Genomic DNA, 952,154 nt, shown 5'->3' on the forward strand with positions numbered 1-952,154 from the left:
ATTCTGCCTATTATACGGGTACATCACGCTTCATTCATCTGGGTTCTTCAGGGGAACTCACATTAGCGAAAACCCCTAGCTGCATTTGCTTCCGGATATTAGCTCGCTACTGCTTTACAGTATACAGCACAGCTGCGCTACCTTGTTGTGGTTAGCTCTGACGAACACAGAGTTCTTCTAGCTGGTCGTTAGCCGTTTCAAGCTCAAAAAGAAAAGCAAAGCCAATCATAGTAGCGAATTGTACCGACAGACTCATCTCGATTGATAGCCGTCAACAATAAGCATGATCTTCGTTTTAGTACAGAGTACATATGATCTACGGATACCTACCTCCTATTGCCGTTAACAATACCGCTTCCATTGTTCCAATTGGCAATTGTTTAATGAGGCTCGATGATAAGCTCAAACATCTATGGTTCTGATTCGGATTCATATCCGTAATAGTCTCATGACGCGTACTCGCTCGCTCACGATCAACCGCATTTCTGGCTTCTGATCAGAAGCTTCTATTCTGCCTCCACTCCACACATAACATCAAGACCGGCTAACATTACTGTTTCTTGCCCATGATTCCTCCATAATTACATAAAATAAGCTCAGTCACGATAGTTGAACGCGAGGACGCTGACCTCGTCACTCATGTCTTGATTGTTGATCTCTTGCCGCCAGGTGGGTTGGTTCATATTTGTCTCCTAACTCTTCCAAAGCTGAAGCTCTAAAGATCATCTTCATTGTCGTCATGAGTTGTTGTTGCCGCCGTTTTTTTTTTTTTTTTTTTTTTTTTGCTTCTTTGTCCTTTACGCCAGTGGTACCATCTTTCGACAGTCACAGACCTCGGTCATGCGGCTACAACGCTATAGACAAGCACGATTCTTTGTTCAACAATTGTCTAGCAAACACGACAAGTTATTCATCTGCAGTTCTCCTTTCCCTTCTCTCCATTTTTCCTACATACTCCCTTACATTGACTGTATTCCGTTGTTATCATGCCACGACCCGTCGGATTGATATTTTCGACTCGGTAGCACTCGCCAGCTCTTTTGAGTAGGTTACATGTGGTTGATTTGACCGCCGCCACGTTGTTTCGTTTTGTCGCAGTAATTATCACTTAGTAGGAAGTTGATGCCATGCCGCGTGGACTAAGAATACAAGACCATAGCGTACGCGGAAATAGCCATACGATGCAATCAATCGCATCGTTTTCCGTGTTCAACATGAACAGCATCGCCGGACTATGCGCCTGTCAATATTCACATAGTAGGACCATCCATTGATAGGTTGGCCAGTATTGTTCAGCGGGCACAAGGTTGGCAATCTGGGGGCACAAAGCATATCTAATATTGTTTTCAATGTTGCAAGTTTACGTTTATCTAAAGGGGCCATTCCTGCTACGAGATATTACTCAAACGCAGAGTGATGATCAAGATCGAGGCATATTCTGGTCATGGGACGGGTCGATGTTTTTCAGCCGTTTCTTTTCCAATATGCCGGGACGGATAGGGGTGGTCTCGTCGATTTGCTTTCTCACACATTGTCAATTTCTTTGTTTGCCTGAGAGCAATGTGGACAGATCACTGTTTGCACATAACAGTCAGTCCTGCATGTTTTCTGGAGATTGAATTGACAGATAAATCATAATCGATCCAGGCCCTGCCTAGTTATGCGATAAGTTTGCAGTACGAGAACGAATGTATTGTTTAACTGTTGGACCGTCTGAGTTTACTTTCGGAATGACATCAAACATACATACCCTATACACCTACTTCCCGAAAATGGCGAAATGTTGACAACCCGATCCAGATATATTCAATTCCTTAGGTTTATACTCTGAAGCGAACACAAACAACTTGCATGTCTTAACTACTCTGCATGTTTCTTGTCACTCAATAACACATGTACAAGATGTCAGGAATCGCCAATGATATGGCTTACCAGCGCCAACCAAATGAAAGCACGAAACATTCAACGAATTATCTCAGTTAACTGACAACACAAGCTCTCATCTTAGTTGAAACACCATTGCGCCAACCAAAAACTGGCTAGAAGTATCACATTCTTCCATCTGATTCGTATCGACGTCTTTGTGGCTGCTTCCCCATTTGATTAGTTGTCTATCTAAGACAACCTGCAGTAACTGCCGGCCAGGACAACGGCTCTGCATAAAGAAGAAAGGGAGAAGGATAAGAACAATGTGAGCCATATAGACTAGGTGGTCCCATGCCTTGGAGTGGAAGGATTGGAATGGGTTTTGTTCCCAGATGTCACACATATGCGGCCCGAATGATTCAGATTCGTACTCAATGGAATGAACACCCAGGGCCAGACTCGTGTCCCAACAGCATTACGATGAAACCAGTCACTGAACTTGATCTAAGTGCCAAACTATCATGGATCGAGTCACAAACTGACTCGACGCGACCGACATGGACTAGACCACGCCGCGATGTGGATGTGATAGCATATGAATGATAGTTGTCACATGCTTCACACAATGGCCAATACCCATACTGTATTGCCTTAACCCCGAAAGAAAAGGCATCAACTAAAAATTTGAAGAAATAAATTAAGAGATTGAAGAGCACGGTGACAGTCATGACAGATGGCTGGCCTGCGTAAACAATATGGTTACTGAGTGGTAGTCGAGTTAGCGATACCGAAGAATCTACACGATGATTCACGATACACAAAGTCAAGACAACTCGGTGAAACAGGGGCGAATATAGATAATACATAAACTACTACATGTTCCTTGTTTATTGTAGTACATGATAGCTGTGAACGCTTTGGTTTATTACCCAGTAACTATTATAAAAAAACGCCACGGCAATTTGGAAAACTTGATAGGCTGATCTTCATATCTTTGACAGCTGAAGTGAAGTGGACAATCCAATAAATCGTTGCCTTGTTTACACAGGTGATGTGGTGCGTTCAACGTAAATGGTATCACAAGGCTGGCTGATGTGAGCATACATATTTTCCCCTCCTTGCACAACAAGAAGAAGAAGGTCTCAAAGGCAACAAGAAAAGCAAACTGGCGTGCAGATTCGATGTAGGCACGCAGATCAGTGGATGCCCAGACCAAAGTGCCGGGCCTGTATCCGTATACTACTGAACATAAATGTGGTCAACGAACTGTAGGGCACACATCCCTCGCTCCCGCTGGTAAGCGTTGGGCAAGACAAACAAACATTGACGAGATTACCGGCTAACAAGTTTGATATTCAAATTGCGAATTGTGGGAGAGAAGATGAGGAGGAAGCTCCAGGAGGTGTGACAAGCGCCGGGCGAATCCAGTCGTTTCCGGTGAACCGAACCTACCTAAGCCCAATGTCTCACAGCCACAGCAACAAGTGGGCGGGATTGTTGTGATCACTGTGACGTTGACGGTGAAAATGGCGCTAGAGCCTCGAGAATTGGGGAAATGCTGGTAAGATCAGCGCATAATTTGAAGCCTTCCCGAGGCATATTGGACTTGGCTATGGATACTGACTGACTTGCTGCTTGACATGAGGCGGCTTGTTACGAAATGATCGCGATGATGATGATGATGATGATGATGAGAGGAAGGGAATAGAATCTATGATTCGATCGAGAACCTGATACGTGAGCACTCTGTACAAGAGTGGCGCACAATGTGGCGTATCTCGATCCGACAAAAAGCCTTGATAGATAGAGACTTCCAAGTTTTGTCATTCATCAGCCTCTTGAACACGAGCTGTGAAGGTCGTCTGCAAGAACAGAAAAGGTATCAGTGACGACGGAAGTGGCGGAGCAGGGGGGCAGGGCCTAGGTAGCTGCTAGGATCAGCCACACCATTATTCAATAAACAATCCAACCAGTGATAGAAACTCCTAGTCTTTCACACACACCCTAGACACCAGAAGCCAAGCATCACCGGGGTGCCACAAAGCTAACGGGTCGTCCGTCAGGTTCATGGATCTGAGGCCCCATTTCTAATGCTGGAGTGCACCGCCACCTCTCGACTCACCTGAGGGAAGTTAAACCAGGATTGGTTCAGCTGTGTTGCCCCTGGTCTTGAACAGGTCTCAAAGAAGACCTGCGTGCCGTGGCTCAGGATACCAAGTAATTGCTACGTAGTTGTACGGATGTAGAGAATGTGGATGAGCCTCCAGCTGGGGCGCATCAATAGACTGGAATAGCCGTAATGGTTCGTCTGGCTCACTGGTGTTGGGTTCTGAAAGTCCGAGGAAATAGTTGAACTAATGGCTGTTGATATGAGAACCGAGTACTACCTTTGCTGTAATTTCGAGCCGTAGCACTCATGTCTTCCCGCTGGCGAACAATCGAATGTTATTATGGGTAGAATGGGTAATGGGTAAGCCTTTAACATCCTTCAGTAATACCTATTTCCTTTTCTGTTTCTACCGTTCAGGTTCACTCGATCCGCCTCTCAATCTACGATAGAGCAGTGACATGCTGCCTCGTCGTGGAACCTGTTTACCTTGTCATTCTACAGGACCCCAAGGTAGTCAGCGGGTCATCCGAGGGCTAGATATGTACTCTTCAACAAAGTACCGGCATGCCCATGCCGACCTGTGAGGAGGCTAGAACAGAAGCACCATCGTCATTTCCACTATGGCGGGAGAGGAGGAGCCTGTATTAACTTCTCGACCCTCCTCCCGTTTTCCGTCCATCCCTTGCGGAGACATGTTAATGATGCTCCCCCAGTCTGCCCTATGAGAATGACACTTCAAAACCCAGCTTCGACGAAGCCAGTCAGACAAGCAAGAGATATTGGTTGTGGGAGTGCGAAGGGCCCGCCGATTAAGACATCTCCGATGATGGACCTGTAGGATCGTGATGGCCCGTGGGATGCACAGCGAAATAGCCTGTTGATAGACCAAATACAAAGCTCCCTTGGCTGGCCCATTTCAATGTTTCCTCAAAGATCAGACCTGCAGGGAACAACGGTACCTGACGTCAAAGTATCGTGAAACAAAAATCAGTCATTTCCAGTTAGATCTCTCCCCAGCACGTTTCTAGCCCGTCACTTCAGACCAGAAACGTAATCGCATCTCCCCACTTCTGTCCGTTTTTGCCCTCGCTGCTTCTTTCTTTGGGCTGTGAACGTGTGGTCGTCTTCTCTTCCGTTCCCAACCAGGCATGCACTTTTACTGCCTCTTAATATCAGTGGCTGTCGCGCCACTAATGTTTTTTGCTAGTTTCTCGGAACGTAATCCTGGTCACAAATCCGTACCATGGATGCTGATATCTGTTTCGTCACCATACTGATATTATAAAGTTATATGTTTCAGGTTGTTGGTTTACTTTCGTAAAAAGCCTGCTGGTTATTAGCTGGTAACTTTTGTTCCAATTAATCTTGAGAGCTGGCAGCTCTGATAAACAAGTATCTACTACGTACCTGCTCTGTACATACCAACAGCTCCTTGATAGGTGGCAGGGTGTTACTTGCCTACCAGGTTTCTGGCACGATCCCACCTGAGAGACAGTGGAGGACAGGCCTTGTTGGAAGGAACCAGCCCGGCAGCTGTCAACAATCCACTGACACACGCCCACTCACACTTCCGCTACTGCTCTTTCCCTCTTACGTACCCCACTCGCTCATACTCTCTACGCAGCGAGCCAATCATGTAATGCCATCACCCACTTGCCCACTTTCAGAGGCCCTCACTATCGCCCATCGCTCATCTTCGCCTCGCATCTCTCTCATCGGTCGCCTTGTTCACTTACCTCCCTCTACGTCTACGTCTGTCTACCTTGCACCAACTCTCCTCCGGTACTACATCGTCATTACCGTCGACCATCCTCACGGTTCAATCTACTGTGTACTTTTCCCCTTTCAAATTAACTTAAACTGTTGCTTCTGCACGCTACAGCTGGTTGGTTTGTCGAGCCTCTATTCTGTCTCCTGCATTCCTCGCCTAAGCCACCCACTGCCCACTGCGTAAACCCGTCCAGCCCACCCAGTGCTTGCTTTGCTGCCTCTCTCGCCTCTCTGACCTTTCAACCCGGGGAAAAAAATATCAGCTCTCGCCACGTTCTCCAGCCACACATTAATCTATCACGCCCCGATATGTGCCTTTGACCCAAGGCTGTTGCGACGACGAAACCGCGAAATTGATCGCATGTTGGATCCGGTTCACTTTTGACTTTTCCAATTACCCGGCTCATAGTTGCCTCTATGGCATCGGACGCCTCCGCCTTTACCGCGATCGATCCCCCGCCCTCAACGCGCACAGAGGCGACCCCTCCTGCTATCATCCCTTCAGACGACGCAGCTATCAGGCTACTCAAGCGGCCTCGCTCACCGTCTCCTTCATCGCCGCGCTCGCTCGCCGCGCAGTCCCAGGGTCTGTTGGGTCTTGGGTCACCTGCCAAGTCCGCCCGCCTGGCTCTCGCGTCCAGCCTTTCCCCGACGCCTTTGACTGCAGCGGCTGCCTTTGAGGACGAGCGCCGACGACGCGAGGTCGACGAAAACGACGACGGGACACGAGGCCCAGCGCCCACAAGCGACAACCCTGGTCACAGGGTTTTAACTTCACTCATGTCTGGAGGTGTTCAGGCCATGAGCCGCCCTGTTGACGCGCCTCAGCTGGCGCCAACTGCAACTATGGACCCATCTCTAAAGGTATCAAATCCCGTGTCGCTGGCGCAAACCGCGACAAGTCAGGTTGAAGAGCATGGAGCGACGAGTCCACAAAGCACGAACAGCCTGGTCGGTGTGCCTGTCACAGAGAGCCCGACCCCAATGGACGTGGACGCGACCAAAGTTGATCCTCACCAACAACAGCATCAACAATCATCGCAACAAGTAGTCGGACAGGAAGAGAGACATCAGCCTGGATCACTGTCGTACCCCGGCTCTCTTCAGGCTACTGCCAATCTGGCAGAAACTCCAACTAGAGGCATGAGCTTCCCAATGCCCACACCCGGTCAGACGTCTCCTACCTCATCAGGTTCCAAGAAGCACAAGTGCCCCTACTGCAACACCGAGTTTACGCGCCATCACAATCTTAAGAGCCATTTGTTGACACACAGCCAAGAAAAACCTTATGTTTGCACCGAATGCCAAATGCGCTTCCGCCGTCTTCATGACTTAAAGCGGCATGGTAAATTACACACTGGCGAGAAGCCTCATGTCTGCCCTAAGTGCGATCGAAAGTTTGCTCGTGGCGATGCTCTTGCTCGTCATTCTAAAGGGGCTGGTGGCTGTGCTGGACGGCGATCCAGCATGGGTAGCTTTGTCGACGACAATGATTTGGAGAACAGTATCGCTGAAGCTGAGGACTCAGCTATGTCTGGACTCGCATATGATAATGCTGAAGAAGAAGAGCTGAGACGTCAAAGCCTGCCGAGCATCACGGCCCAGCATGTTGCCGGAGCGCAAGCTGATGGCTACGGCGCGCATGCTCGAACTTATCCACCTCCGGGCCCCCGACCTGGAACTGGGGGTCTGTATCCCCCTAATGTCAACCAAAATCAGACGAACTCCAACTCGTCGCAGCCTGTCGCCAACAATATTGCCGGGCACAACGCCAACGCTGGGATCTCATCAGTTGCGGCGGCAAATGCGAACATGTATTCCCAGACTGGTATAACAGAAAGTCCCAAACCTTTAAGCCCTGGAGTGCAGGGGCATGAAGTCAACAACTTGGCGCGTCAACGTTCACCCAGCCTAACTCAGCAGCTACAACAAGCACAGTTTGGACGCCGGGCATCGGATTTACAATCGCCACACAATTCTCAGTCTCGGCCGAAACTTCCTGGACTCTCGCATCCCGAATTCGCTGCCCCCAGCTCGACTGGATTCTCTCATACGCGGAGCGGGAGCGGTGCACAGTCTACCAACGACAGCGGAAACATGTTTGCTCAAAGTGATCCCAGTGTGTGGGCATATGTTCAGACGTTGGAAGAGAAGATCAAGGCGCTCACAGACAAGGTTTCGACTCTAGACCATGTGGTTGCAGACCTGAAACAACAGATTGAAACGCGCGACGCAGCGGCAGCGGCTGTCGCCAAGGTGTAGGGGGGCAAGCGCCATTGCATTTGTCGTTGCAAAGCAAAGTATACTGAGACGACCTTTACATTATTTTTTTTGCCTTGGGAAGTGTTTGGCACGGTGCTCAAGGAGGCGTTTATGGGACATGGGAGCATGCTTTCTTTCTTTATTCCTCCGTTATTGTCTGTCTTTGTGGATGGTAGGGACCTCCACGCCAAAAGAAAGGGTACGGGATTGTTACGACCGGCTTGTGGACTTTTTTCACCCTCTTCTTCCGTGTATCATATGTTATTGCCTGCCTGTTGAGATAGCGTGCCCCATGGCAGCTGGAACCGTTCGTCTACCAATATAGGTGGGAAGAGTTGTGCAAAGTGAAGACCTTTGTATATAGATAATCTATCTGGTTTAAGGCCACGGAACCGTGCGGAGTGCACACTGCAAGTTGTTGAATAGAATATGTAGATTGGGTTGATTACCTGTGCTGCTTTTTGACGCGTTCGATATTGGTTTTGAACAAGTGAGTCTGGTTTCCTATGCTACCAGGTACCTACCCGTCGATGCCGAGGCTCAACTGGAATTTGGAGTTTCAGTGAGTACTAGACTGGGTGAGGTAGTACTGTCAGTGATAAGAGTGGACATACACTGTGTAAGATACCAGTACGCAAGCGGAGCTCCCGTCTTGTCCGAGTGATGGAACGAACTGCCTACTGGGGCCCCCTGACCAGTACCTAATAATGGAAGATGGAAGCTTCTGATTTCACGTGTCAAATCGCTAAGATACTGTAATGACACTGCCTATGATACGACGTCATCATTAATAGCTTAGCTTTTGCATAACACAACGCGAAAGCGGTCCAGGTCCACCAAAGACGAGAACATGGCGTTTAAAGCCTGTGTCATTGTCGCCGATTCAAGACTCTTCTTCTGATTTTGCCCTTTCCTCGTCTCGTCATTCTCTTTCATTATATCAATCTGTGACGTGGCTGTGTGTATGGCCAACCACTCTTCACCTAACCCTCAATCTATACCTTCTCTGACTTCCTTTTCTTCTCGACCCCTCCATATCGGGATATTTCTTTTATCTTGACGCTGTGCTGTAACAGGGAAGCTAGCCACTCTGGTTACTGTACGTTGCGCATCATGTCGAACCCCCTAGTCGATGATGGTATTCCCACCCTGAATGGTAAGTCCGATTCATTGTCCTCCAGGCGAATTACACATCATGAGCCTGGCCATCGGTCGACAGTGGCGCGAACGCAGTGCCTGAAGATTTAACAATTGTTTGCATGAAAAATTGCTAATGATTTAAAGGCGTGCACCCGTCTGAGTTAAATAAAAAGGTGACGACAATTCCTAACCCGGAAAACGACCAACCGGCTACGTCGGAGCAATCGCAATTGCAGGATATGGTTAATGGGGACGTACGTATCAAGTATTGCTAGCTAGGTACCTATTGGATCATACAAACTGACAATTCGGTTGCAGAATAGCCAGGGACGACCTCAGATGCCAGACCGTGATTTTGATTCCAGCATATCTACCAGCAATGCCGACTTTGATGATCTGATGGTCTCAACTAATGGGACGTCTAATGGTAAACCTAATGGAGTCCATGACGGAAATGCCAATGGTTCGGCAAAAAGCTACGCTGCAGTCGCTGCCGAGGGAGATCAGAATGATGGCAAAAGCCAAGATACAGACGATCTTGATAAAAGTTACACCGATGTTGTTGCAAACCGAGACGCGAAAGACAACAGAGGAATCGATGGCTGGACTTATCCCAGGCTGCCCATTACCACCCAGTCCAAGAACCTCAAAACTGCGAGCTGGCGCGCTGGAGGAATCCGCTTCGCGCCTCTACGAGTGCCCATGAGGCGACGGTCACAGACAGCAGCGGTCTTGTTTCATTGCATGTCCATTGCCACATTTGTCTCGGCCTTTTGGTTGATTTGCGCCAACCCACTTGCCTGGCCTATTATTATCCCTTACCTAATTCATCTTGCTCTATCAACTACTGGTACTAATGGAAACTTGACGTACCGCTCAGAATGGGTTCGAAACATGAAGCTGTGGAAGCTTTTTGCTGGATACTTCCCCATGAAGCTGCACAAAACGCACGACCTGCCTACCGATAGGAAGTACATTTTCGGATACCACCCCCATGGTATCATTTCCCATGGTGCATTTGCCGCTTTCGGCACTAATGCCCTTGGGTTCCGTGAGCTCTTTCCTGGCATCACAAACACATTACTCACTCTCGACTCTAACTTCCGCCTCCCCTTCTATCGCGACTATATCATGCTTCTTGGTCTGCAGTCAGTCTCGAAGGAGTCGATCTGGAATCTCCTTTCCAAGGGTGGACCTAATAACGATGGCCAAGGCCGTGCGGTTACCATCGTTGTTGGAGGTGCCCGCGAGTCGCTCGAAGCTCAACCAGGTAGCCTTCGTTTGATCCTCAAAAGCCGTAAGGGGTTCGTCAAGATGGCCCTTCGAACTGGAGCCGACCTTGTTCCTGTTATCGGATTTGGCGAGAACGACCTTTACGACCAATTGAGCCCGAAGACGCACCCAATTGTTCACCGGATCCAAATGATACTTCTCAAGGTCTTCAAGTTTACTGTTCCGGCTCTCCATGGTCGTGGTGTGCTGAATTATGATGTTGGTCTTATGCCATACCGCCGGCCAGTCAACATCGTGATGGGTCGACCCATTCGGGTTGACAAGGCTCATGGACCCCAGCCATCTCAAAAGGATATCGACGAGCTGCATGAACGTTATGTCCAAGAGGTTGAGAAGTTGTGGGAAACATACAAGGATCAGTTTTCAGCTGAGCGTAAGACTGAAATGGAGATTATTGCCTAATTTTACTATGTATTTATTGGAAAAGTTCTGGATTGTTTTATTTATTTAAGTAGGTTATGGTTTCAGCTGTGGGCAACGAACAGCAAGAAACGGGACACTTACAGCTGAGCAGATTGGCTTTGTGCATCAGCTTTCTAATCTCATTTGTTTCTGGGCTTGATGGATGTTTATTTTCAGCCCAAGCTAATAGTAACCTTGCGACTTGAATTACTTGACATCCATGTTTTACAACCGGTATGCGCTACTTCTAAATTATATCCACCTAGACTAGGAGGTAGGTAATAGGTACGCACCATAATGAGGCACTTACTGACATGTCTACTCTAGCAGGCATGGATCTTGTTGTAGTCGTAGTAGGCAGGATATTAATTCAGTGCACGTGACCTCGCGCGGCAATTTCAGGGAGGAAGCGCGTCAATCGCGTTACACAGTACAAGATGATTCTACTCTCCTAAGCATATATCTCTTCCCAAGACAACCCTCGTACAGTTTTCTCGCCAGAAACATCGAGTTAACGATGCCACGTACTTCCCTGCGCAATAAGCAGGCAGTCAATTACAACGAAGACCACAACGACGACAAGATGCCCCAGACGAAAGTCGCAGCCCGGGCTATTGCGACTGCCAGCAAGATTGTTGAGAAAGCCAATGGAGTAGCCTCGAAAGCTGTCCCCGCAAAGACTATCACGAAGCGGAAGGCTGAGCCTGAAGCTGAGCTGGAGATTGCAGCTCCAGCTCCAGCAGTGAAGGCGGCCAAGAAACGCAAAACTAAGGCCAAAGATGAAGATGCGACACCCCTGGCAGACCGAACCGCTATCTCCACGCTCAAGCCTGCTATGCATATCGGTGCTCACGTTAGTGCTGCAGGAGGTACAGACACTTTGAGCTCTGCACTTCGTTCCCTTTACTAACATTTATTCTCTAGGAGTCCAGAATTCTGTCACGAATGCCATACACATTGGCGCAAATGCTTTCGCTCTTTTCCTAAAATCGCAGCGAAAATGGGCAAACCCACCTCTCGATCCCGAAGCAAAGAATCAGTTCATCTCGCTGTGTAAAGACCACAGCTACAGCGCAAATGAGCACGCTCTTCCCCACGGCTCATACCTAGTCAACTTGGCGCAAGCGGACCAAGAAAAAGCGAATCAAGCTTATACATCCTTTGTTGATGATCTTCAGCGCTGTGAACAGTTAGGCATTCGTCTGTACAACTTCCACCCAGGTTCGACAGGAGGCGATACAAGACCTGCAGCCATCGGACGAATCGCGGCACAGCTCAATAAATCTCACAAGGCAACCAAGACGGTAGTTACGGTTCTCGAGAATATGGCCGGTAGTGGCAACGTCATTGGTTCAACGTGGGAGGATCTCAGGGACATCATTGAGCTGATTGAAGATAAGTCAAGAGTGGGCGTCTGCATTGATACATGTCACGCATTCGCAGCAGGGCATGATCTTAGAACACCAGAAGCGTTCAAGAAAACCGTTGACTCCTTCAACGAGATCGTCGGCCACAAGTACCTCAAAGCTTTTCACCGTACGTCTTTATTCCCTTTGCTCTATTGAACTACAAACTGACAAATTCTAGTCAACGACAGCAAAGCCCCGTTCAACTCCAACAGAGATCTCCACGCTAATATTGGCACGGGTTTTCTTGGGCTCCGTGCTTTCCACAGTATCATGAACCACGCACCTTTCGCCGGCATGCCCATGGTTCTCGAAACGCCCATCGATCGTCCCGGCTCCGATGGAAAGTCCGTCGAGGACAAAAAAGTTTGGGCCGATGAGATCAAGCTTCTAGAACGTCTTGTTGGCATGGATGCTGAGAGCGACGAGTTCAAGGAGCTCGAGAAAGAGTTGCAATCTAAAGGTGAGTCAGAGCGCAACAAGATACAGGATCAGGTTGATCGAAAAATGGCAAAGAATTCCAAGGATTCTAAGAAGGGGACGAAGAAAGGTGGCAAGAAGAAGAAGGACGAGTCGGATGATGAGAGCGAGTAGAGGTCGAACTCAGGCATAGTGAGGATCATATTTCATATTATAATGGGATTAGTAGCGTAATAGTTGGTTTGTGGCCGTACAGTAAAATGTATTATAGTCGTGTCTTGGAACCACTCGGTATAGTGACCTGAACCAAATGTCTAGGTAAACTTCAAGATCATCACTGGACTCACCCAAGCTTCCCTTGTCTAGAATACGGCTAAATGTCACTTGCACCTGCGAGTTGTGATTGATATGTTACATGGTTCATATTGATATAAACTATGATTATAAGACTGATCCGGATCTAAAGTCCTCTTCACCAAAGGGGTATTGCTCATCATGCATCTCTCAAAACAAAGGAAGTTCAAAATACGCGGACAATGCGCCAAGACAACCAACGCCTCCCTCTACCGATATTTAACGCTAGATCACGAAACGACAGCAAACAACCAAGCCGCTACGCTCACTTGCGATTCTTGCCAAAGGCAGCCTCAAGCTTACCCATAGTGCTCTTGAGGCCAACGCCCTTCTCGCAGTTGGCTTCTAGCCACGTCTCCATCCTTTCTCTAACACTACCCATGGATTTCAGCACGGGCATCTTACCGCCCTCCTCCCCGCCGCTTGCTGCCGCCGCTACTGGATTGAGCAGAACCTCGAAGCAATCTGACCAAAGATCAGTCTGCCAGTAGCGTTTGAGACTCTCACGAATCTTGTAGCGTCGGGACTTGCCAAGTCCGCCTTGATCACAACGCATAGTTTCGATGTATTTGCCAAAGAGAAGTGTGTGGATCGTACCCGCGAGACCATGATAGTCAATCTGCCACGTCCAGGGTCGGCCTTCTCGCATTTCGGCGCAGTCTTGTGCGCTAGTCTTCCAGTCCGCGAAGAACTCAACCTCAGGTACAAAGGCACGCATGTCAATACCGCGGCCGAAATCAATGAGCACAACGCCACGAGACGACCACCCACCGCTTCCGTCGGCCTTCCACTGACTTGTCAGAGATCCATCGTCCTTCAGTGCATCCAAGCGGAGGAGACAATTGTCAGCCTTGAGATCTCCATGCAAAACACTCTTGGAGTGTAGAGATTCGACAGTCCGTAGAAGTTCGATGGTGAAGAACATGGCCAGCTGCTCGTCCATAACTGCAGATGGCTCAGCTCGGAAGAAGTTGACGACATCTAGGAGAGTGCCATGAGGATGATACGGTAGGAAAAGGAATGCTTCATCTTGGTAGAGGTGCATTTCGTGCGCATGAGATAAAGAAGCAGAAGCACGATGCTGAGGGCCCAAGCGAGTATGAGCCAGACGCATCATGTGGAACTCCCACGGTGTAGGGGGGTTCTCCATCTTGAGAGCCTCAATCTCACTTCGATGGTTGGTAGCGAAAGCGCCTTTGCCCATCATAGAGACAGCGTTCTCATCATGCTCATCGGTTTGCGGAGCGGAGTTCTCAATAAGGTAGACAGGGGCAAAAGCTCCAGCCCCCAGCTCCTTTTTGATCGTGTAAGTAGACTGGGTATCAGGGAACTCGATCACTACAGGGGCTGTCATAGGCCCCATTTTATCGCCAGTCTTGTTGGCCTTGGCCAGAGCCTTAGCGAATCTGCGGATCTCGCCTCCTCTTTCGTATTTCTCATTTCGATGATCATAAAACCCAGAGTATGAGCTCAGTGGGGGCAGCATTTTGGCAATGATCTCCGAGCGAACCGCCTCATCCATGGGGTTGCACTGCGGTTCCCTAATAATAGGTCCCTTAGGTGTGAGAAACTTGGAAGGGATTGACTTTCCTAGGGGACCAGCAGACTTTGGAGCCAAAGGTGCGGATATCTTCGGCGCCGCGATGGCACCGTTGATTATCTCTCGAATAGGACTGCTGAGAGGTTCCAAATCCGAGCTCTCCTCATCCTCTTCGTCAATAGTCATGGAACTTTCTCTCTTACAAGGAGTCTTGTACTGGTGGCGCTCTATTGTCACGTCGAGGGATACTTCGGTCCTTTCCGTGATAGGGGTCATAAAGGGTAGCCGATTATTAGCCACCTCAGCCGGATCCCTATATGGCCGCGTGGGAGGTTCATAATCTTCAGGGGGGATTGGGACGAATGTTGTTCGAGGCTGAGGAGGAAAGTCCTCCGACACAGGCGTTTCAACATCTCCTTCGTCTTCATCTTGTTCGTCTCCGCTCTGTGATTGGTCATACACGTTGTCAAGAGCTTCATTTACCTCCTGTTCATGTTCTGTCGCAGTGGTGTTGACCAGACCAGATGCCTGAGCATCTCCGCCCTCGTTTCCTTCTACATCAAGGCTGGGAATGTGTTTTTGGGTTGTAAAGTCCGACCATTCGCTGAGGCTTTTCACGTCTTCGTCATTATCGTCGTCACCAGCGTCACTGGGTTCAATCTGCCTCGTGGTTTCAGTGCTCTCTGCATCACTCGTGTAGTTATCATCACTCTCGTAGTCGTCTTCACATGCGCTCTCTTCTTCCTCCTGACCCGTAGGCTTTAGAGGTGCGTTGAAGATATCGTAGATATCGTCAGTGGCAGCTTTGGTATGAAGTGTCATTGTAGGCTCAGAGGTGTTCTTCTTCTTGAGCTTTGGCCTGGAGGGTGAATCAAGCTTTGCCTTGACTATTGAATTGTTAGGCTATATTATGGTGGTGATTGTCTGGGCCGACTTACTGATTTGAGTTTCGTTAACTTCCATCATCTTTTTCTTCTTAGTACCCCGTGGCGCTCGAGGTTGATCAATGGCCCTGCCGTTCTCGTCATATTGTACATTGTCTCTATGGATTGGTAGCTTGGTGGATGAGTCCTGATGGATAACGAGTTTATCCATAGGGTCCGGGTGAATCATCAACTTGTCACCAGAGTCTTTGTGAATAGGGTTCTTGTCAACAGCATCTTGATGAATCATCAGCTTTTCTCCCATGCCATTGCTAATTTCTTCAATTTCAAGAGGCACAGGAGATTGATGGACGATGTTCTGGTCAAATGTCTCGTCCTCCCAGGAATGATCGAGCCAGCCCCGGTTGGCAGCAATGATCTCCTCGAAGCTGAGTTCAGTGCCAATCTCTTCAGGGGTTGGATAAACAGCTGCAAGGTCAACAAAAACACGCTCTTTCTTCCCGGTTTGTGGATGAAGGGAGATTTGATGTTTTGACGGAACAACAACGATATTCTGTATTTGCGAAAGAGACTATTCAACCATGACCAACCATAACCATAATTAGTCCTATGACCATCAACATGTGGACAAGTTAGGGGAAAGAGGATCAACTTACCGCATCCCTGAACACCGACATCTTGGGGGCAGCACTCTTCTTTCCACCAGCGTGTAGCGTCTCTCCAGCCCAAGGTCTAGCCTCTATAGTGTTTTCTTTCTTTCGGTCCGCTAGTGAACCGATGCTATCCCAGCCCTTTGATCCAGCGCCCATTGATGACATGGCAGAGGGTTGAGCATCGGCGTCAGAGAATATCGCCATTTTAGCCTTTGTAGGTTTTGCTGCCCCACCACTGGATGTCCGTTGTGCTTGGGGGTCTGCCTCACGAGCAGCAGCAAAAGGGTCAACTTTGGAAGCAAGTGCTGGCCGCATGGCAGGCAGTGCTGGAGATGAAGGTTCGTTCATAAGATCTGGCTGCTGCGCAACACGTTGCTCGAATTCTTGGAATTTGCGCATGAGGCGTGGCACAGGCCGAGCTTCACGCTCGATGCCCAACTTGTAGACCTCTTCGGCTTGTGCCCATCGTCCGGCACCCTCGAGCCAGGCAGCATACTCCTCGTAGAAGAGGGCAAGCGACTCTCCTATTCCATGACGTGACAGGAACATATATGTCTCGCGTGGGGTTTCAGAGAAGAAGTGGATGTAGTGAACCCAGAGTTTGAGATATCGAGGATCGTTTTTGTATTGTGCTGAGCCGATGAAAGTCTTTGTTGCGCGCTCAAGCAGAGTGTGAAGTTGTGACTCTGGTGTTGCTTGTGCTGAGGGGTAGGCGTCTAATGTCCATCGCACATAACGTTCGAAGATGTCGAGGGGATCGTCTGACTCGGCAATATTTTCGACTTCCTGTTCGAATTCGGCGCGAATACAGTCGTTGACATTACGTGTATTCGAAGGGGTAGGTGTTGATTGCTTGTGAAGTGGTGATGGCGAGTAAAGCTGGGCGAGTTTCTTTGCTGAACGACCGCCAGGCAAAGACTGAATATTTTCTTTCTGACCTTCAATCAAGTCGAAGTCGACGAGGTCTCCTGAGCCTGACATCGTGGGTTAGTATATCCTCAAGAGAGGTGTTCGTTTGTGTCAAGCACTCTCGAAATCGGTGTGATTGTTGTTGAAGGGCTAACGATTTAAGTGGAATGGCCGCATAATGTTGATTAACAATGCGCCAATGAGCTTGTTGCTGCAGAAACAGCCACCTGTGGCAGCCACAACAGAGTATCCATTGAACGGTTCAAGAGCGTTTCAAAGCACTTTGGTTTCTAGGTACTTTTACAGTTAGGATCACATGGAGAACAAGGTCCATCATCATTGAAGTCGCAGTCACGAAGGAGAACAACACATTAAACTTCAATCAAAGTTTCATTAATTGATCAGTTGGCTTTTACTATTTTTGCCTCTATTACTTTCAATTTGCCATCCTGGTATATGGTCTCACGCGTCCTGGCTGAAGACCTAAAGGCATCATAATCATCACAAGGCTTTTGTTCCACACACCCGATAACCATCATTTACAGGTTAACAGACTTGCGGAAGTCCTTACCAGGGTAGATAGCCTGGTCACCGAGCTCCTCCTCAATGCGGAGGATCTGGTTGAGCTTGGCGAGACGTTCAGATCGGGCAGGAGCACCAGTCTTGATCTCACCAGCACGGAGACCGACAGCAATGTCGGCGATGGTGACATCCTCGGTCTCACCGGATCGGTGAGAGACCATGACACCCCAGCCGTCGGCGTAAGAGTCCTTGGCAGCCTGGATGGACTCGGTCAGAGTACCAATCTGGTTGACCTTGAGAAGGAGAGCGTTGCAAGACTTGAGCTCAATAGCCTTCTTGATGCGGAGGGGGTTGGTGACAGTCAGGTCATCACCGACGACCTGGATGTCCTGGGTCTTGGAGAAGTAGCTCCAAGCCTCCCAGTCGTCCTCAGCGAAGGGGTCCTCAATGGAGACGATGGGGTACTTCTTGCAGAGCTCAGAGTACATGTTGGCGAGCTCCTCGTAGGTGATCCACTTGGTAGGATCGGACTCGGGGTTCTTGAAATCAAGATCGTACTTCTTCTCGGACTCCTTGTAGAACTCGCTGGAGGCAACGTCCATGGCAATCTTCATCTGGCCGGTGTAACCAGCCTGCTCAATGGCATCGGTGATGAGCTCAAGAGCCTCCTCGGCAGTCTGGATATCAGGGGCAACACCACCCTCGTCACCGACGTTGCCGGCAGACTGGCCGTATCGCTTCTTGGCCAGACCCTTAAGAGCCTGGTAGACCTCAGCACCCTGGCGGAGAGCCTCAGTGAAGGTAGGAGCGTCACTGTACTCAAGTTAGTAATGTATTCTCGGGATTGGAGAGTCTAGACACGCACGTGGGGACAATCATGAACTCCTGGAAGGCAAGGCGGCCACCAGCGTGGGAACCACCATTGAGGACGTTCATGAAGGGAACGGGGAGGACATAGGGCTTCTTGGTTCCGGCGAGATCGGAGACGTGAGCGTACAGAGGGACGCCCTGTGACGATGTTAGCGTAATGGTACAGAATATAAACGGAACGGTTTATATCTGCAGCTTACCTTCTCAGCGGCACCGGCCTTGGCGACGGCCAGAGAAACACCAAGGATGGCGTTGGCACCAAGCTTGGTCTTGTTGGTGGTACCATCGAGCTCGTTGAGGAAAGCATCAACAGCAGACTGGTCCTTGACATCGAGGTTCTTCTCAATCAGAGCGGGAGCAATGACGGTGTTGACGTTCTCGACAGCCTTGGTGACACCCTTGCCGTTCCACTTGGACTTGTCGCCATCTCGGAGCTCGCAAGCCTCGTGCTGGCCTATATTATTATGAACTTAGCTAATGCGTACAGAGGGTGGGCAGGTAAGATCGTGACGAACCGGTAGAGGCGCCGGAGGGAACGATGGCACGGTGGAGGCCAGTCTCGGTGACGACGTCGACCTCGACGGTGGGGTTTCCACGGGAGTCGTAGACGGAGCGGGCGAAGACCTTCTTGATAGCCATGTTGACTTTATGTTATGTTTCTAAGTGAGTTGTTGGATCAGTGTTTGCCTTTAGGAATAAAAGGTGAAGGATGAAGGTGAAAAAGAAAGAAAAAGAGGAGAAGAAAAAGAGGAAGAAATTATATAGCAGTCAGGGCGTAGAAGGTTCTACCGATGGGACGGCCGGCGCTTCAACGGGCAGTCAAGGTAGGTACATGTACCTAAGACAGGTAGCAACCACGCCTGATGAGCTGAGCAGTGCGCGTCACCCAGTAATGGAGGTGGAATATGCCTCAACAGTGCCCAGCGGCTGGCTGGTTGTTGTTGCTCATCACAACCAAAACCAAAACCAACCCAAGCCAAATTGAACCAGCTCCTAGGAATTTTTGGTGGGGGTTTTCTTCCAATCGGTGAGGGAGGGGTGGTTTAAGGTGGAGGAGGGGTTGGAGGGGGAGGGGGGGAGCTCAACCTAAGCTGAGGGTAGGTAGGTGGTCTGCTTTGCTGTATTGTGCTATCGATTGCTAGGTAGACATGGATACTTGAAATAAAGATGAGGGGCATTGATAATAGCTGTGACTGATTTATCATGCATGATTGAAGCTCACCTTAGGTAAAGTGTTTATGTATTAGACACAATTGGAGCCAGCAGAAACCAGTCTGGTAGGCAAGTAAAGGATGTGATGAGAGAAGATGGCGATGGGTGGAATGAAGATGGAAGAGAAGAGGGAGAAAAAGACGAGCTATAGGAAGGGGAAAGCAGAGTGTTTATGAATGGTTCCTGGAAGCAAGAGGAAATCTGTCGATCAAGACTGACAAAAGCTGAAGCCAATCCTACCACTTCTTTCTGACCCAGTCAACGGCCGACACGAGAAAAACTGCCTCCTATACCTGTCGCCCTCACATTCCTCATGTCTCTCACCAAAATTTACCTACAAGGTGGGGCATTGATTGACGTTGGAGGGGTGAAAATGATCTCACAATATCTCACCCTTGGTCAATTCAACCAGAGACTAAAGGGAGGGTCCGATGCTCCCCTGGACTGGTCCCACCTTACGAGGCTTCACAATCGCTCAGATCCAACCCAATCCACGCCCACCTCGCTAGAAGCCATCTCAATGGCTCGCCGCTCACTCTAGAGATCCATAACTTATTGCATAACGGCCGACAAGAGGCAATGCCAGGGTCCTGATATAGCCCGCAGGACACCGAATAGTGAATATCCCATACGAGCATGGTTTGCTTGGATATCAAGCACCAGATCCATCCATGGGTCACAGAATGCATATTCATCACCTTTTGCCGTCTTAGCATATTTCACGCCCTCCGATGCAACGCCGCACAGAGACCGAGAAAGTCAGAACGGAAGACAGCACGCCGTAGGTCGTCTCAACACCACCACTGGCGTCTCCACGTAGGCACAAATATATCATGTTATGTCATGCTTTAAGCTGTTTCTCTGTGTCAATATGCACAGCATTGTCTCCACATACCAAACTCAACTATATACAACCATTATCAGATTCGTGCTTCGCTCCCGTTGATTCCCGGCGCTGCGGGCTCATCTTGCCCGTCGCCCGCCTCATCGCGACCCAGGCTCGCCGTGTCGGCTTGAGGGCGTCTTCCGGTTGGACAGCCCCGTCCCGATCGGGAGCCAAGTCAACAAGGTATGTATAATGAGAACAACACGATGCCTCGCGCTTCCGGAAGGCTGCATATCAACAAGGTGCATGGCGGCGAGGCCTACATTGGTGGTCTAGCCTAATTGAACTGCTAAAGGCTCGTTTTCTTGCCACTCATTCGGGTAGGTATGTGATGTTTAAAAAAAATAAAAAATAAAATAAAAAGACACCAATCTCCTGTGCTATGTTCAATTGTCGGTCAGCCTTCAATGTCGGTCGATCAAGATTGATGTGTTCTGATAAACATGGATGCTGATGGACTGATCTGAGTCCGTGCCTATCATCATCTCATGACAAGGTGCACTGCGGGCCAACAATAGACCCGAGATGTCCCCCCATCACCTCCAGGGGATAATGGATCTTTGATCGCTTATAACGCCGAGCATGTGGTTTGATATTTGAGGAGCGCGGCCTTACCGCGATGTATTAGACATGATCTGACTATAGAGGACAGTGTCTATGATTAGATATAATCACGCAGTAGACTATGGGTGTTGGTGGGTATCCACATAGCGACTAATCGATTCATCTCTATCTTTATCGTTATCAACATACTATGCCATCCATCCATTTGACTGAGTATCCCTGGTTCACAAATTCAAGATCATAATGCTGCCCACCCGAAACGCCGTTTGTAGCAACCCAAGTCCTTCGCCAGATTTTATTCTTTAGAAACGCTCCTTCATTCTCGCCGCGACCGTTCGAAGGTTACCGTATACCTTGCCGGGTGGTTTTCCGAGAATGAGACTCACGACTGACTCGCGAGCAAGGTGAATGTTTTTGAACCCACCCAAGATGTGAATCTTGCTATCGGCCAGAACAATACGTGTTCTGCTGGCGTTCTCGATGGCGAACTTTGTCTTTCCATCCTTTCCAGCAATTCGTCCGATAGCACGGGCTTGGCTGTCACCATGCATCGTTCGCACGTCCTTGATCTCGAAGCTCTGAATGTAAAGATCGTCTAGTCGTAGCAGGGCGATAGCGTCGTCCACATCAAAGCCCAAGGTGAAGGCTTTGACAAAATCCTCTCCCTTTTGAAGTGCTCCGGACTCAGTGGTGTGCTTTGATGACCTCAACTCGACCGTCTTTCGCTTAATGTTCATTCGGCATTGCAACTTGAGGTGCTCAACCAGAGGTGGGTAAATGGATGTCCATGACTGTTTTAGAGGTGTCATTCGGTGAGGAGGGATAGGAATCTTGCGTGTCTCGACCCTAGTGACGGGATCCTAGTGAGGTGGTTAGGAATATGAGTAGGATGTGGTGGCGCGAGTTCTCACTCACAATGTCTCTGGCGGGCGCAAATCGAGGTCGTCCTTCCTCGTCGATTTGCATATCATTGCTCTCCTCTACGGGCACGAGAACATTCGCATCGGCAGCCTCAGCGCCGGGCGCATCTAACAGGAACTCTTCATCGGCACCTGGATCCAAGTCAGACACATCCACCGTAATCAACAGTTCGTTCAGACTTTTTGTACTTACCTTCAACTGGGAGCGAGATATCGTTGGCGAGCGGGGCACTCTCGGCCTGCTTCAGTGCTGTTGGCGCAGGCATTTTCAAATTTATCTGATAGATATCCCAGAAAGATTTATGGGATTAAGATGCAAAAGACGTGCTTCAAGAATGATTGTTTGGGGTTTGTCACGAACGGGGTAAAAAAAAATCGTTAAGGTCAACCTGACTTTCCGAAGGTCTGTTCGGTGGGGTGCGTTTCTCGACTTTCGGCCACACTGAACAAAAATTTGTGTGGCTTATCAAAGCTTATCGATTGGCTCGCTGTTTGCAGTCGGCTAAGCGCGTCATGGAGTGACTTTTTCTGCAGGGCCTTGAAAAGGTGCCCGTATAGCTTGGTTAGCATGAATCGCCTGTGACGGAATCCGTTGCTCACTATCTCCGTCTGTCGTCCTGTTCCGATTCCAAACCTTCCAACCCAAAGTTTCCCTGGTTAAGGTTTTTCTTTTTTTTGCCATACCCCAGCTCTTGTTGTGTCTTTTTGTTCTTCAGTCAGACACCATGATGCTGGAATGATGGCCAAGGGTATCCCCTCTTCTGTGATCGGGCGCTGCTTGGGGACCTCCTCCAACTATTCTCCAGCAATATTCGCTTCGACACCCATACGAACTGTGACAGAACCCAGTCCGAGATGGCCAAAGACCCCCATTCTTTCCTCCGGCGTCCGGTTGAATCATACACAGCGACAAACCCAGATTTGGAAGCAAACCACCAGTAATGATGTGTCTGGAGCGCCGGTATTTCCATTATGTCATGTTATCAAGCCTCAAAAATTTATGCGCGAGCGCACAACTCCTCTTACAGCACGATCCTTAATTTCTCAACCATCCGCCTTGCTGGCTTGGTCGGCGATTACGTGGAAGCAACATCGATTCTACAGTGGCAGAGGTAACGGCAGTGGAAATGGACCGAAATGTTCTTGCGGCAAGGATATCGCAGATATCCCTCCCACACCAGCAAGAACCACGGAAGACTTGAAGAGGGTGAAGCCATCGACACTGAGTGAGGCGAGCAAAGATGCTTCAAACCAAACTACCAAGCCTGGGAACCAAGGGACCATAGAAACAGATTCTGAGCCGGTTTCCTACATGTCCTACCTACACTTGCCGAGGATGCCGCATCGACCAACCAAGGATGAACTGCTCGAGGCCGCCAATGGTTTCTGGCAGCGACTCAAGGTCCGTCTAAAATGGGTATCGATCAGGAGTATGAGGCCATGGAATATCGATGAATGGGGTGCTTTTGTGTCATGGTTCCTTTTCGGTCACCTCGCTTGGATTATTGTCGGAACAACAACGTTCTTCTCATTGATCATCTTGTCAATCAACACTGTTGTAGCTCAAGGTACGAATACGTTTGGCGTGAAATTTATATCTTACTAACGAAGAATAGAAACACTCGCTCAATGGGTAGGTGATTATCTGACTCAGTCCGCCGGTGTTACCGTTGTCTTCGAGTCGGCCATTGTTCCCAAGTGGCGGGATAACGTTATCTCTTTCCGCAATGTGTTTGTCTCGCGACGGCCTGGTCAGGGAAATGTCTCGTCCGTAAGCAAGGGCTCATCAGATGCTGCCGCCGAGGCCGCCGCTGGCCGCAAAGCCGAAGCGCCTGAAGTTGAGGACGATGGGAATTACACTCAGTTTGATGTTACGCTATCAACAGTCAACGTTACACTTTCATTTTTGAACTGGTGGAACGGAAAAGGCCTGCTCAAGGATGTCGAGATCAAAGGCGTTCGCGGTGTTCTTGACAGGACTTCGGTAACCTGGCCAGTCGAAGAGGTTGATCCATTATCGTACCGCCATAAGCATCAACCAGGAGACTTCGAAATCGAAAAGTTCAAGATGGAGGATCTTCTACTTACGGTCCATCAGCCGGGTGGATTTAGGCCATTTTCTATCAGCATATTCTCTTGCGAGTTGCCTCAACTAAGAAAACAGTGGCTTTTCTACGACTTCCTCTCCGCCAACCATATGTCAGGATCTTTCGATGGCTCTCTGTTTACGATCCATCCCCGACAGGTCCACGGCGTGGTGCCCAGCGGTAATGGCGACCCAGAAGCCTCTGTTGGCTTCGGCGACCCTAAGGCTTGGAAGAAATTTAGCCGGCTTCGTATCGATGGCTTGAGGATAGACCACCTCAATCGTGGCGTGGAGGGTCCGTTTGGCTGGATATATGAAGGAAATGTTGACATTGTAGCTGATGTCATGTTCCCGGCTGACACTGACGAGAGTATCACCAAGGTTATGGCCGACTTCTACGACCAGCTCGAAGAGATCGTCGACACAAACAGACATCGATTTATTCGCAACATACAAGAACAGGGGCCCGCACTTCTTACATCAGGGCACCTTTCAGACTTTACCAGAGATGTTCCCAGCGATAAGCCTGCCGAGGAGCCACAAACAAGCGAGGATGAGCGTCGATACCTGATCATGGACCTTCGGATTTCCATGAACGACGTTAAAGCCGCAGTGCCTCTTTTCACCAAGGATATGTCCTACGTCAACCAGGCGTTGGTCCGACCTATCGTGGCGTATATTAACGCCAAGAAGACGTACATCCCGATCAACTGCCGCATTGTGAAGCGAGCTGGCGATTTTGATGGCAGCTGGTCCATCTTTGACTGTGGCCTCATGAACGATATGTCAGCAGAGACATACGATGCGTTTGCAAACGATGTTGAAAACCAGCAGAGCCGTGTCCGGCGTTTTAAGAAGGTCGGTTTTTGGACCTTGTCGGTTGCTGTTCATGCCCTCTTCATGGGCATGGCTGGTAACGTGGTGTGAGCTGCTATAGACAGGCCACCGTTCCTCCTGCTTTAATTTTTCGGGGCATACGATTCGAAATGACGCATGCGCGACTTGTATTTTTTCTAGGGCGCTGTTTGAAGACAACCATGTTTGTAAAAGGCAACAGAGGCGTTTGGGGTTATTTACGACATGACAACCCGTTACCCGCGTTGACGGGCTCTGATATATCCACGAAAAGATTTCGCCCATGATTCTACTCAACTCCCTAATGTTTTCACGGAACAAAACGACGAGCGGGTGATTGAAATACCCTTGCGGTACTAGTAATGTTCACCAAAGATGAAATATCATATATAGGCTCTTGCATACGAATAAACATGATCTATGAGTTATCTTCAACGACTTGGCTTCCTCGTTCCTGCAGGCATGAGGCACAAGACTTCTTGAAACAAGGCATTCCACAGTCCGGACCTGATGTATCCATGTAGTATAATTTTGAAGCCAATCTTCGTCTACTAACATTAGGCCCTTCTGCGGAAATCTAGTATACGAAGAGCATAAAAAGATGCCTCCATGAGCGCGATTCGCCGCCATGTTACCCGTCTATGATCCCTGACGCTTTTCAATCTTTTGGATTGACCACTTTTACATGCATGCTGCCTTTCCCTCCCAGAGCACCGCCGCCAAACTCCTGCTTCTGTCCTGCTCGAGTAACCGAGATGGTTTCGAGGCGACGCCGCGGGGCTTGAATGTCATCTTTGCGTCGACGGCATGCCGAGTTGGCAAACAATTGGACGGGGGCAGGAGTGTATAAGTCGAGGCTGGAAGCGGCGGGTCGGAGCCCAGAGGCGATAGGTCTCCTTCGTGTGTTACTGAGAACCAGTTCACATAAAGTCATCACTGGAGGAAAAGTCAGTTTGCCGAGTTCATCTAGGTACAGAAACAAGTACTCACTCTCCAAAGTCATCGTTATCTTCGTAGGTGGTAGTATCCGCGACGTTAGCACGGCCGGTGACGAGGGAAGTCTTTGTCTTGGCAGCCTTTGACTTCTTGCCGCCCTTGTCAGCAGCCTTCTCCTCCCTCATCTTCTCATTACCCAGGGCAGTCATGCTACTGGCAAGTTTCTTGATCTGCTCGCTGTTCATCTCCTTGGCAAGGGCCTTGGTGAAGTCTTGGAGAAACAGAGAGTAGTGGGCGCTCTTTGCGTTGGCCACGATGAGAGGGGCAATGCTCGTACGGAGGGTCTCGAACTGGACCTTGGTCTTTGGCTGGAAGAGAGGCATCTTGGAGATGTCAACGGTCTTGGTAGGATCGTTGGGGTCGGTGACGACGGTAGCGGGACGAGCCTTGGCGCGGCCAGCACTAATTCCAATATCTCCAAACATGTCGGCAGCGTGTGCGAGGTCGGCCTCCTGTTCGGTACGTCGAAGTCGCTCACGTTTCTCGCTCTCGGTCTCCTCGTATCCATCAGATTCCTCAGCTTCAGCCCTCTGCTGAGCACGCTCAGCTTGGTGTTCGGCAATTCGCTGACCCTTGGGCTTCTTAGCAGCAGCGGCAGCAGCAGCAGCCTTCTGCTTGGCCTCGGTGGCCTTGAGCTCCTTCTCACGCTCGGCCTCGGAGTCATCGGCATCCCAAGAATCTAGGACCTGTAGAGAAATACAATGTTAGTTAGGCACGGAAGTGGACATCCCGATGTAACATGATTCGTAAGATAACAAGACAAAACTAGGTAAGATCAAAGACTTACATCTCCATCGTCCTCTTCATCGTCGAACTTGCGGCGAGCAGCAATGGCAGCGGCACCAACAGCAGGGGCGGAGGAGGAGGAGCTGTCGTCGCTCTCCTCGTCATCTATAGAAACGTCTGTTAACAAAGACGTCCTGCTCTTTTACAATGCTGTATGTAAGGGAAGGGATATAGAGTGACCCCGCAAAAGTCCATCCATCTTTGGATAAGACGTCACGATAATCCGGGCAAGAAGATTTACGTACCCCACTTCTTAGGAGGCATGATGTCGGTTGCTCTTTGACGGCAGGTTGTGTTTTGGTGGTTTTGCGGGAGATTGAAGTCGCAGTTGAGTTTTAGGGCGCGCGAATGTGGTAGAGGGAAATGAAGTTTTGTGTGGTGCGGTACCCAAGTTGTGCGCCTATGGTGGGTGGGTGTTGATGTTGGGCTGGCTACGGTACAAAACGGGTCGATGGATCTTCCAACAACCTGCCTACCATGTATTAATAGTAGTATTCTCTTGCATGCCTACCTACTATTGTACCAAGTTTGTTATTAACTTTACATTCAAAACCTATATATATGCGTGTTTGTGTCTGTGTGTATACTAAAGCAGTTGGTTTCATATTAGCCTAATTACTAAAGGTCTTCTAAAGATATTAGGTGTTTGCGTGAACATGAATACTAAAATGTTAAATAAAAGGCATTTACTACCTCCTACTCATCAGGCACAAAACTGATCAACCCAAGCACAATGAAAGATGGAGGGGTACTGAGTCTTTAATCAAGGAGGGGCAACTTTTTTTTGTGCTCTTGCAAAAAAAAATGGATACCAATACTAAAAGTCGACAGTTGACGTCAGACGAACTGGGAGTGGGAGCCCATACCTACACAGGTAACAGGATAAGAAATACATATCAAACAAACCATATTCACATGTCCAGCATTGATAACGCGGTACCATAGCTTACACATCTACTTTCTTGTCTTGGTAGTTTGGTACATGCTTTTTTATTCACCGAGTATCCAAGGTCTTGACCACGAAGGCGTTTTCAATACCGATCAAATAGTAAAGAATGGCAGAGGCTTATACCATCTTCTCTTCAGAGTACCTATCAGAAAAGATAACCACTCGAGACGTAAGAGACGAAATTAGTAAATCAGGTTTTAAAATCTACTAGGATATTACTCTTTTAGGTTATTTATTTTTAAAACTTAAATAAAGGGTATCTTTTCATTGCCCGCTGGATTGTCATATACCCTGTACCGCAAACTCGTCGGACAATTCCATGATATAAATACCTATGTACAGAACATATGACCATTGTATTCATTTCCTAAGTATTCCGAAAAAGACCCCTTTATTCAGAGTCACGAGGCAGTACACCATGGGCAAAACTCAAGCTTGGATGATATGGAGGAATCCCGATTCGTCGTCCTGTCTAAACCCGCATTAAATCGGAATTTAAAGAAGTACGATAGAGAAAATGAGAAGGTAAAAAATAGAATAGCGCAAGATTGCGGCAACTAAGAACAGGCCCGTTTGTAGCACGCACTACGAGTTTTTGTTCTGTATTGTTACAATCATTGATGTCAGACAGTAAGTGATTCCTAAGACATCCTGACCGTGCAAGTGTCAAGACCCGAGTCCTCCCGATCAACTTTACTCACGTGGCAGCCACAACTTTTGAGCCTCTAGCGCTTCCGATTGTCTGGGTCCTTGCGGATATCATGACAGGACCAAGATTTTGGCTCGTCTCTCAGGCTTGGTTTGGTTAGACTTGGAACAATTTGAGTCCGTTGGTGGGCGGCAGAAGGCATGCCGCATACGCCGCACTCTCTTACATGCTCAAGGTATCTCTACTCGCTCACCTTGTGGCGTCTTCTCCCGGCCTCTCTTCGTGGTCTTTGTAACGTTTCTCGTCAGCAATTGTTCAGCTCAATGCATATGAGTCAGTAATCTTACCCGTATGTGGTACAAACGCATAATCAACTTGCTTTAGCTTGGATAATATTTCTCCGAGGGCTTCCGTCTCAAGAATGTATAAAAGTCAGACTGTACCTCCTCAAGTAGAAGCTTTATATACCATGAACTCTTTTCATATCAAACAGTTACCTCTATCATCAATAGGAGTACGCTCCCACACGACTACCAATTAAGAGTCTCACAAATTCAAAATGTTGTCAATCCAACTTCAACACAGTCAGGCTTCGAGGCAGGCCGTAAAGGCTGCAACTCTTAGCCTTGTACGAACTCTATCCTCCCCAGATTCCCTCCCAAGAACGCCCGCCGTTATTCGAACCGGCTACTCTGCTTCCCAGCAACACCGACTCTTCTCATCGACACCAACCAACCATCTTCGTGACTTCTTCCCCGTTAAAGAGACACCGCATATTCACACAACGAGGCCGGCATGGCCACACGAAGGTTACACATACGAAGAGATGACGGCCGTTGAGCCTGCCCACCGAGTACCCAAGACTCTCGGTGACAAAACTGCCTGGAAGATTGTCCGCGTTGCCAGGTATTGTATGGATAAAGTAACAGGCATGGACCGAGACCAGAAGTCAGACAAGACGAAACCAACTACCGCCATCGTAGCCCAGAAGCCACTGACAGAGGCGCAATGGGTAAGTCATGCAGATGCCTTGCACTCTTTGCACTACTCAAGTTTTGGATCAAACCTAACATGAACCAGTTAATCCGATTTATTTTCTTGGAAAGTGTCGCTGGTGTCCCAGGAATGGTTGGCGGTATGCTACGACATCTCGGCAGCCTTCGACGGATGAAGCGCGACAACGGCTGGATCGAAACACTGCTCGAGGAGAGCTACAACGAGCGAATGCATCTCTTGACGTTCATGAAGATGTGCGAGCCTGGTTGGTTCATGAAGATGATGATCATTGGTGCTCAGGGTGTTTTCTTCAACAGCTTATTCGTCTCGTACCTCATCTCGCCCAAGATTGTCCACCGATTTGTTGGTTACCTCGAGGAGGAGGCCGTCCATACTTATACTCGCTGTATCAAGGAGATTGAGGACGGCAACTTGCCAAAGTGGAGTGATCCCAAGTTCAAGATCCCCGATATTGCTATTCAGGTATGATACTTATAACATACGCTGTTATGCGGCATGAATATCTAACAACACCACTCAGTACTGGAAGATGCCAAAGGAGCACCGCACGATGAAGGACTTGATCCTGTACATCCGGGCCGATGAGGCAACACATCGAGGAGTCAACCATACACTGGGCAACCTCAACCAGAACGACGACCCAAACCCATTCGTCAGTGAATTCAAGGATCGCGAACCACCAAGACCTGCTTTGAAGGCAGCCGGTTACGATCGAGCTGAAGTCATCTAAAGACGGTCAATGCCGAAATAAGAGCGACATGCCTCAAGGTCTGTTGCAGGTTATATTGAAATTTCCCGGGAAAAAAACATTTTGTTTGTGTAATAGAGGATGGAAAGACGGATCGAAAATCACGTGTACGAACGACATTTACATTCAACGACGGAGTTTGTTGGCATTTATTGGCGTTTTGGGCATAGAAACCCCACTCTTCATGCACTTCATGGAGTATCGGGCGAGATATGATAAAAGTTGAAAATCAACTTGGAGTTTTTATAATTTCAGATATTTTGGTAGTTGGCAATCGAATTCACATTTGTATATGAAGATGAGTACAAAGTAGAATTGTTTGATTCAAATTTGCTATTGACTCTTGGAAGTAGCAAAAAAAATCATACATCTTGAACGATATTAACACAAACAGTAACGGCAAGAACAGCTGGCAGCAGAAAAGTTGGCCTCCTAAGTCTTAGGGCGTAAAAATAAGCAGTCGAAGAACTATAGTCTAAGGAGCATAGGTTAACCCAGTAATTTCGTCCCTTATGTTTCTAGTGGCAAAAACAATATAAGAAAAGCCCAGTATTCATTGCTCCAGCTCCTCATCTTCATGGTCCTTCCACTTTGGGCGAGAGTTCAAGTGAAATCCATTTGCTACCGACTTCTTGTTAGTACCAGTTCTTGCCTACCATTATCGTATAAGCTTATTTTTCTTGGATACGGACCGCGTCATCAAAAAAAAAGAACTAACAAACCTCGAAGTTAATGCGAAAACTAAAATCTGCCTCGTGAGGATCTTCAAACACCAAAGGAAGAACTCGGTTGTCACCGACCGGGAGTAGAAAGCAGGGGCAGGGACAGGGGTATGTGACAAGGGTAGACATGTAAGCTGAAACTGATGTCACTGAATCAATGCTTACAACACTGATTCCTGTAGGTACAGATTATACGCAAATCACCATTAGTCAATCTTCCTTTAATGGGGAACAAAAAAGCACCGCCTCAGATTGTGGGATCAGATCGTGGGCCGCGTGTAAGGCTGGGGGCAGTGTAACTTAATACTGCAATGTAGTACGTATTAGACATCCATGGACACATTGTAAGTGGTGATCTAAAGCCGCACTAGAAGCATCACACTTTCCAGAGGCAGTGCAAAACGACGATCCAGGAACGTCCAGTTAGTCGGTTGGTCAACGGATGTCTATTATAAGCTCTGAAAATTGTGCTACGTAGGTTGTGGTTAGACTGATTGAAGTACTAGTCACTTGATGGAATGTGAGTTTATCTCAATATAACATAACACACATCATTGTAAGACTACCTAGATACGACTATCTGTCGAAAGAGTGATAGAAATGTAGGGTTTGATGTGATTCAACTCGTCCCCTGCATTCACTTGACATCCATAACTACCTATGAGCAGCCGTATCTGTACTGTGGACTGCAATGTGCACCAGAGAGATGAGAGTTGAACTTGGCTTACCCTTGTCTGAAACAGGCTGATTCGATAACAAGCGCGCTCCCGACCTAAATAACCTGGTAGCAACCAGACAGCGTTGACACTTCTCTCTGGTTTGACAGGTAATAAGATCCACTAAATCCGGCGGTTTTCTGTTAATCTTAGTGGGAAACTCTAACAACAATCCGGACAAACGTCTACCTTATTTCTCTACCGACATATGCCCAACGGGTACTCTGTACTGCACAGTGTAGGTGGATAAATATCGAGAAAATACAGACAGTCATGATATTTCCGTAGCTGCAAACACATACGTTGATACTTACGGGTAAGGATATCCTCAGCCTGCCCATTCTCATAGCTCACAAAACACAGCCAAGTAGCATTCATCAATGTCATTTGTGCAGGTAGGTATGCAAAAGTGCCGCTAATAAAATGGTAAATTCGGTATTTAAATAGTGCTGATGCTCATTTACCGAGGGCCACCAATCCAAAACAAGTGGGTGAGATACACCATTTAAGAAAGCGAGTGGATTAATTCAAGCAAGATTCAGTGATTTTCTTTCTGGTATCTCCCGAAAGATGGATAAGATACAGTTTAATGACAAGCATGTGATGTGATCTCCACATCATATTGACTCGGCAGAATTAGAGGTTTGTTCGCTAAAAAGTGATGTCTTTTCCACCATCCACCGTATTACTTTTCACTTCTCACTTAGTCACATACTAGGAGCAACTTTAGCGACATCACGATTGCTACAATCCCACGAAGCAAGTCTGCCTCGCTTACAACAGATCAAACCATCCCCAATATTGTTTTAAAATTAGCAAAACCTGGTCTGACCTAAGGTATGTATGTTGCTGATTTGATAGACTAGGTATCCGTATCTGGGGGTTATTATCATACAACACCTCGAGGACCCTCGACGTGTCTCTGCACAGCCTCCAGACTATCCTGGCCTCATGTAGGTAGTCAAATGTAAGCACTGTACTGTTAGTAATCCAATCCAATCACCAATTCATTTTTTGTCAGTTTATGTAGGCGTTGGAGATCTACCCGGCCCCATTTGCATAGGCTTCTATTGGAATTCTGGACGAAAAGGGACCAGCCACATGTAAGAGCAGAGAAACCCTTCCGTTCCAGCGGAAAAGTAACAGACGGGCTTGCATATGCTGCTAGTAATCTGTTAGTGGTATGGATATTGATTGTACCTACAGCTGCCCGTCATTCCCATTTCCATTTCCACTTTCATCTTTATTCTCCCCGCTTCCCTTTGTGCCCCATTCCGTCTTACTCCTCATCCTTATAGGTATTGACTAGGGAAAAGAAAAAGGCTCACAAAGTAGTGGTAATCAAATAAATTGCCATGGTATAGGTTGACTTTACTATTAGGTACCGTACCTTACCTACTCTACCTGCTATTACCAGACACACACCCCCCAAGAAGCATTGACTGACCTAATCCAATCACCTTAATCTTACCCGCCCTGGACTGGGCTTTTTACCTTCCATCGATTATTACCATGCCTTACCAGCCCTCCTAGCTCTACTACCTGCAGCGCGTACAAGTACAATACAAATCCATCCCACCGCCCACAACCTGACCCGACTCTCTCCACCATTCTGTGCTGTCGACCCAACCCAATACAATCTACAACACCCCGACATCACCAACAAACCATCTGCATATAAGCTGTTTCTTTGCGTCGCATTCATACCATTTTACTTTCAACACTACGCTACTTTATTGACATCTCGTCCTTTTACTGCGCGCTTCGCAACCCTTCCACGCGTCGGCTGTCGTGATAGGACGCTCCCCCGCCCATTGCATCACCCTGTGAGCGCACAGCCCCCCCGCGCGGCATCGCATCGCCACGGTGCCTGAAGGCTGACAGCCAAAGTCTGCCTCGTCTGCGTTGTTTCGCTCCGTCTTGGCTTCGTTTTGCTTGCGTTTTGCTTCTAAACTCGGAAACATCATGGATCAACAAGCTCAGGCTCATCGGGGTCGGTCGCTTTCGACTGGCCATCAACAGCCTCATATAAACCACTCTCACTCCCCGTCGCCGGCGCCCTATCAGCATAACGATCCATCCGTTGGTCTTGGTCTCACACTCGATCAGTCTGCGCAACAGTCCTACGAGTCCTTCAGCAACTCTGGTTTCCTGAGCCCTCAACAGTCGCCTTCGTTTCTTCCTCCTGTCCATCAGCAGCAGAACAACTCCTTCGGCCAGGCCAATTTATCTGACCCCGCTATTCTCGACCACAATAGCACCTCCCTGCCTTTCAACAGCCAGTCTCAGACGGCTTACTTGTCGCCCAACCTCAACGATAACGATTTCTCCCTCTTCCCGAATACCAGTGGCCAGGGCGACCAGTTTAACGCCCCCTTGTTTGACCAATCTACCTTGAACCCCAACGATATGAATACCATGGCGGCGCAAGGGCATCACTCGCCCACTCCTCCTCACTTATTCCAGCACGATGCTCAGCAGCCTGGTTCCGCTCACCAGTCACCTGCTTTTAACCAGCATCAATTCTCGTCCCCGCCCAGTCACTCGCGACACGCCTCTCTCGGCCCTGCAGATGCTCTGCTCCCAAATCAAATAGCGGACTGGAACCGACCTCAGTTCCAGGGCCACCGTCGTACACCATCTGAATACTCAGATGTCTCGTCCGTTGCTCCATCGCCCAATCTTGTTAGTACCGAGTCTTTCGAGACTGATATTGGCGGGCACTCGCCTGCTCATCGTCCTTCGGATGGCGGTTTATACCAGGAAGTGTTGAGTATTGGTAACTTTAGTCTTTCCGACCCCCAGATCGGTGGTAGTCCTGGGCACCAGGGCCGTAGTCCTTCTCATAGTCCCGCGATTAGTCCTCGCATCGTTCCTCAGCAGATGCCCGACTTGAACCAGTTGAATCAAAACAGCTTTGGCTTGGCAACTCCTCACAACCCATATGGAGTTCCTTCTACCTACCCCGATGTCAATGCGCCTGTCGAGGCTTTCCCGACCCTTCAGCCTTCAGGCGCTGATCTGTCGTCAATGGCTCCTCCTGCCATCAATATTGATTTCGCGCCCACTAATTCCAAGCAGGGTGCTTTTGATACACCCAAGTCGCGTATGGACCAAGACTCTTTGACCCCACCAGACAGAGGTATGTGAAGAATGAACATCTACTTGCTGGAGCCATCTAACACGTCTCAGGTCGTCCTAGATCCCGTCCTCGTGCCGTGACCGACCCGTTCCATCCTGGCGGCGGCTTGCTGGGTCGCCAGGGCAATGTCAACATGATGTCGTCTTCTCTAGGTGCCGACTTGTCAGCGCGTTCAGACTCCAGATCTTTGTCGCCTCTTGATAGACAAGCAGGCACTTCGCCTTCTAGGAGAAGACAGTCCACATCAGCAGTGCCCAACAACGTCATTGCTTTGAGACTGGCGGATCCCGAGTATCAGAACAACCCGGACAACGGCGCCACTAAGCGTGTTCAGAAGCACCCAGCCACTTTCCAGTGCACGCTGTGCCCCAAACGATTCACACGTGCTTATAACCTGCGCTCACACTTGAGAACCCACACCGATGAACGTCCTTTCGTATGCACAGTTTGTGGAAAGGCCTTTGCTAGACAACACGACCGCAAGCGGCACGAAAGTCTGCACTCTGGCGAGAAGAAGTTTGTGTGTAAGGGCGATCTCAAGGTCGGAGGTCAATGGGGCTGCGGTAGGAGGTTTGCTCGAGCCGATGCCCTGGGCCGTCACTTCAGATCGGAAGCGGGCCGTATCTGCATCAAGCCTTTGTTGGACGAAGAGATGATGGAGCGACAACGGCTCTGGCAAGAACAAAGAATGCAACACAACATGGCACAAAGTATGGCGGCTGCGTCTAGTATGCCCATGGATGGTCCTGTCTATCCCATGGACCCATCGGGTAACCCCATGCTCCCAGCAGCTCTTCTTGCACAGTACCCTGCGCTGGCTCAGTTGAATTGGTCAACCCCTGATGTAAATTCCGGCATGGATGATGAAGTCAGTGGCCGTTCCTCGTTTGATGCCAGTGACTACGACGAAAACGACGACGGCGGATACGTAAGTGGCCCTGGAACAGGATTTGGCGAGGGCGGCATGGGTCAAGGCTTCGGCGAGATGGGATATGCCAGTGATTTCGGTGGCCGGTAGTACGGTCTCGCTCATGAAGAGATGAATATTCCGTAACGCGATCAATGTCTTTCCTGCCCCAGCATCTACGACCTGTTTTGAGACCCTTTTCTCCCAGCAGCCTGCTTTTCTTTTTCTTCTTCCGTCTTGCCCTGTAAGCGGATTTGAACTTATTTTTTCTTGTTGTCTAGATATGACGGATATCCTAGGAGCGTTTCTAGATGGCATGTATACGGCTATTATATCATCGCAGCTGTATGTGTTGGGGTTATTATTCTTTGTTGTATACTTTGGGTTGTGGTGGTTCGGTATAGACGGTACGCATATAGATACCAATCTGAGTCTGTTTTTACACGTTTTGCTAGGGATACATAAGAGGGGGGGCATTTACTTCGAACGTGTGAACTTGTTTTGTTCGCCTTGATTATATCGAATAAACACAATGAACTGAACAGATGTAGTTATATTAGTAGTTTAACAAACACAAAGATATATGTGCTGGGATTGCGGACAAATGCAAATATATTCAAAAAAAAAAAAGATTATTTGTTGCCATTCATAGAAACAACACGTTTAACCAGTATTGACGTCTAGGTTCCGCCGTGATCAACTAACCAGCCCCTCCTGGTTAGATATGACATCGAAAGCCCTTTTCTTTGGATATCTTTATACTAAAATAGTAGTCAGGGAAATAATTGTGAATATGACTCCAAACCCAAAAGTGACCGTACCAACGCCATGTAGTAGCACCCATAACCATTTCCTTGATTCACGTCATTGAAAGCCCAGCCGTGCTTTTGTGATTTACAGTTTGTCATGAAACCATATCAGATTCGCTCCGGGATAGTCAATGCATTGGAAATGTTCCAAAGTATTCTTTGAACGTTGCGGCCATGAAATTCTCGCAAATCTCACGATGGACTGACACACATGATTCTGTGATGAAGGGCATCAGTAACGAATTGGCCTCAAGAAGAACTTGTTCATGAAGTTCAAACTCGTCTCCTTCTACCGTCGTCGTACTGCCCGACGCCGTGCTGTCCGAGCCTGCCGGTGATATTGGTCCAGTAGCTGATCGGTCGCGCTGCTGCTGGCGTACCTGCCATTGAGCTCGGACAATGACGCCTACAGGGGCTTTGGCCCTTGAACGCAGGCCATCAGGAATGACTTGGAAAATGGCTCTATATGTAATCGTTTTAGCCAGACCAGGAGCAAGGTTGACAAGCTCCTGCATCTCAAAGGCGCGAAAGGTGTCGTCAAAGGGCCCGAAGAAGGGGTCTTCCGCAGTGTCTGCCGGATTTGCTGGGACTTCTTCCAACTTTGTCACGGTTCGGTGATGAGCGACGAATGGATCAACGGCCTGCAAGGCAGCTAACACAGCGCCAGGGGGAAGAGTGCCCGGGACGGGGACTGAGATGGAGAGAAGTTGAGTTGTGCGCATTTTTGATAAGGTCGGCAGAGTGGTTTGGCGCTGTAGAGAGATTTCGAACTCCTTCCGGCTGGCGTGAGAAAAGAAGACGAGAGGGAAGTGCGATTGTGTATGGTTTCGTCAGACGATGTTAAGCAAAGGCTAACGATTAGAGGTTGTTGATATTGGTGATAGTAACAGCAATGTTGACAAGTTTATCCTGATGTAACATCCAAAGGCGTACATGATCATTGTCGATGACAGGACTGTTGATAGCTATTCCATCCGGAGTGGTGGGAGAGGGACCCAAATAGAGAGACCTCAAGAACAGCGTCGCCAGAGTTTGTTTTATCCTTCAAGATAGAGAATTGTATGGTTTGGTTGTGCAATGAGTTCTAGTATCGAAAGGAGGAAAAAGTCTAAACGGCCGAGAAGAGAAGGACCAAAGTCTGCGCCTCACAGATGCTGCTACTGCCGTTTCGATTCTTTTGGCCTTTCCTCTTGGCTTGGTTTGCTCTACGCCTCTGTTCCTTGGACCGGGAAAGCTTGTGAATCCGACGACAAGCGGAGCAGAGCGAGCGACCGGGCGAGCAAACAAGGAAGCGGATGTGCACTGCGCTTCTGATGCATGCACGAGATGAGAAGCGAATAGGCGCCCGCGCGTATCGGAAAAGGACCAGGTCAGCCAACGGGGTTATGAAGACTTAATCTTACAGCCCTCGCCTCTCTGCTTCTGGCTCTACCTGTTTGCTGTACTTGGATGAACGTCGAGGGTGTGTGAATGTGAGCGATAGGCAGAAGGATGAATAATGAAGGATTGTGTTGGATGAGTATGGTTGGGTTACGTTTTGGATTAGGTTGAGTTGAGGCTAAACTAAACGGTGGCTGATGGGATAAAAATACACTGGTATATACTGGGTATGGGCTGTACCTGCACCGTACAGTGCTACCTAACCTAGCCCTGTAGGTGGGGACGGAAGGACAGGTCCATAGTGGCTGATGGGGCACTGTTACAGTGAGTGTATGGAGACGGGAAAGGAGCCCGGTCTAGACCAACAGAACAGAAATGCTTCAAAGATCCAGACAATGGGATACCTAGCCAAGCTGAGTACTTTCAAATGTCATGGAATGGAAAAACTAGCGCCAACTTTCAGTTTAAAAATTTTCAATCACTTGTAATTGGACTCGATTTATCTTCAGTAAAGTAAAAGACAGGTGTAATGTTAAATAAAGCCTGCTAAACTACTAACCTGTGCGGGGGCAGTCTTTGTGTGATTCAATGTCTCCAGACAAGGTTAAAATACGAACGATGAACAGTTTAATTAACGTGGTCAATAAGTCGATAAGGTTAACCGTGCACTGAACCTTTATCACTCACTCATCCAGGTATTTGGAATACCTTGATACTCTTATTGTTCGCTTTTATCACTATAAGTGCCTACTGTTATGGATACGATTCCAGTTCGTGGCGACCACAGTTACATTCGCAGTCGCAGTCGCAGTTACAGTTCCCTCAGCTATGGAGGCCCGGAGGTTATCTATCGCCAGATCGAGTCGCTTGTCCGGCTCATCAGGGCTGTCTGGGAGATTCCGAGACCTGTGGAACCACCTGCCAGAACAAGAGAGCGTGCCCCGAAACGAGGAGGCCAAGACAAAGGAACTGGTTGCTGTTAAAGAAGTTATGAGCACGGCTGTTGCCATCAGCTTAAGCACTGACTCCATCCGATATACCTTAACAGCTGTGTTGTAGTGAGTTTATTAATTAATTCCCAAGACACTATGAGCTTGGACAGACTTTCTTTCTTTCTTTCTTTTTCTTCTTCTTCTTTGAAAAAATAACAAGAGTAGAATCCGTCTCGCCTCGGAAATCAAAATGTCGAGGCTAAAAAAGATCTGCTTCACTTGTGAACAAATAAAGCTAATGGCCGGCGTCAGTTTTCATATCCGAGACCAACCCCACGGCCCGATCCGGTAGGTGTCCGAGTGAGTGAAGTTACATCTGTCACTCAGTTTTCCTATGGTAAATTACATAGTGTTGACCCGCAAAGTCGTGTGAGGCTTCATCAAGCGATACAGAGACATGGAAATGCGGCCCGTCTTGCAGGTTGCAGGCTAGAACAGGTAAACTGGCGTTCTTTGCATTATACCGGCAGTCAAGGGCCAAGTCTAAGACAGTCTCCTAGGTTGCGGCAAGTTAAGTGCAGGGCTATTTCAGTCGATTTGCCTGCAGCTACCATAGTCAGGAACGAGTGATCTACGGACGAGGCTCGCATTAGATAGAATCGCATCAGTCGCCTATGCATGGCATAGCATGGCATTGCAGTGTCTCCGGTTATGACTGACTTGCTGCGGCTATTGAGGTAACAGGAACTAATTATCGACCCTCACAGTATGGGTCGTTCGCTGATCGCCGACTTCGCTGTTGCTCATCTTGGGTAGAAATCTTCAAGCAACTATCGTTGTACAATACTCAACCTTTTCTTGCTCTGTCTCTTAGGTCTGACCGCCATGGGGGCGTTGGGCTAGATGGACGAACGATTCTCTCTCTCTTTCTCTTTCTCTCGCTGCTTGTTGCGGATACATGGAATGTTTATTACTTACCAATTGCACATACAGACCTTTGGCGTATGTCCGGAATATGTGTGTGTACGCATGTATGTGCATAAAAGCGGCCCCATCAAGTGGTTCAACGGCCCACGTACGTACACGTTGCTGGTGTCGTCGTCAGTCCTGGTTCATACGAAGCAGGTGGCATCGACTGCATTGAATTTGCGGGCTTTTTTTGAACGAGGTTTCGGCGCATGGCAGTGTAGATGCGGGAAGATGGAGGCGGTGAGAGTTTTGGCGATGCCTATTCGAGTCAAGACCTGGGATGATGCACAGAGCTAAGGCGCAGGGTCTTGAAGGGTTGGAGGGGCATCGGCAGAGTTTGAAGTGAGTTGACAAGGTCCAGCGCTTTCTTTCGCCCATCAAGTCGTCCCAAGACTCACTTGGGAGTCGAGTTGTAGTTAATCCCCAGTAATCATCTGCCCTAATAGCCGGGAGCGTAATAAAAGAAGAGTTCGTATATGTACCGAGATACCTACCTACATAGTGGAAGGGTGTCCTCAGGGTGGTCAAACACCTCAGCACAAGGTGTGGTTACTGTTGATCCAAGTACAGAGTACGTTGTCTACTGCGAGTTTAAACCTCTCGATCTTTTTGTCCAACTCTAGCCTCCTTCGGGTCATTCCATACCCGCTCCCCCAATTGCCATTGTGTAGAACCTAGTGATCTCTATAATCATGTGGTTCTTAGTTTTAGTGGTCGTTGTGGGAACCAGATGCCATAACAAGTTCTTGGTAGGAAAGTTATGCAAGGCTGAGATATGGCATGGAAACCTGGAAGACGTGGGGGATGGGAACGGGAACGGATCGTTCGTTTTACCAGGGCATTCTCGAAAGCTGAGAGGAACTTGCCTTACCCTCCCGTATGAGCAGCAAAAAGAAAGATGCAGCAGAGTAGACAGACTACTCTTCCGCATATGCTCCATGGTCTCATCCTGCTTCACAGTGGCAGAGCATAGCATAACAGCATGTAGAGAAAGCCCGAGTTGTGCTAGTGAGACACATCGTGGTGCCCCTCGCCTTCACCCACGAGTCGAGGTAATGCACAGAAGAAGAAAATCTCACACCTTGTCTCAGAGTCGAGGTTGGCATTGGCCTGCCGTGGTACAGACAGACACCCCTTGTGATGTCACGGGGATCGCACCACCGGACCATCGTCTATTGCAGCCATGAGACGGAATTGATAGTGCAATACTTGACCACTCTCTGTATGAAAACTTATGAGTCGCATATCTCCTCCCCATTGCTTCACTGAAAAGAATTGGGCGCGCATAGCGGATGGCTTTAGGCATTGCGACCCTTCCTCTGCTTCAATTAGCGGAATGCGCATGTGAGATTCAGGGTGGCTGGGCTCGATACTCCATTGGGCTTCACCAACACGTACCTTGAAGGGATCTGATCCAGCCACGCGCTCACGCTGCGGCCTGACCTTGCAGACCTGTATCAATATCAACGGGCTTTTGTGTGGTTGGCTAGATTGAACTGGATCGGGTGGATCGTACGTGCATGTGCAACAACACGATAGATGATGGTGTTTATTATATACTTTACAGAGTACAGTATATACGAGGAAAATAGTTGTATTGAAAGATTCCAAACTAGAGATAGAGGTTGAGACTGAGAAAGTAAATGAGTGACCTGAAATAAGGTCGAGACTTGGAAGTATTTCCCTCTTCAAGTGATGTGGATTCTCAAGGGAGTTGTGAGAGGGTGTGGGGGACTCTACAGAGAGGGTGCACATTTGTTATGGATCGTGTGGTCTGGTGATATTGAGTGATAGTGATATGGGAACGACGACCAATATTGGCGTTTACAGTACAGACCAAATCGACTGTTATGCGTATCCGTGAATGTTCATCTCAACTCATCTAGGTACAAAATAAAATTTCTCTCAAATTCTTACAATAGTGCGTGCCCTTTCTAGACACTCCGGTTCTGGCTTGCATCTGGTGGCGGTGATATAGATTGGCACTTAGGTTGGCTTCAACGTGCAATGGACAACTGCCAACCTAAAGAGCACGTCCCCCTGCATCGATACATTATAGCGTACTCACTCCCGCTGTACGGCTATTACCTAGTACTGAGCTACCACCTATGGATATGGATCTTGTGTTGCTCCCGCGTTTGCCCGCCCGCCTTTTTGCCTGACTGGTAGACTGAATGCTTGTTAATGGGGCTGCTCCCTGTCAATTCCATCGACTCACTCTGCACATCAACCAGTCGCCTTGAAGCATTAACCAAGTACAACATCTGAGCAATTCGCCTGCCTGACGATCCAAAGGAGCAAACCTAGTGTCATTGGCCCCCCAGCTTGTTCATTCCAATTGTCTTGGCCTGAAGTGTCCAAACCGAAGGAAAGGTAGGTAGGTACCTAAGGAAGACACTGTACTTGTTATCCATGGGCGTGTGTCTCTTCCCTTCTCTCGTCCAATTGCCATTGCAAATCATTCACTTCCTCATCACCGTGAATTCTCTCCCTCCCCCTCCTTTCTTTTCATTTTACATTGACTCTTGTCTGAGTATTTGGCCTTGCCTAGTGCGGCTTCTGGTTGAGTATTTTGAGCTGAAGCTTATTTATTTTACGCAGCGCGCAGCTTAACGACAAGACCGACGACCATCCATCCAACGACTGGGGGTGGTTGGTGAAAAAGTGACAGGATAAGGACAGGACAGTCGGTCACCCAGGGTTTCGATCAATTACCCCAGGAGCTATCTTTCGACTACGCTCCTTTGAACCTACAACGTCTTGATCCTTCTTCGTCTTTCAACGAAACGACTTTTTTTCCCTCTTCACTTCTCTGCTAGCGCGTCATATCGTCACTTTCCCCAACAAGACCGACCATAACTTCCATCCTCATAACGACGTCGCATTTGATACCCTTGGAACAAACAAGACCCCTCACATTTCGCTTTCCATATTGCTCCTGTTGCGACTTACACGAAATATCTCACAATATCACCAATCCGTCTGCTACCGAACCTTAGCCACCTTCAACATTGCTCATCACTTTGGCGCCCAGGCTCACGAATCGGTACCTTGTCGCCTTTGGTCCTCGCTTGTTTTCTAGTCATAGCTTCCATGTGTGTGACGTCGCTCCGTCTTCGCACGAGCTTCGTCTTCCACAATGGCCGCAGCCCATATTCTGGCGTCCACAGACAGTTGGACAAGAAGCGCGATTGGTTTGCCAACCACGAGGTGCCAGTCAAATGCGCCGGTTGAATATTCTCTACGATGCCGATTGAGTCTTGTTGCTCGTGCTTGGGTCGTACAAACATTACAACAAGATGTATGTTATACTGTCATCCATTATATCATGAAGCTGCAATTTACATGTCGTTTTTTGTTTTTTTGTTTCCTTTCATCAATTTTCTTCCATGTTTCTCAGCAAAAAGCTTAGCAAGTTTAATGGGTGGCGTTCAACGGCCGGCCCCTCGATCGGCGCCGGCCCCAGCTTTGAGGGGGAACCCGCTGCCACCCATTCCTGTCAAGTGATCTTGCTCCGGAATCGTATCACATTTGAAAGTTTGTTCATCAATCTGTTTTATCTAACGTCATTTATTTTTCATAGGTTTCTTCAGTGCCACATCGCAAAGTGGCCGAGAGGCCGTTGATTATCCCAGATCATTCCCCACGATGGTATCGGCGCTTACCTAAATCCTGCGACGCCCCTATTTCGACAGACACCACAATGCCTATCAATGGCACCGGCCGTAACGCCAACAGGCGGCTTCCATCATGGCTCACTTCATCTCCTCTGCCGCCTTCGGATGCCCAGAAAGAGCGTCACCAACCAAACGACAAAATCATCAGCGATCCCGCTTCCGACATTCTCATCGACTTCAATTCGAGCAAAGGATTTTACGAAGCCGCGAAGAAGAGCAAGAAAGCAAAGCCTCCAACCGCTCCTCCTCCACCGCCGCCACCCCCTGCTGCTCCCCCGGCAGATGACGGCCAGAAGGATGATATGAATGGAAGTGGCGGAGGAGCGAGCGGAGGCAGTGCCGCGGGCGGCGCAGGTGATGGCGATGGCAGTAATGGTGGAAGCGCACCACCGAAGCCTCCTACGACTTTCGATAATATCAGCCTCGGAGCAAGCAAATTGGATCTCGGACTCAGCCCTCCAGAAAACAAGAGCATATCCAGCTGGGGCGCAAAATTGGGATTCGGTGGTGGTGGGTGGGGTTGGGGAGGGGGATCGAAGAATGAACCACAACCAGCACCAACGCCGCCGCCGCCAGAATCGAAGGCCGAAGATAATCCTTGGGACAAACCGAAAGGCAGCACAGGCGACTTGGGGATGAAAGATGACGATGATGCTTGGGGATTCGGAACCAAAAAGGACAAGAAACCATCAGCGCTATGGGGTGCCGAGCCCGAGGAGGAACCTAAGGAAGCTGGGGATCCTTGGGGCTGGGGTAACCAAAAGAAGAAGGGGAAGCCAGGTGGCATCTTGGAGGAACTTGCCCTCGACACTGAACCCGAAGGCCCGCCTGGTGGAAAGAAGGATATATGGGACACTTGGGGAATATCTAAAAAGGATCGGGCGAAGAAGAAAGGTATCATGGAGGAGGTTGCCTTGGCGGCTGCCCCGGATCCCCCCTCAATGGACGACCAATGGGGTGGTGGTTGGTCTGGCAAGAAGGACCAATCGCCACAGGATTCCCTTTGGGGACCCCAGGACCCAATACCTGCTGTTCCTGATCCTCCATCATTTGAGGATAAGGATGGTGATGACTTTTGGAGTACCTTCGGCTCAGGCAAAACAAAACCCGTGGAAGATAACCCAGGTGGATGGGGTTCGTGGGGAATCAGTAAGACAGGTGAGGATGAAACAAGTGAGTCAAATTTCTATAACGCTCATCGAATCCCAGAGCCGCCTAAGATAGAAGACGACGGTCGGGATCTGTGGGGAACAGGTAAGAAAAAGAAGAAAGCTGGCGACTTGATTCAATTAGAAGATGAGATTCCTCCTCCAGCCCCAGATCCCGTCGAGGCTGTTGACACCGGCGACTTCCTCGATTCTTGGGGATTTGGCAAAAAAACCAAGAAACCGGCCGCCGACCCGTTCGATTTTAAAACTTCCGACGCAAATGATCCTAACCATGCTTTTTGGGGTTCAATAGACACGAAGCCTGGCGCACACGATTTCCTTATCGATACCACCGGTAAGATAATCTATGATGATGTGGAAGTAGATGGGAAGTCAGGTTTCACGATTGAGATGACGACTGGGACTATGCCAACGTCTGATCGATGCTCTGACTGACCTTTTGTCTTCAATATCAACGCTCCCCTTTTGTTGAACTTTACTGAATAAATATACCAATTATTAGACCCGGAGCAAGCCGCCCGAGAAGCCGAGGAGCGAGCTGCTCGTGAAGCGGAGGACGCTGAAGCCGCACGCGAAGATGAGGAGATTGCGAGTCTTGTAGAAAAGAAGGCAAAAAGAGGAGGGAGACTTCTCAAGTCAGATCGCGAACGACTTGCGGTGCTCGAAGGCAACGCTGTTAGAAGATCCGAAGCTCGGGCAGCCCGGGAAGCCGAAGCCGCTGCCGCTGCTGAGGCTGCCCAAGCAGAAGCGCAAGCAGTGGTCGACGCCCAGGCAGCTGCAGAAGCCGAAGCAGCCGCTTTGCAAGCTGCGGAAGATGCTGAGGTAGCTAAGGAAAATGAAGAAATTGCGCTATTACTAGCGAAAAAGCAGAAGCGAGGAGGCAAGTTGCTTAAAAAGGACCAGGAGCGCCTGACTCTGCTTGAAGGTAATGTTTCTCGAAGAGCTGAAGCCCAGGCTGCGCGTGAGGCTGAAGCTGAAGCTGCTGCTGCTGCTGCCGATGCAGCGGCATTCGAGGTTATTAACGACATCCCTCTTGACGAGGCACCTCCTCCCGAGTCTTCTGAGCAAGACGCTGCAGCGCAAGCAGCTGCAGAAACAGAAGCAGCACTGGCCTCTGAAATAGCACATGAAGAGGCTGAAATGGAGAGTCTCAAGTTGAAGAAGGCCAAGAAAGGCAAGCTAATAAAGAAGGACCAAGAACGACTTAATATTCTCATAGATAACGCAGCAAAGCGAGTCGAACAAGCTGCAGCCAAAGAGGCAGAGGAACAGGCAGCCAAGGACGCTGAGGATGCCGCCGCGGCCGCCGCCATAGAGGCTGCTGAGGCCGAATCAGCAGCCCAAGCTGCAGCCGAGGTCGAGGCCGCAGCTCAGGCTGCATTGGATGCTGAGGCAGAAGAAGCAGCCAAGGAAGAGGAGGAAATGGCTGCTCTGAAAGCCAAAAAGGCTAAAAAGGCGAAGCTCACTAAAGTTGAAACAGCTCGCCTAATGGCTCTAGTCGGCAGCTCGGTCAAACGTGCCCAAGCAAAGTCCGCTAAAGAGGCTGAAGAAGCTGCTGCAGCGCAGGCTGTCCGTGAAGCTGAGGAGTCTGCAATCCGTGAGGCTGAGGAGAAGGCTGCTCGTGAAGCTGAAGAAGCAGCCGCTCGTGAGGCTGAGGCGGCAATCGCTGCCGAAGAAGAGAAGGAGCTTGCAGCCTTGGATGCCTTAAAAACCAAGCGAGGTGGTAATTTGATCAAAAAGAAGGACGTAGATCGTTACAACGTCCTTACCCAAAGAGTCGCCGAACGAGCAGCCAAGAACGCTGAAGCTGCTGCCGCCGAGGTTGTGCAGGCAGAAGCAACCCCTGAAATCTCAGATGAACCAACCGGACCAACCCCTGAGCCAGTACCCGAGGATCCACCAGCGGACGCTGATGCTGCACCTGTAGAACCAGAGCCTTTACCAGGACCAGATGCCACGGTTATCGCAGCGGAAGACGCAGAGCTGGCGAGTCTAGATGCGAAGAAAGCGAAGAAGGGCAAGCTTGGCAAGAAAGACACAGATCGGTATAACCTTCTCAACGAAAATGCCGTTCAGCGACAGGCCGCCAAAGAAGCCGAGGAGAATGCTGCACGAGAGGCTGCTGAAGCCGAAGCTGCAGCCGCTGACGAGGCAGCAGCACAAATCACCGAAGCTGAAGCTTTAACAGCAAGCGAAGCTGAGGCTATCCTTATTGCCGACGAAGAGGCAGAGCTGGCCACTCTTGTTGCCAAGAAGGCTAAGAAAGGGAAGCTAATCAAGAAGGATCTGGAACGATTTAACATTCTAACGGAGAATGCCGCACAACGACAAGCTTCGAGAGAGGCAGAAGAGGCAGCTGTTGCCGCCGCTGCGGAAGCTGAGGCACAGGCTGCTAAAGACGCAGAAGAAGCTGCTGCAGCAGAAGCCGCCGAAGCAGAAGTCTCAGCGGCTCGTGAAGCTGAGGCCATTGCCATTGCTGAAGAGGAAGCCGAGCTAGCTGCATTAACGACAAAGAAGGCCAAGAAGGGCAAGCTTATTAAGAGAGATGCCGAACGATTTGCAATCTTGACTGAAAATGCAGAAAGGCGAGCTCAGGAAGCAGCAATAGTCACTGAACAGCCTGAAGATTCAACGACTATACCCGAAGTAGAAGCCGAGGAAACCCCCCCAGAACCTCCAGTGGATGAGTTACCTGTTGAAGGTGATAATCCTGATGCAAATGCAACTGCTATCGCTGAAGAAGAGGCTGAGCTTGCTGCTTTGGTAGCTAAGAAAGAGAAGAAAGGTAAACTTGGGAAGAAGGATACTGACCGCTTTAATCTTCTTACTGCAAACGCAACCACTCGGGCAGAGAAAGCAGCCGAGGAGGAAGCCACTGCCGCTGCTGCCGCTGCCGAAGCTGAAGAGGCTGCCGCTGCCGAGGCCGCTGCTATAGAGGAAACCGCCGCTCGAGAGGCTGCCGAGGCGGAGGCTGCAGTTATTGCTGAGGAGGAAGCTGAACTGGCTGCCCTGGTCGCCAAGAAGAACAAGAAAGGGAAGCTTGGCAAGAAGGATAGCGATAGATTTGCTGTCCTTACTGAGAATGCTACCCAAAGAGCTGAGAAGGCTGCCGAAGCAGTCGAAGTTGAACCTGAAGCTGAACCCGAACCTGAACCCGAGCCTGAGCCTGAGCCTGAGCCTGAGGAAGAGGCTCTTCCTGAAGTTGAGGACCCTCTTGTGGATGAGTTCGATGACGCTGCTGCTTCTGAAGCTGATGATGAAGAGGCCGCCATTGCTGCTGAGGCTGCTGCTATCGCTGCTACCATCGCTGCTGAGGAGGAAGAAGAGATGCAAGCTCTTATTGCCAAGAAAAATAAGAAGGGCAAACTAGGCAAGAAGGATAGCGATCGGCTGGCCGTTCTTGCCGATAATGCTGCCCAGAGAGCTGAGAAGGCTGCTCAGGAAGAAGCTGCTGCTTTAGCTGAGTCTGAAGTCATTGAAGATCCCCCTGCATATATTGAAGAACCAGCCCCTGAAGATGCTCCAGAGGCACCGCCGGAAGAGGAAGCGCCCCCCGAAGAGCATGATGCCGCCGCCGCTGCCGAGGAACAAGAGTTGGCAGACTTAGATGCAAAGAAGGCAAGGAAAGGCAAGCTGGGTAGAAAGGATACCGATCGTTATAACGTCTTGACCGAGAATGCTACTAAACGAGCCGAGGAACAAGCTGCTAAAGAAGCCGATAAGGCTGCTGCTGCAGAGGCTGCTGCCGCCGCAGAAGCCGAAGAGATAGCTGCAAGAGAGGCCGCAGAAGCTGATGCAGCTATAGCAGCTGCAGAGGCTGAAAAGGAAGCTGCAAAAGTTGAAGCTGAAGCGGTGATTGCGCAAGAAGAAGAGGAACTAGCTGCACTCGAAGCTAAAATGGAAAGGAAGGGCAAACTAGGACGCAAGGATACTGACCGCCTGAATGTTCTTATGGACAGCAAGGCCGCTAGAGATGCCCAGGCTACCGAGGAGCAAGCTGCCCAAGAAGTTGAAGAAGCCGCTGCAAGAGAGGCTGCTGAAGCCGAGGCTGCTGCCGTTGCTGCCGAAGAAGAAGCTGAACTGGCTGCATTAACTGCTAAAAAGACAAGAAAGGGCAAGCTGGGACGTAAAGATACGGAGCGATTTGATCAGCTAGCATCAAATGCTGCCCAACGAGCCGAAGAACAAGCTGCTCGCCAAGCTGAGGCTGTTACCGAGGTGGACCCTGCCGAAGAAGAAATAGCCCCAGTAGAATTCGAAGAACCCGAAGAACCAACTCCTGACGTCGAGGAACTTGTCGAAGAGGTTCCTGAAGATCCGGCTCCCGACGTTGACGATGAAGCCGCTGCTATGGCTGCTGAAGAAGAGGCCGAGCTTGCGTCTCTTGAAGCAAAGAAGGCGCGCAAAGGAAGACTTGGGAACAAGGATACACAACGATTCAACTTTCTGACCGAGAATCTTGCGAAACGCGCCGAAGAGAAAGCCGCTAAGGAAGCTGAAGTCCAGGCAGCAGCAGCAGAAGCAGCAGCAGAAGCAGCAGCAGAAGCAGCAGCTGAGGCTGAAGCTGAGGCTGAAGAAGCTGTAGTTGAGGATGCACTAGAAGATGCTGCCGAAGACAATGATGAAGATACTGCCGCACGAGAGGCTGCCGAAGCTGAAGCCGCTGCCGAAGCCGAAGCCGCTGCTGTTGCAGCAGAAGAAGAAGCCGAATTAGCTGCGCTTGTCGCTAAGAAGACTAGAAAGGGCAAGCTCGGTAGAAAGGACACCGAGCGGTTTGATGTTCTGAACGAGAACGTAGCCAGGCGTGCGGAGGAGCAGGCTGCTAAGGAAGCCGAGGTCGAGCTCGAAGAACCAGCTTTTGAACAGACTGAAGATGCTGCCGAACCCGAGCCCGAGGAGAATCCCGGCGATGAAGACGCTGCTGCGAAAGAAGCCGCCGAGGCAGAGGCGCAAGCTATTGCTGCAGAGGCGCAAGCTATTGCTGCAGAGGCGCAAGCTATTGCTGCAGAGGAAGAGGCAGAGCTTGCTGCTTTGAACAAGAAAAAGGCAAAGAAGGGTAGGCTAGGTCGTTCAGATACAGAACGGTTCAATATCCTGATGGACAACGCAGCAAAACGTGCTGAGACGCAGGCAGCTAAGGAAGCAGCAGAGGCAGCAGAGGAGGCCCCTCCTGCTGAAGAGGAAGAGGATGACGAATTTGTCGATGCCGAAGATGAATTGGCTGAGGAGCATGAGCCTGAAGCTGAGGAAGCTGCTGAACCCGATGGAGAGGATGCCGCCGTCGCTGCCGCCGCCGCGGAGGCGGAGGCAGAGGCACAAGCTGCAGCTATTGCTGAAGAAGAGGCTGAGTTGGCATCGCTAACTAAGAAGAAGATTAAGAAGGGCAAATTGGGTCGCAAAGACACGGAAAGGTTCCAGGTTTTGACAGATAATGCCGCTAGGCGTAATGAGGAAGCCGCAGCCCGAGAAGCTGAAGAAGCCGCAGCAGCTGAGGTCGAACCAGAAGCTGAACCTGAGCCTGGACCGGAAGCTGAACTGGAAGCCGAGCCCGAAGTTGAACCCGAGCCTGAAGCCGACCAAGAGCCTGAAGATGATTCAAATGAGATCGATGAAGCCGAACAAGCCGCAATTGCTGAAGAAGAAGCAGCAGAGCTAGCAGCGTTGATTAAGAAAAAGGCCAAGAAGGGTAGACTGGGCAGGAAAGATACTGAAAGATTTGAGATCTTGACAGAAAACGCTGCTAGACGCGAAGATGAGCGAGCTGCCAAAGAAGCTGCGGCTGCTGCTGCCATTGCGGAAGCCGAATTCGAAGCTGCCGAAGAGGATCCTGAAGCCGAGGTCATTGAAGAGGCCGAAGAGCCTGCTAATGAGGAAGAGGGGGAGGATCTCGCTGAAGCTGAGGATGAAGAGGCCGCAGATCGAGAAGCTGAAGAGACCGCGATTGCCGATGCTGAAGAAGAGGAGTTAGAGTCCTTGAAAGCCAAGCGGGCAAGAAAAGGCAGGTTAGGCAGAAAGGATACAGAACGGTTCGCGGTCTTGGAAGAAAACGCGGCCCGTCGCGCTGAAGAACGTGCTGCCAAGGAAGCTGCCGCTGTGGAAGACGAACCCGACGAGCCTGTCGAAGACGATGAACCGAATGAAGATGAAGAGGAGGAAGAGGAGGAAGAGGAGGAAGAGGAGGAAGAGAAGGAGGAGGAGGAAGATGAAGACGATGCTGCCGTTGAGGAAGAAGCAGCTCGAGAGGCGGAGGAAACTGCAGCAAGAGAAGCAGAAGAAGCTGCCACTGCTGAGGCTGAAGAAGACGAGCTCGAGTCACTAAAAGCCAAAAGGGCCAGAAAAGGCAGATTAGGCAGAAAGGATACAGAACGGTTCGCGGTCTTGGAAGAAAACGCGGCTCGTCGCGTTGAGGAACGTGCTACTAGGGAGGCTGCCGCTGCTGCTGAAGCCGAGGTAGATGAAGTTGAAGAAGAAGAGGAAGAGGAAGAGGAAGAGGAGGAGGAGGAGGAGGAGGAGGAAGAAGAAGAGGACGACGACGATGACGGTGAAGAGGAAGATGATGAAGACGGTGCCGCTGATGATGATGAAGTAGCTGTTAGAGAAGCAGAGGAGGCAGCAGCTCGCGAGGCCATAGAAGCTGCAGCCAGAGATGCTGAGGCTGCCGCTATTGCTGAGGCCGAGGAAGCAGAGCTTGATTCTCTTCGGTTCAAGAAGTCAAGAAAGGGCAGGCTGGGCAGAAAGGATACAGATCGACTTAAATTTCTTGAAGACAGCGCTGCAAAGAGGGCTGAAGAGCTTGCTGCAAAGGAGGCTGCTGCTACTGCAGAAGCCGAGGTTGACAAGGCACCTGAAGAAGAGGAAGACGAAGAGGAAGACGAAGAGGAAGACGATGAAGATGCCGCTGAGGAGCCAACTGAAGTCGCAAATAACGACGTTGCTGAAGAGTCTGATCAAGAAGAGGTTGAGGCTGCCCCTGAAGAAGCCCCTGAAGAAGTTGAAGCTGAAGCGCCTATGGACGACGAGATTGTTGAAGTCATTGACTTGTCGCCAAAGAAGGACAGAAGGAGCAGAAAGAGCAGATCCCGACGCGATGCTCCTCCACCGCCAGCGGTTCCAGATCCTCCATTGACGCCTCCACCTGAGCCGAAGCAGTCTCGAAGACCAAAACTTACCCGCGAAGGGGCGCCATGGGGCAAATGGGGAGCGACTCCGCGTGAAGAACCAGACGAGTACTATCAGGAGAAGTCAAGCAGGCACAGAAGACGGGAGGAAAAGACATCATCGAAGGGGTCTTCGTCCGACAAAGTTGAGAAGAATTCTAGGACGGCTGCTCCATTCGGCAAACCATCTCTTTCACGCTCAGCTTCGACTCGCGAGAGAAGAGATGGCGTGAGCAGCAAGCGCCGTCATTCTGAAGCCGCTCGTGGAATTGTTTCACCGCCCCCTGAAGAGATGCTTGTGCACGAAGAGCCAGGCAGTCGCCGCAAATCTCGTAAACCACGATCCCGTGAGGATGATGATGCTATGATGTCTGGCGCTGCCCCTGTGCCAGAGAGATATGAGCGCCGTCACTCACAGAAGACTCGATCGCGCGAAGACGACGATGTCATCATGGTTGATCCTGACCTCGCAAATGATAGACGCGAGCGCCGCCGGTCCCATAAAACAAGATCCCGCGAAGACGAAGATATGGCCATGGCGGATGATATAATCACGCCTGGCTTGCGCGATCGTCGCCGCCGAGATAGAAAATCTCGGGACGAGGAACCTGTTATGGTGGAACCTGACGTTCCCACTGATCATGCTCTGCCACGAGGTTCAAAGAAGGGCTTTGCTGGCCTCTTCAGTGGCCTGAGAACACCCAAGAACGAGCGTCCCGACCCTCTCCGACGTCGCAGTACATACGCGACAACTGACGATGAAGCCCTGCGCACTGCGAGAATGGATGGTGACGCAGTAATCGTTGATGCCGACCGAGAAGCAAGACGGGCTGCACGCAAAGCTAAACGAGTCGATCCTGAAGAAGAAGCGCGTAGGGCCAAGGACGAGGCGCGCCGAGAGCGACGTCGACAACGTGAGAAGGGGGCGGATACTCAAAGGCAGGATCAAGACACACGCAGGGCCGAGCGTCGTGCTGCTCGACAACGTGGCGAAGAGGAAAGACGAGCTCAAGAGGAGCAGCAAGCAGAGGAGGAACTGCAGCGAGCACAAGAAGCGAAGGAAGCCCAAAGATCAGAGCGTAGGCGCTTACGTAGAGAACAAGAGGCTGCAGCTGCCGCGGAGCAAGAGGAACAAGAAGCCCGTCGAGCTGCGAGACGCGAGCGCCGGCGACCTCGACCGGTCGATCCATCCGAAGATGAGCATGAGCGTCGTCGTCGTCGAGAAGCCAAAAGAGCCGCTCGAGCTACTGATGAAGCTGAAGGTCATCAGCGAAGGCCACGACGACATGAGGAGATGCAGCAGCCAGCTTGGCCACATCTCGGAACCTCTTCGTGGGTTCAAGAGCACGTTGATGCACCGCCCCCGCCAGATCTTCCCCAAGCTGGTGATGCCAGCGGAGAACAAGACGAGGATGACGAGATGGCACGGCGTGAAGCTCGACGAGCTCAACACCGATCCAAGTATTCCGACGAGACGCCAGATGAGGCTGAAGAAAGGCGAAAGCGACGAGCAAGACGTGAAGAACGGGAACGAGGTGGTCGCCATCGCGACAGGCGATCTGAAGGTAGCGATGAACGACACCATACCCGCCGACCTTCAAACGTCGTGGATACGGCAGCGGCTCCTCGCACGAGTTGGTGGAAGAAGATCAAGAGATGATGGATGACGGGTGAACGAACGAATATTGCATGAGATTCATTTCGAGCGAGCGTGTTTCTATCTAGGTTTTTTTTTTTTTTTTTTTTTTGCTCTTTGCTTCAGTATCACAACCACGTTATATACGAAATATGACACCAACATGGTCGACCGGTGTTTGGATTTGGCGTGGCTTTACTAGCGACACATGGGAACGGAGTATCGAGGATGTCTAAGCATTGGATATTGGATATGTGGACGTATGATGTAGCTGTTGGTGTATGTATTCGGTTTTTGTATTCGGTTTTGTTATCCATCTATTTATATTTAGTAGCCCAGGAGGGCTGTTGTACGACATGTATACCCAAGAAGCAGAGTAAGAATTTGGAAAAAATAGTTTGTTTATCTAAAGCGAAAAGAGCGTACTGGTGTTATGCAACATCTTAGTGCTATTGTTTTCTGTTCAAAACGTAAGAGAGAGCACAATATCGCTGTAGGCATAGAGTGCAACAAGGCTTGTGTTAAGTTTCGAAACCCATCCAATTCCCGGTTGACATCTGCCAACGCTGCCGACTTACACCAGGTTTGGACGATAATGAGGTATTGGATCGGATCATTCACTCAACATCACTTTTTACTACATAGCGTGCTGCAACGCAGATACCATGCTGTACAGTATCTACCTAACTACCTAGGTAGGTAGATACTTAGTCGGTATTTGTTTGTCTCATCCAAATTATAATTACATCCTCCCTTGTCGTCTGTCTGTTTTACTCACTCCACTCACCACCCACTAACTACCTATCTAGGTACCCAGTACATGACGCTTTTGCTGACGACACCTCAACCTTGTACAAACGCTTCCCTGTGAACAACCACGCTCAGTGAAAGCTACAACTAAATACAGCCCGACTATCACAATTGCCTCCAAGTACTTGCGCTCGCCCCGCTCATAAGTACACGCCTCCGACCAATCGATGAGGTGACGATTAGCAGATACGCAGTCAGTTGACAAACGACAAGCTGTAGCCCGACGACTTGGCTATTCTCGTCATGACTGCGCCTGGCAAAGGGTCGCGCTGGGGTGCCTTTCTCTCCTCAGCCTTTGAAGGTGTCGAGAACCGTCTTGACAACTTACTCGACGAGGAACAACAGGCCGCACAGTCATCGCAGCAATATGAACAGCAACAGGGAATGAAGGTCGCACCGCCAGCCCCATCACCGAGTCCCAAACCTACCACCCCTGGTGCGTCAACTCCTTTTGAATACTCATTTTGAAAACACCAGAGCTATTGTCGCATGCTGACTTGGCCAATAACTCCAGCTGCAGTTCCAAAGACGAATCGAGCCAATGACCGACTACAGGCCAGGCTGGCCAAAGCAATCGCATCGCGAACTTCACAGTCTTCTCCACGTAGCTCCATTGACACTGCTCGTGGCTCCGTAGACAAGGAACGGCCTGCCAGCACCGAGCCCGTTGTGTCGACACAAAGTACAGATACGCCAGAGCCAAAGCCTACAGAATACCAAAACCCGGTCGCTGAGCCGACACCCGTCGTCGTCGAGCCATCCTCTACTCATGTAGAATCACAACCAACAAACTCCAAAGATACTCTGGATACGAATCAAGGCGGACAAGATGCTAAGCAAGAAATCACGACACCAACTATAATAGAACCACAGCCCGACACAGAACCTCAAACCGTTTCGGCGCAGCAAGGCGCAGACAACACTGAAGCGCAACCACAGTCTCTAGACTATGAACCTAATGTTTCTGAAGCTACGGAGACTGTACAGACTACGGCTGCGTCCGAGGAACCACCACAAAAAGAACCAGAGTCCGGCCAAACTGACAAAACCCGGTCGGAAGAGATTCAAGAATATATCGAGCAGATCGACTCCTTGCAGGCTAAGCTACAATATCTTTCCAAGAATGCTGCAGATGCAGCTAAGCAGGCTGCAAACTCGGCCACTGCGGGTAGCACGGAACGCAAGTTGGCGGAAAAGGACGAAAAGATCGCACTCTTAATGGACGAAGGGCAAAAGCTTTCTACCTCGGAGCAGAAATTCCGCACAACTGTCCGTAAGCTGCGGCTGCAAATAGCCGAAAACGAGAAGCAGGTCAGTGAGCTTAAAAAGGACAAGGAGAAAGCCGTGATTGAAGCAGAGACCCTACGCAGTCGAATCAACAGCAAGGAAGAACAAGAGAAGAGGAATGAGGAGGTTCGGAAGGCTAGTGCCGCACTTCAAAAAGAGATCGATGCACTCAAAAGGGACAAGAAGGCCGGAGAGGAAGCCTATCGACGTTTGGAACAGGAATCTAAAACAAATGCCGAACAAGCCCTGGCCGTTCATACTGAGACCCTGAACAAGGCCCTAGATGTTGAAAAGAAACGGCAGAAGGAACTCGAAAGTAGTATCGCTACATTGCGTTCAGAAAAGGAGGCATTGGTCGAGAAGCTGCGCCTTACAGAAGTTGAGTGGCAAGAGAAGCTAGACCGGGCAGTAGAGCGCGGCCGCAATGTCGAGGAAGAACTAAAGCTGGAACTTCGAGCGGCTGAGAGTAAGCTCGAGGCCATGCGAGTAGCGGCGGAGGAGGCTTCGGCAGGATCTGGAGGTGACATCAAGTTGATACGACATATTGAAACCCTTCAGTCGCAGTATGCCTCAGCTAGTGAGAACTGGCAAGGCATTGAAACATCACTCCTGACAAAGGCGGCCAATCTTGAAAAGGAGAGAGACGAGGCGCAACGGCGAGAGTCGGAAATGCGCAAGAAGGCTCGCGACTCGGTAAGTTGAAAGTTGGGCTCGAACAGCGAAGAGTGATGGTTCTAACAACCCGTAGGCCAGCCGCTGCAAGCGTCTTGAAGATGAATTACAAGATGTTAGTCCAGCTCTTGCAACCGCTAGACAAGAGCTCGAGGTATGCCGCGAGGAACTCGCTACCCTTAGAACCCAGCACAAGAGTGCCGAAACAGCACTCGAGCAGGCCCGCAGCGACCTCGAGAAGCTCCAGCGAGCTGCCAGTAGAGAAGTGTCCGCTGAGGCTGAGCGACGACAATGGGCAGATGATGTTGCCATAAGTACACCCAAGTCTCAAAGCAGACCTGACTCTCCATTACTTTCCGTAGCCCGAACGTTCAGCTCAGACCTTATTGGTCTCCCTGTGCCAGGCAGACAGCCACGTCGGGTACCTACCCCTGGGAGCCAAACCGATAGTGCAGGCGAAGGCTTCTTCTTTGGCCGAAGAATGTCCAGTCAGCCTCCTCGGCCAAGTGCCCTGTCCACAACTGGGCCCATGATGCCCCCACCACCTCCTTTTTCACCCTTTGAGCCACCTAGCGAGTCCCCTCGCGCGGCGTCACCACCGCCAGATCGTGACGATCTCGAGGATGGCGATCCTTCTTCTCCTCGAAATATGGCGCAGGACATGATTTCAGTGTCAACGGTTGGCGCTGGTCCTTCGGTACAGCTCGTCGAGAGAATGAGTGCAGCGATTCGACGACTAGAAGCCGAGAAGGTAGCTGCCAAGGAAGAGATGGCTCGTGTGTGCAGTCAACGAGACGAGGCACGGTCTGACATTGTGAACCTCATGACGGAGTTGGAAACACAGAAGGGCGCCACAGCACGAGTCACAGAATTAGAAACAGAGGTGGAGAACATCAATTCCCGATACCAAACAACGTTGGAGATGTTGGGTGAGAAGAGCGAGCTTGTAGAGGAGCTGAAAGCTGATGTTCAGGACGTTAAGGATATGTATCGCGAATTGGTAGAGCGGACAGTGATGAAATAAGAAAAAGGTGGACTCCTTTGTTTTTTTTCTTCTTCCTCTTTTGTCTTGTTGCTTCGGCACGCAATTTGGACTTGCGCTGGTTGTAGTGTCTGTCTTGTTCTTCATTTTCCAACACTAATTCCTGACTACCCTGACATCTCGATACCCTCACGTTCAGCACCTTGCAAGATATATCGGCGAACCTGTTGACAAGAGGTTAGACACAGATTTTGATATACTACAGGAAGAAAAAGCCTGGAATACTTTGTTTTTTACATACTTCTTTGTCAGGAGCAAGATCCAGGGCCAGCTCTTCTGCGCTATTCTTGAGGGTAAAGTCTGCACCTTCTTTAAGAAGGGCGACTGCAGTGTCTCCTGGAGGGTTTTGTGAGCAGTTGCTTTATGCCTTGGGGTAACAGTGAGGCTTCAACTTACCGTGACCTTCTGCAATGGCATGATGAAGAGGAGTGTAACCCTCGTTGTCAGTAGGATTCAGCGGGCTTCTGTTTTTAAGAAGGAGGGTCACCATTGGCACAGAGCCAACAGCGGCTGCACGATGAATAGGATACTGGCCCCTGCGATCGCGAACCCGAGTAGATGCGCCGTTCTCGATCAGAATACGAGCAATGTCGAGGTTCTTCTTGGAGGCGACGAAGTGAAGGGCGGTCTGTACAATTCAACATGCATTAGATCTTGGCCCAAATGGCTTAGACTAGAAAGGTTTGGAAGCTTTACCTGGCCAGTATAATCTGCGAGGTACAGTTAGTTGCAATATCAAATACGGAGCACAAATAGGGGTCCTACTCTTGAGGTTCACGTCGGCATCTTTAGAGATGATGAGCTTTAGAACAGCTTCACTTTCGGGAACACTAGCTGAAATCATAAGAGGAGACCATCCACTTCCGTCCTTTGATTGTCAACTCTGCCTTCTGCTGTACGACGAGTGTGCCGCAGTGTACAACTTACCTGGACGTCAGCATCGAAACTGCGTTGGTTGGCTAGCAATTGGACAATTTCGAAGTTGTTGGAAGAGGCCGCCCAGTGAATAGGATACCGACCATCATTGTCCTTGCGTTGCGATAGTTTAGGATCCGACTACCAATCAAATAAATATCATGTCTCGACTGTGAACGTTTGAGTGCTGACCTTGAGCAATCCTTCAACTACAGGGACTGTGCTTGTCAGTAAGTATTGGTCAATCTTGGCCTTAGACCTGAGCGGTAACTCACCTCGCCCCTCACGAGCAGCTGTATGGAGGGGGTATTTATCTTCACTTTCCATTTTGTTGTTTCTAACAGGTAGCCAAAGAAAAGAATATTTAATGATAAAAGTTATGTGGTGTGATAAAAATCTCACTTAAAAGCATCGATAGAAAGCTTGTTCGTAGGGTAGGTATGCGCAGTGCAATACCTTACGTACACCACAGGCTCAGGCAGTCGCTGTAAGAGCAAGAGTACAGAGCTAAAGCTGTTAGCCACAAACTGTGGCGTTTCGCTTTCTGCGCCACACGCGGCAATCCAGCATTTACACGCTCCAGTCGCAACTTTTGACATCTCTAGACTTTAACAACTTTTTCCAACGAACATTCACCTTTTCCCTCGGTCGCAAGAACCACCGCACATACGTAATGGAAACACCAGAAGTACCACAAGATGCGCTGCAGCTTGGCGCACTCGCTGCGCAAAATGCCACCGTTTCGAGAACACTATACTCACACGCTCAAGCGACCAACACCAAGCGCCAGAAACTAGACGACGCGTCTGAAGATCCCATCATGAAACGGCGCTTTCGCAACGAATATGCCGATATCGAGACCCTACCGCCTTCAATCACTGCGAAACTTCCGACTAAACAACCTGGAAAGAAGACTAAAGCTGGAGCGCTGGCTCGACCTGCCATGAAGCTTCTTGAGGGCGCGCCCGGCTCAGGCAAGGCGTCTGCATCCGCAGCTAGGAACGAGAGCACACCACAGAACATGTCCCTTACGACACGGGGAACTCAGAATATGATGCAACAAAAACCCGAATGGCACGCGCCATGGAAGCTGATGAGAGTCATATCAGGACATTTAGGTTGGGTACGCAGTCTAGCCGTCGAGCCTGGAAACAAGTGGTTTGCTAGCGGTGCTGGCGACCGAACCATCAAGATCTGGGATTTGGCGACCGGCTCGTTGAAATTGACACTCACTGGGCACATCAGCACAGTACGTGGCCTTGCTGTGTCTCCCCGTCACCCGTATCTCTTCTCTTGCGGTGAAGACAAAATGGTTAAATGTTGGGATCTTGAGACAAACAAGGTTATTCGCCACTATCACGGCCATCTAAGTGGTGTTTACACCCTGGCTCTGCATCCTACACTTGATGTTCTTGTCACTGGCGGTCGAGATGGTGTTGCTCGTGTTTGGGATATGCGGACCAGGAGCAACATTCATGTCCTCTCGGGACACACTCAGACTGTCTCCGATCTTGTCTGTCAAGAGGCGGATCCTCAAGTTATTACCGGATCGCTGGACTCAACAGTACGACTTTGGGACCTCGCGGCCGGAAAGACCATGGGTGTGCTCACCCACCACAAGAAGGGTGTTCGAGCCCTGGCCACACATCCCTCGGAGTTTACATTTGCCAGTGGCAGTACCGGCAGCGTGAAGCAATGGAAGTGCCCTGAAGGAGCTTTCATGCAAAACTTTGAGGGCCATAATGCCATCATCAACACCATGAGCGTCAATGAGCAGAATGTCTTTTTCACAGGAGGTTAGTGTTGTAATTCGGGAAATGTGACCCATGAGCTAACCTTGAAACTAGGAGATAATGGATCCATGAGCTTCTGGGACTGGAAGACTGGACACCGATTTCAGTCTCTCGATACCACAGCCCAACCTGGTTCTCTCGACGCCGAGGCAGGCATTATGAGTTCAACGTTCGACCGCTCCGGACTACGTCTGATTTGCGGTGAAGCTGACAAAACAAGTATGCTCCATATCCACCTCAAATGTTAATTGTTCGCTTGCTAATGCATAGATAGTCAAAATCTGGAAGCAGGATGAGACAGCGACAGAAGAGTCGCATCCTCTCGAATGGAAGCCAACTCTGGCTCGGAGGAAATTTTAAGGCGCATAAAGTGGCATTTCAATTAATGACGTATTGTCCCGAGACGCCGCTTTGTTGGCTCTATATTACAGTTTTTTATACACCGATACCCAAGGCCTTTAAGTCCCCGTCGTCGCGGAGGGCCAATTTTACTTCATCGTCTGCAATGGAAAGGCGGAGCTTGCTCGATCGCTCGGCACGTTGAGCTTCGAGGTTAATTAGACCGGCCGCTACTAACTCGAGGGCCGCAGTGTGAATGTGTCCAGGGCGGATCATCGGGCGCTGCCCACTCGTCATTGTGCCCTTTAGACCGCTATTGAGGACTGCCGCAACGCCAGGGAGCGCTGGGGGAGGTCGAAGACTGGCCTTGTGTATCTCGTCGAGGGTCTCACCAAATGTCGTCTCGGCCAACCCCGTTCTTCGGATACGCAGCAAGAGAGCTGCCATGACGAGTTTGGACATCAGGGGGAGACTGCGAAGGTGCTGTTGAATAGGATTAGTGGTGGCCTCGTTAATGGCCCTTTTAATTGTTGCAATGGTGACGCGGCCCGAACCCTTTGATTGTGTTTGGGGGTCTCGCTTGCTTGGAGTTGTGGGATCTATAGGGGCGTCCGCCTCGGCAAGCTCGACGGCTCGTCGACAAATGTCAAGGGCTCTTCTAGCGTCACCGCTGACTGCGGCTACCTTTCGGCTAGCAAATTGAATGGCATCTGGGTCTACGATGTTCCCAGGCACTCCTTCTAATCGTGACTGGATGATTTTCATGAGCTGCTCGTGGTTGTAACCAGGGAAAGTGATGCGTGTGAGACCTATGTATGTGAGTGATGACTATATCATATATGGTGGATTTGGAGACATACCTAGACGACTGCTGATTTTGTTACTCAGCGTTCGCTCCGGAAGGTCCATAGTGTTGGCGACTGCCAGGACGATAAGACGACTGTGCCGCAGGGTAGGCCAGTTAAAGAAGTTGTACATGACAGCCTGATTCTTCGTAACCAGCTGGTCAAGCTCATCCATGAGTACTACACAAGGAGTACGGCGAGGACTAGGATTACTGAACTCCCTCTCCAAGAGATCAAGAGCTTGAGCTGGACTAGCTCGTTCCCCCTTGAGGGCCTCCCAGAGGAGAGTGTATGATTGATGAGGATCCGTAATCTTCATACCGTTGATCTCGACGAAAATGAAGTCATCGAGCTCATCAGACCCCACAGATTCCTCGAGTCTTGAGACGACCTCGCGAACTGTTGCCGTTTTCCCTGTTCCAGGCGTACCTGAAATATAAATACAATTCCCAGTACCATCCGAGATAGCAGCCTCAAGATGAGAGTATACCAGAGAAAATTCCCCTTCTCGACACGGAAGGCTGGTAGGAACTGAGGAAACATGTAGGCGAGATCGTGCTATTTGGAATGGCGAAGATTCGACTTGACTTGGCGACAATTTACGCGTTGCCAATGGTGTAAACTCAAGTCTCTTGCTTGCACTCCTAAAGTGCGCTGTTAGCAATTTATTCCGACACATCTAGATATTCAACCTACCTTTTGGCACGGGAGCCCGGTGTCACTTGACTTCTCCGAGAAGTCGGCGTCGCTGCTACGGAACCCCTTCCGGTCTTGGTCGGAGTCTGTGGGACCTGGGGAGGAAGATATGTATCATCGGTAGGTGATGGACTTCGAGCTTTACGGCGACGTCGTGTAGCCTTTGTCCCGGCCTTAATTCTATCCATCAAAGCAAAGAGGTCATCCTCGCCGCTATATATTTCCTCCCATACGAATTCGTCCGTATAGGTTGCAGTACGAGTGTTGCAACCTCTTCGGCAGACAAAGGCCTTACCATAGTCTGGGTGGCTTTTAGAAATTCGACCCTGGGGGTATCTGGAAAGGAAGGCATCGTGAGACATGATCTTGGCTTTGCCATTGACTGACGCTAGGGGGTTGATGTCCCAAGACGGGGAGAGGTAGAGTTCGTTCTAGAGAGGTGGTTAAGTTGAGCCCAGCAGTCTTACAAAACTTATGTCTTACTGGGTAGAAGTCGGTTCGTTTCTTGTCCGTGTTTCGAATCTCCCTTTCACTTGAGAACCACATGAAGTTGGCTGCTTTCTCGCCCTCTCCGTCATCCTCGACGAAATCGCAAACCAGAGCGACCCATGCTTCATTAGATCCATCGGCCTTGAGCATGAGAACATCTCCGATTCGGCACTCGAATTGGCCAATTCTGGCTCCGACGATTCTATCCCCAACCACTTTTCTTCGTTTTCTGTCACCCTGAGGCTCATCGCTCCGTTCGGCCGTTGGAGTAGAGTTATAGATCCATTCCCAGCTCGGTTCGTCGCTTGCAAGTTCGTCGTCGGATAATTCTTGGGGGGGTTGAGGTAACTGGCGTTGTGCCTTTTCTGCTGAAGCGATACATGCCATTATCTAGCCGTCGTTGAGGATTAATGCTGTCGCAGCGATGCACGCGTCGTGGGAAACGCGACGAACCTACCTTTGAAAGTAAAGAATAAGGGTGGTTGCTAGGGTGTATGCACGTACCGGGTCGTGTCAGACACCTAACCTAAAGGCCTACCTAGTATGTATGCGACCCCTTTCCACTGACATAGGTACTCATCCCCCCTTTTCAACTTTCTACACGATGTTTTGGAAGAATTTGGCTTTACTTACTTTATAATAGGAGATCCATTTTTTTCTTCTCTTTCTCAGTTGTGGCGAAATCATTCACTTATTTTGTGATGAATTATATCTAGTATTAACCACACTCTCTATATCAGACCATTATCAATACCACAATATAACCAGAATTGTGTCACTTGGGTAGAGTTTGAAAGTGCATATTCTTCAGCTTCACTTACTACCACAATTTTCTGTTGTCGAGCTATGTCAGGTCACTCTGGACCTAGAATTGAAATCGTCTTCCACCCTAATGTGCGCAGGTAGTAGGTATTGAAGCAATGGACATCGATTTATTTGCCAACTGAAAATTTCATAATATGCATATGGATTGGTTTTACCAAACAACAACACTTTTGTTGACAAGCCCAACCAACCGAGTTTTTGTTTATTGATACGCATGCATCTCAAAGTCTCTGGGAAGGCAGTCTGGTGAGAATCTGAGCGGGTGAGAACTGTTGCCATTGCAAGCTACATGGTATTACTCTACATATCCCAAGTAAACTAGGTGTTTGTTCAGCCCATACGCCCAAAAGTGTGGTAGTTGGGCTCCTTTTTGTGTTTTTATTTCTGCAATACCTAGACGAAATAAGAAGTGAAGCGGTTGGGTTGGAGCGGGAACTCTTCAAATAGGAAAGCAAGTACCCGAAAGCAGTGCAAGTGCCATGCAGATGGCAGACGGAAAGATTTCCTACTAATGCACCTGCCCTCCAAGCACATTTTGAGGCAGAAACTGGCTGTGATTCACTGCCATATCATGCTCCTACCCATCCTCCCTTCTTGGTGCCTGTTCTTTCCATCTTCCCTTCGCAGCCTTTGGAGTCCGAACAATCGACAACGGTTTCATCAAGACTAATCTCAGAGGTAAACACAACGGGCCTCCTTTGACATGCACTTCTGACATACACAGAGTATCGTACCTAACTCTAGGTACTGCATCATGCATCGAGGAAGAGGGAGAGGAGGAGGCAAACATGGTAGAGGAAACATTCCTCTCCTAGCCGGACCTCCCAGAACTGCAAAGTTCGCGTCGACCAAAAATGACCATTTGCCGACGAGCAAATCCATGAGACAGGATAGGGAGGAGAAAATTCGACAGGCCGAGGATTCAGAGTATCTTGATCGTCCACCGGCCGACAAAGATCTGATCCAGGTAGAATTAGAGTACAGGCCTCACTTCAAGCAACCGACATTGACATGGTGCTTTAGGTAACGCACGTACTCACAAGCAAAGCACTCCCCAGTGGGCTTGAAGACTCACGGGTATTCAACGACATCCGAAGGCAGTACCAGGTCTATATCACCCGCGATGTACCCAACATACTCGACATTCGTTGCGAATCCATGGTCCGTCTCCAAAAAGCACTTGAAGCAATCAACTGGGCAATCCGTGATATGCGTTTATCTCAAGGCACTCCCGATGTTTGTTTCCTTTCTCAGAAACCCAACGATGCTCAAATTAACGACATGATACGGGTTGGACTTGGCATTCGCTTTTCCTTTCTCTCACCAAGTCCCAAACTTGTCAGTGATACAACTGCAATGGACCACCATTTGCCGCAGTTAGCTTCAGATGTTGCCTCTTTATCAGAAGGCCTCATGGCCCTCAACAAAACCATGGGGCTACGTGTCAACTTTGGACTCCTGGCCCCTATCAAGCGAAAGAAGGGTACCCAAGAGGAGTCCACTTATGCCGACTTCGTCAAACTCATGCAAGGCTATTCTCGACGTGGAGGCGCCATATTCTATTCTAGGTGAGGTGGCTTGAAAACTCAGACGTTATCCAATATACCTAACTTAAAACCAGAATTAAAGATGATGGAAAACCGGAGCAACTCATGCGTTTCCTTATGCAGCCCGAAGAGGCAATTTGCAGCGACGTAAACGACATGAAGCAAGGCTGCGAAGTGGTTGTCAAAGCTGACGGGCTGGACATCAAGGCCGAAGGAGACTACACCTCCGGGAAAGGTGTGCAGCTTGCCATGGTCCGAGCTACTAGGCAAGAGCAATCCCCCCTTTTAAACTGGATGGTCGCTGCCCCTGACATGTATGTTACCTGAGAAATGGCTGGGGGTGAATTACTGACATTTGTTTTACAGGCAGTACGATTGGAGCTTTCGAATCGATGCTTGGGACCAAGTTGAAGTGCCACCCGAGTTTGAGGGTTTGGCGAAGAAGGTATCAATCAGCCTCAATCCAGATGATGACAGCTTTCTCCCAATTCCAAACGTCAATACCGCCAAACTTGCGAGTTTGGGCGAGCAGATCACTGAGATTTATACAAGATCTTGGGCAACAGTCCCGTTCAAAGAGTCTAGCTATGCGATCAAAATCGATGTCACCAAGAAATTGAAGGGACTTCAAGATGATGAGCCTGAAGTCACTTGGGGTATCGAACTGTACGCTCCTCACTGGGAAGAAAGTGTGAATTACGCTAGGGGAGGACGAAAAGATTGGGGGAAAGAACTCGAGAATATTTGGACGAAGGGTAATGATCTCAAGTCGAGGCTCGGATGCTTCATGCGGACCATATTAGAGGTCCAAGCCCTTCTGAACAGAGCTGATGCCAGTGCTGGTGCCGTCTCACCGTAGTGAGCACGCAAAGGCGACGCTGTATCGACTGGGATGTTTCCGTGGGCCTGTCTATTTTGTTCTTCTGCAGAATCCAGGAGGATAGTATCATTGACTTATTTTCGCCTAGGCCTGTTGTTCATCCTGTCCTTGACTAGCCATAATCTTTTGTCTCAGGACTGAGTCAAGCCTGCGTTAGCTGTGTGTTGACTAAAAGAAAGAAGATATGCGTATCATAGACCTACCTTCTTCAATCGTTCGTGCATTTGTCTGCTTTCTTTGCACGATGACCTCGAGATCTTTCAGATTGACCCCAAGCTCCTCGACCTTGGACTCGTAAAACTTTTCAGCGGACTTGAGTTTCTATATTACGGTCGGTGAGTGAGCGCGCTATCAAAGTCGCGGATTGCGCACCTTTTCAATCAAGAAACCAGTACCTATGTCGACCAGCACAGTATCGGCATCTGATAACTCCCCACGGACATATAGTGAATTGGTCAGGGGAACAAGTACAGAGTTGGCTCCTGGAATGTGTTAGTGGTCGTTGTCGTGGGTGTCAAGCGCTAGACGAGGAAATCGATGGGATAGGAACATGTTGCACCTTCAGGAGCATCGGACCTGCTCTTAACGCATCGGAGGCAATCTTTGAACTTGTTCTGGGCGGCGTGAAGTTGCGCAAACGACGTGGTCAGATGTTCGAGCTCTTCATCGAGTTGCTTCTTTACTTGAGCGAGCTGCTGGGGCTCCAGGGTATCAAGATTGACTACGGTGCGGACAAGTCAGTGACCGAGTGTGTTGGATGGAGTCAAGTAATAGGAACTTACTTTGTTCTTGTTTTCCAGACATTTTGTTGTGTTATCGATCGATTTGGTACAGGTCGTTGTTGAAGTCGTAAATTGATTGCTCGTTTGGATGCCCCTCCATGGTCTCGCTTCGTAAATATTATGACGTGGGGTTGTTGAATTCTACTAACGGGGGTGCAATACACCACTGTTTATGGTACAATAGGCACTGAGGTAGTAACCAGGCATACAAAGGGATTTGCACAATTCGCAAATTCACGTTTGTCCGCATCAGTTTAACATTGAAATTCACCTGGCTTCGGCCTGTAAAACACTCTTTACTGTATTTAAATAACGCCTCTCGCATAGTATACATTTGCCTATAGCCTCAGTAATGATACAATAATCTACATCCAGCAGCTCATAGCTTGTCCAACAGACTCGAGATGAATTCGGGCAATGCATCAACCTTGACATTATCTCTAACTGACAGTCGTCGACACTGGACCTCGCAGATACCATTTTCCTTGAAAGATTTGCCCAGGATCACCAAAACGGGATATCCCACCATGTCGGCATCTTTCATCTTCCAACCAAATGATCGGTTGCGATCATCGAGGACAACGTCAAAGCCAGACTGTGACCCATTATTCTTGGAAAGAGTGTCGTAGATGACCAAAGGTTCGTCAGCCAATTTAGTTGACGGTATGATCGCAACCTCGAAAGGAGCGATAGCGCGAGGCCAGTTCAGTCCTCGCTCATCGGCAAGAATTTCAGCTACAGCGCCAAAGATCCTGGAAACGCCAACGCCGTGGCAGCCCATTTGAACGGGCACACGGCTCCCTGGTGTCAGGCCCTCTTTCAAAGCCGCCTCGGGCAGCCCTGATCGTGGAAGATCAACACAGGCGTCAAGAGGCACCGAATAACGAGTGCCTAGTTGAAAAGTATGGCCACATTCCAATGCCCTATGAATTTTCAGAGTACCATTGTCGCATCGGGGACAACCATCACCATCAGCAATAGGAACTAGGTTCAATCCCGCACCAGTGTCTGAGCCTACAATCGTCGAAGAGCTCACTCCGTGACACTTGAGAGGTTCGGTCAATAATGGCAACTCGTTTCGGACACTTTCGAAGCTTGAAACAAGGTTGCCATCGATGACATTGACCATCTGAACGTCGCCACTCTTCAATGATTCTCCCCATAATGATAGTGGATTCTCAATGGTAGTATCCAGTTCTGGGACTACTGATTTGATAGTATGAAGGCTTGGGCCGTTATCAGAAGAACCTTCAGACGGCTGAGGATACCATGCATTGACAAGGGTTTTTCGGTCTTTGGAAATGCCTCGCCAAACACGGAATTGGGATGCTGGAACACTCGCTGCACTGTCTGTGGGAAGAGGTATTCGTGCAGTAGCAACCTCATCGTTAGCAGTGTAATCACAAGAATCGCAGCTGACAACGGAATCTTCGCCAACAACACTAGGGAGGTGGTACTCGTGGCTGAGATCACCACCCATGTCACCAGAGCTTGCCTCAGCGATGAGGTATGGTAGTTTGAGTTCGGCAAAGAAGGCGCGGTAGGCCGCAGAAACTTGACAGTAGGTCTCAACAGCTTCGCTTGTAGTAAGATCAAACGTATAGAGATCTTTCATAAGGAATTCCCGAGAACGGAGTAAGCCATGGCGTGGACGGCGCTCATCGCGATATTTTCGAGCTACGACCAGTTAGCAGGCCAGCATTGGCGCTGATCACAGGCATACAGACTTATTTGATATAGCCTGATGGGCAAGTCTTTGTACGAGTTGACGATTCCAGCAACAAGTGTTGTGATTTCCTCCTCATGAGTGGGAGACAGGATTAATGGAGTGTCTTTACGATCTTTGAGTCGAAAGAGCTGAGCAGCCAAGTCAGTCTATGTCTCTTGGGGGATACCTCCAATTCTTACTTCGGGGGCAACAGAGTCCAGACGATTACTCCTTCGCCAAAGGTCCTCTGATGAAATAGTTGACAGTGACAAGCGAGATGCGCCTGTGTGAATAGTTTAGTAGTGTATGCCAAGTCGATAACAATGCACGAACCAACTGAGTGCATATGCTTGTCGATCAACTTTTCGATCTTGTCCTGGACTCGAAGACCTAGAGGAAGTAGTTGAAAGATGCCAGAGTGAGCCTGCCGGTAGACGTATCAGTGTCCGCTTGATATGACAGCATGGTTGAAAATACTTGACGAAGAAAACCACCCCGAATGAGCTTTCCATGACCGACTACAACTCAATTAGCTCATATGAAGTGTAAAAGCATGATCAAAAGCCTTCTAACACTCATTGTCGTTGGCAGCGAGGCCACCAGTTGGCACCCATGTTGTTGAGAGGGTGGAGCGAGTTGAGACGGCTTGAGCTATGCTTGAGATAGAGAAGGCTCGCAACTGCACACCTAGAGACCTCCTATAGACATCTTTGCCACTTGTCCGGGTGAGGCCTAAGAGTACCATGATTTCAAGATTTGACGGCCAATAATCGACCTAATTAAGCGATCATAATGGATTCAAGACCCTGTTTGATAGATTCCCATGTTCTGTTCGGGAGGGCTCCCGCTTGACTGACACCAGTTGAGCTTAGTCATCGCCCAAGAGCCTGTACTCTATACTATAAGTGGTTCTCAACTAGCGCCCGTGACGCGCTGTACGCCCGGAAGAGTGGAGGTGGGGCACTGAGAAAAATGCGCCGCCCAAAGGAAAAAAAAAAAGTTCGAGGTCCCTGAAGCGCGCATCTGCATTTCAGAATCAAGAATTGGGAATTTATATTCGAGGTTCTCGACCCCCAAAGGAAACTTGCACGATGGCGAAACCTATAAAGAAAGGAAAAGGGCCTCGCAGCTCATCAAAAGGCCCGAATCTCGACAAGAATGCCTTGGAGAACCTGACTTCCGCTCTTGACAAGAAGCTAGGAAAGCGAAAACAGCCTCCCACCAAGGCTGCTGGCGACCAGCACCAAAAGAGACAACGAAATACCGACAACGCAGCCGGCGACAAGAAGAGTGGGAAAATTGACGAGAAGACTCTCTTGGAAGAGATCAAGGCGCTCGGCGGCGACGAGAGTGATCTGGCGCTCATCCAGGGTATCGACTCTGACGATGAGGAAGATGCCAAAAACTCAAAGGATTCCAAGGCTGTCGACAAGGGCTTGAAGGATGAACTTGCTGCCTTCTCCAAGCAGCTTGGCTTTGCCGAAGTTGAGATGAGCGAGGCAAGCGACGAAGAAGAAGTTGACGAGGAAAGCGAGGGCGAGGGCGAAGAGGATGATCTCGAAGATGTCGACGACGAGGAGGACGAGGCTCCCAAGGAAACCGCGCAGAAGAAGGGCAATATGGTAGGTTCGGTTTGTCTCAGAGTGACTTTTCTGACCACTAACAGTAATATAGGCCTTCGAGCCCAGAGCAGACTGGCATTCTGCCGAGCTGCGCAAATTGCCTACCCCGACCACTGATGAGCCAAACCCTCCCCGATTCGCCTTTGATGCCTTGAAGGAGCATGCGCAGACACTTCTGACAAATGACGCTACCAATTACGAAACCAGTGTCTTTGCGAAGTCTTCTCACAAGTTCTTGTCCACAATCATGTCCAGTGGTACTCTCAGTGATAAGGTCTCGGCACTCACTCTTGCCGTTCAGGAATCTCCAGTCCACAACACCCGAGCTTTCGATGCTCTCATGAGCTTGGCCTCCAAGAAGAAGGGTCGAGGACAAGCACTAAGTGCTATTGGGGCTCTGGTCGATTTGCTCGGTCCCGGTTCATTACTGCCTTCCGATCGTCGCCTTCGAGCTTTCCACGACCAGCCAGGCCTCATTGGTACTTTGCAGCGAAGCCCTGGAAAGCCCTGGGCTCCTGGTAACGCACTACCTGGAAAGATTACACCCGCTCATCTGATTGTCTGGGCTTATGAAGATTGGCTGAAGGCGACTTACTTCAAGCTCATTCAGGTCCTCGAACAGCTATGCTTAGACGAGATTGAGTATTCGCGAACTCGAGCACTTGACTTTGTTTATGGACTTCTTAAAGATAAGCCAGAACAAGAATCCAATCTTCTCCGATTGTTGGTGAACAAACTAGGTGATCGAGACCGTAAAATCTCCTCGCGAGCATCATACCTGCTTCTTCAGCTGCAAAACTCGCACCCTGGTATGAAGCCAATTATTGTCCGAATGATAGAACAGCAGATTCTGCTGCACCCATCCCAGGACCACCGATCAAAGTACTACGCCATCAATACTCTTAACCAGACGATTCTTAGCAGCAAGGAGCCCGCCGTGGCTGAGGCTCTCATGCGAATCTACTTCGATCTCTTCACAATCATTCTGAAGACTGGATCTCTAGGTATCAGTGCACCTACCGACTCGAAGCCGGTCAAAGAGAAGGTTGAAGAGAAGGACCCGAATGATAATAGACATCCTAGTAGACGACCTCCAAGGCCCCGAAGTGGCAAGCCCGCAAAGCCCGCTGCTTCAGAGCCAGAAACCGAGGCTGCCGACAAGCTTGTGTCTGCTATTCTGACTGGTGTCAACCGTGCAGCTCCCTTCATGGTGGGCAATGATACTGTGTAAGTGATAATACTCCTTCAAAATTCTCTTCGGCATGATAATAACATTGTTCGATAGCATGGAATCTCATCTTGACACCCTCTTCAAGATTGCTCACTCTGGCAACTTCAACACAGGCATTCAGGCTCTTCTCCTGATCCAGCAAATATCCTCTTCGCGAAGTATCGCAAACGACAGGTTCTACAGAACGCTATACGAGTCTCTGTTAGACCCTCGGCTAGTCAACTCGTCCAAGCAGGCGCTCTACTTGAACCTCCTTTTACGTGCGCTGAAGAACGACGTAGACAGCCGCCGGGTCAAGGCATTTGCCAAGCGAATCCTTCAGATTACTGGTCTTCACCAGCCTTCATTCACATGTGGACTACTCTACGTTGTTGACCATTTGCGCGAGACTTTCCCCGATATGTCAACACTGATGGATGAGCCGGAGGAGGGCGATGATGCCATGGATGAGAAGCAAAAATACGATGGACGAAAGCGAGACCCCGAGTACAGCAACGCCAACCGAAGTTGCTTGTGGGAGGTGGTGAGTTCGGACAGTTGGAAACCGAGAATAGAGACGGAAATGCTAATGATTATCAGATTCCCCTTCAAGGCCACTATCATCCTTCAGTTACAGTTTACGCAGCGGCCATATTGGAGCGAAACAAGAAGTCACTGAAGCCGGATCTAGACAGCCACTCGCTCATTCGATTCTTGGACAAGTTTGTTTACCGAAACGCCAAGTCTACTGACTCATCCAAGGGTGTGTCTATCATGCAGCCTCTCCGAGTTGCCAAGGATGTTGGCGACATCTGGCTGGGCAGCCGCGCAGCCGGAGGAGCCACGACTGCTGTCAACTCTTCTGCTTTCTGGAAGAAGAAGGCTGATGAAGTTGCTGCTGAGGATGTCTTCTTCCACGAGTACTTCCAACAGATTGACAAGGAAGGCAAGGAGACCAAGAAGAAGGCCAAGGCTGGCATGGATGTTGGATCCGATGATGAGCAAGAGGATGAGGTTTGGAAGGCACTTGTATCAACCCAACCTGGTGTTGATCCTGATGATGATGGCTCTGATGTTGGCTTCGATCTGGATGATGAGGATATGGCCTCGGATGATGACGAGTCACCAGCGATGTCGCTGGATGGCGAGCTGGATGAGGATGATGACGACATGAGCGTAGATATCGAGGGATCTGATGAGGAGATGGGCGGCGCCCTGATCAGTGAGGATGAAGAAGGATTTGAAGTTAAGGAGGCACCGAGCGAGAAGCCCAAGTCCAAGCGCAGGAAGCTCAAGGATCTTCCTATGTTCGCCTCGGTCGACGATTATGCGGAGCTCTTGGCTGGAGAGGAGGACATGTAGGCAGGTTGGCCGAAGATGGTATGGGCAGAGCATTTGTTTTGATAAATATGACTGTACTAGACACACATTGGTTCAGGAGTCAAAAAGGCAAATTGGCAGATACGCTGTTTGGCAAAGTATTATGCCACTCGCAAACAAAATTCTCGTTATTATTCTAATTAGGTATCAAACCACTCCAGCTCATCGTTCTTGGTAAAGATGGCTCTGTACGTCTTTCCGCCGCTGGAATCATCGCGCTCTTCAGTGTGAATGGAATGAAGCTTTGGGGGCTCATCGCCGCCGCCAATAAAGACGCGGAAATGAATGTAAGCTGGACCTGAAGGGTCAGGCATGGCAGGGATTCGAAGCTTTCCAAAGAGATGGACTCCATAGGCTGAAGTAGCAACACGGACGGACTCGAAATCGTCGGCACTGAAACCAACCAGATCATGATCTGACAGATGTTCCTAGATATCTTGTCAATTGCTTGCAGTAGGAGAACAATAAATATGAATAGCTTACAACTGCAGCAAAGTATTCTGGTTCGTGTTCTAATGTAAATCGTTAGCTTGACTTGTACTGCACAATTATCAATCCTGAATACGTACTGTTGTAGTCGTGTCGGAGGTGAACCAGCTTCTTCTTCAGCTCTGGCAGGATTTCCTGAAAGGCAATAATGGCATCATCCTTGGGAGGGTGGGCAGAGCCCAGATCGACGGTTTCAGCGGTGGCCTGTACAGCATGTTAATACGGGCTCATGGTTGCTTTGTTTGCCGTACCATTGTGAGTTGTTTGTGATTATAGTTGATTAGTGAGTCAAAGTTATTGAAGCTACAAGAAGAGCAATCCAACCGTTTAAATACCATTCAGTATAAACCAACATGAGACAGGGCAATACGGGCATAAAGCACATATGTCGTCAGCGGCCTCTGATGGGCCTGTAGAGACACAGATCAAGTCTCACAGCCCTTGTTGAGCCATTCTGGTTGGACGACGTCCACGTCACAGGTACGGGGAATCCTAGCACTCAGTATATCCATGGCATCTTCAGTTGATTATCAAGGTCATCTGCACTTGGCGCATGTACAGTACTGACAGTTTAACAGTAAAACGGTTTGTGGCTGAAGCGCCGTTTAATTACATTAACACCGAGGTCGACCTCCTATCCGAGGCAAAGCGGGATCGCCGATAACTTTAGTTTACCTTTTAAATCTTATCAAAAGCCGGGGGCATCGCAACAACGACTTTTTTCTTCCTTTTCCTCTGATTCCCTTTCCGCTTTTTTTCTTCTTTGTTTGTACATTTCGATATTCACCACACCACACTTGATCATGTTTTCTCAACAAGCTGGTCGTAGCGGGCGTATTGCAGCGCAATCCTTCAAACGGTTTGCCCGCTCTACACCGTCCCGTGGTTATGCGACAGGAGGTATGTGCCCCTCTTCACTGCTCAAAAGCACTTACACTCGCAAGCAATGGTATGCTGACAAAACGGGGTTATAGCAGCTTCAGCAGCAGCTGGCAGTGCTTTCAGGAGAGCAGCTGGCATGCTGGTTGCCGGCGTGGGCGCAACCACAGCTGGCGGTGTCGGAACCTGGTATACAATGCACTCGAACGGCATGGGCTTTCACTCCGACGAAGAGAGCCTTCGACGCTTCGTCGCTAACCACGAGGAAGCAAAAATGGTGGAGGAGACCATCAACAACCACCCTCTGATCGCAGAGCTTCGCGCGAACCCCGAACTCACCGAATCACGACCACATATGAAGATGCCCGGATCGTACCGAAGTCGGAGTTTGACTGGCGGAGCGCTCATTGGCGAAGGAAAGATGCCAGTGCCACCTTATGCGTGGGTTGCGCCAGAGGGCAAACAGCTCGTGTCGGTGGCATACGTTGGAGAAGATTTGTGCGGCCATCCTGGTATCGTGCACGGCGGTTTCTTAGCGACGATGCTGGATGAGGGTCTTGGACGCTGCTCTTTTGGTGCCCTTCCTCATAACATTGCTGTGACAGCAAACCTGAACGTTGATTACCGCAAGCCGACACCAGCGGGAAGCTTCTTGGTTCTGCGGGCAGAGACCTACAAGGTGGAAGGTCGCAAGGCCTGGGTTAGAGGACATATCGAATTGCTGGCCAACCCTGGAGAGAAGCCAACGATAGTGGCCGAGGCGCAAGCGCTCTTTATCTCACCCAAATATGCTGCGGTAAGTGATATACGTCTTTTGATATCGTCTGAGAACCATATCCTAATCCAGTCTCATAGGTGATGCCTAAAATTGGTTAAGATGAGATTAGAATAGATGATTCCCAATGATGACCTTTTAGAGCAAGCGAGTGACGGATATAAGTTAGCGGGTTAGAGCTATGGTGTTTATTCATATAGAGCGCTTGGTGTTGATAGGCAGAGTGATAGATGATGTGGCTTCACAAGAACGATTTGTAATAACAGAGGGCATGGCTATGCTTTTACGGTTCGTTGATAGACAGTCTAAGTATAAATGCATGTCGATGAGCCTACATCTCACATTTCCTAGAAAAGTTGCCCGCTGGAACTGCAATAAATAAATTTAGTCAGTCTATGCTATTGAGACTGGACCTTTCGTTATTTATTTTTATCTAAAGTTCAAGGGTTACTACCAAAGAAACATAGGAAGAGGGAGAAAAAAGAAGTAAAAGTATTAATACCAAGACAATCACGTCTATCTTTTCTGTCTTGGGTGTAAATGGGGTAATGTTCTTGCAGATTCTACAGTAGGAGCAGGTCACTTTATTTAAGGCCGACTTCCGGTGCGTGGGACAGAGACCGTGGAGAAGCCGGGGCCTACACCAGGAACTAGCAGCTGCGCAACGAATCAGCTCGCATAGAAAGAAGGTCTCTGATGTCGCCATCTCGGGGCAGGATCATTCATAGGTTGATGGTGCCAAACTGGAGTACCTATCGGGGAGTCTGTCGCAAAATCTACTACCGACCGATGGTCCGATCACGACATCACACGGCGTTGTTACGGGACTGGAAAACTGCTGCAGGGAACCAAGGTATGAGTTTTTATCTCTCATGCCGTGGGGAAGTTGTAGTTTAGTTGGTCTTGGTAGATGCCCAATTATTTGCTACTTCCAGATACATCCTATCCTCTTATACAAGATTTTCCTCTTCTCTTTCTTCATCTTCTAACGATATTGTTTTTATTTATATACACAATGGCTACGTAAGTTTATCTCTCGTTCTTGTCTCTACAAGTTAAATTAATATGGAAGCATTCACTACCCCTCCAAGCCTTCAACACCCATTTGTCCCCTCCAAAGAATCATTATTACCCCGCCATCATTTAGACATCCCACCTGTGTAAACATCACCAAATTTACTAACAATGTATTGTACAGCAACATTACCTGGCACCCTTCTCTATCGCGCAAGGAGCGCAACGAGACCCGCGGTCAGCGCGGTCTCACCATCTGGCTGACCGGTCTCTCTGCCTCTGGCAAGTCCACCGTCGCCACTGCTCTCGAGCAGCACCTTCTTCACCTGGGCGTCGCCGCCTACCGTCTCGATGGCGACAACGTCCGCTTCGGCCTCAACAAGGATCTTGGCTTCTCCGAGGCCGACCGAAACGAAAACATTCGTCGCATCTCCGAGGTTGCTAAGCTGTTTGCCGATTCTTCCACCATCGCCATCACCTCCTTCATCTCTCCCTACCGAGCAGATCGCAAGGTCGCTCGTGAGCTACACGAGCAGGCTACTCAAGGTGGTGACGAGCCTATCCCCTTCGTCGAGGTCTACGTCGATGTGCCCCTCGAGGTTGCTGAGCAGCGCGACCCCAAGGGTCTCTACAAGAAGGCTCGTGCTGGTGAAATCAAGGATTTCACTGGCATCTCTGCTCCTTATGAGGAGCCTGAGAAGGCTGAGATTACCATCAAGACTCATGAAAACTCTGTCGAGGAGTGTGTAGCTCAGATCGTCGAGTGGCTCAACGAGAAGGGTTACCTCAACAAGAAATAAATATGTAAATGATGATTGTGTTTTGCGTTTCAACAAGATAGATAGGGTATTAATGTCATGTCGACTACGGACGTCGTCACATGCAGGCATGATCAAAGCGTCGAGTACAGGTGTCTCTTCATGCATGCGAATCGTTCTATCGTTCTGCCTCCCAGTTTGCTTTCCTCCTCGTCCCGGTTCTACCTGTGAAGGTCGCTAAGGAAACTCAATCTCGTAATATACGTATGCCGTGTATTCGTGGCCCTCTCCGGTCTGGAAACCAGCCGCCGCCATCTCTGAACTCAGCGCAGCGTCGTCCTTGGTAATCTTTCCGCGCTTATCTCTGCCGAAAGCGTTGCCGCCGAGGTACGAGTAGTTGGAGTCAAGGGCTGTCTTGACCTTGGGGGCCAGCTTGGATGTCGTCTGTAACTTTGATTAGTGATGATCTGGGCTCACTGGATTGGATCACTCACCTTGACCAGTGCTGTCACGTAATCCAAAGGCAGTCCGTATCGTAGGACTGCTTCGACAAAGACTCGCAGGGTCATAACATGGATCCAGATCATGACACTCTCGCTCCATCCTGTGCGTCCCATGCGCAATGCCTCTCCACAGACCTTGCGCTCCTCGTTGGTCACTCGATCGAGCTCCCTTTGCTCTTCTTGTCGACCACCTTCAACATACTTGAACTGACGAGGCGTCCACTTCTGCTCTCGGCACTTGGCAAGGAACTCGGCACTGTGTTTCTTAAACGTCGCAACTGCGTAGAGGACAAACTCGTCATCTTTGGCGACTTCAACAGCCGAACGAGGAACGACCATGGGGGCTAATGTCTCATAGCCCTTAAGGAAGTCCTTCTTCGCGTTTCCAGGGACAACGATAAGGTGCGTCTCTATATATTCAGAATCCTGAATAAGGAGGGCAGGATCAACAATTGGGGTCAGGGATTTCGTAGAAAGGTTACCACTATATTCGAGATGTCAACAATACAAGCCAGCGTAATGCTCTGGGGACAGCAAGTACTTACGTCTGGCGCCTCTGTAGCGCTGCAAGATTTGTCTTGACCGTGTTGTACTGATTGAATTTTGTTTTCACGTCGGTATCAACATTGGCAAGCTCCTAATAATGTGTGTTAGTCGAAGCGCGAGGGGTAGACAGTAGAATAGCATGCCTTTTGCAGGGTGCTGATGAGCTCTGCGAGAGACTTGTCGGCTCGGTATCGAATCTTGTTCCAGCTGAACGTGCTCACATACTGATCGGTCGGCTCTGTTGTGAGTTATTAGCAGCTAGCCCGTCTCATACAATGCGTGCGACTAACTATCATTGACCATTTTGTACTGGGCGATGCGGTCCTCGTCGCCTTCGAGCACGTTCTTTAGAGAGTCGGCGACCTTGGAAACAACAGCCTCGCATGAAGCCTCAAGCTTCGTGAGCTCGTCCGCCTGTTGTACGAGAGCGTCAAGGGTGCCGATCTTGAAATCGGGAATGTTGAACGGTAGGACGGAGCCATTGTCGTTGGAAATGGTGCCGCGCAGAGAGGAGACGGCATCATCGCGGTTGCTCGAGTCGAAGACGCCTTGCGGCAAAGATAAGAAAGCGTACTTTGTCGACATGGTTACGAGTTGACGCAAAGAAGCTGGATAGGATCGGCTATGTCGGGATTGTTGAGGTAGTCTATTGAAACGGGCTGCGGAGTAGATCGGGAGTAACGCCAACAGAGGACTTGGACAGCTCCAACTCGGTGAGAGCTTTGACGTTTGATGGCGGCTGAAATTCACAGGCTCATTCATCTACAAGCAGCGCTTGATGATATCTACGCTGTTGAAAGAAATTAAGATGATGTCGGCCCGTATTGTCTCGTGTGTGGTGTATAGGTAGATAGGTGTAGATAGATAGCGTAGCGTCGCTGAAGTTGCTAGCACTGGTAGTTAGAGCTTAGGTATTGCTGTTGGACAACAGTTGACCTTGGAACCACTCAAAGTGGCTTATGGGCTGTGGCTCCAGAGTATGACGAATGCTGTGGCTGTTCAGCTCGGTCGTTTCAAGCCAGGTTGGAAGACGGTCTGAGCCTGTATGAATCACGGGGGAGGGGCCATTTAATGGTTGTCGTCCACTAAGATTTAGTCACTAACACGGGAATTCGACTTGCGGCAACACCAAAAACCACAAACTACTGGCCATTGGTCCGCGCATCATCTACGTCGCAAAGCCTGGCGCATATGTTCTCGCGTTTTACGGACCAGTGGTAGCATAGTCCCGAGGCCCAGGGGCACGGCGCAGTATTAGTAGTTGTGGCCACGGGCTTGCACCGGCGCCATGCCCTTTGAGTCTCGTACGCATTTTCCGAAACAACTAGTACTTTACCCTTTCGAATCAATAAATCAACTAACAACCGTCTCAAAGCTTCTCATATCGCACTCGTGACCAATCCTGACAGAAATGCACCAAGAGTATCACGTTCTACAAGTGCCAACACCTTGTCTACAGCTATCTCAAGGGTCGCAGCGAAACTTACACCCTCACGCTTGGAAGGAGCAAGAACTTCATTTGATCTACAGATGAATTCACACGTCGGAGCTGGAGATAAACCAGAGAAATTACATCGATTTCCGGCACAGAAAGAGGCTCCCCTGTCCGGGACCCTGAACCCATATCATGATGGCCGCATACGAACTGCAGTTCCGAGCAAGCTTAAGGGCAAGACAATTGGGAACCAAGGCAACTTCAGTGTCCTGCAAATGCAAGTCCAGAAGCCAGAGATGACTGCGCGTGACCTTGCCGCCAAGCGTACAAGTGAAAGAACCGCTGCTGCTGCAAAGCTCGCGAGTTCTCAAGGATATCGTCACCCGAGGAGACTTCGGCTGCAACCTGCAACTACCTCTCTGGCCTCCGTTCCTGTTGCTATACCTCTCGCCCAGACCCTCTCGCCACCTCGTTCTCAACTCTCATATGTCGTTCCACCCGCCCCTAGACCAAATTCTCTACCGCACATCACTCCTTCACCTGCATATCAAGAACAACCCTTGGGGAAACAGGCGGTAGCGACAACGGACATTACATTGGATATTGATTCACACCAAGTGAGTGATCCGTGTGCAGAATCAAACGGTCTGCACCCGATAAGTCCAGAGTATTCTCGCGGGCAATTTGTTGTAGTCACTGCACGAGAGGGCAGTGTGGAACAAGCAGATGCCACAGTCACAGACCAAGATCCTATGCAAGACATCAATGTAGAAGTCACAGATGAACCATTCATGACAGTAGACTCACAAGAGATCGAAACGGAACATACGAGTGGAGTAACAAAAGTTACAGGAGAAGTCAACCAGGAACAAACAAGAGAAATAACAGTTGACTCACGATGGGCCGACGCGAGTCAAACAACTGAGCTAGAATCTATGCCCCAACCTCTATCACCTGATGTAGTCAAGTCAGAACAGGCCCGGATCCTCACGCTCTTTCGATATACCCAGCCAAGGTTCATTGTAGACCAGCTTGTGGAAGCGCTGGTTCACTTTGGAACAATACCTGATGGGCCTCCGACCGATACGACCTTGTTTACTAAGAGTACTTCTAACAATGGCCCTGGTAATCTCTTCGTTTCCTGGCTTTCTGAAATTTTCCCGGCCATCCCTCTCGAATCGCATAAAATGAAGAAGCCCCCAACAGGGAGGCCACGAGGCAGGCCAAAGGGAAGCATCGCCAGTTACAGCAGGCAGACGACTGCAGTGCATAGTACGAGTACTGCTTTCGTCCCTCGGACGTACGGAACAACGAGCACGCAAATCAGATTGATGGGAGACGGAACAAGCAAATCACAACAGGCCGTTGAAGGCGTCCAAGGGCCAGATGTAATACTGTCACCGGTTCCGGCTGCTCAAAGTCCTACAGCTACCATTGTACCGGCCTCGCGGGGACAGGAAGACGTGTCATTACAGCCCATAGCAGACGTTTCAAGCCGGACTGTTGCAATTCCACGAATGAGGTCAATTTTTCCATCAATGGCACCAATTGCAGAAGCATCTGCGCCAAACTCAACACCAGTACAGCGCAAGAAATCTACAGGTAGGCCTCGCGGCCGACCACCCGGATCGAAGAACAAGTCGAAGTCGATATCCAAAACACAAAGTGATAAGGCTGGCCAACAGGATTCGCGACCTGGCAGGTCAAATTACTTAGGGCCACAATCTGAAGCATTGTGGCCTCTCCAGCCAAACAGCGGCTCTCCGGATACTGTTGAGTCAAGAATGGCCCGGCCAGATGCATTAGACTCACTTGGTAGTATCAAAGAGAAGAGAAGGATGATTGATCCCAATTCACAAAGGACCTTGCAACAAGCTCCAAGAGAAGGCCCAACCACAATCTTGCCTCAAGCCTCTGATCCGACTGCACCGCCAGCTAGCAGTTCACAACAAGCGAAACGGCGACGTTTATCCCAGGAGACATTTCGAAGAGATCCTGTGTCATCTGTAGCAAGTATTTCTAGGTCACGGGCACTATCAGATGTGTTTGAGAGCAACTCAAGTATGGGATTCCAGTCAGCTCAGTCTCGTCCGTCACAATATACTTCACGGCATCAGAATCAGAATTGGTATATAGAACACCCCTACCAGGGGCAACAGCCTCAATCTCAGTTGCATCCTCCCCTGCAGCATCAGTTCCACCCACAGCAACTTTCACGAAATACGGGGTCTGGAACATGAGGTTAGTCTTACAAACATCTTCTCCTCTGGCTGATATGTGTTGAAGGCAAAAGGGATGGAAATCCTAGCAGCTGATGAAACACATAAACTTCAAGAATATGTCATGTAATCGGCTCGTCAGAGCTCCTGGTCGTAAGCCTCCAAACATGTCGATGGTGGCCACCTGTCAAAAGCAGGAATAACACAACAGCTGATGATGAACCAGCTGATCAGTCCGATTCAAAGGACTCACACGAATGAAGACAATGAGCTTTCCAGGACAATAGCGAGAACCGGATGATCAGCCGTTCTTTTCTTAACAAAAGCGACGTGCAATTACGCACAGCGCACTATGTGCAGACAACAATGAAAACAGACGAAGGACGGGTTACAGGCGCACGGGTTAGCTTCGTTAAGTTGTTCGTGTGGCCGGACAATTTAGTGTATTGGGTTTGATAAGATTTGAGATTGTGTATTTTGCGGCTCAGAACGGCGCGAGTGGAATGTTTGTACGGAAAGACGGGCGTAACGCGAGTATTGCTTTTGATGGCCTGCTACCTAATATTGATCATAAAATTCAACGGTTAAATCTTATCAGGCAAGGTAACACACTTCACGGAGCGCAGGTTATGGTTAGTGAGTATCTCCATGTACCTAGATGATTGTATCAGTTCTCTTTTGGTTTAAAGAAAAAGAAAGGCTTCGTGCCGACGGCTAGAATGTAGAAAAAAACCCAGCTAACTGGCTACAACAGCTGTGAGACAATGAAGATGCCTAAGCCATGTCTGTTGTCGGCCATGAGCTAATATTTGCTTAGATAGACACAAAACATAACGGCACAGGTATTAAAGGACAGCAATTGATCCACGAAACTTTTGATATTGAATTGTGCCAAATACCACAAGGTTAAAAGGTAAATAGTGAAGTGACATAAAAAAGAAATAGTCGTATAGACAGTCGGTATCAATATGTAATGGCCAGCCAATGCTCCATGCAGAACCATGCTCGACAACGCAGCAACCCTTTCCCCTGCAGTCGGATAGCAACAAAAATAAAAATAAAAACGCCGTGTAAATGCTCAAAAGCCCCGTCTTTGACACATGCATGTACCCAAGTAAATGTAGTATAATACCTTCCTAAAAGGACGCTCGCCAACAGCAAATATATAGAATGAAAAATGCCCATTGGGTGTGATCAATCCGCATCGTCATCAGTGACACTGACGGGAGGCCGCACGGAATCGGGGATGCTGCGGCCGTACCACCATTCGTCCTCTTCGTCAAGCCCATCCTCTCGGATCAAATCCAGCATGACCTGTTGATTGCGCTTGATGTCCTGCGGGCGCTCGACGATTCGCCGCTGAAGGACGAGAGCCTCAGCTGATGTGAGCCATATTTGTTGCAGTACAGGAAGGTCGTTGAGGAGAGCCTGGGCCTGTTGCGAACTCAGAGCGGACATGGGCGCGCCAGCAGATAAGCTCGTGTTAAAGACAAGGCCAGCATCCCAGTCCATGTTCCCATCTATAGAGCCTGAGCTCCGAACCTTATTTAATGCGGCACCAGTTGACCGGGTTTCGCTAGTAGACTTCTTGCGTCCAAATAGGCTTCGTTTAGGCTTTGATGTCGACGTGGCCAACTCGGTAGAAGGCGCGTCCTTGGTAAGAGCATTGAACCATGTGTCAACGGCGCCACGGCGACTGTTGTATCCTTTAATTTCCCAAAGCCTCTCCACTTGTCGGAGTCCACCAATGCATAAGATGGCGACATGCACGTCGTCCGACGGTTTCTCCCGGATATATCCACGAAGCGATCTCTCAACTCTGCCCACGTATGTTGGTGGACGTAGTCTTCGACAGAACGATGATATCACAAGCGGAAATACTTCGTGGACCCGTAATAAGGTTTGGTCGTCATACATGCTCATGATTTCGGCTTCGATGGGATTAATGGTGTAAGGTTCTCGTCTTAAACCTTTACCGTCATTCTGGGCCATGCGTTTTAGATAGAGGTTCCGATACGTCTCAAAAAAGTGGAAGATTGTGAATAAAAGAGGAATCAGTCGTCGTCGCATGCGTTCGTTCTGGGGTGCAAAAGCAATTCGTTGGGCTTCGGTCTGGCGAAGAAAAATATCTTTCGTAATCCATTCGCACATCAGGAAGGCAAGCTTCGCAGCGACATGCAATCGATGCCACAGACCACATAAATGCTGGAAGTTAATCTGGTTGGAATCGGTAATAGGATATAGGCGTGTGGCATAAGCGGGGATGTGGTGTTCAAGATGGTATCGAGCAATGGTATTTTCGTTTAACGTGACGAGGGTATGCCATGACTTGGAAGCAAGTCGGAGGTTGAGTATATCGGTTAGGGGTAAAGCAGAGATGACTTGAATCTGTAGCTCGTTGGGTAGTCCAAGAAAAAGTTGATCGAAACTGGCACTAGTGTTACAAGTCAGCTGGGTGAACAAGTATGGGTGTCAGTATATATTCAATTACCTTTTCCGTGTTAATTCAGCAGAAACACGAGGTGCACTGGTAGGGGAGTTGGACTTGGAATGAAGTATTGAAACCCTAGAACGTAGACCGAAGAAACGAGACTTGTCACGCTTTTCACCCGGCTTGATGGGTTCAGTATCGACGGTTTTAGATTCTCGTAATGGAAGAATGAACCTTGACGGCGATGGCGTGGTAGCGTCAAGACTTGTTTGAGTCGACGGAGTCTGATGTTGATGTTGCTGATGCGCGTTGAGCTGGTTCAGCTTTTCAAAATAACGTTCTGAGGCGAATTCGGTTATATGTGGCGGGTCCATAGCCATGGTACGCGGTGGATGGTTCGCCATGGTGATAAGTTATCGAAGAAATGAGCGACGTTGAACGCTACCGAGCGAGGTTGCGGCGCAAGACCTTCGAGATCAACGATAGGACGATAGTGCCTCGGTCAAGCGAGCCCAGGTGGCTGTAGACGTCCGTCTCTATTGCGCACTGAATGAGAATAAACTGGACATGGCGAGCGGGAGAGCAATTTGATGAGACGGAGGGATCGGTAATACCGAGATCCAATGCCGAAGATTTGAGACGCAAATAAATCGAGGTCAGAGGCACAATAAGACAAGGAAAGGTGTGCGTCTGAGTCTGAGTCTGAGTCGGTCGATATCGTGAATGCGAAGTCGTGGTGTTTCGAGTTGGCTTGGATAGGAAAGGATAGTAAGACGGGGTAGGATGGGATGAGTTCAGGCAAAGTGACAGGAAAGTGGGAATACAAAGAAAGAGCGAGCGAGCGTAGTGATGACTACCTAGGAAGGAAGGGGACTTTCAGGTACAAGGGTACCAAGTAGAGGAGGTACGAATCCGGGGGAAGAGGGAAAGGAAAGGCACGGAGGGGGCATGGGTGTAAGCGTTTCTTGAGTGGCGGGTAGGAGTGAAGAAGGGGCGTGTGTTTATGGCAACTCCACAGACGGGACGATAATGAATTTAATGAGAACAGAGACAGATGCAGTCAGTATATACAATAGGTAGAGTATGATACCGCATTCTCTTGATTGCAGTTATAGCCATTGATCACTGAACTTTGGATATGGATTTAGGCACAAAGTACACAATTAGGATCAAAGTACGAATGAAGCATTGCTCTGCGTACCCAGGGATGATGATATTACACCCGCTGGTTGGCGAGGATCTCCCAGTTATCTGGATACTTTCCGTTTCTGGAGATGGAGATTGCCTGCCTGCCTTAGCACCCGGTATTTGCCTTGAGAGGTAGATACTATTAGTGATTACTACTAGACTAAGGCAGATAGATTCCCTTAAAGATACCTAGGTAGGTACTGCCCATGCCCAGTACATACTGCACTGATGATAATAAACGTAGAAGGAAGGAAAGAAAAAAAAGAAAATTTAACGCCGAGCCGACCAAAAGGCCAGGCCACCATCATGGGGGGGACGGACCGACCGGTCGTGGGTGTGCAGTGGACAAGCTACCTAGTCTGGGCTAGGTTATTCTCGTAGACTAACGCTACAACACATCACAGTAAAGCAACAGTTTTGCAGTTTTTAGACACCTCATGGCCGCCCAATGTTAACGCTCGGTTTGGACCTACCACGCGGCGCTTGACCGGCCAAACTGTGGAGAGTTTCTGGCAGCTGTGGGGGTGACTTTGGGGCCCCTTTTGCTCTGGAGAAACCGCGTGAGGTACATACCTAAATGGAACCCTCCCCCAGCGCTTTGGGCTTCCCGTCCTGGAGAGAAAATCTGGGCAGCCATACTCCTCCCAGTCCCGTCAAGGAAGGACCCAGAATGACGATGGAAGCCCTCCACTGCTTTACGCAAATCTCCCCACAGTCTTGACAAACAGCAGTTTCTATTAGCATCAGTATTCCTCTTGACCCTGAAATGCCCGCGATCCTCCAGTACTTTTAGTGACCAGCTGACGTTGTTGATGCATCCGTCCTCCACTCCAACGCTCCAGAAAACCGCCGGTACGTTGAGTTGTTGTGTAGTAGTAGTGACCTAGATAATGTACAGAGAGAGTAGTGTACAGTTGCTGCAAGGCAAGTCACCACGCGACTGTGCTCACTTTCAAAGATCGTCAATGAAATCCCCGAGTCGGCCCAATTGGCCGGCCATATTCTACATACCATGCGGCGTCTACCGGTGGGCTTGCATCTATATCTTGGGTTGCCTGTAATATTCTGTGGCGTGCGCCGCGATGCCATCAAAGGCTCTCCCGAAGTTGTTCCCGAAAGTTTTATCGACAACGTTACAGCGCCTCTAATCAAGCTAGGTTACGTATATACCTTCAACAACGATCCCATCCTCCATGAAACTTTTGCAGCCGCTCACTAACAAGACACAGTAAGCCCGGGCGTAGCACTTAACGGTAAATACCTCTCTTCCTAGCTTTAACCGACTGGTCGGGAGAGAAAGAATGAGAATTGTTCGGCCCCTGCAGCCTCTTTTTCGTTCTTTCTTACGTTTCTATGGATAATGGCTCTCTTTTCTCCCTGAAGGCTTAGGGCTAGAGCGTTCTTGTTAGGTTGTCTTGGCTGACCCGGCTGAGACTTGGCTCTTCTCCAAGACCCGGGTCCGCCGCTCGTTCATATCTCGGTCTATTCAACCTGAATTGCATTTAGCCGGTCCAACAAGATGGGTCTACACAAGATTAGGTGGCAGACTTTTTGTGTGGACATGCTCATCAAGTTTGCCATTGTCGAGAACTGGTCAAACGATAGATATGAGATGACAAGGCCCGAGTCAGGAGCAAATTGCATGTCATCCGCATGTTCTATTCAACTGTCGGCCGAGTCTTTAACTCAACAGGTCGTCAGAGTTTGTTGGCTCTTGGAACCTCGGAGCAGTCGATTCGATTACCCTATCAGCGACAGCAGATGATAAGGTCTTAAAACCAACGCGATGTCGGCAAGTGTCCAAAGATTTCGTGATATCTTGGTCATCATTTGTTGAAGTATGTATCTACAACGTCTCTGTTTCACTAACGAATGACATCACATCAGGCTGCAATTAATAACAGATAGGCCGAAGAATGATAACATTGTTGTTTACATTGCAGGAGTACACGCAGTGCCCCTCGATCCCGAAATATCAACTAATATGACCTACCATAGATTTTCATGCAGAACTGTCGTGATGGCCAAACGAGAAGTCAATACCCCAAGACAAAGTGAGCAAGCCTTGGTAGTATTCACAGCTTGACGATAAAATGACACGGAGCTTTGGCCATGACTCCCCCAGGGTCGCGTGGATCCGATCCGTGTCTTGTCACAGAAAGAAGCCGAGGACCCTCTCCCCGGCCGAGAGCTAGATCAAGTGAGGTGTGATAGAGTCAGTCCGAGTGGGTGAGAGCTTTTGCCGTGCGAATCGCGTGGCTCGTGCAATAGGTTTGAGACGCAGATAACTCCATCAAACCTGATCTATGTCGCATGCAGTGTTGTTAATTGCCGTGGCCCTCGACAAATTGGAACCCCAAGATGTCACGGCATGTGTGTGCTGTGTGCCTATCCTATCCTGTATATCTCTAGAGGCTCGTAAATGCGATTTTGGAATGTTTCTCTTTCGAATGCAACAGGTTAGTCTATAGTACTTGATGACGATATAGTCTGTGAGTTGAGAATTCTTGTTCTCCACGTCAAGAAATCAGATTTGAGTATGGGTCTCGGGTGTATTTCTGGTCATTGTTGAGTTGTCATTTAGACTGGCTTTGAGTTGACGCCGGTTTCAGGCCATGACAATTTGATGTTCTCATTTATTGGTCCATGATGTTATGGATATCTCTGATACACTTGTACGACATCAAAAGAGTAGAGTTGAGGGTCGATAAGTTCGCGAGTAAGGCAGAGTCAAATAACTGGAGTTGTCTGAATATGGTTGTGGATGCGAGGACCAGCTGAATGGACCCGAGACAGACACCACCCTTCTTCTTCCTAGTCTTCCTAGTCTTCCTAGTCAGCAGGGGAGGGGGGGGCGTGTTCTTATTAGACGCGGCCTTACTGCGGTGATTCTGGGCAGAAGACCTGGCCCATCCGTGACAAGCTCAATATTCAGTGTCTCATCGACGCCGATCAAGAGAATTCATTTATCTCTGGTTGGCTGTTGAATTTAAGAAAACAAGACGAGCCTAAGAGTTCCGTATGGTAAGTCGAGTAGTAACATTACAGCACGGTACAGCACAGCTATAAGCAAAGCAGTAACAGTTGATGTTAGTAATAGTCGGGCTGTCTTGCTTCACTGATGGTGTACTCGACAGGTAGGATGGACAGCACTTATTGCATGTAGTTAGAGGCTGCGGTACTTCTTGGAAAAGATAGAAAGGCCGATTGGAGTGTTTCGTTTTGGGAACTCTGCCGCCTTGGCAGTAGAATCTGTAACGTTTCTTTGCTTTGTTTAAAGATTCTAAGAATCTTCTATTCTAATGGCGCCTCGTATTGGTCTGAGGCAATCTCAAATACATGCAGTATAGAGTAATGGTATAGGCCTGAACAGGTAAAGAAAGTGCGTGTATCGATCGATACCTTTGATGTGATGGCACATCATTTCTTATCCGTCAAAACGGCATTTATAAAGATCAGCAGCACATGTCAAACTCAGGTTGGCTCGAGCTTCAGCGGCCGAACGCTATAATGTGTGCTGGTGACATGACCAGTTTCAGTGACTGCATCAGCTCACTCACTTTTAATCGGCCGATAAGGACAACGGTGTGGCGTAAATGCTATCCATAGCTCGATCGAAGCCAAGCTTTGTTTGCCCACAGCTACTACTATGTACCAAGGTAGTAGGCGAGTAGGTAATTGTAGCACTGCCTCAATTTCAACAGTAGATAAAAAGATCAAACCATGGATGATGATTGGATGCTGAACTCTTTTCTCAATAACAAGTTCCTCATCTGTGTACTCCGATTGGAAAATCTCCTTGTATATTCGTTACATACCTAGTATCGGCCTTGTTACCAAGATATCTGAGCACTTCCCCAGGTTAATTCCGTTTCATCCCGCTTTCAGTCCACTTCTTTCCCCTCTGCTTCTCCTCGTTCCTTCCTTATGCCAGATGTAATTAACGGTCAAAAGAAATATCATGTCATCCGATGATCGACTTAATGTTCTTTTCTCTCTCAAATGTCCTGAAACTGGCAACTCCCCCGCCACCATCTACAGTCGCCACCGCTGCTGCGCTCTTTCCTTACTTGGCTGACTCGACGTTGTTACCTTTACGGCTTTCTCAGTCAAGTCAATCTTTAGAGACAGCTCTCAGTACTAGGTCCCGTCCCCCGCCGGTTGAATGCGGAATGTGCCCGGGTTTCCTTCTCGCGCAGCAATAACCTTGCCTGGACCTAGACTCATTAACTAACAGTAACTAAACTAATACTCTGACATTCGCCAAAATAACTGTCTCGGCCCGAGAAGCAGCGGGACCCTGAAAACGCAAGAGCCCAAGAAGGAGAACAAGGCAAAGGACCATCCGACTACTATTATTGTTGGACAGCACTGAGGAGAGGGAGAGAGGAAAAGGAGAACGAGCAAGGGAGACGAAGTCAAAACAAAGCTTTCGGGCTAATATCAAAAGTGCCCCAGCCTTTGGTCATCGCATCTCCGCCATCTTTGACCCCCATCCCCATACTCATCTCCATACCCATTCATACTGTTACCTCACGGTCCATACCCTACCTACTATTTCTTCAGCACTTTACCGCTTACATACGGAGCCACCACTGCAATTCCCACTTGCGATTATTCTGGAGCTTGTTGTTTTCTGTTCTGCCGTGTGACCCCCAGAAAAAGCACCATCCCAGACACCAGATAACGACGAGTCGCCCTAAATCATGACGACGGCCCCGTCTTCGGGCTCTTCTCGGCCGGCAACTCTATCTGCATCAGAGTCAACAGCACCAGCAGAAAACTCATTGTCATCAGCCGGGGAAGTCCCTATCGTTCCTACTGTGGAGATCCAGCACTTGGCCCGCTTCGAATTCAGTGATGCTGGCACAAAGGTTCTTATGGTGGAATGGTATCCTGATGCTGTCCAAGGCCCCGCTGCATCTGCCGATCCTTCCGCCGATTCCTCCGGTGAACGCTCCGCTCCCACTACCGATCAGGTCTCCGCAGCGGAGCCGGCTTCGGTCTCTGATCCGGGGGTCAAGATAGGCACTACCGACAACACCTCGTGGCAAGTGTCATGGCCTGGGAAGTCTACTAATCTTCCTGCAGCTGATCTCGAGACTGAGCCGGACGCGGGAACTGCCCCTGGCTCGTCGACTCGTCAACGTCGTCGCCGTGTCTTCTTTCTACTACCAGCCAATGCCACTGTTCCCTCTACCATTACTATCACTCCGCCCGGCGCACCCAGCTTGAACCTCAAGCCACTGCCGGCTATCTTCCCTCCCGGGCTCGCCGCTGATCCAGGAAATCGAGGGGTTCTGCATACATTGTGGGCCAGGCAACGGCTGGCAGTAATAGACCGTGAAGTAGAAGACGAGTTGCGCAGCAATGCTGAGGGTGTGGGTGTCGAAATGGCGCTCGAGGAGAGGAAATGGATCCTTGATACGTTCATCAACCCTCCGCAGTTGCCTGCTGATTCGCTATCTCGACCGGCAGCCACGCGTTCCCCAACGGGCCGTTTGGGAGATAAGCTCAAGGGCCTTAAGCTGGCTACATCACCTGCTGATTTAACGCCTAGCACGACAGGTACCCACAAGTCCCTTTATTTGTGTTTATTGCAGCAGTTTAACTAACAATCTCCTGTAGCCAACACCTTTATGAGCCCCATAAGCCAGTCTCACCCATTCCAACCCAGAGGACGTGATATCGCCGTATCTTCCCATGAGGCCATGGTCAGTAGTGCATCTGCAGGCCCTATCTCACTTAATGCTGTACTTCATGGCGACGTCACCACAGCTGCTTCAGCACCTGCTAGGCCCATGAGACGAGATGACGACGACGATCTATTTGCTCTACCCATGAGTCCTCGTAGCCCGGATATGAAGAAGAGTCCTTTCAGCGCCTTGTGATACCAGGCATATATATCGTTGCATCTACGATGGAAATTTTGGAGATTTCGAGCGGCTTTGAAGGCACAAGAGATCGATACCCGCGTTATGGAAGCGAGCGTTGATCACCAGTACCAGTAGGGCGTTGCCAGTATACATGATGCGCATATCATTTGATTCTGCAACCATAAAACCAACGAATAATATAAATTGTACACTGGTACATAGTACCTGTGTCTCTCAATACCAGGAAACTCAGTTCTAACTTCCTTGGGCGTGATAAGACTTGATTAGCAGACCAAGCTTATGATTTGTGTCAAAATCTTGTTTCTCATCTCCATCCTCCAACACGACCCTCATCCCATCTCTGTTTCCTCTCCTGCCTCAGGTAGTACTGGACCTTGGCCTCTCGGTATTTGCGAACCCAATCTGTAACCTCTCTTTCTGTTGCTGCCACACCCTCTCCCTCTCCCTCAAGAAAGCTTTCCTCCATAGCCTCGCATATCAATGCTTGCTCTTGCACACTTTGTCCTAACTGTTGGTACAGCGCAGAAGGTGAGAAAGGCGCCAACGCGTGGTCCATGTTGGATTGTTTTTGCCGCCATTGCCGTTCAAGCGTGTGTGTTGCGAGAAGTTGTGCCTGTGTTGATGCGCGTTGATGCGATAATCGTGTTTCCATATCGATAAGTTGGTTCGCGAACTCGATGTTCTCATTGAGCGCGGCGGATAGAGCCTGATGTGAGGCTTGAAGAGATGGGTGGATGGACTCGGGAGAGTGTGTTAGAGCGTTGAGAAGATCTGGGTTCGCGAGCAGCTCTGCCAGGTCTTGTTTTCTATTCCATGTAGTCAGTGCAAGGGCATCTGTTGGTTATATCGGTATAGCGTACGACTTGTCCTGCAGAATCTGGGGAAGCCATTGGTCGCCTGGGTCGGGTATAGATGTTGGCGCTGGATTCACATTACTAGAGGGAACGCGGCCTTCGGATGGTGGAGGAACGCCGGCTGATGTTGGGGTCGCAATGCGACTCGCCTCATGGCTGCCAGGTTTAGGAGGTAGAACAGGAGGCGTTACACCCTGTAGCTCTGACGCGAAGCTTGCCATTTATATTGTCGCGTGTCTTCGGTGCGTGTGACAGATTTTCTCAAGAAACAGTAACTACTGAGAGAGGGAGTATCTGATGGCGTTGCTGCTTCTTTGAGGTTGATGGGACGTCAAGGATGCAAGTCGAAGGTGGGGAGCTACTTGAGTGGCTTTAGATGTCTGCAGGTCTGGAACGTGGGGGGTCCGTATATGCTTTAACATCGGCAACACAATCATCAATACAAATTTATCAAATCATAGCAGTCTTGACACCAGATACCTATGTATCAAATATGTGAGTAGTTTTCTCATTAGGTCAATGCCGTCCGGCTCATATTCTATGGAAACCCCTCGCCCCGAATATTTTACAAGCCATGTCCCTCTCCACCTTTCAAAAAGACATATTCAATATACAACGCCCAACGAATAAAATGATCGACCATCACTCAGCCGAAGGACAATCAAAGAGAAGAAGCAACAGCTTCTTTTATGGCTTGACAGACCATAAGTCTCGGGACCAACCCAACTCTCGTACCTTCTTGCTACTGGTACCAGTCACTCTTCTCTCACCAGTAGTGCTAATAGCCAGTGCCTTGCTGCACGCCGCAAATACCTCCACCAATTCCTTCATTCGTCTAGCTTCCACGAATGCTGTGGAGAGATCCGAGTCACGCTCTGCAATAATGGAGGCGAGCTCCATGCATTCCAAAAGGTTGTCCCTAGACAAGCCAGTACCTGCGAAGTGCAGCGTACCGATGTATGCCAGAACTGTCTCGGAGAGATACGCCTGGCGAAGATCTCGTAGTTCTTGATCGCCTTCTACAATATTGTTAGATCTGAATGATGGCTTTATAAAATGGGTCGACTTGCCCTCAATGCCCACTAAGAGCCAGCCCTTGAGCAAGGGCTGCATGTTCTCTCTCGTGTTCTTGACTTCCTCTCCTATCGCAGGCCAGAAACCAGCATTCTTCTTTTGTTCCCTGCGTCTCGTTAGTATCAAATTCAAGTTTATCTTGAGGTGTCGACTTACTCGTTTGTGAGCTCGGCCAATGATGCAACTGTCTCGAGGCTATCCAGAGCTCGTACTAGATTCTCCAGTTCGCGGAACTTGCGGGCGTCTGAGAGGGCTTGCTGAGGTGACACGTCACGAATATCTCTCCGCTCAAGCTGCTTAGCCCAGAACTCGGGGATGTCTTCGTACATATCCATCTCATCACTGCTGTCTTCTGTGGCTGCCTGCAAAACATCCGCAAAGGACACCCGCTTCATCAGCTGGCGAGCAGCATTGAGATGCATGTTTCCTACCACACTGTTAGTGGTCATATTGTTATATACAATGCAAAAAAAAACTTACGCAAGAAGAACTTGTAAATTCTAGTTCCCATTGAGAAGACGCTTGGCCATGTTTCTTGCACCAGTAGGAGCCATTCTAGTGACCGGATTAGGTTTTCATGTGCTGTGTCAATGAACTTTTCGTCGTCGCCAAAGAAATCTGGTTTCACAGGTCGACCTTGTCTTGCCGTGGGTGGACCGGGTGCGATGATACTGAACGATCCCTTGGCTGGACATCCGTGCTGTGGTGGGCCCAGGTCATCATACATCAGCCACGCTTGAGTCTTGACAAACTGAAGCACGTCGATACCCGCCTTCTTGATAAGTTTCAGCTGCAGCAGGCGTTGTTGGTTATCGCTTTCAGGGATGAGGTTATAGCTCAGGACCTCGTATGACCGAGGGGGCTCTAGAATCGAGCAGTAAAGGGGTATTAACTCCTGAAGTTGAGCGAGGCGTAGGTAGTTGGCATAGCCAGCAAGGAGGTTCTGCTGAGCACGTCTCACTCCAGGCTGGGAGGACGCGGGAGCGAGTGAATCATCGTTAGAGTGCAACTTGTCCAGTAAGTTGATGAGAAGGTAAATATGTGCAACTATTCTCAGTCCGTAGTGTTGAGTAGATTGGAAAAACCTTTCCTTATTCAGCTCGATGTTTTCAGGCTCCCATCTGAACAGATTCGATTCGCTTTGGGTCGCACTTGAAGATATGATCACACCTTGCTCATAAAGATGCTGGCCAATCTCTTTGGAGACCAGCGATGCTTGCAAAGCTTTGTTGGGCTCATTGGCTTCAGCCCGGATCTGGGGATTGGACTCCAAGGCCCGAATCAGACGTTTATCGACTGTCTCTGGCTCTCCATGGAACTGAACTGCGTCGAAGGAGGGGAAGGACTGTGTCAGGTTCGAGGCCAGATCAGGTGGGCATTGTCCGAGGATGTAGTTGTCTAGTTGGGTACGCAGGAGAGCGTTGTAGTTGGCAAAAAGGAAATCGTCCCATGTCAGTGCAATCTTTTCGACAGTGGAGATATCTCCTGAAAGGACACCGTATACTGCACGTTCGTAGTCATCGCAACCACCTGATCGAGAGAGACTGAAACACATTCGCCTCCATAAGGCGAGCGATGCTGGGTTCGTGTTAGAAAATGTCTGAGTGTCGTCAGCCGAGATGAGCACAGCAGATGTGGAAATGGCTCGCCACATCTCCGTTCTCTCTTGGCACCATTCATGGATAGTCTCTAGACTAGACCCCCGTCGGAGATGCTCGAAGCAGCCGAGCCAGATGGCACGCTCGAAATACTCGTCTTGAGGCTCTAGCTTGCGTCCTTGGCGAGTCGCAGCATCAGGATCCAGTTGCGTCACTAGAGGTGAGCCATCGGAGTTGTGAAACGAGGTCGCAATGTCTGGTGATTGGCGGTCCAGAAGATGTGGCCAAGCAGTGACACTCTTTCGAAGCTTGATTTGCGAACGAGTATGAAGCCAACCATGGGCGATAATATCTCCCCGGTCGGCATTCTGTTGAAGCTCGCGCGCAAGTTCGTCGATATCCGGGCCAGAAGCAGCATTGTTCTGAAGCCATTGTATAACTGCTTGTCGTTCGCGCGCCGAAGAATCGCTTATGAGGAAATTTCCAAGCAGGTCTTCTGGGTCCTGGAGGCCATCTTTCATGCCAGGAGTCTTTCCATCGGCGTCAGAGCTTGCGTATCTTAGCGGAAGAAGCCGTCGTAGTAGATCCCATGTCTGTGCTTCCTTCTCAAGACGTTTGATAAGCTCTGCTGATGCAGGGTTGTTGTTAACAGGATCGATTTCATCCGCATCCATATCAACATCGTCTTGTCCATCGCGCACCATGCGCGGTCGCACTTGGGCTAGGCGTCTGAGAGAATTCTCATAGTACCTCCGTGGGAGGTCGAGAATTCGTTCTCGTCGCTCTTCGGTGGAAAGTGGGAGAGAGAGGCAGTCGTCAAGCGCGTTGGCGAACTCTTCAACTTCAGGGCCGGCCTCGTACGAGAGAAAGCTTTCGGGTTCTATAGGCGCCATATTGAAAGGGTTAAATTCTATTGTCGCGGGGTATCAAATCGAAGATGAGTGTTCGTAGACGTAAGGAGGACGAATGGCTTAGGTAGGCAATCGACCCTGCTCGGCTGGTTTGGCCGTCGGGTCAAAGATGTTAATCGTTCAAGGTCGCGTGCATACCCAATTTGGGTGCAAGTATAGAGATAGCGCGTGTATTGCAGTTGTCGAGATCGAAGATATAACGTTCTCGCGATGGTTGTTGAGGAAGCTCGCGCAACTTTGATGATCCAAGGCAAAGAATTGCTAGATTGTTTTGGTCGTTCCTTTCACTCGCGCGGTTGCTCAGAGCTAGCTTTTCGGCGGTACGTACCTCCTTAGTGCTAAGCTCATCTGCACTGCAGCCAACCTACTTCCATGGATCCATTCTGCGCTAAAAACAGCCGCGATTGGGCGCGTGTGTGTTCTACAGTATACCTTACACTATCCGCACGCGACACTGTTATGCTTCAAGTACGTCTCCACTCAGCAGCAAATTTTATTTCTTTTTCTCTTCTTCTCTATCATAATGTCATCGGCATTCCTATTAGAGTCTCGGAATAAGCACTCAATGCTTGTTCAGGTCCATGAGGCCTCTTGCGTGCTCAAGGATCGCCTAGAAGAATTTCGGCGCTTTTCATTTCAGTTGCCAGCGTTACCCAAACCGGCGGACACACCACAAGACGAGCGTTACATATCACTTCCCTTCCTCCCGGAGTTGCTTCATTTTGAGCTTCAGCAAATTGGGCTTTGGACAGCTCACAGTAGATGCTTCTTGACCATAGCGTTCGTAAAAGGTTTCGCAGCATTCGTAGAGCTTCTTGATTGCTGTTTGGCATTTAGCCTCGTTATATCCATTGCTAGTGAGACAGTCTGGCACAAGCGAGGTCAGCTACAAAGGTTTTCGTGCTTTTCTTCAAATGGATGTCATACTCTGAATAGCGCACTACCACAGTAGTAAATTAGTTCAGGTTGCGGTGCAATCCCCTATGATATTGCAACTTACTGCGCGAGGATGGCAGGCTGGCTTAGCCTCAACGTCGTCCTTCGGAGCCTTGTTTCATATTCATTAGCGATTTCTGGCCAAAATGACAAGTCAACGTTGAGACATGCTTACCATTGCTATGTTTGTATTGTATCAAAGATGATAGTGCAATGACTGGATAGTGGTAGGCGAATGCTGTTGACAGTAGGTGTCCAATGGCGGTTCTTGTTGGCGAGAATATAGTAGATGTGGTATGATATGCGTGTATGTACGTGACAAAAATACACAAGTCTAAAAAGAAAGTTGGTAGTGTACCCGATACTATGGAAGACTGATGTCATGCACTCTATCGTGCTTGTCGAAAAATTATCGACTGTTAGACCGACAGGGGCCAAAAGGAGACAAGTTCTATATTACGAACACATGTGCATACCTATTGCATTACACCGAGAAAAGGAAACAATCCAAAACATATACACGTAAAAATACATCACTAATTAAAAAAAGGTTATATTTTTTCAACCAGCAGCGACGGGTTAACGCTAAGATCTATTCTCAAATATCCTCTAGTATAGGGTAAGCAGAGGTCCAATTTTTAGCTCTCAACTGCTTAGAAGTGACAAAGACACATGCACCAATCAGACTTGCTGCTCCCCACCTCATCCAGGTATCTTTAGAGAAGAAGAACCTTCCACCCGCCGAATAGGCACCATCTATGGTTACAGTGCCGGGTTTACGTGAAGGGTGCTGAAAGAGCTGAGAAGAAAGAGTCCCGCGCTCAGGCTGCATTCACTTCGTCGAGACGCATCACTCACTCAAGTTAATTGTCTTTTTTTCTAGTTCCCACCAACACATCTTCTCTTCTATCTCTACTCTTACATCATCTCCCATTCAACTACACACACAATCTTTCGTCACTACCACTCACTACCCAACAGCGTGGCCTATTGCAATAGGCTTCCAGCACCTCAAACACTTAACGTGACGAAGTCGTCAACCCCACTTGCTTGGCCTCACCTACCACTGTCAACCACCATCGTGCAAAGGTACTGTCCCATTTTTGTGACGTCTTGCCACGCCGTTGATCTCCTACTCCATTCCGAGCCGCTGCTCACATTTTCGCCATAGAAGCAAACACAAGAACAGATCACCCATAATGTCTGACGAGAACGCGAACGGTACCCCCGGCGAGCAGGCTGCTCCCAACTCGGAACACCTCAACATCAAGGTGACGGACAACAACAACGAGGTCTTCTTTAAGATCAAGCGCACCACCAAGCTCGAGAAGCTGATGACCGCCTTTTGCGAACGCCAGGGCAAGACCACAAGCTCTGTCCGATTCCTCTTTGACGGGACGCGAGTTCAGCCTACGGACACACCGGATGCGGTTCGTTTTACCTTTGTCCACCACACGCCTATTTCTGCATACATATGGCGCAGGTCATTTGGAAGGTCCTGAGCGCGCTGACATGTTACTATTTCTAGCTCGAGATGCAAGACGGCGATACACTCGAGGTACACCAGGAACAGGTCGGAGGATCTTCACTTTAAAGCGGAAAGGAAGCCGGGCGAGGGATGTACCACAAGCGGAGTATATCAAATGGATGAATTAGCCAAACTGCCTGGTCTTGAAACTGGATTCCCACTGTTACAGGTTCGATTTATTGGCTTTTCGTACCTTTGATGATAGCGAGACTGAGGCCAGCTCGACAACTTATTTACGACTGGGATAATACAACCTGATTAACTTACGCATCTTTGGTTCTCGACGCGGTGGATTATCATGCTTGTGTGTGTGTTTCTGTTCAGTTCGAGCGACATGCACGTGCTAACGTCGATTATTGACTTGCCCTTCGTAAGACTTGGGGGTTATTACGTCCCCGCGATATTACGCCAAAAGAACAAAGACCAGTAGTATGAAACAGATTGAATTGGACTATGTATTTGATAGTATTCCGATTTAAAGTTCGCCTACGATACGCGCTTGGAATTCTATCCTATTATAACTGACTACACCAGACAATCGTTATAATACGACTTCACTCTGGTCAACACTCCTTTTCACCTTCAACATTGCAGACACCATTCGAAGTATAAACAAAACATCACAACCCGAACTGTTTGCTCTTGTGAAACTGAGAAGCGGAATGCCAAGTTCATTAAAGCACACTACTAAAGAATAATCAATGCTTGGTAAATATCAAAACACGCACGCCAAAAAAATTACACATCATCATCATTACGCTTTGAGTTCCATTGCTCGGCAGCCAGTGCAGAGCACAATCGTGCCCTCGGGCACATGCTTGGTGAAGATTTGACCGTCGTCGAAACTGCCCTGACACTCAGCGCATCGGAAGCAATGCTCATGCCATTCTCCGCCCAAGGCTTGAATGTACTGTCCAATAACAGCTATACGGCACTTTCTGCACTTTGGTGCTCGTCGCTCTGTACGCTTTGTCTGGCAGTTGATACACCATGCATACCCGTCCTTCTCAATGTGCGTCATGCCATGGTCAAACGGGTCACCACACTCGGCGCAGAAAAAATGGCCGTAGTGCCAGTGAGCACCGAGAGCGACGATGTGCTCACCGAGAATAGGGGTTTGGCAGTGCTTACAGCGCGGGGCGAACAGCTCATGCCAATCAAGATGACAAAAGAACCGGAGACGCTCATCCCCGTCTTCAGCCATGGTCTTGCCTGGTTCCTCATCAAGAGTCTCACCAGCCGCGCGGCGTTTGATACGATCAAGTCGCTCTTGACGGAGATGGTCGGGCTCATGGCTGATTTCCATCGCCTGTAGGTTAGTACCACAAGTATAACAGCTAAAGCACTGCGGATGGAATCGTTCGTTACCGCCCCCAAGAGCCACGAACCGCCCTTCGATAGGATAGCCACATTCGTGACAGATTGTCACAGCTCGCCTGGTGCTGCCGGGTGCTGGAGACCAATGCCCACGAGGCTTCTGTGCGGTTCGAGGGCCTGCTGCAGCAGTTCTTGGATCAGGGAGTGGGCGGGGCCGTGAGGTCGATTCGTTTTGAGGCGCAACGATGGCGGGAATGCCTCCGCCGTTGGTAGGAGAGCCGTCTACAGCGATGCTCGGGGTGTTGATTGAAGGCACCGAGGCTCGAGGATTACTCTGCGTCTCATCTACGCAAATAGACGGGATCTGCGCTGCCGTCGACGCTCGCGGCATCGGCGTACTTTCCGCCGCCACAACGATACTAGGTATCGCCATGGGTTTCTCAGGCTGGGCGAACGAGGACGAGGATCTGCTGGGGGCTGCCGGGAGCGCCCGGTCTGGGGTGGTATCAGTGGACTGGTCCGGGGCTTGCCAGTTGGCGTCAAAGCTTACAATGGGCCGTCCCGGACTGTCACTGACGGCGGTGGGTTCCGGTAGTTTGGGGCTGCGATCTTTCAAACGCATGCTTGTAGCCGCACGGATGTCATTGCTTCTGACTTCCATGCCGTTCTTCCTCTCCACTTTGTCTTCAACAGGGACAATGGCCTCACTCGAGTGGTTGCTGGTGTATAGCGGGTTACGCGACCGCGTCGGAGGGTTGCGGTATATTTCAACCCGCTCCAAAGGCTTGGGCTTTTCGGCCTCTTCTTGAGGTGCCTCGAACCGGACACGATTCGCCGAGGTCTGAATTCGGTTGAGCTTTTCTGGAGATGCCCGACCGGAGAAGCTTATGTCTTGAGACACCGTAGATTCAGGCTCTTCCCAGATCTGGTCCTCAGAAAAGGGTCGACCGACCTCTCCGCTAATGTTCCTCTTCAGGCTGTGACGACGCTGCTCAGGTGTTCTGCGGCCAATGTTGCCGTAAGTTTTGCTTTTGCTGGCCGACCGTTCCACTGGTTCTCTCTGTTCTAGATCGCAACGGCTGTCACGCACGCTGCCCCCAGTCTCGCCCTCTCCTTCCGAAAAATTGCTCTCGGATGGACCAATGCTAGCAGTACGAGCATGGGCGTAGCTATTCTTTCGAAGGTGTGGCTTATAGCGGTAGGGCCCATCGGGACGGGGAGGTGGTGTACCATGTTGGTGTTGCCAGACAAGCTCGGCAGCTTCATCGAGAGCAGCATTATATAGTCGAGTATCGTCATCTGGTGTCTCCTGAACAGGCGATTTCGAACCCTTTCTTATGTCCATTTCCTCCATAGCGTCACGCAATGAGCTTGCTTCCTCCTTCTCCATCCATCTTTGGCCTCGCTCCATGTAGGTGGCTGAAGGAACGACATCGGAGGGTCTCAAAGGGTTTGCTGGGGATGTTGAATAATAGTCGGGACTCTTTCTGCTGATCATAGATAACCGAGAGGCGACACTGCCACCGGCGGTGCTGGGGCTCATCGACTCTTTGCGATCAAGAGTATGCGGCATGTTATCTGGGAGAGAAGCGACATCAGGTGTGAATCGGCCCGTGCTATTGCGATTTAAACTTGAACGGCTGGGTACTGGACGTGCACCAGCTGGTTGAGGTCGTGCACCTCCAGGTCTTGCCACTCGATTTGACCGTAAACCCGCGAGGTAGGTAGCTATCCAGCAGAGGTTGAATTAGCAACAATGATTGCTTTTGTGGTCAAGTTCAAACACCATACCAAACTGATCATCTGTCATGTAGGAAGGCGACGGAGGAGTCACCTTACGCTGCTTGGGCTCGTTCGCCTGCGCCGTAGTTGGCATCTTTGCCGTGCCGCAAGGGATAATGATGTAGAATTAATGAATGTTGAAGAGAATATCCTGTCCGGCAGAGAAAAAAAAAAGGTCAAGAAGGAGGTTAGATGGGAGAGAATGAGGTATTCGACAAGGTATAGGGAACGATAGCAGGTCGTTTAGTAGATACGAGCGTGATACTTTTAACGGACGGTCGCAAATCGAGCTGGCTGGGGTTGACCTGGCAACGAAAGTTGGATGGTGGTTGGGTTGCGTCAGAGTATCACCAACAGCAACAAAATGCTTTTGTCTAAGAATATGAGACTAGGTGAGGATGAAGGCTGATGATCTCATTGACCCGGTATTTTCTCTTTCAGGTGAGTTCGTTGTAGTTGGTTGCGAGAGGTCATTGAATTGGTAGTCGTTATTTATTATACAGAATCTTCCACCGCCATGTGTCCACTATGACTATGAGGGACAGCTAGCACCCAGGTACATAGTTTTCGAGCGGGGAGCTTTGATGTGTATTACTCTCATTTGTTCAAACACCTTCTTAGTAATGAGAGGCAAGGTATTCGCGCTACAGTCAGCCTCTAACTCGCTGTTGTTGGTGTCTCACTTTTTAAATTCCAAGCATATGTTACATATTGGACAGGGAGAGAGCGCTTTGTTTCTCAGTCTCTTATTCCCTGACACCCTTTTCAGCTTCTGGCGCCGCCTTTTCAGTTGAAGGCGGTGGAGATTGTGCAAAGCCAAGGTTCTTGAAATCGTCCCTGGCCATCAGGTTTCTAAACCCGTCGTTGTTAGCGCCTTGCTCCGTCCGACACCGAGGGATTTGCGTCATGGGCCTTTTTTCCCGTCAAGATCGAAGAAGAGGCTCACCTGTCCATTCTGCATGAAAGGTATGCTTTTGCCAGGTTGCGGCATTCGTCGTCATTCATGCCTCGCACCTTTTTCATGCATGAAAGGTATTTTGCCATGACAGTTTTGCACTCGCCTGAAGTTGGTTAACTATCGAGTGAACCATATGCTGTTTCTTTTGGGTTCCTCACCATCATGATCGAGAGGAAAGCTTCCACGCTGCGGCCTGATGACAAGAACACACTTCAGTCAGATCCTACCAACGACGGACGGTATGGTATGCGAGGACTCACGGCGTAGGCTTAGTGGTCGGCAAAGGACCAGGACTACCAAAAGTACTCATATCTCCGTTGAAACTCTTGACTGATTCCTACAGCATATATCAACTTCACTTCATGTCCTTTAACATAGTAAGAAAAGTCAGGCGAATTGTGGCGAACCCCGATAGAGACGTGTCTGATGGATAACAACATGGATACTTTAAGGTGTGGCTAGTGACGTGGCACGGCCTCTCCCCGAACTTATTAGCCAATTACGACTTGTGTCAGTGGTCAGTGCACTAAAGGCCGCCTGGAACCAGGTATCGCAAAGGCCTACCCAAAAAAAAAAACGCTTGGGGGGGTCATTATGCACATACACGTGAATGTTGTAAAACCATGGGTTCTGCAGCACCGGCTGTCTGTTAGTTAGTGTCTCCCCTGCCCGCCCGCGCAAAAGCAAAGTAAAGCCACCTCAGACCAACCCGAGCCTGAACCAGTCCCAGTCCCAGACCGAACCGCATGAACTGTCGGAATTGACGTCGGATTTTTGAATTTTAGCGACGACGCGCGCATTATTCAAGACTTCCTCCGTCTCCTCGTCCTTGTCCTGGGTTTCGTGACGGACTCCTGAACAGATCTTGATTCTTAATCATTTGTTCTATTCTGTTGTTTTTGGCATCTCCCTATCTCGCTCGCTTCGACCGCCTGTCACAAATTCGGCCTCCCAACCACCATGGCTGCTCTCGGCGAGGATCTGCTCACCACGGTCAACAAGCTGCAGGATTTGGTGTTTAACACCATCGGCAGTGACTCTTTGGATCTCCCTCAGATTGTATGCTTTCTTCTTCTTCTTGCTAGACGAATTGATCGTTCTGGCCATGACTGACCGCATATTTAGGTTGTCGTCGGTTCCCAGTCCGCGGGCAAATCTTCCGTCCTCGAAAACATCGTCGGTCGAGACTTTTTACCGCGCGGAGCCGGTATCTGCACTCGTCGTCCTTTGATTCTCCAGCTCATTAACGTTACCGACGATGAAAATGCCCCCGACCCTTCAGCCGATCCTTATCGATCCCCTGGCGCTGCTCGCCGTTCTGAGTGGGCAGAGTTCCACCATATCCCCAACCGGAGATTCAACGATTTTGGCGACGTCAAGCGTGAGATTGAGAATGAGACATCCCGGGTTGCCGGTAACAACAAGGGTATTAACCGACAACCCATCAACCTCAAGATCTATTCTCCCCACGTCCTCAACTTGACCCTAGTGGATCTTCCTGGTCTAACTAAAGTGAGAATCCTTGTGTTGGCGATCTTGATGGCCTCTTGGCTTGTTTCTAATAATTCATACTGATCGTGGTTTACCTCAGGTCCCTATTGGCGATCAACCTACCGATATTGAGAAGCAGACCCGAAACCTCATCTCCGAATACATCGCCAAGCCTAACAGCATCGTCCTCGCGGTCTCTCCCGCCAACGTTGATATCGTCAACTCTGAAGCCCTCAAGCTCGCCCGTCATGTCGACCCTCTTGGCCGAAGGACCATTGGTGTTCTGACCAAGGTTGATCTTATGGACCACGGCACCAATGCTCTAGATATTCTCTCTGGTCGGGTTTACCCTCTAAAGCTTGGTTTCATCGGTGTGGTCAACCGATCGCAGCAGGATATCCAAGGTAACAAACCCATGGAGGATGCTCTCCAGGCCGAGACAGACTTCTTCAAGCACCACCCTGCCTATCGCAACATTTCTACCCGATGTGGCACTCACTACCTGGCCAAGACCCTTAACACCACTCTCATGGGCCACATCCGTGAGCGTTTGCCCGACATCAAGGCTCGGCTCAACACCCTCATGGGCCAGACGCAGCAGGAGTTGGCCAGCTATGGCGACATGCATTTCAGTGGAAAGGAGCATCGTGGCTCTCTCATCCTCCAGCAAATGACACGCTTCGCAAACTCCTTCATTTCTTCCATCGATGGTACCTCGACCGAGATATCCACAAAAGAGCTCTGTGGCGGCGCTCGTATCTACTATATCTTCAACTCCGTCTTTGGTAGCTCTCTTGACACGATCGACCCTACCTCCAATCTGTCCGCCCTCGACATCCGGACGGCGATCCGAAACTCGACTGGTCCTCGACCTAGTCTTTTTGTCCCTGAGATGGCTTTCGACCTTCTGGTTAAGCCTCAGATCAAGCTTCTTGAAATTCCCAGCCAACGTTGTGTTGAGCTTGTGTATGAGGAGCTGATCAAGATTTGCCACACCTGTGGCTCAACTGAGCTTTCACGATATCCCAGACTCCAGGCTAAGCTTATCGAGACAGTGTCAGATTTACTCCGAGAACGACTTGGCCCTGCTTCATCATATGTCGAATCACTCATCTCTATTCAGCGCGCCTACATCAATACTAACCACCCTAACTTCCTGGGCGCTGCCGCCGCCATGAGCAATGTAGTTAGTGCTAAGCAGGAACGAGAACGGAAAAGGCTGATCCAAGAGGAGCGTGAGCGTCGGGAGAAGAGGCGCCTCCAGGAGCTTGAGGTCGAGGGTGATGGCCCAGAAGGCGAGGACGGTGTCAACGGACCCTCCGAGAAGCCCGAGAAGACGAAATCGGGAAGGACCAGGCCTACAAAGCAGCCTCACCGCAGCATATCTCCTGCTGCCTCAGTTCGCGAGAATGGAACCTCAAGCCTTGCTGCCCATATGAATGCAACACACCTCAATGGTCTTCGATCAGCCTCACCTGCTCGACTTAACCAACAGGGACTCGGCGGCGCTCGAGATTCTTTCCTTAACTACTTCTTCGGCAAGGATGGCCAGACCATTGGCGGTCCTCTCCCTAGCCCTGGCGCACTCCCCAATGGACGACATATTAGCCAGAACTCGGAAACCAGTTTCCCCATTATACGCCGCGAGAGAGAATTTGGCCGGCCATCTACAGCAACGACAATGGCTCCCGAGGACGACATGTACGATAGGACAGGGAAGAACTACGGCTTGGCCTCCCAAATGGTAAGTTCCGAGGATCTACAGGTGCCTGGTCTCCTCTTTTCACACCAAACTAACCCCCACCACCAGGGTGAATCCGCGGAGCCGGCCATGACAGAGCGCGAGGCTATGGAGACAGAACTCATCCGAGCTCTTATCTCTTCTTACTTCAACATTGTTCGCGAGTCCATTGCCGACCAGGTCCCCAAGGCTGTCATGCATCTTCTCGTCAACCACTGCAAGGATGTCGTCCAGAACCGCCTTGTCAGCGAACTCTACAAGGAAACTCTGTTTGAGGAGCTACTCTATGAGGACGACGGTGTCAAGAAAGAGCGCGAGAAGTGTGAGAGGCTGCTCCAGACCTACCGAGAGGCTGCCAAGATTATTGGCGAGGTGCTGTAAAGCCAGCAATGATTTTCTCTTGGTTTATGGTACAGGTCACATCATTACGTGACCGTGCCGAGTTGAACTCGACAATAATGAAGAAAAGGAAGACCAATCGACAACAGTGACTCATACATGGATGGATGGATAGATTTAACGGCGAAACATAACTTGGAGAGACCGGCCAATGTCGAACATTTTTGGCAAAGGGCTTTGGGCTCTTGAATCACTTTTGACTGCTTAGCAAATAGGCAGAAGAAGGGGAGAGAGAAAAGAAAGATCAAAGAGAGAAGAAAGAAAAGAGCGTTGTACTTTTGTTCTTCTTATTTCATCATTTTTCTCTCATCTTGTACATCACCAGCCGGCATTGGAATTGCGGCCACACTCAGCTTTGTTTCTGATGATGGATGGCTCTCACGAGAAGAAGGAACACAAGAGGAGGGCTTGTACGTATGTATTGATGGATGTATGTAAAAAAAGTAAATCAAACTCGGCTCGTCTAGCAGAATGTGTACTATGTACTACTTCGTAATACTTATTAAAAACATTAAGTGCATGGATTGATCTAGTATAGTCAGAAATCTCTGTGTACCTACAACTCCCTTTCACCAGATTTTACTAGACTAGTATACATTTAAACATTCTTCTGTGTCCTCTCTTTGTCGAAATGCGGTAAAGCATCAGAATTGAGTGATAGTACTATCACTGATTTCCACGATAGACTGGTGGTTCTCTGGCAATAGATGAAGGATATCGCGGATCATAATCATCGTATGCGGGCCTCGATGCTGATGGAGGGATGGGACCGTTTCCTTGAGAACCAACCCTATAACCTGGAGGACCCTCGACATATCGCTGTGTGGGATAAACGCTTTGCTCTCTCTGAGGCGGCTGAGTCTCAGAGGCATAATAAGGTCTATCATCCCGTCGGACAGGACGTCTGACAAAGTAATCCCCGTTGGGGTGACGAACCTCGACAAGCTCGTATGCCTCTGCAGGGTACTCCGTAAGAGGGCGGGTGTCGCGATGGTCATAGTAAGCTCGGTGAGGGGCAGTAGGTGGCTCTGGTCGATAGTAATATCCTGGCTGTGCGTATCGTGACCGGGGACTGCTCTCCTGATAGCGGAGGCGATCACCATACCATGATGAAGGGTGATCATAGCCACCAAACCCTCGCTCGTCAGGAACACTGTATCTAGGTTCTCGGGGAAGAGTGTTTCGAGCTCTGCGGCCTCGACCAATCTCGCGCCCAGACTCATCCACATACACAACTTCCTCTTCCTCCTCCTCTGCTTGATGCTTTTGGACAGGTGGAAGTTCTTCAACCTCGACGTAACCGAGTGCTGCATTAGCCCTCGCACTGTCTGGAGGATGGTTTTCATGTGGCCGGTTTCCTACTGAGGCGCTCCTGTCGCGATGCTCGACCGGCTCTGTGCCCGAATAACGTTGCTCTCGTGCATCTCGGTGATCAGATGGCAGTTCGTCACGCCAATGTCGAGGTTTTGCACGATGGGAAGGACGATGAACCGCGAGCTCGTGTTCAATCTTGCCTCTGGCACCACGGTTTCCTCTTTCCTTCGCTGACTCGCGTAATTGTTCAAACTCTGACATGGGGTAGTCATCTGTTCTGGAAATATCAATTTTTGCGGGACCAGCAGGTCTGGGCTTGACTGCTGAAGCTTGGTGCGTCTTACGACCGTAAACTTCACTAGCTGGACGAAGAGGCGCTATATCTTGCCCAGACTCAACTTGTGATCGAGCAGGCAAAGACGCAGTGAATAGTGGTGATATTGCTGACTGGAGTTGAGTTGAGGAAAGGAGATGGTCAGGCTGTTGCGTGTTGTCTACCTGCGCAACAGCGTTCCGTAAACGCTGCTCCGGAGGTGGATCGTCTGTAACAAAAGCAGCAGCTTGAGCAGGAAGAATATTCTTGGACCTTGTCTGCGAAGGCCTTGAACCGTACTTGTCCATAAAAGCCTGTTCAAATACCCAGGGGATAGCCTCTTCCACCAAAGAGTATGCACCCATGTCCTCACGCAGCATACCCGCTAACCCAGCCAAGCGCTCTTCTTCTGGCAGTTTAATCATGTCTGTTAGCCAGTTCATTGACGCTAGCCCTTGACTTATGGGCAGGTCTTCGTGTACTGCCTTGAAATGGCTGGCCAGTTTGGGCAGATGAAAGACGTCACTGTCGCATGCTCTACATGCGACTCCGTTAAGCGATCGAAATGTGCGCAGCTTTCTACTTTTCGCTATGGCATCGATGAACATACCCAATGACAATGGCTCATGATGCGTATCTCTGAAAGTTTTGGCAGCATAGTGGATCACCGAAAGGGCCCTGACTGGGGGAGGTATCTTTTTGTTTTGGCCGACCGTAGACCATGCAGAATGAGTAGATCTGGTAATGGTATCAGGTTGGGTTTGCTGAGGCATGCTGGTGGATGTGACACCGTTGATGTCGTTGCGACTAGGATATGGCTCATAATCGATGTGACCAGAGACTGGAGGCACAGGCATAGCGTAGTCGTTCGGATAGTTATGGGAGCCGTGGGGCATTCCCAGAGGGAACCGCGGAGGATTTGAGCCATATGCCGCAGTGTCATTGTAAGGCTGACCTACGTATGGCCCACCGTACGCATGGGCTCCGGCTTGACCGTATGGAGTCACGGAGGGCATCGCCATTTGAGGTTCAGCATGATAAGGTGACATAGGTGGTGCTTCTGAACCATAGACAGGAGGTAGATATCCCATTGGAGGACCCGATTGGAAGTCCGGGTAGGCTTGTCGAAGCGGAACGTCTTTAGACTGCTGAGAGTTGGACGGACCTTTCTCATAGTAGGCCTTTTCCTTCATTCGAGGGTCAGGACAGAAGGGTGGCACCTCTGGCCATTCTGCTCTCCAATGCACTACGACATTGCCCAGACTAAGAGCAGTCGTATGCTTTGCTGCATAGTGTTGAAGTACGCCTTCGAACCCGAAGAACTTGAGCATTCCGGTCCCGCCAGGGCAGCCATTGCAAAGAAACAACTCCTTACGCAGCGGCTCGGTATGAGGCTTGACCTTGACGTCAAAAACCCACTTCATATTTTCCAAAGTTAATCTTTGAGTCCAAGGCCCTTCTGGAGGCTCATCGATTGGCCTTTTCCCAGCAGCGACTAATGCGGCCCTATCTTTTGCAACCTCGGCGTAAAATCGTTTCCGAACATGGAGCAAGGTGTCTGCAGCAAATTGAGGGCAAATCTTCTTCTTGATCTTAGCACCATTGTTCCAACTCTTGATGATCTCGTCCGCATATTCTGATATGCGAGCTCGAACAGGACCTTGTGTTTCATCCCATTCCTCATCGGTAACATCCCTTGGTTCCCTAGCAGGTTTCTTCTCGATTTCCTTCTTGCCGGGTCCCCCATGAGGGACCGGGGTGTTTGTGCTAGTCTGTTTTACCCACTGCTCAGCTTTTTCTCTCTGGGCAAGAAGGCGGGGTTTTAATAGTTCCCAAGCACCATCATCGAGTGGTGTGATGAGCTGGAGAGCTGCCTGAAAGGATGGAATATGGGCTAGGACATCTGCAGTCAGTGGAGGGTCAAGAAGCATGGCCCGACGTTCGATATCAGCTCGCCTTTGGGCCTTGAGCCGAGCGGCCTCTTCTTTGGTTCGCTTTTGTTGCGCTGGAGCCTGTGGTATTTGGACATTTGCTTCCAGTGGTAACAAAGAAGCATGCCGCTCGGTCTTGTTGGATGTTTGCGATTGTTGCTTGTCGGTCTTCTGGGTGGCACTTAACAAAGGCTTATCAGGAAGAGAAGTGGCAGGGAAAGATGTAGTAGGGGCTGAGATATTAGTCTTGGCTGCAACATGTTCTACTCGTAGATGAGCAATTCCACCGGCGCCAACCCACTTCTCCCAGCGAGAGGCGTCCACCAAAACCTGCTTCCCGCGAATTTCCAAACCCTTTATCCACTCTTCAGCGGTAGCAGAACCCAGTGCCTTGACGCTTGTGAACTCTGCCTTGACTTGCTCAACATGATCTGCCCAGAATAATTTAGTCACCTGGGTGTCAGGAGGGAGTGTTCCCATCTGCATGGCACGGGAAGGTATGACATGCATATCTGTGTCCACCAGAATAGGAGGAAGAGCAGGAAGAAGAAAGGAAGGGAAAGTTGGAGAAAGTAATAGATCAATTTCCTGTACCACACGTCAGATAAACACCTGACCGAAGAGAATCATAACACCTACTCTGGCCCCATTCTTCTTCAGACAATTGCCGCAAGTGAAGATAGAAAAAGGAAAAATGGGACAAACATCAGTTGGGCCAGGACCACTACGCCATGCTTCGTTCTTTAAAGATCGGGGGTTCTTCTGACCCTTGGTACCGCACAACTGACAAGATGTAGAGCAGACAAGACGCCACATTTGTAGCTCGGACTTCCCTTTTAGAGGAGCAGGCATGCGGGGCCAGAAAAGCCTCCTTGAAGCTTGCCATACGGCATCTGGCTTCAGGGGCGGAAGGGTTGATGGCATATCACTGGATCGCTGGGTAGAACCAGCAACAGAAGGGCTAAGAAAAACATGAAAAAGTTTGTTGACAATCAACAAACGACCCAGGTCCTTGGGCGGTACAAGAGTGAAGATATGCTGCCATATCTCTCCTGGAAGCTGCTTGGCTCGGTTCACCGCCAGCTCGTGGGACTCTTTGGAAACAGCAGGATCAGCTCCAGCTCCCCCAAGCCTCACTTTCTTGGGTTGCTGAGCATCCGTAGAATCCGGCGACTGGCGCCGTTTCTTTGAAGGTTGGGAGATGTTGTCGAGTAAAGCCGCTGCAGGATCATAGCTAGATGCTTCTGAGGGCTCATAATCGGGTTCATCGGTCATCTGCACGTCGTCCTTTTGTGAAATACTGGTTGTCGATGCTGCTTGAGTCTGTGTTAAGCCAGGGGGTCCTGCCCCTTGATCTTTGATGAAAGTCATTCTTCACCAAATGCGCTACAGAAAAGCGGCAGGACGTATGATAAGGGAAGACTTGGAGACGCAAGAAATATGACTTGATAAACATCAAGCCTGGGATATAGGAGAGTAAACACTTGTCTGCGCGTAGGGAGTACGGGGCAACGTAGAAATCCTGCGTTGCAGTGCAACAAAAAGCAGCAATGAATCAAATGCTCGTATATCTTTTCCTCTTGTATATACAAACCGGAGCTTGTTCGTATATCAGGAATCGCGAAATGTATTCGCGATGTGGTCTGATGTTTTAAAGACCAGGTGAATGAAGAAGGTAACTCGTCCGATGACAAGAATAATTGAATGAATGAATGGGTCATTATTATCTAGACTAGAGGTAACTAAAAAGTCGGGTGGGTTATCGATAACGCTTTCGGGACGGGTCCACCTTGTATCGGCATCACGTCAGGCTCCGGACTTAGTACTAGTTGTGTAGGTAAGAATGCAAATATCACTTTATTGGAGACAAACAATACAGAGTTTCGTGTCCAATATTTCGAAATAGAGTAGAGCTTCTTAGTCCTGCGTTTAGCATTTGTCCCACTTATCGTATTGTACTACAAGGTGCTGACACCTCCTTATCTTACAGGATTGGTCCCTCTCTTGATCATCATTGCATATTGGCATCTACTCCGTTTGTTCCTCCTCCTCCTCCTCCTCCTCCTCCTCCTCCTCCTCCTCCTCCCATTCCCTGTCCTTGTGAATTGCTCCCGCTACGCCCACCCATTGACGAGGTCTGTTCAGGCGACGATTGGTCCCCCCCAGAGCCATATATCTGGAAACTTTGATCTGCTCCCCAGTTGGCCATTTGCGTGTAATTCTCGAAGGCATTCTATCTTAACGTTAGAACATCCCTCTAGTTGTACAAAGAGGACAGCTTACCCAGTCAAAGTTGGCGGCCATGTCCATCCCAGCATTATTGCTGGCCCCCAGATTGCCAAACATGGATGAGAAAGGAGAAGCTGGGCCAGCCCCTGCGAAGCCATCTGTCTGAAAGTCTATACCTTCGGGACCAGGCATGCCGAAATCCATACCCATAAATGCCGCTGGATTAGGCGTCGAGAAGGGGTTGGCTGTCGCGTTGAACTCTGGGAGGCTGTTGGGTGAAACAAAACCGGGAGCCATAGGCGGCGATATGTCAGCTCCAAGACCTAGCATCAAGCCGGGCATTGGAGATGGCACGCCTGGCACATCTTCGTTGCTCGAGGTAGGATCTTTGATTTTGTCCAGCATAATATCGATAACTTTGGCTGCCTTGAACGCTTCCATAGACGTGTCGGCGAGCGTGTTCCAAATCTTTCTCGCGGTTTCCAGACTACCAATCATCTTTGATCGTTGGTCGTCGTTCCACATTGCAGCGCCCTCATCGTCTTGACGAACCGAGGACTGCGCGGCTATGTTGTCAAAGTGTAGATCAAGAATAACCAGCATGGCAGGCAGAGTGAAGTCCTTGGTAGCAATGGATTTGACGAACCAACCCACTGACCGCAACCTTCCATTAGACTGCGACTCCCGGTGCAGAACCGCGAGGTGGTCAAGGGCTGTCAACGACGCCTCGATTGCGGCCCTTCGAGAGTGCGCGTATCTCGGGCTTTGCCTTGCCCTAGGAAGATACTTACGGTGTAATAGACAGAGAATCTTTTGGTAGAGGATATCGACATTGAACCTGGCGATGATTAATGTCACTGGGTCATGAGACCCTTCCAGCGTTGTCAACTTTAAGTGTGGAGGCAACTCTTGCATGATTTGACGCAGTTTGGCATCAAAACGGATAACCTCGTCGTAAGGCACATGCTTGCCCACTTGACCCGTCGATTGGAGGATATTCCCAAGCTCGTTACACAGTCTCGACTTGGCAATCATATACGCGATTGGAGTGGCTACTGTGGATGGTCGGGAAGGCGGCAATTCCTTGATGTCGGGATAAAACTCGTCGTCAAAGATGTTGTTGGGTAGTTGAGTATCGCAATCATTCTCATAGATCATGCTGGGTAAAGACACTTGGTGGGAGAAGATGACATCGGACATTCTCACAAGAGCCCACGTTCGCCGTCTCATTTCCTACAATGGTCAGTGAGCAAATCATCCTATTGTATCTGCGTGCCTAAGTGGAGAAAACCTACAGCTTGAAATGGTGTAATTGTCGGGAACCACTTGGCGTCTCTATGATAGCCCATTCGAAAGGCGATTCGAACAATCAAGGAGACAATCAACCAGAGACCCAAGTCGGCATCCCATCTGGACGAATACTCCCCGAATACATAGAGAATCATGGTCTCAACTGTATACTCGTTGGGCTTTGTATAATCTGATTTGACGAGACACTGTACTGTTCGCAACCGATATTCGTTTGCCAGTTCCAGAGTTCGGCCTCGCCACTCAGGAGGTTCATCGCCTACCTTGTGATAACTCAACATTGCTAGGCAAAGAACTGAGTAAAGCATGCCAAGCCACATGATGGGCGTCTTGTTAGGATCTTGCCAGTGATCTTTCAACTGCTGTTGGAAGGTTGGTCCGTGGATGATGTTAACGGCGTTATCCATAGAGTTAAAATACCGACTGCAGAGCGTTAGGACAGCTGATTTGGGTGGGAGTTCTGCTCGTATTTCGATTTCAGAGGCTGGCGTGGCCCCTAGTAGCAGCGTAGGTCCTTCTCGCGCAGCCTGGGGCTTGGATGACTTGACTCGCTCGTAACTCGACTCCAACTCCTTTTTATGGGAAGTAAAGTAATTTTTTACTTCGGAGATGTCGGCAAGGATGGTGTGCCAATGCTCCTGGCCAACGTATAATGATTTCCCCTTGTCTGTATCGACCTTGAGGAAACCCAAAGAAGTGGCCAGCCCGTCCTCCTCGTCGCTGTTCTCCTCCTCGTCATACGTCATTGCATTTTCATCTTCTCTCTCGACCTTTGCGGAAGATCCGCTGTCCGTGGCGGAACGCGTTGCCGCTCCAGCAGCTGCGGCGGACGCAGCATCTATGTTAGCACCTCCGTGCATGAGGGATAAAACTAGGCCTTCTAAACGGTCAATACGATTCTGCATGTCATCAGGACTTGAGTCTCCTTGACTTTGATTCTTCTTGCGAGAGACTGGTGTAGCGTAAGAGCATGAGCTTGTGTTCATGCCCTCACGCTTCGTACAGTTGCTGCAAGGATGGCTTCTGTCACATTTTCTACTGTGTGTTAGTGATAAGAATCTCGTGGGAGGCTTGTTTAGCTCACAATCTGCCAACACGGTTAGTAGAGAATACCAGCATACGTAGGTATCGTAGGATCGAGATGAACGTACTTGCGTGTCCTACAAGGATAACAGCTAAGAGGGACACGGTTCCTCTTCCTCACAACGCGAAACTGCTCCTCGGGAGAGCGGCCTCCTTGAGATGAGTTGGTCGAAGGGGGTGTTGGGGTCATTCTGGACAAGGGGAAACGAGACGATATATCTCGATAGATGAGGTGGGGGATCTGGTCTCGTGTGTGAGAAACAAGAGATCTGAGGCAAGACTTGTTCAGGTCGAGGGAGCACCAGCACCAATATATCGAGGCTCAAGCGGTTGATTGCACGAGAGAGACTAGGCTATTATGAATGGCTGGATAACAGAACACTGCCGCAACTACGGCAACCCGGTCAGAGAAGACTGTCGTCGTCTGACCAGAACAGACCGGACCGGGACTTGCGGCTCCAAGATTCAGTCAAACACTGGGATGGGCCAATGTTGATGGCTGAACAGAAAGTCCAGTCCAATGCAACTGGAGCCGTTTCGCACCAATTAAGCTCCTATGGTAGGGACCTGGAGGTGGCGTCGGTCAAGTCAAGTCCGACACGTCCGCGCCGCCTTAGAGCTACAGAGTAAGGCAAAGAGTAGGTAGATACACGCAGGATGAAATAGCACGGTATGGAACAGCCTTCTTCCTCAGTGCAGTACAGTACAAGACAGTGATAGCCTAGATAGGACGGCGACAATCCGTGTAGAGTTTGGGGGCTAAGGGAACTCCAAAGTTGTGGTGCTGTCAGCTCTTTCTTTTTTTGTCGACGCTGAGCGAGACGGGAATCGCTGTATGCGACTGCGACTGCGGGTAGCGAAAAAAGCGCCGGTCTCTCAATTGGGGGGAAGAGCGAGAGGCGAAAAATACAGAGAGAAGCGAGAGGCTATAGTAAGGCAAAATGGCGGGTTGTTTTGGGGTCAGGGTTCTTCAGTCCATAGGTAGGTAATGGCCGTAAGCTCAGTCAGCAGAGAGCAGATGACGAGGGAAGGATGGCGATTCCCAACCACAGGAACTGGAGAAGCCAAAGTGTTGACAATAAAGGTGTAGTGCAGTAATGCAGAGGAGTTCGGGGTCTCCGAATGCCTTAATTCTATTATAGAGAAAAAGAAGATCTTTGAGTCAAAAGGTGAAAGAAAATGGGCTAGCTAGGTAGCAACTACTGAACGAACCCAAGTCTGAATTTATGGTCTGAATGTCAGCATCAGCCTTATTAACCCGTAGACAGGATCAGGGGAGCTACCTAGAGCACTGATGCCCCTACCTAAGTACCTGTTGCAATAATTAGGCACCGCAGTTGGTTCAAGGTTTGCGTACTCCTCACCAACATGCATTGGGATTAGACGATATACCTGCTAATCATGGTGGGGCTGGTGTATAGAGAGATGAGGAAACTTATGTTTTTCGCTCCTTTCCCTTTCGCCAACATGGATAGATCCAAGAGCTCAAAACTCGTCTCTACATATCCTACAGTAAGTGACTTGTTATTCAAAGAGCTTCTATTCTCAGTGCTCGAATGGGTATAGCAACTGATGGCGTCAGACATTTGCAGTCTCGTCATTCAACGGGCGTAAAACAACGAGTTCCTCTAAAAAAAGGAACCACAATGGGCTGCTACAAGAGCCGAAAATCCTCAGCAAGGTAGGTAATCTTTGGTGCTACCTCTACGGCTCTAACCTGTTGGCCTGTGACTCATTCTTTTTCTCGCTCATCCTATGGATATTTCGGACTTCGGAGCTGAAGCTTGATTATCACCGATATTTGTCATATTCAGTCACTCCACCCTTTTTTACTTTATGAATTGGGTCGCTCTAGAATAGCTGTCTGTCCAATAATATTCGTCTCTATATCTTCTCTGGTTTGTCGATCATTAGATTACCAACAATCCAGTCCTTAGATTTCATGACAATACTGGAGTGCACAAGCGTTAACTTACATGCGAGACTACAGCACATTGGAAACCAACGACGTGAGCAAGAAGGGTGCGATTGATATGCGGTAGACTCTATATTGCTCGCCTTCTCTGCATTTGTTACTTGTTTTGTCTTCCAATATCTCTGATACCTATTCCATGCAACCTGCTATTCGCAAACGCATATATTCGATGAGGTTTGAGGGCCATAATTCAGATCTCTCGCCGAGAGCCGATACTTCCTTAAGGGGGTATGTTCAAACCCCATCGCCTCCGTTCGAATAACCATGGTCTTGAACAATTCTCGTCCGCCAACACCCAACCCTCCCCAGAACTTCAAATCTTCCCATGGTTATACGCCCATAAACCGTCCTCCGGTCCATCGCCCTCAGAATTGGATGCTCGACGTCGCGCCGCTGAACGTCGCTACTTGAAGGGCCAAAGTCTACTAATAGCTAGGCAGTACGGCATTCAACAACAACCGACTGCAGGGCCACATTCACGCATGCAAACAAAACGTGCATCATCAATCTCATTGCAATGCATATATTCCGTTTCAAGGCGCTGCAGGAGCGTTCACGCTGTACTTGGTAAGAAATTCGGCATCGTTGCTCATCTCCTCTTTGACCTGTTGATTTGTCAGCATGAGGTTAAAGGCCTTACATCAGGCAAAACTTACAATATCCAAGCCGCCAACAAGCTCACCATCGATCCAAAGTTGGGGGTACGTTGGCCAATCCGCAAACTCCTTGAGTCCCTGTCGGACCTCGTCGTCGGCAAGAATGTTGAAGAATCCATACTTGACTGAGTTGTCTCGTAGCAAACCAACCAGCTGCCTAGAGAAACCACACTGAGGTGAGCTGGGTGTGCCCTTCATGAAGAGCATGACAGGTGCGGCCTTGACAAGGTCTCCTAGACGCTTGAAAAGCTCCTCTTTCTTCCTCTCAGGGTCCTGCTCCTCCTCGACGACAGCATTGTTCGCACCAACACCATTAGGGCCGCTTGCTGCGGCGTTTTCGCCCGACTGCTTTGCCTGTGTTTCGATCGCCGTGCGCACCTTGACAGCACTACTGCCACTGACTGTCTCTACAACCTGACCATTCCTCAAAAGAACGAGGAAGGGAACGGCAGTAACATCGTAGGTCTCGCTCAGGTCACTCAACTCCTCTGCGTTGATAGACACCCACTTAGTGGTAGGAGGCTGAGTGTCTGGGTATTCGGAAGCGAGTGTCGACAGGACGGTAGCCATTTGCGCGCATGGCGCAGCCCAAGGAGCGTGGAACGATACGACGACGAGGGTCGTGGGGGGAACAGAGCCGAGCAGCTGCTCCCACTCGGGGATGCTGGTGATTTCTGTGATGGTCGGCATTTCTGGTGATTATTGAATCGAGCTGCCAGGGTTTCGATCTGATAAGGAAGAAGAGGAGAAAAAAGAGACAGAAACAGTAGTTCTGAGGTTGGTATAGTCTAAGGTTGGTAGAAATTGGCGTAGATCCGCGCGCGACTGGGGGGCGAAGTTCGTCTCTCAAAGTTTGGCGGGGTATTGTAATATTGGCAGAAGAGGGAGGGGCAACAATTGGTGCAAATGGAAAATTGGCCAATGTTGCGTCATTTCGTTTGGCTTCCATTTAATTTTCTATCGCTCGCTGTCGGTCGGCTCGGCATGGACAGCGACGGCAGTACTCCGCTGCCGGAGGCTGGATAGATGCATCCGACTCAATAAGCGAATTCGCATCTGTCATGCTGACATCTAATCTTTCATTGGGAGTTCACATCGCTATAACCAGATTGGAAATTCTACCTACTACTACCTTAGTAGGTATTATCTGCTAAGGTACCTCCTAAACTCCAGCATTGGATCAGACATGTGGAGGGGAGGGGAACACGCAGTGCAGTACCTAACTAGAGATAGAGTACAGCTCATACCTACAGCATGAACAGCACAGCTCAACCCCGCTCAATCCACCATAGACCAGCTAGATCCTAGACCGCCCCAAAGTTGGGCATCTCCAAGCTTTCTAGACTACTAAGGTGCCTGGCCTGAGTGCACACGAAAGCTACCTGCGGGCATCAGCCACACACTCCAGGTAACCCACTCTGTTGTACCCAAACTTCCCACCGTCTTCTGGCTTGCTTTCAACTTCCAATTCCCTACCTTCTGCTTCTTCTGAACCCTGAAAGACGAGGCGAGACCACCCACCGTACAGCAATTCCTTTACCTAAATTAGGTGACGCTGGGCGATACCAAGTTATTTAGGCCCAAACCCATCTCCGGCTACGCCTCCGGAACTTATATCCTGTGGAGCTGCCACCGCAACAATAGCAACGGTGTCAACGTCACCCCCCAACCCCCGTCATCAAACTTGACCTTCGTCAGCTTCGTCTCTCCTTCTCCTTCTTTCCCCATTCCTTTCTTGACTTTGAATTGTCATCTCTCAAAGCTCCCTCAAGATGGCGTCCCTCAATCTCTCCATAAACGGCCCGTCCATCAAGAGCAGCTACAATGGCGTCGTCAACGGTCCCCCGCCATCCTCCGACTCTCCCACCTATGCTCATTGGGCACTCTTCTCAGTCCAGGCCCCTCTTATGAGTGCCTTCCAAGACAGCGGTGCCAAGGAAAGCATTCTTAAGGTCCAAAGCACAGGTGGTATGGAAAACATGACTGTATCTCTTGGAACGACCACATGCTAACAAGTACAACAGATGGCGAGCTTGCAGACCTAATCGAGGACTTCAGCGAAGGCCGAATCCAATTCGCTTTCGCCAGAGTCAAGGACCCTAACAGCGGCCTCCCCAAGAGCATATTGATCGCATGGTGCGGAGAGGGTGTTCCCGAACGAACCAAGGGCTACTTCACCAGCCATCTCGCCGCAGTTTCAAAGGTCCTCCACGGATACCATGTTCAGATTACCGCTCGTTCCGACAGAGATCTTGAAGTTGACTCCATCATGCAAAAGGTGGCCGATGCTTCAGGCGCTAAGTACTCGGCCGGTAGCTCTGACGGCCCTCGTTCCAGCGCTCCTCCTCCCGTCAAGACAAAGCCTGTTTTCACCCCCACCACATCCAGCCGAGCCAACCCTATTGTCGCTGCTCGATCCAAGAAGGACGAGAACGTGGACGAAGATGGTTGGGGCGCTGACGCTCCTCCCGTCACAAGGACTAAGATTGAAAAAGTCGAGTCCGCTTACAAGCCCACAAAGGTCAATATTGCCGATCTCAGCAAGCAACCGACCGCGACTACCAGTGGAGGTGCCCCTATCAACCGAGATGAGACACCTGGCGATGTGGTTAAGGGCGGTTACCAACCCGTTGGCAAGGTCGATATCGCCGCTCTTCGCGCTCAGGCTCAGAAGGACAAGGACGACAGACCGACTCCTGTGAAGGGTTCTTACGAGCCTGTTGGAAAGGTCGACATTGCGGCAATCCGCGCACAGGCAAAGAAGCCCGCCGCTTCCGAAGAGCCCGAGGAAGGCGAGCCACGAGCCGTTTCCCAGCGCATGGCTGCCTTCTCGCAGCCGTCCCAATCTGAGCGCATGACATCGCTCCCGAAACCCAAAGTTGCCAACAAATTTGGAGCTGCCGCAAGCTTTTCAGGTACCAAGGCTCCCGCACCCGGTGGCCTGGGCTTTGGAGCTCCTGCTCCCGAGAAATCTGCCCCTGTTGGTGCTGCGAGCCGCACGTTTGCGGACCAAGGTGGAAAGACTCCAGCCCAGCTCTGGGCTGAGCGAAAGGCTAGGGAAAGGGGAGAATCTGTCGGTAGCAATAACGCTCCCGCTCCGGCTGAAAGTGCTTCTCCCGTCCAGCCCCAGAAGAGCGGAAACGAGTGGAAGAGTGGATACGCTGGTAAGAGCTGGGCTCCCGTTCAGACTGGAGATTATGGAAGGGGTGTTCCTGGACAGATAAGTCAAGAGAACACGGGTGAACAGGCGGAGACACCAGCATCGCCATCGGGGGTGTCTGCTCTGCGAGACAGATTCAAGGACACTATGCCTATCAGTGCTGGAGCTCCTCCTCCTCCTTCAGCCCGTCCTGCACAGGACGACGATTCACCACCGCCACCAGTTCCTGGTGATTCCCGGCCTTCTGGGGGCTTTGCTCTCCCTGGTCTGCCCAATCGACCCATGCCCAAAGACGAGCAGTCAGATGACGAGCGGGAGGACCCCTCAGCTTATGAGACAGCAGCAGAACGGGGACGGTCTCCTTCACCCCCTCGCATTGCTGTACCTGTCAGCCGTGGACCCGAGCCTGACGTTGGCACCCCTCCTGAGCAGCGTGCTCCTCCTCCACTCCCCCCTAGCCAAATCGATGTGCCCAAGGAGTCAGAACTTGCTGATGACAAGGAGGTTTCCACGACCGCCCGCTTCGCTGGTGGTGCGGCTGCGGGTGTTGCTGTAGGAGCTGCTGCCGGCGTTGGAGTCGCTGCCGCCGCTGGTGCTTTCGATCGTGAGCCTAGCCCCGAACCCCAGCATGAGCCCGAGCCCGAGCCCGAACGCGCTCCTTCACCTGCTACTCAACCAACTCAAGAGACTCAGGGCGGTTACCGTGCTGTGATTCAATACGACTACGAGAAGGCCGAGGACAACGAGATCGAACTGGTCGAGGGCGACATTGTCACCAACATTGAGATGGTGGATGAGGATTGGTGGATGGGTACCAACTCCCGAGGTGAGAGCGGTCTCTTCCCTAGCAACTACGTCGAGTTGATCGGAGACGACGAGCCCGAGCAACCGGCTTCCGCTGCGGCACCACCTCCTCCCCCTGTCCCTGCGGCCGAGCCCGAGCCCGAGCCTCAGCCCGAGCCTCAGGCTCCCGCCGCCGCTCAGGCAGATGCTGGTCACACGGCCGTTGCCCTTTACGATTATGAGGCTGCGGAAGATAATGGTAAGAACAAATGCCCAACATGGGTCATGAAATATTGCTAACCATGACTTGTAGAACTAAGCTTCCCCGAAGACGCCACAATCACCAACCTTGAGTTCCCTGACGAGGATTGGTGGTTTGGTCAATATAACGGCCAGACTGGTCTCTTCCCGGCCAACTACGTCCAGCTTAACCAGTAAATCTGGGACTCTTTTTTTTATAGCAATAGTTGAGCGCATTGATTGGGTTCAACTTACAAAACTTAACAGTAGATACGACTTGACGCAATCAGCTCGCGTACAGATTCAAACAGATGATTCATTGTTCTATATCCATATAAATTGGATTTTCATCAAAATCTCGATTGCGTTTACAGTGTTTGTGATTTGTTTGCATGCATCAGTGAATCACACACAGCCGACAACCGAGCCTTATGGAGCATCGACCATTCGTCCGTCACAGCCATGGGCTCTCAACTCCATCCATTTTCATATCGAAGCATATTACAGAATCCAAAAGGCAGGGTATTCATGACGGTATTTCAAATTCAATAAATAAGAGTCGTTTGTTTTTGTTCTTTCTTGGTCTTAACTCTTTTAGAGTAGGACCTATCAAACGTATCGTAAAAATCGTATCCATGGTGATCGGTGTTGGACACTCAGCAGAGACAATCGCAACATTCCATGCTAAAAAGATAAAAAAAAACCGGCCTGTTAGTAACGTGTATAGAACTTCGAGGTGGACAACACGCGACGCTGAATTAGTGCTAGCAAGCAGCACTGATGACGCCAATGACTTTTGTCAATAACTTACCAGCATTCACATCCTTCTTCAGCAACACAGCAGCAGCACAGAGCTGCCAGACAACCTGCTAGACAACCGCCGCCGCCTCCCTTTCCACCACTCTGCTGAGGGGGTGCTTGTTGATATTGCATAGGAGCTTGGCCTTGCGGTGGGCCATAGTATTGTCCTTGTGGAGGACCGTATTGTCCCTGAGGAGGCCCATACTGGCCTTGAGGAGGACCGTATTGGCCTTGGGGAGGGCCGTAGGACTGTTGAATAGAACGGTTAGCAACTGCGACTGAGTTTGAGGGATTGCGCCTGGACAGCATACAGGTTGGGGTTGCTGGGGGTAGCCGCCGCCGCCGCCGCCGTAGTAATCTTGAGCAGACATGATTATCAAAAGATGGAGCTGTTGTCGATGCGATTGGGATGTGCTGAATGTTGCGGCCAATTGTTATATAGGGAGGAAGGTGAGATAACCGCCTGTAATGGAAAGAAAAAAAGGGGAAGACGATGGTAGAGATGAGAAAGTGTGTTGCGCCCGCGAAATGTTATGTAGGTCTGTAGAAGTGAGGTCACGGGCGATGGAGCTAGACTGCAACAACAGCCACACAAGTCCAAGTCACCCAATCAAGGGATTTCCAAGGATGTTGCAAAAAGCTATGTACATACAATGCTGCAAGCACCTACCTACCTGCGCTAAGGGTCTTTCTGCGGGGAGTCCGTCCTTGAAGATCGGTAAGACGGCAACTCAATGAGAGATATCGCTGTTCGCAGTACATGGATATTGTAGGCAGGTAGCTAGGTAGGTACATAACTGCACTCAGGATAGGCAATGTACTAGGGTACTGATAATCAATCAATTGATGTTATTTTCAATGAAGTGAAGTGTCACAATCTTCGGGGCCAGCCACAGCCTCAGTAGTGTTCCATGGTAACCATGTCTCGACAGCTGTATTCTCGACTAGCTGCAAGTCATGGCCGAGTTCTTGCCTTGACATACGCGTAAACTGCGCCCGGATCGTCCGTGCCGTTCTTACCGAGAAAAAGCCACTTCCTCGCCCGCCACGTTGACTTTCAAAGATGTTTGTTGACTGGCGTCAGGGTCGCAAAATGAGGGACTGTCAATGGTAGACACATGACTACCATGAGGAAATAATTTTCGGGTCAGTTATACGAGCTGAATTCAGCTTCTCTACTGTTTACCTCAATAACCCAACTTTCCCACCACCTGCTTGTTGGGAAGGATTGGTTAGCGGACATTTATGGGCCGAATACTGGATTAAAGTCACGTGTATCCCTGAGAGGCAGCACCAGGTGCTGAATTCTACCAGAAGTGAGATATGTCTTACCTTAACCTCTACTAAATAGCAACGATTACGTCTTTCCTGTATGAATATAAAGCTTAAGTCAAATCCAGGGCCGTCACGAAATTAACACCAGCGAATTGTCTGCTTTTGTAACGAGACTCAAAGGTAACACACAGTGACCAAATAAACCAAGTCTTCTTTTTATTCCAGACCGCAACTGCAACTAAGTACAGTACCCTTGAAAAAACAGGATCCGATAGAGATTGCATCCACTGCTTCAAATCATTAGAGCATGGGACTACCTGCAACTCTCGTTCCTCTTGTCCCGCAACCCCTGGTCTTGAAACTACCAAATATGCACAACGTGAAATGCTTGTCTTCGAGTCTATCTAATTTATTGCTCCTCCTCGCCCTGTGGCTCCTCAACCTCCTCCTCGTCATCATCATCGAAGCTGCCGGTGGGCACCTCGTACAACCGAAGAATGGACTTGTTGGGGTCCTTAACAAGGACGAACTTGGAGTCCTGGCTGCCGCTGCTGAGGATCATGTCGGCAATAGTGCGAACAATACCCCAACCGTTGTTAAGGGACAAGTTCATCTGGTTGGCGAAGTCACGGGGCTTCCAGCCGATAACGCCCAATACGACGTGCTTGTCGTTGGAACGAGGGGTCACACGAGAAACGAAACTGTGAAAATAGGTTAGCTAGAACAATTATACGTTGCCTGCAAAGGGACTCACCCAAGCTTCATGACGTCAGCGCTAGCGAGGATGCTCTGTACTGTCCATCGGGCGAGCTTGCAGCTGTTGTTCTTCATCTCGGTAGCAACAACGGCACCGCGCTGAGTGACGAGTTTGCTTCGCCAGTCAAGAGCGCCACCGCTTCCCTGAGCCTTGCTGTCGAACTCGTTGAGGGCGTGGATGCTGATGTGCTGGTCCTCGCCGCTGATAGCGTTCTTTTGGACAGCGTCAACTTCTGTGCGAACAATGAGGTGAACGGGCTCCTCCTCGTTGGTGGACAGATCGAAACGTCGGTACTTGTAGGCCTTGCTGGCAGGGGGGTCGGTGTCCTCAGAGGAGTTGTAGAAGGGGTTGCCGTGGGCCATGTTGACCTTTGAGGAGTCGTTCTCAACAACGACCTGGTTGGTGAAGTTGTGGTTGATGTATGTAGCCTCCTCGGCGAGGGCGTTGGGCTGGTTGATGGTGTCCTTGCTGCCATCTGCGGCATCGAGAGGGGCATCGGCGGCGTTCTCGTTGACTGTGACCATGTCAAGAGCGGCGTTATCACGCTTGTCGAGGAAGATCTTGTTGCCCTGTCGAGAGATGACAATATCCCAGGGGTAAACGGATCGAGGGGAGCACATGAGCATGGAGAGAATGCTGTCGGTAGCGAAGATGGTGGCCTCATCCTTCTCGGCAAGCTCCTGGATGACGGGATCGGATGAGGTGGTGACATTGTATGCAGCGCGGTCGATGGGGGTGAGCTTCTTCTCGGCACCCTTGACGGGCTGCTTGTCGTAAGAGCGGTCGTAGTGGTACAGGAAACCGTAGTCGTCGATATCCTCACCCTCGTCGGTGTCGAGGTTCAGCTTAGCCAGGCGGTTAAAGTCGATCTCCTCGAGCAACTTCCACTCAGCCTTGACGTTGATACTGGCATCACGGTTGCGAGCAGGCTTGTCATAATCCTTCCAGCCGAAACGACGACCTCCACGACCAGCGTTATTGCGGCCACCTCGGTCGTAGCCTTGTCGGCCAGCCGCGTTGGCACCGCCCCTCTGGAGTGTGGTTCGTCCGCCTCGGGCACCAGCCTGGCCTCCACGCTGGCCACGGCCACGAGTGAAGACGGCGCCGCGACCGTATCTTGACTTTGTCGAATCTCGTACGTTGCTAACGACGGAGAAGGTAGACTCGTCCTCGGCGGGAGGTGCGTTGAAGGTGACAGCGTGACTGGAGCCGTAGACTTGTTGGTCTGTGTAGGAAATTCAAGTAAGCCAAGAGTCCACCAAAGACATGACAAAAGGTCTTTCCTTCTTGGGAACAGAAGAAAAAGATAATATAGCGTAGCTTACCTCGGAAGTTTCTGTTGAACTGTGCCCGTCCACCACGATCTCTGTCTTTGCCCTCAGCGGTCCAGTCGGCCATGCGTCCCAGCTTGTCTCCCTTGGAGAAGGGCGCATAGGGCACGCCGTTGAGAGTAGTCTCTGAGGTGACTGAGGGACCCCAGCCGTCACCGGCGGGGCAGCTCTCGCAGATCTTGATATAGTCGAGGGAATCCGTCATTTTCAATGATCTATATGATTTCTATGCGCGTTCGATTGCGCTTGGGAAGAAATCAAAGGTATTCGGCGTCGGGATCGGAGGCGGGGGATGCGTCAATCAACCTCTCGCTTCACAGGCGATGCTAGAATTTGGACATACACGATGAATTTGTGGTGGGGGTGGAGTGGGCCGTGAAAAAAAACCAAGCCCCGCGTAGTTGATTGTGCGCTTTCAGCCACTCAGCCACAGATAAGATTGATGGCCTAGGGTAATCTACTTGGTACATACTCGGGCCGCTGAACCATCATGAACTTGTAGTATGTGAACATATCAAGTTAAATGACATTCTGTGTATATGTCGCAACACGATAACAGTGGAAAGTTCTAAGTATATTACCCAAGTAATCAAATAAAACTGAAATCAATACAACTCCAAACGTTCTACACGCATGCAACTTCATTCACTCATACATCATACCATCTTTACCACTGAATACATTATCAATGGCATCGCGCACCTCGAACTCCTCCATTACAGCACCGAAGCTTCTACACGTTAATACTGGTAACATGGTGCAGGCAGTATCACTTACCCATAGCATCTCACTTTGCGAACGAGGTCTTCGCTCAACTTTCGAAAGTCTGCCGCCTCAAGCTCATTCGCTCTTGGGTGCGACATGAGAATACCCCATGACATGATGGGAGTTACCTCGCCGTCAAGGTCGATGCTCTTACTGAGATCTAAGAGGGTGGCCAAATCTGCCTTGGGGACTTCCCATGTTTTCTGGCTGGGTTCGCCATCCAGAGGAATATGTGCTTTACCAAAGGGTAAGCCTGGCCGCGATTCAGGGGATGGATCAGGTGGGCAGGATGCCATGAGCGCGTGCCCACAAGGCTCGCCCTCGGGTTCAGAGGCTCTCTCGACCATAAACTGAATATGTGTCATGCAAGGCCGCTCAAGACTACACGCAGTTAAAGTCTGTTAGCCGGCTTGATCGATAAAGTGCCTTGCCAATGCTCACCATGGCACAGGCCATTCACAACATGTCGCACAGAAGCATCACTGGGTATTTTTCGAGTGGGAGTTATCGTACGTTAAAACGAAGTCAATGCCTGCTTGCTCCAGTTCGGGATTTCCACGGTAAAGAGGCTGAGGCACGCCATGCTGTTGCTGACCGGGCATGAAGCCTTGGTTTACGGCAGGAGGAAGGTGCATAGGTGAGCCAACCGACGGAGCGGTGGATTGTGAAGTTAAAGGAGAGGATCCCGTGTTGTTAGAGTCGAAGCCTCGACTGGTGGCACTGCCCGCCACATGTGGGCTGCTGTGTTGAAGCCCAGCTTGTGCCAAGGTGTCCCGCAAGCGTTTGTTCTCATCAGCCAGTCTCTCCCTATCCAAGGAAACATTGCTGAAAACCTCCTTGAGGCGGAGAACTTCATCTTCCAGGGCCTTGATGTAGAGCTCTTTTCTCTCTCGGTGTGTTCTGGTAGTCAAGATATCATGTCAGAAGTAAGGTCTTGCTTCATTCGAGACGACGTACCGCTGGGCCTGACGATTCAATTCTTGACGACGAGTCAAAGCAGGTTTGCTATTGGGTTTGGGACCTCGCTTCTTGGGTGGGTTTCCATCTGATACTGCGGGTTAGCATTTTGAACGGGGGATGTTCAAGTCCAGGTCTGGATCCATACCACGCGTTGTTCTCTTGTCGGTCAGACTCTTGTAGATTTCGGGGTCGAGGGCTGCTGTGTTATCATCCTCTGAGCTTGCGATGATTCGGTCCGGTGATAGCGATGACGAGAAAGAGCGCTCAGTTGCGCCCGCAAGGTGGTTGTTAAAGACAGACATGACTGACTGGGCGCCTGTCTGCCGTACACCTATCTGTATCAGTGTTACGATGACTGGGCACAAGATAGGCCGGCAGTTATGAGGCCTTCCTGACGGATGAAAGTGTAAAGATGCAGAACGATGATGAAAAAGTCAAGTCAAGAAGCTAATAGCGTGCCGCTCTTAGAAGCACTGCGAGTGTCGTCACTTTCCTCGTAGGTAATTCGGACCAGATAATTTGTGCAGGGCCCGATGATTAGGACGCGCCAAACTAGCGCAGCGCAGTGCACAGCCGCTGGTCTAGGTATGGGTAGGTAGGTAGTTAGTTTGCTGGAGGTGATGATTTGAGATAATTGTAGGGACAAGCCGGAGGCTGGTTGCTTCGTAAGACGGGAATGTCTGAAGGGCGCGATTCTAGAACCGGGGCAACTCAAATCATCAATGGATTAGTCAGGACTTGGGATGACTATGTATGAGTCGTTACGGCCGAATCGTGTCACTCGATCTACCTGCTAGGTATAAGGTACTTTCTTTACATATTGTGCTATTGTGACGGAAACTCCTAATGTGATAAGTAAGATACCACGATACCTAAGTGAGCTGAAGCTGCAGTGGTTCGGAATGATGAATCGTTGGGTCACAACCACTGAACACTTACAGTCCAAAGTACTTCGTATATCAGCTACCATGGATTTGACAAAGTCGGAAGGAAAAGAAAAAAGACAATAGGTCTCATAAATTAGACAATTAGAAGAGAGTCAATATGTATTTTCTCATGCTCTAAACAGGTACCCTAAGTGTTGAATTCAAATTCTTGACCTGTAGTGCTCATGTCCGTAAACTGAGAAATGAGAACCAACTTTGATGATTTGAGTGGACGGCCCCATATTCTCCGCCTAGACTCCCCTAACCGAATCCCGATGCGGTCGTTCGGGTCTCGAGTATATCCGCTGTCACTCGGGCATTGGCTTTTGAACAGTTACATCTATCACTGTCATATAGCATATACATACTAACTGAAGATAAAAGATAGATAAATTTACCTCTACATATAGATTCTCTACTAATTTGTCTTTTTATGTCCTGTCTTATCAACCGGCTCATACCCTCCATCCAACATGCTGGAAATAATATCTATAAGTAGTCGATTGGCAATGTTATTACATGACAAAGAATAGAGAATTTCTCGGCTATTTATGGAGACACCCATCTGTGTTTGAGCGTTGCTACAGCATGCGTGCTAACGAGAAGGCTTGAGACCATGACTAGAACAAATTGAAGCTGAGACACTCTTGACGATGGATGCTACTTGCGTTGTCATCAAATCCTCATATTCAAAAGACAAAAAGTGAAACACCTAGCATATTTAAATAAGTCAACGACAAACAAGGCCCCAGGATTCCGTCATCCATTTGCTTCAGATAACAGTGGTACTGGCGCGAATGACCGTCATGGCCAGAGACGTTTTCAAACATGAGCCTACTGTATAGTCATATTGGCTGAGGTCAACAGCCGATCAGTTTTAGCGAGGGCGATCGCACAATCACTCAAGCATGGAAAGTGGCTGTATGGAAGGTTTGTGTAGGACAGCAGAGCAGTGTAAGCCTGAACTTCCGAGATATATAGCGGTGGCCTAAAGGCTTCACTTTTGAAGTGGGCATCCTAAACGATGCCACCCCGTGTGTCGTGATATCTTTGTCCCTGATTATCTATTGCGGGCGTCCAAGTATATGGGTGGGTACCGGCTGTAAGGTGTGCCAAATGAAAACATGTGCTTAGAAGGAGAGAGCCAGATACCGGCAGTTGATGCGAATGCAAGAAACATATTTCTGCAGCCCCCAAAAGAGAAAAACATTCGTCAGTCATGGCGTCGAGTGAAGCGGTCGGTATGTACACCACCCCTGGCCAGGGCCTAATGAACGAGCTTATAGGGTCGCACTTCACTAACAAGCTACAGTACTACCTACCTAGGGAGCCAACTTAATTCGTGGTACAACCTGTACAAAGATCATGTCACTACTGCAGTGAATCGTATTGTTGGTCCCATGCACAAGGCAGAGTGAGATGAGGCTGTTGCCCTGGAGCTCAGGTTGAGGTCAAAACAGAGCGAATAGTAACATCAGCAACAACAACGTGACTCGTTTAGACACGGAAGCAAAGCAAAACAGCCAAGCCCTAGCGGATGCATAGAGTAAACATATTACTAATGTAGTAAGCGAATGTGATCTATGCTATTCATCATGCTGTTCCCCATGGACACAGACAGCCATGAACGGATGGATGGATGGGTAATTGTGACCAAGCGATAAATTTGACACCATAATTCATCGCGACACTAGACATGCAAATAGGGACCACACAATGCGAGAGACAGTGCACCAACTACCTACCCAGCAAGGTAGATACAGCCTGGTACAGGTTTGAGGAACGCTGTTGTCACTGAAGATCAATATACTAGTAGATAGGTAGGAATGATGATATTTCATTCATGTTTTGGCTATGATAGTGAAAATAAAGTCGTATCTACAATCGTAGACCAAGAGCCAAGGCTTGGCGAGCAATGCCAAAACAGCAGCATAAGTTATGTCTGTCTGTGTACTTTTAACCAAGTGCTTTGCTTTGCCCTTTCCCACTACAACCTGTCAATGCTTCATCGAACCCGGCCCGTTTCCGCGACGCCCGCTGTGTTGTAGCCTCCATGGTCTTTCCAATGGCAATCTGATCACCGAGGCACAGGATGCAAGTAACATTAATAATAAATTCGCCTTTCTACACCTGCATCCCCGTCTGCGCCCCCCCCCCCCCCCCCCCCCTCCCCTCCAGGCCGGGTGAGACAGTTGCGTCTCGTGTATCAAAATACATCGATTGGTTAAAGGAATTTGGGGATGCGACCACAGCAGGCTGAGATCATCAGTTCTACAGTACACTCTCTAGTCTAGTGTTTGTGCTGCAGCCCCAGAGAGGCACCTGACGAAGGGAGTTTTCCCTTTTCAACCCTTCCACTTTTAATAGTACACACTGTCAAAGGCATTCGGTTACCTCTACTAAAGGCAAAGGATGGGTCGGGAATAGAATCTCGATCTACCTCTAGATTCCAAGTCACTGTACAGACAGGACAATCAAGCAACTCAGTCTACCAGTTTTTACCCATGGCACGTGGGGGAGGGGATCAACACCTTTTCTCAGTCACACATGGGTCTCATCTACGTCGCCTTGTTCTCTAACATGGCATACAAGCTTGGATGAGAAAGTAATAAAAGTAAGAGTATGAGCGGGAAGGGGGGCCATTGATACATCTAGGGTGAGACGACAATCCATGGAAAACGAAACTAGAGAAGAGCCTATTCACAAAGACTGATAACAGCTCGGAAGCCAAACCAACCAATCCTCCACCCTTTCATCATCCTGGCTGCCGTTGTCACCTACCCACATACCTACCCACATACCTACCTACTACTAAGCTACTTACTTACCCATAAAGCAAGGTATCTATCTATATAGGTATCAGATCTAGTTTTGAGGACACCAGGAATTCAGAGCAGAAATGTCTCGTCTTTCTCAGAAACAACAAAAAGTCAACTTCCGTACAATGACTCATGTCTTTTCAAGAGAAATATATACAAGGGTATAGTTGATACCGAGTCGTTTCTTTTCACAAGAGCATTGCGCATTCTTTTCCTCCACCCCTCAGGTACGCTACTCAGGTAACATAGGTGCGCAGAGAGGGGCTCCGAGTGACGTGAACATGGTTCCATCCCATGGATCTTTGGCTGAAACATGGGACAATAGAAAATCACTCGCGTCGTGCATAATTCGAGTTTTGGCGAACATAGCGAACGATAATGGATCGATTCAGTATGGATAATAGAACGAAGGAGACGAAAAAGAAGAAGAAGAAGAAGAAGAAGAAGAAGAAGCAAAACACCTATTTACTCGGCCGATATCAACAGGGTTCAGGAACAACCAGGCGTATTGGATTAGGTAGAGTACCTTAGTAGAGACGGGCATGGGAAAGCGGGCACCAACTGTGCCCGCGCTCTAGGTAAGTTAGGTGGCTGCCCGCCCGCATGTAGCTTCCGTACCATGGGGACCCTCTAGGCTCTCCCTAGACGCAGAGCGCTGTAAGATGAAAGAAAAAAAAAGATATCCATACCCGCAATGCTGCAGCTTAGCAGGGCTAGGAGCTTGATTCCCGGAGATGGTGGGCGGTGATTGGTCAAGCAGTGCCTTCCCCCGCTTATTGTATCATGAGAAGAACGCGCCTTCACGATGGCCCCAAGGCGCCATGGCTCACCTGGGCCAAACGTTGTCTTTCTTCCCTTAACAGCGATTCCTGCGCCCTGTTCTACCAATTTCAAGGACAAGGGGAAGAACAAGATCCATCGACTGTACCATCAATTCGACTCTCCAACCCTCACCTTACCTCACCTCGCATCGTCTCGTCTCGCCTCGCATCGACTAGACCAAGCAGGTACCTACGGTCACGGTCAAGGCACGGTCCGGTACCATCACGGTTGGCTTGTTCTCTCGGCTGCACCTCAAATCTCGCTCGTACAAGTCGACTTTGGGCTTCGAGGCTTCAGGGCCGTCTGATCCCGACTCCTGTTCACAGCCTACACCCAAGACTTGCACAGCGTCAGCCAGAGATCCTCCTCGCTGTCGAACCCTCAGTCATGTCTCCGAGTCTCGCGGGTTTATAGTTCTGGCGCCCTTGCCAGACCCCGAGTCTCCCCACTTGTGCTTCTGCTAGAGTCCGCAACTACTCTAACCCCCGGCACCGGCCCATTATACCACGATTCGACGATATCTACGAAACATCGATTTACTTCACCCGTCTCTGGTCTGAGTGGTTTCTACCTTCGAGATACTCATGGACTCTCCGTCCGGCGCCACATTGGCGCCCCCAGCAGTTGCCTCTTTGAGGGCACAACAAACAACTGCCATGGAGAGGTCCTTGAGTCAGGACATTAGGGAAGAACGTGAGGAGCTTCGCGAAGCCGCGGAACAGACTCTCAATACAATCGTCGACCTCAATTTCGATGGAACTATTAAATGGGTCAGCCCTTCCTGGACCGACGTCGTGGGCACTCAGTTTGAGACTGTCAATGGCGCACATATCTCAGAATTGATAGTCAGCGACAACAAGAACGTCTTTTTCGAAGCTGTCGAATCTATGAAGAAGGATGACTCTCGAAGTCATCGAGTACGATTTACAGTCCAACTGGGACCCCTTTCGAAGCTATTACCTATTGACGACCTTGAACATGATCCCGAAGACCAGCCGTTCCATGTCGTGGACCTCGAAGCTCAGGGAATTATGGTCTATGATAGTGTTTCGGGTGGTGAGAGCCATGTAAGATTTTTGAACATTACCTTTATCTGCAGTGCTGATCTTCTTCGCAGACAATGTGGATGATCCGTCCCTGGGTTGCTCCACGAGAGATCAAGATCGACCTACCCAACGTTATTGTCGATTCGCTAGGCTCAGGTGCTGAAGTTTTGGCGAGTTATTTGACCCAACTCGCCGAGAGCGGGCTCGACGATCCTGAACAATTAGAACCTCCACCGCCTGTCCTCTGCCGGATTTGCGAACGCCAAATTCCTCGCTGGTGGTTTGAGAAACACACTGATTTATGTCTTCAAGAACATCGGGCTGAGATGGACGTCCAGATGGCCCAAGAAAACCTGACTGAACATCGACATTCGATCGTCAAGGTCCTCGATGCCCTGGAGGCCCGTAAGAGCCGGTCTCTAGCCGGTGATCAAACCCCTGTACCCGTTGCTGAGTACAAAGGCTTGCCAATTGGACCACCGCCGTCAACACAGTCATCTCCTGGTAGCTCACTACCCCGATCTCGGGAACGCTCTGGAGGATTTGGGCATACTAGGGCACGCTCGTTCGCTATTCGTCGACCGCAAGCTCGAATCGTAGAGTTACTGATGGATCTTTGTGACACTGCCATTGAGGTCAGCACACCTGCCATAAAGGAGTCCACAACACAACAAAACAATGGCGAATTTAGAACGCAATCGCCGCAGTCTGAATCACGCATATCACAGGTTCTACAATGGCAGTCGCCAAGCACAAACACACTTGAACAAGAACAAGGCTTGGCTCTACTGTGTGCTGATACAGAAAAGGTTGCCAGAACCAAAGTCGACGCCGTTTTTCGCCACAGGAAGATTATTGAATATGCTGAGCGTATCCGTATCGAGCTCGCATGCCTTGTTCAGGACTGCATTGACGAGGCGTTGAGGAAGGCAGCTCGCATAGCCAATGGCGAGCTGACCGACTCAACTGAAGAAGGAAGACTGAACTCTGAATACGAGCAGTGCGATTCATGCGACGAGGCTGTGGAAGCAGATGAAGATATTCCTGCAGAACCGTTGGCGCCCGAGCCTCAGCAATTCGAACAACGGGATAGCGAAAGCTTGGCGGGACCCCTCAACAGTCCATCCGTGTTGGCCACGGCTCTTCGTCAAATGAGTCTGTCCGAAAACCGGGATCGATCTCGACCAACCTCCTTTGTGGCTTCTACTAGATCTAGCAGTCCAAAGGAGTGCCCAACACCTCGATCGCATTTTGGTGGGCAGAGCAATCTGGGATTTCAAGCTCGTGATACCCGTAGAGACTCCATCTACATGGAAGGGGATTTCCTGGATAGCGAAGGCAGCTTTAGGTCGTCTTCAGTTACGTCTCGCAATGCCCCCAGGACTGAGTCGCCCATCTCAGAATTTGGCGATCTTCGGCGTGCTGCTAGTACAAGGAGACGTCACCGAAGAAGTCTCATCTTGCCCGGTACTTCGTCCCCTCACCGTCAGGAGTCGCCTTCCCGCCCTGGGCAACCATCTTCCCCTTTACGGATCAAAGCCAGAGGGTTCCCACTGTCCCAGGAGGGTCTGGTGTCCCCAGAAGCATCGCCCATGCTTCCTGGTAGTGATTTTAGCTCTCCTGCTACCCACAGCCACAGACACCATCGTAGACAGTCGTCGGCAGCCATATCTGACTTTGTCATGAAGCCGCCACCATCCCCTCGCCTGGGCGCCAACCAAGCTCCTCCACAACAACGGCCGACCCAGCCATCGATCAAAGATTTCGAGATCATTAAGCCTATCAGCAAGGGTGCTTTCGGTAGTGTATATTTATCAAAGAAAAAGTCCACAGGAGAATACTTTGCAATCAAAGTCCTTAAGAAAGCTGACATGGTGGCCAAGAACCAAGTTGGCAACGTCAAGGCGGAGCGTGCCATCATGATGTGGCAAGGAGAAAGTGATTTTGTCGCCAAGCTTTACTGGACGTTCTCAAGCAAAGACTACCTCTATCTTGTGATGGAGTATCTTAACGGCGGTGACTGCGCGTCTCTGATCAAGGTTCTTGGAGGGCTTCCCGAGGAATGGGTAAAGAAGTATCTTGGCGAGGTCGTCTTGGGTGTCGAGCACCTTCATAGTCGCGGCATTATCCATCGCGACTTGAAACCAGATAACCTTCTTATTGATCAAAAGGGTCACTTGAAGCTCACGGATTTTGGTCTCTCGCGACTGGGATTAGTTGGCCGACAGAAGCGCGCGTTGAACAGCGAGATCTCGGACGGAACACCAGACCTACTCAAACAAGGTCCTTTTGCTCGATCTGCATCTATTGCATCTTCAAGATCAGCATCTCTCGATTTGCATGGCCATACTCAGTCTCCCAGCCAGACACCTCAAATGACCCCAGAGGTTGGCAGCTTAGCCCAACCGTCTTATTTCAGCCTTGGTCAGGAACCTCGCCGAATATCAGGCACTCACCGAAGTGACAGCGGCGGTAGCGAGACGCTGGCCCGCATGGTCACCAACTTTTCCTTGAATGACGCTGAGACGGCATCTCAAGCCAACAGTATCAAGTCACCGCTAGATGAGGAAGTGATTGCACAGGGCTCACCAGATCTGCCCATGAGTGTTGGCTCAAGGATGAGTATGGATAGCCATGCCAGAAACTCTTTACCACTCTCCAATATGATGCCTCCACCAATGGCTCTGTTCAACCCTGAAGACACCAACCGGCGTTTTGTAGGGACACCCGACTATCTGGCTCCGGAAACTATCAAGGGCGACAAGCAAGATGAGACAAGCGATTGGTGGTCTGTTGGCTGCATCCTCTTCGAATTTCTCTACGGAATCCCTCCCTTTCACGCTGGTGAGGCCGAGCATGTTTTTGAGAATATTCTTGCACGGAAGATACAATGGCCAGATGAGAATGAATGCGAACCGATATCCGAGGAAGCTAAAGATTTGATCAACAAGCTACTGTGCATGGAGCCTCACCAGCGACTGGGCTCCAACCGGGAAGATAAGTTCCCATCTGGAGGCGACGAGATTCGCAGCCACCCTTGGTTTCAGGATGTCAATTGGGACACACTTTTGGAAGACGAGGCTCAATTTGTGCCACAACCCGAAAATCCTGAAGACACAGAATATTTCGATGCCAGAGGAGCCGTCCTGCAGTCGTTTGCTGAGGAAATGGAAGACCAAGCGTCTCCTCAATCTTCGGCAGCGGGTTCTGAATATGCCGAGCGACCACACGATGCTCTTTCTCGGGTTCGGTCACAGGTCAATTCCATCAATCGGAAACTCATGCCATTGCACATCCCACCTCACGTCCGTGATCTGAAATCGAGACGTCTGAGCGAGCCCGTCGCGATGGATGATTTTGGCTCCTTCTCGTTCAAAAACCTTCCTGTGCTGGAGAAGGCTAACAAGGACGTGATTCAAAAGTTAAGAGCTGAGGCGCTGGCTGCGCAGAGCAAAGGAACCTCCACCAGCCCTGGAGCGGTGAGCAGCGTTGTGTCACCGGGACCATCTCTCGAAGGCAGTCCTGTCTTATCCAACCCTGTTTCTCGAACTATTTCCAATGCTAAAGCGACGAACCGAGCACAGTCGCCCTCTGGTTTTGGTCATGTGAGCGCATCCCCTAACCGGGCCTCTCAGCCTTCGTCGCCACTACTTGTGTCATTTGTTGCGGGGCAAGGAGCCGAAGGCCGACGGAAGGCATCAAGTAACTCGTCCAGCCTGTCGCATCAATCAACCGCTGCGACTCTGCAGCCAAGTTCAGCATTTGAGATACCCAAGGTGCCGCCGAGCCTACAAAAGGCCGCCACCACAGTCGCGGCATCGTCTCCTGTGCAGACTCGCAGCGCAGCCCCACCTCCATTGTCTTTGTCGCCTCAGAAGACTATATCGACTCCAAGACAGTCGAGCAATTCATCCGCAGGACGTTCAAGGTCGCTCACTGTGGGTTCACAGTCTCAAGATGGCAGCCCTGTTGCTTCTGACATAATGCATCATCATCGGAACAGGAGAAGTCAAGTCTTTGATATGTCTCCATCTTCGTCAGATAATGAAGGCGAGAAGCATAACGCCCTTCTCCGAGTGCAGAGGCGCAGGCAGAGCTCAAGACGACTTTCACAGATTGCTTTTGATGAAGGACCTACTTTCCGACCATTGGACGTGCTGATATGTGAGGATCACCCAGTATCTCGTATGGTCATGGAAAAACTGCTCGAGAAGTTGAGATGTCGAACTATTTCTGTGCCGAATGGATCGGAAGCTGTTCGGTATTCAATGAGTGAAATCAAGTTTGATGTCATTTTCCTTGAATATCAGCTTCCTCAGATCAACGGCGCTGACGTAGCACGGATGATCCGCGAGACCAAGAATGCCAATTCTCACACGCCCATCGTGGCGATCACGGCTTACCTGAAGGAGCTCCAAGCACCACATTACTTCGACTCGCTGATCGAGAAGCCAATCAGTTCCTCCAAGCTCACTGAAGTCCTGCAAGGCCTGTGTCGATGGCGACCTGAATCACCAGGGCACCCATCGGGTATGCCACGGCCGGTTCCATTGGGAATTCGCAAGGCTAATTCTCGCCTTGAAGATAGCCCTACATCGGGCTCGTCCATTTTTGCTGGCCGCTTGGGAGCCGCGATGATGTCCAGCCGCGAAGATTCGATTACGTCGTCTTTGTTTGGTGATTCGGAGTCAGTGACGACCGAAGAGTTACCGGTCGTCGTAAGCCGCAAGGGCACAAACGAATGGGACGAAGGGGGCTTGAATATTACTGAAAATAACGATGCCCATGAGCCTACAAAAAAGACGATTCCTCAACTTGTGGCCCAGCAGTCCGCCCCAGCCCAGATGGAACACCGCCCCCGAGGCAATGACAAGGTGAAAGTGAAGCGTGAAGGCTCTGAACAAAGAATGTTGGAAGGCACTGAATCGGCTGATGACGAGGATGAAGAGCTGGGAGGTGGCAGAGAGAAACATCATGAACATCATGGCCGCAATAGCCAGCAGATGCTGAGTAAAGCCAGTCTACCCAGCTCCAAGCTCGGCATAGAGATGATGCGAGCGAACAGTCACGACAGCTTGACGGTGGGCTCAGAGAGCACGCCTGAAGCTGTAACCCAAGTTGTGACGACACCGTCGAAGGAGATGGAAACGGGAATCCTGGATGGTGAAATTGTCACCGAAACTACAGCACGTACACCTCCTGATTCAGAGACGAAAGTTGAGGATATTACACCCAAAACCGACAAGGATGGAACTGGCAGCGTAGATGCAACGCCCCGCCCCCCGGTCGTTGCGAGAGATGGTGATTGCGGTGAAGACGAGGAAGCAACACCAAGACCGATCGGGAAATAACATTAACCCGTAGTTGGGCGAACCCAGAAAACTACCTGGCCACTCTATGGAGGGAGCTGTTTTGAAGCATTCTTTTTTATTGATTTCTTCCCCGTCTCGATTTTTCTTTGTATCTATGAAATGCAGCGTGGCGTTTGAGCGGAGACTGAGTCAAGTTGCACTGAGGATGGCTGCGTCGCACACGAGCAGCATTCGGCGCAGATGTGCTAATGCGGAAGGGGAGATGCCATGCGGCGAACAGACTGAACGCGGGATGCTTCAAGTTTTCCGCCATAAAAGAAACTGGAGCCTCCTCGCATGACCCTATGTCCCGACACTCCTTGGACCCTGAGCCATATAAACACGAGTAGTGTATTATGGAATTGGAGACAGCAAAATGAAAAGAAGAAGAAAAAAAAACACCCCATTGACTCGACTTTGCAGTTGTGATGAAAGAGGAAGAAGAGGCGGGAACTGCGAGCGCTGAGATGCCCTTGACGGTCTTGGGGCAATGCAAACACATCTTTGTGGACTTGAAGCGAGGGTGTCTATTACCCGCAGTAATTTAGTCGCACTCGGTCAGCTTAGTAACTTAACATGATAGTAGTATTTATGCATTGAGAAAAGTTGAAGACAAGAATAGTGATTGATAACAACAAGAACCTGTATGCTGAAAGAGAAAGAGAGAGGGACGACAAGCACTGTTTTGGCGCCAGAGTATGTCTTGATTTCTCGGAAAGCAGAGGTGAAAGGAGGGGGCTTGCCCTGGACCAACAACGACACTGAGAAGAATGGAGGGGCTGGTAGTTAGGATTGAAGTTTCGGTCGAGATAACATGAAGCGCAAATCAGAGATGATTAACCCCAGCTGCAAGAGTGTCAGGAGGATAGAATGTGGAGGGGAGAGGGGATTGGGGGTGCTGGAGTATTATCCACCAACTTAGTTAGTATGCATATTTGTTATGGTTATTATGGGATGGGGAAGGCCAGGCAAGATGAAGAGGAAGAAGAGGGGTGTGAGTTTGGTGATATCCTTGAAACGGGCTGAGAATTGAGATGTTGGCTGTTTAAGATGATATGCAAAGCCTAGCACTAGGTAATCTTTCAGTGAGCATTGAGAGCGAGCACACGATCAATTGCTGGATGCGGACGAGTAAGCATTCAGCATCAAAACACGCCTCAGGTGTGGATGGCGGGCGTCTTGCATGCATGGCAAGCTAGTAGTAAGTTGACATGAGCTGAGTACACAGTAGTCTGTACGTAAGTGCCGCAGGGTCCAAGGGTAGGTGTTGAAAAGACAAGCGGGGTCGACAACGGGCTAGACTTTTAAGAACGCTGCTCGGAGGTAGGTAGTCACTGAGAAGCAATCATGGCCTGTTTATGCGAGGGGATCAAGATAGCGTAGGATTGATTGACATGATTAAAACAGCATAAAACATAAGCTTTTCTTTAGCGTTGACTTTATTAAGAAAAGAATAATTTAAGTTTGATAGGCATGACTTTAGCATGTGAAGCGAGTTCAGAAGCGAAGAGTCAATGAGTGAATTTGATTGAATTCTCTGTCAACATCAGCATCACACGACTTCTTTCCGCATTAGGTGGATGTCGTTGAGAAGGACTCCACAGAGTCGGTTCCACCTTTTATCTCGTGCATCGAATTTTTTCATAATTCTGCCCTGTTTAGGCTTAGAACGCCAGTGCCGAGCCACCCATCTGCGGCTCCCGACAGCGCCGAGCCGGGATGATGGGAATAGCAGATAATAAATAATAAAGCATCTTGGCAGCAGAAAAGAAACGACGATTAATAACGAAGCATAAAAGAAACCGGCCAGAACTCAAAATAATCTCCCGGTGTCTCAAATAGGACACCGAAGGTTAAAAAGAAGTGATAGAAGGTGATTTGATTGATATTAAAACCACCACAAACAGGAAAAGGGCCGCATTGTGGTGTGCGTGTTACAGTTGCATGGTAACAGAAACTCAATGGCCGAATTATCTCTCAACAAAAGGATCCAGATCCATTTTTAATCGAGGGTCAAGTCCCTCAGAATGATATTTTCTAAGCAGAGATCGGCCTTGTTCCTGCCAACGGCGTCGGCCGAAGCAAGGTCAGGCGGGTCTTGAAGATGCCGTTTTAGCCGGGTTGCACTTACTCGACTAATGTTGTTGTGTAATATACAGAGTTGACGTTTTTTTTCACTTTCCTTTTCTTTACTTTTTTTTTTTTTTTTTTTTTTTTTTTTTTGCTCGCGTGTACGACTACCATTACCAATAGATGAACCCCAGGTTTTTCCTTCTCCAAATAAGAAAGTACAGAGTCTATCCAGCCTCTGGCGGATCAGAATTGAAAAACGTGCCTCATATAAAGTCTGAATACGCCTTGAAGCATAAACTCTTTCAACGGGAACGGCGCAGAATGAATACGTCAGCCATTTTTGGACTTACATTTCGTCATTATTTTGATTATCTAATCTAGATCATGTTTCATAATTGGTTGCCATCAGCGTCTTTCTTCTGCCTCGTTCGTTCCAAACGTTGTCACGGTTTGACTGTTTGACTCTACTCCGTATATCTTGATAGCTACTGTCGTCGTCAGGATCTGGCCTGGATCTCTCGGCGTTTGATGGTCATGATACGATTATACGTACCTTGGTAGACGATCCAGACATTTGGAGGGCCCCACCCATCTGCATCTGCTTCTGCTTCTGCTTCTTCTGACGGATCAAAGCATGCAATGTCCCATTGACCATCCAATGCCATGTCACCCACCCCTGGCGTTTCCTACATAGTTCCAGAGCTAAACCCATAGCCCGCTTTGTTTCTCTGGTCCCTGATACAGAAAGATGTACACGGCAATGGCAATGCTAGAAACGAGGCGGCGGCGACATGCTCTTTCGGTCAAGCAACAGATCGCGCATGGGAGCTATACACACGCGCACACCCTTTCCTAATCGACCCCAGAGATCGACTTTTGTCCACACGTTCTCCCACGAGGTTAATTTGCGCCTTCTTACTGGTTGAACTTCTCTCACGATGCTCGTCACTGTCGTTTTGAATATCCGAGCTCTAGTTGCTGTACATATCGCTTCTCATGTAGTTCAAATACTGCCCTTCCTCGCCTTCTCAAATCGTTGGAATTGGCTTCTTGACTTTCCTCTCCCAGATCCAAAATAAGACAATATATTTCCCTGTCTTTGAATCTCTCGATTCATTTCCCGCCCCATCAAAATTGGGCCCCTCGGCTCTTCTTTGCCTCCAGTATAAAACTTTTTTTCCTCCTTTGCGCCTGGCTTGGGATACACATACTTCCTTCAACCTATAACTAACCGCCTTCCTGCAAAACTGCAGGCATATTCCAATTCCTACATCTTGATCAAACATCATCAGCAAAATAGTTTCTTAGCTAAAGGCTCACCACGTCTTTTGTCACAATGGTTCACAGGCATCACGAGTCTGCGGTGCCGGCAGTGATCCCTGTTCCGCACGGTCCTGTGGACAGCGACTCTGAGCAAATCTCAAACGAGCCCATTGCTTATGCTACTGCTGATGAGCGCCGCATCTTCAGCCATGTAACACGTCCAGATGATTCCTACACCGAGGATGGCGTTTACTGGGCCGACCTGCCTTTGTCACAGCGCTATCGCTTCGTCTCAAAGGTCGACAACGATGCTGCCAAGGAAGAGGCCGCAACTGCCTGGTCAATGTTCAAGGAAGACCCTCTATCGCCTTTGTCCTGGTACTTTCGCCATGCTGTCATTCCCGGTGCTGGTCTTGGTCTTGAGGGCTATGTCCTCTTCTCCATTGGTAACCTCGAACCTTTGTTCAAAGCTGTCTGGCCTGACTGCTGGGGCAAGGAGCCCACTACCTGCGCTCACAACTGGGTTGCCTCTGTGACGTACCTTGAGATTATCGGTATCATGGTTGGCCAGGCCGTCGTTGGTGTAAGTCTTCCCCCGCCATGTCACTGGCAACTTCAAATATTGCTCTTTATGAATTGATTTTGACTCTCTGCAGGTTATGGGTGATTGGGTTGGTCGACGATGGGGTCTTATTCAAGATGCCGCCATCATGTTTATCGGTCTCCTCATGCTCACTGCCTCTTGGGGACTCACTCTTCAGGGCTGGGTTATCTGCTACGCTTGGTCTCTCTTCTTCTACGGTTTCGGCGTTGGTGGCGAGTACCCCATTACAGCTACCTCATCTCTCGAGGGTGTTTCCTCGGGCGGCAGAATTTCCACTCGTGAGGATCGTCTACACCGTGGTCGCCGTGTCACCACAGCTTTCCTGATGCAAGGTTGGGGTCAGTTCGTCAACCAGGTCGTCCTCATTGCTCTCCTCGCCATCTTCAACAACGGAAAGACCTCGCCCCCCTACAGCGCCTCTGCCGCACAGTACACCTTCCGCCTGTCCTTTGCGTTCCCCGCCATTGGTACGCTCTGGCTTCTTTACTACCGTACCTACCGCATGCGCAGCGCTGGTAAGCAGCTCGCCGAGGCCAAGAAGCGCTCAAACGTCACTGGTTACGATCTGAACGCCCTTCGACACTGCTTCACCAACTTTGGCGGCCGCCTTTTGGCTACTTCTGGTACTTGGTTCTGTAACGATGTCTTTTTCTACGGCAATAAGCTCTTCCAAGGCCAGTTCATCAAGGTCATTTCTCCCGACAGCAACTCCATCTTCACCACCTGGACCTGGAACCTTGTCAACATCACCGTTTCTCTGGCTGGTTACTACCTCGCTTCCCTGCTTATTGACAACAAGATGTACGGCCGCAAGATGATGCAGCAGGTTGGCTTCTTCATGTGCTTCCTGATGTTCGTCATCCCCGCCTTCAAGTACGACTACTACACCAGCCCCGCCGGAATCCACTCCTTCCAGGCCATGTACTTCATCTCCTCTTTCTTCAACCAGTTTGGCCCCAACTCAGTTACCTTCCTCGTCGCCGGTGAGGTTTTCCCTACACCCGTTCGCGCCACAGCCCACGGTTTCTCCGCCTGTATTGGTAAATCTGGTGCCCTTCTTGCCTCCGTTCTCTACAACTACATCGACGACCAGACCAAGTTTTACGTCGTCCCTTGGTTCGGTCTCGTTGGCATGCTTCTCACTTGGGTTTTCCTCCCTGACACCACTGGCCTTGACCTCAAGGAGCAGGAGCGTCGCTGGCACTACATCCGTGATGGCAAGGAGAGCGAGTACCACGGTGTCGCTGTTAACCCTATCCATCTGTCTCTTTGGGAGCGTCTCCGCGGCCTTGGCAAGAACTACGACCCCGAGGCTGACTGGCGCGCCAAGGTCCAGGACATGCGCGCCGAGTGGGAGCTTGTCCAGGCCAACCGCGGCCCCAAGGAGACTGAGGGCGCCATGCCCGAAGATGGCGAGTTCTCTCCCGAGATTCACGAGTTCTTCAAGCGCTCTAGCCCCAAGCACATTGGTCGACGAGACGAGTCCCTCATGGTAGACTCGGTGAACGAGAAGACAGCCGCGCCTTCTGATGATTCCATTACGAAATAATTGCGTCTTTTCTGCTGGATGGCATTCGGACGAATCACTATCACATACATATGTCATCTTACTGGAGCGTGCGGCTGATAGCATGGGTTTGGCGTTAACGGTATTAAATGCATTGTTAGTTTTAATAGAGAATCCAAAAGTTTTATCTGTATCGCTTTGATACAAAACTCATGGGCACCCAGTTTGTGGTAGAATAACTACGCAGCCAAAATAGAACAGTATTCACTCATACCTATCTAATCTGTGCTGTATTATACATACATAATATCACTAACATCTTATCAAGAATTCATCCATTGTCCCATGGCTTCATTAAAGTAATGCTGTGTAATTGATTTTCGCTCAGCCTCGAAACTGCTTGTTGTATATCGATATACTATATATCCAATTCTGTGTGATCATAATACAAAAAAAGACAAAACCGCGGCGACTGCCGCCAAAACTCTGGTGGTATCTAGAATCGAAAGTCCGGTCTCCCCGTGCGCCAGGCACATGATCTCTATATGATGTTAAATTTGACAAAAGGAACAAGAAGTTATAAAAGAATAAGTGGTATCAAGGTTGCGTCCCGCCATATTCCCTCAGAATTATCAATACCGTCTCGTTCGTGCAACTGCTCTCATTGGACACCAGCGGTTTTCTCACGTTGAACGACCCGTGTGACGAATCAATGTGATTGTGGCGACCCTTGCAAACGGGTTTGTTGACTTGACGTACTCCCAGACGGCACAATGACGCCCAGTACACAGTCGTCAAGATGCTCGTAGAAATCTTGAGCAGTGCTGAACCCGTTTTTGCATATGGAACACCTTGCTTTTGTGCCTACCGGATCGTCGCCTCCAGGCAGTCTGTGACCACTACTATGACCTGTCTGGTCAACTTGATGAGCAGCAGTCAAGTGTCGTTTAAAGACATCCGCACGCGTAAACACCTTCTCAAAAGGACTTCCGACTCCAGGGCAGAATGGGCACACCATTGACCCACGATAATGTGTAAGGGCGTGGCGGTTCTTGTCGTACTTGCGCGCAAACCCTTTCGTATGGTATTCGCACGTTACAATCGGGCACTTTTCGGGCCTCTCCTCTTGGTGTGTGAGCATGTGAGAGGCCAAGTCACGGAATTCTCGACCACAGTCTGGATGGGGACACCTCGTTCGGTTTTCGGCGGGTCGTCGAGATGGGCTGGCTCGTTCAATCGGTATCGACTGGTCAACAGTACTTGAAGAGAGAAGTGGCCCCAGTACAGCGGCAGGCGGTTGGGCTTCAGGAATCATGGGAGCTTGATGCGACATCGAGTCCCTGTAGTTGGCTGGTGAAGGAAATTCGTCCATATCGTCTTCGCCGCTGGAAAAATGCTCATCGGGTACGTCAACTGATTGGCGTACTTCCCGCATCCAATCCTTCAAAACACTCATGGATGGCCAATCGCCACTGGCCTTGCCTACCCGATGCGGCCGGAAATGCGCTCGGCGAAGATGTGCGGCGGCATTGTAGTATGCCCCGTAGCGCTTCTGTGCTAGGCATGCTTTGCACCTCGATAATGGTATGACGGGCTGCGGCGAAGAAGGCAGCAGGGTTTTCGGCTCTTTACAAACCCATCGTTTCACTGTGGCCGAATGCTTAGCATCTATATGGCGCCGCAGCTCATGGTCACCCCGAAACCCGTCCGGATGCTCATTGCACTTGTCACAATACACACGCCGTAAGGAGGTTCGGCGGGACGATGATTTTAGTCTCGACGGTGAGATCGGCTCGCCACCTGAAGGTCGTCTCGATTCTGGATACGGCGACATGTCATCACTTATTGTGTGTCTGCGAGCACGTCCCGCTATGTCGTTCGGCAGCGTGAATTGACCTGGTAAAGAGAAGTCTGACCGTATTCCAGGGGGTATATACTGCGACGATGAACTTGCCAAGCCCATCGACAGTGGAGGTTTCGAAAAGGGTTGCCTAAGCATACTTTCTGACTGTGCGGAAGATAAGGCTCTTGAGCTTCTGAATCCGAGAGAAGGCCTGCTGGGCATAACAAAACCGTTAAATCCATAATTGGGTGTTTCGCCTGCACCAAGGTTCATAAGAAAGTCGATGCTTGAGAAAAGGTGCCTAGGAGGCCAGTATTCGCGCCTGATAATTCGAGCGATGTTGTGGACAATTGCGTCGTCGGATTCAGAGCTGTTCGCCAAGGGATCGTTCGAAGTACTGAATAGAGAAACTAGCACCTGGTACACGCTTCGGATAACTTGGTCAGGTCTTTCTGTCGGTGTTGTACCTGCTTGCGACGGGTCATTTCCCTGGAAGGACCAAGCAAGGTCTACCAAAATAGTGTCCACAGCACTAAAGATGCAAAGAGAGATAAAAACTCCTAGCCATTGCCTGACACTCATGCTTTGCGAGTTTGAGGCTGCGAAATCCAACGAGACTAGGTACCGTCGTGTGCATTCCCTTAAGAGCACGTTCCGTTCAGTCGAAGGACGACTATCAATGGGAGTCCGGGGAGGAAAACTGGCTTCGATTCGTAGGAGGGGTTTCGGCTGAGATGCATCGTAGTACACAATCTCTCGTAGTAGTTGTTTTGCACGGAAGAGAGCGGGATGTACTGTCTGTTCTTCTTCTCGTGACATAGAAAGTTGACCGCTCAGACTCAACATCTCAAGAATGTCAAAGGCAACGCCCCGAAAACTCGGGCTGGAGGCAATGAGCTGGAGAACAGGCGGCGGAGCTCCTTGATCGTGGTAACCTGATCCTAGTGGTTGGTTAACACTTTCACCAAGACCAGGCTCTCCGTCTTGCCACCAGAATGTATCCTGGAAATCAACTCTCCAGGCAGGTCTTGTAGCGGCTGAAAGAGTAGGGTTCTGTGCTAGTATTTTATCATTAATGCTTCCGCGACGGGGATTAGAGGGCGTCAGTGGCGTATGGGGCTGTGACCAAGCAAACGACCCTGCTCAGAAATTAGCTAGAGCAGCGAGTCTGGTGGAAATAACTCGTACCTTGGAGCAGAACATCGACAAGGGATGCGACAGACCCACGGTAGCATCCAAGGACACTCCAATGTATCTCCGAGTCAGACGAAGACATTCCCGAGCAGCGGGAACACGGGTTTTTTGCGTCACACTAGGATGGTAAGCACCCAGTTTTATCTGACAAACGGCCAGAAGAGAGGTACTTACTGGTCTGTTTGAGGCTCGACACCGTAGACAAGGATCGTTATTGCGGATGAGCTTGAGCTCACCTATAGACTTTAGGCGATCATGTCCCACACGAGCTCTTTTTAAAGGAGGCAACTGGGGGTCAGCAGTCGTTTCCTCGTTACTTCTCGGTAGGACAGGTTTGGGCTCCGAAAAAGAAAAATTCGAGCCGTGGTCCCTTCTCGTCGCTGTGGAGGCGGTTGATGGTGTCGGAAAGGGGAGAGGCGGCAGGTTAGCCGTTACAAGTGTGGCAGGCGGGTGAATAGGTGGTAATCGATCCCGAGGTAAGGGGCCACCGCCTTTCCCTGGGAGTTCGGAAGTGTTTGAAGAGCCCTCGGCTCGCATAGATAGTTCTGAATCACTCGTATTATTGGTCGAGTGTAACCGAAGGTGATTGTCTCGTTCTAACTGGGTCGAGAATCCATAAATATAGTGAACGCATTGTTCATACACACACTTAAAAGAGGCCCTCGCGGGGCTAGACAATGAAGTAGAATCTGTGAAGGGTAAAGAGCGAGTTACTCGATCATGATGCATGAGATGATGATCGAGCCATGATGAATATCCCTGTGGTGGCGGGAATGTAGGTGAGCTTTTTAGAGTGCGCGCAACGTCCATGTCTGTTTCGTTAGCTTTACTCTCTTCTAATCGCAGATTCGAGTCGCATGATGGATCAAGCAAGGCTGGGTCATTGGCTTACTCTGTTGCCTGCACGCGGACTCGAGGCATTCGCAACGATATTGAAGAGCCCGGGCTTCTTCAGCTTCAGAAAGAGAGGGAACATGTGGCGAAATTCCTACAATACAACGCAATCAGAAAACACCTCCGAACAGACACCCAAAGTGCAAGACAAAAGTAGTGTTGAAAGCGCTCGGAGAGGGAGGGCTAAATCAGACGTACCGTAACGTTCGACAAGATTCTCGAGGGTGCGGAGTTTATGCCGCAGCATATCGACCTCGAGAGCGGCATTGAGAGTGACATGTTGGCCTTGCTGGTTTGGTGATGGTGCAATTGGCTCCGACCCAGTGCCAACATCAAAGTGAGGTCGCTGACGTTGGCCGGCAATATCAAGATGGGACTCCAGGTCGGATAGGCCCCGTGGAGTGTAGTCATCCCGGCTCATATCTAGACCAGATCATCTCATCTCGTCCAGAGTCGATTTTTTAATGAGTTCCTGTTATATCGGCTTGAGATGTTGAGCATGACTGGTCGCTATCCCAAGAAGTTCGCTGGCCTGTTACTCACACATGCCAGTAGCCATTTGTCGGTGGTACACAACAGAAGGTGGACAACCGTTGCCCGATGTAGGAGGTGGACGAGAAGAGATGAAAAGAAGAATCAACAGGACGAGAGATGAGGCCCCCCCGGACAAGCAATATCAAAAATCGATCCGGAGGCTCTCGTGGAGATGTTAGAAATCAAGACGAATGAACGAGCCAAGATTTATCAGAGGGCACGAGCGCACGACATTACATTGTGCTGGGCCCTCACCCCCCATGGCCCCGGCCATGTGAGGCACAGCGAAGGAGTGAGGGCAAAGAGTGAGCCAGGTGGGGCAGAGCTCCCCCGTCGCGGCAGATTTGGAGATAGTGCCGACAACGATGCGGTGCGGTCTCTAGGCCTGGATCCGGCTGGAGCCCACAGTAGACCGGGTATGAACTGCGGGTTGCAAGGGCGCCTGGGTACAATACAGTACAGCACCTTGGATAGGTTGCTGGAACTTCATTTGGAGGTGTTTGTGTGTCCCAGGACGACAGAGTGAGATATGGCCGTGTTACTTGACTGGAATTGGCACAGTAACTTACAGGCTCTTGGTCCCGATGCAACACAGTACGTATGTAAGCGTATCATTCTTGTTCGAAGTACTCTTAGGACAAATTCAATGACAGACAGCGGGGAATCACCCACCAACCGGGTCCTGGCAAGAGCCACGAGCCCAGGCATGAGGGCGATTCCAACACCACAACCCTGCGTGAGCTGTTCGTCCCGTTCGCCCTGCTGGCCCAGCTCGCCCCTCGTCTATAAACTGTGCTCCATCACAGAGAGCGACCCTGTCATGGTAGCCTTGTCGAGATATTAGCACCGTCTCGGCCGTAACCTTGTCTCGGAAGGTGGTCAAGCTATGGCAACCATGCAAGAGCGTTTGCTGATGAGAGGGTCAAGAGCTGAGCTTGGTCTAGCCAGCTGTGGCTCTCTATTGCTCGATACCATTGTTTATTACGAATAGAGTAGAGAGGCTGCAGGAACTGAGACTAGCTAGGAGTAGCTCAAGCCGTTGCTGTGGCTGTGTACGTGCAGCAAGTGCTTTTGTCATGGCAGGTAAGGTGCATGCACACGCATGTTGGTCCCTAGCGCTGGTCCTGTCTTTGTTTGATATTGCTTCTTTTCATATTTGAGTCGCAGCGCCATGTCTCGTCGCAACGTGGACAGCTTCAGTACGCGCTTACTCAGTCCTCCATTTCGTCTCGTCTCTCATTGAAAACATCTGGTGGGGCCGACGTTGTCTGTCATTATGGCGGTAAGAATCAGAGAACTTTTGGCGAGGGAACAGGGCCAATTTGCCAGATAAAATAGAACTCTTGTCTGTCTTCTCTGTTCTGCTCTAGACTGGGCTTGGCCAGGTTTGAGATTGTCCAAGGGAGCAAGATTGCCAGGATGATGTGGCAAATGCGTCTAAAAGTTCCGGCCGAAACCTTCGGGGTTGGCTAGTCTACCTAGCACACTCAGCAAACACGTCTAATAAATGCAAGCAAGCAAGCAGGCAAAGTCAGAAATGAGACGAGTATAAGCAACGCGAGAGTTTCTTAATGACAAGAAAACCGCACAGCAGTAATGGCTGGTTCTGATGGTGTCACCCAGTTCGCCCCTACGATCAACGCTACTGCAGCTCTGGAGCTTGTGCTGTAGGTATGAATTGTGCTGGGCTGCGATACGCTGTGGTGTGCTATGCTGCAACTCGGTAGCGTGTTGGGTCTGTCATGTGTCTCCAAAGATACGGTCTTTCCCTGCCTATAAGTGATCGGCTACGACGTTGCGAGATCAACGGAAATTTGTGTCCTTGGGGGAGGAGTGATTGAGTATTTGGTTGCCGAGATGACAAAGTTGAAGCTGAGAGGCGAGGGCTGAGGCGACATGCCACATCCTGGGCCGAGTCCAGCACATAGCCGGGACAATTTACCCAGCTCCATGGCAATGAGCTGGGCCAATGTGCTGTAGAGAGCAGGTACAAAATTAGGTGAGTGAGTGATGGAGATAATATTGGATGCTACTAAGGAGGACCTGGGTAGCTTAGATACCCTGGCCCTGGCCCAAGCTCTTTTTAGAGGTTGTCATAAATCAATCGGAACGGGAGGGGCCTGGCTTAACCATCCCATTCATCCAGTGAGCCAGCATTCCCTCAAGCATCTGGTCTTACCATTATTTCTTAGCGTCCCTCGCCAAGTCCAGGTGAGAATACCTACCTAGACAAAGGTGCGTTGCGGTGTAGCACAGTGAGTGAGGTGATGAGATGATTTGTCTGACTCTGATTCTGCCTCCGGCTCCGATTCTGGCAACAGCAGCAGGGATAAAGTGAAGTGGGAATTGTGGATGTCAAAAAGTCGATGTCGATGTCGATGTCGATGTCGATATCGATGCTGAGTTGAGTTGAGTCGAGTTGAGTCAATGTGGATGTTCCAATTCCAGTCTTGAATTGTAGGAAATGGGCCGTACTCCTTCCCGACTGGAACTCAAAGTTTTGAAACTGGCGGGAGCAGCCAATGGGGGAGCAGCTTCTTGAACCCTGCACAGAGATGCCCACATCAACGGTTCTTAGGCGGTTACAAGGATGTCAGTATTTTAGCGGCCACGCGTGCATCGCAAGTGCAAGGGCAATCGAACGTGAGTGGAAAGTGCAGGACAGGGAAAGTGACAGCCAAGAAGATGAAGAACCCAAGTGAGAAGGGGGGAAAGCAAGCCACAACCCAGCTCAGGGTAATGTCTAAGCGCCCCCGCTTCTTCAACTGTCCGTCGTAAAGCCACGAGTTTTGGAAATAACCCCGGCTGACCCTTCATCTCGTTCATGTTCGAAGCTACTAGATACTTGCCCGTACCTAGCCTAGGTTAGTACCTAGAAAAGAAGTCAAGGTCTAGATTTGAGCGACATATTACCTACAAACAGCTGCATGCTTTCTACCTACATCTGGGACTGGGCATTCGACTACTCTGCGCAGGTAGATGGTTACAGTCCCTTCCTTATCTTATTACCGGACCTGTTCCCTGCCCCCCAACTGGCCTGGCCTGGCTCGAATGAACAAACATGGGTCATAATCAAGCTCTGCAAGCTCCTTCCTTGTCCTTTTCAGAGCAAATGAAAAGCTCCATGCGGTCTGAGTTAATCTCGATGACCTCAGAGGAACAACAAACCTACAATTGCACATGTACAATCTGCATATGCTGATCCAAAAACCAGCTCCTGCTGCATACCTATCTTAGTAGATACCTAAGTAGGTAGAAGATCAAGTCTGAGTATCAAGTGACTGTATTAGTTAATAGTCAGGTAGCTTGGAAAAGAGGTGACAAGTAAAGATAGACTTCACATCTCAGCAACATGCTGCCCGGTACCTACCTTCTAGGTACCAAGGTACCTTCATGCAGTAGGTATCTACTCTGTACATACGCACATGCACGTTGTCTACCTACCTAGGTAGACATTCAACGGCCCCAGCCTGCCCCAGGCTCGATGCGACACTACGTCGTACCTTACCTGGCTTGCTACACATCACGTAGGTAGGTACCTTTATCTCTCATCTCCTAAGCCAGCCACGTCTGCCTTCTCCCACAAGCCACACCATACAAGTACATACCTTGCTACTATACCTGACCAAGGCAAGGCAACGCACCGCAGACAACCGCCTGCTGTCTCTAGCCATCTTAGGATAACGCCCCGGTTGGTCAAGCGGATGTGATGGACGCAAGATGCTGCTTCTGGTGATGCACCTGTCCCTCGTGCTTTCTCCTGTAAGGGTGCTCCTACCGGTCAATTCCAATCATGCTCTTGCCAGTGGATTCAAGATACACACGTACAGTAAGTGGACTGGCACGGTCCGAAACGTCTCGGTAATGAGAAGAGGCAAGGCAGAGTCATGCGGTAGATACTACAGCTTCATTATCAACAACGACAAGGTGGGTAACTAGGTGAGGGGGGGGAAGGGCACAAGAGTACTTGAGTTATTAAAGAAACGCCAACTTGTGCGTCAAGATTTGTGTCTATATTAAAAGATGCAGTTAAAATAATGGCGTAATTATACTAGTCATGAACAGGACAGCTGGTTCATGAACTCCTGCCCGTTTGTTTAGTCGTCGTAGCTAGCTGCAGCTCATGTTGAATGGCTTTATCCTTCTATGCCATTCCATATCCCGCTGTTGAGCTTTCTTTGTCTATTGTCGTGACCCAATAAACAAGTACCAAAAAAGATGAGAGAATAATTTGAAAGAAGGGGTTTAGGCGTGACCAGCACCGGAAATGGACATCAGAATTTGGGAGCTGTCAAGGGGGATACCAATCAAACGATGGGAAGCTCAAATGGGAGATGCGGGCTTGGAACGGAGACGACAAGGCCACACTTACCAAGTAGAGAAACCAGAACTGGATCCGTGGGAAGAGCGAAGAGAAAATTTCACCTTCCCTATGGCCGTTCCCATTCTACCCATTTACTCGGCTCCCCGCCTGCATTGGCCGCTAAAGCCATTGTCGTCGCCTGCCGTTCAAGGGTGAGCATCTGTCACCGGCTTCAATCCCTGACTTCGATTTTCGCCATTCCATGTCGTGCCGTGCCTACGGGTCATGTGGGACTCATCTACTCGTTGCGCCACCACGTCTGCTCCCTCAATGGCATATCTTGGCCTGAGGCTTTTCGACTGCCATCCTCCTCAGCCTTGTATGCCCAGTACTCGCTCAGACGCAGTTCAGCATACTGAGCATAGTCAAAGTCAATCTTTGAGATGACGGCTTGGATTTGTGACCAGATACCCCAGTAGAAGCCTGGCACTCCTCGGTAGGCATCGACTTCAATCATAAGTTTGCGCACTTCCTCTTCCTCGTTGACACTCTCGCCTGTTAACGCAAAGTAGGACTTGATGTACTCTGTCACGAAAGCAAGCCGCTGGTCCTGTCTAGGGACGGCTGAGTAATCGCAGTCGTATCCCGCCCACTCTGCAAAATGGTTCGCCACATCAAACGCGGCAGGTGAAGGAGTAGCATACTCGTAGTCGATGAAGTCGACTGTAGGTGCTGCATCGTCATCTTCGTGGATGATAACGTTGGCACATAGCAGATCGCAATGTGCAAATACAAGCTACCAAAATTGTCAGCTATTTGATACTACACAAGGTGTGGAGCTCGTCAACATACCCCGTTCTTGCCAAGGCCAGGCCGTTGACTCAACTTCTGTACCATCTCCTTCAACTCAGCTTGTAGAAGGGCTTGCCTTTCTCGCTGAGCATCCGTATCAGTTGGCAAAGCAAAGATCCATTTTTGCATGGTTGTCCACATGTTAGGCGGAGGCTTGCCCGGAGCAGTACTATCAATTTGTTCTTGACGGGACTTGTTGGTGTCTCCATTCACACAGCCATTGGCATGACCGTCGGTAGAAGCATTGGTGTTGGCATTACCGTTTACGTGCTTAGCATCCCGGGTGTGATTTGGGTCTGGTAGGCAAGGGACAGTCGCATGCCAGTGTGCGAGACGTCGGGCAATGGCGGATAGGATAAGAGGTTCACTGAGATCCTGGGCGCGGGCAGGCTTACCCAGGATATAACGGTACATCATGCCATTTTTGAAACGAGCAAGCAACTGAGTAGCAAGGCCGTGCTTCATGAGTAGCTCGTGGTTCTCGGCCTCACGTTCACGGTCAATGAGAACGGCAGTTCCATGACCATAAGCACGCAGCAGAATGGCATCTCGGTCAACATCGAGCTTTGACATGCCAGGACGGCGGTTGATGGCTTTTAAAAGAGTGTTGGTGATGCCATCAGTGAAGCGCACAAAGTCAACGTTTGAGTCTTCGCTAGCCCAATCCGGCATGAGAGTTAAGATGAGTTTGAGGGCCGAGTCGTTTGATTCATTGTTGTCGTAGGCCAAGTCCAAGAAAGGAACATGGCCAAAATCAAGGCTGGCCGGTGAGGATGTCATGGTCACGCGAGCGCAGTGTGATGTGCGAAAAATAGGGTGGTGAGACTGTCAGAATTGCAAAAGGTAGGCAGGTACGGATCTAGGTATGTACCCTAGATAGATGGGCACTGAGGAGGAAGGGGCAAAATAAGTGATGAAAGAGGGGATAGGGATAAATGCAGAGGCGAGAGGTCGAGGCACAAACTATGGTGGGGTCCTGGACCAGCGGGTCTGAAAAGGAAGGAGAGAATAGAGAGGCGGATGAGGAAAGTCGGTCGGTCTTGTTACTCCAATTGACGATCAAGCGAGGCCAGATCTCAAGGCTGACGATAGTTTTTGAGGGTAGTCGTAGAGGGAAACCAGATGGAGGGGAAGGGGGAAAAAAAGGGTGCTTGCTTTCTTCCAGGGGTTCAAGGGCGGAATGGAAATCCGGGGACGCCCAAGATAGGGCGGCGCCGGCGACGGTGTAGTTGGACAGTCAGGTCGTACCGCAAGACGGTGGGGAAAGGGGGGTATCGGAGGCTCAAGGAGAGAGTTTCGGCCGGGAGCGAAACGGAGATGTCGGCGAGGACGGAATGATAGAAAAGAATATGCCTGGAGTGTATTCGTTGATATAAAGAATATTGCGGCAGCGACAGTGAAGGGTGATGGTGATGGTGGGCTTAAGAGAAAGAAAGCACACGACCTTTTGCCCTTCCCGTCAAACGTCGGCGGTACTACTACTAGGTACAGTGAGCACACCGCGCCTCAACTCGTGTAGGATAGTGTGGTGGCAGTAATAATTGAATAATTACCTACCTAGTGTAGAGCTAAAGCCAGGCGGGACGAAGCGGTGTTGATTTTGTGGGCAAGCAGAAATGGACGAACGAGTTTCGAGTGGGACGGCCTATATCATTGGTTCCATGTGAAGAATCTCAGTGCCGTTATCCGCCAGAGTTTTCAGACAGATAATACGAGGGTTCTTGTCTCGTGTCACGCGCAAAGCAATTCAACTGCTGAGAAGTTGGAAGCCCAATAGTAAGGTGGTGGACTACCTGAACACCACATGCACTAAACTGTCAAACTGAATATTCCCCAACAAAGAAATAATAATAATAGCAATACGCCTGCTACTAGGAACAGTGCAATAGTGCGTTTCCAACAGGTTACCCATCAAAGAGCTTCTGGGCCCAAAATCACATGTCCAATGATTGATTTACTTGCGTTTGTGTTTTTGGGTTTGATTTAATTCGTCCCTAGGGTGCTCAACTATCCACTAAAATGGTGTTTGTGACTGGGTGGAGAAAGCAGCCTTGTAAGTGTCGGTCGGTGAAAAGGGCAAACAGAGGGGAGAAAATAACATAGGTAATTTTGTTTGGAAAACCCGTCTGTTGCGTTTTAGGTCCAACAACTACGACTTCTCGCCACTGATATGCGAGTTCCATTCCCCCTTTTTACTGTATGCGTTGTTGTGTACCTTCTGACCGATCTGCACGTACAAGACTGTCGTACTATGTAGTAGAGTAGCTAATGCCTGAGGTAATTCATAAAACGGCCAATGCAATCATATACATCCACCCAAAGATCATGTTGGATAACAGCACATTGCTTGCTGTGAGGAATAGTTCCGTGTTTTTTGTTTTGTTTTCTGCTCTCATTTTATTGTCTGCTTCCTTCACCGACTTGTTGAGATTGACTACTCAACGCTATCGTGGATACGAATACCGCACCTTGGGGGGATTTGCGCATGACACCTTTTGACGAGAGAAGGAATCAACTATATACTAAATTAAAAATAGTAGTCGATAGAAACCAGCCTGCCCTTCTTGATCAATCATCCACTTGCACAAAGATCTGTCATCAAACAAACAACGCCACATTTAATGGCACATCACTGTAGGTAATTCTAGGTGTCTTCTTCTTAACTCGGCCCCTGCGAAGTTAGGTACAGTCTAGGCACTTTCCCGAGGTACCTTCCATGGAACCCCTCCATCGTTGAAAATGTGGCGCTCTTGAGGCTCATTTCCCCCACAACCACATGAGGCTCTGACTGTTAGATGCCAAACCCCATCGCGACCAACCTCAACTGACGGTTGAGACAACCAGAAACAATATACGGCATTGTACACATGTAATTACCGACCGCTGGGCTACAACATTCCATATTCCAGCACGTCATATCATGTAAAAAGCGCTATCATGGCTGTGCCCAGTGTTACCAGCGACAACTTCCTCGCCGTCGCCCTTGTAGTTAACCGTTCGCGTGATGGTCCAGCTTTCGTGTTCCATTATCCTGCGCAAGTTGAGCCTCACTCCAAGTCGAGCTCAGTTACTGGAAATGAGCTCGAGGACATCCTGCTCGAACGCCTATCGCAGCAGAGCTTCTCAGATGTCGCCGATGACGCACCTGTTTCTAAGCAGGGACGGAATCCAGATGAGCACTCCTTCACCGAGTCAGGCTCCCAGATCGTGCCTTGGGAGCGTGTGGCAGGCTTCCCAGCTCGCGATCTTGCCGGTATTCTCACGCCCGCCCGCTCATATCACAAACGGCTCTTTCAATTATCCTTAGATCCACTGTATTGTGTATCGTATCCCATTCATGTTCCTGAGAACGGCAGGTGGAAGAAGCCTAAGAAGGCTTCTCGCGCCGAAAAGCGCTCTAACTACAATGATGAACAGCTAGCTCCACACGAAGCTGGTCCTGCAACGACAGGAAAAGCAACTGAACAGCCTGCCGAAGAGAAAGAGGCCAAGAAGGATGAGAGCAAAGACAAGGACGACGAGAAACGCAGCTCAATGACCATGTTCAACCTTGTCTTTATCCTCAATCCCAACAGCAACGAGGTTAAAGACGTTATCGAGTCTTTATACGATCACATCATTAAGAAAGTTAGCAAGGCTTTCAAGTACAGCCAACAGCATAGCGAGTTTGTCTGGAAAGAATCGAAACGGATACTTGTTGCGAAAGACAAGGCGCGAGAGGAGCGTACGTTGCCATAAGGCTCCTACGATAAATGGAAATTAACCACAATACTAGGCAAACGGATGAGTGTCCTTTGGAAGGAGATATTACAAAGTTCGTCACTGGCCGCTGCCATGCACGATATATACGAGGCAGTCTCACAAAACAAGATTGCAGCTCTGCATCTTGATACTGCATCTGGTGCCCTGACCCCCTCCGTTCAGATTCCTGTGCCCTTCTACATCGATGATCTCCCACAAGGCGAAGAGGGTACTCAGCGTGGCCTTTGGCTGACAACAGCGAACACTTTCATCAGCCAAGATGCTCTTGAGGAGCCTGGTTTCCTCGATCGTAACTTTGCTCTGTTACTGACAGACGACGAGAAGAAGATCATTTCTGAGCTTCAAGCTGATCCGGATCCCACTACAGCCTCCATGGTCGAGTTTGTGCGTTTGTCAAAACCAACACAGTCGTAAGTCGCCCATCGTTAAATCTCGGGCCACCTCTGACAGACTTCTAGCTTCTATCAGGTTGGTCAGAGCAACATCCTAACTTTAGGACAAGTTCGAAAGTACGCCCAGCATTTTATCTTTTGGCGCCGTGCGATCGCAATCCCCCCTCTTCATGCCAAGGACCAGTACATCCTATCTCCTAATAGCGACCTCTCTCGCCTTCCCCTTGACACTCTTGAATGGCAGCGAGCATTCCCCCTAGCTCCACCACTCCCCAACTTCCTGGCCGAGCTATCTCAGGCGCCCCGGCCGTATAAGCAGTTCTCGCCTAGCAAAGCCCATCGTCCCACTTATCTGCTTATGCTTGCCTGGCTCATGCGCCGCGGCTGGGTTACCCAACTATGCACGTTTGCCTATGTTGTTGTCTGGCCTGAGATCCTGTATGAAGTCGAGTACGAGATAGAGGCCGAGGAGCTCCGGGCTGCCGCGGATTCAAGCAAAGACAAAGATTCAAAGGAAGATGACTCCTCCACGGCCACTTCGGTCCCCCGCACATCCGAGTCTTCCGAAGGACACTCCGGCACTGATGGCTCCCACATACCTACTGTTGCTGAGCAGGCTGCTGAAAAAGCCCGCCTTGAGCGTATCGCTTCTAAAGCCCAGCGTGACGCCGCCGAAAAGGCTACTGCGCATGCCCGAAAACCCGTCCCAGTGGCAACTGCGCATCCCTCCGTTAACGACCATCCACATCTTCAAGGGCTGGTACCATATATCATACTAGATGCCAAAAAAGCCACTGGGAAAGAGTCTCGCTACCTGTCAACTATCGCGCGTCGCTTCAACGACGAAAAGTTGGCAAACAGCTGGCAAGTTATGTGCAAGTATTTCGATGGACGTTGCGCGCTTGAACGCATCGCCCTACAAGAGGAAATGAAGCGGAAACTGGTATGGAACACACTAACAGCCATGAGCGAGTATCTTCTCTGCACTCGTCATTGGTGACCAGACTCTACTTCATATCTGGCTGTTGTTATATAGCACTTGTAGTATGTGGCACTGGATACATGTACAGCCACGGACAAAAAAATTGTAATGATAGGAATCTCGCTGGTGGTATCTAGGCAGTAAATAACGACGAAATAAAAGGCGCAAGATTGTGGCGAACACATCGAGCCAGGCACTCCGCCAGACAAACAAAATATCTACTTCCCATCCGCCTGGTGAACGAAACTTGGAAACGCGCCGCAGTGTGCGTATTAAATCGCAAGTACAGGTAATAACAGGAGTGGAGAGAGAAATGAAGTTTCCCAAAGCAAAGACAATCGGTATTTGGCCTTGCATCCATCTGTCATTCATTTCGAACTTGGTGACTCAATCACCTCGAGGTATCGCAACATGAAGAACAATAACGCCATTGGCCGACCTGACCCAAGAAAAATCAAACCGGATAGCAAACCCCTCAGCACAATGTGGAACGAAGTGACATGCCCCTGTAAGCCTATATGATATATCCCATACCTACGCGCACCAAGGGTGCACCCCAAAGAGAAAGAAAACAAAACGAAAATACACCCGGGCAATGCCCAAACACCATAATACTCACATCTCCGAGAGGCCTGCATTGGGAACTCCAGGCAGAAAAGGAGAGTGATATGCAATAATAAAAATAACAATACCAGTGATATTGCGAACGCCGACAAGTGAGGGCCGTCCATTGACGGGGGGTCCAGATATGCGTCTAAGGAAATATGCTCTCGAAGGCAGAAGATGGGCTAGACAGGACCACACTTTAGTGCGTGAGATCCATGTCGTACTCGTCTTCCTCCTTGAAATTGACGGAAGCATGGCCACTGTTGTTGTCATCGGGGTCATGCCAGAATTGATTTGTATCGTTCAGGTCGAGGTTGTCGTCTGGGCTGATGGCAACAGGGTCGAGGCTGCCACCCCCACCCGACAGGGACTCGCCGCGATAATCAGTATGGTGAGGCACTCGCAGGCCAGTCCCAGCTGTGCGAGAGTATGAGAAAGTGCCATTCTCACTCTTGTTGAAAGCGTCCATGAGCTCCGTCTGCATGCGTCGCTCATCCTCTGTCATCTCAAAGGGGAAGTGGCCGCCAAGGTCAGCAATAGTGTTCATCATCTCTTCTTGCTGTTGAAGCTTAAGATGGAGCATCCACATGAGATCCCGGGTCCAGCTGACAGCGCCGTTCAGGATATCGCCCTTGTTGGGTCCCTTGTCCTTATCTTCGATGGGAAGACCTGTTGTGATGTTACCTGCAGTGGCTCCGGTGGCTCTTCTAGCGCCTGGTCCAGCAAGCCCTGAGGTCGCCTGAGGGCTGGAGATTCCGGTCAATGAAGGTGACAGGGGCGTGCCGTTCTGGATCAGCTTTCGAATCTTCTCATCCTCGAGACGATGTGTGGGGACAAGCCTGCTAAGATCCTGGATCCGCTCGTTGATGTTGTCTCGTCGGCGACGCTCGACCAGATTATGAGACTCTCGACGGCGTTTCCTCTTCATCTCCTGGGACGAAACAGCGTTTGAAGCAACACCAAGCTTGGCAGGCATCGAGGTGCCGCCTTTCATCATGACCTCACTGATCTGGTTCATTCCTGGTTGCATGGGGGAGGAGAAGCCTGAGTTGTAAGAAGCAGGGATGCTTCCAGCAGGGGTGTTGAGCCACTGGCCATTAGTTGGCTTCATGGCTTGACCGCCGAAACCAGGCGACTCTTGCGATCCGATTGTCATCCCGTGGAGGGTTGCAGTCTTTGGGGTCATTGGAGACATGGGACTACGGCTATTGTTGGAAGTTTTTCGCTGCATTTGCTGGGACATTCGAGCTCTGGCCTTGGCGTTGAGGTAGTTAGGGTCGTTGCTGTCAGCATTCATGGCACCAGCTAGAGGAGACTCGGAATACGACAAGGGCGAATGTAGGGAGGTTCCAAGGGAGTGGCCTGGCATTTGTCGGTACTGAGTGTTGAAGCCAGTGTTAAAGGGGCTTTGCATGGGATCTCCATCGGGGGTACTTGAGTATCCGTTCATATGTGACTGGTCAATTTGCAAGCCGGAATTGCGGTGGGAGAATGCATTTTGAGAAAAGCCACCCATGTTTAATCCTGAGAAGTCCTGGCCGCCTGCCATGCCAGACTGGGTAACGGGAGGCCCGTTAAGACCATCAAGAAGTTCATCGTCGTCAAACATGGCGGAGCTATTTGTGAAGCCGTTGGTGCCGTTCCCGGAGTTGGAGTTGAAGTTGTTGTTGAAGGAAGGTGAATAGCCACCAGACATGGCGAGATCATTGGGGTCGATGCTCGCCCCGCTGTGACCGTTGCTAAACTGATTAAAACCGTGTTGGGCCATTGTGACGGAGATGGCGATTGCGAGTTTGTCGTGTCGAGGATGTAGAGTCAGATGTTGATACCCTAGCCGAAGGAGGGATGTGGGCGAAATATTGTGGGCGTCCACTAGTTCGGTTAAAGGTGATGGTACGTTCAGAATCTGGATATCAAGCTAGAACTGGCCTGTTGAGGGTTCGAGTCAGTATCTTGTCAGAACAATACGGAATACAGAGCGGGGGAGTAGTAAGGGTGACCGGCCCGGCGATGGGGAGCGGCATCCATATATGGATGGAGTGCCCACCGCCGCGGAGGTTACACTGATGAAGAAGAGTGGCAGGCGGAGAGCCGGGGGTTTAAGGCTTGCAGACCTGACTCACCAGATAGGCAGAGAGTGTTGGTTGTGGGGAGCAAACAGAGCAGAGGGAGATGGGACAAGCACTATTTGCAGTCCATGAACGGATCGCCGGTGCCGAGTAGGTAAGTGGGTGCTCAAACGCGACGACTGAGCGGCTGGTCGGATATGTGGAAGCCAAAAGAAGATTGAATTGTAGGGGAGATAGATAGCAGTTGTGAGTCGGAGGGAGAAGTTCGGAATCGGAGGGGGTTGAAATGGCGGGCACCGAGTGCGCAGCGCAGGGCTTCCAGGTAGATAGATACCTATGGTAGTAGGTAAGGTACCTTGAAGGGGTTAAGCGTTGAGGGTATTTCCTGGGCGTGTAGGTACTCCAGGTCAAAAGAGCAGAGTATGGTCTTGGGCGCTCGGGCTGGAGTACTTGGTAACGCACGGGCGAAAAGGTCCAGTTATCTTCAGGCGCGTACTAGCCCCAGTCCAGTACTATGAGCAGTAGTCTGGAGATGCTGTCCTTTACAACGTGCAGTGCGGGGGTCACGGCGGTCGGAGCAGCGGTCGAGGGGTTCTGATTCCTGTTCTTTGTCCTTGTCTGAGTCGTAACTTGAAACGTGTACTCGGTCGAGGTAGGCGGTGAATAGATCTTTTCAAGGTTGCAGTGGCTGTTCTTGGAATGGTGAAATGACCAGTCAGCAATGTAATTCTCAAACACGGTTGTCTGAGTCGTGGTATGAGAGATGATGATGATGGTGCTTTTGGTTCTGGGGCACGAGAGTGTAGAAGGCGATATGTGTGGGTGCCACCCGAATAAGAAAGAGGGGGGCCACTAGGCTAGTAGGCAGGCCACTGGGTGTCCCTTGTACCCTCACAGCTACTAAGCTTGCCAGGGAAAGGTTCCCAATAACGAAGCGCACCTCGATTTGGGGGCTTCGTAAAGCTCATGATAAAACAAAAGGAGGCAAATCGAAACGCTCGTTCGCAAAAATAAGATGAAAATTAACGAAAGAAATGAGAAGGGCAGGAAATGTGAGCGAACAAAACAATACAGCAAACATTTTGCGGGACAAAGAAGCAACCAAACAAGGGAGGGGCTTAGGCAATGATGGAAGGCTATGATGCGTCGTACATACTGCCATAAAAGGCCCAACGGTTGGTGGGAATTTCTCTGGGCAAAAGGAACTGGGTCCAGAGACAGATATGGTATATAATGCATGCCGATAAAAAGACAGGCAGGGCAAGAGAGGGGAAACTGAAGAGGGTTTGGTTTTTGTTTTGTTTTGACTCACCAGAAATACTAAAAGCACTGTGATGCGCAGAAGGCATGGAAACAGGCGCTTTGGCACTTGTATTGATGTGATATTATAGAGCTGGTGAAGGCTATTGTTGGTTTGAGAAGATTATCTGCCTTGCAAGAATGTCTACTAAGTTCTGTAGTAGTCGAGTAGAACGGACACGGCTGGATAAAGTACCCGGATTGTATTGTATTTGAAGAGCGTATGAGAGGCAGTTTAGCCAGGTCTCGTATCGTTCACGCTGAGCTGAACTGTACTGCTGTGGTTGAGGAGGGTGAGTCCTAATCAGGAAATAGGGTAATGGCGGGGCTCCAAAATGCAGGGTTCAGGTCCGCAAGGCACGGTGATGTCGTTCCTCGGAATGATGTGATCGAGGCTCCAAAAGAGAAGAAAGAGGCAGAGAGGACAGATCTTGTTGCGCCCACGGTGGTTTACTTGCGAGTATTGGAAGTAAAAAAAAAAGTCCGGGCAATAATGCTTCTCGATGGGGGCACGTCTCAATTTATCAAAACGATCTGATGTCCAGGGTTTGCTTTGTAGACCTCCACTGTGACAGGTATGGCGTAAGACTGGCGGCAGGATCGGATAGTTTGGAATGATGAGATAGGTCAGGCAAGACGGGCGTCCTCAATTTATCGGACCAAGGTTGGCGGTCTGAGGTTTTATTGTACTTCTGGCGCCGCCCAAGTGAACTGGAGGGGCCTAGAGCACAAGGACAGGTGATAGATGGTCTAGGGCAGAAATGAGAAGGGTGGTGGTGGAAGTAATTCAAACCACTTAATGGTGACGATAAGTCGGTCAAGGGTCTAACACAATAAACGCTCGGCCGTGGCTGAAGGGGGGTTGATTAAATCCGATACGAACAAGGCTCATACACCAATGTAAGGGTCTCCCGTCTTTCTCAGTGGTTACTCTCACGAACGTGGTAGGTATGAATGACGATCAAATGGTAAGAGGAGCTTCGGTTCGTAAGGTAGGTAGATTGATAATGTTTCTTCTTGTTCTGTTCTTAGCCTCGCTCTTTATATCACAATGACCTTTCTCGTCCCTTTCTTCGTCCCCTTTGGCTATGCTTACTCCTTCAAATGTCCGCTTCGATTGTGAGTGAATACAGGTCCAGTTGGTGATGACTATAAAGGCCAGGTCAAAGAATAAGGTCCTTTTCTATCACGGCTGCAAGATCTATCTTCGATCGTTTGACGCATGCTAACGGGCACAAAGATCCTCTAATTTATACTTCCAAGAACGAGCTAAAGAATACTAGCCATGGCCATCAAGTCAGATGTACAACTTCCATCGTCCTTGCCCCGCCTGACACCAAGTATTTCGGACAAAACATGGAGGCGGCGGTCACTGGTCCCCTTGAAGTTGTGTGGAAACTGGGCTTAGACTTGGACAGAAATCGAGGAAGTTGGCGGTAATGGTGGCCGCTGTGGTCTTTTGCTATCTCCGGTTTGTTTTGCAGTGCGTACAGTAGCCTCGATAACTGATAGTCAAGGGAGGAGGGTGTGGATGTTGCTGTGTGGGTGGGCGCCACGCTGAACGTGACTTGAGGTTTAAGACACCAAGTCCAAGTCTCCGTTTGGACTCGAAGGGCTGATCGGAAATTGCTACATGCAATCGACTATCTCGTCCTAGCTTCCTCCTCCTGCCCTCGGTCATGCGCTGAAAGTTTTCCCATCTTTCTTGCTCTTCCCTGTCCACGCGCCCAAGCTACAGACCACCACCTTGTTGCAGAATATCTCGACACGGCTGTGTCTCATAAAATCCTATATACGGAGTGTTTCGGCGTCAGTGAGAATCAACCTTCGTCAGCCTGACGAGACTCTGACTCTGATGCCAGTGTGCCGGTGTGAGGCTGGGCTGCTCCGTTGTGAGGATGCGGCATAATGTTGGATTCCACTGTGCTTTGCTTCTCATCTCATCATTGATGGAGGGTGTATGTCAGATTATCCTCGCGGTTTCCCGACTTACCTAGTTCCCTACGGATCGTGTCCGGCCCTCTACGGTCCGCTCCTCAAGTGGTTAACATCAGGTAGGATGGAACCCGCTCAAGGCCTCTCCCGCCTGTACCCCGTCCTTGGAGAAGGGACATGCCGGACACTGTTCCTGCGTGAAACCCCCAGTGGTACATAATGTCAATATGGTAACGCCGCATAATATGTGATATGGCTCCTTAGCACTTGGGTAGGTAGTGGTTGATCAGCCTCGAGGTCCTGAAACCTTCTTGTCCCACCTCAGGGTCTGGTCCTGCAAGGCTCTGAACTCAGCTCAGCTCCGAAACAGCCCTGAGCTATCTACCAAGGTACATAGGTCCTTTAAGCTAGGCACTGTACATACAAGCTATGACTCCCTGGCGATATGCCATGCTTCTCTGTCATGCATGATCCCTCCCGTCCCCGCTGAGGCTTCTTCCATCGATCAAGGACGGGCCGTGCTGGGAAAGGTGAGCCACAGACCAAAGGTGGCACCAGACCTACCCAACCTAGTGGCCCCTCTAAATAAGCCAATCATATAATCTCCTCATCTATCCAACTTCTAAGAGGACGACGACAACAGGCAAGGCTTGGAATTGATGTGATTCAATCCAAGGAAGGAACCACACACCCAACCCCAACCCATCAACTTCCTGGCTTAGTGCCGCCCTCCACTATCAACGACCAACTTCACTCCTCTCCAACGCCCCAGCTGCACCCGTTTTGTTCTCTTTCTCGCACGAAATACTCCGCTTGTTTCGTCGCATATTTGTCGTTGTTCTTATCGGCTAACTTACTGGCCGCCTTGCTCATACCTCGTACCGCCATTTTCCAGCGGCACGCGCGGTTGCCAGATTGCAACTACTAAGTTGCGACTGCAACTGAATCTGCACCCCCTTAGGTTGGCTCCAAGCCCCCGACGACTCGTAGCCCTTCGTTTCTACATCGCTGTTTTGCGCAAGACAGCGTCGTCAGCGCCCAGTTCACGTTCCGTAAGTAACAGATAGCGGTAGGCAACCGTTTTGCCTGCTCCGATTACTTTAGCTTTGCCTCTCTATATTATCAGCACCTGTCGACTGACCGTGATAACCACCATGCCAGACCTTCCAGGGAAGTGGAGGTCACTCTTCCAAGTTCTACACCTAGGTCGACACGAAGCCCCCATTGCTAGCTGCTCTGCGACCCTCCCACCCTTATCGTTACCACGAGCTCGAGCCCGAATCTGAATCTCAGCCCGAACCTGACCCTGCGCCGCACGATCGACGTATCCGCTCCGTCCCTGTCCTGTCGTTGTCCAACCCGTCCCTCACGTTCCCGCCCCTCTGGATCTACCACCATGGCTTCTTCTTCCTTCCGAGACTCTATAAACTCCCTTGGCTGGAGTCGTCGCGATGAGCCTGTCAACACTTCGCAACAAAGCGGCTTGCTCTCTTCCATACAGAGTTTGAACCCCTTCCAAGGAAGTAGTGGTTATGTTCGACTTCCCACTACCGAGAGTGCCGGCGCGCCTCTGCCTGCGCCCAGCCGACGCGAAGAGGAGGAGGGCTGGTTTGTTCGTAAGTCAACCTTGAAATACCATCTCACATTCACCTATGGCATTTCAGCACCCCTGCAGCGGGACATGTGCATTGCATCTGAGCCATGTCCTGAATATGCATGTGATACAAGGTGACATGCCTTGTGGTTAAGAGACACTAACCCGACTGGCAGTTAGCCGATGGGATCGATTGTTGATCTTTGGAGCTTGCAACCTCGCTGCTGTGGCATGTTTCGTCATCTGCTTCACTCTATTCCCTGTCCTCTCATTGAGACCACGCAAGTTTGCCATCTTGTAAGTTGAGGGCTTCTGCATCATCCCTTGTTCTCCCTGCCGATCGCTGTCACGCGGCCATACTACTGCCAGGCCGTTTTGATTGTGTGACTTGTTTTGCCCATGCTGTGATGTCGTAGATCCGACATGGTGAATTTTGAAATCGCATAGAAGCTGACGTGGGGCTACGCAGATGGTCCGTGGGATCTCTCATGTTTCTGGCGTCGTTTGCCGCTGTGATGGGCCCTATGAACTACGTCTATCATCTTCTTTCGACCCCTCGACTACCGTTCACAGCGGCCTATTTCGGTTCCATCATATTAACACTTGTGTTTGCTTTGAAAGTGAGTTCAGAATTGTCTCGTAGTCCCATGCATACTGACAGCCCGACAGCTTCATAGCACGCTTCTCACCTTGTTTTCTGCCCTCATCCAACTTGCATGCTTGATCTGGTACTTGATCAGTTACTTCCCTATGGGATCTACTGGTTTGCGTTTCGCTACATCATTTGGAGCGAGACAGGCAACAGCCTGGATGACCGGGTAGAGAGTGTCTTTGGCTTTGGAGAGTGTCTCAGACTACATTTTCTTTGAACTCACTTGTTCTCGTAATGCTTTCCTTTTCACTGTATGTCTGTTGCGTATCTTGTATAATACTAGCAATGAGTGGCATAAAAGTAGATTGCTTTTTGCAAGGAAACTTGTCGTCTTTGAATAATGGGAAGTATCATGTACACTATCAAGCGCTCCTCGCTCGAATTAAAGCTTAGGGACCTCATTTCTTGACTCCTCTAGCAGCATACTAAGTGTGGTATCTTATGTACATGGAGCAGAAATACTTGGCCACTATAATTGAGCCAAGATAGGTAGTTTGAATAGCAGTCAGATTGTTACTGAAGTCTGATACATGATTTATCTCCAGCCATCCTGCACTAAATAAGATAAGATAAGATAAGAACTACAGATTCTATCATCCCAAAGCGGTAGGCCAGCATGTGCCGTGCCCAATGAGCGAACGGTGGCTTCGGCTGATAACCTCGGAACGCCTAGGCAAGGTAAGGTATATTTGCGATGACAGGCTCATGATGGCGGCCAAATTGAAAGTATTCTTTTCAAAGCGTATGTTTGGCTCCCATTGACTCCACTGGTCAAAGATAGGTATTTCAGTTTGTTATGAAGCTTCAAGAGCCTTGCTGGGAACCGGCCAACGTAGTATGTATTAAAGCTTCTGTTTCAGTGGTAAAGGTATGAAGCAAAGCGCCTACAGAAACAATGCCACCGCAGATTTACGTTAGGCTGGAAAACAACTCATCAACGGACTTGACGCATTGCAGTTGCTTTCATACGGAACACAAAAAGACTGTTGAACCGAGAAACATATGGTGCTCTCCATTAGCCATAATCGTGGCATTGGTATCATTTGGGCTGTGGGTTGCTGTGCCCTCTTTTGGGGCACGTAATAGATCGATACATGCCTACCAACTAACCCGTATCACATTAATCAGTCCTGTCCCAAATTTTTTGGAACTGGAATTGCTGATCCACCTGACTATTTGCCTGACATATTTGACATACCTACCTAGGCAGATACAGTAGGTACCACCTAAGCAATGTTACAGTAATTATTACTACCTGCCTACTAAGGTAGTTAGCAAGGGAACCCAGATCTGATGATGGGTTCGATGCTTGTTGTTGCTGTTGTAAAGGGCGGAGCGCGTGTTTGGTTTTTTGGGGTTTTTTCTTCCTTTTAACACAACCAAGAACCCACTCGTGGTTGAATAGCTTGCCACAAGACAAAAAAAATCATTAAACTGAAAGAAAGCTTAAGAACGTAATGGACTGCCATTGATTGGGCATTTGTGCCCCAACAGGCATAGCCTTTCATATGTATGTACTATACTGGGCACCCCCATTTACTGACTTCCAGGTCAACTACATGGATCAGGCTTTATCGGGAGTATGAAGGAATTTTGTTGTCCAGAAATTCGTGCCTGAAATGTCTGGATTGCAGTGCACAAAATACGCAATAATTGACTACAAGTATCTATGTTGTGTATCCATGTCACCTCGACGTAGATGGAGTTTGCTGACTATGCCTGTATTTCTGGTTGTCAATTTAGGAGGAATATGATACTCCAAACTTATGTTGGCAAGGTCGCAGTAACCTCAGTAGGGTGCTTGGGAAAAGCCGATTTATATTCGCGCATCTCCACCCTATCACAGTCGTTCGGGTTCGGTTGACTGATGGATGGCCTTGCTCCAGGATTGTTGGATTCATGATGGCTCCTTACTGTGAGCAAGTGTATGTGGGGCTCGGTTAACTGTACCATAATAAAGTTGCTTATTATCTGCGAATTGCCCTGATGGAATCGCCCACTCAAGACCTTACCTGAATGCTTACTCTGTAAATTCATCCGTACTTGTACTTAACTACCTAGGTACATTTAGTAGTTGGCTTGTTACTTGCAACTTATTGGGATTTCCAGACTTTGAGTTAGAGGCAGGGTGGCGCTCTGCCTTTGGGAACTCTTACGAAATCGCACTTCATCTGTATTGTATGTAACTCGACACAAGGTTACAATGACTACAGCGATTGAGTACTAAGGTACTTACCTACTTGGTACCTAGGTAATTGCAGTCCAGCATGGACCTGCAGGCTCTGCTGTGCATCAATCATCTGCATCTGAGAAATGGATGAGGACTACGTAATTTGGTCTAGATTGTCATATCCAGCAAAATAAAAATTGCTAAAATTGTTAATAAAGCTTATCAGAAAGTAAGAAAGATCTCGACATGACTGTGCGAGGATATTTCAGAAAGGCAAAAAAAGAATGCCAGTATTAAATTGGAGTGGGAAGGAAGGCCATCTATCTGTCCTTCCTTCCTTCCTTCCTTCCTTCATTCATTCCATCATCTGGTTCTACATGGGCAGTGACCAAAGATCCCACTCGGCGCATCGGTACCTTCTCGATCAGTTAACCGCAGTACATTTGTGTGGTACCTTCCGCCTGCGGATCAGAACAAGAACCCACGTTAGAACTGAACTAGAGCCTACCCGCGCTGCAAGTGTGAGAGGGGGAAACCAACGCATGAGGAAAAAATTTATTGTTCACACAACGCAAAAAATAACCTCCGGCGTACTTTTTCTCTTTCTCTGCCTGGTCTCCGTACGCCCTCTTCCTAAACCACACCTTTCTCTCCAGCCCAATTTGTTTCAAGGGAATTGCAGCTGGGATTCCGTTACCTTGTTTTTACGGTTTACCTACCTCTACGCTTACCCGATTCCTCTCTTCCTCTTTGGTCATCAATACATTCATCATAACCACCCCGCCTCGCCTGCCTGGTATTTTTGGGCTTTCTCCTGGTACCCTCGTGACGGACGAGAAATCGCAACGTAACGAGCAAATACTCCCAGCTTCGATCGGGCTTTATTAGCCTTTGATAACTGGTGCCCGATTTGTCCCATCAAGCCTACTCTCACGAGTTTTGTATTCGACACAAGAAGCACGACAAGATCGGAATAGCAAAGCCTGTGCTTTCTCACTCTTCCTCCTTCGTCGAAACACCGCCGCCTACTTCTTCAGGCCTCCAATCCCAGTCAAGCAAACACTTTTCAATATTACAAAATTGTTTGCTTCTCCCATCTAGAGGATCTCAATCACCACACACCCAGCGTCCGCGCACAATCCGATTTAGCCGTTGTTCTGTTAGGTCTGACTCTCGACTTAACCGATCCTTCAATCCCAATCTTGAAAATCATTTCTTCGATTTGCATCTCTCGATATTTGACTTTTCTTGAGGTTTCGCGACGACCGACACCCTTATAAGTTGGGGGCATACGAACACGACTGCATTGCACACGGCTGCTTTGTGCCTCTCCCAGCATCTGGAGGGGGTTGAGACATTCTGAGATTTTTTATCTCTATAAATATTTCATTCTACTTCCCACCGATCCCAGGTGAACTCAGCACCTTCTATTTACTCTTACCATCTGGTTCACGACGACAAGCCTCTGCAACACGGCTCACCTTGAAATGAGTCCCTCAGCTATCGTTGAGACCAACGACATGGCCGCTCAATCAACCTTTTCCTACGCACAGGCTGCGAAGGGCAAGGGCACTGCCCCTGCTTCAAATGACGCTACTTCCACTGACGCAGTTGCTCCCATCCAAGATGATCAGGCTCCTGCAGCTGATACTGACACTGCCGCTCCCGTAGGGGACGCACAAACGGACGTACCGTTGGCTGAGCAGGTAAATTCCGAAGCTCCCGAAAACGTTGAGCCTCAGACTGCAGTGGCAGAAAAACATGATACCGAGAGTGTTCCTGGATCTGAGAGCGATGCCCGCTCCGAGTCTACACAAAGCAGACAAACCGAGTCAAGGCGTGAGGATGACACTGGGAGGTTGGATCGTCCCTGGCGACGCAACGAGAAAACACCAAGGTCACCAAGCAATACTACAAGGTCTGTCGACGAGCAGGACTCCCGAAAGGCCAGGCGAAGTAAGAAGGGCAAGGCCTCCGAGAAGCAAGCTGGCGAACAAGCGACAGACAAGGAACAGGAGACGGCACCCGAGCCACCAAAGGTTGAACTTGCTGAAGCGCCCATTCCTAGCGTCAACATTTGGCACAAGCGAAAGGAGGCCCGTCAGGCAAAGTCCACCAAGTCTGCCCCCACACCTGCGGAGGTTACAACGAACGGTACTTCAAGTCAGAAGGACGAGAAGAAGACGGAAGTGTCTCCTGCACCTCTCACAAACGGCATCAAGTCCCATCAAAGACAGGCCAGCAATGTCCGAGCAGAGCGAAATGGTCCTCGGGGCTCGCGAATGAATGAAAAGGATGGCAAGAGCGAAGTCCCCCCATCTGTCGATGACTCTACAGCATGGCCTACTCCCGAGACAGCTATATCTGCCATTAAGGAGGATAGCAAGAAGAAGGCCGCCGACAAGACGCCTGAGAGATCCGACCGCTCTGATAAGGACAGCCAAGAGGACGGTAGCTCGTCGAAAGCTCGTCGATGGGTCAGTATCAACTACGTTCCCACAGTCAACTTCGAGACTCAGCTTCCTCAAATTCGTAACTCTAAGCCTCGTGGTGGTGCTCGTGGTAGTCGCGATACTACCAGCCGAGCCGCAATCAACGGCGCTGCTGAGAAATTGGCATCTGCCTCCCCTGCGAACAGGGCCAGCGATAACAAGGCCCGCGACGCCTCTAACAATGCCACATCACAGTCAAGCACCAAGCGTGGATCTGTCGATATTGCCAATGGTCAGAAGAAGGCTTCGACCAACGTAGGCTTTGATAAGGCCAAGGATACTTCTGCTCAAACTTCGGTAAGTAACGTGCATCGAGAAATAAAATTCATATCTTTACTCTGTCTACAGTATACTAATGATTTTCTTACACAGGAAGCTCCCCAAACTTCCCGCGATCGTCCTGAAGGCCGTGGTGAACGAGGTCGGGGCGGCTACCGTGGACGTGCTCATCACGGCCATTCCCAGTCCCAGCATGCTATTTCTGGATCTGGGTATCACGGCCAAGGTGCTAGTGCTTCCCGAACCCAAGGCTACAGTCCTCCTATGCGACAAGGTGGCCATGGTGGCGCCTTCGCGTCTTCTTCTCAGCGAGGTCGCGGTCGCAATGGCGCTAACAACTTCCACCGTATGTCTGCGCCCAGCGGTGGTAACCGCATGCCTGTCGTACAGCCTCAGTTCACTCCCATCGAGTATTCGATGGGTATGCCTTTGGATGCAGCTCTCCTGCAAAACCAGTTCGGCCATCTTCTTTTGCACTCGCTAAAGACTCAAGTCGAATACTACTTCTCTATCGAGAACCTTATCAGGGATACCTTTCTCCGGCGGCATATGGACTCACATGGCTATGTCTCACTACACTTCGTCCTTTCATTCAGACGCTTACAAGAAATGGCTGAGGATATCAACCTCGTCCGGGCTGCTTGCGAGGATTCAACTGAGATTGACTACGCCGTTGCAGACGATGGTATTGAACTTCTTCGTCGTCGAGATGGCTGGGAAAAATTTGTTTTGCCAATCAACGATCGAGATGAAATGGCCCGTAGGGAAGGCCCTTCCCATGTTACTTTCAAGAACAGGCACTACAACTTTGCCAATGGCCAGTACAATGCTGCCGTTCACATGCCATACGGTACACCCATGTATCATCACGACCCTTCTCTCCAGCACTTCCTGCCTCGTGACGTCAACGGAGATGCCCCCGTCGGTGCCAGCCAGCTTTCAGCTGCAGTCCCAGATTTCTCACCTTCCGGAACAGTTCCTCTCGTTGGCCCCGATGGTCAAACCCAGGTTACCAGCGTTGAAGCTCTCACCAACGGCCATGCTGAGAATCCTACCCCACTTGCCAACGGTGTGCATGCTGAGGCATCTCAGGTCACTGAGTCTTGACCTTCTTTGCAAAATAGAGACGTCGCTTACGATGGGGATACGGGGCCTGCATTTCCCTGTGATGTAGTATGAGGCATATCCCAGAGAGTTTTCCCCACACCTTGATCTGGGTCGATACGAATTTACGCGTCCCAGATTTTAAAATGTTTTTTATGATTTCATTTTTTTTTCGCTTCCAACCCATCATTGGCCACGACGCTCTGTCGATTGCGTTTGGGTTTTTTTGTTTGTTCTTTTTTGGGAGGGGGTTCACGAGCCCAGAGCAGCCTGGTTGTATCTATTACTTGACGGGGTCTTCTACCAGGTGTGGCCCTCGACTACAATAAAACATGCAGCGATTGTGTTGATGGGTCTTGAGGTGGTTCATGATTTACCAAGCCATGGTCACAGGGGCACCGAAACACAGAAATGGCCACAATTGAGTTTTCCTATGCAACGAACGGAAAGAGAGGGAGGCGAGGATACGATCCAGATATTTGATACCCTGCTGAGCGATGCAAAAGTTGATTGCTAGCATGCCTGAGGAGGGTCTATATGGGCGACACATGGTTGTATCAAAAGCCTGTTTTATTGATTTCTAGTGGCGTACTCCAGGGAAGGTATTTTGTTGATTGCGAGGGCGTCGGCGACGTATTGGAAACGGCATGCCACGAGATGCCCACACCATCAAATTTGACCAAGCCTAGCGGGTTGCTGGACGGTTGCAAACACCGAGCAACAGGGATTGCAATCGATGGTTGAATCAGGGTATGTTGAAGGCGAGCAGATTCGAAGCTTCCGGAATCAGATGTGAGAGAAAAGCAGATGCACATGGTATGAACATCGGTACAGGGACGTGTTTGGTTCTCGTTTTTTTTTTCACTCTCTCCACTGCATTTGAAGGGGTTCTGGGATGGTTTTGCTACAATTTCGGTGTTGAATCTTTCTTTTCTTTTCTTTCTCACTGAGGATCTGATGCTAGAGGACCTTCTCAAATTTTGCTAAAAAAAAAAAACATACACGGAGTTTTGCTATCATTTTAAAAATGTACAATAGTTTCAATTTCACAAAAAAAAAAACTTGTTAAAAAAATACAAGCTACTCTCTCACGTTTAACTCTGTTCTATGATATTACACAAGGGTTAGGGGGGATGTAATTTGGTATTGATATCCTGTGTCTCAAATGTAAGTAATTATTGCTTGTTGGATATGCTATAGATGTTTTTCTGTTAGCTGAGTTTAATTGGACTCGAGGTAAATTGTAATATAACCCTAAGTATATTTATCTGTCATGACAATTATCCATCATGTTAGCGGGGTTAAATTGAGGGGTTTTGCACCTAGCTATAGGGTAATTTAGCTAATTATAATTATTTGTCCTTTTCTTCATAAGAGTTAATTAAATTTATAAGGTTTAATTAATATAAAGAGGAAGTTTTTAATTATTATTATATATAAATGTAAAGAGATATATAGGCCCCTTAAGACCTTGAATAAGGGCGACGGCTGTTATATCAAGAACGCCAAATATGGAGTCTTCAGCAATAACAATCGCAAGAAGGTGCGGCGGTGGCTTTTTTGGCAGACATACACTGATCTACTTCCTGCCATGGCCTATCAGGCTTGTCACAAAGAATAGGCAAAGCAGATTAGACAAGAATATCAGTTTATTAGGCTAAGAATCTACTAAAGCCAATCGAATACTATCCAGCTACCTTACTGACGAAATAAAGTCAGTCACTTTAGATGCTTGGGCTCCTTATCTTCTGTATCCTAAGCTTGGGTTTTCTCCCCCCCCACCCGCCATGAGCGACCTTTATACATATTCAGTCTCTTGTTGCGACTGTACAATTTGCGGCATCAAGCTCGATGAAGTCGACCCTTACGGCCTTGACGATGAAATATACGCTGAAGTATGACTTTTTCTTCATCTTAACCCACACAGATACTGCACATGTCTAACGTATCATGAGCAGTCACCGCCTCGCTGGTAGCCCGAGTTATGGAAACAGGACAATGTTGTCTTGTCGAGTTTGTGCTGCTTTAAGCGTCCAAATCCTTTCAGTACCATATCAGATGATTCCATTGGCTGCGGTCCCGTCTTTGAGGACACCAACGAGAAAGGGACACCCAGTCGAGTCGTGTTGAGGCTTGACACCGCACGTTTCGACTGGATCGAACCACAGCGCCCAAACTGGAATTCCACGTCTCGCGACATAAATCTCTACTTTATTGCACTGCATGCTCCTTGCTTGCGTATCGCTCAGCGCGCCATGCAGCTATCTCCCACTGCCCACGTTCACACACTTGGCGATCTATGGTTGACACTTGAACGACAGACTGAAAATGTCTTCCAACTTGAACAATGACAAATACCCATCCCCACGCCACTGATTCCTGCGATTCCTGAAGACCCTCCCACGCCCCGTCCGGCGACAGGACCTGTGAAGCTTGGTTTGAGCCGGTATTTTGTTGATCCAAAGCGTGTCCTCGGTGCAGTAGATGATGATGATTGGGGAGAAGACGTTCATGGCCCACCCCTTACAGACCGCTGGGTGAGTTAATACTGCCTATATACCAACGGTTGTAAATCTGATTGTTTTCTTAGTGGAACTCGGACCTAGAGCATATTCGCGACCTAACGCACAGTCTCCTTTCAAACCTCGACGAGTATGAAGCAACATCAAACCCCTTGCCTAGTTTCAAACATCATCTCGAGGCGCTGCCTCAAGAGATCAAGGAACACATACTGCAGTTTATGCCATATGATATTCCTCTGCAATGCACATACCTGTTAGATCAGTCCTACTGGTGCACTCTACTTTGGCAAATTCCGTTCCCGTGGGACCTTGACCTCGCCATGGTACACGCGAAACTCTCTGGCGATTCGTCGGATGGCCAGAAGGTTGCTAAGCAGTATGACTGGGAGAAGCCTACGCGATAAGTACTGACGCCGATGGATGTAGTCGATCCGGATGTGGTGCCACCGTTACCTAGCATATGCCGAGCTGGGTTAGTGGTTCCGTAAGGGTTGCAGAATCGGCGGCGTATCTGGCAAATCGTTGAAGAAATGCAAGTGAACGACGTCCGCATGGAAGATAAAGGACGTTAGAGGGGTAGGTGGTCATACATAATAAATTGAGATGAGATATCTCAGTTTGACCTCGAAGCACACAATCGTCAAGGATATAATTGCATGAAAGATCACTCCTGACCCAAGTTGTACGATGACACCAGCTAGGTGTAATAAGCCAAAGGCCTCCATTAATATCACGTTAGCATTCGTATTGGGCAGCTTCCGGAACAATACGAATGACTAGTTCTAATGGTCGGAATATATGCCGGCCTTTACCGAGAGAGTACAGAGCATTTCTTTTCACACTTCTTCGCCAAACCCGGGGATCGACTTGGCAAAACGCATTTATGGTGGAGAAGGAAGGTCTTTTACCTTGAATAATTGCTACACCCTTCCTACTATGTAGATTACTGTGGTTTCTACGGAGGTTCTGTCCCGGTGAGTCATGGTGAGCCCACGCTTCAAATGAAGCATCGCGATGGTGAATCGTGAGATATATTGTCTCATGCCATGGGTGTGAGGCCATCGTGAAGTACTGAACGAATCTCACATTTGTGGTTTCAAGACATTGTCAAGGCAAGTTAGAGAAGCTCTGCACACGATGTAATTCGGCTCAGTGGCTGAAATACAGGGGGGGGGGGGGGGTGTGCAAAGACGAAAGTGCTACCATTTTGGGGAGAAACAAGAAGAAAAAGAGAAGAATTGAAGCCATCGTGAGGACATGGCTATCCTGTGCTACCTACCTTCTAAAGGTAGGCTGATAGATCAGCAACTGGGCATTAACAAAAGACAAAGAACGGGTAGACGGTGCCTTGCAGGAGTGTTAAAGCCGGAGCAGGGGACCCCAGAAATTACCTAGAGAGGAAACACCAGAACAAGACCTGCAGAACGAACAGACGTCTGTGCTCTCGTTGGATGTTAGATATCGAATATGGCATTACGTCAAGCGCCGATCCGGAGAGTAAAAGTTAGAGATGGCAGGAAGAAAAATCCTTATGGAAGTAGTTAAAGTGAGTCAGGTATACTTCTTCCCGTGACTATGTTCAGTACAGCGCTGGACGTTTTTGCGGGGAACAAGCTGAGAAGGGACTAAGCCAGTGTCTGGGTACGGGGAGGGAGGCTAACAATAGAAGAAGAGATTCAGAAGAAAGAGTTAAGGAAATGCACGAATGTATTTCTTTTGATAGGGAATAAACCCTCCGATTGGGACATTCTCACAAGAAGAAGGGCACAAAGGATCGGCATGTGTTGTATTGACTCGGTATGATCAGATTGACTCCATTTCCGTGTAAGTGAGTAGAAGAATCTTCATCCGCGCCCTCCAACAGAAGGGCTTCCTGTATAGAATCTTCCATAAGAATTCTACTCTAAATCTCGATATAACACGTCTGATTCGTCATTGGCAGTAGCGCCATGTCATATCCGCGTGGGTCCGGCCTTGACACTGACTAGAGAGTGACTGATCTACATACAGGGGTTGAACTCGAATGCTTCATCATCCCCGGACTTCATAGACAGATTATCGGCCTCCCCAGCTCATGATATTCAATGAAACCGTACTTACTATCAACTGTGTTACTATGGGTGCGATTATGATTATCTCATAAACTTGCCCCGTCCTTCCAAGTACAGAACTCGTCGAGTTGGCAACGGTTATTCAGCTCGATATACTATTTTGTGGACCCAGACTTAGAAAGTTTGGGGGCGAGTTTCCATATAATACTCTCGGATAGACCAACACTTGTCTGTGGGGTAAGAAACTGACAAAGCTGAATCTGGTATCCAAAACACATTCCGGAGCTTACCTCCGGCCGGTCTGGGGAAAAGGGGCCCAATGCTCACGGTAGGTATACCCTCACCTGAAGAACTTGACGTCAACTTAACACAACCAAGGTCACTATGGTGGGGATACCTCACCTCTCCTCACCTCTCCCATACACAATGGCAAAGTCAACGATTTCATCATGATGCAAAGGGTGAAGAAGCGAGAAAAAATGCATCGATATAAATATAAGACGGACGGGCTCTCGGCATTCATTACTACAGACATATCCCATCCAACTGCACTACTCGTCTCCTTCGCCATCTTACTACCCTCCAAGATCTGCGTGAACAGAACAACTCACAAATATGGCTGCTCAAATTACGAGCAGGGCCATGTCCTATATGACATTCAAGCCTGATACCAGCCACGACAGGTACGATGGCCTTTACATCAACGACCAAGGTTATGTCGACTTTTCCCCAGAAGACAAGGAGAATCCACGAAATTGGTCCAAGAAACGAAGATGGGGCATAACTTGTATCGCTGTCTTCCTTGCCATGAACGGAAACTTCGCATCAAGCATTTTCTCAGGGAGTGTCGATTCTGTTGTGGAGGAGTTTGGTGTCTCAACTGTTGCTGCAAGCTTGACGACTTCCATGTTCCTACTTGGTTTCTGTGCTGGGCCCTTTGTCTTTGCACCCCTCTCTGAGTTTTATGGTCGTCGATGGATTTTCTACATCACTTTCATCGCTTACATGGCCTTCAACTTTCTCTGCGCTTTCCCCACAAACTTCGGATCACTCCTTGTTGGGAGATTTTTGGCTGGAGTCTTCATCTCTGCCCCACTAAGCACCACCCCAGGAGTTCTGGTCGATCTCTGGGACCCTATCGAGCGAGGAAATGCTACCGGAATATTCAGTCTTGCTTCCTGGGTGGGACCTTCTTTGGGTCCTGTTGTTTCGGGCTTCGTTCAGCTGAAAAAGGACTGGCGATGGGGCATGTACTCTGTTCTATGGCTTGGAGGCGCGACGGTTTTCTTAATGTTTCTCATTCCCGAGACACACACACCTACTATTCTGGCCCAGAAGTCCAAGCGAGCTCGACAGTCTGGTATCAACGGATACGAGCACGTCGTCATGGAGGGAGAAGAGGACGCGCCTGGCCTCGCCCACGTCTACAAGCTAGCTCTTACACGACCCTGGATCCTCATGTTTGACCTGATTTCCCTCCTCTGCTCTGTCTACACTTGCATCGTCTTCACACTTCAGTTCATGCTCTTTAGCATCTACCCCATTGTTTTCAGAGACATGAGAGGATGGAATGCTGGTGTTTCGCAGCTGCCTTTGCTTGGCCAGGTTGTTGGAGCTGTACTCGGAACCATCGTCATATTCGTCGATAGCGAACGAAGACGAAGCAAAGATGCAGCAGGAAAGATTCTATTGCCTGAAGATCGACTTCTCATGGCCATGTTTGGAGGCGTTGCCTTCCCTATCACCATGTTCTGGCTTGCATGGTCAGCCAATTACAAGTAGGTTTTTCTATTATTCCTTGCTATCCTGCCTTGGATATGTAAGCAAGCGATAGCTAACAATAAGAAGCGCCGTCCCCTGGATCGTCCCAACTCTTGCGGGAACATTCCTCTCTGCCGCCCTGATGCTTGTTTATGTCGCCATAATCAACTACCTTACCGACACATATGCCTCATATGCAGCGTCAGTTATCGCCGCCAACACTGTTGCTAGATCTGCTGGTAGCGCTGCTGCTCCCCTCTTTACAACCCAGATGTTTACCGCTCTTGGTGTTGGTGGTGGAGGTTCTCTTATTGGAGGAGTCGCGACTCTACTGGCTTTTATCCCCTTCATATTCTTTTGGTATGGCGCTCGCATCCGAAAGAAGAGCAAGTACGCTCTTGTCGAACCTGACCAGATAGAGAAGCTGGACGAGGAGGCTGATCCTACCGACTACGGTGTCGAAGGCGAAGAAACTCAGCACGTGGGTGACATGGATCAACCTCAGCACAAGCGCTCTGACAGCGCATGAAGGACCAAGAGTCACCGGAAATTCACTGGACTTGTACGAATCATGGTTATTCTGGAATTGGAAATTGTATGGATGTTGTTTTGTTTTCGAAGGAGTTGTGGGTTTATTCATGTAGCACTTGTAAAGCATCCATATGAGACTTTTAGACCAGAGTGCCTAGTATTGGCACATATTCCATCTTTATGGCTTTGGCATACTATAGTATAGTATTTTACTCTATCCAAGCAATCTGTATCCTTATAAGATCACAGACCAGTGGGCAGTATGTAGTACAATTGCGAATATTATTTGCCTCCAGCTGTTCGGTATCAGGGGCACCCACTAAAACAAATACAAACTACCCGACTATTGGGTAACTACCAAAGTCATAGTGACCATAAGGCTGAAGTGTAGAGTCGGTAGCCATAGCACGATCGCCTTGTGGCCCCACCGAAACACCCTCGCTTGTCTCGCAAAGGACGTCATTATTATCACATAGTCAGACTCTGATCCAAAGACGGCATTTTCATTTCATCCTATTCGATAGACTGGTGTGGCTGCTGCTGTAAAAACGTGGCTAAGCCGGTCATGAACTATCATCAGCAGGCACCGTTTCTTGCATCACATGTTGCGAATGTCATCATGTCGAAGCTCAAGTTGGTGGCACGAAGGAAAATAGATGATTGGACGGTCTAACTTTCCGCCCGGTTTGTCTTGAGTCCCTAGTTCTCTTCTAGAAACACTTGTCACTTTTATGAAACTCGGACTAACCAACAGACAACTCATCAAAAGTGGCAAACTCGATCCCAAAACCTAGGACAAGCACCTTATCGAGGATCGTCAATATGCAGATATCCTCCCTTGTACGATGTTGCACGAACCGTGGCCTATCACTTCGGGTAACGGCCTGTGAGCCTCGTTTCAAGATGATCTTCACTAATATTTGGGAAGAGATTCGGCAAGACAAAGCTAAACTCAAAACACTACACGGAATGTCCAGTGGCTCAGTCAATTGCCAAGGTCAACTACCGCAAGAGAGCGGAGACGAGACTCTATCAACCACATCATGTTCGGTGTTGCCGGTCGTTGTTGCGAGGTTGAAGTGGAATAAATGCACGGATAGCTGTGGCGCAGCCGCTGATAAAGAGAAACGATCAAAGGTTCAAAGAAACGAAACTGGGCTGTGCTGAGTGCCCAGCTGGCTGCTGAATGCCGCGCCCAGCACGCCCAAGAGTTTCTAATGGGGCCTTGCAGGGCCGTGATCCCTGTCAAATAGCGTCAGCGTTGTGCGTCCAACGTCCAACTTCCCACGAACCCCTCTCTATTACGTCGTTGGCCTCGCCCCGCTTATACGTAACTTACTACCTCATGGAACATAGACAGACAGATATTATTGAGATACTTAAGAATGGAAGGAAAAGAAAAGTCGGCAGATACCTAACAAAAATCAGCCTGATTATCACAATAGGTAAAAAATAAGAAGTAAAAAGCAAAAAAATAAAAATAATAAAATGATGCAACCTAACTAGAGCCGCTTCCAAGGCTCTTCTTAAAAGTCAGCAGGGAAGTAACTTGTTTCTATTGCTGCCTTCCGTATGCCATTGATGCCCATCCATCCACCAAACTAAGGTAAAGCAGGTGCGGCCTTGTCCACTAACAGCCCACTTTCTGCTGTTCCCGTTCCGTCCATCCAGTCCTAGATGCTTTCCGCCCCTTGTTGCAATACCAAAGGACCCTGTTTTGCTTGCCTGGGCTTGGGCCTGCCCTTGGATGTCTGTGGCTCGGTTTCTCCTGCGAGTTGCTTTTCTTGATCTGCTCCTCCCGCCACATCCATCCTCTTTCGTTTTCTTTCTTGCATCGTCATAATCATAATCATACAACTCTACATTAACGACGTCTTCGTCACAACTATCAAATATACAACAAACATTTATTTTGCATCATCGCCAGAACATACCGACGACAAAGAAAACTACACACACCGTCCTTATGGCCAACTACGACCCGTATGATCGGGATTACTCTCGTCGCTATGTGCGAGAGGAGCGCCGAGAAGATCCCCGTTATCTCGACCCTAGAGACTCTTTCACCTCAAAGACTCACCGCGAGATTGTCCCTCGTGGGCGCGAAGATAGCGATTTGTCTATAGAAGAGGTTCGCCGTGAATTCCCCCCACCCGGCACCCGCGATATCCGTCGTGCTCGATCCGCTGGACCAAACTACTACGAAGAAGAATACGAATATCGCCGGGGATACGACCCTCGCGATCGTGATTATGACCGTCGTTCTCACCGAGGAGGGCACTCCAGCCCCTACTACGAAGATGAGGATCGCAAGCCCAAGTCTAAGGGAATGTCCAAGAACGAGAAGATCATTGCAGCCGTCGCCGGTGCTGCCCTTCTTGCTGGTGGCAAGGAGTTGTACGATCGTCGTGAAGCCAAAGAGGAGCGTACTGACATCCAACGCAACCCCCTCTCGACCGCAGCCCTGGCTGGTGTTGGCGCTCTGGCCGCCTATCAGGGCGCTCAGTTCTACAACAAGCAGCAGGCCAAGAAGGACCAAAAGGCCAACATGATCCTCCAACGGGGCCGTGACGGTTACTACAGCGATTATTACTCAGACGAAGATGAAAGCCCCAGAGAGAAGAAGGGCCACAAAAACTTCCTTGAGAGTGCCATTGCAGCTACTGGTCTTGGTGCTGCCGTGAAAAGTCTTACTGGTGGTGGCTCAGAAGATAACAGGAGCCGCCGTGGAGGTAGTCCCTCAAGTGAGCGGTCTCGCTCTCATGCTGGTGGAAGCGGCGGCGCCAACAAGATCCAAAAAGCTGCCATGGCCTCTCTTCTTGCTGGTGCTACAGAGGCCTTCCGTGTCGCCAAGGAGCCTGGTGGTTGGAAGGGTGAGAAGACGAAGCGCATCCTTACCGCTGCTGCTGGTGCCGCTGCTGTCGACACAGCAACTGACGATAAGGGAGGAAAGAGAGGCCTAGCTGAAGCTGTCATCGGTGGCTTGGTCGGCAACCGCTTGATCAATGGTTCGAGGAACGATATAGAGGAGGATCGCAAGACTGGCCGTAGTCGCTCCCGCTCGCGCGCCCGATCCAGGTCTCAAGGAGGCGGAGGTGGCGGTGCCAGTGGTCTTGCTGCTCTTGCAACCGCTGGCCTAGGTGCTCTTGGCGCAAAGAAGGTTCTGGATCGCTCAAGATCACGATCCAGGAGCCGCAGCGTAAGGGGGAGGGGAAGGAGCGCCTCCTACAGCCCCTCTCCAGACCGTCGCCGCCAGCGCAGCCGAAGCCGAAGCGTTGTTGACAAGGCTCGCAATGGCTTGGCCAAGCTTGGTCTTGGGGCCGGCGCCGGCGCAGCTGCCACCGATGAGTACCAACGTCGCCGCGATCAGGATGACTTCAGCGAGCGTGGTGGCAGTCGCTCCCGTCGATACTCGGATGACATGTACGATGACAGACGAGCTGGCGGCAACCGAGACTATTACGATGAGGACCGGTCCTATCGGGAGAGGCCCAGAGAAAAGCGACGAGGAGGGCGCTCTGATTACTCGTCATCATCATCAGACATCGGAGATTCTGATGAAGACGAAAAGCGAGCAAAGAAAATGAGAGGTAAGCAAATCATTACTACAGGCTTAGCGGCCGTAGCCACTATCCACGCAGCGCACGGGGTCTATTCTAGTATGGAGAAGAGGAATGCCAGACATAAGGCTGTCAAAGAGGGACGACTGAGCGAGGTCGATGCCAAGAAGCTCAAGACCAAAGCGATTATGCAAGATGCCGCATCCGTGGGGATTGCTGCTATGGGTATCAAGGGAGCTATATCTGAGATGAAGGAAGCCAAGGACTTGACAAAAGAGTGCAAGGAATTCAACCAAGAGAAGGCCCGCCGTCACGAGAAACGAGTGCAACGGCGGGTGAGACATCAATCGATAGGCGACGGCAGGACAAGAGCCGACAGTTGGGCTCCTTCGTCTCGGAGAGTTGACGGGTACGACTCGGATCTCGAGTATGAATACTCTGACCCCCGAGATTATCAAGGCAAACCATACAGAGGCAATACCTTTCCTGCCGAGCCGTACGGGACGGACACCTACAGGAGAAATCCTAATGGGTTGCCGTCTCCCTATTGAGCATTGGTCGAATCTGCATTGCACCTTCCTCCCAAACAACAACCACAACACATAAATTCATGACTTATGACGAGACGACTATTTAGCTCATGATAAAATCTTGAGCCCAACCAGCAGAGGTGTTATTGGTAAATTGGCAATTGGATACGAAACAGGGAATATGGAAAGAGAAGGGGACTGTGTGAATGTGACCTACGGCGCTGTGTGGTGTGGTGTGGTGGCTGTTTACTGCTGAAATTCCCCTGATGCATCAGATAGATGAAGCACACTTGCTTTCTCCCCGCAACCTTGCCCACATTTGTTTCACATGTGTATTCAAAACAAAGACTAACGACGATGATTGTATTAGACCATCGCCGATATTGAGCCAGTGGCTCGATTCCTGCAGAATCAGGCGAAAGCTCATGCCCACTCATGGAGTGAGCAGCCTATCTTGAAGACGCAGAAGCAGGCCCATAGCCATATCCCGGCAGACCGGCACAAGCATGCATGCCTGTCCAACGATGAGGTGCATGGTCACGTTCCACCGCAGCCATGATGGAGTTGGGTCTAGAAGGATAGAAGGACTCTAGAACTGAGGAAATTATGGGAGGACGACGATGATCCAACGGGATGTGAGACCAAAGGGGTAATAAGAAACGGTAGGTAAGTGACGGAAAGGCACTGTATGCACGATGATGACAGGTGGGAACGCGGCTATCCGGCCCCGGGAAGAACGGCCTTTTTTTTTTTTTTTTGGGATGTTGCAGATCGATTCTCAACGATTGGACAAAGTGCGACGAGATCGGGAATACATATGAGAAAAAAGAGCTACTGTAAGCCATGTGTCCCTCGGAGGGATGCGGGCCTACAAAACGATATGACATGATGGATATTGACTTTTTTTTTGCTTCTTTCTTCTCTTGGTTATGGATTTGATATATGTTACTCTGGATATAAAACGAGCTGGGGAGTTGCATCTCACCCAGATCTTAAGACAACTTAACGAATCATGATCTATAATGAACAATCTTGGCTTATATAAAGGTCATTTTACCTCTTGGGGAAGAAGACAGAGTTATTACATGCCGTCCGATGATTCAGGTTTGAAACAAAGTGAGATAGCAAATAAGCTCATCTTTCCTCAACCGACGAGCTCTAAAACCATGGAGATCCTTGTCCTGTTCCTGTCGCTCGTTGGACATGCGTAGTCTACCATGTCCTTTCCCCCCACGAAATGCCCTGACTTGGTTGCTTGACCTTGGCTTTAGTTCCGGAGCTAATTTTTTTTTTGCCAAGACGTCATAGTATGATGACGTCAACTGATGTACCCACTAGCATTGCCAACTCATCCAGCAGTCGAATACTTTAATCCCGAGATATCTTGTTATGCAGCCTGGTTCAACAGAGGATTCTAGATAGATGCTGCGTCTGCTTTCGTTATGTAGAAGATCATTCGTTCTTGGGCTACAACACCGAACATTACGAACAAGCTTGGTTAGGCGTATAACAGCCAATTATGATAGGTTGAGTTGCGCACGATCTCAGTCGGATGGTGCTGCTATTATTATGTCGAGATGTAGCCATATGAGAGTAGTATTTGCGTACTGGTACCAATAGTTGCTTGCCTGCAACATGCTTATGCTTGTCCTCAAGCGCCGAGCCCTCCGCCTGACTGTTGTTTCCAGCTCTGCGCCATAGATAAGAGGTTGGAGAGATTGGCAGCTTGCTTGTCGTCGGCAGGGAATACATAGTCGATGTACTCCTCCCACGAGTCGTCTTCGAGCTTTCTCCGTCTCTTTGTCTTGCGCGGCATCTGTTTCTGGACCGCCTCCAAGTCCTCCGCAGAACCGTGCGTGCGCTCGAATGACAACCAGGCGTTGAGAAGTGATACGCATTCTTCCTTGAGATCGCGGTCTCGCATACTCTTGTGTGCTCGCTTGAAAACCTTGCGTGCCCTTGCCTTGGCCTCTTCGGTGACAGGCTGCTCCTCGTCCCCTTCTTCCTCGTCGTCTTCGGGAATGTTGATCTCGAAATGTGCGTAGCTGATCCAGACCTTGACGTGGCCCGTTTTCTCGAGCAAACGCTCGTAAAGGGCGCGTGTGCGTTCGTACTCGCCCTCCTCCTCCTCAAAGTCGATGTATGCTTTCCACAGTAGTTCCGGCATATCAAGCTGCTGTTGCTGAACGGCAAGCTCAAAGATGGCGCGTGTGCGATCCAGATCGTCCAAGCCACGTTCCAGTTCTGCGAATTTGATCCATGTCTGGCAATTAGCCGAGTTGAATTCAATGTGCTTCTCGTAGAGAGTACGGCATCGCACAAACTCAAACAGCCTGCGCTCCAAATCAATGTAGCCGTTGAAAATCTTGTCTTTTGGGCACATGCCTATAGCGCGTCCGAGAAGTTTTCGTGCCGCAGTAAGCTCACCTTGTCGGATCTCGAATTCTGCCGCCATAAGCCAGATTTTAGCAAATGTAAACCGCTTGTGCGGAATAAGACCCAGGCATGTGTTGTAAATCTGCCGTGTCCGCTCGACGTCCTGTCCTTCCATCTCTTCCCATATGGCGTAAAAGATCCACAGGTAGATATATCGTCGCCAATGTCGCTTCTCCTGTGTTGGTGGAACCTGAGCCACTGCTCTCTCGTATATGTCTCGGATTCGATCAGAGTCTTGAGAAGTTTCCTCGAGTTTTGCGTAGTCGAACCAAGCATCGTAGTTCTTGGGGTTTTCCTTGATAAGTTCTTCGTAATACACCCTTCTCTTGGATAATACAACATCCTCGACCCCATCCTTGTCACCAAATTGCTTCTCAAACGTTGTGTATGCCTTGTGGAGAATCATAGACTTTGATCGTGGCAAACGATCCAGAGCGTACTTGTATATCGCCCGAGCACGCTCATACTCTTTCAGCTTGGCCTCATAACGAGCATAGGCAATGAACAGTTTCTCATCGGCGAAGTCATCGCCCAGTGCTTCGACCGCGTCTCCAAATACTTCCCGTACCTGATCGCTTGTACCATATTCCTCCTCGAACTTGGCCCATTTGATCCAGTTCCGGGACTCGGGGTGAAGCTGAGTGAAGGTTCGAAAGATTTCTCGTGCGCGTTCGAATTCGCCGTATCGCTTCTCCAACTTGATATAGGAGCTCCATGCAGCCTCGTCAGGGTGCCATTGCATCCATCGATCAAAGACTTGACGAGTTCCGGGGATGTTGCCCAGCATCTCCTCCATGTACACATATTTGTACCAGAGCTTGTCAACTCGTGGCAATCTAGAGACGGCTCTGTCCAGCAAGTTTCGCGCATGATTGATATTCCTCGACTTCATCTCCGACTCGATATAGCGGATCCATAGCTGGACGTTGTTGGGATGGGCATCAAGAGCGCGCTCGAAAACGGACTCGGCGCGCTTGAACTCCTTCTGCTCAAGCTCCCATTGCGCATATCGCATCCAGTTGTTTAGGTTTAATCGGTTGCGTCGAACGTAATCCTCGAATTCCTTCCTCTTTCTCCCCTGAAACTCGTGAAGCTCTTCCAGATCAGCGAAGCGTTGGGTAGGCGCCTGAACTCCAACTTCTTGTCGGTCGACAGCTTCTCGGAGTAGCTGTTCGGCGCTGATTTGAACAGGCGCGGCGGCCTTGTTCTTGACCCTTGGGGGTCCCCTGGATGACTCCATCTTGTACTATGCGCGTTTTTCGATCAAGATTCTTGATGCAATCAACGCTGTCGATGCGAGGCGAAAGTAGGCGAAAGCGAAGGATGAATGAATGAATGAATAGCTACGATGGATAAAATTCCAGGACAACAGCGACGCGACGAGCCAGGTTCAAAAATTCAGGTGTGGCTATCCAATGAGACACTAGATGAAGCCACAATGATGTGGAGCAAGTAGGCCAGGATTGATTGTACATCTATCTACAATCAAGACTCGGGCATATTGGTTAGAAAGAAGAAGAACAAGAAGAAAATAGAATCGAAGAAATTAGCAAGTAATTAAGATGATATGTTGTTGCTTATAATCGCATCCTTCTTTATTCGCAGCTGGTCAGGCTGGGAGAAGGTCCGGAAATATAGACAGACAGACAAAGTTGTAGACCACTGAATTTTGGTGTAAGTTTAGAGGTCGTGTTTTTCCGGGTCCCGAGCTCATAAAAGGCAAATATTTAGCTTCGCTTTAATTTATCACTGTTTCATGACCCTCCTTCGCGACAATCACTCTCACTCATTCACACCATCATTTTGCAACGCGCCGCCATCATGTCGACCGACGCAGATGACCTACTTAACGATTTTGGAGACTCAGGAGATGAGGGCGAAGAGGAGAACAACGATGGCCTCATCCGGGATCAAGAGGCAAGTGGCGATCGCGATCGCGATGCCATGGAACTAGATGGGGAAGCCGAAGCAAAGAACGACGATGACCCCGATGCCGATTTGAACGACAGAGACGACTCCGAGGCGACAAAGGTCAAGGTCGAGAAGATGCAGCTTGGAGGAGTCAAAGACGTTCGAAGCGTGGCCAGTCTGATGCAAACGTTGGAACCAGTTCTTGAGGTTAGTACATATATCCCCATATCTTTTCTTGACGGTCGCATCATGATGAACGATTCGTTTACATCAGTTATTTTACGGAACAGTCCTGACGTATTGCCTCGAACGCTACAGAAAATCGCACATTTTCGATCGCAAGCCGCGACGCAAAACACCATCCAAGGAAATATCGAAGATCACCCCGAATATCATCTCCTGACACAGTCCAACAGCTTATCGACCCAGATCGATGGAGAAGTTGCCCTCGTCCATAAATTCATCCGTGATCATTACTCAACACGATTCCCCGAGCTCGAACGACTGGTCACGACACCACTAGAATATGCCAAGGTCGTCGCCATCATAGGAAATGGGCCTTTGGACTCGGAGAGCATCAAAGCACTGCAGACTTCGACCGACAATCCTCTGGGAATAACTCTCAAGTCTGTTCTCGATGGACCCTCGCTCATGATTGTGACGGTCGAAGCCACGACGTCTAAAGGTCATGAAATGACTTCAGAGGAGCTTCAGCGCGTCTACAGAGCGTGTGAGATGACTATATCTCTAAATAACGCCAAGCAAACGTTGGCAGAATACGTCCAGTCGCGCATGAACATCTTTGCGCCTAATTTGACCGCTCTCATCGGTTCCCTTACTGCTGCCCAGCTTCTCAACGCAGCAGGCGGACTCACGGGTCTCTCAAAGACGCCTGCCTGCAATATCGCCAGTTGGGGCTCCAAGAGGAAGCACTCAGGAATGGCTACAAATATCGGCGTTCGACAACAGGGTTACCTCTACAACTCAGAAATGATCCGAGCCATTCCTAGCGACCTGAGGAAGCAGGCCTTGAGAGTTGTGGCAGCTAAGCTAGTCTTGGCTGCCCGGGTCGATCGTATACATTCGAGCCCGGACGGGTCTACAGGAGAGGAGCTTAAGTCAGCGTGTCTCGAGCGCCTTGAGAAGTTGACAGAACCACCGCCCAACAAGGGTCAGCGTGCGCTTCCAGTCCCAGACGATAAGCCATCCCGCAAGCGAGGTGGACGACGTGCCCGCAAGGCAAAGGAGGCACTCGCTATGACCGACCTTCGTAAGCAACAGAACCGCTTGGCTTTTGGCAAGGAGGAGAAGGAAGTCGGTTATGGACTTGGCGAGGGGACTGTTGGTATGGGCATGATCGGACAGTCCAATGACGGTCGTATCCGAAGTACTCAGATCGACCAGCGTACCCGAGCAAAAGTCAGTGCCAAAAACAAGGGCTGGGGCGGAAACAGCACCGTTGGTGGTGCTGCCTCGTCTATCGGTGGTTTTGGCCAAGCATCCAACATTGATCTACGGGGTCGCGGACTGCGGGCAACCGGCGTCGGCAGCACGGTTGGATCAGGGACCGGTACATCGTCATCTCTGGCATTTACCGCTGTGCAGGGTCTGGAACTCGTTGATCCTAAGACGCAGGCCGAGCTTAGCAAGAAGCGCAAAGCTGAGGAGGACAGATGGTTCAAAGGCGGTACATTCACGCAAGTTGGGGGATCATCGAGCGGTAATGGCTTCAAGGTACCAGAGCTTCCGGCAGCCAAGCGAGTCGATACAGGTTCGACCAAAACAGGTTCCTCAGCATAGAAATAATCGAAGTATAGCATCATTATTATTAAGAGACGGCGGTGCGATACGGGGCAGTACTGTATACTACGGAATGGCGCGGCATGTGACAGTATTTTACTGTGAAAAGATGGAGGGTGGATCGCCATGGGAAAGTGCTTGAATAGCATGAGCAACATCACATTTGCATCATCACGATCATCGCCGATGATGTATGTATCGCATCAGCTTGCAATTCGCGGAGGTCCCGCATCCAGCTTGTACGTACCACAATACGACGCTATCCATAGCTAAAGCTACTCCAACCAAACAGCACCAACGAAAAAGAAAGAAAGAACCATTAATTTTCCCAAGGCGGGTGTCCGGCGAACAAGGCGTTTCAGGGAGAGGGACTACGAAAGACTAACAACAGCGGGGAAAGTTGGGAAAGTAAATTAGCTGTACTTGAGAGTAGCTCAAATTCGATGATAACTCTTGAAATGTGTTGATTGATCACATTGAGATCTGTACCCAAAGTGGTAATAATAATAAAAGGAAAGAAAATAAACATGCTTCGTCAAAGTTTCGCACACGAATCGTAGTTGCTGGGTTAATAGCTGGCTCTGTTCAGTAAGTGGACAGGCAAACGGGCTGAGGTAGCAGCAGAGGGCGGTTAGGTTAGCCCAAACCGGGGGCGACTGAGAGTGAATATAAATCAACAATCTCGATCGATCGACAGTGATCATCGAATTTACTACCAGCGTGACCTGTCAAACGAAAACATGGTTGCAGCATATTGGTCCCTTTTTAATTTTTTCAAAGGATGATTATGCCATGCCACATCACGAGAGGTCCTTTGTTTCCAGTCGCACTAGGGACGCATTCCTAGGTTCCGAGACGTTAAGATATCCGTGTTGCGGTTGCAATGTAAGCATATGGTTAGGCAGCCAGTCGCTTGCCTTGGCAGATTCGCTGTGTTGCAATTACAGGGTAACAGTCGTATTTACAACTTCAACCTGTTGTGTAGAGAACACATTCCTGGCTGGCTGGCTGACTGTCGTCAAGCCCGTACGGGAACCCTGCTGTTGTTTCGACAAGGGCAGAGACCTTTTACACCGCCAGAAACGCTTGTTTCAGGGTATCGAGATGTGAGAATGCCGTATTGTAACTACTATCATGCTCAACTTGTAAGCTTGCTGTATCTGAATGCACATACTACTAGATACAATGCGCCGTTACCTAGAACAAGCAAAGTTGGCAAGATCAACCATCAAATGACGACTCTAATCAACTCACCCCTTGTTGCACATTCACCCTCGCCAACTGACTATTGAAGATGTTGCGGTCTGACCAATAGGGCTCATTGTCCTGCGACAAGATTATCAACTTCGTGAGAGATGAACATGGTAGAGAAAAACCAGATAATCTCGTGCTTCACGAACAAGATAATGAAGCAGACTAGCACCGCGAAGCTATAGATTAGGTTTTGGCTAGCAATAAGATAGCCGTCCGTAGATATTGCACCGTGAAGAGGAGTTTCCCACTGCCAAACGAAGTTATCATGGCGTGGTATTGTGACCCCGCGTATCCAATACCGAGCAAGGGCTCTTGTGCGGCCGCGAGCTAGCCCCACGAAGTAAGCAAGGAACAAAACATAGTGAGTGGTACAGCAAGTAGTAGAAACAACAGACAAAACAACAGCTGGAACACTCCCTGATACATAATTGCGAACGTGATAAAGACGTAGCGCCTTTCGCGCAGTGCTTCCATCGATGAATGCATAATGGGCGAGAATACTATAGCAACCATCGCTTGCTAGTACCAATTTAATGTTGCAAATAGATATTGAGAATAACACTAGAGTGAAGGGGGGGAAAGGCAACATATCCACAGAATAACCCGACGTTAGATTCCATTGCGCCTGTGCCCCGGTAGTCCCTGGGCAGAATCAAAAAGAACGACGCGCGGCGAAGCGGATCGAAGATGGACGTTATCACAGAAAGGCGGTGATAACCAGCCCTGGTATACACTTGCATGACCCCGGAGAGCGCGAGAACATCAAAGAACAACAGGCCCCCAAGCAGTATCGGCAATGCTACAAGAATTGATGAAATTGCCAGCAACCAAGCAGACCCTTGTAGTGCCCGGACTGGCTCCCACTGGTTGATGGCTCGCCGCCTGGCTCCGGTCGACTGGTTTGGCTTACGGCTGGTAGCCGCTTGTACCTGACAATCTATCCTCAAGGAACCAAGAATACTCTCAGGCCAGTGCTGTTATTGGTCCAAGAATGCTGAACGTCCCGAATAGAGGGGCCCAAGCAAGCGAGAAAGGACAAGGCATCACATCATGGTTCAGCGGCGTCACAGGCGAGGTCCCCTAAATCCTCTTCTCTCCACCAGTTATCCTGTCCTAGGACCAGTCTGAGTTTGGTCCCTCCCCCTGCCTGCCATGTGTGCTTTGATGGACGCTGTGGACATGTTGAGTGGTGAGAGGATGATCGCCGGGGTCCTCTGAATTTAGACGAGCCCCTTGTTCTCTCCGGGCCCTCTTCTCCGGCGCAATACCTTCACGCCCCTAATACCCTTGAAATTCTGTCTCATAGCCCATCGGTCACTGAGGCGGCGGGACCCTTAGGAGCCACGCGGACGGGACCGATGAGGCTGCCCTGCCAGGGCATCCGACACCAAGCGTGCTCCACACAGGGCAGCACTGAGAACCCCAAAAGAGACCGATTCCCCTCCTGTCCCAAGATCCCAACTGAGCGTCGTTGACTCGATCCCCTTCGATGCTTCGATCGCGCTCAGTGAGAGCCGATGCGCTGCCACTGCCGCCATTCACCATGCCCCCGCTGCCCAGGGAAACAGAACCCTGGCCGACATTCATTCAGCAACTAAGCTTGGCTGATACATGTTGACTTTCGGTCATCTGCGCACAGCACTGTTCAGTCCTATCTCCCCCTGTGTTAACTGAACGAAGCCTGTACACACCTGCTTGGTTTTCTGGAAGCCCTTTCATCTCTATAAACCCGACTAGACTACAGCACAGGCGCCAACCATTGGACTGGATCTCAAAATCTTGTCGTGGCCGTGCAACAGGAACGCCTAATTAATCCTACATTTTAGAATGAAACAGCGCATCCAAGGCAATGCTCATTGATCAACGGAGTCAGCGGTTGTTTCGAACCCCCATCCGTATAGGAAGCCAGCAGGCTGTCTTCTCGATGCCTAATTTGGTTACTTAGACATCGATAAATTCCCTTACATGGCAGGAGGTCATGGGTCACAATCGGTGTCTATGCTCCCAGTATGGATACTGTATCAAGATATCCTGATTTGATCCGGGCAATTGCGTCATCGGAAGTAGATGGAAAGCCTGCCACCCTGGGAACTAGCATGCATAGCTTAATATTAACCGGGACATACATACTGGCAGAGGCTTGTAAATCTGGAGTGCTTGTTGCATACAGAGAGACAAGGTAGTTGACCTGGCACAAGGTACCAGATCGAATTAGACAGCGATCCTGTGAATAGAGTAGTGAAAATGGTTCGTGGCTGCGATGGGATTGCCAGTGCTCATCTGATACCCTCAAGCCTCGTCAACCGAGACAGTTTTGTGTCTGTCTGAGCACAGATAGTGGCGCTCAGCCGTGTTGAGGATTCGGTGACGTCAATGGTCAACGACGTAAGTGCCATAATATGCCTGCAGACCATTCTTCAAGGCAAAAAAGAGGCGTCTCCGAATGATATCTCATGATGGAGGGACCCTGATCGTTCCAAGTTCAGGGTTCCAAGAACTCCATACATCTTGGTTGACAATCCGGAGCAAAACCGCCGGAGGGCTGACCAGATTTTTCGTAGATCGAGGTTGATTGACGAGTTTGGACAAGGACTACGATTGTATTGGACAAAGATCTGTGAACATCATCTTTCGTCGTAAGCAACCCTGGTAAAGGTTGATGCAAAGTAAAAGTCAATTCTGCGACGTAAGAGGGGTGTAACGAAACAAGGCGAGGCAAGGTCTAGCCAGTATGCTTGTGCTAGACCAGGGTTGATCAGTCTGAATGGACCAGTCAACTTAAACGGAGGATATGCGAAACCTCCTCATTCATCAGGTTATCAGCAAGTGTCATTTTAGTGCGGTTGGACTGGTGCCCTTCAACATGGCCATTCTGCCGAGATGGAGAAAAACCAGTACCTAAACTGATGAAAATTCAACTCGTTAAGTCTTCAACGCTCCAGTTGAGACACCTTTTGAACCGGGGGTTAGACTCCATGCCCATGGAAAGCAAACAGGAAACCACAACAGGGCCCTGTAGAAAAATCAAAACGGTGCATAAGATAGAGTTGCCAGGTGGGTTATTCGGAGGGCATCCGCAAGCTCATGATTGGCCAAAGACCAACCTCAAAACAGTTTGTAATTCCAAAAACGCAACTCTGGTGGTGCCAAATCAGTATGTATGTATGGAACGAATATCACCAGCTCACAAATAATATCTGTAAGATAGAATGACTTTCCTCCTGCGATGAATAAATTTCCAAAGACGGCAAAACCGATCATGACGGTGAACCGACGGACTTGATTCTGATCGTATTGCGGCCGGTGCTGGTGATGGTCGTAAACAGCACAAATGTTGGCATTCACCCTGTCTCCATAGGAAAGCCATACACCAACTACTCCCTTGATCGCCATTTATCGATCTTTCCCGATTATTGGCTGTCAGAGTTTTCTCCCCCCCCCCCCCCCCCCCCCCCCCCAGTCTTGATGGGGACCCTTGGGGCGACCCTGGGAGCGTTAGCGTCAAGGGGATGATTGTCCGTTCCCCGCCCCTCCACATCTGCCCGCTTGCGATGCAGTTGTAAACAAAACCCAGCATTTTAGGGGTGCTTATGGGAAACCCACTGACGCTCTGCTCCATTTGCAGCCCGCAACCAGCGACAGTCCTTGAGGGTTAATATGGGGGCACGTTCCCCAGAGCTAGAGAGCGTGGCAGTGTGGCTAGTAAGGCAGAGGCACATTTGATTGATTGTATTGTTGTGTCCGTTGTGACCATGAAGCTTTATTGACTCAGAGGAGGGGTTGCACTTTAACCTCAATAGCTGGCCTTGTCACCATGACGGTGTTCTTTGCTCAATATATGGTCAGCCCCCTCTCGTATGTTGCATGGCCAGCCAGCAGATGCCAGAAGTTCATCAGTGGCTGTATCTGTCATTGGAAGTAAGCGAGCTTGAGCCGAGAGCGGGAATAAAATCTTAGCTGCAACAGCAAACAGGAGCTGCCATTATTATGTAACACCTCTCCTCTCTAAAGACGCTCGATGTACGTCCGGTAAATAACCAGGCAGCCAGGCCATTCCAATGCTCCTAGATGTTGGTGATGATTATCTTCCGGCGTTGAACTTGAGTATGGAGAAACCCTGGGGACACAAAAGGGATTTGCAGGGTCCGACCAATATCGCTGCAGACATTATCCTGGAAACAACAGGATTGGGCCCTGCATGAGCCATGAAATAGACCTTTTTTTCTGTCGTACTGTAATACGTACTTACCTACCTTTGGTGTAGCCGTTGTGGCTTCATTTACCTGCAAAGAGGGGTAGCATGTGCCTGAGTGCATGTGCAGTGCGGGCAGTTGTCCATGGCAGAAGATTATCTGGACAGTACTGTATCAACAAAAAATCTTCGACAGCCTGGACCTCTAACTAACGTCTTGTTGTTGCGGTGTTGACGTCACTATGGTGCGATAGAAAGGCACTGTAAAGCTGTCTGTACAGTGTTTCGGTTTCCAAGTAAGCTATAACGCAGCTGGACACAGAGGTAGGTACTTTGTTCCAGCCACTTCCCACCTGGCTCAACTGATCCGGTTATCCGTCATGGTGACGCCTCATAGCTTGGGATCGAGATCACAGTTTGGAAATCAGGGTCCAGAGGTCCGGAGCGCCGTTCCGCGGGATAGGTGCAGTAGTCTGAAGCACCTCATCAGCTGGGCAGCCAGGCAACATGTCCAATGTCAACGATGCTAATTGCAGGAAAGGTCGTGACGATAAAGTATTGCGCCGCGGCAGTCTCAGTGTAGTTGAGAGAGTTTCTTATCAATGCAAAAACTAGTTGGATTTCTGAAATGAGTTGCAAGACTGAGAAAGTTAGCTTGTTGCAGTGGAGATGGTAAGTACGTAGCGAGGCATTGTGTGATGGTCGCATCAGGAGGGTCCGATGCCCCCCAACGTAGCAAGGACGTTAGATACGGGCGGCCTGAAGTAAAACGGAGCAAAACAAAGCATGTAGAGCAAGGTAGGGTAGGTGAGGTTCAAGAATAGCTCCTGTATTATCTGTAGGACGTTAGCGAGTGATCGACATCGTAGGCCTAAAGGTTGAGTAGCCAGTCGCCCGTCCAATTTCCTCGAGCGAGTGCCATTTAGGGAAAAGCGTTCCCAGCATCAGCGGTGGCTTGCGCTAAGCAAAGGTCAAAATCAAGCCCTCGGGCTTATGCCCCAGTGGCTCCTCTGGGTGTTGACCCTGTTTTGTGGTTACTCCATAGATCCTCAACCCTGGCAGGAGCTCCAAAAGAGAAAGAACGAGAGAGAATGTCTAGAGTCAACCCTGTCCGTACAGCTGGAAAGAGAGCCCCCGTCCTTGACAAAATGACCCCACACCATGCCGTGTCAATGTCCTACCAAGCGTGCTGTTTTCTCGCTGGATGATTTAGAAACAAGAAAAAAGCAACAAGAAATGGAAAACGGGAACGAGATGATAGAGAGATAATTAAAAGGAATGTTTAGTTCAGAGGTCGAGCATATGTCTTCTGTTCTTTTCCTTAGTATCAGCAGCTTCAACTTTCTAGTTCATAGGTAGTCAGTATTTTAGGAACGATACCATACGGTATAACTTGATGCGGAACAAAGAGGTGAATTTTCTTTCTTTTTTCTCCTCCTTTCCTTGCTATGATGGCCCAACGTCCTCTACATACAGTACCTTACCCACTGCTGGAGGTAGTAGCTCCGACCAAAACCGTCTCAGCGGTCGCTCACGCCTGTCGGTCGAACCTTGCCTTGGCTACTTAGGACAGTGGACACTGGATAGGGACAGATGGTGAGGGGGAGCGGGAGCTTGCTGATGACTCTCAGGGCAGGTGCCTCTTTGGAGAGTTTCCCATGTAGCAATGCCATGCCAGGCCAGGGTTTTGTTGGAAGACAGGGTACACTAACCGCACCCCCTTATCTGTGTGTGTTGTAACAAACAGTAGAAGACGGAGACTAACAGTGGGAAAGAGGGAAAGAGGGAAAGAGGAGAAGTGTGAAAAAAGGTTTAATGGCACACCACTACCTGCCGTTAGCGGTGACGGACCCCATCCAGCCTGTGGCTCGTCCAAGCTCAGTTACGTCCATTCATCGTAACTTTCAACTCAGACTCGACTTTTTTCTCGATCTCATCGATCGATGGGGTTGCGCAGAAAATCCCATGCTTGGTTTCTCACTCCAATTCTATCCCTTCCTTTCCCTTCTTTTTACTATGCTCTGCTCTACTGTGCTGCAACCTGTACCCCCCTCCCCTACAGGCGTGTGTTTCGCTCCCCTTGATTTCAACGGGTTACTTATAAACTTAAGCTCCAGCCATCCATCAGTTCCAGCCTCGCTTCGTTTGATGTTCCTCGACTTCTCACTCCTCGTACATTTCACCATTATCCCCTTACGAAACTGCTTTCTCTCCAGAGTTGACCATATATCATTGGATACTTGATTCAAAATCAACACAGTCCATTCTTATACTACATTGTCTCCAGTTGCCCTTTCTGTCTTTTTCGGTTGTTGCTCCCTGGATTTGACTTGTCTCTTTCGACTCCTCAGCAACCTACACTATCCAAACAACAACAACAACGCTTCCTAGCCAAGACTACCGGAACTTGCCTGCTTTTCTACATCTCTGCAGTATATGAACTCTACACCAGACGCCTTGCTACCTATACATCTGTGGAAACATCCGCAAATTCGTCACCGCCAAAACTACGTCTCTCTCCCTTTGCAAACGCTGCTGAGTATCCCTGTCGCCTTTCAGGTACACACGCAACAGCCCACGAGAAACCCATTAGTCTCGTGTTCCTAAAAGCGGAGGCAATTCTGAGCTATCAATCCCTTCCTTCAGTCCCCCGAGTCTAGACAGGCTCCGCGACTAGCCATCCCGCTATTTAGTCCCGCTTCACTCCACTACGCCTGTGCTGCCACCACATCCAGTCACATAACATAGTATTAGAGTCCCCCTGGCCATACCAACAGTCGCTTTTCTACCAATTCTCCAACTTTACACTCAGCATATTCACAACAGGTTCGAAAATGACGATGCACGCAATTAACGCCGCTGGTCGAAGGATCTCGCTCTTAAACGACGAAAGCGCCTCCCAACAAACCCAACCGCAACAACAAAGACCTCCCCTCAGCTTCCACTCCAGCTATGCTTTCAACCAGTCTTACCCCACCCCCAGTAGCAGTTCTTCTTCACCCAACACCCCAGAGCTCTTGCGCTCCGACTCCTATGACTCTCAAATGAGCAATGACCCCGTCTCTCCCATGACTCCCAACGTGGATTACTACCCTCGACAACAAGTTATTTACACTATTCCTCAAGACTACAACATGGACGCCAAGCACGTAGCCTACGCCGACAGTGCCCGTTCGGCCTCATACGACGCTGAGATGGTCAGCCAACCCCGATCCTCGCCTATGCCCGAGCGCCCCGGAAAGCGATACCCCTGCCGCTATCGCGACACTCATGGCTGCGAAAAGACCTTTACAACTTCTGGCCACGCCTCGCGCCACTCCAAGATTCACACTGCAGAGAAGGCTGTTCAATGCACCTTTGCGGGATGCCAGAAAAAGTTCACTCGCGCCGATAATATGAAGCAGCACCTTGAGACGCATTTCAAGGACAAGAGCCGTTCTTCCGGTAGTCAGCGCAGTCACAGAACCTCGCTCGCTGATGCTCGCCGCAACTCTACATCTGGTCGTCCTTCTGCGAGCCGCACATCCTCGTCTCGAAGTCGACGCGATGCCGATCCCTACCCCCTTCCCACACCCCCGCTGGCCTCGCCCAGTATCAACAGCGGACCCTGGGATATGAGTGGCCGTAACCTCCCTATTCTTAACCGCCCTGTCTCTGGCAGGACCCCCAGCGGTTTAGATGCTCTCGCGATGGCTGTCGCATGCCAGGAGGGCGCAGGCGTTTGAGCGTCAGGTTCCTCACCCCTGACACTCAAAACTCACGGCATAATTCTATTGATAATCTTAATCCTCGACAAAAATCAATTTCTTTTTTTAAGGATCTTCTTTGGCAACTTCATCTTTGGCGCAAAAACTCGACTTTATGACTCGTCTCTCAAAAACATGATGCATTCCCTATCTACTGGATTGTTTCAATCACGGCGTTGTGAGAACACACGATATACAACCCGAATTATATGGCGTTCACGGTTATTTTTTTCGGACTTGAAAAAGGCTTCAATGTTTTTTTTTTCCTTCAAGGGGAAGGACAGTGTGCACGTATACGAATGGCTACACAAATGATTCTCTCATACAGTACACATGGTTAGATAAACGACAGGATACGTCCCTCGGAGCCACAGATTCGAAGGCGGAAAACGCATGGCGTTGGCGGGGTTTTATGATATGATGTTTCCAACTTTATGTTCAAATATAAGATGGGGGGAAGGACGGATTTGCTGGCTGTCTCTTGAAACCGCCTCACACAGACTTATTTGTAAGTCGGGGCAGAAGGTGATCTTGGCGGCAGAGCGATTTAGTACACACTTATCGCTGTTCCCATTTGCCGTTATTACGAGATGGCAATACTTTATTCATGTACAAGTTGCTTTGCTAGTTGAAGAAGCATCGTTACCGGTGCTTAAAGAGTTAGACGAGGCACTTGAATTGTGCACAATTGATACCACTTTGATTTTTATAAACCTTTTAACCTTCAATGACTATTGGAACATTATCAGCAGCCCAACGGTTAACAGTTCTATGTACTTACTTGCCTTGTATCCTGAATCCCCCCGAATTCCCGCAGATCCCGAGTGGAAGATTGTCATAATGCAAGTCACTTAAAGATTTGCGTCATTAACTGTGAATGACTTTTCACTGGTTTGTATACACACTCTCTATCTATTAAGTCATATATATCATCACTACCACAACCACCATCCCTGTGGTGTCGCATCATTCCCAAATGTCTTCCTTTTCGGCGCACAACCTGGCCATCTCTAGCTGCTCATCTGTCTGACAAACCAACACTCGTTTTGAAGCATCGCGTTCACCCAATTCCTGGACAACGTCCTTGATAGGCTCCTGGTTGCTGGCATCGTTAAGGGCAAACCCTAAACAGGCCACCTGGTTGACAACAGCGGAGCGGAGCTTAGCACTGTGTTCACCGATACCACCAGCAAAGACCAGAGCGTCGACGCGGCCCTCGAGGGACACAAAGTAAGAACCGACGAAGGCGGCAATGCGGTCAACAAAGATGTCGAAGGCCAGGCGATGGTTCGGTTCATCCGAATCGGCGACGACGCCAAAATTTGTCGTACCTGTCATGGACTTCCAACCACTCTCCTTGTTGAGGATCTCCTCAGCCCGTGAGATGTGAAGGTGCTTAGTGGATGCAGGAGAAAGCTTCCCCACATCGGAGGCATAATGGAAGACGAGACTGTAAGGGTGGCTGGGGTCAGCATGCAAGAACCTTAATCTAGAAAGAGACCCTTATTGAAAATCCCACCCTCTGTTTGCTTTTGGATCTCATCTCATGTATGATCTGATGAGAGTAGTATCCCGCCGCATCCGGTGGGGCCTCTGGGCTCTGTATGGGTATCATCATCTTAGGCACTGGGCGTCTTACCTTGGATCAACACTGCCACTTCGGGTGGCACCAGGAAGGCCCGCCAAAGGCGTCAGCCCCATGCTCGTATCCCAGCTTTTGCCGCCCTTAATGGCGCACGCACTGGCACCGCTACCAAGGTGCAGAGCGATCATGTTTAAGCTGCTGACATCTCTTTGAAGATAATTGGCGACAGATCGGGTAATGAAGGCGTAACTGATACCGTGAAACCCATACTTTCGCAGGCGGTTGCTCTTTGCAATTTGGGGGTCAATAGGATATGTATAAATATGTGGAGGTAGAGTTTGGTGGAATTGTGAGTCGAAGCAGGCGACGTTGACCGTGCTGGGCAGAGCGCTGATGCAAGTATCGACGATACTCAAGGCAACGCCATTGTGGAGCGGTGCCAAATCACTGAGTTCTTCAAGATGATGATAAGTATCTTGAGTGATGACTTGAGATCGGTCGTAGTCGCCGCCATGAACGATACGATGACTAGCGATGGCGATGTCTCCCTTTGAAGAGATCTCTTTCAACTCACTATCATCGATGAAGGTCTTTAGAATGAGGTCAAAAGCGTCACCCTGGGTCTTGACGCTTTCAGAAACCTCCTTCGCCTTGAGCACTTTTTCATTGCCACGGGAATACGCAAGAGTTGCTGGCGGTGCAGTTAGACCGCCAACTGATGCTTCGGCGATTTGGTGAGGCTCTGCATTCTTATCTGCAGTATATACCGATATCTTGACCGAACTGGAGCCGGCGTTGATTGCGAGAATAACCTTCATGACTGGCGTAGTGATGTTGGGAGAGGCTAATAAGTGAAGGTTGAGTTCGCAGTAGTTGTGTCAACTGAGTGAAGGGAGCTTGGGTTGAATTTATGACCCATCTATATCATTCATGGTAGGTTATATCTCCATGACGACACAAGCTCTGTGGTCTGATCCAGGCACCGCGGGGTGATGAGAGTTGATGTGGAGCCCCGAGCATTCCAGGGCCGTAATCTGCCCACAGACAGCAACGTTGTACATGCCTCTTTTGATACTCCAACCAATCCCACGTGGGCGGCTGCAGATTATCACTCAGTCGGTCGACGTTTTTTTACTTTGACAGATCAAGATGTGAGCTGTCAGTGTCGAACTTTGTTGCAGCTGTCACCCCACCAATCTCTGACCACGCACTGCACCGCAACATGAACATGTGGTCCGGCTCGGTGGTGCAACTGGTTACAGGTTATATATACCATCTGACTCAAACTCGGCTTTTCAAGGCGTAGTGTCGGTCGTGTCCGAGGGTTCTGGTACCGAGTCGAGCGCGTGGTGAGGCCAGCCAGATACTGGTAAATCGGGAGAATGTCCCGGCAAAATCTGCGGCGAGGGTAATTCGAAATGGTTCGGCGGGAATGGGATGCCGTTGAATTCGCGGTCCGAACTGTGGCAAAAAAGCCATGTTTCGATGAATCGACGATACTCTGATGACCGTTAGCTGATAAGTCGGAGGATCCTGGCAAAGTTTGTTTACCTTGGCGTTCAGTAAATTGGACCGCTAGATACCGTATGTCAAGAGCTGGCTGCTGTACTGATCTTGGCTCCGAAGATTCACTTGCTCTGGTTCGAGATCGCATACGACGTGGTAACGAGAAGCGCCGGTGTGAATTACGGTCATCGCCCGAACTGGGTCGTCGACCGGATGCACTCAGTCGAAGTTGCTTTGCACGGTCATCCCTCCCACGAAGCTCACCATCGAAACAGTGGATATCATATTCTCGATATTGACCATCCGTCTTATTCGCGAATACACTGAGCGAGTGGAACGTGGTATATCGATCCCTCCACAACTTGAGCCTCTGTATCGCACCTATGCCCTTCACCTTGCCAAAGCCGTCTGTGCGTCCATGAACATTGGTCCAGACGACGTCGGCATCGAAGAAATCGATCAGGTCCTTCCTGCGCAGATCCCCCTGGAATTGGATAGAGCTTTCAACTGTCGTAAACTCGTATCTGATCGTGACGTATTGGTCATGTATACAAACACCTTCATCAGTGGTGTATCGAACTCGGTGAGGTTCCTGAAACGTCAGGTATCGTTCCATGTCGGAGGCATCGTAGTATGGGCGATGGCGCGAGTGCAGCGTATGTGGGTGTATATCAGAGGGGACATCTGAGGGCACTGAGAGGAACCTGAGTTAGCTGAAATTTCATCCGAACAGCTCCTTTGGGTTTCGACGCACAATAGTGCTCGAGCAGTTCGTTCTGATAGCTGCCCTGCCAGAGAACACGACGCTGCTCAGAACCCACTACTTCCCAAGGCCCGAGGTAAACAACCCGTTCGTCAGGAGTATCTTGAAAGAGTATTCTGCGATACTGGTATCAGCAATGTGAGACATCAATTGGGTCAACAGCGTTCGCACATTGTTGCTTGGAACCCAGGAGGTCCAAGATCAAGTACTGAGGTTCTAGTTCCCGATCCCTCGGTGGTTGGAGCAGAAATAGTCGATATGCCGGAGGTTGGAGTCCAGGTTGAATCGACCGGACTGACGTACGTTCTTCCATAGGTAGGCGGGCGACCGAGAGACGACGAAGTAAAAGATGAGCCCGAGGACGACATGCTGTCGCTGGTAGCAGTCGAGGGCGATCTGACTGACCGAGCGGTGGGGACATGTCATGACACGGTTACAGCGGCATATGACGGGTGGTTCCAGCCGGTGCTATCTTGAAAATCCCAATTACCAGCCCTAAGACTGCTATCGCGCCTTGCCTTGACTTGAGCTTCTAGCAACGGTAAAACTGGCTGTGATAAAGCTTGTGAATATAGGAACAGGGATTGGCAGGCCCTTGGCTGCAGCAGCCTTGATATTACCAATGCCTAAGCCGGCGCAAAGGCAAACTCTTGATAATAGAGCAGCGATAGAACGTGGAGGCACCGCTCACACTCAGTCAGAATAAACTTGGGCACTAGATTGGGGAAGAGTGGTTCTGAAGGTCGCTTGCGTATTCACCCACCCCCTCTGAGACTGAAACAGAAAACTAGGTAGGCAGAATTCAACTTCCTGGACCGGTACTAGGCGAGTGAAGATGAAGCTCACGCACGTACAGAGACTGCGCATGAGCATCAATGTAGCCACGCCAGGCGATGACAGGACAGAATTAAAACCCAAGGATCCAAAGTTCCAGGAGGATTCCAAGAAGTCCAGATAACCAAGCCAAATTGTTTCTTGTTCGCCCATGGACATCTAGCTGTAAGCCAGCATCATACATGGCAAATTGATGGGGAGATAGATTCCGTAGAACGCGGTCGATTTCCACGGTCAATGAGAGGCACGTCGGCCTTGGTCTTCTCCGAATGCTAACGTTGAGACCCGCGTCAGTGGACGTCTAGCCACACATAGACAGGAACGCTGCACGCCGCCTGTTGCAAAGCTGAGGAAGGGTGAGTTATTACCAACAGAACCGAAGAACGTTGTGCAATTGACAGCCAAGGGTCGATGCCACATGGGCAGCTGCTTGTATTGGATTGGTGGTCCATTAACAGCGGGAGCATCGAGCACGGGGGCCAAGACGACATTCTGATGGGCCAAGAAAGCTTAGGTGTCGTGGGGCTCTTTTTCTTTAATTTTTGTCTTTGCTGGTTGTAGTTAGATCTTGGTACAGTATCAATCAGTTCCGAACATCTGGGCCGATATTGTTATTTGGGAATGCATGTTTCGAGTATTCGAAGGCTGCACAAATCTATTTTTGATTAGGAAATACCGTCATCATGTACTATTACAGTCCTTCTTGAAATATAGGTAGGTAAGAGCATTGCCAGAAAGACATCCATGTTTTTTCCAGGCAGAGCCGCGAAGCTAGCGTATTTTATTCCTTAGTAACAGGTAAGGAGGAGAAACATACAGTAGTACCCCACCTTCAAGGCACGAGCTTCCAGGAGTAAAGCCGGTTCAAAGACGCATATATCCGTGCTGGATCTTGAGATATGCATATCGGTAGTAATGTCCAACCGTCCGTGGTACATGTTCTCTTAGGCAGGACATTGATTTTATGTCATCATCGTGAACAGTCCTAACTTAAATTGGTATGTTTCTTAAACAGTACAGTTCCTTCATGGTCAACTCAAGGCTTAGGTACATTAGTAGTAGCACCTATCTGCCTTGTTGACCGCGTTCCTATCAACCAAGTTTCAATAACACGTGCCCCTTCCCATTAGCTGTCTTCCTCTCCTTCTAAGCCACAATGATTCCAGACTCAGGAGATGAGGCCTCGATAAGTCTATCCAAGATGGGGATCCGATTTGGGTAATTGTTAAATATGTACCCACACAAGCTAACGAATCTGGCTGGCAACTTGACCTACCTACCTACTTTAACCTACTATGCAAGGGACCCCTACGCAAACGTCTAGAGCGTCGTCCTTCCATTTTTCATTCTCTTTCCCTATCACTGTTTTTCCTATCTACCTGCCAGTCCGTCAGTAAATCAAGGATAATAGGTTCCTGTCACATTTAGTGCCCCATCAGGACCAGCTACTCGGAGACGGGCATAGTACGTGTAGTCAAATCCCACCCCATACTCAGTCCGCGTATATCGGCTCTCAAGCCCCGAGATACAAGGGTAGGCAGGTCATCATTAAAGGACGCTGCCAAGTGAAGCCAAGTGCGTCTTAGTAGACTGCCTAGGTAGTCAAGGGCCTCTTCAGCTCTAAAGGAAACCGTTATTCGCGGCGTGCACTTGGCGCACAGCACAGTCTTTGCTCAAGTGCCATACAGTTTTGTGATGGCATCCCACACCATCTATACTGCGCAGCTTGCTCCAACTTATCAACGACATTACCTTTCTGTTCTGCTCCATTCTGCTTCTAGTCCGTCGTACTATGGTCATGAGAATCACATCCGCCTCTCTTCTATCTTTGGGCATTGCCTATCCGCAATTCCAGTACCTGTCCTGACTTGAGCTTCTCTGAGCCTACTTCCTCCATTCCCTCTCAGGCCACCCGTGCTCATTGGAACTTTTGCGACGCGCTGTTTAACCCCCGCCACGAATCATGCCTCTTCTATCAAGATATTCATTGCGTCGGAACCGCGGTTTCCTGGGCTCTGATAGTTCGGCACTGCCATCACAAGATGCTCAAGTAAGTCTATGCGCTCAGCGTCATATCTCCATCTTACCAAGCAGCCCTGTGCCTGATTCTACAGAGCTAATGCATCTCACAGGATCGCCAACAACTACGTTACGAACTTGATTTGAATTCATGGAATTTTCGTATCTGGGGTGTTTGCGCCTCGGGCTTTCTGACAGACTCGTAAGTCGTCCTCAAAACTGATAATAGACATGCAACCGCCGTCACGTCGTATAACGATTGGCAAACTCCTGACTTTTCAAATCTAGATATAACCTCTTTTCAACCAATGTAATTATAGCTTCGATCGCATTTGTTTATTGGCCCAATGGTCCAGAGTGGTCAGGCCTACTTATCAACTTCTTTACGCTTCTCGGGTCTGTTGTAGGCCAGGTCTTGTTTGGATACCTCGCCGATCGCTATGGTCGGACTCGCCTCTACGGCGTTGAGCTTGTGCTGGTTATCGTTTCAACGATTGGCGTCGCCACTAGCAGTCGCGGCTACAATGATCTTTCATTTCTGGGCCTATTTACTTGGTGGCGTTTTGTCATGGGCATAGGTTCGTGAGCCCAGTCTACTCTCACAAATCTCAGACGCTGACAAGACTGTCCCAGGAATCGGAGCTGAATATCCCCTTAGCGCAGTAATAACTTCAGAATGGTCCAGTACACAGTCTCGAGCTACTATGCTGTCCTCAGTTTTCATGATGCAACCCATCGGCCAGGCGCTGGCGCAGCTGGTCGGCCTATTTGTGCTTCTTGGCTTCCAGCGAAGTCACGATCTACAAGGAATGCGATGTGGTCTTGACAAATTGCACGAGGAAGAATGCAAGAAGGCACTGGACGGCGTTTGGCGCATTGTGATCGGTTCAGGTGCTGTGCCTGCGCTTCTCGCCATTATATTTCGTTTCTTCCTTTTCGACTGTGGTATCTACAGCCTGGAGGTTCGAAACAAACCAGGAATGGCTCTTGTAAACACTCAAAGGATCTACGGTGCCCCTCAGGGGGCCGGCGTCGAAGCCTTCCCCAATCATGGTGCGGCTGGTCGCTCCATGAGCGGTTCGGGCGACGGAACGAATTCGTTCCCGATGGGTCAGTTCAACCAGAATCAAACGCCGGCACCATATCAGATCAATTCGCCTGGTGGGAACAATGTCGCACCTTCGTATCGGGCAACTGATCTTGGTGATGGCATGCATCACGCCAATTCTTCACAACATACCATGCCCGTCCAGTTTTCGAGAGAAGACCTACACAACTACTTTATCCGCGATGGCAACTGGGCATATCTTTTGGGCACAGCAGCGACGTGGTTCTTTTTGGACGTTTCGTTTTATGGGATGAGCCTTGATAACAGAGGCACCCTATCGACTATGTGGGCAACGACTACACCGACCAAGATTGATGACTCCCTTGAATGCTGGGTGTCGTCACTCCGGGGGGGCAATTCGACTGTGCCAGATTGGGCCACCGATGGGCTTCCAGTTTGGTCGACCGACGCAACTCACCCCTGCAACACGATTTACGACGTGTTGATTGAGCAAACAAAGCAATATCTCTTGACTGTCTCACTCGCATCGATTGCGGGCAGTGCTTGCTTCGTTGTCTTCGCAAACCGCATCCCACGGCGCCAATGGCTCACGGCCTCCTTCCTCGTGCTGGCCGGCTTCTTTGTTATCACCGGGTGCGTCTACTATGGCGTCCATCAAAAGCAAGGCGCTCCCGCTACAGTTGTATGTGTGGCCATTTGCCACTTCATGTTCAACTTTGGTAAGTTGACTCATCTCTATACTTTTCTTTCTATAATGGACTAACAAGAGCTGTTTTGTTAGGCGCCAACACCTTAACGTTTATAATACCAGCCGAAATTTTCCCAACCTGTTACCGATGCCTCTGTCACGGCATCTCGGCGGCTGCGGGAAAGCTTGGAAGCCTTGTTGCAGTTCTTGTGGTGTACGGCATCAACCAATCATATCAGGCTGAAAACAGGCAGGGGCTCATATTCCTACTCTTTGGTTCAGTTGCGGCTGTCGGCGCTATTTTCTCCTGGGCATACTTGCCAGACTCACAACGCCGAGTCGAGTATGACGGGAAAACTTACCTTGAGGCTAAAACACTTGAGGAGCTGGGTGAAGGCAGAATTAAAGCTCGACTCGGTGGAGAGTTAGTGACGATTGAAGAGAAGTGGGATGCTATCAAGAGGAGGAAAAGGGGTTCAATGAGAAGTGATCCATCCGTGCCAGATGGTGCTGCATAGTCAAGAGCTGTGTTATATATATGGCCATTCATTGTTAATAAAAGACTACTACCGACGTGACAAAGCATCCCTGGTTTTGCATAGTTTGACTCACTCTCGTCATGTCCCCGAGAGAGGCTGGTACAGAGCCAGATATGTATATCTGGAAGCTCTTATTATACTGTCAAGCATCATGGCTTGACAGCCGTTAATCTATTCGTGTCTCATTACGTCGAGTCTCATCAATACACCAACCGTCTCATGGTATAGAGCATGGTTACTGGTGGTGGCTCTCACACTCCTGTCTCCTTCAATGGCGTCCAACCACTTCGCCCAGCGCGATTCAGCCGGTGGAAAATACCACCCGCGTGTAGAGACCAGAACTCTTGAAAGACGAAGAGCAAATGGCGCCAGGTATATGTCGACGAGGGAGAGATTCTGCCCGAGAAAGAAAGGCCCCTGAGGTTTGATGAAGTTAGCAGAATTGACCAGAAGTCGACAAACAAGGAAATACTGAGCAGGCAATGATCCAAAATTGAGCTGACATTTACCTTTTTATCAGCAGCTCTAACTAGGATGTCTATGCTGCCTTGTAAACGATCCGCAGCTTCATGCTCAAACCCCAGGTTTTGATTCTGCACTAGTTTGTGGAAATTTGGGACAATGTGATGATTTATCTGCTTCAGTCAATTTCTCTGCCCGACTCGGAATAGCCAACTCTTACATGACCTATCCACAAGCGACATTTGGCCTTTGATCTAGGATCTGAAGGAAGAAGCGGCACTCCCTGTCCCATATCCTCAAGCTACACACGACCTGTCAGTTGCATAGTTTGGGGCTTGAGCATTAGGGCTCTAAACTCACATATTCCAGCATTGCCGTACTGTCTGAGCATGTCCAGTCGTCATGTTTTATCGTAGGTACACATGCGCGGGAGTCGGCCAAGAGGGGTTCTTCTGCATTGCGGAAAGGGTTCGTTTCGCAATATTGGTAGGACATGCCTTTTGCTTCTAGGGCGATCCAGACGCGTTGTGAGAATGGACTAGAGCATCAGTATATGTCGCAACTCAAACAGTTACAGGGAGGCCATACCAAAAACATGCGGCATAGAGTTTGAAGTTGTTGTCCTTTGCGTGCTTCCTGATCGTACCAAGTGCGGCGCCTGTTGCCCTCATGTCGGACTGCTATACGGACCCCAGAGTTAGCGGCATTTTCCAACATGGGGTTCAGACTGAGTATACGAACTCCCTTAGCCTTCTCCTTTGCCTTGCTCACGCAACCATCCTGCTTCGTCAAATGCCGTTGTACGCTACTCTTCTTAATCTCATCGCTCCTCTGCAGCGTATGCTTGTGCGGTCCAGCCACACCGTCACCTTTACCATTGCCTCCGTTTCCATTAACTCTTTGTATGGTCCAAAAGCGCTGTCCCGCCAGGTCAACGCCTGAGAGGCTGATATCGCCGAGCTCTGAATAAGCGCTGGGAAAATGCTCTGTGATCTTGATCTTCACGTCACACAGATCAAGCTGACGAGCGGAGCGCTTACGCTTCTTCTTGTTTGGGTCAACAGACTTTGGTGTTCCTGGAGGACGGCCTTTCATACGACAGTCCCAGTAGTGCGAGATGAAGGGTTTGTGTTTGTAACGCTGTGTTGAGCGGTGAGAATAGACGTTGTCTACATGAGGGAAATATGTCTCAAACCTGGGAGCATTAGAAGATCCTCCGGATAATAGAGAATGACGGCTTTACTCTTCATGCGTAAGGATGATCGCCTCATCAACGTTGAATAACTTATCTCTCCATTCCTCCAGATTCGGAGGATCAACCACGATCCTGGTGCTTAATTGACCATTGGATCTCTCGACTTCATTTCCGTCTCTTCTAATCTGTGCACTGAAATTTCCTGCGGTTTGTTGTGCTTCCACCACTGGTGCAGGTACTGTTGTCGGCGCAAGTATACCAAACTGACCTGGCGTCGCGCGTGTAGCGTTAACGATGCCATTATGTACTGCGTTCATACGATATGATTCTTCAATATCGCGTGCAACGTAACCCTCCATGTTGAGCTGTAGTGCAACGCCGTACCGTTGTGGTATGTCCGATGCCGAAAACGCTGCCGACAGCCCGGCCCCGGAGGTAGAGACGGGGACGGGGATGGGGACGGACCTCTGAGGCGGAGTGTGCGGGGCTCTTCCAGCCATTTGCCGGAACTGGCAGTCTGTCCTAGATAGATCCACTATGGGTTATCTCAAGTGTATCCACGGCCAAAGCTTCTTTATTACCCTCTCAACGTTTATGTTGCTACTTTAAGACGCCCGTCACCTTGGTCGCTGTTAAGGAAGGAGGGGTAGGTGTATTTGAGCCGCACCTATAACTGTTGCACGGGCCATGTTGTACTGTACAGGTTAGTAGGTAGGTACTCTTGCCAGCCATTGGTTCTCATTCAGTACCAAGTAATGAAGAGATCACAACAAACCAGCCACATTCAAAAATCAGCAAAAAGAAATGCCTCGCTTGTTTGCAATCGTATTTATAGGAACAGCCCGATGCGGGGGTCGAACCCGCAACCTTGAGATCGCGTACTCGTAAGAGTCTCACGCTCTACCGATTGAGCTAACCGGGCGTGGCTCTTAATTGATTGATGTCAGACTCTGCAGAATCGTGTTTTGGCCTTGCCTAACTGCCTTTGCATTGATCGGCCTTGAAGATCGACACACCATCTAGCCCCCATTATACACCCGTTGTGAACATGAGCAGTGCAAAAGGTATGTCCTTCATCGGATTCTCCAACTCATATTTTACAACATAGTCGACATGTTCGTCCCGTATAAACGCCCCAGATGTAAATTCCCGGTCCGTTGCAGCTGTTCGTATTCCTCCCCTCTTTCATTCTTGACAAGCATTGTTGGTTTTTTCGAGGCTGGTTTTCGCCACTTGATTCCGAAAAGATTCGTCTCCCATATGAACTCCGTGTTGCTCCACTTCAGCTGTCCCTCGATTCCCACGTTCCTAAATCCATCGCATCCATAGATCCCATATTCATCAATGCTCTCAAAACACCTTCGCCCACTTGGGGAACGCCTGTCTGTCCGTGCATGTCCGCCCACCCATCCGGCATGCTGAACCCTCCGCTCTGATCCAGGCCTGGCGGGATAGCGAAACCAGATGTGTCAGCAAAGAAGCCAGGCGTGCTTCCATCAAGTACACCTGGGTTCAATAAGGTCTGATTCGGCGACATAGGACTTGTGTTAAACGAGTTGGCCCCTGATCTATTCATCTGTCCAGGGGCCAGATGATTCCGCTGATCGGACCCTGTGCTTGAGTTCGGTGTCGGTCGGTTTGATTGCATCGCGTCTGGGGACCCTGAAGTCTCCTGGCTATCACCTGCCATGTCCCCAAAGCCTGAAACAGCTCGACTTCCAGACCCAGTCTTCTCAAAAGTGGCTGCCGAACTAGGTGTAAGAATTGCTGGTATTTGTTGCTCTGTTGACATCCACGTCTGTGTTCCAAAGTTCCCATCGCCTGTAGCAGGCATACCTGTCATGTCGTTGCTAGGCTCGAGCATATCGGGTGGTCCTGGCTGATTCATGTCGTTCTCGGAGGGATTCATGTAATTGCATTCGTTACGGTACGCCGCTATGCCCTGGAACCCTTCAGGGTTGTCACATTTAGCGCCTCTGGGTGCTCCTGTTGTGCCAGGCTGGGTCACGTTAGCATTAAAATAAGGGTAATTAAGTTCGTGTTTACATACGCTGTCGTGGTTGCGTGGGAAAGCAGTCTTGAGCTTAGGAATTCTTAATGCAAGGGCTTCCAGGTCGACATCTAGCTGGACAAGGAAGGACTCCGTCAGCGGATTTCGCCGCTTCAGCGCATTCATCGCTGAGAGTAGGAATCGTAATGAGTCAGCTGTTTGACTATCGTCTGGGCGGCTCTTAAGGTATTGCACAAATACTCGCGCAGATACATATAGACAGAATGATATGAACGGGTTGACCTTGTAGCATGTTAGCCTCCGCACCGACAAAAAAGAACCTGTTTTGTCCTTACTGTTGAAAGATCCATGTGAGAAATCATGCGCATGATGCTAGCGATCTCGTTGGCAGCTGTGATGCATCGTACTTTGCTCTCAGCACTGACTGAAGCTGGCAGTTTGTTTTTCTCGGCCTTGAAGATGGCTGCCTGGTGTAAGCAGATGGTTGACGTGTGTATGCTCATGTTCGTAAAAACGATATTAGGATTAGATAGACCAGTAGGAAGCTTGAGTTGTGGTGGGAGGCAGAGGGATGTGTTGAGCAATATATTGTCCATCTGTCTGTGTCGCTTCCAAAACGGACCATTAAGGTCATGATCAAGATCGTCAGTATCAGGACGGTGCAGATGTACCAGGTTTCTGCCAAACAGACATGCCATGAGTACGATGCCGCCAAACGAAGAGAGCTTACCCGCACCCATCGGGCTGGTGCACTCGGACAAAGACTGTGTCTGCTCAGGCCTACTCATGTTGTATGCATCTTCTGAGGCTGGCAAATTTGTCATAATATCGCGCTCATCAATCGTCATGGGCCACCCTGTGCCAATGCTGGCATAACGGTCTTGGCAGAAGGCCATCCAAAATGTTCGGCGTCGTTCCTCTCGTTCTGTCCAGTCTTTGGGAGGTGCGAGGCATTGCTTTACGTCGAGACCCGTCCCGTCTAATCTATGCAGTCCAGTCCTGCGATGGTCAGTATTGGAAAACGACGAATTTGTGAGAGGTACACACATTTGAGCAAGACGGATAGCAGAACCCGTGTTGATCCAAGCTCGAGGAAAGTACATCATCTTCATCTCATATGAGGCCAAGAGCGTGTGTGTTTGACAGTGAGCAATAGAGATCATGTGCTCTCCGTAGCCCTTGATGTAGTCCGCTTCAACATACTTTCGCGCTCTCCTATAAAAGAGGTCTTTCAAATCCGCATACTTGTCTGTAATGGTACACGCGAGAGTCCACATAGCATATCGCAGACAAACAGGCGGCCTCTGATTCGGGGCGCTATAGGAACGATATTAGCCATTTACGTCTCAGAGGTGAAGGGGCCAACATACAGGTTCATAGCGGCGAGATAACGATACTTGTGGATCATCGGGATAGACGGGTGAACCTTTTCAAAGTAGATCTGGTGAAGCTCATCGATTGTGTCTTGTGGTGGCAGAGGTTCCTCGAGGCCTAGGCCAATCATTTCCCATGTGAAGGTTCCCCCAACGTTATTCATGCCCATATCCATACTGGCATTGAAGTTGAAATCTTCCATAACACCTTGCTGTGGCGACTTATCAGTAAAGTTCCACTGTTGATCCATATTGTGGTCTCCCGTTAGATGTATCGGCGCATTCGAAATGTTAAGGTTTGCGGGAGATGCCGTTTGAGGAGGACCAGACATGGAAACATTGGCGGACTTGGGAATATTTTGGGGAGGTTCCTGGGTTTTCAACAGCGTTTCGACTTGTTCTGCGTAGCATGTCAGCGATCGAAGTAGCTGATAGCATTTCGGGCACAAGACTCACTCAGTCGCTCCTCGAGGGCCTTCACGTAGCCACGCTTAGGGCCGCTCTTTCTCCGCTGTTCATCGTAGGCGCAAGTATGACCGAGACGTGAACAGGTACTACAACTGGGTCGCACACCATCACACTTGAGCTTGCGTTTCCGACATATCATACAGGCCAGTCGCTTTGGCTTGGGAACGCTGGCATTGTCGGGAATGTCCTGTTGAGGTACGGCGTCGTCTCCATCGGCATCATCGCTTCGAGGACGTTTATGACCGCTGGTGGCAGGTCCGTTTTCTGGTGAATTCGACATGAATAATTATGAATGGCCGATACGACGTTGTTGGTATTGATGTCGAGTTTGGAGGAGTGGTGTCGCGAGATAGGCAGTTGATAAGACGGTGGGGATAAGAATGCTCAGCGGGCTTTCACAGTCGTGGGTCCGCATCTGCCGGAACAAGACCCGGGTGCTCGAAATGGTCGATAAAGAAAGTATAGTATGTCGTGGAGATGGGATTTGGACGAGGGCCAGAGGCTGTTGAGTCTGGGTTAGGCCGGGACAAGTGCGGCGATACGGAACGCAAGCATGAAGAGATGAGATTCAAGCTCACCCGGGAGGTGTTGGGGAGTTAAGACGGAGGAAGGTGGGACCCTCAAGCTTAACTCATCTTAGGGAGGCGCCTGGCTCGGCGGATGTTCATATGTTCTAGTATGTATTGGCAGGTGCAGGTGCCGGTGCAGGTGGGGATTTGTCAACAGCCAAAAATCCCACCCGGCCTGCTGCACCGTCCCTGCGTTCCACCTTCCACCTTCCAGAGCCTCCAAGGATCCTACCTACGGATCCACGGTTGTGCTTGCCGCGATACCTGGCTGCCTGGCCTGTAGGTAGTACACCAAGTTGGGGGACGTTTGTAGCGGGCTTGAGCAGCCCTACACAGCCAGTTACAACGTACGTAGTACATGCAAGGATAGGGGTTCACGGGTTCCTGTGGAGTATCAATAATGGGATACAGCATGTACGATGGCCGAAATGGTGAAAGGACATCTTGCTTGGTTGTATGCGTATATTATCCTTGATCTATTCTAGATTATTAGCAAATCTTCGGTAGTTCGCATTTGTGACCAAGTCGCATATATAACCTGGGCATTTTTCAACCTTCCACCAATATCCAGTATCTACTGATTGATTAGTAGATGATGCATCATGTTTCCGTTCCATTGGTAGTGAATCATAATTCCCTATCTAAACATTGGTTTGTCTCATCTCATGTGGCACAGCCACATGCTTCGCTTCGACCCGTGTTGCTAGCGGCAGCCATCATCAAATATTGAGCGGCCGACTTTGAATTGAACAGATGAATATTATCAAGACCCTTAGCCACTGGGCAACCTCTGGGCTTCAATATGTAAGCAAAAATGATACCGAATCTTCCAATTATCGTACTCGTATACAGCCTCGATAAAATTTGGATGTGTTGCTCAAGGCTCGCCTAACTCTACTAAGTCGTTTCCTATTTGATGTCTAGGTTAGGTGCCAACCAAGCCATCAGCACAATATGTATTAATGTTTATGCATGCAACGATGGACCAACGTTGACTAGAGTTGCTATCTTCACCGACATGTGTCTCAGTGGAAGACTAGATACTGTCAATTATACACCGGTATGCAATTGTCATGTTTACTGTCCGTCGTTGTCAAAGTGGCCTTGTTGCATGTATCAGTCAGTCTTATTATCGAGTCACTACTGGCATGGTCACAACAAATGATTCTAAATTTTAGTCTAGTTCACCTCTCATTTGGCAAACAAATGTCGGACTGTCTTTTATAGCGGCAATATAAGATGCCAAAACCTCTGGTATCGATCACGTTCATAGGGTTTTAATTGACTACTTATTTACCGTCGCATGGGTTGCTCTTCGCAGCTGATTCCTTGTTCTAAGCTGACGGCTAGGTCGGTGTCATTTACTCCGTCTGACACACAGTATCGAATGTCCACATACACATTCCGTTATTCAGTTAAGCTAGATCGCAAAGGGCTCGCGCAATCACTCCTGCACAAGTTAACTGGTCCAGTGTAGGATAGAATGGCTTTCGATGGACCGTTTTACACACTGGCGTGTTAACTAAGAGACTGCCCGCCTTATTTTCTGTCAACATCAACGCCCACAATCCTCAAGATTCCAAGATCACTGTACGCAAGGCAATACCGCGTTGGAGCCCAAGCAACCACGGGACAAGCACCGGCCGTCTTGAACGTGTGTACATGCTCTCCTGTTTCAACATGTGATATCTCCAGCCCAGATCCTAAACAAAACCATGTTAGAAAGACTAGTAACAGCTGGGAGTTCAAGAATTCTTACCCTCATCACTGCCACCAACGACAAAACTTCCGTCAAATGTAAAGCCTATTTAACAAACGATGAGTAATTGTATAAAATGAGTGAACTCAATGAACCTACTGAGACTCTTGACAGGGCCAACCATCCTAGTAATCGTCCTCTGACATACCCAATCCGTGGTATCCCACAACGCAATGATAGAATCCGAGCCACCAGTCGCCAGATATCGTCCAGTAGGTTGCAGATCCGCGGTCAGGCACGACGAGGTGTGCCCGTTAAGCTCATACTCGCTCGTTTCATCACCATGATTATTTTGAAGCACAGGCTCAAAACCCGGATACGACAGAACCCGAATGCGGCCTTCCGCCGTGGTCACAAATATCTTCTCGCCGCTCCAACAGAATGCGATCTGATTAGTCTGCACCGATTGTTGATGAGTGCTGATGGGCATAGATTGAGTTGGCGATAGAATGTAGATGGTATCTGCCTTGTTTCCGACAAGAAGCGAGTTGCCGTCTGGTGCCCACACGAGAGTGAAAGCATCTCCAAGACCTTTGACTTCGTTGAAGCAGGCTTTCGTTCGCACATCCCAGAATTTGACCACACCGTCACTGCTCACACTGCATAGCTCTGCATCCTTCGTTGGATTGAAAGCTACCTTTTCAACAGATGCTGAGTGACCCTTGAGCTCCGTCGAGAACTTCACATGAGGTTTCTCGGGGTTCCCTGTTTTACTTCGCCTCAGCATGGGGACTAATCAAGTTCGCGGCTTCATCAACTCACACACTCGTAAAGTCTTCTCTGACGAACCCGTTGCTACCAAGGTTCCGAGGGGATTCCACGCAATGCAGCGTAGGCTTGAAAACCCATTTTAGTAACTCCTAACACAACACAGCTTCATTCCAGATTGAAAGTGCATACCTATGGGGATTTGAACCCCGCGAATTGTTGGCATCATTGTAAGGTTGACTTCTTAGGTTCCCGAAGTAGCTAGAGAACTTGTCCTTGGACAAGCTCTGCCTTGCTCGGAGAACTGGCGCCATGTTGGTTGCGTGAGGGGCTGTTTCAACTAGAATCGTTGTCTAAAAGCTTGATGGTCTTGTAAACTCTTATGCTCAGTTGGCGGTCAGCGCAATACCACCATAAATATAAGTTTTATGGGTAAATGATGTGTTGGACAATGATCTTAATTCACGTGATCACTGTAAAAGCTTGAGATATGTATTTGGTGATATCAGGTCTTTCGCTAAAGCCTTAAGCAAGTGGGAGGAAGTTGAATGGCGATGAAGTGCCTGGAGAGGTAGGTATTGCACAGGCCAAGCCAGAGATCAAACGGAACCGTGAGGTGGCCTATCAAGTCATGGCTACTAAGCTACTAATATAAGGTACTGAGTAACAAAGGCAGTGCGGGTCGCACATGCCACACCCTCTTTTGGGTACGTCTGTTGGTGGGTTTGACGCGACAATAGGAACTTAGTGTAAAAATCTATGGGTGTCAACCCGTTTCCAAGGGCAACCATTTATGCATTAATCATCGTCTGTGTAAAAACAACTACAACATCTAATACCTGATAAAACAGGGAGGGAATGGGAACGGGAAGGACATTCTCCGTCAACAATGAAAGGTGTGACTTAAGTTACTTCGTGAAATGTAAACTTCATTCCTGCCCCCCTGGGCTCCTCCTCCATAACCCGGTCATGGTATATGTACAATTTTTCTATCACAGGCCCTTTTCACGATAGCAGCCGAGATACAAAAGTGCCTTTCGTTGGGGTCTCTACTCAAATCATCGAGGCCCTAGTTAGGCAACCAGATGTCAAGCTCAGCTTGCATCAACAAACAACCCCATGGCTGATGTCGTACATCTTTCCATTACTCCCCGTCCAGTGCCCCATAAATAGGCCGTCTGTACAGACAACTCCAACCAGCCGAACCAGGCCCTTGAATTCCTTCGCCAGTGACTCCATGCGCCATGTATGAAGACGAAAAGCATGCTTTGGAAAATGTGCAATAACCAGACAATCGCAAACAAAAAAAGTGCAGATGCTGTCCGCATGTCAGACAGAGATAATGTGAATCCAGACCAGTGAGGCAAGTGCTCCTGAAAGCATTTTCGCCCGAGTATCAACAGATGTGTGGTATCGTGATGGCCCTAACGGGTGACCAAAGAACGTCGGTGATCTATTAACGTCATGAAGCGGCGGTACATTTTATTCCAACCGCGTGCCGAATATCCTGTTGTTCAGGTTATCGAATAAGAGATGCAGTAAATGCCGCGAGTTGTCGATAGCATCTATGATATTTGGTCAAGACTCAGTTCAACATCGGTAATGCCGAAAAGAACAGCATTCTTCTTGGCCCATTGGCGAGCGAGGAGTGAGGCTTTATAGTAAATTAGTCAAAGAATGATGCGAAAAGATGATATAGACATACCCCTCAAAAACTTCTTGGCAGCATACTTCTTGTCAAATGCCTCATGCGCAACAGGGCGAGCAAGGTAGTCGACCATGAGGTGGACGACGGGCTCGACCTCATCTTCAGTGTAACCCGCATAGTAAGATAGGGTGGCATCCTGTGCATGGGTCAGCGAGTGTTATATCATATTGTATTGTTTGTTTACTTACCCATTCACCGCGGTCAAGCATTAGTCGCGCCAAGTACATGGCACCAGCAGCGACGTGACTCGGTCTGTAGGCCATAAATCGATGGTCCAAGAGGCTAATCTCCATCAAGTACTTTCCGATGGTACGAGACTGGATGTCATAATTGTCGGCCTTGGAGACTCGGCGGAGGAAGTTCATGGGGTTGGGGTAGCTTAGATCATAGTTGAGTGTGCTGAGGACAAATCGCTCAGCGCTGAGAATCTCAGCCTCACTGAAACCATCATCGGCAATACGCTTGAAGTTCTCGACATGAGGAGAGAGGACCTCTTCGTACTTGGACGCGATGAACATAGCAGTGATACCCACGAGCTGGAAACGGTCAAGCTGAACAACCTTCTCCGACAAGAATCGATCGATAATGTTAATGGCAAGGAAGAGAGTTTCGGGAAGCAGATGGAAACGCGTGTGCACTTCAATCAGCCAGTCAACCAGGATACCACGCGTCTTCCACTCGAGGTCGTCTTGGTGAGACATATATTGAGGGTTGGGAATCGACTTGCACTCAAGGTCGCGGAGGTATTCGAAGATATCGTTGGCGTATTCGGCAACCATGAGAGGATCCTCAAGATCCTCGTCGTCCAAGTTGTTGACACCGGGTGGGTACTTGAAAGGCGCGTCCTGGACTTCGGTCTTCTCAACAGAGACTTCAGGTTTTTCAACCTCAGTCTCTTCGGGCGTCTCTGACCGCTCATTCTCTTCAGTCAGTTCAGGCTCCTTGGATGATGGCTCATTTTTCTTGACAACGGCCTTTGGTTTGGTGTCTGCGAGGACCTTTCGCTTGTTGTTGATTGTGCCAGATCCGGACTGAGTAGGCTTGGAGTTCGTAGTCTGGGAACTGAGAGCAGGTCTTGTGGGTCGCGCGGTCTTCTTCTCTATACCGGTGGGCTGAGCAGCCTTTGAGACCAATCCCTTTGCCTTCTTTCCAGTAACACCATCAGCCTTTCCAACATTGCTGACATCGCCCAATGCAGCGCGTTTCCGCGTGTTCGCAGCGGTAGTACCGTTAACTGTGGACTTCTTCGTTTGCAGAGCAGCTTTAGTAGGCATTGATAGCTCGTCAACCTTGAGAGCAGCAGCCTGGGCTCTTGTGAGACGCGTCGTGCCGCTATTCTCGTCGTTCTCGTTGCGCGTGCGAGTAGCCCGAGCCTGCTGGTCACGTTAGAATCGCTGATTGGTAGAGACACTCGAGCTTCTCCATCGCGTCCGAGGGACTTACTGTAGGCATCTTGGCTATCTAATGGTTATTGATGGTTGGAAGTTTTACAATGTGATAGTGCTAGGATAGACCAGTTAGTTGACGCGTCAAACGGGAGTTCAGAAAGAGAGAAGGCTGAAATGCTGTCGGTGTGTAGGCAGATAGCGGCAATGTTGCTGAGACAGCGCTATATAAAGAGAGATCTAGTCACGAACCTTTGAATCAAGCTTGGTGAAGACACCGTGAAAGGAATGTTGTGAGTCGGGATGTTATGGCAAATCGTCTGATGCTGTATGTTAGTAAGGGTGACCCAGCCCGGAAGAGACGATTGTGGAATGAAGTAAACAAGGTGTGATGGGAAAAGACAAGAGTAAGGGGAGCATGGGGCGGAGACGATGTTTATGTTGAAGAACAGTTGCAGTTGTGAGGACGATGGATGTGTTTTGACGAGCGGGTAAGGAAGATGGGTTGTGGAGGTCCACTAAAGTGGGCACGTACCCCTACGCGGCTAGACAGGTCGCGTTGCTCTAGGTACGTCAGGTTTCCAAGCGTGATGTCCCACTACGAGACAAAGGATTGGATGTTGACAGGAGCAGGGGGATGCAAAAAGCTCGGGTTTTTCACCTTCGACTTGACGTATGGAAACGCGCCTTGAATTCAGAAACTGAACCGCGGTGTGCAGCAGTAGAGGGAAATGCACAAAATTGAATAGGGCTAGGGTGATATGGCAGAGAGGATGCTGATAGCGGTGGACGGGATAGGAGGAGACTGTACAAGGATGAAGAGATGAATAGTAGGCCTGTCCTGGAGGCAATGGTCGATCAAGTACGAACGGGTACAGCGACAGACGAGAAAAGAGAAATTCAAATTAAAGTCAAGTCGATAGATGGTGGTGGACGGGTCTTGACATTTAGTATGGAGGGGCGGGTAGGATGAGATCAGTTCCAAACGCGCCTGCATCCAGGTGAAGTCGCGAAAGCCCTGGAGCGTCGACAATCTTGGAAACGCTACGTACCACTTCCGGTCAGACCAGTTTGTTTGTGGGACATCCGCCCTAGCAACCGCCCATCAACAGAACTGCTATTGGTCCAACCTCGTCGCGCCGTACTGGTGGGACGGGGACTTACTCAACTGGAGCCCTGTAGCAGAGACGTGATGGCGTCTGTCAATGATGAATGGTGTGGCGGTGCGTGCCACTATGAGGGGAGTCTGTGGCTCAATCCTCTCCCGCCGGCACAAAGTTATTCAGTATCCGAAGAAATTTCAACGTCTCCAATAAGGCTGTCTAGCTACACCAACGGGCACAATTGGTGAGCGTCGGTGCGTTTGCGACGGTCCGGGACATTTCAATTCACATCTCAGTGCCAATCTGAGGAAAATTGGGTACCCCGTGGTTGATCTTGATCACCAACCCTGTGGGTTCATTCTCCAGCAAGCTTCTTCAGCAAAACTAGCTCACCATCCCCTCGAACCGACATCGAAATTACCTACACACGACGGATACCGGCCTCCATGAAGATTTGCTGCTAGTAACATTCAGTTACATATAGTTCGTGACCGAAAATGCTCCAAACCGGTCTCAGCTTCGCGGTAGCGAGGCAAAGCCTCCTTCGCTTTGCCCTAAACCGATCTTTGCCTCGAACATATGCGACCATCAGGCGTTCCAACGAAACCACAGCAAGTCCGAAAGAGCTGGCCGAGAACCCCGAGGCCCAAGCTGCCATTCTGCGAGTCTACAAGCCCCGATCACCTGGTGTAAGACATCTTAAGCGACCAATTAACGATCATCTTTGGAAAGGACGACCGTTCCTCCCATTGACATTTCCCAAGAAAGGTCAAGCTAAGGGTGGTCGTAACGTGTCAGGAAGAATTACTGTGCGACATCGTGGCGGTGGTGCGAAGAGGAGGATAAGAACTGTCGATTTCATCCGTAATCGACCGGGCCCTCATCTGGTGGAGCGCATCGAGTACGATCCCGGACGAAGTGCGCACATTGCTCTTGTTACTGAGAAGGCAACCGGACGCCACACCTATATTCTTGCCGCCGATGGACTAAGGTCTGGAGATATCGTCCACAGCTACCGTGCGGGTATTCCCCAGGATCTCCTCGACAGCATGGGTGGTATTATTGATCCGGGTATCTTGGCTGCCAAGACTGCCTTCCGTGGCAACTGTTTGCCTATGCACATGATTCCTGTCGGTACTACAGTGTTTGCTGTCGGGTCAGCTGCCAGACGAGGTGCAGTTTTCTGTCGCAGTGCCGGAACCTCAGCTGTAGTGGTCAACAAGAACGAAGAGACAAAGGACGACGGCACCAGAGTCATGACTGGCAAGTATGTCGAGGTACGACTACAGAGCGGTGAAGTCCGAAGAGTCAGCAAGGATGCTTGTGCTACCATTGGTGTTGCGAGTAACATTCATCACCACTACCGCCAGTTGGGTAAGGCTGGACGAAGCCGATGGCTTAACATCCGACCCACAGTTCGTGGTGTTGCTATGAACAAAGGTAAGAGAGAGATACAAAGATCCGCACGTTTCTCGAGAGACCATGTATTGATATAATGTACAGTTGACCATCCCCACGGTGGTGGTAGAGGTAAATCGAAGGGTAACCGCCACCCTGTGTCACCCTGGGGTGTTCCAGTAAGCCAACCAATCTGTCAAGAGTTATATGGAGTAGCTAACGCATTGTCCAGACCAAGAGTGGCTACAAGACCCGACGCAAGCACAACAGAAACAAGTGGGTGGTTGTGCCTCGACCCCGAAACAACGGAAAGCGCCGCGACAAGGCCAACTAAGAGAGTTTACGGAGCCACGTGATGAGTTGACGGATGGGATGAAAAGCACATGCCAAGTCAAGAAAGAGTTGGGCTTCAGTGCATTGTATATTATGACGCTGCATTGTACTATATGTGACATTATAGATAAGGACGTGATGTGCGTCTTAATCCAAATTTTAGGAAAACGACCCTTGTACTCTGGTCACTGTCGATAGATTTCATGTTGTACGTGTGAGGTGGTCAAACGTATCCGTCGTCTGTCAAATATTCCTTGTCGTCAAGGACCCAGGAGCCAGTGAACCTCGATTCGCTCTTTGGCGTTATACCGTTGATATCACTCCGCATCGTAGCCAGGCAGGTATGTAGCATAAAAGTCAGTACTGCTTTGGTGATTGATAGAAATATTACATCAGCTTTAGTGAGGGTGTCGTGAAGACCACGGGACCAAATCTTTCAAAACACAACGGCTCCCGTTATGGAGGCAACGAGGCAACAGGGTACATATCTGCTCTTTCAGAGTGTATAAGCAAACTACGGACCACCCCCTGACAGAACACAGGGGTTTCGAGTTTCACCTTGGTGAGAGCATTGCATTAACCACATGAACGAGCGACCAGGGATTATTTGTTCGCAGTAAAGGTATCCGTAAACACTTCCATTATCTGAAGCAATTGAGTTATTATTTATAATAGACGGACGAAGGCCAAGACAATATTTTCTTTGTGTTCCGATTACCGAGTTGATTGTATAGTGTCCGTTCGAGGTACGGAATAGCCAATAAGCATTTGATAGAAATCAGTGGATGATCAGAATTTCTTTGCACAGCCTCATCTAGCTGGTGACAGGCCCACAGCCTGCTGGGTAACAGTGTTCAACGAGGCACAATAAGCCGAAGGTCCAATATAGGAGTAGCTTTGGTGTCTTTTGGTAACAGTATCCTGGGGTCTAGAAATGAGAATTGAAAGGATGCCTTGTTTTCTTTTTCTGATGAAGGGCTATCCGTCATTGACGTAGACGAATGGGAGAGTGGACAGCCAATTTAAGGTTAATTCTCACTGGGGAATTATGATTGGCTATGAAGGCTCGGAGTTTCTAGACGGGAACAAATGACCGCAGATCATGGCAGGGCTTGGCCACGGGGGTCGTCCCTTTCAAGGAAGCGGTACGACGAGAACCTGGGTTTTGTGTTGGTGAGCACTTACCTACCTAGGTACTTTAGTGCTTTATACCTACTAATCTAATGGTACTCCGTACAGAGTATACATTGGACAATGAGCACCAAGTAAGGAGTGGGCATTATAATAGTCAACATCTGTGTCCTGCGTAGTCGAATGAAGCCCAAAACAGCGCAGTTTTAAGACCTCGAGCGTCCCAAGTGACCATTGACCAGCCAGGGTTGTAGAGATAGGACTGTGGTTTTTATTTCTACTGTTTTCTCTGGCAAAACCTACCTATGTAAATGTGTAAACGTCTAATACTTAATCAGTAGATTACTACAACGTGACATATGCTGGGAGAATTCAGTATGATTTCTTTCTATTCATCCTCTAATACAGGCAAGCAGATGCTGCAATACATGCGAGAAGATAGCCTCGAACTTTTGTGATCAACCAGTCACAAATCCATACCTAGGATCGGAATGAATCCATTATGAGCGGGTACCACGCGAGCATTTCCCCAATGAGGTTCCGTTTACGCCGCTGACGCTACAGACACTGGACTCGTCATAGCCTCGCCTAGGTAGTACTGTACTATAGGTGGTATCTATACTTTAGAGCACTAGACGCGCGCATGCTCAAACACTCACGAGAGAGAAACAGATACCATAAAAGGGGGAGAAATTCAAATGAAGGGAGGCTTTGAAAACGACACTTGAGTTGACAGGGCACATAAAAGGTTCCCCTAGGAAGTCAAGCATAATTCTTCTATTTCGAGATCTAACCCCTGCCCACTAGGTAACTTAGCACCAGGTGCCTAGAGCCTCCAGCTCGTACCTGTACCTGTGCCAGTACGGGTCATGTCCCGCACTGCCAACAGCGGCACTGATGTCCACGTAACCCCCAATTACCGACATCCTTAAGCCCCCCTGTGAGATGCCTCAGCCCCGTTTCTTACATCAGTTTCCAAAAGCCAACTTCTCTGGTAAAGGTAAAACCAGGCGCGCCCAGATCAAGCATAGAAACAAGCATCGTTAGTTACCGTTTGTAACTGATTTGAGAACACCAATTGATGAGGGGCTTCTCTTCTTCTCTTTATATATAAATGAGAAAAAGACGTGCGAGGACGAAGTGAGACATCAACTGTATCCAACATTGACCCCATATTCCACTGTCCTTATAGTCTATGCTCATCATCGCCGTATCCATTTTCAATCCCTACCTACTCAAAGACCCTAGACTCACATTGCACAAAGCTGTTACCGCTAACTACTACCCTTCGCTTGGCTTGGCTAGCTGCTTTCTTTTGGCCTCTTTCGCATACACACACCTCAACTCCCTCGCTCTATACACGCCCCAAGCCTCTCCCCCAGACACAGCAAACCTCCCGTCTCGAGTGTTCGTAGAAAACGGAACGGAAAACGGGGGCTTTTTTCCCAAACCCAGTCCGTGACGACAAGCCCCAAGTTCAAATAAACATCCTCCCCCCGATTCGGCGCTCGATCTTCTTCTCCCCTCTTTCTCGGTTAGACTATGCATTCCTATTACAAGATGGGCGACTCAGGTTTAGGAACGATATCTAATGGTTTGCGAGGCCGTCGCTTCCCCATCCGACTCATCCTATCCTACCTTTCCGACTGGATTATTTGCTTCGTCTTTGTTGGCATTGGAGGCTGGCTCGACAAAGTTGCGCCTGCCAAGCGACCATTTTCACTTGTCGATCCCAACATCTCGTACGTCCAAGTCTACCTGCCTAGTAGGCATGGATAGAGCTGCTATCCTCTCTGCTCATATTGCCCTTGAAGCTAACCATCATGATAGATATCCCTTTGCCGAACATGAACTCGTTCCCGCTTACCTCCTCTTCATCCTCGCCATTGGCGTCCCTTTCGTCATCGTCGCCGTCGTCTCTTTGATCTTCGTCCCCGGTCCGACCGTCCCCAAGGGCACCCCAAAGACTCTCATCTGGCAGCGCAAACTGTGGGAGCTTCATGTTGGTGTTCTAGGACTCGTCCTCTCCCTCACGCTGTCGTGGTTTTTCACCAGCTCGATGAAGAACTTGTTTGGAAAACCTCGACCCGATCTTCTCGCCCGCTGTGAACCCGACATAGAAAATGTTACGAAATACCTTGTCGGTGGTTTTGAATGGCGTAATATGACTGGCCAGCTCGTTTCCGCTGCCATCTGTCAACAGAAAGACAAGTATAAGATCGATGATGGTTTCCGTTCGTACCCTAGCGGCCACTCATCCTCTGCTGCTGGCGGCCTCATCTACGCTTCACTTTTCATGGCTAGCAAGTTTGCAGTCACAATCCCGTTTGTTATGCCCTCGGCTGCCTCTGTTGCGGGAGCTGCAAGCCATGCTGCTTTCCCTTCTCGTATCAGCACTGGTCCTATTGTTGATCCCTACGAACCTTCGCGCGCCCGCGGTCTCGACGGATCCTTCTCTTCGGCACCTATAAAGGGACAAGAAACCGCCAAGGTCCAGTCTCTACGTCGCCAAGCCGCTGCGCCCCCGATTTATCTCCTCGCTCTTGGCCTTTTGCCTTTTGGCGTCTCCATCTTCATTGCTGGTTCGCGCTGGCACGACCGTCGTCACCACGGTTTTGATATTCTGTTCGGTTATTTAATGGGTCTCATTGCCGCCATCTTTGCCTTCCGTTACTACCATTTGCCAATCCGTGCAGGCGCAGGCTGGGCATGGGGTCCCCGAAGTGACGAGCGCGCATTCTGGGCTGGTGTTGGACGACACGGTTATGCCGGTACAGACGAAGAGCTTGGCTCATATGCCCCAACACGACGTGACACTGGTGTGTCTGGAGACACGTCGTACCCACCCATGACATCTGCTCTGGCACAGCGAAATGTTCGCTCGTCATCTAATCAAGAGGAGCCTCGCCCTAGCCAGAACTTCCAGGACGTGGAACTACAGCGTATGGACGACTCCGATCGTCTGGAGAATAGGTTTCCTGACAACCGGTTCGCTGAGAGCCGGTATGGTGACGCACATTATGCCGAGAACCGTGTCTAAGAGCCATGGAGCAGCTGTGCATGAAGATGGCGAGTCTCGTAAGGGAAGTGATTCCATGTCATTATATATGTGTGTAATTTTTCAATTGCTGCGTGTACGGTATATCCAGGTTCAGGGGCAAAAGAAATGGATACCCGTAGAATGTCGGGAAGGGTTGGATTTCCTTGATTGTAACAGGTAGCGAAGGGCTTGCGGGCAGATAGATTACTTGATATTTGGCACGATATGACACGAACAATGAAATGACCGATTTATACCATCTGTAGCTTGATGTTGTTGATATGACCGCTCAATGTGCAACGACCATTAAACAGGCGATTTGAATCTCCCATTTTCAGAGTACGCATGTACCTGCCTGACAAATTTACTTGGAGATTTGATGTAGTAGAAAACAGACGCTTCTTATTGAACAACTATAATTCAAGAAAATACTATTTCACCCATTTGTGATTTGTACCTGCCCTGCCATGCCAGCCTTGCCCTACATTGACTTGCCGCCAAACGCCGATCCAGAACCGAACCAACAGGAACGAAAGCAACAGAATAGTCCCTCCTTGGGAGACGACGGATGTCCATCCAGTGGGAGGCCCATGTCCCGTAAATTGAACCGATTAGGCATCGAGAAAGTGAGGATGGTCTTCCTGGGGTGTCCGTATATGCCCTTTGCGCCAGCTCATGCGGCCTGTTTATGTGACCTCAGGGTTTATTGCCAGTGCCCTGGCATGCACTCTAATCTTTTGTGATGAATCGAGCAGCTTCCTAAAGGCCCTCAACAACAGCCATGCGGCCGTCTATTCCCTCAAACTCGAGTTCCTCGTCGTCGTCCTCTTCTTCATCCTCCATCTCGTCGCGGAAACCAGTGTCGATCTCGAGCTTGCGAAGTCGACGACGCATCTCGTCGCGCTTAGAGCTCTGCCAGCGAATCAGGGCCGCAGAGGCGTGAACCTTGAATCCGTAGACACGGGGGACGTATCGGTCTACGCTCTTAGTGGGGATGAGGGTAGGATACACTTGAAAGAGGATATTATGGAACGAGGTGCCAAAGTAAGCGCCGTCAATGGCGGCATGGCGCGATGATTTGGGATTGTAGATGTCCTCGCATTTGGCACAGTAGAGCTTGACTGGCTTCAGGTTGGGCACATCAGAAAGACCCATGGGAAGGAGAGGGTGGGAGTGGCACATGACACGAGGGCATTTTCCAAACTCGGCCTTTTTGTACTTGTCAAGCTATGGTGTTGTCAGTGAGTGATTAGACGAGGGACTGCGGTGAAAGTACGCACCATTTTTGATAGACCCCTAGTCGTAACAATATAGCGAGCATGCACAAGACCATAAAGGTGCCTCGCAGACTTCTCTATGGCTTCGCGCATCTCATCATCACACTCGAGATCAAAGACATCGGTGACGAGATCCAGCGCATATTGGTAGTACTGAACCTCGGTGTTTAGGCCTGTCAGGTTGAACCTATCTGTGAGATAGTCCTCATCGATTTCACAAAAGTACTCGTTGCCCCTAGACGAGATAAACTGTGAAAGAAGGTATTTGGTTAGCATGTGAAATGTCAAGTACAAAAAAAAATAGAGAAAGACCCTGGCGACCCCGCGATTTCACAGGCTTCCGAACATCACAATGCGGTGATAGCGGGCACCGATAGAAATCCAAGGCGCGTGGGCATATGGTCGATGTACTTACCCAATCCCTCCAGTAGCTCGTGTAGTCGCTGTCCGACTCGCTCACATAGTCATCCATCATGCTGGGCGCGGAGAAGAAAGAATAAGACTATTGACAAAGACGGCTCAGAGACAAGCTACCATGTCCTAGCTCAAGCTGAAGTCGCTGGATTATGGATGCGCAAGACTCAGTCGGAGTCTTGATATTATGGAGTTGAGATGTGCGTGAGAGGGTGTTGGAGTATTATCGTGGATATCGTCTCGTATGTATCGTTTCGTTTCGTGTCGTAGGTATCGTTGTCGTTAAACCCTGACCCAGTCGGCGGTCTTGCGTGGTCTGGGCTTGAGATTACTGGATGTCGGTAGGCTTGGGGCTGGACTTGATGGTGGGGTTGCAAAAGCCGTCTGCGTCCGTATCTGCTTCTCCTGCATTTGCGATGGGATGGCCAACGAGTAGTCAGGTAACGTGACTTGGTGGAGTACGTATCGCGAACTCGAACCTCCACGCCTGTCTACAAGGTACTACCTAAACGTCTTCTTCACCACCATGAATCATTACAACTGCTTTTTGCGGTGACTCAAAGATAGTAAGGGTTTGCTGTTTAAACCGTGCATCATCTACTAGATATTCGTTTGTTAAACGGTCCCTTGCAAGCTCAGTACCTAAATAAGCTAAATCTACTTTAAAGTCAATTGCGGCCATCAAACACGTTGTGATTAATCTATAAAGATAGCGTTTGATTGTAGCGCGTTTTCTCAAAAATGCAGCAAGGAGATACCCAAAGGATCTCGTTCATCTATTTACTCTATGTCTGCAATATCCTATCAGATGATTTTAGGCCGTACCCTCATTCCAAACAACACAACAAAGCCGGTCCCAATAATGCCACCTTAACCAACTCCCAGTATTGACTCCCGTGGCTACTAAAGTATATAAGTCCCTGTATCCAAATTAAGAAGAGAAAAAAACATCCCGTTATCATCTAAGTGGCGCTAATCGTCGAAGCGACACTGCCTCCTTCACTTCCAGAACGTCTATCTGACTCGGATGTTCCGTCCTCATCGCCGCCTGTTAACCCGTTCCCCCCATTTGTTGCTTGTGAAGACGGAATCTGAAGCCGACTCCCTATACCATCTTGCCCTGAATCTTGTTTGAGCGCCACCTCCACCATCCTCATGGCCTCTTGTAACGTCTCGCCCGTTTCATCCATGGCCGCCAGGAAACGTGCAAGTTCTTTACATAGTTCCCAATCGCCCTCTCGCATTGCACGAGACAACAACCGCACCGACTGTTCGGTCGACGAACCCAATTCGTCCAGCGTGTGCAATATAATAAGGTACCCTCCTGCGGTCTTTAGGGACCCTCTCTGGAGAGACTCCTCGAATAGTTCTTGGGCCTGTGGGAGATAGGCGAACAACGTCTTCCATTGCCGAACCTCGGTCTTACGTGTGCATTGTAGCACAATATCGAGATACTCCTTGAACGAGGATAGGAGCGACAGCACGCGAGGTAGCACGGCATCAACAGGCTTGGGGGACGTGTCGACCTCTTCGTCTAACACACGATGTAATAATATTTCGAGGCCATGCGCAAAATATTCCAGTTCTTTGTACTGATGAGCCAAGTTTGATGCCTCAACTGATCTGCTTTGCATTAGATAGAATCGTAACAGATCTGGAAGTATCAGGTGTGTCTGTTTGTGATCAGCTACTAAGTCATTGGTATGGTCTTTGAAACTTACTCTGATGGCGAAATGAAAATATGAAAAATTCACATCGCGACGTTGGACAAGATCAGACTCGACTCCCAATATGATTCCCTTTTCCAACAGAATGGAAAGGGGATAGAAGTCCACAGGGATAGACACCGGGCATGGCGACTCTTTACCATTTTCTCCAGTTGCATCGAGTACTTCACTGATGTCTGGCCAAGCCTTGAGCTCCATTCCATCAAACACCCACAAAGAATCCTTTAGGGCTGGTGGTCCGTTCCGCAGGGGGTTATCCTGTAGTTGCCTATTCGCGTTTCGTAATGGTTGATCTCTGACGCTGGCGTGATACTCCACGTTTTGTGCAATGACGCGCATATCGTATTTGAGTTGACCATCGTCGTTTAGCGACGGTCGCAGTAGGACAAGCTTTCCGTCGACAAGAAAGATTACCGAAGCAACAGCAACGTCCTGGGATGGGTCACCGTCTGTTAACTGCGTATCGGGTAATATCCAACTTAAACCCCGAACACGGGCCGGAGATCTGACGATACCGTGGAACGCGATCTGGCCCACTTGGATGAGCCGTATAGACCCCCCATGGGGTGTAAAGATAAAGTGGTATAGTAAGTTCTCATAAGTGTAAACAAGAAGCGAGTCCTCGCCAGAAGTAGTGACCAGCACCACGGGGGCTGGGACAGTCTGAGTATGCAGAATTTGGGCTGGATCAAGTGCTGTCTCGCGAGAGAAGAGCCGCAGCTCGAATTTCCTGTTTGCCTCTACCGCGGCGACAAGAATATGCTGGTGCCAGCACATACCCCCTCTTACCTGGAATTCGTTCTCCATGGACTCGCTGGCAAACGTCTTCCAACGACCACTATTGACGCTGTAATGGGCAAGTCCACGACGACCTGCTACGGCAACGTATCGACCATCCGGAGAGATGACTGTCTGTCGTATCGGCCACTGGTTTAAGAGGTAGGTCGGAGGTACCTTTGCTGTGTGCCACAAGAAAGGCTCCGCTGAAATACTGGTAAGGTCAGGAACGTCATACCCTCTGTAGACCATCACACTTGAAGGTGTCTGTAGCACTGTCCGGAAGACGTTTGCATCGTTGTAACATCCAGTAACAGCATTTTTGGCCATCTCGAGAGACCATATTGCTTCATGCTTGCGTGCGGTCATCAGGATTTCGGACCCGCCACCCACCCAGGTAGCCCCGGCTATCCCAGATAACCATTCCTCTCCATTGGCGCGCGACGTTGTTTCCTCCGATCCAAAACTATGGCTCCCAAGCTTGCCAAACATGCTCCAGGTGGACCAGCCCTTTTCGAAACCCGCGAAAAGGCAATAGCCATCAGGAGAATAACTTAGAGTTGTAAAGGCTCCTGAAGACGCTGTTGAAACAGGGACTTGGTGAGTGTGTGAATGAGGAATGTTGCCAGCGTAGTCACGAACGGAATAAACTTGCACAGTGCCGTCACAGCAACCTACAGCAATGAGCGAGAATCGTGCGTTTATGACAGCCGTAATAGCACGGTCATTTTCGCCTTGGGGTATATGGAAACAGTGACCTTTGAATAGGCGCTTCGCATCGGGGTCGTCAACCTGGCTTGTCTCTGCTCGGTGATTATATCGCTGGACCGCATACGCTCGCCCACTGCTCGTAATCCACGTCAAAAGATTCATAGGACGATCATGTGTCATCTCGACGATGGTCGCCTTCTTCTCGACCCATCCCATACGGCTGATTATCTCCGTTCTTGTCTGCGAGCCGGTACTGTCTGGAGTCCAACGAATGCACTGGACTGCAGCAGGCTTTCTTGTCGATACCATAAGCTCGTCGTCAAGGGCAAGGGCGCTTTCAATACCGGCATCGACCTTGATAACCATTCTGAAACGCACGCTCAGGTCACGAACCCCTGGTCCTTCGCCAGCGCCCCATAAGATTTGATCAGGGGGTAATCCGGTGAGGCTTCCAATAAGACTCTGCCTGCGTCGCTGCACATTGCTGTAGTTTGCGAAATGAGGTTTATACACACGCGAATCTGAATCGGTGGCTAGGGAGTAAGTGATGAGATAGCCTTGATCGGTGTGTATGACGAGAATGGCGGCGTCGGGTCTTAATAAAAGGTCTACATTCCTGCCATATGTTTGTAGGGAGTAGTCCGACCGAATGACTACGGCTAAGATGACGGCGGGCTATATCCGTCAGTACGAATCGAGGGCGTATCAAAACGACTCGATGGCCTCACCTTGGTCTGCCAGACTGTTATCGAAGTTGTGGTAATAACAGCGAATAAGTTGCCAGTGCGCGAAACTCGCAACGCCAGTATTGGATCTTTTATGGGAATACCTCCGGTCTCAGTGTTCTCTGACACTTGTGGAGGTTGGCTTGTTGGAAAATCATCATGCTCGACAGGCCGAATTCCTGGAGTTATCGGTGTCGGTAATGGTGGAGAGTCGAGGGCATCGAAGGGACCGCGGGGCTGGGAGGAACTTGAAGGACCAGGTGATGGGGTCAGGCTGGAATCGGAGGGACTCGTGAGTCCATCGTGAGAGACGAAAAGTTTGAAGGCTGGAGATCGACTGCTGCTGGTAGCATGGATTCGTGGTGTTCCAATGGGCCAATACATTGCGACAGCTTAGCTGAGAAGCTAAGGGTAGCTGTAGCTGTAGCTGGAGCTGTGGATGTGAATGCGCGATGCTTCTGAAGACCCAGCGCTTCAATGGGAAAGATGTCGCTGTAGCAGAGACCCAAACATGTCCCTGGGCGTTATCCAACTCGAGAACTGGCTCCTCAGCCCATTGGGTTCTGGCGATGTTTATAGGGCAAGGATATTGAAGGTGACGTGTGTTGTCGCTGTGTCGCAGGTGAGCTCCGAGGGATGTTGTCATGGTAGAGGCTCATTGGCGGTTCGTGAGCTTACATAAGGCTATTTGCTCCTTCTAGCATCCGGACATTCCAACTTACCACTAACATGGAAGGTAACCCTTGCTATCTTCGATCAAACTTCAGGTACCTTGCAGCATTGCAACTTTGATCTTTTATCTTGATACATACATCGATCGACAGAATCACAGTTCTTACAATTACCCATCTGACATTATTCTAGTCACGGACTTCCTTTCTCGTGTCTACCGTCTTCTGCATTACCCCAATAGATGCCGTCGTCTCCCTTTTGAACAAACAAACAAAGTAAAATGAATGAAAAAGGACGAAAAAATACAATATGCGCCAACCGATCATAGGCACATTCTTTGTGATCTAATCACCAGTTTATCTTGAAATCCATGGTCATGTGCTGTCGCAGTCCGTAGTACATCAAAACCAGCAAAATAACCAACTCCCACTTTACAAACCGTCGCGAACGTATATGGAAAACAAGCATCGAAGCTCAATGGCTGTGTCCTAGAGTGATCCTTGGTTCATCCTGATAAGGGCTGTCTCCTGTCCTTGAGGAATGTTTGTGCCCCATACGGCATGGCATAATGATTACGCTTCTCATCTGCGAAATTATCATCCGGGCATATTTCCACGGCTACACAGATCTCGGGTTCTAGCCACTAGGCTGAAATCTCATGCAGTACGGTTTCGGTTGATGTTGAGTCTCCTTTTCTTCCGAATGTGGGCGGAGCTGCAGCCGTGGCCCATTGAATGATTTCCATGATCTTACTCGGGTCGCGCCTGAGGCCGGAGGAGAGCGTGACTGCAGACTCTCCGCTACCTGAATGGTCCGAGTAGTGGGATTTGGGTCCTGACATGAATTTGAGGTCCAGCGAACCTAGGTTCGAGAGAAGATCCAAATGGCTTCTGGAAGAGGCTAGGTCCCATGATTGTTTTGTGCTTGGCTTGTACCGCGCATTCCGTGGCTCTGGTGGAAGAATCATCTCTTCACCAACGATGCTGTCAGACAGTTGTCTGGACTTATCTATGCCAGGTGCCATCATGGCGACCACAGACACTGCCACCGCCATCACAAAAATATATTCCCGGAGTACTATTGATAAGTCGTTCAATGATGGTGGGTTTTCAGTGAAAAAACGGGATCGAGAGATTGCGCAACCCAGAGCAACAAAGATCGCAACGCGACCAAGACGTGCTCTACAACACAGTTGTCAGCTTCTACTTTCAATCCGTAGCACGAAGCGCCTACTGTTGGAAGGCCGATGCATGTACCAAGACAGAGACCAGTCCAGACATAGCCAACAGAGAGAAAATCCTGGATTATGTTAGGCGAGTAGGTCATGATAATTTTGTGCTTGCTTACACAACATCACGATAAGGGTACTGCGGTAGCCTCATAGCGACAGTGGCGCCGAAGAGCGTCCCGGCGGGCAGAACGGCCAAGAAATGATATTTGATCTGCTGTGCAGCAGGCACTGCTGTTGAACGTGTGTTCTCCATGGCGATGAACAATTTGGACCAGGTGGCACAAACAAGAGAAAAGACTGAAAACCGTTGGCAAGAATTACTCGATAGCTCTTTACTGAAACCAACGACAGATCAGGCGTGATGGGCACTGTGGCCCTGGACAGACATATCGACCGTTCTCTAGGTTCTTATAATCATGGATACCCTATTTAATGCCCCAGACTAACGAGAGCTTTCGGATTCTCTTGTCGAGACGAATCAATCAACAGATGAGGCGAGCACATCAGTCAACCCAACGGAAAATCGCCCTGTCGCCTTAATTATGGTATGGATGAATGATTGGTTGTGCATTCGACAGAACAGAGCATGGGGTACGACATCGTTGTTGAAAACTACACAGTGGCATTCCCTTGCAGTTCAAGTCCAACACAATGAGAGCCTATCGAGATGATCCACGTACAAGGCGATGAAGTTGAGTTGAAATTAAGTGGTGAGCGGGCGAACCATATGAGGCTGAAATGATTGGCTCAGATCTTTATGACAACTAGCCGAGTATACCTTGAAACCATTTCGACCCAAGATATCGTCTGGTCTGTTCGTCAGGCAGAAACGCACTCATTGGAACCTGGTAAGCCTCACGATCACAAAAGTGTGGGTGCCAAGTCTCCAGCCTTGTTGGTTTTGCCGCATAGCAAGGATCTGAGCATGAACAACATTGCTCTTTTACAAAGGTGCAAGGCTATAGACTTCCAGCCACCGGTTATTGAGGCCCGCTTACGCTGCTGTCTTTCGCAACAGAGCATATCGCCTTGTTCACTTTGTGGTTGGAAATACTTATAAGCCTGTGCTGGTCCGACAGTTCTTTGCCGGGGAGAATGGAAGCAAGTTGTTTTGCTCAATGATACTATTCTCCTATACACGAAACGGAACAATTTGCAAAAGACCCTCGAACTCATGTCGATTTATCCAAGGGAATATTCTCAGTCGCCTGAACGTATTTCTAGTCACCATGTGTCTTTCGTACGACTCAGTGGCGACTTATTCGAACTGCTACCAGCAAGTGGAAGTGCTTGGGTTATGTCAGGATTTATGCATCAAATGCACTCAATCACCAATCTATCGAGCACGGTAAGTTGAGCCGAGTACGCAGCTACGCCCGGGGTCTCGTGCCAGACCGCGAGACTTTGAAAAGACCACCCAGACTACTTTCGATAGACAGGAACTGACGTTTTGGATGGTGCCAGACGTGGCCGCCAACAACACGCACCGAGCCTTTAGTCCAGATATCTCAGTGGCAAGTGCTCGCGGCCTGTATCATATATGGCTGTTCAGTTGCGTCGTTTCTCCGTCGACAACGTTTTCGAGACCAGAATTTATCTGTTACTGTTTCAATATGCGTGTCCCTGGGTATATTGGTAGGGAAGTGCACTGGGGCAAGTCTCGACTATATCATGCTGGTTCATGTATCGTGGTCAACATGCGTGTCGATGCTTGCAAGTGTGGTATGCCTTCATATCCAGCCTAGAATGGGTAAGCAGTATTGAATATGGAAGCCGTCATATGGGGGTATGTTAACTGCCCAGATCTTGAGGAGATACAGGGTCGAAGTCGCCTGTTGTACAGTTTCCTTTGTCTTTCTCATGTTCAACATAAGTCACTACTTGGTCGGCGAATATTACGGATCAATAAGTCTAGGGGCTTGCAACTTTCATGGGCTTTTTTAAGCTCGATGACTTTTATATTGAGCTGTGACGTTGCTCTGAGACATCAGGGTTTCTGAATGGTCAAATATCGATATACTGGTCTTATTCTATACCTTGTACATTTATTCCTCGGCCAGTTCTCTATGACCCAATCTTGTTCTTATCGCTCTCCTTGATGGGTCTTGAGAGCGGGAGATATGCACGCTAGGGATGACATGGGCTAGCTAAGTCAGACCTCTGGGGCGCAAGTGACAGAGGAAAGGGCGCGGTCAAGTGCCGGTATCGTAGCGATAGTTTGACATAGCATCTACCAACAATTGGTCACCGCTTCTTTTTCTAGTCACGCGTGATGTAGCACAAGTAGACAATCAAACCAATTGTACGTAATAGATACCTCAAGCGTTGAAAGAAATATGGCTTTGTGAGATGCTCATGACACGAACCCCGCTCAGAATCCGGGGCCCCGGTATAGGGTATCCGGGATACAGCCGGCTAAGAGCGGGCGGTTCACTATCTATCTGCCCGGCACCGGCGATGGTTTGGTGCATATCGCCCGGGTCCGAAGAGTCAAGGGATTATTAAGACAACCGCTCGTTGTTTATCTAGTGATACCGTATCTTTGATTCCTTTTGTAGTCCTCATAGTGTATTTCTTCGTTGTCATCACATCTACCAAAACTCCATATCCATCCTCCGAAATCATAATCGACCACTAAATTCCATACACGCGCACTGTACTCAACTGTTATCGCAGCATAATGATTTCAGCTGTAAGAGCAGCTAGGCTCAGATCACTGATCAAACACAACCGAACGCTTCATAGCAGCTCGAAATATCTATCAAGCACTGAAGCTGCCCCAGCTGCTCGCCCAGCGCATTATGATACCTCCCAGAAACTTTCAGCCATTGATGCAGTGAAGGAAAGACGACTTAAGGCGGGCAAATTGGTCGCCGGAGTTGCTGCCGCTTCCGATAGTGATATGTTCAAAGGCCCGGTGAGTTATGAAGGCTGAGCGAGTTTACAGCATGAAACTTACAAACATCACATAGACGACAGGGCTACCAAAGTCTAAGCGATGGGATAGTATGTAATACCCCAAAATTGGAAAATAAAAATGGTACTTATGACTTACATTATGTTGCAGACCATCTCAGTCATGAGAGCAGAGTGAGAGAACCATGCACACTCAAACAAGCAGCTCGCCATATGAAGAAGCCTGGCCTCATCTCCCTGGGCGGCGGTCTGCCATCCAGCGAAGTCTTCCCCTTCGCAGAGCTCGGCTTCAAGGTCCCAGTGGCTCCCAAATTCTCAGAAAAAGACACGGAAGAATCAGGCCAAACCGTTACAATCGGAAAATACGATGTAAGAGACCGCGGGGGTACTTACGATCTGTCCATCGCTTGCAATTACGGCCAGGCCACAGGGTCCCCTCAGATGATGAGATATCTGACAGAGCATACTGAAATTGTGTACAAACCCCCTTACGCAGACTGGAAGGTTTGCCAAACCATTGGAAGCACCGGGGCACTAGAAGAGGCACTACGGATGTTTTGTGACAAGGACCGTGGTGATTCTGTGCTCACCGAAGACTTTAGCTTCTCGACCGCTCTTGAAACAGTTGGACCACTCGGCGTCAAGGCCTTCGGTGTTTCTATTGATGAGCAGGGCCTGATTCCAGAGGCTATGGATGAGCTTTTGTCGAATTGGGACGCTAAAGAGCGAGGCTCCCGGAAACCTCATCTGCTATACACTGTTCCCTCAGGCCAAAATCCTACAGGCGCAACGCAGGGCACTGAAAGACGGAAGGCTATTTACACCGTGGCACAGAAGCACGACCTATACATCATTGAAGACGAGCCGTATTACTTCCTTCAGATGCAACCTTACACAGGTCGCAACCAACCCGACGTTCCGCCACCAAAGACGGTAGACGAGTTTGTCTCATCACTCATCCCTTCGCTTCTGAGTATAGATGTTGATGGTCGAGTTATGCGTATGGACTCATTCTCAAAAGTACTTGTACCAGGTTCCCGTCTAGGATGGATCACTGCATCGGAGCAGATCGTAGAGAGATATATTCGACACGCCGAAGTTGCGAGCCAAGGTCCGAGCGGTTTCTCACAGGTTATTCTGTACAAGTTGCTCGATGAGACATGGGGACATGAAGGATACCTGAGATGGCTGATGAACTTGCGGCTGGAGTATACCAAGAAGCGAAATGCCCTCCTGGCCGCGTGCGAAGATCATCTACCCAGTGACCTCGCCAGCTGGACGCCTCCTGTAGCCGGCATGTTTGTGAGTATTTCTCAAGCCATTCGCAATCAATCATCTATACGTTTTACTGACCAACCTTGTGCTAGATGTGGATCAATATTGATTATACAAAGCATCCCGAGGCAGGAAAGCGAAGTATCATGGATATAGAGGAGGAGGTTTTCAACTCATGCATTGAGAACGGCGTGCTCATCGCTAGAGGCTCATGGTTCTTGACTGAAAAGGACAAGGCACCACCAGGACTGTTCTTCCGGGCGACGTATGCATCCGCCACACCTGAGAACATGAACAAGGCCATCGAGAGGTTTGGAAAAGCTGTTAGGGATAGCTTTGGGCGAAAGTGAAGTACTTAGGTAGATCTATATCGCTTGAAATTATAAGCATGCACCGAGTTTGATATGGCGCAAATCGAGAGGGAGGGACAAGGCTTTGGTGTTATGTAATCCAAAGCTAACAATAAGATACGACGAAACCACAGCACCTGCTGTATACGATATTTCAAAAACTCATCGTCCTCATCATAAATCCATTTTTAGCCATTGCTTAATCACTTCTTAGCTTCCCAAAATGCAACATTGACCCCCTGACCAGGCGAAAGAACGATGTCTGCTTTCAGGAGAGGCTCCCCACCATCTATATCTTTCATTCTGCTCTCTACACGCTCGAATTTCTGGAACAGGCGGCAAAGAACATAACTCATCTCGGTCAATGCAAACTGCTGACCGATGCAAATTCTAGGACCGGCGTTAAAGGGGATGTAATCGTGTGGTTTGGGATGCCAATGCGCCCATCTTTCTGGGCTGAAGATCTGAGGGTCAGCGAACGTGTCGCTGATAGGAGGATATAGATCCGAACGTCGCTGCATAACCAGAGTCGAATAAGCGACGGGCGAGTCCTTTAGAACGGGGAGTGGCTCGGAGCCATCTGGACCACCTCCCCGGGGGAGAGTTGTATCCTTGAGAGCAAGGCGAACATTAAATGGCACAGCTGGGTATAGTCGGAGCGTCTCATTGAGAACAGCCTTGAGGTAGCTCATGCTCTTGAGATCCTCGTATGTAGGTGTCCTCTCAGTGCCAAGTGTTGAGAGAATCTCAGAACGTAACCTCTTGACAGCGTTAGGATGCCTTCCAAGCTCATAGAGAGTCCATGAGAGAGTCGCAGCAGTGGTGTCTCTTCCTGCAAGAAGCACGGCGATGATCTGATCGCGAAGGACCTTGCGATCACGTGTGAAGCCGGCGAGAGCATGGAGAAAGGTGTAGCTGTGGTCGTCCTTTGCCTTGGAGTTCAGCTCTTCAGGGCTTAGGCGCAATGCCCGCTCAATGTAGAAGTTGATGAAGTGGTTCACCGTCTTGAGTCCTCGCCAGAATTTATATTTTGGCATGATATGGCGAAGTTTTCCTGTGCGAGCGATGATGTTCTGAATGCGCTGGACGTCATTGAAGGCCTCTGCAAATTCTTGCCTTGGGGTACTGGGTCACAAGTGTCAGTTGTTCATGGTATGTTATAAGTGTGGTGGGATCTTGTACTCACGTCAGAGACTTGACATCCCATCCCAAGAGAAATTCAGTGGCTACATCGAGAGTATAGCGGAAGAACAAATCACTAATATCGAGAACTTTACCATCTAGACCCTCTGTAGGAACAGGTTGATCTTCTCCATGAAGAGGTCCTCTGTTGGCGATAGCTTTAAAAAGTGTCTGCATATGAGCCTCGAAACAGTGCAAGTCACTAACACGGTCTCGTGTGAACTGGGGCCTGATGAGCTGGCGACTAGCATGCCATGGAGCTCCATCAGTAGTAAAGATGCTATCACCAAGAAAGTCCTTCCATTCCGCATGGAATGGCTTTCCCTTTCCATAATCAACAAACTGCGTGGCCAAGATAGCCTTGAGATTGGTTGGGTCAGCGGTGAAGATGGTTCGAACTCCCAGGAGTCGATTCTCGACGGTCCATGAATTCAAAGCGCCAAACATGTCATCGCGCCAGGTTGCTAGGTTCTGGTGTTTGACTGTAGACGCGACGAACCTCGCAACAATGTCAAGTCCTTGAGAGTTGAATTAGTTCAAAGAAGCTTGAGACATAGGAGGATGAACTCACCCCAAGGAGCATATGTTTTCATATGTGGTCCATAGTGACCAAGACGTCTGATTCGTTGGTGCTCATCGACACGGCAGACGATGGAGTAGATGCAGTATGCGACAAAGAGGACGATGAGTGTGGTCTTGAGAGAGACCTGCTCAAATAGAGCTTCCACAACGCCCATATTGACGAGGCTTGTTAATGGGTTTGTAGGAGAGAGACCCTTGTAAATAGATTATTAGTTGGATTTAGTATGGTATGAACCAGAATCGGCGGGTTCTAGATAGTTGGTTGATCAAGTGGGTAACGCTATGAACCCACAGACTTCAAGGGCATACCTAGTCTGCTAGTTTAGACATAAGTAACAAGGAATCCGCCCGCCTCAAGCATTGCCTTTAGTCCCGGGAGACGAAAGCCTATAAATACCACAGTCAATCACTATATCATATGTCAACTATCCATCTACCTTCCCCTCTGTTAGGACATTCTAGGAACGGACCTGTCCTGGATAACAAGGTCTCCGTCTCCGCCCTCGAAGAAGGTCAAGAACAAGACGTCACTCATGAAACTCTTCCCCTAAACGGTATAGAGCAGTTCTCTGGGTTCCTTAACGAGGTGTGCCCAAAGACCAAGACAATGTGATGGAGCGTGATTGTGCCACTTGGCCATCCGTATATGCATGACTCTGTTGTACTTATTGTGGCTACCAGTAGGCGGGAAGGGAAGTTTTTTGTCCTTTGCATGATACGGCGGGGTACACCATAGTTGATGTTTCATGTATGGAGAGCCTTTGATTTCCCTTGTTCCCATTTCCATCTTTGTGCATCATATAATTTGATGGATTGGGGATCGTACGCGATGGAACAACCTTTAAGCTGTGAATAGTTTTATAAGCCACCACAGGTAGAGTTCAAACTGGTAAAGCCATTAACAACGTCTCTCGCAGATTTAAACTCTCATCGGCCTCTCGAGTTACTAAATGGCCTATCGGATCGGAAGGGAAAAGCCTCTTTGAGGTCAAAATACTGGCGGGGGTTGGTGAGGATTGACTCAGTTTAGTACTCAACGATTAGGATACCCGATTCGGAAACTCGACCTGGAAGCATGTCCACAGACCCTCGACAGTCAGAAAGGTGAGTCTTCTCAAGGTCGCTCCAACTATGTACCTTGTACGTCCCGTAGACTATCCTTGTCAGATGGTTGGTTGTATTTGTTGAACCAATCATTTATTCTCCTCTTCGTCCCCGGATTTCTTCACATGCCGAGGTCGTCGTGGCGTAGTATTGATCGACAACTTGACGAGACATCTCGAGAATTTAGATGCAGTGCGATAACACCCACCCGCGGTCCGCGGCACTCCGATAATTAACTAAGTATTGTTCAGATGAATGATTTATTCCACATGCTCGTCTTGACCTGGACCGGTTGGGAAGTCACATCGGAGCCGGCCTGACCCACGGAGCCGCTCCTGGCACCGAGAATCCGGCCCCGCATTCCATCACCGTCTCCATTTTCGATGAAGAAAAGTGAGCGGTGCTACGTAATATGAAAGAGGGGAAATAATTCTCTATTCAAAATGCTGAGAACAAACTATGTACAAAGTAATTCGTAATAAGTACAGATGCACCACGCGTCAAATTTATCATCCCTCGACTTGCGCACACTCGGTGGCATTGCCCTGTGTACAGAAGGGCATCTGAATTGGTGAAGCACTCACTCCTCGAGCCACCATACGCTCGCGCATCTCAGCCAGTCGCGGTGCAGCATCATACTGCGATCTGTTCTGGCCTGAGGCGTCAGTTCGGCCTGACCAGAGAACTTCTCCCATCACTGCAGCGCGGGGCCACACAATGGTATCGAGGTTAACACTGTCGATAGTCTCAGTCCATACGGCCGCCTCACCACCAAGCACGCGCTTGGCTGCTTCCTCGGATAGACCGGCCCGAGGATCGTGGGAGTAGATGAGCCGCCAGCTCTTGGTAGGACCGCACCAGTCGTTGAAGGGGTAGTATGTTTGAAAGGCATCGCCGTTGTCAAAGTTGAGCCACTGTCCACGCCCACAGTCAAGGTACTGTTTGTTACCAGTTAGTCAAGTCTTGCGCTTAGTTATTTTGTTGATAACGCACCCAGAAGTTGTAATCACTATCGATTACCTTGTGACCAGCCTCAGCCAGGGTCTTGATAGCACCGCCACCGAGCCAGGACTGAATCACAACGTCTTTACCCAGAGTCATGTTCCATTCGGTAATCATCTCCTCCCAGACGAACGGAGTCATGCCGGCATCTCGAACCTTGCCGTGAGTGTAATCGACGAACTTTTGCAAAAGAGGCGCCAGAACCTCGGTCTCGTTAGAGCGCACATCAGGGTCAAGTCTGGAATCGTTGTGGTTGAGCTCGTCTCCACCAAGGTGGAAGTAAGGACTGTACTTGGAAATGCGAGGGAAGAGGTCATCAAAAAGAGTGTCGAGAAAGTCATAAACATCAGAGCTGTTCATGCGGAACGCACCACAGGGTGGCTCCTTACACCACCATTGATAAGGCTTCTCATTGTACGCGACAATGAGATCCTTATAGGCAAGCTCAACGACACCGATATGGCCGGGCATGTCAATCTCCATGATGACCTCGACTCCGCGGTGGATACCATACTCATAAATACCGGCAAGATCCTCAGGAGAGTAGGTCAGGCCTTTGCGGTATGCACCCTTTTCGGCCAGTTTGGGTAGGGCTGGGATCTCGAGAGGCCAGGACTGCGAGTCAGTGATGTGAAGGTGAAGGCGATTCAGCTTGCTCCACGACATGGCGTCGATTGTGCGCTTGATGTGCTTGACTTCAAAAAAGCTACGGGCAACATCGAGAAGAATGCCTCGATGAGGGTACTCGGGCTCATCCTGGATCGAGACAGGCGCGTGCGGCGTGTACCAGGAAGTGCCAGAGCTGTGCTTGAAGAAAAGTTGGACAAAGGTCTCAAGTCCATGCAGGACGCCTGTAGAAGACTTGGCCTTGATGGAAGCCTCGCCCTTTTCAGAAAGTGAGAGAGAGTACGACTCGTCAACCTCACCATTGAGAGGCTTGAAGGTACTCTCGTCATCCTCCTCGGTCTGGACAATCTTTAGCGACTTCACCCACTGCTTCTTTTGCAGGTCAGGCTCGAAATCGGAATCGCGTTCGCGAAGCATCCATGGGACAAAGTTGTCCTGGAAGATGCCCTGGAGGGCACGAGAGACGCCGGCTTGGACGATTTGCTTACTGCTGAACTTGGAGCCAGCATCGGGCTGGTAGTTGTAAGTGTAAGGGATCTGTTTGTGAAGCAAAGTTTCAGTATTGAGCTGCGCGGTATGGTTACAAGCACCAGAATCGGAATCAGAACCGGGGAGAGTCCAGCATACAAAGCCTCCATTATAGGTGATATCAATTGTTTGATCGATGAAGAAGGCCTTGTCTCCAGTAGAGATCTTCTTTGGCACTGGCCATATGGCATTGGCGGGGGTAAAGGCGAAGGCGGCAACGGCCAGAAGAGCCTTGGACCACATTGCGCCGAGAGGTGAGATGAAATGAGATGATTGGTATGGCCTATAGAAGCTGAGTGAGGGAGGCCGATCTTTAAAGAAGAGACGAAAGTGTTCAGAGTGCCAGGCCCCGTTTAATAAGACCAGCGATTATCCTCCAGCTCCGCCTCGTGGTGTGGCTGATCCTTGAGGAGCTTGCGGATGCTGAGTGGGTGGGGAAGAGAGGAGGCCGATTTCAATGAGATCTTCGGCCTTTGTTTTTGATATACGAATACCAATATTATGATGCTGGCAACCGTTTCCCTCCAGGTACAGAGAGTGAGGTGCAGTGTAGACAACCTTGAACCGCGACGTTACGTTACACTGCAGTACGTACCACTGCAACTGCTGTAATTTGGAGATGGTTTCTTGTTTTTGAAATATGAACTTTTGTGCTGGTGCATTCAAGCAAAGAGATACCTGAAGACGGGAGTCAAGGATGACAGCTCACCTCCTAAACTATTCTAATTGAAGGATGTTCCAGACAAGGTTGGCCAAGTGAGATCGCCAAAAGAGGCGCCGCAGCCCCAGCCGAGCTCCCGTTAATATTCGGCAGCTACCTACTAACCCACCTACAGTACCTTGCAAGAAAGACGCACTTGTCTTGTGAAAATGGAGTCTTACTCTATCGGCGGGATCTGATATATAATCCAATTGCTACTATATTTGCAACAGTAGGGGCTGGAAAATGATTCTATAGGTCCATTTCTCGGGGAGACAGAGTACCGCTGAGATGCAAATAGGCGCCTTCAATAAGCGGTAACGGGCAGCTACCGCCTAACTTGGTGGTACAGCCCCAGCCCCAGCCCATCAGCACCAGTCGGGGAAACAGCTCCCATAATTTATTTACACTCCCGTTGTCGGCGAGGCTGGTTTCATGCAGCCCAAGCTCATTGTTACATTGTGTCCGCACTGCAGTAGCCAGGTGAGCAGTGGTTGGCTGGATGGTTGGTTTACATGGCATGGTCTATAGTTCATATCTTTAATACTAGGCAGGTCTAGTTGTACAGTAGATCCCGAGCTTTTTTACTGCAAGAGAGGTAGCAGTGAGTGGCGGGAATGTCTCAGCTAGCCGACTCCTTCTTCTAGACTATCGAATAAGTCCCATCCTGAAGGGCTCACCTGATATCAACAAGACAAGTTCAGAGTTGTAACAAAGCAGTTGATCAAGTTTGAAAGAGGAGAAATGTAACATTAAGCACCAAAGGGTGTCAACCCAAACCCCTCTTCCGTTATTTTACAAGATTAGTATCCATTAAGTACTTATGCGACGAAACAAGCTCGGATGCCCACTATTCTACAAAGAAACGTCATTCAGTTGATATTAATGGGAATATATGTTCCAAAGAACCTTTGTCAAAATAACGCAACTTCACTGGCTTGGTAACTAGGTGGGTGAGGATACCCGAATTTGCCCAACAGTACCGTACGAAGCTTTATTAGTTCGTGACAATTAACTTATTATCAAAACTCTCTTTTTAACTTACTCAAATTCGAATTCAAATTGTTGTCACCACTTTATTGTTAGTGATGTAAATGTTCATATATGACTAATCGCACCTGTATCCTTTTGTTGGCCATCGAAACTTCTGGTCCGTGTCAGTACGTACACCGGTATTTCTTTTTTGTAGGCACTAGATAGCGAACAAAAATATACAATGGAGTCTTTATTGGCTTTGAATAACACTTAATTTCATTGTCAGGCATATAAAGTTAGTAACACAGCTGCTAAATTTTATCAAAGAATAAACATGTCCCTTTTGTTTTGAAAGAACAAAAAAATTAAAATCACAGACTGTTATATCACGTGACCGCACTGACCCAGTTCTTGACGACCTCTGCTTCTATCAGGCAGACCTTTGCCAACTCCATCTCTATCTTCAACAACCTCAAAACCTTGCTCCATTGCTAATTCGTACGACGTCGCTACAGCATCAAATCACGACCCATTCGGCGACTAATCACACACGTCCTTTGCTCAATTGCGACAAGTCTCTTGCTCACGCGACGCGCATTACTCTCCATATATTTTATTACTTAACAACGCGTTTTTGACTGGAAGCTTTGCATTCAATCCCACTTCGCGGTGAATTCTTCCTCCACCCAAAGCTATCTCAACATATTCAAACCGCCCTCACGACTGCGCAGCGCTTCACTATGCCCGTCGAAGTCAGCCTTAACACGCCCCTGGCGGAGGCTCTCAATGCTGCCATTCAACCCAAGCTCGTCGAGGTTGGATGGGGAACTGGCGGTGCCGATGATTCCGCTCTAGCAGAGTATATTGTCCTCATGCTGGTTAATGGAAAGACCCAAGATCAGATTGCCGCAGAACTCTCGGGAGACCTACTTGGTCTTGGATCCGACGACCCCAGCACCCGCGATTTTTCTCAGTGGCTGTTCGAACAGATCGACGCTCTCAACACCCAAGTCAACGGCGGCAACAACGCAGGCCCCGGAGCAAACCAAGACCCTGCAACAGAAGGCGAGATGGATACCGACATGAATGCAGGCGATGTCTCAGAACTGAATGCGTAGGTCCCCTTGGTTATTTCCCCTTGCCCAATTGTGATTACTAACCTTTACAAGACCTACTGGCCCACGCTCAATGCGCAACGGTGCCCAACGAGGTGGGCGGGATAAGCGCATGTTTGGACAGATGAACAAAGCGATGGACCGACCTGGCGATTCCGCCCTTCACCGTGTTCGAGGCCAGACCGGAAGCGAACGCATCAATACCCACGGCCGAACACCGCCCACTGGTCCCAGAACAGGTCGAGGTGGAATGGGGCGAAACAACAATAACCGTAGCGCCAACATTCAGGCTGGTCTGGCCGGTATGGCCGCTGGTGGCCCACAGCCGTGGATGATGCAAGGCGGCCAACCAAACTCTGCCGAGCTTGTTGCCCTTTTCGAACAACAAAATCAAATGATGTACCAGCTATCACAACAACTCATGAACAATGGCGGACATCAGGGCGGATTCGGGCAGCAGCGCCGTGGCGGAAAGTCCCTATTCGACCGTACGCAACACCCTGGCAGAGGTAACTACCGCAAGGGCTTCAACGATCGACAGGGCGGTAACAACGCTACTGCTGGTGAGGGTGAGGGTGATGATGTCAGTATGTCTGGCGAGCCACGCGAGCCACCTAACCCTGAGGATACGGTATGCAAGTTCAACTTACGATGCACCAACAAGGATTGCAAGTTCGCTCATCAGTCACCTGCCGCCCCTCCTGGAGCATCGGTCGATGTCAACGACAACTGCAGTTTCGGAGCCGCCTGTAAGAACCGAAAATGTGTTGCGCGACACCCCTCACCGGCGGCTCGTCTTGCACACCAAAGCGAGCAGGACTGCAAGTTCTTCCCCAATTGCCAAAACCCTCAGTGCCCCTTCAAGCATCCATCGATGCCTCTCTGCCGTAACGGTGCTGGCTGCACAAACTCTGACTGCAAGTTTACACACGTCAAGACAAAGTGCAAGTTCAACCCGTGTCTCAACCCCAATTGTGCCTTTGCGCATGAGGATGGGCAGCAAGGAGGCTTCAAGGATAAGGTCTGGACTGCTGGCGAGGGCACTGAGCATGTCAGTGAGAGAAGATTTGTGGATGATGGTGTTCCCGAAGAGCTCATCAAGGGGGAGGATACTGACATTAATCAAGATGCTGATGTCATTGTTTAGAGGCAATTGAATATAGAGGAAAAGAAGAAAAAGCGAAGATGGCTTGATCGAAAAAAAAAAAAATGATCACGATACCCATGGTCACAAAATGTCCAGATGCCGGTGGATACTAGGATACGGATTGACGAGCCGAAGAAAGGGGCTGTAAATGAAGGGCATGTACTTTTACGTTAACTTTGTAATGTCTTTGGTCGAGGTGACAGAGCATGGAAGGGCGTTTGGGGGTTTGATATTATTTGGTTTCATTTTGACCGCTCAAGTCTTGTTTACTTGTATATAGATAGAGATCGAGAAGCAAAAAGGCCACAGACCCGTGCATCATGACGCTTCAAAGCAAGATGCGCGGAGGGAGAATGCAAACATCAGGCCCACGGCTATCCCACACTCAATACCTCTGGACCCTCATCGTCTGTGATATTGCATGTCTCCAGACCACATGTGCCCATTGTATCCATTAATCGTCTAATTGACATACTTGTATTACTTCCTCCGCGTCGTTGATGACGCACACGGAAGAATACCGGCTCATGCCGCATAGCACTTTACCACTCCACCAACAGTCTCCCCATCTTTCTTGTTCTCGCAACGTAACATAACCTCAACGTTTCGACCATGATCAATTAGTCTCTGACGATGAGTCACAGCCGAGCAGAATCAACGGCTGTAGCTCTCTTGAGCTCAGCAGCTCATTCAACAACGAAACCCCACCTCCGAGTCCCTCTCTGTCGACTGAATGGCTTCCGCAACCTTAGCACCTGCTCGGCTTCGGCCTTGACCCGGCGACGACCGATTATCGCATGCAAGCATACACAAAGCTCCAGAGATGGACGGAGATATGTGTCGCAGGCAAAAGATGCAAACATCGCGGTAATTGGAGGTGGATTAACTGGTCTTTCGGCGGCATACTACCTCGCAAAGAAGCTCCCCTCGACGACAAAGATCACCTTGTATGAAGCTAATGATCGGCTAGGAGGTTGGATCAAGACGGATAGAGTGCCGGTGGATATCGAGGGCAAGAAAGGAATTGTGTCTTTTGAGCGCGGTTCCCGGTCGTTGACGTCCCTGGTTGGCAATACCTTCCGCTTCGATGACCTTGTCCTCTACGATCTTGTGAGAAATCTCTTTGGCAATATGAGAGCTCAACTAATACAACGATATCTAGACTCTTGACCTTGGTCTTTCTCTCAACTTTCCTCCAGCCAGGCCGCGATATGTCTATTACCCCGACCACCTTGTTGCCACGCCCCCGAACATCAGCATCTTCGATATTCTCCGCGAGCCTCTCTATCTTGAGAGCTTCGGCGCAGGCCTCGGGCTTATGATCAACCAACTGCGCAAGAGACAGCTTCCTGCCGAAGACGAATCTGTCGCCGATTGGCTTTACAAAGTCACCAACAGTCGCAAGGGCATTGGCAACCTAGCCTCAGCCATGATGCACGGCATCTACGGCGGCGACATTAACAAGCTAAGCGCTCGAAGTGTCTTGGATCGCATCTACTGGGGCTGGTATATGCCGAACCCTGGTTTACATGCGCGTCCAATGCCTTTACCTGAGCAGCTGATTCTCGAGACGCTGGGGCAGGATCGACAAATTCAGAAGTTGGCTCTGGAGCCCAAGTCTACGCTAATAGATTTTGGCGACAAGGGCATGGAGTCGCTGCCGCAAGCGATAGGTGCCGCTCTGCGAGACCAACCTAATGTCACAATTATGACCGGCGAGGCTGTCAACGATATCCAGTATGATGAGGCCAAGAAACAAGTCCAGGTAGGCTTCCTATCTGACCCCCAAAACCCCTTATTAACAGTGCCCTATAGATCAACAGTTTCAACACCCAGAACGAGGAGAAAAGTAATTCACAGGCATATGACAAGATCGTTTCAACGCTATCCGCCCAGCATATCGCCCGACTCGCAGGCGATAAAGTGCAATCGCTCTCCGCCGCACACTCTGTTTCTGTCATGACGGTCAACATCTGGTTCCCTCAGGAAAACCTGAAGCCTCCTGGTTTCGGGTACCTCATCCCAGACTCCGTTGAACCAGAGCTCAATCCAGAACATGCTCTCGGTGTCTTCTTTGACTCAGACGTTGGAACTCGGTCCAAGGACGAACCTGCTGGCACCAAGCTCTTCGTGCTGATGGGCGGCCACTACTACGACCGTCCTGGCGTTACTCCCCCCACTGAGGATGAAGCCATTGTTCAAGCTCGAAACCTACTTGAGCGTCATCTCGGTATCCCTCGCGATGCCCCCGCCTATGCCACAGCAAACTTTGCAAAGGAATGTATCCCTCAGCACAATGTCGGCCACCAGGACCTCCTGCGCAACGCCCACGCTGAGCTGAAGCAGAACTTTGGCGGACGCCTCGCTGTTGCTGGAGGCTCATTCCATCGCATTGGCACTATTGCCAGTCTGCGTTCTGGCTACGATGCTGCCGTTGCGACGAAGAATGGCCTTGAAGCTACCGGTCTGGAGTATCTTGAGACCATTACGGAATTTGCGGTTGTGCCAACCGATATGATTCCTGTGCGTCTCTTCAAATAAATAAGGGGAGGGCATGTATGTATACCAAGATCGATGTTATCAAAAGCGGGCTTCGACTTTTAATCTGGGACTAGAACTGTGTTGTCACTTAGAGCGATAGAAGGAGATGAGGTTACAGTGCCAGTTCAATGCTAAGTATCAATTGAAATTCTAAGATGCTTTGATTCGTAATTGATGTCATGGTATTCCGTGTGCATATGGAGGTATCATTAAGCTATCACAAAAGTCACGTCCACCCGCTTCATATAACCCCCTTTTTCGCCGCCTGTCTAAAGTCTCCTACAAACTCCAAAATTATTAAAAGTCACTGCCGTAGTAAAGCCTCGAGGTTCTCCTATTCCAAGACGACCACCTCGGAGTTGTTCGGGAAAGACGATCCGGCTAGTGGTCGAATAGCTTCGTCAATAGCAAGAAGAAGACTAGCAATGCCGTCGTGTGGTCTTCCAGCCGCACCGGTAACGAGACCGGTCCATTTCTCCCCCGTTGCTTCCCATACGGGTTTAAGCGCTTTTGAAAACTCATCGTTTGACACGGAAGCACCGTTAAGAGGCTTGCGCATGATATGCCACCACGGCTCGCCTCGGCGATGCTTGATGTGGGCGAGAAACGTGATGTCGCAATGGATCGGATGGTTTCCGGGACCAGTTCCTGTAACAGAGTACTGAATTGACATCTCATCCACAGAATCCATCATGAACCTGAACCGTCCCTGATGGCGTGATTCAACATCCCTCCATGTTTCTCTTATTTTCTTGACCGCTTCTAGTGCTGGTAGGGACCCGGGAAGCCAGTTCATCAGAGCCCCGATGCCATTGGCACCATTAACAAGTTTTTGCATCAAATTGGTGACCGGAAGATGAGGGTTTGTCTCGCCCATGACAAGGTCAATATCGTTTTGGGATAGGTTGAGTGTGATCCTCCAAAGTCGAGAGGGCTGGTCCTTATTACTAACCTCCGATGCCAGAGGTCCGTAAGAGAAGGTAACTTCCTTCAGGCTCACTGACTCGGCTACGATCGATTCCTTCGCCTTGTCCATCGACTCGAAGAAACTGACAAATCTATCAACAGCCTTGACCCGAGCCTTCAGGCTCTCCAGCATAGACTGCCCAATACTTGAACGCATCCGTAAGCAGAACTCGCCTGTTCGGGCATTCCAGGAAACGTCGCGACCAACCATGTGGCTTTTGAGCATGGCAAACTTGGCCGGTCTTCGAACCTTGATAATGGCATCAGATACACATGCAAAGGGAATATCTGACTTATCATCCCCTGGCTTAGCGCTTTCGGGGCTAGTGGATTCCGTCTCTGCCGGTTGAACTCCCTTGAATCTGACCGAGACGATATCATTCGCCCAAGGTTGTTTGGTAGAGATACCTGATGCAGAGGCTGCTCGTACGGTAGAACCGAATTTGCCAGACTCAGTGGCGCCTGCGGTCTTGGGGTTGTCCTTTTCGGCATTGTCAAACACCATGGACGGGAAGATTCCTGAAAGGGCGATCTCAAGTGTTGGGAGTCGCACTTGTTGCGGAAGCGACCAGTTATTCGCGCCATGCGGTTTGAACTTGATATTCTGCTTATGAAGCTCTCGCTGATCCACTGCTTGCGCAATCATGCCACTTGCGAATAAGGTCAGGTTGTTCCAGAATTCGTCATCAAGACGAGGATAGCCCTTATTGAGAGGAAGCTTTGATGCCAGTCGAGGTGCTTGACCAGAAGCATTGCGATTCCTATTGATTTTGTCAGTAAATATGTCAAACTGCAGCACAGTGCCATCAACTTACACATCAACAAGCCACCAGACATCCCCGCTTGGACTCAGCAAGACCATGACAAACCAGTTGGCTTCCCACCCAGCTCTGTGTAGCCAAATGGTCTTTGTCCATTCGCGGGTATTGGTTAAAGACCTTAGCTCGTCTTTGTTCAGGGGACTTCTCTTGATACTCCAACCCGTCGTACTTCCTCGTCGGCTCAGCTCATCTTCCATTACTGCGCACCGCACATTCTCTAGACAAGCTGCGCCATCTTCCGCAGGATTCTTTCCATTATTAAGTTGGTTCTCTGGGGACCAGGTAAATTTAGAATGAGGCTTGACGGCAAAGACGCCAGTCGTCGGCTCGATAAGTAGGGTTGCGCTGTCCTTGAAACCGACCCGCATGGTTAGAGATGAAGCCGCGGGGTCGTCTTGGGAAGAGCGCAAAACCATAGCAGCCTGGCGATTCTGGAATCGAGGGAAGGACAGCAGTTTGCTATGTACACTGCCCAGAAGGAAGTCGATATGGCGGCCAATAACCGTTTTCATCAGTGCTTCTGCCGATAGGTTGTCGGCATCGAAAGTGATATTTTCGCCCTTTACTTCTTTATTATCGCGGTACCATTTTGCTGTCAAGTGACTCGATAATTTCGGGTCAAGTTGGCCATTTGCCTTCTTCCCACTGGTCACAGCAACCGAAACCCAACTCTTCGGGCTACCTGGCTGTGCTCGGGAAGTCCAGTATTGAATAGCCAGAGCTCTGTTCAGCGGCTCCACCTTGAGTGTGCCTGTCCACGAGCCCCTACTCATTTGATTCGCCTGTCGTTTGAGCTCGTTGAGTTTATGAGTAAGAACCAGTTCGTGAAGGAATTGATAACAGCCGAGCAGTCCATCTTTGCTGAGAATGTCGTTGACGTGACTCTCCAGGTAGTTCTTCAGTCCTTCGGGTATCGATGATGCTGCTGGTCTGAATGCGAACCGGAAGTCGATAAACCAAAACTGCTTCTCAAAATCCTCGTCTGCAATCGTGAGATCCACCTCAAATTCCCCAGGTACTGTAAAAGTGACTCGGCCCGAATCGATCTCGTAATTCCTAAAGGGGTATGGTATCTTGTCGAAATCCTCGAGATTTAACCGTAACGATAATTGAGTGTTCACGTCGCTCATCCACTGGATTTCTTCTTCTCGTGTTAAAGGAGGCGGCTCAATATAAGAGAGCTAGTCGAACGTTAGCTGAAGTCAACATACTTTGGCGATGCGCAACACTCACGTCGGGCATCCATGCAGCCTCTCCAGTTGACAAAACCTGGAGGGCTGTCTTTAAATCAGGACTTGGCATTCTGGCAAAAGTCAAATCCCTCTTGACATGACCCATAACATCGAGAGCTCCGGTAAACAAGACCTCTTGGCCTTGAAGGTGGAATCTCAGGTCAATCAGTTGGCTGACCATATCGGCCTTTCGGCTCCATTCTGTAATAACAAGCGCCTTGACCCATTTTCTGTGCTCCCTCATGGCAAAATTCAATATTGATGTCTTTTTGGCGATGTTTTCGCTCGAGGCGTCATCAGCTTCGCCGTTCGGTATCGTTGAGTTTCCGTTCATGGCGGCAGCAGGCAGAGGCATCTTCGCCAATGCGGCAATCTGGTCTTGGAGCGCATTGTGTGTTGATTGCGCAAGGCGCGTAAGGACCTTTGAGAGTGGTATGTAGCCCTGTGTGATGTGGACTATTTCGCCAGCAGGATCGCTCATGCTGGAAGGAATGCAGAGAGGGCGTGATGATGGTTGTTGTTGATGATGTGAGGGCGGAGCGTTTGGGCGAGAAGTCTTCGGGAGGCGCTGAGGTAACGACAGAAGACCGGCCAGGTCATATGAAAAGACGCGCGCAAATCATGCGTAAAGAGACAATGACGCCGCGATTATACTTTCGTGTAGAGGCGTCGTCTTCTAAAGTGGTGTTTATTCGGTCGGCGGAGCGGTTTGTATGGTCACTATTGAAGGAATCTCGATTGATGCGCTGGGTTTGGACGCTGGAGACGCCTGGTCATGTGATAAACCGTGCACAAGCCAGCACAAAGGGACTGCACAAAGGTTGCACAGGCTCGGGTTAACTTTCTTGGACAAGGAAGACTGATAAAATTCTATTTTTATTAAAACTGGTATCGAATACTTCTGTGAGGTGTGCAGTATAGGCAGTCATGACATTCTCAAGGTCTTTTAACACCGATGCGCCTCAAAACACATGATTGTGCCATGGCCTGATAATGGTTATGCTTACACATGTCATCTGGGCATATATCGGATGTGGCGCTCAGGGTCTTATTGGCAAGAACAAGCTAAAAATGGCTAAGAAACTACAATTTGCGCCTGATTGTTTATCCAAATTGCGAATTGAATTGATTCAAGTTGTTATTGAAATCCGCATCTACTTGAGCATATCATAAAGCCATGAGCAAAGCCTTCAACGTAGACACCTCTACGAAGTCCCCAGAAGCAAGTGGCCTCCATTATTTCGCCGAAGTCCCTGCCGTTCCCGTCGTCCTTTATATAGAAATCATTCAGTTGTTTTGTTGCCTTGTTAGGCTCGGGATATCATAGTCCGAAATCGGTCGCGGCTCCCATTGTGTGGGAGGCGTCATTAACTTGATTATTATCAGCAGCTTGCACTCGAAATCCTTTCGCACCCAGGTGAGCCATACAGGATGCAAGTCATCACACTTACAACTTGTTGGGGGCAGCAGCAGCGTTGGTGGTTGGCCATTGGTAACCAGCAGCGTCGCTGAACTTGTAGCCATAAGACGAGGTAAAGTCGTCAAGGACAGCAGGGCCACGAGAACCTAGAAACATCAGTTAGTCACGTCCAACGGAGCATATACTGATGCATACCATAAGGATACTCCATGGGGATAATCTCCTTGTTGTCGTCAAGGTAGTGGAGCAGTGGTGTGAAGATGCGCCAACTGGCATCAAGCTCATCATCACGAACAAAGTTGGACTGGTCGCCCTTGAGGCAGTCAAGAACAAGCGACTCGTAAGCCTCGGGAATCTTGAGGTCGGAGAATCGTCTTCGGTAGGTCAAATCAAGCTCGGTGACGACAGTTTGCATGCTGAGACCAGGCAGCTTGGAGTTCATCTTGATGTAAACACTCTCGTTGGGCTGGATACGCATAACAAGCTCGTTTCGGGGAATGTCCTTAAAGATACCCGATGTGACATCCTTGAACTGGATTCGGATCTCGGTCTTTTGCTCATTGAGAGCCTTTCCGGCCTTCATGATGAAAGGCACGCCGTCCCAACGCTCGTTCTTGATGTAGGCGACCAGAGCGCAGAAAGTTGGGCATCGCGAATCCTGGGGAACGGTGTCGTCCTCGCGATAGGCGGGCTTGCTACCGTCGAGAGACTTGCCGTACTGACCGATGATGACGTTCTTGGGCTCGATAGCTGGGATAGCGCGAAGGACGCGGACCTTCTCGTCACGGATGTCCTCGGCGTTGAAAGAAATAGGCCGCTCCATAGCCAAGAGAGTGAGGACCTGGAGGAGATGGTTCTGCATAACGTCACGGACGATACCGAACTCGTCGAAGTAGCCTCCACGTCCTTCAGTACCGAATGGCTCCTTGAAGGTGATCTGGACGTTGTCGATGTGGTGCCGGTTCCAAGTAGCGCCGAGGAAAGAGTTACCAAATCGAAGGATCAGGATGTTCTTGACCATCTCCTTACCAAGGTAATGGTCGATTCGGAACAGTTCCTGCTCGTTCCAGTCAGGCTCAAGGGACTTTTGAAGCTCGCGGGAGCTGGCAAGATCCTTGCCGAAAGGCTTCTCGACCTAGGGCGGTTGTTAGCCATGACATGACGACTGGGTGAGAGATAACGTACGATGACACGCGCGATGCCGTTCTTTGGGTAACAGATCTTCTTGAGGTGCTGAGAAACAATGGTGAAGACACTGGGGGGGAGCGCCATGTAGAACAGACGGTGGTTTTCGGGGCGATCCTGCTCAACCTCTTGGAGGTGCTGCTCGAGACCCTGGAAGGACTCGTCCTTGTCGTACTGACCAGAGACGTAGGTGCAAAGCCCAGCGAAGTCTTCAAGTTGTTGCTCAATCTCCTTTGTAGGGGTCTTTATGTATGACTTGATGCGTCGAATATATTCGTCGTGGTCCATCTTAGTACGGGCATATCCTACAATCTTGACATCCTTGGGGAGGAACTGGTTTCGGTACTAATTTATCATTAGCCTGTGAAGTCCTTAAGAACCATTAATTAACACTCACAAGACCGAAAAGTGCAGGATACTATCATGGAGCAAAGACAGAAATGTTAGTATGAAGCACAATCGAACATGAGGGGCTATGAGGGGAGCTCCCCACCGTCTTCTTTTTCGCCAGATCACCAGAAGCACCGAGCACGACAATTGTCGTGTTCTGCTTGAGCTCCATGCATCTATAAGGATACTTGCGTCAGTAATCAACTTTTATGCTCTTGGTATGGCAATCTCGGATTGTAAAGTGCAGACTCGCGATGCGATCGCAAACCGCTCAGCGCGAGCATGATAGCTTGGTCTAGCTAGAGCGCAGATACACTTCCATGGTGGGGTTGAGAATTGGCAAGAGGGAACACCTACGGATCCATTGTTGCGTTTTAAATTTGTGAGAGAATTGGAAAGTGAGAAGCAACACGGAATAGAAGGAGGAGCAAAGTGGAGGGAGGAAGATCTGAGAAATGGAATGGGAATGGGAATGAAGGAGGTGACGAGGTTTTGCGGCCTCGACGGTTTTATGACGACGGGAGCACTTATCCAACCTAATGCCCGCCCCAAGGTAGCGGGAGCCAGAGCAGTCACAGCTGGGGGAGCTAACAAATCGGCCATTCATTGGGTCCCTGCGTGAGCGACGGGGCTATGATGCAGTAGGTCCCTAGCAAAACAGAAGAGTGGGTGGGTAAAGGATCCATGGGATAAAAAAGTGCTGTTGTCGTTCTGGGTACTGTACCTTGCTTGATGGCCTCCACTTTATCTCATGGATACCTCTACCTGCTGAACATAAAGATCTGGTTTGTACCGCATACAGAAATCCAGGAGCCATGGTGGTGAGAATTCATTAATTAGAACACAGAAACGATGCCTAGGAGGTCCCCATGGAGGTATCACGGACAGCCATTGGTCGCTGAGGGTATGGAGGTAAGTAGCATTGAACCATGACCCCCCAATGCGTCAAGTTTTGGTTTTGGGGGCTTAAAGTCTTTACTGTTCGTTTCCTCCTCGGTGGTTCTATCCCCGGCGTGTCGCAGATTGTTCACTTTCTATTTTGCCTGAATTTGCACCAGAGCGCCTGGTGCACAAGCGCGGAGACCTGTTCGAAATTGATCTCTCTTGCGGGCCAATTACTAGACGCAAGCGGCCGAATCGTCTCCGTGCTTTTGGGGCCATCCAATGCTACACAGCGCAATGTCTGACTGGATCTGTCGTGGGCTTGACGTATGGTGTTTCCACATCATGCTAAAACACTTTTTTGTGTTATCAACCGCTTATTGTTTAACCAACTAATACTGCACCGTCATTAATAAGTATCAGCCCTTCCCACCTCTATATTCTGTGCGATATCCTCTTGCGATTCATTGTCTAGCTCGCATCGAGCTCAACGTTAAACGTTGATAGGACATTGTCAACCGGTATAGTAACTAACATTACACAAATTGGTCTGTGTCGTGAGCATTACGAAGCACGTTGCTTCTCCAACTAAACATCTTTGTCAGCTCCTCCGGCTCGCCCGGGACATCCATAACTACCAAGTCCTGCTACTTACATTGGCTTCAGCGGTGGTGGCGGTCTCTGGCTTCCATGTCTAACCAAGAGGGTTCCATGACTACAGCCTGAGCTTGAGCCCAAGCATTCTGCCGCACCGCACCCCAACGTAACAGGGACGGCATGGCATACTGTACACTTTAAGATCCACTTGGCCCAGGCGCGACTTGATTATCAAGACGTCAAGCAAGGCTTTCAAAAGTATCGGTCATCTCGCCGCTTGTACGCGGGATATAATCCGCTACAAGAAATGCAATGGCCGAATCAAACATCCATGCAATATTTACCTAGGCCTGTCGGCTTCTGGCTGTTAGGTATAGTCCACTGTTCTTGGTTTCAAACATCTTTGAGACGCATCTGAATCTTGTATCAGCAGCGGCCACCCAACGCAATAGCCATGACGCGCAGATCCTCTCCTACACATTTAATACTGACCCCCAAACCTGGAGCTCGTAACTCAGCGGCAAACACGCATACTAAAACCCGGCTTCGCGGCGTAACCGCGGTGTCTCGAGGCATTCTCCATAGTTAGTGATGGAAGGTCTGTGACTTGCGGCGCTTTAACTTGCCAACCTAGGTCTACCACAGGGAGACCCTAGTTAATATCACGTCAACTCAACAACTTCAAGATCAGCTCTGCCGAAGACTTTACTACCTAGTTATCGGATAAGTTAGTTGGGGCCAATCCGATCACCTCCCACTCACGTCTGCAAACTTAACCAACATCCAATTGTGCTGTGATCAGCCATATAGTCCAGGGTCTCAATTTGTCATCCAATATCATGATGCCTAAATGTTGAAAACATGAGGCGTATCCTTGAGAGAAAATAAAACCCATTAAGTATTCACAATATTACAGACGTTCTATTCAAACAATAATTCACAGTGGACATTTTCCTCTTTGCTTTCCATCGGGATTCGGTAGTTTTTCACGATTTTCAAAGTCGCTTTCCATGCTCGGACACCAAATTCCGAACTGCTTCTACACCAGGGTCCATCATGATATCCGCACCAACCCCTCCCCGGTGTCGGCTCTGGATCTGATACTTCACCAACAAGCTATAGGCGAAAAAGGTAAAAGACCTGCTGAGGTACTGCATGTAATTGTTGAAACTAGGGTCATTAATCAAGGATTGTTCAACTACTATTGAGGGAATTTCTCCTGTGGTATCCGTACACGGCAGCTCTTTCACCCAGACATAATATTCGTAGGTACTCAAGATATCGAACAGGTTTGTTGAGAAGTCATTACCAATCTTCTAATCACACAAGTTAAAGACAGCAGTGGCCAGAGCAGAACCTAGATAGTTCACAAAACGTATTGTAGTCAAATTGGAATACTAGAAATAGGACTGCCTATAATTTTCCAGCCCATGATGAGTTCAGGTTCTGGACTGATAACCAGCAATTCTGGATTCTTCAGACTTGAGTCAATACAACGGTCATGATCATGATAGCAAAAGCTTGGTAGCGGAACAGCAGCAGTCGCAGTGACAAACAGCGCGGGGAACTGAGGCTGAATTGGAATGAGGCTGGATAGATGTGGCGTTCAACCCTAACACGTGATTTTGGGGCTCAATCTCGAATCGGTCGCACCATCCGGGCTCTCCACTCCACTCAGACCTCACCAAACGACGCGCACCCACGGAACGGTCTTTTTGTTAAGACAATTCCTCAGCTCCCACTACTAACTTGCAGGTTGTTTGAGAGGACGGAAGTCATACCACAGTCAAGATGCCTTCAGAAGCCGGTCACCGACGTGAGTTTTCCCTACGTGCCAAAGACAAGACGAGACAGACGGCTTGCGAATTTGGAAATTTGAAATCTGGTTGAACTTGTTGCTAACTTTGCCAATAGTATACGTCAAGTGAGTAATAATTCCATATCCAGCAAGCCTGGCACGCACGCGATATCAGAAACAAGCGCTTGCTTCGACAAGCGCACACTCCCATCCCATTTTTTCCCGATATCGAATTTCCGCGAAGCCAAGCCACGGCACGACGACAACAATGCGATAGAATTTTGGACTGACGATGATGGTTTAGGGGACGTCACCTGAGCTACCAGCGCTCTCGTCACACCACCCGCCCTGCTACCAGCCTGATCAAGATCGAGGGTGTTGACGACACCAACGCCGCCAAGTACGTCTACACTGCGATGGGATTTTTTTTAGTCGGTCTGGATATTGACAATGCATGATAGCTTCTACCTCGGCAAGAAGGTCGCTTTCGTCTACCGTGGCCAGAAGGAGATCCGCGGTACCAAGATCCGTGTCATCTGGGGCAAGGTCACCCGTCCTCACGGTAATTACACTCGACTCGATTCACGGTGAAAAAAGGCACAAGCTAACCCGTCTCCCCAGGAAACTCTGGCGTCGTCCGCGCCAAGTTCACCTCTCCTCTCCCCACCAAGTCTTTCGGTGCTTCCGTTCGCGTCATGTTGTACCCTTCGTCGATATAAAAAAAGGGCTTCGGGCTGGAGTTGGTAGTGAGGGGCGGCTCTCATTTGGCTGCATTGGTCGAGGCAAGGATAAAACATACTGCCTTGCTTTGAGGCATTCAATTCAAAAAGACGTCAAATCCCAACCCCGAAAAAGGCTCTTTACACCTGAGCTACTCGTTTTGATGACATAACTTTATTCCCCTTTCATGCAACGGTTATCGGAAATCGATCCCGCCCAGAGCATTCCACTGGGAGGGGAGCTTCAGTGATGGAACACTTTCTGGCGGTTGGGATTGGGACCGGTGTTCGGAACAGGTCGTGAATAGGGTACAAGCGAATCATCGATGAAATGCCAGGTCCAGGGCCTCTATTACGGCAGTACACAACGTCCCTGAAAGCTGGATTGTGATTTGACTCGTATGGAGAAGTTTTGAGCCATGGTTGGCGTCTAATGATGAATCAGAAATGTCTTTTAAAACCACACAACCACACAACACATGACAATAACCACTTCCATGGCCTAAATCGTTCCCCATTTGGCAGTTGCACAGATCCAAATGTCTACGCCAGGTTGCCTCCATGTGCTCCATTCCGATGTTATACCTTGCTGTTTTTGTTTTGTAAAGTTGCACAGAACTTGTAGAAAGCGTGCTTCCATGATACACAGCTACCATTGCCAGTGCCGTTGTTTCCAGAATTGTGCTCGACATCAAGTGCACGTGCTAAGCGCCATGACTGTCAGACTCAGGCTGAAGTCAGCAGACTGTTGCTGTCAGTAGTTAATGCTTTATGTTAGTTTGTCGTGGTTGTGTGGTAGCGGGTTAAAGGCCAATGTCGTTCTGATAGAAGAATTATACATCGGATATAGTTGCATTCATGCTATACACCAATAGTTAGATGGCGGTGCTTCCAGGGTGGCCTCTTAACGTTGCTTCTCTCAAATACGTAACGCAATGCTGGGTGTACATAGAAGCTACCTAGATAGACACTCAACCTGGCAAATTGTGATAACTGAATCTCGTAAATAACAGTTGGTACATTACACAGCATGGCGCCTTAAGCACGCCGTCCCTGATCTTCACACATCAATCAGGATTACGGAGTATCCATAGGCTACTTAGTACTGTCGGTTTGATACCTACCTAGGCACTCAGTCTTGTAGGTCACGGCTTCTAGGCGTGCAACATTTCAAATTCTCACTTTTTTGAATTTTTCTTTTTTGTCATTGCGCATGTAGTTTTGTTTGAACAAATATCTCTTGATGGCAAATATTGTTGCCTTGGTGATGCATCATTAAGCCAGGGTCCTTCACCCGTCAATCTCGGTGTACTATTATCAATCAACCTATCTCGACTTCAATGATTCCAAAAAGCGGCTCGTGTCCAAGCAGCATGTTTTATCCCCTGTTTCAATGCAAACGGCATCCTATAATATACGGTACAAGAATGTAATGATATCAAAGTCGCCAACGGTTCACAACGAAAAGGCAACCTGTTCAAAAACAATATGGGCTACAGGCCCTAGAATACACAGACAGATCAAAATATCTTGCCGCCATTAAGAATAAATACAGACTTCGTGTCTTCTAAATTACACTGTTTTGCCTTGTAATGAGAAAGAGAAAAAAAACACAATGAGCGAAATGACTCTTATCAAGGATAGAACGAAATCCGTCGTTGAAGCAATTTGTCAAGGCCCAAGCAGACAATGTGCCATACCATAACAGATAGAACATGTAGGCACAAATATCAAGAGGTCATAGATCACTTAGTTACCTCCAGTCCCGGCATATATTGGCCGTTTCTATCTGCAAATGCCTTGGCTAGTAAGCAATAATTTGTTCCGTAATATGCAGCCAGGGCCAACACTCGAGTGTTACAATAGTCGTAGACCAAAGAGTTAATCCTAGGAGTGATATTGCATGGGTAGCGGTGCAGCCTGCATATTTGTTGCAGCCCAGCCGGAAGAGCCGGTTGTGAGAGGATTATGCGTATGGCTGGTAAGGACATTTTGAGTTTATGCTGCTGAGTTGAAGCCTATCAACCCAAAGGACTCACTTTTTGAGGTTCAGCTCCCATCCATCCTTTTTAGTAAGTGCGTTTCAGGAAGAGACATTGGAAAGAAACAAGGCAGAGCAGCAGCTTATTATGTATGGTTATTTATTAGCTCTATTCTGTCCTGGCCATCAACAAACTGATGTCTTTATCATCCTTGAACGGTTACTGCCGTGGCTTGAGAAAGGCTTAAACCTAACTCAACACGGTTCAAAATTCAACATGGCAGTGATCGACCCAGCCTATTAGCTTTTGTCCTAGTGCCGACCAGGGTTCTTGATTGTCTCATCGGGAAGATATCCCAATTGCATGTTTTCGGATGGGGAATTTAGAAGCTAAGAAAGCCGCATTACAAGGTTGAGTACTCCGTATCAGCCTGTTAATTGGGAGTTTCATTCGTCCTAGAAGTCAGAGGATTGACGTTGGAAATGTCTATACACTCTATCATGGTGGTTGGCGAGTAAAGTCTAATATGATGAGCCGACCACAGAAATGGCAAGTCCAAAATTAGGTACGTATGTAGAGATAGCAGGTCAAGTTTAATGCCTCCTGCGTAAATAGCCAAGAGACTAAGCAATGCCATTCGTTGGGAATCAAGTACCAGCAGGTTTTTCATTAAAAAAAAATGCAGTTAAATGGCGTTTGTGAAAGCAGCCAGGTCAAGTCAAAGGCCCGGTGGCAGGGAGCATCGAGATTTAGAACGGCAACCCTAATTGTGGCTGAGTCGGTTTTCGCCTTGTATCTGCAGTCTCTTTTCTTCTTCTTTTTTGTATGTGTGTACATACTCTTCTAGTGTTACTTTCTACCACTGCGAAAGCGAAGATGGTGTGTGGGGGGGCACCTAACACGAGATAAAACAGGGGCGGAGCGATGGACAACGTCAAGATGACCAGCCGCCAGCTTCATCAGGAATTGTTGGGGTTATCCCTAGCGCTGTATTTGGTAGGTTCTCTCATGGCAAGAGCACAGAACAGCACAACACGCACGGAGAGAGTAAGACAAGAAAGACTATTTATTCCGTTGTTGCTACACAGGCATGAAGACTTCTCAAGGATGGAGGACACGGCTTGGCATGGCATGACATGACATGGCATTAAGAGCACCACTTCAGATACCCATGAGGGTTCTTGGCTTTTAGTCGGATGGTCGAGACCGGTTTGTTATGCGGGTACGATGAGTACAGTACAGCATCCATGCGAACAAAGTGAATGAGAGTTTTGTCTAACCTATTGACTTTCCAAATGGGTGTAGCTTTAGGCTTACGACGGTAATGGAGAACCCATTAAGCTAATTGCTTTAGCATCAAACTTAGCTACACAAGGTGCCTTTCAAAAACTAGCCTCGAATAAGAATTCAAGGTACCGAACTTTGGTGCAGACGGTTGCATGCAACACTGTAACTATGTTCTTCCCACCATTGGATCACAAAGCTTCCGTATCCTCGTGAATGGTAAGCAGAGGACACAGAAGACGTGGCTGTCACCGCATACATGGCGAAGCTGTTCCAGTGGCCGGGGGAAGAGAGAGAACGACGCGTCATGGCCTGACGATCTGGCATGTCTCGATTCTGCCCGAGCACTAAGCCAGTCATCAGACGGCTGTGTGGCCTTAGGGCTACCTCTCATCCAGGTACTGTACAAATGCATCAACCAGATCTAATGCAGAACAATACCGCCGTAGCCAGTAAAGCAAGAACAAGATAGCCAAAGCTAGTACAAACAGTACCATTTGTAGAGTCGTTGCCGTAGCTCTGGGGCAGTACGCGTATGCAATTGCCTCCCAATTGGTTCCAATCCACGTACCAATTGTACATCCATTACCAGGATTGGTGTGGTGTTGAGCCTCAGACTGATCTAAAAACTCAGTTAACGATGGGGAGCGTTTGTAAACGGAAGTCACAAGGAAGCCGATGAATGGATAAACACGAGTTTGATGCGATGGAAGGTGCGGCAACCTGATGGAAGCGGATCACCTCACTTAAATACGACTTGGTCGCCAGCTTTCCTTTATCTTCCTATATAAAAAAAGGCCTCCGTTTCTTCTCTTTCTCACTCTTATATTCCCTTGAGAATAACTTTCTCTCGCTTTCGTCTCCTTCGTTTGTCTTTCGTTACCGGTATTGCGCCCGTTTCAACTCAGCCCATCTCTTCGACGGATAACCGACAACTTAGCTGCCACCAGCCAACCAGCCATCCATCCATACCCGCCTATTTACTAATATATCCCCAGTCGAGCAATCCCGAATCCTCGATCCATGGTCAAGACCCTATTAAACAAACGATTCCCTCTACAGCAATTAGACTATCTGCCCGCCATCCCCAGGTTTTCATCTCATTGCCCTCGGCTTGGCTGCACCAGTTCCACAGACAACCGAAATACAGGGCAGGCAGGGTATTTCGAGAGAGAAAAAACCACTTCCATTGATCCCGGCCTTCAAGGAACCTTCAACTCCATTCCATCGTTTCTTAGTGACTCGACAACACGCGAGACTCCACCACGAGCTTCGTACCCCTTGTACGTCAGAGCCAGCGCTATTTGAGTCTGAGTCTGAACAGCAGCCACTCCGGACGATTCTTCCGAGCACGATTCAACGTGGCACGGCTCAAAACCCTCCCTAGATTTTGCGCACCAGTCGACACTAGAAATTTGCAATCGATAGTGACGTCAAGGAACAGAAGCAGACAAAAAAGACTCACACGCCAACGCAAGGACTATTGTGTACAACTGTTTGGCAGAATTGCAGAATCTTCTTCGTTTGTTGGTACTCCATCCAAAAGAAGATAAAAAAAGATCAGTCAAACCGAAACGGGATAAGACCGATCACCACAAAAAACAAGGACGGATCGCAAAGGTGGAAGTCAATTCACGAGGATCAGTCGTCCCAGCCTGCACATCCCACATCATTATCACGCAGCCACAGGCACTAGCAGCAAAACGTACTCCGCGCCACCCTAGCTTACTTTGAAGCGCGACCCGACCTTGATAGAGCAAGCACCGATTTGGACCGCCCACATCCCAGTCATTTTACCGGACTGTTTCACGGCTCAAGACATCAGTGCATTGCTCGCTTGCAACTTTTGTCTGACGGTTGCTCAGAGTTAGAGAGCTGACCCCAGTTAAAGAACACAGGCCACGGTGCCAACGAATGATTCCATTGTTTCGTCCTGCGTAAGGTCAGAAACAGAGACACCGGCCGCCACCAGCCATACATCTCACCTCACTTAGGCGCGCAAAATACGGTATCATCGTCCAGTCTTCCTAGCCACTCGTCCCTTAATAAGTCCAGCTGTACCTTGCTATTCTTGCACAGCAGACTGCAGGCGCCAGTTTACGAGCCAACCCCACCCACTTCCCGGTATCCGGTCTAAAAACGCAACGACACGTACCTTCAAAACTTTAGCACAGGCAGACCACATATTATTGTTTGAGCAAGCCCCAGCCTCTTTTTCTTATCAGAACCTTTTACGCCAAACAACTCCACCCAATATATCCGTCTCGCTGGTCCCACGACAATTTCTGAACTTCCTTGCTAGTAGCCGTTTCGTCTGGTTTCGGTGACTTCTCCCCGACACAGCCTACTCCTTGCACTCTCCAGCTCTTATCCACCGTCTCCATCGCATCGGTCGATCGTCTGCAACTCTCCACTCTCTTATCACCCTGAGACTCTAATCCTCAAGGGTAAGGGCCATTCGGAGATCCATCTGCCAAGCAATACGTCTAATAAAACAGTCGTGCCCCCAAGCGCCGCAACCATGGCGACCTCCACCGAGCAGTATCGTCAATACCCACCAGCGCCGGCGAATTATCCGGCGCAAGAACATTATCAGCAGCAGCAATATCAAGCAACGGCCCCGTCCTCGCCGCGCAAAACTACACAGAACCCGCCCGCTCATAGCAGAACCTTCAGCTTTCATTCTCAAAAATCGCATAAGAGCTCTGGCAGCAAAGATTTACACGAAACTCACGCCGAGAAGGAAGCGAAGCGTTTACATAGCACAGCGGATCCCACTTTTGCATTGAACGAAGCAGAGCCTTGTATGTCATCACTTTCCCTATCTTGATAGTTCAAGGCAGTGACTATTCACTAACACAATGGTAATAGCTGCGGAAGCCGCCATGATGACCGAATCGAATTTCGCTCCGTTGCGATCTATGCAACACAAAGACCCATATGGCAATTCCATCGGTCCGTGATCTATTCCTATTGTCCCAAGACGGCACCACTGACAGTACAAACAGAGGATCCCGACAAATCGAATCCGACACGAAACAGATGGGAGCGTCCACTCGACACTATTCGAAGTTTCGAGGCTGCCATTGACGGAGGATACTCTCGCAAGTCTCTTTATCGAGCTGGTATGTATGAAACCAATGAACGAAGCAACACGATTTATTGACTCCGGTGCAGAAACAGATTCGCAAGCCAACTGGAATAGACGCAACAGCTCGTTTAGTAACCAGCCACGATTCCCTCGCGATAGTTACTATGGCAGCCGCCCTATGTCTCTGAAGCCAGAAGGCAACCAGTATGACACAGGGTCCCGAAGCAACTATTTTGATGGCCAGGCTTACAGCAACGGTTATGGCACAGGTCCATCGCGGCAACGGATGTCTAGAATGCAATCAGAGCCGCAGTACCAGAACGGTCACGACCAAACCATATATCCCCTACCCAACAAGGATCGATCTTACGAGACCGTAGCTTCTGCTGCGGGAAGCGGCCATTCAGACCACGCAGGCTATCAGACAGATCCCACGAGCAGTGACAACAGTTCGATTGATCGGACTATGCCGGCTAAGCGCCGCGAGCCTTTCAATGAGTATGCGTCAAGTTCTTCCCAATACCAGCCAGCAAATCAGTCACGCCCCTGGCCTACTCCTAGCATGAATGGCAATGCCAGCTATCCTCAGATGCCACCACCTTCCCATGCGCAATCAGCTCCGAGTCAGGACCAGGCTCCGGTTCCTTCTCAGAAGCAGAAGAACACTCTTTTGAGGAGAACATCTACACAGCAATCAGCACAACAGCCCCAACAAACAGCTGGCGGGGATAAGCGCAAGAGTTGGTTTTCTCGTAGGTTCAGCAAAAACTCTTGAAAACCCAGCGATCCGGCAACAATTATACACGTTTGAGATGTAGACGTGTGAAACTTACGCAACAGCCACCCACTCTCCTTTGTCGATACCCGTTTCTTTGATGTTCAGCGTCGGAATGCCATGATCAGATAGCGCTTAACAGTTCATGTTACTATTCAACGAATTTTTACGATGGACGCTGGAGTATACTGTTACTACTTGCGATTTGCCCTTGCAATGGGACCGGATGAGCGAGCTTTGTTTTTTACTTTGGTCAAATTGGTTTGAGGTTGGGATGACTAGGGGTATTGCCACTAAGACAAGGCGGCACATTCCAATTTATCACGATGGTACATTAGCACACGAAACTGTACGAGGCGATGGCAGGCTGAACTTTGTGCAACTGGTTCCTTGGAGGATGTCCTTGAGATGCAAAGCAAAGGCTAGATCTACCGCCACGATCACCATTAATTACACCCACTCCCTGAGACGCACATAGCACATACACGTGGCTGTAGAAATCATCCAGACATGGCGGTCTACCAAAAGGCAGGCTCATAAAGATAACATGAGAAAATAATTGACATTAATGACTCAAAGAATAGTTGTGTGTGCAAGGTTCACAGTTGTTTGAAGTGAATTTTGGCGGCAGTAAGAAGCCACTGTTTTGTGTCTACTTGTCCTTCTTGTTTTCAGCCTGTAGTTGGTCCGACTGGTCCTCCTTCATAGCAACAACAATGTAGCCTATGAGGACGACGTTGGCCAATACAGCAGCCAAACCGCCGGCGAAAGAAGAGTTGCCTAGGCACCGTTAGTTTGAATTCTGACACGCAGGAATGTGCGAAGAGACTTGCCATTGAAAACATTGTTGACGGTAAGGAAATATGAACCAATTGGCAGAAATACCATAGCAAAAGTGAAGGCCAGAAGCTTGTAAATTACTTGGCTGTTATATCTGGTCAGTTTTGGTCGGGTGAGATTGTTGAAGGTATTTAAGGCTTACCTGGGTACAGCAGGAGCAGTGCTTGAGGTTTCGTCGATAGGATCATCCTTATCGAGGAATGTCTTTTCAGTAGCAACAATACGACGGGTGGCCATTTTGAGAAAATATTACAAGAGTTCAACCTCTTGTTGGGACGGATTGATGACGCTGTCTGTGTCGGGGTTGAGTTGAGGCTACCTAATTCAGACCTATGATTGAGAGGGTTGAAAGTTGACGTCCCGCTTGCACGTGCAAGCAACTGGAAAAGCACCTGCCATGTAATGATCAACGCGCAAGAGAAAAGTAAATTCTTTGTTTACACAATAGTAAGGCGCAACTACAAAGAATTATATCAGATTCAATTATTCCTATATATGTTTTCTCTTTATATTCATAATTGTTCTTAATATTAGAATTCGTTAATGGCCATCTCTACCTAACTACAGTACCCATATAAGCTATTCCATTCCATTTGAGTCTCACGTGATTTCGCGATTCATTTTATGCGGGTCGCGTCTCGAAGCGAGTTTAGACGGTTGGGTCACTTCAAAAAATCTCCACCCTCCAAAACGCCCCTCTGAGATTTGAATTAGAACCTCCTGTAGCACTGGCAAGCACTGTCTGCCTCTTTACTCAATTAAAAGTCCTTTCTGTTTCTTTTTCTCTAATTTAAACAGTCTTTTAAATCCCTGCCAACGACCCCCTTCCTCTTTCATCCGGTGGTGCGGTCTATTGTCCGTTGATTGCAACTGAACAGAACCAACAAACGGTCGATCCGCTCAATTGCAATCACGGTCTCCGCCCTCAAACGCTGCTAGCTTCTAACGTCTCCCTATTGTTGCGGATGCCCATATTTCATAACACTACAATATGGCACGAAGCTCTTCACCCTTACCAATGCGGCACTCAAACGCTTTACCACGCACCCCATCGCTCGCTCGCAACACGAGTACCATCGACGACGCCGACGAGCTAGCAGATACCATTCCCTGCTCTCCGTCTGCCTTTTTACGAGATCCACAAACAACACAGCCGACACAAGTCCTTCAGAAACCTACACTTGCGCCTATGCGGTCATCCTCACCTGCTAGCAGCATAATCGAAGTTCCTGCATCCTCGCCTTTTCAACAGGCCAAGCCTACACCCCTAGGCAATCGGCTTGCCCCTGCTGGCACGGTCTTTCGTCCACCACAACGGACTTTTCCCTCAATGAACAACAAGCGGCCGGCTCAAGAGCCTATCAGTCTCATCTCAGACGACGAAGATGACCTCACACCTCCCCGCGGTGATATCCGACCGACAATGTTTAAGGCACATGTGGCGGCATTCGCCTACAGACCCGAATCCGATGCGATCGAGCAGAAGTCAGTTATAACAAAGCTCCGGCAGATATACGATGTCTTCGGAGACAAGGTTCCATCACACAAGGCCAAGGAAGCTTTGAGTGCATGCAATAACGATCTTGACGAAACAATTTCATTCCTAGAGCGTGAGGCATCTCAGCCCAGACCGGCTGTGAAGTCCAAGACTGGTAGACGACTGATCAGCAAGGGAGATTTACAAACATCAGCAACATCCAGCCGGGACAATTCTGTTCCCCACGCGGCATCCCCTAGCCCCGAGAAGAAGCCCCGGCGACGACTGGTTCAAGGTATTCGACAGCAGTCCATTCCATCGTCACCACCAGTCCCCTCTTCTCCTGCGGCGCCTGCACATGCCTCGAGTGACGATCCATTGGTTATCAACCTAATCGACGATGACAAGGAAGATACCTATCAGGCCGAGGCCTCACCAGATCCTTCCGACGATGATGATGATAGGGTGCTGACCTCCCTTAACACATGCACTGTCCAAGAACTAGCGGCTATGACAGGCATGAGGGAGGATCAGCTTGCATGCATGATTGAGAAGCGACCTTTTGAAGATATCTCAAAAGCCAGGCGTGTCACTATTGGCAAGAAACTGGGCGCGAAAAAGGCTTCCAAGATCAGCATTGGAGAGAATGTGGTCGATGCTGTCGAAGTTTTCCTTAATGCAGTTGAAGCAATTGACAAGGTCGTTGACAAGTGCGAGCGCGACGCCAAAGCCATCAAGCAGCAGGTTGACACCTGGGACATTGACACTTTTGGTCATGACAAACTACGAGGACAACGGCAGGACTCTGAGGACCTTCCGCCTACTCCCACAAGCATAAGCGCGACCAAATACGTACGCCCACCCATTGCTAAGCAGCCCAAGTATATGGATGGACACTGCAAAATGAAGCCCTTCCAACTTGTCGGTCTCAATTGGATGTCCTTGCTCTACAAGTTCAACATTGGTTGCATCCTCGCCGATGAAATGGGCTTGGGCAAAACTTGCCAGGTCATCTCACTCATCAGTCACTTTGTTCAAGATTATGAAGAGAGTAACAGCAACAACAAGGGAAGACGGCCCTGGCCTAATCTGGTCGTCGTTCCACCCAGTACATACAACAACTGGCTCGTTGAGTTTGAAAGGTTTGCTCCCGACCTAACGGTAATTGGATATCGAGGCTCTCAGGCAGTGCGAGCTGAGATTGCGTATGAGATTGAACAAGAGCCTGAGGCATTCCATGTCGTTCTTGCGACGTACTCTCAAATCAATAATGAAGCAGACATTGAGGCTATGCAGTCCATCGAACTTAATGCTGCTATCTTTGACGAAGGTCACAAGATGAAAAACCCTCAGACCAAGATTTACAGAGACCTTCGTCGCATTCCGGCTTCGTGGAAGATGCTCCTTACAGGTATGCTACTATTATTTCCCTCCAATGGGGCCAGTGCTAACAATATATCATAGGAACTCCTGTACAGAACAACTTGTTAGAGATGACATCACTTCTCAATTTTATCAATCCTGAGATATTTAAGGGCTGTATGGAGCAGATTCAGTACATCTTCAGTCAAAAAGTCACCATTCGAGACGTGTCAAACGGTGCTTTTTTGTACAGCGAACGTGTCAAGCGAGCTCGCACTATTCTGGAGCCTTTTATCCTTCAGCGTCGCAAAGACCAGGTCCTATCAGACATGCCTCCCAAGGTTTGCACTGTCGTTCGTTGTGACCTGGATGAGAAGCAAAAGCAAGTATACGCCGAGTACGAAGAGATGTTCAAGCTAGAGCCATCCAAGCGGGTAACCAAGGTTCTTGGCCGTGGAAACGATCAAAACAATTGCTGGATGCAGCTTCGCAAGGCAGCTCTACATCCGCTCCTATTTAGGCGTCACTTTAACGATAAAAGGGTCGAACAGATGGCTACGATCCTCATGAATAGTGTTTCACAGGACGACCTGCGTCAACCAGACATCAAGCACCTCATTCAGGAACTCAAGGATTCCTCTGATTTTGGGCTCCATCTCTGGTGCCGTGACTACCCAGGACTTCTCGGGAAGTTTGACATTCCTCCAGAGGCAGAAATGGACAGTGGCAAGGTCAAGAAGCTATTGGAGCTGATCAACCACTATCAGAAGAACGGTGATCGAGTTCTGGTTTTCAGCAAGTTCTCTCGTGTCATTGAACTGCTGCAAGAGGTTCTTGCTCAACAACACATCCAGCATCGAGTTCTGATGGGCAGCACCAGTGTTGAAGAGCGGCAAACACTAATCGACGAATTCAATGAGCACCCTGAGATCCCCGTCTTCTTGCTCACTACTGGAGCAGGTGGCACAGGTATCAACCTCACAACTGCCAACAAGGTCGTCATTTTTGACCAATCGGACAATCCTCAGGACGATATTCAAGCCGAGAATCGCGCTCATCGTCTCGGCCAGAAACGAGATGTTGAAATTATCCGACTCATCGCAACCAACACCATCGAGGAGCTCATCTACAAGGCATGTCAGAAGAAGATCGAGCTCGCCAACAAGGTTACAGGAGCTGTTGAGGATGAAGACCCCGCTCTGACAGAACATACACTTGAGACGGAGGTCCGCAAGATGCTCATGGAGGAGCAGATGACACCTCCTTAGGACGGATAAGTGTCGCAAGCGCTTCTTTAGACTCTTTTTTTCGTGTTTTATTTCCCATTCGGCCTATCACCATTGTCAAGGTTTTCTTTTTCTGCACAGCATAGCAGGGCGGCTCGGTTGTATAAGACTCACATTCATACGCACATCGACTTTGCATTTTAATTGTTGGCTGGCACAGACGATTTTGCTATTATTTTCCCATGAGTACCGTAACCTCCACTGGTGGTTCCGAGTCTCGGGGATTGGTGAAAGGCATGACCGGCGAAATAGAAGTTTATGTACGAAGTCAGTATTCCACATTAATGATATACATGGCGCGAGGCGAAGCAAGGGGGGTGCGTCAACGGTTTGCTACAGGATTTTAGAAGCACATGACATGCCATTGCATGGTCTCATAGATAGGTCACAATCAAGGCATTAGGGCATAATGGTTGCTCTGTGAAATTAAATTAAATATTACATTTTTATGAAACTGCACTATCTTTGCATTGAGGGTTGATCGAGCCCGGTTTCATATCACACACCTTCAGAACAAGATGGTGTTCTAATTTCATGTTGCAGTCAACAACAAATAAACCTTGGGCGTCACCCAGCAACGGTTCCGTCCCCCATCTCGGCCCGCCGCCGCGCCCGTCCCTTTCCTCGGTACGGGCTCACGCTAGGTCAAGTCCAGAGATCGAACAGAGGCAGAAGGTCAGTGGAAGGACCCTGACTCGGACTGGCAACACAAGCGCAAAGTTTATCAACTGAGCTTTTCTTAGTATGAAACGTGCAGAGGCCAGAAGACGTCTACGATAATAATGAAAACTGGAACAGACAGCATTTTTGCACATGCGATTTTGTTTTGTGTGCTCAATGCCCGTGCTTTGATGTGATAGACTAGCATCGTTGCTACGCAGATAGATGCTTTCTTCGCGTATCGTACGGTATCGCTCGGACTGGCCGTGCGCTTGGTTGATATCAGACTGGGCTAAAATGCGGGATGGGCGATGGGGGGTGATGGAGGGGATCATAGAAGATGGATGCGGGATCATAGTACACGATTTATTATCGGATGAGACGAAGAGGCTAGATAGGGCCTCAGTCTCATGATAAGATGGCGTATGATATTCAATGGTGCTTAGGCTTTGGCACGCAACTATGTCTTGGATTGCAATTGACTGCAAGTTGACAATGCTACCCTAACCGGGTTCCACGAACAAAATATCTTTTGTAGGAACTCTACATGGTTACAGATACTACGCATTGATTGTCCAGCCACTTCGATAACCGTTGAGACAAAATAAGGTGGTTGGAGTGAACCCTGACAGTTTTCCACAACGGTTGACCAGAAAGACGAATACCAAATTGTACCAGTGGCTGGTTACTGGCATGAACCGAATAGATACAGACTCGAATAAGAAGATAATCGTAGACCCAGTTGAAGGTGAAGCAATGATGTTTACTGTCTGTAAATTGTTGACATCTATGGTAGCCAATTACAGTTCTTGGTTCTAGAAAGACAGAAAAAGCAACATAAAATTTAATACGCACGTTTTTTGCGCGTGTGGATATCATTACAAAAATGGGAATCAATACCCAAACGCCAATGGCAACCCATTGCCCCCTGTTCTGTAGTGCCGCCAGTTTATATATGCTCGCTACCGATGACGGTCGGCTGAGGCTTTCGCTAAATATCAAATTTATAAATCATGTACGTGAGAAGATGCTTGCAAGGTTGGTGGAGTTTGCCTAGCGACCTGGTCGTGACTTGAGACCAACGTCGCCATTGAGCAATAGTGTCTTCCAGCGACGATCAACAGCATGACGATCGCGGCCAAGATTCCGGGCGCAATCTTGCCATTCTGCCTTTGAGAGCCTGAGCTTCTCCAATACGATTTCAATGAGGACGCGATCGTCCTCGGCGTTCCAGTCCTCGTCGTCAGAGTCCTCTTCGTTGAGGAGGTGACCACCTTGTCGAAGATGCATGTTATGGAAGTCAGAACGCTCAAGGCCAAGAGGCATCTGCTCGGGAGCGATGCGCGTACGCTTGGGTGTTGAAGGTTCGCTTTGCTCCATAGAGCAACGCGACGGTGATTCGCTGCCGGAGTCGCTCGCTGATGAGCAGCGGTCCATATCATCGTCGGCAACGCGGCGTTTTTTGTTGGCAGCGCGTGGTGCGGCGCGCTTTGTAACTTTCTTGGGTCCGACAGGCTCACGGCGTTGGGGGCGCGGTCGCAGGCGCAACTTCAGAGGAGGAGCTGCGTGAGCGAGCGGTGGGGTTGGTAGTTGAGCGTTATTGTAAGGAGCAGGACGAGAGTCGATAACAATGGGCGCGGGCATTGATAAGAGCGATTGGAGAGAGCGACAAGTAGTCATGAGGTTGGCGAAAGAACTGTGCGAAGGAGCCGGGGGACTGGCAGGAGGAGAGAAGAGAGATTGTTGAAGTCGGGAATGAGACGAGTGCGACGCATCGCAAGGTAGCGCAGACGGAAGAAGCATGTTTGCGGTTTGAGGTTGTATAATGTCCAAGTTTGATGCGAAATTTGACAGCAGCAGCAACAGTTGTTGTTTTGTTAAAAGAGTATGAGCAGGTGGTTGGAGTGTAGTGCGACTGCGACTAGGATAAGACGCGGCCTGGCGCAAAAGTCCGTCAGGTAGGTAGGTAGGTTAGGGTCTTGACGAGGTTTGTAAACGGTGAGTTTGAGAACGGGTTGATAAGGTTTGAAGAAGTTGCGATGCGACTGTCAGATTCAAGAATGTAAATAATTCGGTGTTTGGATGTTTGTGTTTGTGTTGATGTTTGTTGTAAGTAGGAAGCTGAGTCTGTTGTCGGAGTGAAGAGTAGGAAATGCGGTGGTTGTGGTGGGAATTGGAATGAACGGGGGGTTGGTCAGGCAAGTGGCATTGGAATGGCATGGGAAGGGGCAGGGGACTCAGTGGCCTAATATGGATGTGGAAGTGGACGAGAAGAACCTTGTACAGTACCAGGATGGAAGGACGGTCCTAGTGAAAGCTCCACAGTTCACAGTCCACATTTTACAGTGCACATGCACTCGCACTTGCATCTGCAGCTGCAGCTGCAGGCAGTCGTAGTTGGGGTCTGGTCGGACAGTTTTGCTCCACTTCTTCAGTGAACATCCACTAAGGGAGTGTGGGTGCAGATTCAGTACAGACGCCCACCTCAACGACGTGGACCCTTGGTTTCCTGTGCTGGGTTTTATGTCGTGGCCGTTGAAGTGGCAGCGGTAGCATCAACTGTTGTAGGAGCGGTAAAGGTACAGTACACACAGTGCAGCAACCGTATGTAAAGCCACGAGAGTAAAGATGGCCCCGTGCCGCTTGATCATCGTAGCCTAGTAATATTATTTGACCAAAAAGTATTTTGGGAAGCCTCCAGATGTTGTTGTTGATGCACATACCGAGATTTGCAGTACAAAGAAAGATGCCCGCCCTGACTTGTACCTGCTTGGTTGCAACTTGCAAGTGCAGGTGAAGAAGCACTTGCTTGACATTAATACTTTGTTCGTAAATCCCTACTCTTATTACACTGTATGAAAGAAGTTGTCGACTTTTTGCCAGATATATCTGAGACATCTTAAGCAGCCTCAGCCTCAACCTTCATACACCCTCATGCCAGGTCACAGGCCGTCTGTCGGTAGCCTCATTATCAACCAAGGCATGATATAATTCGATATCTTTATCTTTTCCCTTTTTTTCTAATCGTTTGTTTATTTCGTATCTCCTCTCACCACATGTGTCACGAGAAAACCCACTATTAACATTTCCACCCACATTTTTACAACCCTTCGGATTCTGATTATTGTCCAGGGTAGATATATCTATGCCTGCTCCCTCTCGCTCGACATCCCTTCATTTTGTCCATCTATTGGAAGAAGTATTATCTTTTCTGATGTCTTTGGAAACGGCTTGACTCCACATACCCTATTTCTTCTTATCCGTGTCTCTCCCTCTGATCATTTAAAGGCAATAAACCTTCATCTCTATCCCTTCGATCATCATGCACGAAATGACCAGGCCATGTCCGAGACAACCATATCACCATCGATATACCCTAAAGCCTTGGGTAGTATGAATAAAGCAGCAACCATGTTCAAATCAACCAAACATAGTCAGAAATTTAACACGTTCTCGCTTGTTCGACGTTGACCCTCTTGAAAGACCACGCTCAAGTTAAGAGAATCAACTGACTACCTATCTAGTCTTCGTTCGAGGTGCAGTTTCCACCGCCACCCTTGTTGTCCACACTGGGTTTGATGCCCTAGGGGGCCTGACTCAAGACATGAGTCTACATACTATTGTGTGCATCACACATAGACAAGGGTTCAATGCAAAGCCGGGCATACCAGTTACAGACTTTTGTGTACTACTGCGTACTAGACTAGTCTTTGGCTTGAACTGCCTGCATCGAATTGGGTAAACCTCTCTGAATCCTACGGAGTGGATAAAAACTTTGTCTTGTCTTGTCTTGGTTCAAGGTGTACTGGAGGTCTTTCGCTTGTTGTGTAGACATGGACGACCTCAAAAGTTCGCGCTTATTCGTCCATGCAAAAACAAGTATGTGCCGGTATTGTTGCACTTTGTCAGTCGGCAAGCCCGAGTCAAAAGGCAGTTCCTAATGCAGAGTAGCAAGTTCATTACCAAGTTGCACTCAGAAACTCTCCGTTGGCGCACGAGCCGTGACGGGATACACTACGCTCGCTTGCTACGCTACCTTGGCTGGTAGGAGCGAGCCGTCGCGGAACGGGCTAGGACCATCACCCAAGTTCTCCTCCATGGCTACATACGTTGATGTGCTGCAGGGACCTGAACATTGGACTTACGAATGACGATGGATGATTTACACGGTGCTGACTGCTTCATGGATCCAGCACCAAATCAGTTATCGATCCGAATCACTTTACGTACACCTTTCTTTGTTGCCATACACCATCGTCCACCCCTTCTTCCTGACTTTTTCATGGATAATATCACCATAATTTATCAAAAAGGTGGGAGTGTGTCGACGTGACCTTGCTTGTGACATCCTTTACAACCAGGTCGGTGAGGTCATGCCTGATTCTAGTTCTACCGCTCTTTGTTATTCCATGCTGCCCGCTTTGGCAGTGTAGTGTTGGCATGCACGATTTGCTGGCTGAATGGACCCATCTTGAAAGCTGCGACGGCCAGCAACTATGAATACCTAATCGATGAACCAGACTGTGGTATGCGATGGTGAGGTTACCCCTCAATCTCCAACGAATATTTGACCACTCTGTTGACCACTCTGTTGAGGTACTGATTTCCTTCTTCAAATCGCGTTTTGGTTCTTGTGTTCGTTCGCCTGCCCGTCATTTGTATGCCTTCTTAGAAATAGTCTTCCACATGACTTGCACTATTTGATGCAGAAACTTGGCAGCTAGGTCAATTCCTCGTTTCGAAAATCATTCACCGCCCGTTTTATCACGCATGCTGCGTATACTCTCAGCCATTGGCCCCATAATGCAGTCGTGTTCTTCTCTCGCTGCGTGATTACTGCACAAAGTCGCGAGAAATACGCGCTTGAGGTTCGAAAATCACGACTTAGACGCGAAAACGCGTTAATTGAGACATGTGCGATCTTTGAGTCTGACCAATGGAAGAATACGCAAATATGGGTATAAGTGGAGAGACACGCAACCACTTCCGATGGTGGTCTAAGCGTACATCAAGTACCTGACGCTCTTGACATGGGTATGCGCGCAGGGTTTGGGGTTGAACAGGGATGCATCTACAGTGTGTTGATGCTCTTTCTCACGGCCTGTTCTGCCCTGTCCTACTCTTTGTTTCTGGTTTCTATAATTGTTGAAACCATGACATATCGGTGTCAGGTCCTGTGCTGATCAAGGCTAACTTCACAGAACATTGCGTCACATTCACAAGAGTACCTCGTATCTCAGTTGCTTCCATGTCCAGTTACCGAAACTTGGACAGAATCCAGTTGTAAGGTATTACATCGTCCTGCATCTGTATCTACATCCCTGTGCAGGGAACCAGAGCACATAAGACGAGACAAACCAATATATCGCTCACGCATGTTCCCCTCGCTTACTTCTTATGGATGGTCCAGCCAGTCTATGACAGTTGCCGAACTTTATCCAGGCGTAGTAGTTTCACGACCTCTCTTAAACGTCAAGACTCGACCACTCCTTTCATCCCTACTTTTCAAGTTATGATAGCTCCAAGGCTATCTATTGAACTAAGGTTCTTCCACAAGATAGAGAGACATCTAAACACACAAAACGCGCTTTGGAGTAATGTAGTAAACCCACCAGGGACCCCTCAGTTCAGCTCATTGTCTCAGTATCAAGACCCTCGCTTCCTGCTCTCAGTCGACCGAGTGGGGGATTCAAGTTGAAACTTCTCCCTTGTAATCAATATTTACTTTTCTTTGTCGATTGCTGCATCTAGATCCACCATGCCCTGACTAGCAACGCCCTTCCCGAGTTCTGGGGATGAATGAAAGCGAAATGGTCCGGCTCCCTATCGAGACCTTTGTCGGGTCCTTTGTTCAGTGGATTCATAGTGTCAAAGCCCCTCACGACGAAAATAAACCTTGAATTGTGATAAATTTTGTCGACAACAAAGAGGGGAGTGTTGTTTTGCTAGTTAGAGCTAATCTATTTCTGGATCTTGTGGAATTCTCTTTGGTTGGTTATTCTCCTGGGAGCCAACGAGCAATAATTAGCCAACAGGACATATAGGCTATTCCACAAACAAGCTCGCATATCACATGCGTTTATTCTCCTAAATTCAAATCGATTAGGAAGCCTCTTGGCCAATATATACAATGCCCTTCATTCGTGCCAAGACGAACCATCACTATGTTTTAGTTTAGTCCAAGTTCGTCACTCGTCCCTTGCATGATGGTGTGCTGCAATCGATGTACCACAAAGGAGTACACAAATGTGTTGGGTTTTGAAGTAATCGAGCCACTTCTGATACATGCTGTGAATAAATAACAGACACAGTAATATAGGAAGTAGAATATGCTGTATCATCGAGAAATAACCATATCATTATGCGGTTGTAAAATCTATCGAGTCCGATATACCCTATAGTCTCATGAATATTCGCTGACAGAACCCCTGACATTTCAACTGTCCTCGATCATATAACCTCAAGGGGTAGTAGTAGTCAACCAACGAGATGGGGATTGTATGGCCATTCAGAGTGCGCGGTTTGTGTCAAGCTCGTACGCCCTTCATTATTATGTCATGACTATATTCAAGCTGTATCTCCTATAGACGCCGAAATCCAGACAATATACCACCACAATAAGGCAATCAACTCCACTTTGCTCGCCATACTGACAAATGCTCGTCATAACCACAGCTTAAATACCGTTCCTCGCAATGGCATCAGGAAACTCATGCTCAACAGGATATCAGCTGAGAGGGTGAGCTGCCACCCCCCTCATATTAAATATCATTGTCCCAAGTCTGGTATTATTCTAAAGATTTCGCTGTCAGGATAAAAAATATATGCCAAAAAAGAGCCCCACAGGGAGCAAAGAAACGACTCTATGGATCGTAGTCCAATGTGACACAATGCAGCGTATGCCAAGATGAACAAGAAATCGATGCTCAACCAGTATGTTGTTGATGACACCGGCAGTGACATGGCAGAAGCCGATGGTCGGCTCGGCCGCCATTTCATTAAGAAGCGTAGTTGTCGTTGATTATGTGTTTCCTTCGTGTTAAACCCACGACGGGCCAGCGCGTGCCTACTTTGATCACATCACGATGCAATCTTTGTCGTCTTTGCCGTTCTTTTGTATCTTTCCGTTGCGCGGAGGAGCAACCTCCATCGGAGTGCCCTGTCCGCTGACGGCTGCTTGAATAATAGCCAAACGCTGCTTGGCTCGCTCCTCACCAGCATCCGCAGCCTTGACATACCAGACATTGGCTTCCAGGACATCGCGACGACATCCAATACCCATCTCTGTGAAGTAACCGACGGCATATTGTGCTTTGACAAAACCTGTATCTTTTTTAGCCAGTTTATCTCTCGTATTCATGTTAAAACAAGACTCACCCAAGTCAGCAGATCGACGCGCCCACTCATAGGCCTCCTCTTCGTCCTTTTCTAAGATTGGGGGAGCGCCGACCATATACCACGCACACAAACCCATCATGGCGCCAGCATGCCCCCGCTCAGCTGCGCCGGTATAAAAATGTACGCTGAGAGCTGGATCTCGAGGGCAATTGAGCAAGCCATGCTCGTAAGCATCGCCAAGCCGATAGCTGGCCTCAGGGTGTCCCAGTTCAGCAGCTTGAGTAAAAAGCTCGGCAGCATGGTTGTCGTCCTTGAAGATATCTGCACCATATCCATTCTCGTACAAGCAACCAAGTTGATATGGCGCCGAGTTGTATTGAACATCAGCAGCTTCAGCAGCAAGCTTCATCCACTTGATTCCTTCTCGATAGCGCTTTTCTCCAAGGTCTCCAGACAGACAGGCCTTACCCAGACGCGTCATGGCACCAGGATGTCGCTTCGAGGCAGCTGTGCGCAAGAACTGTACCGCCTTGGCAGGGTCCTTTCGGCAGCCCCAGCCAAACTCGTAACATAGCGCAGTTCGATACCCAGATTCGGCATGTCCATGTTTCGCAGCCAAAACAAACAGGGGGAAGGCTGAGTTATAGTCCTCCTTACCCTTGTTGAAAAGTCCAGAGGCGAAACCGTCTGCGAGATAGTATTGAGCAAAAGGATAGCCAGCACTAGCGAGACGTTGCAGAATTTGTCGGGCTTCGCGAACCAACTCCTGTGGACTTGAGACAGAACCTTCAGCAGCTGGACTGTCACGTCCTTTTTGAGGTTTTGGACTGTTCTTGCGAGTCTTGGGTTCCGAAAAGTCCAAACCTTGTTCTTGAGCTGTTGAAATCAGAAAGATGGCAAATGAGTACTGGATCGAAGAGTCATTCGTCTTTTTGACGTTTGCACGATACATATCCAAAGTCTTTTGAGTACTGAGAAGAGACGCATTGTTGCCTATAACAGTTCGGAGATTTGAATTATCAGGAGTCAGAGGCGCAGGAGCTTGTTGAGGATAAGGGGCATTAAGCAACTCTGCATAAGTTGACAGTCTAACATCAGGAGATTTACGTGACTGAGGGCCACCTGGGATCAGGCCTGGAGAACGGCCACGAGAATCAGAATAGACGGAATATGAGGACGGTGGCCGAGGCAGAGAAGTCCTCATCTGATTACCCGGGTTTGGAGTAAGGTGACGGCCAACACTTGAAGCACTCTCAGCCAACTCAGGGGTTGAAGAACCGCCGGCTTCCACGTTGGGAGCACTTAGTGGGTAGTTTTTCTGATGGTGGTACTGAAAGAGCGGCACTTCAGGCACGTTGCCTTCAATAATGGAGCTTTCAGCGGAGTCACCCGATGCACGGCCATCGATGTTATCGTTCACACCCGAAAGAGAGCTTGCACTTGTCGTTGCCGAAGACTCAATCGAGACCTGTTGTGGGTTTGAACTCGCAGTTTCATCTGATTCACGACTGTTGCGGTATTGATCCTGACCACGAACTCTTTCCGTCGGGGTCGTCTTAGTGGATTCGGCCATAAAGGCTCCGTCATGTAATTCTCGAGGGCTCGTCGGCTGCGACCTACGACCGTGTTGCGGTGGTGGAGGAGGAGGAGCAGTTTCTGGGGGTGAGGGAAGAGGATGAAGAGTCCGGTCGACCAACTCTCCCCTCAAGGGTTGCTTCGGAGTGTATTCCACATCAGCATTCGAAGGCTGCACCCAGTCTCCCTGCTGGAAATTCACGCGAACAGGAGAGACTGGCCCATCGCGCAGTCTTGGACCCTCGACGTGGTCAAGATCGGGAATGCGAACCGGGCTATGGCGAGATGCACTGGTCGGTCTTGAAGAGGGTCTTGAGGGCGACTCGTAGTAGTTTGGGGAAGTCGCAGCAGCAGACGATGGGGGGTTAACTGCTGCCATGGTAAAGCGAATGTGAGGGTTGGCAGTATCGAAGCAGCCAAACACAACTTTGGGTATATTTTAGAACGAATGTCGAGGTGAAGCTGTAACTAGTTCGACAGCGATGACGGTGGAACGCAACTCGATAATGGTTGTATATTCAAAAATCGCGATGAAATCAGCCCAGCAAGACTGAGGCTTGCGACATGCAAAGACGTGGAAAGAAAGACGAGACGACCGAATATAGCGACTGTGGAGGAGGGGGAGAAGCGATCGTATTCTGTAGTCAGTGACTGACGGTTTAGCGCAGGTAGCGTACGGAGCGGTTATGGAGCCCGAAGATGCTGCACGAAGGATATTTGGGTGGGATCCGAAACGCGGCGATACAGCGGGTACAAGGGACAGTAGGGCAAAGAGAGAATGGATCAGCGAACGACTGGCTATGCTGTGACAAGGGGTGGTTGCAGTGAACGATAGTTGGGGAAAGATGGACGACACTGAGAAGAATCGACAATACAAGAGTTTGTGGCTCTTTCACACTTTTTTTTTGACCCCTTCTCTGATGGAAAGAATGGAAGGGAGAGAGAAGACTGGGAAAGGCCAAGACTTAACTAGTTCCAGATTTGGACGCAAGAGAGGGAAATTCCAAGCAACAAGATGAGTGGACTTGGGCTGAGATCCAATAAGGTCCTTTACGACCTGGGCGCTGCGCCGCCCGACGGAAGGATGGATATTGGTGGTTATGGTAGTGAAGGGTAGGGTCCAGGTCCAAGTGCCAACTGGAGTTTAGCTTAACTTACTGTGGATTCGTAGGGAGCAGTGGAAGCGGAGGCCCATATATGTTTTGTTTGTCTGGGGTTTATACTGTAACTAATGAATGTTTGAACAATTGACGCCCGAATTTTGGTTCAACGGAAACAGTGAATAATGTGACATGAATTAGAGTACTAATGAGTTTCTAATGAAGTGGCTCAGAGTTACTTAATCTTGGCATCTGATCCATGCTCGGATAACGACCAAGAGTCATTTGTGATTGTCAGAGAATGGAAGCCAACACTTTGGCGTGGGCAGCTGAACTGGTAATAATTAGAAAGGAACAGGGATATTTCAATCGAGTGTCACTTTGGAAGGACTACTGTCGATTCTCAGGTACCTTGCTCTTCAGCCTTCAGGGCTCTCTTGTTATACTCAAGTATTTACATCCTCATCTCCAAAAGAATATACAATCTTTCGCTTTTAAAAATTACAAAACAATTACATCACAGCAATTACGCGTTTCTAGAATAACAGATGTCGTGCAAACCCCCTTTTCCAATTCTAATACGCGGCCCCAAGGGATAGGATGGCGGCAACTAGCTACAAGAAGGCTCGGCATGACGAACTGACGGACTTGTTTTATCAGAGGAGAAATGAACGCGTCTCCAAGTGATAACTAAGCATTGAGATTTCGATTCGATTTCGTGAAACAGCCACTCAGGTAGAACTAAACAGCCTCTGTCGTGCAGCACGTCGCACACGTTTTAGCGCCATTGTGGTTTATAAGACTGTAAATAACTCAATCCAAGGGTCCAGGCCAAGCCTTGAGGTACTAGGTCAGGCCGGTGGGCTATTGCCCGCGCCAAACATTTTGATCCTATTTCCTGACCGCCAGGAGGCAGAGACTACTTGGTAGATACGTATATGTTGGCGTTTGGTTTTAAATCACTTTAGCATAAAACAACACGTTACCAACTAACTGCACAAAAACAGTCCCGATCATTTCAAGTATGCAAGCGTTGTATAAAACAGGATGGCCTCAACAATGGGCATGCAAAGCAGGATCGAATCCTTACAGCAATCGTTTAGCAGGGCTGAGCAGCCACCATGGCGTAGGTCGGCATCGTCACACAAACTACAGACAGTACTGTACCACCCCAAGTCAATGACTTGCTTGCACAAAGCAAAGCAGATCGGAGATTTCCTCCGCTGTCACCACCGAATTGGACGGGTAATCCCTCGTTGCTTTTCCTTTGTCCACAGGCTCGGGTATCCTACGTATTGCAAATAGGCACACGAGAAATGTTTTCCCAAGACTATCGCGGAAGGACGAAGGTCAATCCAAACCAAAAAAAAGTCACCGTTTGTTTGTCCTAACCTCAGACAACCCCTGCGCTTTCTAGCGGCGCAGGCTCGTCTTCCTGTTTGCTACGCGCCAAGCGCCTTGTTAAATTAGCCATCATTTCGAGATGGCCATTTCTGTATCCGGATGTACGTTGGCGTTCGGCTCTGGCGCCAAAGAGGCATCCTACAATAGTTTCCTGTCCTATGAACGATTGAAGCTTCCCTTGGTATCCCTGTCATAGCCATTATCAACTGCACTACATTTCTCGAGATGAGTATGTTGTGTACCTTTCTATACACACCAAAGCCTCTATGTGTTGGCTTTTATAATCCTGCTACGTAGTAGTTGGTTGACTAGTAGAACATCACGTTTTGATTCCTCATCTCACAAAGGCTTTCGGGGCGACGAGATTCACCGAAAGCTTTATAGGTTCGTTGAGCACCTATATAATATTCAGAGTGTTTCAACAGACGGGGCCGTTCAGATCGACTGCCGGACGGCCCCACCCTCCCGAGCCAGCCACGTCTCCAATCCGGATAACCACACTCGAAAGCATCATTTGCGATGGTAATGGTGACAGAGTTTCCAATTTGGTATGCCATACTTAACTAGGTTTCAATCTCGATATATAAGTTCTCACTTCCTTAACATCTGCCAATAATCCATCCAGTGGCAGGCAGCTCTTACATCCGCTATAAACTTGTAAGTTTCGGCCCTGGGATCATGCCTCTTTTGAATCCCGGGAACCCCACGACAATCAATGGTACTGCAACAATGCTGAAAATCTTACACATTGGTATTGACCCTTTCCATGTGAGCGATCATGACTTCCCATGGGATCCAGCCTCGGTGTGTCTGGCTGCATCATCACTGTCTTGATTCCAAACATTCTGCGAAACTTCTCGTATAAATAAATAGCAAGCTAGTGGTGTGAACGCCCACATGATGCAGTTGATCTTGCTCGTATCTCGGACTCCACGACTACCGGAGATCCACGAACTCACCTGGCTGTATGTATATCGAATAAGATACAGATGGCTAACTGAGCTCTGGTTTGATTGATATGCTACTCCGGTAGTACAAATAGGCTGAGTTATCACACAGTGGTATGTATGTTCACGTACGTACCGCACAAGGCATATCTTGCATTCTTATTTGACCAGTAAACTTGATCGTCTTCAATTAACTTTTGAGTTCACAGCCCAGCGAAGTGGAACCGCAGCCGATTCAACGGTACAAGACTCATGTTGCGGGTAACACGTGGTAACGCCATGTGTATATTGAGAAAATGCATAGTATTTGACGAAACCGAACGAGATCGTTCAAAGTCAGATACTATTTCTTCTGATGATCACAGGTTGATAATAATCAAGCCTTTGGTCAATCAGATCTGAAATTAGGAAGAATAAGATACATAACATCGTTGCAGATCATAAGCTAAAATACGTAAAACGTTCTTAATCCATACTATGCAATATGCAAAGTTGATGAGCAATGATTCATCAATCATACATACTATTGATCTGTACAGATATTTAGGTTGTTCTAACCACTGGACATTCTATTGCTTATTTGCATAATGCATAAATGCGGCGTGAGACTCTTTACACGACATGAAGAGGAAGGGAAGCTGGAATGGAAAAGGATGAGACGCTCCTATCTACTCGTCGTGGCTTATCAGCAAGGGAAAAATACATGCGGAGCAATTAGACTGAAAGGTCAGATCGGCTCGACAAGCGAGATGGCAATCAATAACTGGTCACTGACCCCTGACCTTTGCATCTTTAGAAGCTTGTTCCTGCGGATGCGGATGGAGCAGCCTGACCGCAGACAGAGCGCCCATACAGAATGACGTTGATGCATGCCATTCTTTTAGTGTGTATGTGCGTGCAATGCATGCAAGAGTTAGGTTGAGTATCGTGAAGGATTTACAGGCGTAGTTAGTCGAGTGTTGGTCTTGAATTAGCCAAGCCCTGGACTCGGAAGTGACCCTGCTCAACCAATTTATTATATATATCTCCTTTTGCTATCATGTGGCCTGACGTGAATAAATAGTAGGCAATAATAATAAGGGGCTGTCATACTTTATCAAAGCAACCCCAGAATACCTTAGTACTTAGGTACTGTTGTATCCAAACAATAGACTCGAAGCCTAAACTTGGACAAAATCGCCTGGGTTCTTGCCTTGGAACAGAAGACTCTTTCAGTATTGTGATTGAGCTGCCGGGGCAACCGCCAGGCCATTAACCCACAGAAAGAAAGCCCCTGCAAATCTCCAAGCCCAAGGGGCCACATGCCCGGACTATTTCAACTTAGCGCCATCAACTGTTGCAACCATCAGTTGAATGACTATTCTCTAATTGGCCATCGTCCGCCCCCTTCCCATGCTTCCTCTTGCTCAGATTAGCCAGACTAACGGCAAGGGAAGGAGCAACAGACCGTTGGCCGTTCAATCGCCTTCTCTCGTTCGCTCACTTTCTCTCTTCCCATCTCAACTCAACTAAACCCGTGCAGACACAACCGTTCGTTGTCGTTGTCTTCACTCGAGGGACGTTGACTCGGTCGCTTCTCATTGTATTTTGCATTCACTTTCGCTCTAACTCTCGCTCTCGTCATTGATCACGACATTTATCGCTCAGTGTCGTCCCCTGCAGTCACTGCAACAGTACTCTTTTCTACCGAGACCGAAAAACCCTGGTCGCCCCATCACGCTCGCTCGCTCGCTCTGCTCTGCTCCACGCCAGTGTTCAGACATCAACTTTCATCTATTTCAAACAGCGCCGTCTTTGTTTCATTCGATTTGACTGGATGAAAAGTATATCCAGCTGTAATCCCATTCGACTCCATGATTTTCTCTCCACACTGAACATTGACAACTCGACTCTTACGACATCCGGCCGGGCACTGCGTGCCCTGTGCTTCTTCACCTTGCTCGTTTCCTAAGAGACCTTCCCAGTTTTACAGGGATACTCCCAACTCAAACCTAATCCTCAAGAGAGGTTGTTGTAACAACCACAACACTCCCGTGAGTAACAGATCTTCTCATCGAACTTGGTTCATCACAACTCGGCTCTACATTTTTTGGTCTGCTTTGAACACACAACAGATTTTGATGTTGACCTGCCCTGACGTTGAACTTCTTATCGTCGCGTTTCCCCTTTTTTGTTGTTGATGGACAGCAACCTCACCGATAATTGCTCATTTCCTCCCTCGAATTCAAGGCGCTCGGCCTCATAACGCCTCCCACGTTTGACTTCGCGATTCAATCTATTCTAACATCATTCTGTCAGTGTAATGTCTCTTCCTGAACGGCCGGGCGCAAACCCGACCTACAACCAGCGCAATGTTTACCGCAACTCACCATCGCGACGCTCGAGACCAGTCGATATCGAGACTGGTGGTTATCATGCAGTAGACAGTCTGGCTTCACACCAACGTGGGAAATCCGGCTCCTCCTTCGCTGAGTCTATCGGTGTTAATTCGAATACAGAGAGCATGCCTCTGTCGCCCACATCCCCCGATGGTCAGCCGCGCCGCGACGGTCCAGAACAGCCTATTTCTCGGAAACGAAGTTTGATTCGCCCTGAGAGAAACCGAATTGACAGAGACCACCGGAACTACCATTACCACAAACACGCTGCTCATATGAATGTCTTACCATCATCAACAGGAAACGACCCTATCTATGAGGACTTTGAGGCATCAACAGAGCATTCCAACTCGAATTACAACGAGGGCGGCTCAGACAGTTCTCCTCGACAAAGGCGAAATGTTAGTGGGGAGCAGGAGAAGAGCGCTGCTGTTGCATCCACTGTTCCCACACCAGATCGCACAAAGTCAGGTAAGATCAAGAGAAAGTCGAGGCGCCATTCGAAGCCGCCCAAGCGAATCGAAGAGCAGCTTCGGCCACCTACTTTCTGGAATGTTTACTGCGCAATCGTTACCTTTTGGGCGCCTGGCTTCATCATGAAGTGCTGTGGTATGCCAACAAGGGCGCAGCAACGGGCTTGGCGTGAAAAGATGGGTCTCATCAGTATCATTCTCATCATTATGGCCATTGTCGGTTTCCTCACTTTTGGATTCACTGCCACCGTTTGTGGTGCTCCTCAGGAGCGATTGCGGGTCAACAAGGTTGATGGCGGCAACATGATCTTTCATGGTGTGGCCTACGACTTGTCCAAATCTCATCATCCTCCAGCACAGGGCATGCCCCTCCGGGGTGACGGGCTGGGCCCCAACGTTCTTTACGATCTTCCAGAGAAGAACGCGGGCAAAGACGGTAGCTTTTTGTTCCAGAACGTCAACGGCCGGTGCAAGGGTCTGATTACACTTGCTAAAGACTCGGATGTGCCTACAAATGACGATGGCGATCTGGCGTGGTACTTTCCTTGCAAAACCTTTAACCAGGACGGCTCAAGCAAAGTCAACACAACCACACCCTATTATTCTGGCTATGGTTGCCACACCACCCTCGACTCCCGAAACGCATTCTATCTCGACTTGAGCGGTGCTGCAGATGTCTACTTCACCTGGGATGACATAAAGAACAACTCTCGCAACCTCATCGTTTACTCTGGCAACGTCCTTGATCTCAATCTCCTCAATTGGTTCAACTCGAGTCAGGTTGATATCCCCAAGCGTTTCAAAGACCTCCGAGACAAGAACTCGGCGGTCAACAAGGCTATTCGGGGCCGTGATGTTACTCGCATGTTCCAGTCTTCCTCGGACAAAAAGTATGCGGAGTGCTTCGAAGAGATCATCAAGGTTGGCTCTGTTGACACCGAGACAATCGGTTGTATAGCCTCCAAGATTGTTCTTTACTGCGCGCTAGCTCTTATTCTATCGGTTGTTGGTGTTCGGTTTTTCTTGGCCATCATCTTCCAATGGTTCATTTGCCGGAAGTATGCGCCAACCAAGACATCCCAGAGCTCCGACCGTAGAAAGCGCAACAAGCAGATTGAGGATTGGTCAGAGGATATTTACCGCGCTCCTATCAGATTGCCAGGTGATATCGGAAGCACTGTCTACGGATCCTCTGACCGAAGCAGCAAGCGCGCATCGTTCCTCCCTACTACCTCTCGATTCTCATCTGTTGGTGGCCCCGAGATCAGAGCGCAAGGCGGGCGACGCATGCCAACAACCATGGCTAGCCAAAGTACCTCGAACCAACTACTCACACCAAACTCCATGTTCAAGCAGGGCAATGACAGCCGCGCCAGCTTCCTTCGTACCGACCCCTACTCAAGCACATCTACTGACGGCCCCGGCCCTGCTGGCTTTATTCATGATGCAGTGGTTCCTCAGCCTCCTTCTGACTGGATGCCTTTTGGTTTCCCATTGGCTCATACGATGTGCTTGGTCACGGCGTACTCTGAAGGAGAAGAGGGCATCCGAACTACTCTGGACTCGATTGCAACCACTGATTACCCCAACAGTCACAAGGTCATCGTTGTTATTTGCGATGGTATCATCAAGGGTCAAGGCGAGACCGTATCGACGCCGGACGTTTGCTTGGGTATGCTGAAGGATCACTCTATTCCTCCTGACATGGTTGAGCCGTTTTCATACGTGGCTGTTGCCAGTGGTTCCAAGCGACACAACATGGCTAAGATCTATTGTGGTTTCTATGACTATGGCAATAACTCTCGCATCCCTGCTGATCGTCAACAACGCGTGCCTATGATGGTCGTTGTCAAGTGTGGAACTCCCGACGAAGCCACCAAGTCCAAGCCTGGTAACCGTGGAAAGAGAGACAGTCAGATCATTCTCATGTCGTTCCTTCAAAAGGTCATGTTTGATGAGCGAATGACAGAACTCGAGTACGAAATGTTTAACGGCTTATGGAAGGTGACTGGCATTTCGCCAGACTACTACGAAATTATCCTCATGGTTGATGCCGACACCAAGGTATTCCCGGACAGTTTGACTCACATGATCTCTGCTATGGTCAAGGATCCTGAGATCATGGGTCTTTGCGGCGAAACCAAAATCGCCAACAAACGAGACAGCTGGGTCACAGCCATCCAAGTGTTTGAGTACTTTGTCTCCCATCATCTTGCCAAGTCTTTCGAATCTGTCTTTGGTGGTGTCACTTGCTTGCCCGGTTGTTTCTGTATGTATCGCATCAAGGCTCCCAAGGGTGGCCACAACTACTGGGTTCCCATCCTAGCCAACCCCGACATTGTTGAGCATTACTCTGAGAACGTGGTCGAGACCTTGCACGAGAAGAATCTGTATCTCCTGGGTGAGGATCGCTTCCTAACAACTCTGATGCTCCGAACGTTCCCCAAGCGGAAGCAGGTGTTCATTCCACAGGCCGTATGCAAAACAACTGTCCCCGATGAGTTCATGGTTCTCCTTTCTCAAAGACGTCGATGGATCAACTCGACTATTCACAACCTCATGGAGCTGGTTCTAGTCCGTGACCTTTGCGGTACCTTTTGTTTCTCCATGCAATTTATCATTTTCGTCGAACTGGTCGGTACTCTGGTCCTGCCCGCTGCCATCGCGTTCACCTTCTATGTTGGTAAGTAATAAGCCTTTGTTTATTCCCTCGCGTTACTAACAGGTTCTAGTTATTACCTCGATTATCCACTCACCGCCCCAAATCATCCCTCTCGTACTTTTGGGTCTGATTCTTGGTCTCCCTGGTCTTCTCGTTATCATCACAGCACACTCATGGTCCTACATTGTATGGATGCTGATCTACCTACTTGCACTGCCAATCTGGAACTTTGTCCTGCCCACCTATGCGTTCTGGAAGTTCGATGACTTTTCTTGGGGTGAAACTCGAAAAACAGCTGGCGAAAAGACCAAGAAGGCTGGTCTTGAATACGAGGGTGAGTTTGACAGCAGCAAAATTACTATGAAGCGATGGGCCGAGTTTGAGCGCGACAAGCGTTCAAGAAGTGGCTACTGGGGCTCGCGTGAGAACGTGATCGGGGGTGGTGGACAAACCTGGACAAGCCCGCCAGGTCACCAATATAATGAGGAGTATTATTCTGATGCTTAATTCTGGACGCCTTTGGCTACGGATTTAGGTATTTTGAAAACGAAGGGTATTTTTGATGATGGTATGCACGCACATATTTGTAATAAGGGGTAACATTCTTCAGGCGAAGTGTTTATGTTTTGATGCCCTAAGCGTCGGTGACAGAATCTGTTTTTGTATAGACTCAGTTGGAGATGGCGTTATGACAGCGGCTATCTGTGAATAGGAGAATCTGATTTTTTTTTAAAAAATAAAAAAACAATAACTCTATGTGTGATATACCTATGTTTGAGTCAACCACCGATAATTTTGTAGAACAAGCCAGCCTTGGGATAATTGCAATGCCCTTGTCGTGCGTATTCTGTGGCTTGACTGTTGCATTCGGATCTCATAAGGAACAACTTGAGTTAGCGACGCCGATGAGCATCTCTTACCGACGTTGTTTGGTCGGGTGTTTTCCCCTATCTCCTTAATGGCAATATGACGGGCACATCCTCGTTCACCTGGAAAGCTGCTTACAAGATGAATGTTGTCATCGTAGGCACTAGTGATATATAGAGACCAGAGTCGACGGAGGATTGGTAGTGATGAATGGCAAGATGGTAGACTAGTTACCATATTCAGGTCCTGCGCGAAACAAGGTGAATAACTGTTATACAATAGATAGATAAATGCTTAAACTCCCTATTTTCATATGCCAAAGTACTTCCGGAACAGTTGCCATTAAAGGTGGTTGGGCCCAAAGCAAAAGAAAACTCGGCCAAACCCAAACTCCAATCCGCCATGCATGTTGCGCAACGCCTACAGGTCGTGAAAACCAAAACGACTCTGTGCAATAACCCTACATGAAATGCATCATTTGTTCATGATGGTCATCAACAAGAAATTAACAAACGCCTCGCTCTGCTCATGCCGTTTCATGACTCCTTCACTTCTTGGATGGGTCTACATCTTCACCAAGTTCCCAAGGCTTGCGAGGATCGACATAGGTCGAAATTCGCTGATCACCCCATCGAGCTCCAACAGTCACCCAAACATGCTTCTGTGGTGCGTGGCTGCTGATAGTTTCTCTGTGCCCGCCCCAGCGGAGACGAGACTCTCGACTCATTTGACTGTTTCCTAGGCCCTCGTTCATGACCCATTCCCTCACTACATCCCTTATGAATGAAATCTTCCTGCGAAAGTCATTTGCAGCGGGAATGCCCTGCAACTCAGGGGCAATTTCAAGACGCGTGCGCGCTGGCGCCTTGGCCGAACGAACACTAGCAGTACGAGTAGCTGAAGGCTTATGGAAATTCAATAGTGTTTGCAAAGGATAAGACAGCATCGCACGGTCATCAAGAGCAGCGGCACCAATAGTACCGGTTGCAGCAAGTCTCTCTGCAGCATCCTGAGGGAGATGCCAGAAGTGACACCAGTGTCCCTGAGCATCGAGAACGATCTTTGTGTGGTCGGGAAAGTTGAACTACGCTGGTTAGTACATTGTGGATTTCTCTTATACAGCATCACTTACTTGGAGGTGCCCATCACAGAAGACCCAGCATCCAACATCTCCAAAGCGCTGGTAGAATGTGACCAACTCAGCCACTGTGCCCTTTTGTCCTGGTGATATGGCACCAGCTGGGTCTGTCTCTTCAACGGGCGCAACGTCGTCCCGTCCATATGCAATCATATAGTTGGCAAACTTCTTCCAAAGGATAATTCTTTCGCGCTTTCGATGTTGGAAGATGTCTTTACCCGGCTGCATCTTGCCAGCAGTCCCATCCTCATTCACCGACACGCGGAATTGCTCAGGAGAAACAACCACTTCTGAAAGTCCACCTTCACCGTTGTTCTCAAAGAACTTGATAGGCTCAGTCATGGGCAGAGGTTGGCTTCTATCCTCGTAAGTCTCATCCTCACGTCGAACAATGTGCCTCTCTGCACCACGGATGAACACTCCGGCGGGAGGGAGCAAGGCTGCCTTGCCGTTTTCCGTAGTAGGGATATCACGAAGAATGCATCCAACGCTACCATCATTCAGGATATATCCCAGACCAAACTTGTTGGTGTAGTCAACCCACTTCACGACTACATGAGGATGAGGCGGTGTGACAGACGTCGACTTGACAATAGCAGTCGACCTCGAGTTAAGAGCTCGTTCCAGTTCTTTGTCCAGGGCTCGTAAACGATCCAATATCATATCAGGTTTGGTACCCGAAATTCTAGATTGTCGTTCGGATACACCAAATAATGTTGCAGGGCGCATCCCACTGGCCTCTTTCTTGGGTGGTGCGGCTGGCGCAGGAGGAGCGGTAGTCGCTGGAGCAGATGCCTGACGGTCGAGCGTGGGTCTCTCAGATAGTTGTCGTTCTGGGGGTTGTTGAGAGGCTGCTCTGACCGGAGGTGCCGATCGAGTAGAAGTTCGCAGACTTTTGCCAGCAGATTCGCTGGTTGCCCTCGGGGGGGCTTCGTGGGGTAGCTCTCTCCTTGTCCTCGTTCGTACGCTCTGAGAGGCCGAAAGCGCAGGTTCCGGAGCTGGACGCGGCTTCACAGGAGGCGCAGGCCCGGCAGGTCTGTGTTGCAATCTTTGTTGCGCAGCGAAGCTCTGTGGTGGTTGGCGCAGTAGGCCTACTGGCGCTCTTTGGCTGGTAGACAAAGGATCCTCAGTCGCAATGCTTGCCTGGGCCGCTATCGATGCTGTATACCTGGCCTTGATCTGCTGTTGTTCCTTGAGCCATTCTTCAAAGGGTCTGTACACAATGCCTTCCTCAAGTGGAATCAAGGGAGTCAAGCCAGCCTTCTCTTCGGCAGCCATTTCTTTCCAGGTCTGCGTGTGAACAACCTGTACAGGGGCGAAAGGACCAATACCACAGTCCCGACACATATCCTTGAAATTTCTGTAAGATTGTGCTTGAAGTGAGCTGTTCATGCGTGTGGCGTAGAACTCTTCACGCTCTGGTGGAACTTCCCTCAACCGAGAAGTCATCTCTGCTTCGGTAGGCATATAGCCACATGTGAAGAAAGGGTGCTGAATGATCTCTTCCGGTTCCGGTCGACTTTCAGCATCCTGAAGCATATTGGCAACTAGCTCCTTAGCTTCTTGGCTAATATATCTTCGAGATGTCTCTGCAGACGGCCAATCGTAATCCCTCTCTCGAGCTCGGCGGTAAATTTCATCCGTAGTCGAAGATTGAAAGGGCGGTTTCGAGGTGAACATGGCAAACCTTGCAGTGTTAGCTTTGTACGTGACTAGAAACCCTTTAGTCTTACATGATGATGCCCAAACTCCAGATATCAACCATGTGGTCGTGGCCCTTCTTTCCCTTCTCGAGAATTTCAGGAGCGATGTAGTTTGGTGTTCCGCAGAGAGTTGTTCGACGAATGGTGTGCATATCTCTACCGGTCACTAGAAGAGCGGCAAGTCCAAAATCGCCAATCTTTGCGTTCATATGGGAGTCAAGGAAGATGTTTCCCATCTTGAGATCACGGTGAATGATGCCTTTGTTGTGCATATACTTGATCGCGCCAGCGATTTGGACCGAGTAGAAGCGGACCTCAGGCTCGGTGAGTCCTTTCCTTCGCTTCACCATATCCATCAAGGAACCATTGGGGCACAATTCGAGAATCAGGTAGGTGCACTTTTCGTATGAGAAGGCCCGCAGAAACTGGACAACATTCTTATGCTTCATCTTGGAATGGATTTGAAGCTCGGTTTGAAACTGGACGCGTTAGATTAAGCTGCTTGCCTTCCACTTCCCACCCTATTTCACGTACCTTCTGCTCCATCTTGGGAGGCATGTGGCTTTTGACAATCTTGAGGGCAAATCGCTGCTTTGTGGGGAGCAGCTGGCCGCTGTAGCAAACAGCAAATCCACCCTTTCCAAGTATCTTGCCAACCTGGTAGGTTGCTCCATCAGGTCGATCGGCACTTGGTGGTTCTGGAACTTCTGTCGGGGGAGGAGGAGGGTGTTCCTTCTCCTTGACAGCCTTGAGCTGTGCAGCGGTTTTCGTTTTGATGTCGGCCATTTTCGGTACGCGTTGGACGTTGGCGTCCCTTGGAGACAAAGCGTCTAGATCTACGCCGCCTCGGGGCACTAGCCTATGGGCCATTACTATGAAGACACTCTCTGATGCTGGTTGCCGGATGCTGAAAGGGTCGTCGATAAATCGTGGTCAGGGTGACGAGCAAGTTGTGAGGTTAGCAACCGCGTTGAGGAATCGCGAGCGTCAGACTACAGGAGACAATTAGCGACGGGCGCAAAGCGAGTCTAGATTTGATAATTGTGTGTATGGGTCTGAAGGATACGTGACAGTAAGCCTGAACAAGGGGATGAAACTCACAAGACTCGCGACGACAACATGCAAGGTAAGGAACGATCTTGGCCTGCTCGCAAAACAGAACAAAGGACATTAAGCAATAATGAATCTGAGGCGACGCCTTTTATAAGCCTGCGGGTTAGTATCTGCGAGAAGCAACCGAAGAATGAAGCTGGACGAAGAAAAGTCAAAGGTCCTGAAGCCACAATCGGTTGAGTTGGTTTGTGTACTTTCTCGGAGGACTGTTGCCGTTGACAACCAAATTTGCCCAGTGGAGCATGACCAGCCAATGAAATAACATCACACTTTCTACTACCCAATCAGAGAAATATCATCTCTCAAGGATGTGACTGTCTTGTGTCCGTATTTGTTTGGCCTTAGTTTATGGTAATAGGGCGGTCAATTGACTTCGAAGTGCTCTAATGTCTCTTCAAAAAGACAAAACAAGTTAGTCATTCTACAACATCTTTAACCGGCTCTTTGCTTGTTTGTTTGTTTGTTTTTGTATCTTAAGCTTACATCTTAAGGTTTCTGCTGTCCCCTAGCCAGCCAATATTGACTTGATTGAATCAATTTTCGTATTGTTGTGCATGTCTATCGTAAGTCTAGTAAGTCGTGGCTGTCTAATTCATCGGAGAAGAGGTGGTATATAAAAATAAGGGTATCCATAAGGTCATAAATACCCGAGTAAACCAGACATGATTTATCGATTTGCTTCAATTTTGATGGCGAGTCTCTCCCGGGTATTCGAATTCCAAGGTCGTTGCATTTTCTTATCAACAAGTTTCCTATCGAATCTGATCTTTCTCGTCTGCAGGGAGCTCCGTTGAGTTGCAACCTATCTGGTTATAGATCACGGTTGTACTCTACCCAGAGGCTTCTGCTCGATTTTAGTTTCGATGCATCATAAGGCTTGCAACGTTGGGAGCAAGGGTTGCTTCGTCTTGGGATCTTTGAGCCCACGCAGGGCTTCTTCGAGACTCTCATATCGTTCCTTCTGCTTCTTTTCCGCCTCTTCAAGCTCCTCCTCCCTCTTCCTGAGCTCTTCTAACTTTTGGTCCAGCTCTTCTATCCGTATTTTATTGATATCAGGCTTCTTCGATGTCCTCCAGGTTTCGTAGACAATAAGAGCGATGGCCACCGAAAGAATGAAGGCATCGCCAATAACGTCGGCGAACAAATCCACTGCCTTGTTTTCTGGCAGCGATCTAAATTTTCGTCGCCAGATGTTTTGAAAGGTTAAACCGCTCTTGATAATTTCTGGCTTCTGCTTAAGTTGATCTTCGCGTTTCTGCTGCTCTTCCGTTTTGACTGTCGGTGCTGCGGCTAATTCCTTTGCTCTTCGCTCCGCTTCTGGGTCTCGCAATAACGCAACCGACATCCGCATGTTCAATTGATGCATGTATTGTCCATAACGGGCAGCGAATGCTCGGAATCGAGGGTGATCGTGAGCTTGAGCCTTTATGTGGTTCTGTTGCGTTGTCAGTCTGTCATCTCCATACGGGAAACCAAAGTTCGTACCGCGCCATACTTGGAGACATGCCTCACTAGCAGTGATGCAAGCTTGAAGAGGGGAAGAGGAACCATGGTTGATGGTGGTTTGGGAAGTCTTGGCTCCAGGATGAATAGCTGCTTGTGCCAAGTTGGTTTAACTAGATGTTGAATATTTGGTGGTGGTGGTGGGGCTTTCACGATAGAGGGTCGTCGATCATTAATTGATCAATTGGCGCTTCAAAGCATGTGAAACGTCCAACGCTAAACAAGGTCAAAGATATTATTAGTAATGTTAAAAACCAGCGGAATTGCATATCAACAGTGAGGGCATTGCAACATTAAGTACTACACCTCAGTAGATATTTAAGCTTAATGGACTGCCGTCCCCGGAACCGTGATGTTCCGCGCTGACGTTGAAGAAACTACTAGTCTAGAATAGTTACCAGCAAGCTCCCAAACCTTTAACTGGTTCATGGGATATCTTAGCGTTTTGGCCTACTAATCTGTGCAGTCACTTCCTAACTAGCAGGAACTGTTCAAGGTGGAGAAACTGCCGCATCTTATTGCACTTCCAGAAATAGTAAATTTGAGTCGCTAATTACCATTAGAGATATCAGAAAACTTGGCTAGCAGATGTACAAAATACTCAATTGATGAGTTAGTCTATATCACCTTATTAGAGCCGGTATTTGAGTCGCCTGTTTTCAGTATCCCGAGCTTAGAGCCTATTTTTATTATCAGCAGCTACCGGGTAGCAGAAAAGTTAGCATCCCAAGTCTTAGTATATAAAAATAAGTAGCATGCATCTGACCCCGAAGTGCAGTTTTGTGCTGTCTAGGAGCCATAGTCTAAAGGGCATAAACTGACCTACTAATTTTGTCTTTATGTTTCCAGCGGCTAATTTTTCTGATACCCTGAGGCCCAGTTACCCTGCCACTATCTATAAAAGCAGGTAGGAGCACTTTCACTTACATACTATCTAAACCACAGTTTTGAACTTCTTAGCCATGTACTTTGCTTTCTGTAAGGTATTTATGCCGTGGGGTATTCCTTAGTTAGGTTCGTACGTGGTAATATGTAGGAGACGCTCCGAGCCTGTGTTGTGTGTCTGATTAGGTCGTTCCTTCCGCATCACCTTCCATAATGCAATATCTTCATGTCATTCGATGTCCGCATCAACACTCATTGTCACCCATTTTCTCCACTCCATGCGAAGCTGTCACCTCTTCACTTCGCGTCAAAGGTTCGGCCAATAATGTTTTCATCATCCTTGCGAAGTCGAAAAGAATGGGCTGCGGTGGTTCCCTCCCTCAAGGCGAGCTCATCTATTTGGAGAGGTCTGTAAGCGATGTGATCAATCTACAAGTTACGCAAAATGCTCACATATCTTGAAGAAACTACGCTGGAAGCATGTGATATCACATTTCCCATCACTGCATCCAACACCACTACTTCTGATTTCAAGGTGATACTCTCGTCCCCGTCTGAGCTCCAGTCTCAAGAGGGAAAGGCGCGTGTCGAAAGGCTGTTCTTGATGCAAGGGGGAGAGCATGTCGCTGTGATATTGCTCTTGGATGGTGAGGATTCAATGTTGGGCTTTTCCAACGTCCAAGCTGAGTATGTGATACACTCATGTGTTGGTGTTGATATTCATACTGACTGGTTGCTCTCAAGATGGCTATGTTGGGACTATGCTATGCCGATGATCCCTATCACTACAATCAAGACCTTGCCAGTCTGTCTCGAATCACTTCAACAAGACTATAGCAAAGAAAGTTCCCAGCCTGATACCGATGCAAACATCGCCAGTCGAGACCTGCTGCGTTGGTGTGTCTGTGGGAAACCGCTATCAAGAGATCAAGTCAATATCTTGACGGAAATCACATCTGGGTTTGGGGATCTTGGCGGCCGTTCTTCTCTTCTAAATGGTCGGGCTGTTATCCGTGAATACCTGGGTAATGAAGATGGTGGACGACTTCTATCATTTCTTACCAATGACTTTTCCAAGACTCAAGGTTAAGCCTGACCATAAAATGCATACGATTTGCAATAGAGAAAAGAATATGCAGGGCAACTGTTGGCTGATACCCATACCAAGGCACCGGGCAGTAACGCTGTACCGGACGATTGGGATGCATCGATGGATATAGCATGATCATCGTCTAATGCAGAATAGAATCTTCCCAACAATTGTTTAAGTTGATCATCCACCCAAGGGCTCGGGTCATGAATCCCTGAAACCAGTGGTGCTGTAAAGTCATCCGAGGCAAAAGCGCCAGGAACAAGCCACAGCGACTACAAGCTTGATAGATTGCATGGCTAACCACTCACAATGGTTCGACAGAAAGAGTCGGTGGAAGGAAACAGTCACAATTTCAAAGTCTTCGATTCGCCAACCGTTCTTGGGACAAGGTAACAATGGATCAACATCTATCCACCTGGTAACGCGGAGTGATACGTATGGGGCTGGCTTACTGGTTAGTGGGTCGATGAGCCAACCAGAGCGACTTTGCAACCGCCGGGCGAGTTCAACCACATTGCGAATTGGGCTTGTATGCTGGTGGCAGGCCTCAGGATTGAATAATCACGCACTATCGGACGAGCCGATACTTTCGCTTGCACGTTTGGGGGCAAATCACACAAGCTGTCGTATTGACTGGTACGGTGACTGAGTAAAAACCAAGCCGCTATTATCTGAAGTGGCATGAGCTGAGTGATAAGTGTCACTAGTTCGACGTTGCGGTCAGGAAGTAAGAACGACGTTATCTATTTCAAGCGATGTAAAATGGTGTTGGAGTTGTGGTTAACAACAAGCGCTCGATCCAAACATTCAAGATCTCTACCAGCGAACAAAGAAAGTTTGTTTCGAGAAGCGCTTTCAGCTGGGGGCGGAGTGTCTCATATATCCATACATTGTTGGACTGCCGACCAACGTGTAATCTGAAGTCGACCAACACCAGATCTCCCCCGGATCCCCATCGGTCGGAGTTTGTTGGACAGGCGTGCTTCTGTGATGTATATCATCACTGGCACAAGCAGCAATGGTATAAAAAAAGAATCCATCCTGCAAGCAGCGGTTACATGAACAGGGATCAGAAAGAAATGGTGGGCGGGTGGAGGGAAAACCGGGGTCAGGGGTCTTCATCGTCCAGCAGCAAGCCAAAACATTACAAGCATCAGTTGTCCCAGCAGATGCTTCATGTGCTATAATCTACTGTCTCATGAGCTGCAATTGGTATTAGCCAAACATCAGAGGTTCATCCCATCCCGGAAAAAGACAGGCTGAAAACTCTGTCAAGTGAAATGAAGCTCATCAAAGGAAATAATAGAGCAATAAGCTCATCGTCCCTCTCAGATCGAGTTATTCCCTCGTCTATCCAGGGCATGCTTTAGCTTGCTGCACCAACCCTCGACCCCTGCTCCATCTCTCTCTACCCGCCCATGCTTCTTGATCGCACATGGCTGCTAAGCACGCCCATTGGCTTTGGCTCTGACATCTAACCGCCCAGGTCAACACCAATTACCAGCCTCCCCTCCACTACGACCGGCGAGGTTATCGATATTCGGCCACGCCTACTACCCAAATGTCCAATCACCAAGCTTCAGAGCTGTTAGCACCCGCTTTAGCTCCAAGCTGATGGGATGTCGGACTGTGACGAGCCGCTGTATCGCATAACTTAAACATCCTAGTCTAGCTCTTTTCTCCGCCTCTACAACGCACCGCCTGTCTTCAACCAGGGCGCTTGCTTGCCTGTGAGGCGAATGCCTCAAAAGATGGACCCAAGAAATGGCGTGGCTCGTGGCCCTACGGTCCATGTTGACCCTGGCTCATATGTAGATGACTGCGTTGCATTGGCCTAGAATTTCGATGCTAAGAGAGAGGCGCATTTTCGCTGTCGTCGTCGATTTTCTTGGCCTTTTCTTAAAAGTCTCAGGCTGCCCTCCCCTTCCCACTCCCTGGTCCATCTTGAAAACGTCGTAACGTCTCAGAAAACTCCTGAGTATCATCGCCTCAACTACTCATACAATCTTGCAACTACAATACCCGGGACAAGACGAAGCCGTGACTTGATGAGACAGATACGGCCTTGAAACTATCGCCACCATCCTTCCCAGAGACAACCAAACCGAAACTATTATACAATGTTGTGTGCATGCTAGAAAGTCGAGAGCGTGGATCTGCCAACCAACTTCCGCGACACCATCGGCTTCACAACCATCCGTTAACATATCGTCTCACGCCAGCGTCTCAAAGCTCAAGTATCCGCTTGATCCACATTATCTTGGCCAACCTCAACCTCAACCTTAACGCATCGTTATATCCATCAAGGGCCCTTCTCTCAGTTGATATTACCTGCCCTTCGCCCTTTTATCGTCTTTGTCCGATCATTCGCTTCTTTCTGTCTGCTGGTCTGACAGTTACCTTTCGTTTAATACTTTTCTTTTATTCTTTCGTTTGTTAATTCTTTTCGCCGCTGGCCGGTCTGTAATACCATATCAATACCAAGCCCGGACAGCAGTGTTGGAGCAGCAATACGAATAGACGACAATTCAACGAAAGACGCAAGGAAACAGGCAATCGGCAAAGAAAGAGCAAGGCAACTTAATTTGGACTCAACAATCATCCATCATCCATCATGGGAAAACTCATCAAGAACCACTGGGCCCGCCTCATCATTTTGAGTGCTGCAGCCTGTAAGTTTATTCTTTTATGAAAAGATGACTCCCAACGTTTACTAACTCTGTTCCTCCAGACCAAGTCTTGGCTGCCATCGAGTGCTTCTTCTGGCCCAAGATCTTCTGGGACTTCCTCACACGCTCTCTAGACGGCGCAGTAAAACCTGTTCCGGCTTTGCAGATAATAAATCTGATCATGGGACTGGCCATGCTATGTCTTGAATGGCCTCTTAATTTCGTCGCTGGTTCTGCCCTTCATCGCTCATTGGAGTTCCGCCTGGCCATCATTCCGCTCACGGCACTCAGTGCTGCTCTCATTTACCAAGGCACAAACTCTGCTATCTACTACCTCATTGGCATGGTCGTATATTTCTGGGGTTACAGTGAAGGAGAGGTGAGTTTTGACTACTATAGCAAGAAGCTCAACTCGAACTAACGTACTTTGTCTAGATGATATGTGCAAAGCCTTGGACACTACCCACTCGTGGACGCAGCGGCGGAGCATCTCGTGCATAGTCGCGACTTCCCACCATGAATGTATTATACATATACATACTACAATATACAGGCGAGGTACAGAAAGAATTCTTGACTGAACATCTTCTGGGCTTCGATTTTCTCAGGAACGATGCACTACACATATACCCTTTGCGGCGTTTGGCGATCTTATGATATATACGACTACCAGTACTACACGCTGTGCGAGTCATCTTGCATCGATGAGGTGGACTGGGTCTTGATTTGATTTTTGGTATTATATTGGCATAACCAGCGTGGTGACGTTGGTGGAGGATATTGGGATAGCAAAGACATTATTCGCCGTCGATTCTTGAGGAACGTCGTGTGGTCGGGAGGCGAGGCACTGGGAAGGACACCACATTCACTGGCTCTAGAGATTTCGATAGAGCCTTTCATAACTCCTGGGCTAATCAGCCTACCGAAAAAAAAAAATAGAACCTAATACTATCAAAATATTTTCAAAGTTCTCACGTGTACCTGACCGTTGTTTGGCTGTTTTACGGCTGTTTCCCGAGAAGCCAAGCCGGAAAGACGCCAGCCGTGATGTTTAAAACGCAGTGAAACGGCCAGGGCCCTCATAAGTGAATCGAAACTGGATCTGTTTACACATACTTTGCCAAGATGCTGTGTTGGGCGCAATTTCCGAAACACCCCTTGTCGGATCTATTAACATCGTTATAGCAGCTGCTATATAGCGCTGTTATTTCAATAAGAGCAAGATAGGTAGTTTATAACCAGGAACGTGCATGGATCATGTTCACCTGCGAAAAGTGCAACCTGCGTGACCAGTGTAGAATATAGAAATGAATAAATAGAAAATAAAAAACGTTTTATTAACAAAGCAATCAGCTGACAGATAATAAATATCACGGCATATGCATGACTGTGAGATGCATCCGCGCAGAACGGCTGTACACTATGAATTAGAATCACCCATGATAAAGCTAGACTAGATGATATTCGGCCCATGGCCTATTGAAGGCAAAGGGACGTGCAGTTAATTATACTACGAAAGCACTGCGTGACAAGCTTTCTTGTGAACAGACTCTGTTTCAATTGATGTTCAATTGTGTGACAGACGAAAAGCATTACAACACCATATCACTTCACGTAAAAATATAAATAAATCATAGGACACTACTTCGTGATAGTCAAATATGAAAGGCTTGTTGTAATCTATGAGGCGCTATCATCAATCATGCCCGTCTCTCAGAGCATCAAATCGTGTGTTGCTTGTTAGTGATCCCGATCACCTATCACTATGATCGTGGACCAAGCTACCTGCCCAACAACAATTGCCAACCATTTCGGACGAGACTAACGTTGTTGTTCAAAACAACCGCCCAGTTCGTCGTACTTGACTTCGCGCTAAACCTGAGAAAAACCCTAACGCCCGCTGCATGGTACATCGTCTGGCACCCTGCTTACTTCTAGTGGGAGATGAGAGGACCCTTGTTGTCGTTCTTGTTGCCTTGACGCTCGGGGAACTGTATATAATGTCAATACGAAATTTGTTGTCATGTATGGAAGCAGTGCCTTACCTCAGTGGTCTGAGTATCGCCCTTCTCGAGGATCTGCTTAATGACATCGTCATCGACAGAGGTACCAAACTCGTTCTCGAGAGCGGCCTTGGAAGCTGCGTCGAGTGTTCCCTGGACTCCTTGTCTGATAAGATGTTAGCTTCGATATCAGGCATTTGGGCTGTGCCCTTTCTGGTAAGGAAACTACTCACCCGTGTGTGCAGAAGATCTTGAAAGAGGAGATGAAGTGAGCCAGAGGGATGCTCTTGTCGGTCTTCCACTTCTGGTAGGTCTCGATATCGTCAATGAAGATGACAAAGTCATCACTGCCCTTGAAGTGGACCTTGGTCTGCTGAGTCTCGCCGCGAGCCATTGTGAATGATTGTGTGGAAGGGAGTTGTGTTGGTGGTGTTGTGATCGACGTGAAAGAGTCGTTAGATTTGGGTATCGAAGTGATGTTACTTTGAAAGGTGAGGATGAGAATGAAGAGGGGAAGGAAGTGAGGGGGAGAGGCACGTTCGGAGGTTTAAAAGGTAGCTCAACGAGGGGAGCAGTGACGAATGTAGCTTGCTGGAAAGAGCTACCTACGTCATAGCCGTACTCTACAAGGTGTACAAGGTGGGCAAGTGGGTACCTAGGTACCTTACGTGCTTGGTGCTTCCACCGCGGGGCTAAAAGCCAGCCAGGACCATTAATCTGACCAACCGCAAGAGAGGATTCAGCCTCCAAATGCTTTGCCAGGTCAGAAGTTGCTCGTCTTATTCCTTCACGTTCCTGCATGTTTTGCACCCACCACGTACGTCACCGTATTTCGAGTAGAACCAAAGCAAAAAGAAGACACCTAGTCTACTTGCTACATGGCAATGGTAATGGAAGCTTTTGGATCTACCGGTCGCGTGCCCAAGCAAGCAACTCCTCGTGTAAGCATTGGCTGTATGTAGTGGAACCTAGACCATGTTGTGTTCTTCTTCCACCTTCCACGCCAGGTACAAATCACTTGATCCTGTGGAATATCTCATTGCCTTGGCATGCATACATACACGGCCTTCATCGTGGCCTCATTTGTCTGGCGTACCAAGATAATCCAGGTTACTTGGTGCCTGATGCCCAGTTTCTAATTCCGTAGTACGAGATACCCGAACATCATGATTTTCCACATTCAGCAGAATGTGTGATTGTGTTCCAATGTCAGCAAACTTTATGCAAAGTGCGTATCCTCGACATCAAACTCGAGTTCTTGTACAATCAACAAACAAACATCACCTTGAAGCTCTGGTCTCATTTGCGGTATGAGTTGCATGAATATTTGAATTTGGCTACGTTGTTCTACACAGTCCCTCTCTCATAACATACGCATCTACCCTGAAGGTATATTCAACACCGCCATTGGCCATGGAACAACCTCTTAATGGAAGAACCTACGAATACCAGTATGCTTTTTTCCACTGCCTGGACTTTGTGTTCCCACCCATGGAGTATCACTGGTTTGTACTCCCCTACTCACCCAAAAGGCAGAGCTTTCTTTTTTGGCAGGACTATTCTCTTTCACCTGCGTTCGCGGTGAGTGTGTTGGGAGTTTGTTAATCACGGGTACCCCTCTAACCTTAGCCCCCCCTGATTCATCCTGGAGCTGCTTCTTTGACATAATTGCTATCAGGTCAAGAGGTTCAAGTTCGGATATTTGTGTAAGCTCGAGTCTTGGAGATTGAGTATCAGGAGTGTGACACTCCTCCCTAACTTCTTGGGTCTCTGGGGAAAGAGAGCTTCTTGTCGTGTAAGAATGCAAGCTTCCTTCATGGAAATTATTATCGAACACATTATTGCCACTGTCGCTTGAGATGCTGGTGTGCTGAGCTTGTTCGTCGCTTGATAGGTCTTCGATAATTTTGCGCTTCACACTTCCTGATCGTTTAGCCATGCTTGACACGCTCAACTTCCTCATTACTGTCGATGCCGACCTTCTGATCGCCTGCTCATTCCGGGCGACATTTTTCATTCCAGGAAGTGGGAGGACACCATGACTCCAAACGTCTGCCACAAGTATCTCAAGCCGAGCCCTTTCACTCCGAGATGGCACCAAAACTGGAGTTCTCGCTTTCCTTGTGGCCAACGAAGATTGTGAACGATTGAGTCTAGTCCCTGCGCTAGTAGAATTACTAGATCTCATAGCACACGTGTTTTTGAGGATGAAGTGAAAAGTAGACGACTCAGACTCTCTAGCTGAGGTACGATGAGTCGACAAGCTTCGTGCAATCGTCCCTACACCTATTAGTAACGGAGATAATGCCCATGGAGAGGAACAAATATACCGGGCCTCCCAAAGATAGCACCCAAACTCATAATATCGACTGAAAGAAATGAATTGAAACCCGGAGCTCTTGTACTCGAATCTGAGCTAAAGGGTTGGCATAGCCGGCTTCGCCATTCGCTTTCCTCTGTGTGTGTACAAGCCGTCATGACAATTTCATACAGCTGATGATCAATTTTAAAGATCAATTTCCATGAGAAAGGCGCTAGGTGACATTGTAAGCCTAGAGAAAACCCGTGTCAGTGCTGGAATTCAGTCACAGAGGGTATGACCTACCACGCCTATTATCGACATCCTCAATAGTTGTGCTATGTATATCGATGCAGGCCAATACGGTGTAGATCGGATCATACCTCCCACCACCGGCAAGACAAAGAACATCATTGTAGAGCAAGCAGATCATGTACTGGCCATCAACACCTGTTGATGTCTGCCAACAGATATGTAGGACCCCACACAACTGTATGTGTCCAAATGAGCGCACCTGATTTTTCGAGTTCGCATCTAGTCTCTGATCGAGCGTTAGCTGCATGAGATGATACGGCGCCTGTAGAACACACCCTGTTGGGAAAGACAATACGATCCTGCAGTAGCCAAGTTTTCTCAAGTGTCTCCTTCATCAAATTGTCATCAGTCGAGCGATTGATTACGGATGTAGCTTCGCGGAGCCTCATCAACGCAGTTTCAACTTCCATGTGAGAATTCGGACAATCGATGACGGGAGTACATCTCAACAACTCTGCGAACAGAAGGGGGTATCTGCAAACTCTCTGGATGGGCTGATGACAGAATGTCAGTTGTTGAAGAAGAAATAGCTGGAGGGCATACCTTGACAAGAAGATCCCCTATAGTAAGTGACTTCCTATTATTGCACGACGGCGAGGTGCCAATAGTGAACGCAAACGCTTCAAGGCCTTTCTGATGCGTTTCCCATTCGGGAAGACTTTCAAGGGCCGAGGTAACATCCTTGATCATTATCTCATACTTTGCGCCATATTCCCTATACACAAAGAATTGATGCATCTTGCGACAATGAATTAGCCGTGTGTCGAATTTTTGAGAAGGGTAGCTTACCCTCTTGCTGAAAATCTTCGCTGTTTCCGCTGCTATCTGTGGTTCGGAAAACATGCCAGGCTCCTTTTCGAGCCTCTGGAGGCTGACCTGATCTTCTGGAAGTACATCCAAACTGCCCCACCGACGATGCCCGGTTTTGGGGCCGATTATCTTGAAGGGCGCAATAAGGTGATGAGCTTGGCTGTATTCGGAGTCAGGAACTACTCTGTGCAGTTTGCCTAGTATTTCTTCATGTAATTGTAGGATACGGTCCAGGTTGTGGTTGATGGACGACCGTAGTCGCTCGGGCAAAGTAGGAAGAGCGGCAAGCATGTTGATGTAAGTCTAGGCCTTGTCAGTAATCGTAGAAGTAAGGAACGGAGAACCGACCTACATGGATGAGAAAGCGAACATCGCCGATATAGCCTTCCTCTGTACTTATAAGCTCCTCTAGGATTTGTCGGCGTCGTTGTGAACGGTGCATCTGGGCAACGTCTACATTCACCTTTTCTAATTGAATACTGTCCTCAGAGAATCGGGGGACAGACAAGGAAGCTCGACTGCTTTGCTCAGCCCGTGAACGACAACGCGAACGACCATGGTGTCGGCGCGAGCGCGAGACAGCACTGCCGCTAGCAAGACTGATACTGGCACTTTGGACTGCAGCAATCAAACCAAGAGAGGACCCAGAAGATGAGAGCCGACGGCTTAGCTTGCGATGGAGTGACTGTTGATAAGTTCGGTTGGACTCGAGGTATTGCCATCCTGCATCAGGAGACCATATTGCCTCTTCGTGGTCTCTATGGCCCACTCGCCGTTGCAGAGATCTCATCCATTTGTGAAACGGTTGCCGAGAGTTTCTATCACCGGAACATGAAGTCTTATAGGAGGATTCTTCGGAGAGGTCGATGCGTGTTTGTGAGCCAGAAGACACGGCCTCTGGATTTGATACTCTCTCAGGAACTTTGCTCTCGGTACTGATCCTGTTTGAGGAAGTGAAAGCATTTATACCGTTGAGAGGTGGACACTCCAAACTTGGAGATGAATTGATGTCGTATAAACTGGGCGGACCAGCATGAGCATCGAGGCGTGATAGATATGGAGAACCCGCGGTCCAACTGAAATACCGTGTACTATGAATATTGTGAGAGACGTCAGGCCAGGTCGGAAGGTTCACGAGAGCCATGACGGAAAGAGAGTCACTAGGTAAAGTACAAGAAAGTAAAAAGTGCTTGTTCCAAGAAAGCCAAACAACACTCGAAAGATCCAGCCTCAGACGTATGGCTGACACATGGCCGTGATGATGAATGATAAAGAAGAGTTGATAAGACGTGTTCAAACTTCAAGCAGGGATCAAAGGAGGAGTTGCTCAATGGCGACAGGATCTTGTTAGGAAGTCACGATACTGAGGCAACTGCTTCCCTATAGATACCTACCTACCTACCTGTCACCCCGGAACAAATGTTCGGGGACCCTTCTTCCCGAATAGAGTATCAAATCGGGCAGGAAGGAGCTGACCGGCCGCAAAAATGATTTCGACCGAACATGTCGCCCGAAAGCGACAAATGCTTAAACTCTACAGTGAGGCTGTCTCACAGGACCATGTCGACTCGGACGCAAGTGAGTTCCCACGAACCCAGGTCGAGTCACTGTATTCGGTACAGCCGGTGATGATCAGCTCAAGTATCACAGCTGAGATGTAGTGATGCAGAGAGGCGCCTGCAGGATCTCATTGGTCTATAAAGAGGCTGGAAGTACTCGGGATGCCAATATTGATGCCCAGCACAACTGCACTGATAAAGCGATGCAGTAAGACTGAAGTCAGGACTTGTTATATCTATTGAAAGGCCTCGACCGTGCCAAGTCTGGCTGGAATCGTCGAATCCATGGCATGAATACAGAAGCTTTGGACCCTTCAGCTGGCATCGTCTTGATGTTGGCTTCGTGGCTTGCAGGAGTTTTGCAGCCTTAGCGACCTAACGATGGTAGAGTAACTAATGTAGTATTGTCGTCCATGCCGGAAGTGTGGTATGTAGTCCGCAGAACTACCCGACTGAGGCGACGAGAAGCTTCCCGGTCTAGAGAGCTGTGCATATAAAAAGGCTGGGAGGCTGAATTTGAAACGCGGAGCACGATATGTATAACCACCATGCTTATGGGATGATGATTGGACAGTGATCATATATGCTCAAGTGATAATAAGGTTGAGGATCAGGACTTTTGTCGCGGAGCTAATCAAGTGATGAATTCGCATGCGCTTAGGCTATTCTGTGAATATATGGTCATGAACCTTAATGGATTGCATAACATGCCTTTGATCAGTGATGATTGCAAACTTCATCCTCTGGGGAGAACAAGGGGAAAAATGCAATCAAGTATGATTGGTACTGCAAGACAATAGAACTAGCATGGAGCTCCTAAAAAGTTTGCGACGATTGGATACAAAGACTCACAAGATTCGTGGAGACTCCTCTTGGTGCTAACCTTGGTGAATTATTGTGAGGACTGTGGGCATGATGATATATGAGCATACCATCCCTGCTGGCCATCGACGAACCCTGTGATCCGAATTGAATTTAGGTTTAGATCTATGTAAGAGCCTTACCATGTAGAGATCTCACCTGAGAATGAGTCGTATCATGTACATATGCTTTCATCCGAGTCGGGTTCGAGGCCAACATGGCTATAGCCAAGCCAGATTCCGAGTCAGTCGGCCACACCGGGCCGAGATCACGAATTTTTAGAGAAAGAAGCTTACGAATCCTCTGGATAATTGTGCTGTAGTTATTCTCCACACTATCTCAGTTACCTATTGTCATTTACAACTTCGATTGGAGAGAACGGCATGCCGGCAATCGTCGACTTGGCATATATGCTCGGCAAGTCAAAAGCCAGGTTCTCTCCTTGTGTTGATGTAATGTGCAAGCCAGGTACTATAACTGGCCTGGCAAGTCTGGCTCGGCATCGTGGCGGTGCAAACACAGGCTAATCTCAAAAGAGGAAAAGTCAAGCCGGGGTTGAGGGTGGAAGAACAGTCTTGAATCGGGTTTCAGGGGACTTCGTACCTGGCTGAACTTGTTTCCAGGGGGTTACAGTCCTCCATGTCCCCTAGGCTGTCCGCCCGGATTGTGGGGATGCGCTACTGTAACGCTAGAAGACAGGAGAGACAATGCCGACTGCCCGAGATGGAAACGAACACGTTGAACTTTTTTGGTGACGAAGCTGTTTGACTCTACTCAACTCGAGGTTTCAAACTGACGATGGAAACGGAAAGGGATGGTTTTACGACCTAAGTGATGCCTGTCTAGTGTCAACTTTCTTCGTTTTAGATTTATTTATACAGATATTCAAGTTTTTGCGTGTATATAGAGAGAGATGCAGATAATTTCAGTTTATAATCAATGTCCGGTCCTGAACAAGGTTAAAGGTTGCCACGTGCGGGCCCTTCCATTCTAATCGCCTTGCCTTTCCTGTCTTGACAAATCTACTGTTCCATCCGGCGGACTACTACCACGACAGGAAGTCGGTGATTATTGCCTCCGTGTCTTTTCTTTCTCTCACGCACCTTCTTTCTTTTCATCGTTCTTTTCAACTTTGCATAACCTTCTCTTACCTTGCTTGCTTCAAGGTACTTCTTCCGTATCCCATCGGTACCTGCTTTAGCGCAAGATACATTCGACTCTTCAGTACACGAGACCGGTTTAGCCTTATCTCGAGCGCCCCCTCGCGCATTGTCTTCGTGATGGAGACCGCCTTCGCGAAGCCGGCTGGCGATGTCCTCGCCAGCTTCAACGTGAACGAGAATACTGGCCTTAGTGACGCGCAGGTCACCGAATTGCGCAACAAACATGGGCGTAATTGTACGTCAACCTCTGCTATCTGCCAGCAAGCCCCGCCATCAACCCGAACAGTGTTCTAACCTTTGATAGCCATCCCCGAGGAGCCTCCCACTCCCCTCTGGGAACTCATTCTCGAGCAATTCAAGGATCAACTTGTCATCATCCTTCTCGGTTCCGCCGCTGTATCTTTCGTTTTAGCCTTGTTCGACGAGGAAGAAGGATGGAGCGCCTTTGTCGACCCTATTGTTGTATGTACATTGCTTCTGGAAACGATATGTTTCAACCTTCCTGAGCAAGCCGCTGACCTATTAGATCCTTACCATCCTCATCCTCAACGGTGTTGTCGGAGTCTCCCAGGAAAGCAGCGCCGAAAAGGCCATTGCCGCTTTGCAAGAATATTCGGCCAACGAAGCCAATGTGGTACGAAACGGTGGTCAGGTCTCACGAGTAAAGGCTGAAGAGCTGGTGCCCGGTGATATTGTTACTGTACACATTGGTGACCGTATCCCCGCCGATTGCCGACTTGTCTCTATCGAAAGCAACAGTTTCTCTGTCGACCAAGCAGTTCTTACTGGAGAGAGTGAGAGTGTTGGAAAGCGCGCTTCTATAGTTATCGAAGATGACAAGGCCGTTCTACAGGATCAGACCAACATGCTGTTCTCCGGAACAACAGTGGTTACTGGTCGCGCTCGAGCCGTCGTTGTCCTCACTGGTTCCAACACCGCCATTGGAGATATTCACGAGAGCATCACTGCTCAGATTTCGGAACCCACCCCCTTGAAGCAGAAGCTCAACGATTTTGGTGACAAGCTAGCCAAGGTCATTACTGTCATCTGCATCCTGGTCTGGCTCATCAACATCCCCAACTTCAACGACCCTAGCCACGGTAACTGGACCAAGGGTGCCATCTACTATCTGAAGATCGCTGTATCTCTTGGTGTCGCCGCCATCCCCGAGGGTTTGGCTGTTGTTATCACCACCTGCTTGGCCCTTGGAACGAGAAAGATGGCTGCGAAGAACGCTGTGGTCCGAAGCCTTCCCTCTGTTGAGACTCTTGGAAGCTGCAGTGTCATCTGCTCTGACAAGACTGGTACCTTGACCACCAACCAAATGAGTGTGAGCAAGGTTGTGCACCTTAACGAAGACGGTAGCGATCTTAGCGAGCTTGATGTTGAGGGCACTACTTTCGCTCCCCGAGGATCCATCAAGGCCAACGGTGTCGTTGTTCGGGACCTTCACGTCACATCCAACACAATCCGTCAAATGACCCAGGTCGCGGCCATCTGCAACGACGCTCAGCTTGCCTACGATTCTCAATCTGCTACCTTTTCCAGCGTCGGTGAACCCACTGAGGGTGCTCTTCGAGTTCTGGTCGAGAAGATTGGACCTTGTGCTCCCACCGATAGCCGCCCCGAAGATTGTGTCCACTATGCCAGCGCTACCTACCAGAAAGAACTTCCCCGTCTCGCCACATACGAATTCTCCCGTGATCGCAAGAGCATGTCCGTCTTGGTTGGCAGTGGCAGCAACAAGAAGCTTCTGGTAAAGGGTGCCCCTGAATCTGTCATCGATCGCTGCACTGAGACCCTCGTTGGCTCAAATGGCAAGAAGGTCCCCCTCACCAAGAAGATTTCAGACCGTTTGATGACTGAGATTGTACGATACGGCAACAATGGTCTCCGAGTTATCGCCCTCGCCAGCATTGACAACGTGCCTGAGAACCCTCTCCTCCAGACCGCCGATTCTACCGCGCAATACGCCCAGCTTGAGCAAAACATGACTTTCCTTGGACTTGTTTGCATGCTTGACCCTCCTCGCGAGGAGGTCCCCCACGCTGTTAAGCAGTGCAGGGACGCCGGTATCCGTGTTATTGTTATCACTGGTGACAACCGCAACACTGCTGAGAGCATTTGCCGACAGATCGGTGTCTTTGGCCAGCACGAGGATCTTACTGGAAAGAGCTATACTGGTCGCGAGTTTGATCAACTGTCTCCCAACGAGCAACTCGAGGCAGCCAAGCGTGCATCTCTGTTCTCTCGTGTTGAGCCCAGCCATAAGTCCCGACTGGTTGATCTCCTTCAGTCTCTTGGCGAAGTTGTTGCCATGACTGGTGATGGTGTCAACGACGCTCCTGCCCTGAAGAAGGCTGATATCGGTGTTGCCATGGGTTCTGGAACCGATGTCTCCAAGCTGGCTGCCGACATGGTCCTTGCTGACAGCAACTTTGCCACTATCGAGGTTGCCATTGAGGAAGGGCGCTCCATTTACAACAACACCCAACAATTCATCCGTTATCTCATCTCTTCCAATATTGGCGAAGTTGTTTCCATCTTCCTCACGGCCGCTCTTGGCATGCCCGAGGCTCTGGTTCCTGTTCAGCTTCTCTGGGTAAACCTAGTCACTGATGGCCTTCCTGCCACCGCTCTGTCCTTCAACCCTCCTGACCACGACATCATGAAGCGTCGCCCCCGCAAGCGAGATGAGGCGCTCATTGGCGGCTGGCTCTTCTTCCGTTATCTTGTCATTGGTACATATGTTGGTCTTGCTACTGTTGCTGGATACGCCTGGTGGTTCATGTACAACCCTGAGGGCCCTCAAATCACCTTCCGCCAGCTTACTCGTTTCCACCACTGCTCAACTGAGTATCCTGAGATTGGCTGCGCTATGTTCTCCAATGACATGGCCAAATCGGCTTCGACTGTCTCGTTGTCTATCCTAGTCGTCATTGAGATGTTCAACGCCATCAACGCCCTGTCATCCAGTGAATCCCTCCTCACTCTGCCTCTGTGGAAGAACATGATGCTTGTCTACGCCATCGCTCTGTCCATGGCTCTTCACTTCGCCCTCCTTTACATTCCCTTTCTCCAGGGTCTGTTTTCCATTCTTCCCCTCAACACTTTGGAGTGGAAGGCCGTTGTTCTCATCAGTGCCCCTGTTGTGTAAGTCTCCATTCCTGTCTTCTTTGTTCATAAAGTACATCCAACTAACTCTACGCAGACTTCTCGACGAGATACTCAAGGCAATTGAGCGACAGTTTTTCATGCAGACAACAACCGACGTTTCCCTCAAGACAAAGAAAGAGCAATAGAGAAAAGCAAGCATAGAGAGATGAGGGTGGTGATGCGGTTAAAGCTAGTATTGACTAGAATGTACCATATGGCGATCAGCTCAGAGAGCTGTGATTAGAGCTAGACGGCCACATTGGCCTCCGATACAACAGAATCCCAAGTTTCGTTTTTATGCCATCAGACGTTGACCCAGAACAATAGAGAGCGAGAAGCAATCGATTTAATGTGAAGCAAAGATTGCAGACGAATTTGTTGATATCATGTTAAAGCCAAATCTATGTACAGCCAGTTGGTCTTCCGCTTCCAAAATACTATCATATTTCTTCGTGTAGCAACTCGCCTAAAGTCTTGCTCTCTTCCATAATTTCTCGAGCCTCGCGGGCATTCACATTCATGTCCTCCATTATCAGCTGTACGGCAAGTTCGGCAACCAATACGGATTGAATGAAAGCTGCCGAACCACGCCCGGCAATGACACGATCCTTTGTAGCATTATCTTTCAGTGACTCGCCAAACTCCTCTACGAGGTAGTCGCACATGACTTTGCAACCCCGTGGACCATAATAACCAGGGTTCAAGTCTCCTTCTTTCTTGAGGGACCTGGCCTGTCCTGTCTGGATCTTTTCAGCAAGCATATTGCGGTAATGGGACTCTTTGCCGTCAACAATCTTGGCCAAGTATTGCTGATGGTCTTCGAGTCGTTTCTCAAACCGGTCCCAGTCGATGTGAGGATAGCATCTTTCGCGCCATGTATCCATGGCCGTTTCCTTCTTGTGCTTTGCACAGAACCTTGTCTGCATTCGCACATTCAATCTCTTGCCTTTAGAGTAGTCCTTGAGAGACTGCTCCGAAACAGCATCGCCACACCATGGACATTTAGCCATTCTTTCTTCAAGGCTTTTCTCATCTTCAGGTGGTATCTCATTGGATTCTGTATCGCTGAGTTGATCCAGATCCGATAAGATGGGCGATGAGACACTATCGGCATTGTCACCTTCCAAATCGAAATCCGAATCAATGTCAACCGGATTGATGAATGTCGCAGGTTTATACTCAGGCGTAGGAGACCGCTCCTTCTTTTTTGGTTTTTTATTTTTGATCATCTCAGGCACTCGGAAGACGCCCCTTTCACGGGAACTTGACTCTTGTGAAGCGCTAGTAGGACCTCCTTTCTTGTCCTGGCTAGAACAAGCATTTTCACGGCTTGGTGAAATCATGGTCGATCCGACTTGCTTCTTAGGAGACCCTAGGTCATCCAGAGGTACATTCAATTTGCGCTTTTTTGATTCTAGCTTTGGGGGAGTAAGAGATCCTCTTGGAACAAGCTTGAACGTCGCTTTATCCTTGTTTGGGGGACTGTTAAGAAGGTCGTCATTCCCATCTTGTTCTGTCAAGGTCTTACGTTCTTTTCCATTCCCTTTGCCTGCCAATAAGTTAACGCGAGGACAAGAACATGGCAACGCGACAAACCTTTTTTCGTTTGTGAATCCTGTGAGCCACGGAATGCTTGCGATCCTCTTGAAGCCTGTGGCCCCTTGCCGGATTTGAAATAGCCATATTTCACTTTAGAATTCGAAGACTTGGTAAATCCTCGCGTATCCTTGAAGTGATTTGCTGGGTCGTCTCTAGACTCGGAAGCCACCCTCCGTCGTTTGGAGCTTGAAGAGGATGTTTCTTCGGTATCCTCGGCCGTCGATTGCTCACTCGCTCGCTTTTCTGTCCCTCGTCCTGTCTTCTCTCGAGACTTGCCAGCACTTGAAGTAGGGAAGTTCGTGCGTTTAATATTCCCTCGATTTGATCTTTCTGGCCCAGAATCATCTGAGTCAGAAATTGTATGATTCTTAGCACGGCTTGATCTCAACTTCAAATCTGCGACTGGTGGCGTTTCTTCCTTGTCCTCGCCCTCATCCTCGTCCCCGGAGGACACTGGGGGAGCAGTGAAATCTTCAGGCTCCTGCTGGAGCTTTTGCTTTTGCTTTTTATTGACATTGGCATTGAATGTGCTGAGAAGTGTCGCGGGTTTTGAGTGTTTACTCATCCCTACTATCCTAGGATTCATGGTTTGTTGTAAGATTTCCCCTCCTTATCTCGTGATGCGAAAACAAGATAGATCGATGGGGATGCTATGCTCCAAGTTTTGAGTCGCAATCTGTTCGTAAAGGGAGAGGCGTCAAAATAGCTCCATGCAGTAGATTTGTTATAGATAAGAAACAGAAGTAGTAAAAGAAGATGATTGATGAAGCGATCACTCGAACAATGCCCTCATCAGTGTTTGATTGTTGATTTCGTAGGCTATTTGGTGAGAAAGGCTGTTAGTAAGAGGTTGGCTCACTTGCAAGCAAGGGTTGTAGCGAGTTTACGCGTAGGTAAGGAGGCAGGCAGGCGCACCTGCTTTCCATGACAAACGCGCTCCTGCCAAAATTGACCCCGCCCTGTAACAGCCTATCTCCTATCACTGGAACAGAAAGTTTAGCGCCCACAGGGGCAAACGTCCAACATTAGCGCTGCAGGTAGCCCATTCATGGTCAGTGCTTCAGTGCTCGGAAGCCGAAAAGGGACACCTACCGACCACTGGAGTTGTTGTCTGAATCAAGTCGCTTTCCAACCTTGAGCGTCACGACGAACTTCGGAGCTTTGGGTTAGCTTTGGAAAAGAGTCCGTTTGCTCGCGAATTCGAAAAACAATAACTTTTGGCGACAGTAACGATGGCCCTCAACCGGAAGTACGCAGCTTTGCCAGATCTGGTGAGTTTGCTGTGGCTACAACAAAGCCAAACATCCAATGTTAACTATCTATCTAGGATTCCGCTCCAGACATTTACGAAACTCCTGAGCTCACAGACGATAACTCAACGGTTCCCGTAAGCTTCATCCGAATTGGATACGACACAACTTTACTCATTCAGCCTACAGACGACCGCTGCTCGAACACACTCGGACGATGAGTTCTACGATGTAGAGGACGAGACACCTGGCATCTCTAGGTCTCGTTTGCGAATAGACGAAGCTCGCTCTCGTTTTCTTCCCACGAACGTCGATGCGAACGGAGTGGACTTCTCAGACCGAGTTGATGGGAAACGCAAATCGTACAAGGCCTCCAGTCGTAGACAGCGCATACTGCATGACGGGACTCAGGAGCTTGGCGACCTCTCGGACGATGACGATGACGAAAGCTTGGAACGACGTATTGCTCGCTTGAAGCGAGAAGTAGAAGAAGCCAAGAATGAATATGCGAGGCGAAAGGCCGAATCTCAGGCGCAGGAAGACACCAATGAGACAGCTGGCGATGATAGGTTGACTTCCCTTAGCCAAGTGTTGGACGAGATCTCGAAGCCTACGGGCCGTCCAACCTCAGTCCGAATGCCAAAACCGATCACACCCTCAAGTCCGGAAGAGAAAAACGAAATGGCATCAGGAGATGATGCAACTTACACGGTGACATACGCACCAACATATGAACAAAGCCATGCTTTGGCCAAGGCTGCTGATTTTGACCGCCGATTGTTGATGCTGGAGAAAGGCTTGGGAATCAACGCTTCATTGATGCCAGAGGCTGATGCCAATGGCCTTCCTCGTGCTATTCTACCGACTTTGGATTCTATGAACAAGCAAATCTCAACGCTATCAGAGGCTTCTACCGCAAACTTGGATGCCATCAGCCGGCGAGTACGGACTCTGGCGCAAGAACAAGACAAACTCAATGACTCCAGGGAAAAAGCAAAATCTCTGAGAGAAGAGCTCGGCCGTAACGGCTCTGCGGCGCAAACCGAAGAGTCTGAACAAGAAGCAAAGATCAATGCTCTCTACGGAATTCTTCCTACAATTGAGAACCTTACCCCTATACTCCCGCCTCTCTTGGACCGATTGCGATCACTCAGGGCTATACATGCAGACGCTGCGACTGCGAGTGACACATTGACCCGCATCGAGAAACAGCAGGCAGAGATGGCCGCAGAATTGAAGCAATGGAATGAAGGTCTTGTGAAGATCGAGACTGCTATAAAGGAAGGAAACGTTTCCATCGAGAATAACAAGCAGGTCATGGAGGAATGGGTCAAGGACCTTGAGGAGAGAATGGAGGATTTATGATTGATGATACGTTGGTCAGATACCCTAGCAAATAAACCGAGTCGTTATGAAAATTTGTTATTCTAGCCTGATGTATAAAGCCCTCCTTAACACATATTCGACACAGACTGTGAGTTTATGGAGCATCAAGTCCACTTCTGTTTAGAGTTTAGGTTCTGTTTGAACTCATGATGAGCCATGACGCCACGATGCACTGCCACATGGCTGAGTCATACGGCTCACATAATAGTCCGACGCCGAGCCCAACCATATGCGCCTTCGGTTGCTATAGTGGGTCAAGGGCTTTGGCACGAAAACCCTGACGTTCTCACAAAAAAGTTGTCCCAAACAAGCGTCAATCTACAGCTCACGCCCGCGACCACCGCCCAATCCACCAATTTCCCTACAGTACGGCGATACTCCCGATCCAACGCGCATTTTCCCATCCAGCTTACCATCCTTCAGGTCGCAACAATGGACGCCTCCAAGCAGCCCGTCAAGCTCGTCAAGGTCACCCGAGTCCTCGGCCGAACCGGTGCGTTTTTACACTCCCCACGAATTTTGATATGGACGGAGCGAAATATCAAAAATATCGCCATCAAGCGACGGAGTAATTGAATAAATTTCTGACTCAGTTGGATAGGTTCCCGTGGTGGTGTCACCCAGGTCCGCGTTGAATTCATGGACGACCAGACCCGATCCATCATCCGAAACGTCAAGGGCCCAGGTACGATTAATTCTCGAAAAACCCCCTCGTTATGGAGCCCCATAGGAGGGGACAAAAGTAGGAATAATCAAGAATTGCGAATGCTGACTTGTGACCGATACAGTCCGTGAGGACGACATCCTTTGCCTCCTCGAGTCCGAGCGTGAGGCCCGACGACTACGATAAATGTGCATCTGGGGAGCATGGGGTTCTTGGAAGACGGTCAACGACGGATGGTCTATGCATGCTGAGGCGTGCGCGCCTTGTATTGGGACATTGACCTGGAGCTGCACATTACCCTTTTGGCACTCCAGTTTCATTTGTTAGAGGAGTCACACGGACGGGTCTGGGATAACGAAAAATTCCAGAACAGTTCTTCTTCTGCATGCAGCATTGGAATCCGACGAAAAGTGAAATTCATTCTTGTTTCTCTCGCGCACGGCTTCCTCTTTCTCCTCATCAAACGCACGCCTCGCGCCCTCTCGAAGCTCAGACAAGGAAATGGATTGGGGGGAGGATATGCAGTCAACACGTGCTACGATAATTCAATGACCTCGGTTTTGACATTGACCTAGCAACAGGAGAATTCATGCCTCTTTTAATGACAGATTGTTCTCCATAACTAACCTCGCTTCGCATCGTGAGTTCCTGGTCACGTGCAGTTTTTGAACCTCAAATTAGGCGGGGCGGCCAGAGGAAATCTTCACTTCTTCAACCTTCCAACATCTCACAAGATTCTTCAAAGCTTCAACACCTCTATTGGTAAGTCAATACTACTATTTGCTTTACACACACCCATTGGGAATGATGCTTTTTAGCATGTATTACCTGAAACATACATTGATGTACATTTTTATCACCAAGATCTCTGACCCAAAATACCCACTCACACTTGTTGTCGCACCTTTTCTTCAGGCCGGCTGGCTAACATACAAAAAAGAATCTCTTAGGTCTATCACTCGTAATGTCAGTACCCAAGCCTCCGGCCGGACATTTCAACGTCCTTTTCTTTGCCAGTGCGAGTTCCTTCACTGGCAAAGACCATGAAGCTCTGCCAGCCACTATGACGCTCAGCAAGCTCTTCGCCGAGCTCGAGAACAGATATCCTGGCATCAAGGCAAAAATCCTTGATTCGTGCCTTGTTACTGTCAACCTCGATTATGTAGACTTGCCCAATGAGGAGGGGGCAGAAGACACGATGATCCGCGAAGCAGACGAAGTGGCAATCATCCCTCCCGTCAGCTCTGGTTAACGGATATCGAGTGCTAGTCGAAAAATCGCTCAGCGTCCCAATTGTGACCTTTGTACCTCGTAGCCGCATTGTAAAGGTCTTCTCCTAGGGACCTCCGTTGTCTGGTCGATCTTCTGGTAGCAACGGTTCACGCTCTCCATGTTGTGCCAATGCCCTGTTCCGGTGATGGTTCTGTAACCTCCACCAGCCAGGATTCTTTTCGTGATAATGCCGGAACCAACGAGCGGCTAACGCAAGTAAGACCATGAGCAGAACGAAGGTCAAAGTTGATGCGATTGTAATAATGGCTGTGAGGCTCGTTATTGATGAAACTTGACACCCTAGAGGCCGTGACCGAAGTTCCCATCGCTCGGCCCAGTGCGGACAGACGTGCTCATCATATGCTGGAGCGAGCAATGGAATCCTGCTCATATTGGGCACACAGGACCATGTCTGTTACTTGGTTAGATTGAGTATGTTACATTTAGACTCTCTTATAAAGCATTGGGAGCCGTACAAAAGGACACCAGCTGCATTGCGAGGTCGCCAGGCAACCTTTGCAAGTTTGATGTTTCCAGCATCGTTGGAAATGTTGGTGATCATAGTTTCCGTGCAAAGTAAAGTTGGCTCGGAATGTCTGGATGTCACTGTGAGAAAGCCACGAAGAGTCCATCATTGCTTATCAGAATGAGAATTATTATGGGAAATTTCAATATGAATACAATGGCAGACGGATTGGCCGTCATCATATCGGAGACCAGAATGAAGCTGAGCGGGGAATACCATTCCATCATACATCGACCCCCTGCAGCCACACACCTTGAAACAATACCTCATACAACACTCGTTTTTGGCTATTATGGCATTTGAAGCTCTCCTGTTCATACAAATCCCAGAATTCTATCATTCGAGCGACAATTCAGTAATGCATGTGATGCATCCAAGTAAACAAATAGTGGCCAAGTTAATCATATATCACCATGTATTTATTGTATGCTGTATCCATCAGAGCATGGCTGGTCCTCGTGCCTGTCGAGACCTCCTTACTCGCCGCTTCACCTCTCTAATTTCTGCTTTCCTTCTTTTGGCTCTTCTCTCTTTTACATCTCGAGCCGGATTATTGCCCAGATTCTCAAGTGGCATGAGGTCAGATAAGAACCGCCGGATGTGCAGACCAGTCTTCTCGCGTATGAAGGCATCGATTTGCTCATTGCAAGCTGCTGAAGCTGCGATATGTAACCCTCTTAGTACATCTCGGTCTAGGATTTCTCCTTGGTCATATTCTCGAGTTTTCGTTTGAAGGCTTCGAATCGATGACATTCTTTTTGGGACGTTCGGCCGGCCGATCTTGTGTCCGGAAAACCCCCTTGAACAAACGGTGACGTGATTAGGTGAAATCGAAGAACCGTAATGATTGTCCTCTTTATCTTGTGGCGTGTTTCCCTTGCCTTTGTCGCGGGAAGCCTTCTCTGGCGTGAATGGCAAGGTATCAGCCTCAGTAGACAGCCTGCAATCTTCTCCCATGGAGCTTGTTGTCGATCCAGGGTGAGGTGGCTCTGGTAAAGGCTTTTCGTATCGGTTGGCCGACTGTACACGTTGAGGGACAACTATGTCGGCGCTCAGGCTATGGGAGCGTCCCAGAATGTTGTGTGCTAAAACGGGCTGGTTAAGGCTTTTTGACGGTCTGACTGATCTGGTGCCTGGGCTCTGGCCCTGGCTGACTTTTGTTAAACCTGATACGTGTGTACGAGTGCCGCTTTCTACACGAGATCGACGATTATTCAAGGATGGACCAGCGCCATGCGGAGCAGTTGATCTTTTCGACATGCTTGAGCGACCAGCAAGCGTCTTTGGGCTTGAAAAGAAGGCTGCTGTGGTTTGTGTCTGTTTCCTTCTGCTTTGAGGATACTGTGAATAAGATTTTTCTGTCTGTTTCTTGTGATCCCCTCGCTGACACGACTTTCCTTTCTCCGGGGATACCGTGTTAGGCCACTCGGGAAAAGAATGCATATGGGTTCTGGGAACTTTTGATGTAGGCCCAGTCAGCAACTTCTTCTTGGGGGTGTTAGAGTACAGTGGCCTTGGTTTCTGTGCAAGTTGAAGGCAATTCTAGCCACTACAATGGCACAAATTCCCAGACTGGCATGAATTGCAGTGAGTCCTAGGTGCTTGGTCTGCAGCTGTAGTTCTCTTTCGTGAGCGCTCGTCATTATCGACCAATGCATATCGCCATTCGTCCATGTCCTCAGCAGCGGGAAAAGGAATCTCTGTACTCGAGCTTGGACATCGGATGGCACTATCCACTTGGCCAAGATGCGGTTGCTTGGAGAGTAATTTTAAGTCCGGGGTTGTCGTAGTTCGATACTTAAGAAAACCAGGGTAGAATTGCTGGTTTGATTGATCTTTTGAAGTAATAGCTAGCCCAGCAGCCTTGAATTCGGAACGGAAGGGGAGAAGTGCAGCTATCGTCCGGAGACTTGCACCAGACCTAGGCGGTGTTGGGGTTAAGACTGGCAGCTTTCCTTTGGCGCCTGACTGCTCAGCGTACTGCTGAAGCTCTTGGGTGAAATGATCGAGTGCTTCTCTTTGACTTGTAGTCCTTGACTCATTTTCAAGGCTATCTGATATTGGTGGTGCCGCTTCCTTCTGGTTGTGCTTTGCCCGTGAGGATTCATCCTTGATCGTTAGCAAGTGTAGTTGTTGTGCGATATTTCTCGAAATAGCTTCCACAAGTTCATTGTCCAGGCTGGGGTCGTTTTTTGTTGTGGAAGTACCCGCAACGACATCTGCGTCAGGGACTCGCGATGGTGTCACATATCTATGCGTCTCTGTCGTTTTAGGATGGCCTCTGAAGGATGAGGACGAGACTCTTCTTGGGGGTGTTAAAACATCCGTCTCAGACATGTGCAGCGAACTAACAGGCTTGTGTCTGTTCTTCGTGATCATCGGACTAACCTCCGAGGTATGGCCAGGACTGGAAAATATTCCAGGTCTAGACTGCGTATCTTTACCCAACCGAACTTGGTTGTCGGTCACTGGATCGCCTGTTGAATTTCTCTCAGTGGCTCCAGGTGGCTCAATGGCGTTCTCGGGTGATCCATCAGACGAGCTTGAATACGATGTGATATGAACTGGGAAAGAAAATCGCTGTCGGCCGTGGCGTTGACTTGTGGATGTTCGATGGCGTACGCGTACATGCCGTCGTGGTAGAAAGATGATTCGCCCGCGACTTCCTGAGCTATCACTGATAGGGTGAGATGGACGTGTGTTGGTAAAGGGGGGAGGATTAGAAGAAGCAAGATTAGACGATGATGTGGCCATTCTGCAATATACAAGTTGTGCGGTTCCCAAATAACTTGAGTGATATGAAGAAGAAGAAGAAGAAGAAGAAGAAGAAGAAGAAGAAGAAGAAGAAAAGTTGATTATGGAGTCATAATACAATGGAATGGAATGGTGATGATGAAGATGAAAATGAGAGAGTTTGCTGAGTCCGTGATATTCCGAGAACTTGCTTTGCGAAAGGTCCCTTCCTTTGGGAGATGTTGCAGACATAATTCTTGTCGAGTTGGAAGAACTGTAGAAGGAAAGGGATGATGTCGTTTATTTAATGTCCTTGATACCGGGTGATCCATAGACTTCCAGTTGGCGTCGTCCCTTCCGCAAGAGGAACTCGATGGCAGCAAAATCTCTTTTGTCTATGCTCAAGTTTCGAGCAAACTCATTTCTATACCAACATTAGAAAGGACTAATATACGTTTAGAGCAACGAACCTCGCAAAGCTCTCAAAGTGTGGTCGAGTAGCCTTGACAGTTTCAGTGTCAGTCACCAACAATAAAAGTGAACAACCTCGGCATTCATTCATACCTGTGGCTTCTTTCGCGTCTCTCTGAGACAATTGCGGTAGAGGGCAAGAACCTCTTTTTGAAGTCCCGATAGGCGAGCCATTATGACTTGACGGGATCAAGGTAGTAAAAGTGAGTGAGTAATTGAAGGTTGAAGAATTGAAGTGAGTGTTGATGTAATTGATCAAGTTCAGTAGAATAGAAAAATATGGAGCCCCGGGAGCCTCTATTCATGTTGTGGGGACAAGTCACCTCGAGAGCATTCAACAACACCTGGGCTGACTCTCTAGCTCTCCCATCCAAAACCGCGGAAATGTAGGGAGCGTTACATTGTAGATAACTTACTATAGTATTTGTTTCTTAGTCTATCATCTTTACAACGTGGTTCCAACAATATAGTGCCCATCTCCAGAACCATCCGACTCTGGCGCGAATATACTGTCAGCATCGCCTTCAATCTCCTCATACTCCCACTCACTGAGGAGCTTCTCCCTCTCCAATACAACAGCTTCGAGCCATTTGTTCTCGGCTGCCATACGCCTCACCATCTCTCTCTCCTTCTCCTTGCAAGAATCGTCCAGTCTGTGCTTGGCGCTGTACATGAGCTCTTCTCTGTAGCAACTGTTATCTTGAAGTTTGAGCTCAAAGTCCTTGAGCTGCTCAGCCTTCCACTTCTGCCAGCCATACTGTTTCTGATCCATGCGCTTTCTCAAATCGAGCATCGCATTTTCTATCTCTTGATCCCCGTCTTTTCTATTCCTCCAATACGCTTTGAGTCGCTCATGGTAGGCTTGTTCGAGATCATTCTCTTGAGCTGCCCGAATTTGGAAATCTTTGTTCAAAGCGTCTTCCTTCTCGGCCATCTTCTCCAAGATGATGGTATTTAACTCTGACCGTTCTGATTCGTGCTTCTTTTCCAAAGATTCTTTCGCGGATTCAATGCTGATGACCATATTCCTACCCTCCTTTTCCTGGTCGACTTCGAGCAATACTTGCTGCAACTCATGTAATTGGTCGAGTAGAATCCGTAACTCTTGATACTTGGTTTCAATATCCCTGCGACGAATGCTTTCCTGTCGAACTCTCTCCTCGAGCTCGCGCTGTCGGCGTTCTTCTTCTAACCGTTCCTGTTCCTGTCGTAGCAGTTCAGCCTTGAGAGCTTCTTCGCGCTCAAACTCTTCTATCTGCAGGAGAGCCTGTCGTATCTCCTCAGCTTCCACTAGTTCGTTGGCTCGTCTTTCTTCTCGTCGGGCGGCAGCTCCGTCTTTGACTGCTTGAAGGTGCTCCATTGTGCATTCGCAAGTGCGCCAGCGCCTCTCACAGACGTAACAGAATTGGTTCCCGCATCGACAAGTTATGTGCTGACAGGCCTCTCGATGTTCGACCAAAGCATGGCATTTTGAACACCTTTTCCACCCTTCGTCTTCGGCTAGCTGGTTCGTAAGGTTCATATCAACATCTTGAGGGCACTCTTCTTCCCCATGAGCTGGCCCTCGGCACAATGTACACGTTAGGTGAGATCGATCGCAAATACCTCTACGCCTGCTTTGGTTGATTCGTTTGGGCTTTATCCAGAGACTGCAGTTAGGTTCACTGCAATAGACTCGTTCGCTGACTGGGAGTTCCCACTCCTTGGACCGGTCCTCAAACGTCTTCTTCAAGTTAGACGGAATGAATCGAAGGACAGTTTTGACGGGGATCTCATTCAAACAACATCTAGGTGGCCACTGCTGCTCATTCTGGCATGCAGCGGAAACTAGACGGACAAAGCAATCGCGGCAGTAACTATGGCAAGGCACCTTTATGACATCCTTGGGGTGAAAGTCGTCAAGACACGACACACATTCACTGCCGCTCATTAGTAAGGGAAAGCAATGGTAAAAGGCAAGACCTACACTTCCTCGGCGGTATCGGCCTTGGTCAAACAACTGAGGCTCTCCTTGCCAGTTTCGGCCTCTCCATCTTCTTTTTGTAGAGCCCTTAAGACCGCGCCTGTCGCACTACTTTCGTCCTTTTCGTTACTGCGCTGGAAAAACCGCCGAAGCGCAACAAGACGCTTCTTGTTTGCCTTGGCCTCGGTCTTTGTAGCAGCGACGCTGGGGCCAAAGGTTGTCATGAGTATAACAGGTTTAATCTTGGGGACATCTCTTCCTGTGTCATCTTGGGCAGGTTTCTCAACAGGAATGATGATGGGCAGATACGGTTCTTTGTTCTTGCCTTTTTCGATCTCTTGAAGGTGTCGTTGAGCCTCGGCTTCTTTTCTCTGACGATCCTCTTCGATATTCCTTGCTTTGACGTTCTCAACTGATGACTGCAGTATATCAAGGAGAACCTGGGACGTTATGTTGGGTGTCTTTCGCAATGCACCAGGCGGATCGTATGTGCGCCAGTCAAAGTCAACATCGTCAAAGGTTGGCAAGTTGTTAGTGGACCAGGTAGTTCGCGGTTCCCTATTATTCCAAGTAGACTCTGGGTTGTCAAGAACTTCGAGAGGGTTCTCATAAAAGTCAATGTAATCCTCAGGTCCGAAAGCGCCAGGCATGAGGGGCTGATCTCGGCTCAAGCCAGTCATGCCTCTCGCTATATGTTCCGAGACGGCGATTCCTCTCTTGAGTGATCAATGAGTGTAGCGGGCAGTTTATCGCCAACAAGGAAACAAAATAAAGATATGGTTAAAGATTTGAACGACTCGGTTATATATACGATAAAGCGCTCTGGTACATAACAAACAAGACGGACGGAAGAGTGTCTCAGCCCCGCCAGGTATGGCAGCTCGTTGGTTAAAGCCTGAAGGTGCAATGAGTCGACAGGCCAATCCTCCTTTGACTGGTTGAGACGGACTACCTATGTAAGAGGCATATGGGAGCCAACATGGGTGTAGTATCCCCAGATTTGAGTGCAAGCCTGCTGACTCTGGGAAATGATATGACCAAGCTGCCGCCTTTACTAGCTCAACTAGGCATTCTCCAAAAGCTAAGTCAGCCCTGAGGCGATGCTGAAGCGAAGCTATCGCGCCCTGGAATGCCTTGGGATAGTGCATGGTCTTGTTGAATACCTGTGGCCCACCAATAAAACGTCCTATGCTGTAGCACGCACACATATCCCTTGTCACTTATAGAGTGTTGCTGCAAAGGTGGGCGAAGTGGCACCGGTACAGATTGCTAGTAAAGTGACCATTAGGAACAGGACCGAGGTTCAGCTGAAGCTTCTAGCGTGTCCTCGGGAGTGCGCGTGGTCCAAAAGGGATCATTGTAGCCTAAGAAGGATGAAGCAACATGAATAGAGTAACAAGGGGAATAATCATATTGCATTAGGTATACGACCTACCAAGACTATAAATATCGATACTATCTAAGTAGCTGGGCGTTGAACCAATCCACTCACCAGTACATCCAATGAAGAAATGGATTGTAAGCCCAAATAACCTAACAATTTAACTTGGTAATATAGAAATAGCCGTACATCCTTCGCTGATGAGTTAAACACTTTGTATTATGGGAAAACTGTATAGGCTCTATGTTTTTCTAGGTAGGTTAGTAGATACTAACTTGATAGATCAAGACATGGAAAACATGTATTCACTTTCGTCTTGTTCTAAGAGACAATCTGATCACGTGCTCGCGACTTGCACAAAAAACCTCTTTCCTAGGCAAATCTACCTAACCAAGCTATTCGATTGATTGTTGGACCCAAAAGTTGTTTGCAGTTCATAAAGCCATAAAACTGATTTATTGAAACTTGTCTTGCAATATGTCCATCGGCGAAAAGGGTGAGTCGGCCCAGTAAGTTCATCTTGCAGAGTCCAGGGTATGCCCTTTTCTAACATAACGAATTAGTCCACTCAAGATCTTTGATGTCACTAGGAAGCAAGATCGTTTCTTATATGTTCTCGCGCCCATGGTCCGGTATGGAAAGGTTTGTCAAGGCTTGTCATACCCAAAGCACAAATTTCTGATTTATGACAGCTTGCCTTTCGACAAACGGTTCACAAATATGGAGTTGATCTTTGCTGGTCCCCCATGATTCTCGCAAAGGAGTTCAACCGTAGCAGTTTTGCTAGAGACAGTGGTGAGTGAATCCGTAAACAAGTTCAAGTAGAATCTAACGTATACACATAGACTGGACCTTCTCTACTCAACCCAACCAACCGCCCACTATTGTGCAGTTCGGTGCAAATGTACCCCTGGAACTCGCTCGTGCATCAGCACTCGTTGCTCCTTCTAGCCAGGGTGTTGATCTCAACTGTGGATGTCCCCAATCTTGGGCCTGTGCTGAGACGCTGGGCGCTGCTTTGATGAATCACCGTGAGCTGGTTCGGGATATGGTTGTCGAGACCAGACAACGCCTGGCAAGTGACGGATGGGGTGTCGGCCTTGAGAAGGATATCGACAACCCCAAAGGTCGAAGTGTAAGCGTGAAAATCAGGATTCACAACGACCTCAGGTATGACTTCCCTCCACTCGAAACAAATTCGTCACTAACTTCCCAAGACAAACTATGGATTTTATAGATACTGTCATAGGGCATCCCCAGAATCGCTACATTGACTGGCTCACGATTCACCCACGAACAAGATCGACACCATCAACCACCCCAATCAGGGCCGAGGCTCTCGAAATTTTAACAGAGAAATACTCAAAGACGCTCCCTATTCTCCTCTCAGGAGACGTCTTCGACCTGTCGGCCCTCCCCTTCCAGCCCACCATTACCACCAACAATGATGCCCCCCTTCCATCTATCGACAAACTGGTTCTCAATGACACAGACTCTGCTGTCAACATGGCACGTCCCAGCAACACTCATCTTTCAGGCTTCATGTCTGCTCGTGGCCTTCTTGCTAATCCCGCCATCTGCGCCGGCTACTCGGCTTGCCCCTGGGAAGCTGTCGAGACATTCATGTGCAAAGTGGCGCGGGCTCCTGTGCCTTTCAAGCTGGTCCAGCATCACATCATGGAGATGACAGCGCCTGGAATGGGGCCCGACAAGACCTCGCTTCTGGAAAAGAAGGAGCGTGCCGAGATTATGAAGTTGGCCAATACATGCGAGATTGTCGACTTTCTCGACGAAAAGATCGAAGAGAAGACTGGGAGAGTTGGTGGCATGAGACGGGACCTGTGATTGTGTCCCGGTTACGTCTTACAACAAGCACTGGCTACGGAGCGACAAGAACATGGTATCTCATTCAATGCATTCATAACTATAAAACCCATTCTCTGATATCCTTGCTACAGAGTTTCCTACGATCCGTCTCTTACACCAACGCTCAAAGGCCACTCAGCACGCTCTGAATCCCTGTCGTTCCCGAGTCATCACGCCTCTGTACAAATGCTCTGAAATCCGCTCTGGACAACTTGCCCCTTACGCCTGTGGCCGCCAGTGTTCGTGTCTTTTCTCGGAGCGCTTCGGGTCCGACAATAAATAGTGAGCCAATCTCGGTGAGCATTTCGACGGCAGAGCCAACCTCTTTGGTCATAGGCCACTCCCGCATGGTGGATACATACTTTGCGATATCCTGCGTCACCATAAGACCGCCGGTTGCATTGACCTGGAACTTCTTGAAGTGCTCAAAGAGGAGCTTGAGAAGCACCAGTGCTAGCTCGGTGAAGAACTTCTCAGAGTTTTGTCCGTCAATGGCTTCCCGAGCGAGACGGTGGACGCGGGCCAGGAATGTGCAGATACTCAAACACGTCTGTGTCTGAAGTGAGTCAAGATCGACCTCTTTCGGCCTGAAATCCTGCTTCTTTTGGCCAGCAAGCGACTTGGTCACCCAATTGGACACAACGTCAATGGTGCCCTTCATGACGTTGTTTGTCTTCTTTTCAATGTTACTAATGGCTACCCTTTTCTGCGCCTCCATACTCCGCCTAACTGTTGTGTTTGATTCCGCAAGACGTATGAGGACGACTGTGATGAATCGATCCATGAGACTTGTAATTGTGATGGCTGGATGAATCGTTGGCAAGTACGATAGGTCAGGTTCGGTTTTTGTGTTTTCTTGCACAGAAATCTGATCAATGGCAGCGTCAAGGGTTGTCTCGATATAAACCTGACCCAGACTTGTCAGGAGTAGGTTGAGGAGGGTGTTCACATCCTTGGGAGTATCAGTCTGGGAGCCGAGCTCAAGTGTACGCTGAACGCTCTCAGCCAACCACTTGAGCATGCGCTTGGCATTTGCTACGCTCAAAGCACCGTCTTCTTCTGAAACCTCGATTTCGTTCTTGTTGTCCTTGTCCTTATCTTGGACGCCGGCAACGCGCAACATCATGCGCTTTTGTGTAGGTGTGAGTTCTGAAGAGTCAAGACGCTCGATGTAGGCGTCCTTTGCTGACGCGATTAGCTGCGTACCCTGCTGGGCTAGCGATGCCATAAATCCAGTAGGCGCCTTCTTCTTCCTCGAATGGTATATGCTGTACTTGAACAGCAGAGAGCTGTACATTTCTTCCAAACTCTTTCTTTCTCGGTCAATGTACGAGTTGCCGATCATGTATGGTACAAAAAGCTCTTCCATTTGCTGGTCGAGGGTGTGGGCTATTGAAGCTGAGCAAGGCTCTGGGTTTTCCGTCAACCCATGGGATTTCAAGTCTTCGACTAGTGTTCCGAGATATGTTCTTGACGAGTGCAGAGCTCTGAGGAAAGCCAGTGATGAGATTTTGAGAGTTTCGTCCAATACCATTTCGAGCCTCTGTTGGATTGACTGCTGAAATATTCGTTGAATGAACTTGATGAGCACTGTTTCGTAGTATGGGAATATGAGCTTGATCTGGTTGGACTCATCCTGCATCACAATCTTGATCTCGTCGAGCAGGTTTTGCAAGCTTGGCTCTACCGTCGGTGGCTCTGAGTCGGGATCCGCCAACTGTTCCCAAGTGTCGCTATCCACTTGAACCTCATCAGCGAGGAGTTGGTCGCGGTCCAAGAAGAATGCATGCTGGTTGACAAAGGTCGCAATCACACTGGCACCCCCATTGAAGTCGTAGAGAACCTTTGCACATTCCATCATGTCGCCGTAGTTGCCCTTCTTGTTGCTGTTTTCAAATTGCTGTAGAAGATCCTGTTCGAGTGTTTCGCAGAACTTTTCCAATACCTCTCTGGTGTTATGTAGTCTCACGTTGCCCACAATGCCATTTGTGATCCCGCCGTTTCTCTGGCCGTTTGTCTGCCCCCATGATGTCGGGTCCAGTCGTTGACTTATGCGCATGAGTTGACGAACAATCATGGCGCATCGCACCTTGTGTTCAGAACCGGCCTGGCGCTGGACGTCTTGTAACATTGACAGCTTACCCGTTTCGCTGACCTCTGTCCAACACTGGATTAGGAATATGGCGTCGTTAGCTCGCCTTCGCTTCTTGTCCAAATCCTCGAGCTTCTCTCCGATCTGCAGTGCCACGTTGCCGTGTGCGTGGGACTTGATGCCGATTCCATTCTTGTATGAATGTTCTTGGTTGAGAGAGAGGTCTAGCTGTTCGAACGCCCGCATAGACTCGTCGAGCTTTTCCCCTAGTGTTTCGAGAGTCGAATCGTGAGCTACCTCTGCGCGGCGCACATGCGACATGAGCTCCGATTCCTTCTCCTGGAGCTCTGCTCCCAGGGAACTGAGCTGATCGAGGGCATCTAAGACTTTGAGTCAGCATGATTGGCTCTATATCAACTTCCCAAAGAGTGTCCGCCGTACTCTCAAATGTTCGAATCAGGGGTTTGGGATCGAAGGGCGCTTGCGCATTGCCAGATCGGCGGTTCGAGGGTACGGCGCTCTCGGCGAGACTGTCGACGAAGTCACGCACTATAAAGTCCTTGTTTGAGAAGTCGTCGAGAGTAAAGTTCGGTCCTCTTGGGAAGAGACTCGTCTGGCCAGAAGCAGCGCGCTCCATGTTGTTGATGCTGATGAGGGTAGAGGCGCTACATGTGAAGAGAGATCATCGACAGTTGGTACGAATGGAGGAGGGAGGAGATACGTAGTTCAGATTCGAGGCGAGGCGAGGCGAAGCTGCAACGTAGACTATTTGCCAAGTCACGTCGATCTAGTCTGGGTGTCGCTCATGGAGAAACCATGATATTGTAACGACGGGTAGGTAGGTTGGTTAAAGTTAGGTTGGGATACCTTACCTTAACCGTGGATATGTATTGGCTGCCCACCCACTGTTATTGCAGCTTCAGAGGCTCACCTACAGCGCCCAGCCCCGCTATCAGCTGCTGAGTTTCAGTGGAAGAGCTGAGCCACAAGCACGTACGTGAGGTCACCCAACTAATTCAAAAGCCAAGAGCTTTGGTGGAGAAGCGACGTAACTCGAATCGCACCGCCACAACTTTTTACTGGAGATAAGGTAGACACGTCTGCCCACGTTCCCTGTTCATGTTCCATCAACTTATAAGACTGCCCATCCCCGATTATTGCGCGACCCCAACTCCTGATTCCGAGTGTTTGTTCAAGTTGAAACTTCGTCGCATACACCTAGACAAGCCGAATATCCATTTGCAACTTCAGAAAGCTTGTTAGACAGCCTCGAGGCTGCACATTTACTACCATGCCCGTCATGACAACTCGTGATCGTCAGGCCTACAGGGCCGACGAATCTGGGGACCACAAACTCTTGCCCGAGAAAGAGAGGGAAAGGATGCTTGAAGTATGATAACAATGCGCGCACGACTGTACCATACAATCAGTGAACTCTGACAATTCGTAGTCCTATCTTCCCAAGCCCAACGATCCTCCATCGACTATCAACTCGAGCTCTCGACCTCAGCGAAGATCGCGCTTGGGACTCCGTCGCTTCCTCCTCAACCAGGTTCATATCTTCATCTTTGCCGTTATGCACGGAATCTTCTCTCTATACATCAAGCTGCGCCAAACGTGGAACGTCGTGGGCTATCAGGTCTCGTCTGTCGTCAAATACCACCATGGCACGCCGCAATACATCAAGAAGGATTTGCTGGGTCTGTCAAAAAAGCCCAAGCATCTGAGCGTCATCCTCAAGCTCGAGGAAAACCATCGCACAAAAGCCGACGTTGAACGACTCCTTGATGAAGTAGCCGAGATTGCGACATGGTGCGCCTGTGCCGAAATTCCAATGCTCTCTGTTTACGAAAAGACAGGTACGTCTTTGGCATGTGATTTCCTTCTATTTATACTAACATGCGACAGGGATCCTCAAGAAGCATATGCCTCGAGTCTGTGATACTGTTAACCAAAAATTCGCTTTCTACTTTGGCTCTGAGCATCCTGGTCTTACTGTCACATCACCCCACAAGGATGACTTCTCGTCACCCTTTGGCGAGAATACCAAGGAGCATCTGCGCCTACACCTTATTTCCGAGCAAGATGGCCGTGACTCTATGGTTGATCTCACCCGTACCCTGGCCGAGATGTCTCAGAGGGGCAAGCTTTCTCCTCGTGACATCTCCACGGAGCTGATTGATGCTGAGCTTTCAGAAGGTATCATGGCTGAGCCTGATCTGTTGCTCACTTTTGGTCCTTATCTCGAGCTTTCAGGATATCCTCCTTGGCAGATTAGGTTGACCGAGATCTTCTGCCTGCAGGACAACGAGAGGGTCGGATACGAGGTCTTCCTCAAGGCCCTACAACACTATGGCAGGGCTCAGATGCGTCACGGTAAATAACTGCTTCGTCTCCATTTTTTTGTGGCCAATTTCTTTTTGTATCTAGAATAATTATATCCCATCACACGATTTCCAGACCAACATCTCTCTGGCTTCCCTATTCCATCTATACACCGGTCCTGCCCCAACATTGTAGTTGTAGTAATTTTCTGTTCCCCCTTTAACCATTGCTCTTCGAAACGTTATGTTGATCCTTCCACCGTCTTCTTGGTTCTTTCCTGTTCGTTTCGGTATAGAGTGTAGCCAATTCGACTGCGTTCTGCCTCTCATCAGAACCATGTCGCCACTTCCCAGTGGCAATTTCAGCGGCTTCGCGTTCACAACAGGGGAGTCTGCAGCATCTGGAGGGGACGGCTTGTGCTTCATGAGAAAGTCGCGTCGTGCCCCGAGTGAGAAGGAAGCAATAGCCGGATCTCGACCCAGGAACTGCTCATCGTCGCTATGAAAGCTAATGCTGTCGGACCCAGAGGCGTAGTAATTTACGAGACAGAAGTTGTACTCGCATCCTGTGGCCAATTCTGTCCGACGACGAAGCTCTTCAAGGCATTTAGGAATAGGTCTAGGAGGGTACTTGACGTATCTCTTGTCCAAAGCTCTGGATCCAGTGTTCGTGTCTACTGGGAGGCCTTTGTCGTCGAACTTGGACGTCTCATCGAGACCGAACACAGTCGTCCATCTGTTGTATGTGTAAGCTGTAAAGTTCCAAAAGTCGTATTGTTGTTACCTTGGGGTTCGTATTTGAGTCTCTATTCCGCCACGTTTGATCTTGTACTCGACTCTGTAGAAGGGGAGTTCTGCACGGAGAAACTCAAAGAGCCTTCGGGATACAGAGGTTGGTATGAAGGGTTCGAAATATAAAAGATCTAGATCAGGCTGGTCATTGATTTCCCTACCAGGCTGATCTGGTAAAATGGTCAACTCCTTGCTAAAAGATGCTGGCAAGTCCTTGATAGGATGAGGATAGAACTGATGCTTTGAATACGTAGACTGGAATCATTGTTAATATAGTGAATTTGTAATTGGTATCAAATTTCTTACTTCCTCTGCAATCAGGTCACTGGGAGTTAATGCACCGGATTCTGTTTTGGGTTTCTTCACTGTAGGGCTGAAGAAGGCATCAAGGGTGCGTTTCTTGGACATGGCGGTAGCGTGTGTAGATCAGGATTTTGGGATAGTTTTGAGCCAAAAGACTATCAAGGAAGAAACTGAGCAATATTTTTTTGAGCTGCTATGTACAAAACATCAATTATCTACCGTGAATATGTATCTCGAGAGTCGTGACATCACCTTGAAAACCCCAGCCTTGCGTCTAGGTAAAAACTGTGGCGCTCATATGTGGCTGTGCTCAAGAAGCTTTCCAAATTCTGCAAAGTGGAAAGCCCTAACTTAACCAAACAAGCTCAAATCAGCCTCACTTTAGGGACCCTTGTTTGACTCATGTCAGTCAAGTCCGTACAGATACATTTTTGCCAAAATCTTAACGATATCTGAGAGAAGCAAGGCTTCACGATGGATGTTAGTCCCCCAATCCCTGCCACTATAAATCTATAGAAATATGATCAAGAAACATCAAGGAAATAATAACAAACTAATGAGTCTTTGAAAATATTCAGAAAAACTCTCAACTTCGAGAAATGAACCTATTCCGAGCACCAGCCGCTCGTGCGGCAAAGACTCTCGATAGGTCACTATTCGCAAAGACACTCAACTCTGCAGCGGCATCTATCAAAGAGAACAAGCTTCTTTCCAAGTATCGCAAAGAGCTTGAAAAGACAAATGAGGTTCTCTTCATGGAGAGGTTCAACCCAATCCTGCCCGACCCTGACCCGTCACTTGCTTCAGAGGGCAAGAAGTGTATAGTCTTGGCTCCTCAGATCAAGTCTACATGTGAGTAACGTCTGGTTTGTAGGAAGAAAAGTGAGAGAAACTAATAAAAGAGACAATAGCTCCGGAGACATGGAGTCCCATCCTGCGAGAAGCAGCCCAAGTTGGCGATATCACGGTGGTTCCTTATGATGTTGAGATTGGTTATGAGTTCTGGTCATACTGTAAGTCAGAAAATCTGTAATATAACGTACGAGTGACTAACAAGACCAAGTTGATGTTATGAAGTCGATTCTCCCAGAGGAACTCCATGAGGAGATCCCAAGTGGCTTCAACACAGTAGGACACGTCGGTATGTTTTTGAGCTCTTGTTAAACTGACAGTGCCCATGCTAACAAGGCAGCACATCTCAACATTCGTGACCAGTACCTGCCTTACAAGAACATTATTGCCCAAGTCCTTTTAGACAAGAACCCCCACATCAAGACCGTTATCAACAAGATCGATAATGTCGGTTCAGAGAACGAGTTCAGGACCTTTGCCTACGAAGTTCTCGGAGGTCCTGATGACCTGAATGTTGAAGTCAGCGAGGCTGGCTGCGTTTTCAAGTTTGATTACTCCAAGGTATACTGGAACAGCAAGCTCGACACTGAGCACAAGAGAATCACAGGCTTGTTCAAGCCAGGAGAGGTTGTAGCAGATGTCATGGCTGGCATTGGGCCTTTCGCTGTCCCAGCTGGTAAGAAGGGCGTCTTTGTCTGGGCCAATGACAAGAACCCAGAGAGTTATCGCTACCTTGAAGACGCGGTCCGTAGGAATAAGGTGAGCCAAGCCATCTTTTCTCGTTTCATCATGATCCGATACTAACTTTTCATCGCAGGTCTCGGAGTTTGTCAAGCCTTTCAATCACGATGGCCACGACTTTATCCGAACATCTGCAGACCTCGTTCTCGAAGCATCTAAGCGCGGTGACTGTGCAGTTATTAAACCTCCCAGACCATCAAGAAAGTCCACAGCGCCGCCTCCGGAGCCCGTCCGGGTGCCTGTGCCACCAACCATCTCACACTTTGTTATGAACCTTCCGGCATCCGCAATCGAGTTTACTCATAATTACCGTGGCTTATACCACGGGCATGAGGAGCTCTTTGAGCCTCACACCGATGCCAAACTACCAATGATCCATGTCCACTGTTTCTCGTTCAAGGCTGATGACGAGACACCGCTGAACGATATTTGCGAGCGCATCCGCAAGGAGATTGGTATTTTACTCAAACCGGGAGATCCCGAGAATGAAGGCGAAGTCCTCATATACGACGTGCGAGACGTTGCGCCAGCAAAGAGAATGTTCTGCGCTTCGTTCCGCCTACCGCGCGAAGTTGCCTTTGCCAGTAGGGCTTAGGCGAGTCTGACGATGCCGATGTCTTCGGCATATGTCAAACCCCAGGATGGAACGGACAACCGGACGGACGGCCGGAGGGCTATAGCCTATTCCCTTGGGTGCACTACTATGCTGTGCTGTAACGTATCCGTACTGCAGTATGATATTAATTGACCAACCTGGTGCAGTGCGAGCTCGGAAACTCAAAAAAGGCACACAGCAAGACGCTTAAGCTCGCGAAGAATGCAATTTTCTCTGCAATCAAGGACAGCGTCGTATTGGATTTCCTGTCTGGACATGGCCGTTGATAGTGAAGCGCTTACTTATCACCCAACACTGTATCTCGCCCGGATGATTTATCCCGCGGCCCGTCCAGGCACGATGACGCTTTCATGATAACTCAAACTGAGTATAGTTAGCCGCGATAACGGGTCGCGGGGTTTATTTGGTTTGACTGCAACCGGTCAGCGTAAGCTTCGGGATACCCTGAGAGATCGACGATACATAAGTTGCTCTCCTTTGTTGTGGTCTTGTTTACTTAATAAAAACAAGCCTACAGGCTGACCAGGCCAAGGCGTGACACACCCATCATGAGCTTGAACCCATGCAATGGAACCCTTGCTCACTCTCATCCTCACACTCGTGGGAACGGGTAACCCGTCATCGATTGCACCTTATCTTTGAGGACACCCTTATTATGAGCAACACCTGACTCCTCCTTGAACAATGCAGACGCATCCCTTTCAGATCACTCTAGTGCACATTTGCATGGTTTCACGGCAGCACCGTTGCACTGTCGACGTTTTGTATGCCCTGCACCGCATTTGCAGTGCGTTGCGCATACATTGGAGTTGGAGCGAGCTGACGCACGCCCTGTTGTGTAACCAAGCAGCCAGGCCAAGACAAGACAAAACTTGACGAGACAAAACTCTTGGCTCGTTAGTCTACAGATGGCAGGGACGAACCGATTGACTGAGACATCAAGGCAGATAGAGAGTCTGTAAATCACTAACATGTACACAAATTCGATTTGACCCTCGAGGCAGCGCTGTATGATGCCAAAATCGATCATGTCGTAATGTTTCTCTCCGTCAATTATCACATCCGCAAACCTGCTGGGTATCTCCTCCCTCAGGTCCTTTTTTCAAGGAGCCATATTCGTTCTTCCTCTTTTGGTGTCGTGCTTCATGACCTCTTCAAGTCCCTGGCCCTGGCCCTGGCCCTGGCTTTGGCATACCCGCCATGCCGAGTCCAGGGTTACCTCGAAATCTAGGTGACCTCGGTGTGGTATTCCGTAACCCTACGCGCAGCCAAGGGTGCTGCCATCCCACGCAAATTCCCCTGACCGATCTACGCCGTGTACCTCAAGCAGAAATAAGGCCTGTAAGCCATGTCTGCGCTGCATTATCAGTGAGATGAGGCACAACACCATCGAAAATAGTGGCATATGAGTTTCGCAGCATCATTTTGGGGAGTTAATGGTGACATGTAGTGGATTCTTGAACCTTAGCAATTGCTGTAGGAACGTCGGTTGTCGTTACAAGGGATGCTCGACAAGTTTCGAGAACCCACAAAGAAACCGAGGGGCAAGGCAACACGAGTGTTAATGAGAGATATTTGGAGAGATTCGAACCAACGTAACATCTGCAACATGAAAATGAGAGTGGCGAGAAGTTGTTCACTTGCAAAGTGACTTCTTAGTCGTTCGTTCTAGGCTCTCGGTGCGGGTGCGGGGTTTCTTCATCAACTACAAGAGAAGCCATTTGGAAAGGCAACCAGCCCATCAATCATGAACAGCCATCTGGTTATAAAACGCGATACTATTAATCATTTTGAGGCCGTCCCTCGTTGGTTCTTTATCGCCTGAGCGAGTCTGCAAGATGAAGCAGCTGGGTATCTTTGATTTTCTTCCAATAGCTTCAGGGCTGTGCTGCAAGTCCAGGAAACGGGTCGTAGGAATAGCAGCTCAGAGAGGCTAAAGAGGGGATCGTCTGGCGCCTAGGGGTTAGATGCAACGTATATCGCACATCTTGCTCAAGGGGACTGCAGCGCTTCAGACGATGGGGTGTGGAGTTTCGAGACGAGGAGACAAGTGGATAGTTAGTATGAGGCTGAGGACGTGAGTTAATAACAAGCGCCCTTGTCAAGATAGGGTCGCGATTGAGCTTTCATTGGTGTTGGAGTAACAAACTCATGAGGCAATATTACAAAAGTAAAAAGGGAAAACTGCGAAAAGACTCATAGATCCTGTGCCAAGACTAACGAAGTAGATTTTGTTACTGTCGCAATTCTCTGGTGGTCCTATTGCACATCGGAAATGTCCATAGGTAGGTAAGCTCTCATATCATTTCACTCTAGAGGATGCGTATCGTATAGCCAGCCAGCCTTCACATGCTAGAGCGTGGCTTCCAGTGCTAAAGTTGGATCCTGCTGGTCGATCCCAGTGACTAGAGCCACATTGCTAGGGTGAATCGAGAGTAGAATGCAGAAACTTCAGCAGGCATCCATGTAGTCTAGGTGTTCATCAGGAACCACAAATTATCCATCTCAATTCCTTGTTCTCTCTTGTCGTTTCGTTAGGATGGAAGTCAGCAAGTTCCACCTGCTCGGACCGAGATGACTTGCGTTCACTATTTAAGTCTCGGTCGATCCGATATGCGAGAAACGAGGGCCAATTGTGAATCATGATTGGCTGACTCTTCCAGACAGTGCCTCCATTCTGGCACAGTGCCTCCATACTGGCTGTTCAAGACATGGAATCTTCGCTCGAGAACATGAGAAAGGTTGCGACAATATGAGAGTCTGGTAGCGTCTGTAGGTGATATCCGTAACGTATATTGATATTCCAGTGACGTAACAATATGTGATAAAGGAAGCAGCACTGATGCCAAAATGGGACAACGACATGTTATTATCGACATACCATTGACTGTCCAATAGCAACCGTGTTTGGTGATGCATCATGGAGTGTAGTCAAAATCATGCATGATCTTATCACGACACTCATGGTATATATTCCCAATGCTGTGAACGAATGGTATTTGTGTCTTGCTGAAAGCAACCCCAAATCCAACACTCCCCAAGTATGCTCCACAAATGGTGAAAACGACGGGCAACTACCCAGAGCGGCATCCCGAGAACTTTGGTATAGAGTGCCATTTCGGTTACTGCTCTTAGTGAAATTCGAAATAGAATATGACAGAACAAGCAATATGTCACTGTGGGAGAGGCCGAACATTGAGGGACCATCAAGAAATTCACAAGTCCCTCAAGGTATTACGTATCAGTACTGGTCGAGGATCATTTCTCTTTGTAAATAGTGCTCCTGTCTCCGTCGGCGCCAGTGATGCTAGCCAAAGCTTGTGTCCTCACCAGTGCGGAGACCCCCAAACAATCACGGCCCACCAGGATATCACCAAGACTCTAGTGATGGATGAATAGAGGCTCATCCCGCGTGGGAAGGTGTTTGTAAGTGAGAATAGAAAGCTGAGCGTATGACCGACTTTGTAGATTCCTCGGAAGAATAGTATTATTCGTCAGAAGCATGGCTGAACAAGTCGTCAGAAAAAAATTAACGTGTGCTTTGAAGGTTTGTTAGACCCATTGGCAATCCTGGTAATACCAGGAAGAAAAGAACGATCCCCATGTCGATCAGGGTCCTTGTAGAGTTGCTCAGTAGTCCAGCAGCTAGGCCCCGAGATGGGTATCTTCAACTACCTACCTAGAGAAAGTATGATGATGCTTGCCTGGAAATCTTAAAAATTGCGTAACTGTGGTACTAATTAGTGAGGTAAGACTGAGAAAACATCGGTGCCGTAGTTGAGTGGTTCCGTCAGACGGATCCATGAATATATCAATCAATCCGCATTTTAATAACCGGGCGGGTTCGGTTACGAGCCAATACTAGAGATCCCAATCTTAACGATATTTATAGACCGGGAACTCTCAAGTAACCATAGCCGAGTCATCGATTCTCATTACACTCAAAGTGAGTCGCCAATGGTTTCATTCAGTACATATGCCAAGGGGGAAGAGGTTTGTTTGTGGCTACATGATGTTGTATAACAACAAACCTTGTGATGTAGTTTCTCAGCCTATATGAGAGCAAATTACCTCAATGCGGGTTAATGCAAGTTGGCAAGTTAATTGTCTTTTGGGAACCACTATCGGAAAGTCAACAGCATATAATCAATATTGTGCTCGTAGACTTGGGTTATCAAATTGCCAGATCGGGTTGACTGGCAAGAGAACTCACGGCAGACAAAACCGCGTCCGCTGTCTCTGTTGCCAAGATCCCCTTACTTGACCTTGGGTCAAAGTAGGTAATACAGTAAGAGTAATACTGCAGCAGCCCTACTATAGCCACAATGTACCCGCATCCGCATTTGCGCCCACATACTTGATACATACTGCAAACCAGATAGTGCAAGCCATATGCAGTGGCCACTAGGTTAAAGCGAAGACAACATCGTGGAGCTGATAGTGCAGTGACTATCAAAATCGTCTGCACACAGCATCTCGCAGCAACATGTCCTCTCAAGACCCACTCATAGGAGCAACCCGCAACGGATCTTGTTGTCAGGAAAATACATGGCTGTGACAGTCGCCAGTTAACGAGAATGGCGGCATAAATGGGTCATGGCGCAAGGGTCCAAGAAAAAAAAGGCTTGGAGTGTTTGTTGATTCTCGGGTTTTCACGGATTGCTTGAAAGTTGCTGAGCTGAATACGTGTGTGGCGAGGGAAGTCATATCGGAAACCGCCCGAGATACGAATGGAACGAAACAACTGGCATCAGAGAGCCGAGCCGAGAGAACAATAATGGCATCGAGCACAGCAGATGATAATGATAAGCATGATTGTGTTAGTCGGCGAGGGAGTCAAAGACATGGTAAGGAACTCGGACAGGGAGATATGAAACTCAGATAAGGAAGATGAAGATAAGCAGTCGTTGAGAGGCTGTCGCGGTCGCTCTCTATAATACCATTGGATATGTAGCAAGAAGATATCGAGGAGGGGTGCATCGTTAGTGATTGTTGTACTCTAGGACGCTTGGCCTCTGTTTGGCCTGCGAGAGATGATGGATCTGTGTATCTGGGGGATATTCTGGGGTGGTGAGGGGTAGAGGGGGTGGATTGGATTGGGCTTAGTTTCATGAATCTGGCTGCCCGGGGCTTGCAAGTGCAGTGGAGAAGAGTCCAAGAGCATTACCTAGCATTAGCTTCAGCATTAGCAAGTGCGAATGCGGGCAGTGGCTTCCAACCAAGAGCTCCAAGAGTCTGAAGCAGAAGGAAAGAACGAGCCCGACACCTGTCAACGCTTGCTGGGCTAGGATGATTGGTATTGGTTTCTCTACCATCATGATGGGACGTATACCAAAGGGCTACTATCTTGAATCAGGTGCTTGAAGCAACCATCAATCATCAGACACAGCATCAGCCCTATGATTTCACAACATCTTGAACAATTGAGGAAGCAGCATAGCAGCCGGTCAAGCCAGGCATACCTGGTCAAGCGAGAACGTTGGAGAATGACAGGTTTGACCAATCAAAGGGGTCAATTGATAGCAGTGGGCGGCATCCAGGCACAGACTGCAGTGCGGTACGATACATCAGACATGGCATACATGCTTGCAACGGTTGGGAGAAACCACATGGTTGTTGTGCGAGGGGGCATTGGAGTGTCGGACAGGCAGATTCAGATTGTTGGTTGGTCGGTCAAATCTTAGACTGTCTTACTAGCACTCCCTTTGTTTGTTGGAAACACAGGACAAACATGCCATGCGTGTATGAGTCTTAGACGGCTAACAGACTATCCGGATTGTGGCACAAGGTGTTCGGCAATGTACTTCCATTTTTAATCACGACACTCCACGTCTTAGAGATAAGGCCTCCCCCACGGCAACTTTCATGGCATACACAAGTGTTGTGTTCTGATGTAGCTTCCAATCGACTGGCTACCCTGAAGCCGTCTAACCGGCTTAAACACCCTCAACGGCAGAGCCTCAGTTGCTAAAAAAAAACATTGATTGTGGCAGCCATTATCAATCCTGCCCCTGGCTTTCCTACACCTATCTAGGTATTTCTTCATTTCCTCATCTTCCAGACGCTGATGATAGGGTTACGTTGGTCAAGGCCGGATTGCCGATGTTGGGATGTAGCCAAGACGATCGGAATGTCATAATGACAATATACATGTGGAATTCAAGACCAACGTTACGCGGCCTGGGGGAATGAACCCTGAAAGTGAGATGCATTTCGCACAGCTGCTTGTCCAGTAGTCAAGAAAGGGACGAACGCACAGGTTGTGAGGTAACTGGGCATTCGTATTACATACAGTATCCGCAGGCTGCAGTCCATTCCCCTTCTGATTTCTGTCATAGGGAGAGAAACGTCGATCATTGAGGCAACTAAACGTCGATCCCAGAGACCGCACGGACCATACCATATGTGGAATTACATCAATAATATAAAAACAGTCTGACGCTCAGGAATGCCGTGACTTTATCACGATAGCCGTAGGAGTGCATTCCTTTCCTGTGATGTAACGAAGACCCAAGCGCGACCGAGGAAGCGACGAAGCCACACACGGTATCGGTGAGTATCTCGACTGGTACGGTTGAGACCGTCTGCATGTATGATAGTTGGTCTTAGAATTGGCTTGGCACAGGCATGTAAACGAATTAACAAGACCAAGTCCAGAAGCTGGACGTGTAATTGATGACAGAAATAACAAGGACAACGGCCTGAGATTCCAATTGGCTTCTGACGAAGCGTATCCTCTCAAAAGTTTGCAAGTATCATGTAACGTTATCCAAGACCAAATTAGAGCATTAGAGCAAAGAGGCTGAGGATATAAGGCGGCAACCAACACCGCATATTCTAAAGACTTTTACAGCGCCCGAAACATGGGCTGAATGCCACAGTGGGTGGTATTACGTTTTGACCCCTAAGGAATTGAGTTTATTGGCGTCAGTAGAGTTCCAGGTTGGTGCCCGCACAGCCACTAATAACATTTATCTCTCCGAAGACAATCGAATCGATGGTGGAGGCTATCTCCAGTTCTCTTCAGCCTCAAACCAGCCAGCACTCGCTGCCGCGCCGGCTGATGTGATGTGATCGAGACCTAGGACTATGGAGCACTTGGATGAGCTGATGTGGATTTGAGGGGAAATAATCCATCACGGATGGTAGCGGGCGCTTAAACATCATCTTGCTCCAGAAGTTTAGGTTCGTATCCAACCAAGTCGAGGATGATGATGGCTATAGGCGTACGTACAACTACAGCTGCTACGATCTATTGCAGTAACTCCGAGTTTGTTTACTGGAGCTCACAGCAATTCTCTCATCCCTGTTTATAATCAGGAAGGATGTGGAGGACCCATACAGCTAGCTACCAAGTCAGCTTAGCAATCGAGAGAGACCAAGGTTGTATATGCAAGAGTCCTGAATAAGATGTTTCTGCAAATATAATTGGGATTGCAGAATTTTGTGTACGGGTTTCATCAAGGGCAGGGCACAACGCCACGAGATGTGAATTGGCAAAAATGACAAGCAATGACGTTAGGTACCTAAGTCAGTCATTCAACCATGGTTAAGACAGAGCCCTGCATGAGAGTGAGACATACATGGTGGGAAGAGGAGGGGAAAACGTTTGCCAAAGCAACGCAGAGATGTTGTTGTGGAGTGGATCTCCTTGGAAAGAGGCTTAAAAATTTCCTTCCTTTTCAATGTATCACATTTGTTTGGGTTTGGAGGTTTCTTGACGATGATATCCGATCCAATGGAACCACTAATTGCAAAAATAAAATAAAATAAAATGAATTAAAACCAAATTAAATAAACTAGCTGCTTTGAATAATTAAAGCAAGGGGGCAATAAGCTGTGGTAAAAAAAAAAAAAATACAACCAAGTAAGAGGCTTCTGGAACTTATTCGGCCCTTGATAATCCCCGCTATGTATTGTCGGGCAGTTGCGAAGGTGTCCAAGCGAAGCCAAGCGATTGACTAAAAAAGAATTAGAAAAAATTAGAGAGAAAAAAAAAATTCATAAAAAAATCCCACGATGTGCCCCTGCTGTGGATGTGGACCCTTGTCGAGTGTCTTTCATGGTCCTTGGCCATCTTTCCCCCTTGTTCAGGCCCCAAAAGTCAAAGAGTTGCCCGTCCAATCCCCTGGATTCGGTTTCGACGGGGGAACTAATCGTGGACCCCCGGAGGACAAGACAGGGTCGGCTGTCTAGGTTGGACCGTTCCGCTGGGCCCCTTTCAGTGAAGCACCCCCTTACCCTGGTTCACTTTGTCAAGAGACTGACTCTCTGTTCTGCTTGCACTCGGCTGTCTCAAATGAACATTCCAGTGAAGGATCAGGTTTAGTTGGGCTATCACGGGAGAGTAAAAGTAGATGGCTTCAAACTTTAGACATGATCTATAACCCATAATCCATATCACCCTTTTGTCCACGAGTTGAGCACAACAGAGTTGCAGTGCCATATTGACTCGGACATCTCCCGTACAAGGCGTTGTATTAGACAGCACCTCCTCCTCCACCTGCAAAAAAGCCATGTTGTTTCGCTGACCAGAACTAACCTCCATTCTAGACCACTTTTTAATTGTTTATTTCATTTTCTTTCTCATCACGAGACTGAGACTCATCATGGTCTCGTCTGTCTCGGTTTCTGGCACAGAAACGGGCCCGGACTCTCGATTCAGCCGAAAGTAGAACCAGGCAAAAATCTTAAAGCCCGGGCCATCTGAAAGCGCCTGTTATGTATCCGTACATACGAATGGATGTCGTGCTTGTCAACTGTCCAGGGTGAGGCTTTACCTACCTGACCCAAGATGGTTCGTCTCAGCCGGTTCCCCAATCATCACGCGCGTCGGTTGCCCTGCAATGCCTCTACTGTCAGTGTAAATCCAAGTTACAATATATTCAAACCTTCCCTTGTCGGTCAGGAGAAGATCTCCTGATCACATTCTTACCGTGATGGCAACACTTGCATCATATCATATCGTGCAGTATCGTTCGCTACCACAGAGTAGGATTCTCGTCATTCCTGCCCTGCAACGGTCAATTCCGTGGAGTGGGTTTGGAAGCAAATTGCTCTCAGAGTTTGGGTTTTATAACCCCGCAAACAACCTTGTAACTTCGTCTTGAAGGCTTATTATTGCCATTGCGTACATACGATTCGAGGTCATAGCATTTCAATTTACAACATGGTCATGGGGTTGCACATACGGACTGTTCGGTTGATTACCTTTTTGGCTGTGGAACCTGACCTGACCTACCCCTCGGAAGAGCTGGAGTTTCTGAGGGCAACGAGCGCCAGCATCAAACGCCAAAGTTAAAATGCGAACGGACTCTGCTGGAATCGAACACCTCTCTACATACTCTACGGGTTTTTAGAAACACTTGTCTAGACGTTAATTAACTGGTTCATTGTTTCGTTGGTTATCTATCCCATAGGTTGAGCTTGTAGGCGTCCAAAAGCTTCAAGGGCTGAATCAGTGGTAAGATGTCGCGTAAGTCAAGGGATGAGTCGTATTCCGTATTAGGTCGTCGTGGTGTTGAAGAAATGCAACAGGATTATATCAAGAACTGAGGCTTGTCGATTGGCTCAGAATGATTATCTAAAACAGAAGCTTGGCTGCACATTCCTGATGAGAACTCATCTTTGACAGACTTCAAATGGGAGTATCGCATAGCATCGTATCGCCTTCTTAGAACTTGGACTGAAGAAGAACCTGGCCGACACACAGACATGTGTGCACGGTTATTCCATACACGAGATGCCTTTGTAGAGAAAACTCGCTACGTTACCTACCTATCTCGAGATCCCTAGTATGGTAAAACCACAATACTGAGGCTCGCTTGTGCCCCCATGTTAGACCTCCACGCTTTTGAGAGACACTCCCCCCACGCCCCCCTTCTCTGCTGCTTCTCATCTTGTTCTACAGATTCCCGATCAAGAGGCAATTATAAAGCGACCTTTTGCAATGGAAATGGCGTGAGTTTGCGTGCTACCTAACAGGATGACCTTTATTGGTGTACTACGAGGGTGGTATGCTTTGATATTGAACTGACGCTCTGTAACATTGGCTTGAACCCCACGTCCGGGACAAAGCCATATCTGGTTGTCTTTCTTATAGTACCCTGTACCTCGACCATGCCTTTGACGTTGACGTTGCCCTTGTCGACAAATTGCAGCCGATACATTTGAAACTCTAGAATCGGGGTTGACGTCGAAATCGCCTGAGACAAAGCCATCCTCAGTATCCCAAAACGACACTATCGCTAGTTACCTCAGTGGCTCATAGCTGCAGGCCGATCTGTCACTATTCGCAACAGTATGTAGACACCTTTTTGGATAGCTGTTGTGCAAGACATGAGCCAAGGACAGAGCCCGCAGGCTAGATTCGATTCGACACAAGCAGCTGTTCTCCCTTGGCTTCGTCCAAGTTGAATGTATATCAACGAACCTCTTTGCTGGACTTTTGTCGCCATAATCAACATGACATAACACGCGTGCAGTATGCATATACGGCATATGGGTACGTACATCTTATCAGCGAAGGAAAGGTACAGTCAGTACCGAAGCGGACTAAACACCAAAGGAGGTCGATGTGCTGCTCGCCGAAGCTTAGAAACTTGACCGGCCATGCAAGCTCGCTCTTGTGCATTAACCCCATAGCATAGCATCTTAGCTACCTCTGTGCGCACATAAGGATGATGCTGGACGGACTGGGGAAGTTGCAGGGCCCCAAAGATGGAAGATGGGATCGGAGACCAGGACACTGTACCTATTGGACATGAACAAAAATCCCGTCTTCACCCGCCAGTCACAATGTAGATAGATGGACACACCTCTGGCCTCTTTTAGCTGCTCTTGTTTTAGCGGAGGTCAAGAGTTGAGTTTATCAGGAGAGTTACAGTGCAGTTTGTGTTTATCCCCATCGACTCAGAATTACGACACTACTCTTCACCGTTTGGATTCCTTTTATCAACTACCGATGATTTTGTGATGGCAGGCTCACTCTCATTGCTCCTCAACCTTGACATGGATGAATCAATGAATAGATGGCTTTCTAGTCGTACGCCCTCAAGTGTCACTTCATCGGTCCCTCGTTTGATAGACTTTCTGATGGGTATTTTCTGGTCTTGGTTCTTGGTCTTCCATGGTACCACCGTACTCTAAGTTTGCGTGTAGTTGACTTATTTGGATCGTAGGTCTCAAGGATAAGACAACAGCGTTTTTGTGGCTTCTTATCTCCCCCGCTCTCCCTTCTGATGTTCCCTTTCCTCAAGTCCCAAACCTAAATTATATTTTAGGTGCCTGCCTTCTTACCCTTTTCTCGTCTCTCCTCGTCTCCGCTCTTTCTATTTAGATGTTCATCATCCATCAACTTGACCCTAGATTTGTATATGCTTCATTCACCTTTTAATTCTCTTATTAAACCCTGCTCCTTCTTCTGAATCAGAACAAACATAAGGGACAGCAGCACCTACTAAGGTACCTACTAGACACCCACTCCGCTAGACACCCACTGTACGATCTACCCAATACCATTGTAACGGGCGCAAGCCTCCGCTATCCGGCCGGTGACCGAAGTGCCAGTGCAGTGCACTGCAGTGCAGAAGCAAACCACCAAGAACGGAACCAAGATCAAAGAGACCCATCGCCAGGCCAGACCAGACTTGCTTGGCCAGTCCCCACGATTTTCGTCACCGCAACTGGGTCTGGGGAGGTCTCCGTTGCTCCAACGCCACCACGCCTCGACCAGGCTTAGATCATCCCTGGCCTGCCATTGTACCGTGCTGTACACACCCAACCAGAACCAGATTCCGAAAGCCCACACCCACAACACACACCAACAAGCACCGGGTTACGCTACGTACTCCTCCGGTACGCTAGAACTAGCCCCAAACAGAACCTGTCCACCTGCCCCAAGCCTAAGCCCAAGGGGCCCCCCGGCTATCACCTACTCTGCTTTACATACATGCCCGTCGGCTGTTAACTTTAGTGAGGTCGACTCTGCGCCTGCTATAAGCCTGGCCCCTCACCCGCATTGCCAAACCCATTCTCTCTATACTTCGTACCCACGCCGCATCTACACCTTGACTTTACCATCAACATATCCCTTCTCCACAGCATACCTTTGGCATCTCGCTTGGTCTTGTCTTGTTTGTACTCATGAGTCTCTAACTTAGACTCCCTCAATCCCACCTCTTCTTGGTGCTGCGGCATTGCAACAACATCACAACGGTTCTCCTCTAATCTCCATCATGGCTGTCGTTCTTCCATCCGACGATAACGGTTACTTTGCCGGGTCCGGCCTACGACGCTCGCATTCACAATCCAACTTCGCCTCTTCGACCTCACCATTTTCTACCTCTTCTCATTTGAGCGACCATCATTACAGCCCAGCTACCAAATCATACGCCGAATCAAACTCATCATCTGCTCCCTCATCTCCCCGTACGGTCCACGCCGACTCTGTGGATCTCTCCTACGCCTCAACCCCCGCCACTAACCTCTCCATTGCTTCTGACTACGACGACCACATCAGCCTCGCTGAATCACCCGAAGATCACTTCATGTTCCCATCTTTTGCACAGGAGAAGTTCTTCGTTCACCAAGATATTCACCCTCACATACACCATGACGATAACCTAGAACCACCCCCAAGTCCACGAACAGGCGATTCTTACACTGTCTCTCCTGCCGAACACGAGAACTCCGAGGAGGCTTCCGAGGACACATCAAGACCTGAAACACCCGAGCACGAAAAGTCTGAGCATGCAGAGGACGATACTGCAGTCTCCAGCAGGCCTTCGCGACAGGTTGATTACTTGTCTCATGAATGGAGAGAAGAGGACATCTGGTCATCATGGCGATATGTCGTGACTCGAAGGGGAGAATTTCCCAACAGCGCGCGGTTAGAAAACGCTTCTTGGAGGACATGGATGAAGGCCAAGAACAACCTCAAGACTATCTCTCCCGAATCGCTCAACTGGTTTGTACCCCGTGGCGTGTCTCTGGTTATATCAAAATACTTACATCTAGAAGGCTTAAGGATTGTGATGTCACCTGGCTTTATGGTCCTCTGCAGTCAGGACCCAAAAACACCCACTCTACCCACACGGAGCCCTCTAGCGTTTCGCTTTCCAAGACTGACTCACTTGTCAACCTCAACAAGAAGCCCATCTTGAAGAAGAGAAGTATGTCTGAGGTTATGCTTCAGCGATCGTTATCCACGGCCTCATTATTGAAGCAAGCCACCGCAGCTGTCAAGGCCCAAGAGACACGAGGAATTCTCCGACCCCACCTTGGCCGTTCTAACACAGATTACTTTGCTTACCCTTTCGCATCACGTCGATTGAGTGGAGACAGCAGCAGCATCGCTCCTTCGGTTGAGTCGTCTGGTGTTATTTCTCCCAGTGCGGAACGGAAACACATTCATTTCAACGAGCAAGTCGAACAGTGCATAGCTGTTGAAATTAAGGGCGACGAGGAAGAAGAAGCAATCGATGATCATTATGGTTCTGACAGTGATTCAGACGACGGAGTCATGATGAAGCAGGTCCAGACAAAGAAGAGGCCCATCTCCCGACGCAAGATTTTGAAGTCAAAGCCAGCTGTTGAAGGGAAGACAATAGCCAAACTTCCGTCTACTACCCTCAAGTATCGTGAAGACACTCCCGAACCGCGAGAGACTGCTATGAAGCACTCTAGAAGCCCGCTCATGTCCCCTTCTTCTTCGCAGGAGACTCTGCGACCTGCTAAGCAGTCCGGAAAGTTCTTTTTCGGGGAAGAGGATCATGATGATAGCCTTGATGATGCGCTGTTGAGCCCCCGCTCAGGGTGGGCTTCACCACCTAGTGAAGGCATCAATGGCGGTCTAAACAGATCCATCTCTTCAGGCAGCCTTTGCGAGGAACCTGCGGGTATGCGACGCACGCCGTCGGGTATGTTTATGCCTTATGAGGAAGGCGAAATACAATCAGGGGATGGGATTTTTGGCCGCGTTATCGACACGGTCAATACTGCCCGCGACATCGCCCACGTTATCTGGAACGTCGGATGGAGGAAATAATGGATATACTGGCGTTCGACTTTCATTTAGCGACGCAGTGGAATTTGAACAAGCACAAATGCTTGTGGCTCACAATTTGTGAGTTGAAACGACGCCATGACAAAAATCGACAAAAGTGTTTCTATATAAAGGGATTTCCGAAGGGATTGGCATTGACCTGGCATTATACTGCAACCATCATATGCCGTGGCCTTGCTAATCAACAACCGGGCCTGGTGATAACAACATCCTGGAAAGCGGAATAGGATTCTATCTCATACACGGCCTGACGAGGGGGCGGACAGACATCAAAAGGCTAAAGAAAAGCAATGTGCGTGTTGCAGATGGGATCTGGGTGGCTAAGACCGGATCCTCACGACAAGGGAGTCATTTACAAGGTCTGCCTAGTCGAAGCCTCAACCATTGGTTTCTAGGCCTACCATAAAAGGATCAGCCGGCCCCATGACACCCCGGCCCTCAAACTCCAGCTACAAACCCAGGGGAATGGAAATTGACCATTATGAAGGTCACAGGCCCGGTGGATATTCGGCGTTATAATTTTTTTTTCGCTCCTGTCTTTCCTTTGTGGCAAGGGCTTTTTTTCTTCATGATATCCCATAAGCAAGTGGGTACTACGGATCACAAGGCGGCACCGGGCGGCTACGGACGGATCAGGAATGGCAAAGGCAAAGGTATATGGGGTCAATTGATTTTTCAGCGACTACGGCGACTCTACGGTATTGGCAAAGCCATGGAAAGAACGGATCAAAGAAGAAAGGAACAAGGGCACAAACGGCAAATGGCGACAGGACCGGATCTTCAGTGCGTTATTGTATTCGTTGTACATAAAGGCAGCGGTCGGATCACGACGTACACATGCGGACCGGACTGAATCGAGACATGTTGCAAAAACCAACACAAAAGCATGCTAAGATACAATAATACTACGTTTACATCATGTCAATCATGCATGGCATTTGGCCAAAGTAGATCATCTGCATCATATTCAGTCATGGACCTGAGATCCTTGGAGCCGGTTCATTTAAACTAGGGACGAATTTACTGAGGTTGGTTTGTACCTTGCTGATCATCTGTGCCCTTAGTTTCTCTAAGGCACCTAGCTCATATTTTACAGGCCGCCGTTGGATTGAATTTGCCACATCTCAAGCGTAGGCGAAAGCTCTTCGCGGGCGAATGAGCGCTTCGTTTGCAACGATCGCCAATTGACATGCAAATGCACGTCTCAAAAAATTGTTGGGGAAACAGGACACGGCCTGGTCTGTTCTCTTCAGCCCGCGTGACCTCATTACGCGTGCCCTAGCAAATTTGCCGCATATTACAAATGTCAGTGTCGCGGGTAAAGACAATTACTGTTACCGATTAATCGATGATATCAACCTTTTGCAAGCAGGGGGTATGGCTGGTTGAAGGTATGTCTTGTGAGTGAGGTTATCAGCCGAGAATGTCGCGTTGCTTACTGTCTTGTGGTAGTGAGGAAACGTTTGACGATGGTCACTCGCGACATGCAACATTGGCATCGAAAGGGTACTTGGGATTTGGTCTCTATAATTGGATGATCTACTGTACATCTAATGCTTGTATACCAGAACTTTTCCAAATCTGAGTTGGTATGTGTAAGAAAATATGGTACAGTATGGTACAGGTAGGTGGGTGACGTACATCGGGCAAGGGGTCATCTATCATCAAGTTCCAGTGCCCGGGGGGCAACGGAAAAGTTGACCCCTGAGCTCGAGGGTGCAAAAACAAGTGACCTAATGATCTGCTCCAAAACAGCATGGACTGGCTCATTGATTTCGTCTCTCATACTCGCAGCAGTCGAGTTTTCTGATCCCTGGCGAAGTGCCCCCTGAGAATAAGTGATTGTACAGTGCATTTACGGCCACATGACTTCGATTGACTAACTTCAGGGTTCTGTCAATCAATCCTCTAGAAGGAAACCCCATGTTTCTGACGCAGGGGGTGGGGTGACATGATGGGATGTGCGAAAATGCGGGGGAGAAATGAGCGACTCCACGTCAGTCAACGACAAAGTGCTGCGATGCATTATGCCGTGAGCTATTGAAAATAGAATCCGAGAGTGGATGTGATAAAGCGCAACAGGTGAGACAAAATCACCGCCAATCTTGCTCACAATCCTGCAAGACATGCTGTTGCCGTCAAGGCGGTGACGGTGAAGCCTGGAACCTTCTACCCCAACAAAGCCACTGTTCGAGAAAGACCCTGCGGCGTAGCTCACGAGGCCGGGGTTGGGTCCGGGGAATCCGGGGATAGTGCCGGCTGGCTATTGGGATTGGGATTGGGATAGTGCTTGAGCGCTTTGACGAAGATCTGCCGAGAGTGAACATTGACATCGGCCAGCTCAACGTCGAACTTATCCCCCACTTTGATGTTCTTGACGAGCACGAGACCATCAATGCCATCAATGGTGAGGTTGGCCGATAGGTCGAACAGATCAATCCTGCCAGACACACCTTGTTTCCAGCGGGCATCGACTGTGAAACCTAGCTGCTTCGGTGCTGTCTTCTCAAACTTCCAAGCACGCACAAGAGCCATCAGCATCCACTCCTTGGTACCGCGAGATACGGTCCGGGCCATCTTCTCCCTCATACGTAGCAGAGACAGTGTGTTGGGGAGTGTCTCGTTAGTGAAGGGCAGAATGTCGTTCAGATCATGATCAGCTTCAGCGTCCATGCTGCGCTTCAACTCGCGCTCATGTGCTAATGCCGCGTGAATTTGCCAATGAACAATGAGATCAGAGAAGCGGCGAAGAGGGGAAGTGGCTTTGGTGTACATGTCCAAGCCGAGCATGAAGTATGGGCCTGGCTCTGTAGACAGTTCAACACCGCCAGTCATGCGTGATAGTTCCTGACGCTGCCCGGCCGATGGCGAGATGCCCTTGTACACAAGAGGATACAGCTCCTTAGTGGCATAGTCGAGTAGTCTGGGCATGTTTTTCTCCGAATGCGCATCTCGTCGGTAAGGAACTGGAATTTTGCGATCGTTGCACCATCGAGCAGCAATCTCACCGGCGAGTACCATGGTGTTTCCTACCACAGACGCACCGTTGAACGTGTCGTGGCTAACCTTGATGTAAGGGTCAGCTGGCAAGACTGTGGTGTCTTCCTCTTGCTCCAGTGGCACATTTCCCATTTTGACGGTGACGGAAGTGCCTCCTATAAAGACTGGCCATGCTCCTTTCCGGAGACGCTTCTCTCTGATGGCTCCTGCAAGACGATGCAATAAGAGGAGATCTTCCTTGCTCTTATCGTCCAAATCCTTGGCCGATACCATGGGACGGTTTGGTGGATCGTCTGCTTTGTCGGGGAGCTGACCAACAACAAGAGTCTGATCAGACGTGACAGGCGGTGGAGGATCGTTGCAAAATTGGCTAACATCCTCTGGATCCAAGTATTTGACGTTGTGGACGGTGCCTGGCTCGATCTTGTAATCAAGCAAATCTCCGTTCTCGTTTACCTTGGCGCTGAATGTGAGAGCAGGCCTGCCTTTGGCAAGAGAGTACTGATCGACCAAACTCTCAGACTTGTAGTCTCCCGAATTATCGATGCCAATTTCCTGGGGAAGCATAGCTTGGAAATGACCAGGAAGATAAATGTTCTCGGGAATCAGCTCCAAGAACCGGCCCAATTCGGAATTTGGTTTGATTCCTGACGCTGGGTCGGCTGTATGAATGTGAAGCCAGTATTCGTCAGGCTTCTTGGTGCGTTCCAAAGAGATACCATCGTCGATAAGAATTGTCGACGGAGCATCAATGCAGAAAATCGTATCGCTAGTCCACTCTCTTCTTGCGCCCTCTGCAATGTCCGACCGAATCGAATCTTCGAGATTGGTTGGTGTTTCTCGGATGAGGCCACCTCCGCCCTGGATCTTGACTTCTGGGAAACGGACCTTGTATCGAGAAGGAATCTCCCATGGGGAGATTATACCCAATTCCTGTAGAAATGTCCAGGCGCAACTCTGATCGAGCCTGGCACCTTCGTACAGGTCTAGGGCCCGAAGCAGAAGAGAGCCATCCGCATGGAAGTGCGAAGAGTCCTCAAACAGATGATAGCTAGCCCACCATTCTAGAAAGCGAATAAACTCAACGTGCTTCCTTGACCAGTCTGTAGTTTGGATAGTAACCCCTGATGTGGGAGCAAGAATTCCGTGCGTCGTCCAAGCACGCTTTTCTCGATTGGCAAGGACAATTTCTCGTGCTCTCAGAATAAACGTGCCAAAAGCCGTTCCGGCCAGCTCTACCTTGGACATTTTGCCCCCTGATCTTCCCATTAGGTGAATGTATTCCCGGACCATGAGAGCCACACGGTTGATCATCATGAAGTCCTGGTACGGAAAGATCTCGAAAAGGTGGTCTTTCCTATGGCAGTCAGGCGATGGACTTACTGGCCGGAAGATAAAATCGTTACGCAATAGAGCGGTATGAACAGCGTACAACGCAGGAGGGGGGAACTGTTTGCCCTGCTTGAGACCTTGGGGGAGCAGCAAGTCTGCCATCTCAAATAAGCTGAGATACTTGGTTTTCTTCCCATCCGAGACTAGAGATCTGGCCCTGTCCAGACTGTTGAGACTTGCTTGGTAGGCCCGGTCTGCTTCCAAGATGAACCTTTTCATTTTTGCGATCAGATGAGCGCCAACGTCTCGGCCAGGACCTTTTTCTTGATTGCGCAATTCTTCGTACTGGTCCGCAGTAGCATTCACGGGGATCAAGTCAAGAACCGGTTTTAGATGGCTGGCGGGGACGAAATTGGAAACAGAAAATATGGCAGCGAAGCCCAAGCTAATGACCCATCGGCCAGAATTCGTGTAGAAATGGTGCCTGTTGCCGAAGTACCCCAAGTATATACCGAACAGAGGTGTTCGAGAGCCGGGTTGTTTCATCTCAACAAGATCACCAGGTGTTTGGCTCTTGTGTCCAACAATGGAAACTTCAGCTTCATCCGCGGCGATAGCCTCGACGCCATCGACCATGCCTACTGATTCAGCCTTGAAGTTGTCCAACTCGGAGGAGCCAGTAGATTGAGGGCGAGTGACGCTGTTGGTTACGTGTGACCAAAATGAGATATCTGGAATGATATGAGTTACCTCTCTCTCAGGATCATTCGTGGCAGTCCATTCTCGTAGTCTTTCTCGCATCGGCCTCTTATCTATGGAGGCCGAAGGTTGAGACAGAGAAGTGGGAATGTACGATTGTCCATATGCATTTTGACGATGTCTCTCGTTAGGAGAAACAGTAGAGTACTGGGATCATAGTTAGAGAATGTCACTTTTGGAGTGGTATTCAGGGTAACAAACTTGATGTATTCTGTTCAGAGATTGCACAGACGATGGAAGCGAGGATCGCAAGCCGTTGCGGCTGTGCGAAACACACTTCCAGCAAACATAAGACCGACTTGACGATCTTAACATTTTCCCCCTCTTTGGTGTATTTTATCAAGGCCTTCAAAGAAAGGCACTTTCTTCAATTTCTTGACGCCGGCGCGAGGCTGAAAAATTTGCCTTTCCGTGTTGGCGATTTCCATAGTCGCAGTGTCACATGACATGACTCTTTCCACTTTAATTGAAGTCAATCAATCATACATTGATTCTCATTTAAAGCAACCGATGCATCTCGCCATATTGGATGAAATTCAAGATAATTACATTCAATACAATCATCGTGACTAATTCACGCAACCTTTGTGGCCCATCTGTCGATGCACTTGTCAACAACAACAAAAGGGGGTTTACCTTGATCAAGCGTGCTGGTTATTAGCCATCTTGATCAAGTCGGCAAATGATTTTAGCCTTGGGTTAGCTATCGGCGAGTAGTCCCCTTTTGAGGAGAGACCTTCTCCAATTGGAAAGGTACTCTGACCGCTCAGAGCCAAGAGACGCGTGAGATTCTCTTCATTTGCCAACAAGATGATTCCGTTAGGATCGACACAACAATCCCCCTCCCCAGGCTGCTTGCTTATTGGCTTACAGTTTCAACAAAGGGCAGGGTAGCATAGGAGTTAGGAGGCCAGGGCATGAAAACATCTTTCGGTTAACGCGATGGTCTCGGCCTTTTGGTTACAGCGGTTGTGAGAGAAGCTGGCAAAATTCCATGGCTTCTGTTCTGGCAAGTCGAAAATGCTACGCGACGACGATAAATACGAAACGCAATCTGAGCTTGGGATCCAAGGATCATGTTATCAATCCGCGCGATATTAGGTCTGGGCTTAGCAGCCTTAGCTGTTTCGACCAGCACAAAAGACTAGACCGGACCAACAAGCTTTGGTCCCCAGCTTTACCGGTTCAATCATTGAGTTATTTCCCCGCAAATGACAGAAGATATGCTGCAGATTGTGTCTTGTGCTTCTCGGGGGTGGCTTGCGAACCCAACTGACCTGACATGATATTATGGATGATATAGCCCGCTAATTTGGCCAAAACTGGTGGGCAAAAGTTGCTGCACGTCACTAAGAACCCCTGGATGGAGTGTCCCAATCGCGAAGCCACCCCCGCTAAGGTAAATTGAGGGGACCATGAGGACACTGGCAGATGCAGGAACAATATCAGAGCCCCACTCGCCCGACGAGCCGACTGATTCCTAGGGAATATGAAACCCCAAAGAGACGATTTATATGAGGATCATTATATAAATGGAACTTTACATCCAGCCTGCAAGGTCAAAACGGCACTCGACAGACCGAACAAGACAGCAAAAGGAGAGGCCAGGCGGGAAAAGATATTTTAGGATACCCATATGTGTTCATCTCCAGTTTATTTATCGAGGTTTGTTCATCCCGAATCCCCTGGTTGCAAATCAAGTGACCAACCAGCGGGCAAAGGAGCCTCGTTCTTGAGATAATGTCGCTTCGTGACAAGTCCCTTCAGCAAAGGTAACCTCAACCATCGGCTGATTGGTCTAGGCCCATCCAGCTATCATCAAGACAACGGCCTTATTTGACAGAACAGACATGGCATCGAGAAACCCCGGAGCCGGTCGAAACCACGAGATTACATCGTGCCCCGTGCTCCACACCGTTCTCCTTTTCGTCCAGAAACCCTGGTCAGATACTGGGGATTCTTGAACTGTCATGGCAATGATGTTCGGCATTGCACCAACGGTTGTCCAGTTTCGGGACTGGACAACTCATGACCCCAGCTAATTTCATGAGGCACAGGGCATCACAGTCCACAGGGCACCTGGCCAGGGGTGGACGGGTACCTGAATTTTTGGCGTTTGGCGCCGATATCTTGCATCGTCTCAGGTACCATCAAACCACTTTTCTCGGTTAGGTCATCTTGTGTTAATGCGATGGCCCTCTGGGCACTGCAGCCAAGGCCCAGCAGACCAGGTCGCAGGTAGAGGGAATATTGACGTGCCCATGAATGATCTTCATTTAATACGCCGCTCTTTTCCTGCTCTTTTCTTCTGGTCTTCCTTCTCCTCACGGTTCTATCCTTCGCGAATCTAGAGAGCACCTTGTTAATCTTCGCTTTCGTCCTTTCGTTTCCGTATACCCTCATTACCGCTTCACTCTTTCAGCGGGCATTCGTTTCCTTTACCAACTACAAACCAACTTGTTTTAAGTTTTTTGAATATCCATCCTCGTCTTCACAATGAAGGGAGGACTTGCTGCTGCTGCCGTTGCGGCCATGGCCACTGGTGCCCAAGCTGCTTACCCTCACCACCGACGTGCCCATGAGATGTTCCGTCGTGGTGGAGAGGTCTGCGTTCCCAGCTGCACCACCATCTGGACCACTTACTATGGCGAGCCTACTCGTAAGTTCTTCTTCACGGGCTGCTGTTCTCTTGCACAACTAGATACTGACTGATACAGTTGTTCCCAACCCCCCTTCGCCCCCCAAGCCCACCGTGCAAGCCGTTACTACTCATGAGGCTGCTAAGCCTAAGCCCACCACTGCTTATGAGGCCCCAACCTACGAGGCTCCCGAGCCTGTTGCTCCCACCACCACCAAGGTCGTTGTCCCTATCCCGACCCCTCAGGAGTACAAATGCCCTACTCCCGGCACTTACACCTTCCCTGCCACCACCATGACTGTGACCGAGTCTACCACCGTTTGTGTTGGTGAGACCACCAAGGTTCCTGCTGGAACCCACACCATGGGAGGTGTCACCACCATTGTCGAGACTGCTACCACCGTCACCTGCCCCTACGCTAAGGAGACCGAGCACGACGGCGTCGTTACCAGCGTTATCGAGACTACCACCTACGTCTGCCCCTCTGCTGGTACCTACACCATTGCTCCCATCACCAAGACTTGCGAGGAGGAGACCGTTATCGTCTACCCTGTCCCCACCAGCTACGTCCCTGGAACCTACACTGCTCCCGAGCAGGTCGTCACCGTCACCGAGACCGACTTCGTCTACGTCTGCCCTTACTCTCAGTCCGGTGTTCCTGCCACCACCCAGGTTCCTGAGGCTCCTAAGCCTCAGCCTCCCAAAGAGACCAAGCCCGTCTACGAGGCCCCTAAGCCTCAACCCGAGACCACCAAGGAGGAGAAGCCTACTGCTCCCGTGTACGATCTTCCCAGCATTGTCCCTGAGGTCCCCAAGCCCGAGAAGCCTGTTTACTCTGCCCCCGAGACCCCTACCTACACCGAGCCCGCTGTCGAGAAGCCCTCCGAGGCCCCTAAGCCCAAGCCTAAGCCCGAGACCCCTAAGAAGCCTTCCAACCCCGGTAACCTGAAGGGTGGAAACGATCACTACGGTATCACCTACACTCCTTACGAGTCCTCCACTGGCAAGTGCAAGTCTGGCGATCAAGTTGATAAGGATATTGCTGCCCTCAAGGATGCTGGTTTCCAGATCATCCGCTCCTACTCTACCGACTGTGACACCCTCGAGACTGTTGCTCCTGCTTGCAAGAAGTACGGTATTGAGATGATCGTTGGTGTCTTTGTCAAGGCCTCTGGCTGCACTTACGAGACCCCCGAGATCAAGGAGCAGGTCGACGCTCTCGCCAAGTGGGCTCAGTGGGATCAGGTCAAGCTTTTCACCGTTGGTAACGAGGCTATCATGAACAACTTCTGCTCTCCCGATGAGCTCGCCGAGCTGATCTCTGTCGTCAAGGAGAAGTGTTCCGGTTACAACGGTCCCTACACCATCGCAGAGACCCTCAACATCTGGCAGCGAGAGGACGTCAAGGGCGCCATTTGCGGTGTTGTCGATGTCACCGGTGCTAACATCCACCCCTACTTCAACTCCGAGGTTACTCCCCAGAGCGCTGGTGAGTTTGTCCAGGGTCAGCTTGACCTCCTCAGCGAAATCTGCAAGGGTAACGATGTCATCAACCTGGAGTGCGGCTGGCCTTCTGCTGGCGAGTGCAACGGCTCTGCTTGCCCCGGTAAGAAGGAGCAGGCCGAGGCTATTAAGTCCATCCGCAAGACCTGTGGTGACAAGACTGTATTCTTCTCCTACGAGGACGATCTCTGGAAGGAGCCCGGTGACTGCAACTGTGAGCGAAGCTGGGGTTGCAAGTCTTCTTTCATCGGCGGTTACTAAGCCCTTTTGGAGGATCTCCAGTTTTGAATATGGCATACTCAAGCGTCCTGTACGATTCAACTTTTGGAACATGTTGGAATGTTGTATATAATTAATTCATGACCGACGCTGCTAGGCCATTTACTTCTCAACCTACTCTTGTTCCGCTCCTCTTCATCATCTAGTGACACGTTTTATCCCAAACATCTGAGGATGTTTATTTCTTGATGAAACCTGCATCTGATATATTCTTCACTTGAATTTATGAGTTTTTGTTTCTTTGCCACTATTTTGCGTGTAATTTTCGCCAACCTTTGACGATATACGCGTCCCTACGGCTTTTGGGCGAAGCAGAAAGCGCATACTGTTTTCTTAAGGAGAGCTGTTCTTTACTTGTAATGCACACTATAGCTGGGTTGTCGTTAGTATTTACCTTATAATTCTTCAATATATCACAGCCATTGCATTTATCTACTTATCGTGCCTGCTCGTTATGTTTATATATATACTTTCATGCAGATATTATATATATGCTGAGCCCAATAAACTCCTGCAATACCAGCTGGGATTTATAAACTCCAACTGACGGCAATCTGGAGGGAAGAAAGGCCAAGAGTGTTTCGTTTCTTATGATGTAAGATGCATGGTGTACGTATCAAGGCGCTGGGGCATCAGCTGTGTGTACCTAACGTCAACCCACTCAGAACTCTCAATGAAGACGAGATTCGGCTTTTGCAATTGAGCGTCTCAGCGGTAAAACCAGACCATTTGAACAGAATCTAGGTCACGCGAGGTAGACGCTGCTCGTAATCTATGAAGAAGAGGATGGCTTGTTAATAACATATCGCCAGTTCGTTAGATGTGAATGAGGCCTGAATGGAGAGCTAGTCGACATGGCACCGAGTACAAGTAGAGGGAGTGGCGTAAGTTTCATGTCACCAGATATAAATAGCTCATAGCGGATATGTGACGCTTTGTCTCTGATATCTTGATCAATGACTCAAGAGGAAAAGAGAAAAGAGGAAGGAACAAAAGCCACGTTATATCGGTCAGGGAGTGAACGAACGGGCAATAGCAGATTCGGAATGGCGATGAAACCCTCGTGTCTCGGAGCCTGTGATCAGTTTCCAGCCATAGCCCGGGTCTCTCCCCGAATTCGTGTTTGTCTCAGAGCTAGACGTGTGAGGCTTGACCGATCTACCAACGTATCAGCACGTATGTATTGACAGGCCAAATAATGCTTGTCATAGGGTGCTTGACTTTGAACGGCGAGCCTATGTAACTGATGGTATTGTTGATCTGTATTCAACACTTCTACTTAAATCCCCAAACTGCAGCATATTGGGCTGCAATCTGTTCGTACATGACATTTCCGAATTCGTTCGCAAGTCCTGAATTTTTCATAATACGTCCAGTCTATAAAATACATGTCTCCCAAGAGAAAGGGCAGATGCCCGATGCCATCGTACTTGTGTCTAACGCCTTCAAGGATAATCGGCCTGCATGCTACAGGATGGAAATCATGACAAGAAAAATCTGCAATAGTAGCATGATAAGCAGCTTTATAGCTAAGGGGCTATGTTGCTTTTCCCCTTAAGTGAATCATCGTTACCTATATATAATCGGCACGCCAGATGGATGAAGTCATAACAAAAGGGGTATAGTGCTAGTAGAAAAAGAACGCTCCAGATAAATGGGAGCGACCACCAAGGTCGAGTGGATATAATAGGAAAGCTGAGCCAAAGACGTACGTTCCGAGGCGTTAGGTTCAAGAAAAAAGGTAGAGATATAGTGCTTTAGAAGATAGGCAAAGCATCTGTTGATATTTGTCTGCGTTGGCAGGGCTCACCAAGATGTGAATATTCGTCACTTCGATAACGCCATTGATCTGTTGCATGATCGTGATAGCGGCGCCAGGAATTGCGGAAGTAAGGCTCGGGTCCAAGGCCAGATCGTTCGAGCTGGAGGAGACCACCACGATCTCTGTCGCTCACTAGCACATTGAGGTCTTGTCCATCATTTGTGAAAGCAATGCCGCCAATCTCGCCAAAAATGTCGACAGTTTGCTTCTTGCCAAATGTTTGAGCGTTGATGATGTTGACGTAGTCGGCCTCTTCTGCAGCGACGAGCACCCTTTCGCCGCTTCCAACTGGGGAGAAGCGCAAATTTCGTACTCCTGCCATCTCAGACCGGATAGTGCATAACGGGGTGCTTACTCCCCTCGAATCACACCAGCGGCGAGCATCCCAAATCTTGACACCCTTGTCTTGAAAACCGGTAGCTACTGTCCAGCCATCATCAGACCAGTCGCAAGAAAAGCCATAATCACGATGCCCGGATAATTCTTGCTGAATCTCACCAGTGATGGCATCAGTGATGAGAGCTTTGAAGTCGTCCCCAACCATGACTCTCAGTCGACCATCGGGAGAGATGCGTGAGCAGTTGAGTGGAAATCGATACCTACTCTGCATCACGAATTGCTGTGTATTGAGATCCAGAAGACGAAACCCATGGTCGTTGCTAGAGATGGCAGCGACAGGTGCGGAGGACTGCCGAGGCTTGTGAATTTGAACATGATTGGTGATACCTCCTAGGTGTTCAGTGATAGTGCCTTCAGAGTAATCCTTTTTATCATTGGAATCCAAGCTTTTGAGATAGTACTCCCCGTTAAAGGTTCCTGCGAACATGGCGCCGTGGTTTGCGTCAAGGGTAGAAATAAGAGTCCCAAGACCAGTCATATAATTGTTGTGAAGTGCAACCTCAGTTTGCCCTGAAGTGAGGTTGATACGGGTGACTCCTTCGTTACGGGGGTAGTAGACTTGTGAGGTCGATGGACAAGCTAAGACACTGCGAAGCTGAAAATGAGCAAGGTAGACATCTCGGCGAACGATGTATCTCTTGAATCTCATAAAACTCTCCGAAGATGGGATGTCAACGTCAACCATGTGAGGCTGGAATTTAGGTCAGTAGTTGAAACCTCAAAAGAAGCAAACGCAGAGCAGTAGTTACTCACACTCCATCTATCCGAGCCGTCCTTGTTGACGTAATTCTTGAAAGTGTCATTGCGTCTCTGACGCGCATACCTCCGAGTGGTATTCATGGAATTCCAGTCCAAGCCCTGCATATCATATCGATCACCAAGAAGGTCATCGTACCGGATCTCACGAGGGGTTTCCTGTGCTTGACGGCGGATATCTTCCGGGCAGGGTGCGTTCAACCGTGGCGCAAGGGACGATGAAGCAAATCGGGCCTGATATGCCCAGTGTCTTAGAAAATCAACCAGGCCCAAGTTTTCGGACCCAAACATAGCCGGATTAGGGTTGCTGATAAAGGGAAGCCCAATTGGACTTGCTGGCTCGGGGGCTTGAGCCTGAGGCGGCTCGGTCATGTTATCGCCAGGCATGGTGTCCCATGGTGCTGGTGGTGGAACGGCGTCCATAATTAGATCGATATCAGCTACGGTGGAGGGTTGTAGGATATGATTGAATGGGGTTGTGACGGAGACCGTCTCTTCATTGTTCTCCTGTGGAAGAGAATGTTGATTGTCTGTTTGATGTTGAGGTTCGCTGAAAGTGTCGTCGTTCAAGGGGGCTCCTCCTTCACTATCGCTCATTTCAGGGTCATAGTCAAGGTTATGGTAATGTGTATTATAGTCGGGGAGCAAGTCAAGATGTGTAGGAGAGGTCCAAGGATCTTCTGGTTGGGGGGCATGGATAGAAACGTCCAAGTCAATATCGTCTCCCTCCTCCTGGTTTTGATCTTGATCTAAGTCGGACTCTGAATTAGAATCGGGCTCGAGGGGTTCTGATTCAGAGTTGTAGACATGGGCATATGTATTCGAGGTGTATTGACTGTAGTTGCTTTGATGGACGAACCCAGATGTGGTGAAACCTGTAGAATCGGCGGTTCCTACAGCGAAACAAGCCGTAGTGGCGGCGGCGATAGCGGAGACGGCGTCGACTTCGGCGGGGAGCGCATCTGTCATGGGCGAATCGATCACGGGTTCCTGAACGGCATAGGACTGATCGGGAGTGTAGTAGGTGATGTGATTATACTGAGACTGGTTGCCGTGAGGCTGTGAATATGTCTCGATGTCGTGGGCGTCGTCGTCAATAGCTACGGTATTGACAAATTGGTGCTGATCAGTCTGGAAGGCCTCATCCCACCGGAGAGCCTCGACAACATTCACAGACGAATCAGCGATCGCTGGTGTCGAATTCGCGACTGGTGGAGGTATGTCGAGTGATCGGTTCTTGGACTTGTTGGGAGCGGCTCGGCGCATCGTGAGACCAAGGATCAGCTCGGGGCCAAAGTGTAGGGGAAAGCCGGAGTTTTTCTACAACAGTATGGCCCTTGAACGAGTGGTAGAAGGCTTCTGCATATAGTATAGTCAAGATCCAAAAGGGGGGGCTGAAAAGGCCAGAGAGGCTTGGATTCGCTCGCGTGCTAGAAGCGTGTTGGCGGTCTAGGCAGATTGGCAGTTGTTACTTTTTAATAGCGAGACAATTGTCTCTGATCCGAAGATGATGGAGGATGGAGGGAGGGGGTGCTCCAAGCTAGAGCGGCGACGGTGCTGTACGGTAGAAACAGTCAAGGTGGGCTGCAGATCGTGGTGGACTACAGTGAATTAGACTAGACAAGATAGCGCGTCAAGCTGCCTGTCGTTGGCGTCAACAGTTGGTGGATGAGGCCAAGGAGCGGGTATCGTGTCAAAGGATGCGCATGTATTGTACAATGCTGGGGTGTTTGGACGTTATGTACTTTGTTTGTTGGTTGTGGTCTACTGATATGCCGAGTATCCATACGACACGGTATATCCAGACGCAATGCCAACAAGGGTGCGCGGGATAGGGCACATGTGGTATTATAGTAATGACAAGAAGGTCTGAGGCAAGGGTCGGTTTAGAGTGCGGCGAAGCAGAGTCGAGAGTTGAGCTGAGAGTGTCAAAATCATGCGATGCGATGTTTTGGGCGTGATGGGCGAACGAGGGGAACCAGAGGGAACGTGGTATAGTTTGTCGAATATGAGAAACTCAAGGTCGACATGATAGATGATGAAATTCGAAAGCGCGTGGGCCTACTAAAGTCAGAGGGTGAACTAATAAGTTGAGCTAGCCCACGGTAGCCACAACAAAGAAACACCTAAAAAGGCTGCCCGCATCTAGGTACGGAGGGATCAACTCCGGGAATCGCCGCGGCTACCTGAACTGAGCCAGCTACAGTCAGACAGTGCCTACCTAATAACCTAGTACTGAGAAGTAGTGTACTTGAAATGCCTACATACCTAAGCAAGTTGTTTCAGCCTTTTGACCCTGCTTAGGTACTCGACGGATTAAGCTGACAGCGCCACCTCTTTCTTTGCTGTGATGACGGAAATGAAGGCTACCAAGGTGGGCATGGAAGGTGTGAAGTGGAAAGGAAGGAACCATGGGCGTGGGCTGGGTTCGAAAAAGAAGACCAGGATGAATGAATGAAAATGACCTAGGAAGGTGCAAAGTAGCGGAGGTAGCGTACCTAGCTTTGGATTTCGGCAACCGGTACTAAGTGTTTCTGTATATAGATAATTCCTTTTTATTCCGCTTTGAGTTTCAATGCAATACTTGAACAATGTACATATAAGTAAGATATACAATGCATCTGTACACTATATCTATAACAATGACTGACTCGACTCTGTTGGCAGTTATCCTTTGTCACGAAGATAGACACGAACCAAGGCTGTGCCTTCCATTTTCCATCCCCTAGACGGGCGCTAGTGACGGGCTCGATCTGAACGGCGGGAGCGGGTGAGCGGGTTGGCGCGCAGCACCAGATCAGAGGAGAGGTACCTGGCTCAGGTACCTACTACCACCTCACTCTCTCATAAATCTACCTCGTACAAAAATATAGAAATAGGTACCTGTCACCAAGGCAAGATCATGTTGATTTTCAATAACGCCCGAGGCTAACTTCCTCAACTCCGAAGCCCCTGTCTTTGCTAGAAGTATAGCCTATCCGCCTACTACTAAACTAATCAATGGATGGATACTACTATCCCTATGTATGCAATTATATGGATACCAAGGATAGCCATAAGTATGTGAAATGCCCTACCAAATAGCGGCATGCCATGGATGCATCATGCATGGAATACCCGTATCCATTCTTTACATGGTGGACAGCTTTGCCCTAGTCATGTACTCCCCGCCTGTCCGCCCATTGCCATCCCTGAACACTTCTGCCCGAGATCCTAGCAATGAGATTCCCGATTGAGATATGCATGCAGACAGACCTACTACATACAGGGACCTCGGTCAGTATGAAGCAGGACATAACACTCTCTTGATCCTCAGATAAGCATTTGTCAACCAATCTTGACTTTCAATATCTTGTTTGGTATTACTATTCACATGTCTCTCAAACAATACCTCGTCTAAATATAGTCGTCAGGTATAACAGGAGGAGCAAAAGGTCATCTCCTCAGTGATAGTAATAAGCGACAACGCATCTGCAACAGCTGTCCACACTGAGTGACCTGCAGACCCAACCAAGTGCTCCATTATCCCCATCACGAGAGTCTTTCTTACGTTACCTTCCCAGCTGATCATTGGTAATTACAATGGATGGCACGGTTCTGTCGTGTCACAGCACTATACAGGTATGTATAAACCACAGCCTGCTTCTTGTGTTACCCCAGCCCGATATATTACCTTCGCAAACCTGGATCATTTTGAGATATCTGTCGTTACACAGCATTTGTGAAACAGTGGGTGGCTATGATTGATCCCATACGATGTTCTGCGTAACCAGCCAGGAGCATCGGGCAAAAAAGAAGAAAAAGATATCTCGGGAAATCTTGGTCTATTGCCATGTAGGATAATATGCATGTGTATACATTAGGTACTGCGCAACAGGTAGACCGAAAATCACTTGCAAGGTAACGAATGGCGGGTGTCGGGGCCACCTTCCAAGTTTGAGACAATGTGCAGCAATTATTTCTTGACCGGTCTTGACTTTAGACACTCATCATGGGGAAAATATGAGGCCTTCTACTTTATACCAACCTGACTGTGCTTGTCTCAAACCAGAAAGAAACTACACCCTCCTTCTCATAACATTTGCTTTGATTCTACTTGTCATCTGTTGGCTTGGCTTGACCTTGCTCGTTTATTTGCCTTGTCTAGCAGTGTCAAGTTGTCACCAGACCTGACGAGATGCAATATGCTTTACTAGACTGCCTGCAGGTTACCTTACAGCCCCAGTAGGTATTACAGGAAGTAATGAGAAACTCTCCTCCCACAGTCTGACCGGTCGACAAGCTCATTTTATTGGTCTTGTGTCATCTCTTGTCCTACCCACCAAACTACAGAAGCCTGTACCCCCACAGGATGCACCACTGCAATCCCACGAACCTGGAACGCAATAGAAAGTGGAAAAGAAAAGCTTGACGTAGCACCAAGTCGACGTGATTCCTCTGGGGCCGGGCAAAAACAGAGCAGACTACTGTGCTGTACAGTTGCAAGCGGGATCTGATCTGGCCTGAGCTGACCAACAAGGCGATTCATTGTCTCTGTGGGTGGGCAGCCTATAACCTCTCGTGATTTTGAATGCAGCTCAAGTGTCGTTGAGAATGGACACCTGCAGTCGTTTTTTCTCAACTTCAATCATTACTAGAATCAAAAGAAAGACTGACTCGTGTTGATCGCTGCAACTTGCATATAATCGGAGCAAGGGACTCCGCACATATATTATATTATAGAAATGTCTCTTGACCCCCACTATCAATGATCTATCACCAACAAACCCACACTCATCAACTCGGCCAGTCAAGTCAGTTCACGCTTTGAGCTTCATCTGTTGTCATAATAAAAAACAATAGCCTACTTCTCTTGATTCCTCTTTCCCCCCTCCAGTTTCATCCATCCTCCGGCTATACTTCGCTCAATTGCGTGCTGATGCCTTCAAATCACTGGACGGCTGGCTGGCGTGTAAAGTTGATACATCATAAACCTATCCCGTGGTTCGGTTTAGACGCGCGCCGCCTCTCTCATCTCCTCCCTTGATTCAACAGTGAACGGGCCTCTTTTCTGCTTCTGCGTATTTTAGTCCACACGACCTTTCTTTTTTTTTTTTTTTTTTTTTTCACTGGCTCCGCGGATGTCCTCTTTGCTTTTTCCATCATAAATGATACATCATCTCGAGCGTCATTCCCCCCCAGCGAATAAGACGGAGGCTGGCCTCCACTTGACAACAGAAACCTTCTGTCACTTTTCTCAAGGTTCGGTCTAGGTCTCTAGTACAGGTAAGCAAACACATTCCATGATTTTTATTTGCTGTGACAAGAACGAGCAAACTTGACGTTGGGAGAACAGATGTATCACAATCCAATTACCCAATGATTCCTTGACTGCAAGTTACTGTATCATAAAATCATGCCTTTGAGTAAGCAAGTTTATCCCCTACAACATGAAACTTGGGTATATTATCCGGATGCTTCTATTTGTCAAATCGCGAAAGAAAAAAAAAGCAACGTCTGGCAGTTCATTTTGTCTCATCCCGTGCCCATCCATAGCCAAGGAATTCCATACTGAATCTGCACACCGAGAACCAGCTTCTTAGGGTCTCGTGTCTGTATCTGGTTATCTTTCTCATCAACTCTCAGCTCTCACGTTACACAACAAGACAATGAAGCGCCGTGACTTGAACCAGGGGGGATGCTCAACCTTCAAACCTCGGTCTTTGATTGATCGTTCTTCACTTCTCTCGCCTTGTTTTCCCTTGTTGTCTCGAGGCTGGAATTGTTGTCACCGTGGATCTTCGGCTCGCATAGCCTAATGTTGATCTGACATTTGTGATCTGTCTCGGCTTTGATACGGTATTGACACAATCACGATGCGGCAAAATAGCCTATATCCTGTTGTCTTCAAACCCCCGATTGACCGAGTCGAGTCTTTTGCCGGCCCGGCATTATCTATGCATACTGCCGCTCTTGATACCTTCCATCTGGCTTGTCACGTTCAGCCCCATCCTCTAGCTTGAGCCAATCTCACAACTCAGACGCCCGTCGTTGACGGTCATCTATATGTCTTTCATGAGCTTTTCTTTCATGTATTGACCGCTACTTCTTCCGCCTGGATTCTACACGACGATGCCGGTTCCCGCGCACGTCACTTGTCCTGACATGTCTCATTTCATTGTAAATTCATATCACCTCTGCTTTTATCCTCACCCTCCTTACACGCCATCCCTGTATTTTCAAACCTGTCACACTTGTTTACAGCTTGTTCACAAGACCCCGAGTGTCCTTGAGCTGCACCAACTTCTCAAGAGCCTCATCAATGGCAACTAATTCGCCCTTGGCTTGAGTGCTTTGATCGTCTCGGTTGCGGATGTTGAGGGTGCGTGACGCCTTCTCTTCAGCACCAACGACTGTGTAATTTGATTAGCATCTTGTTAGCAAAATGAGTGATCTTGTAGACGTACCGAAAATGAAGTTGTACTGTTCCAATTGTCCTGTACGGATCTTCTTCTGGAATGTGTTGCTGCTCAAGTCGACGTCACTGTACAATCCCTTGGCCTTGAAGATCTTCTGAACCTCCTGAGCGTAATCGTTGGCAGCAGGCATAACAGGCACAACCAAGACCTGTCGGGGGCTGAGCCAGAATGGCCACTTTCCACCAAAGTGCTCAGTGAGAATACCAAACATACGCTCGAAACTGCCCAGCACGGCTCGGTGAATCATAACAGGGCGTGCGTATCCAGCAGGCAGCTCTTCCTCCGGGTTGCTTCCATCGGAAACACCAGTCTCCCCCTTGTTGGCGACATATCTCAACTTGAATCTTCGAGGTAGGTTGAAGTCAAGTTGCATGGTACCGCACTGGTGCTCACGCTTCAAGGCATCGAACAAAGCGATGTCAATCTTAGGGCCATAGAAAGCACCATCACCGGGGTTGAATTCCCACTTAGCGCCGGTCTTTTCAGCAAAAGACTCAAGTGCCTCCTCGAGTTTCTTCTCAGCCGCATCCCAGGTGGCAATATCACCAACGTACTTTTCGGGTCGGGTGGAAAGCTTGAGCTTGAATGTGAAGCCGAAAATTCCGTAAACGCTGCTCAAGAAGTCGAAAGCAGACTCGATTTCCTCTCGGATCTATAATGTGTCAGTAGAACTCGGACACAGCCGGTTTCGAACAGTCTTACCTGGTCTACAGTACAGAAAATATGAGCATCGTCCTGTTGGAAACGACGGACTCGAGTCAGACCAGACAGAGCACCAGAGAACTCGTTTCGGTGCAAAGTACCGAAATCAGCCATCCTCCAGGGTAGGTCCTTGTATGTGACATCTGAGTGGGCGAAGATCTTGCAGTGTCCAGGACAGTTCATGGGTTTTAAACCAAACTTTTCTTTCTCAACCTCGAAGGTAAACATGTTGTCTTCATAATGGTTCCAGTGCCCTGATGTCTTCCAGAGGTCGGCCTTGTACATATTTGGGGATATCACTTCTTCGAAATCTCGCTTTTGGTACTCGCCCTTGATCAAGTCCATCAAGGCATTGTATATGCGAACACCATGGGGAAGGAAGAATGCGGATCCAGGAGATGCCTCATCGAAAAAGAAAAGCTTCTGGTCCTGGCCAATCTTTCGGTGGTTGCGCTTGGCGGCCTCCGCCAGGAAGTGCTTGTACTCCTCGAGGGCCTTTTTGTCGGGGAATGAGACACCAGCAATACGCTGCACAGACTCGTTCTTGCTGTCACCAAGCCAGTATGCTGCCGAGTTCTATATTATGTAAGTTGTAGTCCAACTTAAAATGTTTCTAGTTGCTTACCTTGAGAACGGAAAAGGCCTTGATGTTGCCGGTGGTGGGGACGTGGGGACCTCTGCACAGATCGATGAGGGGACCACATCGGTAGACGGTACTCTTGGTGCCATCGGGAACTCGCTGCTGGATGAAGTACTTCTTGTACTCGCTGTACTCGAACATCTCAAGAAGCTCCTCCTTGGTCATCTCGAGACGCTCAAAGGGCTGCTTCTGCTTGACGATGCTGTTGGATAGTTGCTCGAGAGCCTTCTTGTCCTCCTCAGTAACAGATTGCCTGAGAATTTATTAGCACATGCACATATATCGATTAGGTTTTCTGTTTAAAACATACTCTCCCATGTTGGCCATGTCATAGTAGAATCCAGGGGGATCCTCAGTAGGGGGACCGTTGCAGAGGTAGCATCCGAAGCGTCGTTCAGCGGCCTCTCCAAGAATATGGGCAGAAGAGTGCCAGAACACCTTCTTTCCTTCGGTGTGATCGAAATCGAGGAACTCAACCTTGCAGCTCTTCTCGAGAGGTCGAGTCAGGTCCCACAGCTCCCCGTCAACTCGGGAGATGACAGTGCGCTCGAAAAGCGACTTGGAGATGTTCCTTGCGATGGCGCCGGGTGTGGTCTCCCATGAAGTACCCTTCTCCTCCTTTCCATTGGGGAGTGAGATGACGATATCTTCGCGGGGCTTTGCTGTTTGTCTTGTTAGCCGATTCGATGCGGGTCAAGAGTTGCCGGTACGGGGAGAACTGCATCACGCACCAGCGATTTCGGCGTCCTGGCGGGCCTTGATCTTGTCGAAAATATCAAGGCGGTGCTGAATGAATTGCGGAGGCTCGGCCATCTACAAGAAGCGTTAGGAATTCCGGGATTGACATGATACAGTGGAATTGCATCGCGACCAAGGGAGGGGCACAAACCTCGAGGCCCGAAGACTTTCCACCCTTGGCAGACTTGTCCTTGGATTGCTTCTCCTTAGGCTGCTTAGCAGAGCGAGAAGGAAGGCTCTGCTCAGTAGCACCTTCGGCCGCCTTGGCAGCATCAGCTTGATCGGACGACATGTTGAGATCCTCGCACTAATGTTGAAGATTTGGTGGAAGAGTTGCAGTCTTGAAAGTGGTCTTGTACTATCGAATGGCGGGGCACAAGGGGGGGGGGGGGGGGGGGGCATAAACGCGAAGGTGGGGTTAAACTTGAGTCACTGATCGGTTTCGGCAGGGACTAAATTCTGCCACAAGGCTACCAAGATTTTTGGCTTAAGGGCAACCTGACTCTAACAAGCTTTACAATCTGAACTTACCATTCATGATATTGATCACGTCAAACTTGGAATCTCTCTGCTCTCATCAGATAAATTTCTGTATTCTCGTTGCTTCAGCAACATGTACTCTATGATGTACAACCAATTCTGTCGTAGCATTTATCAACATTAGTGACACATGAGGGACGAGTCGAGCTGACAGCTCGACCACCACGATCAATAGTGTCGTAGAGTGTTTGTACTTCACTGAATTGGAATCTTCTCCTACATGCAGGGGTATCAGACCAATTTCCAATCCATAACGCCTTGTCGTAACAACTGTAAACGCCACAAACCCAAAGAAAACGAAGAAGAGAAACAAGAGAACGCCCAGTGTACAGACTGTTCAGACTGTTCAGACTGTTCATAGTCCGTATCTTGTGACACATTCTTCCTTATGCGCCTCTAAACAATCCAGTGCGCAGACCCTGGTTCCGCACTTCATACAGCGCACTCGTCCCCAGTATCCGCAAACCTCGCAGAACGATCTGGCAGGATATTTCGTGTCTCTAGTACCCGTTGCTTCACCATAGTTGAGAGGAGGGTGTGCGAGAAGCTTGCGCAGTTCTTCATCTGACGGCATCTCAGGTACGCGCGACACAAGCAATGGGTTATTATCGCCTGGATGACTCGCTGGCGGAGATCTCGACGGTTCAGGAAGCACAGGCAGGAGTTTTGCGTCGGACATCGTCGTATCCTCATCTGGTTGTGGTTTAGAGGATGAAGGGGTGTCTTTTCGACTGACAGAAGGACGCTTGTTGTTTGCGCCGGATACGCGAGAGGTTGCAGGGTTGGATTCGGCAAGAGCTTGCATCGCGAGAAAATCGTCAAGATGATTTCCAAAAGTTTTCTGCGATTGTAGAATCTTTCGAACATTTGGTGTATGTTTCCCTTGGGCTGTTGGACATTAGTCTTGGACCAGGGCAATCGTAAGTCAGCCGTCAGTCATTGAACATACCCCTTCCACTTTTCACGGGCAACGGTATTGTGTTATCCTTTCCACCATCCTTGTCCAAGGCCTCGACCTCCTTTCGAATCTTATTATCTTGTCGAGCTGTCAAATCGCTATATGTAAGTCCAGGAACATTTCTGGCGCGTTTCTTGTTAGTCGGTGCTGTTGAACGACTGATGGTATTATCGGGGACATAAGCCCATCCTGGCGCCGAAGTTGTCTTTGCGCTGGCGAGCTCGACGACCCCGAAGTTGTTCATTGTCGCGTGATTTCTGGTAGCATGAGAAACAATGAAACGTAGAGAACGCAACAGCAGGGTAAGAGTTTCGTTAGTACTTTGGTTCGTCGACATCGTTATGGAGGAAATCCACACCCTACCTCTAGGTAGGCCCGTAGATGCCGTGACGTAGCCAATCATGAGCCCGAAAGCTCAGTACAGCAAACACAGGGCACCAAGCTCAGAATATTCCGAGCACCGGGCTCCGACAAGCACTTACGGATACCTGTAACGCTGTAGCTCTCCCGCCCGTCCATACCTCGACGCCTATTACTGCTGTTCGCTATCGCCATCACCCAACGTTCCTAGCTAAACACCGCAACCTCAATTCTCTCCCACCACGCGCACCCTCCGAAATCGACAGCAGCATCGAAATCGCAACAATGTCTCTGGCCACAAGAATCTTCTCTTCCAGCAGCAGCGCGCTCGCTAGCCGAACCTTTAGCACCTCTGCCCGACGAATGGCCGATGCCTCGCCTCTTCCTGCTCGGAAACCCTTGGGAGCCTTCCGTGGAGGGTATGTAATGGCTTAGAAGTTGCTTCGGAATGGATTGAGATCACTGACTTTGCGACTAGACTTTTTGGTTTCCTCCTCGGTAGCTTCCTCTCCGGCAGTGCCGCTTACAGCTATCTTCTCAAGGAATACAAGACTGCCAACGACCTGTTGACTGAGGACATCTACGTACGTATCCAGATGGATGAAGCAATTGACAGGTTCGACTCTGTCCGAATGCTCTTCCACTCAAGAAAAAGTTTGGGTGCTAATAATGTCTCTTATCGCAGACTCTCCAGGCTTCCATCACTCGCCTTAGCAACCACGTCCAGGCTCTCGAGACCAGGACACAGGGAAAGAAATAAATGGACAGGAAAGCACAAGCGATGGAAAGTGTATAAAATATTTTGAGTTGGGAGACAGAGTACGCTCTCGCTCGTCAGTGGAAGCGATGGTATCATGACGCCTCTCATTATGCCTTGTTTCAGGGCTACGAGGAAACATTATCACGGAAAACATCGGGGAAGTTCTGTATGATTCTGTACTACGGTATTAGCATATCTGCAAAAGTTATTTATCAAGCATTTTGCAGCCTGCATGAGCATACATGTAGCAAATCAGTCTAATGTATAGAAAAATGTCAGGTCAAACGTAGTAAGTAGTCAAGTCATGAAACAGTCCCATTGCCACGAGAACTAAATACCTAAGAGGTGCGATAAAATCTTAGCACCATAAAAACCCGCGCCCATGAAATCAGTTATACCCCATTTTGTATACTAACAATGCGACATGAATTCTTTACAGCTCATCATGGACATCCTCGTCGGCCTTCTCGTCCTTCTTCTCCTCACTGGCGGCGGGGGCAGCCTCCTCGGTACCCTCCTCCTTGATGGAGAGCTCGGCGTTGTACTTGCCGTTCTCCTTGACGAAGTTGGCGAGGTCCTCGATGGTACGAGAGCCCTGGTAAGTAACAGGAGCGTCCTTGGCACCAGCGGGGTAGAGCTTGATGGTAGGGAAACCCTGGATCTCATCGGGGACGTCGTTCAGGGTGGCGTCAACCTTGGCGATGACAACCTTGTCCTTGAACTCAGAAGCGGCGTACTGAGAAGCAAGGTCGTCGTACTTGGGAGCAAGAGCCTTGCAGTGACCGCACCAAGGAGCGTAAAACTCAATAAGGACATCCTTGGTGTCGTCAAGGACAATGTCGTTGTAGCTCTTGGCGACAACAACTGTGACGGGACCCTCCTGGGTCTCGGGGATGGGCTCAGACTTGATGCTGGGCTCAATCTTGCCAGCGTCGAACTCCTCAACGAACTTGGCGATGCTGTCGTGGGTGATCTCCTTCTCCTGGTCGAAGGGGAACTTCTGGTTCTTGACAACCTCCTGGATGGCGAAAGAGGGGAACTTGTCAGTCTTGAGGTTCAGGTTACCGGCGTGGGCACCGAAAGCCTTGGCGTCAATAGTGGCGAAGTTGATCTTGCCCTTGTACTTCTCAGCGATGGGCTTGAGGGCCTCGCCGAGCTCCTTGCGCTCCTCCTCGGTCTCAGAGAAGATGTAGGCAAGGGGAATACCAGCGGACATGTAGCCAGCGTAGGTCTCAGGACCGACCTCACCAATGAGGGGAGTAGCGGAAGTGGAGATGAAAGAAGAGATAGCCGCCTCCTCGAACTTCTCGGTGAAGGTGTTCTTGCGCTCATCAAAAGCCTTGTAGACAACCAGGGCGGGGGCCTTAACACCCTCGGCCTCGGCAACAGCGGCGTCGTTGACACCACCGAAGAGGTAGGTATCACGGAGACCCTCAGCAAGCTTGGAGAAGGTTTCGTTGGAGCTCTTGTCGTCAGCGTTGAGGTAGGCAACGACAACGACCTTGTCGGCGGTCTTGAACTCCTCGAGGGTGTCCTTTGTGAGGATGGAGACAGCGGGGAGGGACTGCTTAATCATGTATGAGGTGATACTGGAGGATTCATGTTAGTTGGAATCTTGACAGATCGCAAGAAAGGTCAACTTACCCAGCAGCCTTGCGCTGACCAGAGTAAGGAGTGACGTTCTCAAGGCCACGGAAGACCTTGAGAGTGGGGTAACCCTCGACGCCGTGCTCCTTGCAGAGGTCGGACTCCTCAGTGCAGTCGATCTTGGCGAGTCTGATGTTCTTCTCCTTGAGGGTAGTGGCAGCCTCCTCGTACTCGGGGGCGAGAGCCTTGCAGTGACCGCACCAGGGAGCAAAGACTATGGAGGGGTATGTCAGTAGCCGGTCTGCGGGAGAAAGTTGCTGCCAATCATGACTTACACTCAGCGAGGACAAGGTCGTTGGACTTGACGAACTCGTCAAATGTGTCCTGGGTAAGCTGGCTAACGTCCGAGTCGGCAGCAGAGGCATAGGCAGCCAAAGCAGCCATGAAGCTGCAAGCGATCTTCTTGTGGTGCATGATGAGCTGTCTGGTTGGGGGTATCCTAGAAAACACAAAGAAAGAGCTTCGCTGTGACAGACAAGCAAGCAGACAAGATAAGGAAGAGGAGGAAGAATGGTGGATTGGAGTGGAGGGAAGATGGACGAGAGTTTTGTAGTTGGAGCTTGAGGACAGGTAACGTACATCCAACCCACAGTGCTGTGCTGCACAGTACCGTACCTGCTGTTAAAGTGTGGTTCCCGCTTGGCCTCAGTGGGCGGCGAGACGTTCCAGTGGATTGTCTTACAAGCTCACCGGGCCCGGAGCCAACTCCCGCTAAGAAAAGGTGGAGGAAACGTCTGGGGGTCCATCTTTCAAGTGAACAAGTGTCCCTTTTGCTTGGTGGCACTTTCAAGTCTTTTCCGTTCCATCATCTGGCTCCATGCCGCTGGAGCTGCAGCTGCAGCCCAGCACGGCCCCTCCAAAGCGGCGGCGGAGGACACTCGCGGCTAGTCTTGTTTTAGACTTAGTGGTGATCTGAAGCCAGTTATTATTGGTCGAAGCTGCTATATAGGATGCGCCAAAGCCTCCATCTAGGCGGCTGTAGGGGACCTTGAAGCCAGGGGCATTGATGGGATTGTCACCCGCCTGGCCATGGACCTCATTGATAGGAAACGAACGATGGATAATACATGTTCGACCAACAATCTATGTAATAATACAAGTCGAGCAAATCCATCCAGAGGATCAAGTTCAAAACACACGATGCAACCTTGCATCAATATCAATGCTTCTAGCTCCAAATCATTGATTGTCTTTGCACTGTCGAGACCTACTACCGTCGTATATGGGTTCACTTGACTAGAATCTAATCCTATCAAAGGACAAATTAGGGAAGTGCAAAGACAATTGCCCAATTGAGTCGCAACAAAACGGGATTTGATGCTCCGAAAGACTCGAGGGGTTATCTCACTTTCCCCTGGAAAACTAACATGACCTGACTCTAAAGTATCTGTTTAGAATGTGGCAATAAACTCATCGCAGGCATAGGAAAAAGGCCACGTCTCTAAGAGCCCGCACAGCACAGCCCAGCCTCGTCTTACTCGAGACAAACTATCCGAGGCGCAGAACTTAGCTGGGGTCACATCCGTCACCTGCTTATTGATGATGCATGCTTTTGAATTATTAATCCTTGTGTAGGTACTTTCTCCACGCAGATTTCCCCTACAATAGGTAAGTTTCGGCAATGTTCATTGCAAGATTCTGCAAGTAACTTTGCGCCATCATATCTATCGGGCGCCTACTACGGCCAACTATATAACTGCATACCAATTAGATCAATAAAGACTTCTCATTGTCTCATATCTCAGCCCAATTGATCCCTTCAAGGTATATGGACTACCATCGAAGGAATTGAGGCGAAATGTGATTCCGTTATTCAATATATCGGCCCCACGTCCACCTCGTTACGGCCCCACCATCGCAGTAGAATACAACCTCACACTCTTTGCTGACACAGTCTACGTAGACAGTACGTGAGCATGCCCACAATCAAAGGCGAAGGTCTTGTCAATATTGGTAATCTTTAAAACTTTTCTAATTCAAAGTGCTCTGGGTGCTCACGAGCATCTCGTATCTGTATCTAACGCCCGTTGCCTTGAGAAAAAGAAGCTCCGCCAAGCCAAGTCGTCACTCAAGAGGGTATATCAAACAAATAGGATTTATATCAATGCTATCTATCATATAACATAATTCTCATCCCTTATTTGCTGTGCGGCTTACGGTTCTTTGGGGTTGCCCGATGATACTGAATTGGCCACTTGACATCAACATCCAGTTGGTCTGCGGCGCTGAGCACAAAGTCTGGCTCTCTAAGGAACTGTCTTGCAGCAAGCACGAGATCAGCCTTTGGATCCTCGCTCTCTTCGACTAGTGAACGAGCAAAAGGGCCATCAGTGATATAGCCGACTGTTCCAATCAGAAGCACCTTGCCATCAGCACGCAATGCTTCGCGGATCTTGCCTGCGAGGTCTGTTTGGAGCGTCTGGTGAACCTTGATCTTTTGCGCCTTCAAGTTGCCACCACTGCTGATATCGAGAACGTCGACTCCCAATGATGGGAGTTGCTTGGCGAGACGAATACTGCTCTCGAGGTCCCAAGATGGTTCATTGTTCCACTCCATCCACTCGGTGGCAGAGATGCGCACCCAGAGAGGTAACTCCTCTGGAACAACGGCACGAATAGCTTCAGTGATCTCAAATAGCAGGCGGGTACGGTTCTCAAAGCTTCCACCATACTGGTCCGTTCGTTTCTGCAAATCGCGTTAGTTTTCAGCCTTCTCATCATTGATATTGTAAGTGACTTACATTGGTGAGAGGTGAAAGAAACTGGTGCAGAAGATAACCATGAGCTGCGTGGATCTCAATTACATCAAAGCCAGCCTTGACAGCTCGTATAGCAGACTCTTGCCATTGCTTCACAAGGGTCCTGATCTCTTCAATCGTCAATTCATGTGGCGTTCCAAAATCATCAGCAAATCTAATAGCACTAGGCCCGACTATATCATTGGGCCAGCCTCCGACTTCTTTAGTAGCAAGTGCTTTGTTCAAAGAGCCACCGATCCAGGGTGCAACTGTGCTCGCCTTTCTGCCAGCCTGTGATGTATGTCAGTTCAAGCACCAACCTTGGCTACCTCTTTACCAGGTTGAGCTTACATGTGCGAGCTGAATTGCAGCTTTGGTATTCTGGCTGTGAATGAAGTCTGTGATGCGCTTGAGAGGTATAATCTGGCTATCTTCCCAGAGGCCCGAGTCTTCGGGACTGATACGACCACGAGGCTCAACAGCAGTAGCCTCAACGAAAACAAGACCGGCGCCTTGGAGAGCGAATTGTCCGAGATGGACAAGGTGGAAATCAGTCAGGTGTCCATCCTGAGCTGAGTAGGTGCACATGGGAGAAACGACAAAGCGATTCTGAAGTTCAACACCTCGCGTACGGAGTGGTTTGAAGAGAGTCGGCACCAAATCGGTCTTGAGCGGGGTACCAGCCGGCGGTTCCTGGGTTGGAGTGAAGTAAGGAACTCCGGCAGCTGCCTTGTTTTGAATTTGACTGCTCATAGTTCCCTGATAATAGTGTTGAGTGTTGTTCAGTTTGTTTTGTTGCAAAGGTTGAGACCTGCGTACTTATGTAGTATGCGAAGACAGGGTTGGTAAGAACAACTCAGTCAGGCCTCGATATCTGTTGGACTAGGTATGAATTTAATGTCAGAAGCACCCACCAATCAAGTTGTGAATAGTATCGAGATGAAAGCTGGTTATTCGGTTCCTTCCTGAGATTTTGAGGGTAGGGATGATATTCATATAGACTGCCTGACACTACTAAAACAGTCTGGAGATTCTATTGATAACTCTTAGGTACCACTTGGCTAACAAGCACTGGATTTGATCAAATGTAACAACAATGACGTGATAGGAAAGATGGTTGTTTACTAAGATCATTATCATTATTATTCATCCTCCACTTGCCTTTGCCATTCTAACAATATTCGTGCCATGTTCTAGAATAGGTAGGTACGTAGATTTCTTTAGAAGGCAAATGCTGAATAATGTAACCACTACTAGTACGCTAAACCGCTGTCAAACAACTGTAGACGATAACGTTATCAATCTTTCATGATTGTCTACATGGGCACACCCATGTAAACGCTGTAATTACACATTTGGTTTAAACAAAAGATAGCGGAGACCTGTACTTGTAAGAACCAGAGCTAGCATTAAGCTTGGCACCGCTTACTTCGTTGATATAGCTTTCTCTGCTTGTCAAAGCTTCGAGATTGCTTCATAGCAATCGGATCGGCAACGCTAGCTTCGTTCAATGTATGCGTTTTAGCCGAAGTCAAATGTTGGTGGCGGACGCAGGAACAAGTTCAATGATCACTGGCCCCTGGACAAGGTGCCGTCATGGCCATGTCCAACGTTTCAAGTGCAGCAATTAGAACAAAAGTTAAAAGAAAAATCTTTTGGTCCCTACCATACAAGATCAACGTCGCATATAGCAACATGCTCCCACAGTTGAACCCCGACCCGTAATCTATAAACAACCTAGCATTCTAAGCCAGCATCTAATGATCGCAACCAAAACTCCGAATATCGCTCTTCCGGTTCATCGATTAACATGATGACCAAATTCAATTCTCACGTAAATTCAACGAGGTGTTAACCGACATTCATCAGTAACTTATTCCTGGTGTGTAGGCTTGAAGGTCCATCGTTGGTTCTCGGTGCCCTGGGCAAAAGGAACGCCGAGCTCGAATAGTCGGAGGACGACGTTAGAAAAGTCCTTGAAGAAAGCGTCATTGTCCTTGGCATACTTCTCGACCCAATGCTTAAACTTCTTGTCCTCAATAAGAGCAATGTCGCTGGGAAGCATCATGAGGGACTTGGTGGACTTGTCCTCGTACTGAGCAGGGCCGTTCCACTTCTTCCACTGCCACTTCTCCTCAACAAGGAGACGGAAGAAGTCATTTGTCATGACAGTAGGAGAGAAAGTCCAAGGACCACTGTAGCCGGATCGGTCGGCGTGGCATCGGCCAAGAGCGTGGGCACCAGACAGTGCAACGATTTCTTGATCGTTGAAGCCCATGCGGCCGAAGATACCTCGGAGATGATCTTGGCGCTTGGAAGCGTCAGGAAGACGGCCATCAGGGGTGCAACCAGAAACATCGCGGTCGGAACGGCCAGGTCGGTAAGGGATAACGGGACCTTGCATCTCCTGGATTGCACAAACGCCGGCAAGGATCCAGAGATCAGAGTAGGTGATCCAAGGGAACTTTTCCTTGACAGGATCAAGGAATTTGCGGGCAGCAGCCAGACCGGCGTTGGCACCATGGTCAGATTCAGGAGCGAATCGCATGGTCGCTCCATTACTGCCACCAGTACCAGTCTCCTTGTCGTAAGTGCCACTAGCGTGCCAGGCAAGACGGACTAGAACGGGACCGTAACTGCCATCGTCGTAGTCGTCCTTCTCCTCCAAGCGAGCGGCAATCTCGTTGTAAACCTTCTGGTAGTCCTCCTTGGTGGGGTTGAAGACCTTGGCGGTGGCGGAAGAAGCACTGTTGCCGTAGAAGTAGTAGCCAGCACCTCCAGCGACGGCAGCACCAGTCAGCCAGATCCAGGCCGAAGAGGACTTCTGTGCGGGCTCAGAAGAGTAGTAGCGGCGGCCCTGTTGGCGGATGACCTGTCGGGGAGCAATAGCGAAGCCATTGCGAGTGGCGCGAGTGGCCGCGCGGGCAAACTGTCGGGTAGCAGAGGCCATCTATAATATAGAAACATCAATATCAGTTCGAGGAATGGGCGAGCAAGACAACGAGGCCGGCTATTGCAGGTGTGCCTGTGTGTTGTTGGGTGCTGAAAGGGTGTGTAGGTAGGTAGCTTGTGGTGCAAGACCTCAACGTACCTTGAATGTAAAGATATCGCAAAGTCCTGATGCGCTTCAGAGAAGTAGCTTCACGAGAAGAAAAAGAGAAATAATGGGAGGGAAGGAAAGAAGATCTGAGACGAACGGTACTGTACCTTCATATAAGAGGGGATGGCATCGGTTGAGTTTGGTGGGAAGCCGAGGAGACGGGGGACCTGCCGTGTCAGTTACCGTTAGGCAACTCCGACCCTGACTGATAAGTTCACCTGCCGTCAGAACGCGATTCATGAAGGCTGCGGAACATGAATGGCAAGGCTTCCGTTCTTCCAATCACTGCTAGGTCCGTCTAGACCCCCATAGACTCATTCTACACCGAAAACAGCGGCTCTGTATTCTTCGATCTCGCCTCAATGTGCTATCTAAAGGGCCCCTTCTTTCGCGTGAGCCTTCATACTCTTCATGCTCGATAACTGTCTGCCCAAAGACCTGTGGGTCATGGATTCCAATGATTCCTCACATCATTTCCCCAGAACCTCTTCGAAGCGGTACCGGCTTCATGAGCCGGTGCCACGTCTCGAAATCGGTCTCTGGTCATTGGTCAATTCTGTATCAGAGTCCCGATGTTTTCCATTTTTGGTGGGGGATGACGCCGGGATGGACCCGGTGGAGTCAGTGGGGATTCTTGGTAATGGAGATTCTCTTGCCTCTGAGAGGACACTAATGCTGAGGCCTGAGTGAAGCAACGTCAGGGGTTAATGTTGCGTGGAACGTCGAACTGTTACAGTTATTAACTTATGTTATGAGGAAGTCGTCAAAACGGCTGCCATGTGTCAAACCAGAATGCGAGGCCCTTTTCGGCTGTGAGCTACAGGGCGACCAACCATAAGGGCTCCGCTAGTCAAAATTGGAGTTTGACTGTCCAACAGATGGGGAAATTCCGATGCACCAGGACCCTGAAGGTGACCCTCCATTCCAGGCTACGTATCTCTGCTCCAACGTCTCTCATCCGGGATATAAGTCATCAGCCCGTAACTTCGAAGTGATATTAGCCACAAGTGGATACAGGAGCACAAAGAGATGGAATCTTTTTTACACGACAGGGGTCCACTTGCGACCAGGCTCAAAGATTCCAAATCGCCTGCCTCTCACATGTGATCTATCGTCATATCAGCAAATTGCAACCTATTTTGCCTTTGTACATTTCCAGCTGGACTCTAATTGGGCTGAGCGATCTTCATAAATCTCACGCAATACCTAACAAGTTAGTTCGAAGTTTCCAATTATGATCCATGAAAGTCATAGACGGCGAGCAGCCTGGCTTCCCCAGATTTCAGACGGCGAGCATATGCCGAACCCCGTTGGTCAACGTTCACCGATAATTCTCCGGTGGAAACAGATTGGCTCCAGCAGCACTAATGTAAGTGTTCGATTATACTCCACAAGATCTGTAATAATTCCACTCATCAACAACTCCTTTTTCAATGTGGGATATATATATACTGTCTATTATCTTCTGTAGGCTGTAAGCTCTGCTACTTATTCGTTCATAACAAAAATTCCTTATCGAACTCTGGAAGCCCAGCATCATGTCTGTGAGAAATTCCATTAATTTTCCAGCGTCATCCAATACTTGTTCCACTTGCAGGAACGCTGTTTCCTTCATATGTTAACCCTTGCCAGTTTCATCATTTATAGCAGCCTCACACGTCGTCTATTGCGTTTCCGTTCTCAGTTAAAGTCTGCGTTGCCTTGTGCATCAGCCTCTGGCTCCCCATGAACTTCATAGAAATGAACGTATTGTGCCTCGGCTCTCTGCCTACTAGCTTCATCCAGTTCGCCCTTTGCAGCACCGTTTTCCTTGCCAGTTCCTGTGGACAGTTTCGCTACTGACGATGGCCTGTAATGGGTTAGCGGATGATTCCTAATACGATGACAAAAAGGCAACTTACCCGAAGATTTCCCTGTCAATTTGCAGGAATACCTTCATGGCATCCTTGTCGCCCCGTTCAACCAAGTAGTTGAGATAGATCTGGGCCAAGTCCTTCTTTACTGGTGCAGAAAGTCGGCTTCGTTCTCGAAGCTCGTTAAACACCTTCTTCATACACTCGCCATGCTGAGCTTCAGTCTCGGCGCTTGATGGCTGCTCCAGCTCAAACTGGAACCACCGATCCCAGAACAGTCTGCTGTCACCACACCATGTTACGTTCTTGGCAAAAACCTCACGAGCTTCTTCAGTAGATCCTTTGACCTTCCAGAGCAACATGGCCCACTCTGCAACCAATGCGGCCTTGGTGTAGAGGTCGACCGTAGGGGCGTCGATTTGATTCTTGTACACCTGGATGGCGGCATCGATTCCATTTTGTCGTCGCTCAACGTTGGCCCATGAGACAATGACCTCGACAGAGTCTGGCAATCTCAGAAGAATAGCCTCATGAATGTCAAGAGCAACATCAACACGACCTGTACTCTCTTCAAAGTAAGCCCATTGCAGTCTAATGCCTGGCCGGCTGATAGGCACAAACATTGTTGAGGCCCGCACGTAAATATTACGAACTTCTTCTGCCTTTCCATCCTGGCCAGACATCCACCTGGCGTATCGAAACCAGAGATCGTCGTAGAATGCGCATGTCACAAGGCATCGCTCGTACAAGGCAACGATTCGTGCATAATCTCCTTCAGATTCTTCAAAATCCAGGTATTTGCGCCAGTTTGCCAGGTCCTTGTGTTCTAGGGCGGTGACATGAAAGTAAGGTCTCTTGATCTCGGACTCATAAGTCCAGCGCTTCGATACCTCGGTTTGTGTGGTTGTAAAAATTTCATAGAACATGGCGTCAATCTTTGCACGAACATCGCGCTCAATCTCCAACTCAGGCTTGGGAGCACCGCCGAAGGCAACGTTTTCGGCTTCAACTTCTGCTCTGAATCGCGCAAGATCCTCGGCGGGAACAACTTCGGTGATCGGTTGACTGTGCGATAATGATCGAAATCTCTCGTAGTATCGGGCATACTGATGCATGGGTATGCGAATGATGCGTGCGTGGATGGCGTAAATCTTGTCCTGGGCCTCCTGGCGCTCTTCGTACTCTATGTACTTGTCCCAGAAAGGGTGCGCCAGAAAATCAAGACCGACAAAGATTGATCCTCGCTCAAAAAGCCTAGAGTGGAAGGTCAGCATGGGAACCATCTGCGGGAGGGATAACTCAGGGAAAGGGTGGAGAGGATTAATACAGAGGGGAAAATGGTTATGCATGCGAGTGAGTAGCAAAACCGAGATCATGTTCTATCGAGCGGGTGACGTGTAACGCAGGGACGATTCTCGAGTTAAGAACGAGCACGGATGGAATATCAAAATCGCCTGGTAGAGAGCGTGAGAGAGCATCCCAGCTTAAGGGGCTATCGCAGGCATATCTCACCATCAGACACCTTGATAGTGAAGTGTACAGCCCTCACGGATATGTCGGCCGAGACCACCCTGGTCAAGCGAAATACTGCTCCGGAAGGCATGTTAAGGGAAGGGGAAGGAAATCATCCAAATGGAACTTACTCTCTGACGAGGTGTGGGTCATGGGTTGTCTCCATCTTGAAGGAGCAGTAATCCGTCCACAAATCGACAGAATTGGTGATGCTTGCACATCCTCTCTCGTAGACCTATTCGTGGTTAGCCGTGTCGCAGAGAGTATAGAGGGAACACTGACCATCTCAGCAGACTCGGGGCCGGCGATGTTGAACTCCATATCAGCATACTTCTTCCAGTAGCCGAAGAAGAGGGGGAATTTCGTCAAGAGCCGATCGTACGCATCGCGGAAAGTTGCTAGTGCTTGGGGACTTGAGTTGCGGTTCAAGCCACCCTCCAATGTCTCACAAGCTTTGATGAGATTCTCCCAGTGATCGAAGTTATCGGGGTCGGATTCCTATTATTTCACCAAACGTCAGATGGTGCTTCAAAGGTATAAATGAGTTTTTTTAAGATATAAACATACCACCTCCGCATTGTGCTTGCGCACAGTCGCGTACTCCTCCTCGGAGCCAAAGTGGCCGAAGTCGCTCATATCTTTGATAGCCGGCTCTTCTTTTTTCTTGGTCGCAAAGCGGAAGGGATAAGGATGGAAAAGCGACTGTGTTTTAGCTTTGTGTTGTAATTATGAAGCTGAGAAGTTTGCAGATAGGAGATGACGCTTGAGGCTCAGGTCCGTCGCGAAAGGCAGGGGCTGGTAGTTCGCGCTACAGTCAAGCTCTTTTTTTGGGGGGAAAGGTACTTAACGGCCTAGTCACTAGATAGAGAGTCTGTGCCGCACGCGCCTGAGGAAGCACGCGGGAAACTGTGTTAGATTGGTGCTATCAGGGGTGTGATGCAAGCAGGACTGTACTTGTCTAGCAAGTCTCCGCAGTTGACATGGGTGTTGGTCGATATATCCGGGCCAACGATTCGCCGTCTCGGAGCAGCTGACTAAGCCAAACTCTGAGCATGCAGATATTTTCTCGAAAGCGGGTGCAGTTTAGAGACTCCTTTTTCTTTTTTCTGTATCCTAAAATGGGCTTATGATGATTCTCACATAAACATATGATAGGAAGAGAATGAACGCTCTCTTTTAGAGAGCATGATCTCAAATTCGAATCTGAAGCTCCATTCTTCTATTTTGTTTCCTATATCTTCAACATCGTCATCGACAACTTATTCACGATATTTAAGTAGGTATTCGGAAAGTTACGGGGGGGGTTTTTTTTGTTTTGTTTTTTAGAACAGTTTTTCATCTTGCGATCGAGCCACGGTTGACACGGCTAAGAAACGTTTACCGTGACATGCTCTGATTACCTATACTAGACTATATGTTGGCAGTGATTCTATGCATGTTGCCAGCCAACAAACCTTTGGATCCCCAGGGCAAGTCCCACATCGGCTTTAAACCTATGTACCTCATTACTTTAGAAGCACCTGGTTCAGAAAGCTTGGCCAATTTGTGAAGTGTACTGGATCTTTAACTTCTTGTGTCAAGGAGAGATTGTACCTCAGGTGTTTGCTGATACCTGCGTACGTCTAACCATCACCGGGGTTAGAGGTTCATATCATAGCAAATCACACCCTAAACCGTCAGCTCAGCAGGCCTGTCAAGAGTCTCGCAAAGCAATGGGCTCAAACAGTATTACGCTCTTCATGCTAATAATAATATTATCGAGCTCCTATTTATATGTATGCCTGTAGTTTGTAGACAGGGTGTAAGAAACCTTGGCAATTGGGAAAACAAGAGACGATATTAAGAACTCAGCTCATGCTATTTTTTATCATACCTTTTGGTCTTTTATTATTGCACCTTGAAGCTTAGCGGTAAACTTTTCTATTAACCCCTTGACTGGTTTATTCCATTAGTACCTAGCAGCCAGGGGTGCTTCGCAGTGCCCCCAGCTGAGAAACGTCATTTGCAGAGCGTCCAATCCAATCCAGTACCTCTGACATTTGTCTATAATGCCCAAACCTCGTCTTCATCCAAACACCAGCTGAACCCTACGGAGCCCAACTGCTATCACTCAAAAGTCCTTTATATTTGCATCTCTTCCTGGCCTGCATTCAATTGATTATGGTTCAAGTACAAATTTGAACCCATTCCGCAATCGCTGTCTCGGACGCGCTGAACCCTGAATTCATCTGCCCCATCCCATACTATCATTCTGTCCAAAATGGAACATTCCTCACCAGCCTGGTCTTCTCAGTCTCCCTCGCCCGAAAAGTCATGCGAGCTATATATACGCGACTACCCTCATCGATCCATCGCTATCGTATCGTCCTCCCATACCTTGATATTTCGATATACCACGTCCACCAGTGAAGCCATCGCGAACGGCTCGCTTACATCCTTAGCTGCGATTACAAGACCCCGCGGGAACGTCGGCGAAACTGTGGTATCGAAATGCATGGTTGAATTTGCACCCGTTTCCAAAAACCTACTACAAGACTATCGTCGTCTAACTCATCGACCGATTTATGGAACATTGGGCTTGATCACAGTCAACGGCGAGGTCTTTCTATCCATCATTACACATGCGACACGCGCTGCCACCCTACGGCCTGGTGAGACGGTAGAACGTATAGGCGGTGTTGCATTCTACTGCCTAAGCAGCGCCGACTATGACGATGTCGTTCCTCTCGAATCACTCGATCCCGAGTTTTCGGATACTGCATCAGTACAGTCCGGTCCTTACGGCCAAGGCCTTGGTCGAAGGGAGGTGGCCATGGAGCATCCTTGCCATGAGTTGCGCAATCTGCTCAGCAATGGAACATTTTACTACAGTACAGATTTCGATCTGACAAACCGACTCCAAGATAGGTTCGTTGCTACCATGCTTCCAATAGAAGCCTACTGACAAACAGCAGGCCGATCAATTCTAACTCCTTTGAGATTGACAATTTCGATGATGGGTTCCTCTGGAACTCATTCATGATTAGCCCCCTTGTGCAATTTCGTTCTCGACTTATGCCACACGAACGAGCGTCTCTCGATTCGTCACGGATACTCACTTCAGCAATCCGTGGATTTTGTAAGACAATGACTATCCCGTTGAACTCTTCACCCCTGAAGAACGTCAAATCGGGCATGCCCTCTTTCATGACTCTCATATCCCGACTATCTTGTCGCAGAGCTGGAACTCGCTTCAATTCCCGAGGTATCGACGACGATGGGCACGTAGCAAACTTCGTCGAAACTGAAACCACTTTCTGGAGTCCAGCAGGGACAATGTTTTCGTATGCTCAAGTGCGTGGGTCGGTCCCAGTGTTTTGGGAACAGGCGGCCGACCTTATCCCAGGTCGCCAGAAGATCACAGTTACGAGATCTCCAGATGGGACTCAGCCTGCTTTCAACAAACATTTTGAGGAGCTTGAGCAATCCTATGGAGCAGTTCATGTCATCAACCTTCTTAGTGAGACCAAGCCGGGTGAGGTAGAGCTCAGTAACCTTTACCATAATGGCATCAGACATTGCCCTTTAAGCCGCGCAGGACAGGATGGATCTTCTGACCATGCGCTCCTGCGAGAGACAAATTACGATTTTCACGCTGAGACAAAAGGACCTGCCGGATACGAGGCCGCTCGGGATATTCGCCGCTACATTGAGAATTCCACTGATGGATTTGCATACTTCCTTGCAGAGGAAACAAATGAGCCAAGCTATGATCAAGACGGCTCTGGACATGCGCGTATGGTGGTTGTGCTTCAACAGGAGGGTGTTTTCCGAACCAACTGTCTTGACTGTCTTGATCGAACCAATCTCATACAGACAATGATTTCACAAATGGCGGTTGAGGCTTTCCTAGGACACCGGGGTGAATACGCTGCGTCCGACTTCTGGATGAGACACTCCAGTCTCTGGGCAGACAATGGAGATTCCTTGTCCAAAACATACGCCGGCACAGGCGCTCTCAAGTCATCCTTTACCCGCCATGGCAAAATGTCACTCGCCGGAGCTGTCGCTGACGTGCGCAAATCTGTGCAGCGTATATACCACAACAACTTTCTAGACCCCTCCCGCCAGATCACTATTGACATGCTTTTGGGTCGTCTTGTTGGCCAAGCCCCGGTTCTTCTGTTTGATCCTATCAACGACTTCGTATCATCGGAGCTGGCCAAGAGGAGTGGTGAATTTACTTCTTACAACAGTATCACCATATGGGTTGGCACTTTCAATCTCAATGGGCGTACTGAAGGCGTTGATGATGATCTTGGCCCTTGGCTGTTCCCAGAAACCCTAGGTAACGCCCAGCCAGATATTTTTGTGGTCGGATTCCAGGAAATCGTCGAGCTCAGTCCTCAGCAGATCATGAACAGCGATCCATCACGGAAAAACCTATGGGAACAGGCTGTAAAACATAACCTCAACGAGCGTCAGAAGCGATTAGGGGGTGAGAGATATGTGTTGCTGCGGAGTGGGCAGCTTGTCGGAGCGGCACTATGCATCTTTGTCAAGACGCCTAGTCTAGCCAGCATTAAGAACGTCGAGGGCAGCGTAAAGAAGACGGGCATGTCGGGCATGGCTGGAAACAAGGGTGCAGTGGCAATTCGGTTTGACTATGCCAACACTCATATCTGTTTTGTTACGGCACATTTGGCCGCTGGATTTTCCAACTACGATGAACGCAACCGTGATTACGCCACGATTCACCACGGTTTGCGTTTCCAGAGGAATCGTGGAATTGATGACCATGGTGAGCGCGCTTCGCTGCCCCTTCCACTGCATCGTGCGGTTGTGCTAACATGAACAGACGCTGTGATATGGTTAGGTGACTTCAACTATCGTATTGGTCTCAATTCAGAGACTGCGCGAGCTCTCGTTAAAAAACGTGACTTTGAGGCACTTTATGAAAACGACCAGCTCAATCTTCAGATGGTAGCTGGGCTGTCGTTCCCGTTTTACTCTGAAGCTCGAATTACGTTCCCACCCACGTACAAGTTCGATATTGGAACCGACGACTATGATACCTCGTATGTGTCTCGCGTGATCCCTATATCGTTGCATGAACATATACTGACTGAGATACAGTGAGAAGGCTCGCATTCCTGCCTGGACAGATCGTATTCTCCGGAAGGGGTCTAACCTAAGACAATTGCTGTACAACTCGGCACCTCTTAAATTCTCTGATCATCGACCCGTCCATGCTGCGTTTGAGTGTAGAGTGAGCATTGTTGACGAACAATTACGGGAAACGATCAGTAAGGAGCTGTACCAACGTCGAAAGGCTGACGTTGGGGACGCAACGGCTCATCTCGGCACTGGTGATGACAGCGACGATGAAGATCTCATTGGCTATGATTCTATCGAACCTGGGCTGCCTCCTGCGAGTTCAGATCGTCAAAAATGGTGGCTCGATAATAAACAGCCTGCTCGAGCCGCGGTGCCTGTGCCCAAGCCTAGGAATGGACAGGCCGTCGGGCTCAATCCCAATCGTCCCTCGAATCCATTTGGTCTCACGGATGAACCAGACTGGATCTCCATCCCAAGATCATCCTCAAAGGCATCGTTGTCCAGTATGTCAAGCTCGCCATTCGAGAAGGTCAGCTTGCCCAACTCCATGGCATCAGCCTCGAGCATCCAGCCTCGGAAACTACCTCCACCATATGATCCATCAGCATTACCAGCCAAGGTGGGACGTATCAACCTTATGGATGACCAAACTCCCATGGGCCATGTAGAGACGCCGCCTCCACCCCCACCCCCTCGACGAGGAACATCATGCGTGGCACCGAGCACCGGTTTTGGTCTTAATAGAGTGCAGACGCAGCCGCAGCCACTACCACCACCTATGAGGTCAGCATCAGCAGCTTCGCACGCTTCTCAATACTCGCAGAACAGTAAGGGTGGTAAACCGGCACCTCCAGTAGCAAAGAAACCGGCCCATTTAACAACGTCACCCAGCTCGACCCCAGGGATAAGCCACAGCATCATGGACGAAGATTTTAGACCACCTTTGCCATCGAGGGCTCAAACTGGGGGTCCCATGGCAGGTTCTCAACCACAGGGTCTCGGAGTTGCTGCAAGGAAACCTGTAGGTCTGCCGAATCAAGGGATGAATGGAACGAGCCTAAACTCATCGACCCCGATCAGTGGAATGATGGGTGGGGTGCCATCGCGCCGACCCGCACCGCCGGTGCAGCCCAAACCGCAGTTGTCACAGTCAAGTCAACACCGAGGACAAGGGTCGGTTGATTTGTTAGGTTCATTGGACGAAAGTCAGGACGTAGGATGGGAGACGTTGAAGCCAAGCACAAGAGCTTAAGAATATGAATAGCATTACCAACAGTTGGCATTTGGATGCGTAGGCGTTTGGGGCTGGTTTGACTGTTTTGATGGGCTTAAATGTTAGGAATAGGCCTCTCTGTCTGTCTTGCATTGGAACATGGCTATTGGTACGGCATAAAAGTTTGAGTAAATTCTAGCTGTTATCTTAACGTTTCCTTCACCGGTTAATGATGTTCATGTTGGATTTGTTTCAGGACATGTGAGCCAACAACTGAATCAGTGTGACCAATGTTTGTGAAGCCACTTATGAGTCGGTCACGCAAAGTTCTGAGCGACTAGCCAGCATTTCCTTGGCGGTATGTCAACTTATTAGAGTCATTTTGATCGCCAAGATGTAACCAATTTATTCGATCCCGTTTAAGAGAACTACATGTCGGGTGACACGCCGCCATTAGGATAAAAAGGTTGAGAGATGTGAGACTACTGTTACCCTGTAGAGACGAGATGGAGGGGATTTTGGATTGGCTCAGGCCATATGACTTGTTTGCCCCGCAAATAAACAAACAATCAATTGATCATGACTTAAACCTCCAAACAATTTGCGTGCAAAAGCCTGGGGTTTTGGCCGCCGCTATATTCGAGTATTCGGTCGGGTTCGATTCAAGATACTCACTCTGCTGACTCTTGAATGGCGGTCTCGTTACTGCTAGTCCAGATTCTTGTCCGATACAGTTCAGACTAAGCCTGGGCTGAACCGAAAAAGACAGCGCTAGGTTTGTACAGCAACAAGCTTCAACGTTTTGATCATATGGATGTTGCCGATATCCACACATTAGGTTTCAATGGGGGCGAAATGCCTTTTTTGTGTTATGCATGTGCTGAGAGTACGCATTGCATGCATTGTCTGCTGAAATACGGATACTTGAGAAGAAGCAGGCCATCCAGTTCTTCTTTCTATAGGTAGGTACTAAGGTACCGTACCCCGTCGTTGAGCACGAGACCTTGACCCTGAGGGATCTAGACCAATGCTGATCACTTTATCAATCACATCACACCCTTGCTTGTCGTCCTTTTTCATTCACTTCTTCCCCCTCGCCTTCCCTCCTACTCCTCCTCTCTCCACATCGAATAAAACTCTCCTTAGCCTGTTGGAATAAACAATTGTTACTAGGAAAACATCACAAATCAATACTTTGCCCCCATCTTCTACATAACTATACCAAAACTCCACTCCTCATCGTATCGTTCGTTCGCTTCTGGTCCGCGCTCAAGAACCCGCCTTCCAGGAGAGATCGTCCCCGGTCCGTGGTCCCATTAGCTTCCCAATCCAACCACTCTCGAACCGAGAAAACCGTTCCTACCTCCTACCTGACCTGAGTTTACCTACCTTGTTTCTGTCGTAAACCTTGATCGCAATTTCTCCCTTTCAAGTCCTTTTCTTCAACAAAAAACCATTATCCACTTAACTCCTCTTTTCTTCTCTCTTCTCCCTCTTGTCTGTTTCTGGCATCTTGCCCCCCAGGCTCTCCAGTATCAGTCAACACTTTCTCCTTGGCTTCGTTTCTTCAAGATATAAATCAGCGAGAAACAAAACGCTTGGGCCTAATCATCTTAGTGTGATTCCCTCGCAGGTTACACGAGTCATTGGCGTACACAGATGAATTTGCTCGACGACGGCAAACAAAACACTGCCATGCCCATGTGAAAACCGGAATTGAGATTTTGGTCGCCAATTCTACATCTTCGCGAGAAGTAAACAAGAAGCAAAGAAAGCAAAACCATCGAATATCAACATCAAAGCTCCATCCAGCTGGTCTCGGACTCATAATACACGATACCACATACAGCGTGATAATCCGGCTTCTTCTGACCAGCCGCTTATTTTTACACACGACAAAGGCAAAAAAGAAGTTTGCGCCCTACTGAGCAACATCGACATTTAATTAAAAATTTGAACAAACTCATAATCAACCATGGGTGGTATCACAGATCCCCGGATCAAGGTCAACCCCCTTATGCCTCCGGCAAAGCAAGAGCGCATCCATATCTGGCGAACTGAAGTCGCTTCTGCTCTCCACCTCCCCACGGCCCCGTCTCTATCGTCGTCTCTATCATCATCTTCCGCCGCGACACCAGATCCCGACCCGGATACTTCTTTCGCCACACCCCCATCGCCAGCTGGATCTAGACCACGAAGCCTGTGGAAGCGCCTCAGCTGGCGATTTGGACCCAAGAGACGCGCTGCTGTTAACATGGCCGCCGCTGCCGCCGAGCTACCCCCTGATGGCCGCACGGCTATGTACCGTGGGATGGAGACCAGGGAGCCTAGAGGTGGCGACCTGGATGAGGAGGGCGGTATATTGGAGAGGGATAGTGAGCGAGGAAATGGCTTGAGAGAGAAGCAAGAAAGGCTGGCACGGGCAGCAAGATTGCTCAACCGCGACACTGAGGAACGGTGACGCACTGGTTGATTGCTACATCACTCGCTATGACGAATATGTCCTTCTTTAATTACGAAAGCCCCAGCACCAGTAATGTTTCTTAATAGGGAAGCCGGGGTTATGTCGACATGTGTCATGATATAGTATTTATTCTTCATTAATTGATGTCTTTAACAGGCAGTTTCGTGCGCATACGCAAGCACACATATGCAACTGATCTTTCTAATGTTGGGTACGAGTGACATGCGACGATTGTGCCATGAGACATGTCGATTCCATAAGCGCCAGCCAGTCGGATCCAGACACATCAGAGGACGGAATCGGATAATGTTGGCTAATGTATCAAGAAAACGCCTTTTGGGCAAACGACACCAGGACAGAATCTTGAGAAAGGATTCAGGAGGAAAGAAGCGAAATGAGATAGAGCAACAGTCTCTCTTCTCGGTACCTGTGAGCAAAAAATGTAAGGGGTAACTTTAGGGGAAAGTGGTCTTTTTTTTTAAAGAAAAATAACAGAAAACAATTCATCTCCATCCGTCTTCTTTCACTAGGGTATGGTCTGATAAGGGACCGATAGACAGGAACGAAAAGACATAAACGACATGGGACAAGGGAGAAAAAGGCGTAACATGAGAAAGCCTTCTTCGTGGCGATCCATCGGGATGGGCTATGCCCTGTCCACTTTCTTAATGAACAACAAGACGGAAGTGAGAGAGATACACAAATGCTAGGTGCCAGAGATAGACCAAGGACAAAAGGTGAAAGGGGGGAAACTTTGCGATTTATCTGCCAGGTAAAAAAGAAAAAAACAAGAGCCGTCATCATCAGAGGTTGGCGGTCGATTTTTTTCAAGAGTCCGACGAACGAGACGAGACGAAAGATTCCGCGCCGCAACACTTTCCCTTTACCAGAACCAGAGTCAGACCCTTATTGATCCATTCCTCCCTCTCCATCGTCGTGAAAAAAAGCAACGCACCGCGCAAAAAGAAGAAGCCTCGTACTATCATCCAGCCCGCCCAAGACAGTCCCAGCTATCCGTGTGTCCAGGGGCAGACGAGTGTAACCGGGGCGAGAATACTTCTCGGTTCCTATATGCCGAGACGTATGTGGTATCGAGGGGGATTATTGATAGATTTAGGAAGCAGGAGCAGGAGCAGCCTCCTCAGCAGGCTCCTCGGCGGGCTTGGCAGCCTCGCCCTCCTCCTTCTTAGGAGCATCAGCAGCACCGGCGGCCTCGCCCTCAGCGCTGTCAGAAGAAGTCCAGAGGGTAAGGTTGTCGCGGAGAAGCTGCATGATGAGGGTACTGTCACGGTAAGACTCCTCAGACAGGGAGTCGAGCTCGGCAATAGCATCGTCGAAGGCCTGCTTCGCGAGGTGGCAAGCACGGTCGGGGGAGTTCAAGATCTCGTAGTAGAAGACGGAGAAGTTGAGAGCAAGACCCAGACGGATGGGGTGAGTAGGAGTGAGCTCAGTCTGAGCAACATCGGTGGCGCTCTGTGGTTGGGCACAACTGTCAGCGAGGGGCACCAGGGGCCCGGATCTTGCGGCATGTGACTGTGGTGGGGGGATTTAGCCTTACCTTGTAAGCATCGTGGGCAGCGGTGGCAGCACCCTTGCGTTTCTCACCAGAGGCGAACTCAGCAAGGTAACGGTGGTAGTCACCCTTCCTATAGATTGAAAATGAACCCGGTCAGCCTTGATACCAAATGATTAAAGGGACATTGCAATTTTTTTTTTCCTTTTGGGAAAAAACACGCAAATGTCGAAATGGGTGTAGTGGTTGGTGCATGAGCACAAAAAGGGCGGAAGACGAGGGGCCTCAGGCCAGAGGCGGGGAAGATAAAAACGCACATCTTGTGGTAGAAGACCTTGGACTCGCCAGTGGCAGCGTTAGGAATGAGGAAGTCGTCCAAAACGTCGAGGACATCCTGGCAGACCTTCTCGAGCTCGGTCTCGATCTTGTTGCGGTAGTCCTTGATGGTGGAAACGTGCTTGTCGGATCCCTTAGATTCCTCCTTCTGCTCGATCGAGGAAATGATGCGCCACGAGGCACGTCGAGTACCGACAACGTTCTTGTAGGCAACGCTGAGAAGGTTGCGCTCGTCGACGGTGAGCTCTCCGCCCAGCTTGGCCACCTCCTTCATGTAGGTGACCATCTCATCGTAGCGCTCAGCCTGCTCGCAGAGGCGGGCGAGGAAGGTCTTGCTATATTGAGGAAAGACGTACGAGGTTAGCGAAACGGTGTTCTGTGGCTTGATGTTTGAACACTCGACGAGCTAGACAAGATGTCGAGCGCTGATACGGTTGTGAGAGAAGCGGCTGGGGAGCATCTGGACAAACCTTTCACGCTATCACACCATGAGAGTTAGCACCGAAACAACAATTAATAGGGAGAGATAGGGATAGCGAGAGATGAGCTGGGGTAGAGGCAGCCAGCGCTTTATGAAGGGCAAACAAGAGATCCAAATGAGCATCCTGAGCTGCATGACCAGACTCTAGATATCATGAGCCGGGACTTATCGAGGAAACCCGTGATGTTGGTGCCGGTCATGTTGGGCTTCGACTGAGGGGTTGTGTGGGCTTCGGCGGGAGCAGGCCGAGTAGGAAAAGGACATGAGATCCTTTTAGAAGAGGGGAAAGTGGTGCAGTAGGATTAGGATAGCAACTTACCTCAGTAGCCATTGTGGAAGATTTTGGGTATCGGTTTGATAGAAAAGAGGAAGCGTAACGGAAAAGAAAGTTAAGAAGTTGAGGTTGAGTAAGAAGATGGGAATTTTTGGAGGTTGAGATTTGGGGGTGAGAAGAGGGAGCGGGCGAGATAGAAAGGCAACCAGCGACAGTAATCTCAGTTAAGGTACTAAAAGAATGAGAGAGCGACTGAGAGTGGGCGGGCTGTGGAGGTGGGGTCATTCGCTCAGAGCCAGCAACGGACCCGACAGGTAGGCCGCACAGTATGACGGCGGTCGGTAGGCACCATGTGCATTAAATTTCGGCAGCCTAGGCGCCAACCTACGCCCACTGCCCGCCAGCAGTTTGAGGGTTCACATCGCTAATAGCAGCACATCACAGCAGAGGTGGACAGCCCGCACAAGCTCGCCTGGCCCCTGGTCGCCTCCATTGATGTGGGCTGTTGATTTCTTTTTTCTCACCGGGTTACCAAGGTACCTCGACACCGCCCGCTTCTCTTTGAACTCCGAAGTACAGTGTAGTTAGTCCATACCTCAGTAGTGCCTCTCTCGCTCACATGGAACCCAGTCACCGCTCTGATAGTACTCAACGTAACCGACACTATGTACTTAGCGATTTGGACAGAGAAAATGAGACAACGAGAAAAAAGGGGGTAAGCTACAGAATCTCTCCGTCAAGCGGAACGCATCCCCGTTGAAAAGTTTAGATGGAAATATGGGCAATATAGCTGCCCGCCTCACCCAAATTGCACCCTCTCAATTGACGACTCCATGGACAGAAATTGCAGGCTGCCTACTAATAAGGTACGTCTCAGGCACCTGCCAGGTTAGTAGTAGGCACCAATTGAATGTAAACAATGAAAACCAGCCACGTGAGCGCAAAAAAAAAATTACCACAAAAAAAGGATTAGTAGGTGACGACACGCAAATCTTCCATCTCCTTCACCCCTCTTCTATTGTACTACAGTACAAACAAAACAAACCCAGCCAGGGCTCTTGATTTTGATAGTCCTGGCATGTCATGTCTTGTTAATTCCTCCATATTTCCACTATAGTTGAGACCCTTTTTCAAGCTAGATCATTATCACTTCCCTCAGTGATAAGTACGTACAAAAACAGCCAAGGTACAGTCGGTTGCTGGCTAGTACTCAGTGAAGTCACATAATGTTTCTGCCTTTTCCATTAGATAGGATTCCCCCAAGTCAGCCTCGTTGTTAGGAGATCCATTCATCCCCCCTTTTGGTTATCTATGCCTGCCACAACAGCAATTCGTGTCCCACAACGAATCAAGACTGAGATCCGGGAGGAGAGCTTTAGACTGCAGGCGGGAACCTACCATTCAGACGCCTTCTCCCACTCATGAAACTCTCAGAGACAAGGCGAGTTCTGAGCGAGGGTGAGATGAACTCATTTCCTAGGCTGGGCTCGTCCGCCTTGTAATTATATTAGCCGCCCACTCCAGCGTCTGTAGGACTCATTCGACCCAACCACCTACTATTAGCCAACAAAGTACTAACAGAGCAACTTGAAATTTGTGTCTCTGTTCCCAACCCTGACTCTGAGACAGCTGTTGCGATGTTGGTGTCAGGTTCATGGTCAACCCACTCGCTGAAACATGAACCAAGTCTACAATAGTACCCATTTCAAATAATTCTGTATTCACGTTTATTGTGCACAGTTCAAAGGCAGTGCCGAGTTGTCAATCACTGTACTACCTTACTACCTACACTACGTATCAATATGCTATTCGTATCAAATCTCGAGATCTGCCAATCCCATATTGTTATCAAAACCATCCATGTATATTTGTTCAAGATGGATACTCATTCCGTTTGAAAATGCAACCCATCCCATACCGCAAGCCTTGAGAAATCCACGAACCTGGATATGGGAACTCTTTATCTCGTTGTAGTTCAACGATACCCTAGCTTGTTTCATGAACCACATTCAACTACATAGGAGTGCAACCATAGCTGTCAAATAGTTTGGCAACTCAGTAACCAGCCGATGGGCCCTTCTTCAAACAATCTGGCGCGATTTGTTGAAGCAGTCAGTGTAGCGCAGTTCGCTCGTCATCGTAGGAAACCCCTTATTGATGATAGAATGACTCTCTTCTAAACCCCACAGACCCATCTGTAATCATCCGAAGCCCACGTTCCACCAAGGGCGGAACCGATTTTGCCTCAAGTATAGAGCACCGTTCAGTTTACAGAGTATATTACTTGCTCTATGAATGTGTGATACAGAATGCGTTATCGGTTGCTAGGAGTTGATAGCGCACGCCATATCAAGTTGACACACGATATTATGCTTAGATAGCCTTCGTATTTTTGTTTTTGTTTTGGCGTTTTCTTCTTTTCTTTTCACGAAACTTAATCAATCCGAAGACACTTTGGGGTCAGTTGACCAACTTTAAACCTCAAATGGCCCTGTCTTTACCTGTCTTTACCTGGCATATCAACTTAACTTGTGGAGCTTTCCGTTCGGTCTAGCCCGTGGTCGTTGCGGGAGTGGCCGGGGGCCGTCGGCTGGGAACTGAAAATCGCACCGTACTGTATCCGTATCCGTCCCGAGTAGGAGATTTAATAGTCATGCAAGCCTGGTATATAATACCCAGCCAAGTCGGAAGTCACTGTGGCTGTCGCATCTTTCGGTTGGTGACCAAGTTCACAAATGTAACTTAGAAAACACTAGGTCCTGTCCCTATTATCAAACACGGCTCGCTTATCATCAAGTTAAACCACCTAATTAATACATGGACGGTATCATCAAACCAAGGCTTTTCCCAAACTTATAAACGCCACGCAAAATTATAGTTCCTCAGTATCTGGGCCTAAGCCTTGATATAGCCCTCGGCCCCAGTCTGCGGGATCACCTCCAGGTACACAAAGACCCAATCTCCAGAAATAGTCCCGGTGCGCAAACAAGAGCTGCCACAGCTTGAATCTCGAAGGGAACCCATTCAGCTCCGCCAACTTGTCCGAGGCCGTCAAAAGGTTTTTGGCTTGAAACAGCCGACGGATCGTCATCCATAAGGAATCATCTGCCCCTGCTATACACTTTGGATCGTCATCGCCGATACATATATAAATATCAGATTCGGATGGGGTCAATTCCTGCTTCGCAATGTATACTTCGCCTGCGTGTGACTTGTAACCCCATTCACTCAGAGGCAGAAGAGGCACAGGGTCCTCTTTATGAGTCACCCGCCTGAATCCACGCCCTTCTAGATTACTTTCATCATTGAGATGAAACACTTCGTCCACGAAGCGGGCAAGGCCTTCGTTTCCGATGCGTGGTTCACCAAACGTGGTGACTATAACGTTTTCCCATCCCAACGACACCTTGAGCTCCAGTGCAGCGAGGCAGGCAACAGAGCCTCCTAGGCTGTGCCCAACGAGTTGTATCGGATAAGAGGGATATTGTAACCTTAACTGTCTTAGTTGTGGAAGAATAAACCGTCGAGTGTTCTTCCATGACTGGAGAAAGCCCATGTGTACAGTACAATTCGTGCACGTATGCTCAGGTTCGTCAGGGAGCTCATCGCCACCATGATCTGGTGATGGATACGGTACATATTCCTGAGGTACAGTGCTCAAGTCGACAATCGTATTGGCAATACTGTAGGTCCCGCGAAAGGCTACCACGATAGCAGGCTCGCCGGCGGTCAAGTCACCGCTGTCACCATGCTGCGTCACCCCATGGTCTACCGCAATATATCCGCAGCTGTCGCTTAGCAAAGGGCCAGTGTTCCATGTGTTGATGAGAGACAGACTAGGGAAGTCGTTGCATCGTGATACGCAGTTGAATGGTTTTCTTACACCTGTTGTGCCGATGCAGTAGGCGATATCCACAAGTCGTGATAGACGTTCCAAAGTCGCGAAGAAGGGTAATGAAATGCCCTTCGGTGACAGCGCGCTCGGGTCGGGGCCGTGTTTTTGCGATGATACTCCATGAATACTAAGAGCGAGAGTCGAGGTAGCCAAGATGAGCTGAACGGTGAAGAGGCTCAATGAATCCGCAAGTTTGAACCGCATAATGGATTGAAATTTGCGGTGAGAGTAAAGAATTGAGATGAATCGTAGACGCGTTTATAAAGGTGCACTGCGCTTTGGATATGTCGAGAGAAATGGATCCAAGCTTAATAGCAGGTCAATAGCTCAAAGCAATCGTCCGCATGAGGAGAGGAGGGAACAACAGCGAACTTATGCATAATAGATGCTATTGTTTTTGTTGGGGAGGAATCTAATTTAGCTTTAACGAAGAAAGTGACGATGGGATATGGAGTCGATCAAGTGAAGACGTCAAGATCAGGGTTGACAGGTCTCGTGAGTGACACCTCAAATTGTTGAGGTCATACCCTCTTTGACCGTGATAAACAGTACCTGCTTAGCCTGCCAAATGACCAGCAATGCAGAGGTTCCCGAGAATTGAGGGGTTGTGAGTGGCTGAATGAGCCTGTCCTACCCCGGATTCTCTATTAGGCCCGCTTTAGTACCTGGCAGACGGCAGTTGGACCATCCTAAACAATTCGCCATGTCCTGGGTACAGATAATCTCATATTTTAGACCAGGAATTGAATATTGGATATTTTGTTTGTATTCTATCATCAGAAAAGACATTATTTTTCATTTTCGAGCTCAAGACCTAGAAATTATAGTCTCTCACGTTGCTCAGATAGCTATACAAGCCGTGGCTATAACACCTGATTATCATCTCTAGTTCCGCACAATGTACCAAGTCTTACAAATCACAAGGTATCATATCGTAAAAATCAAAGCATCTAGACTGGAGGCTGCCTGGACGGCTGAAGGCTAGTGAAACCGGCCTTATGGTCTGTTGAGTTGGTTGTGCAAATGCCAGTCCTGGAGCACTTGAGAGGGAGCATAATGCTTCCGCTGGCCTCGTATGGTAGGCTCCTATACAATCATGTTAACAACCAAGATATTCCTAGCTGGTATATCAGGAGTACTTACCCATCCTCTTGGCTGCAAACCTTCTCCATCATCCAAAGCTTTTGATAGTCACCGTCCCACAGAAACTCGACAGCACGGTCATCGCACGCGAATCGGTCGGTGCCCATCCCAGTGATGGGCTTCGAAGAAGAGTTCTTGTTGCAAGGAGTTGTCAAATCTGTGTCTTCGTCCAAGAAGGTAAAGTCGAAGACAGTGAGGGTTTTGCCGCCATCCTTCGACTCTGCTTTGAAGTCGCGGATATGGTAGGTATCAGGCAGTGTACAGCCGTTGTCCTCGGCGCTGCTTTTCATGGCTGACAGGCTCTGAGGGACTGCATAGGCATGGGCGGCCCAGGTAGTAGGGAGAGCAGAGACAAAAACAAGTCCGAGATGCATTTTGAGAGTATGGGTCTTGTATAATATTCGAGATCAAGGTAGGGATAAACAGAGGAGCAAAGACGATAAGCTTATAAAGTAGGTAGTGAGATATGGTTAAGAGAAAGTGATGGATTTTCACGTCGAGGCATGACTAGTTATAAACCCATCAAGCAAGCCATATGGAGAACACGACGTCACAGTCGTAATAGTCTCTCTGGCTGGCTTCTCCTTGCCTTGCCGAACACGCGGCCCAGCAGATCATTAAAACGGGCCTGTTTTCCCTTTCGGCGTCTTTGTGTAATCCGATTTCACCTGCCGATCTTCCTGAGTCCGCAAAGCAGACATGGAGTTGACGGATTAGAGGCGAGGATCTGTCAGTAGGCAGTGCTATTGATCGGATGTCGATCACGTTTCATGTTTGCTGGGTCGGAGGTTTAAATGTGGATTTGTCCTCTGTATGGACAGTATCTCATCGGTTAGTTGTCTGCTGGTCACGAATAGAGTGTGCATGTACCGATGCTATTCCCGTCCAGTGCTACAAGAATAGTAGCGTGATGTCGTCATGAGAATTGATTGGACTGAGAAGCGATCATTGAATAAATTCCAGAGGTACATCTGCACGTTTCTGTTAAACACAAGATGGAATTGTGAGATGCATCCTTTGAGACTCGGTTGCTGTTGGTAGGGCTTGTCGTTGCCGATCACAATGCGCATTAAACCATATCCTTTAAGTGATCTCCCACATCAGGGTCCGAGAGGTTGAGAGGTAACCAAGTAACGTTAGCAGGAGACAAGCCTGGCAGGTTACCTTGTTGCTCTGGCAATCCATCTTTCGAAGAAACTTGGTGTTTGTAGCAATGCGTTGATGCTCAATTGAAGCAATGTGGTATCTCAAGTCTTTCAAGAAGTGAGTTAAACTCAGCAGGGGAGACTTGTCATTTATCGGCAGTCGAGAACATTGAGACTTTGTCCCCAATATGAGCTGCCTTTTATCAAAGTATAACACAAATTGATCTTAAAAAAGAGAAAACACATATAGATTGATGCTGGGCAATGATAAAGATCTTCCTAATAAATCTATCACATATATAGAGTGTAGTAGTGATTAGAACTCTTCTAATTGCGCCACAATAATGTACTCCACGTACCAGCCACAATCGCTTACCCTCCAGCACGTGACCCACACATTTGCAAAAACTTTCCATTTACTCCCCTCCATCTTTTTGTGTTCACTCTCGCGTTGGAAATATTCTCGATCAACCCTTCGACTAACCCATCCAGCAACAATGGCCGCTGATACTCCCGCGAAGTCCGGTCTGGCCGTTGGCCTCAACAAGGGCCACGTACGTTTACCAGTCGCAGTCTCACCTCGTGGAGGATCTCTGCTTCGCCTTCGCGACGGATGACGGCGCGACGAAATCCAACTAGCAGACGATGGACGCTGACATTTGTCGCCGATATTACAGAAAACCACCCCCCGTGTTGTCAAGCCCCGTGTTTCCCGAACCAAGGGCCACCTGAGCAAGCGAACTGCTTTCGTTCGCGAGGTTGTCAAGGAGGTTGCCGGGTAAGTCAATGCGATTTTGCTTCGAGGGAATGGGAAATCGAGTTGGAACAAACACACGATGGACGGCCCAACTGGACACTGTTTCTTGTGTTAGTGTGGCTATCTGTGTCTGCTTCTTCTCGACTTTCCCGGATGAGGAGGAACTATATCAAATTTGTGTCAGGAATTTTACTAACCATCATTCTTCACAGCCTTGCTCCCTACGAGCGCCGAGTCATCGAGTTGCTCCGCAACTCCAAGGACAAGCGTGCCCGTAAGCTCGCCAAGAAGAGAGTATGTCGAACCGCAGAACCAATACAGAACCGTCTTCCGATATACATACTAACTCATGTTACAGCTTGGTACCTTCGGCCGTGCCAAGGCCAAGGTCGACGAGCTCCAGCGTGTCATCGCTGAGTCTCGCCGTGCTGGTCATTAAATCGCTTAATCTGATTTCTGGGAATCTGGCACCAAATGGGTTTCGCATGGATTGGCGTGGTCACGGTATGATCAATTAAAAAATAACGGCTTTGATGCTCCGTGGCAGGGAAAGCTGCGGCTCACCGGAATACCAACACTTTCAAGCAATTTATGGCGTAATGATCAAGCTACGCTCCCCTCAGTTTACTTTGTGACAACCGGTCATCATTCTGTGTGAAGTCTGTTATCCATAAACGTGATTATGTCGATAGCTCTGCATTCCGCTTTTATATGCTGACTAAAACTTCTGCTTAACTGTGGTACTACCAACGCCGCTGATAACGATTAGTGTTTATCTAATATTTTTTCAACAACCTTCTACTACGCACGTAGTAGTCGTTTATTTCTTTCCTAGCTTGAGCCACTTGGGTATCTTCTTCGCAATCTTGTCCCCAGATCCTTCATCCTTCTCTGTTGGCGCTGGCCGAGCCACAGGCTCCTCCTCGTCCTTCTCATTGAGAGTGTCAGGTTCGGGGACCTTGACTTGTTGGCCTTGTTGAGCGACATTGGCCTTGAGGAAAGCTTCTTTCCGCATAGCTTGTGGCACCGTATCGTCCCACACCAAGTTGATAAGAGTTCTTCCCGACATTTTATAGGCTTTTATTAGTCCATTGTTGGAGCTAGGGTCGTCCTTGATCACAATTTTGGTTCCGGGGAGGACTAGATGGAAGGGTTTGTCGTTATGAGCCATGACGTGTCGGACAGCGTCGTACAGGAACCTTCCAGTATGCAACGGGTTCACCTGCCAATCGCTACTGGTGTTATCTGGGAACCTGACCTTGATGAGAATGGATTTGATAGAGTTGATCTTGGCGGTTTCTGCAGCAGCTTTTTCCTCTAACTCCTTATCCGAAAGCAATCGTTTGTTTCTTGAGTTTTCTTGTAATCGAGCTTGGTGGAGTTGCGCATGCGCGATGGTGGGAGCGAAGTCTGTGTCGGGAGCAGGAGCCAAAGCTGCTGCGGGTGTTGACCCTGAAGGTGCCAGGAAGACGTTGACAGGTGCCAGTGGATCATTAGGTTGAGAAGAGTCGACTTCCATATTGTCTTCTGTAACAGTCTCAGACCCTTCCTCCTGTTGAACAGACTTTGCCTCCGGAGACGGCTCTACCTGAACATCCTCCATTTTTGAGCCGGCTGTCCCTTGTGGTGCATGCTCTTCCTGTTTTCCTATCTCTTCTTCCGTTGAAACAGGCTCGGCCTCTGTCGTTAGTGTCTCTTTTTTTTGGTATTCTTCATCTGTATCGTTGAAGAATTGGCTGATATCCGTCATAGCGTCGAACAATGTCTTGTCCGTCTGGCGATAGGCCAATCTGATCAAAACACTTCCAGAATTGTATCCGAGTTGTGACAGTGTCTTCTGGAAGTCTGTGAAAGACGAGAGTTCTCTACCCATAATGTTCAAGACGGGTGTTTCGTAATGTAACTGCCCGCTACCACTTCCTGAGCCGTTTTCCATACACGCAACCCCGCGGGCAGTGATATTGATGTTCTTTCCATTACTCGCCTCGCCACTCTCGAATTGGCGCAAAACCTTCCATATGGTCAGATCGCTGGGAAACTTTTGGATCAGCCTTCCACCTGGTATTTCGTGAGCCTCAGGATGAGGAAATTGAAGGGCGACTTGAATGGCGGAGGGTGTTTTTGACTTCTGCACAAGCTCGAGCTTTGCGCCAGGACTTAGGCCAGAAGAACGAAAAGGAATAGAGAGATCGACTGTTTTTTGCCGGTGCCTGGAGGAAGACGTTGTCAGTATTCTATCATAGAAAGCTACCCGATGCGTATGGACTCACTTAACGAGATACTTGTCACTAGAGAGGTTAAGCCTTCGACATGCTTCCTCCAATACGTCAATCAGATATGTTCCAGGTGTAACTTTGATAGTAGCCCGGCGCAGGTCGGAAGCTATCACAACGACGTTGGTTGCCATGATACAAGTATAGTCCGTTATAAAATAACAATGCAAAGATTATGTATGAAACAGAAACGTTGTGGACTGTTGAAGGCGATCGCGGGGAGGTTGAGCTTGGTTGGCGGTGATGTAAGCAGGCAGCTAACAAAGACGAAAGTGTGGTCACAGCGGGGTTACAATGTAGGGGCTTTGAGCTGAACCCACGGGCATTACGGTAGGCAGCCACGAGTTATGAATGATTTGGCATTTACCACATAGATGTTCCTTGCCGGCAATATGGATACTAGAAACTTCTACGGATGGGAATATCGAATCCTGAAGGGTAAAACTACTACCCATTAAATTCCATGTCATTATTTTCAAACAAGGTACGTCGAACAAATCAAGTCGTATCAAGCGCCAAGCTCTTCAGCCACTTCGTCAACTTGCTATGCTAGTTTCACAAGTCGTGCTGTAGATACTGTGATTCACGACACCAAATATATTTGTCTCTATCGCCCTTATTTTGTTCTCATAACTAGAACTACGCATGTAAATAGATGAGGTTGATATTCGGTGTTCTTTGATAGTGAGCTTACATAACACAATCTCTGCGACCTGCTGAGCCTCAAGACGCCACAGCTCTCAGGCTGCTTCAGTCAACGTGGACCTCCACTTCACTGAGCTGCTTCTTTCCGGCCGCGCCAGACCGTGTTTGCCTTGCCAGCCCGCCTATACGTACCTTTCATAGCAGCAACGCAACCTCATTGCACTGCACCTTCTGTAGCTCCAGTTCAGTGACGGGAGCTTCAACCATCCATCTTGCAATCTCTCTACTCCACGTCAACCCCTCAAACACCCCCTGACGCGACGATACGATACGATACGAATTAACGACAGCCGAAAACTTAGCTTCAATAAACGATCCCTCACTCGCATCGTCCTCAGCTTCCTTTCGATAAGACGGTCGCTGGTTGACGTCGATTGTCCAACCTCGCATCTACCTATTCACTTTTACGAGGCCATCATGGTATGTCAACAATGGTCTTACCAGCTGTTATTACTTCCAGAAGCTAATTGTATCGATTCGATAAACAGTCGTCTCCCTTCTCGATAAGTTCGTCCGGACCGCTCGTCATCATATCAATGATCATACAAAGCTAACCTCCCCTCCCTCATAGACGGCGGTGCCTGTGTCGCCATGGTCGGCAAGGACTGTGTCGCCATCGCATGCGATCTTCGCCTTGGTCTTCAGGCCCTTACCGTTTCCAACGACTTTCCCAAGATCTTCCAGTACGGCGACGTCTTCCTCGGTCTGACTGGCCTGGCTACCGATGTGAACACCGTGAGCGACCTCTTCCGCTACAAGGTTAACATGTACCGCCTGCGTGAGGAGCGCGATATCGCACCTCGTACATTTGCCAACCTCGTCTCTTCGTCCCTCTACGAGCGCCGTTTCGGTCCTTACTTCGTGTCTCCCGTTGTCGCTGGCTTAGACCCCAAGACCGGCAAGCCTTTTATCTGTGGCTTCGACAGTATTGGCTGTATTGATTTTGCCAAGGACTTTATTGTCTCTGGTACCGCTTCAGAGCAGCTCTTTGGCATGTGCGAGGGTCTCTGGGAGCCCGATCTGGTGCGTACTTGGACAGTTCAAGCCAGAAGCTATATTGTATCTGGCTTGGATATCACATTGGTCAAGATTGAAACGCTAATAATCCCTTCTATAGGAGCCCGATGCCCTCTTTGAGACCATCTCCCAGTCTTTGCTCAACGCCGTTGACCGTGATGCTCTTTCCGGCTGGGGTGCTCATGTTTACATTATCGAGAAGGACAAGGTTACCAAGCGATTACTAAAGGGACGACAGGATTAGAGCGTCTGGGTTATTGACAACTACAAGAATAGAGCGGGACAAGGGGTGGTTTATGTATCCTGTATGAATAGATACTCGGCCGACATCAACCGCTGAGTAATGAGAATGCACTTCTTCGTCTTGCTTCTACTTTGGCCATGCATGGGTAATTAATGTTTATAAGATGAGGGATTGCAGAGCGTATTCTTTGGTTGTACTAATTTTTCCCATGTACTGACGTTTCCACACAGTATGTATACCCTCTGGCTGCGAAAGTCACTCTTCTCACTTTAGAAGGACGGCGAAAGCCTCACATGGTGCCAGCTTGATCTCGCCACTGTTCAAGTCATTGAGTGTCCTTCCCGCCGGACTGGTCAGTACCTCTCGAGCCTCGCCAGGTAGTTTCCATACAACAGAATCCGCTGAGAAGTTGCAGACGATGAGGGCAGTCTCCCCGCTATCAGCCCGTCGTGAGTACGCAAAGATCTTATCGTTTGATTCATCCACGAGCTGGAAGTTGCCGTAGACAAAGATATCAATGTGCTCTTTGCGCTTCCCAAGCACCTGGCGATAACAGCTGTAAACAGAATTGAGGTCTGATGTCTGCGAAGCAGCGTTGATATCTGTATAGTTGTCATTGACGCGCATCCAGGGTCTGGCATCAGCAGTGGTAAAGCCTGCATTTGGGCTTGCATCCCACTGCATAGGAGTACGAGCGTTGTCACGAGACTTCTTTTGATACTCGATCTTGTAGGAATTCTGTATCGCGACATCATCATTTTTATGAAGACTGTGGGTGTTGTTTTGTTAGCACATGCTGGCACATGGGCGCTGTCTGACTTACTCCCAGTGTTTGAGACAGTCAAGGTCCTTGTATTCTTCCAAGTCCCAATCCTTCGGAACGTTGGTCATGCCAATCTCCTGACCTTGGTAGACGAAGGGTGTACCTGACTGGAAACCGAGGAAGATTGCAATCAGTTTCGCACTGGCAACACGATTATCAGGATCATCGTGGACAAAGCGGCTGACAGCCCGCGGCTGGTCGTGGTTCTCGAGGTAAAGCGCGTTCCAGCCGTCGTTGTCGTACATGAACTTCTGCCACTTGAGGGTTGTAGCCTTCAGCTCAGAGAGCTTCCAGGATCTGGGCGTGAACTTGCCTTCGACGCCGTGATCGAGATCCATCCTAATTGTCTCAGCTTACTGGTCACGAAAAGATAGATAAGACAAAGGTCAACTTACAGCTCAAAATGGAAGATCATGCTGAGTTCTCCTCGGTCACCGTGCACAGCCTTAATCAACTCCCGCTCGTCATGCACACAAGGCATCTCACCGACACTAAAGGCATCGTATTCCAGAAGGATGTTACCGATTTCCTTGAGGAACTCGTGACATCTAGGACCGCATGCATAGTACTCTGTTCCACGGAGGACAGTCTTGTCTGAGTCGGGGAATGTCTGGTCCTTGCTGACAAAGTTGATGACATCCATGCGGAAACCATCGACACCTCGGTCAAGCCAGAAGCGCATTACCTGATGAACCTGTTTTCTGACCGCTGAGTTCTCCCAGTTGAGGTCTGGCTGCTGCTTACAGAAAAGGCAAAGGTAGTACTCATCTGTAGTCTCATCGTACTCCCAGGCACTTCCTGCGATGGGTGAGCTTTTGTGGTCACAAGTCTCCATAAAGTGATAGGGGCTTATTTACCTTGGAAGTGAGCATCCCAGTTATTGGGGGGGTGTCTATTTCCGTCCGCATCGTACTTTGCAGGCTTCCAGATGTACCAGTCTCGGTAGGGGTTGTCCTTGGACTTGCGAGACTCTTTGAACCACTCATGCTGGTCACTGGTGTGGTTCATGACTAGATCGAGAACTAGTTTCATTCCGCGCTCATGAAGTTTGTCTTTGAGAACATCAACATCAGAGACGTCGCCATATGGGGGATCAACAGTGTAGTAGTCGCTGATGTCGTACCCCTGTCCCGAGATCAGTATGAATGAAAATGGCATTTCGAGGGGCGACAAACCATATCGACCTGAGGGCTCTTGAAGATGGGTGAAAGCCATATGATATCAACTCCCAAGTCTTTAAGGTAGTCAACTCGAGAGATGATACCTTTGAGATCACCAACCCCAGAACCCGTGGAGTCTTGGTAAGACGCGGGGTATATTTGATATACCGAGCTCTCTTTCCACCAAGCTCGTAGACTTTGACCTGTACTACCCATGCTTGTTTCCGGGTGGGATGGATTTGGTTCTGTGTGAAACGGCCTGTGGTGTCTAGCGGTCTGTTAGCTATATACACCTTGAGTGTTCCTTGCACGTGAGAACGGCCGCTCGTGATCAGAGACAAACTTACGATCAACCAATTGATGGACTTTTTGACAGACACACCGTGCGCTTTACGGCTGTCTCTACCGAAAGATCCGAATAGAAATGAGTCGTTCAGATTGTTTTATCAGAGACGAGTTCGGTACTGAGGCTCTAACATGAGCTGCTGGATAGGTTGTCGATGCGGGGTGTTCACTGGTCGCCAAAGTTCCAACGACTGAGTCGTGTTACACAGCGTCTTGTTGTTCACTTGGTCTGTAGGATGGAAGTCACGGAGAAACACTTTAGGAGAGTTGTTTATAGCGGTAGTTCTTGATCATTTAATAGACAACACGGAGTAATTCCCGGAGAGATTATCGCAACAATAGATTGGTGCCCCTCTACAGGGTAAATTGTTTGTCTCCATATTGGTACACTTTCTTGGTGAGATATTTACGGTACAGGATGATATGAGATCTGCAAAAGATAAATTGCCGACTTGCTTGCTAGTCATGCATTCCTGTCTATTATCGTTTCTGTTGCAGATACTCATAGGCGCATTGAGACACCGGCGTAGTGGCATTTGAAAATAAGATTCATGGTGGATAACCTACACCCTCCCTCTCAAAATGCACACGGATTAAGACAGTACAGTTCTCGAAAGCAAGTATTGGCTGGAAGCAGAAATATATTGTGATTGTAGTATTTGCTCACAATTAAAACCTTTTAAGAGACTGTTCAACCACTTGATATCCGAATATGCCTACCTACAAAGGAGCCTGTTGGGCGTGAATACTGGGAGAAAATGCAAACTGGTTTCCACTTGTCCCTACTAAGGTAGTTAGTTGACCGTTATTCATACATCAAGTGTCGTTACAAAGAAGATGACCAAAGACTTTTTCTGTTTTATACTGTAACTAGCCACGTCCCGAATGTAATGCTACATGAGTCGCTTCGGGGAGAGAGATCAAACATATCTGGAATACAACAGCAAACGCAATCAACTCACACAACTAATCAATATGTAGCTTGAATGATAACATCCAAAGACCAAACATTTATTTTAAAGACATAATAAGCTGGTTACATATACCGAGCTGGTTTTGACAGGAGCACCTATCAGTGTTACAGACCAAGGTAGGATAGTCCTGTTGGTTTCACTCTGACACTAAATATAACTCCGCGCTCTCTCTCAGTCCAATCGGCTAGGCATTTCCAGCTCCCAAGAGAGTTGGCGAGGCATGTTTGAGTTATGGGGTTCAACCTGTGTCCAACGGACTTACGGATACCAATCCTTAACTTCAGGGGTCAATTGATGAAGGAGAGGACAACTGTCTTGCTGCATTCCTTGATAATTCCCTGATGGTCCAAACAACAAGGTAGCGTCCAGCAGCTCACCTGCAATGTTATGCAGTGTCGTTAGATATACAACCATGTCTGTAGCACAGAACTCAACGTTACAACTGAGCTATCAGCTACCAAGCAACATGGATGTCAGATCGGGGGTTTTAAGAAGCACAGGTACGAAACAAGCTGATAATTTATGGGTAATGGCATGGAGGCTGAAAGAGACTGTTGGTCCGTGGTCTACATACACCTCAGTGATGAGAGTTGAACCAGGGTTCGCGCAATAGAAACCGTCACAAAAGATGGAATAGGAACAAAAGCAATTGAGATCCTGAACCAGACAAGGGACCATACCATGTGGCTATTCATTTCTGTGAGCATGTGGTACGTGCGATTCTACTGCCGTGTCTCATTCATTTGTAGCTAGATGCGATGCTGGTACTGGAAGGTACACGAGACGAAGTACCTGCATTCGTACAAGGAGTAAATCCATTGGTAGACTCTTCGACTCTGTGTTTGATCGCAGAAGCTGTCTGCCTATATGTTGTATGCAAGATTTAACATAGTAGTTAGTTACAGGTCACACGTAGGCAAATGAGGCATAGCAAGCAGCATGTCTACAACATAGGGTTTGGCTTGGTTTGCGTTGTATGCTATTTTATGTAATTTAACCGGAAAAACAATTTGCTTGTTTGAAAAGACAATCAAAATTCTAAAAGAACCTACGTTTACTTGTATGGCATTGCATTCATTCATTTCTTACTTTTCCCCTCTCGTAAACCAAAACAGACCAAGCCAAAACAAAGACTAACATGGACCTGATACTTGAAGCAGATGTAACGAACCAGCAACATATGGACCTCCCTCTACTGAGCTTTAGCGACCTTTCCTTGCTCGGCACCCTAACGCTTGGAAGGGTTATAGGCTAAGAAGCACTGAGGATGATCATCCAGCCCAACCCTGGAAACACGCTAAAGATCAAACCAACCTCTTTTTATCCTTGAACAACCGTGACATCCATTTGGCATTGGCATTGATTGACCTTGTTCATTGAACCCATGCATTCTAATGAATGGACCCCAGTCACACTCCCCCAGGTTGAAAGCGCCATGACCAAGACCAAAGCAGCCAGCGGCTTAGTTGGGACAATTGATTAATTCATATCTCTCTGATTGATTTGATTGCTCACTTGTCTACCTTACAAAGAGCATTCATTGCACTAGTTACACTATAATCTAGGACATATATAAATTCATACTCTGGCCTTGGCATCTCAAAAAGAAACATCTCTTTATCCGGATATCGTCAGGAACAGGAACAGGAACAAGCCCAAGCTCAAGCCCAGGAACTGGAACTCAGCCTCTTCCTCGCATTTCTCAGACATGACGTGAACGCAAGCACTGCCTATTCGGTATACTCCGTACTCATTTCACTAACCAAAAGGACTTTACTTTCATCTAGGTTACCTTGCCTTTCCTACCCTACCTACCTACCTACCTGTAGCTTGGACCTCTTTTATCCCCGCGTCGTTTACGATTTGCATCTGCATTTGTACCTACACCAAGACCGAGACCGAGACCAGCATTTACTATTTGCATACGTTCATCGTCGTCATTCTTCGCCCGTCGTGTAGTCTACCTATCGCTGGATATTCATTTTGTGTTGTTCTGTTCTGTTCTATCCTATCCTATTCTATTCTACCTTGCCCATTCAGATCAACAAGTTCATTAACCGATACTGGTATACATGCCTATGCTATCCATGGCTTAAGGGACCCTGCCATTTCATCGCTTGTCCGTCCGTCCCCACGCCTCGGCGACAATGACCAGGAATGAACATGTCAATCGCATCAGCTCTGTCATGGGCTCGGGCAACAACATCGATACGTATTCTGCTGTTACCGTAAAGTCCCAGCCCGAGTCTGAGCTTGGACTTGAGCCGCCTCAGCTTCAGTATCAATCTCAATCTCAATCGACCTCATCTTCGACTGCCTCCACTGCTCCCGCTCCCGCTTCCGCCGCTTCTACTATCTCCACTCCCACGCCCATTCCCGCTCATCACTCGCCTACTCCTAATCCGGCACCAAATACAATACCAAAGCCAGATCCAAATGCTGATACTGACGCTCTAACACCAACTCCATCCTCCTCCGCTCCGACGCCTTCATCCAGTACCTCTTACGTCTTCTCCTCAACGCCTCGCCGACGCCCTTCTCATCCTGCTAATTATCCTACTCGCCTCAGCGCTGATGGAACTGCTTCTTTGAGCAACCAGTGGTGAGTTCAACTTAGATCCAATCATTCATTGCCTTAGTACCTAGCATCCATGCCGTCTTCCGTCCCACGATCCCCTGCTGCTATCTCCCGCCTACATGTTCACGTTCACACCTGTCGCTTCCCGACTAAAGCTAAACGCTTCCTTCCATCTTGCAGGTCCTCCTTCAAGGATGAGCCTCAGCTCTCACCAATTGCCACTGCCGCCACAAACTCAACCATTTACGCTCCTCGCGCTGGTGCCAATGCTCAATCCAAAGACCGTCGCATGAGCGACCTCGCCAACTATCGACGTGAACTCGCCGTTCTTGAGACCTCCCGAGTACCCCAGATCCAACAGATTCCGCCCACCGGCGGCGCGAGTCCTCAGATAGCACCTTGGGCGACCCAGCCTGGTTCCCCTACAAACACATTCATCATGCCCACCACTTTCTTCAACGAATCGACCGACAACTTGTCCCTCGCTTCCCAGCTTTCCCCAGGCCACCAGATCAGTAACCGCCAGCAGCAGCAGCATCAGCATCAGCATCAGCAACAGCACCCTTCGCAGCACGACGCTCCCGATGCATCCTATTTCGACGGAAGACGCCCCTCCGCCGCCAGCATTCTGAGTGCGAGCAGCCAGGGCAGCAAAACCAGCATACGGGGTGGTTTTCGCAAGCTTCAGGGCTTCTTTGGGGAGGAATTCCCTGGGCGCGATAGCTCGGACGGTAGCCTACCCACTTCGCTCGCGGGCAAGGACCAGCGTGGACGCTCTTATAGTCATAGCCGCCCCACACATAGAGATCGCAACTATTCCAATGCCACGGATCACACCCGTGATGTCTCGCCATCATCTTCGAGACCAAGAACGCCCGTCCCAGCACCAGAGGTGGTGCCTTTTCTATATCAAGACAACAGTGTATGTACCATCCCCTGCTTCTGTCTCATCGCCCTGACTACCTTGGCCTGCTTCCGTCGGTCTGGGTCTGTGATCGATACATTCCTTTTCGAATTTCTCCCTTGGCTTGCTCTTACTGCCTGCCTCAGCGCTCAGCTGCCGTGTTATTCGATTTATTGCCTTGCCAATGTTGCCTGGTTTGCTGACTCGAACCCCTGTAGGACATTGCGCGCTATGGCGAGGCTCCCGTACGGGACATAATGACCGGGCCCGATCGAGAGCGATATGCTGGTGACGGCTCCTCACAGGTACCCCCAAAGACATCATCATCCTCGAGGTCCGGCCATTCTATTGCCCATTTACCTGGCCACCACCGGCACAACAAGAGCAACGACGACCCTCGCACGCTCAGACCTACGATGAGCAGGGACGATACGGCAATTGGCACACAAATGTCGCGCGATCGCGGGGCAGGTAGCAACGCAATGTACCCAACAAGATCCCGGGGGCAGAGCCCAACGCCCAGCACCAGGAGTGCAGGAATGACCTGGAGCAGCTCCAAATCTACGCAAGTCGACGGCCAAACATCCCCTAGCCACAACAATCATGGCAAGCGCGGATTTTTACGGCGACTCCGAGGACATCACAAGGAAAAGGACGATGCTGTTGCCAGACTTCGTGACCTGCCCCAATCTACAAGGTCCCTACAGACAAAGTCTTCCAAGACCGATCTTCATCGACCCAGCGACGTATCATCGACTACATTAGCATACGCAGGCTCTATTGGACCTGGTGATATGATCGATGCTACTGATATGCGACCAGCAACGGCACAACGGGGAGCGACCTTCAATAATAAGTTTCCTTTTGCAAAGAAGGGACGGCCCCATCGACCTCAAGACTACACTGAAGAAGCAATTGGCCCGACTGATCGTAACGATCCTAATAATATGTATCACCTTGACACCAATTTGAATGATATGGAGGGCATTCTGACCAAGCCTCCTCCACTCACACCTATGGACACTACCTTTGTCAATAATGTTGAGCCTGAGCGTCACGACTCCATCATCTCGACAGCACCTAAGGGCCGCTGGGATGCCCCGGACAGTTGGGCAGTGCGTCGTAACACGGAAGACAACTCTTACAATGGTGGTCCAGAGATTGACGAGATTGGCAGCCCACCTCGTCCGGAGGAGAAAGCATCGCCGTACTGTATCCGAATTTTTCGTTCAGACGGGACATTCTCCACTCACTCGATGTCTTTGGATTCAAGTGTCACGGATGTCATCTCCCAAGTTATTAAGAAGACGTATGTCATGGACGGTTTGGAAAATTACCATATTATCATGAAGAAGCATGATCTTATTCGGGTTCTGACGCCGCCTGAGCGACCTCTGCTCATGCAGAAGCGCCTATTACAGCAAGTCGGGTACGAAGAAAAAGACAGGATAGAAGATCTCGGACGCGAAGACAACAGTTACCTCTGCCGATTCATGTTCCTGTCCGCAAGAGAAAGCGACTTTCACGCCAAGACTACTGACATGGGACTGGCTCGGGCTCAGAAGCTCAACTATGTCGACCTCTCTGGTCGTAACCTTGTTACAATACCTATATCCCTATACTCGAAGGCTATGGAAATCATCTCCCTTAACCTTTCGCGGAACCTCTCACTTGACGTTCCCCGAGACTTTATACAATCTTGTAAACACCTGCGAGATATAAAGTTTAACAATAACGAAGCCAGGAAGCTGCCACCCAGTTTGAGCCGAGCAAATAAATTAACGTTCCTGGACGTCGCCAACAACCGAATCGAGCAGTTGGAGCATGCCGAACTTAACGCTCTTACGGGTATGCTCAAGATGAACTTGGCTAACAACCGACTAAAGCACTTGCCCTCTTACTTTGGAGCATACCAGTCGCTTCGCTCCCTTAATATCTCTTCCAACTTTCTCGACAAGTTCCCGACATTTCTCTGCGGCTTGCCAAGTTTGGTTGATCTCGATTTGAGTTTCAATGCCATTGCAACGATCCCTCAAGAGATCGGTTCTTTGAGGAATCTGGAAAAGTTGTTGATAACTAACAACAGACTAACGCACGCTGTGCCTGCTACGTTCGGACAGCTCGTCAGTCTGCGCGAACTCGACATCAAGTACAATGGCATTTCCAGCATCGACATCATCTCGGAGCTACCCAAACTCGAGATTCTTTCTGCGGATCACAACTGCGTCTCTGCTTTTGTTGGACAGTTTGAATCCCTTCGACAGCTCAAATTGAACTCTAACCCCCTTAACAAATTCGAAATTGTGGCTCCTGTACCTACTCTCAAGATCTTGAACCTCTCGAACGCCCAGTTAGCTAGCATTGACTCGTCGTTCGCAAACATGGTGAACCTAGAGCACCTGATATTGGACAAGAACTACTTCGTTTCTTTGCCCCAGGAAATCGGTACTTTGGGCAGGCTCGAGCATTTCAGCATTGCCAACAACTCTGTGGGAGAGCTACCATCACAGATTGGTTGTCTCACAGAGTTGAGAGTGCTCAACGTCCGAGGAAACAACATTTCCAAGCTGCCGATGGAATTGTGGTGGGCAAACCGACTTGAGACGTTTAATGCTTCTTCCAACGTTCTGGAACATTTCCCCAAGCCTGCTTCAAGAGCACCGCGAGTACCAGGGGAGGAATCACAGCCAGCACCCCCTCCCGTTAATGGGAGGGCAGCCCCCCTGGGAACTTTGTCGGCCACTGCAAGCTCCGAAGAACTGTCTGATGATAGGAGACCGAGTCAAAATTCGAGCACCCTACTTAGTGTCGGACCGTCTCCACTCAATGCTGGCGATCGCAAGAGCTCTGTTGTGTCTGTCTACGGCAAAGGTGGCCGTAAGACGTCTGTCGTTTCTAGATCTGCAACTCCATCGGCCCCTACGCAGTCTATTAACCCAAGGAAGGATTCTGGATTGTCATCGAGGCTCAATAACACATTTGCAGGTTCTCTGAGGAATCTTCATCTTGCTGATAACCGTCTTGATGACGATGTCTTTGACCAGATTACGCTTCTAACCGAGCTCCGGGTGCTGAACCTGTCCTACAACGACGAAATTAGCGATATGCCCCAACGATCGATCAAGAGCTGGCCGCAACTTGTTGAGCTTTATCTGTCTGGTAACGCACTCACAACGTTGCCTGCCGATGACCTCGAGGAGTCCAGCTTACTCCAGGCACTCTACATCAACGGCAACAGGTTTACCAACTTGCCGGCCGATATCTCGCGGGCCAAGAATCTTGCTGTTCTCGATTGTGGCAGTAATTACTTGAAGTACAACATTTCAAACGTGCCATATGATTGGAATTGGAACCTCAACCCGAACTTGAGATATCTTAATCTGTCTGGTAACAAGCGTTTGGAGATCAAGCAAACAGCTACTGGTCCGCTAGGCCCTGGTGCTGTTAACCGCGAGGAGTATACAGACTTCAGTCGTCTGCTTAACCTGCGTATCTTGGGTCTGATGGATGTTACTCTTACACAGCCAAGTATCCCGGATCAGAGCGAAGACAGACGTGTCCGTACGTCTGGCTCTCTCGCCGGTCACCTACCTTATGGAATGGCTGACACGCTTGGTAAACATGAGCATCTATCAACAGTTGATCTTGTGGTGCCAAGATTCAATGCATCGGAAACCGAGATGCTCCTGGGTCTGTTTGACGGACAGGCCTTGTCTAGTGGCGGGTCGAAGATTGCCAAGTATCTCCACGAAAACTTTGGTCACATCTTTGCCCTTGAACTCAAAGCATTGAAGACACGCCTGAACGAGACTCCAGTTGATGCCTTGCGACGAGCCTTTTTGGCGCTCAATAAAGACTTGGTTACTATTGCGATTCAACAATCGGAGGAACGGCCGCTTCAGACGCATAGGAACTCTGGCCAGCCAATCATACTCACGAAGGAGGATCTCAACTCGGGCGGCGTGGCAACCGTCGTTTATCTACAAAGTACGGAGCTTTATGTCGCAAATGTTGGTGATGCGCAGGCGATGGTGATCCAGACCGATGGCACTCATAAGATGTTGACTCGCAAGCATGATCCTGCTGAGCCGAATGAACGATCGCGTATTCGCGAAGCTGGCGGATGGGTCTCGCGCAATGGAAGACTGAACGACTTGCTTCAAGTCTCGCGTGCTTTTGGATATGTCGACCTGATGCCAGCTGTACAAGCGGCACCCTATGTCAGTAACATGACTATCCGAGAGCAGGACGACATTATTCTGATTGCTACCGGAGAACTCTGGGAGTACTTGTCGCCGGGCCTGGTTACCGATGTTGCGAGGGCCGAGCGGCAAGATCTAATGCGGGCCGCTCAGAAGCTTCGCGATCTGGCTATCGCATATGGCGCATCAGGCAAAATCATGGTTATGATGATCAGTGTGGCGGATCTCAAGCGACGAGTCGAGCGATCGAGGCTTCATCGCGGCGCTAGTATGTCGCTTTATCCCTCTGGTATACCCGACGATGCTCAGGTCCTCAACATCAGAAGAGGCCGAAGAACCAAAGGCGATGTTCTCGACTCCTCACTCAACCGCCTTGAAGCGGAGATTCCAGCGCCCACTGGCAATGTATCCATCGTGTTCACCGATATCAAGAACTCAACAACACTCTGGGAAATGTACCCTAGTGCCATGAGATCAGCCATCAAGCTCCACAACGAAGTCATGCGTCGGCAGCTGAGACGAATTGGTGGCTACGAAGTCAAGACTGAAGGTGACGCATTTATGGTATCTTTCCCAACAGCCACGTCAGCACTTTTGTGGACGTTTGCGGTACAGATGCAGCTTCTTGATGTGAATTGGCCATCAGAAGTCTTGAACTCAGTCTCATGCCAGCCTATATTCGACAAGGACAACAGTCTTATTTTCAAAGGACTGTCAGTACGTATGGGTATACACTTTGGTGATTGTGTGAGCGAGACGGATCCAGTTACTCGCCGTATGGATTACTTCGGACCCATGGTGAATAAGGCGGCTCGAATTTCTGCCGTGGCAGATGGCGGCCAGATCACCGTTTCTACTGACTTCATCTCGGAGATACAACGATGCCTCGAGAATTACCAAGACACGGATCGTGGCAATGCTTCCGGCTCTGAGGATACCTTTGGCGAAGAAGAGACCTATGCCAGCGCGATCCGAAAGGACTTGAGATCCCTCACCTCTCAGGGCTTTGAGGTTAAGGAAATGGGCGAAAAGAAGTTGAAGGGTCTTGAAAATCCCGAAGTCGTGTACTCATTGTATCCTCATGCTTTGGCTGGTCGCATCGAGTTCCATTCGCAGCATGAGAGGAAGGAAGAAGGGGGCGGAGGCGATAAGCCAGCTGTCCTTGCGCCTGGAACCGAGTTGTGTATCGACCCGGACAGTGTCTGGACTCTTTGGAGAATAAGCTTACGCCTCGAGATGCTCTGCAGTTCATTAGAAGGAAACGAGCCCCCAGGTCTTCAGCCACCCGAAACGGAGCTGCTCGAGAGGATCAAACAACGTGGAGGCGAGGTGACGGATCGATTCTTGTTGAACTTCTTGGAACATCAAGTAGCCAGGATAGAGGTGAGTTTCGAACGACATTTATTCGACCGTCCCCTTTACTAATGTTTACAGACCTGTATCTCGACACTAGCGATGCGCCACATTGCCATTGGTGGCGGAACTATTAAGGAACTCGAGGATCTTCATGGTCCAATGTCCGCCATATTAGATCAATTTATGGCCCAGAACAGGGAATTGAAACGTTACAGGAGGAAGTATGGCGCGCTGCCCAACCCGATAAGCAGCATTAGTACCAGTGAAGAAGAGGAGGAGGAGGAAGAAGAAGGCGACGACGATGATGACGATCCCGACACCGAAGAAGGGAGCAATACAGAGCAAGAGTTGTGATCCTATACGACAGGTTCGTCGGAACCAAACCTGAGCACTTATATAAGCTATAATCATCCACATGACACGAGGAACGACCCTGGGAGGTTGGACAGAACGCTTTTTTTTTATTACTTTGGGTGGGAATTGAATGGAAGGACGCGGTTGCGGGGTTTTATGGCGGGAAATCATGTTTTGGCTGAGTGCAGGTTTGCTCTCTGGGTATATTCCAGGCGGTTTGGTGGGAGGTGCTCATGATGTGCTTGAGAATTGGAAAAGATGTTCGGCTGGAGAAGCAGTGCATGGCGTTGGGCTACGGGGAAATCAAGGACATACTGATGATTGGCGGGTTTGTCCACCAATATGCGTACTTCTTGCGCCCACTGAGATTATTGAATGACTGGCTCTGCTTTCAATAGGGTATGAATGGCGTGCGCACGTATGCATTGTTTATACGATATGTTAGGCATTACAAAACAAGCTGACGTAGTATTATAAGTCATTGCTTATATAGATGTCCTGAATAGTGACAAGGCATGCTGAGACTAAAGCTAGCTAACACGCCTCAGGATTCTGATCTTGGGCGACATTCGAGGTCCAACCCACCAACCACCCGTATAGCCCCTGACGATGTTTCTCAAGACCGCAACGTGAGCACCCAGGCCAAGGACCCTCTCGTCACCAATCCTTCCCTCCTCACTTTCATCGCCTACAGGTGAAGAACCTGGTTTGAGGAACTCAATACCGTCATAGCCTGTTACCACTCCTACAACCTGCCATCCACCCAACACTTTGCGTGGGTCTTCGACTAGAACGTAGTCGAAACGCTCCCAAAAACGCGGCATGCTAAGATTTTCCTCCTGCTCCGTCTTGTCGAAAAGCAATACGGGAGATGTGGCATCTGGCTCCGGGGTTATGGGAAAGGCAAGAGGATAGCCAGACGGGTTCTGTCCAAAGAGTGTAAGTCCAGTCATGCAGGTCAACACATCGGCGTGAACGTTCATAACGGGAGTGGGATCATCGCGAGTGATATAATGCAACTGCTGAAGTGCATCGCCACCAGGATAGTTTAAGGATGAGATGAGGAGCATAACGATGCTGGCCCCAAAGCTGGCCAGGGTGAATACAATTGTGATAACAAAAGCGGCGTGGTAGATAATGTTCTTGGGCGCTCGCGAGGAAATGTAGTTAGCTCCAAGAGCAGCAGCAGCAGTGAGGGATGGAACGACATAAAAGATGAAGCGGGCCTCCTTATGCGGCTGAGCAGAGTAGATAGCAACAAATAGTAAGTTGGGGATCGTCAGGGCCCGCGCAGCTCGTGAAGTACCCGGTTGGAGAAGTGCAAAGGCGATTAGAGCCGGCACAAGGGGGTTGAGCATGAGCTTTGGCAGCGCCGAGGTGAAATAATAGTGCCATGGAGAGACACCCCATTCGGACGAAGATCCGAGAATAGCGTTGAAGTAGAAGCCCCAGAGCTCAGGCCATAACCACTTCTGCCAAAAGTATGAATCGATGGGTACTGAGACAAAGATAGAGGCGAAGAAAGACGAGAAGAAGACAAGAATTAATGAGCCTAGAGCGATGCGGCCGGTGATAAGGAGGTAAAGCCCTGTGGTGCCCAAGAGAATAGCGACTTCGGACCGGAAGACTGCTGCTGCAATGACGAGAAGGGCAATCGCTTGCTTATGGCGAATGAAAGAGAGCTTAGTCGAGGACTGTGGTAACAGAAATGCAGAGGCGAGAGTTGCTGGTTTTTGTGAGTTGGCATCATTGGGAGGCAGTGAAATATATTACTTACTTAAACCAAAGGCATACATGTTAGGCAATGTCCGTGAAAGGTAGTAATTGATGTGGAACTGACTGGCCATGAAAACAACCCACCAAGCCGAAACACCTTGTCCATAAGCTCTCTTCAAAAGGTTCTTGAATGTCAAAAGGGCAGCAACATTTGCCGCAGCAAGCAGTCCTCGCACTACGAGCTGTGCATGCTCGAAGCCGACGAGAGCAATAATAGGTTGCCCTATACCAGCGAGGAACACAGCACCGAGAAACGTTCGAGGCACAGCCCCGGGGAAAGTGAAATGATCGTAGGCGTGTGAGAGGCGATAATTAACATGTTTGGTGGGCGTTCCATAGGTGAGGATGTCGTGTGCTGCTTGGATGTTGAACGACTCCTCAACTTTAGTGTATGGGGAGACGAGGAGATGAGTGAGTGGAATGGTGATAAGGAGGCATGTCAAGATGATATCTAGCAAGTGTCAGGTTCGAGTTTTTGGTTGAAAAAGTGCATTGAAAGAACAATGTGATCATACCTGATGTCTTCATCTTGGCTGATATTTGACAGTGAGAGCGTCCTCAACGAGAGAGCTACTGTTTTAGCCTGGAGATTGATGTACGTGAATGCTTGTCTCGCAGAGCGCAAAAGTTGGAAATTTCCTCAAAAACGAAAAGAAAAGCATTAATGGAGAAACATGTCTCATTTTATCTTAACTTCAGCCAAAAGCAACGTACTTGCGATTGCATCTTGTTCATTCACAGAAATCAACCTAGAGCTGTACCTACCTCTTTAGGGGTCTTCGGATCGGCCTAACCAATCCCCCGCAGTGACTCCTTCCCCAGGTCTACCTTAGTAAGGTATGTGTGTTTAAGCCACGATGGCAGCTACGACGTATAGGTACGTACCTGCTTGGAGGGCAGGCACCACAAGCCAGGCTGAGGATCCATAGCTAAGGTACTCTGTAGAAGGCCGATAAGTTACACATCATCGTCAACTCTCGACTGTCAAATCCAACCCTTTCTTCACAATCAACACCGTCGCGCAAGATGTGGTTCTTTGGGAGCTTTCTCTATGGTAGATAAAACGCTACTCTTCCTTCACCAATGCGCACCTGCTAATTCATCTTGCAGTCTGCATTCTCCTTATCAATGCCGTCGCTGTCCTTTCCGAAGATCGATTCCTCGCGCGCAGTACGAACCACCCCAATCTCGAGTCTACCTATATCCGCGCATGTCTTATCTGACGCATTCTGTCTAGTCAATCTTTCACCAGCATCGTATGATCCCGCATTTGGCGCTGGCCCCGATGCCAGTGTCAAAGCCAAGATCATCAATCTCATCGCGAGCGTTCGAACCATAATGAGGAGTATGTCTAATCTCGATATTCACGCAGCGCAACATATATGGAGAGGATGTTGCACTGTAGACTGTGATCAGATACTAACGTCGCCCTAGTGCCGCTGATTTTCGTCAACTCTGTTATTATTCTTTACGAGCTCATACTTGGCTGAGTCCAGGTTCCACATTTGGACACATATATACGGCATGGTTATAAAAGAGGACGCAGTAAACTTTTCTAGGCATTAATGGAGTCAGGCAATTTTTGAGTTGGAGCTTTGTTGATATATAAATCACGACAAGCTATGCGTGGGCGACGTGGAACGAGTCAGTATGAAAGGGAGACAACCTCCTTATGAAATTGAGCGCCATGTTTCATGAAGCAGAAACCTCGTGGGCTTGAGCTCTGGCTCCCTATGTAATGTATAGTACAACTGCTGCACCGCAGGCTGTAATCCTCAGCGCCCAAGTAAAACTGAACAAGCGAGCTCGTTCGAATAGTAATATCTAACCCATGCTCTTTGCCGATGTGATTCATCCTCTATTCAGTGTCCCTGTAATTAGAAGCTCCGGCGACCACCACAAGGCCATGGCAAACTTTGTCAAAAGAGGCCAGAAGGGGCAGAAGAATTGTGCTCAAGATAATATTTGGCCGGCCCAAAGACGTCACGTCTCTTAGTTGCGCTTGCGCCTTTGGCCATGTCTTTGTCCGTATAACGGCAGCTTCATTCAAGGTGTATGGGTATCCTACATCCGCCAAAGCTCGCGAGAACATAATGATAAACCCGAGTTCCGTCCGTATCCTTTTGCTCTTGTGTAAACGCTGCAAAGTATATATGTGTGGTAAAGATTATGAAAGCAAGTTTGTGCTCTTTTTGCGGCCCAGGCTGAAGCTGAGACGGTCTTTGAGTTTGTCATGCTTCTCGCTCGAATCGCCGTTAGGGGTGTCAGGAGCCTGCGCGCCTGATTTATCTTTGTGAAAAAGTGAGAAACTCTTCCGTGACATCGACTTGCTACCCCTCTTGGTCCGGTCGAGAATCCCATTGCTCTGGGGTGTTCCGTTCTCCTTCTTCCTTGCTTCATCCTCTTGCGCGGCCGACTTCTTGCTGGCCTCAAGAACTTTGGCGAGCTCGTCATTTTCGTTTTTCCGTGTTTGCATCGCCGCCTTAAGACTGTCTTCTCTTCGTTTCTTCTCGTCAAGCTTGGTCTGCTTTTCTCGCTCCTTTTCTGCAATCTTCTCCGCCTTTTCGGCCGCTTCACGCTCTTTCTTCTCTCGCTTCTTATCTTCCTTGGATTTGAGTTCTTCCTTCTGAGTCTGAACACGGTGTAGGCCATTAGTCGTGGCTGTAGGAGGGGGTGAAGCATCAGTTGGAGGAGCAGAAGGCATGACCGGTGCTGTTCTCGCATGAGCAAGGTTCGCCATCGATTCATGATGCGCCAAGGGCGACATGGGTTGCGTCGCTTGCCGCTTCAATGGTGAAGTATCCGCCTTGTCCCCGTTCTCCTGAGCTAGGTTGGCCACCTCGCTGGCGAGTTTCACCTCCTCCATGCCCTCCTTCTCCTGCTCCTCCCGCACCTTTTCGAACGTTGTTTCCTGGTAAAACAGCACGTATGCGGTGGCCATTCCGGGTTTGTCACCGAAAAAGTTGCGGACGAAATTTTTATCCACCGGTTCAACCATTTCATCATCAAATAAGATCCATCCTCGACCTGGAACCTTGATTATAGACACATAGTGACCATGGTAGGCATTTCCGCCAATGTGAACCACCACTGCATATAGCTCATATAACCGATCCGGATCTTCGGCATTGTCCGTCGTATTGAACATGCGTAGATGATAGGGATACACGACCCTGTGGAAAAGCTTTTGCAAACGGCTGTAGTCTTCTGTATACTTGAATCTCTTCAAGTGGAGTGTCAGGATTTTAGGTAATCGTTTCACTTTCATTCTCTTCTCAGCTTCCTGAAGACCTCCACAGTGGTCGCAGTGGAACTTATTCCTCTCGCAGAGCATCTCCTCGGCCGAAAACTTGCGTAGGCAGGATGTCACGGAAGAATGCTCCTCGAGATCGATGGACAGATCAAGGAATGTCTCATCACGCTGAGAAGCAGTTTCACAAGTCAAACACTTGGTTTCTGATGTCAGAACGCCTTCGAAAATATCGTGAACCCATCCAGTCGCCGGCGAGCTTGCACCCGCCACATGGTTCGCCATTGCCGATCCAAGAACATGTTCGACTGAAGTGGCCAGCCCATCGAGGCCGTCAGGGGGTGCCTGTAGCTTCACCTGACGAGCCGTGCTTTCAACGGAGTTTATGACATCGTTTAGCACAAGACCATAGAACTCATGGGCATCTTGGTGCATGGAATTCCTGAACATCTCGTTGTCGCGCTTGAATATTTCTAGAAATCGCTGAGGACTGAGGACTCCGGTATGAGTATTGCTTTCAAGCAAAGCCAAAAAGATATCCTTGAGCCCTGTGAAGGTGCACTCGTCCATACCATAGGACGTAGCATTCTCCCGCGCCAGCTCGAGGATAGGCCCCTTGATCATGGCTTGTTTCTTCTTGTATTCGGGTGTATCAGGTTTGTCTTCGGGTCGAACGCCTACCTGCCCTGGTAATTGATGACTTGAATTTTGTCTTTGCTTGATTACCTGGGAAGTGCTAAGGCCCTTTTGCTTTGGTAAGTTCTCCACAGGGTCGGTGGGCGGAGGTCTGATGGTAATGGGAACTTTAGGTCGGCTACCGTTCGTCTCCGTGGGCGAGATTGGGGGGTAGTTGACAACATTGTTTCGAAACGACTCGGAGTAGAAGAGAGCCTGCACAATCGAGTTGCAGTAGCTAGACGAAAGGATTAGTATAACAGCCTGGTTGAGTGATGACTAGCACGTCTCGTACCATGTGTTTCCAAACTATTGACAGGTTAGCCTACTTTTCGTAAAAGTGGTGTAGTCAAGTTGAAGCAGAGATGGACAACTTTGCGCCAGGTTTCTTAGACAGGGCTCGACGTACATTCTCAAGACCGAAAAAGCGATCGGTGCCGTCATCTCGGAGGGAACCGGCGTTCTGGAGCATTTTCTCGAGCGGCGTGAGGTCGAGGATAGGTTCCTCTTTCTTCTTTGCGACAGCATCTTGCTTGTTGGGTGTAGTGGTTGTGGCCTAGAAGCAGAAGCGAGAGGCATTTTGTCAGTCATGAGAACCATACTTGGCGCAACTTGAAGCGAGAGATCAGGTGGAACTGGGACAATCCGAGATGAAAATGGGCAGTAAACAAGTCCAAGACATACAGTGCCAGAACCCTTTATCTTGTTGAAAAACCCGGCCATGGCGATGTCGTGATGTCGTCAGTAGTAGCAACTCGGTAGGAAGGTCGCGGACTTGGTGAGCCGATCAGAAGAACGTTATCAAACGGCTGACCCGCAATAGCTGCGGCAGCAGCACCTCGACGAAGAGAGTCGCAATTGGGACAAATTACCATGCGCGAATGGCTTCGATTTTACGCAACGTAAGCAAAGAATCGCGCAAAGCGGACAAGACAGGTTGAGAAACGGTAAGCCAAGTCAAATTCAGAGTTGCCGAGTGTTGAGCGAGGAATGGCGCGGGTGCTGGAACTTGGCACCGGCTTGGGGAAAAGCGAGGCGTGGTTGTGTGGCGTGGACACGATAGCGCCGGCCGGAGCTACTATACTGATTTGAAAGCCGAACCAGAGACGAAGCAATCGTTGCCTGTGTATCGTTTGCTGTGACTGTGAAGAAAAGAAATGCAATTAAGGTAGAATAGTGATCGAAGATGGCTCCAAAAGCACCTTGGATGTAAGAGGGAGGTGTCAAGTTACTAGAAGACAAGGTAAGGCAAGGCAGTAGAGTAGAAAGCAATCCAAGCTGCTCTCTGCTTCTGCAGTAGATGGAAGGCACAGATTGAGGTAGACGAGGTAAGGTAAGCAGACAAGGTCAACCACCGATGTAAGGAAGGTAAGGATGAGGGTGGCGGGAAATGACCTGGATGGAGGTCAAGTCCGGGGGAGATGATAGTGGACATGAAAGTGAAAGTGGAGGAGATGGAAAGAAGGATGGATCAGTGACCTCGTGGTTGGATCCAATGGTACCGCGCCCCAACATGGTAGGTGCAGTGGTGAGGTTCCAGGACGTAGGATTTCATACATGGGCCTGGACAGAGCTGAACAGGGTTGTGACTGGACCATGGATTATACCTACCTCGAGTTACAGCACATTTCAGTGTAGTTGGTAAGTTACTGGGGGAACATTACAGGTAGTCGGACCAGAACAAGTCATGATGGGAAATTCCACAGCCTATATCTACTACCTACTAGGTAGCCACGTTGATGAATTTCTGGACGGATGATTCCTTTTTGTTACCTGAAGCGGGCAGTACGGTCAACAACAGCCATTGTCTCCTCCCTGTTGAATCACCGTAGTAGTTGACCGATGCGAATAATATCATACGGAAATGCTGCCCGCCATCTTCTCTCCCAATACTAAGAAGGTACCTACATATCCGTATATCGATCGACCTAAGGGATGAAAGGCTCGCGCAACCCCAGTTTGCCTAGACCCTCGAAGCCCCTCCAATGGCCCCCCTCTAGCCTGCAGTATAGCACTAGCGCTACCACTCTTATGATGGTGCATTTGCTGGGTCCCTAGATCCTTCAGAAAATACCACCACAGAGCCATGAGAACCTCATAACATGATATTAGACTGAAGAGTCTGCATGTCTTCTCTCTTATTCGAACTGGTACTACCACTGCGTATACAAACATTGTTCAAGCTATTGGCAGCTTTGTACACTCAAGTAGTTACCAATTAGTATGTACGGTATAAACGCGCCCTTAAACTCAGTAGCTGGACTGAACAGACTAAACTCGATGTAGACGGCCAACATCATCGCTGAAGAGGGGGCCTGGGGTACCGTACGGGGTATGTGCCATTGCGCCAGATCAGACCTAGCCAGACCTGACCTGAACTGAACATGGTGTGGACAAACGGTTGATAGACGCCAGGCCCAGCAACTAAGCTAAGATCCATTTTCTGGTACGAAGCTGTCGTTGACCAGGAATTCAGTAAATAGACGCCATGATATCGCAATAATAGCTGCTCAGGGTAGTAGGCAGAAAGAATACACTATGATTCCAGCTCTTCTTCTGATTGATATTCCATTTACTCCGGCAGACTCATGAACCCGGCTTATCGACAGTCCATTCAAAGGAAGAGCCAACATTAGATAGCCATTGCCTTCAGAACTCATGAGTGGGCAGGGCTTCTGCAGAGGAGCGACATACATAATCTTCCCGCGACTCTCCTGCACGTTTTCCTCCTAGACAGTTACATAGATAGACGGCAAGCCCGACGCAGATGTTAATACCCCATACATTTGGGCCAGCAAATAAACTTCTCCCACGATAACCTCCAACAAATAGATAATTGGTACCTAGTCACTCCTTTTTTTTTTTTTTTTTTTTTTTTTTTGATGAACCAACAACAAGTGTTATGTCAAGAGTCAAACAGTCACGCCAGCAAAGGACATGGATAATTCCAAAAGTCCCTCATATATTTACCTTGTTACGTCTTGTACAACTACCTCCCAACCTAAACCTATCATAGGTTGGACCAGACAAGTTTAGAACTCTCAAGCAGTGATATCCTCAGGAAATCCAGGCACTGTATATCAACTCTCCGTAACCGGCAAATAACTTCAGAGGCCACTCACAAGTTGAAATGACGGCGCCAAAAGCACTAGTTCCCACTTCGAGACTTGTTCTTTGGTGCGGTAAATAACGAACAGCGCCACAACTCATCGGTTATTAGTCTCCCCAGGTCTGGATGCCTGTGCCTCTCTTTGAGTTTGGGGTTGGCTTTTAGCCGAAGCATTCGGAAGGTTGAGCATTCTGCAACAAGCGAACGCCAAGACGAACCAACCACCGCCAAGTCGGAGAAGAATGACTGTATCGTTGTTGGTCAGAGCAACATTGTTTTATCCAAAGAATCCATTCCTCATCCAAGACTCGTGAGTAACCATGTTTCGTTGACGTGGCTGCACTTACTCGAAACTTCCGTTTTACACAGTCAGAAAGATGTTGCCTTATATGATAAGGTAACGTCGCCTTTTTCGTTGCCTTGTTCGTCTGGGAGCCTTGAATTCGATTACTTCCCAAGCTGGACTGAGCCAGGAGAGAAGGAGACCACTATTGAGTCTCATCCTTACCTCACCCTGTTGCTTGGCATTGTTGGATAAACAGAAATGGAAGCTGACTGACAAATGTCCAGGACAGGTTGATAACATGTCATTGTTGGCCAAGTCTCAATGGGATAGCCTTGGAAGTCGATTATGACAAAGCATTGGCTTGACCTGTCGAGCTTCGTCGTACCGTAAACTGTTCACCGTCCCTTACGTTCCTAGTCGGTGGCCATGACGAGTCTTGCAACTAAGACGACGTTCGCCAAACCGAAGTGATAAATCACGCCAACCCCTCATCTAGAGGCATGAGAGTGTGGGGTTGCCATGCGGCACATCCCAAAATGCCCACCAGAACTGTCACCAATCACTCGACCCTTCGTACCCAACCGTGGTGATGGTATCCTATCAATTTGATTCCCATCCCATCCTGATCGTCTACCAGTCGGCCCGTTATTGTCAACATGGCATCCCGTGCATTTGCATACCGTAACAGGTGGTCTAAAGATGATGTTCAGGTTTCCACGACAACTTGGTCAAGTGCATGCGCGTTGCGATGTTTGCCGTTAGACTAACCGGTTGGTAGCTATTTGTGGATATCGGGTGTCTAACGTGTGTCGGTCCCGGATGTGTTGCGATTGGTCTTATGGTCTGCCTATTGCCCTACCCTCTTAGGTTTGTTCCAGGAAGACATTCTTGTATACTCGTTCGTTCTACTGCGCAGGTATGGCTTAGCATCTCCCGTGTTGATGTTGACTGCTCTCCTATACTAATCTCCACGAAATTACGAGATGGTGCACACTTCTAAGTAAGCTGTGCCTTAATAAGCGATGTTGAGCTGGTAGTCACTAGTCGTATTTCTTCGTCTGCCTTCTCTCTGATACAGTACGGTGCCATATACTAGAGAATGGTAAGAGAGGAGAGGGGTCATGGCCGAATCTAGTTGCTACGCCTGTGCTAATTATGATGCTACGCTGGTAGGCTGGAACACCTACCTGTTAAGCTAAAGGTAGTAGTGTTCTGGAATAAACGTCAGTTACGCTAGCGCTCTGTACTGCAACTAAAGTTCACAACCGTCTGCGTATTGCACCGCATCAATGTGTGTGAGGCGCGCCGCTGTCTCCGCGGTGCCCACCCGTCTCATGTACCATGACGACATTGCATGCAGCCCTTTTTGGTGGCAGTCTGACATCTGGCTAACAGACAGTTTAGATAATATCGACGAGTCGCATCACAGCAGCATTTGCTGCATCTTATAAACTGAAACTTCATCTTAGCAACAAATTTCGGAGCGATTACTTTTAAATTTCCTGCATATGAATGGAAGCTTGGCATTTCATAAAAGAACTTTCTATAACAAAAGTCATAAGCTAACGGCACATCATTATAAGCACAACGCTGCCAGCCCTACTTGTGCATCCAGCCTGCCATTAGGAGGACAGGCATGGCATTTCCAATGACAACATACAGCATGAGAACTTCGGCTGTCTATCATCACTTGCGCACCGAATGGATGCCAAGCGGCAAAGGTGCCTCTTCTCGCTTATCCATAGGTTGCATGCGTCGTATCTCTCCGAGTAGCATCGTCATTCTACCCAGTTATCATCGGGTCAGGATGAACGGGGATAAGTAGAGAGTTTCACAAAGCGAATGCATAGTTCCACCTATACCCGATTGTTCCGGAGACATATCACTAACAGAACGCATTATTTTATATCGAGAACCAGAGTGTTTCATAGGAATGGGTTATTTCGTCTGACTACCAACATGGCTTTAGGATCCGTCAGAGACGAACAGTAGACCTAAAGCCACCAGAAACACCTCCAACGACCATAACTCACGAGCGCTTCTCGGGACATATATCGAACAGACACTCTCATAGACGGGTAGTCATGATTTATTCCTGCTTCGCAGCTGGTGGTGGTCCACCGCCTGTGGTTGGGAGACCCATAAAGATCTTGAAGTAGTCCTGCGGTACATGTTAACGGCAACGTCAAATAGATCGAGGAGGTTGTCTTGGAACACTTGCATAAATCATCCACTGGAGTCCAGTCAGAGTACCGATCATTACAATTCTCACAGGAAGGCCGTTCCAAAGGCCACCGAAACCAATATCCTTATAAATTCTACCCATGGCGCTACCGAAAGCTTCTCCGGGTTGACGATTCGAGTTCAGCTTGCTGACCATGACATCGGCGGGGTGGGATACAATAGCACACAGGATTCCGGCAAGGTAACCACCGGTGAAGGACACACCAGTCTGAGCAGCCTTGCTGTAGTCGCTCTTCTGGCCGGGAAGACGATCATAAATCATCTCGACGATAGTTTCAAAGGAAGCAAACTTCATCATTGTGTAAGGAATCTGGCGACCCCAGAGTGGGTACAAACCTTTGTAAAGACCAGCAACGCCCTCTTTGCCTGTGATGGCACCAATCCCTTGTATTGTTCCAGTGTAGGGATTTGGGATCGAACCCTGCATACGAACCTTGACAGCTTCAAAGGGACAAAGAGCAAGGTCGGCAAGGAACTCGGCTGAGGCAGAGGCGGCAAGATACAGACCAGTTTTGTACTTGGTGGCCGCCTCTGGGCCAGCCATATCCGAGTAGGTCTTTTTGAAGTACTCATACCAACCATACTTGAAGGCACCCTGAGCAGAATAACCAAAAAGCGTAGGACTCCAGCCAGTAAAGATACCACGGATCCCCTCGCCGCGATAGATCTTACCCCAGGCCTGGAAGTTGCTTGTGTAGAGCTTGGAATCAACTTGACGACGAGTCTTTACAAGATCTAGAGGAGTTACAGCAGCGTGAGTGAGTCCCTAGATTTTGTCAGTATATATCCTTGGATTGAATGGCCAGCCTTGAAAAACGGTATGTCTCTATAGACTGGAACGAAACACGTACACAGGCCATCAAACCGCCAAAGGTACAGGCAGCATAGTATCTGCCAGAGTATAATTCGATCTTCCCAGTCTTGGCTTGAGCTTTTGCGCTCGCCTTTTCAAACTCGGCTGTTGCTTCAGCGCTCAGCTGCTTAGCTTTACCCTTGGTATCTTCAATGACGGAGGAATGGATGGGAAAGAGTTCAGCGCGAGCCTGATATGGAGTGCGGTTTGTTGCTGAGAGTGGGCTGTAAAATGTTCCCTGGAGGGCGTCCTTGGATGGATGGAATGGGGACATTGTAGCTGTCTGAGGGGTTGCGATGTCTACCGGCGTATTAGCGATACTTCTTCAAAGTTGAGGGTAGCTTCTTAATTGGGTGTTTGAAAGGAGCGATTTATGTTGAGAGATGTGATGATGGGAAGATTCCATGGCACAAAGATAAGGGTATAGCAGAGAAACACCAATCGACAAGATTAAGTTCCCTTTCAATCCGGCTACTAAGCCGTTGCTGCAAGCTGACGCAAACGAATGGGCTGTAATGATTGAACTGCCTTACCTGGCTGATGGCCGTTTCAGCTCCAACAATGGATGGATCCAGAGGTATGAGTGAGTATATTCCTAATGTGTCTCACCTAGGTAGAGGCAGTAGTAGGTAGTGCAGACGAAGACACCGCTGGGTGAGATGGAGAAGGGAAATCAGGAATTATCAAGGTCAGAAAGGCTGCACCTATCTTTCGGAGTTAAGGTACATGTCAATTCCATCCCGTCCATGATGAAAGAGGGTATGACGCTCGTGGCAGGTGCACAGGGAGTAGGATGAAAAGTGACATCACACTTATCACAGGCACTGTCTGTTTCTTTGATTCTCAACGGTCTCATTGAAATTTCGCGTACTGTCTTGTATGATGATAGTTCCCTCTATATTTCGTATAGTATCAATCATGGTAGCTCATTTCTATGAATATGGAATAATTTATTCCACTTACACCAGACCTTGTCTTGGGCGCTAATTAAACATCGCTGTAACGGGATGATCCACAGGTGGGGTCAGCTAAACCTAGGTACGGATACCAGGAGGAAATTTGAAATCCGCGTTGGCTTTATTTCTGTAGCTTCCCACAAAACAGCAGTGATAACAGAATAAGGGATGCATAAATCCTGTCCGTGACACTACCAGGGTAGCCCACGTTCGATAGTTTGTCACGTAGGACCCAAAAGTGTTATACTGTCTGATAGCTATCTACCTGTTACTGGGTAGGCGTCTAGTAAATATCTTGCGTTTATAACATGTATTCAGTCTAGGTAGCCAGTGAGTAGTAGAAAGGCTGACCTCTAAGATCTTGGGGTACAAAAATAAACAGCCTAAGAAGCATAGTCTAGGTAGTATGTAAACTGGTCTACTAATTTCGTCTCTTGAACTTAGAAGTGCAACTGTTAGTGGACTAGTCCGCTTATTATCCATGTCATGATAACTAACAAAAAAAGGTGCCCCACTACTAATCCATCAAGTCTTTTGCGTGACTCGATTCTAACTTAGACCTGCCCCGCGACCCCTTCAACACCCCGACATTTCGATCAGATCTAATTCAGATGCCAAAATTCTGTCGACACTTAAATTGAGTTCACTATACGCCTTTCCGTCACCACACAATTTAACATGGCTGCTACTACCGCCACCACCACAATGTCCAGCGCGACACATCCTCTCGTTACAAAGTGGTCTTCTCGATACCGTGGGGTATGTCTCTGCCTGAACCTGCTCATGACACCACTCTACATCAGGAGCTTCAACCATACAACGCCAGATTAGAGCTCCAATATACTTGCGAGGCGCATGTCGATACTCACGCATAAACTAACGCTCTACAGGCCACTGTCGAAGACCTCGACCCCCCAGCCGCCCTCTCTCTCAACCCCTCCGATGCTATCTCTCTCGCCCTCCTCTCCGCCTTTGAGCGCGACTACACCCACCTGACCATTGTTGATTCCGAAACCCGTGCTCTTTTGGGTTATATTTCCATCCCACATTTGCAGTCGCTACTAGACTCGGGCAAGGTCAAGCCCAACGATCCTCTCTCAACCGCCATGACACGTTTCCAGCGCAAGGGCCGCACCTACAAGGTCATCACCATGGAGACCACCCTCGAAGAACTCGAGGACTTTTATCGCGGGGGTGTGCCTGAAGGACCTTGGGAGCAGGAATTTGCCGTCATTACGGATGAGAAGAGGAGGTTTGTCCTGGGCGTTGCGACAGTGCAGGATCTCGAGGAGTTTGTGAAGCGAAGACCCGAGTAGATCGTCAACTCATCGTCATGGAAGCAAGAGAATCAGTTTTAAATAGTATGGTTCATAAGGAGGGCGATAACGGGAAAGGCAAAACATCTTGAATGGGCGTTGGGGAACAATGATCTAAACATCATAAGACTGTGGTGGGCTCGCTACAGCCTGTCAAGCAGGAAAGCTGCTTTCAACATAGCGCAATACCCTGGGGATAATAGACCTTGATGGATATTACTTTCGCGTACAAATTGCACAACTATTTGCAAAACATGCGGGTTTGGTTGATTGAGTATAACATTTATTTATTGAGGTAGTTAATCCGTAGGGCACGCATTGAGGCAGAAACCAGTATTCATGCCGTTAGTCGTCTGTCGATGTAGGTGAGGTACGTTGAATCTGCCGGATCTAAGCCTGGTAGTCGTAGATGAGCTTGGCCGTGACCCTCTGGTCACCTTTGGTTACCAGGACGTGCCTGACATATCTCCTCTCACCCTTGATCTCCTCGAAGCCCCAGATCTGGTTGGCGACCCAACCATTGTCAACACTCTCCGCGATGCTCTGGACGAATTTGCCGTCGGCCTCAACGAGCCAGCCCTGCTTGAGAAAGTCGTCCTCGACCTCATCAAGAGTGACGAATCGGGAACGGCCCTTGACAGCACCAAATAGCCAGTCAGAGTGCTCGCGCTGCTCAAAGTCAAGGCACCGGTTCTCCTGGGTGCTTGTCAAGCCAGAAGCAGACTGGGTGATGTCGATGTGAGTAAAGACGTCAGTGGAGGTGTTTGGTGTTTTAGGAGGGGCACTGTATTGGTTGACATCAATGGTAATTGTAGCCATTCCAATGCCCTTACGAGTAAGGTAGCCGATGCCCTGGAGGGCAAGGATGGGCTCTGAGCTATCAGAAAGTGTCTTGTTCTATTGCGCAGTGTTGTCAGTCTCGTAGCTCATCTACGGTACATACAAGTATATATCAAGTGGACGGGTAAAACATACCAGAACCCATTTACCACTAAGGTCGGTGATGGTCTTTTCAGCAGGGGCAGCCATTTTTGCGGTAGTTGGAGTTCGAGTAGGGTAAAATGATGTTTTGGTGCAAGAAATTTGTGAGGGTAGGAATATTGGTTGGGAAAAGTCAATAGAGTTGGCTGCCAGCGATTGAGGCGTCGGTTGATAAGTAAGGCTGTGTTGGCTTGAGCTGAGTTGGCGGTTGGTAGATCGAAATGACGCTATCAAACTGCAGGTGTCCTTTCCTCGAGTATATATATACACCAATGATTCAGAATAAAGAAAGTATCGATTGAACATTGGCACCATTTATAAGTTTCCTTTCAGTAAAGCCAAGCATGCATATTAATCACAAGCAACACCGAGACATGACGCAAAACGCCGAGGTCGACGGGACGGACCAATGGCAGGACCATGTTTACTCTTTTCTATACACAATACCTACAGACGTACGTACTCCTTGACATGAATTTCAATCTCAAGTCTACTATACCAAAGTGGTAGGTGATCGGTTGTCACAAGCACATGACAAAGGCACTACAGGCATGTTGGGATTCTCCTGGTGCGGGGTTGATTGGAGGAAGAGAGGCTGAGCCACGATGCACAAGAGACATGTCCAACTCGAGGCTGCAAAGGCCGGACATGGTTCGAATTCGGAAGTTGTATCCGTATGCGAGGACAGACGCAATTGAACTACCAAGCTTTGATCATGTCTCTGATAGAGCCAAGTGTAGGTTTTGAGTGAGAGGTATAAATAATATGATACCGAGTAATAAAGGAAGTTGGTGACTGGTTAAGTGCAACCCTAGAAAGGATCTGTTTCAAGCAATACCTGTTGACTTACAATCAGCACCCTATAAGGAAGGGTAGCGTCAGCACTCAAAAATCATCTTATGAACTACCCCTAACAAGATGTAAATCACTCGACATTCGATGCCAATCCTCTGTATCAAAGTTCACGACGTCGACCAAGATTTTCCAGCCAGGATCCTCTCCCCGCATTGCCAATCCCTCACTTTCCAGTCTCCACGGAGTCTTTACTATTCTTTTCCTCCACGTGTCTCTTCCATACCTAGACCTCGGCTCGGTCATGATCTCTAACCCCTTCGTCAATAAAATACCCTGGCAAGCTACCTGGGCTCTGCAATGTGCCTTGGATCTGTAAGAGTACGCATGCGCGATGCTGTTACACAACAGACATATATCCAAGGAGATAAATTGTATGCAAAATCCATCTTGACTACTATGCATTGTATTTGGCTGTATTATTAGTCTACCCTCTACTCGGGGCACACTTATCATCCCCAACCGCCGCCTTTCAAAATTCCAGTATACAGTTCGTTCTTTATGTATAACATCTTGTCTACCACCCCAGGCACCGTCACCGTCATCTGCTGATAATTCTCGTTTGACAGACGCTGAATCTGCCGAATCCTTTCACTGCTGCTCCTCATGCCTGTGGCTTTCCATCACGCCGGGTATCGATCGTCTCTTCCAGCAACAAGCGGAATATTCGCTAAGTCGAGTTCATGCAGGAAACAAGTCAAAATCCATATGGACATCCAATATATCCCATGCACATCATGTTATGCCATGTCGCATCCTTCTTCTCGACCATCCTCTCAAGGCCACCACTTCATCTTCTTGTAGCTCTCGATCACCTCCTCGATCAACTCCTTGGTCAGGGTCGGCTTCTTGTACTCGAAACCTAATAGCGTCTTGAGCCGCGTCCCGTCCATACTAAGATCTGTATCCTTAAGAAGTTCCTTTTCCATAAACGGAGTCAATGGTCCTGGTCGCGTGATGCCCGCATCGGCTAGAAGATCCGCCCACGGCCCTAAGAGTTCATCGTTGACGTCGTCTACAACGCTGTCGAGATTGAGACGGGCAAAGGTGCTGATGAGTTGACCCTGAAACCCTGTCTCGATCTTGAAAATGTCGCCAATAATGGTCGCTATGGTACCTTGGCTCGTCGCGCCTTCGTCCACTATGTTGAAAATAGGAACCTTACCCATGCTGGCTTCATCCCACTTCGCCTTGCCGGCGTCGTACCAAGCCGCAATATCCCACAGTGCGCGTGTGACATCGTCGATGTGTGCTGTGTTAGTTCGGAGATCTTTGGTCCAGAGCCACTTCATTTCGTCCTCCAGGTGTTGGTAAGTACGGGCCATGCACAATGCCGTCGCAACCCACTGGGAGGCATAGGGCCCGTATACATGCGGTAGGCGCACAATTGTAAGGTTAAGACTGTAAGCCACGTCAGTACACAAATTGCTTAAAGCTCCAATCCCACCTTACCCTTCAATCTTGGAAAGTTCCTCCTCGGCTTGCAACTTAAAGACAGCAATACGATTCCATGGTTTCAACTTATCACCTTCTTTGCTTGGTGATGAGTCTGACTTGTACACCATGCCGGTGCTCAGCTCGAAGAAGGCTTTGACGCCTCTTTTCGCTGCCTCCCTGCCCACTGCAATGGAGAGGTTCAAAGACCTCAGCTTGTAAACCTCATCCTCTTGCGAATATCTCGTCTCGCCTCCGCAGTTGAAGACATAATCCCATTGCTTTCCATCGGGTCGGTCAAAGATCCTTGCTAATCCTTCTGCACAAAGTGAAAACGATTCGTTAGCAAATTGATCAAGAAAAACGGAAGCCATTTGCACCAACGCAAGGTGCTCAATGGTAGCATGATCGGCGCAGAATCTTACCAGGTCTGCTGGCATCGGCCTGCATAAATTTGTCCTGGGAACAGGCTTCAGAGAACTCAGGAGCCAACCATGCCAGCTGAGGGAGAACCTTGTCGACAAGTCTCACGTCTGAAGCGAGGTCATTCTGGTGTATATGGAGGGCGAGGAAGCGGCCGATATAGCCGAGCCCTCCAATGATCAAGACCGAAGGCTTCTCGGCCATGGTGTTGAGAGTTGTGGCGGTCGAGTCGTAATATTATAATCGTGTGTGAACGTGGGGTTGGGATGAGGGCGCAGATATCTCGACGTTGGCGGCGCAAAAACGGGTTATTAAAAGGTGAAGTTCAAACAGATTGCGTGCACATCAACCTCGAATATTTAGCGAGATGCGTTGGGTCAAATTTTGCCTATGCTTAGTCCAACAGATGGCTGTTGTGTGAGGAATATCAAGTATGAGTGCAGTATTGGAACGAGATTATTCGGCCTCAGGGGTCAGAGGGTCACAACTGAGTAAAGATACGCCGGCCAAGAGGTCCTATGTGGTGCCAAAGGTGGACGGATATGCGAGAATCGGTGTGATTTAGCGTTGGTCGAAGCGAGGTCGTTCGGGTCCCTCGTGGAGAGAGTGGGCTAGGTAATGACCTAGCTCAGTAGTTTGATTGTGAGAGAAGGGCCGTAACCTGGTAGGGAGTCACGCACGTAAGTATTTATTAGGACATCAAGGAATGAGTAAATGCTAGGACATACGATAGTACAGATTTAGTACTGTGCTTAATATTGAGCCCCAAGAGTGCTGGTGCGACGACGGCGTAAAGGCGATGTGCGGGAGCAAAGGGGAACAAGTTTGATCCAAGGCGGGAAGGCAACGGGAGGACGGACGGAAGACGGAACCAGATGGGCGGGATGGGAGGTGGTGGGAGTGGAGGGAAACACGATCACAGATGTAGCAATTTCAACTTTTGCGAGGGCACGAGGCGACGCACCAACCGCTTGCTGGGACGAGCAATGGATGACCAGGGGTTTGGACTAACATCAAAAGACCCAAATTTCCCAAAACCTTTAGTTTTGAACGAAAAAGGCTATGAGGCTTGGGCAAGAGTCTACACTCGATTAAGAATCAGGCAAGAAATAACAAGACCCTCGGGTTCTCGAAACTGCGTTGATGAGGGGCTGGTTTGATGAATAGAAGGAGAGCCAGAATGACGGTGGATCTCCTGTTGGGAAAGACGAGGGGAAGAATCGGCCAGTGTAAGAGTGAGTGGGATGCGATGTGGACTCCTTTCCCAGTAAAAGGGGCCCAAGTTTTGATGCTGGCTGGTCTCTAGTTTAATGAGGGGCGTGTTGTGGGTTCATGGGCGTGAAAGGCCCTGTCAAAAGGTTGACATTTCATGCCCTACCGACTATCAGGCACCAAGCTGTTGCTCAACTTATTCCATCAGTCGCTTCTGAGACTGAGACTCTTGTTTCATGATACCTGTCGGCCTTGAAGTCTCATGCCTGGACAAAGCCGCCTTGTGTCGACTGTATTAAGCCTCTATAGGACTCGATGGCGGTCATGCATTGTATCGAATAAGTGCAACAGACCGAAGGAAGCAATGGCCTGAAAGATGAGTTAAGAATGCATGTGGGCGGGCTATGGAGGGGTCTTTACAACCCATAGTCTCATGTACAGTAGGAGTAGGTACATACAACATGTACATACCTACCTACTGTCAAAAGGGAGCCCGCTTGACTACCTACTCCATTCCTAGTCTCAGGTCAAGGCTTGTGTCAAAATATCGCTCTTTGCTTGGCTAAAGTTGAAATTTGTCATTGTAATCTGGAAGCCTCAGCAGCCATCACTTCATCTGACTTGTTTTCATCAATCCTTCGGCACTTAAGCTTGGCAGGAGCTTGACGAGTACGTCTTCAACTGGGAGTAAAGACAGAAACAGGCTGCGAAAAAGATGCAGGCCAAATTGTGTTAGGCCAGTGGGGGTAACCCGTCCCGTAACTTAGCTGGCGGAAGTGAGAATTGGCGGTCATGCGGCTGGACGAGCAGAGCTGCAGGATGGATTTGCAAGATGCCCCGTTCATCATATCGCCGGGCTAACACCTAGCTACCGAGCTTGCAGTGGGCCTCCATGTTCGTCATTGTCATTATGACAGGGGGCATACCAACATGACAGGGATGAAGAACCATGACAATCGCTTTCCCTGTCAGAGCCCGACGTCTAGGTATTCACTACCTAGCTTGTTGTCTACACGCGTTGAAGGTTACCAACGATCCAGCCAGAACTAACAAGCTGTTAATATGTACAACCATAGCATATAGCTACTAAAGGCGCTGAACGCACTTAGATATTTCGGGTCCGTCTTTGTTGCGGATTGTCTTGAAGATCTGGCCAAGACTTTCATCTTGGCCGGAAGTGCAAGTTGATTACAACCCATTCCGATACCCTCTGAGCGGGCGAAGAAGCCCAACTCTTAGTTGGCAAAGGTACTTGATTTTCTGAAGCACTGTTTTCCAACGTATGAGATAGCGTAAACCAACTTTTATTTATTCAGGAACGTTTCCATCAAGTCGGCACAAATCAGCAATAAGGTTGTTTCTCTGCGCGGCGAAGCGAGCCGAAGGATGCCATTTGTCTCACCCAATTGTCTTGGCGAAATATGTGGTCTCTAACGGAAACTGGCTTTGAGTCTGCGCTTGCATACACACCATTTGACATATTTTGCCAACATCGAGTTGGGAAACCAGCCAAGCAATGGTTGCTGCGTGAGTAAATTGTCGATGTACTGGTTTAAATTCTTGCGAGAGCGTAGCGCTAGATACCAGCATGCCTGTCGATCCAAAGATCCCGCTCGGACCGCCACAAGACCATCTTGATGTTTTTGTTTTCAGAGAAATAGTGGTAATACTGAGTGCAACTGATCCAGATAGCCAACAAATTAAGCCACGCCAAGCTTTGGCGTTCGTTGCCCAATACGGATGTCCATACGGCTTTTGGCGTGTGCCTGAAGCGAAGGCTGAGAAAGCCGTCACTTGTCAGGGACATCTGTGGCAATCGCCTACGTCTGTCAGATGGGAATGTGGGAAGCGACAGGAACAGGAACGGCACGATGCGGGGTCTTTTTTCTAGAATTCTTCCATTTGCGTATCTACCAATGACGGAGTAAATGAACGTTGTTCTAGAAAGATTGAGGAATGATAGCAAAACAATGTAGTTATTGAAGCGTTGATCCAAGTTTTACATCAAAGCCAAGTCTCAGGCGGCAGTCAATTCCTTCCTAGCACTTTCCTAGTATTGTCTGTTTGCAACATCCAACCTAAACCTCGACTCAAGTGCAGGTAGCTGAGGTAGGAGGTACCCACTACAGCCCTGTAACACCCAACCAGGCAAGTACCTCCTGAGGTGAACATGAGCCACGCTTACACCCACTTCGGAATAAGTACGGATTGAGTTCACTCATCGATCTTTTCACTGATGTAACCAAGTATCATCGAGAAATTACCTGTCATCTCACTATTTCTCTAGTGGCCTTTCATAAACACAATTGATTGAGCGAACCCTTCTATTTTAGCACCTAGTTCAGCACCAAACAATGCAGTCTCGGACGCCAGCAGCGCTTAGATACCTAATGTGTAAAGTACTAACATGACAGCAGAACCACGCCATCGTGGTCCAAGCGTCTAAGATATTTATCACTCTGAACGTGCACACGGCGCGTTACGACACGGCCTTCAGGCCATTGATGTTAAAACTCAGATCCGGCCGCACCAAAACTCCGGGATCCGCAGGCCTGGCCTGCATGACATAGGCGACACAGACCTTAATGCGGCTATGGAGCAAACGAAGCGAGCGAGCGATCGAGAAATAATGCAATCCTTGTTGGCCTCGGGCCACTGTTGGGCATGGCTATCGATTATCACCCAACCCTCCGCCTTACATTCCGCCTCCGAAACTCGTTTCACCAACTTGGGTTCCTTGTTCTTGTCCAGCTTATCCAGTTCCATGCCACGGCTGACAATACCCAGGTCTCGTTGTCCCTTGGTATTGGTTTCTATCATATATGACAAGGCCGGGCTGTTGACCTCTTACAATCACTTGCTATTCTCAGCTCGGCCTCAAGCTCGCGCCCACCCTACCACCTCCAGTCAAGGGGTGGGACCCCTTTCGTTGCGAAGATCCTTCAAAGTGTATCATATGGCTACTTTAATACCGTGCTTACAAGGCTACAGCCTGTCATTAATTTCGCAACGTTGTCTCCATGCATTTCTGCAGAACTTGTGATATTTCTGACTCAGAAGAAACCGAGTCCATATTCCTTAGCGTGGCCTGGTGCTCTACACAAATGAACCATACAAGCCACCATCTGTCGTGAAGCCGAGCCCTATGAGCTACTACGTAGATACTTCCTCCAGCAAAACATCGCAAACAGAAAATCGGAACGACAGTAGCTTGGATCGTTGCTTCCATCTGCTGAAAATCCCTACCAAAATGTCACCGAGTGTCTTGATCTCCACCAACTGGGTTAGTTAGCCACATGCATCAATACAATCATAAACTTAGTGATGGAACAACCTTCGCTTTGATGATAGAATCTGATCGCCGTCCAGGATCTAACTTGGCCAATGATCCCGCTAGCTCTTCCAAGTACGATCTCTACACGTTAGGGTCAATGCTAAAGCTGATGCTATGCTGGACTTAGTAACCAGCTCATCTCCTTTCCCACGTTGTTCTATTGGGAAGTCCGTTCGTTACGGGAAAACGGGCCGGTCAAGAGGTGTACCAGTTATCTGCGTTCGACTCACAATACCAGTTGATAAGCAAGTGACTCGTTGATATGTGCTTGTAAAAACTGAGTTTCCCGGGGGTTGCTCGCATTAAGCACACTACGTAGTAGTATGATCATAGCTTAAATGTTATAGCCATGCTTAAGAATCTTGCCAGGCAACAACTTGACAAGAAAGAGCTCATCAAAAGCAATGTAATGTCGTACCTGACATACACACTCTACGGCAGTATGACAGATAATGTACGTCTACAGCGCCACAAAGATTGAAATCAGTCTATCAAAGATATTGCTCTTATAAAAACACCGCACAAGTCGACTAGAAGGCGTTTTCCACGTCGATCATTTTCTCATGCTTCCGATGAGTTCTCGCTGCGCCTCACGGTCTCGTGCTCCCTCGCTCAAGCTGCCAATGCTCCTCAGATCGCCCACAACGTCCTTGGCCTTGCCAAAATAGACCTCTTGCAATAGGTTGCGCATCTTGAGTTCCATATCCTCAACCAATCGTCCAACGTTGGCAATGTGACTATCGTCGTTCTCCACGGGGAGATCCTGTTCGACCTGGCGTGTCATGTTCCCGCTCAGGTCCATTTCACCCAAGTTACTACCCGCAGTCGACAATGTCAGGATAACAGTGGATGTGAGCTTATAGTGAGTGCTTCGTCCTCGCTCGATGGCCTCGAAAACATGGATGGAGTCCCAGACGCCCTCGGAATTGCCGCCTTGGGGAGAAGCTACAGTTAGAAATCCAGTTAGCGTTCGCGGTTCGGAACTCAGATATGTAGTAGGGCTGTCATTGGGACTTCCTACATTTCTTGAGGAGCACGACTCCTGCAAACCCATCGTCGAGATTCCAGAAATAGACACTGCTCACGCCGCCTTCGTAATATAAATCGCGATAGACGTCGAAAGCCTCGTTCGCCTTGACTTCCATCTTGCGAACACGCTCACTCGGAATCGCACCTTCGCCCGCACCCTCATTGCCGCCAGCACCTACACCTCCAGATCCGGCCTCATCCAGAGGTGGATCGAACTGGTTGGACCACGGTGAGCGGTAGCTGTCACCATCGCGGTTATAATCGCAGAGGAGGTAGTCTCGGCCGGTCTGCTTACAGCGGCGCACGGTGAGGGGCTGGTCGACGGATGAGAGGAGATCTTCGGTTAGATCAGGAGCGATAGAGATGATAGCGTTGAGATGGTCGGTCGTCTGCTTGGGATTGAGGCGGCGCAGGAGGTCGCTGAGATAAAACGGTCAGCTATAAGGGGAAAACGTTGTTGCGCAAGAGGAGAGGAAGGCTCACAGAGCTGAGTCAAAGGGATCGACGGCCATTTTAGCGGTATATCGTGTTCTCTGGCTGGTCGAATAGGCGGATTATAGTGATTTTTTGTTCTTGTCAGTTGGAAAGGCCCGGTGGTTTGGTCTTCAGGCAATGCACTATGTCGAGGTGAAGCTCTGAGACGTTATGGAGTAGCGGGGTCGTCTGGAGCTTGGTGTGGAGTACGTACTTGACCTTGCATGAAGCTCAATATGATTATTCCTATTGGGGCCTTGACGACAAAAGCCATTCCGTGAACCAAGATGAAGTAGTGAATATGCCAGCGACTTGTAGAGTTCAACAGGATTCAGTAGCTTTGGTTCTCGGAGATTATGAGGAACAAGTGTGACAATATATAATACCACTAGTCACGTAGAAATCCAGCCATAGAATGATAGGATACTTAGTACACATATTAAGGAAATGGAAATCGATTAAACCAAAATAAAGCCTCATTCTTAGAAAAAAGAAAATATAAAACCGTCGATGATACGTAGCCAAGACAAGTACTACCATGTTAGACGGTTGATGATCAGTAAAGGCGAGTCAACCTGTCGCTTGCTCAACCATCCAGCCAATGCCCATAATACATTTATCTCAACGTCCGGTCTAGTCCCTCCCGATAGTCCAGTGACCCATATGAATAGTTACTCTTGCGTCGCCTAAAATAACTTCAAAAAAGAAACAGAGTACGTATCCCCTCGCCTCTCGCGAGTTCTAGACCGAACCACCATCTCAACCCACGATACAGCCAATTTCGCCTCCAACGCCGCGCCCGGAAAATCCACCAGTTGGGCGAATCGCCTAAGTGACTTCGAAATTTTGACAAAAGAAACTGAAGCCATTCGTCATTCCAAAAAGCCTTATCGAGTAGGCGGTTGAGTCGAGCTGGCCACATTGGAGTTTAAGGCTACCAACAAGCTGCGTGAAGCTGACTCGCCAACCTGCGCAATATATAGTCGCGCATTTCGAGACTCGATGAGCCTGCTGACCGGAGCAGGCTCTGTGCGGTTATGCAGTCTCGCTATTGAATGTTCATTCAATACAAGTACCACATATCAGACAGTAGGCTTTCTCGGTCCAGGTCTTGTCGCCGTCTGTCACATTCTCGCGCAAATCGCGAATTTCCCAGGACGTGGGACCCTCTTGCATCTTCAGGCTGGCCTCAAAGAGTCCCAGGTAAGGCTTGTGGTCTACAGCCTTCTTCTTCCGACCCCTTTTAGCCGAGCCTTTGGCCGACGCCGCGGCAATAGTTCTCGATGGTGTTGGTCCTGGTGTCGGGGTATCGGTGTCCCTGGTTGTTTCACGAATGCCCTTCTTGACGTGAACATTATCTTGTGTTTCCCCAGAGCGAACATCGATCGTTGGCTGTGTCTCTTTTTCTTCGGCATCGGTAGGCGACAGGGGACGTGTTGCTTCTTCGGGCTTTTCTTCCTTAACAGTCGCTCCCTCGGTCCGGTGAGGCTTATCGGTGCCTAGGCGCTCATAAACTTGCATGAGTACCTCATGGGCCAGACATTCGCGATGCATCCATTGGCCGCACTCCGAGTTCGTACATCCTATGAGAGTCTTATCAGGGTTTGCAGGTGTTTGGCATTTGCACATAATATCAACCGACTGTGTAAATATTAGTTCAAGTCAACAGGAAGTAGGCCACTGCGCAACGTACCGAAAGCTGTGAATTACGGCAGTCATATGCTTGGCGCCAATAAAGCGCGTCTTGGATCTCCTCGTCGTCCGACTCGATCCACTGGTTGACTGATGCAGGTGCTGTTACACTGACAACATTGATAATATCCACTAGAGCAATCAGTCAGCCGTGCTGCCACAGGGATATCAGTCAGCATTCTGGAACGTACTATGGTTAGATGCAATTAGTTCATTGTGGCCATGGTATGGCTGACGACCCTGCACGGTCTTCTTGCCGTCAATGGTACCAGGAGGCAGTTCATCAGGCCAGTACATCCAGTAAACGCGTGCATAGACATGGTGCTCGTCGGAAGCTCGGATCTCAAGGATGCGCGCTACCCAAGATTCTTCTCTACTGTCTTTTTTGTAGGCGCCATTGCTTTCATTCTGAGCCTTTTGATGCTCGACGGTTGACTCGTTGGCGACATAGACGAAACCTTCGCTGTAGTACTTGATGCTATTAACTATCGGATGTTAACCATAAGCCCTCAAATGTCGCGATGCCGGCATTCCATCAGATAAGTACTTACGGACAAAGCTGTTGTATCGCGTCATGTCTTGCCATCGCTTCCCAGGTTCAACTGTGTAATACAAGTCCATGGTGTCATGGGTTTTGAAGGTGCCTGTTGGAGAGAAGGGAGAAATTTGAATTTGAACTCGTTTGTCGTCATCTTGACCGTCACGCTTCCGCTTCTTGTTTTTGTGACGCTCCTGTTCTGCGCGCGATGGATTATTCGCGTAAGTAATTGTAAAAGGACACTCTGCGCGATTCTCCTCCCCGACGGATCGCGATCGTTTGCGATTGCTCATTGTGGCGGTTTGATGCGGTTGGGTATGACCGCGTCGAGAGTGGAGAGAGAAGGAGGGGTTTCGAGCGACAGACAACGAATAGCGCGATGAAAGGGTGATAGTAATGATGAAACCAAGAAGAGCAAGATGCAAAAAGGATTATTTGGAGATGGTGGAGCAATTTTTTGATGGCGCGTTGTATATGAAGCCGAGCCCAAGCTGTCTTTGAGCGACAGATCGCGGCCTGCGATGTCCTGTGCACGGAAGGCTCGATTTGTCTGGGTGAGCAACGTCGCAATCTGCGGAAGAACTAAGAATCGGCCCAAAAGCACGAAGATGTTGTGATCACGTGACGTAGCTTGCAATGGGGCCACCTAAGCTGATGGACGGAGTTATGCCCAGGTTGTCTAACGCGTCAGAACAGGTCTTAGCTACCTATTATTCCATGCGAGTCTTGGCGTTTTCTTGTTAAAGATCAAGAATGGATTGTACGGATAGCTGAAAGTGGTTGGGGTAGATGGAAAGTGGGTAAGGAAATGATATGGACTTAGTTATTAGGTAGACTTGTAAGTGCAAAGTTTTAGTTTATCATTTACCCACCTAGGTAAGTGCACTTTGGCTGTTTCAAGACGTGCCCAAGGAAGGATGTCGAGAGAAAAATGTAGGCCTGTAGCATCGCATTCTAACTGTCACCCCTGTACATGAGCCATAGCCTTTTGTACTTTAACTCCGATCAAACCGAACATCAGCTGTGTCATTTCCAAAGCCGTTGCAACAGTTGCCAGAAAACTATCATACTTGAGTACTCCGTACATTGCAATTTATTCATAGTAATATCTGATCCGTTTATCTACGATCTGCATCCCTCCACATCTAGCCATTTACATTGCTGTAAGCACATAACTGATCATCTAACAAACGCCGTCGCTATGCTACTTATCCAATAACAGCCCGCAAAATCAACGACCTGCACGCTCATCATCAATACTTTCTCCAGATTCTCTTTCGTAATCTGACAACATTCCACGGCGCTCAGCTCCATCGTCACTTTCATCCTCTTCTTGTACAATCGAGTCTGTGATGGACTTTGCAAGCTTGGCGCCTTCTCGTCTGCCTCGTTCTACGTCAATGAACCATATCAGAGGTGCCGGAAAGCCAACTAAAACTGTGAGGAACCAAAAAGCAGGACGTATTGTGCCAGTCCTGTCAATAATGGCACCCACGATCGTTGGCCCAAAAACACTAGAACCCTTGTCTGTAATGGCGTAAAGCGCATAGAAGGCGGCCTCGGATCCAGGTGGAATAAGCTCGCCGTAGAGAGAACGGCAGTAACCGCTTAAGCCTCCGAGGACGACTCCATACACAGCAGCCAATGGATACATCTCCCATGGCTGCTGGAGTCCAAAAACGCCCCAGTTTTTGACAAATGGGAGGTATCCTAACAAACCGTACAGAGGAATCAGTTCAAATAACGCGATGCAAACGAGGATGGTCTGATGAGCTTTGAGGTTAAATAGTTGCGATATCCACGACCATCCAAACGCGCCGAAGACCCCGGCAGTCGTTGAAATGACATTGATCATACCAAGTGCCCACGGTTTCATGTGGAGTTGAGTCTTGGCGAACAAAATGGCGGTGGATGACGTGGTTGCAATTGCATCAGATAAGAGAAACCAGCCAGCGAGGAACAAGACAATATCCATCAGACGCCTAGCCTGCTGAACTGTTTTGAACAGACTCTTCCAGGCGTAGAGGATGTATGCGAGCCCTGCCATAATGCCTTTCCGGCCACTGTCTGCCAAGGGAGGTCCAGGACGGGGTCGCAGCCACATCGCAGCAGGAATAGTGAAAACGGTCCACCAGACTCCAACCATGAATAATACAACTCTCTGACCCCATGTAGTATTGTGCAGTGAGATAAGGACACCAATACAAACACATTGTAGAAATAGCGCTGCGATGTATCCAGTCCCGATTCCAATCGCCGATATACGAGTTGACAGCTCTAGCTCTTTGGATGTTATCTCTGCATGACTTGCAGTGGGCTTTAGTCGTTCGCCATCCTCGGGAAGCAACAGAGGTGATGTTGCCGTAACTGTTGATGACTCAAGTTGACCTACTGATTGGCCCAGAGGACGCGACTCAAATTCTGAGCTGCCGAGATCCGGAGTATTGGCGACATTGGCCTCAATAACATCGGGATGGTATCGCACAAGCAACGGGAGAAAGGAGTTTAGTAGTACAAACGATGCGCCAAAGGAGGTGTTGGAGATGACGGTCAAGAGAGCGCCGAGAATGTAGTTATCTTTGGTGATGAAGATGTAGGACATGACCGCGAAGCTTCCAACCCAAGCAAAAGTGAGGAGAAGCTTCTTGCGGTAGTTTCCATGGTCGGCGGCGCAGCTGATACTTACGACAAGCAGGGCTTGGACTAAGACGCTCACTGAGAAGGTGTACATAGCAAAGCTAGCAGTGTTGATCTCCATTCCGAACACCCAGACAATGCACTGGCCATCACCTTCGTTTTTACTATCGCTCGATCCGCATGGTGTTTTTCGGTCAGAAAGCAACACACCGTTCTCTCTGGCGAGAGTTTCGAGCAGTATGGGGATAAAGGAAGCTGAAGCAAGCGGTAGGTTAGCGGTGGGGTCCTAGTCGGTCTAGACAACGTACAAAAACTCTATAATTAAACTTACCAATTCCACAAATCACATATGTCTCAGAAGCGAACGCATACGCATACCATCCTAGAAGCTCCTTTCGGCTCGTCGGTCGAGCATCATGGCCAGAGTGACGCGGCACAACTGGCCGTCGCAAGCCACCTTCACTGTTGCGAGGGCTCATATCGCCGTCGCTAGAGGATCGTTCGTCGTCGGCCTCGAAAGCAGAAGTCGCACAAGATCTAAAGGATCGTTTTGAGATATTTGAGAGCCCTGACCACGGTCTGTGATCTTTTAGGCGCGGACGCTGAAGTTGAGACTGAGGGTGAGGTTGGAGGTTTGGCGCCATAGCTGCGGTGATCTTCGAGATATGTATGTCGCACCCGTGATCTAACAGGTGCACGTGATTGTCGTCACCTGGTCAAAGACAGGTGCTAGGCAACACTCAATGTCAGGCACTTTTCTTATGAGATTGAAATGGTTTCGAATAAGGAGAGCTTTTTCTGCTCTTGATATGCCGTGGATTGCTCCATGTACTCTGTCAGGATGTGGTAGATAGACAATTGTTGGATGAGTATGGGAACTTGGTCTCGTTGAGAAGCAATTGCGCGCACGACGATGACGATAATAACAAGTCCGAGGGAGAACAAGAAAATACTCATTATCACTAAAAGGACTGCGCATTGTCGTACTCTTAAAGTTGGCTGGTACCAAGAACCAGACTAGGCAAGGCAAGGCAAGGCAAGGCAAGGGACGGACTATCACTGTCACATCGCAACATCCTTTCCATATATGATGCATCCAGATGAGTTACCTGCCAATGTATATCAACGGCTTGATCGCAACGCCCATTCGCTGCCCTTGGGTCTTTCGCCTGAAGAGTCGCTGCAGACCAACATAATCAAGGCCACATTGGACGATCCCTGAACTATTTGGGCTCTTATCAGGGTCTTTAATGGCCATTTCAACACTAACAAGGTGCTTGCAGTTTCTCTTAGTCGATATGTGCAGCTGTTTAATGCCGAATTGGTTTAGCTTCGGGCTTGGGATTCAAGAAACCCACAAGGGCAGAGCCAATCCTGGAATATGGGTTTTCTCTTTCCAGTGCCTTGAAATCTTGAAGCGGAGTGCACTCCGCTCTCCAAGTTAAACTTGTCAGCTTATTTGACTTATAAGAAGTCAGGAAAATGAGGGGAAGTGGAGACTTGATCTCGGGAGATACTATGGATGATCCTTGATACTTGAACCTCCACTATAGATTAATCAACGTCATTGCAACCCAACATGAAGGTTGACGCACACATATGGTTACTCGAATTCCGTTCCTCTGCCTTTTAACACTCTGTCAGATCTTTGTTATGCAGGTCAGACAGACAGACAGATGTTTATTTGACATGATAAATGCGGGGGGCATCCCGTATGTCAGTCAGCACAACGTATCTGTAGTCAACTTAATTTAGGGTCATGCACAATAAGCCAGACAATATAGAACCATCTACTTATTTGCAAGAGTAGTAACGACATAGTTGGGTATTTTCGAAAGAACCAATATCAACAACCGCACTGCCTGGAATCGAAACAAAATGACATGTCCTCCTCAGTCGTACTCCCAAATCTGTCTCTCCTCAGCTTCGGATCGAGGTTCTACTTCTTGTGACCAAAGAGCTTGGACTTGAGCTTGTCAGCCAGACCAACAGGAGTCTTGGCAGTGGGTTTCTCTTCCTCTTCGGATTTCCTCTCTGGGGTTCCGACCTGAGCATTGCCAGCGCCTCCACGGCCAGTATGGTAGTCTCGGCCGTCTTGGCTCGGTCGGATCGCAATTTCTGGGATGATGTCCTGGTCCTTTCTCTCGGTAGTAGGCGTGCCTACGTCTCCAATATTGCCAGCACCTGTTGTGAAAATCTCGTCAACGTTCTGGTTCCTATCACGGTAAGACAAGACGTAGGGTAGATAGATGCCGGGCCAATCCAGCCCGACACAGCAGAATTCAAGATGTTTTGTGTTGCAAAAGAAAAAACCAGCATTTTTGGTTGGTGCAGGGTCCGCCGGTTACTTACCTCCACGACCTGCACTGTATGCGCCATCACCATGGCTCCCAACAATGCCAGTGCGGACGACCTCGCCGTCAACATACTCGGTGTCATCTGGCTTGAAGTTGCCAGCACCACCACGTCCGTGAGAGACTTCAGCCGACATAGTTACTGATTGTTTGATAATGTGTGTAGTGTAGCTTGAAGATGCGATCGTAGAGATAGGTACAAGATCAAGTTGGCTGTTGTATTTATGACTCTGATTATGGTATAGAAAATTAGCCGTTCAGGCGTAAGCTGAATCGCAGGGTATGGCGACAACTTATACCACGTCGTCACTGGGTGGAAGGGCAGAAAAGTGCAGCCGTCAGGTTAAGCTTGTTTGTATCCCGTGCCTGAGACAGTCTTTGATAAGGAACAAGGAACTGGCATTGATTACTATGGCATCATGATCAGATACAGGTACAAAGTACGAGTACACACAAAGCTGTTATCTATCGGATACTGAGCGATATCAATACTTACCAGACTATCGCGCAAACGGATTCTCTTATCAGTTCACACAAGCAGCCCCAAGACTACCGCCAAGAACGCCCAGGAGACCAACTAAAATCAACTAAAATAGTGGTTAAAGGTCACCAAATGCAGGTTCTACGGGGCATTCAGGATCGGAGTGCCAAGCACGTGCTTGATTGACAGCAGAGGGTGTGATGATGATCAAGATGAGAGTGACCAGTTAGAAGTCGTCCTCCAGTCTTTGTTTACGTATGCGAATTTGTTCAGCTTTGGTAATTTAATGTGGGGGACTCAACTTATCGATTCTGCAATGATTCTCAATTCCACGGCCACGGGTCAAGGATTCCGTCTTATCAGGAACCTTGCAACTGCCTGTCTGTACAACAAGAGTGGGATTGGACCATCAAGATTAACCGTGGGATCAACTATACCTATTTCATAGATGACCTGGTCGCAAACAAAAATGGGCAATGGGTCCAGCATGTGTCTATGCAGCAGTTCATAAGTTCTAAAGCTCTATTTATGTCAACTTTCATTTAAAGCAAGTATTATGAGTTGACTGCAATAGAACGGTCTATAAATCGTTACTTGGGTATCATGCTCACATATAAGCCCAACAACTAATTCTACAGTATGCAATACACTATCCAACACAAACCAAATCCCACAGCACGCCTCAGATCCACCCCTACTCGTAGACCAACTCCATTCTCCTCTTCTCGCTCCGGATCATCTCCAACAGGCTCTTTGATCCAACCTTCTGGCACTTGGGTCAAGAAGTCGTACCAGTAGTCACCCATAATCCTGTAACCTTCGTTTGTAGGGTGCAGGCAGTCTCTCAAGTCCTTCAAATCAAAAGTGCTAAAGTCCACAGCAACAACGTGCTTTCCGTCTTCTCGACGCTGCCGCACAACCTCGGGAATCATGGCCCGGTACTCGGTCATCTTGGACTTGAATCTATCGCAGGACGATAGAGGGATTGCGACGAGAATTACTGCATCGGGACAGTAACGGATTGTCTGATCAATCAGATGGCCTAGACGTTTTGCGGCGCCTTTTGGGTCGCTTCCCTCTTTAGAGACCGATGACCGTTGGTCCATGTCATTTGTTCCAGCGTGAAGAAGAACAACATTGGGTCTTTGCTCCAGGGATTCTGTTACATGATCGCTTATGTATTGGATAGTCTTACCAGACCATGCTGCCTGAGAGTTTGCATGAGCTTCACATCTTTGCCACGGAATTTAAGACTCACATGGTAATTGCCCTTCATCGACCCTCTCTGTCTTGTCCCGGCAAAAACAACATCTTCACCTAGACACTGGTCAACATATATTCTCGAGAGCACGCTTTAAACCCTTCCAAAAACTCACGAGATAGATGCTCTGCAAGAGAAAGTCGATAACCGTTTCCATCGCCACCATTCGAACTACTCCCCGCTCCTTCAGTGATTGAGTCTCCGACGCAGAGAATTCGCAAGGGGGTTTCTATTCTCGGCGAGTCGTCAAGGTGAGTGTTTGTGTAGTTTAAGACATCGTAAGCTGTGAAACCAGAAACGTTCCAGGCTATCTGCGCCGTGTCTTGTCGAGATAGGATATTTCCAGCTTGAGCTGTGCTCAGAAGACAGAGAAAACGTGCGTGCCACATACCGATGCTACGAAATGAACATATTCCAACATAAGAGATCAGCTCAGACCAAAATCTTCAATCGTGGGTTTTATACCACAAGTTTAAAGTTACAGTCAAAAGATTAACGTTAAATCTCTTGTTGGTTCTTGTCGATCTTACTGTCAGCATATCTCCATGGTCCCACATCCTTTGGGTGCTGATCCACGATGAAACACATCTTTGCAAGGTTCTGCACTCCGTATGTTTTCCGCAAATTGCTGGTATTAAATCACGCACCCATCACGGAGACGATGAACTGTTTGCATAAATAACAACAGAAATTCTGCGCCATGAACAGTCATTACTAAACCAGACTCACAATGTTTGTCCATGTACACAAGCTTGGCTTTCGCTTTGCCTAATATACCAGATGTCATAAGATTTGGTAACTGTTGTTCTTGCTCTATCTTCGATATCATCTCCCTTGTCGGTCCATTCTTTGAATCCTCAAAACCTCTGGTGAGGAATACTTTCATCTAAAAGTTCATCAACGCCATATCAATCACATAAACTCCATGTCGTGGTCTTTCTTAGATCTTCTCGTTATTGATAGCGGCACCCATCAAGCCTTTCCAGCGCGGCCAACCTGCAGGATCTCACCTGTCAGGGTCTCATCGCCTCGCAAGACTGGCCACGAGGTGCCATCAGACTTGGCAAGGACAAATTCCAGCTTCGTACCAAGCACTCTGTAGGATGACTTCTCTGGGTCAATCGAGGCGTAAAGAGGAACTTCAGCGGCGTAGCGCTTAGGAGGCGAGTCGGTCGTTGTCAGGTCGAGGCTAAGCTGATTGGACTGGAGTTCGATCTTTGCTGTGCTCTTGTCAATCTTTTTCAAGAAGAAAGAGGCGATGACATTGACGGGGGTCTGATAGAAATCGTGTCTTAAATCGTTAGCATAAACAGCACAAGCCCAGCCAGTCATTTTGGACTTACCTGACGTTGGAAACCACTTCCTCGCTGCTAGCGTCGTCCTTCTTTCCACTACCAACGAACAAATGTTTGTTCTTGGTCTTGCAACCCTCAATCTTCATGAATTGGTCAAACTCCAACACTCTCCTCTTGCAGCAGGAGTAGCCTTTGCTTCCCTCGTGAAAGATTGGTACTCCTGGGTGGTGAACACACTCCTCGGTATCTCTCGAAATACCCTTCTTGTAAGTTGCGCCGCATGCTCTTCTCTTGCAGCCAACACCATCGGCAATCTCGAGGCTGGGATCATCGTCTTCTGACTCGGGAGCTGGAGGAGGTGGGGTGGGAGCATGCTGGGCAGTGGGAATTGGTGCACGGGAGGGAGTCGCCGCGTTCAGCGCATCAATTTTCTGGGCGAGAGCAGCATCGTCCTGCTGGGGCTTCTCCTCTAGCTGAGGCGGCTTGTCGGTGGTTGAATGAGTGCCTGTGGTGCAGGGCGGAATTTCCATAAACTCATCAAAGGTCAAGACTCGAGGCTTACAGCACTTCCATCCTTTGCGTAGTAAGTCAGTGTATAGAACATGAGACTGCTGTTGCTTGATCGACTTACCTTTCTGCCCCTCATGGAAAACAGGCGGACCGGGGTGGTACTCGCACTTCTCATCAGGGTCCGTAAACTCCTTTCCACAACCTTGATGGACACACTTTTGGGCCATTTCGATGATTGTATGAGGTTTGAGCTCCACAAGCTTGAATTGAGGATTTTTGAAAGTATAAGTAAAAGGTAAAAGACGGGTTTGGGTATTGCAGACTTTGGTGGGGTGGGAGCTTCTAGAATTCAAGCTCTGACACCCATGAAAGCGATGACGATGCCCATTGACGGCGAAAACAGCTGGGTCAGCTATGGTCTTACCGCTTTCCTTTTTCAGTGCGGGGTTGCATAGTATCCATCTCATCTGTGAATAGGTACTTTCTAATCTGCTCTGTATCTCAGACCATTTCAGATTGTACCCAGATTTCATATGTGCGCAATCATTGGTTATCACATTTAAGCTTTTGATTCTTCTTAATTATCTCTTATAATGTTTGCAACTCGTCGTCTTCTATTTTCAACAAGGATCACTTTTTTTACTCGCGAAACCTGTGGTCTCTGCAAACAAGCGAAGCATGTTTTGTCCGATGTGTGGGATAAGAGACCATTCGATTATACCGAAGTTAATGTCGACGTTCCAAAGCCTGAGTCCAAACAATGGAGGGATATATATGACTTTGATGTTCCTGTGGTAAGTGAAACAAATTAATTTAGAATTATTCGTTACTCACATGAAATTTTAGATACATATCAGCAAGTCTACAGCGCCTGAGGAAAACCCTGCCCGGGTTGGCAAAGCCATCAAGTTGATGCACAGATTCACAGTTGAACAAGTTGAGGCTCAAATGGACAAGGTAGAAAAGGACTGAGGTCCTAATTTCTGAATTATATTTCCTAATACCCTTTACCCCTGGTCGGCGCAGAGCTTCCATCTGCAAAGCTGAGCTGCTCTTTGGCCACCAAGGCCAACGATGTGTAGTCTGTCACCACGTTCATCATATCAAATCCCATATCGGCATAGACCTTCGCCTGCTCTCCTCCTGTACAGTATACTCCTGTCTTCTTGCCTGCTTTTTGGCCGGCAGCAAGGATCTTGGCAATGGCGTCTTTCAGTTCAGAGGCCATGGCTCCCTCGATGATAGGATGGCCAATGGCGTTTCCTATTATGTATTAATATTTCCTGAGTTTTGTATCAGCCTTGAGGAACCTGCCTAGGTCAAATGGCCCAATGAACAGAACGTCAATTCCATCTACAGCAGCAATTTCGTCAATAGACTCAAGTGCCTCCTTGGTCTCAATCTGAACGATGGTTAGTAGGGAATCGTTTGCCTGTTGCAGATATTGTGTAAAAGTGGGCTCAGGATGGAATCGTTCGGGAGCAATGGGAGATCCAAACCCTCGTCGACCTTGAGGGGGAAACTTGGCAGATTGGACGAGTTGTCTCGCCTCTTCGGGTGTCCTCAACAACGGAACGACGATCTTATCAGAGTCAGTATGTTGTATCATGACCTTCCAACTGTTAATACTTACACCATGAGCACCGCTATCGAGTGCCCCTAATGATAATGTTAATACTGCCTTGTTAACCAGATGTTTCTGTTTGAATCTTACGTTTCACCATCCATCCTTGCATATCAGGCAATCTCACAATGGGTGAGACTCCTAACGCTGCAATGGCTGGCACAGCGTCGTGCATTGCGCCATCTAAAGGGGCGTCAGGATTCCTCTGTGAGAAGTATCAATGAGCTCCTACCATCTATGTTGCCATGTTCACAGTCTACCAAGACCCAATCGACTCCTGATCTTGCCAGTGTGCGTGATACGTTCGCTCCAGGCAGCATCTGCCAGGCACCGAATGCCTTCTTCCCCCCCAGGAGAGCTGTTCGCAGTCTGTTAGACTTCTGCATGGCAGACATGTTTCTGGTTACACCGTGCAGTCGGAGTGTGTTGGTCACAAAAGCTGGTCGTAGCCGCAAGGTTGCCGATGACCATACTCTACTCATATCGGCTAGTATATCTGAACTCGTGTAGGGGTAATGGATAATAAACGTACGAAGTCAATTTACTCGGAGAAGCAAGCCCCGATAGCCCATTTTAAAGTAGAATATCGTATATTTTCCCGGAGCCCCCCCGCTCCCATCCCCAGGTTTCTAAGCGGCGAGTCATAGACTGCGGGGTTTCGTGGGGAATATCAAACTGCTTCAGGAAACCAGAGCCTATCTTTGCGGTCTACAATTGGCCGTCACCGGAGCTCGTGTTGAAGGGCGGACAGTATGTTCACTCACAGGGCGCGGGCGGAATGAGCATGATTGGGTATCTGTGTTTTTATTATCTGTTTTGCAAACTGTAAAATCTTGCATCTGTCTAATCGATCGCTGTCAAAATAAGCCAGAAACGAAGTCCATTTCTAATAGCAGACTGTTCCCAATATCATCAACTTTGGGTCATCTTGACACCTAAATATCCATTACAAAGAATTGGGACGTGGTCCCGATGGTGGCACTGTTCGGCTTCACTAGCCGAACCGTCCCGTCTGCCGATGAACCTCTCGTCCAAGATACAGCATGCAATTGTATCCACGGTAGCATGGCAGTTCATAATGTTGCCCCAAAATAAAACATCTGTTGTAGCCAATGATTTGGTGGCATCTATTGTCGGAAACTGATCATCCTCGGTTTCGAATTCTCTCAATCCACATTAAAACTAAGAGGCCTGAAGACATCTGGAAACAACATGTTAGTAAGCAGACACAAGGTCACCACATAAACAAACATACCCCAGGTAATCCTCCTTGATGCTTCCAATGGCCCACATCTCGCCAACTTCTGTTCTAGTGCCGATGATCTTCACTCGAACGTGCGTCTGTGGTTCGATAACGGTATCCTCGTTGTTGGTGAATTGAGGTGGCGTGGCATTAGGATCCCACTTAACGTCGTTCGGGATCAACTGAGGTCTACATTAGAGCTGTAGTCGCACTATGACTGCCAGGAGAAACTTACATGAGCCGACACAAAAAGCTGCAGGGGCCCCGCATGAGCGAAGAAGCCTTGCGGGTTTATAGAGTGGACAACAGCATCAACCTGAGTCAAGTCAGACTCCTGGATCATTGATCTTCGGTAGTGGTAGCCTTACCGTCTCGCCTTTGAACGGCCGCCATACCACGGCTCGATATCCCACAGTGAACTCGGCCATACCAAGACCAGGGAGGATTCGTCCTTCGGAAATTTCGAAAGCATCCATGATGGAAATGATGAAGTAGCTGCCAGCGCATGTGCCTTCGACATCCTTCAGGAGCTTGCCCGTCACGAGCTCGTGCATGTTGCGGCCCATGAAAGAAGGGTGCAAGGTGACCTTACGTTCCAAGTTATAAAGGAAAAACATGATGAAATGGATTTAGAAGAAGCGAAGATGTTGATAGGAGGTGAATAATCGTATTATTTGAACTGAATTTTTTTTTGGATGTCGCGATACGGTAGATAATAGGCGAGCGGAAACAAGTCAGGATTCGATGTAGCGGGAGCTTAAGCTAATAAGTACCGCAGAGTAGAAGTGCTAATGCGATCGATGGGAAGGAAGTGTCGGGGGAGAACGCGTGCGACAGATTATGAGTAGCGACAGGTCGACGTAGATTTGGAAGGAGAACGCGCTAAGGCGGTGCGTGTTCTTCGCCAGAGGAAGTCGGAGGTGAAATGATGCAGGTTGGAAAAGGCCTTGGCGTGTCGAGTCAGAGTTGACTGCTTGCCTTGTTGACGTGGGCGCAAAGAGGTTCACGTTTTGTTGTAACAAAGAATGCGAAGTGAGATGCAAGTTTGGACGAGGCTGAGTAGGACTATGTGTGTCTATAATCCTATCCAATCAAAGCTCGTGCAGCACCGCCACATCTCATATATGTGGCTGAACAAAGACACTTTTGGCGACTGATGTACTTTAGATAGTTGACCAATTCAGGCACTTGACAAATAAAATTACGAGTGAATAATGTTATTTTTCGTTGGTTTCCGTATATGATTGTTATTGAATTCAGCTCAGAGTGATGATTTCGGCAGGGATGAATGGTTTAAAAGTGAGCCTGCTGTAGAGATCTAAATAAATACTTACTATTGTATGGTTCACTGTCAACATAACGACCTACTTAGTAACCTGTAATATGCAAATGAACCTGGCAAAAACAAAACAAAAAACAGTCCTTTTGAAACCAGTGAGAGTGATATCGCCGCGATAAACCACACGTAAACAGCTCAATGCTTCAAGTAAATAGCCAAAGCTTAATAGTAGAGGTTTTCTAGAATAATCCCACAAGATATGGTATGATTAGGAGAAGCGAATGGAAGCCTTTCAAGACCTACCTAAACTTGTACTAAAGTGTAAACCATGTACGTACTAAAAAGACAAATAAAATCTGGGGAACTTGCAAAAGGACAGAAGAAGTAACCAATCCTATGACATGACGGGAGACTAGACTAAGGTTCTCTAAGGTTCGTACCTTAGTTTTCCGTCTGCTTGGCGGTAAATCATTAAGTGCGTACCTGCCTAAGCAGGTAATCAAGGGTCTCTGCCCGAGTTAAGGAGATGAGCACACGAGCTTGAAGGAACAATTGGCATGGATCAAGGGGCTGGAAGGAAAAGGAGGCTCCAAGTTATGGGACTCTACTCCACAGAGACAGGTGCGGCGGTGCAATTCAAGCGGGTCTTTGCCGGGTTTGGGGAGCAAAGCCTCGCAAAAAGGAAAGCACATGAAGAATGGACAACTCAGCAAAACCAAAACCAAAGCCAGAGCCAGAGCCAAAAGTCAAAGCCACTCAGTCAACCACTCTCATTCTTGCTCTCATTCGCTTCATCGTACCGAGCCACCCGCATTCTCCCTTGTCTCGTTTCGCCTCGCCGTATTTGGTTCTTACTTTCGAATAACTTCTTTATTCGTTTTTTTTACTTTTACTTTTACCATAGGTATCTTGCTTGTCTCATTCACTTCTACTCACTCCTTCATTGCCTCTGCTGCCTGCATCAGCACATCCTCAAACAAACCTCGGTTTCTGGAGAAAGGGGTCCATTCACCTCGTCTCGGATTGTGCTACCTTGCACTGCCTTATGCTACATTAAACTTGGGGTAGCCACCTGATTATATACCTACCTAATTGTAGTCGACTTCAACATCGCACCACGAGCAAGCATCATCTTTTACCTGTCAACTTGCGACTTTCAAGGTTCTTTTAATATCTTCCCAGTCGCTTTGGCTATCTCTCTCCCTTGAGCTCAGATCCACAACCGCAGTCTCAGAAATCGTCAAACACTGTATAGTTCGACTCACGGACCACATTAAGTCGAGTCGCTTGTCTGGTTGATCGCGACTCGATAAACTTTTATTCGCGTCACTCTTCCAACTCCAGTTTGCTGCCGCCATTGTCTGGTCTCGTCCCAGCTCATCCCATCTCATCTTGTCGCTACCAAGGTTCTAACAATCATGTCTCTGGATCTTGAACACCATCTCACCTTTGTACGTCTGGCTCGAGACTGGCTCATTTTCACTGCATATCAAACTCATGCTAACATTTTTCAGTATGGTGCTTATCACCATAATCCGGTCAATGTTGCCATTCATATGGTCTGCGTTCCCCTCATCCTCATCTCGGGGTTCTCTTTGGTTCGTCTTTCCACCTCGTGGTTGCTGGGCCATGTATGCATTTGCATTTTGGCCCATCAACGTGAGCCTAATACACCAGCTTACCATTCTACAGGCCACATACAGCGGCACTCTCATCCCCACACCATCTTGGCTAACCTTCCCTTATATGGAGCCGAATCTTGGCGTCATTGCTGCCAGTCTGTACTCTCTGCTTTATCTGCTCTTGGAGCCTTTTGCTGGCTTTCTTCTGGCCGCCTTCTGTATGGCTGGGGTAGCTTCAGCCAACTACCTACGCCAACAGAACCCTGGCTCAACCTTTCAGGGTGCTCTAGCTGTACACATCGTCTGTTGGATCTTCCAGTTCATTGGCCATGGAAAGTACGAGGGTCGAGCTCCCGCTTTGCTTGATAACTTGGTCCAGGCTATCTTCCTAGCTCCCATGTTTGTGTGGCTTGAAATCCTCTTCAAGTTTGGATACCGACCTGAGCTCCGAGCCCGTGTCAGCAAGAAAGTCCAGATTGAGGTCGAGAAGTTCAGGGCTAAGAACGGCAAGGCTCAATAAAGCAGATTTATAGCCAATTTGACCATCGAGACAAATCACGTTCTGATGTGTAGGAATACACCTTAGACACCGTCGATCGATGATCAGCGCAGGATACTCGAATCAAAGTGGTCGTGGAGTCAATGGATGTAATGAAGGAAGTTATAGACTACACCACCAAAGAGAAGGTGGTATTTGTGATCTCATTCCCTGGCTTCGCTCACGTACTTGGGGTTCCCAAGAGCAGTATCGATTGCTTATACGGCCGCCACGTTTGTTGCCCTGAGGTTCACGTCAAAACCAATATGCATATTTAGGATGAAGGAGGGTCTGAATAGGGTCAGGCCATATTGGCCGGCTCAACATTGCACGAGGTGTCAGGAGTTGTGTTATTTGCAATTTAAATTAGCAATTATCAGTCGAGCATGTAGCCAACGTTGTCTATTCACATCTCATTTTAAGGATATATTAGTTTGAGGGCCAATAACTTGTTCTTGTGTTGCTTCTTCTCGATTAGCTAACTCTGCTTTAGGGTTAATGAGGCCAGATTACCGACAAAACAGGACGATTATCTATTCTTTGGAAGGCTCGTCGTCATCTACATGGCAGAGTGGCGCCTCGATGGATTTGCGAAGCTCTCTAGAGTGCTGAGCAATATACTGAGGCCAAGCTCCTGTAACCTGCGAGATACGCATGTCAGTGCGAGTCTTTGCTCTTTCGGCAATGGCCAATGCCTTGTTGCGGAAGTGAGCCAGAGCTGAACTCTTTGGTTCGTTCATCCGGTAGAGTTTATTCAAGTTTGTGGTTCGACGGGCGCCGTACAAGGTTGCTTGGCCTTTCAGTGTCCAACCTGATGGGATGGAGCGGTGATTGAGGCGCCGTACTGGACGGGGGCGTCTGCGGTTTGGACGATTTCGGCCCAGCTGGAGGCTGGAGTTACCGTACCGAGGTTGCTGTCTTTCTGGATTTCCTTCCCCGCTTGGTGGGGGTGAGAAAGCAGCATGTCCTGGCTCTTGTGCCTCTGATGATGTCTCAGGGGTATTCTAGACTTCCCGAGACATATCAGAGGATGCATGGGGCTCGGGTGTTTGCTCAGTAGGCTTGGTCCTGCATCCGTGGCAAGCGCTCGTTGGTCTTTGCATACCTTGAACTGTCTTGTTGCAGGGTTGGACAGGCCAAAGCCAGTCAAGAAGAGGTCGGAGACACGCCTCACGGCGTTCTTTGAACTTTCAGCAAGGAATCCGGACACGAGAAATATCCCGGCATTGGAAGTTGGAAATTTGGTAGCACATTGTGAAGGCGATGGTTGATATTGTCGGGGAACGGGATATGGTTCTGTATCAAAGTTAGTAATCGCGGGTGTCGATTGAGAATGTATTGATTGAATGGGTTTCCGTGGCAATAACTTGAGGGATTCCTGAAGGTTTATATTTATATGTGATGTTTGTACTCAGGCAGCTATTTTATGAACATGCTCTTTGTTCCAAGGCCAGGCTCCATCTGGTTTCGTTTATCTGTCGGCATATGTTACCTTGGGATACTCGGCTTTGTTCTTTGTCTAATTATAACACCCTCCAGTAGTTGGAAGTAACAAGTCGTGTGATCAAAGCCGTGTGAATACGCAGCATGTTCGGGTGATCACGATAAACAAGTCCCTGAAATAGTAACATATAGTTTGCACAGAAAATCATGACAATCTGGGCACAGCTATTCTGTACGAACTATCTCTTGATTTCTTTTAACTCGACACTCAAACAATAGTCCCTGCCTCTCCCTCCAATCGTCTTCCAATTTGAAATATCACAAAAACTCCATTCTCCTTTTTCATTATTCATTTAAGTCTAAATCATGCCCATTAGTGTGGGTTTCTGCCATGATCTTTATGTCTTACCTTGTAGATTATATACTCAGGTAACCTTCTATTTTTTCCGACTAAATGTGTTCCAGTTCTCGTGTCAAAAGATCTCGGTGAATGGCCGTATAAAAAGGCCTATTCTCTTTGTTGTTATGTTCGTTTTAATCTAAGCAGTATCCGTTAATGCAAGTTTCTTTAAAGCATGGTGGCTCTGTGGGTGCCTTACCAGGTCGTATACTCGAGTGACTTTTTACTCTTTTCAGCGAGGGGTGCCACAGTTCCCTCCCGTCCCCTTCTCCTCCCATCAGTCGTATCGTCTTCATCGATATCACTACTCTTGGTCATCCGTGGCGATGAGCTCCGCCGGCACCCAAGGCTTCATTTCCAACAGGGTAAAGCCGGCCGGCTTCTCTTCCATGATGATCCCTCCGTTCATGACGTTGTACTCATAGTCAAGGTATGAGAGTGGACGGTGCTCCTCGTCAATCTTACCGCCCGTGCTGGTACGGTTATGAGAGACGGAGGTAGGGTTGACTCCGTCAGGGTTGGGGGGCGTCTCCAGGAACTTATTTCTGCCTGACCAGTAGACGGAAAACAGTTCCGGGATCATGTGGGACTGCCAGATACCATTCGAACATTCTTCCTTGGAGGCACGGTTTCGCTCAAAGAAGAAATAGAAAGCGATGCCAACACTAAGCCTAGTAGCCAGGAGAAATATTATGAAGAATTTCATGTTGTCGATTGTGTGGCTGACTTTGCAGGTATCTTGTGATGTTATCTTGTGGTGATATCTTGTGACAATGGATTGCAGAGACAAGTTATCAGGTGGGCCATCAGCAGCTTTCTTATAGATGTGAATCTCAACATTTTAACATTAGGTTTCTTTCGTCTCCAGTGTGTGGGTGGGCAACTGACGTGTACGTTTGAGAACACGAACCATATTGGCCACCCTGAGACGCGTTTCTTGAACATTCTTATGATACAACTGAACTCTTGCCTATCGCTGGTTGCTTCCATCCTGACGCGGCATATTGAACCTAACAACGTAACGGAGCACTTAGGGTTTGGATAAGTTGTCCTTTTATACTTTCAGAAGTGAGGGGCAGTATTCAGAGTCTGTTTTTGTGGAAACTTCTCGTGGAGTGTTTTGGAGCTTTTATTCCGCTGGTCATTCGAACATGAAGCCATACCAGGATTGATGCTATATCAGCTTCTGTCTATGGTGTCACGTACCTCATGTGACGAATATGAACTACAGTGACTAACCATTGTCTCTGGACATGGATACGCATTGAAACAGTAGCTAAATAAACAGCCGCTTGTCTTGTATTTTTCTTAATTGACATCAAGTCACTGCCTTCTTTCTCATTGTGAGGTCTGCAATACATTTGTGGTGAGGTTGGTTTTCAGTTGGGGAATGAGTAAGCTGCCTCAATTGGCCAATGGCGTGTAAGCGAACGTCGGAGATTTGTTGCGAGCTATAGGGTAGAGAAATTTCAAATGACAGGACGACTGTCGCGGTTGCTATGCCACTTTCTCTGCGAAACTTCGATGGCTATCACAACATACGATAACAGCTAATGTAGGCTCGGGATCTCGGCGTTTCTTTTTTTTATAGAGTTATCCATTGCTATTTGCATTTGCTGAGAATCTAGAGGTGTGTTTGGACTGTGGGGTTTAGACATATTCCAGTAGGTATTTTGAAAGTTGTATTGAGTTTTAATCAAGTTTATCAGTAGTATTTAACATTCATTCGTCCATAATAGACGGATCCAGAAGCCAGATAAAGTAAATAACATGGCGAGAGTCTTATCATGGATACGTCAGAAAATTTTGCACATCATGACATGACCCGATAGTTGACCCGTAAAGATCTCGACATTCGGAATCTCTTCATGACTCAGAAACTTCCGCCAGCGGCTTTCACTACCGCTCAGGCCCCTCAATAGCGGCGGAAAAGGCGGCGAGTTGTCACCGCTAGAGCCGCCGATGCCGGGCAATCAACTATCTTAGCTTGACATTAACAACACGGCATTGGCTACCTTTCCTTTTTTTTCAATGGGTCATAGAGAAGTCGCCATTTATTCTAGACGCATGCTAGCACCCAGTAGAATTAATTCCCTTGTTGCTGACAGCCGTTTGTATGCCGTGTCCTTGTCCTTTCTGTCTTTTTTCCTACCAGGATTCCAAGGTGCCCTGAACTGTCGCCGTAACCGGACCCATAGCTTAGCAGGATCCGGGGAGCTCTAACAAGGGCCTGCAGGTACTACAGTTGCTGTATTAGCCTGTGCTGTAGCCCACGTCCAAGTGTTGAGAGCTTCATAAGATAGATAAATAAACAGATAGGCCATTAGACGGGCAAACACATAAAACAATTGGATAGACTGATGACTTAAAAGTCCAATTGGGATAATAGACGGCAAATGATTTGACAACTTTCGAGCTATGTGCCTTGGATACTCCACGAAGAGCCCCTCGAGAGAGACGCTAGTAGGGGACGATCTCTATTGAATCTTGGTTAATTTTCTCACTACGACCGAAATGTTGGGGCAGTCCACTTGGCTTGGGTGTATCTATCTCTGTCTCTGTGTCTCAGGAATCGGAGGTATCTGAGCACTAACTTGGCCTAGGGATTGGTTGGCTGCGTCACGACGTAGGTACTCGTAGAGTCACACACCCACCAGAGAATAATTTTCGGAGTGCGCAAAGCTTCCCCTTATCTTATCAGCGGCAGTGTGCCGCCCGCCATTTTTCTTCCTTCAAAGAGTGCCCATCTCCCATACCTCTCTCTTCTCCCCTCTCTTCTGGATATCATTCCACAGAGTTACCGTCTCTTGTGTCCTTCACAAACATCGCTACCCTCGACGTTTAATTCGGGACAAAGAAGGGCAACCTCGCCAGCGGGACGGTTCAGCTTGCATTGATACGTGCAAATTATCCGCTGCAATGCCTCTCAACCTGGCAACCACTCTCGCTGGTCGAGCTCCGGCCCTGCTCCGTCATGGACGCAGGGTCCCGCGAGCTTTGCCCTCTCGCTCATTCTCCTCGGTGAGCCCTCTCGCCGCCTCATGCCGAGTCTCAATGGCTGCCGCTCGACCTGCCAACTCGAAGCGCCTGGGTACCCTCAAGGTTATGCGCGGATACAGCTCTGTTGCTCAAGCCGCTCCTAACGCCAAGGCCTACCTCGACAGTGGAGTTATCAAGCCTTCTCAGACCGTCGACGTCAAGAAGGTTCTTGTCATTGGAAGTGGTGGTCTTGCCATTGGACAGGCTGGAGAGTTTGACTACTCAGGTTAGTATACTCAAACCAAACCCGCCTATCTATGATATGCGAAAATCTCACCGACTTACCCCGCGAATCCTCACCAAAATATTAAAAAAGACACACAAACTGACTTTAATCAATCACAGGCGCTCAAGCCCTCAAGGCTCTCAAGGAAGCTGGCGTTGCTTCTGTGCTTATCAACCCCAACATCGCTACCATTCAGACCAACCACAGTTTGGCTGACGAGGTTTACTACCTCCCCGTCACCCCCGAGTATGTTTCCTACGTCATCGAGAAGGAGAAGCCCGATGGCATCTTCCTGTCCTTCGGTGGCCAGACTGCTCTCAACCTCGGTGTTGAGATGCAGCGACTCGGACTCTTCGAGAAGTACGGCGTCAAGGTCCTCGGTACTAGCGTCCGAACTCTGGAGCTGAGTGAGGATCGTGACCTCTTTGCTAGGGCTTTGGAAGAGATTAACATCCCCATCGCCAAGTCGATCGCCGTCGGCACTGTCGAGGAGGCCCTTGAGGCTGCTGAGACCGTTGGATACCCCATCATTGTCCGAGCTGCTTATGCTCTCGGTGGTCTGGGTTCCGGTTTCGCCAATAACGAGGAGGAGCTTCGCAACATGGCCGCTCGATCTCTCACCCTCTCACCTCAGATCCTTGTCGAGAAGTCGCTCAAGGGCTGGAAGGAACTTGAGTACGAGGTCGTTCGTGATGCTAACAACAACTGTATTACCGTGTGCAACATGGAGAACTTTGACCCTCTTGGCATTCACACCGGTGACTCTATCGTTGTTGCCCCTAGTCAGACCCTGAGCGATGAGGAGTACCACATGCTCCGAAGTGCTGCCATTAAGATTGTCCGACATCTTGGTGTTGTTGGCGAGTGTAACGTCCAGTATGCTCTGCAGCCTGATGGTCTCGACTACCGTGTCATTGAGGTCAACGCCCGTCTTTCTCGATCATCTGCTCTGGCCTCCAAGGCTACCGGATATCCTCTTGCCTACACTGCCGCCAAAATCGGTCTCGGACACACCCTCCCCGAGCTTCCCAACGCCGTTACCAAGACCACTACCGCCAACTTTGAGCCTTCTCTTGACTACATCGTCACCAAGATTCCTCGATGGGATCTTTCCAAGTTCCAGCACGTCAAGCGCGACATTGGCAGTGCAATGAAGTCAGTCGGTGAGGTTATGGCTATTGGCCGAACCTTTGAGGAGTCTTTCCAGAAGGCCATCCGTCAGGTCGACCCCCGATTCGTTGGATTCCAGGGCGACAAGTTTGAGGATCTTGACTACGAGCTCCAGAACCCTACCGACCGCCGATGGCTCGCTGTCGGCCAAGCCATGCTTCACGAGAACTACTCCGTTGATAAGGTTCATGAGCTGACCAAGATTGACAAGTGGTTCCTCCATAAGCTGCAGAACATCGTTGACTGCACTCGTGAGCTTGAACAGGCCGGTGGCCTCCAGAACCTGAAGAAAGATCAGGTTCTCAAGGCCAAGAAGATGGGCTTCTCCGATCGACAGATTGCCAACGCCGTCAAGAGCACTGAGGACGAGGTCCGTGCCTACCGTCTCAGCTTCGGAATCCACCCTTGGGTTAAGAAGATTGACACTCTTGCCGCCGAGTTCCCTGCCAACACCAACTACCTCTACACCACCTACAACGGCTCTACTCACGATGTCACCTTTGAGGACAACGGCACTATTGTCCTTGGTAGCGGTGTTTACCGAATTGGTAGCTCCGTTGAGTTCGATTGGTGTGCTGTCAGCGCCACCAGGGCTCTTCGAGAGATGGGAGAGAAGACCATCATGATCAACGTAAGTTTAGTGTTTTTTTTTTCCATTTCATAAGCTTAGTGTTCTTTCATAACTGCATGCAAGTTTTGTTGTTGGCGACCCCACATGTTGGAATAGCGACACTCGACCAGAACCGAACCTGGTCTTCAACACTTCTTTTCTTCACTTCTACCATGCACACAAGCTAATTAAAACGCATTAGTATAACCCGGAAACGGTCTCCACTGATTACGACGAAGCTGATAAGCTTTACTTTGATGAATTGAGTTACGAGCGCATCATGGATATCTACGAACTGGAGAACTCAAAGGGTGTTGTTGTGTCCGTGGGTGGCCAGCTGGCTCAGAACGTCGCTCTTAGGCTTCAGGAGACTGGCGGTGCTAAGGTTCTTGGAACTGACCCCAGGGACATTGACAAGGCTGAGGATCGTCAGAAGTTCTCTGAGATTCTTGACAGCATTGGTATCGACCAGCCTGCCTGGAAGGAGCTTACTTCAGTCAAGGCTGCTGAGCAATTTGCCGAGGAGGTTGGCTACCCCGTCCTGGTTCGCCCGTCTTACGTCCTGTCTGGTGCTGCCATGACTGTCATCTCAAGCAAGGCAGACCTTAAGGACAAGCTCGAGGCTGCCAGCAACGTTTCCCCTGACCACCCCGTGGTCATCTCCAAGTTCATTGAGGGAGCTGAGGAAATCGACGTCGACGGTGTCTCTTCTAATGGTGAACTTATTCTGCACGCTGTTTCTGAGCACGTTGAACAGGCTGGTGTTCACTCTGGTGACGCCACTCTTGTTCTCCCTCCTGCAAACCTCGATAGCACGACGATGGAGCGTGTCAAGGAAATCGCCAAGAAGGTCGCCCAGGCCTGGAAGATCACTGGTCCCTTCAACATGCAGATCATCAAGGCCGAGAACCCTGAGGGTGGTGAGCCTCTCCTCAAGGTTATCGAGTGCAACCTCCGTGCTTCTCGATCTTTCCCCTTCGTCAGCAAGGTCCTCGGAACCAACTTCATCGATGTTGCCACCAAGGCTCTTATTGGCAAGGACGTTCCCCCAACCACTGATCTCATGGCTGTGAAGCGTGACTACGTTGCCACCAAGGTTCCCCAGTTCTCCTGGACCCGTCTTGCTGGTGCCGACCCCTTCTTGGGTGTTGAAATGTCTTCTACTGGTGAGATTGCTTGCTTCGGTAAGGACCTCGTTGAGGCCTACTGGACCTCTCTCCAGTCAACCATGAACTTCCGCATGCCCGAGCCTGGCGAGGGTCTTCTCTTCGGTGGTAACGTCTCCAAGCCCTGGTTGACTCAGGTTGTCGACTACGTTGCCCCTCTCGGCTACAAGATGTACGCTGCTAGCCCCGAGGTTAAGGAGTTCATTGAGGCCAAGGCCAAGACCAAGGTCGAGGTCGAGGTTATCGAGTTCCCCAAGGAGGATAAGCGAGCCCTCCGAGAGGTCTTCAAGAAGTACGATATCCGCGGATGCTTCAACCTTGCTGAGTCACGAGGCAAGACCACATTGGACGTCGACTATGTTATGCGCCGAAATGCTGTCGACTTTGGCGTCCCTCTGTTCATGGAGCCTCAGGTAAGTTTGACAGACCCACCCTAAATTTCATAAGAGTATCATAAAACTAACCATCGTATCATAATAGACCGCTATCCTCTTTGCTCAGTGCATGAGCGAGAAGCTTCCCCGTTCCGAGGGTATTCCCGCCGAGGTTCGCCGATGGTCCAACTTCATCGGTGGCAAGCCTCTGTAAAACCATACATGGCGTTTTTGTTAATGGGAAGGAAAAGGACTAGTCAAGATTTTAAGACCATGTGATGGGTGAAATCTTTCTTTTGGAGAGGGCGGGGGTTTCGGGAGTTTATGTGATGATTGCTTGGGCTTATAGTATACCCGCCCTCTTTGTACCTATAGATGGAGTAGATGGGAAATGAAGCATGTTTCATAAGACACGATTACGCCTGCCATGTGGATTTCTATTATAGCCGAATTGGCTGTTGCATTATTCATATGATCGGTGGCCATTAGATAGCAGATGCTAAAAAATCCTTACTCATTATGACCCCTAGCTACAAAGTGAGGAATGAAGTCAGGATTAGGCTTCGCAAATCACGTATAACCACCAAGAAGTCTAGCTATATATGCCCAGGAAGTTCGCGCGGCTAAGTTGGCCGTATACTACCAAATGTAATTGAGAATACTTGTGAAGGACGGTCACAACCCTGAATCAACTCGTTGAAAATCCTTCAGCTGTTAGTAGAGGAGGCCTGCGCCGATTGCGCTTCCTGACGACAACCAACACATGCTCTTAAAGCGGCCCACTATTACAGTGATTCAAGAGCAGAGCAATGAATCAAAACATAGCATAGTTCTGTGAGAAACTGCTCACATGATTCAGTTATTCAGCTCATTTCGACTATGAAAGGACCCGATTTCCTCCCGGCTACGACCTCACTGAACCTAAGCTTCCCAGACTCGCAACAGGAAACCGTCCATTATAGTGTATTACAAAGAGACCATTCAAACAACATGCAACTACGGATACAGAATCTCGATCCAGACATTATATTTCTCATCTGAGTGCATATGTCCTGGAACACCAGCGCTGCTACAGACTCGGTCAACAGAGGTGACCTAAAAACATTATCGACAAGGCACTCTGCTTCATAAACGAATGCAAGGTCTAAATGATAATAGAAAATAAACTTAAGGACATAGCCAACCAGTTCTACAGTCTTCCGCAAGGCCCACCAGCCTCCCCCATTCTATTCTTCCTATACACAGCACCGACTCATAAAGCCTACCTATAGCCTGATCTGATATGATGGTAAAGTATCTATTACTATTGACATTTGGTTATAGTGTGTTTCAAAGTCGATACCCAAAGTTGTGGTGAGCTGTTATGATTCAGAGTCACAATTGAACAGTCTCTGATTCATAGCTCCTTCTTCCTGACTATAAATTACCCTCTCTCCCCGCTCCAGAAGAGGTTTCGAGATTTACACGATTTCCACAACTCAAATTGACACTTTAAGTAGACAATGATGAGTACATTACTGCCTCTACCTACTGGAAGGGTTAGACGATCTAGGGCAAACAACCCAGGAAGGGAAATTGCCAAGGGCGCCAGGTACCGGGAAACTGCATTCGCTGAGAAGCGTTACCATTGCGAGGAACGCAACATCTCCTTGACCACTCAGCATGCCCTTGATAATCATTACAAATCGTCGAAGCACAAGCGTAAGCTTGTGGACAGGCCCTTGCAATATGGCCCTTCACAATCTCTGCTGGCATGGCGGGACTGAGGCCCACAAGAAGGTGGCAGATGCTCTCGCTGCCGGGCAGACAGTCCATCCTGACATCTACAAGACGTACAACACTAGGACCAAGGAGATCAACCCAAACCATCTCTAAAAATGCCGTCCTTGCACTTACAGTACCAATGCATCCGGAAACTGGGTCTGCCACCAGAAGTCACCGAGTCACAACAAGAAGAAGGTATAAGGGACGAAATTAGTAGGTCACTTTATGCAATTTAGGTTATAAGTTTAGGTCATTTATTTTTATACCCTAAACTTAAGAGGCTATCTTTTGGTAGTTGCATTATCTTATGCATGATCGATAGCCGATGGATGATATATAAATCTGAATTGGAATGACAGGATACTAAACGTATGGCCTTGTAGCCCGTTTATATTATCTATCCATATTGTTAAACTATTGGGTTATTACTGCCATGAGCATCTCTTTGTTTTGCAAGAAAGCTTAGATGGAATGTCTCGCATACTCAATATTTCCTAAACATTATGATCATATGAACCACGATGCGTATGGTAGTACTGGTCGAGAATACAGGCGAGGACATCTAGGGTCATCTTTATGTAAATAATGCTGAGTACCTCCACTAAGGCTATTTGTATCGTTTTTGGAGATACCATCACGACGATATAAATCGTACTTTTCACCCCCTGAATCAACATACCGAAACACGCTCATGTATTTTGGTAATGCCACCCAATGAATGTTGCCATATGCTCCAATTCTGTTGTAAGTAATCCCTTTCCCAAACGCCACCCCAGCTGCACATGCAATATCGTCTTCCAGGTCATGGAAGGTAAAACACCTGGCAAAAAAATCCGGCCTCGCAACTTTTGGGCTTTCCGACGAAACTAAACCTTTAGTTAATACCAAATCCCAAGCTATCGGTCCCCGTTACCCAATTCTTCCACGTTGACTAGGGCGGTGTCGGATTGTCGGATTTGGTCATACGTTCGTTTAGCCTGAAGGCAGCAAATCGCTTAGCAAGGGGTTCACCCGAGTCGCGAATGGGATCTTGGAAAGAAGAGGATGAGGAGGGCGAGGAAACATCACCGTCCTCCCGCTGACGTTTGGGGATTCTCTCACCAGTCGATTGAAGGATAGCCTGGAGGGTCTGCCAGCCCTCAGTAGAATGAAGCTGGAATGTATCAGCAAGATCATGCTGGCTTGCTACACGACAGAGCAAGGCTTCTTCGTCCTGTATGATATGTTAATAAATTCTATCGAATCTAGACCGAGATGCGCACCTTTGAAAGGACACCCATCTGCTGAATGAAGCAGAGAAGGTGAAAGTTGGACACTTCTTGTCCAGTAGGTTTCTGATTGGGTGATAGCTTGACAAATTTGGACAGAGCAGAGTGTTCTTGGCTCTCTCCGACATATTCTCGATTCTCGATAGGGAAACCCTGCTGGGTGAACATAGGCTTGGGATCGGCAGGGAAACCGTGGGTTAGTGTGACGAACAGGTATTCGACAGGGAAAGATGGCTTCGCGTTCTCTTGAACATTGGCACCATACTCGTTAACTCTTCGATAGAAGACTTCTGGGATGTATCGTGTGCGGCTGACTGACCCGTCATCTTCCTCCTCATCTCGTACAAGCATGACGTTGGGGTCAGCGGATGGCTCGACAATGTCTGCACGAACCATTTCGACAGACTCGTTTGACATCTGGTAGGATGAGATGGATATTTCACCATCCTCATTACCAGTGATGATGCATGTTACAAAGTTTGAACCAAAGTTACCGGTATCACTCCACTTGGAAGCCTTAGGATACTGAGCTTGCAATCGCGAGGAAAAGCAGATTTCGAGAGAAGACAAGAAATAAGAGTCGGCATGACGCTTACAGACCACAGAGCCATCTCCGTTGCCAGAATCAAGCAAATCAGTCCAGATGACGCCTACCGGCTCGAGACCACACTGCTTAGCTACATTGTCGATCTCCTTCTGAGACTCCCATGCGTTCATGGTGATGCCGTCAAGCTCATCAACTTGGGGAGGTTCGTATATTGCCTCGACAATAGCCTTGACTCCGAGAGGGACTTCGGTGTATTCGACATATTTTCCGTAAAGATAACCTAGACGCTGGGCCCCAGTCTTGCGCCAAGTATCGATGAAGGTGTCGATGATGGAAGGCGAGGAGAATTCGACGTGGTCGACCATTCGGAATTGCTGGGGTTGCAGAGTAATCGCACTGGGTTGACACTTTGTGCAGATACCCTCAGGCCATGCGGGATGACCTGAGGGGCAATCATGCCTTACTCGATAGAAGGGCTCGACCAGAGGAGGAATGTATGAAGCTCCGAGTTCAGGCTTGTTCGTAGCAGCATTGATTTTTCGTAGGTACGAATGAAAGGATAGGTACTTGATCTTCTTTTCTGCTAGGTATCCAGCATCAAAAGGATCGAGGGGTTGGCAGTAGTCGCACATGCCCTTGGGGCCATGGCGGCACATGCGATCAATTCCTCGAGGAATTTTGCCATTCTGTCGGTCTAATCGATCGTCCAAAGCTGACTGGCGTACCACTTCCCACGGTCTAGAGATTCTCTCGGGCTTGGGGTTAATAGGTAGGTCTTCGACTGGAAGTACTGGCTTTCCGTTGAGCCTGGCAGAAGTGTTTGATGTCTCGGGAGTTTCGTCATCGGCGGCGGCATCGGCATGTTGGTAGGTGAGAAAGATGAGATCGCCGTGCTTGAGGCCAATCTGACCAACTTTGAAGTTGATGATATCGCCTAGCCGCTTCGAATCACCTCCGTTTGGTGCGTTGGACAAAGCTATAGTCTTGGGGTCGACGGTTTTGGGAAGTTGATCGAGTAGCTAATGACATCAGATGTTAGTGGGAATACGGGACAAGTTGAGCATGAGAGACGACAAACCAGCTTTCCCAAATCTCCAAAGGTAGTTGTTGGCTCGACAGTTAGACGAGCCATGCCGTCGGGGCCCCGAAGTCGCAGCAACATGGTAGGTGTTGTTCCAAAGAGTTGTTGCTGTGATATGTTCTTTGGTGGGGGTACCAGCGTATTCTTTATTGCCTTCGCACGATGTTGATGGTGTAAAAGACAATAACGACAAGCTGAGTTAGAAAGGTAACAAGAGTAGGAGAGCCTTGCAAGTGATTCAACGAAGCAATAGCATGGAATAGAAGAGAGAAGCAATGGACCTCAAGCTCGAGCCTAGGTACCTACTATGTACGTACCTTATCTAAGGTCGCTAGGTGCTCACTTCAGCAGTCAAAGAAAACACAGCGTCATCCCCACGGTGCCTGCCTGCCCTACGCTACGAGTGGAGAAAGAGCTTATCTAATGCTTTAGTGACGTCGCACGGCAGTCAATTCCAGGGCCCATCTGCCTGGAAGGCTGCACAGCCACGACCAAGACGCCACACTAGACAAGAAAGAAACGTTATCTGGCCTAAAGGTGAATGCGCCACATCACCACTTTCGCTGTAGACTATTACTTACTGTTCTGCTGTATTCTGTATTCGTGTCGATTAATCAATCCCACACTCTCAGTACACGGCCGGCTCGAATTCTTTCTTGACACTCGTTTTAATTACGGCACGCAAATACATCGTGTTTTTCTTTTCAAAAACTTCTTTTTCATCATGTTCAACATTGATTGGAAGGGCCTTGCCCTTCCCTTTGCCTATGTTATCGTTCTCGGCAGCGCCCTCATGACATTCTCGACTATTTATCGGAAACGACAGGCTGGTATGTTTTTGACAGATATGAAAAGAAAGACATACATCGAACGGGCACTAACTATCGGGTACAGCTGAGAGCGCCAACCTGGCCCCGTGGTTCGGCCCTCATCTCCAGCGCAACGTTTACCTGTCCCTGCTGCACCTCGAAGACGGCAGCGAAAAGAGCCCCAAGGTCCCCGAGAGCGTTCTCCGCGCTGCCCTGTTGCGCCGCGCAGTGGAGGATATCCGCCGTCTCATCCAGATCAAGTCAGCCAAGCAAGCCTGTGGTTCTTTGTTGGCAAAAGGCAGCGTAGGTGATGATCTGTGGCAGCGATTTCAGCGCGCTGAGAAGGAAATGGAGGAGGAGTTGAGAGATGTTGTCACAGAGGTATGTACCCTCGTCTACTCTGGCGCATGCGCTTTGAGGTAATGCTCAGAATATCTTGCTGATTTTGAATAGGCCAATGCCCTGGCTCCTAACTGGGGCCAGTCCATCTTCCAATCCGCCCACGAGATGACCGCCAACGCTGCTATGCGCAGCTCAATCGAAGAGATTCTCGCCCAGGCCGAGTCGGAGAAGCAGTGGTGGGAGAAGCGCCGTGGACAGATCCAGACAGAGTTCATGAAGGAGCTTGACTCTGAGCAGAGCTCTTCCGCCAAGGCCACCAGCGAGGAGGATGCTGTTCTGATTGATGGCCCTTCAAACTAGTGTCACAATAATCGAATAAAGGTGTAGTTCCAAAGTGACGGATTACAAGAGTGAAGAAGTCTTTATACACACACAAGTTTAAACCCATTTCCTCTTACATAGGTTTGTATAGTATACCACGGGTCACTTAGGCGCACACTCGGTGTGCATCGGAATGACGATGAGAGGAATGAACATCAATCGGCGTTACGGGTGTTTTGTTTTGAGTTGATAATAGTAGCATGGGCTTCTTCTCTATTGATATATGGCTTGCCTTTCACCTCTGTACTCCTATGAAAATGCAATGATGCGCGCTGGCTAGTTGGCCATGTCTAGCAATGCGACCTCCTAGATGCAAACGAAAGAAAAAAACCGAAATCAAAACATATGCAAAATCCTTTGGACCCAGAAACACCAACTAACAATAAAAAAAACAGACTATTACCCCAAGTTAACGAAACCAACGCTGAGTATCCCTCGCTTGATGCAGATCAGGAAAAGTGCTTGCGCCTCCAAAGGTCCTCCTCGGCCGCGAGTCTCGCTCTGCGTGCCTCCGCCAGGATCTCATCCTCGGTCTTGAGCAGGATGGGTGATTCGCAGCCTCGAAGGCCAATGAACTTGCCCATCTTGCGCCGCTTCTCCTCAAGAGGTAGATCGGATCTCCATGCGATTGGGCAGGGATACTGGTTCGTCCATGGGCTGGGCGTCCTCTGGTGGTAGAAATGGGCGAGAGACTCGAGCTGCTCATCGGTGAGCAACCAGAAGTTGAGGACGGTAGTGGGAAATGAAGGATGGACGGCGCCTGTCGTGAGCTGGACCAGAGGCGCCAGTGGTAGAGCCATTTGTTCCAGCTTGCGTTGAAGACTTGGGTTCTTGGCAAGTCGTCGCTGAGCAAATGCCTGGCGGTGCCTGGAAGGGATCTCGCCTCGCATCATAGTGGCGGCTTGGTCGTTGCTGGTAAAAGAATGAGAGGTTGGTCTTTGTAGAGTTGAGTTGAGTTGAGTAGAGAATAGCCTTAAGCTTTCTTTTTGTAGATCAAGAGCTCCAGTCTCTTATTGCCTCCCAAGATTGACACTTCTGAATAGGAATAGTACTTGTAGGTGATCAATGGTCAATGATGAGTGGTGATTGTGAATTGGCTTTGGCGGGGTGGCTATTGACAGCGGTCTTCTCCGTAGAGTGGTTCAGTAAATGACAGCACCGACTGGAGTTTTGAGTTTTGTAGTCGAATCTTTGACTGGTATTTGTTGCTCGGACTATCCGCGAGGCTTGCCTGGAACTGAGGCAAGAACTGAGAGGCTGAAGACAGAAGCAGAAAGTCTAGTTAGAGAGAAGGAAGAAATGGAAGAAAAGGAAGAAATGGAAAGAGATGTCTTGTAGTTAGATACTAGATACTAGATACTAGATACTAGATACTAGATACTGACTGTCACTCTTATGGGCGAAACCCCGCCTTCTTGTATGGGAAGACATGAGAAGCTAGGATCGCGAACAGCCAGTCGAACGTCTTTGTGACCGGAAGCCGTTCTTGTTCTCGCTCTGCTCTGTTCTCTTTTTGGAAACAAAACCCCCAATGCCCGTACGCACGCGCACACCCCCTTTGACTTGAATCTTTCTCCAACAGCAGCTGTTCTGGGCAAAGTGGGCTCTGACAGCTCAGAGACCTGAAGTTGGAACCGCTTTGAGCTCTTCAACTCTTGCTCTGTCTGGTCTGCCACACTTTGAGTCTTGGGAACTAAAAGCCTTCCTGCCAGCGCAGAGAGTAGACGGACCCGGCTCCAGGTAAGACTCAGGGTTTATTAGTGGTGTCGAAACTGAGACAGAGAAGACTCTACTGCACTACTGTGCAGTGTGGTAGAGAGGGAACCGAACCAACTACATTAGGTATGTACTGTACATAGATAGACGCAATTGGGTTGGTCTGGAGGCGCTTGGTTCATCCAAGCAAGTAACACCAACAAACGATGGCGTGGAATGTGACTGGTGGCCATGACTCAAAGTCATGTCTCGAACAAGACAATGATGGGGTCGAGATAAATCGAGTTTACCGCCTTTTATTAATATTTCATTCTTTCTTTCTTTTGTTCCACATTCATTCACCATCAAAGACTACTTACTACATACCTATGTAGGCATCATAATTAGCAAAACTCACATGATGCTTTGTCCTATGCAGTTCGCTCCGCTCCCGGCGTCTAGTCTTATTCTACTGCTGCATGTCTTGCATTCTGCTGCGTTGGCTGTACTCCAAAATCTCCAATTGCAACCCTTCCAGCCATCTGGTGTCTTAGACTGACGACGCTTTCTTCTTCCGTGGCTATTAACTCAACTTTGGTCTTCATTAGATGCGAAAAATCAGAAACAAGTAAATAAAAAACCTGCTCCTGAGACATAGTTAATTCCGTCCCTCCCCCTCCTCACGAGAGCCCACAAAGAGCCACCTTTATCTGCGGTTGCGGTCTTTAAGTGCTTATTCTTTATCGCCATGTCTCTCTTTTTACAAACTCTGTTAGCCAATTTCAAATGCAAACATGTCTAGAGCCACTTCAGCTTGGCGATATGGTCCGTTTTCTTCTTGCTTGCTTTGACAAATCCTAAAGCCCTCAGCTCAGCCAGTGCACGGTAAAACAGGGCCAGCGATTTGCGTTCGTCCGTTTCCTCGTTGCTGATCAGTGCGGAAAATGCAGTCCATAAATCTGCTACATTGATGAGGCTTCCAGTCTCAGTGTATAGGCGGTATAAAAGCGCAGTAGCTGGTAGCGTTGCTGGGGTTTCTTCATCATCTGGCTTGCAGCATGAACACGACAAGTAATCGTGGGGTCTTATGAGGCTGCGCTCCAGGACGGCCCGCGGGCGAGGTACAAATACATCTCGTGATGGGGCTCGAGAATCGTATAGCCAGCTTTCCGACAACAGCATAGAGCCAGGCTTGGGGATCTGGACATGTTCGATAAGCAACGCTGTGATGTCGTTAACGATCTGAGTAAGTTGCTTGTCCTCCTCAGTAAGTGCCGCTGAATCGTGGCTCAGTTGAACTCTTTGTGCAATAACAGTGGTTCGTGCAATCTTGCTCTGACCACTGTACTTGCTTCGTAGCGTGATGCCCTCTTTTTGTGCTTTTGAATGCAGTTGTTCCAAGCTGATGAGCTGCCTTGATAGTGCATTTTGGAAATCAATATCTGCCTGCTTTGTTGCCGAACCGAGTAGCAGATCAACCTCTCCGTCTCGCAAAATTGCGACCAACTTTCGAAGTAGAGCCAGTAACTCGCTGGCATCCATACGCTGCACCGAATCGACAGCTTTTGAGCTTTCTGTTATTGAGATACCCTCGTCCATAGCCTCAACATAAGATTTTGAAAACTCAATGTCGTGGGCTTCTGCTTCTCTGAGAATAAGCAGTGCCCGCAAGAAGTCTTCGATATGCTCTTGCCGAGCGGTAAGGCTATTTTGAACCTGCAAGGTGAGGAAGTCATTGTTTTCGAGTAGATCCTTGGCATATTGCACGCTATCTAAGACTCCAGTTTCCACTGCACTCTCAACATTTTCTCTGAAAGAGTTTGTATGCCGAATTGCTTCAATATGCTCTGCTTGAAAAGATGACGCATGGGAAAGGACACTGAGGGGATTCGCATAGAAGTGACACATGTAAGCGTACTATCGCTCTTAGTAAGAATTCAACCTTGTTTCAACTGTGTAGAACTTACCTTTAAGGACATGGTAAAGGTCTGGATGCCCGAGACCTGGTCATGCTGTCGATCCAACATGCCGTGAAGAAGTGACGTGCCCATCAACACAGGAGTATCCGACGCTGCTACGGCGACTTTGAAGACGTTCTCAAGAATTGCCGAGGTCTGGATCACATCGAACTGTGCTCCATAAATCTGCTGGCATGCAGCCTTGAGCAGTCTGGCTTGAAGGAGCTCGACTGATGTGGCGATACCAAATAGAAGAGTAAAGGGGATACGTGGGCGCCAAGAGCTTGAGGAATTAGTAGGAAACAACTAGTTTCAAGAAGGGAAAACATACTTGAAGAGAATGATCAAGTCGGACAACAGACTACTGTCGAAGCCTTCGCTGTCTTGGAATGCAACGAAGACATGTTCGCAGTTCTGGGATTTGATAAATGCGTGCAAGGCCTCAAGATCATAGCCAAGATGCCGTCGCCCCTGTGACACGTGAGAACGTATTCATTCTGTCGAGTTGGGTGACTTACCTCAAGACCATCTCCAACTTGGAGATCATCGTCCTCATCATCAGAGACTTTGGCTGTGACATCTCGAATAACCTTTTTCAATGCTGCTTTGAGAGTTGATGCTTCCGAGGACCGCAGACCAACAAACTTGCTTGGTGTTGTTTGTTGCAGTGTCTCTGATAGCTGCTGGAAGAGAAGGTCCTGTGAAGCAATGTTGGGTCCGGTGATGATCAAGGCTGATGGAATCCTATCCCCACTGTACGAGAATTAGGGGCTGCGTGCATATGGACAATCAATCAATGTCTGGGTTGGGTTCTTACGAGTCTGTCACTGCATCCTCGACAAAATCACTGACTTCGTGTAGAGTTTCTAAATTCGAGTTTTTGAGAATTTCCTATTTTTACGTAAGAGTAGTTTCATGGAGAAGTCATACAAACTCACCTGAATGCGTTCATCAACCTTGGCCCAGCTCTCCTGGAATAAGGTCTCCCTTAAGTGGACAAACTCAGGCTTCTCGGCGCCGTTGAGCAGAGGTACGAAAGATGATGAGTCTTTGATAGATTCTTCATCTTTCTGAGCTTGCCTTGACACTCTTTTGCGTTTGGCAGACTTCTTCTGCGTCCCACCATGTTCAGGGTCAAAAATATAGGCGACCTGTCTGTTGCATTAGCGGAAACGGTCCATGAACCTTGAAACAGGGTTGAACGTTACCTGATGATCCTCTTGACTGTAGGCCTCTTGTTCAGCTTCTTCACGTGTCATGATTATTTTTTCGACGACGCTGATAATGACAAAATTCTGGAGTTGAAACTCATGAAGCTCGGTTTTGTATTAAAGGTCAACGCGTTTTCAGACGGTGAGCGCGCTCCATGACACTGTATTGCGCACTGTATCCTAGCGACCGCTACTAACAGCCTGAATGTTAACCTTGCAAAGGCAACTTGAGACGGCGATACATAGGTAGGTAGTTTATGCTATTTAGATCATTTCATGGGGTCTAAAGCTTAGGTTAGAGTCCATCTTTTAGATAGAAACAGCATGGCTGTTTGAAAAGCAACTTGCAATGTTTCTTGAATATATAAATTTCATCCTCGAGTACATCTAGTCCTTTGTCCCGTTCATCATCTGCATGCCATTGCTCACCAAGCCCACCTTCGTTCGATGCGCCTCCTTTCGAATTTCATCTCATCCTTGAGCTTCACATGGCATTCCTTATATCACCTGCCATGTGAGCTCTTACTATCCTCTGGTTCAAAGAATCCCATATTAGACGAGGCTCTGAGTCCCAGCATCCTCAGTTTTTGCCGTTTGTACACCCCTGGAAAAGACATTTCTTGCCCCCATCCCTGCCAAGCCCATCACGACGGAAGCGAGTCGCGCCGCAGCTCTGCCACCAAATTTGGCAGATATTCATACAGATAGCGAAAAAGACGCGATGAAGTAAGTCACTTTTACCACAACTGAAAAGAGAAGACCGTAAGAAAAGGTAAAAGAGACGGAAAATACCAGTACTGGTAGACCATAACCTTGACGCCACAAAAGAATTTGTTCTAAATCACAATGAGCCTCGCAACGCCATAATTAACTCAAGCGGCGGTTTCAACAGGCTCAGGAGGAGCGACAGTCTTCATTCATGTTAGCAAAGTGAGCTCCGGTGGGGTACGTGTCAAGGCCAGCGCTTACGTCATCCTTCTTCTCTTCAGAAGCCGAGGCTTGTGGTGTCTCCTCGATTTTCTCCTCTTCAGACTTGTCGTCCTCGTTGGGCTTCTCAACCTTGGGCTCCTCGGTGGTCTCCTTACCGCTATCGTCCTTCTTCTCTTCTGGCTTGGCTTCCGAGTTGCCGTTCACTCCGTTGGCGGACTCTGCGGCAGGGGCTGCGGTTTCGGCAGTCAAAAGCTTATTCCACTTGTCCAAAAGAACTTGCGAACGGTCCTTGAAGTGGAATTCGTCCTCACGTGGGATTGACTCCAGCTTGAGAATGGCCTTAAGAACCTTGTTGATCTTTGTCGTGCGGATGATAGACACTTCCAAATCCTTTAACTTCTCCAGCATAGTGACGTACTCGGACATCTGCTCCATCTCTGTTTCCTGGGGCTGTTGATCCCTGGTGAGGAGGCCACGTTGAAGTTTATGTCGGAGGTAGAGTACCTCTTTCTGTTCAATAATTAGCATTGTCCGAGACTGTTGCATGACTGTTATCTCTATACCTCTTTCTGGTGTCGTCGCTCCTCGGGAGTCACTTTGGCCTTCTTGTTGCCCTCGGCCTTCGCATCACTAGTCTTCTTGACCTTCACCTTGGTTTTGGCAGCAGAATCTTCTTTACTCTTGGGAGCGCCGTTAGCAGCCTTAGGTGTGGAAGTGTTAAGCTTGATCTTGGGCTTCTTAACCGAGTCGGGCTTCTGTGGTGTCTGATTCGGGAACAGTTAGCATCTTGGTTTTAAATAGACATGCAGGGATCGTGCTTACGCTCACGTCATCTTCAGCCTTGCGCTTCTTAGACTTTGACTTCTCCGTTGTGGTATCATCGACGTCCTCCATATCGACATCTTCGTCGGAGGCTTTAGCCTTTCCCTTCTTGGCCTTCTTGGGTGTTGCTGCGGCTTGCTGCTTTGCAATGTATTCTTCTTGAAATTGCTTCAGCATGTCCTTGTAGGTATCGAGATCATTGTGTTCGGATGCGCGCGTGAATGCCTCCTTGAGATCCTTGCGCATCTTCTCGGTAATAGTTTCCAAAGCCTTCTCAGGTGTGAGCTCTGTAAGTTGTGTATTTGGCACCCAGCCACTGTAGTCAGGTCAGAGAGAGCCCAGGATCCCGATAGGGGGCAACTTACAATTCATTTGTGTGGAGATACATGACAGGGAAGGTTCTGTCGTTGGCACGTTTGCCACCATCGGCGTAGGCCTCTGTGTAGGTGCCATCAGGCCGCGCTGCAGCTACAGGGCGACTGTCGACCAGAGCTTGTGGCAGCATTGATTCATCACAGATAATGGCAGGCCAAGCGGGGAATCCCTTGAGCTTGACTAAGAAGTGGTCTCCTGGCTTGGCGTCCAGATGCGTGAGGCGCGCCTTGGAGGCTTTCTTGGTCAGGCTCTTACGGTTGTTGCCGCCAGTTGATTTGCGTCGATTGTTCTTGCCCTTTCCTGAGGTAGTTTCGGTGGCAGCGTTTTCGGCCGCTGTCTCGCCATCGACAGAGGGCGCCGAGTTCTCTGTCTTGGTCTCCCCAGCAGCCGAGGTCTCGGGCGCGTCCTTCATTTCAATATCGGCACCCTCTTCCACGGGCTTTGGTGCTTCGGTCGCGTCTGTGTTTCCGACGGTCTTCTCTGGGGTTCCGGCTTCGTTGTTTCCTGATTGCGCAGCATGGTCAGCATGAGTCTGACAAAGGGAAGGACGCGCCTGTGCCAAAGAGCACGCGAAAAATCAGGGCGCGACTTCGACAGCAAATCAATCGTGCGTGCGGTAGACGCCGGACATGCCATAATCATGACTTACCTTCAACGACCTTTGTCTCCTCCTTATTTGCTTCGGCATCGGTCATCGCGGCGTCGTCTCCGGTTGATGATGGCTCCACAGGCTTCTCGGCTGCGGGAGCTTCCTGCGCGTCAGGAGCAGGAGCCTCAACTTCAGGCTTCTCGGTAAGCTGATCCGACATTATAAAGATGGTTATGATGTTTCGCTGGTCAATGTACACAGCAGCTAGAGATATAATTCCAGTTGGCAAAATATGGGCGAACGCGTAGCTCTTCGAAGACGTAGCGCGCGCGTCAATGGGGCGCAAGATTCGTAGCGCGATGAAGGGTTGTTAATGAAATTGTTGCGCAATTGATGAAAGAAAGGTGCTTCGTCGAGATGCTGGGGTGTTGGAGGTGACGAAAGAAAAACGCTGATACGAGTTAACGGGTTTGGCCTGAGCAAGGGAAGCACTTTCAAACGTCACCAGAGGATGGATGGTCACGTGATGCGTACCGGCAGGCAGGCTGGTGGGTAACAGAAAAGTCTTGAAGACACAAAAATAAACAGTCTAAAAGTCCAATGTGAATAGGATAAGCTGACCTACTAATTTCGTCTCTTGTGGTTCCTGCAGCCAGCTTTTCCGATACTCTGAGCGGCCTGGCGGCGTCATCAGCAACCCAACCCCAACCCCAGGCTCTTTTCTTCTCACACAGCATCAGAGGCCAAGCGCGTAGTTGACTCTGATTCGACGCCTAGGTATACGAGACCAACTCAAGGGCGCGTCCCTAGTCTGTTTCCCCAGCATCTTCGCTTCTTCCTCCCCGCCCAAGTCACGTCGTCGGTCTGGCCGTGACTAGACGCGTTTGGTGTTGTGAATACTTGTCTCGACCCTTCACGCCTCCCAAACTCGTGTGGTATCGTTAAACATCCACGCAACTCAACTTGTATCGGCACAATTCTCCTCAAAGAGCACATCTCAGTCACATGCAATGTCCCAGGTCATCGTCCCAGTTGATAGATTCGAATATTATAACCCTAAATTCGCATTCGTGATTCTGCAGTAGTGTACAACGCCATTGCTGGCCATCGCCGTGGTAATTGGGGTAGGCAATGGGCTTTTACTCGTCGTCCTCGTCCTCATCCTCCTCATCATCGTCGTCCACGTCCATGCCTTCGGCCACTGTAACCGAGAACTCCCGCTCTTGATCAACTCCAACGTAGCTGTCGCTCATTAGGAACAGCTTCAAATCATGCTCACCTTCCGATGGCACAGTGTACTCAAGGCGAACGTTAAGCTCCCGTCCAATCGTCACTCGCTTGATAGCCAAGAGGCTCTTGGTCTTCTCTTCACCAACAACCAGCCACCAATTCTCCATCTTCTTGGAAGGGTAGAACGGTGCATGGACAGTAGAGTCATAATCGCTATCGTCCTCCTCCAGATTGCGAGTAATCTTGATGTTCAAGTAAGCGGGTTCACGAGCCCTGATTTCGTCTTCATCCAGAACCTCATGCTCAAGCTCAAGATCGGGGTACTTGTCGTTTGTGAAGTTAGCCGCCTCTGCCAATTGGTTTTGGGACATGCCAAGTCGCTTGACAAGCTTGTTGTAATCGGCGTTCTCTTCCGGATTCATGGCTTCCATGAAATCAAAAATGTCCTTGATTCTGCAAAGATTGTTAGCTGATACTTTGATTTCCAAATCACAACATTTTACATACCCAAACTCATTAGCCACCTTAACAACCTCCGGAGAGAAGTGAGGAATCTGCTTGAGGGGGCTATCACGGTCCCACATTGCTTGAACAATCATTTGCGACATCTCCATGGCACTCATGGCATTGAGGTGACCCTCTGAAGACAGGATGTCGACCATTGCGCTGAGAAGACTCAGGACCTTGGTCAGTAGGATCTCCTGATCCTTCGCCAAGTCAATTGGCAACTGCATGCGAGAGAAGTGAGCCTGGAGAAGAACAAAAGACTTGAAGTGAGGTGAATCGTAAACTACTTCAGACATTTTGACAGGAACTCGGTCGTAGATGCGTCGCAACAAGCTATCCTCATGACGTCTGATCTGAACCGTCTCGAACTCGGTAGCCGATGTGACAATCTCCATAATACCCTTGAGCTTGGTACGAGCGCCCAACGAAAGGATGAAAGTCTGCATGGTGATGTAAGAAATATTGTAGTAAGCGGCAATCATGGCAGCATTCTGAGGTGCGACAGATCCATCGTCTTCATCGAAGTCGATGATCTTAGACTCGCTGAGCTCGCGCAGAGTTGTCTCAACCAAATCAGACATGTAGTTACTGAGGCCTTCATGTGTTGTGCTGGTCAAACTATAGTAGCTAGGGTTGGCGAGCAGCCTTCGGTAGAAGTATGTAAAGGTGGTCCAGTTGATCGCATCATCGCCAGACTCAATCATCTTGGTGCTGATTTCCGTCACGAAAACATCGTGCAAGTAGTTATGTAGGTGTGACTCGACGGGAAGAGCCTCATTAAGGAACTTCTTGTAGTACTCGCGCTTGACCTGGGGCAGCATAAGAACACCACGACCGCGTCCGTCCTTGGACGGGCGAAGGGCTTTGCCAAACATGTGAAGCACCTCACTGAGTGGGTAATCAACATATCGATGCTCACGACCCTCAAAGTATTGTGTACCCATGACTATGACAAGGTGGGCGGTGCTGTTCAACTCCCAGCAAACATCTCGAGATGCGACAAGTACCTGGATAGCACCCTTGTCATAAAGATGCTTGACAATTCGCTTGTCACTCTGGCTAAGAGCCTCGTGGTAGTAGCCAACACCGTGCGAGAGTGCCTCGGCGAGCGCCTCCTCGTTAATGCGATCAAGCAGAGGTTGCATCTGTTCCACCTCAGCATGAAGGAAACGATCCTCCTCCTCGTCAGCAAACGCTGCGGCAAGTAGATCTCGGGCGGTTGCTCGAGTCTGCTTGCGGCTGGGTACGAAGACCATAGCAGGCTTGTCAGGAGACATTTGTGTGATAGCCAAGTATGTCGGCTTAGCCATTGCCAGCATAAGAGAAGGGAAATGGGTGTTGGTAAATGACTGAAGGTGAAGCTCCAATGGCACTGGCCGGACATGAGGGCTGAAGTTGTAGATGTCATGCTTCTTCGCATCAATCCATTCACCGATATCTCGGGCATTTGCTAGCGAGACACTCAGTGCGATAATTCGCAGGGGCAACTCGGTTTGGGTACGGATATAGTGCATACGAGAAACAATAGTCTCGTACACGTAGCCCTGGGAGTCGCCAAGCAAGTGGAGTTCATCGGCGATGAAGAGCTCAACTGTCTGGACATTCTTGCGTCGTTTCCACTGTCTAGACAGCACATCCCATTGGGTGGGTGTTGCCAGGATCAAATCGCCCTTCTCCAGGAGCTTGAGGTCTGTGGCAGTTTCGCCAGTGAGCTTCACAATCTCCTTACCGCCGTTGAGGGAGCCAAGTCTCTTCTGCCAATCTTGTAGGCGAGTGTCAACAAGCGATTGGAAAGGAGCAATGTATACAGCACGACCAACCTCGCCCTTCGTCCAGTGTCTTAGAAGAGCAAACTCGGCGCATACGGTTTTGCCGCTGCCAGTGGGAGCTCCAACAAAAACGTTCTGATCCGTCTTGTAAAGCGAGTTGAAAGTTTGTGTTTGAATTCGATTAAACTGCTTCCATGAAGGATAGAGATTGACGTAGTCCTGCAACTTCAGGGCGGCAACGGGGAGGGGCTGGAGCTCGAGAAGTTCGGTATGAGGAGGGAACTTCTCGGGCAAGATCAGCTTATGGAAGGCAACAGGGAGTCTAGTCTCAGCATGCATCCATCTATCAGAGATAACCGAAACAAAATAGTTGGGAGGCATAGGGTCCGTAATCGGTACGGTGAAGTCAACGATATGCTCGTTCTGCTCCGATTCGGCGTATTCCTTGCGTAGCAAGAATGTGTCATGGTAGAGGATGTCCTCTCCGTCACAATCCTCGACCAAAATCCAGAAACTCTCAGCAGCACCATGGATCGAATCGTCCCATTCAAAGTTGGGGCTGATACTGAGCTCGACACGCAACATCGATCTGGTCATAGGCTGGACCTGTGCCTGAACCTCAACTCGGGGGAACTTGGATACTAAGCCACAGACAGTTCGACCGGCTCGGGGCAAACCAAGAAGCTCACCCATGCGAGGGGGGTCCAGATCGAAGTAGCTGCTCCAAGATACATCAATCTTCTCGACCTTCTGGAGAACGTCCCTAGGGCAGGAGGGGAATTGGCGCAAGGGAGACATTGTAGGCCACATGCGCTTCTCGGCCATCTTACAAAGGTCCAGGGCTGTCTTGGCAACGGACGCCCAACCCTTCTTCAAAGCAATCTCAAAGATAGCACGCAGGATACGGCCGGCGGATTGTGTCACATATACCATATCAGCCATCAAGGCCAGGCCTTCGAGTTTGAGACGCGAGATGTATGCTTGCAAAAGCACATTAATCTTGGCATGAGGTTCCTCGATGCTCTCTTTAACGGGAATTGGCACTCGTCCCAGTAGCTTAGCCAGCTCCAGTTTTTCATCCTGTCGAACCGGAATATACTTAAACTCGGCGCTGAGGGCAAATACACGGAAGAGTTCGATGGTTGTGATGGAAGGCTGAATGAGGTTGTTGTATGTCTCCATGGATCCGAAGGTAATGTAGTAGTGAGATGCAATACGGCCCAGCTCTGTGGACTGTAACTTTCCTGTCTTCTCGTCGTACTTGATCAAATTTGACTTGCGCAAGACCATAGCTGCTGAGTGAATCAGATCAACTCGTTTCTGCTCAAGAGCCTCATCGTCTTCATACTCTGCGCCAACCTGATAAAGACCAGGAGAACGCAGCATTCTTACAAACAGATATGTGTAGCCTAGCCATTCAACACCCTCATCACGGGTCCTGACGTTGCCAAGTACAACCTCAGCGTTCAAGTTGTCCACCAGCTTGCTGACGAATTGACTTTCGATTGGAAGCTGCTGGTTCAGAAGCGAGAGATAGTACTGCATTTCACTCTGTGTTGTAATGATGATGCCTTCACCGTATGTGTCATATTGGGGTCGACCAGCACGTCCCAACATCTGGAGAACATCCTGAGGGCTGAGTTCGACCCAGCTACCCTTTTCAGGAGAGTAAACTTGCGTTCCCTTGATAATGACAGTGTGGGCGGGCAAGTTAACACCCCACGCCAATGTAGCAGTACACACCAAAACCTGGATAGCACCACGAGCGAAAAGGTCTTCAACATCTGTCCTGTCAGCTCTGCTCATACCAGCGTGGTGGATACCGAAGCCGTAGGGCAAGATGTCTTTCAGATCCTGATCAGTTGCCTGGGAAGATGCCTCCTCAAGAACCTCACGACTGCCAGCATCATGACGAAGGATTTGATGGATTGTGTCAGACTCGACGGCCTTGTCGCGAATGTAGCGGGCAGTCTTTGCAGTCTCCTTTCGGGAGTGGACAAAAATAAGCATCTGATTGCGGTTTGTGCCCACGTGCTCAATGACCTTGTTGTAGCAGACATCGTTCATGGTCTTCAGCTGCTTAATGGCTTTACGGTCAGTGACACCAACGAACTCTTGTCGCAGAGGACAAGGTCTGTAAGAGCCATCGAAATGGAAGAGGCCTTTCTTTGTGTCAACTCGTAGGAAACTTGCGACATCTTTGTAGTTGGGGAGGGTGGCAGATAGACCGAGAATTCGGACGGGCTCGCCAGTCTGTTCGGTCTTGCGAATAGTCCGGCTGACAATGCTCTCCAGCACAGGACCACGGTCGTCGTGCAGCAGATGAATTTCATCGATGATGATAAGGCGTACAAGGTTGGTGTAGGTCAGGTCGTTGGACTTTCTGGTAATGACATCCCACTTCTCGGGTGTTGTGACAATGATCTGAGTCTCAGCGATTTGCTGCTTGGTGAGTTGGCGATCACCCGTCAGCTCTGCAACCCTGATGCCGTATGGCTCAAGTCGCTTGCCTAGGTTCCCGACCTGCTCCTGAACAAGCGCCTTGAGAGGAGCGATACAGACGATCTTGAAAGCATCAAGGTCGATATCGCCGGTCTCAGGATCACGATGCTTGCCAATCTCTCGAAGAATCGTGAGCATACCAACGTTTGTTTTTCCACTACCAGTGGGGGCACAAACAAGCATATTTCCGTCATCGTTGAACGCAGAAGGGTAACACTTTGACTGTATCTTGTTCAGAGACTGGTTTTGGCTGAAGGGGTTTCGTGCCCACTCAGGCATATCGGTAATGGGCATCAAGACATCGCCGGGTTCGTTACGCTTCTTGGGCGTTGGGATGTGAATCTCCTCATAACCCTTGAACGTTCTCTTGGTCGAACCCTCTGGTAGTCGGACCTTGGGGTTCGTCATAAGATGGTTTCCCTGATCGAACACCAAGTTGTCGAGGTTGATGAGCTTTCGGGGCTGAAGTCCGCCAACAAGCTGACCATCAGCACGTTCAGTCTTAGGCGCTTCAGCTGAAAAAGAGGCTGGGACGTCAATGTCCATCTTGATATCCATCTTGCCCTTCTTGCCGTCGGCAGTGCTCTTGCCCTTGAGCTCGTCCAGAATCCATTGTAATCCTTCCGAAACCATCTCTCGCTCTACATTGGCGCGTTCTTCGGGTGTCTCTGTTCGTGCCAACTTGGTAAGCCAGAAGACCTTTTCCCTGTTCTCGACCAGCTTCTGTACCAGCTCGTGGTGCTCAAAGTCAAACAGTTCCATGAGGTCGTTCTCAACCTCACGAAGAGACTTTTCTTCGCCATCGTCCCCAGGTTCTCCGGATAGGATCTGAAGTGCCGCCTTTGTCTTGTCGGTTTGTTCGTGGGCATCGGGGTATAGTGTTCCGATTTCGCGCCGTAGCCAAAAGGCATCGATATCCCGAGCTGGTATGCTGTGCTTCTCTTTTTCCTCCTGTTTTCCTCCTGAGGGCGCCGAGTCGAGGATCATCTCATCTCCTACATCAGCAACGGCATCTTCTGCCTTATCCTCAGCATTCCCATCATTCTCTTCCTCATCTTCATCATCAGATGATTCATCGCGGACCTCATTGACGAGGCCGCCCTCCTCATCATCCTCGTCTTCGTCGAAGGCGACTGCAACACCTTGACGCTCATCTATTTCGGCATCATCGCCGTCGCCACCTCCCATAGCAACGTCCTCCTCGTCATCCTGGGCGTCGTAATCTGTAATCTTCTTGCCAAGATTCACCAACTCATTGAACTGCTTAGGGCTTAATGATACGCCGAGAATATCGTCGATTTCTCGCTTCTTATCCAGGTCCTTCAAGTCGTCATCCTTCAAATACTCCAGGACAGCATCCGCCGCACTGCGCACAACTTCATGTGGTACGTCGCCGAGATTATTCGCTACTATGGTGATGATCAGATCGAAAGTCGCCCGTGTCGCAGCCGTTCGCGGTCGGTATGTGATGCCTTCCACAAGGAGATCGTTGGTGCCAAGGACTCCAGTCGATTGGGGGGCTTCAGCCTTTCGTCTTTTTTGCTCCCGTGCTAGAATATCCTCGCCTTCCCTTAGGCTACCTCGCTCGATATCGGGCATACCGGGCTGCTTCTTTGATTTTGGCGCGTCGTCGCGTGCAACTCGGGCGCCCATGTCTCGAATACTCAGGCGTCCAGCCAGCGACTCTGGATCACCAGTGGCCTCGTCGGTTCGTCTCGTGACAAAACGACGGTCGGCCTGGAGAACCAGGTTCGACATGGCCGAGTATTTGTACTGCGACACATCGCGATTTGCGTCGGACATGATGGCTAAATTAATTACGTAGATATGAAGGTGGTTGTTGTTGGAGAACGTCGATGTTCTCGACAAAAACCGGGAGTGTTAGACTATTAGATGACCATGGGTTAGTCACGAGCCGCGACTGTTGTAGTGGTATAGCGGCTGCCTGGATGTTTCGGTTCGCAATTGATGCGCAGGCGTTGAAAGATTGTATGGAGTCGTCAGTGTATTGAAGAGTTCAAGTCGCGATCGTAAATTTCAAATCGCAGCCTAGGAGTATACCACGCCAGCCTGAATTTGGTTAGGGTCGCCCAGAGCTTGTAGCGTGTCAGTGGCGTAACTACATGTGTGGCTGAAGCTCTCCGGATCCTCCTACCTAACCTCGTTCAAAAGTAACTGTTGGAATATAAAGATAAATGTTTCTGGTGAATGCTTCATTCCAAATTTATTAGAATCTCATATTCATCATGCACGTCACCTAACTCTTGCGTGGTCGCGATAGAATCCACCACTAGCCACAATCCAAACATCGTCTAAACAGGCAGCCCATGTAATTCGTTTATTTACTTACTCCTTTACACTAGGACCAGCAACGAGCCTTGGATGAATTAATGAACACTTCACCGCCAAAATATGAACCAAAATGACGACCTCCTCAAACACAATTGAGACATTCCAGAAAACCCTTTGTCCATTCATCAAGCCACGAGAGCAAGTCAATTATATCCGACGAGTCTTGGCACTTCATCTCGGATCATGCTCTCATGATGGCCCAGTCAAGCAACCAGTGTCCCTGGCAGATACAACACGCGACGTGACTCCTGACCCTGACTCAAAAGGATTCTACAGAGAGTATATCGAAGCCTTGAAAGCCAATGTCGATGCCCGTCGAAAGTATGAAGATACTGCTCAATCACATCTCGCCTCATCAGCTTCAAATCAGGACTCGTCATCCAGCAACGAGCTACTGGAAGAGCGACTGTCACTTCTAAAGCTTCAGGCCAAGCAGAACCGTCTATCATCTGTTCAGGTTCATCTCGACGCACTCATGCAAAAACCAGCCGCTGCACCTGAATATTTAGACCCTGAAGATGTTTTTCACGAAGCTGCTAGTCTACCCAAAGTCCCAAAGGAGGTAGTAAACAGTCTCGTTGCACAGCAGAGCGTCAAAAAGACGGATTTGACAGAGCAAGTCGCCCAGCTTGAAAAGACTGTGCTGAGAGCGAAGCTTCTACTGAAAAGAGAAGAGCAGCTACTTCGTGAAACAAGGGCAAACGCACAAAGCATACCGGATGTAATCAGCAATGGCATAAGATTACATGCTCTGAATACAACGCGAAGTGAACTCATCCAATGGATTGAAACTGAGCTGGGCAAAGCATCAGGTGATGAGGAGGGGGGCCAGGAGAGCGGTTCCAAGAGCCATGCTCAGTCGACTGCGGATCAAGCCACTATAAACGAGCAGCTCGACACTATAAAGGACAAATACGCCAAATACCTTGCAAGTCGACGGTCCCTTCTGTCCTCTGTTGGCGAAAAGTTTGATTCCTCAGCAGCTCCAATCCTGGCTCCGTCCACAGCCAAACAACAGGCAGATGAACCAGAACCTACCTCAAGTACCTATCTTCTCACTCCATACATCGAGACTCTTCTCAAGTTATCAAAGAAGCAAAGAGCAATGATAGCGCAGAAAGCACACGTAAACACGACTCTCGGCAAGGAAACTAAGGACAACTGCCAGTCACTCGGTCATCTGGAAGAAGAAAGCCAGCTACTCCCGTCTCACTCTACGGCACCAGAATCTCGACGTAGATCCGTTTTGGGAGAGTTTCTTACCTCTGGTGAACGGTCAGGCTTGGCTGGGAAAGTCCAACCTTGGGTTCTCGCTGCCGACTCGGCCAAAATTGCGACGCTTGAGAACGTGGCAGAACAGGTTGAAGGCGGACAGCTTGCCTTGGAAAACTCTATGCAAACATTGCAGCAGATCGACCAACTTTTGGGTCAGGTTGGGGAGGATCAGGAGGACGAGACTCAAGCTGACACTACAGAGGGCGATGTTTGGCTGGAGACGAGTCCCAAATCTCTCAGTAGAGTGAGGAAGCATACAGAAAAGGGCGGCACGGAACAACCAAAAGATGTATGGTCTATTTTGCATGGCAACCTTGGATTACTCGGCCAGGAAGACGCGGCATAGGACTAGAATAAAACAACGACAAGTACAATAAATGTCTGGTAGTATAGAACCAGTTTAAACGCCAATCCATATCTAACCACAACTCCATTTCTCATTGCTAGGATACAACCCTGCACGCCGGGTTTGAGGAACTCATTTCTTCGCTAGGATAGCTGATATTCTCACTGAGAGGTCGAGGACAGAAAGGTGCTCGTCAGCTCCGTCTACTAATCGCTTGTCAACCTCTGAAAATACCATAACAATCCTGTTCTTCTGTGCGTCGGGAATTATCTCATCATATGTCAAGGCTTGGTAGAGCTGCCATTTGTTAGCAGGTTCTCGGGCGAAATATTGATGCTGGACTTACTTGACCAACAACTTGTCCTGCACTCCAACCGTCTGCAACAAGCTTCTCGACAACATCAGAGATAGCCTGATACGGTGATCCCGAGCTCTTTGGGCGTATTGCGCTGACAAGATCACCAATGGTGCTATCCGGGATGACACCAGCGATGTCCTCGATGATCTTGACTGTGACTGCCTTCTTATCCACATCCATTGCTTCATCACCTTCTCCGTCCTTGTCGGAAGCACTGGTGCCTACCAGCCGAGCAGCGCTCTGCAAGAAGGTGATAGCCTTTCGAAGATCACCCTCACTGCACTCGATGAGAGCATCAACTGCACCGTCTTTGAGCGGCACGCCTTCCTTCTCTGCAATCTCCTCAAGTCGTTTCTTCGCATTGCTCTGGTCGAGACTCTTGAATCGGAATTTACTGCATCGACTAGCGAGCGGATCAATGATCCGAGTGACGTAGTTGCAAATCAGACAGAAACGGGTGATCTTGCTGTACGTCTCCATGGTTCGTCGTAGTGCGCTCTGGGCATCTTGGGTCATGGAGTCGGCCTCGTCAAGGATGATGATCTTGAACGGAGGACAGGGATATTTTTCTTTGTATCCAGGGGGTGGGTTGGTCAATTGCATTCGCGCAAAGTTCTTGACCTTTTCTCGGACAATGGAGATACCACGCTCGTCGGAAGCGTTGAGTTCAAGCACTCTTGACTTGATCATATCGGGACCATAGAGCTCCTTTGCCAGTGCCAGGACAGTCGATGTCTTTCCTGTACCGGGAGGGCCGTAAAAAAGCATGTGAGGGAGCTACAAGAATCAGTATTGAAGCGCTTTGGTATTCGGGAGTAGGACAATCGCACATTGGAGGATTGGAGTGTCCTTTGGAGCACATCGACGGTATGGTCTTGGGCAGTGACATCGCTGAGAGTCTTTGGTCGGCTATATATAGTGAGTTTCAAGGCTCGGGCTCTATCTTGGGTATGTGGGATGTACATACTATTTTTCGACCCAGGGTTGGGTTCGAGTATTGGTAGGTTTGTCTTGTTTCTGGTCGGCGTTACCGTTAGCAGCCGCCGCAGCCTTTCTAGCCTTGAGATCAAAAAAGCTAGCCATATCAGCTTGGTATTTTGCTTGAATTAAATTGTGGCTGGCTATGAGTGATGCTGGATAGTATTCGGTGCCGTTGTATGGTAATATCAGAATCGCCAAACTGCGTTGATGGAGATGGGGGTGGAAGCTTGAGAAAATCAATTAACGCGTCAAGCTACGCGTAGGCTACATCTCTAACGGCAACCGCCTGGTACCTGCCATATGCCCCACCTTCCACACTAACTTGGTGATTCCCGGGTAGGCTTCTATTCAAGGCATGTTACATCGAAACTGTACATTGGCAGCAATAGAAGAAGCCAGAGTCTTAAGGTACTGGAAAAGTCGGCCGTGGAGCCGTGGAGCCGTGGAGCCGTGGAGATGAGTTATTGAGTTAGTTTATACTACCTGGTTTGTACTCTTGTGGTATTTAGTTATACGTCGTATTTCACAGGACAACGTTTGTCTTGTCCAAACAGTCTCTGTATCGGTCAATCAGGAGCATAAAGTTCCAGAACAGTATAAATCAATGACAAACCAGTTGTGTGGCTTATCTATTTGACAGGCAAACGGCAATATGCATTTGACACGAATATTGCTGATTCATCAATAATTACTAACGTCCTGAATCATTACTTGCTATGAATCACCGGCACATCTACATCCTAAGCCCCTCCCGAAGTGACCATCATTTACTAAAACTCAAAGGCTGCAAACTACATGAACAACAATAAAGAAAGAAAGTTACAAAGAGACACTCTAGTTATGCTCTGGATAATTTGATCTTGCGCTTAAGAAACTCTGGCCCGCCCAGCACAACTAACAGCGAGGCAGCAGTCCCACCCCACTTTCCTCATAGGCACGCCAAAAGGTAGTCTCACATCCCACCTTGTCAACTACCTACAACACCCAACATCAATCCACCTTTACCTCAACTGCCTAACAGAGATCTTACAACCTCAACACTAAATTATTGATCGCGAGCCGTCCATGTGCGTCGCGTTCCGCAGTCGATGTCAAGCCCTGGATAACTACACCTAAACTGCAATAAACGAAACGCCATGGACCAGTCCATCATTCGCATCTCCAAGGTTCGCTGCCCCGCATCCGCTTGCAGCCTCTCCCATCCCTTGGTTTACGATCCGAGCTTGAGATACTGATTTCTATGGCAAGGAACTTGGAGATATCCAGAAGAATTGCGACCTTTGTATGTGGCTCCCGATTGATTAATGCGCATCGTGAAGACGACCAACTGACTCTTGCATCGCTTCACTGCAGCAATCGCCGTGGCATGTCGTGATGTCGATGTTCGCAATGTGAAAGCCTTGGTCATGGGCCCCCACGAGACTCCGTATGAATTTGGATTTTTCGAGGTTAGTTTGCTGTCTCGGCTTACTCTTGATAGAATAGACTGACTCAAATATGACAGTTTGCGATCCGGTTCCACAAAGGTTAAAGATTCCATTCGCATTATAGACCCCAAACTCATATTTATGGCAGAGTATCCCTCCAAATCACCAACTGTCGTCTGTGCCACCACAAACGGTGGACGTTGCCGCTTCAATCCAAACGTCTACAGCAACGGCAAAGTCTGCTTGTAAGTCTCATGACGCAACAAACTATGACTTTTTAACTCACTAACATTACCAGATCCATTCTGGGGTAATTATAGTTCTGCCAAAGCTTTGAATAGTTGAATTAACAAGCACTAGAACATGGCGTGGTGAGCGTGGAGAGGAGTGGTCCTCTGCGCAAGGACTGGAGTCGATCTTATTGTCCATCCAAAGTCTTCTCTCCTCCAACCCGTACGAGAACGAACCAGGGTTCGAGGATGCCAACGAAGAATCCGACAAGAAAGCCCAAAAGGACTACGTCCAAAAGGTTTGCCCCATACCAGCCAGACTGTATGAGTATGCGAGCCTCTGACTTTTTGCTAGATTCGGCATGAGACGTTGCGTATCAGTGTCATCCAACGCCTCGAGGGATACCTTGGGCTCAGCTCTAATGGAATTCAGCAACAAAGCACCCCTAGAGTAGAGGTAGAGGTAGAGGATGAAGATGTCGATGAAACCACTGTGCCATTCGAACCATTCAAAGATCTATGCAAACGCCGATTCCTGTGGTACTTTGAGTCATACCGGGCAGCCATCGAGAAGGGAAAGTCGGAAACGAAACCGCACCAGCCGTTTGCGAGGATGCCCTTTGAGTCTCCTGGCAACAATTCTATGGATGGGAAATTCAACTACCCAGAGCTTGAACGTCGTCTGCACGTTATCAAGGCCGCCATTGACGCGGAACCCTTGAAATGGGCCGGGGAAGGTCTGGATGCCAAAAAGCGGGAGACCACTGTTGCTGTGAACCTTCAGCACCAGTTCGAGCAGGTCGTTGAAGCGTTCAAAAAGAGCGATATGCCACACGACGTCTTTCTTGAGAACGAAAACCCTTTTGTCTGGGTGGTGACCTATTTTGGACGCCCCATGACCAACCTTGACGGAGGCCTGTTCAGGATCAAGATGAATTTCAGTGTCCGTTTCCCCGAGGAGCAACCTCGTGTCAGATTCGAGACCAAGATCTTCCACCACCGCATTGCTGAAGACGGCACAGCATGTTATACGCCCAACCCGGCCAAGAGGGAAGACGTGCGGTCACACATTGAGGCTATCTTTGCCATTCTCGAAGACGACGAGCCCGCTTACGACCCTCGCAAGATTGTCCGTCCTGAAGCTACCAAGATGTACTGGGGCGGCGGCGCAGACGACAAGAAGAAATACAACCGGCTCCTTCGGCGATCAGTCCAGCAGAGCGTGGAGTAAGTCCACCATAATCTCATACAATTATAGAACGGACTAGCTAATATGATTCTAAGGGATTTTCCAGAATAATCCATGTGCCTTGTCAAAAGCTGGATTTGAAGATGTGCTTAAAAACATAAGGGAGGCAGGCGTATAGGCAAACTAAGGGACATTATTTGGGCTTATTTGGCGTTGTGGGATTGGGGAACATGGCGGATGAATTTGATGAGGATTGCCATTTCCTCTAGGTAGGTAGGGCCAGCCTACCATTCGTAAAGTGCGAAGCAAATGAAATAGCGACGTTGTCCGAATTGCTTCTTACTCTTGCACGAACGTAATCAGCAGCAGAAATAGTCAAGCCAGCCGGTCTTGACAGTTACGATTTATGCTGTATAACTACTAACTGACCTATTCTTTGCCATGGCAGAGATCAACTCGCCATAGCCCGCAAATAAGCTCATAAGGAAATAAAACAAACGAAAAAAAGTAGCATTTATGGTGATTCTTTGAAGACTTTCTATCGAGAATGGCCAACAAACGAGAAAGAAAAAAGGCAACGCTGGGTGTATTGTTTGGATAGTGTACCCCTCAAACAAACATCCCATTCATAATCAACGCCGGACTGCAGATGGTATAAACCCATCGCAATGAATATTCGCTCAAATATGATGATAGAAAACTGTGCGCAGAATCATTCTTTCGTAAACGTCATTTTGTCATCGTTGTTCATGACCTTCTGCTCTTGGGCTTTTTTTTCAGACGATCCTGAGTCGGAGCATAAGGTGCCGCGACACCTTGGTATCTCTCTTGTTTCCCCTCACCCCTGAACTCGTACATACCGTTTGCGCCCACGGTTGCCGGCGTGCCCTGGTTTGGACGGGCGACTTGTTCGTTGTGCAGCTTATCCAGGGAGTCGCCAACTACAGCATATTGAGACCAGTTTATGGGTGGGCAGCGAACAACGTTTTGCGGCTGAGGAATATTCCTCCAGGCTGGTGGTTCGGTAGCGATGCGCTGCTTGGAGGAGCCTTCGCCGGGGTCTTGCTTCTTGTTTCCCGGACCCTGCTCGCTCATCTCTCTATCGTCATCATCGCTGTCGCTATCGTCGCTGGTGGGTGTATTGATCTTGTTCGCGACAAGGTCACTTATAAATGCTTCAGGGTTTTGTACAGCCTCATCTTTTGCGCGGCTGAGCGCTTGAATATCGGTGGTGGCACGTTGTCTCTGTATTTGCAAGATAGATATCGCCGATTTGAGAGCTATCACATCTGGGTTCGCATCAAAATCTAATGGTTGAGGTGCGGGCGGTGGTATGGCAGTCTGATCAGGCTGTGAAAGTGTAAAGCTTGGGCGAGCAGCGGCGCTAGAACCGGAAGCTTCAGGTTCGGTAGGGCGTAGCGGGGGAGTAAGGGGAGAAACAGGCGGTCGGTTCAGCGAAGGAGGATTGTTACTGGGAGGGTTGTCGGTATTGATTGTGAGAGCGGGCATGATTGCGTTGCGCCGCAGTTTGATGTTGCTTTGTTGACTCGCGATGGGAGTCTCGAAAGCGGCGTATGTAAGGGACGAGAGCTTGTTCGCGCAAACAAAACTGAGTGAACTAGACTGAGCGGGCAGGCAATGCACCGATGGACAGAGATGATTCGCAACTGGATCGGGCGTTGGGCTGACCAATGAGGGATTAGACTCGGAGAGGACGAGTTTGAGTTGGAGAGAGTTGAGAGTTTAGAGGGATGGGGTCTCAGTTGGGTTCCATACTAGTGCTCCCGTCAGGTGTTGTCCATAGTGGGCTTTTGGCGCCTGGGATCAGCCTCCACAGACGACCTGCCGCCCGACTGGGTTATATGTATACCAGTGGGTAACAAAAAGTTGATATCTGATCTTTAGGTATAAGAATAATTCACCTAATAGTCTGGCCCAAATCATAACAAACTGACTTGCTAATTACGTCTCTTATGCTTTTAGCAGTTAACCTTTCTAATATAGGTAGTGAGAGTACTAGGGTACCTGGGTAGCTAGCAGTCTGAAATGCAACGTCAGACCATTTATCTCTGGCCCAGAACGATGATGTGAATACTTGTAGAAACCTGGTACGACCAGAGACAGTCGAAGCTGAATCAAGATACACAAGTGAATTCTTGTGAAACATATTTTTTTTAGAAGGTGTTTGGCTTGCTTGATAATTATTCACTGGACAAGTCCATGTAGTGTTACTGTACCTAGGTAGACATGGATTACAGAATGGTTGGACCCTCCTAATCACTTTCTGCTGGGATTGGATCTCATTGCCCCCACTTTGAACAAGTCGATCGGACAAGATCTGGCGCCAGTTCCGATGCATTCAAGCACGGGCCATCTTATTCTCAGCGTCTCACCAATAGCCATGCTACAGTATAATTGCTCTTTATATGCAGGTTTATCTTACATAGGTACATATTGTAGATTCAATCCGTTTAAAATCACTTCGAAGTGAAGCCTGACAAGATAGATGTGATGTGTTTGGAACACAGCCTTTGAATACAACCCTTAGGATATTAGACAAGTTGGCCTTAGAAGTGAATTTACTACCACATCCTACGTTTGCTTTAGACCAGACTATTAGATTTTTTAAATCTCATATCATAAAACTTAGATGCAAACCTTCCTAGTACCTATCCTATTAGACAGTGTCACTTACGCTTTGGCAGCCTATTCTTTTTCAGATCTATATTCATTGATATTAGATACCAAGTGGGTTCCGCAAAAATCCTCCGAGACAATGCGATAGTGACTGCACCAAACTCTTGGAAATGACAGACTATTGTTGGAGTTTCAGACATCCTGTTGTGACCAGAGAGGGCCCGAATTATCTGGCCGGGCACTGCAGCATCTTGCACCAGGCCTGTCCAATCTTGATAGCTCATGTTTGTGCATTGGTGGCTTTACACTTGTGCCAATGTTTGTTTGTCACCGTGATACGGCATTGTCTGTTTGTTATGGCAAAGTTGAGATGCAGGAATTGTGCTTATCGGGCGTGGGCCTTATCAAGAAGGTACCTTTCCTATTATACACAGACGCGTAAAAACGTTGAAAGTACCTAGTCAGGGGAGGGTGAACTTTGCTTGTTGATGCAATACGAAAATGCTTGTCTAGTGGTGTGTTACTCTTGGTGCAGGTTTGTAGTAAACCCTGTTTAGCTGCAAGACTTGCATAAAATGGCGCATCTAACAAAAAAGGTCGTCGACTTCCTTGAGAGTTTGAAAAAGAAGTGATCGGCGTAGATTGCTCCATCGAGACTCATTTTGCTTTTTGTTGTGCCACTCAACAGAGAACTAGCCAGCCACAGAAACAATACGTAGGCAGACAGGAAACCCATGACACAGGATTCCCGGTCTCGTCAATGATCGTCTTAAAAGAGGCGTTTGGCACTTCTTTGGTTTTTGATAGACCAAGCACTCGGATCCAAAATGTGAAAGACTATCCGAAAGACGGCTCAACGACTTGGCACCCAGCTTATGCCGGTATCTACAGTTAGTCCAGTGCCACCTCGGATTATTCCACACCCCTGGTCTTGTTGGGACACACCATTGAAGCCACTGGTATTGTACAAAGTCCCATTCAAACTTCAGCTGCTACTAATGACAGGGACAAAACCAAATGCAAGGACTGGCTATTACGTTATCGAGTACAAGAAAACAAAGATGAAAGAGAAAATGCTATGTTGTGTAGCCCTTGCCTGATGCGGTCTCGAACTAATTAGCAGCCTCTATGTACGATTAAATTGTTTTTTTCTTGCGTGTTAGTTTTTTGAGCTGAATCAAGCTGAGATCAGAGTTGAGGGTGTGACGCTGTGTTGCATCGCGTTGCATGATTTGCATACATCCATGATTTGGAAGCGCCAAAGCTGAAGTGACGCTGGGGGCTTTCGCGCGAGGGTTAGGGTGGGAGTGGATGGACGGTTAGAAAGTACTACTTTGTGTTGTACTATTGGATACTAATAGATTTTACTCGTCTTGTTGCTGCCGAACAGCCTTGGTGACATGAACTGCCTCGGTGCTTTAGACTCGCAATCAGTACCTGGTAGGGATGTCGAGCTTTCATTCCTTCTTCAAACCCTTTTTCCCGCTCTGTTTTTATCGGCGTGTCCCTCCTTCTCCTCATCTTCTATTTCTCTTGTCAACGCTTACTCTCTTCTTCTCATCTGGGAGAATTCCATCAAGAGTTATCTATATTCTTCTCTTTCTCTTCACGATTTGCTCACAATCACTAGTTATTCCAGCATTCCATTCACCCGCTGATCCTCTAGTTTCCGTCGGCAGTGCTTCCCATTTATGTCGTTGCACGACTCGTGCACTTGCATCAACCATAATCATCCCGCTGCTGTCGTTGGACGTCAACGGCATAAAACGTTTGTGGCCACACAATCGTAGCCATCGACTTTGTTCCTGCATCATATTGCACTATACTGCACTTGTTTTATTAAACATTTGGACTTCTCAAAAACCGTTCCGGCCTCCGACCACGGCGTTAGAGTCTCGGGGGCGAATAACGATCACGAGTGAGGCTGTGGCGTGAAGGACTATGCCGTGTACAGCAACGGTCAACGTTCTTGATCATCCATTTATTCGAGGGCCTCGTTGGATAGCTACGGTTGTCATATCTGTTTGTTTTACGGTTTAATACAATAGTCCTTTGGGACCATTGGCGACTTCCTCAATCATTAGCATCACCATTATTATCAAATACCAGCTTCTCAAGGCCTAGTCTGAGGTCCAGACCAATTCAATCATGGCACCAACCCCGGACACACCTGTCAGCCCAACATCATCAACCTTTATAAGAAGAAGTTGTTATTATGAATACGACCCATCAATCATCGGAATTGAGACATCACGCACCTCCATGTCCTCAACAGACACAAGAAAGTCAAAAACAGGAAAACCTCGATGGTTCACCCAAGTCAAGGACTGGTTATCGGTGAGCGAACCATCAGCGCAGGCTATGAAAGAGCAGAAGAAGAATACTTTCAGACGGCACGGCATCGATATGAAGGACCCTAAGGCAGCAGTAAAGCTGCACCTACCAATCGAGAGAATACCTGAAGACGCCATCACTTCAACCCGAGGCCCGAGTCCTGAAAAGGCACATGAGCGTGCCCGACAACAGAGAGCAGCCGCGCAGTCTTATTCAGGAGGCAGCCAAGCGTCTCATTCGGTATCCAGTGGTATCAGTACGGCACCCAGTGGCAAAGATTTCAACCTAGTTGCGCCTTGGGACACTTGATTTCGGCCAGCTACGACGGGGGAACAATGACAACGAACTCGAGAAAGGGATTATTTCTTTTATGATTTGTTTTGTAATGCCACAAACAAGCGCAGCCTGGAGTTGGTGGAGGAAATAAAGATACCCTGACCACTATATATATAATTTTTCGATATTTGGTCATACAAAACACACTCTTTGCTGGTCTTGTACCACCTTCTAGTATAGTACTAATAACAATTGTTGGAACAATGCATGATGACAAGGCCTTGTTGATTATGATGTTATCATGTTTTGGTGCTTGTTATGTTGAGTAACAATCCTCGGACAGCCGGATCCGTTGCGGGAAACCTTGACGGTCGCTGGTTTACTGTCGGCGAAACTGAAACACGAGAGCTCAAGAACAGGGTCCAGTCTCTTGTTGAAAAACTGTGATATAAATGCAAATCAGATTGATGGCTAGAATGATAGATGATATTTCAGTGCTGTAAGCGACAATAACACGAACGTTAACAAGGTATAGATGGATGCATGAATTTGAGGAGGTTCTTGCTTCATCTGATTTAATGGAATGTGCAAGTTGAACTGAAATTGAGATAATGATGATGCTGTGTGGCTGTCATTGGGGACACACCAATTGGGTGGGTAGAGGTCATGGTGAATGTGAATGAGTTCGATGCCGAACAAGATCGGGGCCAGCCAAGCTAAGCCAAGCCAAGAAAGAGAGAGAGAGAGAGAGAGAGAGGGAGAGAGAGAAAGATTGGCCCGGTCCTGGACTTTCCATTTGAGCATCACATGCTGCAGTCAAATATAGCTCTTTTCATAGTGCTCCAATGCCTTGTTTTTTCTTCTTCGTGGCCGGAACAGGCTCATCATGATTGATCTCAAAGCCCATTAACTAGACAAGCTTCAGCTCCAAGCTCCATGTCCCGGAAGCTTGTGTCGGCACTAACACTCCCTTGTGTACCACTAATGGAGGCGATTGGTGACATGGCAGGCTAAAATGGCTGGCATATGACGTATTCTACTTTGTTTAGTCTACTTCATCATGGATACAACAACTATACTATTAGCATTAGCAGTTGCCAGTACCAACCAATACCGGAGCTGTCGGTTTATATAGAAACCTCGACGGTCTCAGAACTAGACAATTGAAACCCAAGGGGCCTTTTCTTCTTCTTCGTTCTGTCAACGTTGCTGTGACTTGCCATTCGATTCTTCCAACTTGACTTTTCCATCCCCCCACAATTACACGGAACGCCCTCGCCATTAGATCACTAGCACTCTCACAATGCCGCTATTCTCATCTCCCAAAAGGGACCTGAGCCAGGAACGCGACCCAAGGCGACCAAACGGCTCAAATGGCGCCATCAACGATCCCGAAGAAGGCGATCAGATCGCTCCAGACGAGCATACCAGACTACTACCAAATCGCGTCAACTCGACCCAGGCTGGCTTGCTTGCGCCCGATGATCCCGCAGTGTCTCCATACAACCTCTGGAGTATCCGAGCTCTGCGATATTTGACGGTTGCTTTCACCTTGATAACACTCATCTTCTGGATTTTGCTTCTCGTCTCTACCTTTGTGACGCCGCCCGGTATTAACACTCGCGGTAGCCCTTGGTTTGCCTTTGGTTTCGCAACATGGACGCTCGTAAATCTCATCTTTACCCTCATCTTCTTCGAGGTGCCGTCCAAGTCTGTTAGAATTCTCGCCATTTTTATGTCGGTAAGTTATGAACCAATATCATGGCTACACTCTCCCACTCATACTCCGGATAGGGCGTCATTCTTCTTGATATGGTTCTCCTCTTGTCTGTGCAAAAGACTCGATACGAAGAAGGCTGGGTTGGCGCAATCAGCGTCATCTGGGCCCTGCTCACCAGTCTCTGGACACTGTTGGTTGACCGCATGGTGAAATGGGGCAAGGCCGAGGAGGAGGAACGCTTGACCGGTCGAGCTGAGACGAGAAGAACCCTGTTTGAATGGTCCGAGGTCATGGTCTCAACTGTCGCCTATGCCGTCATGTCAGTCGCCGTCTTTCTCATCACTCTAACCATCATCCTGCGAGCTCTCGATGCAGGCGTGCCACATCCAGGAAAGCTGCACTGGGTCGACAACCACAAATATCGCATCCACGTCTACTGCCACGGCAACAAGACCGACTCAAAGGGCAACGAGCTCCCTACCGTCTTATTCGAGGCCGGTGAGCGAACTGTCGAATACGAATTCTGGAATTTTGCCGACAATGCCGTTAAGAATGGATCCATCTCGCGATACTGTTTTGCTGACCGCCCTGGCTACGGCTGGTCAGACAACGCGCCCTCCCCTTCATCAGCGGGCTTCGTGGTCGATACTCTTAGCGAGGCTCTGGCTGATGCTGGGGAGAGTGGACCATGGGTTCTTGCCAGTACCGGTATTGGATCGATCTACTCGAGAGTCTTTTCAGCACGACATGGAGACCATATCAAAGGCTTACTCCTTATCGACCCTCTACATGAGGATCTACTTGATGATGTCGCATCACCGGGACGTGGATTTATCCTTTGGCTCTGGGGTGTTATTTCTCCACTCGGATTGGACCGAATCCCTGGTGCCATCTTTCGCGGACGAACAAGCCGCGACCGAGTATATGGACGATCAGCACAGCAGAACGGTAAATTTATCTTTGCCAAGCTGCAGGAGAGCCTGGTGGCTGGTTCTTTTACTCGACGAGACGCGCAGACCAGCCGCCAGATTCAGGACAAGGACACGCCGCTTGTTGTAATTAGCTCTGGAAAGCATATCAAGAACAGCCACACATGGGAGAAGAAGCAGCGAGATTTGACCAAGCTGACGGATAACTTGAAGGACTGGGACATTGTTGATGGGGCCCCTCACGAAGTCTGGAGCACTGTCGAGGGACGAAAGAAGATCGAGAAGAGACTCAAAGAGCTGGTACATGCTTGAAGCTATTCGAAAGAACATCTTTAATGGAATCGACCGACGTCACAGCCAGACGTGAACACGCACGTGCCCCTTGTATCAATCAACATCTGCAGACCCCAAAGAAGATGCAAGGGTTTGGTAGTTAGTGATGCTTGTAAGACGGAAAGGTGTGGAGAAATTTTGCCTATCTATGGTTGGATATAATGAGTCGGACAGGTCAGCACATGCATGAGCATGAGCATCAGCCATGCATCTCCTGGTCTTTTTGATTTATAGTTAAAGCGGTAAGAAGAATGTTTTATGCCACTTGTTTAGTTACTGCTGTTCAATTCTAGCTCTAGTACAGATGCAATCGTGTTATTTACTGCTCGAAATCCTTACCACCGGATAATCGAAATATGAGGTCGTCTACGTTACATTGACCCTAGCCTACCTTGACATTTACCTACCTGGGTTTGAAAGTTTGGACCATTGATACATACAACAGCCCAACTTGCAACATTACACACCTTTGATGAAGTTCTGATGTCGATATATACACACATACACACACCGAAACTCCTTGCATGTACTCATCCAAGTGTCTAGTGTATGCCCTGATGCCCTGCGCTGGCACCCTCGAGTGTGGCCCCCATACTCCTCCACACTCACAGGACACACGTGATGAGATCTTCATTGAAGCAATTTCCAACAGAGCAAGGTTATTTGCAGTAGCGCACAATGATCATGATGGCAAAAGAGAAAATCTGACTGTGTCCCTTTTAGCCTGCTTCAGGCAAGAGCATTTCCTTCCTGTCTCTTCCTCTGCCCGTCAGGTTTAAACATCTGTTAGTTTGTTTCGACCAGCAAGCATTGCAATGCTTGCTCTCAGGCTTAAAGGGGGGGATCTGGGGATTGGAATGACCTCATAAACTCACCATACCTGTGCGGTGCCCGTGATTGACTGGTAAGAAACAGGCTAACCAAGGCCGGGTAGCACTGTAACTAACTGACTGTACTGTATGTAAACCGTGCTTTTGTCTAGCGACAGCTTTGACCGCCCGTGGCTGACAGGACAGGGCAGGGTGTTGTCTAAGTTTCCAAGGTACTAGCAGTTAGAGGCTCAGGCTGACTTCAGGCAGAGACATTCTCAGCAAAGGCCTGGTGGGCAAGCAAGCCATGGACATGATTTCAGGTTTGTTGTTGGTCGTGCTATTATTACCGCGCTTGTAGATACTCATCTGGGTGTATGAACTCAGATATCAAGTCAACACACTGCCGATAGATAGGCTTCAATTCCTGTCCTCATATATAATACTCACAACAACTGGCCAGGCACTTGTTCGAGTGACATCCTTGATGATGGACCCTAATTATTGCTGATAATAAATTATCGTCCTCGGCCCCTCCTTTTACGCGTGAAACATCCATGGATGGGGTCCAATGGAACAGATGTAGGACTCTTGCAGCAGACAGACGAAACTAGACATGATAGCAAGCAGCATCATTACGTTTGCTTACCTATGTAGGTAGTATCCGTACCTAGAACAGCTACAGCACATAATACCTGACATCCAGAACTAATTATAATCATCGAAGGCTGTGCTGACGGCGACCTGCATCTACCGCATCCAACTATATACACATATACCTAGTCTAGCACCTACCTAATATGTATCTGTATGGATACGCCTGCACCTGAAGGAAACGATTCTTGAAACACTGGACGGGATTCACCGTTTATTTTTATTTCAGAATGGATCGCTGCTAAATCAGTGATCCTCATCATGTCTACGGTAGTCTCTCTGATGGATCCTCATGGCCTGGGCTGGAAATTACAAGCAGCGGAGGTAAAGGAACCTAGGAAATTATTCTATACGTATTCAAACACCCCTAATACAACAGGGCCCACTCTTCTCTGTATCCCCATCTGAATCCACCAGGATCTCACATTTCGTTCGTCAAAGGCAAGAGCGCAAGACAGCAGTACCTTGTTTAGGATTGGACTGCACTGGCAATTGTCATTGAGTCGATTCAATTCGATTCTTTCGAGTATTGGTTCGGTTTTCAAGTACACAGTACCCTTTCTTTACTGCTGCTGGTAACTGGTCGCCCAGACATTAGGTTCTCCCGAACCCCCGAGTACGGGCATTTGTTAGTAGTTAGACCCTATCCCTCATTTGTAGCCAGGTAGCTGATCTATCGTCTATTCATCCATCAGAATCTTGGACTTCTCCTTCAGTGCAGTCGGGGGTCTCATCTAGGTACTTCGGTATCCCCCGCCAAGGTACAGACCACCAGGAGGTACCTAGCCCTCCACTGATGCTGATACCCGACATTTGCCCCTAGCACTGAAAGCGCGAGAGGCAAACTGCTATTCCCCTATTGCAACAGAAGTACCGGGAGTCTCCTACTCCATCCATCCAAGGTACAGGGCCCTGGATTCCTCTCCACCACTGTCAGTTCCAGTTCCAGTTCTAGGTAGTTTCCACCCAACTTGGACTCAGCTCCCCTACCACCAAGCGTCTCCTACCTTTACTTTACTTTACTTTACTTCACCATACCTTACTCTCTCACGACAAGCTTCGACTTTACTCCCACGCTCCTTCACCCCAAGCCGCCGCAGACGCGCTGCGCCGCGCCTCGTCTCGATCGTATTTTTTCTATTGTCTCTGTTTTTCTTCTTCTTCGCTTCGGCCTTGCTGTTTACAGTACATGCTCCAGCTTCACCTAGCGTATTAAGCCTAGTTGTCTTGTGCCGCATCGCTTCTTCACTGCCACCGACCTGCTCCCCTCGCCGCCTCTTGTTATCTCAGTCCAAAAACTGGGTAGGCTTATTGCTGGGCCATCACGCGAACAACAAAACGTACTCGATCTTACCTTTTCCTCGACCATTACCACATCTTCTTGCCTGTCGAATAGTTCACCCGGCTCTACCAATTGATCCTCAAAACAGCCTTCTCCTTGCTGTTGTCGCCTACTCTCAGCCGGTGCTGATGCCGACCGCTGCAAACATTCGTCGACCTTTGTTGGAACTTTGGTACCGATAGACCATTCTCCCTTGGTTGATTCGGAACGAGGAGAGGGGATTGTGTATTTCCGGGATTTCTTGTCATCATGTCGTCGAGCTACGACGACGCCATGCTCGGCGAACATAGCCATGGCGACCACTCTCACCAATACCATGCTCAGGACATGCCCCCGCAGGCTGATTCGAACTGGCAGCAGAACGGCAACTTCAGAACCCGGACCCCTGACAGTAGCTATCGACCGCGGCCTCCCGTTTCGGCTCCAGGTACGCCCAATCCACCGGGATGGGCTGAAGACCAGCCGCCCCGCAAAAGCGCTGAGCGGAACAGGTCGCGAGGGCGAAATGGAAGGTCTGCCAGCGGCCAAACGAGGACATGCCAGGCGTGCGGTGAGCCCTTGACGGGCCAGTTTGTGCGTGCTCTTGATGGAACATTCCATCTCGACTGTTTTAAGTGTCAGGTACGGATCTCAGGCTGACCCCGTCCTCTCTCGGACGGCAGTAGATGCTAATTGCTCAAATTATAGGACTGCGGTGAAATAGTTGCTTCAAAGTTCTTCCCGGCCGAGGACGAGAACGGCCAAGGCCAGTATCCTCTTTGCGAGACTGACTACTTTCGACGACTTGGCCTCCTCTGCTACCAGTGCGGGGGAGCGCTTCGTGGCTCTTACATCACCGCCCTAGACCGCAAGTACCATGTCGATCATTTTACATGCTCATTGTGTTCAACGATATTCGGCGCTCAGGATAGCTACTACGAACATGACGGAAACGTTTACTGCCATTACCATTATTCGACACAGTTCGCCCAGCGGTGTAATGGGTGCCAAACAGCCATTTTAAAACAATTTGTTGAGATTTTCAGAAACGGACAAAACCAGCATTGGCATCCTGAATGTTACATGATTCACAAATTCTGGAATGTGCGGCTGGCACAGCCCGCGGACTCGTTACCTGCGCTTGAGAGCACAGACGACGCCGCGGGCAGAGACCTTATTCGTGAGGAGGAAGAGCGTATGGAAGAGAAGGTCTTTCGTATATGGAGCGTTCTATCAACGTTTGAGGAATCGTCCGCTGCGTGTATCTCTGACATGCTGCTACACGTCAGCAATGGCTCATATGTGGAGGGAGTTTTTGTTGCCAAACGATTCATCTATCACGTTGAGATTCTATTCCAATCTGCAGATAGACTCGATGCAACTATGGTGGGGCTGGATCAAAAAGGTAAAGACACTTTAACTTTGCCATTGTCTTGTATAAAATCTAACTCTATGTTCAGGCATGTCCTACGGGCGAGAAGCCAAATTACTTTGCAAGAAGATTGTTTCCTTCTTTTCGCTGCTTTCAAAAACGCAAGACAACGCAACACACAAGATCGGGGTTACACAGGAACTCCTTTCCCTTGTTACCGGTCTCGCCCATTACCTGAAGCTCCTCATTCGAATCTGTCTTCAGGGTGCACTGCGTCTCGAGCGTGAAGCAACTTCTTCGACTGGCTTGTATCAGTTTCTGGACGATTTAAGCGACCTCGACGCCACTAAGAACGACGACGGCCAGTTGTCTGTGACTGCAACCGGCGGAAAGCTTTCTGCCAACGACTCTGACCACTGCGCTCTGTGTCATAGATCAGTTGAAGACGAGTGCGCTAAGAACGCCGATATGAGGTGGCATCTTAATTGCGTTCGATGCACAAAGTGTTCGCGCGATATCGGGCGAACACTGGTGGATGCCCGTCTCAACACTCTCGATCGAAAGCTCTACTGCACAAACTGTGCTGGACCCAATGCGCAATCACTTGAGCATGTCTCAAAACTACAACAATACGTGTTTCTGCTTCGCGTTGCCCTGGCTCGGTTGTTGGATATTCTCAAGGCCAACGGCACACTTCCACGTTCGAACGACGACTCCGATAATAACGGATTTGGGGCCGCTGATGGACCAGGAGGTGATCCCAGATCACGCGGAGGAGACCAGTCGCGCGGGCCTGGTGGCAGCAAACGAGAGTCGTCTTATGAGAACACTCTGAATGATGTGCGCAGACTCAGAAGTACACGATTGGACCGTCACCTCTCTTCTAGTGTTCGACAGGCTCGGAGCTCTCGTGTGATGGAAACAGATGGACGGGGACCACGCCCAGGCTCAGCGGGTGATGCCAGCCAAGCGGGTTGATGCCAGCCAAGGGCAAAACTCTACTGATCTCATGTTTGGACAAAACGACGGTATTACGTTGGATGATATTCCAAGAATTGTGGCTGTAGAACAGTCTCGCGAACAACAACAGAGGGCACCGCAGCCTTTTCAAGACCGTTCACTAGATGCTCCATCTGCACAGGGTCATCAGCGATCGCAATCCAATGACCGGGAACGCTCTGATATGATGCCTCGGCAGATCGGACGAAAATTCTTTTCAGAGCTCTCAGGTCTCGAATACTTCAATGTCCGACATCTCGCCGTTCTGACCATGCAACCCATGATTGAGCAAGAATTCACCCTGGACGAACTACTTAGCTTCATTGAGTCACGCAAACAGGCAACTTTCTGGAAGAATATTGGAAAGGCCTTCAAGAACGACAAGAATAAGAGCGTCAAGAAGAAGGGCGTATTTGGTGTACCCTTGGAGATTATCATTGAAAGAGATGGTGCGGACTCGACAGATGGCGTTGGCCCGGGTACTCTTCGAATCCCAGCAGTAGTTGATGACATTGTCACGTCAATGCGCAAGATGGACCTTTCCGTCGAGGGTGTGTTCCGAAAGAACGGCAACATAAAGAAGCTGCAAGGCCTGGTAGAAACCATCAACACCGAGGGCTGCGACATGGTTGGCTTTATGGAACAACCCGTTGTCCAGCTAGCCGCTCTTCTTAAGCGCTACTTGAGAGATCTGCCCGATCCTTTAATGACCCATAAGTTATATAGACTATGGATTAGCGCAGCCAAAATCTCCGACCACGAGAAGAGGAAGCAATGTCTGCACTTGACCTGCTGTCTTCTACCAAAGAGTCACCGAGACTGTCTGGAAATTCTGTTCAGTTTCCTGAAGTGGGCTGGCACGTTCCATCAGCTGGACGAGGATCTTGGCTCCAAGATGGACACGCGAAACCTTGCCACTGTAATTGCCCCTAACATTCTTACAAACCCGACGAAAACTATGGCCATGGATAGCGAGGCCATGTATATCATTGATGCGGTGGAAATGATGATTACAAACATCGAGGAAATGTGCCAGGTAAGAAGCGGAACTATTGGCGATTAGCTTGACCCCATCAACTGACTTTAACAGGTTCCTGATGAAATTCTTGGTCTCATGAACGACCCTTACATCTTCAGCAACAGTGGAGATCTTACCACAAAGGATATTCTGAAGCGTTTTCAGGATAGGCGGGGACAGATTTCAATTGCTGATGTGAACGAGGTTTACAACCGTCAGGACAATTCCACCCGACCTCCAGCTCGGCGAGTAGAAACTGACCCCGCAGTATGGCAGGGTGAAACCACCGTTCGCACCATACAAGATCCTTCGATGCCTATACCCAATAATGGGCATGCAACTCCGCCGGCTCGGTTCAGAGGACGGAACGATCTGAATCCCTCGCCTTATGGTCACAACCAGTTCAATCAGTCAGACAGTCAACTCGATAGCGCCGAGCATAGCAGGAGGCGCGAATGGCGCAATTCTGGCATAGGAGGACGTCAAGGCAGCGGGCTTGGTGTATCCGGCAACTCATGATACTTTTCTCCATTGATGTTCTTGATTATAGCAGGGCTAGACAACGCCCGGTATCAGACCTCGTTTCGGTTCTTACGTGCAGTTCAGGGCGCATGATTTGGGTGTAGAAAAATATTTGCATAGTCGACGGCGCCCCCCTCTTTGCGTCTTTCATAAACCCAGGCTGTGCTATATCACGCACGTACGCGACTCGAGAGGGAAAAAAACAAGGAGGAAGGGCACTTGACCACGAGAAACCCGTGGCATTCATTTCTTCTTTATATTACGCTGCATTATACAGCACGACACGACAAAACTGGTAGTTTTTCTTACTCTACTGGAGAGATGAAGAAGCTCTCTCTTCCGGTAATATTCTCTTCTAACCGCCCGACATTTTTTTATTACATTTCTACCTCATATCACTTAAGTGGCGCGAGAAAGATTTGCACGCTGGTCCTCCACTTTTTGGTTCAGTGTTTATTTCTTGGGGAAGGGACGGACTTGTTGGTCTATACCTTTTTCTTACGAAAACAAAAAAGGGTTTCAAGAAAGGGTTAATTTTTTTATTTTTTTCAAGTTTCTCTGCTTGCTTGCTTTCTATTCTCTTCTATACCTAAGTTGGATGGAGTAAGCCATATGAGCGGGTTGATTCCGTTTGGTATGGCAAGACGAGACAATATGAGGCGGAGCTGAGGATGCGGATGGGTTGTTCATATTTACACCTCACGAAAAAGGTGCGTGGATGCTGGGGTCAGATGTGAGGATGTAAACATGGATGGGATACTGGTCACAGATCCAAGTGACGGCAAGATAGGAACAATAGATTCCGTTCCAATTGGGTACTCATGACTTGATGATTAGAATTTTGCTACCAACATCCTTTCGTCGTTCCTTTAGTGCTTGTGAGTTGAATGTAAGATCAAAGTGTTGTGGACAACTCGGCTTGCCTGTCCACAATAGGGGCTCAAGCGGATCTCACCACTATCTGCAGCCACAATCGTACGAGAGATAATTGATTATTTTAAAGTACTGAGATCGGATTCTTGGGAGATATAAACTGCCAACGAACTTTGATATGAAGCATTATCAACTGCAATTACATAACTTGCCTATTAAATATATAGACTAAAAATAAATGGTAATGGCCAAATATGAAATTTTTATCTCATCTGCCCTTCTTATTTCATCAAAGAAAAATACCCCTCTCTCGCTCATTTCGCTCGTTATTGGACTTTTTATGCCTTGACCGGGGCCGCGGCAGCCTTGTCTTGCTCAAGGAACCAGTTCACGCCGCGATCGATGCCCTCCTTCAGAGTCCAGAGAGGCTGGTAGCGCAGTGCCCGCTTGGCCTTGTTGATGTTGTAGTAGCGAGTCATGCAGCTCATGATGATGGCCTTGCGAGTAAGAGTAGGTGTCTTGCCAAGAATGCTGGCAATCACCTCGCTGATATAGCCGAAGGCAATACCAAGCTCACGATTGAGGTACCAGTTAGGCTCAGTTCCCTTGTCGTAGCCCGCGGCGTGCCAGATGGTGCGGGCAAAGTCCCAGAAGTAAACAGGAGTGTCGTTTGTAATAAAGAAGGCCTCACCATCGACACGCTCGTGGTCGAGGGGAACGGTAGAAGAAGCGGCGGTGGCGAGGAGGAGCTGCGCGGCGAGAAGATGGGCGTGGGCGACGTTGCCGACATAGGTGAAGTCGAAGAGGTTCTCGTTGGTACCAACTTGGATTGTGTGCTTGCCACGCTTGTAGGCATTGAGGATGCCTGCGAGGGTCTGGACGTCACCCTCGCCAAAGATGCCAGCTGGGCGAATGGAGGTTGTAAGGAGCTTGGAGTCATCCTGGCGGTTGGCCTTGATAACGATTTCCTCTGCTTGAGCCTATGATTATCATTTTGTCAGTCAATCTGTATCAAGCGGTGGTGATATAGAGTGAGCATACCTTGGTTTCGGAGTAGTACTCGGTCTGCTGGTCGCCGCGAATTAGAGGCCATCGCTCGTCGGCATTCAGCAAATCCGTGACATTATCGCTGATGACGCTAGCAGAGCTGGTGTAGACGAGAGCCTTGACACCTGTCTTCTGGCAGGCGTCAACGACAGCCTGTGTGCCATCGACGTTGACTTTCTTGAATACATCGTTACCGATCTTAGGGTTGACAGCTACTGGCGAGGCTGTGTGGATGACGACGTCGGGCTTGAGCTCCTCGAATAAGGACAGGAGACGCTCAGAGTCGGTGATGTCGCACTCGTGGTACTCGGCGTTGGGGTTACGGTTGCGCTCGCATCGCAGGTCGACACCGATGGTGGCAGTTGTTGTCCAATTCTCGAGGGCCTGGTTGACGATATGATGGCCCAGAAAGCCGTTGCCGCCAATGACAACAACTCTTCCTAGAGGACCTCTGGATGTTGTCTTTTCGGTCATTTTTTATAATGTTGTGTCTCTGTCTGCGTGGGTGGAGGGTACGGTCGCACGAGAAGTCAGGTAAGAGAGAGAGAGAGAGAGAGATGTTCTTAATGATGGGCGGATAGATTCTGGATCCCTGGGGTACTTTACTATAAGCTAAGGCCAAGTTAAGTTAATTTGGAGATGAGAGTAGGTAGTTGGAGCAGGGGTCCATTTCTCTCTATGGGTGGCTGATTGACCCGTAACCTTAGGCTAATGGAAATATGGTGGGGGTGAGTGCTGTACTGTAGTGGCGTGGGTGCTTAGGTGCAGGTGCCTAGGTACTACAGTAGGTAACCAATCAGTGAATCAGCACCTTGAAACTTTAGCAGCTTCTACTTCCTCTTTGTTGAACTTGCACGCCGTGAATAAACATCGTGTGCTGTGAAATTTTGTTTGTCCTACACAAATAATGTCTTTTTTGCTTTAACGGGTTTGAATAAATCAAATTCTCTTCTCTTGTTACTCTCTTTGCTTTATTCATTCATATAATACCACCCATACCATCCTTGTTCCCCCCCTGGCTCGTGCCCTCTCTCTTTTAATATTTCTGATCGCTTTGGATATAAACAACCTATCGCCCTCTACTATATTATACCCATTACCTCCTGGGTACAATAACTTTTATTCGCTCGATGAGATAGTGTCTGTCGACGAGTATCAGCCGACATGCTTTATTGGCATTCAAAACATGGCAAGAAACAGCTCGAACAATACAGAAATACTTGTGCATATCACAGCACCAAGTCGGTCAGCCGACGATGCACTTTATCGTCAACTTGCGCAGGCCTATCTCGTATTTGAGCCTCAGAAACAGATACAGGTTCCTTTAGTATCGCCACAGACAAGGAAGGAACCATGCGATGCGACGATAAAGAACGGATGGGCGCCTTCGCCCAGCCAGATCCGAGTAGGAGCCTCATTTGGACAGCCCTTTGAAATCACGTCGCAGGACATGAGCTTCGAAGGAGCTGTGGACAACTGTGCTTCACCGCGTCTCCCTCTTACAACGGCGGCACAGGATATGATCCCTTCCTCGGACGATGCCGGTTTGGGATCACTTAACTCTTGGTGCGCACCCCCGAGTCAGGTCAGCGATTCTTATCCTATGCCAGATGCTGGTTTGTTGGGCGTTTCCCCGTCTCGGATACTTGAACGGTATATTGGGAGAACGCAATCATCGCAGACCTCTCTACCATATTCGTCGCCAACTGCATATAAAAAAAATACCTCTATTCCTCTCTTTGAACAAAGTCTAGGTATACCATCCTCCCTACCCGTAACCAGTCAGGAAGAGTCGCTTCCACTTGAACCGCCAAGGTTCATTGAAGCCGAAGTCGTTATCCCATCGACACAGGAGAATGAAGATGACGATTTTCCCATTCCATCGGCCAACACCGAAATAGTAGCTTTTGAGCATCAGGTGCCAGACATCACACATAATTCAGCAAACACGGTTAGTGACCGCTCGCTAGTTCTCTCCCCTCGTGGAAGGTCAGAGCCTCCTCCTGCGAAACGATGCAGGGTTGGTTACACGGAACACGCCGACCTATTCAGAAGTTCCAGCGATACGGGCCGAGCATTGTCAATGACGAACTCGCAGATAGATCAACTCAATAGCAGCTTGGAAATTCGGCCACCATCCCCGTCTGTTGGAGTCAAAGATGTCAAACCTGCAGATCTGGTACCCGAGAAGTTTGCAAAGCTTGCGCGCGACCTGGGGTCGAGATACCGTCCCATGGTGACACGAGATATCGATCCCTTTGAAAGGGGATTCTGGCTGCTCAACTGCAAAGATTGGAACCCAGCAGCTCGGTTTGATGCTTGGGTTTTCCTCAGTAACTATCTGAAAAGTGGCTTAGCTGGTTGGGGAACTTGGTGTTGTAGAGACACGACTCATGACTGGATTCGATTATATTGTTGGGGCCATGTTGCAAAACACACATACTTGCTTCTATACCTTGCAAGTGGGAGACGGATCAAGACAATTGGTGCTAAATGGTATGGCGCAGATGGGAAGGCAGTTTTGGAAATTCCGCCTCATGACAAGCAGGGATGATTGGGGTCATACAATATCGTATCCCTGCTCCAGGATACCGAGTAGAAGTTGGACAACTTCATTTCAAGCGAGGCGGTGGTCGGATGCTTTGCTTTGAATCATAATCTCCGGGGGGCATCAGACATTTTAGATACACAGTGGCAGAGCTGTATCATTTACATTAGACGAAGAGACATTGTGCGCATAGAGAACCTTGGTTTACTAACTGCTTTGCTTGTTGAGTGGCTGAATGTACATACCCACCAGCAGCTGCGCTGTGTTCGAGGTTTTCCTATCCTTCCGAAGGCCCCATACACCTGGTTCGGTACAAACCCGAAAACAGAAACAAAATCAAAGTACTCTCATATCATGACCCTGGAGTCCAATCCATTGTAGTCAGCCCCACCATAAACCATAACTCAAACCCAGTGGCATGATAAAGCCCAAGTGGAAAATAGTGCTTTATACATAATACTACATCATGTGGGCAGTATCCCATTCAGTTCCTCTAGTTGGGCAAACCGGCCTCCTTGATGGCTTCTGCTCGGGCATCAATCTTGTCCATCTCAGCCTTGAACTTGGCGAAGCCCTCCGCAGCCTTCTCCTCGTATCGAGCCTTCTCAGCTGCGCTGATTTGCTTCCACTCCTCACCAAGCAGCTTGAACACCTCATGGCGGCCGGCGCTGGCAAAGCGCGAGTGGTTCTCTGTCACGAACATGGCATATGAGCCCTTTGGACGCTCGGGCAGGCGTTCATCGATGATGGGCTTCTCAGGCTTGCCAGTCAGGAATGCCAGGCGACGGCGAGACTTGTTGGCTAGGTGAATGCGCGCGGGCTCGTGTGCCTCAACCCAGGCCTTGTAGTTCTCCTGGTTCTTTTCGCGGTTGGCGGCGCCTCTGACGGTGAGGTCCTATATCTCGTGTTAGAGTACATAGAAAAGGAAGAAAAGTGAGATAAGAACATACATCGATCTCGGACTGGCTGAGTTGACGGAACTTCTCTGCCATTGCAGTGGTCTGCTGGGTGATTCCACCAGCACCCAGGTTACTTGCCCTGTTCTCGAATGTGTACAGAATCCATGAAGAAGCTGGCAGCTGAGGAAGCTTCTCTTTGAGAGCCCACTTCTTGACTTCCTTGATCTCAAGTTTCTTGAGCTTCTCAGGGTCGGCCACCTTCTTAGGCTTTTTGGGTTTTTCTTCAGCAGGCTTGGCCTTGGCCCTGGCCTTGGGCTTGTTCTTAGCCTTATCTTTCGACTTTGTTTCAGTGGCCTTGGCCTTGGATTTGGTGGTGGTGGTTGTACCAGCTGCCTTCTTGGTAGTGGTGGTAGTGGTCTTCTTGGTGGGCTTCTTATCACTCGCGGTAGGAGAGGACGACCATGTTGAGACAGTGAAGCTTCGAGCAGGAAGCACGGCCGCAACAGCGTTCTGGCGGGAGAGCAATTGGGCGGAAACAGAAGTGGGAGCAGAAATGCGGGATGTTTGGACGCGACGAGCGGCAGCCCTACCCACGGAAGTGAGCATTGTGATGGTCGAACTTGTTTTTATCTGAAGGGGATTAAGTTTTGCGCAACAGACGCGGCTGCGAATGCAATCGGCGGGCGATTGAAGACAAGGCTGAGTTTTGTGTACGGTGAGGAATTGGTCTAATTTGGTTAATGGTGTTGACCCTCCCTCTAGATCAGGCCGGCAGTGTTTTGCGCATTCTGGGCGGGTAGTTTCAGTGCCGCAAAGGTGGGCGGCGGGCGGGCAGGTGGGCTCAACTTCATGCGACCTGGACCTAACTAAGAGCTCGACTGAAGATACCTTTGGGCTACACCAATTGTGGCTGAACCATGAGGTATTCTGTGCCTGGTGAGCTACAGCTCTTACAGCTAGAGCATCAGCCCAATCATGGTCGAGGATCCGGATTATGTAATACTTCAGCACCTTCGTGCCTCCACCTCATCCGCTACTCACAGGCTGCCGTTGGACGCGACAGTGAGATCAAGCAAGGCTGGGCTAAATGGTAGCTCTCTCTCAACTTCATCATCACCATCAACCCCCCGACGACGACGGATTTTTAACTCCATCGCCAGCGATACTTTTCACCACTACAGAAGTCATTGATCTCATCCATTACACTCCACCTCCCCTACACAAACCATGGATCACCGTCCACAAGCTTGGGGCCGTGTACGTCCACCTATACAGGTCCCTTGACCCCATCAATTACAGCGAAGCTGACTCCAAATAGCCCAGAGACGATGTTTACGGCGCCTATGATGCCTCATTCATGAACGATAATGGCCCCAAGCAAAACACCCAGCAGCCCATCGTTACTGGTACCTCCGTCATCGCCGTCAAGTTCAAGGATGGTGTTGTCATTGCTGCTGATAACCTGGGTCCGTCCTATTTACCCATCAATGCTATATACAGCACAAGACTAACTATCCATAGCTTCATATGGCTCTCTCGCTCGTTTTACAGATGTCAAGCGACTCCGTCCCTTCGCCAACTCATCGGTTGTAGGCTTCAGCGGCGACATCTCCGACATGCAGTATCTCGACCGCCACCTCATTGAGCTTTCTCTCGACGAGGCTTACACCTCCCCCGATGCCCCGCGTCTCAACGCCGCAAACCTCCATCGCTATCTCGCCAAGCTTCTCTACCGCCGCCGTTCCAAATTCGACCCCTTGTGGAACCATCTCCTTGTTGCTGGTCTCGACGATGACGACAAGCCCTTCCTCGCTGCCGCCGACCTCCTCGGCAGCACCTACAGTGCCCCCAGTCTGGCCACCGGTTTTGGTTCCATGCTGGCCCAGCCTATCATGCGTCGCCATGTCCCCGATGAGGAGGCCTCGCAAAACCTTGACAAGGAGGGCGCTATCAACATTATCAAGGAGTGTATGAAGGTCCTATACTACCGTGACGCTCGCAGTCTGGATTCCTACTCAATGGCTGTTGTTACCAAGGAGGGTGTGGAAATCAACGAAGGTCTGCAGTTGGAAGCTCAGAGCTGGGCTTTCGCAGAGAGGATCCGGGGATACGGCACCCAAACTGTCTAAACTATTGGGATTTGTTAATAGCAGGTGCCTTGTGTAGCAAGGACTCGTCGCAAACGTACTTGACTGGAGAGGTTGCACAAGGATTCAAGCAGGAGACTTGATCTCATGTTACATTAGAAAGGCTTCGCCTAAATTACATTCATGATGATGACAATGTGTTCCGCACTTGCATTTGAGTACCATGACCAACAATGCCGATTTGCTTTGACACTGGCGGTGGCAAAGGATTGAGTGTAACAAGGACAGCGCACATGCCTAAACACATTCTTGGACTTATTTTGTGTACTTTGCAAGACTTAAATATTCGTGATTATGTTGCCTGGACTATGTATCGTAAATAAGCCAACTTGCTTATCCAACCTCATATCGAGAGGTATGTCATCTAAACTAAACCAGACCGGCCTGGTTCCCTGGCCTCCCATTTATTCATTTATTTTTGCCAAACATTTGTTCCATGCTATCCAGGTAGACAAAACACAAAAGACTTGACCAATATACTGATTGCAAGCCAGTGCTGTCCAAAACCCAACTCCAAACATCATCATAAACCTCTTGTTGACAAGCAAGAGTAACCCAAGCAACCGCCAAACTCATACTGTACATGACAAGAAGCCAAAACAGTGACAAGCTTACTCGACAGTAACCGACTTGGCCAAGTTACGAGGGAAGTCAACGTTGAGACCCTCGAGAACAGCGAGCCAGTAGGCAATAAGCTGGAGAGGGATGACGTTGAGGAGACCCTGGAGGACGTCGACAGTCTTAGGGATCTCGATCTTCTCGGCCTCGGAAGCCTTGAACTCCTCATCGTCGGGGTTGCAGATGACGATGGGCTTACCACCACGAGCAATAACCTGCTGGTAGGCGTTGAGGGACTTCTTGAAGAGGTCGTCACGGGTGAGGATCATGATGATGGGGAGGTTCTCGTCCACCAGGGCCAGGACACCGTGCTTCAGCTCACCGGACATGACAGCCTCGCAGTGAAGGTAGGAGATTTCCTTGATCTTGAGGGCACCCTCGAGGGCAGTGGAGAACTGGCTACCACGGCCGAGAAGGAGGAGAGACTTCTGGTTCATGAAGTTTTCGCAGAGCTTCTTGATGGAGGAGTCAAGCTCAAGGATGGACTTGATCTGGGCAGAGACGTTGGAGAGTCCCTCCATGATTTCCTCGCGGCGTGCCTTCTTGGAGGCACGGTCCTCACTCAGGGACAGAGCAAACATGACCATGGCAATGAACTGAGAGGTGTAGGCCTTGGTGGAGGCGACACCGATCTCAGGACCAGCGTTGACGTGGACACCACAGTGGGTGAGGAGAGAGATGGAGGAACCGACAACGTTGACGATACCAACGGTCAGGGCACCGCGCTCCAAGCAGTAGCGGAGAGCCATGAGGGAGTCGGCGGTCTCACCAGACTGGGAAACGAAGACACAGGTGTCGTCACGGAAGACAGGGGCCTGTCGGTCAAGGAAATCGGAGGCAAGCTCAACGGCGATGGGGATCTCAGCAAGCTCCTCAAAAATACCACGGACAGCCATGCAAGAGTGGTAAGAGGTACCGCAAGCAATGAAGATGATGCGACGGCATCGGCGGATGGTGGAGATGTAGGAACGGAGACCACCAAGAGTAACTGTCTTGTTGGCAATGTCGAGACGGCCACGCATGGTGTTGACAACGGACTCGGGCTGCTCGAAAATCTCCTTTTGCATGAAGTGGTCAAACTTGCCCTTCATGATCTCCTGGAGCTCAAGCTCGAGGGTCTGGATGGTTCGGACGTTGGAGCTGCCATCGGCCTTCTTGAGGCGGTGGATGTTGAGGGAGCCCTCGTGGATGTGAGCAATGTCATCGTCCTCAAGGTACATGACCTTCTTGGTGTGCTCGACAATGGCCGAGGGGTCGGAGGAGAGGAAGAACTCAGTGGGCATGGGCATGCCATCATCGGTCATGAAGGCACGAGACTGAGATCGGTGGAGGAGGGACTTGTCGGCGGCACCGAGAAGGCCAGAGTCAGGGGCGAGAAGATCGTTCTTCTTGATGGCGACATTCTGGGCGGCAGCCTCGGCAGGGAGGGCAGCGTTCTCGTCAGAGTACTCAACATCAACGAAGTCGACCTTCATGCGGCGCTCGGTCTTGACACCGATGACAAGAGGGGAACCCTTTCGGGCGGCGATGACCTCATGGGGGTAGTGGACGGACTTGATGAGGAGACCGTAAGCACCCTCGAGCTCCTGGATGACAGCCTTGGCCAGGTCTGTGAAGCCAATGGAAGGGTGCTGGTCGTGGATGTACTTGGTGAGCTTGGCAATGCACTCAGTGTCGGTCTCAGTCTCGAACTTGAAACCCTTGGTCTGGAGGAGAGTCTTAAGCTCCTTGTAGTTGGTGATGATACCGTTGTGGACAATGGAGAACTCCCAGGTGGCGTCAGATCTGCATTCAGGGGTATGTGGTTAGCATCGGTATTCAAGGTTACTCCTAATTCAGAACCGATCTTCACGTCTTCAGGCAGGGGTCATGGCCGTTGAAGAATCAAGAAATCAAATCAAAAGTTTGGGGGGGCTCGTCGTATCAGAACATACCGATGAGGGTGGCAGTTGGTGGTAGAAGGAGGACCGTGAGTAGCCCATCGGGTGTGGGCAATACCGGCATGTGAATCAAAGATCTTCTCGAAGTCGAGGTCGGCCTCGTCGATGAGCTTTCGGAGCTTGGCGACCTTGCCAACCTCCTTGAAGGCAAGAACCTCCTTCTTCTTGTCACCGTCGATGGCTAGACCAGCAGAGTCATATCCACGGTACTCGAGACGGGACAAACCTGTGGGGAAAAAGCAATGTCAGCAACACGAAGCTGGGCGCTGATCCCGCGTCTCACCAGTGGATGGCGGGGCGGGGCATGTCTGATGAAAGGATGGTGAGGGGCAGCCCAGTCTAGCTGAGGGGAACGACAGCTTGACTTGGACATGGGAGAACTAACCGTTGACAAGAGTGTCGAGGATGAACTTGCGGTCCTTCTCCACCAGGTAGTTGATGTATCCGAAAATACCACTGTTGAGGTATGTAATTAGCGATTGCTGTCTTTACCAATTGCGCCACCTAATCCATTGACTGCCAACTTTTGTTCTTGTTGCCTTTGACCATGAGCTCGAGACCCTCATCCTAGCACGCGATGGTCGCAAGCTAGAATCAGTGGAAGCTTGGTGGCTGGCAACAAAGGAAGACAAGAATGGCGGTAACGAAGGCGGTGACGAGGAGAGCTTCCTTACCACATATTGACTGAGCTCTTTGCGGTAGGAAAAAAACGTGCGAAGAATAAATGGGTTCGTTAGGAGGCGGTCGGTGAGAGCAAAGCTAAGAGCGAGCGGATGAGTGGGGGAGGAGGGACGGGACAGGCGGAGGGTTAGAGTTTAGGGGTATCAAGAAGCAATAAGGTGTAGATGAGAGAGGAGAAAGAGGAGAGAAGAGCAGAACAAGAAAGTTGGTGGAGGGAGGAGAAGGAGGTTGTATATGTAGTTGTTGAGCTGCACCAGATAAAAGTACAAGGCACTCACCTCGTTCATGGATGGAAGGCAAAGGCGGGCAGAGCGGTATCCGTACAGGATGGCCCCAGCTTCCAGTGTTGTGGAGTACTTTGGCCCGCAGTCACTCACTGTAAGCTACCTAGCAGCCAGCCTAACCTCCACTAACGTTTAGGTAGTCTTAGGCGCCATGCTTTCTCATCATTGTCTTTCTCCCACTAGGATTCCAACTATAGCTCATGGTTGTTCGTCCATGTCAGAGGCCATCAGATCCATGCTTGTACTCCCACCTTGAAGTGGGGTTAAGATGATGAAAGAGGGGGGGTGGTTGACAGGGTTGTTCCACTAAACCCCTCCCTCATGGGTGAGAGTTAGACAGGCTGTCGTTTGGCTTAGGTACTACTTACATACGGGCGATATTCAGTAGTGACAGATATAGGTTAAGAATTAGAGAGACGGGAAAGTGGGCAAAGTAGCGGTAACAAAGGCTACTCTACAAAACATTGAATGCATAGATACAGATATCTGGTTTCATAGTGACAATAAGCCTTGTCTTGTGGGATTCACATTTTAGTCAGAGCGTCACCAAGTTTGAGATGGCTCAGGGATATGCCACCATCAGACGTTTCGAGTTGACTACCTACATTACCTATTTACAGCCTGGCATCTTACGGCTGAATCAACAAGTAGCCATTGGTCCTGTTGCACAGCATCTGTTATCGTAAATGTGGCCGTAGCTCGCGGCTGCTGAGACGTTGGGCTAAATGGAACATGGAAGAAAGAAACCATCTGATTTTGCCTTGTCTTGTCAGCCATCTCTCATGGTTGCATAAGGGTCCAGGACGGCGCCAAGACCTTCACCGGCCTCTAGATTCCCTGATGCTGAGCTAGATTAGATCTCATAGTCTATACCAAGTGCTAAGAATACGACATAAACTGCCATGTGCCTTGATGCTTCTAGCCCGTTCGCGAAGTCAGCACCCAGTCGGCAGTGTTCCCAAGTCCTCATAGAGTGAACCCCTGACAAGAGAACAGAACTGGTCTGTCACGGTTTGAGTTAGATCGTGAAGCTTAGGTCCCGTTTCCTCCAACCTTCGTCATGGCAACGCATCTCGCCGAGCCGCAGGTAAGACTGCACTAACGATGCTGTACTGTACACTGTACCCAAACCCCCTCCATAATGGAAACTTTTTTGAGGAGACAAGTTCCTGATCGGCAGGGCATGAACTTTGTTCATCTCACAGAACCCGTGTATTACCCAACTGCCAAGTCAGCATGGGCAATGCATTACTTACTAAGATATCCTTTCACCGTCTTCTGTGCAACTCGGGCCATCTTCTCTTCCAATGCTACCCTTATAAGCTATCAATAAGGTAAAGTGTCACTTAGCATCCAATCTACATAAACATCGTCATCAAGAGGCGGACAGGCCCCTACCTACCAGTGTCTAGCCCACCTATGCATACGTCTACGCCTCCACCAGCCTCACGGGGTTCCCGGGGCCTTGTCAGAACAATACCAATACCCGGGAATCTGCATCTGTCTCGACAAGTCTCAGCATGTATGCATGTCTTGTCTGCCACTAAGAGGCAGACCCTGTGTAAGCAGGGGCAGCGTTGCTCTTATCTTGAATCGCACATAGCATGAGATCTGCACAGCCATACGAGAAGTTTGTTCGTATTTGAGTCCTTCATTGTATCTCTATGGGTGTTCCTCCTCGGTACTGGATGACCCCTGCGTCCTGTGGAGGTATGTATGCATACATGCAGATATGCATGCATGCCCCTGAAGGCTTTCTGTTGTTGTTTCTTAGTTGGAGGTTGTGCCTCCAGTTGTTGGTTTTAGATCATCACCACTGAAACATGTCATCTATGCAATTGTGAATTTCATAATGATAGGTGACATCGAGATTCTGAACCAATTTTTGTATACCTGTCTGTACCTGTCACAGCTGGGTAACAATCAGCAATGCATTAACAATAGTGACGGTGACATGGTTGCAGCATCAGATGGATCGTCCCCAGGTCGTGGGTCTTTCGTTATGCTTGTCCCTTGTGAGAAATTCAAACCAGCTCAGTCCAGTCCAGTCCATCAGTTCACAGCCTCAATCGCCCCAACCAAAAAAAAAATCGACCCTCCTAAGAATAGTAACTTTTCCTAGCGCCAGTTCCGCTCCGCTCGGCGCTGGTTCCCATCTCAAGCGCAAGCGCGGGTCTTGGTCAATTGTTTCTTGTTCTCAAAGTATTCTAGCCTGTCGTTGTCTCTTTTTGTGTTGTTTTTGCTCAGTCTTTCATTCCGGCTGTCTTCTTCTTGTTTTGTTTCTTCACATTCCCTTTCTGTCTTCGGTTGGCTTGCCGGTTAGCTTACCGTTGGCATCTATCGCCATTGCATCTGCTGCTATTGTTAGTATACCTCGACGTCATTTCCTTCTAAAATGAGAGACCCATGTTTGATGGGACTTGGCGGTTTTCACTCATTCCTCTTATCTCTCTCTACACGTTGTTCTTAGCCAATACAACGAAGAACGAACCATCCAAGTCTCTAACATCAGCCACGTTGTTCTCGAGGTACCCCCGCTCAACTGGTTCCCAGTTCCCACTGTCATCAATCAAAGTATGGTTCTCGTCAGCCCTGCTGGACCCTGGTCTTGTTGCTAGTTACATATGGCTATTATTACTTGTTTTGATTTGGACATTGAGCTTTGGGTCTGTCCAATATCCATAATGTTATCTTCCTTAAGCCTACTGCCATTTTCACAGCGACAGTTTGCAAGAAACATTTAATGAAACACCGCGCTATACAGATATTAGAACTAAAAAAACGCCAAGCTGAACACACACACCACTCAGCCCTAAACTTAAAGATTCCGTGCCGTCGGCACCCTTACCTGGGCTCAAAGCCTCGCCATATATTGGCTGTTTTGCTCCATTGCTTACTAGATCCCCATAGTGGTAAAAAAAATCTCATCTCGTATCTTTCTCGAGTCTGACATGTTTGTTGATTTATTATCCGACCTCCACCAATCGTAGCCCTAAGGAGGATTGACCGCTTACTGGCGTTGATATTTGACACATGAATCTCACGCTTATCACTTCTGCATTGTGTAGGATCAGCTCCTTAACATAAACAGCTTCCATTTCCTTTCCTGGACGCCATATGCATTCCTGCATCTAGGGCTGAGCCAATCTAACACTGCTGGCCCTGACTCTATTGTACAGTATTCTAGATTAACCAGCAACGCTGTACCTATCATCACAATCCACTACTCATGGAGTTCCCATGCGCTTATCTGCCGTGGCTATATCATGTTGCCGTAGCATGATATGCCCAGTCACCGCTTACAACTTCTGGTACTCAAGCTTGCCTTCCAGCTTCTTGGATTCGGCCACCTTGCGGACAGCCTTGTTGAAATCATCCTGGTTGATTGATTCCCTGTAGTCCTTGATGGCAAATAGACCGCTATAGTCGTGTCAGAAACATGTTTGGGTCTGGGCAGGTACGGCAACTTACGCTTCAGTGACAACATTTCGCAAATCAGCACCGTTGAGTCCATCACTCATCTTCACCACGCTCTCAAAGTCCAGGTCACCATCAATCACAACACTTTGCGAGTGAATCTTCAGAATCTCAAGACGTCCAACCTCATTGGGAAGAGGGATCTCGATCTTTCGGTCAAGTCGACCGGCTCGAAGCAGTGCAGGGTCCAACGTGTCGGGTCGGTTGGTGGCCATAATGATCTTGGTCTTGCCCAAGTAGTCAAATCCATCCAGCTGGTTTAGCAACTCCATAAGTGTTCTCTGAATTTCTCGATCCGCACTGGTACCCTCTGAGAAGCGTCGTCCACCGATGGCGTCGATTTCGTCCATAAAGATGATACAGGGCTCGTGCTCCTTGGCATATCCAAACATCTCACGAATGAGTCGTGCCGATTCACCGATGTACTTGTCGACAATGGCGGAAGATACGACTGGTTCGTTGTTAGCATCGTCACATAACTATGTTGAAAACCGTAGGTACCATACCCTTCAAGAAGTTCGTCTCCAGACTACTGGCAACAGCTCGTGCCAGTAAAGTTTTGCCGGTTCCGGGGGGGCCATACAACAGAACACCCTTTGGCGGCTTGATTCCGACTCGTAGGAACAGCTCAGGGTTCTTGAGGGGAAGCTCGATAACCTCCCGCAACTCTCGAATTTGATCGTTCAATCCACCAATTCCAGCAAAGCTCACCTGACCCGGGTCCTCCAGAGACATGTTGTACACCAAAGGATCAACTTCGCGAGGCAACATTCTCATGATGGTAAGTGTCGTCATGTCGAGTGCCACACGGGTGCCTTGCTTCAGCTTGACCTTGTCCACCTTTGATCTGCATCCGACGACGTATCGAGGCCCGGAGGAAGCCTTGACGATGACTGCGAATATCATCGTTAGCATGCATCCATCTTGTGCTAGTCCAGATGGTGGGTGTTCGCCTTACATCGTTCGTCATCGAGCTGTTTCAGCACCTCGCCGATAATTTGTCCCACACTTTGTAGCGCCTTGATATTGTCCTCGGTCTTGTCAAACTCCCTTTGCATGTCCTTGATTTCAAGACGCAAGTTCTTGAGCTTTGCCTCCCATTCTCGCGACTCGATGAGCTTGGCACGGTAGGAGTTAAGGGCTGCCTGGCGCTCTTCTTCGGCTGACATTGTGAGTGAATTGATTTCTATCCTTTGTTTCCGTAGTGAGTTGCTTTCTAAATTGATTCTGATTTTTTGGGTGGTCGTGGTTTGGGTATCGGGAGCTCAAGTTATGTTGTCGGGAAAGTGTTTGGACGGTAATGGTTGCTCATGGCAGATGGAGCTTACCTCACCAGCTGGAGCCTTCAGCTAGCGGCTCGAGCTCTATCGGTAGAATCTCGGCACTCCGTCACTACCATATCTATCACCTACCCTGCATCAATCTCAAATATCTGACCAAGGACTTTGATGCGATTCCGTTGCCTTAATCAGTAATGTCACAGAGGTTTAATTCAGTTCTAAATTTCAAGTTGCTTACACGATTTGCACCTAGTTTTTTTTTTTCTCAACAGAAGTAATCATCAATGCCTCATGCCAACACACGACGCGATGCATGAGCTTTCCATTTGAGTTCTAAGCAACACAACAATTCAAAGTTTCCATGTCAACATTTCAAATGTGTAACCCAGATGCTCTAGCCGCCGTAATCTTCCTAGTGAGACAGTAGGTATATAATAAAATATGCGTTCATGTTCAATAACACCCCATGGTGTATGGGCATCATCTTGAAGCATGATCGTGTGTCAAGTCATGTCATGTTTCCTCTGCATATTTGTCATACCAAACCTGCAATGCTGGCAGGCGGATTCCAAGCCCCAATTTACCATTTGGAACGCACCCTGTCTAACTTGTGTGGTGCTCCATTCCGCGAGCATCACGCGGAGAGCTGGATGAACGAATCCACCTTCAAACGGCGACCGAGGCACAAGTACAACCAGCAGATATAGCCCCATAGGCAAGTGCTGATTTGTCGGAGGGGTTGTGGAAGAAATTGGGCGTCTGTTTGTCATCCGAAATAGCGTGAGTAGCAATTTGTACTGGCCTTCATGAAAGCTGGGGATCTGAAGCCAAAAGAATAGGTTCACTGCAGCGATTTGTTGGTATTAAAGCCGTGGTGTAGGTTTGGTTGGAAACGCCGGGTGCGCTTCTCAGTCCTTCTTCTCGTCCTCATTCTCAGTGGACGTCTTGGGCTCCCCTTCAGAATCGAAGCCAAGCGCATCCAACTCTCGGATCAGTTCGTTGATTTTGATGACCTTGGCAATCTGCTCGGGAAGTAACGCTTCACCATCCTCTTTCTTGTTCTTAAGATCCTTGGCCTGCTTTAGCTTCTTCTTAAGGTTTCGAGCCTTTTTCTGGCGCTCGACTTCAGGGTCAATCTCCTCGGTTTTGGTCTCTTGGGCAGGAGTTGGCACGTCGACCTCTGTAGCCTTCGCCTTCTTCCTAGCCTCGCGGCGCTTAGCATTCTTATTGCTAGCGGCCGAGCTTTGCTCGGAGCTCTCTTCTTTCACACCTGCAGCACCAGGAATGCCGATTTTCTTGCCGCGCTCTCGGAAGGCTTCGGCGGTGCGGTTCTTGTAGACCTCGACATCCTCGGGTGGACGATAGCCAGGACGAATTCTGATAGCTCTGCGAGTACTGCCATCTGCGCGAACAGACTGTGGAATCTCGCGATCGCCGCTGTTTTCGTCGGTGACGATACCCGCATTCGAGGGTTGTGAGGGCATCTTGGTAGGGAACGGATGGGAGAGTGAAAATTAAGAGGAAGAATATTTCACTAAACTCCGACGCTCGAAGTTGGTACCAACAGACCGGGTTCAGAAATCTGCTCGGCAGCTACCGAAGCGGGATGAGAGCTGCAAGTGTAACAGGAAGTAGCAAGTTTTGGAGGGGTTTAGGTTAGAGGGGCTGCAGTGGCTCAATCGGCGCGACGCCACAATCCGAAAATGTGGCTGTAAGGCATCTTGGACTGACAGAACTTGGAGTTATGGGTACTTCTCACAGTACATTGGATAATAAGTACCTACCTGTACCTAGGTACCCGGGCTTATTAAGACCCAAGCGAAAGTCAATGTTTCATTACTCAAAGTGCCCAGCATTGTGATGGGAATTTTATTTTATGTTATGTCTCGTTGAGCAGCCCTGACCTGTTGTGAGACCTGGCTAAACCCCAGTTGGGTACTAAGGTAGCTCAGGTCTTTGGTAAAGGCTGTAAGACTTCATCTCGGTGACTCTTATCGCTATAAACCCGAATAAACCTATGATCTCATGAGTTGTTAGATAAAATGAGTTGCGGGTCAGATTTTAGATGCTGTACTCGATCAGTTATTTGTATTTGGATATAAGACAAGGGCTCCCTGCGAAGAGAGCTTATTCGACTTAAAGTAGAGAGCATGTGAGCTTGTCATTGGTTAACCACTCTTAGCTTCCCATGTCATGCAGGACCTTGTTTCAACTGTCTTCTCAGGCAAACCGACCTTTGTTGTATTGCGAGGTAAGTAACTTAGGAAGCGACACGATTCTGTAGGGCTAAATTGCCAAGGGAGTGATCGAAATAGAGCCTTAGAATGCTCAAGGCGGCGCTGGTCAGAAAACAGATGTTGCGAATGTTACCATAGTGTGATACTGAACACCGTCCAGACCCCTGTGGATAGGACGATGGGCTGCCACAACTTACCATCAGATTGCCGCTATTTCTTACATGGAAGCATATTTCGACTTCATGCCATCCAGTAACATTGTTACAATCAGTCACTGGTTGTCTCATGCATAGATCGTGGCATATTCAGAGCCTACACAATTATGCCTGATCAAGCCACCAAGGCAAACCAATAGTCGGTTCGGCTAAAGCATTGGGTCTTTAGGTGTAGGGCGATTATTGCGAAGAGGTCATAAATAAGGTAGCAGATTGTGTGCTTATAGTCGCATTTTCTGTACAACATATTGTTTTGGGTTCGCCCGTGTAAGGGACTTACACTGGAGTCACGCACACCCCTAACTGCTTGCACAGGCAGGCAACCTGCTGACTTCTGCTGTCGTACAAAAGTGATGCAACATGAATCACTGTCACTACTATTACAGCGAAGCGGCCAGGCTGTGATCACTCTACCACGTGGCTGTCTTTTCCAGGCTTTACAGGTCCTATCAAATACCTACTATTAGCAAATGCCGGCCTGTCTAGGCCAGGGCTGCTTCTTCCTCCCTTTCCCTAAAGACCAGGTAACTTTCAAATTTCACAAACTGCGCCAAGAGAGGCCTCAGAACCAGACCATTCTTGCTGTATTTACTCCAGTATTCCCATAGCTGTCGTGCTTCTTCAAAGCATTCCTCATTATACAACTTTCATTTCTGACACACCTACCATCAGTCTTATACTAAGTACCTGTTACCTTCGTCAAGATGGCTGACCTCGATCCATCAACAGAAGCCAAGACATGGGCGAACATATTAGACACTTCGGATGCACTGACTCCAGATCCAGGTACCGAAGACATGTTTAGAACTGAACAAAACAAATTCGTTTTTAGTCCAGGACAACTTTCCGAACCACTTAACCCCAAGAGCCTCAACGTATTTTATGCCCTTGGGGGGCTCAACGGCATAGAAAAGGGACTACGGACTGATCGCAGTGCAGGTCTTGGCATCGAGGAGTCGACATTAGACGGCGAGGTTAACTTTCACGATGTCGCGCCTAAGGGAACACCAATACATGGCACTGCTGGCGATTCTATACCCGAAAGCAATGCTGAAGCGGCAGTACACATACACCTTCCAGACGACCCGAATCCTGCCGGCCCCTTTTGCGATCGGAAGAAGATATTCAGAGATAACGTACTTCCCGAGAAAAAGTCCAAATCCTTACTCGAGATTGCCTGGACCACCTACAACGACAAAGTTCTCATTCTCTTAACCATTGCTGCTGTGGTGTCGCTAGCCCTTGGCTTGTACCAGGCTTTTGGTGGTGATCATAAACCAGGGGAGCCAAAGGTTGAGTGGGTTGAAGGTGTGGCGATTATTGTCGCCATCGTGTAAGCAATCACTCTGACCGTTAATACTTGGTGAACTAATAATAGTGGCAGCATTGTTGTGCTTGTCGGTACGATCAACGACTGGCATATGCAACGGCAGTTCACCCGCCTTACAAAGAAAACCAACGACCGTATGATCAGCGTGATTCGCTCCGGAAAATCTCAAGAAATTTTAATCAACGATGTGATGGTTGGTGATGTTATGCATCTCACTACTGGAGACATCGTGCCCGTAGATGGTATCTTTATCCAGGGCAGCGCTGTCAAGTGTGACGAGTCCTCAGCTACTGGAGAATCCGATCTTCCGCGAAAGACTCCAGCTGCTGAAGTTTTTGACGCGATGCAAAAGCCAAACACCAAAGATGTCGAGAAGCTGGACCCCTTTATAATCTCGGGAAGCAAAGTCAGCGAGGGCAACGGAACCTTTCTCGTCACTGCTGTAGGTGTCAATTCCAGCTACGGCCGCATTTCAATGGCCCTTCGAACCGAGCAGGAAGATACATCGCTCCAGAGAAAATTAAATGTCCTGGCAGATTGGATTGCAAAGGTCGGTGCTGGTGTTGCTCTACTGCTCTTCATTGTGCTTTTCATCAAGTTCTGTGCCCAGCTCCCGAACAACCGTGGCTCTCCTTCTGAAAAGGGCCAGGATTTTATGAAGATTTTCATTGTCTCCGTCACTGTCGTCGTTGTGGCAGTCCCCGAAGGATTACCCTTGGCAGTAACACTGGCGCTGAGCTTTGCGACGGTCAAGATGATCCGTGATAACAATCTTGTGCGAATCCTCAAAGCCTGCGAAACAATGGGAAATGCCACAACTGTTTGTTCCGACAAGACTGGCACATTGACTCAGAACAAGATGACTGTCGTCGCCACCACTCTTGGCAAAGCCACGAGTTTCGGTGGTACTGATGCGCCCATGGACAAGTCGGTAAGAATTGACCGGGAGGCAATTACCGTGCCCAATGTTTCGGAGACTGAATTTGAGAATGGACTAAGCCAGGAAGTCAAAGACCTCCTCGTTCATTCTAATGTCCTAAACTCGACTACATTTGAAGGTGAACAAGATGGACAAAAGACATTCATCGGGTCCAAGACTGAGGTCGCTTTACTGACCCATTGCCGAGACCGTCTCGGATCGGATCCTGTTGAAGAGGTTCGATCGACTGCCTAGATTGCACAAACCATCCCTTTTGACAGCAAATACAAGTATAGTGCTGTCGTAGTAAAGCTAGCTGATGGAAGATACTGAGTATTTGTGAAGGGTGCTTCGGAGATCCTCCTGAGCAAATGTACCAAAGTCCTCGAGAATACATCTCAGGGGGACCTTGCATCGGCCCCCCTGACAGATATAGAGCGAGACATGTTCAACTTGATCATCAGCTCCTACGCAGCTCAAACCCTTCGAACCATTGGTTCTTCATATCGAGATTTTGAAGCGTGGCCACCTGAAGGGGCTTCTTCCCCAGAGAACCCACAATACGCAGACTTCAATTCTGTACATCAAAACATGACATTGATCAGTATTTACGGTATCAAAGACCCGTTGAGACCGACCGTCATCAGTGTCCTCGAAGACTGCCGTCGAGCCGGCGTGTTTGTGAGAATGGTCACAGGTGACAACATTCAGACGGCCTGTGCTATTGCTTCCGAATGTGGCATCTTTAGGCCTGACGAAGGCGGCATTGCAATGGAGGGCCCAGACTTCCGAAGACTTCCGCCTAGAGAGCGCAAAGAGAAAGTTAGACATCTTCAGGTTCTTGCCCGTTCTAGTCCTGAGGATAAACACATTATGGTCCGTACCCTTAAAGATCTTGGGGAGACGGTCACTGTAACTGGTGATGGAACAAACGATGCTCCTGCTTTGAAGATGGCTGATATCGGATTCTCCATGGGCATTGCGGGGACCGAAGTAGCCAAGGAGGCATCGTCAATTATTCTTCTTGATGATAAGTAATTCAGATGCTCGCAAAGAAATAGGATACGGCTGACAAGTTCCAGTTTTGCTTCTATCGTAAAGGGTTTGATGTGGGGTCGTGCTGTCAATGATTCCGTCAAGAAGTTCCTCCAGGCAGGTTTTCAAGTCGACTGGTTTCTGACAATAACTAACGGACGGATAGTTCCAGCTGACTGTCAATATCACAGCCGTGGTATTAACATTTGTATTAGCTGTCGCAAGCAGCACACAGGAGTCTGTCCTCAATGCCGTTCAGCTTCTTTGGGTCAACCTGATCATGGATACCTTTGCAGCATTTGCACTTGCGACAGACCCCCCTACTCGTGCTGTACTTGACCGAAAGCCGGATCGAAAGTCTGCACCTCTCATCACATTGAGAATGACCAAGATGATCACAGGCCAAGCTATTTGTCAACTTGCCATCACTTTTGTGCTGAACTTTGGTGGCAAGAAACTTCTGGGCTGGTACGATGACTCTGAAAAGGATGCCAAAGAGCTAAAGACACTCGTATTCAACACATTTGTCTGGCTGCAAATATTCAACGAAATCAAGTACGTCTGAAGGCATTGATATCGTGTCAACACTCACTGACTCAGTATTCTAGCAATCGTCGTCTAGATAACAAGCTTAATATCTTCAAGGGTCTTCATCGCAACATATTTTTCATCGTCATCAACCTCATCATGATCTGAGGCCAAGTCTTTATTATATTTGTGGGAAGTGATGCCTTTGAGATTGTTCGCTTGAGCGGAAAGGAATGGGGATTGTCGATCGGCCTAGGAGCAATATCTATTCCCTGGGGTGTAGCCATCAGGCTCTGCCCTGATGAGTGGATTGCTGCTTGTCTCCCAGGTTTCCTCCACACAAGATAGATCTCAACCCCAGAGGCAGATCTTGCTGCTGAAAAGTCACTGGATTCAGACGATGAGTTTGTGCGACCACCACTCCGTGTCATGAGTTCTCTCCGAGGACCGCGTGTACAGCAGCACATCGGATTCAGGGAAAGAATGCATAGGTATAAGGAGAAGACCAAGGAAAAGACGCTGGGGGAGACAAATGCCCAGCCAGATAAGTCAGGGACAGTTGTTGGCCATGTTGCTGAAGGGGGTAACTCCTAGACTGAGTACATCCGTGAAGGAGGGTAAAAGGGTGATAGCATTGAGAGTACATTCGCCGGTCTACTGCAAGATCCTGTGTTGGACCAGTGATAACGTTCACTCAACTGGTTGGACTGATAAATCTTTAGAGTATTGCATAAAGTCGAATGGCTGTTTTTGAAGATCACATGTTCACTACAAGAGCCTTCTTGTAAACACTACTGTGTGGATTCCCAGTGCATTGGGATCGGATTTCTTGTAGAATTTCCGACACAGCTTTATAAAATATGATTGTTGCCATAATTGTTGCCAAAGTCTTAAAGACAACATAATCAGTACAAGAGGACTCATTCAGTAGGTACTAAGGGTATCAGAAAAGCCGACCACCCAAGACACAAGAGACGAAATTAGTAAGTCAGTTTAAGCCATCTAGATCACAGTTTTAGACTATTTATTTTTGTACTCTGTAACTTGTAAGGACAACTTTTCTGTTACCCACTAGCCATTATATGGTGGTCAAAGTGGGACTCGGGATATCTGACCCTGCCAGCCAATCACAGCCAAGGTAAAGATGTCCCCCGGAACTTCGCGAATTTCCTGGCCTGACAATCTCTAGAACCTCCCCATCCTTCAACCGAAGCCTCACAATCGCCCGTCGCAGACGTCCACCACCGACTCCTAGCCGTGTTCTAGACGCCCAATTGCGCTCATCAATCAAAATGGTAAGATGCCTTTAGTTGCTGAGCCCTCCATGTCGACTCCAGAAGCTAATCGCGCACTCACATAGGCCTTCGCCAACACCCTCTACAGGCAAGTCATAGCGGCGACGACGACAATGACCAGATAACAATATACCGGACCTCGGGACTAATGCGAATAAATTATACAGGAGCCTTTTCTCCACTAACTACCTGATGCTCGCGACCGTTTTCTCTGCCGGCTTCGCTTGGGAGATGTAAGGACGCCTCTATTTCGGACAAACGGGGGCAGGGTACTGATTGAATCGCAGCGGCTTCAACAACGTCATGGACAAGGTCTGGGATAACAACAACCGAGGCGTACGTTCGATCCTGCTGATTCAATTTGATGTTACTGGATACTAACCAGGTTCGCAGCGACAATGGAAGGACATTCGACACAAGTTCATTGAGGGTGGCGATGAGGACGAGGAATAAAGCGGTTGACACGGGAATTGATTATCGAGCAACGGATGAGGCGAGGGACTGAATCCATGTCACTAGCCGTGTACAAATTAGAAGAGAATTAGAGGCAGGATTTCACACACAACGTTTCCCCATCTCCTTTGGCTCGAGGTCCAGACAGTTTGATACTTGAGTTAGCACCTACCTACTGCGTTTGCATTACCAAATTACATGTTGACTGTATCGCCAGGCTGGCTCTTTTGCGTTTGAGAGGTTGCTTTTTACCAGATAATCTCGTTTCATTGATTATAGGCAGCTGTAGAGGGCTACCCTTGGCCATATGTTGCTGGTGTAGTGGCCGAGGGGCAACGCCTACCTTAGATGCAGCCTCAGGATGCACTGGACAGTAGCCCAATTTATTCGTCCAAGTATCCCACTCGTCATCAACTTGGGAACCTAATACCTCTGCAATCTGACTTAACAGCCACACTTCACAACTGGTTCTTTGGTTTTCTGCCTTTGATACCATAGAACCTGTAGGCAAATAAGCCATTTCTCTGTATTGCTTCCTGGTTACCAACGTCTTTGTCTGGAACGTCCTGTTCCACCAGGCTTCTCCAATATTTGCGGACCCCCCACCTTACTTAGCATTGCCTATCAACAACCCGCCTGACGACATCGCCGACACCGCAATCAACGTTTTTGCTTTTCTTTTTTCCTTCTCTGCTTTTGAACCTTCTCCTTATTCCTATCTGACACAGAAAATACTACGATGAGGTTGAATTGACAATGTCCCATTCCATGTCGACGCAGGAGCAGCAGCTCTGTCAGTTCTTGGCAGAGCTGCCCGCACGCTTTAACTACCGTTTTACTGAAGAAGCTTCCCGCGAGCTACTAACCAGCCTATTCTGGTCTCTTGCTGGCGGCAGCCACGAATACATGCGACTTCTCTTCCCGGACGGTAAACCTGGAGAGAGCCTAAAGCTAAGCGACTCTCAAGGCGCTGTCGAAGGCGCCGAGTACACCGAAGCAGCGCGGGGAAAACGATGTGGACATATCTTCAAGCCCGGCGAGGCATCATACATGTGCCGTACATGCGGTACTGACGAAACCTGCTGCCTGTGCGCCCGGTGCTTCGACTCGACCGACCACACCGGACACATGGTTAGAATCCACATATCTGTGGGAAATAGCGGTTGCTGCGATTGTGGAGATGACGAAGCATGGCGGACACCTTTGTTCTGCACGATCCATTCTAATGTCCAAGGAGGTACCGACAAGGGCAAAGGAAAGGAGGCAGCCGGTCTGCCTGAGGATCTTGTGACGAATTTGCAGATGACTATTGGTCGCGTATTCGATTACATCTGCGATGTTATCTCATGTTCTCCAGAGCAGCTCCGGCAAGCCAAAACGCAAGATTCGATTCTCGAAGATGAACAGTCATCACGCCTCCTTTCCAAGTACTATGGCCCCGAAGCAGAACAGTGCAATGAATTCGCACTTGTTCTATGGAACGATGAGAAGCACACTGTTCAGGAAGTTCAAGACCAAGTTGCTCGTGCTTGTAGGAAAAGCCGAAAGCTGGCGGCAGAGAATGCTTGGGAGACAGATGCGATCGGACGGAGTATACTTACCTACTTGTCGGACGTTCCCCGACTCTTGGAAATGGCTACGATCATGGAGGCTATCCGGGTTACGGTCACCATTCGGTCTGCAAGAGATACATTCCGTGAACAAATGTGCGGCACACTCGTCGAATGGCTGAGCGATATTTCGGGTTGCTCAGTTGGTCATGACAACGGTATCCTCCGACGAACTGTCTGCGAGCAAGTTATGAATCCTTGGCGTAAGGGCAGCCAGGCAACTCATACGCTAGGCTTGATAGACGATGAAGAGGAGGATGATCAGATCGTTGATAGTAGACGCCGCTTCGATGGTATGAATGCTAGATTCATCTTAGCATTGCAAGCTGCCGCGGGGGCCGGCGCTGGTGTTCAAATAGATATCGACGACGAGGACGACGAGGACGAAGACGACGTTGATGCAGATATGGACGACCAGGCCCAGCATTCTCCTTCGAGTTCCGTGGCTGGAGGCGACGAAGATGAGGATGATGATGATGTTATGATGGTCGATGCCCGAGGAGACGTGGGAGACCTTGGTATGAATTGGCGAGACAACGATCAGGCCTTGGAAGAAGACGAAGCGACAATGGCAGGATATCCGCCTCCACCTCCGCCACCTGCTGCTCAGGCTCAGCCCCAGGGTCAGACCCAGCCGGAAGCCTCAGCTAGAACTGGAGACAGAGAGGCAACGCCGTCCGACTCTGACACAGCGGAACCCTTGATCGCGCCGTTGATCTACGCCAAGGCGAATGCCGAAATTCCCAAGACGCCCGGTAGAACTGAGAAGCTGGTCCCCAGACCTGGAAATTATTGGATCGAGACACCCGTCATCTATGCGCAGCGCGAAAACGTACCCCCAGCCGAGGATGTCTTCCGTCGCGTTCGTCTCGATTGGCTTCTTCTATTCGACCTTCGGATGTGGAAGAAGGTCAGGAACGACCTTCGAGCCCTGTATATTTCTACAGTCGTTACGATACCCGAGTTCAAGCGAGTGTTGGCTCTACGGTTCGCCAGCCTTTACACCATTCTGGCCCAGCTCTACCTAGTTGGAGACAGAGAACCAGATCACTCCATCATCAACCTTTCTCTCCAGATGCTCACCACTCCATCCATCACCGCTGAAGTTGTTGAGCGCGGAAATTTCATGACCAGCTTGCTGGCGATCCTCTATACTTTCTTGACAACCCGTCAGGTTGGCCACCCCTGGGAGGTTTCCCCTGATGCGGTGCTTGGATTTGAGAGCGGATCAGTCACCAACAGGCGTATGTATCACTTCTACCAAGATCTTAAGTACCTCTTTGGTGCTCCTCATGTCCAGGAGCGTGTGAGATGTGAACCTCGCTATCTCATGCAGTTCCTTGATCTTGTCAAACTCCATCAGTGCATAGGGCCTAACGTGAGAGCTGTGGTTGAGCACGTAGAATATGAGGCTGACTCCTGGATCACGGCTTCCCTCGTGACCAGGCAGATCAATCTGCAAGCTCGAAACCTTGCCGAGGCGTTCCGTAACTGCCCACCTGATGAGTTCCATTACCTGCAGGATGCAATCCGCTTCACAGCGAAGACCGTTATTCTGAACTCCATTGGTGCTGAACGCCATCGATTCAAGCAAGGAGAAATCAAGGATGAGTTGCAGTTCAAGACATTGAGCGATTTTGAATTCGAGGGTGAAGACGCATCTTTTGATGTTGTCAAATTTGTTGTTGAAAAGGATGCAATCAGTTTCCATCATGCCCTGCACTATACTCTCTCTTGGCTCATCGAGTGCGGAAGATCATTGCCTGTGTCTACTGTACGAAACCTGCTGAGCTTTACTCAACAAGAGCTCAAGTCAAAGCCGAAGCTTATGGGCCGACCTCAAGTCCCGCGCAAGAATTACACTGCAGAGGATTATCTCATTGCATCGTTCGATTTTCCTTTGCGCGTCTGCGCTTGGCTTGCTCAAATCAAAGCCAACATGTGGGTTCGTAACGGAATAAGTTTGCGACACCAAGCCAGCACATACCGGGGTGTTGGTCAGCGAGATGTGTCTCACCACCGAGATATTTTCCTTCTCCAGACCGCTTTGGTGGTGTGCAACCCTAGCCGAGTGTTGGCTTCGATCGTCGACCGCTTTGGAATGGAGAGCTGGGTCAAAGGCCTGTTCGAACTCAAGTCAGAGGCACAGGATGATGCACAGCATCTTGATGTTGTCGAGGACATGATCCATCTCCTCATTGTTTTGCTCAGCGACCGTACGTCTCTAATCTCATCGGAGGATGAGGTCCAGTCCAGACTATTGGCTATGCGCCGTGACATTATTCATGTGCTGTGTTTCAAGCCTCTCTCATTTAACGAGATCTGTAATAAGCTTCCAGAGAAGTATCAGGAGCAAGAGGACTTCCACCGAGTCCTGGATGAAATGGCTACTTTCAAGCCACCTGAAGGTGTTTCTGACGTCGGTACTTTCGAACTGCGGCCCGAGTTCATCGAGGAGATTGACCCTTACATCGCACACTACAACAAGAATCAACGAGAGGAGTCTGAGCTGGCTTATCGAAAGAAGATGGCAAAGCGAACAGGAAAGACTGTTGATGAAATCGTATACGAGCCCAAAGCCCGACCAGTCCCTTCGGGTATGTTTGAAGAACTGGGAGCTTTCACCAGCACAGGCATGTTTGCTCAAGTCATCTATTACTCGCTTCTCTACCCCTTGATGGCTGGCAAGTTTACCCCATCGATTCCTTTCACTCGACTGGAGACATTCCTTCAAGTCGTTTTACACCTGATGCTCATTGCGATCCTCGAGGACAAGTCGAATGACGATGATATGAATGAAGAATCAACCAAGTCATTCACATACATTGCTCTTACAAAACCTGGACGTAGCAACTTCTTGCCTGTCCCTGAGAAAGAGACAAGGACCATTGTCTCTTTACTCAATATGATGTCGACCAAAGACGAGTTCAAGGCAGTCCATCCTAAGGTTGCGCTGGTTCTCAAGCGATTACGCCAGAAGCGCCCTCGTACATTTGAGTCTGCATTTGTGACCTTGGGGGCTTCCGTCGATCGCATCAACACCGCTTCGCCTGCCAACACATCTGTTGAAGAGGAGCGTGAGAGGAGAAAGAAGGCAGCTCTGAGCCGCCAGGCCAAGGTCATGGCACATTTCCAACAACAACAGAAGAGCTTCCTGGAGAACCAAGCTTCAATCGACTGGGGCAGTGATATAGATGAAGATACAGATGAAGAAGGGAATGAAGAGCAGACCGAGGATCGGAAACATAACTGGAAATATCCCGTGGGTACATGTATCCTGTGCCAGGAAGAGCCAGACGATCGTCATCTCTACGGAACATTTGCTCACTTCAACGAAAGTCGCATTCTACGACAAACTGATTTCCAAGACCCTGACTTTGTTCGCGAAGCATCACAAACCCCTTGCAGCCTTGACCGATCGGCCGAGGATGTACGACCATTTGGTATCGCCCACGAAAACAGGAAGATGGTAGAAAAGATCAACGCTCAGGGCGAGACTTTTCTTGCGGAGAGACAAACGATTGGTAAAGGATTCCCCTCCAACGTATGCCGGTCAGGTCCTGTGGCTAGTGGTTGCGGACATATGATGCATTACCGTTGCTTTGAGGTCTACTACGAAGCAACCGTCAGGCGTCATACACATCAAATCGCTAGGCATCACCCTGAGGACACCCGACGTAATGAGTTCGTTTGTCCATTGTGCAAGGCTCTGGGAAATGCGTTTATGCCTATCATCTGGAAGGGTATAGATGAGTCATACCCAAGCTACTTACAGTCACAGAGCACATTTGACGACTTTATCGAGAAACAGCTGGGGTCTGCTTACTGGATTGGTGGAAGCAAGGCACGTGAGGATGAGCCAGCCGTGCCTGGTATGTTTACCCCAAGCCTCCCAGGTAGCCTCGTTGAGTCTCTACTTCCGGCCCAAACTTCGAGTGAGAACACATGGGGAAGGGATGATGCCGAGTCTCACTCATCAACTGTCGGTACGCCCGTTAGTTATGCGTTCTCTGACTCAATCACCCCTGAGCCGGCACAACCTCAGTCAGCCCCCACCAATACGGACGGTTCCCAATTGATGAAAGAGCTGTTGGCAGCCTACCGCCGGCTGAGAAACACGCTTCGCGTTAATGGCCTTCGTACCAATCACCTTATTGATGCTAAGGGTGATAATGTTGGTGAGCTATGTGCCAGCGACACTTTAGTAAAGTCTGTGGGCTTTACCATATCTTCTATTGAAGTTCAGCAACGAGGTATTGAGGCTCAACCTGGCATGACACTTCTGGAAAAGATCCCTGAGCACATCCTGACTCATCTGAGAATCTTGTCAGAGACTGTCTCTTCCTATGTCGCTATTGGGGCGCAGTCTGGTGGAACTGAGAACAAGATCGAAGAAGAATTCAAGAAGGATAGTGAGAGGCAACATTGCCAACTGTTCATGTCCCGATACTTTGGTACCGGAACTCCTTATGCTCGCCGGCCACTGGATGTTTATCCCCCACTGCTGAGTATGGATTCGTTCCTATTTTTGGTGGAATGCTCTTACGGCTTGGTGCCGCTTCAAAAAGCTGAGATAGCGCATGTGCTTCGATTGTGCTACTTGGCGGAGCTTGTTAAGCTGGTTTATCACATGGGTCGCAATATCCCTGTTGCAAGCTGGGTTGGCAACCTCACCAACCGTCAAACACAAGACCCAGCCATTAATAATTTTGCTGATTTTGCTCTTGGTGTCACAAAGACTGGTCTTGAATATCACGCTGCCCAGTTCCCCGAAGGTGTGGAGTTTGGTGAGAACCGAGGGTTCCAGCAGCCCGGCGTGGACACTCTGGAGAGCTGGTATACATTTTCGAAAAAGTACGCTCTCACTTTCCTACGGAAATGTGTCATCTTTCTCTATGTCAAATATGGTGTGGACTTTAATAGCCATGTCTCGTCCAGCCCAGATGCTGATGAGCTAGAGCGCCTCACGGAGGCACTAAAGCTGCCAACGTTTGACGAGATGTGTGCTTCCATCACAGACAACGCATCTGCCTGTGGTTGGCCTCAGACGACTTCGGAGCTGGTGTCGGGTTGGGTCAAGCATCAAGTTATGTGGCCCGGTGACTACAGCGAAATCCCGCTCTCGGCGATGATGAGCCATCCTGGAATCTTTGAGCTGATAGGACTTCCAAAGAACTACGATGCTCTCATTGACGAGGCTACCCGGCGGAAATGTCCTACCACAGGCAAGGAACTTACGGATCCTGTCATTTGCCTCTTCTGTGGAGAACTGTCGTGCAGTCAAGGCACATGTTGTCAGAAGACGGATAGTTCTTCGGATCGTGCGGAGTTCACCAAAATCGGTGGTGCACAGCAACACATGCGAAAGTAAGTATCTAAGCATCGGAGGGTACTAAAAGTTTGAAAGATACTAACATTATGTACGTAGGTGTCAACGCAATATCGGTGTCTTTCTCAATGTTCGCAAGTGCTCGGTGGTGTACCTCTTCCGACTTTCAGGATCATTTACACCGGCGCCGTATATCGATAAGTATGGAGAGACGGATCCCCAGCTGCGTCATGGCCGACAGCTGTTCCTCAACCAAAAGCGATATGACTCTATGATACGAAACACAGTGCTGAACCATGGAGTGCCGAGTTTGATCAGCCGAAAGTTGGAGGCGGAGATCAACAATGGAGGATGGGATACTTTGTAGTAAACGGAAGGAGTTATGGACTGGTATAGGAAAGGAAAGCTGTTGGTGTTATGCTATGAATCAGGGTTACAAACTATGATATGATCCGTGGTGTCAGAGGAATGATTGGTTGGTTTTTGTATGCTTTTCAGTATCAACATGCAACATAGAAGCTTGATATTTAGGCTGAGTTTGCGTTTGTAAGTGTTTCTATTCTACGTCACTTACCGACGGGAACGCACTTTCAGCATAGAACTACATTTTACTATCGCCACAATTTAACTAGCCCAAGACTCAACTGACTTATACACAAAATACGAGATCCAAGTTATCCTTTCCATCTTTTACTTTGGGGCCATCTTTTTACTGTTGAATCTATTTAGAATCTAGGTTAAGTATTCTAAAGTCGATTACTCTGTACTTCGCAAGGTTTACAGTAAAAAAAAATCACAGTGTCTATAGATTCTAAAACTGTGACATACTTGTCATCTGACCAATCATATCGCGTCCGCTCTCATCCAGGCGCGTCTACCGTGGCTCAACTGCACTCAAGCCTCTTTGGATTCAATATGAACCACGACAAGGAAAGCACGCAGCGCAGAAGAAGCAACGGTTCTTTCCTTCTTCTTTAACCCCCTCCCCTTCTCTTACCCTGTTTTTCAACCATTTCCCCCTTCCCACCCCTTTTTGGCATTGCATCGTGTGTACCTGCCTCTTTTTTGTGATACCTAATAGACTGAAACTGCCTCTTGATCGCAATTTCCATCGGGGGGACGCCTCCACTTGCCTTGCCTTGCTCCCAGAGCACCATCAAAAATGGCAGGCAGACGTTCAGGTCGCGCTGCCGCCAAGCGGGCTGCGGCTGCTCTAGGTGAGTGAGTTCGAGCTCTCGTCTCGCAGCATCCAAACTTTTGTACAAATCAACCCCAATCAAAAAAACAACAAGCACAATTCTCCCAGGATAATCTCTTTTTTTTACTTTATTCTTCATACCTTCACGTCCTCTTTCTTTCCTGGCGCATTTGATGTTTTTATTTCCTTTTCTTCTCTAGACTTTTTTGTTCTGTTTTGCGCAATTGCACCTAAACAAAATCGCATCCCGTCACCATGGCGCCCCGTGGAAAGATTCGCTTGAGACTGACGCGAAGTACTAAATCAGAGAGCACCCCAAAGTCCTTCGCCGACTTAGAAGACGAGCCTATGCCCGATGCCTCCCCGAGTGCGCATGTTTCGAGGCGACAGCAGGTGCCAGACCCCGATGATGAGAAGGACGAGGATCACCAACCAAAGGAGGAATCAGGGGACGAGGACGATGCAGCCGACGCTGCTGAGAAAGATGATGAGTCCGTTAAAGAGCCCACGCCACCACCCCAGCCTATGGTTCGCAGAAAGCGACTGGGTCGTCCACCTAAGAACCGACCCCCGGACTGGGACAACATGATTTCTGTTCCTGCCGACGAAGCTAATACACCGCGACGTCGTGGCAGGGGCGGTTGGAGGGGGCGAGGCGGTCGTAAAGGAGGTCCTGCTGCGCCAAAGGCCGAGCAGGTTATTGACGGAGATGGAACGATTGCCGAGATCGCAAACGACGAGTGCGTGCTACCTGAGGATCCAGAAGGCGAGACCAAGGTCGACAAGCTGGGTAATTTACAGGGCGGGCGCGATTATCGCTGCCGAACATTCACAGTCTCAGGTCGCGAAGACAGACTCTACATGCTTTCGACGGAACCGGCACGATGTGTTGGCTTCAGAGACAGTTATCTGTTTTTCACGAAGCACAAGAAACTTTACAAAATTATTGTCGATGACGACGAGAAGCGGGATATGATTGAGCGGGATATTATCCCCCATTCCTACAAGGGCCGTTCCATCGGTATCGTTACGGCGCGATCGGTTTTTCGAGAGTTCGGTGCGCGCATTATCGTTGGTGGAAAGCGCATTATCGACGACTACAACGTCACCTTGGCCCGCGCCGAAGGTGCTGTCGAGGGCGAGATCGCAGACCCGAATGACCGCTTTATCGAGGGAGAGCCGTACAACAAGAACCAGTACGTTGCGTGGCACGGAGCCAGTGCTGTGTACCACACCAACATACCGTCAGTACCAGTTCCCAATGGCAAGATTGAATCTAGGAAACGCAAGGTGAATGTCAATGACATGAACTGGATGCTGGAGCACGCCCGTGAAGCCAGGTACGTATTTATAAACTGATGACATAGACAGTTTGAGAGTTATCACGATGCTAACTGACTCACGCAGCTCTTTCAATGCTAGCATTAATGCTATCCGAAAACTCAACAATGCTGGCGTGTACGACATCCACACTAATGTCATGCAGTACCCAGTAACAATGCAGCCAACGCGAGCACGCATTGAGCAAGTCGCCCCAGAGGATGAGGAGGCTACCGCAGGCAGCTCCGTGTTCCCTCCTGTCCCGGGCAAGATGGCGCGCAATTTCTTTGTTGCCGATACCTACTTTGAAACATCATCGGCGGGTGTCATATCAGCATCTGGGGTGGACGGCACAGTGAGGTCCGCCGATTTCCTTGCCTCATTCCAGGGGCTAAGTACCGTGTCTGATGATATCAAAGATCTTCTGCCTCCAGATTGTCGTGCCGCGTTTGACAGTGCCGTAGAGAAGGAAGCATCATATCGGACACAATGGGGCCCTGAGACTGAGAGTATGTCGCGCCGGCAGCCTATTATTGACAAGGCAATTGTACCTTACAGCATGTCATAAATGAAAGCTGCTCTGTTGACCTCTGGCGTGTGTACATCAGTATTGCGGTTTTGGCTACAGTGCTATAAACATCGGGGCATCGTTCTCGATTTCAAACAAGGGCAGGACGGAGTTGGCCTGGCACTGGAAGAAGGAAAGCAATACGGGCGTTGGGTGTCATGGATAAGCACTCGGTGTGGTTTTTTTTTTTTTTTTTTTACGCTACAATATCATGCATGAATCATTTGAGTATCGAGAGTTGTAATATATGATGCGAAAGATATAGCCTTGTTTTTGTAAAGTAGCAGATACCAAATCGCCGATGATTCAGCGTTCAGATATGACGACGGCCTTGGCTTGATTGCTGTGATTGAGGTGTAACAAACATCTCTCATGATAGCTATAGTGTTCTCGAGTTCCAAGCCCTCGGTCCTCTTCAAATTTTGCTTTGCATGGACGTGCGGAGCTTTGCAATACGATAACTTGCATTAACTAACATCGTGCCTCCTTCAGCCGCCCACGATCTATGTCTCGCTTCTTTGCCGGCCTCGGTCTCTTTTCTGTCCTGCAGCATTGCGGCTCCTTGGCACAGAAGCAGCGGGCCTAAAGAAAGAACCTAAAGAAGGGGGCTCTTTTCCTTCTGTCCCCATCCTCTCGATGCTCCATTCTGTATTCTACCTAGCCTTTGGATTTTCGGTTATTCAATTTTTTTTTTTACTTTTTTTCTCGTCTTTTACCGGGTCTATGATAGGTAGAGTCTTTCTCCATGTTGGTAATAGAGTGGGTTTTCTCATCACCAACCACGTCTTTGGCTGTAGACTACATACTTGGTTTTTACCCCCACCCTCGCTTGAGAGGTGCCTTTTGCTTCTTCTTGTTTCTTCATGGGCCATGTCATGGGTTTTGCGCGACTTGACTGAATGTAGAACAACGGCTTCCCCACACGGGTCCAATGATGCAGTTTCGAGCGTGATGATGATGAGGTGGTGTTGTTTGGTGTCAATCAGTGTCACCAGCGAGTGGCAACTTTGAGGGATGAATTCAGCCGAGAGACAGGAAAGGATCAGGGTCTCGATCGTCGTCCCTTAGCTCAACTTGGTGAACACTTGTGACGCAGGACAGGTTCTGCCTTGAGCTGTTGATGACAGAAGGGTTCTGTCTGTGTCGATCCAGGACACATCTTGTGTCATACCAAAATCCGGTATAAGCATTAGAATTGACGAAGGAGATCCTGCCTAACAATTGTGACGAACATGTTGCACTTCGGATAGATTGCAACAACTCCCCCTTGCACTCGCTGGTGGATAACTTGACGGATGGCGTAGGTATTCTGATATTGGTGTTTTCCTAGTGGAATACCATGATATCAGTATTGATCCAGCGGCAATTTCGCTGGCTGTCGTGAATGATGCAAATGATACCACACGTTACATGGTCATGGCAATAGATGGAGATGCCACCAGCTCCTCATGTGTAGATATGGCAAAGAGGCAATAGATCGTAGTTGGCACACTCGCCTTGCACCCATACAACTACATGGTTCAATGATAACAACGACCGTCTCCGGGGAAGGGGACCAAATATATCCGCCGTTCGTGATGGTGGCTAGATCTACCCAATGTGTCAAATATCCCCTTGACACTGGACAGATATTGATATTGCTTCCCAATGACCACCAGGCATTGGCAAGCTCGTTCTCTCGTCCATCAGTAGCGTTGGGAACACCACCAGTGGCAGGTTAATATAGGGTAGTATCAATCACAAGAGGTGCCAGGGCGTACATGGATTCCAACCCTCCCACGCTGTTGGTAATTAGCATGGCAACACTATCCAACGACCTATGATCTTGAAGGTATGTCTCATTGGCATGCAGCTCACACCGCTATACTTAGAGTCATACCTACCACGACTGGAGGTTGGGGAATTTGCTGGTACGACAGCCGCGTTGACTATATTCACAGAAGTTGAGGCCAGCTGACACGCCAGTGCACCCGCCTTATGCACCAAGCGAGCAGATGAGCTCGAAAGAGACACGGCTCAGGAGTCAATGGACTTTCAAGCAGTCATGCATGAGCATGCATATTCACTTGACCTAAGTTATATTCGGACGTCACGCTCGAAACATACAGAGACTCGTTCGAGATCCGTCCCTTTGTGGGAACACTAAAACCACACAAGTCCTGCACAACACACACTGCCCAATGCTCAAAGGCCAAAGCGCTTAGAGGATGAGGGGCATTTTCCGACATGGCCCATCAGCAAGGCCGTCCCTAGGGCAGACCGAAAAGTACATAGTTCGCGCGGCAATGAGAAACAAAAGCAACCGTCACGCGAGTGAACATGGTGTTCGTTGCGGTCAAAGGGCGCCAATGGCGATCCAATCCACTGGTCCATGCCCTAAGCGGCAGGGCCAAGCTAGATGAAGCTGCCGGTGTCGAAGCGAACGAGCGAGGTTTGATATTCTGTCAGATTAGTAACACCGCACGTTTCCCGGCTTTGCGGTGTAGTATACCATCTTGTGCGCGCGTTCACGACAGTCATCCAGCCAAACTGTTACATTTTCTGGCTGGGAAATTCTATATAGTTTCCTGTTTAACCACAGATCCCAAGATGAGAGAGGAAACGAGACTGCCGAACCAAAAGATGACCAAAGACCCTGAGAAATCTAGAATTTCCAATCCATTCAAGATTCAAGGTGCCATACCACATCAGGACTAGAGTCAAAGGCTCTGCAGTACAGACTCGCAAGGGGCTGTACCCATCACGATTAGCTCCGAGCGCCGAGTGGATATGTACGTTAATCAAGCGGCTGTGTTGGTCCCTACTCAACGTGTTCCACAATGTGACCCTGGGCAGTGTCGGGAATCGCTCTAGAGGTAAAGGTAGAGCGGAATCCATCGAAATGATTCTGATAATGTCACATCAAACGGTTCGGGACATTGTGTCCTACTTTCCCCTCCTTGTTGACACTAGATCAGCAAAGACCCAATGCAAACCCGAGCACAATTGTGTACGCTTTGAAGACCCTGAAATGAAGGGTCTGATAATTTGTGAACCGGGACATGGTGACAAGCAAACAACCCAAACCTGTTACACCTCGTCCCTCTAGGTTGTCGATATTGCATGATTAATAAATCGAATATCGTATATATCATACCTATCAGTGGAAATAATAACCGATAATAATCAGATAAAAAGTTATTCCCCCAGGATCATGTCTGTTTCAAACAACAGATATAAAATGTGATTCGAATCATCAATTTGCTTGGCAACAGCTGTGACGGGGATTCTGACAAAAACCACATTGCTCTATTGTTCGATATCGTGTTTGCTAACCACACGACACCTGTTTTATTTTATTATTTTATTTTGGGAAAGTATCATTCTCCTTCAAAACACATGTTTCGTCTCATTATTTCAAGCCACGAGGCTCGCATGGCAACCTGGCCAAGACGAGATGGCTCAAACTGACTGACCAGCTAGGTAGTTAATTTCCTGGGGGAACGGCGCTACGTATTGGCTCGTCTGCGTAATGTACAGCAATTGTTGTCCTGGCTAGTGGGCCCAATCTCCCAGAGCAGGGCTTGGGGGGCTCGGGTCGTGGTATTGGCTGAGGATAACAGCGGTGAACAGCATGTACGTCTCTATTCACCACGCATCCACTTTAGTGCAGCTGTTGAACAAGTTGACGATGTGCTGGTAGGCTAGACAGCCAAGACGGCGTGGCAGAAAGGGGTTTGTGGCCTAACAGTAGATGCGTGCATCGCGCTTGATTGACACGGCGTTAGTGGTGGATCTGAGGCATTTCCCTCCACATTCCTACTGCAAAGTCCATTCGGCCCAAACGACACTCGATACATGTTCTGGTGTGCTATCAAGAAGACGTAGAAGAGTGGTTGGGAGTTGCAAGTGAATGCGGCTATACAGCGTTGTGCTGTACACGTGGAGGCAGGTACCTGCCTAGCATCCTCATCCATATTGGTGATTCGCCAACAAGTACAGAGTACTATGTAGCAATTGTTTGCTCCTGAGTAGAAGCTTTGATTTGAGTTTTTGGAGGTTGATGACCCCAAAAGTCGAAATTTGGCCAACGTCGATCAAAAAACAGATTGAATGCTGGTCAACGCTCACAGTGATTTTATTTGGGTATGACCAGCATGGCACTACACCCAAACCCGTTACACGGATGGCTTAGACTTGGAGCTTTCGAGATCGGCTACGCGCAAAAGGCTGACGGGCCATTCAAAGGAAGACGAAAAAGAGAGAGGGAAAAAAGAAGGCTTGGCCCACCGACTTGCTGGGCAGCTCCTGACTTGCATGTTGGTGACTCCGAGAGTAGTGAGCTCTTGTGATCAGCGACAAAAGGAATCCCTGCATGTAGCGGTATTTTCGTACCTGGGCTCTGGGCCATTGGAGTCTGCGAGTTGAGTCAAATGGTTTCTGGAAGCACACCTCGACAGGGAGAGAGAGTGTGGGCCATCCTGAACTTGCTACATGAGTCGACCAACTAAATATTAAGTACAGACAACCTGAATATGTTAACAATCACACTCAACCATGATTGAGAGCATATAATGGAACAAGACGTTTCATATTCTGCCGCCATGTTTTTGTTGATTATATTTTGTTGATGTTGATATTGATGTTGATGCTGATGTTTTTGTTATTGTTATTGTTATTGCTTCTGCTGATCCATAATCTCATCTCGTTGCATTTTAATTTGAACAAAGTAATAAAACATGGGATCCGAAGCGTCTCATAATAAGTACCGGGTAAGGTACGGTACATGCAATGCGTGGGTAATGCGTATGGTAATTACTGCGCCTTGTGGAAATCGAAAGAAAACATGTATCGCCCCAATGTTAGACCGTGTGTGAGAAAAGTCAGAGAGCGCCAAATTTGGATTTGATCGGCACGAAAAAAGGGATTGAAGCTGATGATGACGATGGACGGCAATGACTTCCTTCCACCTTGACGAATAAGGGAAAGCACATGCAAGATCAGTCAGTGGCCGCGCAGAAATTTCTGGCGCTTCTTTCCTGCTGCAAGTGACGATTTAAGCCACAAGCATAATAAGGAGCAGGAGCTAGAGAAGGACACGGGAGGAGCACATGAGAATGGAAAGTGAAAGTGCAAGGCTGGCAGCAACTTCCATGCTAGTGACGTCTCTAATGGGACCAATGCAATGCAATCCAACCACCCCAAGCGTGGCAAGTGCTCCTCAAGCATGAGACTAAGTCTTACAGCAACCAGTTGCCTGCGACCCCTTGGCTTTTTTTTCTGATGTTTGATGGTTAAAATGCAGCAACAATAATTGGCCTGCAGCACAATCGTTAAGGCAATCTTGGCTCCGGTGTCTAGCAAAAACGGTCTTCATGCTTCCGGTGTTTTTAAAGCCCCCAAGCCATAAGAAAATCAGAATCACGAGACGAAGAACCTAGGAACCTAGCCCCTGGAACTAATTTTAACACGAGGAATTGAGGAAGGAGAAAAATAGCAACTTATATCACTTGTTGTAAGCTATCTTTGGATATTCTCCAGAACAGCCTAAGCCGATATCCCAACAAATATTTTTTTCTTATTTTCCTATCTTCCCATCAATCGATGTCAGTGTCAAAAAGACCCATCGAGCCGTCACAGCAATAGTGGAGGACCTCGCCTCTCTCCGAGAGATGGCCCCCCGATGGCTCGGATCAGGTGAGGGCTTACTTTTACAGTACGAGTCGCCATACCAGAAATAGCGTCCACTGCCGCCTCGGAGTCCACGCCAGTAGCAGGAAGGGGATGGTGCTGGCTAGGGGGTGCAGTCAAAAAAAGAAAAAAGGAAGAAAAAAAAAACCCTACGGAATCTTTCAACGAAACGAAAGAGTGCATGTACCCTGTACAAGACATTAATTGAAGACTCAGTAACATATGTATTTCCTTTACATTAACCATCGCGAGACTTTTGCATATTCGAAATCAGAATAGATTTTGTAGGGAGATATATGTCGACTCTGATCTTATTTTACGTTCACTATAGTTGAAGGAAATTGTATTGAATTGTTTTCTGTTTTCTTATTGACGACATGTATGGAATGTAAACCAGATAGATGATTGTGTACGTTTCCATGGCTTTGCCCATACTTACTGTTTGTACCTGGACAGACCCGAATCGCATCATGATATTGCAAGTGGTAGAGATCGTTGGTTTGGGAGAAGTAACTATGTACTCTCGTCATCATGGCAAGATGCAGTCGATGGGCAGCGAACATCCTGTCCAAATCAGGGCACCCAGATCCCAATATCGGTCTTCTCATTCTCTTCATCGAACTGCGTGAAAGATCCCAGGATCAGTCAATGAACCGACATTGGCTGACAAGGCCCTGTGGACCACTCTCGTTTGAAGCAACGCTAGGACGACCAAGTCGAACAAGTCAAGGAAGCGTGGAGCCACTGAGACAGATGACTACAATATACCTTGGTGCATGTACCTGGTGCCTCTTGGAGACGATGAACCCTTCTTGCACCGAAGGCTCCGAATTTCCGGCGTAATTGTTCCATTCTTCAACATTCAACATACACATACTACATACACGTAGAAGAAACCGTCTTGTTCCACGGCTTGTCTTTTGTCTTTTGTCTTAGGGCAATTGCTGTAAGGGTTACTTTCAGGGGTTGGCAAAATTTTGCAGATATGAGTATTGACTAACTGGCTGATTCGAAGGGTAGAATCAATGACTGACTGGCTTTGATGGAGGCGGGTAATACATCTCAGTTGCTGTACTGTACGCGGCTAGGTAAAGGTAGGTGAAGCAGGTTGACGCACGACCACGGTGGAAGTGGTGGTAATGAATGACCTGGGGGCTGCGAGACAGACAGTGCTCTGATTGATCAGTCTGATATTTGATGGAAGAAGAAGCTCCACCCATGGTTCTGCTGGGTTTCTCACACATCCCTTCTACCCATGTCCCTGTCCCGTCTCCGTTCAAGGATGGTTCCACTTTAGTATTCTCTAACTGGGGCTCCAACCGTCATTCGCTACCTGGGTCAGCCTGTTCATACAGACTTTTTTCTTATATATTTCTAATTTGTTCTAGTCTTCTAAAGGAATATGTAGCATGTACACACCTGTAGTAGGTGCTTGATTTAGAAGCCCACGTTAGAATGACAGTGAACTGTACTGGCTAAAGAGACTGTCTTTGGTCTTTTCAGTATTTTACAATCGTGAATTGAGCTTCTGCCAACAAGAGTTTATTCGTTGATGACTCGACGCACCCCAGTTTTATTTCCTGCTGTTCCACGCCCGCCGCCGTCACTTGTCGTTCCGTGCGTGGTGAGGTGAGGTGCATCGCCCGGGGGCTGCTGTAGGCTAAGTCCATAGAGTAGGGTAGGGTACGGTCGGGGGTCCCAGGGACCCATCCACCCATTTGAGTCCACTCAAATGACTCCTCATCAAGGAAGAAAAAACTGGCTGGATAGGATTGGATGGGATTGGATTGAACTGGGGCCTGGGGGACCTGGCAACTGTCGGGCACTACTACGCTGCACGTTGACGCTGGGCTTGGCTACGTACCGCAGCCGTTACTACTACGACCATTTTAGGTGTCAGACCAAAGAACCTCGGCGTACTCGTACTCCCGTCTTTACTGATGCTAGTAAAGGTACCTCACACGCAGGCACACGCACGCAGGCACGGTTGGTACTGTACAAGCCCGAGAGACGTACCTTGCTCCAGGCCACTTCCATAATTCACGCTCGCTGCAACAGTGGAGGAACGAACACCCGACCCAACTGACCAGGACCTGAAGTCCGCCACGCCCACCTCCACACTAACCTGCCCGCACACTCGCTGCACACTCTCTCTACGCGCATTGGACCAGTCCAGTCCAGCACCGCATCATCCCCCATCCCCATCTCTCCATCTTGCCATCCATCCATCCAACCTTTCTTAGCCCTGGGCTGTCGGGGCTCTTGCTTCTTCTTTCATCCTCTTCCACCCTCACCATCATTTCTTTTTCTTCCCCTTCCTTCACCCTCCTCACCTCACCTCTCTACTTCTCTACCTCTTCCTCCTCCACGATAGAAACCGAACTCTCCCAACACCTAGACAATTACCAGTTAGCAGGCCTTCATTTGGTTTGTCGACTCTGGGGTTCCGGTACTTTTCTCGCGCGAGTTTCTCTGCCCTGTCCGTGTCTGCCCAGTCCGCTGCTGTAGTAGACTCGAGCTGCATTCTCCGAACGTTCTTGAACCATAAATATCAACAACCTTTGGACTTGTGGTTTTTAGGGTTCTCTTCCTCACCTTTTACGCTTTCCTTACTCCCCAGACAACTGTCTTCTCTCTTTGGTGAGTCTCACTTTATTATTGGTTTCGTCACGATCTATCAACAATTGTGGTCTCGCTCTGTCCAATCGACCAACAACACTCGCGTACATATTCAGCTTTTTCATCTGTTCGCCCTTGCCTGTTCATCTTTCTGCGTTTTCCCTACCGCCGACTCTCAATTCTACCAACGAGTACCGCGACAACGGCTTCGATCTCGATTCCGACGACTGCAGACAATCTGACCACACCCCGACGATCATCATGACAAATCTGGCCAAGACCTCCAACTAACTTTCAGACCTAGACTGCTTGGATTTGAGACTCACCGGGTTTCCTATACACCATCGGCATTGTTTTATAACCGTTCACAACAAAAGCAATTCCTTCTCTGGCCCCAATCGGTAGACCATTTGCGAGTCATCGAATTATAACGATTCGTCTATATACGTTTTTCCGTACCTTGACGTTACAACCTACGGTCCAAGGTGCTTCAGTAAATGGCCCGAAGCGCCTACTGAACTCTAGTCGATCTATTATCGACCCAACCTCGAATCATTTTTGCGTTCACGCCTACAGGACCGTCTTAACTGTGGTATAAACCCACAGTTTCGCTTTACGGCCCGCAGTTCCGCTTCGTCTTCCGACAAAGGTCGCGTTCGATCTTCGTCGGTCCCATCTCCAATCTTTCATCATGCCCGGAGGCGTGTGTGCCGTCCTCGACTATGAGGTCGACATGATGTCCGAGTACGTTGCCGAGATGGCCACCCGTGTCGTCACACCCGAGGCTGCTGTGACTTCGCCATTCCGCAAGTTCGTGTCTCAGATCCTCACCTCGACACGATTGCCCAGCACCACTATCCTCCTTGGAATGAACTATCTCGCCAAGAGGATCAACACCTTGAAGGGACAGGGTCCCTATAAAGCTTCTGAGGGACAGGTCTGGCGTTACCTGACCGTTTCTTTGCTTCTGGGAAGTAAGTTCCTCGATGACAACACCTTCCAGAACCGCTCTTGGTCCGAGGTGAGTGGCATCGCCGTCTCTGAGCTGAACTCACTTGAGTTTGAGTGGGTCGAGTCCATGGGCTGGCGCCTCTATGTCAATCTTGACATGAGCAAGGATTACCAGGCTTGGCTCGAGAACTGGCGTGACTGGCAGAGCATGAAGAAGCGACAGGTCGCCCAGGCCAGCCGCGAGAGGCTCGCATCTGTTGTTCCCGCCATCGATACCGACATCGCCAGGTATTCTGGTCACCGCCAGTCTCCTCAATCGCGTTACCTCCAGGAACAGGTTGCCGAATACGAGCGCTACCAGGCTATGAAGTCCCAGCAACAGAGCTACCGCCCACGCGAGTCTGGCTGGGGTCACACTTCTTGGGGAGCTCCTCTCACTCCCCCCGATTCTGGCTATGGCACTCCAGACTACGCTATGTCTGCTACGTCGAGCAACGACCGCTACAACGAATGGTTTTCTCAAGCCGCCGCACAATACGCCAATCGATATCCTCAACCTCCTGCTCATAGCACCTTCTACCCCAACTCGCGCCATAACTCCTACAGTGGACACTACCACTATTCACAAAACATGTGGGAGCATGGTCTTGCTGAGTGTAGTTGCACTGGCTGTGTTGATCCCATGAAGCAGCAGGTTCCCTATTTCGTGCCTCACGGCTACAGCCAACCCGTCATGGGTTAAAGTCTTACCAAAATGCTTCATTTAATGCCTCCGATCGAGGGCGGTTCGATCTTGGAAAGAAGAAAAAAGTTTTAAAAGGTTTCATTTTCACGGCCACGATTTTCCTTATTATACGCATCCCGAGAACGATAAATTCGCATTCAGATACCCCAGGCACGACAAAAATTGTTCATAAGATGACCTTTTCGGCGGATCATTCTCAGGATTTCTACTACAGCCATGAATGGATGACGAGACCCGGTTAGCCTTTGCAACGCTCTTCATGAGCAAACAAGGCTTATTGTTTCCTGGTCATGTCCGGACACTATGGCATTCTCCTTATTGTTTTTTTATTTTTATTTTTTACGTTCTGTAATGGTTACACTCGGCGTTCGGCTTTCTCATCTTACACTACACGGTTCTGTTCGATAGACTTGCAGTTTACAGTTTCCACCGGCACTCGCGCCCAGCAGCATTCACCCATTTTGTCACGTCACGATTCAAAGCCTGTCACTCCTTTGCGCGGCACTGGCTTTGATTCTGACGCTGACGGCAAAACGACGAAAACTTCAACACAACATATCCTACTATAGATGGCGATTCGGTAGCGTTGCATTCCTGCCACTCGCTTGGACACTACGTTCTGTGGTAAACACAGGATGTCACAAACGGTCACAATCTACTTCGACCATTTCTTCCTCATGTTCCCATGTCTATGCACAAATCAATGCAAATTGATTCGAAGCAAAGATGATTCGTTACTGCTCGATGAACTCCGCGGCATAGACTTTTTGAGGATGGTATATACGTTTCACTTTTTTTCCTTTCACTTTTTTCGTTTGTTATTGCAAGTGGCACATGGATTTTGACCACAGGGAACGGGCTTACATGACGGGGTTTATGCATTGCAACCAGCGGGTAAAACAAGGGATTTGGATTGATCGGCTGATCATCGGTTTGATATTTTATTATTGTTTCTTCATTTTTTTTTTAAACTTCCTGGTTTGTCGGTGCTGACATGGATTTGTCAATGTCAGCGTGCCTACCGCCAGAGGAACGGGCTGTTGCGCTCTTGACTTTTGCTTTGCACAGGGTTTGGTGTCAGGCACTGTGGCAGATTTACTTCAACGCCATGTTGAAGCAGCTGCTTTTTGTCGCGTCGGCTTAATGAAATCATTACAACGCCGAGTTTGTTTTTGCTATCACATCTTTTCTTTTTCACGACTTGAGACGATTCTCACGGAATATTCGAACAACATTCAAGGGCATGGAACGATGCAGTCTACAAACACGAGCTGCTTTGAATCTTGATATAACGATTCAACAATCCCGATGTATTTTTCAGCTCTTGAAAGCTGTTTTTAGGTAGCTGGTTTTTGTGTACTTTGTGCGCAAATAAAAAAAGGTGTTAGAAGCATTTTTCATTGCTCTTGTGCATGCAATGGGTTGGACAAGATGATTTGCATGAAGGTGGATTTGTAACATAGCTGAGGTAGGTGTCTAAGCAGAACACGAGCTGAAGCGGTATCGCATCCAGTTGTCTTGCTCTATTTTCTTCTGCAAGAAGTTTCTTGCTTACAGTTTTACTCAAACAATAAGAATAACATTGCAAACACATATATTACTTTGTGCCTCTATGGTGATGACTTATGAGCTGGTGTCGTTTTCACAGATTTGCTCAAGCCGCGGACGGTAGATTATCGGATATGCTGTTGGAATATGTGAGAGCAGTACCTGAGTTTGACGAATATTGACCTTCGTTTCCTTCGTACATCGATTTCGATACCTTGGTTGTAACCCTACTCATACCCGCACCTTCTGACTGTGACTGACGCCACGACTCATCCCTTCCATTAAACCATGTCCAACCGCTTTGTGTCTGCAGGCAAAATTGGCTCGTCAGGCGAAATATCTACAGAGACGAAGAGCACGGAATCAAGCGCAACACAGCAACCTCTTCACAGCTCTACAAAACTGAAAGAATGGGAAGCCGTTCAGGAACAACTGGAAGCTGAAAGGAAAAGACGTGAAGAGCAGCGCATCAAGTTGGCCACAGGAGAGGGTGAAAAGAGCTTGTACGATGTACTCCAAGCAAACAAAGGTCAGTTTCTCCTCCAAGATATGATATCATACTTGGCAATTGACATAAAACAACAGCGGCGAAGCAAGCAGAGTTCGAAGAACAAAGTAAACTACGTAACCAGTTCCGCGCGCTGGACGATGATGAGATAGAGTTCCTGGACGAGGTACGCGCAAAGAAACGCGCCGAGGAGGAACGCGTGAAGCGGGAGACAGAGGAGGGTCTAAAAGCATTTCGCGAGCGGCAAAAGGGCGATACCGCTCACGATGGGCCTGCTGATGCTCAAGAAGGCGTCGAATCGTGGGATATTGGCCGGAAGCGGAAGCGCAACAAGGAGAAGGAAGTCAAGGGTTTAAGGCGCAAGGTCAGCGCTGTAGAGGAAACTGGCAAGGAAGATCTGGAACCAGAAGAAACCACGGAACAGGACGGTGAAAAGGAGGTGAAGCCCAAAGCTACAACTCAAACTGCCTCGAAGCCGCCTGAAAAGAAGGGGCTGGGGTTAGTGAGTTATGGGAGTGACTCCGATGATGACTGAACATGCCACAACTTATTGAACATCGACACACTATAACCAGCGAGAGCCGGTACATTAGGATCGTTGAAACATTAGATCATGAACAGATACCGCCATATGCTCTATCAAAGACGTAAAACGGATCCTCGCTTCGCCTACTCAAGTATAATATAGATACATACATGCATATAGTCCTTTGATCATAAGATGCTCCCTTGAGTGATTGGAATACTAGTACAGAAAAAACTACACAGCGGTTTGGCTAAGCCGCGCCCCTTTTCATATCTCACAGATACGCCTTTTTTACTCATCGCTGTCCACGTCGCCAACATTAGGCCGCATGGGTTTGGCGGTCACTGATTCAACAGTCCAGTTCCACAAGCTGCGGAAGCTTCCCTTGATCCAACCCTCAACCTCGGCCTCGGAAACCTTGACTTGAGCGGCGCGAGCCTCGACCTCAGGAGTCATCTCGAAACGTCGCATGCGCTGCGCCAGACGAGGGTCAATGACAATTGGGGCAGGCCAGATCTTCTCCTTAGGAGGCTGAGTAGGAGTGGCCGTAGTGTTATCGTCGTCCGTCTTGGCGGGCTCCTCAGTCTTCCACACTGACTTAACCCAGTCATTCTCCTCGTGCTTGAGGACGAGCTGTTGCTCGTATTGACCATCGACCTCGCGCCATTCACGAGAGGCGGCGGCGAAGCACACGGCGGCGACTTCACGGCCGATCTCGTCGGCGAGCTTGCGGCGATTGAAGAAGCGGTTCAGACGAACGAAAGTGTGACGGAAGCCGAGGCGGTGGGGGAGAGGAATGGGATTTGAGGGAGAGAATTCGGCGGGAACCTGGGCAGGGAGACTGGCGAGAGGGTAGTCGGTGGTGGTGTTGTAAGGCACTGGTTGGGGCGGTCGCTCGGGCTTCTTCTCCTCGTCTTTTCCCCCCTCCTCCTTCTTCTCCTCGGCTTGTTCACCCTCAACCTTGAGGGTATCGACAGATGGTTCGATAGCCGCAGGTTTCGTTTCTGTCTCGGGCTTCGCAGGAGCATCAAGTGGACCGAGCCAGCCTTCGTGTAAACCTCTCATATACTCCTTCCATGTGTGCAAGCCAAAGACGATGTCGCCCTGGACGCCCTCATATTCTGGTATATTGTTTTTCTTTCTCAAAGCCGCTGTTATAGCCTCGTCTGTTTGTAGATCCTCCTCGGTTGGTCGCTCATGCTGCCTTCTCTGCCGACGAATCTTTTCTGCCACAGCGGCTCTCACGTCGCCCTGCTGCCTTCCCTGGACGAACTCCCAGTCAAGACCAGAGGCGGCCAGAACCGGCTTCGCATACTCGATGAAGTGATCCTGCGCAACACGCAGACCGTCCCCAGGGGGTGATTCGAGGTAGATTGTCAGCTTGCGAGGAAGATGGCTTGCCGAGGGGATTAAATCGGTTGCAAGAGGAGCGACGACATGCTTCCACTTGGCTGTGGCCCTCTTCTTCTCGCGCTTGTCGTAGATAATAGCCGCTGAGATGGAACCAGTGATGGCCCAAAAGATGAGCCAGTTTCGTGACGGGAGTTTTCGAGGGAGATTTGGCAGGCCCATCATTCGAAGAGCTGGATTCTGTTGCGGTTTAGGACTAGGGGCCTTGTATGTTGCGCCGGTGCTAGCAGCAGGCTGCTGCGCCGGAGGATTAGAGTCGGCCATTGTGTAAGGATGTTACCGCAACCTTGGATGAAAAGACAGGAAATGTTGATTGTCGAGATCTTCAAACCGTTTGAACCGCGGGGCAGCGAGCGTCGAGATACCGGCTTCACCATTTAGTTCGGATCGCTGAAAAAAAAAACGGCGATAAGCAGCTCCGATAAGGTCCGGTGGTCGGGATGGAAATACTATGGCTCCGGGGTGTTGATATAACAGACGAAGGGCAGTCAATGACTATGAGTATTTGATTCTGTGTTTTTTTTTTGATACAAGACAACAGATCTGATTACAATTCGGTCTCCAGTTCATTCAGAATTGTTATCGTGTATGGTATGTAGGCACTACATAGATAGGTATGGACTTCACTACCAATGTTTTTCTACGCACCTAGTATGTATCCTAAAAAAAAAAAAAAAAGACTGGTTTTGTACATATGCCGCTTCAACTTGGTTATCAGTTGCTCTCGACAATACTGTCTGCCGCTTGACGAGATACATATACTGGTACCAGCTTTGAAAGCCAACATGGATTGAGCATGTGACCATTGACTGAATTTGTTTGGACCAAATTGGTATCAACAGTACTCCCAATTTTGACATGTTCAAGGATCCCTGGCAAATTGCCATGTGGGAAGTGCAAGCGACAGTTGGGTGTTACAGAAGCCGAGCAAGGCATGGTAAAGCTCCATTTGTACTTGATTTAGGGTTGTATTAATAAAACAAAAATGCTATCCGAAATGATTCAAATAATAGGATATCTCAGGAAACAGATGACATGTCAGAGTTCATCTACCTATGACAACGTGTTACTGTAGAGGCTGCAAATCCAGGAAGGAAAGCTGTTGATAGGTAGGTATTCAAGGGTTAGAAATGTGGAGGATGCTGTGACATACAAGTGACAGGTTCACCTGAGGCTCAGGAATAATATAGCAGTAGAAACATGCATATCCGTCCGTACAGCGACAAATCCGACATCAATCTGGGGAAACACAGCGGACAGGGATTCGGCCCCTGAGAGATCTCCAGTACAGCAAAGCAAGGACAAGCCTAGAAGCAACTCTGCAGACGCGCTACAGAGTTTAAGAACCGATGACAGAGATGAGGACTAGAGAGAAACCGGAAGATGGTCAGTTCACGATCGATTCACCACCAGCACCGCTTGCCGGTGCCGAGCTAGGTTGTGGCGAAGGCATAGATGGGCTATTAGTCTAGTAGTCAGGAGTTCCATATCAACCTTTTGCCCACTACCTCTTGAGGTTCTTGTAAATATATACCTAGTAGGTGGTGTTTTAGAATTTGGAGTCAGACAGCAAGAATACAGATTTCAATTTAATTAATGATAGAGCACCACTATCAAGGGATTTTGCCTCAAATAGACCAAAACCCAGCAGTCCCAGAACAACAAAATGACGATTGCTACCTGACCTGAACCTGTCTCATTCTCATTTAGATTGGATTAGTACCTACCAGGTGGGTTCCATTAAAGTAGCTCGCCGCAGCACTTTGCCAACATACCCGGCATCCTATAAGGGGAAGACAGAAAAGTTAACATTGTAGCTTAATTTAGGATACAGTGAACAAGCCAAAAGTGATGCAGAGCAACACAAACTGACCCATCAATTCAGTAGCCAAGTTTCCCAATAAAAACTGCTATGCTGTAGTAGCAGGTAGTGAGGTGTTCATGCCTAACCTACTATGGACCAGACCGCCCGGACCTGTTTAGCCCCCTCGGAATGCCTCCCCTCAGCTGGCTGCCACACTGCCAACTGTCAACCCCAGCCGGGCCAAAACCAATGGAAACGTTTCATGCTTTGAGCTTTTGCCTCCCCCCAAACATGGGCGATAATTAAATCCCTGCGAGTTCGACTCGACTCAGTACTGTGTAGTGCAGAAGTAGCACCATCTACTAAAAAGTTACCACATCTGGCCAAGTAGATCAGTATTGCTAACTTGGGCTAGGTGCAGTACGTCCAGTCTACAAATATTTCCCTACTACCTTTTCGCCTATTTTCCAGCTTGCTATGCTCGTCTAATCCCAAACCATTTACCGTGTTTTATTCTCTAGGTAGCTGGAGTACAGGCCAAGTTCTCTTTGTACTCCGCTAGAAGTGGTTCTGGTACTACCCGACCTAGGTTGTTCTACCTTAACTCGCATTGAGCTGCTTGTACTTGCCTTCCTTAGCACAGCACAACAGCTCTAGGAGGTACTTGCCAATTAACCTGGCTAGTCCAGTCCCGCGCGCCGCCCCTCGCTCTCCCCTCCACAAGCCCCTAGACTGGACCCTCCCCTGAAACTTGTCCGCCATCTCGACTCCCGCCTGGCAGTCTTGATCCGATTCTTTTCACCTTTGCTTTCGTTGTTCGCAGACGGTATCACGGCGGAACGAGGCGATAGAGACGCTTCAACTAGACAAGATGGATCCTAACAATAGCAACAATCGCCTCTATCTCAACTTTGGCAATGGCAACGATCGTTTGACCGCCTCGGATAGGACCGCCTATCCCACTACGCCTTCGACCTTTCCCCAGCCCGTTTTCCCTTCAACATCTGGTCAACAGTCTGGTGGATTGCAGCCTCAACAGCAGCAGCAGCAATTTGCCGGCGGTTATGCGCCCCAGGGCTACTTTAACCAGAACCAATATGCCCAGTATGGTGGCCAGCAGCCGCAGCAGAACGATTATCAGCAGGGCGCCGGGTATCAACAACGATCCAACACACCGGGCACCAACGATCCCAACACCGGTCTTGCTCATCAGTTTTCCCACCAGAATCTTGGCGGTGCTGCTCGAGGGCAGGCTTACGCCCGAGGTCCTTCGCCGGGTCAGCGTCCCCGAACTGCTGGCAGTTCGGGACAGCAGCCTGGTTACAACTACATGAACGCCCCTCCCATGCCTACCCAATCCTCCGCCACCGGTGAGGAATTCCAACGAGCACCGGAGCGAAATCCCGATAGATATGGCACCAACGCCAACAGCAACCAGAAGAAGTGCTCCCAGCTTGCTGCCGACTTTTTCAAGGACAGTGTCAAGAGAGCACGCGAGCGCAACCAAAGGTACGGAACATTAACACAACATCTGCCGCCGTCGCTTTTAAGCATATGTAGCTAACTCGCGACAAACCAACAGACAGAGCGAACTGGAGCAGAAACTTCAAGATCCTACCCAGGGTGCGGCCAGACGCGAGCAGCTCTGGTCCACCGCTGGCAGGAAAGAAGGCCAGTACCTACGTTTCTTGCGTACCAAGGACAAGCCCGAGAACTACAACACTGTCAAGATCATTGGAAAGGGTGCATTCGGAGAGGTCAAACTTGTGCAAAAGAAGGGAGATGGCAAGGTTTATGCCATGAAGTCACTCATCAAGACCGAAATGTTCAAGAAGGATCAGCTTGCCCACGTTCGATCAGAACGAGACATTCTCGCCGAGTCGGACAGTCCATGGGTTGTTAAGCTATACACCACCTTCCAGGACTCGTACTTCCTATACATGCTAATGGAGTTCTTGCCTGGTGGAGATCTCATGACGATGCTGATCAAGTACGAAATCTTCTCCGAAGATATTACTCGCTTCTACATTGCAGAGATTGTTCTTGCCATCGAAGCTGTGCACAAGCTAGGCTTCATCCATCGGTATGTACCACATTGTGCCACCCTCTGCACTCCCTGAAACATGTCTAACCCTGAAACAGTGACATTAAGCCTGACAATATTCTTCTTGACCGAGGCGGTCACGTCAAGCTTACCGATTTCGGTCTGTCAACAGGTTTCCATAGACTTCATGACAACAACTATTACCAGCAGCTCCTCCAAGGAAGGTCTAACAAGCCGCGCGACCGTAACTCTGTTGCCATTGATCAGATTAACCTTACAGTCAGCAACCGATCTCAGATCAACGACTGGCGACGATCCCGAAGACTGATGGCTTACTCAACTGTTGGAACCCCTGACTACATCGCCCCTGAGATTTTCACCGGACACGGCTACACCTTTGACTGCGATTGGTGGTCACTGGGCACTATCATGTTCGAGTGTTTGGTTGGCTGGCCCCCATTCTGTGCCGAGGATAGCCATGACACCTACCGCAAGATTGTGAACTGGAGACAGACGCTCTACTTCCCTGACGATATAACACTCGGCACTGATGCGGAGCACCTGATCCGAAGGTAAGATATTTGTTGTATCAACATGAATGACGCAGCTGCTAACATCAATCAGCATGGTCTGTAACACAGAGAACCGTCTTGGTCGTGGTGGCGCGCATGAAATTAAGAGCCATGCTTTCTTCCGTGGCGTCGAGTTTGACAGCCTGCGCCGTATCCGCGCACCTTTCGAGCCTCGCCTCACTTCCAACATTGACACTACATACTTCCCTACCGACGAGATTGACCAGACTGATAATGCTACTGTCCTGAAGGCTCAGGCCATTCAGTCAGGCCGACAGGTTGAGGAGTCTCCCGAGATGAGCTTGCCCTTCATTGGTTACACATTCAAGCGGTTTGATAACAACTTCCGGTAAATGGAAAGACGAAACAATTTCATCCGCGAAGAAGACTTGCTGGTGTGGACAGGCTTCTCCTGGCTACCACTGGAATAGAGGTGGTGCACGAGCATAAATATGTCGGCGATCGAGCAGCTGTTTGTGGCATGATGGGGCTAAACAACTCTTGTATAGCAAAGCCTGGTCTTTGTTATTGATCTTTCCGCTGTTTTGACACATCTTTTGATGTAACTATGATTGTAGGACAGGTCTAGAAGGAACGCATGCAAACGGAGGGTTAAGACGGTTACGGCATGCGATTTGCATTATAGGGGAATGCAAAAAAATATGAGATTTCAGTCATTGCCACACAAAGTCAATAATAATCAACAGAACCAGAAGCGGCGTTTGAGCAATTTGTATTTGTAGGTGCAGACTGTGCCCATCGATGAGTAACTTCCTGCAAGAACGTATTTTAAATCAATGGTCTGCTATTGTCTTGGTAGGTCTTGAGTAGTGAACTGTATTTCTGAAGCCCTACCGGTCCAACCTGAATAGCATTCGCCAATACACTGCATCAAAACAACCCTTCATGCTGCTTGCCCTTGTATTTGATGACCGAACACGAGGTCATTATTTAAAAATCCTTGAACGCCGTACTGTGACCAGAAACCCCCTTATTGACTCCCAATGTACAAATGACTACAGCAGAGGGTGTATAAATATGTATCATTACCTCCGCATTGCCTGTCCGGGAGCGGCATTGAAACGCTCCTCACGTTCTGTCATAAACATGACTTGGATCCAATACTCCTTGGCATCCGGGTCCCAAAAGGCGAACTGTTTGTCCTCGCGCTTGTCGAGCTCACGCGCTGGGATCTTGAAACCCACTGTCTCGTAGGGCTCGGCGGCGACGAGTAGATACTGGAAGTTCTTGTCGGGCTCCTCGATGTGCTGGGTGAAGGCGTTCATGACTTGCCACTTGGGTGATGTCTCTGGTGTTGCGTCGGGGTACTGGAGCTGGAAGAGCAGACCCTGCTGTCGCGAGACTGGGTCACGAATCTTTGTGATCTTGTACCCTGGGCGACCGATCTTGACGATATTACGACGTTGCGCAAAGCCTGCGCCCGTGACACCGATGGGTAGGCCAGTAGCTGGGTCAACAGCACCCTGACGGCCTTCCTTCTGCTCGCGGGCAGCGCGACGGGCGAGGTTGGTCTGATGCTTCTTTCCTTGAGTATGGGCGAGATAAGAGCCATCATTTTGGTGTACAGTAAGACAGAGACGGCACTCGAATGAGCCGACGTGGTTCTTGAAGAAGTAAGGGTCCTTGTCGAGGTCGATGGTCTCGAGGGCGAGCTTGCGAAGACGTTCGCGACGGTCGGCATTTGTGGCGGATTGAGAAGCGACACCACCACCGCCGAATTTTGAGCCGGCACGATTTTGGAAGTCCATGGCGGTTTAGGTAAATGCGACGAGATGACGGCGAGTATTACTGGAGTTCGGGTCGAGGTTAATTTGCGCGAAGCTGAGATGGAAAGACGAGCGCGGTTGTATGCGTAAAGGATGGATACTATTAAGTTGGAATGGGTTACTGAGATAAATAATTATGTGGAGAATTTTAAACTGCGCCAGACCAATCAGCGCCTAGAATTGTATACTTCAATATGTGCCTGGATTCGATTATACACCTTCGACATGATAACTGACTCTTGAAACTCTTGAACAGGTACAGAAACAAAAACAATGGTAATTGGCTCTAGAGCTTCACGAGTTCTGCATGCTTGGATACCCACGACTCAACACAGTCGACAAACCTGCCAAACTCAGCTGCTGGTGTTCCAAGCACCAGAGCAATGAACCCTCTACGGACAATCCAAAAACCTTCTTCCATCATATCAAACCAAAAGAGATCTCTCAGAGTATCAACCTCTTCAATCTCTCCGGAACGTACAATCATGCGATCACCGTGCGTGGTGAAATGCACTCCCATGATTGTACCAATACCGGTGAAGACTACTCTTGTGCCCTCCGTTACTGCATTGAGTCGTTCCCTAAGCTCATCACCAAACTTTGTAAACTCGGTTGCGACATCAGGCGTGTAGATCTTAGTCAATCCAGCATATCCAGCGTGCGTCACTAGAGTGTTGTTGTTGAAAGTGCCTGAATGGGAGAGGGCGTTTGGAGACCGAGGATCGAACGCCGCCATGATATCCGCTCTGCCGCCGAAAGCACCAAAAGCGAGACCTCCACCGAGGTATTTGCCAAAAGTTTTGAGGTCTGGCTTGAGACCTCTAAGTTCCGAGATGCCCCCCCCAGAAAGACGGGAAGTCATGACTTCGTCCATGATGAACAAGACGCCGGCCTGCCCGTCGTCAGTACAAAACCACAACGTGACTTGAGTAGAACTCACCTTGGCAGCAATCTCTTGTATACCTTGAATGAATTCAGGCATCCCTGGCAGGCCACCTCCAGAGCCCTGCATTCCTTCTATCAAGACAGCAGCGACGCCGTCACTCTTGATGGCGGCATGAGCACTATCAAGATCGTTATACCTGGCTACTATCCAGTCATCCATGTCCACATTGTTAGCTTCTGGCTTCCCTCCCTTAAAACCAATGACTGCACCGTGGTAACCTCCACTGAAAGTCACCACTCTTCTCTTCTTCGTAAAAGCTCGCGCAGCTGCTAGAGCATGGATGTTGGCCTCGGTACCCGAGTTACAGAAGCGAACATGCTCAAGATTGAAGCGACTGCAAAGCTCGCGAGCGAATAGCTGCTCTTGCGCCGTGTTGCCACCTACATTCATGCCGACATTGTCCAACACATGTCTAATCGCCGACATGATGATGGGATTGGAATGTCCATAGAGAGCTGCCGTGAACTCCCCAGTCAGATCTGTATATCTGTATAGATTTTTAGTTCAAGCTATGTTGATTCAATTTATTGGATCACTTACACATGCCCATCTTCGGACGTAACCTCATGCCCTCGGCCAGACTTGATGACAACCGGGAAAGGGCTCGCGTGAAGAACAGTTCTTGTGTTCCCGCCTGGCATTGATTTGATAGCTTCTTCATGTAAATCCTTGGATCGTGGGTTGCGTGCAACATATTGATCTATGGCAGCGTCGAGTTTCGACTGAATTCGCAGGGTGAGGTCTGAAGACATAGCTGCTGTATTCGATCAAGGTAAATTATACGGCGATAGCTTCAAGATCCAAGTAAAGAAAGATTAGAGGCTCGTTTGGACTATTCGATCATGTTATAGTCAGTCATAATACTAAATATAGTGACTTTCGCATCTCGGGATGAAGTGACATTGACAGTGATAGCGATATCGATGAATGATAATACGAGAGTACTAAGTTTTCGGGTTCCTAGTATCGGGTTTCGGGTTTGGTTCCGTTCAAGTTCAGCTATCCAACAATGAGGCCTGCTGGTATTTACTTTAGTCTGACCAGGCTTTGAGATATGTATATCTATATCTATATATGAGTTATTCTGATACCTCTTCAATCAGCGTGATATACCGCATTTCCTCACGATAACTTATAGTTAGTGTCTCTTAGAAGTACCATGAAGTTAAGAAAGCATAGCAAAATTGACAATTCTAGTAGTTTTCAATAGAATTACATACAGTAGCTCCTGACTACTATGCTTTCCGGGGATACAGGCACAACTAAACACACGGCTTGGATGTAAAAGAGAACATTGTTACCTTGGTAGATACCTCTATTGAAGGTAGAGGTAGATATACAGGAGGTACGTACCTTTCCAAAGTGGGGAGAAAGGCGGTCTGAAAAATAAATCGGCAGAATGAAGCCATCCCACTTAATTTTTCAAACTTTTGGTCGAGATTCTTCATAGACATAACCAAGTCAGAAATTTCAAAATGGCCGGCTCAATCACCAAACCCAAGAGTAAGTCGCTAATTCACTTAGTACTCCTCAAAAAAATTCATGTTTAACATCTTGTAGAACCCAAGTCCAAGCGAACTCCCGTTCGTCTTCGCCACAAGATCCAAAAGGCTTCTGCCGCAAAGCAAAAGAAGGAGCGCAAGCTCGCAAAGAAGAACCCAGAATGGCGAACAAAGCTAAAGAAGGATCCCGGTATCCCTAACCTCTTCCCATACAAGCAACAGGTGCTGGAAGAGATAGAGTCCAATAGAATCAAGAAGGCAGAGCTGGCGCAAAAAAGAAAGGAAATGATCAAGGCCGCGAAGACTGGTGCCACCGACGATAATGCCATGGCCGGCGTTCAAGACGACGATGCTGATCAGATGGAGGAGGACGATATCGACGACGATATCGACGAGTCAAACCCCATGGCTGCTCTTATCGCCAGTGCTCGCGCTGCTGCCGCTACTTATGATCGCCAGCTGGCCGACGACGACATGGACGAGGATGACGAGAGTGATTCCGACAACGATCACGGCCCTGAGATGTCAATTGGGGAGGCCTCATCAAGGAAGACTTACGACCGGGTCTTCAAGCAGGTTGTAGAGCAAGCTGATGTCGTTCTTTACGTCCTCGACGCGCGCGACCCCGAGGGCACCCGTTCTCGCGAGGTTGAGCGTCAGATCATGGCCTCGCCAGAAAAACGTCTAATCCTCATTATCAACAAGTGCGATTTGATTCCTCCCAAGGTTCTCCGAGACTGGCTTGTCTACCTGCGCCGTTACTTCCCTACTCTGCCTCTCCGAGCTTCTGGCGCTGCTCCCAACGCACACACTTTCAACCACCGCGACCTGACTGTTCAGAGCACCTCTGCTACACTCTTCAAGGCCCTCAAGAGCTTTGCCGCTAGCCGACAACTTAAGCGTGCTGTTTCAGTCGGTGTTATTGGTTACCCTAACGTGGGTAAGAGCTCAGTCATCAACGCTCTTCTTTCAAGGATGAGCGGAAAGGGTGGCAGCTCTTCAAAGGCCTGCCCTGCCGGCGCAGAGGCTGGTGTTACTACGAGCATTCGATCAGTTAAGATTGACAGCAAGCTTACTCTTCTCGACTCCCCCGGTGTCGTTTTCCCCTCGTCCTCTTCGACACAGTCTGCCGGCCTAGTCTCCCTCAAGAACGCTACCGAAGCACATGCTCATCTCGTCCTTCTCAACGCTGTTCCTCCCAAGCAGATCGACGACCCTGTCCCTGCTGTCACCCTTCTCTTGAAACGCCTTTCTGCTTCTCCCGATCTCATGCAGAAACTCACAAATGTCTACGACATTCCTGCCCTACTACCTAACCGTGCTGACGGCGATTTCACGACCGATTTCCTTGTTCAGGTCGCCCGCAAGCGAGGTCGTCTAGGTCGCGGTGGCATCCCCAACCTTCCTGCCGCCGCTATGACAGTTGTTACTGACTGGCGAGACGGTCGCATCCAGGGATGGGTTGAGCCTCCCGTTCTTGCTGTCGGGTCTACAGCCACCGCTACCAAGTCAACCATCAAGAACGCTGGCGAGAATGAGGTCGCCCCTGATCAGAAGCAGATTGTCACCGAGTGGGCTGCTGAATTTAAGCTCGAGGGTCTTTGGGGCGACAACAGCGCTGACGTAAACGAGGCAATGGAGCAGTAAAGAGAGAGAAAGGCTTTTTGGCGGTTTATTGGCAAAATTGACGGACGATTTTACACGAGTTCTTCACTGGAAAGTTTGGCGTTTCAAGGATGGCTGTTAGAACGGTTTAGATCCGTGCATATACATTCGTAAAATAAAAAAACTATCTGTCTACCCAAAAACTCCTACATGGCTTCTATGACCAAGTGACTCGTAGATTATGCAGTATGCCGTACACCTCCTATCAGAATCAACTTTTTGTCTTGTCTATGCTTCGATCAATTCCATCTTGACACCCCGCTTGCCGGTCATCTCATCCTTTTCATCACGGACTCTAACCCTGACCTTCTGGAATAGCTCGACCTTGATCTCTCGGCTTCCCTTGGTGGTAAGTGTGTAAGTCTCAGCATCGTACTCAGCCTCTGGCTCGGGCTCAGCGAGATCTCTCAGCCGGATCAGACCCTCAGTACCAAATCGTGGAACAAGGACGACGAAGCCGTTGCTGAAGATCTTCATAACGAACGCATCTTCCTCAGCGACCTTGCCCTTGAGAGCTTGGCCGACGTAGTAGGCGATACTGGCACGACCTGCCATTTGGGCATTGCGATGTCTAACGTTAATGTTCTTACAGACGGCCTCGAGGCGTCCTCGGCTGCGGACGTTGGGGTGGATGGCCTCGTAATCAATGGCGGCGGCGAGCTGTCGATGAGCAAGCAGATCGGCGTAACGACGAATGGGAGATGTGAAATGAGTATAAATCTCTGACGCAAGACCGTAATGGCGGAACTCGGGATAGGCTTGGGTACCAGAGCAGAAATACTCGGCGCTCATCATGCAACGAGTGGCCATAATACGCACAAGAGTGTTGAAAAAGGGCTCCTTAGGGTCAACGCATTGATCCAGAGAATCAGCAAGAGCCTTGCTGGAATCAGTGCGCAATTCCATACTGCGCTTAGTGCGTAACTGGTTCGACAACTCGTCGAAATTGGTTTTCGGAGGAGCGCCGTGGCGACGCAGGATAGCAGTTTGAGGGAAGGCCTCGTAGATCTTGGCTGCGACGCTGATGTTGGCGAAAAGCATGAACTCTTCGACAAGGGAGTTGGTGTCAAGAAGCTGCTTTGTCTTGACATCAATGGGGTCAGATGTCTCGGATTCAGTCTGCACCTTCACTTCTGGGGAAGAAAGGCTCAAAGCACCAGCCTCCATTCGCTTCTTCTTGAGTTTCTTTGAGAGCATGAGGAGCATGCGCATACCCTTAGTAAGATCGTCCTGCTGGGAATCATCGTCGATTCGCAATTGGGCCTGTTCGTAGCTGAAAGCTTCTCGTGATTTAATGACAGACTTTGTGAAGCGAACATTGACGATGTCAGCATCGTCATTCAACTCCCAGAGTACAGAAAATGCAAACCGCTCAACATAAGGCTTGAGTGAGCACAAATCTGTACCTAGCAGCGGAGGAAGCATGTCAATACGCTTGTCCACTAGGTAGACAGTGGTACCTCTGATACTGGCTTCAGTGTCCATGGCGTTGGCGGGCTTGACAAAGTTGGAGACGTCAGCAATGTGGACACCAACTTCATAGTTTCCATTAGGTAGTTGTTTGGCATGGAGGGCGTCGTCGATGTCCTGGCAGCCAACAGGATCGATACTGCAGATAAGGAGCCCTCGAAGATCCTCTCTCTGCCTCCAACCAGGATCGTCCATGCTTGTAGGCACTCTCCAGTCGTGTCCCTCTTTCGGAAGGCAGTCCAATACGGTCTTGGGGAATGGCCGATACTGGACATCCCACTCAAGCAATAGAGCCTCAGTCTCGGCAGACTTGGTCTCTAGCTCACCCAAAGACCGCACGAAGTGTCCAATAGGATGCCTGGAGTCACGCTCCCAACCATCAATGGTTACCAAAAGACGTTTGCCGAGAAGATCGGCCACCTGCCGTGTACGGAGACGAATCTTTGGAATCTTCTTGTCCATGGGGATGAGGAAGACGCTGTCTTGCTTACGACCTTGGCTAGAAGCCTTGCTCGCCGACGAAGGGTCGATATGGCCAACGTATTGACGCCAGTTACGCTTGACTACACCAACAACCTTGGCTGTGGGCTGGGGCTTGCTCTCGGAAGCACTCTTCTGGGTCTTCTTGACCTGTTCCTGAAGAGCTTTACGCTCCTTTTCCGAGACAAAATCTTGGCTCTCCTCCACGTCTGCGTTCTCATTCTTGGTGATGGTATCCTCCTCAATGATTTTTGTTGAAGGCTCCTTCCACTGATCTTCAGGAAGAACCTCGACGACTACAAGGTCGCCATCGACAGATCGGTTAATGTTTTCGCGACCAAGAATCAGGAGAGGCTTTGGAAATGCCGGAACTTTGATGGAACCCTCGAGATAGTTATACGGTGAGACGTTGAAGATGCCCTGGTGCATAAAACCGGCCTTGACTCCAGTCATCATCTTTGATAGGGTGAAATATTCAGGATAGAGCATCTGGCCTTGCGTCTTGAACGATCCTTGGTTTTGTGCCTCTGCCACCATATCGAGGAGCCTATCGCCGTCCTCGAGACTGCCGACGTAGTCCCTTAAAGAGGATGCGTGAAGCCCGTCCTCTCTAGCTTTGCGAAGGTTCTCCCGATCATCACTAAGCATTACGACCGCTGGGACCTTTTTCGCATTTGTGCTGGCAAGATGCTCGCCGTACCATTTGACAGCCTGCCGTACAGCCCTATCATTGCGATCATTGACACTCTCCTTCGTCTCTCGGTGAACAAATGTCTCAAGCCTGAAGTCGTTGAAAAAGACGTAAAACCGCTTATCCTCACTCTTCGTGAGCCCCACTAGGCGGTTGTAGAGAGGCAGTGATCGATTTCGTAGTTCCTCTAGTACTGTCTGCAAGATGATCACGTCATAAAAGGCCGAGCTCTGCTCAAAGAGATCCATCGCGTTCAGCAATGCGTTAGTATCAGGTACTAGGTAATGACCCTGAGGGAAAGCCTTGGTGCCCGCAGGCTTGTCCGAGAGGACGAAAGGCTGAACTGTAACAAACATTAGCGGACTGTAGTACGGGAGTGTCAAGAGCTTGCTACCTTTTTGGGCGGCATTCCTGGGAGCGTCCTGAAGACAAGCCCTACAAAGCTTCGACGAGCAAGGAATATCTGTTCGTAGGTAGACTTCTCTCACAATTTTCTGCACTTTGCCACTTCTAGTTGAGCGAACATAAACCTTGCTTGAGATATTTGAAGCCAACGGGTCGGACTCGGTTGACCGTTTTAAGCTCGCCATCTTTGCTTGATTATTCCTTCAAGAATGTAGTAAGTTGATGAGTAGGTAGGTATGATGAAAAGACTCTTGGTTGCAAAGCATTCGAGTCGATGATAGTGGGCCTCTTTATCGATAACCGATAAGCCTGCAACTTAAAGAAGTTGCTTGTAGGCCATCCATCACATGATCAGATGGTCACGTGATCTTCCAGGACAACTTCAGTCAACCTTCTCTTAGGCCTTTTCTGTAACTGGCATTATTTTTTTTTTCAAAATAATGTGAAATAATGTGTGAAGCCTGCGATATTTCTTTCCAAGACTCTTCGCTGATTCTCCAATGGGAAGTTGTGCGCGCTTGGTGACGCATTGTCGCCCACGGTCTGTTCCGCTTCTTTATTCGACACGACTGGCACGTCGTTGGTTTAACAGAATTTGTTATATAATTTATAAGATAACATGCTTGCCATAGCTTTTGAACTACTCAATGAGAGGGTATGTTAACCACAAAAGGACCCTCGGAATACATTATAGAAGGCTCATCAGTTAACAACAAAACCGCCGAGTCTGATGCAGCAGCCACATTGAGAGACTACAAACATATTGCACTCTTCTTTCAAGATGTCACGAATGACTGAGTTTGTACATAGACAACAAAAGCGTGTAAAATTACAATATATCTCAATACTTGTATATTTAACTATGCGTCCCTGGCTGGGAGCTAGTACCTGGACACGGTGACGCAGGTTCCAAGGTTTCTTGCATTATTTGCATCGAGCCAAAGTACACCACTTATCCAAGCCAACAGAGCATTCCGACGAACATGTACTGGAAAGATTTGTTCGCTTTAATTAACAACTTCTGTGGCGCTGCCAGTAGGAGTGAAGTGCGCTTTCGTCGCTGTACACTGGTGTCACAGTTCACCGAAAGCCATGCTGGGACGCAATACTGACGAGTTCAATGAGTATCTCTATCCTTTACGACTGTCGGAGTCCGAGTTCGGCACCAGAGCTCTGGTTAACGAAACAAGAATAATCAGAGATCTTCAATGACAATTCTGGGATTCAGCAGTGAACGGTTGATGCCGCTCGCTTCCACAAACAAAGCAAGATGTCCTTGTGTTATTCATCCCATCTTTCTTATCTCCCCAAACTGGCCGATTGGGAGAGTGAACTTGATTGTCAAGGACTTACCAACGATAGCCTACTGCAACATCTTGTTCGGGGACGGACGAGCTACATAATTACCAGGTGTGACTTGCATCCAACGTTGCAACCGAGCCAACCTCCAGGGTTAGCCTCAGTATGCATACAATGTTCTGCGCCAATGGCCAATAAGCCACGTTCTCTTATGTTCCAAGAAAACATGTCTCTCGCGATGTGTCAATTTGCTAGATTTTCACGACTCAAGATCAACGGAGACGCTATAGCATGATCGAGACCGACAATGGAACCTGTGAGCAGCAAGACTACTTCGTCATCATCCCGGCCAATACTACATATCCTAGCACAGGTTCTTCGATGCTCGAATTTGTAACCTTTCGCCAGGTTTGCTAGTCACCAACATGTGTTGTTATGAGTGCTGATTTGTTACCGTCAAGCAACTACTGATACAATAAACAATCTTAACCCGGCATCGAGTCTTAAACGAACCCCATTCCGAGGCAAGCTAGGATGATTCGAAGGATTACCCGTATGCCTAGCGATGCAGACCGCAGATAGAAGTAACCCATAGAAACTGCAGCCCCCCAATGATAGCCAGGCTATCAAGTGATTCACTTCAGGCAGTGGCCCTTGAGAGCCCATTGTCAGTTTTGACGTTGATGTTATCAGAGCCTTGTGATCCAAATGTTTTACGATTATAGTCTATAGCCGCCAAAATCTGCTGTTGGAGATAATGACAAAGGCAGCAAGTTACAAGGATGACTTTCGCAAAATGAACATTGCCAGGGAATATCTGACAACTGTTGGTGCTGCTCAGATTGTCTTTAGACTGTAAACAGGAACACGCAATCAACCAAGGCGCTTCTGAAATTGCAGACCGGGATTATGATATATGCATTCTTGATGGACCTCGTCACACTTGGGATAGTTTGACAAGTATAGCATCAGACATCCCATAACTTCTCGATTATTGAACGTCCACCATGTTATTGTCCTCGGCGTTGTCAGCATCGGTAATATGGCTTGCAGACATGGGCTGCGGCCGGTGAGCAGAACCCTAGGAGCAGCGTGCCGATCCATGTGATGGGAAGGGGTAGCAGCAGGCTGCTGTATTGGGAAACGCATGATGCCGGGTATTGCTAAGCCCGGTGGTCTGCTTGAGTGTGAATGCGGCGCGTTGGAGACGAGCCAACGAGGTCGTATCCAACATCCGTCAAAGGCTCGCAATCATACTTGAGAAAATGTCAAACAAGTCGACGGCCTAGCAATAGGCGTTCTTTTCATTTGAATCGAAAACTACCTTCCGTAACATTGCGAAAAGCTGAGGGCCGCTTTGCTCTCGGATCACATATCTTTGCAGCGTGGCGCGTGTCAGAAGGATGGCTAGCAATTAACAGGCAACCTTGGATTCCTGCCTTGACGACAAACGATGGATTTATGATAAGCGAGATACTCTTGTGCCACAAAATGGAATTAACCACTCGTGAGGACGAATCGAAGGAGATTCGGGATCAGAGCCATAAGCACCACCGCACTAATATTAACAATCATCTTAGTAGCAAGCATATGATGGAGAACAGGGGTCTAGTCTGGGTGTGAAGCTATTGGAATGAGGAACGAGACGAGACAAACGCCTCTTGTTGGTAGCAAAGAATCGGCCGCACGGACTGATGTGATTGGTTTCGTACTCGCAAGTCAGCCAAAGGTTGAAGTAGCCAGCCGGTCAAGTGTCACAAGACAGTGAACCGAGTACAAGTTTGCAAGGATAATGCATCAGCATGATGCAATAGGGACCCGGATTTATGGAGAAAGTCGTTGACTCAAGCAAGTATTGTCAGCGGACTGGAAAGACAATGGCGACTCAGTTGTTCAAAGAATTGAGGAACTGCACAAAGTGATAATAATGCGACCAAACACAACGGGAGGCTAAATCATACCTTGGCTCCAAAACCAGGATACTGGCGAGGGGAAACGCAGCCACCTAGCGGTGATTTTCCACAAGGGATTAAGCCGAGGCGAAGAGACCGGGGTTCGTTCGGTGCCGGCAAGGTTTTGAGCGGATCAGCTCATACGACGTCTACCGGCGATCTACAAGCGAGATTTTTATGTTACGGATTAAGGCAGGTACTGAGCCTGAAGGCTCGTGTTAGGGCGCCTTTGATGTGGTCTACGACTTGGGGACAGATTAGTAGCAAAGACCAATTAAATCAGACAATAGATCTGTGACACGAGCATCGGAGAATGGCGAACAGGAGGAGGCTTAACGAGATGACAACGGTCCCAAGGCTGATGTGGTCTGGAATAAAAAGCCGCGGCGGGACAAGCAGATAAGTCAACAGGACGGCGGGCGATCCAAGGTCCCACCCACTTCGCTGATAGGCGGAACCTGTAATGTCTGCGTTTAGTCTGGCATGCAAAGCGCCTGTGAGTCGCTGGATTAGACTCATTAGAATCAAGGGTGGATAGGGAGCTGAGCATCACGAGGGGCCGCGCGGGGCAGAGTTGTCTCGCAGCTTTAGGAGGTGATGGGCCATGCGTTCTCGCGTATCTCGCCTGCGACATTAGTCAACCCAGGGCGGAGACAGAGACTCTGGGGTGAAAGTTGAACTCACAGCATGCCCGGGGGGCACGAAGATCGGGGGCTTGGGCCTTGAGCATTTATATATATATATTTGGAACACTCGCATGGTGGGCATGGGTCACTTTCTGGTATGCAGAGACGCAACCTGGCACTGGCACTGGTAGCGGTAATGATAGCCTTGGCCTTTCGAGTCTCTCGCTGGAAATGATATTTCTCTATAATTGACATGCTGATATGGAGGAGAGCCACAGAACGGGAACGTGTGAGTGAGTGAGTGTGAGTGAGTGAGTGTGAGTGAGTGAGTGTGTGTGGGCGGGTGGGCAGGCGATGGCCAGACGGCGGCGGTGGATAATGAACGAGGGTTGGTAGGTCAGGTTGGGATGTGAATTGGTGTGGTCTGGGGTTTTGGGGGCGATCGTTCCCGCACCTCCCCTCCTAGCCTCCATCCATCCTTCTTTGTCTATCATCCATTAGTACTTTCGGCTGCTGACTATTTACTTTGTTATATCGGTTGTTGGATAGATATCTCAAGCCAGGCCCTGAACACGACTTGCTTTCAACATGTTCTCCGCGACAGCGCATGTTGGACCCACAAGCAACGGTAATGACGAACATTGTCGGTTCCTCGGTTTAGCGGAACATGTCCGTGCTGATTCCATGGTTCTGGGGTTACGGGTTGATCGACTCGGCTGAGCCAAACACAAGAAGCCCGATTCGCAACGTTGATTAATTACAGGTGGATTCCTTGTAAGTGGCTGACCGAATTTAGCGCTTCTATCCTTTCTCTCTCTATTAAAATCATTGTGTTTCTCCCAACTCTTTATGGGGTTCTGATTCACTTTTGCGATCCATCATTCGGGAAGAGCTAGGCTACGTAATCATCGACTACTGTTTTAATCAATAGACAGTTTCCCATCACCTGCTCTGCTGAACCTTACACTACAAATATTCCGCAAATCGATACCAACCAAAAGTTCAGGGTTCTGCGTCGCGGTGGGTAATGCACGTCATGAAGAGAGACATTCATTCATGGAGGAAATGTGATGGGCTCGAACTGACAAAAAAGAAAGCAACAACTAAATCAATGGCGTTCTGTTTTTGGATGTTGCTAAAGTGAGACCACTTCACAGACATGCGATGTGGGTCAGACGCTGGTAAACGCACAATATGAGACACATATCACGGGCCAAAAAAGGTGAGACATAAGACACAACACGGCATTTAAAGGGTTTCTTGTGCGAGACTTGGACTGACACTTCGGTGAGCGTTGTGATGATCGCACTGACCCTGGCCTGACCAAGCGATGCAAATCATATTGACGACAATGAAGCTAAAGTAGTCGAGCTTGGACGACTTTCACTGCATTTTTAACAGTACATGGATGGGTATTCTCTGGGACGCAACTTGGACCGATAATGGCCCCGAATTTGCAGCCAGAAGCTGAACATAACCCAGGTGTTATGTACTGTACTGTCGGAAAGAAAATGCTTCATTATTGACCAAGCTCTGCGGCGCAGCAAAAGCAACATGGTTTCATGTCGTTGAAGAAGAGCTGCTAGCAATGTGATGGAATCTGCATGCAGTTAGCACTGCGACGGACTCTGTACCCCCGGACAAAAGAAAGTAACAAAGGACGCTTGCGCAGTTCGGCACGCCCTCCACCCCCCAGTCACAGAGAATGGAACACATACATACAGGCCACAGCACGGTGCAACAATCAGACCCGGTGTAGCGGGTCAGAGGCAGCGAGGCTCTTCATCGACCCTAACTATCAATATCAATCCAAGTACTTGACTACGGCACTATTGTTGAATTCCTTCCTATCCCATCATGGGATTGGGGACAGGAAACAATTGACGTGGAGTTCAGTTTCGGAACAGCCTCAATCAATGACAAGCCCCGGCGTACTAAAGTTTTTAGATCTGTCTTATTCGCAGGTTTGGGTCCATCTCGAAACTAGGTGCTTGGTTTAGTGGACGGATCTGTCGCAGAGGAATATGCCCAAAGGACCGCAACTTGAATGCCATCTGCAGGCTTTCAAGAAACGGTTTGCATTTTACAAACGCAACAAGTTTCTTCCCGTTGCAGTGAGAAGAGTTCTGTCCTATATCTAGCCCATGATATAGGCTACTATAATCAGACCGAAACAGCCACCGTCAGCATGTTTCTAATACATACCAGCGCAATGCCCATTCTCGACATTGGTTGCAGACTGACATCCGAGACTAAATCATGGACTTTGGCCTACAGTACCAGGACTAAGTATACATACCGTGGGGTTCAGCCGTTATGCTATTTCCTGGTTTGGGTTTTGCTTTCTTTGGGACCTCGCTCAATAACCTTGCTCGATGACATTTTACCGCCCGAGAGACTGGTCAGAGAATTGCTGGGTTATAGCCAAAGCTGAACTAAGAAGGGGCCTAGTGATGCTGATGATGCGGACGTTGATGTATGCGTCTATCCTAGGAAGTTGGACCATGTTGTTTTGAATACCGTACATAACCAATGTTAATCAACGACTTCTTATCTTGGAAAACGTCGTCTTTACATGCTGTCCCTTAACCCGCCGGTGCCGCCTTCGCCGCATTCCCTGTCGCCTTTGAATAAAATATCACCATCATCATCATCATTGTCTTTACAAAGCTTGACTCCGCCTTGACCTTGACCTCGACCTCGTTGACTCCTCTTGCTCACTGTGTCTGACTCTTCCACATATAGAGACACGCCCATCTACTCCTAGAGCCAACCACAGTTCTCATTCCCCTGCTCTTTTAGCCTTGCTCTTGTCCATCACCTTGGCTTGACTCCCCACTCGCATCCCCCTCCCCCAGGCTTGCGCCATCTCAGCCAACCATCCTTCGTCATCCGTCTCCCTCAATCGCGCCGTCTTTCCAACGGTAAACCCTTCTCCCTCCACTCCATCTTCTTTGATATGCCAGCAGCCTTCTACTGGACTGTACCGCACATACGTCCCACTCCCTCCTCCTCATCCTCCTCTCCTCCACCATCGTATCCTACCAAGCAAGGCCGGGGACCATCCGCACCTACAATAAACCATCCATCTATCTGATCTGTCTATCTATCTGTCTATCAAACAACCGCCTCGCTCAGACTGGAAGTACGGTCGTTAAACATCGTCGGCACCATCAGTATCTTGTGTCGCTCATTACACGACCAACAGCTTCGTTTCACCCTCAGTCGCATGTGGCATACTATTATCCCTCATCTTGCACATCACCACCTTGAGCGGCAAACAGAAGCACCAGCAGAGTTGTGTCTTCCCTGCGCCTGTTCGTTCTTGGTTTGAATATTGAATTACAAGCGATACACCACACGCGCGCGCACCAGGTGCGTCTCTTACAGCATCTATAGAGCACAGCAAGTATCAACAACTATTGCCTGTCTAAATCCTCTCTCACTCGAGTCGCATATGTCATATCGTTGATTGCGAATCTTTGTTGCTGCCTCCTCCTCATCACACATCTTACTCAACAATTCAACTGGGCCATTCCACAGCCCGCATGCGCTGCTCTCTTACAAAGAGCGCACACACTATCATATCATATCGTATCCCTCCCATCACATCACAGGCAGCGATCGCATTGCATCGTATCGCATTAACGTTGAACCACAAATTGCGCTACGTTTCGGTACGGTACAGCTTAGGCGCTAAATAGCCTCCGCTTTGGACGGAACGCTCGCTTCTTCAACCTCGTTTCTTCTCCACAACCACGCGCGGCGCCTCCTCTGTCGCATTATCTCATACTGCACTGCATACCATACCATACCTTGGTACAGTGTATGAAGGACCTATTGTGTGAACAAGCAAGCAAGCAAACAGGTTACTATTACTGGCGCGCAATCATCCATATCGCAAACCATCAACTCATCTCACTCACTCTTTGGGGTTAAAGAGTCACTCACTCGCCTTCCGCTGACGCACCCCCTCCCCCCACTGTGCCGCCGCCTCTTCTTCTTCCTCCTCCTCTCTCTTCACTTCTTTTGGGCATTAGGTTGGGTTTCTTTCTGACTCTTTGATCCTGAGATCCCTGGTATCATTTTGTGGACTCTTCTGCTTCTTGAACCATTTCAGGCTTACTTGATTGGATCCTTCCCTGTCCATCCCAGCTTGCTCTTACCCCTCCAAGAGTGTTTTTTTCTCCTAGCTTCCCGGTCCCAACGTCGCCACTTACAAGCAGGTGCGACTGGACTGACTGATTCCCAGATTTCCCAGTTACTACTGCACCTAAGGAAGGTGCCTACCTACCTGTAGCTAGCTGCCTTTTAGCTGCGTGCACTAGCTTAGCCTGCTCCCCTCGTGCACACCATTTAGATTCAGCACGCAGTCCCGTCCCCTCCCACCTGCCTGCCACCATACCATCTATCCCCATCCCCATCTCCATCTCCATCTCCATCGTCCATCATTAACCCTCCATCCACCATCGGCTTTCCGCCATCACACACGCACACACCCGCTCCGTCGCATCGCATCGCATCGCATAGCATCGTTTAACCATCCTGCTATCAATCAACGCGTATACTCGAGTATTCGACGACTTTGTCGAGTATTGTTTGTTACGCGAACGCTCTTTTGTCTCACTTGCGCGCTCTGCGCTGATTGATAGCTGCGCTTTGTTCGTGAGCCTCTTTTGACGTCGTTATCGCAGCCGTTGCACAACGCGATCCGCGTCTACGCATACAGCTCCATCACCCGACCAAGGTAAACCCAGCGCACCTTTTTTCCCTTCTCAATGTCTTGATTTTTTCCCTCTTTGGTTCGCTTGATTTTAGCACTTGGTTCTTCTTCTTGTCTTTCGCTATTTTGTCTTATTCTATCTTGCTTCTTGCTTTGTTCTTATTCACCTTTCGCCGCACGCCCATCCCGCCGCTACCGCGCACTTTGTCTGGATTGCAACGGTCTTGTCTCGGTCTGGGTCATCTTCCGGCTGGAGTCCATATCACGGCCTGCGCTTGACTCCGAGCCAAGGCCTGGCTGGCCAAGTCTCGCATCACAAGCCCAGGCAGGTTTCCCGCTTTGGTTCACCATATAATTGACAATTCGCCATTCACGACGCGCCTCCCTCTGGCTGCCAACCACGTGCGACTGGCGTTGCCCTCCTTCTGCATCTTCTCCAACCCTTGAGGTCTCCAGCCCAAACATCTCAGGACACGTCGCTATCACCTTCCCGTGGTCGCAACTCTCCCTGTCCCCCGCTGGCTTGGTAGCTTTGCCATGTACTCCGCCCAGCAAACCGGCGCTGATAATGCGACAATCAACCCCGCCGCCCTCAGCTCACCTAGTAAGTTCAATAACTCCATATCATTCTCCCCGCCGTCGTATCACCTCTTAGACTATTCATCTGCAACTCTGCCATATCGTCAGCATGCGCAAACCCAAATATTGTCGCGCGCAAACTCAATGATGAATACATTTGCCCCGCACTACGCCGCTCGCGTCCCTCCTCCGGGATATGCGCTTGCGCCACCTTTCACAACCATATTTTCGTTTACCCCATGGTTCAACATGCTAACAGATGTTGTAAAGTTATAGGTCTTTCACATCAACCACAACGCTCACTCAAGCGCAGCCATTCTCCTGTACTTTACGACGTGCTACAGCCGGGTGATGATGGTATGTCGGCGGACAAGTAGTTTGATGTCGCTGTGCTTTCTGCGACATCCGGCTACTTCGTGCCAGACAGCGCAATCATTTGCATTTTTTTCCCTTTCTAGACCGGAACCATTATTTTGCAATTTTTTTTTTTTTTTAATTTTTTTTGCCTCGATTTTCGTCACAGCGTCTGCTAAAAAGAAAAAGTTAGTATAAGGGGAAAGTGCTAACCATTATCATTATCACAGGTGATACAAAGCCACTCCGGAAACGAGCCAAACCAATGAACAAACGATCTTCGGGGAGCATTTCCGAGGCTCCTGGGCAGGCTGTAGCCTCGACCCTCCCTCAGGCCATTCCTCCGCCCCAGACTCCTCAATCTCAAGGCTCGGCATTGCCACAAGCCAGCCCTGCCTATACACCAGTGCAGACACAAATGCCACCCAAGACCACTCCAACAAAGTCGACTCTGAAGGCGCTGCCAACTGTGCGAGATCATACAACCGATCAGCTCAACGCATCCGGCGATGAATATCTGCCTCGCGAGATTGACGAGTTTGGGGAGAAGAAAGTCCAGCAGAATGGCACGCTGAACGGAGGTCGAGAATACAAGTGTCGAACCTTCCTCGTTCCCAACAGAGGAGATAAACTGTTCATGCTTGCCACCGAGTGTGCCAGGGTTCTAGGCTACCGAGACTCGTATCTTTTGTTTAACAAGAACAGGTCACTATTCAAGATTATTGCCAGCCAGGCAGAAAAGGACGATTTGGTTGCGCAAGAAATCCTTCCTTTCTCGTACCGTTCCAGGCAAATTGCCATTGTTACCGCCAGGTCAATGTTTCGACAATTTGGAAGCCGCGTGATTGTCAACGGTCGAAGAGTTCGCGATGACTATTGGGAAACCAAGGCTCGAAAACAAGGCTTTACCGAGGCTGACCTAGCTGGCGAAAAGCGCCCCGGTGCTACAAAGGCAAGAGAGGCGGCTGAGGCGCAGCAGAACAACGTCTTGCTGGCTGGACCTCATCCAGAGATTGTGTATAGCAACAACCCAGGACCGTTCCCCGGCCCCCCGCAGCCGCACCTTGTTCAACCAGGTATGATCGGACCACCACCCGGAACTACGACAAGAATGCCCGGATTGACACTAGGATCAGACCTCAGCGACTCCCGGCCGCGCGATTACTCGGGAATCCTCAAAGGCGGACCTCGTCAGGAGATCACCGGCCCTGCTTACCAAGACCAGACTCGCCCTTCGCCCCTCGGAGAGCTCAATGCCCAAGCCCATCATGCCGCAGATTTCAGCAGGTCAGTTAACCAGCAGCGGGATATGCGCAACGACTATCTCCAGGGCATTTGGCGACGCCCACACGAGCAGCCTCCTTCCAATCTGGCCCAGCAGCCTGTGGCCCCGGCCGATAATTCCAATACTGCAACCAGCCGACCGTCACACTCACCCCATACCACGGCCACGGCCATGTCACAGCAGCCTGGATTGGTATCCACACAGAGCCCTCAGATGATGATGACCACCGCGCCTTACTCACAGTCTATCAGCGCGCAGAGCAGTCTTACTCAGGCGCCGATGAGAGGTATGGCTCACTCACCAACACAGTCAAACATCAGGCCAACACTTCCAGGTTCCACGGGCTCCATGTCACAAGGAACGCCCGGCTACAACTACCAATCAGGTCAAATGTGGCCACAGACTCCTCAGGCGCCTCAACACAGCTATGGCAGCTACACAGCTCAGTCCCAAGCCCCTCATCCCTCACAGTCACCCTCTTCACATCTTCGTCAGTCCAGCTCTGGCCAGATGCAGAGTATGCAGTTCCCCGGCATGGCTGGTATGCAGTATGGTGCGGGACAAAGCATGTACCCCACGGATCAGACTCCTCGGCAATACATGCCTCAAGGAGGCGCCGGAGCGCCTTCGGTATCTCAGGGTTGGTCTGGTCAGCATTCACCAGCCCAGCAATGGTGGACTCCTGGGCAGCAGCCTCAATAAGAAACCCTTGCGGTGATATGAAATGACGGAACGACCTTCTACATTTACTTTTGCTCTCATTCCAAGATTCGAGCTGCTCATGTGGTATTCTTCTTTTCTTCTTCTCCCATTGTCTTTGTGTTTCCATATATTTTGGTCTTCAAGACTGCTCTCTTCGCTGGTATGAACTCTTCCTTGAACACCCAAGCATATATGTCGGTGGGGAGGCTATGTGCATCTTAATAGGCCTATTTGGCTTCAAGAATTGCTTATAGTATTTGGACTCGCCGGGATAGAGGAGTCGCACGGGTAGGGTTATGGAATCGCTGCTTGCCTTTTTCTTCTTCTTTTTTTTCTGTTACCTGTCTTTGCTTGTGGGTTTGACTTTACTCTGGGTTGATTTGGTTGAGTACATGTGCGAACCACAACATACCATGTTATTTCTTGTTGCAAGCCGGTGATGGCTAGTTGGGAGGCATTGGATTTGGTTCGATATATCTTCTCTTTGGGCAAGCTATTGGTTGGTTTTTCTTGTGGCTTCGCGAGTGTAGTTTTGATGACGACTTGCTTGTGCGTTGCAGGCTGTTGTTTGTGCTGGCGAGGCATATATCTACTAGGCTTTCATTTTGATACCACGTCACTCTTCAATTCGTTTTGAATATTTCATCACTATCGAGATCCGCTTTCGTCTCATTGTAACGCTCCCTGGCTGTCAGTCTCGCCCTGGAAGCGTTTAATATTGATTGAGGAAATGGCTCGTCTGTTGTTTCTCACGCGCAGATGATTGACACTAGTTCATTTCTACAAGTTCAAGGTCACTTTGATTTATCCTGGTTCTTTTCATGCGCGTTCTACAACAAATGCGTGTCACGCATGTCTTTTCGCGGGTGCGATCGACACTATATAAGTGGATGAAGTAAAAAACATAGTATCATTGCTGGTGAGATTCTTATCAACAATTCGTTCGCTCCCTGCCTGGTTCCTACATCGACTCACGTCTGCGCCGTGGGACAAACTCGACGTGTCATCCGTGTTTACATGGTGTTGTACAGACATCATGACAGCATGTCTTGACCCGACCCAGCGAATCGGGCTGTTGGGGATGTTGTCGTCCAGTATCGAGGCGGCAGCATAGTGACACCCGTCGGGATGTTTGTATCGGTACGTTCACTACGGCTGGGTTTGTCTCGTGAGAGGGCAGCGAGTAAGGAATGCTCGAGAGGGGGGTTATTTAGGTGCGTAGCACGACAGTTAATATGCAAGCTTGGAATGCGACAGGCGTCCGGACAGCGAACTGTCAAGGTCGCCTATAGTTACGATACTCGAAGGGCTAGTGAGAAGTATATAATAACGTCAGTTAACGATATGTGAATTATGTACGGTACGATACCGTTATCTATTAGTCTCAACTAGTCGTCCAGGAGAAAGTTTGACTCTGCACTGTAAATTTTTAATCGCTCTCGTCCCCATCCAAAGCCTCGTCTCTTTCATCCTTTCCTTCCTTGACCTCAAGGGCATCTTGGGGGTCGTCACCACTAGCTTCTGCTTCACCCTCTTCCTCTTCCTCGTCTTCCACCTCATCGTCGTCAGAATCTTCGGGGATCTCAACTTCATCTTCAGTCACAGCGTCCTCTTCGGCGTCAGCGTTACCGGGCTCAACGCGGGGGCGCTTTGCCAGCGGGCCTGTCGAAGCAATAGTCGTGTCTGCGTCAGTCTCAATGTGAGACGTGTCAGGCATGTCGGTGTCTGCGCCGTCTGACTTTTTGGCGCGGACTTTTTGGCGGTAGGATGTGCGCTTCTCTGTTTGGATGGCGTTGAATTCTTGGTACCATATTAGCAGTCTTGATTCACTTTTAAACAGTATATAGACTGCCTTTTGTAAGAAAGGAGAAGGCCAGGAGATGGACATACTGGCAAACTCAGCTTCGAGGGGTTCGCGAAGGAAAGCAAACTCGGTCTCCTCCAGGGCCTTGAAAACATCTGCAGGGGAAATAGTCTTTTTGCCAGCATTCACAGTGTTCTCGTTGGCGCTGGGGATTTCAGTCAGTGACGGGGCCTTCATAAGAAGAGAGATCCTGTTAGGAGAGACATACTGGGAGGCTAGGTAGTTGATAAAGACAGTGGTGCTTTGGCTAAGGGCCATGATAGCATTGGCCTGGATCTGTGTGTTTGGGGGCAACACGCCCTTGGATAAGCGGGTTATTATAGACTTTGGAAGGGTCAAGTCCTGTTCATCAGGTCAGCTACTGTGTCTATGTGCTTCCATCTGGTTAAGAAGTGCTTCTCCGCTCATTTGACCTACCTCGATAGTAATGTGCTCCTTATTCTCCTTATCCTTGTCTTTATCCTTCTTTTCTGTGGTCTGTACAGGTGAGGACCCAGCTTCACCCTCGGCAGTAATAGTCTCAGCACTTATGGGTGCTGGGGCTGGTGCAGAGGCATCGGCTTGTGTGGATGCCGCTGCTGGTGCCGGGCTTGGTTCCAGTGGTGACACATCATCCATTGGGACAAATCGTGCGGTAGAAGTGTCGCTTTTGCGCGAGCTGGATTTGCGCGGCGGCATTGTGAATAGTGATGGCCGATATGTTTACTAGATAAGATAGTCCTGAGAGTTGGCCGCACCCGAAATATATTTTTCTGGTCGGTTTGGAGCGTGTCGAAGGATTAAGTCGTCCTATCCTGTCCTCAGATTTGATGAAAGAGAACAAATCCAAAACAGCAACCACTTGGTCTGCCAACTCTTACCCCTTTCAACCAAAAGGATCCAAGTCGAAAATGAGAAAGATAGGTAGGTAAGGCAGGTATCAAAGTTAGATAACTGCTTCCTCTTGTAAAAGCCGATAAGTGTTGGTCTGATGACAGCTTCCTGCTCAGTTGTTGGGTTGTATTTGATGGTGTTAATTGGTCGTTGGTAGTAGGTGAAATGAAGTGAGGTGAGTTGCAAGTTTAGTGAACGCGCGAGATGTGGCTTGTCGAGACGCGATGCCCCGCTGCAAGTGGCTAGAAACGCGTTAAGTGGTTTCATTGTGGGACAAGTTTGTTGTGAGATGAGAAATTACAAATAATGAGAATAAACAAATATCTCTGGACACCATCAATTGACTTGTTAAGAGCAAAGTACAGTATCTTATTATATGAGTGGATAGCCCTGATTGAACAACAGAGACTACAATACAAAGTCACATCGCCTGTCGCCCATGTGCCAATTCTAGGTAGTCACAAGGATATATAGATGAAATGTGTATCAATCAATCTTGTTCAGTTTTATTGTTGTATATATCTATGCATCTAGCAATACTGCTAGGTAGGGTAGTCAATTGGCAACTCATCATACTCGGCCAAAAGACAACATCTGTCAGGTTCCTAACCCCCAACTTCTGACAGAATTCCTCTCATGTCGCTCGGTTCGGTATCATGGCATCTCATTGCATGAAACGGACACTATTCTGTTCCATTCATACCGCTCGCTTGCTTAATCATAAAAGCATTTAAGTAAAAAAGAAAGTAAAGGAAAGTCCGGGGTATATCCATCATCAAAATACAAAAAGATCTTCCGTATTCCAGCCGGCGTGGGCTAGGATATAAAAACCATGCTCCATCAAGGGAGTAAAATGAGGCGGACTCGGCCGAGGCTCATCGCGATACTGCCTCTTTGTAAGAGGAGTGAGAAACGAAAAACAAAATGAAGAGAGTGGATTAATGGGTATTGTTGAAAAGAATGTCGGAGTGCGGTGAGATGATAGAGTTACGTCGAGAATCGTATCTCCAGACCTCTTGGTCAGTAACGAAATGAGACAATATCTCAGTGTTAATGCCGAAGACCCGTTTTATCCTCCATGACCATCGCCTTGCAAAGCACAGTGAAGCAAGGACAGTAATGGCCAACATTTCCAGTCTGTGGACCGATAAGTCTTTCTAGAAATGGGTCAAGACGATTATGGCCCCGCCATCTCTCGTTGGGACCGGGGTCATGACGGGGTTTGAAACAAGCCGTCACGGAAACGATTTCTCCATACGGTTTGGGATGGTAAGGTACGGGGGTAAGCATGTTCCATTCGCTTGCCTGTTTGATGAGATGGCAGAAACGTCTGGTTTTGCTTTTTGGGTTGTTCGGTTATATAATTCAGATACAGATGGAACATCCGAACTCAACCGATAGCTCTGCCAATCTCTGATTGGCGAACAAGCGGTCGTGGTGAAAGGCCTCCCAGGTAAACCTCTTCGTCAAATGAAAGACGACTCGTGTTGGACATGAAATGCATTCGTGGCTGCTGTCGTCTGATATCCAGTGATTGGTGTGTCCGAGGCAGGTATTCGCTGGAGCTGCGAGTGCCGTTGAACGCATCGGGATAGTGACCATGCCAAGGATCTTGGGGCGAAACCGCGCTCATAGTACTGCTGCGGCTGCTGCGAGTTCGACTATGGCGAGATGAAGGAGGGAGTTTCGCCAATCGCGAGGGTTGACGCTTCATGGGTGAGATGAAAGCATCTTCGCCTTGGACAGCCTCATCAGTAAGACCTGGGCGTGAGTTGGGGGCGCGGGCAAGGACTGGCGTCGAAGGTATATCGATACTGTGCTTGTAATGAATTGATCGAGGGGAGAGTTCTTCGGAAACTCGAGGATGGGGACGATCGTAGACAATAACGCTTGGAGGTTTGCGAATGGAGCTGAATGAGGTGCTCTTTTGTCTTTGCAGATACTCGTGTTCTTGTTGTTGTTGTTGTTGTTGTTGTTGTTCCTGGTCTCTGGCCTCCCGGTTGGCGGCTTCGATGATCTGGGTCTTCTCGTGGCTCCTATCCCTCTTCCACGATTCAATTTCCTCGTCATTGATAGGCGTGATGCCTCTTTTCATGAAGAGAAATCTGCGGCGTTGGCGGCTACGGCGCCATAGAAACCATCCAACTGCAGTAATTGCAGTGACAGGAACCACAGTCGCGAGGACGACGATGATGACTTGGATTTGGGAGTCCTTCATAGTGAAATTTCCATACTGTGTCTATATATGAAGCGTTGAAGACGCAAGTGAGTATTGGCTGAAAGCACTATTTGCTGGCGAAAAGGTGCAAAGAGAAGCGAAGATGAGCAAGTGTTTAAACTCTAGAAGAAACGCTTCAAGCGGTAAAGCAACTAAAGATATGGTTAGAATCTAGTCGAGGTATCCTATAGTTGAAGTTGGGGTTCGGTGATATTAGACGTTGGGGGTCACACTTAATGTGACAACCATTGCATCTCATTCATGCGAAGAGTATATTCTTAATGAAGATAAAGAAAGATGTGGTGCGGAGGGTAAGGCAAGGCAAACTAACAGTCAAGTCACTACTCAGATTCAAACTCGGTGAGTGACAGGGTCGGTCGGAAAGATTTGACTCGACTAGGATCAGGACGAATCGAGTCAGTGTAAGTCAACCTCGAGTTTTCGACGTTGACAAGGACGTCAAAAGTCGGATCAAATAAAGTGAAGGAATTTAGGTGAGCATATATCGACCAGGGAACTCAATGGCCCTGTGTATGGACGAAGGTCAAGGAGCCAGCTGTGGGATGAGGATGGGGGGCCGATTGAAGCTATATAGAGACTGGGGGTTTCAATGGGGTAGGAAAGGGTGTGAAGCAGTAGCAGGTGGCGTCATGGATCATCACGGTCAGCGTGCAGTGCTAACGAATTACTAAGATGGGTCACTTAATGGTCGTTACTGCATGTTTTGCTGTCAATTTTAGTACCTACTAAGAAAGAGCAGGACAGACGAGATGGTGAGAGACAGGAGAGGCGCGAGGAAGGAGTGGAGTGGAGCGAACTTGGTGGTGGGCAAAGAGCAAATGGGTGTAGGTCAAGTGAAGGTGAGCTGCTGATACAGGAAACCCCTGTTTAGGAAGCCACCAGGAACCGACCTGCCAAGAGCACGACAACCAAGAACAGAACAGATGCAGGGCAGGATTCGACTACAGGTTCCGCCTGTGGGTACATGGTATTTCTTTTTCTTCTGATTGTTTTCTTTTTCGAACAGGTACAGGGCTCGAAGATGCCCTGCATTGCATCTGCAGTCTCGTCTCAAAGAGTCCAAAGACAACGCATACCTTAGTACTAACTCAAGATCCATACATACATCCAGTACAAAGTAACCTAAAGCAGGGAGATCAAAGTCTGCAGCCAGTATAAATCGATATTCGATGTGCGCCTGAGAAAAAGAGTGAAACTGGAACAATTCCCGCACAACCAATCCTCGACTCGTGCCTTGCGTCTCACTCGCTCTTTTTTTTTTCTTTCCTGTCCCATCCATCCATCAGTTCAGTCCAGTCAGTGGAACGAAACCCCTGAACGTTTTAGAGCCACATTTTCTAGTGCGATGCAGTGCAGTGGGGCCTCCTCTGAACGCCACGGCAGGTCCCAGAGAGAACGGGCGAACAGGGCCTTAATGGACTCTAGTGCTTGTGCACGATGGATTTCAGTGGGTCACTTCAGCCGCTAAGATGCACTAACTCTTTGAACGTGGCATCCTTAGAGACGTCCAAGGTTGGTGATAGTGACAGTGATCATTCAGTCAAGTTGAGCCTTGTATCTTGATATTTACTGATTCATGCGTTGCAAATTGTTTCTATAGCCTTATATTTACTTTATTACCTTCTTGTCAGTCTTACAGGGTGTTATTACTGGCAAGTATGTAGATGGTGTCAAGTGTAGTGTTATCTGGCAGGCAGTTGTGCATCGGCTTTCTCTTAGTTGTTCCTTGCCTTCCTACCCGATCTCGATCTAGAAAGAGCATCGCATCTGGAGAAGAAACTCCTTCTACCTCCAAATTCCTACCCATCGCGAAATGCTTCCTTCATTTCTTCCTGTCTCATCCCTTTCAAGACAATCCCAAACTCTGACCGATATTATCAACTCATCCACAAATCGAGCAAAGTTCTAGCCAGGATCCCCCAGATTCACAGTCTCACCTCCTCTTCACAGACCCCTCGCATATTAAACTGTCCGCCTTTTCCCCTTTCTCGTCTAAAAACACGGGTTTAGCCTGGCCCCATGAAGGGTCTAAGACATGCAGCTGAACTGACGCTTATCATATGTCAAGGGAGGCAGATACGCGCATATCATATTAGGGATGCCTTACAGACAGAGTACAACTCATTACAAACAAGAATATACCATAACTTTCCAAGAGCATACATAAAACCTCCAAAGACAGTTGACGGTTCGGGCCCCTCGGTTATTTCCTAGCCCGGCGTGGTCGGCACGTCACACTCGCATCTCACAGATTGGCACTCGACTAATAACTTCGTCGCTCTTGGCGTAATGAGGCGGAGATGGCTGCAAGGGAGCAAAGGCCAACTGACAAGGTTGATAACATGGTCTCAAAACGTGTCCTAGTCTGGAATGCGTGGGGATTACCTCAGTCTTTGTTTTTGTCCTGCCATCGTGAAGCGATTGTGTCTCACTATACCACGTATCCATTGTTGTCGATAATGCGGTCTAGAATGAAACGCACCATCATGGTGTTACTATGTATTCAGACTCGACAGCTCTCCACAGTCTTCGTTCACTGGACGAATACGGGAAATTGCCTCGGATAGAACAACTTGCGGATACGTACGCTCTTATCCTAAGGCCATGTGCTGAATCATGGCGCCATTTGGCCACAGCACATCTGCGGAATTTCTGTTGTCGTACTGTGGAATCCCATATGCTTTGGTCTGTCATGACAGGACAGTTGAACCGAAACATCTGGGCCGGGCCGGCTATTTGCCCATGTTCATGTTCCTGTGGACAACCTAGTTTGTGCATACGGCACCGCGAGTGTCCGAGCGACTCGCTAACACGGATTCGATCGTTTGTCAGGCTTGGCAAGCTCATGCAAATATTCAATTTATTCGTGACGTTAAGGGAGCATCAGACAATCACCTTTTGTGGAGGTATCTCCCATTTTCGGGACTTGATAACTTGACAAAGCATAGAGCGCGACAGTTCGACAGGGCCAGGCATTGCTTCTGGCTGAGCAGTTTCTTGGCCTGTTCTCTGATTCTACAATGCGTTTGCTTTTTCTGTGTGGGCAGTCATCAGAGACCCGTTGTCACCTTGTTGCACATGGATGTATGTCATTTGACTGCATAGATTAGCCTTCAACCACAGTTCTATTGTTGCTTCAATTCACTAGCACAGAGGCAAACGTCAGTTAAGCAAGCTCAGCATCCGATGTACCGAGCGGAGGTATGACAACACCACATCGACCATTCTAACAAGCTTAGAACTTTGATCACCTTTTTTTCCTTGGGTGACAATATAGCCGGTATGAACTTGCCTATTAGGTAGACAGGGAGGACTGCCTGCCTATCATCTTCGCCCTTTCGACACCACAGTGGAAGGTTTCCAAAAATAAGCCAACCTTCAGCCTCTTTAGCCCGCCTCATAGAGTTTGTCGGTTGAATTTATCCCTCACTACAGGCCACGTATCGGTCTAGGGAGTTCAACAGCTGGTACACATTTCAGAGTTGATCAACGAGACAATGCTAGCTAGTAGGTTTTGAGGCTGAGACTCTTCACCTCGTCGTTTCGGTTGTCGCGGGGTCAAGCTACAGAGAAACTATCGGCCACTGTGGAGCTGTGAATTAATATTTGAAACAGAACCCCATATGTCATTCAAGTCAAGTCATGATGGCAAGGTCGATGTCGTGATGCGGTCATCGGGGAATACTGTAGCCATTCGGCTTTTTCTATACAAGTTTGGGAAACTATCTTGAACGAGGCAACTAAGTATATGATTCTTTCGTTGTTTATTGGCGAGGTTTTTCTAGAATCGAATCTACAGATTCCATTCGACGTTGCTTGTTCCTGGTTCCTGGACGGATCACGCCACTAGTGACAGAATGCTCCTGGTACAGACCACTATATCGTGTTGGGCGACGGTTTCAATCAACAGTAGAAGGTATGCCACTAACTAGCCACTTGAACAATGACTTATTCAATGAATGCTCGGCTGTTTTGTTCTCAATCTCGAAGCAATGGCATTTTGTCTTGAAGTTTAATGACTGGTTTACTACGATCGCGATTCTCTCAAGAACAGACAATCAAGGGAAAGAGAAACAAGGGAAAGCCCAAGCGCTTACTGACTTTGCCCGAGTGAGCCATGGTCTCCGGGAGGCCATGATAAACGGGCGGGAAGAGCCTATCAGCGGGACGGCACACTGACCAATCTTGCAGTTAGTCTCTCTAGCTTCTGGCTGTTCCCCTCTTCCATGAGCGATCCTCTTCGTCTAAACCTCTTCTGTCTGGGCGCCGGTCTCAGTTACAATCCTCTCTTCCAGCGGACTTGATTCATCACCCGACCAATTGTTTAATTGATCGGTTTCGCTGTTTCCCGCAACACAGGCTTGGAGAGTCTGGCTGCTTCTCCACTCTTTGACGAAGCGATATCGATCTTCTCATGGGTTTGAATATCTGCTCGGACAAGATGGTCCAGGAACCAAGCAATTGATCAAACATCTGCCCTCATTCGTGTATCCCGTCGTTACTGCTTCATAATCTCAATCAAAGGGTATATAGAGAGGTGAGATGCTTGGCAAAACCAAGGCAAAACATATCGATGAGTGTTGATCCTTGTCCATTTTCATTCCGAATGTGGAGAAGGAAGATCAGGGGCCCAAGCTCAGCTCTTAAAGTTGTTGGTGAGCATCTCTCCACCAAGTTCATATACGATACACCGCTTCTTTATCAGTGGATGCGATGAGACGAGACGGGACCCGCTGCTCGAGCACACTCACCAGCGATTCAGTGGGTGCAAGAGAGCAGGCTAATATTAGAGCAAAGGCCTACCGAAGTCCCAAGTCTTCCACCGGCCTCAGCAGCGTTGAGTCTGTCTCTTCCCGCAACATTGAGCGTGGCGGTCTACTGCGCTCTCCATGTTGTGGTCAGCCTGCAGGCTCATCCAAAAAAAGGTGGAAGGATGCTGAACCAAGGCTCTCAATCGACAGAAGGGCACACCTCAACTGAAATGGGCTGAAGTGCCAGCCACGCCCAGCCTTCTCGTACTTGATCGCGCTTCTACTGCAAGGCACGCGCCTTCTTAACTATGGCACCATGGCGTAACGGACTCTGCGAGGGGTAGAATGAACAAAGAGAGCCATGTCCAGGGTCGGCCGCTGGTTGGTCTGGTTCGATACATCGTTTGTCTTGATCTTGCCCTCTAACGAATACTGTGACTATAGATCGGGCTCCAAGAACTTTGTCCCGATCAAGTCCGTGTGTACTCTGTACCATTGGCCAAACCATCCACATCTGGCATAGCGATGATTCACACTAAGGGGGTGACATGACTTGCAGCAGTAGCTCAATCAGTATCACTCCGATATTTCTCTCGCTTCTCGAGGTGGTGCACGTGCGGGACAAGGCTGAGAGCCCGTGACAGTAAGTTTAATTACGCTCGAACATCAGAGCAACTCGGGGAATGGATGGGGTGGAAACAGGTTGTCCATCATCCTGAAGACTTGTGTAAGAAACATGTAGGTCCTCATAAGCAACGAGATCTTCAAGCTTACATTATAGTCGAGAAGCGGAATTGATATCAGCTACAGTGTTCTAATTCACATCAAGATTTTGAATGACACCTCGGAGACATGCTATCTCGGCAATCTCTGTATCCGTCCAACTCGATATGCGGATGAATATAAAATATGACCGGGCATTGACAGTGATGTGCCAGGTTTCATTGACTACCTATCACATCTCCCACTGAGGAAATAGCGCAATGAAACATAGTAAAGCGAAGCAGGCTGGCAAGCTATACTCAATACCACGATGCCTACGCCGAGCATGCTGCATTGCCTAGGGTCCTCACAAGCGATGTTACTACATGTCCATATCAGTCAAGGGACAGTCGACAACACCAAACAGCATCATTAAGAACCCACTCTATATGCGTTTCTCCTCCCCCGCTGTTTCAAACATTGAATTTACTCCACATTGACATGCATTGAGCATGGTCTAAACAAGGGACCGTTTTCTGTTCGGTTTTTACTAATGCAATGTACGATGATCCCTCGACCCTCTACTAACTAACACAGTCTCCCATTTCTCATCTAGCATGAGCTGTCAGCATATCTTCCTCCAATTGCGGCCTCTTTATTTTTCCATCAACGCCATCGCCTGCATGTGACAAGACCCTTCAGTCCCTGTTGTGAGCATGACAAAACCCAACAGGATACAAGATATCCACTGCTCTCGTCTCCTTCTCACTCTACTTTCCTGCTATTTGATGCAACAGTGAGTTGCATGACTCGTGTATTCAACGTCCGAGAAGAGCCGCAGGACCCGTTTACTCACTCCGTGCATAAGGTTCGCAAGAAAGCACTCATTCTACCTAGTTGGATCCTGATGAACTGTGGCTGGCCTTGGCTTGGTTTGACAATCTGAACGGCTTCTGAGGCTGCGGCAAGCTAAGCTAGTGAGGCAGGGACTGGATACAGGCATCATCCCTTTCGTGGGATGATCGATCGCTAAGCGACTTTTTAAAGAATGTGTTTATTAGAGATTCTTCCTAGGTGCTTTATAAAATTTGCTTCTCGAAAGACCTAACGAATATTTTGTGCAACACGAGTAGATACAGATTTTGCATACAAGGTTCGGTATCGGACCGGATTGAAATACTCCCTTTGACCAATTCTCCACCAATATTTTATTCACGGTGGCCAAATCAAGACCTTGAATCGATACTGCAACCAAGCGGTAATGCAAGTACACAAGAAATACAACGTTCAATAATCAACTCCCCCACAACTAGTTCTCAATCTGCAAAAAGAGTCTTACCACTGCGCATTCGGTGGAGTTTGGATTTCATCTCTTAATAATAACTAATGCACTCCAAGCTGACTCGCATTCAGTTATCCATGCCATGATCCAATCCGATAGAGACACACGACGGACATGATATCCACTGTGAAATTTGCCAATGTGGACTCTACTTTACGACTGCACGGTCCAGCTTGACTGAGTTTTCTACTTTCTAGGCTCCTCCCTTTAGGCAATGATGCGGCTCTTTGAACTTCACGAGGCATGAAAGAAAAACGAAAAGGAACCAACCGGTTGTTGTGATAGAACAAGGGTCTTTCGACAAATCATTTACTCGAAATCCATATGCAAGCCGCGTGCGGTGCCAGCAGATCGTATGCAGCAGCATGGGACGATGCCGATTGTCCTGTCTTGTCATTTCACATTCCAGGACTGTGGTTGAGGTTCGGTTTTGTTCTGTTCTTTGTGCTGCAAACACCTTCCAGGACTAGGGGGAGTAGGGGGCCTCAAAATCAGGCCGCATCTTGGTCAAAGGGGATCCGTTGGCTGGCTGTCGTTCCTCGGCCTGTTCCTGTATTACGGCCTAGGGCTACAAAAGATGGTCGCATGAAACGTGGCATAGCTACGGGTCACTATTACTACACTGCCACTATATCACCTTCCTGTTCCTGTGTTTATGTTTGCTCCTCCTTGAAAACACCAGTTTTCTGATTAGAAAGCTTATTGAGCATAAACTATACTCATGCAGCCGCTGACAGCTTGCCCAAGGCCGCACGTCTAATTGGTTCTCACCCACACCAATTCTGGTGTTTCAAGATTGTTGTTCTTTGCCGGCTTCCGGCTATACTGATATACCCTTCATTATGAACCAGGTACAAACCCGTCAAGGTGATCTGGCCGTCTTTATCCGAAATTCGCCATAGGATGTTGATCACGATACACCCATTGCGGTCACTTTAAGTTGATGATATTGAAGTGTTATCGCCGAGTGGGGTTACACTTTTCGTCCGCGTGTCATATCAGCTCTTCCAATACATATGTGAATTCATGGTCGTCATAAAGCCATTCGACAACGTTGCAGCGGTAGAACGTATTTATCACTACCAGATAAACCCATCAACTTATACCCCCATATGCTATACATCTTAGCATTCGAATACCGAGTAACTCTATAAAGTGCACGTGAGACTGAGATGAAATGGCTGACTCGTTACGCCACTCGTAACAGCCTGGGCTTCACGCCCCCGTCATTGCTGTGCATAATGTCCAATGAGCCACGCTCGAAAAGGCCTGACTCTGTGTCTTCAAACTTTATACTATTGTTTCGGAATTGGATGTACGGTGAGATGTTGTGACTGGCGGTGTGTTTGCGCCTTCAAATGACGGCGATCTTGACTGTTGATGCAGGGTAAGTAAGTAAGTAAGTGAATTTGGTGAATTTGTTCAACATGCATACTTCAACGAAAGTCATTTGAAAACATAATTAAGTTTTTTGATGATTCACATATTTCTCTATGCATTGGATTGCCACAATTCGTGGCAGTCAAAAGTCGTCACCAGTCGATATACTTATACCGACATCATCACTGGGATGCAGCGGATTAACAAATGAGAATACGTTTTGAGAACGCATTTCAAGATTGCAAACGAGATAAGGAATAAGAAATAAGAGAAAAGTCAATTGAACCAATATTCTACTTGGTATTCCGTGTTAAACGATCCCTTGGTCTACTATAACCAGCAACTGTGCTGGGACGACACTTGTCGTCCTCTTCCCACCCTAAGCTGACAGCTTAATTGGAACCCCAGAAGTCCTCCTCCTACTATGCTGCCCCTCATTCAACATCTATACGGAAAGACAGACTTGGCTCAAGACGAACTGGCGGCCCTGTGTTGTAGTCAGGAGGAAGTGGCTTCATCGACATGCACTCGTACCAAGCTTCCTCGCATCTGCGAAGACGCTCCTGGCAACACTTGAGTTCTGTGTACATGCCAATATCCCTCAGGAAGTCTAGGACATCGTAAGTACATTCATCGGAATGATCATCACGAGATAACTTACCAATGACATTCATTAACTGCGCGGGATCCGCGTCTCGAGCCCACTCGAGCAGACGACACTGGACCTTGGCCCAGGTGACAATCCACTCCGCATCAAGAGTGCCAGCAGCGAGACGGCACTCGATAGTCGGGTTACTCGACCGCTCGCACTGATGAGCTGACATTTCACCTGGGAGCTGCCCGATCCAGTTGCTAGTGTGGCCTTTACCGTTGCTCAGGCCCTCCGTGGAGTCAGTCAGCAGGTATGCAAGCTGGTGCGCACCGATATCGCAAGCCAAGAACTCTGCGACTCCTTTCCACGCAAGTTTCGTGTTAGCATCAAAGGCGTCAAGGTCAACAGGATCTCCGTTATTGCTTAGGTGGACCGAATCGATTTTCCATCTGTTCTGTGGGAGGGTATTGACCTCCCGATGGGAGATGGGCTTCTTCTTTGCTCGATTGTTGTCCAACAATAGAACAAGACCAGGCGATACACCAGATCTCATGATTTCCGAGACTGGAAAGGCGATTTGAGGAGGTAGCTCGCGACGGGTGGATTCGTCGTCAAGCAGCGCAGCTCGTTCTTCTGAACATAATCTCACTTGTGGACCTTCCATTTCCAGTTCCTCGTGTCGTGGTCCTTTGGGTCTCTTGGGCCGCTCGAAAGGGTTGCTGTATGTGTTTTCCCAATCAGATTCGTCGTCGTCATAGGTCAGCTTTAGCGTCAATGGATTATCGTCGTCTATCCGGAGGTGTTGACGCAAAGCCGTGTGAGAGGCAGCGGGACTTTCTCCAAACTTCCTCGCCCTTGAGATAAAGCGAGGCACCATTCGCGGCTCCTGGATCATTATCTGACGATGTGCCTCGTTGGCAGTTAGGCCCTTGACGAAGTTGATACAGTGCCGACGTCGGATGGACTTTGACCAGTAAGTGAAGCTCCGTGTAGGGCAATGGAGCGTCGAAAGGACTGGTTCCGATGCCCAGAGAAGCGCGGCGTAGTTCCTCAACGCACGCAAATCGAGCTGATGAGGTCCATTGCCAACGTGAACGTGGAAGCCGCAGGTGGTGTTTACCCTGACTCGTAGATTGGTAGTCAGCACTCGAACAACCGCCGAGATGAGGTTATATGCCTCTTCAGAGGAATACAATGGCGGACTGGAGATCTCCACGGAATCCCAACGAGTACTGTAAGCGTCCCTACGGCAGTTGTTTTCGGATACACTGCCGTCTCGTGTAACCACCCATAGCTGGTCAGCTGAGCTATGAGCGGTGAAGCCACCACTGACAGTGAACCCGTTGTCCCGCAGCAATTTCTTGACGGCTTCATCACCCCAACTATACGTAGCTGGTGCGAGATCTGGCACATCTTTGTCCATGTCGGGAGTGCGTTGGGTGTTGCGAGCCACGAGAAACTCTAGCTCAATACCAAAGCTAACGCGAGGGGGGCGCGTATAGTTGTCCTGCTCCATCTTGTTAATCTTGGGCCCTTGGTCTTGGGCAGTCTCCTTGCCTTTCTGCTCCATGATCGGTTGTTCGGTACTGTTGGGTGGGTTATTCATGGTGAATTGTTTTGAGGATGTTCCTGAGTATGGTATCGATGATGGTACTCAATCAACGAGAGCCTGCTCTGTTGTTTTTGTGTGTTAGTCGAAATGTTGCAAGTACTGGATGTATCCTAAAACTGAATAATTCTGGACGTTGAGAGATTAGCAAAGACTGGTAGGTATCTCTATATATACACCGTTTCGATATTGTTCAGTATCCCTCCTGATGGTCTTAAATAAACAAGTCAATATGTCAACCGGCAATTATTTGTTAATTTGTTCAAATGACATGTTCCTTGAACAAGTCAATATATCAAACACATATTCATTGTAACTCTTCAAACAACCATGAACAATGCTAAAAGTATTGTTTGTTGACTGGACACAATTGTAGCAGACCAAATCATCAAGGGGGGAAGCTAGTTTTGCAGAAAAGAAGTTTCTTCATTGTTTGTTCAATATCAAAGTATCCCTACTCCATTTCGCCTCTTGCTATGATTGAATTGGATGGTAACGCACAAACAAATAACCACCGCCATTGATGTTGCCTTTCTCTCATCCCCTGAAAGGCCGTACAAGGCCGTCACTCAATTGCAGGTCGATCCCTGATTCTCCAATCCGCCTATCTTTACGCCGAAGCGTGTCATTACCTCATCCAAGCTTTACCAAAGCTTGCATCATCGGGTCTTTACTCATCAAAAGGTATCGCGTTGCATGTCGAAAAGGTGTACTGTGTAATAAAATGGGCAGTAGAAGTGAAAATAAGCTGCTGAGCAACCCCGACACGACACCCACCGGCAAGGTACGGCACGTGGCGGTGGGGTGCCGGGATGGTGTCGTGGCACTGCTGATCGCAGCACCCCACGCTTCAGCCCCGAAAACACTTAGACGAGGTATGCCAACATGCCGAGAGCAACAGCGGCGGCGGCACCCTTGCCTGCTGGCGCCATGGTAGGGGCAGCAAAGGCATCAGAAGTTGTTGTGGACACAGCCTCTGCGGTGCCACTAGCGTCCGACGAAGTCTGAGTGGCCGAGGCAGTAGCAGTGTCGGTGGCACTGGAGCTGGTATCGTCATCGCCGTCGTCGTCGCTAGCAAGGTTCTTAGGAGGGTTCTGCTTGGCGCACTTGGACTCGATCTTGGACTCGCATTCATCGCTTCCCTTTTGAGTGTTGGTTTGCGAAATGCATTGCGCAAAGAGGTTTTCACAGATGAATGTAGGCATGGTCTGGGTGTAGTACTGTAGACCGGGAGCCGAGCTATTAGAGGAGCATGTGCATTCCCAGTTGAGGGTATCCTGCAATGGCTTGTTAGTTTCTGTGACAGTTGGAGGCTGCGCTGAGCCGAGCATACATCGTTACAGTTGTTCTTAATGGTGTCATCCTTGCAGAGAGTATCACAAGTGTTTTGCTGGGCTCCGCACCAACCGGCTGCAGCAAGTTAGTATATACCGAATTTGTAGTGGATAGTTCTCGTCACGTACATCTGGTGGCGAGCTCGACAGTGTTGGGATCAATGGTCATATCGAGAGAGTCCTTGTAGGTCTTGACAGACTGAGCCGAGACGGCCGAGACGGCCATGACGAGGATAGCAAAGGATGAACGCATCTTGAATGATGTTTTGAGTTTGTGTGTAAAATCGAGTGTTTTTGGAAGTGATGTGAGTGATGATAAAAACAAGACGGCGCGATAAGTGGAACAATGATGTGCGATGCCGGTTCTTGATGCTTTCGCAAAATGACAAGAGGTGGATAGACCTTTTTATGTCGTTGTTTATGCAGAATGTGAGAAGGTGGCACAGAAGGAAGAGAAGAAGACAAACGCGACGGGTCAAGGGCAAGTGCGTTAGATTTTAAACGACGGGAAGGGAACAGAGACCGAAAAGCCTTGGGTAGGTTGCTTTTTGGGAGGGAAGGTAACGATCGGATTTGGCCTGGGCTTGGCTTTGTCTGGGCAGGTGCGGCCACTGACCTCGGTTTGATTAGGTAGGAGGTAAATGTCTGTAGCCCCGGCACCCACAACCCGGGTCTGAGATCTCCATCTCTTAGCAGCTCTGAGCTGGCCGTTTGACCAATGGAATGGTCTCCTGGCAGCAGCTGCCATTGGCTTTGCTCCATCAATCGCCGCAAAACTCTCCCATCTCTCTCAACAAGGGAAAAGACGCACAGGCACAAGTCGGCTAGAGGTAACATCGTGCCCACACCTTCCTTGCATTGGCCACTCACCGCGCTTGACCAGCACCTTTTCCGGCTTAGTCGCTGTGGCTACTCTCAACCACCACATTTCTCCGCGCCCGCGTAGGAACTGTGAGGATCACGAAGGCCAAGCTGCGACTTCCATAGTAACGATCGAGATGCAGCCTATCTCCATGGATTCTTCCCGGATAAAATACGTCTTGTGGAAAGGAGGGGAGTAGGGGGCACGACAAGGTCCAGGCAAGCGGTTACAACCGAAGAGGCAAGTGGGACAATCAATTGTCACCCATATACATACGACAATTAGACTGGACTTTGTATCAATGCATGGCCACGGGCACCAGAATGCGCTGGGCAGGCAGTAAAATCACAATTCCAGCAGGCTTTCTCTCTGTCTCACAGCGTCACTTTCCATAATGACCACCCGGCGCAGACTTACACCACTCTGGCTTCCATGCTTGGTCCTGGTGGACAAGCGAAACCTCCGACCATGGAGGCCCATATCTGACACGAGCCAATCACCCTAGGTGGTCTGCAACACCATTGTCTCTAAAGTCGGACACGGGCCATCTTGGCGGCCTACCATATCGCCGTCATTATCACATTGCTAGACAGAAGCGGAAACAGAAACAGTCGCTTCCTCTCAGAGGAGGTCGGTCACAAATGGCGATCCTTAAACACAGCTCTCATGACAAGGTTGGCCGAGCAATGTTTACCACAAGTGCTTGGCGCATGTGAGGTTGATCTCTCGTAGCGCGAGCAAAGACTGGAGCTGCCCAGAGACGCCGCTCCGGAACAGGCGGAATTGTGAAAGCGGGAAAAGGACATTTTTCATCTTATTCCCCCCATTGCTCCCTCATGGAGAAATGGCCGCCAAGATGCTAATCTTTCTCGACGGGGCTACGGCACCTCAGCGCCGACGTATCAAATGCTCGGACCTTTTGTCCATGTTGAGAGATATGTTTTTTTATCATAGGTACCCAACACATGGCCCGCGCTCCCTTAACCACCGACATCATATAGTTTGACCATATAAACATGTCATGATACATATGGGTTTCACGTCAGTCTGAGGAAAAGTATCACCATGCTCATGTCAACCGCCGACCAGCATCACATCGCCTGATTCTCTTTGTAAAACATACATGGGAGTGGAGGGGGCAACGAAAATGGTCTAACGTTGTTGTTATTTTCTCTCTCTCGCTTTTCACCGAATTATCAACTCTTCAAGCAAAGTGACAACCGGAGCGGACGATAGAGGACTTGGCGAGGCCTGATTCTCCACTCCTGGCCCAGGTCCCCTTGTCATGTCCCATCTAAAGTGCGTCACTCCATCATGCCCGTTTGCTTCCCCCTGGTCAGTCGAATATTCATCGTTTTGTCGTTTTACTTGTCGCTTGTAGTCACTGGCAGCACATGTATGGACCGAATGATAATTTGACTTAACACAGCCAGGATGGGTATATTCCAACCATTCATCAAAGTATGTTGATACTCGCGATGAAACCAAAGGCCAGTCCTCAAACATTGACCTTGACAAGAGCTCTGCAAGCCTCCCGTTGGCTCCCACCAATCAGAATAATCATTCAAGGCCCCAGGTACGATGAACATATCACTGAGCGCTACCCGAATAAATAAGTACCGACACGCATCCTGCTGGCTCTAATTCGGCTATCAACTACCCCGATGTTATCGACATTTGCCTAATTCAACCCAAAGAGCCCAGTGAGCAACTGCTCCTGTTTTGTTTGTCATTCGCAGTTCTGGTTTCCGTGGCTGGCTTCCAACCACCTTTGGCAGAGTCACAGAGAGGCTGGTAGACTACTAACTTTACAAACCCTATTTTGACCATTGATGTTATTGTTACCTAGGCTGGAAACTAGTGTCCTCGTGCCATTTTGTGTTGTGCACTTCGCCATTGCCAACTGAACCAACCTCCTGTGAGTTGATAAGCAGGCTTTAGCAGAGTATGAGACCCAGAGGCTTTCATTGATTTTCAAGAAAGATTACGTAGAACCAAGCCGCAGTGATTTGGTCAGGTTCGCGTTCTGGGCCTTTTTAGCCTCAGTGCCACTTCGCGGGTAAAGTTAACATTAGCTAGTCTGCTTTTCGTCCCATCTCGACTGCTAGCAATAATGCATGAGTTGGTGTCTGGCCACGCGTACCTCCTTCAACAAGCATAAAAAGGTTACTAAGTCGAGTGACGGTTTGTGCTATGATATTGGTAGTCTAGGCCGAAGTCTATTGTTATCTCTGCTCCGGTACCTACTGAACTGAAGCCCTTGTCAAGGGCAATGCTATTCTGCAAAGATGCCGTCTGTTCCATTATAATTAATGATGGTCTGATATGCGAATCTTGCTACGTTCCCTAGTGGCTCGGCATTATCTTCCGTGTCCATGTGTTTCTTTCTCGTATTTAAGACATGAGCATTCGTCATGGTCAAAATCTATGAGTGATACCCTAACTTGAGCCTGTTCACTTATCTTTTGACTGAATATCTTCCTATCCCTTATGATCTTCATTTTAGGGACAGCATATACATAATAGTTCGCCGGGCTTCTGAAGACCTTGATAGTGACATCGCGGTCTATATTAATTGGTATTTGCTTTATTTATGGTATAAATGTTTGTGATTATCGATATTATTAGCTAAGATTTTTCTTCTAATATCAAGGAGGCTAAGCTACTATAGAGATAAGTAGACTTTCAAATATGTGAGAGAGTACATTAAATTCGCACGATCAATCCAAAAACTCGTAGATGATATATAAGAACCTGCCAGTACCGGGTAACCAACTCACAAAATTAGTTGTCTGGGTGGGGTGGAGATCTCAATCAGACGCGGTCCACCGTCCCTGCATGACGATCTTAAGCTCCAAACACCTATCTATTGGCTGATAGCTCAATAGCACAACTTCAACCTCATCACCCAACGTACTGCTAATGTCAGTTACACACAGCCTCTCAACTTTTTACCATCAACCTTGATCAACGATTTCGAGACGAAATCAGCAGCAAATATTCGTTGATGTAATTACCAACTTAATACACAGCCACAAACCAACACCCGGCTCATGTCCGACTTCCACTGACCCCTCCATTCCCTCCCCTTTCCATCATTTCCAGAACCTTGCTTGCGGGCATCGGCGCCAATACGTGCAATATGGATCGTTTACCGCGAGAACTCATCGATTCAATACTCCAACAATGTGTAGTCCATGGACCCAAGAACACAGTCCTCAGCCTTCGGCTTGTTTGCCGCGTCTTCGATCAGGTTCTCAAGCCATTTGCATGCCGAACTCTTGACCTAGAGTTCTCGCGCCTGAGCAAGACGAGTGGCGTGACACGCCCTCAGATGGATGCGCTACAGACGATTGGTTACCATTGCAAGAGCCTCTATATAGACTTGATGGTTCTACGGGATGACCGTGAGTCATGATGGCCTGTTTCCGGAACTGCCTTCGCTAATACGGATAATTGGTCAGTCGAAGTTGAGTTTCTTGAAACAGTTTTTACGCGGGTTCCATCGATGACAGACTTTTGTCAAACGTTACACAAGAAATACTGTATGAATGAGACGTCATTCACCGAGTCGGATTACTACCGAACCGTGGAGCAGATGCTATTCTACTGTCGCGACATCGACCGTCTACGCCTCAACCTCCCCTTTCAGCTTGTCGGTCGTCATTGCAACGCCGCCACGATGATACTGGCCAACACGCTCAAGGCGTTCGCACAGCGACCCGAAGAGGACTCAGCAAAGCTTAACACACTTGTCATAGAGAACGTGACCGATGTTGCGATACGCCATTTATGGATGAACCCGATCGATGTGATGAACATCATGAGGGTGCTAGAGGTGCTACAACATCTCGTCCTGACACTTAGGAGGCACGAAAACGAACCCACCACTGTCGGGCTATTTGGATCTTGCCTTTGGAATATTGTCGAGAATGCAGGGGATCTAAAGAGCCTCTGTTTGATTGGCATGGACCATGATGATCGCCCGCCCCGAGGTTTGAAGCAAACAAAATCTTGGCAGATGCCAGTTGAAGAGTGGCGGGCAAAGTCGCTACCTGCACCGAATGTTATACACTCCAACTTGACATGCCTAGAGCTGAAGCGAATTGAACTTTGCCCTGAAGTATTCGTCCGTACCGCGGAGAATTTCGGACCTACACTGCAAGAGCTTTACCTGAACGAAGTCTATCTCAAGGTTGAGCAGTCACGAGACTGGAACCAAGATTCTAAGAAGATTCTTTGGGTCGGAATGCACAACCAGCGCCCCGGAGAGGATTGCCACTGGATTGCCATGGCACTGAGATGCGCTACGCCTCACCTGAGAATATGCCGGGCATCGTTCCTGGCATACGACCATTACCTGGTTGAAGACATGCCTAACCAGCCAGAATTTGATCTGGTGGACCCTTGTGGTCTTGGCCGAAGTATTTCTCAACGCTTTGTTGAAGTAGTCATGGGAATTCGCCAACCCACGGCGCTTGCAAGGGATGTTGTTGAATATCTACCTCCAGACCCCCAATTCGACAACCTCTTGAACAATCTTCGCTCAAGAAACCGTACTTTGAGCGTAGTAGAGTACGATACTAACGCATACCAGACAGCCGTCGCTAACTCGACCTCCGAATGGCAACGCAGCATTGATGGCGTCTTTCCCAATTGCAATTCCAACACTCTTGACGAGCTACACTACATTGCCGAGACTGCATGTCAAGGTATGAACGAGATACACCAACGTCGTAATGAATGGTCTGCCGAAAACAGCATGGCGAATGAATTCACGGAAAACCTGTTCAGTATCTCTGCCGCTGAAGACGAACACATTTGATGAACAGTCAGGTCTACCTGTCTCGAATTACGAAAGATCACGAAAGATTGATTCTGGACAACTCCGATAATCTGAAATAATATTCTTTGGCTTGCCATTATCAAGCCCCAATACCAACCCGATGCGATTTGCATCATTTTTTTTAATCCTAGCCGCTGTATAAAATGCCTTCCCGTGGGAAATTGAATAAGATACCCTCTCTTTTTGTTTTGCTTGGAAGCATCCTCAAACAAAGGAAACAGTTTTTCATAACATGTCATCATAGATCGTCTTCTATAAAATAAATAAAAATAAAAGGAAACCCACCCGCAATTGGAAATATCCAAAAAAACAAAAAACAAAACAAAAAAAAACATGTTTATTGTCCGTTGGAGCCGTTAACGCCGTTGCCGTTGAGACCGTTAGCCTTGGCTGCTGAGGTAGCCTTCTCGAGGGCCTGGAGGACATCGTTGGTGAGATCCTGAGCGTCCTCGACACCGCAGCTGATGCGGACAAGGTCATCAAAGATACCGACAGCCTCACGCTGATCCCGGGGGATACCAGCGTGAGTCATGCTGCTGGGAACCTCGACTAGACTCTCAACACCACCCAGACTCTCGGCGAGGGTGAAGATCTTTGTCACCTGGCAGAAGCGCTCAGCAGCAGCGTGGCCGCCCTGGATACGGAAAGAGAGCATACCGCCACCGAGAGCGTCGCGGTGCTGCTTCTTGGCGATGTGTCGGTGGGGGTGAGAGTCAAGGCCGGGGTAGTTGACAGCAATGACCAGAGGAGAAGCCTCCAAAGCTCTAGCAACAGCGTCGGCGTTGCGGCTGGCCTCACGGGCTCGCAGGTGCAGGGTCTTGAGACCACGGTGGGCGAGCCAGGAGTCGAAGGCGGAAGGGACAGCACCAATGGCGTTCTGGAGGAAGCTCAAGCGGGCCTTGAGCTCGTCGCTGTTAAAGGCAGCAACGCCCATGACCACATCACTGTGACCATTGATATATTTGGTGACACTGTGAACAACGATGTCGGCACCGAAGTCGAGAGGGTTCTGGACGTAGGGAGAGAGGAAGGTGTTGTCGACAACGACAAGGACACCATGTTTGTGGGCCTCAGTGACGACAGCTCGGATATCGACAAGGCGCAGTGTGGGGTTGCTAGGAGTCTCGATCCAGATCAGACGAGTATCGGGAGTGATGTGCTCGGCGATGTCGACCTCGATCTCTGGTGTGAAAGTGACCTTGACGCCGTGGGCCTTGGCGACCTGGGTGAAGTAACGGTGGGTACCGCCGTAGACATCGGAGACGGAAATGACATGGCTGCCGGCAGCCAGACTCTGAAGAATGGTGGCGGTGGTGGCGGAGCCGGAGGAGAAGGCGAGAGCGTACTTGGCATGCTCGAGAGCAGCAACAGCAGTCTCGAAGTTGGTACGGTTAGGGTTGGAAGATCGAGAGTACTCGTACTCGCCAACGGGTTTGCCAACAGCGGACTGAGCAAAGGTGGTGGACAATGAGATAGACTCGATCACGGCTCCGGTGGCGGGGTCATGTGGAGCGCCGGCGTGGACGGCGAGAGTACCGAAGTTGTGGACGGGAGACGGAGGACGAGGTGGGGTGGCCACGGGGTCCGAGTTGAGAGGAGCGGAAGACATGTTTTCTGGTAGAGTGAGGTCTTTGCTGGAGAGAGAGATGAGAAGAGGAGGATAAGGAAGGAAGAAAATGTAGCGGTGGATAGATGTGGTCAAAGACCTGTTTAATATAATAAGTTATAAACTCGGCGCTCCAGCAAAAAGATGAGTGGAGGTCGAGGCGGGGCTAGAAAAAACCGAGAAGAAAAAAAAAGCCTTTTTCTCTATTTTCCAGTGACACCCTTGTTCGGTCTTTGTAGGTAGGTTGGTAGGTAGGTAGGTAGTTTCCTGTAATGCAGGCTAGATGGACCCTTTTTATATCAAGAGCTAAAGCAGTTCGTATACAATTCCGCTGCGCCAAGTTACGGAGCTTCTTCCCTTCTGACTGACAAACAAAGGAATGCCTCGGTTTGACGCGATACAGGGCTTGGATGATGCGCAAAAAGGGCGGAGGACGAAATCGATCTAGTCTTGTTTTCCACAAGTAGACGTGTCGTCGATAATGAGCAAGAGGGCGGTCGGCTTTGAAACCTTTGACGATCACGTCACAGCAGCCTTTCCTAGCAAGGGAGGAGGAACAACACGAATCCCTGGTAAGATTGGCTCAACGGATTAATAATAGTCAATGGTACACGTAGATAATAAACGTAAAAAGAATTGATGTGACCCGACTCGTGCCCGTAAAATGCAACTGAAACTGGGTAGTTTTTGCTTGGTCGGGTATCGGCTCTCGGTGTACAGAGTACAGCGCAGCAACTCGATGGAGAGTTGTAAGTAGTATCGTCGGGACTGAGACTGTGGAATGATGGAAGGGTCCAGCGAAGGAAAAACTGGGCTTCTGAAATTTATATTTGCTTCTACTAGCGTTCAAGTTACACAACAGAATGAATTGAGTTAACCAGACATGTTCCACGGTTCGTTCTATTCCATTCATTTGTAAGTCGAACCGACTAGACGAGAAAAAGAACTAGACAGAAAAACCTGAGCAGAACCTAAAATTGATTGATTACAAGATCAACTGGTACTGAGTACCCCTGTACATACCCCTCCTCGAGGTTCGCACCAAGACTTTGTTAGCATCCAATGTATCTCTTAGTAGGCTGACTGCCTTTCGTCATCCGTCAGAGGAAGGACAAAAGAAGAGGAGAGAGAACGGCCGAAGAGTGCTTACATACTACAGTAAGTTACAACTGATTCCATTACCCGTTTTGTGTACCGTTACGGGTGTGTCCGTGACAGGACAGAACCCGGATGACCGACCTGGCCTGACTCAATATACCCAACTCGGCTTTTGGTCATGACAAATGTGTTACTCTCATCCTGCTTACAGAAGCATTTTGCTCTTGGTACCGTCACATTCACTGTAACAGGATATCAGTTTGTTTTGCATACAGGACTGCATATTAGGTAGTATGCCGCTCACTGCAGAAACAGAGAACCTCCTTCCTCTTCCTGTGCTGTGCCCGAGCTTACAGAAATGGAGTATTCCAAGGAAATCCTTCTCTTGTCGCGCAATGCGCGCGAATCTAATGACGGCTTTGCGCCGGGCAGATGCGGTGCTCTCGGTGATAAGTGGAGGTCGGAACAGGGGTTTATATCTTCAACCATACGATCTACAAGAATCGATCCATGAGAGAACTTGGAGAGATAGACGTGCTAAAACATACCAGTAGCAATTCCATACTTGGTCGGTAATTCTCTAGTATGTCATGTGTTCAGTATCGTGATAAAAGTCTTTGCTCAGCTTCGGCACTCGCTGTAAGCGCCATCTGACAAACTCACTCACGCCACGCTTCACTGGTTGGTATCACAACCATCGTGATAATTGAAATATTATCAAATCTTGGGTCTTGTTGATTCCCGTGGAGCTTGACCTCTATCAGATTACAGAAACAACAGCTATACGTTGATCTGGGACATCGTCAAATAGAAATCGCGGCCGACATCCCGTGCAAGGGTATATGTTTTGGTGTGAACAACTTGACAGCATCGGTTCCCGAGCCCTTTGGTGTGGTAGCATTCAACTGCACAGCGTAATACTGTGCCGGATACGCGTGCGTAGGGAGATATGTAGGTAGGTAAGCATGCAGTTTTGTGATTATTCCTCTCCCGCGCAGAATCTCACAGCTCGCAGCTCAAGTACCTTGAGGTGAGTTGTGAGAAAAGATAAGCGGTTCCTTGCAGCCCTCCCGTCTAGCTAGCGATATATCCCGCTGTGATTATGCGTGTCGTGTCGTCATGTTTATTCCGAAAGGTATGGGGGTCAGCTTGCCTGGCATAGCACGGATAGAAAAAGTTAATATTGTACAATGTCTGAGCCCATCAGACAGTGGATCAATTGCTTTATCTAGCGTTTTTGGGTAAATCTTGTATTGCCCAAAGAGCCTCAAGGTCCCCAGAGATATTATAATGTTAGTTTCATGATATCGGTAAATCTATGTGCCTTATCCACCATCTTTCTGCCTTAGCCGGAGAAGAACCATCTGATCGGCACTTAACCTGAGAAGTATCCATTGAGAGAATACATATGTATGCAGCGTTGACTCATCGGGCTCTAACAATAGGATTCCTAGAAGCTTCCGAAGTAGCCTTAGCAGTGCTTATTATTGTCATCATTGCATTTTGACAGTATTGCACTAGTATCATCTCACGTTCATCTGCCGAATCCTCAGCTTGCTGGCATGTACCATCCCGAGCTCCCGGAATAATCAATCCCCGACGGCTCAACGTTTTCTCAGTCTGGACTCTGGCCTGACTGGAGCCGTAGCCTCATTGGACACCATTGTCCTGTTTCCCTTAAAAGGTGGTAGATCTCATGGTACGATCGGACCACACAACGCCCGACTAGAACCCCTAAAAGTTAATTCTGTGTCTGGGTAAATGGAGTGCGTTTGTTTCCCTGGAGATGTACTCGTCATATTGGGGGTATTCCTTTGATTGACACAGCCTCAATCGGGACATATTATCTCACCTGCCGGCTGAGAAGGAAGAGAGAAATATTTAAACTTGGAGGACACCATGTTGCTGACTGCACATACTGTATGTAGTACATGCGTACCGGCGCATAGATAGGGGTCCATGCGTAATCTTGGAGTGCATCCGCGTTGGGTGAGGTGTCTTTTATTCCCAGGGTCTCTACCCTCTTTTTATCTCCAAGGTGAGCCTGCTATCGTGTCGAGCAGAACCCACGAAAGATTTTGATCCCTCTGATGTTATGCTCAGTCCACCTACTTTATTAGTGCGTGGTTTCCTTGGGTAAAAGAAAGAAATTACCATTAATAAAAAGTCTAAGCGTCAATCTTGCGGCTCCACTCATGTCCTGTCATGACAAGCTCCGGCGCCGAAACCCACCGAACCCCCCACTGAACCACCGACTTTCCCGGCCCGCGATGAGATGAGACAGGTACAGCACAGCGTAGCACACGACAGCCCTGACAGGCAGGCATGCTGCAGGGCGGGCAGGTACTCGTAGATCCCTGTTTTCATGCTGTGGCAGTGCAGCCTTTCTTCTTTCCACAGCTTCCATTCGCTAAATTCGAAGCCTTTTCAGGCCTACAGGCCTCCCCCCTTGGCACTCTAGCTCTTTAACTCTCCATCCATCAGATCCATTACTGGGGACTGCACTGCACTAAGTGTCCTGCCGACGGGACCGCCCCTCCACCTCACCCAGTGCAGCAACTCTCCTGCCCTCATTTGCATCCCATCACATCACAATACACCCGATTCTCCTTCACCGCACTTGCTTCCAAGCGAAGCAACCACCACTACCACTACCACTACCACCACCATCTCAGCCCAGCTCCTTCCGTCCTTCCTATCTCAACTTTATTCTTTCCTTCTCTTCTAAGAAATTAACGTGCTCAACCACGATTCTTGCCTCTCTCGATCTTCAACACGCGTCATGGAATTCTTTTTATAATTCTCACCTCTCCACAATTGCTTCCTCGTCCCCTTCTCCTTTACTTAAAGCGAACCGCAATTGAGGCCCCCCTGCCTCTGCGGCCATGCTTCGATTTTGTTCACGATCCAAGGTTCTCTCCATATATTTTTTAGGAGCTTGTTGACAGTCAACACGTGAAAACATCTTTTTGTTTCTTTCTCCCGTTTCAATTCTGCGCCATCATGCCGCCTCGTCGGTCTCACAAAAAGTCTCGCGCCGGCTGCCGGAGGTGTAAGAATAGGAAGATAAAGGTAAGCCTTCTCCATCCTCTGCGCATCGCGCCTCGTTGCATATCTTTCATCTGGCCATGCTCCCTTTCGCAATGGCTAGACTTGTCCTAGACTGTCTCATCAGCTCTCTTGCTGACTCGAAAACTCTTTCGGTTATAGTGCGACGAAGTCCACCCACGATGCGGCAACTGTGCCAAGCATGGTGTTCCTTGCGATTTCAGCAACCCCGATGTCCTAGAAGAACTGGCAATCTCTACCAACACCAGCTCTGAGAGCGTCGGCGCACCTACTCCATCGCCAGCACCCACAATCAGCTTTAATTCTGCTCCAAGGACCCCGTTAACACGCCCACGTGCCCCTTCAAGTCCAGCAAGAGCGCCGAGACCAAATCCCTCTCCTCCGACCTCTGTCTACTCGCAACCTTCGATAAGCTCGTCTACCAACACTATAGATCATGGCGAAAGAATGCTCGAGCTGCGTCTGATGCATCATTACACCAACGTCACCTCAAAGACGCTTCTAACCAACTCGCCAGCCGCCGAGGATATCTGGCAGCGCGCTGTCCCACAGATGGCATTCTCTGGCAATGGCAAGACTTACCTCGCTGATGCCATCTTGTCAGTGGCAGCGCTCCATTTGCGTTCGATGTCGCCGAACGACAAAGCATTGGTGCGCGCTTCCCATGCCTATTCTGCCTCTTCTCTTTCTGCCTTTGGCGCATCTCTTGGCGCGGGCATTACGCCTGAGAACGCGGAGGCTCTCTTCCTCACAGCAACTTTGATTGCTTTTCAAGCTAGTGCATCCCGAATCTTTGTCAAGGATGACGGTGACGCTGCTCCAGGTGACTCGACAAGTCGGTATGTGCCCCCGTTGTCTTGGTTCCATGCCTTCCAAGGCGTCAAGACCGTGGTCGCAAACTCCTGGCAGTGGATTCACCACAGCGATATTGTCAAAGTTGTCATTGATTCTCAGCCCAGTTTCCAACTGAATCTTAACCCACGCTCGCCCGACTCTTTCTTCGGTCACATGCTCGAAGGGTTGGCTGCTGAGTTGAGTAACGAAGACCCCCGCCTGGTTGCCTCAACTACCCAGGCTTACTCGCACGCTGTCAGCGTGCTTAACTGGGCACACAAGAATTACCACGCAGCCGCTGCCCTTACGTTTCCTGCCACTGTCTCAAAGAGATATGTTGATCTTGTTGATGCGAGACGACCTCGGGCCCTTGCCATTCTGGCTTGCTTCTTTGCCTTATTGAAGCGAATGGATAACGTCTGGTGGTTGCAAGATGTTGCCCGCCGCGAGGTTATGGGACTGGTCAGCTTATTCGAGCCGGGATCGAAATGGTGGCGTCACCTTGAATGGCCAATAAGGATTGCCTTGTTAGACGGCAGTTCCATACCGCAAGATATTTGGGGCACCGAACTGGAAGAACAAGCACCAGAGCAGCAGAATGTTCTTGGATCCATGACGCAGCATATTGAGATATTTGCTGAAATGCTACATCAGCATGCGCAACCCCCCATTCCTATTGCAGATGAGGATCTTATTGTGCCTGATTCACCCGACTAAGGGGGCTTGACAATTGCACGTAACCACAACGGCGGGACCCTGGGCTTGAGAGCTGGTCTCGAGGCTCTTTCCATTTTGTCGGCGATCAGTTTCAATACGACCTTTGTCAATTTGGTAATTTTTCTATTCCAAGACACGATCAAGAAGCGTGCCCGACTTTATTTTATACATTTGATGAATAACGACTGTCTCCTTACCAATGGCCTAACACGGATCGAACTGAGATACTAAGGTGGAATACTTTCAGATACAATCTGGGCAACGATTTTGTGCCCCAAGTCAACTCAAGTTGTTTGTATTGTTGCATGAAGCAGAAATAAGCTTGGGCATTCCCTGCCCGGCATTGATAAGGCCCATCTTGTTTTATCTCTCTTCATACTATTAAGTCTATGATCGACTATGAATCGTATGAGTTGGAGGATAGGATTGGAGTGGGAAACAGCACGATTAGACAGAAAGCCCAAGCGCATACGGTTGAGCTTGTAGCCTTTTTAGTCTACTTCGGATGCCAGAAGGAGCCAAGTTAGTCGGCTTCTTTGGCCTTTGCCATAATTTAGTACATAATGATGTCTTGATAGCAATAGATAAATGTGGTTCACAGTCCATCCATCCTTATTACTTGTATGGTAAAACAATGTTCAGAGATAGGTCGCAATGTCAGACCACTCCGTACTATGCTCAACATTGCTCAAGATCACTACACATGCATTGGCTATCAAGTCAAGGATGAGATAGCAGAATAACGAGAACGGGCGGTTTGAGGTACGAGGAAGACAATAATGCTCATCATGTCTACGGGATTTATCTCATTAAATCAATTATTGATATGGTCTCCCTGGGACCTTTTCCAAGACGCCCAACTCCGAGCCTGCAATGCGGTGTGCCTACTACTGCTTTATCCTCTTGGTCTCCTCCTCCTTCTCTCCGACAACGTCCGCCACACCTTCGGCGTCCTTTCGACTTCGCTTCAGACCCTTCATCTTGCGGAGCTGCAACTCGCTGAGATCCTGCTTGCCCAAGTGCACGCGACCAATCTTGTCACCCATAGAGTCAGTCGTGATGTTCTTTTTGGTGCGCTCCTCGAGGCCGCGAGGCGTCTTCAGGGCCTCCTTGAGCATCGACTCATCGGGTTCTCGGACACGACCGATACGGAAGTCCATACGTGGGCCAATCTCCTCAACCTCGACACGTGGAAGACGCTGGCCAGATCGCTTAGTGTTGATGGTGTAGACTCGCAGGTGGATCGCAGGTTTGGCATCGCCGTCGCCAGTGCTGTCCTCAGCGCTGATGGAAATAATGTACTGAAGACCCTCAACATCTATTTTATCTGCTGGTTCACCCTTGAAGAAGTCCAAAAACATGCTCTTGGCAAGAGTGAATTCGTTGCTGACAGGGCTTTCGAAGGCGGTTCCGGCAAACAAAATCATGGGTCGCAGACCGATAGCAAACTTCTTAGTCTTGAACTGGGCAATGGTTCGGAAGCTCTCGGGGTCGAGGTAGAGTTCAAGCATGTCTAGAAGCTTGTATCCAAACGTACGAACGAGAGTCAGAGTATGGGGTCGCTTCTTCTGGCTGCTGCCGAAGACAAGCAGACTGGCGTCGTTCTTCTCGGAGAAAAACTCGAGCGAAGCGGCATCGTCAAATGGGTGGATAGCGTTTTTTTTTGTAAATTTCTTAGCAAGTGGCTGCCTCATTTGGTGAAGGTCGTTAAGGGCATCCTGGACAATCTGCGAGCACGATGTTCCGCGGAGGAAAAGGCATGTCTTAGGGTTTTCGTTGGCCTTGGGTTCGCGCTTGTCAAGCGCACGCTTTGAACGCGCATTACGAGGTTTGCTTTATGAATGTTAGTATATCGAAGAAACGGTTGTCAGCGAAAGAAAAATAGACATACACTTGACGGAGCATCTTGGCGCTTTGTGGTATTGAATGTAGCGTGATAATGGTGGTGATGCTTCAATGGGATGGAGGTTGACTTCAAACTTGAGACTTGAGAAGGAGCGCAAGAAAAAAATGTTCTTATCGATAAAGCATGCGCTACTCACCGTCTCACCGAGAAGAAAGGTCTCTTTTCGGTGAGATACTCCTGTTCTTTCTCACCCCGCAGTCACGTGTACCGTTACTCCAATCGGCAAGTGGTACCGATAAAGGCAATGAGAACGGCGGAGCCTCGGTATTTTCCCCGCCATACTCACGCAGGCATCTTGTCTGGTTTCGCTAGATCATGGTAGGAGTTGGACCAACTTCGACCTGTAAACTACGCCTCGTATTTGTTATTCTCCTCAATAAAGCAAGCATCGCCATCAATCTGAAAATTTCATCATCTCTTCCCTCGCGCCGATAATCCCGAAATTATAAAAGCAATACATATATCGCCAATCATCATGTCGTTTATGGGTGGCGCTGAATGTTCGACATCTGGAAACCCTCTTAGCCAGCTTCACAAGCATACTCAAAACGATAGGACCCTTCAGCAAGACCGCCTTGTTGGTCGAGGCCCTGGTGGACAACTCAATGGGTTTCGCAGCCAGAGCGCGAATGCGCCTCAAGATGAGGTATGCCCTTACACAGGGCCGATGAACCTATTACTAATACATATGTTTTGATGCTGTAGATGATGAATGGATTTCTCAACCAGGGCCCGAGCCTTCAGCAGGAATTCCCCATGCAGCCGGGCCAGATGGGCCCTCTTAACCCAGCCCAGTCCCATATGCGAGCTAGCTCAGCGTCGCCAACATGGGCGCACGACTTCAACGGCCAGCCAGCGATGGAATCGGCTTTCCAGCCGCCTTCTGCTGCACAGGCGCATTTCAACGCTGACGAGTTTGCCCGATTCCAACAGCTTAACGCACAAGGTTCCTCGGCGAGAGCAAGCCCCATGCAGAGCAACGTTTCCAGCCAGATGAACCAACAACGACCCATGATGGGGGGCATGATGAACCGACCGATGGGCTACTCTCCCATGTTCCAGCCAATGTACCAGAACCAGCAGCCTATGCAGCAACACCAACCACAGCAGCAAGATGCTAAGGGTAAGGGCCGGCTCGTGGAACTTGATGACCACAAGTGGGAGGAGCAATTTGCTTCGATGGAGCTCCAAGACAATGCCAAGGAACAAGAAGAGGCAAATGTTGCAGAGCGTGAGCTCAATGAAATGGACAAAGGCTTGACGTCCGAAACCAATGAGTACGGTGATTTTGAATCTATTTGGAAAGGAATACAAGCTGAGACGTCTGCTGCTAGACAAGACTTTGACCAGTTCGACAGCGAATGGAACAACAACATGATGCCCGATTTCGAAGGTATGGGCGACTGGGGCCGCCTCGGTGACCCGGCCGTGGAAACCTATTTGTTCGAACAAGACAACTTCTTCCGCGATGAAAAGAACGCTTTCGAGGAGGGCGTGCGCATTATGAAAGAAGGTGGTAATCTTTCTCTGGCTGCCCTGGCCTTTGAGTCCGCTGTTCAACAAAACCCCGACCACACCGAGGCCTGGGTATACTTGGGAACGGCTCAGGCACAGAACGAGAAGGAAACGGCAGCTATCCGAGCTCTTGAACAAGCGCTCAAGCAGGATCCTAACAACCTAGCAGCCTTGATGGGTTTGGCTGTATCGTATACTAACGAAGGTTACGACAGCACCGCATACCGAACCCTTGAACGATGGTTGTCAGTCAAATACCCTAATATTCTTAACCCCAAGGACCTGCATCCTCCCGCAGAAATGGGCTTCACAGACCGCCAACAGCTGCATGACAAAGTGACAAATCTTTTCATCAAAGCGGCACAGCTGAGCCCCGACGGCGAGCATATGGACCCTGACGTACAAGTTGGCCTTGGTGTTCTTTTCTACGGTGCAGAGGATTATGACAAGGCAGTCGATTGCTTCCAGTCAGCTCTTCATTCCTCGGAAGCTGGTACGTCCAACCAGCAAGAACAGCTCCATCTCCTCTGGAACCGTCTTGGCGCTACGCTGGCCAACAGCGGACGTTCCGAGGAAGCCATTGCGGCATACCAAGAGGCGCTCGCCATGGCTCCTAATTTCGTGCGCGCTCGTTACAACCTGGGTGTCAGCTGCATCAACATCCACTGCCACCACGAAGCTGCCTGTCACTTCCTGGCCGCATTGGAGATGCACAAGGCTATTGAGAAGTCGGGCCGCAGCAAAGCATACGAGATTCTGGGCGATAACGCTTCTGGGGTCGATGAGACACTTGACCGTATGTCGGCGCAGAACAGGAGCAGCACCTTATATGACACCCTCAGACGTGTCTTTACACAGATGGGCCGGCGGGATCTGGCGGAGAAGACCATTGCGGGCGTAGATCCAGACGTGTTCAGACCAGAGTTTGAATTTTAAAGCTGCAGGATTCTTATTTTTATTTAATGAAATGACTTACATAAAGAAGCGGTCTGTATCGTGGAAGACAAGGGGGCAGTTATGTTGTGTTTGCAGCGGGTATGTGTCAGGATATGGATCCGTTGAGATGTTGCACTTCAGAGACATGCATGGTCCTGGAAGGATATTGTACAGCACAGATGCGTCAATCCTGGAGCAACGATACCCTATGGCATACAGTTGTCTCCGGGCTCGTTCACATATACATGCGTATTAAAATAAGACTGCAGATAATTATGTCACGTCAATTATCCCCTGGTATGACAACACCGAGGACCTATCGATATCCACTGTGCCAAGAAGCGGTCACTGTTGCGTGTAACTGCCTATAGTATGCCTGTATGCAAAGAGGGTATCTGCTGGTGGTGTTCTTTCTGATGTATCAGTCAGTCCAGTTCGAGTTATTCTCTTTCATTGGATATCATAGAAACGAAAAAGTACATGCTACAATGCCTTCGACCGTCTTGGCTTCGAACCTAGGAGAAGGCCGAGCAAGAAACACGCAGTCTAGACCATGATTATTACGGAAATGAAACTGGCGCCAACGGATTCAACCCTTGAGGCTTAAACTATTGACTAACTTCGCATAAGTCTTGACATGACAAACAAGTGCTGGGGGAATAAGCAAAGGAAAGAAGAACATCTCGACCTGAAATTCTCACTAACAAAACCCACTCTGCTAAGCTATTGGCGATTCAGCGAAGCTTGTTAGTCTGATGGATTATGACTCAGATGGGGTGAAAGGCAATTTTGAGCGTCTGGACCCTCTAATATTTCAACATCTTGTGGGCATTGTTATTATCCCAGTTGCCGGCCGCGACGACCTGCCGTTGATGTAAATTCTGAAGAGACTGGCAGACTTACTCGAATCACCAGCACATCTCAAGTAAGCTTTTCTCCCTTCTTCTTTTTTCCTGGGGGAAGACCCTTCGCCGATGGGGTAAACTCTCATCTCTCTCGTCGTTCTTTGCCACTAGCCGAGCTGCCGATGCAGTGTGGAGGTTGAGTAGGTTTCCGGCGAAGATCTCTCGGGTATCTTGAGATCACTGATGGCCAGTTGGCTAATTCCAGGCTACAGGACAGGGCAGACCAAGCCGTAATGAGTAAAGTGCACTGTCGAACGCATGTCTCGCCCAAAAGAGACTCAACCCATGCAGCCGCTACAGAACCAGCAAATACCGTTCCGCACGGATGTGCATGCTGCTTCAGACAAGCGACAGCGTGAAACTATTGGATTCTCTTATCCAATGTGGGAAAATGGAGCTGAAATATGCAAGGGGAAGACAAGTCGAGAGGGGAGAGCCAAGATTTAGATTCCGAGATATTGACAGAAGCAACAGAAGAGTAAGACACAGAGTCGATGACATCGTCTTCCAGGCACTTGACTGACGTGATTGGGCTGGTCAAGAGACCGATATAAGTAAGTAATGACTGGGGAGGGATATGGCCCGAGTTATTTTATCAAAATTCAGGTTATCGAAGATGCAACCGTGCCGGAGGGCGTCATGTTCTGGCCTGATCCTACAGAGTTACGATATTCTCCCTTGGTGCTGAGCACATGAGTTGCGAAAGACAGCCACCGAGTGAATAATCCGATTCGCTTGGCCTTAGTCCCACAAGTAAGGCCAGGCTATCTGGAGGCTCAAGTAGGTAGAACAGCGGCTGTCTTTGCTGTTTTCTTAGTGGCGGTGGGAAGCATGTGGCTCCTTTGGTATGTTGGTGGGGACGGAGGGCGTTGAACTATGGACTTAAGGGCCGTCGACTCGATGCGGGTGAGTGCTTGATCGAGGCGCAGGAGTGACGGTATCAGCTTGTCGACCGCTGTATGTACCCGAAGATATGAGACATGACTTTGTACTGTGCGGTGCGTCGTCTTAGATCCGGGCAGCGGCGTAGTGGGTGTGGATGTCAATGTGGACGGTAATTGCTGTTGTTTCTCTTCTTGGTTGACGGTTGATGACATTACCAACCAGACACCGATGGACCAGTACTGTATAGCGAACCCAGACATCTACCGAAAGATGAGATGCTAACGGTGAGGAACTAGTGACAGGCCTCCTGTCATCCATAGATTCGAGTTTAATGAGAACTCCATAAACCAACCGAGGGCGTGACTCGGATGCTTCTTCCTAGATCAACACCAACCGGCCGCCAGACAAGATATTGATTGATACGAGACCGGTTCAGCTGAGATGTAAAGCAACCTCAGGTTCTCACTTCAATTTCGGCATAAATGTATCAGTTGAGATGTGATATTCTGTCAATCATTGGTCATCAACCCCTGTCCTTTTCTCAATCGGCCGAAAGTCGTCGGACTGCTGATTGACTTCATCACCCATTGTCATATTGCAAGACAAATCCCACCTATCCTTGATAAGATTTTTCCTTCCTCGAGTAGAGGTTGAATAAATAATTCAGAAGATGACTTTGAAACATACCGTAGTTTGCAGTTCTACAAGTTATCCATTAGTTCCAACTCTATTAGGTAGCTAGTAGTCCTTTAGTTTTTTCAAGATTGGTAGGTTTTACCAAACGGTTGGGTCCAATACTGCACGACCCTGTCCTATTCACCATGACTATGAGTCAATATATTTTGTAATAGAAACAGATTTGATTCCTGTTGGCGAGGGGTTCACGTCAACAAAAAGAGTGTTCGGTCCAAAGAGCCGACTCCCCGCTGTGAGTGAGGATGGAGTGTGTCAGTGGCAGTAAGCCCAGCATAAGAAGGCTCTCTCTTATTTGGTGGTAATTAAGCAAGCCTGCACGGGTGCTTTGAGTCCCCAAGTTTGAGGCACAGTAGCAAAGCAATGGCTCTCTTATTGCCCCGCCTCCTTGCTATTATGCAATGTGCAGGACTGATAGAAACGCACAGAGGTCAAAAGAGCGGCAGACAGTCCGACAGAAGTGCCATCTTCGCGCAATGATTAATTTGATTCAGTTCGGTGACGCAGTGTGTAGCCAGTGGTAAGCGAATTGACGTGATGATGCATGACTGATTGTATCACCACTGTCAAGCCAAAGGAGTGTGGTATGGCGGTCATCACAATCACCATACCGGCACTTGTTGTAGTACCAGTTTTCTGGCACAGATTACTTGTCATTGCTAGAGCACCATCGAGATCCACGAAGGAAACCCATCGGTATTGCTAGTCTGTTGATGAGTTAAAATGCACCGAGTATCCAGACATTGTCAGCACTGGCCTACTTAGTAACGTTAGTCTGAAGGATATTTCATACACACAAGTTTAATTGGCGTGCAGCATCAGGGCACTGGTTTTCTTTGATGACTGTACCGTCACATCAAGGGAACTGCCAGACAGGACCTCGGCTTGTTCCGATCGCGCAAGTGATGAAATGGCAGAACACTCACTGTACAATGCGATTACCGTTAGGTTGGGCTTCGAACTCGACTTTCATGTGCGCATAACGACACCAGAACGGTGCGGTAATATTTACAACTTGAACGCCGACCAAACCGTGTTGTCGAGAAGATGTAGAGACAGTAATCGTAGAACGGATTAATCATTAGAGAAATAGGTAGTCCGCGATAAGAGGTGCTGAGGCATAGAAACTTATTTTCGCTAATACCCTGTAGCCACGAGCCGACGGGAAATATGTAAGAGTAGTGATCGGCATTTTTCTTCAAGCCGTGGGCGAGAGAAAGGATCTTCAGGAGAAATCCCCCGAAAGGACAAGCAAGCCGGGCATGGTTGACATTTCTCAATTCGGGGTTGGCGCGAAAACCCACAGAAAGGGATCTTTGTTCAACAACACAGAACAGCGTTGTACTCTGTACTATTAGTTTAGTCGTACTACTTAACGGTACTACTTACTACTGGTCCAGGTGAGGTACATACCCAGGTAGCCCCTTGCTTGCCCTGCCCTGCGCTGTCCTGTCCTGTCCCAGGACCGCATGCGCTACCTTGGGCTCATAACGCGAGGCGTGTGGGTTTCACTGATATAGATCCAAAGACACTCGCGTGGCAGGATGAGACGAGTTGTTGGTTGGTTTGACGGTCCAAACTTGGGATTACCGTGATAGGAAATGGGCGAATGGCAATTTGGCAATACTAGCAGGCTGAACTGACAGAAGGCCAGGCTGAGGCGACGAGGTGCATGGGCTGAATCTTGTAGCTAGGCGGAAGCAATGCTGGAAATATTGATAAATTGATGTTGAGTTTATTGATTAACACACACAAGGCGGCTACAAGGGAGGCTAGCAGGCGGGGACAAGATGTGATACCAATAGTGGTTGGTACCTACCTCAGTAGGTACCTGGGTAAGTTTGAATAGCAATCAATGTGAACAAGGAAGGAACCCTCAAAACAACTACCTACTTGGGTTAGTAGACTGTATCCGTACCCAGCTGGCAATAACTCCAGGGAAGCAATAACAAAAGCCATTTCCTGCTTTGACTTCTTCTATAGTTCTCAGCAACTCAACTTTATCTACTTGCTCGTACTCAAGCACATTGTTTGCCCTTTCAAAAGTACAAGTAAACGCTGGGTATCTAGTACGGTATTTTCCCCAGTTGCACTCATTGCTTCTGTCAACGCTGCATCGCAATGAACACCCTGGTCGATTGGCCCAGCTATCTCATCAAGATCAACGCTCCTCATCGTACCGGTCCCCCCTAGAGCCCAGAGCGGCTAGATCTTTGGCACAGTGGCTAGCTACACCCCACACACTCGCGCACGTGTCTGTCGGCAGCATAGACTCTACAAGCGCCTGCTAGACACAAGCAGCAAAGATTGACGAGCTTTTGTACCTACACAATTCCAGCCGATTGTTTCAAGGTGGTAACGTTTGGGAAATTCGAGCATGACAAGTACTGTGCGCACAAACAGTATACCTACCTACCTACCTATCTGGGAACGACATCACCAAGCGCGAACTATCCCAGCGGGATCTACAAGGTTCGGCGTACCTGGGCTACTTTGTCTGCCACATGGCATTACGCAAGCCTCAGAATGCTCTGGGTATCTATCTCCACTGAAATGCGCATCAGGATCGTCCTCTGATAGAGGAAGAAGGACGCGGGCACGCTACATGCCAATGCCGTGTATGTACGGATATTGTCTACGACACTGGGCAGAGACTTATTGGTGGACCAATCGATCTGCGGCACGTTCTGCTCTGAAAGATGATTCTCACGTGGCTGCGGAAGATCGCGCATGTGGTGCTGGGATGTTGGTCGCTCCACTTCTGGTTCGCCCAACCATGATGGGGCTAGCTTTGGGGGCGAGGCGGGAGAAAGACAAATTGAACCAATCTCAACATGGGTTTTTAAGACCCTGGTCACTGTAGCATGGCCCGAGAACTGACTTCTGACAGGGTTATGGACACACTAGTGACGGCGCACGAGGCGCCCTGGCTTGGTGTAAGCCATCCCCTCACACGATTCATCGCCGCGTTCACGTAACTACTGGTTGACTGGTAGGCTTCAGTTAGCAGCATAGCACGGCAGACCCCAGAGAATCATGCCCAGCGGGTTCAGACCCCAGGAGAGTTCACACTGCATTCTACTTCTCAACCTATGAAGCCAGGAACATGCCCAACAAGCTGGAAACACTACATAACCCTCCAATGGCCTAAACAATATCTGCCCTCCAACAAGCAATACTGAAGCATAAAGGTTTGGTCGAACTTGGACAATGTCAGAAATCTGTAAATCAGAAGTCACCAACAGATGCAGCTAATGTCCCCAGCGGTTAGTGAGCAACAGGCATCTACCTATGATCGCATTCCATATCGTGGCCGGCCGGCTGGTAAGGTAACTATTGATTCTGAACCAGGTTTACAGGGGCACTGGTTACTCTGTACAAACAAAACAAAAGCACAGGGTCAGCATTATCATGAAGCCTTGTGTTTTGCCTTCCCAACATAATTCACACTGGTATAAAGGTGCTCCTTTAGAGTTAGACTTGTTCGTTGGCTGGCACAGTCTGACTGTTTTGGTGGTTTAGCACTCTTGATGCGGTACAGTCCAGCCAGCTACAGCGACGGTTCAAGCCAGCGAACTTATTGGTCAAATGGATATCTCTTCCCGACAGGTCGTCTTGATGTATGGCTGGGCAGAACAAAGAACAGGCGTTTTGCCGCCTGTTCGCTTTGAGACAAATATAGCTGACAAGCCGTCACGACTTGAGTGGGTAGCGAATGCCGCATGGATGCTCAGACCTCGATACTCGGCAACCACATGGCATTCAATTCCACTTACGCCTCTACGATCCCCAAGCTCTCCGCACCTCCACGAGCTTTCGACAATGGCAAAAACAAGGTTTTCGGGGGACCTAGAGGGGAATGAAGAGAGGAGATCTTGAACTTAAGGGTGGCTTCTTCTGACGCTACGTTACTCGATGGACCACTGAACACCTTGCACCCCTGCTACAGTAAGGCTTTTCAACACTCCCTACAACAGCGCCTGGCGTTCCATTATTAGATGCAATGTACTGTACTCGACCACATGGGCCGAGGCGATAGTGGGGGCTACAAGCGCCGCGAGTCGACTATACATACTTTGCACCGCGACTTGGCTTGGACGAAATCTTTGGCTTAAGCCTTGAACACTCTTTGATACTTGCGTCATGAGATGTGCCAGAACGTTCAATTGTCTTGGTAGATAACTAGGTACCTGTTGCAAGACAGCGATAGGCAAGTAAACAGCGGGAAACAACCCGATGACCCAATAGTCGTAGACTGTAGCCACAGCGTTGCTTTTTACGAGGAACGACCCGTCGAAACTGCTGTTCTCCGAGGTTGTCAACTTATGTACAAAACCCCCTGAGCACGGCACGAGGTTCGGTGCACAGCTTGCATAAGTACAGATACGTACCTCTGTCTCGAAAAGCAAGGATTGCGGATTGACTTTCAAGTGCCGTAACACTGTTTCAATGATGCCGACTGGAGGCGGATGCAACATCTACCAAGGAGCCCTATTACCTACCCAGGCTGTATGTAGATGCTGGCCTGACCTGACCTGGACGAAACCTGGAGCCAAAGCCAAAGCAAAGGCCGGCCGCTCCTTGTCTACATACTATGTGCCTGTGCTTGTCTGCTTCAGATGAATGTTCCTTTGCTCCCCTGCTTTGGGGCTGATTTTAAGCGTTGCTTACCGTATGCAAGTGCAGGGGGACCATTTCAGCGTGCTGTGATCCATGGGATGAGAGGTTTTGAGACATGGAGGTCTACCATTTGTGCTGGGAGGGAGGGACTAGGCTTTGAACGCATGTCATTTCGATGTTCCTGATTTCTGACCGATTGATTTATCATACTCTGTATAGCTTAGATGAACAATCTGCTGTCTTCCCTTCTTCTCTCATCTCTCAGTTGGCTATTGTTTGCTTGCAAGACCCTTTTAATCTTGGAACCATAGTGCTTTTCTCGACTCAGTTAAGTCCAGTTTAGACCAGCCTTTTCTTCCTCGCTCGTTGCAGTGCAAGTACCTAAACTGTAAGTCTCGAGTACATGCATCCACTACTACTAGGTTCAGCATCTATGTACCTGCTAACTCAGGTAGAGTAGTATTTGGTGCGGGCAGGTTTAGGTACTGATGGGGCTCCAGTCTTCCCCGGGCTCTTTCTTCCCTGTATAGACCTTGACTAGTGCCATCCATTCATCCCCGTCTGTCACTTTCGCCAGGGTCAGTCTCGTGTGCACTTTTCCCTCTTCAAGTCCACTTTCTTTCCTTTCTCTCACAAATTTACCTGCCATCTATCTAATCTACCCACGCATTATATCGCACCTGGCCTTATTGACGTTCCCTTTGTCAATCCATCTTTGGGGCTTATGCTCTGACACGGCAGTAATTTCTCGACTTGAATCCGTCCGACCTCGCGTTGTCGCATCCGTCCTGTCAGCTGCAAACTCGATACAATTTCAGTTAGGCTCAATTGCAATCTGGGCTTTGTCTTGTTGTCCGACACCTCTTGCCTGGTTCCTGCGACTGTACTCCTATACCGGCCTCGCCGTAAGCGCGGGCAAACAATCGAATTGTGTTAAAGTTACCGATTGTCGGCTTCGTTTCTCAGGGGACTTTGTGGGGGCTCACTTGTGACTTGATCGACTCGACTCGACTGCGTACGCGACATCCCTGATATCGACCGACTCTCCAACAGTCATAGTCATGGACGGCCACAACCAACAACGCCCACCTAATTCCAAGGCGGCCGGTCTCAACAACATTCTCAATAGCGACCACGCTCCAGGCCACATCCCAAACGGCCCTCCTCACACGCGGGATTCGGGGTTCTACTCCAACGGAGACGCCTCCAGTAAGCGTATGCTGCTCATTGCTACCCGTCTAAATACCCTCGTTCTACCACTGACCAGAACTATCCAGACACATCTGCTGCCTCTTTTAATGTAAACGGTCTCAGCCCAAGCGGTTCTGGCTACCAGTCTTCGTCGCACGATAAGACCCCTTCGCCGATTACTTCCAACATGGTCCCCCAGGGAGCTATATCGCCGCCAGCAACTAACATGAGCGTCGCCGCGATCGTATCCCCCAACCCGCCCGGCAGCCTCGATCCATGTCGTGACCGACCCACGTCAATCGAATCCAACGGTACCGGTCATACAATTGGCGACACGTTGACACCAGGAATGGCTGCGCTGAGGCGGGAAAGTGTCGACAGTCGCATCAACCAAAACTTCAGTGATATGCGTCTTGGCAACAACTCTCCCTACGCCTCCAACAATCACTCAACTAGCTCGATACAAAACACCCTTCACAGCCAACGGAATCCCCACCTCTTATCTAATCGAATCTCCAATGGCTACCAACCCAACGCAGAGCGAAATCCTGAGACCAAGACTGTTAAGACGGCGCCTGCTATTACCGGTCCAGCAACGGGGCACATTGCCCGAGCAGCAGAACCCACCAAAGGTCAAGCATGGGCTTTCCCTGAAGAGGAGATTCAAAGGGTCGGCGGTGATCTTACGTTCACTGACTCAAGGCGCAGCAGCGTTACCGAGTCGATCGCGAGCAGCCAGTTCACGACCGAGTCGCGCCTGCCCGCTGGTCAACTAAGACTGGAGAGTGAGTACTCTCGCATGTCCAGTGCCTCGGACTTCCTACCTGTCCATCACCACTCTATGCAACACAAGCAACTGAGTGACCTCCAGGCGGAGGAAGGGAATGGGCCTACAGGATCACAGCCCTATAGTAGAACTCCGGAATTGAGAGTCAGCCACAAGCTCGCGGAGCGCAAGAGGAGAACGGAAATGAAGGAATTGTTTGACCAGCTTCGTGATCTTATGCCGCAGGAGCGAGGCTCCAAGGCCTCCAAGTGGGAAATATTGACAAAAGGTTAGTGGTTGTGCTGTTGGAAGGAGAAGCATGTTACTGACACAAGCTACAGCCATCGCCGAGCACCAGAAGCAGCAGGAACATATCAGGCTGCTCCAAAATCACTACAACTCGGCGGCAGCGGAGAATGAAATTCTCCGCCGGGAAGTTCATGGGCTGCGGGCGGAAAACACCCAGCTTAGAGGATCTCCATCTTCAGCACCAACGCCAGCTTCTGGACCTCCCTCTACGACTTATCAAACGGAACGTTACGCCAGCTCGAATGGGCCAGAGCTGCCACCTATCCGGTCCCTGAGCAACAATATGCCCAACGGACCAGATTCAATGACTGGTGTTCAGTACGAAAACCCCCAAAGTAATGGATATCGTCAGGAGAGATTCTGAAGTTCGTATACCCAACATCTTTTCTTCTTCTTTTTATCTTTCAATTGTTTGAGCCCGGTTTACGAATGAATGACGGTAAAAGAAAAAGTTATGACAACTGGGGCAACACATCAGCCTTGGGGTTACAATTATGAAGAGTACAGACTCGGCTCAACCATCGTTGGTTTCGACCCGGTGATACCTCAAGGCATTAGACTTGCTTTAACTTCGTTTGTTTTATTTCTTCCTTATATCAATACGGCGGGCAGACCAGGCACTCACTTTTTCCTGTGTCATCATCCGCTTCAATCTTGGGATCTACAGCTTTATGGGCCCACTGCAGACTCCGATATCAGGAGTTGTCTCTTTCGTCTCTTTCTTTCTTCTTTTCTTTTTGGGATGGGCAGGTCACTTAATGGTAGGTACAGGAAGGCAAGGGTCGGGTATAGTGGAACGGGCCGGGACAATTGCCCTGGGATTTTGAGCTCAAAAAGAAGGCACGGGGGACGGGAGAATGGCGTGAAGGTGTTGTAAGGCGTATATACCCATTTTGCGAGGATACGGGAAGCGATTGTGCTGAAGAATGACTTGAATTATTGTGTTGTTTGAGAACAAATAAACCAGGTTTAAGACATGATTTTATGATCAGGACTCAATAATTCTGATAAAATAAGTTGAATCTGATATATATATATGTAAAAGGAATAGAACATGATTAGAAGAAGCACATTCACTCCTATAAACTCGGAGCCGGACTATCAATTACTGTCCGGCTGGGGATGATGTGGATGGGCCCCGGGAAGCGGAAACTTGAGCGGAGTAAGAGTTGCGGAGTTGCGGAGTTTGCGAAGGCCCCGTAGAAGAAAAGTCCCCGATTTGGTCTGCGAGACGAGATGGCAAGTGCAAGTGCTTACTGAGTTGAAGTCTCTAGTGTAAGCCATATCTACATTAGTACTAACAAAAGGGGCCCTTTTTCTGTACTTTAATTATTAGTTGCACTGTATTTCAAGTTTCCATTGTTGGCCTGCGAAATCGAGATTCCTCTTTTCCTTCTCCGACCTTGTCAAGATCAAGTCCGTCGGAATTGTTCAAGTCTCTCCGCTCTTCTCATTCTGCTTTCTCACACTTCACTCACGCTTGACATATATACCATGGATTCATTCAGCCCATTGACTGCCCGCAAGATGGACAGAGCAGCTGCTTCAAGACAAAAGAGCTGCAATGCCTGCGTGAGAGGGAAGCGCAAGTGCGACAAGAAGACGCCCCGGTGCACCCGTTGTGCGGCAAAAGGCCTCGACTGCGTTTATCAGAGGTTGCCGCCAGGTACAAGCTTCCACGACGACGATATATGCATCGCGGACTCCTTGAACGACGTCCCTGACTTTGATATGGGCTTTGATATAAACAACTTAGGAGGAACAGCAACACATTCTAGCGCCAGCAACACCTCACCAGACAGCCTTGATAGAGTCACCACCACCTCGACGATAGATCTCGACTCTCCCCTTGACTTCTCCATCATAGACCATCTCATGGCCAACGACACATCTGTTGGTTCTGAGCTATGGAGTCTGGGTGACTATGGCATCAGCAGCAACAACAAACTGGGCATACCTTCCATACCATCTATGCCCACAACACAGGTCGTCATTCGTGATCTAGCTATTTTTGAAAGCATAGAACCCTGCATGTCAGATTTTAACCCCCTGGATGTGTATGATCCTCGCTCTCGCGTCGGATACACCGTCGATGCCATTACCAATCTATACCGCGACTTTGCAAAGACCCGTCGTCTCCCCTTTATCCATCCTCGTCTCTACGGCTCCAACCTCCCAAAAACACTAATGGCAGCCTTCTCAGTGGCATCCGCGTACTCTGCACGCACGCCAGAGAACAAGGGATGGGTTTTCAAGCTCATCGCTGACATGGCCAAGGACATCCACCGCGAGGGCGAGGGCGCTTCAACGCCGGCGGAGAAGTTGGCTAGGGTACAGGCCATGGTTGTGTTGGACTCCATACGTATGTTTGACGGCGACGTGACGATGAGGGCAACGAGTGAACGTGAGATGTCACAGTTTATGGCATGGATGTTTGCGCTTAAGGAGCTCGAGGAAGAGCTGAAAATCGGGGACGAGCCAGCTGCTACCATATTGAAGGAGTCGCCACCAGAAAGCTGGGAGGTAAGTTGTTGGACAAGGTTCACTTTGCATGCAGGATATTTACTAATGTTTTCATAGGCTTGGTTACTCGCCGAAAGTATACGCCGAACTATCGTCATGGCATTTGCTTTCGTATGCATGGTCAGTATACTCAAATCCAATGAGCGTATGCAAACCATCCTTTCCATGTCGCACGAGGTCTAAACTAACTCTTCCATAGCACCTTGTGAAATCATGGCACCGAACTTTCAATTCACAGCCTCGAAATACCTATGGGAGGCCGACTCTTCCATGGCTTTCTTCCGTGCGTGGCAAACAAAGCCACAGTACCCGGTGCGGAACCTTGACTTTAAGGGTATCTGGATGCATGCGCAGCCAGAGGATGTCGATGAGTTTACAAAACTAATGCTAACTGCGTGAGTAACCTTGTTTTTGTCCTGGGTATGCTGATTATGGCTAACTGTCGAATAGCCAAATGGGCCCCGAAGCTATTGACCACTTCATGGTTGGCCGTGTGTACTAAAATCAACAAACATATTGGTACAATTATGCAATACTGATCACGTACTCTGGAATCGGCTCTCTTGAGCTTGATGGGAGCTTTTATGATATCACGGAGCAGGGTTGGCTTAGAAACAAATTGACTGCCCAGAGCTGGTAATTATTCAAGGGATATAATGATGAAACGGTCATGCGCGCTATTAAACAAATCCTTGGATTACATTTGTTTGAAACTTATACATATTCCTCGGTGATTCTCCAGATGAGCCTTTCACCACTGACCTCTCTGTTTCTCAAGATATCAACTGCTTTTTGGGCCCTCTCAACAGCTGACGATCCTTCCACAACACGATATCTGTTAGGTGTAATGACGCCGTCCTTGAGGAGTTTGGGTACGATCTCTGGTTGCAGATTTTGCTTGAAGTACTCGTTCTGTTTCCAGTTAGAGACGCACTTTTGTGAAAGCGGTCAGGGTGACTTACAGAAAGATAAAAATGAGTACGAACACCTCGAACTTCAACGCCATCAGCCCATTCTCCAATTAAGACCTTGCCGACATCCATCTCGTATTCTGGCTCCTCATCCACAGTGGCATCTTTGAGGATAACAGGAAGCATAACTGCCACAATGCTTTCGGGTTGAGCAATCCTTGTCAAGGGCCTCAGGGTGCCCTCGAGTGAACCGATACAGTCAATGATATAGGGCAGCTTAGGCCCTGGCTTGTTCTCGATGGACTTGAGGATCTGATCGACAACATCGTCCCTGCGATAGTCAAAAGTCCGAGTCGCGCCGATGCTTCGAAGATAATCGTGCTGCTTTTGGCTAGCAACAGCGAGGAGATTCTTAAAGCCCCAGTGTTTGAAGACCTGGAGAGCATACATGCCCACGCTGCTGGAAGCACCCCAGATGAGAATCGGGCTATCGGCTTGCTCAGGAGTGTAGTTCTCAGGCACAGGCCAAGGAAGCTCCAATTCCAAATCTGCAGTAAGAGTGTGGAATACGGTGACTAAATTTACCGAGACTGTCACAGCGTCTTGATATGAGATGTTGTCTGGTATTTTTGAGGCGAGATACGCAGGAATAGTGATGTACTCCTGGTGGTTCGCCTCCTTTCCACCATGAAAAGCAAAAGCTACGACCCGATCGCCGATACTCAAGCCCTTGAGATCACCACCATCTCCAACAGCGACGACTTTTCCAGCAGCGCCACCGCTTCCCATTTGAGATGGGTACTCTGGGATGAGAAGACCGCCATCAGCACGGTGAAGATCGAGGGGCGTTGAAGAAGTCCAGGCGACACGGACGAGGACTTCTCCTGGTGATGGAAGATGAACTGGGACGGTTTGGGATGTGAAGGGTTTGCGTTTCGCAGGGAGGACTACAGCTTGCTGAGTTGAGGGGATAGAAGAAGACATGATGATGATGAACTGCAGGTAGGGTAGGTATAAGTGAGATTGTGATTATATTGACAATATGCTAACATTCAGTCATCAAACAGGCCTATATATATGTTTTCTAGATTACCATTTGAAGCCTGTATACAGAAATACATTCTGGTATAATTCATGTCCTTATTATTAACAATTTCGAGATTTGTCATACGGAGCTCCGTGGAATATTTATGGACTTGGCCCCACCCGACTGCATATGATCTCATAACTTCTACAAAAGGAGAATTTACAAATAAAGGCTTCTTGATTCAGAGAAGGGGAGGGACAGAATAGAAACTTCTATTGACTTGGAGCACAAGTTGAAGACACAACAGTCGAGGTGGTCTGATGTGAGACGATGAAGAATAATGGACATAGAGCACAGTGATACCATGTACGAAAGCAAATATTCGCCTCGTATCACCAGCGCAGTACCAAGTAAAGTAAATTAAAATAAAATAAAGGTATCACATTGCATTATCATGATTGGTACATAATCCAAACTCCAGGCCATCTGATTTCCCCCTTAGACAGTCGTAGAACCCATTAGAACCGTACCGGAAGCAGGCCCAACATCGACATGCTTCTGCGTCGCATTGCCGCTCTTCAAATCATCTCTTGTAGTCGGTGGACGTCCGAGATCAGCGACAACGTTGCGGACTCTTTGTCGCATGCTCTTGCGTTGTTGCGTTGAATCGTTGGTCGTCGAGGTGTCTATTTCGGCTTTTGTCGGTGAGTCTGAGATTGAGACGTGGGCTTCTTTGGAGAAGACGGTTGATCCTGAGAGGATAGAGGCCGTGTCTGAGCTCGAGGTAGGACGTTCCATTGTATTTTATTGTTGTAGATGATGATTTTAGATATAGATGGTTTATGGATGGAAAATGTAGTAAAGATGAGAGACGGGAGGGGGAAAAAGGGCGAGAGCAGTCCCTATATGAATGGATTGCTGCTCTATCTCTTTAGAGGCATGCACCTCTTTTTCAGCTCTGGGTCTGAGTTGGGCCTAAATTTTTATGTAGGTGGTGATGTTAGTGGTAACCCCGCGTTATCAAGGCCTGTAATAAGTGCAGAAGATGCGCCCGCTTTCCAATTAACCTTATTTAACATGTTCCACTTATCTCTCAGATCGTCATAATCATAATAATATCCAAATGTCAATAACAATCGAACATCAAAGTACCTACTCTGGTTCTCAATCGTACCGAGGCTCACAGAGCAGAGGTATCTTTTCCTTATCGTATTATGTTATCTGCTCCATGAGCCTTGCCAAACCGATGTAACCCTCCCATTCTCGATAGCCTAATGATATGGCCATCTATCATCATAAGTAGCCATATCCACAACTCTCCGCATCGACAGTCGAATCATCCTCCACCGTATGGTACCAAATCGGCGTCGAAACATCCAAATGCAGTGGCTGGAACTCCTGTAACTCACCCTCTGTCAAACCCTCAATCTTGCTATCAGCACAACCCTCACTTCTAAATGCCTCCCTCACACTGATAATGTCCCATGGCCCGCAATCATAATCGTGATCATCCTCGCCCTGTCTGTAAAACTCAACCACCACGTTCGTTTCTTCCAAAAGCCGCGAGACCTTCTCCTTGCATACTTCCATCTGATGCAATTCACGCGCTTTGTCCCAGCTCACTCGGTACCATGTGGTGTAGTTTTCCCTGTCACAAATCGTGCTGTGCACCATGTCGTACAACTGACCCATAGTGAGGCCCTTGAGAGGAGGCCTTGGGTTGATTTGTGTAGTGTAGACTTCATGGAACCAGATGTCAACGACGTCGAGCCGCAAGTATCCCAAAGATGGCGGCGGCGGTTGAGATACAAGCATCCGTCGCCAGCTGGAATTGCCCCTAGTCAAGCTCTCAAGACTTTTCGACTTTTCCAATGTCAAACTTCCCGCTGTGCCCTGTTTTGCAATCGCGCCCTCGGGAGCCCAGGGTAGTCGAAGAAACGAATCTGCTCTTCGAAGGTATGTATGCTTGCGGTCGATATCGAAGAAGCACCTCCCAAACTTCTCAACTAGCAATGGATTGAGTGTAAATGACTCGGGTCGTTCAGTCTCAGCTGGAGGCAGAGGTTGGAAGAACAGCGCTTGCTGAATCCTCGGTGAGCCTGCTATCGTCGTGGCCCAGTAACGACATACACGGGATGCAGAGACGAGGAGTGTTTTCATGTCAAGGTGCAAGAGAATCAACTCCAGCAGCTCTGCGACGAAGACAACCCCATATTTATCATTTGCGTGCTCCATCGTGGCATTGGGCTCTTAGCTGTTTAATAATGATAAGGTTCGATGCAATCAAGGCAAGTTGAACTTGGAGAGGGTTATTAACAGACGATGCATGTATAGTACAAAATAGGCAGGCTAGCCTCTTGTGAGGAGTTGACTAAGACTAGTACTCCGTAGTCATGATACTATCGTTATGGTGCCTGGCCAATTAGGAAAATCATATGCCAACTGACTGCGAATGCTACCTCGGCTGGTGGCAGCCAAGTTTATGTGTTATCTACTCCATGTTTGGCTTGCCGTATGTGAGCGTGATGTATCTTTCGAATGTCGAATGGTATATATCGAATTCAATCCGCCTTTTGCTTTTACAATTATGGTTTATACGGCAGAAGATTAATAGTGCCAGTCTGTGCGTATAGAGGTATATATATCTGACAATCATTAGCTTAACTATAGTGTATATTAACATCGTCGACCTTTCCGCCATGTTAATCGGAGAATCACCAGTAGCCTATGCCCCTTCTTAACGACACAAAACGAAAGGAATTCCCAAGCGCCCAAACTCCAATTGCGTTGTCAAAAGCCCCGAACGATAGCCCGTCCGTACCCAACCCTGTAGTAGATCCTCATACAGAAGCCCGATGCGGACCAAACAGGCCATGAAGGAGTAGGTAAAGAAGAAAAAGAAAAGAGAATGCGCTGCGTATGCGCTGAATTACTTGGTTCGTACCGTAACCTCGACGCGCTTGTTTCCGAGGTCGACAATCTTGCCTACGAGATTGCCTGCATGGTCCATCTCGGATATGTCGTCGGCACCACCCAGGCTCACACCGTTGACCATGATATTGGGAACAGTCCTTCGTTTGGTTGTTTCGAGCAATTGGTCCTGTAGGGCTGAGCCTTGAGGGTGAACGTCAAGTTCGACAATGTAGGGCTCGGGAGTGATGGAGTACTTTTCAATCAAGATGGCTTTGGCTCGTTTCGAGAAGGGACAGTAGGCCTTGGAGAAGATGATAACTATAGAGTGATCAGTAAGCTGTGCTTGTTATTCGCTGCTTGTTTTTAACGTACCAGGTGACTTCTTGAGGATAGAATCAAGCTCTGCGCGAGCCTCAAGTTCCTCCTTGGTCCTTGTCTCTGCTACAGGCTTCTTGTCAGCGGCAGCAGCACCAGCACCAGCACCACCAGGAGCAACGGCGGCAGCACCCTGCTCTCCAGCTGCTGGATTGGGAATCTTGTCCTTGTTCTGTCCCTCGGCAGAACTTCCGACGCCCACGACTTTCTTAGGGGGGTCTGGTCGCAGACCACCCTTCTCGTTCGCCTTGCCCTTGGCCTCCGCCTCAGCAGCCTTGAGACGTTGCTGCATCTCCGCGGCCATCTTTTTGTCCTCCTCATCGATATCACCGTCCCCGTCCTTGTCGTTGTGTGTTGATCCAGCCTTCTCGCCAGTGGCAAAGTCCACGATGGGAGCAGGCATCTCGTTTGCGCTCATGGCATTTTGGGTCTTCTTGATAAATTCTTGGCCGGTGGATGTTTCAGCATCGTGGTGACCGTCAAAACCAGAGGTGTAGAATAGAATGAAGATGAAGGTGCCGATTGTCGCCAGGATCAGTAGGCGTACTCGGCGTGGAGAAGGCATCGCGGGTGGGATGGGAACGAAGATCGTTCACAGGACAGGACCAGGGTGGATGCGCTAAAGAGCGAGCTCTGCTCTGGCCTAACGTAGAGCTCTTGAGGTCGCGCGACGGATTTAGATCGAGTTTGGCGGGTTTCAATGACAGTCGAAAGAATGGAAAGAACGGAAAGGACAGTAAGAAAGGGTATCGTATCGGTCGGCCGGGGCGTTGAACCGAGGGCGATTTGATGGAGAGCAAAAGAAGAGACCAGTCTTGCCAGCTAAAGGGACAGGGACAGACCAGACTGAAGGGAGAGCCGGCAGCTCCTCCAATTCCAGTGGAGTGTTTAGGTAGGTCATTGGAGCCAATCAGAGTGACTATAAGGAGATAAGATGGTTTAACATGTCACCATGACTGTGTATCTCGATGCACATCAATATAACACAAAATTAAATTAAATAGTTTATACAAATAAGAACATATCAATAAAAAAATTATGAGCAATATACAGCGCCAGATCCCTCCTCGAATCAGTATTAAACAGTCCAGCATCTAATACAAATTCCTCTAGGCTAGGGGAGCCAGCTCTTATTAGCTCCCCTGCAGCTACCCATATCTTGCTATTGATAAGTTAATAAGACTGGCCGGGTAGAACGACATCATAACTACTCACCATTGTCTATACTGTCAACCTCTCCACGGAATGGCCATCCAGTTCTTGGTAAGGTGCCACCAGGGCTGGTAGACTCTCACTGGGCTGCTGCAACTCTTGGACCACAATTTGGGGGGATTCATGATGAGAATGCGAATGTGATCTCGTTCGGTGAAGAAGTGCTGCTCTCTCGGCATGGAGGCTTTGAAGGTGATGATTGCCATGGCGATGGTGATGGTGATGATGATCCATTGCCGGTGCAGCTTCGAGAGTAATGGACCAGAAGAAGAAGGTTAAAGAGTAAGAAAGCTTAGAACACAACATCTTGAAATGTATGTACGTTTGGATGTATTGGAGAAGTACTGGAGATAAATGCTTTGAATATCTCTTGTCTACCTTCCAAGAGCCTGCCATGTTGCCGACTCTTATATATCTTCTTGGGTCATTCACTCCTTGCATCTTATAAGACTTTATGACGAGTGATTTAACTATTGCCATTGCTTCAACTACCGCATTCAGCCTCCTCAAGACCCTTTGCAAGGAATTTACAGGGTCGTGGGCCGCGCTGAGACAATCGCCTACTAGAGCTGATTGCGAGAATGAGCTAATTGTAGTGAGTACAGCCCCTTCGACTTATTCTCCATCCGTCACATGAACCATTCTAATTGTAACCAAGTATCGGGTCATGTTTCAATAACTCATGTTGGCTCATCATTCTGACCGTTGAAAACATCGTCAACGTTGATTAGCCCTCGTGGAAGAGGGAAGGCTGGTATGAATTCCGAGTATGGGTAAGACATGGTCGATAACCACGCTCCGAATGACCTTATTGCCAGTAAATATTCCAATTAAGACTTACCAACATGGTTATAGTTGATGTGTTTTCACAATTCATATCGTGGCCATCTATACAATTATGACTAAGCGAACTCAACACCCCGAACCAATCACAAATTGCCAAAACTCTTTTCTTTTCTATGGTGGCACGAGCGCTGTAAATCAGTACCTAAACTACTAAATTGGCGGATCCATCTATTCTTGACAAGTTGCTATTTCTAGTGACTTCGATTTCATGATCAAACAAGTGAAGTGTCCTTTTGCTCGACTGACTCATATCTTGAAGTTTGTAGACAACATATAATAGATAGAATTGTCTGTCATTCTTCATTCGACTTTATCATACTTCTCTCTATTGTCAAAGTTTACCTCTTTTGTCTTGCATTCCCTTGATACCCACTTGCTTCCATCTACCTCTCTTTACTTTACCCTTGGGACTTTCTGCCGCCTTCTAACTACAGAACAATCCCTTTCAATACCTACAAATAACGGGGAGTTGGACCCAGACAAACTCTCCCTGGTCGAGACTATTTGAACTCCTCGCCCTTCCAAAACTTTACATCTTCACAGACACCTCTTCTCCATAACATTCGCATCATGGCTCCTTCTAGGGCAAAATCATTGCCCTTCATTGTCGCCCTGGTCTTGAGCATCGTTTTCTGCATCTTTGCAGCGCCGACACTCGCCTCATCTTCACCCTCGGAACCTTCTCCTAGCGCAGATGTAGAACTCATCTGCCACACAGACAATCCCAAGGACTGTTACCCTAAAATTTTCCAACCAACAGATGAGTTCCAGATTGTTCACGATGACCAAGAACTTCCTCATGGACTCCACGTTCGTCTGAACATGTCCAACGGTAAGAAGGAGGCCAAGATCAACGTCCCTGATGAGGGAAACCCTGCCCTCGAGGGGCTCCCTGTTGATCAGGCAGTTATCGTTGTGGACCAGCAGCAACAGGAGGATCCCCAAATTCCCAAAGGCGCCCCGGCTTATGAGCCTATTGGCAAAATCAAGGAGCCTGAAGACGAAGAATTTGTTGGCAAGCCTTTTTTCACAGCCATGAAGATGTTGAAGGCTGGCGAGGCAGGTGAAGGTAATGAGCTTGATAACGCGCTCGAAGGAATGGAGGAGCTGTCTCATGACATTTACTACGGTCTCAAAGTCACAGAAGACGCAGAAGTCTTGAAGGCACTGTTCTGCATGATGGGCGATTCCGAGACCACCACTCCCGCAGATGTTACACCCCGTGATCACCAAGCAGCCGCTATTCTAGGAGCCTCTCTACAGAACAACGCAGCGGCCCTGAAAGAAGTCACGAAGCAGTGGTCCGGTCTGATGGAGGCCAAGTGCCCTGCTAGCAGCAAGTCTCTTAAGGAATCTCTCTACTCATCTCTCGTACCTTCTCATGTTCCATCCTCTATCGACACTAGGACACTGGCTTCCACGGCGAAAGCCAAGGTTGGGGCCATCAACGGTCTCATGAAGAGCGACATCATACGCGCAGAGTTCCTCAAGAACGACGGCATGAGGCTCCTTCTCGAAGTCCTTGTACCCGAAGGTGGCGAATGGGGTACGACTCAGCGCAAAGTTGGACAGCTGGTCCTCGATACATTTCTGGACGAGGATATGGGCGCCAAGCTTGGTCAGTGGCCTCGCACAGAGCGAGCCAGCGATGCCAAGTGCCGATTGTATGAGACAAGCACCGAAGAGGGGTGCTGGGATTACCATGTTGCGAGAATCTTGAAGGAGAACAAGAGGGATAGAAGCCACTGGAGCCGGGACTTACATGACCGGCTTACGGCGTTGAGGAAGAGCGGCAAAGTTCCGCCTCGACCTGAACTGTAGAACACGCGAATTCAGGTCTATCTAGAATAGATAATATGTTGTTTTCTTGGTAAAGTATCTAACAATTGGTGTGTCTTATATATATCTGTGGTTTAAATTGGTTGTGGATGTCATGGGTGAATTGTTGGCCCCCCGCAGGGCGATCAATGAATGGCTCAGCAAGCAAAGAATTTCATTTGCATAGACTTGGCCGTAGACCGACCATCCCACTTACACACAACAGCACCAATATCACGTATCGGTCACTTCTTGAAAAATCAGTTTCCCTCAACAGACTTAATTTCAATTCCTCGTCTTTGTCGAAATGGATCAATCAGCACCTTTTCAAGTAAAATCTCATCACAAAGGTCGTGGCATCTTCTCCACCAAAACCTTTGCTCCAGGCGATGTTATCCTCCCATTTACACCCACGATTCTCATCCCCTCGCTTTCTCACATAAATACCATCTGCAGCCATTGCTTTAAACAAGCAGAAGTGCGTGCATGTTCCAGATGCCACGCTGTGTTCTACTGTGGTGCTGCTTGTCAAGCGGCAAATTGGACGACTGTCCACTCCAAAGAGTGTAAGGTTCTGCGCAAGGTCACGGAACAAGGGCGCCCGGGACTACCAACGCCCATACGTGCAGTCATCCAAGCGCTGGTCAAGCCAGAGATTGGTAGTTCGATAGAGGACCTGGAGGGTAATGCCGCGTCTTGGAGGAACAGTGAGAAATGGGCGGACATGGAGATGATGGCTATGGGCGCGAGTGCCTTTGCTGGGTTGGGGACAGGTCAGGAGGAGGTTCAAAAGGCACTGGATTTTCTCTGCAAAGTAAGTATGAAATTGACTGCTGTCCACGACCATATGCTAATGCCACATAGATCCAAACAAACGCCTTTCACAGATATGACACCGACCTGGGTCAAGTCGGCATCTTTCTAGGGCCAAAGCTCGCCATGGCAAACCACTCCTGTATCCCAAATGCCATGGTGCAGTTTATCGGCAGGAAGGCTGTGTTGAGGGCGGAGAAACCTATCAAGATCGACGATGAGATCGAAATCTCTTACACAGGTGCGTCTTTAAGCCTCAGATCTGTTGATCCTCTACTAACAGACAACCAGACTACACGTTCCCTCTGTCAAAGCGAAAACAGGCACTTGCACCATACTTCTTTGACTGTAAGTGTCTGAGGTGCGAAAGAGACCTCAACGTGTACCAAGTATGCGCCGACTCACCTATCATCGACTTGAATCGTCATAGTCTTGTCGCGGATGTTGGTAAACTTGGTCGACATCCTGGCGCAACAGACCCAAACAAAGTTTCTGCGGCGAGAAGACACAGCCAGGAACTTTCTGAGCTGCTGGAAGAGAAAGATTCAAGTGGCTCATTGGAAACTCGCCGCGCATCTCTACGGAAACACTACCAACGATGTAAAGAATTGGCCGCCGAAGACATGTGGGCGGTATCACCACTCCCACAACTGTTGTCGGAGATATCGATCCTGTACGCCGATCAAGGCAACTTTGCATATGCTTTGGTTACGGCATGCTTCATCACAACTTCCTGCGACTCCTATCGGCATATTCTGCCATACCACCCGGTCCGCATCAAGGGTCTTTTACTCGTTGCTAAACTTCTAGCCAACACTGCAGCAGACACTGCCTCCCTTGGAAGCTCCCAAGCGGTAGCGATCAAAGGAAACTTCAAACAAAGGGCTCTGCAGACGCTTCAAGATATCGACCAAGTGTCGCTGTGCCAGATGTTGCTCATCATGATTCTCAAGTCGGTTCCCAAGAGCTACGTGCAAGAATGGGAGGTCTCGATCACTGCAAAGCAGATGTTGGATGAGATAGACCAACTGCCAGGTAGAGAGCAAGAGCTATCACTGATTACTGCTTGGAGAGAGGACTCGGAAGCTGATCAAGCGCGTGCCTTTTTTGAATACGCTGTGGTGAAGCAAGTTGACGCCCTAGCTAACCTGGGATTGGAGGTACTCGAGATGGATTTTAGACAGTGAGAGGAATGGATATGGATACAAATTTTCATTTTTGGATTTCATAAAGCGAATATCTATAGAGTATGGAGTGACCAACTTACCAAGGTATTGTATACTGTTGTACACTGTCGTCACTGGTATGGAAGCATGTCAACACTGCTATTGGTCGATCTTGCAGTGATTCCAGGCTTCCTTACCCCCCACTTTCCGCTGGCATAGGTCCATCCCTACCCGCTCCAGCTTAAATGGTACGTACCTTTTTGCATGGCAAATGCTTTCTGCATTCTTGACTTGGATCGTCAATGATTTTTACTTCCTTGCAACTTCGTAATCTCACGACGTCAATCTTTCTACGTCTATATTTTTAGCGGCGCACTATCTGCGCTCGCACAAACTCACCATGGGTAAGAAATCAAAGAGAAAAGCCGCGCAAATCGTCGACAAAACCCTTACCGTCCTAGGAGCCGACCCTGTCCTTGAGATTGCCGAAAAGTCCTCCCCCAACGAGCACCAAGATGCGGTTCAGCAACCAGAAAGGCTCGACGAGGGTGTACCTGTGACAACCGCGGTCGCAAAACTTGAGACTTCTACTTCAACACAAAGCGATAGCAGTCTCAAGCGCTCCAAGCCTCATGAGGATGACGACCAAGGAGAATGGCAGGTAGTTTCGCGAGCTTCTAAGAAGCTTAAAAAGATCCCCAAGCCAGGCAAGAACTATCCCACGATTACCTTTTCACCCAACGCGCGACTCCAATCAAAGGTCAACATTACCCAGCTACGAGATCTGGTAACTTATATCTTCGCCGACGGTTCTGGTCCCCAATGGGTTGGCGTTACCCATCGTCCTGCCTTTCGAAAGATTGTAGCTATAATGATACCCGGTGTCGAGGAAGCCATGTTCAAGCACACTGTCGATTTCGACACATACAATGATACTGCAACGGGAGACAACACTATCGCCACATCGCCCGACGACTATTATCCCAGGGTGTTGAAGGAAGACCGTCTACCAAAAGCACTACAGCCTTTCGCCAAAATGTTTACGCATTTGTGGCCTGTCAAGACCCCAGGCGATGACCGTCATGGGAAAATGCATTCACCCCTGGCTGCCTTCCTGACTGCCCCGGCTCCTAAGGAAAAGAACGGGCAGACGAAGGGTCCCAAGCCAGCATCCGAACCCCAAGGGTGGAAGAATGAGAGGACGCTCATCACCGAATTTCTCTGCACTGTCGATGACTTGAGTGACAACGGCTATCTGGTTCATCCAGCTATGTTAGAAGGTACCGCCAAAGACCAGTTCGTCCTCCCTCCTGGCTGGGTCATCACGAATGTAGACAAGCTTGAAGATGGAGAACCCCCTGCGGATGAGATTCAAAAGGGTAGTATCACGGCAGGACGAGACGTCTTGGCCCTGGATTGCGAAATGTGTATGACTGGGGAAAACGAGTTCTCTTTGACGCGAATCAGTATAGTCGACTGGGTCGGCAATGTGGTACTCGACGAGCTTGTCAAGCCTGATAAGCCCATTATCGACTACGTTACCCAATTCTCGGGCATCACAGAAGAGATGCTCGCACCTGTCACGACTACACTACATGATATTCAGCAGAAGCTGCTCGAGTTGTTGACCCCCCGCACAATCTTAATAGGACATTCTCTAGAGTCAGACACCAAGGCTCTTCGCATCTCTCATCCTTTCATCATAGACACCTCCATTATCTACCCTCATCCTCGCGGACCCCCACTAAAGTCCTCTTTGAAATGGCTCGCCCAAAAATACTTGTCCAAGGAGATTCAAAAAGGCGGCGCAAGTGGCCATGACAGCATTGAGGACGCCAAAACATGCCTCGATCTTGTTAAGCAAAAATGCGAAAAGGGAAAAGCCTGGGGTACATCTGACTCCCAGGGAGAGAATCTGTTTCGTCGTCTTGCACGGGCTGGGACCGCATACAAGGCTCAAGGGGGCGCTGCGGGAGGCCTTGAAGTGGGCAAGACAAGTGCCGCTATTGATTGGGGCGACCCATCCAAGGGCGCAGGGGCTGGCGCGACATATCAGCTCGGCTGCAAGAACGACGAGGATGTGACCAAAAACGTAATCCGTGCTGTGCAAGGAGACCCAGACGGCCTCGAAATCCGTGGCGGCGGCGTCGACTTTGTTTGGGCGAGAATGCGTGAGCTTGAGGCCCTTCAAGGCTGGTGGAACCGCAACCGTGTCGAAAACACGAACAGCGATGGCGGTCCCCCCGAAGAGTCCGAGGAACCTTCAGACAAATCTCAGCTCGAGCAGGCGTTGGTCCGTTTCACAGAGCGCATTCAACGCATCTATGATGCTTTGCCGCCCTGCACAGCCTTCATGCTGTACAGCGGCTCGGGCGACCCGCGCGAAATGTCTCGCATGCAGAAGGTGCACGCGCAGTGGCGCAAGGAGTACAATACCCCCGGCAAGAACTGGAACGACCTCAGCGTCAAATGGACTGACGTTGAGGATCAAGAGCTGAAGGAAGCGGCAAGAAGGGCCCGGTCAGGCATTGGTTTTATCACAGTGAAATGATGATGATGATGCACGAGCCAAGTTGACATAGCGAGACTTTAACGTAGACAGTATACCATTGCAGAGAAGAAGCGTAGAAAAGGATGTCGCTTGATCCAATGAAGATATATGTAGAACAAACACATGTCAAAGAAAACCCATAGTGTAGATAAGGATCATTACAACTTCTCATTAGGATTTTGTCAGATAAACCCTGGTTCTTGTTCCATCGTGTCAGTGGGCACACCCAAATTGACAAGATATTTCCCCCTTACAAAATTATATATGCCAACCACACTCATTTCCCACATAATCTACTACAAAACCAGTGAGTAGACCACATGAATGAGCTTCCATATCGACCGCCCCATGTGTAAATCCACTCCTCGGACCAGCTTTTTTGTTACGCCAACGCTAGTATGGACATTCTCAAAAAATACAAATCCCAAAGACACAAAGAAAAGAAGATGAATAGGTCCCAGTTAGAGCAAATATGCCACGAAATTCACGTAAAACGCCTGTCCTTTCGCTTGTACTTTCGTAGCTTGTGTTCCTCCGCAAGTCTCCACGGCTGTGATTGAATGTGTATGATCCGTAACCAAAAAGAGAGAGAAAAGGAGAAAGGTGAGAGCATGTGTGCTCATGTGCAAAATCCTTATGGACCTTGATCTATAGATCATATAGATAGCGTTTAACCCTGAGGGTAACCAAACAAAAAGAAAATAATATTAAGATGTAACCCGTAAAGGGTGTAGTAGGTGATGGTTGTGTTTATAGAGAGCATGTCATGGCGGGCAATCGCGTTGGGAAACAGCAAATCATTTGTTGTGACACCGATCAACACGACAAGATCAAGTGCGAGGTCTCGCGGGAGGATCTTCGACAAGCTCAGCAGAGCTGCCGAGCAAATCCACATCACGGTGTAACGGGTCAACTCGGCTGACACCATGTTGCGACACCATGCCAAAACTGGCCGGTCGCTCGTCGATTGATGGGCCGAAATCAATCTGCGAGAATTCGCCTGGGAACTCTATAGATGAGTTGGACGATAACCGTTTTTGGGAGTTCGTCCGTTCAAACGGTAGCCGAGAGGACCCTGATAATGTAGCTCGATGGTGACTCGATACACGGCTTACCGCATCAGCATCTCGCCACTGTGAATCGAAAGATATTGTTGAGCCAGGCATATTCATCAGGTTGAGGGACGGTGCCCGGCTGTGGCTGTGGTCACTGCTACCTGCGAAGTGGCCTGACGCACGCTTAGAGCTCTTGCGAGGGATTTCCGGGGCATCGTCATCCTCAGCCTCGCGCAATGCAATATGTGGTGCCTTGGACAAAGACCTGCTCGGCTCTCTTGGGACACTCTCGCTGCCAACACTGAATGTACGCTGCGGTCGCTCCAACACGGGGCTGTCCGGTTCAGAGTCCTGAGGATCGCCATTGTCGTCAAGAAGAGCACTCTGTGGCTGGCGGCCAGGTGACCGCCTTGGCTGAGGCTCATCTTCATCATCAGAGTCGATAGGTCCGTTTCGTAACACGCCCATAGCCACGGGAATGCCCTCGGGGGGTGACTCTTGACCATTCCTGGCCATCATGGCTGGAGGCATCCGTGAGCTTCTAACAACCTCGAAGCCCTTGCCCTTCTCCTTCGTCTTGCCACCAAGGAGAGTTCTGAACCACCCCGAAGCGGTAGCCACAGGCCCCGTAGGGTCAGCAGGCCCTGTTCCAAGTTTGCGACCAGGGCCATCGGAATTCAGAGCCGGTCCCCGAACACCGTAATAAAAGTCCACTTCGCGAGTAGCATAGTCGGGTCGGTTCGGAGGGATACTGACTTGAGAATACCCAGCAGGAGGAGGAGGAGCCGGGGTCGGTCCTCGAGAAATATCCGCGCCCATGTCTGCAGGGTCACCCAGGCCTCCTGACTGGCTAATTCTTTTAATGTCCGGGGGGCTCGAGGCGTCAGGTCCTTCTGAATGAATAGATCCATTCGTTGCCTCGCGTCGTCTCCTGGGTGGTCGATAGTAGGGGTCGGCGGCATCCATTGATTGAGTCGGATGATGGCGGGCAGCGTTGGGCGATGGCAGGAAAGAAAATGTACTCCTCTCCCCAGGTGTGTGAGGCATATATGAACTGCTGCTGTCTATGTTATGCGGCATACCGGAGTAGACGTCGATGCTATCGAGGGCTGAGCTGCTTCTGTGCCGAGGGTTCATGAGTCCGCCGAGACTAGCACCAGACTCGCTACGAACCCTTCCACTTGGCATGACATATCCTGACTTTCCACCATCGTCCAGGTCCAACATCGCGGCAGTCGACAACTGGCTGGCTCGGGATGGGCCAGTGTTACGGTGTTGTGTGTTGCGGCGAGAGAGCTGTCGCGCACCAAAGATCTTTGTAAGTCCTCCACGGGTCAGACCTCGAGCGTCATCCCCACCCGCACCAAGCATACGAGCAGTGACTTCAATGATAGTTTGCAAAGCGTTGAGGAAGAAGCCAAAGATCAGAGCCGTACCGTGAATACCCAAAATGATGTATCCTATCCAACCTTTGTCCCCCTCAGACACATCAAGTGTAGGCACGAATGCTACCATTAGTAGGATCGAGATGAGACGAAGGGAGCCAAAAAGTGTGTGATAAGCGTTCATCGCTGTTGAGCGTTGGAATGGCCGAAAAGCGTGGATCGTGAGAATGTGAATAACCTCACAAATGGCAAGTAAGACAACTTGAGCAATACCGCTTGGTTGAACTGCACCCACTGTAATGCCTCGGAGAAACGTCAAGAAAACGGGAATAAGGGCAAATGCAGCAGCCTCGTCGGAGTAGGTGTTGTACAGAGGCCCATACAAAAGTACAGTGGGTAAGTCATCGTAGAGAACGGATTTCGGTCTTGTTCTGATGATGAGATAGAAGAGATACGAGGCAAAAATGATGAGGAAGATCAGAGTGACGACGGCGAGAGCAATGGTGTAAGTCGGAGAGTCACCCGCAGTAACGAGCTGAAAGCATGACAGAGCAACAATGGGGAACAAAAAGTAGTTGAAGACGATGCGGACAGCGTTACCGACGGAAAAGGGGACATTCTTTGACCGCAGGTCTTCCTCGGGTGTGTTGTTGATCTTGCGAAATAGCCACTGGACCGCGAATCCTCCCTGGACGAGCACGGTCACTGAGGCGATGCACACGCATAACCAAACCATCATGCCGGCCCAAATATCTCGGCTTTCCGCCATGCCAACCAACTGGCCAAGCTCCTGGAGTCCGTAGGTAGCGTTGGTAACATAGATACCATCCACGACGCTTTGCCATGAAGGAGCATCAGCGACAAAGCTTTCGTTAAACATCAATGTGGACCATGCCATCTGACTGACGATAGGTTGATAAAAGCCGGGGTAGTCAAGCGTCAGACTACCACTCAGTGCAATGAACTGGATATACTGAAGACAATCGCCAAATCCAGGGGTAACGAGGCGGAGCAAGTCGACGTCGCGTCCGTAGTTGGAGGTCCAGTGGAAGACATCGGTTGAGCCCCAGGGGCTGAAGATGGCCGAAAAAGTAACTGCGAAACCTGTGAAGAGCAACACAATCATGGGTAGAAACTTGAGCAACCATGAGAGACCCCCGAGATCTGGAGTTATGGCCATAGAAACGCAACCGATCTGTGGGGCATCCTTAGTGCCGTCAACAATGGACATGCTTGGTGCAAGGGATGCAAAGGCATATGATGCATATGCGTCCCAAGTGATATTGATGGAAGGCAGCTTGTACGCATCACTGTGGATTTTGGTTAGTCTGTTGCCCATGAATGAACGCCTGGTGTGGTATACACATACCTGTAATCGACTTCTCCAAAGTAGGGACCAAGGGGGCATGTACCGTTGACCAACGAAGTATTACAGAAATTAAACCTGTCATTGTACGGAGCATAGGTCAAGAAATTCACCCTTGGGAAGTAGGTCGTCGCAGTCCGGTAGCCGCTTTGGGGGAGCTCATCGATTTTGCCATTGATGTTATCGTCGTTTTCCCAGGAAGGATCACCAGGTGAAGGCAGTTGGCTCGTCGTTCGAGCACCTGTGACATTACCCCACACGATGACACGGAGATTGTGCTTCTCGTCCTCGATATCGAATACAGCATCGGCATATAGGGGGACCCATTGTAGTCGTGTCGGTTCGTGCAAACGGTAGGCGTCGCTGAGGCAGTTTGTAAAAGGAATCCTCACGGCATAGGCGGGCGATACAACGTGCAGGGCGATGAGAAGAGTGACTAATATACTTTTGGAGAATTGCGATATCGTACTATGTCGAGAGACCCATGCCCTTTGTCGAGGGGCAACTTGTGACATAATTGTGGAATGTCGCTGCTGTTGATGTGAGTGATTAGATGAATCTACAGTGGCGAGAGCATCAGGCGCAGAGCCAGAGAATGAGTATTTCGATGGCCGTGCCACATGTCGCCTCCCAGGCAAGCCTTGGGCGAGGTCGTGATAACGTGTGCGAAGGCAGCAATCGACGAGTTGTTGACCGGCCAGACCAGGCTGCATAGCTCCAAGGTTATGTTATCTAGAAAGCTGAGATAATCAAGATTGGGTTGCCGACAGGGACTAGTAGCCCAAGGCGGATGGGAGAGGTTGAAGCTATCAGGGCGAGAGCAGTCGAGTTAGATCGGATCGGGATGTTCGTGGTGGCTCAGACTGAGATCATCTTGGTTGTCGAGGAAGGGTAAGCCGACGGATGGTTTGAGACCAACCAGCAAACGACGGATGCAATTCTCGAAACGGCAGCGGACGGTACGTTTTAGACGACCACGGATCAGATCAAATGGCGAAAGCTACTAGAGCTACCTAGGTAAAAGGATGCTGATAGAGACTACTTGAAACACAGGATAGAGAAGCGAAGCGAAACGAAATCGAGCGATGGATGGGATGGAACGTGAACGAGCGAGCGAGTGAGTGAGAAATTAATCCAGGTTGATGAAGGATGGTGAAAAAAGAACAAGATCAGATTAAGCAAGGGAAAAGGCGAAAAGAGAAGGAAAAAAAGGGTAAAAGGTAAAGGGACCCAACAACCAGCCAGCCCCAGGTGGTGTGCTTGTGCTTGTGCTGTGTGCTGCGCTGTGCTGTGCTGTTGCGCGTGTGTCAGTTCGGCGTGTGTGCCTTGATCCTGAACGGGCTGTGATGGGGTTTCGTTTTCTTTTTTGGGGGGCCCGGGAAAAGAGATGGAGCAAGAGCAAGTGGGAAAATGTAACGGGGAACCGACCATAACAAGGGTGTTGCCTGATCGGGTCAGAGTACCTGGTACCTACTTCTAGTCGGGGCCTCCTCTGCACGCTAGAAGCAGCCTGTAAGAATCCCCTTAAAACAGGACTGGTGAGGTCCTGTATGACGGGTGGAAGTGTTGACGATCCCCCTGTAAAGATCTACAGCAAGTGGGTTGTCCTTTTACGTGTTGCGTGTATCACCTCTTTTTCGTCAGCTCGCAGCTCGGTAACTTGATGAGAACATTAAAAAATGAATTATTAACCATCTTTCCCTTGAAGTGCAATAAGCTCAGCCCAAATCAGAAAGAAAAGTCGACACCTGGCCTCGAGTGAGATTTTGTGGAATGAATAAAAGGGTCGGTTTTGGTGCTAGCGAAGCTGGGTCACTGGGTGTTGTGGCTGGGTCGACGCTAAGAGTCCTATCTTTATCTCAGGTCATCTTGGATCGAGCCATGGATGTACATATGCTTATCAGGAGAAGAAAAAGGTAATTATTGTGCAATCAAGGTAATAAGATCAACCATAGCCTAACAGGTGATTTTATAATACACCTAAAACCTAATGTTCTAATTGCCTCATTATCCACCTACTGGTCTCTTGATTGTACCATATACCAGCACATAAATTCAAAGTCGTGTTGTTGCTGGAGCACTGAAGTGAGCTGAGCTTTGGAAGTACCCGGTACTTGTTTCCTGCAATTCTCGTAAAACAAATTCCCCTCCAATCCCAATCTGCGCTAGCTTGTGACGTTTGGTATAAAACGTCATGGCGTGCGGCTTAGATTCAATCCGAGATGGAGTTTCCATTTCTACGGGCTACTAAAACGGGCAAAGGCCGTCCGTACAGCTTCTTGTTAGTCGACATTTTTTCTTTTTTTTTTTCCCTTTTGAATGCCGTAAGAATACTTCTTCATCGTAGTATCTATACATCTCATGAAATGATCATCATCACTCTGATTATTTTATTTATCGACAGGATCTGGATTAAATTAGAATATTACAATACAGTGTTAATTGCAATCCTCGTTTAGAAGCCAGGACATGCAAGGAGTCCTTCTCGGGTCAGCCACAGCCACGATGGAACGAAGCACATATTACTAGCAAGTCACATTTTTACTGTGCCCTTTTTCTCTCTTATTCTCATACAACGTTGTATATAATGCCAGGCTCTATATATAAGCCGCCCAGTTGCCTATCTTGAGACACTCCATTGGACGCCATCTCATGTCTGCTTACCACTTGCTACACTGGAGGCGCATTGGGAACCATCGCCATTTCTCAGCCTAGCCAGCTGAATTCATGAGATATGAGCAAGCAAAGCAACATGTGAGTCATGATAACATAAAATCAAACATCATGCGTTTCTTCTAGTGCCAGTCGGCTCACTCCTTTCTTTCTGTTTTTTTATGCAGACCAATTGCAGATACGAGCCTGAGCTAGAACCGGCACTGGAACTGGAACTGGAACTGGAACTGGAGCTGATGACAATATGAGCATTGACAATTCCCTTCACATCTTGGCGACCCTTTTTCTTCACATTGGATTGGCCCTATCCACATGCGCTGACCGTTTATTTTGGCAATCCTAGGGTTGACTAAACTTAGTGCCAAAGTTTATAGGTAGGTGCACTAGCTGGGGGCTATTTTGAGAACCAACTAACATGGGTCTGTCCATCCATCATCCCATGCACTCTCCTCCAACATGCCCGAAAGTTTTATTATTCACCAGATCTACTCACTAAAAAATCCATGCACAGTACCTGAGCACCTTGACAGGTAGGTAGTGGAGGATGAGTATATTCGGGGAATATCCAGTCTTTCTTATCAATATTAAGTCTTCTTATCCAGTTGCCTCATTGCTGTTTGAGAGATATTTTTCATAGTTGCCAGAAATCTGGTTTTATTGTACTCTGCACAGTTAGTAAGTAAGGCAAGTAGGTACTTGTGTATCCATCCCTCCATCCAACCTCCACTCCATCTCTATTCATCCATATCCCCGGCATTTTCTAGCAAATTCCAGGCCTACAGAATCCTTCCCATGTCAATAATTCACACATTAATGCGCTGCTAGAAACTACGTACAGAGACAAATGTCGGTTATGCCATCATCATTATTATCATCATCATCATAAGGTTCCATCAACAAACGATATCTCCAGAGGTCCCCTAAAAGCAGATCAGACCCTCATCATCAACGACACCCTTTTGGGCTAGACTGGCACAGTCTCAGCATCACACCCAACCCTGAACAGCCACCAACCTAACCGTGGCATGACACTTCTTGATATCGTGTTTTCTTTTACCATGGTGTGCAGTACAGTGCCTCGTTCTTCAAGCATGAGTCCCCAAAGAGCCACACGGCTGGCGTACGGAGATCAGCATATTCGATCATAGCTTGCCTTGCAAATCCTCGACCGTATCACTCGACTTGTAATGCGCTTGATGATGCTTATACATGCTCAAAAACACCGTAGTGACCAAAACGCTAGTTGCTCTCATGAACTATCGCATTCCCGATCTCATCGATGCCACTCATCATCAATTTGAACAACTCCCGTGTCCATACCCTATAGAAGCGTGTATGCTCTACATACAACCCGAGAACACTCCAGCCATGTTTCAGAATTGGCCCGCGGCTCCCGGCATGTCACTAACTAGATCGGGGTGCTTTGTCTTGGATTCAAACATAATTAGCCTCAGCCTTAGTTCCATTATTAAGTTGACTATCTACGTAGCTTCATATCTGTCCTTGGTCTTCTTAGTTAGTCGTTTAGTCGTATAAGCAATCTCCGCAAGCAAGCACCTTTCTTCGTCTTCCCTTCTTCATTGACCCGTGGTAATCATAAAACCCGAAAAAAATTAGCGTCGTGAAGCTTCCACGGTCAGGCATATGCCGTTGGGGCCTTAGCCAGGAACAAATGTTACGCTTTCGATTTGCCCTTCGCTCCAGACCGCAGCATGTACTCCACCACAATTGATGAATCCCCGCTCAACCATGATTCCGTGGCATGCCTCAACAGCTCCTCCAATTTGTTCACTTCCGCCATGTCGTCGAACCGTATGGCAGAATACTGCTCAGCTGCTCGGTCTGACTTCATAAATTCCAGAGTCGCATGTATGAGCTCGCTCATTTGAATCCTGGCCTTGGTGGACAGATTCACTGTGAGATCGACTTGAGGAATCGTCTCAAGTGGGAGCTTCTTCGACGCAACACGTTTCAGCTGTCCTCCTCCTGTACGGATGCGTTGTCTTTTGATGAGAAGGTGCCTAGGGTCTGGCTCTTCGTTCGCTGAAGTTGCGTTGTCTGAGTCATGTCGTTGCCGTTTGGCTGGCCTCGGATTGACCTCTCCATTGTATGAATCTTGACTATGGTCCAGCACTTGGTAATGCTCATTTTGAGTCTCATTGTCGAATTTCTCTTCTCGTGGCGGCGGCGTTCTCATCAACAACGCTTGTATGGAATGGGACCAGTGGACGTTCTGTTGTTCACTGGCCCCATCAGGAGGTGATTGACTCTGTGTCTCCTTGCCAGACAGCCCAGGCTCTACATAGGCTTGGGATAACAGTTGTCCTTGGCCAGAAGGTTGCTAACCTTCCTGGTCTTCGGAATTTGCGTTAACGTTGTGTAACCAGTCCTTCAGATGTGCGTCTGAGCTGTTGCGACTGGTCGGGGCATTTCTGCGACCGGCCAATCCGTTTCCACGCCCAACCTGTTCAGATCGACGTCTGTTGTAGGATGCATTTGGCCCACTTCCCGCAAGAATGCGACTTTGCCTCGATCCTTCGTCGCCTGTCCTGTTTGTTGACGGTGTCATGCTGCTTTGGGAAGGCCGTTGGTTTCGGGTCAAGATGTTGGCTGAGTTACGACGCGAATCACGACGAGTTAAGTTGTCGATACGCCTGGGGTTCGAAGGTGGAGGAGTTTGTAGATTTGACAGCAATTCCAGCCCTGTGTTAATATTGGAGGATTGTCGCGGCCTTGTGAGTGGTCGGAAGGGGCTGTTCGGCATACGAGGAGGGGCCATACGGCGTGGAGATGTGCGAGGAGATGGGCCAAGGGCTGGCTCGGTAGGAGGGAGCTCTGCCAGTGATTCACTGTCGCTAAATTCTTCCTCTTCTTCCTCTTCTTGAAACGTGTTGATCTCTGACTGCGTCAGTTCCTTCAATGGATGACGATTAGTCTCAGAAGGGCTTGCCAAACTGTCCCCAAGTTGAGTGATCTCGGGCGTGGCGGTGTCGTCTGTTGCGATTACAATCGGCTTGTCTCGCAGAGGGCGAAAATAAGAACCGAAATCCTCAGAGCGACGGCCCAGTGTCAACGTCCTACGCCGAGAATGAGACTGCAGTTGCTCTTTAGGTGGAGAGGCTGCCCGACGAGGTATTACCTGCACAGGAACCAGCCCATCTGTGCCATCAACGTCGGTGGAATCACTGTCCCTCCGTGAAAGGTTGATACATAATTTTGTCCTCATCATCTGCTGTATTCTTTCGCTTTGATTAGTGTCGCTGATCACATTATTAATTTGGTGTTGTGTTTTGCTTGGTGAAGGAGAGCGGGCGAAAGCGCTAGGAATAATGCTCTTGCCGTCCCCAAACGCGCCACAATTTCCAACGAGCAGCCTTTCGAACTCGTCATTAAGGGGTTCAATAAGATCTTGGTCGGATGCTAAGGTTTCGTGCCCAAGCTTGCTCTGAACTCTTCCCTCGCCCCTGTTTGCTTTTGGGGCTTTCGAAGCTCCGGCCGCATGTGCAAGGGTATTCTCTGCTGGCATGTTTTTGTTTTGCATTCCTTTGTTGCCCGGGACCTTCTCAACGTATATGGCATCGCAGAGAGATTGAAAACAACTGATGACGGCTGGTTCGTTGTTAAATATCACCTCATCCTTCAGCTGCGACACATTGGGGTCGTATGAACCCGGTGGACATTGGATGCTGATTTGTAGAAAGGGGTTTGCAGGCGTTCGTGAACTGTCGGGCGAGCCAAGGATCTTAGAGATGCTCGACTTGAAGATAGACACCAGCTTTTTCCCGGTGCTCCTGGTAGATGAAATAGGCCGCGAGTCAACCGAGATGAAAGCCCCCTTGCCCTTTATGACTTGGACATCGCTGTCCGGTCGTGGTAGAAGTGCCGTAATCCTCAAAGTTCCTGGTTGCACCTCTGTTGAGCCACTTTCAGCGCTCGAGTCAGACGACACCGCGACAAGCTGAGCAGCAAGAGTGTGGCCAAAAATTTGAGTGATTGCCTCTTGCGTGTTCGATGGTGGGCAAGGAGAATAAGACCATAACTGGGTCGAAGGACTCGACACTTTGAATGAGATCTTAAGATAGGAAATTGCTATCACATAGCTTTCCAGGAGACGTTGGATCTCAATCAGAGATCTTCGGCTCGCCTTGATAGCATTCTGCCTGCGGACAGTGAATTTGTCAAATAAGTTTATAACTTGGACAGTGGTTCCGATGGTGCCAGATACTGGCTGCTTCTTGCTGACACCGCCCGTCTTTGCTTTCAATATTAGAAGTGATGCAATTGGATCTTGAGCAGTTCGAGTTGTGATCTTGATTGTAGCCGTTTCAGTAGCACTGGCGAGAGCCTCGCCACGAAAGCCTAGTGTTTTGCCGCCGTTTTGATGAAGTTCGTCAAAGTTTCGAATCTTGCTTGTATGAGACCGGCATCCTAGAAACTGGAAGTCCTCAATCTGTATTCCGCGGCCATTGTCTCGGACTTGTATCTTGTCGACAGTGTTGGGCGCAACTGTGATCTCGATGGAAGTGGCACCCGAGTCGATGCTGTTGTCGACGAGCTCTTTGACAACCGCAAGAGGATCAGGAAGCTGATGCGAAGATCTCAGGCTATGGGCCGAAGATGGCGGTAACTGAGATATTGACATTATGGCGGTGGAGATTTCTTGAAGATTGATTTGTGTGATAAGAGCTTCGGTGCCGTCCGTTTATGCTGTATTGAGACACGGCATCTGGTTGCCTGAGAGACTAACACGGATCATGGGTCATGGATCATGTGGATAATGCTGGTGGAGATGTATAAGAGGGAGCAATTAATGCAAATGGTGTTAGTGATGGAAGAAGATGGAAGAAAGAAATAGAGGTATTCTAAAGGGCAGTGATTCATCTTGTCTACATAACAAAATCAATTGCGTACTCACAAAGAAGGAGATTCCAAGTGCGTATGATGTTTCCTTCCTTATGTTAAGACAGTACTAGCACTAATGAACACGACACTGGGCACCTCAATCGCCAACGGGCAAGGGAGGAAAGTGCGATCAGGTACGTACCCCAACAGTCCCTGCATCTTGTCCCAACCTCAACTTAGCAGCTGTCCCCTGTGACGTGACCTAGAAACCCCGCTACGAGCCCCGCGTCCTTCCTCCGAACTCTCCAAGCTTTTGTTTTACCTCGAAACTAACTTAAACCATTTGTCTTTTGAATTTCCAGATCTCCCTCGAAAGCATCGCCTCAATTGCCGAAAGCTACAATTCTGTCGTATCTCGCCACGATGTCTCTCAAGGGTCCCTCTCCTCAGCACTTCGATGGCTCTGGTCTGCGCATCGGCATCGTCCACGCGCGCTGGAACTCGACTATCATTGATCCTCTTGTGACTGGAGCCAAGAATAAGCTCCTGGCAGCTGGCGTCAAGGAGTCTAACATTGTCGTTCAATCCTGCCCCGGCTCCTGGGAGCTCCCCATTGCTGTCCAGCGGTAGGTTTTCTTTCCATGTCTCTGCACGTAGAACAAGTTGCTAACGCATTGCTTTCCTCCAGCCTCTTCTCTGCTTCCCAGATCCAGGGCACCTCAACTGGCGGACCCTCAGCCGGCGACCTTCTGGCTTCGTCTACTACTGATCTCACTTCGCTCTCTACTTCCTCCGGCGCTTTCGATGCCATCATTGCTGTTGGTGTTTTGATTAAGGGCGAGACTATGCACTTTGAATACATTGCCGAGTCAACCTGTCAAGGCCTGATGCGCGTGCAGCTTGACATCGGTGTGCCTGTTATCCTTGGTGTCTTGACCGTACTGAATGATGACCAAGCAAAGGCTCGCGCCGGAATTGATGGCAAGGGTCACAACCACGGCGAGGACTGGGGTATGGCAGCTGTTGAGATGGGAGTCAAGAGAAAGGAGTGGTCCAACGGTACCATTGATGGTTAAAACAGCGATAGACACATAAATGAGAAACTACAATGCAAGCCAATGCATAGCCGATGATGTATGCTAGATACAGAGACATGACCATGGAGATAAGCGTTGTGATATAAAAGTGACCTCCCAATTAGTCAATTACCGGCATAAAGATTTATCTATCATGCGCTAGGCTCAAGTCCAACGGTGCCTATCATATCTTTCCCCACAGACGCCCTCGTGAAAAGCACACTTTCTAGAATATACAATTGTATGAGGCTCTCCAAACGAAGGTTGAGCTATCCCAACCTGTGGATATCCAGGCGCAAAAAATAAAAGCATATAAACTAATCTTAACCTCCATCTCTTTTGTAATAATTTCTCGACAATATTGACCTTTTAATTATATCCTTGTTCCAAATTCGCTTCCTAATCCTTTCTTTGACTTCCACATGCTGCGCTTCTTATCGCGCTTTGCCTTCATCGCCTCCCATCCCTCCTCATCATCATCGTCTGAACCATCGCCAGAAGTATTAACGATGTTGATAGTTGACTTTGTCTTGGGTTCATTCCAATGACCAAGCGCTCCAGACATGGTGCTGGTTCGTCGATGTGGCTCGGGAACAGCCGCGGCTGGCATTTGTGACACGGGTCGGTAGCGGCCAGGCAGACCAACGTTGCTTCGCTCAGAAGGGGCAATAGATGGGGTGTAGCCCATGGGCATGCCATGAATTGAGCCGGCGTAGCCACCAATTGGCGGCAAGAACGAGCTGCCTGAACTGGGTTGGACCATGCTCATAGTACGCATTCCAGCGTCCATGCGGCGAGGAGGCTCCAAAGTTGGCTCAAGCATCATCGAATGTCGCGATGAGAGGTCGTTCATAGACTGAGTGGCGGACATTCCGCCATAAGGAGGTTGCATCGGTGGCACCATGCCAGGTTGCTGCTGATTGTTGGAAGCCATCATCTGCATGAACTGCATCTGCATCTGCATGAACTGGGACATTTGCTGTGTCATCTGGAGCTGTGCTTGGTCCCCAACCGTGAGTTGCGGTGGCGGCATCATCTGCTGCTGTGACATGCCCATGCCGGGCATATTATACATACTGTTCATGGCGTTCATCATGGCTTGGGGGTTGTCGAATGGAGGGCCTTGTGGTGCGTTCATGCCGGGGACAAACTTCTGACCGTTGGGGTTGGGTCCACCACGTCGCATAGCCCTCGAACGTTCTTCGTTGGCGATCACACCAACCAAGCCACCGGGAGGCAGTGATTGCTGAGACTCGGAAGCAGGTAGACCGCCGCTGAAGGTCAGCGATTCACGCATGGCAGGCTTTGAGATACTGGCGCCCACAAAAGGGTCTTGAGGTAGGCCACGTGCGAAGGCGGGAAGCATCGAGTGGCGCTGGTTTTGGCTGCTCTCACCCATGGCTGAGCCAGGTCGTGGTGGCGCCAACTGTGTAGATGCTCGTAGGTTCGGGTTCGAGCCCATGGTACTTAGTCGGGCGGGTGGCCGGTTCTTGCTGGGGAAACCATGAGCTTGGAGAATGGCTAGAGGCACCTCCTCGTCATCATCCTCATCAGAAGTACCAGCTGGGAGTCCAGGGGATGGCGTCTTCATGAGGTGAAGCTGTGGAGCGCTCATCGAGCTTGCTAGGCCAGGCCGGTCATGTGGGTGCATATCAGGTTGCTCTCCAGTGACCTTCATCATCTGCTGTCGGTAGACTGCCATGTGAGCCTCCTGCTTTCTTCTTTGCTTCGCTTGCTGCTTAGACTTCTCCATCTCATCCTCATCGTCATCGTAGTTGATTTCATCGTCATCGTCGTTGGTGGTTGACTGCCGAACTCCATCGCTCGAGCCGTGATCCTCCTTATCCTTTCGGTACTTCTCAAACTGTGCTGGCGTCATAACCTTTGTGTTGCGCTGTGGGCTGGGGTTTCGCGTGTTGGGGCGGTTGGTGATGCGTGAGTTATGAGCCGAAGTTCCCTCGAAAAGGTTATCGTCGCCTCTGTTGAAGCTTGAGTTTAGAGGTTTCCTCTCAAAGGATGAGAAAGAGTCTTCGTTTCGTCGGTAGCGACCAGAAGGAGCGTTGGAGCTGCTAGACTCGGACAACAATCGTCCCACGGCAATCGAGTCCTGCAACAATTTCGCGTCCTCATCTTCAATGATATCGGACGGTCGGTTGGAGGTCTTGAAAGAACTCTGATGGCGCGGAACAGGAGGTGGTACATCATCGAGTTCAGGGGAGCCCGGCTGGGGGCCGAGTAGGCCATCGTCTTCGTTTCGGCCCCAAGACTCGGGGCCTGGCTCGACTTTGTTGATGCTTAGAGGGGGAGGTTGAATAGGTCGGTTGCTGGTGAGGGATCGAGGAGCGGCGGATCCGTCAGCTCTCATTGTAATGACGCTCGCCCTCTTATCGAACGACGAAAACATGGAACCAAAATCCCCTCCCATGTCCATACCATTGTTTTCCATCTCCAGCTGTGGCGGTGTAGCAGTGCTAGACGTGGATTCGGTCAGGCCTCGCGATCTTCCACCATAAGCATCCTGTTGAATGGTCGGGACGGGCGGGATATCGGTGTCGATCTTTGGGGGCGAAGCGTTGTGCTTTTTCTGAACGCCGAATGAAAAAGTTCGACCAGCTCGGTTCAGAAATCCGGACCCGCTCGACTTGACAGCGGCTCGTGGAGCAATGTCGTGTAGATTTTGGTTTTGGCTCTGCTTCTGATTCTTTTTCTGGGAGTGCTTGTGATCGTCGTGTGATTCGAGATTTGTTGAAGATGGAGCGGTCGAGGCATTACTGTGCCTTGAGGAGGTATCAGTTGATGTGGCTTTGGTCGTATTAGACGCCCCACTTCCCCTGAGAAGGTGTCAGCGCCTGGGTGCATGACTTATTTTTATCTTTTTTCCAGACCAGCCGACCCAACGGTAGCCGTGCAACACATTCCTTGGCGAGTCACACAGGAGAGAGCGGGGGGGATGTAATTAGAGAAAACTCACCTGTTGCCACTTTTGAGGTCTGCAAACATGTTATCCTCGTTGTCGAACTGATCCAGATGACTTGGCTTGGGAATGTAGCCCCCAGAAGCCCTGGCCATTCTGGCGCCGCCGTCAAATGACTTGCCGAGAGAAGGGTCTGATCGTTCAATAACTCGGAATGATGATTGACCCTCTGGTGGTGTCACTGGGCCATGCTGGAAATCCTCCGAGGTCGCGGTTGACTTCCGCCTGTTGAACGCAACACTGAATTTATGCATGTGGAAGAAGTTATGACAACGTGGGAATAATGATCCGTATTAGGTGCAACCCATGAAAGAGACTCGGAACAGTCCGAGTTCAAAGCGAGTTTGCTTGGGGTGTCTTTGATGAGAGTCGATAGACTTGGGGAGTGGATCCGTATGTATGGAATCGAAAGGAATATAAAACAAGGGTTCTGAGTCGAAGTCTCAGTGCGGTTGTTGACTAGCGAGGGTATTCAAGCCGAATCGATTCAAGGAAGAAAGATGCGTATAATAAATGCGGGTAACTGCATAATAGGATCGCAAGTCAGCCGAGGTTGTGAAACAAGAAATGCACTGAGGATCGTGGTCGTCGCAGTCGTTGGGCGCGTAAATAATTGGGTTTTGTACAGGGGAAAGAAGCAAGCGATAATAACAGCAGTGGGTATGAAAAGGTGCAAGATGAGGCGAGGTGACGGTGAAGCTTTATCGGAATGAAGAGTAGAGACAAGTTCCAGGTTGACGAAATGACAAGAGAGATAGAGAGAGAGACACGGGAAACCAGGTGGTTGGAGACCGGCATGTGCCATTTCAAGCAAGGGCAAAAGTAAAAAAAGAGTTGACTCACATTATGTATATGATCTCCAGTCCAGAAACGAAAGACGGTTTGGTTTGTATTATGAGTAAAAAGGTGGCTGGTGGAAGCCGGAACAAGACGATCGGGCAAAGGCGAGAGCGAAAGCGAAAGTATGTTATGTATGTATAGAATGAAGTTAAGATGGAGATGATCTCACGGCTTCGTCTTGCCTTTGCTTGGTCTTGAAGCAAAACAAGAAAAACTCTCTCTCTCTCAATAGGGCAACGACAGACAGACGACCAACGTCAATAACAGAAAAGCAATGGAAGAAGTAGGAAGCGGAGATGATTAAGTTAGGGAGAGGGGGGAAGAAAGAAGCGAGTGGTGGTGGTGAGGTTTGAACGGAAGAGAGAAAGAGAAAAAACGAGTCCAGGTCAGGTCCAGATCTAGGCAAGCAGGTAGGTCCTTACAGCCCAGCCCAGTCAGTTGGAGTGATGGATTGATGAGTGGCCCGACAGGTCATGGATCCATGTATGAAATGGATGGATGCTATGTTACTGTACAGAGTACCTAGCAGCAAGCCAAGCAAGAAGCACAAGCACAAGCAAAAAGCACAGGCACTGAATAAGGACTAGGAACTTAGTACCTCCCTACTAAAGTGCAAAAAGAGTATCTGTAAGGTTCAGGCGTTACACAAGCACACGCTCACACAGTGTACATGCACAGTCCTTCGTAATAGGCGGCGGCGGGTCCTCTTTCAACGCTTTTAGTTATAGAACCTCGTCGGGTCGTTAACGTTAACATGCGCACGGCCTCCGTCTCGATAGAGGAAAGTTCTCACAGGTGGTGAGTGAATCCGACATCGAAATCGATTCAAGAATCAATTAATTGATATTAGTACCTGAAATGGATCCAAAGCCTGATAGAGATGAGCAGAGAAATAATCAAAACCAAAATCAACAAACAGGGTGTTGAATAATAAAATAAATAAATAAAAACTGATGAGACGTGTCTGGGCAGTGAAGGTAGGTCGCTCAAAGGCAGGAACTTCTACAACCACACCAAGCCCCATAATTAAACCATAAACCATTAACTTCTCAGTTCGTAAGCCTGCAACTTTTTATTGCCCACAACTCAATGCCAACAACTCCTGCTAATATCGAATAGATCAGAAAAATCGGACCAAGGAAACATTTTACAAACATGAGAAAAGCCCCGATGATAAAGTATCTCCCCTCTTGGCTTATGATGAATGGCATTCAGCACCCCTGTAGGCCCATCGTCGCTCACAGGCGACATCCCGTATCGTATCTCTTGTTCCGACTACCACCTCACTAGCATGAGATGAGAGAACCTGAACGAACAATCCTTGTCTCTTGGACCGCCGTCACCGCTGAGGGTTGAACCCATGGCTGGCCACACTTCAAGGGCGAGTGCCAATGATACACATATCATGTCATGTTATGTTCAGCTGGCCTGTATTGTATGTATGTCGTCTGCAAATGCAGCCCAGGAGATCACAACAAAACAAAACAATCAAATGACACCGAATCAGGACTTTAATACTAACGTACGCACACCACGACCAACAGCGTCAATAAAACAGATGCTAGTCTCTAGATTTCCGAAACAATATTCCAAAGCCTTCATCTCCTGAGGGGAGTTGGAGCTGATATTGAGGCTGGACTACGGTCGTAGACTCATCTCCAATTTCCAAAGAGGTGTGGCAGGCCAAGCCAGGACGGGCAAAGCCGCCCAAAGGCTCAATAGTTCCGTTATTAATTATTTAGACCAGCTACCCAAAGCACAGCACTACGGAACGGCACCTACTCAATGTTGCAAAGTGCAGGACTCTAAAAACCCAATTACTTTAGGTCGGACGTGTGTGTAAAGGGGGAAATTGCGTGGCAACCAACAACCAAATAGTACACACTCCTCTGTTCAGTCGATAGCGTTGTTTCGTGCATCTGGAGTCGTTTGAATTATGTTTGTCAAAGCTCACAAGAATCCTTCAGCCTCGGGGCCTTTTATCACAAAACGATCTAAGCTCAAAGGTGCTAGGAGGTAGTTGGTGATGATCAACCACTTGTTTCATAGGTTCATTTTCCACTTTCATGGAAAATCCTGTAATGTTCTCTCTGTTGTGCGTACCCTTAGAAATGACATGGAAAACAAGGGGGTGAAGACGTCAACACCAAGGATCGATGCAAAATACGAACGGCATGTCCATGATCTGCGCTCATGGCCAAGGCTTAGTTATTTTTGTAATTGATGGAGGAATGATACAGGATTAATTGGCCACATATAGACATTGCTGAGACGAAAGTGGAGGAGGGTTTTACTGTGGTTCACGGTTCAATATTGTCTTTCACAAACAGACATAGACACACAGACAGAATGGTATCAGAATACGGACAGTGAATCCACTGATCCGTGCCAAATCCCTTGGTGTTTCCCAACTATGGATTTAGAGTCAAGGCATTGGTCTATTAATCTCCCTGACGATATACGCACAGTACAACAGGCCTGTCCAGTGTCTAGACTAGAGAGAAATACTGGAGTTCTTGTGGAGATAAGGGTTCAATGATGCTCGACTTGCTTGGCATGTATTGATCGCAAGTCAATGCCCACTCAGGCTTGTTTTTCATCACGTTAAAGTTGATGCTTGTATGTACTATTACTATCACAACAACCTTACCTTACCTATACTGCCCGGGTTCATCGGATATTGGTTCTCAAAGAGAGCAGGACAAAGTTGTTATAGTTGGAGGGTTAATTATTGGCTGGATCGGTTGCGCCGCTCCCGCTGTGACCCTTCCATTCACAACTCCTAACCCCTGTACTTTTGGGCTTGTCACGGGCTGGGGGTTGCGGGCACAGGTGCACCTCAGGCACAGCACAGCCCACATGGGGAGGGTCGTCTCCACTATGATCCACGGCAGCCGAACAACTGAACAACTGACCCTCAGTAGGTTCCTTGCGACGGGAGGTTGTTCTCCACTGAGATGAAGAAGTTCCATTTAGACCTGGGCTCTTTGGTCAACAAGTTTTTACTTTTATTTATATCATACCTGAATATATAAGTATACACGTATAACATGACATGGAAGACAAGGAGACAAAAGCCCTGGCCCTGGTTAATCACCATTTTCTCGATCTCTCTTCCCTCCTTCCTACTGACGTCGTTGATCTACAGGATGAGCTGGGAGTCGACGATCTTGATACCAAAACTCAGGCTTCACGACATGTGGATATGTAGGTATTCTGGATGCTCTACATCCAAAACTTGGTCAAGAACCCGGAATCCCAGATCAATAGCAAAAAAGATGAATGGTATTAATTGATCAATTAATTAAGCTGCCCAAGTCAATTGTGCTGCCGCACTGTGTCTTATTGTATGTAACCTAATCGAGTGCTAGCCGGACTTCATCGTCACAGAAACTCAGGCCTGATCGGGTCAAGTTCAGGTACGCGTCTGGTTTGAATGAAAATCATCGACACTTTGGAAAAAAACTTAGATTTACTAATGGCCCTATTTTTCTTGTTTTCTCATCGCCTCTAGCTGTGGGAGTGAGTGGATCAAGATTGGTCTCTTTTTTAGATCAAAGCTTGGCCAAGCTTCTTCTTAGGGGCTCAACCTGTGGAGAGAGAGAAAAGACGACGACATGCGTGGTAGTAGGGGAGAATGGAGATGAGCAGTGTTTTGAAGTTATTTCCGCATTGTTTTCTTGTCTTTACTCAAAAACCTTGGACAAAGGTAAAGTAAGCTCGTGTACTGTACGAGCAATGAGCATCTGTTGTGGAACATGGCCACGACAGCTTTCTTCTCCTGTTGATGTATCGACCGACGGATACGGACAGGGGCAGGGACAGCTATCCGGATTCTATCTTGGAACGGAACAACAACTTGGTTACAAATGGTTGAACCCGGGGAATAGAGATGACCACTTTTGCTATAGAACAAGTGGCTGAGTGCCAGGTGCAGGCTGACAGGTTATCAACATCGTGCAAACGTTTATATGGACATCCATCCAATCCAATCCAATTCTAGAGAACAAGAATTGATAGCTGATTATGATACGGTAGCCACAGTTGCAGCTGAGGGCTGGGCTACTTCTCGTCTCACGTCAGTTGCCCACAAAAATAAATCAACTTGATGATAGCGTTGGGGTTGAAGCTTTATTAGTTACGTGGTGGGCTGAGTTACAGTTTCTATTGTTATTCTCATCCAAGAGAGAGAGAGAGCCTCGCCCACATGATAAATCACCCGATCCAACACCAAGACAAAGCTTGTTTTCTTCCATGGAACTTCCCTGCAACTCTTGGTATGGAGTAGACGTTGAATTCTCCACTGGGTCGGGGACCGTACTAAGGATTTGCGACTCTTTTCTGTATCGTTCGTGTTGTTATTGCCATTGCTAATATTTAAGCGCGTCTGAGACATGGTAAGCAAGACAAGGCGATCGATCAACCCGGTACATAGCCTAATGGCTGTCGTCTCTCTTTTTCTTTTTTTCCATCACCCGTGGAACCGTATCAGGGATAAATGACTCTTCATCACTTGAGCCTTTCGTCATAACCGCTCATCTTCATTTTGTTTAAAACCCAAGTACCAAGGTCATCTAGATGAATGATGATGCCGATGGGTTGTGAAAACTAGGGCATCAGCCAAGGCAGAGAGAATGAGTATGTACATACGACTCCACTCGTGTGCTTTGTTGAGAAATGCTTTTTGTCTCTCATGAAATTTATGCTCTCCGCGGTTGTCAAGCAAAGTCTTCCGTTTGGCTGGCTTTAGCTCCAACAACGATAAACACGGGGCGGCTTAACTTGGACGATGCATGCACGTCAACAAGTCTCAAGACACACGCACGGGTTGAATTGCGTGGCCTGGTGGATCTGGGATTAGCTCCTCCTCGATCTATCCCCGATACGCTAACCTCCCCCCCTCCTTTGAAGCACCAACTTGACGACAGGTTAAAGTTACTTGGTAGAATTCAAAGACGCTATGCGCGCCGCACAGTGTGTGCGAGAGATATGCAGTATGCATATGGAAGGGACGGTTGGGCAATTTCAACTCTATCACCACGCGTCGACTACTTCACTTGTCTCTTGAAATAGCAAGACAATTAGCGGCATTCCAGACCAGGCGTTGATCGACGAATATGTGGCAGCCTCGTCCGTGCTCTGATTCGAATTTGGTGTTGGTGAGGAGGGCATGTGAAAGTCAATCAGAGAAGGACCAAGCCACAACTCAGCCAACCTCCGCTTATCGTGATATCGATCAACGTGTTGTAATCCCAGTCGTTGCAAGCAGATCTGCCTGCAAACAAACATCAAAAGATGTGTTTCATGTGATTGCCTGTTGGATTCTACTGACTGATAAGCGTGCATCTGCAGAGTAATCATAGAGTCATCACCAACGGTTCTTGCGCATTCCTTTATGCACATTTGGATGTTTGGTCTGTGTGGACACGATGTAGGCTGTGATGCGGCCATGATGATGGTCGTATTGGCAATCGTATCTTGGTTCGCAGTGGCTATTGACGGATACGCCGTTCCCGCAATAGTGTCTGTCGCAGTCAATCAATCAATTGACCACGTTCCATGTATTATTCTCCATGCTGATGTCAAGACCAGCCTCGTCAATTGACATTGGTGAGGTTGACGAATAGTCTATGCAGCACTCAGTCACCGCATACGTGACTGGAATGCATCTCGTATAAGTAGGCAGGCAGGTTTGTTAGACCAGTGACGAGCTATTACCAATCGGTCATTAAAGGAGAACAGTCTGGTTGCAAAAGCGTTTGATAGTCACAATAAGCATACAAATAAGGTATTCACGGCACTTGTCAATGGTGTTGATGAGGGTCTGGCTGGCCTTGACCCCATCTTCTCTGCAACCAGGGGCAATGCAACAGCCCCTGTAATTGTCCCGTCCCATCGAAACCTCAGCACAGCCAGACCAAGATCCAATCAAAGTTTCATGATGCCTCACTGCCTCGCCTCGTTCGTTCATCGGATGGAGCATTTCCAGTGGCTAAAGGTTTCGAGTTTGGAGTTTTATAGTGGAGGCTTGCCGCCGAGGGAGCTCCGTCCTACCCAGGCAGGAAGGAGGTGACTAGGAGGTCATGTTGCCTTGCCTTCCACGGAGATCATGAGCTCCGCTGACTAAGGCGACTGTCCACTTATTGGGACGTAGATCCATATTGGCAAGACCAACATGAGAAACAATTGAATTCATCTATAATGTAGATATCAGCATTCGTTTATATTACCATTTACAAAAGGAAGAACATCTTTGATCCTTAGTATAAAACACTCACACAAACTCTTCACTACTTCGAAACTCCCACTTGCGCACGAATTGCATCGGTCGCTCACTCTTCTCTACTTCAAGGATCATCGGCAGCACAACATTAAAACAACCGAAAAAAGGTTACAATGACCCATCAAGGGGATCTCACTAGACCTTCTCTGGACTCAAGGGACCCTTAAATCAGAGAGGCCAAGGCCAAATCTGCCAGGGTAGCACTTCTTTGCAGCGGAGCAGCAAGCATGTTGGCGGATAGCTTCGACGAGCTGAATCTAATCAATCTCAATTGCTCTTTGTCTCCGTTTCCGAACCTCCGAAATCTACTTTTTTTTTTGCTTCGTCTGCCTCGGTCTGTTCGGCCAATTCTTTGAAACCTTTTTTTTTTTGTTTACTTTATATGTCAATCCCTTCTTTTTCTAATTCCTCTCACATCTATCTATTCAGTGTTTTAAGGGTCCTGTTTGAGCATCAGGTCGGAGACGCGGAGAAACGTTTCAACTAGGTGCCTTGAGGTGCCATCGGATAGTCGCATTTGTTTCTACTTTCAACTTTAACGCTCTAGATAACCCCAGGGAATCTCAAACCTGACTCGCTATACGTTTTATCCTATTTTCTCGGCGATATATATTGTGCCTCCGCGACCAATTTCTCGCAGCTCTCTTGCAAGTCGCTGCGAACAACAGCGACAACCCTTTTTACGACAATGAGTTCTCCAACTACCCCTTCAAAGCATGGCAATCATGCCCAGTTCCGTCGCCCTTCGTTCCTATCCAACGATGATAGCCACAATCCCCTCGGCACGCGCAGTGGCCATCTCCAGTCACTAATCCGCAGTCGCTCCCAACAGAGCATGCATAGCCTCAGCGGCTCCCTCCCTGGGCATTCTGCTGCTTTCTGGATGGGCGACGATGAGGAGGCTGGATTGATCCGCCACGACAACGACGAGCTTGGTAGACTGCTTGCCGATGAGCGCCGACTAACCCAACTGCTTCACGGTCCCCAGAACCGCAGCGCCAAGCTAATTGGCCGAAGTAACCCTCGATACCGCTGGGAGCAGTACTGGAGACCAGAGGAAGAGTTGGTTTCTATGCCTAAGCATCTGTAAGTCCAAGATCGAAGACGCGCCATTGCGCACAGATCAAGCTAACCAAACCCAACAGGCGCGAGTACTATGAGAGAACAAACGATTTGATTCAGCAATACTTGTACATCGATGCTCTTCTCGACTCGGCGATCCCCCATGATCTTCTTAACGAGTACCAGGCAGAGCTCGATGCATCTGCTTTCCGACCAGTTGATGTACCGGATACTATCAACGAGGAGCCCTCGACCAGCACGTCCGAGACCTCTCCTCTCAATAACTCGACTCCTGCGTCCATCACACCGGGATCATATGGCGCCATCAGCGTCAAGCACAGCAACTCTTCCACCAAACTTCCTGCTGCTCGCACTCCTCAGGACATCTTCCGATCTTCTGAGAACCTGCCTCTGCTTCAGCACCAGGATCACGATGATAATGTAGAGAACGAGGCACAGCCCTCGCGACCTGCTAGCAAGGACGACGACAGCGGCCCCAAACCTTTGTTGCCATGGCTGGAAGATGCCGAAATTGATAGTGATGATCCTATCGTTACTCTGGCTATCTGGGTCAACTTCATTGCCAATGCTGTTCTCCTTGCCGGAAAACTTGTCGTTATCATGTCTGTCCCATCCATGTCGGTTCTTGCCAGTCTGGTCGATGCTGTGCTAGACTTTCTCAGCACTGTTATTGTATGGATAACCACGCGTCTCATCTCTTCCAGCCATCACGACCAGTACAGTTATCCTGTCGGCCGCCGCAAGTAAGTTGGACAGTTTCTGCCGAGCGCAGACGCGAAGTAAACTAACAGTATTACAGGCTCGAACCTCTTGGTGTTCTTGTCTTCTCTATCATCATGATCACATCTTTCTGTCAGGTCGGGCTCGAATGTATTCAGCGCCTCATGAGCCCCGAGCACCCTATTCTCGAATTGGGCGTTCCTGCTATCGCGATCATGGTTTCTACCATTGTCATCAAGGGTGCCTGCTGGGTCTGGTGCCGTCTCGTTAAGAATTCGAGTGTTCAAGCACTGTAAGTTTGGCTTCAGCTTTCTCGTTTACAAAAGATATCTAATCAAATTATAGAGCCGAAGATGCAAAGACAGATGTTATTTTTAACACAGGCTCTATCCTGTTCCCTATTAGTAAGTGTTGACATATACAGTGACAACCGAACCCGCACTAACCCTTGTTTTCTTGCCTCTAGTCGGTTTCTACGGACGAATCTGGTGGCTCGACGCCGTTGGAGGCCTGCTTCTCTCCATGGTGGTCATCTTGAATTGGAGCCAAACGTCGGCGCACCACGTTCGCAACCTCTCGGGTTTCTCAGCTCAGCCTGATGAGCGTAATCTCCTGTTGTACCTGACAATGCGCTTCGCCACAGCCATTCGCCAGATCCAGAACTTGCGCGCATATCACGCCGGTGACAAGTTGTTTGTTGAGGTCGATATCGTGCTCTCTGCTGCGACACCACTCAAGGATAGTCACGATCTTAGCGAAGTGCTCACCTACTTCCTTGAGTCTGTGCCCATTGTCGACAGAGCTTTTGTTCATGTCGACTATACTAGCTATAACGCCCCGACTCATATGCTCAAGGGGTCCGCTGCAAAGCCGAAATAAAGTTGTGCTGGGGATCAGCTGCAAACAGAGATCATGGGGTTAACTTCCTGCTTCGAGCGAGAACGAGAAGGGACTCGTTTTTCAGTCTTGCCGGCCAGACCCTTGGAGATTTGAAAAGTCTAACATAACCCTGCAGGTCAACCATGGTAAGATCATTGATTGCGTCGGATACGGGAAGAACTGGATGTACAATATATATTATCAAAAATGCTTGGCTAAGCTAATTACTATAGAATCACGGATGCAGATATTGGTCTGCAACCGCTCATCCTGGAAGAGCAGGGCGGAGTCCTGCGCAGGCGTCAGAAAACAATGAAATTTAAAACTTCCAGCCCTTGGTTAAAGCCTCCTCTTGTGCCTCCTCTAATAAGGAATGCCGTTTGTCAGCAGCTGGAACTGGTCATAGATACCCGTGCTGTGGCTCGAGTAACTGGTCTTGATAAGATGCTTCATGAAGTTGGCGGCATCACGCTCACTTTTGTCCAGAACGAAGCGCTCGCGGAAGTGCTTGACACTCTCTGGCTTGAAGCAGGGCAAGCCGCTGTCCATCATGAGCGAGACGACCTGGCTCAGCTTCTCGCAGTACTGACGACTAGCAAGGAATGCCTTCACGCAGAGCTCCTCGAAAGCTTTAAAACTCTGATGCTCCATTGAACCGCCCATAACAGCAACCATCTCAGTTGTGAGCTTGAAAGGCGCGCGCTCGAACTTGATGCCTCCGGGAGCGATATCGAAACAGAAGCCAAAGTCAATGTGGAGGATGTGGCCGGCGTCATCGATCATTATGTTGCCGTTATGTCGATCCTTGAATTGCAGTAGGTAGGAGATGACTGAGTACGCAGCCATGGACTTGACAAAGTTGCTGCGAGCACGCTGGAATCGAAGCGAGTTCTCGTTGCCGTACTTGGAGATGAAATAGTCGTATAGACCGTTGACGGCTTCACGGCCGAGCATATCTCGCGAAATCGAGTTGGGTAGTACGTCAATGACACCGCAGCCAGGAGCTGTGGCAGTGACTCTGTAAGGGAAGACATAGACATCAAGGCCGACGTCATGGAAGATGCCTCGGAATGCAGCAATCATCTGCAATGCCAGCACATCCTGCCGACAATCATCACCAACCTTGAAAATGGCCGACTGCCAGACCTCGACCGTCTTCTCGGGAGTTCCGTGATCCCCTCCATCCTTCTCATCCATCATCTCGTCCACCTCAGACACGCCGCCCTTGCTCTTCTGGATGCGGAATGTCGCCATGTACGGCGCTTTTGCGTGACTCTGCAGAGGTTTCCCGGACTTACGATCAATGCCAATGACGACGCCATCAGGGTTACTAGGAAGGTAGACGCCGACCTCGACCTTGATTTTGCGCAGCTCCTCTTCAATCTTTTGCTTCTTCTCTGGCTTGCTCTTCTTGATGAAGGGCTTGAGCTTGCCGGAAATATCTGTGACTTCGTCAAAGAAGGCAAATTCTCTCTCGTAGAAATCACGGTCTTCGGGCGCAAAACCGTCAACCATCTGTGTCATAACCGTATCAAGGGTTGGCTTGATTTCGTCAGGGATCTGAGCATCATCGTCCTTGTACGAGTTGGCCTTCATGTTCCAAATAATCTGATGAGCAAACAGCTGAGAAAACTGGGCCGTTTCCAAAATGTATCGCTTCACGTATCCAAGGCTGTCGTAACGGAGAGACTGGACAATCTGGGGAACGTAGAAGAAGGTCACATCCACAGAATGGCTCTCGAGCGCACGCATAGCGTATTGGATGACGAAGGGATGGTACTGATAGGCTGGCAGGAACATGGTGACGGCTGTTACGGGGTTCACAGCCTCCCAGTACAACAAATACTATCGAATATTAGCGTTGCACATATCAATCAATACACACAGAATATACCTTCAGTTGCTGGGACCCAACGTCATCGGGAAGAAATCCGCCAAAGATCAGGTTCAAAGCCTCAGGCTCAAAGATAGCCTTTTCGGGCATGGTAAGAAGCAAGAACCTGATATCGCGTTGTAGACGAGGGAAGGGGAATCGGGTCGCCAACTCAATGGCGATGGCAGGATCCTGCCACCAAGCAGTGCGTATAAGCGGTAAGAGGGCGGCTTCAGTTGGTGCCTTGCCTGCCGGTTGAGTCAAAGCCTGGTTACTGGGGTTGTTGAGCGGGTTGACCCAGACAATTAAACGAGTTTGTTCGTTTCTAAGCATAAGGTCGAGGAGCTGCTCCTTCGACTGCAGGGACTTGACATTGCCAACAGTCTGAGCGCCAATAAAGGAGACGAGCTGCAAAGCTGCGAGCACGTCAGAAATAAGACGAATCTCTGTCTTCATCTGTAGGAGGTTGCCTCCAAAAGACCACTTGGGCGCTGACCTGAACCAAGACAGGCCAGCCGTGAGAATCCTTTCCTTGAGCCTCCATTGTGCCGCAGGCTTAAGAGTGGTGCTAGATTTTAAGACACGCAGACCAAACAGAATGAGCTGGAACCGAATTTCTCGGGCCATAGGATGGGTTGCAGATTGCTTCATCGCTTCGAGCGTAAGGTCCAACATGCGGAGGAACACTCTCTGGATATCAGGGCTGCCAAGCCTGGTAGCGTTGTAGTGGCTGACAAAGAACTGTAGCAGTCGAGTATGGGGGGAAAGAATGTCATGCACAATCTGCTTCTTCTTAGCTAGTGCTTCCAGCTCGCTAGGAGCAAACTCCTCCTTCAAGAAGAATGGGTCGACGTGGTGCAAAGTTGGGCTGAAAAGGCCGACCTTTCGACCAAGGGTGAACTCCCATTGCTGGACAATTTCGTTTAGTAGCCTTGACTCCTGTCTCGGGTTCTCATTGATCACGCCAAGCCACAGAGAAACACCAAGATTTATAGACTGTTTGGTGAAGAGAGCAAACGGAATGCTCACGAGATGATGAGCCACGGCGGCTTCGTCTTTGTCTGTACGGCAAAGAAGAGCTGCTGCTCTGCGGAGTATGTCGCGAACCTCGGTAGTAGATGTATTTTTCTTGCTAAGAATTCTAGCCTCAATGTGAGCCAATGCAGTAGTGGCACTAGCACTCTCTTTCACGGATGACTGCGCAAATGACATGCGACGATTGTGATTCATGAAGCTCATAAGTTCTGTGCCACGGTCTGGAAGTGTCTCGCCATACCGATACTCTTGGCGAGTTGTATACTGCGCGACAAAAGCAGATGCTGTGTTGACGCCCGAGTTACCGATTTTATCCATAGATTGCAGGCGATTGTCCGTTGAAGGAATAGTTGATCCGAGTTCGAGGGCGAACGACCTTCCCAGAGAAACATGACCATAGGCTCCCTCGTCGCTGAATTCAGAGAGATAAGTCTGCAAAATCCCCTTAACATCGAGAGGAGAAATGTTGATGGCGGCATTGACCCATGCCCTCGCCTTGCGGTTGAGAATGTCTACCGTCCATCTTCGGAAGTCGTAGTCGTCTGAAAGCTCCACAGTCACGCCACCGAGTTCTGATGTAAATGTTGATCGGGGAGCGTAAACATCTGTCTCTGCTTCCAGACAGCTAGACCACATGAGAGAGAGCAACTCTATCAAGGCAAAGAGTGATGACCTGTGACAAAGGGCTGAGGGTATATCACGAAGGATACGGTCCGCACAGACAAAAGCAGCCTGCTGAACTCGCTCGATACGATGACAACAGCTGCAGAAAATGGAAGCAAGCTGTTCAGCGGCATATTGGGCAGAAAAGGTAGGATCCATGCCACTTTGAGTCTTCTGGATATACTTATCCATGACAGCAGCAGCAACACCCTCCATGGCACTGCTAACATCACCCTTGGCCATGCTCGGTTCCAGGAAATAAGACAAGACTTTAGTGCAGTCACCCGAATCGGCTCGGAGGATTTCCATGAGGTAAGCAGCCTGCAGGAATATTACCTTGCGGTAGCTGAGGCTCCTGATTTCGTTGGCCTTGGAAGGTACGAGTTCGCTGAGGAGTTTCTTCTGCAAAGACTCCCTATCATTGCTCATACCTCGTCGAAGAACGGTGTTGAGTTCAATATCACTTTCGACCTGTTCGCCTCGCTGCTCGGCCACCAGAGGTGGTGAGTGGATCGCAATCATACGCAACTCCCTCAAGTATTGCTTTCCACGGTCTGTGTTGGTAGCAAAGCCATGCACAACGATGTTGAACCAAGCATCTCTGAGGAGAGAATAGGTTTCGTCGTCAGTAATGGGGTTGGAAGCGAAATCGTTGCTGGACATGAAAATTGCCAGTGGGTGCAAGAGCTCAGCAATTTCCTTGGCAGCCATTTGCACATCAGATTCCTTAGTATGGCCAGAAGAGTGGACATCACCAAGTCCAATGATGTCGTCAAGCAAGTACTCGAAGTAGATATCGAACAGCTGCGAATCGCGTTGCAGATTGGCCGATATGAAAGTACGAGCATTTTTCACCTGCAGTGGCCAGTCAGTACACAGGTCAACATAGTAGGGGGGTTAAGCATACGGCTTCAAGCAGGAATAACTGGTTCTCGACAACTCCAGTATGGCACAGTTTGCTGAACAACTTGAGCAACGATCGGAACTCAAGCTGGCCGCCTTCTAGGGCTAGAGCAGCTGCACCGCTGATGATTCGAGCATCTACACCTGTGTTGACTTTCTCAAGCTTTTGTTGCAGCATCGATTGAGCCAAAGCAGTGATCTTCTCATCCTTGAAAGCGGCAGCAATTCCACAAATAGTTTGCACAACGTTGCCAGAGACAATTGCGGTTTCTTCCTCGCCATACAACTGAAGGGAGATGGAACTCCCCATAGACTGGCGCCTGGCGTAAATAGGGTTCAGCCCTGTTTCACTTGCTGTACCGTCAATCTGGTCGTTCGCAAATCCCTGGTCTGATCCAGGGCTGAGAACGTTGCCCAGAGTGTAGAGTGTGCCAATGACTGCATCTTTGGAGAGCATTTTGAGAGCATACGCAAGGCTGTTGGAAGCTATTGTAACAATACTCTTCTGAGGTGCATCCTGCACAATGAATCTGGGCAAGATACGACTAACATTGGACGAGAATGACGGCGAAATCTGGCAGATCAAAGCCAAGCATCGAAGCGTGACAGAGGCAAGAGTTGGATCAGCCATCTGCACAGAGTCATCCAAGGTTTCCTGTAGCCAATTCATGAGGATCTCAGGATCAGCAGCGTCTTCGTTGAGGAGAGCACAGTTCAAGTAAGAGATGAGGGCCGCAGCCTTGACAGCATAGGCAAGACTCTGCTGATCAGGCGATCCCATGCGGATGAAATCCGCACCGCCTTCGATGTATTGAATTTCCTCAACAGCCAACGCCGCATAGTCCTCAGCAGTCTTGAAGTCGGCCTCCAGAGTGATTGAAGCAATGTCACGTAGGCTCTCGCCCTGGGAAATGTATATGTCAAGCACATGAGACTGTCGCAAAGAAGCAGGATCCTTCACCATTAGAGAAGTGCTAGAAACGGCAAAATGGGCGAAGCTCTTGTGCAAGAGCATAGCTCCCAAAGGCCGGCCTGATGAGGCATAGTGTCGCAGGTATCTCTTCCATTCCTTGACCTCGCGGTCCTGGCTGTGACAGTTGCGAATTGTTGATAGCGCTGTCTCCACTGCGATCAAGAATGGCTCGGAAAGGATCTCTCTAATCTTCTTGATCAATGCCAGCCGTCCGCCAGATCTCCAAAAGTCAGCTTGGGCAGCAGCCGCATCGAGAAAACCAAGCAAGGCCACAGCGATTGTTACAGTTCGAATGGCGTCTTCTAGGTGGGGATTTTCGGGGTCCCCTGCTTGGGGAGAAATGATACTCTCAGTGACTCGTCTACAAGAATTCACAAAAGACCAGATTTTATCAGTGACAGTCTCTTGAAGCTCGTCGTAGTTGATACCAAGAGCCAGGAGGGCCCCTGTCACATGAAAGGCCAAAGCTTCGGTAGGAGATGGATCGATCTTTCGAAAGAAGGGCGATGGGACGAACAATTGTACGTGGGCTTCGAGGATGTATGGAAACAACTGGTAAGAGAGCCTTTGCGCACTCTGACTCGACTTGATCTTGGGTGCCGTTTTACACAATGCGATTAGGACCTCGAATTCGCGGATGGACTACAGATGTCAACTTTCCACTATGATATATGTACAATCCATTGGCAACCTACCATAGGTACTCGACCTAACGAGTTTCTATTTTGATTCCCATTGACATAGTCCTTGCTCTTCGCGCCAGCATGACAGGCCCTACACAGTCGGTCGAGATCGGATCGGTCAAACGATGTCGTGGAGCTATTCGCAGATAGCGATGCTATCTTTTGGAGCGCTTTGGAGCGGATGTCTCCTGTCATGTTTAATACGCAGGCAGAGCGACCGCTTCAAAACACAGTAAATCAGGCAGTAAACTCAGATAGAACAATGTCAACAAATATGTGCCTTAGATGGGACTTTCTAAATGACGATTGTTGTTAGGTGAACTTAGGAGGTGAACCCCTGTCGAGCTTCGGCTTAGTCATCGGAGCTACCCCAGCTCTACAGGTTAGGTGGGCAAGGCTGCAAGCTTGACGCGTGCGTCTCAACCTCAGCTCTATCGTCAGTGATAAGGCAACATCAACGTTAACATCATCAACCACCGAAATCGACTTCTATCGCCCTGCGCATCAAAAACAATTCTGCTCTCCGTACGGTCGTTATTTCTACAACATAATCTGCAATCATGGCTGCCATGTTTAGCCAGAATCCCTTGATGAACGGACCCAACTACTCGTTCTCCGATGCTCCCAAGACCAACAGTGGAGAGTTTCGAGAACACCGATTCAACCCGTGAGGCACCTTCCTTGAGCATTCCCGGAGCTCACAGCTAACTCATATAAGATACACCGACAATGGTGGCTCAACTCTGGCCATCGCTGGCGCCGATTTCACCATCATGGCTGGTGACACTCGCCACACCAGCGGCTACAGCATCAACTCTCGCATGTCCCCCAAGGTGTTCCGAATTGGTGGCACAACCGCATCTCAAGAGGACGCCACACTAGTTCTATCAGTTGTTGGCTTTGCCGCCGACGGCGAAGCCCTCCGCGACCACCTCGACACCATCTGCAAGATCTACCGTTACCGCCACGGCAAGCCCATGTCTGTCAACGCTTGCGCGAAGCGTCTCTCTACAGTTCTTTATGGCAAGCGATTCTTCCCATACTACTCGCATGCGATGCTCGGCGGTCTGGACGAGGAGGGTAAGGGCGCTGTATACTCGTATGATCCCGTAGGAAGTTACGAGAGGGAGCAATGCCGTGCAGGTGGTGCTGCGGGCAGTTTGATCATGCCTTTCCTCGACAACCAGGTCAACTTCAAGAACCAGTACATTCCCGGAAGTGGAGAGGGTCACGAGTTGAAGGAGAGAGAACGACGTCCTTTGACACGAACTGAAGTTGAGACCGTTGTCAAGGACGCCTTTGATGGTGCAGTTGAGCGACACATCGAAGTTGGCGACAACCTCCAAATGCTCATTATCACCGCGGATGGTATTGAGGAGACATTCTTGCCCTTGAAGAAGGATTAAACGAGTGGTAGGATGAGAATGTACAACAAGGTTTACTTAGACGTCACGGAATCGACGAGCCTTTCTTACGGTCACCTGCGAGGCTTTGTCCATGTTTAGACATGATTATAACAGGTAGCCTTTGATGATGAAATATGAAGGTTACGTTTCCACACTTGTGTGCTAGCTGGTGAATCGACAAGTCTCATGGCGTGGCAGACATGCCCAGCTGCGGCATTGGGGAAATAATGTTATTTCCAGCTATGCAATGGGACATCTGTTGACACTTGCTATCAGGATGCAGTCATCGCACGCAGAGACTCTATCATGTTGTGGTCCATAAAATACACCTAGAACGACGAACAGTCAGATTATCGGGTAGTCTGATCATACATTACGATGATTGCAAGAATTGCCTGCCCTAGTACAGTGTGCGCGTGCATGGTATTGGGCATACGAAGCTACCTGAATTTGGATTGTAGTATGATCAGTCCTCATACACCAACACCAATGTCTCAGCCACAGAGCCTGAGCAGATATACAGAGTTGGCGGGTTATGATGCCGTTAACGTACGCATGGTGAAAATCCATGTCTAGCTGAAGTCAACCCTATCCCTACGATCAAAACAGGCCCTAAATGGCACCAAGCCCACGGATGTCATTGCATCCGGGCGAGTAAAACACACTTGTGCTTTTGGGAGCACGTCTAGACTCTTCTGGAGCGCCTCAATGGCACCATGACCGCGGCAAATGGCAGCACCATGTTGGTCCGTAAGCCTTGAGCGCTTATTACCCGTTCAACGGTCCGTCCTTAAGCCCTGTCTTGATCCTTCCAAGGGTAAGTGAATCAAGAGATTAAATCACAGCTCATTTTCCACAGTCACGTCGAATCTACTTTGAGTCGGAAATCGTGTTTTGTTTCTCAGTGGCAAGAGTGACAGCTAACATTGGCCAAATCAATACCCTCAAACCATACCTAGTTGGCGTCTCCTATGTCGCCGTGGCCACCTTTAGGTTACACGCCTACGAATTGGCTCACTGCGCTAAAGGTCTCTATTGAGGAACTCGAAGGAGTGGGTGTTAAGCCCTCTCGGTCCTGAGAGCATCCAGGCTCCGTCGAGTTGCGGCAGTTACTTGAACGAGCCTAGGATGAGCACTTTCAAAGAATCTTAGAAGGAACATCGACGCCAATAGAGCGAAATCTGTTTGGCATGGGGTTGCATCAATCCAACAACGTCAAACGGCTTTGGTAGTCCATACTGTTTACCTTAGGGCTCCACGGCTTTATGAGGGGACATACACCACAGACCCTCGAAGCATGTCGGCTATGTTAAGCGACACCCCAATGGAGCCAACAAAGACATGATCAAGCCCGAAGCCGGAGTTAGCCGTGCCCCTTCTACCATGCTAAATACTATATCGACACACTCGTGTTTAATGAGATGTCTGCGTTACCAAACAGATGCAGTGGTGTTTGGAAGCATTGCACAAGGTATGACCCTGAACGAAGCTCGAGGCAAGGATACACTGCCGTTAGCCGGACACTACATTCAAATCCGCCCCACGATTCCAAAACCTTCAAACTTGTGCATCTTTCCAGGTATCGAATTTTGACATATCGCCTCCTCAGCTGTCCAGGGGTCCGCCATCCTGGCTTCGGCTTGGTATTGGTGCCCGAGGAAATGAGCTTAAGACATGATAGCCAGTACTAGGAATATCATGCAGTGACTATCACGCACCCAGGTGGGAAACTTGTCTATCACTCATAACCCTATTGTGGAGGGAAAGGTGCCTTGCACGCTTGACTCTTTTTGATATGAAGCGTTCTTTTCAATCTCAATGAATCATGCGCCACGGAGTGCCCGATATCGCCCATTCTCAATTGTCTTGTTGCTACAATCAGAAATTTGTGTCGAGGGCTATTGCATTTCTAACAATACTTGATTCGGTGGTTATAATAGAGCCATGTACAACAGAATAAGTCGTATCAGGCATTCTGATGACAACAATTGGCATGACTGTTTGTTCAAACGAACAGTTAGGTGTGGTTTCTGCCTATAGTTGCTGTTAGTTTGGGCATGCCAATATCTAAGTCAAACAGATATTGTTTGCCACTCCAAATGCCTGAGCGTGAGCTGCAGTCAAGTAGGTATTCATGGTATTACCCGTGAGTAGTGTTACTAGATTTAGGCACGGACTGGTAGATAACTAGGTAAGCTGTATGTAGTATGATAAGCCTGACTGGCATGGCATGCATGTCGTTGGTTTGAGGTTGACTATACGCTAACATGAGCGAATGCTTCCTGGCAATAAGCTTGGCTGTCCCAAAGAGACAACCATGACGATTCATTACAACAACCACATTATTTCCGTGCTTGATCCGACGTCTTTTTTTTTTTTTTTTTTTAAAAGTTTGATGGATCAGCCACACGTGGTCATGTTGCCTGCTTCCTCACCTTTACGCTGAAGGAAAATGGCGTATTGAGGGCATATAGAATAAGTTTGAGGATCATCAACTGGTCTGGCAAACGGATAGTTTGTCTTGCAAGGGCTTTCACTCTTCGTCGGTCTGATGCCACCACCGGTGTCGACAGATGTCATTCGTAGAAGACTTAGGTAGTGACAGTGACATACCAATTAAAACGGAAGTAGACTCTGTGCAAGTCGTCAGCTTTAAACTCTCTGCAGTACGGTTGACATTTGCCACCTTTCACTGATGAGAGGCATGTGATGAGAAGTCGAGGCCCAACGCACCCTACCAACTTCTCCAACGGTTTTTGGACAGGCTTTGCTGCTGTTAGTCTACAAGGCTGAAATCGGAGTGAAACTTAGTCAGGAAGTGAGCTGTTCGTTCTCGAACCAAAAAGATACCTACGATGTAGTACAATGCTTTTGATCATATGGAAGCTGCCGAGGTACATTGTTCTTTTGCATCTCCAGTGTACTATCCAGACACTAACAGCCTTCGGTGCTTAGCTGAAGAGCAGATTAAAAAAATTTATCTTGGCCGACTATCATCAAAAGAGTCATTGTTAAACATCGGGGCTTTGGCTTCAAGCCTTAATTGCAAAAGTTACTGTATGGTCATTATTAACCGCCTCACCAGCCACACCCGCCCTTGCTTCGGCGCTCCGACTAAGTACAGTAAGTGTGGCAGCGGTTTTGGATAGCATCAGCGAAAACAACCTGTTAGTGTTGCGGCAAGAAAAGCGATAATCGTCGTCATGGCGTCATTGCTGATTGTGCGACAAATATATGGGCGTCGAGACGCTTGAAACGGCGACGATCGGCGATAAAGGTTTTGGACCCCTGTTGACAGGCGGGTGGCGAAAGGGCCAGACAAGCAGGTAACATCGACCATTAGACCCTCTACCTAAGACCCAATAACTTTGATATGGGCATAACTCGTGCCACAATCTTCCCATCTTCCACATTTGTTCTTGCCTATCTCAGAATTAGCTTCGCTGGCATATCCACGATTTTGCTGGTAGATTATTTTCAAGACACGGTACTTCAGAGAGCAATGCGAATCCATCACGAATTGTACTGGAGAAGCTGAGAGCCTATCGGAGCGTTTCATCCGATCAACATCATTGTTGGCTCTGTTTTATTGGTCGTTGGTCCCCAGAACCTATTCAAGGGTCCCGGACGCACGGCTGGCGACAGGGCGCGCACATGTCTTTAGTCCAAATAGCGGTTGTGAAAACCGCCAGGAGCTAGGATCGCTGGCCAAGCCAAAACGACACCGGCAAGAATGCTCAAGTTGGGTCCTTGGTCGACATCATTCATGTTTGCTATGAAGGCGGTTACATTGAAAACTGGCTTCTTCAATATGAGTTCGATACCATCGAGATCAAGAGGCGTGCAGATACGAGCTCAATGCCCCTAAGTTGTCAAAAGTATATAAGCAAGGCGATTGAGTCAACATCGTGAAGTTGGAGAATCCCATGGGCAGATCTCCCAATCGGATACATCTTCCCATCAAAATTGCCCAAGTCGTCAGGTTGTTATGATTGCCTCCAATGGGATACTAGTGCCACGGGAGGCTTGTGGCACCGGCGCACTAGCTAGTTGGACGGACTTTGATAAACTGGATAGGTCGACGTTCTCAATAAGGCCTGAGGGAACATGCCATTGCTCATTGATGCTACTGTTCATGCATGTCGGAGGCTTGCTGTGGTGGCAAGGATCGTGCCTGGAAATGGCACTTTTCTGGTCTTCAGTAATTGTTGCAGGCCAGTGACGTTTCAGGGCTTCTTACCTCGTGATATGCAGGCACTTCTCTATCATGATGTGATTGATGAAGAGCAGTAGCGATATGAATGCTATGTCCACAATGGCCGCACCGGTGCCTGTAAGTCACCAAAGCGCATGGCTTTTAATCTCAAGTAAAGACTTGCTGTACTGAGACTGGTGCTTGGGTTGATGAGGATCGACTTGTACATATTTTCCTCCATAACCTTTCCGGTGAGAATTAAATGCCGGTGTACGTTGGTCCAAGTGCATATGGACTGGGCTAGACCCTTCAAAGTGATTCAGGCCCCGTGCCCCCGTCATTGGAAACTAAGAGAGCCAGTGAAAGAGCGTTAAAGATGCCGGAGCTGGCCCGGAGAAATCGCCACATAAACATGGGGATCAATTATCGAGCTGTACGTATCCAATGGGTCGCATGGTGGTGGACCGTAAGGGCAACGGCTGGTAGTAAGTTAAGTTAGTTGGGCACCGAAGCAACCTATATTCGTCCTTTTAGTTACTAATCGAGTCGATTTCCATCGAGACGAATTGACTTTTTTTTTTTTGCGAACGATACGTATATAATTGTAAGGGTCTGTCGCGCGTGTCGATCGGATCTCAGGGACCTCCACCCTACCGCGCTCGGCTGTTTCTTGTCTTGTAGATCCTTTCCCTGCGAAGCTTTGAAAGCTACCCGCGAAGCCTGAGTGGCGATGGCTTCGTACGCGTCGCTGAATCGCGAGCGGCTGTTGCGTCCTATTGCGGTCCGTTGAGAAGAACACAACAGTTGCATGGTTCATGGTTAGTTGTTTCTAGAGATGCCGGGTGTTTGAAGTCAACCATATCATGTTGCACATAGCATTGAGGTCTTTCAATGCACCAAATCTCTCGTCTGTCAAATGCTTTTTGATAGAAAGTTATAGGTTAAGACCTGGAAAAGGCTGAGGCTTTCTAGTGTGTGTATTGGATTTGCATGGCAGTCGTTGCCCCAGTCTTAAACTGTAAGAGGTAAGTACCTACCCTCAGCACCGTAATATTTCTTGTTGCTACAGCAGGGACTACGTACTGAAGAGAGTTAAAATTCTGGGGCAGGAAGGACCTGTCAGCCATGAACGGACAAACCACGAGATGGTGGCAAAAACGGTTCCTTCCTGCCAGCCCTCGACGGGACGGGGAGTTTTACGTTCCCATCCTTGAACGGTTCAACACCATCTCCAGTTAAAGACTCTGATAATACATACATCCACACAAGCTAACGTCAGAGCCAGAGTCTTCAAGCCCGTTTTATGTTTCATTACGTTTCAAGCCACCAACATCATTGACAAGCATCCACACACGTACAGATGCTGCGTGGTGCTTTCGTAAATTTGACGTACCTACGTTAGTAGGTACATACAGACTCTCTCTGTGTGCGAGGAGTGTTTTTTTTTGGTTTGTTTCCCGATAATAATCTGATCACAATTATTACTACTATTTCAAGCTACTACCGGTAATTAGAGAAGCACAGGCAAAAAGTCACAGTCATGCATACAGAGCTTATCCATAAACGCAGAGACTTTTCGATCTCGGAGATTGTACATACCCTCGCCGTGGAACCCACCAATATCCATTTCCAACGAACTTCGCTTTGAAATGCAGTTCATTCATTTCGATTTTAAAGAACAATTCCCCACAGCAACGGCATACTCACATACACACAGAGGAAAACCTCGATGCAGCGCGTCACATCATTTCAAGTCTTGGCCTTGAAATAGCCCTGTACTGTACGTACACTTGCTGATAGCTGCTCCACCTATGCACTTTGTGTCAAGGTTTCCACTTTGGCTATCGAAACACCCCCTTCTCTCTATAAGCTAAATTAGGTTCTACTGTGGCTGTTCTTGCTTGGACCCTGTTTCCTTGCTACCAGAACCGTTTCTCGGCTCGAACCCTTGCTTCCAATCACATTTCTCAACTACATCTTGACTACGTTTTCAATGCAAATCTGTGGCACCTGGTACCTGAATGTTGGCCAAAGTGGTGGACCGATAGACGGTGGCGGAAATGGTAGCTCTTTATGTGACCTAAGCCACCAACGTCTGACGAGACGGTAGTCCTTTCAACTTACATATTACTCCAGCCGAACAAGGGGGCTCTGCAGCAGTTTGTGCCGAAACCTGACGGGCAGACAGACTGATGTATATCCGGGTCGCTGTCAACAAGTCTCACAAAGACCAGGCAGATTGCCCATAGTTGTCCGCGGCAAGCTCCAATCCTTTAATCGTGTGGCTTGACGGCCTATCAACACTGTTAATCCAGCTCAGTCTTACCATAGCTCTATTGGTAGTGCTGTTCTGGCAATAGCTACACTTGTCTTTACCTATTACTATTCTTGTCCGAACTCCCTTCCTCCACTTCCTCCACCCACTCCTCCACCGGCACGGCCCTAGCAAATTCCCATCTTTGAGCTGTGCCAACTTAGAGATCGCCCATCACATTTCCCATCTATCATACGAATCTGTGTCTCACGCCCCCATGAGCCTATCCTGCTGTACCCCTTCATCTAGTCTGAACTTGGTCATTTATTCCTTTTATCCCTGCGTGTGTCCTTGCCGTGCAGGACCTACCAAGCCTTTCGTGAGCCCTAGCTTCGGAAGCTTGGACTGTTGGCCACTCGCTATCTCCGTTGTTAAAGCCTCTACTATTTGATCGTGGGCTGAGATTTCGCCCCTTGCCCTTCCACAGGCTTCTCTAGCCTAGCATCCCTTTAGAGGCCGTTTCTCTTTTGAATGTCCCTGAAGCTTGAGGAATTGCTTTTGTCAATCCACTTACACCTCAAAGGACATTCACTTACAGCTGGCACAAGGCTGGCTAGTTTGTCCTCATACGGTTCAAGGTCTTATACACACCTCTGCAGGTGTTTCCTTGTTGTGGTTCTTCACTAACGCACCGAAAGCCATTCGATCACTGGGTTTCGTTGTCTTGTGCCGTTGTAAGTGCTTGTGCGCTGAGCAAGCTGCGTGGTTGACTACCGACTTGGGAGGCGGCTTTGTTGCACTTCGACACTTTACCTCCAGCAATCCACTGGTCTCTGAACTAAGTTTATATCCCTGTTGCGCCAAAAGGAAATATAAGCAGTGCCCATTATCGATCATATCACCATTTCAACTCTTTTCCCTTCTGGAAACTTGGCATTGGGCTCAAAGGTGCTCAACGATTTTACTGGTTTCCCCGTGGGGACAACGCACGCCTTGCTTCGAACACATCCTCCAAGAATTATCATTACCACTACCGCCGCCCAGCTTCCCAAGAAGTGCATACAAAGGGACAGAGCAATAATATCACTTCCGTCTTCTCAGACCCAAAGTCGTGGGGTCCATACCCATCCCCCACCCATCGAGTAACATTATCGGCTCTTGCACGTTCTCGGCCACAAAATTGCTCGGTATCCCCCTCTCTTTACTTGTTCCCTAGCATTGGTCAGTCACAACATCAAAAGAGGGCTAGACCATTGTCTTTTTTCCCCTCAGCTCAGACCCTGTTCACTTGTAGCTTTAGCTAGCAAGTATACCGGTTTTCGGTTTGAAACGACACGACTTTCTCTGGTAGGGTCTTTTGCAAGTGATCTTCTCTCACAAGACAATATCAAGGTACGGCATCCTCCACAGAAGTCATAATTTATATAGAATGCTGTGTCGAGTTGAGAGATGTGCTAACCGACTTGAAACAATAGCAGGCCGTCCTGTCACCACTTGAAATCACAACTACGAAACAACACAAATGGGAGACATAGCTAGCACCCAAGCCCCAGATATGGGAGCACTTCAACAGGATACCGCAAAGGTTGTCAGCACGGCGGCACCTAGTGGCCCTCCACCAGCTCAGGCCAAGCCAGAAACCAGTCATGAGCACGAGCTCTCTCCTATGTCCCAACAACACCATGCTGCATCTCAGCACGCTTTCGCATCACAGTTCGACATGTCTCAACTCCCTTCAGGTCCTCGACCCGGGCCATACAACATGGCGTCTATGTCCAACGCTCTCCCATCGATGGGCTTCCGACCTGGGCAATATCCTCCGAACAACCAGCAACGTATGAACCCCGCAGGGTCACCGCCAATGATGCAGCATATGTCACAGTTCCCTGGACACCCGGCAATCCCAGTCGCTGGGCAGGGTTATTACCTACAACCGCAGATGGCACCATATTACGGGAACCAGATGCCCCAGGCTCAAGCAACAAATGCAATGGTTCAAAGGCAGAACGTGGCATATTTCCCAAACCAGATGATGATGGGTCCTCAGCAATCAACTTACTACTATCCTCACGGCCCACAGTACCAGCCTCACACGCAGCCAGTACTAAATGGCATCATCCCTGGCCATTATCCTGGTGGAGGGTCCATGCCCAACGACCCAAAAATCGTGCCGCAACAGGCAGATTATGGAGCAGTTCACCCACAGCCTTACAAGCAGGGACAAGGTAGGGCTGGGAAACAACCTCCTGCCAAAACTGAGCTAAAGAGAACCTCAGATGGGTCAGAGAGGGAGAGACGACAGAGTGCAGTGCGGGGTCCCCCCAGGAAGCCGCGACAGAGTGGTAAGATAATCTGCCTTGATAATCGGTGAGCGTTTACTAAAGCCCTGTATTAGGACACGCGATATGGATTGGCAATCTTCCTCCACAGACCGACCTTATGAACCTTGTCCATCACGTTTGCAAGGAAACATCAGGATTGGAGTCCCTTTTTCTTATCTCGAAGAGCAATTGTGCGTTTGCCAACTTCAAGGACGACGAAACCTGTAGCGCAGCACAACAGAAATTGCACGATTCGAAATTCCAATCGGTTCGCCTTGTCAGCAGGCTGCGCAAGAGTACAGTGGAGGGTGCTACTGGTGTGACAGCCCCGACTGGGCCATCAGTGGCTACGGCAGGTCCCAAGATTGAACCTGTCCCGGACAAGGCGCAAGTAGAGGGCGAACTGCCGGGCCCAATAGTCGAGTCAGCAGTGTCCATCAAGCCCATTATTTCTTGCGATGCTTCATCACAGAAAGACAAATTCTTTATTCTAAAGAGCCTGACGGTTGAAGACCTCGAATTGAGTGTTAACACAGGCATTTGGGCTACTCAATCGCATAACGAGGACGCATTGAACAATGCGTTCAAGGTATGCTACCATATCTATTCCACCGAGCTTGTGCAATAACTAAATGTTTTCGATAGATTGCTGACAGCGTCTACTTGGTGTTCTCGGCCAACAAATCGGGTGAATACTATGGTTATGCCAGAATGGTATCGCAAATCGACGAGGACCCTGCAGCAGCTATCGAGTTTGCGCCAACGGCCCAGGCGACCAGCGACCTCGACCTTCCAAAGGCCATACCGACCGAAGCAACTGAACAGGCTCCCAAGGGCCGCATCATCGACGATTCCGCAAGGGGTACTATATTTTGGGAAGCTGATCGGGAGGATTCAGATACATTGTCGGATGATGAGAGTGAGGCTGAAGTGTCGAGTACCAAGAGCAACGTTGGAGAGGATGGCCCTACTAAGACGTGGGGAAAGCCTTTCAAGTTGGAGTGGTTGTCTACAAGCCGTCTACCATTCTACCGTACCCGAGGGTTGCGCAACCCGTGGAATTCGAATCGCGAAGTCAAAATCGCACGAGACGGAACCGAGCTTGAACCTTCAGTTGGTCGGAGACTTATTGGACTTTTCAACCGTGTGCAGAGTCCAGAGGCCGTGCACCAGGGCGTGCGGGTTCCCGTGGCCATGATGCAAAGTTTCGCCCCAGTACGGCCATACGGACAATAAGAGCTGGTTTGGACAGGAGACAGGTTCTATGAATGTTAATCTTGGTATTGGCGTCTTGCAGTGCTCTTGCAGATGCATTTGCCGAGACGGTAATTCAAAGTTACGATGATATGATTTGGAATCTATGCAGGGCATTATTGGCATGTTACTACGGATAGGGTCATTCATATTGATTGCAAAGGTCACTGTGTGGCAGTTTACGTCTCATTATAATAACCAGCTAATTTCCAACGGTTTCCGAGATGTGCAAGTGAAGTTGTGAACCAAAATACCACTGACCGTATCATCAAAATGGCCAAAGTTGATCTGGTCTAGTCTGGTCCAGTCAAACGGTGGCTTTCTTTTAGATTGTCAGGTACCAGGTGGCAACGGTCAGTCCGGATGGCTTGGTGGTGTTACCCGTTGCTTTCCGTGGGCGGGCCGCTATTCTCATGTCCGAGTTTCCTCGGGGCGTGTCTTTGACGTTGTAAATTTGTTTAGTACGGTAGATTAAAATGATAAGACAGTCAACTGAAGTTGGGAGTGTTGTGGCAACGTTGTGGCTGATGTAAATGGCACGGTGGGGTGTGTCTTCCAAAGATGGTAAAAGAGCAGCTTACCGAACCAGCATTATTAACTCGGTCGACGCTAGTTGGCCATTTTAATGACCGACGACGACAGGCACATATGGGATGTCACACAAACTAGGAAGCTGTCGGCCACTCAGTTTGCCGTCCCTTATGCTGGGTTTAGGCGGGCTGGGCTTTGACTTTCTGGGGCGGGTGCTCTGACTTGCACTAGCTCTAGAGGCACGGAGCGTCATGGACTACGTCATGTTCTAGACCCTTTTGATCCGACGGGCGAGACCCTGACTTCCGGTTCCAATCCCACCATCCGTTTATTTGGTGACTTAGAATGTGGGGGTCGGCATTTAATGTGATGGCAATCATTCCCATCCCCATGCATGGAGAGCCGAATAAGAATCATTGACAAGGCAAATCGGTGATCATACGATGGTCAAAGATGATTCATTACCTTAGATCGTGATATACAATAGTACAATACACAGCCTTTCCTCTGTTCCCCTCCGATTCTGTGCAGTTGTCTTGTGTGTCTCTACGTCATACAATCGTTGTAGGATTCCCATCTCAACTCAAATCCACCTCGATGTCACTTTAAACATGGACCCTGGTTTTGCCCGGAACATCCAAGAAAATGTGGCTTTCATATGTCATTGAAAGCCTTTCTCTTGGTCAACTCGAGATCACAGCTTGATCAAGTTGGAATTCTTGGTTCTTTGTTGGTTTGATCTCAGTCAACATGCGAGTCTTTCACTGCTGTGCTCTCACTGCCCAGAGAGTGTTTTCATCATTTCATTCACGTTCTGGAAATTCAGCATTGTACATTTTCTTATCCATCGGGATTCGTGCTAATTATATGATAACAGGACTAAACCGAGTCTATCACACCGTAGCCGTCACAGTCGAGTCCAGCCTAGTTCAGGCCCATTCCTTTCCGATCGATATACCTCGTCGATTCTATACCTTCTTCGAAGACGATACACGATACAGTCTTTATATCTATATGAAGTTGTATTGGTGTGGATGTGTTGGTTGCTCTCATTGGAACCAATTATTTGTTGCTGGGCTCATTGGTTGCTCCAACAAGTCTATCCTTCTGCATTTCGTTCACCACACAACTACCAAGATTACTGCACGCCCATCACTATTTATTATAGTTCATCAAGTGATGTATGACATGGAGTTTATCGAACGAAGCCGTCTTGAGAAATATGGCCTGCCAGTTACATTCATCATGAGATCTACGAAAGCCATTGCTCGGAGACATGAGCTTGGCAGCGGTCCGATTGCTTCTTCGTTTTTTTCATCCTATTTTATTTCCAGGCGTGAAAGCTCCCTGTTCTGAATGCCGTGGTTTTTTGAAACGCGGTCTAAGTAGACCTGTCCACGCCTGATTGTTGTTCCGCTATTGGTGGTCGAGTCATCGAAGTGTAGTTGAATTACACATGGGGAAGACTGCAGGTATCCAAGAGACTTTTTTTCTGATATTTATGTCTTTCATAGTGTTCATCATACAATTTAAATCCACCTTATTATACGATTCCCCAGATATTCAGCCAGACAACCAGATCCTGGTGTTCATGCCATGGAAGCTGTTATTTTGTGTCCCTAGTCCCCAATCTCTTTGACTTGATGTCTACTCTCTTCAATTGATGTCCTCGGGTGTTGGTTTTGGTGTCGAGTCATTCTGCTTTTTTTTTTTACTATCCAAAGTACCTATGATTTGGCTGTTTACTCTCGGTGCTGCTGGTATTAGATAGTCTCTCCTTGAACACAGTATTGTGTTTAGTTTAGCCCCAATACTGACAATGATGTCTTCTCTCCATTCTATGAATATTTTATTAGTATTTTTGCAATTCATAACTCTTGACGTTGAGTTTTTTTCTTTTACTTTCTGTAGAAGAGTAGTATGACTCTTGGCTTTGTTATGTCTGTTACATTACTTTAACGTGATGGTGAAGCACCAGTACGGTAAAGTAGCAGTTGCAACATCACGGAAACAATTTGATGCCTGTATAAATATAATTTATCATTTTTCGAAACCTTTTGATTAATTGCGTGTATTATAATGCAGACTATAAACTACAATCTTCAAGGTTTCCAGTCGTAAAGGGGAGTACGGTGTAGGGTAAGGCGAACGTCATTATGTCAGCAGTCATCCATCATGCATGGACCACCTTTGACAACTTGGTAGGCTTCTATCGCGTATCCTTTTTTGTATCGAACATGAAATGGAAAACAGAGAATAAACTACTCAATAAATCGCCGACATCTGCTGCTTCGAGAATATCGAGAAATTCTGATGGCTCCTGGTAATACTGAGAAATATCCGTGATTAAAAAGGACCAAGATCCGATTGTGCAATTGTTATGTCCTCACGTGGCTGGTATCCCCTGGAACCTTCCACCACAATCCAGCAGTTTCTTGTAAGTGCGAGTAGCCAACCGAGTTGGCGATGCCTCGCTTATTCGTATGATTTGAGTTCAACATTACGTAGAAATCATCGCCTGGCTTCTTTGTCAAATTTCTATGCCCCTCTTTTGCATTCGTGTAATTTCTAGAACCTCCAAGTGGCAGGTTTTATCGATCTTTCGCGAAAGGCAAGGAAGGTCCATATCCCCATCACATTTTCCACATCATCAAGTATAAAGCAAGCCGTCTCTTCCCCCAAAGCTGGACTTTACTCTTCACCAGATCAGACACAAACAAGCACAAGAAAACAACACTCGCAACAACCACCACTTTAAAACTCATTCTCAAATACTATCAACCTGAAACACTTCACTTCCAAATCCATCACCAACACAACAAACACAATGGCTTTCTTCCCCCGCAACTTCTACAACTCCGACGCTTCCTTCACCCCTCTCTTCCGCCTCCTTGACGACTACGACAGCTACTCTCGCCAGGGAACCAACGGAAATGGCACTCGTCGCAGCGGCCTTAGCCACTGGCAGCCCAAGTTCGATGTCCGCGAGACTGGAGAGTCCTACGAGCTTCATGGCGAACTCCCTGGTATGAAGAAGTCTGATGTTCACATCGAGTTCACCGAGCCTCAGACTATGCTCATCCGCGGCAAGACCGAGCGCACTTACACTGCCGGCACACCTCCCGCTGGCCTCGTCGAGGACACTGAAGCCCGAGGCGCTATCACCGACAACAACGAGGAACACAACAACTCCCACCACGCCACTGTCGAAGATGAGGAGCAGGCCAAGGCTCACGAGACCAGCACTGAGGTCACTCACCACAAAAAGCCCCAGGAGGTTGAGAAGAAGCCTGCCGACCAGTCCAAGTACTGGCTCACCGAGCGCAGCTTCGGCGAGTTCTCTCGCAGCTTCAACTTTCCTACTCGTGTAGACCAGGACAACGTCTCTGCTAAATTCAACGATGGTATCCTGAGCATCGTTGTCCCCAAGGCCAAGAAGCACGAGTCTCGACGCATCAGCGTTGAGTAAACTCGGCCACACAACAATCAACACATCATAGATCTCGACAAAGCTCACTATATCGAAGGCCCCTACTTATCGGGATCACTAATGAATCATTTTTACGACTTTAACTTGCATGGAAGGGTGTTTTGGAAGTTTTAGCATGTTCACTATAGGCCAATTTGGCCGTTCGCTCCCTGTACAGTAGCAAATAATTCAACCAAATAACAAACAATGTTTTCAAGTTCCCTCAAAACAGTGACATACGAAATTGATTCCTAAGCACAATTATTATTAATGAGCTCACAAGTTATCAATGCTGCTCCCTCCCTCCATCACTTAACCATTTCCTTCTACAAATGAGCAGCCTGGGGATGTGGGTCATTGTAGAGTCACCAACACGTGACTTGGCGTACAATGGTGGCGCTGTTGCCTCCCACTAGACGCGTTCCACCGCGCTCTCACTTAACTCCCCCCCTTCTTTTGCCTCTGGATTAATTTTTCTCATCCTCTTCACCCCAAACCTGACAGTGAATCATTTCTTTTTGTTACCTCCACCTGGGAGAAGACACTTGGAGTCAAAATGAGTCAGGAATACGACGAGGCTCAAATGGGCGAGGAAGGCGGCATGCCCGGCCCTGGTGCCCCAACACCACTGTTCGCTCTTGAGGTATGTTTCCTGTGTAGTGAAGCACAGCTGCGCTGTAGGCTGACATTGGTGATTTTAAGGGGATTGCTGGCTTGACAAAGCGAGACATTCAGCTTGTTGTTGATGGAGGCTACAATACCGTGGAGTCTGTGGCTTACACACCACGACGAGTGCTGGAACAGATCAAGGGTATCTCTGAGCAGAAGGCCACCAAAATCCTCGCTGAAGGTACGTGAAACGAATTCGCTACTAAACTTTTTACTAATGATAGAACAGCTTCCAAACTTGTTCCAATGGGATTTACTACCGCCACAGAGATGCACCAACGCCGCAGCGAACTCATCTCCATCACCACAGGATCCAAGAACCTTGATACACTTCTTGCAGGTGGCATCGAAACTGGCTCAGTCACGGAGCTGTTTGGCGAATTCAGAACAGGAAAAAGTCAAATTTGTCATACACTCGCTGTAACCTGTCAATTGCCCTTTGACATGGGCGGTGGCGAGGGAAAGTGCATGTATATTGATACTGAAGGCACATTTCGACCTGTTCGATTGCTAGGAGTGGCCAACCGATTTGGTCTTTCAGGCGAAGAAGTCCTGGACAATGTTGCATACGCCCGCGCTTACAACTCTGATCATCAACTTCAATTACTCAACCAGGCTGCCGCAATGATGTGTGAGACCCGGTTCTCCCTACTGATCGTTGACAGCGCCACATCACTGTACAGAACGGACTTTTGTGGTCGTGGTGAGCTCTCAAATCGACAGACTCATTTGGCCAAGTTTATGAGGACACTTCAGCGGCTGGCAGATGAATTCGGTATTGCGGTGGTCATTACAAATCAAGTCGTGGCTCAAGTCGACGGCGGTCCAAGCGCCATGTTCAACCCCGACCCAAAGAAACCTATTGGTGGTAACATTATTGCTCACGCTAGTACGACAAGAATCAGTCTCAAGAAGGGTCGAGCTGAGACTCGTATCGCCAAAATCTACGACAGCCCTTGCCTGCCAGAGAGTGATACCCTATTTGCCATTGGCGAGGAAGGTATTGGCGACCCAGCCCCCAAGGACACGGAGAAGGATTAATCATGATGGACTATTTTATATTTGTACAAGCGCTGGAGTATATGGTGATGATTATTTGCATGATCTTGTTGGCGCAGATTCCAATGGCTGTTTCCTGGAGTGGCATTTTTGGAATGGGACGGCGCTGTTCTCGAAATGTGTATGGGCTACGAAAATGATAAATTAATGTAGTATTGAGTCTTTTCAATCCAAATAACTGCCACAATGCTTCTTTCCATATGTAATAAACCAAAGGGATTCTTCTGTTGTTAATATTTGATAATGATTCGTGACTGAGTGAGCCAGAGCTGGTTGCCTTTTTCGGTTAGCGTGGTCGCGATAACGAGTTCCACCTCAGAAATTCTGCTAGGCAACGCGACCGCACTTCGCTCGCCAGAGTCTAACACTTTGCGACCATCACATTAACGACATCGCCCAGCCCACGACACCATCTCGTCACAATCGATCCGATTTATGGGGGCGAAATGGATTCAGGCGATACCCAATATGTCTTCAAAGAGACACGAGTAAACCTCGACCCTCCAACGACGTCCTCTGTTGTTACGATCCGAGTACCCTCAAACTCGATACATGGCCGAAATCATCGCAAAGCGACAGGAGAGAACAGTTTGGAGGATGAGACGTCGTTTCGAGTGAAGAACTTGGCCAGTTCTTCATCCATCTACCACCGAATTTGGCACGACACACCGCGTAGTTTCCTCTGGCGAATTCTCGAGGACGGTACACTACTCAGCATTCGGGCTGTCGATGTTTGCAAGAAAACACAAGCCGCCGAGTTTCCTCTGTCCCTGAACTTTCACTTTTCCGTCCCAATTCAGCCAGGATGTGTGGCATTCTCGGACCACGAAGAACACGACTCGCTTTGTGTTTTTGTTCTTGATCAGGCATACCAACTATACAGCTTCCATCTTCGACCGGATCTGTTCAGAAAAAGATCGGCCATCGATGCTGGGCTTTCTGATTTGGGCAAGGTCCAGGCGCCAGCGGGATTGGGTTTCAAGCATCCACACCGTATGGTTGCTGTGAACGCGGAGACACTACTAGTGACGGTGAACGATGGAGGAATGATCAGGCTGGATAAAACCAAGGCAAATGATCGTGAGTTATAGCGAGAGAGGGGAGGAACCGTATGCTAATATCTACAGTATCATCGAACGTCTGGAAGGAATCGTTCTTCAACGTGCAGGGATGGGCGCAGAACCTCCGAAGCCTTCTTCCCTTCCAGGGAAAGCACACAATCAAGCACGGCAAGACCAACATGGAGTACAGCTCGGCCACATCGATTCAAGTCACCAGCCTTGGATTAGAGGACTGTCTCTTCGCCATCACCGTCTGTCTCGACCACAGAATGCGAATTTGGAACATTAACGATGGCCAGATTCTGTACACAAGCGATATCCTTAACGCCGAGAGGAACCCCCAGGAGATTGGTAAATGGGCTATTGACCCATCACAAGCAAATCTTGTGCAGATTGTAGGCCGGAATCGTGGCAGTAGGGTTTGCGCAACGTTCTCGCCCATCGGCGCTGGAGAGTTCAAGTTCTGGAAGATCACAGCAAAGGATGCGTCCAGCGTCGTCGTTGAGGACATCTTCCCAAAGAACTCATTGATCCCGGTCACGCCATCTTCTTCCGACGTATGGACCCTCGCAGACTTTGTTCTATCCTGCCCCGCCGAGAGTGCTATCCAACTTTGGACCCTATGGAAGAACAACATGACATACAGGGTGCAGAGGCTTGAAGTGGATCGCAAGAATATCTCACAGAGCTGGCAGGATAACTGGGATGGCGTTTATGCAGACAACTTGATCCAGGCCGCCGATGGGTCTGGCCCTTCCGATCCAACAGATGTCACCGAGAAATGGCTTCAACTCATTTTGAAGCCCGGTCAATTTACGAAATCGACCCTCGAGGCAGCATTGTCTATCTATGAGCGAGGCTTTGGAAAATCAAAAGAGGTTGGAAAGGGTCGAGGGCTCGCCGAGGCGATCTGCTCGATATTGGGATCAACTGCAACACTAGATCGGGGTTCTTCGGGCACGATGGAATACGAAACCTTTCGCGCGTCGAGTGAGGCTCAGTGGTTGAGGTTCTACCGTCTATTGCTCGAATTGGATAAGCAACGAGGAGAAGCACTTGGACTAACCCTTGACCCTCACACAGGCCTGGCTTGGGTTGTCTGCGCCGACTTTCTTTCAGCCATCCGGGAATGCAGTAGCCTGGAGCGACTGTACTATAACTTATCCTCGCCCGAACAAGACCAGCTGACTCAAGCGGCCCTGATCGGATCGGGCTTGACATTTGTGGAAGGATTCCCAGAATATTTGATGCAATCTTGCCAGGCCACACTCCGACCTGAGCTGTTCGAAGATTCATCCAAGACTGATCTCGAACGTATTCAGTATTTCTCCGACAAGTCTGGCTTCTGGCGGGGAATTACTGATGAGGACTGCAACCAAGTTGTCGATGTCCTCGGTCAAAACTTCAGCACAGTAACGGACGACCTTTACACTGAGGTAATGAACCTCATTTCTGCACCTGAAGAGGCCAAAACACGTAATCTGCGCCAGCCTCTCACTGACTTTGGAAAGAAGCTGGTTGTGAAAGCTGTCCAAGATAGTATTGAGCTGCAGTGGAGGGTGTACTTCAGCCAGTTGATTCTTCTAGTCCACATGGAATTCGAGTTCGACAATGAGGCGGATATCCTTCATAACCGAGTTGACGTTGGCAATGTCTTTAGACAGCTTATTGCGGCTCTACGACGATTGGAGCTGTTGAAGTGGCTCGCCCAGACCGAACTCACATTGCCCAGCATCCGAGAAAAGAGCGAGAACGGCACCGTTTCGAGAAAAACTGTTGAAGATGCGCAGTGCGTAACAGCACTGGAAGCGAATGTTGGTCACCTACTTGGCTTCGCTGACAAGGGTGTACCCCTTGCTACTGACATTACTGACCTGGTCATCAACCTGTGTGCTCCCGATAGCGATATCGAGGTTTCCCCGTCATTGATCCAGTGCTTTCTCATCAAGCGGGAGAGGGCTGATCTGGCTCTGGATATTGCGCCTTTCTGCGACCAAAATCCTTTCTCAACATACGTTCAAGGTCGCCTGCAGCTGGCCTTGAAGGACTTTAATACCGCTGCTATTTATTTCAGAAAGGCAGCCATTGGGATGAGTGAGTCAACCACTGGTGCTGCGTTGATATCAGCTAACGATTTCTCAGGCACGGAAAACCTCGAAAGTGATCGCCATAGCAGCGGTTTGCTTGATGATACTGAGTGGAATCTGCTCAACCACGGCCCTGCAAAGTACTATTCGCACATCGTCGCCTTGTTCGAGAAGCAAAAGGCTTACTCTTACGTGATCGAGTTCGCTCGGCTCGCTATGCAATTTCTTGGCTCAAAGCAAGATGCCATGTTCACTAAGACTGACATGCAAAGCCGCTTGTTCAATGCTGCAGTCGCGACGTCTCAGTTTGAGCTCGCCCACACAACGCTTGTGTCAATCAAGGATCAGGCAATGAAGATCTCAAACCTGCGTAAGCTGGTCGACAGGATGTGTGCAACTTATCACAACATCGAGCTTGTGTCTATGCCATTCCCTGGTCTGCAACAGGAAGTCGATGACATCTTGTCACAGAAGACAAAGGCGACACTAGACGTTATAGAAGGATTCCCCTACCACCAGGTTCTCTACTCATGGCGAATCAAGCACAACAACTACCGCGGCGCTGCATCCGTCGTACTGGACCGAATTCACAAGCTACGAAGCGCTGGAGAAGGCGATGAGGCCACAGGAGAGGACATCCTTGATACTCCGGTGACCAGACAGTATCTCCTGCTCATCAACGCCCTCAGCTGTGTAGATTCCAAGCAGGCTTGGATTTATGATGAAGCCCCAGCTGGCTATGGCCAGAAAGATGCAGTGAAGCGTAATGTGGTTTCACTGGCGGATATCAGGAAGCAGTATCAGGATGAGCTGGATCGAATCACGGCGATTCACAACAACCAGTTCGGCTTTGAGGCGGACGACGTTATGGAAATTTCATGAGCGCAGAGTTAGGACAGGCCAGGCCACTTCATGTAGACTAGGGGTGTATTCTTTGAAAATTCGGAGGGGCGCGATACCTCGGACATGTCATACTTATTGGGAACCATCATCATATTGTGGAATTGATTAATTTGTTTCGAGGATGGTTTGGTTTTAAACGAAAAATAAAGAACTACAAATCTTCCATCATCTTGCTCTTCCCATCTTGAACCCGAAACGCCAGGACCGATGCTTAAAAGACGCGCATTAAGCTGATTGTGAATATACGTCAGACTAACAGCCAGGTTTTGTTTCTGTATTATGCCTGTGCGGTTACCGCCTTGTTCTCAGGTAGTGATGAGGTACCAGCGTTTAGAACGGGAGCCGCGTCAGGGGCTTGACGGTACAGAATAATCTCTGACTGCTTGAAGTATCGCCGAGCATCTGTGAATTGGTTAGTTGGGCGGGGTTTGAGATGGGGCGAGGCGAACTAGGGATTGACTGACCTTCGTCGATAAGGACTAAGCTGAGATAATAACGGGTGGAGAACTTCTTGTTGACGTCGCGGAAAGTGGGTGTCAGATCAAAACCTCCGAGGAACAGTCGGATAGGGATTGTCTCTCCTCGCGATGGCGAACCATCCATGATCTCGAAGCGCACCAACGTCTCGCTTTCGTTATACTGGTTAGGCGCGGCACCTGTTGTCTCTCTCCTGATGATGGACAGCTCCATGTGCTTGATTTTTAGGCGGACGAGCAGGAAATAAATGCGGCCGACAATAACATCCTTGAGATGGTACTTGCTCTTGCTGTACTCGAACTCAATATGCAGGCAGTCCTCGATACCAACATCCATCTTGATGCTGCTGTTCATCTCGGGAGGGATGCGATAGCTGTAAACCCAGATGTCCTTCTCGCGGATGACGTCGGCCATGCGGCGCGAAACTGTGACGCGGACGAAATAGCGCAGCTTGACGTTGATTCCATTGTATGATTCGTACTGCTTCTCGACGTTCTTGAAGTTGAAGTCGAAGGTCTGGGGGTGCTGAAGCTCGCCAGGCGCAGCAAGTTCTTGGTTCAGGGACAGAAATTCGTAATGGTTACCGCGGTCAAAGAACATCTCTATGCGACGCATCAATCAGTATCTTAAGTATTGGCGAATCGCATGGGAGCCTGGTGGTGTAAAGGGGTTGGTTGCGTACCTATCGTGCCGATAAATTGGACCTTGATACCAGTATGCTCGAGCCTCTTGCCATCCTTGGGACGAACAGTAACAGCGCCCTTGACAGACTCGCCATCCATAAAGAGGGGTGCCTTCTCGCGACGGTTCTTGTCGAGCTTAACATCAACCATGGAACGGTCATCGGTGTCGTCGAGGACAACGTCGATATCGACAGGAGTCGCGAAGAAGTACGACATGGCGGGCGAGTTGAAATTGACTCTTCTTGCCCTTTACCTTTGTTGTCAGGCGATGTCGTGAGGTAAGGCTGAGGCTGCTGGCGCGAGCTTCGCTTCGCTTGGTGATAGTGGGATGGCTGGGCTGGGCTGGTCTGAGCTGGGTTGTTGGTGAGAACGTCGGAGGTCGGCGGCGCTGACGTATCGGCCGGGGGAGACAGGGGACCGATCAAGACCCACCCGAGCTTGCCGTGAGATGAGACTTTGGTTAGAGAGTTACATAACTTTTGTTGGACGAATAGCTTGTGAAATGATGGCAGAACTATATGTTACTGATAATAAATTCGATAAGTAGTGCATCTACTTAGTACCTATTTACACAATGTACCTGCCCTTATATTCACGTCAGTTTACAGAAAACATCTTTGTTAAAGCCAAGTCTTGTTTATGGAGGCATTTAATTGGCTCATATCAGCTCTGAGAATATAAATTTTGAGTCACGTGCTAGGTCACGTCTTTTGGTGGGCAGCAAATTGCTAGTGCGGTCGGTTGCTCTTTCCCCACTATAATTGCCCTCACGTGGGAAAGAGCGAGCCCTACCTCTGGCACTTACCTGGAACTTTTCCTGCCCACAGATTCCCAAAAATTCGCGGACGGCTCTAGATACCCTCAACCCCCCGACATCAACACCACAGCCGGCAGGATGAAGTACATTCACTCCCAGGAGCTTCTCGAGATCCCCGAGGGGGGTACGTTGCGCCCGTTTTCCTTTTCTTCCTGATATGCTCGTCGCCGCCCGCTCGAATATCCCCGAAATCAAGGTTACTGGAGTTTTTGCCCGCGATTGAAGGCTGCGCACAAACGACGTCAAGACGAAATGCAATGCGTTCTCGCAGCGGAAGCTTCAGTATCATTTTTTCTCTCCGGGGGAGTTATTCACGGGCAGGGCCGAAAGTGATAGGAAATATTAACTCGCAAGATCCGAAATGCTGACTCGTCTCGTGTTTATAGTCAAGGTTGCCATTAAGTCGCGAATTGTCACTGTCGAGGGTCCCCGCGGCAAGCTGGTCAAGGATCTCAGCCACTTGGCCGTCAACTTCACCAGCACCAAGAAGAACCAGATCTCCATCGAGATCCACCACGGTGTCCGCAAGAACGTCGCTACCCTCCGAACTGTCCGAACCCTTATCAACAACCTGATCATTGGTGTCACCAAGGGCTTCAAGTACAAGATGCGATACGTCTACGCCCATTTCCCCATCAACGTCAACGTCTCCCAGAACTCCGAGACCGACTTGTACGAGGTTGAGATCCGAAACTTCATCGGCGAGAAGCTCGTCCGCCGAATTGTCATGCACCCCGGTGTTGATGTTGAGGCTTCCACCACCCAGAAGGATGAGCTTGTCCTCTCTGGTAACTCTCTTGAGAACGTTTCGCAAAGTGCTGCCGATATCCAGCAGATCTGCCGGGTGCGAAACAAGGATATCCGAAAGGTAAGACGACTTGCTCAACGCTTGGTTTTGTAAAGTGAACATGCTAACCCTGTCACTTTTAGTTCTTGGATGGTCTGTACGTCTCCGAGAAGGGCAACGTTGTCCAGGATGAATAAACGCGAACACGGACACGGATCTTGTTTCTTTTGCGTTTCTGGGTCTCAGGAGTGGCGAAGGTTCATCTTGCATGTCATGTAGCAAAAAGAAAGGGCTACAAAACAAATTTCAAAAAGCAAAGAGATGATGACTCTGGTGCCGACCAAACACTTGAATCTCGCCAGCGAATCGTGTATGTGACCATTTAAGGAGCGAAAAGGGCCGGCTTTAGACGAGGGTTCTGGGGGTTTTGCGATAAGACAAAAAAAAAAGGCGTTTTTAATCATTCCATTGCGCACAACCTGCCTCGGAACATCAACCATTCCGGTCCATTGTGAGGTCTGAGAAGTGAATTCGATCAATGATGAGACGAGTTAATGCAGCACAAACCTCAGTCACTCATAGCACGGCACTAGGGATTCACACAAATGGTACTTTGGGTCGAAAATTGCATGTGAAAAAAAATCTAGGCTCGTATTTCCATCAAGACGTGCCTCATGACAAGTATATTCATTTTTTATATCAAACTCGTACGTTTCCTTGTTGGTCTTCATAACCAGTCATTTCTCTTCTAAACCTTCCTTGCGTGACGTTATCTCTTTGAAAATAAACAATACAAAACGACATTAACCATCCGTAAATGCGTGAGTAACATAAAAATGTCAGTGATGAAAATGGAGTGGGTGGATGAGGGGAAAGTCAAATAAGACGGTGTAAAAAAAACAAGGTGGAGAAAAGGCCATTATTCGAGTAACCAGAAACGCCAGCAGCCTTATGATCAAAAGCACGAGTCGAGCAGAGAAAACATGCGAGCTCGAATCCCTCATGTCAGATGAGGAGGCATGTACAAAATAGTGTGTATATGTGAGACGAATGGGATAAAATGGGCGAGAAACGGGGATTTAAACGTTTCATCGCCTGCTGTCACGAGAGTAGTGCGACCTTGCTCGACTGCCTGCTCGACTGTCTCTCGCCGTGCGACGAGTGCGGTTTGTTCGTCCACCGGAACTTGAGCTGCCTGCTGTTACAGTTAGTACGAGGAAGCTATCGTAAATGTGTCACATGGGGGACTTACTGGGACTGGTGTAGTCACTGTATGAGTAGTAAGAATCGCTGTATCGCGATCGCGAGGATCCGCGGGATGATCGCGCTGGCTTGGTGCTCGCAGGCCTCTTGTCCTTCTTAAGGTTGAGGAGAGCCAGGAGCGTGGCCGCGAGACCAGCGATACCGAGCCACTTCTTGCCATCGGACTTCTTCTCACGGCGATCACCGGCAGAAGAAGGGGAACCGCCCTTTTTACCGCCGAAACCAAACCAACCCTTGTGTCGCGGTCGGCGGGAGTGGGCAGAGGCAGAAGCAGGGGGTCGGCTTCCGTGTCGAGAGTATCGCTCTTCGTAGACGTCGACTCGCTCGCGGCTTTCCTTGTCCTTGTCCTTCTTGCCAAAGAGGGCGACCCAGAGTCCGCGGGCAATGCAACAGAAGCAGAGAAGCAGGAGCAGTGCTACACCGGCGATAACACCAATGACGATACCAGCAATAGCACCGGCACTCAAACCTCCGCCGCCAGTACCGCTCTCGCCAGCGGCAGCCTCATCACTCGTTTCAGTGGCTGTGGCTTCTGCGTCGGTCTCAGTCGCAGTACCAGACTCGCTCTCAGTAGGTGCGCCGCTGTTGACGATGGTGGTGGTACCAGTGACTCGGTAGGGAGCCGAGTATTGGGTGGTGAGCTTTCCATCGCTAGTGATGACAACGGCGGTGGGCGCATCGTAACCAGGCTTTGCCGAGCACTGACCCTTGTAGGCGCAAGTCTGCCAGCCAGCGCAGCAGATCTCACCGCATTGCTCCTGCTCGTCATTCTTGGGAACACAATCAACGCCCTTGGTTGGTTCTGGTGCAGGTTCCCAACGGGTCATGAGTGTGCTGGTGTAAGTCCTGGTCTCTGTCCAGGTGGTGGTATAGTCGCCAACCCAGCCTCCCTTCGCAGCGACACATTTTGCGACTCCGTCGGAGGTCTCGCAGGTCTCGCCAGAGCCGCAGCAGTATTGATTGTCGGAACCGCAGTATGAGTCACAGTCTCGGCGCATGAGGTATGAGTAGCCAGCATCATGGAGACTATCTCTAGGTAGCGGGCCAGCAGAGCAAAGAGCTGCGGCAGCGAGAAGCAGCAGAGGCTGCGTCACTGAACGCATTGTAGCGGTTTTTGCTGGGTGGTGATCGTCGCTGTTTTGAAGTATTGAGACTGGCGCAGTGCCGAAGTCGGAATACGTTGTTTGAATCCAATACCAGTCAAAGGTTGTGCTTGTTTCGAATTGAGTTGAGGGCACAACGTTGTGGTGAGCTTTTTTCTGATAAAAGCCGAAAGTAGTTGCGAGATTTTACTGAGCTTCTTTCTGTGTGAGACAACTGAGGAATGCGGTAGAAGCGGTTGTAGCGGGGTGAGCGTTTTGGTGCCCGAGACTTTTGCGTTCAACTATAATAAATGGAGGTGAGAGCGAAAGTGAAGTTGAAGGTTTTTGTGAGAGATGAGATGAGGTGAGATGAGAGAAAGAAAGTATCTCAAGTTCTCAGTGAGCGAAAGGGTTAGTGAGTCAGTCGATTACAAGCAGGAAAAATGGAAAGAGACAAGAAACGGTAACTTTGAGTTCTGGGCGCTGCACCAAGAGTTTTAAGCAGCTGGTGGTGGGCAGCGACGAAGGCCTCTCTTGCGTCCCAACCTCCTACTTAGACCTTGGGACTTATACCAGCCTCTTTGATTTTCCTAGATGGGGAACTTGATACAGGCAGAAGAAGGGGACCTGATCCACACGACGACGAATCAGTTCAAACTCGATGCAACGGTTTTCTCTAGGGAGGAAAAGACTCAGCTCTTTTGGTTGTTTTGCGGTCAATTCATTCTTTGCTATCGGTCAAGATGCGGACTTGGTGTTGGACAGCAGGCGAGCGATGCAATGCACCTCACTCCATGGCGGGGTTGCCAGCTCATAATACCTCCTCCATACGCCGACAGTGCTCGCTCACTGGACAACGACCGATCGATAGCAGCCCAAGTCCCCTGTAATACATCCAGTTCGGCCCTGGAGCTAATAGTCCACCTGCAGATTTAGGCCACACCGGATGAATGTCATCACCACTTACACGCCCAGGGCCACCCCGGAATAGATCGCGACTCAATCAGGGCAGCCGAGCGATTCTTTTTGCATGATGCAGATTTTAATTAAACTGGTCAGGGGCAAAGGACTCTGGTTAATTCGTCTTATTGGCGCTTTGCTAAAGTGCTGTGACCATTCGACAGGGAAACGAAACTCGGAGGCTGGGAGCGCGTTTTCAGGGATTAATTCCACGTCGGTCTGGACTTGGGCACTTAGTGGTGTCGTCAGGTTGGGGAACTTGGCCTTGGAGAAGACCAGGACCAGGACCAGGACCAGGAAGATTTGGGCAGCCACATGTCGAGCGCCACACCACATGGAGCTTCAAGGTGTGGCACGCTTAGTGTGGCTACCCGACAAGCTCCAAGGTGCTAGACTTGGAAGCTTGCTGCTATGCCCTGTGACGCTCCGCGCGGTTCAAGTTGGTTGCATCACCAACGACCTCATCTCATCAGCTCTCCATCCCCCTCCATCGCTGTTTCCCTCCTTCCGACCCCGCATCCTAGAATTAACCCACCTGGTTCATACTTTTAACGATCCGCTCGCTGCTCGCAGCTGCGACGCTGTAATCATGTCCCTCGACCCGCCGACGTACCTGGCCTCTCTTCAGAGCAACATCCGTCAGCGACCTATTCCCTGGGACGGTGCTGTCAGGGCCGGCACCCTCACCGAAGAGCAGTATGCGAAAATCCGAGTTGTAGATAAGGCAAAGAAGCCCGAGCAAAGAAAGGAGATTGTTTCAGGAGACATTGATGGATACCGCGTCTTATTTGTTGGCGATGAAGGAAAGACCAGTGTCCTCGAGACGGCAGGAAAGCATGCGAACGTGATCCAGTACATCCTCGTTTTACTTGGCGACCTTCTTGAGGGTAAGAGCGATCTCTCGGAATGTTTACGGTATACGGAAGTAGTGATGCAAACACATCCATTTCCTCAGCCGCATGTTCGTCATACCAGATCGCCAAAGCTAACATGACCTTTTCGCACAGCTGTTCCATCCCTAGCCAAGGCTCTCTTCAAGACAAAGGAACCTTACCGACATTTTTTGCCTCTACTTAACTCGACCAATGCCGAGGATCCTATTCCATTGCTTACAGCGCATGCGCTTACCACTCTCATGGCTCTTGCTCGAGATGAGTCGCGATCGACACTCCAGGCTTTGCCTGTGATCTTCACCTACCTCTCCGGCTTGGCCAAGAGCAATGATGCTGGTCTACAAGATATTGCTGTGCAAGAATACTCCGGTCTCCTCTTTGGACATGCCGCGAGGGAGCAGTTTTGGAACCAACAAAGCGAGACAATTGCGCCTCTTATCAAGATCCTCCAGACCGCTGCCAATATTGGAAACGGTGGGAGCTCTTCTGCTAGTCTCTGGAGCGGCAACACAGGCACCCCATCTTCTGGCTTTGGAGGCTCCCTGGGTGGAGGTGTTGGACTTCAGCTTCTCTACCACGCCCTCCTTGTTATCTGGCAGATAAGCTTCGAATCTGAGGAGATTGGTGATGACCTTAATGAGTAAGTGCTTGCGAATGCGATAAATGACGCACAACTAACACTGCGCAGCGAGTACGATATCGTTCTGCTTTATACTCATCTTCTACGACTATCCCCCAAGGAGAAGACGACTCGGTTGATTCTTTCCACACTCTACAACCTCCTCGACAAGAACCAAAAATCACTTCTGCCCACCGCAGTTCTAGCTCGCCTTCCTGCTCTCCTCGAGAACATCAGCGGCCGCCACTTGACTGACCCTGACCTACTGGAGGATCTGTCCAAGCTCAAGGAAATGCTCGAGGAATACACCAAGACCAAGACTACTTTCGACGAGTATATTGCCGAGGTTCAATCTGGCCATCTTAGATGGTCACCCCCTCACCGAAACACAGTCTTTTGGGCTGAGAATGCCCGCAAGATTCTCGAGTTCGAGAACGGAACGATTCCACGAAAGCTGGCCGAGATTATGCAACAGCCCTGGGACAACGACAAGCAGGTTCTCGCCATTGCCTGTAACGATGTTGGATGTCTGGTTAAGGAGGTTCCTGAGAAGAGATACCAGCTAGAGAAGGTGGGCCTCAAGAGAAGGATCATGGAGCTCATGCAGTCAGATGATGAGAACGTACGATGGGAGAGTCTACGAGCGTTGGGAGGCTGGTTGAAGTACAGTTTTGAGCAACAGTAAAGGAGACTGGTACGAAAGTCTAGAAGGTTTTTTTGTCTCTCGTAGCATCTTGTTTACGACAGAAGCGACTTGACGCCGTCAAGTAAGGGTCAGAAGAGCAAAGCAGGTCAGTTCCAAGTTGGCGAGCTTAGAGGGTCACGCTAGACAACGAGCTGCGGAAGAGAAGCATCAGCTTGTAATGGCATACTTTTGAGTTATTGGTAGTCACAGCACTTCAGCTACTACATCGTGCGTAAGAATGAAGCTTTTAACACATGAAAGTTTGATTTCCGTTGGGTGTTATCGCTTATAACATCATGATGTGAATTTGCCGCGGTGGATTTATTTCCCCAAGTCCAGGTCCATAAGTTTCTATGTCCCTCATTGTCGGGCCTCGGAGGGCGTTCCGGGGGGTCCGGGGTCGGTTTTCGGAGGTGCAGGCCGTGGTGACTCGGTGACAACCCCACCAGAGTCAAACAGTCAATTGGCTTACTTGGTTTGGGTGACTTGCATGATAAGTAAAGTGAATGGACTGTCTGTACTGTACTCATCTTTAAGCGCCCTCCTTCGGCTGTTTTAGTAGTTTAAACTTGTTCTAAAGACTTCTTCTCTTTCTTCTTCTTCACTTTCTGTTCACTGATCAGTTGGCTCTCCTCCTCCTCACTTACACTTAATTCCATCAATTGAATACATCATGAAGAGCCTCAGCTTAGCTGCGAGGGCTAGTCCCCGTATTCTATCATCTACCACCGCGCGTCCTACGTCACTTACGGCCCTGAGAGTGTCGCAACAGAGCGTGCGATGCGCTTCTGGGGGCTCCTCTTCTGATCTCAAGAAGACTCCTCTATACGATTTCCACATCGCCAATGGTGGAAAGTTGGTTCCCTTTGCTGGCTACTCACTTCCCGTGCAATACTCGGGCCTCTCGCTCGCTCAATCTCACCACTTCACCCGCGAGCATGCCTCTCTCTTTGATGTGAGCCACATGGTTCAGCACATCTTTAAGGGCAAGGACGCAGCTGCTTTTCTGGAGCAAGTGACACCCTCGGATTGGACAAACCAGGGTAGCATGCAGAGCAAGCTGACGACTTTCCTGTGGCCTGGTACTGGAGGTATTGTGGACGACTCGGTTGTCACCAGAATTGGCGAGGATACTTATTACGTTGTTACCAACGGCGCCTGTCTCGATAAGGACACCAAGTACATTGATGAGCAACTTGGCAAGTTTGGCGGCGATATCCAGTGGACTCGTCTCGACAACTCTGGCCTCGTTGCCCTGCAGGGTCCCCAGAGTGCTGAGGTTCTCAGCGAGGTCCTCGCCAGCGACGTTGATCTCACAAAGCTCTACTTTGGCAACGCTGTCTGGGCTGAGCTGAAGCTCTCTGACGGCAGCAAGACTCACCCCGTCCTCATCAGCCGTGGTGGATACACAGGAGAGGATGGTTTCGAGATCTCTTTCAACGGCAAGGATTACCCTGCCTTTGAGACAACGACGCCTGCTATCCAGACTCTTCTCAGCAAGGCTGGCCCTGAGCGCCTGCAGCTCGCTGGTCTCGGTGCCCGTGACTCTCTACGTCTCGAGGCTGGCATGTGTCTTTACGGCCACGACCTTGACGACACCACAACGCCAGTCGAGGCCGGTCTGAGCTGGATCATTCCCCCTGCCCGCCGTGAATCCGGTGGTTTCCACGGTGCGGAAACAATCATCCCCCAACTTACACCAAAGAGCAAGGGCGGGTCTGGAGTCGAGCGCCGCCGCATCGGCCTCTACGTTGACGGAGCTCCCGCTCGAGAGGGCGCCGAAATCCACAAGGACGGCGAGAAGATCGGAGTCATCACCAGTGGCGTGCCCAGCCCTACGCTTGGCAAGAACATCGCTATGGGCTACATCAAGAGCGGTAACCAAAAGGTTGGCACCGAGGTGGACGTTGTTGTCCGAGGAAAGGCACGCAAGGGCACTGTGGCCAAGATGCCTTTCATCCAAACCAAGTACTGGAAGGGCACTGCGCCTGCTTAAAAGGGGAGAAAACGTGTTGATGCGTCAAAGCGAGTTAAATGATTAAATGCGTGGATGATATCTGGGGAACGAATTCAACATGGGACACTATGGAGTCTATTGATTATGAATATCTTATTATTATTAGTTTAACACGTTTGGAATAGAGTCCATGAAGAATTAAACATTTTTTTTAATATGGGATATTTCCCATATCTTGACACCTACATACCTGGTTGGTAATTTCTTGTGATTAGTCTAGTCCCGGAATTTGGTCCTGGTCTCGGCATTTGACATGTCCCTCGGAATCCGGTGATGGTATGCCAGTTCCTCGGCGTCTGCGACGGCATGTAGACGGAATCCGTGGCTCGGAGACTCATGTCTCAACTTGATGAAGCCCTTTTGGCTCTCCTTCGTGGACTCAATTATCCCAGTCATATACATCCTTACGGCATATGCGACGAAAGGAAACATGTCAGTCCAAACAGAAGTGACCATGGCCTCCAGCAACAATATACTGAGCAGGCTTGATGACACAGAAAGGACCGTTGTCTAGACTTGTGACTGGACGCCCTTAGGCTTTAATGGACCGTAGCTCTACGACAAAACATCACAAATATTGAAGGAAAGGTATGTAGCCACCAAAAAAACCATAGGAAACCACCACACAAAAGCGTATGGCCTCCCTCAAACAAGCGGCAATATAGTCTAGCAACGGTCTCCCCTTCAATGATGACCACCCGTTGAGGAGACTGAGGTGGTCGAGACGCCAATTTTGGATGTTATCGGCGCCGTCGAGGAGACGATGTTGCGTGAAGAGAAAGGAAAAGAAAAGAAAAATCGAGGCAGAATTTTTGCATACCTTATGTACTAAACTTAGCGGCGGCTGGGGGCTTAGCGAGATCCGCGTGCTTACCTGAGTTAGTGCTTTAGTGGGGGCATAAAGTGCCAGAGTGTCTACCCTAAACTTGGGGATGAGATTGTATATTGGTTGCGTGTTCTAGACATGAGGATAAAAAAAGATGGTGTGTTATTCTAGAAGGCTCACGCGAGCTGGTCTTTTTCTCTTCTTGTGTACGTGTATTTCTTACCTCTGTCAGACAAAGGATTACTGCATACTAAGAAAGTCATGCTGTTGTTCTAGCCAGTGAGCACATTGGACCAGCATCACGAGTTCAGTTTTGCGGAGAGATTTAAATATATCTCAAAGTGTATGCATGAAGACAGTTCTGGAGACATAGCAAGACAACATCTATAGTAGTAAGAGTGGTCAGTATATACGCTTCTACTAGGTAATGAGTATGTGAACGAGCTCGGCCAACTGTCCAAGGAGCTATCAAGAGTCTCTTCATCGTGGACTTCTATCTGGCGTAACTAATAACTAATAGACACATGGATCTTTCTACAAGTCTTCATATCCCTAGTCAGAGACGAGATTATGTGCATAAATAACTCTATGAAACTGGTCATGATAGAACGTCCACGAGGTACAGAAACGGGTCTCACGCGGTCCCGCAAAATGGACTCGGCTATCCAGTCAGCTCAAGCCTTGAGGATTTGCAGAAAGAACCCTGATGGCATGCATGGCGCATGGCTCTCCTTTGTCGTCTGCATGCTGCTCTGCTCCATTGTACCTGTCCACTTGCATTACGTATATACTCGATCCAAGGCTGCATTTAGGACCCTGAATTGTAGTCGAGACGAGATGAGAATTGCAGTTATATAGAACAAAGAAAATATCAGTATTAAGAAGAAAATAAATAATATAATTATAGCATGCGGTCATCAACTAGGTATTGCTATATCACGTTACAGAATTATAGATGTATATCAAACGTTAAGTGCTGTTTCGGTGTTGATCTGTTCCTTCCAATCGTCCATTCTCTTGTACTACACGTGTAGCCCCTGCCACCCAAGATTGGACGAATTTTGACATCACCAGGCGTCTCAATGTTGAACACACGACAACAGAGGAAAAAACACATGCAATAAAATGGAAATTCATTGAATCCCATTGTTGTTCTTGCTGAATCTCAGTCCTAATATTTAAACTTCCCTTCCCTCGCCTCTTGCCTGCCATGGTACGCACACTCGGTCAGCCTGTCTTGGCGTCTCGATCCCATAGGTAGTGGATCCTCATATATTAATCATAGCTCAGGTAGGTTGGCTGGTCTGGTTTTCTTGAAATTAGTTCCTTCATTGTCTTCTTTTTACTTCTTCGTCATCATTCTCCTGCTTTACCAGATACAAAAGGTTTTATATACATCAATTAACGCGTCTAATAGCAGGACCCGACCGCGTCTTTATTGCTTCAGCAGGGTTCACTTTAAAGTTGACAAGATTTGACTCAGGAATGACCTCACACCCTTAACCGTTACCGTTACCACACTTCACATCCATCAGCCTCACTTTTAGTCTGGTCTCTACATCGAATCTCAACCAAAAGCCTTCGAATTCTACACGCGACATACAAAAATTGAGAGTACGACTGAGTGAGCACTCAGAATGACACCCACAGGCGCCCGACTGCTCGTGGCAGCCGCCCTACTCTTCCCTAGCGTCTCTCCATCGCCAATTTTTGACGCTGGGCAAAAAGTTCTTGATGCCATCACAGGGGCACGCGATTCTATAACAACCACACCGCATGTTCAACAACCAAGTCGCAAGTTGAATGGAAAATTTCTGCATATAACAGGTACGTCACAAACCGCCGAAACAAGCTTTGGGGCACTGCATACACATCGGACGAATTGCTGGTACCCCAACGTTGTGTTCACTGCAGCCAAGCCCACTTACTGACAGCTACAACCCTAGATTTCCACCCCGATGAATTCTACAAGGCGCATGCATCCACAGCCCAAGGCATTGCCTGCCACCGCGGAGAGGGACCTGCTGGCCTATATGGCGCTGAAACTACCGATTGCGACTCTCCACTCGAACTCGTCAATGCAACACTTGACTGGATACGGACTCACGTAAAGGACGACATCGACTTTGTTGTGTGGACTGGCGATACCGCGCGCCATGATAGCGATGAGAAGCGACCAAGAAGCGCCAGCCAGGTGCTGGACATGAATAGAAGAGTCGCCAAAAAGGTCGTCAAGACATTCTCCGATGATGGTGCGCTGACCATTCCTGTTATTCCGACCTTTGGCAACAACGATTTTCTTCCACACAACATTTTCTATCCAGGACCAAATAAATGGCTACAGGCCTACAGCAGTATATGGCGTCGCTTCATCCCTGAAGAGCAGCGCCACTCTTTTGGCTTTGGTGGCTGGTTTGAGGTCGAAGTTATTCCTAATAAGCTGTCTGTTATCAGCCTCAACACTATGTACTTCTTTGATCGAAATGCTGGAGTTGATGGCTGCGCTATTCCCTCGGAGCCTGGGTTCAAGCACATGGAATGGCTAAGCGTTCAGCTGCAACGTCTGCGTGAACGTGGAATGAAAGCTATTCTGGTTGGCCATGTCCCCCCTGCTCGAACACGGAACAAGCAAAACTGGGATGAAACCTGCTGGCAGAAGTACACACTATGGCTCAAGCAGTACCGCGACGTCGTCACAGGCTCTGTCTACGGACATATGAACATCGACCACTTTCTATTTCAAGATACAAATGATATCGATCTGAGCCTCTATGACAAGGCCGACATCTACCGAGAACCCCTCGAGGAAGACTTCTCCATTGAATCAAAGAGCGATTACTTGATAGACTTGAGGAAGTCGTGGTTCAACCTACCAGGTGAAGCCGCGAAAGCAATGGATGAGGGTCTCAATGGCGATGACGATGTGAACGACCTGAGAAATAGAAAGAAGAACAAAGGAAAGAAGGGTAAAAAGAAGAAGGGTTATGGCAATATTGGAGGCAAATACGGCGAACGATACCAAGTATCTCTTGTCAGCCCCAGTGTTGTCCCCAACTACCTGCCGACGATTCGTGTTATCGAGTACGATATTAGTGGCCTGGAAGATGCACTAGTCTGGACCGACTCCTTCGACGTTCGCACCGAGGCACAAGAAGAAGTTCCAAGTTTCTTCGAGGAAGAAGACAGCGAAACTCACCTGGAGCTCAAGAGAGATTTCGAAGCTGAGCGAAGACGTAAAAAGAACCGCAGCAGGAAGAGCAAAAAGGGTAGAAAAGGCAAAAAGAGGCCCAAGAACCCCGAACTTGTGGTACCAGAGGACCCTCCGAAGGGATCACTCCCTGGTCCCGCATACTCTCGCCAACCCTTCACCTTCCTGGGATACACACAATACTTTGCCAACCTTACCTACATTAACAACGACATGACTGACTTGACCGAGACAAGTAAGTGGCGCGATGGCGATTTTAGCGATGAAGTACCCAGCCACGATAAGCCACGACCAAAGAAGTTTAACTACGAGGTTGAATACAGCACTTTTACCGACAAGATCTTCAAGCTGCCGGATCTGACAGTTCGCAGCTACCTGAGACTGGCGTCCAGGATTGCCAAGAGAAAGGAGAAAAAGGGCAAGGGCAAGTCAATTGAAGAATATAATGAGGACTTTGAGGATGACTTGGACGACGACGACGATGACGTCTCCGATCTTCCAGAGTATGACGATGACAACGACAACGATGATGATGAAGAGCCCGAGTCTGAATTTGACAGTACTGGGAAGGGCAAGAAAAAGAAGAATAAGCGAAGAAAGAGCAACAAGGTCTGGAAGCATTTCCTCCGAGAAGCATTTGTTAGCACAATCCCTGAGAAGAAGCTCAAGAAGTGGTCACGAGGATGATTGGGATGGGATCCATGCGATATAGCAACTCATTTGGATTTCTTTTTTTATTTTACGATTGGCATATTTAGCGAAGAGACGGACGGAACAGGGCATATTTGGTGTTTACGGCGTCCCTGTTTTTGGAAACATGGCTACTGCCGAGTTACTGATATCATTCGTTATACCGGCCGATTGCATTTGGATATTGATTAATTCATATGCTTATTGCTAAGAACTTTGACTGGATCGTTTTGATCTGATATTAGAATACATATAAAGCACAAGATATTATGAATAGCCCATCGCTTCCTTGCACCGTCCTCAGTATCAAACGTCGCATTTTGTGTGAATTGTCCAAAACATTGTACAAAAAAGAAACCAGGTTCCCTTTATCGGGACACCAAGTAACAAAGGGGTATCAAGCGAATGCAGCTGTGCCAGGAAAAAGACTGACATCAGCGATCCATACATCGTTCATTTGTTCGTGTATCATCATCGACTAGCTCTGTTCATATCACAAGCCAATAACTCAGAATCCCATACCCTTTCCTTTATCTAGCAACGCCTCTGCTCTTGTATACATACGCCTCCTATTCTGCGTTATTGACAACCCGCAACGCCCGGCGCGGACCCATGACAACACTGAAGAAACTGGGTTCTTCGCCCTCGAGTAGTCCCTCGGTTGAGCCTCTGCTGTTGCTTGTCCCAGGCCTAGTGTCTTCGCTGTGCTTTGGACCTCCGGAGCCGCTGCTGGAGCCGGGTTCTCCAGGTGTGGTGTCGTCCTCGTCTTCAGGCCGCCACTTGGGCTCTGAGGTGTATTGTTGGTTGCGATTAGACCCGACCCAACCGAAGAGGCTACGCTGAGAATAGCCACGGTTGGGCCCTGTAGGGTTGAGCATCGATTGTGAGGCAACATAGTATCGGTTTTGTACCGCCAGATGTGTTTTGTAAGCGTTGACTTGACGGCGGTAGAGCCAGGCACAGAAACCAAGGTAGCAAGCCAGAGCACCAAAGATGCCCGCAATCACACCTGCAGCTACCAGCCCTCCATTGATAGACCCTCCGTCATCATCGTTATTATCAGACGACGAACTGGCCGTGGCTGTGGGTGCCGACGTGACTGTGAAGACCGGAGGTTTACCCGTCAAGAACGGACCTCCTGTGGCCGGCCCCGCAGCGGGGGTGGTCACTGTAGCACTACCGTCCTTGTCTCCACCGATAACCTCGCGTACGGCGTCGGGGACCTCGTATCCGTGAGATCCAGCGAGAACAAAGTTGTCAGGATGATGGTCGGGATCGTGATCTCCGGCCGTGAATTTATCCTTCCACTCGAGTGAAGTGGCATCGAATACGTACATGCCTGGATCGCATTTGATGTCCTCGCCTACTCCGCCAACGACGACAATCTGACCGTCGTACATGGCGCAAGAGTGGCCAGCTCGTGGGGCTGGTCTATTCTCGTCGTTCTGGTCGACTTTGATCCATGTGAAGGAAGGAATAGTAAGGATGTACATATCATTGTACTGTGTTTGGTTTCCCTAGTGAAATTAGCACTCGGATGGTGATTGAGACGGTGACAATACTCACAAAAGGTAGATCCTGTCCACCAAACATGTAGATTTGGAAACTCGATGCATCGGGCGCGCTGGCGATGACGGCACAGGGGTTAACACGAACACCTGGCGTATCTCCCGATGTTTTCTGATGGAACCATTCTGAGTTTGCAATGTCGTAAACATTCAAGACACTGAGATCCTCGGTGAAAGTGCTGTTTGTACCTCCAGCAAGACCAATTAATACGCCTTGCTCTCCCCATCCAGGCACAAAGACAAGAACTCCATCTGCCCTTTCGGTAAAGTTACCGCTCTGGATACCCGCCTCGGTGATATTACGATAAGCTCCACTGTCGCCTGCACCTGTGCCATCAGAGAGACTGTCGACACCGGTATTCACGTAGCCAGGATGGGTGAACTCAAGGAGACTCTTGAGATACACCCGCTCAACGCTGCGAGGCCAGTTTGGAGTAGTAGCCCAATCGAGATGCCCGCCAAAGTACCAACTCAAACCGAGCTCTGGCACAGAGATACCGGCTCCTTCGGCAGCACGATGGACTGGCCGATCCCCAGGTTCGGATTCGTTACCGGCTGAAGTCTTGGGATTCTTGAACTCGGTCCATTCTTCGTCTTTTATAGAGTATCGCCATACAGACTCTGGGTCGGGGTCGACATATGGTGCATCAGAGAACTGACCTCCATATAGATAAAGGTTGTTGTAGTCGTGCCAAAGATAACCCATAGACACCTCTGGAGGGCCACTGGGTTTCTCAAGACCATTGAGAGAGGGCGAGTCAATGTCCCAATCTTTAGTAAGATCCAGTGTTAGAAAGTTGTTATTCCATGTGTCTTCAGTTTGATCGGCTTTTGATCTAGAGCGACCGCCATACAGATAGAGCGTCCCGTTGAGCTGAGCAGACTGAAGACCCCACCGAGCGCATACTTCTGTAGGACTTGTCTCGCGTTTCTTTATGACACCAGCACTGGCTCCGTTCACATCGGAGAATGATTGACCATTCCTCCAACTGAAGGCTGGAAGAATAACGGCGATGAGGACTGCTAGCATGGTGAAGCGCTGCAGACCTGAGACACTTGCGGCCGTACCCGAAGTGCTCTTGATTCTAGGTCGGCCTTTGGGATTTGATAGCTTAGCGTACCAAGTCCAAGGCGACGATAAAGACGATTGCCGCGGGCGTTGCTGGTTACTGTCGTTGTCTTGTCCAAATGTTCGCTTGTTAGTCGAGTGCTGATCGCTATCCTGAGTGTCAAGTTGCTCGCTCGCCAACAGTGAAGGTACCGGTGCAGAGGTAGGATAATCCAAATCGTGTTCCAGGCCGACTTCTTTAAAAACGGATCTTCTACCCTTTCTGATAGCGCCTCCCATTTTAAAGGGTGGTGTTACAAAAGTCTGAGCCTCACGCAGGCGATCCGAGGTGCGTTGCGAGTTAAAACGAGGCCGAGCTGGAGCTAGGAAACCCGAATTAGACGGGGGAGAGGATTTGACCATTGGCATTGTGACCAGGTGCTTATGCTTATACGGATCAAATAGTAGCCTGTGGCGATATCCTCTGCTTCATGAGTGGCTCAGATCGGCGAGTGCTATGATGTAGCCACCTTTAAGCAATACCACTCTGTAAGGATCATATCCTGCAGATAACTTGATATGACGGGATGTAGGAGAGTGAATTTGATTGGGGCTTTTGATGGTAGCCTTTGAAAATGGGAATCAGGCTCTGGGAGATTTAAAAGAAAACGATAATTGGGAGAGCCTATAAAGAGTTTACGAGGAGGAGTTTCACGGTGTCTTTTTGAAGGAGTCCAAGCCTCTAATTAACGGATTTAACAGTGATCGACGTACGGAGCTGAGCAACGACAAGGTTGGGCTCTCTCCACTTGGTACAGTCCTCACTTTGCTTGGGCCAGACGAAGGCCCTCATGGTGGTACTGTAAACCATCCCGATAGCGACAGACAGCGAAGCGCGCCCTTGTTTCTCAACCCCTGACACACTGCATCGTCAATTCCTGCAGTAACTGTATGGAATTAGTCCCGATATCCATTGACAGGACGAGACGCGAGGTACATGAACAACGCGAAACACATCCCATTAGTCCGGGCAATGAGAGCGTGGGAATAGAGATGGTAGACGCACCTGCATACCAGTTGATTAAGCAGAACCTTGGCAGTATGATTTCTTACCTGCCAGACGGAGATGCTGTGCCTTGTACCTGGCACAAAGGCACACCTCAGACAGGATCATCACGCTGAGTGCGTGCGTGCAATCCAATATCTGGCAGATGCAATGCCAGCAGCAATGCCTCCCTCGGTAATGAGACGAGCTTGAACGTGCCAAACAGAAACCTGTGGCGAGCACTCACACACACATGTGCCCAAGCTTACTCTAAAGCAGCCGAACAAGCCAAACCAGAATCAGGACCAAAAAAACTGACATTTCTCCTTGCTAGCTTCACAGGCAATTCAGCTGCAGTGTTGTTCATTACCAGATTCATCTCCGGGACTTGGCATCGAGGGTGTAATGATTGGGCCACGGAGACGTGTCGATGACTTCACATGCTCCCGGGGTGTAGCCTTGGTTTTCGTTGTTTTGTTTTGGATTGTGTGATCGACCGATAACTAGACTAGACCGACTGACCGGACCCGACCGCTTTTTGTTTGATGCTTTAGGATACACCTCCAAGATGATTTGATTGTGATGCCATGCCTCGGGATCCATTGCTTATTCATTTTTCGTTGTAACGCACGCAATAATGCAACGGTCGTGGAATCTGGGGTAAGACTTGGAATTGCTCTGTAACACGGAAAAAGCTGGCAGTCCAAAACTAGACTAATGAAGCATAATGCAGGGATTGTGCTAGTGTTTCTTGTGTTCGATCACGATCTGGATCAGCAATGAATGAAGAATGACGGTTGCAATTGGACCGGATGTCGCTCGATCCGTTTACCGTTCTTGGATCTGTTCTGATACTGTAGCGTTTGGTGTGAGTATCACGAATATACAGTGCGAGTCGAGCATCGACAACTCAAAATCTGTAGTGTTTCCATTTCGAGAATCATGTCTTGTCTTGTGTTGCCCTCCAAATCACCAACACGAGCCACTAGACCCCCAAACAACTGGGCTCGTTCTCTCCGTGTTGGTCATCATGTTGCATTTCTTGTATGTACCATAACATTGTTATCTTTAGACCAATACTGCTTGGACCTTTATCTGATTGGCCTTGTTCAATTTCCTGGCCCTCCACTTCACAGTTTACTACGAGCTTGGAAATGACATACAGCCACACCTCGCTTAACCAGGGTGATGAGCTTCCGCCACAGTAGGTGCCACAGATATGACAGGACGAGCTCGCATTCGTGTTGATGAAGATTGTATTGGATGTTCCTAAGATGAGCTGGAGCACCTCTCCGGCCACGGTGCTTCAGCTCAAATGTTAGAACTTCTATTAAGTTCTGGCCGAACATTTCATTCATGTCTCACGGAGTGGGTCTCGGACTCGGAGCGGAGCTGAATTTTGAAGCCGTCTGTTCATGTGGGACGCAGGTGGGACGGACCGGACGTGCCTCGAACAAGGTGCTACCTGGATTTCGAACAAAGTGAGGCATTCAACCATGCGCGGTAAGTGAGCTTGTGGATAGCTTTGTGATGCCGAACCGATCTGTGTAAGTAGAGGTAGTGCTCACGAGTCAGTAAAGTCCCTCACATTATGCCTCTGCTTTGTGGTAACGGATCAAAGGTATCGTCTTCAACCAGTCTGGAGGGTACCTCTGCCTCTGGTGGTAATTTAGATTCTCCTCGGTTCACCTTGAGACCCTGTCTCACTCCAAGTTCGCTCCCAATAAACTGCAAAGCTACCCCTGCAGCCTCACTCTGCTCGGGAAGAGTTGAAGGGACGAGGTAGACGGCCGTCAAAGGCCAGATCAGTTTCAGAGCGTCAAATACTGTCCTTGGAGATGGATTGTTACGAAAAGACGCCGGGTCGAGGTGTCGCTGTACGGCCTTCATTACATCCTTTGCCCCGTCTCTGACACGCCAGACGCAATGTGCCCGTAGTACTTTAAGCTCATCTGGGGGGACGGGAGTGGCAGAGTGATGGGATAGGAAATTCGCAAAGGTCAGGATGACATGGTATCCCTTAACGCGTGCCGAGTTGAGCATGTTTCGTAGGTAGGGGTTGAAGACCTCGTCGATATAATGATAACTTGCGTCAAAAGTGGTGAAATGATCTTCGGCTTTGAATATGATGGCGACAAGGTCATGATACTCGGCGGCAGCGGCATCAAAGTCTCGAGCCCGAACAATATCGAGCATGCGCTTTTGAACATGTGCCATCTTACAGATGTACTCGCCAACCTCAACGGCCAGCCCCTCTCCAGGGTGAATCGTCTCTTTGATGGCTTCAAACCATTCTTTGGATTCTGGTGGACACTCAAGGGTTGTGAGCAGACACCGTACTTGCTGGTTGACTGTTAGTTAATGGTTGATAACAAACCTTGAGTTGACTTACCACCATGTTGTAAGCAGGCCAGAAGCCCATTCTGTTGCCTCCATCCCGCAAAGAGGCTGCCCCCCTCTGTTTGAGGATACTGTACAGCCCATTCGTATGAAGGTGCCAAGGGCTCTGTGGTGATATACGGTTGATGGAACCCATGAGAAGCTGAAGAACCATGAGTATGAGGGCGTAGTTGTGGAGCGAAACATTTACTTACCTCGTAGTTTGTCAAAATCCACACTGTTGCAAGAACATCGTCTCTCATAGGACCATCTGGCGTCTTTAGCGCCGCGCTGACAGAACTGAGAGTCTTTCCCAGATAAGTGCCCAGCTCTTTATCGGTCTGCTCGACAGAACCATTATCGATGGCAGTTGGGTATCGTAGATTAGTGATGTAAGTGCGAGCAAAGAGGTGTGTAGCCCAGAGAAGAGGACCCTGAGGGCCACTTTTCTTGTAAGTGTCATGCAGAAAATCCAAGGTATAGTAAACATTAAGAAGAATAGGAATAGAATGAGAAGTCCAGTGCTCGTTGAGGGACTGAGGGATAACGAGAGACCCTCCCGTCTGAGTGTATTCGACAAGATCAAGTATGTTTGGCGAGGCAGGGCTTAGTGCATGGTCATCCTCTGTTATAGTCCTAGGGGTGATGGCATCCCCATTTGATGAAAATGAAGATGAAGATGAAGAAGAAGGTGTGTCAAATGACATGACCGACTCGCCATGAGTCTTTGGTTGAGTCCTCTTTTTCCTCTTTTTGATAGAAAATGGGTTGGCATTGCGAAAGACGAGCTCTTGCTCATCTCGATAACCCGGACACTCTTTTCCATACTTGATACACCTTTGGCAAGAGGGACGACCGAGATCACACTGACGATTCTGTTAGTAACTGCCTGTATTGATGTGACTCGGATGTTTGTCTCTGGACGAGATAACGCGTAAGCACGAGCAAGCCAGCTAGCTAACCTTGACACGCCGTGAGCGGCAGAGATGGCAATCTTTACTTGGTTTCCCCGTGTTTGGCATTGGAAAATGACACAGGCGAATATGATGGATAGATAGATATAGGTAGCTGTAGCTCTTTACTAAATGCGTTGTCAAGGTTGAAAAAGGTAATCCTTTCGAAGGAAGCTTTTGTTGTCCAAAGTGGACTAGCGACACGTAGGTGGATTCATAGCTGAGGAAGAGTGGTAGTATCACGTGCGGAGCCGACTACTCTTGCTACTACCACAACTACCAAGCACTCACACAAGGCAAACAAAGCATTCACTCTTCGCTGTGTTGATTATATCAGATATCCTTGAGATGGGGCTCTCTGCGATCATGTCTGAGTCGCAACATCTTATATGAAGTCTCGAACATGTTCAAGATGAGATGTAATACAGTAAGGAGCAAACGGAACAAGCATAGTTTACTATAATAGCTCTACTAGTTCATAGAGTCTTCTATACGTAACGAGAGAGGTCTTTATGTCTAGGCATTGACATATAAAACGTACAAGTATCGAAACAGGTTTGTAAAGCACGAGTTCACCACCTTACTTTTTACCACGCGCTTAGCATTTGCACCGACGACAGCGTTGCTCGCTTGCTCTCTGGCTGTATTTAATATTAGTACATACTATAGAAGGACCTTGGCGAGTGACAAAGCTCTGCGCGAGGTATCTTGCACTATTTACTCTATCTTAGATATTAAGGTAGGTGGGTATGAGGCATCGAGTTCAAGTCAGTGTCTGTTCGGAATTCAACTACAAATGATGATAGACTACATTTAGGCCCTGCGATGAATATTCAATACCACAAGTATATTAGTTGAGAGACTGCTCTATTGTTCATGTCAAGTATGTGTTGGGACTAAAGTGCATAGACAATGGCCTAAGGCTTCTTGCAATGCACAATACACCTGAACACTGAACAGTAACGTAATAGGCTGATTATTCGTGCACACTACAATTAGCAAATAAATAACAGTATTACGCGTTTTACTTAAATAAGCAACCTTTTGTTTACACGCTATTGTGGCCGTGAATTTTGCACTGGCACTGGCACTGGCAGCCAACTGTCAGGGAAATCTGAATATTCTATTATGCAAGGCTATACCACTGCTCCCCCTCCCTCTTAGCTCCCCTCATTGTTTACCTTCTCCCCTCTTCTGATTTCACCTTTTCTTCAACCTCTTCTTTTCCATCTAACGCGAACCAAATCGCTACTTTCTATGAACAAGCTTTCTATTGCACGCAAACTCTTCTTCTGCACAGTCTTCTATCGATAACTACTCTATCAAGAACTCTTCTATTATTCACCCCCATCTACTAACAAAAAACCATCCCCTACACGAGTGAATCTCTCCTTTCACGATGAATCTAAAACTTCTCGAGAAGATGCGCAGTTCTTGCCCATCGCGAGCATCATTTATGGATTTTATCAACCATACCGACAACAGTACCACAGCTCTGAGGCGGGATACTCGCAAAGCTGACGAAACTTCGCCTATCACCATCGAGGCCAGGCTCGTAAAGACAGCCCTCGAGGACATTACAAACACCCAAGTCTCGCGCGACAACAGCGAAAAGCAAGATGTCGTCAAGGAAAAGCCTTCGGTTTTCTGCGACAAAATCGCTAAGACTGAGTCTATTAAGACACCCACTGAAGAGCAAGCCGATGGTTACTCGTCCCCTTCTATTGATGGGGAGGTGTCCCGAATGATTGAGGAACCAGCCTCGTCCGCCTATCGCCACGAGTCTACTGACACGCACTTCAGCGAGCTCCCTATCAGTGAGGATTCTAACGGCGAAATGACGTCTGTTGCCAACGAACGTATTGAGCTCAATCCTGAAGCCCCCGTGTTCGCCCAGCAACTGGCAATCGAGGAGCAGTCTATCGGAAGCCCTGCTTTTGACGTAAACACCCAAGATATTTCGTGCTTTGATTGTGAACAAGCTGAACATATCGAGGAGTCCCACAGCCGTCAGGAGGCCGTTGAACGTCAACATCTCTATTACTCTATGCATGAGGCATGGAACAACGAGTCCGTTCCTTTTTACGACAAGCAAACGACTTCTGCCACCGAGGGGTATCCTCCCAACCATCAAGAGGCAGCCGAACATCAGTCTGCCAATGATTCTGCGAGCGAGGATGAAACAGGCGAGCTCTATCCTATCAACGACAAAGCGTACGCGCTTACACAAGAAGAGGCTACTGAGAAGCAGTCAACCGATACCCCTTGCTACGAGACCGTCAACTTCCAGCACCAGCCTGCTTACTACGACTATCTTGATACGATTCTGGAAGAATCGGAGTCCGAACATGACGAGGTCACCAAGGCCAAATTCATCCAAGAAAACACTACTAACTCCGCTACCTCGTCTCCCTTCGAGAGCTCCGTTACAAGTAGCAACGAATCAGCTACCAACGAATCAGCTACCAACGAATCGGGAGTCATTGATTCCTACATCTCTGACATTTTGGAGATTAGTACCACGATCGTCGATCCAGACAGCCCCAACACGGTGGCCAGTGAGCACTCAAATGGAGGGGGAAAGAAGCGAATCATTCGATTTGATCGCAGTGGAGACCTGCATCTAAAAGTAGGAACAAATCACTCCCGAAACATGCTGGTTGACTCTCGAGCACTCGAGCGTGCATCAGCCAAACTGCACGCTGTCATCTCTGAGAGCGCTAAAGGCAACGATGGCGACCAATGGACCATTGAATTTCCTGACGACGACCCAAAGTCGTTTGCTATCCTTCTGAACCTCATTCACGCACGTTTCGAAAAGGTTACCGCCATTGTGACTCTTGACCGGCTCTTTGGTGTATGCACTCTGGCCAGCAAATACGACATGACAAGTGTGCTACGACCTGTCGCCGAAAGGTGGTACATGTCTGCTAGAACAATTGATATAGGCTCAATTTTCAAGATGGCCTTTATCGCCTGGGAGCTGGGGTTCGCAACCGATTTTGGTGAGATTGTTGGATACATTACTCACAATTGTTCCCTGGATGACGATTCCGAGTTGGTTTTTGGCCACAACAAGGAACCACTCAAGGAAAACGAAATTATGCAGAAACTTCCCATCATGAGCAGGCCCTATTGAATCTACTGCCAGTCACGCTTTTACTAACCTTCCATAGCATGCATTGAAGAGCATCGGCAGCTAGCCCTGGAAACTTTTTAGGAAGAGTGCCAGGGACTAAGCGAGCTAATCCTGAGCTGCTCATTGAGCGGCAAGCTGTGCGGAAGTCGACACGGAAGAAGCGAGATTTGTCTGATGCTTGGCAAGATGTTCAGCAAAGCTGAAGAAGAGGGTGTTATGGATCTTTTTACCCCTGGAAGCCTGTGCCAGCACTGTGGAAGTTTGAGCATGAGTCTTGCAACATTGGAAAGAAAGATCAGCAGTGTTGCTGAGTACATGGACGTCTGCGGCTCTTGCATTGGCGTCTTCGAGCTACTCACTGAGGTTCGGGCCCAGTTTGGAAGAGCTGGAGATCCGCTCTACCTGCACCACATCCACACCATGGCTAAGCAGGCCAAGAAGGTCCAAATGGGCACCTGGTCGTCTGAAGACGAGAAGGATGAGGATTAGATCTGCGGATGAGGATTAGATCTGCGGATGAGGACTGTGTGTGTGTGAGATTAAGACACGGATGAACGGGGGCCGTCGCTTGTTTTACGTTTTCTTTTCTTTCTTTTTTTGGACTACATCGATATGTATCATAAGGCTTTGCGATGAATAAGGGCCGGTCTATCTACCACTAGTTGGTATTTTGAGATGAATAGCTATGATATGTATGAAAAGTTGAATTTGCTTTGGAGAATGAGAATCAATGAACAAGTGCATCAGAGTGTGTCAACATGCCCGTGATGAATGTTCACCAGCTAGACGTTGCCTTTAATGTCGGTTTGTTTAATGCAAGTAGTAAAATATGAGTTGTTGTGGTTTAGTGTGATGTTGGAACACGATGAGTATTGTTGCAGTACTTGTGTATTTGACAGACATGTTTGATCTCGGAGAACATGCCTTAACGGCAATTTATTCTCCATCTGTGTCTTCCACTAGAGAGGAAGAAAAGAGAAGAAAAAAAGCAAAAACAAATCTGGATCCGTACTAAACTAAAAGAGATCGTGTCGTCTCATGTCATCCCCAGTATATGAAGTGAGGTCTTTTACCAATTTCCTAATTAGGCCATCCCGCTCACTCTCACTGGCCAGCTCTTGTTACCCCCGCTTTGGTTCGACACGGTATGGTCTTGGACGATGCTCCAAGAGGGAATAAAATCAAAACAAGGATTGTGTCTTATTCTTTCCATTCTGTACCTAGGTAAGTAATGGTCAGTAGGTACACAAGCCCTAGTCCAGTTTGTCAGCCTTTACTCTTCTCTTCTCTTATGTACATAAGCCACCCTCTTACCTCTTTTCCCCTTCCCTTCCTTTCCTTCATCTTCCTTCATCATCCTTCCCTCAACATCATCACCATGACTCACTACTCTCAACGGAAAGATATCCTTCCCCTTACTGGCGGTTGCACCTGCGGCCTTATTCGTTACCAACTCTCCCTCCATCCTCTCCTCGTTCACTGCTGCCACTGCACCGCCTGCCAGCGTCAGACAGGCTCTGTCCTCGCCCTCAACGCCATCATCGAGTCCACGGCTCTCAGCCTCATCCCCTCAGCGCCGCCCACAGTAGCCGGTACATCTACCAACCCAGATCCCGTCCCCACGAACGTTCAGCCTGCTTTTGCACGCATCACTTCAGCCGAGTCTGCTATCCGTGAACCCCGGCCTCAGGCAAAGACTTCATCTGTATGTCTCCCGACGGAATCTGGTTTGGGACAGACAGTGGTCAGCTGCCTGGCCTGCCACACTGGCTTATGGAATTATTATGCGGATGCAGGGCCTCACGTGTCGTATATACGTGTTGGAACCCTGGATAGACCTTGGGAGATTGAAGCTGATGTGCATCTTTTTACACGCAATCGCCCAACCTGGATGACTGTCAACGATGGCAAGCCTTCCTTTGAAGAGTACTATGTTAAACGGGAAGATCTGTTGAGAGACGATGCTCTCAAGAGGTATGAGATGCTCAAGCCAAAGATCAATGATATGTGGACCGAGTTGAAGGCAGGCTGGCAGTAAGGGGGAATTGGGAAGCGATACATAAATCACGGCCCAGATAGATGTTAAAACCAGAAGCAGACTGCGAAATGTGGCGAGTGATGTTAAAGTTGTGATCAAGAGCACTCAATATATCATTACAGCCATTATCATTACAATCTTCTTCAATCAAGCAGAAGAAAACTCTCCTGTATTGGTCCACACTCGTCCCTAGCCAATATGGTATATGTATGTACACATGAAATTGCACCGAAGCCGTCGCTCTGTACATGTAGCAACGCTCGCTATAAGCCTATAAGCCTTTCCAATTGCATCCCTACTCCATCCATATTTACCTATCCCGCTTTGACCTGAAAACCCCCGCTCTCAAAGATGTACCGCTTGTTGCGGACTGATATATGATATATGATAAAACGAAGCAAAACAGTCCAGTTATTGCTCTCCAACGCCTTGACATCCAGAAACATAAAAACCGAATACTATTCGAAACCCATACAAATGAACAAATCACAAGGAGCGACTTGAGCCCCCCTGGTTCTGATTTTGGTTTTATGCGAGAAAGATACCCCCAATGTATGGTGATGGTACTCCGATGTTTGTGCAGGAAAAGCCAATATGCCCCCATCCACTGTTGATGCGTAGAAACAAGATAAAAATATAAATGAAATGAAAGCATGTGTGCCAAAGAAAGTAGAGCATAATTGTGCTGTGTTTAATAGTAAGGGTATCTCAGATTCATTGCTTTTAACCACCGACCTTGCGGAAACCCTCGACTCCAAGTACAGGGATTTCCACATCAGCAAGACTTGCCATTCCTTCGTCACGACGGCGCTCGATGAAGTTGTTGCACTCGAAAATGACTTGGGCCCATTCAGCAAGTGCCCTTCCAGCGTAAACCGAGTTCTTAACATAAAGGCCAGTGGGCTTCACGGGTTGCACAGCAGTATCGGTATAGGAACCCGTGTTCGGGTGGGGTGATGGCGACGGTGACGATGATGGGGACTGCGACTGCGAAGGAGGTTGTGATCGTGCTGGTGAGGGTGATAATGCTGGCGATGGCGACAGTGACGAACTGTCCTTAATGGCGAGAGATTTATCGGATTCGTCACTCGAACCCGAGAGCGTGAGTTCAAGTCTAGGGGGGCCACTTTGCTCAGCAGCCGATTTAAGCAAACTCGCGTTCTTTGCATTGTCAATCAGTCCTTGTTGGGGGCTACCTGAGAACTTGCGTGTAATACCATTGACTCTCAACGGCCCACTGATGCGGCTCTCTGCAGGACCGGGAAGTCGAGGGCGAGTCAAAAAGCGCTCTCGGAGAGGCCCTGCCTGTTGTTGCCAAGCAAGAACGAACTTGAAGACGTACTTTGGCTCCTCATATGTGGGCTGAGAGTACAAGGAATCATCTTCGGACGCACGGTGCTTGTGGCTATTGGTATTGGAGGCCCTGCTTGATGTTGAAGCTCGAGACTCTGCCGTCTCCCGACGAACGGTTTGGAAATCATCATCCCATCCAGCGTTTGTGTTACCGCCAAGAGAAAGCACTTTGCCTAGTAGTGACCACCGCTTTCTTCCATCCTGCCTCGATGCGTCAGGGGGCAGACCGTTGAGAACGTTTGTCTCGCTATTAGGGAGCTTGGCAAAGGAGTCGAAACTACCCATATACAAGCCAGGCTGGGGTACATTGATCTCCTGACGAATGATCATGAAGCGTTTTCCTGGAGCAGGGTTCACAGGAGCAGTCGAAGGCGTCATTCGCCCTTCTTGTTCAGCAGCGTGCTTAATATGCAGATAATGGGACCACGTTGTTTGGAGCCGCTCAGCCACAAGAACGAAGATTTGGCCATCCACTTCATCCAGCGTTCCTGAGTCCCGACACATTCGCCAAGACAGCAAACGCTGGTAGTAAGCCCGGACCATAGGGCACCAGTGATTGAAGAACTCGTTGAAGGTTTCTTCAGTAAGCAGCCAGTCTTTGCAAACGGCCAACTTTCGCACAGGGTCCTTCGAGATAGCATCCCAGATAGAGTATATCAGAGCCATCATTCGAATTTCAGACATGGTGTTGAAAGAACCCATGATCTTTTGGCAAACGTCAAACCAGAAAGGCCAGTCGAGGTAGCTATCAGAGCTGTCTGGGTCTTCAAATTCACTGTAGAGTACAAGAACTTCCTCCAAGAAGTCGCACAGGGTGAAACAAGCTGGATGGTTGTACATCGAAACTCGGCGGGTCGCTGCCTTCATCATGGTAGCAAAGGCCTCTGCGAACGTATGGCGTGCCCCGGCAATGTCAAGGGAGTCGTCTGAAAGATAATCTTTCAATAGCATGATACATCGGTTCTCAGCCATGCCCCTCATAACATTATTGAGGGGAAGTGGCAGAGCCATTGCAGCATCGGCGCCTGGCATGCCATCCATGGCAGCGGGGCTGAATCCGCCATCCATGGGGGCCTGACGATGGATAGTAGTGTCCAAAACGTACAGAAGTTGAGCTTGAACAAGAGCGAATCCGGGGGACCTAGCCTTTTCTAGAAGGGGTAGCCCAGGAGGCATGAACTGTTCGGACAGGATGTGGAAATACTTGAGAAAAATGAAGAAAACATCAGTATCCCGCCCTTTCCAGCGAGCCGCCCAGGGACCTGTCCAAGGAATCCGAGACACCAGCACAGGCAACCTGGGTACCTTCTTAAGGCTATCCCACATGCCCTTTGGTGATGTCCAGGCAAATACGCCAATGGTGGGAGGAAACAACGCCGCAATGTCGTCGCTCTCACCCATGTTCTTCTTTGGTAGGCCCAGGTCATCAGCAACTCGTCTGATCAGCTCGGGAGAAAGTCCCCACAGCCGAATCAGAATGTCGGCAACGCCTGGTGCAAAAAAGAAGGCATACGCGCAGGCCTTTCCAGCAAAATTAACCAAGCTGGCCGGAGTATGGCGGAGCGAAAGCTTGTCGACTACAAAACCCATTTGCTTCACCAGGTTGGTAACGAACATAGTTCTGACGCTGTGCTCAGCAGATTCTTCGAGGAATGCTGCTTGACTCGATGTGACGGATGAACTGGACGAGTTTGTCATGGATCGAGCTCGAACCTTTTCCGCTGGTGATCGGTCAAGGAGCGGCAGGAAATAAGACGTAGCTTGTCGCCATTCCAGTCGCGTCATAAGAAGAGTTGCAGCATCGAACAACACTGGGCGGTCGACACCAGGCACGGGTTGGGGAGCTTGGCCATCCAGCATTTCCAAGATTGCAGTCCACCACTTGTTTAAAATTGTTGCCCTGCGGTCGACGTCTTCGGCACAAAGTTTCTTGGTTGATTCATGATTCATGGTGCTTCGGAGGAAGGGCAGGAGCTGTGTTTGAACTTGCGACATGCGGTGCGCGGTGCTCTTAGCAAGGAACCCCTTAAAATCCTCATCGATCGCTTTAAACGATGACCACAAGACGTCTCTCTGCTGAGGCGGCATCTCAACAGAAGATTCATCAGTCACGGTCGTAGCAGATGTGGTATCGTAGGCGGAAGATTGCGGTGTGTGGTCTTCTGTGGTGGTTGAAGCTGGTGGCGCGAGACTCGTGGCCGAAGAAGCGCAGCTGGTGTCGGAATCGGTATTCGTATTGAGCTTTGACAAGCCCGCTTGTTTTTGCTTGAGCTTGGAAAAGTAGCTGCTCGCTCGCGAGAAGGCTTTAGGGGCGGAAGACTTAAGCGATTCGCTCGACTTGTTCTTATCCACTTGATCGACAGTCAAACCAGGGCGTTTACGAGTCTTGGTTAATTTCATCGAGGTTGTGCTCTCGGATCGGTTGCGCCCAGACAACTCTTCGTTTTCCTTGGCAGAATCGGCGCTCTTCATGGGCGAGGGGGAGCGAGAAGGTCTCCATGAGCGTTTGGCAAAGTTGACGAAAGATTCGGATTTCGTCAGGGGTTTCTCTATGGGTTTCAGGTTTCCGATTGATCCATCGCCAAACTTCTTGTCTCCTGCAGAGGTGGTCGGTCGAGGGGGCTCTTGGCCAAGGTTGTGAAGATCTGACGTGCTCTTAGAGCCTGGGAGCCAGCCTCGAGTGTCTATGAGCGAGCTCGTTCTTTTTCGGGCGTGTCTGAACCGTGAGACCTCTTCAGGCGCCTCTTTTGTTTCAACGATCGAGGGAGGTGGTGGCGCTTTGATCTCAGCCCGTTGCTCCTCGGGCTGAAAAACAATCGTGTCGAGACTTGTATCGAGGTTGAAATCGACATTGAAGGTAGGAAGATCGAAATTTGGTAATGATTGAGCATCAGAAATATTCTCTCGCTGCGGTATCGGTGTTGTTGTTGTTGTTGAGGATGAAGGATTTTCGAGAGAAGATAGCGAGAGAAGGTCCGGGCTGGATTGAGACCGCGGGAAAGAAGACGAGGGTTCCACGGCCGGAGCCATCATCATGGTAGGACCAGTCATCTCATGACAAGAAATGCAGAGTACTAAGCAGGCTTCAACGAGAGAAGCGTCCCGGAGGTTGATGCTCCTCTTGTTGGAAAGCCGACCGTATAGGAAAAAATTAACAAAGTAAATAAACGTATCTCAGATCACCATTATTCGAGGCTTCTCTGGCCGGCAGAGGTATGAGGGTTACTACAGGAGTAAACGTTGTAGGATTGCAATGCGAAAGATTCCAAGTGATTTGGAAGAAGGAAGGATGAGGCTTCTCAGGGTTTCGATACTGGTAGAATAGAACCGCAATTGCAACACAACAAGTGCAGGCCTAACCTGGTATAAGGTGGACTCGTACTTTACCGTAGAGTACCTGGGCTTTTACTAGTGCCGCCTGCAGCTGCAACCTGCAACCTCCACATACAGGATCGCCGCGGACTAGCCGGGGTGGAGGAGCGGCAAGACAGAGGAGGTGGTTGACAGGGAATCGGTAGGGAGAAGGCCGAAGTATCCGCCCGCCCAGCTTATTAGGTGTGTTGGTTGTATATACTGGACTGGGCTGAGCTGCCATACAGTACAATCAGCACAAGGAACTCCCAAGAATAAAATGAGGCTATGCCCAGAAGGGGCTGCGCGCAGTCGTCTAACTGGGATGTCAGGATATCAGGATGGGGCAACGCACAGATTAAAAGATGGAATAATTGTTCTCTATAGAAGGCCACCTGGATTAGAAAGTCAGGACGGCGGACAGGGCACCTAGGCCAGGCAAGGGGCGTTAATAAGTTGAAGCATTGGCGGGGTGGAGCGCCGTAATTGAATGCAGCTTCAGCAGATGAACCGCTGCAACGAACGAGCTCCATCCAATTTCGATCAACGCCTTTGAAATGAACAAAACGTCATTAATTGATGAGGCGTCGAGTCTGAGCGCCATCTTCTTTTGTTTGTTTCTTGTGTCATTCTTTTGGGGAATCGCATTTGGACTCTCACAAGATTGAAACATCCGATAACGATGCGCCTGCATTAGGACCTTTCTGCTGTGTTATTCCAAGAAAGCTCGACATATCCGTAGTCGTCCATGATCAAAGAATCAAGGCACCCATCCACCCAGCAGAGTTGCTAGCAATTCATGTCGGTGACATGCTATTTGTCCAAGGCCACGGCACTCTCCTTCTCCAGGGGTCGAAGCCTGGCGGTACAAGGAGCTGAAGAGGCACAGATTAATAAGTACACAAGGTACATGAGTAAAGATTGGATAGAGGCGAATGCAACCCATGGAGGTCATCACCTTACTGCGCGCTATCACTGGACGGTATTGACAACGAAGCAGAGTGAGACGCAGTGAGACTAAGTCGGGGGCAACAAGCATCATTATTCATCCAAGTTTTGTTCCGAACCTGTTGTGTCATACATTCGTCTGACACCGAGTCTGATATTTCAGAAACCTTGGTAGCTATAGCTAACCCAATGGTGCAGTACTATTGGAAAGTATTGTACCTCGCGACATGCAGCTCCGATGTGGAAGCTTTGGTGGCGGCGGGCGAGGCGCACAGTAAAATTGACTTTCAACCTCGAACTTTCGCATGTATACGGATACTCTTCTCATAACTGGAGTCATTTGTACAGACTATAACTGATAAAACTCGGAGAGAATTACCCATCTGTTAACCCATATCACAGTCCTATTATAGGGACAAAAGGCGCTTGAAGATGATGGCATTTCTGATCCCCAAATCGGTGAAACAAGTGTTTCGGAAACCTCAACTTCCCAGTTTTTCTCGGAAATATCTGAATGCATGCATGCATTCAAGCTTTCTCATCTACAGAAGAACGGTTAATAAATCAGATCTTCAATTAAAAATTCACAACCGCGACGCAACTCGGCCGTGCTAGATGGAGATCATGAGTTTGATCCATCGTTAGGTGCCCCATTGAGAGATACGTTAAACACTTTGAGCGATAACGGCACAAGGATGGAACAATAACAAGTGCAGCTCATTCAAGCTCTTGTGCAAGAGTCCGCAAGCCTCTGTTATTCTGACATGTGCGTTGGGTGTCTCAACTAACACCGGACATTGTTCAGCGTCCGGTTGCCTGTCCGGCTGAGATCTCGTTAGTGGATTCGATGGGCCAAAGTCGTGACGACGGACAACTAATGGTGGATCCTACTGAGACTGACTCTTGTCATCGTTTGGGAATGTACTGTAACTGAACATAAACATAGCAACGGATTTCATCTGCGGTTGAAGATCTGCGTCTGATAGTTGATGGGTACGTACTTGACCTGTATGTGGAGGATCCACGAACGTATTGACATTGTATCACCTAGGATTACATTTTGTCAAGACAACGATCAATTCCATCAATTTTCGCATGATTAGAAGTCGCCTATTATTGGTTAACCAAGGTGTAGGTATTTATCATGGTTCATTCAAAAAGTGGAATCAATGGGGTTGTCCGAGATTGAGGGCCGATAAATCACTGTACAGTACTGTACACTGCACAAAAGGTAATGAGCCGCCCCCTTACTAGGAACTGGTAAGAAAAAAAGAAAAGAAAAAGACACGATCATTATTAGTCTAATTTTCTCAACACTGACAGAAAAGATCCAGATTATTCTAATTTGTGCATGGAGCCGTCTCTTGCTAAAATGAGAATACAGAACTAGAGCCGCCGTTGGAAGTCGGCTGCGAAGCCAATGGATCGATCGCTTAGTGGGCAATCGTCATGCCGTACTGTAGTCTGGTCTGTACCCGCCGACCGCAAAAAAGGGAGCTAAAGCGTAGGCTTTTCTCCGTGACAGGGCAGGTCAAGCCAGGACAGCTGTAGCAGGTTGTTGTTGTTTTTCTTTTTCCTTTTATTGTTTATTTTTACTTTTCCCTTCTGTTTACCGCTTATTAGATATTGAAAGATTATTTCCTTAGTGATGCGACTGCAGCATATCATGCAGATATCTAGAACAAAGAAGCAAGAGATCGATTGGCTCGCACATTCTAAAATACGCGATGATAGGATTCGGGAAGCTCAGACTCCGAGAAAGGGGTCCTTTCAGCCATGACCATGACCCATGGATAAGATGTTTCTAAGCTCATCTCTCACTAAGGCCAAGGCAGCCCCCACCCTAATGTACCACCATGTACCAGTAGATTGTTCATATAACGTGTTAATGACGTTCACTGACTTCTCAAATCCATTTACCTGATCAAGCCTAGAATCAGCATACTAACATGTTTTTTTACCACGCCAAATACTTATCCGACCCATGGTAATTTCAAAGCTGAGCAAGAGGCGCCTGTTCCGCACGTGTCTTTCTCCCGAGCCTTGTCTTATTGTCTAGGAGACATGTTTCTTGTTGTTCCTACAGACTACATACGTAGTATGGATATTCCAAAAGTCTGCCTGTCAACGGGGCGTCGGTTTCATGACTGTGAACTTGTTATGGTGCTTATTCATATCATGTGCACCTGTATAACTCCACGTGCTAGAGCTATTGGTCGTCTGTTCCGTTGAGAACCTTAGCGGTGACAGAATAATTCACCATGCTATCTGTCTGCCATGCTCTGCATCACTAGCCATCAGATTTCCCCAGCTTTGTTTGTTTGCTTATTATGAACGGGGCTGCGGTTGCGGCTGCGCCTGGTGAAGTATATCTGTCTGCCGGTACACCGTAATGTAGAGTACAGCATGTAAGCTGGTGGCACAACTTCGCAGCCAGCATTCACATCGGTTTCCCTTGCATGCATTATGCTGTTCAACTTCGGAATACGGCTGAGGCCCCTTCTTGTAGCCCCATTCCCTCAGCTGTATCGTCCGTGTGTATGTACCTATGCATGTGTAACTGTAATCAATCGTAGGACTAGGTCTTGGTTGGGTAATTGATCCGACAAGATGAACAACAATTGGGACCTTGGCTGCGGCCCTGCAAATAGTACAGCTACCATTCTGGCTGTCTGGATCCCTGGTCGGCTGAATCCGAGGTAGACGAAGTTCCAACTTGATGGGCCTGCATGCACTGACCAGGCCGTATGTTGCCAACCTGCCAACACAACCCCTAATGTGGCTCTTCTTGCCTTTTTGCTCACCACATCCTTTTTTTGTCTGATACCAAGCCCACAAGTTTGCGGTGGTGTGGGCTTCTCATCAATTTAACGACCGCCCAACAAGGCTTGTCTCGCTTGGCATTTGAATAATCGACCAACATGTGAGGTGCATACTGTCTTTCCATCCTTACATACGACCCAAGCCGCTTGGCGAATTAGGGGTTCACAACGCCAAACTTAGCGGTCGACTCCTAGCTCTACAAAATTCCCACGTTGGAAACTAAGACAGCGGGGCTAGCTTCATCTTGGCCGATGTGAGGGGGCATCTATGGTGACAGTACCATTCTTGCAGTCATCGAAGCGTTGGCATTCTTCTGTTTCACGGTCGTCTTGGAAAATGTATTTTGATATAACATGGCCAATGTGATGGCATGTACCCCTATCTTCATGCACCAGTGTCTGTGGGATTACAAGAACAGAGGTGTTTGGTAATAGTAGGGGAGTATCAATCTTGGCACGAAGAAAATTCCTTCAGCAAGGCGAGCATAGAAGAGCTCAATTGCTGTACACACTAATGCCGTTTGCAGTTTTGACTGCGCTTCACTGTTTCACCGAGTATTCACCTACCGAGGATAACCTTGCCTCGATCACTCGTATTTGAGATCTTGTGCATCAGGTCGACAGGTTAAACCACTCAATCGCAACCGCGTTTCCTCGTGTTTCAAACTCCTCGTCGAACCTATGCGGTGATCTTGAGATGATCAAGGCTTGATCATCAGGGATCATGCGTTGCAGTTCAACTGCAGCCGACGACGCGGCGTTGCTCGAGAGCATTGCATTGCATTGCATTGTAAGTTGTAGAAGAGGTAAAATTTTGCACGAAATTTTGAGGTTGATATGAGTGGTCTGATTATGTAATCATATGTGGGGTCGTCACGAGGATTAAGCTGCGGTTCAGCACCAACACAGTTCGCATGATTCTTCTTCTGTGTTTCTAAGTAGATAGTTTATACATTAATCAATCATTTCAGTACTGCCTTGGCATGGTTCTTTCGTAAGTTATCTTCGTTCTCGAGATCATAACAATAGGTGTAGTCTGGCCAGCCAACTTATTGCTTGACTCGATCTACCCGGACAAAGGCCAAGTTTCAACTCACCTACCTAGACTACAGTACTTGATGGTTTTACACGATTTCTAAAGTCTAATATCGACTTTTTTCCCTCGCTCTGAAGCTTTAAGTTCAAAAATGTAGGGCTCAAGAAGTAACCTTATTCTCACACAATACAAAAGCAATACCTGCTTTTGGCGCAACAGTTTTTTATTTGATGGTTTTACACGATTTCTAAAGCTAGACTACAGTACAAAAAAGAATAGCATGAGTATATAAAGAACACACAGCAGGTCTCTATCAAAAGCCTAGTGGTGAGATGCGATGACAGAATGCTATAGCTGGTAAACATATTGCTTCTCGATGGATCGGATTCAGTACAATTATCCATAACAAGATACGCAAGTGTAAGTGAATGACGTCAGTTGGGATTTCATGCTTAATTTCTAGCTTATTACTGAGGACAATTGCCAATTTGGGCTGGAGATAATTACACCTGGTTGTCCTACGAAACAGACGAGGAATAAATCTAGACATACCACTACCGGGTAGGCTGGGCATCGAGGCACACTAGAAAGGAAAGTTGAGTTATCCACGACCCTCACGTAATCGATCGCCATGAAGATCTTAGTGAAGCTCAAAATTAAATGGCGTCGATATGTGGATTGTTAGATTGTTCCTGTTTCATGTTGCTCTCACGACTAAGAGAAGCGGTTAACTCATGTTTATTCAGCTTGGCCACAAAAAAGATGTCACGTCTAGTTATGCACAATTATTACCCCGTCAACCATTGAGTACACATCCTGGCCAAACTTGTAAACATCACCAAGGTAAAGTCAATCATGAAGCTTGATAACGAGTTGATGTCTTGGTTTCCCTGGATTCTTCAAGGGATCACTTCCACTATAACCGATTGACCAATGGGAGACTTGATATTTCGCTTGGCGCCATCTCATCCCACCTAATTCCCTGATCTCAATTCCTATAATTTTAATCTGTGCCTCGTGCCTCGAATGAAGTGCTCCCTCGAGTCTTGCTACTTGAAATGGAGCGTTGTTGGTGTCGCTAACCAGTTGACGAAAGAGTCAGCAGTGACCTCGGATCTAACGCCAATTGGTACATATCACTCGTAAAGCGAGGATAAGTACGCTCTTTCTGGTGCTTCTCAAGTCCCTTATCGTAGCTACCCCATGACCCCTGCACCAACAGACAGGATGGGGTGTGTCTGGTTGGTTGCACCTGCGTCATCACCTAGTTGTACTATGTTTTTGTGTCTCGGTGTCTTACTATTAGACTAAACTGCTCTCCCGTCGGTCTTACCCTCGAGTTTTTCCCCTGAACATTGTCAATTCATTCTTCAAGTATTCATTGCTACGGCTTCTTTTTGGGCTTTCATAGCACATGATTGTTCTGTATTGAAGAGTACACATTCAGTCGGACTGTTGTCCTTGTCGCGTTCAGTGACAACCCGCGTCGTCGATTTTCCTTTCCGATATCAATCGCACAAAACTTGCGACGATCCTCCCTGTACCACACGGGAGGCCTCCATCTTAAGCTGCCCGAGAATCAACACTGGCTCTTGATCGCGACCATATTCACAAAATGTCAGGAGCAGGAGAAAGACCAGTGACCACTGAGTCGCAACGGAATCCCCATGCATCGGCCAGCCGTTGGCGACACCAGGAGTCATCTGCTTATGCTGCGCATGCTTCGCAGCTCACTGGCGAAGGTCCACCACGAGATCCTCACCAAGAAAATACCGACACGGGCGGCCTCGTAAACTTCCTCAACCAGTCGCGCATCGAACCAGAAGACGACAATCGTGAGACAGAAAAATACAGGCCCATCACTGCCGCCGCAGGCGATGCTAACGGAGCTATTGTGGGCGACAATGCTGGCCAAAGCCATGCTGCGCAAGGCCCTCCTGACGGAAAGACAATTGTTTGTGGTCCTCTCTTGAACTATCGCCATACGAACCAGGGACGCTGGCATGGTAGTGTGCTCGTTGTCGTGGAAGGCGGCGGCAAGATTCCTGTACACCAGCCTTACTTGACGCTCAACCTAGCTGTCACTCTCCCAGATGATGGCAATGCGACCAACGGAGCCCGCGAAGAGGTACGTGTAGACGGACATTGCCTCTACTCCGACCCACGCAATACCTTCTGGGCTTTCGATATCAGTGTTCCGATTCAGGACACCGAATGTGGCTACGACTATGCTTTGCCTGAGATGCGCTTCTCAAGCGAGCACAAGCCTCGAGTGAACCGATTCTTCGTTCCTGCCGCAACCGAGTCTTTTCGCATCATGTTCCACTCGTGCAACGGTTTCAGCGTCGGGACCGACGAGGAGGCTTGGAGCGGCCCAGCTCTATGGAACGATGTTACACGAAAGCACCGTGAGGTTCCCTATCATGTCATGATTGGCGGTGGTGATCAGATCTACAACGATGGGATCCGAGTTGACGGTCCTTTACGCCAATGGACCAGTATTAGTAACCCCAAGAAGCGAAGACACCACCCCTTCCCCGAGACACTGCGGGCTCAATGCGACGACTACTACCTGAAGAACTACATCCGTTGGTACAACACTGAGCCGTTTTCTGGTGTCAACGGCCAGATTCCCCAGGTCAATATCTGGGATGACCATGATGTAAGTCTATGGCATGATTGTGACAGTAGTGGCACGTTCGTTGCTAACGATTTTCTAGATTATTGACGGGTTCGGCTCATATGTCGACGATTTTATGCAATGCGATGTGTTTCGTGGTATTGGCGGTACTGCCCATAAATACTACATGCTCTTCCAGCATCATTTGCCACCACCCCCATCAACCTACACCTCTGGTATGACGGCTTTGTTGGCTTTTGCGGCGATTCGTACTGACGTATATCAGACCATGCTGCTCTTGAAGCGAGCACCCAGGGACCCGACCCCAATCAGCTCATCGATACTTACGTCGCGCCAATGATTGAATCGCCCGAGTACATTGTTGGTGACCATCCTGGCCCATATGTTGCTGAGCGCTCTTTCAACATCTATACCCGTCTCGGAGCCCGCATCGCTCTCATTGGCATCGACGCACGAGTCGAGGTCAGTAAATTACGTCCCATAATGAGAAGCAGGAACTGATTTTGAAACACAGCGCACACGCCACCAAGTCAATTATCCTGAGACGTATCAGAAGATTTTCTCAAGACTGCGTTCGGAGCTTGAAGCGACGGCAGCGTCAGGCCAGCCGATCAAGCATGTGATCCTGCTCCTCGGCATCCCCATCGCATATCCGGTATGTTTTTTTCTGCAGACAGATGGGCATAGATTCTTACTAACATGTTGTAGCGTTTAACCTGGCTTGAGAACATCTTCCGCAGTCCAGTTATGGGTCCCATAAAGATTCTCAACAAACGGTTCGGACTTGGAGGAAGTCTCTTTAACCAATTCGATGGCAGCATTGATCTGCTGGATGACCTGGATGACCATTACACTGCGAGAACGCACAAGAAGGAGCGACGTCAGCTCATGGAGGATCTTCAAAAGATTGCTGCCGAGTACAATGCCCGTGTGACAATTCTTGGAGGTGATGTGCATCTGGCTGCACTGGGACGTTTCTACTCCAACCCTAACCTCAAGATCCCCGTTGAGGAGGACCACCGCTACATGGTGAACGTTATTTCGTCGGCCATTGTCAACAAGCCACCTCCCCAGGCTGTTGCAAACCTTCTGGCTAGGAGGAACAAAATTCATCACTTGAACGCCAAGACGGATGAGACTCTGCTCAATCTGTTCAACAAGGACCCCGGCGAGTCCAACAAGACAGCCAACCACAACAACTGCACAATGCCTAGCCGCAACTTCGCGACCATCACCGAGAACTCACCCAATAACCCCCCTACTCATAACGGCAGTGTAAATGAGAATGGAACTGAGACCTCGGAGCAGAACTTCTTGGGAAATGACGGCCACAAGGTTCTTCACAAGGGAGAAATTCAGGCAGGAACAACACATAGGGCGGCATCAAGAGAGACCCACGGACGAGCCAATGACGGAACACTCGATGTGTGCATCAACGTGGAAATTGACCAGCACGACAAGGAGGGTCGAACAGAGATGTACGGATTGACCGTGCCATTACTCAACTACCGGCAAAGAGATGAGCCAAACACACCCAGGACGTCGGTCACGTCAGGAAGCCAGCAGTAGGACGACTTGAAGGTTTCTGTGTGGGACATGTACAATAACCATGTCGTTGTCAAACTTGATAAAAGGGTCAATGCAACCGGCTGGAAAGCAGTGACGGGGTGGACCCAACGTATGTGGGGCCGGACCGGCAACGGTTTGCGAAGGGTGAAACGAACAGGACGAATATTACTTGATGGAATGAGACAGTAAGAGTGAAGAGAGTCTGGAAAAGGATAAGAGATACCCAGCCAACCAGCGAGAGAGCGAAGTTCCCATGGGGTAGTTTCTATTTGTTTATACCCGTTGAAGGTAATTGTCTGATATCAAGCATACGAAATAGCGGTTGAAGAACGCGAAGAGTTGGAGCTTGTAGAACATGACTGCTCGAGATATTTGACGGCCTGACGAGGCTAGTATTGTAGTGTTTATGTTTCTAGTTTACAGTACATTCTCATATTAGCATGTGTCGAGCCATGATGAGAAACCATGTCTTGCATGTAACAGATAAGGAAATTTTCTTCCCCAGGCTCACCAAGTCGAAACAGGTAAAGTCTTTGACGCGAGATGGTTCTAACACAGTCGCTATCTGTACCAAGTTGAGATAGCACATGACCATTCAGGTACCCCACGTTCGGAAAAGCGCGGCCATAAGTTTATCAAACACCCCAGAACTAAACTAGAGCTCACATCCTTGACTTTCATGGAGATGCCTATGTACGTACAGTATGGAATAAATTTGCAGGCTGAACGTATAGGTATTTTTGATGAAAGATGCAGGTGGGAATATCTCTCTTAAGTGAGAGAAATATTCAATCTTGATTTCTTTCAAAAGACCCCAACCGGTAAGATTTCACTCGAAAACAATATGCTTGGTACCTAGCAAAGACACTCAAGAATAAAAAAAGGCCCGTGTTCTAATGGTACGGGTGCGGCTCTTCGCGGGTAACCAAAGATAACACGCCATGCCCCATCTGCCGAGATCGGCCCCAGCATGGAAAAGCCATTGTCCAATCAATCTCGATCCCCGGGCTGACCGTAGCTGGGGAAGACAGGCGACGTCATGTGCTCGTTCCCCACGCAGATTCTCTTTAGGCCGTGATAAGCCGCGAACGCAAACAAAAAAGATTAGCTCTGACAGGACAAGCCCAAAGACAGTCTCTGAGAGAAGGAAAATGATAGGATGTAGCTTGCTTTGCTTAGCTTAGCTCGTGTGGCGAACGGCGGCAGTTCAGTTTTTTGATGGAAGATTGGAGGATTTGCTACGCGAGATCTGGGTCCAGGTCTGGGTCTGGGTCTGGGTCTGAGTCGTGATACTGCAACTGAATTCGGAATTTCTGTTAGTCAGGACGGAATTGGACTTATTCTTATACCTACTTTATTTCCCCATCATCAGTTTGCTCCTTCTTTCCTTTCTCTTCATCTTCCATCTTCGAACGTCGTCGAATCCGTGTTTTCTTTGCTTTTGTGATACCCCACCTTCTCATCATCTTCGACGACTACCCCGATAACGAAGAACACAAACAATCACATCACACAATGTCTTCCATGGTGTTCCTTAACCGGGCTGGTGCTCGCGGTCTTCGCACCGCTGCACGAACCCAGCAGATGCGAACTGCTGCGACTCTGGCTTCTTTCAAGACCCCCAAGGTTTTCAACGAGCCCAACCAGCACTACACCAAGGGTAGCGAGCAGCGACAGGGCCTGGCCGCTGCCATTGAGAAGCTCCAAAAGCAGCTGCCCATCGAGGTTCCCGTCGTTGTTGGCGGCAAGGAGGTAAGTTTGGCCGCAAATGCCGTCCTCGGCCATCACAAGAGCTATGTCTAATACAAAATCTCACAGATCAAGGCTTCAGCTCTCTCCAAGCAGCAGAACCCTGCCGACCATGCCACCACCGTCGCCTCTTACCACACTGCCACCACTGCCGATGTCTCAGCCGCCATTGACGCTGCTCTGGCTGCCAAGCCTGCTTGGGAGTCTCTCCCTTTCGCCGACCGAGCCGCCGTCTTCCTCAAGGCTGCCGATCTGATCTCCACCAAGTACCGTTACGATATCATGGCCGCTACCATGCTTGGCCAGGGCAAGAACGCTTGGCAGGCTGAGATCGATGCCGCTGCTGAGCTGGCTGACTTCCTCCGCTTCAACGTTCACTACGCTGAACAGCTCTACAGCATCCAGCCCGAGCACAACTCTCCTGGTGTCTGGAACCGTCTCGAGTACCGTGCTCTTGAGGGTTTCGTCTACGCTGTCAGCCCCTTCAACTTCACTGCCATTGCCGGTAACCTGCCCGGTGCCCCTGCTCTTCTCGGTAACGTCGTTGTCTGGAAGCCCAGTGACTTCGCCATTGCCTCCAACTGGCTCGTCTACCAGATCCTGATTGAGGCTGGTCTCCCCAAGGACGTTATCCAGTTCGTCCCCGGTAACCCCGTCGACATCACCAAGGTTGTCCTTGAGCACAAGGAGTTTGCTGCCCTTCACTACACTGGCAGCACCAGCGTTTTCCGTCAGCTCTATGGCACCATCGGCCAGGGTATCGCCGAGGGCCGGTACCGAGGCTACCCCCGTGTCGTTGGTGAGACTGGTGGCAAGAACTTCCACCTGATCGACCCTACCGCTGAGATTGATAACGCTGTCAAGCAGACCGTCCGTGGTGCTTTCGAGTTCCAGGGCCAGAAGTGTAGTGCCACTTCCCGACTCTACGTCCCCAAGTCCATGTGGCCCGAGTTCAAGGAGAAGCTCGTTGCTGAGGTTGAGGCCATCAAGATTGGTAACCCTACTGAGCACTTCAACTTCATGGGTCCCGTCATCCACGAAGCCTCCTTCAAGAAGCTTTCTGGTGCCATTGATGAGGCCAGGAGCGACAAGGACCTCGAGCTTGTCGTTGGTGGCAAGTACGACTCTTCCAAGGGCTACTACGTCCACCCTACCATCTACGCCACTACCAACCCTAACCACAAGTTCTTCTCTACCGAGTTCTTTGGTCCTATCCTCACCACCTACATCTACGATGACGCCGCCCCTAACGCCATGGCCGATGTCTGCAAGCTCATTGAGACCACCTCTGACTACGGTCTGACTGGTGCTGTCTTTGCTGCTGACCGTGAGGCTTCCCGCTTCGCTGAGGAGCATCTCCGCAACGCCGCTGGTAACTTCTACGTCAACTGCAAGAGCACTGGTGCCGTTGTCGGCCAGCAGCCCTTTGGTGGCTCTCGTGCCTCCGGCACCAACGACAAGGCTGGTAGCCAGAACCTCCTAACCCGTTTCGTCAATGTTCGAGCCATCAAGGAGGAGTTCGTTCCTACCACCAAGGTCACTTACCCCAGCAATGAGGTCTAAGTGCCGAACACACGTACCCAAATTGGAAGGATAAAGTGGAGTTTGGATGATATGATATGACATGAATGATCTAGATGCAAATACTGCATCAGGGCTATTGCTCACGACATAAAAGGAAAGAAGGCACACCGGACAACAGAACAGACCACATGTCTATGAAGTTAACTTGTTGATAAACCGAAGAACCAGTTCAGGTGGTCAAGGCTTGTTCGTGGGTCTGTGGCATGTCAGGGGTAGGTTCTTGGCAAAGAGCCGCCCCGGGGCCTCTCCCCACGTTGGCTCACACAAGATGGTGATGGGTGGGATTCCCATATGTGGAATTGGGGAAAATGACCGAGTGTGCTGCTGCTACTGTATGATAGAAAAGCCGTCGACGACGTTGAAGACACGCACATGCTCAATCAAATCCAAGGACAAATAATAAAGCCAATTTTTTTTATACAAAAAAACCAAAGTTGCAACCCTTCCCTTTTTCTTCTTTTGGCTAAATCGAATAAGGCAAAGTCCCGGATATTGTGAGATCTTTTGTTTTGAGGATGAATCTGTAAACTTGCATAGTTCCAATGAGACACGTGCCCTCCTGCACTGGTTGTTTGTCTTTGCCTAATTGGCAACCGAGTGAAGCATCAGTCCTGACTCTTAATAGACTTGTGGAGTTGTTCTGTGGAATGGTGGAGGTGGAGTCAAAGATTGGAGACAGATTGGAGATCTCAAAGGCCCCCCCATCTTTCTCACTCACAGACAGGGCTTATGTTATTGCCCCAACGTTTATTTGAGCCAAATTCACTGTCTTCGGAGGACAATTGGTCTGTGCAAATGCTTGTATTGACTCCCTGTCATCATCAGCTTTGCATTTAATTGTGTCGCTGATGATAGCATATTCGTATGTTGGGAATTGCGTTTCACTTACTTTAGTCTCGACTTACACCATCATCATGGTTCATCATGGCACCTCGGCCTTTTATCTCGAGCCAATGGCTACCAATGTAGCACGCTATAGCCCCTCGTGCCCTCCTGTACGAAGCTCGAGTAACTTCCAGTCTTTCTTCATCCAGCATGGACGCCAATCTAAGCCTCTTTTCTGTGCTTCTGAGACTGGACCCCTGCCCACCGAAAAGCCTACTCTGACCACGTTTGTCAATCCCCCACGCTGATTCGCTAACCACCAAATAGAGCACGCGACCATTTCCTCGATGATGCTTGGTCCATAAACTCAGTTCCCTTTAACCCGGTCGTTCTAGGTTCAAGTCGGACAAAGCTTGAGATGTAGTTTGCACTTCTTTGAGCTGGATTGGAGGGAAACAGCGGGCTCAGACATGGAACCCTTTGGACTGGGAGGCGTGGTAGCGTTGCGTGTCCGCCTCTGTAGGCAAAGGCCCCCGTATATCCAGCGTTGAAGCACGTCTGGTAGATTGTTCTGAGTTGACCAATTTAATATCTTTTGCCCCATGCCCATGTCTTGACTCTAAAACGAGACTGGAACTTGCTCATCCTCGCCCGCAGTCCATATTATCCTCTCTTAGAAAAGGGTCTCGTTGTGTCTCTTCCCCCTGTGGTCTGAACAAAACAGTTTGATCAAAAGTAACAGCTGCTCATCGCTGTTCTTACCTTGGTTACTATAACTTGCCTCAAGCTGGGACTGTCATCCCTCATACTATTCTTATATGACCTTTCCCCTTGAGATTGGCACCTACCATCGAATTTAATTCAACACTCTGGTAGGCAGAATTGTTACCAGACTCAGAACTCTCAGCATTGCAAAGATGCCCCGGCCAGGACTTCCACTCACCCCAGGTTCTTCATCCGACATTAAAGGAAAAGACGGAACTCAACAACTCGCTTCTTTCCAGCTCTCGTTCGAGCTACCGCCTCCAGCCATCTATGACGCTTCTCGCATCTCGCCCACGATGTCATCTCAGGTTTCACCGACAAATACAAAGTCACACCAGGTTGGCACCACTTCACCGGGAACAACATACCCAATGCAACCAGCCGAGACCGTAAAGGCTCGTCGTCGCTCATCAGCTGCCAGGGATGCAAAGGACAACTCGTTCGCCCTACCACCTCCGCCAACTCGATCCAGGAAGATAATCCAGATGAAACCTCGACAGGAGGGAAGCAGCGACAACACTAACAAGGAGAAGTCGAAGTCGACTGGCAAGAGCAGCACGACTGCGAAAGCCACAGCCACGGCAGCCAACGCAAAGGCCGCAGCAGCACCTCTAGGGGAAGCGGCCACAGATGATAAGACGAAAAAGAAGCAACCTAGTGCTACAAGTGCAGCGGGAAGAAAGATCGCCAGGAAAACCGCACACAGTTTGATCGAACGTCGGAGGCGGAGCAAAATGAATGAGGAGTTTGCCGTACTCAAGGGCATGATTCCAGCCTGTACAGGGGATATGCACAAACTATCCATTCTTCAGGTATGTCTCTGTCCAACCTGTACGTTAAATATTGAAAGCCGGTAACTGACTCATTTCCTATCCAGGCTTCGATCGAATATATCCGGTATTTGGAGGATTGTGTCTCCAAGTTGAAAGCACAACAGGAGGATGACAACGGCCAGACAGAGTCCGGGCGTCAAACACCAACGGGTCGAGAGCGGTTACCGTCCATTCGTGAATTCCACCCGACCTTCCAAGGCGACCCAGCTGGTGATGATGATATCGAGATGGAAGATTCCGATGTCGCATCGCCGGCTCTGAACGCCATGCCGGATCAAAATGCCCGCCATCCGTCTGCATCCCCTGCGCTTCCTCCGCAAGACTCTCGCAATCGAGCACAGTCCTACTCTTCAGCATCAACCGACCATCGTCGATACAGCTATAGTGTCTCTGCCGGGACATCACCCGCCTTCGGTCCGCAGATATACGGAGCACCACACTACGCCAGAAGCGATGCCTCGGCGCCAGGGTCGGCCTTGACAAGCCCAGCACTCAACCCTCAAAGCGAGCTGGACCAAGAGGCTATGGCTGCATTGTTGATGTTGAATAATGATCGTCGCGATTCCAAGGGTCGGGGACTGTCGGTGCGTGATCTTCTCAGCACATGAGTTTCATGAGGATAATGAACACGGCCATAATCGATTATGCTTGCAATGAAACGATAAAAGGTGAGGGAAATGTATATATTGGGCTTAATTTTAGATGTTGGGTGTTGGAAGAAATGTATTTAAATAGATGGGAGGTAATCTCGGTCAATGGATGGATTGATTTTCAATCGAAAGAAAGAAAGTGGGGTCCTTGTTTGACGCTGCTAGTTCATTATTAAGATATATACATATCAATTACAATAGATATCACACGCTCGTGTTCAGAAACGATTACGACACAAATACCAACACCTTTCAATTAGTTCTATAAGATGGTGATGTTTTGCTAGTATAAGTCTGCTCCTTATTAAAGCTTAAGTCTCTGGCTGCGAGCTATATCGTCCTGAGCATCTTTAACAAGGAAACTACTTATCGTTAGCAATGTGACTAGAAAGAATCATTACGCGATGTAACTCACTTGTACCATAGGATAGTAGGCCCAATGGTCATAAGGTGCCATAGACTATGGGCGTCAACGCAACCCAACCAAGGGGGAAAGTCAAAAAGTTCCATGCTCATGGCAAAGATGATCCAAGCGACCACAAAACCAGGCCAGGCTGCCCATATACGCCTTGACTCTCTGTATCTGTTGAAACTGAACCACGTCCAGAGCACGTTTTGCACAATGCCGGCTGCCACATTCGCAGCCATGTTGTAAGTATAATCCCATCGAATGAACTTCAGATATGAGACATGGCCAAGGAAGAGGGAGGTACAAAAGAGCGACCAGACTCGGAGTGTGGTTCGTCTTCGGGGTGTGCGCTTATCGAGCCTGAAGACCCTGACCACCGTATAGAATAGTCCATATAGCACACTGGCGCCAGCAGCAAAATAGTCGAGTTCCTCAGTGACACGGAAGTCACGGGTATGAAATATAGAGCTGAATGTCCAAGAAGCTATGCCAACATAGGCCAACCAATCATAGAATATCCGCATAGAGTATGACTTTGGTATCCTGGCTTGGTCCATTGTTTTCAATCCATGCCAGTGCGCCCAGAGATTGCCCAGCGAAAAGAGGACACTAAAGGGTTCCTGCATGCCGAGGAAACGGTAGAACGGCCATTTCCCGTAGAATTGTTCGACCGAGAGACCTGTGGCCATTCGTTGACCTGTCACTATATGCTGGCAGGCATAGTCGCATTCGCTGGCGCAGTTCCATAATAGGAGACGATGTAGAACAGCTGTCAACGGAAAGACGCATTAGCTAGAGTACACTAATGGTAGAAATCAAGGATACGTACGGATCGGAGTTTGCGGTTTGCCTGGGGCACAGTTTTCGGCATTGCAGATCTGTGATGTTAAATTAGTCTCTGGTCACTTTGCGATGTGATTACCCTCACCCTGAGACAATCCTTAAATTCTGGTAACCTGTCGCCAGTCGAAGCATCAACGGTAATCGCAAAAGCGAGAACGAGGACGGTCAAGGATACAATCCGCGCCCATGGCCGCCCCCTTTGAGTTGCCATTGCGAGTGCATCGACCTATTTGCGACGAAAAGAAAAAAGGTGGAATAATTGGAAGCGAAACTGCATGAGAGAGGAGAGGGGAGACTATACGTAGGTAGCATGGGACCATTTGACGATGTGGCTCACTAGCAACCCGACGTAACGTTGGCGTTACAAATTCATGATTGGCCAAATACCTCCAGTTAACTTTTTGTGGGGAAGAACGGAAACTTACCAGCTTCCTCTGTAAGTTGTGCAGTGCCATTGCACATAAAGTGATATATAGTTATCACAAGACTATTTAGACAATTTGTTCAGTACAAAAAGCGGAAGCTAGATAGAGGACCAATATGATCACAATGAAGAATGTTAAATGTCTACATTGCAGTCTCATTCTATGGCTGACATTCCAAGTGTCAAAGTAAACCATCTAAACCGACTCTACACACTTGGCAGGACATATAGCTCAGGTAAATCAATTACAAATTTTGGCATTTAACGTTGTTGGGGAAAGTATCAGCCTATAATTCTCTTTTACCCCTTCTTCTCGCATCATTTTATGTGCTATATTGAACATGGTAGTTCACATGCATATGCAGATGGAGCGTACATTAAATTCAGGTGGTTAGGCTATGGATCCGCCAGTTGTCCTGCATGGTAACCGAAAGGCCGTTTACAAAACCAACCCAATTGCCTTGTCTACCGGTTGCGAGGTTTAAATGCAACTCTACAGTGTCACCATCAGCATAATGACACACCACCAGTAATCAGCTAAACTACCTATTTGTTTGTCAACCAAGTTATGATGCATGACATTGCAACCCTACACTTGGCCGCTAAGATTGAGCCGAGTGTCGTTGCTAGGCAACCGACAACTCACTGATTGGACCATATTTTCTCGTGGGACAACACGCCTCGTCTCCCATATCTCTCTTCCCTGCCCCATACGCGATAATCTCAAGTTTTGGAAACTTGTCTTGCAAGCCGAGTAATGGCAATAATAATCGAATTGTAGCAAATACTTTAACTCTTCACCAGACTCACCATCACCAATCATTGGTCGACTCGACTCATCATACGGCCCGGACGCGCTCTACTGCACCTCTGCAAAACAGCATTAATATGGCGACGGCCTCGCCCACACCTATAGGCAATGGCCTTGTGCGAAGAACATCACAAAGACAAGCCCTTAAGAGACTACCTTCGCGCCCAGTTGCCAATCACAACGAGAGCTTCTCTGCTCCTTCGAACCAACCCCTTCCCAATGGCTATCACCCCAAACCACAGCAATTCCACGACGATAGCTCCGAGGACGAGATCCCGGTACCTATGAAGCTCAGTGCTCTCACCAAGGCGCTTCTCAATGATGGTCATCCCGCACCCGCAGAGCGTCCGGTTTCACCTCCCCGAACGCGACGGCGCACGAGTGCCCTGAACGCGTCGACATCTTCAACCAGTGAGACTCGCCGACAACGAAGGTCCGGAAGCGTACAGCCCCACGACACAAGGTCTTCAAGACCAACAAGCCCAGCACAAGTACAAAGTCGAGAGATCAGCCCCGTTAGAAAACGAGTTGTTAGATTAAGCAACACGCCTCAAAGTCTAAATCAATTGAAGCCCACCAAACGACGTTCGACTTCGACATCTCGTTCAACCCAACGATCCCGACCTCAAAGCCGCCCTGAGAGCCGCGATATGTCTTCCGACGAGCGCTATGATTCCAAGCAAGACTCAAAAGATTCTAGACATGATTCTCAATTGGATGTGAATACCCCGGTGCAGGGTGGACGCGTTGTGCGAATTAATGCTGGTTCTCCCAGCAACAGGAGTCGGCTTGGCTCCACCGGCCCTTCTTCAGGGAGATCTGCGGATCGATCTATGGTGGACAGATCTACAATTGAGGATAACGACCAGCCAGAGGAGCCTGCGACGGTCGCAAGAAATCCTCCTCCCTTCCACCACGGTAGCGTCTCCAGGTACCCTTCGACAAGTACAAGGACAAGACCCGAGGATAACGGAACCCTACAGAGTTCAATGCGCGTCAGGCGCGTTAGCAAGGTTGCGGGTAGCTTCTTGAGCGGTCCAGCCCGGCGTGGTCGCCGAAGACAGAGCGAGGAGGAGGGTGAAGGAAACGGAGACGGAGACATAATGTCCAGCCAGGAAACTGATGGTCAACCTGCCGAAGACCAACATGCCGCTTCATATTATGGGGATGGCATCCGGGATTTCAACTCGGGAAGCCCAGTTAGCGGACAAGCCGCCGCTAGAGCAATCCACCGTCGCAATGCTTCCAACATTGATTTACGACTCGGTGCTGCTAGACAATATTCGAGGGAAACATCACCACGGGAATCCACACCAGAAGTGCAGGTCCCAGAGCCAGAAGCTAAACCTGAGCACGAGGAGGAAATCCATTATCGGCTTCCTGCTCCTAGACCAGAGTTGCCTTCTGGTCGCGATCAAGAGAATGATGTTCAGCCAAGCCTCAAGAGAAACAAGCCTTCGATGGATGCGATTTTGGACAAGATGTCGAAACGACCCATGAGCGCCGATCCGGCTCCCGTGAGAGCAGCCTCACCAGACAGGAAACCGCTGGCCTCGATGGCCCGAAACACTCCCCTACGTCACGCTCCTCCCCCACCTCCAAAGATGTCTGTCCTTGAGGCTGCCACTGCCACTGCCGGTGCTGCTACAACCACACAAGCAAAGCAGCGAAGGAACATTCTACGAGTAAATGGCGTTGCCTACACCCGTCTTGATTGTCTTGGCCGAGGTGGTAGTGGAAAGGTTTACCGCGTTGCCGCCGAAAACGGCAAGATGTTCGCCCTCAAGCGTGTTTCTCTGGAGAATGCAGATGACTCGACCATCAAGGGATATCTTGGTGAAATTGACCTGTTGAAGAAACTGGGTGAAGTGGAGAGAGTTATTAAACTGTTTGACTGCGAGATGAACACTGAGAAGCAGGTTCTGACTTTGGTACGTTGAAATAAGCAAGAATTATAAACTATTTGCTGACCTTTGAATAGCTTATGGAGATTGGAGAGCTGGATTTCAATACCTTTTTGCGGAAGCGATATAATCCCGAGGCTGCGAAATTCGATCCAGTTTTCGTGCGATTCTACTGGAAGGAAATGCTTGAGTGTTTGCAGGCTGTTCATCAGTGCGATATTGTCCACTCTGATCTCAAGCCCGCCAACTTTGTTCTTGTTAAAGGTCAACTCAAGCTTATCGACTTTGGCATTGCCAATGCTATTCAAACAGATGAGACTGTCAACGTTCATCGTGAGACCCAAGTCGGGACCCCAAACTATATGTCTCCAGAATCTCTTATGGACTCTAACAACCCCCGAGGAGGCCGTGCCCCTGGCCGACCCAAACTCATGAAGCTTGGCAAACCCAGCGACATCTGGTCTCTGGGCTGCATTCTGTACCAGATGGTTTATGGTCTGCCACCATTTGGTCACATTGCCAACCAGATGTCAAGATGCCAAGCTATTATCAACTGGGACCATGATATCGAGTTCCCCTCTCGCGGTATGGGTGGCATGTCCGTTCCTCCTTCTCTCATCCGCACCATGAGACGCTGCCTCCACCGTGACCACCATATGCGCCCGAACTGCGAGGAGCTCCTGCACGAGTCTGACCCCTTCTTGTACCCTGCTGAGCTCACCGATAAGGCTCTTCCCATTGACGAGGAACTGCTTGGCAGAATCATCCAGAGTGTGGTGACAAGATGTCGCGAGCGGATGCCCACCGAGGCTGAAAGCCTCAGTGTTTGGCCACAAGCTTACTGGGCCAGTGTAAAGAAAGCCATGGCCGGTAGGATGTGACCGGATAATTATGTATAATGTTGGAGTTGTCGAGGCGCAATTGCTTCCTGGATGAATGTTTTATGATCAACTTGACCGGATTAGAAAGAGAATATTTTATAGCTGGGTGTTGAGGAGTATTATTCTTGTTGTCTTTCGCTGCATAAACAAATACCTACTTTTTTTTTTCTTTTCATTTTAGGCATAGGGGCTTTTATCATAGGTAATATGGAATGGCTTTCGACAGTCAATGGTGTTTATGGCTTAAACGACACGACCGAGCAGGTTCATGAATAGAACATTTTTCAGCGTCTTCAAGATTGGAACTTTTCATGATCTTTACAAAATTTGCTGTATTATTGTACAGCCAGCTCTGAGCTGGTAATAGTACATTGTTTCATGGCGTTTCCTGTTTTGTTTTTACATGTACAACAACGTCTTCCAGTTGAAACTTTCATTCCTCATTCTCATCTTTATTCGATATCCTCCCCGTTGTTGATGTTCAGCTCCGAGATCCGTAGAATTGTGTATCGGTGCTTGCTCTTGGCCTGTCTCATCCTTCGCTGCCTCCTCTTCTTCTTGATCTTGATGCGCAGAGGCTCAGATTCTGTTCCAATAACCGTAGCCCTGCACTCAAAAACCCGCTCATCGATATGAGGAGCGCCCTTCATGGTGTAATCTCTGCTACCGAGGACGCTGGCACGGTTGAGCCGTAGGACATCGCCAGGTTGAACACCGGGCATGCGGAAAGGCAGACGGACCTGATCACCCTCCCGGACAAGGTACGGGAATCCGTGGACATGAACGGTGATATAATGATCCGGTTGAGCGGCCAGGAATGGTAGAAGGGTCTTGACAGAGTCGTCCATGGGCTTTGGAGGTGGATTGGGATGGCTGACTTTGAGAGCTAGAGGTCGGGGCTGGTTGGCAGTAGGATTGGCCGCATTCTTGGGGTGACGCTCAGGGAACGTTTGCTCGATGATGGGCGCTGTGGTGTTGAACGCGCGGGTTCGAATCGGCAGTAGAGATGAGGGGGCCGAAAATCGGGCGCTGGGAGCTCGGAGCTCCAGCATGGAGCGGAAAAGTGCCCTGCTCATTTTTGATAGCAGTGCCTTTCAGGCTTGAGCACTATCGCTGGTCAATTGGACGGGGAATTGAGCTGTCGTCCTCGAAGTATTGAATTGTATCTCAAAAAAGTTCAAGGTGCCCGTTCATGGGTCGACCCGGAAAAGCGTAGCACCGAGCACCGACCAGCTTAGTTTGGTACCAGTACCGCCTGCGATAAACCGCCACTTTTTTTTTATCGCTGGGGAAATTTCAGCATCACCTCAACCAGATATAATCAAGTCCCGACCTGGGCTATACCGACAACATGGTATGCATCAAAACTTGCACAATTGAAGTTGATTGCTAATTCCTCTACAGCCTCAGAACGAGTATATGGAAAGATGGCGCAAGCTTCACGGTCGTCGTCTTGACCACGAGGAACGAGTTCGCAAGCGTACCGCCCGTGAGGGTCACAAGGCCTCTCAGGATGCCCAGAACCTGCGTGGTCTCCGGGCCAAGCTTCACCAGCAGAAGCGACACAAGGAGAAGATTCAGATGAAGAAGCAGATCAAGGCGCACGAGGAGCGCAACGTCAAGACCGCCGACGAGAAGGACCCTACGACACCCATGCCCTCCTACCTTTTGGACCGTACAAATCCTTCAACTGCCAAGGCCCTCAGCAGCGCTATCAAGAACAAGCGAGCCGAGAAGGCTGCTAAGTTTGCTGTCCCATTGCCCAAGGTCCGCGGAATTGCCGAGGAAGAAATGTTCAAGGTCGTCAAGACCGGAAAGAAGATCCAGAAGAAGGCCTGGAAGCGCATGGTCACCAAGCCCACCTTTGTCGGACCCGACTTCACTCGCCGCAACCCCAAGCACGAGCGCTTCATCCGACCCATGGGTCTTCGTTACAAGAAGGCCAATGTCACACACCCCGAGCTTGGTGTTACCGTTCAGCTGCCCATCATCAGCGTCAAGAAGAACCCCCAGAACCCTCTATACACTCAGCTCGGTGTTCTGACAAAGGGTACCGTCATCGAGGTCAACGTCAGCGAACTTGGTCTGGTCACCGCCGGTGGAAAGGTTGTTTGGGGTCGTTACGCTCAAGTTACCAACAACCCAGAGAACGAGGGCTGCATTAACAGCGTCCTTCTGGTATAATGCGCTCAACAGCGTCCACGCGTGATGTTGAAGAGATTCGTTTGTTCAAGTTCGAATGCATGTATTGGCGCCAAGGCGTTTTTGGGTTACCGCGCGAAAAGAAAACAGGCCGTGATGGTAGATGGTTGGTAAACGGGTTGATTGTCGACTGAAGATTCCCAGTTGTGATGAAGAAGACTCACTCGAGTTATGGGCCACGCTCTGCGGTTGGCAGAACTTGATATATGGCCATAGATAGATAAATTTAAGATCTAGAGGTTGCGCTAACTGGCATCGATTTCTGGTTATGCTACAAGTACTCCTTCTGATCCAATTTGCATGAAGCTTTATGCTCTGTTGGTAGCCCAGGCCATGGAAGTAGCCTTGTCCCATGCCAAATACATGCGAGGGACGAAGTCGGTATTAACAACCAAATCTACTGCCTAAGAGAATATGCCTGGTAACAGTGTAATTTCTAGTCGATTCATGACTTGAGAAATAAGTGTCAAAAATACCGCCTTTCTCCTCTAATGGTTTACCTTGACTCGGTGTACGGAAATTTTCTGCCTTATCTGATCAGCTCTTGAGCAGGGAGGGAGGCAAGAGGTCCATACCTGCTGGCCTGCCCACCTATTTCTCTAGAGCTACTAGACCCAAAACGAGCTGGTGTTGAAAACAGGGTCCCTGCTGTCCATACTAGGTACTTCCTCTAAAAATTCGGGCGGTGACGCCGATAAATTATTTTCTGCCCGAACTAGCAAAATCGCATCCGTCTGTGGTCCCCCATCTCGCCCGCCGAAACTGTATGCTCCGTTTTGCGACTCAATCTTTTTTCCTCTCTATTTTTCTTCCTCACTCAACCTCAAATTACACAACCATTCTCTCCAGTTCAAAATTTCCATAACCCCCAACAATTCTTCAAAATGAGCGGAGATAAGATGGACGTCGAGGTCGCGGAGCAGAAGATGAACTCCATGGAGCACAGCGAGCAGCACTACTTCAAGAGGTAAGTTTGGAAAACCCAAGCCAATTAAGAGAAATCGTTGTATACTAACAGCGCTTTGCGATACAGCTACGATCACCATGGTACGAACAAAAAACATCCTATTTTATACTGAAGCTATAAGAACTCTTTACTGACTGGTTATTTGTTGCTTTGCAATAGGTATTCACGAGGAGATGTTGGTATGTGCTTCCCTTCCCTACATTATAGCCCTTGCGCTTCTGTTTTGAGCTATCCGCTGACCATGTTGCTTCGGTGTCTTTAGAAAGATGAGGTCCGAACACGATCGTATATGAACGCCATTATGCAGAACAAGCACATTTTTAAGGACAAGGTCGTTCTCGATGTTGGCTGTGGAACCGCCATTCTCTCCATGTACGTGCGCAACAAGACCCTGCAAAAAAACTGCCCCTCGTCGTGCCCCGCGTTTGCAGAACGACAAGCTCCCGCAATACGCGCCATTCTGGACAAAAAAGCAGATGGAATTGATCGAATTTGAATTAACAATTACTGTTATAGGTTTGCTGCTAAGGCCGGTGCTAAGCATGTTATTGGTGTCGACATGTCCACCATCATTTTTAAGGCCCGTGAGATCGTCAAGATTAACGGCCTTTCTGACAAGATCACTCTTCTCCAGGGCAAGATGGAGGAGGTTGAGCTCCCCTTCCCCAAGGTCGACATCATCATTTCCGAATGGATGGGATACTTCCTCCTTTACGAGTCCATGCTTGACACCGTCCTCTACGCCCGTGACACTTACCTTCAGAAGGATGGCTTGATCTTCCCCGACAAGGCCACCATCTTCTTCGCCGGTATTGAGGATGGCGACTACAAGGAGGACAAGATTGAGTGTGAGTATTCATTTTAGCTCAAACTTGACTCTTGGGCACAGTAGCTAATGATTTCTAGTCTGGAACGATGTTTACGGTTTCGACTACACCCCCCTCAAGGCCACTGCTCTCTGTGAGCCCCTCGTTGACACTGTCGAGGTCAAGGCTGCTGTCACCGACCCCGCTCCTGTCCTTACCCTCGATCTTTACACCTGCACCGTCGCCGACCTGGCTTTCCAAGTGCCCTTTAAGCTCTCCGCTAAGCGCGACGATTTCATCCACGCCCTGGTGTCGTGGTTTGATATTGACTTCACCGCCTGCCACAAGCCTATCCGCTTCTCAACAGGTCCCCACACCAAGTACACTCACTGGAAGCAGACCGTTTTCTACTTTGAGGATGTCCTCACCGTCCAGCAGGGCGAGGAGATCCAGCTCAACCTTGATGTCCGACCTAACGATAAGAACAGACGTGATCTTGACATCAAGATTGCCTACGAGCTCGAGACCCAGGACGCCAACCGCTCCTCCAAGGGCGCTCTCGAATACCGCATGTGCTAAGTGGCTTTTTCAGTAAGCACATGCCTACCTACTTGTTGTAATGACTACACGAAAAAATAAAATCGAGAGTATGAATTGATTTGAGGGAGGAGGCTAGACACTCTTGAGTTTGGGAAACGTACAAGGCGGACGGCGTCTTCTTGCATCTTACACGGGGTAAATATTGCTGTTAGATAACTCCAGAAGGAGAAGAAAACATGAGCGCGAGGGACGGTTTGGTAGATTGACGACCCGTTATGAGTGATACCACAAAGAAGACCACTCCGGATTCACCTAGTCAATAGATCTTTGCTTTGATATGTGTTCTGCTTTGATTTCACATGCCGGTTCCAAACAGTTAATTTGAGTGATTAGAGTAAAGAAACTTTTCATTCATCGTTAAATTGGGCTAAGCATACCACTCATTGTCCCAGAGGGCCCTCTGAGTCTGAGTTTGATAACATAACTATTCTTTTGGAAACCTCCTCTTGTTTCCTTTTCTCCTTTCTTTTGAACAATTGCTTCCCCACATGCTCGTCCTGTAGTGGGCGTGTCCTAACCTTCTGCTCAATTTTTTTTGTTAATCTGAGAAAACAAAGATTTCTTCATCCAAGTCTTGCTCGCTGCAGTTTTGGCTGCTCGATTCTTGCCCACCTGAATCTTGTTCACTCGAGAATAGTCCACTCGTGACTAGTTCACTCCATTTTCGTTCTCGTTCATGCGAGTTTCGTTTACTCGAGCCTCGTTCACCCAAGTCTAGTTCGCCAAAGTCTAGTTCACCCAAGTCTGACCGATATATGAGATTTTCCTAAGAACCGAACTGCTTGACGATTTGAGCAACCTTGTTAGCAAGTTCATCCGCCTCGGAGCGGGTCGCAGCCTCAGCATAGACACGGCATGCATTCTCAGTACCACTTGCGCGGGCAAAAGAGCGAGCACTGGTGTACTTCTTAACACATTGGTCGATCTCGTCCTGAGCACCCACGGGGTGGCTAAGGCGACGCTCCGCGTCGGTGGTTTGGAAGAGGTCTTTGTTGCCGACCTCGACACGGACAAGTCGGTTGGGGAGGTCGTTGTAGGTCATAGCCCAGTCCTTGAGGGTCCAGCCTTTGTGGGCAAGAATGACTTCCACCATGAGCATGTCAGAAATGGCATCACCAACGGTCTGGTTGATCAGATCGCTGACGGCAGCGAGAGTCTCGAGAGCATCTTTCTGAGCAGGAGACTGGGGCTCAGTCTCACGGAAAGCACGGATAGCCTCCTGAGAGAAGACAACAGTACCGTGGCCGTTAGCCTCGAAGTAAACGCCAACATCGAACTGGCAAGCGGCGTGGTGCAAGTGCTTCACACCTGTGGGAGTGAAAACAACGGGGAGGCCAAGATGCTTCTCGATATAGTTGGTGCTGGCACCATTGGCATAGGCGGTCTGAACGACACCGATACGGAGGTCATCTTGAAGGCCAGCAGAGCGAACAAGGTCGCCGATGAAAGAAGCGTTAAGCGAGGAGATACGGTCACCGTCGAGCATGAAGAAACCGGTATCGGGGTCGACCCAGTAGTAGATCAGACGATCGGCGTCACCGTCGAGAGAACAACATCGGGCACCGGGAACGGGCTTGGGGCTGGGCGGAGCTCGCTGCTTGGTCTTGACGAAGTCGGCACCAGACTGGAATTAAGTAAGTAATTGCTCCTTGGTCCAGGAGTTTGAAGTCAACTTACATCCAGGTTGAGAACCTCGGGACGGAGGACGTCGTCGTTGACAACCTTGACGTCGATGGTGCCCTCAGGGACGACCTTAAGGAAATCGGAGAGTTTGGGACCACCAACACCGTTGGCGCAATCAACGATAAGCTGACCCTGGGGCTTTCGGCCCCGTAGAGCACGGGTAAAAGCCTCAGACATCTTTTCATAGTAGCCCTGCTCGCTGACCTTGCCGTATGCTTTGGGGGTGCCTTCAGTGTTGACGCAACGGGTCAGGTAGTGAAGCTGGGGGGTGGTGAGGATCTTGTAGTCGGTGTAGTCGGTGTTTGTGGCCTCGAAAGCATCGGCGAGAGCAGTAACAAGGGAGTGACCGGAGGGACGAGTATCACGGCCGTAAACAACTCGACCAGGAGAAGAAAGATCGATCTTGAGCTGGGTAGCCAGAGCCTTGTAGTTGTCGAGAAGCTCCTGATCAGAAGGAGAGTTGACAAGCTTGGTGGCATAGGCCTCCCACTCCTGCTCAAGCATCTCACCCATGGGGTCAACAATCTTGACACCATTGTCGATAGCCGGGTTGTGGCTGGCAGTGATCATGACACCAATGGCCTGGCCATTGAGCTTACGACTTCGCAGACCGGACAGGAGACCGACACGGAACGAGACGCCATCGAGAAGGTCGGCCTTCATGCGGAACCCCGCAGTGCCATAGTTGTAGACATGGTTAGGCACGATAGGGTGCTTGGCCGAAGCGGCGAGGAAGTTTTCGTCAGACATTCTACGTATTCTTGTGGTGAGATGAACTAATGAAGATGGGATGAAAGAAGAAAACAAACAAGACGGGGACGCAGGCGGGAGGAGAATGTAAAAGAAAGATGGAGCTTGAAATGGATTCCTTTTTTGAAACGATCGAAGCCTCCGCAGTAACGAGGCGGGGGGAGACTTTCTACAGCTGTATACGGGCTGATACCATGGAGGGGCACAAGAGCTACGAACAGTGCTTACCTACAGGGGCCAACTGTTCATAAAGTTGGAAAAATACACTGCAATATGGGCGGCCAGTACAACCCAGCCACCTGGACTTGCACATACATGCTGGAAGCTGAACTGTGCTTCTAAACGGTTGGCTTGGCGACCTCACTCTACCCGGGTAAACTGATGGCTTAACGGGGCTACTCAGTAATCTTTTAGCGGTCAAAATACTATTTATGATACATACCGCCTCAATCGAGTGGATTCTTTGATGTTGGGTGCTATAAAAAGTTACAGTAGAGCTCTCTTTGATGGGAGTGCTCCGCTTCCTGAAGCTTAGTGTGTTGTAGCGCAGGTGGGAGCTTTAGTTGCTTTAATTGGGTGGATTTGCTACAGCGCCCTACCCGCAGAGAATCAGTTTGCAACCTGAGCAGTAGGTTGGTTCAGGGTCTCACGTCAGCCAATATTAGCAGCCCATCGATACAGGGTTTACACTTCTCACCGCCCGAATCCTTGGGTCGTATATTACACGTGAATTCGTGTCATCCTCCCCCCTGTCGTTGTCAACGCGAAACTGTCGTCGCGTCTTACTTCCCAACTGGCGGCAACACCAAACCTCCAAGACTGCCTTGAGTTGGCCACTCATCTCATTTCTGACTTCAATCTCCAGTCACTCTTTTTTGATAGAGTCCAAGCCGCGCCTTCATCATAAGGCAATTCAAAGTGGCGACATGGCTGACGCCGACTCGGCCAATCCCCAATTTCTGGAGTGGGTGAAAGAATGGTTGGATTTAGCTCGGGAACGCAATTCCAAAGGCGTTACCACGTACCGGACAGCGTACAACTCGTTGAAAGCATGTCCCATTAATTTTGAGCACCCCGCACAGTTGCAACAACTCAAAGGTTTCGGCCCTAAACTCTGCGATCGTCTTGAACAGCAATTGAAGAAACACTGTGAACAGAATGGCCTCCCAATGCCTCCGCATCCAAGGTCCCGTAAAGCGGCACCGGTTACTGGCGATGACAACGGAGAAGGCTCTTCAAAGCCTGCGAAAAAGGCACGCAAGCCCAAAGCCTACGTTCCTGCTCTTCGATCTGGAGCTTTTGCCTTAATAGTAGGACTCTCAACCCTGGATGAAGACGCCGCCACAGGAATGACCAAAGTCGAACTCATTGAAGTTGCGCAGCCGTACTGTGATTCATCTTTTTCCGCTCCTAGCGATCCCACCAAGTTCTACACTGCCTGGAACTCGATGAAAACTTTGCTGCAGAAGGAGCTAGTATACGAAAGAGGGCGGCCGTTAAGGAGATATGCTCTGACCGACGAAGGATGGGAAGTTGCCAAGCGTATAAAGGACACCGACCACTGGCAGGCTGAAAAGGGTAGGGTTAAGGATCCTACCTCAGCACAACCAGTTATTCCGAACTTCCAGCCCGAAGCCGTTTCTAGACAAGAGTCGCCTTCCGTGGAGATCGCCGAACCACCGCAAGCTCCATCAGAGTATCAAAATGTTGTATCTGATGGTCCAACGGCGTCAGACAATGCCTCGTTGCCCAACTTTACTCCAATACTATTACCTCCAGGAACCTTTACCGTCCAGTTAGTTCTAGACGTTCGCGAAGTAAGGGCCAAGACAGACCGCGACTACATGCAAGAGGAACTTGCAAAACAGGGCGCGAAACCCATCATGCGTAGCATGGAGCTTGGCGATGCTCAGTGGGTCGCGAAATGCAACGACCCGAATCTGCTCTCATCACAAGGTGCCGAAGGTGATGAGGTTGTGCTGGACTGGATTGTCGAAAGAAAACGTCTTGATGATTTGATCGGGAGTATCAAGGATGGCAGATTCCATGAGCAAAAATTTCGCTTACAACGGTCCGGCGTGAAGAAAGTGATTTACATCATTGAGGAAATTGGAATGGACCCAGAGGTGATTAACAGATACGCCGAAGCAGTACGATCGGCTATCGCTTCGACGCAAGTAGTTAATGGCTACTTTGTCAAGAGAACGAACAAGATGGACGAGACAATCAGATACCTCACACGGATGACTGCTATGCTGAAACGGACGTACGAGAGTAGATCCCTGCACGTCATACCTACCAAGGTCCTTACATCGCAGAATTATCTTCCACTGCTGAAGCACCTCAGGGAATCCATATCTCCAGATTGGTACATTACCTACCCGGCCTTCTCCTCGCTTGCGTCAAAGTCAGAGTCCATTACGTTGCGAGACGTATTCTTGAAGATGCTCATGACTATCAAGGGCGTCACAGGAGAGAAGGCACTTGAGATACAAAAGCGTTGGAAAACACCTAACGATTTTGTCAAAGCTTTTGAGGCATGCGGAACTGGTGAGCAGGGTTTGAAACGCAAGCGCGAGTTGGTTTTCAGTGAAACAAGTCACCTCGTCGGGCGAAAGAAGTTTACGAAGCCGCTGAGCACCAAAATCGCCGAAGTTTGGGGCGATGCATAAAGGTTTGTGTAGGAGATTCTGCTCGTATACGTATTTTGACGGGGGAAAAGGATATTGTAAGTATTTTGGTACGTATGATCGAACGGCATTGAACGCTAGTATGATAGGAATTGGTATTAGGCGTTTGTGGTGTTGAAAAGGCAGCAAGTCACATTCTTAAGAGCATCAGGGTATAATGATGAGGAATGGTACCCAGGCCATTAACTATTAAAATCTATCCAATCCTTTATTGCTTTGCGCCAAATCCTTGTGCCACGATCCTCTCAACAATCTTCTCAATGAAAGGGAATGAGGCTGCAGATCCCGGTTCGGATCCGACAACGCCGCCAAGTGACTTCTCAGCATACTTGGCCATCATGTCCACCTCGATGTTGACTGTGTCACCCTCTTTCTTCTGCGCCACAACAACTCTCTCCTGAGTGTAGGCGATCAGCATCACCTCCCACCAGCCCTCCTGGTCATTGACCTTGGTGACGGTCAAGCTAGTGCCGTCAATGGCGATGTAGCCCTTGTACACAACGTACCGCAGCATGTCTTTGCGGGCAGGCTGGAAGCGGAAGGTCAGGGCGTTGCCGTCCTTGGTGACAGACAGGATCTTGGCGGTGGTATCGACGTGGCCCTGGACAAAGTGGCCGCCCATGCGTGTATCAGCACGGACAGCGCGCTCAAGGTTGACGTTGCTGTTCTCCTTGAGGTCACCCAGGTTGGTGATTCTCAGAGTCTCGGGGGCTACACCAATTGTGAAGGCTTCAGGCGTGAAAGAGGTGACGGTGAGACAAACACCATTGACAGAGATGGAATCGCCATCATGGCAGTCGGAGAGGAGCTGAGAGCCAGAAGGGATAGAGATGGTCAAAGAAGTGCCGCCAGTAGAATCATTGTTGTCAAGCTTGGAGACAACTAAAAGGTTGTGAGTCAGTTGACTTGACCAAGTTTGAGTGTGCTAAGACTGACCTCCTACTTCCTCTACAATTCCGGTAAACATGATAAGTTCGTTATTTGTTCTATAGTAGTTGTTGGATTTAGGTATTGGTGTTGATAGTTGTCTTGAAGTTCGAGGCGCGATGACAAATGCTCTAATAAGTCGGACTGGATGCTGATGATATATTCCACTTTGCCCCGCGAGTGCCCCGCATGGGGGTGAAAGAAATATCAGGACAGATTTTGTTCTTTAGTGGTTCAAATATCGTGTAGACGCTCCACTTGCACAGGGTACGGAGATCTGTTAACGAATTAATTCTGTCAACTCTTGCCCCTCGGTCGATAAATGTCCAAAGTTTCTGGTCTGGACATCACGGATGAAAAGAGTAGTGGTTTGATCAAGAATGTTGAAGTTTGACATCGATTGCACACGAAACAGTATTTTTCAACCTCCCATGGCCGCTTTTACTAGTCTCACCGGTAAATCTCTCATGATGGATATTCGAAAGAACAAAAAACATGAGCCATCGAAACTCACATGAATGAATGAGCTGGCTTGGCTTGTCATGGGCCGTTATCGATAAGGCCCGCCTAAATTTTTCAGTTTCCCACTCAACACCAAAGCAGGCTTCTGAGAGCAAGCCTGCTCAATACACATCATCTCATTTTCACTTCCTTCAACTATCGAGATTTTACTCGATCTTACTCCCCCTATAAATCTTGACTTACTACCAGTCATCTTAATATTTATATTAGTGGCATTCACTATAACTCTGTCCGCCCAACTTCTCATATCAGCTCTCCGCTTCACCAACATCATGGCGCCCTCAAGACCCGAAACAAAAAAGACGAATCCTGACATCGCAAAACTCATTGTTGATGCGCAGACTCAGCTTGAGGTGGGAAGACTAGAGGAGGCTGCTACACTTGCCCAGCAGGCTCTCGACGCCACCGGCCAAGGTGGTGACTTTGAGCTCAGCGCTGCCAACCTTTTGGGTACTATCTTTATCGAGTCTGGTGACATTGACGAGGCCCGGGCTGCTTTTGAGCGTGCGGTTCACCTCGACCAAGACGGAACCGTGGACGAGAAAATTGGTGGTGGCCCTGAGAAGTTCCTCCTTCTCGCCCAGCTCAGTGAGGAGGGTGGTCTTGACACCGTTCAATGGTATGAGCGTGGTGCGACGGCGCTCCGAAAGCAGATTGCAGTACTGAGCGAGATTCGATCACCCACCCCTCAACAAAAAACATCCCTTCAGGAGAAGCAACACAAGCTGGCCGGAGTCCTCTGCGCTGTTGCCGAGGTGTATATGACCGACTTGTCGTGGGAGCCCGATGCCGAATCACGCTGCGAGACTCTTATTACCGAGGCTATGCTCCTCGCACCCGCGGCTCCTGAGACCTGGCAAACAGTTGCAAACGTTCGAATTTCACAGAGCCGTGCCAACGAGGCCCAGACCGCTCTGCGCAGGAGTCTTGAGTTGTGGCAGAACCTTCCCCCCAACCACCCTGATGTTCCCGAGTTTCCCACCAGAATTGCTCTCGCCCGCTTGCTGATGGAGACCGAACTGGAGGATGAGGCCTTGGGTGTGCTGGAGCGTCTTGTCACAGATGATGACACTAGTGTTGAGGCTTGGTATCTTGGCGGCTGGTGTCTTTACATCACCGGTGAGAAGCAGAAGACCACTGCCTCCAAGCCATGGAATGAAGTTACCAAGGACAACGAGGAGTGGAAGGGGCTGTGGAAGTCATCGAGACAGTGGCTTTCTCAGTGCTTGAAGTTGTTCGATATGCAAGAGTACGAAGACGAGCGACTCGGAGAGCACGCCAAGGAATTGTTGTCATGTATCAACAAGGAGATCGGTGAGCCAGCTGATGGCGAGTTGGATGACTGGGAAGACCCCAGCGACGGCGAGAACGATGATGATGCCGAGATGCAGGGTTGATTGTTTTATATCGAAGGCTTAGACGGAATGGATTAAAAAGCATTTGGTACGGCGTTTTGGAAGAAAAATGGGCATGTCTAGAGAAAATCTTGCCACTAGAATTTAGTTAAAACTGAACGGATTACCTCCGAGTCTATATCAGAACCTATGATCCGTGAACGCGGCAGCAGTGAGCTTTTAGTCTTTTCCCGCTTTCTTCTCAGTGATATCGTCTATCATCTCATCTCATAGAAGACTGCTCGCTATTGCCTTGTATTTGTATTTATATTCGTATCCAAGCCCAAACTCCAAGTAATGCACCTTTGCTATATGGCCCCTTATACAGCCTCAACCTTGAGCTTCTCAACACCCTCCACAGGCATGTCGTCATCCTCTTCATCGTCACCCTTACCAGCAAGACCTCTCTCCCAAAGCTGTCTGCCCGATAAGCGAGCAGGCTCCTTGACCTTTGCCTTTTTCATCTCAGCTAGACGATCGTCCTCTTCCTGTTGCCTCTTCTCCTCCATCTCCTTTATGAAACCCTCGCGCCACTTAATAAAAGTCTCAGGAGTCACACGGGTACCGTGGAATTTCTTGTTCTCCTCTGCCTCTGCAGCCTGGGCAGCTTCCTCGTGGGCCCTTGTGATGACATCCTTGCGCTCTTGGATTAGCTGCTCGGCATTATCCTTTAGTGTAGAAACTATCGCAAAGATCATTGCCATGCCGAGGTTTTCTTGGATGGTCTCGTCGAGGCTGGCGAGAAGCTGGTCGCGATCTTCTGCGACATTGAAATGTTCGTGGGATATGGCATTGGGAGGAGCTAGGATGTCTAGATGGGGTGGCTTTTCGGGATAGTCTTCTGGATACCTCACTTGGAGGAGCATGCTCGGGGGTTCTTGATCTTCTTCATCGGGAATATCTAGTGCGACTGAGACTCTAAACTCGGTTTCAGAAATGTCTAGAAAATGATTAGACACAGGCAGATCTTAATAGGTGGATTTTTTTGAACTGGAGATTGTACCTGTAATTTCTTCAGGGAAAATTGACTCGAGAACCTCGCGCTCTTCAACTTGATCTTCCCGTCCCATTTTGATGATTTGACCAAAAGGCTCTAAAACGTAAAATATTACTTTTGATAGAGTCTCGAAATGACGAGAGTCCTCATGAGGGTGGGGAGGTTTACAGACGGCGGGGTGACGGGAGAGACTAAAGAGGCTTAGTGTCTTGCTGACCGCCCGGCAGTTTCTCATAATCGCAGGCTCAGTCACTTCAAACCTCATCATAATACAATGATGGTTTCCATTATAAATTACCGTCCATGTTTAGATTTACAATTGAAGCAACTGTATCATACAATCTCTTACATTATTTCTGCAATACCGTGGCTTTGTTTCGTGTGAGAGCCGTAAATCCCTTCTGTTGCTATTGACCTGGTAATTGTATGATAAGGTCTCACAGATTTTACTTCGATCTTGCTTAGATTAATACTTTAGCTAAGAAGAACTATAATCTACACATACTTCTAACTCGGGACATATAGGTAGGCTCAATTGAGCAAGAACATACAGTATAAATTGACCTACTATGTTAGTCACTATAAGGTGCACGTGACAATCTCGACTGCATTAAAAAAGAACGGGTCTCCTCTTATCAGTTAGCCTAGCGGCCAAACGTTACCTTATCAGTAGGAAAAAAAAGTTGAAGTCTCAACTCTGCGACCCTGCATCCACCCATATACCCATATCGATCAAATTCATAACAATGGCTACCAAATCTGCAGCCGTTGGCGACAAGAGAAAGTCCGCTCCTAACGGCAAGTACCAGGCTTCTTCCAAGTTCAGCAAGAAGCCTAGACTCGATGAGAGAAAGGTCAAGAAGGAACCTGTGAAGGAGTCGGAGGATTCTGACGAGGAAGATGGCGGTGCCGATCTGAGCGAAGAGGCTCCCAAGAGGTCTTCAAATGGTGCTGGAGATGGAAACAACTTTGAGCGAAGTATGTTGTATTCCTCAATTCCCATGCGCAACTATTCAATGCTAACCCTTTTTCAGCTTCCGGTCAAACTTCACGCGAATCCCATGCCAAGCAGAAGCAGCTCGCCCAGGAGCGCAAGGCCGCAAAGCCTCTTGCTGACGAAGTCCAACGCACAAAGAAGCTGTGGGAGAGACTGCGACGAAAGTCCCATGTTCCCAAGGAGGAGCGACAGACATTGGTTGATGAACTGTTCACCATCATCACCGGTCGCATCAAGGATTTCGTCCTCAAGCACGACGCCGTGCGCGCTGTCCAGACCGCCATCAAGTACGCCTCACCCGATCAGAAGAAGCAGATTGCTCGCGAGTTGACGGGCACATACGCTCAGCTTGCCGAGAGTCGATATGCCAAGTTCCTGATTGGAAAGCTTCTGGTCCAGAACGACGAGGAGATCCGAGATATCATTATTCCCGAGTTTTATGGCCGTGTCCGAAAGATGATTAACCACCCCGAAGCTTCATGGATTCTCGACGATGTCTACCGAGGTGTTGCGACAAAGGAACAAAAGGCCATCCTTCTGCGCGAGTGGTACGGTCCCGAGTTCTCTCTCCGAGAGCTCACCAAGGATACAAACCCTACTTCCGACCTCAAGGCCATCCTTGAGGCTGAGCCTAGCAAGCGAGGTCTCATCATGAGGAGTCTGGTTGAAATTATCGGCTCACTTGTCAACAAGAAGATGACCGGTTTCACCATGCTCCACGACGCTATGTTCCAGTACTTCTCTGCCACCCAGCCTGGCACAGAAGAGTTCACCGAGTTCTTTGAGATGGTCAAGGGTGACGAGAGCGGAGATTTGCTCAAGAACATGGCTTTCACCCGCAACGGCGCCAAGCTTACCTGTTTGCTCCTGGCTCACGGATCCTCTAAGGACCGAAAGCAGATTCTCAAGACTTACAAAGACACTTTCCTGCTAATGTCTGGCGACATCTGGGCACACCTCATTATTCTTACTGCCTACGATGTTATTGATGACACTAAGCTTACTGCCAAAACCATCTTCCCTGAGATCCTCGGCGAGGGTGAGAGCCTTGCTCAGAACGTTGTTGCTGCAGCCAACAACCCCTTTGCCAGGACAACGATTCTTTATCTCTTCGAGGGGCTTGCCAAGTCTCTATTCCCCCCCAGCCAGTCATTCGAGGTTGAGATTCTCAAAGAGGTTCACGAGATCCGTCAGACAACGAGTAAGAAGGATGAGGACATTCGCCGCAATGAACTCGTCACTGCTATTTCGCCTCAGCTCATCTCTGTCATTGGTGAGGTTCCTTCCGAACTTACTGCCACCGCTTTTGGCTGCCAATTTGTCACAGATGTCCTCCTCTCGGGAGTTGGTGACAAGCAGCAGGCTCTTGAGGCCATCGCCCAGTCAGCCAGTGGCAACCCCAGCGAGGAACCAGCAGATGATGATCTTCAGCCCCAGGTACACATCTCAAGGACTCCCCACGGTGGCCGCATGCTGAAGTCGCTGATCCAAGGCGGCAAATACGACAAGGCTGCCGGCAAGATTATCCCCGTTGACCCTCCTCTCGAGTTCTCCAACGTCCTCTACCCAGTCATCAAGGAGCACATTATGGACTGGGCCACCGGACCCAGCTCATTCGTTGTTCTTGGTCTTCTTGAGGCCGGCGACTTTGGAGAGACCGATGCGCTCAAGAAGACGCTCAAGAAGAATAAGAAGACCCTTGAGAAGGCCGCCACCGAGGAGACCCCTGAGCAGAAGGCTGCTCGTGAGGCTCACGAGGCTGCGCCTAAGGATGCCAAGAAGGGCAAGAAGAAGGCAGAGAAGAAGTCCGTTGGTAATGCTGGTAGCAGGCTGTTGCTGGAGAAGTTGTAAACGTAAAGCCGAAGAGATCGGGTCATGGATAGAGAGATGTGGTGTTTTAATTATCATATATCAGGCGTTTAAAACTAGGGTGTTTTTGACAATGATATCACGGACTGATATGTTCCTTGCTTGTCTATCTTCACAATATTTCCTGGACCTAGATGGCGACTATTGGGACATGTAAGCAACACATTTACGTGAGGAAACGATGTTGCATGACGAACAATTGGAGTTGCATCCGCTTCTGCTAATAGACCTCCTAAATCCTTGTTTTCTTTTCTGCAATTGTATGATGTGCTACGGTTAGGGGTACAGTTTCGCGCCGTTGGAGTCACACATGGCAGTGAATTGTTTGCTCGGCACTGTTTCGGTGTTGATACTTTCGTAAAAACCATCTTCGGATTATAGAGATGCAGGCGTGGTGCTATGTAGGTAGAAAGACTGACTGAATAGCACATTGACATTCAGATAGATAGGCACGCTTTATATATGCATTCAGGTGAATCGAACTGGGGGGCTTATTCACATTCGTTCCTAATTACTCGTTTCATAAATTTGTGTTTTTATTGAGGTAGTACAAAGGGGGAAGTACAAGATAGATACAAGATGCACACGGGCCACTATGAGATACTTTGTATGACTATATCTTGCCATGGCAGTTGGATGTACTACATCAATAAAACGTTTCATGTTACGTTGTCTAGAGATAGATCTTGCATATGATACTAGCACTATGCAGTAGGTAGCGAGTCGAGTGGAGGTAAAGGATAGCTGGTTTACCGCTTCTCGGGAGTGTAAGTATTGTGCTGAGTCTGCCATTGATAAATAGATAGATGGCCTGTTGTTATTCTTCACTTCTTCCTTTTAATATCGCATTAGCTAATAGAGGGTTTCATATATTGATCTTGGTTTGTAATGTATACTCTTCACCACCTCTTAGCTACCTCTCCCTCTCCTCCTCGTGGCCTGTTCGTGATTATTTGATTCTTGGCCTCGTTGCACCAGTCTTCTTAGAAGTTCCAGAGCTGTAACTCGATTACCGTTACTTGTTACTCTATAGGTAAGCTCAACGCCTTATTGCAATACGATTTCCTAGCAATTTCTTTCGATTATTACTTTGGTGTAAAGTGTTGAGGCAAGTTTGGCCGGCAGCTGTTGGCAGCTGGCAGCTGGCGAGTTGCAACTGCTAATCAGCAAACTTCTTCCTCCTTTCCATCTTTCTATTTCGACGTCATCTGCACAAACGGAAAAGGCCCATCCAACGTAACTCTTGCAACATCACAAACACCATCTCTTCATCCTTTTCCCCTCTTCACTTTCTCCTTTCTCGTTTACTCGCCTCGTTCCGTAAATCAGCTATAACACGATCCGCCCTCACAAGGGGGCAAAGTGACTCTCTCAGTTGCGTGAACACTTTTCCCCAGATTCACGGTCCATGCGATAGTATATCAAACGCGGCTTCGCTTGACGACCAAAAACGTATTCTAACTTTCAAAGCAAACCAATACCAACAAGGCAAGCCAAAACCAATATATTCTTACCTTGATTGACAGCCCATGCCCCCCATTTCTGTACTGTTTGTCCATCATGACCAAAATCCTACGAGTTGACGACAAGAAAGAATGCGGCGCTGACAAACAATACTACGAATGTAGTTACTTTAATTTCAAATACGTCGGTTGTTGTACTCACGATCCATGCATCAAGCCTCGCGGCTGTCTCGACGACCCCGTCACCTCGGAACCCGGGTCATGGTTAACCAGTGACATGTCTGATACCGAGACCACTACACGCGGGAGATCTATTACCGTACTTAGCGATATGGGAACTTCTGTTTCCAGGTTCTTTATTTCAGAAGTTCCTGATACCAAAACCACTCTTGAGACTCGAAGAAGACCCAGTGTTTCCATCACCATGTCCGAAGACGAGGAGTCATCTTCACTTGCAAGCCGCACATTATTTCCCACGACTATGACCGACTCAGGCACTACTCGCACAGTTTCAAACCCCCATCGCGTTACAGTCACCAACAAAAAAACCATATATACCAGCCTGGGGCCTTCGACACCCAGCGGCTTCCTGACTTCGGTGACCTCAGCCGGTACGGATCAATTGCCGTTCCCTACCGGATCCTTTGAGAGCACATCTGTCTCTTTGCCTACTGAGACGGGTACCCCGAGTGCTTATCTCGGGGAGAACAGCAAGAATGGATCGCCTTCAATCGGGCTTGTTGTTGGTGCTGCCATCGGCGGTGTCACTTTCCTAGGCCTGATTGTCGGTGCAGTGATTTACATACGTCGTCGGAGGGCCAAGAACATCGAGTTCCCTAACACTCCCTACTACCTAGAAGAAAAGGGGGAGAAGAGCTATCTCAGCAGGATATTGTCACGCAAGAGCACTCGCAGGAGCCAGGACCCCTTTGCGCCGTTTGGAGGTATGTTACCAGATTCATCATCGGACGTCGACGAATCGCTACCGAAACGAATGCTAAACCTACTCTGCAGGCCGTATCGACAGAGTAGACAACCACCTCCAGCCCCCCAGTGGCACTTTTGAGATGGATGGCACTGACAATGTTGTGCATGAGCTTCCTGCCGTCACTTATGACGACGGTAACGAGAAGGAGTCTCACCCGGGAAGTCGCGCGGCAGCCAATTCGAATACTGGACACACTGCCGTTTCTGGACATTCCGCTCAAACTGCATATCCCACAGCGACTGGGAGCTGCATAGACCCTCGTGCCAACCTCAACGCAACCTTGGAGGATCGTCAACAAAAGCAATTCGTCAACCACTGGAATCAATATCGAGCTCTAGGAGAAAATGCGAATCAACGTCAATAAGGATGGAAGGATGTAATTACAGGAGGTATCGGGGGGCTGTCAATGGTTTGGCAGGAAAGGTGAACACATAGTGAGTGACAAGCATTTGATGGCGTTGTGCGGAGAATACTCTCGTTTTCTCCCTTGTGTTTTGTAAGACATGATTCGTTACTTGGAGCTCAAATTAAGGATCTATAGGTTAAAACTGCCCGAGGGTGGTATGCAGATCCAAGCTCTGCGCAAGCCTCACTCATCATAATAATGATATGTATTCTTTGCTATTGGATTAAATCTAGTAACAGACGGCAGTTCATTCTTCCCGTTTGCGGCCCGCTCCTCGGGGCTGAATCGGGTGAGCTTCCGTTTCTGCTGTATCACATAATTACTTGCTTATGTTGGAAGTGGAGAGCTGACTGCCTTACTCTGTACTTTAGATACTCGGAACCATTCGATTCGAGCTTGCTACATGCCGAGAATGCTTGTGCTAGGCACTCTCTGCGCTGACACCATGCACCATGCGCTGATTGACCAATCTGTGCTGATGTCTAACACCTTTATGCAGCACTTGTCAGATTGTTATGTAGTTTCACCGCAACTGCCTCGTCCTCGACAGGAGCCTATCACAACCCTCAATCCAGCATGATGATCTACCGAAGATGGAGGGGAGGTGGTATATTAGGCCTATCTGAGACTGCCGACCGAGACACAAAAGCTGTGGCTTCAGCTGAGTTCAAATACTGCAGGGAGAAACCCAAGACGGGAGCCTGGCAGAAACCAGGCTGTGCCCCCAGGTGTCCAGCACGAAAATTGGTATAAGATCCGAGGATAGACGGTCAATTGACTGTGGTGCCTAACTCTCAGTTCCAAGAACCCTTTTCTCTACATCTTTTTGGACATCACTTTACAAAATGCCTTCTGAGCCTCAAGTCTCCAAAGCTTTCCTCCCTCTAGAGGATGGCTCTCACCATGAAGCAACAGAAGATGCCCGAGCTGCTCCTAAGCGCATCGTCATCTGCTGTGACGGCACTTGGCAATCCTCTGTGTCAGGTCTCAAGAACATCCCGTCCAACGTGACAAGACTTGCTCGCTCTATTGCCCGCAGCGGCAAGGACAAGGATGGAAAAGTCTGGCAGCAGGTAGTATACTATGACGCAGGCATTGGTAGCGGAGATCTGGGTCAGACAGAGGCCAACCGACAGGGAGGCACAGGCATTGGGTTTGTAGGCAATGTCATTGAAGCTTACAACTTCATTGTCCTCAACTACAATCTCGGAGACGAGATCTTCTGCTTTGGCTTCTCGCGCGGAGCGTACACTGCTCGCGCGGTAGCCGGTCTCGTCACTGACATTGGCATTGTCTGTCCTAGGGATCTCCAAGACTTCCCAGACCTGTACGCCCTGTATCAGAAGAACCCCGATGGTTTGCACTTCCGCAAGTCGCAGGCTTATCTAGAATGGGTCAACGGCGTTCCCGCCAAGAAACAGTCCAACGGAGGATCTCAGGTTCCGTCTGAGTGGGATAGTCCTCCCCATCATGATGCACCCGAGCCCTCACGGTTTGTCAAAGTTATCGGTGTTTTTGACACAGTTGGTAGCCTGGGGATTCCGGACTTGCCCTGGACGCGCTTCAACTTGAAGTTTCTCGAAAAGACTATTGGAATCACCGAGCCGGGCTTCCATAACATTCACCTTAGCCCTTGTAAGTTAACGACTGAATCAGAAATTTGGATCTTCAAAACTGACATTCACTCAGACATCAAACATGCCTACCACGCCTTGGCTCTCGATGAACACCGAGGCCCCTTCTCGCCCAGTCTTTGGCACTTCCCAACCAACAAAGACCAGGCCCCAAAGCCTGCCAAGGATGTCAAGCAACTCTGGTCCGACTGGGAGAAGGTCTACAAGACTCCCAATGCCAGCAAGAAAGAGCTACAAGAAGCATGGGGCGCTGTCGTCGATGGTGAGATGTATGAGCAGTTGCGTGACAACAGGTCTGAGCTTCTGCAAGTCTGGTTCCCGGGTGTTCACATTAACATTGGTGGTGGAAATGACGATCCTCTCACAGACAAGAAGAGCGATTTCGAACGTGAGTCCACAAGCAGATAGTGATTTCTGAGTTTGCTAACAAAAGTAGAAATTGCACTCATCTCGTTCGGTTGGATGTGCGAGCAGGTCGCCCCCTTCCTTGAATTCGCTGAAGGCGGCAGCTTGGGTGATCTTGGCAAATCAGCAGTCCAAGATCGCTACAACCTCCTCAAGCCTCTCCTGACTAACATTCAAAACGGGGACGAGAAGGATTATGGTGGTGGTTTGCTGACAAGTCGCATCGCAGCCTCACTTGATCGCACTGGCATCAAGAAGGCAGACGTGCGAAAGATCCCAGAAGAGACCATCCGCGGCTGGGCAACAGGCCCAATCATTGATAGTTTCACAGGTGCCATGATTGCCAGTGGTTCGATTGACAGAACGCCTGGCAACTACAGCAAGGACGACAAGGGCCGCGAGCTTGGTGAAACTCACGAGATGATTCATCCATGCGTCCAGTACCGCATGAACAAAGTCTCCAGTTACAAGCCCAAGGCTCTACGTGGGTTTGAGAGAACTGCTGAGGGCAAAAAGGGGTATGTATGGAAGAAGGGTAATGTTCAGATTCCTGAGTTTGTGATCAAGACTGAAGATGCGTTTACGAGATATGTTGCTGAGCAGGATCGCTATGCGACTGAATTTATCAAGTCGATCGATAATGTTTCGGTCTGAGGACAGTTTGTAGTTAGTTAATTCAGCAATGTCATGTATTTCGATCCATCATCGAGTCTCAAATCAGTGTTAATTATAAGCCATGACGTTGAATTCATCTACGCTATTTTCTTATCGTCGACCTCGAAGGAGGGAGATTTGTAGCCTGGAAACTCTCTATATGATGCGTGTTGGTCGCACCGATATAAGCCATCCTTGTCTCTTGGATACTACCTAGATAGCTTGTGTCATTTGGTCCTGTCGAGTCTTTGCCTGTTACGACGATAGCTATTATTGGACATCTCTGTCCATGTACTTGTAACAAGAATCCTGCAACCTAAACATGTATAGATAGATCTTCAATCTAATTCTACTCACCAAGAATGAAACAAATCTAATTATTAATAGTTTGTCATAAAAACATCAGTAGTACAGGAACCAGGAAATATCCGATAGTCCGTCTGACAAGCAAGGAATGATGCACATTTCGAGCCATACCTTGATACTTGCATGGACTATGACCATCGTGTATTCCCTAAACAAAATATGCGGTGTCCCCTTTTACCCGCTATGCGCCTCAAATGCAAGAGTTTAAATTAAAAAAAAGTCGCCATCCTTCAAAATTACGACTTCCGTTTCCCAGAATTTTCTTTTTGATTCTTCGAACTTGAATAAATATGCGCGCGTCAACCACCGCGAAAAGATACCAATCTGTTGAAGTACGCCCTCGTTTGGTGTTGAGTTTGAACAAAGTCTCGTTATGTAGATGCAGTGAGCGCTTCATCGAGTCTGGAGCTTAGAAATCTCGTCGAGCAAATCCTGAAGGTCCTGATCCGAGATCTTGTCGGCCAGTGAAGGAATCAGTGTCTTCGCCTCGTCGGCTCCTTCACAGCATAGGGAGCCTAGGAACAAAGGGTCAGCATTCTTGAAGTGAAGCCGTCAGGCCGCCATGACTGCCATACCCAGCTGTGCGCGCTCAAACTTGGCAAGATTCTTGTGTGCGCTGAGAAGACGCTCAACAGCTTCTACGTTCTCCTTTTGCGTGAATCGCGCAAAGTTATCGAGGTAGGTGAGAGTCGAGTTCAACATCCTATACGCAGTCAGCCTCTATGTTCGCGATTCAGAAGTCACAGAGGTTGTTTACTCGGTGTTGTTAACGTTTCGGCGGTCATTCTTTCGCTTGGCGTGGAGAGCGTTTAGAACCAGAGCAGCTTCGGAGAGTGTCAGAGTATCAACATCCTGGAACTCTCCGAGATTGAGATTCGCAGAGGCTTCCTCGTTTCCGGGAGTTGGGGGCTTGGGTCGTGAGGTTCTAGGGTGGTGAACCTTCTTGGGCGGCTGCTGAGGAGCCGCTGGTAATTGTTGATCGTCCATCGCAAAGGAAGTTTTATGTTGAGAGCGTGTTAAAGGTGGGAGCTGTAATTCTACCGCGTGGAGTTCGTGTGTTCGTAACTAATCAGCGGGTGGTGAGGGTGATCGGTATGCGAAAGGGCCTTTGTTTAAAATGGGTATAATGGATATGAAAGTTGAAAGACGGGCCTGGAAGAGTCGAGAGATCGGAGACAGATACTGTACGTATCCCAACTTAATTAATTAGTGGGGCTACAATGCTACTGGGTTTAGGCCAGGTACCTCCCTGAAGTACCTAAAGTGAAACCTTCCAGTTGGTAGGAGAGTCGCGTGGCGGTCCCCTCCAGCCTCTAGATGTAGCATGTCTTGTCAATCAATCCATCAACCCTTATTAAATACTTCCACCATCAAACTGTAACAAGACTTGAGAGCACTCAAAGATCTATTACAAGTTACAGCCCACGATTTAATACAAGTAACTGTTCAAGTAAGCATCTCATTTCTACGCAAAGGCGATACTAATTCTGTACTCGCAGGCTCATCTCAACCCTCATCCCTCTCATTCTCACCCTTGCTCTCGTTCATGGTCCCTTCTTTGATATAAATAAACGGACGAGGCTCAGGGGCACGCAGACGACAAGCTAGGGTACTTGTGTTAAACAAGAAAGACGGGACATCATGTAAGGACGCTGCTCCTCGAAAGCTTAGAGGGCACATCATTAACCGTGTCACAGGACTATATTTGCTCTCATCATTATCAACAAGGCCGGTGGCTTAGTCTACAACAAAAACTTCCACGAGGGCCTCAAACAGATCAGCACAAATGACTATTTGGTCCTTGCTGGAACCTTTCACGGGTAATCCTCCCTCGATCTCTCCAATATGACTTCGTCATTCTACACAAGCGTACGAAAGCTCACATCGACTTCCAGTGTTCATGCAATCACCTCCCGTCTCAACCCAGTCAACAATATACCAGAAGCAACGCCTCCAGGTAGCAGACCAGAACCACCATCCGGTCTAGAAGTGCTCGAGACAGAAAACTTTCGCATGCAGTGCTTCAACACCATGACAGGCACAAAGTTCCTTCTCTTCACCGACACAACACAGGCAAACGTTGATGTCACCATCCGGAAGATCTACGATCTCTACTCCGATTATGTCATGAAGAACCCTTTTTATTCCCTAGAGATGCCTGTTCGCTGCGACATCTTTGACCGGAAACTACTATCATACATCAGGGAGATCAACAACCGATAGATTGGTAGTTTATAGATTACGGTGTAATTAAGGGACGGATGCATGTATCGTAATGGCTTTAATCTTCTTGTCATCTAAAACCCCCTGTCTGTGTCTATTGTACAGTTTCTGCAATGTTGACAAAGCGGAACCATAATCTATTATGAGGTGTCCATCTTGTCTCCATCACCCTTCTTGTCCTTATCTTGGTCCTTGCTGCTTGATCCCTGACCCTCATCTTCCTCCTTGACATCACCTAGAGAGGCCTTCTTGGCAGCCTCCTCCTCTTCGCGAGCGGCCTTCTCCTGCCGGGCCTTCTCCTCCTCCATACTCATGCGTAGGGCAAGAGCAAGCTCGGGCTCCATCGCAGGATCGAAACCGAACTCGAATTCATCGTTGCCACCGCCTGCACCTCCAGCTCCGCCGGATCCACCAGCGTTTTCACCCAGAAGAATGGGCGAAGAAACGAGTTGGTCACTGAGTAGCTTGCTGCTAGGAGGAATGACTACCAAGTGACAGCCTTCATTGGTCTTGACCGTATCAATGAACAGTTGCAGCTTGTTCTTGGTGCTGTCGTCGTCGAGATCGCCAAACAAAACAAAGTCGACTGAGATATTGGCTTTCTTCATCTTCTTGGCGAGTGTGGTGAGCTCCTTCTCTGATTCCTCAACAGGGGAGCAGACGAAGACTATTATTCGTTGACGTTGGGATCGGTTTTGTCGGTGCTTCAAGGCAAGCTAAGAAAGTATTAATATATGCGTGAGATTACGAAGAAGCGTATGCGACTTACAGTAGCCACCTGGATACCTGTCTTCAGATGAGAGGAGCCTCCAATCTTCTTCTTCGTTCGATGCAGGCCCTCGAGGATCTTGCCCTGCTCAGTGGTGAGCGTCACCAACACCTCAGGTCCCTTGCCACCCATGCTCATAAGCCCAACAGATGATTCAGGGTTTCCTTGTGTAATAGACTGGAAGGTGATGTTGACGGCATCTACTTGCGAATCGAATCGTGTTGGTTGGTAGTCGCCATTTCTGCTGCTTTCGCTGTTGTCAACGACAACCATAACCGCCTCGAGAACCATAATGGGCGTTTTGTTTTTGTTCTGCAATGAAGAATACTTTTGAGTAAGTAGTTGTCGAGAGGCGAGAAAAAAGTACGGGTAGAGATGTACAGGTGTTGGTTGATGTCGAGCTTCGGTTGGAGGTGAGAAGGCTAGAAGCAAGTGAAGCTCCCAGTGTCGTAAGGCAGTTCAGCCTGGCGGAGCACAGCTGTACGGTCCAAAGGTAGAGCTACTTGGTTGCCGCGGAGATATGTGTGCAGTATCGAGTAGTTCTACCTACTGGGTAGCCCCTACCAAATGCTTGCGTCAGGGAAGCTAAGACAGATTACCTAATGCTAAGACCCACACACTTTGTTTACTTCCCGCAGCTCCACCTCTAAACCAACGCGCCTGGGGTAGACAATTGCAACTTTAGACATTCTACACTTCTTAATTTATCACAAAGTAAACAACCAGAGTAAATACACAACACAATGGCTCCTACACGACCAAGAACAAGATCTTCGGGTCAGGGCTCCCCTTCATTTTCCAAGACCGCTGCGGCCGAATTAGTTCCTCTACGATCTGGAAGCCCTACAGCGCACCCACCAAGTCCCATCAAAAAGCGAACAGCCGGTACCATCACGATGCAACAGAAGCAGGCCATGATCGACAACATGCAACTTGAGAGTATGAGAACATCGAACCAGAAATTTTTCACGCGACTAACCGTTCTTCAGTCACCGAACGCGCTCGTCGACTAAGGGCTCAATACAATTATATGGCCACAACTGCGCGCTCACGTATTGAAATGCGACTCAACAGAATCCCCATGTCAATGAGGAATGTCAAGATGGGAGACTTGCTGCAGAAGTATATGGATCAAGAGAGACAACGAACCGCAAGATCAGCGGCTATAAGGAAGCCCCCAACAACAGCACGAATTACAAGCCCAGTCAAACAGGCCCAACACAGCGCGCACAACTTCAAGTCTTCGACGCGTATGAACAAGCGCATGAGGTTTGTGCACATTCAGTATTTCAAAGCCAAGTGCTAACAAACTCGAAGTGATGCTATCTCGGGAGATAAGGAGAACGAAATCGAGCATAACGAAAATGCCAAGAAGAAGGTCCGAGGTGTACCAAATGGAGATGTGTCTCAAGTCCGACCTGCACTGGTTCTTTCACCAACTTCGTCAAACTCGCGAATGACAAACCGACCAGTCTCCCCTATCAAATCCGGCATTGCGCGACCTGCTTCACCAATGAAGAACCCTTCACTATCTCGTTCAGCTGCTGCTGCGAATATGCTCTCAAGCATGGTGGAAAAGGCAAAAGCCTCACGCGGCGGCATAACAAGAAAGGTCACCACATCCTCAAACATAAGCACAAATTCCAGTAGCGCTGCTGCAGTGAGGAATAAGAAAGGCCCTGCAAACGCAACTTCTCGGCCCCCAGTCTCGCGGCCAGCCACGCGGACAGGGCGCAGGTCTATCGCCAACAGTGATACAAGCGAGGCCAGCAACGGAACAGTGATAAGAAAGGGGGGCCCAGCAAAGAAGGCCTCAGCTTCGCGTAAGGGGGGTGCAACAGGATCAGTGCGCAAGACAACGGCAGCAAAGGCCAATACTTCGACTGCAAGCACAGGCACAGGACGAGTGTTGCGGAAACGGGCATAGAATAGACCGTGATGAAAAGCACATGAGACTTGGGACTTAGTTGGTGTATTGGTCATTTTATCTTGGTACATGGTATGGCGTTCAAGGACTAGGCGAGTCGTGATGCATGGGAAAGCAAGCTCCAGGTTATTTTACGATATTGTTTGAAACTGCGTGTGCCTATAAAAGAAGAGCGCAAATTTTCATGAACAAACCCCCTTAGGCTATTTTAAATCAGAAATGCCTTTTGGTATATATCCCCGTCCAGTCTATGCGGGAGTAGCCTTCTTCTTCTTCTTGTCCTCGACAAGTTCGATGTGATCCTTGGGTATGTGCTTGTACTTCTCAAGCAGAAACTCCTCCAGCTCAATGCTGACATCACCCTGTACGACAATCTCGTCTCCACCACCGGGGAGCTTGGTGACTGAAGCTCCCGTAGCAAACTTCTTTCCAAGATCTTTGGCGACCTGCGATGATGTTGAGTATTGTTGTTCTTTAATCACGAAACAATATACGTAGTGGGCTCACCTTCTTCAGCTCCAAATCAAATGCCTCCAATCCTATCACAGCGGTGACAAACTTCTTCTTGTTTCGCTCGATGCGCTTGATCGTGATCATGCTCTTAGCCAACATATCAGCGTGCTTTGCTTCGGCGGCTTCAGCCTTTGCAGTCTTCTTCTGTGCATCCTTCGCGGCTCGTTTCTGGGCTTCGACGGATAGCGATGCGGTAGCGGCTTCAAGGGCCTCTGTAGATGCGTTTATTGTTATCACATGTCCATATTGTTCAACCAGCCTCCGCAGTCACGTACCTGCTGACCAGATGCGGCTGTACAACTCTGGTTCATTCTTTTCTAACCATTCTTGGCATTTCTTGACTGTTCCGCCATACTCGCAGTACTACTTGGGCGATCATTTAGTTGGAAGGGTTCTCTCGAAATTGACTTGTAAATGGGTCGTTACCTCTGGGGGCAGAGTGCAGACTATAACGTGACGCAGTTAGATTTGTCTCGATTCTCGTTTTCGCGTCATGACTTGGGGGAGTGAACGTACCACCACAGTAGGTGACATGACGGCTCTGAGGCTCGCCCTCGGGCTGTTCCACGTCTGCCATGAAGATTTTAAACTTGTTATTGTCCTTGAGTCGATATTGGATAGAACTTGAGGCCAAGAAAAATGCGTGTCTTGTTTAAATGATCGCGTTGCTTGTGATACCTGTGGATTTGAACCTATGGCGGGGTAAATTTCATGGAGGGGCACTTCACCTAACGAAACTGGGCTCAATCAAGCCTTGCCAGAACGTACCTTCGTAACCTTTAGTACGGGCAGGCAAGGCGGTCGGAGCTTCAAGCCTGAGGCAGGTTGCACTAACAATTTTGAGCTTCATATTCCATCCATAGTGGTCACCCTAGACTTGAACAAAATACGGCATCTATTTCATTTGATGGCTTCATTTATGTACTTAATAATTCACACGTTTGACTTTACTTTGAAATTACTCAATCCATCTTTTAGATTCCACATCGACACTAACCTTTGTCGCAATTGACCGGTGTTTTATTATGCTCTATCAGTGATCGTTCATCACTACATGATGTGCTCTTGACATAGCAATGAAATGAACGAACTTCCTAGTATCTCCCATCCAGCGTTTAGAGATTTGCTTACAATCCGGAAAGTCTTATTCTCCGAAAGCACGAACTCCACAGACCATCGAGTTTATCCGCGCTTAATTCAAACCCTGCAGTATCTCGAGATTTGCCTATGCAACACGACGTGACGAGAATGACCAACTACAGATTGGTGACGCTAACTTGGTTACATTGAAATGATATGCGCGTTTACTACGTACAATCTGACGGACTAATTACTTCTTCTAGACCCATGGACAGGAGTCAAACCGCCAAGGGCTAGGGTCGTCGACCTCTTCTTTTGAGCTTTATGTCAAGCCACGATGAACTACGTCACTTCTCTCACTTATAGGGATGACTATTGTAGAATGTTTGATGTCTGGTCCCGGATTACCAATATCAGGCAACGGTGGATTACATTCGGCGCCTTCCTCATCTCTAGACGTTTGATCGATCAAACAACGGTCTCCCAAAGTGGTCGCCATCAGATCAGAATGAACAATTAATGGCCAGTGAAATATTGAAATCGACAATGAGATTGAATAAACGACATGCGACAAGTTCGGAAATCGCCCCTTTGGGCTGGCTCTGTTGCATGACTTGTCTCAATCAAGCGACCTTATGGTCTCTCTCTTCATGCGTTTAGGCAGTGCTGTCACAAAGATGATGATGCATTTGGCGATGTACAAACAATGCCAAGGGGCAGTTAGCCGCCGAAGAAACAACCCCTATCATTTATTGGCTCTGTAGGGTGGTGGCCTGGCCAATGGTCTCTCACGGCTGTCACAGTCATCACAGCTTTCGCGCGCGCAACAAGTTCTACCCCTGTCAATCGGTGTCAACCAAAAATAGAAGCCCACGATTTTCTCCCTCATTGGTTCTTTGAGGTTATTAGCTGTTCGGTAGCGGGGACCAACCGACCTAGCGACCGGGAATCGATGCCACCTTGATGCAACCTCTTCCTGTCTTGTATACCGCCAACACAGACCTCACCTTGCTCTCGCAGCCTTATGTGCCAGTCAGCTTCTTCAACGCGATATTGGCGCTCTGATGGCCCCCGCCTCCGCCACACATCATTCAGTGGATGTCTGCCGATGCATCGGCCCACCTGAGCTACAGTACGGTGGCCGGCGTGCTACTGCAAGTGCAGTGCGTGCCGCCCAACCCAACTCGTTATGAGCCCACACTTTGGATAGCCGCTCTAGCGAGCCTTGATGATCCTGAGCAAGACTAGTCTAGCCTTCGGGCTTTAAGACTTTGACACTCCCCGGCCAGAAGCCTGGCCTTCCTCGTCTACATTCACTTCTTACCATCTTCAGCCTTCCGTGCTGTATCACTTCACAGATCCGTATAGAGCCTCGTTGATCGAAGCATCCTGTCGTTTTACACAACTTAATACTGACGCAGGCCGTCCCCCATTATTCACACTAACAGTAATACAATCAGCCTGTTTGTTGCGTTAAGCCCTTGGGCTATTGTCAGATATCAGGAATAGCTGATATATATACGCAACATGGCCGACACACAAAACCGATATTACCCCCTGGACTCTTCGCTGGCTCGGAAGCACAGGGGGAGGCTTAATCCTATAATCGAGGAGGATAGTGACGATGGTATGACCCAGAACGGAGGTCGCAGACTAAGACGAACCGGCAATGCTCAACTCAAGATCGAGGCTTGGTTGACACCGATGAGCGATCACTTCCCGACACCAAGGGGGATGCATTATCTCTCCGCTCCGGTTCTACCATCTTCACCCTCAGCTGACTCGGCTACCGACACTTCGCCAACAACCTCCAGCAATCCCTGGAACCGCCAAAGTATTGCCACCGAGGCCACCGAGTTTGAGGACCTCTACGATGTGACGGATGATGAGGATGATATGGTCCGGAGAAGGGCATCTGCTAAGTCGAGGCAGGCCCCGACAAAGCAGCCCACTCCGCTTGTCATTCCAGCAACCCGCGACAATTCTGTCGAGTCGTGGTCTGCTGTGGATAACATGAAGAAGTCTCTGACTTCACCAGTCCCTTTGACTCCATCCGTCAAACTCACCATGTCGCCCGCTCAGATGGAGTTCATGCACGAACAGCACGCCGTACCAACACCAACAATGTCAGCACCTCCGTCCCTGGATGGCAGCTTGACTTCAGAGCAGCTCGCGGCAATGAGCGCACCGCCCACGCCCATCATTGGTAATGAGGAATCAGTTACGGATGATGCTTGGGCTGGCGTCCAGCTCCAGCCTGGTGCCCTGGCTACTCTTCAAGCCCTTGCAAGCGGCGAGGAAAACCCCCATGAGCAGCCATATCAGGTCCTCGAGGTTCCCGAGCAACAGCCTGCGCACCAAATTGTTGAGATGCGACAACAACCACTGCGACTCATTACTAGTTTTCAGCCGCAGTCCACTATCAACAGGGCTTTCTCTCCCAACACAAACCGTCAGTCTCTGGCCGACTTGACCAAGCTTGATATCCCCTCTCCAGGCGGATTTTTCTCTGGTCTGTCTCCACGAACCCGCAACACATGGCACATGCCCTCCAAGTCTCCTGAGGACATGCCACCGCCTACATCGACCACTGCCGAGCAGTTCTACCGATGCCCCTGGAACGCAGATGTTTCTGCTCCCTCTGTTCCCAAGCGCAAGGACTTCGTCGAGGACTTTTACCGTAACGTCAGATTCACCCCCGCTCCTACCGAGCCCATCGTTGAACAGGTAGTTGAGCTTAAGGAGGAGGACGACTTCTCAGATGATATGCCCACTGCTCGCCCAGTTTTTGAGCACAAGACCGCCCCTTCCACTGTCGAGTCTGCCGCCGCTCCTGCTTCTCCTCAAGCCGAAGATGTCCCTACTGAGATTGTCGTTGATTACGATCCCGACTATGCTCGCAAACAACAAAAGGAGGCACTCTCTCACTTTGACCGTACTGAGCTCTGGCTCATGGCCCAACGATCTTACCTTCGCGGTGTCCAGGATGACACTTCTGAGGATGATGGTGGTCTCAACACTATTGCTGAGGAGGCCGAAGAAGAGGTCGAGCCCTCCATGGTTCAGAGCGGGCTCCCTCCCCTTAAGGTCCAGCCTGAGCAGTCCATTGCTCCCCTCAAGAAGAGTGTTCGCTTTTCCAACCTGGTCTCGACATCTGATCACCCCAAGCGTCTGCCTTCCATGCTCGTCCGCCGTGAGTCTGCCTACTACCGAGCATTCCAAGACTACATCATTCGCATCCAGCGCCAAGATGTGTTTGTTCACCAGCTCGCTCGCTTTGAGGCCATCCAGGCCCAACGCGTTTCTCTCCGAGAATCCCACCGTAACCAGCTTCTCGGCAAGTACCAGCTCAGTGTTGTTCCCCAATCCGCCAAGAAGCGACTTAGTGCCAACGTTGCTCGCGGTGATGACACCATCGTTGATGATCCCGAGAAGCTCCGACATGAGAAGGAGGTCGAGGCCATGAACCAGATGACCGTTGCTGCCTGGCACGTTGCCGCTATGAAGATGCTCAACGGTGGACGCCTGATCTCTGCTCCAGTGACCAAGAGACTTGCTCGTCTCTCTCGCGCTGCTCCCAACAAGAGCGGCGTTGTCCGCGAGCGCGCCAGGGTTCTCGATCTTGGTGGACAGACCACCTGCGACTGGGCGTGGCACTGCGCGCTCCAGTTCCCCAACACCAAGGTTTACACCGTCACCACCAAGTCTATTCGTCAACTCTCCAACTGTAACGTCCGCGGTCCTCCCAACCACCGTCAAGTCGCCGTTGAGAAGTTCTCTCGCCTCCCCTTTGCGGACAACCAGTTTGATCTCATTTCTGCTCGAGAACTTCACAGCATCCTCAAGCTCTTTGGCGAGAACGGTGAAGATGAGTGGGACACTTGCCTCAAGGAGTGCATGCGTGTCCTCAAGCCTGGCGGCTACCTCGACTTTTCCCTTCTTGACTCAGACATCATCAACGCTGGTCCCGTCGGACTAGCCAAGAGCGTCGAGTTCGGTTTTGCTCTCAAGACTCTGGGATATGATCCCAACCCCACCAAGCTCTGGCTTGCCCGTTTAGCCCGCGCCGGCTTCCAAGATACTCGTCGCATCTGGATGTGTCTTCCAATGGGCGCCAGGCGAAGCATGTACAAGCCCCCCACTCCTCCCATGAAGGATAGCCCCGATGGACAGGACGTCAAGACCTGTCAGATGGACGCCATGGTGATGGGAAGCAGTGATGACATTGCCAGCGCTTGTAGTATTGCTGGCGGTTGGAACTGGGAGCGATGGCTCCTCCGCTGTGAGATGGAAAAGGTTGCTGGTGAGCTGCGACTCGCCGATACCACCACTACTGGAACTGCCATGGAAGAGGCTGGCAAGTGTCTAGATGGTGTCGCCGCTGTATTCGAGGAAGGCCGAAACTGCAAGTCCGGCTTCCGAATGCTCAACGGTTATGCCCAGAAGCCCAAGGCTGGCACCGAGACCATCAAGATTGCTCTCCGCGAGTGATCTGTGATGTATAAAGAAATTATTTTTCCTTTGTCAATAAGCGCGAGAAATTTCACAGATATAGATGAAATTTTGCTTTTGGAATTCGTATATACGAAAAGATACAGAACAATTAAGTATGAAGGGATGACGGGATGCGTGAACGCCGCTTTCACGTATAATGGGTATCAGGTTAGGCTGCATGTGTTTGGCGAATGGGGTTTATCCATGTTGTGTACTTACAGATACCATTGTAAATAGTGCAGAACATGATGTTCTGGTTTCCCTTGACGGGAGAAATTTCCTTTGTATGAAATATCTATTCAACCAATATTCGTTGGAGTGTGACTGGTGACTGGTGATGAAAGTTGCCAAGGCAAGTATTATAAGATTGACTCGTACTGTCTTTGACTGGATTTCGTATATACATTCATCTTCGACTGGCTTTTGGGCTATCCGTCCATTACTTCAAGCACTTTCATAATTATCAACAGACTCTAGTGTTCTTTAAATGACATTATGAAAAATCATAGTAAATAACATGACTTTTGAGGTATCTCGTGTCTTCAAAAGGCAAGAGGCGATTGGATAAATGCTGATTCTAAAACGGGAAAGGTCGGGCGGGCAAAAAGAGGGGACCCACATAGCCGACAGCTTCAATCGCAGCTCCATGACCCATCACCATCATTGACGACTACACGGACGCCTAGGAAAAAAGCATCACCACCCTCGTCGGCATCCTACTTCGATTCGACTCGTCCACTCTCGCTCCGAAAACCTAAACTTTACAATGTCGAACAACAACTGGCAAGAGGAGGCCATGCGCCGTCTCCGACAGATGCAGCAAGCTCGTGGTGGTGGTGGAGGAGGCCCTCAGATGCCCCGAGCAGCCGGTGGTGCCCTTGCTGGTGGTCTTTTGCTCGCCGGTGGTGCTCTGTTTCTGTCGAACTCGCTTTTCAACGTCGATGGTGGCCAACGAGCCATCAAGTACCAGAGATTGACTGGTGTCAGCAAGGAGATCTATAACGAAGGTACAAAAACAATTATATCGGACGATCCGGCTCAGAGACTGACATGGGAAAATTATAGGAACACACATCAACATTCCTTGGTTTGAGACTCCTATTGTGTACGATGTCCGAGCAAAGCCACGCAACGTTGCGTCCTTGACCGGCACCAAGGACTTGCAGATGGTCAATATCACCTGCCGTGTGCTTTCACGTCCCCAGATCGATGCTCTGCCCCAGATCTACCGAACACTAGGTACCGACTACGATGAGCGTGTGCTGCCCTCTATTGTCAACGAGGTTCTCAAGAGTGTTGTTGCTCAATTCAATGCCAGTCAGCTCATTACACAGCGAGAGAACGTCGCCAGACTGGTGCGAGAGAACCTTGCTCGACGAGCTGCCCGCTTCAACATTCTTCTTGATGATGTCTCTCTAACTGTATGTTCTAATCTTGCAAGCTCAATTTGAACTTCTGGCTAATCTGCGACAGCACCTCGCCTTCTCCCCCGAATTCACTGCCGCTGTTGAGGCTAAGCAGGTTGCCCAACAAGAGGCCCAGCGAGCCGCCTTTGTTGTCGACAAGGCACGACAGGAGAAGCAGGCCATGGTTGTCAAGGCACAGGGTGAGGCCCGCTCTGCTGAACTGATTGGTGAGGCCATCAAGAAGAACAAGGCCTACCTGGAGCTCAAGAAGATTGAGAACGCTCGACAGATCGCTGCTCAGCTTCAGGAGGCTGGCTCCAAGAACAGGCTGATGCTTGATTCCGAGGGTCTGGGTCTCAATGTTTTCGACAGAAACGATAAGAGCTAAACGGATAATTGACGGGCGAGCTGTGGAAGATGAAAAGAGGTGTTTATTAGGTTTAATGTAACTCTCCACTGTATGTCTACCTACCGAAAGGGTTGTACTATTATGAATAATGAGGTAGTAAAAGAAAACTACCTATTCTGCTCTGCTGTAAATTGGTCACGTTTGGAATGTTCAACTACTAGCGAATAATGTACTACATAAACAGGGCCAGTCAATCACGTCGAGACCAGACTGGATGCCCATGCATTAGTGAATAAAGACATTTATAAATGTTAGTGAAGCCTCATGAAAATCATAACATAAAAAAGCACCAATAGTATCTGAAGTATGTAGGCAGTCGAGGCAACCGCCATCCCCAGTACCAGAGTGGCCCCTCCTTCCGTGAATGTTAGCCTAGAACCCCACCATCGATCCGAGCTCAGTCAGCCCAACAGCGTCCAGCATTCAGACTTTCCCATCAGCCTCCTATACTCGAAACCTGCACGACAGTCTTCTTCTCTCTTCTTCACGAATTACAATAGGAACCCCCCGAACACATTAGACCCAAATACCATACCACAACCGCAAACATGTTGATCAAGTACGTCACCGAAACTTCGACGTCATGCAGGCACGCGGCTAACTTTGCGATTCAACAGGGTCCGAACATTGACTGGCAAGGAGATTGAGCTCGATATTGAGTCAGAGTACAAGGTAATATTGGGCGGGCGTTTCATACTTGGAGTGGACGAGATGCATGGGCTTATACTGACTGCTTGCAGGTCTCGCAAATCAAGGAGAAGGTTGAGGAGAAGGAGGGTATCCCGCCTGTTCAGCAACGACTCATCCATGGCGGCAAGCAAATGTACGTTACAAACAACCACTCGCAAATACTCACCAGCCTACTGACTTGCCTTGCCCAGGACCGACGACAAGACCGCTGCCGAATACAACCTCGTTGCCGGAGACACTCTGCATCTCGTCCTCGCCCTTAGAGGTGGACGATGGCTAGCATAGATAGTATCTAACGATAATTTGAACTGTCAAGGCAGTTCATATTTCCTAGCATAGGGCATTCACTACGAGAGTTTAAGGATCATATATACCAAGGGAGGACGCACGAACACACGCAATATACACCAGCCGTCGAACCAGAGGAGTCACGATATCGAGTCAGCTGGATGCTAAGGATGCGCAGAACGCTCTTGCCAGAAATCGACACTATTTAGAAGATATACGCAAGATGGGAATACTATAAAACGATCGAGTGGTTGCCATTCAAGTTCTATAAAGCCTCACTGCCATGTTTGTGTTCTTTGCCGCCATCACTGCACACAAGTCGCCCGCTGAGATAGGGGTCTATGCCCAGTCTAATTCATGTGGATTACTGTGAAATCCTAGTCCTATTCTTGCTTGATGTGCCAACCCTCGAATTTGTTTCTCGGCCTTTGAAATCACTCGTTATAACTCGTACGCCAGCCAGTAATGCAACAAAGATGCATAGTCTCTCGCTCGGTAAAAACGCCCCAGCATACTGCCATCAATGCGGTTGAAAATAAAACAGATAAATCAAAAAGAAACTGCCCTCGGGGCTTTATGCCCTTCTTTTGGGCTTGTGAAAGATATCAGTGCCCTTGCGCTTCCGCGGGTTGACGGTAGAAGGAGGTCGTGCGACAGATGTGGGTGGGGGGGGCGAAGAAGCCGGGCCAGGCTCAGGTGAAGAGGACAGGACACCCCCTTCGGGGCTAGGGGATCTTTTCCCCTGTTTTACTGGTCGCGATGACCGAGGCTGTGAAGGTGTTGCAGCGGCCTGAGGTTTAGGACCTTTATAACTGTTGGACAGAAGACCAGATCGCTTGACATTGGTCGCTGGTCTGCTTGGAACAGATGAAGAAGGACGGGAGGCGACCTTTCGAGGAGGTGAAGGATCGTCGTCAAACAAATCATCACCACCACCATCATCGTCATCATCCGAGTCCGAGATGTATTGCGCTCGCTTCTCATGAGCTTCGACTAGCTCAGACGGTGTTGGCTTCGAAGAGGCCCGAATTGCTGGCTGAGACGCTCTCTGGTAGTCATTAACCATAGCAGCAGGCGCCTTGTGAAGTTTCGTAATGGCGTTCGATGCCTGTGTCGGTCTCGACAATTTGCCATGGATACTCGCGATTTCCTTCGTCTCCCTTCGCACCTTGCGCATAACGCTCGCGCCGTTATTGGTCTTTGTGCGACTACCCCTTGTGAAAGCGAGTGTGCTGCCGTTGGGGTCCCGTGCGCCAAATCCCCAGGGTTTCTTTGGTCCGACCCTGCCCCCCTGAGGCAGTAGCCTCCTATCGTCGACAATCATGGTTTTGGTCTTGGCCCTGTCCTGCTGAAGTCCTTTGAATGCGTCCTTGAGCTTGGCCTCACTCTCGTCGAGGGCTTTCTGGTGATCTTTTTTGTACTTATTGTAGACTCGATACCACTCTGTTGGGTTGGAGGGTTTGTATGCCTTTTGTTTGAACTCCATTGGGAACTCGTTCTTGATGATCTTGAGCCATACCTCGGCAGTCTCGCCTTGGATTTGCGGAGAGTTGAGTTCGATGTTGCGTAGTTGTTTGGGGTTGTCGATCTTTAGGAGAAGGCTACGGACGGTTTCATAGAGAAGAAAGTTGCCAACGCTTTCAAGTGAGCGGATGTTCTTTATACATGCCGCGGTGGCAAGCTCAGCGAGAGACTTGGGTGGCATATTGATTATGGGGTTTCGATTCGAGTATTGGTTTCGATTAGTTGTGATGTTATAAGCGGAGGCTATGTCACGCTGCTGATTGAAGGGTTATGGCGAGTGCTGGAGCGGCGCCAGAAATGAGAGAGTAGGGTTGTAAGAATGGACCAAGCTGTGAGAGAAAGGAGAGTGATTAGATGTAGGAATCAGCGATATAGTTGACAAGCATGGTTGTGCAGGTTATCAACACATTGCTAATTGAAATCTTGAAAGACTTTGTTGTTAATAAAAGGTTGTCAGAAGTCGAAAGGATGGGAAGTTGTTGGAGGCTGAGCCACGACGTAGTTGTCGAGGATGTAATAGGCGAGACGTCTTTTTGGCTATGGGGTGCAGCTTGGGGAGCATAGGTCTTTACTCTATTGGTTCAAGTGCAGGATGACTTGAGAGAAACAAAGAGGATCTGCACAGAGATGACACAAACCAGCGTGAAACATAAGTGGGAACTAGAGGTTTATATGTTGCAATATTTTATTCAGAGTTACGTATCCACTCAAATAAGTTGAGTTATTTTAGTAGCTTTAGATGATCTCCACTTAAAGACATGGTCCATGCATATGTTCTCGGGCTTTGTAGGCTTCCATGTAGCGAGTGAGTCCTACTCTTTCGCTATCTAAAATTGCTACCCTGTAGCTATACGTTTTAATTGTTCTTCACGTTGCAATATCAGCTATTTTAATATTGCAGTGGGGATTGAATTGAAAGAAATATAAAAGTGTGGTTTCTCTTGAAATAGGCAGTTGCATTTTTGTTATTTATTTTTTTAATGTTTAACTGTAAGGTGTGGAGTTGCTCTTTGGAGGTCAAGGTTATGACAAAGTACAAACCAAGACAGGGCCCCGTTTTGGTACATTTTTAGCTCCCACTGCCTGTAGTACACTCTCTCTACCTATCTCTCTCTACGTTGTATCTCTTTCTGCACGCGCCCGTCACCAACCACAAACTTACCTCCCACATCAACCAACCATGGCCGAACCATACATCAAGCAAGACCCTCACATCAAGCCTGATCCCGATGCACCAGCCGAGGAGGATCTATATGAAGACGCTGGCGACCTCGAGTTTTACGACAAGAATGCTGGCGCTTTCGAGACGCTTTATCTAGCGCGCGTTCCTCGATACATGTGGGAAGCTTGGTACAAGCTCACTGAGCGACTGGGCGACGACGACGAGATTCAAATTGGCACTTTGCGAACATGGACCGACCAAAAGCCAGATGGCACTTCGGACGTATGTTCTTTACCCAGGCAGGCAAGGAAGGCATGATGATGGCATCATACTGACACACGAATAGACCAAACTTCGCATGCTTCTTTCTTCCAACTGCCCCGAGCACCAAGTGCTGCCTCGCGAATACGACCTCGAAGTCCTAGAGCCTAACGTCAACAATCACTTTATCTTCAGCGAGGAGGATTTGCCCGGTTTCAAGGCGCGGAGCAAGGCGCGACAAGATGCTGCCGCCGCCGGCATTCCCGCCTCATTGCTAAGGCAGAAACAAGCCAACAACAGCAATGGACCAGACAAACCGACTTATGACCGCAGGAGCCGATACCAGCCATATTATCGAAAAGCGGTTCCCAGTAAGTGCAGCCGTGGATGCTTTGCGATAGACCAGAGAGTGGATGGCTAACCTATCACGACAGAAAGGACAAAGATCTTTGGCAAGATTCATTATGATGTTCGCGTGGAACCTCGCGACATCAGGGAAGAGGAGCGACTACTTCAGCAGAAGTTGCTAGACGCAGAGGCAAACAAGTCCAAGCTCCGAATCATCAGCCGAAACGCAGCCTCATCCATTGTCGCTCCTGGAAGCGCAGGCGCAGTCAGCTGGGGTGGCAGCTTCATCGTAAGCTTTTCTCGCTCTTTGATTCCATTTCAAGCATATTGACAAATCTCCTAGAAAAACACAGCATCTACAGCAAAGCCAAAGAAGGGCGAGGTGTTCAAGGCCGCCCGTATCCCAGAAAACCAGCTTCTGGATCTTATTTTCGAGTGTTTCAGGCAGTATCAGTATTGGTCTATGAAGGCGTTGCGTCAGAAGCTCCAACAGCCTGACCAATACTTACGTCAAGTGCTTGAGAAGATTGCCGTCCTCAACAAGAGCGGTCGATTTGCCAACCATTACTGTTTGAGCGATGCTTACCGCGACAAGGGCGGCGCAGAGGCCCAAGAAGCTGCTGCTGAGCCCGCTGACGACGATGACGATGACGAGGAGATGGAAGACGTATTGCCAGCTTCTTAGTATCGCTGCTCCTCACGCCTCAAGACTGGGCAGATGAGAAACAAAAGAGGTAGAATTTGATTCAGAGAGTTAAGTGAAGGATGTCATTTAATGCGGTGTTGCAATGGATTCAAACAAAGGATAGGGTTTTTAGAGCGTGATACCCTTTTAGTCTATATATTACCAGAAGTAGTCAATCATTTAGCGAACTGCCTTTTACTGTTGCCATTCGCTTGTCACTGTTGTCTTGTATCCGGCCTTGAAGCTGTATAAATAGTAGGTAGAAAGCTTGGCTAAGCTACTAACTACTACTCTTATTGCTTGGTTGTTGTGATCCACTCACTCTCACTATTTCGAGAACAACTACGTAATGATCTTCCCCGCAATAACTACTAACTACTAAAAGTAGGTTTCTTTGGTAGACTCCAAACTGATCAGAGGCGCATTGCAAAAAGCTATAATAATATTAAGTCAGCTGCTGGCCTCCAAAAAGAAGCTGCTTTCCAGAATCTTGACTCAAATGCTTATGCTCATAGCTCTTCTCCACTTGTTGATCATCCCGGCAACTTCGCTTACAACAACAACCTCAACTCAAGACTACCTTTACTACTCTTCTTGTTACAATATGCATCTGGTATTTGACTTTGACGGAACAATCACTCAGCAAGACTCGATTGGGGAGCTTGCCCGCTCAGCCATCGAGATACAACGGAATAGGAAAGGCCATGATCTCCAGGCTTCATGGGACCAAGTGGTTCAAGCCTATGTTGCCGATTACAGACACTACAAGGAGAATCACCCATCACCAGAGGACACGCGGACATGCGTGGACCAGGAGTTTGACTTTCTTTCGGGTATGAAAGACGTGGAGGAGGCATCGTTGCAGCGTATTGCTGAATCACATATATTCGAAGGCTTGGATGCTGAGACGCTGTCGCAAGCGGGAGCCGATGCTGTCAAAGCTGGGAGGATCAAGATCAGAGATGGTTTCACGGATATAATGAGATTTGCGGTGGATAGGGACTGGAGCGTGAGCGTTATATCAGTCAACTGGTCTCGTTCCTTTCTTCGAGGTGCTCTATTACCACATACGCTCGACATCATCGCCAATGAACCAGCCCTGGACGGAACGATCACTGGACCCGAGTTTTTCGACGGGCGAATGACAAACGCAAGAGAGAAAAAAGAGGCTCTGAAGCATATTATCAAAGAAAAAGATGGAAAAGTGGTTTACTTTGGGGATTCGACAACGGATATGGAGTGTTTGCTCGCAGGAGGCGTCGTAATATCAGACGATGAAGAATCTTCTTTGTTGAAGGCATTAAGGAGAATCAAAGTCAATGTTCCACATGTCAGTGAGAAAAGAGAGAAAGACGGTAAAGTGAAATGGGCAAGAGACTTTCGGGAAGTGTTGGATAGTGGACTGGTGAATGAGCAGTCATAAGTTAGTACTGAGAAGTCAAAGGACTCCTTGTTTTAGTGAAAGACTCTAACCTTGAAGATTTTGTTTCTCTTTGTTTCTAAATTAAATGTCATTAGTGGACGTACATATTGAACAATGCTCAATGTGCATGAATTCGGGCACGGGTGAACCTTGTGGTACTGCACAGCAACGTGAAATCTTCACGCCAATGATGAGGCTAGTGCAACAATACATTAACACTGAAATGAGGTTCATGTCGACAAAGTAAAAACTTGGACAAAAAGAAACGAGGTTTCCCTGCATAGAGGGATACGCTTTGTTTACCTGTTGATGGGACTGCCTGTACATAAAGAAAACGATTCACAAGAATCTGGTTTCTGTGAATACCAACACAGACCAACTCTTCACCATCTTATTTGATGGTATAAGAGAAAAAAACGATACAATGCTCGATTCTCTACTAGATTCCGTCCTCTCCAACAGAAACCGATTCAGACAAAACCAGTACCCACCACTATTGATAGTTACACCACTATCATCGCCAACCAACCGTCAGCATGTGCTTATACGCCTGCGTCGTCTTCCTCTGCGCCCACGAGCGCTGGGGTTTATGTGTAAAGACGTGCCAGACCGCCGAGAACTTCCAGGCGAACAAGGTCGACCAAGACTGCTTGGTAAAAAGCCCTCACGTGCCTACATCGCGAAAGTTGCAGAGAAAGTGCAGCAGCTGTATCGTGATGGAAGACAAATTCGGCCAAGCTAAGAAGAGCATTGAGGATGTCAAACAGGCGCTGAAGAGGATTGGAGAAGAAACGAGGAAGAGAAAGATGGAAGGGGAGAAAAAGAAAGAGCAAGAAGAAGGCAAGGCAAGACCGGCTGTGGGTGTAGATTGTGGTCCTGAGCTCGGGGTTATTAGCGAGGAGGATGAAGAGATTGGGGAGGATTCTGAGATGGGAGATGGGTCTTCCTGGGCGAGTGGTTAATGTGCGTGTTGGATATGGATGATGAGGATACGAATACCCGTTGTTTGCTTGTTTCTTTGTCTTGGAGGATGGAAAGGAAGATTGATACCCTGGATTGTATAGAATTTGACCCTAGAGTCGACAATTGAGTTGGTTAACTAACAGATCCGTCCAAGTTGATTATAGGCTATTGTGATAATTTGTGATAATTTGTGTTTATCTCAACGTTGGGCAGCAAGGCTGTACAGTTTAACATGACTCCTTATCTTGATTCGGTTATCAGTGCGAGGAAAATGAGTCTCGTGATGTTGGTTCCATGGATTTCAACGTCAAATGTCACTTTACAAGAACCTGCGCCTCAGTTGAACACCCCGTATTTACGCCCGAGATAAACCCAGAACGGCAACTCGCTTACAGATACAAAGTGCCCCCCATATCTCAGCCAATTGGTGTACAGTATGTCACTACTTCCTTGATCTTCTGGAACCCTTCTTCTATCCCCCGGATCTAATTCAGCTCAGCCACGACCGAGATGCTCCGATCCCCCGTCCCCGGGTGGGTCTGCCTGTCATGCCCCCGGAGGTTCTATCGCCGTCCTATTCGCCGAGCCGACATTATCTGACGGATCTCTGGGCCGTGGAAAGGAGCATGAGACATTCTGGAGTCTCTCAATGACCCCATGACGCTACTATGCGTTGCCTGAACACATGGGGGAATAAAGTCGGGCTCCCACTGAACCAGGCACCCTGGTAACAAGTCTCTTGGCAGTCAGCTCGAGAGGAGAGACAATTCACCAAAACTCATACATAATAAGCTCGACCCGCCGCTGGACGAATAATGTCATTTCACTACATGCAGTTGGAAAGGAGTTTGCATACCTTGTTCGCTTATATTGGTCCCCCCCCACCGACATTACGGACAGCCCCAAGCTTAACTTGACATCCTTTAGTCAAAGATTCTCATGAACAGCGACTTCTCGGCCCCGTTCAAGAGGGTCGCCGTTCTTCTCAAGTCCCGCAAGACTACGTTGTCCATCTCGGGCGGCGGAGCGCAACCGCCCTAATGGGGTTCGTCCACCACGGCCTGGATCTGTTCAACTACGACCAAAAGGTCTGTTCTAGCCAAGTTTTGATCACCGGCGACGACACTCCATCAAATATTGAGTATGATGAGTATGTTGTTTACAAACCTCCAGAAAACTCTGGTCCTGCGCCTGCGCCTGCGCCTGCCACTCTGAACCATCCTTGGGTACAAGACGATGAGCATATCACTCACCACTTTACCCGCGATGATACTCCCGGGACTACCATCTTTGATCTAGCATTTCGTCGTGGATATATGCTTGACCGAGAAGTTAGTATACAACAGCAAAATGCGAAATAAGTTGACTCATTATTTTCAAGGGCACTTTCCGAAAGCCAGATGCCGATGAAGCACCATCAGCTGGCATGGAAGGTCGGATTCGCAGAGTGTAAGTCTTACCAGTTATTGTTCAAATCAATTTTCTAACCAGTCGCAGTATTTGCTTCAAGCGTAAAACCATTTATGATGGTAACCGCGAGATTCTTAGCATGACAGTTAACGACCTTGCGGTCATGAATCTTCACCCTGCTACTCTGCAGTACTCAACCCGTACCACCACAGAATCCAGATTCTGGTCTAAAGATAGATCTCAACTGAGTAAGTTCACCTGCAGTTGTACAGAGACCATATTCTAACTATGCATCCAGGCATTATTCTCGCCTTTTCAGAGATGCCAAAGACGCCTTGTGACTTCCTTTCCATGACTTACAATGTTCGTGAACGCTCGGCTACCATCTTGGTCCGTCAGTCATGGGAGCCAAGACGCCACAACATGGACGACCTTGACGAGTACGACCATCGTCTGGAATCTTGCAGGACTCACTGGGCGCATCCTCTCATCACGCCAGTTGTGCTGCTTCAAGTACAATTCATGCGATGCGAAGAGGCTGTCAGCGAAAACAACTCCAACGTCGCCCACCTGGAATACGACGTCAGCAATATTGCTGGTTTCGATGCAACAGACACTGGGAGGCGCCTCAGCAGGACCTTCAGCAATGGAAAAGACGGAGAGAGGATCGCATGGGGGCCCATGACAATGACAAAGCTCATGAAGAGAGCACACGAAGTTCTTAAGGATACCATCAAGCTTCTCGACACCATTCGCTGGATGGAGCGAGCTATCAAAGTATTGATCCTGGCTGGCGACGAACTCAACGAGCGAATGGGAAACAGTTTGTGTTTCGGCCAGGATCTCAGTATGCTGAGTCCTAACATCTTGGACCCTTCAGGGGGACCTCCTCCAGTCAGTCCGGTTCTTCCACCTAGACAGCTCCCCAAGCTTCAATTGCCAGACGAGATCACCGATGGCGATTCCTTGGGACCTCATTGGCATGAGATTAGACAGTATCTTGATGGATTGCTGCGTCTATGCATGGGCCTCGAAACTGATAGACGCATGTCAGAGGCTAGATGCCGTGCTCAAATCGACATGGTAAGTACCCAACCACTTCCCCTTTCGCCCAAATAACAGGTACTCATTACATACCACAGATCTACAGTAAGATGGCACAAGAAGACAACATTTTGAATGCTCGGATGGCTGTAGCATCCTCTCGTGATAGTTCCTCCATGAAAGCACTTGCAGTCATCACCGCTGTCTTCCTCCCCGGCGAGTTTCTTGGCACACTCTTCGGCATGTCCATGTTTGACTGGCTCGGCCCAGACGAAGAAGACGACGACGGCTCGAACCCCATGTCTGACGCAGTGAAAATAAACCGATTCGGGCAGAATTTCTGGTACTACTGGGCCACCGCCGTGCCCCTTACCATCATGATTCTCATCGCATGGCGAGTCTGGTGGGTTAGCCAAGACCGTTACTTCCGACGCCATCTATCCCAGGAGCTCAGCGAGGAGAGGTACTGGACTGCTGATGGAAAACCTCGACAGCTGGAGCGCAGTTTCCTCTGGGATTTCTTCTATCTTTCCGCGAGGCGGGATGAGAAGCCGCGTGCAGTGGCGGCAGAGGAGCTGGCTGAACTTGAAACTGTCAACTCTACTACGAAGGAAGGCTACGATGGGGGGCTGCCTCGAGCTACGAGTGTGAGGCAGAGACAAATCCTTGAGACAAGGAAGTGGAGTCTTCACCAGAGGGGGGTCAATACAGTTGTATAAGCTATGGTTGCTGTAGTTGTGATGTTGATAGCCGAGCATAATGTGTGACATTTACGAGTTTGCGATGAGATATAATTAGGATACCTCGAAGTTCTGCATTTATTACTTACAAATTGATATAGTTTCTTTAGAACGCCATCCTACTACACGTATCTGAAATACCATATAGTTTGCTCTTGATCCAAGACAAGACTTAAAATCGTCAAGTCATATGCTGTTGGCAGAGAGCACTTTCACCACCTCGACTTGGAATGGCCCATGTTAAACAGTCTATCATATGACCACTCATACGTATGGCGATCCGAGTAATAAGTGAAATGATATGACATGCATACATGCACGGTGACATTAACTGATGTTCTGTAAGATGGCAGTTGCATATCTCCGTGAAAAGAGTTGCGTTTGGTGCCTCATCCATGCATGACAGAGGCTGTACATAACTGAAAGACGGGGGCATGACCGATGTCTTGTATCAGGGATAGACAGCAGAATTTTCGATGCGAGCGGCTGATCGGAGGGTTTCTGAATCACAAATTGTGGGCAACTGGAATGTTGATTGCCAATTCGGGTGCCATCTAAGGACATCGCGATGGCTTCACTAGTTTAGTCTCAAGGTCGCTAGTTCAGCCATAGGACAAACAACACGGATCAGTAGCAAGCAACAGAGGAATGAGAAAGAAAAGAGTCTGTTTATTTCAAATCATCAACGCTTGGACGTTGTGAAAGAGGCAGAGTTGACTGTAGTATCCGCGTCCAACCGGTTTATACCGTTGACAAGTCCAGAATGAGCCTTAGCAACGCCTTTACCAACGTTTGATTTCTGGATCATGATCTAGACCCTCGAAACTTGATTTCTTGTTGCAGACAAAGACAGTGTTGACAGGTTGTAAATGTGAATCATTAAAGGGGTGTCTGCGCCCTTGACGTAGCGGGAGCGCAAGGGAAGCCTTAGACAATAGGCGGGAGCGGCGTCTTGCATGCCCTAACAAGGGCCGAGAGTAACAATCAATTGTTTTTCTCCCTTTCTATGTTCTAATATATAGACAATAGACAACTTGGCGATTGTCCTTCAATTCTTCCCTTTATCTTGAAAGTTAGATAGATCAATGAGTCAGCAGTCATTAACGTCGAATCAGACAAGAATGATCAATGGGTCAGGAACAGGAACAGGACAAAATCGATTAAACGAAAGGAGGCTTGCGCAGGAACGACTGCCACTACATGTGCCGCCTAAACTCTATCATCTCATCACCACCCACTAACACCAGAATCGCCCAACATCACCAGTATCAAGCGTATAGAAACTTATTCTTCCCGTCTCGCATTTCAAAAGTCCTACGTCTTAAACTCTGACCATCCTTCTCTAGTATCATCAACCACTGGTTCCAGACACTAAGCGCATTCCTCGTCAGGGTCCCAAGACATACCAATCCCACGTTTTAGGGCCTTGTGGCGTTCAATAAGCTCAGAAACTTTCATCTTCATGTCTCATTTGGCATCGAGACACCCTCAATCGAGAACGGAATCCCCTAGATGGGGGGGTCGACGATGCTTTCCGTAGCATGCTTGGACGTCGTCTTCCCACTGATACGCGTCCAACATACGCTTTCGTCAGCATGCTATACTCCTTCAGGGTCGACTACTTATCCTGAACCGACATAGATCAAGTGGCGCCCCTTCATCATGTTCAATGTAATAAATTTGCCTCGATTCCCGTGTCTCACTCTTTTGGCTCCCCTTCTCTTCCCTTTAATCTCACCCTTGAGCCATTCCTTTCCCATCACTATCCAACCAACGTCATTCGTTCCTTACAAGTCTTCTATTTGATTCTCTTATAGTATAGTGTGTTCTCATCCTCCGGTTCCGTCACCCTGGTTTCTGTCTCACTACCAGCCTGCCTTCAGTATCTTGTCTCAGCTTAAACTCCCTCGCAAGACCTGTTGAACCCCTTGAACCACTTTCTGAACACCATCTCACACTTCACGAGGTGTCACTCCTTTACAATCACCTTGTATCGTTTGCTTATAAGAAGCACTAGCACTTATTTTACTTCCATCTCGGCCTGCCCTCACCATCCATCACATAGACTTCCACAAGTCTGAAAACGATTACACTCAACGACAGACCTCTTTTGCCCTAGACTATTCGAGTGTCTGATATGCTCAACCAAATCTTTCTCATTGCGCCTCTCTTGGCGCAAGCAGCCTTGGCTGTCCCGTCAGTGGAACCCAGACACCAGCACCTTCATGGCCACATGGAGCACTCACACGGTACCAGGACCACTATGTCAACTGCCGTTCGTCGTCAAGCAGAACAAACTCTCGAGGCAGCGCCGCAGTTCATCCCACCCAAGATGCCGTATGCGCTCAAACCTCAAACCAAGGTAGTCAAGCCTACTGCTGCAGCTAGTAATGACGACGACGACGATACAGTACCTGGTTTCATTCCGCCCAGAATGCCTTTTAATGCAAAGGCTGTTCAGCAAAAGTCAACCAACGAACAGGCCAGCCCCCAAAGGCTCGCTTCAGTTGCCTCTCTCAACAACAAGAAAACAACTGCAAAGGACACAAAGAATTCCAAAAACACTAAAAACACCAATGCCCAAAAGCTTGCACAAGCTCAGGACAATGACGATGACAAACTGCCTACCTTCATCCCACCTCGATCACCTTTCCGAGGTCCCAAAAAGCCTCAGCCAACCCAAGCTGTCCCTAGAGACACAGTGCCCGAGTTCATTCCTCCCCGAAACCCTTGGGCTCAGTCCAAATTCAACACACGCTCAACAGACAGCGATGGCCAGGGTGATCCTGAAGAGACTACTACCCCTGATTCTGACCAGGCGGCGTCTCGAATCGACCTTCTAAAGCGTGATGACGAAGATGAAGGCGACGAGCACTTCTTAGAAGAAGATGACGACGAGTTCAGCCCTTCGGACTTTCCCAACCTTGGTGGTCCTGAAGATGACGAGATTGTTGATGCCTCGAATCAAGATTCCGAGGATATCCCCGCCGTCAACATGTCAGAGCAGCAGGGAGAGCCTGATGGTGGAATCAACACCCAGGATGATGGGAACTCCAAGCACTACTTTGGTGGCGACTTTGATGATGAAGACACTGAAAACACTCCTACTCGTCTAGAAGCTCGGGGCGTCGCAAAGCGCAACATGCTTTACTTTACGAACTGGTGAGTTCTTGCCCATCTCTCGGTTACTAGTGGGTGCTAATAATGAAGAACTAGGGGTATTTATGAGAAGGATAGTGTCGAGGGATTCCATCCCAAAGACCTCCCGGTGAATGAGATTACGCACGTACTTTACTCTTTTGCCAATGTAAATGCAAAAGATGGAACAGTGTAAGTACGTGTCAGCTGCAATTACGAATCAGTTACTAACAAAGGATCAGAGTATCATCGGATCCTTGGGCAGATGTTGAGAAGCAATATTCGGGCGACACTGGGGGTGGAAACAACGCATATGGATGTGTGAAGCAACTGTACATTCTCAAAAAACAGAACCGCAATTTGAAGGTAGTTTTACTACAAAGCACCAATATTCTAAAGTGAAAATGCTAAGATATATAAACAGGTGCTGCTTTCGATCGGTGGCTTCAATGGAAGTCCTGCACTCGCCTCTGGCGTAAGTACACAGAATGGCCGAAAGCGGTTCATCTCCACTGCCGTCAAGCTCATCACCGACTGGGGATTTGATGGAATTGACATTGACTGGGAATACCCGGTCAACGCTCAAGAGGCCCGAAACTATGTTCTGGTACTCAACAATCTTCGGAAAGCTCTTGACAAATACTCAGACGACAACAAGCTTAACTATCGCTTCCTACTCACAGTCGCTTCACCCGCGGGCTCGAGCCACTATAACACGATGGACCTCAAAAACATGGACCCCTGGGTTGATGCCTGGCACCTCATGGCTTACGACTATGCTGGCCCATGGGATTCTACTACTGGTCACCAAGCCAACGTCTTCGCGTCCAAGAAGAACCCTCTCTCTACAAAGCTCAGCACTGATGCGACTCTTAATGACTATATCGCTGCTGGGGTGTCTCCTAACAAGATTCATCTGGGCATGCCTCTCTATGGCCGCTCCTTCTCTAACACAGCCGGTCTCGGCAAACCTTATTCAGGCACTGCCGGCGACTCGGAAGGAATCTACTTTCTCAAAGACCTGCCTCAACCCGGAGCAGTGACTACCTTCAATGCAGATCTTATGGCCAGCTACACATATGATAAGACGAAGCGAGAGCTTGTGACCATGGATGATCTCAAGTCAGCTCAGTACAAGGCCAACTACATCAACCAGCGCAATCTTGGTGGAGCTTTCTATTGGGAAGCCCGTGGTGACAGAGCTGGGCCTGCAAGTGTTGTTGCTGGTGTCAAACGTACCCTTGGCACGCTTGAGCAGAGAAACAATCTTCTCAAATACCCAACGAGCATGTACGACAATATTCGGAACGGTATGCGTTGATATGGCGCAATGCACTGACTATTTCCTTTGTACCCAAACTTTGTACGGATATTTGGGATGGTTTGGAGTTCTGGTTCAGTTTTCATTTGTTAAAATTGCTTTATGGGATGTGACTGGGATCATGTCACTTGTAGACTATAGATAAAAAGCCCTCGTTAGATAATGGCATACACTCTCTCGTTCTTTAAACATGTTTCCAATTATCATACTAAGCTGAGAGGATAAAGACTCAGGCGCCACCTAGCCAAGCACATCAAGACATGACTGTCGAGCTTCGTCTCTTGCGCTTTCAGCAGAAGCTAGATCTAGACACAGATGACAGGCTGATGTTCAACCAGGGTGGTCATAATTGTGGAATTTCGTGATACTGTATTCTGGTATTATCGTCCTGTCAACTATTTTCACTACTCCTCATCTACAACTCTTTCTGCACCACGCAGGCAGGGGTAGTCTGACGTACTACAGCCAGCCTCGATGATGGAAGTAAGGATCAAAACTCTTGCAAAAGGATTGCAAGTCCAGAAATCAACCTTTGCCAAAAAGAAAAGCGATAGATTACAAAAAACTCCCATGATAACAAAAGACGCGCCATTCCCCGACGTCTTGACCCATTTCCCATCTTTACTTTCAACACTCATCCCCTTCCCTCTATTCCGCAAATTGCTTCTCCTTGTCATCCGTGTGAGGCCGAGGACGTTTCTACATGTCTTGGCCCTGAGGGGTTCCGGAAGTGTCAACACCATGGAAGGCATCGCCGAATGCTGAATCGTCCATGTCCATGCTTAGATCGAGGCCTTCACCTAACTCGCCTGCCGAGCCGTCTAGCGTTGGGCCGTCGAAGCCGGCGAGAGCATCACCTGCTGTATCGAGGTCACCCAGGGAGCTGAAGTCGTTCTGATCAAAAGAGACAGAGCCTCCGGGTGTTCCAGCGGCCGGTGTGGCACCTGCAGAAGCGGTCTTTGCTACTGACTTGGAGGTATCGATTCCTGGCGCGACAGGTGTATTCGCGTTGACGGAAGCGGTGCCAGATCCAGGCTGTTGATCAGCCTGTTCGTTTGACTGGCCATCCTTCGGCACGACCACCCAATCTCCGCTACCGGTTCCTTGATCAGGGGCTGTGGCATGCGAGTCCTTAGGTTCTTGTGTTCCGCTCATAGTCACATCACCAACAGGAGCGGGAGCAGCGTTGGCGTTAGAGGGGGTCCCAGCTCCAGATTGATTAGCCGACGCTTGGGGCTGAGGAGTTCCAAAGGCGTTCAGGGGTGTAGAGGTGTTGGAAATTCCAGTGTGCATCTGGTCTAGCAGTCCAGCAACGGTGCCATCCATATCGATATCAGACTCACCAATCATGGTACCGCTGTTCTGCGAGCCAGACTGTGAGGGCTGGCGAGATAATTGTGGGTTACCAGCGTGGACGGGCTCTGGTGCTGGTGGCTGATAACCTCCATCTTGAACACGAGACACCGTCGGCTTGGTTTCAACCTTTTTACCAGTAGCATTCTCAACCTCAGATACTATCTGTTCGACTGTTTTCGTGCTAGTGGGACGAGGGTCTGGGTCCTCGTCATGGGGGTCTACCTTGCCCTCAATTCGCCAAATCTCTGTGCCGGTGCCCTCAATAATATTTCGAAGCTCCTTCTCCTTAGTGTTAAGCATGGAGTTCTCCTTGAATTTGGCGAGAGCTTTGGCATGCTCGGCCTGCATCTTCTCGATCTCAGACTTGGTGGACTCGATGTGATTATGAACTCGCTTTCGGAATTCTTCGGCCTTGTCAGGGTCCAGGCGGCCGATGTAGGGCTTGTCAGGCCCTGATGTGAAAGCCTCAACTCCTTGGGCCGGGAAAATTCCTTCTGTCAGCGATGCTAATTCGCCCTTGAAACCAAGATTAAGGTCTGCCGGGGTGATTTGGCTTATACGGTAAGGAGACGAAAGAATTTCCTCCATCCACTCGTGGTTTTGTTGGTATCGGCTCAACGAAATCTCTCTAGGGGTGAGATGATCAAACATATCACCCCTGGAGACATCTTCTTCATCATCAAAAGCAGCATCTGCCTGGGGAGCTCCTGGTAGAGGAGCCTGACCACCCTGACTCGCCGCGTGTCTCGGTCGCTTGGCGGGAGGACCCGGCGCAGGTTGTGTAGGATATGCCATCTGCTGAGGGACACCTCGGGGAGCCATTTGGGGAGGCACAGCCTGCCGTGTGAGATCTGGCAGCTGGGGCCAGTTGACCCGGTCGGACAACATGAATTCCTTGCGACGGATCTGACCAGCACGTTGCAAGAAGTGGCGCTGCTGCATAATACTGTTGACTCTCTCATCGAAGGGAATCATCGCGACAGGGACTCTGTCATTGGGCTCGGCAGGCCCGTAGTGCACGATAAACAGACCGACGTCTGGTTGAGGAGGGTTGGGGTGACCGGGAATGGGGACTAATCGGCATCGTCGACGGGCGTGGAGAGCGTATTGTTCACCGGGGAAGTAACCGGCCTTTTGGTAGTAAATTTCAAGCATCTGGAAAGATTTAGCATTCAGTCTCCTCATCGCACCATTCCATTCGGCCTTACCAGTCCGTTACCCAGGTCATGCTTGTAGACCTGCTCTGGGGGAGCCCACACATAACCATCTGTCGCGAAATTGGTTGCCAAGCGTTGAAGGGGCTGCCAGGTCAAGAGTATTGTGCCGTCGGCGGGCTTATCGAGATATGTCCAGAAGAAAGGTGCTCTGTCTCGCGCGACTTGCGGTGCGCTCATAAGCCACTTGGCAACCTCGTTCAGGTCAAGCCGGGGCATCACCGGGTATCGAAATGACGAGATGAGATGGACATGGGGCATCTATAAACCTGTCAGAGGGATGTTGCGACGACATTTTCCATTGATGCGCGGGGGGCAGAACATACGAGGTCCTGGGGAACGCCCTGGCTAGGATCTGGTTGAGCCATGCTGGGCAAGCGTCGCGATGGACAATTGTTGGTTTCTAATTACGCGATTGATTGTCTGTACAACTGCGCGTTGCAACGCCTTGGCCGTATATTACTGTCGATGGGGCGATTGAATTTAAAAGATAAGGGAATGTCGTGGCGCAGTCAACGATATGAACTGCGACGGAGTTGTTTGAAGAGTGATGCCCTTACGCGGCTCCAAACTTCTCGCGACAAGGCTGAGAGTATGCCACCGGCCAATGAGAACGACCTGACTTTCGAGAAGAAGAGTGGGTCTCTTGCAATGTCAAGATATGACACTCTAACATAAAATAATCGAGCATTTTCGAAGAAATGTTTGATAAATATTTACAGGTAATTCAGTCATCATGTGATCAGAAAATATCACTCAACGAATTTGCGATTGACTATTGGTGTTTAATCTCGGTGCATTATAAAATCAAGAGCAATGTCCATAATAGTATCCCCTGTAGTAGTTGCATTGGTTTTCTTACAATAAATCAGCATGTCACTTTTTTAGTAACTACAATATTATTTGTAATATTTTTTTATTTCTCTGTTTGGGTTCTAAACACGAACCCGGATGTCATCACTGAGCTTTCTAAATCCATACCAGCTCATTCATCATTATCCCTGCAGCGCCAGCGTTATTCCTGCGTTCCTAATCACGGATTTTTTTTTATAAGACGCAGCTATCGAGCTTCGTACGGCCCGACGGTATTCATTTCTTAACCTATCATGATTCCTTCTCTTTACCCTGGGCCGTTTAAGCCTGGTAAGTAGAGGCGGAGACGTTACCTCCACGACCAGTCCAGTTGACGTGAATGTCCTGGCCGTTGGGGTACTTCTCGCTAGCGTTCTCGGGCTTGATGCGGAAGGTGTGGGCACCGAAGTAGTCACGCTGAGCCTGGAGAAGGTTGGCGGGGAGGTCCTTGGTGCGGTAACCGTCGAACCAAGACAGAGCGGTAGAGAAGGCGGGAGTAGGGATACCAAGGAGGGCAGCCTTGGCAATAACGTCTCTCCAGCCGGGCTGAGCCTTGTGGATGGCCTTGTTGAAGAAGTCGTCGAACAGGAGGTTCTGGAGGTCAGGCTGGCTGCGGTAGGCGTGGGTGATGTCCTTGAGGAAGACGGATCGGATGATGCAGCCACCTCGCCACATAAGGGCGATGGAAGGCTTGTTAAGCTTCCAGCCGTACTCACGGGCAGCCTCCTGCATAAGCATGAAGCCCTGGGCGTAGGAGATGATCTTGGAGGCGTAGAGAGCCTGCTCGAGGTCGTCGATGAACTGCTTCTTGTCACCCTCGAACTTGGTGGTTCGGCTGACGAACTCAAGCTTGGAGGAGGCGGCGGCACGCTCGTCCTTGATGGCGGACAAGCATCGAGAAAGAACAGACTCGGCGATCAGAGTGACGGGCATGCCGAGGTCGAGAGCGTTGACAGCGGTCCACTTGCCGGTACCCTTTTGGCCGGCCTTGTCGAGGATCTTCTCGACGAGAGCAGTGCCATCGTCGTCGTTAAAGTACATAATGTCACGAGTGATCTCGATTAAGAAAGAGTCCAAAACACCCTTGTTCCACTCGGCGAAGACGTCGCCAATCTCCTTGCTGGAGAGGCCAAGACCGCGCTTCATGATATCGTAAGCCTGTAGGTTATGAGGTTAGTATCCACATTCCACGATCCAGTTCTTAGGGGCGGTTCTGTTTACCTCGCAGATGAGCTGCATGTCACCGTACTCAATACCGTTGTGGACCATCTTGACGTAGTGACCAGCACCCTCGTCGCCAACCCACTCACAGCAAGCATCGCCATCGCTCTTGGCGGAGATGCTTTGGAAGATGTCCTTAATGTGGGGCCAGGCCTCCTCGTTACCACCGGGCATGATGGAGGGACCGTATCGGGCACCCTCCTCACCACCAGAGACACCAGAGCCGACGAAGCGGATGTTCTTCTCGGCGAGGTACTTGGTGCGGCGGTTGGAGTCGGGGAAGTGAGAGTTACCACCGTCGATGATGATGTCGCCGGCATCAAGGAGAGGCAGGATCTTCTCAATCCAGTCATCAACAGCCTGGCCAGCCTGAACCAGGAGCATGACACGGCGGGGAGACTTGAGCTTGCTGACGAACTCCTCAACGCTGTGGGCGCCAACAATGGACTTGCCCTTGGCCTCGTTCTCGAGGAATCGGTCGACCTTGGAGACGGTTCGGTTGAAGGCGCAGATGGTGAAGCCATTGTCAGCCATGTTCAGAATGAGATTCTGTCCCCTGTGAGGCATGTAAGTAAGTACAAGCTGTTGCTGGCTGTGCCAGAATTGGATTTGGAAGTTTACTTACATGACAGCAAGGCCGATAAGACCCAGATCCGCGCTTGGAACATTGTTAGCATTCGTCGCATTTTCGGTCGCATCAGAACTTGAGGGTGAGGTAGAAGAAGTGTTGTGTTGTTGTTGAGGGGCGCCCAGGTTGAGGTGAGCGAGACGAGCTCTACCCCAAGAAAAGAGCATGAGCTGTGTTCATGATGAGGAATACCATCCCATCCACCACAACACTCCATGCGAAAGTCCATCATGGCGATTGCCTCATTCTCCTTTTTAGTCCCTCAGCCAGCGCCCGGAGAGTGCGGGAATGAGAGAATGAGAGCATCGCCATGAGAGAGGCATTGGAGGGGTGGTGGGGTAGTGTCAAGAGGTAGGAGCGAGAGGGGAGCTTCAAACTTACACAGGGCCAGACATGATGGGCTATATTATGTGATGGAGGGGTATAGGTGATAGAGTGGAATGAAGTTTGTGAGGATGAATGAAGAAGAGAAGGAAAAGAAGGAGAAAAAGGTGGGAGGAAATGCAAAGTTCAAGTACTGCTGTACGGATACAGAACCTGGCTTGGGGGGACTGGGCCTTGGGACTGATGAATCTGATGGATGTTGTCACACCTGTGCTAAAGTTGGGCACTCGGTACCTTGTCCGCAAGCATGGGAGCATCAATACAGGTACCTTTTACCTCTTGGACCACCTTTTTTTTCTGCGACCGCTTTGCTCAACTAAGCAACAGCTCAAAACCAACCCAATACAATTGGCATAACGCCAAGAATGGTGGAGAATCCGCCTTGATTGGCGGGGCCTTTGCTAGGTAAGTGCGTATCGTCATCGTCACTCCTCCCTCGTCACTGCGCGGTGCGGCCGAGAACGAACCTGATGATGGATGTTTTCATCCATGGCATTGAATTGATTGTCAGTACTAGTAGTACTGTATCTCGATTACCGAGAATCGAGTCCAGTATCTTTCTCTGTCGATGATTGAGGGACCGTAATTGTACATCATCAATAATATCCCTCACCATTGTTACCAACTTTACTCATACACATTAGCTGATTGTACATACATTTTCTAACTCAAACTTTTGTTCAATTCCTCAGCATCCATCATGATGACTGAACTGATACCCCTCCACTTCCCTGTGCTTGCATGCCACTTTTCATTGGTCAATCACCTCTAGTAGGGGTCCATCAGCCAACGGACACCAAGTTCCAGAGATACATGGATTTTCCCTCACAACATTTTGGCGGCAGTACTATCAACAGCATTGAAAACAAGCCCAGCATTTTACCCCTCCAGGTCCCGGGCCCCTCTGCGCCCCTCAGCTCCAACGTTATGACGACTCTGCGGTGCTGCTGCGGTCTTACCCCCAAGATGAACCCCAAAGCTTACCAAGATTTTTGAAACCGTGACACAAGCAATACAAATCTCGTACAAACCGAGCCGCATATCAGTTTTGGTCTGGCTTGCCATCCGTGGCTTCCGTTCACAATCCATCATGCAAATGCATCCTCACTCGCTCGTTGCTACGGACGAGACAACTTCCAGCCTTCTTTGTTCTTCCTCTGTTCATGCCATGTTGTCCGAGTGTTGGGGTCCACAGTCTTCCGGGCCCCGTGTAATAATCACTGCCGTACCAATTGACTTCTCTATAGGTCGGACAATAAACCGAACCCCAACGCGCCTTAGCCTTCGCAAATCCGTACCGATGCCCCCGAAAGGCGGATACAGACAAATGGAAGCCCAGAGAAAAAAAGGCCGCATAGGACTCAGCCGTCAGCCAGTACAGGTGTACTCTCAACCCAGGTGTACGCTCACCTCGACTCAGCCTGCCCGAATTTCTAGCTACTCCACCGGACATTGGTCCGGCAACAGGTACCATGGCGCGGTATAAGCGCCGATTTCAATGTAGACAGTCCAGCCTCGCTAGAGTCCGAAGTCGCTCATGACGAAACATACAAGAAACTCACTCATGGATAACCCAGAACGAGACAGCCAAGCGAAACACGCCTCACCTTTCATCCATCTACTTCCGTGACGGAACCCCCAAAGCCGTCTTGGGTATAACTAAAAGCCCAGGACAATATGTTCATGCCATTATGCTCGCCTGTCAATCTCGAATGTTAATTGACTCGGCTCTTGCAAATGCGAAACCCCAGCAAACCATTGCGCATCACCGCATCTGGATAATCACGTCTCAGGTTCCGTTGCATCGGTTCGGTCCAAATTAGCCGCCAGCTTCTGCCGCCCAAGTCGGCTCGATAACGGATCAATTCCATTCTTTTAACCTCATCCCATGCTCAATACAAATTACGGATCAATATTCATATAACTCACTACCAGGAGATGCAAATGCGCCTTTTTTTCCCAAGGCGATCGAAACTTGCCAAACCTGGACATGGAATCATCGTCGACCCCCACACAGGCGAACAAAGCCATGGCTGTTGATTGATTGTCGGGTATTCAAAACAGTCATGTTACTTGATCGTTCAGTCATCAACAATCAGCATTTGCTAAACGGATTCTGGTTACAGAAATGGCGCATAATAGGTACGACGATGGGATGCCCATATTGATGAGCAACGCCATGTCCCACACCGCCCTCATACATGAATTTACGACTTTACTCAGAGAGACTTACTAGATATCATGAGGCGCATATCTCTCCGCATCTAAATGTTCTATAGTGCTCTATAAGCCTTTTTGTGAAAGGTTGAGAATGACGCATAGCCTGTGCGTGGGGGTTAACCTAGACTGTCAATGTTTGGTGTTTCTGATATCAGAAGTCACTGTCCACAATACGGCAGGCAAGACAGTAAAGAACCTCAACTGTTACGGGTGATTTAGCTTTTCTAAATTCGCACTCTGAAGTTTCTAAAGTTATCTTACTCAACATGAAGTTATGATGGCATCAACGGTCAAGACACGTGATTGAGAAATTGACCCACTTGGATCGATCATAGCAAGGCTGATATATGAAGTAGCCCAAAAAAAAGCAGCCTTGTCAAGATCCATTTTCTGCAATTCTCATCCAACCACACCATTATCACCAAATCGCGTTACATTGTCGTAACGTGCGCGCTATCAAATCTCCCAGCAACAAACTGTAGAAACTGCTGAGAAATCTCTGGAAAGAGCAACTTTGAGCAGAACTTGGCTCAAGGTACGTTTTTGCGCAACACTACACCGCCTTGTTCTGTATTCATCATGGCGTACCCTCCCCCTCCAGGCATCAGCAACAGCTCTCTCCCACCGAGACCTCCCGCCTCCAAGTCAGGCTTCAAGCCCGCTTTCTCCTCCGCGGCACAGGCCGCCTCGAAGCCTGCGTACTCCAACGTCCCGCCGACGTACTCCGGCCCTTCGAGTTACCCAGCTACCACCGCTCCTCCCACAGCTCAGTATGGCCCGTCATACTCATCCTACCCGACTACTGCTCCCGGCGCGGTGAGCTCGGCTGCAGCATACTCATACCCTCAACAACCTCAGAGTCACGGTCCACAGAGCTACGGCACACAAAGTTATGGACCTCAAAGCTACGAACCGCAAAGCTATGGCGCAGCACCACAGATTAAAAATCCGTTCCCCACGCCAGGCACAGCCGGGCCAGAATATAACCCGGAGATGGCCGCGCAGATAGCTCAATGGCAAAGCGCATACTCGAGCACTCCAGCAGACAACAAGGACAAGACTGCCGGTCCTGCAGGACCCCGAGCCGACGGCCAGTCTTCTGCGGCAGCAGCGGCCACCGCTGCGAACCTGGAGCGCAAGAAGACAGTCGTCCGCGAAGGTGGCGGTAAGAAATGGACTGACGACAGCCTTCTCGAGTGGGATCCTGCTCATCTGCGACTCTTTGTCGGTAACCTCGCTGGCGAAACCACCGACGACGCTCTCCTAAAGGCTTTTTCGCGCTGGCAGTCTGTGCAAAAGGCTCGTGTCATTCGTGACAAGCGTACATCCAAATCCAAGGGTTACGGCTTTGTCAGTTTCAGCGATGCCGATGATTTCTTCCAAGCCGCCAAGGAGATGAACGGCAAATACATCCAAAGCCACCCTGTGACAGTTCGTAAAGCCAACACTGAAATCAAAGTGGCCAACGTCAAAGAGAAGGACAGGAGCGGAAAGAAGAATAAGAACAAGAAGGGTGGCCACGGTGGTCATGGCGGCGGCGCTGGCTACGAACCAAACTTGGGACCCCAAGGTGGCAGCGGTGTGGTCAAGCCTGGTCAAAAGACCAAGAACGGTCTTCGACTCCTCGGCTGATCTGTGTCTTTTTAGCCAGAGGGAAAGGTCCCGTTCGGTGTTTGGTGTTGGGAACTACGTATGACGTTCGGCATAAGTTCATTAATTCAGGGCCTGGTTGATACGATACAAGCAAATCAATTCATCAGGTCAATTCATCAGGTGGTAGTGTGTGTCATCGCAACAGTTTAGCCCATTAACATAGCTATTCAATTATTATAAAGTGTCAAATAGCCATCAGTGACGTCCGAAAATAATACACCGATTCGAAATACTTGCGACTTATGAGAGATGTTGAATCGGCCTCTTATACGATACTGTGAGTTCCGAATTACCCAATCGTTGCCCACCCTACACCAAGCATACGCTGCACAACCTCAGATCTTGAAAGGACTATTGATCGCGAACATAATACCAGCATAAGCGTTTTACAATGTCCCGAATTGCCTCAAGAAGGGTTCATTGTGTATTGTACCGTGCACCGTTTGATCTGCTACATCGGGAGACGATAGACTGGATAGAGCATCTAGAGAGGTGTGGAGAGTGAGATAGATTGCTTGGTTAGGAGAATAAACACGATTTAACAAGACACAAGCAACAAATGCATAAGAGAGTCTCTAGAAGGCATAAATCAACTTTCTAATTTCATTTCTTCTACGAGAGAGAGACTCTGGGTACCTCGAGGATTATATCCTTTGTAGAGAATTCAGTGATATTTTGCTCCACAGAAGGTTTTGAATTGTTCAAATTTGCTCTAATGACAAGTGCTTCGACACGAAGTTCTATTTGCAGTCCGAATGTCTCAGGTCATTGTCATTGGTGGACCGAGACGTTGGGACCGGTGTTGACGGGAACGCCCTTGTCTGTCTCGGAAGACAAGACCCTCTCTCCTGTGCCTGTGCCTGTAAAATCCAGGGACAACTGCTGCAAGCGTAGGTCTGGTTTCTAATTTGGAACTGTACTACTATTAACACTGGAAGGTTACCCCCGCCAAGACCTTAAATGCCGTCTCCCGGAGGCAACGTCGTTATTTGCTAGTTGGAAATTGAATTTGAAAAGGGGGCTTCCTGTCAATAAGTAATTACTAGTTCAAACCAGAAACTTGCAGAGCATCGATACGATGTCATGGTGAACGAGTGCCTGCCCGTACATATCTAGTGCCTCGACTTTATGCAAGATCAAAGCCCCATCGGATACGAGCTGTGAGACCTTTCGTTACCCCTGGATTAGTGGGTCGGCAATTCGACTTCGGATTGTGTTTTCAATAAACATGATGATAAAAATTGGAATCCTACCACGAAACAGTTCATAATAGTCTGCTATATAGACCAGCTAACCAGCACTGACTCGAGGGCTGCACAAGGCTAGGAAATGTGTCACATGGGCACTGCACACGTGCGCGAACTTGATCAGCAGCGGATCGCTGTCGATTGAAGATCGTTAGTATTGAGATAGATATGCGCCGCTTTCTTCTTAGTCCATTGCATCTGACGAACCACTAACTAAGACAAGACATCTCTAACTGCCGAATTATGATGCAACCCCCGCAAAGGGTTTACAGTTCTAGTTGAGTCCTGGACAGCTTGTTGCAACAAAAACTGCGCCTTGAATTAAAAATGATTTATAGTCGACTCTTGGCCAAATCTCGTCAAACTTGGTAGTGCAGGATCACTGCTTCTAATTCCAAGAGGGATTTCTTCCTTTACGTTACCGCTCTTCTTACCTACGGTGGGAAGCAGCCAGTCATGCAAAACTGCACTGCTGACTGCACCTTGAAACAGGGTTCTCAAACCAATCAAGATCTTCTTTTGAAACCCAGATATTGTGTCGCGTGCAGCTGGATGCAGTGCGCCACGGGGCTCCTTGTTGCCGCCAAGAGCCGAACACCGTCCCAGGTCCACTCCGTATTTTCCGCTGCTGGGTTAACAGATTCAAAGTGAAAGGAAAAGGGGACCAAGAAAATCTCTGAATTTTGAGCTTGACGTAGAGTAAGCCGAGGGTTTGATAGAGTAATTCCATGGCATTAGGATTTATACCTAGTGCTACAGGTAGAAGGTAAGTACTAGGGTACCTCACGCCTTGCCAAGAAGTATTTGAGGTTCCCGGCATGGAAGGTGCCATCCATCCAATTCAGAACTGCACCTGCACTATTAACGTCAAGAGATTCAGGTCAGTGGTTACTGTCATTAAAACACTGACACTCTAGGTGCCCGCTCAGAGTCTCCCAAATCCACAATCCGCCACAAAAGAGGCCCAAGACACGGCACTACGGTCCCCTACCATGGCGGCCCCGACTTAAGCTATTACCCCAATTGGATTAGCTCCTCCGCCTTTTCTAATGCACTACTGTACGGATGGAGTCCTTGCGACCACCTAAGCCAGCCAGAGATCGACCAACCCAACCTGACTGCTCATTACCATCACCTAACTAACTAACTGATTGACTTATGAAAGCCCCATCCTATCCCCTGCTCTAGTCCGTTCTTTCGTCCCCATCATGACCGGTCTTCCTCTACGATCTCATCCTGTCTCCTCGTCATCTCCCTCCTCTTCACAACCACTCCCTTCATCTTCGACCCGCGCTCCAGCTTCAGACTCCCCCGAACGTCTTCTCATCGACGACTCTCCACCAGTATCCGACTCAGACCCTCTGGAAACAGCGTCAGGACCATTATCAGGTACATCAAGGGCAGCTCCAACGTCGAACCCAGGCGCAAGCGGAGGAAGCCAAGCAGTAGCTGGCCCATTTCGCGAACGGGTTGCCAGATCAGTCAACGACGAGGACGAGAGCGAAAGCGACTGGGACATAGAGATGGAACCCATTGCAGGACATCGGCGACGGCGGAGTAGCCATAACATGGCCGTTCGGCCAGCCGGATCACCTAGCCGACTTCGTGATACAAGCCGTGGCCCTACACCCGGTAACTCGACAATCGAGCCCAAAATATCCGAGGAAAATCTAGATGCGAACGGCTTCGCGGTCCAAAAAGACGAATCAGCTGACGATAGCTTGACCGATGAAGATTTACAAGACGACGAAGAGACGGGATTGACCCGTAAGGATAAGCAAAGGCGGCAGAAGAAGCGCAGCAGAAATATGCAATTAGACCAAAGAGTCGCCAGGGACAGGACGGATATCTCAAAAGAGGAACGTAAAGAAGCAGACAAGGCTGTTTTCAGGAGCTTGATCATTAACGTGGTCCTGATTCTTTTATGGTACCTCTTTTCGTTATCAATATCGATCGTAAGTTATCCCAAAGCCTCTCTCCTTTTCTTTCTTTCTGGAGCACTGAATGCTGACATCGCTTACAGTACAACAAATGGATGTTTGATCATGACCGTCTGAATTTCGCTTTTCCTTTGTTTACAACCTCTATGCACATGGTAGTACAGTTTGTGCTCTCAGGTTTAGTTCTGTACTTCGTACCCTCTCTGAGGCCAGGACATGGTGCCAGCCAGGCCGGTTTTCACCAGTCCGATATGGGGAGGTCAAGACACGATGATGAGCCCAAGTCTTACGGCATGACCAAGATGTTTTACCTCACCCGAATTGGTCCCTGCGGCGCAGCGACTGGTCTTGACATTGGACTTGGCAACACCTCTCTCAAATTCATCAGCCTTACGTTTTATAGTATGTTGGCCTCAAAGATGCGTTCCTATACGAGTTGCTAACCTTCGCAGCTATGTGCAAATCCTCTTCGCTCGCTTTTGTTCTTGTGTTCGCTTTCGCTTTTCGTCTCGAAACCCCGACATTGCGTCTCATCGCCATTATCGCTACCATGACAATGGGTGTCGTTCTTATGGTGTTTGGCGAAGTCGAATTCAAGGCCGGCGGCTTCGCTCTCGTTATCTCAGCCGCCTTTTTCTCCGGTTTCCGATGGGCACTGACCCAGATCCTACTTCTTCGCAACCCTGCGACCTCAAACCCTTTCTCCAGCATCTTCTTTCTTACTCCTGTAATGTTCCTAGTTCTTATCTGCCTCGCTGTGCCAGTAGAGGGGATCGGAAACTTGCTTGAGGGATACAAGGTTCTGGGTAACGAATGGGGCTATTTCATGGCACCTCTTTTCCTACTTTTCCCCGGATGCATTGCCTTTTGCATGACTGCTTCAGAATTCGCCCTGTTGCAGCGAACTTCCGTCGTTACCCTCTCTATTGCCGGTATTTTCAAGGAAGTTGTTACTATCAGTGCGGCTGCTCTTGTATTTGGTGACCGCCTGACGCCCATCAACTTTGTTGGTCTCCTCACGACCATGGCTGCCATTGCCGCTTATAACTACATCAAAATTGCCAAGATGCGTGAGGAGGCACAAGAAAATGTCCATGGCCGACATGCCGACGAAGACGAACCTGGCTCTCCCGGAAGCCAGACTAGCGGAATCATCGACCGTGATGGTGATACCGACGCAGAAAACACGGGCCTTTTGCGTGACAGCATCGATCGCCTCGATATTGACGAGCCGGCTGCGGCGACGGCCAGCGAGCGTCGCTAGGATTGAATACTTGTTTCAGCGTTACAATTTCCTTTTGAATATCATCGCCTATATATAACGACTCTATAGGCTTGTTTCTTTGTCATACTGGGTGAGAGTCGACACAATGGCTCCATATCTTTTGTCTTAATGTAACATAACAATGGTTATAACAGGTGGCGTAGGGGAAATATTGTTACTTTCGTACATGGCGGATATAGAAGAGTAGAGAATGGGTATTTATCCTACAAACTTTTTCATCATCCAACATACAAGTCTTTGAAATGTACTCAGTGCCTTCAACTGTAAGGGTGATTTCTCCTGGTCTCACTACACATGCTCTTATTTCGAAATGAAATGTAGGGATCTGGAATTCGCGTTATTGAAACTACCTACTCAACAGGGTCTGTCCCTGCTTTGAGACTAATAAAATGATTGGCTTGCGTTTGGGAACTTTGCGACATTATGTTCTTGTGTAGGTAGGTAGATCAATTAACTGACTACACTCCGCACTCTCAACTGAATGAAGTCAATATCAGAGGATTAAGTCAAGGATCGTATCTGAACTTGCTCCTTGCTTTGAAAGACATTGGTAAAACATACGTAATCCAAGGTCATGGTTCATAATCTAATGTATACATTGTGTCTTGGCTTGGCTGAGTTTGTTGAATAGCGCAGCTTCTGGCCTTTCTGCCATGCTTACCTTTCACGACCATCATGAGAAAGGAATGATTTGGTCAGCTTCGACGATGATTTGAAGCCTCCCAAGAACATCTCTTCTCTTTCGGGAATGGCTGATCAGGTAATAGCGTAGTCATCCACGCCATGTCTCAAGCTGAGAGAGTACGTAGTACACATCGTGAAAGCTTATAAGTAACCCCGCGCATCTCACCCTCACCTTCACTGCAAAGCGATCCTTAAAGTCGACATCAGTTACTCACTAAAAATTTAGAGACGGATCCATAAGTATCCAGTTTTATGCTTTGCCGGGGTATCCGGGGTAGTCTAGACACATCCGTCTACCACTTACACGGTCCATTACATCATTCCGAAGCTTCCAAGCTCAGCTGTCTGTCAACCCTAAGCTCCCAGAGTTAGAGCTTCTGATATCCTTCTTTTCAATACACCTACGATATCCTCAGGGTATCAGGAAAATTGACCACTGGAAGTAGAAGAGACGAAATTACTAGGTCAGCTTATGGTCCTTAGACTACTTATTTTTATTCCCCAAGACTCAGGAGGCTAACGTTTCTGCTACCTTAGGATATACAATCAAATTTAGAAAAAGCAAAAAAAAAATAAAAATGGAAGGGAGACGTTCTTCAACACTCCCTGGAGGTTCTCGTCGGGGACAGCTTGGGGGCTATCTACCTATTGAGGACTATGGAATGATTGGCAACATGCACACTTGTGCACTTGTGGGAATCGATGGAAGTATTGACTATATGTGTTGGTAAGTATTGTTAAAAATCCGTGTCTTTTGGAACATACGTTGACGAGTCACAGGCCTGACTTTGACTCTCCTTCTGTCTTTTGCCGCTTGCTCGACAAGAACAAGGGAGGCCATTTCTTCATCTCGCCTCCTCCAGACGTCAACTGCACCACCAAGCAGCAGTATTTACCTTCATCATGTATTCTCCAAACAAGATCAATTCATGAGGATGGTGTTGTTGATGTGGTCGACTTTTTCCCTCGTCCCAAGAGTACTCAGGTCACCACTAAAGGTGTCAAGCTTAATGCATACCGAGAGGTCACCAAAGTTCAGGATGAACTTAAGAAATGGCTCGTTCGTCGTGTAGAATGCATCCGTGGTTCAATGAGTCTCGGTAAGACTTCTCCTTTATGCTAGATCAAAGAAGGAGACTGACCTGTCAGATATTGAACTTTTTCCCTCGTTCAACTATGGCAGAGATGAGCATAAGACAACTCTTTACCAAGCACACCACTCGATAATGGATACCACAAGCAAAGTCGCCACTTTTAGTAGCAAAGAAGTCCAACTTCAACTCGACGTCGCGGTTGAAAAGGGAGAGAACGAAACAAGCTGCCCCTCCATAACCTTTAGAAAAGAAAAGCGTGAGGGCATTCACGGAGAGGGCCTGATAGCTCAAATTTGTATTGAAGAAGGCCAGGCCATTTCCTTTGTTCTGCGGAATGACCTTCAGCAGCATGTCACTGAGCACATCACGACTGAAGTTCTGGATGCTCAGCAGCATGCAACTCAGAGCTTTTGGTACAACTTCATTGGACAGTCCAAGTACAAGGGACGTTGGAGGGAGGTTGTCTCCCGGAGCTTAATGATTCTCAAGATGATGACCTACGGTAAGATGGCAATGCTTCCAAAATCAAATTGCAGACTGACTCTTGATAGAACCCACTGGTGCTATTATCGCTGCCCCTACCTTCTCTATCCCTGAAGCCATCGGCGGCGTGCGAAACTGGGACTATCGCTACTGCTGGATCCGAGACTCCAGTTTCACCATATACATTCTACTGCGTCTTGGATTCAAGGCGGAAGCAGATGCTTACATGGAGTTCATCATGGAGCGATTTGTGCACTCACGCGGCCCGGATGGTGGATTGCCTATTATGTTTACCATCCGTGGCGAAACCGATATTCCAGAAACGACGTTGGATCATCTCGAAGGATATCGTGGAAGTAGCCCTGTTCGTATCGGTAACGGTGCGGCATTTCATCAGCAATTTGATATTTATGGCGAGCTCATGGATGCGATTTACTTGTACAATAAGTACGGGAAGCCGGTTCCCTGGGATGTATGGAAGGCTGTCCGTGAGATTCTTGGTACGTTCCTATACACTATTACTATGAGTAACATGCTAACAGCTATCAAGACTATGTCTTAACAATACTCGACGGTAGGTGATACACATGTTATTACAAGGCTTTGGCTGACCATTACAGACCCTGACATGTCTATCTGGGAGGTTCGCAATAATAAGCAGCACTTCACCTACTCCCAAATTATGCTTTGGGTTGCATTAGACCGAGGCCTTCGTCTTGCAGAAAAGAGATGCTTCCCTTGCCCCAATCGCAACAAATGGATGGAGGCAAGAGACAGAGTATATGAGCGCATCATGGAGAACGGTAGAGTGTTCATCAATCCTCGGTGACTCAACACTGACAGTTATGCAGGCTACAACGAAGAGATGAAGTGCTTCGTGCAGAGTTTCGAGAACAGAACAATGCTCGATTCCTCTATCTTGATCGCTCCTCTTGTCTTCTTCATCTCGCCCTGCGACCCACGCTTCCTTAACACTCTCGATCGTATCCTCTTACCCCCTGAGAAAGGAGGTCTGACAAGCACCGGTTTAGTATACCGCTACGACACTGAGCTTTCCAACGATGGTACGAAATTATGCCCCATATTGTACCAAATTTCAACAACTAATGATGAAACCTTGCTGCAGGAGTAGGCGGAGAAGAAGGCGCATTCAGTATGTGCACATTCTGGCTAGTTGAGGCCATGACCAGAGCAGCTGTGTACGAGCCAAAGTATCTGGTCCGGGCTGTCAACTTGTTTGAGAATATGCTTGGTTTCTCCAACCACCTATGCATGTTCTCAGAGGAGATTGCAAGAAGTGGTGAGCAGCTTGGTAACACACCCCAAGCTTTTAGTCATCTTGCCTTGATCAGTGCGGCTTTCAACCTTGACCGTGTTGCAAGGTGAGACTTTTGACAGTATCGACAGATGATTGCAGGAAGTAAGGCTTGTATTTAAATAGTATAATATATTATTTTGCTAAGTTTGACATATTTGACTCATTCCTGGCGACCTACAGAAGTTCACCTATGGTGCTGCACTGATACGGGATCTCCAACCTGGATCGTAGGATATTGTGATTCCTTGCTCGTTAGATCCCCATATGCAGAAGTGTCATGGCGCATATGTACGCCAAAGTAAACTTTGCCATCAAACCGTCTCGTCTTAGCAAGTGTCACAAATGGCTCTTCTTTCTTTTCACCAGTATCTTGGTCTATACAAACCATTTGACACCTGCGGCACGCACCCATAAGCTTGAAGCTCTGAAGGCCAATATGAACATAATCCCAGCTATCTTCGGAAAAGGCCGGTAGGGCTTTAAAACCATGAGCTTGTCCAAGAACGATATTTGCTCTGAAAGATTTATCTTCTGCAGGGTTCCCACCATAATTGGTGATCTCCTGATTCAGAGCATCCACACTCGAGCTGTGGATCATCAAGATAGGGCTCTCGTTTGAGAGGAGTATCTTTGATGCCTTTTGCTGTTCAGTATCCGAGTCAGGGGGCGAAGGCACGTCTGGGAAAGAGCCTGGTATAGTATGGAGCCTGCTCGGTTGCTGATATCTTTGTATCTGGGCTTTCGAAAGGCGACTTTTCAAGCCCGATCCACCTGGGGGGAAACGTGCTAGGACACAAGGCACCCCTAGCACAGCGGAGAAAAAGGAGTTGATCTTTTCGGACGTGTATATCTGTGTGGTTACCTTCTCACCACATACCCTCGAGGATCCTTTGTTCAAGTTTAAATCAACGACAGAAGGGTTCGCAGATAGTGGTATGGATATCCGCTGTTGCTGATCATTATGCCCCTTGCCATGATATGTGATAACCAGTTCGCCTTTATCGAAATCCAATATCGGTCGCAAGAGAGCCATTTTTGGACATCGTTTTTGGCTTAAGGCATGCCCTGAACCGTGATGTACCAAACACCATTCACGGTCCCAAGCCAAACCTTCGGGACGAACTTCCCAAGGTACCCCACAAGGGATAGAATAGCCAGAGCAACTCTTAATAGGGTAAATAGTCATGCTATTAACCTTTAGCGTGGGCGATTGCGGTGTGACAGTTGAATTTGGGAGGGTTAAGTGCGATGAGACGGTCGATAATGTGCTTTCTCGATAGAATTCATCAATGAATGCAACAAAGTTGTCAACATCTGCCTCGGTGCTCATAGCTCCTAAACTTGCTCGAATGACACCCGTTGGCTTGCCAGACATAATATCATTGTCTGTTCCGCAACGAAAGCCTGCCGAGAAATTGTTCTTCATTTCCCAAGGTTGTAGGTCAAGTGCTGAGGCAATGCCTCCTGGACTACAGAGTCCACCTGTTCGGATATGAATATTTTTCAGATTCGCAAGCTTTTCATACTCAGCCAGACTAATCCAAGCACCGTGGCTATTCCTTAGATTGAAAGAAATAATTGGGCCATTTCCAAGACCTTCTTCGTCGCCAGACGTTGCTGTATACATCACGCAAACAGGCGTGCCATTGGCATGGCGCATGTTGCTTAACCCTTGAAGCATTCGTTGACCGAGGTATGAAGTATGTGAACTGACTTGATCCATTGACCCGAAAAGCTTTTGGTGTACTTTCATGGCGATGTCAAGTGCCACTATATTATGAAAAGGTAGCGTCCCATCCTCTAGTCGCTCGTGGAGAGAATATGATTTCGGAGCATGCCACTTTTCCTTTCCAGAAACAACCATGTCGACAGTGCCACCTCCAAAGTATTTTCGGTTATTAAACACCCATTCTGAAGAGCGCTTTACTAGCAAAGCACCTAGATCGGGGAATCCAAATATCTTGTACAAACTTAGAACAGTGAAGTCGGGTGAGATTTGGGAGTTGCTCAAATCAAGATGAGATGTGGCAACAAACGAAGATGCGTCCAGAAGTGTAAGTATTCGGTGCCCAGTGTTCTGTGGTGTTGTTTGTATGTGTTTTGTCCAGCTTAAAGGATATCTCTTTCCGTCCATGTGAGATTGGGCAGGGTAGGCAAAAAGGGTTGTTGGTGATGAGTTCTTCATGTCTTGGAACGGGGATTGTCCTCGCAACCATGAACTAACATCGTTGTTGTCGATAGATATACTAGCAACAGCTTCTTCCCGAACTCCGACCAGGCTGGTATGGCAGGCCTGGTGATAGGCATATTGGAAGCCTTGTGGTTGAGTTCTCATAGCATCCACAATCAACTTTACGCCAGCAGTAGCATTGGCGACAAACACCACATCATACTCAGCTGGGTCTGCACCGAAGAAAGTCAATAAATTCATTCGAGCATCTTCAACGCGTGATGTCGATTGTTGTGAGGACTGTGAAGCGGAATGGGGGTTGCCGTAAAGAACAGTGGTCATCTCATGAGCGAAAGAGTCCATCAAGGACTTTGAGCATAATGTTGAGCCAGCATGATCAAGATATATAGAACCTGTGACGAGTTAGTACATTGTCAAGTATTAGTGTAAGAATATACCACCTTTAATCATTGGAAACTCGGTTTCTCTTAACCCTTCCACTGCCGCATTGTATTGGTGTCGGCTCGAATTGCCACTGTGAATAGATGTTGCCATCTGATGAATGTATTTGAAAGCAGGAACCCCTGCTGAGAGATGACAAGTTGACGAGTTTGTTTCTGACTGCCTTGAAAACAGATATTACGAATCTTGGAGATGTTGAGAGTTTGTTATATGTGGCCGAACTCTTATCACAAGGCAGTGAGGAGGCCTGATGCCGCTATCATGAGTGATAGTGGGGTGAAGAGTGGATGAGGAAACCAAGCCGAGGAGGGAAGTTGACTATGGCTTCTCTGAATCTGGACCTACTTTGTGTGAATAAAGAGAATAATATGAGATAAACGACAGATAATGCATGTGTATGACAATATAATTAACAGGAACCAAGTCTTATCGTCAGCTGGACTGTTGTTTGCCGTCTGTTAGTGAATGAACCACTGAGCATAGCGGAATATCCCCCAGATTCTGTTGTTAGTTACACGCGGAGATCGCCACTTTCCTGTTTCAAGCCAACACGTACGGGTTCGCTGTTTGCCGACAGGCCTTTTCTGGACGCTAATTGGTCAATATATGTGTAGGCAGGAATGGCGGACAGCGGTTTGGCGAGATGTAACCTCAAACTGAAGAACAGTAGGTAGTGTGATAACGGCACGTAACAAGATATAAAATTTTACAATAATTTCGTCCTAAATGCTCTAATAGCATCAGTTAAGTTTGTAATGTCTCCTATGGTATATTTTCCTGGATTTTAGGCCATGTCAAAATCGTTTGTGTTTGCCAATAAACGTAAAAAGTCAATGGCAAATAAGAAATAGCAACCTGACGACGGCATTAAAATTTGCAACGCATTTCCATAATATAATAAAGATAGACCCGGGTCAGGTTAGTAGTCATTAAAACATCTATATTGTACCTGACAGATATCGCGCTTACCCCTAGCAACTATCCAAGAGTCCAAGAGCCGAGCTTCAAAACACCCCTGCTGTTTCCATGGAGTGGCCCACTAATTCGCGCGACAGGCCCAGGAACAGGTGGCCGGGCACAGCTGAACTTCCGAGTGGTCCCCAGTCGAACCAACCAACTTAGCCTCTTCAACCTCACTCTATCACATCGCATCGCATCGCATTACATTCTATTGTACTGTCTTGCCATCTGTCTGTGAAGTGAGGGCGCTCATCACTCTCTACTTTTCTCAAGCTCATTGTCTTCTTCTCTAGAAGATCGCGCTTGTTCAATTAGTTTGTCTCCCTATACTCTTTCTCATCTCCTGCTCTACTCTCTTTTCCCCTGATCCCTCTTGCATCTCGTGCAACTCCTCGATCCAGCCGCTTTCGCATCCTCGCGTTCTCTCGTCCTCCCTCCTTGACGCGGCATCTCTATCCTACCCCTTTCCAATACTTTCCTCTTATTTTCTCTTCTTCGCTCAGGGCGCGTTGCTCTCGGCTCATCTTCTTAATGGCGCCTCTTTGGCAACCCTCCTATTTTTCTTGTCTACACGATCATTCATTCACACCTTGACTCAAGATAACTTGTCTAACATCGAAATGTTGCAACTAAATAGATCCCACCTTTGCGAATCGTCAATTTCTCTCTGCAAGTAGCAAAAACTTGCGCCGAAACCCTCTTAGTCAACCTTCTTTCATGCCGCGTCGCGTCGTTGGCAACGATACCAAGAATGGACTCGTACACATCTTTTCGGGACGCTTCGGCTCGTTCTCCGGCTGATCGCAGCTGGAATCGTGACGACTCACGCAACCGCGATGAACGTCCCGATCGTGGCGATTCCTTCTATCGTGGAAGATCCCCAGGTTCGTTTTATCATATCCAAGCTTTGCTTCGCGCCATCAAGGCGTGCAAGCCCTATCGTCAATCTGAACATGGCTAACATGCTGCAAGGTCATGACCGTCGAGACCGCCGCCGATCCCGCTCCCCTGCTACTGTTGACCGCTACGAGCCCCGACCCCGTCGAGGAGATGACCGGGACCGTGATGATCGACGCCGCATACAATCCCCACCTGCCAACATTGATCGATACGTTCCTGGCCAAGATTCCAGCACTGGAAGCCCAAGCGTGAACCCTCTCCACGACCCGGCTAAGCTTCCTTACCAGGTCGGCTTCTCCTACTTTGGAGAATGGTGGAGAATAAACGAGAAAATGAAGGAGGAGAGGGAGCGAGCGCGCACTGGTCGACGTCGCGAGCCAGAAAGGACTCGTGGTCCAGAAGACCGTGAAAAGGAAAAGGCCAAGATCCAGGCTGCTTATGATGCGTATAAGGAGGAACTCCAGGCCAAGATGGCTCGCTCATTTGTGTCTGAACACAAGAAGGAGCAGTGGTTCAAAGAGCGATACGTCCCTGAGATCCGAGATGATTTCAGAGCAAAGTTGAACGAATCACGACGCGGTGCCTACAGCCAGTGGGAGCAAGATCTTGAGTCAGGCACCTTTGACGACTTCTCTTTGGAAGGTCTCCCCAAGAGTGAGAGTAATGGTAGCGGCGGCGTTGTTGAAAAGGAAGAGGGAGAGGCGACGGCCACAAATGAGATCTTGGGCGTTGGTGACCTTGTCCCGGCTAACGGCGCTGACATCCGTGACGAGAACCAGTTCCAGCCAACCCTTTTGATCAAGACTATTGCACCCCATGTTAGCCGTCAGAACCTCGAGGCCTTTTGTAAAGAGCATCTTGGTGAGGAGGAGGGTGGCTTTAAGTGGCTGTCCCTGTCCGATCCTAATCCTAGCAAGCGATACCATCGCATTGGATGGGTTATGCTTCACCCTTCGTCAGAAACGGCCCTGCCTGGGGATCGTATCGATCCCAAAGATGAGGATGGTGACGAGTCGCTCAAATCTCCCCTGCCAGTTTCTACTGCCGACAAAGCCTTGGAGGCCATCAATGGAAAGACTGTCAAGGATGAGGTTCGAGGTGATTTCGTCTGCCATGTTGGAGTACACAACCCACCTGTTCACCCCAGGAAAAAGGCACTTTGGGATCTCTTCTCTGCCCCTGAGCGTATTGATAAGGATCTACTACTTGTGCAGCGAATCGTTAACAAGTTTGAGGAAGAATTCGGTTCTGATTTCCAGGCTACGTTGAAGATTGAGGAAAAGGTTGAAGATCTGAGAAATGCAGGCCAACTCCAACCGGCTGTTGTCCCAGCACCCGTTAAGAAGGTCAAGAAGACCAGGGAGGTTGGAATGGACGAAGCTATGGACGAGGAGGAAGATGGTGTTATCGATGTCGAAGAGGAGGAGGAGGAGGAGGAGGGCGCCGTTGAAGACGAAGAAATCGACGACGAAGACCTTCTAGTTAAGAAGAAGCAACTCGACCTTTTGATCGAATACTTACGTCGTGTTTTCAATTTCTGCTTCTTCTGTGTTTTCGAGAGTGACTCGGTCCACGAGCTTACCCGAAAATGCCCTGGTGGGCACTTGCGTCGCCCTCGGAGCACCCTTTCGTCCACAGCAAAGGCCGTTGCGAGGGCCAGTGCGAACGGAGACCCTTTCCCTGGCAAGAAACGAAACGAAGATGATGCCGAGGGCGAGCTCACCGAGAGCGAAAAGAAGTTCCGAAACACCTCTAACAAGACTGAGCAACAGCTCCTTCGGGCGTTCAACTGGGTCAAGACATTTGAAGATAAGCTAACACAAATCTTGGACCCCCATTCCGTCGATATTCGAAAGCTTGGTGGTCGTCCTGCTGATGAGGCTGTTGAAGAGGAGCTTATGAAGCACGTGAAGCAAGAAGACGAGCACAAGTGGCGATGCAAGGCTCCTGATTGCTCTAAGCTGTTCAAGGAAGAGCACTTCTGGCGTAAGCACGTTGAGAAGCGTCACAACGATTGGGTTGATATCCTTAAACAAGAGGTACATAATGTTTTGGTTATTTCTTTTTGTACTTGACTAACCAATCGTCTAGTTCGAACTCATCAATGCCTATGTAATGGATCCGTCACATATCGCACCATCCAGGACTGATGCGAACTCGAATGGTCACTTCCCGACTTCCAACGGCCAATCCAGCAGCGGAACACCACGCGGTTTCAATCTTCAGAACTTTTCCATGAACGGAATGATGGGTATGCCCGGCTTCCCAGTGCCTCCTGGTAACTTCAACCCCATGTTCGCCAACATGCCACCGGGAGGATGGCCCCCGGTGGGCGATGATCGCTCTGGCGGAGGTCCTATTCGCCGAGGAGGCATGGGTGGTGGCCGAGGCCAGTATCGATCTGGGCCTTATGACCGTCGGGGCGGCCCCCGTTTCGATGGCCCTCGCAACCGAAACGGAGGCTCGCGCTGGGGTGACGGTGCTGGAGCAGCCGCTGGAGGTCCTCGTGAGGCCGTTCAGGGCCGAAGCCTCAAGAGCTACGAAGATCTTGACCAAGCCTCGGGTGGTGGTAGCGGCGAGCTCAATTATTAAATGAACAGGAAATTTCCTTGTCGAGAGCAATGCAATTTGGACGCTCTGGAGTTTATTGATTTTTCTAAATAATCAGAATCGCTTGGTATGGGCTATAGGGAGGGAAGGACATAACTAGTACCTAGATTCTTTGTATCATATGCCTACAATTATTGCTTCTTCAGGCAGTCGCTGGATGGACCAGCAACTTATAAACAGAATCTTTACACAGAATCCATGTTCTGTCATACTACAAGTGTAACGAATGAACCTGATTATAAGCCAACATTTGTTGTCCCTCGGTGAGGCTCGGTCAAGATAAGCTAGCGGATGTGCTAGGGGGCAATTATAGTTCACTGTGACCAATAAGGTGCAGCGATAAGATATTTTCGCGACCGCACATCCCCACCGCCCACCTTTTTTTTCTGTACCTCTAGGCTTGTTCAACTCTCCCATCTTGAAGTGTTTGGCGATTGTGTCTTTTAATAGTTTCAAGTTGCAAACATGGGACTTCTCGCAGAAAACAAGACGTAAGAGAATACGAACTCACACGGTGCCTTGGGTGTCTTCATGGCCATGCGCTAACTCTCCCAGCCGACGAAAGATCAACAAGGATCCCAACAACACGAAATGGACTAAAGATACGAATACCTTCGGACAGAAGATCCTGCGCGCACAGGGCTGGCAACCGGGCCAGTTCCTAGGAGCCCAGGATGCGCCGCACTCGGAGCTACACACTGCTGCCAACGCTTCTTACATTCGTGTGGTTCTCAAGGATGACATGAAGGGATTGGGCTTCAGCAAGTCCAAGGAGGACGAGGTTACTGGTCTCGACGTATTCCAAGACCTGCTCAGTCGACTCAACGGAAAGGCAGAAGAAGCTATCGAAGAGGATCAGCAAAACCGACTTGCTGTCAAGACACACCATTTCGTAGAACAACGATATGGTGCCATGCGATTCGTATACGGTGGTCTTCTGGTTGGCGATGAAATGAAGGAAGTAGAAGATAAGGCGGCCGAGAAGAAGGAGGCAGAGACAAGCTCCGAAGGAGACGTGGTTATGGAATCCGCACCCACACCAAAGGAGTCCAAGAAGGAGAAGAAGTCCAAGAAGAGGAAGGCAAGCTCCGACGACGAAGAGGAAGAGTCCTCCAGCCGTGATACCGACTCCAAGAGCAAGAAGAGGCGCAAGGAAGAGCGCAAGCGAAAGGAGACCGATAGCGACGATACCAAGGCCAAGAAGGGGAAGAAAGAAAAGAAGGACAAGTCCCGCAAGAAGTCCTCCACAGAAGTCTCAGACGATGAAGATGCCACCCCCTCAGAAGAACGATCCAAGAGGCGCAAGTCCAAGTCCAAGGATAAGAGCCGGTCACCAGATGGATCAGACGAGGAGAAGGTAAAGGACAAGAAGTCCAAGAAGGAAAAGAAGGACAAGAAGAAGCGCAAGAAGGATGATGAATCAGCGAGCGCGGCGGATTCTACACCCGCGGCTTCAGTCCCTGGAACGGGAGTAACGACACCTTCTGGCACATCCACACCTCGAGGTAGCAGAAACTTTGTGCGATCACGATTCATTGCGCAAAAGAGACAGGCTGTGTTGGATACCAAGGCACTGAACCAGGTTTGTCTGCCCTGATTTCTACCATTTTTGAATATTTTGCTAACATTGGGTAGATTTTTATGGTCAAGGCTTAAATTGATGGAATATCACAGAGTGATTGATGCAACATGTTAAAAGATGCATAGAAGCACTTAGATGGATGACAATTTATAGATCGTGTCGGATATGGATGTATTCGACAGTGATACAAAAGGCGTCGGGTTGCATGGTAATGTTAGAAGAATTGATCATATTTGAAGCAATTGTTTAGGCTACAACATCCCATACATATATGACCCACAGAATTCGTGGCGGCTCGCTGACAATCTAAAAAGAGATGCAAGCTTAACAGTGATTCCCTAATAGTGCAACAGAAGTAAGCCTCACAATATTAGAAGACATAGCCGCCAGAAGCACTCGAGACGAAATTAGTAGGATAGTGTATGCTAATTACATCAGACATGTAAGGCTACTCGACATTGTTTCCTAAAGCTTAAAGCTTAAAGCTAATATTTTTATTATCATCTACATGATCCTGTTCAAAACGATCACCTTTCGAGAACGTCACAAAACTTCATGGTTTAGGAATGTGTAGATTGCTTCGTCGCATGATTTATTCTGCTGAGTAACTCCAGTTTGACATTTGAGCTCGCTTCCGCGTCAACCCCATGGCCAAATTACCAAATTGCAATAAAAGGGCCTTAACATGCCCCGCAATACGCCGTGATGATACTAATTGTACAATAGGACAATGCCTTTCATTTCTTCGTCATTCATGTCAATTACTTTTGAGCGTTTCTTCCGAAGTTGCTGCAGTGCCAACGTCAGTATGGTTACCTGGGACGATGATGTGACAATTGTAACGTACTTGTGGAAGAACTGGCCAAAGAAGCCACTCTTGGGCGCCTGGTCTGACATACTCGCTCGGCGGGCAGCGCTGTCCTGAGAGCCACGCTTCTGTTCAGAGAGGCCAGCAAATGCGGGCATGAAGCCTGAGCTCTGTGGTTGAAACATCGTTAGTAAAAGGGTATAAGTGAGAGTGTGTATGTGGAAGACGTACTCGGCGACGACCGCTGACGTTGCCAGTAGCGGCACCAGTCTGGGGAGCACCGGAATCCATTATGATTGTTGTTTGAGAAGTAAAGGTGTGTTTAAGTGTTCGTTATGATCGTGGATATCCTTTGATGCAGGATGGACTCGTTGTAAGCAGTGTTGGAATGTCTAGTGTGGTTTGAAGATGAGAATGAAGGGAGAGAAGAGGAGGGGGACAAGGCGAGTTTATATCTACAGGAAGGAGGAGAGAGCCGAACAGACCAGCTCTTGTCGATCCCTAGACCTTGCTCCAACTCTTGCAGCAAAAGGGTAAGGGCGAGTGCAACTCTCTACGCATGTCTGGGCCTGGTCTCGCGTGCCACGGGAAGGGAAATCAAGCCAACCAGCCATCATCATACAGTACAGCAGCGGACTGACCAATAGAGACATTACTCAGTAAGCTTTGAGACCAAACGTGCTAGCCATCCTTTTTCGAGCTCTAGCTAGCCAGACCATGACAAAGGTGGCGTACCCCCCGTTCGCCTCAGACGAGTGTCTACTGTCACTGTCATACCTTTTGGCTGATGCGCGATGCTTGTCAGGGCGTTTCGATCGCCAGACGCTGGAACGGTTTCTTTGCAAATCTAGCGGTAACGGATAAAGCGAAGGATGTCCAGTGAGCATCATGACTTCTGAATCGGCACCAAGACGCTGATCTCTGCGGAGAAGGGGTCGAGTCAAGGCCCAAGCAAAGGTGACAGAGGTCACACCACCTTACAACTTGGCAGGGGAATTACAAACACCAGTAACTTTACGCGGGGAAGGACGCCACGGGTGTTTACTTTGATGTCCTCAAACTGCATCCGACAGATACAAATAGCTAACATGCATGCAGCGTTACATTGTACAACAGCCAAGAGGATCAATTGCCTTTACCGCAATGTTGCCTGATAAATCTGTCAAACAGTACATCTGACGGGTATGTACTCATAATCGCAATAATGATGAGGAATACACACGTCAAAAGCCGTTCTTGGGTCTTAATGACGAGGTCTGAAGTGGATGCGATGAGATGGGCTGAGATGCGATGTCGACGACACGCGAGGCGGGGCTCAAGGAACGTGGGGCCGATCAACTCTGGAGGTGGAGCTACAGACATTCAAAGCAAAAGGAAGGTGCCGAAAGCGGGGAAGCCAAGAGCCTCGAGAGCTCCATTCAAATGTTGAGTCCCAAATCATCCATCTCCATACAATCGAATACACAAGAACCAAGCACTCCGTCCACTAACAAAACAACTGCCGAATTGAACCGTCATGATGCAGGGTCCATAGACTATCAAATCGTGTGCGTAATTCAACGCAAAATTGCTTCCCTTCTAGTGGGGCGCCGTCTCTGAAACAAAACTTCACTGACGACACGACTCCATCTTAGACCTCGATTCCCGTCTCTAGTCAGGGTCCCTCCTCATCAGTCATCATCTCATCCGGGGACCCTTATTCTCAGATCCCAGATCCAGACCAGATCTAGTCTTTGACTCAGATCGAGGCTCATTCATGCTTGAAACTAGGTAACCCGTTATTTTTTTGTTAATCTTGTTTCGTCTAGTCATGATAGATACTGCACTGCCGATTGCACCAGGTCCCCCTCCCTAACTTAGATGCCGTCCTCTAATCAACCCAAAATGCGTCATTCGTATCTCTCTCTTTTTTCTTATCTTGCATATACATCAATGACTCAGAGGTCTTCTTACTCCTTCTCTAATCTCACCGCGGGGTTTCTCTCGATGAAGTTGAGATCGACCTTGTGGCCTAACAACTCTCTGATGTTGGAAATCTTGTACTTGATCATGGTTGGCCGCTCCAGTGAAAGACCCCAACCAAATACTCGCATATCCTTGGGTAGACCCATGGGCTCCAACATCTCAGGTCGGAACATGCCACTGTTTCCAATCTCAACCAGCTTGCCCAGGCCCTCGTGGTAGCTGAAGATTTCCATACTGGGCTCGGTGTAAGGGTTGTAGGCGGGCTTGAACTTGAGGTTGGTGATACCCATCTTGGCGAAGAAAGCCTCCATGAACTCCATCAGTCCACCCAGCGTAAGGTCGTAGTCAGCGATAACACCCTCTACCTGGTGGAACTCAGCCAAATGGGTAGCGTCCACTGTCTCGTTGCGGAAAACCCGATCAATAGAGAAGTATCGGGCAGGGGGTGGGCGGCCGTCAGGTCCCTTCTGCGCCGCTAGCTTGTAAAGCATGGCTGTTGAAATCGCAGTAGTGTGGGTTCGGAGCACCAATCTCTTCGTCTCCTCCGCTGACCAGGGGTACCTGTAACCAATTGATCCAAACTTCCCGTCTTGGTGGACCTGCTTGATGTTCTCCCAGTACTCCTCCGTGTTCTGTCCCTCCTCAGACCGCGGCGCATCACCGACAGCAGGGTCAGAGATGTAGAAAGTATCCTGGAGATCACGGGCAGGGTGCTGTTGAGGCACGAACAGGGCATCGAAGTTCCAGAAACCAGTCTCGACGAACTTGTTGGTGGGCATCTCCTCGAAACCCATCTCGAAGAAGATGGATCGGAACTCGTGTCGCACCTTGTTGAGAGGGTGCAGAGCACCAGCGTTTTGGTCGGCACCGAGGGCCTTGAAGTTGTAGGGCTTGAAGTTGGCCGTCTTCCACGATCCAGACGCAATCATATCGGCTGTTAGGTCGGTTTCCTCCTTGGTGATCTCCAGCGCAAACTTGGGTCCCTTTTCCATCTTGAAGCTGATGACCTTTTGCATCTTGATCAATTTTCGCTTTCGCAGGTCGGTTAGGATCTTGGGCTCGTGGGTTCGGGTCTCCTTGATCTTTTGGAGCTGGGCTCGGGTGACATCTTCGATCGACTCGGCCTGTGATATCCCGTTAGTTCAACCATTGTCCATAGACAAGATATAAAGGTCTGAATTACGTACAGTAGCGACAAGCTTTCCATCACTGCTCTTCTTAATCCACTTCTCCTTGAATGCTTTTCCCTGTCCAACCTTGGTCACAGTCTTGTCACCAATGGCCTTCTCCAAATCCTGGATCGACAACCCCTCCACAGCATTTCGCAGGGCTTCAAAAACACGCGCCTCGTGACTGCCGTGCTCAGCAATCTGCTCCGCTTCGGGTTCAAGAATAGCCTCCTCTCGGTCAATTGTCTCATAGGTGATCATAGATCGGGAGGCCAAACGGTCGAGAGAAGCCTTGATGTCCTGGAAGGCAATTGCAGGAAAGGCCTCTGATGAGAGGAGGGGACTCTTTTCCGATAGGGCTTGGAGAATCTGAGAGGTGAGATCCCCAGCGGGGGCAGAGCTTGAGGTCGTCATGATTGCAGACTTGTAGAGATGCGAACCAAGTCGTGGGTTTTGTTCTGTTGTCCTGTCCTTTGGTTCTTCGTCTGACTCACGGCGGGCAGAAATTATTTGGGCCGTTACAGTGCTGCATCGCCCACCAAAGCCCAGCCCGCCCACACGTCGATGGCGGGGTACTGGTACGTACCGTTTCTGAGGCTGAACTTGTCCCGCCATGGCCGGACCTTTCTTTATCCGGACTGGACTATGGCCGCCAGTATGTACCTGCCTGTCACACATGTAATCCCTGCAATCTTATCATGGGAGCTCACGTCGCCTCATGCATGCTTCAACAGTCACTTCCATTCATTCGAGTCTTGTTAGTCCAAGCTTCAACTTCACATAGCGCCAATCGAATCCATCTTGTTACAAACCATACATACAAAATCATTCGTTCAGGCTTTTATTACACTCATCAGCCGTTTGCGAAAAGGCCCATGATCCGCACGTGCTTCTCCTGGGCTGTCACCCTGCTCATGCAGAACTAGCTCTACAGATGCAGTTGCAGATGCAGATGACGATACCCGAGAATGAGCGACGATGCCTCGCCGAGCTCTACGGCGCCGAACGATGCTTCTCTGGCCGAGCCCGCCAACGCCTCGTCTGGCAGCCGCGTCACATGGGATCTGCCACGCGAGCAGTCGGGTTCGACTCGGGCTCGCGCTCAGTCACAGTCTCAGCGTCGCAAAAAGAAAAAGAATAGAAAGAAACGCAATCCCGGTTTAGCGAGGAAGTTGGAGTTTGTCACACATTTGCTCAAGAGTCTTGATACCCTGGTTTTTGCGGAGTTAAGTGCGTTATACTACATGGAGTACGTCCGATTGTCCTATTGACCATAACCGTATACTTATTGGGCTGTGCTTACAAGTGGTGTCTCTAGATGCTCAATGTTTCGATTCATTCTCAGGTCTGTTGGCCAGTACTTGTATCTCACGCCAAAGGACGAATCCTTCCCTTTCCTAATGCCTGCGAGTCCTATACATGTCTGTCTGGTTCTCATCCCCAATATCATCTGCATACTTCTACATGTTTTGGTCTCGTTACCAGTCGGGCCAGACTTCCACCGAGGCTACATGCATGGCGGCTTGGTCGTTGACTTTATAGGTCAAAAGCCTCCAACTTCTCGTTTTTACTATGTTTTGGCAGATGTGGTGATACTTGCCGTTCAATGTTTGATGTTGACGGTGCACACTGAGCGAGAGAGACTTCGAGTGATCCTCAAGACCTTCAGACCCATGGTGCCAGACATGGCCCAGGAAACGACTCCCACGATAGAAGACTTGGACGCTGAAGAACGTGGGGTATCTAGGGATATGGCCGGCACATTACCAGTCGACGAGGAGGAAGGCATTGAATTGCAACCCCTGAATCGTGTCAGTACAACTGAAGAAGGCAACTCGACTTCGGGAGAGTCAGAGCCATCTGCTCGAGAGCAGTCTGCCGATGAACCTACGAGATCGAATCTGTCCGACGTCTTGAGTTCTGGAAATGCCGTCATTGGCGAGTATCATGTTCTTCACTCGCTTCATAATGCGGCATTGAACATAGAAAGAACAGCTGCATATTCTCTACGCACAATTGGCTACGGGGCAACCATGGCTTCCATTGAAGCGAGAAGGCGAGCCACCCTCAATGTGCCAGCGCGAGCGGCCCAAAACGATAGATAGTAATAGCATAAAGGCTTGAATTATGGTTTTCATTAGGGTCCAGCGATATTTTATGATAGGTTAATAGAGTCACAAATGATATTTTACACAACAGGGCCTCCTTGAGGTATCAGGAAAATGAGCCGCTGAGAACATAAGAGACAATGTGCAGTTCACCTTATTCTCAGACAAGCCTCCTGGGTTTTTTATTACTCAAGATTTGGGAGATCAAATTTTCTTTCTGCAACTCACTAGAGCGTCGTGTCCGATGAGAACAGGCAATGGTCTTTGATTTGCGAAACTTGAACAGAAATGTATTACTCTTGACTTTCACGCTATCTTTCTTCCAACATTGCCAACGCCAGTACCCTTAACTGAAACAATAATGTCATTCGTATCGTCTCCAACATCCCTCAAACCCCAACTGCTCGCGCCAAATGTCCTCAGGTCTCTCGCGAGGATAACCATCTCCTCGTTTCCAAGCACCTCCCGACCAATCCTAAGACGGCCCACATCCTCTGATCCCATAGCCATAAGGATGAGCATCGTCTTTGCCGAAACCTGGGTAGCACAGCCACCTTGTGAGATGTTTTCGAGCAGTTGGTAGGCGCACTGCTTGCCAATGTCCTCAGGGACGACACCACCCTGAGCCGGCACAACGACATCTGCTGAGTAGAGAACACCGACAGCACTTGATTCGGCCACCAAGCTCAGACCAAATCCAATTCCGAGACGCCTCTTGCTTCCTGCCTTGTCACCTGTGGGCACCAGAGGTGCCTGGTCGTACTGCGCAGCGATATGGATGTCAGGTACCAAGGAGTTCAAGACCTCACGAGCTGAGTGAATCATGCGGGCATTGTTAGAAGCAGACACTCCAGTGCAGTATGCGACACCGCGAATGCGCTTTATTCGACCGGGGCTTCGGTTGAGATGCAGAGTCTTTGGTAATCGCACTTGGCTCGCGAATCGCAGCTCGACGCAGCCACCGCCGCCCTTTCCACCAGGTCCAGCGCAAGATCGCTGAAGAACCCTGAGTTCTATACGTGCGGGAGGGATTCCGTACAGGGCGAAAAGAGGAAGAATAGCCGTTCGGAATGAATCGACCGAGATGTCGCCAGTCTCAGTAGACGATGTGATGACACCGGGTCCTGTAAATCTAACGTTCATGTGCGCTTTAGAGAAGGGTGCCAGCAAGCACAAAGGCATAAGGAAGTAAGAGATTCCGCGAGTGTTGTTGACAGATATGTTGTGGTTGATGACATCGCCATCAGAGGCGCCAAACCCAGCGATAGTTCCGGTAATCAGGCCAGGGTGATATGTAATGGTTGTACCAGTGTACGAGATCTGCATTGAGCTGCCATTGGTGACAGCCTCGAGGAGGCGCAAGAAAGAAATCTCATGGGGAGCGAGACCAGGATTCGTAGGTGACGAGCTTCGGATCTTGGCGATATGAATCGGTCGACCGGTGAGCGTCGACAGAACCAAACGCTGCGTAAAGGACCGATGTCCTGAGAATCGGAGGAATTCTGGCGTAGAATTCGACATTTTGCTGCTGTTTGGCTGGGTATCTTGGGAGTCGCAATATTTCCAGCCCGCCGCCAAAGTCCAGACAAAAATTAATTTTCTGCCACCGGAAAAGTTGCTGTTGTACTTAAAAAGAAGGCGGTGAGACTGGCCTCTCCAAATTCTTTTGTAAGTGGCAGATTTACAGGCACATCTTATCGATAACTACTAAAAAAGGTTCGACATTCAGTCCCTCCAAGCTTCAACTTCACATTGGCGCCTTATGAATTGAAAATTGAGAATGGCGGGCCGACCGCTTTTACGAGAGCTACGATCCAGCAATGATACAATATGTCGATCCTGCCGTCTGGCGATACGACAACGACCTACACAACGAATAGCGGCAGCATATAGTACCAAATCCACAGCGAAACAGTACATCGATGATGATGCAACACGGAAACCTACCAAATTCGAACTCAAACAGTACATTGACCGAATAAAATCTCTTCGGAGCCCAAGCAAGGATGATAAAGAGTCGTTCAGCGTGCGATTCTTTGAACAAAACGACAACAAAAGGACAGAGCTTTTTGGCGAAGAGGCTTTTGACGACTCACTCAATGAAGTGGATACATCAGGCTTGAAGGAAGCTCTGTTGGAAATCAAGGACGATATCGGCGGAAAAGACGAAAAGGCTGCTTTCCAAGATGTGGTCGATCAACTGGGCAACGAATGGCATAGAATGAAGTCGGCAGATGACCTAGAAAGAATTATTGCAAAGTTGGATGCATATACCGCTGCGATCGATAAAGAAATCGACAAAACTGGTGCAGATTTACCAAAGGAGCTGTTGGAGAAATTGGATACAGAACTTCCAGGACTGCCCGGCCTTGGATCTCTTGGTTCTCGAGTAACGTTCCCTCAAATTCCAGAGAAGCCGTGGACGAACAACCAACGGAGGAAGATCGCTCGTCTCAACACTGTTCTATCTCAAGTCGCCAGGAATTATCGCAGGGGTATCAAGCTTAATACCAAGACAGTACAAGGCGTGTACAAACACTACCACTCAGCTAGACTCTCTCTTGCCCACGGCTGGAGTCATGTCCCTCTTGAAGTTTGGGATTTACTATGGAAGATATTTTCAGTAGATGAATCCGTTAACATCCATCGCCTTTCACATATCGCACTTCTTGCTCGCGACATGAGCGAGGCCAGAGTTACCCTGAATCCCGCTCAGCAGCTTTTAACAATCGAGGCTGTGTTTGTTGATGGGTGGGAGTCGAAGGCCATTGAGAACTGGAAGCGATGCATGGGCACGTTGGGCGACGAAAACGCTGAGACATTTCAAGAGTTCTGGGAGCTTGGTGTGAGAATGTACTGTCGCACGGGCGATCTAGACCAGGCGCAGCGAGCCATTGGCAAGCTGATCCAAAAACAATCTGATCCTCGAATCCTGATGCCTCTCATCCGGACGTGGTCTGAGCTTGGTACAGAAGACGGCAAGGAGAAAGCTTGGGTAGCATACCGTCAACTGCGCGAGCTTCTGGGTGAACGCATGGAGCTCGCCGACTACGACCAAGTCATATCCTATTTCCTGACTACGCACCAGACCGAGAACGGCCTATACGCTTTCGTTGACATGATGAGCGATGGCAAGATCGACTTGAAGCAGCAAAAACGCCTGCCTTCGGTCGTGGGAAACAAGTTCTTCTTTGGAAAGTGGCTGAAGAGATTGATTGGTGCGGGCGACTTGAACGGAGCTCACAGCGTCGTAGAGTTTATGGGCCAGAAGTGCATCGAGCCAGCTCCTGTTCAACTGAACGGTCTTATTGCAGCATGGCAACGTGCGGGAGGTGTCGAGGACCTCGAGAAAGCGGACAAGATGGCTTGGGGCATGATTGACACTCGAATTGAATTCGTTAAGGCCAGGAAAGAAGCCATGGATTCACAGGATGAGCCCCCACGCAAGGGCAATCCTCAAACTCTACCACGAGCAACGCTGGAGACCTTCTCACTATTGGCAGAGAACTACCGTCTACGAGATTTGCACGATCGCATCCTCATACTCTGGGATGCCTTCCGCGAAGCGGAGATGAAGGCCGACTCATTTGTCATCAACCAACTTCTCGAATCATACATTCAAGCAGGTCAATTTCAACAAGCCTTGGAATTATACCAAACGCTCGTGGTGGAGAAGGGCGTCGAGCCTGACCCTTTCACGTTTAGCGCACTGTGGAAGACCCTTTCTGTCAACCGACTGCACACCGCAGCTGGCCCTATCGCTGGTCAGGTCGAGCAAACCCGAGCTATGTTTGCCGAGACAATCAAGTTTCAGCACATCTTTCTGCCTGACGGTATGGACGGTCAGCTCGCTCGCAAGATCCTACACACATTCCGTCGTATCAAGGATAACGTCGGTCTTGTTGTGGCGTTGACGACCCTTCGAGAGGGGTTTCGCTTTCTTCCTCCCGAGACGCTTGTCCTTGAGATGGTTCTTGAAACAACGAAATTAGCATGGGATTCTCCCACCCATCGACGCCGTCTCACGAACGCCAAGCGCGATCTCGATCGAAACCTCGCCGCTTCGGCTGGTGGCAATGGCTCAAGCCTCGAAAACGAGCGTCGTGCTGAAGCTCTGTTCGAATACCTGCAGAGACAGTACTGGCCTACTGAGGGTGACGAAGCTTACAAGTCAAAATTATTCAAAGAGGCGGCGGCGCAGATGGGAGTGTACGATTTGTTGAAAAAGAGTGTAAAACAGTAAAATAGGGGAGCATTATAACGGCGCTTAGGGAATCACGAACCATCTCCTGACGATATTGGAACATGTATATTAGCATAGAAAGGGCCATGTCATGCCTGTGGAACGAGATACAAAGTCATCTCAAGGAATAACTGGTAGAGGAAGCCGCATTCGAAGTACTCGCTGTCGCATATAATCGTGACACTCGGCCCTCAGGCTAGAGTAAGCTATCATTTCAAGTAGTGCTCTATCCCAGTTCATAGTAGTCCATAATCTCTCTCCTTGTTCTCAGTCCTATTCTCATTTTTCCATGTAGAATATGGAGGCGATCTCCTATACCTTGAAAGGATTGCTAAGTCAAGGTAGTTCAATTATCTCATTGTTTTCAAGTTGTTTGCCTACTGACATAGGTATATGTAACATCCCGTTCTCAACTTGTTTTGTCCCTTCTTTCGATTCAATTTCCTCCTTGCGCCGTAGCTGCGAATGCAGAGGCAGCCTCCAGGTCGGGATAACAGTACGGGTTTGTAGTTGGCTTTGATTGTGTTGATGGCAATTATGCTTGACTAAGAAAGAGTTTGGGTTCCCTCAACATGCAATCAAATGGATTGTCAGGCTCGTTGCATGAATTCCTTACGGCTGCTTGGCCGGCAATCCGATACAAACAAGAGGTGCTGAGTGATTCACTGTCCCTCGCATCCCTAGATCTACGGATATAAATATCACGCCGACCTATCCCAATCCCTCTTCTCTTTTCCATTTCCTACACCTTATATATACACACACATATATACACAGTGACTTGCCTCGTCGATTACAGACACAAAGAGGCTACGAACATCAGGTCCGACGGGCTGGACCTCGACGGCACATGAGCCCGAGGAAGAGTCCTGCCTTGCTACTTTTCCTTCTCTTTGTACCCTTTGCGACCGTCGTCACTTGTCATCACTACTGAATTACGTTGTCTAAACCAAATCTTCCCTGTTCATCAATGCAATCCCCCATTCCGGCAAACTGGATACAGAATAAGAGAAGACCGTCGATTCTAGTATCTTCACAAGGGCATGCTCACAAGTGAACATTCGCCTCCTTTCGGTAAAGTCATACCAGATGATGTACAGATCTATGCTAGCATCGTTGCAGTTTATATCATCAAGCAACATCATCAGGTGCATAAGACCTGACCTTGAACTAGGCATGACCGGCCCTTCAAGCCGATTCGATGATGGCCGCGTCGCCGAAGGTCAATCTGGTAACGACGGTAATGAAGAAGACTACGACTGTGACTACTACCACTACGATTACTATAACTACGATTACTATAACTACGACTGCGACGATGAAAATGATGGCGACTATGAAGATGAAGCCGAAGACCACGACAACCACGGCTATGACCACGACCACAATAAACAACAGGAAGTCGCCCAGGGAAACGACGACGGTGACGGCAACGATGACGTAGAAGAACTAGACGACGAGTTTGAATATGTCGTTACTGACATGCAAGGCCATCTTTGGTTTCAACCATGGGCACTTCCAAAGCTCAGGCGCCAAAATAACATCCTTGACTGGCATTCTCGTCATGAGGCATACGAACCTCTCTGGGCCGACAGCGAGATAGAAGACGCCTATTGCATGGCAATCGAGAAGGTCTCTGATTTCAACAACCTTCCGCTTTGGTCTGGGGTTAGCTCGATGGAGAACGACGTCGTTAACGACGACATTGATTTCGATTTACATCTTGACAAGAACGTCTACACCACTACCGACGTACGTTCATTCGAAGAAGCCCAGAAGAAGTTTAGCTTCATCCGCAGACACTTGTCCGATGTCTACGAGGTCAACCGCTTCCTTCGATCTGCAAGTCCATCGAGTGTCGAGATCTTCAAGAAGATTACCCAGGGGTACGACATCGTCCTTCTATCACCGGCGACGAGAAACAGATCAAACACTTTCCATTATCGCGACGTTGTATTTCAAGAGGCACTCGAGTTCATGTCAACCTTGCCAGACGAAGTCCAGTCTCAAGCGAAGACCAAAATGGCTAAGATCCAGTCGGACCTGGAGTACACTGACGAAATTTCCAAACACGTCGTCCAGGCCATGCAATACCATGAAGCGATCACCGACCATAGCCGTCGTAACCTCGACAATGTAGTTTCATTCACCCGACAGACGATCTCCCGGAATGGTTTCTCCAGCCTCTATCCCACCGTCAAGTATACTGCGCTACCTGCCCAGGATATTCAATTCCCTACACACACGACGTCGTCTGCATCTGAAAACAAAGGGGGTGAAAGGAAATCTGACGCATCCCCTCTCTTGGGACCATCAAACTTTGAAAGCTTCCATGAGTGGCTTGAATACTATATCAAAAAATCCATTTGAAGTTCCAGACGCCGACAACAGGGTTGATTCATGAGCAGAAGAACTTTCCAGTTGACTCGGAACCTGGAAGTAGAAACAGACAATGACTTTTATAGTACCTTTAGGGCATATTAAGTAGAAATTGACAACCTTTCCCCTTAAAATGCTACCACAAGTGAGACATAGTGTACTAGACCCGACAGTCTTGTTTGTGTATTCAGTCACGACGGCTCTCACAATGGCTCAAGGGTGATGGTTCATGGACAGAATACGGCCAGACAAAGGACAGAAAAGACACGTATAGGTGTTAACCTAGCTATCACTAAATCAATTTGAAACCGTAGTCTGCCAGATTTCGTCTTCTTTATTGTTTGAACTAAAATATAACTTGATACTCAAGGAAGGCCAAGATACTTCTTTTTGTTCCCTTGCTCAATCCTCCTTTCCTCCTTGAAGAACGCCATCGCTATGCAAAACAAACCAATACCTAATCACTATTGTCCCTCCCTGTTATCACCTCAAACCCCATAGTTTCGCCGCGTCCGGCCCTTTAGATCTGAGAAGAGCTGGGTGTTTCCTCTCAAGACAAGTCCATCGTGTCGTCCTGGTCTATGCGGTCGCCTACAGAGCTGAGACCTGAGTCATCGTCGCTAGCGTGACCGTTTTGTTGGGGAGCTTGCTGCTGTGGAGGTTGGTCTCTGTCCTCCTGTTGGTCTTCACCAGGTGTCGGGCTGCTCTGTGGTGACGCGCGGTTGGAAATCCATTCTGTGATTGTAGTCTCTGGGCCACCTTCAACTTGGATCTCGCCTGTGTCGTGTCCGCGGCCGAGTATGGTTCCGTGGTACTTTGCGTCCTCGCCAGTTTTGCTGTGTTTCTTCTTGAGAGCTGTGAAGGCTTGTTGTCAGTACAATTCCTGGATGTACAACGTTGCAGGACTTACCATTAAGATAATCTGTAGCATCTGTTTCACCGTCTCCGCTGCCAACCTCCATCATATCCTTCATGCGCTGTCCAGCGAACCATGCTATGAACTCTTCCACTCCCCGCAAATCCTCCTCGCCGCGCCACATCTCCTCTGAGGGAACGCGCTCTGGCATGATGGCGCCGGCGTCCTGTAGTGCCATTCGTATATCCGCTATAGTGAAGTCGGCGCTGTCGCCTTGATTGTGAGCGGCATGGTCGGCGGTGCTCTGGCAGAGTAGCGACAGGTATCGAGCCGCGAGGTCGGTCAGGGAATCAAGCACGGCTGGGCGTGTCGAATGGTAGCCCGTAGAGCGAAGGATTTGGAGGATAGAAGGGCGAAGGAGCGCGTGAAAAAGAGATGGTGGCGTCGTCATGTTTGTATGGAATCTGATGGGTCCTCTATTTTTGTAGATGAATTGATTCGTTTCTGTTTGGGCGCTCAGCTTGCGATGTTGTAAATCTTCCCGTTTGGAGCTATTGGATTCGTTCGTTTCGATGTCGCGGTAGCTGAGCTGAGCTTGGTTCGGCCGTCATCGAGTATCCTGGGAGAGGAGGACCTCGCAGCGCATTATCCGAACAACGCGCCTAGCAATTGTTCGAGAAATATGTGAAAGCTGCTTGCGATGAAGCTTCTTAATTGTTTGAAGTTGGCCCAAGCCCGTTTGGGTGAAGTGCAGATCAGAGAATAGTAGCTTGCCAAACGATAGCCCGATAATGAAAAAGAGTGGAGACTTGCTGCCTCCATAGAACTTGCTGCAGCACATAATGCCAAGAGTTAATGTGTATAACAGGACAACCTACAGAATAACGAATCAATAGAGGTTTAATGATTACACATATAGTTGCAGTTTCGATTATTGACTATATCGTTCTTGTTGAGACCTCTGGGGATGACGAGTAACTCTTTAACTCTCCCAACCCCGACTTCTTATCATGAGGAACGGCGTACAATACTCTTTACATTAATATTTGTTCACTCAGATAAAAAGTGCCACAACGAGTCGTTCAAGTCTCTTCAGCAAACTTGTGTTTGCATGGAGGTTCTACGTGCTACCATATCATTATCATCCTACTGTTGACGCTATTTCCTAATCCAATGTGTGATGACGCTGTGGTTATAATAGCACGATGCCCCCAGCTACTCAATGCATTCAGAGGTCGTGCCCCGATCGCGACTATTTGTATCTATATGGACATCTCCTCAGCCTTCTCCTCCAGGTTCCCCTCGTCAGAGATACCACTGTACTTGTTGATCCATTCCAGAACCTCCCGATGCCATACAAGTGAATTCTCAGGCTTCAAAACCCACTACATCAACCATCAGTAAATAGTCCAGTCAATTACAACAGGTTAAACTTACGTGGTTCTCATCGGGGAACATGACAAACTTGCTTGGCACCTTGCGAGCCTGTAAAACGTTGAACATGGCCAGTCCTTCTGAGATAGGCAATCGGTAATCGAGTTCGTTGTGAATGACCTGTAATACGGTTACAATATGTTCAAACGATCGGCTTCCTTCTATACTTACCAGCTGAGGAGTGGCCCAGTTGCCAGTGTGTCGAGATGGATCCCACTTCTCATATCCAGCGCGATTCTCCCAAAGTGTTCCGCCAAAGTCGTGCTCAGGGAAGAAGAGCTCTTCAGTAGACCATTGACTTTGAGTCGAGAAAACACCATCATGGCAAACCAAAGCCTTGAACTTTCGTCCCAGGTCATGTCCCTGTATCCAATCTACCCACTTGTTAATTCCATACAGTTTCACAATGCAGCATCAAAACTCACTAATCATGTATCCGCCATACGAAGCTCCCAATGCAACCGCACGGTCGGTGTCCACGTAATCGACATGCTTCTCGAGGAACTCAAAACACTTCACCAGATCATCGTACGGGGCGCCTCCCCAGTTTTTAGCAATGGCATCAACATGAGCTTGCCCGTATCCGGTGCTGCCAGTTGGGTTGGGGCAAACTGCTACATAACCCTGTTCAGCAAAGATGGCAGGGTTCCAGCGAGTGCTCCAATCGTCCGTCCAAGCTGATTGCGGTCCACCGTGGATCAAGAAAGCCAACGGATACTTCTTGGACTTGTCAAAGTTGGAAGGAAGCATGACCAGAGCATGGTTGTCGTAACCAGTCGAGCCAGGGTACCAGATTTCTGTGGCCTGAGACTTGGACAGACCGAAGGTCTTGCCATTCTTAGAGCTGGCTGAGATCACCTTGACTGACTTGGACTCAGGGTTCAGGATGCCGTAGCTAGAATTCTCGACACGCGATCGGGTTGTTATAAAAAGGGAGTCACTGTCAGCTAGAGTGTGAGCTTCCACAACGCTCCCGTCTTCGTGGATGGGTTCGGGCAGATTGCGAGCTTCAAGTGTGTCAGCCGGTAGTTTCCAGAGCATTGATCGCCCATGCTTCTCAGCCGCGACGTATAGCTCCTTATCGTCTTTTCTCCAAACAATCCAGTCAGGTCTCAAATCCCAACCACCCTCGTCATCATCTGTCTGGTAAAACTCTTGAACGTTGCTCAAATCGGTGACATCAGGAATCATCAAGAGTCTGGTCTTGTCGGATTCATACTGCTGATTCTTCATTCTGGCAAATGCAAGCCTCTTTCCATCGTTTGAAAAGGTTGGCGCACTGCTGTATCCCCGCAGTCGTCCAGTTTTAACAATCTGGGGCTTAGGGGCCTTCTCTGTCCAAGACTTGATAGGCACGTAGTAAAGATCAGTCTTGGTGTTTCGTGCCGGGTTCAGCTCGGGATCCTTTGAAACGAAAGCAATGCCATTCTCGCAGATATCAAAGTCTCCAGCACCACCAAAAGGAGGGACTGGAGAGCTTAGCTTAGTACCTGCTAAGAGGTTGGTGAGGCTCGAATTCTCAAGTAGCCATCTGTCGTTCTTTTTGGCGAGCACACCGTACCAGAGTGAGTTCTGGTTTTCGGTGTTCCATGCATCCCAGTGGCGAACAAATAGGTTGGTATAGATCTTGGCTGAAGTATACGTCTTGGGTTGAGTCGCTTGCCAATACATATCTCCTTTAGGGGTAGTCAAGGAGGAGCAAACGAACGCGATCTTGTCCTCCGAGAGAACCTTGGTCTTCGGATTGGAAATACCTCCAGCAAAATACTGAATCATGCGCGGCTCGAACTTCTCTAAAACGTGTGCATAGTAAAGCGAAGAAATGCCATTGTCATTTGTCCTGATAAAGGCGACTTCTTCCTCTCCGATCCAGAAGGGAGAGCTGTCATGCGCGGACTCAGTGATGACATGAGAAGAATCATCCTTAATGTTGAGGACGCGGATCTGTGACGAACCAGAGTGTTTCTCGAACGAGTAGGAGGAGATCTAACATAAGGGACGAAATTATTAGGTCAGTTTATGCTACTTAGGTCAGACTTCAGGCTGTTCATTTTTGTATCCTAAAGCTCCAATGCCAAATTTTCTGATAGATGCCCTCTAGATTGACTTACAGTATAGAGAACAAGCTCGCCAGTGGAGTTGGGGACGCCTGTAGAACGGCGCGGGGCCGAAAGCAGCACCTCGGGGGTGAACCGGGTGGCTTGTCTCGTCATCTTAGAGATGGTATCCAGGATGAGGGATGATAGTAGTCGATAAAGATAAAAAGTAGTTGAAGTGAAGGTATTAGGAAAGATTGAAGATAGGAAAACCAGGGAGCGTTTTGTACAATTGAACTGTACCTCCCGCCCCCTCTCGCTCTTGTTGCTGTTGTTGTTGCCGTTGCCGTTGCCCACTCGGCCCCTCCCTTCCGCTGAATCCACCGCTCGTGCTACCTTCCTTTACCATGGTACTTTTTAACTTCTACTATACCAGGAGAGAGATCGACATCAAGGACAAGATACTGCGTTTAGTGTTCAAGATTTTATTGCAGGCTTTCTAGAAGTCGAAATCCTTCTCTACTAATTTGCTCAATAATATCCAATCTCACCACCACCACCATCACAATCATCTATACGATCACATCCATACTCGTCCGGTGCCTCTCCAAATGAGTGAGACCCCGCATGAAACCACGTCCATGTTCGTTAGGGAATAAATAAGCCTTGAACAACGTCAGCTCACCATAGTCTAGCCCTCACTAACCTAGTACTAAACTGGGGTAGACACACGCAGTCCCAGCCTCAAATGAACCTTGTTGACCGGGTCAAGCCCAGCCTAGTGGGTAGCAGAAGAGTTGGCCTTTCGGCTTTAGGCTACAAAAATAAACAGTCTAAGAAGTATGGTCTAAGGAGCATAAAATGACCTACTAATTTCGTTCTCTGTGCTTCTAGCGGCGAATTCTTTTGACACCCTGAGGCCAACCTAAGTTACCAGCCATGTTCTACTTCTACAGCATTGGTTATTTACAATCCTTTGCCCACAACGCAAGGCAAAGCCGCCAGATCTCCCCGTTAACTCGTTGCTCACTCCATGTCTCTTGTTTGCGCCTGTCCAGGGGAGCATTCCAACCACAAGCGGTCTCCGCAACTAGGAACATTACCGAGACGTAATACTGATATATCAGGAACGAATGATACTCGGTAGATGCTTACCTACGGTTCAGTTTTCTGGATTTATCGGCGAGCGACCTCATATACGTAACAGAGACAATGCACCTTGTTACAAACCACAAACCCGAGAAAGGAGTATATTCTACCATGGTACCCTAACGCCATTCAGACCATGCTTCCAGTTCCATTTCTTGTGTTTTAACGCCAATCCCATTATACAGTACATTATTACACGCGTTTATTTGCGCTGCGCTCCGAAATTCGTGCGCTTCTTGCTTGTTGATGTGTCATTTTCGCTATCCTCATGCTCGACCGTCTTCTTCTTTGACTTGTTCACATTCTTAGCCGCTGTTGTAGATGTCGGTGTCGGATGGTTCGAAGGTCCGTCGCGGAAAGCGGCAGAGGAAGGCGTCGCGCCAGCTGGTGTCGAACCTCCTGATCCCGGGGTGATGCCCTCCTATAGAAATCGTTAGTGTCGCAGTCCCGTATATTGACCAGGGCTGCTTTGATCTTACCAGATTGTTTGGCCGGTATGAGATCGATGATCGCGAAAAGACTCGATTTTGTTCCATCGGGCCAACCTTTCGTCGCTGTGCTGCCGCGCCGCTCATGCCTTTCATGTAATTGTCGAAGCCTGTGATAATGTTGCCGCTCGGTGTACTGTCAAGGTAGATGGTTTCTTTCTGTGCGATTCCATCTTCAACTTGTGTCTGCTAACAAGTCAGCAATTTTCTATTGCACACACTCAAACATCACGCACCAAGCGTCGCTCGAGAGCCCTGCGCTTCTCAACCAAATCCCGAACTCTGGCTTGAGCCTTCTTGTATTCAGACATCGTCACTTGTCCGGTCCCAGCCCCGGTTCCGTTTGGTTGCTTTCTTTCAGCCATGCAGTTTGCCCTCTCTTTTTTCTTTCGATGAAGTTAGTTTTCGAAGTGCGCGATGGATGGAAATGTTAATATGCAAAGTCGCGTTCCATCAACAAATGTCCAAGTTGGGTTGTCTCAGTTGAAATGGCGGGGCGCGTCAACAATAGCCACATTTAGGCGCGCTAAGCGCGGGCAAATCAGCACTCGTTTGCCTCAACACGCTTTTTCTAATGTAACCAACCAAACTTACACAGCAGCATCAAAAGTTACAATCATCAAAAAAGTAAGCCTGCGTATCGCAGGTGGCTGGAACTCTCCCGCCGGGAATTGAACCCGGGTCTCAAGCGTGACAAGCTTGCATACTGACCACTATACTACGGAAGACGGATGGTTGTGATCAACCATTGTAGCGGAGTTCGATGCAACGATCGACGCTAGTGTATACTATCAAGTCTAATAGAAGGGGTTAGCTTTGGCAATGGCAACTTCGAGAAGCCGGCCACTGGATTTAGGACATGGAAAATAAATACTAAGAGCGGGTCTAGGAGGGGATAAAGCAACTAAATCATTTCATTTGTTTGACATCTACCTCAACCATATAGAGATTTCAGCCTAGGTTAATTCGACTTGCCCTCAGGGTATCAGAAAAATTGACCGCTGGAAACATATGAGACGAAATTAGTAGGTCACTTTATGTTCCTTAGACTATAGTTCTCATACTACTTATTTTTATACCCTAAGACTTAAGGGGGCTGTTTTTTCTGCTATATCACCATGATGAAGTATCGATCAATATGTATATCATTTTATTACTCTATACTTGACCTACGAGACTTTTTATATATTACCCTGTTTCCAACGCCGTCAATAGCAAATAATGTGATTGATGTGATTACAAAGTTGTTGTAATACCAGAACGGAGGGCTTTGGAAATTGTTAGCTTCGGTTTTCCAAAAACAAAATGATCGTGATCATTCTCATCCTTATCGACAAGAGCGGCAAGAACCGAGTATAGGATGGGTCTTCATGAACCAGGAGGTCAGTGCCGGTCATCTAAACGGACTTGTACTGAAGACTAACCTCAGATACTTCATTCGGTAGCCACCTCTGCCTCGGGCTTGGTCGGCGGGGCATGAGATTCATCTTCAGAAACATCAGCTGACTTGTCTCGAATCCTGGATCGTGAAGAAGCCGAAGAACTATTTCGTCGACGGCCTTCGGGTGACTCTCTTCTCCTCGAAGGCCGCTGTCCGCCCCTTCCATGCCTTGGACCTCTCTTGGACTTGCGGTCTGGGGACACACTGCTTGAGCGATTGCGGCTGCGACTGTAACTGCGGCTTCGACTCCTGCTGAGAGAGTCAGATCGCGAAGAGACACTTCTCGAAGACCTTCTGCGGCGAGATACCGAGCGACTTTTTGATGATGAGTATCGTCGGCGTTTTGCTACAGGAGAATCCCGTTCTGACGATACGGATCGTGACGGTCGATTCGGGCGGCCCCTGTCATGTCGTCTGTTTGCACGACCCCGGTATGAGTCGCCTCTGGGTGACCGTGATCTCTTTCGTCTATCTCCCCTCCCTCCTGGAGATGTGGCCTTCGATCGCCGGTTTGATTGATCAGAGTCGCGCGATGCGCTGCGACTCCGGGAGCTCGATTGAGATGATGCTGATGCTGAGCGAGCCCGCGCAGGAGACTTCCGTCGGCCCTGATCAGCCCGGCCACCGCCTCGTCTGCCTCGAGGAACGTAACTATCACGCCCGTATGAATCTCTGGATTCCCTGGAATCTCTGAAGCGTGGGCCTGGCGATCGTGATCTGCGACCACCCCTCCTGAGCCCCCCTCCTCGACCCCGGTTATCGAAATCGCGGTCGCCTCGCCTCCCTTGCCAGGTATCCCCACGAGTAGCTGCTCGATCTCGGCGGTCACGGTCTTTCATGTCGGCGACTTCACGATCGCGGCGATCCCAATCATCTCGTCTTTGCTTAGCAGTTTCTGCGGCACGATCTGCTTCAATCTGGACAGAGGCTCCGTTAGAAAATGACGAGTATAAAGGATTTGCGCGGCGGCGTACCTTTTCTTGCATAAGCTCAAGCTTCTTTGCTTCAAGTAGTTCTTTTGGGACACCCTGAGGGCTACTTTGAGCACTCAGCAATAGTTTCCATAAGTCTTTGCAGAATGGCGCCGTATCCTTATCGAGAAACCCGGTGAGTTGGATTTGAAGTGATTTGATGTCCGGCTATCGGCAAGCTGTCAGCATCCGTCGCGAGTGGTTGAAATTTGTGATGAACGTACGTATCGAGGACCTTCGATGAGGTTGAAAACGAGCTCAATCACTACATCGTCTTCGTTGCCTAGGATATCGGATATTTTACTAGCGATCCATCTGAAAGAAGAAGTCAGCAAACGTTACTGGGGAGCTCGGGATGAGGATAGTCACTTCTTCATGACCTGTAGATTGACCTTCTGCATATCAACCTTCTGGCTAAATTCGGCAGGGAACTTGGTCGACTTCAAGAGTCGCGCATCTACACCGGTAGCCATGATGGTTGTTTTGCAATGGCAATCTCGTCGTGGATCTGAGACGCGTTAAGAAAAAGTTGCTGAGGAAGAAAAGTGACGTCGCCAGCACGGATTGTTTGAGCCGCAGATGCGGGCGCACGGACCATACATAAACACCCGGAGCAAGCTCCAGCCCTAGGGGGCAGAGTCTCCTAAGTCTTAGGGTATAAAAATAAGTAGTCTAATAACTATAGCCTAAAGAACATAAAGTGACCTACTAATTTCGTCTCTTATGCTTCCAGCGGTCAATTTTTCTGATACACTCGCCAGGCCGGGCAGCAGTTTTAGTAGAGCACGAGAGGCTCTTCAAGGCAGAAAACTTATGACACTTTAGGGATGGAACAAATCATTTTACTGCTTCTTTAGATCTGGACTTAGACTGTTTACTCTATGTATCCTAAGCTTGTGTCTCGGGTATCCTACGACTCCCAAAGAGGGAGTTGTTTGTACCTACCTAACCAAGCACACAACTTACAGTGGGTGGTCGCACTAAAGAGCCCTGAAAGCTCTCACCAGCACAAGCTCAGTCTAAGGCACGTCACCCACAGCAGCCTGCAGTAAGAGAAAGAGCACATTCGATTCTTCAACTCATATTCGGCAACGCAGCGATTCTCACTTCAACTCATTCTTCTTCTCTTCTCCGACTCCTCGAGATGGAAAATCTCCACGCTCCAACGGTACCCTCCGGGGAAACCACTGCCTCTGTCACTAATGGTGATGCGAGGCATCTAAGCTTTGCTGAGTTGCAGCGAAAGAAAGACGACGTTGAGGCCGAACTCAAGGCTCTGGGAGGCGTTCTTGATTCGGTATTTACAACTACTAATGGAAGCAGTTTTCACTATGCTGATGTAATTATAGCATGGAGTAGATATGAACACTTCTATGTTGACAAGTGATGGGTTCCCTCGCGCGGACATCGATGTCGCCCAAAGTATTACTCTTGATGGACACTTCTGTTGCTTGGCCACTAACACATCTAGTTCGAACTACAAGATCTCGCATCATTCGTCTACGAAACGACTATACAGCTTTGATGACTCGTATCGAGAAGTATCTTCACGAGCATTTCGCTAGTCTTGACGAGAACGATGCCGCACCGGTTGCCGGTCAAGCCAACACCCAATCCGTCTTGCCAGACTCGGTTTCCGTACCTTTGGATCCTCCTTTCGCGAAGGTCAACACTGTAGCCGCAGGAAGTCCTGCCGAGAGTGCCGGTCTGAAAGCTGGTGATGAGATTCGTAACTTTGGTTATGTCAATCGGGCCAACCACGACAATCTGAGTAAGGTTGCAGAATGCGTGCAGGGTAATGAAGGAGTAAGTTGCGATTCAGTGACAATCCACGAAAATGCCAACTAACAACACATAGAGCAACGTTTTCATCAAAGTATCACGAGCAGATGGTGTGGCCGAACGACAGGAGTTACGGTTGACTCTGACACCCAGAAAAGATTGGGGTGGTCGTGGCATGTTGGGCTGTCATATTCTTCCTTTGTAAACTCGAAGGGTGATCAGGTCATGGCTACATCGCACATCATGGCAAGCGATACATGATTGTGTACAACGACACAGCAGCAATGGCTGTCATTACTAGAGCGTTATCCGGCACACATAATAGAAACGAGGCCCTCAATCAAAATACAGTTATAAGAACTATGTCACCTTGATAAAGGTTCAAACGGTAAATGAAATCTTGGCTTTTCGTTTGAGGACTTCTACCAATCGCCCTACCTTCGTTGTGCTGAATGTACATTACCACGCAAATGTACCTTAGCAGTTCAAGTGCTCATCTAAGAGACCAAATATCTTAGTTTAGGACTTTATGCTGCCACCCGCCCTTAGGCTATCTATTTTCTATTCTTGGGTAGCTGATGTCTTTTCCCGCGCTATACTTAAAAAGTGGGCTGAATATTACCAGATGGTTAGATCTCAAGTATGTCTCTCAAGATAAGCACGCCAAATGTACCTACTTCCTGAAGAAGATTGGACATGTCGTATCATCCCATTAGCCAGAAGTCAGACAGGCAACCCATTGTTTATTGAATGGTGCCAACTCAGATGGGATGGCCTCAGGACATTAGAAAAGTTAGCCACTAGAGACACAAGAGATGTAAGCCAATTTATGCGATTCAGATCAGACTTGGGCTATTTATCTGTATGCTCAAAAACGCTGAGGCTAAACCTTTGCGTTGCCCGTCAGATAAGACAGTCACAAAGCATGAGTAAATTTGCCTAGGCAACTGTTGAGACATTTGTGTACTTGCCGTGATATACCTATTATGAGAGCCCAAGAACAACGACATATCTAAAAAGACGTGCATGTCAGAGAACCGATGACTAAGTCAACACCCAACAAACTTAATAATAGGCACAAGCAAATTTCACTGACGGTGGATGTCTCCAATGAAAGCTTAAGTTTGGAAACACGGCGATGGTTACCTAGAGCTGCCTAGGGTTTGCCTGGACATGCTGAATAACCCTTTTGATACAAAGTAAGATAGCTCACCCGATCTATGATGTCGGCAGCATGATAACAAAGCAGGTGGGTGACAGAAAACTTGACCATGAAGGCTTAGGGTACCAAAATAAGTAAAAACAAATAGTCTGAAAGTTCACTCTAAATAGCATAATATGACTCGCTAATTTGCTCTTGTGTTTCCGGCGACTAACTTTTCTGGTGCCCCGAGGCAAAGCAAGCCTGTACTGGGATTACCTGGGTGAAGAAAAGTATTAGACCAAGCCAAGAAGCAAGGCCAGGCATGACTAGGCACCACGACGCACAGCCAGCGGAGCAAAAACTAGCGAACAAGAAGACGTAGAGGACCAAATCAACTCAACGATGCCCAATGACAAGAACGGAATCTCGGGCTCAGAGCGGTGACGGTGTCGGGTGTTGATGGCAAGGCCTTGATTAATGAGTGGATCACTGGCAGTCAGCATGAGAATGCGACTTACTGAATGGCCGGCATCACGTGCAGCCTACCCACCAGGCAGGTAGGGGCGACTGAATTTTTCGCTTGAGGTCCTTCCCTGCCCAAAAGTCCCCCGCCGCCTTTCAAAACATCATCCAGGTTGACCTCTTGAAAGTTTGTCAATCAAGATACCCACCAACAAGCAACGCTTTTTTCAGGTATTTAGGATCTAGTTCCCCTCGCCGCTGCTTTACCTTGACGTCCATCCATCTTACTTGATACCCCTCACCCTATCACACCATATTCGAATTGAGCCCTCTTGCGCTCTTGCCGACCGCTCGCTCAACAGAAGCTAACCCAGGCCTCTCAGCACCCCGCTTGTTTACATCTTTCGCACCTGTCGCTACAACACCACAGACACAACCATCAAAATGGCTGAGCAGCAGACCCCTACCTTCAAGCTCGTGCTTGTCGGTGACGGTGGTACCGGAAAGGTGTGTAGGATCCCATGACGCAACATCCTCTTTCGCGATTTTTCTTCGACGACCGCCGAGCTCTACTCCGCCAAGTTGACCCGAATCTTGAGAGACATGAAGCGACCGCCCATCAAAACTGCAACACCGACTGACATTTAATTTTACGATAGACCACCTTCGTCAAGCGCCACTTGACTGGTGAGTTCGAGAAGAAGTACATGGCCACCCTCGGTGTCGAGGTTCACCCTCTTGGCTTCACCACCGTAAGTCTCGCGACCCCACGTTGTGCCTATGCGGGGTACTAATTTCTATCACAGAACTTCGGTCAGATTCAGTTCGATGTCTGGGATACCGCCGGTCAGGAGAAGTTCGGTGGTCTCCGTGACGGTTACTACATCAACGGCCAGTGCGGTATCATCATGTTCGATGTTACCTCCCGTATCACCTACAAGAACGTCCCCAACTGGCACCGTGAGTCGCACCCCGCCATGATAGAATCAGAACTGCGACTAATAACTCCATACAGGTGATCTCGTCCGAGTTTGCGAGAACATCCCCATCGTTCTCTGCGGTAACAAGGTCGATGTTAAGGAGCGCAAGGTCAAGGCCAAGACCATCACTTTCCACCGAAAGAAGAACCTCCAGTACTACGATATCTCCGCCAAGTCTAACTACAACTTCGAGAAGCCCTTCCTCTGGCTCGCCCGCAAGCTTGTCGGCAACCCTCAGCTTGTAAGATTATTTCTCTTGCCCAGTCGAATTCGAAATACTAATCAGTCTACCAGGAGTTCGTTGCTGCTCCCGCTCTGGCTCCCCCCACTGCCCAGGTCGACGAGAAGCTCCTGGAGGAGTACCGCAAGGAGATGGACGAGGCCGCCGCCATGCCTCTGCCTGGTGAGCTTTCCGACGACGATCTGTAAATGACTCGTGCGTTCACGGAATAACTTCGTTGAGGAGGATGCTGCCAAGTGTCCAAGGAACGGTGCATTGGGCAGTGTTTGAGGATGGCACATAGGCAGCCGGAACGATCATTTATGAGTACAGGACGGAAGTCCTGGAGTTTACAGCAGCGTGATTATGGGGCGGCACAAAAGACTGGCCGTCATGCCTCTCTTTGGGGGTTACAAGGGACGGTGTACTGCAAAGAGCAGTGTCTTATTTAGTTTAGCTAGACTTCCTCCACCAAAACAATAAACAGGGCCAAGTTTGCGTGGCTTGGCTAAGACAGCGAACTTTGACCCTTTGATGGATATTTCGTGTTCTTCATTGATGCGGTTTACTATATGATATACAGTGGTGATATAAGACAATGGTAGTAGTGTAAAGTCAAGGGAGATTCACAAATACACATGAGATTGTCTGTAGTAGCATCCAAGATGTTGCCAGGGGTGTTTACGCTGCAGCCACCTCGACTCTCAACGAGGTGTTGTGTTACCTTGGCCTTCCGATTTTGCTGATTTGGTATATTGCAGGTAGCACAATATGATAGGCTCAATTCTTAGTTTTGATTCGATGACTGCCATAGTTCTAATGCATTATGCCGGTCTCTTTTGCGGCGGCCAAAAGGGTAAGGACAGCCATCCTGCAGCTGCAACCCGGTTTGCAAACGAAAAAGAAAAAGAAAAAGAAAAACTTTATCCGGATAGGTGTGCATATATGTATCCGTATTTACTTGGTGAGAGAAATAGAATGGCCTCAGGGTAGCAGAAAAATTGACCGCTGGAAGTGTAAGAGACGAAATTAGCAGTTCACTTTATGCCCCTTGGGATATAGTTCTTAGACTACTTATTTTTATACCCTAAGACTTAGGAGGCTATTTTTTCTGCTACCCAGTAGAATGGCAGTTATGCAGTCGTGTGGTTGGGAATCCGGCCAATCACTTTTGCAAATACATAGTATGTAACATCATACCAATTCGTGTATTTCGATATTAAAAGCCGTCTAAGACAACGGATAAAGTTATGTTGGCTTGTATTCCTATAATTATAATAACACATTTATTATACATTCGATCTGCGCCTTATCGAACACAGGGATCGCCCGAGGTTCTAATGACCTGGCGCTGGAGGCATTGACACGCCAGGCTCATGTAGAACGTATAGTACATCGCTTGTTGAAGGTTGTGCTTGGAAATTCGCCCTTAGGTACGAAGTCAGGCTGGGTGTCACGAGATTTTAGTATATTTACGCAAATGTGATAATGTTCATCTCTGTTCCAGTGTCTCCCGAGCTGACAAGGGGTATCGACGACATGGATCATAGATGTTTCTTCTTACAGTAAATGAGCCCTCGTCAACCTTTGTGTTATTAATGAGCCTACGCTCTGGTATTTTTATCACAACCGAGATAATCGTATAACATAGGCCAATGAGTTTGAGAGCTGTTTATTTTGGTCACAGCATCGTATGGTTTCATGACCTTCGTATAGGTAGGTAGGCAGTTTTGTTAGTAATCGGATTTAACGTCGAGACGGTAGAGCAATAGACTAGGTTTTGACGATCATGCCTTAGTGGTTTGACAATCTGCATGGATGGGTGTCCTCCTCCACTTTGTGCATGCAAAGCGCGTTCGATGTCAATAAGGAAAAAGAAAGACATTTCCAGCTGTTGTTTCTTGTTGATGCAGCAGCCCATACATAATACGTGAGACGCGCTTTTTGAGGACCCATCAAAACAAGATACATACAAATATGGCATGGATGGATGGATGGATCCATAACTTATACGAGACTGGACGTGTAGGCGAATAGGATTCCAGGAGTTATGAAAAGGAACAAAAAAAATAAATCAATTCGAAGATGTTCTTTCTAATCTCGATAATCTAGTCCGGAACACGGACTTTGGTAGGAATGGTATTTAAAAGACTGCGGACCAGGATCTGTGCTCATGGGAGATGGACATTAAGAAAGAGAGAGATTAGATAGGCTTGGCGGTTTATTTATTTGTTTAGACAAAATAAAGTGGCTATTAAAAACAGTGAGATGGATGGATGGATGGATCATGGATGGCGGACATGACACCCCTGCGTATCTGTACTGGCGCATGCAGCCACTTAATGAAACAGGGGTGTCAATTGACCACAAGATGGTCCCCAGGATCGCTAACACCGTTTGTTAATTGATTAGGTACGTTCTAAGCGTGGGGCAAAGGCGGTAGGAGATGATATTTGAGAAACAAGGGAATGGTGCAAGATTTGAGTAAACCATGTGGACTGCTGTTTTGTCTCTTCAAAGTTAGTCAGTAGTCTGATCAACTGGAATAAACTGGAATGAAAAGCTTGCCTCGAGTTAGATCGTGGCCGAATTCATCTGCATGCATGGTTTATGCACCTGGTTGTCTAGCCGCATATATAGTAGAACCGTCGAGCAGGTTTCTGTAAAAACTCTTTCCAACGCTCTATCTGTTCCCCCTTGTGGCTGTGACTGTGACGCATTGCATCTCAGGACAGACATTTAACAAATTGACCATGCTCTAAAGCAGATGAAAAATAGAGTTATGTCTAGTTAATTAGTATAATGTTTAACGCGTTTGTGATTATTTGTTTCTCTGCAAAAGTTGCTAACATACTATAGCGCGTCTTTTGTTATCCAATACTGTTGCGGGGATGCAGAACGAAAGGGGGAAAACATCGCCATGCATCCATCCTTCCATATATGAACCGTAGTAGGCAAAGGGGACCAGTCATCTTTTCCAGAAGATTAAGTCTCTTGAGCAAGACATTTTATATGAAAGCTTAAATGATCATGGAACTAAAGTTAAGTCACGGTGAGACAACGCGCTGGTCAACCGGGGATCAATACCGCGTTTTCGGAAGATACGCCATCCATTAAAATAAAAGAGCAAGGCGGGAAAGCTAAAGCTGCCTAGGTAATCTCCAAAGACGTAATCTAGTAGATCTGAAAGTCGGTAGAGGAGGTTGGTTCAGGTTCGTAGGTTTTTTTTTTGTTGTTTACTGGGATTTTTCCCTGCCAGTGCTAGCAGGTGCCACGAACAGGGGGGCGCGTTTACAAGGTTTACGCGGAGGCACAAGCGCCCAAGACAAATGGGGGACCCAGGAGGGGAAGTGCAGCGCAAGGGCCTTGGAAGGGAACTGAAGGGACGATACCTTCCTAGGATGGGTCGCCTCGTTTTTAGAAGCACGCCCTAACTACACGTCGCTCCTCTCCATCTCGACTCTACTCAAACTCAACGACAACTTCGTTCTCCTTCTTTCTCTTCTTCACTTCTGCATCTGCTCCTTATCAACCAGACCGCTAGGATTCATACTAACCAAACTTCTTTTCTATTATCTTTCTTCTGTACAGTATATCTGTTTACCCTGTTCCTAATATTGTGACCCTTCATCCTCCCGCGAGATAAACGACCACCAGACAAATCGCCTCCTCTCCAATTCTTCATCCAGTAATGTGTCTGCACCATCAATAAGGCCATCCCCATCACCCTTCTCTCCTATCCGCAATCATGGCCGCTCCCAACAACTCCTCCTTTGTCGCCGCTACACCCGACAGACACGCTACATCGGCCCCGAGTCAACACGATATCGCTGTCACGCCCCAGAGCCTCCCTCCTCTGGCAGATGCTACTGGCAATACCAACATGTCCGCACCCGACTCCGAGAAGCATCCCAAGGGAAAGAGAAAACGCACGGTGTATGTTTTACGTCTTTGACAACTTAATTTTCATGGTGGACAAGTATAATCCAAGGAGCTGAGCTAATTTTTGCTTCGGTTGCGTCGTGCAGGGCCAAGGACAAAATGGTTCTCGAAGAGGCGTACAGCAGCAATCCCAAACCCGACAAGCAAGCGCGCCTGGATATCGTTCAGCGCGTGTCCTTGAACGAAAAAGAAGTTCAGGTATGATAACCGCAATCAATGGACGACGTTTGAAACTATCCTATCACGAATTAGCTCTTTACGCGTCTGCCGAATTAATTTTTATGAATGCACGAGATTAATGTCATTACCTTCAGATTTGGTTCCAGAACCGACGACAGAACGACCGCCGCAAGGCACGTCCCCTATCACCACAAGAGGTTGCTGCTCTCCAATTTGGAGGCATGAACGTGATACCTTCCGATCCTATCGTCAACACCGCTACGCCTAGCAGGCCAGAGAAGGCATTCCCAATAACCGACCCTACTGGTTCTCGATATGCGGATCATATCTCTGCACCTCCTCGACCTTTCGACCAGACTCCCTCCATGCCACGAACTCATTCAGATCTCTTAAATAGCACCCCGGTTTCTATCCCCCGGGACCGCGATTATCGCTTTCCCGATGTCACTCCCAACCGTATCGATCCTGCTCTCTCCCACAGTGCTCACGGTGCTTCCCATTCTTTGTCCAGCTCCATCTCTAGTAACGTTGGCTATCTTGCCAACCGTTGGAACTCTGCGCCCGGTTCTTTCTCCACCCCACCCGCTATGAGCCGTAGCGGGGATGATTCCTTCAGGTATGCTATACTTGCCACAACTATCAGCCACTATAACTGACCAATGTAGATTTGATCATTTCCCTCCTTCCTCGTGCACGTCTGAAGGTTCCTCTTATCCACAGAGCCAGTCCAAGGTTCGCCTATCGATGTCTCTAGAAGGCAAGGCCGAGCTAGTCTCCAACCAAGGCTCTCCATCCCGTGAAATGCCTCCTCGACCATCTTCGACCACGCCAAGCCTGCCCCAGGTGCGGCAACGAAGTCTGCAGCGTAGTCATAGCGCGGTCCCATCGATCACACTTCCTCCTATCACGGCGCTTACCAACAGCTTGCCTCCTCCCAGGTTCATGCGAGGTCGGTCTCGTAACGTGCACGCCTGGGAGTCCTGCGCGGACGCAGAGAATCGTGATGAGCTGACAGCCCAGGCCGAGCACGAGTCGAACGGATCGGCGATTGCAGCTATCAATATCCTTCGATCCCTGGGCGGAACTCAGCAGCCAAGCCCCGGTAAGCGCAATGCTCCCATGACGAAACCCCAGCAGCGGCCTCACCAGGCCAAGAAGGCTAGATTGGATTCCACTGGGTCAAGTATCTCACTACTGGAGACGGAACTTGAAGAAATTCGAAAGGCTGATAGGGAGTATGGCAAGGTAAAGGTTTCCATGTTGGTCTCTCCAACAGGCGGTGATTCAGACAAGGAGAACTTGAGCCCTGACGAGGATCATAGCTCCCCTGATCCTTTTCACCGTCGACCTCTGCCGCCTGCCCCTAAGCCCGTTGGCGAGAACTCTCGACGCATTGGTCGGGTTCTCCAGGAGCAGAAAAGCCCAAACCTACTCGCCAACCGCGCGAACACTGCCCCCGCTCGCCCCCGGTCCATTATAAAAGAAGGATTGGAGATTTTCGAGGACACGATGAAGTCAGCTATGCCCTCTAAAGAGAATGAGGTTGAGAAATTCATGCGGGGTTCCGTCAGCCCCAGCAAGAAACCGGACATGGATTGCGTTGCTGGCCTTCTCTCGCTCAGCCAAGGAGCCTGGAGATGAATTAAATAAAAAGAACAAAGAGCTGCATGAGCAGTTTATCAATTTCAAAAGCAAGGGGGTAACCGGATGACAGTTGTACGGTCTGCTTGGCTTATCTTGTGTTCTTTTCTTTCCAGAAACGGAGAAGAGAATCTGTCGTGCACTTACTTGCATGGATTGTATGAGTCTGCGCCCCCAATGTACGTACATATATGTACGATGTTTGTTCATGTCCTGTTCAAGGGTGGCTGGGTACGGGTTCGGTTTTGGGCGCCTGGGAACTGGTGCTTGTAAATATGCTTTGACATTCAACCAATATTGCTGGCTTGGTAAAGCCGGTGGATAGCTCGGCTGCTTGGATGAATGGAAAAGAACAAGAGACACTGTCTCGGAAACATTACAAAGAAATGACTCGATTTACGTGAAACTGTAATACACAACTTGACCAAATTAAATAATAGCATGACTGAGTTGGCCGCCAGGAGTATGAAAGAGGAACGATTACTAGATGGGCCTACTGCCTATACCAGCTGCTGTTACCCAACTAAATTGCTTCCCAGTTATTTGCTGTCGACTATGTTTCCTTAGGTAAATACAGGGTCTAACATATTGTCGCAGCTTTGAAATCTGGCTTAGAGCAAAATCATATTGAGATGCCTCACCTGCAAAGGTTCACTTGGCTTGATCCGGTCCTGGCCATGGCCGCAGTCCTTTGGTGTGAGGTTCAGCGGTGGTATATCTGGCTTATGAAACTTTGAATAAAGACCGCCAGACAACTCTCTGAGATTTGCGTCATCGATGGATACCCTGCATCTTATAAGTGCGTATGGGGAAGTGGACATCTGACCCAACACGCATGTTTTCTCTCGTTCACACATCAGTACCGTCAAAAATGAGGGCTTCTCTAGTGAGCAACAGGAAGGTTAGCCTGGTGCTTCTTTATATACTATAACGATACCGCTGGGGACGGTAAACAGTCAGGAATTAATAGCGATTTTAGAAATTATCTTGCAGCCCTATGAAGCCAAGAGTCATACAACAACATCATGTTAATAATATAGATACCCCATGGGAATATTGTGAATCCAGACATAGGAATTTGCTATGCTTATGGGTGAGGGGTGTAAGCAATAAAGAATGGTAGCCAGATCAATTTACCCCTATTCTACTGTTCTAAACATGCTATTGGTATTATGTTTTCCTATCCAGAGGCGACATAGAGGGTAGGCTGTGTCTGGTGGCAGAAGTTTGAAAAGAGGTATTTCGTCGTTATTCATTATGAACATAACAATAGTACATGATATCTTGTCGAAGCCATAAGTATCAAAACCTCTGGCGTTTTTGCTTTGTAATATGCATTAATCGAATGGGATTCTTCGTAGACCCTGGTTCATTCCCCTCTTCTTCATCTCTTGAGCAGCTGCGATACTGCTGGGAACTTTGATACCACAACAGTCACCCCAACCGGTACCGTCATGGGCTTTGCCAGTGTGATCATGACCCGCATGTGGATCGTCTTCGACATCTGCTTCATCTTCAGCCCCGGTGTCCTCGCTCATACTATCGTCTGCTGGCACCAGTGATCCGAAAAGGAAGTGCTGCATAACAGGGAGCTTGCCCAAGACCTCAGCTATGAACATGCGACGCATGCCTCCGTCAATTTTTGTCCAGGACCTCGCCGATGAGATGTCGTCGAGCATCGGGCTGTGCCATCGTAGACCCTTGACGGTTTTTGTGCTATTGACAAAGCTCACTTGACCCAAGTACATGTAGTCATGGCCGAATTCCTCCAGGGCCAAGTCCTGATGGATAGCTCTTGGTGTGATGTATGGGTGATGCAAGAGTTGTGTGGCACCAAATAGGAAAGGTAGGAATTGGTAGTCATCAAGACCCCAAACGCCATGTGATCCAGCAGGTTCGAGATAATATGTCATCTGAATAACTCGCATAACCTCAAGGTAGCGCACAAACACCCGAAGTACGATGGGCTTAAAGTCGGATTGCTTCAATAGCCCCAGCTGGTAGAGACAGAGGAGCCAGATCATAAAGTTGAGTTCGTGTCCAGATCCATAGTCGATTCGATTCCCGTTGCCGAAAGACTCGCAAAAGTATGTGGAAAGCTCATTGATAGCATCTTCGTTCTGTACACCGATATCACGATGCCAGGCTGCACTGTTCTTTTGCGCAAGGTCGAGAAGACCGCGGAATGCCTTATTGCCGAATCTCGAGCCGCCCTGTTCATCTGGAGGCGATTTTGTCACCAGCTGCTCTGTCTCGTCAAGGATGTGTATAATAGTTTTGATGGGGCCGCTCAAGTCTGCTTCTCGGATTGCCGAGTTGGGAGTATCGATAACGGACTCTGCTAGCCCAAAAACCCAGGCGGTGATGAGTTTACATGTTGACGAGGAGAGGAAGATGTCATGGTCCTTTTTGGATAGAATTCTTCGCGAGGGCGTCTTGAACGTCCAGTTGGAGGAGGTATCCGGTGGCGTGGGAAGAGCGGGCGTTTCGGGGATGGGAGTAGGATTGGAGGGACCAGAGCGTCGCTTTCGAGGTTCGAGCTTTGGCAGTCGATCTTTGAGATTTGGTATCGATGACGATATTGGAGCAGCTGCACCTGGTGATGAGGCGGGCTTAGGGGGAGCTTGTGAAGTCATTTTTATGGATGAGAAGTTATTGTGTTGTTGGTAGGTTGATGCTGGATTGATAATACTAAGAGAGGCTGCATGTCATGAGTTAAGGGTCTATGTGGCTATGATTGGCAGTCACCTCTACGGGTAGCTTCTAGGCCGACCCCACTATCTTCATGACATGGCGAGTAGCAAACCATGGAACTCTGTGAAGAACATTTTTCATTTCTCAAGTGAATTCTAAGAATAATTTCATTCTCTTGTCTCAATACTTATCACACAATCAACTGCATCCTCATTCTCGCTCACTGTAATTGACCGAATCAATTCGATATACCGCCTTTCACAGCGTGGGGCTAAAACTCAAGGGACCTCCATAGGAAAATTTCCCTTCCCAGCCTTACAAGACAAACAGAACCTAGTCGTTTCAACACCAAACAAGACGATACAATGGCTCCTTTTACTGAACCAACGGCGGATATTTCTCACCTTGCCAAGTCCGACGGCTCTGCAACATTCTCATACGGAGGATATGCCGTGATAGCCGCAGTCAATGGCCCCGTCGAGGCCCAGAGACGAGACGAGAATGCCTTCGAGGCTCTGGTGGACGTCATTGTCCGTCCCGCCGCTGGCGTAGGAGGTGCGTAACATTTTCCGTTACAGATGGTATCAGATCCTCATACTAACTCGTGTCGCACACAACAGGTACCCGTGAAAGGCAGCTTGAGTCCATCATGCAAGCCGCGTTGAGGCAACTTATCCCTGTGAGAGACTATCCTCGATCTGTGATCCAGATCACTCTTCAGGTGGCCGAGACACCTGAAAACGCATACGTCAATGCAAAAATCGTTCAAGCGCAATTGGTAGGATGAGATGCCTCACGATTGAGCTAGGATTGGACTGACCTTTGTCACAGAACCTCCCTATCATTCCTGCGCTTCTTCATTCAGCTATCCTAGGACTTCTCAGCGCCGCCATTCCTCTCAAGACTATCGGCGCAGCAACTCTGCTTGCTGTCCCTGAGGAGGAGGGCAAGGATATCATCGTCGATCCAAGCGCCGTAGATATCAACCACGCCAAGTCAGTTCACGCCCTGGCATTCACTTCTCACGACGAGTTACTCTTGTCGGAGAGCGAGGGTGCGTTCACGCCCGATGAGTGGACCAAGGTTCTTCAACTCGGACAACGTATATGCTGTGAGCATCAGAAACCTGGGTTAGATACAGCCATGTCCGGCGACGACATCGATTCCCCAAGCATGAGACAGTTCATCCGCTCTGCTATGGAAGCCAAAGTGGCGGAGGACCTCTACTGGAAATGACGCGCCAGCGCAAACTGCATGACAACCCGCTCGTTATCTCCAACATGTATCTACAGCCAAGATGAGCATCAAACCCTCGCCTATGTGATGTAGGCGCCCAGCCATACCAACGTGGTCAATCTCAGCGTAAGCCTCCCTCCCTCCTAGTGGATACCGGAAAAGTTGGCCTTTGAGCTTTAGGCTACAAAAATAAACAAGCTAAGAACGGAGCCTAAATTGCATAAACTGACTCACTAATTTTGTCTCTGATGGCTCCAGTGGCCAACTTTGAGGGCTATCTCGACGGGGTTTTGAGGCCAGCTTGAAATCCTGAGAAGAGGGTCAAACCCTGCATCGTCAAATTGGCTTTTTTGTTTCCCATTATTCAAACCGCCAAGCATAGTTTGTTCCTTTCAAGCCTCTCGGGACCTTGGTGATCCGGGCTATTATCGGATAGGGTGCCAATATATCAGCTCCTCAGTGGACGAGACGACGAGACTCACGGGCTGGCTGCGTTTCACCATAGCATCAGAAACCGTGTTGGCAGTCTCAGGGCGATTTTTGAGGATTGGACGAGTTAGCGAAAGAGACTAGATACCAATGAAACATGAAAGAATATCGAGATAAACCATTTTTTTCTTTCTTTCTAGACCGAGTTCCCAAGCTGGAAGGTTGGTTGGTTGGTTTGTGAGTTTAACGCGGTGAGAATCTTGATGCCTTTGCCTCTCCGTGTTTCTTACAAGGGGGTGATAAAACTGGGGTTGCATTAAGATACGAGCATGCACGGTAACAAGAGAAATGCTACACTGGACTCTTGTCAGCGTATTTTACACATACGAAAAGGGCATTTTGAGTGAATATTTCCGACTTGGTATCCAATGCTTAGTATAGATCTCCACGTTCCCGCCCGAACCGAAACATGAGTTGAAAAAAGCTGTGTAGGGAGGATATTGAGACGGTGACAGCTTGCCACGCGCGTGGATCGCCACCTAGTATTGGTCAGTTTTATTTTATTTCAGCTATAGTTGAGAAATAGTTTTGTGATAACTATCCTTGATGCCAATACTGTTGGTATCACCATCGCTAAGAGGATCACCAGCTGAAGCAATATTGTCAGGCTCGGGTCCTGAGGTCTTTGTGCTACAAGTACCTAGACAAAGTAAAGTCAAGACGATGACAAAAGTTAAAACGGGATGAATCAAAATCCCAAACAGTTGATGATTTGCATATTGGTTGAATCATGAATTTCCTCTCTTTCTCATGCCGTAGGGAGACCTAGGAAACTTACAGCCGCATTGAAAAGAAAAGAAAGCATTGAACTAATAAACTGGGGAAATCTACAATATCCCGAAGGCCGTTAAAAAGCTAATGTCCACTTGACAACTTTATTAGGGTCCACTTCCTGGCGTAAATTCTTTGAAGAATAATATGGGAGGTCTTCTAATCGTCTACAGTTTTATTACATTGACTAGGATTCTCTCTTATATCCTATAATACCACTAATCATATATGTCCCAGCATATTTGTTGGTCCTGCCAAGTTGACACTAGTTGCGGTAAGCAATTAGTTACAGTAGATGAGTACAATTGATTAAATCGAGTTGGCCATTAGTCAACCATGTAGTTGGGTCCCCTATCAACTGCAACTGCAACATGGTTTCTGATTGACGTCTCAGCCGGCGCTTGTCACAAGGAGTTCCATAGTTCTAGGCTCTCAAAGGGGGGACCAGGGATACTTCTCACCTCACCTGAACTGGGCTACTGCTGGGCTGTGAGAATTCCACGACGGGAGCTTTTTCCCAAATGACCAAAACGGGTAGATAGGTAGATCCTGGAACAAAACATGACAGGGAAGACAGGCCAAGGGGGATGGGGTTTTGGAACTCGAGAATAACTATGGAGAAATACATGTCGGTTATAGGAAAACAAGGAAACACAAGAGGAAAAGAGTATTTCTATTAAAGTGAGGACGAGCACGCAACAGTTTTTGGATTCGGTAGCCGGTCTCAACACAACGCACACTCTCTTTCCTCTCAAGGACTATCATCTTTTGTAATAATCACGCGAAACTTCAATTGTCAACAAGGCTCTGCGAGTCTCGTACCAAAAGAATTCGCCCATTTTCTTCTTCTCTTCTTTTTATTATCGTCTCCCTCGCTTATACAGTATTTGTTCTGTTTTCTGTTGTCACCTTCCTCGCTCGAATCATTGATTGGCGCCAAGTAATTAAGCTGTTGGTCATTTTTCTCATCAATAACCAAACATCTTTCTTCTTCGCTGGTCGTTGAAGTCAAATCGAATCGAGTCGAATCAATCCATCTTCTTACATCACATTTTGTGGCTTGCAGGCGACTGCAGTAGATTGGGATTGTGTTGCATTGCGTTACATCTGCAGCCGAGAAAAGATACTGTTATTCTTGAAAGATCCTTGTCTTGCAAGTTCTTTCTCTCTCTTCCATCTTGTCTCTTTTGCCCGTTTTACCCGAGACTCCGATCACTTGTCAAATACAAAGAATACGACAATCGGCAACCGAATACCGCCTGGTCTTTTTGGTACTCAAGATTCGAATATCACCCACGTGCGTCTTGTACAGCTGCGACCACGATCAACTCATCACAGACCAACACCCAATAGCGTCTTGTTCCTCCCGCTCGGCTCGGCTCTTGCGTCCCAATCTTTGAAGCTATTAGTTCCAGTATCGACAATCAATCCCTGAAAGTGTCTCACTCCCCGCAACGAGCTAGCGATTCGACGAGTCCTTGTCACTTTTTCTTGATTCTCGACAGAACGTCATCTACATCCCCTGGAGGGTTTTGCATTGAGTTACTCAGATCTTGTACCCCATTTACGGATACAAGACCGGCATTTGCGCTGCAAAATCCGAGGCTTCCATTGTTATCCGCATCACCTCCGCGGACACTCCCGACGCTTTATTTAGGGTTCGGAATTTCCTGTGGAATTCTGTCTTCTTAACACCGATAAAGTTAAAAAGGTGTGTTAGAAGTGTCTCCGATAACAAGAGACATCCATCGCGTGCTCCAAACCTCAACCCCCTGCATTCCACCATTTTCGGGGTCCCTATCTTCTGTTATAGAGCCCCCCCTCCACTACAATCGGAAATATGACAGGCCTACTTTCACCTGCCGCTCTCCACCCAGCTCTTGGCAGCCCCCGAGACCGAGCTGGAGACGACAACGGCTACAGCACCATGACCCTGTCTCCTGCTTCTATTCCTTTGCCTCTGCCTTCTCCTTCTCCTCTTAAGAAGACCACCTTTGCCGATTCTTTGAACTTGACTTCAGACTTTGAACAACAATTTTCTGACCATTCTCAAGCAACGGACCCTTTAAACCCTCATCCTTCCCTAGAAGACTCCACTTCTTCCTCTGTTTCCACGTCCACTTTGTCATCTGCCCAAGCTCAAGACCTACAAAAAGATACGACTTTGTTGAGTTCATCCTCTTTGGCTGCTTCCCCTTCATCCCTCCCTCCTTCAACTTCAGATCAGACTGCTTCGTGGGCTTCTTCTCAGTATCAAGCTCATCGGTCTAATTCTGGCCCGAGGGCTTCGACGTCGGTCATCCGCCACCACAAACCCGACGCTCTGTCTCTCGCACTCCCACCCTCTTCGTCCAAGATGATTTCCACGGAAACTTCAGAGTCGGGCTCTCAGTCTCATTCACAGCCAGCTTCTGCTGCTGTTCCCGGTCTCTCCAGCATCCCCAAGAACCCCAGCTCTGCTACTCCCTCGCAGAGTTTAACTGATGCGCTTAACGACCTTGCCAAGTCTCGCTTGCCTACCGCTGGCCTAACACCCACTACTGCTCGCACTTACACTTCAGTCACCAGCAACGACACAACTACTTCTGACGCAGCAGCTACCATTCTTGCCTCAACTCTTCAGTCGCCATGCTTCTACCATCAGCGCTTCGCTGATGCTGTCGACATCAACAAGGTCCTGGAGGAGATTAAGAACGATGTTTCCATGTCCCATTCGCGTCTCGTTGCGACTGCAACTGGTGTTCGCGAAGTCTCTAAGCAGCTTCAGCGTCGTCCCATCAAGCGCGCTGTCCGCAACATCATGATTGTCACAAAGGCACGCGACAATCAATTGGTTTATCTCACCCGTGAGCTTGCTGGCTGGCTCCTGCGAACCCCACGCTACAGCTCCGACCTCGGCGTTAACGTATACGTTGATGCTAAGCTCCGTAATTCGCGACGTTTCGATGCATCTGGCCTGCTTGCCGAGAACCCTCGCTTCCAGCACATGCTCAAGTACTGGACACCCGATCTGTGCTGGAGCCAGCCTGAAAAGTTTGACCTCGTCTTGACTCTCGGTGGTGATGGCACTGTCCTCTTCACATCGTGGCTCTTCCAGCGAATCGTCCCTCCTGTGCTCTCATTCAGTCTCGGCAGTCTCGGCTTCATGACGACATTTGAATTTGAGAAGTACAAGGAGCACCTCAACAGAGTCATGGGTGATGACGGTATGAAGATCAACCTTCGTATGCGATTCACCTGTACTGTCCATCGTAACAACCGTGGCGCTGGAGCTCTCGACGCGCCCAAGCTCGAGGAGCCTGAGCAATTCGAGGTTCTGAATGAGCTCGTCATCGATCGTGGCCCTTCTCCCTATGTTTCTAACCTCGAGTTGTATGGCGATGACGAGCTTCTTACTGTTGTGCAAGCTGATGGTTGTATTTTCTCTACTCCAACTGGTTCTACAGCATACTCCTTGTCAGCTGGTGGTGCCCTTGTCCACCCTGATATCCCTGCCATCCTTCTCACCCCCATTTGTCCTCACACTCTCTCCTTTAGACCTATGGTCCTCTCCGATACCATGGCCCTTCGTGTCGTTGTTCCTCGCAACTCACGAGCCACTGCCTACTGTGCTTTCGATGGTAAGGGCCGTCTGGAGCTGCGACAAGGAGATTGTGTCACCATCACTGCCTCTCAGTACCCCTTCCCTACTGTAACCCGCACCGACACCGAGTGGTTTGACAGTGTCAGCCGCACTCTCCGCTGGAACGTCCGCGCTTCTGCTCAGAAGCCCTTTGACGCTGAAGTTGGTGAAGATGGCAAGGACGATGATGAGATCGGCTGGGATATCGACACCGATAGCGCATGCTACGCTAGCGAGGATGGGAGTGTCAGTGCCAGTCCCATCCGTCGACAAATGAGCCTCCTGGGTCTATGATGCGGAGTGCCACCATATACAAGAGAAGAACAAATGATTAAGGCAAGGTGTTGGCGGCGTTTGGCTTTTTTGCACCACCATTTAATTGGAATACAAACATTTGATAGATCAGGCCCCGATTGTTGATTAAAGGAGGACCAGTCAAGGATAATTCAAGCATGATGGCGAGCAGGTACTTAGACATCTAGATTCAGAAGACATATCGTCTTGTCTATGCAATATACACAATGCATGACTACAATTGCTTCACATGATGACCAGGGATAATCATCTCAGACCCGCTCGTAGGTGATTTATTTATTTTATATCCTAAACTTATGTATCCTAAGCTTGGCCTCTTTCTTCTTTAAGAAGTCAAGGCTTGCGAATTGAACCGTATCCTTAAACCGAGTTATTGATCAATTGAATCGATCATATTCAAGCCGCTACCACTGACCAGGTGGTCTTGCTGCTGTTAAAAGGATATCTGTTATGTTGATACATAGAAGGCAGTCGCGAATGTAGGTGCAAAGCCTTAGCCTTTGAGACCGTATTGAAGCCCTTTTGCAAGCCGTTGCAAACCGTTGACCGTGTTAACCCTATGTAAGCTGTAGGCGTACGACTAATGTGTCTAGTAGAAAATTTCAGGAAATTGAGGACATTTTTAGCATTTGCTATAGCCTGTCACAATGGCTTGGATTGTTAAAGAGCAACAGCCTATTGACCAGGTTGAGACTGTTGATCATCTTGACTATACCCTCTACAAGCCTGACCCTAACACCATTATCCAGCCACTGTCTACAAAGGTTGGTAGTTGGATAAGGATGAAGAAAGCGTATGCTATTGTTATAGGTTTTGCAGAGCTTTTATTCTGATATAGAGTTCTGTTGAAATCTTGTTTAAAAGCATGGCCTTGTGACCTTGATATTGTCTGACTATTGAAACCTACTGATATGAGCATCTGGTTTCTTCTTGAAATGATGAAATGACTCATCAACTCATGTATCCTAAGTTTATTTATTTTGTATATCCATCCTAAGCTTAGTTCTTAGGTTTTCTGCCACCCCCTTGCCGCTCACCAAGGGCCGTATATCACCTTGAACTAAATTTCATACCGTAGGTATAATGTCTTGGGTCAGAAGCCTCTGATATATCATTCATTCTCCTTCATTGTGTTAATCATTAACGTTGTGCCTTTTCAAAACTTGCCCCAAGTCATGGGCTACCGACTGTTGCTTTTAGACTCATACCTGCCCAACTGGCAGTGGCACTTACCTATGAGTAACTACCTACGCGTTAGGCACTTGACGTATCGTTCCAAAAAAGAAGCATGCCATGGAGTTGAGGGAAGTCGCTATCTTGAACTGCCCTTCCAGGTAGGAACAGATACCTTGTCATTCATCTTTTCCATGTTCCCCTCTTCATGTTCTTTCTCCTTCAATCATCCAGAGACAAGCTTGGAGCATACTTCTTCTTCTTCTTCTTCTTGAGAACAGCAACTATTCAGAATCCAAAAACATCTTCCAAAGTTATATCCTCAACTTATCAAGGTATTATCAGCACGTACCTCCCTGATCATCACTGACCGTTTTTCAAGGTGATTTGAAACCCGACTGAGAACTCACACAATGGGCAAAAACTCAAAGCAGTCTAAATGGGCCGATCGTATCGACGATGATGATCATACCCACCATACGGGTAGGTCAACCTTTGAGGTTGTCTATGGACCATTGCTAATCACAACACCCATAGTACCACGGGTCCCTGTTCAAGACCCGGTCCAAACTAGAGCTATTCACTGCTCTGAGTTTTTCAATGGGCTCAACAGAGAACACTTGACAGGGGAACTTTCTCAACATTCCAAGTATGCTCGTGAATCGCTCTACGTACATCTTCTTAGCTTTGACACGAACCGGTTCCCTCCACCGACCCATGCCACCTCTATTTCAACAGAGTTCAAGACATTAGCAGACACCATGCTCAGATTTGCTCATACAATGGGCACCGGCCAAGAGTGGCTTTCCTTGATGGCTTTCCAAGGCGCTTTCAGGGTTCGGTACAACGCAACTGCCTGTGCCATGAGGACCGACTGTATTCCACTCGACATTTCGATCATGATAACACGCCTCTATGCTCTTGCCACCCATTCTGAAAACCAAAGAAAGGATGATTTCTTGGGTCTTGACTACCTCTTTCATCTCGCTGCTCAAATGGAGGTCGCTTTTGACGTCAGAAGCTCGGATTGTGAACAGTACTGGACCCTAAAGTTCATTGAACTTGCGCGCAGGGCGGCCAAGGGAGCTGCCGCTTACGAGGCCAATGTCACGGTTAAATTGTATTTGTACTTTTTGGTTTCAAAGATGCCCCAAGTTCTTGGGCGGCACTAAGCTGGCGATATGAATACTGATGTTACATACGGTTTGACTCTATCACGGGTCATAGTTGCAGACAACAGTGAGCGTTTGTCGACAACATAGCTGGGGAGCAGCTGGCGGCGCTTTCTGGGAGTGGTGGACCTTGATTCTCAACTATCAAAAGATACTACATACATATCGATGACGGCAAGAATTTTAACTCTTGATAAGGCGAGTAGAGTTCTTCTTTCAGTCATTTGATAGTTATTCAGTCTACCGACCGGTTTTGTTAATGTTATTGCTTTTGCCTGCTATCGCTTTTTATATTAGTTTTGAGTCATTGATATTCTTATTGACAGTGGCTTGGAGGATGCAGCAGGCTTAATACATCCTGCCCAATGAACAGAATAACCCAGTTATTTCATCACATCTGAGGCCTTCTCTTAGACTGTTTTGTTTTCCATGTCTTTGGCAAGCTAGGTCCTAGGTTTTCTGCCATCTCCTTGAGTCAACCGTAGCCCACTGGGTCGCAAGTAAAAATAGCATACAAATTCAAGCTGAGAGCAACCCCCCCTTCACCGTTATCCCATTTATTTAAAATTTTACCGCTTACAGGATATGGAGCATATGAGAGGGAACAAAAAGCACAAGACAGCTGCTTCAAGTTGATGAGTGACAAGAGCCTTGTTCATCCGAACTCCACTCCGGAAGGTAACACAAAGTTTAGCATACAAGGTTCAGCCTAGGAGAGCGATAAGCTTGAAGTCAGTAACTTCCATCTCTTATCCTTCTCGCGGCTAACTTTTCTCATAGCGTGAGTATCAGCAGGTCGTGATTGGTGAGTCATACAGATGGACAAAATCTGTGCAAAATGTAACATTAACTAGATTAATAGAAAGGTTAAAGATATCCCTTAATAAGGGAAATTCCTTCGATTATATATATTAAATCCTTTAATTCACTTATCTATGCCTATCTTAGGCATCTACTGCTTATCTAAGCGATTGTCCGTTATTTAGATAAACTGGTTACTATTTACTAGCAACAACCTAACACTCCCTCTCAAGCCTAAATTCATCAACTTCGTGATTCACAGGCTTCATCGTTCATAATCCTCTGTTATTATCAATTGTGATTCACAGTCGATTTAACTTAGTGCTTTTCATAGTGTTTTCGTTAATTCATTGATTAAAATCCCGCGGCAGCTATATAGTCGAAGAGGGATATATATCAACGACATGCGCAAAAGGGGATATGCGTTAATAATCGAGTCATAAAGATACGGGGAAATGCCTCCTTTGATAGGCAAATCGGGCAGATAATACTCACTTAAGTACAGTCATCATGAGTTATTCAAGGGACTCATAGTACTTTAGCCTTAATAGGGGCTTCGTTAGGCCATCGGCCAGTTTATCATCGCTTAGCACGCGTTCAACGCTAATCACACTATCGGTAATAGCTTCTCTCGCAAATTGATAGTAAACACGAATATGCTTCGTTTTATTGTAGAATTCTGGATTATAGGCGAGCCTCACTGCGCTCTCGTTATCGCAGTATATCTTAGTCGGCGTGGAAAGCAGCTCTTCAATCTCTTCGAGGAATAATCTAATCCAGATAGCTTTACTCACGGCTTATAATACCGCATAATACTTAGCTTCAGCTGTAGACTTAGCCACAGTAGGTTGCCTCTTGCTTAACCAGGAGATCAGGCCTCCGTTTATAATGAACACATAGGCGCTAATAGAGCGTAAGGTATCAGGGTCAGCGGCGTAGTCAGAATTACAATATCAGTATAGGCCGTAGGCATTTCCGTACTTCGCTTGATTCTCTTCAGAGCTTCTCGTATAGCTGATCTGGAGTAAAGATTGCAAGCAAAAATATCTTAACATCCGCTTAGCGCTTAAGAGCTGCTCTTTAGTAAGACTTAAGAGGAATCTTACCTATAACCCATTAGCAAAGGCAAGGTTAGGTCAGGTCTATATAACTAGGTAGTTAATCTTTCCGATAATATATGCATGTATATACTTTAGGCCTGCTAAAGCAAAAGAAGTCTTCTCTAGGAATGCCTTACTATAGGCGCCTTGCTCTATCGGCATGCTTATACCATTGCGATTATATATGCTAAATTCCTCTAAAATGCTGCAGGAATAAGCTTCCTAGTTAATTAATATACTATTAGGGATCTTATGGATTGCAATGCCAAGGAAATACTATAGGAACCTAAGTTTCTTAATATTAAGATCTCTGCTTAAGGCTTTATAGAAAGATTTAATAGTTATATTATTAGGTATACTTATAAGTAAGTTATTAATATAGGAGAGGGTAATAATCTTTCTAGCCTAGTTAATATATATTACAGTATTAGACTTTACCTGCTTTATATTAGCCTTACTAATAACCTTATATAGCTTCTTCTATCACTGCCAGTCTAATTGCTTAAGGCTATAAATCACCTGCTTAAGGCAGATTATACTATCCTCTCTATAGTTATACTTAGCTATATAATAAGAGTATTAGCTATTATTTAGGAAATTATTTAATAGCTCGAAGTTATATATAAAGATCTCCTCGTTAAATTCCCCTTTAAGATAGGCTATAATAATATTAGACTATATAATCTTCCTTTAGTATTATACTAAATAGGCTAGGATTACCCTCCAAGAGGATACTTAGGCTATAGAGGTAAAGGTTTCTATATAGTTAATGCCCTTATACTTCTTAAAGCTGCAGGCTATAATCCTTCCCTTGCAGTAGGTAATCTTACCTTATTTATTTCGCTTATATTTAAGTACCTATTTAATAGTAATAAATCTCTTTCCTGGCGAAAATACTACTTATAGAATAAACTAAATATACCTGCTATTAAATAGTAACTTAATCTCAGTATAGCAGCTATCTCTCTATTAATTGGTATTATCTTAGGCGAGTATAGCTTATATATTAGCGGGATCTGGCTTTCGTTAAGTAGTTATTACTGCAGGTTAAGCCTTAAAGTTATTAGTAACTCTGAATTGCTCTAGTAAATGCTCTAGGAGGATAAGTTCTTAGTATATTATAATTATCAGGGAGAGATATCTTCTTGTAGAAGATAATATAGCCTATAACTACTACTTTCTTAATCTTAGGATTATAGACTTTATATATATAGTTACTATAATATCCTGCAAGGATTCTAAGCTAGCCTCTTAGGGCAGCCTTCTTTAACTTTACTCTCTTCTCTAGTTTAATATTTATAAATACCTTATAACTAAGGGTTCAGAGGTATAAGATATCTAGTTTATTCTTACCTCCTCTATAATTATTATAGAGTACTTAGTATAGAGTCTTCTAGTTTAATACCTCAGGAGCTATATGTTATAACTACAGCGGTTATATTATATATACCTTATATTTTCCTCTAACTAATGCTAAGCTTACCTATACCAGAGTAAGCCTTACCAGTTTACTTATACATATATAAGACCTACCCTATAGCTTACCTCTTATATTATAAGCCTTTTCCTAAGGCTTACTACTATATAAGTAAACCCTTATATATATATATATATATATTTCTTTAGTATTAAATAGAACCTAGCTTATTAGCTATTAATAAAATATCTTAGAGGAAGAGTTTAAGAGTTCTTAACCGCCGTTAATCTATACTTCCTTAGGAGCTTCTCCATTCATTTATAATCTCTAACTATTAATAGACTTCATTAGGAATGCAGTTGCTAATGCTCTACTACGGAGGAGTTATACCTTCTTCTATCTCAATCAGTTATATATAGCCAGCATTATAATTTTAAATCCTTCGGGAATCACCAGTATAAACTTGCATAAGTCAATATATATTCTATAGAGGGATTTAATAGCTTATTAGCAATCATCTTTCAGGGTATATTATATACTCTTCGCTAGCTTGCAGAGGTTATATATAGCTTTAACCGGTTATATAGGGGTAATACCTCCAGTTATAGCTTTCAAGGTCTTATTAATGGCTTTATAGTTACTGTAAACTAGTCTTCTATGCCATAACATTATATTTTAAATCTCTTTACTCGTCAGCATCACTTGTTTCTCAGGTCGATGTAAGATAACCCCCACCCCCCCTCAACAACAACTTGCAGTTAAAGTCCCCGGGATTTAACCTCAATTGTTATAAGAACATTGCCTTGAGGGTTGCATATGTTATTTCTCTCGAGATAGCCTCCTGCTAGATAGAGTTTCTCGCCGCTGAAGACGTTCAGAGGGAAATGTTATACTAAAACGGTGTGTTAAAGAGAGACTGTGTTAGTTAACTTCCCGTTATGAAGGGTGAGGAAGGCGGTCCCCACCGCGGTTAGGTATATAACCACTCCGCCTGTCACAATAGGGATAGATTCCTCAAGATTGCACTAGTTGCCTTCGCGATACCATTTCTCGTGGTTAATAATATGTAAATTACTCCTAGAATCCCAGAGCCAGCGGTCTTTATTGCCATCAAATTTTACATTAATAGAATATATTAATATTATCATTAAGCGTACTGGCGGGCAATCTTAGGAACCTCTCTCATTATCGCCAAAAGCTTCTTCGTTTAGAAGGGCATTACATACAGCCGGCTCTTCTGTTTAAGCGGCTTACAAGCCTCCACAAGCTCTTTCTCGCACACATTAACTATATCTTCTTAATCCTTACATCTGGCCACCTTCTAGGCACAGAATCAATCATATACAGCGACAATAGCATCAACGGAATCTCCTATATTGCATGCAAAAAAGAAGTTGTCTTTTCCGTTGTTTTTCAAGGCATCTAGGGCAGAGAATGCAGCATAAGAGTAATTATTATTACTCCCTCTATTGCCGGCTTCCCCTTAGAGCTTCGGGCAGTTCCTTTTAATATGACCCTTCTGATAACATTCATAACAGGTAACTTCTAAAAGGTCTCTCTTAGGTCATTAGCCTCGTTAACCTTGTTAGTTGCAGTTAGAGTTCTGATTTCCCTGGTTTCCTTGCTGACATAGCTAAGCAGGTTATATATTGCTTAATTCCGCACTAAGGGATATATTCGTCTTAGCATCCTTTGGCTTCAAGTTATTGCTGCTGCTCTTTCCACGTTAAACACATTGGGACTCGTCAACCAGGTCATTCTAAAGACCTTCTATTGTAAAGTTAGCTCCTCCGAGGCGTTAAGAAAATCCAATGCAGCCAATCCAGTCAGGGAATACGATCTCAACACTCAAGATAAATATCTCTCTCTCGATCTCATCAGGCATAGCTCCCTCTGCATCTCAGTATCATCAAACAATCATTCGGAACTCATCAACATGCTTCACCGTGTCGCTGGTGTTCTTCAGTTTCTTCGCAATAATCTCAGCCCAAATGTTAGATTAATATTAAACTGCAGCGCCATTAAATCTGGCATATAGTTCCTTCCAAGCTTTAGGTTCTTCATATTGGCAATATCTTTAACTTCATCTTAAGTCAAGCCATTATTCCGTGCATTCACTCTTTCATATTCCTTCTGGATATATACTAACTATTCAAGAATAAAGATATCTTCAGGCTTCTTCGGGGTAACTTCAATAGCCTTTCCCTTGCCATCTTCATCCATAGGTTCACTTCCAGACATAGTGAGGGACAGTTACAGCCACCGGGCTTATAACCTATCAGCAGGTCATAATTAGTGAGTTATACAGATCGACAAAATCGGGGCAAAATGTAATATTGACTAGATTAATGGAAAGGTTAAAGATATCCTTCAATAAGGGAAATTTCTTTAATTTACTTATCTATGCCTATCTCAGGTATTTACTGCTTATTCAAGCGATTATCCGTTATTTGGACAAACAGGTTGCTATTTGCTAGCGACAGCCTAACAGTGAGGTCACTCTACCCTAGACCTTTTTATCAACAACAAGGAAGCCAAACAAATCCATTGGTATTACAGTGCTTGTTGTACAGTCTCAAACGCACGTTTGATCCATTGAAGAGATTTTGTTTGCTAATATCAAAGCCATGGGTACTTTTAATGGAAGGTGGTATAAGAGATCCACCTTGAACTATTGTGCGAACATCTGCTATGTTGGATGTCTAGGCAATGAACGACTCTGCAATAAATCATCGCAACTTTTCATCTGTTGTTCGAACCCCGGACCATGTTTTCTTTGGTCTGCCGTTCGTCCTTCACCTGAAATCAAGCTTATGCATCCGGATACTACCTATGCAAGATGTAATACGCGGCCAAGGTAGCATGCGTATCGATCATGATCCACCCGTAACATTGCAAGGACTGCTGTCAAAAAAGGCTAGTAGATCCCAGTTATTCCCCTTTGGGGCTAAGACCCATATGATCTCCAGCACGACCAGGAAACCAAGGCAGGGCAGAAAAAAACTCAGTTCGCAGAAAGGCCAAGTCTGCTAAGCCAAGCCAAAACCGCATACGAAATATCAGATATGACAGCTTGAAAGGAGCAATATACCCTGGCAGAACCACCGCAATAGTGGCGCTGCGGGTTCCTGCGGCAGCGAGGATGCTGCAGTAGTAGATTTGAGTTCGTGCACTTGCGACAATTATGAGAGACACCAAATGTATCATGCAAGAAGACACGCATTTGTGTCTGATTACTGGCAGAGGGACAGGAGGCTCTTACCGTAGCGTGCGCGAAACGCATGTTATGTGCTTTTTTTGTCTCTCGGTGTCGTTGGCCGTTCCCGCTCGCGTGGCCCGGGCCAGATCCGCGTGGTTCAACGGCGAGATTTTAGGACCTGTCTAGGCCGAGCTAGGTTAACTGACTGGGAACAGGGTTCTGCATGGCTTGCATATTGAGCCTGTTCCGGTGGGGTTGACGTGAGGGATGAAGAATGGAGACCATGCAATGCTTTTGTTGTGCTGTTAGCTGATTCGGCTTGACGATTCCGACTAGTGGGCAGCAGAAAAAACGGCCTCCCAAGTCTTAGTGTATAAAAACAAGTAGTCTAAGAACTATAGTCTAAGCAGCATAAAGTGACCTACTTATTTCATCTCTTATGCTTTTAGCAGGTAATCTTTCTGATACCCTGAGGTCTGGATAGGTAGGTAGTAAGCACAAAGCAAGGGAGCAAAGGGGATTCAAGCGATGATGAGAATTCTGGCTAAGGATTCGTGCGAAACTGTAACTAGATTAGCGATGCCCAGACTCTGATTTTTCTGACCTTTTGAGAATAGTTGCTTAAAAGGATTTTTGGAAACTGTCCTTTGTGGTATCTCTCGGCATGCGCAGACATATGTGAGCGATCATGCAAGATGGATGGATATGCAGCTGCCGGCCGGCACAGGGATTAGCCCAACTCTACGGATAAACTGTTGGTCAGATCCTGAGATTCCATCAATGTGGCATGTCCTTGTCGTCGGGACGGGGCCCCGGTTAGCAGGTGACAGAAAAGTTGGCCTCCCGATTGTTAGAGTACAATAATAAGTAGTCTAAGAAGTATTGCCTAGCTAGGTAGCATAAAGTGACCTACTAATTCTGTCTCGTATTCTTACAGTGGCCGCCTTTTCTATTACCCTGAGGTCTGCACAGACGATAGCCGTTTCCAAGATCCAGCACATGGATGACTTCTGCTCTGAGTTGCAGGCATGCCGTGGCCAGTCAAATCATTGACACCACCAATAAGACCTGAATGAATGGACGCAACGCCAGGTCGCACAAAGTCAGCCCTCGCAGTGTTGGTAACATTCCTGCAGCCTGCCGTAGGTTGTTGATGAGATGGTTTCCTCAATATGACCACAAACCTGATACAGCACAACATCAAGTGAGATATCAGTCATAATCAGATTTCATAACCCAATGAGGTGCATCACCATGGTCAAAAATCCTTGGTTCTGGCTGTAATTTGTGATAGATCGACTAGAATGACCCCGACAACGCGGTATGCCAAGTCGTGGTTTGCAGAACAGACAACACCTCGATCCTTTCGATTTGGCTCACTACGTAAGAGGTATTCAGAGCTCCAGGTTCAATAATTTGCACGTACTTCTCTTTTCGGCCGTGGCTTGAGGCAGTTTCATACACGTATGAAAATAAGATTGTCTGTATGAGCCTTTCGTGCTCGAGTCTCACAACAGGAAGTGGCGAGCCTCTTGATGTATCCGACAAGAGGCCCATGACCTAGAGAGCACGTCAGTATTGCAGGTCAACACCGGTTTTGAACCCAGCATAACAGCGGTCTGTCTCGCAGGAACACAGATACATTTCTGAGGCATTGTCAAGAGCACCAGTGCACTGGCCCTGTTATCAAAGGATCAAAGGATCAACGGCAAGGGCTGGTAAAGGGACTAATTAGTTATGATGGATGCTCGGATAAGAGATGCCTTCTTGCCACTTATGATTTGACCATCTCATCATTTTGTTAAACCCAAAACTGGAAATCAGATGAGACATCAAGCAGTTTCTTCAAACAGATGCGCTTGCAACCTGCCCCTCTGAGCGACTCAGGCTCGTATGACCAAGAGAAAGCAAGGGAGGTTCTTATTAGTGAACCCTAATGTTATTAGCGGGGTAGACACGACTCGGGACCGATCCTTACAGTCTTTTGATTGATGGGATTGAGTCCTGAAAAAGCTTAGCAGAGACATTGTTCAAGGCAAATTTTGTGATAACTGATGAGAATTTTCTCAGAAAAAGCCATCGCTAGGTAATATGATTTTCTTCGAGGCGAAAAGTCCATGTAACCCGAAAACAATCGGGCAATTACTATTGTTGTAAGGAGAAGTAAAACTACTATTGAATGGATTTTTCTGTTGGCCATGAATAAGCTGTGTTTCCTTTGATTGCAGAGTCTGGAGCGACGTTAGGGACGATGCTAATAATACATACCTTGGCACATATCAGTCGGTATCATGTGACCGTACTCATGTCAGTCAGTTTTGCCTCTGGGAGGTCATTACGTCGATAGATGCAAGCCTCGACATCAAGCGTAACTGAAGACCAGGGCATGAGGAGCTAGATGTAATGGACCCTCTGACTTGGTCAAGGGTAGGCCGACAGGGGTCTCTAATCCGAGGACGAACAGTTGCACGGCCATAACAGGCGGGGAAACCCATGCAGCAATGACCAATGAACAGCCATGCAAGAGACAAAAGAAGCAATATGCTACCCACATCCTGGTGTCCTGAACAATAAGGACAAGGGCTTGTTAAAAGGTCACATCCCCCAAAAGATTTCCCACAGCACTTCGCACAGATTTCCCCGGAACAGTAAAAAGCATCGTGTCTACTGCTTTCGAACCCATTTAAACCTGTAGCGAGAGACTTTCTGAGAAACAGATGGAGAAGAAACCCTGCTAGCTCACTTGCGATCCTGGAACGCTTGCTGTATTTTCCTGGAGAAGCATTGTATCAGATTTTGTTCGAGTGCCAACGACAATACTGGGAGTCGTTAAAAGAAAACCGTTGAAGGGGAGGAGTTCGAGATTCGGACATGGTATTTGGGCATGATATTCGCGAAATCTGACTCCTTGTTTGTCTTCCGGTACTTGATAAAGCTCGTTCGATGCACAGGCCGAAAACATGCCCGTGCATATTCATGGTGTCGGTAAGAGTGCCGGTCGGAGATTTGCCCTGCCTTGTAGTAACAGCTAGCCAGCATAAAGAGAACAAACCCGGAAAGTTACACCTAGGCTGCTGAGCAGTAGGTGATTGTGATGGCAAGCTAAAGGTTTGTTTGTAATAGGAGAGCTCCGAGTCCCACGTTGAGCCCTGTGGATACAATTGGCTCTGCACTTTACGCTTCTCTCATCATGCAAGGACTCTTCAGCGGTGATCCAGTCGGAAAATCCCATGATAGTTATAAAGAACCGAAGCCGGAAGTTGTTAAGAGTTTGTGCATTCATAGTTGGGAACTTCCTCGGCTACGGCGCCATCATTCAATAAAACCACTATGGCAATAGTTGTCCAGGGAGCAAAGGATTCAAGGGTCCTGATGTAACACATGACGCCCTTGGCAACCAGTTTACAGCTACTCGTAAGCAGAGGGGGGCCGACCTGCCAAACTATTCATTACTTACTCATATATGAGATTCAATGGTTCCCGTCGTATCATGTGCCAGAGTAAAGTCCCGGAATATATGTAATCTTCCCAACCATACTTGGCTGATACATGTCCAGCTCAACAGGTAGCTCGTCATTATCGGATCGATACCGTTATCTTGGCTATAAACCATTAAAGTGTATGTGGGATGAATGCGATGCTCATTTATGCCATCTCAACAAGTTATGGTTTATAGAACATGTTACTTACGATTATGGAATGCTGGCTACATTGTTTTGCTAGCCTGAAGATTTGAAAGAATATGGATAAGTCTAGGATCATGGTTGTAAGTGATGACAGGCGCGCTAAGCCAAATCCAACTTACCATAAGAAGAGGGAAGAGAAAGCAAGCACCCACCCTTAGTTCGAACTAGGGCTGTTGCGGGATACCCGGGAGAAAACAAGCCCAACGTCTGGTCTTTCGGGGAGAGATCAAGGGCAAGGTTCTCCCTGCAGTAATGAGTGGTGCCTTTGGTTAACTCTGCCCGGCAGTAGTGTGGCTATTCCGTAACATGTCCTTGGCATCTCAAGAGCATAATAGGCTCGGCGTTCTTTTGGACAAAGGATATTCGAAAAAGGTGGTGACATCAGGAAGTGCCAATGATTTATTGTGTGAATAAAACGAGTCGGCTGGGGGCCGCAAAGGAGGTTCGAGTCAAACATGGGAGTTCCAAGAGGGGCTTGATTTCTTTCTTTGAGGGTCGCCATGTATTATCCCGTTGCCCATAAGTATGTACTTGAAATGCACCCTTTATCGAGTCACACTCGACTCAACTAGGAGAACAAGTCTGGAGCATTTGAAGTTGCATGGGGTGTCGCTATCCGCAGGAACTTGGGTAAACACTTCCATCTCTGGTAAACGTCCGTGGCGTCCTCGTTTCTCTTCAGTGATTTAAAAAAGCAAGTCCAGTAGCATCCGGGGTGTATTTTGGTGATTATCCAGGTATTGCTGGGTATAACAGACGAGTTGAATAGCTTGTACGGTTTGCGGAAGTTGAAGGGAGCTAGCACTGGAGCCTGGGCAGTTTGTGTCCATCCAAGCAGGGAGAGGGAAGGGACCCGGCGGGAGTGAAGGGAGTGTGGGGCGTTAGCTATGGGTGTGCTGGGTACTGAGCTAGCAAGTGCCTAGGGCGTTGCTATCCCTGCCCCTTCCTCCCCACAATAGCCACAGACGTTACGCAGTATTGCCCTCCAACGTTGAAGTGGGCATTCCCTGTTAAGCGTTGGATATTTTAGCTTATAAGTCTCCCTTTGTCCCAGACTGTCTCTCATGATGATATTGGAAGAAAACAAGAGTCTTCTTGTTTGAAACCTACTAAGATTACAGCATTCCAAGGAATTCCACTCTGTTTGTTTTCTTTTTTTTGTCCTTTCGAAATCTCTACAGGCAGTTGCATCGTAACGGCAACAGCAGTTGGAAAGTTGAGGGACGGTTTGTTCTCAGTGGTTCCTTCCTTGTGCAACCCAAACACCAAACTCAGGTTCCTTCTTTCGACATACACTCGCTCCGTTGCACCTGCCGTGCAACTTCTCTCGCTTTTTACGGTCTACACCACTGTCTTTACATCTCGCACAGCATCATTTTGGTGCCCTTCTGTTGCTTGCAGCTTGCAGTATCAGCATCGATATTGCCTGCTACAACGGCAGAAGCACAGCTTCATAGTGGTGAAGCTTCACAGTGTCACAGACATTACAGCACGCAACAACAAGCAGAGCAAGGGAGGCAAGCGCACTATATCGCGATACCAACCTCGGAAATTCACTGGCACTCTCAAAACATAGTCAACCTTTTCCCTCACCCGAGTAACAAAGCACTCCTCCCATAACCGATTTGTCCTAAGATTTCACGTCGCATCTGCTCTTGTGGCCATGAACTATTCCGGCCCTCACTTATCTCTCCTCATCACTGTTTGATACAGTCAGTCACACCTGAATCAGAACCGAACTCACGGCACTATTAGGCTCTGATTCCAGTCCGAGCTGTCTTGCTTGGATCTCACAAAATACCAATTTCCACTGCCAGTTTCCCTGATTCACCTCGAGAGTCATTTTCGCGTACCTCTTGCATTTCCCTTTCCTCCATTCAGAGTTCTTTATCGCATTGAACCAGTATGTAACAATCAATACTTTCCCTCTCGTGCACCTCCAAGCACGAGGTAGCCCTTGGTTCCTATTCCAATTCGCTAACAACCCTCGACCCAGGCACCCTGCGCAACATCGACTTCACTTACTCACAACCAAGGTTCAAGATGGCCAATGGTTTTGGGAGCCTCGAGCGCTTCTTCGCGAAGAAGAAGACTCCAGCTGCATTGGACAATCATATCCAGCCAATCCAACCCGCTTCCGTCCAGCCGGCTTCTGCCCCTCCCACTATACCTCAGTTTCCTTCGCCTTCCTTCATCCGCCCAAAAACTAGCCGCATGGCTGCGCGAGAAGAGTTAAGGAAACAGCCTGCGAGCCGGGTTTCTTCTTTCCCAGGCTCTTATTCTCCTCATCAAATGGACTTCACCAACACTCAAAGTCCCACATGCCGGTCGGATTCTCTCCAGTCGCAATACTCTCCTTTAAAGACTTCTTTCATACCTATACAAGCAGATTCCCTCTCAGACAATTTCGACGTTTACCAATTCCCTCGGCCGCCGACCAGTCAAGGGGGGACTTCTGTCTCATCGTCTACTCGCGACCCAAAATCATCTATGGAAGCCCCCAGCGAGCGCAGCCTGACGTATCGATCTCCTAGGAAGCGAGCAGCAGGCACCCCGCGGCTTGAGACACCCCCTTCATCAGATTTGGAAGACGAGGCTACCTCAAGCCCTCAATACTTTCGCGACAAGGAACTTCCAGCACTGCCTCAGCAGAATCCTCCAACCCCAGACTCTTCTCCAGAGCTTCGTCCCCTTCATATCGCGCAATTGACAGCATCAAAGTCGATCGATGTTCTCAACAAGGCTGTCTGCAGAGACATCTGTCGCCATGTTGCCGAAACATTGGAACAGCGACGAGCACAGAAGGCTGCAAGCCTGACCAGCCAGGATCCTTACATCAACAGGCTCTCCATCAGCAGTTCTACGCTCCGAGAACCAGACTTCAATGAGTTCTTTGAACTAAGTGACGATGACATTGCTGAATTGGCTCCCGAAGATACAGCGAATGTCGAGGCACCCATTCCCACTGCCGCACATTCTACTCCTGGTTCCAATCGTTCTTCTTTGCTAGTATTGACTCCTGTCCTTCACGCCAGCAAGCCCGCCGTTGCCGGCGCTTTCGAGGCAGCCAGAATTGCTGCACGCTACGATTTCGACTTCGTTTACGTTGTCAACTTGTGGACTGAACAGTCTCAATGCCAATCTGATGTTTCCACCAACTTGGGTTCTCCAGGATCGAAGTTCAAGCCCTTGGCCGGTCGTCTTCTCGCTTCCTATGGAATGGAAAATGTCAACGCGCCTGTGCAGATCTCGACTGCGAGCCATAGAAAGATTCTCAAGACCCCTGGGTGGATAGAGTACAGGCCCCAAAACTTCCGACATGATGAGTTTGCAAGAGGTTATGCTCATGCATTTTACGCTGGCCAAGAGTCAGGAAACGGCTCGGTCACCTCGAGAAACTCAACCTCTTCATCCGCTTCAGTACAGCCCTCGAACCCCAGCCGCGGAATCGTCTTTGCGGCGTACCGTGCGCCACGAGCTGACGGGAGTCTGGCCTGCACCAAGTATGATCTTTCCAACCTGCACAAGGATGCAGAGGCACTTGTTGAGATGCTTGTTGATATCAATGTGACAAGCCAGCTACGCGCGCCCCGATCACCGTTTAGTCAATCTGAGGACACAGGCCCGATGCCAACGCGAAGGTTTGGTATTTGTGAAACCAACAACAGCACATATCCTCAGCAAATCTTTTTACAATGAGACACGTTTTCATGATACTACTACTTCTTTTGTTATTCATACGACAAGCCATGCTTAGTAACTGTACGACACTGAACCTTCTTTTCTTGTTTGCACTCGAGATATCTCAATGGGCGGTCAGCAGTTGTTTTTTATTATATATTACGATGATGAACAGGCGCCACGGTTTCTTTTGCTATAATGCATGTATGTCGGTTCGACAGGTTCAAAGAACACGATGATGGAACTCAAAGATGGGCACGCTATCACACCTCGTATGAGGGATAACGATAGTTTGGCACATATCCGCCGCTAATGGGAAATGGTTGGATGAAAAAGGAAAAAGCGAAATGGTTGATGGTTGATGCATTGTGGATAGGTAGCCTTAATGAGCCTTATGTCAAAACAAACATGTTCTACCATGATAATACAAATGATTAAGATAACCACCAGCTTCATTTTGCTATTTGAATCATATGAGCGAGGATTTGTCCTACTAAAAACAAGCATATTATCAATATTCGTAAATTCGCTTTTGAGATTTCTTTGTTGAAAGTATATTTGATTTTATGGTCAACGCGGTGACGGCCTCGAAGTTATCAGAAAAACTGACTGCTAGAAGCACAAGAGACGAAATTAGTAAGCCACTTTATGCTCCTTAGACTATAGTTCTTAGGCAACTTGTTTTTATACCCCAAGACTTAGGAGGCTGGGTTTTCTGACAGACGTTAAGGAAACGTCATATATCAATCAGTCCAAACATGTAAAAAAAAAAAAATGATCCGCTTCTATCGACATATGCAGCAACAGTGACAAATTAATACTCAGCAGATTACCGCAAACGGGTGAGTGGATATACAACTTTTAGGCAAGAGAAGGCGACTGCCTCAACTGCAATATAGTTAAGTAAGATTATCACTATCATAGAATCAACGCAATATCACGATACCCATATGCCTTATAAACCTCTGGCAATTTTTACGCAACAACTTTACTTCCTCCCAGACCCCTGACTAAGAACCGTGAACACCGCTAGTTCGTTCGCGCATTAGCTGTCGTCGAGCCTTGTCCTTTTCTGTAATGCCGTTAGCAAGTGGTCATATCATCGTGTTACAGTCCCGGGAACTTTAGCTTACCCTTGTCATAAACCAAAAACTCGTGGAGGCCAGCACCTGCTGGTACCATAGGCAGGACAGGTACCTTCTTGTCGGTAACAACCTCGAGAAGAGCTGGGCCGTCTGTGTTAATGAGCCACTCGAGGCTAGCACGAACGTCATCTGGCTTGGAGACCTTTCTCGCCTGGACGCCCATTGCGTCGGCTAGCTTGATAAAGTTCGGGTTCTTCTGGTGGGTGTGGGCATATCGATCCTCGTAAAACAGGTTCTGCCATTGGGTAACCATGCCTTGCTCCTCGTTGTTCAGAATAATAACCTTGACGCCAATATTAAATTGGGCAGCGGTGGAGAGCTCTGTTAGGGTCATGTTGAAGGATGCATCACCATCAATGTCGATCACGAGGGCGTCTGGTCTTGCTACCGCAATTCCAATCGCACTTGGCAGTCCGAACCCCATTGTGCCTGTATACCAGAGTCAGAATTAGGTCTTTACAAACTTGAATGAAGAAACATGACAAAATTTGGGGTTGGGAATAGGGAAGGTCGGAGAATCACGTACCTAGTCCACCACTTGTGACAAATGATCGAGGTTCTCTCCATGAGTAGTGCTGTGCCACCCACATTTGCTACTTCAGGTCAGTTGGTGTTCTTAAAAGTATTGGCTGCTCATGAGAAACTCACATGCTGGCCCACTCCAGTAGAGATGATTGTCTTCTTGTCAATTTTAGAGGTGAGATCGCTCAGTTCCTCAATCAGGGACTGAGGCTTAATGAGGCCATTGCCTCCAGGAGCGTCAGAGCGCTCATAGTTGGATAGAGGCCACTTGGCCTTCCATTCAGAGATCTTCTTAAACCATCCGCTTCGTTGCTCCATGCTTGTGGGTGTAAGCATAGGCATAAGCATCTTGAGATTAGTGGCAACATCGCCTTCAATAGCCTCAGTTGCTTGAATGACCTTGTTGATGTTCTTGGGCAAGATATCAAAATGAATGATGCCACCTCGCTTCTCAGCTGCTGCTGCCTTGGCGTTGGGAGCAAATTTTGAAGTGTTCAAGACAACACGGTCATCAAAGCGAGCACCAAGAGCGATAATAAGGTCGGCCTCCTGCATAGACATGTTGGCATATGCCATGCCGTGCATACCCAACATGTGTAGTGACTTCTCGTCACGCTCATCAAATGCACCGAGACCCTGGAGAGTTGTCGTAACAGGAATAGAACACTTGTCGGCCAGCTCGCGAAGAAGCTCAGTTCCACCCTCAGACTGCATAATGCCTTGGCCAGCGTAAATGATGGGCTGCTTAGCTATTTTGATGAGATCAGCAGCACGACCGAGGGAGGCGTTGAGCTGCTTCTCCATTACTTGTTTGGCGGTTTGAGAGGCCATGCTTGGGATAGAGGGTAGGCGAGTTTGCGTAGGAATAGCCTTTCGAAGAATTCCGGCTGTAATATCCTTGGGAAGGTCGATGAGAACGGGGCCAGGACGACCACTTGTAGCAATCTCGAAAGCCTCGTTAATTCGGCGAGGAAGCTCAGCAATGCTTGTAACCATGCAGTTCCACTTGCACGCACTCCTGCTAATGCCGACAGTATCGCACTCTTGGAACGCGTCCGATCCGATAGCACTTGTTACGACCTGTCCAGTGAAGACGACAATGGGAGTGCCATCTGAGAGAGCATCTTGCATGGGTGTGATGACATTGGTCGCTCCTGGGCCTGATGTAACGAGTACAACACCAGGTTTACCGGTGGCACGAGCATAACCTATGATATGTTAACACAAACCTTGTTCAACGAAGCGGATCTTACCTTGTGCCATGTGGCCGGCACCTTGTTCGTGTCGAGGTAAGATAAAATCGAAGTGTTCCGAGTTGTAGATGGCGTCAAAGACGGGAAGGATAGCGCCTCCGGGGTAGCCAACTGAGACTAGTTAGCACGTGTGTTCTCATTTGTCACTGCCGAAGAAGTGAGACAAACAAATATGCTTCACATCATGTCTGAGCATCATCTCGTGGAAGATCTCGCCACCAGTCTTTCCGATGAAACTAAAGGCACATGAGTAAGAGCGCATCGCGGTTTGGGAGAGAATTCTTACGACTCATCCATCTCGGCATTCGATCGGTTGGCAAGAGGCTGAACATGACGACGAGATTCGGGTTCCAAGTTGAAGGCGGGACTGGGCACAGGTCGAGTCTGACTGTAAAGCAGGTCAGCAACATGATTGAGGTGAGATCAATAATGTAATATCAATTGACGAAGTGTGACACCACAAACGAGGTTATGAGGGCGCAAAGAATCAAGAGGGATAGCCAGAAACTTACGGCGCGGCAGAAGTGGTAGCAGTAGCTTTTGTTCTTTGCGTCGCGGGCAGCGTCGTTCGGGCCCTCGCCTGGCCAAAGGCGCGGATAGCCTGTCTCGTGGGGCGACTTCGGAGCATCGTGGAGTAGATGTGTTTGGAGAGGAGAGGAAAGTCGGGGTGTGATGGGAAGGGAAAGATATCAATTGGTTGATTGAGCACAAGCGCTCAGTGAAGAGCAAGAGAATATAAAGATGCCAGTCTTTGCTTGTCTTTGCTTCAGGGCCGAGGATGATGGGAAAAAGTTAAAAAGTTGTTGGAGGAAGAGAGGGAGGTGGGAGAAGCTACTAAGCCTAGCAAGGTTTGGCTCTGGATTGGAGCGAAGCCGGACACAAACCTGGGGCAAGACTCAATTTAAAAAAAAAAATAGAATGACACTAAATGGACCAAATGGACCGCATCAGTCACTGAGAGTCGAGACATTCACAACCACCCTCCGACGTCGTCCGGTAAAAAATGCGGGGGATCTGTTCGTGCCAAGTAGCCAATCGTATGTGAGATTCGATGCCACTAGAGGAACGAGTGGTGGCGTCTTTTAGTGAGGCACTGAACCGTTGCACAGTACCTGAGGTAACAGGAAAGTTGGCTTTCAAGCTTTAGGGGACAAGAATGTATGACCCAAGAATTGAGATCAAATCGAGTAAGATGATCTACTAATTTAGTCTCTTATGCTTCCAACGGCAACTCCCTGAGGAGTATCTCCTACTAATGTAGTTGCCACAAGCTCAGCACAGTTGGAGTGCGGGGCGACATCGGAGTAAATGAGCCCCGCCTCCGGTACACGGAGCCAGCCAATCTGCGAATCGGTCTGGGTCTCGGTCTGGAACGATACATCAACTACATAACTGCATCACCAAGAGCAAAAAGGCATCCACCATACATACAGTATTGCCTCAAGAACAATCTGGACACTTTCCTCTTCTTGTTTTCTGCTGGTGCGACACATAAGAAGTTTGGGAAACACTCCATAACAATAGCCAAATACTTAACTTGTTAGTATTAACAAATGCATAGTGATAGATTGCTCAGTGTGTTACTGCAAACTGCAAACAAGTGAATGGATGCACAATTGTTATATATAAGAATTGATGAATGGCCACGGAGGAAGTTTTCTAGGCAGCACAGTAATTTTGCTAACGCTGTACCTTTGGATAATCCTACCTATGCGTACGTATCCGTAGTACTGACAACTCCAAACTTCTATTCCCCAAACACACACAACTACCACATCTAGGCTTCAGACCGAACCTTTGAAGCAAACACTAAAAGGTATCAAGTTAAATGCTTATCCCCGATCCTTTTTCAAAAACAATTTTTTTTTAACTCAACCAGATCATGGCTCCTCATTCAAGTAAGTCTGAATGACCTGTGATTTTCATCACGAGGTTGGATGGGATGATGACATACTGACACCCTCCCACAGGGACTATATTATATATACTATTGGTTTTGGCTACATTTAAAAAGTCTCACAGGTACTTTCTGAGAAAAAAATGTACAGCAAGAGCCCTTATATAATATCTTATATCTTATTATCACGTCAGCAGGCTTTCTTTACACTTCTCAGCGATTCAACCGCCACGCAGTATAGCAAGTTCAGGCAATTTTGTATACGACAGTCTTGTTCAGCTGGAATCAATAAAGAGATTCTGATCCACAACGTTCAGAGTCTCAGAAAGTTCCCGATCAAGCGAGGCTTGGCACTTTGAACATTACCTATAGACCAACCAACAATGCTCTAGAGGTGACTCAGGCGCGCTATGTATGAGGATAAAGGTTTCCAATACGCAAGACGAAGAGGACCCGGATTTAGACCCCAACAGCACCGATGGCCACCATGCAAAGCGCAAACGCCAGCCGAATCCTACAGCCAAGCAGACTTGGAAGGACACCTTACAACGCATGTCCATCGACGAACTTGGCTCCGCAAAGATCAAGAGAATCAGTGGTTTAGTTGCAGAGATCCAGTTTTCATACCTAAGTGAGAAGATAATTGTTACGTCCGCATCGGTCAAGTTCCTGGACGTGCTGGGTGATTACCTGCCACGACTGGCGCCTGAACTCACAATGGTGCGTTTCGACGGGCGAATCACCTCAGTCGACGATCGAACAGAGATTGCTGATCGGTTTAATTCTGAAGGTCGCGGTATTGACATGTTGCTGTTGAGTGCTTCCTGTGGTGGAACCGGTTTGAACCTCCATGGAGGCTCGCATGCTATCATCACCGAGTGATTCTGGGCTCCAGATCTTGAGAAACAAGTCATCGGTCGTGTCAACCATCTGCCCCAGAAAAACCACGTTATATAACTATTCCGTTTGACTCCGTTTCAGCGTTATAGACATCTTACCACCCAATTACTTTCTTGTTAGCTTGCAAGGCTTTTGCACTATTGCAACACACCAAAAGAAGCCAGTCACCAGGTACCTAGACCCGCATTTCTTAGCAGTGAATCACTGCTGCCTATGATCTTGAGTGCCTAGGCGTTTTTCTTTTCTCTTCCTCTTTCACCTCTCTTCCATTCCCCTTCTACGATCCAACCGCTCATGCGGGCCCTATGGCTGCGCGACCGACGAAACAGATGATGGAGAAGCAGACTGGGCATTCAACGCTCAAGGAAACGCCTACAATACAGGCCAACGGCACATAATTCCCCATCGAGCCATCCAAATCAGGGACTCAAAGGACCCCGAATCTCTATCAAAGATTTGGCTAGACTCGACACGACAGTGAGCAAAGTTGGGTTCAGTGACTAGGAATGAACCTATAGACAGTATGTGAGAATTGCAGTATATGTGCGGCTTTCAGTTACTAACGCGAATTCTTAGTGACAAACTTGCACTCATCATCGAAGAGTGTCTGCTGTGTCTGGCGTCATGGATCCTAAGCCAGAGCGAAACGACAAAGCCATGCGTAACGAATATTCCTTGTTGGCTAGCTGGTACAAATTGAGCTGGCCAGCCTTGATATTCATTACGAATATAGTCGTCCAGAAACTATAGACACTGCGCTGATGGCAGTAATGTTCAAGTCTGGACAGCTGAATCTCTATCAGTTGACTAAAATGTCAGATGGGTTGTGCGAGATGCAACCACTCGTAATTAAAAGGCCTTATTTGCCAAAATCCATCATGTGGTACAAGGAGTTCATTCCGAACCCTCGAGATAATGCTGCCAAGGCTTAAAACACAAAAATCAAGAACAAAATCAAGGAACATATCAGACTTTATATGATAGAACACGCCAAAGACAGCGATATAGTGTGAATCTCTAAAAAGCCGACTCGGGGTCCCACTATCGACCTAGAAGCAGAGTCTCAAAGAAACATCGAAATAGCTCTCAGAGTGTATATAATGGCAGACTCAATGGAAACCCTTAAACGGGTCATTAAAGAATCAGGGAAGGCGCTACACTGGTCTCGAGAGAGCCGCAACCCATCTATCGAATTTTTTTTTGAAATACATCCGGCTGCTTGGTAATGGCGGCATGACGACGAAAGATGCATCAAATTCACCAATGTATACAAGATATCATCTGCTTGTTTCCCACCCAAGTATGTCTATTGTACTGGATAAACGAACGGAAGACAATCCCTACCAGAAACATTGGCCCCTGGCCTTTAGGGTATAAATATAAATAGCCTAAAATTCCGGTCTAAATTGCATAAACTAACTTTTATCTCTTATTTTTCTTTTTGGCGGTTATATTACCAGATACCTAGAGGTATGTGGCCCGACGCAGTAACTCCAAGCACCGAGAACACCATTACACCTGAAGTTGTTATGCGTCTTGATGCTAGATTGTTCGAGAGCTCACTACCTAATTATATATATACACCACTTCCTATTCCTGACGTTCTCTACCGTACTTTTGCGGCATTATTCTGCGAAAGCATTCGATTCCGCTCTTGACAACATCCTGAGTTTATTAACAAGCACTGCGGCTCGAGCATATAAGCTTATGGAAGCGTGTATGGGATCCTCCTGGCCGATGGATTACATAGTGACGCCTACGACGTCGGCATCGAATTTATCTCGAAGATGATATTGACGCAGAAGCGAAGGATCAGGTTTCTTGATAACCACCTCAATAAAATACTGCGCCATTTTCAGATTGGAGCGAATCCGGAACTAGTCGCGTCGACACTGTTGCCCATGACTCTCCCGACGACGGCAAAGGTTATGGTGCCAGTATGATGAATACAGAGAACGATGTCCTCAATCCATTCTACCACCAAGAGATCGACTCTTTTGACGATGATGGAGTTTCGGGTCATGGGAGCGATGCTTTGGGTCCTTAACACGGATTTGAAGATAAATCTCCCGACGACGACAAAGGTTCCGATGCCAGTATAGAGGATGCCACCAATTCAATCGACGATTCCGATATCGGTTCCTCTGACGATGGTGAGAGCGATGATCCCAGTTCTCAGCATGAAGTCAAATATAACTTTTCCAATGGCATTGAAGATTTTGACAGCATGAACCATGCCCCCTGGTGCAATTGGCAATCCAAATATCGGCACTTCTGACGAGACAAAAGGCCCCAATGTCGAAAAAAGACTTCATACAGTGGGGAAAGCGCTCGATACTATCAAAAGAACATATATTTCTGACAAATCACGTACAGAATTGACTCGATATCAACCATCATCGACTGTTGGAGCACCAAGCAGCCCAGCACCACCATGCAAACCAGAGTATCACCCCCGAGCCCCTTCACCAAAGAGACCAAAGAAGTGCTAGGATGAGGCAATAGAATAACTTCTGTGCCAGTAAAGAAACCGGATACCTAATTGGAAGTATACGCAAGGGATTGGAAGAAGAAAAGTTGCAGTTGGAATGCAGGAATCGGCACGGTATTACAACAAAGAGCTACTGATACTGATTCTGCTATATAGAACGGGAAGAAGGGGCGGAAGAGGAAACGAAATGGATGGATGGATGCTGCTGTATCTAGACAGTAAAACGCATAATGCTCTCAAACTTTCACCCACAAGAAAGGACAGCACTCCCATAACTCAAGTGACTTGTGTCTAATGCATCTCCCCTATTGACGACAACAAATCCGTTCCATTAACTCTCGAATATGGTAAAGGCAATGCGCATGCATATGTATCTTCACAAATAGATATGTTTTCAAACAACGTCAAATATAATGCAAGTAACAATGAAAACCACATCTATCTCATCTTCTATCTGTGATTTCGCCTGGTTTACTGCAGGCCACTTGCCTACTAGTACCAGCGAATTTATACCCCTCGGACCTCATGCCTATCCACGTTTTCGACATTTATGTGAGTTCCGATCGCTTAGAATAGCATTTCTCGAGGGTGACCATCGCATCACTCGTCAAGTAACCCCCAAGGGAAGCTCCTTTGGTTGGTTTCCCCGTCAAACTTGCGGCATTCGACGGTGACTGTCTTATCGCTGTTACGGGTTCCAACAAAGGCGAGGGAACTGTTGGTGAAAATCCACACTTCTTGCGGCTTCCAAAATTCCATCAGGTAATTATTGATATGAATTTCATGCCATTTCTTGATCTCATGACTTTCCAGGGGCCCAGATGTAGGGTTCAGCATACCCGAGTCAGTGCGGATGACCTTTGGACTGAAGCGCCGGTAGTCAAAGTAGAAAGCAAGGCGTTTCGGCGTAAGAACTCTCACACTAAAAAGAACCTCGTCAAATATGCGTTTCTATGCAGCCGTTAGTGAAGCTTGGATACAGGCATATTGAGTGTCCTTACCAACTTATAAATGTCTTCTAGCGGCGGGAATTCATTGCTCTCATTGCAATCTTCTTCCTGTAGGACAAGCCAATGTAGAGAAGCAGTTTTTAGCTTGCGCAATGACCTCCAAGTTTGATAATGAGTTGATGGAAAGTCCAAAGCACCGGCCGCAGGATTCGACAAATGATCCTTGTCGTAATACAAGCGCAGTCGTTCAAGATTGTTGGCTGATTCCGCGCATTTGAAGTCGTGTGATTCTGTCCAGCCATTGAGATTGAGAGCCTTAAGCTTGGAGCGATCACAGTGGTATATTATGCAAGCGGCTAGCATGCTGGGACCTCGGATCCTGATTGAATGCATTTTTGGCCAGACAATGTGAGGTAGATTGCTCATTATGATATCGTGAAATTTTTGCCCATCTTCCACGGTAAGCAGTCCGAGATCCAAAGAAATGGCTTGAAGGTTAGTTATTTGGCAAATAACTTCAGCGAGTAGAATTGGCAAGTATCCAAAGGTGTCTCTCTGGTGGTGACCCTCTTGTCCTGATGTCTGAGAGTGACCTTCGTGTCTGGATGGAGCTTTGATAGTAATGGAGAAGGATCTTCGCATAATGTCAGCTAGAATCAGTTTACATCACACAGAACTTACTTAACGGATTTGCTAGCACCATTAAGGCAGAGAGCTCGAAGCAACCCGATCAGATTGCCAGATGTGTTGTCTAAAACTATGTCTTTGAACTTCTGAGTTGATAGCATTTTTTTCCACTCCCGAGCCGTGTCGCTGTTTTTGGGAACAGTAGGAGCATGGTACCATTCTGTAAGCTTGTTGTATAGCTGAGGAGGGATTTGCAAGACTTTGCGTCGTTCTTGAGGATCCGACATCCTGGGGGCAACCAACGGCAAGTTGGCTTGCACTGGTGAAGCGATGTTGGGGGGAGAAGAATGTAAAAGGAAAGAAGAAAGAGGGAGGGGTAATTTATTTGATGCAGGAGTTTATTATTATAGTAGCAGACAGTGATTCATAATGCACTTCTATGGCACTGCTTGGCAGCTGGCAGTGATTCACAGTCTATTTCGCTGCCACTGCTTGACAGTGATTCATGATCCACTCAAACTGGACTATAATATCTCACCCTTCCTTTTCTCACTTTCACTCTTCTTCTTCTTCTCCTTCTTCACCAACATTTCCCTACTTCAAACTATTCTGCCACATTGAAATCTAACCTGCTTGTGTTCATACCCCCGACCAACACAACTTGGGAATGGCTTGAACGAGAGTACGTCATGCCCACCCTCGAAAACATGGCTCGCAAGCATGAAGAAGAGAAAGCCCAGGGGGCACCCTCCAGCAATATCGCGGAAATCCTCGATGCCATGCCCCAGGGAAAGGCCATGTCCAACATTGCCGCTACTGAGGAAAAGAGAGCATCTGCCGACGACGAAGATGACGAAGACGATGAAGATGAAGGCGAAGATGATGACGAAGTTGATGACGATGAAGAGAGCACACCCAGTGAGAACAGTCATAGCACGAATGGCAACGTCGACCCACAGAACGAGAGTAATGTGCCAGGTGGGTAACCCAGGAACGATGGAGTGTCGTTGATTTAGGGTATATCTGACTAACTTGACTTAGTAATCCCACCCACCCAAGAGACATTTGATCGGCCCATTATCAAAGAGACGTTTGATCGACTTGACGCTCTAGTCGCCGTTGACAAAACGGCTGGACCCAACGACCAAAAGACTAAATCGGCAGTCAAGGCAGTCGAGGAAATGAAGAAGCCGGGACAGAATCGGGAAGCACGTGATGAATTCTTTAAGAAGTTCAAGAAACTGGATAGATGAATGGTAGCAGTATGTTGCTGCCGGTTGTTGCACTTGGTAACATAGCCTGTATTGCGTCGAGGGATCTGAGGACTACCCCCATGAACAATAAACAGTAAAAGGCATTCTAATCCTTTGATATCACAAGTCTATGGGTGAAAAGAGAGTAATTAAATCAGAATGAAGACTTGTTAGTACTTATTTGCTAGGAACTGCCTGCTGCTATTTACCATTTGGCTTATATGTCCTCAAGGTCCCAGTCAATGAACTTCTCTTCCTCCATCGGAATGTCCTTCATAACGTCCGAATCATCAGAAGAGTGACCATCTCGTTCATTCTGGGTGGTGGCACCAGAGCTCTCAATGTCCGCCTGAACATTTTGGTCATCAATAGTATTGCGCTCATCTTTGTCAGAAGAGCCAATCTCTGAATCTGAAATGTCGATTGATTCGGGGGCATCCCCCATAGTAGCATCGGAATCTGCTTCATTCTCGCCCTCATCTTTACCCTCATCCTCTCCAGAAGATTCCATATCTGAATCGTGGATTGATTTGGGGTCATCCCCCATCCTGGTATCGGGGCCTTTTTCTTCGTCGCTCCCATCCTCCTGGTCAGAAGAGATCAAAGGGCGCCTCGCTGAGCGGTGCTTCTTGAAAACCTGTTTCAATAAAGATTCCCTGTCTTCAAATTCGTGCTGAGAACCTGAATCATCGCTCCTACGGGCCGGAATTTCATCATCGGCAAAATAGTCGTCCATGTCTTGGCCTTGATCGAGGGCGTCACTCCCATGACCTGGAGATGCAAAATAGTCGAACTCTTGGGATGGACGGAGGGCACCGCTCTTGTGGCCTGGAATTTCATCGTCATTAAGAGGGTCGATCTCTTCGTCGACTGTCAGAGCCTTCAGCATGGCTTTCGTTATCTCGACCTCTCCTCCAAGCTCATTCCGCATTCGCCTCAGCGGATCTATGAGGAGTGTGACCACAGTGTGCCAGAGTCGTGATAAGCCAGTATGGGTGAACTGCGAATCCAGAGATGTAGAAAGCTTTCGAAAAAGCGGTTTAATGTTTGGCGTGTCGACCAGTTCCAGATTCGCTTCAATCTGGAAATGACCCAAGATCTTATTAATGTGACCATCAAGAAACCGAATCCATTGCTCATCTGTCGTAATCCTCTTCGAGATGAACTCAATGCCGACGTCTTCCCAGATAGGCTGCACGGTGTGGTCTGTTGGCAGGGACGCCCCTACACATCCTTTCGTCAGTTCGTATGCCCGAGCCACAATTTCTCGTAGATTCGGGTCGTCATCGGCGTCATCATCGTCCTCGTCCTCGCCCTCGTCGATGAAACCGGCATCAAATGCCTTGTCGCAAAATATCATTACGAAAGTCCGGTAGAATGCATCGGGGATGCAAAAAGTGTCAAACATATGATCAGTGAGTACGCCCTGGTGTATTGCAGCATCAAGCTTCATAATGGCCTTAGGAGTGACGATGCTTGCGGTGCTGGAAGTTACCGCATCGGGCCACAGGGCCTACCCTTTATTAGTCCAATGCCATTTATTCATACAGGAAGCATGTAAATACCTTGTATGCATCGATGAAACTGGATGCACTATTCGAGGTCATGTAGCCACCACCAAGCAGCCGAATATTGTCCAAGTGCTTTTCGACAGATGGATTGCGACTCTTTCGATACCGGTATAGCCTCTTCCTTGTTTCTTCTATGACCCGTCCAAGGGTATCTATCGACCCTGCTCTTTGATACACCTTGAGAGCCATTTCGATGGTTCTTTGAGACTCTGCGTCTGGGTCGATAGTGGGACCCCGAGTCAACTATTTCGACATCCGCGCCATCTCGCTGTCTCTAGCGTGTTCTATCAAATAAACTCTGATATATTCCTTAATGCCGTTCATAATCTGTGCATATTGATCCTTGGCCTTTGCGATTCGAGGGTTCTTAACGAATTCTTGGTACCACATTATCGATTTTATCCGAAGTGATTTTTCAATTACGATAGGTTGCATCTCGCACAACCCATCCGACATATTCGTCAACTGATAGAGATTCAGCTGTTGAGTCTTGAAGGGCACTGCCACCAGCACAGTGTCTGCGGTGTCTATACTGAGATGTTGGCTCTGATCGAAGTCTTCGATATTGGCCACGCGAAGATCTGAATTTCGAGGTTTTAGGGGCGGCTCCAGCAGGTACTCCCCAACGATGAGTGCCAGATTTTCACTAAAAACGCGGATTAGTAACTGAAAGTTGGACATCAGGGGGAACCCTTACGTGGAATTTCTAAGCTCCAGCTCCTCTTTGCTCCGTGGAAGCTTACTAACGGTCGTGTTGTATTCAGCAGCTGATGCCTTATGTTGACTGGCTAACAACCTGCTAGTCTCTATAGCCTGGTAGTGAGGCCTGCCAGGTTTTCCCGTATCGTATGCAATAACCTCGACGTTGAACGCCCAATCTGTCTCTGGGGGTCGTCCATTTTGGTTGGTCGCTTCTTGATACTGTTGAGGTATGGTGGGAGATGTTGAAGAAGGGAGAAAAAAAGAGCAAGAGGAGAAGGAAAGAAAAGCACTTAAGTACTCAAGTCCAGGTCGAGAACTGAGTGGATATGTTGTAGAAGGGAAAGAAAAAGGACGAGGAGAAGAAATGAAATGCACTTAAGTACTCAAGGCCGGGAGGCTGCAGTGATTCACGGCAAAGTGATAAATGTGGAGCCCGGTATTCAGAAAGTTATCTTGATTATTGTTATTCTATTCATACATGGAAATGCTTACGTATAGAAGAATCTGCAAAAAGGGGAGCCCCAAGGAGTCCGGTATCAGTGGTAGTTTTCCGACTACTGCAAAACTGACAGATCAAGGAGCTTGCCGACCATCGACTCCTACTATACCATGTCTAGTAGTACCATCAAGTGTGTTTCAGCGCTTTGTATCGATTGCTGCCTTGTCAAGTCCACGCAAAGAGATCAAAGGCGGCCGAGGACAGTAATATGAGAACCTAAAGAAACGAGCTCGTAAAGCAACTCATGCACAAGTGAAAACAATCAGGAACATGACTGCAATTATGCATAATAGATCAGCAGAAGAAAGACTGCAACCAGAACATAAGAATGGGTGAGGCTAAACAAAAGGGAGATACCAGTTCGACTATATAGAATGTAATCAAAATGGATTTAAAGAAAATAACAGAAGAAGATGGGTGCTACTGTATTTAAGCAGTAAAACAAATAATATTCCTAAATGTTTATCCATATAAGAAGACAGTATGCCCATTAACTCATGTGCATCGTGTGACTGCTATATTTAACGGTGTTAAAGATTCTACTTGACTCTTGGATGTGGTCGAGACAATACGTATCCATAAGTATTTTCACGAACGAACGGGGCTTTAAACTTTAACATCCAACATTCAAAGGAATGTTCCTATGAAACTGCATTCATTTTGTCTTTTATCTACCGTTCCCCAGTTTGCAGCAAGCCACTTGCTGACCAATACTAACGGAGCCATACCCCTTAAACCTCATCATTGTCCGTATTCTTGCCGTCTGTGTGGATTCTGATCCATTAGAACAGCCTCTCTCGAGGGCGGCCATCGCATTACTCTTCATGAAGCCCCCAGGGAAAGCCTTGCTTAGGCTCATCGCCAAGCTCGCGGCACCGGACGGTGACTTTCTCATCGTCATCGAGGGTTCCAACATAAGCAAGAGAACTGTGAGCGAAAATCCAAACTTCTTCCAGGCATGTGCCTTTCGTCAGGTATTCAATCCACTTTGTATACCACTGCTTGATTCGATGAGTTGACAGAGGGCGAGACGACATCTCTTTACCCAAGTCACAACGAATGATCCTTGGACTGAAGCGCCGGTAGTCAAAGTGGAAAGCAAGGCGTGTGATACTGATGCGTTCCATTCCCTTACGAACATTGTCGAATTCAATTTTCTATGCAGTTAGTAAAGTGTGAGTATAGGGTTGTCAGGTATTCTTACAATCTTGGTAATGTCGCTCAGGACTCGGCACATGATCCTCGTCGTAGTACAAGCGCAATCTTTCGAGCTGTCTTACCGCTTCCATCTTCTCGCAACCGCTCGAGGTGATCCAACCATCGATGTCGACAAACTTGAGTGTTCTGTAATTGCTGCGGCCTATGATGCAGGCACCTAGCACGTTGGCTCCTCGGATCCTGATTGAGTACATTTCCCACCAGATAGGTCGTTCGGGGCTGTCCAAGATGGCATCGTAAAATTGTCGCCCATCTGAGACAGTAAAAGGTTTGGGATCTAAAGAGATAATCTGAAGACCAGTCATTCCACTGATCACTTGAGACAAAAGTTCTGGTACGGAACCAAAGACGCATTTCTCAAAGATGCCTGTCTGTCTGAGGGCGACTCTCTTGTTCGGATGGATCTTTGACGGTAATGGAGAAGGATCTTTACAAAATGTCAGCTGGAATGATTTCAACATCGCGAGCAACTCACTTGATAGCTTGTCTAGCAGCATTGAGTTCGTCGTCATAAGGAAAGGCGTTGAAGGCTCGAAGCAGCCCGGTCAAATTGCCGGGTGTATCCTCGAGAGTCACGCTCGTGAACTCCTTGGTGGACAACAGCTCTGTCCACTCCCGAGCAGTGTCGCTATCCATCAGTACAACAGGGGTATAGCACCATGCTGTCAGCTGGTCGTACAGCTGAGAGGGGTTTTCCAAGATTTGATGTTGCTCTGGAGGATCCAACGTCGTCGACATCGCGAGGGTGGCCTGCAGCTACCAGGCTTACGGTGGTATGAGGAGATGCGAAGGAGAAAAGAATGTAAAGAGGAAGAAAATGAAAGATAAGAGAAGATTGAGGGGCAGAACATATACACGGGAGGCGGCAGGCAGAAATTTCCGTTCCGCGTGTCTGGCACTGTTCGACAGTGATTCACAATTCACTCAGACTGTACTATAAAATCCTTCCCTTCTTCTTTTCCCTCTTACACTCTTCTTCTTCTTTCATCATTTTTGTTAATCCTTTACATCAAACTATAGCAACTGAAACCAACTCCGCTCACGTTCAAGATGCGCCCGGCCAGCGATACTTGGAAATGGCTCGAGCGAAAATGCGCACCCCCCGAGCTCGGAGTGAGTGATCGCGAGCCTGAGAAGGAAGACCCAAAACTATCCGATCTCAATCTCGCCAACCTGATCAATACCAGAGCTAGAGGGCCAACTATGTTTAATATGAATGAGGAGGAGAGGAAGGATAGGGCCGCCCTCAAGAAGCCATCGCCAGGGCCTATCACTCCCAAAAAGAAGAAGAAGAAGAAGAAGCCCCAAAACCACCACAAACTAAAGGCAGAGGAGCGTATGCAAGTTTGGCACGGAAACGAGTCCCGTCACATTCTCGACTTCTTTGCAAGCAAGGACTGGATCGAACAACAGGTAAGTACAGTGACTGAAGTCACACGAGGGTGATCCCTGGAAAGTAGCTAACACAATGTCTTTACAGAATATGACTACATCCCACGAGCACCTTACCGGCGATCTCAACTTTCCTAAGCTGAAAGAAGGCCATGAGCTAAAACCATGGCAAGAGATTGGGGCAAAAAAACTGGCCGCTTCATGCAACTTTCTTCTGGGTGGCTTGATTCTTGGAGACGATACTGGACTGGGTAAATCGCTCACGGCTCTTGTGGCAGCATTGCATCAAAGAAACAAGATGCTCCCTGACTGCGGTCCTGTTGCCGTTGTTACCCGGCCTGCCTGCATTTTGCAGTGGTGGGAAGAGATTGAGCAGCATTTTAGTGAGGTAAGCTGTCTCAGTGCTGTATTATGAGTCGTTAGAAACTGACTTGGTCTAGGAAACCAGACCCAAGGCAGTGATCATCGATGATGCCAACACCGAAGTCGCGGAGATATTGGAGTATGACGTCGTCATATTCGCCAATAGCTTTATTGGAAAGCGATTCACTGACTTGACAACGCTGAATCTCTGGCTTCAAACGGTCAAGTCTGATGGAATTGGGGCAGCTCGCAAACTCTTCCCAAAGCTTAACCCCAAGAAGTTGAATATGTCTACGTCTACAGATCTCTACCATTTGAGGAATCGCTTGTTCCCGGTTCTAATCATTGATGAAGCTCACGATGCCAAGAACCCCGAATCTCAATACCACCAAGCGATCCGACAGATACCATGTCACAATATGTTTCTTTTAACAGCGACACCAATCTTCAATACATGGCATGATATTAGGGGTATCTTGCTACTGTTCCCGGGGAGCCCCTTTCGGTCCATCGATGACTTTCATCGTGTATTTGCCCTAGCACCTTTGCATGGCAAAGTTGGCCGTGGCGGCCCGGCTGGACCCTTCCTCATTCTTCTTCGACATCTTCTCAGTGGTGTGGTTGTAGCTCGCCCCAAGTCAGTAACAGACCTGCCTCCCATTCACCAAAATCACTTGACAGTGACGGACACCCTCCCAAAAGTGGTCGACATGTTAATTCTGGACCAAGCTACTCGAGCACAGTCGATAATCTGGGGAAACGGCGCCTTATCATCGCACAATCCGGGGCGCGATAGTCAACTCAAGAGAGGGGTTCGGCTCCTTCGCACGTCGCAGCAGATGGCAAACAATGAGACGCTTTTCAGCCATGAGGCCTATGAAGAGGGCAAGGAGAAGAGAGCCGAAAGGTACTCTAACTTTGAAAAGGGTCTCCAATTGTCTATTCATCAGTGGCTTAAGGAGGGGGATGCAACATATGAACCGGTTGCTGTATCTCCTGAAGAATTAACTCCGCAACAGTACAGCGACTTCAAGGGATGGTATATACATCAGTCCCACTTGACCGAAACTGAAGACGCCGCTTTGGAACATTCGGAACACACGGAGTGCAAGAAGGGTTCCAAGCAAGTGAGAATTGACTCTTTGAGGGCTACCCGGAAAGCACCCGCCAACGAGCTGAAGACAATCGAACAATCTGTGTATGCTGATGAAGATTTCGATTACGATGAAGACCAAGAAGATCCAGATTTCGACCCTGAAAACCCCGATTGCGACACAGACACTGAGAGCCGCAACACTGAGAGTGACCCTCCGAAACTCGACCGAAAACAATCGACGGCTCAAATGAGACAGATTTGGGGGCAGACATTGAAGAAGATGTCCACCGACGAACTGGCCTCGCCAAAGGTCAAGAAAATCACCGAAATTATCACAACAATTCGTTCTCATTACCCTACTGAAAAAATTATTATTACAGCCACATCTGTCAGATTTCTTGACATTATCGGGGAGCACCTTTTACGCTGCCTGCCTACACTTACAATGGTTCATTTTAACGGTCAGATCAAGGACGTGGATGTCCGAATGGATATCGCCAAGTGGTTCAATTCTGGTGGTATTGACCTAATTATATTGAGCGCTGCCTGTGGAGGGACCGGACTCAACCTTCATGGGGGGTCGCATGTGGTCATAGCCGAACAATTCTGGACGCCGGGCCTCGAAAAGCAGGTGATTGGGTGCGCCGCCCGTATGCCGCAGAAAAAGGACGTTCATGTGTATTATTTACACATGAGTTCTAAAGTGGATGACCTAATTGCCAACCTACTGGCAAGGAAGAAGACTATGGAACACCCACTTGAATCGGCATTTCGCCGTGGAGACAACGCACCATATGTTCAAGACCGCCTCCCAACCCGCTACGATCTGGGTTTCAAGCTCCGCGGATACAACGAAGAGTGGAATATGTTGAAGGCGTTGAAGGAGGGTAAGAAGGGGGGCAAGAAGGGGGGCGACCCAATGGACTCGGATTCAGCCGATGATGCAATGAAGCCAGACGATGATGGAATGGAGTCAGACGATGGCGACGGGATGGACTTGGAGTCAGAGGCTTCTGAAGACAAAGTCGATGATAATAGTGACGATGAGTTGGTCGCGATAAGCAAGAAACGGAGGAAAGTCTGGTACAAGTTTCACTGAAGGAAAGGGGAGATTCCGGTTACATTGGAGACAGCCTAGGTATAAGAAAAGTGCTTTAAAACTACATCATAACCTTGTGATATCTCAAGTTTGATATTTCTAAGTAAAAAAAGGAAAATACCTACAGGGTTATCAGTCACGTCACAATCACAAGACAGATTGGTTTTACTATTGTGAGGATATAGAGGTAAGAGGCCGAGAAGACCTACTGTAGCTGCCATGGAGGCAGCCTAGGCTCCTTATATCAATGCGAAAGGCAATCCAGTTAGTTGTGACTGAATTGGTTGATTTTTTGTGTCTATTGGCACAGCGTCATCTTTATTGATGTGTTACAGATATTTCCAATAAAACATAATTAATTTGTAAATCCTAACGGTTCTATTAACAACGACTCCAAGGGACAAAGACAGCATATGGGATAACCCCAGCTACGACAGCAAAGAAGACATTGGCGATAGCAATGAAGATACCGAGAATGGAACTGACTATACGTGGGACTACGGAGGCAACTCACATATCGATACCATGGCAGTACTAGATGAGATTGCTTACATCACCGCCCAAGTTCGGATCGTCAGAGAGTTGGCGACTGAATACAACAAATACTTCCTAATTAGCAGAGAGGAAAACACAATATAGAGAACACTGCTACATCGAGTGTAACAGGTGCCGAGTACAATCGAAGTCACTGTCTTCTGGTTTCAAAATCCCTAAGTAACAACGCGGACATTGTCCGTAAAGACTTACGAAGTGCACCTTAAGGACAGATTACAAATGCCATGTTAGAAATAAACATTATACACTCAACAATGCAACCCCAATCCTAACAAATTCGGCATCTGATATTGGCACATGGCTCCGAGAACAGAGATGTGGCTACTGGGACTGGGCTCAGATGAGACAATTGGGTCGAGATTCAAACTACGGGATTACCAAACGACAAATCTTAAGACTCGAACATGGCAATTACGGCAGCACTTCGGCTGGCACCGGTTGATGTGTCGCAGTGCCGCATTGTTCACGAGACAGGCTCTAACTTTTATGTTAGCAGTCGTCCGGCTTTCTTTTGTCAAGCCACGAAGCGATAGAATATGCGTTGTGGAAGGAAAGAAGATGGGATAAAACTCTACTCTGACGGAAATTCACTCGGTACTGATGACCTCTACCTCTGCCTCTCACCATATGCAGGATGTGCACGGATTTGTATCATGTGAACACTGATGGACCGGAAACACCAAAGACAGAATAAAACAAGCATATTACCCCTATAAAACAATAAGGCCACGATACGAAGCTTGATGATACGCCATAGATCAAGACTGAAGGATTCCAATCTCTAAGCCATGTTGGAGGGTGCCCGCCACTCCCAGAAGAGGCTAATGGGTCAACAGAAGACCTTAAGTTCTTACTTCAGAAAATCGTCCAAAAGGAGTACCTGTGGCTGAAGGTTCCTCAATTTCAGCATCGGGACTCGGTGACTGCGTGACTCAGATATACGGTCCGACTAACTCCCAGAAGCTCCAAGCGAGGTGGATGAAGATGAAGATGCAGCACCTTGTCTGATTAATTTGTTTTGGAGTTATTATTCGATAATGTCCAATATCAGGCTTGTATGGTTCTCTGCGACTATTGGCAATCGTCCACATCACGACAGAAATAAGATATTCTGCAGAGCAGCTTTTATTGCGGTATATTGAACAGTGGTTCTAGGAGAAATCTCGTTTTGAAAGGGGTCCTGCCTTGCGTTCAAAATGGAGAAGGTCTGACCGACACGACGTTTTGACAGCTTCTTGCAAGAAACTTTGGGCACCTCGCCCCAGGGGTGAAATCAGGCTCATACTCATTGTTGGGCCATGATGACGGCAAAGAGCTCAATGCAAGCCTGTTATGACGTCGGGTTCAGGAGTTCTTGAAGACGTAAGACACTCGAGATCCTACTGAAGCTGCTACGGAGAAGCATAGCATACACTTACAAGTCTTGAGCTGCGCGTCCGCCAAGGTATCGTAATCACATGGGCTTGTGGGAGTACATACCAACCACGGGTGAAACCGTGGGCGGAGCAGACTGGTTTCGAAAGAACAGTGGACGCGGTGGTTACTCACCTTGAGCGAATTGCAGCAGAGGCGGGTGTTCCTGGACTGGCGAGGATGACGCAGTGCTGATGGCCGCATGTAAGAGCCTTGTGAGACGCAATGAATGACTGAAGCCTTGAAGTTAACGATAGAGACAAGGCAAACCGAAAAGGACATCATCTGAAAAATTGAATGCCTTAGCCCCAATCTCAGTCACAAGTTTAATTCCGAATGGGAAAATGACTGTATTGTTTATTTGCTTGGTCTGTTTTCATCTCGGGATTTGTAACTGTTTGTGCTTGAACAAGGACTAGTTGTGATTGTAGCACCGTTTTCATCAACTCTATTGACCTTTTTGCACTTCTTGAGCGATAACAGTAATTTGGTTTTTTTTTTTTTTTCTTTCAATCGAGAACAGCAGAGAATGTTGTAGATTGCGGCGACCTTTGGCACATCTTTCTCGCATAGATTGCCACTCTGGGAGCCTAAGAATGTAATCACAGTATATCTGAGCCTCCTGTTCAAGTGCAACTCTAGAGTTACGTTTGTTTAACTTGGTTTGCTCGGCACAGCTTTGGCAATGTTATCCTTCAAGCGGGTTTCCATTGCCGCATGGGAATTGTGCAGGCACTCTGTAAGACTGGTTTTATATACAGCGCTTGATATTCAAGGCCGTGTCGATGCCAAGGTACATTGTCAAAATATTTCTTCCACGCTATCCAAATGCTTACTGCCTACTAGGTGAAATAAAGAAAACACTGAATAACAGCTGATATTAGATTGCGAGTCGATGCATAAGGAGGAACCAATTTGGTTGGCCTCATCTTCAAGTCTATTGCTTAAAATCTTTGTAGCCTTTGACGCACAATATGGTCTACCAGAGAGGCCTACCATCCTGTCTCAAGTTTTAATTCATTACAAACTAAACAAGTTCATACGAAAATTGTGTTAGAACACGGGATAAAATGTCACACATGTTACTAATACTCGATATGGGATCAAGATAACGCTCACCTTTAGATGATTGTGATCTAAGTTATCCTAAATAGTCACTAAGCTTTTAGTGTAGGGGTGTCAGTTTTATTCCAGGATTCCTAAAAGATGTTTTCATTAAGTTGCAGTAGAAATACAGTGATTGTCAAATAATTGTATTTAACACAGACCTATGGCGTGTAAGTATATACCTTGTTTGCAGATCAAAAAGACTGAAAAGTTAACAAAAAATAAGAATCATGTACTGGTCGTTCAGAAGAGACATTTGAAACTACTTCATAATCTTGTGATATATAGATCAAGTTTGACACTGCTATGTGAAAGAAAAAGAATGCCTAGATGATTTTTGGTCATGTTACAATCACAAGACAGATTGGGAAACGGCAATGTTCATTAGGTAGTTCAAGAACAAAAGGAATCGAGGGCATTCATTGAGTTTTGTGCTCTATTTTACAAGTGGCAATACGACGGGCGAATCTCCCTCAACTCATTCCCGTCGCTCCATCCAGGCGCGACCCCTCGACATGTTCCCTCCGCCTCAAGAGAGAAAAACGACAATAGATATTCGATATAGACAGCGACATCCCCAAAGGCCCCCGCTATTCTCCGCACAAGTTGCTTTTGATTACATTTAACCGAGGAAGCTCTTGACGAAGGACTGGACGACGTCCTTGAGCTTAGCCTCAGTGTCCTTGGAGATGGCGCCCTCCTTGTCAATGGTGGCAAGGAGCTCGGTCTCGTTGGTCTTGAGGTGGGCAAGGAAGTCGGACTCCCACTGAAGAATCTTGTTAACGGGGATGGTGTCGAGGAAACCGTTAACACCAGCGAAGATGAGAGGAACCATCTCAGTAACAGCCATGGGGCTGTACTGCTTCTGCTTGAGGAGCTCGGTAAGCTGTAAAATAGTCAGTATCTTCAATTTCCAATATTTGTATAGCTTGTTTCAACTTACACGCTCACCACGGTTGAGGGTCTGCTTGGTAGCAGCATCCAAATCGGAACCGAACTGGGCGAAAGCAGCAACCTCACGGTACTGGGCCAAGAAAAGCTTCAGGGAACCAGCAACCTGCTTCATGGCCTTAAGCTGGGCAGCGGAACCGACACGAGAGACGGAAAGACCGACGTTGATGGCAGGTCGGATACCCTTGTAGAACAGCTCAGCCTCCAAGAAGATCTGACCATCAGTGATGGAAATAACGTTGGTAGGAATGTAAGCGGAAACGTCACCGCCCTGTGTCTCAATCACGGGTAAAGCTGACTAAGTTAGCCATGTGCATCAGTTGTCGGTTGGATGGATGGGTACTCACCGGTCATAGAACCACCACCGAGCTTGTCGTTCATCTTGGCAGCACGCTCAAGGAGACGAGAGTGGAGGTAGAAAACGTCACCGGGGTAAGCCTCACGTCCGGGGGGACGACGGAGAAGCAGAGACATTTGTCGGTAAGCGACAGCTTGCTTGGAAAGATCGTCGAAGATGACGAGAGAGTGCTTGCCATTGTCGCGGAACCACTCGCCTTTTTCGGTGTCAACAATTATCAGGGAGATGAGGAATAGACATGAGATACTTACCGATGGAGGCACCGGTGAAAGGGGCAAGGTACTGGAGAGGAGCAGCCTCGGAGGCAGTGGCAGCGACGACGATGGAGTACTTCATGGCGTCGTTCTCCTCGAGGGTCTTGACGAACTGGGCGACGGTGGATCGCTTCTGACCGACGGCGACGTAGATACAGTAGAGCTTCTTCTTCTCGTCGTTGCCATCGTTCCATCGCTTCTGGTTAAGGATGGTGTCGAGACCAACGGCAGTCTTACCAGTCTGACGATCACCAATGATCAACTCACGCTGACCACGGCCGATAGGAACCATGGCGTCGATGGACTTGAGACCAGTCTGGACGGGCTCGTTGACGGACTTTCGGGGCAGAATACCGGGAGCCTTGAGCTGAGCACGGCGTCGCTCCTTGGTGTTGATGGGACCCTTGCCGTCAATGGGGTTACCGAGAGCGTCGACGACACGGCCGAGCATCTCAGGGCCGACAGGAATATCAACCTTGGGTCGTTGTTAACTTGGGCGGTTGTTTATTGTTGATATTGCATGATAGACTTACAATCTCACCGGTACGCTTGACGGTCTCACCCTCCTTGACGAGACGATCGGAACCGAACAGCACAACACCGACCTGGCCGGCCTCGAGGTTCATGCACATTCCCTTAACACCGGAGGCGAACCTGACGTTTGTTAGCTTTGGGGCCCATGACGAAGTCGCTCCATATTTTGCTCAGTACGTACTCGACAAGCTCCTCAGCCTGGACGTTGGCCATACCGTGAACACGGGCGATACCATCACTGTAAATTCGTAGTCAGCACTGATGGGATTCCAATTGAATTCGTCCAGGGCATCCGGGTGGTTCGACGGTGTGGTGTTGATTGAGATCATCGTGCACCAGCTTCGCCTTGCTCCGGTTGCTCCCAGTGTAGATCCACATACCCGACGGAAAGGACACGGCCAGTCTCAGCGAGGTTGGACTCCTCCTGGACACCACGAATTCGCTGCTCGAGGATGGAAGAGACCTCGGTGGGAGAAGCCTTGGCGTCGGAGGCGTAGAATCGAGCGGCGTTGATGGAGGCGGGTGCGGCATTTCGGAGCTGGTGGTGAAAAACAGGTTAGCCGAAGCCCGAAAAAGTCCTCGACAAGTCGACAGCGACAGCGGCCCCAAATAGCTCAAAAAAGCTCGTAATCCAGTTGAAAAGGCAATCCAACTAATCAATTGAGCTCGTGGGGTAAATAGTCGATGGATGCATGATGCTGGGGAGCGCTGGTCGATGGGATTGTCGATTCGGGGCTCGGAAGAGCATGTTTTAACTTACAGCAGCGACCCTGCCAGCGGCAGAGACAGCGCCGACGGCGCGCGTCGACTGTCGAAGGGCGTTCCGGAACATATTAGAGGTATACGGGAGGTTTTGGAGATGAAAGGAGAGCAATTGCAGCCGGGTGCAATTGGGAGGAGGGGAGATTGGGGTGCGGTGCTGCCTTTACAGGAGAGCAAATGGAGATTTTTGAGGAGGGTGGTGATGGAGAGCAGAGTCTGTTCTGAGGAATGAAGTGGGGTCAAGGTGCTCCGAATAGCCAATCAGACCTCGATGCGCGTTTTTGCCTGGATATTCCGACGTAGCCTTAACAATTTATTAGCCTCCTGCCGCCTTTATTTCGGAGCTTCCATTTCACCCACCGAGCTGACATTCTGTCTAATTCGTCAAATCGGGGATAATCTCAAGAGTTTAGAGTATGAGAGTTGCCGCAGGTGTCTCTTGTGCCTATCAATTGATCCGATCCTTAAACCCTGAATACCAAATACCCTCTTTCGTGTTCACTAGCCGACTTTACATACATCTCATTGACCTCCCGTACCGCCGAACGATCGGTATTACCCGGGTACGTGCCAACAGTTTATGCCTGAGATATGCGGTTTCACATTCTAATGGAGCTGCGGGCCAATGTCAGCACAGATTTGGCCCAAAGAGCTTCTCATTTTCGTGGTGGGGTTTTACGCTGACCTGGTGACCGGCTCCGGACCAGCGAGAGAACAGGCTTACAGTACAGCAATCAACGCTGGAAAGACACTGCACAAGTTATAACCAAGGCCAAGCTAACAGAGGCGGGCTTTATTACGCTCATCAATTAATCAATCGTAAGCTTCCATGACTCAAGATCGAGAACCTTTTTCCTCTCCAGCCTTGCTCCGCGGATTTCCTGGCTGAGATTAATCCCACCTAGTTATCAATATTTTGTCCTGGTTGCCTTGCTATCTTAAAATCCTATCCGATGACGGACTCCCGTGTCCCCCGAGATATCAGATACCGTTAATCTGGGGTGCATCTCCACTGGTGCAATTGATCCATGGCATGTTTGATTGACATCTTTTTTCGCGACGATGGTGTAGCTCCTATTGATTTAGAGCATCCATAGTGTCACACAGCACTGCGGCGGCTAATGTTTGTGCGAAACTGAAAGCCTTGCCCAGTATCATACCAGGTGAAATGGTGCTTCAAAGAGATTCGTCGTATTTGGTCTGGATTCTGTATAATTAACTGATTTTTACAATTAAAATAGACGTGCGATCAACTTTAAGATCGCAGAAGTTTCAAACGAGACTATCGCTTTCTCTTCAATCTGTGAGACAATGTGTGAACCTCAATCTCGTTATGTACACTTTTGGAGCTCATAATATACTTATGAAACTATCATAAACACATGACGGTATTTATGAAATTCTGCTAATCCGTCATCATAAAGAATTTGATGGTTTTGGCTTTGAAAGTCTAAACCTTTGTCACAAAAGGTAGGACTCATCGAGCGGCCTTATTCCCACATCATAGAGAATGTCGAGGTTGACTTGCGCCACTGGCCTTTGCCGATTTCTCGGTCAAGCAATCTGCTGCCAGACATCGGGCAAGAGTTTTGTCAGTCGAAATAGACAGACAAATAGACTTGCTCAGGCTTACTGGTAGGAGTGATATCAATCACACAAGGGCAACTATTCAACATATTACAACGTTCACGACTTCACGTATTGATGGGACGAGAGCTGATGCTACTCAGTTGAGCAACATCAGACATGCAAAGAGTGATGCATCAAAGTCCCAAAGGACATGTTTATATCGTCTCACGTAGACGTAAACAGACGAGAGGCCAAGTAGACAAAGTACCAATGATCTAACGATTGATGGCAGATGTCACATTCAGAGTGAGTGAATATCGGAAAGCCGGCAGAGTGCCGGTCGGTCTCTCAGGCCGTGGCTCGACTAAAAGAGTCGAGCTGATGCAGCAATGGCAACAGAAAATACAAGCCCCATGTGAGTTTTCCCCCTAATGTTCGCCGTGACCAGTCCGTAAATTCAAATAACCATTTTCCTTTTCAACCGTTTATCGGACAATACCATCGAAGCGAGACTTGAACCACTTGACGGTCTCCTCGCGCTTGATGCGGTGAGAGGCACCGATCTTGGACTTTGTTCGGCGGCGGCGGGTGACGCGCTCACCAGGTCGGGTCATGCAGCAGTAGAAGTCCATGCCGTAGATACCGATGGAGGGGTCGTACTTGATACCGAGATCGATGTGCTCGCTGATACCGAAGCCGAAGTTGCCAGTCTCGGAGAAGTTGCGCTTGCGGAGCTCGTACTCCTTGACCTTGAGACCACGCTCGAGAATCTCCTCAGCCTTGGGATTTGTTAGTCTCGATTTTTTGAGGATTTAATTTTTGTGTATTTACCTTGGGGCCTCGGACGGTAACGTGAACAGCAATCTTTTCGTTACGTCGGATACCGAAAGTTCGGACAGTGTAACGGGCCTTGCCTTTAGAGGAAAATTCAGTCAGATGGAATTGCATCACCATGTTGGAAAATTAGATAAAACTCACTGTAGACGGGGGTTTGGCCAGAAAGTTGTTCTAGGACCTTCGCCGCTCGAGTAAGTCTGTCACCAGACTCTCCGACGGAGATGTTCAGAACGAGCTTCTGAATCTTCAGCTCCCGCATGGGGTTGTTTGCCTTCTCGGAAGCCATGGCTGCTGTTATTAGTCGACCTGGTGATTGGAGTTGTCGGGGATCGCAAAGGTTGCAAGAGAAGATTTCAGATTTTGTGAGTGGTAAATATTTGAGGGTTTCTCTGCCCTTTAGCGAGCGGGGGTCGAGTGGGTCTGAGCTACCTCAGAAAGGGCTAGTGCAGTATGTGTACATTGTCGGTGTACCTTTCAGCCTTCCGCATCAGGCTCCGCAAATTTTGGACATCATAACTCACCTTCAGAGCTCCAGGCATTGAAGGTTGTTGCGATCGCGCGCAAACTTACCGCGATACAACACCAATTTTTGAAACATTGAGCAACTGCATCAGCAAGTTCTCACAAACACCGCCAAAATGTCGAACAAACAAGGAAAGATGGTATGATCACCCCTCAATTCTCCACGCGTCTTGAAAACTGCTTGTTGTTCATAGCTAATCGCTTTCTTCTTTTAGGCTGGTTACGTACGTATACCCCCAACGCGCATGCGACGTCGATATCATGTCTCTGCGATGGAGTGACAAGGCTGACTGGATGGAACAGATCAACTGGCGCATGCGAGTCACCCTCAACGATGGACGAGCAATGACCGGTCAGATGCTTGCTTTCGATAAGGTACAACATCTTTCTCTATCATCACCATCATCACCCAAGCTAACTGGAACCTAGCACATGAACCTCGTCCTTGCCGATACCGAAGAGTTCCGACGCGTCAAGCGCAAGCAGAACAAGCCCGCTGCCCCTGGCGCAAGTGGCTCAGCTTCCCTCGTCGAGTCTGAGGAAAAGCGAACCCTTGGTCTCACAATCGTTCGAGGCGCTCACATCATCTCCCTCTCCGTTGAGTCGCCTCCTCCCGCTGACCCCAGTGCCCGACTTGGAAAGAGTGCGCCTGGCGGTATCTCTTCTGCTCTGGCTGCTGGTCCCGGTGTTGCCCGACCTGCTGGCCGAGGAGCGGCCCCTCCTTCTCTGGCTGTGTGTACCCCTATTCTCTTGAGAAGTCACCATCAATACTAACAATTACTAGGGTCCTGCTGCTGGCGTTGGTGGCGCTCCCCCTCCTGGTTTCCCCGGTTTCCCTGGAGGTGCTCCTGGATTCCCAGGTCCTGGTGGTCGTGGTGGTAAGTTTACTACATCCCGATACACTCACAAAGTTTCTAACCATATCCAAGCTCCTCCCCCCGGCTTCCCTGGAAACTTCCCTCCTCCTGCTGGCTTCCCCGGAGGCGCTCAGTTCCCTCCTCCTGGTTTCAACCCGGGTGGTCCCCCACCTCCTGGGTTCCAGCCTCCTCCCCGAAGATAGGTTATGTAGACGCTGGATAACTAGGGTAATTCTACTGGTCCTACAAGCTAGGATGTCGGTTACAAGACTGAGAATGTCTTGCCTGTCCGCCGGACCGCAGGACCATGAATGCCGGAAGCAAATGTCGATATTTTGAGTTTGGGTCATACAAAAATGTATGTGAAATTTCTTCATGGCACTCTACCATCCTCATCAGTGTTAACAAGCTCGCCAAGAACTTTATTACGGAGCACTTGAGGCGCATGATGGTGCATTGGACTAGAAGTGGTTTGCGTTTATAGGGTAATCAGCCGCTTCAAAGGCTATGAATTGATGGTGTTGAAATATCATGGTGCATTCGTTGCCACAATAGCTTACAAAGGTTCAAGTTAAATTGAACAGTCTATAAATCATCTCCCAAGGCCGAATTCTACTTCGGTCCGTCAGCATCAAGAAGACTTTAACAGTTGTGATGTTTTATAGACCCAACACGTAAGGAAGTCTGGAGGCACCATCAAAACCAGTAACTCGTAGCAAGTCGAGCAGCAGCCAGTGTGTTATAGAAAGTCGATTTCTACCTAGGTGCAGAAACAAATAGCCTAAACATCTAGTCTAAATAGCATAAACTAGCTTATTATTTCGTCTCTTATACTCCCAGTGGCCAACTTTTCTGGTACCCTGGGGAGCAGGCATGGGAAAAGTGCTGGCTTGCTGATCTGCAAGTCTGTCACTTCATTCTTCAGATTAACAGCGACGTTGTATTGGTCATATTGATATACGTAGATGTCGATGCTAGTCAGGGTGTATCATTGTAATTGTCTGCTGTGGCAGTGTGATCAAGTCCTAATGACAACATATCAACAACACATATTCCTTGTTTTCGACTACGACACGTGTATTCCCGGAAAGCTACCTAGGTATGTCCTTCACTCGTTTCGTCCCGCTCAATCCCATATCAAACTAACTCCCAGAACGCCCAACAAACCCGACCTAACCTATATCTCGTCTTTTCGATTTCAAATACCGACAGCGTGACTAAACACCTTGGCAGCCAACTGGCTGAGCAGTCTTGACTTGTCGTTCTGAGGAAGTTCCTGGAACACAGAGTACACGCTCTTCCCCTTGGCGTCACGAACAGCTCCCAACCTGTTTCCTGCCACGGCGCCCGCAACGAGACCTGGCACGTTGGCAACGATAAAGCCTAGGGCGCCACCACTAGCACCACCCAGCATACTCCAGAATCTGCCGGTAGGGTGGTTATCCCCGCCCTCGGCCATGCCCTCCTCGCGCATCATCTCCTCAAACACATCACCGAACTGCGCATTCTCGGTCTGTCCACGGTCCTGAGGGGGTTGACCCCCTGTGGCTTGGTTGGTGAAGAAGTTCCATGCCCATGAGTATGGGCTCTGGCGTGGTCCAGCCCCGCCCTCGGTTTCTGTCTCGGGGATGTCATCGAAGGGATCTGTGGGGGTGGTGCCAGTATTGAAGAGCTTGCGCTGGGCGTCGTACTCACGACGGCGTGTGGGCTCGGAGAGGGTGAAGTAGGCATCGTTAACGAGCTGGAACTTGCGAGTCCGCTCGGCTCGCTCTGGGGAATCACCAGCGACACGGTCAGGATGCGTCTTTAAAGCAGCGCTGTTGACATGTGTTAGTGATATCACCAGTCTTATTCATGTTGCTAGAGTCATACCGCTTGTAGGCATCTCGAATCTGTTGTGTACTTGCATTCTCATTTACTTCAAGGATAGCATCTGAGCAGATCTTGGTTAGCTGTCACATTTACATCTAGTGGGGTCATGATGGGAACATACAGTAGTTGGGGGGAGCTCCAGAAGCCATGATGGCTTAGTGCGATGGGGAATAGGTTGCAACGGTAAGGAGCCAGAGGAGGGGCTTGTAGCGAACGAAATTTGTACGCTTTTCGTCAAGATGGAGATGCCAAATTGTATGTTGACAGGTAAAGTAGGAATGCTTGTATTTGCAGATACGAGTGAGAGATAGAGGCGGTGCTTGTGAATCAAAGTCCTCAAACTGTCCCAACCCCAGGGCGGAAGTGTCGACGTCATTGTGGCGGTGCTAGACAAAAGTGTGGCGATCCAATCAAGTAACTTGTTTCCATATCTAAACGTTGGGTATCTCAAACTAGAACTCCAACCAATATTATCTTCTCAAAGGAAGATGGCAGATACATATACAGCCCCCCTCGCTATGCCTTCCCCTTTGACAATTACAAGAAAAGAGAGAAAAAAGATCTTGGTGATATGCAAAAAGGTTCAACCCGAGACATGATTTGTTCCCGGTTTATCTCCGTGTCATACTATATTCAGCCAACCAACAAGTCGTATTCTTTCTCCAAATCCGTCCGTATATGCGTTTACATGGAATTCCCCGGTGGCTTTTTTGTATGACAGATGCTTCATTCCATCCCTTGCTCCAAAAACCTCTGTGCTCTTGACAAAGCATCAGCCGTGATGTTATTGGCATCCGCTACTCGTCCAGCTTTCTGGTAATGCGCTGCTAGCACCCACATGTCACGAATGACGCGCAAGTTGTTGTCGCCACCATGCGCTAACTCTCTCTTAGATATGGCATGCTTTAGGTTTTGTTCGGCCATGGCCCAATCTTTCTTCGCTTCCTGCACTCGAGCCAGCATCTTGCATGCGTAGGCGTGAAATCGGTCGTTGGACCTGGGTCCTGAATCAGTTCTGGTGAGGTCGAGTAGGTTAACAGCGAGCTCTTCAGCTTTGACTTTGTCGCCGACATCCATTTGTGTGAATTCCAGTCGCAATGCCTCGACTCGTAACCAATCCGCATCGACCGCCTTTGACGTTTGGGTCTGCGCTTTAGCCATTCTCTCCAGGGCTTGGTACATGGTTTCCTGTCTCTTGCCTAGCTCGCTTCCTTTGCGCAGCCGTGTCCTTCCATCCCATATTAGTTGTTCGTAAAGCCAAAGCCGATGTGAATCTGACGTTTCGATGTATTGCCCCAAAAGATCGACGTTTCGTAGCCAGGCTTGGCGTAGTAAGTGGCACAGGTAACTCCGCCCCTCGTCCGAGTGGTAATCGACATTTCGTAGTTGTTGGAGGATGAGAAGGAGAGGATGCTGGGCGGGAAGCTGTCGTTTTGCAAGCACTGTCGCATGTTCCACAAACAGGCCCATGAGTTGAAGATGCCCCCTGTCCACCATATCGAAGATCGTATCTAGTACGTGCCAGATTAGGTCGGGGTGGTCCTCGCTTAGAACGAACTCGAGTACGTAGAACCCTCGTCGTGCAGCCATCCCCGCAAGATCTCCCTTGCCATGGTACCAGAGGTCGAAAACGAGCTCAAAAATCCGGTACATTGTGCGGCTGTCCTGAATAGGGGGTGAGTTTGGGTTTGCCAGGTACGCGGACATGGGATCTGATATGTTGGGGAGGAATTCTAACTTGGACTGACTCCAATTGAAGACGCTGCCGAGGACTTGCTCGAGATTGGCGTATGACCCTGTATTTGAAGGCCGCACCAGGGTCATTGCCATGCTTGTGTCTTCTTGATCTTGGTGCTCTTCTGGTGATGTTGAAGATGAAGACGAAGAGGAGTCATAGTCATCGACAGTACTTGTACCAGAATGTTCAAATGTTGTCTCAGTGTCCTCTGTTTCGGCTCTTGTTTCTGTGTCCATCTCCATCTTTACCTGCGTGTCCATCTCGACCTCTGCTACAGGAGTGGGCGCTGCAGAATTATTAGATGTACCTTTTCGATAGGTACGTTTTCTCAAGTTCCATTTCTTTAGACGCTTCTTAAACATCTGTTCTCTTTGAACCACGAATCAGCTTTTCTTTCCAACCCCTCGGGTCATTTCTGGGGAAGGGAGAATTAGCTATCCCACTCACGTTGCTGCAAAACCATATCTCGCCTGCAGAATGGCCATGGTCTCGTTTAGCTTCCTGTTGTCTTCGATGTAAAGCTTCTTGATGATTTCACGCATGGACTCCCACTCATCTTCAGAGTGCTCTTTTGTGTATGTCCTGTCATCCACCGGTGGCGGACAGCCCGGAAGCCGGGGAGCCAGGACTGGCAGACTGGAGGACATGATGTTGTACCATGAAGCGAAGTGGGATAGAATTTGGGTGCAGTGATAGATTTGGGATCGAACCCGAACCCAGGGCAAGAGAGTTGCAGGGGTTAACCGGGTAGATCAGCGACTGTAATAGGTAGTGTACCGTAACGGCGGTAGTGATGTGAATAGGATTTACGGATAACCCGTGCGCATGGAAATAGCTTTGAGCTTGAGCAGCCAAGAATCAATGGCTGTAAGTGTGGCAGTAAGTAACTGTAGCTGTATGTCATCCGTGTAAGGATATTGATATCGATATCGGCATCGGCATGCCGGACCGTTTCTTTGATGTGCATGGCGAACGGGAACTTAACTTGTCAAGTACGCCTCGTGTGTTTCTTTTAGTCTTCAAGTCCCGGCAGATAGAAGCCGTTTACAAGACTTGGGGTCAATTTCATCTGATTGGATAGTGGAGTTCCCTGCATGTTGGGTTTGATCTAGGCTTGTTCCGGGTAGGTTCCGAAGTCAAATTGGCATGCTTTCTGGTCTCGAATCCGTTGGATTTCAGTGCTTGTTCCTGGTGTGGGCGGTAGAAAGTTGGGTGTCAAAGTTGACAGCCTCATCGGTAGACTAACGGCACAGTAGGTTGTCCAGCGCCCGTTCCGAATTCCAATTCCACTACAGGAGAATTTAAAAATATGGAAATTCACTAAAAGTCGGAACGGTTTGACACATGGGGGATCCACAGGGGCAGGCAATCTTCAGCTGCTGCGACAAAGATTCCCAGTTTGGGTGAGAAGCGACTTTTGGTGATGACCTCACCGGACGACGCCCCGAATAACGTCGGACCACGTTGGTATTCCTTTCTCGATTCTAATCTTAACCGATACTTTTCAACAAGGCTTAAGCCACCAGTTATGACATCAGTTTTCCAGGGTTCAGTCTTGTTCTTTAATTCTTCTTATCCAGCAACAAAACCTGGCCTGCATGATAACTATACGTAACACTCAAAGATGGTGGCGTTTTAGGCGAACTCCCATAGTCTAATATATCCTGATTTCGATTTCTGCGTGTGCATTTGCATTTGCATCTGCATCTGCATTTTCAAAGCCATCGAGTCCAGTTGTGCGACATACCAAGCCTACTACTGCAGGTTTTGATGAGCCTAAATCCACTTTGCACGGCCAGCCTCCGACGTCTATATGGCCAATTGGAGTTGAGCGTATTAACAAGGATCGTCGTATCTTCAGTTCAGTCAAGTCCAGTTTATTTCAGCGAACACTTAATTATCTAGCACCCCACGGAGTTCTTTTTTATTTATTTTTACTTTCAACGTCCTCATGGGTGCAGTACAATCCGAGTTCAAGATGATCGACTGATCCCCAGCTAATTAGGGCTACTATATACCCTTGAGGCCTAGTAGTGTCGTCTTTATTCTACTAAACTTAATATAAGTGCTAGCAGTAGCCTCACCAAGAGTTCAAGACTCAATCATGTCTGTCAATCCTTTACAGTAATCCGTGTAGACGCACATTAGTGAGGCTAGGCTAGTCTACAGCGTGTACGCACGCTGTAGTTCAGTGGTGTCAACGCCAAGTCTTAACTTTTATTGGCAATTCATTAACGATTCCATGACACCAGCTAGTGCCTTCGTAGCGTAACCAATAGTCGCCACTCACCGATCCCAAATAGGATGGACAGTTGCATTCGGCCCTAGCCATCATCATCTACCGACGAGACAACTGTGTGTCTGTGCTGCACCCTCTTCAAACTTCCATGATAGGTACAGCGTCTTCTCGAAAACGCCATCCACGTTCCGTTCATGTGCATTTGTATGCCGTGCGCCACCTACCAACACTACCGGATACCAAGCTTTTTCTTTTCATTTCGGATGCTGCCAGTGACCTAACCGAACCCACCACTCCTAGCCTTCCCCTAGTAACTGTACCCCCGTTAGCTTAGGTAGGCTCTGGACATAATCCTAAATTCCCAAACGTAAGTCATTGCAAATTTCACAGGCTCAGGCACTCAACACACGCACAGCTCGCATCCTTGGCCCAGACGAGGTTAGAGCCGCCTGTGTATAGCCAGAATCGGCCGAGAAGACAACCGGGATTGCACCCACATCCCGACCCTCGATCATTCCGGCCTAGGTATACTATTACACATGGGAAGATGAAAGTTGACATTCACTACATGTGAAAGTGGCAATCCTGTCTGTTTCTCTTTCCTACAACGTTCGGCGGTATTTTCGCATTGATGCCGTTTACTTATTTCTTAGCGCCTGTCGATATAGTCAAGTGTTTGAGTTAGTTGCTCTTGAATGCTGTGGCGCTGGAAACTACCATCATGTTTGGATCCCGATCTCTAGGACGCTCGATATCTGATACGCTCGCCCCATCGATGTGTTGTTGAAGGATGTCTTGGCATTGCTCGTCTCGTGTTTCCTTTTGGTGTTGTAAACATGTTGTAAAATCATTATTCTAATCGCCTCTATTCATGATTAGTGGGGTCACAGTTGAACTTCACTCCGTCATCCTCCTGATCTTCTGATACAAAGAACCCCCTTCAAGTCCACTCATGTTCAAAGTTCTCAGCCTCTGAGGGGTAGTCGCTGAATTCGTTGCAAAGGAAATGACACGTGGTATGTGAGGCAGTTCCGTTACCGTGCCTCAAGTAGGGGTGAGCGTTGAGCTGCAGCCCTCATACACTACTGTTTAACTGCTACGAGACTTGAGTTTATTGCGTTTGATCCCTCGCAGACCACGGAAGGACTCTAAAATTGTGGGAATCTCGCAAGCTTATTCAAAAATGGACTCATGTTGTTTCTCGGTGCTCTGCCGTTGAGGATTATGTGAAGGATCCCTGTGCTAACCTATGTGTTAATCCACCTGGGCAAGGATGAGAAGGGGTAAGTCTCCAGCTGGCAAGACAATGTCTTGGTTTGTATCCGTGTACTTGTTCCTGCCAGAGAGGGTCTGAAGCCTATAATGTTCGGGCACGAATATGGTTTTCTCTTGACATCCTTCATCGTAGTGGAGGAGCATCATGGGAATGTTCGAGAACACGAGACTTGTGGATAGTGGCGCCTTAAACGTTCAACGCGGCGCGTTAGGTATCTCCCACCGTTGAGGTACCAGTAAGGCAGGCAAGGTAGGGTGTATGCTTGCGCCATGTTCCACCACTCGGCAGATAGCCTGGTCAAGGAAGGGCAACTTGTCGATACCCTCCTGTCCCGGTTGAATCAGAATCGAAGCACCGTCACTTCAGTTCGCCTAGTGGATATAACGAAGATCCTCACGGCACTGTTGAGGAACTGACACTGGTGTGGCTGCATGTGTCTCCGCCCCTTGCCCCGCGAGTTAAACTCGTCTCGTAATACCTAAAAGAGCTTCCCGCGGGCTTAAGTCGCTCGTGCTAGTAGAACTAGAGATGTGACACATTCAAGACGATTTACAACCGCTAGTGTTTACTCTTCTCGCGCTCGAATCGCGGATGATCGACCCGCACTGGCGAACATGCACTCAGTAGTGGACTCAGGGGTGTTGGGGTGCACAAAGAAAACCACTTTATCTCTCGAAATACTACGGATCCTCCCCGTAGCCATTCTTTCTAGAGTCACTAGGATATGATTTTGATAGGAGAGGGGGTTTCAGCGACGTGGTCAGAGTTTGCAGTGTTTGTCTCCTCGATTTCCGCTCTCGCCGCAGCTGTGTTAAGTCTTCGCCGTGGGCAAGTACCTCCTAGGTACTAAGGTAGCTTTTCAGATTGCCCACTCATCGTGAGGGGTATTCTTGTACGCAGAGCGATGATTGATAGGCGTGAGAGGAGAGCAGCCTGTCAGCCGGTGTTCCATTAACTGTCAGGGGCTGGAGACAAAGACTAGCAGCGGGTAGCGGAGACAGGTAGTAATGATTATTATTGAACTTGGTTTGTGAATAAGATCGCTGGAATTTGGGCAAAATCTATCGATCTGCCTTAAAATTAAAGTCATGAGGTATCAGTGACTGGTTGCCATGCCTCATCGCCTTCCGTTGGTTACCCTTGCGATAGAGTACGTATGCGAGATACCAACCAGTCTGTTTCTTGTTTGCAAACAAAGAACCATCGATGCCCGTATTTGGAAGATTCTTTGGATATTCTACTAATAGTTGAGGCGCAGAACTCGTTAATATGCAACCCTCGTTGGATTAGAAACGAGCATATCTTTCCGCCCCTGAAACAACCACTGTTTTTACAGTCACAACTGTGTGGGAAAAGAGAAAACTTGCCGGCCATATCATAAGATCTGCATGATAATATCCACCATGTCTTCTCTCCCCTCCGGAAGCTCTCTGCAGCACTTGCAGGCTGCAAAGACGATCATGGACAAGATTACGAATCAGGTTTTAGCGTATGAGCAAACCGGCGCGTAGCAACGCCAGGACGAAACCCTGCGACTGGTAGAGCGACACCATCTTACGATGATCAACTAGCTACCCTACCTTTGTAGTAGGAATCCAACCCGGTCCAATCAGTCGTAAGGCTGAAATAGTGAATGAAGGGCATTGGAGGTTCGTATATGCCTAGGCTTGAAAAGAGGCGGAGGATGATCACTTGGCATTTAACCAGGACGTGTCACTATGGAACCCTGTGACAGCCGTCGCTCAAGAAGCCTGACCAGTTCCGAGTTCAAATTCGGGGGAATTTGATGGAAACATACACCTGGCGAATTGATTTACATGAGTGAGTGACATGAAGGTTACCTGTCTGTGAGGAAATTAAGGATAACGCACTGCAAATAAGAGTAAATCATTTATCTATGTGGCTTTTTGGCTGCCTATATTACAACATAATCAACCCTGTTTGCATATTTCCCTGGTCTCCCTGGAGAGAGCCTTGGCTTTCTGAACACTTTGACGTTTCGCAGTTGTCGGTCATTCTTTACTGCCACAGACTACAGGGACTATTTGGTCGGGCTTTTCTATTCCAAGTGTACTGAGGGAAGTTTAGATCTTACTCAGGCATTACTACCTGCGATTGTATGTCTCCAATCGCAGTCGATGTAATATAGACGGTTCTATCGCCATTTGGGGCTGTACATGCCATGAAGCATGGTCTGTTAAGCAGTTCTCCACATACTAGGAAGCTGGGCATGGAAAATGTCTGGGTGAATTATTAATCTGGGTAACTGATAAGAATCTAATCAATTATTTGGTTTGAAGTCTTCATTTTTACTCTTATACTCATGTCATCAACTCATCTGTCTGCCTTGTTTTGTTCAAGGCCACTGCTGGAGGCCGACAGGGGCATGTTGATGACTCGAAGACTAAGAATGGGTGGTGAAATCGAAAGCACTAGAGACTAATATAAGCATCCATTCTTACCACGTTAGATCGCGGCCTAGGAGATTGGTGTTGACTTGTTTGATACCCCTTGACAGCACGGTCTTCCCCATGGCATGAGACTTCCTGGAACCTACAGTCTGTGCCTGATAGGGTACTCACTCTGATGATGTCCCAAGAAGGAACTTGCCCGGCCTATGACATTCATATAACTTCTAATACAATCAAACGGTCGTTATTTTAAGAATTAGCCAAGTAACCACCGTCTAAACACGTAAAGTCTAGACTGGCTAGACGAACACGGGGCCATTTAAGTCTCAATTTGTAGTAGTCTAATCACTAAATCGCAAGCAACCCTCAAAATGGTTGAATCGCCGCTATCGGCACCCTCATTACTGCTTTAATGCAATACGATCATGGGGGCAGGCGAAATGTTTGCGGCTGATCGTGGTGACGACTTAGAAGCGCTGCTGCTCCACGATGGAGTTCTCGTATTTCCAGCATTGACCAAATAAAACAACCTTGTAAACCGGCTAGAGGATGACAAAAAACCCCGACGTGAGCTTGGGATACAGAAAATGGATGGCATGAAGTGGTCGAATCATTTGTTTCTTAGCCAGGTAAGTTGTTATTGTACATATTCTGCGATCCCTTTGGGGTTTTCAACTGTCTGTTGTTTACATTACTTCTCACCAACAACATTTCTTATCAGCATAAGTGGGATAACCAAGAAGGAAACCTCTTCTTTCTGACAGTTCCATATACTAACGTAAATAAACTTAGTTATTGATGAAAAGTTATTGAGCATTCCGCAACAACTTACCCTAAACTGCTTACTAACTCATAAGCTCGGAACCCGGAGGCTTTTTCGGCCGCTGGAACCAGAATACGCACGGACCATGATCCGCAACGACGGCCATAAAATCTCGAACGCGATGTTGAAGCTTCGCTTTTTCTTTTCTCTTTTCTTCTTCGTGCGGCTGGCATAACATGAAAATTTTACACCCGTGTTGCTCGAATCCTTGTCCCCGTGGATGCAATCGCAGCGTCAGTTATGCCCCAGATTAATCAAAATTGCAGGCCCGCCCTACCATCGTTGGCTTTGGTGCTCTATCACACCGGAGTCGTGGTTGGGAGGCAGGACATACCAAAATCTTCACCTCGTGATATGTATATGCATGCGACTCTTGTGAGCTTGGTGCTTGCTTAGAACGTCTCGGGACGCTAATGGCATTCGTCATGCGCGTAGAATTGGAAATAGTGCAGTTCTGGGTTAATGTGACTGGTCTATTATCTAACCCAAGTTACGATGATGACATCGTTAGCCTTTTGTCCCTAAACTCCTATTGCCCAGTTCGATGATCTGCATGCATTCATAACCAAAGCGCATTCCATCTGCGCAGAGGTTCTAATCGCAAGGCATGACGTCCCATTCTATCAGTAATTCTCTTTACTCATCCTCCCCAACCTTCTGGAGCTTGCCCATCTCGCGCTTGGCTCCGGCCTCGCCAATAAGTCTCACTCTGTCAAGACGTACGGTCTCTCCATCGCCCTCACCCTGCTGGACGTAGATGACAAGACTCGATGTCTTCTGGAATTTGACGTATCGCAGGGGCAGGTTGACTGTTCCGTCCGCGTTCCAGTCCTCGGGACCGATCTCGATTGCCTGCGTGGGCTCGGTGTCGTCGGCTTCGCTAAAGTCAAGGTTGTGGGTGCGGTTGATGTACAGGTGAATGTTTCCAGGTCGCATCACATCTTCGTCGTCCTTGGGAGGGAGAGAGGTGAGCTGCAACACATATATTAGTCAGAGCATATACAATTCGAAAAAGTCACAAGCTTACCTGGAGAGTATGAAGCTTGACGATGGACTGGAAAGGGACGTAGAGGAGTAGCTGATCGTCGGCTCCGCTTTGAACGTAGTCCTTGGATGTCCCCTTGCCGTTACCAAGACCACTTGGCTTGGAGCCTTCGAAAAGGACCCGGACACCGCCAGCAGCCTCATCGGCGTTGAGAACCTCGAGATCTCGAAGCTCTATTTGGTCGGTGATGTCGCTGTAGCCTCGAGGAGCTTCGGCACCCTTCCAGTTGGCTCCACCGCCACTGCCTGAGCCAAAGCTCTCGCCAAGGGAGTCAACCTCAGTTACAAGTTTCTGAACGATGCCCTTTAGCTTATTAGGGTCAGCGCCCTGAACCTTGTCGATTTCCTTTCCATCGCGGAATACGAGAAATGTAGGCAGAGATGTAACACTGTATTCCTGGGAGAGCTCAGTTTGCTCGTCGCTGTTGATCTTGGCAAATGTGACCACATTGGGGCGTGATAGTGTGAGGGCGAGGCTCTCGTAGAGGGGAGCAATCTGCGTGCAAGGAGCGCACCAGTCGGCATAGACTAGAGGAGAGGCATGTTAGCTTTCATCGATATTCGGAAAATGTTGTTTAAGAGCTGTCATTCCAAGGGCCAGAGGTAGGTCGCATTGGTAGGTCAAGCTGAGGAAGCAAGCAGGATGGCGGGGTATCGGCCATGTCCAACAGGAAAGAAACTCACAATCAGCGACAACGATACGCGAAGATTTGAGAAGCGAGTCGAACTGGCTCTTTGAGCTTATTACGGCGAGATGTTCCGACATGATGGGCAGCTTGCGACAGTTGAGTTTGACGGGGTATGACGGTGTGGCAGATACAATCAATCAACCAGGCTCTCTAGACTAAACGTTGAGCCCCTCCAATAGAAATCCATCTGGAGGGGTCATTGTTATACCGGGGTTGGCGTCATACGGCCAATGAGAAGCTTAACCATAAACCTCCAACAATGAATAAAGATACATAGTAAAGATCGCAGAGGACTTGAAACCTAAGCTTAGGATACTGAAAATAAATAGCCTAATAGCGGGTCTATTTGCATAAGAAAACTAAATTATTCTATCTCTTAGGCAAGTAACATAAGGTTTCTCCAGCCTTGGAGTTCTTGAAATCGCTTCCCTTGGCGGAAGAGCGCCAACCTCACCACACCTTTGGAGAGTCTATGTATATATTCTTAAGATGGATGATTGGGAACCCTGCATATATATAGGGTCTGGGACTGCCTTGGTAGGTCTAAAGACGCGTTTGCGACATTATGAGACCAGTCCTCATGGTACGATATCACCTACCGTCCAGCACGCTTTGGAGCAAGGGTTTGCGATAACCCAAAGCCCTACCGTCTTGGGGTTCCAAGCCCGACACGACGCTGGTCCCGAAAGCTTGACTGAGGTACCTGGTAATGGAAGGGCTATTCCAGATGATCTTTTTCGCCGTACATCCCAGCATTTCTGACCCACTAGGTTAACCTGGTGCCATGGTCAAGAGACGATATCAAATGGAAATCACTTTGCAGTCATCTCGCTCTGAACGAGCGCGGACGACGAGGTGATCATGACCTTTCAGCCGCTTCTTTACTATCAATCCATTCGAATCGAAAGCGGCGCAAGCTTGAGATCAAACGACTAGAGGGTACCAGAAACGTTGGCCTCCAAGCTTTAGGATATAAAATAAATAGCCTAAAAAGCATAACCTAAGGAACGTAAACCGACCTACTAATTTCGTCCCTTATGCTTCCACCGGACAATTTTTCTGATATCCTATCCTAGCGAACACGAGTTCTCTCTCGATGCTTCATCGGTCTCAGCTATGCCGTGCCTGACAAGATATCTTACATCGTGTCGATGAGGCTGGGGAGGATACCGCTGCTAGTATTAAGTTGAGTATCAGAGAAATTAGTTGATGTAAACAAACCAGGTAGTACTCTTCCACGGGTCCCCAGCGGAAATGGCTTCGACCATCACTGGGAGGTGAAGGAGGCATTTCAAACCACTCGACGAAATAAAGTAGTCGTCACTGTATTATGACATTGTTGTTTGGTTTATAAAGAGATTAGTCAATCAATTCATTGGAGTTGGATCCGAGAGATTTCCATTCCAGCCGTAGCTTGTACCTCATTACTATGACCACTGGTGTTAGTTGAGACAGGGGCACTTGACTATGAGCCAGGAGTCTATAACTTCAGTCTCTTTGGCTATCTATTCATCAGGTTATGAGAAGAATAAGGGACGAAATTAGTGGGTCAGCTTATGCTACTTAGACCAGGTTTCTAAGGCCGTTTATTTTTATACCCTAGAACTTAGGAGGTCAGCTTTTCTGCTACCCAATAGATAGGTAGGTATGTAAGTAACTATTACAATCCAACCTCAATCCTAGGTTTCTCAGCTTATTGCATTGTACAAGCAAATGAATCTTTTAGTGTTTATCCCAAATATCAGCGACTCTATGGTATATGTCTACACAAAAGGACCAGTACAGCCCGAACTTTAACACATGCCAACTCCCTTTGTTCGCGTCGCGTCCCATCTCGTCCCATCTCATTTTAGAGACGTAACAGACCGATATCATAGAGAAACACGCCTTTCCCGGTGAACGATGGGGAAGTAGTATCGTGGGTCACCTACAGAGACTGTATTCTCTGGGATATCTCCAGTCTGTGTAGCGACTGACTTTGCCGTCTTCCTCTCATGTCCCGGCTTCATCTCTTCAAACATTTCCCTCAACGCCATCTCACTTGGCAAAGGACTGTTGTAGTTGCCAGGGCTTCTGCAAAGACGCTTATACTCAGCAATATCCGGCATACTCATCTGCATGATCTTCCACCAGGATGACTTCAACTCGCTGACAAAGAGCGGCTGCCGTGCAAGCCAAAAGAGCATGGCATCAAGTATGCTTGCCATGGCGAGTCGCATAGGCACCATCAGCTTCTGAGGTTGTTCCCTGACAATAACTTCCAGAGCTGTCTGGTAATGCCATGAAAACTGAACCCACGAAGAGCAGTCTATGTCTCGATGTAGGTAGTGTCTTCGTATGACAGATCCAATTTCGATCGAAGTGTTTTCAACCACTCGAAGGAGGTGTTTCGCCATTCGGGCCATACGCAGATATATAGCGGCAGTATATGCCAAGACGCAGCGCGGAATATGTGAGGAATGCCATGGTTTTGATTGATCAAATTCGCAGATTTCGATTTCTGCTACCCTTGTCAGCCACTTCACCTTCTCCTAGGTATGGAACGAAAGCAAGACATACTATTAGTGTAGATGAATCGCAAACAGTGGGCGACAGCTTCGGGAGCAAAACGCAGGTCCACCGTGACCGGAGTTCCATCCTAACGTTGTCAGTTTTGAATGAGCAGGCTGGAGAGGTTAGATACCCACCAAGTTTGGTGGTGGCAGGTTGTCGCGAAACCAGCCTGATTGAGGTACCACAATGTTGCGATGTACTTTGAGGAGTATGTCACCAGCACGTACCAGCACATCGGCACCAGAAGGGGTTTTCCAAAGGCTTTCAGCAGTCAGCTCTTGTTTTTCGACAGTACTTGGATGGGGTTGACTAACTTCTCGGTCGCTCGAGGTGCTGCAGCTTCAAAAAGTTGGCGAGTTGTGGAGGAACTGTTGGACACTGGGGAGAATGATTTGATTGAAAGCGCAGGTTGTATCATGTCATATCCAAGCCGTGACTCATTCAACAACGTCGAGGGTTCTCTAGATGCCTCAGCAGTGGACATTTTCTCTGGTGACCACGACGATTGAGGTTTTGGTAAAGGCGGAAACATGCCCGCAAGAGAGGTTTCCGGGGCCTTCTTTGTTGAACTCCATGGATTACTCTTGGGTGGCGAAGCAGGTCGCAGACTGGCCGGTGTTTCTGTATCTGATTTGCGCAACAGTCTGACCTGCGGCGCTGCAGCGTTCTTGTTTTTGCGACGCCCGTCGATGGAGCTCTTGTCCATGATGACGAGTATCGAAGAAGTCAATAAATTAAATGCCAAAGATGTTGAATCAAGGTAGGTATGCAGAAATTTGGTTGTTAAAGGTTGACAGGCAGGCGGGTGCGTGTCGAGGGCACACGACTGTGCGAGTAGAACACCACAAAGGATGCACAATACCAATTTATGTGCGAGGTCTGTGTCACGCTGGGGCTATAGATAGTTTTAGAGAGGGCTTGGGGGAATGAATCATGAGAGGAAATGTTGAAGGGCCGTCAGTAGCTGTCAGCCGTCTGTCAACTCAAGGTTCCGTTTCTTTGTGATTCGTGCTTGAACGGATACCTGCACTACCGCACTGTTTGGGGAGGAGAAGATACAGTAAATATTGGATGTTGGGGAAACTGTTTTATTGCTTGTATTTGTTGTAGGCTTTACTATCAGTTACTTTAATTTGCTGCCTGGTTTTAGAGGTTGTGAATATTAGTAGCAAGCGTGAAGCAACATTATCTTTATACATCATATATTGTTTACGATAACTCCTCAATCATCATCTGTGTTTCTCATCGATAATAGGTAGCATGAGGTATTGTTTATGTAGTCGTTCTATAATTGACTGACATGTATTGATGCATATTGGCAGCTGGCAGCAACTGTTCATCAACTCTTCTCCTAAATCTCTTTCCTAAATCTTTTCTCTCCTTGACCTAAATTTTAGGCAGCCACTGTAAGTATTTTCCTAAACCACCTTCTCATATACATCTCTCCCCTCCTACAACTCTCCTTCCTACATAGCGGCTTCCTTTGTTGTGCCTCAATTTGAGACCATGGAGTCGCCGCCAAAGCCGCCAGAGTCCTCGTCGGCCTCCGAACTCATCATCTCCCCCCCAAGAGCTCAAAGCGCGTTTCCTAAGCGCAAAACTGGATCTAAGCTTCACTACACAGAACGGTTAGTCTGACTACCTTAAGATAGAACTATCTGCTAATAGACCCGAACAGACCACCAGGTCTTGACTCTCAAAGTTAAGATTGACGGCACAGAAGCACATGTGGATTTCCAGCCACAACCTCGCCCTGCTGCCACTTTCCACCAGTTCAGGAAGTTCCCTGTCGAGATACAAAAGAGAGTATGGGAACTTTCCTTTCTTGAACCGAGAATCTTTCGGTTGGCAGAAGACAATGGCAAATCCTGGGCACCAGTCGTGGTTTCTCACAAGCCCCCGGGTTTTGCTCAAGCATGTCATTTCTCTCGTTTCGTATACAAAAAAGAGGCAATGTACGCCCTAGGATCTTGCAGTAGTTCTTACAAGAGTCTTTGACGGCGAAGTGTTAGATTGGGATGAAATGCATAATCAACTACAGGAAAGACTTCCCAAAGAGTATTCACGACCTACCAAACTCAGCTTTCGTGTCGTGGAGGTTGCGCGTGTTCGGGCTCGACAGGTCTAAATCAATTTTCTTCTCGACTACTAACTAGGTAGTTGGGTTATGAGCTGCCAGCGGAGCAGTCAGAATGTGCCATACGATATGGCAGTCCTAAGCTCGGGTCCAAGACTTCTCGACTTCGACTCGATTTCGACAGAATGGATTGGGTTTATGTTTCGTTTCGGTAATAGCACAGAACAACAGGCAGGCTTCGGAAAATATGAGCGCGGGATCTTCATAGCTCTAGTTTGCCGAGAATACATTTGTCTGTAATACAAAAGTCCCATCTCTAGGCTGTGTTGATATTGTTTTGATTTGGGAAGGTGAATGCCATTAACCCATGTCTAGTCATGCCGAATATCCACTGGTACTTACTCCTCGAGTCTTTCTTTGTGACATTTTACATTTCGATTGGTAACATCCAGTTTATCTAGCTAACCGACCTCTCACTTAGCTATCAATTAGGGTGTGGCCATGCCATCACGTCTGCCTGAAGTGTTTTTTGGTAGAGACAAGACATCTCTATTTAGTATTGAAGGATGAGCTTGGTGATGGGGACTCCTATCAAGGTGAAAATGAGGCTTTTAACAGAGAACGCGCGATGGAAGCTGACCTGCATGACTTCATTCAAGCTAATAGTGGGCCATGCGCTAAGGTACAGCGGGTATGCAGATGGTATGAGTACTATTTATACTCCTGTATCGTATACCAAGACTTACTATTAACAACTCGCTCAACATTTCCCAAGCCCTTAACCACTCTTGCCCTTTGGCTTTTATTTAAACAATGACATTCTCACTCTATGATGCAACTATAGTCGAGGCCAAGCTGGCCCTAGGCTCGCTATCCCACATCCTCAAGGAAGCCCAAAAGCACCCCAACGCCGCCAGCTTCCCCGAAGCACGTCTTTACGAAGACATGAACCCTCTGAGCTTCCAGGTACATGCAGCAACTCGCTTTGCAGAGAAGCTAGTAGCGAGATTGTCCGGCCGAGAGTCGGTCGAGTTTGAGGATGAGGTTGTCACATTCAACGACATGCACTCGCGTATCGCCAAAGCCCAAGAGCTGCTCGCAAAGGCTGACAAGGATGCCGTCAACCGTCATGGAGAGGAGGTTGCTCCCACGGCTTTGCCTTCTGCTGGGACGATGGATTTGACAGGCAAGGCGTTTGCTATGGGAGCGGCTGTTCCCAACATCAACTTTCACCTGTCAATGGCCTATGCTATTCTGAGAAAGGAGGGTGTTCCTTTGGGAAAGAGAGATTATATTACTGCTTTTGTTGGAGAGTACATTCTCAAATAGGTAGACGCCACTTTACAAGGACCCATGAGCATTATATCAAGGATGGAGAGCATACAGGCCTGGACAACGATAGTTAGCCATGCGAGTTTAGTCAAGAGCAACGACAGCAAATCCGGAACCTAGCAGGTGACATGAAAGTTAGCTCTAAGCTTAGGATACAAAAATAAACAGCCTAAGAAGTCTAATCTAAATGACATAAACTGACCTGCTAATTTCGTCTCTCATGCCTTCAGCGGCCAACTCTTCTGATACCCTTCGGCGAATATATATTACGAAAGGTGAACGCCATACCCAAAACTCCGTGATTAGTCGCGAAACAGCGACATACGACTAAAAGTTCATGTTATTGTTGGCAGCCGTGGGATTGCCTTGAAACATGGTGTTAAACCATGGCTCCTCCAGGAAGATGCGCATTCCATCTTCCCACATCCCTTGCGATCCTACTCCCATACCCATACCTTCCAAGTCCCAACCTGGAATGAGATTTGGGAAATCAAGGATACCTCCGTTATTGTTATTGCCCATGCCATCAGCTGCAGAAGGTAGTGATGGCATTACAGGTGCCATAGCCGCGGCCAGATCTGCCGAGAATGGCTCGTTATAGTATGGCATAGAAGCGCTAGAACTTGATGCGTTGTCAGGGGTATCATGGAAGAATGGCTGTGGAGGTTGTGGGATATTCGAGCCCCATCCTGCCATTGACGGCCGATTGGCTGGGGAGTTGCGATTACGAGAGCCAGCACCTGTAGCGACTTCAGAAAGAAGTTGGAGAGGGGTGTTCGCCGTCGAGGTGCGGTCAGAAGGTTGCGTTGATGAGTTGTTAGCGGGGGTTGACTGCTGCTGCTGCAAAGGAGATTGTTTAACTGAAGTTGACGGCGGAGCTGGTTGGGATTCCTTGGCTTCGGACTTTGCTTGTTTGTAGAACCAACTGCGAAGCATGACAAGAACGACAAGAAATTTGGCAGCAGGTCGACAACGATCATCTGCCGCGGTTGCACGAAACTTATCGAGAAGGCCGTCGAGATACTTGCCGACTTGCATGTCTTCTTTGTCTATCACTCGGCCGAGATCGGAGCCTGTCGCTGATGCCGTAAAGTAGAACTTGATGAGCATGACAACAGCGTATGCAACACGGACGAAGTTGAATACAGGCAGGCATCGCACACTAAAGACATCCATGGCCAGAAAGGTATTGAGCATGTCTTTTATAGAGGCTAGGCATGTCGATACGGAGCTAATGTACGCAGCAGACAGCTTGTCCCCGCCAACAAGCCCGTTTTGCAGATTAGCCGTTGAGAACGGCGGCCGTAAACTCTCGGCTCGAGATTGCAGCGCCACTTCATGCATATATAGATTAAGTACGCCAAAGCTTATAAGAAGTGTTGCTGCTAATGGTTAGCGGACTGAAATGCCTATTTCGGATCTTATTCTTTGCTTACGCTGCAACAGGTCCGGAGGGACCCTTTCCTTATATCGTTTCAGTTCCTGCTCGAGACCTCTGAGAATATATTGCGTTCTTGGATCATTCATACTGATATCTGTGGTTGGGTCATCAAGGGAAAACTGCACGCCAACTTCTTCAGACAGATGATGTGCCCAAACAAGATGACAGAAATAAGCATCAGTAGGCGCAGCGTCTGGCGAAGATTGCAAGAGCTGAAGACTCTCATCCATAAAAGGAGTCCAACGTATGAGATTGGGTCGATGTAAGGCCATAGAGGTGTTAGCTGCTAGAAAATAGCACGTCAGCCATGTGCGCCGACTTTCCAGGCTTGTTGAGTCTGGAGGTGTCCAACGACGGCTCTGAGGCAAGGGTCCTGCGACCGAGGTGCCTGGTGCAGGACGCCAAGTATCGGGCATAACTAGTCCACGGCGCTGCTTGAATTTCTGACCGAGTCCAATATCGATGGCCATGACAGCTGACATGTGAACAAGCTGGTAGAACTTGAGCTCTTCAAAGTGTTCTGGCGGCCAGTACCAAATCACGCCAACATTGATCGCTTGCACCAGCTCAAGACTCTTCTCACCAGAAAGTATTACCTTCTCAGCAAAAGTGAGCATCATCTCCTTTTGGAGAGTCTTTTGGAGGACGGGCGACTCTGCAGACGCAACTGCCATGATGGCTAGGAAAAGTATCGGTTTTGTCTTTCGAAGTTCAGATGCTGTAAAACCAGGCTGGAAGATGACAGCCGGAAGATGCGAGATCATATGGTCATTATACCGAGCAAATAACTCAGTGGCTTTGTCCATGGTGATGATGCCACGCTCGACGATATCACCACCCTTTGCTCTCGTCAGATATGCCGCCAGGGCCTCAGCCGGAGTCTCCTCAGCACGAGACTGCTCGATTGAAGCTTCACGACCGTCAGAGAATTTCCTCTTCTGTCCAGTCGCTGGCGTAGGAGCCAGGGTCGCACTCGACCGCGCTGGGGATGCGCGTTCTGAGTTATGCTCAGCTGTAGATGTCTGCTGCATGAGAGGTTGGGCCGACGCAAAGGACCCCCATGCTGGCGGTCTCCAACTGGCATTGTTGTATGAAGCTGTAGGTGTGCTGGAATCATTGGGTGGTTTGGGTGTGACATTTCTTGATGAGTCCGTGATACCGTGGGTCAGACCTTGGCCTTGCGCATATGTCTGGCCACCTACAGGTGCTGCTCTGGCCTGCAAGCTCGCTGTCAAGGCGTCGATCTTCTTTTCTAGTTCAGCGACTCTGCTATCCGTCTTCTTTTGGCGCTTGCGCGTCGGCATCGTCACGACACAGTTCCGTCCAGCCTTCCGGCATCTTTTGCATGGTCCCTCATCGTTAGGATCAGGTTCGCAGCGCACTTTCAAACCGCGACACGCTTCGCATGCCCGTGGTCGCTTAGGATCATTTGCATCTCCATCATGTTCATCGTGAAGTTGTGAATGTTGATGCTGCGGTGATTCTCGATTTTCAACTGATGCGCTAGGGGTGTTATCAGCACTGTTATGGTCATCATGCGCGTCGTGGGTGTGAGAGAAGGGGATCAGTGAGCCCCCAGCAGATGAGACATGGTGATTCGGCGACGGTCTTAATGTTCCGTCTGGCCCAAAGTTTGTTAGTGATGAGGCTCTATCGCCAGTCGCGCCAAGACGAGGATCGAGCTCCATCGGAGCTTGTTGCTTCAATATGCCGGCCTTTTGACGATGCGATGGTGGAGGACGGCGATGTTTGTCGCCGACTCCGATACTTCCGGAGGCTTGAATGAGATTAGTCAGCAATCAATCGGGCCATGACGTCCGCATCTCCGTATATCACCTTAGTGGCATTTCGACATCGTGTCACCCGGGTTGACTCTATCTCCAGACATGAATATAAGTTTGTAAAGATAGAATGAATAAAAGTAAGCCCAAGCATATTGAATAGAACGCCTCGCGATTGGAACGTAGTGATAAATGATAGAAACCAATACTCTAGATGATTGCATTCAAAATATCTTATATAGAAATGACCTATCCATAACGCCATGCTAAGTAGAGAAAAGTACCATGTTCGAGCCCACATTGACGCTACTCATTCCACTTGCAATCCTTCAAGTTCCTTCAAACCGTCTCTCATACAGACTAGCCCGGCCTCGATTTCTTTCCATCTGGTAGTTGTCTTTAACCCTTTCGAACCAAGAGTTCACGTTGGTGGTGATGCTGAAAAATCAAGAAAAGAGCAAATCCACCGTAAAGAACTATTAAGTAAAACTCCGATATGCAAGGTATTAAAGTATAAATCGTCATAAAATAGTGTGGTAACGTTTGGTATGGTATGTATGGTATCATCGCATGTCGAAACGAGTGGGTATGTGGCAATAATAAAACAGGTATAAGGTCAAACACATATACAGTTTAGAAACGTGTTTCCTCTCTCAAACGGCTCTTCGATCCCTGGTGCTGGGGGCCCATCATGCCACCCATAAATATGGAACTCTCGCGACGTCTGCTAGTTGACATCGTATTTTGATCATATGACGCGGAAGCACCGCCCAGATCTTCGTATGAGGGCTGCAACATACGCCTGTCGTTGGCCGAAGGTGGCCTGTAGCTACCATCGTAAGCACTGTTTGAGGGGTCGTAACCGAGTCTGGATGCGCTCGAAGGGGGCGAAGTCCGCATTGGAGCGTTGTTAACGAGAAGGGGAGGGGTAGGAGTCGATCGTTGTGCGTCTCGTCGCATCTGGCCATGAGGAGATGATACACTACCAGCGGTAGACGGTCGAGCAGGGACGTCAAATCGTGGTGGCGCCTCGAACCGTTGGAGTTCTGGTTCGGAGACGGGTGACGGTAGTTCATAAACCTCTGGATCAATACCAAAAATGCCCTCGTAGTTTTGGAGGAACATTGCAAAAACAGGCGCAGGGATGTTGAGAGTTGGTGAAAAGACAATGCCAACGTTACGGACGGTCATCTTATTTATGTCCGCGTTGTTGATGATCTTGATCAAGAAACCAATCAAGTATTTGAGCAGTGTCGCATTGGCCTGGGGAAGTCGATGAACCAGCTCACCCAATGCCGACATCTTTGCCGCGTGGTCTGTGATCTCCATTGTTGTCAAAAACTCCATATGCAGATCTCTAGTCAAAATTGTAGTTGGCAATTCTCGCAGATAGAGCTTCAGTAATGAAGCGACGGCATGGATGTCATAATATTGGCGGTCAGTGATCAGATTGATGTCCCCTTCCGTGTTGAATCGCTCTTTGAGCTGCTTGATGACAATGTTAGAGCCACTCAAACGGAAGATTCCTTCTTCAAGGATAGCATTCTTAGAGTCCAGATACTGAATGCATCGGTATACGACAGCCGGAAGAGGCACGTTCACATCCGTAGGAGAACAGTATCGAACAGCTTCTCCCAGGGGTGCACCGAAAGCTTGTTGCACAGGGCCTTGGTAAGAATTCTGCGGCGGTGTCGCATTTGCATCGCTACCGCCAAACAAAGAATCTTGACCTTCAGATGAAGATCGAGCCTTGGGCCCAAATCCAAAGAAACTTCGTTTTCTCTGCTTCTTCTCGTCAGCCGTTGGCAGGTTTGGCTTATTCCCCCAAGCGCCCAAATCAGATATGGGCTGAGGGTCCCTAGGACCTGAAATAAGCTTGCTTTGTGATGAAGAGAAGGTGTCAAATCCACGGGCATGCGGGGTTTCAGGCAGGCCACCAGAAGTCTTTGGTCGTGCAGGACCAGTATGCTGAGGGGCATCTCCTAGTTGCGTAGAATCGTATCGGACACCAACTAAAGTGTCGGAATCTGATGGGTGATGGTAAGATTTCCTGGGTACCTTTCGGACTTTACCAGAATTGGGAGGTTCGAGACGATGGTCGGTACGATGCTCAGTGCGGTGGTCATGACCTGGTGTTTGACGATCATGATGATGGCCACTTCTCGATGACAATGGTGGTTCAAGGTCCTCGGGGTCCCGATAATCGACCCATTGCAGAAGAGCCTCGACCCACAGGTCTCGCTCCTTGTCGCTTTCTGCGCAAAGGACGTGTCTGAAATGGCTGCTCGTGTCCTTCTTCTTGGGCTCCAAAATCAGGAAAGCGTGACGGAACTGGTTATCCAATTCGTCACCATTGGCAGAATATGCTGGCGACTGGCTCTCGTTGTTCTGATTCTGCTTGCCAATCTGTGCACCCTGAAGCTTGATGGTTCCCAGATGCGCACCACCGGGCACCTCAAAGTACTTCAACAGGGGGCCGTTTAGGACGAAGTATCTGGCTTTCCAGCCACCGAAGTTCTTGCCCTTCTTGGTCAAGTAACCGCTACGACGAGGCCGACCATCAGGTCCGATTTTGTTGCCAGTAGTTTCTGATACCGTATCGCCCAATGATGCTGTGTCGTCCAGATTCGGTGGGAGAACGTGAGACGACAAATATTTGCAAAGCTCGACGGCTGTCTTTGTGTCAAAAGGAATATCAAGTATGTCGTCCATGAACTGCTCCAAGATTGTCCTACGAGCATCGAGTTTAGCTGGCGCATGACCACTGAATAGAGAACGCTCTGGCGCCCTGACGGTGTAAGAGGCACATTGCTTCAATCTTGAATCAAGTCTTGTCAGTGAGGCCAAGTCTTTCTCAATCCGCCAAAGCTCGCCATTATCAGATCGCGAGATAACAGCCAGAGTGAAAACGGGATCTTCTTCGAGCTGCGTAAGAGACATCATGCTCGCTCGAGATGGTTTCATGCGGGAAGACGCAACCATAATTTTGATAGAGGGTAGTGCGTTTGGTGGCAGTAAGAGGTCAGGGTACTCGTCTGTTACCAGACCCTTGTAAACCTCCGTTCGTTCACCAGGGCTGGACATTCTGATGATTGGCTGATCTGCGTGGCCGACAACTTCCTGTTGCGCAGCCTGTTGTCTTTGGGACGAAGAGCCTTCAGACGCAGCGCCGTTTTCGGGTGCTCTTGCTAGATTTGCGGCGGGTGTTGCCAACGGGGTGTTTGGCGGCAATGGAATAGGTTGACGAGGTGGCCTTGGAGAAAGAGGTCCTGCTTGAAATGGTATCGATCTTGGGGACAAAGGCGGCGAACTGAGGTTGGAAGGCCGGGGGCTTGCGGGTAGGCCCGGGCTTAACAAAGGCGCAGGGATTTCCCTAGTTTTTGTTCCACTGAGCATCTCTCCCAGTGAGGCTGTCCCAAACTCTTGTACAGGGACCTGGGCTGCGTCTCGTGGGGATCCAGGTTGACTGGATTTGCTCTTCTTGGACGCACTACGCGCAGCAGCTTCTTTTATAGCAATAATTTCACGATCTCGATCATCCTCTTCTCGGGTTCTTCGGCGTCCACGGCGATCAAGAAGAATTTCATCAGCTTCCAAGATGTCATCATAATCGGATTCAGTTTCGTCTTCCTCAGGGGATGGGCTTAAATGTGTCCTTAGTTCCTTGTTCAACATCAAGGGTGCAGGTGGTGGCTTCCTTGGTGGGGGCACTGGAAACTTTGAAAGACCTTCATCAGGCTGAGGAGTGGCCTCAAGAACAGCAACTGTCGGGAGATGTGTCACTGGAGGCTTTGGTGGTGGCATCTTGGGTGGCTCGCTTGGAAGGCTACGCGACGGCGGGATAGCGACGTTGTAAGGAATGTCCTTGGCTGGCTCCTCCAACTTGTCCGACTTCTCTTTCCGTGCGTCGTCCGCAGCGCGCTCCTCGGCCTCATGATCATACTTATCCAAAGCATGATCTTGCGGTTTAGGCATGGCATGCGCAGGGTTCAAGAGGTCACCCACAGCTGAATGTGGAGCACTAAGCTGGTCTGCTGGTGGAGTGATGGGATAAGGCGCCATGGAGATGTCAATAGGCGAATTCCTTGGGCTCTCGGCTTCGAGAATTGGCGATTCTGGGGGCACTGTCTGATCCTTGGCTCGTTGTAAATCAACTCGAGGGGCCGGGGGACCGGACACTTTCGTGGGTTCTTTTGCGTCATCGTTTGAGGACAACGGAGCAGATGGAAGTGATATCACCTCTTTCAGCTTCTTTCTATATTTCTCCTTGTCTTTCAGAGCTCTTTCCAAATCCTTGTTAAGGCCTAGAATCATGGCCCGTTGCTTGTCAACCAAGCGCCATAGCTGGCTATTTTGTTGCGACTGGGAATGCTTCTCCTTAAGCAAATATTGAATTAGAGTCTCGGGGCTGCCTGCTGTCTTGATAAGGTGGGCGATCTCCAAAGGTCCATGTTGACCATCAGTGTTGCTATTTGACCCAGACTTGGTTGAGATTGCTGAAATGGCTGAGTCAATGGAGGAATTTCGAGTTAGTCCTCTGGAAGACTCGGCCTGGGCCGCAGCTACCGGACCAGCCATGGCCGGAGATACTGGCGAGTTTGAGCCTGTTCCAGGCTTCGAAGTTATAGGCTCGGAGACGGTTCGCAACCCATTCGGACTGCCTGTGTAGCCCTGTCTAAGTGAAGGTCAGCTTGCGAGAAAAGTTCGAGCAGTAGTGGCAGGTGCGCTGGTTGCTGCCCGTGTGGGAACGAACCTGGGGCTGAGAGGTCGAGGTGATCCTTCGTCCGAGGAGTCGCTAAGGAACGAGGTCTCTTTAACAAGGCCCGATGAGATCTCAGGCTCTGTATTGGCTCGATAAGTTGGTGTTGGTGTAGATCGGCTTGGAAAGACGTCGCTTCGCGGACTGGGGCTTGCTTGTTCGTAAGGAAAGTTGGCAGTGGCCTTAAGTGGACTTGAGATTACTGGTCGAAGAGATCTAGTGGTCGCAATGTGTTAGAGAAGTGGCGCAAAGGGTTCCACGGCAGAGCGCAAGGTGTTCCTGGGTTCGAAATGGGAGGTATGGTGAAGGAGTGCTTGAGGTGTAGTGGCAACCTCGTACAACACTTGACCTGGGGTAGGGAGGAAAGATAATCGCTGGTCGAGAAGGGCCAAGGACCAAAGATGTATAGAGGGGAGAGATTGTGAGAGACAGTGATGAAGGGGCCAAGAAGAAGCCGGGGGGCAGCGCTGGCCGGGGGTGTGGGTGGAGATGACCCAAGCAGCGTAGAGCATGCAATTGCTTGCGAGGGTTTGTAGTTGGGATGAAGACTCTGAAAATGTGTAGGCTAATGCTTACCTATAACCTGGCGAGGATAATGAACCAAGTGAGAGCGAGAGTGAGGGTACAGATGGGCTTGTTCGAATGATGCGACCAACGGTAGGACTGTCGTCAACAGGTATTTCGGTAGGTGAACGAGCACGATCGAAAAATCTGGTATTGACAGGAGTAGCAACAGAAGCTTCGACACTCTGGCTCTGGCTCTGGCTCTGGCTCTGGAGCGCAAGCTGTGGCATGGTGCGCCGGGCTACCTTGCAGTGTTATGCACCATAGGACATCAGCCAATGAGTCGGGGTGCAGTACCGTACAGGGCACGGAACGCTGATGTGAGGTGAGCCTGGTGAGGTGAGGCGTTTCGAGATGCCGGTTGCTGCGGTGGGAATTAGTCCGGGCCCCAACGTTACATGCAGCTGTAACCGCGTTACAACAGAGTGCAGTGCAGTGATGTACTGTACTGTACTGTATGACTGACTGGGTGAGACAGCAGACTATAGCGCGCGATACAAGGCCGAGAAACGAACGTCGAAAAGGTAAGGATTACGGGTATAATAGAGCAGCTTTTGGTGTGTGGAGTGCAATGTAATGCAGTGCCGTTGGAAAAGGTTTGAAGCGAGCGACTGAGAAGCGACTGTCGCAAAAAAGACTGGCCCAGTATAACTATGCGAAGCCAGGCTGCCCTGGACGACAAGATACCTGATACCTTGCCTTGCCTTGCTTTGTTCGGCTTGGGAATGGAGTCGAACAGGGAATGTCGTTTGCGGAGGAACCAGGTATTGGTGAAGCGAATATCGACGGCCACGGCGGTACGTACTGTACAGGCAGTATAATGCGTATGCGCCGGCGCGGGGACCTCGGAGTGGGTAACACAGACAGGTATGTAAGTAAAGTGTTTTGGCTGTATGGAACAAAAAGAAAAGAGAAAAGAGAATGGATGAGAAAGTAGAGAGACTAAAAAGGAGGGAGTGGTTCCTAATGGATGGATTCTTGAGGGGGGAGATTTGCTGATTTGATAGGCAAGTTTATTGATGGAACCAGAGTAGCTAAGGTAGGTGCCGTCCGCCCTCGTGGAATCCTATTCTAGAAAGGGGCCCGGGGGCGGGTGAAGAAAAAAAAGGTAAGAAACGGCCACTATAATCACTGAGTTGCTTGAATCGTTCATTTATCAAATGATTTCTAATAATACGAGTCCTCTTTCCTTTCTCACAACCAGTTTTTAGAGTCACTAACAATGGAATCCTGTTTCAACCAAAAGCAAAAGTCGGTTCAAACAAACATTTGTTCATATTAAAACTGACGCGATGGAATCAGGTCCTTTTTACTGGATGGGAGACCTACATCAACCATAAAGTACTACCTGCTACGGAGGTGTCTCCGCCGAAAGACACTTGCTGGTGGGCTACAGACCACTTAGCAAGGATCAAGGGACCCTTTTTCCCTTGACACAGCAGATGAGTGGTTTAGCAAACATCCATCACTGTAGATATTCTGGTTGCATTGCAAGGCGCCTATGTATTGATAATATTGCTAGCAACCACATGGCACATCCAGATGACCCCGTCTGACCGAACAAAACGACACTGACAGCAAAAAGTAAGGGGTAGTCTGACCTGACGTGACTTGATTCTTCATCCGTGGGCCTACTGCAACAACAATTCCAGGATCCAGGTCAGCTTCTCGCACTAACGCCAGCTAATGGCAAACGAGGCTTCCGCCCTGCTTAGTCTACCCACTGGAAAATCGTCAATCGCACTCGACTAGAAGACGCCACTCAGGCGTCCACTTTACCATGACAGCAGTTTCCCACAGTAATTAATTTTGTGCCTGACCCTGCTTGACTCAGGGCCTCACATGGCAAGGTTGGAATGACGGGCGGCTGCTGCGGGGAATAATTCATTAATCTTAGTATTGTCGATTCCGCATCGTCATAATCCGTCATGACTTGATACTGAGAGCAAGAAGTAGTTGTTCAGACTAAATTAAACGAAACTACAACTCTGGAGATGTCGTTGTTTCTGTTTGAAACGGGCCGTAAAGGTCTAGAATTTTAACGACCGATTTCTCCATTCCAGTAGGTAGTCTAAAGAGACACTTTATTTGGGGTTCACTCTGCAACGCGACTGGAACGTAAACTACCACGGGGACTACGGGACGTTGCGAGAGTTGACTCTTTTCTTTTTTCGACGTGGACAAAGGCTTTTTTTTTTTTTTCCTTTTTGAACGGTTTATTTTAGTGCTGGAGCTTGGGTTCACGCGTGAACCTTTTAGTCAGGGGTAAAAGTGGTTGATTTCTGGTCCTTGCTCAAGCCTCCGCGGAAGGGATTGAGATCAGAGGCACTATCTTGAACCATCATCTTTCTCTATTTTGGCGCAATGGATGTAATGTTGCAGCACTGTCACCATAACCTACCATTGAATTGAGGATATTTGATTACTTTTAATGTCGGAAAATTCAATGATCTCGATTATGTTTCAGATGTACCTTGCTACTGCTACATCGTATATCTTTTTTCCCACTATTCATTGTTCACTTATTTGTTAAAAATTTGACCAGCTATCTAATAAAGTGATTGCCTTCTCTCAAAGCCATTGTCAGCTCGCAACAAAACTGGCCAAGCCGCAGGTGGACTCCTTTAATACAAGGGCAGGGGCCCCCTTGAAAGCGTCGAGGATCACCCTCCCAATCAGAGCCGCAATGGGCTATAGCACGCCTGATTCAGAACGGCCAAACAATTCACTGCAGGGTTTAATGTGCAAGGGTTGGTAAGTCTAACCGCTATAGACTGTCATGTAGCAATCGTGAAGGAGTCATCAGATAGATGGCCGGAGTATTTCTGCCATGTGCTGGGTCCCCTTTTGACTCCAGAAAAGACACAAATAAAACTTGTAAAAAAGAAAAGAAAAGAAAAAAAGATGGATATCTTTTGGAATGCAATGCAACAAAGAACAAAGTTCCACTTACAACCAGCAACAATTGCTCATTGTATGTACTTGTTTTAGTGAGTTTCCCACAAGTCATGGTCTGCTACGTTTCACAGTATGTATCCAATCCATCACTCTACATTTCGCTTGCATTTTGAGGTCCCCTAAAAGAGAAGGTCGCGTAACAACAAAAGTATAGCATGCGCGTGTGTCCTATATCAATTGCGTATGTAGTATGTATCGGCATCATGCAGGTACAATCTGGCCATCTCGAGTGGCCCGAACTCCGGAGATCCATTCTAAACCCTGGTCAAGGTACCAAGGTCATCATCAATCAAATCAGCTTCCCAGGTCTAACCGCCCAGAATCCAAGCACTGACCCAGTTATTTGAGGGATGACATGACACAGAACGAGCTTCAGATCACAAGACTCCGCATATATCGGCTTTGTTTGGGATCGCAATGAGAAACACAAGGCGCTTCGGGCTGAGATGGCTTGTATCATTACAGAAATCGAGACATTGGCAAAGACATTCCCGTCGCCCGTGAATGGTACGACAATGGCAATGTGCCTTTGTACACAGGTACTGCGTTCATACATGTCTGTGCACATACAAACACAACAGCCACTTGATAGATCAACTGTAAGCCACTGAAAGCGTCACATCCGGGGCAAATGCCAAGCTGCATATGCAAGAGAAAGGGTATTTTCAACAAACCTGACCATGCTCCCTTCTTTGCAATCCATCAAGTACGGGAATAATTTACTAGACAGGCAATAGTAACAGAGCAACATCTTCAACGCATACCTTTCTCCTCTTCCTTGCAGCTTTGCACTGAGACACATCCGCAGCGGTCGCCACGGAAGCATGTCTCGCAAGTAGTGAGGCACCAGAGAAACCACCAAATTCTTCCGTGTGGTCGGATTGTGACTGCACGGCAGGGCTTAGAATCTGGAGCGGGATCTGTGTTCCTGGATCTTTGTCATTGGTAAATGTACGATCCTCGCGTCAAGGGCTGCTATATGTGCCAAGACAATGTTCCAGATGGGCTTTTCGTCACGAAAAAGAGCACCCGAGGACGGAAATTGCAATTTTTTCCAGCGGTTGATAAGAGTTCCCGAAATACATGTGGGTAATAGTTTACCAGTAAAGAACCAAATCATCTTTGTGAGTATCTGCCATTAGTTGGTTCACGAAAGCTGTGACAATATCGTGGCTTAAATCCTAAAGGATGAGCTACATCGTAAGCTAAAGATAAAGTTCCTAAAGCTAAGAGACTAGGGACACTATAACTATTAATGGGTTAGATCTTGAGGATGAGGTTTAACTCTCGATCAACGATTGCAAATCCTCTCTTCATCTACAGATAGCCGACTCCCAACTTTACAATCAGATTAGACTCGACAAAGGCGGTGTGATGTGATACTCATATGTGATAAAGATAACGAGAGGACTTGATTCCAAGAACCACTGCCGTTGCATAAACAATATCTTCACATACTTGTTCGTGGAATTAATTATCCATGTTAATGCGTGTAGGACATATGTAACTTTGCCTATTATTCCGCCATCATGGGAAAACCAAACAACTGTGTCACGATAGAAATCCCCACCACGTTCTGTAACCTTATAGTTACACGCGGTTGATTTCGATCATCACGACTCCGCCCGCAAAAATGCACGAAATACTCCACGTTTCTTTCTCTACTAGCGCGCGAGTAGTGATTAACTATCACTCGCGTTAGTGAAAAAAATGTTCCCTTTTGTTAGTCCCTGAGCTCGGATGTTTTGAAGAACCCTTATTTCACGGCGGGCCTATCCGTTACAGGGTAAGGTTGAAGACAGATAGTAACTACATCGCGACTTGAGTTCCGTAAAAGCTTGGATAGTGTCGGAACGTGAACATGAGATGCTTGTTCTAGAATGGCGGTTCAGGATTGGATCGGTATGCCGATTCGACATCTTCGATCCTGAAGGATAGTCTCTCTGTGAACTATATCTAGATTCAATTCAACATCTAGTGTTTCACTATCCCGAAAGCCCGACAGGAAGCCTCGGGGTAGTTGACTATGTCTAGACTTATCCTAGTATCCGCTGGGCTTTAGGGTATCTTGCAAAAAAGTCGTACGATAAATCTTGGTTCCCCGTTTAGGAAGAGTATCATCCCTTATTCTGATACACTGACTAACACCTCACGTTCCCCGTAGACGTCAATGGTGATGGGTCTTGCGGGCGATATAGTTAGAAAGATTTGCCTTTGCAATGCATAAACCAGATATAATACCTCTTGAAGCCATAGATCCGGGCGGTAAACGTCGGATCACGAATTCCGATGTTATGATTTCGAGAGTTTCTTGTCGTCTGACGTCTTTTGAAACGAGCCACAATGATGATCGACTTGATGTATGATCGTCGCCCAACTCACAGCTGAACCAACCACATGGCACGTAGGTATTCGATATTCACGGCAAGTCGTCTGCCGATGCAGCATTCGCCGTAACTATCGTTGACAAGAATAACCTGAATCAGTTCTGCATGAAATACTAGTTCTCTCCAGATAGAGCAACTCCTACAGGAATCTGCTAGTGGCCTCGATACGAGTTTGACAAGTTCATTGCCAGCATCAAAACCCTATTCAGGTTAAACTTAGGCTATCGTCAACATGGTATTGTATCTACAATCCTGGCGAACGGAGGGTCTTATCACCCCTGAACATCAGCGAGTATTCAGGGGTCCGTAGTGCTTAAGCCGGTTTCAGGAGAGGCGGTAGAAGTGGTGATCGCCATGACAAGCCACTAAGTAAGATTATGACAATTCAAGACGGTCCCTGAGCTGATAAGTTCCTCGGCTCCGTGACAGCGGGATGTCAAAGATCAAAGCCGGCAGTGAGTCGGGAGAAGGGCCCACTAAACCCGAGCCTCGGGGCTCCGAGTCAGATGACCGGCGTCGGTGAGCCCAGGGTTTTTGTGATTCGAAGGTTCTGACCTTGGATGAACAAAATACTTTGGCCTTGGAATATGCCGCTGGGGTGTCATTGGTTAGATGTCGCATTGTGTTTTCAAGGCATTCTTCATGACCAAATTCCAAGCCCACCTCGCTTAAGCAAGGCCGTGGATAAAATTTCTTTGTTCTTTGACACAAAACAACGTTGCAAGTCTTGGACCAAGGTTCTACAACGTTTCTGCCAACGGCCAGCCCAACGAGACAAGCTTAGCCCTGCATCGCTTGAGTTTTTATCTTTTTTCTTTTCTTTTCCTTTTCTTTTCCTTTTCAGGGTCTAGAGGTCTAGAACACGGGTAGATGGGCCATCTCTCCTCAGCCCCTGCCCACTGACAAGCAAAAAGCTGGTTTCTTATTGTGGAATGACTGAGAGAGCGGGGGCTGACGTGCATTAGAGTTGCGCATGTGCGACGTCATGATCCTGTGACCAAACCAGTTGTAGTCTTTGTATGGATGCACTTTATACTTCCAAGGTGGAATAATTGTTAGTGGCTGTGAACTTGAATGACTGATGGCTGATGGCTGATGGCTGGTGGCTTAGACTTTGGGTATTGGTTGGGTATACAGGTCGGCTAGAACAAACCATGGAAGCTTAATGCCTCTCTTTCTTTCCTTCTTCAATCAATCACTCACATTTCAGTTTTTACTTAATATCATCGTTCCCGTTGACACACACCCGTTAACTGTCAACTTTCATCCACTCACTCTAACCCATCGTTACCTGCCCTGGGCACATACGGACGGCTACTGCTACTGTTACAGTTACCGCTACAGCGCATCACCCCCACAGTGATCATCAACTGATCGTTCCCCCATCCATCACCGTTTGGCTTCTTTGTTCATCGTATTGCGGGTAACTGCATTTCATCTATTTCAACTGCCAAAATGGGTATATATTTCTCCCTGTGCTGCGCTGCATCTTGCCGTGTATCCCGTATCGCAAAGTTAACTGTCACTGACGTCATCTAAACAGTCACCAAACCATACGAGAAGAAGCGACTTTACATTCAGCATCCAGAGGAGGACTACGCCCTTGTTAGCCATCGCGTAACCCGAATCGTGCCTCCACCACCAAGAGAGCCTTCTCCCCCTCCTCCGCCGCCTGTTATCTACAGGCCTCCACTGCCACCACCTCCTCCACCACAGTTTTACCCGCCTCCGCCTCCACCGGTTATCGAGGTGCCATGTTCGCCGCCTCCTCCACCACCACCGGTCGAAAAGCCCAAGCCCAAGCCCGTGCCTAAGCCATCGCCTCCTCCTGTAATTGAGGAGCCAAGACCTTGTTCTCCGCCCCCCGAGGAGCCTATCGAAGTCATCGCTGTCGATGTCGAGCCGCATCACAAGAAGAAGAAGAAGAAGCCCAAGTCTCGTTCTCGAAGCAGTCACAGCCACCACAGCCGCCACTCTTCGTATGACCACGATCGAGAGCGTGTCATCGAGCGCGAGAGATATGTTCCTGTTCCAGTGCCTGTTCAAGTCGAGCCGCGCTACGAGACCTTCCGCTATGTTGAGGGAACTCGACGTCAGCAATATTCCCCTCCATCACCACCTAGACGGATGATTGAGGATGATCGCATGCGACTTCGCATTACGGATCGTGAGCGTGAGTACTATCGATGATGAGGAATTCGAGAACTGGATTGAAACGGATTTATGAATCTGCGTTATGATTAATGACTTTGATTTCACATTAAGGCTGAATTTAGGTATCAGAAGGAGTGCTATTTGAGGAGTTGGGGCAGATTGAAATTCTTATATTATATTTTCAACAGATATTCGTATCTTTCATTTACAAATTACAATATACTACTTTATTTTCAGCTTTGTTTTATACGTCTTCTATATAAGTACTGCCTAGGGAACCAGGACAACATAGTAATGTCTTTTATGGCCTGCATCATTGGCTGCCAATAGACATTCCAGAATTGGGTACTTGGGAGCTTGATACTTGACCAGAAGTGATACTTCAGAATTTGAAGGTATGTGAAGTGTCAAGAAGTGGGCGAGACGAGCGTTGTTAAGCTCGATAGAATGAGGATCAAAAACGTGGAGGTTGAAGCTGTGACATCATTACTGGTAATGCCGTGCAGACAATACCTCATCGATTTGTTTTCATCGGCCGATTGAAATCGAGTTTAAACAAGTTCAAAAACTTCTAATCTCATAGACTCAATCCTTTCAAGTTTTAATCATCTCATAAACTATTGTTTTCTCAAAGGTCGTCGTCTGTCAACTCACCTGATTTGACAAACCCCACGTAAATCTCCAACCTCTATCTCAACATCAACCTCGCAATCACCTCTTTATTTCTGCCATGTCAGCTCAAGATTCCGGCCCTAAAATGTCTGCTGCTACAAAAGATGTCATCTCAAAGGTGCAGCGCATGATTCCGCCAATGCTGGACAAGTTTCACAAGGGTTTGTTTTGCTAGAAAACGCGCATCACAGACAATTCATGAGACTGATGCGATGAACAGGCCAGCTCGGTAGAGTCGCCGTCATCGGTGGAAGTGAGAATTACACAGGCGCACCATACTTTTCAGCCATGGCTAGTGCAAGACTCGGAGCTGATTTGGTACGGCTGTATTGAATGTGAATATCGATCCTGGGCTGACCACTCTAGTCCCATGTCATTTGCACGCCCGCAGCCGCAACTGTCATCAAGTCGTACTCACCGAACCTCATGGTCCACCCTCTGATGCGCCAAAGTGAAAACGCCAAGAAGGAAGATGAGCCTGCAGCCTGGAATGCGTCCAAGGAACACGAATCTAGCGCTGAACGCATCGCTTCTCAAATCAAGGACCTGCTTCCCCGACTCCACGTCCTTGTCATTGGACCTGGCCTGGGTCGTGATCCATTGATGCATGATACTGTTTCCCTTGTAATCCGTGCTGCTCGTGACCAAGGGCTTCCTCTAGTATTGGACGCCGATGCTCTGGCAATTGTTCACAAGCAACCTGAACTCATTAGTGGTTACAACGGCGCTGTCCTGACACCCAACGTTGTCGAGTTTGGCAAGCTGTGTGAGGCACTCAAGGTCAAGGTGGACGATGATGCACCCGAGACTGCTCGTGTGGAGGCTTTGGCCAAGACTCTCAAGGGCGTGACTGTCGTTCAGAAGGGCGCAAAGGACTACATCTCCAACGGCGAGACAACGTTGACGGTTGATCTCGAGGGTGGTAAGAAGAGAAGTGGCGGACAGGGAGATACCTTGACCGGATCCATTGCTACATTTCTTGGATGGAGGAACGCCTACATGGAGCGTCTTTGGGATGTGGGCAAGGACCCCATTGACGAGCACGAATTGGTCGGATTGGCAGCTTTCGGTGGCTCTGCTATCACAAGAGTAAGTATCTCTTTCCTTCCCCGAGATCATGAGTTCTTTATTCGAAATATTGAGACCTATTCTAACAACGCCCCTAGGAATGCTCTCGCTTAGCCTTCTCCAAGAAGGGCCGCAGTCTACAAGCGAGCGACTTGACCGACGAGGTGCACATTTCATTCCTTAACATCTTTGGTGAGGATAAAGAGGTAGATGAGTCAAAGCTATAGAGGCGTCTAGAGTTCATCTACGAGATTATAGATAATACGACACGAAATACACGAGCATCTTAAAGCCCCTACTTTATGTCAACTTATAAGCACCGTATGATAGGACTTATGACGATCAGGACTGTTCTTAATGGTCTAGTAATTTCGCCTTTTGTTTTTTGCCGGTAAGCGTAAATTTATATGAACAACGAGACAGTCTGACGATTTGAACAACACGATGATATTGTCAGATCAAACCAAGCAGGCATTCTAAAAGAAATGCCACGAAACATTGTCAGTTGCCTCAAAATAGTGGGTATGACACAACAGGACGAGGAGTATCATCTAGAGCCCATGAGCATTCTTAATGTCCGAGGGCTCCAAAACAATGCAGCACTCCAGGCGTTCCTATCCTGCTTGGACATGCTCTTGAAGACAAGCAGTTCGTGATGAAATAGGGCGTACTTTCGGAGGCTGCATAGTAGAACCCTCGCCTCATGGTATCAGAGAAGTTGACCGCTAGAAGCATAAGGGGCAAAATTAGTAGGCCAGTTTATGCTACTTGGGCCATACTTCTTAGGCTGTTTAATTTTGTACCCTAGAGCTTGGAGGCCATCTCTTCTGCTGCCCACTGGGCTCCTTTCTTGTTTCTCGGTTATCCCGGCCTTTTGATAGAGAACAAATGAATCGTATCTACATGGTCTGTCTATTAAGACTGGATTTACGATACTGTTACACCCACAGTCTCTAAAGATTTGATATTGCTTTATAGTTTTGTGAACATTTGACCAAGTATGGAAAGGGGCCCGTGGGACTGCATCTTGAACTGCCATCTAGCGGAATACGCTCTTCGGGCCCCGGAATCCAAGTAACCCACGGCTAGGATATGCGTGGGCAAAGGTCCCCGTCGTAGTGCATCATGCAGCTTGCAAGTCTCGCCTCAGTCACTTATGGATTCGCAAAGAATACGACAAAATGAGACGACACTGGCCTACTTGGTTACGTGTTGAGTTCAAGCATGCAAGACGGGAGTTCAGTAACGTACGATCACCGCGCCATGTTTCTTGAGGGAGTTGAAACAATGTAACCTTTCAAGGTGATGCCTCATTTTGGGTATAGTATTCTGTAGGTACCTAGTAGCTAATGCAATAACTCCCGACCATCAATTTGATATCTCCTTCACAATGACAAATGGTCAACCGTAACGAATCAACGGTAGCAAATACCAACTCCCATTCATTCTAGAGGCCTACTTCGTCCTTGGCACCGAAATCCCTGCCATGTTCCATTGCCACTCCCATTCCCACTTGTTGAGGCTCGGCCCAAAATTATGTAGCCATCACCAACATTGGTGTGTCCCATATCTCCCCTCCCAACTTGCCTTCGCTTTGTAGGCATCTTCGGCATTGCCGCCACTCTATTCACCACTCCGCGTATTTGCCAGTTGTTACACATGTATGGCATCACTGCGCTCATACACGGAATCCATAACGCCAGCAACCTCACAAAGTCCAAAAACTCCTCATGCTCGCTATTGTTGTGGTTTATCTTAATTCGAAATATCCTCTTCTGCCGAACTTTCGACGTCCTGTATCATATCAACCTTGATCACCCCCTATGCGTCCCATGGCGAATTCAATATGGCTTGCATGTTTTTTGTTCGGTTTCGCATTTGCCTAAAATAACCCAGCTCAAAAAAGACTTGCTTGCAAAACACATAAAAAGTATTAAATTCCAGCCATGTGTTTAGCGAGAGATCTCCTTCAAGGGAAATTGGCTGGATATGTTAACCATATTAGGAACAACATTGCGTAGTGCATTCGACAGATGCAAGGGATCAGACAGCTTATCAAGATCGTCGTACAGTTGTGGTAAAGTAGGCGGGTCGTCATTGTTGGTGTCATCATCATCATCGTCATCATATTTGGGTGTATGGGCGTTTGAGGCGCTGCTTCACTCAGTCCATGTAAAAGTCACCCTTCAGAATTCTCTCCTGGAAAGCATCAGGCTTGGGCCGCTCAGGCTGCCTGGGCTGCTGCTTGACGGAAGAAGCTTGAGCTGGAGGCTGAGGCATCTCCGAAACGGACTTTGCCCGATCGTGGATGGAGCCTCGTGGCGGAGAGGAGGAGGCGAGCGAGAAGGAAGCGCGAGGAGCACCTATGACAGAACTCTCGGCACGAGACCTAAGCTGCTCGGACCAGTTGAAACCTTGCTGGTCTGGGCGCAAAACATAATTGTCAGATGGGGCTCTTGTATGTTTGGTGTTGCTTGCCTGTGGAACAGAAGAAGCGAGGCTTGGGCGACGTCCAGCAGACAAAGCTGCCGCAAGGCTTGTCCCTTGACTAGGGGAGCCTACGAGAGAGGGTTTCCGCCCAGCTGGGACAGTGCGCCCATTATGAGAAGCGGGAGGAGAGGATGGGCTATTACCATTTCCAGGGCTGCCATTAGGACGTATGTTACGCATGTTGGCAGGACCGAAGCTCATCCGCCGGACAAATGGTGTAGTAGGCGCAGTCTTGGAGTACATGTCGTCATCTTCGATAGCGCTCTCATCAATGGAGTCAGAGTTGTTCGAGTTGGTCGACATGCTTCCTCGACGAACGAAAGAAGATGTGTTTGTGGGTGAAGTACCAGAGAGACCAAGAGTGGTCACAGAAAGGCGTCGACGGCCAGTATCGACGGGGCCAGAAGACTGACCAGGAAAACCGTTGCCATTGGAAATCGAATTTCCCCTCTGGAAGAGATTGGTCAGAGCGGCCTGGGTGATTGATCCTCGTCTGTTGCGTGTATACATTTCGCCGTTGTTGTTACCGTTGGGGGGAGCAGTGTCTGTGGACATGATGGGCAACTAATAAACGACTTTCGTCGCTGATAATTATAGTTTTGGTAACGGTGAGATATGGGGAGATATGCGTAGCAGTGGCGCCAGAGTGGTTCGACGATGGCACAAACAGCGTTACAAGTGAATCCGGTGGGGGTGATGATAGTGTTTTAGAGTAATTGTGGGCTGCAGGATGGCCTGTAGAGTTGAGAACAAAGAAGAGTCGAAGGAATGAGTAAAGGAGAAGAAAGGGAAAGAAGAAGAGAAAAAGTTTAAAAGGACGGGATAGAAACGGGGGGATCAAAGGGGTTGATAAAGACGAACGGACAGTGTAGTCAGTGAGCGATGAACGAGGATGAATTGGGGTTGATCAGCTCTAAAACAGGGGAGCAGAGAAGGCCAGTTGGTGATGAGAGATCGCCGTTGCCGGTTTAGGTAAGAGGCGTTCTTCTAGGTCAACGTTGGAGGAGGGGCGACGACATGAAGACGAGCGAGACCGGCGGATTCGACTAGTAGTAATAGAGAGATGAGAATCGAGGACCTTGCGCAAGATGGTGGCAGTAAATAATTGACCAGGGTCAAGTCTACCTACCTAGGCTACTAAGGTAAGGTTCAGACTGTCTTGTCGTAGCAAGTCAAAAGTTGGGGGAGCATTCAAGATGGGTCTTTCCCCCCTCCATGGAAGCTGACGCCGGTACATGCAAGCGTGGCTAGTTCTAAGATTTGTTTGACTTTGATTTTGAGAACAGGCGGGCGAGACCTTCCCCTGTTCTTCCTTTGTTCAAATCCAAATGGAGGGGAAAGTGCGTCCGGGGCCCGAGTGACGTAGTGGCTACCATGTGGATACTCACTCCCGAAATCGGGCTCATGGTTGGCCAGATCACCCAATAGAAGAGGGTTGGGGACTGGGGTCGCTACCTAAGCCTAAACTACTGTGGCGCTACTCCAGGGTCCATTATGGAGGGTCTACAGAAGTGAATCGAGTCGTATCCTCCCCCAAAGGAATAATGGGGATGCCATGAGTCTGGGGCTGAACCCTTGTCTCTCATCTCGTTTCTTGCTCATCTTGAATCTGAGGCTAGCAGCTACGGTGCGTCTTGGCTTATTGAGCATATGTTGGTGTTGACATCCAATTGTTGAGATGTCATCGGAATCCGTTACTTGCTCAAATTCCCGACTCGAATGCCCTTGTTTATGTAATGATGGAATGAGTAGGATGTATGTAAATCAGCAGCTCATTTCCACTCTCGCCTATCATCTTCGATACAAGCCCCGAGACTCCGTGACAAGATTGGCAAATCTGACGTGGACAAGCAGATAGATACCGTAAACTCTTCCCACACTACCTATGTAAAAGTGACGATCTGTCTTTCCACAGTGTTTCGTTGAGGAAGGGTGAATGTGTTGAGTGAGCAGCGGTTCTGTGAGGTATGAGACAGAGACTTACCGACACACCTGCCTGCTTCCTTTTCATTGTCAGCTAACCGCTCCTTCCATGGCGTTGGTGCATGGCTATCTTGGAAGGTCTCAGAGGAGCCAGCAAGTCCAGACTAATGAAGCAACAAAGAGGAAAATGGAAGGGATGAAAGTATGAATGGTACGATCATTGGAAATGCGATGGACGACCCAAAATAGCACTGTTTGGTGCCTGACTTCCCCATCCTTATCACATCTGCTTCTCCTGCTCTCCATTGCTATCACATGCATTTATCATTTAATCCAATTTACAACAGTTTCATCACTTTAAACCTGACAACATGCCCAAAAAAAAAACTGTCACAGAATCGAAGATAGGTAACAAGTCAACCACCAACCATCGGTCCTTTTAATGAATGGCCCGGTAACGCAGCAACGAAACCATGAGAAGATCGCACTCAAGATGCAATACGAACCGCCACTTTGGACTTGGACTGCTGTTCTTACAGCGGGCGGCTCAGGGCATGGTGGACCCTCACGGACCCTGCCTGTCTAGGGCTCTATGCCCAATGTTCCATATTCCTCCCCGGCATCTGCGGCTTCAAGCATGGGCCTGAGCTGGGTGCCTTCACTAGCGCTGCCTGGTGGACTGCGGAGAAAACGGGTCTGCAAAGGGACCGCCCCGAGAAGCCAACCCTAGAGCGGAAAAGACGCCTGGTAGGTCCCCTTACGATGTCCACAGCGCAAACGATCCATTACCACCTGGCATCGACGTCACCCCCAAATGACGGTTTGCTTTTTTTGCGGGGTAATTTAAGTTACGACGCCCACTCAGCCATCTCTGACACAAATCCACCAGCACTTTTATTTGGGGGTTGCGGCTTTGCCGCCCAGGTACAGTTTCTCAGTCAACGAGAAGCGAGAAGTGTCGAACAGGCATGGGAAACATTCTCAACCTTAATCTCTTTGTGTTTGGAAGATGCGCCGATAGATGGCCGAGCAGCCAATTGGTATCTCACGATTGATCGCT

At 48.7% G+C, this 952,154-nt stretch overlaps 301 protein-coding genes and 2 non-coding genes across 303 annotated transcripts; 149 read left to right on the top strand and 154 right to left on the bottom strand.

Moving 5' to 3' along the window:
• Positions 1 to 6,163: 6,163 nt before the first annotated feature.
• EDB82DRAFT_471915 (uncharacterized protein) lies at positions 6,164 to 8,008 on the top strand (the record flags this gene model as incomplete). Its single annotated transcript, XM_025729659.1, has 1 exon — positions 6,164 to 8,008. One exon carries the CDS (start codon positions 6,164 to 6,166, stop codon positions 8,006 to 8,008), a length of 1,845 nt encoding a protein of 614 aa, XP_025588862.1.
• Positions 8,009 to 8,704: 696 nt separating this feature from the next.
• Positions 8,705 to 11,157, top strand: EDB82DRAFT_489221 (diacylglycerol acyltransferase-domain-containing protein). The gene is made up of 3 exons (XM_025729658.2): positions 8,705 to 9,164; positions 9,293 to 9,402; positions 9,467 to 11,157. The coding sequence occupies exons 1-3, from the start codon at positions 9,122 to 9,124 to the stop codon at positions 10,841 to 10,843; spliced, it is 1,530 nt and encodes a 509-aa protein (XP_025588861.1). The 5' UTR covers positions 8,705 to 9,121; the 3' UTR covers positions 10,844 to 11,157.
• Positions 11,158 to 11,213: 56 nt separating this feature from the next.
• EDB82DRAFT_441684 (xylose isomerase-like protein) lies at positions 11,214 to 13,010 on the top strand. Its single transcript, XM_025729657.2, has 3 exons — positions 11,214 to 11,712; positions 11,768 to 12,379; positions 12,431 to 13,010. Exons 1-3 carry the CDS (start codon positions 11,361 to 11,363, stop codon positions 12,841 to 12,843), a joined length of 1,377 nt encoding a protein of 458 aa, XP_025588860.1. The 5' UTR covers positions 11,214 to 11,360; the 3' UTR covers positions 12,844 to 13,010.
• Positions 13,011 to 13,072: 62 nt separating this feature from the next.
• Positions 13,073 to 17,152, bottom strand: EDB82DRAFT_489225 (Mad3/BUB1 homology region 1-domain-containing protein). Its single transcript, XM_025729656.2, has 3 exons — positions 16,104 to 17,152; positions 15,502 to 16,018; positions 13,073 to 15,450 (listed from the first exon to the last, which is right to left on the bottom strand). The coding sequence occupies exons 1-3, from the start codon at positions 17,079 to 17,081 to the stop codon at positions 13,289 to 13,291; spliced, it is 3,657 nt and encodes a 1,218-aa protein (XP_025588859.1). The 5' UTR covers positions 17,082 to 17,152; the 3' UTR covers positions 13,073 to 13,288.
• Positions 17,153 to 17,548: 396 nt separating this feature from the next.
• EDB82DRAFT_471919 (enolase) lies at positions 17,549 to 19,040 on the bottom strand (the record flags this gene model as incomplete). The annotated part of the gene is made up of 4 exons (XM_025729655.1): positions 17,549 to 18,344; positions 18,397 to 18,539; positions 18,602 to 18,855; positions 18,917 to 19,040. 4 exons carry the CDS (start codon positions 19,038 to 19,040, stop codon positions 17,549 to 17,551), a joined length of 1,317 nt encoding a protein of 438 aa, XP_025588858.1.
• A 2,149-nt stretch (positions 19,041 to 21,189) lies between these two features.
• On the bottom strand, positions 21,190 to 22,391 carry EDB82DRAFT_489232 (Pre-rRNA-processing protein PNO1). Its single transcript, XM_025729652.2, has 3 exons — positions 22,177 to 22,391; positions 21,979 to 22,115; positions 21,190 to 21,923 (listed from the first exon to the last, which is right to left on the bottom strand). Exons 1-3 carry the CDS (start codon positions 22,247 to 22,249, stop codon positions 21,366 to 21,368), a joined length of 768 nt encoding a protein of 255 aa, XP_025588856.1. The 5' UTR covers positions 22,250 to 22,391; the 3' UTR covers positions 21,190 to 21,365.
• Positions 22,392 to 22,534: 143 nt separating this feature from the next.
• On the top strand, positions 22,535 to 25,350 carry EDB82DRAFT_489236 (mitochondrial distribution and morphology proteins-domain-containing protein). Its single transcript, XM_025729651.2, has 2 exons — positions 22,535 to 23,551; positions 23,600 to 25,350. Exons 1-2 carry the CDS (start codon positions 22,720 to 22,722, stop codon positions 24,994 to 24,996), a joined length of 2,229 nt encoding a protein of 742 aa, XP_025588855.1. The 5' UTR covers positions 22,535 to 22,719; the 3' UTR covers positions 24,997 to 25,350.
• Positions 25,351 to 27,211, bottom strand: EDB82DRAFT_489239 (eukaryotic translation initiation factor 3 subunit J). Its single transcript, XM_025729650.2, has 4 exons — positions 26,952 to 27,211; positions 26,708 to 26,811; positions 25,915 to 26,606; positions 25,351 to 25,860 (listed from the first exon to the last, which is right to left on the bottom strand). Exons 1-4 carry the CDS (start codon positions 26,968 to 26,970, stop codon positions 25,845 to 25,847), a joined length of 831 nt encoding a protein of 276 aa, XP_025588854.2. The 5' UTR covers positions 26,971 to 27,211; the 3' UTR covers positions 25,351 to 25,844.
• A 1,652-nt stretch (positions 27,212 to 28,863) lies between these two features.
• On the top strand, positions 28,864 to 30,051 carry EDB82DRAFT_521187 (alternative oxidase-domain-containing protein; the record flags this gene model as incomplete). Its single annotated transcript, XM_025729649.1, has 3 exons — positions 28,864 to 29,316; positions 29,385 to 29,783; positions 29,842 to 30,051. 3 exons carry the CDS (start codon positions 28,864 to 28,866, stop codon positions 30,049 to 30,051), a joined length of 1,062 nt encoding a protein of 353 aa, XP_025588853.1.
• Positions 30,052 to 30,371: 320 nt separating this feature from the next.
• EDB82DRAFT_489250 (uncharacterized protein) lies at positions 30,372 to 31,044 on the top strand. The gene is made up of 2 exons (XM_065608349.1): positions 30,372 to 30,713; positions 30,781 to 31,044. The coding sequence occupies exons 1-2, from the start codon at positions 30,647 to 30,649 to the stop codon at positions 30,876 to 30,878; spliced, it is 165 nt and encodes a 54-aa protein (XP_065465739.1). The 5' UTR covers positions 30,372 to 30,646; the 3' UTR covers positions 30,879 to 31,044.
• Positions 31,045 to 33,342: 2,298 nt separating this feature from the next.
• On the top strand, positions 33,343 to 35,753 carry EDB82DRAFT_72532 (uncharacterized protein). Its single transcript, XM_025729648.2, has 2 exons — positions 33,343 to 34,649; positions 34,700 to 35,753. Exons 1-2 carry the CDS (start codon positions 33,473 to 33,475, stop codon positions 35,665 to 35,667), a joined length of 2,145 nt encoding a protein of 714 aa, XP_025588852.1. The 5' UTR covers positions 33,343 to 33,472; the 3' UTR covers positions 35,668 to 35,753.
• Positions 35,754 to 36,263: 510 nt separating this feature from the next.
• Positions 36,264 to 37,265, bottom strand: EDB82DRAFT_72543 (uncharacterized protein). Its single transcript, XM_025729647.2, has one exon. The coding sequence runs from the start codon at positions 37,085 to 37,087 to the stop codon at positions 36,494 to 36,496; it is 594 nt and encodes a 197-aa protein (XP_025588851.1). The 5' UTR covers positions 37,088 to 37,265; the 3' UTR covers positions 36,264 to 36,493.
• A 2,842-nt stretch (positions 37,266 to 40,107) lies between these two features.
• EDB82DRAFT_489262 (uncharacterized protein) lies at positions 40,108 to 41,256 on the top strand. Its single transcript, XM_065608350.1, has one exon. The coding sequence runs from the start codon at positions 40,339 to 40,341 to the stop codon at positions 40,831 to 40,833; it is 495 nt and encodes a 164-aa protein (XP_065465740.1). The 5' UTR covers positions 40,108 to 40,338; the 3' UTR covers positions 40,834 to 41,256.
• Positions 41,257 to 49,479: 8,223 nt separating this feature from the next.
• Positions 49,480 to 53,397, top strand: EDB82DRAFT_489279 (uncharacterized protein). The gene is given in 3 exon segments (XM_065608351.1): positions 49,480 to 50,665; positions 51,008 to 51,341; positions 51,354 to 53,397. The coding sequence occupies 3 exon segments, from the start codon at positions 49,590 to 49,592 to the stop codon at positions 53,307 to 53,309; spliced, it is 3,366 nt and encodes a 1,121-aa protein (XP_065465741.1). The 5' UTR covers positions 49,480 to 49,589; the 3' UTR covers positions 53,310 to 53,397.
• A 694-nt stretch (positions 53,398 to 54,091) lies between these two features.
• On the top strand, positions 54,092 to 57,295 carry EDB82DRAFT_72789 (TATA element modulatory factor 1 TATA binding-domain-containing protein). The gene is made up of 3 exons (XM_065610040.1): positions 54,092 to 54,531; positions 54,616 to 56,075; positions 56,131 to 57,295. Exons 1-3 carry the CDS (start codon positions 54,339 to 54,341, stop codon positions 57,076 to 57,078), a joined length of 2,601 nt encoding a protein of 866 aa, XP_065465742.1. The 5' UTR covers positions 54,092 to 54,338; the 3' UTR covers positions 57,079 to 57,295.
• Positions 57,141 to 58,152, bottom strand: EDB82DRAFT_72714 (ankyrin repeat-containing domain protein). Its single transcript, XM_065610039.1, has 6 exons — positions 58,024 to 58,152; positions 57,862 to 57,956; positions 57,793 to 57,806; positions 57,493 to 57,724; positions 57,338 to 57,432; positions 57,141 to 57,260 (listed from the first exon to the last, which is right to left on the bottom strand). Exons 1-6 carry the CDS (start codon positions 58,035 to 58,037, stop codon positions 57,204 to 57,206), a joined length of 507 nt encoding a protein of 168 aa, XP_065465743.1. The 5' UTR covers positions 58,038 to 58,152; the 3' UTR covers positions 57,141 to 57,203.
• A 448-nt stretch (positions 58,153 to 58,600) lies between these two features.
• Positions 58,601 to 60,101, top strand: EDB82DRAFT_489297 (WD40-repeat-containing domain protein). The gene is made up of 2 exons (XM_065608352.1): positions 58,601 to 59,807; positions 59,859 to 60,101. The coding sequence occupies exons 1-2, from the start codon at positions 58,685 to 58,687 to the stop codon at positions 60,050 to 60,052; spliced, it is 1,317 nt and encodes a 438-aa protein (XP_065465744.1). The 5' UTR covers positions 58,601 to 58,684; the 3' UTR covers positions 60,053 to 60,101.
• EDB82DRAFT_72812 (P-loop containing nucleoside triphosphate hydrolase protein) lies at positions 60,076 to 62,627 on the bottom strand. Its single transcript, XM_025729640.2, has 4 exons — positions 62,168 to 62,627; positions 61,685 to 62,115; positions 61,004 to 61,632; positions 60,076 to 60,952 (listed from the first exon to the last, which is right to left on the bottom strand). The coding sequence occupies exons 1-4, from the start codon at positions 62,558 to 62,560 to the stop codon at positions 60,240 to 60,242; spliced, it is 2,166 nt and encodes a 721-aa protein (XP_025588845.1). The 5' UTR covers positions 62,561 to 62,627; the 3' UTR covers positions 60,076 to 60,239.
• Positions 62,628 to 63,752: 1,125 nt separating this feature from the next.
• Positions 63,753 to 65,404, top strand: EDB82DRAFT_521195 (uncharacterized protein; the record flags this gene model as incomplete). The annotated part of the gene is made up of 4 exons (XM_025729639.1): positions 63,753 to 63,965; positions 64,022 to 64,566; positions 64,620 to 64,859; positions 64,912 to 65,404. The coding sequence occupies 4 exons, from the start codon at positions 63,753 to 63,755 to the stop codon at positions 65,402 to 65,404; spliced, it is 1,491 nt and encodes a 496-aa protein (XP_025588844.1).
• A 105-nt stretch (positions 65,405 to 65,509) lies between these two features.
• Positions 65,510 to 66,229, bottom strand: EDB82DRAFT_521196 (Prefoldin; the record flags this gene model as incomplete). The annotated part of the gene is made up of 5 exons (XM_025729638.1): positions 65,510 to 65,562; positions 65,629 to 65,746; positions 65,798 to 65,907; positions 65,985 to 66,146; positions 66,208 to 66,229. The coding sequence occupies 5 exons, from the start codon at positions 66,227 to 66,229 to the stop codon at positions 65,510 to 65,512; spliced, it is 465 nt and encodes a 154-aa protein (XP_025588843.1).
• A 137-nt stretch (positions 66,230 to 66,366) lies between these two features.
• Positions 66,367 to 68,760, bottom strand: EDB82DRAFT_489315 (uncharacterized protein). Its single transcript, XM_025729637.2, has 6 exons — positions 68,489 to 68,760; positions 68,393 to 68,433; positions 68,249 to 68,339; positions 68,116 to 68,198; positions 67,935 to 68,064; positions 66,367 to 67,884 (listed from the first exon to the last, which is right to left on the bottom strand). Exons 1-6 carry the CDS (start codon positions 68,658 to 68,660, stop codon positions 66,587 to 66,589), a joined length of 1,815 nt encoding a protein of 604 aa, XP_025588842.1. The 5' UTR covers positions 68,661 to 68,760; the 3' UTR covers positions 66,367 to 66,586.
• Positions 68,761 to 68,857: 97 nt separating this feature from the next.
• Positions 68,858 to 72,201, top strand: EDB82DRAFT_489322 (CBF/Mak21 family-domain-containing protein). The gene is made up of 4 exons (XM_025729636.2): positions 68,858 to 69,537; positions 69,590 to 70,764; positions 70,823 to 71,291; positions 71,348 to 72,201. The coding sequence occupies exons 1-4, from the start codon at positions 69,007 to 69,009 to the stop codon at positions 72,107 to 72,109; spliced, it is 2,937 nt and encodes a 978-aa protein (XP_025588841.1). The 5' UTR covers positions 68,858 to 69,006; the 3' UTR covers positions 72,110 to 72,201.
• A 66-nt stretch (positions 72,202 to 72,267) lies between these two features.
• Positions 72,268 to 72,870, bottom strand: EDB82DRAFT_471934 (uncharacterized protein; the record flags this gene model as incomplete). Its single annotated transcript, XM_025729635.1, has 4 exons — positions 72,268 to 72,555; positions 72,611 to 72,639; positions 72,697 to 72,820; positions 72,868 to 72,870. 4 exons carry the CDS (start codon positions 72,868 to 72,870, stop codon positions 72,268 to 72,270), a joined length of 444 nt encoding a protein of 147 aa, XP_025588840.1.
• Positions 72,871 to 73,419: 549 nt separating this feature from the next.
• Positions 73,420 to 74,371, top strand: EDB82DRAFT_521200 (HotDog domain-containing protein; the record flags this gene model as incomplete). Its single annotated transcript, XM_025729634.1, has 3 exons — positions 73,420 to 73,516; positions 73,591 to 74,291; positions 74,351 to 74,371. The coding sequence occupies 3 exons, from the start codon at positions 73,420 to 73,422 to the stop codon at positions 74,369 to 74,371; spliced, it is 819 nt and encodes a 272-aa protein (XP_025588839.1).
• Positions 74,372 to 75,285: 914 nt separating this feature from the next.
• Positions 75,286 to 76,488, top strand: EDB82DRAFT_572108 (Adenylylsulfate kinase-domain-containing protein; the record flags this gene model as incomplete). Its single annotated transcript, XM_025729633.2, has 2 exons — positions 75,286 to 75,293; positions 75,469 to 76,488. The coding sequence occupies 2 exons, from the start codon at positions 75,286 to 75,288 to the stop codon at positions 76,082 to 76,084; spliced, it is 624 nt and encodes a 207-aa protein (XP_025588838.1). The 3' UTR covers positions 76,085 to 76,488.
• Positions 76,182 to 77,676, bottom strand: EDB82DRAFT_551675 (uncharacterized protein; the record flags this gene model as incomplete). The annotated part of the gene is made up of 5 exons (XM_065609577.1): positions 76,182 to 76,486; positions 76,537 to 77,029; positions 77,091 to 77,182; positions 77,235 to 77,329; positions 77,382 to 77,676. 5 exons carry the CDS (start codon positions 77,674 to 77,676, stop codon positions 76,280 to 76,282), a joined length of 1,182 nt encoding a protein of 393 aa, XP_065465745.1. The 3' UTR covers positions 76,182 to 76,279.
• A 454-nt stretch (positions 77,677 to 78,130) lies between these two features.
• EDB82DRAFT_72972 (uncharacterized protein) lies at positions 78,131 to 81,007 on the top strand. Its single transcript, XM_025729630.2, has one exon. The coding sequence runs from the start codon at positions 78,622 to 78,624 to the stop codon at positions 80,764 to 80,766; it is 2,145 nt and encodes a 714-aa protein (XP_025588836.1). The 5' UTR covers positions 78,131 to 78,621; the 3' UTR covers positions 80,767 to 81,007.
• A 932-nt stretch (positions 81,008 to 81,939) lies between these two features.
• Positions 81,940 to 83,580, bottom strand: EDB82DRAFT_521204 (uncharacterized protein; the record flags this gene model as incomplete). Its single annotated transcript, XM_025729629.1, has 2 exons — positions 81,940 to 83,179; positions 83,237 to 83,580. The coding sequence occupies 2 exons, from the start codon at positions 83,578 to 83,580 to the stop codon at positions 81,940 to 81,942; spliced, it is 1,584 nt and encodes a 527-aa protein (XP_025588835.1).
• Positions 83,581 to 88,820: 5,240 nt separating this feature from the next.
• Positions 88,821 to 90,625, top strand: EDB82DRAFT_73455 (uncharacterized protein). Its single transcript, XM_025729628.2, has 2 exons — positions 88,821 to 89,932; positions 89,993 to 90,625. Exons 1-2 carry the CDS (start codon positions 89,071 to 89,073, stop codon positions 90,253 to 90,255), a joined length of 1,125 nt encoding a protein of 374 aa, XP_025588834.1. The 5' UTR covers positions 88,821 to 89,070; the 3' UTR covers positions 90,256 to 90,625.
• Positions 90,273 to 91,567, bottom strand: EDB82DRAFT_73468 (uncharacterized protein). The gene is made up of 2 exons (XM_025729627.2): positions 91,122 to 91,567; positions 90,273 to 91,067 (listed from the first exon to the last, which is right to left on the bottom strand). Exons 1-2 carry the CDS (start codon positions 91,334 to 91,336, stop codon positions 90,566 to 90,568), a joined length of 717 nt encoding a protein of 238 aa, XP_025588833.1. The 5' UTR covers positions 91,337 to 91,567; the 3' UTR covers positions 90,273 to 90,565.
• A 31-nt stretch (positions 91,568 to 91,598) lies between these two features.
• On the bottom strand, positions 91,599 to 94,961 carry EDB82DRAFT_489356 (nuclear pore protein 84/107). The gene is made up of 4 exons (XM_065608353.1): positions 92,670 to 94,961; positions 92,346 to 92,616; positions 92,186 to 92,295; positions 91,599 to 92,134 (listed from the first exon to the last, which is right to left on the bottom strand). Exons 1-4 carry the CDS (start codon positions 94,678 to 94,680, stop codon positions 91,803 to 91,805), a joined length of 2,724 nt encoding a protein of 907 aa, XP_065465746.1. The 5' UTR covers positions 94,681 to 94,961; the 3' UTR covers positions 91,599 to 91,802.
• Positions 94,962 to 95,073: 112 nt separating this feature from the next.
• Positions 95,074 to 96,148, bottom strand: EDB82DRAFT_489359 (uncharacterized protein). Its single transcript, XM_065608354.1, has 4 exons — positions 95,810 to 96,148; positions 95,699 to 95,746; positions 95,626 to 95,638; positions 95,074 to 95,565 (listed from the first exon to the last, which is right to left on the bottom strand). The coding sequence occupies exons 1-4, from the start codon at positions 95,810 to 95,812 to the stop codon at positions 95,390 to 95,392; spliced, it is 240 nt and encodes a 79-aa protein (XP_065465747.1). The 5' UTR covers positions 95,813 to 96,148; the 3' UTR covers positions 95,074 to 95,389.
• Positions 96,149 to 96,607: 459 nt separating this feature from the next.
• Positions 96,608 to 97,572, top strand: EDB82DRAFT_73660 (ubiquitin-related domain-containing protein). Its single transcript, XM_025729625.2, has 3 exons — positions 96,608 to 96,723; positions 96,809 to 97,064; positions 97,163 to 97,572. Exons 2-3 carry the CDS (start codon positions 96,834 to 96,836, stop codon positions 97,226 to 97,228), a joined length of 297 nt encoding a protein of 98 aa, XP_025588831.1. The 5' UTR covers positions 96,608 to 96,723; positions 96,809 to 96,833; the 3' UTR covers positions 97,229 to 97,572.
• Positions 97,566 to 100,600, bottom strand: EDB82DRAFT_73675 (uncharacterized protein). Its single transcript, XM_025729624.2, has 2 exons — positions 100,271 to 100,600; positions 97,566 to 100,207 (listed from the first exon to the last, which is right to left on the bottom strand). The coding sequence occupies exons 1-2, from the start codon at positions 100,353 to 100,355 to the stop codon at positions 97,917 to 97,919; spliced, it is 2,376 nt and encodes a 791-aa protein (XP_025588830.1). The 5' UTR covers positions 100,356 to 100,600; the 3' UTR covers positions 97,566 to 97,916.
• Positions 100,601 to 100,708: 108 nt separating this feature from the next.
• On the bottom strand, positions 100,709 to 101,785 carry EDB82DRAFT_489380 (uncharacterized protein). Its single transcript, XM_025729623.2, has 4 exons — positions 101,480 to 101,785; positions 101,378 to 101,412; positions 101,208 to 101,322; positions 100,709 to 101,113 (listed from the first exon to the last, which is right to left on the bottom strand). The coding sequence occupies exons 1-4, from the start codon at positions 101,527 to 101,529 to the stop codon at positions 101,008 to 101,010; spliced, it is 306 nt and encodes a 101-aa protein (XP_025588829.2). The 5' UTR covers positions 101,530 to 101,785; the 3' UTR covers positions 100,709 to 101,007.
• A 394-nt stretch (positions 101,786 to 102,179) lies between these two features.
• On the top strand, positions 102,180 to 104,832 carry EDB82DRAFT_521211 (Dynamin central region-domain-containing protein; the record flags this gene model as incomplete). Its single annotated transcript, XM_065609075.1, has 4 exons — positions 102,180 to 102,278; positions 102,345 to 102,731; positions 102,811 to 104,454; positions 104,521 to 104,832. The coding sequence occupies 4 exons, from the start codon at positions 102,180 to 102,182 to the stop codon at positions 104,830 to 104,832; spliced, it is 2,442 nt and encodes an 813-aa protein (XP_065465748.1).
• A 505-nt stretch (positions 104,833 to 105,337) lies between these two features.
• On the bottom strand, positions 105,338 to 110,101 carry EDB82DRAFT_489385 (uncharacterized protein). The gene is made up of 2 exons (XM_025729620.2): positions 109,048 to 110,101; positions 105,338 to 108,996 (listed from the first exon to the last, which is right to left on the bottom strand). The coding sequence occupies exons 1-2, from the start codon at positions 109,777 to 109,779 to the stop codon at positions 105,517 to 105,519; spliced, it is 4,212 nt and encodes a 1,403-aa protein (XP_025588827.2). The 5' UTR covers positions 109,780 to 110,101; the 3' UTR covers positions 105,338 to 105,516.
• Positions 110,102 to 110,161: 60 nt separating this feature from the next.
• EDB82DRAFT_551683 (fungal-specific transcription factor domain-containing protein) lies at positions 110,162 to 113,218 on the bottom strand (the record flags this gene model as incomplete). The annotated part of the gene is made up of 4 exons (XM_025729619.2): positions 110,162 to 110,641; positions 110,692 to 111,870; positions 111,933 to 112,980; positions 113,097 to 113,218. The coding sequence occupies 4 exons, from the start codon at positions 113,216 to 113,218 to the stop codon at positions 110,420 to 110,422; spliced, it is 2,571 nt and encodes an 856-aa protein (XP_025588826.2). The 3' UTR covers positions 110,162 to 110,419.
• A 2,318-nt stretch (positions 113,219 to 115,536) lies between these two features.
• EDB82DRAFT_521214 (thioredoxin-like protein) lies at positions 115,537 to 116,349 on the bottom strand (the record flags this gene model as incomplete). The annotated part of the gene is made up of 2 exons (XM_025729618.1): positions 115,537 to 115,608; positions 115,660 to 116,349. The coding sequence occupies 2 exons, from the start codon at positions 116,347 to 116,349 to the stop codon at positions 115,537 to 115,539; spliced, it is 762 nt and encodes a 253-aa protein (XP_025588825.1).
• A 1,082-nt stretch (positions 116,350 to 117,431) lies between these two features.
• EDB82DRAFT_423770 (uncharacterized protein) lies at positions 117,432 to 120,040 on the top strand (the record flags this gene model as incomplete). The annotated part of the gene is made up of 3 exons (XM_025729617.1): positions 117,432 to 117,627; positions 117,684 to 119,861; positions 119,916 to 120,040. The coding sequence occupies 3 exons, from the start codon at positions 117,432 to 117,434 to the stop codon at positions 120,038 to 120,040; spliced, it is 2,499 nt and encodes an 832-aa protein (XP_025588824.1).
• A 609-nt stretch (positions 120,041 to 120,649) lies between these two features.
• Positions 120,650 to 121,014, bottom strand: EDB82DRAFT_471950 (uncharacterized protein; the record flags this gene model as incomplete). The annotated part of the gene is made up of 2 exons (XM_025729616.2): positions 120,650 to 120,892; positions 120,955 to 121,014. The coding sequence occupies 2 exons, from the start codon at positions 121,012 to 121,014 to the stop codon at positions 120,650 to 120,652; spliced, it is 303 nt and encodes a 100-aa protein (XP_025588823.2).
• Positions 121,015 to 122,037: 1,023 nt separating this feature from the next.
• On the bottom strand, positions 122,038 to 124,425 carry EDB82DRAFT_489401 (eukaryotic translation initiation factor 3 subunit D). The gene is made up of 3 exons (XM_025729615.2): positions 124,001 to 124,425; positions 122,673 to 123,900; positions 122,038 to 122,619 (listed from the first exon to the last, which is right to left on the bottom strand). Exons 1-3 carry the CDS (start codon positions 124,209 to 124,211, stop codon positions 122,328 to 122,330), a joined length of 1,731 nt encoding a protein of 576 aa, XP_025588822.1. The 5' UTR covers positions 124,212 to 124,425; the 3' UTR covers positions 122,038 to 122,327.
• EDB82DRAFT_73777 (uncharacterized protein) lies at positions 124,391 to 126,446 on the bottom strand. The gene is made up of 5 exons (XM_065610041.1): positions 125,877 to 126,446; positions 125,729 to 125,816; positions 125,285 to 125,671; positions 124,784 to 125,152; positions 124,391 to 124,736 (listed from the first exon to the last, which is right to left on the bottom strand). The coding sequence occupies exons 1-5, from the start codon at positions 126,031 to 126,033 to the stop codon at positions 124,652 to 124,654; spliced, it is 1,086 nt and encodes a 361-aa protein (XP_065465749.1). The 5' UTR covers positions 126,034 to 126,446; the 3' UTR covers positions 124,391 to 124,651.
• A 4,351-nt stretch (positions 126,447 to 130,797) lies between these two features.
• EDB82DRAFT_74346 (uncharacterized protein) lies at positions 130,798 to 136,733 on the top strand. Its single transcript, XM_025729612.2, has 2 exons — positions 130,798 to 131,365; positions 131,416 to 136,733. Exons 1-2 carry the CDS (start codon positions 130,883 to 130,885, stop codon positions 136,693 to 136,695), a joined length of 5,763 nt encoding a protein of 1,920 aa, XP_025588819.1. The 5' UTR covers positions 130,798 to 130,882; the 3' UTR covers positions 136,696 to 136,733.
• A 2,894-nt stretch (positions 136,734 to 139,627) lies between these two features.
• Positions 139,628 to 142,420, top strand: EDB82DRAFT_74390 (major facilitator superfamily domain-containing protein). The gene is made up of 2 exons (XM_025729609.2): positions 139,628 to 140,614; positions 140,688 to 142,420. Exons 1-2 carry the CDS (start codon positions 140,105 to 140,107, stop codon positions 142,182 to 142,184), a joined length of 2,007 nt encoding a protein of 668 aa, XP_025588817.1. The 5' UTR covers positions 139,628 to 140,104; the 3' UTR covers positions 142,185 to 142,420.
• On the bottom strand, positions 142,415 to 146,794 carry EDB82DRAFT_489431 (uncharacterized protein). The gene is made up of 6 exons (XM_065608355.1): positions 146,617 to 146,794; positions 146,272 to 146,557; positions 146,072 to 146,167; positions 145,354 to 145,991; positions 145,174 to 145,297; positions 142,415 to 145,124 (listed from the first exon to the last, which is right to left on the bottom strand). Exons 2-6 carry the CDS (start codon positions 146,492 to 146,494, stop codon positions 142,852 to 142,854), a joined length of 3,354 nt encoding a protein of 1,117 aa, XP_065465750.1. The 5' UTR covers positions 146,495 to 146,557; positions 146,617 to 146,794; the 3' UTR covers positions 142,415 to 142,851.
• Positions 146,795 to 151,167: 4,373 nt separating this feature from the next.
• Positions 151,168 to 152,713, bottom strand: EDB82DRAFT_74472 (kinase-like domain-containing protein). Its single transcript, XM_025729604.2, has 2 exons — positions 151,763 to 152,713; positions 151,168 to 151,706 (listed from the first exon to the last, which is right to left on the bottom strand). Exons 1-2 carry the CDS (start codon positions 152,540 to 152,542, stop codon positions 151,209 to 151,211), a joined length of 1,278 nt encoding a protein of 425 aa, XP_025588812.1. The 5' UTR covers positions 152,543 to 152,713; the 3' UTR covers positions 151,168 to 151,208.
• Positions 152,714 to 154,519: 1,806 nt separating this feature from the next.
• EDB82DRAFT_489442 (nitrogen permease regulator of amino acid transport activity 3-domain-containing protein) lies at positions 154,520 to 156,982 on the top strand. Its single transcript, XM_065608356.1, has 3 exons — positions 154,520 to 155,486; positions 155,538 to 155,934; positions 155,983 to 156,982. The coding sequence occupies exons 1-3, from the start codon at positions 154,700 to 154,702 to the stop codon at positions 156,914 to 156,916; spliced, it is 2,118 nt and encodes a 705-aa protein (XP_065465751.1). The 5' UTR covers positions 154,520 to 154,699; the 3' UTR covers positions 156,917 to 156,982.
• Positions 156,983 to 157,481: 499 nt separating this feature from the next.
• Positions 157,482 to 159,403, bottom strand: EDB82DRAFT_74735 (uncharacterized protein). Its single transcript, XM_025729602.2, has one exon. It carries the CDS (start codon positions 159,270 to 159,272, stop codon positions 157,704 to 157,706), a length of 1,569 nt encoding a protein of 522 aa, XP_025588810.1. The 5' UTR covers positions 159,273 to 159,403; the 3' UTR covers positions 157,482 to 157,703.
• A 4,800-nt stretch (positions 159,404 to 164,203) lies between these two features.
• On the top strand, positions 164,204 to 165,223 carry EDB82DRAFT_471959 (Got1/Sft2-like family-domain-containing protein; the record flags this gene model as incomplete). The annotated part of the gene is made up of 4 exons (XM_025729601.2): positions 164,204 to 164,423; positions 164,578 to 164,698; positions 164,871 to 165,021; positions 165,071 to 165,223. 4 exons carry the CDS (start codon positions 164,204 to 164,206, stop codon positions 165,221 to 165,223), a joined length of 645 nt encoding a protein of 214 aa, XP_025588809.1.
• A 2,250-nt stretch (positions 165,224 to 167,473) lies between these two features.
• On the top strand, positions 167,474 to 168,392 carry EDB82DRAFT_74865 (uncharacterized protein). The gene has a single exon (XM_065610042.1). It carries the CDS (start codon positions 167,508 to 167,510, stop codon positions 168,072 to 168,074), a length of 567 nt encoding a protein of 188 aa, XP_065465752.1. The 5' UTR covers positions 167,474 to 167,507; the 3' UTR covers positions 168,075 to 168,392.
• Positions 168,393 to 172,745: 4,353 nt separating this feature from the next.
• On the top strand, positions 172,746 to 174,024 carry EDB82DRAFT_533477 (uncharacterized protein; the record flags this gene model as incomplete). The annotated part of the gene is made up of 4 exons (XM_065609262.1): positions 172,746 to 172,993; positions 173,075 to 173,336; positions 173,493 to 173,635; positions 173,689 to 174,024. The coding sequence occupies exons 1-4, from the start codon at positions 172,886 to 172,888 to the stop codon at positions 174,022 to 174,024; spliced, it is 849 nt and encodes a 282-aa protein (XP_065465753.1). The 5' UTR covers positions 172,746 to 172,885.
• Positions 174,025 to 176,322: 2,298 nt separating this feature from the next.
• EDB82DRAFT_421958 (major facilitator superfamily domain-containing protein) lies at positions 176,323 to 177,961 on the top strand (the record flags this gene model as incomplete). Its single annotated transcript, XM_065607606.1, has 2 exons — positions 176,323 to 177,449; positions 177,517 to 177,961. The coding sequence occupies 2 exons, from the start codon at positions 176,323 to 176,325 to the stop codon at positions 177,959 to 177,961; spliced, it is 1,572 nt and encodes a 523-aa protein (XP_065465754.1).
• A 1,601-nt stretch (positions 177,962 to 179,562) lies between these two features.
• EDB82DRAFT_572133 (uncharacterized protein) lies at positions 179,563 to 182,923 on the top strand. Its single transcript, XM_025729593.2, has 2 exons — positions 179,563 to 181,553; positions 182,424 to 182,923. The coding sequence occupies exons 1-2, from the start codon at positions 179,930 to 179,932 to the stop codon at positions 182,438 to 182,440; spliced, it is 1,641 nt and encodes a 546-aa protein (XP_025588803.2). The 5' UTR covers positions 179,563 to 179,929; the 3' UTR covers positions 182,441 to 182,923.
• Positions 182,924 to 183,704: 781 nt separating this feature from the next.
• On the bottom strand, positions 183,705 to 185,729 carry EDB82DRAFT_521230 (uncharacterized protein; the record flags this gene model as incomplete). Its single annotated transcript, XM_025729592.1, has 1 exon — positions 183,705 to 185,729. The coding sequence occupies one exon, from the start codon at positions 185,727 to 185,729 to the stop codon at positions 183,705 to 183,707; it is 2,025 nt and encodes a 674-aa protein (XP_025588802.1).
• A 506-nt stretch (positions 185,730 to 186,235) lies between these two features.
• On the top strand, positions 186,236 to 188,379 carry EDB82DRAFT_74984 (uncharacterized protein). The gene has a single exon (XM_025729591.2). It carries the CDS (start codon positions 186,311 to 186,313, stop codon positions 188,198 to 188,200), a length of 1,890 nt encoding a protein of 629 aa, XP_025588801.1. The 5' UTR covers positions 186,236 to 186,310; the 3' UTR covers positions 188,201 to 188,379.
• Positions 188,380 to 189,414: 1,035 nt separating this feature from the next.
• Positions 189,415 to 190,405, bottom strand: EDB82DRAFT_74981 (uncharacterized protein). The gene has a single exon (XM_065610043.1). It carries the CDS (start codon positions 190,041 to 190,043, stop codon positions 189,519 to 189,521), a length of 525 nt encoding a protein of 174 aa, XP_065465755.1. The 5' UTR covers positions 190,044 to 190,405; the 3' UTR covers positions 189,415 to 189,518.
• Positions 190,406 to 196,185: 5,780 nt separating this feature from the next.
• On the top strand, positions 196,186 to 197,578 carry EDB82DRAFT_75295 (uncharacterized protein). Its single transcript, XM_025729588.2, has one exon. The coding sequence runs from the start codon at positions 196,481 to 196,483 to the stop codon at positions 197,369 to 197,371; it is 891 nt and encodes a 296-aa protein (XP_025588798.1). The 5' UTR covers positions 196,186 to 196,480; the 3' UTR covers positions 197,372 to 197,578.
• A 780-nt stretch (positions 197,579 to 198,358) lies between these two features.
• Positions 198,359 to 199,795, bottom strand: EDB82DRAFT_471967 (Acetokinase family-domain-containing protein; the record flags this gene model as incomplete). The annotated part of the gene is made up of 2 exons (XM_065607969.1): positions 198,359 to 198,854; positions 199,032 to 199,795. 2 exons carry the CDS (start codon positions 199,793 to 199,795, stop codon positions 198,359 to 198,361), a joined length of 1,260 nt encoding a protein of 419 aa, XP_065465756.1.
• Positions 199,796 to 200,033: 238 nt separating this feature from the next.
• Positions 200,034 to 201,776, bottom strand: EDB82DRAFT_75366 (uncharacterized protein). Its single transcript, XM_065610044.1, has 4 exons — positions 201,418 to 201,776; positions 201,238 to 201,362; positions 200,529 to 201,176; positions 200,034 to 200,478 (listed from the first exon to the last, which is right to left on the bottom strand). Exons 1-4 carry the CDS (start codon positions 201,612 to 201,614, stop codon positions 200,273 to 200,275), a joined length of 1,176 nt encoding a protein of 391 aa, XP_065465757.1. The 5' UTR covers positions 201,615 to 201,776; the 3' UTR covers positions 200,034 to 200,272.
• A 2,267-nt stretch (positions 201,777 to 204,043) lies between these two features.
• On the top strand, positions 204,044 to 206,374 carry EDB82DRAFT_521235 (uncharacterized protein; the record flags this gene model as incomplete). The annotated part of the gene is made up of 5 exons (XM_025729583.2): positions 204,044 to 204,130; positions 204,213 to 204,301; positions 204,388 to 204,677; positions 204,733 to 205,887; positions 205,950 to 206,374. 5 exons carry the CDS (start codon positions 204,044 to 204,046, stop codon positions 206,372 to 206,374), a joined length of 2,046 nt encoding a protein of 681 aa, XP_025588794.2.
• On the bottom strand, positions 206,102 to 208,943 carry EDB82DRAFT_75538 (uncharacterized protein). The gene is made up of 9 exons (XM_025729582.2): positions 208,101 to 208,943; positions 207,599 to 208,052; positions 207,446 to 207,537; positions 207,218 to 207,395; positions 207,078 to 207,158; positions 206,905 to 207,030; positions 206,469 to 206,812; positions 206,219 to 206,269; positions 206,102 to 206,122 (listed from the first exon to the last, which is right to left on the bottom strand). The coding sequence occupies exons 1-7, from the start codon at positions 208,550 to 208,552 to the stop codon at positions 206,567 to 206,569; spliced, it is 1,629 nt and encodes a 542-aa protein (XP_025588793.2). The 5' UTR covers positions 208,553 to 208,943; the 3' UTR covers positions 206,102 to 206,122; positions 206,219 to 206,269; positions 206,469 to 206,566.
• EDB82DRAFT_t42 lies at positions 208,892 to 208,974 on the bottom strand. The gene has a single exon. It is a non-coding gene; the product is annotated as a tRNA-Lys (tRNA).
• On the bottom strand, positions 208,903 to 212,584 carry EDB82DRAFT_489574 (fungal-specific transcription factor domain-containing protein). The gene is made up of 6 exons (XM_065608357.1): positions 211,893 to 212,584; positions 211,434 to 211,836; positions 211,111 to 211,380; positions 210,399 to 211,062; positions 210,103 to 210,345; positions 208,903 to 210,051 (listed from the first exon to the last, which is right to left on the bottom strand). Exons 1-6 carry the CDS (start codon positions 212,182 to 212,184, stop codon positions 209,335 to 209,337), a joined length of 2,589 nt encoding a protein of 862 aa, XP_065465758.1. The 5' UTR covers positions 212,185 to 212,584; the 3' UTR covers positions 208,903 to 209,334.
• A 1,143-nt stretch (positions 212,585 to 213,727) lies between these two features.
• EDB82DRAFT_489578 (WD40-repeat-containing domain protein) lies at positions 213,728 to 215,644 on the bottom strand. The gene is made up of 5 exons (XM_025729580.2): positions 215,133 to 215,644; positions 214,995 to 215,068; positions 214,332 to 214,937; positions 214,233 to 214,277; positions 213,728 to 214,176 (listed from the first exon to the last, which is right to left on the bottom strand). The coding sequence occupies exons 1-5, from the start codon at positions 215,252 to 215,254 to the stop codon at positions 214,013 to 214,015; spliced, it is 1,011 nt and encodes a 336-aa protein (XP_025588791.1). The 5' UTR covers positions 215,255 to 215,644; the 3' UTR covers positions 213,728 to 214,012.
• A 742-nt stretch (positions 215,645 to 216,386) lies between these two features.
• On the bottom strand, positions 216,387 to 218,325 carry EDB82DRAFT_75749 (cyclin-like protein). The gene is made up of 5 exons (XM_025729579.2): positions 218,286 to 218,325; positions 218,092 to 218,151; positions 216,837 to 218,021; positions 216,646 to 216,784; positions 216,387 to 216,594 (listed from the first exon to the last, which is right to left on the bottom strand). The coding sequence occupies exons 2-5, from the start codon at positions 218,098 to 218,100 to the stop codon at positions 216,506 to 216,508; spliced, it is 1,422 nt and encodes a 473-aa protein (XP_025588790.1). The 5' UTR covers positions 218,101 to 218,151; positions 218,286 to 218,325; the 3' UTR covers positions 216,387 to 216,505.
• Positions 218,326 to 219,633: 1,308 nt separating this feature from the next.
• On the top strand, positions 219,634 to 220,868 carry EDB82DRAFT_425808 (mitochondrial 54S ribosomal protein uL2m; the record flags this gene model as incomplete). Its single annotated transcript, XM_025729578.1, has 3 exons — positions 219,634 to 220,576; positions 220,640 to 220,713; positions 220,767 to 220,868. The coding sequence occupies 3 exons, from the start codon at positions 219,634 to 219,636 to the stop codon at positions 220,866 to 220,868; spliced, it is 1,119 nt and encodes a 372-aa protein (XP_025588789.1).
• A 2,690-nt stretch (positions 220,869 to 223,558) lies between these two features.
• Positions 223,559 to 225,038, top strand: EDB82DRAFT_471975 (PAP2 superfamily-domain-containing protein; the record flags this gene model as incomplete). The annotated part of the gene is made up of 2 exons (XM_025729577.2): positions 223,559 to 223,740; positions 223,829 to 225,038. 2 exons carry the CDS (start codon positions 223,559 to 223,561, stop codon positions 225,036 to 225,038), a joined length of 1,392 nt encoding a protein of 463 aa, XP_025588788.2.
• A 382-nt stretch (positions 225,039 to 225,420) lies between these two features.
• On the bottom strand, positions 225,421 to 227,111 carry EDB82DRAFT_489591 (casein kinase II, regulatory subunit). Its single transcript, XM_025729575.2, has 3 exons — positions 226,731 to 227,111; positions 226,319 to 226,564; positions 225,421 to 226,265 (listed from the first exon to the last, which is right to left on the bottom strand). The coding sequence occupies exons 1-3, from the start codon at positions 226,788 to 226,790 to the stop codon at positions 225,798 to 225,800; spliced, it is 774 nt and encodes a 257-aa protein (XP_025588787.1). The 5' UTR covers positions 226,791 to 227,111; the 3' UTR covers positions 225,421 to 225,797.
• A 306-nt stretch (positions 227,112 to 227,417) lies between these two features.
• EDB82DRAFT_489596 (RIC1-domain-containing protein) lies at positions 227,418 to 231,291 on the bottom strand. Its single transcript, XM_025729574.2, has 3 exons — positions 230,673 to 231,291; positions 228,451 to 230,619; positions 227,418 to 228,402 (listed from the first exon to the last, which is right to left on the bottom strand). The coding sequence occupies exons 1-3, from the start codon at positions 231,051 to 231,053 to the stop codon at positions 227,692 to 227,694; spliced, it is 3,261 nt and encodes a 1,086-aa protein (XP_025588786.1). The 5' UTR covers positions 231,054 to 231,291; the 3' UTR covers positions 227,418 to 227,691.
• Positions 231,292 to 231,984: 693 nt separating this feature from the next.
• EDB82DRAFT_521244 (uncharacterized protein) lies at positions 231,985 to 232,825 on the bottom strand (the record flags this gene model as incomplete). Its single annotated transcript, XM_065609076.1, has 3 exons — positions 231,985 to 232,522; positions 232,575 to 232,640; positions 232,689 to 232,825. 3 exons carry the CDS (start codon positions 232,823 to 232,825, stop codon positions 231,985 to 231,987), a joined length of 741 nt encoding a protein of 246 aa, XP_065465759.1.
• Positions 232,826 to 235,054: 2,229 nt separating this feature from the next.
• On the top strand, positions 235,055 to 237,215 carry EDB82DRAFT_75904 (pyridoxal phosphate-dependent transferase). Its single transcript, XM_025729571.2, has 4 exons — positions 235,055 to 235,489; positions 235,545 to 235,578; positions 235,640 to 236,790; positions 236,856 to 237,215. The coding sequence occupies exons 1-4, from the start codon at positions 235,253 to 235,255 to the stop codon at positions 237,111 to 237,113; spliced, it is 1,680 nt and encodes a 559-aa protein (XP_025588783.1). The 5' UTR covers positions 235,055 to 235,252; the 3' UTR covers positions 237,114 to 237,215.
• On the bottom strand, positions 237,095 to 239,285 carry EDB82DRAFT_76081 (cytochrome P450). The gene is made up of 4 exons (XM_025729570.2): positions 239,187 to 239,285; positions 238,867 to 239,071; positions 238,300 to 238,813; positions 237,095 to 238,238 (listed from the first exon to the last, which is right to left on the bottom strand). The coding sequence occupies exons 2-4, from the start codon at positions 239,030 to 239,032 to the stop codon at positions 237,317 to 237,319; spliced, it is 1,602 nt and encodes a 533-aa protein (XP_025588782.1). The 5' UTR covers positions 239,033 to 239,071; positions 239,187 to 239,285; the 3' UTR covers positions 237,095 to 237,316.
• A 943-nt stretch (positions 239,286 to 240,228) lies between these two features.
• Positions 240,229 to 242,381, bottom strand: EDB82DRAFT_471981 (glycoside hydrolase superfamily; the record flags this gene model as incomplete). The annotated part of the gene is made up of 3 exons (XM_025729569.2): positions 240,229 to 240,384; positions 240,566 to 240,919; positions 240,975 to 242,381. 3 exons carry the CDS (start codon positions 242,379 to 242,381, stop codon positions 240,229 to 240,231), a joined length of 1,917 nt encoding a protein of 638 aa, XP_025588781.2.
• Positions 242,382 to 244,163: 1,782 nt separating this feature from the next.
• Positions 244,164 to 246,528, top strand: EDB82DRAFT_572150 (uncharacterized protein). Its single transcript, XM_025729568.2, has 2 exons — positions 244,164 to 244,927; positions 244,983 to 246,528. The coding sequence occupies exons 1-2, from the start codon at positions 244,554 to 244,556 to the stop codon at positions 246,073 to 246,075; spliced, it is 1,467 nt and encodes a 488-aa protein (XP_025588780.1). The 5' UTR covers positions 244,164 to 244,553; the 3' UTR covers positions 246,076 to 246,528.
• Positions 246,529 to 246,594: 66 nt separating this feature from the next.
• Positions 246,595 to 248,768, top strand: EDB82DRAFT_533497 (uncharacterized protein). Its single transcript, XM_025729567.2, has 3 exons — positions 246,595 to 247,185; positions 247,238 to 247,840; positions 247,891 to 248,768. The coding sequence occupies exons 1-3, from the start codon at positions 246,709 to 246,711 to the stop codon at positions 248,614 to 248,616; spliced, it is 1,806 nt and encodes a 601-aa protein (XP_025588779.1). The 5' UTR covers positions 246,595 to 246,708; the 3' UTR covers positions 248,617 to 248,768.
• A 1-nt stretch (position 248,769) lies between these two features.
• Positions 248,770 to 252,487, bottom strand: EDB82DRAFT_489621 (mediator complex subunit MED14-domain-containing protein). Its single transcript, XM_025729566.2, has 3 exons — positions 251,637 to 252,487; positions 250,398 to 251,584; positions 248,770 to 250,343 (listed from the first exon to the last, which is right to left on the bottom strand). Exons 1-3 carry the CDS (start codon positions 252,114 to 252,116, stop codon positions 248,951 to 248,953), a joined length of 3,060 nt encoding a protein of 1,019 aa, XP_025588778.1. The 5' UTR covers positions 252,117 to 252,487; the 3' UTR covers positions 248,770 to 248,950.
• Positions 252,488 to 253,082: 595 nt separating this feature from the next.
• On the bottom strand, positions 253,083 to 254,802 carry EDB82DRAFT_422511 (glucose-6-phosphate 1-dehydrogenase; the record flags this gene model as incomplete). Its single annotated transcript, XM_065607619.1, has 5 exons — positions 253,083 to 253,201; positions 253,251 to 254,190; positions 254,241 to 254,585; positions 254,638 to 254,658; positions 254,734 to 254,802. The coding sequence occupies 5 exons, from the start codon at positions 254,800 to 254,802 to the stop codon at positions 253,083 to 253,085; spliced, it is 1,494 nt and encodes a 497-aa protein (XP_065465760.1).
• Positions 254,803 to 257,900: 3,098 nt separating this feature from the next.
• EDB82DRAFT_521252 (60S ribosomal protein eL33) lies at positions 257,901 to 258,626 on the top strand (the record flags this gene model as incomplete). The annotated part of the gene is made up of 5 exons (XM_025729562.1): positions 257,901 to 257,925; positions 258,024 to 258,033; positions 258,212 to 258,307; positions 258,369 to 258,469; positions 258,529 to 258,626. 5 exons carry the CDS (start codon positions 257,901 to 257,903, stop codon positions 258,624 to 258,626), a joined length of 330 nt encoding a protein of 109 aa, XP_025588775.1.
• Positions 258,627 to 264,413: 5,787 nt separating this feature from the next.
• EDB82DRAFT_471986 (uncharacterized protein) lies at positions 264,414 to 265,758 on the top strand (the record flags this gene model as incomplete). The annotated part of the gene is made up of 4 exons (XM_065607970.1): positions 264,414 to 264,696; positions 264,764 to 264,847; positions 264,901 to 265,017; positions 265,070 to 265,758. 4 exons carry the CDS (start codon positions 264,414 to 264,416, stop codon positions 265,756 to 265,758), a joined length of 1,173 nt encoding a protein of 390 aa, XP_065465761.1.
• Positions 265,759 to 266,330: 572 nt separating this feature from the next.
• On the bottom strand, positions 266,331 to 267,113 carry EDB82DRAFT_489643 (uncharacterized protein). Its single transcript, XM_065608358.1, has 3 exons — positions 266,741 to 267,113; positions 266,592 to 266,683; positions 266,331 to 266,538 (listed from the first exon to the last, which is right to left on the bottom strand). The coding sequence occupies exons 1-3, from the start codon at positions 266,833 to 266,835 to the stop codon at positions 266,411 to 266,413; spliced, it is 315 nt and encodes a 104-aa protein (XP_065465762.1). The 5' UTR covers positions 266,836 to 267,113; the 3' UTR covers positions 266,331 to 266,410.
• Positions 267,114 to 267,291: 178 nt separating this feature from the next.
• Positions 267,292 to 271,129, top strand: EDB82DRAFT_533503 (SNF2 family N-terminal domain-containing protein). Its single transcript, XM_025729559.2, has 2 exons — positions 267,292 to 269,486; positions 269,540 to 271,129. The coding sequence occupies exons 1-2, from the start codon at positions 267,590 to 267,592 to the stop codon at positions 270,703 to 270,705; spliced, it is 3,063 nt and encodes a 1,020-aa protein (XP_025588772.1). The 5' UTR covers positions 267,292 to 267,589; the 3' UTR covers positions 270,706 to 271,129.
• Positions 271,130 to 272,349: 1,220 nt separating this feature from the next.
• On the bottom strand, positions 272,350 to 273,270 carry EDB82DRAFT_77113 (uncharacterized protein). The gene has a single exon (XM_025729558.2). The coding sequence runs from the start codon at positions 273,184 to 273,186 to the stop codon at positions 272,437 to 272,439; it is 750 nt and encodes a 249-aa protein (XP_025588771.1). The 5' UTR covers positions 273,187 to 273,270; the 3' UTR covers positions 272,350 to 272,436.
• Positions 273,271 to 273,747, bottom strand: EDB82DRAFT_77112 (uncharacterized protein). The gene has a single exon (XM_065610045.1). It carries the CDS (start codon positions 273,601 to 273,603, stop codon positions 273,355 to 273,357), a length of 249 nt encoding a protein of 82 aa, XP_065465763.1. The 5' UTR covers positions 273,604 to 273,747; the 3' UTR covers positions 273,271 to 273,354.
• A 4,582-nt stretch (positions 273,748 to 278,329) lies between these two features.
• Positions 278,330 to 280,908, bottom strand: EDB82DRAFT_77147 (uncharacterized protein). The gene has a single exon (XM_065610046.1). It carries the CDS (start codon positions 280,673 to 280,675, stop codon positions 278,459 to 278,461), a length of 2,217 nt encoding a protein of 738 aa, XP_065465764.1. The 5' UTR covers positions 280,676 to 280,908; the 3' UTR covers positions 278,330 to 278,458.
• Positions 280,909 to 285,757: 4,849 nt separating this feature from the next.
• EDB82DRAFT_489665 (chitin synthase-domain-containing protein) lies at positions 285,758 to 290,005 on the top strand. The gene is made up of 2 exons (XM_025729555.2): positions 285,758 to 289,281; positions 289,331 to 290,005. Exons 1-2 carry the CDS (start codon positions 286,050 to 286,052, stop codon positions 289,765 to 289,767), a joined length of 3,669 nt encoding a protein of 1,222 aa, XP_025588768.1. The 5' UTR covers positions 285,758 to 286,049; the 3' UTR covers positions 289,768 to 290,005.
• Positions 290,006 to 290,674: 669 nt separating this feature from the next.
• On the bottom strand, positions 290,675 to 293,754 carry EDB82DRAFT_424821 (uncharacterized protein; the record flags this gene model as incomplete). The annotated part of the gene is made up of 4 exons (XM_025729553.1): positions 290,675 to 291,211; positions 291,260 to 292,952; positions 292,999 to 293,447; positions 293,503 to 293,754. 4 exons carry the CDS (start codon positions 293,752 to 293,754, stop codon positions 290,675 to 290,677), a joined length of 2,931 nt encoding a protein of 976 aa, XP_025588767.1.
• A 1,195-nt stretch (positions 293,755 to 294,949) lies between these two features.
• EDB82DRAFT_521260 (optic atrophy 3-like protein) lies at positions 294,950 to 295,632 on the bottom strand (the record flags this gene model as incomplete). Its single annotated transcript, XM_025729552.1, has 2 exons — positions 294,950 to 295,516; positions 295,567 to 295,632. 2 exons carry the CDS (start codon positions 295,630 to 295,632, stop codon positions 294,950 to 294,952), a joined length of 633 nt encoding a protein of 210 aa, XP_025588766.1.
• Positions 295,633 to 296,356: 724 nt separating this feature from the next.
• On the top strand, positions 296,357 to 297,931 carry EDB82DRAFT_489674 (uncharacterized protein). Its single transcript, XM_025729551.2, has 2 exons — positions 296,357 to 296,864; positions 296,923 to 297,931. Exons 1-2 carry the CDS (start codon positions 296,683 to 296,685, stop codon positions 297,557 to 297,559), a joined length of 819 nt encoding a protein of 272 aa, XP_025588765.2. The 5' UTR covers positions 296,357 to 296,682; the 3' UTR covers positions 297,560 to 297,931.
• Positions 297,932 to 300,089: 2,158 nt separating this feature from the next.
• Positions 300,090 to 300,819, top strand: EDB82DRAFT_77251 (uncharacterized protein). Its single transcript, XM_025729550.2, has 3 exons — positions 300,090 to 300,234; positions 300,294 to 300,610; positions 300,667 to 300,819. Exons 1-3 carry the CDS (start codon positions 300,177 to 300,179, stop codon positions 300,730 to 300,732), a joined length of 441 nt encoding a protein of 146 aa, XP_025588764.1. The 5' UTR covers positions 300,090 to 300,176; the 3' UTR covers positions 300,733 to 300,819.
• Positions 300,820 to 302,165: 1,346 nt separating this feature from the next.
• On the bottom strand, positions 302,166 to 302,628 carry EDB82DRAFT_521263 (ribosome maturation protein; the record flags this gene model as incomplete). Its single annotated transcript, XM_025729548.2, has 3 exons — positions 302,166 to 302,222; positions 302,277 to 302,400; positions 302,468 to 302,628. 3 exons carry the CDS (start codon positions 302,626 to 302,628, stop codon positions 302,166 to 302,168), a joined length of 342 nt encoding a protein of 113 aa, XP_025588762.1.
• Positions 302,629 to 303,520: 892 nt separating this feature from the next.
• On the bottom strand, positions 303,521 to 306,973 carry EDB82DRAFT_77319 (uncharacterized protein). Its single transcript, XM_065610047.1, has 9 exons — positions 306,011 to 306,973; positions 305,638 to 305,961; positions 305,392 to 305,586; positions 305,124 to 305,342; positions 304,840 to 305,074; positions 304,565 to 304,786; positions 304,214 to 304,514; positions 303,859 to 304,153; positions 303,521 to 303,804 (listed from the first exon to the last, which is right to left on the bottom strand). The coding sequence occupies exons 1-9, from the start codon at positions 306,800 to 306,802 to the stop codon at positions 303,661 to 303,663; spliced, it is 2,727 nt and encodes a 908-aa protein (XP_065465765.1). The 5' UTR covers positions 306,803 to 306,973; the 3' UTR covers positions 303,521 to 303,660.
• Positions 306,974 to 309,090: 2,117 nt separating this feature from the next.
• Positions 309,091 to 312,618, top strand: EDB82DRAFT_77392 (uncharacterized protein). The gene is made up of 3 exons (XM_065610048.1): positions 309,091 to 309,476; positions 309,546 to 309,703; positions 309,768 to 312,618. Exons 1-3 carry the CDS (start codon positions 309,359 to 309,361, stop codon positions 312,396 to 312,398), a joined length of 2,907 nt encoding a protein of 968 aa, XP_065465766.1. The 5' UTR covers positions 309,091 to 309,358; the 3' UTR covers positions 312,399 to 312,618.
• Positions 312,618 to 314,879, bottom strand: EDB82DRAFT_77400 (RTC4-like domain-containing protein). Its single transcript, XM_025729544.2, has 2 exons — positions 313,994 to 314,879; positions 312,618 to 313,946 (listed from the first exon to the last, which is right to left on the bottom strand). Exons 1-2 carry the CDS (start codon positions 314,580 to 314,582, stop codon positions 312,838 to 312,840), a joined length of 1,698 nt encoding a protein of 565 aa, XP_025588758.1. The 5' UTR covers positions 314,583 to 314,879; the 3' UTR covers positions 312,618 to 312,837.
• A 43-nt stretch (positions 314,880 to 314,922) lies between these two features.
• On the top strand, positions 314,923 to 316,744 carry EDB82DRAFT_489699 (Dynamitin-domain-containing protein). The gene is made up of 3 exons (XM_025729542.2): positions 314,923 to 315,267; positions 315,324 to 315,383; positions 315,436 to 316,744. The coding sequence occupies exons 1-3, from the start codon at positions 315,229 to 315,231 to the stop codon at positions 316,609 to 316,611; spliced, it is 1,275 nt and encodes a 424-aa protein (XP_025588757.2). The 5' UTR covers positions 314,923 to 315,228; the 3' UTR covers positions 316,612 to 316,744.
• A 162-nt stretch (positions 316,745 to 316,906) lies between these two features.
• On the top strand, positions 316,907 to 318,548 carry EDB82DRAFT_533515 (ribosomal protein S28e-domain-containing protein; the record flags this gene model as incomplete). Its single annotated transcript, XM_065609263.1, has 5 exons — positions 316,907 to 316,998; positions 317,056 to 317,125; positions 317,234 to 317,317; positions 317,421 to 317,459; positions 318,247 to 318,548. The coding sequence occupies exons 2-5, from the start codon at positions 317,065 to 317,067 to the stop codon at positions 318,546 to 318,548; spliced, it is 486 nt and encodes a 161-aa protein (XP_065465767.1). The 5' UTR covers positions 316,907 to 316,998; positions 317,056 to 317,064.
• Positions 318,549 to 318,590: 42 nt separating this feature from the next.
• On the bottom strand, positions 318,591 to 319,367 carry EDB82DRAFT_77484 (uncharacterized protein). Its single transcript, XM_065610050.1, has 2 exons — positions 319,045 to 319,367; positions 318,591 to 318,980 (listed from the first exon to the last, which is right to left on the bottom strand). The coding sequence occupies exons 1-2, from the start codon at positions 319,201 to 319,203 to the stop codon at positions 318,633 to 318,635; spliced, it is 507 nt and encodes a 168-aa protein (XP_065465768.1). The 5' UTR covers positions 319,204 to 319,367; the 3' UTR covers positions 318,591 to 318,632.
• Positions 319,368 to 320,784, bottom strand: EDB82DRAFT_77483 (uncharacterized protein). The gene has a single exon (XM_065610049.1). It carries the CDS (start codon positions 320,535 to 320,537, stop codon positions 319,533 to 319,535), a length of 1,005 nt encoding a protein of 334 aa, XP_065465769.1. The 5' UTR covers positions 320,538 to 320,784; the 3' UTR covers positions 319,368 to 319,532.
• On the bottom strand, positions 320,637 to 321,848 carry EDB82DRAFT_521270 (uncharacterized protein; the record flags this gene model as incomplete). Its single annotated transcript, XM_025729540.2, has 1 exon — positions 320,637 to 321,848. One exon carries the CDS (start codon positions 321,846 to 321,848, stop codon positions 320,637 to 320,639), a length of 1,212 nt encoding a protein of 403 aa, XP_025588755.2.
• A 279-nt stretch (positions 321,849 to 322,127) lies between these two features.
• On the bottom strand, positions 322,128 to 322,472 carry EDB82DRAFT_521271 (uncharacterized protein; the record flags this gene model as incomplete). The annotated part of the gene is made up of 3 exons (XM_065609077.1): positions 322,128 to 322,251; positions 322,298 to 322,329; positions 322,392 to 322,472. 3 exons carry the CDS (start codon positions 322,470 to 322,472, stop codon positions 322,128 to 322,130), a joined length of 237 nt encoding a protein of 78 aa, XP_065465770.1.
• Positions 322,473 to 322,743: 271 nt separating this feature from the next.
• EDB82DRAFT_521272 (uncharacterized protein) lies at positions 322,744 to 324,911 on the bottom strand (the record flags this gene model as incomplete). Its single annotated transcript, XM_025729539.2, has 2 exons — positions 322,744 to 324,217; positions 324,265 to 324,911. The coding sequence occupies 2 exons, from the start codon at positions 324,909 to 324,911 to the stop codon at positions 322,744 to 322,746; spliced, it is 2,121 nt and encodes a 706-aa protein (XP_025588754.2).
• Positions 324,912 to 326,119: 1,208 nt separating this feature from the next.
• Positions 326,120 to 327,487, top strand: EDB82DRAFT_521273 (uncharacterized protein; the record flags this gene model as incomplete). The annotated part of the gene is made up of 5 exons (XM_025729538.1): positions 326,120 to 326,151; positions 326,206 to 326,284; positions 326,335 to 326,437; positions 326,488 to 326,812; positions 326,860 to 327,487. The coding sequence occupies 5 exons, from the start codon at positions 326,120 to 326,122 to the stop codon at positions 327,485 to 327,487; spliced, it is 1,167 nt and encodes a 388-aa protein (XP_025588753.1).
• A 145-nt stretch (positions 327,488 to 327,632) lies between these two features.
• On the bottom strand, positions 327,633 to 330,237 carry EDB82DRAFT_551751 (exocyst complex component Sec10-like protein; the record flags this gene model as incomplete). The annotated part of the gene is made up of 2 exons (XM_025729537.1): positions 327,633 to 329,980; positions 330,042 to 330,237. 2 exons carry the CDS (start codon positions 330,235 to 330,237, stop codon positions 327,633 to 327,635), a joined length of 2,544 nt encoding a protein of 847 aa, XP_025588752.1.
• A 419-nt stretch (positions 330,238 to 330,656) lies between these two features.
• EDB82DRAFT_77675 (Decaprenyl diphosphate synthase-like protein) lies at positions 330,657 to 332,205 on the top strand. The gene is made up of 3 exons (XM_025729536.2): positions 330,657 to 330,990; positions 331,051 to 331,459; positions 331,509 to 332,205. Exons 1-3 carry the CDS (start codon positions 330,892 to 330,894, stop codon positions 331,982 to 331,984), a joined length of 984 nt encoding a protein of 327 aa, XP_025588751.1. The 5' UTR covers positions 330,657 to 330,891; the 3' UTR covers positions 331,985 to 332,205.
• EDB82DRAFT_472006 (uncharacterized protein) lies at positions 332,036 to 333,124 on the bottom strand (the record flags this gene model as incomplete). Its single annotated transcript, XM_025729535.1, has 3 exons — positions 332,036 to 332,660; positions 332,709 to 332,971; positions 333,023 to 333,124. The coding sequence occupies 3 exons, from the start codon at positions 333,122 to 333,124 to the stop codon at positions 332,036 to 332,038; spliced, it is 990 nt and encodes a 329-aa protein (XP_025588750.1).
• Positions 333,125 to 333,254: 130 nt separating this feature from the next.
• Positions 333,255 to 335,571, top strand: EDB82DRAFT_77756 (Met-10+ like-protein-domain-containing protein). Its single transcript, XM_065610051.1, has 6 exons — positions 333,255 to 333,499; positions 333,598 to 333,871; positions 333,931 to 334,032; positions 334,083 to 334,160; positions 334,212 to 334,615; positions 334,677 to 335,571. The coding sequence occupies exons 1-6, from the start codon at positions 333,494 to 333,496 to the stop codon at positions 335,205 to 335,207; spliced, it is 1,395 nt and encodes a 464-aa protein (XP_065465771.1). The 5' UTR covers positions 333,255 to 333,493; the 3' UTR covers positions 335,208 to 335,571.
• Positions 335,572 to 347,464: 11,893 nt separating this feature from the next.
• Positions 347,465 to 349,275, top strand: EDB82DRAFT_472008 (uncharacterized protein; the record flags this gene model as incomplete). The annotated part of the gene is made up of 2 exons (XM_025729531.1): positions 347,465 to 348,195; positions 348,249 to 349,275. 2 exons carry the CDS (start codon positions 347,465 to 347,467, stop codon positions 349,273 to 349,275), a joined length of 1,758 nt encoding a protein of 585 aa, XP_025588747.1.
• Positions 349,276 to 349,774: 499 nt separating this feature from the next.
• Positions 349,775 to 350,452, top strand: EDB82DRAFT_472009 (uncharacterized protein; the record flags this gene model as incomplete). The annotated part of the gene is made up of 3 exons (XM_065607971.1): positions 349,775 to 350,076; positions 350,265 to 350,325; positions 350,390 to 350,452. 3 exons carry the CDS (start codon positions 349,775 to 349,777, stop codon positions 350,450 to 350,452), a joined length of 426 nt encoding a protein of 141 aa, XP_065465772.1.
• An 833-nt stretch (positions 350,453 to 351,285) lies between these two features.
• On the bottom strand, positions 351,286 to 355,038 carry EDB82DRAFT_77831 (uncharacterized protein). The gene is made up of 2 exons (XM_025729530.2): positions 354,586 to 355,038; positions 351,286 to 354,531 (listed from the first exon to the last, which is right to left on the bottom strand). Exons 1-2 carry the CDS (start codon positions 354,697 to 354,699, stop codon positions 351,508 to 351,510), a joined length of 3,138 nt encoding a protein of 1,045 aa, XP_025588746.1. The 5' UTR covers positions 354,700 to 355,038; the 3' UTR covers positions 351,286 to 351,507.
• A 1,744-nt stretch (positions 355,039 to 356,782) lies between these two features.
• Positions 356,783 to 359,230, top strand: EDB82DRAFT_77817 (glycoside hydrolase superfamily). The gene is made up of 2 exons (XM_025729529.2): positions 356,783 to 357,043; positions 357,102 to 359,230. The coding sequence occupies exons 1-2, from the start codon at positions 356,881 to 356,883 to the stop codon at positions 358,784 to 358,786; spliced, it is 1,848 nt and encodes a 615-aa protein (XP_025588745.1). The 5' UTR covers positions 356,783 to 356,880; the 3' UTR covers positions 358,787 to 359,230.
• Positions 359,231 to 360,192: 962 nt separating this feature from the next.
• Positions 360,193 to 363,248, bottom strand: EDB82DRAFT_77892 (uncharacterized protein). The gene is made up of 3 exons (XM_025729528.2): positions 361,779 to 363,248; positions 360,517 to 361,716; positions 360,193 to 360,349 (listed from the first exon to the last, which is right to left on the bottom strand). Exons 1-2 carry the CDS (start codon positions 363,045 to 363,047, stop codon positions 360,562 to 360,564), a joined length of 2,424 nt encoding a protein of 807 aa, XP_025588744.1. The 5' UTR covers positions 363,048 to 363,248; the 3' UTR covers positions 360,193 to 360,349; positions 360,517 to 360,561.
• Positions 363,249 to 368,018: 4,770 nt separating this feature from the next.
• On the bottom strand, positions 368,019 to 370,611 carry EDB82DRAFT_472013 (uncharacterized protein; the record flags this gene model as incomplete). The annotated part of the gene is made up of 7 exons (XM_025729527.1): positions 368,019 to 368,173; positions 368,228 to 368,891; positions 368,942 to 369,517; positions 369,567 to 369,834; positions 369,892 to 370,243; positions 370,313 to 370,394; positions 370,471 to 370,611. The coding sequence occupies 7 exons, from the start codon at positions 370,609 to 370,611 to the stop codon at positions 368,019 to 368,021; spliced, it is 2,238 nt and encodes a 745-aa protein (XP_025588743.1).
• A 188-nt stretch (positions 370,612 to 370,799) lies between these two features.
• On the bottom strand, positions 370,800 to 372,252 carry EDB82DRAFT_489795 (uncharacterized protein). The gene is made up of 2 exons (XM_025729526.2): positions 371,809 to 372,252; positions 370,800 to 371,747 (listed from the first exon to the last, which is right to left on the bottom strand). Exons 1-2 carry the CDS (start codon positions 372,218 to 372,220, stop codon positions 371,215 to 371,217), a joined length of 945 nt encoding a protein of 314 aa, XP_025588742.2. The 5' UTR covers positions 372,221 to 372,252; the 3' UTR covers positions 370,800 to 371,214.
• A 27-nt stretch (positions 372,253 to 372,279) lies between these two features.
• EDB82DRAFT_489799 (uncharacterized protein) lies at positions 372,280 to 373,222 on the top strand. Its single transcript, XM_065608359.1, has 2 exons — positions 372,280 to 372,596; positions 372,656 to 373,222. The coding sequence occupies exons 1-2, from the start codon at positions 372,463 to 372,465 to the stop codon at positions 372,981 to 372,983; spliced, it is 462 nt and encodes a 153-aa protein (XP_065465773.1). The 5' UTR covers positions 372,280 to 372,462; the 3' UTR covers positions 372,984 to 373,222.
• EDB82DRAFT_565158 (uncharacterized protein) lies at positions 373,223 to 378,454 on the bottom strand. The gene is made up of 12 exons (XM_025729524.2): positions 377,674 to 378,454; positions 377,326 to 377,613; positions 376,742 to 377,270; positions 376,509 to 376,550; positions 376,438 to 376,479; positions 375,952 to 375,956; positions 375,572 to 375,667; positions 375,344 to 375,468; positions 375,275 to 375,295; positions 374,860 to 375,023; positions 374,582 to 374,798; positions 373,223 to 374,526 (listed from the first exon to the last, which is right to left on the bottom strand). The coding sequence occupies exons 1-12, from the start codon at positions 378,073 to 378,075 to the stop codon at positions 373,371 to 373,373; spliced, it is 3,087 nt and encodes a 1,028-aa protein (XP_025588740.2). The 5' UTR covers positions 378,076 to 378,454; the 3' UTR covers positions 373,223 to 373,370.
• A 494-nt stretch (positions 378,455 to 378,948) lies between these two features.
• Positions 378,949 to 380,551, bottom strand: EDB82DRAFT_489806 (mitochondrial cytochrome c peroxidase). The gene has a single exon (XM_025729522.2). The coding sequence runs from the start codon at positions 380,270 to 380,272 to the stop codon at positions 379,196 to 379,198; it is 1,077 nt and encodes a 358-aa protein (XP_025588738.1). The 5' UTR covers positions 380,273 to 380,551; the 3' UTR covers positions 378,949 to 379,195.
• Positions 380,552 to 381,653: 1,102 nt separating this feature from the next.
• On the bottom strand, positions 381,654 to 384,881 carry EDB82DRAFT_572184 (uncharacterized protein). The gene is made up of 5 exons (XM_025729520.2): positions 384,355 to 384,881; positions 384,070 to 384,285; positions 383,919 to 384,022; positions 382,324 to 383,529; positions 381,654 to 382,271 (listed from the first exon to the last, which is right to left on the bottom strand). Exons 1-5 carry the CDS (start codon positions 384,421 to 384,423, stop codon positions 382,103 to 382,105), a joined length of 1,764 nt encoding a protein of 587 aa, XP_025588737.1. The 5' UTR covers positions 384,424 to 384,881; the 3' UTR covers positions 381,654 to 382,102.
• Positions 384,882 to 385,716: 835 nt separating this feature from the next.
• On the top strand, positions 385,717 to 390,352 carry EDB82DRAFT_489823 (SacI homology domain-containing protein). The gene is made up of 4 exons (XM_025729519.2): positions 385,717 to 386,694; positions 386,742 to 388,567; positions 388,625 to 388,844; positions 388,903 to 390,352. The coding sequence occupies exons 1-4, from the start codon at positions 386,048 to 386,050 to the stop codon at positions 390,134 to 390,136; spliced, it is 3,927 nt and encodes a 1,308-aa protein (XP_025588736.1). The 5' UTR covers positions 385,717 to 386,047; the 3' UTR covers positions 390,137 to 390,352.
• Positions 390,353 to 392,072: 1,720 nt separating this feature from the next.
• On the top strand, positions 392,073 to 392,558 carry EDB82DRAFT_521291 (uncharacterized protein; the record flags this gene model as incomplete). The annotated part of the gene is made up of 1 exon (XM_025729518.1): positions 392,073 to 392,558. The coding sequence occupies one exon, from the start codon at positions 392,073 to 392,075 to the stop codon at positions 392,556 to 392,558; it is 486 nt and encodes a 161-aa protein (XP_025588735.1).
• Positions 392,559 to 392,747: 189 nt separating this feature from the next.
• EDB82DRAFT_78609 (uncharacterized protein) lies at positions 392,748 to 393,499 on the bottom strand. The gene has a single exon (XM_065610052.1). It carries the CDS (start codon positions 393,363 to 393,365, stop codon positions 392,937 to 392,939), a length of 429 nt encoding a protein of 142 aa, XP_065465774.1. The 5' UTR covers positions 393,366 to 393,499; the 3' UTR covers positions 392,748 to 392,936.
• Positions 393,500 to 393,674: 175 nt separating this feature from the next.
• Positions 393,675 to 395,222, bottom strand: EDB82DRAFT_521292 (14-3-3 domain-containing protein; the record flags this gene model as incomplete). The annotated part of the gene is made up of 4 exons (XM_025729517.1): positions 393,675 to 394,034; positions 394,120 to 394,207; positions 394,392 to 394,741; positions 395,211 to 395,222. 4 exons carry the CDS (start codon positions 395,220 to 395,222, stop codon positions 393,675 to 393,677), a joined length of 810 nt encoding a protein of 269 aa, XP_025588734.1.
• A 2,815-nt stretch (positions 395,223 to 398,037) lies between these two features.
• Positions 398,038 to 399,264, bottom strand: EDB82DRAFT_521293 (Alpha/Beta hydrolase protein; the record flags this gene model as incomplete). Its single annotated transcript, XM_025729516.1, has 1 exon — positions 398,038 to 399,264. One exon carries the CDS (start codon positions 399,262 to 399,264, stop codon positions 398,038 to 398,040), a length of 1,227 nt encoding a protein of 408 aa, XP_025588733.1.
• Positions 399,265 to 399,979: 715 nt separating this feature from the next.
• Positions 399,980 to 401,064, bottom strand: EDB82DRAFT_78831 (uncharacterized protein). The gene is made up of 2 exons (XM_025729515.2): positions 400,204 to 401,064; positions 399,980 to 400,146 (listed from the first exon to the last, which is right to left on the bottom strand). Exons 1-2 carry the CDS (start codon positions 400,575 to 400,577, stop codon positions 400,011 to 400,013), a joined length of 510 nt encoding a protein of 169 aa, XP_025588732.1. The 5' UTR covers positions 400,578 to 401,064; the 3' UTR covers positions 399,980 to 400,010.
• Positions 401,065 to 401,783: 719 nt separating this feature from the next.
• EDB82DRAFT_489835 (60S ribosomal protein eL36) lies at positions 401,784 to 402,727 on the top strand. The gene is made up of 4 exons (XM_025729514.2): positions 401,784 to 401,902; positions 402,026 to 402,126; positions 402,318 to 402,399; positions 402,464 to 402,727. The coding sequence occupies exons 1-4, from the start codon at positions 401,846 to 401,848 to the stop codon at positions 402,542 to 402,544; spliced, it is 321 nt and encodes a 106-aa protein (XP_025588731.1). The 5' UTR covers positions 401,784 to 401,845; the 3' UTR covers positions 402,545 to 402,727.
• A 37-nt stretch (positions 402,728 to 402,764) lies between these two features.
• EDB82DRAFT_572191 (uncharacterized protein) lies at positions 402,765 to 404,671 on the bottom strand. Its single transcript, XM_025729513.2, has 2 exons — positions 404,376 to 404,671; positions 402,765 to 404,315 (listed from the first exon to the last, which is right to left on the bottom strand). Exons 1-2 carry the CDS (start codon positions 404,510 to 404,512, stop codon positions 402,926 to 402,928), a joined length of 1,527 nt encoding a protein of 508 aa, XP_025588730.1. The 5' UTR covers positions 404,513 to 404,671; the 3' UTR covers positions 402,765 to 402,925.
• A 478-nt stretch (positions 404,672 to 405,149) lies between these two features.
• Positions 405,150 to 406,470, top strand: EDB82DRAFT_489838 (nucleophile aminohydrolase). The gene is made up of 4 exons (XM_025729512.2): positions 405,150 to 405,503; positions 405,572 to 405,590; positions 405,655 to 406,106; positions 406,201 to 406,470. The coding sequence occupies exons 1-4, from the start codon at positions 405,501 to 405,503 to the stop codon at positions 406,342 to 406,344; spliced, it is 618 nt and encodes a 205-aa protein (XP_025588729.2). The 5' UTR covers positions 405,150 to 405,500; the 3' UTR covers positions 406,345 to 406,470.
• On the bottom strand, positions 406,471 to 409,034 carry EDB82DRAFT_457672 (glycoside hydrolase superfamily). Its single transcript, XM_025729511.2, has 6 exons — positions 408,675 to 409,034; positions 408,343 to 408,595; positions 408,025 to 408,292; positions 407,563 to 407,965; positions 407,168 to 407,506; positions 406,471 to 407,113 (listed from the first exon to the last, which is right to left on the bottom strand). The coding sequence occupies exons 2-6, from the start codon at positions 408,541 to 408,543 to the stop codon at positions 406,609 to 406,611; spliced, it is 1,716 nt and encodes a 571-aa protein (XP_025588728.1). The 5' UTR covers positions 408,544 to 408,595; positions 408,675 to 409,034; the 3' UTR covers positions 406,471 to 406,608.
• A 3,629-nt stretch (positions 409,035 to 412,663) lies between these two features.
• Positions 412,664 to 419,040, top strand: EDB82DRAFT_425312 (phosphatase 2C-domain-containing protein; the record flags this gene model as incomplete). Its single annotated transcript, XM_025729509.2, has 3 exons — positions 412,664 to 413,146; positions 413,347 to 418,713; positions 418,765 to 419,040. 3 exons carry the CDS (start codon positions 412,664 to 412,666, stop codon positions 419,038 to 419,040), a joined length of 6,126 nt encoding a protein of 2,041 aa, XP_025588727.2.
• A 470-nt stretch (positions 419,041 to 419,510) lies between these two features.
• Positions 419,511 to 421,546, bottom strand: EDB82DRAFT_441850 (Alg9-like mannosyltransferase family-domain-containing protein). The gene is made up of 3 exons (XM_025729508.2): positions 421,332 to 421,546; positions 420,818 to 421,267; positions 419,511 to 420,766 (listed from the first exon to the last, which is right to left on the bottom strand). Exons 1-3 carry the CDS (start codon positions 421,342 to 421,344, stop codon positions 419,571 to 419,573), a joined length of 1,659 nt encoding a protein of 552 aa, XP_025588726.1. The 5' UTR covers positions 421,345 to 421,546; the 3' UTR covers positions 419,511 to 419,570.
• A 296-nt stretch (positions 421,547 to 421,842) lies between these two features.
• Positions 421,843 to 422,306, top strand: EDB82DRAFT_521301 (Yos1-like protein; the record flags this gene model as incomplete). Its single annotated transcript, XM_025729506.1, has 4 exons — positions 421,843 to 421,870; positions 421,927 to 421,986; positions 422,054 to 422,161; positions 422,251 to 422,306. 4 exons carry the CDS (start codon positions 421,843 to 421,845, stop codon positions 422,304 to 422,306), a joined length of 252 nt encoding a protein of 83 aa, XP_025588724.1.
• Positions 422,307 to 422,983: 677 nt separating this feature from the next.
• On the bottom strand, positions 422,984 to 427,127 carry EDB82DRAFT_521302 (uncharacterized protein; the record flags this gene model as incomplete). The annotated part of the gene is made up of 4 exons (XM_065609078.1): positions 422,984 to 424,979; positions 425,037 to 425,050; positions 425,151 to 425,297; positions 427,071 to 427,127. The coding sequence occupies 4 exons, from the start codon at positions 427,125 to 427,127 to the stop codon at positions 422,984 to 422,986; spliced, it is 2,214 nt and encodes a 737-aa protein (XP_065465775.1).
• A 2,966-nt stretch (positions 427,128 to 430,093) lies between these two features.
• EDB82DRAFT_79235 (mitochondrial carrier domain-containing protein) lies at positions 430,094 to 431,889 on the bottom strand. Its single transcript, XM_065610053.1, has 4 exons — positions 431,843 to 431,889; positions 431,232 to 431,533; positions 430,358 to 431,146; positions 430,094 to 430,297 (listed from the first exon to the last, which is right to left on the bottom strand). Exons 2-4 carry the CDS (start codon positions 431,505 to 431,507, stop codon positions 430,226 to 430,228), a joined length of 1,137 nt encoding a protein of 378 aa, XP_065465776.1. The 5' UTR covers positions 431,508 to 431,533; positions 431,843 to 431,889; the 3' UTR covers positions 430,094 to 430,225.
• An 812-nt stretch (positions 431,890 to 432,701) lies between these two features.
• EDB82DRAFT_489879 (uncharacterized protein) lies at positions 432,702 to 433,748 on the top strand. Its single transcript, XM_025729503.2, has 2 exons — positions 432,702 to 432,948; positions 433,080 to 433,748. Exons 1-2 carry the CDS (start codon positions 432,868 to 432,870, stop codon positions 433,503 to 433,505), a joined length of 507 nt encoding a protein of 168 aa, XP_025588721.1. The 5' UTR covers positions 432,702 to 432,867; the 3' UTR covers positions 433,506 to 433,748.
• On the bottom strand, positions 433,749 to 434,876 carry EDB82DRAFT_489881 (uncharacterized protein). Its single transcript, XM_025729502.2, has 2 exons — positions 434,481 to 434,876; positions 433,749 to 434,402 (listed from the first exon to the last, which is right to left on the bottom strand). Exons 1-2 carry the CDS (start codon positions 434,799 to 434,801, stop codon positions 433,896 to 433,898), a joined length of 828 nt encoding a protein of 275 aa, XP_025588720.2. The 5' UTR covers positions 434,802 to 434,876; the 3' UTR covers positions 433,749 to 433,895.
• Positions 434,877 to 435,954: 1,078 nt separating this feature from the next.
• On the bottom strand, positions 435,955 to 437,701 carry EDB82DRAFT_79277 (uncharacterized protein). Its single transcript, XM_025729500.2, has 3 exons — positions 437,198 to 437,701; positions 436,791 to 437,091; positions 435,955 to 436,739 (listed from the first exon to the last, which is right to left on the bottom strand). The coding sequence occupies exons 1-3, from the start codon at positions 437,397 to 437,399 to the stop codon at positions 436,115 to 436,117; spliced, it is 1,128 nt and encodes a 375-aa protein (XP_025588718.1). The 5' UTR covers positions 437,400 to 437,701; the 3' UTR covers positions 435,955 to 436,114.
• A 4,380-nt stretch (positions 437,702 to 442,081) lies between these two features.
• EDB82DRAFT_79386 (F-actin-capping protein subunit beta) lies at positions 442,082 to 443,451 on the bottom strand. The gene is made up of 3 exons (XM_025729498.2): positions 443,254 to 443,451; positions 442,763 to 443,190; positions 442,082 to 442,686 (listed from the first exon to the last, which is right to left on the bottom strand). The coding sequence occupies exons 1-3, from the start codon at positions 443,280 to 443,282 to the stop codon at positions 442,295 to 442,297; spliced, it is 849 nt and encodes a 282-aa protein (XP_025588717.1). The 5' UTR covers positions 443,283 to 443,451; the 3' UTR covers positions 442,082 to 442,294.
• An 852-nt stretch (positions 443,452 to 444,303) lies between these two features.
• On the bottom strand, positions 444,304 to 445,767 carry EDB82DRAFT_521308 (uncharacterized protein; the record flags this gene model as incomplete). The annotated part of the gene is made up of 4 exons (XM_025729497.2): positions 444,304 to 444,885; positions 444,938 to 445,068; positions 445,128 to 445,421; positions 445,488 to 445,767. The coding sequence occupies 4 exons, from the start codon at positions 445,765 to 445,767 to the stop codon at positions 444,304 to 444,306; spliced, it is 1,287 nt and encodes a 428-aa protein (XP_025588716.2).
• A 932-nt stretch (positions 445,768 to 446,699) lies between these two features.
• Positions 446,700 to 449,088, bottom strand: EDB82DRAFT_79416 (autophagy-related protein 22-like protein). Its single transcript, XM_025729496.2, has 2 exons — positions 448,443 to 449,088; positions 446,700 to 448,366 (listed from the first exon to the last, which is right to left on the bottom strand). Exons 1-2 carry the CDS (start codon positions 448,753 to 448,755, stop codon positions 446,706 to 446,708), a joined length of 1,974 nt encoding a protein of 657 aa, XP_025588715.2. The 5' UTR covers positions 448,756 to 449,088; the 3' UTR covers positions 446,700 to 446,705.
• A 586-nt stretch (positions 449,089 to 449,674) lies between these two features.
• Positions 449,675 to 451,037, bottom strand: EDB82DRAFT_489894 (uncharacterized protein). The gene is made up of 3 exons (XM_025729495.2): positions 450,962 to 451,037; positions 450,464 to 450,874; positions 449,675 to 450,295 (listed from the first exon to the last, which is right to left on the bottom strand). The coding sequence occupies exons 2-3, from the start codon at positions 450,600 to 450,602 to the stop codon at positions 450,051 to 450,053; spliced, it is 384 nt and encodes a 127-aa protein (XP_025588714.1). The 5' UTR covers positions 450,603 to 450,874; positions 450,962 to 451,037; the 3' UTR covers positions 449,675 to 450,050.
• Positions 451,038 to 451,288: 251 nt separating this feature from the next.
• EDB82DRAFT_472040 (SGNH hydrolase-type esterase domain-containing protein) lies at positions 451,289 to 452,596 on the bottom strand (the record flags this gene model as incomplete). Its single annotated transcript, XM_065607972.1, has 6 exons — positions 451,289 to 451,377; positions 451,558 to 451,572; positions 451,611 to 452,105; positions 452,142 to 452,154; positions 452,205 to 452,263; positions 452,323 to 452,596. 6 exons carry the CDS (start codon positions 452,594 to 452,596, stop codon positions 451,289 to 451,291), a joined length of 945 nt encoding a protein of 314 aa, XP_065465777.1.
• A 160-nt stretch (positions 452,597 to 452,756) lies between these two features.
• On the bottom strand, positions 452,757 to 454,373 carry EDB82DRAFT_79523 (HSP20-like chaperone). The gene is made up of 3 exons (XM_025729493.2): positions 454,134 to 454,373; positions 453,551 to 454,076; positions 452,757 to 453,498 (listed from the first exon to the last, which is right to left on the bottom strand). The coding sequence occupies exons 1-3, from the start codon at positions 454,237 to 454,239 to the stop codon at positions 453,180 to 453,182; spliced, it is 951 nt and encodes a 316-aa protein (XP_025588712.1). The 5' UTR covers positions 454,240 to 454,373; the 3' UTR covers positions 452,757 to 453,179.
• A 232-nt stretch (positions 454,374 to 454,605) lies between these two features.
• On the top strand, positions 454,606 to 454,984 carry EDB82DRAFT_521313 (glutaredoxin domain-containing protein; the record flags this gene model as incomplete). The annotated part of the gene is made up of 2 exons (XM_025729492.1): positions 454,606 to 454,806; positions 454,859 to 454,984. The coding sequence occupies 2 exons, from the start codon at positions 454,606 to 454,608 to the stop codon at positions 454,982 to 454,984; spliced, it is 327 nt and encodes a 108-aa protein (XP_025588711.1).
• Positions 454,917 to 456,453, bottom strand: EDB82DRAFT_79547 (Pyruvate/Phosphoenolpyruvate kinase-like domain-containing protein). The gene is made up of 6 exons (XM_025729490.2): positions 456,169 to 456,453; positions 455,869 to 456,110; positions 455,727 to 455,819; positions 455,646 to 455,671; positions 455,327 to 455,594; positions 454,917 to 455,275 (listed from the first exon to the last, which is right to left on the bottom strand). Exons 2-6 carry the CDS (start codon positions 456,029 to 456,031, stop codon positions 455,010 to 455,012), a joined length of 816 nt encoding a protein of 271 aa, XP_025588709.2. The 5' UTR covers positions 456,032 to 456,110; positions 456,169 to 456,453; the 3' UTR covers positions 454,917 to 455,009.
• Positions 456,454 to 456,818: 365 nt separating this feature from the next.
• On the bottom strand, positions 456,819 to 457,496 carry EDB82DRAFT_521315 (RNA polymerase Rpb7; the record flags this gene model as incomplete). The annotated part of the gene is made up of 4 exons (XM_065609079.1): positions 456,819 to 456,837; positions 456,892 to 457,061; positions 457,115 to 457,195; positions 457,248 to 457,496. 4 exons carry the CDS (start codon positions 457,494 to 457,496, stop codon positions 456,819 to 456,821), a joined length of 519 nt encoding a protein of 172 aa, XP_065465778.1.
• Positions 457,497 to 459,405: 1,909 nt separating this feature from the next.
• On the top strand, positions 459,406 to 460,576 carry EDB82DRAFT_79623 (uncharacterized protein). Its single transcript, XM_065610055.1, has 3 exons — positions 459,406 to 459,609; positions 459,673 to 459,756; positions 459,851 to 460,576. The coding sequence occupies exons 1-3, from the start codon at positions 459,577 to 459,579 to the stop codon at positions 460,298 to 460,300; spliced, it is 567 nt and encodes a 188-aa protein (XP_065465779.1). The 5' UTR covers positions 459,406 to 459,576; the 3' UTR covers positions 460,301 to 460,576.
• Positions 460,577 to 462,259: 1,683 nt separating this feature from the next.
• On the bottom strand, positions 462,260 to 462,867 carry EDB82DRAFT_572211 (uncharacterized protein; the record flags this gene model as incomplete). Its single annotated transcript, XM_065609922.1, has 2 exons — positions 462,260 to 462,300; positions 462,361 to 462,867. The coding sequence occupies one exon, from the start codon at positions 462,865 to 462,867 to the stop codon at positions 462,466 to 462,468; it is 402 nt and encodes a 133-aa protein (XP_065465780.1). The 3' UTR covers positions 462,260 to 462,300; positions 462,361 to 462,465.
• A 1,982-nt stretch (positions 462,868 to 464,849) lies between these two features.
• Positions 464,850 to 469,270, top strand: EDB82DRAFT_489916 (uncharacterized protein). The gene is made up of 4 exons (XM_025729483.2): positions 464,850 to 465,426; positions 465,546 to 467,227; positions 467,409 to 468,785; positions 468,853 to 469,270. Exons 1-4 carry the CDS (start codon positions 465,081 to 465,083, stop codon positions 468,958 to 468,960), a joined length of 3,513 nt encoding a protein of 1,170 aa, XP_025588704.1. The 5' UTR covers positions 464,850 to 465,080; the 3' UTR covers positions 468,961 to 469,270.
• Positions 469,271 to 471,322: 2,052 nt separating this feature from the next.
• Positions 471,323 to 473,742, bottom strand: EDB82DRAFT_79692 (NPL4 family-domain-containing protein). The gene is made up of 3 exons (XM_025729481.2): positions 473,404 to 473,742; positions 471,773 to 473,344; positions 471,323 to 471,723 (listed from the first exon to the last, which is right to left on the bottom strand). Exons 1-3 carry the CDS (start codon positions 473,485 to 473,487, stop codon positions 471,442 to 471,444), a joined length of 1,938 nt encoding a protein of 645 aa, XP_025588702.1. The 5' UTR covers positions 473,488 to 473,742; the 3' UTR covers positions 471,323 to 471,441.
• A 388-nt stretch (positions 473,743 to 474,130) lies between these two features.
• On the top strand, positions 474,131 to 474,917 carry EDB82DRAFT_521320 (Sec62/63 complex, subunit Sec66; the record flags this gene model as incomplete). Its single annotated transcript, XM_025729480.1, has 3 exons — positions 474,131 to 474,236; positions 474,301 to 474,596; positions 474,669 to 474,917. The coding sequence occupies 3 exons, from the start codon at positions 474,131 to 474,133 to the stop codon at positions 474,915 to 474,917; spliced, it is 651 nt and encodes a 216-aa protein (XP_025588701.1).
• Positions 474,918 to 475,109: 192 nt separating this feature from the next.
• EDB82DRAFT_79732 (uncharacterized protein) lies at positions 475,110 to 476,301 on the bottom strand. Its single transcript, XM_025729479.2, has one exon. The coding sequence runs from the start codon at positions 475,829 to 475,831 to the stop codon at positions 475,388 to 475,390; it is 444 nt and encodes a 147-aa protein (XP_025588700.1). The 5' UTR covers positions 475,832 to 476,301; the 3' UTR covers positions 475,110 to 475,387.
• Positions 476,302 to 477,215: 914 nt separating this feature from the next.
• EDB82DRAFT_551811 (origin recognition complex subunit 3 N-terminus-domain-containing protein) lies at positions 477,216 to 479,850 on the bottom strand (the record flags this gene model as incomplete). Its single annotated transcript, XM_025729478.2, has 7 exons — positions 477,216 to 478,550; positions 478,601 to 478,874; positions 478,923 to 479,062; positions 479,110 to 479,344; positions 479,409 to 479,482; positions 479,530 to 479,742; positions 479,800 to 479,850. The coding sequence occupies 7 exons, from the start codon at positions 479,848 to 479,850 to the stop codon at positions 477,432 to 477,434; spliced, it is 2,106 nt and encodes a 701-aa protein (XP_025588699.1). The 3' UTR covers positions 477,216 to 477,431.
• An 824-nt stretch (positions 479,851 to 480,674) lies between these two features.
• Positions 480,675 to 482,738, bottom strand: EDB82DRAFT_472051 (uncharacterized protein; the record flags this gene model as incomplete). The annotated part of the gene is made up of 6 exons (XM_025729477.1): positions 480,675 to 480,713; positions 480,772 to 481,242; positions 481,296 to 481,496; positions 481,555 to 481,870; positions 481,920 to 482,433; positions 482,579 to 482,738. 6 exons carry the CDS (start codon positions 482,736 to 482,738, stop codon positions 480,675 to 480,677), a joined length of 1,701 nt encoding a protein of 566 aa, XP_025588698.1.
• A 527-nt stretch (positions 482,739 to 483,265) lies between these two features.
• On the bottom strand, positions 483,266 to 490,593 carry EDB82DRAFT_79901 (Sec63 Brl domain-containing protein). The gene is made up of 2 exons (XM_025729475.2): positions 484,256 to 490,593; positions 483,266 to 484,201 (listed from the first exon to the last, which is right to left on the bottom strand). The coding sequence occupies exons 1-2, from the start codon at positions 490,327 to 490,329 to the stop codon at positions 483,658 to 483,660; spliced, it is 6,618 nt and encodes a 2,205-aa protein (XP_025588697.1). The 5' UTR covers positions 490,330 to 490,593; the 3' UTR covers positions 483,266 to 483,657.
• A 110-nt stretch (positions 490,594 to 490,703) lies between these two features.
• Positions 490,704 to 492,152, top strand: EDB82DRAFT_489936 (uncharacterized protein; the record flags this gene model as incomplete). The annotated part of the gene is made up of 1 exon (XM_025729474.2): positions 490,704 to 492,152. A coding segment is annotated over exon 1 (1,169 nt), but the record flags the coding sequence as incomplete, so codon positions are not given.
• A 294-nt stretch (positions 492,153 to 492,446) lies between these two features.
• On the bottom strand, positions 492,447 to 494,059 carry EDB82DRAFT_489940 (P-loop containing nucleoside triphosphate hydrolase protein). Its single transcript, XM_025729473.2, has 4 exons — positions 493,825 to 494,059; positions 493,688 to 493,766; positions 492,846 to 493,634; positions 492,447 to 492,796 (listed from the first exon to the last, which is right to left on the bottom strand). The coding sequence occupies exons 1-4, from the start codon at positions 493,938 to 493,940 to the stop codon at positions 492,632 to 492,634; spliced, it is 1,149 nt and encodes a 382-aa protein (XP_025588695.1). The 5' UTR covers positions 493,941 to 494,059; the 3' UTR covers positions 492,447 to 492,631.
• A 915-nt stretch (positions 494,060 to 494,974) lies between these two features.
• EDB82DRAFT_521327 (ubiquitin-conjugating enzyme/RWD-like protein) lies at positions 494,975 to 496,795 on the top strand (the record flags this gene model as incomplete). Its single annotated transcript, XM_065609080.1, has 9 exons — positions 494,975 to 495,004; positions 495,087 to 495,120; positions 495,192 to 495,286; positions 495,343 to 495,364; positions 495,414 to 495,510; positions 495,564 to 495,575; positions 495,626 to 495,794; positions 495,851 to 496,722; positions 496,780 to 496,795. 9 exons carry the CDS (start codon positions 494,975 to 494,977, stop codon positions 496,793 to 496,795), a joined length of 1,347 nt encoding a protein of 448 aa, XP_065465781.1.
• Positions 496,796 to 497,431: 636 nt separating this feature from the next.
• Positions 497,432 to 498,620, bottom strand: EDB82DRAFT_572222 (uncharacterized protein; the record flags this gene model as incomplete). Its single annotated transcript, XM_025729471.2, has 1 exon — positions 497,432 to 498,620. Exon 1 carries the CDS (start codon positions 498,191 to 498,193, stop codon positions 497,432 to 497,434), a length of 762 nt encoding a protein of 253 aa, XP_025588693.1. The 5' UTR covers positions 498,194 to 498,620.
• Positions 498,621 to 500,696: 2,076 nt separating this feature from the next.
• Positions 500,697 to 501,408, top strand: EDB82DRAFT_80093 (uncharacterized protein). The gene has a single exon (XM_065610056.1). The coding sequence runs from the start codon at positions 500,768 to 500,770 to the stop codon at positions 501,254 to 501,256; it is 489 nt and encodes a 162-aa protein (XP_065465782.1). The 5' UTR covers positions 500,697 to 500,767; the 3' UTR covers positions 501,257 to 501,408.
• On the top strand, positions 501,364 to 502,183 carry EDB82DRAFT_80071 (uncharacterized protein). Its single transcript, XM_025729470.2, has one exon. The coding sequence runs from the start codon at positions 501,470 to 501,472 to the stop codon at positions 501,962 to 501,964; it is 495 nt and encodes a 164-aa protein (XP_025588692.1). The 5' UTR covers positions 501,364 to 501,469; the 3' UTR covers positions 501,965 to 502,183.
• An 802-nt stretch (positions 502,184 to 502,985) lies between these two features.
• On the top strand, positions 502,986 to 505,165 carry EDB82DRAFT_80082 (uncharacterized protein). The gene is made up of 2 exons (XM_025729469.2): positions 502,986 to 503,672; positions 503,726 to 505,165. Exons 1-2 carry the CDS (start codon positions 503,235 to 503,237, stop codon positions 504,890 to 504,892), a joined length of 1,605 nt encoding a protein of 534 aa, XP_025588691.1. The 5' UTR covers positions 502,986 to 503,234; the 3' UTR covers positions 504,893 to 505,165.
• Positions 505,166 to 508,045: 2,880 nt separating this feature from the next.
• Positions 508,046 to 511,605, top strand: EDB82DRAFT_422135 (uncharacterized protein; the record flags this gene model as incomplete). Its single annotated transcript, XM_065607610.1, is given in 5 exon segments — positions 508,046 to 508,339; positions 508,406 to 509,102; positions 509,158 to 510,042; positions 510,059 to 511,104; positions 511,159 to 511,605. The coding sequence occupies 5 exon segments, from the start codon at positions 508,046 to 508,048 to the stop codon at positions 511,603 to 511,605; spliced, it is 3,369 nt and encodes a 1,122-aa protein (XP_065465783.1).
• An 883-nt stretch (positions 511,606 to 512,488) lies between these two features.
• On the bottom strand, positions 512,489 to 514,172 carry EDB82DRAFT_80198 (3-beta hydroxysteroid dehydrogenase/isomerase family-domain-containing protein). The gene is made up of 2 exons (XM_025729467.2): positions 513,523 to 514,172; positions 512,489 to 513,461 (listed from the first exon to the last, which is right to left on the bottom strand). Exons 1-2 carry the CDS (start codon positions 514,000 to 514,002, stop codon positions 512,820 to 512,822), a joined length of 1,122 nt encoding a protein of 373 aa, XP_025588689.1. The 5' UTR covers positions 514,003 to 514,172; the 3' UTR covers positions 512,489 to 512,819.
• Positions 514,173 to 514,377: 205 nt separating this feature from the next.
• On the top strand, positions 514,378 to 516,266 carry EDB82DRAFT_489954 (uncharacterized protein). The gene has a single exon (XM_025729466.2). The coding sequence runs from the start codon at positions 514,715 to 514,717 to the stop codon at positions 516,080 to 516,082; it is 1,368 nt and encodes a 455-aa protein (XP_025588688.1). The 5' UTR covers positions 514,378 to 514,714; the 3' UTR covers positions 516,083 to 516,266.
• EDB82DRAFT_489956 (uncharacterized protein) lies at positions 516,267 to 518,036 on the bottom strand. The gene is made up of 2 exons (XM_025729464.2): positions 517,027 to 518,036; positions 516,267 to 516,971 (listed from the first exon to the last, which is right to left on the bottom strand). The coding sequence occupies exons 1-2, from the start codon at positions 517,579 to 517,581 to the stop codon at positions 516,570 to 516,572; spliced, it is 957 nt and encodes a 318-aa protein (XP_025588687.1). The 5' UTR covers positions 517,582 to 518,036; the 3' UTR covers positions 516,267 to 516,569.
• Positions 518,037 to 519,379, top strand: EDB82DRAFT_489959 (nucleophile aminohydrolase). Its single transcript, XM_025729463.2, has 3 exons — positions 518,037 to 518,232; positions 518,294 to 518,441; positions 518,497 to 519,379. Exons 1-3 carry the CDS (start codon positions 518,203 to 518,205, stop codon positions 519,102 to 519,104), a joined length of 786 nt encoding a protein of 261 aa, XP_025588686.1. The 5' UTR covers positions 518,037 to 518,202; the 3' UTR covers positions 519,105 to 519,379.
• Positions 519,380 to 519,733: 354 nt separating this feature from the next.
• Positions 519,734 to 522,359, bottom strand: EDB82DRAFT_521336 (uncharacterized protein; the record flags this gene model as incomplete). Its single annotated transcript, XM_065609081.1, has 4 exons — positions 519,734 to 521,525; positions 521,675 to 521,906; positions 522,066 to 522,136; positions 522,355 to 522,359. 4 exons carry the CDS (start codon positions 522,357 to 522,359, stop codon positions 519,734 to 519,736), a joined length of 2,100 nt encoding a protein of 699 aa, XP_065465784.1.
• A 2,142-nt stretch (positions 522,360 to 524,501) lies between these two features.
• Positions 524,502 to 525,267, top strand: EDB82DRAFT_80397 (uncharacterized protein). Its single transcript, XM_065610057.1, has one exon. It carries the CDS (start codon positions 524,616 to 524,618, stop codon positions 525,042 to 525,044), a length of 429 nt encoding a protein of 142 aa, XP_065465785.1. The 5' UTR covers positions 524,502 to 524,615; the 3' UTR covers positions 525,045 to 525,267.
• Positions 525,268 to 525,586: 319 nt separating this feature from the next.
• Positions 525,587 to 527,438, bottom strand: EDB82DRAFT_489968 (26S proteasome regulatory complex, ATPase RPT4). Its single transcript, XM_025729461.2, has 4 exons — positions 527,081 to 527,438; positions 526,629 to 527,015; positions 526,117 to 526,573; positions 525,587 to 526,065 (listed from the first exon to the last, which is right to left on the bottom strand). The coding sequence occupies exons 1-4, from the start codon at positions 527,289 to 527,291 to the stop codon at positions 525,945 to 525,947; spliced, it is 1,176 nt and encodes a 391-aa protein (XP_025588684.1). The 5' UTR covers positions 527,292 to 527,438; the 3' UTR covers positions 525,587 to 525,944.
• Positions 527,439 to 528,209: 771 nt separating this feature from the next.
• Positions 528,210 to 529,236, bottom strand: EDB82DRAFT_80419 (uncharacterized protein). The gene has a single exon (XM_025729460.2). The coding sequence runs from the start codon at positions 528,884 to 528,886 to the stop codon at positions 528,311 to 528,313; it is 576 nt and encodes a 191-aa protein (XP_025588683.1). The 5' UTR covers positions 528,887 to 529,236; the 3' UTR covers positions 528,210 to 528,310.
• Positions 529,237 to 530,558: 1,322 nt separating this feature from the next.
• Positions 530,559 to 534,260, top strand: EDB82DRAFT_543770 (uncharacterized protein; the record flags this gene model as incomplete). The annotated part of the gene is made up of 8 exons (XM_065609384.1): positions 530,559 to 531,187; positions 531,239 to 532,340; positions 532,449 to 533,137; positions 533,186 to 533,255; positions 533,305 to 533,693; positions 533,747 to 533,784; positions 533,836 to 533,994; positions 534,028 to 534,260. The coding sequence occupies 8 exons, from the start codon at positions 530,559 to 530,561 to the stop codon at positions 534,258 to 534,260; spliced, it is 3,309 nt and encodes a 1,102-aa protein (XP_065465786.1).
• A 456-nt stretch (positions 534,261 to 534,716) lies between these two features.
• Positions 534,717 to 535,764, top strand: EDB82DRAFT_489979 (cytochrome b-c1 complex subunit 9). Its single transcript, XM_025729458.2, has 6 exons — positions 534,717 to 534,804; positions 534,856 to 534,961; positions 535,027 to 535,049; positions 535,129 to 535,194; positions 535,249 to 535,297; positions 535,355 to 535,764. The coding sequence occupies exons 1-6, from the start codon at positions 534,749 to 534,751 to the stop codon at positions 535,412 to 535,414; spliced, it is 360 nt and encodes a 119-aa protein (XP_025588681.2). The 5' UTR covers positions 534,717 to 534,748; the 3' UTR covers positions 535,415 to 535,764.
• Positions 535,765 to 535,836: 72 nt separating this feature from the next.
• EDB82DRAFT_489981 (uncharacterized protein) lies at positions 535,837 to 543,089 on the top strand. The gene is made up of 2 exons (XM_025729457.2): positions 535,837 to 542,391; positions 542,453 to 543,089. The coding sequence occupies exons 1-2, from the start codon at positions 536,171 to 536,173 to the stop codon at positions 542,718 to 542,720; spliced, it is 6,489 nt and encodes a 2,162-aa protein (XP_025588680.1). The 5' UTR covers positions 535,837 to 536,170; the 3' UTR covers positions 542,721 to 543,089.
• A 177-nt stretch (positions 543,090 to 543,266) lies between these two features.
• Positions 543,267 to 545,637, top strand: EDB82DRAFT_489985 (chromatin remodelling complex Rsc7/Swp82 subunit-domain-containing protein). Its single transcript, XM_025729456.2, has 3 exons — positions 543,267 to 543,570; positions 543,859 to 544,891; positions 544,959 to 545,637. Exons 1-3 carry the CDS (start codon positions 543,516 to 543,518, stop codon positions 545,437 to 545,439), a joined length of 1,569 nt encoding a protein of 522 aa, XP_025588679.2. The 5' UTR covers positions 543,267 to 543,515; the 3' UTR covers positions 545,440 to 545,637.
• Positions 545,638 to 551,640: 6,003 nt separating this feature from the next.
• Positions 551,641 to 551,952, top strand: EDB82DRAFT_472070 (uncharacterized protein; the record flags this gene model as incomplete). Its single annotated transcript, XM_065607973.1, has 1 exon — positions 551,641 to 551,952. One exon carries the CDS (start codon positions 551,641 to 551,643, stop codon positions 551,950 to 551,952), a length of 312 nt encoding a protein of 103 aa, XP_065465787.1.
• Positions 551,953 to 554,419: 2,467 nt separating this feature from the next.
• On the top strand, positions 554,420 to 555,421 carry EDB82DRAFT_472071 (uncharacterized protein; the record flags this gene model as incomplete). The annotated part of the gene is made up of 1 exon (XM_025729453.1): positions 554,420 to 555,421. One exon carries the CDS (start codon positions 554,420 to 554,422, stop codon positions 555,419 to 555,421), a length of 1,002 nt encoding a protein of 333 aa, XP_025588677.1.
• A 1,615-nt stretch (positions 555,422 to 557,036) lies between these two features.
• Positions 557,037 to 558,156, top strand: EDB82DRAFT_80821 (N-terminal domain of NEFA-interacting nuclear protein NIP30-domain-containing protein). Its single transcript, XM_025729452.2, has 2 exons — positions 557,037 to 557,501; positions 557,558 to 558,156. The coding sequence occupies exons 1-2, from the start codon at positions 557,261 to 557,263 to the stop codon at positions 558,013 to 558,015; spliced, it is 699 nt and encodes a 232-aa protein (XP_025588676.1). The 5' UTR covers positions 557,037 to 557,260; the 3' UTR covers positions 558,016 to 558,156.
• Positions 557,965 to 559,862, bottom strand: EDB82DRAFT_80808 (mitochondrial import inner membrane translocase subunit Tim54). Its single transcript, XM_025729451.2, has one exon. The coding sequence runs from the start codon at positions 559,678 to 559,680 to the stop codon at positions 558,298 to 558,300; it is 1,383 nt and encodes a 460-aa protein (XP_025588675.1). The 5' UTR covers positions 559,681 to 559,862; the 3' UTR covers positions 557,965 to 558,297.
• Positions 559,863 to 561,851: 1,989 nt separating this feature from the next.
• On the top strand, positions 561,852 to 564,536 carry EDB82DRAFT_80883 (kinase-like domain-containing protein). Its single transcript, XM_025729450.2, has 4 exons — positions 561,852 to 562,729; positions 562,803 to 563,303; positions 563,363 to 563,836; positions 563,889 to 564,536. Exons 1-4 carry the CDS (start codon positions 562,092 to 562,094, stop codon positions 564,187 to 564,189), a joined length of 1,914 nt encoding a protein of 637 aa, XP_025588674.1. The 5' UTR covers positions 561,852 to 562,091; the 3' UTR covers positions 564,190 to 564,536.
• Positions 564,537 to 564,542: 6 nt separating this feature from the next.
• On the bottom strand, positions 564,543 to 565,725 carry EDB82DRAFT_490001 (uncharacterized protein). Its single transcript, XM_025729449.2, has one exon. The coding sequence runs from the start codon at positions 565,603 to 565,605 to the stop codon at positions 564,883 to 564,885; it is 723 nt and encodes a 240-aa protein (XP_025588673.1). The 5' UTR covers positions 565,606 to 565,725; the 3' UTR covers positions 564,543 to 564,882.
• Positions 565,726 to 565,764: 39 nt separating this feature from the next.
• EDB82DRAFT_490002 (pyridoxal phosphate-dependent transferase) lies at positions 565,765 to 567,646 on the bottom strand. Its single transcript, XM_025729448.2, has 3 exons — positions 567,110 to 567,646; positions 566,564 to 567,056; positions 565,765 to 566,515 (listed from the first exon to the last, which is right to left on the bottom strand). Exons 1-3 carry the CDS (start codon positions 567,319 to 567,321, stop codon positions 565,910 to 565,912), a joined length of 1,311 nt encoding a protein of 436 aa, XP_025588672.1. The 5' UTR covers positions 567,322 to 567,646; the 3' UTR covers positions 565,765 to 565,909.
• Positions 567,647 to 568,044: 398 nt separating this feature from the next.
• On the top strand, positions 568,045 to 569,848 carry EDB82DRAFT_490005 (P-loop containing nucleoside triphosphate hydrolase protein; the record flags this gene model as incomplete). The annotated part of the gene is made up of 2 exons (XM_025729447.2): positions 568,045 to 568,072; positions 568,130 to 569,848. 2 exons carry the CDS (start codon positions 568,045 to 568,047, stop codon positions 569,716 to 569,718), a joined length of 1,617 nt encoding a protein of 538 aa, XP_025588671.1. The 3' UTR covers positions 569,719 to 569,848.
• EDB82DRAFT_441908 (uncharacterized protein) lies at positions 569,849 to 573,063 on the bottom strand. Its single transcript, XM_065607791.1, has 2 exons — positions 572,772 to 573,063; positions 569,849 to 572,720 (listed from the first exon to the last, which is right to left on the bottom strand). Exons 1-2 carry the CDS (start codon positions 572,965 to 572,967, stop codon positions 569,965 to 569,967), a joined length of 2,952 nt encoding a protein of 983 aa, XP_065465788.1. The 5' UTR covers positions 572,968 to 573,063; the 3' UTR covers positions 569,849 to 569,964.
• An 8,493-nt stretch (positions 573,064 to 581,556) lies between these two features.
• On the top strand, positions 581,557 to 584,522 carry EDB82DRAFT_81013 (chromatin remodelling complex Rsc7/Swp82 subunit-domain-containing protein). The gene is made up of 3 exons (XM_025729444.2): positions 581,557 to 581,986; positions 582,232 to 582,318; positions 582,546 to 584,522. Exons 1-3 carry the CDS (start codon positions 581,920 to 581,922, stop codon positions 584,300 to 584,302), a joined length of 1,911 nt encoding a protein of 636 aa, XP_025588668.1. The 5' UTR covers positions 581,557 to 581,919; the 3' UTR covers positions 584,303 to 584,522.
• Positions 584,523 to 585,632: 1,110 nt separating this feature from the next.
• On the bottom strand, positions 585,633 to 587,262 carry EDB82DRAFT_490017 (histone-fold-containing protein). The gene is made up of 4 exons (XM_025729442.2): positions 586,584 to 587,262; positions 586,375 to 586,508; positions 586,193 to 586,311; positions 585,633 to 586,102 (listed from the first exon to the last, which is right to left on the bottom strand). The coding sequence occupies exons 1-4, from the start codon at positions 586,842 to 586,844 to the stop codon at positions 585,732 to 585,734; spliced, it is 885 nt and encodes a 294-aa protein (XP_025588667.1). The 5' UTR covers positions 586,845 to 587,262; the 3' UTR covers positions 585,633 to 585,731.
• A 1,037-nt stretch (positions 587,263 to 588,299) lies between these two features.
• EDB82DRAFT_81402 (uncharacterized protein) lies at positions 588,300 to 589,607 on the bottom strand. The gene is made up of 2 exons (XM_025729441.2): positions 589,589 to 589,607; positions 588,300 to 589,409 (listed from the first exon to the last, which is right to left on the bottom strand). Exon 2 carries the CDS (start codon positions 589,255 to 589,257, stop codon positions 588,430 to 588,432), a length of 828 nt encoding a protein of 275 aa, XP_025588666.2. The 5' UTR covers positions 589,258 to 589,409; positions 589,589 to 589,607; the 3' UTR covers positions 588,300 to 588,429.
• Positions 589,608 to 597,647: 8,040 nt separating this feature from the next.
• On the bottom strand, positions 597,648 to 599,945 carry EDB82DRAFT_81501 (putative amidoligase enzyme-domain-containing protein). The gene has a single exon (XM_025729440.2). The coding sequence runs from the start codon at positions 599,649 to 599,651 to the stop codon at positions 597,888 to 597,890; it is 1,764 nt and encodes a 587-aa protein (XP_025588665.1). The 5' UTR covers positions 599,652 to 599,945; the 3' UTR covers positions 597,648 to 597,887.
• A 575-nt stretch (positions 599,946 to 600,520) lies between these two features.
• EDB82DRAFT_472084 (uncharacterized protein) lies at positions 600,521 to 601,241 on the bottom strand (the record flags this gene model as incomplete). The annotated part of the gene is made up of 3 exons (XM_025729439.1): positions 600,521 to 600,931; positions 600,988 to 601,064; positions 601,118 to 601,241. The coding sequence occupies 3 exons, from the start codon at positions 601,239 to 601,241 to the stop codon at positions 600,521 to 600,523; spliced, it is 612 nt and encodes a 203-aa protein (XP_025588664.1).
• A 3,502-nt stretch (positions 601,242 to 604,743) lies between these two features.
• On the top strand, positions 604,744 to 606,854 carry EDB82DRAFT_81626 (uncharacterized protein). The gene is made up of 2 exons (XM_025729438.2): positions 604,744 to 605,257; positions 605,315 to 606,854. The coding sequence occupies exons 1-2, from the start codon at positions 604,993 to 604,995 to the stop codon at positions 606,673 to 606,675; spliced, it is 1,626 nt and encodes a 541-aa protein (XP_025588663.1). The 5' UTR covers positions 604,744 to 604,992; the 3' UTR covers positions 606,676 to 606,854.
• EDB82DRAFT_81627 (Cys/Met metabolism PLP-dependent enzyme-domain-containing protein) lies at positions 606,855 to 608,604 on the bottom strand. The gene has a single exon (XM_025729437.2). It carries the CDS (start codon positions 608,303 to 608,305, stop codon positions 607,034 to 607,036), a length of 1,272 nt encoding a protein of 423 aa, XP_025588662.1. The 5' UTR covers positions 608,306 to 608,604; the 3' UTR covers positions 606,855 to 607,033.
• Positions 608,605 to 612,403: 3,799 nt separating this feature from the next.
• On the top strand, positions 612,404 to 614,020 carry EDB82DRAFT_472087 (uncharacterized protein; the record flags this gene model as incomplete). Its single annotated transcript, XM_025729436.1, has 2 exons — positions 612,404 to 612,472; positions 612,611 to 614,020. The coding sequence occupies 2 exons, from the start codon at positions 612,404 to 612,406 to the stop codon at positions 614,018 to 614,020; spliced, it is 1,479 nt and encodes a 492-aa protein (XP_025588661.1).
• Positions 614,021 to 614,828: 808 nt separating this feature from the next.
• Positions 614,829 to 616,054, bottom strand: EDB82DRAFT_81711 (Brix domain-containing protein). Its single transcript, XM_025729435.2, has 2 exons — positions 615,912 to 616,054; positions 614,829 to 615,853 (listed from the first exon to the last, which is right to left on the bottom strand). The coding sequence occupies exons 1-2, from the start codon at positions 615,923 to 615,925 to the stop codon at positions 614,908 to 614,910; spliced, it is 960 nt and encodes a 319-aa protein (XP_025588660.1). The 5' UTR covers positions 615,926 to 616,054; the 3' UTR covers positions 614,829 to 614,907.
• Positions 616,055 to 616,401: 347 nt separating this feature from the next.
• EDB82DRAFT_422047 (uncharacterized protein) lies at positions 616,402 to 618,377 on the top strand (the record flags this gene model as incomplete). The annotated part of the gene is made up of 2 exons (XM_025729434.1): positions 616,402 to 616,572; positions 616,632 to 618,377. The coding sequence occupies 2 exons, from the start codon at positions 616,402 to 616,404 to the stop codon at positions 618,375 to 618,377; spliced, it is 1,917 nt and encodes a 638-aa protein (XP_025588659.1).
• A 7,958-nt stretch (positions 618,378 to 626,335) lies between these two features.
• Positions 626,336 to 628,264, top strand: EDB82DRAFT_82184 (uncharacterized protein). Its single transcript, XM_025729433.2, has 3 exons — positions 626,336 to 626,689; positions 626,758 to 627,726; positions 627,779 to 628,264. Exons 1-3 carry the CDS (start codon positions 626,542 to 626,544, stop codon positions 628,108 to 628,110), a joined length of 1,449 nt encoding a protein of 482 aa, XP_025588658.1. The 5' UTR covers positions 626,336 to 626,541; the 3' UTR covers positions 628,111 to 628,264.
• A 976-nt stretch (positions 628,265 to 629,240) lies between these two features.
• On the top strand, positions 629,241 to 630,771 carry EDB82DRAFT_521361 (uncharacterized protein; the record flags this gene model as incomplete). The annotated part of the gene is made up of 4 exons (XM_025729431.1): positions 629,241 to 630,269; positions 630,327 to 630,414; positions 630,469 to 630,664; positions 630,720 to 630,771. 4 exons carry the CDS (start codon positions 629,241 to 629,243, stop codon positions 630,769 to 630,771), a joined length of 1,365 nt encoding a protein of 454 aa, XP_025588657.1.
• On the bottom strand, positions 630,655 to 632,434 carry EDB82DRAFT_81977 (chaperonin 10-like protein). The gene is made up of 2 exons (XM_025729430.2): positions 631,232 to 632,434; positions 630,655 to 631,181 (listed from the first exon to the last, which is right to left on the bottom strand). Exons 1-2 carry the CDS (start codon positions 632,162 to 632,164, stop codon positions 630,984 to 630,986), a joined length of 1,131 nt encoding a protein of 376 aa, XP_025588656.1. The 5' UTR covers positions 632,165 to 632,434; the 3' UTR covers positions 630,655 to 630,983.
• EDB82DRAFT_81976 (uncharacterized protein) lies at positions 632,435 to 633,218 on the bottom strand. Its single transcript, XM_025729429.2, has one exon. It carries the CDS (start codon positions 633,003 to 633,005, stop codon positions 632,706 to 632,708), a length of 300 nt encoding a protein of 99 aa, XP_025588655.1. The 5' UTR covers positions 633,006 to 633,218; the 3' UTR covers positions 632,435 to 632,705.
• A 1-nt stretch (position 633,219) lies between these two features.
• EDB82DRAFT_81933 (uncharacterized protein) lies at positions 633,220 to 634,574 on the bottom strand. The gene has a single exon (XM_025729428.2). It carries the CDS (start codon positions 634,440 to 634,442, stop codon positions 633,501 to 633,503), a length of 942 nt encoding a protein of 313 aa, XP_025588654.1. The 5' UTR covers positions 634,443 to 634,574; the 3' UTR covers positions 633,220 to 633,500.
• A 245-nt stretch (positions 634,575 to 634,819) lies between these two features.
• EDB82DRAFT_490073 (thioredoxin-like protein) lies at positions 634,820 to 636,390 on the bottom strand. The gene is made up of 2 exons (XM_025729427.2): positions 635,493 to 636,390; positions 634,820 to 635,438 (listed from the first exon to the last, which is right to left on the bottom strand). The coding sequence occupies exons 1-2, from the start codon at positions 636,058 to 636,060 to the stop codon at positions 635,137 to 635,139; spliced, it is 870 nt and encodes a 289-aa protein (XP_025588653.1). The 5' UTR covers positions 636,061 to 636,390; the 3' UTR covers positions 634,820 to 635,136.
• Positions 636,391 to 636,493: 103 nt separating this feature from the next.
• EDB82DRAFT_490075 (uncharacterized protein) lies at positions 636,494 to 637,563 on the bottom strand. Its single transcript, XM_065608360.1, has one exon. The coding sequence runs from the start codon at positions 637,185 to 637,187 to the stop codon at positions 636,717 to 636,719; it is 471 nt and encodes a 156-aa protein (XP_065465789.1). The 5' UTR covers positions 637,188 to 637,563; the 3' UTR covers positions 636,494 to 636,716.
• Positions 637,564 to 637,990: 427 nt separating this feature from the next.
• EDB82DRAFT_82220 (uncharacterized protein) lies at positions 637,991 to 639,526 on the top strand. Its single transcript, XM_025729425.2, has one exon. It carries the CDS (start codon positions 638,124 to 638,126, stop codon positions 639,372 to 639,374), a length of 1,251 nt encoding a protein of 416 aa, XP_025588651.1. The 5' UTR covers positions 637,991 to 638,123; the 3' UTR covers positions 639,375 to 639,526.
• EDB82DRAFT_82226 (uncharacterized protein) lies at positions 639,527 to 641,512 on the top strand. Its single transcript, XM_065610058.1, has 3 exons — positions 639,527 to 640,185; positions 640,236 to 640,425; positions 640,476 to 641,512. Exons 1-3 carry the CDS (start codon positions 639,679 to 639,681, stop codon positions 641,369 to 641,371), a joined length of 1,593 nt encoding a protein of 530 aa, XP_065465790.1. The 5' UTR covers positions 639,527 to 639,678; the 3' UTR covers positions 641,372 to 641,512.
• A 160-nt stretch (positions 641,513 to 641,672) lies between these two features.
• EDB82DRAFT_82239 (uncharacterized protein) lies at positions 641,673 to 644,131 on the top strand. The gene has a single exon (XM_025729423.2). It carries the CDS (start codon positions 641,751 to 641,753, stop codon positions 643,899 to 643,901), a length of 2,151 nt encoding a protein of 716 aa, XP_025588649.1. The 5' UTR covers positions 641,673 to 641,750; the 3' UTR covers positions 643,902 to 644,131.
• Positions 644,132 to 644,645: 514 nt separating this feature from the next.
• On the bottom strand, positions 644,646 to 648,582 carry EDB82DRAFT_82233 (uncharacterized protein). Its single transcript, XM_025729422.2, has 2 exons — positions 647,711 to 648,582; positions 644,646 to 647,651 (listed from the first exon to the last, which is right to left on the bottom strand). The coding sequence occupies exons 1-2, from the start codon at positions 648,418 to 648,420 to the stop codon at positions 644,732 to 644,734; spliced, it is 3,630 nt and encodes a 1,209-aa protein (XP_025588648.1). The 5' UTR covers positions 648,421 to 648,582; the 3' UTR covers positions 644,646 to 644,731.
• A 476-nt stretch (positions 648,583 to 649,058) lies between these two features.
• EDB82DRAFT_490080 (uncharacterized protein) lies at positions 649,059 to 650,270 on the top strand. Its single transcript, XM_065608361.1, has one exon. It carries the CDS (start codon positions 649,930 to 649,932, stop codon positions 650,164 to 650,166), a length of 237 nt encoding a protein of 78 aa, XP_065465791.1. The 5' UTR covers positions 649,059 to 649,929; the 3' UTR covers positions 650,167 to 650,270.
• A 1,785-nt stretch (positions 650,271 to 652,055) lies between these two features.
• On the bottom strand, positions 652,056 to 655,022 carry EDB82DRAFT_551915 (uncharacterized protein; the record flags this gene model as incomplete). Its single annotated transcript, XM_065609578.1, has 2 exons — positions 652,056 to 652,705; positions 652,859 to 655,022. 2 exons carry the CDS (start codon positions 655,020 to 655,022, stop codon positions 652,056 to 652,058), a joined length of 2,814 nt encoding a protein of 937 aa, XP_065465792.1.
• A 287-nt stretch (positions 655,023 to 655,309) lies between these two features.
• EDB82DRAFT_82344 (6,7-dimethyl-8-ribityllumazine synthase) lies at positions 655,310 to 656,485 on the top strand. Its single transcript, XM_025729419.2, has 3 exons — positions 655,310 to 655,416; positions 655,466 to 655,848; positions 655,911 to 656,485. Exons 2-3 carry the CDS (start codon positions 655,646 to 655,648, stop codon positions 656,296 to 656,298), a joined length of 591 nt encoding a protein of 196 aa, XP_025588646.1. The 5' UTR covers positions 655,310 to 655,416; positions 655,466 to 655,645; the 3' UTR covers positions 656,299 to 656,485.
• A 186-nt stretch (positions 656,486 to 656,671) lies between these two features.
• Positions 656,672 to 659,526, bottom strand: EDB82DRAFT_521372 (uncharacterized protein; the record flags this gene model as incomplete). The annotated part of the gene is made up of 2 exons (XM_025729418.2): positions 656,672 to 659,129; positions 659,270 to 659,526. 2 exons carry the CDS (start codon positions 659,524 to 659,526, stop codon positions 656,672 to 656,674), a joined length of 2,715 nt encoding a protein of 904 aa, XP_025588645.2.
• Positions 659,527 to 663,089: 3,563 nt separating this feature from the next.
• Positions 663,090 to 664,215, top strand: EDB82DRAFT_490088 (uncharacterized protein). The gene has a single exon (XM_065608362.1). It carries the CDS (start codon positions 663,163 to 663,165, stop codon positions 663,406 to 663,408), a length of 246 nt encoding a protein of 81 aa, XP_065465793.1. The 5' UTR covers positions 663,090 to 663,162; the 3' UTR covers positions 663,409 to 664,215.
• A 2,868-nt stretch (positions 664,216 to 667,083) lies between these two features.
• On the top strand, positions 667,084 to 669,077 carry EDB82DRAFT_472102 (uncharacterized protein; the record flags this gene model as incomplete). Its single annotated transcript, XM_025729417.1, has 5 exons — positions 667,084 to 667,481; positions 667,541 to 668,221; positions 668,278 to 668,490; positions 668,544 to 668,602; positions 668,665 to 669,077. 5 exons carry the CDS (start codon positions 667,084 to 667,086, stop codon positions 669,075 to 669,077), a joined length of 1,764 nt encoding a protein of 587 aa, XP_025588644.1.
• Positions 669,078 to 669,258: 181 nt separating this feature from the next.
• On the bottom strand, positions 669,259 to 675,495 carry EDB82DRAFT_82458 (uncharacterized protein). The gene is made up of 4 exons (XM_025729416.2): positions 675,220 to 675,495; positions 673,556 to 675,166; positions 670,972 to 673,503; positions 669,259 to 670,922 (listed from the first exon to the last, which is right to left on the bottom strand). The coding sequence occupies exons 1-4, from the start codon at positions 675,400 to 675,402 to the stop codon at positions 669,441 to 669,443; spliced, it is 5,808 nt and encodes a 1,935-aa protein (XP_025588643.1). The 5' UTR covers positions 675,403 to 675,495; the 3' UTR covers positions 669,259 to 669,440.
• Positions 675,496 to 675,767: 272 nt separating this feature from the next.
• EDB82DRAFT_543786 (nucleophile aminohydrolase) lies at positions 675,768 to 676,613 on the top strand (the record flags this gene model as incomplete). Its single annotated transcript, XM_025729415.1, has 2 exons — positions 675,768 to 675,874; positions 675,926 to 676,613. 2 exons carry the CDS (start codon positions 675,768 to 675,770, stop codon positions 676,611 to 676,613), a joined length of 795 nt encoding a protein of 264 aa, XP_025588642.1.
• Positions 676,614 to 684,584: 7,971 nt separating this feature from the next.
• Positions 684,585 to 686,619, top strand: EDB82DRAFT_521376 (YT521-B-like domain-containing protein; the record flags this gene model as incomplete). Its single annotated transcript, XM_025729414.1, has 3 exons — positions 684,585 to 685,404; positions 685,458 to 685,972; positions 686,029 to 686,619. 3 exons carry the CDS (start codon positions 684,585 to 684,587, stop codon positions 686,617 to 686,619), a joined length of 1,926 nt encoding a protein of 641 aa, XP_025588641.1.
• A 923-nt stretch (positions 686,620 to 687,542) lies between these two features.
• Positions 687,543 to 688,743, top strand: EDB82DRAFT_82704 (uncharacterized protein). Its single transcript, XM_065610059.1, has one exon. It carries the CDS (start codon positions 687,919 to 687,921, stop codon positions 688,522 to 688,524), a length of 606 nt encoding a protein of 201 aa, XP_065465794.1. The 5' UTR covers positions 687,543 to 687,918; the 3' UTR covers positions 688,525 to 688,743.
• A 1,252-nt stretch (positions 688,744 to 689,995) lies between these two features.
• Positions 689,996 to 690,943, top strand: EDB82DRAFT_572263 (HSP20-like chaperone; the record flags this gene model as incomplete). Its single annotated transcript, XM_025729413.2, has 1 exon — positions 689,996 to 690,943. One exon carries the CDS (start codon positions 689,996 to 689,998, stop codon positions 690,635 to 690,637), a length of 642 nt encoding a protein of 213 aa, XP_025588640.1. The 3' UTR covers positions 690,638 to 690,943.
• A 129-nt stretch (positions 690,944 to 691,072) lies between these two features.
• On the top strand, positions 691,073 to 692,646 carry EDB82DRAFT_490106 (Rad51-domain-containing protein). Its single transcript, XM_025729412.2, has 3 exons — positions 691,073 to 691,280; positions 691,340 to 691,487; positions 691,536 to 692,646. Exons 1-3 carry the CDS (start codon positions 691,194 to 691,196, stop codon positions 692,345 to 692,347), a joined length of 1,047 nt encoding a protein of 348 aa, XP_025588639.1. The 5' UTR covers positions 691,073 to 691,193; the 3' UTR covers positions 692,348 to 692,646.
• A 78-nt stretch (positions 692,647 to 692,724) lies between these two features.
• EDB82DRAFT_457764 (nucleoporin Nup120/160-domain-containing protein) lies at positions 692,725 to 696,506 on the top strand. The gene is made up of 3 exons (XM_065607856.1): positions 692,725 to 693,445; positions 693,493 to 695,520; positions 695,569 to 696,506. The coding sequence occupies exons 1-3, from the start codon at positions 692,812 to 692,814 to the stop codon at positions 696,393 to 696,395; spliced, it is 3,489 nt and encodes a 1,162-aa protein (XP_065465795.1). The 5' UTR covers positions 692,725 to 692,811; the 3' UTR covers positions 696,396 to 696,506.
• On the bottom strand, positions 696,507 to 698,104 carry EDB82DRAFT_490110 (vacuolar protein sorting-associated protein 26-domain-containing protein). Its single transcript, XM_025729409.2, has 3 exons — positions 697,576 to 698,104; positions 696,881 to 697,495; positions 696,507 to 696,818 (listed from the first exon to the last, which is right to left on the bottom strand). The coding sequence occupies exons 1-3, from the start codon at positions 697,790 to 697,792 to the stop codon at positions 696,694 to 696,696; spliced, it is 957 nt and encodes a 318-aa protein (XP_025588637.1). The 5' UTR covers positions 697,793 to 698,104; the 3' UTR covers positions 696,507 to 696,693.
• EDB82DRAFT_490111 (60S ribosomal protein uL6) lies at positions 698,092 to 699,805 on the top strand. The gene is made up of 3 exons (XM_025729408.2): positions 698,092 to 698,517; positions 698,780 to 699,261; positions 699,324 to 699,805. Exons 1-3 carry the CDS (start codon positions 698,472 to 698,474, stop codon positions 699,375 to 699,377), a joined length of 582 nt encoding a protein of 193 aa, XP_025588636.1. The 5' UTR covers positions 698,092 to 698,471; the 3' UTR covers positions 699,378 to 699,805.
• Positions 699,806 to 700,090: 285 nt separating this feature from the next.
• EDB82DRAFT_82826 (uncharacterized protein) lies at positions 700,091 to 701,893 on the bottom strand. Its single transcript, XM_065610060.1, has 2 exons — positions 700,433 to 701,893; positions 700,091 to 700,375 (listed from the first exon to the last, which is right to left on the bottom strand). The coding sequence occupies exons 1-2, from the start codon at positions 701,544 to 701,546 to the stop codon at positions 700,269 to 700,271; spliced, it is 1,221 nt and encodes a 406-aa protein (XP_065465796.1). The 5' UTR covers positions 701,547 to 701,893; the 3' UTR covers positions 700,091 to 700,268.
• A 1,008-nt stretch (positions 701,894 to 702,901) lies between these two features.
• EDB82DRAFT_490116 (armadillo-type protein) lies at positions 702,902 to 704,942 on the top strand. The gene is made up of 3 exons (XM_025729406.2): positions 702,902 to 703,372; positions 703,493 to 704,018; positions 704,067 to 704,942. Exons 1-3 carry the CDS (start codon positions 703,075 to 703,077, stop codon positions 704,680 to 704,682), a joined length of 1,440 nt encoding a protein of 479 aa, XP_025588634.2. The 5' UTR covers positions 702,902 to 703,074; the 3' UTR covers positions 704,683 to 704,942.
• A 247-nt stretch (positions 704,943 to 705,189) lies between these two features.
• On the top strand, positions 705,190 to 706,879 carry EDB82DRAFT_490119 (uncharacterized protein). Its single transcript, XM_025729405.2, has one exon. It carries the CDS (start codon positions 705,356 to 705,358, stop codon positions 706,676 to 706,678), a length of 1,323 nt encoding a protein of 440 aa, XP_025588633.1. The 5' UTR covers positions 705,190 to 705,355; the 3' UTR covers positions 706,679 to 706,879.
• Positions 706,880 to 709,162: 2,283 nt separating this feature from the next.
• Positions 709,163 to 711,420, top strand: EDB82DRAFT_543791 (Metallo-dependent phosphatase-like protein; the record flags this gene model as incomplete). The annotated part of the gene is made up of 2 exons (XM_065609385.1): positions 709,163 to 709,319; positions 709,472 to 711,420. The coding sequence occupies 2 exons, from the start codon at positions 709,163 to 709,165 to the stop codon at positions 711,418 to 711,420; spliced, it is 2,106 nt and encodes a 701-aa protein (XP_065465797.1).
• A 528-nt stretch (positions 711,421 to 711,948) lies between these two features.
• EDB82DRAFT_82880 (uncharacterized protein) lies at positions 711,949 to 714,963 on the bottom strand. The gene is made up of 2 exons (XM_025729402.2): positions 712,990 to 714,963; positions 711,949 to 712,940 (listed from the first exon to the last, which is right to left on the bottom strand). Exons 1-2 carry the CDS (start codon positions 714,466 to 714,468, stop codon positions 711,993 to 711,995), a joined length of 2,427 nt encoding a protein of 808 aa, XP_025588630.1. The 5' UTR covers positions 714,469 to 714,963; the 3' UTR covers positions 711,949 to 711,992.
• Positions 714,964 to 716,404: 1,441 nt separating this feature from the next.
• Positions 716,405 to 718,596, bottom strand: EDB82DRAFT_82975 (uncharacterized protein). The gene is made up of 4 exons (XM_025729401.2): positions 718,426 to 718,596; positions 717,679 to 718,329; positions 717,477 to 717,626; positions 716,405 to 717,427 (listed from the first exon to the last, which is right to left on the bottom strand). The coding sequence occupies exons 1-4, from the start codon at positions 718,483 to 718,485 to the stop codon at positions 716,669 to 716,671; spliced, it is 1,620 nt and encodes a 539-aa protein (XP_025588629.1). The 5' UTR covers positions 718,486 to 718,596; the 3' UTR covers positions 716,405 to 716,668.
• Positions 718,597 to 719,815: 1,219 nt separating this feature from the next.
• Positions 719,816 to 721,870, top strand: EDB82DRAFT_533626 (uncharacterized protein; the record flags this gene model as incomplete). The annotated part of the gene is made up of 1 exon (XM_025729400.2): positions 719,816 to 721,870. The coding sequence occupies one exon, from the start codon at positions 719,816 to 719,818 to the stop codon at positions 721,553 to 721,555; it is 1,740 nt and encodes a 579-aa protein (XP_025588628.2). The 3' UTR covers positions 721,556 to 721,870.
• EDB82DRAFT_551929 (uncharacterized protein) lies at positions 721,742 to 722,282 on the top strand (the record flags this gene model as incomplete). The annotated part of the gene is made up of 1 exon (XM_025729398.2): positions 721,742 to 722,282. One exon carries the CDS (start codon positions 721,742 to 721,744, stop codon positions 722,042 to 722,044), a length of 303 nt encoding a protein of 100 aa, XP_025588627.1. The 3' UTR covers positions 722,045 to 722,282.
• A 535-nt stretch (positions 722,283 to 722,817) lies between these two features.
• On the top strand, positions 722,818 to 723,747 carry EDB82DRAFT_490138 (uncharacterized protein). The gene has a single exon (XM_025729397.2). It carries the CDS (start codon positions 722,847 to 722,849, stop codon positions 723,591 to 723,593), a length of 747 nt encoding a protein of 248 aa, XP_025588626.2. The 5' UTR covers positions 722,818 to 722,846; the 3' UTR covers positions 723,594 to 723,747.
• Positions 723,748 to 724,261: 514 nt separating this feature from the next.
• Positions 724,262 to 728,300, bottom strand: EDB82DRAFT_83034 (uncharacterized protein). The gene has a single exon (XM_025729396.2). The coding sequence runs from the start codon at positions 727,995 to 727,997 to the stop codon at positions 724,317 to 724,319; it is 3,681 nt and encodes a 1,226-aa protein (XP_025588625.1). The 5' UTR covers positions 727,998 to 728,300; the 3' UTR covers positions 724,262 to 724,316.
• A 6,241-nt stretch (positions 728,301 to 734,541) lies between these two features.
• On the top strand, positions 734,542 to 737,528 carry EDB82DRAFT_83171 (uncharacterized protein). Its single transcript, XM_065610061.1, has 5 exons — positions 734,542 to 735,765; positions 735,824 to 735,959; positions 736,010 to 736,206; positions 736,259 to 736,399; positions 736,453 to 737,528. Exons 1-5 carry the CDS (start codon positions 734,719 to 734,721, stop codon positions 737,311 to 737,313), a joined length of 2,382 nt encoding a protein of 793 aa, XP_065465798.1. The 5' UTR covers positions 734,542 to 734,718; the 3' UTR covers positions 737,314 to 737,528.
• Positions 737,529 to 738,473: 945 nt separating this feature from the next.
• EDB82DRAFT_83229 (Aldehyde/histidinol dehydrogenase) lies at positions 738,474 to 741,060 on the top strand. Its single transcript, XM_025729393.2, has 2 exons — positions 738,474 to 739,065; positions 739,132 to 741,060. Exons 1-2 carry the CDS (start codon positions 738,829 to 738,831, stop codon positions 740,623 to 740,625), a joined length of 1,731 nt encoding a protein of 576 aa, XP_025588622.1. The 5' UTR covers positions 738,474 to 738,828; the 3' UTR covers positions 740,626 to 741,060.
• A 1,024-nt stretch (positions 741,061 to 742,084) lies between these two features.
• Positions 742,085 to 743,904, top strand: EDB82DRAFT_83231 (uncharacterized protein). The gene is made up of 2 exons (XM_025729390.2): positions 742,085 to 743,048; positions 743,114 to 743,904. The coding sequence occupies exons 1-2, from the start codon at positions 742,389 to 742,391 to the stop codon at positions 743,675 to 743,677; spliced, it is 1,224 nt and encodes a 407-aa protein (XP_025588619.1). The 5' UTR covers positions 742,085 to 742,388; the 3' UTR covers positions 743,678 to 743,904.
• EDB82DRAFT_551935 (Per1-like-domain-containing protein) lies at positions 743,851 to 745,182 on the bottom strand (the record flags this gene model as incomplete). Its single annotated transcript, XM_025729389.2, has 4 exons — positions 743,851 to 744,081; positions 744,135 to 744,897; positions 744,958 to 745,006; positions 745,057 to 745,182. The coding sequence occupies 4 exons, from the start codon at positions 745,180 to 745,182 to the stop codon at positions 744,024 to 744,026; spliced, it is 996 nt and encodes a 331-aa protein (XP_025588618.1). The 3' UTR covers positions 743,851 to 744,023.
• An 871-nt stretch (positions 745,183 to 746,053) lies between these two features.
• On the top strand, positions 746,054 to 749,281 carry EDB82DRAFT_441955 (kinase-like domain-containing protein). Its single transcript, XM_025729387.2, has 2 exons — positions 746,054 to 748,137; positions 748,188 to 749,281. The coding sequence occupies exons 1-2, from the start codon at positions 746,284 to 746,286 to the stop codon at positions 748,989 to 748,991; spliced, it is 2,658 nt and encodes an 885-aa protein (XP_025588617.1). The 5' UTR covers positions 746,054 to 746,283; the 3' UTR covers positions 748,992 to 749,281.
• Positions 749,282 to 750,219, bottom strand: EDB82DRAFT_490156 (mitochondrial 54S ribosomal protein bL21m). Its single transcript, XM_025729386.2, has one exon. The coding sequence runs from the start codon at positions 750,065 to 750,067 to the stop codon at positions 749,444 to 749,446; it is 624 nt and encodes a 207-aa protein (XP_025588616.1). The 5' UTR covers positions 750,068 to 750,219; the 3' UTR covers positions 749,282 to 749,443.
• Positions 750,220 to 750,342: 123 nt separating this feature from the next.
• Positions 750,343 to 751,175, top strand: EDB82DRAFT_472127 (ribosomal protein S8e/ribosomal biogenesis NSA2; the record flags this gene model as incomplete). The annotated part of the gene is made up of 2 exons (XM_025729385.2): positions 750,343 to 750,345; positions 750,396 to 751,175. The coding sequence occupies 2 exons, from the start codon at positions 750,343 to 750,345 to the stop codon at positions 751,173 to 751,175; spliced, it is 783 nt and encodes a 260-aa protein (XP_025588615.2).
• Positions 751,176 to 751,903: 728 nt separating this feature from the next.
• On the top strand, positions 751,904 to 753,855 carry EDB82DRAFT_490159 (S-adenosyl-L-methionine-dependent methyltransferase). The gene is made up of 6 exons (XM_025729384.2): positions 751,904 to 752,160; positions 752,227 to 752,240; positions 752,320 to 752,339; positions 752,423 to 752,532; positions 752,677 to 753,008; positions 753,067 to 753,855. The coding sequence occupies exons 1-6, from the start codon at positions 752,078 to 752,080 to the stop codon at positions 753,543 to 753,545; spliced, it is 1,038 nt and encodes a 345-aa protein (XP_025588614.1). The 5' UTR covers positions 751,904 to 752,077; the 3' UTR covers positions 753,546 to 753,855.
• On the bottom strand, positions 753,856 to 756,187 carry EDB82DRAFT_490166 (uncharacterized protein). The gene is made up of 2 exons (XM_025729383.2): positions 755,244 to 756,187; positions 753,856 to 755,190 (listed from the first exon to the last, which is right to left on the bottom strand). The coding sequence occupies exons 1-2, from the start codon at positions 755,997 to 755,999 to the stop codon at positions 754,333 to 754,335; spliced, it is 1,614 nt and encodes a 537-aa protein (XP_025588613.1). The 5' UTR covers positions 756,000 to 756,187; the 3' UTR covers positions 753,856 to 754,332.
• A 580-nt stretch (positions 756,188 to 756,767) lies between these two features.
• On the top strand, positions 756,768 to 758,784 carry EDB82DRAFT_83425 (crossover junction endonuclease MUS81). Its single transcript, XM_025729382.2, has one exon. It carries the CDS (start codon positions 756,926 to 756,928, stop codon positions 758,669 to 758,671), a length of 1,746 nt encoding a protein of 581 aa, XP_025588612.1. The 5' UTR covers positions 756,768 to 756,925; the 3' UTR covers positions 758,672 to 758,784.
• Positions 758,785 to 758,897: 113 nt separating this feature from the next.
• Positions 758,898 to 759,656, bottom strand: EDB82DRAFT_543801 (uncharacterized protein; the record flags this gene model as incomplete). The annotated part of the gene is made up of 2 exons (XM_025729381.1): positions 758,898 to 759,571; positions 759,626 to 759,656. The coding sequence occupies 2 exons, from the start codon at positions 759,654 to 759,656 to the stop codon at positions 758,898 to 758,900; spliced, it is 705 nt and encodes a 234-aa protein (XP_025588611.1).
• A 529-nt stretch (positions 759,657 to 760,185) lies between these two features.
• Positions 760,186 to 761,679, top strand: EDB82DRAFT_490170 (uncharacterized protein). The gene has a single exon (XM_025729380.2). The coding sequence runs from the start codon at positions 760,411 to 760,413 to the stop codon at positions 761,533 to 761,535; it is 1,125 nt and encodes a 374-aa protein (XP_025588610.1). The 5' UTR covers positions 760,186 to 760,410; the 3' UTR covers positions 761,536 to 761,679.
• Positions 761,680 to 762,684, bottom strand: EDB82DRAFT_490174 (RWD domain-containing protein). The gene is made up of 2 exons (XM_025729379.2): positions 762,536 to 762,684; positions 761,680 to 762,472 (listed from the first exon to the last, which is right to left on the bottom strand). Exons 1-2 carry the CDS (start codon positions 762,600 to 762,602, stop codon positions 761,853 to 761,855), a joined length of 687 nt encoding a protein of 228 aa, XP_025588609.1. The 5' UTR covers positions 762,603 to 762,684; the 3' UTR covers positions 761,680 to 761,852.
• Positions 762,685 to 763,182: 498 nt separating this feature from the next.
• EDB82DRAFT_441976 (armadillo-type protein) lies at positions 763,183 to 765,782 on the top strand. Its single transcript, XM_025729378.2, has 2 exons — positions 763,183 to 763,507; positions 763,564 to 765,782. The coding sequence occupies exons 1-2, from the start codon at positions 763,276 to 763,278 to the stop codon at positions 765,375 to 765,377; spliced, it is 2,046 nt and encodes a 681-aa protein (XP_025588608.1). The 5' UTR covers positions 763,183 to 763,275; the 3' UTR covers positions 765,378 to 765,782.
• Positions 765,783 to 767,081: 1,299 nt separating this feature from the next.
• EDB82DRAFT_490179 (uncharacterized protein) lies at positions 767,082 to 768,559 on the top strand. Its single transcript, XM_025729375.2, has 2 exons — positions 767,082 to 767,802; positions 767,873 to 768,559. The coding sequence occupies exons 1-2, from the start codon at positions 767,136 to 767,138 to the stop codon at positions 768,208 to 768,210; spliced, it is 1,005 nt and encodes a 334-aa protein (XP_025588607.2). The 5' UTR covers positions 767,082 to 767,135; the 3' UTR covers positions 768,211 to 768,559.
• Positions 768,560 to 768,965: 406 nt separating this feature from the next.
• On the top strand, positions 768,966 to 771,223 carry EDB82DRAFT_83464 (uncharacterized protein). The gene is made up of 3 exons (XM_025729374.2): positions 768,966 to 769,887; positions 769,942 to 770,274; positions 770,323 to 771,223. The coding sequence occupies exons 1-3, from the start codon at positions 769,098 to 769,100 to the stop codon at positions 770,943 to 770,945; spliced, it is 1,746 nt and encodes a 581-aa protein (XP_025588606.1). The 5' UTR covers positions 768,966 to 769,097; the 3' UTR covers positions 770,946 to 771,223.
• Positions 771,224 to 771,704: 481 nt separating this feature from the next.
• On the bottom strand, positions 771,705 to 772,298 carry EDB82DRAFT_521409 (HRDC-like protein; the record flags this gene model as incomplete). Its single annotated transcript, XM_025729373.1, has 3 exons — positions 771,705 to 771,826; positions 771,887 to 772,014; positions 772,069 to 772,298. 3 exons carry the CDS (start codon positions 772,296 to 772,298, stop codon positions 771,705 to 771,707), a joined length of 480 nt encoding a protein of 159 aa, XP_025588605.1.
• Positions 772,299 to 772,587: 289 nt separating this feature from the next.
• Positions 772,588 to 773,580, top strand: EDB82DRAFT_490187 (Sybindin-like protein). The gene is made up of 4 exons (XM_025729372.2): positions 772,588 to 772,761; positions 772,811 to 772,954; positions 773,009 to 773,131; positions 773,207 to 773,580. Coding segments are annotated over exons 2-4 (453 nt in total). The 5' UTR covers positions 772,588 to 772,761; positions 772,811 to 772,952; the 3' UTR covers positions 773,535 to 773,580.
• On the bottom strand, positions 773,581 to 774,832 carry EDB82DRAFT_490188 (uncharacterized protein). The gene is made up of 2 exons (XM_025729371.2): positions 774,304 to 774,832; positions 773,581 to 774,250 (listed from the first exon to the last, which is right to left on the bottom strand). Exons 1-2 carry the CDS (start codon positions 774,592 to 774,594, stop codon positions 773,675 to 773,677), a joined length of 867 nt encoding a protein of 288 aa, XP_025588603.1. The 5' UTR covers positions 774,595 to 774,832; the 3' UTR covers positions 773,581 to 773,674.
• A 138-nt stretch (positions 774,833 to 774,970) lies between these two features.
• EDB82DRAFT_490189 (Borealin N terminal-domain-containing protein) lies at positions 774,971 to 776,395 on the top strand. The gene is made up of 3 exons (XM_025729370.2): positions 774,971 to 775,242; positions 775,293 to 775,572; positions 775,621 to 776,395. Exons 1-3 carry the CDS (start codon positions 775,047 to 775,049, stop codon positions 776,228 to 776,230), a joined length of 1,086 nt encoding a protein of 361 aa, XP_025588602.1. The 5' UTR covers positions 774,971 to 775,046; the 3' UTR covers positions 776,231 to 776,395.
• EDB82DRAFT_490193 (translation initiation factor SUI1) lies at positions 776,396 to 777,598 on the bottom strand. The gene is made up of 5 exons (XM_025729366.2): positions 777,260 to 777,598; positions 777,170 to 777,189; positions 777,019 to 777,106; positions 776,738 to 776,955; positions 776,396 to 776,676 (listed from the first exon to the last, which is right to left on the bottom strand). Exons 1-5 carry the CDS (start codon positions 777,318 to 777,320, stop codon positions 776,479 to 776,481), a joined length of 585 nt encoding a protein of 194 aa, XP_025588601.1. The 5' UTR covers positions 777,321 to 777,598; the 3' UTR covers positions 776,396 to 776,478.
• A 1,752-nt stretch (positions 777,599 to 779,350) lies between these two features.
• EDB82DRAFT_543805 (uncharacterized protein) lies at positions 779,351 to 782,314 on the top strand (the record flags this gene model as incomplete). The annotated part of the gene is made up of 1 exon (XM_025729355.1): positions 779,351 to 782,314. One exon carries the CDS (start codon positions 779,351 to 779,353, stop codon positions 782,312 to 782,314), a length of 2,964 nt encoding a protein of 987 aa, XP_025588600.1.
• A 647-nt stretch (positions 782,315 to 782,961) lies between these two features.
• Positions 782,962 to 784,453, top strand: EDB82DRAFT_490196 (band 7 family-domain-containing protein). Its single transcript, XM_025729344.2, has 3 exons — positions 782,962 to 783,324; positions 783,383 to 783,738; positions 783,791 to 784,453. Exons 1-3 carry the CDS (start codon positions 783,084 to 783,086, stop codon positions 784,109 to 784,111), a joined length of 918 nt encoding a protein of 305 aa, XP_025588599.1. The 5' UTR covers positions 782,962 to 783,083; the 3' UTR covers positions 784,112 to 784,453.
• A 4-nt stretch (positions 784,454 to 784,457) lies between these two features.
• Positions 784,458 to 785,279, top strand: EDB82DRAFT_83574 (ubiquitin-related domain-containing protein). Its single transcript, XM_065610062.1, has 4 exons — positions 784,458 to 784,691; positions 784,750 to 784,804; positions 784,873 to 784,955; positions 785,014 to 785,279. Exons 1-4 carry the CDS (start codon positions 784,681 to 784,683, stop codon positions 785,105 to 785,107), a joined length of 243 nt encoding a protein of 80 aa, XP_065465799.1. The 5' UTR covers positions 784,458 to 784,680; the 3' UTR covers positions 785,108 to 785,279.
• Positions 785,280 to 785,664: 385 nt separating this feature from the next.
• EDB82DRAFT_83576 (RNA polymerase II transcription factor SIII subunit A-domain-containing protein) lies at positions 785,665 to 786,917 on the bottom strand. The gene has a single exon (XM_025729333.2). The coding sequence runs from the start codon at positions 786,813 to 786,815 to the stop codon at positions 785,685 to 785,687; it is 1,131 nt and encodes a 376-aa protein (XP_025588598.1). The 5' UTR covers positions 786,816 to 786,917; the 3' UTR covers positions 785,665 to 785,684.
• Positions 786,918 to 787,679: 762 nt separating this feature from the next.
• Positions 787,680 to 789,363, top strand: EDB82DRAFT_490203 (transcription initiation factor IIF, beta subunit). Its single transcript, XM_025729321.2, has 4 exons — positions 787,680 to 788,078; positions 788,143 to 788,428; positions 788,492 to 788,694; positions 788,749 to 789,363. Exons 1-4 carry the CDS (start codon positions 787,815 to 787,817, stop codon positions 789,088 to 789,090), a joined length of 1,095 nt encoding a protein of 364 aa, XP_025588597.1. The 5' UTR covers positions 787,680 to 787,814; the 3' UTR covers positions 789,091 to 789,363.
• Positions 789,364 to 789,417: 54 nt separating this feature from the next.
• Positions 789,418 to 790,729, top strand: EDB82DRAFT_490205 (HAD-like domain-containing protein). Its single transcript, XM_025729310.2, has one exon. The coding sequence runs from the start codon at positions 789,590 to 789,592 to the stop codon at positions 790,511 to 790,513; it is 924 nt and encodes a 307-aa protein (XP_025588596.2). The 5' UTR covers positions 789,418 to 789,589; the 3' UTR covers positions 790,514 to 790,729.
• Positions 790,730 to 790,769: 40 nt separating this feature from the next.
• EDB82DRAFT_490206 (uncharacterized protein) lies at positions 790,770 to 791,824 on the top strand. The gene has a single exon (XM_025729299.2). It carries the CDS (start codon positions 791,050 to 791,052, stop codon positions 791,473 to 791,475), a length of 426 nt encoding a protein of 141 aa, XP_025588595.1. The 5' UTR covers positions 790,770 to 791,049; the 3' UTR covers positions 791,476 to 791,824.
• Positions 791,825 to 792,516: 692 nt separating this feature from the next.
• EDB82DRAFT_472148 (uncharacterized protein) lies at positions 792,517 to 794,649 on the top strand (the record flags this gene model as incomplete). The annotated part of the gene is made up of 5 exons (XM_025729288.2): positions 792,517 to 792,807; positions 792,858 to 792,925; positions 792,974 to 793,134; positions 793,185 to 793,969; positions 794,029 to 794,649. 5 exons carry the CDS (start codon positions 792,517 to 792,519, stop codon positions 794,647 to 794,649), a joined length of 1,926 nt encoding a protein of 641 aa, XP_025588594.1.
• Positions 794,650 to 796,359: 1,710 nt separating this feature from the next.
• On the top strand, positions 796,360 to 799,331 carry EDB82DRAFT_83618 (glycoside hydrolase superfamily). Its single transcript, XM_025729277.2, has 4 exons — positions 796,360 to 797,832; positions 797,887 to 798,000; positions 798,051 to 798,174; positions 798,233 to 799,331. The coding sequence occupies exons 1-4, from the start codon at positions 796,808 to 796,810 to the stop codon at positions 799,127 to 799,129; spliced, it is 2,160 nt and encodes a 719-aa protein (XP_025588593.2). The 5' UTR covers positions 796,360 to 796,807; the 3' UTR covers positions 799,130 to 799,331.
• A 497-nt stretch (positions 799,332 to 799,828) lies between these two features.
• EDB82DRAFT_424271 (uncharacterized protein) lies at positions 799,829 to 802,067 on the bottom strand (the record flags this gene model as incomplete). Its single annotated transcript, XM_025729266.2, has 3 exons — positions 799,829 to 801,640; positions 801,694 to 801,960; positions 802,026 to 802,067. 3 exons carry the CDS (start codon positions 802,065 to 802,067, stop codon positions 799,829 to 799,831), a joined length of 2,121 nt encoding a protein of 706 aa, XP_025588592.2.
• Positions 802,068 to 802,505: 438 nt separating this feature from the next.
• EDB82DRAFT_490214 (6-phosphogluconate dehydrogenase) lies at positions 802,506 to 804,804 on the bottom strand. The gene is made up of 4 exons (XM_065608363.1): positions 804,782 to 804,804; positions 804,398 to 804,547; positions 803,773 to 804,328; positions 802,506 to 803,709 (listed from the first exon to the last, which is right to left on the bottom strand). The coding sequence occupies exons 1-4, from the start codon at positions 804,793 to 804,795 to the stop codon at positions 802,834 to 802,836; spliced, it is 1,596 nt and encodes a 531-aa protein (XP_065465800.1). The 5' UTR covers positions 804,796 to 804,804; the 3' UTR covers positions 802,506 to 802,833.
• Positions 804,805 to 807,583: 2,779 nt separating this feature from the next.
• EDB82DRAFT_521424 (uncharacterized protein) lies at positions 807,584 to 808,636 on the top strand (the record flags this gene model as incomplete). Its single annotated transcript, XM_025729244.1, has 1 exon — positions 807,584 to 808,636. One exon carries the CDS (start codon positions 807,584 to 807,586, stop codon positions 808,634 to 808,636), a length of 1,053 nt encoding a protein of 350 aa, XP_025588590.1.
• Positions 808,637 to 810,751: 2,115 nt separating this feature from the next.
• EDB82DRAFT_490221 (triose-phosphate transporter family-domain-containing protein) lies at positions 810,752 to 813,606 on the top strand. The gene is made up of 3 exons (XM_025729233.2): positions 810,752 to 811,859; positions 811,928 to 812,246; positions 812,297 to 813,606. The coding sequence occupies exons 1-3, from the start codon at positions 811,113 to 811,115 to the stop codon at positions 813,106 to 813,108; spliced, it is 1,878 nt and encodes a 625-aa protein (XP_025588589.1). The 5' UTR covers positions 810,752 to 811,112; the 3' UTR covers positions 813,109 to 813,606.
• Positions 813,607 to 814,002: 396 nt separating this feature from the next.
• EDB82DRAFT_490228 (Six-hairpin glycosidase-like protein) lies at positions 814,003 to 816,821 on the top strand. The gene is made up of 9 exons (XM_025729222.2): positions 814,003 to 814,277; positions 814,351 to 814,540; positions 814,594 to 814,913; positions 814,963 to 815,409; positions 815,459 to 815,890; positions 815,941 to 815,964; positions 816,011 to 816,193; positions 816,242 to 816,454; positions 816,517 to 816,821. The coding sequence occupies exons 2-9, from the start codon at positions 814,392 to 814,394 to the stop codon at positions 816,774 to 816,776; spliced, it is 2,028 nt and encodes a 675-aa protein (XP_025588588.1). The 5' UTR covers positions 814,003 to 814,277; positions 814,351 to 814,391; the 3' UTR covers positions 816,777 to 816,821.
• On the bottom strand, positions 816,708 to 819,591 carry EDB82DRAFT_83966 (pyridoxal phosphate-dependent transferase). Its single transcript, XM_025729210.2, has 2 exons — positions 819,340 to 819,591; positions 816,708 to 819,291 (listed from the first exon to the last, which is right to left on the bottom strand). Exons 1-2 carry the CDS (start codon positions 819,431 to 819,433, stop codon positions 816,893 to 816,895), a joined length of 2,493 nt encoding a protein of 830 aa, XP_025588587.1. The 5' UTR covers positions 819,434 to 819,591; the 3' UTR covers positions 816,708 to 816,892.
• A 1,204-nt stretch (positions 819,592 to 820,795) lies between these two features.
• EDB82DRAFT_84045 (uncharacterized protein) lies at positions 820,796 to 823,860 on the top strand. Its single transcript, XM_025729199.2, has 3 exons — positions 820,796 to 821,184; positions 821,273 to 823,239; positions 823,292 to 823,860. Exons 1-3 carry the CDS (start codon positions 821,052 to 821,054, stop codon positions 823,790 to 823,792), a joined length of 2,601 nt encoding a protein of 866 aa, XP_025588586.2. The 5' UTR covers positions 820,796 to 821,051; the 3' UTR covers positions 823,793 to 823,860.
• Positions 823,861 to 824,109: 249 nt separating this feature from the next.
• On the top strand, positions 824,110 to 825,670 carry EDB82DRAFT_490238 (uncharacterized protein). Its single transcript, XM_025729188.2, has 3 exons — positions 824,110 to 824,301; positions 824,366 to 825,392; positions 825,446 to 825,670. The coding sequence occupies exons 1-3, from the start codon at positions 824,276 to 824,278 to the stop codon at positions 825,464 to 825,466; spliced, it is 1,074 nt and encodes a 357-aa protein (XP_025588585.1). The 5' UTR covers positions 824,110 to 824,275; the 3' UTR covers positions 825,467 to 825,670.
• A 483-nt stretch (positions 825,671 to 826,153) lies between these two features.
• Positions 826,154 to 826,491, bottom strand: EDB82DRAFT_521430 (uncharacterized protein; the record flags this gene model as incomplete). Its single annotated transcript, XM_025729177.1, has 3 exons — positions 826,154 to 826,181; positions 826,240 to 826,370; positions 826,432 to 826,491. The coding sequence occupies 3 exons, from the start codon at positions 826,489 to 826,491 to the stop codon at positions 826,154 to 826,156; spliced, it is 219 nt and encodes a 72-aa protein (XP_025588584.1).
• Positions 826,492 to 827,974: 1,483 nt separating this feature from the next.
• On the bottom strand, positions 827,975 to 830,012 carry EDB82DRAFT_551961 (tRNA synthetases class II core domain (F)-domain-containing protein; the record flags this gene model as incomplete). Its single annotated transcript, XM_025729166.2, has 3 exons — positions 827,975 to 829,289; positions 829,353 to 829,860; positions 829,921 to 830,012. The coding sequence occupies 3 exons, from the start codon at positions 830,010 to 830,012 to the stop codon at positions 828,150 to 828,152; spliced, it is 1,740 nt and encodes a 579-aa protein (XP_025588583.2). The 3' UTR covers positions 827,975 to 828,149.
• A 290-nt stretch (positions 830,013 to 830,302) lies between these two features.
• On the top strand, positions 830,303 to 831,439 carry EDB82DRAFT_472160 (uncharacterized protein; the record flags this gene model as incomplete). The annotated part of the gene is made up of 2 exons (XM_025729155.1): positions 830,303 to 830,583; positions 830,653 to 831,439. The coding sequence occupies 2 exons, from the start codon at positions 830,303 to 830,305 to the stop codon at positions 831,437 to 831,439; spliced, it is 1,068 nt and encodes a 355-aa protein (XP_025588582.1).
• Positions 831,440 to 831,593: 154 nt separating this feature from the next.
• EDB82DRAFT_84155 (RNA 3'-terminal phosphate cyclase/enolpyruvate transferase) lies at positions 831,594 to 833,061 on the bottom strand. The gene has a single exon (XM_025729144.2). The coding sequence runs from the start codon at positions 832,961 to 832,963 to the stop codon at positions 831,749 to 831,751; it is 1,215 nt and encodes a 404-aa protein (XP_025588581.1). The 5' UTR covers positions 832,964 to 833,061; the 3' UTR covers positions 831,594 to 831,748.
• A 91-nt stretch (positions 833,062 to 833,152) lies between these two features.
• Positions 833,153 to 836,038, top strand: EDB82DRAFT_490246 (uncharacterized protein). The gene has a single exon (XM_025729133.2). It carries the CDS (start codon positions 833,223 to 833,225, stop codon positions 835,683 to 835,685), a length of 2,463 nt encoding a protein of 820 aa, XP_025588580.1. The 5' UTR covers positions 833,153 to 833,222; the 3' UTR covers positions 835,686 to 836,038.
• An 823-nt stretch (positions 836,039 to 836,861) lies between these two features.
• EDB82DRAFT_533668 (uncharacterized protein) lies at positions 836,862 to 838,055 on the top strand (the record flags this gene model as incomplete). The annotated part of the gene is made up of 1 exon (XM_025729122.2): positions 836,862 to 838,055. One exon carries the CDS (start codon positions 836,862 to 836,864, stop codon positions 838,053 to 838,055), a length of 1,194 nt encoding a protein of 397 aa, XP_025588579.2.
• Positions 838,056 to 838,306: 251 nt separating this feature from the next.
• On the bottom strand, positions 838,307 to 839,669 carry EDB82DRAFT_490247 (uncharacterized protein). Its single transcript, XM_025729111.2, has 2 exons — positions 838,975 to 839,669; positions 838,307 to 838,919 (listed from the first exon to the last, which is right to left on the bottom strand). Exons 1-2 carry the CDS (start codon positions 839,369 to 839,371, stop codon positions 838,615 to 838,617), a joined length of 702 nt encoding a protein of 233 aa, XP_025588578.1. The 5' UTR covers positions 839,372 to 839,669; the 3' UTR covers positions 838,307 to 838,614.
• Positions 839,670 to 839,819: 150 nt separating this feature from the next.
• On the bottom strand, positions 839,820 to 842,696 carry EDB82DRAFT_490249 (Alpha/Beta hydrolase protein). The gene is made up of 5 exons (XM_025729099.2): positions 842,466 to 842,696; positions 840,780 to 842,340; positions 840,526 to 840,728; positions 840,358 to 840,474; positions 839,820 to 840,305 (listed from the first exon to the last, which is right to left on the bottom strand). The coding sequence occupies exons 1-5, from the start codon at positions 842,565 to 842,567 to the stop codon at positions 840,183 to 840,185; spliced, it is 2,106 nt and encodes a 701-aa protein (XP_025588577.1). The 5' UTR covers positions 842,568 to 842,696; the 3' UTR covers positions 839,820 to 840,182.
• Positions 842,697 to 843,741: 1,045 nt separating this feature from the next.
• EDB82DRAFT_521438 (histone acetyltransferase subunit NuA4-domain-containing protein) lies at positions 843,742 to 844,338 on the bottom strand (the record flags this gene model as incomplete). The annotated part of the gene is made up of 3 exons (XM_025729088.2): positions 843,742 to 843,960; positions 844,019 to 844,213; positions 844,264 to 844,338. The coding sequence occupies 3 exons, from the start codon at positions 844,336 to 844,338 to the stop codon at positions 843,742 to 843,744; spliced, it is 489 nt and encodes a 162-aa protein (XP_025588576.2).
• Positions 844,339 to 844,683: 345 nt separating this feature from the next.
• Positions 844,684 to 844,755, bottom strand: EDB82DRAFT_t41. Its single transcript has one exon. It is a non-coding gene; the product is annotated as a tRNA-Asp (tRNA).
• Positions 844,756 to 845,160: 405 nt separating this feature from the next.
• Positions 845,161 to 846,990, bottom strand: EDB82DRAFT_490260 (uncharacterized protein). The gene is made up of 5 exons (XM_025729077.2): positions 846,809 to 846,990; positions 846,664 to 846,754; positions 846,443 to 846,607; positions 845,452 to 846,385; positions 845,161 to 845,393 (listed from the first exon to the last, which is right to left on the bottom strand). The coding sequence occupies exons 1-4, from the start codon at positions 846,910 to 846,912 to the stop codon at positions 845,462 to 845,464; spliced, it is 1,284 nt and encodes a 427-aa protein (XP_025588575.1). The 5' UTR covers positions 846,913 to 846,990; the 3' UTR covers positions 845,161 to 845,393; positions 845,452 to 845,461.
• Positions 846,991 to 847,583: 593 nt separating this feature from the next.
• Positions 847,584 to 848,426, top strand: EDB82DRAFT_521440 (uncharacterized protein; the record flags this gene model as incomplete). The annotated part of the gene is made up of 4 exons (XM_025729066.1): positions 847,584 to 847,736; positions 847,789 to 847,861; positions 847,911 to 848,245; positions 848,298 to 848,426. The coding sequence occupies 4 exons, from the start codon at positions 847,584 to 847,586 to the stop codon at positions 848,424 to 848,426; spliced, it is 690 nt and encodes a 229-aa protein (XP_025588574.1).
• A 1,542-nt stretch (positions 848,427 to 849,968) lies between these two features.
• Positions 849,969 to 851,566, top strand: EDB82DRAFT_490269 (ras family-domain-containing protein). The gene is made up of 6 exons (XM_025729055.2): positions 849,969 to 850,058; positions 850,211 to 850,334; positions 850,487 to 850,579; positions 850,634 to 850,787; positions 850,843 to 851,048; positions 851,102 to 851,566. Exons 2-6 carry the CDS (start codon positions 850,272 to 850,274, stop codon positions 851,234 to 851,236), a joined length of 651 nt encoding a protein of 216 aa, XP_025588573.1. The 5' UTR covers positions 849,969 to 850,058; positions 850,211 to 850,271; the 3' UTR covers positions 851,237 to 851,566.
• Positions 851,567 to 854,450: 2,884 nt separating this feature from the next.
• Positions 854,451 to 857,242, top strand: EDB82DRAFT_490279 (uncharacterized protein). The gene is made up of 4 exons (XM_025729044.2): positions 854,451 to 854,963; positions 855,056 to 855,167; positions 855,284 to 855,765; positions 855,815 to 857,242. The coding sequence occupies exons 1-4, from the start codon at positions 854,776 to 854,778 to the stop codon at positions 856,788 to 856,790; spliced, it is 1,758 nt and encodes a 585-aa protein (XP_025588572.1). The 5' UTR covers positions 854,451 to 854,775; the 3' UTR covers positions 856,791 to 857,242.
• Positions 857,243 to 857,924: 682 nt separating this feature from the next.
• On the bottom strand, positions 857,925 to 859,779 carry EDB82DRAFT_84427 (rotamase PTPA-2). Its single transcript, XM_025729033.2, has one exon. It carries the CDS (start codon positions 859,424 to 859,426, stop codon positions 858,128 to 858,130), a length of 1,299 nt encoding a protein of 432 aa, XP_025588571.1. The 5' UTR covers positions 859,427 to 859,779; the 3' UTR covers positions 857,925 to 858,127.
• On the top strand, positions 859,639 to 861,032 carry EDB82DRAFT_84422 (uncharacterized protein). Its single transcript, XM_025729022.2, has 4 exons — positions 859,639 to 860,039; positions 860,105 to 860,262; positions 860,316 to 860,846; positions 860,901 to 861,032. The coding sequence occupies exons 1-3, from the start codon at positions 859,850 to 859,852 to the stop codon at positions 860,718 to 860,720; spliced, it is 753 nt and encodes a 250-aa protein (XP_025588570.1). The 5' UTR covers positions 859,639 to 859,849; the 3' UTR covers positions 860,721 to 860,846; positions 860,901 to 861,032.
• A 2,788-nt stretch (positions 861,033 to 863,820) lies between these two features.
• On the top strand, positions 863,821 to 868,262 carry EDB82DRAFT_422178 (ATP-NAD kinase-like domain-containing protein; the record flags this gene model as incomplete). The annotated part of the gene is made up of 3 exons (XM_025729011.2): positions 863,821 to 865,848; positions 866,004 to 866,068; positions 867,578 to 868,262. 3 exons carry the CDS (start codon positions 863,821 to 863,823, stop codon positions 868,260 to 868,262), a joined length of 2,778 nt encoding a protein of 925 aa, XP_025588569.2.
• An 11,966-nt stretch (positions 868,263 to 880,228) lies between these two features.
• EDB82DRAFT_84484 (uncharacterized protein) lies at positions 880,229 to 882,310 on the top strand. The gene is made up of 2 exons (XM_025728988.2): positions 880,229 to 880,368; positions 880,462 to 882,310. Exon 2 carries the CDS (start codon positions 880,509 to 880,511, stop codon positions 882,162 to 882,164), a length of 1,656 nt encoding a protein of 551 aa, XP_025588567.1. The 5' UTR covers positions 880,229 to 880,368; positions 880,462 to 880,508; the 3' UTR covers positions 882,165 to 882,310.
• Positions 882,311 to 882,974: 664 nt separating this feature from the next.
• On the bottom strand, positions 882,975 to 885,855 carry EDB82DRAFT_84538 (thiamine diphosphate-binding protein). The gene is made up of 7 exons (XM_065610064.1): positions 885,579 to 885,855; positions 885,356 to 885,454; positions 885,235 to 885,302; positions 885,067 to 885,177; positions 883,940 to 885,021; positions 883,818 to 883,884; positions 882,975 to 883,720 (listed from the first exon to the last, which is right to left on the bottom strand). The coding sequence occupies exons 1-7, from the start codon at positions 885,692 to 885,694 to the stop codon at positions 883,254 to 883,256; spliced, it is 2,010 nt and encodes a 669-aa protein (XP_065465801.1). The 5' UTR covers positions 885,695 to 885,855; the 3' UTR covers positions 882,975 to 883,253.
• An 890-nt stretch (positions 885,856 to 886,745) lies between these two features.
• EDB82DRAFT_572328 (uncharacterized protein) lies at positions 886,746 to 887,845 on the top strand (the record flags this gene model as incomplete). Its single annotated transcript, XM_065609923.1, has 3 exons — positions 886,746 to 886,964; positions 887,081 to 887,088; positions 887,336 to 887,845. Exons 1-3 carry the CDS (start codon positions 886,949 to 886,951, stop codon positions 887,843 to 887,845), a joined length of 534 nt encoding a protein of 177 aa, XP_065465802.1. The 5' UTR covers positions 886,746 to 886,948.
• Positions 887,846 to 890,787: 2,942 nt separating this feature from the next.
• Positions 890,788 to 892,238, bottom strand: EDB82DRAFT_533684 (uncharacterized protein). The gene is made up of 3 exons (XM_025728955.2): positions 891,986 to 892,238; positions 891,356 to 891,938; positions 890,788 to 891,305 (listed from the first exon to the last, which is right to left on the bottom strand). The coding sequence occupies exons 1-3, from the start codon at positions 892,216 to 892,218 to the stop codon at positions 890,955 to 890,957; spliced, it is 1,167 nt and encodes a 388-aa protein (XP_025588564.1). The 5' UTR covers positions 892,219 to 892,238; the 3' UTR covers positions 890,788 to 890,954.
• Positions 892,239 to 893,184, top strand: EDB82DRAFT_533685 (uncharacterized protein; the record flags this gene model as incomplete). Its single annotated transcript, XM_065609264.1, has 2 exons — positions 892,239 to 892,909; positions 892,973 to 893,184. Exons 1-2 carry the CDS (start codon positions 892,621 to 892,623, stop codon positions 893,182 to 893,184), a joined length of 501 nt encoding a protein of 166 aa, XP_065465803.1. The 5' UTR covers positions 892,239 to 892,620.
• Positions 893,185 to 893,401: 217 nt separating this feature from the next.
• Positions 893,402 to 894,944, bottom strand: EDB82DRAFT_551989 (uncharacterized protein; the record flags this gene model as incomplete). Its single annotated transcript, XM_025728933.2, has 2 exons — positions 893,402 to 894,697; positions 894,750 to 894,944. 2 exons carry the CDS (start codon positions 894,942 to 894,944, stop codon positions 893,402 to 893,404), a joined length of 1,491 nt encoding a protein of 496 aa, XP_025588562.2.
• A 2,047-nt stretch (positions 894,945 to 896,991) lies between these two features.
• Positions 896,992 to 897,957, bottom strand: EDB82DRAFT_84654 (uncharacterized protein). The gene is made up of 3 exons (XM_065610065.1): positions 897,650 to 897,957; positions 897,161 to 897,601; positions 896,992 to 897,113 (listed from the first exon to the last, which is right to left on the bottom strand). Coding segments are annotated over exons 1-3 (480 nt in total). The 5' UTR covers positions 897,687 to 897,957; the 3' UTR covers positions 896,992 to 897,111.
• A 227-nt stretch (positions 897,958 to 898,184) lies between these two features.
• EDB82DRAFT_551998 (P-loop containing nucleoside triphosphate hydrolase protein) lies at positions 898,185 to 902,033 on the top strand. The gene is made up of 4 exons (XM_025728911.2): positions 898,185 to 898,587; positions 898,655 to 898,954; positions 899,007 to 901,108; positions 901,523 to 902,033. Exons 1-4 carry the CDS (start codon positions 898,225 to 898,227, stop codon positions 901,761 to 901,763), a joined length of 3,006 nt encoding a protein of 1,001 aa, XP_025588560.2. The 5' UTR covers positions 898,185 to 898,224; the 3' UTR covers positions 901,764 to 902,033.
• A 2,401-nt stretch (positions 902,034 to 904,434) lies between these two features.
• EDB82DRAFT_490315 (P-loop containing nucleoside triphosphate hydrolase protein) lies at positions 904,435 to 907,285 on the bottom strand. The gene is made up of 8 exons (XM_025728900.2): positions 907,057 to 907,285; positions 906,677 to 906,834; positions 906,478 to 906,534; positions 906,296 to 906,416; positions 905,760 to 906,237; positions 905,498 to 905,704; positions 905,143 to 905,444; positions 904,435 to 905,085 (listed from the first exon to the last, which is right to left on the bottom strand). Exons 1-8 carry the CDS (start codon positions 907,126 to 907,128, stop codon positions 904,822 to 904,824), a joined length of 1,659 nt encoding a protein of 552 aa, XP_025588559.1. The 5' UTR covers positions 907,129 to 907,285; the 3' UTR covers positions 904,435 to 904,821.
• Positions 907,286 to 908,986: 1,701 nt separating this feature from the next.
• On the bottom strand, positions 908,987 to 909,844 carry EDB82DRAFT_84683 (60S ribosomal protein uL5). The gene is made up of 3 exons (XM_025728889.2): positions 909,606 to 909,844; positions 909,459 to 909,541; positions 908,987 to 909,406 (listed from the first exon to the last, which is right to left on the bottom strand). The coding sequence occupies exons 1-3, from the start codon at positions 909,748 to 909,750 to the stop codon at positions 909,113 to 909,115; spliced, it is 522 nt and encodes a 173-aa protein (XP_025588558.1). The 5' UTR covers positions 909,751 to 909,844; the 3' UTR covers positions 908,987 to 909,112.
• Positions 909,845 to 910,280: 436 nt separating this feature from the next.
• EDB82DRAFT_422780 (uncharacterized protein) lies at positions 910,281 to 911,046 on the top strand (the record flags this gene model as incomplete). Its single annotated transcript, XM_065607622.1, has 3 exons — positions 910,281 to 910,361; positions 910,416 to 910,718; positions 910,771 to 911,046. The coding sequence occupies 3 exons, from the start codon at positions 910,281 to 910,283 to the stop codon at positions 911,044 to 911,046; spliced, it is 660 nt and encodes a 219-aa protein (XP_065465805.1).
• Positions 911,047 to 911,940: 894 nt separating this feature from the next.
• On the bottom strand, positions 911,941 to 913,045 carry EDB82DRAFT_84885 (DnaJ domain-containing protein). The gene is made up of 3 exons (XM_025728866.2): positions 912,837 to 913,045; positions 912,716 to 912,776; positions 911,941 to 912,660 (listed from the first exon to the last, which is right to left on the bottom strand). The coding sequence occupies exons 1-3, from the start codon at positions 912,862 to 912,864 to the stop codon at positions 912,042 to 912,044; spliced, it is 708 nt and encodes a 235-aa protein (XP_025588556.1). The 5' UTR covers positions 912,865 to 913,045; the 3' UTR covers positions 911,941 to 912,041.
• A 1-nt stretch (position 913,046) lies between these two features.
• Positions 913,047 to 915,226, bottom strand: EDB82DRAFT_84884 (Clr5 domain-containing protein). The gene is made up of 2 exons (XM_025728855.2): positions 914,901 to 915,226; positions 913,047 to 914,822 (listed from the first exon to the last, which is right to left on the bottom strand). The coding sequence occupies exons 1-2, from the start codon at positions 915,098 to 915,100 to the stop codon at positions 913,442 to 913,444; spliced, it is 1,581 nt and encodes a 526-aa protein (XP_025588555.2). The 5' UTR covers positions 915,101 to 915,226; the 3' UTR covers positions 913,047 to 913,441.
• A 6,380-nt stretch (positions 915,227 to 921,606) lies between these two features.
• On the bottom strand, positions 921,607 to 923,097 carry EDB82DRAFT_84954 (PITH domain-containing protein). Its single transcript, XM_065610066.1, has 3 exons — positions 922,839 to 923,097; positions 922,230 to 922,774; positions 921,607 to 922,174 (listed from the first exon to the last, which is right to left on the bottom strand). The coding sequence occupies exons 1-3, from the start codon at positions 922,906 to 922,908 to the stop codon at positions 921,839 to 921,841; spliced, it is 951 nt and encodes a 316-aa protein (XP_065465806.1). The 5' UTR covers positions 922,909 to 923,097; the 3' UTR covers positions 921,607 to 921,838.
• Positions 923,098 to 924,643: 1,546 nt separating this feature from the next.
• Positions 924,644 to 926,566, bottom strand: EDB82DRAFT_490338 (uncharacterized protein). Its single transcript, XM_065608364.1, has 4 exons — positions 925,803 to 926,566; positions 925,623 to 925,749; positions 925,495 to 925,573; positions 924,644 to 925,435 (listed from the first exon to the last, which is right to left on the bottom strand). Exons 1-4 carry the CDS (start codon positions 926,192 to 926,194, stop codon positions 924,807 to 924,809), a joined length of 1,227 nt encoding a protein of 408 aa, XP_065465807.1. The 5' UTR covers positions 926,195 to 926,566; the 3' UTR covers positions 924,644 to 924,806.
• Positions 926,567 to 927,921: 1,355 nt separating this feature from the next.
• On the top strand, positions 927,922 to 929,059 carry EDB82DRAFT_84993 (uncharacterized protein). The gene has a single exon (XM_025728822.2). The coding sequence runs from the start codon at positions 928,379 to 928,381 to the stop codon at positions 928,892 to 928,894; it is 516 nt and encodes a 171-aa protein (XP_025588552.1). The 5' UTR covers positions 927,922 to 928,378; the 3' UTR covers positions 928,895 to 929,059.
• Positions 929,060 to 929,224: 165 nt separating this feature from the next.
• EDB82DRAFT_423616 (uncharacterized protein) lies at positions 929,225 to 937,672 on the bottom strand (the record flags this gene model as incomplete). Its single annotated transcript, XM_065607629.1, has 5 exons — positions 929,225 to 930,263; positions 930,342 to 932,097; positions 932,920 to 936,790; positions 936,869 to 937,094; positions 937,455 to 937,672. 5 exons carry the CDS (start codon positions 937,670 to 937,672, stop codon positions 929,225 to 929,227), a joined length of 7,110 nt encoding a protein of 2,369 aa, XP_065465808.1.
• A 6,291-nt stretch (positions 937,673 to 943,963) lies between these two features.
• Positions 943,964 to 945,214, top strand: EDB82DRAFT_490348 (uncharacterized protein). Its single transcript, XM_025728789.2, has 2 exons — positions 943,964 to 944,246; positions 944,331 to 945,214. The coding sequence occupies exons 1-2, from the start codon at positions 944,243 to 944,245 to the stop codon at positions 944,975 to 944,977; spliced, it is 651 nt and encodes a 216-aa protein (XP_025588549.1). The 5' UTR covers positions 943,964 to 944,242; the 3' UTR covers positions 944,978 to 945,214.
• A 260-nt stretch (positions 945,215 to 945,474) lies between these two features.
• Positions 945,475 to 946,984, top strand: EDB82DRAFT_490355 (Ribokinase-like protein). Its single transcript, XM_025728778.2, has 4 exons — positions 945,475 to 945,774; positions 945,834 to 945,931; positions 945,980 to 946,702; positions 946,780 to 946,984. The coding sequence occupies exons 1-4, from the start codon at positions 945,672 to 945,674 to the stop codon at positions 946,906 to 946,908; spliced, it is 1,053 nt and encodes a 350-aa protein (XP_025588548.1). The 5' UTR covers positions 945,475 to 945,671; the 3' UTR covers positions 946,909 to 946,984.
• A 1,860-nt stretch (positions 946,985 to 948,844) lies between these two features.
• Positions 948,845 to 949,726, bottom strand: EDB82DRAFT_533700 (uncharacterized protein; the record flags this gene model as incomplete). The annotated part of the gene is made up of 1 exon (XM_025728766.2): positions 948,845 to 949,726. One exon carries the CDS (start codon positions 949,724 to 949,726, stop codon positions 948,845 to 948,847), a length of 882 nt encoding a protein of 293 aa, XP_025588547.2.
• Positions 949,727 to 952,154: the final 2,428 nt, after the last annotated feature.

The sequence above is a fragment of the Fusarium venenatum genome (genome assembly GCF_020744135.1).
Source record: "Fusarium venenatum strain MPI-CAGE-CH-0201 chromosome Unknown EDB82scaffold_1, whole genome shotgun sequence".
NCBI lineage: Eukaryota > Fungi > Ascomycota > Sordariomycetes > Hypocreales > Nectriaceae > Fusarium > Fusarium venenatum.

Bases quoted from the DNA above. Each gene is read 5' to 3' on its own strand.
- EDB82DRAFT_76081 (XM_025729570.2), bottom strand. From the start codon at position 239,032: ATGGGCGTTGTGGAAGCTCTATTTGAGCAGGTCTCTCTCAAGACCACA. The intron at 238,814-238,866 runs GTGAGTTCATCC...TCAACTCTCAAG, and splicing joins GAAAACATATGCTCCTTGGG to GACTTGACATTGTTGCGAGG. The intron at 238,239-238,299 runs GTGAGTACAAGA...CTTGTGACCCAG, and splicing joins TGGGATGTCAAGTCTCTGAC to TACCCCAAGGCAAGAATTTG.
- EDB82DRAFT_73468 (XM_025729627.2), bottom strand. From the start codon at position 91,336: ATGGCAAGCTTCGCGTCAGAGCTACAGGGTGTAACGCCTCCTGTTCTA. The intron at 91,068-91,121 runs GTACGCTATACC...TACATGGAATAG, and splicing joins CAGATTCTGCAGGACAAGTC to AAAACAAGACCTGGCAGAGC.
- EDB82DRAFT_74984 (XM_025729591.2), top strand. From the start codon at position 186,311: ATGTCGACCGACGCAGATGACCTACTTAACGATTTTGGAGACTCAGGA.
- EDB82DRAFT_82458 (XM_025729416.2), bottom strand. From the start codon at position 675,402: ATGACAGGAGACATCCGCTCCAAAGCGCTCCAAAAGATAGCATCGCTA. The intron at 675,167-675,219 runs GTAGGTTGCCAA...TGACATCTGTAG, and splicing joins CGTTAGGTCGAGTACCTATG to TCCATCCGCGAATTCGAGGT. The intron at 673,504-673,555 runs GTATGCTTAACC...TGGCCACTGCAG, and splicing joins AGTTATTCCTGCTTGAAGCC to GTGAAAAATGCTCGTACTTT.
- EDB82DRAFT_79547 (XM_025729490.2), bottom strand. From the start codon at position 456,031: ATGTCTGCCATGCAGAAGTCTAACAGACTGCGAACAGCTCTCCTGGGG. The intron at 455,820-455,868 runs GTAGGAGCTCAT...ACGCCCCTTTAG, and splicing joins TGAACATGGCAACATAGATG to ATGGCGCAATGCACGACGCT. The intron at 455,595-455,645 runs GTAAGTATTAAC...GACTCTGATAAG, and splicing joins TCGATAGCGGTGCTCATGGT to ATCGTCGTTCCGTTGTTGAG.
- EDB82DRAFT_81402 (XM_025729441.2), bottom strand. From the start codon at position 589,257: ATGAAGGACTCCCAAATCCAAGTCATCATCGTCGTCCTCGCGACTGTG.
- EDB82DRAFT_489795 (XM_025729526.2), bottom strand. From the start codon at position 372,220: ATGATTGGCTACGTCACGGCATCTACGGGCCTACCTAGAGGTAGGGTG. The intron at 371,748-371,808 runs GTATGTTCAATG...AATGTCCAACAG, and splicing joins GCCCGTGAAAAGTGGAAGGG to CCCAAGGGAAACATACACCA.
- EDB82DRAFT_77484 (XM_065610050.1), bottom strand. From the start codon at position 319,203: ATGATGGACTCTTCGTGGCTTTCTCACAGTGACATCCAGACATTCCGA. The intron at 318,981-319,044 runs GTACGGCTCCCA...ACCAAGTAACAG, and splicing joins AATGCAGCTGGTGTCCTTTT to ACATGGTCCTGTGTGCCCAA.
- EDB82DRAFT_489250 (XM_065608349.1), top strand. From the start codon at position 30,647: ATGGTCCTTCCACTTTGGGCGAGAGTTCAAGTGAAATCCATTTGCTAC. The intron at 30,714-30,780 runs GTTCTTGCCTAC...TCAAAAAAAAAG, and splicing joins CCGACTTCTTGTTAGTACCA to AACTAACAAACCTCGAAGTT.
- EDB82DRAFT_490179 (XM_025729375.2), top strand. From the start codon at position 767,136: ATGTCTGATACCGAGACCACTACACGCGGGAGATCTATTACCGTACTT. The intron at 767,803-767,872 runs GTATGTTACCAG...CCTACTCTGCAG, and splicing joins CCCCTTTGCGCCGTTTGGAG to GCCGTATCGACAGAGTAGAC.
- EDB82DRAFT_78831 (XM_025729515.2), bottom strand. From the start codon at position 400,577: ATGCATCTCGGACTTGTTTTTGTCTCTGCTCTCCCTACTACCTGGGCC. The intron at 400,147-400,203 runs GTAAGTACTCCT...ATGATTGTATAG, and splicing joins GTTTGCAGCCAAGAGGATGG to GAGCCTACCATACGAGGCCA.
- EDB82DRAFT_490203 (XM_025729321.2), top strand. From the start codon at position 787,815: ATGGCCGAACCATACATCAAGCAAGACCCTCACATCAAGCCTGATCCC. The intron at 788,429-788,491 runs GTAAGTGCAGCC...CTATCACGACAG, and splicing joins TTATCGAAAAGCGGTTCCCA to AAAGGACAAAGATCTTTGGC. The intron at 788,695-788,748 runs GTAAGCTTTTCT...CAAATCTCCTAG, and splicing joins GCTGGGGTGGCAGCTTCATC to AAAAACACAGCATCTACAGC.
- EDB82DRAFT_489665 (XM_025729555.2), top strand. From the start codon at position 286,050: ATGTCTCTTCCTGAACGGCCGGGCGCAAACCCGACCTACAACCAGCGC. The intron at 289,282-289,330 runs GTAAGTAATAAG...AACAGGTTCTAG, and splicing joins CGCGTTCACCTTCTATGTTG to TTATTACCTCGATTATCCAC.
- EDB82DRAFT_79386 (XM_025729498.2), bottom strand. From the start codon at position 443,282: ATGGCCGTCGATCCCTTTGACTCAGCTCT. The intron at 443,191-443,253 runs GTGAGCCTTCCT...GTTTTATCTCAG, and splicing joins GATCCCTTTGACTCAGCTCT to CGACCTCCTGCGCCGCCTCA. The intron at 442,687-442,762 runs GTAGGAAGTCCC...TTCTAACTGTAG, and splicing joins AGTCGTGCTCCTCAAGAAAT to CTTCTCCCCAAGGCGGCAAT.
- EDB82DRAFT_81626 (XM_025729438.2), top strand. From the start codon at position 604,993: ATGGATCGTTTACCGCGAGAACTCATCGATTCAATACTCCAACAATGT. The intron at 605,258-605,314 runs GTGAGTCATGAT...ATAATTGGTCAG, and splicing joins GATGGTTCTACGGGATGACC to TCGAAGTTGAGTTTCTTGAA.
- EDB82DRAFT_490193 (XM_025729366.2), bottom strand. From the start codon at position 777,320: ATGGCAGACGTGGAACAGCCCGAGGGCGAGCCTCAGAGCCGTCATGTC. The intron at 777,107-777,169 runs GTAACGACCCAT...TCGCCCAAGTAG, and splicing joins TCTGCACTCTGCCCCCAGAG to TACTGCGAGTATGGCGGAAC. The intron at 776,956-777,018 runs GTACGTGACTGC...ACGCATCTACAG, and splicing joins CAGCCGCATCTGGTCAGCAG to AGGCCCTTGAAGCCGCTACC.
- EDB82DRAFT_84045 (XM_025729199.2), top strand. From the start codon at position 821,052: ATGGACTCGTACACATCTTTTCGGGACGCTTCGGCTCGTTCTCCGGCT. The intron at 821,185-821,272 runs GTTCGTTTTATC...ACATGCTGCAAG, and splicing joins CTATCGTGGAAGATCCCCAG to GTCATGACCGTCGAGACCGC. The intron at 823,240-823,291 runs GTACATAATGTT...CCAATCGTCTAG, and splicing joins TTGATATCCTTAAACAAGAG to TTCGAACTCATCAATGCCTA.
- EDB82DRAFT_490315 (XM_025728900.2), bottom strand. From the start codon at position 907,128: ATGTTCCGGAACGCCCTTCGACAGTCGACGCGCGCCGTCGGCGCTGTC. The intron at 906,535-906,676 runs GTATGTGGATCT...ACGAATTTACAG, and splicing joins GGCCGTGTCCTTTCCGTCGG to TGATGGTATCGCCCGTGTTC. The intron at 906,238-906,295 runs GTAAGTCTATCA...CAACGACCCAAG, and splicing joins TCAAGCGTACCGGTGAGATT to GTTGATATTCCTGTCGGCCC.
- EDB82DRAFT_572191 (XM_025729513.2), bottom strand. From the start codon at position 404,512: ATGGCAACCAACGTCGTTGTGATAGCTTCCGACCTGCGCCGGGCTACT. The intron at 404,316-404,375 runs GTGAGTCCATAC...GTCTTCCTCCAG, and splicing joins AGTGACAAGTATCTCGTTAA to GCACCGGCAAAAAACAGTCG.
- EDB82DRAFT_441955 (XM_025729387.2), top strand. From the start codon at position 746,284: ATGGCGACGGCCTCGCCCACACCTATAGGCAATGGCCTTGTGCGAAGA. The intron at 748,138-748,187 runs GTACGTTGAAAT...ACCTTTGAATAG, and splicing joins AGAAGCAGGTTCTGACTTTG to CTTATGGAGATTGGAGAGCT.
- EDB82DRAFT_489838 (XM_025729512.2), top strand. The intron at 406,107-406,200 runs GTGCGTACTTGG...TCCCTTCTATAG, and splicing joins GTCTCTGGGAGCCCGATCTG to GAGCCCGATGCCCTCTTTGA.
- EDB82DRAFT_489221 (XM_025729658.2), top strand. From the start codon at position 9,122: ATGTCGAACCCCCTAGTCGATGATGGTATTCCCACCCTGAATG. The intron at 9,165-9,292 runs GTAAGTCCGATT...AATGATTTAAAG, and splicing joins TGGTATTCCCACCCTGAATG to GCGTGCACCCGTCTGAGTTA. The intron at 9,403-9,466 runs GTACGTATCAAG...ATTCGGTTGCAG, and splicing joins AGGATATGGTTAATGGGGAC to AATAGCCAGGGACGACCTCA.
- EDB82DRAFT_489643 (XM_065608358.1), bottom strand. From the start codon at position 266,835: ATGGCCACCCGTCGTATTGTTGCTACTGAAAAGACATTCCTCGATAAG. The intron at 266,684-266,740 runs GTAAGCCTTAAA...CAGATATAACAG, and splicing joins ACTGCTCCTGCTGTACCCAG to CCAAGTAATTTACAAGCTTC. The intron at 266,539-266,591 runs GCAAGTCTCTTC...AACGGTGCCTAG, and splicing joins CGTCAACAATGTTTTCAATG to GCAACTCTTCTTTCGCCGGC.
- EDB82DRAFT_490279 (XM_025729044.2), top strand. From the start codon at position 854,776: ATGGCCGCTCCCAACAACTCCTCCTTTGTCGCCGCTACACCCGACAGA. The intron at 855,168-855,283 runs GTATGATAACCG...CATTACCTTCAG, and splicing joins TGAACGAAAAAGAAGTTCAG to ATTTGGTTCCAGAACCGACG. The intron at 855,766-855,814 runs GTATGCTATACT...TGACCAATGTAG, and splicing joins AGCGGGGATGATTCCTTCAG to ATTTGATCATTTCCCTCCTT.
- EDB82DRAFT_83576 (XM_025729333.2), bottom strand. From the start codon at position 786,815: ATGCCACCCAAGTCTCTCGCTGAGCTTGCCACCGCGGCATGTATAAAG.
- EDB82DRAFT_490187 (XM_025729372.2), top strand. The intron at 773,132-773,206 runs GTAATCCTCCCT...ATCGACTTCCAG, and splicing joins CTTGCTGGAACCTTTCACGG to TGTTCATGCAATCACCTCCC.
- EDB82DRAFT_84538 (XM_065610064.1), bottom strand. From the start codon at position 885,694: ATGCTCCGAAGTCGCCCCACGAGACAGGCTATCCGCGCCTTTGGCCAG. The intron at 885,455-885,578 runs GTAAGTTTCTGG...CCTGCTTTACAG, and splicing joins GCTACCACTTCTGCCGCGCC to TCAGACTCGACCTGTGCCCA. The intron at 885,178-885,234 runs GTTTGTCTCACT...AACTAGTCTCAG, and splicing joins ACATGATGTGAAGCATATTT to TTGGCTACCCCGGAGGCGCT.
- EDB82DRAFT_572133 (XM_025729593.2), top strand. From the start codon at position 179,930: ATGGCCAACTACGACCCGTATGATCGGGATTACTCTCGTCGCTATGTG.
- EDB82DRAFT_81976 (XM_025729429.2), bottom strand. From the start codon at position 633,005: ATGGAACGTCCTACCTCGAGCTCAGACACGGCCTCTATCCTCTCAGGA.
- EDB82DRAFT_84427 (XM_025729033.2), bottom strand. From the start codon at position 859,426: ATGACTTCACAAGCTCCCCCTAAGCCCGCCTCATCACCAGGTGCAGCT.
- EDB82DRAFT_77756 (XM_065610051.1), top strand. The intron at 333,872-333,930 runs GTGAGTAACGTC...AAGAGACAATAG, and splicing joins TCCTCAGATCAAGTCTACAT to CTCCGGAGACATGGAGTCCC. The intron at 334,033-334,082 runs GTAAGTCAGAAA...AACAAGACCAAG, and splicing joins TTATGAGTTCTGGTCATACT to TTGATGTTATGAAGTCGATT.
- EDB82DRAFT_572184 (XM_025729520.2), bottom strand. From the start codon at position 384,423: ATGAGCGACTTCGGCCACTTTGGCTCCGAGGAGGAGTACGCGACTGTG. The intron at 384,286-384,354 runs GTATGTTTATAT...GTGAAATAATAG, and splicing joins GCAAGCACAATGCGGAGGTG to GAATCCGACCCCGATAACTT. The intron at 382,272-382,323 runs GTAAGTTGCCTT...AACCCATTACAG, and splicing joins ATTGACAGGGAAATCTTCGG to GCCATCGTCAGTAGCGAAAC.
- EDB82DRAFT_77319 (XM_065610047.1), bottom strand. From the start codon at position 306,802: ATGGCTCTCGTGAACCTTCCGACCTGGCCTGACGTCTCTCACAATATT. The intron at 305,962-306,010 runs GTAGGTCGGTTC...GACAAGGCCTAG, and splicing joins ATGTTCGCTTTCTCATCCAT to ACTTACATCAACATGCTTGC. The intron at 305,587-305,637 runs GTAAGCTACCCT...CATTGTCGCAAG, and splicing joins CGAAGATTTTCAGCAAGAGG to ATGCATCAATTCTTTGTGTA.
- EDB82DRAFT_72532 (XM_025729648.2), top strand. From the start codon at position 33,473: ATGGATCAACAAGCTCAGGCTCATCGGGGTCGGTCGCTTTCGACTGGC. The intron at 34,650-34,699 runs GTATGTGAAGAA...AACACGTCTCAG, and splicing joins TTTGACCCCACCAGACAGAG to GTCGTCCTAGATCCCGTCCT.
- EDB82DRAFT_77675 (XM_025729536.2), top strand. From the start codon at position 330,892: ATGCCCGTCATGACAACTCGTGATCGTCAGGCCTACAGGGCCGACGAA. The intron at 330,991-331,050 runs GTATGATAACAA...GACAATTCGTAG, and splicing joins AGAGGGAAAGGATGCTTGAA to TCCTATCTTCCCAAGCCCAA. The intron at 331,460-331,508 runs GTACGTCTTTGG...AACATGCGACAG, and splicing joins CTCTGTTTACGAAAAGACAG to GGATCCTCAAGAAGCATATG.
- EDB82DRAFT_83618 (XM_025729277.2), top strand. From the start codon at position 796,808: ATGCTCAACCAAATCTTTCTCATTGCGCCTCTCTTGGCGCAAGCAGCC. The intron at 798,001-798,050 runs GTAAGTACGTGT...ACAAAGGATCAG, and splicing joins AATGCAAAAGATGGAACAGT to AGTATCATCGGATCCTTGGG. The intron at 798,175-798,232 runs GTAGTTTTACTA...ATATATAAACAG, and splicing joins AACAGAACCGCAATTTGAAG to GTGCTGCTTTCGATCGGTGG.
- EDB82DRAFT_489322 (XM_025729636.2), top strand. From the start codon at position 69,007: ATGGCGAAACCTATAAAGAAAGGAAAAGGGCCTCGCAGCTCATCAAAA. The intron at 70,765-70,822 runs GTAAGTGATAAT...ATTGTTCGATAG, and splicing joins ATGGTGGGCAATGATACTGT to CATGGAATCTCATCTTGACA. The intron at 71,292-71,347 runs GTGAGTTCGGAC...AATGATTATCAG, and splicing joins GAAGTTGCTTGTGGGAGGTG to ATTCCCCTTCAAGGCCACTA.
- EDB82DRAFT_82704 (XM_065610059.1), top strand. From the start codon at position 687,919: ATGCGAGTCTTTCACTGCTGTGCTCTCACTGCCCAGAGAGTGTTTTCA.
- EDB82DRAFT_83464 (XM_025729374.2), top strand. From the start codon at position 769,098: ATGCCTTCTGAGCCTCAAGTCTCCAAAGCTTTCCTCCCTCTAGAGGAT. The intron at 769,888-769,941 runs GTAAGTTAACGA...ACATTCACTCAG, and splicing joins TAACATTCACCTTAGCCCTT to ACATCAAACATGCCTACCAC. The intron at 770,275-770,322 runs GTGAGTCCACAA...TAACAAAAGTAG, and splicing joins CAAGAAGAGCGATTTCGAAC to AAATTGCACTCATCTCGTTC.
- EDB82DRAFT_490249 (XM_025729099.2), bottom strand. From the start codon at position 842,567: ATGACGAGACAAGCCACCCGGTTCACCCCCGAGGTGCTGCTTTCGGCC. The intron at 840,475-840,525 runs GTAAGTATAGAA...ACCGTATTACAG, and splicing joins ACTGGGCCACTCCTCAGCTG to GTCATTCACAACGAACTCGA. The intron at 840,306-840,357 runs GTAAGTTTAACC...TGGTTGATGTAG, and splicing joins TGTTCCCCGATGAGAACCAC to TGGGTTTTGAAGCCTGAGAA.
- EDB82DRAFT_75538 (XM_025729582.2), bottom strand. From the start codon at position 208,552: ATGGCTGGAAGAGCCCCGCACACTCCGCCTCAGAGGTCCGTCCCCATC. The intron at 207,396-207,445 runs GTATGGCCTCCC...CTGATGCTCTAG, and splicing joins CTCTATGCCGCATGTTTTTG to TCCATTCTCACAACGCGTCT. The intron at 206,813-206,904 runs GTAAATGTCAGC...ATCAAACCTCAG, and splicing joins TTAGAGCTGCTGATAAAAAG to GGGCCTTTCTTTCTCGGGCA.
- EDB82DRAFT_490269 (XM_025729055.2), top strand. From the start codon at position 850,272: ATGGCTGAGCAGCAGACCCCTACCTTCAAGCTCGTGCTTGTCGGTGAC. The intron at 850,788-850,842 runs GTGAGTCGCACC...AACTCCATACAG, and splicing joins GAACGTCCCCAACTGGCACC to GTGATCTCGTCCGAGTTTGC. The intron at 851,049-851,101 runs GTAAGATTATTT...TCAGTCTACCAG, and splicing joins TTGTCGGCAACCCTCAGCTT to GAGTTCGTTGCTGCTCCCGC.
- EDB82DRAFT_79623 (XM_065610055.1), top strand. From the start codon at position 459,577: ATGTCTCTGGATCTTGAACACCATCTCACCTTT. The intron at 459,610-459,672 runs GTACGTCTGGCT...AACATTTTTCAG, and splicing joins TTGAACACCATCTCACCTTT to TATGGTGCTTATCACCATAA. The intron at 459,757-459,850 runs GTTCGTCTTTCC...ACCATTCTACAG, and splicing joins TCATCTCGGGGTTCTCTTTG to GCCACATACAGCGGCACTCT.
- EDB82DRAFT_489262 (XM_065608350.1), top strand. From the start codon at position 40,339: ATGTGGTTCTTAGTTTTAGTGGTCGTTGTGGGAACCAGATGCCATAAC.
- EDB82DRAFT_490080 (XM_065608361.1), top strand. From the start codon at position 649,930: ATGGAGTTTCCATTTCTACGGGCTACTAAAACGGGCAAAGGCCGTCCG.
- EDB82DRAFT_551998 (XM_025728911.2), top strand. From the start codon at position 898,225: ATGCGCCCGGCCAGCGATACTTGGAAATGGCTCGAGCGAAAATGCGCA. The intron at 898,955-899,006 runs GTAAGCTGTCTC...GACTTGGTCTAG, and splicing joins TTGAGCAGCATTTTAGTGAG to GAAACCAGACCCAAGGCAGT. The intron at 901,109-901,522 runs GTACAAGTTTCA...AACGACTCCAAG, and splicing joins AAGAAACGGAGGAAAGTCTG to GGACAAAGACAGCATATGGG.
- EDB82DRAFT_80397 (XM_065610057.1), top strand. From the start codon at position 524,616: ATGGATCGTCCCCAGGTCGTGGGTCTTTCGTTATGCTTGTCCCTTGTG.
- EDB82DRAFT_77112 (XM_065610045.1), bottom strand. From the start codon at position 273,603: ATGCCATTCCAATGCCACTTGCCTGACCAACCCCCCGTTCATTCCAAT.
- EDB82DRAFT_489985 (XM_025729456.2), top strand. From the start codon at position 543,516: ATGGCAGGCAGACGTTCAGGTCGCGCTGCCGCCAAGCGGGCTGCGGCT. The intron at 543,571-543,858 runs GTGAGTGAGTTC...GTACTAAATCAG, and splicing joins GCGGGCTGCGGCTGCTCTAG to AGAGCACCCCAAAGTCCTTC. The intron at 544,892-544,958 runs GTACGTATTTAT...TGACTCACGCAG, and splicing joins GAGCACGCCCGTGAAGCCAG to CTCTTTCAATGCTAGCATTA.
- EDB82DRAFT_78609 (XM_065610052.1), bottom strand. From the start codon at position 393,365: ATGATGACGGCTCTTGTTTTTTTCTTTTTTACCTGGCAGATAAATCGC.
- EDB82DRAFT_80883 (XM_025729450.2), top strand. From the start codon at position 562,092: ATGGATCCTAACAATAGCAACAATCGCCTCTATCTCAACTTTGGCAAT. The intron at 562,730-562,802 runs GTACGGAACATT...ACAAACCAACAG, and splicing joins GCACGCGAGCGCAACCAAAG to ACAGAGCGAACTGGAGCAGA. The intron at 563,304-563,362 runs GTATGTACCACA...ACCCTGAAACAG, and splicing joins AAGCTAGGCTTCATCCATCG to TGACATTAAGCCTGACAATA.
- EDB82DRAFT_490106 (XM_025729412.2), top strand. From the start codon at position 691,194: ATGAGTCAGGAATACGACGAGGCTCAAATGGGCGAGGAAGGCGGCATG. The intron at 691,281-691,339 runs GTATGTTTCCTG...GGTGATTTTAAG, and splicing joins CACCACTGTTCGCTCTTGAG to GGGATTGCTGGCTTGACAAA. The intron at 691,488-691,535 runs GTACGTGAAACG...ATGATAGAACAG, and splicing joins CACCAAAATCCTCGCTGAAG to CTTCCAAACTTGTTCCAATG.
- EDB82DRAFT_73455 (XM_025729628.2), top strand. From the start codon at position 89,071: ATGACGACGGCCCCGTCTTCGGGCTCTTCTCGGCCGGCAACTCTATCT. The intron at 89,933-89,992 runs GTACCCACAAGT...AATCTCCTGTAG, and splicing joins TTTAACGCCTAGCACGACAG to CCAACACCTTTATGAGCCCC.
- EDB82DRAFT_490075 (XM_065608360.1), bottom strand. From the start codon at position 637,187: ATGGCAATAGTTAAATCACTCGTCATAAAGTCTTATAAGATGCAAGGA.
- EDB82DRAFT_489979 (XM_025729458.2), top strand. From the start codon at position 534,749: ATGGTGGTCAAAGTGGGACTCGGGATATCTGACCCTGCCAGCCAATCA. The intron at 535,050-535,128 runs GCAAGTCATAGC...TAAATTATACAG, and splicing joins TTCGCCAACACCCTCTACAG to GAGCCTTTTCTCCACTAACT. The intron at 535,195-535,248 runs GTAAGGACGCCT...ATTGAATCGCAG, and splicing joins GCCGGCTTCGCTTGGGAGAT to CGGCTTCAACAACGTCATGG.
- EDB82DRAFT_79277 (XM_025729500.2), bottom strand. From the start codon at position 437,399: ATGGCCGAGAAGCCTTCGGTCTTGATCATTGGAGGGCTCGGCTATATC. The intron at 437,092-437,197 runs GTAAGATTCTGC...CACTTTGTGCAG, and splicing joins GGCCGATGCCAGCAGACCTG to AAGGATTAGCAAGGATCTTT. The intron at 436,740-436,790 runs GTAAGGTGGGAT...CGTGGCTTACAG, and splicing joins GAACTTTCCAAGATTGAAGG to TCTTAACCTTACAATTGTGC.
- EDB82DRAFT_80821 (XM_025729452.2), top strand. From the start codon at position 557,261: ATGTCCAACCGCTTTGTGTCTGCAGGCAAAATTGGCTCGTCAGGCGAA. The intron at 557,502-557,557 runs GTCAGTTTCTCC...ATAAAACAACAG, and splicing joins TGTACTCCAAGCAAACAAAG to CGGCGAAGCAAGCAGAGTTC.
- EDB82DRAFT_533503 (XM_025729559.2), top strand. From the start codon at position 267,590: ATGGCACGAAGCTCTTCACCCTTACCAATGCGGCACTCAAACGCTTTA. The intron at 269,487-269,539 runs GTATGCTACTAT...AATATATCATAG, and splicing joins GTGGAAGATGCTCCTTACAG to GAACTCCTGTACAGAACAAC.
- EDB82DRAFT_489981 (XM_025729457.2), top strand. From the start codon at position 536,171: ATGTCCCATTCCATGTCGACGCAGGAGCAGCAGCTCTGTCAGTTCTTG. The intron at 542,392-542,452 runs GTAAGTATCTAA...TTATGTACGTAG, and splicing joins GCACAGCAACACATGCGAAA to GTGTCAACGCAATATCGGTG.
- EDB82DRAFT_489225 (XM_025729656.2), bottom strand. From the start codon at position 17,081: ATGTCAGGCTCAGGAGACCTCGTCGACTTCGACTTGATTGAAGGTCAG. The intron at 16,019-16,103 runs GTAAGTTGATCC...ATGGTTGAATAG, and splicing joins TGTCGGTGTTCAGGGATGCG to TCTCTTTCGCAAATACAGAA. The intron at 15,451-15,501 runs GTAAGTCGGCCC...ACAATTCAATAG, and splicing joins AGTTAACGAAACTCAAATCA to TCAAGGCAAAGCTTGATTCA.
- EDB82DRAFT_489239 (XM_025729650.2), bottom strand. The intron at 26,607-26,707 runs GTAAGTCTTTGA...ATTTCTCTACAG, and splicing joins ATGAAGAGGACGATGGAGAT to GTCCTAGATTCTTGGGATGC.
- EDB82DRAFT_489385 (XM_025729620.2), bottom strand. From the start codon at position 109,779: ATGACTTTCATCAAAGATCAAGGGGCAGGACCCCCTGGCTTAACACAG. The intron at 108,997-109,047 runs GTAGGTGTTATG...CGTGTGGTACAG, and splicing joins TGAAGAAGAATGGGGCCAGA to GAAATTGATCTATTACTTTC.
- EDB82DRAFT_489940 (XM_025729473.2), bottom strand. From the start codon at position 493,940: ATGGCTAGCTTTTTTGATCTCAAGGCTAGAAAGGCTGCGGCGGCTGCT. The intron at 493,767-493,824 runs GTATGTACATCC...CACTATATATAG, and splicing joins CAACCCTGGGTCGAAAAATA to CCGACCAAAGACTCTCAGCG. The intron at 493,635-493,687 runs GTGCGATTGTCC...TGATTCTTGTAG, and splicing joins GGACACTCCAATCCTCCAAT to CTCCCTCACATGCTTTTTTA.
- EDB82DRAFT_489236 (XM_025729651.2), top strand. From the start codon at position 22,720: ATGATGGCCAAGGGTATCCCCTCTTCTGTGATCGGGCGCTGCTTGGGG. The intron at 23,552-23,599 runs GTACGAATACGT...AACGAAGAATAG, and splicing joins CAACACTGTTGTAGCTCAAG to AAACACTCGCTCAATGGGTA.
- EDB82DRAFT_490206 (XM_025729299.2), top strand. From the start codon at position 791,050: ATGTGCTTATACGCCTGCGTCGTCTTCCTCTGCGCCCACGAGCGCTGG.
- EDB82DRAFT_490017 (XM_025729442.2), bottom strand. From the start codon at position 586,844: ATGCCGCCGCGCAAATCCAGCTCGCGCAAAAGCGACACTTCTACCGCA. The intron at 586,312-586,374 runs GTATGTCTCTCC...TGAAATCCCCAG, and splicing joins ATCAACTACCTAGCCTCCCA to CGCCAACGAGAACACTGTGA. The intron at 586,103-586,192 runs GTATGTCCATCT...TATGGTACCAAG, and splicing joins CCTCGAAGCTGAGTTTGCCA to AATTCAACGCCATCCAAACA.
- EDB82DRAFT_83966 (XM_025729210.2), bottom strand. From the start codon at position 819,433: ATGGCAACATCTATTCACAGTGGCAATTCGAGCCGACACCAATACAAT. The intron at 819,292-819,339 runs GTGGTATATTCT...AACTCGTCACAG, and splicing joins CGAGTTTCCAATGATTAAAG to GTTCTATATATCTTGATCAT.
- EDB82DRAFT_72812 (XM_025729640.2), bottom strand. From the start codon at position 62,560: ATGGCATGTATCGCTTCAGCAGAAAAGGCACAACGCCAGTTACCTCAA. The intron at 62,116-62,167 runs GTAAGACATAAG...CCACCTCTCTAG, and splicing joins AACGAACCGACTTCTACCCA to AACGAACTCTACCTCTCCCC. The intron at 60,953-61,003 runs GTATGTCTCCAA...TCACATACATAG, and splicing joins CAAAATCAGCAGTCGTCTAG to GTCTCACACGCATCACTTTC.
- EDB82DRAFT_489315 (XM_025729637.2), bottom strand. From the start codon at position 68,660: ATGGTACTCTTAGGCCTCACCCGGACAAGTGGCAAAGATGTCTATAGG. The intron at 68,434-68,488 runs GTTAGAAGGCTT...ATTGAGTTGTAG, and splicing joins CGCTGCCAACGACAATGAGT to TCGGTCATGGAAAGCTCATT. The intron at 68,340-68,392 runs GTATTTTCAACC...GTCTACCGGCAG, and splicing joins GGGGTGGTTTTCTTCGTCAA to GCTCACTCTGGCATCTTTCA.
- EDB82DRAFT_84422 (XM_025729022.2), top strand. From the start codon at position 859,850: ATGGCTCCTTTTACTGAACCAACGGCGGATATTTCTCACCTTGCCAAG. The intron at 860,040-860,104 runs GTGCGTAACATT...CGCACACAACAG, and splicing joins TCCCGCCGCTGGCGTAGGAG to GTACCCGTGAAAGGCAGCTT. The intron at 860,263-860,315 runs GTAGGATGAGAT...CCTTTGTCACAG, and splicing joins AAATCGTTCAAGCGCAATTG to AACCTCCCTATCATTCCTGC.
- EDB82DRAFT_73777 (XM_065610041.1), bottom strand. From the start codon at position 126,033: ATGTCTGTCTTTAACAACCACCTTGCGGGCGCAACTGAGCGCTCTTTC. The intron at 125,672-125,728 runs GTACGTCGTCTC...CTTGACTACCAG, and splicing joins TTGAATCGTCAGGCCCAGCG to AACACACCGAGAGAGAAAAG. The intron at 124,737-124,783 runs GTAAGTGATACT...AACGTGTAGAAG, and splicing joins CGCAAAGTGAGATGCTATGG to CTTCGGTGCTGTAATGGAGG.
- EDB82DRAFT_489835 (XM_025729514.2), top strand. From the start codon at position 401,846: ATGGCCGCTGATACTCCCGCGAAGTCCGGTCTGGCCGTTGGCCTCAAC. The intron at 401,903-402,025 runs GTACGTTTACCA...CCGATATTACAG, and splicing joins TTGGCCTCAACAAGGGCCAC to AAAACCACCCCCCGTGTTGT. The intron at 402,400-402,463 runs GTATGTCGAACC...CTCATGTTACAG, and splicing joins GTAAGCTCGCCAAGAAGAGA to CTTGGTACCTTCGGCCGTGC.
- EDB82DRAFT_490116 (XM_025729406.2), top strand. From the start codon at position 703,075: ATGTCCCTCGACCCGCCGACGTACCTGGCCTCTCTTCAGAGCAACATC. The intron at 703,373-703,492 runs GTAAGAGCGATC...CTTTTCGCACAG, and splicing joins ACTTGGCGACCTTCTTGAGG to CTGTTCCATCCCTAGCCAAG. The intron at 704,019-704,066 runs GTAAGTGCTTGC...AACACTGCGCAG, and splicing joins ATTGGTGATGACCTTAATGA to CGAGTACGATATCGTTCTGC.
- EDB82DRAFT_533684 (XM_025728955.2), bottom strand. From the start codon at position 892,218: ATGTCGGATCCTCAAGAACGACGCAAAGTCTTGCAAATCCCTCCTCAG. The intron at 891,939-891,985 runs GTAAGTTCTGTG...CATTATGCGAAG, and splicing joins GGTGCTAGCAAATCCGTTAA to ATCCTTCTCCATTACTATCA. The intron at 891,306-891,355 runs GTAAGGACACTC...ACGGCTGCATAG, and splicing joins TAGAAGACATTTATAAGTTG to AAACGCATATTTGACGAGGT.
- EDB82DRAFT_77251 (XM_025729550.2), top strand. From the start codon at position 300,177: ATGGGAAAACTCATCAAGAACCACTGGGCCCGCCTCATCATTTTGAGT. The intron at 300,235-300,293 runs GTAAGTTTATTC...CTGTTCCTCCAG, and splicing joins CATTTTGAGTGCTGCAGCCT to ACCAAGTCTTGGCTGCCATC. The intron at 300,611-300,666 runs GTGAGTTTTGAC...TACTTTGTCTAG, and splicing joins GGGGTTACAGTGAAGGAGAG to ATGATATGTGCAAAGCCTTG.
- EDB82DRAFT_80093 (XM_065610056.1), top strand. From the start codon at position 500,768: ATGTCGAGCTTTCATTCCTTCTTCAAACCCTTTTTCCCGCTCTGTTTT.
- EDB82DRAFT_75295 (XM_025729588.2), top strand. From the start codon at position 196,481: ATGACGATGCACGCAATTAACGCCGCTGGTCGAAGGATCTCGCTCTTA.
- EDB82DRAFT_490138 (XM_025729397.2), top strand. From the start codon at position 722,847: ATGTACATAAGCCACCCTCTTACCTCTTTTCCCCTTCCCTTCCTTTCC.
- EDB82DRAFT_83425 (XM_025729382.2), top strand. From the start codon at position 756,926: ATGGCTGACGCCGACTCGGCCAATCCCCAATTTCTGGAGTGGGTGAAA.
- EDB82DRAFT_83231 (XM_025729390.2), top strand. From the start codon at position 742,389: ATGCCCCGGCCAGGACTTCCACTCACCCCAGGTTCTTCATCCGACATT. The intron at 743,049-743,113 runs GTATGTCTCTGT...TTTCCTATCCAG, and splicing joins ACAAACTATCCATTCTTCAG to GCTTCGATCGAATATATCCG.
- EDB82DRAFT_77817 (XM_025729529.2), top strand. From the start codon at position 356,881: ATGAAGGGAGGACTTGCTGCTGCTGCCGTTGCGGCCATGGCCACTGGT. The intron at 357,044-357,101 runs GTAAGTTCTTCT...TGACTGATACAG, and splicing joins TTACTATGGCGAGCCTACTC to TTGTTCCCAACCCCCCTTCG.
- EDB82DRAFT_75749 (XM_025729579.2), bottom strand. The intron at 216,785-216,836 runs GTAAGTAAACAA...ACCCATGCACAG, and splicing joins TGCTTGACCGCGGTGAATGG to GATGCCACCCTATCTTACTA. The intron at 216,595-216,645 runs GTATGTCTATAT...TTTACTATAAAG, and splicing joins TGCCAAGAAGTTTTTGAGGG to CCTCACTCCTCGCTCGCCAA.
- EDB82DRAFT_79523 (XM_025729493.2), bottom strand. From the start codon at position 454,239: ATGGCCCAAAAGTGTGTCCATCAAGGTTGTGGAAAGGAGTTTACGGAC. The intron at 454,077-454,133 runs GTAAGTCGATCA...TACTACGCAAAG, and splicing joins TTTCCATGAGGGGCAGAAAG to GATGGAAGTGCTGTAAGCCT. The intron at 453,499-453,550 runs GTAAGTCCAAAA...TAACGATTTAAG, and splicing joins GAAGTGGTTTCCAACGTCAG to ACACGATTTCTATCAGACCC.
- EDB82DRAFT_490247 (XM_025729111.2), bottom strand. From the start codon at position 839,371: ATGACGACGCCACCATCTCTTTTTCACGCGCTCCTTCGCCCTTCTATC. The intron at 838,920-838,974 runs GTAAGTCCTGCA...AAGCCTTCACAG, and splicing joins TGCTACAGATTATCTTAATG to CTCTCAAGAAGAAACACAGC.
- EDB82DRAFT_489356 (XM_065608353.1), bottom strand. From the start codon at position 94,680: ATGGCGCCTATAGAACCCGAAAGCTTTCTCTCGTACGAGGCCGGCCCT. The intron at 92,617-92,669 runs GTAAGTTTTTTT...ACAGTGTGGTAG, and splicing joins AATTTACAAGTTCTTCTTGC to GAAACATGCATCTCAATGCT. The intron at 92,135-92,185 runs GCAAGTCGACCC...ACAATATTGTAG, and splicing joins GCTCTTAGTGGGCATTGAGG to AAGGCGATCAAGAACTACGA.
- EDB82DRAFT_489956 (XM_025729464.2), bottom strand. From the start codon at position 517,581: ATGCTCACTTCCGTGGGTAGGGCTGCCGCTCGTCGCGTCCAAACATCC. The intron at 516,972-517,026 runs GTATGTTCTTAT...CACGAGATATAG, and splicing joins TCAGCCAGTCCGAGATCGAT to GACCTCACCGTCAGAGGCGC.
- EDB82DRAFT_72972 (XM_025729630.2), top strand. From the start codon at position 78,622: ATGAATTCACACGTCGGAGCTGGAGATAAACCAGAGAAATTACATCGA.
- EDB82DRAFT_82239 (XM_025729423.2), top strand. From the start codon at position 641,751: ATGGGTAAGAAATCAAAGAGAAAAGCCGCGCAAATCGTCGACAAAACC.
- EDB82DRAFT_84993 (XM_025728822.2), top strand. From the start codon at position 928,379: ATGACATTCTCACTCTATGATGCAACTATAGTCGAGGCCAAGCTGGCC.
- EDB82DRAFT_490188 (XM_025729371.2), bottom strand. From the start codon at position 774,594: ATGGTTCTCGAGGCGGTTATGGTTGTCGTTGACAACAGCGAAAGCAGC. The intron at 774,251-774,303 runs GTAAGTCGCATA...ATACTTTCTTAG, and splicing joins CAGGTATCCAGGTGGCTACT to CTTGCCTTGAAGCACCGACA.
- EDB82DRAFT_84885 (XM_025728866.2), bottom strand. From the start codon at position 912,864: ATGGCTTCTGGAGCTCCCCCCAACTACT. The intron at 912,777-912,836 runs GTATGTTCCCAT...AGATCTGCTCAG, and splicing joins TGGAGCTCCCCCCAACTACT to ATGCTATCCTTGAAGTAAAT. The intron at 912,661-912,715 runs GTATGACTCTAG...ACATGTCAACAG, and splicing joins ATTCGAGATGCCTACAAGCG to CGCTGCTTTAAAGACGCATC.
- EDB82DRAFT_74865 (XM_065610042.1), top strand. From the start codon at position 167,508: ATGCCAGTATTAAATTGGAGTGGGAAGGAAGGCCATCTATCTGTCCTT.
- EDB82DRAFT_82880 (XM_025729402.2), bottom strand. From the start codon at position 714,468: ATGCCAATGGTCAAATCCTCTCCCCCGTCTAATTCGGGTTTCCTAGCT. The intron at 712,941-712,989 runs GTGAGTATTGTC...TAATTTCACTAG, and splicing joins GTGGACAGGATCTACCTTTT to GGAAACCAAACACAGTACAA.
- EDB82DRAFT_74735 (XM_025729602.2), bottom strand. From the start codon at position 159,272: ATGGCCCAACACGGTTTTAATCAGTTTAGCAACGGTCACAGCGGGGCG.
- EDB82DRAFT_489879 (XM_025729503.2), top strand. From the start codon at position 432,868: ATGGCTGCTACTACCGCCACCACCACAATGTCCAGCGCGACACATCCT. The intron at 432,949-433,079 runs GTATGTCTCTGC...AACGCTCTACAG, and splicing joins GGTCTTCTCGATACCGTGGG to GCCACTGTCGAAGACCTCGA.
- EDB82DRAFT_82226 (XM_065610058.1), top strand. From the start codon at position 639,679: ATGGATCAATCAGCACCTTTTCAAGTAAAATCTCATCACAAAGGTCGT. The intron at 640,186-640,235 runs GTAAGTATGAAA...AATGCCACATAG, and splicing joins CACTGGATTTTCTCTGCAAA to ATCCAAACAAACGCCTTTCA. The intron at 640,426-640,475 runs GTGCGTCTTTAA...ACAGACAACCAG, and splicing joins GATCGAAATCTCTTACACAG to ACTACACGTTCCCTCTGTCA.
- EDB82DRAFT_77113 (XM_025729558.2), bottom strand. From the start codon at position 273,186: ATGCTTCTTCCGTCTGCGCTACCTTGCGATGCGTCGCACTCGTCTCAT.
- EDB82DRAFT_82826 (XM_065610060.1), bottom strand. From the start codon at position 701,546: ATGCGTTCAGTGACGCAGCCTCTGCTGCTTCTCGCTGCCGCAGCTCTT. The intron at 700,376-700,432 runs GTAAGTCCCCCA...CTGTAACAGCAG, and splicing joins CAGTGACTACACCAGTCCCA to GCAGCTCAAGTTCCGGTGGA.
- EDB82DRAFT_489232 (XM_025729652.2), bottom strand. From the start codon at position 22,249: ATGCCTGCGCCAACAGCACTGAAGCAGGCCGAGAGTGCCCCGCTCGCC. The intron at 22,116-22,176 runs GTAAGTACAAAA...ACTTGGATCCAG, and splicing joins TATCTCGCTCCCAGTTGAAG to GTGCCGATGAAGAGTTCCTG. The intron at 21,924-21,978 runs GTGAGTGAGAAC...CCACCTCACTAG, and splicing joins TTGCGCCCGCCAGAGACATT to GATCCCGTCACTAGGGTCGA.
- EDB82DRAFT_79901 (XM_025729475.2), bottom strand. From the start codon at position 490,329: ATGTCCGACGCAAATCGCGATGTGTCGCAGTACAAATACTCGGCCATG. The intron at 484,202-484,255 runs GTATGTAAAATG...CAATCTTTGCAG, and splicing joins AAGGTGGCTAATGAGTTTGG to AATCAAGGACATTTTTGATT.
- EDB82DRAFT_75904 (XM_025729571.2), top strand. From the start codon at position 235,253: ATGATTTCAGCTGTAAGAGCAGCTAGGCTCAGATCACTGATCAAACAC. The intron at 235,579-235,639 runs GTATGTAATACC...ATTATGTTGCAG, and splicing joins AAAGTCTAAGCGATGGGATA to ACCATCTCAGTCATGAGAGC. The intron at 236,791-236,855 runs GTGAGTATTTCT...ACCTTGTGCTAG, and splicing joins CTCCTGTAGCCGGCATGTTT to ATGTGGATCAATATTGATTA.
- EDB82DRAFT_79416 (XM_025729496.2), bottom strand. From the start codon at position 448,755: ATGGCGCCAAACCTCCAACCTCACCCTCAGTCTCAACTTCAGCGTCCG. The intron at 448,367-448,442 runs GTAAGTTTAATT...CGCTTGCTTCAG, and splicing joins ATATGTGATTTGTGGAATTG to CTTCCTTTATCCCCATACTG.
- EDB82DRAFT_489574 (XM_065608357.1), bottom strand. From the start codon at position 212,184: ATGTCGAATTCACCAGAAAACGGACCTGCCACCAGCGGTCATAAACGT. The intron at 211,837-211,892 runs GTGAGTCTTGTG...CATGCTACGCAG, and splicing joins GGCCCTCGAGGAGCGACTGA to AACAAGTCGAAACGCTGTTG. The intron at 211,381-211,433 runs GTATGTTGGCCC...TCGTTCCTATAG, and splicing joins TATCTCGCCGCTATGAACCT to CGCCCCGAATCAGAGGCCGC.
- EDB82DRAFT_490001 (XM_025729449.2), bottom strand. From the start codon at position 565,605: ATGGACTTCCAAAATCGTGCCGGCTCAAAATTCGGCGGTGGTGGTGTC.
- EDB82DRAFT_80419 (XM_025729460.2), bottom strand. From the start codon at position 528,886: ATGCCCTCACAACCCTCGAATGCGGGTATCGTCACCGACGAAAACAGC.
- EDB82DRAFT_79732 (XM_025729479.2), bottom strand. From the start codon at position 475,831: ATGATGCGAGGCGAGATCCCTTCCAGGCACCGCCAGGCATTTGCTCAG.
- EDB82DRAFT_533497 (XM_025729567.2), top strand. From the start codon at position 246,709: ATGAGTCACAGCCGAGCAGAATCAACGGCTGTAGCTCTCTTGAGCTCA. The intron at 247,186-247,237 runs GTGAGAAATCTC...AACGATATCTAG, and splicing joins ACCTTGTCCTCTACGATCTT to ACTCTTGACCTTGGTCTTTC. The intron at 247,841-247,890 runs GTAGGCTTCCTA...AGTGCCCTATAG, and splicing joins AGGCCAAGAAACAAGTCCAG to ATCAACAGTTTCAACACCCA.
- EDB82DRAFT_80082 (XM_025729469.2), top strand. From the start codon at position 503,235: ATGCCGCTATTCTCATCTCCCAAAAGGGACCTGAGCCAGGAACGCGAC. The intron at 503,673-503,725 runs GTAAGTTATGAA...TACTCCGGATAG, and splicing joins TTCTCGCCATTTTTATGTCG to GGCGTCATTCTTCTTGATAT.
- EDB82DRAFT_490174 (XM_025729379.2), bottom strand. From the start codon at position 762,602: ATGGGACGGGAAGATCAAGTTGAAGAGCGCGAGGTTCTCGAGTCAATT. The intron at 762,473-762,535 runs GTACAATCTCCA...ATCATTTTCTAG, and splicing joins TTTCCCTGAAGAAATTACAG to ACATTTCTGAAACCGAGTTT.
- EDB82DRAFT_490119 (XM_025729405.2), top strand. From the start codon at position 705,356: ATGAAGAGCCTCAGCTTAGCTGCGAGGGCTAGTCCCCGTATTCTATCA.
- EDB82DRAFT_489297 (XM_065608352.1), top strand. From the start codon at position 58,685: ATGGAAACACCAGAAGTACCACAAGATGCGCTGCAGCTTGGCGCACTC. The intron at 59,808-59,858 runs GTTAGTGTTGTA...CCTTGAAACTAG, and splicing joins GAATGTCTTTTTCACAGGAG to GAGATAATGGATCCATGAGC.
- EDB82DRAFT_83229 (XM_025729393.2), top strand. From the start codon at position 738,829: ATGTCTTCCATGGTGTTCCTTAACCGGGCTGGTGCTCGCGGTCTTCGC. The intron at 739,066-739,131 runs GTAAGTTTGGCC...AAAATCTCACAG, and splicing joins TCGTTGTTGGCGGCAAGGAG to ATCAAGGCTTCAGCTCTCTC.
- EDB82DRAFT_490156 (XM_025729386.2), bottom strand. From the start codon at position 750,067: ATGAGCAGGGCACTTTTCCGCTCCATGCTGGAGCTCCGAGCTCCCAGC.
- EDB82DRAFT_489823 (XM_025729519.2), top strand. From the start codon at position 386,048: ATGGAACATTCCTCACCAGCCTGGTCTTCTCAGTCTCCCTCGCCCGAA. The intron at 386,695-386,741 runs GTTCGTTGCTAC...GACAAACAGCAG, and splicing joins ACAAACCGACTCCAAGATAG to GCCGATCAATTCTAACTCCT. The intron at 388,845-388,902 runs GTATGTGTCTCG...ACTGAGATACAG, and splicing joins ACCGACGACTATGATACCTC to TGAGAAGGCTCGCATTCCTG.
- EDB82DRAFT_77483 (XM_065610049.1), bottom strand. From the start codon at position 320,537: ATGCATTCTTTTCCCGAGTGGCCTAACACGGTATCCCCGGAGAAAGGA.
- EDB82DRAFT_81013 (XM_025729444.2), top strand. From the start codon at position 581,920: ATGTACTCCGCCCAGCAAACCGGCGCTGATAATGCGACAATCAACCCC. The intron at 581,987-582,231 runs GTAAGTTCAATA...GATGTTGTAAAG, and splicing joins CGCCGCCCTCAGCTCACCTA to TTATAGGTCTTTCACATCAA. The intron at 582,319-582,545 runs GTATGTCGGCGG...TCATTATCACAG, and splicing joins GCTACAGCCGGGTGATGATG to GTGATACAAAGCCACTCCGG.
- EDB82DRAFT_489916 (XM_025729483.2), top strand. From the start codon at position 465,081: ATGCCTCTCAACCTGGCAACCACTCTCGCTGGTCGAGCTCCGGCCCTG. The intron at 465,427-465,545 runs GTTAGTATACTC...AATCAATCACAG, and splicing joins TGGAGAGTTTGACTACTCAG to GCGCTCAAGCCCTCAAGGCT. The intron at 468,786-468,852 runs GTAAGTTTGACA...GTATCATAATAG, and splicing joins CTCTGTTCATGGAGCCTCAG to ACCGCTATCCTCTTTGCTCA.
- EDB82DRAFT_490073 (XM_025729427.2), bottom strand. From the start codon at position 636,060: ATGCCTTCTCCACGCCGAGTACGCCTACTGATCCTGGCGACAATCGGC. The intron at 635,439-635,492 runs GTACGTTAAAAA...ATCACTCTATAG, and splicing joins TATCCTCAAGAAGTCACCTG to TTATCATCTTCTCCAAGGCC.
- EDB82DRAFT_490205 (XM_025729310.2), top strand. From the start codon at position 789,590: ATGCTTATGCTCATAGCTCTTCTCCACTTGTTGATCATCCCGGCAACT.
- EDB82DRAFT_80198 (XM_025729467.2), bottom strand. From the start codon at position 514,002: ATGACCGAAAAGACAACATCCAGAGGTCCTCTAGGAAGAGTTGTTGTC. The intron at 513,462-513,522 runs GTATGCTCACTC...TGATAATCATAG, and splicing joins AGTACTACTCCGAAACCAAG to GCTCAAGCAGAGGAAATCGT.
- EDB82DRAFT_489442 (XM_065608356.1), top strand. From the start codon at position 154,700: ATGGCTGTGCCCAGTGTTACCAGCGACAACTTCCTCGCCGTCGCCCTT. The intron at 155,487-155,537 runs GTACGTTGCCAT...CCACAATACTAG, and splicing joins AGACAAGGCGCGAGAGGAGC to GCAAACGGATGAGTGTCCTT. The intron at 155,935-155,982 runs GTAAGTCGCCCA...ACAGACTTCTAG, and splicing joins TTGTCAAAACCAACACAGTC to CTTCTATCAGGTTGGTCAGA.
- EDB82DRAFT_490170 (XM_025729380.2), top strand. From the start codon at position 760,411: ATGGCGCCCTCAAGACCCGAAACAAAAAAGACGAATCCTGACATCGCA.
- EDB82DRAFT_572150 (XM_025729568.2), top strand. From the start codon at position 244,554: ATGCCCGTCGAAGTCAGCCTTAACACGCCCCTGGCGGAGGCTCTCAAT. The intron at 244,928-244,982 runs GTAGGTCCCCTT...AACCTTTACAAG, and splicing joins GATGTCTCAGAACTGAATGC to ACCTACTGGCCCACGCTCAA.
- EDB82DRAFT_81501 (XM_025729440.2), bottom strand. From the start codon at position 599,651: ATGAATAACCCACCCAACAGTACCGAACAACCGATCATGGAGCAGAAA.
- EDB82DRAFT_490196 (XM_025729344.2), top strand. From the start codon at position 783,084: ATGTCGAACAACAACTGGCAAGAGGAGGCCATGCGCCGTCTCCGACAG. The intron at 783,325-783,382 runs GTACAAAAACAA...GGAAAATTATAG, and splicing joins CAAGGAGATCTATAACGAAG to GAACACACATCAACATTCCT. The intron at 783,739-783,790 runs GTATGTTCTAAT...AATCTGCGACAG, and splicing joins TTGATGATGTCTCTCTAACT to CACCTCGCCTTCTCCCCCGA.
- EDB82DRAFT_490111 (XM_025729408.2), top strand. From the start codon at position 698,472: ATGAAGTACATTCACTCCCAGGAGCTTCTCGAGATCCCCGAGGGGG. The intron at 698,518-698,779 runs GTACGTTGCGCC...TCGTGTTTATAG, and splicing joins TCTCGAGATCCCCGAGGGGG to TCAAGGTTGCCATTAAGTCG. The intron at 699,262-699,323 runs GTAAGACGACTT...TGTCACTTTTAG, and splicing joins GAAACAAGGATATCCGAAAG to TTCTTGGATGGTCTGTACGT.
- EDB82DRAFT_489431 (XM_065608355.1), bottom strand. From the start codon at position 146,494: ATGAGCCGGGATGACTACACTCCACGGGGCCTATCCGACCTGGAGTCC. The intron at 145,992-146,071 runs GTAAGCCAATGA...CTAACGAAACAG, and splicing joins GTCCGCGTGCAGGCAACAGA to ACATGGACGTTGCGCGCACT. The intron at 145,125-145,173 runs GTACGAGTTATT...ATTTCTGAGCAG, and splicing joins TGTCGATGTTCTGCTCCAAG to GGTCGTTTGCTTGGTCACAG.
- EDB82DRAFT_490166 (XM_025729383.2), bottom strand. From the start codon at position 755,999: ATGTCTGACGAAAACTTCCTCGCCGCTTCGGCCAAGCACCCTATCGTG. The intron at 755,191-755,243 runs GTAAGTTGACTT...ACTTAATTCCAG, and splicing joins CCGAGGTTCTCAACCTGGAT to TCTGGTGCCGACTTCGTCAA.
- EDB82DRAFT_490221 (XM_025729233.2), top strand. From the start codon at position 811,113: ATGACCGGTCTTCCTCTACGATCTCATCCTGTCTCCTCGTCATCTCCC. The intron at 811,860-811,927 runs GTAAGTTATCCC...CATCGCTTACAG, and splicing joins TTTCGTTATCAATATCGATC to TACAACAAATGGATGTTTGA. The intron at 812,247-812,296 runs GTATGTTGGCCT...TAACCTTCGCAG, and splicing joins CATCAGCCTTACGTTTTATA to CTATGTGCAAATCCTCTTCG.
- EDB82DRAFT_441684 (XM_025729657.2), top strand. From the start codon at position 11,361: ATGCCACGTACTTCCCTGCGCAATAAGCAGGCAGTCAATTACAACGAA. The intron at 11,713-11,767 runs GTACAGACACTT...TTTATTCTCTAG, and splicing joins TCACGTTAGTGCTGCAGGAG to GAGTCCAGAATTCTGTCACG. The intron at 12,380-12,430 runs GTACGTCTTTAT...GACAAATTCTAG, and splicing joins GTACCTCAAAGCTTTTCACC to TCAACGACAGCAAAGCCCCG.
- EDB82DRAFT_490338 (XM_065608364.1), bottom strand. From the start codon at position 926,194: ATGGACAAGAGCTCCATCGACGGGCGTCGCAAAAACAAGAACGCTGCA. The intron at 925,750-925,802 runs GTTAGTCAACCC...GACTGCTGAAAG, and splicing joins GCACCTCGAGCGACCGAGAA to CCTTTGGAAAACCCCTTCTG. The intron at 925,436-925,494 runs GTATGTCTTGCT...CAAGGGTAGCAG, and splicing joins GCGATTCATCTACACTAATA to AAATCGAAATCTGCGAATTT.
- EDB82DRAFT_489799 (XM_065608359.1), top strand. From the start codon at position 372,463: ATGTCTCTGGCCACAAGAATCTTCTCTTCCAGCAGCAGCGCGCTCGCT. The intron at 372,597-372,655 runs GTATGTAATGGC...CTTTGCGACTAG, and splicing joins TTGGGAGCCTTCCGTGGAGG to ACTTTTTGGTTTCCTCCTCG.
- EDB82DRAFT_441976 (XM_025729378.2), top strand. From the start codon at position 763,276: ATGGCTACCAAATCTGCAGCCGTTGGCGACAAGAGAAAGTCCGCTCCT. The intron at 763,508-763,563 runs GTATGTTGTATT...ACCCTTTTTCAG, and splicing joins TGGAAACAACTTTGAGCGAA to CTTCCGGTCAAACTTCACGC.
- EDB82DRAFT_490189 (XM_025729370.2), top strand. From the start codon at position 775,047: ATGGCTCCTACACGACCAAGAACAAGATCTTCGGGTCAGGGCTCCCCT. The intron at 775,243-775,292 runs GTATGAGAACAT...ACCGTTCTTCAG, and splicing joins CGACAACATGCAACTTGAGA to TCACCGAACGCGCTCGTCGA. The intron at 775,573-775,620 runs GTTTGTGCACAT...ACAAACTCGAAG, and splicing joins CGTATGAACAAGCGCATGAG to TGATGCTATCTCGGGAGATA.
- EDB82DRAFT_489699 (XM_025729542.2), top strand. From the start codon at position 315,229: ATGGCCCTCAACCGGAAGTACGCAGCTTTGCCAGATCTG. The intron at 315,268-315,323 runs GTGAGTTTGCTG...CTATCTATCTAG, and splicing joins ACGCAGCTTTGCCAGATCTG to GATTCCGCTCCAGACATTTA. The intron at 315,384-315,435 runs GTAAGCTTCATC...TTCAGCCTACAG, and splicing joins ACGATAACTCAACGGTTCCC to ACGACCGCTGCTCGAACACA.
- EDB82DRAFT_79692 (XM_025729481.2), bottom strand. From the start codon at position 473,487: ATGTTGCTGCGACTTCGGGGCCCCGACGGCATGGCTCGTCTAACTGTC. The intron at 473,345-473,403 runs GTTTGTCGTCTC...TGATGTCATTAG, and splicing joins TTGGAGATTTGGGAAAGCTG to CTACTCGATCAACTTCCCAA. The intron at 471,724-471,772 runs GTGCGCATCTCG...CATATCATACAG, and splicing joins AGATGGGTGTCCTTTCAAAG to GACGAAGAAGCCTTGCTCTG.
- EDB82DRAFT_490159 (XM_025729384.2), top strand. From the start codon at position 752,078: ATGAGCGGAGATAAGATGGACGTCGAGGTCGCGGAGCAGAAGATGAAC. The intron at 752,533-752,676 runs GTACGTGCGCAA...TTACTGTTATAG, and splicing joins GGAACCGCCATTCTCTCCAT to GTTTGCTGCTAAGGCCGGTG. The intron at 753,009-753,066 runs GTGAGTATTCAT...AATGATTTCTAG, and splicing joins CAAGGAGGACAAGATTGAGT to TCTGGAACGATGTTTACGGT.
- EDB82DRAFT_489401 (XM_025729615.2), bottom strand. From the start codon at position 124,211: ATGACGGATTCCCTCGACTATATCAAGATCTGCGAGAGCTGCCCCGCC. The intron at 123,901-124,000 runs GTAAGCTACGCT...TTTCCTACACAG, and splicing joins GTTCAACAGAAACTTCCGAG to ACCAACAAGTCTACGGCTCC. The intron at 122,620-122,672 runs GTGAGTCCCTTT...CTATTTTCACAG, and splicing joins GCTGACGTCATGAAGCTTGG to TTTCGTTTCTCGTGTGACCC.
- EDB82DRAFT_489968 (XM_025729461.2), bottom strand. From the start codon at position 527,291: ATGTCAGCCGAAGAAGAGCGCCAGGCAGCCCTTAACTCCTACCGTGCC. The intron at 527,016-527,080 runs GTAAGGCGAACA...TGATATTCGCAG, and splicing joins ACAGCTCGATGACGAACGAT to TCATCGTCAAGGCTTCCTCC. The intron at 526,066-526,116 runs GTAAGTTGCCGT...ACACGACTATAG, and splicing joins CGAAATGTTGTCACTGAAGC to CGGTCTATTTGCCATCAAGG.
- EDB82DRAFT_489621 (XM_025729566.2), bottom strand. From the start codon at position 252,116: ATGAGCGATCCTGCTGGCGAAATAGTCCACATCACACAGGGCTACATA. The intron at 251,585-251,636 runs GTGAGTGTTGCG...ACGTTCGACTAG, and splicing joins AGGCTGCATGGATGCCCGAC to CTCTCTTATATTGAGCCGCC. The intron at 250,344-250,397 runs GTAAGTTGATGG...CAAAATCAATAG, and splicing joins GTCTGGTGGCTTGTTGATGT to GAATCGCAATGCTTCTGGTC.
- EDB82DRAFT_81627 (XM_025729437.2), bottom strand. From the start codon at position 608,305: ATGTCTTCCGCTCCTCTCAACTCGGACCCCGTGGCCACCCCACCTCGT.
- EDB82DRAFT_490002 (XM_025729448.2), bottom strand. From the start codon at position 567,321: ATGTCTTCAGACCTCACCCTGCGAATTCAGTCGAAACTCGACGCTGCC. The intron at 567,057-567,109 runs GTAAGTGATCCA...AAATCTATACAG, and splicing joins ACGTCCGAAGATGGGCATGT to ATATACAGATCTGACTGGGG. The intron at 566,516-566,563 runs GTGAGTTCTACT...GACGACGGGCAG, and splicing joins TACAAGAGATTGCTGCCAAG to GCCGGCGTCTTGTTCATCAT.
- EDB82DRAFT_77400 (XM_025729544.2), bottom strand. From the start codon at position 314,582: ATGAATCCTAGGATAGTAGGGATGAGTAAACACTCAAAACCCGCGACA. The intron at 313,947-313,993 runs GTTTGTCGCGTT...ACTTATTGGCAG, and splicing joins GGATTCACAAACGAAAAAAG to GCAAAGGGAATGGAAAAGAA.
- EDB82DRAFT_441850 (XM_025729508.2), bottom strand. The intron at 420,767-420,817 runs GTAAGTAATATA...CACAAAAACCAG, and splicing joins CATGTATGCCTTTGGTTTAA to CAACTCTCGCCTCTGCATTT.
- EDB82DRAFT_77392 (XM_065610048.1), top strand. From the start codon at position 309,359: ATGGAGACCGCCTTCGCGAAGCCGGCTGGCGATGTCCTCGCCAGCTTC. The intron at 309,477-309,545 runs GTACGTCAACCT...AACCTTTGATAG, and splicing joins CAACAAACATGGGCGTAATT to CCATCCCCGAGGAGCCTCCC. The intron at 309,704-309,767 runs GTATGTACATTG...CTGACCTATTAG, and splicing joins CCTTTGTCGACCCTATTGTT to ATCCTTACCATCCTCATCCT.
- EDB82DRAFT_80808 (XM_025729451.2), bottom strand. From the start codon at position 559,680: ATGGCCGACTCTAATCCTCCGGCGCAGCAGCCTGCTGCTAGCACCGGC.
- EDB82DRAFT_82233 (XM_025729422.2), bottom strand. From the start codon at position 648,420: ATGCAGCCTGGTCTGGCCGGTCAACAACTCGTCGATTGCTGCCTTCGC. The intron at 647,652-647,710 runs GTATGTGTATAC...CAAAATCCACAG, and splicing joins TTTGGAGAAGTCGATTACAG to TGATGCGTACAAGCTGCCTT.
- EDB82DRAFT_83574 (XM_065610062.1), top strand. The intron at 784,805-784,872 runs GTAATATTGGGC...GACTGCTTGCAG, and splicing joins ATATTGAGTCAGAGTACAAG to GTCTCGCAAATCAAGGAGAA. The intron at 784,956-785,013 runs GTACGTTACAAA...TGCCTTGCCCAG, and splicing joins ATCCATGGCGGCAAGCAAAT to GACCGACGACAAGACCGCTG.
- EDB82DRAFT_82344 (XM_025729419.2), top strand. From the start codon at position 655,646: ATGTCTCTCAAGGGTCCCTCTCCTCAGCACTTCGATGGCTCTGGTCTG. The intron at 655,849-655,910 runs GTAGGTTTTCTT...GCTTTCCTCCAG, and splicing joins CTCCCCATTGCTGTCCAGCG to CCTCTTCTCTGCTTCCCAGA.
- EDB82DRAFT_77147 (XM_065610046.1), bottom strand. From the start codon at position 280,675: ATGGCAGCAGTTAACCCCCCATCGTCTGCTGCTGCGACTTCCCCAAAC.
- EDB82DRAFT_72789 (XM_065610040.1), top strand. From the start codon at position 54,339: ATGACTGCGCCTGGCAAAGGGTCGCGCTGGGGTGCCTTTCTCTCCTCA. The intron at 54,532-54,615 runs GTGCGTCAACTC...CTCCAGCTGCAG, and splicing joins TCCCAAACCTACCACCCCTG to TTCCAAAGACGAATCGAGCC. The intron at 56,076-56,130 runs GTAAGTTGAAAG...AACAACCCGTAG, and splicing joins GCAAGAAGGCTCGCGACTCG to GCCAGCCGCTGCAAGCGTCT.
- EDB82DRAFT_83171 (XM_065610061.1), top strand. From the start codon at position 734,719: ATGTCAGGAGCAGGAGAAAGACCAGTGACCACTGAGTCGCAACGGAAT. The intron at 735,960-736,009 runs GTATGACGGCTT...GACGTATATCAG, and splicing joins CCCATCAACCTACACCTCTG to ACCATGCTGCTCTTGAAGCG. The intron at 736,207-736,258 runs GTCAGTAAATTA...TTTGAAACACAG, and splicing joins GCATCGACGCACGAGTCGAG to CGCACACGCCACCAAGTCAA.
- EDB82DRAFT_490214 (XM_065608363.1), bottom strand. The intron at 804,329-804,397 runs GTAAGTAAACTT...CATGCCTCACAG, and splicing joins CTTATCGGCCTTGCTGTCAT to GGGACAGAATCTCATTCTGA. The intron at 803,710-803,772 runs GTAAACAGAACC...CATAACCTACAG, and splicing joins ACATGCAGCTCATCTGCGAG to GCTTACGATATCATGAAGCG.
- EDB82DRAFT_84884 (XM_025728855.2), bottom strand. From the start codon at position 915,100: ATGTCCTCCAGTCTGCCAGTCCTGGCTCCCCGGCTTCCGGGCTGTCCG. The intron at 914,823-914,900 runs GTGAGTGGGATA...CGTGGTTCAAAG, and splicing joins AGATATGGTTTTGCAGCAAC to AGAACAGATGTTTAAGAAGC.
- EDB82DRAFT_489674 (XM_025729551.2), top strand. From the start codon at position 296,683: ATGCAATATCTTCATGTCATTCGATGTCCGCATCAACACTCATTGTCA. The intron at 296,865-296,922 runs CTATTTGGAGAG...CAAAATGCTCAC, and splicing joins CTCCCTCAAGGCGAGCTCAT to ATATCTTGAAGAAACTACGC.
- EDB82DRAFT_489596 (XM_025729574.2), bottom strand. From the start codon at position 231,053: ATGTATTGGCCCATTGGAACACCACGAATCCATGCTACCAGCAGCAGT. The intron at 230,620-230,672 runs GTGAGGCCATCG...TGACGGATATAG, and splicing joins TAACAGTCTGGCAGACCAAG to CCCGCCGTCATCTTAGCCGT. The intron at 228,403-228,450 runs GTAAGTTTCAAA...GATCACAAACAG, and splicing joins ATTTTCATTTCGCCATCAGA to ACACACCTGATACTTCCAGA.
- EDB82DRAFT_73660 (XM_025729625.2), top strand. From the start codon at position 96,834: ATGTCTGACGAGAACGCGAACGGTACCCCCGGCGAGCAGGCTGCTCCC. The intron at 97,065-97,162 runs GTTCGTTTTACC...TACTATTTCTAG, and splicing joins CTACGGACACACCGGATGCG to CTCGAGATGCAAGACGGCGA.
- EDB82DRAFT_81977 (XM_025729430.2), bottom strand. From the start codon at position 632,164: ATGTCTTCTTCTATCCCCTCAACTCAGCAAGCTGTAGTCCTCCCTGCG. The intron at 631,182-631,231 runs GTAAGTCACCCT...AACTGGAAACAG, and splicing joins GTACTCATTTTTATCTTTCT to AACGAGTACTTCAAGCAAAA.
- EDB82DRAFT_84683 (XM_025728889.2), bottom strand. From the start codon at position 909,750: ATGGCTTCCGAGAAGGCAAACAACCCCATGCGGGAGCTGAAGATTCAG. The intron at 909,542-909,605 runs GTGAGTTTTATC...TTTCCTCTAAAG, and splicing joins TGGCCAAACCCCCGTCTACA to GCAAGGCCCGTTACACTGTC. The intron at 909,407-909,458 runs GTAAATACACAA...ACAAATCCCAAG, and splicing joins TTACCGTCCGAGGCCCCAAG to GCTGAGGAGATTCTCGAGCG.
- EDB82DRAFT_77892 (XM_025729528.2), bottom strand. From the start codon at position 363,047: ATGCGCCGAGCCGCTCCCAACAAGTCCAAGAACCGATCACTCGACATA. The intron at 361,717-361,778 runs GTGAGTAACTAC...CCTAAATTCCAG, and splicing joins ACGGCTCGGATAGATGGAGT to CCTCACATGGTTGACGTTGA.
- EDB82DRAFT_83034 (XM_025729396.2), bottom strand. From the start codon at position 727,997: ATGACTGGTCCTACCATGATGATGGCTCCGGCCGTGGAACCCTCGTCT.
- EDB82DRAFT_84155 (XM_025729144.2), bottom strand. From the start codon at position 832,963: ATGTCGAATTCTACGCCAGAATTCCTCCGATTCTCAGGACATCGGTCC.
- EDB82DRAFT_80071 (XM_025729470.2), top strand. From the start codon at position 501,470: ATGGCACCAACCCCGGACACACCTGTCAGCCCAACATCATCAACCTTT.
- EDB82DRAFT_79235 (XM_065610053.1), bottom strand. From the start codon at position 431,507: ATGTCCCCATTCCATCCATCCAAGGACGCCCTCCAGGGAACATTTTAC. The intron at 431,147-431,231 runs GTACGTGTTTCG...GACAAAATCTAG, and splicing joins TTGGCGGTTTGATGGCCTGT to GGACTCACTCACGCTGCTGT. The intron at 430,298-430,357 runs GCAAGTGTTCCA...CATGTACCGCAG, and splicing joins GACTCCAGTGGATGATTTAT to GACTACTTCAAGATCTTTAT.
- EDB82DRAFT_490355 (XM_025728778.2), top strand. From the start codon at position 945,672: ATGTCAGCTCAAGATTCCGGCCCTAAAATGTCTGCTGCTACAAAAGAT. The intron at 945,775-945,833 runs GTTTGTTTTGCT...TGCGATGAACAG, and splicing joins GCTGGACAAGTTTCACAAGG to GCCAGCTCGGTAGAGTCGCC. The intron at 945,932-945,979 runs GTACGGCTGTAT...TGACCACTCTAG, and splicing joins CAAGACTCGGAGCTGATTTG to TCCCATGTCATTTGCACGCC.
- EDB82DRAFT_490110 (XM_025729409.2), bottom strand. From the start codon at position 697,792: ATGTCGTACTTCTTCGCGACTCCTGTCGATATCGACGTTGTCCTCGAC. The intron at 697,496-697,575 runs GTACGCAACCAA...TGCGTCGCATAG, and splicing joins CCAATTTATCGGCACGATAG to AGATGTTCTTTGACCGCGGT. The intron at 696,819-696,880 runs GTCAGTCAATCC...ACCAATTCACAG, and splicing joins CTTAGTCCTTATCGACGAAG to ATGCTCGGCGATACTTCAAG.
- EDB82DRAFT_489279 (XM_065608351.1), top strand. From the start codon at position 49,590: ATGGACAACGCAGCAAAACGTGCTGAGACGCAGGCAGCTAAGGAAGCA. The intron at 50,666-51,007 runs AGAGGAGGAAGA...GGAGGAGGAGGA, and splicing joins GAAGAGGAGGAAGAGGAGGA to AGAAGAAGAGGACGACGACG.
- EDB82DRAFT_77831 (XM_025729530.2), bottom strand. From the start codon at position 354,699: ATGTTAAGATCGTCAAGTCGGTCTTATGTTTGCTGGAAGTGTGTTTCG. The intron at 354,532-354,585 runs GTTTGTTACCCT...CTATGATCCCAG, and splicing joins CTCTGAACAGAATACATCAA to TACTCTACTGTTTCTCCTAA.
- EDB82DRAFT_489380 (XM_025729623.2), bottom strand. From the start codon at position 101,529: ATGAGTACTTTTGGTAGTCCTGGTCCTTTGCCGACCACTAAGCCTACG. The intron at 101,323-101,377 runs GTGAGGAACCCA...AACCAACTTCAG, and splicing joins CTTTCCTCTCGATCATGATG to GCGAGTGCAAAACTGTCATG. The intron at 101,114-101,207 runs GTGAGCCTCTTC...CGACGGGTTTAG, and splicing joins CTTTCATGCAGAATGGACAG to AAACCTGATGGCCAGGGACG.
- EDB82DRAFT_489578 (XM_025729580.2), bottom strand. From the start codon at position 215,254: ATGGCGCCAGTTCTCCGAGCAAGGCAGAGCTTGTCCAAGGACAAGTTC. The intron at 215,069-215,132 runs GTATGCACTTTC...TGGGTTTTCAAG, and splicing joins CGGGGTTCAAATCCCCATAG to CCTACGCTGCATTGCGTGGA. The intron at 214,938-214,994 runs GTGAGTTGATGA...GAAGTAAAACAG, and splicing joins AGAGAAGACTTTACGAGTGT to GGAACCCCGAGAAACCTCAT.
- EDB82DRAFT_490228 (XM_025729222.2), top strand. From the start codon at position 814,392: ATGGAAGGGAGACGTTCTTCAACACTCCCTGGAGGTTCTCGTCGGGGA. The intron at 815,410-815,458 runs GTAAGATGGCAA...GACTCTTGATAG, and splicing joins TCTCAAGATGATGACCTACG to AACCCACTGGTGCTATTATC. The intron at 815,965-816,010 runs GTAGGTGATACA...TGACCATTACAG, and splicing joins TGTCTTAACAATACTCGACG to ACCCTGACATGTCTATCTGG.
- EDB82DRAFT_489806 (XM_025729522.2), bottom strand. From the start codon at position 380,272: ATGGCCTCTGCTACCCGACAGTTTGCCCGCGCGGCCACTCGCGCCACT.
- EDB82DRAFT_489894 (XM_025729495.2), bottom strand. From the start codon at position 450,602: ATGTCGGCTGAAGTCTCTCACGGACGTGGTGGTGCTGGCAACTTCAAG. The intron at 450,296-450,463 runs GTAAGTAACCGG...TTTTCACAACAG, and splicing joins ATACAGTGCAGGTCGTGGAG to GTGCTGGCAATATTGGAGAC.
- EDB82DRAFT_489959 (XM_025729463.2), top strand. From the start codon at position 518,203: ATGGATCACCGTCCACAAGCTTGGGGCCGT. The intron at 518,233-518,293 runs GTACGTCCACCT...GACTCCAAATAG, and splicing joins GTCCACAAGCTTGGGGCCGT to CCCAGAGACGATGTTTACGG. The intron at 518,442-518,496 runs GTCCGTCCTATT...AACTATCCATAG, and splicing joins CATTGCTGCTGATAACCTGG to CTTCATATGGCTCTCTCGCT.
- EDB82DRAFT_457764 (XM_065607856.1), top strand. From the start codon at position 692,812: ATGGATTCAGGCGATACCCAATATGTCTTCAAAGAGACACGAGTAAAC. The intron at 693,446-693,492 runs GTGAGTTATAGC...TAATATCTACAG, and splicing joins TAAAACCAAGGCAAATGATC to TATCATCGAACGTCTGGAAG. The intron at 695,521-695,568 runs GTGAGTCAACCA...ACGATTTCTCAG, and splicing joins AAAGGCAGCCATTGGGATGA to GCACGGAAAACCTCGAAAGT.
- EDB82DRAFT_82220 (XM_025729425.2), top strand. From the start codon at position 638,124: ATGGCTCCTTCTAGGGCAAAATCATTGCCCTTCATTGTCGCCCTGGTC.
- EDB82DRAFT_441908 (XM_065607791.1), bottom strand. From the start codon at position 572,967: ATGGCGAGCTTAAAACGGTCAACCGAGTCCGACCCGTTGGCTTCAAAT. The intron at 572,721-572,771 runs GTAGCAAGCTCT...TGTTTGTTACAG, and splicing joins CAGGAATGCCGCCCAAAAAG to TTCAGCCTTTCGTCCTCTCG.
- EDB82DRAFT_489954 (XM_025729466.2), top strand. From the start codon at position 514,715: ATGGCAAGAAACAGCTCGAACAATACAGAAATACTTGTGCATATCACA.
- EDB82DRAFT_72543 (XM_025729647.2), bottom strand. From the start codon at position 37,087: ATGCGCACAACTCAACTTCTCTCCATCTCAGTCCCCGTCCCGGGCACT.
- EDB82DRAFT_84654 (XM_065610065.1), bottom strand. From the start codon at position 897,686: ATGACGACGAACTCAATGCTGCTAGACAAGCTATCAA. The intron at 897,602-897,649 runs GTGAGTTGCTCG...CATTTTGTAAAG, and splicing joins GCTGCTAGACAAGCTATCAA to ATCCTTCTCCATTACCGTCA.
- EDB82DRAFT_84954 (XM_065610066.1), bottom strand. From the start codon at position 922,908: ATGGCCGATACCCCGCCATCCTGCTTGCTTCCTCAGCTTGACCTACCA. The intron at 922,775-922,838 runs GGAATGACAGCT...CCTCTCCTCTAG, and splicing joins GCGACCTACCTCTGGCCCTT to TCTATGCCGACTGGTGCGCT. The intron at 922,175-922,229 runs GTAAGCTTGTGA...TATGTGTTGCAG, and splicing joins TCAAGCTTCATACTCTCCAG to CTCACCTCTCTCCCTCCCAA.
- EDB82DRAFT_81933 (XM_025729428.2), bottom strand. From the start codon at position 634,442: ATGGAGCACGCAAATGATAAATATGGGGTTGTCTTCGTCGCAGAGCTG.
- EDB82DRAFT_490246 (XM_025729133.2), top strand. From the start codon at position 833,223: ATGGCGGGCCGACCGCTTTTACGAGAGCTACGATCCAGCAATGATACA.
- EDB82DRAFT_457672 (XM_025729511.2), bottom strand. From the start codon at position 408,543: ATGGGTAGTACAGGTCAAAGTCTACGAGCTTGGTGGAAAGAGAGCTCG. The intron at 407,507-407,562 runs GTAAGTTGACCT...TGAGACAATTAG, and splicing joins ATGATCTTCCATTTTGAGCT to GATGGATCTCGATCACGGCG. The intron at 407,114-407,167 runs GTAAGTCAGACA...CAACACCCACAG, and splicing joins GACTGTCTCAAACACTGGGA to TCTTCATAAAAATGATGATG.
- EDB82DRAFT_490088 (XM_065608362.1), top strand. From the start codon at position 663,163: ATGACATGGAAGACAAGGAGACAAAAGCCCTGGCCCTGGTTAATCACC.
- EDB82DRAFT_84484 (XM_025728988.2), top strand. From the start codon at position 880,509: ATGGCCAATGGTTTTGGGAGCCTCGAGCGCTTCTTCGCGAAGAAGAAG.
- EDB82DRAFT_565158 (XM_025729524.2), bottom strand. From the start codon at position 378,075: ATGAGCAGTCAAATTCAAAACAAGGCAGCTGCCGGAGTTCCTTACTTC. The intron at 377,271-377,325 runs GTAAGTCACTTA...CGCGATTTGCAG, and splicing joins TTCTTTCACCTCTCACCAAT to AAACGAACGGACCAGTATGG. The intron at 376,480-376,508 runs GTGGGCATGCTC...CTGTCTACGTAG, and splicing joins CAAGACCTTCGCCTTTGATT to ACTGTGTCAGCAAAGAGTGT.
- EDB82DRAFT_82184 (XM_025729433.2), top strand. From the start codon at position 626,542: ATGGACGGCCACAACCAACAACGCCCACCTAATTCCAAGGCGGCCGGT. The intron at 626,690-626,757 runs GTAAGCGTATGC...AGAACTATCCAG, and splicing joins CTCCAACGGAGACGCCTCCA to ACACATCTGCTGCCTCTTTT. The intron at 627,727-627,778 runs GTTAGTGGTTGT...CACAAGCTACAG, and splicing joins GTGGGAAATATTGACAAAAG to CCATCGCCGAGCACCAGAAG.
- EDB82DRAFT_489881 (XM_025729502.2), bottom strand. From the start codon at position 434,801: ATGGTGCCAATGTTCAATCGATACTTTCTTTATTCTGAATCATTGGTG. The intron at 434,403-434,480 runs GTATGTTTTACC...ACTGCGCAATAG, and splicing joins TTAGTGGTAAATGGGTTCTG to AACAAGACACTTTCTGATAG.
- EDB82DRAFT_74390 (XM_025729609.2), top strand. From the start codon at position 140,105: ATGGTTCACAGGCATCACGAGTCTGCGGTGCCGGCAGTGATCCCTGTT. The intron at 140,615-140,687 runs GTAAGTCTTCCC...GACTCTCTGCAG, and splicing joins TTGGCCAGGCCGTCGTTGGT to GTTATGGGTGATTGGGTTGG.
- EDB82DRAFT_72714 (XM_065610039.1), bottom strand. The intron at 57,433-57,492 runs GTAAGTTGAAGC...AAAACCCTCCAG, and splicing joins TGCCATTGCAGAAGGTCACG to GAGACACTGCAGTCGCCCTT. The intron at 57,261-57,337 runs GTATGTAAAAAA...TCTTGTCAACAG, and splicing joins ATCTTGCTCCTGACAAAGAA to GTTCGCCGATATATCTTGCA.
- EDB82DRAFT_75366 (XM_065610044.1), bottom strand. From the start codon at position 201,614: ATGTCGTCCTCGGGCTCATCTTTTACTTCGTCGTCTCTCGGTCGCCCG. The intron at 201,363-201,417 runs GTGCGAACGCTG...CCAGTATCGCAG, and splicing joins CCTGGGTTCCAAGCAACAAT to AATACTCTTTCAAGATACTC. The intron at 201,177-201,237 runs GTGCGTCGAAAC...GGTTCCTCTCAG, and splicing joins CGAACTGCTCGAGCACTATT to TGCCCTCAGATGTCCCCTCT.
- EDB82DRAFT_73675 (XM_025729624.2), bottom strand. From the start codon at position 100,355: ATGCCAACTACGGCGCAGGCGAACGAGCCCAAGCAGCGTAAGGTGACT. The intron at 100,208-100,270 runs GTATGGTGTTTG...TCTGCTGGATAG, and splicing joins CATGACAGATGATCAGTTTG to CTACCTACCTCGCGGGTTTA.
- EDB82DRAFT_490260 (XM_025729077.2), bottom strand. From the start codon at position 846,912: ATGGCTACCGGTGTAGATGCGCGACTCTTGAAGTCGACCAAGTTCCCT. The intron at 846,755-846,808 runs GTGACTATCCTC...TTCTTCTTTCAG, and splicing joins AATCTACAGGTCATGAAGAA to ATGGATCGCTAGTAAAATAT. The intron at 846,386-846,442 runs GTACGCCGCCGC...GCCTCTGTCCAG, and splicing joins TTGAGCTTATGCAAGAAAAG to ATTGAAGCAGATCGTGCCGC.
- EDB82DRAFT_74346 (XM_025729612.2), top strand. From the start codon at position 130,883: ATGGACTCTCCGTCCGGCGCCACATTGGCGCCCCCAGCAGTTGCCTCT. The intron at 131,366-131,415 runs GTAAGATTTTTG...TCTTCTTCGCAG, and splicing joins TTTCGGGTGGTGAGAGCCAT to ACAATGTGGATGATCCGTCC.
- EDB82DRAFT_490238 (XM_025729188.2), top strand. From the start codon at position 824,276: ATGGGACTTCTCGCAGAAAACAAGAC. The intron at 824,302-824,365 runs GTAAGAGAATAC...TAACTCTCCCAG, and splicing joins CTTCTCGCAGAAAACAAGAC to CCGACGAAAGATCAACAAGG. The intron at 825,393-825,445 runs GTTTGTCTGCCC...AACATTGGGTAG, and splicing joins ATACCAAGGCACTGAACCAG to ATTTTTATGGTCAAGGCTTA.
- EDB82DRAFT_74472 (XM_025729604.2), bottom strand. From the start codon at position 152,542: ATGACATCCTCACCGGCCAGCCTTGATTTTGGCCATGTTCCTTTCTTG. The intron at 151,707-151,762 runs GTATGTTGACGA...CAATTTTGGTAG, and splicing joins CTGGCCTTGGCAAGAACGGG to CTTGTATTTGCACATTGCGA.
- EDB82DRAFT_82975 (XM_025729401.2), bottom strand. From the start codon at position 718,485: ATGCCAAACACGGGGAAACCAAGTAAAGATTGCCATCTCTGCCGCTCA. The intron at 718,330-718,425 runs GTTAGCTAGCTG...CAGAATCGTCAG, and splicing joins GCCGCTCACGGCGTGTCAAG to TGTGATCTCGGTCGTCCCTC. The intron at 717,428-717,476 runs GTAAGTCAACTC...ACAGTCAACCAG, and splicing joins GGCCTGCTTACAACATGGTG to CAAGTACGGTGTCTGCTCAC.
- EDB82DRAFT_489591 (XM_025729575.2), bottom strand. From the start codon at position 226,790: ATGATGGATGACTATGTGAGCGAGTCGGACAGCGACTACACGAGCTAC. The intron at 226,565-226,730 runs GTAAGTACATCG...CTTCTTTCACAG, and splicing joins CGAGCTACTGGAGGGATTGG to TTTATCTCGTCTAGGGGCAA. The intron at 226,266-226,318 runs GTGCGTACTTTC...ACAACACCATAG, and splicing joins CTAGGGGTCTATCAAAAATG to CTTGACAAGTACAAAAAGGC.
- EDB82DRAFT_74981 (XM_065610043.1), bottom strand. From the start codon at position 190,043: ATGTTGCCTTTCCCCCCCTTCACTCTAGTGTTATTCTCAATATCTATT.